The sequence below is a fragment of the Phyllobates terribilis genome, unplaced genomic scaffold (assembly GCF_046119375.1).
Source record: "Phyllobates terribilis strain yellow unplaced genomic scaffold, ASM4611937v1 Scaffold_4__5_contigs__length_816908805, whole genome shotgun sequence".
Taxonomy (NCBI): domain Eukaryota; kingdom Metazoa; phylum Chordata; class Amphibia; order Anura; family Dendrobatidae; genus Phyllobates; species Phyllobates terribilis.
In genome coordinates this window covers 217,381,251-218,534,683 of record NW_027362764.1, presented here as the reverse complement: position 1 = coordinate 218,534,683, position 1,153,433 = coordinate 217,381,251, and the positions used below count along the sequence as shown (strand labels likewise).

Genomic DNA, 1,153,433 nt, shown 5'->3' with positions numbered 1-1,153,433 from the left:
TGAGCGTCAGAGCGTGAGCATGAGCGTCACAGCGTGAGCGTGAGCGTCAGAGCGTGAGCATGAGCGTCACAGCGTGAGCGTGAGCATCATAGCGTGAGCGTCAGAGCGTGAGCGTGAGCGTCAGAGCGTGAGCGTCAGAGCCTGAGCGTCAGAGCCTGAGCGTGAGCGTCAGAGCGTGAGCATGAGCGTCACAGCGTGAGCGTGAGCGTCAGAGCGTGAGCGTCCGAGCGCGAGCGTCCGAGCGTGCGCGTCAGAGCATGAGCGTGAGCATCCGAACGTGAGCGTCAGAGCGTGAGCGTGAGCGTCTGAGCGTGAGCGTCAGAGCATGAGCGTGAGCGTCCGAGCGTGAGCGTCAGAGCATGAGCATGAGCGTCAGAGCATGAGCGTGAGCGTCAGAGTGTGAGCGTCAGAGCGTGAACGTTAGAGCGTGAGCATCAGAGCGTGAGCGTCAGAGCGTGAGCGTCAGAGCGTGAACATCCGAGCGTGAGCGTCCGAGCGTGAGCGTCCGAGCGTGAGCGTCAGAACGTGAGAGTCAGAGCGTGAGCGTCAGAGCGTGAGCGTCAGAGCCTGAGTGTGAGCCTCCGAGCGTGAGCGTCAGAGCGTGAGCATCCGAGCGCGAGCGTCCGAGCGTGAGCGTCAGAGCATGAGCGTGAGCATCCGAACATGAGCTTCAGAGCGTGAGCGTCTGAGCGTGAGCGTCAGAGCATGAGCGTGAGCGTCCGAGCGTGAGCGTCAGAGCGTGAGCGTGAGTGTCAGAGCATGAGCGTGAGCGTCAGAGCGTGAGCGTCAGAGCGTGAGCGTCCGAGCGTGAACGTTAGAGCGTGAGCATCAGAGCGTGAGTGTCCGAGCGTGAGCGTCTGAGCGTGAACGTTAGAGCGTGAGCGTCCGAGCGTGAGCGTCCGAGCGTGAGAGTCAGAGCGTGAGAGTCAGAGCGTGAGCGTCAGAGCGTGAGCGTGAGAGCGTGAGCGTCAGAGCCTGAGTGTGAGCCTCCGAGCGTGAGCGTCTGAGCGTGAGCCTCCGAGCGTGAGCGTGAGCGTCTGAGCGTCAGCGTCAGAGCGTGAGCGTCAGAGCATGAACGTGAGCATCCGAGCGTGAGCGTCAGAGCGTGAGCGTCAGAGCGTGAGCGTCCGAGCGTGAACGTTAGAGCGTGAGCGTCAGAGCCTGAGTGTGAGCCTCCGAGCGTGAGCGTCTGAGCGTGAGCCTCCGAGCGTGAGCGTGAGCGTTTGAGCGTGAGCGTCAGAGCGTGAGCGTCAGAGCATGAGCGTGAGCATCCGAGCGTGAGCGTCAGAGCGTGAGCGTCAGAGCATGAGCGTGAGAATCCGAGCGTGAGCGTCAGAGCGTGAGCGTCAGAGCGTGAGCGTCAGAGCGTGAGGGTGAGCGTGAGCGTCTGAGTGTGAGCGTCCGAGCGTGAGCGTCTGAGCGTGAGCGTCCGAGCGTGAGCGTCAGAGCGTGAGTGTCAGAGCGTGAGCGTGAGCGTCAGAGCGTGAGCGTCAGAGCCTGAGCGTCAGAGCCTGAGCGTGAGCGTCAGAGCGTGAGCATGAGCGTCACAGCGTGAGCGTGAGCGTCAGAGCGTGAGCATGAGCGTCACAGCGTGAGCGTGAGCCTCCGAGCGTGAGCGTCAGAGCGTGAGCGTCCGAGCGCGAGCGTCCGAGCATGAGCGTCAGAGCATGAGCGTGAGCATCCGAACATGAGCGTCAGAGCGTGAGCGTGAGCGTCTGAGCGTGAGCGTCAGAGCATGAGCGTGAGCGTCCGAGCGTGAGCGTCAGAGCGTGAGCGTCAGAGCGTGAGGGTGAGCGTGAGCGTCTGAGTGTGAGCGTCCGAGCGTGCGCGTCTGAGCGTGAGCGTCCGAGCGTGAGCGTCAGAGCGTGAGTGTCAGAGCGTGAGCGTGAGCGTCAGAGCGTGAGCGTCAGAGCCTGAGCGTCAGAGCCTGAGCGTGAGCATCAGAGCGTGAGCATGAGCGTCACAGCGTGAGCGTGAGCGTCCGAGCGTGAGCGTCAGAGCGTGAGTGTCAGAGCGTGAGCGTGAGCGTCTGAGCGTGAGCGTCAGAGCGTGAGCGTCAGAGCATGAGCGTGAGCATCCGAGCGTGAGCGTCAGAGCGTGAGCGTGAGCGTCAGAGCGTGAGCGTCCGAGCGTGAACGTTAGAGCGTGAGCATCAGAGCGTGAGCGTCAGAGCGTGAACGTTAGAGCGTGAGCGTCCGAGCGTGAGCGTCCGAGCGTGAGCGTCAGAGCGTGAGAGTCAGAGCGTGAGCGTCAGAGCGTGAACGTTAGAGCGTGAGCGTCCGAGCGTGAGCGTCCGAGCGTGAGCGTCAGAGCGTGAGAGTCAGAGCGTGAGCGTCAGAGCGTGAGCGTCAGAGCCTGAGTGTGAGCCTCCGAGCGTGAGCGTCTGAGCGTGAGCCTCCGAGCGTGAGCGTGAGCGTTTGAGCGTGAGCGTCAGAGCGTGAGCGTCAGAGCATGAGCGTGAGCATCCGAGCGTGAGCGTCAGAGCGTGAGCGTCAGAGCATGAGCGTGAGCATCCGAGCGTGAGCGTCAGAGCGTGAGCGTCAGAGCGTGAGGGTGAGCGTGAGCGTCTGAGTGTGAGCGTCCGAGCGTGAGCGTCTGAGCGTGAGCGTCCGAGCGTGAGCGTCAGAGCGTGAGTGTCAGAGCGTGAGCGTGAGCGTCAGAGCGTGAGCGTCAGAGCCTGAGCGTCAGAGCCTGAGCGTGAGCGTCAGAGCGTGAGCATGAGCGTCACAGCGTGAGCGTGAGCGTCAGAGCGTGAGCATGAGCGTCACAGCGTGAGCGTGAGCCTCCGAGCGTGAGCGTCAGAGCGTGAGCGTCCGAGCGCGAGCGTCCGAGCATGAGCGTCAGAGCATGAGCGTGAGCATCCGAACATGAGCGTCAGAGCGTGAGCGTGAGCGTCTGAGCGTGAGCGTCAGAGCATGAGCGTGAGCGTCCGAGCGTGAGCGTCAGAGCGTGAGCGTCAGAGCATGAGCGTGAGCGTCAGAGCGTGAGCGTCAGAGCGTGAGCGTCCGAGCGTGAACGTTAGAGCGTGAGCATCAGAGCGTGAGCGTCCGAGCGTGAGCGTCTGAGCGTGAACGTTAGAGCGTGAGCGTCCGAGCGTGAGAGTCAGAGCGTGAGAGTCAGAGCGTGAGCGTCAGAGCGTGAGCGTGAGAGCGTGAGCGTCAGAGCCTGAGTGTGAGCCTCCGAGCGTGAGTGTCTGAGCGTGAGCCTCCGAGCGTGAGCGTGAGCGTCTGAGCGTGAGCGTCAGAGCGTGAGCGTCAGAGCATGAGCGTGAGCATCCGAGCGTGAGCGTCAGAGCGTGAGCGTGAGCGTCAGAGCGTGAGCGTCCGAGCGTGAACGTTAGAGCGTGAGCATCAAAGCGTGAGCGTCAGAGCGTGAACGTTAGAGCGTGAGCGTCCGAGCGTGAGCGTCCGAGCGTGAGAGTCAGAGCGTGAGCGTCAGAGCGTGAGCGTGAGAACATGAGCGTCAGAGCCTGAGTGTGAGCCTCCGAGCGTGAGCGTCTGAGCGTGAGCCTCCGAGCGTGAGCGTGAGCGTCAGAGCGTGAGCGTCAGAGCATGAGCGTGAGCATCCGAGCGTGAGCGTCAGAGCGTGAGCGTCAGAGCGTGAGGGTGAGCGTGAGCGTCTGAGTGTGAGCGTCCGAGCGTGAGCGTCTGAGCGTGAGCGTCCGAGCGTGAGCGTCAGAGCGTGAGTGTCAGAGCGTGAGCGTGAGCGTCAGAGCGTGAGCGTCAGAGCCTGAGCGTCAGAGCCTGAGCGTGAGCGTCAGAGCGTGAGCATGAGCGTCACAGCGTGAGCGTGAGCGTCAGAGCGTGAGCATGAGCGTCACAGCGTGAGCGTGAGCATCATAGCGTGAGCGTCAGAGCGTGAGCGTGAGCGTCAGAGCGTGAGCGTCAGAGCCTGAGCGTCAGAGCCTGAGCGTGAGCGTCAGAGCGTGAGCATGAGCGTCACAGCGTGAGCGTGAGCGTCAGAGCGTGAGCGTCCGAGCGCGAGCGTCCGAGCGTGAGCGTCAGAGCATGAGCGTGAGCATCCGAACGTGAGCGTCAGAGCGTGAGCGTGAGCGTCTGAGCGTGAGCGTCAGAGCATGAGCGTGAGCGTCCGAGCGTGAGCGTCAGAGCATGAGCGTGAGCGTCAGAGCATGAGCGTGAGCGTCAGAGTGTGAGCGTCAGAGCGTGAACGTTAGAGCGTGAGCATCAGAGCGTGAGCGTCAGAGCGTGAGCGTCAGAGCGTGAACATCCGAGCGTGAGCGTCCGAGCGTGAGCGTCCGAGCGTGAGCGTCAGAACGTGAGAGTCAGAGCGTGAGCGTCAGAGCGTGAGCGTGAGAGCGTGAGCGTCAGAGCCTGAGTGTGAGCCTCCGAGCGTGAGCGTCTGAGCGTGAGCCTCCGAGCGTGAGCGTCAGAGCGTGAGCATCCGAGCGCGAGCGTCCGAGAGTGAGCGTCAGAGCATGAGCGTGAGCATCCGAACATGAGCTTCAGAGCGTGAGCGTGAGCGTCTGAGCGTGAGCGTCAGAGCATGAGCGTGAGCGTCCGAGCGTGAGCGTCAGAGCGTGAGCGTGAGTGTCAGAGCATGAGCGTGAGCGTCAGAGCGTGAGCGTCAGAGCGTGAGCGTCCGAGCGTGAACGTTAGAGCGTGAGCATCAGAGCGTGAGCGTCCGAGCGTGAGCGTCTGAGCGTGAACGTTAGAGCGTGAGCGTCCGAGCGTGAGCGTCCGAGCGTGAGAGTCAGAGCGTGAGAGTCAGAGCGTGAGCGTCAGAGCGTGAGCGTGAGAGCGTGAGCGTCAGAGCCTGAGTGTGAGCCTCCGAGCGTGAGCGTCTGAGCGTGAGCCTCCGAGCGTGAGCGTGAGCGTCTGAGCGTCAGCGTCAGAGCGTGAGCGTCAGAGCATGAACGTGAGCATCCGAGCGTGAGCGTCAGAGCGTGAGCGTCAGAGCGTGAGCGTCCGAGCGTGAACGTTAGAGCGTGAGCATCAGAGCGTGAGCGTCAGAGCGTGAACGTTAGAGGGTGAGCGTCCGAGCGTGAGCGTCCGAGCGTGAGAGTCAGAGCGTGAGAGTCAGAGCGTGAGCGTCAGAGCGTGAGCGTGAGAGCGTGAGCGTCAGAGCCTGAGTGTGAGCCTCCGAGCGTGAGCGTCTGAGCGTGAGCCTCCGAGCGTGAGCGTGAGCGTCTGAGCATTAGCGTCAGACCGTGAGCGTCAGAGCATGAGCGTGAGCATCCGAGCGTGAGCGTCAGAGCGTGAGCGTGAGCGTCAGAGCGTGAGCGTCCGAGCGTGAACGTTAGAGCGTGAGCATCAGAGCGTGAGCGTCCGAGCGTGAGCGTCAGAGCGTGAGCGTCAGAGCGTGAGCGTCAGAGCGTGAGTGTGAGCGTGAGAGCGTGAGCGTCAGAGCCTGAGTGTGAGCCTCCGAGCGTGAGCGTCTGAGCGTGAGCGTCAGAGCGTGAGCGTCAGAGCGTGAGCGTGAGCGTCAGAGCGTGAGCGTCCGAGCGTGAACGTTAGAGCGTGAGCATCAGAGCGTGAGCGTCAGAGCGTGAACGTTAGAGCGTGAGCGTCCGAGCGTGAGCGTCCGAGCGTGAGCGTCAGAGCGTGAGAGTCAGAGCGTGAGCGTCAGAGCCTGAGTGTGAGCCTCCGAGCGTGAGCGTCTGAGCGTGAGCCTCCGAGCGTGAGCGTGAGCGTTTGAGCGTGAGCGTCAGAGCGTGAGCGTCAGAGCATGAGCGTGAGCATCCGAGCGTGAGCGTCAGAGCGTGAGCGTCAGAGCATGAGCGTGAGCATCCGAGCGTGAGCGTCAGAGCGTGAGCGTCAGAGCGTGAGGGTGAGCGTGAGCGTCTGAGTGTGAGCGTCCGAGCGTGAGCGTCTGAGCGTGAGCGTCCGAGCGTGAGCGTCAGAGCGTGAGTGTCAGAGCGTGAGCGTGAGCGTCAGAGCGTGAGCGTCAGAGCCTGAGCGTCAGAGCCTGAGCGTGAGCGTCAGAGCGTGAGCATGAGCGTCACAGCGTGAGCGTGAGCGTCACAGCGTGAGCATGAGCGTCACAGCGTGAGCGTGAGCCTCCGAGCGTGAGCGTCAGAGCGTGAGCGTCCGAGCGCGAGCGTCCGAGCATGAGCGTCAGAGCATGAGCGTGAGCATCCGAACATGAGCGTCAGAGCGTGAGCGTGAGCGTCTGAGCGTGAGCGTCAGAGCATGAGCGTGAGCGTCCGAGCGTGAGCGTCAGAGCATGAGCGTGAGCGTCAGAGCGTGAGCGTCAGAGCGTGAGCGTCCGAGCGTGAACGTTAGAGCGTGAGCATCAGAGCGTGAGCGTCCGAGCGTGAGCGTCTGAGCGTGAACGTTAGAGCATGAGCGTCCGAGCGTGAGAGTCAGAGCGTGAGAGTCAGAGCGTGAGCGTCAGAGCGTGAGTGTGAGCGTGAGAGCGTGAGCGTCAGAGCCTGAGTGTGAGCCTCCGAGCGTGAGCGTCTGAGCGTGAGCGTCAGAGTGAGCGTCAGAGCGTGAGCGTCCGAGCGTGAACGTTAGAGCGTGAGCATCAGAGCGTGAGCGTCAGAGCGTGAACGTTAGAGCGTGAGCGTCCGAGCGTGAGCGTCCGAGCGTGAGCGTCAGAGCGTGAGCGTTTGAGCGTGAGCGTCACAGCGTGAGCGTCAGAGCATGAGCGTGAGCGTCAGAGCGTGAGCGTCAGAGCATGAGCGTGAGCATCCGAGCGTGAGCGTCAGAGCGTGAGCGTCAGAGCGTGAGGGTGAGCGTGAGCGTCTGAGTGTGAGCGTCCGAGCGTGAGCGTCTGAGCGTGAGCGTCCGAGCGTGAGCGTCAGAGCGTGAGTGTCAGAGCGTGAGCGTGAGCGTCAGAGCGTGAGCGTCAGAGCCTGAGCGTCAGAGCCTGAGCGTGAGCGTCAGAGCGTGAGCATGAGCGTCACAGCGTGAGCGTGAGCGTCAGAGCGTGAGCATGAGCGTCACAGCGTGAGCGTGAGCCTCCGAGCGTGAGCGTCAGAGCGTGAGCGTCCGAGCGCGAGCGTCCGAGCATGAGCGTCAGAGCATGAGCGTGAGCATCCGAACATGAGCGTCAGAGCGTGAGCGTGAGCGTCCGAGCGTGAGCGTCAGAGCGTGAGCGTGAGCGTCAGAGCATGAGCGTGAGCGTCAGAGCGTGAGCGTCAGAGCGTGAGCGTCCGAGCGTGAACGTTAGAGCGTGAGCGTCAGAGCGTGAGCGTCCGAGCGTGAGCGTCTGAGCGTGAACGTTAGAGCGTGAGCGTCCGAGCGTGAGAGTCAGAGCGTGAGAGTCAGAGCGTGAGCGTCAGAGCGTGAGCGTGAGAGCGTGAGCGTCAGAGCCTGAGTGTGAGCCTCCGAGCGTGAGCGTCTGAGCGTGAGCCTCCGAGCGTGAGCGTGAGCGTCTGAGCGTGAGCGTCAGAGCGTGAGCGTCAGAGCATGAGCGTGAGCATCCGAGCGTGAGCGTCAGAGCGTGAGCGTGAGCGTCAGAGCGTGAGCGTCCGAGCGTGAACGTTAGAGCGTGAGCATCAAAGCGTGAGCGTCAGAGCGTGAACGTTAGAGCGTGAGCGTCCGAGCGTGAGCGTCCGAGCGTGAGAGTCAGAGCGTGAGCGTCAGAGCGTGAGTGTGAGAACATGAGCGTCAGAGCCTGAGTGTGAGCCTCCGAGCGTGAGCGTCTGAGCGTGAGCCTCCGAGCGTGAGCGTGAGCGTCAGAGCGTGAGCGTCAGAGCATGAGCGTGAGCATCCGAGCTTGAGCGTCAGAGCGTGAGCATCAGAGCGTGAGGGTGAGCGTGAGCGTCTGAGTGTGAGCGTCCGAGCGTGAGCATCTGAGCGTGAGCGTCCGAGCGTGAGCGTCAGAGCGTGAGTGTCAGAGCGTGAGCGTGAGCGTCAGAGCGTGAGCGTCAGAGCCTGAGCGTCAGAGCCTGAGCGTGAGCGTCAGAGCGTGAGCATGAGCGTCACAGCGTGAGCGTGAGCGTCAGAGCGTGAGCATGAGCGTCACAGCGTGAGCGTGAGCATCAGAGCGTGAGCGTCAGAGCGTGAGCGTCAGAGCCTGAGCGTCAGAGCCTGAGCGTGAGCGTCAGAGCGTGAGCATGAGCGTCACAGCGTGAGCGTGAGCGTCCGAGCGCGAGCGTCCGAGCGTGAGCGTCAGAGCATGAGCTTGAGCATCCGAACGTGAGCGTCAGAGCGTGAGCGTCAGAGCGTGAGAGTCAGAGCGTGAGCGTCAGAGCGTGAGCGTCAGAGCCTGAGTGTGAGCCTCCGAGCGTGAGCGTCTGAGCGTGAGCCTCCGAGCGTGAGCGTGAGCGTTTGAGCGTGAGCGTCAGAGCGTGAGCGTCAGAGCATGAGCGTGAGCATCCGAGCGTGAGCGTCAGAGCGTGAGCGTCAGAGCATGAGCGTGAGCATCCGAGCGTGAGCGTCAGAGCGTGAGCGTCAGAGCGTGAGGGTGAGCGTGAGCGTCTGAGTGTGAGCGTCCGAGCGTGAGCGTCTGAGCGTGAGCGTCCGAGCGTGAGCGTCAGAGCGTGAGTGTCAGAGCGTGAACGTTAGAGCGTGAGCGTCCGAGCGTGAGCGTCCGAGCGTGAGCGTCAGAGCGTGAGAGTCAGAGCGTGAGCGTCAGAGCGTGAGCGTCAGAGCCTGAGTGTGAGCCTCCGAGCGTGAGCGTCTGAGCGTGAGCCTCCGAGCGTGAGCGTGAGCGTTTGAGCGTGAGCGTCAGAGCGTGAGCGTCAGAGCATGAGCGTGAGCATCCGAGCGTGAGCGTCAGAGCGTGAGCGTCAGAGCATGAGCGTGAGCATCCGAGCGTGAGCGTCAGAGCGTGAGCGTCAGAGCGTGAGGGTGCGCGTGAGCGTCTGAGTGTGAGCGTCCGAGCGTGAGCGTCTGAGCGTGAGCGTCCGAGCGTGAGCGTCAGAGCGTGAGTGTCAGAGCGTGAGCGTGAGCGTCAGAGCGTGAGCGTCAGAGCCTGAGCGTCAGAGCCTGAGCGTGAGCGTCAGAGCGTGAGCATGAGCGTCACAGCGTGAGCGTGAGCGTCAGAGCGTGAGCATGAGCGTCACAGCGTGAGCGTGAGCCTCCGAGCGTGAGCGTCAGAGCGTGAGCGTCCGAGCGCGAGCGTCCGAGCATGAGCGTCAGAGCATGAGCGTGAGCATCCGAACATGAGCGTCAGAGCGTGAGCGTGAGCGTCTGAGCGTGAGCGTCAGAGCATGAGCGTGAGCGTCCGAGCGTGAGCGTCAGAGCGTGAGCGTGAACGTCAGAGCATGAGCGTGAGCGTCAGAGCGTGAGCGTCAGAGCGTGAGCGTCCGAGCGTGAACGTTAGAGCGTGAGCATCAGAGCGTGAGCGTCCGAGCGTGAGCGTCTGAGCGTGAACGTTAGAGCGTGAGCGTCCGAGCGTGAGAGTCAGAGCGTGAGAGTCAGAGCGTGAGCGTCAGAGCGTGAGCGTGAGAGCGTGAGCGTCAGAGCCTGAGTGTGAGCCTCCGAGCGTGAGCGTCTGAGCGTGAGCCTCCGAGCGTGAGCGTGAGCGTCTGAGCGTGAGCGTCAGAGCGTGAGCGTCAGAGCATGAGCGTGAGCATCCGAGCGTGAGCGTCAGAGCGTGAGCGTGAGCGTCAGAGCGTGAGCGTCCGAGCGTGAACGTTAGAGCGTGAGCATCAAAGCGTGAGCGTCAGAGCGTGAACGTTAGAGCGTGAGCGTCCGAGCGTGAGCGTCCGAGCGTGAGAGTCAGAGCGTGAGCGTCAGAGCGTGAGCGTCAGAGCGTGAACGTTAGAGCGTGAGCGTCCGAGCGTGAGCGTCCGAGCGTGAGAGTCAGAGCGTGAGAGTCAGAGCGTGAGCGTCAGAGCGTGAGCGTGAGAGCGTGAGCGTCAGAGCCTGAGTGTGAGCCTCCGAGCGTGAGCGTCTGAGCGTGAGCCTCCGAGCGTGAGCGTGAGCGTCTGAGCGTTAGCGTCAGACCGTGAGCGTCAGAGCATGAGCGTGAGCATCCGAGCGTGAGCGTCAGAGCGTGAGCGTGAGCGTCAGAGCGTGAGCGTCCGAGCGTGAACGTTAGAGCGTGAGCATCAGAGCGTGAGCGTCCGAGCGTGAGCGTCAGAGCGTGAGCGTCAGAGGGTGAGTGTGAGCGTGAGAGCGTGAGCGTCAGAGCCTGAGTGTGAGCCTCCGAGCGTGAGCGTCTGAGCGTGAGCGTCAGAGCGTGAGCGTGAGCGTCAGAGCGTGAGCGTCCGAGCGTGAGCATCTGAGCGTGAGCGTCCGAGCGTGAGCGTCAGAGCGTGAGTGTCAGAGCGTGAGCGTGAGCGTCAGAGCGTGAGCGTCAGAGCCTGAGCGTCAGAGCCTGAGCGTGAGCGTCAGAGCGTGAGCATGAGCGTCACAGCGTGAGCGTGAGCGTCAGAGCGTGAGCATGAGCGTCACAGCGTGAGCGTGAGCATCATAGCGTGAGCGTCAGAGCGTGAGCGTGAGCGTCAGAGCGTGAGCGTCAGAGCCTGAGCGTCAGAGCCTGAGCGTGAGCGTCAGAGCGTGAGCATGAGCGTCACAGCGTGAGCGTGAGCGTCCGAGCGTGAGCGTCAGAGCATGAGCTTGAGCATCCGAACGTGAGCGTCAGACCGTGAGCGTCAGAGCGTGAGAGTCAGAGCGTGAGCGTCAGAGCGTGAGCGTCAGAGCCTGAGTGTGAGCCTCCGAGCGTGAGCGTCTGAGCGTGAGCCTCCGAGCGTGAGCGTGAGCGTTTGAGCGTGAGCGTCAGAGCGTGAGCGTCAGAGCATGAGCGTGAGCATCCGAGCGTGAGCGTCAGAGCGTGAGCGTCAGAGCATGAGCGTGAGCATCCGAGCGTGAGCGTCAGAGCGTGAGCGTCAGAGCGTGAGGGTGAGCGTGAGCGTCTGAGTGTGAGCGTCCGAGCGTGAGCGTCTGAGCGTGAGCGTCCGAGCGTGAGCGTCAGAGCGTGAGTGTCAGAGCGTGAACGTTAGAGCGTGAGCGTCCGAGCGTGAGCGTCCGAGCGTGAGCGTCAGAGCGTGAGAGTCAGAGCGTGAGCGTCAGAGCGTGAGCGTCAGAGCCTGAGTGTGAGCCTCCGAGCGTGAGCGTCTGAGCGTGAGCCTCCGAGCGTGAGCGTGAGCGTTTGAGCGTGAGCGTCAGAGCGTGAGCGTCAGAGCATGAGCGTGAGCATCCGAGCGTGAGCGTCAGAGCGTGAGCGTCAGAGCATGAGCGTGAGCATCCGAGCGTGAGCGTCAGAGCGTGAGCGTCAGAGCGTGAGGGTGAGCGTGAGCGTCTGAGTGTGAGCGTCCGAGCGTGAGCGTCTGAGCGTGAGCGTCCGAGCGTGAGCGTCAGAGCGTGAGTGTCAGAGCGTGAGCGTGAGCGTCAGAGCGTGAGCGTCAGAGCCTGAGCGTCAGAGCCTGAGCGTGAGCGTCAGAGCGTGAGCATGAGCGTCACAGCGTGAGCGTGAGCGTCAGAGCGTGAGCATGAGCGTCACAGCGTGAGCGTGAGCCTCCGAGCGTGAGCGTCAGAGCGTGAGCGTCCGAGCGCGAGCGTCCGAGCATGAGCGTCAGAGCATGAGCGTGAGCATCCGAACATGAGCGTCAGAGCGTGAGCGTGAGCGTCTGAGCGTGAGCGTCAGAGCATGAGCGTGAGCGTCCGAGCGTGAGCGTCAGAGCGTGAGCGTGAACGTCAGAGCATGAGCGTGAGCGTCAGAGCGTGAGCGTCAGAGCGTGAGCGTCCGAGCGTGAACGTTAGAGCGTGAGCATCAGAGCGTGAGCGTCCGAGCGTGAGCGTCTGAGCGTGAACGTTAGAGCGTGAGCGTCCGAGCGTGAGAGTCAGAGCGTGAGAGTCAGAGCGTGAGCGTCAGAGCGTGAGCGTGAGAGCGTGAGCGTCAGAGCCTGAGTGTGAGCCTCCGAGCGTGAGCGTCTGAGCGTGAGCCTCCGAGCGTGAGCGTGAGCGTCTGAGCGTGAGCGTCAGAGCGTGAGCGTCAGAGCATGAGCGTGAGCATCCGAGCGTGAGCGTCAGAGCGTGAGCGTGAGCGTCAGAGCGTGAGCGTCCGAGCGTGAACGTTAGAGCGTGAGCATCAAAGCGTGAGCGTCAGAGCGTGAACGTTAGAGCGTGAGCGTCCGAGCGTGAGCGTCCGAGCGTGAGAGTCAGAGCGTGAGCGTCAGAGCGTGAGCGTGAGAACATGAGCGTCAGAGCCTGAGTGTGAGCCTCCGAGCGTGAGCGTCTGAGCGTGAGCCTCCGAGCGTGAGCGTCAGAGCGTGAGCGTCAGAGCATGAGCGTGAGCATCCGAGCGTGAGCGTCAGAGCGTGAGCGTCAGAGCGTGAGGGTGAGCGTGAGCGTCTGAGTGTGAGCGTCCGAGCGTGAGCGTCTGAGCGTGAGCGTCCGAGCGTGAGCGTCAGAGCGTGAGTGTCAGAGCGTGAGCGTGAGCGTCAGAGCGTGAGCGTCAGAGCCTGAGCGTCAGAGCCTGAGCGTGAGCGTCAGAGCGTGAGCATGAGCGTCACAGCGTGAGCGTGAGCGTCAGAGCGTGAGCATGAGCGTCACAGCGTGAGCGTGAGCATCATAGCGTGAGCGTCAGAGCGTGAGCGTGAGCGTCAGAGCGTGAGCGTCAGAGCCTGAGCGTCAGAGCCTGAGCGTGAGCGTCAGAGCGTGAGCATGAGCGTCACAGCGTGAGCGTGAGCGTCCGAGCGCGAGCGTCCGAGCGTGAGCGTCAGAGCATGAGCGTGAGCATCCGAACGTGAGCGTCAGAGCGTGAGCGTCTGAGCGTGAGCGTCAGAGCATGAGCGTGAGCGTCCGAGCGTGAGCGTCAGAGCATGAGCGTGAGCGTCAGAGCATGAGCGTGAGCGTCAGAGTGTGAGCGTCAGAGCGTGAACGTTAGAGCGTGAGCATCAGAGCGTGAGCGTCAGAGCGTGAGCGTCAGAGCGTGAACATCCGAGCGTGAGCGTCCGAGCGTGAGCGTCCGAGCGTGAGCGTCAGAACGTGAGAGTCAGAGCGTGAGCGTCAGAGCGTGAGCGTGAGAGCGTGAGCGTCAGAGCCTGAGTGTGAGCCTCCGAGCGTGAGCGTCTGAGCGTGAGCCTCCGAGCGTGAGCGTCAGAGCGTGAGCATCCGAGCGCGAGCGTCCGAGCGTGAGCGTCAGAGCATGAGCGTGAGCATCCGAACATGAGCTTCAGAGCGTGAGCGTGAGCGTCTGAGCGTGAGCGTCAGAGCATGAGCGTGAGCGTCCGAGCGTGAGCGTCAGAGCGTGAGCGTCAGAGCATGAGCGTGAGCGTCAGAGCGTGAGCGTCAGAGCGTGAGGGTGAGCGTGAGCGTCTGAGTGTGAGCGTCCGAGCGTGAGCGTCTGAGCGTGAGCGTCCGAGCGTGAGCGTCAGAGCGTGAGTGTCAGAGCGTGAGCGTGAGCGTCAGAGCGTGAGCGTCAGAGCCTGAGCGTCAGAGCCTGAGCGTGAGCGTCAGAGCGTGAGCATGAGCGTCACAGCGTGAGCGTGAGCGTCAGAGCGTGAGCATGAGCGTCACAGCGTGAGCGTGAGCATCATAGCGTGAGCGTCAGAGCGTGAGCGTGAGCGTCAGAGCGTGAGCGTCAGAGCCTGAGCGTCAGAGCGTGAGCGTCAGAGCCTGAGCGTCAGAGCCTGAGCGTGAGCGTCAGAGCGTGAGCATGAGCGTCACAGCGTGAGCGTGAGTGTCCGAGCGCGAGCGTCCGAGCGTGAGCGTCAGAGCATGAGCGTGAGCATCCGAACGTGAGCGTCAGAGCGTGAGCGTGAGCGTCTGAGCGTGAGCGTCAGAGCATGAGCGTGAGCGTCCGAGCGTGAGCGTCAGAGCATGAGCGTGAGCGTCAGAGCATGAGCGTGAGCGTCAGAGTGTGAGCGTCAGAGCGTGAACGTTAGAGCGTGAGCATCAGAGCGTGAGCGTCAGAGCGTGAGCGTCAGAGCGTGAACATCCGAGCGTGAGCGTCCGAGCGTGAGCGTCCGAGCGTGAGCGTCAGAACGTGAGAGTCAGAGCGTGAGCGTCAGAGCGTGAGCGTGAGAGCGTGAGCGTCAGAGCCTGAGTGTGAGCCTCCGAGCGTGAGCGTCTGAGCGTGAGCCTCCGAGCGTGAGCGTCAGAGCGTGAGCATCCGAGCGCGAGCGTCCGAGCGTGAGCGTCAGAGCATGAGCGTGAGCATCCGAACATGAGCTTCAGAGCGTGAGCGTGAGCGTCTGAGCGTGAGCGTCAGAGCATGAGCGTGAGCGTCCGAGCGTGAGCGTCAGAGCGTGAGCGTGAGCGTCAGAGCATGAGCGTGAGCGTCAGAGCGTGAGCGTCAGAGCGTGAGCGTCCGAGCGTGAACGTTAGAGCGTGAGCATCAGAGCGTGAGCGTCCGAGCGTGAGCGTCTGAGCGTGAACGTTAGAGCGTGAGCGTCCGAGCGTGAGCGTCAGAGCGTGAGCGTGAGCGTCAGAGCATGAGCGTGAGCGTCAGAGCGTGAGCGTCAGAGCGTGAGCGTCCGAGCGTGAACGTTAGAGCGTGAGCATCAGAGCGTGAGCGTCCGAGCGTGAGCGTCTGAGCGTGAACGTTAGAGCGTGAGCGTCCGAGCGTGAGCGTCCGAGCGTGAGAGTCAGAGCGTGAGAGTCAGAGCGTGAGCGTCAGAGCGTGAGCGTGAGAGCGTGAGCGTCAGAGCCTGAGTGTGAGCCTCCGAGCGTGAGCGTCTGAGCGTGAGCCTCCGAGCGTGAGCGTGAGCGTCTGAGCGTCAGCGTCAGAGCGTGAGCGTCAGAGCATGAACGTGAGCATCCGAGCGTGAGCGTCAGAGCGTGAGCGTCAGAGCGTGAGCGTCCGAGCGTGAGCGTCCGAGCGTGAACGTTAGAGCGTGAGCATCAGAGCGTGAGCGTCAGAGCGTGAACGTTAGAGCGTGAGCGTCCGAGCGTGAGCGTCCGAGCGTGAGAGTCAGAGCGTGAGAGTCAGAGCGTGAGCGTCAGAGCGTGAGCGTGAGAGCGTGAGCGTCAGAGCCTGAGTGTGAGCCTCCGAGCGTGAGCGTCTGAGCGTGAGCCTCCGAGCGTGAGCGTGAGCGTCTGAGCGTTAGCGTCAGACCGTGAGCGTCAGAGCATGAGCGTGAGCATCCGAGCGTGAGCGTCAGAGCGTGAGCGTGAGCGTCAGAGCGTGAGCGTCCGAGCGTGAACGTTAGAGCGTGAGCATCAGAGCGTGAGCGTTCGAGCGTGAGCGTCAGAGCGTGAGCGTCAGAGCCTGAGTGTGAGCCTCCGAGCGTGAGCGTCTGAGCGTGAGCGTCTGAGCGTGAGCCTCCGAGCGTGAGCGTGAGCGTCCGAGCGTGAACGTTAGAGCGTGAGCATCAGAGCGTGAGCGTCCGAGCGTGAGCGTCCGAGCGTGAGCGTCAGAGCGTGAGAGTCAGAGTGTGAGCGTCAGAGCGTGAGTGTGAGCGTGAGAGCGTGAGCGTCAGAGCCTGAGTGTGAGCCTCCGAGCGTGAGCGTCTGAGCGTGAGCCTCCAAGCGTGAGCGTGAGCGTCCGAGCGTGAGCGTCCGAGCGTGAGCGTCAGAGCGTGAGTGTCAGAGCGTGAGCGTGAGCGTCAGAGCGTGAGCGTCAGAGCATGAGCGTGAGCATCCGAGCGTGAGCGTCAGAGCATGAGCGTGAGCGTCAGAGCGTGAGCGTGAGCGTCAGAGCGTGAGCGTCAGAGCGTGAACATCAGAGCGTGAGCATCAGAGCGTGAGCATCAGAGCGTGAGCGTCCGAGCGTGAGAGTCAGAGCGTGAGCGTCAGAGCGTGAGCGTGAGCGTCTGAGCGTGAGCGTCAGAGCATGAGTGTTTTCTATTGTTTAATTTTTAATGGGGCAAAAGGGGAGTGATTTGAACTTTTCTGTTTTTTATTTTGCTCATTTTTAAAAACTTTTTTTAACTTTTTACTGTATTTATCAGTCCCCTTAGGGGAATTGAAGCTGTGACTGTCTGATCTCTGATGCACTGCTATGTAGAGCTAAAAGCACAATCTCCTATAAATGCCAGCTAAACGCTGTGTTTCATAGGAGTACTGTTGTGACAAGCATAGAGGTCTTCAGCAGACCTCCGACTGTCATGGTACCTAGTGATGAGCGAGTATGTTCTGTTAACCCTTTCGCCGAGTATGCTCGGACGAGCACCGAGTAGTTACAGCTGCTCGGTGTTCTGTTTGAATTGCTCCCGTGTGCATGATTTGCAACTGTTTGACAGCTTTAGTACATGTGAGGAATGTGTAAGAAATAGACATTTCTTACATGTACTAAAGCTGTCAAACAGTCGCAAATCGTGCACACAGGAGTGATTCAAACATAACACCGAGCAGCTGTAAATACTCGGAGCTCGGCCCGAGCATACTTGGCGAAAGGGTTAAAGAACATACTCGCTCGTCACTAAAAATAATACATTTTCCTTAATCATTATTACACATTTTATTGCTACTTTAGGACATCTGTGGGCCGGATAACTCAGCATTACATCTAGTCGGTCATAGTTCACTATCCATGTAGACATGTGGGTTAGGAGGAATAGGAGACTCTGCTCCTCCCATTTAGTGATTGTGGGGTATATAGCAGTGAAGCACCCAGAGGTCACACATTTTTCACCTGTTCTGGGGATTGATGATATATTGAAAATCCATTTAAAGGGGGGTTTCCAGTACTTTTATATTGATAACCAGATTCGGTCTTCAATATTAGCTGTTATCTCCTCCGCTGGTGGTTGGATATAACCAATAAACAGACATCACAGCTCCACTCACTGGTTAGTGGTGGCTGCTGGTACTACAGATTAGCCCCTATTGAAATGAACACGGGCTGATCTGCAGATCTCGGCACTGACCACTAAACAGTACACAGGTGCGATGTTCTGCTCTGATTACATCAGGTTGCTGCCAGTGGTAAGAGCAGCTAATCTGTGGGATCGGACTCTCAATGATTTTATATTGATGAACAAGCCTAAATAAAGCTCATCAATGTGAAAGTGCCCCTGAAAAAAAACTTTTATATAAAAAAATAAAAAAAATTCTATTCTCACCTCAGGAGCCATGTAACCCATGGTCCCAGCGAAACTGGTGGCTGTTCAGTCTCCGTGCATGTTCTCAAGTGCAAGACCGTAATCTGTGATCTTAACGTGGCCCGCATCAGTCACCAGGATGTTCTCGGGCTTCAGGTCTCTGTAAGAAAAGAAAAATAACTTCAGTATAAAGTAAGTGTTCTTCTTATATCTGTGGTCAAATGACGACATACGAGAATAAACATATTTTCTCTTACTGTTGTACTTTACTCTGAGATAACGCCTTTACTATATGCCCTAACTGACCCACGGTAGGGATCACTGTATTACATGTAAAGGACGCTCAGCTGCAGGTTCCTGACAGTGATACCAGATAGAACTAGTAGACACCAGCTACAGGACATCAGTCTGCAGGTCACCAGGGTGGAGGGACTGAGTGCAGCTAAGCTTTAAGGCCTCGTACACATGATCACATTTTTGGGGCCGATTTTTACCTCGAACCGATCGCAGCATGCCAGAGTTGGATCCAATTATCGGGTCACTCTCGGCCATGCAAGTCAATGAGTCCATGGAAAACATTAGACTGCACTCGGATGATGTCTTAGTGCAGTCCGATTTCAATAGATTGACAGAATGGAGAACATGGAGAATTTTCTTTTTCCATCATTCACTCTTCCGAAAAAATTGGATCACACTCTGATCAAATTCTTTTCATAGTTTAATCAAAGTGTGATTTGCATAATCGTCCGGATTAGATGAGAGAATATACGCTGGTGTGACCCAGCCTCACACTGACTACATTACCTGTGGATGACGCCCTTAGAATGGAGGAACTGGATCCCACACACCAGTTCGGCGGCATAGAATCTAACAAAGAGAAAATGAATAAGTATCAGATCCCATAGATAGTAAACTTGGGAATTCATAGTCAATACAAGTTGTATTCTATATTATTCCGCTCATAGGACCATTTTCTATCATTACTCTAAGCATTTTCATTTCAGTTACTTTACCCAACAATCAGAATGAATCTGAGCTCCTGGAGAGACTGTTATAAAGTATTTCCACATTCAGAAATAGAATCTCAGGACCTGACATGTCAGGAGTGGAAGTAACACTGTGACCTACAGAATGTAACTACCCTATTATATACAACGTAGCTTAGAGGTTTTTTAAAGGGGTTGTCCAGTCTCAGAAGAAAAGTCTGCAGTTACTCTATGTGACTGCCAAATCGTGACGGTGAAAGAAGCGCACACTGTCAATATTGCAGTTTCGGAAAATGCATGTATGCAAATTATATCCTTGTGATTATTTGCTGACTATTCTCCTGCACGTCTCTCAATTCTCTCCTAATGAGAGAAGCCGCGTGAGACTTGTCGACACGTGACCACAAGTATGCAAATTGTACACGTGATCACAGGATCGCCCACCTGAACGGGGAATACCAGGAAATCGTGACTGTGTGCACATTGTCATGTAGAGTGACTGCTGACTTTTCTTCTGAGACCAGACAACTCCTTGAACACATTACCTGGCACTGGTGATGTCAAGCGGCCCCTTCCTGTGTAGATGTTGGTAAAAGTCCCCGCAGCTCATGTATTCCATACCAAGAAAAACATTCATCTGTAACATAGAACATTTGCATTTATTATACAGTAAAGACAAATACAGATTTTAGTACTTGAAGGGGTTTTCCATCCAAGAAAGTTAAAGTATATTGCTAAGATATGTAGTCACTCAATAAAAAAGGTAGTTTAACTTCTGTGACCCTTAAAATTCTAAACGATGATATATAATATATTAATAAATTTAGAAATTATTGTTTCAGCTAATGTTTGGTGATTATTATATATTTTTTTAATTTTAGACATTGGCCAAGATTCATAATTCGTATTTTTTAATCACTTTCATTTTTGGTCTTGTGGTATTTGTTGCTGTTTTTGGTGCCAATCCACATTTTTCAAAATGGCGCACGCAATTCAAGAATTTGGTGCAAAGTCAAAAATGGTCTTTTTTCTGCCTTGAACTGTTTTTGCAACTTTTTGGTCCCAAAAATCACACGTTTTGCAAACTGGCCCAAAAATTGAGCCACAAAACTGGCATACTCAAAAAATACACCAAAGGGGACTGGAATGAAGATTGTGTCACATTAGCAACTTTTTAAAAAATCACAATTGATGAATCAGATGAAAACATCTGGAATAACTAAACACTGCTCACAAAGTGAAAAAAGCAGATGAACTCATTAAAATAGACTTCAAAAAAGGTGCAAAAGCACACAAAACCAGACAAGAACCAGACGAAAAGGCAATGATGAATCAAGGCCATAATGTTATCTCTTTGTTTTTATAGGGTTGATATATAGTAGCTGTTTTCTGTGCATCCCACCTCCCAAAAAGTAGAATAAAAGATAGTTATAAAGTCTTGTGTACTCCCAAATAATACCAATGTAAAGTGCAGCTATGTTAATAATAACAACAAAAAAAGTAATGACAATGAGTCTTGCAAAACAGTTTGCCATAATCATAAAAACCCTGAGAATAAAGTTAACATATTATGTAAATGCCATAAAACCCCCAAAACAATAGTAAACTTGCTATTTTTTTCAGTCCAACCCCAAAAAAATGAATATTATCCAATACAATATATGCACTCTAAAATGGTCCAATTAAAAATACACTTCATGCAAAATTAAAATTTGTAGCTTTCTGTTGGTGTTATTGACGCGCCCCTGGGCCTGCTGCGTCGCGCGGCATCGCGCGTACAGGGGGGAGCTTACCCGGATCCGGATCAGATGGGGGTAGTAGTCTCGTGGCGGTGACCCGGTCCGTGCCCAGGGAGTCAAGCTGAGCGGCAGTGTCTTGAATAGCAGGGTGTTGTACGACTACGCCACCCGTTGAATGCAGCTTTAGGGCTGCTGCTGCAGGACAGTCCGCTGAGGCCGGTGATATGGTTGTGCAGCGTGGATGGTATAACCCCCAACGGGAGGGGTACGGCCTCAGGGCAGCAAGTGTAGATGATGGTGGTAGCGATGGTGCAGCAAGAAAGCTCAGAGACATGTGATGCAGTTTCAGGGTTTTTACTCACAGGTGTCGCCCCGGTCACTCCGGCCTTGAGTGACCACCCGAGTCGTGCTGCGTCCACCAGGTGTGGGACTCGGCCAACCCCCAGGCAGTTCCGGAGCGTGGTCCTGAGCTCCCCTCTCTTCCTTCCTACTGGCCGTTCCCACCAGGGACCCACCTTTGTCCGGCTCCCTCGGGCCTCTTGGTGGTAAAACCTTCTCTGGCTTTCCTGACCTTATTCGTGGTATGCCTTCCTGGTGAGTGTGGTGAGGGTCGTGCCAAAGCTTGACCACGACCTCCGGTTCTTGGTTAAGGATATCTTGCCTCTGCCAGCTTGGGATCCGGTACCCTTTTCTGCCAACCCTTCACCCGTCCACTTGTGGGATCTCAGGGTTCCCTCTTGTCCTGCGTCTCTGGGCCTTTCTTCCTCCTCCTCTCCACTACAGGCCTGGCCCTGGAGCTGGGCCCAGCCGGAGCCACAGCTCCCTGTCTGCTCTCTCTCTGAACAGACCTGGACTCTCCCTGTCCTAAGATGGTGCCCACCATATATACTCCCTCTATGTGTGAGCCCAGGTGACTAGCACCCAATGGGCTCCTACTTCTATACCCAGAGTCCCTCCCCTATCTGCCCCTACACTACTGGGATGTTCCACCCCCCCTCCCACTCCAGCCAGGGACAGACGCTATCGTACCTGCACATCTACTTGGTGGGAGTACCGTTGTTCTGTCCCCCGGAAATGGGATGAGTGTAGTGCATGCAGCTAGCTGAGCTCAGTCCCACACTCCATCCTTACCCGGGAGTGGAATACCACACCTCTGGTTTGAGGTGCAATACCCCTGTAGCAGCCGAGTCCTCGGGGTGCTACATTCCCCCCTGGTAAATCACAGCACGTCCTCGGGCTGTAAAAGAATAAAACATACCAAAACATACAAACTTTTTAAAATATACACTAACATATAAAACATCATAAACATTATCAGCAAATATAACATGACAGGTAACTTCTTATATATTATTCTAGCAATATAAACTTTTGATATAAAACTCTTCCATATAAAGCATTCTTGTTCCTCCGGCCACGGTGCAACTTGTGACCGGGTAAAGTGCAACAGTCACTGGTAGCAAAATAAAAAAAGTTCTTTATAAAACCAGAAGGGGGCGCTTTAGGAAGCGCAACTATTTACAGGGTATGGCCGCTCTCAGTCCTCGGCCAGTGGGGAATAGGGGAATGGCTGCTCACAGTCCTCAGCCTGATTAGGGATAAGGAATGGCTGCTCACAGTCCTCAGCCTGTGGGGATAAGGACACACGGGGAACATTTCACACTAGTCCCAACGGGGACCACTTAAATTGGCAACAGTTCTCATACCCCTACGGGTAACTATTTACAGTTTCAGTTTATGCTACTTCCCTTCAGCAGCGGTGTCCTCTCCTTGTCTCCTCCTGAGGGTAGTCTTCAGACCCGTCCGGGTCCTCTTGTTCCTCCTCATACCGCAGCTCTTCCTCCGTCAGCCGGTGCACATGAAGGGCGTATGGTCCTTTTGCACACTGATGCCGGGTGAAGGTGACCTCGTCACCCAGGTAAAGGTCACGTCCTCGGTGTCCCTCTGGCAGGTGGGACTCGACATCCCTGCGGGTAACAAAGACGTCGCCGGGGGTTCTGTGATCCCTGATAAAGCCCCAGCCGTGCTCCATTTGAAATTTTATTACAGTCCCGGTGGCGCGGGGACCGTGGGCCGCACGGCGGTTTCGTCGGGTCCGGCTTTTCTGCTCCGCACTTTGGACCTGCAGCCGCTCCTCGCGGACCCGCCTCTCTCGCCGTTCTTTGTTGAAGACCTCTAGTTGTTGTCGGCAGCACTCCGCACGCTGGGCTGCGGCCGCCCGGGTCTCTTGGGTGAACCCCATGAGGTTTTCACCGGTGGGGTCCCATGCGAACTGCGCCTCCTCCAACGGGAGTGGGGTGATCTTGGCGGGCGCCGGAGCCGGGATCAGGGGCTCACACAGGGGCCTTTCCTTCCGGAGTCGGGGACTGAGGTACTCCGGTGGCCACTCAAAGGGCTGCCCATCCGGGCAAGTATGCTGTGCGAACAGGTCTTCACCTAATGGCAGCACGGTGGAGGTTGAGGGCGCGGTGGTGATAGCTGCGCCCGGATTCACCAAGCCTTGCGACCAGGCCGGTGGCACTCTGAAGGTGAAGGGCACTGTGGAAACGGCGGCGCCCGGGGGTACTCGGCCTTGCGACCAGGCCGGTGGCGTTTCCTGCTTGGCCGCGCTCTGGATTGAGGCGCGTGACGTCACAGGGGGCGCGGCCACGGCTCCTGCCGCTTGAGGCCTAGTTTGGAGCGGTGGCGGTGCAGCAACGGGCACGGTAAGGGGGATTTCGGGCTCTGCGACGGGGAGCTGATGCAGGCTTACGGCTACTAGGCTTGGGGTGGTGACGTCCCCTTTACCTGCTTCCGTCTCTTCAGCTCCTTCCACGGCGTCGTCTCCGGCCTTCGTCCCTCCTGCACCATCCTCAGAGGCAGACAGGCTCCTCGTCCCGGGTGGCGTTCTTTGCTGGCGGGTTCCAGCCTGCAGGGCCATTTCTCTGCTCCACTCGGCCAGCACTTCTTGCTGCACTCGGGCCATCTTCCGAGCCAAGCCCTCCAGCGCGGTCTGTGCATGCTCCCGATCTTTGGGGAGCTGTGCCAGGATCTCCACCAGGCCTTCTGGGGTGGCGGCCTGCAACAGGCTCCTGACCACAGGGTCGGTGCTGCCTGACTCTCCCTCCATCTCCGGGTGCGATCTCTCCAGACTCCCCCAGGCTGCACCCATCCTCTCTCTTTTGTTCTTGATCCGCCCATACTGAGGGTGGTCCCGGGGCCACTTGGTGATTGTCAGTTCCAGGGGCAAACCCCTCGCTCTGATGGACATCTCTATCATTGCAGTCTCTGCTGGTGGGGGCGGTCTCCGCTTTTGGCGCTCTTCTGGGACCAGGCCCACGATGGGAGGTGGTCTCTTGCCACCCTCTGGCACGCCCATAATGGCGTCCGCTCTGCTAGGGCGGGAAATCGTCTCAGATGGCGGGAATCGTCTCCTAATGGCGGGAAACTCCGTGGACGGCGGGAAAAGGCTGCAGATGGCGGGCAATCGGCGGGAAACGACCCGAGATGGCGTCCGATGGCGGGGACCCTCCGGAACTGGCGGGAGACTTCTTCTTACGGTAAATGTGAACTTTTCTTCAGGCACGCAGTACCCGCTGGTTGCGGGCACGTAATCCTGCCGACTACGCCAAAAGTTGACGCGCCCCTGGGCCAGCTGCGTCACGCGGCATCGCGCGTACGGGGGGGAGCTTACCCGGATCCGGATCAGATGGGGGTAGTAGTCTCGTGGCGGTGACCCGGTCCGTGCCCAGGGAGTCAAGCTGAGCGGCAGTGTCTTGAATAGCAGGGTGTTGTACGACTACGCCACCCGTTGAATGCAGCTTTAGGGCTGCTGCTGCAGGACAGTCCGCTGAGGCCGGTGATATGGTTGTGCAGCGTGGATGGTATAACCCCCAACGGGAGGGGTACGGCCTCAGGGCAGCAAGTGTAGATGATGGTGGTAGCGATGGTGCAGCAAGAAAGCTCAGAGACATGTGATGCAGTTTCAGGGTTTTTACTCACAGGTGTCGCCCCGGTCACTCCGGCCTTGAGTGACCACCCGAGTCGTGCTGCGTCCACCAGGTGTGGGACTCGGCCAACCCCCAGGCAGTTCCGGAGCGTGGTCCTGAGCTCCCCTCTCTTCCTTCCTACTGGCCGTTCCCACCAGGGACCCACCTTTGTCCGGCTCCCTCGGGCCTCTTGGTGGTAAAACCTTCTCTGGCTTTCCTGACCCTATTCGTGGTATGCCTTCCTGGTGAGTGTGGTGAGGGTCGTGCCAAAGCTTGACCACGACCTCCGGTTCCTGGTTAAGGATATCTTGCCTCTGCCAGCTTGGGATCCGGTACCCTTTTCTGCCAACCCTTCACCCGTCCACTTGTGGGATCTCAGGGTTCCCTCTTGTCCTGCGTCTCTGGGCCTTTCTTCCTCCTCCTCTCCACTACAGGCCTGGCCCTGGAGCTGGGCCCAGCCGGAGCCACAGCTCCCTGTCAGCTCTCTCTCTGAACAGACCTGGACTCTCCCTGTCCTAAGATGGTGCCCACCATATATACTCCCTCTATGTGTGAGCCCAGGTGACTAGCACCCAATGGGCTCCTACTTCTATGCCCAGAGTCCCTCCCCTATCTGCCCCTACACTACTGGGATGTTCCACCCCCCCTCCCACTCCAGCCAGGGACAGACGCTATCGTACCTGCACATCTACTTGGTGGGAGTACCGTTGTTCTGTCCCCCGGAAATGGGATGAGTGCAGTGCATGCAGCTAGCTGAGCTCAGTCCCACACTCCATCCTTACCCGGGAGTGGAATACCACACCTCTGGTTTGAGGTGCAATACCCCTGTAGCAGCCGAGTCCTCGGGGTGCTACATTATCTCTAGGAGTTATCTGTGTGGTTTTGATATTGTGTGTATTTCCTTATCTTCTCCCATTTGGTTGATCCCTCCTCCTGTTCCCTTGATTTCCATTTTGTTGTTTCAGGAGCGTATTTGTATTATTGCAGTTTCCTTTCACCCCAGTCTGTGTCCCTTGTCTGTCTGGTTTGTGCTATCTGATTCATGTCGGTCCCATACCTTCCTGGGTAAGAGAGGGAATAGTTAAATGTGTATTAAGGAGGTCAGTAAGGCATGTGGCCCCGGAATCCTCACTATCAGTGGTATTCCGGGGAGCAGGGATAGCTAGGGCGCCTCCTAGCTTTAGGGATAGAGAAGGAGCCCATTGCCCCAGGAACTACAGTTACTGTATCGTGACACAACATTGAAGAAGTAGCAAAACTTTTTAGCACTAAGTAGTCTCAATTATACCTTGGTCTGGAATGCGAAGTCTACGTGGACGAGGAAGGGGCTTCCAGATGCCAGCTGAAGAACTCGCCTCTCCACCATGACATCCAGCCTATCACCGGCGGCTAGCAGGGCTCTTTTGCTGATGATCTTAACAGCAAATTCTTGGCGGGTTAAAGTATCTTCCGCCATCAGGACCTTTCCAAAGTTTCCAACGCCGAGCACATGGTGGAATAATAATCTCTCCTTGATGGAATGAGAGATTGTGCTGGAGCTGGATGGCTGACCACCGCTGCATCCTATCAGCAGAAAAAATGGGAAATATTACAATAAATCTAACATTTACAGGAAATTATTCAGACTGAGGAAATCTTCTGTTCTAAGTAAAGCTTGTATCATATTTTTCGGACCATAAGACACACTTTTCCCCCCCAAAATTGGAAGGAAAATGGGGGGTGCGTCTTATGGTCCGAACGTTATGGATACTTGCAGTGGTGGTGGAGCGGGGGTGCCCTCCCTCCTTCAGGAACGAGGTGGTGCTGCGGCGGTGAGGCAGAGCGGCTTGGGCCGGGGTCAGTGTCGGGCTGTCAGCGGCGTTGGGCGGTGAGGCAGAGCGGCCTGTGCAGTTTTCCGGTGTGCACGGCCATCTTACTGAGGCCGCGATCTAAAGGAAAATGGCCGCCCCAGCTGGGAGCTTTGGCGGCCATTTTCCTGTAGATCACAGCTTTAGGAAGATGGCCGCGGCCACCGGTAAGCCATGCAGGTCGCTCTGCCTCACCTCCCGACGCCGCTCACAGCCCGGCACAAGCCCCAGCCCTGGCCCCCCCCCCCAGCCCTGCACAAGCTCCAGCCCCGCACAGGTCTGGCACAGGCCCTCCAGCCCAGCACAGGCCCCCCAGCCCTGCACAGGCCCACCAGCCATGCACAGGCCCCCCCAGCTCTGCACGGGCTTGGCACAGGCCCCCCAGCCCTGCACAGGCCCGGCACAGGCCCCCCAGCCCTGCACAAGCCCCCCAGCCCTGCACAGGAACCAGCCAGGCTAAGGGTCCTGCACAGGCTCCCAGCCTGGCACAAGCCCCGGCCCTGCACAGGAACCAGCCAGTCTAAGGGCCCCAGCCCTGCACAGGAACCCAGCCAGACACAGGTACCAGCCAGGCTAAGGGCCCCACCCAGGTACAGACCCAGGCACAAGCCCCCAGCCCGGCACAGGCTCACGGCCAGGCCCCAGCCCGGCACAGTAACCAGCCAGGCTAAGGGCCTCAACACAGGCCCGAGCCGCAGCCAGGCTAAGTGCCCCAGCCAGGTACAGGCCTCACAGCGTCTCACCTCTTCTGCTGCAGCCGCCGGGTTCCTGACGGAGGGAACGGAGGGCCCTGTGATCCTGCTGGACCACCGACTTCCTGAAGGACCCTGCCTCCTGTGACCCTCGCTCTACCGTCCCCAGGTAAGATACCGTGCCCAGGTAAGATACCGCACCTATTCAGACTATAAGATGGACCTCATCTTATAAAAAAATTTTTTTTTCCTATTTTCCACCCAAGAATTTGGGGTGCGTATTATGGTCCAGTGCGTCTTATAGTCCAAAACATACGGTACTTCATTTTATAACTTGTGTTAATGGATTTTATTAATAAGCAACTTAGGATTCATGTAAGCAATCTGACATGGTTTTGTCTATTAAAAAGGAGAAGTCAGAAAATGATGATATTTCCATTATGCACTTGGTTGTGATGAGGTTGAACAATATGAACATTTAAAGAGTTTTCCATAACAAGACATCACTAGAGACAAATTGGATGGCTTTTACCAGGACATTCGATTTACAGTGAATTTATTCTCAGCAAATTCAATTTCCTTTATTAAGCTCTTGGATACTGGGGTAAGGAAAGACTCCCAAAGCATAGTAAAGGTAAGATGTAGAAAAAAAGACCCAAAAAACTCATACTCATCTCACGTCTCACCTTTTCTGCTCTCTGCCCTCCACAAGGTCCTTGGCCCTGCTCCTTACTGCCGGTGTGCGCTGATGGAACCCGGTCATCCTCCCACTAATCCAGGACTTCCGGCTGTGACAAGGCCTGGGATGTCCCTGCGCATGCAAAGGAATATCCCGGGCCAGGGCTGGACTGGGACAAAAAAGCAGCCCTGCCACACAAACCCCACCAGCCCACATACTATTATTCGATCAAACCCCATTAGCCCTGATAAGTGAATTTTGCTTTTACGTTATTGTGCCCCTCACCACTCTCTTAAAGGGAACCTGTCAGCAGGATTTATCCCTATAAATTAAAGGCATGGCTATAATGGCGCTGTGATTCTGATTAATCTGATACTTGATGTGAAGGGATCTGATCAGTGGTTGTTTAATACTCACCTTATGAAGTTTTCAGAAAATGACGTCTAGTGTGCTTCGGGACGGGACATGGGGGCAGGGTCTAAATGGCGCCGGAGGTGGCACATGTGCAGATTGAGATCTCGGCTCTGAACTAAACCGAGATGTTGATCTGCGCATGTGCTGCGTCCATTTTATTTTGATATCCTGTTCTGAATTTTAAAAAGGAGGCAGGTTACTGAATAATCAATGAGCTGCAAAAGAAACAGAGGAGGCTGGTGAGGGTGCGGAGAATGAGAAGAGGATCCTGTCTCCACATCCCGCCCCAAAGCATACTGCAGTACACAAGATGTCATCATCAGTATTAAATAACCACTGAGCAGATCCCTTCACATCAGGTATCAGATTAATCAGCATCGCAGTGCCATTATTGTCATGCCTTAAGTTTTGTAGGGCTAAATCATTCTGACAGGTTCACTTTAAAGGAGTTACCTGATGAGCTGCATGTGAATGGCGTCGCGGTGCGTATGATCAACCACAGCAGCATTTACATGGTGCTCTTCAAAGTTACGTTTCTCAGGATCGTGGTCCCAGCGGTCAAATCCACAGCAAACGAAAAGTCATCCCCTATTCAGTAGAAACTTGGGATAACCCATTTAAACGGGTTTTTCAATATTTATTTTTATTTGCCCATAGGAATGTAGAAAATAATCAACCAATAATGACAATCCAGAAGCCCAATTTTGCCAAGGGCTCATGAAAACAAGCGTATAAATCAGGTGTGTGCTATCCGATGTTTTATCAGATTGCACACTGATCGATGTTATGCAATGAGGCTGCGCAGAGAAACATTTTTTCCTCATACTGATTAGGTATGAGAAAAAAATGCTGCGATCTGACTCTGGGTGCGAGAAAAAAAATAGGATCCCGCAGTATGGAGCCGTTGTATGAAGCCACAGTACACATTCAATATTTATGGATACATTACAATTCTGTGACTGCACACGGGCGACAAGTGATTGTTTTACTGTCGTGTGATCCTAGCCTAACATAATAGCGATATAATGACACCCAGTATACAGGAAAGGTGAAGTGGTAGTGGGCAGTATATATATATATATATATATATATATATATATATATATATATATACAGTATATATACAGACACATTCATAATTAGAGCAGATACTGAGATTTACACCATGTATGCAGGACAGGAAACGTATACACGGCTCCACAATATATACTGTGTTCAGGAATATAATGTGGAGCTATGTGTAAGGTACCGTATTTTTCTGACTATAAGACGCACCGGACCATAAGACGCACCTAGGTTTTAGAGGAGGAAAATAGAAAAAAAATGTAAGCAAAAAATGTGGTCATGATGCCCTGTTAAGGATGAGGGGGTCTGCTGCTGACACTTTTATAGGGGTAATGTCCCCCAATTCTGTTAATATCCCCCATCCTGGTATATATGGCCCCCTCCTTCCTGTTATATGTGGCCCTCATCCCCATCCTGATATGCATGGCAACCCTCATCCTGGTATGTATGGCACCCCTCATCTCTCTTCCTGGTATGTATGGCCCCCCTCATACCTCTTCCTGGTATGTATTGCACCCTTCATCCTAATATGTATGCCCCCCTCATCCCTTTTCCTGGTATGCTTGGCACCCCTCATCTTGGTATGAGTATGCTTGGCACCTCCTGATCCCCATCACCATGCACAGAAAAAAATAAACAATTATGCTTATCTCCTCTCTCCTCCAGCGCTACGTCCTGCTCTGCTGCCGACAAGGATCTCACTGTGTGAGCCGTGCATGGCGTAACTGGCATGCGCCCTCACACTGTGAGATGCTGTGCCGGAATAGTCACTGCTCCCCACGCTGGGACTGTGTGCGTGGGGAGCAGTGACCATTCACTCTCCTAAATAGCGTGCACACTGTACCCGCAGCACGGCTCCTGCTGTGCCCGCTATTAAAGTCCATGAATATTCACTACAACCCATGGGAGTGGAATATTCACTGCTCCCCACACACACAATCCCAGCATGGGGAGCAATGACTATTCCGGCACAGCATCATACATTATATAGGTAATACTGCAATTATGCACAGCAGTAGCATCTATATATTGTATATCCAGCAGTCAATATGCATTATACAGATGCTGTATATACTGTACATCACCTATATATGTACAGCAGTAGCACCTGTATAATGTATATGGACTGCTGTATATACATTATATAGGTGATCCATATACAGCAATATCACGTGTATAATGTATATGTAGCAGTAGCACCTGTATAATGTATATTGACTACTGGATATACATTATATAGATGCTACTGCTGAGTATAATTGCAGTATCACCTATATAATGTATAAAGACTTCTGTATATACATTATATAGATGCTACTGCTGTGTATAATTGCAGTATCACCTACATAACATATATACAGCAGTCTTTATACATTATATAGGTGATACTGCAATTATATACAGCAGTAGCATCTATATAATGTATATACACTAGTCAATATACAGTATACAGGTACAATTGACTGCTGTATATACATAAATGTTTTATATTGGGACTCACCCAGATCCCTGCGATGGGGGGGGGTGAAGAGCTGTAGGGTGTCTAGCATCAGGCCTGTAGATGAGTGGATCCACCCCCAAAAAAACGTTCTGATGCTGGTACAGGCAGGGCAGCGTCACACAGAGCTCTGTTTGCGCCACGGTGGCCCTTTAAAACTTTTCATTAAGCCCTCGGTGTGCACGGTGGCCTTGTTAGAGCATGTAAGGGGGAGAGAGCGCACACACAGGGGCTTATTCAAAAGTTTTAAAGGGCCGGCGACCCACGTTACAGCTCAGAGCCGCCGGCCCACCAGTCCTATGCCTGCCTTGGCAGATTGCCAATCCGGGCCTGTCCTGGGCCTACTAGCAGTTGGAAGTCCTGGTCTAGAGTCATGAAGCAAGTCATGATGTTACGACATGTGCCACGACCTTACGAGCACTCTAGACTAGGACTTCCAGACACAGGGACATTCTGGGTCTACTCCCAGCCTAGCATGAAGATGCCTGAGTTGTCAGTGCACGATGATGGTAAGTAGAGGTGTTGAGGACCGTACGGGGGACACTGAGCAGCAGAGATATTAGTTTTTGTAACCTTTTGCCGACCCTGTACAATGGCCACCATTTTGCTGAATTCCTGCAGAGCAAACTACAAAAAAATATGGAAAAGAATATTGATTTTTGTAACATTTAAATTCACTTCAATAAACTCTCTCAACTCTACTTATCACATATCTTATTCTGGGACCCTCATGATCACTAGAACAGGACACCTGCAGTTGACCAGTGCAGGGGGGATTTGATAGGATGGTGGTAAAACATGCATATTGCTATTTTCAACTCAATATTTATGGAACTGACAGAAACTGCAAAGTGCGACAGTATTCTGCTGGCAACTCTAAATGGGAGACCTGAAAAGATGTTTAAACACATTGTACCTCTCTGTAGGGCTTTAGCAGCAAATAATTGTTAATCTGGTGCACAGTGCTAACTACAAATGCTTTCTGGGAGTTCCCTGAGGCTATGTGCCCACGTTGCGGAAATGAAGCGGAAAATTTGCGCTTCATTTCCGCATGTCCTTTCCCGGAAAAACGCATGCGGAATTTCGCAAGCGCTTATCGCACGTTTTTCGCGCGTTTTCGACATGCGGAATTGCCTTGCGTTTTTTATTACATTGAAAAGGCAATTCCGCATGCGGAAAAGTAAAATTAATTGACATGCTGCGGATTTTTGTGCGCATCAAAAACGCTGCAGAAAAATCTGCAGCATGGGCATAGAACTTGCGGATTCACATTGGGGACCATGGGGTGCGGATTACCAAGCGTTTTACAAGCGTTTCCGCTGCGGAAATTCCGCATCAAATACGCTTGTAAAACGCTACGTGGGCACATACCCTAACACTAGGCATGTGGACGGGCATGTGGACGGCACGTTGACAGGCATCTGGATGGGAATCTGGAAGGATGCTACAACATATTTTTCTTTTTAATGGGGACAGGGCTAGAAACAGTGATTCTGACTGGCAGGTTCTCTGTTTTTTAGTTGTTTTTTTTTATTTATGCTTTTTATTCTATTTTATTTTTGCTTTTTTCATTTATTTTTTCATATATTTTACAAACTATGCCCCACATAAGGCCTTAAATGACCTTTGGGGGACATTTTAACATATTAATATTCTTGTTATTTCTAATTTTCCCTATAACTGAGGCTAGTTTATTAGCCCCAGTAAGGCTAACTGCACATGAAACGTTTTTGAGGCGATTTTTCCGCAGCGAAAACGCTGCGAAAACACTTGTTAATAGGTCTGCTTGCTATAGCAATGGTAATCCTGATGTGCTGTGCACATGATGCGGAATTTCCGCTCAGGATTACCATTGCGGTTAAAACCGCAGCATGACCATTGTGCGGGCGTTTCCGCCGCAAATTCGCGCCTATTGACTATAATTGAACCGCATCAAATCCGCAGGTATAATATTTATACCTGCGGATTTGATGCGTTTCAATTAAAGCCAATGGCCACGAATTTGCGGCGGAAACGTGATGCGGGTGGTACTCGAGTCGGGAGAGGAGGACTACTACTCCTCTCCTCCGACCGCCGCTCCCGCTAATAACAGAAAGAGCAGCGCGGCTGGGAGGAGCAGTAATCTTCCGGTGCCCCCTGGTGTCCTCCGTCCCGCCGATGCTCTCCTCCCGGCGATATACTGCTGGGAGTGCGCTTGCTCCCAGCAGTATATTGGGCTTCCAAGACCTGCGGTCATGTGAGCTCACCGGGGCTCATCAGTTGATCTTCAGCTGATGAACCCCAGTGACCTCCTGCAGCATGTATACTGATAGGAGTGATTTTACACTCCTGTCAGTATACACTGCTGTAGAAGTGACACGGATCACCTGGAACAATTGTGGACTGCGTCATGACGAAGGACAGGTGAGGGATATGGTGGTTTGTTTTTTTACTTTTTTTTTTCAGAAGCTCAATAGCTTTGCGGACAGAGTACAATAAAAAAATTAAAACCGTGTGTTTTTTATTTCATTAAAATACTTTATTCTGGCCGTGTATTTATTAAAAAAGCGGCGACCATTTTACTACGCCCTCCATTAATAACCTGGGCTTCACGTCAGCCGCCAATAGAAGGCTGACGTGAACCCCAATCCCATTACCCCACTTACCACCGTTAAAGGGCAGTGGGAAGAGCGGAGGCTAAGCGCCAGATTTGGTGCATCTTATGGAAGCGCCATTTCTGGGACTGCTGAGGGGTGATATTAATAGCCGTGGAGGGGGCTAGTATCCATGGCCCCTTCCCTGGCTATTAATATCATCCAGCAGCTGTCTGTTTAGCCTTTTCTGGTTAGATTTTATAGGGGGGCCCCACTTAAATTTTTTTCTGGGGTCCCCCTGTAATCTAGCCAGTAAAGGCTAAACAAACAGTTGTGGGCTGATATTAATAGCCAGGGAACATTGTTGTATAATTTCCCCGGTTACTAATATCAGCCCCCAGCGGTTGGCTTTCCCTCTGCTGGTTATAAAAATGACGCAGGAGCCTAGGCCATATTTTAAAAAAATTTTAGGCTCTGTGCCCAGGATCTGGATGTAGAAGCTCGTTGGACGCATATTTTTTGCTGTGTCCAAAACGTTGCATTCTATTAACCGCAGGTAAAGCCACATGTGTTCACTGAACCATGCAGATTTATCGCATTCAATACATTCTAGTGGTCAAATTTCTGTTGCGGAGACTAACAACTGCGCAAAAGAATTTGACATGCTGCGGTCCTGAAAGACGAGCCGCATGTCAGTGCCACGGGTGATACACAGCCTCTGATGCACGCATAGTGGACATGGGATTTCTAGAGATCCCATCCACTATGCTGCACCTTCTAGACGCTGCCGGTTTGACGCTGTATAAACACACAGTGTCAAATCTGCAGCAGATCCTGATCGTGGCCACGTACCCAAACTCACCCGCAGCATGTCAATTTCTGTAGCGGACACGCTAGTCTTTTCGCTGCAGATTTTGACCAATTGAAGTGTCATTATATGCGTTGGATTCACATATACACATATACCGACAACAAAAGTGCGGCATTAGAACACTGTGTTTCGGACGCGGCAAAAACACGCTGCGTCCAAAGTGCTGCTGAGTGCTGATGGGGGGGGCGTAGTGGCTAACGAAACAGCTGTGAGCTGTTAATAATGGCCAGGGACCATGTTTGCAAATGGCACCTTCCAAGGATAAAAATAGCAGCTCACAGCTGTCTCATAAATTACATGAATAGTAATCCTAATGAAGACTGGGTGAATGGGACTAGCTGAGACCTAGCTCTTTTCATGACCAAACCTAATTAAAGTAAAGTAAAGAGTTAAATAAACACACAGATACAGAGTAAACACTTTATTTGAAATATAGCAGACACATTCTTTAATCATTTAAATTAACCAATATACTCACCCCAGTTCTGACGGAAATCCAAGAGTTTAGGCAATGTCCCACCAAATAACTTTATTTCGCTCCCAAAAGCATTCATTGATGTACAAAAACGCTTAAAAAAAATCTTAAAAAAAGCATTAAAAAAAAAAATCAAAACCGTGCGGAATTTCTGCAGCATTTTTCCTGCCAAGGAGATGCAGAAACGCTCAGGAAAATTCTGCTTCAAATCCTGACCGTGCGCACATAGCCTTACAGGGGAATTTCAGCCTGCTGCCTGCATGGCAAAGCTAGATCAATAGAAAATAAAACTGGGCACTCAACTTGATTAAAATTTTTTTAGAATTTTTAATTGCAGTTCAGCACAATCATAGCAGACGTTTCGGTTGGCAAGACCTTCATCAGTTAGTGCAGACTGCTCAAAGAGATGTAAAGACACAGTGTCAGGGTCAGAGGACCGGGTCCATTAGTAGAGAAAAGGTGGCATGCAAAGCTTGTCTCCGTGATCGCCAAGGCTGAAGCCGCATCACATAAGGCATCATGAAACCTGTCTAAGGCTATGTGCACACATTTGGAGCAGAAATTTCTGCATTCCTTGGGGAGAAAAACACTGTGGCAAAAACGCCCAATTTTGCTGCATTTTTTACTTGTGTTTTTGGTGCTGATTTTTCCCCACTCATTAGTAAGGGTGAAATCTATATTAAAAACAGTGAAAGAATTGACATGCTGCAGATTTAAATCTGCACCAAATCTGCAAATCACAAATAGGCACCGTGTGCATGTGACTTAAGGATTCTCACTCACTTTGCTGGCATCAGGAAACACTTCAGGTTTTGTGACAAATCTGCACTGAAAAAATGCAGCAAAAGCACAACGTGTGCACATAGTCTTACAGTAGGACTGTCCACTTTGCCCATAACAACCAATCAGAGATCAGCTTTCATTTTACCAAAGTAGTTTCAGAAATGAAAACTGAGCTCCGGGTTGGTTGCTATGGACAACAAACACAATCTATCGAACAGTTTAACAGTTTTGATAAATGAGGCTCTGAGACTCTGCACTATACATCAGGGGGCAGAAGCTCTATGTCACTGATCTACCACTGCTGTCAGTGGGATCAAGAACAATTGATGAGAATCTAGCACTATGGGTGATGTGGTCTGCATTATATGAACCATGTAGGAGAAGATCTCAATATGGCGGATAACGCAGACATGGCACATCTGCTACAGCAGGTAGTCAAGGCAGAAACAGTATGTACAGTGTATGGTGCTGTGAAAGCAACTGCAATGCTCATGAATAGTGTTGAGCAAACATGCTCGACACTGCTCGGTACTCGCCCGAGCATCACGCTACTCGGGATGTTCGGCGAGCACCGAGCATTTCCGGGTTACTCGGGGGGGAGCTCGGGTCTCCGCCCTGCATGTTTGGCGCTCTTTACAGAGCCAATGAACATGCAGGGATTGCCAGCCAGTCACTGTAATGCTGCAGCCATGTTGGTTGTGGGCATTACAGTGATTGGCTGGCCGCACAGCGTCACCTCGAGTATTTAAAACGGGGCGCCGCCATCTTGGACACAGTCGCTCCGGATTAGACAGTGTAGGGACAGCGCTGCTGATTTAGGGAGAGATATAAACTGTGAAATAGTTAGTGTAGGGTCTGTAAAGGCTGCCAGAACAAACAAACAGTCCTTTTCAGGACTAATATCCATCCCAGATACCAGGCAGGCAGGCTGTATAGGAGACACAGTGGTTATACCAGCAAACGCTGCATTACAGTCCTGTGTGCTCCTGCTGAAATTGCTGGACTTAGCACCAGGTGTCGGGGGCAAGGAAAAATCCTTTTTTTTTCATCTAAATCCTCCTTTTTTTTTCCTCCTTCACACTGTACAAATACCCATCTTATTAACCTTTTGGTGTGTCCACCTACCCCCAAAAAAAAAGCATGTCTCTGATTTTTCAGACACAAATATAACTGTTGAAAATAGTCTGGTGTAGGCTAGAGAAACAGAAGTGTTGTTTTGCACTTCCACGGTTCAAACCTCTGTATTATCCATTTTGGGCCATTTGTATCTAAAAAAAAAAGCAGTTTGAGAGTGTCGCTCACTGTTCAGCAGCAAATATCTCTATTTAAAAAAGTGTGGTATACCCCAGTAAACAATAACTGTGGTTTTGCCATCCCACGGTAAAAAATCTCTATTATTCAGCTTTTGGTAGCTTTTTCTGTAAAGAAAAACAGTAGTGTCTCCTGACTGTTGTGACACAAAAATATATCTGTTGAAAATAGTCTTGCGTAGGCCCGACATCCCAGTGTGGTTTCGCAGTTCCACGGGTCAAATCGCTGTACTATTCAGTTTTGGGCCTTTGGTATCTTAAAAAAAAAGCAGTTTGAGTGTGTCGCTCACTGTTCAGATGCAAATATCTCTGTTTAAAAAAGTGTGGTATACCCCAGTAAACAATAACTGTGGTTTTGCCATCCCATGGTAAAAAATCTCTATTATTCAGCTTTTGGTAGTTTTTTCCGTAAAGAAAAACAGTAGTGTCTCCTGACTGTTGAGACACAAAAATATATCTGTTGAAAATAGTCTTGTGTAGGCCCGACATCCCAGTGTGGTTTCGCAGTTCCACGGGTCAAATCGCTGTACTATCCAGTTTTGGGCCTTTGGTATCTAAAAAAAAAGCAGTTTGAGTGTGTCGCTCACTGTTCAGAGGCAAATATCTCTATTTAAAAAAGTGTGGTATACCCCAGTAAACAATAACTGTGGTTTTGCCATCCCACGGTAAAAAATATCTATTATTCAGCTTTTGGTAGTTTTTTCCGTAAAGAAAAAGAGTAGTGTCTCCTGACTGTTGTGACACAAAAATATATCTGTTGAAAATAGTCTTGTGTAGGCCCGACATCCCAGTGTGGTTTCGCAGTTCCACGGGTCAAATCGCTGTACTATCCAGTTTTGGGCCTTTGGTATCTAAAAAAAAAAGCAGTTTGAGTGTGTCGCTCACTGTTCAGCCGCAAATATCTCTATTTAAAAAAGTGTGGTATACCCCAGTAAACAATAACTGCGGTTTTGCCATCCCACGGTAAAAAATCTCTATTATTCAGCTTTTGATCGTTTTTTCCGTAAAGAAAAACAGTAGTGTCTCCTGACTGATGTGACACAAAAATATATCTGTTGAAAATAGTCTTGTGTAGGCCCGACATCCCAGTGTGGTTTCGCAGTTCCACGGGTCAAATCGCTGTACTATCCAGTTTTGGGCCTTTGGTATCTAAAAAAAAAGCAGTTTGAGTGTGTCGCTCACTGTTCAGCCGCAAATATCTCTATTTAAAAAAGTGTGGTATACCCCAGTAAACAATAACTGTGGTTTTGCCATCCCACGGTAAAAAATCTCTATTATTCAGCTTTTGGTAGTTTTTTCCGTAAAGAAAAACAGCAGTGTCTCCTGACTGTTGTGACACAAAAATATATCTGTTGAAAATAGTCTTGTGTAGGCCCGACATCTCAGTGTGGTTTCGCAGTTCCACGGGTCAAATTGCTGTACTATCCAGTTTTGGGCCTTTGGTATCTAAAAAAAAAGCAGTTTGAGTGTGTCGCTCACTGTTCAGCCGCAAATATCTCTATTTAAAAAAGTGTGGTATACCCCAGTAAACAATAACTGTGGTTTTGCCATCCCACGGTAAAAAATCTCTATTATTCAGCTTTTGGTAGTTTTTTCCGTAAAGAAAAACAGTAGTGTCTCCTGACTGTTGTGACACAAAAATATATCTGTTGAAAATAGTCTTGTGTAGGCCCGACATCCCAGTGTGGTTTCGCAGTTCCACGGGTCAAATCGCTGTACTATCCAGTTTTGGGCCTTTGGTATCTTAAAAAAAAGCAGTTTGAGTGTGTCGCTCACTGTTCAGCCGCAAATATCTCTATTTAAAAAAGTGTGGTATACCCCAGTAAACAATAACTGTGGTTTTGCCATCCCACGGTAAAAAATCTCTATTATTCAGCTTTTGGTAGTTTTTTCCGTAAAGAAAAACAATAGTGTCTCCTGACTGTTGTGAAACAAAAATATATCTGTTGAAAATAGTCTTGTGTAGGCCCGACATCCCAGTGTGGTTTCGCAGTTTCACGGGTCAAATCGCTGTACTATCCAGTTTTGGGCCTTTGGTATGTAAAAAAAAAGCAGTTTGAGTGTGTCGCTCACTGTTCAGCCGCAAATATCTCTATTTAAAAAAGTGTGGTATACCCCAGTAAACAATAACTGTGGTTTTGCCATCCCACGGTAAAAAATCTCTATTATTCAGCTTTTGGTAGTTTTTTCCGTAAAGAAAAACAGTAGTGTCTCCTGACTGTTGTGACACAAAAATATATCTGTTGAAAATAGTCTTGTGTAGGCCCGACATCCCAGTGTGGTTTCGCAGTTCCATGGGTCAAATCGCTGTACAATCCAGTTTTGGGCCTTTGGTATCTAAAAAAAAAGCAGTTTGAGTGTGTCGCTCACTGTTCAGCCGCAAATATCTCTATTTAAAAAAGTGTGGTATACCCCAGTAAACAATAACTGTGGTTTTGCCATCCCACGGTAAAAAATCTCTATTATTCAGCTTTTGGTAGTTTTTTCCGTAAAGAAAAACAGTAGTGTCTCCTGACTGTTGTGACACAAAAATATATCTGTTGAAAATAGTCTTGTGTAGGCCCGACATCCCAGTGTGGTTTCGCAGTTCCACGGGTCAAATCGCTGTACTATCCAGTTTTGGGCCTTTGGTATCTAAAAAAAAAAGCAGTTTGAGTGTGTCGCTCACTGTTCAGCCGCAAATATCTCTATTTAAAAAAGTGTGGTATACCCCAGTAAACAATAACTGTGGTTTTGCCATCCCACGGTAAAAAATCTCTATTATTCAGCTTTTGGTAGTTTTTTCCGTAAAGAAAAACAGTAGTTGTCTCCTGACTGTTGAGACACAAAAATATATCTGGTGAAAATAGTCTTGTGTAGGCCCGACATCCCAGTGTGGTTTCGCAGTTCCACGGGTCAAATCGCTGTACTATCCAGTTTTGGGCCTTTGGTATCTAAAAAAAAAGCAGTTTGAGTGTGTCGCTCACTGTTCAGCCGCAAATATCTCTATTTAAAAAAGTGTGGTATACCCCAGTAAACAATAACTGTGGTTTTGCCATCCCACGGTATAAAATCTCTATTATTCAGCTTTTGGTCGTTTTTTCCGTAAAGAAAAACAGTAGTGTCTCCTGACTGATGTGACACAAAAATATATCTGTTGAAAATAGTCTTGTGTAGGCCCGACATCCCAGTGTGGTTTCGCAGTTCCACGGGTCAAATCGCTGTACTATCCAGTTTTGGGCCTTTGGTATCTAAAAAAAAAAGCAGTTTGAGTGTGTCGCTCAGTGTTCAGCCGCAAATATCTCTATTTAAAAAAGTGTGGTATACCCCAGTAAACAATAGCTGTGGTTTTGCCATCCCACGGTAAAAAATCTCTATTATTCAGCTTTTGGTAGTTTTTTCCGTAAAGAAAAACAGCAGTGTCTCCTGACTGTTGTGACACAAAAATATATCTGTTGAAAATAGTCTTGTGTAGGCCCGACATCCCAGTGTGGTTTCGCAGTTCCACGGGTCAAATCGCTGTACTATCCAGTTTTGGTCCTTTGGTATCTAAAAAAAAAGCAGTTTGAGTGTGTCGCTCACTGTTCAGCCGCAAATATCTCTATTTAAAAAAGTGTGGTATACCCCAGTAAACAATAACTGTGGTTTTGACATCCCACGGTAAAAAATCTCTATTATTCAGCTTTTGGTAGTTTTTTCCGTAAAGAAAAACAGTAGTGTCTCCTGACTGTTGTGACACAAAAATATATCTGTTGAAAATAGTCTTGTGTAGGCCCGACATCCCAGTGTGGTTTCGCAGTTCCACGGGTCAAATCGCTGTACTATCCAGTTTTGGGCCTTTGGTATCTAAAAAAAAAGCAGTTTGAATGTGTCGCTCACTGTTCAGCCGCAAATATCTCTATTTAAAAAAGTGTGGTATACCCCAGTAAACAATAACTGTGGTTTTGCCATCCCACGGTAAAAAATCTCTATTATTCAGCTTTTGGTAGTTTTTTCCGTAAAGAAAAACAGTAGTGTCTCCTGACTGTTGTGACACAAAAATATATCTGTTGAAAATAGTCTTGTGTAGGCCCGACATCCCAGTGTGGTTTCGCAGTTCCACGGGTCAAATCGCTGTACTATCCAGTTTTGGGCCTTTGGTATCTAAAAAAAAAGCAGTTTGAGTGTGTCGCTCACTGTTCAGCCGCAAATATCTCTATTTAAAAAAGTGTGGTATACCCCAGTAAACAATAACTGTGGTTTTCCTCTTCCACGGTTCTAATCTACTCTTTATTACCCTTTTTCCATTGATAGTGCAAGTGTAAGCTATTTTACTTCATTTACAATGGGCAAGGCGCGTGGCAAGGGACGTGGAAGTGGACGTTCTGGTGATGGTTCGTGCAGAGGATGGGGCCGTGGCCAAGGTGAAAATGTGCCACAGCCAACAGCCACATCTTCTCGCTCCCACTTCTTGACCGAATTACTAGGGAAGCACAGAACAACACCAGTATTGAGAACTGATCAGTGTGAACAGGTTATTAATTGGATAGCAGATAATACTTCTAGTTACCTGGGCACCACCACCTCCGGTCTGTCTTCCACACGGTCAACTCTTAGTAGCCGTGAGTCTCGACCGCATACTCCTCCTCACCCTGATGCTCCTTCCTCCCACCATGCCGAGTGTCGTCAGACAGCAAGTGATACCACACTTGGACACTCTGAAGAGCTGTTCACTGGTCCATTTCCATATTTGGGCACCTCGCCTTATACGCTTGAAGTGGTGGAAGAGGAGATCCCATGTTGCGATGCCCAAATATTTGAACAGCCACGGCCACAGGAAGTCGACGTTGGCAATCTGTCACAAGAGGTGGACGATGACGAGACACAATTGCCAGGAAGTGAGGAGGAGGATCGTGGTGCGCAAGTGGAAGAAGAGGAGGTGGTGGATGATCTAGTAACTGACCCAACGTGGAAGGAGGACATGCAGAGTGAGGCCAGCAGCACACAGGGGGAGGGAGGCAGAGTACCCCAACAGGCAGGAAGAAGCAGTGTGGTGGCCGCAGACAGAAGGCAGGCAACCGTTCCCCGTAACACCAACACGAGGGACGTTGCCAGTACAAGCGGTAGGTCTTCCAGAGTCTGGAATTTTTTTAAAGACTCTGCTGATAACCCCAAAAAGGCCATATGTTCCACCTGCCATACCAGCATCAGCAGGGGTGACAAAACTACCAGCCTGACCACCACCAGCATGATCAGGCACATGGCAGCAAAGCACCCGACTTTGTGGAGCGAAACCCAGGGTCCACGACCAGTGTCAGCGGGTGTCACCACTGCTTCTTCCACTGTTGTGCGTGCAATAGAACCCCCTGTTGTGTGTGCTAGGCAATCCCCTGTCCATACTGCATGTAAAGATGCCCCCTCCTCTCAGTCTTCACTTGTTATGGCAGTTTCTCAAGAAACAGCATCAACGTCCACGTCCACGTCCCACCGCAGCGTTCAATTGTCCATATCCCAGACCTTTGAACGAAAGCAGAAATTCGCAGCTAACGCCCCACAGGCCACAGTCCTAAATTAGCACATTTCACGACTGCTTGCATTGGAAATGCTGCCTTTTAGGCTGGTGGAGACGGAATCCTTCCGCAATCATATGGCGGTGGCCGTCCCTCGGTACTCGGTCCCCAGCCGACACTATTTTGCCCGGTGTGCCATCCCCGCACTACACAAGCACGTGTCCCAAAGCATCTGCCGTGCCCTCAACAACGCAGTTACTGGGAGAATCCACCTGACAACGGACACGTGGACAAGTGCTTGTGGCCAGGGACGGTACATCTCTCTGACCGGACACTGGGTAAACATAGTGGAAGCCAGGTCCCAGTCAGACCTTGGGACGGAACACATCCTCCCCACACCGAGGATTGCGGGCCCTATGTCAGTCAGAGTTGCCCCCACAGTGTACAGCTCCTGCGCATCCTCCTCCTCATCCTCATGTTCAGCCTCCATCTCAGATATCACCACATCAGTTACAAGCTGGAAGCATTGCAGTACTGCCTCCGCCAAGCGGCAACAGGCTGTGCTGAAACTCATAAGCTTAGGTGATAAACCTCACACTGCTTGTGAGTTGTGGACAGCTGTGAAAGAGCAGGCAGATCTGTGGCTGAGACCGCTGAACCTACATCCCGGCATGGTCGTGTGTGACAATGGCCGTAACCTGGTGGCAGCTCTGAGGCGAGGTGAGATCACACACGTACCATGCCTGGCTCATGTGCTTAACCTCGTGGTTCAGCGGTTTCTTAAATCGCACCCCGAGTTGCCAGATCTTCTCTTGAAAGTACGCCGCCTGTCAGCTCATTTTCGCAAGTCGGCTACAGCTTCCGCCGCCCTTGCTGTGTTGCAGCAGCGTTTGCAGCTTCCGGCACACCGACTGGTGTGTGATGTCCCCACACGTTGGAACTCTACCCTCCACATGTTGCAAAGGATTTGTGAGCAGAAGAGAGCAGTTGTGGAGCACCAGCTGCAACAAGGCCATCGATATTCAGGTCAGACTCCACACATAAGACCTCAGGAGTCGACCTGGATGTTTGACATATGTACCATCCTGACAAACTTTGAGGAGGCCACCAAGATGGTGAGTGGCGATGACGCCATCATTAGTGTCAGAATCCCACTTGTCTGTCTTTTGCAACGCTCTCTGCAGAGAATTAAAGAGGAGGCATTGCAGCCAGAGTATGATGAGATGGATCAAGAAGCCGTAGCGGGCGATTACACACAGCCCAGCCTCTTCTCATCCCAACGTGCATTGGGGGACAATGAGGGAGAGGAGGAGGAGGAGGAAGAACAGGAGCTGCTATCATGCGTTGTAGATGGTAGTACCTGTACAAGTGTCATACTGTCGTTTCAGCATGGGTGGCCTGAGGACAGGGGGGGGGGGGAAGAGGAGGAGGAGGAGGAGAAGGAGGAGAGCATGGTCAGTTGTCATCTTGGTGAGGGCACGGAAATCTTGCCCGTTACCAGTCTGGCACGCATGGCTGACTTTATGTTATGCTGCCTTAACCGTGACCCTCGCGTTGTCAAAATGTTGGGTGACAGTCATTACTGGTTGGTGACACTTGTAGACCCCCGCTACAAGGAGAACTTTCACTCTCTTATTCCTGAGGTGGAGAGGTCTACAAAAATGGGGCAATACCAGAAGGCCCTTGCTGCAGAACTCTTAAAAAAATTCCCATCTGAACACGTTAGCGGCAGAGGTCACAGTTCGTTGCCCAACCGAGGCGTACAGGCGAGAAGAGAGATGCAACTCCAATCTAGCAGAGGCAGGGGAACACTGTCAACGTTCTGGGACAGTTTTCTGACACCCGCCCAGCTTACAGGCCCTGAGGCGCGGGGTACTCTCACAAGGAGTGGAAATTTTCAAAAAATGGTGAGGGAGTACCTTGCCGATCGTACCAGCGTCCTCCGTGATTCCTCTGTGCCTTTTAATTATTGGGTATCCAAGCTGGACACTTGGAATGAACTCGCTCTGTACGCCTTGGAGGTCCTGGCCTGCCCTGCCGCTAGCGTGTTATCGGAGCGTGTTTTTAGTGCCGCTGGGGGAATTATAACTGATAAGCGCACTCGCCTGTCAACTGACAATGCTGACAAGCTGACCCTTATCAAAATGAACAAGGGCTGGATTGGGCCAGACTTCTCATCACCACCAAATGACAGCAGAGTAACATAAAGTCAAATCCACTGTGTTATTTCGGGAGGTGTATTCACATGCACCGCTTCACACCCACACATCGGTATACGCTTCCTCGTTTCGGCTGTTTTATCTTCTTCTCCTTATCCTCAGCCTCCACCACCACTATACCACCAGGGTGCCAGCATTGCAAGTTCCTCCATCCTTATTTTTGGCAGCTTTTGCTTGCAAGGCATAAGAAAATACTATGGGACACCCACTCCCCAATAATGGGACTTATGTTTGTAATATGCTGCACTGCATGGCTCTTGTAAGGGGCATTGCAAGTTGCTCCGTCCTAATTTGTGGCAGCTTTTGCTGGGAAAGCATAAGCAAATACTATGGGACACCCACTCCCCAATAATGGGACTTATGTTTGTAATATGCTGTACTGCATGGCTCTTGTAAGGGGCATTGCAAGTTGCTCCGTCCTAATTTTTGGCAGCTTTTGATGGGAAAGCATAAGCAAATACTATGGGACACCCACTCCCCAATAATGGGACTTATGTTTGTAATATGCTGTACTGCATGGCTCTTGTAAGGGGCATTGCAAGTTGCTCCGTCCTAATTTTTGGCAGCTTTTGCGGGGAAAGCATAAGCAAATACTATGGGACACCCACTCCCCAATAATGGGACTTATGTTTGTAATATGCTGTACTGCATGGCTCTTGTAAGGGGCATTGCAAGTTGCTCCGTCCTAATTTTTGGCAGCTTTTGCTGGGAAAGCATAAGCAAATACCATGGGACACCCACTCCCCAATAATGGGACTTATGTTTGTAATATGCTGTACTGCATGGCTCTTGTAAGGGGCATTGCAAGTTGCTCCGTCCTAATTTTTGGCAGCTTTTGCTCGGAAAGCATAAGCAAATACTATGGGACACCCACTCCCCAATAATGGGACTTATGTTTGTAATATGCTGTACTGCATGGCTCTTGTAAGGGGCATTGCAAGTTGCTCTGTCCTAATTTTTGGCAGCTTTTGCAGGGAAAGCATAAGCAAATACTATGGGACACCCACTCCCCAATAATGGGACTTATGTTTGTAATATGCTGTACTGCATGGCTCTTGTAAGGGGCATTGCAAGTTGCTCCGTCCTAATTTTTGGCAGCTTTTGCTGGGAAAGCATAAGCAAATACTATGGGACACCCACTCCCCAATAATGGGACTTATGTTTGTAATATGCTGTACTGCATGGCTCTTGTAAGGGGCATTGCAAGTTGCTCCGTCCTAATTTTTGGCAGCTTTTGCTGGGAAAGCATAAGCAAATACCATGGGACACCCACTCCCCAATAATGGGACTTATGTTTGTAATATGCTGTACTGCATGGCTCTTGTAAGGGGCATTGCAAGTTGCTCTGTCCTAATTTTTGGCAGCTTTTGCTGGGAAAGCATAAGCAAATACTATGCGACACCCACTCCCCAATAATGGGACTTATGTTTGTAATATGCTGTACTGCATGGCTCTTGTAAGGGGCATTGCAAGTTGCTCCGTCCTAATTTTTGGCAGGTTTTGCTGGGAAAGCATAAGCAAATACTATGGGACACCCACTCCCCAATAATGGGACTTATGTTTGTAATATGCTGTACTGCATGGCTCTTGTAAGGGCAGGCATTGCAAGTTGCTCCCTCCTAATTTTTGGCAGGTTTTGCTGGGAAAGCATAAGCAAATACTATGGGACACCCACTCCCCAATAATGGGACTTATGTTTGTAATATGCTGTACTGCATGTGACGCGCCCCCTGGGCCGTGTGTACACGTGTGTGGGATACCCGGTGCCGGGTCTCTGGGGTCTGTAGTCTCCGTGGCAGTGACCCGGTCCCATGGCTCAGGCTGGTCAAACCAGTGGCAGTCTTTCTTAGGTTTTGAGGTTAATTGTCCGACTGCAGCACCCGTGGATTGCGGTCAGGGAGTACCACCGCTGCGAGGCAGACCGCTGAGGCTGGTGTTGTGTGCGCAGCATAGAATGGGATAACTCCCCTCGGGAGGAGTATAGCCTCAGGGCAGTGAGTGTGGATGATGGGGTGATGGTGCACGAGCGCAGCAGGAATGACTCAGAGTCTTTGCAGTGCAGTTCAGGGTCTTTAATGATGATTATAAGGTAGACCCTCCCGGGAGTACTGGCTAGCATAAGAGGACTGGTCAGTCTGTGAGCAAGCAGGAGTTCCCCTGGCCAGGTGGAGTTGTAGGCCTCCCCGTCTGTCTGCACTCTTCCTGGCTACCTTGCTGTAAGTGGGTAGAAGTAGCCCACGTCCCTGAGTGTACCGTGTAGTGCTCACCCATATGGCTGGTGACTTGGGGTCTTCTGTTAGCCTCCGCTCCACGACGGCGGTGCTGGTCCCTTGCTTGTGACTGAGCCTCCGGGCTTCTATGGCCAGAGGACCTGAAATCCCCTGCCGGCTGGTTTCTGCTGCTGGATATATAAGTCCTCACAGCTTCGGACTCCTGTATCCGGTTCCTATTGTCTTCTGCCAGGGCGAGCTCTGCTCAGCTTCCAGCCCCTGGTCTTTAGCTCCTAGCTCCTACAGAGCTCCTTGCTGTTACTTTCCCTTGCTCTCACTCTGACTCTGACTGTTCTCTGACTCACTCAACCCCGCCCCAGATCCAGTTTATAAGGGCAGAATTCTCCCCTCCCAGGATTGGGGCAGGAGGATGTTGCATGTTTAAGGGATCCTGACCAGGAAACCTCCCACTTGCTCTCTGACGTAATATCTCTATTACTGTGGTGACCAGACCCCTGGGGTGCCACACATGGCTCTTGTAAGGGGCATTGCAGTTCCTCATAATTTTTGGAAAGCCTTCCATTCACTGCTTAGGCCAACAGTGCACGGGAGACCCAGTTGCTATAAATGGAAAAAAAGGTTTAGTTAACGCCCTCTGACCTCCATGTCATTTCCAAGGGGCATTGGAGTGGCTCGAAATTTTTGGTAGGCATTGCACTCACTGTATGCCCTATAACTGTGTAGCCGAACCGCTCCTTTTGGTACAGAAACATATCCTACAAGACATATCTGGTTGACTGGCCTGATATTGATGTGAATGGTCCCTGTTCCTCCTGCTCTTTCTCCTTTGCCACTACCTCATCCATCATTTATCACCTGAAGCTTTGTTTTAACGGGAGTCACAGAACTTGGATAGTAGCAGGAAAACATCCAGCAATCCTCGGAGGAGGTAGGATATGCGCCAAAACGCTGACCACCTCAGGCCTAGCCGCTACTACATACAGTACAGACCAAAAGTTTGGACACACCTTCTCATTTAAATATTTTTCTGTATTTTCATGACTATGAAAATTGTACATTCACACTGAAGGCATCAAAACTATGAATTAACACATGTGGAATTATATACTTAACAAAAAAGTGTGAAACAACTGAAAATATGTCTTATATTCTAGGTTCTTCAAAGTAGCCACCTTTTGCTTTGATGACTGCTTTACACACTCTAGGCATTCTCTTGATGAGCTTCAAGAGGTAGTCACCGGAAATGGTTTTCACTTCACAGGTGTGCCCTGTCCGGTTTAATAAGTGGGATTTCTTGCCTTATAAATGGGGTTGGGACCATCAGTTGTGTTGTGCAGAAGTCTGGTGGATACACAGCTGATAGTCCTACTGAATAGACTGTTAGAATTTGTATTATGGCAAGAAAAAAGTAGCTAAGTAAAGAAAAGCGAGTGGCCATCATTGCTTTAAGAAATGAAGGTCAGTCAGTGCGAAAAATTGGGAAAACTTTGAAAGTGTCCCCAAGTGCAGTTGCAAAAACCATCAAGCGCTACAAAGAAACTGGCTCACATGAGGACCGCCCCAGGAAAGGAAGACCAAAAGTCACCTCTGCTTCTGAGGAGAAGTTTATCCGAGTCACCAGCCTCAGAAATCGCAGGTTAACAGCAGCTCAGATTAGAGACCAGGTCAATGCCACACAGAGTTCTAGCAGCAGACACATCTCTTCAACAACTGTTAAGAGGAGACTTTGTGCAGCAGGCCTTCATGGTAAAATAGCTACTAGGAAACCACTGCTAAGGACAGGCAACAAGCAGAAGAGACTTGTTTGGGCTAAAGAACACAAAGAATGGACATTAGACCAGTGTAAATCTGTGCTTTGGTCTGATGAGTCCAAATTTGAGATCTTTGATTCCAACCACCGTGTCTTTGTGAGACGCAGAAAAGGTGAGCGGATGGACTCTACATGCCTGGTTCCCACCGTGTAGCATGGAGGAGGAGGTGTGATGGTGTGGGAGTGTTTTGCTGGTGACACTGTTGGGGATTTATTCAAAATTGAGGGCATGCTGAACCAGCATGGCTACCACAGCATCTTGCAGCGGCATGCTATTCCATCCAGTTTGCATTTAGATGGACCATCGTTTATTTTTCAACAGGACAATGACTCCAAACACACCTCCAGGCTGTGTAAGGGCTATTTGACCAAGAAGGAGAGTGATGGGGTGCTACGCCAGATGACCTGGCCCCACAATCACCAGACCTGAACCCAATCGAGATGGTTTGGGGTGAGCTGGACCGCAGAGTGAAGGCAAAAGGGCCAACAAGTGCTAAGCATCTCTGGGAACTCCTTCAAGATTGTTGGAAGACCATTTCCGGTGACTACCTCTTGAAGTTCATCAAGAGAATGCCAAGAGTGTGCAAAGCAGTCATCAAAGCAAAAGGTGGCTACTTTGAAGAACCTAGAATATAAGACATATTTTCAGTTGTTTCACACTTTTTTGTTAAGTATATAATTCCACGTGTGTTAATTCACAGTTTTGATGCCTTCAGTGTGAAAGTACAATTTTCATAGTCATGAAAATAAAGAAAAATCTTTAAATGAGAAGGTGTGTCCAAACTTTTGGTCTGTACTGTACATGTGCTTGCATTACAACAAAACAAAGCAGATGCTAACTTCTATCATCCTCATCATGCTCCTCACCTTGGCACTCTCAACTCCCCTGATGGAGAAGCCAGGGCCCACCGGAGGAGTCTGATAGTCCGGTGGGCTCGGCCAATGCTGCCCTAAAGCAGGCCAGGCTAAGAAAAGTGTGGGAAAGGTTACCGGGACAAATAGGGGTGGCTGGGGACCGAGTATGGACACCCGGCCACCCCCTGGAGGCTGGGGAGCAAGCGGGGACACCCGGCCACCAGGCGGCTGGGGACTGAGTATGGATACCAGGCCGCCGACACAGCCATGGCGTGGTGGCCAAATTCCGCCTCCACATGCCTAAAAGGCCCAATTTAAAGTGCAAGCAAGCAAGCAGTATGCTATTACAGCCTGGGGGTGGGTGGGTGGCAGGCTGCATACTTGCGCTTGCATTGCAAGGAATGGGAGAGGTACAATTGAACACTGCCCTGGGACAAGGACTTGAATGGGGATAGTTGCAAGTCTGCAACGACAGGTGCAAGGTGGGAGGCATCTTCGCATGTACCATGAACAGGGGTTTGGCATGCACACACTACAGCGGAATAGGCTCTCCTTCCCACTAAATGCACTGGGGAGGGCACAGGTAATGTTTTGGTATACGCGCTTAATCTTATGTATAAGGCACACCAGGACAAATATGGGCGGCTGGGGACTGAGTATGGATACCTCGCTGCCGAAGCAGCCATGAGGTAGTGGCCAGCTTCGGCCTCCTCCAAGCTAAAAGGCCCCATTTCAAGTGCAAGCTAGCAGTATGGAATTGCAGTCTGGGGGTGGGTGGGTGGCAGGCTGCACACTTACACTTGCATTAAAAGAAAACATAGCAGATGCTAACTTCTGTCATCATCATCATGCTCCTCACCTTGGCACTCTCAACTCCACCGATGGAGAAGTCAGGGCCCACTGGAGGAGTCTGGTTCTCTGGTGGGCTCGTCCAATGCTGCCTAAAGCAGGCCGGGCTAAGAAAAGTGTGTGGGGGGATGTTCCAAGGAGAAATAGGGGCGGCTGGGGACCGAGTATGGACACCCGGCCGCTGGGCGGCTGGGGACTGAGTATGGATTCCAGGCCGCCAACACAGCCATGACGTGGTGGCCAGATTCCGCCTCCACATGCCTAAAAGGCCCAATTTCAAGTTCAAACAAGCAAGCAGTATGGTATTGCAGCCTGGGGGTGGGTGGGTGGCAGGCTGCATACTTGAGCTTGTATTGCAAGGAATGGGGAGGTACAATTGAACACTGCCCTGGGACTAGAACTTGCATGGGGATAGTTGCAAGTCTGCATCTTCTGATGCGGTAAGGATCACTTCTGATGGGCACACTTTTAGACAGTGACCTGGGAGTCAGAGATGCTTCCAGGGGTCTTCCCCATGCTGTTCCCTTGTCTTTTCAGCACTTTATGCATGCGTCACACAGCACATGGCCAGATAAGGTTGTAAAATGTTAAAATGACATTTCACGGTGAATGCATTTGTCATAGTTGAAAGCAATACAAAAGTGCAAAAACGCATAAAAAATGCTACTTGTGAGCATAGCCGAAGGTGTGGAGGAGTATTTTTGTTTTTGGTCATTTATTTTAACTTATACACAAGTCTTTACCCTGGAAAGGATGTTCCTTAACATATTTCACAGGAACAGGGCTCACAGTCTACAAGGGATGGGTGAGGATACAGTAAGTCAGGGCAGAGCTGGTCGTGCAGCGGTGTGGTGGAGCGAGGGTACTGCAGCTTGTAGGCTTGTCGGAAGAGGTAGGTATTCAGGTTCCTTTTGAAGGTTTCCATGGTAGGTGAGAGTCTGATATGTTGGGGTAGAGAGTTCCAGAGTAGGGGGGAAGCACGGGAGAAATCTTGTATGCGATTGTGGGAAGAGGAGATAAGAGGGGAGTAGAGAAGGAGATTGAAACATTTTAACATTTGCACAAATTTGGTAACTTATTGGACCGTTCTTTGTAGAGAAAGTAATTTAAGGGGTTGTCCACTACTTGTCAGCCCCTTCTGAAATGCTACAGTGCCCCAAATAAAGTAATAACACTACTTTATATTTACCTCAGTGCCAATATCGCTGGAATGGCGCCATTCCAGGCGGTATGTGTGTTTTATTTTATTTCAGGCACTGCAGCATTTAAAGGTGCTATGTCACCAAGTTTTGGCCTAATCTGACATATAATATATAGAGAGATATATAGATATATAATATATAAAGAGAAATGTGTCACTTATTTGGAAGCTTTCTGTAGTTTTGATAAAATAACTGTTTTATCAGCAGGAGATTATCACTAGAGGACGGCTGCCAAGTAGTCATCCATATACATGAGTTCTGTATAACTCCGCCCCCACCACTGATTGGGAGATTTCTGCCTATGCACAGGGTACACAAACAGAAAGCTGCCAATCAGTGTTGTTAGCAGGGTTATACAGAGCTCAGCATTCAGAGAACTGGTAAATTTGTAGCAGATAAAACTGTGATTTTATCAAAATTATACCATGTAGCCCAATGAGTAGTACATCATTAGTATAAGGGTCTCTGCCTCTATATCACACTGCTCTCAGATAGGGTAACAAAATACTGCTGTCAGATTCCCTTTAAAAAGATGTCAGCATTTTCCATGTCCTATGATAAATCTCAGCAGAACTCAACCTGGACATTACACAATGGTAAGAATATTTCACCATGATTTGGGAACAGATAACTCTGACCACTTTATATTGACAAACTGCCTACAACCCCTATAATCATCTGCTCTAATATAAAACTGGCTTTGGTAATTTTTTCATTATAAAGGTAGATTTGGAATTATTTTGCTGACTTTATCCCTGGACTATATGGGATGTAAAGAACTTGTACAATAACTTTTCTTATAATTACTAGTTACATTTCTCTTCTTACCTGAGCCTCCCACATCTTCTTTCTTCTGGCTATTGGCCTGGATTGATGGTGTCTTTCTTTCCTTTGAACAGTCCAGCCTGATTCTTCTGTTCTTCGGTCCTTTACTCTGGGCAATGATGTCTTCATCCACTCGCTCCATCTCTGGGGTGGGAGACATCTTCCTTCCTGAGTCTGGATTCTTCGTCTTTCTTCCCCTCCTTTTGGGGTTTTTGATTGAAGACTTCTCATCAGCAGATGAGTCCAGGTGTCTTCTGTTCTTCAGTCCTTCACTCTGGGCAATGACGTCCTCTTCCACTCGCTCCATCTCTGGGGTGGGAGACATCTTCTGTCCTGAGTCAGGTTTTTTACTCTTTCTTCCCCTCCTTTTGGGTTTTTTGCTTGAAGACGTCTCATCAGCCGATGAGTCCAAGTGTCTTCTTTTCCTCACTCTCTTCTTCCCTACAATCTCCTCTTTCTCCATATTAGCGCTTTGCTCACAGTCTGCAGACAGCGTCTTCACCGTCACCAGTCAACTCCAACTGCCACTTTCCTCACCTGTCAACTGAGTGCACAGGCACCTGGATGGCACTGGTCATGTGATAAGTAACTGACCAATAAGAATCCAAGGTATATGCTACAGTATAAGTATTGGAATGTATCAGTTTGATATAAGGGCTGTAATAAAATTAAATCTGTTTCTGTTCTACTGTTTTTAGTTGATATAAACTTTATATTTTCAATTTTCCATCACAACATTATTATCTCATGGATAATTTTAGGATTTAAGGGCCCATTTTAACAATATGCTGTATTATTGATCCACATGAAAATAAATAAACTATATACATGACCATTGTACTCATTGAGAAACAGTTAAGAGCTGTACATTATTTGCATTGAGTTGCTGCGAACAAAGCAAATGAGATGAGTTTCTCATCCACTGCTGTACTCAGCATAAGCAGCGGCTGAAATGACAAACTAAGTATAATAATGTTTGTTTTGATTGCTGCCTATGCAGAGTGCAGAAGTCTATGACAAACTCATTTCGACTTCAGTGCTATGTATAAGCAGTGACCAAATTGACAGAAAATGAGCAGCTAATTATTGAAGACAGCTCTAATCGTGTGCAGTGCATATAACCAGTGTTCATTCATTTGCTACTCATTTTCTGTTGTCTCAGTATGTGCCTACGTAGAGTGAAGCACTTGACATGAATTTGTCATTGGCTGTTGTGTTCTACTTAGGCAGTGACTTATATGATAAAGCTCCCTTCATTATATTAAGCTCTGTAATTTCGATCTTTGCTTATGTAGAGAGCAGCAGCCACTGGCAAACTCATCTCACCTTCTGCGCTCTGCATATGTAGCGTTGGGTGGGCATTCGTTTTGCCGCTCAATACTGTCTTCATTTACAACTTAGAGAGGCTTTTATAGTTTTACATTTTTTTCTAAGCCAAACTAGTGTTACAAGTAAGGCAAGGGACTGATTTAGGATTAGGCTTATGGTTAGGGCTAAGGCTAGGCCTAGGGCCGGGGTTAGAGACCAGATTAGGATTAAGATTATGGTTAAAGTTAGGAATAGAGCTAAGGTAATAAAATTGTTACATAAAAAATGCAATAAGAAAATAAAAAGCAAATAAATAAAATAATGTATAAAGTTTTATATATTTCAAATTTGAGATCTGATTTAAAAAAAATAAATAAAAGATGAAATTGCAAAGTATAAGTACATCAGTATATTCCTTAAATTACAATATATGTGCAATACTGGATTTTTAGAAAGGACTCAGGGAGTGCTAATGGTTCACAGGTTAGGGGGCACATACTTGCTTTGCTCTAGGTGATTGTAACCCACACTGTGCCTGTGTGCTATCAGCATAGTGCACAGTAGCCAGCAAGTTTTCCTATTTAACTTTTTTTTCTGCATTTTTTCATCTGTAGCCTAAAAGACAACAGGTAAATATTAACCCATTAATGACCGCTGGAACGCATTTTCACGGTGGTCATTAAGGGTACTTATTCCTCAGCGCCGTGAAAATGCGACGCTGAGGAACAAGTAAATAGCGCCGCCTGGCGGTGGCTATTCCTGTGGGTGTCAGCTGTGTGTGACACCCTGCAGTATCGGCCTTGGCCGGTCACAATGCCGATCAGGGCAGATTATCCCCTTAAATACCGCTGTCAATTGTGGCAGCGGTATTCAAGTTGTTACAAGGGGGTCTTGCAACCCCCTTAGTAACCATCGGACCCCCGCGATGAGAATCACTGGTCCCGATGATTACTATGGTACCCTGAGATTATGTGATGATCCCAGGGTACGGTGGCCTGTGAGGGCCAGCAATAAGCTGGCTCTAACAGGCTGAGTCACTGAATCAGACATGACTCACTGACAGGTCTCATGCACTGCAATACAGAGGTACTGCAGTGTATGAGATCAACAATAAAAGTGACACAGTGGGACATAGTTAAAAAGTAAAGAAAAGTTAAATAAAATATGTAAAAAGTGCACACAAATCACTAAAATCCGTTTCGCCGCTCAAAACGCAGCGTTTGTGATAAAACAAAAATAAACAAAAAAAAGTACACATAATTGGTACTGCCGCGTCCGGAACGACCCACTCTATAAAACTGGTGTGTTATTTAGTACGTTTGGTGAATCCCATAAAAATAAAAACAAAAAACACGCCGAAAATGACACTTTTTCATCATATTAACTCACAAAAAAAGTGAATAAAAAGCGTTCAAAAAGCACACATAAAATAAAATTACACAAATAAAAACGTCAAACCGTCCCGCAAAAAACAAGCCCTAATATGGCTCATTCCGCAAAAAAATAAAAAAGTTACAGCTCTCAGAATGCAACGATGTAAAATCGAGGTTTTTTTTGTAAAATACTGTTTTCAGTTTGTAAAAATATCAAAGCATAAAAATTTTTTAAAAAATCTGGTATTGCTGCAATCGGACCGACCCGACGGACAAATTGGTCTTATCACTTTTATCGCACGCTGAACGGCGCAAAAAAGAAAGACTATAAGGCACGATGCGTTTTTTAAGCGTTTCCGCAGCGGCAAAAACGCTGCAGAAACGCTTAAAAAACGCATGGTGGAAGGCCTGCCATGTGCCCCAATGATAATCCGCATGTGCTGTGCACATGCTGCGGAAATTTCCGCTGCGGATTATCATTGCGGAAAAAAACGCAGCACTACCAATTATTTTGCGGAAGCGCTGCGTTTTCGCCGCCATTGACTTGCATTGAAACGCATGGATTACGCATCACTGCATATGTAGATGCGCATTCCACGCGTTTCAATGTGCGGATGGTACCCGGGTGTGGAGGACAGGAAACTCTCCTCCGGACCCGGGTACCATAGAACCTGTGAAAAAAAGAATAAAATAAAAAATAAATATTACAGTGCCTACAAGTAGTATTCAACCCCCTGCAGATTTAGCTGGTTTGATAAGATGCAAATAAGTTAGAGCCTTCAAACTGCATTCGAGAGTAGGTTTTATGAACAGAAGCATAAATCTTACAAACCAAAAAGTTATGTTGCTCAGTTGAATTTTATTAAATTTTAAACATAAAAGTGTGGGTCAATTATTATTCAACCCCTATGTTTAATATTTTGTGGAATAACCCTTGTTTGCAATTACAGCTAATAATCGTCTTTTATAAGACCTGATCAGGCCGGCACAGGTCTGTGGAGTTATCTTGGCCCACTCCTCCATGCAGATCTTCTCCAAGTTATCTAGGTTCTTTAGGTGTCTCATGTGGACTTTATTCTTGAGCTCCTTCCACAAGTTTTCAATTGGGTTAAGGTCAGGAGACTGACTAGGCCACTCCAACACCTTGACTTTTTCCCTCTTGAACCAGGCCTTGGTTTTCTTGGCTGTGTGCTTTGGGTCGTTGTCTTGTTGGAAGATGAAATTACGACCCATCTTAAGATCCTTGATGGAGGAGCGGAGGTTCTTGGCCAAAATCTCCAGGTAGGCCGTGCTATCCATCTTCCCATGGATGCGGACCAGATGGCCAGGCCCCTTGGCTGAGAAACAGCCCCACAGCATGATGCTGCCACCACCATGCTTGACTGTAGGGATGGTATTCTTGGGGTCGTATGCAGTGCCATCCAGTCTCCAAATGTCACGTGTGTGGTTGGCACCAAAGATCTCGATCTTGGTCTCATCAGACCATAGAACCTTGAACCAGTCTGTCTCAGAGTCCTCCAAGTGATCATGAGCAAACTGTAGACGAGCCTTGACATGACACTTTGAAAGTAAAGGTACCATACAGGCTCGTCTGGAACGGAGACCATTGCGGTGGAGTACGTTATTTATGGTATTGACTGAAACCAATGTCCCCACTGCCATGAGATCTTCCCGGAGCTCCTTCCTTGTTGTCCTTGGGTTAGCCTTGACTCTTTGGACAAGCCTGGCCTCGGCACGGGAGGACACTTTCAAAGGCTGTCCAGGCCGTGGAAGGCTAACAGTAGTTCCATAAGCCTTCCACTTACGGATGATGCTCCCAACAGTGGAGACAGGTAGGCCCAACTCCTTGGAAAGGGTTTTGTACCCCTTGCCAGCCTTGTGACCCTCCACGATCTTGTCTCTGATGGCCTTGGAATGCTCCTTTGTCTTTCCCATGTTGACCATGTCTGAGTGCTGTTCACAAGTTTGGGGAGGGTCTTAAATAGTCAGAAAAGGCTGGCAAAAGAGATCTTTAATCCACACATGTGAAGCTCATTATTCTTGGTGCCTGAACTACTTCTTAATACTTTAGGGGGACCAAACAGAATTCTTGTGGTTTGAGGGGTTGAATAATAAATGACACTCTGAATTAACTTTTAACGTTTAAAAAAAAAAAAAAAAAAAAAAAAAAAATTTGCTGCAGTGCATTTCCCACTTCCAGGCTGATCTACAGTACAAATGTCACAATGCCAAGTTAATTCCGCATGTGTCAACCAGCTAAATCTGCAGGGGGTTGAATACTACTTGTAGGCACTGTATATTTACCTTCTGATGGCCCCCGTTGCGCTCGTCCTCCCTTGCCGGCAGATCGCGGTGGACTGAAGGACCTGCGCTGACGTCATAGTCATGTGACGGCAGGTCCTTCAGTGCACCGCAATCTGCCGGCAGCCAGAATGGAGCGAAGCAAGACTGCGCTTGTCAACCCGCATGCGGAAATGCATGTGAAGAAAGCTTCACATCCGCATGTCCCTGGCAGGAAAAACGAATGTACAATCCGCATGCGTTTTTTCTGCCAGGGAGATGCAGAAACGCTCAGAAAAAATCCGGAGCATTTCTGCATCGTGGGCACATAGCCTAACTGAATTGCTGGTTTTTGTTCATTCTGTGTCTGAAAAATGTGAATAAACAGTGATCAAAAATTACTATGTGCCCCAAAATGTTACCAAAAAAATCTGCAACTCGTCCCGCAAAAAATAAGCCCTCATTCAGATCTGTTCACCAAAAAATTAAAAAGTTACAGCTCTGAGAATATGACGACGAAAATAACTACATTTGATAAAAAAAAAACATTTTTACTGTGTGATAGCAACAAAACCTAACAACAAACCCATATAAATCTGGTAATGCTGTAATCGCACCAGCCTGAAAAATAAATCTGCCTTATCACTTATACCGCATGGTGAACCGCGAAAGAATAAAAATAAGAACTATTCTGGTACTGCTGTCTTTTTCTTCATTCTGCCTCCAAAAAAATCGGAATAAGGTTCGGCTCACGTTTATCCAGCGCTCTCCGCTGAGAGCTTACGTTGGGGTTTCCGTGCAAATTCACCAAAACCGCAATTCAGACAAAAAACTCAGATGGAACCACTCACTTATGAGGTAGATGGAGTCACTTTGGACTGGTCTCTGTTCCAGCGGAGTACCATCATTTTAGGCTTTTTTTTACTGCACAAGTGTGGACGACCACAGATCTGTACACACCTAAAAAGACGGAGACCACCAGAGCAGATGCCAAATGGACTCCAAGGTGTCTCCATCTGCCTCTTTGTGGTGGGTGGCTCCGTTGGAGGTTTCATCTGAATCGCATTTTTGTGGGATTTACATGGAAAGTGCTCAGCATAGACTGGTGATCCAGTCTTATTCTAGAAGCAATCGAAAATTATTTACCCCAAAATGTTACCAACAAAACCCCTAATTTATCCCACACAAAAGCAGCCCCCTCTCAGGTCGGTCATCTGTCACTGGGACTATAGGGGGTCCCACATTACTGGTAGAACAAAGACTCTGGAAAAGCAACATGGCTCCCGCCCCCTCAAATAAAATCCGGTGAATTCTGCGATCCAAAATCCAAAAGCTCCCTCCTTCGAGCCCCACTGTGCCTAAACCGCAGTAAGTAGCCACATGTTTGGCATTATTGTACCGAGGAGAGCACTTAATTTATGGGATGTGTGTCACCAGAAGAAATATATGGGGGCATTACACTTTATGGGGGCACTACACTTTATGGGGGCACAATGTATGGGCAATAAACTGACATAAGAATAAAGCCTGGCATGGATGTTACATAATAGTCACTGCAGCAGTAGATGAATTCATTGAGATGTGTAATTTCTACAATGGGGTCACTTTTGTTTTTTTTCTGCTTTTCCAGCACCTTAGGGGCTAAGCAAATGTTGCCCACAAACTATTCTAGCAAAATCTATGGTCCAAAAGCCAAATAGTGCTCCTTCCTTCTCAGCCCTGACGTGTGGCTTAACAGTAATTTCTGATGACATATGGGGCATCACCACGTTCAGGAGAAATAGCATAACAAATTATGGGGTCCGTTTTCTTCTATTATCCATTGCAAATATTACAAATTTGGGGCTAAAATTACATTTTCATGAAAAAAATGAAAATTTTCAGTATGGCCACATAATATTATCAAATTCTGTGTAGTATCTGTGTGTTCAAAATGCTCACTATATCCCTGGATAAAATCCTTGAGGGGTGTAGTTTCCAAAATGGGGCAACTTGTCGGGGTTTTCCACTGTTTAGGCACATCAGGGGCTCTCCAAACACAACATGATACCCGCAGACCATTCCATCAAAGTCTGCATTCCAAACGTCACTCCTTCCTTTCCAAGCCCTGTCGCGCGCCCAAACAATAGTTTTCCCCTATATATAGGGTATGTCCATACTCAGGAGCAATTGCACAACAAATTTTGGGGTCCATTTTTTCCTGATACCTTTGTGAAAATAAAAGAACTAGGGTTAATCTGTACATTTTAGCAGCGGAGAATATCCTCATAAAGCAAATAGATGAAGCAGCGACTCAAGGAGAAGTCATTATTATGGGGGGACTTCAACTACCCTGAAATACATTGGGGAACAGAAACCTGTAGTTCAAGCAAAGGTAATAGGTTTTTGACAACTTTGAGAGACAATTACCTTTCACAACTGGTTCAGGACCCAACAAGAAGGGGGGCACTGCTAGAAATAATATTAACCAACAGGCCAGACCGCATATCAAATATACGAGTAATAGGTAATAGTGATCACAAAATAAGAAGTTTTCATGTATCCTTTCATAAAATGTGTAGTAGAGGGGTTACAAGGACACTAAACTTCAGGAAGGCAAATTTCCAACGGTTGAGAGATGATCTTAGTGCAATAAAGTGGGACGATATCCTTAGACATAAAACTACACAAAGCAAATGGGAGACATTTATTAGCATCCTGAATAGGACCTGAAAACAATATATACTGACGCGCCCCCTGGGCCGTGGGGTACTCGGTGCCGGGCCGGTCGTTGCTAGGGGAGATGTCACAGTGGCGGTGACCCGGTCCGTGACCCAGGGGGGCCAATCAAAAGGGGATTATTATTTACAGAGGATTTATAGTTTTTATATACAGTTCGTGACGCCACCTGTGGTATGCGGCTAAAGGGAGTCGCCGCTGTGGAGCAGGTCCCCTGGAGCTGGTGTGAATGCAGCAGAGTTGGTTTAGCTCTCCACAGGTAGAGCTTAGCTCCAGGGCAGTGTGTAACGGGTCTGGGAGGTGGAACCTCTGAGCTACTATACAAAGGGGCAGTCCTTGTAAGGAAGCGGGTGGCTCCCAGTGAAGGCGGGCAGGTAGACACAGCAAGTGACAGGGAAAGTCTCTTGACAGGCGGGTAGTCACGGCAAGTGACAGCAGGGTAAGAGTCTCTAGACAGGCAGGTGGTCACGGCAAGTGACGGCAAAGCCTCCAGGAAGGCTAGTTGGCGGGTAGCAGGTGAGCGCTCCCAGGTGAGCGGGTAAGAGTCTCTCGGCTGGCTGGCAGGTGGTCTCAGGCAGGTATCAGGCAGGTATCAGGCAGGTGCTTCCTGATCCGCAGGCGGACTGGTCCATAGACAGACTGGCGGATGCTGGTAGACAGACTGTCGGACCGCAGGGAATGCAAGCAGGTAGACAGAGCTGGAAAACAGGCTGGCAACGGGACCTGAGGGCTGAAGCAGAGGTGAAAGGCTTTGCAACAACTTTGCTCGGGCACCTCCATTTTGGGGGAGGTGCCTTATATATGGGAGCTCCACCGGCAATTGGCCGGGGACTCCTTAGGACGGCGCGCGCGGCTCCTTTAAGAGAGAGGGAGCGCGCGCGCGCGTGCCCTAAGCACAGTGCCCGGGAAGCAGCGAGCGCTGCCAGCAGCGCGAGAAGAGGACGCCGAGGACGGAGAAGGGAGGTGAGGGGAACGGCGTCTCTGCCTAGCAGGAGGCAGGGACGCCGACGCTACAGTACCCCCCCCCATTTAGGCCCCCCCTTTTTTAGGACAGAGAGAAATTTATCAAGGATGAGCGGGGCATGGATGTTCTCCCGGGGTTCCCACGTGCTCTCCTCAGGACCAAACCCCTTCCAATCCACTAGAAAAAAGGTCTTTCCTCTTACCCTTCTGGTGGCCAGAATGCTCTCCGCCTCAAACTCGTCTTCAGCGGAAACCGGAGCAGGAGGCGTACCTGTAGACTTGGAAAAAGAGTTAAGTATCACAGGTTTGAGGAGAGATACATGGAAGGAGTTAGGGATCCGCAAGTTGGCCGGGAGTTTCAATTTATAGGCCACCGGGTTGATTTGTTTGATAACTTCCAGTGGGCCGATGAACCGAGGCCCTAACTTGTAGGAAGGAATCTTGAGCCGGACATATTTGGACGAGAGCCAGACTTTATCTCCAGGACGGAATTGGGGCGGATCCAGACGTCTTTTGTCAGCCTGTTTCTTCATCCGCTCGGAGGACAGAAGAAGTGCGGATCTGGTACTTTCCCAAATGGAGGAGAATTCGTAACAAGAGATTCCGCGGCCGGATTATCCACCGAGGCGGAGACGGGAAACGGGATCCGAGGATATTGACCGTAGACAATAAAAAACGGGGATTTGGAGGAAGACTCGCTCTCGTGATTATTATAGGAAAATTCGGCCCATGATAAAAGATCCACCCAGTCGGAATGGTGGGCATTAATAAAGTGCCGGAGGTAACAGGTTAGAATTTGGTTGATTCGCTCTACTTGACCATTGGACTGTGGGTGATAAGCAGAGGAGAAGTCCAAGGTGACCCCCAGCAGTTTACACATGGCTCTCCAGAAGCGAGAGGTGAACTGAACTCCTCGGTCGGATACGATGTGGAGAGGGAGACCATGAAGACGGAAAATATGATGGATAAAGTCTTTAGCCAATTCAGATGCAGATGGAAGACCCAGCAGGGGAATGAAGTGAGCCATCTTAGAGAAGCGGTCTGCGACCACCCAAATGACCGTACAACCAGCAAAGACAGGGAGATCCGTTATAAAGTCCATGGCTATATGCTGCCACAGGGCAGCAGGTATGGGAAGAGGCAGAAGGCAGCCGGCTGGCAGATGTCTAGGAACCTTGTTGCGGGCGCAGGACGCACAGGCTGAGACAAAGTCTATTACGTCCTTGTGCAGGGTAGGCCACCAGTAATGCCGGGTAATAAGCAGGAGGGTCTTTTTCTGGCCAGCATGGCCAGCTAGCTTAGACGAATGTCCCCAATGTAGGACTTTCTCACGATCAGGTACTGTTACGAACGTCTTACCGGGTGGAAGACGATTTAGATCCACGGGAGCCACCAGCATTACCTTGGCGGGGTCGATGATGTGCTTTGGCTCCTCCTCTAGATCGGAGAACAAAAAGGATCGGGACAAGGCATCAGCTTTGATATTTTTGTCAGCCGGGCAAAAATGAAGAATGAAATCAAAGCGGGCGAAGAACAAGGACCACCGGGCTTGGCGCGGGTTAAGTCTTTGGGCACTCTGGAGATAAGCCAAGTTTTTGTGATCCATGTAGATAATTACCGGGTGAAGAGCCCCCTCGAGCAGGTAACGCCACTCCTCCAGTGCCAACTTAATGGCTAACAATTCTCGGTCTCCTATAGAATAATTGCGCTCAGATGAGGAGAAGAGTTTGGAGAAGAAGCCGCAGGTTCCCATTCTTCCGGATGACGACTTTTGGGTGAGCACCGCTCCGGCTCCGGAGGAGGAAGCGTCTACTTCTAAGAAGAATTGTTTGTTGCTGTCCGGACGGTGCAGCACAGGAGCGGAGGAGAAAGCTTGTTTCAAAAACAGGAAGGCCTCCTCTGCCTCGGGCGGCCATTCTTTGGGATTAGCGCCCTTACGGGTGAGCGCAGAGATAGGGGCAGTCCGGGAAGACAAGTGCGGAATGAAGAGGCGGTAGTAGTTGGCGAAGCCCAGTGTTATGTTCTGCTACCAAAGCTAAGGAAAGAGAGGAGATCTGTCCCTACGATAGAACTCAGCTGAATCCCTACGATGTAACAGGGACCTGCTAAAGTCCTAAGCTAGTCTGTACGGAGACCTATAGATGTGGGGAAGGAATCCCTACAAGTACTAAGGACTGGGAGGAAAATGGGACACCTCCTAACAGAAATAGTAGCAGACAGACGAACAAACAAAATATATAGAACATAGAGGTCCATAGACCAAGCAAACTAACAGAGTTAGATACAGAGCACAGGCTAGCTAGAAAGTAGTTATACAATGAAGTCCAGCAAAGCCAGAAGGGCGGAGCAGGATTAAATAGGCCAACAAGGTCATGTGACCAGCAAAGGAAAAAACCTAAGAGCAAGGTTCTAACAGTACCCCCCCTTCTAAGAGGATCCTCCGGATCCCCTAGGACCAGGCTTATCAGGAAATCTCCTGTGAAACGCTCTGATAAGTCTGGACGCGGAAACATCATCTGACCTCACCCAAGAGTTATCCTCGGGTCCGAAACCTTTCCAGGCCACAAGATACTGCAAACTACCTCTATACCGTCTAGAGTTAAGGATGCGAGAAATTTCATATTCCCCGTCCTCCACCACCGGAGGAACAGAGGCAGAGGCGTCACCATCCGACACAACAGCTTTTTTTAACAGAGAGACATGAAATACCGGATTAATTCTCCAGGAGGTAGGAACCTCCAACCTAACAGCAGATTGGTTGACAACCTGAAGCACCTTAAAGGGCCCTACAAACTTGGGACCCAATTTCTTAGAAGGAATCCTCAACCGCAGATTCCTAGAGGACAACCAAACCATGTCACCAACAGCGAACAAAACCTCCTGTCGTTTCCTATCAAAGTAGTCTTTAGATTTTCTGTTGGCCTCCTGAAGATTACCACGCACATCCGTCCAAACTCTCTCCAAATCACCGGAAAAATTCTCCTCCTCAGGCACGGCAGATCCCAACTTGGAGAACGACCCAAACGACGGATGTCTCCCAGAACAACAAAAAAAAGGCGAACAACCAGCAGAAGAAGATGTATGATTGTTCAGAGCAAATTCAGCAAGTGGCAGAAACTCAGACCACCCCTCTTGATTGTCTGCCACAAAACAACGCAAGAACTGCTCAACATCCTGGTTTTTCCTTTCTGTCTGGCCATTAGATTCAGGATGATATCCGGACGAGAACGACAAATGAACTCCCAACCTGTCACAAAAGGCACGCCAAAAACGAGCCACGAACTGAGGACCCCTATCAGAAACAATGTCAGTAGGAACGCCATGAAGTCTGACAATTTCCTTGACAAAGGCCTTAGCGAGAGTTTTAGCGCAGGGCAGTTTGACGAAGGGAACCAAGTGACACATCTTGCTAAAACAGTCCACGACCACCCAGATGACAGTAAAACCCTCAGAGGGGGGAAGGTCAGTTATAAAGTCCATAGCCAAATGTGTCCAAGGAGCACTGGGAACCTCCAAAGGACAAAGCAACCCCGCAGCAGGAGTATGTGAGGACTTAGATCTAGCACATATAGTACATTGACGCACCCACTTAATGACCTCCTTCTGCCATCCAGGCCACCAAAAACTGCGACCCACCAGTCTCTTGGTCTCAGAGATTCCGGGATGACCTGCCAACCGAGACTCGTGACACTCAACAAACAAATCTCTCCTAAAGGTCCCAGGCACAAACAACCTCCCATGAGGAGTGTTAGATGGGGCATTCTCCTGTGCTTTAAGAATCTCATCTTCCAAAACGGAGTCCAAAGCAGCTATCACAACACCTTCTTGTAAAATGTTCTCCTCTTTCTCAGCACCGACTATGGGAGAAAAACTGCGAGACAAGTCATCCGCTTTAACATTCTTAGTACCAGGGATGTAAGTAACGGAGAAATTAAACCGCGAGAAAAACAGTGCCCACCTAGCCTGACGGGCATTCAGGCGCTTGGCAGCATCAAGATATATCAGATTTTTATGATCCGTAAGAATCTGAACGGGAAATTCCGCACCTTCCAAGAAGTGGCGCCAGTGTTCAAATGCGAGTTTAATAGCCAATAATTCCCGATTACCAATATCGTAATTCAGTTCAGTCTCCGAAAATTTTTTTGAAAAAAAGGCACAGGGATGTAATCCATCCCCGTTATCCTGAGACAATACTGCACCAACCCCCACAGAGGAAGCATCAACCTCAACCAAAAACGGCTTAGTCACATCAGGCTGCATAAGGATGGGAGCAGAGGTGAACCTCTCCTTGAGATACACAAAAGCTTCAATGGCCTCAGAAGTCCACTGAACCGCATCAGCACCTTTCCTGGTGAGATCGGTCAGAGGTTTGACAATACTAGAAAAAATTTTTATGAATTTTCTGTAATAATTGGCGAAACCTAAAAACCTCTGTATCGATTTCAAACCAATAGGCCTAGGCCATTCCTGTACAGCTTGAACTTTAACCGGGTCCATCTCAAAACCTTCGCTGGAGATAATGTAACCCAAAAAACTAATTCTCTGTACAGCGAACTCACATTTCTCCAGCTTAGCAAAAAGCGAATTGTCCATTAATAACTGTAATACCTCACGTACGCTCCGCCAATGAGACTCCAGATCCGGCAAATAAATCAAAATGTCATCCAAATACACAACCACATTTTTGCCGATCAAAGGTCTAAGGATGTCATTAATAAGATTCTGAAAAAATGCAGGAGCATTAGTAAGACCAAAAGGCATAACCAGATTCTCAAAATGACCCACAGGAGTGTTAAAAGCAGTCTTCCATTCGTCACCCTCCTTCATGCGCAACAGATTGTATGCCCCCTTAAGGTCAATTTTAGAGAACCACTTGGCCCCCATTAACTGGTTAAACAGATCAGGAATCAATGGCAGTGGGTAAGGATTGCGTACAGTAATTTTGTTAATCTCACGAAAATCCAGACAAGGACGTAAACCGCCGTCCTTTTTTTTTACAAAAAAAAATCCAACTGCCACAGGAGACTTAGAGGGCCTAATGTGACCGGCGGCCAAACTTGTCTTTATGTATTCCTCCAAAGCCTTCCTCTCAGGAATAGTAAGGTTAAATAAACGACTTTTAGGAAGAGTCGCTCCAGGGACAAATTCAATAGAACAATCATAGTCTCTATGGGGAGGCAAAACCTGCGATTCCTTCTGAGAAAAAACTCTCCAAAAATCCTGAATAGGAACAGGCAATTCTCCCCTATCCAAAGCTGCAATACGCCCGTTACAACACTTGTCATAGCATTTATGGCTCCAGGATTTAATTTCACTGGTAGACCAATCTAGTACAGGATTGTGAAATTTTAACCAGGGCAATCCCAATATTACTGGAGAAGGCAAGTTATTCAAAACTACCAAATCCAATTTCTCATGGTGAACACCATTAATAGTGAGAGGAAATTCACAGACCTTGAGAGTAATATTCTTCAAAGGGGAACCATCCACAGAAACCACAGCAATGGGGGATGATAAAGGTTCGGGTTTTAAATTGAGTCTTTCCAAGAATCCCCCATCAATAACATTCAGAGTAGACCCACAATCAACAAACACCCGAAATTCCATTAATTTTTCCTGAGCAATCGTGGAAGCAGCTAAAAATACACCCTTGGAATTTAAACAGGCAATACGGGCATGACTGACCATTTTTTTTCTTTCTTCATACGAAGCTCACAGCCTTTAATCAAATGACCAGATTTTCCGCAATAGAAACACAAGCCTTCAGAAAATCTACGGTCTTTTTCTTGAGAGCGAGGTGCCACCGATCCAATCTCCATCGGTTCACCACTGTTAGTACACACATTCTCATAACCAGAAACTGACATAGCAGAGGATTTGCTCTCATTAACCCTTGCACGCAGTCTCCTATCCACCCGTATAGCTAATTGCATAGCCTGTTGCAAATCTTCAGGTGTAGGATAAGCAATTAGCAGGTCTTTAACCCTTTCATTGAGCCCAGCAAGAAATAGACTTTTCAGAGCAGAATCGTTCCACCCTGTTTGAGTAGACCAACGACGGAAATGAGTACAATATTTTTCCACATTACCTGATCCCTGTTTCAAACGTCTCAACTCAGTCTCAGCTGATGCGACACGGTCAGGATCATCATATAATAGTCCCAAAGCAGAAAAAAAACTATCCACTGATCTGAAGCATGTATCACTAGGTTGCAAAGAAAAGGCCCACTCCTGAGGCTCTTTGCGCAAAAGTGACATTATGAACCCTATGCGCTGGGATTCATCCCCAGAGGACTTGGGTCTCAAACGAAAATACAATAAGCAAGCATTTTTAAATGAAAAAAATTCTCGGTGTTCACCAAAAAATAAATCCGGCAAACATACCTTAGGCTCCAAGAAATGTGCTCCAGGACAGTTACTCACGTGCTGACGGAGCTCTGCCACCTCCAGAGAGAGTCCCTGCAGGCGATGAGCCAAATCCTGAACTGACACCATGATGGAACAGAAAAATCTTTCCTTAGAGAATTTGCAGGCTGGACTTACTGTTATGTTCTGCTACCAAAGCTAAGGAAAGAGAGGAGATCTGTCCCTACGATAGAACTCAGCTGAATCCCTACGATGTAACAGGGAACCTGATCCTGCGATCAGACCTGCTAAAGTCCTAAGCTAGTCTGTACGGAGACCTATAGATGTGGGGAAGGAATCCCTACAAGTACTAAGGACTGGGAGGAAAATGGGACACCTCCTAACAGAAATAGTAGCAGACAGACGAACAAACAAAATATATAGAACATAGAGGTCCGTAGACCAAGCAAACTAACAGAGTTAGATACAGAGCACAGGCTAGCTAGAAAGTAGTTATACAATGAAGTCCAGCAAAGCCAGAAGGGCGGAGCAGGATTAAATAGGCCAACAAGGTCATGTGACCAGCAAAGGAAAAAACCTAAGAGCAAGGTTCTAACACCCAGGAACCGCTGGATAGCCTTCAACCCCTCCGGGGGGGGGCTACTTCTGGATGGCAGAAAGTTTCTCAGGATCCATTCGTAGACTGGTCTGAGAGACGATGTAGCCCAGAAATGGAAGCGAGGTCTGCTCAAAGAGGCACTTCTCAAATTTTGCGTAGAGGTGGTTTTGCCTGAGCCTGAGCAGGACCTGACGAACGTCCCTCCGGTGTGTAGGGAGATCCGGAGAGAAGACCAAGATGTCGTCCAGGTATACCACCACGCAGGAGTAGAGAAGGACACGGAAGATATCATTGACCAACTCTTGAAAGATGGCGGGAGCATTACAGAGACCGAAGGGCATTACGAGGTACTCATAGCGGCCGTCCCGGGTGTTGAATGCCGTCTTCTATTCATCCCCCTGACGGATACGAACCAGGTTATAGGCCCCACGGAGATCCAGCTTGGTGAAGATTCGAGCACCCCTCAGACGGTCAAATAATTCAGGAATGAGCGGAAGGGGGTATTTATTCTTCACCGTGATCTGGTTAAGGCCTCTATAGTCTATGCAGGGACGGAGTGAGCCGTCCTTATTTTTAACGAAGAAGAAGCCTGCTCCCGCCGGGGAGGTAGATTTCCGGATAAATCCCCGGGCCAGGTTCTCCTCGATATATTCAGACATGGACCGGGTCTCAGCAGCGGACAAAGGGTAGATAAGCCCTCGGGGCGGAGTAGCGCCAGGTACCAAGTCGATAGGGCAATCGTAAGGTCTATGAGGAGGTAATGTCTCTGCTTCCTTTTTATTAAAGACATCAGCATAAGACCAATAGGGTACTGGCAGGCCGGGTAGATTGGCTGGGGGAGGAGAAGGACGGGCAGGACGAACGGGAACTAAACAAGTCTTATGGCAGTCCTGTCCCCAGCGAAGGACTTCTCCGGTCTGCCAATCAAGCACGGGTGCATGTCTCTGGAGCCAAGGTAGGCCAAGCAAAAGAGCATGAGAGAGTCCAGGTAGAACATGGAAGAAGATGCTCTCAGAGTGCAGCATTCCCACCTGCAGAGTTATGGGTTCGATGATAAGTTAAATGGGATGCGGTAAGAGACCCCCGTCCACGGAGGCGACAGATAAGGGTTCGGCCAGAGGTTTGGTGGGAATGCGGTATTTCTCTACCAGGGACTGGGAAATGAGATTTCCGGCAGCTCCAGAATCAAGTTGAGCTAGTTCAAAGTAACGGTTCTCCCCGCAGATGATAGAGACCGACAGCATCAGAGATGGAGAGGGTTTATTCTTGTCTAGGACGACCTCTCTGAGCGATCCTAGACACAGGTGTTTCCCGACCTCTCCGGGCAGGAACGGATCCGGTGCTCCTTACTGACACAGTAGAAGCAGCTCCTCTCGGCACGGCGTGACTCTTGACGGGTTTTGACCATCTTGGTCTGGTCGACCTGCATTGGCTCAGGTGAGTGCGCCTGGGGAGTAACAGAGGAAGTGACGGGATTCTGGAAGGTAGGAGCAAGGCGAGGAATCCTCCTCTCACGGGTGACCTCTTTGGTACGCTCCTGAAATCGGATGTCAATCCGGGTGGCAAGTGTTATTAAGTCGTCGAGAGTGGTAGGAATGTCCCGACCGGCAAGTTCATCTTTAATCCGACCGGATAGATCCTCCCAGAAGACGGACACCAGGGCGATGTTATCCCAGGCAAGCTCCGAAGCAAGGGTACGGAACCGTATGGCATATTGGCCCACGGTGAGACTCCCTTGGCGGAGGCGTAGCAGAGATGAGGCGGAAGAGGTCTTACGTCCTGGTTCGTCGAAGACTTTCCGGAAGGCCATGAGAAAGGCTGGCAGGTTGGACACCAGGGGGTCTCCTCTCTCCCATAGAGGATTTAGCCAAGCCAGCGCCTCCACAGTGAGATGGGACATGATGAAGGCCACTTTGGCTCGGTCGGTGGAAAACTGGTGTGCCAAAAGTTCGAAGTGCAGGGTGCACTGGTTAAAGAAGCCCCGTGCCTGACCGGGATCTCCACCAAAACAAGGCGGGGTGGAAAGGCGGGGACCGGGAAGGGATGCCATGGTATTGATGGGCAGCGGCGCTGCCGGGGTAGTAGTTGTGCGAGTAGAAGCAGCTCCTGACGAGGCAGTCAGTGTGTCCAGGCGGGAGTGAACACTACGCAGGTGGCCCAAGATGGAGTCCTGTTGGGACCTCTGACGGGAAAGTTCATGACATAGGTCCGAGAGCGAGGGAGCTTGGGTGCCACCGGGTTCCATGGCCCTAGCAAACTGTAACGGGTCTGGGAGGTGGAACCTCTGAGCTACTATACAAAGGGGCAGTCCTTGTAAGGAAGCGGGTGGCTCCCAGGGAAGGCGGGCAGGTAGACACGGCAAGTGACAGGAACAGTCTCTGGGTAGAAGGGCAGGTGGTCACAGCAAGTGACGGAGAAAGTCTCTTGACAGGCGGGTGGTCACGGCAAGTGACAGCAGGGTAAGAGTCTCTAGACAGGCAGGTGGTCACGGCAAGTGACGGCAAAGCCTCCAGGAAGGCTAGCTGGCGGGTAGCAGGTGAGCGTTCCCAGGTGAGCGGGTAAGAGTCTCTCGGCTGGCTGGCAGGTGGTCTCAGGCAGGTATCAGGCAGGTGCTTCCTGATCCGCAGGCGGACTGGTCCATAGACAGACTGGCGGATGCTGGTAGACAGACTGTCGGACCGCAGGGAATGCAAGCAGGTAGACAGAGCTGGAAAACAGGCTGGCAACGGGACCTGAGGACTGAAGCAGAGGTGAAAGGCTTTGCAACAACTTTGCTCGGGCACCTCCATTTTGGGGGAGGTGCCTTATATATGGGAGCTCCACCGGCAATTGGTCGGGGACTCCTTAGGACGGCGCACGCGGCCCCTTTAAGAGAGAGGGAGCGCGCGCGCGCCCTATGCACGGTGCCCGGGAAGCAGCGAGCGCTGCCAGCAGCGCGGGAAGAGGACCCCGAGGACGGAGCAGGGAGGTGAGGGGAACGGCGTCTCTGCCTAGCAGGAGGCAGGGACGCTGACGCTACACAGTGTAGATGTTAAAGATGTTGCTGTTATGGAAGTAGCACTCGTGGTGCAGTGTAGTGCAGGGAGTGATGGCGCAGAAGCAATAACTGACAGAGACGGTAGGGTGTAGTCTTCAGGGTTTTACTCACGATTTTCAGACTCCAAGTTACCAGGTCCAGGGTAACTTCCCACGTCGTCCCGTGCTTACTCAGGGAGGGGTTCAGCCAACCCTCAGGTACCTCCAGAGTACATAGCGGGACCCCCTTCTGTGTGTTCCTCCTGGCCGTCTCCCTGCACCTCACACCTAGTGTCCCAATCCAGTAACCGCGGCCCTTGTCGGGCGACGTCTTCTCTGTCCCCTGGGTCCTCTATGGCTATCTTCTTGGTGAGACAGATGTGGATTGTGGCTGCAGACATGAAATACTACAGCCTCCGGTTTCCTAGTTGAGACTTGAAGAACTCTGCTAGTTTAGGGACCGGTCCCCTCTGTGCAACCTGACCCCTCCACTGCCTGGCAGATTCGGGCGTACGGGTGGCCTCCAGCACTGCCCGTACCCCTGGGGTCCGTTCTACGTTCGAGGAGCCTTTCTCCTGCTCCTCTCCTCCTCAGTCTGTCCTGGGCCTCTCTCCAGGCCCTCCTCCTGAGCAGAGCGCCTGCAGAGCTCCTGCTCCCTCTACTTCTCCTCTCAGACTGCCCACACTCCCAAGATGGCTCCCCTCTTTACACTAATCCTAACAAGTGCTCCCCTGACCTTCTTCCTCCACCCACACCCACTACATGGTTCCCCCTCACTCTGGTTCCCCCCACTCCAGCCAGGGACAGGGCTCAGCAGGGAAGCGACGCATCTTGCCCCTCCTGCTAGTCTGGAGTAGTGAAGTCTTGGATGCAGGTGTTAGGGTCCCGGGCTGTACTCCTTCCTTACCTAAGAGTGAGATACCACACCTCTGGGTGAGATGCAGTACCTCTGTGGCGACCGAACCCTCAGGTGCGCCACATACCCCCCTGGTGAAACACAGCACGTCCGCGGGCTGGAACAGAGTAAAAACAAGGTATTTCAGACTTACAAAAATTTTAGAATGCATTCACATATAAGATTAATCATAACTTTACTTCCCTTTATGGGAGGCACACTTCTTAAACGTTACTGCTTACCATTAGCATATCAAACATTCTAAAAGTATTTTCAATAACATTCTTCTTCACATATAAAACATTTTTATCACTCTTCAAGTAAGTTCAGCAAACTGCAGTGAGATCTGTAACCGGGTGTCCATCTCACTGGGTAAGGTGCAACTTAAGCAACATGAGGGACCCGTCTGAAAACCCTCAATGTAGGCCCTGGGTGTGGCTGCAGGGCATTGGTGATCCAGGTGTTGGACCATGTCTTCGGCCACGCCAAAAGGGTTTTTGTTCTGAGGTCAGTCTTGTCATATAAAACCAATAAGGGGCACTTTACGAAGCGCAACTATTTACAACGGAAAGTTTTTCGGTTATTCACCGTCCATAAACCTACAGTCCTTTTACCCTTACCGGGTACACTCATAGAACTTTAAAGTCACACAAAAACAAACTTCTTCAACATAAACTTAAGCAGTGCTGTACCCTTCCGTGTAACTATATACAATCCTTTCAAGCAGACAGTTTAACAGTGGTGCTCCCTCCGGGGGAACACCTGGTTCTTACAGGCTGACCCAGCCGGGTCATCAGCCTCGTACTGCGGGGGCATGTCCTTCCTCTCCTTCACCACTCTGTATACTTGAAGGGCATACCACCCGTGCTCGCCCTTGTGGCGGGTGAAGATGACATGGTCACCGGGGTAGAGGTCTCGGCCGGGATGCCCCTGTTGGAGATGGGGCTCGACGTCCCGCCGATTAACAAAGATGTCCCGATCCGTCTGCGGCTCTCTCATGAAGCCCCACCCAGCATCCAGATCAAACTTTACTACTATCCCCTCCAGACGGGGACAGGATGTGGTGGACCTTGCTTTGCGGGCCCGGGTATTGGCCGCCATGTTCCGGGCCTCCATTTGCTCCCACCGCACCTGCCGGTCATGACACTCCTTCTCCAACTGCAGGAGCTCCCGTCTACAGTACTCCTCCCTCCTGAAGGCCTGGGTCTGGGTCTCCCACGGAAACCCCATGAGGTCCCCCTCCCGGTTGTCCCACCGAAACTCCTCTCCTCCTTGGCAGGTAACCGGGGGTGCAGGTACAGGTGTCAGAGGGGGTCCTTGCTGGTCTTCATATTTGGCAGACAAGTCATAGACAGGGCTTCCGTACACCCACTCGGGTGCGGGGGCAGGTGGCTCTGGTAGGGGGCCTAAGAGCAGGTCGGCGGAGCAGGCGCCCGGTATTAGAGGTTCCGCCAGGGGGCCTAGGAGCAGGTCGGCGGAGCAGGCGCCCAGTATCGGAGGTTCCGCCAGGGGGCCTAGGAGCAGGTCGGCGGAGCAGGCGCCCAGTATCGGAGGTTTCACCAGTGGGCCTAGGAGCAGGTCGGTGGAGCAGGCGCCTGGGATCGGAGGTTCCGCCAGGGGGCCCAGGAGCAAGTCAGCACTCTCAGCGCCCAGGACAGGGAGTCTCTACTTACCTGCTCCCGCGGCCACACTTGTGCCGTCCTCTGCCTCCTGGCTCTGTTCAGGCTCCTCCGGGGCTGGGGCGATGCTGGTGGAGTGCAGCGCTGGCTGCTGCCGGGTCACAAGCTTCTCCAGCAGCTCCTTCTTCCAGCCGGCGATGGCATCCTGCTGGGCCCTCTCCATCCTCTGGCCTAGCTCCTGGATTTCAGCTTGGAGGAACTCGGTATCCTCCAGGGATAACTCTGCCATTGCCTCCTCCAGGGTGAGAGGTGTTGCTGATTGCTGCAGGCCATGGACGGGAGCTTGCTCCTGACTCTCCTCCATGTCGCCTGCCGGGTGTGGTCGGTCTAGACTGCTGGAGACTCCGCCCTGTCTCCCAGGTTTCTTCTTTCCTCTCACCTTTCGGGGGTGGTTCCATGGCAACTAGCTGTCGGACACTCCTTGGGGCGGCCCCCCCAGCTTGATGGACACATCTACATACATGGTCACTGATGCTCGCGGCGGGCCCTGCTTTTGGCGCCATTCTAGAACCCGGCCCACGATGGGAGGCGGTTTCTTGTTGTCTTTTATCTCGCACATAATGGCGCCCGTTCTTCTGGGGCAGGCGCCACATTTAGTATAAAACACAGTCTCTAGGCGCACAATACCCCGTGATAACGGGTGGGTTCATATCCTGTTCGTGACGCCAAAGATGACGCGCCCCTTGGGCCGTGGGGTACTCGGTGCCGGGCCGGTCGTTGCTAGGGGAGATGTCACAGTGGCGGTGACCCGCTCCGGGACCCAGGGCAGTCAATCAAAAGGGGATTATAATTTACAGGGGATTTATAGTTTTTATATACAGTTCGTGACGCCACCTGTGGTATGCGGCTAAAGGGAGCTGCCGCTGCGGAGCAGGTACTCTTGAGCTGGTGTGAATGCAGCAGAGTTGATTTAGCTCTCCACATGTAGAGCTTAGCTCCAGGGCAGTGTAGATGTTAAAGATGTTGCTGTTATGGAAGTAGCACTCAAGGTGCAGTGTAGTGCAGGGAGTGACGGCGCAGCAGCAATAACTGACAGACGGTGGGGTGCAGTCTTCAGGGTTTTACTCACGATTTTCAGACTCCAAGTTACCAGGTCCAGGGTAACTTCCCACGTCGTCCTGTGCTTACTCAGGGAGGGGTTCAGCCAACCCTCAGGTACCTCCAGAGTACATAGCGGGACCCCCTTCTGTGTGTTCCTCCTGGCCGTCTCCCTGCACCTCATACTTAGTGTCCCAATCCAGTAATCTCGGGCCTTGTGAGACAGATGTGGATTGTGGCTGCAGTACCTGAAATACTACAGCCTCCGGTTTCCTAGTTGAGACTTGAAGAACTCTGCTAGTTTAGGGACCGGTCACCTCTGTGCGACCTGACCCCTCCACCGCCTGGCAGATTCGGGCGTACGGGTGGCCTCCAGCACTGCCCGTACCCCTGGGGTCCATTCTACGTTCCAGGAGCCTTTTTCCTGCTCCTCTCCTCCTCAGTCTGTCCTGGGCCTCTCTCCAGGCCCTCCTCCTGAGCAGAGATCCTGCTCCCTCTACTTCTTCTCTCAGACTGCCCACACTCCCAAGATGGCTCCCCTCTTTATACTACTCCTAACAAGTGCTCCCCTGACCTTCTTCCTCCACCCACACCCACTACATGGTTTCCCCTCACTCTGGTTCCCCCCACTCCAGCCAGAGACAGGGCTCAGCAGGGAAGCAACGCATCTTGCCCCTCCTGCTAGTCTGGAGTAGTGTAGTGTTGGATGCAGGTGTTAGGGTCCCGGGCTGTACTCCTTCCTTACCTGAGAGTGAGATACCACACATCTGGGTGAGATGCAGTACCTCTGTGGCGACCGAACCCTCAGGGGCACCACAATACCCTATGGGAATAAACAGACAGAAATAGGAGGAAACAACTATGGCTAAATAGAGCTGTAAGGGGCGCAATAAGTGACAAAAAAAAGCATTTAGAGAACTAAAGCAAGTAGGTAGTGATGAGGCATTAAATAAATACAGAAAATTAAATAAATTCTGTAAAAACCAAATCAAGGCAGCAAAGATTAGACAGAGAGACTCATTGCCAGAGAAAATAAAAATAATCCCAAAATATTCTTTACATAAATAGTAAAAAACTAAAAAATGATAGTGTTGGTCCCCTTAAAAATAGTCTGGGTGAAATGGTGGATGAGGATGAGGAAAAAGCCAATATGCTAAATGATTTTTTTTCAACAGTATTTACACAAGAAAATCGCATGACAGAAAACATGATTAGTGGTGACAAAAATTCTCCATTAAATGTCACTTGCTTAACCCAGCAGGAAGTACGGCGGCGTCTAAAAATCACTAAAGTTGACAAATCCCTGGGCCCGGATAGGATACACCCGCGAGTACTGCAGGAATTAAGTAACGTCATAGATAGACCATTATTTTTAATCTTTAAAGATTCCATAATAACACAGTCTGTACCACAGGACTGGCTTATAGCAAATGTGGTGTGGTGCCAATATTCACAAAGGGGACAAAAACCGAACTTGGAAATTATAGGCCAGTAAGCTTAACCTCTACTGTGGGTAAAATCCTGGAGTGTTTCCTAAGAGATGCTATACTAGAGTATCTGAAGAAGAATAACCTCATGACCCAATATCAACATGGGTTTACAAGGGACCGTTCCTGTCAAACTAATCTGATTAGCTTTTATGAGGAGGCAAGTTCCGGACTGGACCAAGGAAATGCAGTGAATGCTGTGTATATGGACTTTTCAAAAGCTTTTGATACGGTTCCACACAAAAGGTTGATACATAAAATGAGAACAATGGGGATAGGGGAAAATATATGTATGTGGGTTAAGAACTGGCTCAGTGATAGGAAACAAAGGGTGGTTATTAATGGAACACACTCAGACTGGGTCTCAGTTAACAGTGGGGTACCACAGGGGTCAGTATTGGGCACACTTCTTTTTAACATATTTATTAATGACCTTGTAGGGGGCATACAGAGTAGCATTTCAATATTTGCAGATGACACTAAACTCTGCAGGGTAATCAATACAGAGGAGGACAATTTTATATTACAGGAGGATCTATGTAAACTAGAAGCATGGGCTAATAAATGGCAAATGAGCTTTCATGGGGAGAAATGTAAGGTAATGCACTTGGGCAGAGGAAATAAAATGTATAATTATATGCTTAATTGTAAAACACTGGGCAAAACTGTCACTGAAAAAGACCTGGGTGTACTGGTGGACGACAAGCTTACGTTTGGTGGCCAGTGTCAGGCAGCTGCTGCAAAGGCAAATAAAATAATGGGATGCATTAAAAGAGGCATAGATGCTCATGAGGAGAACATAATTTTACCTCTATACAAGTCACTAGTTCGACCACACTTAGAATACTGTGTACAGTTCTGGTCTCCGGTGTATAAGAAAGACATAGCTGAACCAGAGCGGGTGCAGAGAAGAGAAACCAAGGTTATTAGTGGACTGGGGGGTCTGCAATACCAAGACAGGTTATTACACTTGGGGTTATTTACTTTGGAAAAACAAAGGCTTAGGGGTGATCTTATTACTATGTACAAGTATATGAGGGGACAGTACAAAGACCTTTCTACTGATCTTTTTACTCTGAGGCCTGAGACGGGGACAAGGGGACATCTTCTACGTCTGGAGGAAAGAAGGTTTAATCATAATCACAGACGCGGATTCTTTACTGTAAGAGCAGTGAGACTATGGAACTCTCTGCCGCATGATGTTGTAATGAGTGATTCACTACTAAAATTTAAGAAGGGAATGGATGCCTTTCTTGAAAAGTATAATATTACAGGTTATATATACTAGATTCCTTGATAGGGCGTTGATCCAGGGAACTTGTCTGATTGTCATATGGAGTCAGGAAAGAATTTTTTTCCCCAATGTGGAGCTTGGTGTTTGCCACATGGTTTTTTTTTGCCTTCCTCTGGATCAACATGTTAGGCTATGGGTTTAACTAGATGGACTTAGTCTTCCTTCAGCCTTAAAAACTATGTTACTATGTTACTATTTTTGTGGGAAAAAAAAGTGAAAATTTTATTTTTGCGGCCTAATGTTATAAACTTCTGTGAAGCACCTGGGGGTTCAATGTGTTCACCAGACATCTAGATAAGTTCCCTAAGGGGTCTAGTTGTCTAGTTTCCAAAATGGTGTCACTTGTGGGGTTTTTTCACTGTTTAGGCACATTAGGGGCTCCCCAAACACGACATGGCGTCCGCTAATTATTCAATCAAATCTCACATTCAAAAAGTCAAATGGTGCGCCTTCCTTTTCGAACCCTGCTGTGCCGCCTATACAGTGGTTTTTCCCCACATATGGGGTATCGGCTTACTTAGGAGGAATTGCACAACAAATTTTGGGGTCCATTTTGTCCTGTTACCCTTGTGAAAATAAAAAAATTGGGTCTGAAGTAATTATTTTGTGTAAAAAAATTAAATGTTCATTTTTTCCTTTCACGTTGATTCAGTTTTTGTGAAACACGTGAAGGGTTAATAAACTTCTTGAATGGGGTTTTGAGCACCTTGAGGGGTGCAATTTTTAGAATGGTGTCACTTTTGGGTATTTTCTGTCATAAATGACCCTCAAAGTCACTTCAAATGTGATGTGGTCTCTAAAAAAATGGTTTTGTAAATTTTGTTGGAAAAATGAGAAATCGCTGGTCAACTTTTAACCCTTATAACTTCCTAATAAAAAAAAAATTTTGGTTCCAAAATTGCTCTGATGTAAAGGAGACATGTGGGAAATGTTGTTTATTAACTATTTTGTGTGACATATCTCTCTGATTTAAGGGAATGCAAATTCAAAGTTTGAAAATTGTAAAATTTTCGTCAAATTTTTTTTTTTTCACAAGTAAACGCAAGTCATATCAAAGAAATTTTACCAGTAACATAAAGTACAATATGTCACGAATAGACAATCTCAGAATCAGTGGGATCCGTTGAAGCGTTCCAGAGCTATTACCTCATAAAGTGACAGTGGTCAGAATTGTAAAAATTGGCCTGGTCATTAAGTACATAATTGGCTCCGTCCTTAAGGGGTTAAATGCACTAGAAACATCAAGCTTTTTTATTGTGTGATAGCTCACTTTAGGTGTGTTTTTTGACAAGCCCTAAGTGTGGCGTTTCTTTCATGTGTTTTCCCATAGGTTTCTTTGTTGGACTTTAAGGCATAAAAAAGACACAAACATATATGAATTAAATAAAATTAAATCTAGAAAAAGTTGGTAAAAATATGCATAAAACCAATGGAGTTTTTTACAAGCAAAAATAAATCCACAGTAAAAACTGTGTGGGAAAAGAGTCTACTGGTGGTCTTTTTAAAAGAGGTCTGTGTGCTCTTAAAGAGGTTGTCTCATCTTGTCTTCTGGTGGACACTGCTCTCCGCCTCTTGACTTCCTGCTTGCTGGGGGTATTGCGCTCTTGCTTAGAGGGGTTGTCCATTACTAGGACAACCCCTTCTTAATCTGAATGTTTGCCCCTGGTAAAATAAAAACACTTTATTCACCTCCTGTGCCAGCGTCGTTCCAGTAGTGCCGTGACTCGCAGAGATCAGCTTTCATTTTTTAAATTGCTCTGATAAAGTCAAAGCTGCATGTGAATGGCTATCATGGGCAATTGTGGCATTAATTGGGTTTTGCAGGCCATCTCTATGAAATTCATCCCTAATGTATCTTTTATGTGTAAATGGTGAAATATGTGTGTTATAAAACCATCTTATAATGATTACCAGGATGAGGTGCTGCTAGATACCGGTCTGCACTTACACACTGGAGTTACTGTACTGGGTGCATTCATTTCAGGAAAGCTTTGTCTTCATTACACCTGGTCGGTTGCATCTTCCCAGCATTTCTGCTCTTCTACACACTTCTGGAATGATTTTTCTGGATAACAAACAGAAAACCATAATTAAATAAACTATTCTCCAAAAGAAGTGACTTGTGGTGCTATGAGTTTACAAGTATTACCATCTAAGCGTATTACAGTAATTTCTACAAAAGCTTATGGTTAAAGAGCATAATATTCAGTACTTAATCAATGTGCATTATAAAATCTAATTTATACAGTGGCATGTAAAAGTTTGGGCCCCAGTGGTCAAAATTAATGTTAAGCAAGTTGAAGATGAAATGATCCCTAAAGTTAAAGATGACACATTTTCTTTGTATTTTAGGCAATAAATATATATATATATATATATATATATATATATACACATATATATATATATATATATACACACACACACATATACATATATATATATATACTGCTCATAAAAATAAAGGGAACACTCAAATAACACATCCTAGGTCTGAATGAATAAAATATTCTCATTGAATACTTTGTTCGGTACAAAGTTGAATGTGCTGACAACAAAATCACACAAAAATGATCAATGGAATTAAAATTTATTAACCAATGGAGGCCTGGATTTGGAGTCACCCCCAAAATTAAAGTGGAAAAACACACTACAGGCTGATCCAACTTTGATGTAATGTCCTTAAAACAAGTCAAAATGAGGCTCAGTATTGTGTGTGGCCTCCACGTGCCTGTATGACCTCCCTACAACGCCTGGGCATGCTCCTGATGAGGTTGCGGATGGTCTCCTGTGGGATCTCCTCCCGGACCTGGACTAAAGCATCCGCCAACTCCTGGACAGTCTGTGGTGCAACATGATGTTGGTGGATGGAGCGAGACATGATGTCCCAGATGTGCTCAATCGGATTCAGGTCTGGGGAACGGGCGGGCCAGTCCATAGCTTCAATGCCTTCATCTTGCATGAACTGCTGACACACTCCAGCCACATGAGGTCTGGCATTGTCCTGCATTAGGAGGAACCCAGGGCCAACCGCACCAGCATATGGTCTCACAAGGGGTCTAAGGATCTCATATCGGTACCTAGTGGCAGTCAGGCTACCTCTGGCGAGCACATGGAGGGCTGTTCGGCCCTCCAAAGAAATGCCACCCCACATCATTACTGACCCACTGCCAAACCGGTCATGCTGAAGGATGTTGCAGGTAGCAGATCGCTCTCCATGGCGTCTCCAGACTCTGTCACGTCTGTCACATGTGCTCAGTGTGAACCAGCTTTCATCTGCGAAGAGCACAGGGCGCCAGTGGCGACTTTGCCAATCCTGGTGTTCTGTGGCAAATGCCAAGCGTCCTGCACGGTGTTGGGCTGTGAGTACAACCCCCATCTGTGGACGTCAGGCCCTCATACCACCCTCATGGAGTCGGTTTCTAACCATTTGTGCAGACACATGCACATTTGTGGCCTGCTGGAGGTCATGTTGCAGGGCTCTAGCAGTGCTCCTCTTGTTCCTCCTTGCACAAAGGCGGAGGTAGCGGTCCTGCTGCTGGGTTGTTGCCCTGCTACGGCCCCCTCCACGTCTCCTGGTGTACTGGCCTGTCTCCTAGTAGTGCCTCCAGCCTCTGAACACTACGCTGACAGACACAGCAAACCTTCTTGCCACAGCTCGCATTGATGTACCGTCCTGGATGAGCTGCACTACCTGAGCAACTTCTGTAGGTTGTGGAGTCCGTCTCATGCTACCACGAGTGTGAAAGCACAACCTACATTCAAAAGTGACCAAAACATCAGCCAGAAAGCATTGGTACTGAGATGTGGTCTGTGGTCCCCACCTGCAGAAACACTCCTTTATTGAGTGTGTCTTGATAATTGCCAATAATTTCCATCTATTGTCTATTCCATTTGCACAACAGCATGAGAAACTGATTGTCAATCAGTGTTGCTTCCAAATTGGACAGTTTGATTTCACAGAAGTTTGATTTACTTGGAGTTATATTCTTTTGTATAAGTGTTCCCTTTATTTATATATATATATATATATATATATATATATATATATATATATACAGTACAGACCAAAAGTTTGGACACACCTTCTCATTTAAAGATTTTTCTTTATTTTCTTGACTATGAAAATTGTACATTCACACTGAAGGCATCAAAACTATGAATTAACACATGTGGAATTATATACTTAACAAAAAAGTGTGAAACAACTGAAAATATGTCTTATATTCTAGGTTCTTCAAAGTAGCCACCTTTTGCTTTGATGACTGCTTTGCACACTCTTGGCATTCTCTTGATGAGCTTCAAGAGGTAGTCACCGGAAATGGTCTTCCAACAATCTTGAAGGAGTTCCCAGAGATGCTTAGCACTTGTTGGCCCTTTTGCCTTTACTCTGCGGTCCAGTTCACCCCAAACCATCTCGATTGGGTTCAGGTCTGGTGACTGTGGAGGCCAGGTCATCTGGCGTAGCACCCCATCACTCTCCTTCTTGGTCAAATAGCCCTTACACAGCCTGGAGGTGTGTTTGGGGTCATTGTCCTGTTGAAAAATAAACGATGGTCCAACTAAACGCAAACCGGATGGAATAGCATGCCGCTGCAAGATGCTGTGGTAGCCATGCTGGTTCAGTATGCCTTCAAATTTGAATAAATCCCCAACAGTGTCACCAGCAAAGCACCCCCACACCATCACACCTCCTCCTCCATGCTTCACGGTGGGAACCAGGAATGTAGAGTCCATCCGTTCACCTTTTCTGTGTCGCACAAAGATCTCAAATTTAGACTCATCAGACCAAAGCACGGATTTCCATTGGTCTAATGTCAAGTCCTTGTGTTCTTTAGCCCAAACAAGTCTCTTCTGCTTGTTGCGTGTCCTTAGCAGTGGTTTCCTAGCAGCTATTTTACCATGAAGGCCTGCTGCACAAAGTCTCCTCTTAACAGTTGTTGAAGAGATGTCTGCTGCTAGAACTCTGTGTGGCATTGACCTGGTCTCTAATCTGAGCTGCTGTTAAGCTGCGATTTCTGAGGCTGGTGACTCGGATAAACTTATCCTCAGAAGCAGAGGTGACTCTTGGTCTTCCTTTCCTGGGGCGGTCCTCATGTGAGCCAGTTTCTTTGTAGCACTTGATGGTTTTTGCAACTGCACTTGGGGACACTTTCAAAGTTTTCCCAATTTTTCTCACTGACTGACCTTCATTTCTTAAAGTAATGATGGCCCCTCGTTTTTCTTTACTTAGCGGCTTTTTTCTTGCCATAATACAAATTCTAACAGTCTGTTCAGTAGGACTATCAGCTGTGTATCCACCTGACTTCTGCACAACACAACTGATGGTCCCAACCCCATTTATAAGGCAAGAAATCCCATCCTTATTAAACCTGACAGGGCACACTTGTGAAGTGAAAACCATTTCCGGTGACTACCTCTTGAACTCATCAAGAGAATGCCAAGAGTGTGCAAAGCAGTCATCAAAGCAAAAGGTGGCTACTTTGAAGAACCTAGAATATAAGGCATATTATCAGTTGTTTCACACTATTTTGTTAATTCCATATGTGTTAATTCATAGTTTTGATGCCTTCAGTGTGAATGTACAATTTTCATAGTCATGAAAATACAGAAAAATCTTTAAATGAGAAGGTGTGTCCAAACTTTTGGTCGGTACTGTATATATATATATATATATATATATATATATATATATATATATATATATTTATACAAGGTGGTCCAAAAGTAGGTGGACAGAAAGTGTAATAAGGTTATGAAGGGGGAGATTTATCAAACATGGTGTAAAGTGATTATGTGTAGTGATGAAGCTTCTTTCAAATTATCCGGCCATATTAACATACATAATTTTATTTACTGGTATTTACTGGTATAATGAGAACATGCATTTAACATTAGAGCAACAACTAAATGGGCCTGGTGTCAATGTTTGGGGTGGTATTTCAAGTTCTGGTGTTTTAGGACCAATATTTTTTGATGGAAGAGTCACAGGAGATAAGTATCTCGAAATTGTAATGAATCAAGTTGTTCCCCAGTTACAGCAACAGCCTAATTCAAATGACCTTTATTTCCAACAAGATGGGGCCCCTCCACATTATTCAAGAGTAGTCCGCGAGTATCTTGATGAAACATTTCCTAATAAATGGATTGGCCGAAGAGGCCCACTTGATTGGCCAACACGTTCACCAGACTTCACCCCAATGGATTTTTTCTTTTGGGGAGGACTCAAGGATAGTGTTGAGCCACCCCCGTAGTGTTCGGGTTCGGTTCGGTTCGTCGAACACCGGGATGTTCGAGGAACTGTTCGTCGAACTGTTCGTCGAACACCTTAGAACACCGTCGAACACCGTTAAAACCAATGGCAGGCAAACAAAAACACATAGGAACACATAGAAAACACCTTCAAAGGTGTCCAAAAGCTGACAAACTGCTCAGAAGACGCTTTCTTTAAAAAAGCCGGCCGGCAATTCAGCAGCGGCATACACCGGTACCCGACAATTTAGACATGAAGGAATAGAGCATCACACATAGATTAGATAGATAGAAACATGTCAGTCACATATATATGAAGTACAGTGACAGTGTTGCTTACTGTACTTGTCATTTAGTGTAAAGGATTTATTAAAAAATATAATAGTGTTTTCGTGCACCGTCTCTTTAAAAAAGCCGGCCGGCAATTCAGCAGCGGTACCCGACAATTTATAACAGACAGAATAGAGCTTCACACATAGATTAGATAGATAGAAACATGTCAGTCACATATATATGAAGTACAGTGACAGTGTTGCTTACTGTACTTGTCATTTACTGCAAAGGATTTATTAAAAAAAATAATAGTGTTTTCATGCACCGTCTCTTTAAAAAAGCCGGCCGGCAATTCAGCATCTGTACCCGACAATTTAGAATAGAAGGAATAGAGCTTCACACATAGATTAGATAGATAGAAACATGTCAGTCACATATATATGAAGTACAGTGACAGTGTTGCTTACTGTACTTGTCATTTACTGCAAAGGATTTATCAAAAAAAATAATAGTGTTTTCATGCACCGTCTCTTTAAGAAAGCCGGCCGGCAATTCAGCATCTGTACCCGACAATTTATAACAGACAGAATAGAGCTTCACACATAGATTAGATAGATAGAAACATGTCAGTCACATATATAATAAGTACAGTGATAGTGTTGGTTACTGTACTTGTCATTTAGTATTAAAATAAAGGATTTATTATTAAAAAAAATTGGCGTGGGATTCCCCGTAATTTTAGTCTCTAGCGGAGGTTAAGCAGACGGCTGGGGCAGATGTTTGAAGCCTGGGAAGGGGGTAATACCCACGGAGCTTCCCAGGCTACTAATATCAGCCCCCAGCTGAATACCTAGCCTTTACTAGCTATTAAAATGGAGGACCCCCCCCAAAAAAATGACGTGGGGTCCCCCCTAATTTAATAGCTAGCAAAGGCTAGGCAGACAGCTGGGGGCTGATATTAATAGCCCAGGAAGGGAGCCATGAATATTGGCCCCCTCCCAGGCTAGAAACACCAGCCGTCAGCCGCCCCAGAAATGGCGCATCCATAGGATGCGCCAATTCTGGCACTTAGCCTCGCTCTTCCACGCTGCCCTGGTGCGGTGGCAGGGGGTAATAGGGTTGGGGTTGATGTCAGCTTATAATGCCAGCTGACATCAAGCCCAGGTTAGTAATGGAGAGGCGTCTATAAGACACCCCCATTACTAACCCCATAGTCAAAGTTAAAAAAAAAACACAAACACCCAGAATAAAGTCCTTTAATTGAAATAAAGACACAATTCTTTATTGTTCTAAATTAAACCATACTTACCATCACGCCCATTCCAGCTGAAGCCAACGATCTCCTGCAATAAAAGAAAAATAATAAAGCAACCTCATCCTTACCTTTCCATGGTTCCCAGGACAGCTCCAACTAGGCAGCTGGGAGCTGGAATCCGCAGCGCAGGGAGGCCCAAGCTTTCTGGGCCCCACCCGCTGCAAATTGCAGTCCGCAGCCGCCCCAGAAAATGGCGCGTTCATAGAAGCGCCATCTTCTGGCGCTGTACCCAACTCATCCAGGGCCCTGGTGCGGTGGCTCACTGGGTAATAAAGGGGTTAAGGCCAGCTTGGCATTATCAGCTGGCCCTAAGCCCGAAATTGATGGGGTCACGCCAATATTAGACATGACCACCATGAATTTCTAGTAAAGTATTTAAAAAAACACAAACACCCAGAATAAAGTCCTTTAATTGAAATAAACACACAATTCTTTATTGTTCTAAATTAAACCATACTTACCATCACGCCCATTCCAGCTGAAGCCAATGTCTTCTGCAATAAAAGTAAAATAATAAACCAACATCATCCTTACCTTTCCATGGTTCCCAGGACAGCTTCAGCTCTGCTACATCGAGATGACAGGCTGGACCGCAGCAGAAAGGAATGTGTCTTTATTTCAATTAAAGGACTTTATTCTGGGTGTTTGTGTTTTCTTTTAACTTTGACTATGGGGTTAGTAATGGGGGTGTCTTATAGATGCCTCTCCATTACTAACCTGGGCTTGATGTCAGCTGGCATTATAAGCTGACATCAACCCCAACCCTATTACCCCACTGCCACCGCTACAGGGCAGTGGGAAGAGCGAGGCTAAGTGCCAGAATTGGCGCATTCTAAGGATGCGCCATTTCTGGGGCGGCTGACGGCTGGTGTTTCTAGCCTGGGAGGGGGCCAATATTCATGGCACCCTTCCTGGGCTATTAATATCAGCCCCCAGCTGTCTGCCTAGCCTTTGCTAGCTATTAAAATAGGGGGGACCCCACGTCATTTTTTTGGGGGGTCCCCCATTTTAATAGCTAGTAAAGGCTAGGTATTCCGCTGGGGGCTGATATTAGTAGCCTGGGAAGCTCCGTGGGTATTACCCCCTTCCCAGGCTTCAAACATCTGCCCCAGCAGTCTGGTTAACCTCCGCTAGAGACTAAAATTAAGGGGAACCCCACGCCAATTTTTTTTAAAAGAAATCCTTTATTTTAACACTAAATGACAAGTACAGTAATCAACACTGTCACTGTACTTCATATATATGTGACTGACATGTTTCTATCTATCTAATCTATGTGTGATTCTCTATTCCTTCTATTCTAAATTGTCGGGTACAGATGCTGAATTGCCGGCCGGCTTTTTTAAAGAGACGGTGCATGAAAACACTATTATTTTTTTTAATAAATCCTTTACACTAAATGACAAGTACAGTAATCAACACTGTCACTGTACTTCATATATATGTGACTGACATGTTTCTATCTATCTAATCTATGTGTGAAGCTCTATTCTGTCTGTTATAAATTGTCGGGTACCGCTGCTGAATTGCCGGCCGGCTTTTTTAAAGAGACGGTGCATGAAAACACTATTATTTTTTTTTATAAATCCTTTACACTAAATGACAAGTACAGTAAGCAACACTGTCACTGTACTTCATATATATGTGACTGACATGTTTCTATCTATCTAATCTATGTGTGAAGCTCTATTCTTTTTGTTCTAAATTGTCGGGTACCGGTGTATGCCGCTGATGAATTGCCGGCTTTTCATGTTTCACTGTGAGCACTGTTCCCATCGATTTGGGCAATCACTGTAATGCCACAACCACCATGGCTGTGGCATTACAGTGAGTGGCAGACAATCCCTGCATGATTGGTGCTCTAAATAGCGCCAGACATGCAGGACACGCTTTTGGTGCACGAACGGTTATCGAACATAACCTCGAACAGCCGAATTTTTTGCAAATCGTTCGGGTTCGTCGAACAACTCGAACACCGCCCAAAACAGCTCGAATTTGAGATTGGCGAACAGTTCTAGTCGAACACCGCTCATCTCTACTCAAGGACAAAATTTATAGTCGAAAACCAAAAAGTGTCAGTGATTTGAAAAATTACATAAGAGATGCATTTCAAAAATTAATACCCAAAGAGACTTGTGCAAAAAAGTTTCTGTCCACCTACTTTTGGACCACCCTGTATGTTTTCATCTGTAACACTTTAAAAATTACAAAAAAGAAAATGGGCCGATGCAAAAGTTTGGGCACCCTGCATGGTTAGAACCTATTAGCACCCCCTTTTGAAAATATCACAGCTTGTAAGTGTGGCACCCCAGGGGTCTGGTTACCACAGTAATAGAAATATTACATCTGAGAGCAAGTGGGAGGTTTCCTGGTCAGGAGCCCTTAAGCATGCAACACCTCCTGCCCAGACCTGGGAGGGGAGGAATCTGCCCTATATAAACTGGGTCTGGGGCGGGGTTAGACAGACAGAGTCTGGAGTGAAGTTCCAGACAGAGGGCGAGAAACAGCTAGGAGCTCTGTAGGAGCAGGAGCTGAGTGCCAGGGACTGGAAGCAGATATATTGCTCGTCCTGGCTGAAGAGACTACTACCGGACAACGGAGTCCGAGGCTGTGAGAACCTCTAAGTCCAGCAGCAGAACCCAGCCGGCAGGGGATTCCAGGTCCTCTGGCCATAGATGTTATGATCTGCTACAAGCACTAAGGAAAGAAAGGAGATCTGTCCCTACAATAGAACTAAGCTAGATCCCTACGATGTAACGTGGAACCTGATCCTGCGATCAGACCCGCTAAAGTCCTCGGCTAGTCTGTACGAAGACCTATAGATGTGAGGGAGGAATCCCTACAAGAACTAGGGACTGGGAAAAGTTGGACACCTCCTAGCAGAAATCGTAGCAGTCAAAGACAAACACACAACAAAAAGTAAAGAGGTCAGAAGACCTAGCAAAACTAACAGAGAACGGCAACAGAGCACCAAGCTAGCTCAACAGTAGTAAATACAAATGAAGTCCAGCAATGCCAGGAGGGCGGAGCCGGATTAAATAGGCAAAACTGGTCAGGTGACCAGCAAACTAAAAAAAAACTAACAGGAGAGTTGTAACAGCGGAGGCTATCAGAAGGTCCCAAGTCACCAGCCATACGGGTGAGCACCACACGGTATACTCAGGGACATGGGCTACTTCCACTCGCTTACAGCAAGGTAGCCAGGAAGAGTGCAGATAGATGGGGAGGCCTACAACTCCACCTGGCCAGGGGAACTCCTGCTTGCTCGCAGACTGACCAGGCCCCTTATGCTAGCCAGTACTCCCGGGAGGGTCTGCCTTAATATCATCAGTAAAGGCCCTGAACTGAACTGCAAAGACTCTGAGTCATTCCTGCTTTCTCACTGCATACAGCACTACTAGTACTGGGACGCCCGCACACCATCACTCCCATCATCCACATTCCCTGCCCTGAGGCCATACTCTTCCCGTGGGGAGTTATCTCATCTTTAGCTGCGCACACCACACCAGCCTCAGCGGACTGCCTCGCAGCGGCGGTACACCCTGACCGCAATCCACGTGTGGCGCTAGTCGGACATTAAACCACAAAAACCCTATAAAGACTGCCACTGGTTTGACCACCCTGAGCCACGGAACCGGGTCGCCGCCACGGAGACTACAACCCCCAGAGACCCGGCTCCGGGTATCCCACACACGTGCACACTCGGCCCAGGGAGCGCGTCAACTTTGGAGTAGTCAGCAGGATTTCGTGCCCGCAACCACCGGGTACTGCGTGCCTTCAAAAGACTGTCATACCTGCCGTGGTGAAGGTTCCCGCCATCTTCAGAAGTTTCCCGCCATCCGCAGCTGTTTTCCCGCCATCCGCAGTCGTTTTCCCGCCATCGGACGCTATCTTCGGGACGCCGCGCGGGAAGAAGAGGGGCGTGGACGCCGAAAGCGCGCGAGACCTGAAGCTCCGCCCCACGCACCGACGTTGCGCAAGGTCCTGGAAGGGACAGAGAGCGACGCTGACGTCACCAGGACGCGACGCAAGGTCCTCGTCCGGAGCAGCACCAGCGGAGGCGCGGCCTACAGAAGAGGATCGTCGGAAGGTAGGCCACACTTAACTAGGGGGGAGGAAGATGACAGACACGGAGGGATCTTCTACCACCAGCGCAGCCACTGCCGCAGTAATGCCATTTACAATGCCTTACATCCCCGGAGCGGCCTGGCTGCCCCAATACTCAGGGGAGTCGCATACCCTAAGCGACTTTAAAGAGAGACTGTACAGCCTATTTAAGGTATACCCCCTGATGGAGGGCCAGAAAGTGAGCATATTGATAGGCCAGCTAACCGGCGCAGCCCAGCGTGAAGTAAAGTCCTGGTCAGTCCGGGACAAGGAGACCGTAAAGGAGATCTTGGCCCTTCTGAAGGACACTTTTGATACCCGCACCTCAGCCGAGATCAAAATGAGATTTTATGAGTGCAAGCAGGGGGCCCAAGACAGTATAAGAGACTATGCTTTGAGTTTGCAAGAGGCCCTGGGAGCCATTAAACAGGCAGACCCTGACAGTGTGCGGAATGCAGATGAACTGTTAACTGAGCAATTCATTGAGGGTCTGCTGTCCAACGCCCACCGAACCCAGTTGGGTGCAATGGCCTTGCAGAACCCTGGTTTAGACTTTGCAAAGTTCAAAAACAGGGCCAACCGGGTGCTCCGAGAACCGGCACCGGGTATCGCTGTAACCCACCGGCGCCCTGCTATTACCTATCATCCAAAGGCGGCGCCCTTGTCTGCAGAGCCTGTAGGAGCTGGTGCGCAGGCTTTGGACAACAACCCGGCTACAGACCTGCACCATCAGGTCCAAGAGCTAACTAAAAGCGTGGCCGCACTAACCAGAACTGTGCAGTTTTTACAGGTCTCTCCTCCAGGAAAGATCCAGCTGGCATCTGGACCGGAGGACGTCCCGTGGCACCGACAGAGGAGGATTCCATCGTCCAGAGGAAGACCCAGCGACAGATACAACGAGGACGGACAACCCATCTGCCGCCGCTGCAATCAACCCGGACATATGGCAAGGTACTGTCATTTAAACGGGCACAAACTGGGGCAGAGGGCCAACCCCCAGGCATAAGATCATCAGGCCCATCGATCTGGCGTGATAAATACGTAGGGGGACATCTGGTCTTGCCTGTGGTACTGGATGGCATTCCTATGAGTGCCCTACTAGACACTGGGTCACAGGTGACTACCATCCCGTACGTGCTCTTTAAGCGGTACTGGAATGACTCGGACATAACCCGCTACCCAGATGACGACCTGAGTATCATCGCCAGCAATGGTCAGTCCGTGCCGCAGGTGGGGTTCAAAGAGGTGACCATTAAGGTCGGTAAGGTCGAACTGGCGGCACAAGGACTGATTATTGTGGACATTGACCGTCATGAGAGTCACCCTAGAATAACCTTGGGAACTAACGTGAATGAAAATTGTCTTGCAGAGGTGATTCTCATTTTACAGCAGGTTGCCAAGAACGTCAGTTCCAGCCAGCAGCGTGTCCTCCAAAAAGAGATCCGGGCACTGATGAAACGGCAACAGGTGGAATTATCTGGTGGTGAGATTGGTAGCGTGAGAATGTGTGACCCGTTCCCTATTGCCATGCCCCCGAAAAGTGAGATGATGATCAGGTGCCGGGCAGCTATTGGTCTAAGAGGTAGAGACTACCAAGCAATGGTAGAGCCCGTCTACTCAGACAGTAGGCCCACCATTTTGACAGCACGGGGAGTGGTCGATGTACGCCATGGGAGGGTACCTGTCCGCATCGTAAATATCGGGGAGAGAGAAGTACACCTGCCCCGGTATGCCACGCTAGCCAAATTGTTCACCATAAACCAAAATTCTGTAAAGGCCGTAGAACCCTTGCCTCCATCTCAACCAGAGGAAGGTAACGGCTCTAAGAAACAAATGGAGGACTGGTGTCAGCAACTGCATTTGGGTACTGACTCCACTCCCTCACACCAAAAACAGGGAGTCTACCGGGTGGTTCAGGAGTACGAAAGAGTCTTTAGTAAACTCCCGCTAGACTTCGGGCGAGTAAAGGGGGTAGAACATCACATCCCCACAGGAGACCATCCACCCATAAAGGAAAGATACCGACCTGTACCCCCTGCACACTATCAGCATGCAAAAGGGATGTTGCGGGACATGAAGGAGGCTGGGGTAATCAGGGACAGCTGTAGCCCTTGGGCAGCTCCACTAGTTCTAGTGAAAAAGAAGGACAACACAATGAGAATGTGTGTGGACTACAGAAAGGTCAACCGTATCACACACAAAGATGCGTACCCGTTACCTAGAATAGAAGAATCTTTAGCTGCATTAAAATCTGCTAACTTCTTCTCCACTTTGGATCTTACTAGCGGGTACTGGCAGGTTCCTGTAGCAGAGGCGGACAAGGAGAAGACCGCATTCACCACCCCGATGGGTCTCAGCGAATTCAACTGTATGCCGTTCGGGCTCTGCAACGCACCAGGAACCTTCCAGCGGTTGATGGAATGCTGTCTGGGACACCGGAATTTCGAGACGGTCCAGTTATACCTGGACGATCTCATCGTCTATTCCAAAACCTACGAGGACCATCTGAAACACCTGGCAGAAGTGTTTGACGCCCTGGCAAGCTACGGCCTAAAGGTGAAACCCTCCAAGTGTCACCTACTGAAACCAAATGTACAGTACCTGGGACACGTGGTGAGTGCTGACGGAGTGGCTCCCGACCCCGATAAGATCACCGTGATTAAAGACTGGCCAAGACCCTCCAGCATAAAGGAAGTGTGGCAGTACCTCGGGTTGGTAGGCTACTACCGAAGATTCATTCCCGGTTTCACCAAAATGGCAGCTCCTATGCAGGACCTCCTGATAGGTCAATCCAGGAAGGCCAAAACCCAGAAGCCGCCCTTCAGGTGGGAAAAGGTGGAAGAGGAGTCCTTCCGCCAGCTGAAGATGGCCCTCACGGGGGATGAAATCCTGGCGTACCCTGACTACAGCCAGCCCTTTATCCTCCACACGGATGCGAGCAACATCAGGCTAGGTGCCGTACTGTCCCAGATCCAGCAGGGGAAAGAACGGGTAATCGCTTACGCCAGCCGAAAACTACGGCCCACAGAGAGAAACCCTGAGAGTTATAGCTCATTCAAGCTAGAGTTCCTGGCAGTGATGTGGGCAGTGACCGAACGTTTCAAGCATTACCTTGCCTCTTCCAAGTTCACCGTGTACACGGATAACAATCCGTTGACACACCTGGACACTGAAAGGCTTGGTGCCCTGGAGCAGAGATGGATGGCCCGCCTGTCCAGCTATGAATTCACCATCAAATGCCGGGCGGGACGCTCAAATGCCAACGCGGATGCCCTGTCCAGAATGCCAAACTTACCGGACGTAGGGGAAGATCCAGAAGAACTGGAAGAGGTCGAACTCCCTGCGTTCCACCGTCATGGGATTACCCTGTATTCCCACAGTGTAAGGGACAGGCGCTCTGCCACGTTCAATCCCTTACCCCACTACAGCTGGGCGGAGACGCAAGACAGTGATCCCGCAGTCCGTCTGGTGAAGGAAATGCTGACACAGGCTGATGCCCGTCTTGACCCAGATGCTCCGAAGGAAACCAAGCAACTGTGGAAGGAGAAAAGTAAACTGTTTCTTTACAAGGAGAAGCTGTGCCGGAGAATGGTCAACTCAAGAACACATGAGCTGACCTGGCAGGTAGTGGTCACAAGACGAGACGCGGCTATGGTTCTGGAGGCATACCATGACGGAGCAGGACACTTCGGATGGAAGAAGCTGGAGTTCCTGTTGCGTGGACGGTTCTACTGGGTAGGCATGAGAGGAGCCATCGAGAGGTGGTGTAGAGACTGTGGCCCGTGCAACCTAAGAAGGAAGGACCGCACCAGCCAGAAGACTCCCCTGCAGCCCATCATCACCAGACAGCCACTGGAACTGGTAGCCCTGGACCATGTGAAACTGGCTCCAAGCAAATCTGGGTACGTCTACGCCCTCACCATCGTAGATCACTACTCCCGGTTCCTGGTGGTGGTCCCTGTCAAGGACTTAACGGCTCAAACAGCAGCTAGAGCCTTCCAGCAGCACTTCTGCCATCCACACAGGTATCCGGAGCAAGTGTTGACTGACCAAGGGCCAGCCTTCGAAGCGGAGGTCTTCCAAGAGTTCTGCAATCTGTATGGCTGCAGGAAGATAAGAACAACGCCCTATCACCCTCAGACCAACGGACTATGTGAGAAAATGAACCAGGTGGTGATAGACTTGCTAAAAACGTTGCCCCTGGAAGAACACAGTCTGTGGCCTGAAAAACTGCCTGATCTGGTGGACTTATATAATCACATCCCTGTAGGTTCCACCAACTGTACCCCGGCTTACCTTATGAGAGCAAGACCTGGTAAGCTGCCTATTGACCTGGATATGGGAGTCCTGACAACTGAGGACACCTCGCCAGAGGCAGACTGGAATACAGAACGGCAGCAGCAGTATCGGAAAGTACAGGAGAGCGTCGAGCGAAGTCTGTCTCAAGCAAGAGAAAGGCAAGAGAAGACTTATAACCAGCATGCTCCCGCTGTTCCCCTGGTACCTGGAGAGCAGGTCTTGAAGAGAAAGAGGCGGCTCCACAAGTTGGACGACCAGTGGGAGAAGGACCCGTACACGGTACTGCCTTCAAGTCAAGATAACCCAAAAATTTGTGTAATCAGTAAGGATGGAGGAGAGACCACAGCCATTGTCTCCAGAGACCACCTGAAGAAGTGTCCCGAGCAGCTGCAAAGCCCTGACGAAGATCAAGAGAACCCTCAACCCGAAGAGGAAAGGGAAGAAATGATCAGTACCGTACTCAGAGACTTTTCCCGGTCCTGGACTCAAATCAACAACGCAGTCGTGGTACCCGTCCTCACCTTTCTCCAGCCAGCCTCTCAAGGGCCTACAGAAGAGCAGGGAGTGTCGGAAGAGCAGCCGGCCCAGGAGGCAGAAGAATCCATACCAGCAGCCCAGGAGAATCAACCCTCTGCTAGTAGTGAGCCTGCCATGCCCCTAGTAAGCCAAAGAGTACGCAGAAAGCTGCCAGGCCTACCCGCAACACCTTCTACACCCTGTAGTGCAGAACCAGATAGTGGGTTACGTAGGTCCACCAGGAGCACTAGAGGACAAATGCGCGCTCGCTGGAAAATCTAAAATGTAATGTGAATTTGCTTGTAAATTGCCAATGTTGAAAAAGGTTTATGTTTTTGTTACCTGGTTAATAATTATGTTTCTCTAGTTACCCTGCAGGTTTATTTGGACTGACAGGTTATGGACGCTGAGTAACCGGAACTACATTGTAGATAGTTGCACCTTGGTGCCTCTTGCGAAGATGGCCGCGGAAGAGAAAAACCTGTCTGGCGTGGCCTCCTTGTGGCCCAAAGTAGGTAGCCTCAGCCTTGCAGCCACGCCCAGGGCCAACGTTTGGGGCTTGCTTTGGACAGGTCCCCTACTCTGTTCCAAGACTTCACCTTGTTGGGTGACATGGACACCCGGTTACGGACATGCCGTGACCTCTAAAGACTAAAGCTTCTTGTACATATGTTGTTGTATTATTGTTTATACCCTGTACTTGTGTTTTCTTAAAAATGTGTTTAGTCCCGGAGTACTAAAATTTACTAGGGGGGAATGTGGCACCCCAGGGGTCTGGTTACCACAGTAATAGAAATATTACATCTGAGAGCAAGTGGGAGGTTTCCTGGTCAGGAGCCCTTAAGCATGCAACACCTCCTGCCCTGACCTGGGAGGGGAGGAATCTGCCCTATATAAACTGGGTCTGGGGCGGGGTTAGACAGACAGAGTCTGGAGTGAAGTTCCAGACAGAGGGCGAGAAACAGCTAGGAGCTCTGTAGGAGCAGGAGCTGAGTGCCAGGGACTGGAAGCAGATATATTGCTCGTCCTGGCTGAAGAGACTACTACCGGACAACGGAGTCCGAGGCTGTGGGAACCTCTAAGTCCAGCAGCAGAACAGAGCCGGCAGGGGATTCCAGGTCCTCTGGCCATAGAAGCCCGGAGGCTCAGTCACAAGGAAGGGACCAGCACCGCCATCGAGGAGCGGAGGCTATCAGAAGGCCCCAAGTCACCAGCCATACGGGTGAGCACCACACGGTATACTCAGGGACGTGGGCTACTTCCACTCACTTACAGCAAGGTAGCCAGGAAGAGTGCAGATAGACAGGGAGGCCTACAACTCCACCTGGCCAGGGGAACTCCTGCTTGCTCGCAGACTGACCAGGCCCCTTATGCTAGCCAGTACTCCCGGGAGGGTCTGCCTTAATATCATCAGTAAAGACCCTGAACTGCACTGCAAAGACTCTGAGTCGTTCCTGCTTTCTCACCGCATACAGCACTACTAGTACTGGGACGCCCGCACACCATCACTCCCATCATCCACATTCCCTGCCCTGAGGCCATACTCTTCCCGTGGGGAGTTATCCCATCTTTAGCTGCGCACACCACACCAGCCTCAGCGGACTGCCTCGCAGCGGCGGTACACCCTGACCGCAATCCACGGGTGGCGTAGTCGGACAATAAACCACAAAAACCCTATAAAGACTGCCACTGGTTTGACCACCCTGAGCCACGGGACCGGGTCGCCGCCACGGAGACTACAACCCCCAGAGACCTGACTCCGGGTATCCCACACACGTGCACACTCGGCCCAGGGAGCGCGTCATAAGCGCTTTTTGTAGCCAGCCAAGAGTCTTTCAATTCTTGTTTGAGGGATTTTCTTCCATTCTCCCTTGGAAAATTCTTCCAGTTCTGTGAGATTGCTGGGTCATCTTGCAAACACTGCTATTTTGAGGTCTGGCCACAGATTTTCAATTATGTTCAGATCAGGGGACTATGAGGAATATTGTAAAACAGGGTACAGGGTTGTGTTCAAGAACTTAAAATTTTAACTGAGAGATGGCAATCCTGATGTGCTGTGATGCGGAAATTTCCGCTCAGGATTGGCATTGCGTTTAAAAACGCATCATGTCCTTTCTATGCAGCGTTTCCGCAGCGTTTCCTGCCCATTGACTTTAACTGAACCGGAGCAAAATCGCAGGTATAATATTTATACCTGCAAATTTGCGGCAGATCAATTAAAGTCAATGGGCAGGGGAAACGCTGCAAAAACGCTGCATAGAGTGGTACCCAGGTCGGCTGGGGAGGACCACTACTCCAATCATCCGACCGCCGATCCCGCTGATAACAGTGAGAGCGGCGTGGCTGAGGGGAGTAGAAGTCTCCCCAGATGAGCCGGGACTACACACGGTGTAAAGAAAGAAAAATAAATAAAAAAGCACTATTCTCACCAGTCCGGCGTCCTCCTGGTCCTCGCGATGTGTTCAGCCCAGCTCTCGTTCCCGGTAGTGTACATCGTTGCGCTGCCAGGACCTGAAGTCACGTCAGCTCTCAGCTAAAGATCAGCTCAGAGCTCACGTGACCTCACTTTACGGCATTCCTGAGAATGTTCCCACCTATCACTGATACAGTATGAGGTCACTGGGGCTGATCAGTTGATCTTTAGCTGATGAACCCATGTGACCTCAGTCCTGCAGCAGAGCCATGTACACTGACAGGAGTGATTTTACACTCCTGTCAGTGTATATTGCTGTCTTCTACAGCAGTGACATCAGTGATCGCTGATGTCACTGCTGTAGAAGTGACCCGGATCGTCGAGGAACAATCCAATGGATTACGTTGTGACAGCGCACAGGTGAGGGTTGTTTTTTACTTTTTTTTTTTTTTCAGGTGACGAGGGATTCGGGGACTGAGCATATAATAAAAAAATTATTAAAACCGTGTGTATTTTTATTTCATTAAAATACTTTACTCTGGCCGTGTCTTTTATTGAAAAAGCGGCGTAAACTTTAATACGCGGTTAGTAATGGGGGGGTCTCATAGACGCCCTCCGTTACTAAATATGAGCTTCACGTCAGCTGCCAATACAAGGCTGATGTGAACCCCAACCCCACTCACCACCGCAACAGGACAGTGGGAAGAGCGGAGGCTAAGTGCCAGCTTTGGCGCATTTTATGGATGAACCATTTCTGGGACCGCTGAGGGGTGATATTATTAGCTGCAGAGGGGGCTAGTACCCATGGCCCCTTCCCTGGTTATTAGTATCAGCCCGCAGCTGTCTGTTTAGCCTTTTCTGGTTAGATTTTATAGGGGGACAATACGTCAATTTTTTTCTGGGGTCCCCCTGTAATCTAGCCAGTAAAGGCAAAGCAAACAGCTGTGGGCTAATATTATTGGCCAGGGAACATTTTTGGCTAATGGCCCCTTCCCCGGCTACTAATATCAGCTCCCAGCGGTCGGCTTTCCCTGTGCTGGTTATAAAAATGATGTGGGAGCCCACACCATTTTTTTTTTTTACATTTTAGGCTCTGTGCCGATGATTTAGACTTAGCAGCGCGTAGGATGCATATTTTTGCTGTGTCCAAAACGTTGCATTCTATGGAACGCAGGTAAATCCACATGTGTTCACTGAACCATGCGTATTTACCGCATTCAATACTTTCTAGTGGTCAAATTTCTGTTGCGGAGAGTAGCAGCTCCACAAGTGAATTTGACATGCTGTGGTCCTGAAAGACGTGCCGCATGTCAGTATCCACGGGCGATTTGCAGCCTCTGATGCACGCATAGTGGACATGGGATTTCTAGAGATCCCATCCACTATGCTAAAAAGGAGAACCAGGTGATGACGCTGTCTGTCACTGAGTGAGATCAAGGTGCAGGAACTTCAGGTTGCTTGTAAGTAAAATTGTTTTATTCACACTAATATAAAACAAATAAAAACTATATACACAACACATTTTATAATATGCATAATATAGTGCCTGGTTGACTGCTCTCACAGGTCCCAGGTTCCCCACCATGACTCAAGGTACTTATATCTAGCTGACATTCACTCTATTACCTAGCATGCCGTATCATTACTACTAGATGACCAAATGGTATGCCAGTTATCATTTCACATGCACTATAATAGCTCAAATATCCCCTTGCATTTAGCTGATATATGTTGGATTGAGCTGAACTATCATGTGACATTTATTAGTCTCTTCTATTTTTAGCTGTCATGTGATATTTACCTATTTCTTATATCTATTGATTTGTATTTTCACATATATCCAGATCTGCTGGATTTCTACTGTATCAGTTGTACTAGATATGCTTATATAACAGTTTATAGTGTTTGCAGTGACCTGGTACACTCAGTGCATTCCTTTTTGTCACTTATCGGGATTCTGAACTTTGTATCCCCTTATCGTTTTTAGCTGCTCTCCTCCCAACACTTACTATGTGATGCTTTTTATATAAAAATATTCTGTATTTAATAAAATTATAATATATTCTACATATCTCCGATGTGTCTGAGGTATCCTTTATATGTTTATTATTTATATAATTATTCTTATGATACCCACTAGACTTTTAAGTTAGGCTTAATTTCCTATATATACTCACCCTTTTAATTAATCAAATCTTACTACGCTTAGATAGCGCCATTTTTTTTTCCTTTAGGAGATCTATTATTATCCACTATGCTGTAACATCTGGACGCTGCGGGTTTGACGCTCTATAATGTACCCAAACTCACCCACAGCATGTCAATTTCTGTAGCGGACATGATAGTCGCCGCTGCAGATTTTGACCGATTGACGTGTCATTATATGCCGTGGATTCACATGTACCGACCACAAAAGTGCAGCATTAGAACATAGCGTTTTGGAAGTAGCAAAAATATGCTGCGTCCAAAGTGCTGCTTGTTGCTGTTTATGGGGACGTACCAGTTAATGAACCAGCTGTGAGCTATTAATAATAGCCAGGGACCATGCTTGCCTAATGGTACCTTCCTAGGCTAAAAATAGCAGCTCCCAGCTGCCCCAGAAATTACATGAATGTAATTACTAAATAACTTTATTTAGCTCCAAAAAGCATTCATTGATGTATAAAAACACATAAAAAAAAAACATCAAAATTGTGGCAGACCGCATGTTTTTCCGCAGCGTTTTTCCTGCCAAGGAGATGCATAAACGCTGCCCAAATTTCTGATTCAAATCCTGAACGTGTGCACATACCCTTAGAGGACCAGCGGTTCATGCTATGAACCTGACATCTTTATCTCCTGAAACTGTCATTCATTGCTTTATCAGTATGTAGAAGGCCAATGTAGACCGAAATGATAAATATGCAAATCAGAAATTTTGCTATGTAATAAAGATTTTCTTTCAATTTTTTGCATCAACCATTGAATGCCAGATTCTTCATTGACTTACTGGGAGTGGAATCCTATCCGTGCACAGTTATAAGAGTGCCACGTAACAACTATTATCTGAGCACAGAGTGGTATTATTATTATAATTATTAATAACAATATTCTTATTCCATCGATATTATTGCACTCTGCCTTTATTTACTGATCTTATTACACTTTCTGGTCACCTGTAGGGGAGAGGCAGGAGAGCAGCACAGCCACAGCGCAGGCGGAACTTCTCTCCACCAGCGTCCTGTTTCCGGGCGGAGGAATAAAGTGACGGACAGGAAGACTCCGGTGACTTTCTCATGCTCCGCAAAGGACAAGATTCTGGTGTCGGTAGAAGTGATACCTGTGCCCGGCACAAGAGATAGCCCACCGGGTGACAATGGCGGCGGGGCTGGGCTGGAGGCTGCTCTCTGCTCGGTGCACGTCGCTGGGCAGGAGCCATGCTGTGAATGACTGGTGAGTGGCAGACGGCATGGCTCTGTGTACACAGTGGTGTGGCTGCATCACGTCATAGTGTGTGTATATAATATATATATATATGTCACATGGAGGATGCTATAGTGCTCAGACTTCATATCATAGGTCCTGCAGGGAGCAGATCTCATGACACTGTTGCATGGCTGTGTCATCAGGCTGCCAGTCATCAGATAGCTGTTGCCCCCAGGGCCCTGTATTTGTGATGGCCTCTGCGCCCTTTGATTTCTTCTGATACCTTTCTGATCCCATGCCAATTCTGTGCCAGCAGCCACATCCCATGTGTGGTAATGAGCTTCATACAGCCTTGAGAACATGTAATGGAACATTTCTTTTGTCTGCATGGCAGTAAACACTTTGCTATAGGAATTAGTTGTATGCTATTTATTTCACATGGAAATGTCATTGCAGATCTATTGCACTTGCAGCTGCACTTCTGTGGGTCAATTTCCAATTTCTGCTACAGAAATGCATGTCGCATTTTAAGGGCTTGTTCACTACATTTATATTGAGGTCTTACTCTTAGGATATATCATCAATATAAGCTCAGTGGTTGTCTGTCACTTAGCTCCCACTGATCAGCAGTTATCACCTATGTCAGCAGCTGGATGTAAACAGTATATACAGTGCCTACAAGTAGTATTCAACCCCCTGCAGATTTAGCTGGTTGACACATGCGGAATTAACTTGGCATTGTGACATTTGTACTGTAGATCAGCCTGGAAGTGGGAAATGCACTGCAGCAAATTTTTTTTTTTTTTTTTTTTTTTAAAACGTTAAAAGTTAATTCAGAGTGTCATTTATTATTCAACCCCTCAAACCACAAGAATTCTGTTTGGTCCCCCTAAAGTATTAAGAAGTAGTTCAGGCACCAAGAATAATGAGCTTCACATGTGTGGATTAAAGATCTCTTTTGCCAGCCTTTTCCGACTATTTAAGACCCTCCCCAAACTTGTGAACAGCACTCAGACATGGTCAACATGAGAAAGACAAAGGAGCATTCCAAGGCTATCAGTGACAAGATCGTGGAGGGTCACAAGGCTGGCAAGGGGTACAAAACCCTTTCCAAGGAGTTGGGCCTACCTGTGTCCACTGTTGGGAGCATCATCCGTAAGTGGAAGGCTTATGGAACTACTGTTAGCCTTCCACGGCCTGGACAGCCTTTGAAAGTGTCCTCCCTTGCCGAGGCCAGGCTTGTCCGAAGAGTCAAGGCTAACCCAAGGACAACAAGGAAGGAGCTCCGGGAAGATCTCATGGCAGTGGGGACATTGGTTTCAGTCAATAACATAAGTAACGTACTCCACCGCAATGGTCTCCGTTCCAGACGAGCCCGTAAGGTACCTTTACTATCAAAGCGTCATGTCAAGGCTCGTCTACAGTTTGCTCATGATCACTTGGAGGACTCTGAGACAGACTGGTTCAAGGTTCTATGGTCTGATGAGACCAAGATCGAGATCTTTGGTGCCAACCACACACGTGACGTTTGGAGACTGGATGGCACTGCATAAGACCCCAAGAATACCATCCCTACAGTCAAGCATGGTGGTGGCAGCATCATGCTGTGGGGCTGTTTCTCAGCCAAGGGGCCTGGCCATCTGGTCCGCATCCATGGGAAGATGGATAGCACGGCCTACCTGGAGATTTTGGCCAAGAACCTCCGCTCCTCCATCAAGGATCTTAAGATGGGTCGTAATTTCATCTTCCAACAAGACAACGACCCAAAGCACACAGCCAAGAAAACCAAGGCCTGGTTCAAGAGGGAAAAAGTCAAGGTGTTGGAGTGGCCTAGTCAGTCTCCTGAACTTAACCCAATTGAAAACTTGTGGAAGGAGCTCAAGAATAAAGTCCACATGAGACACCCAAAGAACCTAGATAACTTGGAGAAGATCTGCATGGAGGAGTGGGCCAAGATAACTCCACAGACCTGTGCCGGCCTGATCAGGTCTTATAAAAGACGATTATTAGCTGTAATTGCAAACAAGGGTTATTCCACAAAATATTAAACATAGGGGTTGTATAATAATTGACCCACACTTTTATGTTTAAAATTTAATAAAATTCAACTGAGCAACATAACTTTTTGGTTTGTAAGATTTATGCTTCTGTTCATAAAACCTACTCTCGTTTGCAGTTTGAAGGCTCTAACTTATTTGCATCTTATCAAACCAGCTAAATCTGCAGGGGGTTGAATACTACTTGTAGGCACTGTAGGACAGGACAGCTGTGCGCATTGCTTAGTGGCTGCTGCCTGGTACTGCAAATCTGCTTCTTTGGTAATCTCTTCAATAAGAGCTGATCTCCAGTACCCAGCTGTGAATAACCCCTTGAAAGTGCAGGTTATGGCTATGTTATCTGAGGACACCATGAGGTAGGGGTTAAAACATTGAGCTCAGCAATGTGTCACTTATCAGGCTGTGTGCTGTTGTTTACTTACAATGAAGGTTTTATCACTAGGACATTATCACTACCTGGAGTACAGCTCATGCACCTGCTAGACCGACCATGCCCCCTCCTCTGATAACGGAATAATGTTAATCTACTTAAATTGGTGGTCCAGTCTAAAACTACCAGTCAGCAGTCACTCAATGTGACTACAGACTTGTGAATCCTCACATCGCGTGTGCTGTGAGGATTCTCCGGCGTCAGCCCTGGGAACGGCTGTCGTGCGATTGCTAGTACGGATATGCATACTGCCGGCCACATTCTGACTGGATGGTTGCTGCCTCGCTCATTACAACTGTAAGGCCCGGAAACAGTCTTGTCAGATTGTGACCAGAAGTATGCAAATCGCTTACTTGCGGTCAGATAACATGACATCATCGGCAGGGGAGAATCCTCACAGCACACAGCAAGGATTCACAAGTGTGCAGTCACGTAGTGACTGCAAACTTGTTGTTTTAGACTGGACAGCTCCTTTAGGGCTGGGTTCACACAAGTATATGCAAAATCACCTGTTTTACGTCCAGAAAAAAAATGCATATTTTTCATGTGTGATCTGTGTGTCCATTTTTCATGTCCATATGGCATCCGTTTTTACATGAAAAATTTAATAAATAATAAAAGTCAAGTACCGAATCTTATCTTTATAATTGTAAAATATTTGTTAAAAACTCATGGTAAATGATTGGCAACTCGTATGTGATCCGGTTTTTTATACACATGCAGACCACTGGTCCTTGTGTAAAAACGTTTATGTGAACTACCAAATTTACTTGCATCGGTCAGTGTGATGTCTGTACGATATCAGTTTTGCAGACAGACAGCACGCAGGCTTTTAATATGTTCATCTGAGCCCTAAATATACGTTGGAATAGCGATTCCTTGGTGTTGATTGTTTTCCCACCTCTCCACAGCTGTACCACCAGTGTCCTGCTAGCCCGATACAACAGCACTAATACCTGGTGGGATGAACATCTCTCCAAACAAAATAAAGAATATATGAAACAGATGACTTCAGAAGAATACAAGAATATGACTGCGAGCAAACTTTGTCCTCTGAAGGATGAGCCATGGCCTATAATGCCTTGGAAACCAGGTAGGTGAATGGATTTACATCATATATAAGATTATCGGTAAAGCATTCTTTTTTGTTTCTTCATTTTATTCAGTGGAAATCAGCTTTTTCTTGACTTTATGTTGCCTGATTCATATGTAGGGCACTAGCAAGTTTTGTGTTGTGATTTACTTGCAGTCAATAGCAAGGCAAATAAATATAACTTTTACTAAATAATGATTAAAATGATTTAGGAATAAACAATTAACACTTAAAAGCAGTCATATGTGGAGTAGTGCTTTACCGTCTAATAAAGGGTGAATCCCTCCGAATATAGACCATATAGCCACCAAAAACCACCATGAGACAAGTATCAAGACATGAACATATATCAGGCTTAAATTTTTGATTAGGCTATAGTTCAGTTAACAGCCAATATCATTAGCATATCCTATCCATAGGATACCCAGCATTGGGGTGGTTGGTAGATACACCTCCTTGTAGGAGGTTTTGCTATCATTTATTCTCAACTAAGCTTAGAGATCTGCACCACATGAGAATTATAGGGGTGTTTATATGTCACTTGGTTGCATTACCTATTTATGTAACTGTCCTATGGATAGGATATGCTAATGAGATCGACTGTTAATTGAACTATATCCTAATCAAAAATTTACGCCTGATATATGTTCATGTCTTGATAACTGTCTCATGGTGGTTTTTGGTGGCTATATGGCCTATATTCTGAGAGATTCACCCTTTATTAGACGGTAAAGCACTACTCCACATATGACTGCTTTTAAGTGTTAATTGTTTGTTCCTAAATCATTTTAATCATTATTTAGTAAAAGTTATATTTTATTTGCCTTGCTATTGACTACTTAAATTTCGGTAAATCCAACAGTGTTTATCACTACTGCTGCTGTGATTTACTTGTACATGTGCCAATGTAAAGTGTTCCTCTCCACTTTGTACTCCATCAGGGGGTCTCTGTCTTGAGTTCTTGAAAAATGGAATTGAGAGGTTCTCCAGACAAAGCTGTTGTCCTGCAGTGAGGCAAAGCTACAATATGACATTTTAGACTCTACTTGGCGTCCTTTCCATCAGTGTCAGTCTATTGGTCCAATAAATCACTATAGTAGACTATGCTCTTGGACAACAGCAAAAAAGACATTTTATTTTGGATTTCTTTCCTCCAGGAGGGGAAATGTATACATTATAGCTGGAGGTTGGAGAAGGACGCCTACATGGTATGCACATACGGAATGACTGACCCTGCAACATTAGATAAAGTAGGGCACCATTTTTCAGGGGAGTTGCTGTGCATACTGCATTTACGTAAGCAGTTGGGTTCTATAAATCTATATACGGTACTCATTCTGTGGATTTTCAGTGTATGTTAAAGGGAATCTGGATGGATCAACCTCCTTAAACCGCATATTTGGGCATGCAGGTGTTGAAAGCTAATTCCATGGACACATTTTTATCTTTTCCTTTAAAGCGACCCTTTAATTCATATACAAGTGAAGCATTAGGTGCTCTGGGTGTAACAAAGCACTTCCTGAGCCTCTGCCTCCCAAGGTTGTGTCTTTTCCCATCATCAACTTTGTTAGCTTGATTGATAGCTCACAGGTTTCCTTACCTGGCTCCTGACATCACACACACAGCGAGCTATCAATCAAGCTAAAGAAGAAGGAGCAAGGTGGGGAAACAACTTCAGGAGGCAGAGGCTCGGGGTGTGCTCTGTCATGCCAAGAATATGTAACACCTCATTTGCATATGAATTAAATGGCTAATTTCTTGGGAATGCTGGAACAAATAGAACATAAAATTGTTTATTTAGCTTTCAAAGACCTGCATTCCCAAATATACAATGTAGAAGGGTTAATCTCACTGACTGATTCCCTTTAAGGCTGTGTGCCCACAATGTGTTTTTTAAGCGTTTCCACAGTGGCAAAAACGCTGCAGAAAAGCTTAAAAAATGCATGGTAGTAGATGTGCCATGTTCCCCAATGATAATCCGCATGTGCTGTGCACATTATGTTGAAATTTCCGCTGCGGATTATCATTGCGGAAAAAAACGCAGCACTGCCAATTATTTTGCGGAAGCGCTGCCTTTTCGCTGCCATTGACTTGCATTGGAACGCATGGATTCCGCATCACTGTATATGTAGATGCGCATTCCATGCGTTCTAATGTGGGATGGTACCCGGGTGTGGAGGACAGGAGACTCTCCTCCGGACCCGGGTACCATAGAACCTGTAAAAAAAAGAATAAAATAAAAAATAAATGTTATATTTACTTTCTGGTGGCCCCCGCTGTGCTCGTCCTCCCATGCCGGCAGATCGCGGTGGACTGAAGGACCTGCGCTGATGTCATAGTCATATGATGGGTCACGCGATGCTGACGTCGGCAGGTCCTTCAGTGTAACGCGATCTGCCAGCAGCCTGAACGCAGCGAAGCAAGACTCCAGGGGCCATCGGAAGGTAAGTATAGATTTATTTTTTGATTTTTAACCATTCTTTGGGGTCACACTATATAAATCCATGCCGGTTGCATGGATTTATATAGTGTGACCAAGTTGACAAGCACTTTCCAAGTGATGCTAAAATCGCTTGGAAAGCGCTTGTCAACCCGCATGCGGAAATGCATGTGAAGAACGCTTCACTTCCGCTTGTCCCTGGCAGGAAAACGCACGTACAATCCGCATGCGTTTTTTCTGCCAGGGGAGATGCAGAAACGCTCAGGAAAAATCCGGAGCATTTCTGCATCGTGGGCACATAGCCTTAAAGGATTATCTCATGTACATCAATGGTTAAAATTGCAAATTGCTTGTAAAAACAAGCAACTGAAAAAAACAAGCAACTTTGTGATTTTACCTCTTATTAAAAAGCTTCTGCTTTCTCAAGAAAAGAGGGAATCTTAATTGTACAGTTTACTGCTGGCCTGCTGTGTTACCGGCCTCCTTAGTTTGGCTGGTCTGCTCTGAAGCTGGTCAGATGGAGGTACTCGGCCAGCTCCAATGTCCCAGTATCCTTTTTTTATGGACCTGTTCCATGTTGTTGGGAGCTTTTCCAATGCTACATCCTAAGATAAAGTAAAAGAAAAACAGTACTCATCATTGCAAACCAGCAACAATCTAGCATCATTACTGGTCATGCCAGTCATGTGTCGTGCTTATTTGTGAAAATGTAAGTGCACCCAGCTGACCCCGGGTTAGTATAACTGGAAATGAGCTGCTATTTCTGTGGAAATCGCCACGGTAACCTCTTAACTCCACATCCCAGTAACTGCTGTGATGGGTGCTAACTGTGATCACTAAAAAGACAACAAAAAGCCTTACTGTCACCCTTATTCTCCTCTGTAGTACTGCAACTTGCTACTAATCGGTCTTCCTCTTACTAAACTCCCCTCTCTAATCTATGCTGAATGCAGCAGCCAGGATCTTTTCTGTACATCTGCTACACCGATGCCTTCACCGTGTGCCGGTCATTACATTATTTGCTCATCCGCTGGAGAATACAGCATAAACATGTCACAGTCATCGACAGAGCGCTCCTCAGTTCTGCACTTCCCTATATCTCCTCTTTCATCTCTGTCTACCATCCTACATTTTCTGTCTGTTCCACGAATGACCTAAGACTAACATCCTCTATAATCAAAATCTACCACTTCCGTCTCCAGGACTTCTCCCGTGCTGTGCCAGTGCTCTGGAATGCTCTACCCCAGGCAATCTGGATAATTTCTACTATGCACAGTTTTAAACGCGCCCTAAAAACACATCTCTTTAGACTATTACCTCGCGAATCTAACAATTCCCAGTTCTCTTTTCCAAAATATTCCTCAGAATCTTGTCCTTTCTATTATCTGTTTCGACAGCCTTCATGCACTCAGTAGCAATTTGGATCTGTACTTCTAAACATACTGGTTTATGTCCGGTTCATGCAGCTTTAGTTATATCCCTATTTATTATACTAATGACTGGACCGTACACGACAAGCACTTTTTAGCTTTTGTGTTCCCTATTTCCTCATAGAGTGTAAACTTGTGAGCAGGAGCCTCACTCCGCTTGTGTAAGTTGTCTAGTTATTTGTGACTTTGTAATATCTGATATTTATATATGTCCCCTCTGAATTGCAAAGCTATATGGAATATGTTGGCACTATAGAAATAAAAAACATTCACCATTAAAATTCTTTGTCAATCATGACAGCAGCATTTAAGAGATTGGATATAGAGAAGGCGTCCCATCACTTCTGATGATGTTTTCATGGCAGCCTGAAGTTTACTGAAGGGCTCACGTATCTACCTGATTGCATACGTACGAAGATAATCAATTTAACAATGCATTGGAATACTACAGTATTGTACATACTGCCCAGCCTAATGAGAAAGAGGGGCACATACTGTGGTGCACAAAGTGTTAATTTTTATTTTTTCTTTATTTTACACTTGCAGTCCCCACACACAGTATGATTCCTCCACAGTGCATTCCCCCAATACACACACAGTATGATTCTCCCACAGTGCATTCTTCCCTGCCCCCCCTCAATACACACAGTATGATTCCCCCACAATGCATTCTTCCCTGCCCCCCCTCAATACACACACACAGTATGATTCCCCCACAATGCATTCTTCCCTGCCCCCCCTCAATACACACACAGTATGATTCCTCCACAGTGCATTCTTCCCTGCCCCCCCTCAATACACACACACAGTATGATTCCCCCACAGTGCATTCTTCCCTGCCCCACCTCAATACACACAGTATGATTCCCCCACAATGCATTCTTCCCTGCCCCCCCCTTAATACACCCAGTATGATTCCCCCACAGTGCATTCTTCCCTGCCCCCCCTCAATACACACACAGTATGATTCCCCCACAATGCATTCTTCCCTGCCCCCCCCCTCAATACACACACACAGTATGATTCCCCCACAGTGCATTCTTCCCTGCCCCCCCTCAATACACACACACACAGTATGATTCCCCCACAGTGCATTCTTCCCTGCCCCCCCTCAATACACACACACAGTATGATTCCCCCACAGTGCATTCTTCCCTGCCCCCCCTCAATACACACACAGTATGATTCCCCCACAGTGCATTCTTCCCTGCCCCCCCTCAATACACACACAGTATGATTCCCCCACAGTGCATTCTTCCCTGCTCACCCCCCTCAATACACACACAGTATGATTCCCCCACAGTGCATTCTTCCCTGCCCCCCCTCAATACACACACAGTATGATTCCCCCACAGTGCATTCTTCCCTGCCCCCCCTCAATACACACACAGTATGATTCCCCCACAGTGCATTCTTCCCTGCCGCCCCTCAATACACCCACAGTATGATTCCCCCACAGTGCATTCTTCCCTGCCCCCCCTCAATACACACACACAGTATGATTCCCCCACAGTGCATTCTTCCCTGCCCCCCCCAATACACACACAGTATGATTCTCCTACAGTGCATTCTTCCCTGCCCTCCCTCAATACACACACAGTATGATTCCCCCACAGTGCATTCTTCCCTGCCCTCCCTCAATACACACAGTATGATTCCCCCACAATGCATTCTTCCCTGCCCCCCCCCTCAATACACACACACAGTATGATTCCCCCACAGTGCATTCTTCCCTGCCCCACCCCTCAATACACACACAGTATGATTCTCCCACAGTGCATTCTTCCCTGCCCCCCCTCAATACACACACACAGTATGATTCCCCCACAGTGCATTCTTCCCTGCCCCCCCTCAATACACACACAGTATTATTCCCCCACAGTGCATTCTTCCCTGCCCCCCCTCAATACACACACAGTATGATTCCCCCACAGTGCATTCTTCCCTGCCCTCCCTCAATACACACAGTATGATTCCCCCACAGTGCATTCTTCCCTGCCGCCCCTCAATACACCCACAGTATGATTCCCCCACAGTGCATTCTTCCCTGCCCCCCCTCAATACACACACACAGTATGATTCCCCCACAGTGCATTCTTCCCTGCCCTCCCTCAATACACACAGTATGATTCCCCCACAGTGCATTCTTCCCTGCCCCCCCTCAATGCACCCACAGTATGATTCCCCCACAGTGCATTCTTCCCTGCCCCCCCTCAATACACACAGTATGATTCCCCCACAGTGCATTCTTCCCTGCCCCCCCTCAATACACACACAGTATGATTCTCCCACAGTGCATTCTTCCCTGCCCCCCCCTCAATACACACAGTATGATTCCCCCACAGTGCATTCTTCCCTGCCCCCCCTCAATACACACAGTATGATTCCCCCACAGTGCATTCTTCCCTGCCCCCCTCAATACACACAGTATGATTCTCCCACAGTGCATTCTTCCCTGCCCCCCCCTCAATACACACAGTATGATTCCCCCACAGTGCATTCTTCCCTGCCCCCCCTCAATGCACACACACAGTATGATTCCCCCACAGTGCATTCTTCCCTGCCCCCCCTCAATACACACACACACAGTATGATTCCCCCACAGTGCATTCTTCCCTGCCCCCCCTCAATACACACACAGTTTGATTCCCCCACAGTGCATTCTTCCCTGCCCCCCCTCAATACACACACAGTATGATTCCCCCACAGTGCATTCTTCCCTGCCCCCCCTCAATACACCCACAGTATGATTCTCCCACAGTGCATTCTTCCCTGCCCCCCCTAAATACACACACACAGCATGATTCTCCCACAGTGCATTCTTCCCTGCCCCCCCCTCAATACACACACACAGTATGATTCTCCCACAGTGCATTCTTCCCTGCCCCCCCTCAATACACACACACAGTATGATTCCCCCACAGTGCATTCTTCCTTGCCCCCCCTCAATACACACACAGTATGATTCCCCCACAGTGCATTCTTCCCTGCCCCCCCTCAATACACACACACAGTATGATTCCCCCACAGTGCATTCTTCCCTGCCCCCCCTCAATACACACACACAGTATGATTCTCCCACAGTGCATTCTTCCCTGCCGCCCCTCAATACACCCACAGTATGATTCTCCCACAGTGCATTCTTCCCTGCCTCCCCTCAATACACACAAAGTATGATTCTCCCACAGTGCATTCTTCCCTGCCTCCCCTCAATACACACACAGTATGATTCCCCCACAGTGCATTCTTCCCTGCCCCCCCCTCAATACACACACAGTATGATTCTCCCACAGTGCTTTATTCCCTGCCCCCCCTCAATACACACACAGTATGATTGCCCCACAGTGCATTCTTCCCTGCCCCCCCCCTCAATACACACACAGTATGATTCTCCCACAGTGCATTCTTCCCTGCCCCCCCCTCAATACACACACATTATGATTCCCCCACAGTGCATTCTTCCCTGCCCCCCCCTCAATACACCCACAGTATGATTCTCCCACAGTGCATTCTTCCCTGCCCCCCTTCAATACACACACAGTATGATTCCCCCACAGTGCATTCTTCCCTGCCGCCCCTCAATACACCCACAGTATGATTCTCCCACAGTGCATTCTTCCCTGCCCCCCCTCAATACACACACAGTATGATTCCCCCACAGTGCATTCTTCCCTGCCGCCCCTCAATACACCCACAGTATGATTCTCCCACAGTGCATTCTTCCCTGCCCCCCCCTCAATACACCCACAGTATGATTCCCCCACAGTGCATTCTTCTCTGCCCCCCCTCAATACACCCACAGTATGATTCTCCCACAGTGCATTCTTCCCTGCCCTCCCTCAATACACACAGTATGATTCCCCCACAGTGCATTCTTCCCTGCCCCCCCTCAATACACACACACAGTATGATTCCCCCACAGTGCATTCTTCCCTGCCCCCCCTCAATACACACACAGTATGATTCTCCCACAGTGCTTTCTTCCCTGCCCCCCCCTCAATACACACACAGTATGATTCCCCCACAGTGCATTCTTCCCTGCCCCCCCCTCAATACACACACAGTATGATTCCCCCACAGTGCATTCTTCCCTGCCCCCCCCCCCTCAATACACACACAGTATGATTCCCCCACAGTGCATTCTTCCCTGCCCCCCCCTCAATACACACACAGTATGATTCCCCCACAGTGCTTTCTTCCCTGCCCCCCCCTCAATACACACACAGTATGATTCCCCCACAGTGCATTCTTCCCTGCTCACCCCCTCAATACACCCACAGTATGATTCCCCCACAGTGCATTCTTCCCTGCCCCCCCTCAATACACACACAGTATGATTCCCCCACAGTACATTCTTCCCTGCCCCCCCTCAATACACACAGTATGATTCCCCCACAGTGCATTCTTCTCTGCCCCCCCTCAATACACACACTGTATGATTCCCCCACAGTGCATTCTTCCCTGCCCCCCCTCAATACACACACAGTATGATTCTCCCACAGTGCTTTCTTCCCTGCCCCCCCTCAATACACACACAGTATGATTCCCCCACAGTGCATTCTTCCCTGCCCCCCCCCCTCAATACACACACAGTATGATTCCCCCACAGTGCATTCTTCCCTGCCCCCCCCCTCAATACACACACAGTATGATTCCCCCACAGTGCATTCTTCCCTGCCCCCCCCCCTCAATACACACACAGTATGATTCCCCCACAGTGCATTCTTCCCTGCTCACCCCCTCAATACACCCACAGTATGATTCCCCCACAGTGCATTCTTCCCTGCCCCCCCCTCAATACACACACAGTATGATTCCCCCACAGTGCATTCTTCCCTGCCCCCCCTCAATACACACAGTATGATTCTCCCACAGTGCATTCTTCCCTGCCCCCCCCCCCCCCCAATACACACACAGTATGATTCACACTGATGTGAAATACTGATCGTGTGAACGTGGCCTAAAGCATAACTTTCTGTAATTTCTGCTTCTCATGGTCCAGATAGCATGTTACGACTGTCAGTATTGGTTTCAAATGAGTAAATTCGCGCTCCCCTTTAGACCAAGAGTATGGCTAGTTGGTGTACTAGCTCAATTTTAAAAATAGTATGTGAGTATAAATAGATCAAAATATCAATATAAAAGTATAAAATTGTATGATAGTGATATAATTGTCAATGGATTGACATGAAGTCCCCAGAGTGAATGAGTGGAGAGATTCAAAGTCACAATAAAATTAGGTTATTTAATATAATTTAGAAGAAGAAGGGGTGGAATAGTTAAATCTAGATGTGGTCTTTGGACCAAGGCTAAAAAGACAATTAAAAGATTGAAGGTAAAATGGAATCCTGATGGGATCCGCGGTATGGATTTTCAGAAGGTGCATCGGATGGAAGTTCCTCTGTGGATAGAGAGGAAGGTATATTTAATGGCTGTGGTGGGTGCTAGTGTTAGAACCTAGGGCTAATGATAATTACCTGGTGGTGGAGTTCTTGGTGTGGGCTCACAGATGGCGGATACGTCCCTAATATGACAGTGGGATCCGTTTTTGAGATGGTTTTTTAGAAGATGAGCAGATTAGTGGTTCTTCTGATTATAATAGAAGAAAGGTTAAATTGTGACTGTATTGGAGGTGGTAGTTGGGGCCTTGATTTGATGATAATTACCTGGTTTTAGGTGGTCCAATGTGGGCTCATAGGTGACGGGTTCGTCCCATGGGTGGCAGTAGAAAACTGTAGTAGATTTCAAGGGAGTGGACCTGATGTGGTTTATTTAGGGGACTATATGGAGACAGGCCAGCTGGTGTTGCTGTGAATGCTGTTTTTAGAGACCTAGGTAAATAACGGAGAGGGTTAATGGTGGTGTAAATGGTCAAGATGGGTCATAATGAGGAGAAAATACCTGGGTCCAGGAGTAGCACCTATAGGTTGGGGAGCCTAAGTTGTAGTGTGACAGTATGCCAAAAAATGGCAGGGATCTTCTTTGTACCTGTAGGTGTCAGTTATGGTAGACTGGTCATTGACCTCGGTTCTGAAGTCCATTGGTCTGTGTAGCGGAGATGGCTGGCTTACCTCCGTGTGTAGCCTCCGTCTGTTTGGGATGTGTCCCCAGGCTTGAGAGTGCAGGGAGGCACGAGGAGAGGGGGAGTAGAGTCCCGGCCGGTGTTAGCGATGCAGGGCCTTTCAGGACCTGACGTAACATCACAGTCACGTGTGGAAGAAGTGATTAGGCTAGTATGGTGTGGCAGAAGGACCAATTCCTTTTACGTGTTTCGAAAGCTGCGGCTTTCTTCATCAGGGATGGTACCATTTCTGCCAGAGGTCCTTTTTATAGTTAATGTCTGTGAAGTTTGGTTAATTTGATTGGTCCATACTGATTGATAAAAACGTTTGATTAGCCTTCATTGATCATTAAAGGCAAAAATTTCAATTTCAGTGTTGAGTCCCTTTGGTTTCAGGGTGTCCATCTCAAAGATCCAAAAACTTTCTCTTCTTGATATACTTTTTATATGGTTGCCTTTTCTCCAACTTTTCGGTACAATCTGTATTCCTGCTATCTGGGTGCCTGTGATATTTCCCCCATGTATTTCTGCATAATGTGCAGATAGGGGGTGTCCAGAAAATAGATTTTTGATGTTCATTGATACGTTTCTACGCCCTATGTACAATTTTTCACATGGACATTTAAGACCGTTAATAACGCCAGATGTAGAACAGGTAATAAAGTCCTTAATGGGGTATTCCTTTTGTGGTGTTGTAATTGTTCGTTGTTTTGACGTTATTGACTGTTTGCAGGCCTTGCATTTTTTGCAAGGAAAAAAACCTTTCAGGTTTTTTGTGAGTGTGTTGGAGGAATTGTTGATTTTTGGTGGATTTTTCACTGATGGGGCAATTAAATTTCCCAAATTTTGGGCCTTTCTAAAAACTAATCTTGGGTTTCTTGCTAATTTGTCCCTATGATTTTGTCATCCTTGAGTATATCCCAATGTTCATTCACAATTTTTCAGATTAGATGGATATTTGAATTGTATTTTAGGATGATGGGGACATCTATAATAGTGTAATTCAATGTGAAGTTAGGTTCTGACTCCTTGTCTGTCAGTAACCTATTCCTGGGCATTTTCCGGACTTTGTTTTTTGCTGATTCCAGGAATGGGGCTTGATATCCTTTCTCTAAAAATTTGTGAGTGAGGGTATTTGCTTCTGTTTCGAAGTCTTGAGGGAGTGAACAGTTACGGTGGAGTCTAGTGTATTGGCTATAAGGTATATTTAGTAGCCATTGGGGTAGGTGGCAACTATCAAGTGGAATGAAGCTGTTTGCGTCCGTATGTTTTGAATAAGTACGGGTCTGTAGGTGCCCTTTTTCAATATATATGTCTAGGTCCAGAAAGTTGATTTGATTGGTACTGGTGTGAGATGTAAATTCAAGATGGAAGTCATTTTTGTTTATGTCTAATAGGAATTGATTGAGTGAGATTTGGTCTCCTGACCATATGAAGATGATGTCATCTATGAATCTTTGCCAGAGAACCAGGTTCGGGTGTGGGGTTCCCCCAGGGTAGATGGCAGTCTGTTCCCAACTGCCTACGTACAGATTTACATAACTGGGGGCGAACCTGGTCCCCATGGCAGTACCCCATTGCTGGGTATTGTAGTGCCCCTCATGTAAAAAGAAGTTGTGGGTCAGGATAAACCGCATGCCGTCCTTTAAAAATGAAATTTGTTCCGGTGGTGTCAGACTCAAGTATTCTAGAAAATAGGCTGCTGACTCACATCCTTTGTCATCTATCTATATAATTGTCTTATCCTGTCTGTCTGTCTGTCCAGGAAATCCCGCGTAGCTGATTGGTCCGGCCGCGGCCAATCAGCGACGCGGCATTTCACAAAAAGATGGCGGCCGTTAGCGGCTGATCTGCCGCACGGAGGTGAGCGGCGATGCAGCCAGGAGATGAAGCCGGCTGCTCGCAGCATACGTCCCCCGACTGGAGGCGCCGCTGACCCGCATGCGGCTACTGTCGGGAGATCAGCGGCTACGGCCGCTTATCTCCGGACGGTAAAAGTGACGCCCCTCCCCTCTCCTCCCCTCTTCTACTCTCTCCTCCCCTCTCCTCCTGTCCCTCCCCCTGCTCACTCAGGACCCCGGCACCCAGCGCCATACTTACCCCTCCCCTCTCCCCCCCCCCCCCCCTCCCGCTCGCTCAGGACCCCGGCACCCGGCGCCATACTTACCCCTCCCCGTGCCTGCGCAGCAGCTCCTGTGTCTTCCGCTGCTGCTGTGTGACGTGTTAGGTCAGAGGGCGCGGTGACGTCTTTACACCGCGCTCTCTCCTGACCGGTCACAGCGCACAGCGGGAACATGCGGGCTACGCTGGAGTCCAGAGGAGCTGCTGACAAGTGAGGTGAGTATTGGATAATTTTTTTTTTTTTTTATCGTATGGGGCCATAGGGCATTAAATGGTGGGGTGGGGAAGTGTGACATCGTGGAGGAGCCATTATAAGGGAAGGGGGATGTGACATCCTCCATGGGGCACTATGGGGGGGGGATGTGACATCCTGCATGGGGTATTATATAGGGGGGATGTGACATCCTGCATGGGGCATTATAAGGGAGGGGGGGATATCACATCCTGCATGGGGCACTATGGGGGGATGTGACATCCTGCATGGGGTATTATAAGGGAGGGGGGGGGTGTGACATCCAGCCTGGGGCATTATAACGGATGGGGGATGTGACATCCTGCATGGCGCATTATTTGGGGGGGTATCCTGCATGGGGCATATTCTAGAATACCCGATGCGTTAGAATCGGGCAACCATCTAGTGTTGTATAACAGTATAAAGTGCAGTGATATCCAAGGTGCCCAAAATATACTGTAATTGTCTTTCCATACTATATTCTGAAGTAGTTGTAATATGTGTTTACTGTCTTTGATGTATGAGGGGAGTTTCGGGACGAGGTTTTGGAGGTGTTGATCAACGAATCTAGATAAATTAGAAGTGAGGCATTGTATGCCGGATATAATGGGTCTGCCTGGGGGATTAGAAAGTGATTTATGGATCTTGGGTAAGTAGTAAAAGGTGGCAGTTCTTGGATGGGGGATGTTAATGTACTCAAACTCCTTTTTATTAATATAGCCAGATTGTAATCCTTTCAACGTTAGTGCTTTTAATTCAAGTTTATAAGCATCCGTGGGATCATGTTGCAGAATTTTGTAAGTGCGTGTATCGTTTAACCGGTTCCCGACCGCCCACTGTACATAAACGTCCGCGCTGCCTGGGCTCTGTGCAGCGCGGACATTTAAAAACGGTGGGTGGTCTCGCAGCGCTCAGGACCCCCAGGGTCCTGCAAGCGCTGCGATTCCGGTGCAGAGCGTTAGCTCTGACAGGGAACATCATCGGGACCTGATTGGATCAGGTCCCAGTGATGTTAACCCTTTACTGTCTTCTATATGCTGCGATCTATAGTGATCGCGGCATATAGGAGACAGCAGGAGGAGAGGGGGTCGTCTTACTTACCTCCGAAGACCTCCGATTCCTTTCAGGACCTGGGGTTGCTATGGCAGCTGGAGGTCACATGACCGCCTCCAGCTCTGCCATATATGGTGTCCTGTCTGGCTCAGCCTGCAAGCTGAGCCAGACAGGAGACTCTGCCTGAAACAGGGAAAATCTCATGTAATGTAATACATGTCTATTACATTACATGAGATCAGTGATCAGAAAAATAAAAATTAATGTCCCACACAGGGACTAAGTAAAAATGTAAAAAAAAAAAGTTTTTAAACTGTTAAAAAAAAATCACAAAATAAATAAAAATAAATAAATAAAATATTAAACCAATAAATCCGTATATTTTTACAAAACCAAAAAAAGAACACATATTTGGTATCGCCGCGTCCAAAACAACCCGAGCTATAAAACTGTCACACTAATTAACTCCTTCTGTGCACACCGTAATAAAAATAAATAAAAAACGGAGCAAAAAAATATGCTTTTTCATCATATCGCCAAACAAAAAGTGGAAAAAAATGCGATCAAAAAGCAAAATAGAAAAAAAAATGGTACCGCTGAAAATGTCATCTTGTTCCGCAAAAAACAAGCCGCCATACAGCTCCATCAGTCGAAAAATAAAAAAGTTATGGTGCTCAGAATAAAGCAATGCAAAAAAAATTTTTTTCTATAAATTTGTTTTATTGTGTAAAAGCGCCAAAACATAAAAAAATATACAGTAAGTGTAGTATCGGTGTAAACGTACTGACCCGAAGAATAATGCTGCCTGATCACTTTTACCACACGCAGAACGGCATAAAAAAAAAACCTCAAAGAACAATTCCTGAATTGGTTTTTGTTAATTTTACCTCCCAAAAAAGGGAATAGAAAGCGATCAAAAAATGTCACGTACCCAAAAATGGTACCAATAAAAATGTCAACTCGTCCCGCAAAAAACAAGCCATCACATGACTGTCGGCCGAAATATGGAAAAATTATAGCTCTCAAAATATGGTGATGCCAAAACTAGATTTTGCAAAAAAAAAGCGTCTTTTAGTGTGTGACAGCTGTCAGTCATAAAAACCCGATATAAATCTGGTATCTCTGTAATCGCACCGACCCGAAGAATAAAGTAATCTCATCACTTATACCGCACGAGGAGCGGCGTAAAAAATAAATAAAAGCAATTCTTCACCTGCTACTGATTTGTTTATTATGTCTCCGAAAGATCGCAGTAAGGCTCTGCTCACATTTATCCTGTGCTCTGCGCTGAGCACTTACACCAGAGTTTCCGTGTACATCTCTGAAATACGTGATTCAGCCAGAACCCATGACGGAAGATTCCCTGTAATGAGGCAGATATAGACCACTGTGGACGCCGTCTAGCCTGGGATCCCACGGTGTCATTTGTTTTAGGCGTGCATAAAAGTGCGGTTGGCCCGTTTTGTGCACTTCTGAAAAAAAGGACACCGCTAAACAGAGGCCAGACGGAGTCCAGAGTAACTCTGCTGCCTCATTACAGTGAATGGATCCCGCAGGGGTTTCATCTGAATTATATCACTTGGAAATTTAGATGGAATCCCCGATGTAAGTGCTCAGCCTAGAGCGCCGGATAAATGTTACATAAAATGTTCCCAATAAAAGCTTCAACTCAGTCCTCAAAAAAAGCTAGTCCCCACTCAGGTCTGTCATCTGTTAAAAATATAAGGGACTTCCAAGTTACTGGTAGCAGAAAGGCTCTGGAAAAGCGAAATGGCCCTTGCCCCCCAAAAGAAATTCAGAAAATTTTGTGCTCCCAAATCCAAATGCCTATTCTACAATAATTTGTTCTCCAATTGTCAAATAGCACTCCGTCCCCCCCAGATCTCGCCGTATGGCTGAGCGGTACGATACAGCCACATATGGGGTATTGCCACTTTTAGAAGAAATTGTGTGACACATTTCGGCACCATTTTTACCCATTGCCCTGTGTGAAAATGTAAAATCTGAGGGTAAAACATTTTTTTATGGTAAAAATATAATTATGCTTTTTTCACTGCCCAATGGTATAAATTTAAAAATTAAAAAATACTCACTACTTCCCTAGATGAATTCCTTGAGAGGTGTAGTTTACAAAATGGGGTCACTTGTGGGGGTTTCTGCTGTTTCGGCATGTCAGCGACTCTTCAAATGTGACATGGTGTCAGCCACCTATCCCAGCCAACATAGCGCTCCTTTCTCTTCCGGACCCTGCCGTACACCAAAGCAGTGGTTTTCCCCCACATATGGGGTATCGGCGTACTCACGAGAAATTGCACAACAAATTTCATGGTGCAATTTTTCCTATTACCCTTATGATAATGCAAAATTAAGGGATGAAAAACGTTTTTGTGGGAAAAATGTGAAAATTTTATTTTTACAGCTCAATATTATAAACTTCTGTGAAGCACCTTGGGGTTCAAGGTGCTCACCACACATCTAGATAAGTTCCCTAAGGGGTCTAGTTTCCAAAATGGTGTCACTTGTGGGGGGTTTCCACTGTTTAGGCACTTCAGAAGCTCTCCAAACGCAACATGGCGTCCGCTAATTATTCAGACAAATTTTACATTCAAAAAGTCAAATGGCGCTCCTTCCCTTTCAAACCCTGCCGTGCGCCCAAACAGTGGTTTGCCTCCACATATGGGGTATCGGCGTGTTCAGGAGAAATTGCACAACAAATTTCATGGTGCAATTTATCCTATTACCCTTATGATAATGCAAAATTAAGGGATGAAAAGCTTTTTTGTGGGAAAAATGTGAAAATTTTATTTTTACAGCTCAATATTATAAACTTCTGTGAAGCACCTTGGGGTTCAAGGTGCTCACCACACATCTAGAGAAGTTCCCTAAGGGGTCTAGTTTCCAAAATGGTGTCACTTGTGGGGGGGTTTCCACTGTTTAGGCACATCAGGAGCTCTCCAAACGCAACATGGCGTCTGCTAATTATTCAGACAAATTTTATATTCAAAAAGTCTAATGGCGCTCCTTCCCTTCCGAACCCTGCAGTGCGCCCAAACAGTGGTTTTCCCTCACATATGGGGTATCAGCACGCTCAAGAGAAATTGCACAAAAAAAATTGGGGTCTATTTTTTCCTGTTACCCCTGTGAAAAGAAAAAAATTGGGTCTAAAGTAACATTTTTGTGAAAAAAGTTAAATGTTAATTTTTTTCTTCCACATTCCAAAAATTCCTGTGAAGCACCTGAAGGGTTAATAAAGTTCTTGAATGTGGTTTTGAGCACCTTTAGGGGTGCAGTTTTTAGAATGGTGTCACTTTTTGGTATTTTCTGTCATAAAGACCCCTCAAAGTGACTTCAAATATGATGTGGTCCCTAAAAAAATGTTTTTGTAAATTTTGTTGGAAAAATTAGAAATCGCTGGTCAACTTTTAACCCTTATAGCTCCCTAACAAAAAAAAATTTTGGTTCCAAAATTGTGCTGATGTAAAGTAGACATGTGGGAAATGTTATTTATTAACTATTTTGTGTGACACATCTCTCTGATTTAAGGGCATGAAAATTCAAAGTTAGAAAATTGCAAAATTTTCAAAATTTTCGCCAAATTTCCGATTTTTTCACAAATAAACGTAAGTTATATCGAAGAAATTTTACCAGTATCGTGAAGTACAATATGTCACGAAAAAACAATCTCAGAATCAGGGGAATACGTTGAAGCGTTCCACAGTAATTACTTCATAAAGTGACAGTGGTCAGAATTGAAAAAATTGGCCCGGTCACGAAGGCAAAAACAGGCTCTGGTGCGAAGTGGTTAAGATTGTGGAGGCTTCCTTTTGGTATTGATTTAATTCCAGAAGGACAATTCCACCTCCTTTTATCAGCTGGCCTGATAACAATATTTTTGTTGTTTTGTAGTTGCTGTATTGCTTTTTGCTCTGATATGGTGAGGTTATTTTTGAATTTAGCGCACTTTTTGTCACTGATGCGGCGTATATCAGAAATAGTGTTTTTTTTGAAAGCTTAGAAGAGCTTCTGAATATTCATTGAGAGGTTTTAAGTGGGATTTCTTTTTCAGCTCTGTATGTGAATAGGTCACGCTTGATTCTTCTGTGGTCGGGATTTCTATAGTTCTTTCTTGAGGAAATGTTTTTTGATGGCAAGTTTGCGCATGAATTGTTTTATCCCCATAAATGCCTCGAATTTTTGAAATTTAGAGGATGGGGCATATTTAAGGCCTTTGTTCAACAGAGAAATTTCATTGGATTTTAAGGGGTATTGGCTTAGATTAAAGATGCCTTGGTTTAGGTTCTGATGTTGGTTTGACTTCTGAGATTGTGTTTTCTTTTTGGTGAACTCCCCCCCCCCCTGTTGCCCCTCTTAGATCTCTTTTTGGGGCCACTTGAAAAAAATTTGATTTGCTTATTCTTTTTCTTACTTGTGGAGGATTGATGGTTATTTTTGTGCATGACGTGGTGGGGTTTTGGGAGTAACTGCATGAAGGTATATCGGTCGAGGGAGTTTCATTCTCATCATTCAGTGGATCAAATCTGTTCTGGGTATGAATTGGGGTTGCAGGAGGCTCGTTGGTATTGTTGGCTGCAAGATTTAATTTCTGGAATCGAACAATGGTGGGCTGTTTCATTGTTTGGTTGGTGAGTTGAGGGGGGGGGGATCTTCTTCAGAGATCGGGTAGATAGAAAATCTATCCTCTGAAGTTGGAGAGGTGGGGGTAGTAACTCCTATCTCATCTATGATTTCATATTGGTCATTCTCTTTTTCATAATACCGTTTGTTGGTTTTTGAGATGGCGTCTCTGCCGAATTTCCGGCGTTTTTTGTCAATAATATCTTTTTCTTTGTTGTTGATCCGGTTCCTAATATTATTGGATAGGCAAATGACTTCAGGAAGGTTCTGATAAGGAATTGGTCCTTCTGCCACACCGTACTAGCCTAATCACGTGTTCCACACGTGACTGTGACGTCACGTCGGGTCCTGAAAGGCCCTGCATCGCTAACACAGGTATCACGGAGTTAGAGTCACCGGCCGGGACTCTACTCCCCCTCTCCTCGTGCCTCCCTGCACTCTCAAGCCTGGGGACACTTCCAAACAGACGGAGGTAAGCCAGCCATCTCCGCTACATACCAACGGACTTCAGAACGGAGGTCAATGGTCTAGTATTACATTCATTTGACCAGTCTACCATAACTGACACCTACAGGTACAAAGAAGATCCCTGCCATTTTTTGGCATACTGTCACACTACAACTTAGGCTCCCCAACCTATAGGTGCTACTCCTGGACCCAGGTATTTTCTCCTCATTATGACCCATCTTGACCATTTACACCACCATTAACCCTCTCCGTTATTTACCTAGGTCTCTAAAAACAGCATTCACAGCAACACCAGCTGGCCTGTCTCCATCTAGTCCCCTAAATAAACCACATCAGGTCCACTCCCTTGAAATCTACTACAGGTATACCATTTTTTATATGCCTATCCACCACAATAGGCGACTGTACAATTAACCCACCCTATCTGACTTCCATCAGTTTTCTACTGCCACCCATGGGACGAACCCGTCACCTATGAGCCCACATTGGACCACCTAAAACCAGGTAATTATCATCAAATCAAGGCCCCAACTACCACCTCCAATACAGTCACAATTTAACCCTTCTTCTATTTTAATCAGAAGAACCACTAATCTGCTCATCTTCTAAAAAACCATCTCAAAAACGGATCCCACTGTCATATTAGGGACGTATCCGCCATCTGTGGTCCCACACCAAGAACTCCACCACCAGGTAATTATCATTAGCCCTAGGTTCTAACACTAGCACCCACCACAGCCATTAATATACCTTCCTCTCTATCCACAGAGGAACTTCCATCCGATGCACCTTCTGAAAATCCATACCGCGGATCCCATCAGGATTCCATTTTACCTTCAGTCTTTTAATTGTCTTTTTAGCCTTGGTCCAAAGACCACATCTAGATTTAACTATTCCACCCCTTCTTCTTTTAAATTATATTAAATAACCTAATTTTATTGTGACTTTGAATCTCTCCACTCATTCACTCTGGGGACTTCATGTCAATCCATTGACAGTTATATCACTATCATACAATTTTATACTTTTATATTTATATTTTGATCCATTTATACTCACATACTATTTTTAAAATTGAGCTAGTACACCAACTAGCCATACTCTTGGTCTAAAGGGGAGCGCGAATTTACTCATTTGAAACCATTTTTGGTACCACACTCTGATACCAGTCGGACAAGTAGTGGCTCTTGTTCCAAATTTGCTGCAAGCCCAACTGACCACCTACCAGCGCCACTGCTCTTTGTTAGGCTATGTGCCCACGATGCAGAAATGCTCAGGATTTTTTCCTGAGCGTTTCTGCATCTCCCTGGCAGAAAAAACGCATGCGGATTGTACATGCGGATTGTACATGCGGATTGTACATGCGTTTTACTGCCAGGGACATGCGGAAATGGAGCGTTATCACTGACCTTTCCGCATGCGGATTGACAAGCGCTTTCCAAGCGATTAGCATCACTTGGAAAGTGCATGACAAGTAGGTCACACTATATAAATCTATGCAAACAGCATGGATTTATATAGTGTGACCCGAGAGAGTAGTAAAAATAAAAAAAATAAATATATACTTACCCTCCGATGGCCCGCGCTGGCTTGTTTCGCTCGGTCCCAGCTGCCGACAGCAGTGGATTGAAAGACCTGCCGACGTCAGTGTCGCGTGACCCGTCCCATGACTCTGACGTTAGCTCAGGTCCTAGTTCAGTCCACTGCAAAGTGCAGGGAAGCATGGAGGAGCGCTGCGCGGGCTGCCAGAAGGTAAATATACATTTATTTTTTATTTTATTCTTTTTTTACAGATTTTTTAATGGTACCTGGGTGTGGATGAGACTCTCCTCTCATCTACACCCGGGTACCATCCGCACATTAAAACGCGTCAATTACGCATCTACATATACAGTGATGCGTAATCCATGCGGTCTAATGCAAGTCAATGGCGGCGAAGACGCAGCACTTCCACAAAATAATTGGTAGTGCTGCGTTTTTTTCCGCAATGATAATCCGCAGCGGAAATTTCCGCAGCATGTGCACAGCACATGCGGATTATCATAGGGGAACATTGCTGCCCTTCTACCATGCATTTTTAATGCGATTCTGCAGCGTTTCCGCAGCTGCAGAAACGCATCGTGGGCACACAGCCTTAATCCGACTGTCAGTATTGGTTTTCTAAAGATATGCGTGTTGTTTATCTGCTTTTTCTTGCTTTATATGCAGCTGACTCCAAACCTTTGTTACATACACCGCTCCCTTATAGCTTAGCTGTGATTTGTGCTTACAGTTGTAGTGAACATGATTGCCACTCTTAATTGTTTACTATAAAGAAAATATCCAATATCTCCACAAATTAATGGCTACGTACTAACCGTGTATCATTAACATATTTTAATAGCACATCTAAATACATTCAGAAAAAAAGTTGACCTGTAACTATTCATGTTGTTATTTCAACACCTAAATAAAGAAGAAATTTAGTATATGATATGGACAGAATTAAAGCCAGTTTTCCTTAATACTTGGATGCAGAAGCTTTGGCAACAATTGAAAACTCCAAGCATTTTTTTTCGTAGCCATCTGTGAGCTTTTTGCATTTGCCTCCTGGTGGTTTCTTCCACTCCAATTTTCTGACGCTCTTGAACGTTTGCATTGTTTTTCAAATATCAGATTTGAGCTCTTTCCAAAGATGTTTAAACAGATTGAGACAGGGCTCAATCTAAAAACAGCCCAAATTGTACCTCAACTATTTTTGTGTACTTTTGGATGTGTGACTTGGGTCATCTTCCTACTTTAGGCTCGTCCCAAAGGCAATAAAGCAGCCACACAATATGGATCTACCACTATGTTTGATTGTAGGTAGGGTGCACTATTCTTTACATACTTCATTTTGTCTATAAACATAATGCTGGTATGCAAAGCCAACTATCTCTAATTTGGTTTAATTTGTCCATTTCCTTGAAGGCATGAACATGTATTGTGCCAAAGTTCAGGTGCTCTTTTTATTTACGTCCTTGTGTAAATTGGGTGGTGTAGTTGGGAGGCAGGGGCATTTAACATATGATTAAAACAGTTTCTTTATTTTAATCGCTCTTATAGATGCATTGATACCAGTTTTTTTATTTTTAAAGGGGAAAACGGGTGTGATTTTAAACATTATTTTTTAAAAAAAATTTCTTTTACTTAACTTATTAGTCCCCTTAGGGGACTAATAAATTGATTGTTTAACTGCCACAACAAGCCATCAGTTCCCCGTGATCGCTTAAATGGCAGCCAGTGCACGAACACAAGTGATTGTCAATCTCTGACTAGCATTTAAATAATGCTGAGGCAGTTATATAGTTAAACATCCGTGGATGGAGGTTGTCTCGGCCTCTTCTGTTGAAGGCAGATGCCCACTGTCTGATATAGCGGCATCTGTCTGGTATGATGTGGACTTCTCTTTTGAGTAATTTTACAATATCTGGTTTTCGTTTGTGTCAGGGAAATATTGAAAATCTTTCTTCTCCCATGTGATAGAAATATTAAGAATTTCTCTCTCCCAGACCCCTCTTCATCCCCCCTTCCCTATAGTATTTGTCAAAGGAGAAGAGCTGACACTTGGCAAGTGGCTCCATGCAAATTAGCCCACACAGCAGAAGTAGCTTGTAAGCAAATGCTAGCACAAAAGGTGTTACTGACCCAATTAACATGCGATTGTAGTTTTCCAGTGACACAGACCTGCGACAGTTTACATTTAGCTGAGGAAGCTTAATCCCGAGCTTCAAAAGAATTCAACAGAAATCTGCAGCCGGGCCGGCGCCAAAACTGTGTATGGAATATCTTAAGTTCTATACCTCCGATAATAATGGGGCCCATATTTTTAGTGGCAGGGTCAGCTAAGGAACAATATGCTTATTTTCCTGTAACTAAGCCCCTCCGGTGAGCTGTGGCGCAAAAGTACCAGAATAACGGACCGCAGCCAGTTTATGTGTGGTCTCTGGAGAAAGGTAAATTCATAAAAGAAAATATGGTATCACTTTCGATCAACCAGCGATAAGTTATCCCAGAAGTTAGAAATTCTAATAAAAATATGAAGGGTGGAGCCCCGCCCACATGATGTCATCCCAGGGGTGTGTCAGCAGGTCTCCTCCTTCGGCATAAAAGACCCCACTGAGGATGGGTCAGTATTCATTTATAGAGATTATAAACAAAGGATCACTTTCAATAACGGTCAAATTGGGGCGCCCCCCCCCTCCAGCTATACGGAGTTGTCTCTGCGAACTTTATAGTAAGTTTCTTCTTTAATCCTGTTTTATTTGTGTAACTATATTCTGTACTGAATGTCTCCTTTCTTAAAACCTTTTGTATATTTTTCCTAACCACTGCCTCCCATTTGGATTAAATATAAAATTGAATAGTTCTGTTTCTTTTGTTCTGTAATCATTCCCATATACGCTACCAGAACGCAGGCGTCCGACCCGGCATGTGTTATATTTCAAATTGGGTCGGTGGTGGCAGCGAATAATAATTGGGTTATTGTGACGCTGGCAGTAACCGTACAGGGGCGTATACACATATTCCATGCGTTGGAACCCGGAGGTGTATACGCCATATGCTTTCTGCTCACTTGCCGATAGCTATGTAGTGAGTAATCGGGATCGTGTGCTCTCGAATCCCTGCTCAATCCTGACGGAGTGACGGCTGTGGTGGGATATTGTGTGATCTCCCTGGTCCCGTCCCTGTCTTCCCTGACAATTGGGTTATAAACAATAGGTCATTTTCTGATGATGGCTTTCTTTTCTTTTCCATGAAGTTCTTGGTAACATTTTAAACTGTTAAAGCTGTGATACCAAGGTCTTTGGAGAATGTCTTGTACTGATTTTATATTTCCCATTATGGCAGTGCTACAGCTTTGTTCTTGAGCCGTAAATTTATAGTAAAGGTGCCCATGGCACAAAATATACTGCTCATGCACCAAATATACTCTTCTTCTGAATGTCCCACCACTATTGTATACATTTAAAAAAAGGGTAAAAACTGCATGTAGATGTGAATTGTTTTCAGAAAGTTTGTCTGTGTTGAGACAACCCTTTACATTTTAATAATGACCTAAAATTTGCAATGTGTTTGAGTATACATTCTTTTAATATCACTTCTGTATATTTGCACCTAATCCTTTATGACATATTGACAGCATATGCCTTGATCCATGACAAACTCTCCATACATTACAGGTGGATGTACTTAAATTTTTTTTAGAGAGGACCTCTCAAGATTGAGCATCTTAAACTGGACAGATATTGAAATAATGGCTGTAGAGCTGAGTAAAAGGTTGTTTTTAATTTTAAATTCCCCCTCTCCGTTGCAGAGATATTAGCTTGTAAAGTTTAGATTAGAATTTATGTAACGTTCAACTGGATGCTACTAGCAATTTGTCTCTGGAGGTTTGTATTTCTTCCCCTTGCATGAGGTTGACCAATCATAAGCGGGCAGCAACACATAGGGGAAAAAATAACATGCCCTTATCTTCTCACTGATCTCTGCAGCTACTGTGTAGAGATACAGCAGATCTCTAATGGCTGTCTGTATGGGGGGAGGGTGAGAGGTGACAGCACTGTGAGATTAGATCTGGAAGAGTTTGTAATGATGCATAACTCAGCTCTGCTGTATCTCTACACAGCAGCTGCAGAGATCAGTAAGGAGGAGAGGGCATGTTTTTTTTTTTTTTTTTTTTTTTTTCTTCTCTACAGGACACTACCTACTTATGATTGGTCATCCTCATGCAGGGGAAGAAGTACACATCACCAAAGAAAAATCTCTGGTAACACCCAGATGAACTATAGAATTAATTATAACCTAAACGTTACAAGCCAATATCTCTGCAATGTAGAGAAAAAATTAAAAAATAAAAACTACATTTTACTTTATTATATTTACAGTTTAATAAGCTCAAACTGGTGAAAGGTCCTCTTTAAGACAAATATATGTATCACTTATACATCCACCAAGGACTTTAGTAGCAACCAACATGACTTAATTTCTAAACACAGGCTTCATGTCTACCTTATAGCAATCTCTTCATGGCTTAAATTTACCGACCCTGCTTGTTTCTTTATGATGATCCTGTGTAAAGCATGGAGCATGTTGTGGATGTTATACACGACTGTCCTCATTCTGTGATTGTCTGTCTTGTTCCTCATCCCCAGGCCCTGCATTATGTCTGACACGGTGTATCAGTTTGGGCTCATTCTTTAATAGATCTCCTATCACTGACTCTGCTGTGTGATTTGTGATTCGCACATCCTAATAAAACATCACTTTTTATTACAGGCTCCCACAGGGTTGGTGTAATAGCAGTTAAGCTAGGAATGATGCCAATATGGACCAAATCTGGGGAAAAGCATGCAGTTACTATGTTGCAAGTAAGATATTTTCATTTTTTGTTTTCTTTCAGTGTAAATTTTTTTTTTTGCTAGCCAAAAGTGTTAAGGCTATGTGCCCACTAAGCGTTTTTTAAGCGTTTCCGCAGTGGCAATTCCGCCAAGGAAACACTTAAAAAACGCTTGGTAGAAGGTCTGCAATGTTCCCCAATGATAATCCGAATGTGCTGTGCACATGCTGCGGAAATTTCCGCTGCGGATTATCATTGCGGAAAAATCCGCAGCACTACAATTAATTTTGCGGAATCGTGGCGTTTTAGCCGCCATTGAGTTGCATTGGACCACATGACATCCGCTTGACTACACGTGCACATGCGGATATCATGCAGTACAATGCGCGGATGGTACCTGGGTCTGGAGAAGAGGAGACTCTCCTCCAGAACCGGGTACCATAGTATCTGTAGTTAAAAAAGAATTAAAATAAAAAAAAGTCTTATACCCACCTTTCCGGCGCCCCCGGTCTCCTCTGAGCGGCGCTGCTGTCTTCTTGGCTTCCGGCGGTGGTCTGCAAGGACCTTCCGTGACGTCATTTAGTCATGTGACGGTCATGCGACCGCTGACATCAGCGGTCAGGTGATGGTCGCGTGACCATCACTTGACTAAATGACGTCATGGAAGGTCCTTTTTAGAGCACCGGGAGCCACCGAAGATACCGGTCGCATCGCTAAAGAGACCGGGGGCCATCGGAAGGTGAGTATAATGTTTTTTTTTATTTTTCTTACTATTGATGCTGCATTTGCAGCATTGTAACTTGGTCACACTATATAAAATCCATGCCGGTTGCATGGATTTATATAGTGTGACCAAGTTGTCAAGCACTTTTCCAAGTGATGCTAAAATCGCTTGGAAAAGCGTTTGACAACCCTCATGCGAAATCACATGTTAAAAACGCTTCACTTAGGCTTCTACCTGGCAGAAAAAACGCATGTAAAATCCGCATGCGTTTTTTTTTTCTGCCAGGGAGATGCAGAAGCGCTCAGGAAAAATCCGGAGTAGTGTTGAGCGAGCATGCTCGACACTGCTCGTTACTCGCCCGAGCATCACGCTACTGCCAAATCAAACAAACAGTCCTTCTCAGGACTAATATCCATCCCAGATATCAGGCAGGCAGGCTGTATAGGAGACGCAGTGGTTATACCAGCAAACACTGCATTACAGTCCTGTTGGTCAAATTGCTAGACTTATGACCCCGGTCTCAGGGGCCAGGAAATTTATTTTTTTTTCCCCTCAGTCAGACTGTCCAAATATGTGCCTTATTAACCTTTTGATACCCCCCCCCCCCCCAAAAAAAAAAAATTGACTGTGTATGTGACTGTTCAGACACCAATATATTTGTTTAAGAGAGTCTGGTGTAGGCCAGAAAAATAGAACTGTGGTTTTGCAGTTCCACAGGTCAAATCTCTGTATTATCCTGTTTTTTGCCATTTTTTGCCGTAAAAAAACTGTAATAATGTCTCCCTGACTGGTCAGACACCAATATATCTGTTTAAAAGATTCTGGTGTAGGCCAGAGAAATAGAACTGTGGTTTTCCTCTTCCACGGTTCTAATCTCCTTTTTATTACCCTTTTTCCATTGATGGTGCAAGTGTAAGCTATTTTACTTAATTTACAATGGGCAAGGCGCGTGGCAAGGGACGTGGAACTGGACGTTCTGGTGATGGTGCGTGTAGAGGACGGGGCCGTGGCCAAGATGAAAATGTGCCACAACCAACAGCCACATCTTCTCGCTCCCACTTCTTGACTGAATTATTAGGGAAGCACACTACAACACACTGATCAGTTCACAATACCGGTGAACAGGTTATTAATTGGATAGCAAATAATACTTCAAGTTACCTGGGCACCACCACCTCCGGTCTGTCTTCCACACGGTCGAGTTTTAGTAGCCGTGAGTCTCGACCGCATACTCCTCCTCACCCTGATGCTCCTTCCTCCCACCAAGCCGAGTGTCGTCAGACAGCAACTGATCCCACAGTTGGACACTCTGAAGAGCTGTTCACTGGTCCATTTCCATATTTGTGCCCCTCGCCTGCTCCATTTGAAGTGATGGAAGAGGAGATCCCATGTAGCGATGCCCAAATATTTTAACTGGCACAAGAAGTCGACGCTGGCAATTTGTCACAAGAGGTGGACGATGACGAGACACAATTGCCAGGAAGTGAGGAGGAGGATCGTGGTGCGCAAGTGGAAGAGGAGGAGGAGGAGGTGGATGATCTAGTAACTGACCCACCGTGGCAGGAGGACACGCAGAGCGAGGCCAGCAGCGCACAGGGGGAGGGAGGCAGAGTACCCCAACAGGCAGGAAGAAGCAGTGTGGTGGCCACACACAGAAGGCGGGCAACAGTTCTCCGTAACACCAACACGAGGGACGTTGCCAGTACATCCGGTAGGTCTTCCAGAGTCTGGAATTATTTTAAAGACTGCTGATTACCCCAAAAAGGCCATTTGTACCATCTGCTATGCCAGCATCAGCAGGGGTGACAAAACTACCAGCCTGACCACCACCAGCATGATCAGGCACATGTCAGTAAAGCGCCCGACTTTGTGGGGCGAACCCCAGGGTCCACGACCAGTGTCAGCGGGTGTCACCACTGCTTCTTCCGCTGTTGTGCGTGTGATAGAACCCCCTGTTGAGCGTGCAAGGCAGTCCCCTGTCCATACTGCATGCAAAGCTGCCCCCTCCTCTCAGTCTTCACTTGTTATGGCAGTTTCTCAAGAAACAGCATCAACGTCCACGTCCCACCGCAGCGTTCAATTGTCCATATCCCAGAGCTTTGAACGAAAGCGCAAATTCACAGGCCACAGTCCTAAATTCGCACATTTCACGACTGCTTGCGTTGGAAATACTGCCTTTTAGGCTGGTGGAGACGGAATCCTTCCGCAACCTTATGGCGGTGGCCGTCCCTCGGTACTCTGTCCCCAGCCGACACTATTTTGCCCGGTGTGCCATCCCCACACTACACAAGCAAGTGTCCCAAAACATCTGCCGTGCCCTCAACAACGCAGTTACTGGGAGAGTCCACCTGACAACCGACACGTGGACAAGTGCTTGTGGCCAGGGATGGTACATCTCCCTGACGGCACACTGGGTAAACATAGTGGAAACTGGGACCCAGTCGGACCTTGGGACGGAACACATCCTCCCCACACCGAGGATTGCGGGCCCTATGTCAGTCAGAGTTGCCCCCACAGTGTACAGCTCCTGCGCATCATCCTCCTCCTCTTCCTCATGTTCAGCCTCCATCTCAGATATCACCACATCAGTTACAAGCTGGAAGCGCTGCAGTACTACCTCCGCCAAGCAGCAACAGGCTGTGCTGAATCTCATAAGCTTGAGTGATAAACCTCACACTGCTTGTGAGTTGTGGACAGCTGTGAAAGAGCAGGCAGATCTGTGGCTGAGACCGCTGTACCTACATCCAGGCATGGTCATGTGTGACAATGGCCGTAACCTGGTGGCGGCTCTGAGGCGAGGCGAGATCACACACGTGCCATGCCTGGCTCATGTGCTTAACCTCGTGGTTCAGCGGTTTCTTAAATCGTATCCCGAGTTGCCAGATCTGCTCGTCAAAGTACGCCGCCTGTCAGCTCATTTTCGGAAGTCGGCTACAGCTTCTGCCGCCCTTGCTGTGTTGCACCAGTGTTTGCAGCTTCCGGCACACCGACTGGTGTGTGATGTCCCCACACGTTGGAACTCTACCATCCACATGTTGCAAAGGATTTGTGAGCAGAAGAGAGCAGTTGTGGAGTACCAGCTGCAACAAGGCCGTCGATATTCAGGTCAGACTCCACACATAAGTCCTCAGAAGTGGACCTGGATGTCTGACATATGTACCATCCTGACAAACTTTGAGGAGTCCACCAAGATGGTGAGTGGCGATGACGCAATCATTAGCGTCAGCATCACACTTGTCTGTCTTTTGCAACGCTCTCTGCAGAGAATTAAAGAGGAGGCATTGCAGCCAGAGTATGATGAGATGGATCAAGAAGCCGCACCGGGCGATTACACACAGCCCAGCCTCATCTCATCCCAACGTGCATTGGGGGACAATGAGGAAGAGGAGGAGGTGGAAGAACAGGAGCTGTAATCATGCGCTGTAGACGGTAGTACCTGTACAACTGTCATACCGTCGGTTCAGCGTGGGTGGCCTGAGGACAGGGGGGAGGAGGAGAGCATGGTCAGTCGTCATCTTGGTGAGGACACGGAAGTCTTGCCCGTTACCAGTCTGGCACGCATGGCTGACTTTGTTACGCTGCCTTACCCGTGACCCTCGCGTTATCGAAATGTTGGGTGATAGTCGTGTTTTTAGTGCCGCTGGGGGAATTATAACAGATAAGCGCACTCGCCTGTCAACTGACAATTCTGACAAGCTGACCCTTATCAAAATGAACAAGGGCTGGATTGGGCCAGACTTCTCATCACCACCAAATGACAGCAGAGTAACAAAGTCAAATCCACTGTGTTATTTCGGGAGGTGTATTCCCATGCACCGCTTCACACCCACACATGGGTATACGCTTCCTCATTTCGGCTGTATTTTGCTCTTCTCCTTATCCTCAGCCTCCACCACCACTATACCACCAGGGTGACCGCGAGTCCGTGTTGCCAGCATTGCAAGTTCCTCCGTCCTAATTTTTGGCAGCTTTTGCTTGGAAGGCATTAGCAAAGACTATGGGAGACCCACTCCCCAATAATGGGAATAATGTTTTTAAGATGCTGTACTGCATGGCTCTTCCAAGGGGCATTTAAACCGTCTTGTTAAGCTACTGCAACCTCCACGTCTCTTACAATGGGCATTAAAACTGTCATGTTAAGCTACTGCAACCTCCACGTCTCTTCCAGGGGGCATTAAAATCATCTTGTTAAGCTTCTGCGACCTCCACGTCTCTTCCAAGGGGCATTAAAACCGTCTTGTTAAGCTACTGCAACCTCCACTTCTCTTCCAAGTGACATTAAAACCGTCTTGTTAAGCTACTGCAACCTCCACATCTCTTCCAAGGGGCATTAAAACCGTCTTGTAAAGCTACTGCGACCTCCACCACTTTCCCCAGGGGCATTAAAACCGTCTTGTTAAGCTACTGCAACCTCCACGTCTCTTCAAAGGGGCATTAAAACCATCTTGTTAAGCTACTGCGACCTCCACCACTTTTCCAAGGGGCATTAAAACCGTCTTTTTATGCTACTGCAACCTCCACGTCTCTTCCAGGGGGCATTAAAATCATCTTGTTAAGCTACTGCGACCTCCACGTCTCTTCCAAGGGGCATTAAAACCATCTTGTTAAGCTACTGCAACCTCCACGTCTCTTCCAAGGGGCATTAAAACCGTCATGTTAAGCTACTGCGACCTCCACCACTTTACCCAGGGGCATTGATACGGTCTTTTTATTCTACTGCGACCTCCACTTCTCTTCCAAGGGGCATTAAAACCGTCTTGTTAAGCTACTGCGACCTCCACGTCTCTTCAAAGGGGCATTAAAACCGTCTTGTTAAGCTACTGCGACCTACACCACTTTTCCAAGGGGCATTGATATTGTCTCTTTATTCCACTGCGACCTCCATCATTCTTCCAACAGGCATTGCATTTCCTCCTAATTTTAGTCAGCTTTTGCTTTTCAATGCATAGGCGAACACTAAGGGAGACCCACTCCCCAATAATGGGTAGAAGGTTTTTAGTATGCTGTAATCCACGTCTGTTTCAAGGGGCATTGCAGTTCCTCATAATTTTTGGAAATCCTACCATTCACTGCTTAGGCCAACAGTGTACAGGAGACCCAGTTGCTATAAATGGAAAAAACGGTTTAGTTAAGGCCCTATGACCTCCATGTCACTTCCAAGGGGCATTGGAATGCCTCGAAATTTTTGGTAGGCATTGCACTCACTGTATGCCCTATAACTGTGTAGCCGAACCGCTCCTTTTGGTACAGAAACATATCCTACAAGACATGTGTGGTTGACTGGCCTGATATTTATGTGAATGGTCCCTGTTTCTCCTGCTCTTTCTCCTTTGCCACCACCTCATCCATCATTCATCACCTGATGCTTTGTTTTAACGGGAGTCATAGAACTGGGATAGTAGCAGGAAAACATCCAGCAATCCTCGGAGGAGGTAGGATATGCGCCAAAACGCTGACCACCTCAGACCTAGCCGCTACTACGTACATGCGCTTGCATTCCAAGAAAACAAAGCAGATGCTAACTTCTATCATCATCATGCTCCTCAGCTTGGCACTCTCAACTCCCCTGATGGAGAAGCCAGGGCCCACCGGAGGAGTCTGGTTCTCTGGTGGGCTCGTCCAATGCTGCCTAAAGCAGGCCAGGCTCAGAAAAGTGTGGGGGAAGTTTCAAGGAGAAATAGGGGCGGCTGGGGACCGTTTATGGACACCCGGGACCGTTTATAGACACCCGGCCGCCCCCAGGCGGCTGGAGACCGTGTGTGGACACCCGGCCGCAGGGCGGCTGGGGACCGAGTATGGACTCCCGGCCTCCCCCTGGCGGCTGGGGACCGAGCGTGGACCCCCGGCCGCCGGGCGGCTGGGGACTGAGTATGGAAACCTCGCTGCCGAAGCAGCCATGAGGTAGTGGCCAGCTTCGGCCTCCTCCAAACTAAAAGGCCCCATTTCAAGTGCAAGCTAGCGGTATTGTATTGCAACCTGGGGGTGGGTGGGTGGCAGGTTGCACACTTACGCTTGCATTTCAAGAAAACAAAGCAGATGCAAACTTCTATCATCATCATCCTGCTCCTCATCTTGACACTCTCACCTCCCCTGATGGAGAAGCCAGGGCCCACCGGAGGAGTCTGGTTCTCTGGTGGGCTCGTCCAATGCTGCCCTAAAGCAGGCCAGGGTAAGAAAAGTGTGGGGGAAGTTTCAAGGAGAAATAGGGGTGGCTGGGGACCGTGTGTGGCCCCATTTCAAGTGCAAGCTAGCAGTATGGTATTGCAGCCTGGGGGTGGGTGGGTGGCAGGCTGCATACTTGCGCTTGCATTGCAAGGAATGGGGGAGGTACAATTGAACACTGCCCTGGGACAAGGACTTGCACGGGGATAGTTGCAAGTCTGCATCTTCTGATGCGGAAAGGATCACTTCTGATGGGCACACTTTTAGGCATTGACCTGGGTGTCAGAGATGCTTCCAGGGGTCTTTCCCATGCTGTTCCCATGTCTGTTCAGCACTGTATGCATGTGTCAAACATCACATGGCCAGATAAGATTGTAAAATGTTAAAATGACATTTCCCGGTGAATGCATTTGTCACGGTTAAAAGCAATACAAAAGTGCAAAAAACGCATAAAAAATGCTACTTGTGAACATAGCCCAAGGTGTGGAGGAGTATTTTTGTTTTTGTTTTTGGTTATTTATTTTACCTTATACACAAGTCTTTACCCTGGAAAGGAAGTCCCTTAACATATTTCACAGGAAAACCGTTTCAGTTTCGTTTTTGAACGTTTTATTGTGAGCCTGTTAAAGTGGCTTAATACCTCTGACCACATTGTTGACAGTAGTGACCTGGGGGTCAGAAATGCTTCTTGGGGCGATGCACATGCTGTCCCCATGTCTTTTGAGGACTGTCACTATCTTTTTGGGCACTTTTTAGGCTTTCTGCAGACTGCCGGGGGTGCCGCAGCAAAAATGCTCTGGTACATTGGGCTCGTTGCTCGGGTCGAGCACCCGAGTATCACGGTGAGCTCGGCCCGAGCTTTGAGCATTTTAGTGCTCTCTCAACACTAATCCGGAGCATTTCTGCATCGTGGGCACTTAGCCTAAAGAAGTCCTCCCATTAACTTTTTTTTCCCTAAGCCTGTGTTAATGTGCGTATAGTGTAGTTGTTAATATAGTCACCTATCACCATCTTGTCCGTTATCCAGCGCCGCTCCGGTCCTCTTCTGAGTGACATCATCGCTTTTTAAACTCTGACTCTCTCTATCTGTTTAGCTGTAAGTCTCTCTTACAATGTAAGTCTATAGGGCCTTGTTCTGACGCTACATAGGCTTACATTATAAAAGCCAAGACTCCGAAGAGCGGTGACGTCACTCACAAGAGGAACGGAGCAGCGGTGGATACCAGAGAAGGCGTTGGTAAGTTAGTAGATTAATACACTTACATACACAGGTCAAGGGGGAAAAAAAGCTCATGGGAGGGCTTCTTTAAAAGGAATCTCTCAATAAGATCAACCTTACTAAGCCATCTATATGGGCATGCCCATCATAGAAAGTTGAATAAAATGATAACTTGATGCCTGCAATTTGATATCTTATTTCCAAGAGTTACAAGTTTTTCTTAATTTTTAAATGAGCTGTTAAGATCTACAGGTCTCCATGAGAATCTGCCTCCAGAGACACTTTCACTGCTCTAACATTTACATAGTTTTAGGGAATCAAAACTTTAACATAAGTGCTTCTTTAATTGCAATAAAACCCATGCATGGTATCCATTGCGCATCCAACACTTGTCTTGGTATCTCCAAGCCCAATGTTGGATATTAGATGAACAGGATCCAGCAGTTTAATGCTTTGGGAGTCCTGGCTACCGTTCCAGTTTTGTCCATGGGCTTTCCTGCATTGCAGTTTGGCCTTCATTGAATGGGAAATGAACTGAAAGAACAGACCCCACTCATGGATAGAAGTGTTCACATTTTTGACATACACAGATGAAATATGAATTGCAAGATAAACACTTTTACTCAGTACTTTGCACTCATGGTGGTCTTCTTGCAAGTTTGTATCAAAACGTAATGTTTAGAAAACTTAATCAAATACCTGTGGCTGAACGTGTGTCGTTGTCGTCACACACACACACGTATTGAGCATGTTACCAACTTTGTAAGTAAATATATTTCTAAAGTTGCTATTGACATGAAATTCTCATCAGATGTCGGTGACAACCCATCCAGTCCACACATGCAAATAAATCAAACCATAGATGTCCAGAAATTATGTGTAACAATGAGAAACGACACAGGGAAAAAGTATTGAACACTGAAATATATTTACCAAATTTTTCGGAACAATAAGACCCACTTTGCCCCCCCAAAATTTGGGAGGAAAAGAGGGGGGTGCGTCTTTTATGGTCCGAACGTAGCATACCGGGGAGTTGGTGGTGGAGCAGGGTCGCAGGAAGCAGGGCTACTCCCTCCCTCAGGAACGCGGAAGCAGTGAGATGCTATGGGGCCAGTGTTGGCCGTCAGGCAGAGCGGCGTGCATTACTTTTCCAGTGGCCGCGGCCATCTTCCTGAAGCCGTGATGTACAGGGAAATGGCCGCCCGAGCCGGCGCATGTGCACACTGGGATCTCGGCAGCCATTTCTCTGAGGCTTATGGTTTCAGAAAGATGGCCGCCAAGATTCTAGTCTGCTCATACTGGCGCAAGGAAGTAACAGATACACTAAATTATTTTTTAAGAGGTGGAGGTGAGCAACTACTAATTAATTTGGTGCCTCTTAAACCAATGCACCCTGGATCATCACTGGTGTTCAAAATGTCTGTCTTGCTGAATTGACCTCTATGGGTTTTAAAATGCCAATAGTCGTTATTTCTTAGTCACTGCAAGTGTTTAAAAAAGTGAAATAGGTTAAAAAGTAGTGTTTTTTTTCCTTTCACTGCACCCTTCACCTGAATGCTTTACTTCAGCCCCATATTTGTTTGTCATCAGACATCAAATAAAGCATACATGTCAAAATCTGTCCCGCAGAGTGACTCTATTTGGCCTGCGACACCAGAACCACTGCCCCTATGTGGACCCATTATTCTGTTTGGAGGACTGTGTGGGGCCCATTATGTTGGCCCGCGACCTTGTTCAAGTTTTTCCATTTTGACCCTCTGTGTGTTTGAGTTTGACATCCCTGATCTAAAGTTTCATATTTGATTCTGCTTTCTTCTTCTCTGTGTTTTCCTATCAGTCTGATGATTCATCAGCACGGCATTACATGAGCAACAGCCAGATCATACAGTCCCATTTTACCGGAACAGTCCTAAGAGCTGGGCCACAAAAAGGCAAGGCTTAGCAAATGGCACCCAAAAGAGTGGGCATGTTAAGAGTGTTGCTCTGCTATCTTGGGGGTAAGGCAAAGCCATATAAGGTTTTGCTTTTTTGTGCAAGGAACTGTAGGTTTGAATGACCCAAGCCATTTTGCCACATAATGTATTGAAAAGCAGTGAAAAAAAATGTAATTTCAGCATTGTGTTTTATTTTATGCTGTTCCTTGTGTGGTGAGAAAGTCCTGGCAACATGATTTTTTAGGTTATTATGTTTGTGGCAGTACCAAACTTATGAGACATATATATATATATATATATATATATTATATATGTGCGTGTATAATTTTAGTAATTAAAAGCATTCAGAACTTTGTAAAAATAAAGTTTCACATGCTTTTCATTCTTTTTTTTTTTACGCTGTTTTTATCTGTACGATTTTAGGATACGTGCAACGTTTTTTTGCTGCATTTTTATGAGAAGTTCAGTAACTGAAAAACATCAGTTCAGCTTTTTGACATTTCTTTTGGATGTGTAACATACTGTATAATTTTACATTTTCATAGATTGGAGTTTTATGGACACAATGATACTGAATATGTTTATTTTTTTAACTTTGAAAAGGTGGGTGATTTTACACTTTTATATTTTCCAACACTTTTTATTTCATACTCTTAGAGAACTTGAACCTGTGATGATTTGATTTCTTATACTATATACTACAATATTGCAGTACATTGATGTTCTCCTAAGAAGCCCAGGCTGCTTCATAGAAGGACCAATCTGGCAGCCATGGGGAACTTGAGCTGGCCCTTGCGTGCCCTGGTGACCCATCAGTGATGGTGTAGAAGGAAAAAATGTGGAGAATCCGCGCTGCTGGTGAATGAAGGCAATTGAGATTCACATGGAAAGATTCTGCGGTTTTTATTTTGTCTATGAGTTTCAAAGCACCATACTTCTTCAAGACTATGCAGTGCTTTACAGATATTGACATATCTGTCCCCATTGGGTCTCATGCTCCCTATCAGTCTGGGAGGAAACCAGAGAACCCGGAGGAAACCCAGGCCAAGATGAGAACATACAAACTCCTTGCAGATGTTGTCCTTGATAGGATTTGACCCCAGCGCTGCAAGGCTGCAGTGCTAACCACTGAGCCACCGTGCTGCCCACAGCTGGATGGTGCTTTCCTGATCCCATTCTGTACACCTCCCCCCCTGAACCTATATGATTTAAATTTTTGTTATATGATCACAAAGGGGTTAATAACATTGTCCGTATCTGATTTTCTTGTTTTCTATTTTTCAGTTTTTTACTGTTTAGTAGAAAAATGATCTGTTGCTACATTAAAACCACCTTGTTACTTTGTTGTAGTATCTGAACTGCAGGGGGGATTAAGGTCAATAGGTAGACCCAAGCATTAACATTAAAAATCGTATGCTTCTATAATTCTATTTTTCATCAATGTGGTGGCCGCATCTTGGGGAAGTAATCTGAGTATTAGCAGTTGGAGTACAGTAATCAAAGGCTCAATCGTTCCTTTCATTTCTCATGACAATGCTGACAGCAGTGACTGCTGCGGATATGGATGAAGGATTACATCGCTCATCACAACATAACGACAAAACTAAAGTTTTCCAAAAGTCGACACTGATTAAAAGTGACTCTTTTTATTTGTTTACTGCAAAATGAAAAAAAACTGCTTTCCATCCTCTGCTCCGGAGACATCTCCTGCTGTAAATGATTGGCAGTCACATTTAGTCTGGCAGGTTCCCAGTGAATGCTGCTGCACACGGGTTCTGGGAAATGGAAGTGTGAAATCTTCTATTGTTACCCAGCTTCATATTTTATTCCTGTTTTAATCCAGAGATACTGTATCTGTAATCGTGCTTTGTCACATTTGGTTAAACCCAAAAGGAAATTATGTATGAAAGAATCATTTAAAGCAACAGTGCCACCTACCTGTATTATCATTTTGGTATAAAATACCAAGGCAAGAAATAGGGGGTCCACAATATTTTACCTTTTGAATTTTATTAGTTAACCTTTTGATTATATATTAGAGAAATGCATTACTTCCAATTCTCTGTGTTACTTTTAATTCCCAAATCACTGTGTTTTTAAGCTGGGATGATTCCGGTAATACAGGAGAGCAATTGCCATGAAATCAAATCTGCGGCTGCTTTTCTTTTAGCTTTTTACAGCCGCGGTGGCCTGTCATCGTAGAAAGTGCCTGGCTGAGTGTGGGATTGGCCATTGCTGCAGCCCTTCTGCTCTCCATATGTAATGTGATGTATACAAGCTCAGTGAGAAATATCTGTATTCTGCTGATGGCACTGGAGAAACCAGACATGGCTTATCTGTTTCCCCTTGACTATTCTCATTAGTCATAATGCAGTTCCATAATAATTCATACTCCTTAAATTTGCATTGTATAGCAGGGTTATAGAATTTGGGGAATCTGTCATTAGGCTTTTGCTATTTAAACTGAGAGCTGCCTGATTCCAGTGTTGTATCATTTGATCAGCAGCTTGCTATTTTTTCAACACAATCTGTTTTATCAGCAGGAGATTATCACTGCAGGACTAGGTCTCACGTGCACAGTAGTCCAGCTAATCTGTGTAACCCCACCTCCACCACTGATTGGCAGTTTACTGACTATGTACAATGGAACCTGCACTCGTGTGTGGGCAGGGAGATACACAGCTCAGTCTTCAAAGCACTGCTACATCTACAATGGAAAAAAACGGGGATTTTATCAAAAGTGCACCAATCAGACTAGAAGGTGATACATCACTGAAATCAGGCTCTCTGTCACTACATTATGCTGTAAAAATCCATAGCAAAAATCTACTGACAGATTCCCTTTAAAATTGATTTATTTCCCCTGTAGAAACACTATTTAGTTTGGAAAATAAATGATCTACAAACTGTAAAACTGCTCCTCTACATGAGGAGGTGGTGGTTTTGGTCTACATTAAAAAGCTATATTGATATGTTCTACGTTTTGCAATGCATTGCATCGTGTAATGTATTACAGTGGCCACTTGTCACACCCCAGTAAATAGGATTTTATCAAATCTCATTCATATGGTGCACTTGAAAACTCCACTGTTTTTCGGATGAGCTGCAATTTTTAAAGCTACATGTAACCTACGTTTAAACAAAAAGAACAAGAGAAATAACGAGTATACAGTACAGACCAAAAGTTTGGACACACCTTCTCATTTAAAGATTTTTCTGTATTTTCATGACTATGAAAATTGTACATTCACACTGAAGGCATCAAAACTATGAATTAACACATGTGAAATTATATACTTAACAAAAAAGTGTGAAACAACTGAAAATATGTCTTATATTCTAGGTTCTTCAAAGTAGCCACCTTTTGCTTTGATGACTGCTTTGCACACTCTTGGCATTCTCTTGATGAGCTTCAAGAGCTAGTCACCGGAAATGGTCTTCCAACAATCTTGAAGGAGTTCCCAGAGATGCTTAGCACTTGTTGGCCCTTTTGCCTTCACTCTGCGGTCCAGCTCATCCAAAACCATCTCAATTGGGTTCAGGTCTGGTGACTGTGGAGGCCAGGTCATCTGGCGTAGCACCCCATCACTCTCCTTCTTGGTCAAATAGCCCTTACACAACCTGGAAATGTGTTTGGGGTCATTGTCCTGTTCAAAAATAAATGATGGTCCAACTAAACGCAAACCGGATGAAATAGCATGCCGCTGCAAGATGCTGTGGTAGCCATGCTGGTTCAGTATGCCTTCAATTTTGAATAAATCCCCAACAGTGTCACCAGCAAAGCACCCCCACACCATCACACCTCCTCCTCCATGCTTCACGGTGGGAACCAGGCATGTAGAGTCCATCCATTCACCTTTTCTGCGTCGCACAAAGACACGGTGGTTGGAACCAAAGATCTCAAATTTGGACTCATCAGACCAAAGCACAGATTTCCACTGGTCTAATGTCCATTCCTTGTATTCTTTAGCCCAAACAAGTCTCTTCTGCTTGTTGCCTGTCCTTAGCAGTGGTTTCCTAGCAGCTGTTTTACCATGAAGGCCTGCTGCTCAAAGTCTCCTCTTAACAGTTGTTGTAGAGATATGTCTGCTGCTAGAACTCTGTGTGTCATTGACCTGGTCTCTAATCTGAGCTGCTGTTAACCTGCGATTTCTGAGGCTGGTGACTCGGATAAACTTATCCTCAGAAGCAGAGGTGACTCTTGGTCTTCCTTTCCTGGGGCGGTCCTCATGTGAGCCAGTTTCTTTGTAGCGCTTGATGGTTTTTGCAACTGCACTTGGGGACACTTTCAAAGTTTGCCCAATTTTTCGGACTGACTGACCTTCATTTCTTAAAGTAATGATGGGCACTCGTTTTTCTTTACTTAGCTGCTTTTTTCTTGCCATAACACAAATTCTAACAGTCTATTCAGTAGGACTATCAGCTGTGTATCCACCAGACTTCTGCAGAACACAACTGATGGTCCCAACCCCATTTATAAGGCAAGAAATCCCACTTATTAAACCTAACAGGGCACACCTGTGAAGTGAAAACCATTTCCGGTGACTACCTCTAGAAGCTCATCAAGAGAATGCAAAGAGTGTGCAAAGCAGTCATCAAAGCAAAAGGTGGCTACTTTGAAGAACCTAGAATATAAGAAATATTTTCAGTTGTTTCACACTTTTTTGTTAAGTATATAATTCCACATGTGTTAATTCATAGTTTTGATGCCTTCAGTGTGAATGTACAATTTTCATAGTCATGAAAATACAGAAAAATCTTTAAATGAGAAGGTGTGTCCAAACTTTTGGTCTGTACTGTATATGGCATAAAAACTGATTTTTATTAATAAATGATTAAAATCCATCTATCAGAATCGTAAGGTATTACAATATCCATTGTCAATCAAAGACAGAGAAAAAGGTGCAAATTGTTCAAAGGCCATTGTATCCCCCTAAGATGCAAGCCCCGTTTTGCCCCATAGATCTGACCCTGGTATTATTTGTTGTATTTAATACATACTTTCTAATTGTTTTGTTTTTTTCTCCTTTTTCCTTTTTTTATTAGTATTGAAGTAGGACGTGATTCTAATTTTGGGATCATCTACATTATAGGAAGAATCTGATGGACCACCTCAGTCTTTTATTTTTAGAAATTTAGTGTTATATGTATGTTATCGTTGTTATTCTTGTGATTGGATATTGTATCTTCAATCTTTATGTATTATTATGGATATTGCCAAACTTTGACTATTTGTACTACTGTTTTGTGAGAATATGGTGGATTCTTTGGAGCCATCTTACCCTCGCTTGCCTGTCATGTAGTTGCCTCGCGATATATGGTGCGGTGCGCATGCGCTGTGGATCCTGGGGTCCCTGGTCCGCGCCCAGCTCTCTCTCCCTCCGGCCGCGCACTTCCGGTTTACACGGCATCGTGCTTCCGGACGTGCGCCGACGGCTGGTGCCCGTGCCGTTGAGTCCCGGGACCTGTCGCATGCGCCATTCAGCACCTGTTGCCTGGTAACCTCCTAATCACATGACTGGTACTCTGTCATGTGACTACTTGGGGAGATATTTAAAAGGTCCTGCTATTCAATTACTTTCATGCCTCTTGAGAAAGCCTGCAGCTTCAGAGGCGAAACGCGCGTCAGGGCTCTTTCTTGGCCAGGAGATGATTCACTGCTGTCCCCGCTATGCTCCTTCATGGTGTTAGTTGGTGAGTAGGACCTACTTGATTTATATGATGCGGTAACTACGCATATCACTTAATATTACACTTGATAGTGGTCCGCTGGACCTGCTAACACTTATTGGGGCTTGCATCTTAGGGGGATACAATGGCCTTTGAACAATTTGCACCTTTTTCTCTGTCTTTGATTGACAATGGATATTGTAATACCTTATGATTCTGATAGATGGATTTTAATCATTTATTAATAAAAATCAGTTTTTATGCCATATATACTCGTTATTTCTCTTGTTCTTTGTGTGTATTTGAGTAGGCACGTGGGGGACAGGCACAATGTATTGACGGGTGGCCTGTTTACCTGTTCTCAGTAATGAAGGCCGACTTTTGTTTATTTTATGTAACCTACTTTTGTTGTGATTTTCCACTATTTTACAACTGTTTCTTTTACACAATCATGACCACCACTTCTTCTCTACATCCAGTGTTTGTGGTGCTCTTAAACTTGATGTACTTACGCTAGAAATCCAGGTCTGAATGGCTGCATATTCCTTTATGAAAGTATAATTCGGTCTCCTCCTACCTAGCCTGCTTGACAGTTCCTCAGTGTCTTTCCTGCTGCTGAGATCTCTCACTGCTCAGTACAAGCTACAGCTATCAGTCTGGCTTGGGGGAAGATTAAATACACTTGAACTCATGAGTTCTTTCACCCTATCTTAAGATCTGTTTTTTACATCAATTCCGACAAGGGCATGGGTCATGATAATTACACCAGTCTCATCAGGTGCAAGAGATCTTTTTCATAATGTATACAGTTTATATTGTGAAATCTGTTGACAGAACCTAGATGTATGCCAAAAAGATACTCTTTTGGCATAAGACAGGCCCATGGATGTTTATCAATTTAACCATAGGTACCATAATCTTATTATGAACAGGACTTTAAACTAACAACTTGCATTATACATAGTTTGTCTACCTATAGATATTTGGATTATTAAAGGGAATCTGTCAGCACGTTTTTGCTACCTTATCTAAGAGCAGCATGATGTAGGCAAAGAAGCTCAATGCAAGGATGTATCACGTACTTTACTGGGTGCTGCCATTCTGACACACAGTTTTTTGACTTGGCAATGTAGCAGAGCTCAGAGAACTGCCCCCGTGCCCCATCACAGCTTTCTATGTATATAGTTTATTGCCAGTGAGCTGCTCATCACAGGAGGAGGCGGAGTCAGACTAGCAGTCACATGAGCACCAGTCCTGGCAGTGAAGATGTCCTAGTGATAAAACCTTCACTGTAAGTAAACGGCACACAGCCTGGTAAATGACACATCGTTAAATTCTGTGTTTTAAGCCCTACCACTTGCTGTCCTCAGCAGGGCTGTGGAGTCTGTAAGCCAAACCTCTGACTCCAACTCCTCAATTTCCATGACATCGATTCCGACTCCCTCATACATGGCTCATGTTTAAGTGATAAATTTACTGTAGCACAGATTCTTCTCAGCTAAAAGTCTAGACCCTTAGATCAGGAATAGGACAGACATTTATAGGACATTTCATAACTTTCCCAAATTCTTATGAAAAAAATATTCCCCACAAACTGCATTGAACTACTGTACCCAATTTATTATATATTTTAGGAGTCGGAGTTGGTCCATTTTATACCGACTCTCCGACTCCACCAAAATGGGCTCCGACTCTGACTCCACAGCCCTGCTCCTCAGATTACATAACAAAATCCTGCTGACAGATTCCCTTTAATTGCTTTGAAGCTTTTAACTTACTGCAAAATGTCTTTCAATTTTTTCGTAGGTCAAAGACTGTCATGTGATTAAATATACACAAAAAGAGGATGCTGGTGGAAAAAGCGCTACACTCACTGTAGGAGGAAAAAATGGATCTCCTTTCTATGTAAGTAACTAGAATCCTTACTAGTAAGGTACAGGTTACTTGTGCAAAAGTTCTAAGAGCAATAAACTTTTAGTTTTCAGACCTTTTCCTGAAGAATCCATTGATATCTTAACTTTAGGATTGAACATAGAGTTAAATTCTAAACTGGCTAAGCCTAATAATGTCAAAATATCTAGTTTATTCAAATGGTTGCAGTTCGTTCCTTTAAGCAGTTTTCCACTTTTAGAAATGTGGACCCCATATGATTCCAGTGATGTAAAATAACTCCATATAGTTCCCACACTCCCCTGCTCCACCACCGGCTGCCGCCACTGCCCCATTCTGTGTTTTAGACTGCTGCAGTGACATCAAGTAGAGAGGTCTCTGCTGCAGCCAATCACTGAGATTGCCAGCTCATGCCATTTACATCGGCAGAGTCACTGAGCTCAATGAAGGAGAAAACCTTGTTTAGATGTGTTCTAACGAATTTATTTGCATGTCCTATTTCATTGACTGTGACAGTGGTTTTGTGGCCGCGGCACGGGAATCAATTCACACCACCTCTAATTGTAAAACCTCTAAACTTTTCATTATTAATGTAGGCTAGGTTTTGGTTTGCACTTTACAATATGTGATTTTGTGTTTCAGAACAGGTGCAGAAAATAGTCATTTGACAGACCCCTATGGACCCCATTGGCTAGAACAGGGTTTGTTATGGTGGCCATTATTGTACCGTAAAAACCATAATGGTTCAGCGCAGATGTAAACTATGAAAGCTAAATCAGAAACACAGAGCATCCTTTTTATTGGTGGTGAAAAACTAGTAAAGTTCCTTTAATCCAGCATCTGTTAATCTAGAAATTCAAGTTATGACATTTTATCTTCTGCACAAAGATGTCAGATTATGTGGAATCCCATGAAACCAGAAGACTGACATGGCAAATTAGGAGACTGTTTTACTATATGGGAAAAGCAAAGTGCTGTTTGTGGCTTTTATGGTAGTATTTTATTTAACGATAGTATACCACGTTTGCCAAAATTATAAAAAAAAAAAAAAAAAAAAAAAAAAAAAGTGTACACTGTACTTACTGGATAGGATTCTGTATCCTGCTAACCTCAGGTGTTGATGGTTTGGACTTTCACGTCATTGTGTCTTCTTTGTATTGTGTCAATCTTTATATGAGGAATTCAAGGCCCTATAATCTCATTATCACTGGGAAAATCCAGTAGTAATCTGACCTGACCTGCCATTATGTCGCATCTCCTGCTGTGTTATTGGCAATTCCACAGTATCCAGTGATCAATCAGAGTCCTGATTCATCTGTGGCATTGTTAGTCCTGATATTGGTAGTTGTCCTGATGAGGTGATCTATAATCTGCAGTCACGTTGATTGCTGCCCCATCATTGCTCCCATCTACACAAAGTAAAGCTGGCCATACACATTAGATGGCTACTGGCGCTCCTGTGCTCTCTATGAGGAAGCTGCAGACTGACACATCAGCTGGCGGCTTATCTCAGGGAGAACATTGCGATTGTCAGTCTGAAATCAGATATGTCTGATCAACATCTCTCCCGATCATCAATTGCCCGGCACCCCACACACATTAGACCATCAGCTGAACCTGTCAATATCATGCATGGGGAACATAAAGGGATTGTCCGCTCCAAACCGACAAGTCTGCAGTCACTCTGTGTGATTGCAGACTTATGAATCCCTCTAATGCAGGCACTGTGTGCTGCAGGGATTTGCAGGTTTCAGACCTGGGAACGGAGGGTATGAATCAGGTATACATACTTCCGGCCAGTGGGCGCGTCCTAATTCTCTATACACTCTATACACGCCCACTAGACAGCTGCATCACTATACGTAGCGCGGCTTTGCTCAATACAAGTGTATGGAGAATCTGGCCGGGGATATGTCTAACGCATACATACCCTCTGTTCCCGGGTCTGAAACCGGTGAATCCCAACAGTGCACAGTGCCTGCACTGGAAGAATTCATAAGTCTGCAGTCACACAGAGTGACTGCAGACTTATCGGTTTGGACTGTACAACCCCTTTAACAGTTGTTTTTAATTCACTTCATAAACTAATAGTACACGTAAAAATAAGAAACATTTTAAAATATCTCACTTTTGGTGCAGAAAAATCAGCTGCAAATACTCTACATGTGCACATACCCTAAAATTTGTCATTAGAGATTACAGACTTTCCCATTACTGAGATAGGTGCTCGTAAAGTTCTATGGAAAACTGTAGCTGTCATTTCTAGAGAACTTGCAGTAGGATGTCTGTCTTCCTCTAGCTCCTCCTCCCTCTCCATTGAATTGTAAAAGCACCAACTGTCATCTCCTATCTCTGTAATGGGAAAATCAGATAGATTGTACCCCTGAATTGAGAGTGAATGATTAGTCCAGGAGGAGAGATGAGCAGATTTCTCTGATAAGATATCTTACAAAGTTCCTTATTTTCATGTGCACTGTTGATTTCTGAAATAAAATCGATAGTTACGCTTTCATCTTATTTTCCATATTGTATTTCTTGATGTGCATGAACGGGTCCTGTGAGTCCGGACAGTGATGGCTGCAGTGGTTACATTGTTTGATAGTTATGGGGGAATCGTATTGGGGGAGTCCTCCTGAGGTCCATCCCTGTACACCCAGTGGAAGAGCACGCTGCGTAGTGCTGTTGCTGCTTGTCCTCACTACCTTATTTCTCTCCTCTGGCACTTGCCTTTATATGTAGATAACATTTGCTGCATTTTACAGTCGGCTACAGCAGGCTGATTTTTTTTTTTCCTCCCTGTGACCTGTCCTAATAAATGGGATTATCCATGTGTGACACCCCAGACGGCCCACTAAATTGCTTCTTGGAAGATTAGGAATTTGCTTCCAATTCCAGTTGCACTGGCTCAATATCCCATGGCAGACCTGTAATTAGAGACTGGTTACAGCAAGTGTTCTTGTGCGGTCTATATAGATATTGTATACTTATGTAGCCGATTCAGAAATTCTTTGTCTCCATTTGCTTTAAAAAAAAAGTAACCTGTCTGTGTGGGTAAAGATGAGGCTCTTTGGCATGGCTGCACTTTCCGAGTTCTGTGAAAAACCAGGTACCAGGAAAAGCAACAGAGTGCTCAAATGTGAAAGGTTTAGTTGTTTTTGTTTACTTCAACATCACAGAAACCGGAAGCGAGGCTGGAATTTTACAGAGAAGCTGGAGTCCCTCCCAAGCAGAAAATCAGCATCTTCAAAGTGTCGGACAATGCCATTCTCAAGCCAGGTATTATACGATTCTTTTTATAAACTTCTGAAATCCTATATGTGTACCTTTCAACTATTTGTGCATTTCGTTATTACATCTGAAATGAAAAGAATAACTCTAGCTCTGCAGTCCCTTCTTTCTGCCTCCATTACTTTGTTTAGCAAAACTGGAAACAGATAAGACCAGTGACTGTATGGGCAGACTACACAGGGATTGGTTTGCATCCTGTTACCTGTTACAGATGTGCAAACTGGTGTTGGAGCCATAGTCCCAATCATAAAGGACTTAAAAGTATCTGCACAATTTCTTTTACCTTTGTTTCAATTTATAAATAATGTGGACATAGGATTTAAATGAACTTTGCTCTCAAAAACGTATTTCTGTAGCAACAAATGTTGATATATCATTAAAGGGAACATGTCTACTCCCCTACCCCTCCTAAACCTGTATAACTTTACATAAGTCTATTAATTTGCCTTATACTTATTTCTATGTGTGAAATAAGTTGTAAGTCTTGCTTGCAGTATGCACATTAGCCAGGACTAGCCCGGCAGTGCACTAATTCCTATTCAGCTTTGGACCTTGTACATATGACCCCTGGCCATGATTGACATTCAGTACAGTGGCGAGATTACCATCAGCTCCCTCTAAATTTTGCTCTTGACTTGTTCCTCCCTGATGTGCAGTGTAGCTGAATGTACACTCCCTGGCTTCATGGGCGCTACGTGCATATCCAGGGAGGCGAAACGGCACAAGCGGATGCAAGATTTAGAGAGACCCCATAGTGACGCTGCTACCCCGAGGACTTGCTTATAAGATCTGAGGTCGAACTAATCTGAGGCGCCCCACCAGACTAGTCCTGGCTAATGTGCATAGCGTAAGCAAGCAAGGGAACACTTATTTAAGGTATTGATTGTGTTTCGCTAATTTCTTTCTTTCTCAATATAATACACTGGAAGATGTATCTATTCTGGTGCATTAAAAATGATGCGGTTGCGTAAGAATAAATCAGATTTCAGCTGTGATTTTTCTTATAAAATAAAGCTCCTAAGTGATTGATTGGTTTAGGCAACTGTAACGCTTTATGCCAGTCTTGATGGACGTATGCAGTTTTTCTTGATCATCATTCCAGTAGTTGTTTTAAAGGTTTAATACATTATATATTTTGATTAGGTACTCCCCTTTATGCCGCACATTTCAGGCCCGGACAGTATATAGATGTCACTGCCAAAACGTAAGTATCTTGTTCTTTGTTTTTATTACAGCTCTTCTTACATGCATATAACCTTTTATATATCCTTGCATTAAGTGTAGGTTGTCCTGGCAAAGTACTTGTACAGGTAAATTAAGAATCTACAGGTATCCAGTGTCAGTTCTCTAGTAGATTTCACGGTATGAAATGCATTGTGTCATATCCGCAACAGGTCTGCAGCAAGCATGAAATGCCATCCCAGTTGTATCTATAGATTTCTGAATCTATTTAAAGGGAATTTGTCACCACGTTTTGCCACCTAATCTGAGAGCATCATAATGTAGGAAGCATAGAGAGACCCTGATTCCAGCCATGTGTCATTTATAGAGCTGCTGGTCGTAGTTTTGAAAATCACTGTTGTATCAGCAGGAGATTATCACTAGTAAACCTGCTGCCATGTAGTCCTCCATATTCATGAGCTGTGTATAACCCCACCCCTCAATGATTGGCAGATTTATGGGTTCACTGTACAGTACATGGGCAGAGAGCTGCCAATCAGTGTTGTGGGCGGGGTTATACAGAGCTCAGCCTTCAGAGAACTGCTAGATCTGCAGCACAGAAAACAGGGATTTTAACAAAATTGTAGAAAACAGCCCAGTAAGTGATACATTGCTGGAATCAGGGTCTCTGTCCCCACAGTATTCTGTTTTAAGATGGGGTAGCAACAACTCACTGACAGATTCCATTTAATAATTTAAGGCCCTTTCAGAGCTGGTTATCACATTTTTTTTATATTTTTGCTTGCTCGCTTTTAAGCAGTCATAACGTTTTTGTTTCTGACTCGTGTGGCTGCAGGAGGCGTTTGATGCAGAAGAAATTGTATTATTTTTACCCATTTTTTGGGGAACACACATATTTGAATGTTATATCGATAGATATATACACTTCTCAAAAAAATAAAGGGAACATTCAAATAACACATCCTAGATCTGAATGAATGAAATATTCTCATTGAATACTTAGTTCTGTACAAAGTTGAATGTGCTGACCACAAAATCACACAACAATCATCAATGGAAATCAAATTTATTAACCAATGGAGGCCTGGATTTGGAGTCGCCCCCAAAATGAAAGTGAAAAACACACTACAGGCTGATCCAACTTTGATGTAATGTCCTTAAAACAAGTCTAAATGAGGCTCCGTATTGTGTGTGGCCTCTACGTGCCTGTATGACCCCCCTACAATGCCTGGGCATGCTCCTGATGAGGTTGTGGATGGTCTCCTGTGGGATCTCCTCCCAGACATGAACTAAAGCATCCGCCAACTCCTGGACAGTCTGTGGTGCAACGTGACATTGGTGGATGGAGCGAGACATGATGTCCCAGATGTGCTCAATCGGATTCAGGTCTGGGGAACGGGCGGGCCAGTCCATAGCATCAATGTCTTCATCTTGCAGGAACTGCTGACACACTCCAGCCACATGAGGTCTGCCATTGTCCTGCATTAGGAGGAACCCAGGGCCAACCGCACCAGTATATGGTCTCACAAGGGGTCTGAGGATCTCATCTCGGTACCTAATGGCAGTCAGGCTACCTCTGGCGAGCACATGGAGGGCTGTGTGGCCCTCCAAAGAAATGCCACCCCACACCATTACTGACCTTCTGCCAAACCAGTCATGCTGAAGGATGTTGTTGGCAGCAGATTGCTCTCCACGGTGTCTCCAGACTCTGTCACTTCTGTCACATGTGCTCAGTGTGAACCTGCTTTCATCTGTGAAGAGCACAGGGCGCCAGTGGCGACTTTGCCAATCCTGGTGTTCTGTGGCAAATGCCAAACATCCTGCACGGTGTTGGGCTGTGAGCACAACCCCCATCTGTGGACGTCTAGCCCTCATACCACCCTCATGGAGTCAGTTTCTAATCGTTTGTGCAGACACATGCACATTTGTGGCCTGTTGGAGGTCATTTTGAAGGGCTCTGGCTGTGCTCCTCCTGTTCCTCCTTGCACAAAGGCGGAGGTAGCGGTCGTGCTGCTGGGTTGTTGCCCTCCTATGGGCCCCCTCCACATCTCCTGGTGTTCTGGCCTGTCTCTAGACACTACGCTGACAGACACAGCAAACCTTCTTGCCACAGCTCGCATTGATGTGCCATCCTGGATGAGCTGCACTACCTGAGCAACTTCTGTGGGTTGTTGAGTCCATCTCATGCTACCACGAGTTTGAAAGCACAACCAACATTCAAAAGTGACCAAAACATCAGCCAGAAAGCATTGGTACTGAGATGTGGTCTGTGGTCCCCACCTGCAGAACCGCTCCTTTATTGAGGGTGTCTTGATAATTTCCATCTATTGTCTATTCCAGTTGCACAACAGCATGTGAAATTGATTGTCAATCAGTGTTGCTTCCTAAGTGGACAGTTTGATTTCACAGAAGTTTGATTTACTTGGAGTTATATTCTGTTATATAGATATGTATAATATATGTATAATATAATACCATTTTTGGTTTAGTTTTCTTTTTTTTTTTTTTATCTTTGGTCCTGCTCACAGTTCACACCAAATAGCCTATTGAATGAATTCTTCAGGTTATTATGCTCATGGTCCAGGAACTGTACTGAACTGTAGAATTCTTTCTATCTCTTTAAGATTTGCACTTTACATTTATTGTGAAATTCCAGCAATAGGAATGTTGTCAGTAGGAGGAATCAATAATATTGAGTAGCATTTTCATACAGCACATGATAAGAATGTCCACCTTTCCCTTGGAGTAAAAGGTTGCTTTGTTTTCCTCTATTTAAAATGTCACTGCCTATTATGGTTCTGTATATATATCTTCCTGTCATGCCCAAAATGTTGGTAATTGACCAGTTTAACATTTCTTGAACATTGAATGGTGCTTCAGGAAGTGCGTTTTCAGGAAGATTCTTCATGCTCATATAGTTCTGACATAAAGCGTGTAATTAGATGAGTGGGAGCTGTTAACATTTCTGAAGCCTGCAATGTGTAGCCTCACTTCTTTTTCTTGAAATGACATGTAAGCGTTACATATGGCTAGCGGTTTATCAGTATTATCACTTCCCGTGCAATCCATGCTATGTCATCATAATTTACAAATTTTGCCTTTAGCAAAATCCTGCTAGAAAAAATATTTGTAAAACCGCTGAAGATGTCCCACTACCTGCTCCAGCAATAGTCCTGATCACCATGTGTTTTCTGACACTTCAAAACAGTACACCTCTCTAATCTGCTCCCTGACTGAAATATTGGTGGGCAAGGCTCCAACCATTTTATTGATAGAGGACAGGCAATTCCCAAAGATTACTCAGATCCTTGGCAGGTCTTTTTTTGAGTGTATTGAGTGAAGCCGGACACATCGAGTCGGAATGTGTCCGGAAATATGCAAATCTCCTACTTGCAATCACATGACCACCTGCTCCCGACACCGGCAACGGAGAATCCTTACAGTGCGCAGTGCGCACACTGAGGATTCACCTGCAGACTTGTATCATAATGCCGGACAACCACTTTAAAGTTAACAGAACACTTAACGAAAAAAGCCTAGAAAACGGCACATAAAGAGCATTTCCTGAAGCAGTTTCCACTTGAAAAAAAATTTTTTTTGACCATGTCAAAAAAAAAATAAAATCTGCATGTGCACATATTCTAAATTGTTGTTTTCATAGTCATAAATGGTTAAAATTATAAAATACTTGTAAAAACAAGAAACCTTGCAATTTACATGTTCTCGAAAACAGATTTTCAGTTTTGTGCCTTGCTCGTTGCCTAGGTTTCTGGCCATCTTTACAGTCTTGTCAGCAGTGGCCAGTGTTCTGGACAAGGAGCTTGTAAGAGCTGCTCTGAAACTGTCTGGAACCAGCGATCAATTCCACTTTGCTCCACCAACGATGCAGAAGTAAAGCTGCCTCTGCTTACGTTATCAGAGAGTACACAGCTCAGGCAAATGGTGCGATGATGATGCTTTCCTGAACTGTCACGTGTGCAGGAAGCTGCGAGGCCGGGGAGCAATGTGCTCCTGCTGAAGGAGGGGCAACACCTCCTTTAATCTACAATTAGGAGACGTGTCTCTTCTTGAATGAAGGGTACGTGTCTAGATGTGTGGCCAACAAATCACATGCAGGCGGGAGAGGATCTGCGGGGTAAATGCACAGCATTAATGGGTTTTACTATATTCCAGCAGCATGGTTCTGTTCATGGAGTCAGGCCTTTCATTTGCCATATTGACCTATGGTAATATTAGTCAGATCTAACGTGCGTAAAGCTGTAATATTTTAATAGTAATATCAGTGTATGAATGGATATGCTCACACAGGAATCATCATGTTGTCATGGACTATAGAAGTCATTTTTCTATATGTAATATACAAGCTCAGCGTGCCAGAGAATTCACCTATAACAAGCTTCATATAGAACATTTTCCATTAGGAATTCGTCAGTCATTGGATAGACGTATTTCATCTTTGTTTTTTGTTTTTTTTTTACATTGTAGTTCCGTTTCTAGGTATGTGCATAATCCTAACAATGAAGGTTTACATCCGAAAATCCACCTTCATCTGTAATGTGAACATTTTCTCAGCTTTTCTTGGAATATTCCCGACCCGTGTGCTGTTTCCTTGATTATTATCCCTGAATCACGCAAGACGAGAGCTGCAATAAGCGGCTCCAGTGATTGAGTTTGGCAGATCATTTCTATTTTATGAAGGTTTTCAGTCTTACAGAGTGAACACTGAAAGTAGTTTTACCAGGCAGACAAATCATACTGTAAAGATGGCAGAGCTTGCACAGGGCCCAGAGGAGCTCCCACTGTGTTGTGCTGTTCAATGGAAATGAAATAGAGCCGGCCTGCTGCACCTAGAGAGTGTGAATGTGGAGCTGGGAAATGAAGATTATTTCTGGTATTGTACCGCAGCTGTCATCATATCCAGGGTATTCTTCTGTATAAGAGACTGCCTATTCATGGTTCACATGATTCTTATGATGCATTGCACACTTGCAATCAGTGGATATTTTTTTAGGCTCCATGATTGTGACTGCAGATGTCTCTGATGGCCGGGAATTCGAAATCCCCCATGGCCTCACTGGGTCACTTCCAGTGGCTTTTTAGGACCCATATTGTTGCTTACCCATCAGTACATGTATTATGTGATATCTTTTTTCTCCTTTTATGCAGTGTATATGATGCCGTATATATATGGATTTATATTTCTCAGTGCTGACTTGACAGTATTTGCAGTAGATCAATGCCAGACTGTATTGAATTGGGTGGAGGTCGTGCTGTCACAGCTACTCATCACAATTTCATTTGTATACGTTGCCCTATTGCAAATGAAACAAAGTCCTAGAAAAAATGTTGTCCTCATCCCAGCAGCTTTTTTCACTGTTAGGCTGCGTGCTCGCGATCAGGAATAGCAGCGTTTTGGACGCAGCGCATATTCGCTGATTCCAAAACGCTGCGTTCTACAGTAGAAGCACAGTGGATGGGATTTATAGAAATCCCATGTCCACTATTCTTCTTTTTAACGCTGTGTAAACTCACCTGCGGTGCGGGTTTATGAGCCGCAGCATGTCAATTTCTGTAGCCAAGACGCTGGGCTCCTGTGCGTATTTTCCTCAATAGACTGTTATTAGATGCGGTAAATCCGCATAGTTCGAAAGCACACACATTTTAAAGTGCGTTATATAGAACACAGCGTTTTGGATGCAGCAAAAATATGCTGCGTCCTAAACGCTACTAATCCTGATCATGGGCACGCAGCCGAACATACAGGATCTATTGCTCCTGTGCTGCAGAAAAACCACGGATTCCATACTTTTGCAACTGCATGGGCTTTTTCAGATGTAAAAATACTCAGGATGTCCTGATTTCCATGCGGTTTCCCTGCTGCACATGGATGCTTTTTCTAAGACCATATCCAAATGCATTGTAATGTAAATAAATATATACAGTGGGGGAAATAAGTATTTGATCCCTTGCTGTTTTTGTAAGTTTTCCCCCTGACAAAGACATGAACAGTCTATAATTTTATGGGTAGGTTAATTTTAACATTGGAAATAGAATATCCTGCCAAAAAAATCAAGAAAATCGCATTGTATAAATTATATAGATATATTTTTTGCATTTTGCAGTGAGAAATAAGTATTTGATCCCGCTGGCAAACAGCACTTAATACTTGGTGGCAAAACCCTTGTTGGCAAGCACAGCAGTCAGACGTTGTTGATGAGGGTTGCGCACATGTCAGGAGGAATTTTGGTCCACTCCTCTTTGCAGATCATCTCTAAATCATTAAGATTTTGAGGCTGTCGCTTGGCAACTCGGAGCTTCAACTCCCTCCATAAATTTTCTATGGGATTAAGATCTGGAGACTGGCTAGGCCACTCCATCACCTTACTGTGCTTCTTTTTGAGCCACTCCTGTTGCCTTGGCTGTATGTTTGGGTCATTGTCTTGCTGGAAGACCCAGCCAAGACCCATCTTCAATGCTCTTACTGAGGGAAGGAGGCTGTTGGCCAAAATCTCACAATACATGACCCCATCCATCTTCAGTACAGTGCAGTCGTCTTGTCCCCTTTGCAGAAAAACACCCCCAAAGTATAATGTTTCCCCCACCATGCCTTCTTGAGCAGGGGGACCTTGCGGGCACTGCAGGATTTTAAACCTTTAAGGCATAATGTGTTACCAATGGTTTTCTTGATGACTGGTCCCAGCTGCCTTGAGATCATTAACAATTCCCCCCATGTAGTCTTAGGCTGATCTCTCACCTTCCTCATGATCAAGGATACCCCACGAGGTGAGATTTTGCATGGTGCCCAAGATCGATGTCGATTGACAGTCATTTTGTATTTCTTCCATTTTCTTACTATTGCAGCAACAGTTGTCTCCTTCTCACCCAGCGTCTTACTTATGGTTTTGTAGGCCATTCCAGCTTTGTGCAGGTCTATGATCTTGTCCCTGAAATCCTTAGAAAGCTCTTTGGTCTTGCCCATGTTGTAGAGGTTAGAGTCTGACTGATTAATTAAGTCTGTGGACAGGAGTCTTTTATACAGGTGATTATGTAAGACAGCTGTCTTTAATGCAGGTAACGAGTTGATTAGGAGCGTCTAACTGGTCTGTAGGAGCCAGAACTCATAATGGTTTGTAAGGAATCAAATACTTATTTCACACTGCAAAATGCAAATAAATTTATCTAATTTACACAGTGATTTTCTTGTTTTTTTTGCATATTCTATCTCTCAATGTTAAAATTAACGTACCCTTAAAATTAGACTGTCCATGTCTTTGTCAGTGGGCAAACTTACAAAAACAGCAAGGGATCAAATTATTTCCCCCACTGTATATTTATATTTTATGTGTATGTGTGTGTGTGTATGTGTATGTGTATGTATATATATATATATATATGTAATATATATATATATATATATACTGCTCAAAAAAATAGAGGGAACTCTCAAATCACACATCCTAGATCTGAATGAATGAAATATTCTCATTGAATACTTTGTTCTGTACAAAGTTGAATGTGCTGACAAAAAAATCACACAAAAGTCATCATTAGAAATCAAATTTATTAACCAATGTAGGTCTGGATTTGGAGTCACCCCCAAAATTAAAGTGGAAAAACACACTACAGGCTGATCCAACTTTGATGTAACGTCCTCTAAAACAAGTCAAAATGAGGCTTCGTATTGTGTGTCCTCAACGTGCCTGTATGACCTCCCTACAACGCCTGGGCATTTTCCTGATGAGGTTGCGGATGGTCTCCTGTGGGATCTCCTCCCAGACCTGGACTAAAGCATCCGCCAACTTCTGGACAGTCTGTGGTGCAACGTGACGTTGGTGGATGGAGCGAGACATAATGTCCCAGATGTGCTCGATTGGATTCACGTCTAGGGAATGGGCGGGCCAGTCCATAGCTTCAATGCCTTCATCTTGCAGGAACTGCTGACACACTCCAGCCACATGAGGTCTGGCATTGTCCTGCATTAGGAGGAACCCAGGGCCAACCGCACCAGCATATGGTCTCACAAGGGGTCTGAGGATCTCATCTCGGTACCTAATGACAGTCAGGCTACCTCTGGCGAGCACATGGAGCCCTGTGCGCCCCCCCAAAGAAATGCCACCCCACACCATTACTGACCCACTGCCAAACCGGTCATGCTGAAGGATGTTGCAGGTTTAGATCGCTCTCCATGGCGTCTCCAAACTCTGTCACGTCTGTCGCATGTGCTCAGTGTGAACCTGCTTTCATCTGTGAAGACCACAGGGCGCCAGTGGCGACTTTCCCAATTCTGGTGTTCTGTGGCAAATGCAAAGCTTCCTGCACTGTGTTGGACTGTGAGCACAATCCCCATCTGTGGACGTTGGGCCCTCATACCACCCTCATGGAGTCTTTTTCTAACCGTTTGTGCAGACACATGCACATTTGTGGCCTGCTGGAGGTCATTTTGCAGGGCTCTGCAATGCTCCTCCTGTTCCTCCTTGCACAAAGGCGGAGGTAGTGGTCCTGCTGCTGGGTTGTTGCCCTCCTACGGCCCCCTTCACATCTCCTGGTGTACTGGCCTGTCTCCTGGTAGCGCCTCCAGCCTCTAGACACTACGCTGACAGACACAGCAAACCTTCTTGCCACAGCTCGCATTGATGTGCCATCCTGGATGAGCTGCACTACCTGAGCAACTTCTGTGGGTTGTAGAGTCCGTCTCATGCTACCACGAGTGTGAAAGCACAACCAACATTCAAAAGTGACCAAAACATCAGCCAGAAAGCATTGGTAATGTGATGTGGTCTGTGGTCCCCACCTGCAGAACCACTCCTTTATTGAGTGTGTCTTGATAATTGCCAATAATTTCCATCTATTGTCTATTCCATTTGCACAACAGCATGTGAAATTGATTGTCAATCAGTGTTGCTTCCTAAGTGTACAGTTTGATTTCACAGAAGTTTGATTTACTTGGAGTTATATTCTGTTGTTTAAGTGTTCCCTTTATTTTTTGAGCAGTGTATTTGGCCATCAGTGTTTAATCTGTGCTGGTCTATGCACGATCAACACAATGCAGAAGCCTCTCTGTGCTGTCGCCTGTGCCTGATACTACGACTCTGTCCCATCACTTTCCCAGTCATTGCACTCATCCAATGTATAGACACATTTTTGCATTATACTAATATACCTCAATTAGCCCAAAAATGTAACAGTTCCCCTAGTGTACGGGAGTATATAAATGAGCAAAAAAGAAAAAATTGTGCCAGGAACAAAATACTACTGACATCTAAATTTTTATTGTAAGAATTCATTAAAAACATGTATGTACAAGATAATTAAACCAAACACCGAAAGACGTAGACACCTTAAAAATATGTGGTAGGTGAGCTAATCCTGAAAGTTTCACAGGTAGTGCGTTTTTTGTACCCATATATCACAGATGATCACAAAAAAGTAATCCTATAATAGCGAATCGGATGAGTGCATGTACATGAAGCACATAGTGAGATCCTTTAATCAATAGAATTGGGTAGATAAATATCCTTTTAGACAGAAGATAACTGCATGGTAATTCGGCATGATTACTGGTTGAGAAGTATCTTCACAGTGTGAATACCCCTGCCCAAATCTCTTGTATCTTTAGTCGTGATAAGCTCCATAAAGTCCTACAAATTGTAGTAATTCATAAATAGTTACGGATTAAATGTCTGTGATAAAAATGATTATATATATATATATATATATATATATATATATACAGTATATATCTCATACTGTTCTGGCGCAGCGCCTCCGGTTGTAGCAGCTGTTTACTTACAATGAAGGTATAAAATAGAAAGGTCATATCCCCATGGTGGTTCTGTCTTTCTGGGTGAATGTGATTGTGCCAGGACCATGCAGTGCTTTGGAAACATTGTGATAGCACGGAGGTGACATTTAGCAGGTAATGTCTTTGATGTATAGTAGAACAGAATATCACTATCCCTGCGCGCCACTGCTGGAAGTGTTTACGCGGATGAACCTTGTAAACAACTGAGCTGGCGGGCACCACATTCTCCGCTCGTCTTATAAAACGTTAGTGTTTAGACAGGGATATTGGATTGGCAAAATAGTTTGCTCTTTCCTATCTCCGATAAATCCTAAAAGAATCCTTAGAGCCATACTTTCGACTGGTATGCATGTATACAATTTTTTCCCACAATTGAAAAATAGAGTTGGGACTGTTTTTTAGTTTTTCTGCTACAAAACAAAAAAAAAAACCTCATTTAAAAAAAAAAAAAAGTTATTGTGACTGTCAGAAACCATCAGGGAACTGAATCAAGTGTGACCAGCGCTTAGAGTACAATAAATAATAAAGGATATATTTTTTTAGGCTACATTCCAGATAATACCTGTCCATAGCATTTTATGCTGTAAAATAAAAAAAAATACTCTAGGCTCAATTTTCAGTTACAGTATATCTAATTCTTAGACCGTGCACACTTGGAATAGACAGAATTAATTGGAATTGGTCACCATATTTGAGCAATCTCACCTATTTTATATGGGCACACAGGTTATAGAGTATTGAAAAAAAGTCCTACCTGTATGTCTCAGGGATAAAAGATGATTTTTCCACAACAGGGCATCTGATATGAGGCATACAGGTAGGACTTTTTCAGCAGTCTATATCCTGTATGCCCATATTAAAAGTCCTACCTGTATGCCTGATATCAGATGCCTTGTTGTGGAAAAATCATCTTTTATCCCTGAGACATACAGGTAGGACTTTTTTTCAATACTCTATAACCTGTATGCCCATATTAATAGGTTAGATATGTCAAATGTTGTTACCGATTCCCGTTAAAAAGCCCCTATCTCCAATCTGAGGCTGGCCTTTTTATTTAATAAAAGAGTGGGCAGCCCCAGATCGGTGATTTTTCTAAATATAATCTGTTAACAAAATCCCTTAGAAGGGTCCCCAATATACCCTGAAAGGGTTTGATTTTGTAACAAAAGCTTTGGCGTGCAGAGCGGGATCCCACAACCCTCTGTAGTGACATAATTAAACTGGTTACTGTTCTGTAACAATTTAGTAAATTATACCGTAGCGCTTGGTTAGTGCAAAGCGAAAGATCTTGCTCTTTCACTGTGAAAGGGGGTCGCAGAGGGTTGTGGGATTCTGCTCTTCATGCCAGGATCCCACAAACTGAAAGTTTCTAGCAAAAGTAAAGTCCTTTCGAGGGACATTATGGTCTCTTATAAGCACTTTTTTTAATAGATTAAGCCCCAGACTGGTGATAGCTACTTTTTAAAATGAACCAGATTCATTGTAGATGTGCATGCTTTTTGCTTTATTTGCTGCTTATTTAGTTTGTATAGTCTCAAGTTTACACCACCTGTTAGTTGCCTTACTTCATGCCATGAACAAGCTCCACAATTTCTACACTGTTATTGACACATGGTTAGACCATACCGCTTGACCAGAAAACCACACCCTTTCCCATGAGGTCAGGTCCCTTTGCTGAATAAGGCACTGAAAGTATGTAAAACACATAAATATGGTTCAAGTCATGACATTTGGAGTGCCGCAGATCATCTTGTTTCTTAAGAATATGCCACTGGCACACACTTCTGGGTGAAAGGTGGAGAAACAAAGAATCAGACATGTCAGAATGCAGCAATCACAGTACATCTTCTATCCCAAGACCCCCATACTCTTATGGTATATTGTCCTTTATGCGTGGCACTGACCCTAATATAGTAAGTTATCCAGGTGTCTACTGAGCATTAAAGAAGCACTCCTCTCACCAAAGTTTTTATCCTCTTAATATATTCCAGTCATCATAATATACAGTTGTGCTCAAAAGTTTACTTACCCCTGCAGAATTTTTCCTTTCTTGGCCTTGTTTCAGAGAACATGAATGATAACAAAAAAACTTTTTCTCCACTCATGATTATTGGTTGGGTGAAGCCATTTATTGTCATACTACTGTGTTTCTCTTTTTAAATCTTAATGCCAACCAAAAACATCCAAATGACCTTGATCAAAAGTTCACATACCCAAGTTCTTAATACCGTGTATTGCCCCCTCTAACATCAATAACAGCTTGAAGTCTTTTGTGGTAGTTCTGGATGAGGTTCTTTAATTTCTCAGATGGTAAAGCTGCCCATTCTTCTTGGCAAAAAGCCTCCAGTTCCTATAAATTCCTTGGCTGTCTAGCATGAACTGTGCGCTTGAGATCTCCCTAGAGTGGCTCAATGATATTGAGGTCAGGAGATTGAGATGGCCATTCCAGAACCTTCACTTTGTTCTGCTGTAGCCAATGACAGGTCAACTTGGCCTTGTGTTTTGGATCGTTGTCATGTTGGAACGTTCAAGTACGTCCCATGCTCAGCCTCTCGGCTGATGAGTGCAAATTTGCCTCCAGTATTTGCTGATAACGTGCTGCATTCATCTTTCTTTCAACTTTTACCAAGTTTCCTGTGCCTTTGTAGCTCACACATCCCCAAAACATCAGCGATCCACCTCCGTGCTTTACTTTAGGAATGGTTTTCCTTTCATCATAGGCCTTGTTGACCTCTTTCCAAAGGTAACGTTTATGGTTGTGGCCAAAAAGTTAAATTTTGGTCGCATCACTCCAAATTACCTTGTTCCAGAAGTTTTGAGGCTTGTCTCTGTGCTGTTTGGCGAGATACTTTGTGGCATTTGCGCAGTAATGTTTTTTTTCTGGCCACTCGACCATGCAGCCCATTTTTCTTCAAGTGCCTCCTTATTGTGCAATCTTGAAACATCCACACTGCTAGTTTTCAGAGAGTCCTGAATTTCAGCTGATGTTATTTGTGGGTTTTCCTTTGCATCCCGAACAATTTTCCTGGCAGTTGTGGCCGAAATTTTTGTTGGTCTACCTGACCGTGGTTTGGTTTTTACAGAGCCCCTGATTTTCCATTTGATAATCAGTTTGAATGCTGCTGACTGGCATTATCAATTCCTTGGATATTTTTTTGTATCCCTTTTCTGTGTTATACAGTTCAACTACCTTTTCCCGTAGATCTGTTGACATTTCTTTTGCTTTCCCCATGACTCACAATCCAGAAACGTCAGTGGCTGGATGAAGGATGCAAGAGTCTGTCTGCATCCCAGAAACTCACTCAGTTTTTATGCACACACACTGATTACAAGCAAACAGGTCACAGGTGAGGAAGTTACTTTTAGTAGCCATTCAAACCCATTTGTGTCAAATTCTGTGCATGTTATCAGGCCAAAATCACCAGGGTATGTGAACTTTTGATCAGGATCATTTGGATGTTTTTGGTTGTCGTTAAGATTTAAAAAGAGAAAACACAGTAGTTTGACAATAAATAGCTTCACCCAACCAATAACCATGAGTGGAGAAAAAGTTTTTTTTGTTATCATTCATATTCTCTGAAACAAGGCCAAAAAAGGAAAAATTCTGCCGGGGTATGTAAACTTTTGAGCACAACTGTATAGAACACTGTACTTATCATTGCTCATTCTGCCTTTCTACCCAGCAAATTCTTCTCTTTTCATTGCTCTATGTAGAAACAGGAAGTCTCTTGTCCCTTCATTTATCATTCTCCTCTTCAAATCCTGACCCAGCTGCTCCCCCCTCCCTGCCAGGGACTTTTGCAGTGACTTATGACTCATACAGGGAAAATTGACCTCCTGTTTCTAGATAGAGCCTAGAAGGATTCAGTTAGTCAGCTTTTAATCACAAGATGTCATAGACCTAATGGAAAAAGAAGAATTAGCTGGGTAGAAGGGCAAAATGAGCAATTGTAAGTACATAGTGCTATATTATATGATGACTGCAATATATTAAGAGGATAAAAATTTTGATGGGAGGAGTGCTTCTTTAATAATGCAGCTGCTATAACAAAGTCTAGTTCTAATTCTGTTGTACAGGGAGGATTTATGATATCCCCTTGTAGTACCAGTCTTTGTTAAAAGCCCCTCGGCCCTGAACAAAATGGTATTTTAGTTTCTGGTCATTACTCACTATCTAAAGGCTTTATGGATACAGAGAACAGTGAATGGATCAGCCATATATCAGGACAATGGCTTGCAGGCCACTTAAGGAAGAGAAAAAAAATCTCTTGTTGAGAATTGCCTTGTAAGAGTTTTTAATAATTCACCCTTTTCCAATCTCCACACAAATTGCAAAGTGCTCAAAGATGCTGGTTGTGCGCCACACTTCACCGTGTTAACCCATTCCTCTAAATACAGAACACATGCTAAGGGCTAGATCTCAATAAGCCGTACAAGTCATGGGCAGATTACTGCATTTTAATATATTAACAAGAACACTATTGTTCAGCACTATATTTCCATAGTCTGCACCAGTTGTTTTGTTTTTTTGTTATTATTTTTTTAGCTGGCTCATAGTTCATAGCTAGTTATATTGTAGCTGGATTATTTATCTGCCATGAAACTAAATGTGATAGGGAAAAATATTGTATATAGTAGATACATTTTGTAATTCGTATTAAAAGTAACAGACGATACAAAAATACTAAAATAACTATGAAGGCATGTACCGTATTTTTCGGACTATAAGACGCACCGGACCATAAGACGCACCTAGGTTTTAGAGGAGGAAAATAAAAAATAAAAATGTAAGCAAAAAATGTGGTCATGATGCACTTTTAAGGGGGAGGGGGTCTTCTGCTGACACTGGTATAGGGGTAATGTTCCCCAATTCTGACAATATCCCCCATCCTGGTATATATGCTGCCCCCTTCCTTTTATACGTGGTCCCCATCCTGGTATGCCTGGCATCCCTCCATCCTGGTATGCATGGCACCCCTCATCCTTATCCTGGTATGCATGGCACCCCTCATACCTATCCTGATATGCATGGCACCCCTCATCCCTGTCCTGGTTTGCATGGTACCCCTCATCCCTGTCCTGGTATGCATGGTACCCCTAATCCCTATCCTGGTATGCATGGCACCCCTCATACCTGTCCTAGTATGCATGGCACCCCTCATCCCTGTCCTGGTATGCATGGCACCCCTCATCCCTGTCCTGGTATGCATGGCACCCCTCATCCCTATCCTGGTATGCATGGCACCCCTCATCCCTGTCCTGGTATGCATGGCACCCCTCATCCCTGTCCTGGTATGCATGGCACCCCTCATCCCTGTCCTGGTATGCATGGCACCCCTCATCCCTGTCCTGGTATGCATGGCACCCCTCATCCCTGTCCTGGTATGCATGGCACCCCTCATCCCTGTCCTGGTATGCATGGCACCCCTCATCCCTGTCCTGGTATGCATGGCACCCCTCATCCCTGTCCTGGTATGCATGGCACCCCTAATCCCTGTTCTGGTATGCATGGCACCCCTAATCCCTGTTCTGGTATGCATGGCACCCCTAATCCCTCACAAGGAGAGATCAGCTGCCGGAAGTCACTGCTCCCCACGCCGGGACTGTGCGCGGGGAGCAGTGACTTCACTCTCCTTCATAGCCGGCACACAGTGTAGCAGCGCTGCGGCCCCTGCTGCTGCCGGCTATCTCCTGTGCCCGCTCATTAAAGGACATGAATATTCTCCCCCTCCCCACGCCCATGGGCGTGGAGAGAGGTTGAATATTCATGCCCTTTAACAGCGGGCACAGGAGATAGCCGGCAGCAGCAGGGGCCGCAGCGAGGCTACACTGTATACCGCTATTAAGGAGCATGAATATTCAGTGAATATTCATTTTCTTTAGCAGCGGGGACCGTGTAGGCTGCAGTAGGCGGCTGCTGCCTCCTGTGCCCCACTCCTCCACCGCTACCGCTCCCCCCACACCACACATAAATATACACCCCCCCCCCCAACATTCGGACTATAAGACGCACCCCCCATTTTCCACCAAAATTTTGGAGGAAAAAGGTGCGTCTTATAGTCCGAAAAATACGGTAAGTTGTAATCTAAAAAGATCCAAAATTCCCTGCTGGTGAATCTCGGTATAAATACAGTTTTTTTCAAAAAAGTGTGATTTTTTTTTTTTTTTTCTGGTTGTTGTGATGCCATTTTCCTGGTGATGAATTGAAAGTGCCTGAAGTTGTCATCATGCAAGACCTTAATTTTAACCATAATGCTTTTGAATAATAGGTATGGTCATTTAATTAAAGAAAACTGACTGACAAAAGTTTTGCATGTCTATTTATTGATCACAACATAAAGAGTAATTCATAGTTTACAATGCCATAACTTAGTGTTTTGTAGCATAACCTCTTGCTTTAATTACTGCACCGCACTGACGAGGCATTGAAGCCGCTAGCGTATTCAAGACATCTTGAGGGATCGTGCTCCATTCCATTTGCAAATCTGTAAAAAAACAATTCATCTTTCTTGCTATGGGTACGTGCCCCAACTCGTCGCCTTAACTCATCCCAAAGGTGGTCTATAGGGTATAAATCTGGTGATTGGCTTGGCCATTGCAACAGGTGAACATTTTTCTTTGCTAACGAAGTTTTGACTAAATTGGATGTGTGCTTAGGATCATTGTCTTGCTGAAATTTCCATCCCCTGCCTACTTTGGTTTTACCATGTGGCAGCATTACATTCTCCAGTATATCCTTGTACATTGTAGCATTCATATTTCCATCAATCCTATGCAGAGGGCCAATGGCAGATGCAGAAAAGCAGCCCCAAACCATGACATTGCCACCACCATGTTTCACTGTAGGTGTTTGGTACCTTACATCATTATGTTTTCCAATTGGGCGGTGTATATAGTGCTTACCATCACTACCAAACAGACTGAACTTGGATTCATCCGACCACAACACCTCAGACCAATCTGTCTATTTCCATTGGCTGTGTTCTTGACAAACACAAGTCGGACCTTCCGGTTCTTTGCAGAGATGAAAGGCTTCTTGACTGGAACTTGTGCATTCAACCCTACTGTTCTTAGACGTCACACCACAGTCTGACGACTCACTTTGACCCCATACTCTTCGTTCATTCTGTGAGAAATCTGTACAGCACTTTTATGGACATCAGATACTTTTTCTTAATAATGTGATCAACTCTGGAGGAAGTTTTCAATTCTACGTTTGTCAGCTGTTCAATAACCTTCTTTTTCTTTCTTTAATATACGTGACACTTGACTCTGAGAACAGTTGAAGTTCATAGCTACCTCTTTTTGGCTTTTTCCTGACATCACTCTCAGAATAATAAACTTCCTGACATCTGGTGATAAATTTGTCTTTGTATTTGCCAAGTTTTAATCTAAAAACACACACACCAAAAAAATTTAGGCAACATTCGACTATTCATGACAAAAAATGCAAAACATTTGGCCCAGCAAATGTTGAAAACCTAAGGGGATAAAACCATGTCATACACCATTTTTGTCCTTATAGCTGACAACCATTTGCTTCCGTTTTACTAAAAATCACTATGAAAACGGCATCACAACAACCAGACAGAAGTAATTACACTTTTTAAAAAAAAATGCAAAACTTTTGGTCACCACTGAATATAATTAGTGGTCTAAGGTCTGTAGTTCTGAGATCCACAAAGTATAAAGACCCCTATCAAAAACATTTTAGGCCATTTCTCTGCCATTTTGCTCATTGAGAGTGCTATATCTAATTGAGTACTTTGTAAGAATGTTACAAATCTGTCAGAGGCCTTTTTAAAGGCTTTGTCCACTACTAGGACCGCCCTTTCTCAATCTGAATGTTTGCCCCGTTAAAATATAAACCCGTATACTCACCTCCTGTGCTGGTGCCGTTCCATCGGTAACGGCACTTGTGTTCCCTCGGCTCTGAGTTTGTCACGTGAGCACGGCTCCCAATCAGCGCTGGTGTCTCTTAGTATAGGTGTTTTATTTTAACGAGCACAAACATTCAGATTGAGAATAGGTTGTGCTAATAGTGGACAACCCCCCTTTTAAGTTGTGTTCATCTACTCCCCCTATCTTTTCTAAGTGTGAGACTCAGTTCACATGAGCGTATAAAAAATCGTCCCAGTTTCTTCCAGAAAACTCAGACAATTTTCTTTCATTTGTCATTCATATGCAATCTGCATGCAATCCGTTTTTATACAAATGCAGTTATTAAAAATTTACAAGACTAAATACAGTTTACTATGTTAAAGAATTGCAATGTATCCTTATGGACTTACCTGGATGAGACTCATCCGAAAAAACTATTGCATGCTGCGATTTTTTTTTTTTTTAAAACACAGATTTGGTTTGTGGAAAAAGTTTCTCATCTGCACTGTCCCATTGAAAAACATTTGTCCGATTTGGTCTCCAGTTTTTCACTGACCGCACTCGCACCCAAAATAGGGTCGTGTGAACGTGGCCTTAGAGATAGCAGCAGGAAGGGGGCTGCACACAGATCCTCAGTGAGGAAAAGGGGAGAAAGTGTCTCCAGAGACAAAAAGAAGTTTTCTCAGCAGGGTCTGGAAATGAAGGAATGAAGATGGCAGACTCAAACGTGTGCAATATTAATAACTAAGGGTAACCACTAACATACCAGAAGTTAAAAAAAAAATATGTATATTTTTTCTTTGTGAACGGTGTCTATAACCTTTTACAGCAGTTCAGTCATTAACATTATGTAAGGACAGCGTTGTATGGGGACAGGTCTGCTCTTTTATCAACCAAAACAGCAAAAAAATTGTATCGCGCTATGAACTGGAACTTTCTCGAATAAGGAGAACACTTCCCTTGGCATTTTAATGCCTCTCCCAGTGCTGTGTATGCAGATTTATAGGAGACTGTTTTTAAAGCGTAACCGTTTGTTATTTTATAAATCAATAATGCACATGAAAATGAACAAATTTGTAATATATATTATTAGAGAAATCCACTTCTTCCACCGCCTGGACTGATCATTAATTTTTACAATTCTGAGTTTACAGGTAAAATCTGTATTCAGTGAAGATAGATTGTTACGTTAGAGATTAGATGGCAGTTGCTCCTGATAAGATTCTATATAGGGGGGAGAAGTGAGGAGCGCTGCCTCCTTCCCCTTTTATCTGTATAGAATCTTAGCAGTAGCAACTGTCCTCTCCAATCTCACTAATGTAGCAATCTGTCTGAATCCGTTTTGTAGTGAATCAATCACTACAACATCATGCGGCAAAGCGTTCCATGTCACTGCTCTTACAGTAAAGAATCAGCTGTGATTTTTACTTAATTATAAAGTTTAAAAAATCAACATTTGGTATTTCCAAGTGATTTTTCTATCTACCGTAAATATGAAATAGTTTAACCCTTGGGTAAATGCTGTAAAAAAAAAAAAAATACATCATATTGGTCTCCACAGTTTTGCCAAAAAATGCATTACAAAGTAGTCTAGATGGTACCATGAAGTGAAGTTAGTCTTTAACTGCATTTACTATGAAAGATAATGGTGAACGAGCATTCATAAAAACGCTTGTTTCACTATTTTCTTATGGTATAAACAAGCAACCGATCACCCAATGAACGAGCAAAAGGTGACTTGATCTTTTGCTGAGACCCATAGCAATCTATGCGCACTGAGCGATCTATTACAAATTGTTTGGTGCACATCATTTACTTTGGTCTACCTGTGTAAACAGACATTTAAACGTTTAGCGGTTGTATCGCGGTCCATGTAAATGGGCTCTTTAAGTAAGGAAAATATCCAGTATAGCTTCACTTTTTGCAGTCTTGTTCTCTTACTTTTACGTATGAATGCATGCACTTCTCCAGGGAGCCTGATTAACCAATCTCTTGGGAGAAGAGATGTAGAAAGAACTTGACTATAATTGATTGGACTTCTCTGTTCTTTTCTGTTATTCTATTAGATTACATTGGGTACGTGTTTCTTTTTTTCAAATTTGACATGCTCTGCTTTAAGTAACACATGTATTCCTACCCAGGTTTCTTTAGAGCGACAGATAAATTGACCAACATATCTTCTGTATACATTTTTTATTTGTAAAGCTCCTGAATTATACACTTTATTCTGAATAGCCACGAAGATAACATTTGTCTTTTTATTATACTATTGAGACTACTGTAAAACGGTTCAGTTTTGTTTTAGATGATTTGGGTTTTCCATGTAAATCTCTGAAATACATGATTCAGACGGAAACCCCGGCAGAAGATTCCCTATAATGAGCCAGATGGAGGCACTGTGGACTCCGTGTGACCTGTGATCCCTCGGTGTCCATCTCTTTAGGCGTGCATAAAAGCGTGGTCGCCCATAGTTTTGTGCATTTCTGAAAAGGACACCGCTGAACAGAGAACAGACTGAGTCCAGAGTAACTCTGCTGCCTCATTTATAGTGAATAGATCCATCAGGGGATTCTTCTGAATCACGTCACTTGGAGATTTAGATGGAAAGCCCAAAGTAAGTGCTCAGCATAGAGCGCGGGATAAATGTGATCCCAAGCGTTATGTAAAATGTTCCCAATAAAAACTTCAACTCAATCCACAGAAAAAGCAAGTCCCCACTCAGGTCTATCATCTGTTAATAGAAATATAGGGGGCTTCCATGTTACTGATAGTACATAGGCTCTGGAAAAGTGAAATGACTCCTCGCTCCCCAAAAGAAATTCAGCAAATTCTGCGCTACCAAATCCAAATGCCCCCCTCCCTTCTGAGCCCCAGTGTGCCTAAACCACATTTAGCATCCACATGATTGGCATCTCTTAGCACTGAGAGCCCACCTAATTTACGGATGCCTGTCTCCAGAATCATGAGCTGGGCACAATGTATAGGCACTACTACGGCAGTTTGCAATTTTTACTCAGAAACATCCACTGATGCTTTTTTTCTAGAAAACACCCATAGAGTCAAAATTGTCACTACATCTGTAGATAAATTCCCAAAGGGGTAGAGTTTCCAAAATGGGGGGGGGAATTCTGCTCTTCTAGCACTTAGGGGCTCTACATATATGGAGTCCGCAAACTAGTCTAGGAAAATCTGCGCTCTAGGAGGCAAATAACGCTCCGTCCCTCCCGAGTCTCGCCATATGGCTAAGCAGTACTGTACAGCCACATGTGGGGTATTTATACATTCAGCAGAAATTGTGGGACAAATATTGGTGCCATTCTTACCCATTTCCCTGTGTGAAAATGTAAAATCTGGGGCTAAAACAAATTTTTAGTGGTAAAAATGTAATTATTTTTTCTTTACAGCCCAATGGTATAAAATTCTGTTTCACACCTGTGGTGTCAATATGAGCACTGCACCCCTAGATGAATTCATTGAGAGGTGTAGTTTGTAAAATGGGGTCTTTTATGGGGGGTTCTGCTGTTCTGTCACCTCAGGGGCTCTGCCAATGTGACATGGGACCCGCAAACCAGTTTGGCAAAATCTGAACTCCAATATGGCACATCTTCCCTTCTGAGCTTTGCACTGTGCCTCAAAAGTAGTTTTCAGCCACATATTAGGTATCTGTGTACTGAGCAGAAATTGCACAACAAATTTTGGGGTCCATTTTCTCCTGCTATCCTTGTGAAAATGAAAAAATTTGGGGCTAAAACAACATTTTTGTAGAAAAAATATATATTTTTTTCATTTTCACAGATCAGCATTGTAAAATTCTGTGAAGCACCTGTGGGATCAAGGTACTCAGCACACATCTAGATAAATTCCTTGAGGGGTCTAGTTTCTAAAATGGGGTTCTTGTGGAGGGTTTCCACTAGTTAGGCACATCAGGGGCTCTCCAAACACGACATGGCGTAAGCTAATAATTCCAGCCAATTTTGCGCTCTAAAAGTCAAATGTCGCTCCTTCCCTTCCGAGCCCTGCCGTGCACCCAAACATTAGTTTTCCTTCACGTATCAGAGATCGGCGTACTCAGGAGAAATTGCTTAACAGATTCTTTGGTCCATTTTCTCCAGCTATTGTGAAAATAAAAAAAATTAGTCTAAAGTAAAATTTTTGTGAAAAAAGTTAAATGTTAATTTTTTTCCTTCCACATTTCTTCTGTTCATGTGAAGCACCTGACGGGTTAATAAACTTCTTGAATGTGGTTTTGAGCACCTTGGCGAAAGAGCAGTTTTTAGAATGGTGTGAGCTTTTTTCGGTATTTTCTGTCCCTCAAAGTCTCTAAATAAAAAAAAAAATGGTTTCGTACATTTTGTTGGAAAAATAAGAAATCGCTGTGCAACTTTTTAACCCATCTAACCTCCAAACCAAAAAATTATGTTTCAAAAATTGTGCTGATGTAAAGTAGACATGTGGGAAATGTTATTTATTAATTATTTTGTGTGACATATCTCTCTGATTTAAGGGCATAAAAATAAAAAATTTGAAAATTGCAAAAAATATTTTAATTTTCACCAAATTTCCAATTTTTCCACAAATACAAGTCATATCGTACAAATTTTACCACTATCCTGAAGTACAATATGTCACGAAAAAACAATCTTGGAATCAGGGGGATCCGTTGAAGTGTTCCAAAAAAAAAAATTGGCCAAAGACTTTCTGACACAGCTGTTTTTTGTATTAGCTGTCCAATATGACTGCTGTACCCAACCATAAAGAGCTATCTATATGCATCTAGCTAGATGCCTTTGTATACACCTATTTTCCCTTCACATTTACCATATCTCACCAAAAGCAAGATTAAATCTTGAAAAAATGTGTTTTAAAAATATATATATATATATATTTTTTTTAAAGCACCACTCCAGCGTTTTGTTTTGTTTTTATTGCTCCGCTAGAGTGGTGCTTTAAATGTAAGTCCCCTGTCATCGGTTTACCAGCTGCTCCGGTCCGTCCCCTGTGAAAAGTGACCTGCCGGCGTGCTCCATTGTATGCTGCAACGCGTCGGTCACTTTTCAATACAAGTCTATGAGAGCCTCGTTCTGGCCTTGTTCTGGCTCTCATAGACTTGTATTGAGAGCATGTGACGTAGCCTCTGACTTCTGGCCAGTCAGAAGCTACTGTCGAGGGGGGGATCGGAACGGCACCTAAAACACTATGATGACGTCAGAGGGTGGGTATGTGATTAGATTTAAAGCGCCACTTCAGCACTGAAAAAAAATAAACCGCTGGAGTGATACTTTAATGGTCAATGGTGACCAATGGTGACCACAGCATCTAGGGTGTATGCTTGAGGGAGGGGGATCCTTCTTTCAGGCCATTCTATAGACCTGTCTTAAGACCTTCCTGTATCTGCCTACTAGGCATTGCAAGTTGTTTGTGCTTCTTTAAAAGGGTTGTCCAGGACTTAGTTTTTAGGCCTATAGTAGAACAAGAGGCAGGTAGGTGCTGACAGTGGCAACTACCTGCCTGTTCTACCCAGCACCAACTGCGCCACTTCAGCATAGTAGCTCTTCCTCTTCCAGGCTGCTCTGTGGACAGGGCATGACTGCCACCGTGATGCTGATTGACGGCCGGTTCCTGCAGTCAGTCAGCGGGGAGCTGACTGTCAATCAGTGTGACATTGGCAGTCACACCTCATCAACAGAGCAGAGCTTCTGCTCTCATCTATTCTCTGTGCCAGCAGAGATCGCCCTGGGCACAACAGGCAGGTAGTTAGCAACCACCTTCCTGTTAGTTCTCAGGCCTATAGTAAAAAAATAAATAAATTCCTGGCTAACATAACCCCTTTAAACCATTTTATCTATGCTGTTTACATGCATATGGTAATTTTAGATTAAGGGGAACCTGTCACATCATTTTTAGCAAATAAATTGTCCCCAGTGCGTTGTTAGTGATGTAATGTGCATCACTAATACCTTGTTTTCAATCAAAACGGCGCCATAATCATCTCAAAAAATAGCGTTGTATAGTTCTATATTACCTTCTCATTCAGTCAAAGGGGTGGGCTTCATTTTCTTTCAGTCACGTGCTGGTCACATTGTCGATGCTCATACACTGATTGATGTTCCGGGGAGTGCCAACGTCACTGGAATCTGCTCTGAAATCATACGCTAGCGCAGTGTGGAGCGGCTCACCCCCGCTTTCTTTTTCATATTGTGTAATGTTCGGTTTTATTCAGTGCTATATAAGTGCTTATTTCTGAGTTTTCAGCACTTGGTGTCTTGCCCATGTGCGAGTATAGCTGATTTCAGGCAGAACATTTGAAGCTTTTAAGTTCTGTAACACTTACTAAGCCTGAAGCAGATGTGCGTGCGGTCTCCTGTCTAATACACGGCATTATCTGCTATTAGATCTTGTGTGTGGAGACCTCTGAAATCCTATTGGAAGATGATCTTGCTACCCCATCACGTTGTCTCCCAGAGCTCACTTGCAAATACTACTCAAGTTTTGAAATACGTGTATTTTATATTAATTGGAATAACCAAGTCACTTCTGGTAGCTAGGTTTTTTGTCCTATTTTTCTTTGTCTATCTATCCCCCAGTTAAATATTTCTCTTGGCACTGGCAGTGAAACGTTTGCTTTGGCTGGCGTGGACAGTCATTTTATGGCAGGAAAAATCCTTTGTTCTGTATTTGGTCTCCAAATGATTTTAATATTTCATATTTAGCTTAAGGCATTGTTGTAAGCAAATGTTGGCTAATCTGTTGTAACTGAGACTACACGAGTCGTCATTATACTTCTAGATCTACCCGGATATAAAACTGCATGTTTAATTGTAGATATACATATATCAAATGGCGGTGATCCTATATTCAAACAATATCCATGCCATTGTTGCTATAATTATAGAATAATGCATTGAAAATGCACAGCTTGTGAACTTTAATGATCCTAATTTATTGTTTCATTCGCGAAGAATAATCCAGAATTTTGTAAAACAAAAATGTTTAATCAGAAAAAGACCTATTATTTCAGTCAAGTTTTAATGTTAAATGCATTTTTTAAGTTTCATTTTCAATGTCATTATAAAAAAATATTGCTATTTTCACACTGGCCACTAGGCCTAATATTAGGCTCAATCTTCCTTTACTTACAGAATCTGATCTGGGCAAAGGTCATTGTACAGGTGGGGGGAGAAGGTGAGCTGTGACCATCTGCTATTGTGAATGGTAGTTCTGTCAGCATGAATCAGATGTGCCTGCATTCAAAACATCTATGTCAGTGATTCAGATAAAAACATAATGGAAAGTGAGGCCGGGGACAATGTGAATAGTCTTAGAGACTGATGACCGCCTTGTTCAGCTAGATCTTTTCCTATACAGATATGGAGAGACCTGTCAGTCTGAGCAGGTCTTAGGAAGCTGAATAAAATGACACCTTGATATCTGCGATCTGATGTCTTATTCCAGAGAAATCTGTGTTTTTCTTATATGTAAATGAGCTGTTCAGGACTATGGGCCGGACACTGATCTGCATGAAAATCTGCCTCCAGAGATTATTATAAATGAAAAGGGGGAGTTACCAGTGTGAGACAAGTAACTGACACAGAACAGCAGAACTGAACTTTGTTTCATTGCAAACACATTTGCAGCAACAGCTTTGACAGCTCTGCGGTATTGCAACAATATTGCAGCCCTGTCTGCCTGTGAGATAGAAGCTGAATCTGAGAGGAGCCTGCAGATGTGTCAGGTATAATCACACACAGCTCTGCAGTGAGATCAGGAGAGCAGAGAGTGGCCATTAGGCTAAGTGCCCACGATGCAGAAATGCTCCGGATTTTTCCTGAGCGTTTCTGCATCTCCCTGGCAGAAAAAAACGCATGCGGATTGTACATGTGTTTTTTCTGCCAGGGACGAGCGTAAGTGAAGCGTTTTGATCATGCGATTTCGCATGCGGGTTATCAAGCGCTTTCCAAGCGATTTTAGCATCACTTGGAAAGTGCTTGACTACTTGGTCACACTATATAAATCCATGCAACCGGTATGGATTTTATATAGTGTGACCAAGTTAGTTAAAAAAAAAAGAATAAAAATGGTAAAAAAAAAAAAACATATACTCACCTTCTGATGGCCCCCGGTCTCCTTATCCGATGTTTCCGGGCTTCCCGGTGTCTCGCAGTTGTATAAAAGGACCTGCCATGACATCATTTAGTCTTGTGACAGGTCACGCGACCGCTGTCACATGACTAAATGACGTCATGGCAGGTCCTTTTAGACCATCGCGAGCTGCCGGGGAACCGGGACGCATCTCTATGGAGACCGGGGGCCATCAGAAGGTGAGTATAATGTATATTTTTTATTTTAATTCTTTTTTTTTTTTTACAGGTACTATGGTACCCGGGTCTGGAGGAGAGTCTCCTCTTCTCCAGACCCGGGTACCATCCGCACATTGAATCACTTAATATCCGCATGTGCACATGTAGTCATGTGGATATTAAGTGATTCAATGCAAGTAAGTGGCGGCGAAAACGCTGCGATTATGCAAAATAATCGGTTGTGCTGCGGATTTTTCCCCAATGATAATCCACAGCGGAAATTTCTGCAGCATGTGCACAGCACATGCGGATTTACATTGGGGAACATGGCAGGCCTTCTACCAAGCGTTTTTTTAAGCGTTTCTGCAGCGGAATTGCCGCTGCGGAAACGCTTAAAAAACGCATAGTGGGCACACAGCCTTACACATCACACTGGTAGCGTGTTATATAAGCTCTGGAGTCAGATCCTCAGGGAGATCTTTGTTCGTCCCATAGATCTTACCAGCTCATTTACATATAAGAAAAACTTTTTCTGGAATAAGACATCGGATTGCTGATATCAAGGTGTCATTTTATTCAACTTTCCTACATGCCCATATAGACTGCTTAGGAAGGTTGATCCTACTGACAGATTCACAGATCATTTTCTGTTGACACATTCCTTTTAAACTGGAGTCACCCAATAGCCAAGGAATAGAAATCTGACAGCATGAGCAGACAAAAGGAATGGAGTCTACTGATCATTTGACAAGTAAGAACAAAGGTAGATTGCTCCACTCCAAATCTTAAACATTGAATTAAAATAATCTGGTTTATAAGTGTATCATATTAGTTAATTGGCAAATATTTACTGAAGAGTACATTGGATGGTATAGTTATTAGATCTCTGCGATTTAAAGGGATTTTTGGTCTGTACAGGGATCACGCCAATCCTCATAGCCTTATACAGAGCTAGAATGAAGAGTGATGCATAACTAGGCTGATTTGCCACTTAGGCCCCATTCCTATGTCTGGGTTTTTTTTTCTTCTTTATTTTATTGTGAACACTCATGCCCTTATTTATTAAGATTGGCCTTATTGAGGACAATGCAGGAAAAAAATATGCCAAATTCATTAATAGATGCACACCACTTAGTGAATTCGGCGATCTCAATAGTAGCATGCACCTTCATGCCCCTTGCCGGAAATGTTAGATTTCTGGCTTAAAAACTGTCACTTTTGATGAATTTAACCGATGGACGTAGTCATGCCCGGTCATTCCCCTGCTTCTTGCCAGCTCTGCCCATTTTGATGGAGCTGGAGAGAACAGGCAAAAGCCACAATTTCGTTGCACAACTTCGCTTTGTGCAAAAATATTGCGACTTTTCAAAATGTTCTGGCGTAAACACTTTGATGTATCAGCCCCTAATTCCGCAAAAAGACAAAGCCATTTGAATAGCCCCATCGACTATAACGGATATGCATTTCATGCAAAACTATATGTACAAAAAGGATAATGAGGGCACCACTCAATAAATTGGGATCTCCTTAGAGCATGTTGAAACAGTGCAAAACATACAAGAACAACATACAAAAACAGCAATAAACAGATTATTTGGAATACTACATTGACACATCAATGTCAGTAGAAATGTTATAACATCATGAATTGATGGTTAACCTGACATGAATATGACCATATCAAAGTCTAATAACCACAAATAAAAACAATTACCGTAAATAACTGTTCCATAGAAAATGAGATAAAACCAGCACAACCTAACCACCAGTTCAAAGGAGCATAAAGGTTTTTGAAAATAAATAAAGTGTAAAAACCAAAGAACCTGTGAAGTAGGCAATAATGAGATGAGGAAATGAGGACCCCACGCAAATCGCCACCAATACATGCAAAACTGGAGAGAACATGGGCGTGAAAAACGGATGAGGCCTTAATAGTCTTGGAGAGCTGGGTGACACTGGTTCCGGCCATATTGGTTGTCATTCCGGTTCTTCAAAAATTGAAAAAGGAGGCTGTTGGGGTTTTTACATTTTTTTTTAGAACTGTAATTTTAGTAGGTGCACATGCAAAGTAATCTATATTAGTGGATATATGAATTATGCCCAGAATCAAAACATACAGTGCATGTTTAGCATCCGATAAAGGAACAAAGTCACAGAGGGATCCAATTAATTGAGGATGTGCAGCTTGCTTGCTAACCCACTTTCAGGATGATCTGTGTGTGCCATTATATAATGAGCACTTTCTCTGCTTAGGTTAGCATCATCAGGTGAGCTCTCCCAGTGGGCATCATGCCTGCTAAAATCCATCCATATATTTACCGAAGCAGCTGTAAAGAACCTTGGCCACAGAGTGCCCTAATTGGCATTTTACTGCTGTTCAGCACTGTTCCGTTTCGGTACAGGCTCCAGGACAAAGCAGATATGTTCAACTCATTTGTAATGTTAGAGTGAACAATTAAATGACGCATGTTATGACACTGACCTAATTTGTGGCACCTGATGCCAGCTTATATGCACCTGAGAAACGGTCAGATTGTATGATTACCTACTTATTGGGCACATCAGACAGAGCGATTGTTTGTACATGGTTACTAATAAACTGACACCACCTCTTGGGACAGTTTCCTCCTAGCTAGGTGTAGTTTCTTCCACAGTAGGAATATTTAACAGCGATAAATATTGAAAAGCAAAACTAGAAAAAAAATCTCAAGCTCTAATTTTTTTTTTTTTATGGGAACTTTTTTAGCAAGCTTGCACCAATCCTAAAAATGAAAGGAGACTTTTTTTTTCTGAGCAAGGACCTGTAAAGTTGAATTCTAGTACAAGTAATGATGCAACTTTACTGCAGCCTTATGGATGGACTCTCCCAAGCACTTTAGTCAAAGCTGAAGAGGTAGGGTGGACCTGGAAAAAATAGCCTAACAATTAGCTATTTATTATGCTCTGCTTATATAGTGCCATCATATCCCACAGCACTTTATAGACATCACTGTCCCCATTGGGGCTCACAATCTAACTTCCCTATCAGTACGTCTTTGGAGTATGGGAGGAAACCGGAGAACCCGGAGGAAACCCACACAAACTCGGGGAGAACATACAAACTCCTTGCAGATGTTTTCTTTGGTGGGATTTGAACCCAGGACCCCAGTGCTGCAAAGCTACAGTGCTAACCACTGAGCCACCGTGCTGCCCAATAGTTGATGCGAATCAATCCTCAGGACGCAGTCTAGCAGCCGAGTCAGAAATCTCTGGTCACTTGCCACAAGCCCTGAGAACTGCATCCTATTGTGCAGAATCCACAGCTCTGCTTGGCGCAACGTCAAATATTTGTAACACAGCAATGATAATGTCGGGCCAGGCCAGTTAATCAAAAAGGAGCCGCAGAAACCAGCACGTAGGAGGCCGTTCTCGGGGACAGAGAGAGACCTTGCCACTGGTCTGGAAATACGAGTCTCCAGGTCAATACAATTACGTCAGTATCAAAGTTGCATAGATTTTTTTTTTTTTTTTTTAAGTGGTGAGAAAAAATTCAAAAGTTTATAAAAAGAAAAAAATCATTTGTCTTTTGACGCTCTTTTTTGAGACCTGTAGCATTTTTATTTTTCTATTAATAGAGCTGTGTGACTGCATGTTTTTGCACTCAGAGCTGACAGTTTTATTAAAGGGAATGTGTCAAGCCTGGGAGACCAGCCATTCGGAGGTGGCCGTACCATAGGCAGCCAGCAGTGAAGAAATAGAATTGAAAATCCATTTGTTCTTGAGAATGGAGAGGATTTTTAATAGGAGGTAAATTGCAAAGCTGCTTGTTTTTACCGGCACATTAATGAACATGACACAGTCCTTCTAAAGGCAATCAGTCAGTAAGGTTAACCCTCTCTAACCACATATATGGGCAAGTGTAAATCTTCGACTCCTTTACATCTTCTATCTGTTGCTGTGTTCCTGAGTAATTAGCATTTTAATTGATGTGAAAATTGTTGATTTGGTGTTCTGGGTGTGACAGAGCACTTAAGCTACTACCTTCTGAGCTTTTTTTCCATGCCCAGCACCAACGCCTCCAGCTTAATTGATAGCTCACTGTGTGGTGTAAGGAGCCAGGCTATCAAGCTAAAGAGACAAAACCTAAGATGAAAACAATGTAAGCCAATACCCGGCAGTAAATAAATAGCAATAGTGCATGACAATAATATAGAGTTCTTAGCTAGCATCATTTTGATCGAAAAAATATAAAAGCCACTCCACGATGACAAGGTGACCTTATTCAGGACAGTCCTATATTAAAACCTTAGCATGTGTCAAGTAACATAAATGTGAATAGGTGCTGAGAAGGACTGAGACCCGGCTAATGAACACCCAGTCATGGGGAACTATATGAATGTAATGTCCTGCCAAAAAAAAGGGAGGCCACACGCTTATTTGCACAGAGTGCTAAAGATGTTAATGCTGGGTGAAGAAACAAACTTGGGATACAGAGACTCAGGAAGTGCTCTGACACGCCCAGAGCAACTGAACACCTCAATTACATATGTTTTAAAATGCTAATTACATGGGAATGCAGACATTGATGGAAGATATAAAGGAGTTGATGGATTTATATTTCAAAGACCTTCATGTTCACATATGCAGCTTAGGAGGCTTTGATATTACTGACAGACTACCAGTAATGCTAATCTTGGGGCACATATGACGTTTTGAATTGCATTTTATTGATGAAGTGGTGTCTAAAAAAACACAATTTTGGCATTTGAATTTATTTCGCTTTACTGTATGGTTGAAATTATTTTAGATTTTAATAGACCAGATATTTACGGACTTGACAAATGTTTATTTTTTCATTTTTAATGTAAAAAAATGGAGGGAGGATATGAATTTTTAATTTTTTTTTTAAGGGTAACAGTCACCATATTTTTGCTACGCTATGTAGAGCAGCATGAAATGGGGGCAGAGACACTGATTCCAGCAATGTATCACTTAGAGGATTGCATGCTACAGTTTTTCAGTTCTCTGATTGCTGAGCTATGTATAGCCCCACCCCCACTACTGATTCACAACTTTCTGCCTATGCACAGTACACACAGAAAGCTGTCAATCGGTGGCAGGAGCAGGGTTAAATGGAGCTCATGAATATGGCAGACTATATTCCTGAAGCTTTACAAGTACACTAGAGATAAGATCACTGTTTTATCAGCAGCAGATTATTAAAACTACAACAAGCAGTCCAGTAAGTGACACATTGCTGGAATTGGGGTCTTTGTCTCTACATTATGCTGCTCTCTTTGTAAAGTGGTGCTATAAAAATAAAAATTATTATTATTATTGCTTATACTGCATATACGGCTGACCTTCACAGCAGTACCAAGATGACAGTGACAGGATCCTTTAGCAGATCCCTGGCTGCCATGGTAACACATCTGCGCACCGCTATTGCGTCGTTGACTGATGACAGCCAGTCCTGTAGCACATCGGCAACGACGCCATTTAAATGCCCCTGTATTTGGATGACCGAGGCATTTAAATTGTTAAAATCTCAGGACTGGTGTCTGTCTTTTGTCAGACAGGTGTCGGCTATGTAAGATAGCCTGCGTCTACCATGTATATAGGTAGCTCAACCTCAACTCCTTAGCCCCATCCACACATTCTAACTGCGGCTCAAACGTACATGTACGTCATTTTAAACTAAAACAAAATTCATATAACACCAAGCATGTAACCTGGTCGAGGTCATATCAAATTATATAAAAGCGCCCTCCCAACGATAGTTACTAGTAAGAATAGAATAGTAGAGTACTCCATACATGTCCAACCATCGGATGTAACCACCCAAACAAGAGAGTACCCATAAACCACAAGTTAATTGTAGATGGATCACTAGTCCAGGTCTTTTTTCTCCTTGGCCCAGGTAAGACGCTTCTGGCGTTGTCTATTGGTCATGAGTGGCTTGACACAAGGAATGCAACACTTGTAGCCCATGTCCTGGATACTTCTGTGTGTGGTGGCTCTTGAAGCAATGACTCCAGCAGCACTCCACTCCTTGTGAATCTCCCCCAAATTTTTGAATGGCCTTTTCTTAACAGTCTTTTCAAGGCTGCGGTTATCTCGCTTGCTTGTGCACCTTTTTCTACCACACTTTTTCCTTCCACTCAACTTTCCATTAATATGGTTGGATACAGCACTCTGTGAACAGCCGGCTTCTTTAGCAATGACATTTTGTGGCTTACCCTCCTTGTGGAGTGTGTCAATGACTGCCTTCTGGACATCTGTCAAGTCGCAGTCTTCCCCATGATTGTGGAGCCTACTGAAACAGACTAAGGGACCCTTTTAAACGCTTAGGAAGCCTTTGCAGGTGTTTTTTGTTAATTATTCTAATTTAATGAGCTAATGACTTTTGTGTTTTCATTGGCTGTAAGCCATAATCATCAACAGTAACAGAAATAAACACTTGAAATAGATCACTCTGTTTGTAATGACTCTATATAATGAGTTTCACTCTTTGTATTGAAGAACTGAAATAAATAAACTTTTTGATGATGATCTAATTTAGTGCGATGCACCTCCATATATATATATATATATATATATATATATATATATATATATATATCAAAAACAGTATCAAGGTTTCATCAAGAGGAAACAAATAACATCAGCATAAGCGAGAGGACAGTAGTGTGCATTATAAGGTTATGGGTGCAGCATGTGGGAACCCTGTTATATATCAATAAGGTGTAATATGTCGGGTGCCTCTAATCCACTATTGCATACAAGTAACAAAACATCAGAATCCAAGTAGAATCTGCTTACCCATGGTGTAACCTGGCTACACGCGCTCTCCCAGCGGCCCAACGCACGTTTCGCTGAGTGACTTTCTCAAGGGAATGCTGTATGTCCTATTCTGTCCTTTTGAGTGCATATATATGTACCTGTGTCAGCTGCCGGTAATTAGCGGTGCATGCGTTCCAGCTCCCACGCTGCTCGGGTCGTCTCCGATATGGCCGTCCTCATGTAGTGCGCATGTCTGGTAAACTATGACCCATTGACGTTAGGGGGACATGCGCACCACATATTTTAGGCAGCCATCCATGGTACAACACAGCGGAGAGTCTGTTGCGCACAACAACAGCCTTATTATTGGAGACCGGATTGTTGTCCTACAGCGCAGTCATGTATGAATATATGGAAGGAAAGCTTTATCCCTTGGGTGAAGGGGGCAGGAGATGAGGAGGGGGTCACCCAAGGAAATCTTATGATCAGAGTAATATGCAATAGTTGAAGCACGGAAATGAAGTGTAACAAAGTGTATTGGGTCATGTATGAATGATATTAAAGTGCAGTAGTGCATGTGAAAGTGACAATGTGCTGCAAATGACCACAAAGGGAAAGTAATAAATTTAAAAAATGGTGCAAATAAGCAATGAGTATTTAAAGTGACAGTGCAAAATAAATTAGTCGGTGCACGACCATTAAGTTGACCATTAATATGACAGGGTATATCCAGTACGCATCCATAGTACCATCAACGGCAGAGAGACACAAAATAAAAAGAAACTAAAAAACATAGAAGACAACAAAAAAATTAATTAAAAAACGGGAATAAAGTAATAATACATAGCAGAGACCATATTTCAAGCTGGACAAGAAGAGGACATCCTCATAAAAATGAGACAAAACTGAGTTTTTCATTCAGTCCCATTGGTGCCAAAGTATTTAGGGTAACGATCGATTGACACTCCCGTTGTGCTAGAATATGCTTCATATCAACCCCCCCCCCGATCCCACCGTGGATCTTACTTGTGCTTCTCACTCTCAGGCCCCGTGGATCAGATCCATGGTGGGTCCAAAATTGCCTAGGTATGCTTTTCAAAGTGGATGGATCGGGGGTGTCCTTGGCTGCCAAAATATCACGTACATGCTTGCGAGTCCTGGTCTTAAGTTCACGAGAGGTGAGGCCAATATAAATAAGAGAGCAAGGACAGGTGGCATAGTAGACTACGTATGTGGTATTACATGTAATGTAATTACTTATTGTGTATTCAGTATTCCCATCCGAAGAAGTAAGTCTATTGCACCTTAGAATATTGGGGCAGGCAGCACACTCTCCACATGGGTAACATCCTTTTCTAGGCCCATGTGAGTCATACCATAACTTCTTTTTAGCCATATAGTGGCTGTTGACCAGATGGTCCCTCAGGTTCTTGCTCCGTCTTGGTGTCATCCGTGGAACGGATGGTAAGTGAGATGCGAGTGAGTTATCAGTTTTCAAGATCTGCCAATGTTTATTAAGAATTTGGCGAATCCGCTTCCATTGCCAATTAGATGTGAAAATAAAGCTCACTTCAGGATAATCTGTTTTGATTTTTTTATTTAATGCCAAAAGATCTTCTTTTTTAATTGACTTAGTTCGTTTGTACCCATTCTTGATACATCTGCCACTGTATCCTCTGGCTCTAAACCTATCCGCAAGAACAACTGCTTGTCGTTCAAATGATTCCTCAGTGGAGCAAACCCACCTGTTCCTCAATAACTGACCAACTGGGATGGCCTTGATCACTGGATACACATGCGGCGAGGAGGCGTGGAGCAATGAATTTACCGCTGTCTCTTTTCGATATAGATCTGTTTGTATCGAGCCATCTGCCTCAACATACAGTTGTATATCCAGAAAATCAATTTGATTTTGATGCCATTTATATGTAAATTTTAAATTTAAAGTATTATCATTCCGTCCCTGCATTAACCCAATTAGCTCAGTTACACTTCCCTGCCAAATCATCAAAACATCATCGATGTAGCGGAACCAACCTTGTACTTGGTCCGAGGCGTGTGCTCCATCACCCTGAAACCCTGGCTCTCCCAATAGCCGAGAAACATGTTTGCATATGACTGAGCACACGCTGTACCCATGGCGGTCCCTGGGGTCTGCAGGTAGAACTTATCTTTGAATACAAAGAAGTTGTGCAAGAGTGTTAATTCAAGCACTCAAGAATTTATTCTAGACCTGCTTGAATTTGCACTCTTGCACAACTTCTTGCATATGCTCCGTCATTATCTACAATTAACCTGAGGTTTATGGTTACTCTATTGTTTATGTACGTCATTTTGCGCTAAGTTTACGAACCAAGCGATTTTCTCATTTATTTCATCATTGTATCCCAAAAGTAATTTTTTTATTTTTCCAATATTTTAAGGCTGGTTTCTTATAATATAAGTTTAATTTCTGAGGTACATAACTGAATAATTTTTGCAAGCTATTTTTGATGTAGATTGGGATAAACTGCACTGAATACTTTTGTCATCTACGTCCAATTTAGCGATGCTGTGTAATTAATCTCAGATATACAGTAGCATGTTATAGTTACAAAAACATTTTTTTTCGAAAACATAACTTAGAAATGACATTCTCTTTGTTTCCTTTGCTTTCAGAATTGGTAAAGGATTTCAAGGAGTCATGAAGAGATGGGGGTTTAAAGGCCAGCCAGCATCTCATGGACAGACTAAAACACATCGTAGGCCTGGTGCTATTGCTGCTGGCGTAAGTCAGAAAATAAGTTTGATAGTATATAGGGGAAAATAGCATTTTATTCTTTACATTAAAGCATACCTGTTATTTCTGAGTGATTTTAAATAAGCTATCATACACACGTGGTCAAAATTGTTGGTACCCCTCGTTTAATGAAAGAAAAACCCACAATGATCAAAGAAATAACTTCAATCTGACAAAAGTAATAATACATTAAAAATCTATGAAAATGAACAAATGAAAGTAAGTCATTGCTTTTCAACCCTGCTTCCACAGAATTTTTAAAACAATTAAACTCATGAAATAGGCCTGGACAGAAATGATAGTACCCCTGAAAATAATGTGACAAAAGGGACATGTTAAATCAAGTTGTGTCCACTAATTAGCATCACAGGTGTCTACAATCTTGTAATCTTGAGTTGTCTCAGGAGATTAGAAAGAAAATTATAGACAAGCATGTTAAAGATAAAGGCTATAAGACCATCTCCAAGCAGCTTGATGTTCCTGTGACTACAGTTGCACATATTATTCAGAAATGTAAGATCCATGGGACTGTAGCCAACCTCCCTGGACGTGGCCGCAGAAGGAAAATTGATGGCAAATCAAAGAGACGGATAATACGAATCGTAACAAAAGAGCCCAGGATAACTTCTAAAGAGATTAAAGGTGAACTTCAAGCTCAAGGAACATCAGTGTCAGATTACACCATCATAAAGCCAGACTGGAATTTGTCAAACTACATGTTGACAAGCCACAAAGCCTCTGGGAGAATGTCCTATGGACAGATGAGACAAAAATGGAAGTTTTTGGCTAGGCATATCAGCTCTATGTTCGCAGACGGAAAAATGAAGCATATCCAGAAAAGAACACTGTCCCTACTCTGAAAAATGGAGGAAGCTCTGTTATGCTCTGGGGCTGCTTTGCTGCATCTGGCACAGGGTGTCTTGAATCTGTGCAGGGTACAGTGAAATTTCAAGACCCTCAAGGGATTCTAGAGAGAAATGTGCTGCCCAGTGTCAGAAAGCATCATCTGTCGCAGGTCATGGGTCTTGCAACAGGATAATGATCCAAAACACACAGCTAAAAACACCCAAGAATGGCTAAGAGGAAAACATTGGACTATTCTGAAGTGGCCTTCTATGAGCCCTGACCTAAATCCTATTGAGCATCTTTGGAAAGAGCTGAAACATGCCGTCTGGAAAAGGCAACCTTCAAACATGAGACAAATGGAGCAGTTTGCTCATGAGGAGTGGGCCAACATACCTGTCGAGAGGTTCAGAAGTCTCATTGACAGTACAGGAATCTTTTCATTGCAGTGATTGCCTCAAAAGGTTGTTCAACAAAATATTAAGTTAAGAGTACCATCATTTCTGTCCAGGTCTATTTCATGAGTTAATTTTTTTTTTAAATTCTGTGGAAGCAGGGTTGAAAAGCAATGACTGACTTTCATTTGTTCATTTTCATAGATTTTTAATTTATTATTACTTTTGTCAGATTCAAGTTATTTCTGTGACCATTGTGGGTTTTTCTTTCATTAAACGAGAGGTACCAACAATTTTGACCACGTGTGTATATGTGTGTACACAAGGAATAACACTACTTCTGGCTATTATGTGCCTGTTTCTTGCATTTTCCACTAGATTTACCCACTGTGGGCTCTATCTATTATTTTTTCTTCTCTCTGAACTAGTGGGAGAAGACCAGCTGCTGTGATATCTCCCATACACAGTGAGAGAGGAATTCCTTTTCTTTCTCTGTGTAGCCCAAAGACCGAATCAGACAACTGTACTGAACTGTGTAGCTGTGAATCCTGAAGTTGCTTGAAGCTGCTTCACAATCTCTCACAGTTTGGGCAGCATGAATCAGGTGACAGATTCCCTTTAATGTTGTAAAGAAAAATGGACCAACATTTTTCCAGTAGAGGAGAGACTAATAGTCATACAGAAAATTATTACTTTAAGTAATTTCTGCCAAAAGTGGTTCTACAAGCTATTTGAGTCTTGGGGTGTGCTTAATTTTTCACACAGTGCATAGGCATTTTGGCCTACTTTTTTGTTAAATAATGACAAGGTGTTATAGGTCATGTGTTTTTCAATTTAGTTTGTAGTCACCCAATTTTAATACCTTTTATAAGGACTAGACTATTTTTTTCTTATATCCTGATAAATAAAACCATGGTATTCAAGACGATGTTCTTAGTTTTTCTCGTGACTTTATACCCAAAACCGCTCCAGTGCTTTAGGCAGGTGTGTAACACAATGCTGCAAAGTAAGAATGCTTTAAAAAATAGAAGTGTTAATAGTTTATTTTTATCAATTAATAACATACAAATTGAAGGAACAAAATAAATGTAAATCAAATCAATATTTGGTGTGGAAACCCTTTGCCTTCAAAACAGCATCAGTTCTTCTAGGTACACTTGCACAAAGCCAAAGATTTTGTAGGAGTACATTCCGACGTATGAGCAGCTAATTTTATCAAACAGGTGATCATGAGAAACATTTTCATATTTAGATAGATACACAGTAATTAACAGAAACAGCCATGTAGGAGGTTTATAACTTGGTGAGGAACAGCCAAACTCTGCTACAAAAGTGAGGTTGTAGAAGATGGTGTATGACCTGTGACTTGAAACTATGGCAAGACTGAGCACAGCAACAAGACACAAGGTAGTTCCAGTGCATCAGCAAGGTGTCTTCTGGGCAAATATTTCAAAGCAGACTGTGGTTTCAAAATGTTCTGTTTAAAGCTCTTTTGAAGAGGCACTAAGAAATGGGCAACCTTGACCATAGACACAGTCGTCTACCAAGGAAATGTAATGCAGGAGATGAAAGACACATAATTATTAGAGGATGTCCTGCAGTGCTATCAGCTAAGAACTGGCAGCAACAGTTGAACATCTACACCGATCTAGAAATCTGTTCAGAACTGATCTTCATAGAAGAGTTGAGGCTAAAAAGTCATACCTTCTTAAGGAAACCAGGCCAATAAACTCATCTGTGCATGAAAATATAAGAACTGAGGTGCCGGGAAATGGCATCAAGTGCTTTGGACTTATGCATCAAAATTTTAAAGAATTGGTTGTAACAGTAGGCAGTTTGTTTGTCGAAGAGCTGGAGAGCGGTAAAATGAGTGTCTTCAGGCAACAGTGAATCATGGTGGAGGTTCCTTGCATGTTTCGGGCTGCTTTTCAGCAAAAGGAGTTGGGAATTTGGTTAGGATTAATGGTGGTCACAATGTTGATTAAATACAGGCAAATATTTGTCCATCATCCAATACCACCAGGGAGGCGTCTAATTGTCTCCAAATTTATTTTGCAGCAAGACAATGACCCGAAACACACAGCCAATGTCAGTAGAGAGAAGAAGAATGAGACCTAGCAGTGATGATATGGCCCTACTGAGCCCTGCTCTCAAAAGTCTGTGTGGGATTACTAGGATACTAGGATTAAACGTCAGGAATTGTTAAAAACGGAGTTTTAATGAATGTGGCTAAGGCATATGTAAATTTATGATTACAACACTGTATAAAATCTATGTACAGAATTAAACCAAAGGAAAGAGAAATGTAGCCAAGATATCAGCTATGCTTATTATTATCTCAAATCTCCAAAAGAGTAGCCAGAGAAAAAGCTCTTAGTGAAAATATATTTATTAAATTATATATAGAAAGGGTAAAACATTACATTACATAGATGTTGGCTAGTGTGAGAGATACAACCAAGTTGGTAGATGGAAAACACCAAGGAGAAAAAGAGAGACCATATCCCTCGTGGCAGAAACTCTGCAACAACAGTAGAAAAGGATAATAACTGCACCAATATACATATATGAGGAGTCTGCAGAGGGAGTAATTAGCAGGTGGTTAGCAGTTAACCTAACTAGTTCAAATTTAACTAGGTACTATGATGTGGTAAAATCATAGCATCACATATATGAGATGTTCTATTGGATATAGCAGAGCCTGCAAATAAGAGGCATATACACTGTTCCAAATTATTATACAAATAATATTTTCTCAGATTTTCCCAAATTACCTATATGAATTGCAGTCATTGTAATTTTCCAGTCAAATAACTATTAGAGTACAATTGAAAGTTTTTTTGTACAAACTGCCTATGATAACAGTATATTTAAAAAAAAAATAAAACACTCAAACTGCACTCAAAATGCATGTTCCAAATTATTATGCACAGCAGAGTTTTCAACCTTTTCATTTAAATAAAGAACAAAAAAATGGTCATTTTTGAAATTATAAGCATTAGCAGGTTATTACAAACTGAAATAAAACAGTTTTCAACTCAAAACTTTATTCTAGGTGATGTTACATTTGCACATAGGACCCCTTGTTCGAAAGGAGCTTCTGAACTCTCTCATTCATTGAATTTGTCAGGTTTTGGATGGTTTCTGCTTCAATTGTTTTGCATGAGGACCGAATACCCTCCCAGAGCTGTTGCTTAGATGTGAACTGCCTCCCGCCATCATAGACACTCCTTTTGATGATGCTCCAGAGGTTCTCAATGGGGTTGAGGTCAGGGGAGCATGGGGGCCACACCATAAGTTTGTCCCCTTTTATGCCCACAGCAGCCAGAGATGCAGATGTGTTATGTGCAGCATGAGACGGGGCATTATCATGCATGAAATGATCTCGATGGTCCAGATGGATGGAGTGGAGGATGGCTGGTTGATGGACACCCCATGCAAACACGGCTACGGCGCCAACAAGGAGGAGGAGGAGTAATGTTTTGGGCTGGAATCATGGGGAGAGAGATTGTCGGCCCTTTTAGGATCCCTGAAGGGGTAAAGATGAACTCCATGGTTCAAGAAGAAGAACCGTGCATTCCGCAGCAAGATCATTTTCATGCATGATAATGCCCCGTCTCATGCTGCACATAACACATCTGCATCTCTGGCTGCTATGGGCATAAAAGGGGACAAACTTATGGTGTGGCCCCCATGCTCCCCTGACCTCAACCCCATTGAGAACCTCTGGAGCATCATCAAATGGAGTGTCTATGATGGCGGGAGGCAGTTCACATCTAAGCAACAGCTCTGGGAGGGTATTCTGTCCTCCTGCAAAACAATTGAAGCAGAAACCATCCAAAACCTGACAAATTCAATGAATGAGAGAGTTCAGAAGCTCCTTTCGAACAAGGGGTCCTATGTGCAAATGTTACATCACCTAGAATAAAGTTTTGAGTTGAAAACTGTTTGATTTCAGTTTGTAATAACCTGCTAATGCTTATAATTTCAAAAATGACCATTTTTTTTGTTCTTTATTAAAATGAAAAGGTTGAAAACTCTGCTGTGCATAATAATTTGGAACATGCATTTTGAGTGCAGTTTCAGTGTTTTATTTTTTTTTAAATATACTGTTATCATAGGCAGTTTGTACAAAAACCTTTCAATTGTACTCTAATAGTTATTTGACTGGAAAATTAAAATGACTGCAATTCATATAGGTAATTTGGGAAAATCTGAGAAAATATTATTTGCATAATAATTTGGAACACAGTGCATATAGTCTGCTGATATGACTTCTGCTAATGAGTCCCTGTGCATGAAATCAAAAAGTAGCCAATTCTAAACATGCCTTAAGGTAAATCCATGTGTGATGCGTACATAAGCTGAAACCGTATGACTCTGTGCTGTTCACATATATAACAGTAAAAGGTTACCTTGTGACTTGTTCAATACGGTGTGCAGGTACTGTCAGGAGGGAGCTGATAGCGCGCCTCAACGCGCGTTTCGCCTTCGTGGCTTCGTCATGAGGCGTGGCTAAATATGTATGACTGGGTGTATAAATATGCCTGGGTGATGGTGTTAGACCAATCAGCATGTTCGCAAACTCCGGCGCCGCGTGTCTTCCGGCGGCTGGGCGGGCCCGGGCACACCGCGCACAGCAGGGCGGAGGACAGCGTCGTCCGCCTCTGCTGCCACGGCAACCTAGGCACGCCTCTGACGCCAGAGCTGCACGGCGCCGGACAAGCGAAACAGACAGTGCTGGTGAGAGGAACCAGTGCTGACCGCGGCGGCGATCAGAGGCGCACAACCCGACAACTGGTGAGTGGCCAGTCCAGCAGTGTCGAGCGCGTCCTCTGATCACCCCGCGGACAAGCCTGTAAGGAAGGGGGGAAAAAACTCATATATAAAGCTAAAAGGGCCTATGAACAAATGTACAAATATATAATGACCTAGAATTTTTCTCTGCGGTTTAGGTATCTGTTCTATATCTGGAACTGCCAATAGCTCATATTCTTATTTAGAAAGCTTCTTCTGGTTTTCCTAATTTTATAGCTTTAATTTCAAGCATATGCAAATTTTTAAATTAAATAAACTGTCAGATCTGCCATTCATTTATAATTTTATGTATATTTACTTTATTTTGTCTAAGGGCTAATATTTTTCCTTGTCTATAGTGCGATGTAAGGAGACTTACAGGCCATGCTGTGCTCTGTGGGAATTAAAATATGCAAATAACCTCTTCAGAGAAAAAGAGGACTGGAACTCTAGTGACACTTAGTTACTTTTCATTGCTACATCTAATGCCAACCCTTTAACAACCCTTGCCTGATTTAGCTAGCTAAGAGCTGTATGACAGCGACTCTAAGGAGTAATGTCTCTCCTTTTTTTATAACAATTGTGTAACATTGTTAGACTTCAGTGAACTTTATTAAAAAAAAATGGATTAATATTAATTGTGCACGCATTCATGTGACGGTGACAATTTTAACAATTTAGCACGTTTGCTAGCTGCTCCATAATTATAATAGCGAAGAACCATCAATACAAACTCTTTTTATACAAACTTGATTTTTGAAGAACTTTCTAAGTGAATGCATTCATGTTTTTTTCAACAGGATCCAGCTCGTGTGTTCCCAGGTACAAAAATGCCTGGTCCGTTGGGAAACTTCTACAGGACTTCTTATGCACTTAAGGTCAGTAGTTCTCTAGTTAAGATTTCTTGGTCAGTTTTAACAAAATGTCTTACCTTTAAATCCACCTTTTTTCAGTTTCCATCAAAATATTTGCATATTGTTGTTCTGTTAATTAGGTGTGGAGAGTGAATACGAAACACAACATCATATACGTGAATGGTTCAGTCCCTGGGCATACAAATTGCTTAGTTAAGGTAAGATTTAATGTTTTATTGTTTCTATGACCTTTTAGAAATGTGCTTTTTTTATTTCAGAGATGGTAGTTACATAGTTTTAACCGTATTATTGTTGCAACCCTTTGTTTCAAACAGAAGTCATTTAGATTGTTTTTACCAGTGAAGTACATTGTTTGTTGCACAGTATTACAGTTTTACTAGAAGCACTTTCTAGTTATTCATTTGAAAAGCAGCTGATTTTCAGTACCCGGAGCAGGGGTGTTGCTGGATGTTGTAATAGCTGATCGGTAAGGGTGCTGGGTGTCAGACCCTTATGATCTTATTTTGGTAACCTATCCCAAGGATAGGTCATCAGTATAATGGTAGTGGGCAACCCCTTTGAGGGATGCCTCCAGTGATGCTGGCTACATGGTCCATTAGATGGCAGTAGAGTCTGGTTACTGTGGCAGCCTCTCATTCTACGCATTCTAAAATTAATCATAACAAATAAGAAGTTCTGCTGTGTTCTTTATCATTAAATGCTGTGTTATTTGCCCCAGCCAAATGGAAGGACTGGTCAAGCTTATAGTTAGTTTGACCTACTGAATTTTACTGTTCTTTTATGGAAAGCTACTTCTTTTATTGCTCATGCCATGCATATAATATGAGAATACCTCATTTCCTCTTCTGGCCATTTTATATTGCTATACTATTTAAAAGACACTATGACACGTACCCTTGTATATGTTTAGTGCATATGTTATCCAGCACGCTTTAAATGTGTACGCCAAGCACATTGTGGGCACAACCCTATCTTACAGTAAAATAAACCACAATTGCTAAGATCTTTGATTGTAAATGCGAATATTAAAAAAAAAAAAAAGTTTTGTCCATTGAGTATACATTCAGCGATGGCTTGGACTTTGTCCTCTTGTGCTGTATTGTGGAAAGACACTTCTTTTTTTTTTTTTTTTTTTTTAGTTTCACCCAGGAGTGCTCCAGCTCTGATGAAGCAAGTCTTTTTACAATAAAAATGGCTATTCACTGCGTACAAAGGTATGTTCAGTGAATAGCCAGTGACCTGGTTCTCTCTATTAAATGGCAATTTCCTTGCTAAAACTTTAACAAAAGTTATGCTCAGCAATTCTGTTTCCATGTGTATGGTTTTGCTGAGGACAGACATCAGTGCCTTTTCAAGGACTGTATAAATGCTTGCTTTGTATTTTTGTTGGATATCGGATTAACACATGGTATTCAATTTAAAAAAAAAAATAAAACAGGATAAAAAATTGCTTTCAAGTTAATAATTTTTTGTATATGGTCTCTCATTAAATATTAAATGAGTTTTATGTTTAATGCACGTCATTAGCTGTTGTAGTAAGGTTAGGCCTTAATGCACTGTCATTAGCTGAAATGTCTACTGTAAGCCAGTCTTGTCTGTGGTCTCATGTTGAAGCTCCTCTAGATGTTAACCTTCCTCACTGTCGGGGAAGTAGCATGTTTCACATGCTGGCCAGCAGACAAGCAGGCAATGTATGTGCACACGTTGAGTATTTGCAGAAATTTCTGCAACGTTTCTGCATCTCTTGGCAGCAAAAACGCTGCGGAAAAAACTTGTGCTTTTGCATGAGTTTTTTTAATGCGTTTTTGTACAGTAATGAACGCTTTTTGGAGCTAAATAAAGATATTTGAAAAAAGAAACATGTGACATCTCTTTAACCATTGGATTACCGTCGGACCTGGGGGGAGTATAATGGGTTAATTTTAAATTATTAAAGAATGTGTCTGTTTTATTTCAAATAATGTTTTATTCTCAGTGTATGTGTTTATTTATCTCTTTACTTACAGGTTTAGTAATGACTAAACCTAGGGCTTGGTGTCAGCAACACCTAATCCCATTACTCCCATGCAACTGCACCAGGGCATCAGGAAGAGCCTGGGCTAAGTGTCAGAATTGGCACTTCAAATATGAAGTGCCATTTCTGGGGAAGCTCAGAGCTGGTATTTTTAGCCTAGGAAGGCGCCATTAGGCCAACATGTTCTCTGGCTATTAATAACAGCTCACAGCTGTTTGGTTAACCTTTACTGGCTAGATTACAGGGGGCCCCAGAAAAAAATTGTCGTAAGGTCCCCTTTAAAATCTAACCAGGAAAGGCTAAGCAGACAGCTGTGGGCTGATATTAATAGTCATGGAAGGTGCCATGGATACTGGCTCCCCCTAAGGCTAATAACATCAGCCCTCAGACGCCCCAAATGTGGCGCATCAGTAGGATGCGCCAAATCTGGCGCTTAGCCTGAAAAAAAAAATCCTTCATTTGACATACAAGTCCACACGGTTTTAATCATTTATTTAAAAATAAAAAACACAGTATACTCCCCTAACGCTTAATCCCCTGAAGCCATTGTCCCCAGTAAAAAAACAGAAAATAAAATAAAAAAGCAACCTTATCCTCACCTAACACCCAATCCATTTGAAGCCATTGTCACCTGTAAAAAAAAAACAAAAAAAAAACCATAGCTCTCACCTGTCCGACGTGATGAAATAATCCAGAGTGTCCCACGGTGATCGGATCATTTGTATAACAGTCACATCAGCAGGCTGGAGTGTAATCTCTCCTGTGTCCGTGCATAGCGCTGAGCTGTCGTGGGAGAGTTCACAGGAGTACATCAGCTGATGAGCTCCAATGACCTCACTTACGGCACCATCTATGCTTAAGAATTTTCTCATGCAGCGGCGGTGCCGTAAGTGAGATCATCAGAGCTCATCAGCTGATGAACTCCTGTTATCTCTCTCTCGACAGCTCAGCACTATGCACGGCGGGAGCAATCGTGCTTCTGTCAGTGTATTGCCGGGTAAAGCAGTCACATGTCTCAATGTAACTGTTCTACAAATGATCCTATAAGGTTAAGGTGAGTATAATTTTTTTTTTGTTGTTTTTTTTTTTATTTTAATATTGATTTGTTTCGACTTTTTTTTTCTTTACCATGAGCACAGCTGTTATCAACGACAGCAGCGGTAGGCTGATGGGAGTAGTAGTCTCTCATCTTCCGACGCCTGTGACCCGTGGTCAATTCTTTGTGCGTTCTTGCCCTTTGACGTCAATTGAGTCAGTTAAATCCACAGCAAAAATACGCAGCAAATCCGAAAACATTTTTAGATCAATTGAATCAGCAAAAAAGGTGCAGCAAAAAAGCTGATCTAAAAATGTTTGCGGATTTGCTGCGTATTTTTGCTGTGGATTTGACTGACTCAATTGTAATCAATGGGTGGAAAATGCGGCAAAAACACATAAAGAATTGACATGCTGCAGATTTAAACGCACAGCAAATACTGAAAGGAAAATTACTGATCATGTGCACAGCACTTCAGGATTCTCATGGACTATGCTGGCATAAGGATTCCTTAGTGTTTTGGGGCCAATTCCGCACGGAAAAAAGCTGCAAAAACGCACAGTGTGCACAAAGCCTTAGTGTGCCGTCTGTGAGGACAGTGAGTTATTATGGCACATCGTTACACTAATAAAGGAAGATCGAGGAAACTTAGTAAAAACAATGTTTGTGAGAAGATAATATAGTCTTTACATTGGTATTCTTTCCCAAAAGCATGCACTGAAAGAATTAAAGCAACTGTGCTGCACAGGACATGCAAGATAATGAAAATGAAAAATAACTACTTCCACACAATGGCAGTATCATCTGATGAGCACTGAGACCTGTTTAAGTACTTTTTTGTAAGCTCAGAAAATCTCTTCAGAATCACATTAGTATAATGTTCTGTTGTGGTCATCATGTAATTTTGTAAAAAAAAAATTTTTAAGTAAAGTACCACTCCATCGCGTTTATTAATTGCATCGCTGGAGTTCTGCAACCAATCTAAGTTCCCTGCCCCTTGTATTATACTTAGCAGCCGCTGTCTTCTGTTCTCTGGTCTTCTGGTTGGTCTTCTGTAGTTTGTAACCTGATGGATCACTCCAGTTTTTCCTAGGCGATCTGCAAGTCACTTCTCAATGTAAGTGTATGAGTCAGGCTGGAGTGACGCCAGGAACAGTTGAACACAGCGGCTGGTGAGTTTAATAGTAGGGTCAGGAAACTTAGATTAAAGAAAATGCTGGAGTGGTGCTTTCAAGATGTTTAAAAATTGAATAGGGGTGAGAATGTCAAAAATGTTTCTACAAGATCTTTACGCTATTTTGCATGTAGTAAATGGCACATTTTAGTTGGAGTGTTCTCTTTGGCTAAAGTCTTATGCCATATTGGTATTTATGGGTTTACATTTCAGCTGCATCAGAACCTCTCTTTAAAGCGCACCTGTCAACAGGATTGTGCTCAGTAAACTACATACACTGTCAGGTGGGTGACATTACACTGATTAAAATACCTTAGTTGATGAAATCCATCCTGTGGTTCTTGTGTAATCTTTACTTTCAGTTTGGAGATAATGATATGCTCGTGCTTCGGGGCGGCCTGTGGGGGGCGCTCTCTGGATCTCTGATTACTTATTCATATGTATGCTGTTATGATGGCTCACTGATCGTTCACTGACCTGCCTCCTATTTTACCTAGCCCCGCACTACTAGATGCATTATGTAAAATGGAAGGCAGGTGAGTGAACGATCAGTGAGAAATAAAAAGTTACAGATCTAAATAATGGCGACACAAGCCCAATACCATATAAGTTTTGTATCACCATAACCATCCTTTCCTGAATAATGATGTTACCAGGTGATTTTTACAGCACAGTGAACGCTGTGAAAACCAAATGAAACGATGGAATTGCGAGGTTTTTCTCACCGCATTTGGAATTTGATGTCTGTTTTTCAGTACTTTGTTATACGGTAATGTTAAAGAAATAAAAAAATGGTGGGTGAGGAAATTACATCCATATTTCCTGGCATAATACTTTGCCTGGTATTGCTGCTCAGCCTCCATATACTTGAGTGGGGCTGAACTGCAATATGAAACATGACCTGCAGACAAGAGTGGCACTGTTTCTGGATACAAATCAGACACTATCATGATTCACAAGGCAATTGAAGGGTATACGGTCTTAAAGAGTTGACTTGCCAAGCTTTTCATATTTTACTGTTGGTACAAAATTACTTTGGGTATTACAGTTTCAAGAAAACACAGCAGTAATATCCACTGTCAAAATCCAAAAATAAATGGAGTTTATGCACCGATTATACAGGTTTTACATCCCGATACTGTTCCGTCTGCTGAAACCTGTAAGTGTTGAATTTAGAAGTGTAGAAATTGTGAGCCGAGCGGGATGATTTCCATTCAGAGGTGCCACAAGAAAGAATACAACACTGCCAATCTCCTGTCAGCCCTTTACGTAGAGAGCGAGCACACAACTCCTCTTCCTTTTGAAACTATCTGCCTGCCAATATAAGATGCATTCTTTAGGAAAAAGCGATTGATTCTTCATTCTCTAGACAGTCACTATTTCTCTTTCCTTATTCTGGGGTTTGTTGAAGTGCTTGTTAGAGATGATGAATTGATTTTCCTTTTTTGTCTCCGAGATCAGAACCGACCTGCTAACTTGTATTGTTAGTGAGATGAGCTTGCTGACCTCTATATATTTTCACTGCCGAGTCTGGTAAAATACTGTTTTATCTCATCTTTTACATAAGACATTTCTGTCCTGTAGACCACAAATCAAATGACACATATCCATTCCCTTACAGTCCAATAATGTCCTGTTATAAATATATATATTTTATACCACAATTATGTATTTTTTTTATTAATGTCCAAAAAGCAGGAAAGCATTTTTGAAGGGTGCTTTTTCAAGTGATTTTTCCAATATGTTAATAAATTTGTACATTTTAAAAGTGTCTATGATCCTGAAAACCAGGTAAAATGACACTATCGGATCTCTTTCCATTGATGTTCACTGAAACCTGAGCATTGTTACTGCTAAACATCTGAATTACCATCACATTGGGTGGATGGTAGGGAATGACTGGTCGTGGCTTCCCCCAGGGCTCTCAGAAGATGGACACATGGTGAACAGCCGAGCACCGTGGCAAAATGACTGTTTAAATACTTTTGATCATTGAGTAGCTTTTACTTGAAAGTTGGGCCCTAGCATTACTTTCAAAGCACAGTTTTCAGTTTATCAGAACAACATTAAGAAATAAAGACTTTTTGGCCACGTTCACACGTTCAGTATTTGGTGAGTATTTTACATCAGTATTTGTAAGCCAAAATTAGGAGTGGAACAATCAGAGGAAAAGTAGAATAGAAACACGTCACCACTTTTGTATTTTATACTGAATACTGACCAAATACTGAACATGTAAATGTTGCCATACACGTAAAAATTATAGACAGCCCATCAAAAATTATAGTATTTTATGGGCCATTTTTCTACCTGAGAACAAAAGTATTTCCAGAGAATGGTCCTTAGGCTGTTTTGTAACTGGATTGGAGGCCTCTCTACTTTATAAAGGATTGCTTGGACATTTTAATGTTGATAAACTATCCTTAGGATATGTCATCAATATCAGTTCGGAGAGGGTTCGATGCCTATTACTGCCACCAATTAGCTGTCATTAGTCCCGGCCAGACCTGAATATTGAATGGAGTTGAACAGCACACCTCCATTTAATGTGTTTAGTGGCTGCTGCCAAAACCTGCAGATTAGATCCTATTCAAGAGATCAGGAACTGATCTGCAATTTTCGGCAGTGGCTGCTACACACATTGAACAACTGAGCATGATGTACAGTACAGACCAAAAGTTTGGACACACCTTCTCATTTAAAGATTTTTCTGTATGTTCATGACTTTGAAAATTGTACATTCACACTGAAGGCATCAAAACTATGAATTAACACATGTGGAATTATATACTTAACAAAAAAGTGGGAAACAACTGAAAATATGTCTTATATTCTAGGTTCTTCAAAGTAGCCACCTTTTGCTTTGATGACTGCTTTGCACACTCTTGGCATTCTCTTGATGAGCTTCAAGAGGTAGTCACCGGAAATGGTTTTCACTTCACAGGTGTGCCCTGTCAGGTTTAATAAGTGGGATTTCTTGCCTTATAAATGGGGTTGGGACCATCAGTTGTGTTGTGCAGAAGTCTGGTGGATACACAGCTGATAGTCCTACTGAATAGACTGTTAGAATTTGTATTATAGCAAGAAAAAAGCAGCTAAGTAAAGAAAAACAAGTGATGGCCATCATTACTTTAAGAAATGAAGGTCAGTCAGTCCGAAAAATTGGGCAAACTTTGAAAGTGTCCCCAAGTGCAGTTGCAAAAACCATCAAGCGCTACAAAGAAACTGGCTCACATGAGGACCGCCCCAGGTAAGGAAGACCAAGAGTCACCTCTGCTTCTGAGGATAAGTTTATCCGAGTCACCAGCCTCAGAAATTGCAGGTTAACAGCAGCTCAGATTAGAGACCAGGTCAATGCCACACAGAGTTCTAGCAGCAGACACATCTCTACAACAACTGTTAAGAGGAGACTTTGTGCAGCAGGCCTTCATGGTAAAATAGCTGCTAGGAAACCACTGCTAAGGACAGGAAACAAGCAGAAGAGACTTGTTTGGGCTAAAGAACACAAGGAATGGACATTAGACCAGTGGAAATCTGTGCTTTGGTCTGATGAGTCCAAATTTGAAATCTTTGGTTCCAACCACCGTGTCTTTGTGCGATGCAGAAAAGGTGAACGGATGGACTCTACATGCCTGGTTCCCACCGTGAAGCATGAAGGAGGAGGTGTGATGGTGTGGGGGTGATTTGCTGGTGACACTGTTGGGGATTTATTCAAAATTGAAGGCATACTGAACCAGCATAGCTACCACAGCATCTTGCAGCAGCATGCTATTCCATCTGGTTTTTTTTTGTTTAGTCGGACCATCATTTATTTTTCAACAGGACAATGAACCCAAACACACCTCCAGGCTGTGTAAGGGCTATTTGACCAAGAAGGAGAGTGATGGGGTGCTACGCCAGATGACCTGGCCTCCACAGTCACCAGACCTGAACCCAATCGAGATGGTTTGAGGTGAGCTGGACCACAGAGTGAAGGCAAAAGGGCCAACAAGTGCTAAGCATCTCTGGGAGCTCCTTCAGGATTGTTGGAAGACCATTTCCGGTGACTACCTCTTGAAGCTCATCAAGAGAATGCCAAGAGTGTGCAAAGCAGTCATCAAAGCAAAAGGTGGCTACTTTGAAGAACCTAGAATATAAGACATATTTTCAGTTGTTTCACACTTTTTTGTTAAGTATATAATTCCACATGTGTTAATTCATAGTTTTGATGCCTTCAGTGTGAATGTACAATTTTCAAAGTCATGAAAATACAGAAAAATCTTTAAATGAGAAGGTGTGTCCAAACTTTTGGTCTATACTGTAGGTGCAGAGGCCCAAATTCCAGTGCTGTATCACTGACTGGGTTACATAGTGTAGTTTTTCTCCTGACTCATCCACAGAAATGCACACTTGACTTGCCTGAGCTTTCGGGTGAAAAGAGTGGACACATGCACTTGTCTGGTGTAAAATGTTAACGTTAATGGTATAATTTATATAGCAACAGAATATATGAACTTTTGGTAGATTTACAGTTTATTGTGCTATAGTAGACCTCTTGTGTAGAAGTCTGGTTCGGTTTTAAACGTCTACTGTCCACTAGTTAACAACATAATTATCAGTTGGTTAAACTGAGTCTGTCAGCAGGTTTTTGCTACACCATGTGAGAACAGCATGATTTAAAGACAAAGACCCTGATTCCAACAATGTATCACTTACTTTACTGCAGTTTTTGATTAAAACTGTTCTCTCTGCTGCAGATCCAGCAGTTTTCTGAATGCTGAGCTCGGTATAACCCCGCCCACACCATGGATTGGCAGCTTTCTGTGTATGCTGTGCATTAGCCGAAACCTGCCAATCAGTGGTGGGACATGGCTTGACTACCTGGCAGCTGGATTTCTAGTCCTCTACTGAAAATCTCCTGCTGAAAAAAGTGGTTTTATAAAAACTACACTACGTAGCCCAGTAAGTGATACATCACTGGAATCCGGGTCTCTGCATCTACATCATGGTGCTCTCAGATTAGGTAGCAATAACTTGGTAACAGATTCCCTTTAATAGTATGTAAATGTTTTGTACCATTACATCAATAATTTATTATTAATAATTAATATAATAATAATTTTTATTTCTATAGCGCCAACATATTCCGCAGCACTTTACACTGTAGAGGGGACTTGTACAGACAATAAAAGACATTTCTGAATAAAAATAATCGCATAAATCAACAGATACCAGGAGGAGAGAGGGCCCTGCTCGCAAGCTTACAATCTGTGAGGAAATAGGGGAGACACGGAGGGTGGATGGTAACATTTGCTTGTATTGTATGGTCACCCATCAGTGTAATAAATAGGCTAATCACATAATGATAAATGAACCAGTCACCAACCAGTATGTGAACAAGTACAGACACAGAAGTCTGTTAAGTACACGGAGGTGTGTAAACAGATGATACAAGGGTCCTGATTTGGAAGAAAAGGGGGGATAGTTAGATAAGTGAGGTGAGGCGATAGACCAGTCTAAAGAAATGCTTTTTTACGGCACGCTTAAAACTGTGGGTATTGGGGATTAATCGAAGAGTCCTGGGTAATATGTTCCAAAGAATTGGCCCAGCACGCAAGAAGTTTTGGAGATGGGAGTGGAAGGTTTGGATTATTGAGGATGTTAATCTTGGGTAATCAGCAGAATGGAGTGTACGTGTAGGGTGGTAGACTGAGACGAGGGAGGGGATGTAGGGCGGTGCTGGAGCTCTTTGTGGGTTAGGGCAATGAGTTTATAGTGGTGTAGCGGATGGGTAAACAATGCAACCAATGGTACAGGGTGGAGGCATCGGTGTAACGGTTGGTGAGGAGTATGATCCTGGCTGCTGCATTTAGGACAGATTGGAGAGGGGAAAGTTTAGTAAGAGGGAGACCGATTAGTAGAGAGTTGCTGTAGTCCAGACGAGAATGCAAAAACTTACTGTCGCTCTGATTCTGAGTCAAAGGTAAGAAAAGTTCGAATTCTAAAAAAATGTTTTTGAGGTGTAACATAACATGAGCGGGCGAGTGATTGGCTGTGGGGTGAGAAGGAAAGATCTGAATCAAGTATGACCCCAAGACAGCGGGCTTGTTGTTGGGGAGTGCTGGGGAGTAATGGTGGAGCCACTCACACAGATGGCAATATTGGGCACAGGTAGGTTAGTGGAGGGAGGAAACACAAGAAGTTCCGTTTTTGACGGGTTCAGTTTCAGATAGAGGGAGGACATAATTTAGAGACAGCAGAAAGACAATCAGAGGTGAGGTCAGGAGACGATGTGTATAATTGGGTGTCAGCATACAGATGGTACTGAAAACCAGATCTACTGATTGTTTGTCCAATAGGGGTGGTGTATAAGGAGAAGAGGGGGGAGGGGCCTAGGAGTGATCCTCAAGGAACCCCGACAGTAAGGGGAAAAGGGGAGGAAGAGGAGCAATCTAAATATACTGTGAAGGAGCGGTCAGATAGGTAGGAGGAGAACCAGGAGACAACAGTGTTCTTGAGCCTTATGGAGCAGAGCATCATGAGGAGGAGCTGGTGATCCACGATGTCGAATTCTGCAGAGAGATCCAGGAGAATCAGGGAGTAGTGACTATTAGATTTAGCTGTTAGTAGATCATTAGAGACTTTAGTGAGGGCAGTTTCAGTGGAGTGTAAAGAGCGGAAACCGGATTGTAGAGGGTCAAGAAGAGCGTTATCTGAGAGATAGTGGATTGGACGGGAGTAGACCAAGTGTTCCAGGAGTTTAGAGATGAAGGGAAGATTGGAAACATGTCTGTAGTTAGCAGCACAGTTTTGGTCGAAGGATGGTTTTTTAAGTAATGGATGTATGCTGGAGTGTTTAAATGAGGAGGGAAAGATACCAGATGAGAGAGAGAGAGGTTAAATATTTAGTTAGGTGAGTGGTGATAGCCAGGGAAAGGGACTGGAGGAGATGTGAGGGAAAAGGGTCACTGGTGCAGATAGTAGGGCAAGAAGATGCAAGGAGCCTGATCACTTCTTCCGTGACTGGTTCAAAGACCGAGAATGAGTTATATGCAATGGGAGAGGGAGGATCGTTCATGGTATTAGGAGAAAATTTCCTGTCTGATATGGTCAATATTTTCCTTGACATAATTAACCAAATCGTCAGCGCTGAGGTCGGTAGTCGGGGCTTTCACTCTTGGATGGAGAAGGGAATGAATAGAGTCAGAGGCGTTTAGGATTTTTGGAAAGTGAGGTGATGAGGATATTGAAACAGGCTTGTATAGACAGGTGAAAGGCGGAGTTGTATGTTTTAAGTATAAACTTATGGATGAAATCTTTGGCCTGATTGGATTTTCTCCACAGACGTTCAGCGCACCTGAAGCACCGCTGGAGAAAACATGTTTGCACCATGTGCCAGGGTTGTCGCCATCTGTCCCAAGTTGTTCTCTGTGTAGGAGGTGCAGCTTCATCCAGGGCACTCTGCAATGTATCATTATAATGTTTCAGTGCAGAGACAGGACATGAGAGGGAGGAGATCGGGGCCAATGACTACTTTGATTTCTTAATAAGTTTCTGGGTGTTAATGCCATATATATTTCTATAAGTGTGGTATATGGGGATGTCCTGAGCGGGGCGACTGTTATAATGAAACAAGATTGTGATCAGAGTGTGGAAGAGGGGAGTTAGTAAAATCACGCACTGAGCAGAGCCGAGGGAAGATCAGGTCCATCGTGTTTCCATCTTTGTGAGTAGGAGAGTTAGTAATCTGTGAAGGTCGAAGGAGGAGGTTGGAGATAAAAGGTGGGAGTCAGATGGGGAGAGTGGATTACTGATGGGGATGTTGAAGTCCTCTATGATGAGGGTTGGGATCTTGTGGATCTTTTTAAAATTGTAAAAAATAGTGAAACGTAGATCTGGACTCTTTTTCTTTTCTACACTCCTCAACATTGAAATTGCAACACCAAGAAGGTCGTGGAATTATAGTAATTCCACAATTTATATACGTGTTAATGATATGCAAATGATAAAAAAAAAAATGGAACCAAACATCTCGATTTATTCAGTATTGAGCATAAGCACCACGTGTAGAAATACACACACTTACACACCTTAAATGCTATCAATGAGGTTATTAATGGACTTGGGCATGCAAATTATCAAGATCCTCTGCTGGCAGCTCACTTTGCAATTATTGACCAACCAATGATGACCGAGATGTGCTCAAGTAGAGAAGTGCAGAGACACTATTTGGTAGATAATGAATAAATCTAGATTTTTGAAAGTTTTGTTTCTATTTTTTTATCATTTGCATATCATTAATGTGTTTATCAGTCCAGTGATTTCCACAAGTCCACAACTTTTCCTTCTTGGTTTTTTCAATTCAATGTTCAGTGTACTATTGTACATCACTACAGTTAATACATCTAAATTCCCAACTGCACATTACCACACCAAAATATTTTGCACCTCTACACTAATATTCTACTTTTTTTGTTTGGTGCTATTTTCCCAATCACCATTTTTTAAATGTTTTTCATTTGCTTTACAGTCAAAAAACAAAATGTACACGTTTGCTACTTTCTTTGGATTTTCAATACACCTTGTCAGTACTAACTAGAACAGGACAACCCTAACCATGACTGCTGCCCCTGATACACGTGTACTCTGTGTCATATTTTCTGCAGCAGTAATGCCGTTCCAATTTCATATATTCAATGCTTGCAGATTATAGCATTTCAGAGTGCAGCTGTATTTTTTCTGTCACCCATGACGGCACAACGAGAGAGGGGATCCACCCTTCATGGACAGGAAACCTTCAAGATAAAAAGGGCGGCTCCTCTCTCCGCCTCAGTGGTTTCCTGTCCTTGATGGGGGACCTTCTGACTTGGCGGCGACAGCAACAACTTACCCAGACCAGGGTCAGTCGGTTGTGGCAGGGCTCAGTCTCTGCTGCGGCCGGTCCTGTGCGTGCTGGAAGCGCTGCGGAGGGCGCCAACACTGGTCTCCCCGCGTGCGGGGGTTTGCGGCACCTACACAGTATGGTGGGCGGCAACCCCGGATGTGACGTCACGGGGCGCGACTGGAAGCGACGACGCAGCACCAAGGATTCAAAATCCAGCCGGCATAGCTCAAGCAGGATTGATGATTCCACGGTCTCCCGAGGAGAAATGTCGGATACCGTCCTGCCTCCCGTTTCGGTAGCCTGTTTTTATCTACTAGGTAGTGATTGAGCTACGCGAAAGTCGACGTATTAATGTGTTTTGTCTCTCTCCCTTTCTTTCCTCCTTTTCCTCTCGTTGGGGTGTCCCTAAAAAAAATGTACAGGGAAATCCAAATACAGGGTGTGTGCCCTGTGTGAACGTGGTCTGACTAAGGACTGGCCTAAAAAGTTATGCCAGCTATCTATTGAAGAAACAATTTCGGTTGGAGCTCCAACCTTTGCTTCAGATTTAAAAACCCTTATTAGATCTGAGGTGGAAAGATCGCTAAAATCGTTTTCTCAAGCAAAAGAAGTGTCCCAGACCCATAGAGCAAAAACCCCACCCACCCTTTCAGATTCAGAATCCGATGAGGGAATGCTGGATGACTCTCCTAACTATTCCTCTTCGGATAGAGAGACAGGCACAGGTTATTGTTTTCCCCTGGAGAGAGTTGATAGCTTAGTTAAAGCCGTCAGGTCCACAATGGGGTTAGTTGACCAGAAGGCAAAAAAATCAGTCCAGGATATAATGTTCAGTACCCTGGATCGGAAGAAACAGGGGCTTAGGAGTGGGATAGGCCGGAGAAAAAGGCTCCTCTTCCATCCTCCTTCAAAAGAAAATATCCCCTTGATGAGGAAGATACCGCATCCTGGAATAAGGCCCCGAAGCTGGATGTTGCGGTGTCCAAGGATTCTAAAAAATCTTCTCTCCCTTTTGAAGATACACTGATGCTGAAGGACCCACTGGACCGGAAGGTAGATACCTTCCTTAAGGGTACCTGGGAATCATCAGCAGGGGCATTGAAACCAGCCATAGCCGCAACCTGTACTGCAAGATCCCTCATGGTTTGGTTAGACAGGTTAGAAGACCAGGTTAAAAGTGAGTCACAGGACCCCATTCTGGCTACTCTTCCAGTATTGAAAGGAGCTGCGGCCTTATTATCTGATGCCTCTGCAGAATCCACCAGATTAGCGGCTAGATCTGCGGCCCTGTCTAATGCCGGCCGTAGAGCAGTCTGGCTGAAATGTTGCCCAGGGGATATACAGACAAAAGGGAAATTATGTTCTCTTCCGTGTGAAGGAGATTTTCTTTTTGGTACCTCTCTTGACACAATTCTTGAAAAAGCAGGGGACAACAAGAAGGGATTTCAAAAATCATCCTTCTTGGCTTTCAAACAGTCCTTTCGGAGGAAGAAATTTACCTGCAGAAGAACATCCACGGAACAACCTAGATGGGGGGGATCGTTCCAGGAGAGGGAAAGGGTTTTTATTCGGTCGGCCCTCCCAAGATAGTCGTAAACCCCCAAAATGACTCTTTATCCCAGGTGGGAGGGAGGCTTTCTCTCTTCCTTCCAGCCTAGGAAAGGACCTGCATTCCGGCAGTATGCTGGGCCCAATTTCACTCAAGAGAGTTAAAATGGGACGTCCTAAAAAACTAGGTCATCCTCCAGGGGCATCTGGAGGGCAGATTGATACTCCCTCACAATGTAATTCAGTCACTGCACTGGTGGTTAAGGATGGACACGTTCCGAACAGGTGTCCCCTGGGCGCCCCTTATTACCAGAGTAATTACCACAGACGCCAGCCCCAGGGGGTGGGGGCCGCACCTAGACAACCACCCGCTACAGGGGACTTGGTCAGAGGTGGAGAGTCTGGAGTCTTCAAACATGTGGGAACTACTAGCAGTAGAGAATGCACTAATCAGCTTCTTACCCCTTCTATAAGGACATCACGTAAAAATTCTGTCCGACAACTAGGTCACTGTAGCATATGTGAATCATCAGCGGGGAACTCGCTCAAAATCTCTTATGCGGGTTGAGGGGAGGATATTTTCTCTAGTGGAAGGGAAAGTTCTTTCGTTAAATGCCCTTCATATCAGAGGAGAGGACAACATGAAGGCAGACTTTCTAAGTCGCAGGCCACAATTGCAAGGAGAATGGACCCTAAATCATTCAGTCTTCCGACAGCTAGTTGCCATGTGGGGGTCTCCATAGGTCGACCTATTTGCGACCCGTCAGAACAGCAAATTAAAAAGTTCTGTTCACTAAATCCCACAGAAAATCCTCTAGTAGTAGACACCTTCCAGTGCAGATGGGATTTCAGTCTGCCCTACGCCTTTTCCCCAACTTGCCTAATTCCAGCAGTGTTGAGGAAGATCCGGGAGGATCAAGCACAAGTGGTCCTTATAGCCCCCTTCTGGCCCAAGAGACCATGGTTCTTTTGGCTGAGAAGCATGTCAATCACAAACCCCTGGATTCTTCCAGAGATTCCCGACCTTCTTGCTCAAGGTCCTATATTCCATCCTCAGGTGGAAGGATTGCACTTAGTGGCCTGAAACTTGAGAGGTCATTGCTAGAAGGTCAGGGATTCTCATCAAATCTAGTTACTACTACCGATCACTACTAGGATTTACGGTAGAACCTGGAAGAAATTCTTGTCATCTGAGAGATTCTCCCGGGGAGGCGGGGGGTTCCTGTAAAGGCCATTTTGGAATTTCTTCAGAAAGCGATGGAAAAAGGCCTAGCGGTTAGCACCCTAAAGGTCCAAATCTCTGCCTTAGGGGCCTTGTATAATCATAATCTGGCCGGTAACAAATGGATTTCCAGGTTTGTGAGGGCATGTAGTAGAGCCAAACCAGCCCCTATAATAAGGGACCCTTCTTGGGATTTGAACTCAGTGCTAAACGCATTAACAAATTCTCCCATTGAGCCTCTTAGCTCAGGGTCTATAAAGTTACTTACCCTAAAAACAATACTTCTTGTGGCCTTAACATCAGCACGGAAGGTTAGTGAGTTACAGGCTGTATCTGCAGATCCACCTTTCACCTTAATTCTAGACGATAGAGTAGTCTTGAGACCAGACCCTGCTTTCCTACCTAAAATTGTATCCAAGTTTAACTTGTCTCAGGAGATAGCCCTACCAACCTTCTGTCCTCAACCAAAAAATAGCTAGGAGGAAAAATGTCATACCTTGAATGTCAGGAGATGCCTTATACATTATTTAGCATCCACAAGCTCATGGAGGAAGGATAGGGCTCTATTTGGCTCCTTTCAGGGCTCCTGGAAAGGGACGAAGGTCTCAAAAGGCACTCTATCAAGGTGGATCCGGAAAGCCATAACGATGGTCTATGCGGGGTCAGGCAGAGATCCTCCTGACATTCTGAAGGCCCACTCTACAAGGGCCATGGCAGCTTCGTGGGCAGAAAGAGCGTGCCCATTGAGCAAATATGTAAGGCGGCCACATGGTCATCTCCGTCCACTTTCTATAATCACTATAGGCTTGACCTTTCCGCCTCCTCTGATCTCACGTTTGGGAGAAGGGTTCTGCAGGCTGTGGTCCCTCCCTTACATACCTAGTTCTCTGTAATTCTCTCGTTATGCCGTCATGGGTGACAGAAAAACACGTGTATTACTTACCGGTAATGTGTTTTTTTCAAAACCCATGACTGCACCTTTATATTCCCTCCCTGTTACTATGGTGATCACATTCCGGTTGGTGGGTATTGAAGTATTCACATGGGTGGAATTTGTATATAGTTAATAAGATTAATGTACTCTAACTGGAGTGTCCGCTCATGCTCTGTAATCCACTGAGTCGGAGAGAGGCGCCGCCCTTTTTATCTTGAAGGTTTCCTGTCCTTGAAGGGCGGATCCCCTCTCTCGTTGTGCTGTCATGGGTTCTGAAAAACACATTACTGGTAAGTAATATACGTGTTTCTTGGTTATATTGCGTAGTTGTGACGTCTTGCACCTGTTCGCACTTGTCCTATTCTGTTTGAAGGTGTTGGTCAGTTTTTTTATATTTATAGTATACTGTGTAACGGGTCTGGGAGGTGGAACCTCTGAGCTACTATACAAAGGGGCAGTCCTTGTAAGGAAGCGGGTGGCTCCCAGAGAAGGCGGGCAGGTAGTCACGGCAAGTGACAGGAACAGTCTCTGGGTAGAAGGGCAGGAGGTCACGGCAAGTGACAGCAGGGTAAGAGTCTCTTGACAGGCGGGTGGTCACGGCAAGTAACAGCAGGGTAAGAGTCTCTAGGCAGGCTGGTGGTCACGGCAAGTGACAGCAAGGTAAGAGTCTCTAGACAGGCAGGTGGTCACGGCAAGTGACGGCAGAGCCTCCAGGTAGGCTAGCAGGCAGGTAGCAGGTGAGCGGGTAAGAGTCTCTCGGCTGGCTGGCAGGTGGTCACAGCAAGTGACGGCAGAGCCTCCAGGTAGGCTAGCTGGTGGGTAGCAGGTGAGCGCTCCCAGGTGAAGCGGGTAAGAGTCTCTCGGCTGGCTGGCAGGTGGTCTCAGGCAGGTATCAGGCAGGTGCTTCCTGATCCGCCGGCGGACTGGTCCATAGACAGACTGGCGGATGCAGGTAGACAGACTGTCGGACCGCAGGAATGCAAGCAGGTAGACAGAGCTGGAAAGCAGACTGGCAACGGAACCTGAGGGCTGAAGCAGAGGTGAAAGGCTTTGCAACAACTTTGCTCGGGCACCTCCATTTTGGAGGAGGTGCCTTATATATGGGAGCTCCACCAGCAATTGGCCGGGGACTCCTTAGGACGGCGCGCACGGCCCCTTTGAGAGAGGGAGCGCGCGCCACCTAAGCACAGTGCCCGGGAAGCGGCGAATGCTGCCAGCAGCGCTGGAAGAGGACGCCGAGGACGGAGCAGGGAGGTGAGAGGAACGGCATCTCTGCCTAGCAGGAGGCAGGGACGCCAACGCTACATACTGCTTCTGACTGAGAACTCTTGCGATCAGCTTAAGGCATTTTTAATTAGAGCTGGATCCTGCCTGCCCTTAAAATTGTAGGCTTTTCAGGCATTTAGGTTAGGGTCCCATCAAAGGGATGCGCCTTGTCGCTGGATGTTGGACTATCATGAATTGGCCAATTTCTGTGCCAAGTACCTTCATTTTTAAGCATGTTTTCTATAGCAATAAGGTAGTTCCAATTTCATATATTCAGTGTTTGCATATTATGGCATTTCAGAGTGCAGCTGTATTTTTTTTGTTTATACTGACATAGGTATGATTTTCCCTGTTACCAGTTTAAAAAAATCACTCTCCCCTAAAAAGTGCCTTCTCATTTATTGCTACAGTATTAGCACAAGCTCAAATTTTTTTTGTAATACAAACTGTTTACATTATTGAAAAGATCTCTTAGGCCCGATATATTTAATTTGAAAATCCATTTTTGTATGGCTGTATAATCGTTATATTACATTATAAGTGCTCATAAGTCCAAGGTTATTCAGTCTCCACCTATCCAGCCTGACTGACAGTTGCAGCTTGTGCTGAGCAGTGCGAGAACTCAGCCGCAGGGCTAAGGAAAATGCGCTGAAAAAGATGGTCAATAAGGATAGGTTGATGAAAATTGGACAGTTTAACCCATCTTGAATATATTCTTCCTAAATCATAACATATTCCTCATTTTTGTTTATATTCCCATTCATTTTTTATGTATACAGTGCTCAGCATAAGTTGGTACACCCCTTTTGAAAAGTAAGATTTTAATCAATATCTCCTTGAGCACGAGCAATTTACAAAATTTTCTGAGCATCCTAGAACATTTTTTAACCCATAATATGAATGGAAGGTTAATATAATTTTCATTACGAAATCTTCAGTTTTGTGGAGTTAATTTGAAATATGAATACACCCCACATCAAAAACGTTCACATCTAGTATTTTTTATGATCTCCGTGATTTTTAAGGACAGGACCAAGTCTTCTAGGCATGGAATGAACAAGTTGATGACATTTTGCAACATCTATCTTTTTCCATTCTTCAAGAATGACCTATTTTAGAGCCTAGATGTTGAATGGAGAGTGATCCTCAACTTGTCTCTCTTCCCCCTAGATGTTTCACTTATTTTCAGATCAGGAGACACACTTGGCCACTGAATCACTTCACCCTGTTCTTCTCCAGTTATGCAACAGATGTGTGTTTTGGATCGCTGTCACTTTGGAAAAGTGCATGTCTACCTAGGATACTTAGAGATGGTAGCATCTTTTTTTTCAATATAGAGCAGGTCATCTGTGAATTCATGATACTATCAATGAAATGTAGCTCCCCGGCACCAGGAGCATTCATGCAGCCCTACATAAGAACACTGTCAAGGCCATTTTTCACTATAAGCACAATGCTTTTAGAGAAATGAATTAAAGTGTTGCAATATGTCACCAACTAGTTCATTCCATGAATAAAAGAGTTGGTGCTGTTTTTTACAATTTTGGATGCGATTGAAAATACTAGGTGTAGTAGTGTTTGATGTGGAATATGTTAATTTTCCATCAACTACTTTGAGTAAAGCCACGTTCATGCGTTTAGTATTTGTTAGCCAAAATCAGGAGTGGGTGAAAAATCCAGAAGTGGTGACATGTTTCTATTATACTTTTCCTCTGATTATTCCACTCCTTATTATGGCTTACAAATACTGATGTAAAATACTGAATGTGGCCTAAAACTGAAGATTTTTTAATGAAAGTTATATTATTAACCTTACTTTCATATTATGGGTTAAAAAACTATTGACACTGAGCCTTGTCAAAATTTTGGAACCTGTTCCTGTATTCAGTGAGATATTAAAATCTTACTTTTCAAAGGAGGTGTACACATTTATGCTGAGCACCGTAGTGTATGAGTGTGTGTGTATGTGTGTGTGTGTGTATGTTTATATGTATATAATATATATATTTTATTTTTTATATATATATATACAGTACAGACCAAAAGTTTGGACACACTGTTCCTCCTTGCACAAAGGCAGAGGTAGCAACTTCTGTGGGTTGTAGAGTCCGTCTCATGCTACCACAAGTGTGAAAGTACAACCAACATTCAAAAGTGACCAAAACATCAGCCTGAAAGCATTGGTAATGTGATGTGGTCTGTGGTCCCCATCTGCAGCACCACTCCTTTATTGAGGGCGTCTTGATAATTGCCAATAATTTCCATCTATTGTCTATTCCATTTGCACAACAGCATGTGAAATTGATTATCAATCAGTGTTGCTTCCTAAGTGGACAGTTTGACTTCACAGAGGTTTGATTTACTTGGAGTTATATTCTGTTGTTTGTGTTCCCTTTATTTTTTTGAGCAGTGTGTGTGTGTGTATATATATATATATATATATATATATATATATATATATATATATATATATATATATACATATACAGTGCTGGCCAAAAGTATTGGCACCCCTGCAATTCTGTCAGATAATACTCAGTTTCTTCCTGAAAATGATTGCAATCACAAATTCTTTGGTATTATTCTCTTCATTTAATCTGTCTTCAATGAAAAAAAACACAAAAAGAATTGTCCTAAAGCCAAATTGGATATAATTCCACACCAAACCTAAAAAAGGGGGTGGACAAAAGTATTGGCACCCTTTGAAAAATCATGTGATGCTTCTCTAATTCGTGTAATTAACAGCACCTGTAGTTTACCTGTGGCACCTAACAGGTGTTGGCAATAACTAAATCACACTTGCAGCCAGTTAACATGGATTAAAGTTGACTCAACCTCTGTCCTGTGTCCTTGTGTGTACCACATTGAGCATGGAGAAAAGAAAGAAGACCAAAGAACTGTCTGAGGACTTGAGAAACCAAATTGTGAGGAAGCATGAGCAATCTCAAGGCTACAAGTCCATCTCCAAAGACCTGAATGTTCCTGTGTCTTCCGTGCGCAGTGTCATCAAGAAGTTTAAAGCCCATGGCACTGTGGCTAACCTCCCTAGATATGGACGGAAAAGAAAAATTGACGAGAGATTTCAACGCAAGATTGTGCTTATGGTGGATAAAGAACCTTGACTAACATCCAAACAAGTACAAGCTGCCCTGCAGTCCGAGGGTACAACGTCAACCCGTACTATCAGTCGACGTCTGAATGAAAAGGTACTGTATGGTAGGATACCCAGGAAGACCCCACTTCTTACCCCGAGACATAAAAAAGCCAGGCTGGAGTTTGCCAAAACTTACCTGAGAAAGCCTAAAACGTTTTGGAAGAATGTTCTCTGGTCAGATGAGACAAAAGTAGAGCTTTTTTGGGAAAAAGCATTAACATAGAGTGTACAGGAAAAAAAAGAGGCATTCAAAGAAAAGAACACGGTCCCTACAGTCAAACATGGCGGAGGTTCCCTGATGTTTTGGGGTTGCTTTGCAGCCTCTGGCACTGGACTGCTTGACCATGTGCATGGCATTATGAAGTCTGAAGACTACCAACAAATTTTGCAGGTCATGGGTCTTCCAGCAGGACAATGACCCAAAACACACTTCCAAAAGCACTATAAAATGGTTTGAGAGAAAGCACTGGAGACTTCTAAGGTGGCCAGCAATGAGTCCAGACCTAAATCCCATAGAACACCTGTGGAGAGATCTCAAAATGGCAGTTTGGAGAAGGCACCCTTCAAATATCAGGGACCTGGAGCAGTTTGCCAAAGAAGAATGGTCTACAATTCCAGCAGAGCATTGTAAGAAACTCATTGATGGTTACCGGAAGCGGTTGTTCGCAGTTATTTTGGCTAAAGGTTGTGCAACCAAGTATTAGGCTGAGGGTGCCAATACTTTTGTCCGGCCCTTTTTTTGGAGTTTTGTGTGAAATGATCAATGATTTGATTTTTGCTTCATTCTCTTTTGTGTTTTTTCCTTGCAAGCAAATTAAATGAAGAGAATAATACCAAAGAATTTGTGATTGCAATCATTTTCAGGAAGAAACTGAGTATTATCTGACAGAATTGCAGGGGTGCCAATACTTTTGGCCAGCACTGTATAATGTGTGTGTGCGTACATACATTATGCAGTTTCTAGACTTTTGTAGATTTCTTGCCTTGTGTTACACTGTGCTTAGCACATTTGTTTTCATATGTCATAACTTTCTATAGTATTAAACCTATGAGGAGCTATAACTAAAGTTTCCATTTAGAGTGGGAAAAATATTCTGTAGTATCTACAAACATAAAAGTTTGTGACAGACGTGAATAGATTTCAGATTGCACAAGCTGTTCTCTGGCAGCTGGGGAAAGTGGCTTCCCTTTGCTGTCACATTCTGAACAGTTTTTGCATGAGGGCTGTTTTGAGACATAGAACAGGTGGTTGCTTGTGATTTTAGAGAAGGTGTTGCTTTTGTCTATTTTTTTTTTTTTTATTTTGTGAAAAATGGATTTCATACTTTGTACCGTCTATAGGACTGCAATTTCTCTGCTTGATTTCAGAGGTTCTGTTTACCCCACTTTTAAAATATTCTATAGAAAGCAATATTTTTAATAGACTTTGGCACATGGGTGCATCCTGAACACCTTTTAAATACTGGATTAATTGCAGTATATTTGCATGCACATCACTTTAGCTGTAAAGGTTTAGCTTTAGCTATGAGTTGGAGTCTAGATTTGCAACTACAATTACGGTATATAGGTGTCTGTAAGAGTTGAGATCCTCTTCCTTGCTCCTCAGACGTCCATAAGGCCAGGAAATGCTCCCAGAGATAATGGAATGTGATCAAGCATGCACACTGCCGTTCCATTCAAAATATATGCGACTGACTGAAATGTCTGAGTGCTATACTGCATTCGAACATAGGGTTTAGGATTAGTGGTGGGACTCAGCGATAGGGACCCAGCAATGGGAGACCAGTGATCAGCAACATCAGAATAGGTGATGAGTTCTGATTTTGGGACAACCCTTTAAGCAAAATATATATACCCAAGCCTATTATTATTTATTTATATATCACCATTGATTCCATGGTGCTGTACATAAGGGGTTACATACCAAATACAGATATCACTTACAGTAAACAAACTAACAATGATAGACTGGTACAGAGGGAAGCGGACCCTGCCCTTGAGGGCTTACATTCTACGGGAACGGGAGAGGAGACAGTAGAAGACCTATCGTGTTTGAGAAAAATGTAAGGAATGACAAGGAGATTAAATTATGCCTTTTCTCAAATGCACATCATTAACCAATCAGTTGATTTCTCTTAGCAAGGCAGGTTTTAGTTTCAATTTACCAGAGTGAGCTCAAAATCCGGTGAGATTTTCTTTTCTGGTATGTTCCAACTGTGAACGGGTCTAAATGGTAAATGGAGCCTTGTGCCTGGAACTACATTAGATTGTAATTTTTGTCAAATCACTAGTACATTGACATTGGGAATAAATTAATCTATAACCTGTTGGCCTCAAATTTACTTTACACTGAATATTGTTATATATTAGACATATAATAAGATGTTCCTGTGTATTCTGCAGACCACCTTAAGGAAGAGGACATTGCTGCATCTTAAGGGTTAAGCTGCTAAAAAGAAGACACAGGATTAATCTGAATCTTAGTACAGTACATACTGTATAGAACCGTCAGCACCCAGACTACACAGATTTACCTACACGTGTATCTTACGCCTCCTGCTGATCAATAATATACAGTGATCCATCTTACAATTATGCTTCATTTTAACAATGGTTATGTATGTAAGAGACTCTCCTGCATTTGTATGCTGCATTATCTGTCTACTCTCATACAATGCTGTCTCCCAACTGAGAAGCAGTGAGTCTCACACAGCTGTGAAAATATTCAGTGGAGAACCCGGACTTGAGCCGACTTCACTCCCTTCTTAAAAGACAGGGCTTTTATCAGTAAATTAATGAGAACATGTTCTATTTTTTAATTAAATATATATATTTGAGAAATGTTTATATTTTGACTTCATTTATTTTGATTATTCCCAGGACATGTCAGGGCTTACTGTTAATGGTTTAACAAGGTTTTATGGTTTTATGTAAAAAGAAGTTAATTGGTGTATAAATAATAGTTCTCTATACAACAAAGTCCAGGGCACCACCAAAGTGAATTGCTCAAAGATTTAGTTCTGAGCACAGAAGCATAAAATAGTACATTCTTTTAGACATATATTTTACACTTTCTCCCACAATGCACAAAATGATAGGATATGCTTAATTGTAAGATTTTTACAAAATCTCTACGACTACAATGGATGAAAAAATAGAAGTTCAAGAGAAAACACAAATAAGCATCTGAAATTACCTTTAGGGCATGGATCCAAACCATGGCACTTTGGAGTAAACTAAAGGAATTCTGAGCCTGAGAAAATGCCCAAAGCAGAATTTAGACATATATGCAATCCAGCTTCAAGCATCTATGAGTTGTTCTCTATAGTCAAAGCCTTGAATAAAAATCCGGTTTCCTAGAGTGTCCAAAGTTAAAGGATACATATATTACTAATAAAACATGAGAAATACTGAATTTATGGCATGTTGTAAAGGCATATATTTTGAGTGACTGTTTGGAGCACATTATTTGATTAGATTAAAACAGGACAGGCATGGGAGTTTTGAATGGAGAAATGGTCGCACATATAGGGCTCTCTCAGTTCTGTTCCAAAAATTGCCAAGTAAGCATGCTTGTCCGTTTTTGAATTCCCATAGAAGTAGATGGAGAGAAACATGCATGCACAACCACCTCTTTGTATCTGTATACATATATTTTTATCCTTATGTTTTCTAGGTCACGGACACAATACTTGCAGGGAAACAAAAAGGCTTTGAAAATCTTCCATTCCCTACGTATTTTGCTGATGGAGATGAAGAGCTGCCAGAAGACCTTTACCACGAAGACGTATTCCAGTTCAATGAGCCCTCTGTCAAATACTCTTAGCATATCTGACATCTCTATTAACATAGGCATTGTCATCAGATCACCGTGCTTCTGTAATTTCCGAAGGACAGAGGTTTCTAACAGGTTTCCCTTTCTGCAGCTGCCACTTCTGTTTTTCATAAGCAGCTCTTCAGTTTGGTTTTGTAATTACAGCCCATGCACAGTGGATTTTTATGGATCTAGTGGATACTTAAAAGCAAATGATTTATATGTACCATTCCTGTATTGCTCTCCCAAGAGGAAAATGGATAAAGAAATAAAGAATATTTGTTAATGTTTGCGTTTTGTCAGTAGACTATACATGGTATGTTTACATGGGATTGGATTTGCAGTACATGTCAAAATATCTCCAATTCTTGGAAGCTCATGCAGTGGACTCTGCAGGGCAAATGTTAAATTATATGTCAGCCATTAAGATATATGGCCATCCATGTAATCAGTTCATCAGGAGCTATTTGCTAGAACTATTCTGGCACATAGAATACCAAATTGAGGCCCAGCATTTGTGATGTCTATATGCCCAAACAGGTATGGACCGTGTTTTGTTTTGTTTTGTTTTTTAAATGGGAAACCCATTTAAGCAGTAAATTCTCCATGGCAGATATATCCGGTGCAGGTGTGTGGAATGAGCTCAGGAGCTGAACCCGCTCCATGGAGGACAGATGAGTGGTTGTGTTATAGAGCCGACATCTGCCCAGAACAGCAGCATTTATAGCTTAATTCTGTTTAATCCTGCTTGGTCGTCCTTTCTGAGCTCGCATCGTTCCCCTAGTTGGCAATGGGTTGCTAGAGTAGCCTGCTGAAGGCCCCCTTCGCTGTCATTAATTCTCATCCCTCATTAGAATAAATCGAAAAGTGAAATTCATGTATTTTAATAAATTTATTATACCAAGAATTTTTATTTCACAAACAGCAGACACAGCTTATATATAAAAATTGCCCCTAAAAAAGACCCTTTTAAAAAGATTGAGGCAGTGTGGTTCTAGGTAATAATCTTGTGCGGCAACATAGTTAATTCATAGACCAATAATCATAAACATGATGCAAAATTGGCATAAGAGTTCAATACATATATTATCAGGTATAATTACGTAATTGATATCCTAAACATGTACATATGGCTTTATAATACCAATTAAACTTGTTGATAATATCAGTGTCAATGCACAATGTTTAACAAATCAAAAAGCCAGCTTATAGGTCATGTATACAGATATTAGAATATATAGCATCAGCTCAATGGGTCATAACCAAAGACTAATAATTAGTGTACAAAAAAGCCACTCAGAGATAAATCCTTTAAGATGCAACCCTTTGGGTGCTATCATAAATCCCAAAGTTTGGTAAAGTTTAAATAGATAGATACCCATACACACCATGTGCCATCGTATAGAAAACCACACTGCCTCGTACCCCAATGCGCGTTTCGCGTTCTGCTTCGTCGGGGGGTACTGAGGCAGTGCCATGCCTGGGTTTTTATGTAGTAAATAGATTCCAGTCACCTGTGACAGCCCGTGCTAATGGGCGCGTGCACGCCGCTCATTGCGCATCGTCCTCCCACGGCAGGCGTCCCGGAAGTCCGACTGCGCATGTCCGCAGAACCTGACATCCGATTGGACGCGGGGCGGTGGAGGCGAGGCCACAATGACACTGAGCGCATGCGCACCACACAGGGGGGTCCTACGGAGCCATTTTGGATTAGGGCAAAGTTGCCCATTATCCATTTGCAGCCATATAGATCACATTAAAAACAGAAACAAATACATATATAGCCTGTATTTCAGCAGATGATATTATCTTCTTATTTATTAATTCATCGTTTAGTCCAAATTGAAATTCAAAATCTTGAAGATAAAAAAAGCAAATAATTCTTGATATATTAATATAGAGAAACAGCCAAAATAATTAATTCTGTATAAATTTTACCACATTTATCATTTGCTGTATAATATATTGGCATGGAAACGAACCCAGCAATGTCACAATCACAACAAAAATAGGGCAAAGCTCACTGAATCATGATAACTCCTTATCATGCACATTGGAGGGAAATGTCTGCAATATTTACAAGATATTGGTCGGTTCTTATGTCAGACCCCATTCTTAAAAATATCATATCTCCAAAACCTTTGATAACACCAAAAAGATCTCAGAATTTAAATGATATGCTGGTAAGAAGCCACTATATACCACCTCCAATAGAAGGGTCAATATTTGGCTCCCGTAATCCAATATGGGGTTGCTATTCTTGTGGTTCATGTGGAGCTTGCCCCCAGGTAGATAGAGTTTTTGAATTTCATGATTCCTCGAATACCCGTACCTTTAAAATTCTTCATCGGATAACCTGTCGCTCCATTGATGTAATCTATTGGTCAATTTGCCCCTGCAAACTGATTTATGTGGGATTAACATCCAGAGAATTTCGTGTGAGAATTTTAGAACATATACGTGACATTAAAAATGCGGCAAAAATCACGGATCCGGAACAAATTGCGAAGCTTAAAAATATTCCTAAACACTTTCGTGAGTCCCATAATTGTAATTGGCGCCTTTTACTTTTTCGAGCAATTGATCAAATCCATCTAGGTGTGAGGGGAGGAAATGCTAAAAATTTACTATATAAAATGGATCACCATCCTTGACACTGTCAAACCTAATGGTTTGAATGATTCAGTGAGCTTTGCCCCATTTTTGTTGTGATTGTGACATTGCTGGGTTTGTTTCCATGCCAATATATTATACTGCCTTTCCTGGGAATTGTATATTATTTAACAATATATGCTAAAGCAAATGATAAATGTGGTAAAATTTATACAGAATTAATTATTTTGGCTGTTTCTCTATATTAATATATCAAGATTTGAATTATTTGCTTTTTTTATCTTCAAGATTTTGAATTTTAATTTGGACTGAACGATGAATTAATAAATAAGAAGATATCATCTGCTGAAATACAGGATATACGTATTTAATTGTTTCTGTTTTTAATGTGATCTGTATGGCTGCAAATGGATAATGGGCAACTTTGCCCTAATCCAAAATGGCGCCATAGGACCCCCCGTGTGGTGCGCGTGCGCTCCGTGTCATTGTGGCCTCGCCTCCACCGCCCGGCGTCCAATCGGATGTCAGGTTCTGCGGACATGCGCAGTCATACTTCCAGGACGCCGGCTGTGGGAGGATGATGCGCAAAGAGCGGAGTGCACGCGCCCATTAGCACGGGCTGTCACAGGTGACTGGAATCTATTTACTACATAAAAACCCAGGCATGGCACTGCCTCAGTACCCCCCGACGAAGCAGAACGCGAAACGCGCGTTGGGGTACGAGGCAGTGTGGTTTTCTATACGATGGCACATGGTCTGTATGGGTATCTATCTATTTAAACTTCACCAAGCTTTGGGATTTATGATATAACCCTTTGGGTGCTATCTTAAAGGATTTATCTCTGAGTGTCTTTTTTTGTACACTAATTATTAGTCTTTGGTTATGATCCATTGAGCTGATGCTATATATTCTAATATCTGTATACATGACCTATAAGCTGGCTTTTTGATTTGTTAAACATTGTGCATTGACACTGATATTATTAACAAGATTAATTGGTATTATAAAGCCATATGTACATGTTATTTAGGATATCTATTATGTAATTATACCTGATAATATATGTATTGAACTCTTATGCCAATTTTGTATCATGTTTATGTTTATTGGTCTATGAATTAACTATGTTGCCGCACAAGATTATTACCTAGAACCACACTGCCTCAATATTTATAAATGGGTCTTTATTTTTAGGGGCAATTTTTATACTGTATATAAGGGGTGTCTGCTGTTTGTGAAATAAAAATTCTTGATATAATAAATTTATTAAAATACATGAATTTCACTTTTTGATTTATTCTAATGAGGGATGAGAATTCGTATAAGTAATATTGGTTATCCTCATTGTTTTTCTTGAATAGAGTATTATTCTTGAAATGAACCTAGTTATCCTGTTTTGCATACTTACCCCTTTGCTGTCATGTTGGTGCTCTTATAAAGCCTGGTTTCTTAGAAGGCCTTGATAAGGACTATATACTACAATACTAAAATATTGAAATATATAGTACAAGAAATTATCAGGTTGATCACAGGTTCAAGTCTCTTATAGGGACTAAAAAAAAGTGATCGTGTGCATGATTGACCACCACTCCATTCGCTTGGGGCTTTTTAAACTTGAGACAATACCGTTAACAGTTTCAACTCAGGATCACTGGCCACAATGATCTGTACCTTATCACCAATTTTGCAAATTAGTAATAACTTGCTAATATGGGCCAGTCCAGATAAACATTTTCTATACAGTGGAATTCTTGTTTTGCAAAACAACCGTAAAAACAAAGGTATGTCCATGGTCATGCCAACTCTTCGTAGTTGGGAAATTCTCTTTCTTCTTCCTACAGCTGTTTTTGAAATGGGGGTGCAAAGTGGTTGGTCACCCCTATTTTTAATATCCAGTGACAGAATAGAGAACAAAAGAAATGTGTACAATTAGAAAAATAAGCATATTTGGTATTGCTGGGTTCATAAAAGTCTGATTTTATGAAAATATTAGATAGTTTGACCTAAACTTAAAGAGAAAATATCAAAACTCCTTAATTGCTGTATTGTACAGCTGTGTGCCTCACAAAAAAAATTGCAACAATTGATCAAAACGTCATCTTTATTTAAAAATACCATTAAAGAAGCACTCCCATCAAAATTTGTATGCTCTTAATATATTGCAATCATCATATATTATAGCACTGTGTTCTTACAATTGCTCATTTTTCCCTTCTACCCAGCTAATTCTACTCTTTTCCATTAGGTTTACGACGACATGTGACTAAAAACTGATTAGTTGAATCCTTTTAAGCTCTATGTAGAACAAGAAGTAATTTTTTTCTGCATGACTCATGAGTCACTGCCTGCAAAAGTCCCTTGCAGGTGGGAGGAGCAACTCAGCTGGGTCAGAAGTTGAAGATTGGAATGATTTCTGCAGGGAAAAGAGACTTCCTGTTTCTACATAGAGCCGACAAAAGAGAAGAATTTACTGGGTGGAAAGACAAAATGAGCAATTGTAAGTACACAGTGCTATATAATATGATTGCAATAAGAGGATAAAAACTTTGATGGGAGTGCTTCTTTAACTCCTTAAGAACCTTGGGATTTTCTGTTTTTGCATATTCGTTTTTTGCTCCTCTTGTTCCCAAAGTCATAGCGTTTTTATTTTTTGGTCAATATGGCCGTGTGAGGGCTTATTTTTTGCGGGAAGAGTTGTACTTTTGAACAACATTACTGGTTATACCATATCGTGTACGGGAAAACGGGAAAAAAATTCCAAGTGCGGTGAAATTGCAAAAAAAGTGCAATACCACAGATTTTTTTTTACCACGTTCACTGAATGCTAAAACTGACCTGCCATTCTTATTCTCCAGGTCTTTACGAGTTTGTAGACACCAAATATGTATAGGTTCTTTTTTATTTAAGTGATGAAAAAAAAATCCAAAGTTTGCTTAAAAAAAAAAGGCGCCATTTTCCGAGACCCGTAGTGTCTCCATTTTTCGGGATCTGGGGCCTGGTGAGGGCTTATTTTTTGCTCGCCGGGCTGACATTTTTATTGATACCATTTTGGGGTAGATCCGATGTTTTGATCGCCCGTTATTGCATTTTATTGCAATGTTGCGGCAACCAATAAAACGTAATTCTGGTGTTTAGAATTTTTTCCTCGTTATGCCGTTTACCGATCGGATTAATTCTTTTTTTATATTGATAGGGCGATTCTGAACATGGCGATACCAAATGTGTGTATGTGGGTTTTTTTTTTTTTTTTTTTTCAATGGGGCGAAAGGGGGGTGATTTAAACTTTTATATTTTTTAAATATTTTTAAAAACATTTTTTTTTTACACTTTTTGCTTACTTCTATAGTCTCCTATGGAGACTAGAAGCAGCAACTGTCCCATTGCCTCTGCTACGTAGAGGTGATGAGCAGATCACCTCTATGTAACAGAAATGCTCCTGTGCTATGAGTGCCGACCACTAGGTGGCGCTCATAGCGATCTTTACATGGCGGGGCTAATGCCGCGCTTCCGGCGCGGCGCTGTTAAATGCCGCTGTCAGAGATTGACAGCGGCATTTAACTGGTTAACAGCCGCGGGTGGATCGCGATTCCACCCGCTTCTGTTGCGGGCACATGTCAGCTGTATAAATCAGCTGACATGTGCCTGGTTCAGTGCGGGCTCAGCGCCGGAGCCCTCATTCAACCGGGGTTGATGGCCTGGGGCGTACTAATACGCCTCAGGCTTTAAAAAGGTTAAAAACTATAGTCCAGCATGCAAAAAAAATAAATAGTTATGGATCTCAGATTCAATTTCTTTTTAAGAAAGTTAATAATTTTTTTAAACCACCTTATACATTTTGCATTGTGGCAATGATACTGAACTGTAGAGTTGCCTATTTTACTACCCAATGAAAGCTATAAAAAACAAAACCCACAAAAACAATTGTGGAAATTGCTTGATTTTATTCACCATTTAAAGGGGTTGTGACTGCAGACTTATAAATCTTCCCAGCTCACGCACTGTGTGCTGCGAGGATATGCTGGTCATAAACTTGTATGGAGCGAGGCCACGCCCTCTAGTCGGCCACGCCCTCTAGTCGGCCACGCCCACAGCATGGTTGTTTGACTAGACGTGACGCAGCCTTGCTCCATAATTTATGTAATTTGTTAAGTGCGCTCTCCCCACTACAATAATGCCAAACATGTGGCCGCTTACTGTGGTTTAGGCACAGTGATGCTCAGGAGGGACATTTGGATTTGGAAGCACAGATTTGACCGGATTTTATTTTAGGGGGCTGGGAGCCATGTTTCTTTTCTAGAGTCTTTGTTCTACCAGTAACTTGAGAACCCCCTACATTTCCAGTGACCGATGACGGACCTGAGTGGGGGATGGTTTTGTGCGGGATAAGGTAAGGGTTTTTATTGATAATATTTTGGAGTACATAACATTTTTTGATCGCTTCCAGTATGACATTGGGATAGCTCATAAAATCCCATGGCTTCCAGTACCATCTGTATGCTGATGACACCCAGATCTACCTCTCTGGCCCAGACGTCACCTCTCTGCTGACCAGAATCCCAGCAGGTCTAGCAGCCATATCCTTCTCCTCCCGCTTCCTCAAGCTCAATGTGGACAAAACTGAACTCATAATCTTTCCCCCATCTTGCATATCTTTCCCACCTGATTTTTCTATCACAATAAATTACATCACACTTTCCCCTGTACCGGCAATCCGCTGCCTCGGAGTAACCCTTGACTATGCCCTGTCTTTCAAACCCCACATCCAAGCTCTCGCCACCTCCTGTTGCCTCGAGCTCAAAAATATTTCCAGAATCCGTCCTTTCCTCAACCCTCAATCTACTACTACTGCTTGTGCATGCCTTCATCATCTCCCGTCTCGACTACTGCAACATCCTCCTCTGTGGCCTACCTGCTAACACTCTCGCACACTCCTCCAGTCCATAACCCCCTTTGCAAATCCCTTCACTGACTCCCAATTGCCCAGCGTATCCAGTTCAAACTACTAACACTGACCTACAAAGCCATCCATAACCTCCGTACATCAATCTCCGGATACATTACCTTACGTAATCACCGGTCCTCCCAAGGCCTCCTTCTCTCCTCCACACTTATTCGTTCCTCTCCCTCGCTCCAAGATTTCTCCCGAATATCCCCCATCCTATGGAATTCTGTGCCTCAACAAGTCCGATTATCCGCCACACTTGGATCCTTCAGACGGAACCTGAAAACCCATCTCTTCAAACAAGCTTACAGCCTCCCATGACCTTGCTTGCTGCCACCTCAACAACACCGGAGCTACTGCAACCCTCCCCAACCTACTGTCTCCTTCCCCGTTCCTGTAGAATGTAAGCCTGCAAGGGCAGGGTCCTCTTCCCTCTGTACCAGTCTATCATTGTTAGTTTGTTTACTGTAAGTGATATCTGTATTTGGTATGTAACACCTCCTCATGTACAGCATCATGGAATCAAATAAATAATAATAATCACATTCTTGTGTTCTTCATTGAGCACTTACCTCGGGGTTTCCGTGTAAATCCCACAAAAATGCAATTCAGATGAAACTCCCAATGGAACCACTCAGTCTAATGAGGCAGCTGGAGAAACTTCTGACTCCGTTTGGCGTCTGCTTCGGTGGTATCCATATTTTTAAACGTGCACAGATCTGTGATCGGCCAGACTTGTGTGCTAAAATGATGCCTAAAATGATGGGACACCATCATTTCATGGTGTCCCATCATTTTAGGCGAACAGAAACCAGACTGAGTCCAAAGGGACTCCATGTGCCTCATAAGTGAGTAGTTCCGTCTGGGGTTTCATTTGAATCGCATTTTTGCTGTACTGATTTACACAGAAACCCTGACGTAAGCGCTCGGCGGAGAGTACGGGATAAATGTGAGCCAAGCTTTGTTCCGATTTTTTGGGAGGCTTAATGAACAAATAGCAGTACAAGAATAGTTCTTATTTTTATTTATGCGCGGTTCTTACAAGTGATAAGACTGCTTTGTTCTTCGAGTCGGTGTGATTACAGCGATATCAGATTTATATTAGGTTTTTTATGTTTTGCTGTGATCCCACACCAAAAATGCTTTTTTTATGAAAAAAATAAATACATTTTGTTGCCTTATTCTGAAAGCTGTAACTTTTCTACTTTTTGGTGAACAGAGCTGAATGAGGGCTTATATTTTGTACGACGAGTTGGCATTTTTTTTTCTTGCACCATTTTGGGGCACATAACGTTTTTTTCTCTTTTTAATCAGATTTTTCAGATGCTGAATGAACAAAAAATAGCAATTCACTTATTGTTTTATTTTTTGCGCAGTTCAATGTGCGGTAAAAGTGATAAGACCGATTTGTTTGTTGGGTCACTTACCAACACAGCGATACCATATTTATATTTTTTTTATGCTTTGCTACGTCTACAGACTAAAAACAATGTTTTACAAAAATGAATTGGTTTTTTGCATCGCCATATTCTAAGGGCTGTAACTTTATTTTTTTGCTGAATGAGCCGTATTAGGGCTTGTTTTTTCCGGCACGGTTTGACATTTTCATTTGTTCCCCGTATGGAATAAATGACATGACCGTTTTAAAGTTCTGGTGGTTACGGACACAGCAATACCAATTATATGTATTTTTTTGTTTTAAGTGGCAAAATGTTGTCTCGTGATTTGTGTGCGCTTTTTTCACTTTCTCTTAGTCCCACTGTGGGACATGAATATGTTTTACTTTTATCACTGGTCTCATGCATTGCAGTACTCGTGTAGTGTAGTGCAGTGCATGAGAGCTGTCAATGAGTCACTGACACAGCCTGTAACACCCTGCTTATCACAGGATCTAACAAATATCCGTAACCTGGGGTCATCAGATGACCTCAGAGTACCATGACAATGATCGGCACCCATGATTATGATAGGTGGGGAGTCGATACTGCCAAAGGGGAGGGTGTCTTTTAACCACTTAGATACCACTATCGCGATTGACAGCTGTATTTAAGGGGTTAATCGGCTCCGATCAGTTAAACAGCTAGGGCCAATACCGCAGTGTGTCAGCTATCATGTACAGCTGTAACCCATCGGAATTGTGCCCGCTGTGTGCCACTATTCACCTATTCCTCAGAGCCATTAAAAAGAGGTACTGAGGAATAAGGCCCCTTAATGACCAGCCTTAAAAGGTGTATTGGCGGTCGTTAAGGAGTTAAATTACTTTAGTTAGTTAGACAGCATGAAAATGAGCAAGTTTGCAATTGACTTTCTTTTTCTATCTACTTTCATTCTACTGCACTGAGAGATTTTATTTTACGTAGTGTACACTTGGTTTCCAGGGAGCTTGATCACTAGTGCCTGCCAAGACACTGGATAGGTGTAAGCGGTAGTTGCATTCCAGGAGAGGGGTTAACCAGGGCTGTGGTGTCTGTATAAAATGGACCTACTCCGACTCCTGAAATATGTAATAAATTGGGATCATTAGTACAATGGAGTACTTTCTAATTGGAGGTATTTGCTAATATTATTAGTACATCTACTACATGTTGGGATAGGATCTCCTGACAAGCTGCTGTTATAAATCTTGCAAAATCACCAGCCTACAGCAGCTGCAGCTTTCAGAGTAGGTCTCCTAGCCATTACTATCATTGTCCTGAGCTGTGTGCTTCTGCAAATGCCTTATCTCTGTGTAAATGCAGTGATAGTAGTTAAAAACGCTGCACAAATCACTTATGGCTGAATGTGTTACAGCCGAACTTGTGCTGAGCTTTATAGTACTACTAATGTTACAATTTTGCTGCTTACAAGAACCGTCATTCAAGGAAGGAGTAATACCTTTTCTGCCAGAAACCAGGAAGTAAAACATACTGAAAAGCTGTGTACTGCTTAAGAGAAAACTTGAAAATAACACTTTAAGGGGTTGGATATCCACCCTTAAAGGTATTTTTGTGCAATGTCCACAAACATAATATAGATATAACCTTATAAAATAGGGCTGTTAGAAAATAGGAAGGGTACTGGAGGAGGGAAAGAATGTGAATAAAATTTAACTTTTAATAATTAGGCTAAAACTATTAGTAAAACAAGAAATCGTGCATCCGTGAAGGATGTATATTGGGCCCTGCTGTAATGAAGTACAGACAGCTGTGACCCACAAGGTCCTGAATTTAATGTGACAGCACTGAATCAAGGTAATTCCACAACCAATGTCCCTACAATTAAATGGTTGGGTATTATATATATCCTATCTAGGGATCCCATCCATCCTCGTCTTGTCCTGTCAAAAAAATTACATCCTCAATATCATGCGGGGCTAATGCAAAGAATGCCACCATCTATCAACCTCTTGTATTATTTATGTCAAATCTATAGGACGAATGTGCCTATGCCTAGAATGAATAGACAGTAGGCATTTCATTATCCATGATCGCTGTTATAACAATGCGATCCTGTACGGAGGAGATTTCACACATGCCAGAGTAAAGTTGGCAATTATGGATGGCACCCCATGAATGGATGGGTGAGCCACCAACATATGTGCCGGTATCCCGCCGGCACATGCTTATGCACAGCACATGAATTAGAGCGGTCTCCCGGACTGATCTTCCAGACTGATCGCGTGCAGGTGGTGCGCAGGCGGGCAGTACCGCTGGAGATAGTCAGATCACAGAGGCACTACAGCACACTGCTATTTGTATCATACGACACATGGGAGGCAGAACCGCCACAATGACAGGACTGGGGAATGGCATATATGTCCCTATTGTGCTGATTCACTAAACATAGACAGGACAGTCATCCCTGTGGCGCCTTTCGCTGGGAGTACCGGCTTTTTCTAAGCTTAGCCTCCCTGTCTTGACAGGACAAGACGAGGATGGATGGGATCCCTAGATAGGAGATATATACACTGTTCAAAAAAATAAAGGGAACACTTAAACAAAAAAATGTAACTCCCACAGAAGTTTCTCAGGTAGTGCAGCTCATTCAGGATGGCACATCAACGCGAGCTGTGGCAAGAAGGTTTACTGTGTCTGTCAGTGTAGAGGCTGGAGGCGCTACCAGGAGACAGGCCAGTACACCAGGAGATGTGGTGGGGGCCGTAGGAGGGCAACAACCCAGCAGCAGGACCGCTACCTCCGCCTTTGTGCAAGGAGGAACATGAGCAGCCCTGCAAAATGACCTCCAACAGGCCACAAATGTGCATGTGTCTGCAAAACGGTTAGAAACAGACTCCATGAGGGTGGTGTGAGGGCCCGACGTCCACAGATGGGGGTTGTGCTCACAGCCCAACACCATGCAGGACGCTTGGCATTTTCCACAACACCAGGATTGGCACTGGCACACTGTGCTCTTCACAGATGAAAGCAGGTTCACACTGAGCACATGTGACAGTCTGGAGACGCCGTGGAGAGCGATCTGCTGCCTGCAACATCCTTCAGCATGACCGGTTTGGCAGTGGGTCAGTAATGGTGTGGGGTGGCATTTCTTTGGAGGGCTGCACAGCCCTCCATGTGCTCACCAGAGGTAGCCTGACTGCTATTAGGTACCGAGATGAGATCCTCAGACCCCTTGTGAGACCATATGCTGGTGCCGTTGGCGCTGGGTTCCTCCTAATGCAGGACAATGCCAGACCTCATGTGGCTGGAGTGTGTCAGCAGTTCCTGCAAGATGAAGGCATTGAAGCTATGGACTGGCCCGCCCGTTCCCCAGACCTGAATCCGATTGAGCACACCTGGGACATCATGTCTCGCTCTATCCACCGACGTCACGTTGCACCACAGACTGTCCAGGAGTTGGCGGATGCTTTAGTCCAGGTCTGGGAGGAGATCCCACAGGAGACCATCCACAACCTCATCAGGAGCATGCCCAGGCCTTGTAGGGAGGTCATACAGGCACGTGGAGGCCACACACAATACTGAGCCTCATTTTGACTAGTTTTAAGGACATTACATCAAAGTTGGATCAGCCTGTAGGGTGTTTTTCCACTTTAATTTTGGGGGTGATTCCAAATCCAGGCCTCCATTGGTTAAGAAATTTGATTTCCATTGATGATTTTTGTGTGATTTTGTTGTCAGCACATTCATCTTTGTACAGAACAAAGTTTTAAATGAGAATATTTCATTCATTCAGATCTAGGATGTGTTATTTGAGTGTTCCCTTTAATTTTTTGAGCAGTGTATAATACCGAACTATTTAATTGTAGGGACATTGGTTGTGGAATTACCTTGATTCAGTGCTGTCACATTAAATTCAGGACCTTGTGGGTCACAGCTGTCTGTACTTCATTACAGCAGTGGCCCAATATACATCCTCCACGTATGTATGATTTCTTGTTTTACTAATAGTTTTAGCCTAATTATTAAAAGTTACATTTTATTCACATTCTTTCCCTCCTCCAGTACCCTTCCTATTTTCTAACAGTCATGTAATTGGTGGTGACCAATTATGTGAATAACGTCCAAATAAATCGGACTTTATTTATTTTTCTCTTATAAAATAGGGGCAATATATGTTTATATTAATTTTCCATTACAAAGTAGAGTAGCATAATTCTGTAATGTACCATTGCTCAGTGTCACATTGACCAAAAATGTTGCTATATACAGTGTCTGCAATCTATAAGTAACATAAGTGATATTTGAAGCCAGATCTCAATTGCCATCTGCCAGTATTTTATTTTTGATGCTGCAGTGTGATACAGATTTGTTCTTTAACTACTTTATTACCCTGACCCAGATTGCAGAAAATGAGTTCATTTCTTGTCTTTTCTTTCCTGACATTATTCTATATTTGTTTCATAAATATATTGATTATTCAAAGAGTGAAATCCACAGGTACATCCACATCAAATTCACCATGAAATCCGCCTAGAATACATAAATATTTGACTTTGAATTTTGGTGCTGATTTTTCGACTGAATTTGTAACATTGTGAATTTATTCTGAAGTATAGGTTGCCCTTGCTGGTTAGCAAATACATAAAGATCCCAACTCCCAAAAAACTTTTACCATTATGTGGTTGTGTATTAGTCCTGACTTCAGCAGTGACCACACGCCATACCTTACTGCTGTGGTCTTTGACTGCATCATTTAAGCCATGTAAACAATTATTGATGGTGGACGATCGGGGTGGTGCGGAAGAGAACTGAAAGGAAAGCTGTCACATTGTACATGCAGTCTGATCTGTGGACCACACGTACAGAGAAAGGGAAGCTGAGCAAAATAATACATGGGTTTTTTTTGTAAAAAGTTATGTAAAACTTGTATTTTATTCTTAACAATCCCTGGTGTTCCTAGGCATATGAGTCCAGTAGATTAAGGGAAGGCTGTCAATCACTGAGTAGTATCGCCTCCGGGAGTAATATGCACACAAACACCAGGGATATCAATGAATAAAAATGCAAGTTCTACTGAAACTTTTTCAACAAAAATGTATATCAATTTGATCCGCTCCTCTTGTTCTATAACATCCTACCAGTATATCCGATACCATTTTCAACATGACAAGGTCCCTTCAAGCAGTAAGTTTGGGTTCATTTGTTTTATGACTTAATCAGAGTGCAAAATTTACATTTACATGTAAAAATTAGTTCTTACAAGCAACTGTTATACCATTCGTACTGATTGTGTCTGGTTCCCCATTATTATTTTAGCAGCATTTTGTAATGTTCCATTATATTTGGTGTTTTAGTTTAACCTCTGAGGCTATGTGCCCACGATGCAGAAATGCTCCGGATTTTTCCTGACTGTTTCTACATCTCCTTGGCAGAAAAAACGCATGCGGATTTTACATACGTTTTTCCTGCCAGGGTCAAGCAGAAGTGAAGCGTTCTTCACATGCATTTCCGCATGCGGGTTGACAAGCGCTTTCCAAGCGATTTTAACATCATTTGGAAAGTGCTTGACAACTTGGTCACAATATATAAATCCATGCAACCGGCATGGATTTATATAGTGTGACCGTAAAAGAATGGTACCCGGGTTTGGAGAAGAGCAGACTCTCCTCTGGACCCGGGTACCATAGTACCTGTAAAAAAAAAAAGAATAAAATAAAAAATATACATTACTTACCTTCTGATGGCCCCCGGCGTCCTTATCCGATGCGTCCTGGCTTGCCAGCAGATCGCGGTGGACTAAAAGGACCTGCCATGACGTCATTTAGTCATGTGATGGGTCACGCGACCGCTGACTACCAAGCGTTTTTTAAGCATTTCTGCAGCCGAATTGCCGCTGCGGAAACGCTTAAAAAACACATAATGGGCACACAGCCTAATATAAGTTATTGTACCTGGAAACTTCTAATACATTTGTGACATTTCATTTTAACTTCAACCTTTTATTGAGTTTTCCAAAGGATACATTACTTATAATGAAAGAGTAGAAGTAATTAACATTTCTGATAAGTATGCATTGTCTACCAAGGAAAGTCATAATTCTTCAGCCCATTTTTTGATAAACCAACCAAATATAACATTCTTGTCATTTAGTTACTGTGATCTTTGCGCAAAATATAAACCATAGTTGCATACAGTATCATTTGTTGGTTTAGCAACAAAATAAATTCTCATATTTTAAGTAGCGTAAGACATTGTGTATGTACATGTATGTATATACAGTGCTGGCCAAAAGTTGTCCTAAAGCCAAATTGGCTATAATTCCACACCAAACCTAAAAAAGGGGGTGGACAAAAGTATTGGCACTGTTTGAAAAATCATGTGATGCTTCTCTAATTTGTGTAATTAACAGCACCTGTAACTTACCTGTGGCACCTAACAGGTGTTGGCAATAACTAAATCACACTTGCAGCCAGTTAACATGGATTAAAGTTGACTCAACCTCTGTCCTGTGTCCTTGTGTGTACCACATTGAGCATGGAGAAAAGAAAGAAGACCAAAGAACTGTCTGAGGACTTGAGAAACCAAATTGTGAGGAAACATGAGCAATCTCAAGGCTACAAGTCCATCTCCAAAGACCTGAATGTTCCTGTGTCTTCCGTGCGCAGTGTCATCAAGAAGTTTAAAGCCCATGGCACTGTGGCTAACCTTCCTAGATGTGGACGGAAAAGAAAAATTAACGAGAGATTTCAACGCAAGATTGTGCTGATGGTGAATAAAGAACCTCGACTAACATCCAAACAAGTTCAAGCTGCCCTGCAGTCCGAGGGTACAACAGTGTCAACCCGTACTATCCGTCGGCGTCTGAATGAAAAGGGACTGTATGGTAGGATACCCAGGAAGACCCCAATTCTTACCCCGAGACATAAAAAAGTCAGGCTGGAGTTTGCCAAAACTTACCTGAGAAAGCCTAAAACGTTTTGGAAGAATGTTCTCTGGTCAGATGAGAGAAAAGTAGAGCTTTTTGGGAAAAAGCATCAACATAGAGTGTACAGGATAAAAAAAGAGGCATTCAAAGAAAAGAACATGGTCCCTACAGTCAAACATGGCGGAGGTTCCCTGATGTTTTGGGGTTGCTTTGCTGCCTCTGGCACTGGACTGCTTGACCGTGTGCATGGCTTTATGAAGTCTGAAGACTACCAACAAATTTTGCAGCATAATGTAGGGCCCAGTGTGAGAAAGTTGGGTTTCCCTCAGAGGTCATGGGTCTTCCAGCAGGACAATGACCCAAAACACCCTTCCAAAAGCACTATAAAATGGTTTGAGAGAAAGCACTGGAGACTTCTAAGGCGGCCAGCAATGAGTCCAGACCTGAATCCCATAGAACACCTGTGGAGAGATCTCAAAATGGCAGTTTGGAGAAGGCACCCTTCAAATATCAGGGACCTGGAGCAGTTTGCCAAAGAAGAATGGTCTACAATTCCAGCAGAGCATTGCAAGAAACTCATTGATGGTTACCGGAAGCGGTTGTTCGCAGTTATTTTGGCTAAAGGTTGCGCAACCAAGTATTAGGCTGAGGGTGCCAATACTTTTGTCCGGCCCTTTTTTGGAGTTTTGTGTGAAATGATCAATGATTTGATTTTTGCTTCATTCTCTTTTGTGTTTTTTCCTTGCAAGCAAATTAAATGAAGAGAATAATACCAAAGAATTTGTGATTGTAGTCATTTTCAGGAAGAAACTGAGTATTATCTGACAGAATTACAGGGGTGCCAATACTTTTGGCCAGCACTGTAGTAATAGATACTGTGTGTATGTCAATATAGATATATATTTTTTTGAGATGGAAGCTACACCTGCTTCTCCTGCTGTTCTGAACAGAGATTATCCCACACATCACATGCTTTTTTTCAGAAAAATAATGTGATTAAATTGTATAGATACATGTGAGAATTTTATGCATCAACATTTTTGATTGTATGAAGACGTCGTGTATCATGATAATTATGTTGTCATAGGGTAATGATTAAGAAAACAAATTTACCCAGAGGCAAAACCCAGTGTTGCAGTCCAATTAAAACATCCATTTATCAACTGCACCTGCCAGGACTTCTGAAGACAGTATTAGCGGAGATGCTTATCATTGCATTTTCAGGAACTTCTGCTCTTGCTTACTGCTTTCCTGGATGTTTTACTCTCCGCAGTATAAAGTTAGCCAAAGAAATAAAGATTCTTTAACTCATTTTGTGTGCGCCAAGACATTTTTGTGATTGGGATGCTTGTTAGGAAGACATATGAACAGATAACTCCCAGCATAAGAACCATTATCCTTATACAAGGCTTTAAGTTTCAAAAGTTAACCGTTATTCAATACATTTACTGCCAAACAATTCAGAATTTTTATGTCAGATTTCATATTTCTGATCCAATGAAATACATTTTCAGCATACCCAATGGATTAATGCTTCATCAGTGTGGGTCCAGTCAAAGGGAATTGTATGGATCTCCTTTGGCTCAGTTTTGGGAATGTTAGACATGCTAAATCTAAAATGGAAATGTTTTTTGTACATATCTGATACATATTCATGCGCACAGAGCACATTTCAATTAATTTTCAGCAATCGGATCATCAAATTGACATATGGTCCTATATGGATAGTGATGAACTGCTAGAAGTAGAGCTACAATTTGGGATTTAAAATTATGTAAAGTAATGAGGTATATCTCTGGTGTTCTCAGTTCTGCTTGATTTTAGAATTTATTTATAGGGGCCAGTTCAACTTTTCATGGAACCAAAGCACTGTAACCAGTCTTGTTGATAAAGAAGACATTTTTAGACCACATCAGTATGTGTACTTATAAGAGAACCAAATTAGAAAACCTCAAATTTATTTTACTCACTTATATAGTGCCATTAATTCCACAGCGCTTTACAGACATCATCATCGCTGTCCCCATTGAGGCTCACAATCTAGATTCACTATCAGTATGTCTTTGGAGTGTGGGAGGAAACCGGAGAACCTGGAGGAAACCCACACAAATATGGGGAGAACATATAAACTGTTTACAGATGTTGTCCTTGGTGGGATTTGAACACAGGCCCCCAGCGCTGCAAGGCTGCAGTGCTAACCACTGAGCCACCATGCTGCCCTAAATTAATATAGTGTCCAACAAATGTGGACATTACGTTTATTATTTGGACACACAAGCGCTACAGTTTACTTTGATTGTTGGCAGCAACTCCTGACCAATTGAAAAAGGGAGGTCTACTGAGCAGAACCATCCATCAAAAAGCAGAGCTTTATCTCATAGGAGTAACTATTGGGCCTATAAAGGTATGTGCCCATGTCAAGTATTTGGTGCACAAATTTCTGCACCCTTTCTGCAGCTCTTTGGCAGGAAAAAACGCAGGGGCAAAATGCGTGTTTTTGCCACATTTTTTACTTGCATTTTTGGTGCAGATTTTTCGCCACCCATTAGTAAGTGTGAAATCTGCGCAAAAACACTGAAAGAATCGACATGCTGCAGATTTAAATCTGCTTCAAATCTGCAAGTCACAAATAAGCAACGTGTGCATGAGACCAGGATTCTCTGTCACTTTGCTGGCATCAGGAAACACTTCATGTTTTGTGACAAATCTGCACCAAAAAAAAAGTAGCAAAAACACAAAATGTGCACACAGCCTAGGTCCATGGCCCCACTATCAGTATTTGGTCAGTATTTGGTCAGTATTTTTTCTCAGGAGTGGGTGATAAATGCAGAAGATAAATGCAGAATTGGTGACTTGTTTCTATTATACCTTTTTTCTGATTGTTCCTCACTTGGATTTGGCTCCCACTCATGAGAAAAAATACTGACCGAATACTGACCAAATACAGATAGTGGGGCCATGGCCTAAAAGGAAATCTTTAATCCCATACTGTAAACATTTGCAAAGTGAAATAATGTTAACAATGTAGGATAATATATCTCTTTGGCAGATGGGCATTATACAAGGAGAAGAATTCTCTGCCGTAAGATGAATTTTGAGTGAACTAGGTTACAATTCCAGACAAAAGCCATGTACAAGTATGGAGGAATACTTATAGCCACATATAAAATGAACAGTGCAAAATATGCTTTTTTTTCTTATATTAAGACACGTGAGGAAGATGATATCCTCTCCAAAAAAAAAGTTTACGGTTGTAGAGCCTAAAGCTTTGTTTACAAGACAGAATTTAAAGAACAGAACCCCAGTAGTACAGATGTTTCCACCTTTACCTTTCCTCTACTTATACAACCTCTGGCAAAAATTATGGAATCACCGGGCTCGGAGGATGTTCATTCAGTTGTTTAATGTTGAAAAAAAGCAGATCACAGACATGGCACAAAACTAAAGTAATTTCAAATGGCAACTTTAGGGCTTTAAGAAACACTAAAAAAAATCAAGATTAAAAATGTGGTACTCAGTAAGGGTAATTTTTTTCAGACCAAGCGGAGGGAAAAAATTATGGAATCACTCAATTCTGAGGAAAAAATTATGGAATCATGAAAAACAAACACACAAAAGAACACTCCAATACATCACTAGTATTTTGTTGCACCACCTCTGGCTTTAATAACAGCTTGCAGTCTCTGAGGCATGGACTTAATGAGTGACAAACAGTACTCTTCATCAATCTGGCTCCAACTTTCTCTGATTGCTGTTGCCAGATCAGCTTTGCAGGTTGGAGCCTTGTCATGGACCATTTTCTTCAACTTCCACCAAAGATTTTCAATTGGATTGAGATCTGGACTATTTGTAGGCCATGACATTGACTTTATGTGTCTTCTTTCAAGGAATGTTTTCACAGTTTTTGCTCTATAGCAGGATGCATTATCATCTTGAAAAATTATGTCATCATCCCCAAACATCCTTTCAATTGATGGGATAAGAAAACTGTCCAAAATATCAATGTAAAATTGGGCATTTATTGAAGATGTAATGACAGCCATCTCCCCAGTGCCTTTACCTGACATGCAGCTCCATATCATCAATGACTGTGGAAATTTGAATGTTCTCTTAATGCAATCATCTTTATAAATCTCATTGGAACGGCACCAAACAAAAGTTCCAGCATCATCACCTTGCCCAATGCAGATTCGCGATTCATCACTGAATATGACTTTCATCCAGTCATCCACAGTCCACAATTGCTTTTCCTTAGCCCATTGTAACCTTGTTTTTTTCTGTTTAGGTGTTAATGATGGCTTATATTTAGCTTTTCTGTATGTAAATTCTATTTCCTTTAGGCTGTTTCTTACAGTTCGGTCATAGACATTGACTCCAGTTTCCTCCCATTCGTTCCTCATTTGTGTTGTTGTGCGTTTCCTGTTTTGAAGACCATATTGCTTTAAGTTTCCGGTCTTGACGCTTTGATGTCTTCCTTGGCCTACCAATGTTTGCCTTTAACAACCTTCCCATGTTGTTTGTATTTGGTCCAGATTTTAAACACAGCTGACTGTGAACAACCAACATCTTTTGCAACATTGCGTGATGATTTACCTTCTTTTAAGAGTTTGATAATCCTCTCCTTTGTTTCAATTGACATCTCTCGTGTTGGAGCCATGATTCATGTCAGTCCACTTGGTGCAACAGCTCTCCAAGGTGTGATCACTCCTTTTTAGATGCAGACTAACGAGCAGATCTAATTTGATGCAGGTGTTAGTTTTGGAAATGAAAATTTACAGGGTGATTCCATAATTTTTTCCTCAGAATTAAGGCCGAGTCAGTTTTGCTATGCATGCAGGAGGCTGAAATTCCCTGTAACTGAGGCTAAGATGAGAGTCTCGGTTACATAGGAAATCAACAATAAAAAATGTATTAATATGTTAAAATGCTCCCAAAGGTTTTTTAAGACATTATGAAGGACATTTGTGTGAAATAATTGAAAAAAAATAAAATAGAAAAAAGTAGAAATAAATAAAACAAAAAAAAAAAGACTGACAATCTGAATAACTTTCTAGCCCTAACCCTTAACCTTCGGGAAAAAAGTGTCCAATGTATAAGAATAATTTCTACAGAAAGAGGAATGCAATCTAAAATGTTTTTAGCACTGCTTTTTGGTCAGAACATTTTTTAAAAAATTGCAGATGTAGACACATTACCTATTTTTCTATACATCCCCCCCCCCAATATGAGCGAAAGAAAAAAAGTATATAACATGACATAAAAATTAATTTTTTTAAAGCTGTTAAAAGTGAATGTATCATAAAATCTGAAAATATGCCTGGTCAGGAACTGGTGAAAATGGCCTAGTCCTCAACTAGTTAATAATGCTCTAATTGTTTATAGTCATTCTTAATAACTAAGTAGAAGTCATGGTAAAAAAAAACAAACAAAAAAAAAAAAAAGAACAGTTTATTTTTCTAAACTCGCATGAACATGCCATGGTGAATCCTAAAACGTTTGTTAATTAAAACATTAATTTGAGTTAATGGCTTTGTCTTACCACTTTATAAACCTCATAAAAAGTGCCATCCGGAAAAGAGAATCAACATTAGGTTTTTAATCCCAATTCTGCTAATGTAATTAAGGTAAGGCGTTGTATTGATCAGGTTACGAGGTTTACTGTCATCTTTAGTTAATCACGAGTTTGAGCTCTCTCCATGACCTAGCTAATGGGTTTACAAACATAGCCTGCTGTTTCGGAGATGTGCAGAATAAATGTCATCGTAATATCTCTCCACATTAAGATGATTGGGATATCTGGCCGTGCCTATTACCGTGCTCAATGTGTTCTCCTCAATGGTAACAATTTTTGTAGAAAATCATAAATTGGCTTATAAGCCATGAAGTTTATTAAGAATTTAGTCTCCTGCATCATTATTTATTCTGGAGTTACCCCACCCCCATTTTCCTTGTCTCATTGCATGCAATTCATTTTCTTTCTTTGGTTAAATTTCATCGACCAAAAAATTTAATATTTTGATGAAACAACCACTCACACACCTACCAATTCATGGAGGCGGTGGTCGCCTAGTACTAGAATTGCAGACAGATAATGCTTGTATAGGGCGCCAGTCACACAGATAATTGTAGTGTCTGGCTTACTGCCTATTAGTGACGCCCATACTAGTAGATCAGACTGGCTACCCAGCACTATATAAGTGCACCCCGCAAGGACAGGCGCCCTAGTTTACAAGGCCAACACCGATGGGCCTGGCTGCATTCTGCATAAAAATGAAAACATGTTCAGTAAAATATAAATAATATGTATGAGTTATTGGTCAATATTTTGGTCAAAATATGCAAGCTCGCAACGCAGGTCAATGGTCCTCACTAATTTTTACGTCCTTTTTCTGGGTTTTTGCTGCTGTTATAACGTGTTAGAGTCAGCACTGATTGACTGCTATAACTCATGGCGACCAGTTTTAAGGCATGGCAATGAGCCTAGCAAAGACCACCATTTTATAACTAGATTGCAAGCAGTAGCTGGATTGCGATGGATTTCAAGCATAGAATAAGTTAAAGGGGACACACGTAATTACAGTAGTAAAAAAATATATATTTCCAGCTAAAGAGTCCTCCATCAACAACATCAGCCTTGGTCAGGACTCGTCTTGTCATCTTTTTTGCCACCTATAAGCGCAATCCGAAATGGCTTGAAGGTCATATTTTATGTAATTGCTGGTGTAACCATGGTATGTATTCACGTGAATCAATTAACTTCAATATATATATAGATATGACCTTTTGTTAAATAACCTTTTGCCCACTTGTGACTCCATACATACAAGAAACATGACCAATACATAAACCTATGATTAAAATTAACTTGTTTTAGTTGACTTTTCCAAATAAGCTGTCATGTGTAACAGAGTCTCTGGCTATTATAAAACTTTTATCTTGCATCTTCTTCATCTCTAGTTTCAATCTATAATTTTTAGTCGTTCCTGAGCTCAGCTGCAGAATGGGTGAGACTGGCTGGTGTGATATCTCCCATAGACAGCACACGCTGAAAAGTGGAGATCATGCTCTCCTATCTCTATCTCACATACATAGATCAGCAGCAGCATGGTGATCATTTTACAGCAGTACTGAGCAGTGTTTCTGTGAATCTAGCACTAGAGGGAGACTGAATACTTACTAAAAACAGCAGCCTCTTGGGCTTTCTCTTACTCTGATATAACCTAATTTTTTATGCCATATAGTAGTGAATTTAAGAATATAGGTATTACAATTGTATATACTGTAAGGCGGCGGTGTTCACACCGCGCAGTAACTGAGGCAGTGACCCAAGCAAGTCCAACATAAACAGCTTTTATTCAGCAACTCACAGGTAAACAGAACAGTCCTCCGGTTCGCAGCCGGGTTAACACGAGTCTTTAAACAACAGTTGCCGTGGGCAACGGTCGCGTCGGGCCGCTCAGAGCCTGACAGGTGCAGAGCCTTCCCAGGTATGGGTTCAGCCACCCTCAATCCTGCTGAGCTTTCCTGCTATGCTCCTAGCAGGTTCCAACATAGAACTACCCTAATCCTTAGTGCAGGGTTTTTAAAGGACCTGTTGCAAGAGCCACTGGAAAACCCGTGTTGGAGGAAGGAGGCCACCCCACTGCCTTCCTGTAACCTCCCCCAAGAAATGAAGGCACTGCCGGGTTTTACTTAATCTGCCTTAGCCAGGTAGCCTGACCAGGTCAATGCTCACCTTCATTCCTGCATTGCAGCCGCAGGTGAGTTTGTGACTGTAATACACTCCAATGGATTTAATAGGTCTCTGTACACATTCTGGGGGATATATAACGCCCCTCGTATACGATCCCAGTCACTGCCTCACATATCCCCCCCCCCTTCCCTGTTCAAACTTGTGGGGTTGAACATTTGACACCATACAGGGTGCCCGGGACAGGGCATCCGCATTTGCCTGCGACTTCCCAGGGCGATGTTCTACAGTGAAACTGGAATTCTGCAGTGACAGGAACCACCTGTTGACTCGCGCATTCCTCTCCTTGGCATTTCTCATCCATACCAAGGGTGAATGGTCCGTCACCAAGCAGAACTGATGACCGAGTAAATAATAACGTAGCGATTTCAAGGCCCACTTAATAGCCAAACACTCTTTCTCTACCACACTATAGTTTTTCTCTGCCGGGACAAGTTTTCTACTCAAGTAGGTGACCGGGTGCTCTTCACCATTCACTTTTTGTGACAATATCGCCCCTAGGCCTACCTTCGAGGCATCTGTCTGTACAATGAAGGTTTCCTTGAAGTTGGGGCTGATGAGGGCCGGCTGTCCACACATGGGCCAACTTCATGGAATGAAAGGCTTCTTCTGCCTGAGGGTTCCACCGAAACATTACCAATTTTTTTCCTTTCAAGAGATCGGTAAGGGCCGCTGTTCTCCCAGCAAAATTAGGTATAAACCGGCGGTAATACCCAAGAATGCCAAGGGACGCCCTCACCTGCTTTGTACTTGTCGGTTTAGGCCAGTTTTTTATGGCCTCAACTTTATTGATTTTGGGCTTGGTAACTCCTCGGCCAATCACATACCCCAAATATTGGGCTTCATTTAGCCCTATCGCACATTTTTTGGGGTTTGCCGTTAACCCCGCGCCTCTGAGAGAATCCAGCACCGCTTGTACCTGTGATAGGTGCGTATGCCAGTCGGTGCTAAAGATGATATCATCTAGATACGCGGACTCGTACTCCTGATAAGGCTCGAGCACTATGTCCATCAACCTCTGGAATGTAGCCGGGGCCCCTTGTAACCCCACAGTTAAGACCACATAGTGATATAGACCCTCCGGAGTTACGAAGGCGATCTTTTCCTTCGCCGACTCTGTGAGAGGTACCTGCCAGTAACCCTTGGTGAGATGGAGCATGGTAAAGTACTGGCCTGCCCCAGTCTCTCAATCAGCTCATCCACCCTGGGCATCGGATAAAGGTCAGACTTCGACACTTCATTTAGTTTTCGGAAATTGTTACAGAAGCGTAACGATCCATCTGGTTTCGGAATCAGTATGATGGGGCTAGCCCACTCACTCCGTGATTCCTTGATGTCACCTAACTGGAGCATCTGTTTTACCTCAGCCGTGATGGCTTGCCTCCGGGCTTCGGGTACCCGGTACGGTCTCATTCGCACCCTTACCCCAGGTTCGGTGACAATGTCATGTTGGAGAACTGTAGTCCTGCCCGGTAGCTCTGAGAACACGTCGGTATTCTGCTGCACCAGCGAGCAAGCCTCCCGTCGCTGCTGTTTAGTGAGAGCATCACTTATCCTGACCTCTCCGGACGCATCCCTGGCTGAAGATAGAGAACTCTCTGGTGATATGCCCGGAGTGACGTCTGTAACTAAACACTCTCGATCTTTCCAAGGTTTTAGCAGGTTTACATGGTAAAGCTGCTCAGGTTTCCTCCTTCCGGGCTGATACACCCGGTAATTTACCTCCCCCACCTTTTCTCGTAACTCATATGGCCCTTGCCACTTGGACATGAGCTTACTCTCGGCTGTGGGTACCAATACTAACACCCGATTGCCCTTGTTAAAAGACCTGACCGTGGCTCTTTTATTATATGTGCGCCTCTGGGCTGCCTGGGCATCTAACAGATGTTCTTTCACGATGGGCATGACCGCCGTGATCCAGTCCTGCATACTAGCCACGTGTTCAATTATACTCCTAAGTGGAGTCGGCTCTTGTTCCCATGTCTCTTTGGCTACGTCCAACAGACCCTAGGGTGTCTGCCATACAATAACTCAAAGGGACAGAACCCTGTGGAAGCCAGGGGTACCTCACGGACAGCAAACATCAAATAGGGTAGCAACATGTCCCAATCCCTTCCGTCCTTAGAAACCACCTTTTTTAACATGGACTTGAGGGTTTTATTGAACCGTTCTACTAGCCCGTTGGTTTGAGGGTGGTACACTGAGGTGCGCAATTGTTTAATTTTTAGCAGTTTGCACAGTTCCCTTGTCACTTTGGACATAAAAGGGGTCCCCTGATCCGTCAGGAACTCCTTAGGTAGTCCAAGGCGACAGAACATGGCAAACAGCTCCCGTGCAATGTTTTGCCGAGGTGTGGCATAGCGGTATAGCCTCCAGGTACAGGGTGGCATAGTTGACGACCACCAGTATATGTTGGTGGCCACGGGGGGATTTTACAATGGGCCCTACCAAGTCCATTGCAATACGTTCAAAAGGTACCTCTATCACTGGTAGGGGTACCAATGGGCTACGGATACTTGCAGTGGGTGTGGTCAACTGACATTCGAGGCAGGATTCGCAGTACTTTTGGACCTCCGCGTAAATCCCTCGCCAAAAGAACCGCTGCAAGATACGCTTTTTGCGTCTTTTTAACCCCTAAGTGTCCACCCAGCAGGTGTGTGTGTGCCAACTCCAGAACTGCCCGATGGTACGACTGAGGTACCACTAACTGTTCCACTACCTTGTCCCTGATTTTGTCTACCCTATAGAGCAACTCACCATTGACTACCATGCATGGAAATACAGTATCTGCACCGGGCTGTTGAGCTACGCCATTTACCTCTACCACCCTTTCCCACGCCCGAGTCAGGGTGGGATCCTGTAGCTGAGCCGTCCCAAACGTGTCCTGGGACACTTCCAGCTAGGGGATCGATGGGGTCTCCTCGACCTCTCCTGCCAGCACCTCTAAGGGAAACCTATCTGGGTCACACTCTGTCCCTAGGTTGGACACCCCTACGGCAGGTACCCCTGACTCGGGTTCGTCTGGTACAGTGCCTGTAATACATTTTAACGGGGGAGAGTGGATTTTGTTTTTCCACAGAGTCCAGAACAGGGGCAAGTCTCTTCCCAACACAGTCCCATAGGGAAGAGTTTTTACCACTCGCACCACATGTTTTATATCTCCACATGGCGTGGACAAAACTACCTCCACGGTTGGGTACTCTCAGAGGACCCCATTGATATGTAATGCAGGTGCCAGAATGCAACACACAGAGACACAAGGCGAGGACAGTCAGAGATAAATATAAACACTTTATATATAACAAGTATTCTGAAAAAGGGATTGGCAATAAGGGTAATGAACAGTAATTTGAAATATTAGCAAAATACGAATTCTCTCAAAGTAATGTGGTGCACCCAATCATGGGAGACACCACGTGAGTTCTTTAACTCTGTATATGGCCCTAGCGGGGGTCACCGGTTATTCCCGCTAGACCGAAAGTCTTTTCCGGACAAAGTCAATTAAATCACGTTTAGCTTCTTTGGCCCCAACCGTTCCCCTCCCAACCTGAGTACCTAAACCCAATTGGCCCCGGTACCGTGAGTGAACAGTAGAAGTGACGGCCCTGTTCACATATGCAGCTCCTCTGCTTTCACTGGCGTGACTTTCCTGGCGCAGCCATCTCCCAACTCCTCTCTTCCTGGCTGTTGGAGGCAATCTCTCAAGCCTTGGATAGGGGGGTCCAGACCTCGTCTGTCGGCGGGCGATGTCGGGTTCCGCGAACTCACTCAGCACCGCAAGCAGGTTCCGACTCTCCTCAGCAGGCACAGCACTCGGGTCACATCTGTGAGGGATCCGGAGCTCTTCCACCAGTGCCCGGCTGTGGCACCTCACAGGCCTCTAGCTTAGGCCTGCCACGCGGGGCTTCGCAGCACGCAGGGAGCACGTCTGCTGCTTGGCGCCAAAAACTCCTCAGGCTTGGCGTGCTGGCCTCTTATCTCCAGGAACTCCTTCCTGGAAGTCATCTGACCGGGTCCAGCATCTAAATCTGCTCTCCCTTCAACTTCCCTTGTATTTCTTGGTTCCGCTTGACTGTGTCTTTGAAGTATCATGTAAGAGTTCTCTTAAAGGCTCTCTCGCCTCTACTACTGTACATTCCTCCCTCCTTTTTGTTCGCCAGTCCTCGGGCGAGTGGATTTCTTGCAGGATTGATATCTCTTTCCAGGCAGTGCAAGCTCAGACAGGAGTTGGGCACACTCCTGTGTTTTCTGTTGGATTTGAGACCAGATAAGCTCTTCTTGAGCACACCAGTTAGGAGGAATTCTGGCATTAGCTCACTCAGTTCTGCAGGGCTCCTCCTGCGGAGGTGACTCCGAGATATCCGATGAATCAACCACTGGGGATTGCAAGTCACTTCTCGACTCATTCTGGGTTCCACTCGGGGTTGGCATCGACGGTTCTGACAGGCCCAACTGCATTGTGGCCCATCCTTCTTCATCCCCCAAGGTTCCTGTATGTGGCACTTCAGCCAATTCGTTTAAGGGCCCAACCCCATTACAGGCTTCTGCTTCAGAGGAGCAAGGTCGCAGCAAATTGCGGTGCGACACCCTGGGTGTCGCGGCGTCATCCCCTTCGGGCCTAACCTCGTAGACTGGGTTGTCTGGGTGAACCTTCTTCACCACCCGATATGGTATCACCTCCCAACGATGGTCCAGTTTACTCCCAAATCGTTTGACCCTTACCAGTACACGGTCTCCTGGGCGTCGACCACGGCAGCGGCGAACTGGCTGAAATCCGGAATCTCGTCACCTTCGAGCTCCTCATCTCTGTCCCTCTTCAGCCCCGTCTGAGTGACCCGGGACAGGGCATCTGCATGAGTGTTCAGGGTCTTGGACCGATAGGCGATTTTATACTGGTATTTGGACATCCTTGCGACCCACCGCTGCTCTAACGCGCCCAGTTTGGCGTTCTCCAAGTGGGCCAAAGGGTTGTTATCTGTCCGCACTTGCACTTCTGACCCTGACAAGTACTCAGCAAATTTCTCGGTCATGGCCCACACCAGTGCCAGTAGCTCCAGCTTAAACGAACTGTAGTTGTCCGGATTCTTCTCCGTATCTCGGAGCGACCTGCTGGCATACGCGATCACCCGCTCTTTTCCTCCTTGCACGTGAGCCAGCACTGCTCCCAGTCCATGCAAGCTTCCATCAGTGTACAACACGAAAGGCTGCGAAAAGTCAGCGTAGGCCAGAAGTGGGGCATCCGTTAGCACCATTTTCAATGCTCGGAATGCCTCTTCTTGTCATGGGCCCCACTGAATGGACTGCCGCTTGGCTCCCCCAGCCGTTCCTCTCAGCAATTCATTGAGCGGGATCGCAATCTTAGCGAAGTCTTTAATGAATCTGCGGTAGTATCCAGCGAGCCCCAGGAATGCCCTCAGTTCTCTTAGATTGGCGGGTGTGGGCCACTTCTGCACGGCAGCTACTTTCTCCGCAGTGGGGTGCACTCCTGCACTGGACACAGTGTGCCCCAGATATTCAATTTCTCGCTTGAAGAGACGACACTTACGAGGCTTAATTTTCAGGCCGTGCCTTTGAAGCCGTTCGAACACTTGTTCCAGTCGGCGGAGATGATCTTCAAACGTTGCGGAATAGATAATTATATTGTCCAGATATATTAAAGTGGCTTCAAAGTTGAGGTCCCCCAAGCATCTCTCCATCAGTCTTTGGAAGGTTCCCGGCGCATTTGTTAGCCCGAACGGCATCCGATTGAACTCAAACAAGCCCATAGGGAGGACAAAAGCTGTCTTCGGACGATCCTTCTCAGCTACTGGGACCTGCCAATAGCCACTGGCCAGGTTGAGGGAAGAGAAGAACTTGGCGCTTCCTAGCGCAGATAAAGACTCTTCAATTCGGGGGAATGGATAAGAGTCCCGCACTGTACAGGCATTCAGCTTCCGATAGTCTATACAAAATCTCAGGGTACCATCCTTCTTCCGGACCAGCACGATAGGAGTCGCCCAAGGGCTCTGACTTTCGCGGATCACGCCGTTCCGCAACATGTGGGCCAACAGTTCTTTCACCTCCTGGTACATTTGAGGCAGGATCTGCCGATATCTCTCTCGAATGGGAGCAGTATTTACGATGGGTATTTTGTGCTGAATGTCCCAAGTGCACCCGAAATCATCTTCATGTTGTGCAAACACTCCCTGATACCGCTGTAAAAGTTGTTCGATCTGTCTGACTTGTCCAGCAGAAAACTCAGTAATATTGGCCTCCATTTTCTCCAAGAGGTGGTGCCCAGCCAATGGTTCTCTTCCATTCTCTTGGCTGTTGAGGGACACCTCCAGGGTCCATGGCTCTCCTTCCACAGGTGCCAGCCCTATAGCGTCAGCTCTGGTAAGGGCCTCTGGCATTATACAAACTCGCGCCACCTCTTGTCGAGGCAACAACTGTAAACTCGTGCCACTTAGATTGATGCAACGCACGGGCACTCGACCTTGCCGCACGGTGGCCAGGGTCCGAGCAACCAGGAGTCCAGAGGGCGCTTCCGCTCCCTCCATTGGTTCAATTTGAATTTCCACGCCCTCTAAGGACATATGTGCCAGCACCGGTAAAGTGAGTACCGTCTGCCCCACTGGCAGTGTCATTGTGGCTTTGGGTGGTATCGATACCTTACCAAGGTACTGAGAGGTAGCGGGCAACTTTTGAATTTGACTGACCCGCACGAGATGCTGGAATGCTCTCTTGTTAGCTGGGTCTCGAGTGGCGCGGGTCCAGTTGTTTTTGTTACAGCCCTCAGTCAGGAACTGTCCGACCTCCTTCAGCACATTCATGCCCAGGGTTACAATGGGCCCATCGCCTCCAGGCCCTGTGGTCAGTACGATCCCTTTCCGACCGAGGTCCTTTCCACATGTCCAGATGGACATCCATACTACTCCCGCTACTGGGATAGGTAGTTGATTAGCCGCCACCAGTTTGACAGTGGGTTCCCGTCAGGAACAAGCAACTGCAGGAAAGTGTCTTTGGAAATACGTCTCGGGCATAGTGGTCACTTGAGACCCAGTGTCCATTAGACAGCGGATCCGCTGCCCATTAAATTCAGCCCAGATAATGGGCCTCTCAGAGACGATGTCTTCAGAGCTCCCTCTTCCACTCTCTGAAGCTCGAGACTCCACGGTATGCTCCACAACCGTGGGGCATTTTAGTTTAATGGCTGTCCCCTCCTCCTCCTTTCTCGGTTTGGACAGTCTTTGGAGATATGCCCCCTACCGCCGCAGGTCCAACACTCTGGTCCTCGTTCTACAGATAGGTCGGGTAGCACGGCATGTGCTGGGGCCTGGTAGGAATGTCTTTCTCGCTCTGGTCTCCGTCCGCATTGGGCAGTATGGTCCATCGGCAAGGGCGCAGCAGGGGTCTTTCTAATAGCGTTCAACTCACCCCGAATATCTCGAATTTCCTGACGTATCTCCCGTAACCAATCAGGCTCTTTGTTGGTGAATCCAGGGGCAATTGGCTCATGACTTCTAACTGTGGCTTTGAGAACAGGAACTTCTTTCTCCAGGACTCTAGCTTCAGACCCTTCCTCCAGGAAGCCCAGATCAGGGTTCAAACGCAGCCGCTCATTCAAGATCTGCCTCAGGAAAGGGTCTTTCAAGCCAGCAATCAGTTGGTCACGCAACACTTCATCCAATGGTCCCAGTCCTCGGTTTCCATCTCGAGCCTTCTTAGTGATATAGGCCGTCACTTCCTGTAATGCATTAACATACTGATTTATGGTCTCATTTTTCCCTTGGACCCGCTGAAACAACCGTAGGCGCAAGTGTCCCAGATCTGTGGTGTCACTGTGCATGTCCTCTAGAATTTTTATCACTTTGTCCACGGTGTCACGGTCCCCAGGTGGGCGGTACATCACAGTTTGCCGGGCCTCTCCATCAAGGGTTAGGAGGGCCAGTTCCGCCTGGGCTAGGGGATCAAGGGGATACATACGTAGCATACACTCCCTGACAGAAGTTATGTCGCTTGTCCATGTTATGTAAATGAAAGCTTATAACCTGACGTTAAATTCATCCATTGTTTTTATAAATTACTCTTTTGAAAGCTGAAACCCTCCCAAATTTGGTTTAGGTAAAGAAAATAAATTGGCATCAATGCTGAAATATTGATCATTTAATGAACACAGAATGGTCCGATTTTGGCAAGACAAAAGTTTTGTCGCCCACAGAAAGTAATGTGATATTCAAACAAACAATTATCTTAAAATACAAATATATGTGGCATAACATTGGTGAATGGAGTTGTGGTGCTATTAGAATCATATTTAATATTTTATGTGACTTCCATGAGCTTGAAGGACTGTATCCATGCGGTTCAACAATGATTCATACAATTTATTAATGAAGTCATCAGGAATAGCAAAGAACGCAGTCTTACATGCCTCCCGGAGGTCATCTAGATTCTTTAGTTTTGTCTTCCAAGCTTCCTTTTTCATCCTACCCCAAACATGCTCAATGATGTTCATGTCTGATGACTGGGCTGGCCAGTCCTTGAGCACCTTGATCTTTTTTGCCTGGAGGAACTTTGTTGTAGAGATGGATGTATGAGATGGAGCACCATCCTGCTGCAGAATTTGACCCCTTTTATGATTTGGAATGTAAGAGGTAGCTAATACTTCTTGATATTTTAGGCTATTGATATTGCCTTTCACCTTGCAAATGTTTTGCACACCCCATACTGAATGTAACCCCAGACCATGATCTTTCCACCACCAAATGTAACTGTTTTCTGGGTGTATTTTGGATCCATACGGGCTCCAGTAGGTCTCCTGCAGTATTTGCGGCGGCTGTGGTGTAATTCTACTGAAGATTCATCAGAGAAATCCACCTTCTGCCACTTTTCCAGCGTCCATCTGTTTAGCAGGCTGTGGGACTTTGCAAATGCCACACAGTTTTTTTATTTGCCTTTTGTTTAGTGCTAGCTTCTGGGCACTGATTTGACCATGGAGGCCATTTCGAGACAGAATCCTACAAACTGTTCTAGTTGACACAGGAACTTGAGGTGACCAGGCCTGTTGGAGCTCTGCTGCAGTGGAAGAGGGGCTTGCTTTGGATTTTCTAACCAACAAACGTTCCTCCTGAGCAGTTGTCTTGCGGGGTCTGCCGGACCTGGGCTTGTCAAACACATCTCCAGTCTCTTCAAATCTTTTTTAAATTTTTTTGTACTTGGTGCTGAGACACATTAAAGGTGCCAGCCACCTCTGCAGTGGACCTGGTCTTCAGCCTCTTGATAATGAAGGCTTTGGTCGCAGGGTGGATGATTGGCTTGTTGTCAGAGCTCAAGTTGCAGTTCAAGTGAAGGTTTGGGGTGCTGGGTTTCTTTTTATACACACCCACTAATTAACCAATCATTTACTGAGCACTGGTGAGGATGTAAACTAGGATTGGGTGCATTATATGACCAGGTGACAAAACTTTTGTCTTGCCAAAATCTGACCATTCTGTGTTCATTAAATGATCAATATTTCAGCATTGATGCCAATTTATTTTCTTTACCTAAACCAAATTTGGGAGGGTTTCAGCTTTCAAAAAAGTAATTTATAAAACCAATGGATGAATTTAACGTCCGGTTATAAGCTTTTATTTACATAACATGGATAAGCGACATAACTTCTGTCAGGGAGTGTACTGCTCAGTCTTTCTACCCAGTCCCACAGTGACATGCCATTCCCCGTGAACTTGGGAAGATGGCTGAGCATAGCCCCCAGGGGTATATGGCTCCGGCCGGACCCAGTCACAGACTGCTCCGCCATCTCTGCGGCTGAATGTTGCATCCTGCCGACTACGCCAAATGTAATGCAGGTGCCGGAATGCAACACACAGAGACTCAAGGCGAGGACAGTCAGAGATAAATATAAACAGTTTATATATAACAGATATTCTGAACAAGGGATTGGCAACAAGGGTAATGAACAGTAATTTGAAATATTAGCAAAATACGAAGTCTCTCAAAGTAATGTGGTGCACCCAATCATGGAAGACACTACGTGAGTTCTTTAACTCTGTATATGGCCCTAGCGGGGGTCACCGGTTATTCCCGCTAGGCCGAAAGTCTTTTCCGGACAAAGTCAATTAAATCACGTTTAGCTTCTTTGGCCCCAACCGTTCCCCTCCCAACCTGAGTACCTAAACCCAATTGGCCCCGGTAACGTGAGTGAACAGTAGAAGTGACGGCCCTGTTCACATATGCCGCTCCTCTGCTTTCACTGGCGTGACTTTCCTGGCGCAGCCGTCTCCCAACTCCTCTCTTCCTGGCTGTTGGAGGCAATCTCTCAAGCCTTGGATAGGGGGGTCCAGACCTCATCTGTCGGCGGGCGACGTCTGGTTCCGCGAACTCACTCAGCACCGCAAGCAGGTTCCGACTCTCCTCAGCAGGTACAGCACTCGGGTCACATCTGTGAGGGATCCGGAGCTCTTCCACCGGTGCCCGGCTATGGCACCTCACAGGCCTCTGGCTTAGGCCTGCCACGCGGGGCTTCTCAGCACGAAGGGAGCACGTCTGCTCCTCTCTGCTGCTTGGCGCCAAAAACTCCTCAGGCTTGGCGCTCTGGCCTCCTATCTCCAGGAACTCCTTCCTGGAAGTCACCTGACCTTGTCCAGCATCTAAATCTGCTCTCCCTTCAACTTCCCTTGTATATCTTTGTTCCGCTTGACTGTGTCTGGCCAGCAGATGGCAGTCTCTCTCCATCTTTGAAGTATCATGTAAGAGTTCTCTTAAAGGCTCTCTCGCCTCTACTACAGATACACACAACCCCGACTGTCCGTCCACTGGGGTTGTCTCCTGCCGCCAGCGACCCATGTACCAAAGTCACTAGGCTCCCCAAGTCTAGGAGGGCCCCCGTGGGGTACCCATTAACCAGTACCTGGCACAGTTGGAGTTCACTGTCCCGGGGGTCGGTGCTCGCCGTGCTGACGGTCTGGGCATACATTGAGACCCGGCGGTTATACCCGCAGACTATGGGTTCCGTAGTCAGGGGTCAGTTAGCAACCACATGTCCCAGCCCCTGACACCGCCAGCACCTAATGGTGGAGGTACTGTTATGTCTTATGACTGTTTGGGAGGGAACCGGTCTCCTGCCACTCTCATTCGGGGGAATCTCTTCAGCACGGGTATGGTGCTGACTGTCCTCAGCAGAGGGACGCGACCCCTTTCCTGGTTCCTGGGTTGGCAGGGAACGGTCGCGAGGGGGCAGAGTCCTGGATAAAGTCCTGAGTGGCCGAGTAGCGCTCGATCAGGCTGACCACCTGGTCGAATGTGCCGGGGTCCCCTTGCGCCGCCCAACGTTGGATAGCGGCTGGCAGAGTCCTCACCAGCCGGTCAACCACCACCCTCTCCACCATCTGGGCTGGAGACAAAGTCTTAGGCTGGAGCCACCTCTTTACCAGCTGCAGGAGGTCATAAGCCTGAGACCGGGCGGGTCGGGTCTCCACATAGGCCAATGAAAATACACGCTGAGCCCTCACGTATCTATTGACCCCCAGTCGGGCAAGGATCTCACCTTTTGAGCTTCTGGTAGTCCTGGACATCCTCCTGACTGAGGTCGAAGTAGGCCTTTTGGGCATCGCCGACCAGAAATGGAGCTACCACTTCTGCCCTCTGGTCGGCCGGTAGGTTTTCCCGCTCCGCTCTCATAAACGTTCAGGAAGGCTTCCACGTCATCCTCCGGTCCCATCTTCCTCAACGCTGAGCAAACCTGGTCCCGGGCCTCTCGACATTCCGGGGCTGGCACCGTCGACGTCTCCCGCAAGGCAGCAATCTGTTGCAGCAACAATTCGTTTGTTTATTGCTGCTGCTGCTGGGTGAGTACCAGCTGCTTAAACAGTTCGTCCATTTTGTCCACGGGGTGGAACTGAAAGGTGGCAGGCCAGATTGTGGTCATGCAGCTGCCGGTGGGGTATGCCTCAGTCACACTGCCCGCATTCTCCACCAAACTGTAAGGCGGCGGTGTTCACACCGTGCAGTAACTGAGGCAGTGACCCAAGCAAGTCCAACATAAACAGCTTTATTCAGCAACTCACAGGTAAACAGAACAGTCCTCCAGTTCGCAGTCGGGTTGACACGAGTCTTTAAACAACGGTTGCCGTGGGCAACCGCCGTGCCGGGCCGCTCAGAGCCTGATAGGTGCAGAGCCTTCCCAGGTGTGGGTTCAGTCATCCTCAATCCTGCTGAGCTTTCCTGCTATGCTCCTAGCAGGTTCCAACATAGAACTACCCTAATCCTTAGTGCAGGGTTTTTAAAGGACCCGTGGCAAGAGCCACTGGAAAACCTGGGTTGGAGGGAGGAGGCCACCCCACTGCCTTCCTGTAACCTCCCCCAAGAAATGAAGGCCCTGCCGGGTTTTACTTAATCTGCCTTAGCCAGGTAGCCTGACCAGGTCAATGCTCACCTTCATTCCTGCATTGCAGCCGTAGGTGAGTTTGTGACTGCAATGCACTCCAATGGATTTAATAGGTCTCTGTAAACATTCTGGGGGATATATAATGCCCCTCATATACGATCCCGGTCACTGCCTCACAATACATATAAATAAAATGTATATTTCCCCTATGTATAAGAAAAAAAATAATGTTCGATAAAACAATTAGTCCACACGCTTGAAAAAAAAGATATACATGATTAATATTTAATAAACGATAACGTTTTTAGTAACCAGTTCAATACCAAGCCAATTACCCCTGTTCCTGATCAGACACATTTTCAGATTTTTTTGTACATCTGGTTTAAAGAGCTATAAAAAAAATTCTCATTCAGATATTCAAGTAATCTTTTGCGTCTTTTTTTATTATAGATTTGGGCGTCATTTTTATGTCACTGTCATATTCTCTATTTTTTTTCTGATATTGGGTGATATTGGCGGAAACAATAAAACATAAATAAGTGTCTGTTTTTCCCATTTTTTTTTGATGAACACACAGGACTACTAAAATCCATTTAAAAAAGTGTTCCCCATTCTGTAACAATTATTTTTTATATACAGGTATATTGAACATATTTTTTTTATAGTAACAGCAATTTGGATTTACATTGGCTTTTTTTTTATTTTTAACCTGTTATTTTTCATTTATTTTACACATTGCCTTCCCCAAAAGATCGTAAAAGACATTTATTTGTTTTTGGCGGGGAGGGGTGAAATTTTAATGTTCACATATTTTTATTTTCATCTTATTTCCCTTGCAACTGGGACTGATATATTAGCCCAAGTTACAAGGGAAATGCCGTCTCTCCTATGACCCAGCAGCTCCTGCTCCCTCCCTATACAAAGTGATCACATGACCACTGTGCATGGAGGAGGAAGCGCCGTCAGCACTTTCTATTACTGTGTACACAGTGCTTCTTTAATGCTGAGCATACAGCAATGGAGTACGCACAAAGTCGTTAATGGATTCTGTTTTGGATTAGTATTTTGGTCCTTAAATGGATTCTTTTTTTATTTCTCTTCTCCACTGTGGAGATTATGTCTTTTAAACATTAGGGCACCCAATATCCAAATTTCCCCTTCAACAAAGGGGACGTAAACGGAGATTCTTCACTGTGGACATTCACTTTTTTTCCATGTATGAAGTTGCCTAATCATAATAAGGCAGCATCATACAGGGGGAAGTAAAGGCCCCACAGAATGGTAGAAATGTTTTTATGGTGGTCTGGTATGACTGCTGTGTTTAACCTTATCACACTCAGGTTAGACATTCTTACCAGATCACAATCAAAAAGCTAGTTATGATCTTTTCTACAAAAAAAATATCAATTTTTACCGTGTATTTGCAGCTGCCTTGGGTAACATCATGCAGGGGAAAAAGTAAATGCCTCCCCTGAGAAGAATATCTGATAAAACCATTTTCCTTGAAGGGCAAATTATGCACCCTTAAAGGGATATTCCCATCTCCAAGATCCTATCCCAATATGTAGTAGGTGTAATAATAATAATATTACCAAATACTTCCAATTAGAAATGAAGTATAGTTTTTATGATTTGCTATGTCTCTTTCCTAATGTGCAGGCATTGCAGGACCTAAAGTATCAATGGTTACGGCCACTAGCAGCTAGCTAACCAAGTGTCACTATATCAGTGGTCGTAACTATGGATACGTAAGGTCCTGCACTTGAGGAAAGAGACATAGCGAATCTGAAAAACTATACTACATTTCTAATTGGAGGTATTTGCTAATATTATTATTATTACACCTCCTACATATTGGGATAGGATCTTGGAGATGGGAATACCCCTTTAAGCTTAGAAGTCAAAATCTCCACAGTGGAGAGTAGAAATGAAAAAGGGAAACTACATTTTATTCAGCTCTTTAGACCCCTTATCATGTGGTAGTTAATTGGTGCTGATTGGCGGCCATTGTTGCTGTGGTGCTGTTCCTGTATGGTGGTGTGATCTGGAGTCATGGGGCCCTTGTCTTGCAGCATTGGGGCAGTGGGGTACCAGGATGCTCCCCCTGCTGGCGCGGTACTGCCCCAGAGGTGGTCAGAGCATGGCGCCGCACCTTTATGGTCAGGGACCAATTGAAATATTCACTGTGGTGTGGTAGTGGGCTTCATACATTCTAATCAGAATGTTAAACTAAGAACCTCGTGTTCAATTTGTACATTTTTGGTTATCCGCAATAAATCAATCTATAAGTTCTGTATGTGTGGTTCATGTGTTTTTCAACAGCTATCGTATACTAATAAATTGAGAAGGTTCTACTCCTTCATTCCAGCTGTGTTTAATTAAACTGATAGGACTTGATTTGGAAAGGCACACACCTGTCTATATAAGACCTCACAGCTCAGTGCATGTCAGACCAAATGAGAATCATGAGCTCAAAGGAACTGCCCAAGGAGCTCAGAGACAGAATTGTGGCAAGGCACAGAACTGGCCAAGGTTACAAAAGAATTTCTGCATTACTCAAGGTTCCTAAGAGCACAGTGGCCTCCATAATCCTTAAATGGAAGAAGTTTGGGACTACCAGAAGTCTTCCCAGACCTGGCCGTCCAGCCAAACTGAGCAATCGTGGGAGAAGAGCCTTGGTGAGAGAGGTAAAGAAGAACCCCAAGATCACTGTGGGTGATCCAGAGATGCAGTAGGGAGATGGGAGAAAGTTCCACAAAGTCAACTATCACTGCAGCCCTCCACAAGTCAGGCCTTTATGGCAGAGTGGCCCAACGGAAGCCTCTCCTCATTGCAAGACATATGAAATCCCACATAGAGTTTGCTCAAAAACACATGAAAGACTCTCAGACTATGAGAAATAAGATTCTCTGGTCTGATGAGATGAAGATAGAACTTTTTGGTGATAATTCTAAGTGGTATGTGTGGAGAAAACCAGGCACTGCTCATCACCTGCCCAATACAATCCCAACAGTGAAACATGGTGGTGGCAGCATCATGCTATGGGGGTGTTTTTCAGCTGCAGGGACAGGATGACTGGTTACTATTGAAGGAAACATGAATGCGGCCAAGTACAGAGATATCCAGGATGAAAACCTCTTCCAGGGTGCTCTGGACCTCAGACTTGGCCGAAGGTTCCAACAAGACAATGACCCTAAGCACACAGCTAAAATAACAAAGGAGTGGCTTCAGAACAACTCTGTGACCATTGTTGACTGGCCCAGTCAGAGCCCTGACCTAAACCCAATTGAGCATCTCTGGAGAGATCTGAAAATGGCTGTCCACCAACGTTCACCATCCAACCTGACGGAACTGGAGAGGATCTGCAAGGAAGAATGGCAGAGGATCCCCAAATCGAGGTGTGAAAAACTTGTTGCATCATTCCCAAGAAGACTCATGGCTGTACTAGCTCAAAAGGGTACTTCTACTCAATACTGAGCAAAGGGTCTGAATACTTATGACCATATGATATTTCAGTATTTCTTTTTTAAAAATTTGCAAAAATGTCTAAATTTCTTGTTTTTTTCAGTCAAGATGGGGTGCAGAGTATACTTTAATGAGAAAAAAATGAACTTTTTAGAATTTACCAAATGGCTGCAATGAAACAAAGAGTGAAAAATTTAAAGGGGTCTGAATACTTTCCGTACCCACTGTATTCTTGTAAGTCTTGAAAAGGTTAAAAGTAAATCCACAAGATTTTACACCAGATCACTTAGTGCCCTATTGGCAACATACACTGTGTGCAAAATTATTAGTCAAGTGAGTATTTTGACCATATCATAATTTTTATAATTTTTATGCAGATTTTACAACTGAAATCTGTGTAAAATTGACTGCTTATTGGATGAAGTATATCAGGGGATGTGTATTTGTGTAATGAGGCAGGGTGAGGCGTAAGGATATCAACACCCTTAATTAAGGTGTGCAGAATTATTAGGCAGTTTGTATTTTTCAGGCAAACTGGGCCAAAAAAAAGAGATTTAACTGACTCTTGAAATTGCTAAGATATTGGGGCCTGATCAAAGAACTTATCAAAAGTTTTCTTGCAAAACAATCAACAAGGTTACAAAAAATGTGTCAAGAAAAAAGACGCATATTAACTGACAAAGATTTGAGAAAAATCAAACATGAAGTGATCAGGAACCCATTATCCTCCAGCACTGAGATTGCCAAGGGTAAGAGAGGCTGAAGCCCGACCACCACTGAACAAGACACAGAAGTTGAAATGTTAAGACTAGGCCAAAATGTCTGAACACAGATTTAGATAAGGTTTTATGGACTGATAAGGTGACAGTGACAGTTGACGGACCAAATGGATGGGCCTGTGGCCGGATCAGTAACTGGCACAGACCTCCACTGTGACCCAGATGCCAGCAAGGTGGAGGTAGGGTACTGCTATGGACGAATATTGTTAAAGATAAGTTAGTTGCACATTTTCGGATTGAAGATGTTCTCAAAATCAACTTCAAAACCTACTGCCAGTTTTTAGAAGACATTTTCTTCAAGGAGTGGTACTGGAAATAGTCTGCATCTTTCAAGAAAACTATGAGTTTATGCAGGACAATTCTCTATTGCATCAAAGTCTTCACTGCTTGGCTAGCCATTAAGGGCCTTAAAGATGAAAGACTAATGACATGGCCCCTTCCTCGCCTGACCTAATCCCTATTGAGAACTTGTGGGCCCTGTTTATACCCTTCCCAACATATGAAATACAGTTACGTCATATGTCGGGTCACTTACTTTGATGTGGAATCGCACGCCGAGTCTGCATCTTTCTTGGCATCTTTACTGCTTCTAACAGCTGATAGACTGTTAAATGCCGCTGTCAATCTCTGACAATGGCATTTAATGCATGCCGACAGAGGGGCGCGTCATTCCACATGCTCATCAGTGTGCCAGTGACATGATCGCTGGGGGCTAATGGGTTACCATGACAGCCGGGGGTCTGCTGAAGACCTCCATGCTTGTCATGACGGTTCTCCTGTGAAAGCTAGCGTTTAGCTGGCGTTCATAGAAGACTGTGATTTTCAGTATACATAACAGTGCTGATGCACTGGTATGTAAAGTACAAGTGATCGGATGATCGCAGGTTCAAGTCTCCTATGGGGAATAATAAATAGAGTAAAAACTGAACAAAAATGTTTTAAAAAAAAAAACAGTTGTGAAATTACACTGTTTTTGCAATTTAAATGCTCTTGTAATTTATATCCTGCTTTCCAGTGCATCACATGATGTCACTCAAAAGTACAATTCGCCCCACAAAAAGAAAACCCTCATATGGCTATGTTGACAGAAAAAAAAAAGTGATGGCCCTTTGAAGAAAAGGAGGATAAAAAAAATGGAAATTGATCTCAGCGTGAAGAGGTTAAAAGGAGATTTTTGGTGAAGGAAAGCAGTACACCTCTCTGAAAGGTGTCTGGGAGGCTAAGGTTTGTGCTGCTCAAAAATTTATCCCCAACAGACTAAGAAACTGACAGACTCCATGGATGGAAGACTTATGAATGTCATTGAAAACAAGGGTGGCTATTTTGGTCATTAATAGTTTTATTTTTTCTTTAAATATCAGAATTGTTTTGGACATTTTGAGTTGTTTTGTTTATTTTAGTTGTTATAGTTAGAATAATAACCAATGAGAAGGAAAAATGGATGGTTTTTATTTAGTTGCATAATAATTCTGCACACTAATAGTTGCCTAATAATTATCTAGACATAGATATTCTCCTAATGATACGCCCCCTGGGCCGTGGGGTACCCGGAGCCGGGCCTGTAGATGCTGGGGGCTGTAGTCACCGTGGCGGTGACCCGGTCCGTGACCCAGGGCGGTCAAACCAGGGTAGTCTATGTATATCTGTTATATATAGTCTGACTACGCCACCTGTGGAATGCGGTTATTGGGAACCGCCGCTGGGGAGCAGTCCGCTGAAACTGGTGGCATATGCAGCAAGGTGATGTAACTCCCCACAGGAAGAGTGTAGCTTCAGGGCAGCGTGTATGGATGATGGTGGTGATGGTGCAAGAATAATCACAGAGTCCAAACGATGCAGTCCCAGATCCTTTACTCACGGTTAAAGCAGTTCCAGTTACAGGGCCAGTGTAAGAGCCCACGGCGTCCTGTGCTCACGCAGTGAGGGGCTCGGACGACTCCCAGATATCTCCAGAGTTTTTATCAGGACCCCCTTCTGTGTCTCCTTTCTGGCCTTCTCCCTGCACCTCACACCTAGTAGCACTCCTGTCCGGTGTCCTCGGGCCTTGGTGGGCGACGTGTGTTCCATCCCCGGGGTCCTATGCGTCTACCTTCCTAGTACACTGGTATGGACTTATGGTCTGCGGTATTTGAAATGCTGCAGCCTCCGGTTCTCTAGTTAGGCCTTGTAGCTCTTGGCTAGTTAAGGGACCGGTTCCCTTTCTACGGCCTGACCCCCCTACCTCCTGGCAGCGGCAGGCGTACGGGTGGCTTGCTGCACGGCCAGTACCCCTGGGGTCCCTTCACTTCTCGTCCTGGAGCCTCTCCTGCTCCCCTTCTCTCTCCTTTCTCCTTCAGACTCAGGCCTCCTGACTTGGCCCGCCTGTGGAGCAGAGCTCATGCAGAGCCCCTTCTCCTGTCACTTTCCTCCTCTGACTGACTGAACCCTGATCTAAGATGGTTCCTTACTTTTATAACTCCTGCTGATGTGCTCCCAGGATCTACGTCCTCCACCCACCCACTACATAGTTCCCCCTCTCTAAGTGGTTCCTCCCCACTCCAGCCAGGGATCAGGGACTGTGCTCTCCCGTAGGAGCAATCTCGCCCTGTCCCCCGGAAATGTGGTGTAGTGGATGTAGTGTTAGGGTCCTGAGCCATACTCCTTCCTTACCTGAGAGTGAGATACCACACCTCTGGATGAGATGCAATAACTCTGTGACGACCGAACCCTCAGGGGCGACACACACCCCCCTGGTAAAACACAGCACGTCCGCAGGCTGGAACAGAGAAAAAGACATATATTTCAAAGACATGCAAAATTTTAGGACTCGTCCGCATACAAGATCATAAACAACTCTTCTTCCCTTTATGGGAGCCATACTTCTTTTAACGTTGCTGGTTACACTATACAACCATTATAAAACTCTCTTCTCATATATAAAACATTTCTTTTGCATATAAAACATTTTCTCATATAAACATTCTTCATATTTTGGCATTTGTCATATCAAAAACAATTTTCACATAAACTTTTGTTAACTGGTCACAGTGAAGTCTGCAACCAGGTGTCCATTTTTCAATAAGGTGCAAACTTGCAAGCACCAATATGAGGGACCCGTCCCAAACCCTCAACGAAGGCCCTGGGGTGGCTGCAGGGCTTAGACGATCCAGAAGCTGGACCTCGTCTTCGGCCACCTCCAACGGGTTTTTGTTCTGAGGTCACTTGTTGTAGTTCTTATAAAACCAATAAGGGGCACCTTAAGAGGTGCAACTATTTACAAAAGGTGGCTGCTCCCAGTCCTCAGCCGGTTAGTCTCTTAGACCCGTTCCGGGTAACTTAAGTGCACACAAGGGAAACTTTTAACTTTTGATTGTACCCTTCCAGGCAACTGGGTAAACATGAACGCGCAGTGTCTCTGCATACCCTGACGGGTAACTTATATACAGTTTCCAAAGTTTTGCTTCACCTACTATACTCAGTAAGGGTGCTCCCTCCGGGGAGATTCTGGTCCACCGCAGGCTGACCCATCCGGGTCATCAGCATGGTAGGGTGCTGTCTCCACGTGGTGGACATTGAGGGCATACCAGCCCCTTACTCCTCGGTGACGGGTGTAGGACACGGTGTCCCCGGGATACAGGGCCCGATCTGGGTGTCCCTCTGGCAGTTGGGACTCCACGTCTCTTCTGTTTACAAAAAGATCCGTGCCTGACAGCGGGTCCTGGATGAACCCCCACCCTTTGTTAAGGTTAAATTTTACTATGGTCCTGGTGATTCGGGGACCACTGGTGGTCTGCTAACTTCTGCGGGTCCTGGTCTTCTCCTCCATGTTTTTGGCCTCGAGCTGCTCCCACCGCACACGCCGTAAGCTGCGCTCCCTCTCAAACTGGATCAGTTGCTGGTGGCAGAACTCTTTGCGGCGGGCGGCAGCTGCCCTTGTCTCCTGGGAGAACCCCATCAAGTCCTCCCCAGAGCAATCCCACTGGAATTGGGCCTTGTCTTCTGGTAACTGGGAGACGGCGGCGGTGGGCTGCGAAGCGGGCAGGAGTGAAGGCTGCTGGTCCTCTACCTCCGCAGACCAGTCCCATTGGTGACGCCCATACATCCATGCGGGTGTCGGAGGGGGCGGTTCTTGGAGAGGGCCTAGGAGCGGGCCAGCGCCGCTGGCGTCCGAAGGTGGTTCCGGGGCCTGGAGAGCGCTTAGGACGGGCGCACTTTGGTAAGAGTGCAGCGAGCATGCAGCGGCGTCACCCAAGGTTAAAGGGCCAGGCTCGGGCATTGGGAGCGGGGTGGTTTCAATGATGCCCAGGACTAGCGGCTCCACCAGGGGACCCAGAAACAGGTCGACGCTTGCAGCGCCCGGGACAGGGAGACTTCCCATACCTGCTCCCGCGGTTGCTCCTGCGTCACTCGCGACCTCCCGACTCTGCTCTCGGTCCTCGGAGGCTGGGGCGCTGCCGGTGCCTGGCAGCGTTGCTGGCTGTCATGCCGCCATCCGCTGCTCCATCTCCAGTTTCCACTCTTCAATGGCGTCTCGCTGGGCCCTTGCCATCCTCCGGCCCAGGTCTTCCATACCGGAGGAATTCGGTATCTTCCCGGGGGAGCTTGACCACCAGCTCCTCTAGGGTATAAGGCTCTTCGGCCTGCAGCATGCCACTGGCAGGGTCTCCGGTGTTGCTGCGGTCCATGTCCTTTCCCGGGTGCGGCCTGCCTGGACTGATCCAGACCACACCCTGTCTCTCAGTTTTCTTGCCTCCCCTCCCATTTCGGGGGTGGTTCCAGGGCAGTCTGCTGTCGGTCACTTCCAAGGGCAGCCCCCCCGCGTCGATGGACACATCCACATACATGATCACTACTGCTTGGGGCGGGCCCCGCTTTTGACGCCATTCTGGAACCTGGCCCACGATGGGAGGTGACCTTTGGTTGTTGTTTGGCTGGCACATAATGGCGCCCGTTCTTCAGGGGTGGACGCCACATTCAGTAGAAAACAAAGTCTTTTAGGCACACAATACCCGATGATAACGGGTGGGTTACGTATCCTGCCGACTACGCCAAAGTTGACGCGCCCCCTGGGCCGTGGGGTACCCGGAGCCGGGCCTGTAGATGCTGGGGGCTGTAGTCACCGTGGCGGTGACCCGGTCCATGACCCAGGGCGGACAAACCAGGGTACTCTATGTGTATCTGTTATATATAGTCCGACTACACCACCTGTGGAATGCGGTTATTGGGAACCGCCGCTGCGGAGCAGTCCGCTGAAGCTGGTGGTATGTGCAGCAAGGTGATGTAACTCCCCACAGGAAGAGTGTTGCTTCAGGGCAGCGTGTATGGATGATGGTGGTGATGGTGCAAGAATAATCACAGAGTCCAAACGATGCAGTCCCAGATCCTTTACTCACGGTTAAAGCAGTTCCAGCTACAGGGCCAGTGTAAGAGCCCACGGCGTCCTGTGCTCACGCAGTGAGGGGCTCTGACGACTCCCAGATATCTCCAGAGTTTTTATCAGGACCCCCTTCTGTGTGTCCTTTCTGGCCTTCTCCCTGCACCTCACACCTAGTAGCACTCCTGTCCGGTGTCCTCGGGCCTTGGTGGGCGACGTGTGTTCCGTCCCTGGGTTCCTATGCGGCTACCTTCCTAGTACACTGGTATGCACTTATGGTCTGCGGTATTTGAAATGCTGCAGCCTCCGGTTCTCTAGTTAGGCCTTGTAGCTCTTGGCTAGTTAAGGGATCGGTTCCCTTTCTACGGCCTGACCTCCCTACCTCCTGGCAACGGTGGGCGTACGGGTGGCTTGCTGCACGGCCCGTACCCCTGGGGTCCCTTCACTTCCCGTCCCGGAGCCTCTCCTGCTCCCCTTCTCTCTCCTTTCTCCTTCAGGCTCAGGCCTCCTGACTTGGTCCGCCTGTGGAGCAGAGCTCATGCAGAGCCCCTGCTCCTGTCACTTTCCTCCTCTGACTGACTGAACCCTGATCTAAGATGGTTCCTTACTTTTAGAACTCCTGCTGATGTGCTCCCAGGATCTACGTCCTCCACCCACCCACTACATAGTTCCCCCTCTCTAAGTGGTTCCTCCCCACTCCAGCCAGGGATCAGGGACTGTGCTCTCCCGTAGGAGCAATCTCGCCCTGTCCCCCGGAAATGTGGTGTAGTGGATGTAGTGTTAGGGTCCTGAGCCATACTCCTTCCTTACCTGAGAGTGAGATACCACACCTCTGGATGAGATGCAATAACTCTGTGGTGACCGAACCCTCAGGGGCGCCACACTAAGACAAAACCCCACTTTTACTTTCTTAAATATTCAGGTCTCTTAACCTCTTGGATTGACCAACAGCATTGTGGCTGTGCAATAATAAAAGAAATAATCAAAAATACAAATTGCCTGATAATTGTGCACATAGTGTACTGACTGTCATTTTTGTTGCACTTTTTAACACCTGAAAACAATATGTCACTGTCAATGTACGTTATAGAGGCAGTGGCTGAGGCTATACTGCAAAAGTGACAATCAATAGAGCAGAATGTCTAAAGGGTTTTTTTTGCGAAAAAAAAAAAGAAAAGGCAGTTTCTCTGTAAATAAAACTACTTATAACTGCTTTATTTAGCATTCTAAAATCTAATTTACAAATATATGGCATTTCTCTATTTTTGCCTCTTAAAGGGAATCTGTCATCATGCTTTTTCTATGTAATCTGACATCAGCATGATATAGGGACAGAGACCCTGATTCCAATAATGTATCACTCAGTTTACTGACTGCAGCAATTGTGATAGAATCACAGTTTTCACTACTGCACATCTATCAGTGCTCAGAATGCTGAGCCCTGTATAACCCCACCCACAGCACTGATTGGCAGATTTCTGTGTACACTGTGTATTCATAGAAAGCTGCCAATCAGTGGTGGGGGCGGGGTTGAAATACGAGGCTCGGCAGGGAGCTTGTCCTGTAGTGATAATCTCCTGCTAATAAAACACTGATTTTATGGAAACAAAAACTCAGCCTAGTAAGTGATACATCACTAGAATCAGACTCTCAGCTTGTACATCAAGGTGATATAATATTAAATAGCAAAAACCTGCTGACAGATTCCCTTTAACGATTATTCCATTAGTGCTACCTCTGTCCACCTTACCGTATATGTATGTCATGGGGTTGCTTCCACCCTTATGATAATCAACGGTTCCTCCTTAAGTGATTCATAAATTACATGGATAACGATGGCTACTATTTTATATTACATTTGCCTTCCAGGGAAATAAGATGCTAGCCATGGCAGCTCTCACACTATGGGTGGCATCCATGCCTTTTACTGGGTAGAATCGACACTGAAAAGGACTTGGCAAATAAAATAATGGGATGCATTAAAAGAGGCATAGATGCTCATGAGGAGAACTTAATTTTACCTCTATACAAGTCACTAGTGCGACCACACTTAGGCTTGGTGCCCATGATGCAGAAATGAAGCAGAAATTTTCCTGAGCATTTCTGCATCTCCTTGGCAGAAAAACGCATGCGTTTTTGACGCGTATTTGACGCGCATTTGCCATGTGTTTTTCCAATGCATTGTATAGGCAAATACGCATGCAGAAACACACAAGAATTGGTCATGTCCGTATTTTTTCTGCAAGTAAAATCTGCGCAGAAAAAATACGGACCATGTGCACAGAACTTGCAGAATGTCATAGGAAGTCATGGGATGAGGTATGCAATGCGTTTCTGGAGCGTTTACGCGCTGCAAATACGCACCAAAATACGCACCAAAAACGCATCGCGGGCACACAGCCTTAGAATACTGTGTACAGTTCTGGTCTCCAGTGTATAAGAAAGACATAGCTGAACTAGAGCGGGTGCAGAGAAGAGCGACCAAGGTTATTAGAGGACTAGGGGGTCTGCAATACTAAGACAGGTTATTACACTTGGGGTTATTTAGTTTGGAAAAACAAATTCTTAGGGGAGCTCTTATTACCATGTACAAATATATGAGGGGAGAGTACAGAAATCTTTCTAATAATCTTTTACACCTAGACCTGCAATGATGACAAGGGGGCATCATCCTCATCACAGACAGCGATTCTTTACTGTAAGAGCAGTGAAATTATGGACCTTTCTTGATAAATATACAGTTATATGAAAAAGTTTGGGCACCCCTATTAATCTTAAGCTTAATGTTTTATAAAAATTGGTGTTTTTGCAACAGCTATTTCAGTTTGATATACAGTCATATGAAAAAGTTTGGGCACCCCTATTAATCTTAAGCTTAATGTTTTATAAAAATTGGTGTTTTTGCAACAGCTATTTCAGTTTGATATATGTAATAACTGTTGGACACAGTAATGTTTATGCCTTGAAATGAGGTTTATTGTACTAACAGAAAATGTGCAATCTGCATTTAAACAAAATTTGACAGGTGCATAAGTATGGGCACCCCTATCATTTTCTTGTTTTAAATACTCCTTCCTACTTTTTACTGACTTACTAAAGCACTTTTTTTGGTTTTGTAACCTCATTGAGCTTTGAACTTCATAGCCAGGTGTATGCAATCATGAGAAAAGCTACTTAAAGTGGCCACTTGCAAGTTGTTCTCCTGTTTGAATCTCCTCTGAAGAGTGGCATCATGGGCTCCTCAAAACAACTGTCAAATGATCTGAAAACAAATATTATTCAACATAGTTGTTCAGGGGAAGGATACAAAAAGCTGTCTCAGAGATTTAACCTCTCAGTTTCCACTGTGAGGAACATAGTAAGGAAATGGAAGAACACAGGGACAGTTCTTGTTAAGGCCAGAAGTGGCAGGCCAAGAAAAACATCAGAAAGGCAGAGAAGAAAAATGGTGAGATCAGTCAAGGACAATCCTCAGACCACCTCCAGAGAGCTGTAGCATCAACTTGCTGCAGATGGTGTCACTGTGCATCGGTCAACTATACAACGCACTTTGCACAAGGAGAAGCTGTATGGGAGAGTGATGCGAAAGAAGCCGTTTCTGCAAGCACGCCACAAACAGAGTCGGCTGAGGTATGCAAAAGCACATTTGGAGAAGCCAATTTCTTTTTGGAAGAAGGTCCTGTGGACTGATGAAACCAAGATTGAGTTATTTGGTCATACAAAAAGGCGTTATGCATGGTGGCAAAAAACACAGCATTCCAAGAAAAACACTTGCTACCCACAGTAAAATTTGGTGGAGGTTCCATCATGCTTTGGGGCTGTGTGGTCAATGCCGGCACCGGGAATCTTGTTAAAGTTGAGGGACGCATGGATTCCACTCAGTATCAGCAGATTCTTGACAATAGTGTGAAAGAATCAGTGACAAAGTTGAAGTTACGCAGGGGATGGATCTTTCAGCAAGACAATGATCCAAAACACCGCTCCAAATCTACTCAGGCATTCATGCAGAGGAACAATTACAATGTTATGGAATGGCCATCCCAGTCCCCAGACCTGAATATCATTGAACATCTGTGGGATCATTTGAAGAGGGCTGTCCATGCTCGGCGACCATCAAACTTAACTGAACTGGAATTGTTTTGTAAAGAGGAATGGTCAAAAATACATTCATCCAGGATCCAGGAACTCATTAAAAGCTACAGGAAGTGACTAGAGGCTGTTATTTTTGCAAAAGGAGGATCTACTAAATATTAATGTCACTTTTCTGGTGAGGTGCCCATACTTATGCACCTGTCAAATTTTGTTTGAATGCAGATTGCACATTTTCTGTTAGTACAATAAACCTCATTTCAAGGCAGAAACATTACTGTGTCCAACAGTTATTACATATATCAAACTGAAATAGCTGTTGCAAAAACACCAATTTTTATAAAACATTAAGCTTAAGATTAATAGGGGTGCCCAAACTTTTTCATATAACTGTAATATCACAGGCTATGGGTGCTAGACTCTGCGATGAGACTAGTGTTGAGCGAGCACTAAAATGCTCCGTTGCTCGAAGCTCGGGCCAAGCTCGCCGTGATACTCGGGTGCTCGACCCGAGCAACGAGCCCAATGTTAGTCTATGGGAGACTCGAGCATTTTTGCGGTGGCACCCCGGGCAGTCTTTTAAAAGCCTAACAAGTGCCAAAAATGATAGTGACAGTGCTCAAATGATATGGGGACAGCATGGGGATCGCCCCAGGAAGTATTTCTGACCCCCAGGTCACTGCTGTCAACAACGTGGTCAGAGGTATTAAGCCACTTTTACAGGCTCACAATAAAACGTTCAAAAACGAAAGTGAAACTTTTTTCCTGTGAAATATGTTAAGGAACATCCTTTCCAGGGAAAGACTTGTGTATAAGTTAAAATAAATGACCAAAAACAAAAATACTCCTCCACACCTTCGGCTATGTTCACAAGTAGCATTTTTTATGCGTTTTTGGCACTTTTGTATTGCTTTCAACTATGACAAATGCATTCACCGTGAAATGTCATTTTAACATTTTACAACCTTATCTGGCCATGTGCTGTGTGACACATGCATAAAGTGCTGAAAAGACAAGGGAACAGCATGGGGAAGACCCCTGGAAGCATCTCTGACTCCCAGGTCACTGTCTAAAAGTGTGCCCATCATAAGTGATCCTTACCGCATCAGAAGATGCAGACTTGCAACTATCCCCATGCAAGTTCTAGTCCCAGGGCAGTGTTCAATTGTACCTCCCCCATTCCTTGCAATACAAGCTCAAGTATGCAGCCTGCCACCCACCCACCCCCAGGCTGCAATACCATACTGCTTGCTTGCTTGAACTTGAAATTGGGCCTTTTAGGCATGTGGAGGCGGAATCTGGCCACCACGTCATGGCTGTGTTGGCGGCCTGGAATCCATACTCAGTCCCCAGCCGCCCGGCGGCCGGGTGTCCATACTCAGTCCCCAGCCGCCCCGCGGCCGGGAGTCCACACACGGTCCCCAGCCGCCTGGGGGCAGCAGGGTGTCCATAAACGGTCCCCAGCCGCCCCTATTTCTCCTTGGAACATCCCTCCACACACTTTTCTTAGCCCATCCTGCTTTAGGCAGCATTGGACAAGCCCACCAGAGAAACAGACTCCTCCGGTGGGCCCTGACTTCTCCATCGGTGGAGTTGAGAGTGCCAAGGTGAGGAGCATGATGATGATGACAGAAGTTAGCATCTGCTATGTTTTCTTTTAATGCAAGTGTAAGTGTGCAGCCTACCACCCACCCACCCCCAGACTGCAATTCCATACTGCTAGCTTGCACTTGAAATGGGGCCTTTTAGTTTGGAGGAGGCCGAAGCTAGCCACTACCTCATGGCTGCTTCGGCATCGAGGTATCCATACTCAGTCCCCAGCCGCCCATATTTGTCCTGGTGTGCCTTATACATAAGATTAAGCGCGTATACCAAATTATTACCTGTGCCCTCCCCAGTGCATTTAGTGGGATGGAGAGCCTATTCCGCTGTAGTGTGTGCATGCCAAACCCCTGTTCATGGTACATGCGAAGATGCCTCCCATCTTGCACCTGTCGTTGCAGACTTGCAACTATCCCCATTCAAGTCCTTCTCCCAGGGCAGTGTTCAATTGTACCTCTCCCATTCCTTGCAATGCAAGCGCAAGTATGCAGCCTGCCAACCACCCACCCCCAGGCTGCAATACCATACTGCTTGCTTGCACTTTAAATTGGGCCATTTAGGCATGTGGAGGCGGAATCTGGCCACCAAGCCATGGCTGTGTCGGCGGCCTGGTATCCATACTCAGTCCCCAGCCGCCTGGTGGCCGGGTGTCCCCGCTTGCTCCCCAGCCTCCAGGGGGTGGCCGGGTGTCCATACTCGGTCCCCAGCAACCCCTATTTGTCCCGGTGACCTTTCCCACACTTTTCTTAGCCTGGCCTGCTTTAGGGCAGCATTGGCCGAGCCCACCGGACTATCAGACTCCACCGGTGGGCCCTGGCTTCTCCATCAGGGGAGTTGAGAGTGCCAAGGTGAGGAGCATGATGAGGATGATAGAAGTTAGCATCTGCTTTGTTTTGTTGTAATGCAAGCGCATGTATGTAGTAGCGGCTAGGCCTGAGGTGATCAGCGTTTTGGCGCATATCCTACCTCCTCCGAGGATTGCTGGATGTTTTCCTGCTACTATCCAAGTTCTATGACTCCCGTTAAAACAAAGCTTCAGGTGATAAATGATGGTTGAGGTAGTGGCAAAGGAGAAAGAGCAGGAGGAACAGGGACCATTCACATCAATATCAGGCCAGTCAACCAGATATGTCTTGTAGGATATGTTTCTGTAACAAAAGGAGCGGTTCGGCTACACAGTTATAGGGCATACAGTGAGTGCAATGCCTACCAAAAATTTCGAGCCACTCCAATGCCCCTTGGAAATGACATGGAGGTCAGAGGGCGTTAACTAAACCTTTTTTTCCATTTATAGCAACTGGGTCTCCCGTGCACTGTTGGCCTAAGCAGTGAATGGAAGGCTTTCCAAAAATTATAAGGAACTGCAATGCCCCTTACAAGAGCCATGTGTGGCACCCCAGGGGTCTGGTCACCACAGTAATAGAGATATTACGTCGGAGATCAAGTGGGAGGTTTCCTGGTCAGGATCCCTTAAACTTGCAACATCCTCCTGCCCCAGTCCTGGGAGGGGAGAATTCTGCCCTTATAAACTGGATCTGGGGCGGGGTTGAGTGAGTCAGAGAACAGTCAGAGTCAGAGTGAGAGCAAGGGAAAGTAACAGCAAGGAGCTCTGTAGGAGCTAGGAGCTAAAGACCAGGGGCTGGAAGCTGAGCAGAGCTCGCCCTGGCAGAAGACAATAGGAACCGGACACAGGAGTCCGAAGCTGTGAGGACTTATATATCCAGCAGCAGAAACCAGCTGGCAGGGGATTTCAGGTCCTCTGGCCATAGAAGCCCGGAGGCTCAGTCACAAGCAAGGGACCAGCACCGCCGTCGTGGAGCGGAGGCTAACAGAAGGCCCCAAGTCACCAGCCATACGGGTGAGCACTACACGGTACACTCAGGGACGTGGGCTACTTCTACCCGCTTACAGCAAGGTAGCCAGGAAGAGTGCAGACAGACGGGGAGGCCTACAATTCCACCTGGCCAGGGGAACTCCTGCTTGCTCACAGACTGACCAGGCCTCTTATGCTAGCCAGTACTCCCGGGAGGGTCTACCTTATAATCATCAGTAAAGACCCTGAACTGCACTGCAAAGACTCTGAGTCATTCCTGCTGCGCTCGTGCACCATCACCCCCATCATCCACACTCACTGCCCTGAGGCTATACTCCTCCCAAGAGGAGTTATCCCATTCTATGCTGCGCACACAACACCAGCCTCAGCGGTCTGCCTCGCAGCGTTGGTACTCCCTGACCGCAATCCACGGGTGGCGCAGTCGGACAATTAACCTCAAAACCTAAGAAAGACTGCCACTGGTTTGACCAGCCTGAGCCACGGGACCGGGTCACCGCCACGGAGACTACAGACCCCAGAGACCCGGCACCGGGTATCCCACACACGTGTATACACGGCCCAGGGGGCGCGTTACATGCAGTACAGCATATTACAAACATAAGTCCCATTATTGGGGAGTGGGTCTCCCATAGTATTTGCTTATGCTTTCCCAGCAAAAGCTGCCAAAAATTAGGACGGAGCAACTTGCAATGCCCCTTATAAGAGCCATGCAGTACAGCATATTACAAACATAAGTCCCATTATTGGGGAGTGGGTGTCCCATGGTATTTGCTTATGCTTTCCAAGCAAAAGCTGCCAAAAATTAGGACGGAGCAACTTGCAATGCCCCTTACAAGAGCCATGCAGTACAGCATATTACAAACATAAGTCCCATTATTGGGAGTGGGTGTCCCATAGTATTTGCTTATGCCTTGCAAGCAAAAGCTGCCAAAAATAAGGACGGAGGAACTTGCAATGCTGGCACCCTGGTGGTATAGTGGTGGTGGAGGCTGAGGATAAGGAGAAGAAGATAAAACAGCCGAAACGAGGAAGCGTATACCCATGTGTGGGTGTGAAGCGGTGCATGTGAATACACCTCCCGAAATAACACAGTGGATTTGACTTTATGTTACTCTGCTGTCATTTGGTGGCGATGAGAAGTCTGGCACAATCCAGCCCTTGTTCATTTTGATAAGGGTCAGCTTGTCAGCATTGTCAGTTGACAGGCGAGTGCGCTTATCAGTTATAATTCCCCCAGCGGCACTAAAAACACGCTCCGATAACACGCTAGCGGCAGGGCAGGCCAGGACCTCCAAGGCGTACAGAGCGAGTTAATTCCAAGTGTCCAGCTTGGATACCCAATAATTAAAAGGCACAGAGGAATCATGGAGGACGCTGGTACGATCGGCAAGGTACTCCCTCACCATCTTTTGAAACTTTCCACTCCTTGTGAGAGTACCCCGCGCCTCAGGGCCTGTAAGCTGGGCGGGTGTCAGAAAGCTGTCCCAGAACGTTGACAGTGTTCCCCTGCCTCTGCTGGATTGGAGTTGCGTCTCTCTCGCCTGTGCGCCTTGGTTGGGCAACGAACTGTGACCTCTGCCGCTAGCGTGTTCAGATGGGAATTGTTTTAAGAGTTCTGCAGCAAGGGCCTTCTGGTACTGCCCCATTTTTGTAGACCTCTCCACCTCAGGAATAAGAGAGTGAAAGTTCTCCTTGTAGCGGGGGTCTACAAGTGTCACCAACCAGTAATGACTGTCACCCAACATTTTGACAACGCGAGGGTCACGGTTAAGGCAGCGTAACATAAAGTCAGCCATGCGTGCCAGACTGGTAACGAGCAAGATTTCCGTGTCCTCACCAAGATGACGACTGACCATGCTCTCCTCCTCCTCCTCCTCCTCTTCCTCCTCCCCCCTGTCCTCAGGCCACCCACGCTGAACCGACGGTATGACACTTGTACAGGTACTACCGTCTACAACGCATGATAGCAGCTCCTGTTCTTCCTCCTCCTCCTCCTCCTCCTCCTCTCCCTCATTGTCCCCCAATGCACGTTGGGATGAGATGAGGCTGGGCTGTGTGTAATCGCCCGCTATGGCTTCTTAATCCATCTCATCATACTCTGGCTGCAATGCCTCCTCTTTAATTCTCTGCAGAGAGCGTTGCAAAAGACAGACAAGTGGGATGCTGACACTAATGATGGCGTCATCGCCACTCACCTTCTTGGTGGCCTCCTCAAAGTTTGTCAGGATGGTACATATGTCAGACATCCAGGTCCACTCCTGAGGTCTTATGTGTGGAGTCTGACCTGAATATCGACGGCCTTGTTGCAGCTGGTACTCCACAACTTCTCTCTTCTGCTCACAAATCCTTTGCAACATGTGGAGGGTAGAGTTCCAACTTGTGGGGACATCACACACCAGTCTGTGTGCCGGAAGCTGCAAACGCTGCTGCAACACAGCAAGGGCGGCGGAAGCTGTAGCCGACTTGCGAAAATGAGCTGACAGGCGGCGTACTTTCACGAGCAGATCTGGCAACTCGGGGTACGATTTAAGAAACCGCTGAACCACGAGGTTAAGCACATGAGCCAGGCATGGTACGTGTGTGATCTCACCTCGCCTCAGAGCCGCCACCAGGTTACGGCCATTGTCACACACGACCATGCCGGGATGTAGGTTCAGCGGTCTCAGCCACAGATCTGCCTGCTCTTTCACAGCTGTCCACAACTCACAAGCAGTGTGAGGTTTATCACCTAAGCTTATGAGTTTCAGCACAGCCTGTTGCCGCTTGGCGGAGGCAGTACTGCAATGCTTCCAGCTTGTAACTGATGTGGTGATATCTGAGATGGAGTTTGAACATGAGGAGGAGGAGGAGGAGGAGGATGCGCAGGAGCTGTACACTGTGGGGGCAACTCTGACTGACATAGGGCCCGCAATCCTCGGTGTGGGGAGGATGTGTTCCGTCCCAAGGTCCGACTGGGTCCCGGCTTCCACTATGTTTACCCAGTGTGCCGTCAGAGAGATGTACCGTCCCTGGCCACAAGCACTTGTCCACGTGTCCGTTGTCAGGTGGACTCTCCCAGTAACTGCGTTGTTGAGGGCACGGCAGATGCTTTGGGACACGTGCTTGTGTAGTGCGGGGTTGGCACACCGGGCAAAATAGTGTCGGCTGGGGACCGAGTACCGAGGGACGGCCACCGCCATAAGATTGCGGAAGGATTCCGTCTCCACCAGCCTAAAAGGCAGCATTTCCAATGCAAGCAGTCGTGAAATGTGTGAATTTAGGACTGTGGCCTGTGGGGCGTTAGCTGCGAATTTCCGCTTTCGTTCAAAGGTCTGGGATATGGACAATTGAACGCTGCGGTGGGACGTGGACATGGACGTTGATGCTGTTTCTTGAGAAACTGCCATAACAAGTGAAGACTGAGAGGAGGGGGCATCTTTACATGCAGTATGGACAGGGGATTGCCTTGCACACACAACAGGGGGTTCTATTGCACGCACAACAGTGGAAGAAGCAGTGGTAACACCCGCTGACACTGGTCGTGGACCCTGGGTTTCGCCCCACAAAGTCGGGTGCTTTGCTGCCATGTGCCTGATCATGCTGGTGGTGGTCAGGCTGGTAGTTTTGTCACCCCTGCTGATGCTGGCATGGCAGGTGGAACATATGGCCTTTTTGGGGTTATCAGCAGAGTCTTTAAAAAAATTCCAGACTCTGGAAAACCTACCACTTGTACTGGCAACGTCCCTCGTGTTGGTGTTACGGGGAACGGTTGCCTGCCTTCTGTCTGCGGCCACCACACTGCTTCTTCCTGCCTGTTGGGGTACTCTGCCTCCCTCCCCCTGTGTGCTGCTGGCCTCACTCTGCATGTCCTCCTTCCACGTTGGGTCAGTTACTAGATCATCCACCACCTCCTCCTCTTCCACTTGCGCACCACGATCCTCCTCCTCACTTCCTGGCAATTGTGTCTCGTCATCGTCCACCTCTTGTGACAGATTGCCAACGTCAACTTTCTGTGGCCGTGGCTGTTCAAATATTTGGGCATCGCAACATGGGATCTCCTCTTCCACCACTTCAAGCGTATCAGGCGAGGGGCCCAAATATGGAAATGGACCAGTGAACAGCTTATCAGAGTGTCCAACTGTGGGATCACTTGCTGTCTGACGACACTCGGCATGGTGGGAGGAAGGAGCATCAGGGTGAGGAGGAGTATGCGGTCGAGACTCACGGCTACTAAGAGTTGACCGTGTGGAAGACAGACCGGAGGTGGTGGTGCCCAGGCAACTGGAAGTATTATCTGCTATCCAATTAATAACCTGTTCACACTGATCAGTTCTCAATACTGGTGTTGTTCTGTGCTTCCCTAGTAATTCGGTCAAGAAGTGGGAGCGAGAAGATGTGGCTGTTGGTTGTGGCACATTTTCACCTTGGCCACGGCCCCGTCCTCTGCACGAACCATCACCAGAACGTCCACTTCCACGTCCCTTGCCTCGCGCCTTGCCCATTGTAAATGAAGTAAAATAGCTTACACTTGCACTATCAATGGAAAAAGGGTAATAAAGAGTAGATTAGAACCATGGAAGAGGAAAACCACAGTTATTGTTTACTGGGGTACACCACACTTTTTTAAATAGAGATATTTGCGGCTGAACAGTGAGCGACACACTCAAACTGCTTTTTTTTTAGATACCAAAGGCCCAAAACTGGATAGTACAGCGATTTGACCCGTGGAACTGCGAAACCACACTGGGATGTCGGGCCTACACAAGACTATTTTCAACAGATATATTTTTGTGTCACAACAGTCAGGAGACACTACTGTTTTTCTTTACGGAAAAAACTACCAAAAGCTGAATAATAGAGATTTTTTACCGTGGGATGGCAAAACCACAGTTATTGTTTACTGGGGTATACCACACTTTTTTAAATAGAGATATTTGCGGCTGAACAGTGAGCGACACACTCAAACTGCTTTTTTTTAGATACCAAAGGCCCAAAACTGGATAGTACAGCGATTTGACCCGTGGAACTGCGAAACCACACTGGGATGTCGGGCCTACACAAGACTATTTTCAACAGATATATTTTTGTGTCACAACAGTCAGGAGACACTACTGTTTTTCTTTACGGAAAAAACTACCAAAAGCTGAATAATAGAGATTTTTTACCGTGGGATGGCAAAACCACAGTTATTGTTTACTGGGGTATACCACACTTTTTTAAATAGAGATATTTGCGGCTGAACAGTGAGCGACACACTCAAACTGTTTTTTTTTTAGATACAAATGGCCCAAAATGGATAATACAGAGGTTTGAACCGTGGAAGTGCAAAACAACACTTCTGTTTCTCTAGCCTACACCAGACTATTTTCAACAGTTATATTTGTGTCTGAAAAATCAGAGACACGCTTTTTTTTGGGGGGGGGGGGGACACCAAAAGGTTAATAAGACGGGTATTTGTACAGTGTGAAGGAGGAAAAAAAAAAGGAGGATTTAGGTGGAAAAAAAAGGATTTTTCGTGGCCCCCGACACCTGGTGCTAAGTCCAGCAATTTCAGCAACAGGAGCACACAGGACTGTAATGCAGCGTTTGCTGGTATAACCACTGCGTCTCCTATACAGCCTGCCTGCCTGGTATCTGGGATGGATATTAGTCCTGAAAAGGACTGTTTGTTTGTTCTGGCAGCCTTTACAGACCCTACACTAACTATTTTGCAGTTTATATCTCTCCCTAAATCAGCAGCGCTGTCTCTACACTGTCTAATCCGGAGCGACTGTGTCCAAGATGGCGGCGCCCCGTTTTAAATACTCGAGGTGACGCTGTGCGGCCAGCCAATCATTGTAATGCCCACAACCAACATGGCTGCAGCATTACAGTGACTGGCTGGCAATCCCTGCATGTTCATTGGCTCTGTAAAGAGCGCCAAACATGCAGGGCGGAGACCCGAGCTCCCGCCCGAGTAACCCGGAAATGCTCGGTGCTCGCCGAACATCCCGAGTAGCGTGATGCTCGGGCGAGTACCGAGCAGCGTCAAGCATGTTCGCTCAACACTAGATGAGACGTTAATCCAGGGAACTCGTCTGATTGCCGTATGCGAAGTCGGGAAGGAATTCTTCCCCTAAATGGGGTAATTGGCATCTGCGTCGTATGTTATAGGTTGAACTCAATGGACTTGTGTCTTCTTTCAATATTAAAAATTTGTAACATACATTTTGGAATACAATATTTATTTTCTGCATTTTTTTCTTTCATAGAAATAGATTAAAAAACTATGTCGGCAGCTAAATCTAGCAGAGGGCAACAGCCACATAAGGGGTCAATGGTACCTACAAGCTATCCTACCTGAAAAACAGAAGCCTAATTAACCACCGGTCCCCAAAGACTGTACCTATTCCGAGTTAACTATCTAAAATACTAGCTTTGATTTATGGAGTGAGTTCTGGTATGTGAGAGGTGGGTGTGATGGCCTATTTTCATATTCCTTGTACAGCTCATCACAGTAGGACACTGATTTGCTGTTCTCACAACGCTTTCAGGGAGGTGTCATTTCATGAGCACATTTCATAGTCCTGATTGCGTAATTAATTAGAAACATCTGTAGCTGCTCATTTACTATTTTACTTTATATATATATAGTGTGAGTATCTTTAGATCTTGTCAATCATAAAGCCTGCATCTTTTCACTCCCACCTACTTCTCCTATAAATCATATATATGTCTTCCAAATTTCCATTTTAAAAGGATTAAACTTTTTACAAGCAAACATGACAATTTCTAACGTTCAGCCAGATTTGCAGTTATTAATCCCAATAACGCAGGGAATGTTATGCAGTTGAAATTTAAAACAAGATCTTGAACCCTAAGATGTCTCCATAATGAACGGTTTTACTGTAATTCTGCTGAGTTCCTGTCTTAATATTTGACGGTTACAGATAATTACCAAATAGAGATTTGTCCTTACAGGAGAATTACAAGGAAGGATTAAAGTGTTAGAGATCTAGAACTCGGCATCCAAATGTAGAGAAGATAACGCACATACTCAATGTAATAAAAAAAGTATCAATGTTATGAATGGAGGTAAAAAAAATTGAAAGAATTCAGAAGGCGATCACATAGCATAAAAGCAGGGCGGTATCTAGGAAATATACGAGGGTCAGTGAATAAGTAATGCCTCCTATTTTTTTTCTCTTTAAATAAGGTAGTTATGTTAAATATTCGAATTTGGCACAATTCCTCAAACCTTCTTCTCCAATCCAGAGCAATTGCAACTTCCTGCACCAACAGGTGGCAGGACTGTATCCGTTTGCAAAATGGCTGACATCAATGTTCGTATTAGACAACGTTCTGTGATTGAATTCTTGCATGCAGAAGGTGAAACGCCCATTCGAATTCATGAGAGACTGAAAAATGTGTACGGTGATGCAACAGTGGATGTCAGTACTGTTAGACGATGGGTTCGTCGCTGTAACACAGCTGAAGGGCCATCACCGTTGGCTGACAAAATGCGGAGTGGCAGGCCAGTAACCGCAGTGACTCCAAGCAACATTCAGCGAGTCGATAACATCATTCGTGGTGACCGCCGGGTGACTGCAGATGAATTGTGTGGCATTATCTGCCTCAGTAAAGGCAGTATGATGAAAATTATTGGACAACTGGGATACAGAAAAGTTTGTGCACGGTGGGTCCCAAGAATGCTTTTTACCATGCTGGAATACATGCCCTTGTTAAACGGTGGACTAAGACTGTGGAAATGGATGGAGATTATATTGAAAAGTGACAAATTAATCGTTAATGTTGTGGTTTTCAACCTATGTAATTGCATTTGAATTTCTTGCCAATTAAAAGGAGAAAAAAAATAGGAGGCATTACTTATTGGCTGACCCTCATAGTTGTCAAGATGAGCCCCCTACACACCTATCCCTTTTGTAAGAGTTTAGACAAAAAACAAGAACCACCTAAGCCAATGTCTAATTACATCTGGGATATCAATCTCAAACACACAGAAGGCCAAAATGATGAACTTGGACAAAATCGTTTGCCAACCAGTATACTGTATAATGGGCCCACATATTACTTCATACAGAATAATGGGCCCCACATAGTCCTCCATACAGTATAATGGGCCCCACATATTTCTTTATACGGAATAATGGGCCCCATGTAATCCTCCATACATAATAATGGGCCCCACATAGTCCTCCATACAGAATAATGGCCCCCACATAGTCCTCCATACAGTATAATGGGTCCTACATAGTCCTCCATACAGAATAATGGGTCCCACATAGTCCTCCATACAGTATAATGGGTCCTGTATAGTCCTCCATACAGAATAATGGGTCCCACATAGTCCCCCATACAGAATAATGGATCCCACATAGTCCAACATACAGAATAATGGGTCCCACATAGTCCTCTATACAGAACAATGTGCCCCACATAGTCATCCATACATAATAATGGGCCCCACATAGTCCTCCATACAGTATAATGGGCCCCACATATTCCTTTATAAAGAATAATGGGCCCCATATAGTCCTCCATACTTAATAATGGCCCCCACATAGTCCTCCATACAGTATAATGGGTCCTACATAGTCCTCCATACAGAATAATGGGTCCCACATAGTCCTCCATACAGAATAATTGGTCCCACATAGTGCACCATACAGAATAATGGGTCCCACATAGTCCAACATATAGAACAATGGGCCCCACATAGTCATCCATACAGAATAATGGGTCCCACATAGTCCTCCATACAGTATAATGGGCCCCATATAGTCCTCCATACATAATAATGGGCCCCACATAGTCCTCCATACAGAATAATCGCCACAAATACAGGTGGTGGTTTCATTATTGCAGGCCAAATTTAACCATGTGGGCTAGATTTGGCCACGGGCCAGAGTTTCACATGTATGAATTAGATAATGTCACTTAGTAATTAAGATTTTCCTATCATTTTTCAAACTGAGCTCAAAATCTGATGAGATTCTCTTCTCTGGACTGTAGGGGATGATCTTCTAAAGAAGGATCCAGCTCCATGGGATAAAATCTTTTTTATTAGTGATTGTATTTCAGTTAAATAGTGACATTAAAAGCTTGTCCTAAGACATATGCACAGTCCATGACTGGGCGGTCTGAGACCGACCCAGCTGTCAATGTCTTTCTGGTGTTTCTACCCTTAATCAACGGGTGGAAACACCAGAAACGCGGCAACAGCCGGGTTGGTCTCAGACCGCCCAGTCATGGACTGTGCATATGTCTTAGGACAAGCTTTTAATTTCACTATTACTCACTGAAATACATTCAGCTATAAAGAAGATTTTATTCCGTAGAACTGGATCCTTCTTCTTGCTTTTCCTACTGCGTCCCAGGAAAGACGTTTTTTCTGTGTTTACAGAACTATTGGGACATAGATGGCGGTGAGATGTTTTTTTCCTATCTTACCGGGATGATTCTCTGCAGCATCTGAATGACAAATGTTACCTTGTGCTCAGACCTGGTTAGGATTTAGAATGAATAAATCAATTTACCTGCTTCACTGTTTTGTTTCTGGTGCCTAAAATGCTATTTCTATACTGTAAGTATCACAGAAGCCGCTGCATGGCTGTAGCAGCCACACAACACTGTCAAGTGACCCACCAGGAAAAGCAGCATTACAGGAACACAACTGCTATGGGAGGTATGAATTGTCTTTATGTTATATGGGACAGTGAGGTGATAAATCAGCGGTTGTCCTTTTGAGGACAATCCCTTCAACTCACCAATGTAATACAACTCAGCAAAACACAAATCAGGTGAAACATTTCCTCAATACACTGCTAGAAGACAGAACTTTACCATGTAATAGGATGTCACTGGGTGTTGTGCACCCCAAATAAAGGAGGAAGATAGGGTTAATCTACTAGAAGGGGAAATAGCTGCATGTAAAGGATTAATCCAATAGAGGAGGACATAGGTAGTTCTAGAGGTTTTATTTGAGTGTCTCGCTGCATAGACGCACCGAGGAGAAGCAGTGGTAGCATTTACCTCTGCCGCTGTGTCTTCTAGCCTCCTCCCTCTCGACATTCTGTGGCATAGTACACAGGAATCCATCTTTTATTGCTTCAAATGTTACTACATCCAACATGAAATCAGCAATTCCCGTCTCACCTGCGTTTACCAGCTGCTAATATTATTTCCCCAATCCTCACAACACAGTGATATCTGTGATATTTTTTCTCAAAGACAAGAACTCTCACACAGCTGTCAAGATAGTGAGACAATGGAAAGTCCGATCTTAGTGACTTCAATCTCTCTCTCTCACAGGACCCGAGCTTTTATTTTTTATTTTACTCACTTATATAGCGCCAATAATTCCACAGTGCTTTACAGACATCATTATAACTGTCTCCAATGAGGCTCACAACATAAATTCCTTATCAGTACATCTTCGGAGTACTGTGAAGAAACCCACGCAAACACGGGGAGAACATACAAACTACTTGTAGATGTCCTTGGTGGGATTTAAACCTAGGACCCGAGCGATGCAAGGCTGCAGTGCTAACCAAGAAGCCCCCTTTAAAAGACATTTTGTCATTTTCTTAATTATATTTTTTTCAGAAAGGGTTAAATTTCATCCTCCAATTATAACCCTATAATTTGTTTTCTTTAATTTCTCTTTGGTTCTGTCCTTTTTCTGTGTCCCGCCAGGAAGTGATTAGCCAATTATATAAAACTTATTCCTACAGCATAAAGCTGTTTTCAAAGAACCCGGATCAGCTGATAGGTGACAGACACAATACTATAGCATTCCTATTAGGCCACGTTCACACGTTTAATATTTGGTCAGTATTTTGACATCAGTATTTAAAAGCCAAAATCAGGAGTGGAACAATCAGAGGAAAAGTATAATAGAACTGTGGCACCCCTGCAGGGGATTACCACAGGATCCATAGGTGCGGGGAGGAGATGTACGCTTAGGCACACACAACACCTTCCACCCCAGGTCTGAGGGGAGGAGTCAGTTTCCAGAGAGACAGCAAAGCGGCAGTTAGTCTGGAAAATGGGGGTGAAGGGAGGATGAAAAAGAGAGCTGTTGGCTGAGGACCAGTTAAGACCTGAACTAGGAAACCGGTCTGTGTTGTGAAAGCGCCCTAGAGAGAGGGACGGAGGCTAGAAGGAGAAAGAAAGAGATAAAACTATTATCCCTTTAGCTCACCCGGACACCGGAGTCCGAGATTGCTATTAATTTAGGAATAGCATAGAAAACCCGGACAGATCAGGAGGATCTATTCCCCCTGAAGAAGAAGGGGAAAGAGTTGCCAAACTTGACCAAGTATAGGACCAGGGGCCCAGAAAGAGAATTGGTAGCCCCAAGGAAAGGTCCTCATTGTCAGTTGTGGAGAAGGACCCCAAAGAAAGTCAAGGTGGCAGGTTCAGCTTAAGGCAGGACTGATCCCAAACAACGCACACATTGTTAGAAGAGGCCTCACAAATCTCCAGAGTGAATATCTCTACCTGCACCGAAAACCTGGTTACCCTCCTGAACTGTACCTGTTACCGGACATCAGTAAAAGAAAGGTACTGAAACAAAGACTTAATGCGTGTGTGTGCCTACTTTGTGATTATTGCCTATAGCGTTCGGACAAGCCGTGTGCCGATCACCTCAGCGACCATTCACAGCGCTGGTAAGCGATATTACCAGTTACCACAGGAGGTGTCACGACACAGTATTCCCATCATCCTAACCCCCATCACTTCACTGAGGGTCCAGGGCACGGAACCAGGAACCGACCAACCGTGATCCCCACTGTTGTAGCCCATCCATCCCGGTATCCGAGTACCCCTACCCTGTCGACCGAATCAGAAACACATGAGCCACTCCTGGTTTTGGCTTACAAATACTTAGGTGAAAAACTGACCAAATACTGAACGTGTGAATGCGGCCTTACTCAATCATTCCTATTATTCACTATAGTGTATAGTGTTCTAGCAGCTGTTTTATACTATCTTCTACTACACGACACTGCATGTAACTTCTTGAAGGCAAAATTATATGTTGCCAGAATACTTGACCAATAACCATCTGTACTAGTGATGAATAATCCTGATTAGTGATGAGCGAGTGTGCCCTTTTAACCCTTTCGCCGAGTACACTCAGGTGCTTGCCGAGTATCTTCGGCGTGCTCGTATATTAAGTTCGAGTCCCTGCGTCTGCCTGATTTATGGCTGTTAGATAGCCTCAACACATGTGAGGATTCCCTAACAGGCAATCCCTGCATGTGTTGAATCTGACTTACAGCCATAAATCATGCAGACGCAGGGACTCAAATTTAATATATGAGCACGCCGAAGATACTCGGCAATTACACGAGCATGCTCGGTGAAAGGGTTAAACGGGCACACTCGCTCATCACTAATCCTGATGGCTCCTGTATGGTGTTTTATGCTTCTGTGTTAAGACTAAAAAGCATATGCTCTGCACAAATCTTATGGGGCACAGTAATTCGCTGACAAGGACATCAAATCCACGACACATCACTTTAAAAAGGTCACTCTAGTACATGGTTAAAACATCAGTTCCATGCAGGATTAAGACTGGCCCCAGTGGTATATGATTGAGGTAGCAATTAACAACCATTCACACACCCATTACCCTTTGGGGAAGGTTGCTTAGTCTTATAAATGTACACAGAAAAGGTTTCTTTATTGTGCCAGTCAAATGTAGTGCACCATGTGGGCTAACCGCCTCTCCACACTATTAGATCAGATGGGTTGTACAGCATCTATGTAAAGAAACCTATCAAGTGCAAACACCCTATTTAACCCCCCCAAATACAGGGCTTTACTGCATTCTGCAAAGGGCTCCTTTGTGACCTCATGGACTATTATACGCTTTGCCCTTGGAGTGATCATTGTTGGCGATCACTCCAGGGGAGATTAATAATGACCTTGAATTTCTTCAATTTGTACACAATGGCGTAAAAGCTTTGAAAAGTCACAACATTATGTTGCATCAGGGAGTGGCGCAAACATTTCATGAATTTTAAATCAGCTTGACCAAAATGGGCGGTGTGGGGGCTGAGCTGTGGTGGGACGGGTTGTGGCAACACTTCCAGTCAAATTCATCAAAGATGCCAGTGTTTTGTATGCTCGAAATGCTACTTCCATCCCTGACTAGAGTAGCATTTCTGGCGCGGTGCATGCCACAGAGGATATGGGCCAAATTAATTAAGTAGTGTGTGTCTCTTAATGAATTGGGCACTGTGTACTCCACAAGATTGGTGTAGCGCGAGTGAGCGCTATGCCAGTTTTGATGAATCGGCCCCAATATGTCTGAGGGAAGATTGGTGGCGTCCAAACTCTTTAGAGATATTTTTGTAACCTTCTCCAGCCTCATGACCAATAACAACTCTTTCTGTGAGGTTCTCAGAAATCTCCTTTGTTCATGCCATGATACACTTCCACAAACGTGATATGAAGATCAGACTTTGATATGTCCAATTGTCATCGTATTGATTGAAAACACCAGACTGTAGTTTCATCAAATTATCTGCTAATCCTAAAGGTTCACATACTTTTGCTAGTCATAAACATGTGATATTGGATTATTTTCCTCTTTTAAAAATAACAGTGTAATATCTTTGTCTCATTTGTTTCATTTGGCTCTATTTATCTACTTTTAGGACTTGTGTAAAAATCAGAAGTAGTTTTAGATCAAATTTATGCAAAAATATGGAAATTTTTGAAGAGTTCACAAAACTTTCAAGCACCACTGTACATGACAATAAGTGACTACATTATATACCTTATTACTCCCTGCAGTACAATGTGCTTGTTGTGCCACTGTTAGGCTGTGTGCACACGTTGCGTTTTTGCTGCGTTTTTTTCAGTGCAGATTTGTCACAAAACCTGAAGGGCTTCCTGATGCTTCATGCACATGTTGCTTATTTGTGACTTGCAGATTTGGTGCAGAGTTAAATCTGCAGCATGAAAACTCTTTCAGCATTTTTGCTGCAGATTTCAAACATACTAATGAATGGGGAAAAATCTGCACCAAAAAGTAAAAAACGCGCATTTTTGCTGTTGCATTCTTCCTGCTAAGAGATGCAGAAATGGTATAGAAAATTCTGCACCAAATACTAAATGTATGCACCTACCCTTAGCACTCAGCACATAACTGACGTTACTGACCACAGGAGAGTCTCAGGATAGCACATACTAGGTGAAATGGGAAGAATGTTACGAGGAAGAAACTGTGGGCAGGGATTTATCCGTCTTGAGACTGTATAGGAGTCTCAAGACAGTGCTTTGTCTGTGGCGAGGACACGAACTGAGAGTGGCACTGTGATACAGATACAGCTGTGCCTCTTGTGAAATGTTGTAAAATATTTTCACTGGGTGGATCATAACTCCGATTGACACTAGGAAGTCATTCAAATGCATGTAGTGCCTGACAGCTTTCAGTAGACAGTACCGTGGCCATGACTGCATGAAACTTCTCCCTCAAAAGGGAAGCGACTAGGCACTTATAAGGCATTTATAGTTCTAAATAAGGCAGAAATGGAAGAAATAATTAATAATTATGTGATGAGATGGTATAAGTTGAATTTAGTAGAGTATTACAAGAATATAAATTAACTAATAGATGGTTGAGAGTTTCCTGGTCGCATTTAAAAGTTAAAAGTTCAAATAGTATCTATAATATAAAGGGGGATGCATGTCTCTGTCTGAAGCCTTTACAGACTGCGCATGCGTGACACGCAGTCTGGCTCCAGACAGAAGCAGGCATCCAGCCGTTACAGGTAAGAAGAGTGTATGGCGCCGGAGATCGCGGTATGCGTTGACACTGAATGCATACCGCGATCTCTGGCGCCATACTTAGATACTTACCTGACCGGGAGGAGCGTTGCTGCGGCGCCTCTCTTCGCGGGAGACCGGGGCAGGAGTGAGGCGTCGGATCGGCGCATGCGCATAGCGCTATCCGGCGCCATTTTACTGAAGACACATTTGCAGTGTGTCTTAAGCAAAATGGCGCCGGACAGCGCGGTGCTCCAGCGCCGCACTCCTCCTCTGTCTCCGGCAGAACAGGACACAGCAGCGCTGGAGCACAGGGAAGAAAGGTGAGTATAAGTGTTTATTTTTTTGCATGTGTGTACAGCGTGAAAAGGATGAGGGGTGCCACACATACCAGGATTGGGGGGTGAGGGGACCATGCATACCAGGATTGGGGGGTGATGGGACAATGCATACCAGGATTGGAGGATGAGGGGTACCACACATACCAGGATTGGGGGGTGAAGGGACCATGCATACCAGGATGAGGGGTACCATGCATACCAGGATTGGGGGGTGAGGGGACCATGCATACCAGGATTGGAGGGTGAGGGGACCATGCATACCAGGATTGGGGGGGTGAGGGGTGCCATGCATACCAGAATAGGTATGAGGGGTACCATACATACCAGGATAGGAATGCGGGGCACCATGCATACCAGGATGAGGGGTACCATGCATAGCAGGATAAGGATGAGGGGTGCCATGCATACCAGGATTGGGGATGAGGAGTGCCATGCATACCAGGATAAGGATGAGGGGTGCCATGCATACCAGGATTGGGGATGAGGGGGCCATGCATACCGGGATTGGTGGTGGGGGGTGCCATGCATATTGGGGGTGGGGGTGCCATGCATACCGGGATTGGGGGTGAGGGATGCCATGCATACCGGGATTGGGGGTGAGGGGTGCCATGCATACTGGGATTGGGGGTGAGGGGTGCCACGCATACCGGGATAGGGTTGAGGAGTACCACGCATACCAAGATTGGGGTGAGGGGTGCCATGCATATCAGGATAGGGATGAGGAGTACCACCCATACCAGGATTGGGGACGAGGGGTGCCACCCATACCAGGATTGGGTATGAGGGGTGCCACGCATTCCAGGATTTGGGATGAGGGGTGCCATGCATACCAGGATTTTGGGTGAGGGGTGCCATGCATACCTGGATTGGGGGTGAGGGGTGCCATGCATACCAGGATAGGATGGTGGAGACAGGATGGGGGCAGCGCAAATACCAGGAGGGGGGCAACACATACCAGCATGGGAGACCATATACCAATAAAAATGCTCACCACTTGGGTGTAGAACGGGTTCAATAGCTAGTTCTTTATATGACAATGTGGAAATGTAGAAATATCCCCAACCGACAGCACCACTTACTGATCTGGCAGAGTATTAAAAAGCTGCTCAGCCTAATCATTGGGAAAACATTGCAGTTGGTCATAGTTGTATAGTTTTTAGTCGCTTACATGGTCCATGTTTGTTGTGAGCCCTAGTCTCCACCAAGTGATCCCAGCTAGTGGTATTCTTGTAATACTCTACTAAATTCAACTTATACCAGAGAGTCTGAAGCCACGCCAATCGGACCGGAATGACCCGATTAGAATACAATGTGGGAGAAATTAAAAAGGTTTTTCGGTGGTATACAAGGGGAGTCAGAGGGTTACATAAGGATTTGAGGAAAGCAGTGCAGACGCTGAATAAGGTGATATTTTAAGCTGATATTTGGCAAATTTGGTGACAGGTTCCCTTTAATGTTTTGCAATGTGTGAAATGGCTTTGATGTGCAGAAAATATTAAATATGGTTGTAGCCAGTTTTGAACCATCCACTATGTCAGAATTAAATTTCTTTGTCTGGCAATCATGAAACCTAGGAGATGGTGATCTTAAGGCTGCGTGCCCACGATCCGTAATAGCAGTATTTTGGATGCAGCTCAACTGCGCTGCATCCAAAACACTGCGTTCTATGATACAAGCACAGTGAATGGATTTATAGAAATCCCATGCCCACTGTGCTTCTATTGGACGCCGTGTGAACTCACCGGCAGCGCGAGTTTAAGAGCCGCAGCATGTCAGTTTCTGTTGCGGATTAATTTACTTTATATTTTGATAGATCGGACATTTCTGAATGCAGTGATACCAAATATGTGTATTTTTTTAAATTGTTTTATTTTAAATGGGGCAAAAGGGTGATTTGAACTTGCCTGCGCTACACATAGCAGGGCTTCAGCCCTGGTATGTGTAGCAGAAATCATAATCTCCTATGATTGCCGGCCAAAGCCCGGCTTTCATAGGAGTTTCACAATGACAGACACGAGGGTCTTCTGCAGACCCCCAGCTGTCATGATAATAACTAGTGTTGAGCGAACATGCTCGACACTGGTCGGTACTCGCCCGAGCATCACGCTACTCGGGATGTTCGGCGAGCACCGAGCATTTCTGGGTTACTCGGGCGGGAGCTCGGGTCTCCGCCCTGCATGTTTGGCGCTCTTTACAGAGCCAATGAACATGCAGGGATTGCCAGCCAGTCACTGTAATGCTGCAGCCATGTTGGTTGTGGGCATTACAGTGATTGGCTGGCCGCACAGCTTCACTTCGAGTATATAAAACGGGGCGCCGCCATCTTGGACACAGTCGCTCCGGATTAGACAGTGTAGGGACAGCGCTGCTGATTTAGGAAGAGATATAAACTGCGAAATAGTTAGTGTAGGGTCTGTAAAAGCTGCCAGAACAAACAAACAGTCCTTTTCAGGACTAATATCCATCCCAGATACCAGGCAGGCAGGCTGTATAGGAGACACAGTGGTTATACCAGCAAACGCTGCATTGCAGTCCTGTGTGCTGCTCCTGTTGCTGAAATTGCTGGACTTAGCACCAGGTGTCGGGGGCCACGAAAAATCCTTTTTTTTTCATCTAAATCCTCCTTTTTTTTTCCTCCTTCACACTGTACAAATACCCGTCTTATTAACCTTTTGGTGTGTTCCCCCCCCCCCCCCAGAAAAAAAGCGTGTCTCTGATTTTTCAGACACAAATATAACTGTTGAAAATAGTCTGGTGTAGGCTAGAGAAACAGAAGTGTTGTTTTGCACTTCCACGGTTCAAACCTCTGTATTATCCATTTTGGGCCATTTATATCTAAAAAAAAAAACAGTTTGAGTGTGTCGCTCACTGTTCAGCCGCAAATATCTCTATTTAAAAAAGTGTGGTATACCCCAGTAAACAATAACTGTGGTTTTGCCATCCCACGGTAAAAAATCTCTATTATTCAGCTTTTGGTAGTTTTTTCCGTAAAGAAAAACAGTAGTGTCTCCTGACTGTTGTGACACAAAAATATATCTGTTGAAAATAGTCTTGTGTAGGCCCGACATCCCAGTGTGGTTTCGCAGTTCCACGGGTGAAATCGCTGTACTATCCAGTTTTGGGCCTTTGGTATCTAAAAAAAAAGCAGTTTGAGTGTGTCGCTCACTGTTCAGCCGCAAATATCTCTATTTAAAAAAGTGTGGTATACCCCAGTAAACAATAACTGTGGTTTTGCCATCCCACGGTAAAAAATCTCTATTATTCAAGTTTTGGTAGTTTTTTCCGTAAAGAAAAACAGTAGTGTCTCCTGACTGTTGTGACACAAAAATATATCTGTTGAAAATAGTCTTGTGTAGGCCCGACATCCCAGTGTGGTTTCGCAGTTCCACGGGTCAAATCGCTGTACTATCCAGTTTTCGGCCTTTGGTATCTAAAAAAAAAAGCAGTTTGAGTGTGTCGCTCACTGTTCAGCCGTAAATATCTCTATTTAAAAAAGTGTGGTATACCCCAGTAAACAATAACTGTGGTTTTGCCATCCCACGGTAAAAAATCTCTATTATTCAGCTTTTGGTAGTTTTTTCCGTAAAGAAAAACAGTAGCGTCTCCTGACTGTTGTGACACAAAAATATATCTGTTGAAAATAGTCTTGTGTAGGCCCAACATCCCAATGTGGTTTCGCAGTTCCACGGGTCAAATCGCTGTACTATCCAGTTTTGGGCCTTTGGTATCTAAAAAAAAAGCAGTTTGAGTGTGTCGCTCACTGTTCAGCCGCAAATATCTCTATTTAAAAAAGTGTGGTATACCCCAGTAAACAATAACTGGAAGTGGAGGAGGTGGTGGATGATCTAGTAACTGACCCAACGTGGAAGGAGGACATGCAGAGTGAGGCCAGCAGCACACAGGGGGAGGGAGGCAGAGTACCCCAACAGGCAGGAAGAAGCAGTGTGCTGGCCGCAGACAGAAGGCAGGCAACCGTTCCCCGTAACACCAACACAAGGGACGTTGCCAGTACAAGCGGTAGGTCTTCCAGAGTCTGGAATTTTTTTAAAGACTCTGCTGATAACCCCAAAAAGGCCATATGTTCCACCTGCCTTGCCAGCATCAGCAGGGGTGACAAAATTACCAGCCTGACCACCACCAGCATGATCAGGCACATGGCAGCAAAGCACCCGACTTTGTGGGGCGAAACCCAGGGTCCACGACCAGTGTCAGCGGTTGTCACCACTGCTTCTTCCACTGTTGTGCGTGCAATAGAACCCCCTGTTGTGTGTGCAAGGCAATCCCCTGTCCATACTGCATGTAAAGATGCCCCCTCCTCTCAGTCTTCACTTGTTATGGCAGTTTCTCAAGAAACAGCATCAACGTCCACGTCCACGTCCCACCGCAGCGTTCAATTGTCCATATCCCAGACCTATGAACGAAAGCGGAAATTCGCAGCAAACGCCTCACAGGCCACAGTCCTAAATTCTCACATTTCACGACTGCTTGCATTGGAAATGCTGCCTTTTAGGCTGGTGGAGACGGAATCCTTCCGCAATCTTATGGCGGTGGCAGTCCCTCGGTACTCGGTCCCCAGCCGACACTATTTTGCCCGGTGTGCCATCCCCGCACTACACAAGCACGTGTCCCAAAGCATCTGCCGTGCCCTCAATAACGCAGTTACTGGGAGAGTCCACCTGACAACGGACACATGGACAAGTGCTTGTGGCCAGGGATGGTACATCTCTCTGACGGCACACTGGGTAAACATAGTGGAAGCCGGGACCCAGCCGGAGCTTGGGACGGAACACATCCTCCCCACACCGAGGATTGCGGGCCCTATGTCAGTCAGAGTTGCCCCCACAGTGTACAGCTCCTGCGCATCCTCCTCCTCCTCATGTTCAGCCTCCATCTCAGATATCACCACATCAGTTACAAGCTGGAAGCATTGCAGTACTGCCTCCGCCAAGCGGCAACAGGCTGTGCTGAAACTCATAAGCTTAGGTGATAAACCTCACACTGCTTGTGAGTTGTGGACAGCTGTGAAAGAGCAGGCAGATCTGTGGCTGAGACCGCTGAACCTACATCCCGGCATGGTCGTGTGTGACAATGGCCGTAACCTGGTGGCGGCTCTGAGGCGAGGTGAGATCACACACGTACCATGCCTGGCTCATGTGCTTAACCTCGTGGTTCAGCGGTTTCTTAAATCGTACCCCGAGTTGCCAGATCTGCTCGTGAAAGTACGCCACCTGTCAGCTCATTTTCACAAGTCGGCTACAGCTTCCGCCGCCCTTGCTGTGTTGCAGCAGCGTTTGCAGCTTCCGGCACACCGACTGGTGTGTGATGTCCCCACACATTGGAACTCTACCCTCCACATGTTGCAAAGGATTTGTGAGCAGAAGAGAGCAGTTGTGGAGTACCAGCTGCAACAAGGCCGTCGATATTCAGGTCAGACTCCACACATAAGACCTCAGGAGTGGACCTGGATTTCTAACATATGTACCATCCTGACAAACTTTGAGGAGGCCACCAAGATGGTGAGTGGCGATGACGCCATCATTAGTGTCAGCATCCCACTTGTCTGTCTTTTGCAACGCTCTCTGCAGAGAATTAAAGAGGAGGCATTGCAGCCAGAGTTTGATGAGATGGATCAAGAAGCCGTAGCGGGCGATTACAAACAGCCCAGCCTCATCTCATCCCAACGTGCATTGGGGGACAATGAGGGAGAGGAGGAGGAGGAGGAAAACAGGAGCTGCTATCATGCGTTGTAGACGGTAGTACCTGTACAAGTGTCATACCGTCGGTTCAGCGTGGGTGGCCTGAGGACAGGGAGGAGGAGGAGGAGGAGGAGGAGAGCATGGTCAGTCGTCATCTTGGTGAGGACACGGAAATCTTGCCCGTTACCAGTCTGGCACGCATGGCTGACTTTATGTTACGCAGCCTTAACCGTGACCCTCGCGTTGTCAAAATGTTGGGTGTCAGTCATTACTGGTTGGTGACACTTGTAGACCCCCGCTACAAGGAGAACTTTCACTCTCTTATTCCTGAGGTCTACAAAAATGGGGCAATACCAGAAGGCCCTTGCTGCAGAACTCTTAAAAAAATTCCAATCTGAACACGCTAGTGGCAGAGGTCACAGTTCATTGCCCAACCAAGGCGTACAGGCAAGAGAGATGCAACTCCAATCCAGCTGAGGCAGGGGAACACTGTCAACGTTCTGGGACAGGTTTCTGACACCCGCCCAGCTTACAGGCCCTGAGGCGCGGGGTACTCTCACAAGGAGTGGAAAGTTTCAAAAGATGGTGAGGGAGTACCTTGCCGATCGTACCAGCATCCTCGGTGATTCCTCTGTGCCTTTTAATTATTGGGTATCCAAGCTGGACACTTGGAATGAACTCGATCTGTACGCCTTGGAGGTCCTGGCCTGCCCTGCCGCTAGCGTGTTATCGGAGCGTGTTTTTAGCGCCGCTGGGGGAATTATAACTGATAAGCGCACTCGCCTGTCAACTGACAATGCTGACAAGCTGACCCTCATCAAAATGAGCGAGGGCTGGATTGGGCCAGACTTCTCATCACCACCAAATGACAGCAGAGTAACATAAAGTCAAATCCACTGTGTTATTTCGGGAGGTGTATTCACATGCACCGCTTCACACCAACACATGGGTATACGCTTCCTCGTTTCTCCTGTTTAATCTTCTTCTCCTTATCCTCAGCCTCCACCACCACTATACCACCAGGGTGCCAGCATTGCAAGTTCCTCCGTCCTTATTTTTGGCAGCTTTTGCTTGCAAGGCATAAGCAAATACTATGGGACACCCACTCCCCAATAATGAGACTTATGTTTGTAATATGCTGTACTGCATGGCTCTTGTAAGGGGCATTGCAAGTTGCTCCGTCCTAATTTTTGGCAGCTTTTGCTGGGAAAGCATAAGCAAATACTATGGGACACCCACTCCCCAATAATGGGACTTATGTTTGTAATATGCTGTACTGCATGGCTCTTGTAAGGGGCATTGCAAGTTGTTCCGTCCTAATTTTTGGCAGCTTTGGCTGGGAAAGCATAAGCAAATACTATGGGACACCCACTCCCCAATAATGGGACTTATGTTTGTAATATGCTGTACTGCATGGCTCTTGTAAGGGGCATTGCAAGTTGCTCCGTCCTAATTTTTGGCAGCTTTTGCTGGGAAAGCATAAGCAAATACTATGGGACACCCACTCCCCAATAATGGGACTTATGTTTGTAATATGCTGTACTGCATGTGATGCGCACCCTGGGCCGTGTGTACACGTGTGTGGGATACCCGGTGCCGGGTCTCTGGGGTCTGTAGTCTCCGTGGCGGTGACCCGGTCCCGTGGCTCAGGCTGGTCAAACCAGTGGCAGTCTTTCTTAGGTTTTGAGGTGAATTGTCCGACTGCGCCACCCGTGGATTGCGGTCAGGGAGTACCACCGCTGCGAGGCTGACCGCTGAGGCTGGTGTTGTGTACGCAGCTTAGAATGGGATAACTCCCCTCTGGAGGAGTATAGCCTCAGGGCAGTGAGTGTGGATGATGGGGGTGATGGTGCACGAGCGCAGCAGGAATGACTCAGAGTCTTTGCAGTGCAGTTCAGGGTCTTTACTGATGATTATAAGGTAGACCGTCCAGGGAGTACTGGCTAGCATAAGAGGCCTGGTCAGTCTGTGAGCAAGCAGGAGTTCCCCTGGCCAGGAGGAGTTGTAGGCCTCCCCGTCTGTCTGCACTCTTCCTGGCTACCTTGCTGTAAGCGGGTAGAAGTAGCCCACGTCCCTGAGTGTACCGTGTAGTGCTCACCCGTATGGCTGGTGACTTGGGGCCTTCTGTTAGTCTCCGCTCCACGACGGCGGTGCTGGTCCCTTGCTTGTGACTGAGCCTCCGGGCTTCTACGGCCAGAGGACCTGAAATCCCCTGCCGGCTGGTTTCTGCTGCTGGATATATAAGTCCTCACAGCTTCGGACTCCTGTGTCCGGTTCCTATTGTCTTCTGCCAGGGCGAGCTCTGCTCAGCTTCCAGCCCCTGGTCTTTAGCTCCTAGCTCCTACAGAGCTCCTTGCTGTTACTTTCCCTTGCTCTCACTCTGACTCTGACTGTTCTCTGACTCACTCAACCCCGCCCCAGATTCAGTTTATAAGGGCAGAATTCTCCCCTCCCAGGATTGGGGCAGGAGGATGTTGCATGTTTAAGGGATCCTGACCAGGAAACCTCCCACTTGCTCTCCGACGTAATATCTCTATTACTGTGGTGACCAGACCCCTGGGGTGCCACACATGGCTCTTGTAAGAGGCATTGCAGTTCCTCATAATTTTTGGAAAGCCTTCCATTCACTGCTTAGGCCAACAGTGCACGTGAGACCCAGTTGCTATAAATGGAAAAAAAGGTTTAGTTAATGCCCTCTGACCTCCATGTCATTTCCAAGGGGCATTGGAGTGGCTCGAAATTTTTGGTAGGCATTGCACTCACTGTATGTCCTATAACTGTGTAGCCGAACTGCTCCTTTTGTTACAGAAACATATCCTACAAGACATATCTGGTTGACTGGCCTGATATTGATGTGAATGGTCCCTGTTCCTCCTGCTCTTTCTCCTTTGCCATTACCTCATCCATCATTTATCACCTGAAGCTTTGTTTTAACGGGAGTCATAGAACTTGGATAGTAGCAGGAAAACATCCAGCAATCCTCGGAGGAGGTAGAATATGCGCCAAAACGCTGACCACCTCAGGCCTAGCCGCTACTACATACATGCGCTTGCATTACAACAAAACAAAGCAGATGCTAACTTCTATCATCCTCATCATGCTCCTCACCTTGGCACTCTCAACTCCCCTGATGGAGAAGCCAGGGCCCACCGGAGGAGTCTGATAGTCCGGTGGGCTCGGCCAATGCTGCCCTAAAGCAGGCCAGGCTAAGAAAAGTGTGGGAAAGGTTACCGGGACAAATAGGGGTTGCTGGGGACCGAGTATGGACACCCGGCCACCCCCTGGAGGCTGGGGAGCAAGCGGGGACACCCGGCCACCAGGCGGCTGGGGACTGAGTATGGATACCAGGCCGCCGACACAGCCATGGCTTGGTGGCCAGATTCCGCCTCCACATGCCTAAATGGCCCAATTTAAAGTGCAAGCAAGGAAGCAGTATCTTATTGCAGCCTGGGGGTGGGTGGGTGGCAGGCTGCATACTTGCGCTTGCATTGCAAGGAATGGGAGAGGTACAATTGAACACTGCCCTGGGACAAGGACTTGAATGGGGATAGTTGCAAGTCTGCAACGACAGGTGCAAGGTGGGAGGCATCTTCGCATGTACCATGAACAGGGGTTTGGCATGCACACACTACAGCGGAATAGGCTCTCCTTCCCACTAAATGCACTGGGGAGGGCACAGGTAATGTTTTGGTATACGCGCTTAATCTTATGTATAAGGCACACCAGAACAAATATGGGCGGCTGGGGACTGAGTATGGATACCTCGCTGCCGAAGCAGCCATGAGGTAGTGGCCAGCTTCGGCCTCCTCCAAACTAATAGGCCCCATTTCAAGTGCAAGCTAGCAGTATGGAATTGCAGTCTGGGGGTGGGTGGGTGGCAGGCTGCACACTTACACTTGCATTAAAAGAAAACATAGCAGATGCTAACTTCTGTCATCATCATCATGCTCCTCACCTTGGCACTCTCAACTCCACCGATGGAGAAGTCAGGGCCCACCGGAGGAGTCTGGTTCTCTGGTGGGCTCGTCCAATGCTGCCTAAAGCAGGCCGGGCTAAGAAAAGTGTGTGGGGGGATGTTCCAAGGAGAAATAGGGGTGGCTGGGGACCGTTTATGGACACCCTGCTGCCCCCAGGCGGCTGGGGACCGTGTGTGGACACCCGACCGCGGGGCGGCTGGGGACCGAGTATTCACACCCGGCCGCCGGGTGGCTGGGGACTGAGTATGGATTCCAGGCCGCCAACACAGCCATGACGTGGTGGCCAGATTCCGCCTCCACATGCCTAAAAGGCCCAATTTCAAGTTCAAGCAAGCAAGCAGTATGGTATTGCAGCCTGGGGGTGGGTGGGTGGCAGGCTGCATACTTGAGCTTGTATTGCAAGGAATGGGGGAGGTACAATTGAACACTGCCCTGGGACTAGAACTTGCATGGGTATAGTTGCAAGTCTGCATCTTCTGACGCGGTAATGATCAATTATGATGGGCACACTTTTAGCCAGTGACCTGGGAGTCAGAGATGCTTCCAGGGGTCTTCCCCATGCTGTTCCCTTGTCTTTTCAGCACTTTATGCATGTGTCACACAGCACATGGCCAGATAAGGTTGTAAAATGTTAAAATGACATTTCACGGTGAATGCATTTGTCATAGTTGAAAGCAATACAAAAGTGCAAAAACGCATAAAAAATGCTACTTGTGAACATAGCCGAAGATGTGGAGGAGTATTTTTGTTTTTGGTCATTTATTTTAACTTATACACAAGTCTTTACCCTGGAAAGGATGTTTCTTAACATATTTCACAGGAAAAAAGTTTCACTTTCGTTTTTGAACGTTTTATTTTGAGCCTGTAAAAGTGGCTTAATACCTCTGACCACGTTGTTGACAGCAGTGACCTGGGGGTCATAAATGCTTCCTGGGGCGATCCCCATGCTGTCCCCATGTCATTTCAGCACTGTCACTATCGTTTTGGGCACTTGTTAGGCTTTTAAAAGACTGCCGGGGGTGCCACCGCAAAAATGCTCGAGTCTCCCATAGACTAACATTGGGCTCGTTGCTCGGGTCGAGCACCCGAGTATCACGGCGAGCTTGGCCCGAGCTTTGAGCACCCGAGCATTTTAGTGCTCGCTCAACACTAATAATAACCCATTGGCGCCCTGCGATCAAGTAACATGGGCACCACGCGTATTGAATGCCGCTGTCAGAGATTGACAGTGGCATTTACCTTGTTAACAGCCACGGGTAGATCGCACCAAAGGCAGGGACATGATCGATGATGTACGTTGTAAGATGGCCGCTGGACATGTCCTTGAGGGGAGATATGTATCGCTGCATAGGGCGTATCAGGGCTGGTTTTTACAAGCAGTCATAAGGGACAGAGGGGGGGATTGGCTGCTCACATATCCCCACCCCAGGGAATGTGTCTAAAATGGAGACCGAGTGTCTCATTCAGTGTCTGTGGCTGGAGGTGTGGAGACCTTCAGAGTGTTTGTGCTAAAGGCCACTGACTGTGTGCGGGTTAACCCGCCACATTATGTGGACTGTTTATTTTCTGTTTTGTTACACTGTGCTGGACAATGCTGTCTTTTGTTTACTTCTAAAAGTGTGGTTTATAAAGGTATAATAATATAATAAACCTGCCTTGGATGTTTTTAAAGAAACAGTATCCTGTGCCTATCTCTAACGCGGCTGAGTGAGTACCAAACCCTACAACGTATACATGATCCGTCGTGAAGGGGTTAATAAAAGCCTTACATATTATTATAAGCATTCCAATACAGAAAAAAAATAGGAAAACCATTAAGCATTGTTCTGCACAATGAGTTATACATTTATGCATGGACATTAAAATATGAATTCAAGTTGGTAACAGATTTGCACAGAACTTGCACAGAACTTTATTAGTTTTTGTCCAGCCTTTCATTTTTCACACTGGTCAATTGGGAAATCTGAGCAAAATAAATGTGTGCAATTAAACTGCTTAAATTAAAAACAACTTACAATTAATCCAACTGATCGATGAGTGAATGTGAAACAAAATAGCCCTAAGATAATAGTCATAGTTTTACAGAATTTTATTTTTATGCAGCACATGATGACTGCTTAAATAGCTAAACACAATGTTATTCTCTGCCAACTTTATGTATGTCAGATATTCACACATTTGTGAATGACACCTTCTAAAACTGACAAAAGGTAATTTTTATTACAAGATTTTAGATCATTACGACTCGTTATGATGAATCACTGCATACTACGTCAAAATAGCTGCATAATGATTCATAAAATTAATGAATAAGGGTGTAAAGTACTTACATGAACATATATAACTAAATGATTGAAAAGTAGATTAAAGGTGTAGGCTTTGTTACCCCAACCTATTTTCCCCTTCCTCGGGGAATAAAAATAAACACTAAAAACAAGACGGCCTATACCAGACTTAAATCTGCTTTTAATACCCTAAATTAATGTTTATATAGGATCGAGTTGGCACATAGTGCTTGTGACGCAGAACACCCCTTTTGAGACCTAGGGTTCTTGTACCACTTGCCCTCCATGTCTGTGATGATATTTCAATTTTCCTTTTTAAAATCAGAATTGAATCAAGACAATCAGAGCCCCGATGGCTGAAAAGAAGCCTTTGAAATTCACTTATCAGATATAGCACTGACTTGTCTTTCTTTCTTGCTTTCAGATCTGAAGCATAAAGAGAATCTTATTAAACTACTGTTATAACTTTGAGGCTGTGTGCACACGATGCGTTTTTAATGCGTTTCCGCAGCGTTTTTGCAGCTGCGGAAACGCATTAAAAACGCATGGTAGAAGGGCAGCAATGTTCCCCAATGATAATCCGCATGTGCTGTGCCCATGCTGCGGATTTTTCCGCAGCGTTTATTCTGCGCTCAAAAATCTGCAGCATGTCCATTAATTTTGCGGAAACGCGGAGTTTTCGCTGCCATTGACTTGCATTAGAACTCACCAATACCGCAAGACTGCATTTGTACTTGCGTTATTGGAGCGTTCTAATGTGTGGATGGTACACGAGTGTGGAGAAGATGAGACTCTCCTCTACACCCAGGTACCATAAAAAAGCTGTAAAAACAAGAATAAAATAAAAAATAAATGTATACTTACCTTCTGTCGGCCCGCGCACCGCTCCTGCTTGGTTCCCGGCACTTTGCAGTGAGTTGAAGGACCTGTGCTGACATCAGAGTCATGTGACGGGTCATGTGACCCTGACGTCGGCAGGTCTTTCAATTCACTGTTGCCGGCGAGGGAGAACGAAGTGAGCGGGACACCGGGGGCCATCGGAGGGTAAGTATATATTTATTTTTTTATTTTTACCACTCTCTCGGGTCACACTATATAAATCCATGCTGTTTGCATGGATTTATATAGTGTGACCTAGTTGTCACAAGCACTTTCCAAGTGATGCTAATCGCTTGGAAAGCGCTTGTCAATCCACATGCGGAAATGTCAGTGGGTAACCGCTCCATTTCCGCATGTCCCTGGCAGGAAAACGCATGTACAATCCGCATGCGTTTTTTTCTGCCAGGGAGATGCAGAAACGCTCAGGAAAAAATCCTGAGCATTTATGCATCGTATGCACATAGCCTCACACTGTTTTTTTATAGTTCCGTCTTCCACTACATCTTCTGTATACTAAAAAGTCCCTGTCAGCTAACCTAAAATACCTATGTAAGTAAATACTTGTAAATTGAGACCATAATTCCATAGTAAAGAAGTATTTATCTCAAAAGACGCCAAAGTATCAACTTCAAATAATACAAAATAGAAAAGAGGATTAAAGAACTATACATAAATAAGTAATACAGACAAAGCAAATCCATACATACAAGGGAAGAGTCAGATGGCCGTATAACTCAGATGAGGATTGCAACGCAATTCTCAGACTGGCTGGCAGCTCTCCTGACCCAAGCATGACAGGATGTATCTCTATGCAGCAGTCACGCTCGTGTCGGGAGAGCCGCCGGCCAGTCCGGGCATCGCGTTGTGATCCTCGACCGAGTTATACGGCAGTCTGTCTCTTTCCTAACAGTCAGAAAGAGCAGCTGGTAGTTGTCAATCACTTTCTGTGCTTAGGCATAAGTCTGCAGGAGTTGTACAGAGCAGATTCAGGAGCTGAACCTGCTCTATACACAGTGTGTATTGTACAGCGGACACTCCTCTCTGTTAGCCAGCTTCTGATTGCCGCAGTTTAACCCCTTAGATGCTGTGGTCAATAGTGACTTTGGAATCTAAGGAGGTGTGTTGGAGTCAGACGTTCTTGATTCATAAAGAGGTATACGCCTCTTCATGAATCCGGAGTGTTGGAAGAGTGGCGTGCACCTCTATGTGCACCTCGTTGCTATGGTAACTCAGCATACACCAATAACAGAATCCGGCTCTTAAGGCCTGCTCGGGCAGCTGCGCGCCACCTGAGTATTGAGTTAGGAAGACATGCTGCTTCCATGTGTGTTCCTGGAGCTACCCACTTTACTAATACAGCTCTGGTAATACTGGTCACTGCTACATCTAATTCTAAGATACAGGATAGAAGTACAGATAAAAAAGCTACACAATAAGAGCCTTATTCAGGAATAAAGAGAGTAATATTTTTATATTTGGTGATACGTATAACACCGTTTGGTTTGTATATACTTTTATTTATTGACACTCTTATTTAGTTCTTGTTTCAAGTGTTTGGCTCACGTCTGGCTTTTGATACCATTCACATTTTATTCTTAACATTTAAATGCTTGTGTGTCAAATGGATTCTGGAAGTTAGTTTCAAGAGATGCCTTGGCAGAAAGACAAGTTCTATGCAATGATGTTTTGAATGGTACTAGTTCAGTTAGTATGGAGTATTGAAGGTAGGAAAAGGTTTCAAAATGTGTCTTCTTCAGAAAGAAGAATATTGTCTCTCAGATGTACCAATAGGTTGTACACATAATCATCTCCCACAGGCAACATGAACTCTTTTCTGTACAGACAAGGAGCAAAAAAATCCAAAACAGTAATGTTTATTTAATGTCTGGTTTGGTTGATAACCAAGTCAGGTTTCAAAGTTCTTGAAAGAGTCAGACATTGAATTACAGAGTAGTCACCTACTAGTGGCAATAGATAGCCAGTTTTTTCATGGGAAGAAGTGCTATTTTGCAGGTTTATATCTCTTAAGCCCACGTCTCACATAGCGAGATCGCTAGCGAGATCGCTGCTGTGTCACGGTTTTGGTGACGCAACAGCGACCTCACCAGCGATGTCGCTATGTTTGACACTTTGCAGCGATCAGGCCCCTGCTGTGAGGTCGCTGATCGCTGCAGAATGTCCTGGACCTTTTTTTGGTCGTTGCCCTCCCGCTGGTCAGCACACATCGCTGTGTGTGACCAGCGGGAGCAGCGATCAGGCTGGTAACCATGATAAACATCGGGTTACTAGGGGCACACGCGCACTTAGTAACCCGCTGTTTATCATGGTTACGAGCCTGCTAAAGTGAGCGGTAACCTCCCGCTCACTGTAGCAGAGTGGTAACCATGATAAACAGCGGGTTACTAGGTGCGCGTGTGCTCCTAGTAACCCGATGTTTATCATGGTTTCCAGCCTGCTCCTGCTTCAGCAGACTGGTAACCAGGAGCAGGACATCGTGGAAAGATTCTTTCCACGATGTCGCTGCTCCCCTGATCGTTGGTGAGCCTGCCTGTTTGACAGCTCACCAGCGACCACATAGCGACGCAGCAACGATCCCTGACAGGTCGTACCGTTGTCGGGATCGTTGCAGCGTCGCTAAGTGTGACGGGGCCTTTAGTGTTCCAGTATAAGTACAACAAAATAACAATGACAGCTAGGACCTTGGATATAATAGGGGGCATACCACTAAACATTATATAAACCAGAGACCATAGGTATTTTCAAAACCCTCAAATAACATAATTAAAACACCATATGTTGACTAAAAGAGATAAATGTTTTATTTATGTATTTAAAAAAAAAATAACACATAGGTATAAATAACATGTGTGAAAAGACATAACATGGGCATGTGAGGCAGCAGGGTGTAGATAGAGACACAGCTGGTATCCAATTCACATTGGACCTATACTAGGTCACATAGTCCAACCCATACAATCCATTAGTCACAGACAATGTGTGCAGAAAAAGTTAAAATAACATAGATCAAGTGACCTATAACAAGTCACAATGTAAACAACCATCAGAGGATTTTTCAGCAACACATAAAAAATACAAGCATCACATGGAAAGGGTAAAGTAAGACATACTTAGTGAAAGTAAACAGGTGACCAGCAGTACCAGGGGAGGCCCCGACACGTGTTTCCGTACTTCCTCAGGGGGCGTGGTGGGGTGTGTGTGGATACATGGCCCCTTATATACATGTGGGTCCCATGTGAAGCAATTAGTTACTGACCAATAGCTGCGCATGCCGCCGCATAACAGCAGACATTGGTGACAGCGGCGCCGTCTCAGGCGGCGTCCAGGAAGAGGGGAACTCCCCCACTGATGTCACATGTTCCGGGACGCCGCCCACCCGAGACCGCGTCGCGGCCACATGACCGCAGCATCCGGCGCATGCGCACAAGGTCGGACCACAGGAATCGATCATGAGCATATAAGGAATAAATATGGAGCAGGACAGACTACTCAACAACGGAGAAGGAGAAACATCATATCGGTGGAGTGACAAGTGTCACCCCATTCACCCTGCACCAAAAGGTCATGCATATAATACATAACAGATGATGTTGCAATAAATGTCCATACTAAATAGGTGTCCATGTCCGCTCCTTATCCTTAAAGGGAAAGAGTTCTACTTAGATTCAGCCAATTTGTCATCCAAAAACAATTAGGTTCTCTTCCAATGGTCAGATAGGGCTCCAGATATAGAAAGAGGCCGGGTGAAATAAAAGTGAGCTGAAAATAAAAATAAAAACACACACTTACTAAAAGACAGACTGAAAAAAGAGAGAGATATGGGGCAGAAATGCAGAGATAAATTGAAAAAAAAACGAGAAAATTTTTTTTTTAATTTATTTATTTATTTTTTTTCCCCCTTTGTTAAATATTAAAACAGTATATATAGGGGGTGGGGTGGGGTGGGTTTTTTGTTACACCCCCTCAAAGTACACCAGGGGGAGGCATCCAGGTAGGAGGATTTATAAAAATCATGTCAAGGACAGTCACAAGAGAAGTCAAAAAACATACTAAATCTAATGGGTGAAACCCCCTGGTGTACTTTGAGGGGGGTAACAAAATATCCCCCCATCCCCTATATGTACTGTTTTAATATTTATCAAAGGGGAAAAATAAAGAAAAAAACATTTTTTTTTCTCGTTTTTTTTTTATTTATCTCTGCATTTCTGCCCCATATATCTCTCTTTTTTCAGTCTGTCTTTTAGTAAGTGTGCGTTTTTATTTTTATTTTCAGCTCACTTTTATTTCACCCGGCCTCTCTCTATATCTGGAGCCCTATCTGACCATTGGAAGAGAACCTGATTGTTTTTGGATGACAAATTGGTTGAATCTAAATAGAACTCTTTCCCTTTAAGGATAAGGAGCGGACATGGACACCTATTTATTATGGACATTTATTGCAACATCATCTGTTATGCATTATATGCATGACCTTTTGGTGCAGGATGAATGGGGTGACACTTGTCACTCCACCGATATGATGTATCTCTTTCTCCGTTATTGAGTAGTCTGTCCCATAGGCGGATTATAATGAGGGCAATCCAGGCTACCACCCGGGGCCCCGAGCCTGCAGGGGGCCCGCGGCTCCGGGCGGGGTGTCTAATGCCGGATTGCCCTCATTATATGTGCGGGCCGCGGCGGCACATACCGGTAGCAGTGGCGGGAGGGGGGGCCCCGGACCGCTCCCCCAGCAGCGGCTGCCGCTACTTCTTCATCGGCCGGGCCAGCACTGCAGCAGTTAACTTCCCCGTGCTGGCCCGGCCACGTCACTGCTAGGAGACACGGCCCCTGCTGTGTATAGATGGCGCTGTGCGGCCCCCTGCTGTGTATAGATGGCGCCGTGCGGCCCTCTGCTGTGTATAGATGGCGCCGTGCGGCCTCCTGCTGTGTATAGATGGCGCCATGCGGCCTCCTGCTGTGTATAGATGGCGCCGTGCGGCCCCCTGCTGTGTATAGATGGCGCCGTGCGGCCCCCTGCTGTGTATAGATGGCGCCGTGCGCCCCCCTGCTGTGTATAGATGGCGCAGTGCGGCCCCCTGCTGTGTATAGATGGCGCCGTGCGGCCCCCTGCTGTGTATAGATGGTGCCGTGCGGCCCCCTGCTGTGTATAGATGGCGCCGTGCGGCCCCCTGCTGTGTATAGATGGCACGTGCGGACTCCTGCTGTGTATAGATGGCACCGTGCGGCCTCCTGCTGTGTATAGATGGCGCTGTGCGGCCCCCTGCTGTGTATAGATGGCACCATGTGGCCACCTGCTGTGTATAGATGGCGCCGTACGGCCCCCTGCTGTGTATAGATGGCGCCGTGCGGCCCCCTGCTGTGTATAGATGGTGCCGTGCGGCCCCTTGCTGTGTATAGATGGCGCCGTGCGGCCCCCTGCTGTGTATAGATGGCGCCGTGCGGACTCCTGCTGTGTATAGATGGTGCCGTGCAGCCTCCTGCTGTATATAGATGGCGCCGTGTGGCCCCCTGCTGTGTATAGATGGCGCCGTGCGGCCCTCTGCTGTGTATAGATGGCGCCGTGCGGCCCCCTGCTGTGTATAGATGGCGCTGTGTGGCCTCCTGCTGTGTATAAATGGCACCGTGCGGCCCCCTGCTGTGTATAGATGGCGCCGTGCGGCCCCCTGCTGTGTACAGATGGCATCGTGCGGCCCCCTGCTGTGTATAGATGGCGCCGTGCGGCCCCCTGCTGTGTATAGATGGTGCCGTGCGTCCCCCTGCTGTGTATAGATGGCGCCGTGCGGCCCCCTGCTGTGTATAGATGGCACCGTGCGGACTCCTGCTGTGTATAGATGGCACCGTGCAGCCTCCTGCTGTATATAGATGGCGCCGTGTGGCCCTCTGCTGTGTATAGATGGTGCCATGCGGCCCTCTGCTGTGTATAGATGGCGCCGTGCGGCCCCCTGCTGTGTATAGATGGTGCTGTGTGGCCTCCTGCTGTGTATAGATGGTGCCGTGCGGCCCCCTGCTGTGTATAGATGGCGCCGTGCGGCCTCCTGCTGTCTCTGGGGAGGGCGCCGTGCGGCCTCCCACTGTGTATAGATGGCGCCGTGCGGCCTCCTGCTGTGTATAGATGGCTACGTGCGGCCTCCCGTTGTGTATAGATGGCTACGTGCGGCCTCCCGCTGTGTATAGATGGCTCCGTGCGGCCTCCCGTTGTGTATAGATGGCTACGTGCGGCCTCCCGTTGTGTATAGATGGCTACGTGCGGCCTCCCGCTGTGTATAGATGGCTACGTGCGGCCTCCCGCTGTGTATAGATGGCTACGTGCGGCCTCCCGCTGTGTATAGATGGCTACGTGCGGCCTCCCGCTGTGTATAGGTGGCTACGTGCGGCCTCCCGCTGTGTATAGATGGCTACGTGCGGCCTCCCGCTGTGTATAGATGGCACCGTGCAGGCTCCCGCTGTGTATAGATGGCTACGTGTGCTCAATATTGAGTCATGCAATTAATGTAAGGCTATGTGCCCACGATACAGAAATGTTCCGGATTTTTTTTGAGCGTTTCTGCATCTCCCTGGCAGAAAAAACGCATGCGGATTTTACATGCGGATTGTACATCGGATTTTACATGCGGATTGTACATGCGTTTTCCTGCCAGGGACATGCGGATGTGAAGCATTCTTTACTTGCATTTCCGCATGCGGGTTGACAAGCACTTTCCAAGCGATTTTAGCATCACTTGGAAAGTGCTTGACAACTTGGTTACACTATATAAATCCATGCAACCAGCATGGATTTATATAGTGTGACCGTAAAAGAATGGTAAAAAATAAAAAATATATACTTACCTTCTGATGGCCTGCCGACGTCAGCGGTCGCGTGACCCGTCACATGACTAAATGATGTCACGGCAGGTCCTTTTCAGACCATCGCGAGCTGCCGGCAAGCCAGGACGCATCGGATAAAGACACCGGGGGCCATCAGAAGGTAAGTATAATATTTATTTTTTATTTTATTCTTTTTTTACTGGTTCCATGGTACCCGGGTCCGGAGGAGAGTCTCCTGTCCTCCACACCCGGGTACCATCCGCACATTGAAACGCATGGATACCGCATCTACAGATGCAGGGATGCGGATTCCATGCGTTCTAATGCAAGTCAATGGCGGCGAAAACGCCGCGCTTCCGCAAAATAATTGGTAATGCTGCGGATTTTTCTGCAATGATAATCCGCAGCGGAAATTTCCGCAGCATGTACACAGCACATGCGGATTATCATTGGAGAACATGGCAGACCTTCTACCAAGCGTTTTTTAAGCGTTTCTGCAGCGGAATTGCCGCTGCGGAAACGCTTAAAAACGCATAGTGGGCACACAGCCTAAAAAAAATATTATAATTAATATTGTGCCAAATTAATTTCACGTGAACTATCACATGATCTATCACAGGGGATCATGTGACATGTCACGGAATTGCCGCTGCGGAAACGCTTAAAAAACGCAGAGTGGGCACACAGCCTAAAAAAAATATTATAATTAATATTGTGCCAAATTAATTTCACGTGAACTATCACATGATCTATCACAGGGGATCATGTGACATGTCACGTGATAAATCAGGTGTGTGCGTGTGTGTGTGTGTGGGGGGGGCACGCCTTCTAAACTGCCCGGGGCCCTTGCTACTCTTAATCCACCCCTGGTCTGTCCTGCTCCATATTTATTCCTTATATGCTCATGATCGATTCCTGTGGTCCGATCTTGTGCGCATGCGCCGGATGCTGCGGTCATGTGGCCCCGACGCGGTCTCGGGTGGGCGGCATCCCGGAATATGTGACGTCAGTGGGGGAGTTCCCCTCTTCCTGGATGCCGCCTGAGACCGCGCCGCTGTCACCAATGTCTGCTGTTATGCGGAGACATGCGCTGCTATTGGTCAGTAACTAATTGCTTCACATGGGACCCACATGTATATAAGAGGCCCTGTATCCACACACACCCCACCACGCCCCCTGAGGAAGTACGGAAACACATGTCTGGGCCTCCTCTGGCACTGCTGGTTATCTGTTACTTTCACTAAGTATGTCTTACTTAACCCTTTCCATGTGATGCTTGTATTTTTTATGTGTTGCTGAAAAAAACTCTGAGGCTGCGTGCACACGATGCGTTTTTCATGCGTTTATGCTGCGGAATTTCCTCAGCGGAAACGCATTAAAAATGCATGGTAATCCGCACCCCATGGTCCCCAATGGCATTCCGCAATGTCAATGCACATGCTGCGGATTTTTCCGCAGCGTTTCTGCAGCGCTCATAAATCTGCAGCATGTTCATTCATTTTGCGGAAGCGCAGCGGAAGCGCCGCCATTGACTTGCATTGAGACGCTTCAAATCCGCAAATATCTAAAAATACTTGCGGAATTGAAGGGCATTTGATGCGGTATTGTACAAAAAAACCGCACCAAATAGGAAGTGACCTCACAATTGGGCGTTCCAGCCATCCCATGAGCATCCCATAATCCAGGAAGACGAGAATCCCATAATACTCCCGTCTGTCAGGATCATGGCTGCTCATCTGGGATGGTACAAGCGCATGAATCTCAACGTGGGATTCATGATTAGTGTGGTAAGTGTCTGTATGTGTCTGTATGTGTCTGTATATGGCTGTATGTGTCTGTGTGGGGTCTGTGTGGGGTCTGTGTGCGCGGGTGTCAGCAGGGAGACATAGGCCGATGTGAGACTACTACTCCCATCGGCCTATGTCTGTCCCCCGTCCACTAGTGCCAGCAGGAGCAGCTGGATGGGAGCAGTAGTTCCCATCAGCCTGCTCCTGCTGTAAAATGTCTCCCAAAATGAAATTTTAGCCCCCATATATTATTGGCCCTATTCCTATTTTTTTTTTTTTTTTTTTTGAGGGTGCCATCATATTCCCTTAAATATATATATATATATATATATATTTATATACAATCGTTTTTGTTTTATATATTTTTTTATTGTTTTTTTATTGTCCCCAATATTATTTACTGTCCCATTTTTTTTTCATTGGTGGCCAGTGGTTACCTATGAAAATAAAATCATTACCTGTCCTCGCCGATCGCCACCTAAAATAAATAAAAAAAAAAAAAATACACCTATACTCACCTAGACACCTAATTCCCCGAAGCCATCGATCTCCTGTAATAAAATATAAAATAATAAACCACAACCTATCCTTACCCCTCCGTAGTAGTCCACGAGTGTCCCACGAAGATCTCCAGTTTAGAGCAGCCACATAGAATGTGACCGCTCTGAACCGCTGCCGCCGCTAGAATGACAGGGCCGTAACGCAGCCCCACGGGTTCGCCGGAGTTCAGGCAGCGCTGCTCCGGTTAGCTCCTTTACGGCCCCGCTGACCGTGAGAAATTCCCACTGTACAGCAGTGCCGTAAAGGAGGTCTCCAGAGCCGCGCTGACTGAATGCACTCCGGTGACCTCAGTCAGTGGCTCCCGCTGCCGGGAGCGGACGTGTTCCCGGCAGCGTGAGCTTACAGCAGTCATGCACAGCTGTCACCATCTCCAGATGTGACAGCTGTGCATGGGAGATCAGCGCAGGAACGTGGACAGGTAACTATTTTTTTTTAGTAAACTAAGAATTAAATAAAATGGTGTGTTTTATTTCAAATAAATTATTTTTTTCTTGGTGTAGTGTGTTTTTTTTTTAAACTCTTTGTAGGTTAGTAATGGGGGTGTCTTATAGACGCCCCTCATTACTAACCTGGGCTTCATGGCTGCTGGCACTGACATGAACCCCACCACTATTACCCCCTGCCACCACACCAGGGCAGTGTGGAAGAGCGAGGCTAAGCGCCAGATTTGGCGCACAAATAAGATGCGCCAAATCTGGGGCGGCTGAGGGCTGATATTATAGCCTGGGAGGGGGCCTACAACAATGGCCCCTTTCTAGGCTATTAATATCAGGTCACAGCTGTCTGCCTAGCCTTTGCTGGCTACAACTTATAGGGTGACCCCATGTCATTTTTTTTGTCGGGGTCCCCCTGTACAATGGCCAGTAAAGGCTAAGCTAACTGCTGCAGGCTGGTATTAATAGCAAGGGAAGGGGCCATGGTTTTTGCCTACTTCCCAGACTATAACATCAGCCCTCAACGGTCTGCTTTCCCTCTGCTAGTTATTAAAACTATGCGGAAGCCCACGTTTTTTTTTTTTTAATTATTTATTGAACTGAAAGATTATTGGACAGCGTATGTAGGGTCATTGACTCAAAGCTCCTGCATACGCTGTAAGGTTAATTTCTCACGTCCACATATCCACATTACTACAGATATGTGTGACCGAGCATGCTTTGGAATGGGTCTGTGTGTGGGTCTCCGTTATGTGTGTAAAATGGCATCACCACTCGTCCCAGAGATTGACATGTAAAAGAACCGTATAATATAGGTAAGGGGTTGGTGGTGGTGTGTGCGTAGATATCACCATATGTTTAGCATGTGTGTGTGAATTTATTTTATTTTTTTTCTTTATTACTCTTTTATTCCACCCTTTTTTTTAAAGAAAAAATATTCACAGATGTTATGTTATTCACTATAGATTGAAAAATAGCCTCTGTCTTGCGGGAAATCTATCCCCAGTGGGTGAATGCGGATCGTGATGCCCAAGAGGAAATTAGTAAGTATTGATTTTTACCTTTATTGTTAGATCTATTTTTAATTGCATTTTTGTTGTTAAAGCAGTTACTAAATTGTTTTTGTTTTGTCATTGCAGTGTGTGATGTGAAAAGCCGATGGCGATCGGTCACCGACCGGCTGGTGAAGTATCACCAGTCGGTGAAAAGTGGCGCATCGCCACGTAAACGAAAAATACCGTATGCAGATGAACTTGCGTTTATGCTAACCAGCAGGAGTTTGCGGAGGTAATTTCGTGAAAAATAGTAATTGCAATGGTTAAAAAAATGTGGTATTAACAGTATTTTTTACCTTTTCTTTTAGAACTGAAGGCAACATCAGTGCCCCATCAACAGAAAAAGACGCAAGAACGGATGAAGTAGAGGAGGAATTCCATCCAATTGTACAGCTTTCGTCGCCGGAGACATCTGCTTCTGCCACAGATGTTTGTCACGCAAGTTGTTCCGTAACTGAAGCGGACGTCGACACCGGTTTGGGGACTGCTGCTCCTGGCCCAAGCGCTGCCGGTAGCTCTACTGGTGATGTGTCGAGGCCCACTGGGAGGGGGTCTGCTTCTGCTCGTCCCGTGGCATTGAGAAGGGCGACCAAAAAAAAGGCCAAAAGCCACGAGGGTGTGACTAGTCTGTTTGAAGCCCTGACTAAACGTACCCTCAGTGTTGTGGAAAGGACATGCCAGGAGGATCCCCTGGATTTAGTTGGCTTATCCATAGCTGGCCGCCTCCGATCCATGCCACGAGAGAAGCAGAACATTTATATTACAGCAGCAAATGCTCTGTTAACGGCGATTGATGGGGCATCAGTTATGCCCTCACCCCCAGCCATAGTTAATGTCATACATAATTTGTTCAATCCCAGTGTGCCTCCACCACCACCAGCAGCAGCAACACAGCGTTTTGGGCAGGTTGAAGCATACCGGCCCGAAGAATACGGAGGAACTTATGGTCGCCAAATGGCCCCTGGTGGCTCATCTTTTATCAGAGGACCATCCCCAAATGCGAGTTTTACACAAGAAATGTTTTCTGGGTACGGCTTCGAGCAACAATTTCATAACTTGTAGTTAAACCATTTACCCCTCCCTGTCATCATTTTTGGACCATAGCAAATACAGACAGCACCTGTAGGTTGTTAGATACACAATTTTTTTGTAAATAATTTAATAAACACCTTTTCTTATGGTCACCTATACCAGGCTTCAGGCGTAGGGGAATGTAATAAAAGGTGTTTCATTTTATATAATTAAACAACCTACAGGTGCTGCCCGTATTTTATGACCCTAAACTGATGACAGGACAGCTCTGCCGTACCCAATGTGCTAGTTATTAACAAGTTATGGGCAATGTTTGTCCAAATAAATGTTCTCAAAAGTTTCTTGTTTTCTGTTTAAAAAATATTTAAAGTTATTCTATTTTATTTATTAAAACAAACTTGGTTAATCTATGTGTTCATTTTACTTTTCAAGTGTATATGTGTTTGGATTTGGTTTAACTGAAAAAGTGGTCCCCCGATCTGCGCTCACAATAGCGCAGGTCAGAGGAACTCTAAATGTTTATTTTTTTTCAACTACTCTACATGTGTGGTCGACTGTCTACAGTCGTTTTTAAATTAGAAATATACTTTGATATTTTTGACCACAAATAAGTTTTGGATGGATACTACTCTCAACACTGTTTTTTGCTAGTTCTGCTCTTTGTGCAAGCAAATAACAATGATGAGGGATGACTTTAGCAGACAGTACTTGGGAAGAGCGCTCTAGGTAGTAACGCTATTTTCCAGGCACTGATACTTGTGGGTTGTTCACTTTTGCGTTGACGTATGGTCCTAAAGCAATACGTAGAAGGTGTGAATTCAAGGAAAATTGGAGACAAATTAAAATTTTAACAAAATATATTTATTATTTCAAAAAAATTTTTTAAACATTTTTCAGAAAAAAACAAATGAAGACAGGAAGTTCTTCTTTACTGTTGATCAGATCTTCTCTGCTGGTCAGGCTGCTCAACAACCGCATAGGAGTATTGCCAGTGCACGGCACCTTCAGCACTGATGAAGTAGTCAGCGAAGGTTTCTCTCACCCTGGCACCAGAGTTGGATTGCCTTCCCTGACCAGAGTTGACAACTGTAATTAATTCACACAGCTGTGACTCCTCATCTTGCTCAGTGCTGTATTCACGAGCATAGTTGTGGAGTACACAGCATGCCTTAATTACAGTGTCAACGGTGTCCGTATCCAACTGGATGGCAGTGTGAAAGATCCTCCACTGACTACACATGATTCCGAAGGTGCATTCCACATATCTGCGTGCACGACTCAGCCGATAATTAAAAATCCTCCGCCGGTCATCCAGTGCCCTTCGTGGGTATGGGCGCAGCAGGTTGGTGTGTAAGGGAAATGCCTCATCCGATACCATCACAAAAGGAACTGGATGTGTGGAACCCGGCAAAGGTCTTGGGGCTGGGAGTGTTCCGCCATCTTGAAGAATTTGCAGCCCAATCTGTGATGATCTAAACACCCGAGAGTCCCCTGTACTCCCATAAGCACCAACGTCGATGGCAACAAATTTGTAATGTGCATCAGCCACCGCCATCAGGACCACGGAAAAATACTTCTTATAATTAAAGAACCGTGATCCTGATCGTGGTGGCTGCTGAACTCTGACATGTTTGCCATCAACAACACCTATGCAGGTGGGGAAATTGGCCACAGTTTCAAAGCCTGCTGCGACCTGCAGCCAAGTCTCCTCGGTTGGGGAAGGCATCACAATGGGCTGCAGCTTCTGCCAGATGACGCTACATGTGCACCTCACAATTCTGGAAATGGTGGATTTGCCAACCCGAAATTGGAGGTGCAGTGATGTATAGCTCTCTCCTGTGGCCAAAAACCTGAAAAGGAAAAATATATAATTAGAAAAGCCAGAGAAAGAAATATAAGCCAACAGTAATTCTGATTACTCTGTTAAAAATTACTGACTTTATTACAAAATAATATTCCAGCAATGGGCTCGTTTTTTTTTTTGGGGGGGGGGGAGTGTTTGGACACACATTTTAGTAGTTGTTTTTTCAGCTTTTGTTTGCTCTTGAGTTCACACATATCAATTCTACTGTTTTCATTTTGTGTCTGTGTTTGCCTACGATGTTTGCTCTAGAGTTCACACATCAGTGACCTTTTCAATCTGATCTGTGTGCATGCTGATCTTGTTAGAACTCTCCTGTTGTTTTTTTTCTAGTTTGCTGGTCACATGACCTTTTTTGCCTATTTAATCCGGCTCCGCCCTCCTGGCCTTGCTGGACTTCATTGTAATTACTACTCTTGAGCTAGCTTGGTGCTCTGTTACCTTTCTCTTTTAGACCTCTATGTTCTATGTTGTGTGTTTGTCTTTTACTGCTACTATTTCTGCTAGGAGGTGTCCAACTTTATCCCAGTCCCTAGTTCTTGTAGGGATCCCTCCCTTGCATCTATAGGTCTTCGTACAGACTAGCTGAGGACTTTAGCTGGTCTGATCGCAGGATCAGGTTCACCGTTACATCGTAGGGATCCAGTTTAGTTCTATTGTAGGGACAGATCTCCTGTCTTTCCTTAGTGCTTGTAGCAGATCATAACAGTAAGTCCAGCCTAAAAAAAATTTCTCTAAGGAAAGACCTCCAGTTTCCATCATGGTCTCGGTTCAATATTTGGCTCAACGCTTGCAGGGACTCTCTCTGGAGGTGGCCGAGCTCCAACAACACGTGAGTAGCTGTTCTGGAGCACATTTTGTGGAGCCAAAGGTACGTCTGCCTGATCTATTTTTTGGTGAACAACAAGATTTTTTTTTTTAAAAAATGCTTGTTTATTGTATTTTCGTTTAAGACCCAGATCCCCTGGTGATGAATCACAGCGCATAGGGTTCATAATGTCACTTTTGCGCAAAGATCCTCAGGGATGGGCCTTTTCTCTCCAACCTAGTGATATGTGCTTTAGATCAGTGGATAGTTTTTTTTCTGCTTTGGGTTTGTGGTACGATGATCCTGATCGTGTCTCATCTGCTGAGTCTGAATTGAGACATCTGAGGCAGGGATCAGGTAATGTGGAAAAATATTGTTCTCACTTCCGTCGGTGGTCTGCCCAGGTGGGGTGGAACAATTCTGCTTTGAAAAGTTTGTTTCTTGCAGGGCTAGGTGAAAGGGTTAAGGATTTACTGATTGCTTATCCCACACCTGGAAACTTGCAGGAGGCAATGCAATTAGCTATACGGGTGGACAGAAGACTGCGTGCAAGGGTTAATGAGAGTAAATCCTCTGCCATGTCAGCTCCGAGTCTTGAGAGGGTCTGTGCTGACAAAGGAGAGCCGATGGAGATTGGGGCGATGGCACCCCGCTCTCAGGAAAAAGACCGCAGGCTTTCTGGAGGTTTGTGCTTCTATTGCGGAAATTCTGGTCATTTCATTAAGAACTGTGTGCTTCATATGAACAAAGAAAAAAAAATGGTCAGTCATGCAAGTATAGCCTGTTTAAATACTAAGGGAGTATTCCTATCTGCTACTACCGCTGCTCAGGAAGAATTAATTGAATTTCGGGTATTTGTGGATTGTGGTTCTACTCTGAATGTGATTGATGGGGGATTCTTGGAAAAACTTAAATTAAAACCTAAACCTTTGTCATCCCTTATTGCTATGGTTTCTGTTGATGGCTCTCCCTTGAAGAGTGTTACTCATAAGGTCTGTGAATTTCCCCTCACTATTAATGGTATTCATCAAGAGAATTTGGATTTAGTAGTATTAAATAATTTGCCTTCTCCAGTAATTTTGGGGTTGCCCTGGTTAAAATTGCACAATCCTGTACTGGATTGGTCTACCAATGAAATTAAGTCCTGGAGCCCTAAATCAGGGTTCCCCAACTCCAGTCCTCAAGGCCCACCAACAGGTCATGTTTTCAGGATTTCCTTAGTATTGCACAGGTGATGTAACTATTGCCTGTGCTGATGATGGAATTATCACCTGTGCAATACTAAGGAAATCCTGAAAACATGACCTGTTGGTGGGCCTTGAGGACTGGAGTTGGGGAACCCTGCCCTAAATGTTATGACAAGTGTTGTAACGGACGTATTGCTGTGGTGGAAAAAGGGGAATTACCTATACCTATTCAGGATTTTTGGAGAGTTTTTTCTGAGGAGGAGTCACAAATTTTGCCTCCCCATAGAGACTATGATTGTACCATTGAATTTGTCCCTGGAGCGACTCTTCCTAAAAGTCGTTTATTTAATCTCATTATTCCTGAGAGAAAGGCTTTGGAGGAATACATACAGACTAGCTTGGCCGCCGGTCACATTAGGCCTTCCAAGTCTCCTGTGGCTGTTGGATTTTTTTTTGTAAAAAAAAAAGATGGCAGTTTACGTCCTTGTCTGGACTTTCGTGAGATTAATAAAATTACTGTACGCAATCCTTACCCACTGCCATTGATTCCTGATTTGTTTAACCAGTTAGTGGGGGCCAAGTGGTTCTCTAAAATTGATCTCCGGGGGGCATACAATTTGTTGCGCATGAAGGAGGGTGATGAATGGAAGACTGCTTTTAACACTCCTGTGGGTCATTTTGAGAATCTGGTGATGCCTTTTGGTCTTACCAATGCTCCAGCATTTTTTCAGAATTTTATTAATGACATCCTTAGACCTTTGATCGGCAAAAATGTGGTTGTGTATTTGGATGACATTCTGATTTATTCGCCTGATCTGGAGTCTCATTGGCGGAGCGTACGTGAGGTTTTACAGTTATTAATGGACAATTCGCTTTTTGCTAAGCTAGAGAAATGTGAGTTCGCTGTACAGAGAATTCGTTTTTTGGGCTACATTATCTCCAGCGAGGGCTTTGAGATGGACCCGGTTAAAGTTCAAGCTGTGCAGAATTGGCCTAGGCCTATTGGTTTGAAATCAATACAGAGGTTTTTGGGTTTCGCCAATTAGTACAGAAAATTCATTAAAAAAATTTCTATTATTGTCAAACCGCTGACCGATCTCACCAGGAAAGGTGCTAATGCGGTTCAGTGGACTTCTGAGGCCATTGTAGCTTTTGTGTTTCTAAAGGAGAGGTTCACCTCTGCTCCCATCCTTACGCAGCCTGATGTGACTAAGCCGTTTTTGGTTGAGGTTGATGCTTCTTCGGTGGGGGTCGGTGCTGTTTTGTCTCAGGAAAGCAAGGATGGAGTACATCCCTGTGCCTTTTTTTCAAAAAAATTTTCTGAGACTGAACTTAATTACGATATTGGTAATCGGGAATTGCTGGCTATTAAACTCGCATTTGAACACTGGCGTCATCTCTTGGAAGGTGCTGAATTTCCCATTCAGGTTTTCACTGATCATAAAAATCTGATCTATCTTGATGCTGCAAGCGCTTGAATGCCCGTCAGGCTAGGTGGGCACTTTTTTTCTCGCGGTTTAATTTTTCCGTTACTTACATCCCGGGTACCAAGAATGTTAAAGCAGATGCTTTGTCTCGCAGCTTTTCTCCCATGGTCGGTGCTGAGGAGGAGGAGGAGAGCATTTTACAAGAAGGTGTTGTGATTGCTGCTTTGGACTCCGTTTTGGAGGATGAGATTCTTAAAGCTCAGGAGAATGCCCCATATAACACTCCCCATGGGAGGTTGTTTGTGCCTAGGACCTTTAGGAGAGATTTGTTTGTTGAGTGTCATGAGTCTCGGTTGGCAGGTCATCCAGGAATTTCTGAGACCAAGAGACTTGTGGGTCGCAGTTTTTGGTGGCCTGGATGGCAGAAGGAAGTCATCATATGGTGTTTTAATTATGTTATTTTGGGGTTTTGAAAATACCTATGGTCTCTCTGGTTTATATAATGTTCCCGTATAAGTACTTGAATTTGCAGATACTTCCTGAAGCATATTCTACCAAAATCTTCTCTTTACCATTCTGGAAACTAACATTGAGCCACCGATATCCATATCCTCCTGTTAAAGGGAATCTGACACCAGGTTTTTGCTACCTCATCTGAGAGCAGCATAATGTAGAGAGAGGGACCCTGAATCCAACGATGTATCACTTAGTTTACTGGGCGCAACAGTTATGACACATTCAGAGTTTTTAGATTTAGCATGAAGCAGAGTACAGAAAACTGCCAACGCCCACACCACAGCTTTCTATGTACATTGTCTATTGGCAGTAAGCTTCTTATCTAAGGAGGGGGCAAGGTCGGTCTAGCAAGGGAGTGCCATGTAGCCTGAGCAGTGATATCACCAGGTGATAAACCTTTTTTTATTATAAGTAAACAGCATAGTACCAAAAAAGTGACACAATGTTGAAACCTGTGTTTCATCCTCAATCTCCTGCTGTCTTCAGAATACATAGCAAAAACCTGCTGACAGATTCCCTAAAATAATTTGGTTTCTGCAAGCTCAATACCCTGCTGTAACACCAAAGGAGACAGCCAGAAGGTGATTTCTCAGCTTTCCATGTAATATGGTTGACTAACAAGCAACTCTGCAAGTAGACTTCATAAATACCTCCTGACCGAAGTGAACCCCACACAGTCTAGGCCTGCTGGTAACTGCTTGGCCAGTTTAGTGACTTGCTACCCCAATATGTCCTTTACACCTGTAGAGAGATGGACAAGAGAAACTAAGTAGCTGTAAGCAAACACCACCCTCTGCTGGAACAAACTGAAAATGAAAGTAAACAAAGAATTGTGCTAGCAGGAACCAGATGTTGCTACCAGATTTCCAGGGGGAGAGACTTTTGTGTGCTGGACCTGATCATGTGACCCAGAGAGTTTCCTGGGTATAAAGGCCCTGTGTGCCAGGTTGCAGGGGCTTTTGGCGCCAAGAGAGCGCAGGGTGCAGATGTGCACTGGAGAAGACGCTGCAGTCAGAGATTTTTGGCGCCAATCTGCAGAGTGGAGCAGACGTGCTGCAAAGGGACAGCAGAGCCCAGCGCGACAGGCCTCAGCCGGAGAGCTGTGCTGCACCAGAGTTGGACATTGCCTGAGAGGCTTTGCACTCCTCACAGTAGCGCCCTGAGCCCTGCGCATGTTGGTCAGAGTAAGGACCTGAGCCCCACACTGAGTAAGTTCTTGGGATCTGACGTCGCCTGTCAAGAGCCGAGGACTGGACCCCTTTCCCCCAAGCGTGAGAGACTACCGTCGACGGTCAACCCGAGAAGAGCTGAGAGAGGACCGCGACAGGAAAGATGCGCCAGCAACAGCGGAGGAACCGCGTAAGTGAACAGGGCCATCACTTCCAACTCTTACCTACGGTACAGGGGACAGTTGGGATTAGGATCTCAGGTTGGTTGGGTGGATCTGATAGACTTTATCTGGACGAGACTTGCGGCCTAGCAGGAAGAACCGGTGACCCCCACTAGGGCCATATGAAGAGAACTCACATTGTGGCTCCCACGACTGGGTGCATTACACTGTTGCAAAGGACTGTACTGTTATTCACTGAAATATTTCTCATTGTTATTCCAAGTTGCTGTTTATTACCTTTGCTACTAACCCCCTTTGTAGAATAGTTGTTATACATATAAAGTGGTTATATCAACCCCTGTTCTCGTCTTGTGTCTCTGTGCATTTCATTCCGGCACCTGCATTACACACCACCCCTGTGTTGTACCTTGAGAAGAAGGCACACAAGGTATTCTCTGACTACACATTAATAGGCTTACATTAAACTCCTTTAAAACTCAATGTCTCCTTGATTACACTCAATGATCTCACTACAGTACTGTGCAAAAGTTTTAGGCAGGTGTGGATAAAATGCTGCAAAGTAAGAATGCTTTAAAAAATAAAAGTATTAATACTTTTAATTAATACTGTGACATGCTTGTAGATGGATGGTGTGGTCTGTTGCCATTTGACAACCCCCAATAGGAGTGGGATATTGGTCCCTTAGGAATGCACTGAACACTTTATCAACACAATCATCGCAACAATGTGGAGGAGCATGCACGAGGCACATTATTAAGAATGACAAACTCATTCATCTAAGCTAAGTTTTCTATTAGGTACTCATATTATATCGTTAGAGTCTATATGGTGTGTGGCTCCTGATGAGCCGATTGCAGGAGAAACGCGTGGAATTTCAACCAAAAGCCATACCTTTTACATGTAAATGTAGCGCCCCGAGGGTTCGGCCGCTACAGGGGTATTGCACCTCTGCCAGAGGTGTGGTATTCCACTCCCGGGTAAGGATGGAGTATGGACTAGTGTTGAGCCACCCCCGTAGTGTTCGAGTTCGGTTCGGTTCGTCGAACACCCGTGTGTTCGCCGAACTGTTCGTCGAACTGTTCGTCGAACACCTTCGAACACCGTTAAAACCAATGGCAGGCAAACAAAAACACATAGAAACACATAGAAAACACCTTCAAAGGTGTCCAAAAGCTGACAAACTGCTCAGAAGACACAACTAACACATGGAAAAGTGACAAGTACATATAGTCATGCGAAAAGAAAAGAGGTGGAGGATTAAAAGGAGGGGGAGACACAGATATAGGCATGTCATGCCCTTCTAAAATCCAAAAAGTGAGAAGCCGAGACGGCCAGTCCGCTCCTGCCCGTGCCACCTCCGTGTCGCCGGGTTTGTGCCAGAGCCGCGGTGAACCCTGACGGCCAGCCCCCCTCTCCCAATACTGGTGCCTGTCCGCTGGTGGGTCGAGAGAGCCCCCCTGTGGTGGAGGCAGCTCTAAGCTTTTTAATTTAAATTGTCCCTCTAATTTGAATGAATACACTTTAAATCCATTTACAAGGATCTATTGGAGGGCAAGTCTCATGCCAGCAGCCGCGTAATTCCAGCTCCAGTAGCGTCCACTAAAGCTGCTGCAGTTAAAAAGCTTTTATAAGGATCGAGCTCAGCTGTCCACCGCAAGGCATCCTAGTGCCAGTCCCAGCCCCTATGCCTTGGGGTGCCTCCTGATGCTCTTCACTAAGTATCCCGTGGTCCCGAAGCATTTCCTTTGAAAAAATTAAGTGTCCAAACTACAGGTGGTGTAGCTTGCTTAACAGCCGGGATAATCCGCTGACTAGCAGACACTGTTACTAGGCACAAAGTATTTCCTGGGCTAGATGCAGTTAAAAATTTGTAAGTAGATACTCTCGTTGGATGCTGAGAAAACATTCCATAGAGTCTCCTGGCACGCCATATATGATTCTCTTAAAAAGCTTGGGGTAGGGGTCTAGGGGACCCTTTTATAGCCAAAATCACGGCCCTGTATCACAATACGTCACCTAGGCTGAAGATAAATGGAACTGTAGCACCGAGGGCTCGGTTGCTACAGACGTATTGCACCTCACCCAGAGGTGTGATATCTCACTCTCAGATAAGGATGGAGTGTGGATCAGGACCCGACACCTGCATGCATTACACCACATTGCCGTGGGGCAGGGCGACCAATATGCCCCTGAGATGGGCACGACAGTCCCTGTCCCTGGCTGGAGTGGGGGGAGGGAACACTGAGGAAGGGGAACCCTGCAGTGCAGGAGCAGGGAGGAAGCAGTTCCTGGGTGCATTGAGAAGGGAGTATAAAAGGTGGGCACCATCTTAGTTCAGTGCAGAGAAGTCTGAGCAGAAGTGGCAGGGAGCAGGGGCTCTGCATGAGCTCTGCTCCGGAGGCGGGCCTAGTAACAGAGGCCCAGGCCTGCAAGAGGGAGAAGGAAGGAAGAGGAGCGGAGAAGGCTCCAGGAATGAGGAATGAAGGGATCCCAGGGGTGCGGACGGGCGAGTCGCCACCGCACGCCCGAATCCACCTGCGTGGAGGGGTCAGGCCAAAGGGGGAGACCGGTCCCCGAACTAGTGGAGGCAGGAAACGACCCTCAGCTAGAAACCGGAGGCTCTGACATTTTATGTGGCGCAGCCCCTTGCTCCACCCGCTAGGAAGGCACCACATAGGGTCAGGGAAACTGGCGCCAAGTTTACCAAGAGGAGGCCCGAGGCAGCCGGACAGAAGTGTTGGTAAGAAAGGCCAGACAAAGGACACACAAAGGGGGTCCTGTGAAGCGCTCCAAAGTTATCTGGGAGTTGTCTGAGCCCCTCACCTGGTGAGCACAGTACGACGTGGGCAGCCGTTACCTGCAGATGTGGTCTGGATAATAAGAACTGTGAGTAAAGGCCCTGAACTGCATCACTGACTCCGTGTCGTTACTGCTGCTGCCCTGCACCATCACCCCCATCCTCCGCATACACTGCCCTGAGGCTATACTCCTCCCGTGGGGAGTTATGCTACGCTCTGCTGCACCCACAACACCAGCCTTAGCGGTCTGCCCTGTAGCGGCGGTTCACTCTGACCGCAATCCACGGGTGGCGTAGTCGGACATTTAAACATCAAAACCACATAAATAGTTCCGCCACTGGTTTGACCGCCCTGAGCCACGGAACCGGATCGCTGCCACGAAGACTACAACCACCAGCATCCACCAAAAAGGGTCCGGCTCCGGGTGTCCCAAGGCCCAGGGGGTGCGTCAGAACATTTTCATCACCTTTCACAATCACCAATGGGACAAGGCAGGGATGTCCTCTGTCCCCTCTCTTATACATCCTAGTGACGGAGCACCTGCTCTCATCAATTCGCCATAACCCCAATATTAGGTGGATTGAGGTGGGAGGCACCGAGTACAAGTGCTCTCTATTTGCTGATGATGTCCTAGTATATATCACTCAATCACATATATCCATCCATGCTGTTATGGCTGAAATAGATCACTTTGTTACATGGTAAAATTTTAAAATCAATGCAGCGAAGTCTGAGGCCCTCGATGTCTCCCTCCCTAAATCCATATAGGATTCCATCCAGTCCAACTTTCCCTTTGCCTGGCCCTCACAGGGTATCAAATACTTAGGAATTCCTATTCATAGAGACCTCTCCCATCTATGTTATCTTAATTTTGGGCCCTTTATTGAACAATTCCATACAGACCACGGTTGGCAAGTTAGAACTGTAAGATTCACTACGTGAACCACTGGTGTTTTGTGGAAAAGCACATGTACACCGCGTTCCAAATTATTATGCAAAAAGTGTTTAGGAGTGATAAGGGAAGAATTTGTTTGTTTGTCAGTTAAACTCATTGATGGTGATGTGTGTCAGGGCTCTTTATATCACTGTAAGCAATTGCAGACACCTGTGCTAATTAGTTTGGCAGGTGTGTCCAATGAAAGGCAAGACTACTTAAGAAGGCTCTCTCACATTATTAAGCAGCCTACATTTTCTGCCAAAATGGGAAAGAAAAAGGATGTGTCGGCTGCTGAGAAGCAACAAATTGTGGAGTGTTTAGGTCAAGGCATGACTACAATCAACATTGTGCGATGATCAGGATGAAGTGTCTTGGCAATCAAGAAGTATGTAGCTGATTCACAGTACACACGTGTGCGTGCTGATAAGGGCAAATTGAGGACTCTTTCCTACAGGCAATTACGTCAGGTTGAAACAGCAGCGGCAAAAAAGCCTTGTCATAGCAGCAGACAAGTTTTTGAAGCTGCTTGTGCCTCCAACGTCCCCCGAACAACAAGATGCAGGGTCCTTCAGAGGTTTGCAGCTGTGCATATGCCATCCTGTCGACCTCCTCTATCCACTTCACACAAGCAGAAACGGCTCCAGTGGGCCAAACATTACATGAAGACTGATTTCAAAACTGTTTTGTTCACGGATGAGTGCCGTGCAGCGCTCGATGGTCCAGATGAATGGAGTGGAGGATGGCTGGTTGATGGACACCCCACGCAAACACGGCTACAGCGCCAACAAGGAGGAGGTGGAGTAATGTTTTGGGCTGGAATCATGGGGAGAGAGATTATCGGCCCCTTTAGGATCCCTGAAGGCGCTAAAGATGAACTCCATAATGTATGTGGATTTTCTCAAACAGCACTTCCTGCCATGGTTCAAGAAGAAGAACCGTGTATTTCACAGAAAGATCATTTTTCTGCATGATAATGCACCATCTCATGCTGCACATAAAACATCTGCATCTCTGGCTGATATGGGCATGGGACAAACTTATGGTGTGACCCCCATGCTCCCCTGACCTCTACCCCATTCAGAACCTTTGGAGCATCATTAAAAGGAGTGTCTATGATGGCGGGAGGCAGTTCACATCTAAGCAACAGCTCTGGGAGGGTATTCTGTCCTCATGCAAAACAATTGAAGCAGAAACCATCCAAAACCTGACAAATTCAATGGACGAGAGAGTTCAGAAGCTCCTTTCGAACAAGGGGTCCTATGTGAAAATGTAACATCACCTAGAATAAAGTTTTGAGTTGAAAACTGTTTGATTTCAGTTTCTAACAACCTGCTAATGCTTATAATTTCAAAAATGACCATTTTTTTGGTCTTTATTAAAATGAAAAGGTTGATCGAAAAGTTTGGGGGATCTAAGAGTGTGGCAACCCAGTAGTCATGATTACTTCGAATTCTGACAATATGAGGGTCATGCTGCAGGTAGTGCAGCAAGAAGGCACTTATGTGTCTTGCGCATCTCGGAGCCCCAAAATTATTTTCCGGGCTAGATGCAGCTAAAAATTATTTTTAATTTTAAATCTGGTGAAGCTTATTATAGATGGCCTAATAGGATCAGTGCTGCACACTGCTACAAAGCCCAAATTATTTTCCAGTCAAGATACAGATAAACATGATTAGTAATTTGAAAGCTTAAAACGGTTGGTAGGGTGATTTTAACCAATCATCAAGCTTTTACTCTCCCCAGGATGACACAGGGGTAGAAAAGTCGTTTCGGATCCATGATTTGTTCATCTTTATGAACGTGAGTCTGTCTACATTATCAGTGGAGAGCCGCGTGCGCTTATCTGTCAGCACACCACCAGCAGCGCTGAACACACGTTCAGACAGAACGCTGGCTGCGGGGCATGACAAGATCTCCAAGGCGTAAGTGGCTAGCTCCGGCCATTTATCCAGATTGGAAGCCCAAAAAGAGCAAGGGTCCAGTGACACAGTCGTGGCTTCAATGTTTACTTGGAGATACTCCTGTACCATCGTCTCTAGGCGTTGACTATGTGTCAGACTTCTTGTCTCCTGTGGCCTTGCAAAGGATGGGCTAAAAAAGTGGTGAAATGATTCCGCAAAATTGATGTTACCAGCAGATACTGTGGTTCTGTTACGGTTTGAGTGCTGAACACTTGACGGTCCCACGGTTGGCAAGTTGGAACTGTGAGATTCACTACGTGCACCACTGGTATTTTGTGGAAAAGCACATGTAAGATTCTGCAACAGTCTCTGCTGATACTCCTGCATGCGTGCATCCCTTTCTATGGCAGGAATAATTTCTGCAAATTTACTTTTGTACCGGGGATCTAACAGTGTGGCAACCCAGTAGTCAGGATTATTTCTAATTCTCACAATTCGAGGGTCATGTTGCAGGTAGTGCAGCAAGAAGGCACTCATGTGTGTTGCGCATCCAGGAGCACCAAGTCCCTGTTGTGTTGGTGGCGAGGTAACAATCATGCTTCCTTCCTCTGTCCTCTCCCCCCAACCTCGCACAACAGAAATGTGATCAAGGTCTCCCTCATCTGATGAGTCTTCCATCAGTTCGTCCTCCACTTCTTCCTGGGCTCCTGCACCTTCCTCACTAGTTTGGCTGCTACCATGCGCCCTGGTAAAATCATCTCCCCCACCCTCACATGCCTGCCGCCTTGGTGCTGCCGACCGTCTGGACCTTGCAGATGTTAGCCCTTCCGCATACAACTCCTCCTCCACTTCCTCCACCTCCTCTTGTGCCACCACCTGACTCCGAATTCTGTTTAACATGTGCTCCAGCATGTAAATCACCGGAATAGTCATGCTGATAATGGCATCGTCAGCACTAAACATCTTCGTCGCCATTTCAAAACTGTGCAGAAGGGTGCATAGGTCCCTGATCTGAGACCACTCCTCCAGCGTGATTTGCCCCACCTCTGAATCTCGTTGGCCCAGGCTATACGTCAGAACGTATTGCACCAGGGCTTGTCGGTGCTGCCACAGTCGCTGCAACATGTGCAGAGTTGAATTCCACCGGGTAGGCACATCGCATTTTAGCCGGTGAAGTGGCAGGCCCAACGACTTCTGTAGAGATGTAAGTCGCTGAGCTGCGGGATGCGAACGGCGGAAGTGAGCACACAGCGACCGTGCCCTCTGCAGAAGGCCATCTAGTCTGGGATAGTGGGCTAAAAATTGCTGGACAACCAGGTTCAACACGTGAGCCATACAAGGCACGTGTGTGACATTGCCCCGGCGAAGGGCCGCACCCAGGTTTGCAGCATTGTCGCACACGGCCTTCCCTGGTTTCAGGTCCAGTGGAGACAACCATTCATGAAATTGGTTCTCCAGAGCTGACCACAACTCCTCAGCTGTGTGACTCACATTTCCCAGACATTTCAATGTAAAAACCGCCTGATGACGTTGAGCCCTACTGCCAGCATAGTAAGGAGGTGTGCAGGATCCCTTCTGCGCAGTTAGAAAGCTTGTGGCATGACCAGACAGGCTTTGGGTGCAGGTGGAAGACCGAGAGGAGGTTGAGGAGGCAGAAGCAGTGGAGGAAAAATGACATAAAGAGGATTGACGCACAACTCGTGGGGACGGCAAGACTTGGACAGCAGCCCCTTGTCCTGCTGTCACCATAGTTACCCAGTGCCCAGTCAGCGACATGTAACGCCCCTGTCCATGCCTACTCGTCCAAGTGTCTGTGGTGAAATGCACCCTGTCACACACAGAGTTTCTCAAAGAAGCGGTGATGTTGTGTGCGACATGCTGGTGGAGCGCAGGCACACCTTTCTTTGAGAAGTAGTGCCGACTGGGCATCTGGTACTGGGGCACTGCGACGGACATAAGGTCTCGAAAATCCTCTGTGTCCACCAGGCGGAAAGGCAGCATTTCTGTAGCCAAGAGCTTGCAGATGGTGAAATTCAACTTCTTAGCTTTCTCATGGCTAGGAGGAAATGGTCTTTTACTTGTCCACATCTGAGGGACCGAGGGCTGGCTATTGTGCTTAGACGGGGTTGATAAGGGTGTCCCCGGCAAACTGCCGGTCTGTGAGGAAGATGCAGGCGGACATGTTAGGTTGCCTTGATCCAAAGGTGGTGCTATCGATGTCGGACAGCGCTCAAGACCAGCTGGTGTTACCACCTCCAAAGAAAATGATGACCTGCCAATCACGCTGGCTGTTGCGGGTAAAGAGGTGGCAGGTCTGCGCCCCAAAACAGGTGTGACTGCTGTCCCCCCAGTCACAGAGGATGAAGAGGCCGCGGATGCACAAGATATGGCAGACGGTGGTTGGCCCGGCCGGCTAGACCGCATTGTAGCACACTGAGCTTCCCACTGCAACTTATGCTTCATGTCCATGTGCCGGTTCATGCATGAAGTACTCAAACTATGTATTTTTTGGCCTCTACTTAGCTTTTGCTGACAAATGTTACAGATAACACGAGTTGGGTCATCTTTATCGATCTGAAAAAATGCCCAGGCTATGCAAGGCTTAGCACCCACGACTTGTGGTGAGAGGCAGAGTTGTGTTTGAGGATGCAGTTGTTGACGTGCTTCCAGTACTACGTCTCTGTCCAGGAAGGCGCAACCTGACCTCGTCGTCACTAGCATCTTCCTCCACCTCCTCTGCTGACCTCATCTCTTGGCTGACTGTGGGTTGACAGTAAGTGGGATCTCCGACCTCATCATCATCACCCTGTGCGTTATCACACCCGTCGTCCTCAGAGCCAACCTGTTCCTGCCCTGACAAAAAACTAAAGTTGTCGCTCCAATCAGGTATTTGAGTCTTATCATCGTCTTCCTCATTGTCTCCACCAACAGGAGTTACAGTTTGGGAATGAGGGTCTACATTATGGTCAGAACCTTCTGCGTCTGGTCCTGGATCCGACTCATAAAGATTCTGGGCATCAGTGCAGATCATTTCCTCGTCTGGATTCACAGAAGCGCTGGAGTCGACCTCTGATTCCCAGGCTATAGTATGAGTAAACAGCTCTGCAGACTCAACCATCTGTTCTACCTCATACTCAGACGGGCAGCTGGAGATTTGGGAGCTGTGAGGAAGCAAGTGCGATTTGGGTGACACCTTTGAGGACTGGAGTATTTGTGATGTTGAAGTTGATGTGGAGGAGAGCCCACTTAAAGGAGCACTTGATATCCGTTGAAGCACCTGCTGTTTTTGTGCCTCATCTGGAATTTGTAGCGATTGGCGTGGCCGTAAGAAAGGGATCTTATCACATTGTCCGCTAAAAGAAGTAGACATTTTAGTTTGGCTGGAAGATGGTCTTTCTTCTGCACCTACCCCACGGACACAACCTTTTTTCCCCTTCCCAACACGCCTATTCCCCTTTCCACCAGCAGCAGGCCTTTTTCCACTCATTTTGGTGGTTAACTAATTCACAACTCTGGAGTTGTTTGCACAAAAAAACAATGGATGGTAACCGAGCAGAGCTGAGTGGCCAAACTGTGGTATTAGGCCAAAACTATTGGCTGGGTTAGATGCAGAAAAAAATTATTTTTAATTTGCAACCTGATGGAGGTCAGTATAGATGGACTAACAGACCAAGTCCCACACACCGCTAGAAGCCCAAATATTTTTTCAGAGCTAGATGCAGAAATTTCTTTTATTCAATTTGCAACCTGATGGAGGTCAGTATAGATGGACTAATAGACCAAGTCCCACACACTGCTAGAAGCCCAAATATTTTTTCAGAGCTAGATGCAGAAAAAAATTATTTTTAATTTGCAACCTGATGGAGGTCAGTATAGATGGACTAATAGACCAAGTCCCACACACCGCTAGAAGCCCAAATATTTTTTCAGAGCTAGATGCAGAAAAAAATTATTTTTAATTTGCAACCTGATGGAGGTCAGTATAGATGGACTAATAGACCAAGTCCCACACACTGCTAGAAGCCCAAATATTTTTTCAGAGCTAGATGCAGAAAAAAATTATTTTTAATTTGCAACCTGATGGAGGTCAGTATAGATGGACTAATAGACCAAGTCCCACACACCGCTAGAAGCCCAAATATTTTTTCAGAGCTAGATGCAGAAATTTTTTTTATTCAATTTGCAACCTGATGGAGGTCAGTATAGATGGACTAATAGACCAAGTCCCACACACTGCTAGAAGCCCAAATATTTTTTCAGAGCTAGATGCAGAAAAAAATTATTTTTAATTTGCAACCTGATGGAGGTCAGTATAGATGGACTAATAGAACAAGTCCCACACGCTGCTAGAAGCCCAAATATTTTTTCAGAGATAAATGAAGAAAAAAATTATTTTTAATTTGCAACCTGATGGAGGTCAGTATAGATGGACTAATAGACCAAGTCCCACACACTGCTAGAAGCCCAAATATTTTTTCAGCGCTAGATGCAGAAAAAAATTATTTTTAATTTGCAACCTGATGGAGGTCAGTATAGATGGACTAATAGACCCAGTCCCACACACCGCTAGAAGCCCAAATATTTTTTCAGAGCTAGATGCAGAAATTTTTTTTATTCAATTTGCAACCTGATGGAGGTCAGTATAGATGGACTAATAGACCAAGTCCCACACACTGCTAGAAGCCCAAATATTTTTTCAGAGCTAGATGCAGAAAAAAATTATTTTTAATTTGCAACCTGATGGAGGTCAGTATAGATGGACTAATAGAACAAGTCCCACACGCTGCTAGAAGCCCAAATATTTTTTCAGAGATAAATGAAGAAAAAAATTATTTTTAATTTGCAACCTGATGGAGGTCAGTATAGATGGACTAATAGACCAAGTCCCACACACTGCTAGAAGCCCAAATATTTTTTCAGAGCTAGATGCAGAAAAAAATTATTTTTAATTTGCAACCTGATGGAGGTCAGTATAGATGGACTAATAGACCAAGTCCCACACACCGCTAGAAGCCCAAATATTTTTTCAGAGCTAGATGCAGAAAAAAATTATATTCAATTTGCAACCTGCTGGAGGTCAGTATAGAAGGACTAATAGAACAAGTCCCACACACTGCTAGAAGCCCAAATATTTTTTCAGAGCTAAATGAAGAAAAAAATTATTTTTAATTTGCAACCTGATGGAGGTCAGTATAGATGGACTAATAGACCAAGTCCCACACACTGCTAGAAGCCCAAATATTTTTTCAGAGCTAGATGCAGAAAAAAATTATATTCAGTTTGCAACCTGATGGAGGTCAGTATAGATGGACTAATAGAATGATGCTATGCCCAAAAGATTTTACTTCACTAGGTGCAGTAAAAAAATTGGTATTCTATACACAGGTGGTATATCTTGCAACACAGATAGGCTACTCCACTGACTAACACACTCTGCAATAGGCCAAAAAGGATTAGCTTTGCTAGATTCAGCCAAATGCTGTGAAAAAAACTTGCACAGCACTGGCACAGACCTGCCTGGCAAAAACTGATAGGAACTGATGTAACCTAGTCCTGAAAAGGACTCCAATTACAATTAGTCTTTACTCCCACAATCTATCTATTTAAGAGCACAGACCTGCCTGATAAAAGTCGTAGGAAATGCTGTAACCTAGTCCTTAAAAGGACTGCAATCACAACTATTCCCTACTCCCAAGCTATCTGTATATTTGTGCGAAAATTGGCTTGAAATTAACAAGGTATAGCGCACACAGCAACAGCGGTGCCGTCTAACACGCAGCTGCAGCAGTGAGAAAATGGTGGCGATGGGGAAAATGGCTTGGTCTTATAGGGCAAGGACATGTGACATACACTGCCAATGACACATGCCCTTGCTTGTGTGAAAAAAAGCACTTCGCTCCGTGTGTGCGCTGCTGATAGGCTGACAGATTGCACCTCCCCACTGCAAATGCGGGAAAGAGAAAAAAAAATGGAGATCTTCATTGTTCCTGCAGAGATCCATCCCCTGCCCCTCCCCCCGCCCCACTGTACACTCAAACTGCGTATTAACATTAATTTTCATCATTACTGAGAAAAAATCCAGTTATGATTTTGGTGCACGAACAGTTATCGAACATAACCTCGAACAGCCGAATTTTTCTCAAATTGTTCGTGTTCGCCGATCGGCTCGAACACCGCCCAAAACAGCTCGAATTTGAGATTGGCGAACAGTTCGAGTAGAACAACGCTCATCTCTAGTATGGACCAGGGCTCAGTTAGCTGCACACATATACACTCCTCATTTCCGGGGGACACCTCTACGGTGCTCCCATTAGTATGCAGGCACGACCGACCATGTCCCTGGCTGGAGTGGGGAGGGGGGAACCCTAGTGATGTGGGAGCAGATAGGGGCTGGTTCCTGGGCATAGGAAGGATCTCATTGGTTGCAGGTCACCTGGGCTCAGACACAGAGGAGGAGGTATATAAGGTGGGCGCCGTCTTAGTTCTAGAGGAGTAGAGAAGTTAAGTCTGTGAGGAGGAAGTGAGAGTGGAGGAGGAGGGGAGCAGAGGCTCTGCTGGAGTTCTGCTCCAGAGCCAGGCCTAAGGACATGGGCCGGGCGAGAGGGAGAGAAGGAAAAGGAACAGAACATAAAGAGAAAGGAACCGAAGAGAAAGGCCCAGGAACACGAAGGAAGAAGGGACCCTAAGGACCCAGGAAATTACGGGTGACGGGCAGGCAAGGAAAGGGTACCGGATCCCAAGTTGGTGGAGGCAAATAATCCTCAGCCAAGAACCGGAGGTCGTGATCATATATTGGTGCGACCCCTCGCTAAACCTGCTAGGAAGGCGCCATATAGGATAGCGGGAAACGGGGCCCACGTTTGCCCGCATAAATCCGTGGCAGCTGGACAGAAGTTTGGTCACTGGTGGGGCATGAGCCAGAGAAAGGAGAGAAGGGGGTCCTGTACCATGATCCTGAATTGCCTGGGAGTTGACCGAGCCCCTCACCTTGTGGAAGCAGCACGGCTTGGGCAGTCACTACCTGTACAGAAGTGGCTTGGAGTATACGAACTGTGAGTAAAAGACCCTGGACTGCAACACGTTGTCTTTGTGCTTCTTACTTCGCCAGCACTAACGGTACTGGGACTCCCTGCACCATCACCCCCACCATCTACCCCTCGCTGCCCTGAGGCTACACTCCTCCAGTGGGGGGTCGTACTATTCCCTGCTGCACCTGTGGCACCCCAGTGGTCTGGTTTCCACAGTAATAGCAATATTACGTCTGTGAGCAGGTGGGAGGTCTCCTGGGCAGGAATCCTAAGCATGCCACACCTCCTGCCCAGTCCTGGGAGGGGAAGAACTTCCCCTACATAAACTGGGGCTGAGGCAGGGTTAGAGAAGAGGAGTTCCAGACAGAGACGGAGTCTGGTCTGGACACGCAGAAACAGGGACAGAAAGACCTCAGGAGCTCTGTAGGAGCCAAGGAGAAGCGCCAGGGGCTGGAGCTGTGCAGAGCTCGCCCTGGGAGAAGGTACTAAAACCGGACACAGGAGTCCTAGGCTGTGGGGACTAGGATATACCCAGCAGCAGAATCCATCCGGCAGGGGATTCCAGGTCCTCTGGCCATAAAAGCCCGGAGGCTCAGTCACAACGAAGGGACCAGCACCGCCATCCCGGAGCGGAGGCTAACAGGAGGCCCCAGGTCACCAGCCATACGGGTGAGCACCACACGGTATACCCAGGGATGTGGGCTACTTGTAACCGCCGAAAGCAGGGTAGCCAGGAAGGGTACAGACTAACGGGAAGGCCTACAACTCCACCTGGCCAGGGGAACTCCGGCTTACTCGCAGACTAACCAGGCCCCAACTACTAGCCAGTACTCCCGGGGGAATTTGCCTTGTACCATCAGTAAAGACCCTGAACTGTACCCTCGCGTCTCCGTGCTTCCTTGTCTCACCATTAGTGCTGGGACATCCACACCATCACTCCCAACATCAACCTCATCCTCTGCCCTGAGGCCATACCCCTCCCGTTGGGGGTTATACCATCCACGCTGCACATCCGTACCACCGGCCTCAGCGGACTGCCCTGCAGCGGCGGCTTCATAGCCGCATTCAACGGGTGGCGTAGTCGGACACTAATACCATCATACCAATAACTGCCACTTAGTTTGACCACCCTGGGCACGGACCGGGTCACCGCCACACGAAGACTACTACCCCCATCGGATCCGGCTCCGGGTATTCCCCGCGCGCACGCGCGCCGCACTACAGCACTGGCCCAGGGGGCGCGTCAACTTTGGCGTAGTCGGCAGGATTTCGTGCCCGCAACCACCGGGTACTGCGTGCCTGAAAAAGAGACTTTTATACTTACCTGTGGTGAAGTTTCCCGCCGTCCGGAGTCGTTTCCCGCCATCCGGAGCCGATTCCCGCCATCAGACGCCATCTTGGACCGTTTCCCGCCGTCTTCTGCCTTCTTCCCGCCATCCGCAGCTGCTTCCCGCCTTCGGACGCCATCTTCGGGACGCCGCACGGGAAGAAGAGGGGCGTGGACTCCGAAAGCCCGCGAGAACTGAAGCCCCGCCTCACGTCCGGACGTTGCGTAAGGTCCTGGAAGGAGCCCAGCAGACGCCGACGTCACAGGAGCGCGACGGAAGGTCCTCAACCCTGACGATCCACTGCGGAGCCGCGGCCTACGTAAGAGGATCATCGCAAGGTAGGCCACGGTCCACTAGGGGGGAGGAGGATGTCGGAGACGGAGGAGAGCTTCACCGCCACAGCCGCCGCCAGCGCCACCGCTGCTGCGGTCATGCCTTTCACCATGCCCTATATCCCGGGGGCAGCCTGGCTACCCCAGTACTCAGGGGAGTCACATACCCTAAATGACTTTAGAGAAAGACTGGATAGCCTCTTCCAGGTGTACCCCCTCACAGAAGAGCAAAAAGTGAGCATCCTGGTGGCCCAATTAATCGGGGCAGCCCAAAGGGAGGTAAAGTCCTGGCCACCTGGGAGGAAGAGGACTGTCAGAGACATACTAACCCGGGTGAAAGACACATTTGACACCCGCACCTCAGCCGAAATAAAACTAAGATTTTATGGGTGCAAACAACGGGCACATGAGAGTATAAGAGACTATGCTCTAAACCTACAAGAGGCCCTGAGAGCCATTAAGCAGGCAGACCCTGACAGCGTGGGAAATGAAGATAAGCTGTTGACTGAACAATTCATTGAGGGTCTACTGTGCAATGCCCACCGAACCCAGTTGCAGGCAATGGCCTTACAGGACCCTGACCTGGACTTTGCACAGTTCAAGGACAGAGCCATCCGGGTGCTCCGAGAACCGGCACCAGGTGGCGCTGTGACCCACAGGCGCCCTGCTATCACTTATCACCAGGAGACGGTGCCCTTGTCTGCAGGGCCTGTGGGAGCTGATGCGCAGGCTTTAAACAGTGACCCGGCTACAGACCTGCACCATCAGGTCCAAGAGCTAACTAAAAGCGTTGCCGCGCTAACCCGAACTGTGCAGTCTTTACAGGTTTCTACTGCAGGGAAGATCGAGCTGGCATCCGGACCGGAGGACATCCCGTGGCGCCGACCAAGGAGGACCCCACCGGCCAGAGGAAGACCCAGCGATCGATACAACGAGGACGGACGACCTATTTGCCGCCGCTGCAATCAACCCGGACATGTGGCAAGGTACTGTCATTTAAACGGGCACAACCTGGGGTAGAGGGCCAACCCCCAGGCATAAGACCATCAGGCCCATCAAACTGGCGTGATAAATACGTAGGGGGACGTACAATCTTGCCTGTGGTACTGGATGGCATTCCTATGAGTGCCCTACTAGACACTGGGTCACAGGTCACCACCATCCCGTACGTGCTCTTCAAGCAGTACTGGAATGATTCGGACATAACCCGCTACCCAGACGACGACCTGAGTATCATCGCCAGCAATGGTCAGCCCGTACCGCAGATGGGATTCAAGGAGGTGGCCATTAAAATCGGTAAAGTCGAACTAGCGGCACAAGGACTGATTATAGTGGACATCGACCGTCATGAGAGTCACCCTAGAATCACCCTGGGAACCAATGTAATTGAAAATTGTCTTGCAGAGGTGATTCTCATTTTACAGCAGGTTGCCAAGAACGCCAGTTCCGGCCAGCAGCGTGTGCTCCAAAAAGAGATCCGGGCACTGATGAAGCGGCAACAGGTGGAACTATCTGGTGGTGAGATAGGTAGCGTGAGAATGTGTGACCCGTTCCCTATTGCCATGCCCCCAAAAAGTGAGATGATGATTTGGTGCCGGGCAGCTATTGGTCTAAGAGGTAGAGACTACCAAGCAATGGTAGAACCCGTCTACTCAGACAGTAGGCCCACCATTTTGACAGCACGGGGGGTGGTCGATGTACGCCATGGGAGGGTGCCCGTTCGCATCATAAATATCGGTGAGAGAGAAGTACACCTGCCCCGGTATGCCACGCTAGCTAAATTGTTCACCATAAACCAGAATTCTGTACAGGCCGTGGAACCCTTGCCTCCGTCTCAACCAGAGGAAGGTAACGGCTCTAAGAAACCAGTGGGGGACTGGTGTCAGCAACTACATCTGGGTACCGACTCCACTCCCTCACACCAGAAACAAGGAGTCTATCGGGTGGTTCAAGAGTACGAGAGAGTGTTTAGTAAACACCCGTTAGACTTCGGGCGAGTAAAGGGGGTAGAACACCACATCCCCACGGGAGACCATCCTCCCATAAAGGAGAGATACCGACCCGTACCCCCTGCACACTACCAACACGCCAAGGGGATGCTTAGAGACATGAAGGAGGCTGGGGTAATCAGAGACAGCTGTAGCCCCTGGGCAGCTCCACTAGTCTTAGTGAAAAAGAAGGACAACACTATGAGAATGTGTGTAGACTACAGGAAGGTCAACCGTATCACACACAAAGATGCGTACCCGTTACCAAGGATAGAAGAGTCCTTAGCTGCATTAAAATCTGCTAACTTCTTCTCTACTTTGGATCTCACTAGCGGGTACTGGCAGGTTCCTGTAGCAGAGGCAGACCGGGAGAAGACCGCATTCACCACCCCGATGGGTCTCAGCGAATTTAACTGCATGCCGTTCGGGCTCTGCAACGCACCAGGAACCTTCCAACGGTTGATGGAATGCTGTCTGGGACACCGGAACTTCGAGACGGTCCTGTTATACCTGGACGATGTCATCGTCTATTCCAAGACCTACGAGGACCACCTGAAACACCTGGCAGAAGTGTTCGAAGCTCTGGCAAACTACGGCCTAAAGGTGAAACCCTCCAAGTGTCATCTCCTGAAACCAAAGGTGCAATACCTGGGACACGTGGTGAGTGCTTGCGGAGTGGCTCCTGACCCTGATAAGATCACCGTGATTAAGGACTGGCCAAGACCCTCCAGCATAAAGGAAGTGCGGCAGTTCCTCGGGTTGGTAGGCTACTACCGAAGATTCATTCCCGGTTTCACCAAAATGGCAGCCCCTATGCAGGACCTCCTGATAGGTCAATCTCGAAAAGCCAAAAACCAGAAGCCGCCCTTCAGGTGGGAAAAGCTGGAAGAGGAGTCCTTTTGCCAGCTGAAGATGGCCCTCCAGGGGGATGAAATCCTGGCATATCCAGACTACAGCCAGCCCTTTATCCTCCACACGGACGCAAGCAACATCGGGCTAGGAGCCGTGCTGTCCCAGATCCAGCAAGGAAAAGAACGGGTAATCGCTTACGCTAGCCGAAAGCTACGACCCACCGAGAGGAACCCTGAGAATTATAGCTCATTCAAGCTGGAGTTCCTGGCAGTAGTGTGGGCAGTGACCGAACGTTTCAAGCATTACCTTGCCTCCTCCAAATTCATCGTGTACACGGATAACAACCCGTTGACACACCTGGACACTGCAAGGCTCGGTGCTCTGGAACAGAGATGGATGGCTTGCCTGTCCAACTTTGAATTCACCATCAAATACCGGGCAGGACGCTCCAATGCCAACGCGGATGCCCTGTCTAGAATGCCGAACTTACCGGACGTAGGGGAAGATCCAGAAGATCTGGAAGAAGTTGAGCTCCCTGCGTTCCACCGTCATGGGATTACCCTGTATTCCCACCGTGTGAAGGGCAGGCGCTCCGCGACGTTCAATCCCTTGCCCCACTACAACTGGGCGGAGACGCAAGACAGTGATCCCGCAGTCCGTCTGGTGAAGGAAATGCTGACCCAAGCCGATGCCAGTCTGGACCCAGACGCCCCAGAGGAGACTAAGCAACTGTGGAAGGAGAAAAGTAGGCTGTTCCTCTACAGGGAGAAGTTGTGCCGGAGAATGGTTAACTCTCGAACGCATGAGTTGACCTGGCAGGTAGTGGTCCCCAGACGAGACGCGGCTATGATTCTGGAGGCGTACCACAACGGAGCAGGACATTTCGGGTGGAAGAAGCTGGAGTTCTTATTGCGTGAACGGTTCTACTGGGTAGGCATGAGAGGAGCCATCGAGAGGTGGTGCAGAGACTGTGGACCGTGCCAACTAAGAAGGAAGGACCGTGCCAGCCAGAAGACTCCCTTGCAGCCCATCATCACCCGACAGCCACTGGAACTGGTAGCCCTGGACCATGTGAAACTGGCTCCAAGCAGATCTGGGTATGTCTACGCCCTCACAATCGTAGATCATTACTCCCGGTTCCTGGTGGTGGTCCCGGTCAAGGACTTAACGGCTCAAACAGCAGCTAGAGCCTTCCAGCAGCACTTCTGCCGTCCACACGGGTACCCGGACCAAGTGCTGACAGACCAAGGGCCAGCCTTCGAAGCGGAAGTCTTCCAGGAGTTCTGCAACCTGTATGGCTGCACGAAGATAAGAACAACGCCCTATCACCCACAAACTAATGGACTCTGCGAGAAGATGAACCAGGTGGTGATGGACCTCCTGAAAACATTGCCCCTGGAAGAACGCAGTATGTGGCCTGAGAAGCTGCCTGATCTGGTGGACCTATACAACCACATCCCTGTAGGTTCTACCAACTGTACCCCGGCTTACCTAATGAGAGCGAGACCTGGTAAGCTGCCTATCGACCTGGATATGGGAGTCCTGACGCCCGAGGACACCTCGCCAGAGGCAGACTGGGATACAGAACGGCAGCAGCAGTATCGGAAAGTACAGGAGAGCGTCGAGCGAAGTCTGTCTCAAGCTAGAGAAAGGCAAGAGAGGGCTTATAATCAGTATGCTCCCGCTGTTCCCCTGGTACCTGGAGAGCAGGTCTTGAAGAGGAAAAGACGGCTCCACAAGTTGGACGACCAGTGGGAGAAGGACCCGTACACCGTACTGCCATCAAGCCATGAGAGCCCAAAGATTTGCGTGATCAGTAAGGATGGAGGAGAAACCACAGCCGTTGTCTCCAGAGACCACCTGAAGAAGTGTCCCGAGCAGCTGCAAAGCCCTGAAGAAGAAGATCAAGAAAACCCTCGACCCGCAGAGGAAAGGGAAGAAATGATCAGGACTGTACTTGGAGACTTCCCCCGGTCTTGGACACAAGTAAACGGTGCTGTCGTGGTACCCGTCCTCACCTTTCTCCAACCAGCCCCGCAAGTGCCTACAGAGGAACCGGAAGAGCTGGAAGAGCAGCCGGCCCAAGAGGCAGAAGAGTCCACACCAGCAGTACAGGAGGATCAACCCTCTGCTAGTAGTGAGCCTGCCGTGCCCCTAGTGAGCCAAAGAGTGCGCAGAAAGCTGCCCAGCCTGCCCATAACACCTCCTACACCCTGTAGTGCAGGACCAGTTAGTGAGCTCCGTAGGTCCACTAGGGTTACCAGAGGCCAGATGCCCGTATGTTGGAGAATCTAAGTTGGCTAATTGTTTTAACTATTTTATGTTTACCTGTTTTGTTGTAGCCGTTGCTAATTATGTTTTTCAGTTACAGATTTCTTTATATGGACTGACAGGTTATGGACAGTGAGTAACCGGAACTCTGTTGTAAATATGTTTGGAGCGTAACCCAGGAATGAACTACAGACTGTTAAAGACTCGGGGCAGGACAGACCCCTACCTGGTTACGGCTCCCTGTTCTTTGGTGAAATGGACACCCTTATTGCTTCCCGGTTATGGACACGCCGTGACCATCTCATGTATTTAATTGTTATTGTTTATACCCTGTTATGTTTTTGAAAAAAAAAATATATGTTTAGTCCGGGAGTACTAAATTTCACTAGGGGGGAATGTGGCACCCCAGGGGTCTGGTTTCCACAGTAATAGCAATATTACGTCTGTGAGCAGGTGGGAGGTCTCCTGGGCAGGAATCCTAAGCATGCCACACCTCCTGCCCAGTCCTGGGAGGGGAAGAACTTCCCCTACATAAACTGGGGCTGAGGCAGGGTTAGAGGAGAGGAGTTCCAGACAGAGACGGAGTCTGGTCTGGACACGCAGAAACAGGGACAGAAAAACCTCAGGAGCTCTGTAGGAGCCAAGGAGAAGTGCCAGGGGCTGGAGCTGTGCAGAGCTCGCCCTGGGAGAAGGTACTAAAACCGGACACAGGAGTCCGAGGCTGTGGGGACTAGGATATACCCAGCAGCAGAATCCATCCGGCAGGGGATTCCAGGTCCTCTGGCCATAAAAGCCCGGAGGCTCAGTCACAACGAAGGGACCAGCACCGCCATCCCGGAGCGGAGGCTAACAGGAGGCCCCAGGTCACCAGCCATACGGGTGAGCACCACACGGTATACCCAGGGACGTGGGCTACTTGTAACCGCCGAAAGCAGGGTAGCCAGGAAGGGTACAGACTAACGGGAAGGCCTACAACTCCACCTGGCCAGGGGAACTCCGGCTTACTCGCAGACTAACCAGGCCCCAACTACTAGCCAGTACTCCCGGGGGAATTTGCCTTGTACCATCAGTAAAGACCCTGAACTGTACCCTCGCGTCTCCGTGCTTCCTTGTCTCACCATTAGTGCTGGGACATCCACACCATCACTCCCAACATCAACCTCATCCTCATCCTCTGCCCTGAGGCCATACCCCTCCCGTTGGGGGTTATACCATCCACGCTGCACATCCGTACCACCGGCCTCAGCGGACTGCCCTGCAGCAGCGGCTTCATAGCCGCATTCAACGGATGGCGTAGTCGGACACTAATACCATCATACCAATAACTGCCACTTAGTTTGACCACCCTGGGCACGGACCGGGTCACCGCCACACGAAGACTACTACCCCCATCGGATCCGGCTCCGGGTATTCCCCGCGCGCATGCGCGCCACACTACAGCACTGGCCCAGGGGGCGCGTCACACCCACAACACCAGCCTCAGGGGACTGCCTTGCAGCGGCGGTTCGCTCTGACCGCAATCCACGGGTGGCGTAGTCGGACATTGCAAAACACATAGTAGACTACCATTGGTCTGACCACCCTGAGCCACGGACCGGGTTGCCACTACTATCCCCATCATCACACTGAAGCCCGGTTCCGAGTGCCCCACGGCCCAGGGGGCGAGTCATAAACAAGGCCAAGTGATTCAACTGTACACAATAAATAGGAATTGAGATGCAGAAAAATGCAGTAGATGCTCAAGACGGGTCAACATTTGAAATATTTGGCTGTAAGAGAAGGCAGTTTGTTCACTGATTGGCTGGAGAGCGGCACAATAATAAGTGTCTGGAGGCAACAGTGAAGCATAACAGAGGTTCCTTGCAAGATTTGGCCTGCATTTCAGCAAACAGAGTTAGAGATTTTGTCAGAATTAATAGTGTCCTTAATGCTGAGAAATTCAGGCAAATACTTAGCCATCATTCAATACTATCAGGGAGATGTCAGACTGCAAAGTTATTCTGCAGCAGGGAAATGACCCCAAACATATAGAAAATGTAATTAAAGGGGTTGTCCGGTCAAAAGTGATAAGTCTGCAGTCACTCTGGGTGACTGCCGACTTATGAATCCCCCCAGCGCAGGCACTGTGCACTGCGGGGATTCGCCAGTATGAAACGCGGTAACGGAGGGTATGTATACATTATACATACCCACGGCCATGCAGCGCCGTATGGAGCGAGACCATGCCCCGTCTAGTGACATGGACAGCCAGTGCGCGCGTCTGACTAGAAGGCGTATGTGTATGGAGAGCGAGGCCACACCCACTGGCCTGGGGTATATGGGGTACGCAGAGTGACTGCAGACTTATCACTTTTGACCGGATAACCCTTTTAAGAACTATCTTCAGTTTAAAGAAGAACAAGGAGTCCTGGAAGTAATGATATGGCACCCACAAAGCCCTGATCTCAACATGAACTATGCCTGGGATTACATGAAGAGACAATAGGATTTGCACAAGCCTACATTCAAGGAAGATCTGTGGTTAGTTCTTCAGGATGTTTGGAACAACCTTCCTGCCGAGCTCATTCAGAGCCTTTGTGCAAGTGTATCTAACCTAGAAGACTTGATGCTGTTTTGAAGGCAAAGGGTGGTAATTTCTCTTTTGATTATTCAGTTTGCATATTGTTAATTGATCAAAATAAACTCTTAACACTTCTACTTTTAAAGCATACTTACTCTTCAGCATTTTTTCTACACCTATCTAAAACTTTTGCACAGAACTGTATGTGTGATACTCTGCATGAGAGAATCGATTGTGTAGTAACATCAGAAGTTATGTGGTAGATATTCCCGAAGTAAAGAAATGCCCACTGCAAGTTGTCACTGGGTAGTGTTTGTAATGTCTGAGTTACAACTTTTGCACTGTTCTTAAATGAAATCTGTCAGTAGGATCAACCTACCTAAGTCCACTTTATCCGTTTCCTAACTTTGAGGTGTTGGCCACAGTGTTGAATTTTGGGTCTATGTATCCTGCACTCTACAACTCTGGCAGTCCAACTATTTTGGACTCTCTTATTTAATATAATTTGCCCTTCTCTCCCCTTGTTCTGTTAGTCTATGTTACTTTGTTACAATATAAAAAACAGTTCACTATTTAAAATAAAAACAATTGTTAAAATAAATAAGTTATGGATCATATTTTATTGAATGTTTTTGTTCTGGAATATTTCTTTGGTTTGAAAGTTTTTCCTAAACAGTGATAAACAGCAGCGTTTCTGGTGTGTAGCTTGGGGATCTGCAGCGCAGGTTGATTACGTCCTTGATTATTTGTACTAAATAAAAATTAATGATCCTTCTGTTGCTGATTTCCACCTCCACTGTGGGGGTGTGAGATGCTGGCAATAAGATGATATATATTGACTTCCAAATAGTAGTTCATCTATCTTCCTGCACTCATGCAGAGAACATCCTACAGTTTCATCATCCACATTTTATCTTCCCCTCCCAAGAAACTGCGGGAAGATACAATAATGGGTGAACAGATCAAGAATTCTATGGAGAGAATACATTTTTTCCAGTATGTGTTTCTGAATCTTTTGTTAACTAAGATAAATGTCCTATTACGCTATTGTGTCAGTTTACTGATTAGAAAATATGGGCAATTAGCTTGGCCTGTTCTTATTTCTCATTTGGAAAACATTTTGATTTTATTTTGCTCTACATGCACTAAAATATTTACCGAAAATAATATTATGCTGTTTGCTTAAGGTTCAACAGGATAATAATTGTTATCATTGCAGATCAAGAGTGCAGAAATTTGAATGTTTGTAGGTTTCTGCATTGTAGATTTCCCCTGTTACCTGGGTCTTCTACATTATTTTTTATTTAAAAAAAAAGTAAAATATATAAATTTAGAAATATTTCTTTGTTATTATTAGTAACAACCTGTATAGCAAAAAACAGCATTTTAATATCAGTTTCTTTATGTTCACAACTACTTTGGAGCAGCTTTCATTTTGGTAGACTCAAGCCATTCATAGGTTGTATTATATGAATGAGTGGTTAGCACTTGCAGCGCTGGGTCCTGGGTTCAAATCCCACCAAGGACAACATTGGCAAGGAGTGCGTTTGTTCTCCCCGTGTTTGTGTGGATTTCCTCTGGGTTCTCAGCTTTTCTTTCACACTCCAAAGACATACTGATAGGGAAATTAGATTGTGAGCCCCAATGGGGACAGTGATGATAAAGTCTGTACAGCACTATGGAATTAATCGCACTATATCAGCCAGTACAATAAATGGCCACCATGAAATACTAAGTTTCTCCCTGCAAAAAAATTAAGCAACTTTGGAAAGAATTAAATTAATTTAAAATCTGGCACATCGCCATCCCTTTTTTATTCACTAGCTTAAAAAATGAATGTACAAAGTAGGGGACAGATAGATGACAATATTGCATCAGAATAGGACTACACAAAGCTTGCTTGTATCTTGTTACCATGAAATACATACAATGGGTGAAATAAGTATTGAGCACCAATTTTCTAAGTAAATATATTTCTAATGTTGCTATTGACATGAAATGTCAGTAACAACCCATCTAATCCAAGCAGACAAAGAGATCAAACCATAGATGTCCATAAGTTAAGTGTAATAATGAGAAATTACACAGGGAAAAAGTATTGAGCACGCGTACTGAAATTTAATTAATACTTCGTACAAAAGCCTTTGTTGGTGATGACAGCTTCAAGACGCTTCCTATATGGAGAAACTAGTTGCATGCATTGCTCAGGTGTGATTTTTGTCCCATTCTTCCACACAAACACTCTTCAAATCCTGAAGGTTCTGTCAGGTCTTTCTATGAACTGTGAGCTTTAGTTGCTTTCATAAATTTTATATTAGAATCAGGTCAGGTGATTGGCTGGACCATTCTAGTGGTTAGCACTGCAGCCTTGCAGCGCAGGGGTCCTGGGTTCAAATCCCACCAAGGACAACATCTGCAAGGAGTTTGTATGTTCTCCCCGTGTTTGCGTGGGGGTTCTCCGGTTTCCTCCCACACTTTAAAGACTTACTGATAGGGAATCTAGATTGTGAGCCCCGATGGGGACAGCGACGATAATGTATGTAAAGTGCTGCGGAATATGTTAGCGCTATATAAAAATAAAAATTATTATTATTCAAGAATCTTTATTTTCTGTCTCTTAAACCAATTGAGAGCTTCCTTGCCTGTGTGTTTGGGATCATTGTCTTACTGAAATGTCTACCATCATTTCATCTTCATACCGGAAGACGCAGCAGATTTTTTTCAAGAATGTCTCAGTACATTTGTCCATTTATCCTTCCTTCAATTAACTGAAGTTTACCAGTGAAGCATGATAAAAAAACACATACCATGATGTTCCCATTGACAAAATTCATTTTGGCGTGGTGTTTTTGGGGTGATAGGCAGTGTCTTTTTGCCTCCAAACAAGGTGCATATTATAGCATCCAAAGAGTTCAATTTTGGTCTCATCTGATCAGAATATATTCTTCCAGTATTTCTCAGGCTTGTCTAAATGTTGTTGAGCAAACTTTAAACGTGCTTGAACATGCTTTTTGTTCAGCAATGGAGTCTTGCGTGGTGAGCGTGCATACAGGCCATGGAGGTATATTACATATAGTTTTCTTTGAAACAATTGTACTTACTGATTCCAGGTCCATTTCTGTAGCTCTCCACTGGTCGTTCTTGGACAACTCTTCTGATAATTCTTTTCACTACTCTATCTGAAATCTTGCGGGGAGCATCTGGTCGTAGCTGGTTTGTGGTGAAATGATGTTCTTTCCACTTCTGGATTATGGCCCCATCAGTGCTCACTGGAAACCTCAGTAGTTTAGAAATTCTTCTGTAACCAATGCCATCAGTATGTTTTTCAACAATAAGGTTGCGAAAGGTCTTGAGACAGCTTACTAGTTTTACCCATCATGAGATGTTTCTTGTGTGGAACCTTGGTAATGATACACCTTTTTATAGGCCATCAGTTGAACCTGCTGATATTATTTTTCACTAAGTGGCAGGATTTCTTTCTAATTACTGATAGATTTCAGGTGGTGTCATGACTTTCTAAGGCTTTTTGCACCCCTCTTTCTCCATGCATTCAATATTTTTTCCCTGTGTCATTTTTCATTATTACACATAACTTAATTTATGGACATCTATGTTTCTTTAGCTGTGGGGATTTGATAGGCTGTTATCTACATCTGGTGAGATTTTCATGTTAATAGCAACTTCAGAAACATATTTACTTAGAAAATTGGTTTAATACTTATTTCACCTGCTTTAGATCTGCATCATATTTCGAAATAGGTGAATTCCAGGGTAACGGATCTAACATGTGCCTGACACTTTCAATGTCAGAAGGCTGTTTTCATGCAGCAGCGGAAACTTACAAATATATTGCTATATACAGGTGACATATGAGTAATGTTCATGTGGAAAGATATCAATTTATCTTTTTGAGTAGTTAAAATATTTAATAGTAAGCACTGGGTAATGGATGCAACATGAAATGGAAGCATGATTTGTCCCATGTAATGAATGCACAAGCTGCTGTGAATCTGAGTGGTATTTATTCATATTATTTTTTGGGGTAGGTCCCCGAGTATGTGAACAAAAATGTAGCTGTTTATGCAAAGGTGTATGTTCACTGCATTAACAAAAAAAAATGTATATATTCATATAACAGATGTAACACAGTTAATGTAACTGACGTAACCTCCGATGTATCTGTATATGTTGTAAGGCAGCGCTACTTATTATCCTGGGGGATACTCGCTTCGCTGCGTCAAATCAATGCACACCAGCCATATTTTCCGGTATTTCTCAACTCAGCAGTTTATTAACTCCATAAACTGCTGATCACTCAGTCCATCTTAGTGGCTCACCAACACACTGATAAAGTCCACGAGCCCAAGTGGCAGACCGGCCAACTTGGCTCTAATTACAGCCTTCCGCAAGGTAATACTAAACAATGTCCATGTAAATGTCCATAACACAAAAGTATTACCTTTGGCCGGCTTCAGCTGTAATAGTCCATTTCATACGCCCCCACTGTGGCTCTACGGCTTCCCACATGTGGTCTCCAGCCGTCACTCCCTCTAAGGTTTACTGGCGTATTACACCTCTCATACCCAGGCTTCACCTTCCAGGACGCTTGTGTGGCACTCCGAGGCTTACTGGCATCCCTCACACTCTCACAGAGGAATCCAGGCTTCACCTCCACCGGAGTCCACCAGGCCTCTTGTGTGGCACTCCGAGGCTTACTGGCATCCCCCACACTCTCACACAGGGATCCAGGCTTCACCTCCACCGGAGTCCACCAGGCCACTCCAGGCCTCACACGAGCGGTGTTCCCACCACACACAGGGAACAGCCTCGTGCCTCTCACACGGTGCCCACACAGGAGCTCCCAACACACAGGAACTCCTACACACCGGAACACACCCACACAGGAACACACAGGGTTTATATATACTGCAGCACACACACACACCCGCAGATAGGACCTTAACTGTGTGCAAAAGGACCTGTGTGATGTCACGGTCATGTGACCAGTCAGTTAAAGGGGAAGGTACATGGTCATTCAAACTACACTGAACCATTAAAGGGATGTCTGCTACATCACATATTCCCCCCCTCTGTTCAAACTTGTGGGGTTGAAAACATAATATACACAAACAGTCTATATCCCACAGTTCACACTGAGACCATGCACTTGACCGTTGCGTTGTCCAGCCCCTGGAACATTAGTCATTGACATTAGCCCACTCCTTAGGGACCTACCATCTGTCAATGTCATCGACTCCGTCAAGTCACATTTCCGGGTGGTAAACTTGTCAGACTTCCCTCGCTCCCAGCGGCTCCCCCGCTCCCAGCGGTCAGTCGTAACCTTGTCAGGTCTCCCCTGCTCCCAGCGGTCAGTCGAAACCCTGTCAGGTCTCCCCTGCTCCCAGCGGTCAGTACAGCAGTGCGACTCTACATTGTTCCGTACTCTATTGGGTCGATTGTATGGGCCACTCAACCCTGAGTCACTGGAGGTCTCACTACCTCCAAACCCACTTCCAGGACATCTTGAAAGGTCCCTAACCTCAGCTGTTCTGATATTTAGGGAGCCCTTTCTCTGTCTGGTCTCACCTTTTCTAGACGGCTGCCATCTTCTGCTGCTCAGATGATGCTGTCTATCCACTCGCAGTCTAGCGAGATTCAACTTTTCCACCTCTCGCAGGTAGGTCACTCGGTACTCCACCAGCATGCTCATATCTGCAAGACTCTCTTCCGTTCCTACAGTGTAGAACGACACCATGCCATCTTCATCCGGCATCCAGTCCCGACGATCACGTGGACTGCTTACTTTTACCACACCAGACTTCTTCACCATCATCTGCATGGCTCGGCCATTTCTCCCAATGAGCTCTCTCACCAGAACACGAGGCACCCGGGTGACCTCTTCTCACAGACGGTGAGCCTTTCTCATCAGCTCCAGTTGTCTAGCGGCTTGCTCCGTCTTCAACCGGAGAAACAGCTTCGTGCGAATACATCGCCAATGTATGTCACTCAGGATCGCCACCCTCTTCACTGTGACTTCAGTCGTGGACAGGACCACCAGCTGTCTAGCCTCTGAGGTCAAGTACACCTTACAGGCTCCCACGGCCTTCTTAAACTCCTCATGCACGAACTCACGGGTGCATTCTTCCCTCAAGTCCTCGGGTACATCTACGAGGCACTTGTACCGAGACGTTTCGGTCTCACCAGTGGTTTCCAGATGATCAACCAGCTCAGGTTTCAGGGACAACTGACTTCCAGCTTCTTCACCCTGGATGCTTCCCCTGAGCTGACTCACAGCTACAACTTCACAACTTTTCGTCTTGACCACCTCCACTTCACCTTTATCTTCCAACACCATACTCTTAGCTCTCCTCAGGTCCACCTTCTCATGGTCTAAGGGAGTAAGTGCAACTTGTTTGCCTTTTCCCTTCTCCAGGGAGACCTCGTTCTCCACGTGACACTTTGCTAGGCGACCTTTGAGCTCTAAAACTTCTCCTTCCAGCTCAGTTACTCGCCTCTCAGCAGTCCATCTCTGAAGCTCTTCCTGCTTCAACTGCTCTTCCAGCAGCAGAGCTCTCTCAGACCTCTCCGTCTCCAATGCGCCCACTCGGCTCTCAATAGCCAGTCTCTCACGCTTCTCTTACGTCCACTGGGCTTGTAGCAACTCCTTGAGCTGCTTGATCTCGGCTCCGACATCCACCGAACCCTCCGAGCCCACATCACTCGAGGAGGTCTCTGCTTCATACCTCCCATCACCAGCGGTCAACTTCTGGCCCTGGTCTGTGGCTTTTCCGATGGACTCCTCCATCTTCTCTCGCTCAGCTTCCATCTTGCTGACTGCTTCCTTAAGGTACATCTCCACCTTCTGGAGAGTATCACAGGACATCTGTAGCTCCTTCACCTGAGCTTCCAGATCTAGGGTCTTTCCCCGGAGATCATCATTCTCCTCACGGATATCTTGCAGAGTGGTCTCAACCACTTGGCGCACTTGCTCTGCATCCGCCTTATCCTCCTCTAGTTTTTCCTTCACCTTGAGGAGATCCTCATAATCTCTCTTACTCTGTTGCAGTTCCCTACTACGTTCACCACACTCCTTCTTGGAGTCACACAGTTCCTGGTTGAGCTGTTTGCGCAGTCGTTCTAGGATTTGTTCACGTCCAGAAATACCATCCTGCCGCGCCTCCTTCTCAAGCTTCAACTGCAAAACCTCTTCCTTGATTTTGCGGCGGTCCTCCTTAATTGCGTGGAACATCTCCTTCCACTGGACAACTTCCTCGTTGCTTCCCTTTAGATCTCACTGTAAGTTCTTCACAACCTGGTATACCCTCTGCCGTTCAGACTCCAGGCTCCGCTGGTCTGAGGACACGTTCTCCAGGTCCGTTACCTCCTCTTCTGCCTCTGAAGGAGGATCCACCCTTGACACAATGGCACACACCATTACATTTTCTTTACTTTCACTTTCAGCAAATAGTACAGGAGCAACCTTTTTGTGGCCCCTGCGCCGTCTACGACGAGAGGTGGACTCTCTCCCCTCGTCTAGCCCCTCCTGACTGACCTCTCCCTCTACTTCCGTAGTGTCACCGTCAGCTATGGGGTCTGTGTCACTCCCCATGATGTTGTGGACTACCAGGTCACCTCCCACTTTAACTTCACCCCCTTCCACTGGAGCTACCCCATTATCAACGGTCACCTTGTCATTTTTAGGAGGTACCCATCCACCATCATCAACAATTTCCAGTTTTCTACACTCCACACTCTTGTGAAAATCCGCCCCCTTTTTAGACTCTGCCCCCTTTTTAACAACCACACCTGTAAGGGAATTTTTACACAAAACATCAGCGACAGTCTTAGGACTCAGTTCACAAGATCTCTTACCACCTCCCCGGGCACTCTGGGACAACACGGGCGCCCCCGGAGAGTCCATAGAATGGTCCACCGCCGCCATTCTATACGGTGCCCACAGCTCCTGCGGTTCCCGCACCATGTCCTGTGAGAGTTTCTCAAATACCTGATCCGGTCCCAACCGGTCCTTCAAACGTTCAATAGCCCCAAACACATCTGCTGCTTTGCTCATAGCCATCACGGTACACTGTTCACACTTGAACTTCACCGCTCTCCCCGAAAAATTTTTCGTGGCCCCGCCGAGCCACCGCAAAACAGGATTTGAGTGCGATGTCAATCTTCACAACGCTGCCGAGTTGCAGCAAGAGGCTTTGACCTTCGTGAGCCCCGCCGAGCCACAGCAAACCAGGTTTGAGTGCGACGACGACCTTCACAACCCCGCCGACTTGCAGCCAGATGCTTTACCACACTCGTCGACCTGTGCAGTTGCTCCTAGCAACCAGACTGCAGAGTGCCCCTAGCAACCAGACTGCAGAGTGCCCCTAGCAACCAGACTGCAGTTGCCCCTAGCAACCAGACTGCAGCTGCCCGCACTCTCAAACCACATGTAAGGCACTTATTATCCTGAGGGATACTCGCTTCGCTGCATCAAATCAATGCACACCAGCCATATTTTCCAGTATTTCTCAACTCAGCAGTTTATTAACTCCATAAACTGCTGATCACTCAGTCCATCTTAGTGGCTCACCGACACACTGATAAAGTCCACGAGCCCAAGTGGCAGACTGGCCCACTTGGCTCTAATTACAGCCTTCCACAAGGTAATACTAAACAATGTCCATGTAAATGTCCATAACACAAAAGTATTACCTTTGGCCGGCTTCAGCTGTAATAGTCCATTTCATACGCCCCCACTGTGGCTCTACGGCTTCCCTCACGTGGTCTCCAGCCATCACTCCCTCTAAGGTTTACTGGCGTATTACACCTCTCATACCCAGGCTTCACCTTCCAGGACGCTTGTGTGGCACTCCGAGGCTTACTGGCATCCCTCACACTCTCACAGAGGAATCCAGGCTTCACCTCCACCGGAGTCCACCAGGCCTCTTGTGTGGCACTCCGAGGCTTACTGGCATCCCCCACACTCTCACACAGGGATCCAGGCTTCACCTCCACCGGAGTCCACCAGGCCACTCCAGGCCTCACACGAGCGGTGTTCCCACCACACACAGGGAACAGCCTCGTGCCTCTCACACGGTGCCCACACAGGAGCTCCCAACACACAGGAACTCCTACACACCGGAACACACCCACACAGGAACACACAGGGTTTATATATACTGCAGCACACACACACACCCGCAGATAGGACCTTAACTGTGTGCAAAAGGACCTGTGTGATGTCACGGTCATGTGACCAGTCAGTTACAGGGGAAGGTACATGGTCATTCAAACTACACTGAACCATTAAAGGGATGTCTGCTACATCACAATGTGAAGACCATCACCATTTCCAGAAGGCGGGATTAATGAAAAATAAACACGCCTCTATTTTTAGCAGACACTGGCTGGTTCACCTTGCGGATGACAACTGTTGCAGGATACCACATTTCATCCTTTGTATGAGGTCAAATCCATCCATTTCTTCTCTTCTGCATGGCATTGACCCGTGCTTCCCCATGATTAGAAATGCCAGTTACAATGCCATGCCGTTCTGCAGCTATCTTAAGAGTGTTTTGCTGTTTATTGAAGTTTTCCAACTGTAATTGAGCATCCATGTTAGACGTGATTGACATACAGTACAGACCAAAAGTTTGGACACACCTTCTCATTTAAAGATTTTTCTGTATTTTCATGACTATGAAAATTGTACATTCGCACTGAAGACATCAAAACTATGAATTAACACATGTGGAATTATATACTTAACAAAAATGTGTGAAACAACTGAAAATATGTCTTATATTCTAGGTTCTTCAAAGCAGCCACCTTTTGCTTTGATGACTGCTTTGCACACTCTTGGCATTCTCTTGATTACGACGTGCATGATCTTAGTAAAATACGCCTCGATAATGCTACATTTCTTGGATTCCAGTGTGTTTTTCAATCCTGCAATGTTTTCATTAAAATTAGCTCAAAGAGAATTTGCAGGTATTCAGGTTTCTTATGTTTTTTCATATAAAGACTGCACGGTAAATGTTAAAAAAGATAAAGAACTCAACTATTGTTATGTTACGTCCGTTACACTGCTATGTTGCATCAGTTAGGTCTTTTCTGTAGAACTGCTTAAAGTAAACAAAAGTAACAAAAGGTAAACAAAAAATTGTGATGACGAATATGTACAGAAAGCAGATAATTAAAACTTCTGTGATTGTGTTTCTGAGATCTCAAACTGTGCTGTTGTAACATTAAAAAATGGATAGAAATTGTAACGGAAATAAAAAAGGATAACACAATTTTGATAATTGCCAAATTCTCTAAGCAGAACTTTTTTGTGGATTATAAGCACACTTAGGTTAAGAAGCGATATCCACCTTTGCACATTCATGTATTTCTCTGCACTTCACTTCCACCTTTTGTACTGATGGCACCTATAAATAGAGCAAATTTCTTCACTCCCAAGCACCCATACACATGTGCTCACAAAGTTCAAGATGGCTGTCTGGTCATGTGATTCGGGATTGCCAACTGCACATTTTCAATGGTGAACATTGGACATAATTTCAAAAAACATCACAGTAAAAGATAATGCCTTACCAACACCAGGTCAGATTACCAATGCACTGCAGGATGCAGCAAGCCATGATAAAGGCGGAGGCAGCACAGGTGCAAAATACTGCTGCATACAGCCACTCACTAACCTACCAATTCATGGAGGGTGTGTCTGTGTAGTATTATTCATGCACACCAATGGAGTTTGCATAGGGCGCCAGTCACACAGATACATGTGATGCACAGTGTCTGGCTTGCAGCCTATTGATGATGCCCATACTATTAGATCAGGCGGGCTGCCCAGCACTATATACGTGCACCTCCACAGGGCAGACGCCCCAATTCACCCCGCCCACACTAAAGAGGCCTGCATAAAAATGTGCAAAAATGCATATTTTCACATGGTTCAATATGTCAATAATATGAGTAACTTAATTTCTCAAAAAAATGGTAAATAATTTTTCGGTGTCAGATTCCCTTTTTCTCTGGAATGCACCAGTAATGAAACCAGCACCTGAAAATGAGCATCTACAGTATAGACTTTGAGTCTAAGGAGCACACAGGTATCCACCCCTTACCCCTCACATAAAGGAACTAAGCCCACTACATACGGGGCATATATATATATGTATACATTTAAGTCACCCAACTTTTCCCAGGTCAAGAGTAAACAATTAAAAAATGTATTTGGCATGTTTAATAAAACGTGTAATCTATCAAAAAATATATTTAAACCATAAAGGGTTTTTAACCACTAAAATTATATATATATATACAGTGCTGGCCTAAAGTATTAGCACCCCTGCAATTTTGTCAGATAATACTCAGTTTCTTCCTGAAAATGATTGCAATCACAAATTCTTTGGTATTATTCTCTTCATTTAATTTGTCTTCAATGAAAAAAACACAAAAAGAATTGCCCTAAAGCCAAATTGGATATAATTCCACACCAAACCTAAAAAAGGGGGTGGACAAAAGTATTGGCGCCCTTTGAAAAATCATGTGATGCTTCTCTAACTCATGTAATTAACAGCACCTGTAACTTACCTGTGGCACCTAACTGGTGTTGGCAATAACTAAATCACACTTTCAGCCAGTTAACATGGATTAAAGTTGACTCAACCTCTGTCTTGTGTCCTTGTGTGTACCACATTGAGCATGGAGAAAAGAAAGAAGACCAAAGAACTGCCTGAGGACTTGAGAAACCAAATTGTGAGGAAGCATGAGCAATCTCAAGGCTACAAGTCCATCTCCAAAGACCTGAATGTTCCTGTGTCTTCCGTGCGCAGTGTCATCAAGAAGTTTAAAGCCCATGGCACTGTGGCTAACCTCCCTAGATGTGGACGGAAAAGAAAAATTGACGAGAGATTTCAATGCAAGATTGTGCGGATGGTGGATAAAGAACCTCGACTAACATCCAAACAAGTTCAAGCTGCCCTGCAGTCCGAGGGTGCAACAGTGTCAACCCGTACTATCCGTCGGCGTCTGAATGAAAAGGGACTGTATGGTAGGATACCCAGGAAGACCCCACTTCTTACCCCGAGACATAAAAAAGCCAGGCTGTAGTTTGCCAAAACTTACCTGAGAAAGCCTAAAACGTTTAGGAAGAATGTTCTCTGGTCAGATGAGACAAAAGTAGAGCTTTTTGTGAAAAAGCATCAACATAGAGTGTACAGGAAAAAAAAAGAGGCATTCAAAGAAAAAAAACACAGTCCCTACAGTCAAACATGGCGGAGGTTCCCTAATGTTTTGGGGTTGCTTTGCTGCCTCTGGCACTGGACTGCTTGACCGTGTGCATGGCATTATGAAGTCTGAAGGCTACCAACAAATTTTGCAGCATAATGTACGGCCCAGTGTGAGAAAGCTGGGTCTCCCTCAGAGGTCATGGGTCTTCCAGCAGGACAATGACCCAAAACACACTTCCAAAAGCACTATAAAATGGTTTGAGAGAAAGCACCTGTGGAGAGATCTCAAAATGGCAGTTTGGAGAAGGCACCCTTCAAATATCAGGGACCTGGAGCAGTTTGCCAAAGAAGAATGGTCTACAATTCCAGCAGAGCATTGTAAACTCATTGATGGTTACCGGAAGCGGTTGTTCACAGTTATTTTGGCTAAAGGTTGTGCAACCAAGTATTAGGCTGAGGGTGCCAATACTTTTGTCCGGCCCTTTTTTGGAGTTTTGTGTGAAATGATCAATGATTTGATTTTTGCTTCATTCTCTTTTGTGTTTTTTCCTTGCAAGCAAATTAAATGAAGAGAATAATACCAAAGAATTTGTGATTGCAGTCATTTTCAGGAAGAAACTGAGTATTATCTGACAGAATTGCAGGGGTGCCAATACTTTTGGCCAGCACTGTGTATATATATATATATATATATATATATATATACATATATATATATATATATACATATTGTGGCAAGACGACTCGCTCGGCTCTCCTGGAGGCAGACTCAGGACACACGTTCCCAGGTTTCCTTTCTGCTGGTTTATTATCAGCCATAAACTCATGCAGGTTTCTCAGGAAAAACAAACATGACCCCTCTGGGTTAAACGGAAAAAAAACAAAGCAAAGTATAACTCAGTCCATAGATGAGCGGGTTCAGCCCGCTCTCGGTAGCATAAACTGCACTGCTAAAGTCCTTGTGAAAAGCTCTGCAGCTTCCGCAATACTGTCTGGAGACTTCCCTCTCCAGACCACACTCCACAGGAAAAAAAACAGGACTGAGCTTTTACACTATTGCTCAGCCACACCCTGAGGGGAGGTAGGGGGAATGGCGTCCCGCCCTCTTTGCCATTCCCATAAAACCGCACACCCTTTAACAGAGTGAATCTACCAGCATATAACACGCTGGCAGAAAAATAAAGTAGGTCTTAGTTCACACAGGAGAGCATCCTGATTGACACATACCTCCCCTCACATATAAAACCAGTGACACTGTCACATATTCCCCCCCTCTGCCCAAAGCCGGGGGTTTGGGCACCTTCTGACACCAGGCAGGGAATCCTAGAGAGGGCATCTGCATTCCCATGTAACTTCCCGGGCCTATGCTCCACGTGAAAGTTAAACTCTTGAAGCCCTAGGAACCATCTAGTTACCCTGGCATTTTTACCCCTCTTCTCCCTCAATCATCTCAACGGGGCATGGTCTGATACTAATCTAAACTTCCGGCCTAGTAGGTAATATTTCTGTGTATCCACGGCCCATTTTATGGCTAAACACTCTTTCTCTACTATGGCGTAGTTCTTCTCGCAGGAGGACAGCTTTCGGCTTAGATAGAGAATGGGATGTTCTTCCCCATTTATCTCTTGAGAGAATACAGCCCCTAGACCAACCTCTGAAGCGTCCGTCTGGACCACAAATTCTTTCTTGAAGTCTGGTGCGACCAGGACCGGCTGCTTGCACAGTGTGAGCTTCAACTGTTGAAACGCGGTCTCCGTTTCTTCCGTCCATTTCACCATGGTTGATTTGGTGCCTTTTAGAAGATCCGTTAGTGGCGTGGCAATCATGGCGAAATTCGGAATAAACCGCCGGTAGTATCCCACCATTCCTAGGAATGCTCTCACCTGCTTCTTCAGAGTGGTTGCGGCCAGGTTTGAATTGCCTCCACTTTCTTGATTTGCGGCTTTATTTCGCCTCTCCCAACAACATAGCCCAGGTACTTGGCCTCCTCCTTCCCGATGGCACACTTTCTCGGATTTATGGTAAATCCTGCCTTCCTTAGCCCGTCCAGAACGACTGTAGTTTAGGTAGGTGACTAGCCCAGTCTGGGCAAAAGACCACAATGTCGTCGAGGTAGGCTGTGGCATACTTCTTATGTGGGGCTAGGATCCGATCCATAGCCCTCTGGAAAGTGGCTGGGGCCCCCTGTAGTCCGAACGGCATCCGCGTGTATTGAAAACACCCATCAGGTGTTGAGAAAGCCATCTTCTCCTTAGCCATCTGGGACATGGGGATCTGCCAGTAGCCCTTTGTTAGGTCGAGAGTGGTGATGTACCTCGCCGGTCCAAGCCACCCGGGGCATCGGGTACGCGTCACACTTGGATACCTCATTCAGCCGGCGGTAGTCATTACAAAACCTCCACTCTCCATTGGGTTTCGGCACGAGGACGATTGGGCTCGACCACCCTCTCTTTGACTCCTCTATTACTCCGAGGTCTAACATCGTCTTCACCTCGGCAGAGATCACCTCCCGGCGTGCTTCCGGAATCCGATACGGCTTCAGATTCACTCGTACGTGCGGCTCTGTCAGCACATCATGCTCTACCACTTGAGTATGCCCCGGCAACTCTGAGAACAGCTCCCGATTCCGCTGTAGTAATTCTCGACACTGTTGCTTCTGGGCCGATGATAGAGTCTCTGCAATAGTGACCTCCTCCACCTTGCCTTCTAGTGCGGCTCCCAGGCAAGGCGTGTCCACAGGTTCACGGTCCCGCCACGGCTTGAGCAAATTTACATAGTTACATAGTTTATAAGGCCGAAAAAAGACAAGCGTCCATCCAGTTCAGCCTATTTCTTGTGCACTGCAGCTATTCCGCAGCGTTGATCCAGGGGAAGGCAAAAAAAAAACATGCGGTATAGGCCAATTTACATCATTGAGGAAGAATTCACTTCCCGACTCCAATCTGGCAGTCAGATTAAATCCCTGGATTAATTAACTATCACTAAGCATAAGATGTAATTTTATTGTTCTCAAGAAAGGCGTCCAGGCCTCTCTTGAACTCATTAAGTGAGTTGGACATCACCACTTCCTCTCCCAGAGAGTTCCAGAGTCTCACGGCTCTGACCGTAAAGAATCCCCTTCTATGCTGGTGCAGGAACCTCCTTTCCTCCAGACGCATAGTGTGCCCCCTCGTCTTTGTCACCATCCTTGGTATAAACAGGTCATGGGAGAGATCTCTGTACTGCCCCCTGATGTATTTATACATGTTTATGAGGTCTCCCCTAAGCCTTCTCTTTTCCAACGTAAATAGGCCTAATTTTGACAACCTCTCTGGGTATTCTAGTCCCTCCATTCCCTTCATTACCTTAGTCGCCCTCCTTTGTACCCTCTCTAGCTCCAATATGTCTTTCCTGAGCACCGGAGCCCAGAACTGTGCTCAATATTCTAAGTGCGGCCTTACCAGCGCTTTATACAGAGGAAGAACAATGTTCTCACCATATGCCCCTATTCCTCTTCTGATGCATGCCATGACTCTATTTGCCTTCGCAGCTGCTGCCTGACACTGGGCACTCTAATTTAATTTGCTGTTAACCAAGACGCCCAGGTCCTTCTCCATGTCAGATTTCCCCAACGGTTTCCCATTTAATATGTATGGGTGACTGCTGTTCTTCTTTCCCATGTGCATGACCTTACATTTATCGGCATTGAACCCCATTTACCATTTTTTGGCCCAACTCCCAAATTTATCTAAATCCTCCTGTAGCTGTGCCCTATCCTCATCTATATTAACTACTTTACAAAGTTTAGTATCATCTGCAAATATTGCTATTTTACTATGCAACCCTTCCACTAGATCATTAATAAATATATTAAATAATATAGGGCCCAAGACAGACCCTTGAGGCACCCCGCTAGTAATTCTGACACACCCTGAGCTTACTCCATTGATAACCACCCTCTGCTTTCTATCACTCAGCCAGCTATTTACCCACTTGCACACATTATCCCCCAGACCAAGCATTCTCATTTTATATACCAACCTTTTGTGTGGCACGGTATCAAACGCTTTGGAGAAGTCAAGGTATACAACATCCACTGACTCTCCCCGGTCCAGCTGTGAGCTCACCTCCTCGTAGAAGGCGATCAGGTTTGTTTGGCAGGAGCGATCCCTCATGAATCCATGTTGATATGGAGTTAGACAGTTATTATCATTAAGATATTCTACAATAGCATCTCTAAGAAATCCTTCAAACAATTTACCCACAACAGACGTTAAGCTTACTGGTCTATAGTTCCCAGGGTCACTTTTAGACCCCTTTTTGAATATTGGTACCACATTTGCTTGGCGCCAGTCTAGTGGGACAGTCCCTGTCCATAAAGAGTGCTTGAATATAAGATACAGTGGTCTGTCTATCACATTACTTAATTCTTTTAGTACCCGGGGGTGTATGCCATCTGGGCCTGGTGACTTGTCTATTTTGATATTATTTAGGCGTTTCTGAACTTCCTCCTGGGTTAGGTTGGTGATATTTAGCAGAGGGTTTACTTTATCACTCTGCATTTCCTCCGATAAATTGTTTCCTTTTGTGAAAACAGTGGAGAAGAAGCTATTGAGAAGGTTTGCTTTACCCTCATCGCCCTCTATGATTTTACCCAGGTTATTTTTCAATGGGCCAACTCCATCAGTTTTAATCCTTTTACTGTTTATATAGTTAAAGAACAGTTTGGGATTCGTTTTACTTTCCTTGGCAATTAGTCTCTCTGTCTCCTCTTTTGCTATTCTTATTTGTTTCTTACAGATTTTGTTTTTTTCCCTATAAGATATTAGCGCTTCCTCGCTGCCTTCTTGTTTAAGTTTACCGAAAGCCCTTTTTTTGTTTTTCATTGCCCTCTTGACTTCCTTATTTAGCCACATTGGCTTCCTCCTATTCCTAGCCCTTTTATTCCCATAAGGTATGTACCTTCTACAGTGACTATTTAGGACTGTTTTGAAAATTTCCCATTTTCTATCCGTGCTCCTATTACTGAAGATACTATCCCAGTCTATAAGGTGAAGGGCATCTCTTAGCTGATCAAACTTTGCCCTCCTGAAGTTCTGTGTTTTTGTGACTCCCTTGCTGGGCACCCTACTGAAGCACATGTGGAATTGTATAATGTTGTGGTCACTATTTCCCAGGTGCCCCCCGACCTGCACCTCAGTTATTCTGTCTGGCCTGTTAGTTAATATTAAGTCTAAAAGGGCCGTCCCTCTAGTTGGTTCCTGCACAAGTTGTGACAAATAATTGTCTTTGATAATTGACAGAAACCTGTTTCCTTTCTGAGATCTACAGCTTTCGGTTTCTCAGTCTATATTGAGGTAGTTGAAGTCCCCCATAATAATCACCTCGTTATTTTTTGCTACTTCGTCTATTTGTCTCATTAATAGACTTTCCGTGGCTTCTGCTATATTTGGTGGTTTATAACAGACTCCTATGATAATTTTATTATTGTTTTTTGCCCCATGTATCTCCACCCATAAGGACTCGACCTCCTCATTTCCCTCCCATACATCCTCCCGTATTGTAGGCTTTAGACACGTCTTTACATATAGACAGACTCCACCCCCTTTCCGATTTCTTCGATCCCTTCTAAACAGACTGTAACCCTGTAAGTTAACTGCCCAGTCATAGCTTTCATCTAACCATGTCTCGGTTATTCCCACTATGTCATAGTTACCTGTAGATATTTCTGCTTCCAGTTCATCCATCTTGTTTGTCAGACTTCTGGCATTTGCTAGCATGCAGTTTACACGATTTTGTTTTGTTCCAATCTTCTCCCTGTGAATTGTATTAGAAATTTTCTTACCTCCCTTCCAAGTATCTTGTCTTGGACCTTCTTTGTCGCACTTCATATCTTTCATTAGTATGTTCTCTGGTTTCATGTTCGTGTCCGGCGTTTTTCTTCCCATCCCCTCTTCTTCTAGTTTAACGCCCTCCTGATGAGTGTTGCGAGTCTCCTGGCGAATGTGTGTTTCCCGGGTTTGTTGAGGTGTAGTCCGTCTCTGGCAAGGAGTCCGTCATAGAGGTAATTCACACCGTGGTCCAGGAATCCAAATCCTTGTTGTCTGCACCATCGTCTCAGCCAGTTGTTCACATCAAGGATCCTGTTCCATCTCCTGACTAGTGTTGAGCCACCCCCGTAGTGTTCGAGTTCGGTTCGGTTCGTCGAACACCCGTGTGTTCGCCGAACTGTTCGTCGAACTGTTCGTCGAACACCTTCGAACACCGTTAAAACCAATGGCAGGCAAACAAAAACACATAGAAACACATAGAAAACACCTTCAAAGGTGTCCAAAAGCTGACAAACTGCTCAGAAGACATAACTAACACATGGAAAAGTGACAAGTACATATAGTCATGCGAAAATAAAAGAGGTGGAGGAGTAAAAGGAGGGGGAGACACAGATATAGGCATGTCATGCCCTTCTAAAATCCAAAAAGTGAGAAGCCGACACGGCCAGTCCGCTCCTGCCCGTGCCACCTCCGTGTCGCCGGGTTTGTGCCAGAGCCGCGGTGAACCCTGACGGCCAGCCCCCCTCTCCCAATACTGGTGCCTGTCCGCTGGTGGGTCGAGCGAGCCCCCCTGTGGTGGAGGCAGCTCTAAGCTTTTTAATTTAAATTGTCTCTCTAATTTGAATGAATACACTTTAAATCCATTTACAAGGATCTATTGGAGGGCAAGTCTCATGCCAGCAGCCGCGGTAATTCCAGCTCCAGTAGCGTCCACTAAAGCTGCTGCAGTTAAAAAGCTTTTATAAGGATCGAGCTCGGCTGTCCACCGCAAGGCATCCTACTGCCAGTCCCAGCCCCTATGCCTTGGGGTGCCTCCTGATGCTCTTCACTAAGTATCCCATGGTCCCGAAGCATTTCCTTTGAAAAAATTAAGTGTCTAAACTACAGGTGGTGTAGCTTGCTTAACAGCCGGGATAATCCGCTGACTAGCAGACACTGCTACTAGGCACAAAGTATTTCCTGGGCTAGATGCAGTTAAAAATTTGTAATTAGATACTCTCGTTGGATGCTGAGAAAGCATTCCATAGAGTCTCCTGGCACGCCATATATGATTCTCTTAAAAAGCTTGGGGTAGGGGTCTAGGGGACCCTTTTATAGCCAAAATCACGGCCCTTTATCGCAATACGTCACCTAGGCTGAAGATAAATGGAATTGTAGCACCCTGAGGGCTCGGTTGCTACAGACGTATTGCACCTCACCCAGAGGTGTGATATCTCACTCTCAGGTAAGGATGGAGTGTGGATCAGGACCCGACACCTGCATGCATTACACCACATTGCCGTGGGGCAGGGCGACCAATATCCCCCTGAGATGGGCACGACAGTCCCTGTCCCTGGCTGGAGTGGGGGGAGGGAACACTGAGGAAAGGGAACCCTGTAGTGCAGGAGCAGGGAGGAAGCAGTTCCTGGGTGCATTGAGAAGGGAGTATAAAAGGTGGGCACCATCTTAGTTCAGTGCAGAGAAGTCTGAGCAGAAGTGGCAGGGAGCAGGGGCTCTGCATGAGCTCTGCTCCGGAGGCGGGCCTAGTAACAGAGGCCCAGGCCTGGAAGAGGGAGAAGGAAGGAAGAGGAGCGGAAAAGGCTCCAGGAATGAGGAATGAAGGGATCCCAGGGGTGCGGACGGGCGAGTCGCCACCGCACGCCCGAATCCACCTGCGTGGAGGGGTCAGGCCAAAGGGGGAGACCGGTCCCCGAACTAGTGGAGGCAGGAAACGACCCTCAGCTAGAAACCGGAGGCTCTGACATTTTATGTGGCGCAGCCCCTCGCTACACCCGCTAGGAAGGCACCACATAGGGTCAGGGAAACTGGCGCCAAGTTTACCAAGAGGAGGCCCGAGGCAGCCGGACAGAAGTGTTGGTAAGAAAGGCCAGACAAAGGACACACAAAGGGGGTCCTGTGAAGTGCTCCAAAGTTATCTGGGAGTTGTCTGAGCCCCTCACCTGGTGAGCACAGTACGACGTGGGCAGCCGTTACCTGCAGACGTGGTCTGGATAATAAGAACTGTGAGTAAAGGCCCTGGACTGCATCACTGACTCCGTGTCGTTACTGCTGCTGCCCTGCACCATCACCCCCATCCTCCGCATACACTGCCCTGAGGCTATACTCCTCCCGTGGGGAGTTATGCTACGCTCTGCTGCACCCACAACACCAGCCTCAGCGGTCTGCCCTGTAGCGGCGGTTCACTCTGACCGCAATCCACGGGTGGCGTAGTCGGACATTTAAACATCAAAACCACATAAATAGTTCCGCCACTGGTTTGACCGCCCTGAGCCACGGAACCGGGTCGCCGCCACGAAGACTACAACCACCAGCATCCACCAAAAAGGGTCCGGCTCCGGGTGTCCCAAGGCCCAGGGGGTGCGTCAGAACATTTTCATCACCTTTCACAATCACCAATGGGACAAGGCAGGGATGTCCTCTGTCCCCTCTCTTATACATCCTAGTGACGGAGCACCTGCTCTCATCAATTCGCCATAACCCCAATATTAGGTGGATTGAGGTGGGAGGCACCGAGTACAAGTGCTCTCTATTTGCTGATGATGTCCTAGTATATATCACTCAATCACATATATCCATCCCTGCTGTTATGGCTGAAATAGTGTCACACTGTCACAGAATACTGGAGGTAGGGGGCCTAAGCTGACCCTAAGCTGGGACCCTGACTAACCCCTCAACCTGGAGGTACTGTTAAAGGTACAGAGGTCCAGGCCGCCAGCGTAACCCCTACCTCCTGAGGATCCCTGCACCTAAGTAATCTAGTCCTGAGAAGGACCCCGATCACAACAATAGGGAACCAGAAATAATATGCCCACACACAGTATTTAGACGAACGAGACAGTACAAGGGAAAAACCAAAACCACCTTGCATACAACTTCTACACAACTACAACAGAGGGAACACCAACGGGAAAGGAGATAAATGATAAAGCGAGGAAAGGGAAAAAACACTTCCAAATACACTTATCTCAGCAACTCCAAACACCACGATCCGCTCTGTAAGTCAGAATGAAAAGCTTTCACCGACACCTCCCAAACAGACCTGCAGGAATATAAAGGAGTCTCACTAAAGAAGCATTGATTGCAGCTGGGCGAGGCTGAACCTCAGCTAGCCCAGATAGAGAGAGAATTAACTCCTACACTGCCGAAAAAACACAAAGCACCAACAAGTCAGCTGCGAGAAGTCAGGCTGTGTACTCGTGACGATCTTCGTGGCAACACACCCGTGACAGTACCCCCCCTTCTACGAGGGGCCTCCGGACCCTCAGGGCCAGGTTTATCCGGGTGAGTCGAGTGGAAGGCCCGAACTAATCGGTCTGCGTTAATATCCGACGCAGGAACCCACATCCTCTCCTCAGGACCATACCCCTTCCAATGAACCAAGTACTGAAGGGACCGGCTATTAAAGCGTGAATCAATGACCCTCGATACCTGGAACTCCAAGTTACCATTGACAACCACAGGAGGGGGAGGTAAAGGTGACGGTACCACCGGCGCCACATACCTCTTAAGCAATGATCTGTGAAACACGTTGTGAATTTTAAACGTAGGGGGGAGGTCAAGACGGAATGCCACCGGATTAATAACAGAACTGATTCTGTACGGCCCGATGAACCTGGGACCCAGTTTCCAGGAGGGAACCTTAAGTTTAATATTCCTGGTAGACAACCATACCTGATCGTTCACACTTAGGTCCGGACCAGACACTCTCCTCCTATCAGCCATACGTTTGTATCGGTTCCCCATAGTATTCAGATTCTTCAGCACCCCTCTCCATACTGAAGCGAGAGATGAGGAAAATCGTTCCTCCTCCGGAACCCCCGAAGAGCCCCCCCTACTGAAAGTACAAAACTGGGGGTGAAAACCATATGCCCCAAAAAACGGGGACTTACCAGTGGACTCGCTCCGCCTATTATTGAGAGCAAACTCTGCCAGAGGTAGGAAAGAAGCCCAGTCCTCCTGGTTCTCTGACACAAAACACCGAAGATATGTCTCCAAGCTCTGGTTCATACGTTCCGTCTGACCATTGGTCTGAGGATGAAAAGCCGACGAGAATGACAAATGCATCCCCCGCCGAGCACAAAACGCCTTCCAGAACTTGGACACAAACTGATACCCCCGATCAGACACCACCTCGGAGGGTACCCCGTGAAGCCTCACAATCTCCCCAATGAATACCTGCGCAAGAGTTTTAGCATTAGGAAGAGCCGGAAGAGCGATAAAATGTGCCATCTTGCTGAACCTGTCCACTACAACGAGTATGACCGTTTTACCCGAAGACGGAGGGAGGTCCGTAATAAAGTCCATAGACAGATGAGTCCAAGGACGCTCCGGGATCTTCAAAGGTAAGAGGGCCCCAGACGGACGGGTATGTGAGGTCTTAGAGCGCGCACAAACCCCACAGGACGCGACAAAAGTTACCACCTCTTTATGTAAGTTAGGCCACCAAAACCGACGCGAGAGGAGATCCACAGTTGCTTTACTCCCCGGGTGTCCTGCAAAAACTGAGTTATGGTGTGCCTCGATCACCTTTTGTCGCAACTGATCTGGAACGAACAGTCTCCCCGAAGGTCCAACAGGGGCGTCCCCCTGAGCCTCCAATATCTCCTCCTCCAGCTCAGAGCATACTGCCGAAACCACCACCCCCTCCTGAAGAATAGGAATCGGGTCGTCCGTATTCCCGGCCCCAGGGAAACTGTGAGATAAGGCATCCGCCTTTACATTTTTAGACCCAGGACGATATGTAACGACGAAATTAAACCTGGTAAAAAACAATGACCACCTAGCTTGTCTGGGATTCAGACGTTTAGCGGACTCCAGATATAGCAGGTTCTTGTGATCGGTGATGACGGTGACCGGATGAACTGCCCCCTCCAAAAAATGGCGCCACTCCTCAAAAGCTAACTTAATGGCCAAGAGTTCCCTATTGCCGACATCGTAATTCCTCTCAGCGGACGACAACTTTTTAGAGAAAAAGGCGCACGGATGCCACTTACCAGGGGACGAACCCTGTGACAATACTGCTCCCACCCCTACCTCGGAAGCGTCTACCTCTACAAAGAATGGCTGAGACGCATCAGGTTGAATGAGTATGGGTGCCGAGGCAAAACATTTTTTCAAGGAGGAGAATGCTTGACAAGCCTTGTCAGACCACCTAGAAAAATCCGTCCCCTTTTTAGTCATGTCTGTGAGAGGCTTAACCATGGACGAGAAATTACGAATGAACTTCCGGTAATAGTTAGCAAACCCCAGGAAACGTTGTAGTGCCTTAAGATTCTCCGGCCGATCCCACTCAAGAACTGCCCGCACTTTCCCAGGGTCCATACGAAAACCGGACGCTGAAACCAGGAAGCCTAAAAACTGGAGTTCCTGTACGGCGAACACACACTTTTCCCACTTGGCATACAGTTTATTATCCCGCAAGATCTGTAACACCTGTCTTACGTGCTCCTGATGAGACACCAGATCCGGCGAGTAAATTAAGATATCATCCAGATATATGACAACAAACTGTCCCACCAGGTGGCGAAAAATATCATTAACAAAGTGTTGAAACACCGCCGGGGCATTAGTCAGACCGAATGGCATGACAAGGTTCTCATAATGCCCCTCCGGAGTGTTAAAAGCCGTCTTCCACTCATCCCCCTCCTTCATCCTAATCAGATTGTACGCCCCCCTGAGATCCAACTTAGAGAACCATTTGGCGCCCACGATCTGATTAAAGAGATCGGGAATAAGTGGGAGCGGATACGGATCTCGGACCGTAATCCGATTAAGTTCACGGAAATCCAGGCAAGGGCGTAGGCCTCCATCTTTCTTCTTAACAAAGAAGAACCCCGCGGCCACCGGTGAAGATGAAGGTCTAATATGCCCCTTAGCCAGACTTTCAGAAATATAATCCTTCATGGCCTGCCTCTCAGGACCAGAAAGGTTATACAACCTAGCTTTAGGTAACTTGGCCTCAGGGAGCAGTTTTACAGAACAGTCATACTCGCGATGAGGAGGTAGTTCCTGACACCCATTCTCCGAGAATACATCCTCAAAGTCCGCCAGAAATGGAGGTAAGACCCAAGGAGTAACCGCACCGATGACCGTGTTCATGCAGTTTTTATTACAGAATTTACTCCATTGGCTTATCTCTCTGGTTTGCCAATTAATAACCGGGTTATGCTTAGCTAACCAAGGAAGGCCCAACACTATAGGAGTGGGAAGACCCTCCAACACGTAGCAAGACAACAGTTCTTTATGTATTGCCCCCACTTGAAGTTTTACACCATGCACAGCTTGCAAAAAACTTCCCTGACCGAGAGGCCTGGCATCGATCGAGAATATGGGGATGGGTTTAGCTAACTCACTCAATCGCATACCTTGAACCCGGGCAAACCGAGCATCAACCAGATTAGCCCCGGCCCCACTATCCAGAAGAACAGATATCCTCTCAGTTCTCGTACCCACCACCACCTCCGCCGGTACGAGAAACTGAGACGAACCTAGGGACGAAATACCTACTCCCAGATTGCCGTCCACCACACAACCTGGGATCAACAGTTTTTTCGGCGACTCTTTACTCTGCAAGGGACGGGATGGACACCCCCCAATAAAATGTCCCTTTTTCCCGCAGAGGAAACACCTTCCTGTCTTATGGCGCACCACCGGTCCCCTTCCCCGAAATGATGTCCCTCCTAATTGCATAGGCTCCTCCGGACTGACCAGGGGAACCACCATATGAGGGGACCTTGTAGGAGGTGGAGACATTACAGGGGGTAGAGTTATCCCGCACCTCTCCCGAAGCCGTCTGTCAACACGAATAGCAAGGGCCATAGCGGCTTCCAGTGACGCGGGAGAGTCATACTGTGCCAACACATCCTGTAATTTGTCGGATAAACCATGACAAAACTGGCTCCTAAGAGCCGGGTCATTCCACTGGGTGTCCGTGGCCCACCTACGGAACTCCGAACAGAATTCCTCCGCCGGACGATCTCCCTGCTGAATCCTACGTAACTTAGACTCAGCAAGGGAGATCCGATCTGGGTCATCATATACGAGTCCCAGAGCAGCGAAAAACCTATCCACTGACTGGAGAACCGGGGAGCTTGGGGGAAGAGAGAACGCCCAAGATTGAGGGTCCCCTTGTAGGAGCGAGATGACAATTCCCACCCTTTGTTCTTCACTGCCCGATGACCGAGGCCGCAGCCGAAAGTACAATTTGCATGCCTCCCGGAAAACAAAAAACTTGTCCCGCCCCCCAGTGAACCTGTCAGGGAGAGCTACTTTAGGTTCTGGTCCGGCTTGCTCCGGAGGATGCAAAACCTTGGACTTAACGTCCGCCAGCCCCATGGACAAACTCTGCAACTGCCGAGCTAGACCGGCTACTGGATCCATGGTAGCTGGAGAAAACTAAGTTGGTCGGTGAAAATGTCACACTGTCACAGAATACTGGAGGTAGGGGGCCTAAGCTGACCCTAAGCTGGGACCCTGACTAACCCCTCAACCTGGAGGTACTGTTAAAGGTACAGAGGTCCAGGCCGCCAGCGTAACCCCTACCTCCTGAGGATCCCTGCACCTAAGTAATCTAGTCCTGAGAAGGACCCCGATCACAACAATAGGGAACCAGAAATAATATGCCCACACACAGTATTTAGACGAACGAGACAGTACAAGGGAAAAACCAAAACCACCTTGCATACAACTTCTACACAACTACAACAGAGGGAACACCAACGGGAAAGGAGATAAATGATAAAGCGAGGAAAGGGAAAAAACACTTCCAAATACACTTATCTCAGCAACTCCTAACACCACGATCCGCTCTGTAAGTCAGAATGAAAAGCTTTCACCGACACCTCCCAAACAGACCTGCAGGAATATAAAGGAGTCTCACTAAAGAAGCATTGATTGCAGCTGGGCGAGGCTGAACCTCAGCTAGCCCAGATAGAGAAAGAATTAACTCCTACACTGCCGAAAAAACACAAAGCACCAACAAGTCAGCTGCGAGAAGTCAGGCTGTGTACTCGTGACGATCTTCGTGGCAACACACCCGTGACAAATAGATCACTTTGTTACATGGTAAAATTTTAAAATCAATGCAGCGAAGTCTGAGGCCCTCGATGTCTCCCTCCCCAAATCCATATAGGATTCGATCCAGTCCAACTTTCCCTTTGCCTGGCCCTCACAGGGTATCAAATACTTAGGAATTCCTATTCATAGAGACCTCTCCCATCTATGTTATCTTAATTTTGGGCCCTTTATTGAACAATTCCATACAGACCACGGTTGGCAAGTTAGAACTGTAAGATTCACTACGTGAACCACTGGTGTTTTGTGGAAAAGCACATGTACACTGCGTTCCAAATTATTATGCAAAAAGTGTTTAGGAGTGATAAGGGAAGAATTTGTTTGTTTGTCAGTTAAACTCATTGATGGTGATGTGTGTCAGGGCTCTTTGTATCACTGTAAGCAATTGCAGACACCTGTGCTAATTAGTTTGGCAGGTGTGTCCAATGAAAGGCAAGACTACTTAAGAAGGCTCTCTCACATTATTAAGCAGCCTACATTTTCTGCCAAAATGGGAAAGAAAAAGGATGTGTCGGCTGCTGAGAAGCAACAAATTGTGGAGTGTTTAGGTCAAGGCATGACTACAATCAACATTGTGCGATGATCAGGATGAAGTGTCTTGGCAATCAAGAAGTATGTAGCTGATTCACAGTACACACGTGTGCATGCTGATAAGGGCAAATTGAGGACTCTTTCCTACAGGCAATTACGTCAGGTTAAAAGAGCAGCGGCAAGAAAGCCTTGTCATAGCAGCAGACAAGTTTTTGAAGCTGCTGGTGCCTCCAACGTCCCCCGAACAACAAGATGCAGGGTCCTTCAGAGGTTTGCAGCTGTGCATACGCCATCCTCTCGACCTCCTCTATCCACTTCACACAAGCAGAAACGGCTCCAGTGGGCCAAACATTACATGAAGACTGATTTCAAAACTGTTTTGTTCACGGATGAGTGCCGTGCAGCGCTCGATGGTCCAGATGGATGGAGTGGAGGATGGCTGGTTGATGGACACCCCACGCAAACACGGCTACAGCGCCAACAAGGAGGAGGTGGAGTAATGTTTTGGGCTGGAATCATGGGGAGAGAGATTGTCGGCCCCTTTAGGATCCCTGAAGGCGCTAAAGATGAACTCCATAATGTATGTGGATTTTCTCAAACAGCACTTCCTGCCATGGTTCAAGAAGAAGAACCGTGTATTTCACAGCAAGATCATTTTTCTGCATGATAATGCACCATCTCATGCTGCACATAAAACATCTGCATCTCTGGCTGATATGGGCATAAAAGGGGACAAACTTATGGTGTGACCCCCATGCTCCCCTGACCTCTACCCCATTCAGAACCTTTGGAGCATCATTAAAAGGAGTGTCTATGATGGCGGGAGGCAGTTCACATCTAAGCAACAGCTCTGGGAGGGTATTCTGTCCTCATGCAAAACAATTGAAGCAGAAACCATCCAAAACCTGACAAATTCAATGGACGAGAGAGTTCAGAAGCTCCTTTCGAACAAGGGGTCCTATGTGAAAATGTAACATCACCTACAATAAAGTTTTGAGTTGAAAACTGTTTGATTTCAGTTTCTAACAACCTGCTAATGCTTATAATTTCAAAAATGACCATTTTTTTGGTCTTTATTAAAATGAAAAGGTTGATCGAAAAGTTTGGGGGATCTAAGAGTGTGGCAACCCAGTAGTCATGATTACTTCGAATTCTGACAATATGAGGGTCATGCTGCAGGTAGTGCAGCAAGAAGGCACTTATGTGTCTTGCGCATCTCGGAGTACCCAAAATTATTTTCCGGGCTAGATGCAGCTAAAAATTATTTTTAATTTTAAATCTGGTGGAGCTTATTATAGATGGCCTAATAGGATCAGTGCTGCACACTGCTACAAAGCCCAAATTATTTTCCAGTCAAGATACAGATAAACATGATTAGTAATTTGAAAGCTTAAAACGGTTGGTAGGGTGATTTTAACCAATCATCAAGCTTTTACTCTCCCCAGGATGACACAGGGGTAGAAAAGTCGTTTCGGATCCATGATTTGTTCATCTTTATGAACGTGAGTCTGTCTACATTATCAGTGGAGAGCCGCGTGAGCTTATCTGTCAGCACACCACCAGCAGCGCTGAACACACGTTCAGACAGAACGCTGGCTGCGGGGCATGACAAGATCTCCAAGGCGTAAGTGGCTAGCTCCGGCCATTTATCCAGATTGGAAGCCCAAAAAGAGCAAGGGTCCAGTGACACAGTCGTGGCTTCAATGTTTACTTGGAGATCCTCCTGTACCATCGTCTCTAGGCGTTGACTATGTGTCAGACTTCTTGTCTCCTGTGGCCTTGCAAAGGATGGGCTAAAAAAGTGGTGAAATGATTCCGCAAAATTGATGTTACCAGCAGATACTGTGGTTCTGTTACGGTTTGAGTGCTGAACACTTGACGGTCCCACGGTTGGCAAGTTGGAACTGTGAGATTCACTACGTGCACCACTGGTATTTTGTGGAAAAGCACATGTAAGATTCTGCAACAGTCTCTGCTGATACTCCTGCATGCGTGCATCCCTTTCTATGGCAGGAATAATTTCTGCAAATTTACTTTTGTACCGGGGATCTAACAGTGTGGCAACCCAGTAGTCAGGATTATTTCTAATTCTCACAATTCGAGGGTCATGTTGCAGGTAGTGCAGCAAGAAGGCACTCATGTGTGTTGCGCATCCAGGAGCACCAAGTCCCTGTTGTGTTGGTGGCGAGGTAACAATCATGCTTCCTTCCTCTGTCCTCTCCCCCCAACCTCGCACAACAGAAATGTGATCAAGGTCTCCCTCATCTGATGAGTCTTCCATCAGTTCGTCCTCCACTTCTTCCTGGGCTCCTGCACCTTCCTCACTAGTTTGGCTGCTACCATGCGCCCTGGTAAAACCATCTCCCCCACCCTCACATGCCTGCCGCCTTGGTGCTGCCGACCGTCTGGACCTTGCAGATGTTAGCCCTTCCGCATACAACTCCTCCTCCTCTACTTCCTCCACCTCCTCTTGTGCCACCACCTGACTCCGAATTCTGTTTAACATGTGCTCCAGCATGTAAATCACCGGAATAGTCATGCTGATAATGGCATCGTCAGCACTAAACATCTTCGTCGCCATTTCAAAACTGTGCAGAAGGGTGCATAGGTCCCTGATCTGAGACCACTCCTCCAGCGTGATTTGCCCCACCTCTGAATCTCGTTGGCCCAGGCTATACGTCAGAACGTATTGCACCAGGGCTTGTCGGTGCTGCCACAGTCGCTGCAACATGTGCAGAGTTGAATTCCACCGGGTAGGCACATCGCATTTTAGCCGGTGAAGTGGCAGGCCCAACGACTTCTGTAGAGATGTAAGTCGCTGAGCTGCGGGATGCGAACGGCGAAAGTGAGCACACAGCGACCGTGCCCTCTGCAGAAGGCCATCTAGTCTGGGATAGTGGGCTAAAAATTGCTGGACAACCAGGTTCAACACGTGAGCCATACAAGGCACGTGTGTGACATTGCCCCGGCGAAGGGCCGCACCCAGGTTTGCAGCATTGTCGCACACGGCATTCCCTGGTTTCAGGTCCAGTGGAGACAACCATTCATGAAATTGGTTCTCCAGAGCTGACCACAACTCCTCAGCTGTGTGACTCACATTTCCCAGACATTTCAAAGTAAAAACCGCCTGATGACGTTGAGCCCTACTGCCAGCATAGTAAGGAGGTGTGCAGGATCCCTTCTGCGCAGTTAGAAAGCTTGTGGCATGACCAGACAGGCTTTTGGTGCAGGTGGAAGACCGAGAGGAGGTTGAGGAGGCAGAAGCAGTGGAGGAACTTTGACATAAAGAGGATTGACGCACAACTCGTGGGGACGGCAAGACTTGGACAGCAGCCCCTTGTCCTGCTGTCACCATAGTTACCCAGTGCCCAGTCAGCGACATGTAACGCCCCTGTCCATGCCTACTCGTCCAAGTGTCTGTGGTGAAATGCACCCTGTCACACACAGAGTTTCTCAAAGAAGCGGTGATGTTGTGTGCGACATGCTGGTGGAGCGCAGGCACACCTTTCTTTGAGAAGTAGTGCCGACTGGGCATCTGGTACTGGGGCACTGCGACGGACATAAGGTCTCGAAAATCCTCTGTGTCCACCAGGCGGAAAGGCAGCATTTCTGTAGCCAAGAGCTTGCAGATGGTGAAATTCAGCCTCTTAGCTTTCTCATGGCTAGGAGGAAATGGTCTTTTACTTGTCCACATCTGAGGGACCGAGGGCTGGCTATTGTGCTTAGACGGGGTTGATAAGGGTGTCCCCGGCAAACTGCCAGTCTGTGAGGAAGATGCAGGCAGACATGTTAGGTTGCCTTGATCCAAAGGTGGTGCTATCGATGTCGGACAGCGCTCAACACCAGCTGGTGTTACCACCTCCAAAGAAAATGATGACCTGCCAATCACGCTGGCTGTTGGTTGGCCTGGCCGGCTAGGCCGCATTGTAGCACACTGAGCTTCCCACTGCAACTTATGCTTCATGTCCATGTGCCGGTTCATGCATGAAGTACTCAAACTATGTATTTTTTGGCCTCTACTTAGCTTTTGCTGACAAATGTTACAGATAACACGAGTTGGGTCATCTTTATCGATCTGAAAAAATGCCCAGGCTATGCAAGGCTTAGCACCCATGCGACCTGAAGAGCCACCACGACTTGTGGTGAGAGGCAGAGTTGTGTTTGAGGATGCAGTTGTTGACGTGCTTCCAGTACTACGTCTCTGTCCAGGAAGGCGCAACCTGACCTCGTCGTCACTAGCATCTTCCTCCACCTCCTCTGCTGACCTCATCTCTTGGCTGACTGTGGGTTGACAGTAAGTGGGATCTCCAACCTCATCATCATCACCCTGTGTGTTATCACACCCGTCGTCCTCAGAGCCAACCTGTTCCTGCCCTGACAAAAAACTAAAGTTGTCGCTCCAATCAGGTATTTGAGTCTTATCATCGTCTTCCTCATTGTCTCCACCAACAGGAGTTACAGTTTGGGAATGAGGGTCTACATTATGGTCAGAACCTTCTGCGTCTGGTCCTGGATCCGACTCATAAAGATTCTGGGCATCAGTGCAGACCATTTCCTCGTCTGGATTCACAGAAGCGCTGGAGTCGACCTCTGATTCCCAGGCTATAGTATGAGTAAACAGCTCTGCAGACTCAACCATCTGTTCTACCTCATACTCAGACGGGCAGCTGGAGATTTGGGAGCTGTGAGGAAGCAAGTGCGATTTGGGTGACACCTTTGAGGACTGGAGTATTTGTGATGTTGAAGTTGATGTGGAGGAGAGCCCACTTAAAGGAGCACTTGATATCCATTGAAGCACCTGCTGTTTTTGTGCCTCATCTGGAATTTGTAGCGATTGGCGTGGCCGTAAGAAAGGGATCTTATCACATTGTCCGCTAAAAGAAGTAGACATTTTAGTTTGGCTGGAAGATGGTCTTTCTTCTGCAGATGTTACTGTTGCTTTAACACCTACCCCACGGACACAACCTTTTTTCCCCTTCCCAACACGCCTATTCCCCTTTCCACCAGCAGCAGGCCTTTTTCCACTCATTTTGGTGGTTAACTAATTCACAACTCTGGAGTTGTTTGCACAAAAAAACAATGGATGGTAACCGAGCAGAGCTGAGTGGCCAAACTGTGGTATTAGGCCAAAACTATTGGCTGGGTTAGATGCAGAAAAAAATTATATTCAATTTGCAACCTGATGGAGGTCAGTATAGATGGACTAATACAACAAGTCCCACACACAGCTAGAAGCCCAATATTTTTTCAGAGGTAGATGCAGAAAAAAATATATTCAGTTTGCAACCTGATGGAGGTCAGTATAGATGGACTAATACAACAAGTCGCACACACAGCTAGAAGCCCAATATTTTTTCAGAGGTAGATGCAGAAAAAAATATATTCAGTTTGCAACCTGATGGAGGTCAGTATAGATGGACTAATACAACAAGTCCCACACACAGCTAGAAGCCCAATATTTTTTCAGAGGTAGATGCAGAAAAAAATATATCCCGTTTGCAACCTGATGGAGGTCAGTATAGATGGACTAATACAACAAGTCCCACACACAGCTAGAAGCCCAAATATTTTTTCAGAGGTACTGTAGATGCAGATAAAAATTATTTTGAATTTGCAACCTGATGGAGGTCAGTATAGATGGACTAATAGAGAAAGTCCGACACACTGCTAGAAGGCCAAATATTTTTTCAGAGCTAGATGCAGAAAAAAATTATATTCAGTTTGCAACCTGATGGAGGTCAGTATAGATGGACTAATACAACAAGTCCCACACACAGCTAGAAGCCCAATATTTTTTCAGAGGTAGATGCAGAAAAAAATATATTCAGTTTGCAACCTGATGGAGGTCAGTATAGATGGACTAATACAACAAGTCCCACACACAGCTAGAAGCCCAATATTTTTTCAGAGGTAGATGCAGAAAAAAATATATTCAGTTTGCAACATGATGGAGGTCAGTATAGATGGACTAATACAACAAGTCCCACACACAGCTAGAAGCCCAAATATTTTTTCAGAGGTACTGTAGATGCAGATAAAAATTATTTTGAATTTGCAACCTGATGGAGGTCAGTATAGATGGACTAATAGAGAAAGTCCGACACACTGCTAGAAGGCCAAATATTTTTTCAGAGGTACTGTAGATGCAGATAAAAATTGTTTTTAATTTGCAACCTGATGGAGGTCAGTATAGATGGACTAATAGAGAAAGTCCGACACACTACTAGAAGGCCAAATATTTTTTCAGAGCTAGATGCAGAAAAAAATTATATTCAGTTTGCAACCTGATGGAGGTCAGTATAGATGGACTAATACAACAAGTCCCACACACAGCTAGAAGCCCAATATTTTTTCAGAGGTAGATGCAGAAAAAAATATATTCAGTTTGCAACCTGATGGAGGTCAGTATAGATGGACTAATACAACAAGTCCCACACACAGCTAGAAGCCCAATATTTTTTCAGAGGTAGATGCAGAAAAAAATATATTCAGTTTGCAACCTGATGGAGGTCAGTATAGATGGACTAATACAACAAGTCCCACACACAGCTAGAAGCCCAAATATTTTTTCAGAGGTACTGTAGATGCAGATAAAAATTATTTTGAATTTGCAACCTGATGGAGGTCAGTATAGATGGACTAATAGAGAAAGTCCGACACACTGCTAGAAGGCCAAATATTTTTTCAGAGGTACTGTAGATGCAGATAAAAATTATTTTGAATTTGCAACCTGATGGAGGTCAGTATAGATGGACTAATAGAGAAAGTCCGACACACTACTAGAAGGCCAAATATTTTTTCAGAGCTAGATGCAGAAAAAAATTATATTCAGTTTGCAACCTGATGGAGGTCAGTATAGATGGACTAATACAACAAGTCCCACACACAGCTAGAAGCCCAATATTTTTTCAGAGGTAGATGCAGAAAAAAATATATTCAGTTTGCAACCTGATGGAGGTCAGTATAGATGGACTAATACAACAAGTCCCACACACAGCTAGAAGCCCAATATTTTTTCAGAGGTAGATGCAGAAAAAAATATATTCAGTTTGCAACCTGATGGAGGTCAGTATAGATGGACTAATACAACAAGTCCCACACACAGCTAGAAGCCCAAATATTTTTTCAGAGGTACTGTAGATGCAGATAAAAATTATTTTGAATTTGCAACCTGATGGAGGTCAGTATAGATGGACTAATAGAGAAAGTCCGACACACTGCTAGAAGGCCAAATATTTTTTCAGAGCTAGATGCAGAAAAAAATTATATTCAGTTTGCAACCTGATGGAGGTCTGTATAGATGGATTAATAGAACAAGACCCACACACAGCTAGAAGCCCAATATTTTTTCAGAGGTAGATGCAGAAAAAAATATATTCAGTTTGCAACCTGATGGAGGTCAGTATAGATGGACTAATACAACAAGTCCCACACACAGCTAGAAGGCCAAATATTTTTTCAGAGGTACTGTAGATGCAGATAAAAATTATTTTGAATTTGCAACCTGATGGAGGTCAGTATAGATGGACTAATAGAGAAAGTCCGACACACTGCTAGAAGGCCAAATATTTTTTCAGAGGTACTGTAGATGCAGATAAAAATTATTTTTAATTTGCAACCTGATGGAGGTCAGTATAGATGGACTAATAGAGAAAGTCCGACACACTACTAGAAGGCCAAATATTTTTTCAGAGCTAGATGCAGAAAAAAATTATATTCAGTTTGCAACCTGATGGAGGTCAGTATAGATGGACTAATACAACAAGTCCCACACACAGCTAGAAGCCCAATATTTTTTCAGAGGTAGATGCAGAAAAAAATATATTCAGTTTGCAACCTGATGGAGGTCAGTATAGATGGACTAATACAACAAGTCCCACACACAGCTAGAAGCCCAATATTTTTTCAGAGGTAGATGCAGAAAAAAATATATTCAGTTTGCAACCTGATGGAGGTCAGTATAGATGGACTAATACAACAAGTCCCACACACAGCTAGAAGCCCAAATATTTTTTCAGAGGTACTGTAGATGCAGATAAAAATTATTTTGAATTTGCAACCTGATGGAGGTCAGTATAGATGGACTAATAGAGAAAGTCCGACACACTGCTAGAAGGCCAAATATTTTTTCAGAGCTAGATGCAGAAAAAAATTAGATTCAGTTTGCAACCTGATGGAGGTCAGTATAGATGGACTAATAGAATGATGCTATGCCCAAAAGATTTTACTTCACTAGGTGCAGTAAAAAAATTGGTATTCTATACACAGGTGGTATATCTTGCAACACAGATAGGCTACTTAACTGACTAACACACTCTGCAATAGGCCAAAAAGGATTAGCTTTGCTAGATTCAGCCAAATGCTGTGAAAAAAACTTGCACAGCACTGGCACAGACCTGCCTGGCAAAAACTGATAGGAACTGATGTAACCTAGTCCTGAAAAGGACTCCAATTACAATTAGTCTTTACTCCCACAACCTATCTATTTAAGAGCACAGACCTGCCTGATAAAAGTTGTAGGAAATGCTGTAACCTAGTCCTTAAAAGGACTGCAATCAGAACTATTCCCTACTCCCAAGCTATCTGTATATTTGTGCGAAAATTGGCTTGAAATTAACAAGGTATAGCGCACACAGCAACAGCAGTGCCGTCTAACACGCAGCTGCAGCAGTGAGAAAATGGTGGCGACGGGGAAAATGGCTTGGTCTTATAGGGCAAGGACATGTGACATACACTGCCAATGACACATGCCCTTGCTTGTGTGAAAAAAAGCACTTCGCTCCGTGTGTGCGCTGCTGATAGGCTGACAGATTGCACCTCCCCACTGTAAATGCGGGAAAGAGAAAAAAAAATGGAGATCTTCATTGTTCCTGCAGAGATCCATCCCCTGCCCCTCCACCCACCCCGCTGTACACTCAAACTGCGTATTAACATTAATTTTCATCATTACTGAGAAAAAATCCAGTTATGATTTTGGTGCACGAACAGTTATCGAACATAACCTCGAACAGCCGAATTTTTCTCAAATTGTTCGTGTTCGCCGAACGGCTCGAACACCGCCCAAAACAGCTCGAATTTGAGATTGGCGAACAGTTCGAGTAGAACAACGCTCATCTCTACTCCTGACGCCATGCCCGTCTACTGAAAGGATAGAAGAAAAAACTACCTGTGCATCCAGTTCTTTTACTTTCTTCCCCAATGCTTCAAAGTCCTTGCAGATTGTCGGTAGGTCCTTCCTTGCCGTGTCATTGGTGCCAACATGTATCAGAAGAAATGGGTGGACATCCTTGGAACTGATGAGCTTCGGTATCCTATCGGTAACATCCTTGATCTTCGCACCTGGGAGGCAGCATACTTCTCTTGCGGTTATGTCCGGTCTGCAGATAGCTGCTTCTGTTCCTCTCAGTAGTGAGTCTCCCACCACCACCACTCTTCTTCCCTTCTTGGCTGTCCTTTTTCTTGTCGCTTCTGGGTGTTTCTGGGTGCTCTTTTCTTTTTTGCTTGCTGGTAGTGCCTCATCCTTAGGTGTGCCATCTTCGTCCTCCACAAGTCCTTGGAATCTGTTTCTCAGTTGTGTGGTTGGTGGTGTCTCCATGGTCTTCTTGCTTCTTTTGGTCACTTGCCGTGACCAGTAGTGACGCTTCTGTTCTGTCCAGGAAGTCTTCATTTTCCTTGATGAATTTTAATGTCGCAATTCTTTCTTCCAGTCCCCGCACCTTTTCTTCTAAAAGAGCCAGTAGTGTACACTTCTGGCAGGTGAAGTTGGTTTCATCTTCTGGTCAATCTGTGAACATGTAGCACATGTTGCAGCTCACCATGTAGGTTGTCACATCTGCCATGCTGCTCCTTGTCCCTGCTGACTTGATGTCTGTCTTCTTTCTTGTGATACCCTAGGATAAACAAATTAAACAAATTCGTGCGCCGTCAGGCGCGCGGTTTGGCGATGCTTTCCAAGCAGCTGGTCCCGGCTGTACCCAACGATCTTCTAGCTAAGGGAGACTCTTCGCTTTTCCCAGAAGGCACCTGGAATATGCAAATTGTCCTCTTCAAGCTTCAACCCCTGGTTTGGCGATGCTTTCCAAGCAGCTGGTCCCGGCTGTACCCAACGATCTTCTAGCTGAGGGAGACTCTTCGCTTTTCCCAGAAGGCACCTGGAATATGCAAATTGTCCTCTTCAGGCTTCAACCCCTGGTTTGGCGATGCTTTCCAAGCAGCTGGTCCCGGCTGTACCCAACGATCTTCTAGCTGAGGGAGACTCTTCGCTTTTCCCAGAAGGCACCTGGAATATGCAAATTCACATGATATATTTGATGCGACTTTCTTCGGCCAGGCTAGTGGACTTTATAATTAACCTCGCTGACTTTCTCCACCACCTCGTATGGACCTTGCCATTTGGCGAGGAACTTGCTCTCAACGGTAGGGATCAGCACCAAAACACGGTCCCCGGGCTGGAACTGTCTTAGTCTCGCCGACCGGTTATAGACCCTCGCCTGGGCTTCCTGCGCCTGGAGGAGATGTTCCTTCACGATGGGCATCACCTTTGACATTCTCTCCTGTAACTGGGCGACATGTTCGATGATACTCCGGTGTGGCGTGACTTCAGCCTCCCATGTTTCCTTGGCAATGTCTAGGAGACCTCTTGGATGCCGCCCATATAGGAGCTCAAATGGAGAGAAGCCAGTGGAGGCTTGAGGAACTTCTCTGACCGAGAAAAGCAGAAATGGGAGCAGGTAGTCCCAATCTTGCCCATCCTTTTCAACGACCTTCTTGAGCATCGCCTTTAAGGTCTTGTTGAAGCGCTCCACTAGGCCGTCCGTCTGTGGATGATAAACCGAGGTCCGAAGCTGAGTTATCTGAAGGACTCTGCAAAGCTCCTTCATCACCTTGCTCATGAAGGGGGTTCCTTGGTCTGTCAGAATCTCTTTTGGTAGACCTGTCCGAGCAAAAATATGGACCAGCTCTCGGGCTATACTTTTACTGGACATGTTCCTTAGGGGAACCGCTTCGGGATACCGAGTCGCATAGTCCATGACGACCAGGATATATTGGTGGCCCCGAGCTGATTTAACTAAGGGGCCCACGAGGTCCATGGCAATCCTCTCAAAGGGAACCTCTATCACAGGTAGTGGGACTAAGGGGCTACGGAAGTGGGAGGAGGGAGCAGTTATTTGGCAGGTGGGGCAGGACCTACATTAGTTTTGAACTTCTCGATAACACCCTGGCCAATAAAACCTTCTCAATATCCTCTCCTGAGTTTTCTCAACCCCTAGGTGTCCCCCCAGAATATGTGAATGGGCCATATCTAGCACCCGCCGTCTGTATGGCCCCGGCACTAACAGCTGTTCCACTATCTCACCGCCCCTCAGTTTGGCCACCCGATATAGCAACTACCCCTGCACTGCAAAGTGGGGAAATCTGGTGTCGGCCCCCGGCTCTTGGGCAACCCCATTACATACAGTAACCTGGTCGAACGCCCCTTTTAAGGTCAGGTCTCGAACTTGAGCAGTCCCAAAGTTCTCTCTGGACATATCTAACGCAGGGAGGTCGGCTTCCTCGGTCACCGTCTCACCCTCATCACCGACAAGGACGCACAGTGGGAACTCCTCCATCTGAGACTTCGTTGGGGGTTCTTCTTCAAGGACCTGGCTTTTCCCCATGCTACTTAGTCCAGTTCCCTTCCCCCACAAGTCCCAGAATAAGGAAAAATCATGGCCCAATATGATGGGATGTATCAGGTCCTTTACTACCCCGACTTCATGGGACTGGGCACCACAGTCTGTCCCCACTGTTACTGTGGCCACAGGAAAAGTCCTTGGCGTCACCATGGATGCACCGAACGCCCAGGGTTTTGGAAGGGATCAACTGGTGGGGAAGGGATGCTCTGATCAAGGTCACCAGACTCCCAGAGTCAAACAGCCCAAGCCCTTTTATTCCATTAATGGACACTGCACATGCCTGCGGCCCCTCGCTGGGTCGACAGTCCACGCTACAGGCTGGATAGGCATAATAGGAGACCCGTCTGCCTAGGGCAGGGGATATTTGACACCTGGCGGCTACATGTCCAGGGTTGTGACACCGCCAGCAAACTATATCTTTACCAACTGTTCTAAAGGCACCTTCAGTAGGAGTGGGACGTCCCCCAGTGGTGGCTCTAGACCCCTTCCGTGGTGAACCCACCCCCTTTTGGGTATCCCAGTAGGGAGAAGTGACTGCATCCGGTTTCCCAAGAGATCTCTCGACTACCTGGTACCTCTCTACCAGGCCGATGAAGTCATCTGCGTTCTGGGGATCACCCTGGGCAACCCAGGTCTGTACTGGCTTGGGAAGGTAATGCAGTGGAGGACTCCGGTTGTAGCCACTTCTGAACAAGATGCAGGAGGTCAAACATCTGCGAACGAGGGGGTTTGTTGCTAGCATACGCCCAGTGATGGACTCGCTGGGCTCTCACCGCCATATTTACTCCCAGACGTGCTAAGATCTCTGTCTTTAGTTTGGGATACTCCTTAGCATCTTGCAGCGCCAAGTCAAAATACGCCTTCTGGGGTTCACCCGATAAATATGGCGCCAGAACCTCTGCCCACTGTGCTGGTGGAAGTCTCTCCCGATCAGCAATCCTCTCAAAAACAGTCAGAAATGCTTCTACATCATCCCCAGGGGTCATCTTCTGCATGGCCCGCCTTACCGCCTTCCTGACGTGAGAATCATCAGTCATCCCTGAGGGTGGGGCGGCCGCCCTGCTCTGGATGGCATCCGCCAAAAGCTGTATCTGCTGTTGCGCCTCCTGCTGGTGCTGCTGTTGCGACTTTTGCTGCAACTGGATCTGCTGAAGCAACAGTTTGGTCATCTCCTGGTGCTGCTGCTGCATGCTCTGCTGGGCCTGCTGCATACTCTGCTGGGCCTGTAGGTGTTGCTGCTGCATGCTCTGCTGGGCCTGGACCAGGTGCTCAACGAGCTCCTCCATGCTGCTGGACTTCTCTGGCTGGCTGGCAGCCTTCACCCAGGACATCCACCGGTCTTTGTGGCAGGTACACGTGTTCCTGGAATCCTGCACGCACTCTCACATCACCTGTGGCAAGACGACTCGCTCGGCTCTCCTGGAGGCAGACTCAGGACACACGTTCCCAGGTTTCCTTTCTGCTGGTTTATTATTAACCATAAACTCATGCAGGTTAACCCCTCTGGGTTAAACGGAAAAAAAACAAAACAAAGTATAACTCAGTCCATAGATGAGCGGGTTCCGCCCGCTCTCGGTAGCATAAACTGCACTGCTAAAGTCCTTGTGAAAAGCTCTGCAGCTTCCACAATACTGTCTGGAGACTTCCCTCTCCAGACCACACTCCACAGGAAAAAAAAACAGGACTGAGATTTTACACATTGCTCAGCCAAACCCTGAGGGGAGGTAGGGGGAATGTCGTCCCACCCTCTTTGCCATTCCCATAAAACCGCACACCCTTTAACAGAGTAAATCTACCAGCATATAACACGCTGGCAGAAAAATAAAGGAGGTCTTAGTTCACACAGGAGAGCATCCTGAGTGACACATACCTCCCCTCACATATAAAACCAGTGACACTGTCACAATATATATATATATATATATATATATATATATATATATATATATATATATATATATATATATAGTACAGACCAAAAGTTTGGACACACCTTCTCATTTAAAGATTTTTCTGTATTTTCATGACTATGAAAATTGTACATTCACACTGAAGGCATCAAAACTATGAATTAACATATGTGGAATTATATACTCAACAAAAATGTGTGAAACAACTGAAAATATGTCTTATATTCTAGGTTCTTCAAAGTAGCCACCTTTTGCTTTGATGACTGCTTTGCACACTCTTGGCATTCTCTTGATGAGCTTCAAGAGGTAGTCACCGGAAATGGTTTTCACTTCACAGGTGTGCCCTGTCAGGTTTAATAAGTGGAATTTCTTGCATTATAAATGGGGTTGGGACCATCAGTTGTGTTGTGCAGAAGTCAGGTGGATACACAGCTGATAGTCCTACTGAATAGACTGCTAGAATTTGTATTATGGCAAGAAAAAAGCAGCAAAGTAAAGAAAAACGAGTGGCCATCATTACTTTAAGGAATGAAGGTCAGTCAGTGCGAAAAATTGGGCAAACTTTGAAAGTGTCCCCAAGTGCAGTTGCAAAAACCATCAAGCGCTACAAAGAAACTGGCTCACATGAGGACCGCCCCAGGAAAGAAAGACCAAGAGTCACCTCTGCTTCTGAGGATAAGTTTATCCGAGTCACCAGCCTCAGAAATCGCAGGTTAACAGCAGCTCGGATTAGAGACCAGGTCAATGCCACACAGAGTTCTAGCAGCAGACACATCTCTACAACAACTGTTAAGAGGAGACTTTGTGCAGCAGGCCTTTATGGTAAAATAGCTGCTAGGAAACCACTGCTAAGGGCAGGCAACAAGCAGAAGAGACTTGTTTGGGCTAAAGAACGCAAGGAATGGACATTAGACCAGTGGAAATCTGTGCTTTGGTCTGATGAGTCCAAATTTGAGATCTTTGGTTCCAACCACCGTGTCTTTGTGCGACGCAGAAAAAGTGAACGGATGGACTCTACATGCCTGGTTCCCACCGTGAAGCATGGAGGAGGAGGTGTGATGGTGTGGGGGTACTTTGCTGGTGACACTGTTGGGGATTTATTCAAAATTGAAGGCATACTGAACCAGCATGGCTACCACAGCATCTTGCAGCGGCATGCTATTCCATCCGGTTTGCGTTTAGTTGGACCATCATTTATTTTTCAACAGGACAATGGCCCCAAACACACCTCCAGGCTGTGTAAGGGCTATTTGACCAAGTACGAGAGTGATGGGGTGCTACGCCAGATGACCTGGCCTCCACAGTCACCAGACCTGAACCCAATCGAGATGGTTTGGGGTGAGCTGGACCGCAGAGTGAAGGTAAAAGGGACAACAAGTGCTAAGCATCTCTGGGAACTCCTTCAAGATTGTTGGAAGACCATTTCCGGTGACTACCTCTTGAATCTCATCAAGAGAATGCCAAGAGTGTGCAAAGCAGTCATCAAAGCAAAAGGTGGCTACTTTGAAGAACCTAGAATATAAGACATATTTTCAGTTGTTTCACAATTTTTTATTAAGTATATAATTCCACATGTGTTAATTCATAGTTTTGATGCCTTCAGTGTGAATGTACAATTTTCATAGTCCTGAAAATACAGAAAAATCTTTAAATGAGAAGGTGTGTCCAAACTTTTGGTCTGTACTGTATATATATACAGAAAGTTTTCTGTGTTGGAAGCAGGACGAGACAAGTTGAAGGAGTTTTACCCAGCAACAGAACTGAGAGAGGTAATTAAAAACAACTATTATTTAAATCATTTAAAATTTAAAAAACTGAAAAAAAAAACCTATTCCGGGGAATATGCCCAATCTTATGCATTTCGAATTGTCATGTTCTCAGTCACAGCATCACTGCATATACCAGAAATCACAGTCTCCTTTGAAGCCTGGCCACAGTGTCACGGGTGTGTCAGATTTGACAGACAGTCATACGAGTCCGGCTGTAAAAGGTTACTGCGTTTGGCCTTGCAAACATCTTCTTGATCCTTTCATGATCCCTCTCTCTCTAGGACCCAGCGGTGATCCTCATCTTGCTTAGGATTATACCTTTAGGACCCAGTACGGTGGTCATATTGTGGTCATATGGACAGATACTCCACTCTCTGCTTGGGAACTCTGCAGCTCTTTCAGTGTTACCTTTGGTATATGTGCTGCCTCTCTGATTAATGCCTTCCTTGCCCGGGCAAAGAGTTTTGGTGGGCGGCCCTCTTTTGGCAGTTTTTTTGTGGTACCATGTTCTTTTCATTTGATGATAATGGATTTGATGGTGCTCCAGGGGATCATCAGATATTGGGATTTTTTTTTACAACCCAACCTTGACTTGTACTTCTCAACAACTTTGTCCCTGACTTGTTTGGAGATCTCCTTGGTTTTCATAATGGTGTTTGGTTAGTGGGGCCTTTTGCTTAACAGTGTTGCAGTCTCGGTGGCCTTTCAGAAAAGGTGTGCATATACTGACAGACCATGTGACACTTAGATTGCACACAGGTAGACTTCCTTTCTCTAAGCATGTGACTTATGAAGGTAGTTGATTGCACCAGTAAAATTTAGGGGCTTCATAGCAAAAGGGGTGAATACATATGCTCATGCCAATTTTTAATTATTTGATCCCATAAATTTAATTTTTCTCAATTCACTTCACCAACTTGGACTATTTAGGGCTGATGCATCACACACAAATCGGATTACAAAAATATTTCAACACAGGTTGTAATGTAACAAAATAGGTAAAAAGCCAAGGGGATGAATACTTTCACAAGCCACTGTATACTTCTCAAAAAAAAATAAAGGTAAGACTTAAACAGCACAACGTAACTCCAAGTCAATAACACTTCTGTGAAATCAACCTGTCCCGTTATGAAGCAACACTAATTGTGAATCAATTTCTCCTGCTGTTGTGCAAATGGAACAGGCAACGGGTAGAAATGATAGGCAATTAGCAAGACACCCCCTATAAAGGAGTAGTTCTGCAGGTGCTGACCACAGATCATTTCTCTTTTATCATCCTTTTTGGCTGTTGTTTTGGTCATTTTTGCATTTTGTCATTGCTCTCACCCCTAGAGGTACAGTAGCATGAAGCACTGTGTACAGTACAACCCACAGAAGTTGCTCAGGTAGTGCAGTTCATCCAGGATGGCACATCAGTGCGAGCTGTGGCAAGAAGGGTAGCTGTGTCTGTCAGCACAGTGTCCAGAGCATGTAGCAGATGGTACAGTCCAGTGCACCAGGAGATGTGGAGGGGGCCATAGAAGGGCAGCAACCCAGCAGCAGGACCACTACCTCCTCCTTTGTGCAAGGAGGAACAGGAGGAGTAGTGCCAGAGCCCTGCAAAATGACCTCCAGTAGGCCACCAATATCCATATGTCTGCTCAAACTGTCAGAAACAAACTCCATGATGGTGGTATGTGGGCCCGACGTCCACAAGTGGGTGTTGTGCTAACAGTCCAACACCATGTATTGCGATTGCCATTTGCCAGAGAACACCAAGATTGGCAGATTCAGAGTCTAGAGACGCCGTGGAGAACATTCTGCTGCCTGCAACATCCTCCAGCATGACCGGTTTGGCAGTGGGTCAGTAATAATGTGGGGAGGCATTTCTTGGAGGACCGCATAGCCCTCCATGTGCTAGCCAAAGATACCCTGACTGCCATTATGTACCGGGATGAGAACCTCAGACCCATTGTGAGACCATATACAGGTGATGTAAAACCGGGAAAACATGCTCCAGCACACATAGTGCTGAGAGGGTTAATAGGGCGTATCAGGGCCGGGTTTTATGAGCAGTCATAAGAGTTGGGAGGGATTGGCTGCTCACATATCCCCACCCCAGGGAATGTGTATAAAATGGAGACCGAGTGTCTCATTCAGTTTTTGTGTCTGGAGGTGTGGAAACCTCCAGCGTGTCTGTGCTAAAAGACACTATATGAACTGTTTAGTTTCCTGTTTTGTTACTTTGTAACGGACGAGACTGTGTTGTGATTACTTTGAAAATGCGGTTTATGAAGCCTGAATAAACCTGCCTTGGGCATTTTAAAAAAACATTATCCTGTGCCTACCTCTAACGTGGCTGAGTGAGTACAAAACCCTGCAATATATATACAGTGCTGCTCACTATTATTGGCACCCCTTCATTTTTTTCATAGGCTGAACAATATCATCAGAAATAAATGGAAATTTACCAAAGTTATATCCTCAGGATTTTTTAATTAGTGGTCCTAAGTAATACAACAATCAAACATTGTTTTTCAATGTTCATGTTGCAATTTAAAAAAAAACTGAATAAAGAGCATGTGCAGCAATAAAGGCACCCCTAATTAATACTTGGTTGCACACCCTTTGGCATGCCGACAGCCTTCAAACATTTCTTGCAGCCATCTATAAGCTTCTTGCACTTCTCAGCTGGAATTTTCTCCCACTTTTCCTTTGCAGTTTCTTCAAGCTCTTGAATGTTTCCAGGGTTCTTTTTCCCAATGGCAGATTTCAGCTCACCCCAAAGATTTTCAATGGGACTGAGGTCAGGACTCATTGCTAGCCATTTTAAAACAGTCCATTTTTTCTTTTTCAACCATTCCTGTGTACTTTTGGATGTGTGCTTTGGATCATTGTCTTGCTGGAGGACCCATGATCTTTGACTCAAACCAAGTTTTCTTACTCTGGGTAGGACATTTCGCTCTAACATCTCTTGATAATTCTCTGATTTCATGATTTCTGTGATATGGTCAAGGCCTCCAGTACCAGCTGCAGCAAAGCAACCCCACAACATTATGGATCCTCCACCATGCTTAACTGTTGGTAAGGTGTTCTTTTCCTTATAAGCTTCATTGCGCTGTCTGTAAACAAACTGTTGCTTTGCATTGCCAAAAAACTCTATTTTTGTTTCATCTGTCCACAGAACACTTTCCCAGAAGGATTGTGGTTTGTCAAGGTACTCTTTGGCAAAGATCAGTTTTTCCTTTTTATGTCTTTTCTTCAGCAATGGTTTCTTCCTTCGCCTTCGCCCATGATTTAGTGTGCGGCGTATGGTACTTGTTGAAACCATTACCCCACACTGTTCCAGATTGGCCTTCAGGTCTTTGGATGTTTGACGTGGTGGTTTTTCCACCATTTGCACCAACCTTCACAAACATCTCTTGTCAAGTTTCCTCTTTTCCCCACGGCCAGGGAGGTTCTTAACGGTTCCATGCTTGGCAAACTTCTTAATAACATTGCGCACTGTTGAAACTGGGAAACTAAGGTCTTTGACCTTATACCCTTTGGAAGTTTTGAATTTGTTAATAATAGCAGTTCTGATGTCCTCAGACAGCTCCTTTGTCTTCACCATTGTGACAAAGGAACAGGGCATACCATGTGTTTTTTTAAAACTGTGAAGTTATCATTCATTGGCTAATTCATGTCACATGTGCACCGGCAATTAATCACAGGTAAATCTCTTTTGTGATTTACCACAGGCGAGTCAAAATGTGTTTCTATACTAAATGAAAGGGGTTGTCTGGTCAAAAGTGGTAAGTTTGCAGTCACTCTATGTGACTGCAGACTTATGAATCCCCCCCAGAGCAGACACTGTGTGCTATGGGGAATAGCCGGTGTGATACCTGGGACCGGAGGCTATGTATACGTTATACATACCCCCGGCCATTCAGTGCTGCCTCTCTCCTTTCAGTGGTATGGAGCAAAGCCACGCCCCATCTAGTGACATGGATGACCAGTGGGCGCGTCTGACTAGAAGGCGTGGCCTTGCTCAATTCAAGTGTATGGAGAGCGAGGCCACGCCCACTGGCGGGGTATGTATAACACATACCTACCCTCTGTTACCGGATCTCATACCAACGAATCCCTGCAATGCATAGTGCCTGCGATGGGGGTATTCATAAGTGTACAGTCACACAGAGTGACTGTAGACTTATCACTTTTGACCGGACAACTCCTTTAATGTAAAAGGTGCCAATACCAGTGACACAGCAAGCTTTAGGTTTTTCTACTTTTCCCTCCCATTGTTTATTGTTTTAAATTATTGTTTATCATTTGCTCCTTTGTATTTAACATGAGGGCTCTATACAAAAACCTGTTTCACTTGATTCATATTTTTCAGGAGATATTCCACATTATGTACTGTACTTAAACTTAGTGGGTGCCAATAACAATGAGTAGGTCTATATATATATTTATTTATATGTTTAAGTTTCGTATCATAATCACACTGATCTGAAGAATCATGTTGTCAGGTCAATTTTACCACACAAGGAATAACCCAAAAAACCAAAGGAAGAGTTGCAATTCATTTTTACAACATGTCTTTCAGTACATCATATGGTAAAATAAATTATATCATTGAAAAATACAACTTGCCTTGCAAAATAACAAACCGTAATATGACTCTTTCAATGGAAAAAAAAAGTTATGACTCGTTCCATATCAGGACCATCCCAGGAATGGCCACGTTTTGATGGGGTTTATGTAAACCTTGCAATTTTTGAAACCAAGACATTACCCAAATTTACTGGGATTGTTTTCAAAAATTAGAGACAATCCTGTCAAATTCAGGACTGTTGGCAGTTGCCCTCTACAGGAATCTGGACATCTTGACAGGGGAAAACAGATGGCTTTCTTTAAATTAGCTGTTGACTGGTGTCAAAAAAAGCTCACGGAAATGAAAACTAGCCTGTGTCAAAAAAAGAGAATCAATAACAAAATGAGACTCAGGCAGAAACATGGTTACTCAGGTTGAAATCTAGAAAATCAGGCAGAGTACACCGGTTGAAAAGAGTAAAAAGTGCAGAGGTCCAAGCAGAATGGGCATCCAGGACTTCATCTAAAGAAGTAGATAAGAGCAAGTCTGGTCAGAAAATTTGATAACCTGTCAAAACGTCACATCATGGTGTAATAGCTGACATAGAGTGTAGCCAAAGAGAATTTTAAATAGGGAGTCGGCTGCGCTGATTATACACAAAACTTGTTTGTTACTGGTTCACTGATCAGCTCCCTTGAATGGATGGACAATGGACACAACTCTCACTCATTCTAGCTGGGCGGCACAGTGCACAGCTCATTTACTGACCATCATTACTATTGCTGCCTAGTGGGAATACTAGAAAAGCAATGATTGGTAGGGAGTAGTGTTGAGCCACCCCCGTAGTGTTCGAGTTCGGTTCGGTTCGTCGAACACCCGTGTGTTCGCCGAACTGTTCGTCGAACTGTTCGTCGAACACCTTCGAACACCGTTAAAACCAATGGCAGGCAAACAAAAACACATAGAAACACATAGAAAACACCTTCAAAGGTGTCCAAAAGCTGACAAACTGCTCTGAAGACACAACTAACACATGGAAAAGTGACAAGTACATATAGTCATGCGAAAAGAAAAGAGGTGGAGGAGTAAAATTAGGGGGAGACACAGATATAGGCATGTCATGCCCTTCTAAAATCCAAAAAGTGAGAAGCCGACACGTTCAGTCCGCTCCTGCCCGTGCCACCTCCGTGTCGCCGGGTTTGTGCCAGAGCCGCGGTGAACCCTGACGGCCAGCCCCCCTCTCCCAATACTGGTGCCTGTCCGCTGGTGGGTCGAGCGAGCCCCCCTGTGGTGGAGGCAGCTCTAAGCTTTTTAATTTAAATTGTCTCTCTAATTTGAATGAATACACTTTAAATCCATTTACAAGGATCTATTGGAGGGCAAGTCTCATGCCAGCAGTCGCGTAATTCCAGCTCCAGTAGTGTACACTAAAGCTGCTGCAGTTAAAAAGCTTTTATAAGGATCGAGCTCGGCTGTCCACCGCAAGGCATCCTACTGCTAGTCCCAGCACCTATGCCTTGGGGGGGTGCCTCCTGATGCTCTTCACTGAGTATCCCGTGGTCCCGAAGCATTTCCTTTGAAAAAATTAAGTGTCAAAACTACAGGTGGTGTAGCTTGCTTAACAGCCGGGATAATCCGCTGACTAGCAGACACTGCTACTAGGCACAAAGTATTTCCTGGGCTAGATGCAGTTAAAAATTTATAATTAGATACTCTCGTTGGATGCTGAGAAAGCATTCCATAGAGTCTCCTGGCACGCCATATATGATTCTCTTAAAAAGCTTGGGGTAGGGGTCTAGGGGACCCTTTTATAGCCAAAATCACGGCCCTGTATCGCAATACGTCACCTAGGCTGAAGATAAATGGAACTGTATTACCCTGAGGGCTCGGTTGCTACAGAGGTATTGCACCTCACCCAGAGGTATGATATCTCACTCTCAGGTAAGGATGGAGTGTGGATCAGGACCCGACACCTGCATGCATTACACCACATTGCCGTGGGGCAGGGCGACCAATATGCCCCTGAGATGGGCACGACAGTCCCTGTCCCTGGCTGGAGTGGGGGGAGGGAACACTGAGGAAGGGGAACCCTATAGTGCAGGAGCAGGGAAGAAGCAGTTCCTGGGTGCATTGAGAAGGGAGTATAAAAGGTGGGCACCATCTTAGTTCAGTGCAGAGAAGTCTGAGCAGAAGTGGCAGGGAGCAGGGGCTCTGCATGAGCTCTGCTCCGGAGGCGGGCCTAGTAACAGAGGCCCAGGCCTGGAAGAGGGAGAAGGAAGGAAGAGGAGCGGAGAAGGCTCCAGGAACGAGGAATGAAGGGATCCCAGGAGTGCGGACGGGCGAGTCGCCACCGCACGCCCGAATCCACCTGCGTGGAGGGGTCAGGCCAAAGAGGGAGACCGGTCCCCGAAACTAGTGGAGGCAGGAAACGACCCTCAGCTAGAAACAGGAGGCTGTGACATTTTATGTGGCGCAGCCCCTCGCTACACCCGCTAGGAAGGCACCACATAGGGTCAGGGAAACTGGCGCCAAGTTTACCAAGAGGAGGCCCGAGGCAGCCGGACAGAAGGGTTGGTAAGAAAAGCCAGACAAAGGACACACAAAGGGGGTCCTGTGAAGCGCTCCAAAGTTATCTGGGAGTTGTCTGAGCCCCTCACCTGGTGAGCACAGTACGACGTGGGCAGCCGTTACCTGCAGACGTGGTCTGGATAATAAGAACTGTGAGTAAAGGCCCTGGACTGCATCACTGACTCCGTGTTGTTACTGCTGCTGCCCTGCACCATCACCCCCATCCTCCGCATACACTGCCCTGAGGCTATACTCCTCTGCTGCACCCACAACACCAGCCTCAGCGGTCTGCCCTGGAGCGGCGGTTCACTCTGACCGCAATCCACGGGTGGCGTAGTCGGACATTTAAACATCAAAACCACATAAATAGTTCCGCCACTGGTTTGACCGCCCTGAGCCACGGAACCGGGTCGCCGCCACGGAGACTACAACCACCAGCATCCACCAAAAAGGGTCCGGCTCCGGGTGTCCCAAGGCCCAGGGGGCGCGTCAGAACATTTTCATCACCTTTCACAATCACCAATGGGACAAGGCAGGGATGTTCTCTGTCGCCTCTCTTATACATCCTAGTGACGGAGCACCTGCTCTCATCAATTCGCCATAACCCCAATATTAGGTGGATTGAGGTGGGAGGCACCGAGTACAAGTGCTCTCTATTTGCTGATGATGTCCTTGTATATATCACTCAATCACATATATCCATCCATGCTGTTATGGCTGAAATAGATCACTTTGTTACATGGTCAAATTTTAAAATCAATGCAGCGAAGTCTGAGGCCCTCGATGTCTCCCTCCCCAAATCCATATAGGATTCCATCCAGTCCAACTTTTCCTTTGCCTGGCCCTCACAGGGTATCAAATACTTAGGAATTCCTATTCATAGAGACCTCTCCCATCTATGTTATCTTAATTTTGGGCCCTTTATTGAACAACTCCATACAGACCACGGTTGGCAAGTTAGAACTGTAAGATTCACTACGTGAACCACTGGTGTTTTGTGGAAAAGCACATGTACACTGTGTTCCAAATTATTATGCAAAAAGTGTTTAGGAGTGATAAGGGAAGAATTTGTTTGTTTGTCAGTTAAACTCATTGATGGTGATGTGTGTCAGGGCTCTTTATATCACTCTAAGCAATTGCAGACACCTGTGCTAATTAGTTTGGCAGGTGTGTCCAATGAAAGGCAAGACTACTTAAGAAGGCTGTCTCATATTATTAAGCAGCCTACATTTTCTGCCAAAATGGGAAAGAAAAAGGATGTGTCGGCTGCTGAGAAGCAACAAATTGTGGAGTGTTTAGGTCAAGGCATGACTACAATCAACATTGTGCAGTGATCAGGATGAAGTGTCTTGGCAATCAAGAAGTATGTAGCTGATTCACAGTACACACGTGTGCGTGCTGATAAGGGCAAATTGAGGACTCTTTCCTACAGGCAATTACGTCAGGTTAAAAGAGCAGCGGCAAAAAAGCCTTGTCATAGCAGCAGACAAGTTTTTGAAGCTGCTGGTGCCTCCAACGTCCCCCGAACAACAAGATGCAGGGTCCTTCAGAGGTTTGCAGCTGTGCATACGCCATCCTGTCGACCTCCTCTATCCACTTCACACAAGCAGAAACGGCTCCAGTGGGCCAAACATTAGATGAAGACTGATTTCAAAACTGTTTTGTTCACGGATGAGTGCCGTGCAGCGCTCGATGGTCCAGATGGATGGAGTGGAGGATGGCTGGTTGATGGACACCCCACGCAAACACGGCTACAGCGCCAACAAGGAGGAGGTGGAGTAATATTTTGGGCTGGAATCATGGGGAGAGAGATTGTCGGCCCCTTTAGGATCCCTGAAGGCGCTAAAGATGAACTCCATAATGTATGTGGATTTTCTCAAACAGCACTTCCTGCCATGGTTCAAGAAGAAGAACCGTGTATTTCACAGCAAGATCATTTTTTTGCATGATAATGCACCATCTCATGCTGCACATAAAACATCTGCATCTCTGGCTGATATGGGCATAAAAGGGGACAAACTTATGGTGTGACCCCCATGCTCCCCTGACCTCTACCCCATTCAGAACCTCTGAAGCATCATCAAAAGGAGTGTCTATGATGGCGGGAGGCAGTTCACATCTAAGCAACAGCTCTGGGAGGGTATTCTGTCCTCATGCAAAACAATTGAAGCAGAAACCATCCAAAACCTGACAAATTCAATGGACGAGAGAGTTCAGAAGCTCCTTTCGAACAAGGGGTCCTATGTGAAAATGTAACATCACCTAGAATAAAGTTTTGAGTTGAAAACTGTTTGATTTCAGTTTCTAATAACCTGCTAATGCTTATAATTTCAAAAATGACCATTTTTTTGGTCTTTATTAAAATGAAAAAGTTGATCGAAAAGTTTGGGGGATCTAAGAGTGTGGCAACCCAGTAGTCATGATTACTTCGAATTCTGACAATATGAGGGTCATGTTGCAGGTAGTGCAGCAAGAAGGCACTTATGTGTCTTGCGCATCTCGGAGCCCCAAAATTATTTTCCGGGCTAGATGCAGCTAAAAATTATTATTAATTTTAAATCTGGTGGAGCTTAGTATAGATGGCCTAATAGGATCAGTGCTGCACACTGCTACAAAGCCCAAATTATTTTCCAGCCAAGATACAGATAAACATGATTAGTAATTTTAAATCTGGTGGAGCTTATTATAGATGGCCTAATAGAATCAGTGCTGCACACTGCTACAAAGCCCAAATTATTTTCAAGCCAAGATACAGATAAACATGATTAGTAATTTGAAAGCTTAAAACGGTTGGTAGGGTGATTTTAACCAATCATCCATCTTTTACTCTCCCCAGGATGACACAGGGGTAGAAAAGTCGTTTCGGATCCATGATTTGTTCATCTTTATGAACGTGAGTCTGTCTACATTATCAGTGGAGAGCCGCGTGCGCTTATCTGTCAGCACACCACCAGCAGCGCTGAACACACGTTCAGACAGAACGCTGGCTGCGGGGCATGACAAGATCTCCAAGGCGTAAGTGGCTAGCTCCGGCCATTTATCCAGATTGGAAGCCCAAAAAGAGCAAGGGTCCAGTGACACAGTCATGGCTTCAATGTTTACTTGGAGATACTCCTGTACCTTCGTCTCTAGGCGTCGACTATGTGTCAGACTTCTTGTCTCCTGTGGCCTTGCAAAGGATGGGCTAAAAAAGTGGTGAAATGATTGCGCAAAATTGATGTTATCAGCAGATACTGTGGTTCTGTTATGGTTTGAGTGCTGAACACTTGACGGTCCCATGGTTGGCAAGTTGGAACTGTGAGATTCACTACGTGCACCACTGGTGTTTTGTGGAAAAGCACATGTAAGATTCTGCAACAGTCTCTGCTGATACTCCTGCATGCGTGCATCCCTTTCTATGGCAGGAATAATTTCTGCAAATTTACTTTTGTACCGGGGATCTAACAGTGTGGCAACCCAGTAGTCAGGATTATTTCTAATTCTCACAATTCGAGGGTCATGTTGCAGGTAGTGCAGCAAGAAGGCACTCATGTGTGTTGCGCATCCAGGAGCACCAAGTCCCTGTTGTGTTGGTGGCGAGGTAACAATCATGCTTCCTTCCTCTGTCCTCTCCCCCCAACCTCGCACAACAGAAATGTGATCAAGGTCACCCTCATCTGATGAGTCTTCCATCAGTTCGTCCTCCACTTCTTCCTGGGCTCCTGCACCATCCTCACTAGTTTGGCTGCTACCATGCACCCTGGTAAAACCATCTCCCCCACCCTCACATGCCTGCCGCCTTGGTGCTGCCGACCGTCTGGACCTTGCAGATGTTAGCCCTTCCGCATACAACTCCTCCTCCTCTACTTCCTCCACCTCCTCTTGTGCCACCACCTGACTCCGAATTCTGTTTAACATGTGCTCCAGCATGTAAATCACCGGAATAGTCATGCTGATAATGGCATCGTCAGCACTAAACATCTTCGTCGCCATTTCAAAACTGTGCAGAAGGGTGCTGTAACTGGTCTGGGAGGCGGAACCTCTGAGCTACTATACAAGGGGGCGGTCCTTGTAAGGGAGCGGGTGGCGACCAGGCAGGCAGTCACAGCAGGTGACCGGGACAGTCTCTGGAAGAACGGGCAGGAGATCACGACAAGTGACTGGGGCAGTCTCTGGGTGAACGGGCAGATGGTCACGGCAAGTGACCGGGACAGTCTCTGGAAGAACGGGCAGGAGATCACGGCAAGTGACTGGGGCAGTCTCTGGGTGAACGGGCAGATGGTCACGGCAAGTGACCGGGACAGTCTCTGGAAGAACGGGCAGATGGTCACGGCAAGTGACCGGGGCAGTCTCTGGGTAAAGGGTTGGTACGACCTGTGGCGGCTGATGGTAGACTTGAGCTCCCAGGTGAGCAGGCGAGAGTCTCTGGTTAAACGGGTGGTCACAGCATGTGACGGCGGAGCCTCCAGGAAGACCAACAGACAGGCGGCAGAAGAGCGCTCCCAGATGAGCGGGCGAGAGTCTCTGGATAAGCGGGTGGTCACAGCACATGACAGCAGAGCCTCCAGGTAGGCTAACGGACAGGCAGCAGATGAGCGCTCCCAGGTGAGCGGACAGGAGTCACTGGACAGGCAGGTGGTCACAGCACGTGACGGCGGAGCCTCCAGGTAGGCTAGCAGACAGGTAGCAGATGTGCGCTCCCAGGTGAGCGGGCAAGCTGGTCCATAGACAGACTGACAGGAGTTGGAAGGCAGACCGTCGGACCTCAGGCAAGCAGGCAGGTAGCTGAAGTGCGCTCCCAGGTGAGCGGGCAAGCTGGTCCTTAGACAGACTGACAGGAGTTGTAAGGCAGACCGTCGGACCTCAGCCTAGCAGGCAGGTAGCCGAATATCAGGCAGGAATAAGACAGCAAGCTGGCAGGAATCTGGCAGGTATCTGGCAGGTAACTGGCAACGGGACCTGAGGGCTGAAGCAGAGTAGTGAACAGTGCAACAACATTGCTCGGGCACCTCCATTTTGGAGGAGGTGCCTTATATATGGTGAAGTCCTCCGGCCATTGGCCGGGGACTCCTTAGGACGGCGCGCGCGGCCCCTTTAAGAGGGAGGGAGAGCGCGCGCGCACGCCCTAAGCACAGTGGCCGGGAAGGAGCGCGCGCTGCCAGCTGAGCGGGAGGAGGACGCCGGGCACGGAGCAGGGAGGTGAGGGGAACAGCGTCCCTGCCTAGCAGAGGGCAGGGACGCCGGCGCTACAGTACCCCCCCCTTTAGGCCCCCCCTTTTTTAGGCCAGACAGAAATTTAGCAAGGATAAGAGGGGCATGGATGTTCTCCCGGGGCTCCCACGTTCTCTCCTCAGGACCAAACCCCTTCCAATCTACTAGAAAAAAGGTCTTTCCTCTTACCCTTTTGGTGGCAAGAATGTTCTCTACCTCAAACTCGCCCTCAGCTGAAACCGGAGCAGGAGGCGTACCTGTAGACTTGGAAAAAGAGTTAAGTACCACAGGTTTGAGGAGAGATACATGGAAGGAGTTAGGGATCCGTAAGTTGGCCGGGAGTTTCAATTTATAGGCCACCGGGTTGATCTGACTGATGACCTCCAGGGGGCCGATGAACCGAGGCCCTAACTTGTAAGAAGGTATCTTGAGTCGGACATATTTAGATGAGAGCCAGACTTTATCTCCGGGACGAAATTGTGGAGGATCCAGGCGTTTTTTGTCAGCGTGTCTTTTCATCCGTTCGGACGACTGAAGGAGTGCGGATCGGGTACTCTCCCAAATGGAGGAAAATTTGCTAACGAGAGATTCCGCAGCCGGGTTGTCCACAGAGGTGGAGACAGGAAAAGGAATCCGAGGATGCTGACCGAAGACTACAAAAAACGGGGATTTGGAGGAGGATTCGCTCTCGTGATTGTTATAAGAGAACTCGGCCCATGGTAGGAGATCCACCCAGTCTGAATGATGGGCATTAACGAAGTGCCGGAGGTAACTGGTCAGGTTCTGATTGATCCGCTCCACTTGACCATTGGACTGTGGGTGGTAAGCGGAAGAGAAGTCCAGGGTGACATCTAGCAGTTTACAAGTGGCTCTCCAGAAGCGTGAGGTGAACTGTACCCCACGATCCGACACGATGTGGAGGGGCAGGCCATGAAGACGAAAGATGTGATGAATAAAGTCTTTAGCTAGCTCGTGTGCAGACGGGAGGCCTGGCAGGGGAACGAAATGAGCCATCTTGGAGAAGCGGTCAGCGACCACCCAAATGACCGTACAACCGGCAGAGACTGGGAGGTCAGTTATAAAGTCCATTGCTATATGCTGCCAGGGGGCAGCAGGTACTGGGAGCGGAAGGAGGCGACCGGCTGGCAGATGTCTCGGAACCTTGTTGCGGGCGCAGGACACACAGGCAGAAATAAAGTCTATTACGTCCTTGTGCAGGGTAGGCCACCAGTAGTGCCGGGTAATAAGCTGGAGGGTCTTTTTCTGACCGGCATGGCCAGCCAGTTTAGACGAGTGACCGCAGTGAAGGATCTTCTCCCAATCAGGTACTGATACGAACGTCTTTCCGGGAGGGAGACGATTTAGACTCACGGGAGCCACCTGCATTACTCTGGCGGGATCGATGATGTGTTTCGGATCTTCCTCGAGATCAGACACCAGAAAGGATCGAGACAGGGCGTCCGCCTTGACGTTTTTGTCAGCCGGGCGAAAATGAAGAACAAAATCAAAGCGAGCAAAAAACAAGGACCACCGGGCTTGGCGCGGGTTAAGTCTCTGGGCATGCTGGAGGTAAGCCAAGTTCTTGTGGTCAGTGTAAATTATTACCGGGTGAAGAGCCCCCTCGAGCAGGTAACGCCACTCCTCCAATGCCAGTTTGATGGCCAATAACTCTCGGTCTCCTATGGAATAATTGCACTCTGAGGAGGAGAAGAGTTTAGAGAAGAAGCCGCAAGTTACCATTCTCCCGGAAGATGATTTTTGAGTAAGTACCGCTCCGGCTCCAGAGGAGGAGGCGTCAACTTCCAGGAAGAACTGCTTGTTGCCGTCCGGGCGATGCAGCACCGGGGCGGAAGAGAAGGCCTGTTTTAAGGAAAGAAAGGCCTCCTCTGCTTCGGGCGGCCACTCTTTGGGATTAGTACCCTTACGGGTGAGCGCGGAAATTGGGGCAGTCCGGGAAGAGAAGTGTGGTATGAAGAGGCGGTAGTAGTTGGCGAAGCCCAGGAACCGCTGAATGGCCTTCAACCCCTCCGGTCGAGGCCATTTCTCGATGACAGACAGTTTCTCTGGATCCATTCGTAGGCCGGTCTGAGAAATAATGTAGCCCAAAAACGGAAGCAAGGTCTGCTCAAAGAGGCACTTCTCGTATTTAGCGAAGAGGTGATTCTGCCTGAGCCTGAGCAGGACCTGACGAACGTCCCTCCGGTGAGTCTGGAGATCCGGAGAGAAGACCAAGATGTCGTCCAGGTACACCACTACGCAGGAGTAGAGAAGGTCCCGGAAGATGTCATTGACCAACTCTTGAAAGACAGCAGGAGCGTTACAGAGACCAAAGGGCATTACCAGATATTCATAGTGGCCGTCCCGGGTGTTGAATGCCGTCTTCCATTCATCCCCCTGACGGATACGAACCAGGTTGTACGCCCCACGGAGGTCCAGTTTGGTGAAGATTCTAGCCCCTCTCAGACGATCAAATAACTCCGGAATGAGCGGAAGGGGGTACTTATTCTTCACCGTGATCTGGTTAAGGCCTCTATAGTCTATACAGGGACGGAGAGAGCCGTCCTTCTTTTTTACGAAGAAGAAGCCTGCTCCCGCCGGGGAGGTAGATTTCCGGATGAATCCCCTGGCCAGATTCTCCTCAATATATTCGGACATCGACCGGGTCTCAGCAGCGGATAATGGATAAATACGCCCACGGGGAGGAGTAGTACCGGGTAACAAGTCGATAGGGCAGTCGTATGGTCTATGAGGGGGTAGTGTCTCTGCTTCCTTTTTATTAAAGACATCAGCATAAGACCAATAAGGAATCGGAAGTCCAGGTAGATTAGCTGGGGTAGGAGAAGGACGGATGGGATGGACGGGAACCAGACAGGTCTTATGGCAGTCCTGTCCCCAGCGAAGGACTTCTCCTGTCTGCCAGTCAAGCACGGGTGCATGTCTCTGGAGCCAAGGTAGACCTAGCAAGAGGGCATGAGAGAGTCCAGGCAGAACATGAAAGGAGATACTCTCAGAATGCAGCATTCCCACCTGCAGAGTAATGGATTCGGTGATGAGTTGGATGGGGCGTGGTAAGAGGCCCCCATCCACGGCAGCAACAGACAAGGGTACAGCCAGAGATTTGGTGGGGATGCGGTATTTCTCTACCAGGGACTGTGAAATAAGATTCCCGGCTGCTCCAGAGTCCAGTTGGGCTAGTTCGAAATAACGGTTCTCCCCGCAGACGATTGAAACTGACAGCAGCAGAGATGGAGAGGATTTATTCTTGTCTAGGTCGACCTCTCTGAGCGAACCTAGACACAGGCGTTTCCCGACCTCTCTGGGCAGGCACGGATCCGGTGCTCCTTACTGCCACAGTAGAAGCAGCTCCCCTCGGCACGGCGTAAGTCCTGACGGGTTTTGACCATCTTGGTCTGGTCGACCTGCATAGGCTCAGGAGAGTGTACCTGGGGAGAGACGGAGGGAGTGACGGGTTTCTGAAAAGTAGGAGCTAGACGTGGAAACCTCCTCTCACGGGTGACCTCTTTGGCACGCTCCTGGAACTGTAGGTCAATCCGGGTGGCAAGAGATATTAGGTCATCGAGAGTGGTAGGAACGTCCCGACCGGCAAGTTCATCTTTAATACGGCCGGACAGACCCTCCCAGAAGACGGATACCAGAGCGTCGTTATCCCAGGCCAGCTCCGAGGCAAGGGTACGGAACCGTATGGCATATTGGCCCACGGTGAGACTTCCCTGACGGAGGCGTAGCAGAGATGATGCGGATGAGGTCTTCCGTCCGGGTTCGTCGAAGACTTTCCGGAAAGCCGTGAGGAAGGCAGGCAAGTCGGACACCAGGGGGTCTCCTCTCTCCCATAGAGGATTTAGCCAGGCCAGGGCCTCCCCGGTGAGATGGGACATGATGAAGGCAATTTTGGCCCGGTCGGAGTTAAACTGGTGGGACAATAGTTCAAAGTGCAGGGTGCACTGATTAATGAAGCCCCGAGCCTGGGCGGAGTCGCCTCCGAAGCGAGGAGGTGCAGAAAGCCGGGGTCCGGGGTAAGATACCATGGTATTGGTGGGCAGCGGAGCTGCCGGGTTGCGAGTCATGGCACTGGCGGTGGTTGCTGGTGGAGCAGTCAGAGTGTCCAGGCGAGAATTGACATTCCGCAGGTGACCCAGGATGGACTCCTGTTGGGACCTCTGACGGGACAGTTCATGACAGAGGTCCGAGAGCGAGGGAGCTTGGGTGCCACCGGGTTCCATGGCCCGAGCAAACTGTAACGGGTCTGGGAGGCGGAACCTCTGAGCTACTATACAAGGGGGCGATCCTTGTAAGGGAGCGGGTGGCGACCAGGCAGGCAGTCACAGCAGGTGACCGGGACAGTCTCTGGAAGAACGGGCAGGAGATCACGACAAGTGACTGGGGCAGTCTCTGGGTGAACGGGCAGATGGTCACGGCAAGTGACCGGGACAGTCTCTGGAAGAACGGGCAGGAGATCACGGCAAGTGACTGGGGCAGTCTCTGGGTGAACGGGCAGATGGTCACGGCAAGTGACCGGGGCAGTCTCTGGGTGAACGGGCAGATGGTCACGGCAAGTGACCGGGACAGTCTCTGGAAGAACGGGCAGATGGTCACGGCAAGTGACCGGGGCAGTCTCTGGGTAAAGGGTTGGTACGACCTGTGGCGGCTGATGGTAGACTTGAGCTCCCAGGTGAGCAGGCGAGAGTCTCTGGATAAACGGGTGGTCACAGCATGTGACGGCGGAGCCTCCAGGAAGACCAACAGACAGGCGGCAGAAGAGCGCTCCCAGATGAGCGGGCGAGAGTCTCTGGATAAGCGGGTGGTCACAGCACGTGACAGCAGAGCCTCCAGGTAGGCTAACGGACAGGCAGCAGATGAGAGCTCCCAGGTGAGCGGACAGGAGTCACTGGACAGGCAGGTGGTCACAGCACGTGACGGCGGAGCCTCCAGGTAGGCTAGCAGACAGGTAGCAGATGTGCGCTCCCAGGTGAGCGGGCAAGCTGGTCCATAGACAGACTGACAGGAGTTGGAAGGCAGACCGTCGGACCTCAGGCAAGCAGGCAGGTAGCTGAAGTGCGCTCCCAGGTGAGCGGGCAAGCTGGTCCTTAGACAGACTGACAGGAGTTGTAAGGCAGACCGTCGGACCTCAGCCTAGCAGGCAGGTAGCGGAATATCAGGCAGGAATAAGACAGCAAGCTGGCAGGAATCTGGCAGGTATCTGGCAGGTAACTGGCAACGGGACCTGAGGGCTGAAGCAGAGTAGTGAACAGTGCAACAACATTGCTCGGGCACCTCCATTTTGGAGGAGGTGCCTTATATATGGTGAAGTCCTCCGGCCATTGGCCGGGGACTCCCTAGGACGGCGCGCGCGGCCCCTTTAAGAGGGAGGGAGAGCGCGCGCGCACGCCCTAAGCACAGTGGCCGGGAAGGAGCGCGCGCTGCCAGCAGAGCGGGAGGAGGACGCCGGGCACGGAGCAGGGAGGTGAGGGGACGCCGGCGCTACAGGTGCATAGGTCCCTGATCTGAGACCACTCCTCCAGCGTGATTTGCCCCACCTCTGAATCTCGTTGGCCCAGGCTATACGTCAGAACGTATTGCACCAGGGCTTGTCGGTGCTGCCACAGTCGCTGCAACATGTGCAGAGTTGAATTCCACTGGGTAGGCACATCGCATTTTAGCCGGTGAAGTGGCAGGCCCAACGACTTCTGTAGAGATGTAAGTCGCTGAGCTGCGGGATGCGAACGGCGGAAGTGAGCAGACAGCGACCGTGCCCTCTGCAGAAGGCCATCTAGTCTGGGATAGTGGGCTAAAAATTGCTGGACAACCAGGTTCAACACGTGAGCCATACAAGGCACGTGTGTGACATTGCCCCGGCGAAGGGCCGCACCCAGGTTTGCAGCATTGTCGCACACGGCCTTCCCTGGTTTCAGGTCCAGTGGAGACAACCATTCATGAAATTGGTTCTCCAGAGCTGATCACAACTCCTCAGCTGTGTGACTCACATTTCCCAGACATTTCAAAGTAAAAACCGCCTGATGACGTTGAGCCCTACTGCCAGCATAGTAAGGAGGTGTGCAGGATCCCTTCTGCGCAGTTAGAAAGCTTGTGGCATGACCAGACAGGCTTTGGGTGCAGGTGGAAGACCGAGAGGAGGTTGAGGAGGCAGAAGCAGTGGAGGAACTTTGACATAAAGAGGATTGACGCACAACTCGTGGGGACGGCAAGACTTGGACAGCAGCCCCTTGTCCTGCTGTCACCATAGTTACCCAGTGCCCAGTCAGCGACATGTAACGCCCCTGTCCATGCCTACTCGTCCAAGTGTCTGTGGTGAAATGCACCCTGTCACACACAGAGTTTCTCAAAGAAGCGGTGATGTTGTGTGCGACATGCTGGTGGAGCGCAGGCACACCTTTCTTTGAGAAGTAGTGCTGACTGGGCATCTGGTACTGGGGCACTGCGACGGACATAAGGTCTCGAAAATCCTCTGTGTCCACCAGGCGGAAAGGCAGCATTTCTGTAGCCAAGAGCTTGCAGATGGTGAAATTCAACCTCTTAGCTTTCTCATGGCTAGGAGGAAATGGTCTTTTACTTGTCCACATCTGAGGGACCGAGGGCTGGCTATTGTGCTTAGACGGGGTTGATAAGGGTGTCCCCGGCAAACTGCCGGTCTGTGAGGAAGATGCAGGCGGACATGTTAGGTTGCCTTGATCCAAAGGTGGTGCTATCGATGTCGGACAGCGCTCAACACCAGCTGGTGTTACCACCTCCAAAGAAAATGATGACCTGCCAATCACGCTGGCTGTTGCGGGTAAAGAGGTGGCAGGTCTGCGCCCCAAAACAGGTGTGACTGCTGTCCCCCCAGTCACAGAGGATGAAGAGGCCGCGGATGCACAAGATATGGCAGACGGTGGTTGGCCCGGCCGGCTAGGCCGCATTGTAGCACACTGAGCTTCCCGCTGCAACTTATGCTTCATGTCCATGTGCCGGTTCATGCATGAAGTACTCAAACTATGTATTTTTTGGCCTCTACTTAGCTTTTGCTGACAAATGTTACAGATAACACGAGTTGGGTCATCTTTATCGATCTGAAAAAATGCCCAGGCTATGCAAGGCTTAGAACACATGCGACCTGAAGAGCCACCACGACTTGTGGTGAGAGGCAGAGTTGTGTTTGAGGATGCAGTTGTTGACGTGCTTCCAGTACTACGTCTCTGTCCAGGAAGGCGCAACCTGACCTCGTCGTCACTAGCATCTTCCTCCACCTCCTCTGCTGACCTCATCTCTTGGCTGACTGTGGGTTGACAGTAAGTGGGATCTCCAACCTCATCATCATCACCCTGTGCGTTATCACACCCGTCGTCCTCAGAGCCAACCTGTTCCTGCCCTGACAAAAAACTAAAGTTGTCGCTCCAATCAGGTATTTGAGTCTCATCATCGTCTTCCTCATTGTCTCCACCAACAGGAGTTACAGTTTGGGAATGAGGGTCTACATTATGGTCAGAACCTTCTGCATCTGGTCCTGGATCCGACTCATAAAGATTCTGGGCATCAGTGCAGATCATTTCCTCGTCTGGATTCACAGGAGCGCTGGAGTCGACCTCTGATTCCCAGGCTATAGTATGAGTAAACAGCTCTGCAGACTCAACCATCTGTTCTACCTCATACTCAGACGGGCAGCTGGAGATTTGGGAGCTGTGAGGAAGCAAGTGCGATTGGGGTGACACCTTTGAGGACTGGAGTATTTGTGATGTTGAAGTTGATGTGGAGGAGAGCCCACTTAAAGGAACACTTGATATCCGTTGAAGCACCTGCTGTTTTTGTGCCTCATCTGGAATTTGTAGTGATTGGCGTGGCCGTAAGAAAGGGATCTTATCACATTGTCCGCTAAAAGAAGTAGACATTTTAGTTTGGCTGGAAGATGGTCTTTCTTCTGCAGATGTTACTGTTGCTTTAACACCTACCCCACGGACACAACCTTTTTTCCCCTTCCCAACACGCCTATTCCCCTTTCCACCAGCAGCAGGCCTTTTTCCACTCATTTTGGTGGTTAACTAATTCACAACTCTGGAGTTGTTTGCACAAAAAAACAATGGATGGGAACCGAGCAGAGCTGAGTGGCCAAACTGTGGTATTAGGCCAAAACTATTGGCTGGGTTAGATGCAGAAAAAAATTATATTCAATTTGCAACCTGATGGAGGTCAGTATACATGGACTAATAGAACAAGTCCCACACACAGCTAGAAGCCCAAATATTTTTTCAGAGGTAGATGCAGAAAAAAATATATTCAGTTTGCAACCTGATGGAGGTCAGTATAGATGGACTAATAGAGAAAGTCCCACACACTGCTAGAAGGCCAAATATTTTTTCAGAGCTAGATGCAGACAAAAAATTATTTTGAATTTGCAACCTGATGGAGGTCAGTATAGGTGGACTAATAGAACAAGTCCCACACACTGCTAGAAGGCCAAATATTTTTTCAGAGCTAGATGCAGAAAAAAATTATATTCAGTTTGCAACCTGATGGAGGTCAGTATAGATGGACTAATAGAGAAAGTCCCACACACTGCTAGAAGGCCAAATATTTTTTCAGAGCTAGATGCAGAAAAAAATTATATTCAGTTTGCAACCTGATGGAGGTCAGTATAGATGGACTAATAGAGAAAGTCCCACACACTGCTAGAAGGCCAAATATTTTTTCAGAGCTAGATGCAGAAAAAAATTATATTCAGTTTGCAACCTGATGGAGGTCTGTATAGATGGATTAATAGAACAAGTCCCACACACAGCTAGAAGCCCAATATTTTTTCAGAGCTAGACGCAGAAAAAAATATATTCAGTTTGCAACCTGATGGAGGTCAGTATAGATGGACTAATACAACAAGTCCCACACACAGCTAGAAGCCCAATATTTTTTCAGAGCTAGATGCAGAAAAAAATTATATTCAATTTGCAACCTGATGGAGGTCAGTATAGATGGAGTAATAGAACAAGTCCCACACACAGCTAGAAGCCCAAATATTTTTTCAGAGGTAGATGCAGAAAAAAATTATATTCAGTTTGCAACCTGATGGAGGTCTGTATAGATGGATTAATAGAACAAGTCCCACACACAGCTACAAGCCCAATATTTTTTCAGAGGTAGATGCAGAAAAAAATATATTCAGTTTGCAACCTGATGGAGGTCAGTATAGATGGACTAATACAACAAGTCCCACACACAGCTAGAAGTCCAATATTTTTTCAGAGCTAGATGCAGAAAAAAATTATATTCAATTTGCAACCTGATGGAGGTCAGTATAGATGGAGTAATAGAACAAGTCGCACACACAGCTAGAAGCCCAAATATTTTTTCAGAGCTAGATGCAGATAAAAATTATTTTTAATTTGCAACCTGATGGAGGTCAGTATAGATGGACTAATAGAGAAAGTCCCACACACTGCTAGAAGGCCAAATATTTTTTCAGAGCTAGATGCAGACAAAAAATTATTTTGAATTTGCAGCGTGATGGAGGTCAGTATAGATGGACTAATAGAACAAGTCCCACACACAGCTAGAAGCCCAAATATTTTTTCAGAGGTAGATGCAGATAAAAATTATTTTTAATTTGCAACCTGATGGAGGTCAGTATAGATGGACTAATAGAGAAAGTCCCACACACTGCTAGAAGGCCAAATATTTTTTCAGAGCTAGATGCAGAAAAACATTATATTCAGTTTGCAACCTGATGGAGGTCTGTATAGATGGATTAATAGAACAAGTCCCACACACAGCTAGAAGCCCAATATTTTTTCAGAGGTAGATGCAGAAAAAAATATATTCAGTTTGCAACCTGATGGAGGTCAGTATAGATGGACTAATACAACAAGTCCCACACACAGCTAGAAGCCCAATATTTTTTCAGAGCTAGATGCAGAAAAAAATTATATTCAATTTGCAACCTGATGGAGGTCAGTATAGATGGAGTAATAGAACAAGTCCCACACACAGCTAGAAGCCCAAATATTTTTTCAGAGCTAGATGCAGATAAAAATTATTTTTAATTTGCAACCTGATGGAGGTCAGTATAGATGGACTAATAGAGAAAGTCCCACACACTGCTAGAAGGCCAAATATTTTTTCAGAGCTAGATGCAGACAAAAAATTATTTTGAATTTGCAGCGTGATGGAGGTCAGTATAGATGGACTAATAGAACAAGTCCCACACACAGCTAGAAGCCCAAATATTTTTTCAGAGGTAGATGCAGATAAAAATTATTTTTAATTTGCAACCTGATGGAGGTCAGTATAGATGGACTAATAGAGAAAGTCCCACACACTGCTAGAAGGCCAAATATTTTTTCAGAGGTAGATGCAGAAAAAAATTATATTCAGTTTGCAACCTGATGGAGGTCTGTATAGATGGATTAATAGAACAAGTCCCACACACAGCTACAAGCCCAATATTTTTTCAGAGGTAGATGCAGAAAAAAATATATTCAGTTTGCAACCTGATGGAGGTCAGTATAGATGGACTAATACAACAAGTCCCACACACAGCTAGAAGCCCAATATTTTTTCAGAGCTAGATGCAGAAAAAAATTATATTCAATTTGCAACCTGATGGAGGTCAGTATAGATGGAGTAATAGAACAAGTCCCACACACAGCTAGAAGCCCAAATATTTTTTCAGAGCTAGATGCAGATAAAAATTATTTTTAATTTGCAACCTGATGGAGGTCAGTATAGATGGACTAATAGAGAAAGTCCCACACACTGCTAGAAGGCCAAATATTTTTTCAGAGCTAGATGCAGAAAAAAATTATATTCAGTTTGCAACCTGATGGAGGTCTGTATAGATGGATTAATAGAACAAGTCCCACACACAGCTAGAAGCCCAATATTTTTTCAGAGGTAGATGCAGAAAAAAATATATTCAGTTTGCAACCTGATGGAGGTCAGTATAGATGGACTAATACAACAAGTCCCACACACAGCTAGAAGCCCAATATTTTTTCAGAGCTAGATGCAGAAAAAAATTATATTCAATTTGCAACCTGATGGAGGTCAGTATAGATGGAGTAATAGAACAAGTCCCACACACAGCTAGAAGCCCAAATATTTTTTCAGAGGTAGATGCAGAAAAAAATTATATTCAGTTTGCAACCTGATGGAGGTCTGTATAGATGGATTAATAGAACAAGTCCCACACACAGCTACAAGCCCAATATTTTTTCAGAGGTAGATGCAGAAAAAAATATATTCAGTTTGCAACCTGATGGAGGTCAGTATAGATGGACTAATAGAGAAAGTCCCACACACTGCTAGAAGGCCAAATATTTTTTCAGAGCTAGATGCAGAAAAAAATTATATTCAATTTGCAACCTGATGGAGGTCAGTATAGATGGACTAATAGAATGATGCTATGCCCAAAAGATTTTACTTCACTAGGTGCAGTAAAAAAATTGGTATTCTATACACAGGTGGTATATCTTGCAACACAGATAGGCTACTCCACTGACTAACACTGCAATAGGCCAAAAAGGATTAGCTTTGCTAGATTCAGCCAAATGCTGTGAAAAAAACTTGCACAGCACTGGCACAGACCTGCCTGGCAAAAACTGATAGGAACTGATGTAACCTAGTCCTGAAAAGGACTCCAATTACAATTAGTCTTTACTCCCACAACCTTTCTATTTAAGAGCACAGACCTGCCTGATAAAAGTCGTAGGAAATGCTGTAACCTAGTCCTTAAAAGGACTGCAATCACAACTATTCCCTACTCCCAAGCTATTTGTAGATTTGTGCGAAAATTGGCTTGAAATTAACAAGGTATAGCGCACACAGCAACAGCGGTGCCGTCTAACACGCAGCTGCAGCAGTGAGAAAATGGTGGCGACGGGGAAAATGGCTTGGTCTTATAGGGCAAGGACATGTGACATACACTGCCAATGACACATGCCCTTGCTTGTGTGAAAAAAAGCACTTCGCTCCGTGTGTGCGCTGCTGATAGGCTGACAGATTGCACCTCCCCACTGTAAATGCGGGAAAGAGAAAAAAAAATGGAGATCTTCATTATTCCTGCAGAGATCCATCCTCTGCCCCTCCCCCCACCCCGCTGTACACTCAAACTGCGTATTAACATTAATTTTCATCATTACTGAGAAAAAATCCAGTTATGATTTTGGTGCACGAACAGTTATCGAACATAACCTCGAACAGCCGAATTTTTCTCAAATCGTTCGTGTTCGCCGACCGGCTCGAACACCGCCCAAAACAGCTCGAATTTGAGATTGGCGAACAGTTCGAGTAGAACAACGCTCATCTCTAGTAGGGAGGAAGGGTGCATAAACGTGGCAGGGTAAGTTCATTACACTGTAGATACAAAGCAATATTATAATAATAATATTAATAAATAATAAAGAACTTGCCTAAAATGTATTTATTTTTTTCATTTCGGATACATTATTTGAACAATAAAACATTTAGTTACAAATGTGTTCATACTCGTTAATCTAGAAAAATTAGTAAAATGTTCCTTTATATTGAAGTTCTCTAACAACTTAAGATCTTGACAAGGACAAAAATGTCTGACTTCAGCTCTGTGTCTTGCTCACTTCTTGGTTATAGCAGTCTGAAGGATCAAAGAGTTTCCAAAACACTTTTATAAATCTCCTCTCCTATTTATCTCTGGTGAAGTTCTGAAGGGGATGCTGGGTTAAATCACATTGAGTATCCTAAAATGTAAGCCTTCATAACTCTTGCTTGATTCATTAGTCTGCTTGACACTGAAAGGATGTAACCCACATTCCACTGTCAGGCATACTTCATCTTGTTGTGGATTTTTTATACTTATCTTTGAGTACTTATGTGCAATGTTATGAAGTTTCCTTCAAGGGCACAGTAAGATTATTTTTATCTGCATCTTTCAATGAAAATGTCTCAGAACACAAGAGATTATGTCACATGGATTTACGGCTAAAATGCTGGAATCTGGTTGCTTTTGAACTTGACTTAGATGGACAGACTGGGTCATATTACCATATTAAAGGAAGCCTAAAATGATTCTTCAGTCGATTCATTAAAATAAATCAAAGTGCTTATTTGTCATCTACATCCACATTTGGTATCTCTTGTCTAGGGATTCCTGATTATTAGCAGAAGCAAATAAGTTTTTTAAGCTCTTGAGGATAATTTAATTGCTAAATGTTATAGGAGAGGAAGAAACTGCTCATAAGGACTTGCTTTCTTATGAAACTGTTTGTGATGCCACAGGTAGTAGAACTCATGTAAGGTGATGACGTGATTGGTCAGAAAACAGAGAACAAATGGGTGAACAGAACACTTATTAGTCAGGTACCACCCATAGTACCAGCCCATTGCTCAGTGCACCTCAAGATAACCTTTAACTGGGGGCATGAATTTACGCATTTAAGGGAACCTGTCACATTGCATATGCAGTCCGATCTGTGGACAGCATGGTGTAAAGCAGGAGAAGCTGAGCAGAATGATATATAGGTGTATTGGAAAAAATGTAGTATAGTTTGTACTTTATTGATTGAAATCCCTGCTGTTTGTATACATATAAGTCCAGTGGGTTGTCCTACTCAGTGATTGACAGCTATCTCTGCAAGCAATTATACAGAGAAGACTGTCAGTCACTGAATAGGACTGCCCATTGAACTCATGTATACAAACAGCAGTGATATTAATGAAGAAACTGTTTTACTAAAATGTTCCCAAAAAAATGTCTATCAGTCTGACCAGCTCCTCCTGCTCTGTAACATTCTGCCTACAGATCAGATGCCGTTTTCAACATAACAGGGTCCTTTTAATTACTATGCCGTGACGTGGCGGGATGGCTTTTACATTATTTTGATCAAAATTATGTTAACTAAATACCCTTTATTATTTATCATTATTTTCATGCACTGGCGAATTATCCATTTACTTCCAGTTATTTGGGTATTTTGCTTGTCTTTGGTTTTTCTCTGTCTAGTGGCCTTGTGTGAACATGCATTTACATTTTTGCATGCACATCAATTTACGTTTCAGTTCAGACTCCCAGGTTTTTTCTTTGTAGTTTAGTGTGCTTCAGTGCATATAAGGGTGCGGCCACCCTTTGTCTGAGCTGAAAGGTTCATTCTGCCTCTCAGGTCCATGCTTCTACTACGGGTTCAGTCTCTCTGCCCTTATCCATATGTATGTCACTTGACAAATGGTAAGGTTTTAATATTAGAGTTAGGACTGTCCCATAAGGGTTGCCGTGACATTGCGGGATGGCTTTTACATTATTTTGATCAAAATTATGTTAACTAAATACCCTTTATTATTGATCATTATTTTTATGCACTGGCGATTTATCCATTTACTTTCAGTTATTTGGGTATTTTGCTTGTCTTTGGTTTTTCTCTGTCTAGTGGCCTTGTGTGAACATGCATTTACATTTTTGCATGCACATCAATTTACGTTTCAGTTCAGACTCACAGGTTTTTTCTTTGTAGTTTAGTGTGCTTCAGTGCATAAAAGGGTGTGGCCGCCCTTTGTCTGAGCTGAAAGATTCATTCTGCCTCTCAGGTCCATGCTTCTACTAGGGGTTCAGTCTCTCTGCCCTTATCCATATGTATGTCACTTAACAAATGGTAAGGTTTTAATATTAGAGTTAGGACTGTCCCATAAGGGTTGCCGTGACGTTGCGGGATGGTTTTTACATTATTTTGATCAAAATTATGTTAACTAAATGCCCTTTATTATTTATTATTATTTTTATGCACTGGCGATTTATCCATTTACTTCCCGTTATTTGGGTATTTTGCTTGTCTTGAGTTTTTCTCTACATTCTACTTTTACTCTATACATCAGCTAATTTTAAAGAACTATTCCTATCGAGTACATTATCCCTCAATTGAGTCGTCACTTCAACACGCGCTTAATCCACTGGATCATTATCCACTTCTTCCACTTATCATCCACATTATATTGTTCCATCCAAATTCTAAAAAAGAAACATTTTCAGAAACTGTTCCTACAGATGTGCTTGTACTTGTGTATGTACTGTTATCTCGATATATTCACCCATAGAGGTTACACAGCTTTAGAGTAAGTGCACTGTAAAAATCACAAAAAGGTCTTGGTAGCCACATGCCATGGGATGCAGTATAGGATGACTTCAGGGTTACTGAGACCATCCTAAATTCCAACATGCTGTAATGGCACTGTTCATGGTGCAACTATGCATGCTCCAGCGTGTATGCTACTGATAGCTGAGCAATAAGTAGAAACAAGCAGAGGAAAAAGTGTACAAGCTTGACCATTGCTGCTGCAGTATTGGTATTCTCTATAGCTTTAATAAAAAAAAGAGGGTCACAAGCTGTATGGAAAGGCACAACCATGAAAAGGTCAATTATTGAAAAACAAAAGTACCTGACAAAAAAACATACGGTATATTCACATTCCATACCATATTAGGTGCCATTGTTGAGATGGGAAAATTTCGTTCATCTGCACTCTCATAGAATCGTAGAATGTTCGAGTTGGAAGGGACCTCCATTCATCGTGTCTAACCCCCTGCACAAAGCAGGATTGATTCTCTAAACCACTCTGCTGTTATGTTTGCCATCCTGCACTAAATATATACGTACATATATATATTTATCATATACAGTAGAAACTGAATCTGTGTTAGTTTGTGCATTTGTTTCATTGTTTCATTTACATGATTTTGTGCAGTCGGCAATGAGTGGCAGATTGCTCATCAGGTGGCGGACTAGTAACACTTTTTCATTTATAATAAACATCAGCACATATTGAATAATTCATAATTCTGAGTTTCATACACATATTTAGCATAAATGATTTGTTAGTTGCTCAAAATGGGAACAGATGACTTGTTTAACTAAAAAGCTGGAAACTGTGTTCAAGTCTTAGGAACATTCCTCTTATATTCTCTCTTAGCAAATATTAATCACTCAATGTGGTACAATGGAGGTGTCAGATGTGCTGCATACTAGAAGCACACTGCTAATAGATTGTTAAATGTCCAAACGCCTGACCAGAGGAAAAGAGAAATTATCCAGCACTTTGCTAATGCAAATGATAAAGGAAAGAAATGATGAAAAAAAATGTAGAAATCTCGATACAGATATCAGTAGCAATAAATAATGTAAAAAACTTTAATATAGAAAAGTGCATGTTACTGCTACAGTAAAATAGAAATTCAGACTTAAGTTATTTTTATTGATGAGCGAGCATGCTCGCTACTGCTCGGTACTCGCCCGGGCATCTCACTGCTCGAGATGCTCGGTGCTCGCCAAGAATTACTGGGATTGCTCAGCGGGAGCTCGGGTCCCCTCCCTGCATGTTTGGTGCTCTTTAGAGCACCAATCAACATGCAGGGATTGTCTGCTACACACTGTAATTCCGCAGCCATGTTGGTTGTGGCATTACAGTGATTGGCTGCCCGCACAGCGTTATCGGATCTATATCAGACCTGGCGCCTCCATGCTCGTCACAATCACTCCGGAATCAGACAGTGTAGGGAGAGGTGCTGCTGAGCTAGGAAGAGATTTGCATGTTTCTAGTTAGTGTAGGTATACCAGATTATATTAGAGACACATATCCATCTCAACTAACAGTCCTTCTGAGGACTAATCCAGCTGCAGAGATATCAGTGCTAGGCAGGCAGGCAGGGTATATAGCAGACTGTAGTGTACATAGCAAGAGGGTCCATTATAGTTCTGTCTGCTGGTGCTTTTTTATTTGTAGAAATAGGCCCAGGTATCAGGGGCCAGTAATATTTTTTTTTATCTTAATCCTGATTATTTGCTTAAAAAGCAATCCAGAGAACACCGTTTATGTGCGCTATTTGCTTGTTGGCACTGCAGAATACAGCCAGATCCTTTCCATATTACAGTGCTAAAAATCCAGCTATTTAAAACTGTGGTTTATCCGTCACACAGATCATATATAATTACACTGAAAATATTGCCATTTCTGGCCTCCATTGAAATTTTCCTGCAGTGTGTCAGTGAAGCTATTGACACCAGTTTGCTGTTAAAAATAGTTAGCTACAGGCCAGCTATTTAAAACTGTGATTTGTCCATCACACGGATCATATATAATTGCACTGAAAATATTGCCATTTCTGGCCTCCGTTTAAATTTTTGTTGCAGTGTGTCAGTGAACTGATTGACACGAGGTCGGCGCTGTTAAAAATAGTTACCTACAGGCCAGCTATTTAAAACTGAGGTTTGTCCGTCACACAGATCATATATAATTGCGCTGAAAATATTGCCATTTCTGGCCTCCATTTAAATTTTGTTGCAGTGTGTCAGTGAAGTGATTGACATGAGGTCGGCGCTGTTAAAAATAGTTACCTACAGGCCAGCTATTTAAAACTGTGGTTTGTTCATCACACGGATCACATATAAGTTAGCTCCAAATTCAGCCATTTGTAGTGAGCGTGGAAGATATTGTCCTCCAATTAAAATGGGCAAGGCACGTGGCAAGGGACGGGGAACTGGACGTGATGGTGATGGTGCATGCAGAGGCCGAGGCTGTGGGCAAGCTGAAATTGTGCCACAACAAACACCCACATCTTCTCGCTCGACCTTCCTGTCCCAATTAATAGGGGACCGCAGAACACCACTATTGAACACAGAGCAGTGTGAAAAGGTTATTGGTTGGATAGCAGATAATGCTTCCAGTCACGTAGCCACCACCACCACCCTGTCTTCCACACGGTCAAGTCTCAGTGGCCGTGAGTCTGGACTGCATATTCCTCACCCTGATCCTCCTTCCTCCCACCATGCCGAGTGCCCAGAGACAACTGATCCCACACTTGGACACTCCAAAGAGCTGTTCACTTTTCCATTTATAGATTCGGGCCTCTCGTCTGGTCCACTTGAAGTGGGGCAAGAGAAGATCGCATGTAGCGATGCCCAAATATTTGAGCAGCCATGGTCATACGAAGGTGACGGTGGGAAAGTGTCACAAGAGGTGGACGATTATGAGACACAATTGCCAGAAAGTCAGGAGGAGGACCAGGGTGTGGAAGTGGAAGAAGAGGTGGTGGATGACATAGTAACTGACCCAACCTGGCAGGAAGACATGCAAAGCGAGGACAGCAGCACACAGGGGGAGGGAGGCAGAGGACCCCAACAGGCAGGAAGAAGCAGTGTGGTGGCCGCAGACAGAAGGCGGGCAAACGTTCCCTGTAACACCAACACGACGGAAGTTGCCAGTACAACTGTTAGGTCTTCCCGAGTCTGGTTGTTTTTTAAAGACTCTGCCGATAACCCCAAAAAGGCCATTTGCACCACCTGCCAGGCCAGCATCAGCAGGGCTAGCAAAAATACCAGCCTGACCACCACCAGCATGATCAGGCACATGGCAGCAAAGCACCCCACTTTGTGGGCCAAACCCCAGGGTCCAGGAACAGTGTCTGCGGGTGACACCACTGCTTCTTCCGCTGTTGTGCGTGCAAGCCAATCCCCTGTCCATGGTGCATGCGAAGATGCCTCCTGCTCTGTGCCTGTCGTTGCACACTCTCAACTAGCACCATCAGCAAGCACGTCCTTGTCCCAGCGCAGCGTTCAGTTGTCCATACCCCAGTCCTTGGAACGCAAGCGAAATATGCAGCCAACGGCCCACAGGCCATACTACTAAATTGACACATTTTGCGACTGCTTGCGCTGGAAATGTTGCTTTTAGGCTTGTGGAGACGGAAGCTTTCCGCAACCTGATGGTGGCGGCTGTCCCTCGGTACTCGGTCCCCAGCCGCTACTATTTCTCCCGGTGTGCCATCTCCACATTACACAAGCATGTGTCCCACAACATTAGCTGTGCCCTCAACAATGCAGTTACAGGGAAAGTCCACCTAACCACGGACACGTGGACAAGTGCTTGTGGGCAGGGACGGTACATCTCGCTGTCGGCACACTTGGTTAACATAGTGGAAGTCGGGACCCAGTCAGACCTTGGGACGGAACACATCCTCCCGACGCCGAGGATTGCGGGCCCTAGGTCAGTCAGAGTTGCCCCCACGGTCTACAGATCCTGTACCGCATCCTCCTCAGCCTCCTCCTCCTCTTCAGCCTCCATCTCTGAAATGACCACATCAGTCAAAAGCTGGAAGCACTGCAGCACTGCCTCGGCCAAGCGGCAACAGGCTGTGCTGAAGCTAATATGCTTATGTGACAAACTGCACAATGCTGAAGAGTTGTGGACAGCTCAGAAAGAGCAGGCAGATCTGTGGCTGACACCGCTGAACTTACAGCCAGGCATGGTCGTGTGTGACAATGGCCAGAACCTGGTGGCGGCTCTGAGGCGAGGCGAGCTCACACATGTACCATGCCTGGCCCATGTGCTTAACCGCGTGGTTCAGCGGTTTCTCAAAAGCTACCCGGAGCTGCCGGATCTGCTTGTCAATGTACGCCGTCTGTTTGCCCATTTTAGAAAGAAAGCTACAGCTTCCGCTGCCCTTGCCGTGCTTCAGCAGCTTTTGCAGCTTCTGGCTAACCGACTGGTGTGTGATGTCTCCACGCATTGGAACTTTATACTGCAGATGTTGGGAATGATTTGTGAGCAGAAGAGGGCAGTTGTTGACTACCAGCGTCAACAAGTCCGTCGGCATTCAGTTTAGACTCCACACATAAGACCTCAGGAGTGGACATGGATGTTAGACATATGTACCATCCTCTAAAACTTTGAGGACTCCACCAAGATGGTGAGCGGCAATGACGCCATAATTAGACTCACCATCCCACTTCTCTGTCTTCTGAAACGCTCTCTGTTCACAATCAAAGAGGATGCATTGCAGGCGGAGCACGATGAGATGGAGCAAGGACCCATGCAGGGTGATTACACACAGCCCAGCCTCATCTCATCCCAACGTGGATTGGGTGACAATGAGGAAGAGGAGGAGGAGGAGGAAGAACAGGAGCTAGTTTCATGCGCTATAGACGGTACTACCTGCACAACTGTCATACCGTCTGTTCAGCATGGATGGCCTGAGGACAGGGAGGAGGAGAAGGAGAGCATGGTCAGTCATCCTCTTGGTGAGGACATGGAAGTCTTGCCTGTTAGCAGTCTGGCACGCATGGCTGAGTTTATGTTACGCAGCCTTTCCTGTGAACCTCGTGTTCTCAAAATTTTGGGTGACAGTCATTACTGGTTGGTGACACTTCTAGACCCACTCTACAAGGAGAACTTTATATCTCTTATTCCTGAGGCGGAGAGGTCTACAAAAATGGGGAAGTACCAGAAGGCCCTTGCTGCGGAACTATTAAAAAAATTCCCATCTAAAAACGCTGGTGACACAGGTCACAGTTCGTTGGACAACCAAGGAGTACAGCCGAGAGAGGCACAACTCCAATCCAGCAGAGGCAGGGGAACACTGTCAAAGTTCTGGGAGCGCTTTCTCAGCCCCTCACATCGCACAGGCCCTGAGGCGCGAGGTACTCTCACAAGGAGTGCAAAGTTTGGGAAGATGCTGAGGGAGTACCTTGCCGACCGTAGCAACACCCTCTGTGATTCCTCTGTGCCTTATAATTATTTGGTATCCAAGCAGGACACGTGGAATGAACTGGCTCTCTACGCCTTGGAGGTCCTGGCCTGCCCTGCCGCTAGCAGTTTTATCAGAGTGGATTTTTAGTGCCGCTGGTGGAATTATAACTGATAAGCGCATCCGCCTGTCAACTGAAAATGCTGACAGGCTGACTCTTATAAAAATGAACAAGGGCTGGATTGGGCCAGACTTCTCAACACCACCGAATGATAACAGCGTAACATAAACTCAAATCCAGTGTCTTTTTTTGGGAGGTGTATTCCCATGCACCTTTTCACACCCACACATGGGTATACGCTTCCTGATTTTGGCTATTTGCTCTTGTCCTCCTCCTTCTCCTCATCCTCATCCTCCACCACCATATCTCCAGGGTGACCGTGGTCCGTGATACAACACTCACCTAATTTTTTTAAAGGGTGTTTATGATGCCCGTAAAAAAAAATTTTTATACAGTATGTTCATGTATACCCCCCAGGGGTAATGTTTGTCAGCCCATACACTTAGTGCATGGGCATTACAAGTATAGGAGACCTGCTCCTTTCTAATAGGAACATTTTTTTATGAGGCCCTTCTCCACGTCTTTTCCAAGGGGCATTGGAGTGCCTCCCAATTTTTGTCAGCCCTTGCATTCACTGCATAGGCCAACACTATGGGAGACCCACTTCCTAATAATTGGAACATTGTTTTCAGGAGGCCCTCTGACCTTCATGTCTCTTCCAAGGGGCATTGGAGTGCCTCCGAATTTTTGGAAACCCTTGCATTCACTGTATAGTCAAACACTATGGGAGACCCACTTCCTAATAATGGGAACATTGTTTTCAGGAGGCCATCTGACCTCCACGTCTCTTCCACGGGGCATTGGAGTGCCTCCAAATGTTTGGCAACCCTTGAATTTACTGCATAGGCCAACACTATGGGAGACCCACTTCCTAATAATGGGAACATTTTTTTCAGGAGGCCTTTTGACCTCCACGTTTCTTCCAAGGGGCATTGGAGTGCCTCTAAATTTTTGGCAACACTTGCATTCACTGCATAGGCAAACATAATGGGAGACCCACTTCCTAATAATGGGAACATCTTTTTCAGGAGGCCCTTCTCTACGTCTCTTCCAAGGGGCATTGGAGTAGGTCCAAATTTTTGGCAGGCCTTGCAGTCACTGCATAGGCAAACAGTATGGGACACCCACTTCCTAATAATGGGAACATTGCTTTCAGGAGGCCCTCTGACCTCCACGTCTCTTCCAAGGGGCATTGGAGTGCCTCCAAATTCTTGGCAACCCTTGCATTCACTGCAAAGGCCAACACTATGGGAGACCCACTTCCTAATAATGGGAACATTGTTTTCATGAGGCCTTCTGACCTCCACATCTTTTCCAAGGGACATTGGAGTGCCTCTAAGTTTTTGGCAACCCTTGCATTCACTGAATAGGCAAACACAATGGGAGACCCACTTCCTAATAATGGGAACATTTTGTTTCTGGAGACCCTCCTCTACGTCTCTTCCAAGGGCCATTGGAGTAGGTCCAAATTTTTGTCAGCCCTTGCATTCACTGCATAGGCAAACAGTATGGGAGACCCACTTCCTAATAATGGGAACATTGTTTTCAGGAGGCCCTCCTCTAAGTCTCTTCAAAGGGGTATTGGGGTGCATCCAAATTTTCAAAGGGGTATGGGTGTGCGTCCAATTTTGGGCAGACCTGCCACTCATTGCATACGCAATAACAGTATAGGAGACCCACTCTTTAGTAATGGGAACAACAAAGCATAGCCGACTGATGGCTCTCTAAGAATAGCGAGGGCCGACTGCTGGCCGTTTAAAAATAGTAAAGGTCGCCTGATGGCCCTATAAAAATAAGCTTTGTGACTTTCAGAGTCTCTCCTTCATAAATGAAACAGGATGTGTCTGGTCATGTCTCACACACCACATGGCCAGATAAGGTTGTAAAATGTTAAAATTACATTTCCCGGTGAATGTATTTGTCACAGTTGAAAGCAATGCAAAAGTGCAAAACCGCATCAAAAACGCTACGTGTGAACATAGCCCAAGGTGTGAAGGAGTATTTTTGGTTTTGGTTATTTATTTTGCCTTATATACAAGTCATTACCCTGAAAATGATGTTCCTTAACATATTTCCCAGGAAAATCCATTTTGATTTCGTTTTTGTATGTTTTATTGTGAGTCCGTAAAAGTGGCGTAATACCTCTGACGTTGTTGACAGCAGTGACCTGGGAGTCAGAAATGTTTCCGGGGGTCTGGCCCATGATGTTCCCATGTCATTTGAGCACTGATCCCATCGATTTGGGCAATTTTTAGGCCTCTGCAGACCACCGGGGGGGAGCCACCTGAAAAATGCTCTAGTTTCCCATAGACATACATTGGGCTCGTTGCTTGGGTAGAGCTCCTGAGCATCCCAATTTGCTCGACCCGAGCATCGAGCACCCGAGCATTTTAGTGCTCACCATCATTAGTCATTTTAAATAAAGTTGATCTGTCATCAGATTCCACAATATATAAAATGGGTGCCTTCTACCAACAGCAATTTTAAGATCTCTCCACAGTTGTTCAATGAGATTTAGATCCAGACTCATTGCTGGCCATTTCAGACCTCTCCAGCGCTTTGTTTCCATCCATTTCTGGGTGCTTCTTGAAATATGTTTGGGGTCAATGTCCTACTGGAAGACCCATGACCTAGGATGCAAGCCCAGCTTTCTGACACTTTGCACTACATTGTGACCCAAAATCCTTTGGTATTCTTCAGATTTCATCATGCCTTGCACACAGTCAAGTGGAAACGATAAAGGCTAGCACTCAACAAAGTGGAAAGGCACGGTGCTAGTGAAGGGAGCCAGTGGTTCCGTCAGTAATAAACCATAAAAATCACTGCACACGTAGAGAGGTATGGTATGCTTTAGGTGAAACTTTATTTAAAGGGTGATGCTTGAGGCGACTAGTGGACGTTTCGGCCAACACCGTGGCCTTGATCACAATGTCGCAAGTGGATAGACGCATCCGGGAAAAAAAGGAGAAGAATTACCAGTCAAGAAGATGTGAGGGGCAATTCTTAGATAAGGAAACCAATCCGGTAGGAGGTGTCTGGGTATAGACACGGATGGAGTATGCCCGTCAGTTAGAAAAGTGCTGGGTTCAGGGTGTCCTGGAGACAAGGACCACGTCTGCTGGGAAATTATAAGTGGCGGACAGAAAAATATGGTCTGGTGCCGTACTGCAGTTGGCTCGGTCCTGTGTGCCACGTGTATGGGATATATTTTGCGAGATAGTGTAGGAGGCGATAATGGCCAGCCCCATAGATTAAGGTCTCGGCAGGTGCGGTGCTCCAGAGAAGCCTGTACAGGGATCCGTGTGGATTTAAACGTAATCCCTTAAATGTTCTGAACCTGTCATTGGTGGTTCCGGTGGAGGACGCTGTAGGCAAGCCTGTCCCGGATGCGTCTATCCACTTGCGACATTGTGATCAAGGCCACAGTGTTGGCCGAAACGTCCACTAGTTGCCTCAAGCATTACCCTTTAAATAAAGTTTCACCTAAAGCATACCATACCTCTCTACGTGTACAGTGATTTTTATGGTTTATTGCACACAGTCAAGGCACCTAGCGCCATAGGCAGCCAAATAACACCAAAACCTCTTTAAATCTCGACCATATTTGACTGTAGGTACTGTGTTCATTTCTTTGTAGGCCTCATTCCATTTTCAGTAAACATTTTCAGTAAACAGAATGATGTGCTTTATCAAAAAGCTCTATCTTTCATTTCATTCAAATGTCAACAAATAGTTTGCGCTGACACTGATGCACTTGAGCCTGCAGAACAGTTTGAATTTCTTTGAAACTTGATTGGCACTGCTTATCCACCATCTGGACAATTCTGCGTCGCAACCTTTCATCAATTTTTCTCTGCTGTCCATGTCCAGGGAGATTAGCTACAGTGCCATGGGTTGTTAACTTCTTGATTATGTTGCACACCGTAGACAAAGGAACACCAAGATCTCTGGAGATGGATTGTAACCTTGAGAATGTTGATATCTTTCAACAATTTTGGTTCTCAAGTCCTCAGACAGTTCTCTTCTCCACTTTCTGTTCTCCATGCTTAGTGTGGCACACAAGGAGACACACAATGTAAAGACTGAGTCAATTTCTCCCGTTTTTATCTGGTTTCAGGTGTGATTTTTATAATGCCCACACCTGTTATTAACACTGGTTTGAACATGCTTGAAACAAAGTTGTTTACCCACAATTTTGTAAATGTGCCAACAATTTTGTCCAGCCCATTTTTGGGGTTTTGTGAGAAAATATGTACAATTTACTTTTTTTCAGTTTTTTTTGTGTTGTTCCAATACACACAAAGGAAATAAACATGTGTATAACAAAACATGCGTAATTGCAATAACTTTCTGGGAGAAATACTTCATTTTCTGGAACAATTTCAATGGTGCCAACACTTTCGGCCATATGCCAGTATGTGGTAAAGCAACTTGCTTGGCAAAAGATAAAGTATAACAGAGTCCTTTACACAGCAAGGCTTTGCCAGCTCCAGGTAGCACAGTGAAGTCTCAGCAACACCAGTCCTCCGGTGTTGCTCTCTGGCTTTAGCCCAACACAGCCTGGAGACTTCACTCTCAAGACCACACACTACAGAGAGGAAAAATAGTGACTGAGCATTTAAACCTTGCTCAGCCACACCCTGAGGGGAGGTAGTGTGAATGGCTCCCCACCCTCTTTGCCATTCACAAAAAAAACACACCCTTTAAGTGAGTTAACCCCCAGCATATAACATGCTGGCAGAAATTTTGTAGGTTTCAGTTCACACAAGCTAGCAACCTGAGTGACACATACCTCCTCTCGTATATCACACCAGTGACTTTGTCGCATATACCCCCCCTCTGCCCAAAGCGGGGGGTTTGGGCACCTTCCGATACCAAACAGGGAATTCCAGAAAGGGCATCAGCGTTCCCATGTAACTTCCCAGGACTATGCTCCACGTGAAAGTTAAAGTCCTGAAGACCTAGGAACCTTCTAGTTACCCTGGCATTTTACCCTTCTTTTCCCTCAACCATCTCAACGGGGCATGGTCTGACACCAGCTTAAACTTCCAGCCTAGTAGGTAATATCTTAGTGTATCTACGGCCCACTTTATGGCTAAACACTCTTTTTCTACTATTGCGTAGTTCTTCTCGCAGGAAGAAAGCTTTCGGCTCAGATAGACAATGGGATGTTCTTCCCCATTTACAGTTATATGAAAAAGTTTGGGCACCCCTATTAATCTTAAGCTTAATGTTTTATAAAAATTGGTGTTTTTGCAACAGCTATTTCAGTTTGATATATGTAATAACTGTTGGACACAGTAATGTTTCTGCCTTGAAATGAGGTTTATTGTACTAACAGAAAATGTGCAATCTGCATTCAAACAAAATTTGACAGGTGCATATGTATGGGCTCCTCACCAGAAAAGTGACATTAATATTTAGTAGATCCTCCTTTTGCAAAAATAACAGCCTCTAGTCGCTTCCTGTAGCTTTTAATGATTTCCTGGATCCTGGATGAAGGTATTTTTGACCATTCCTCTTTACAAAACAATTCCAGTTCAGTTAAGTTTGATGGTCGCCGAGCATGGACAGCCCTCTTCAAATGATCCCACAGATGTTCAAAGATATTCAGGTCTGGGGACTGGGATGGCCATTCCAGAACATTGTAATTGTTCCTCTGCATGAATGCCTGAGTAGATTTGGAGCGGTGTTTTGGATCATTGTTTTGCTGAAAGATCCATCCCCTGCGTAACTTCAACTTTGTCACTGATTCTTGAACATTATTGTCAAGGATCTGCTGATACTGAGTGGAATCCATGCGTCTCTCAACTTTAACAAGATTCCCGGTGCCGGCATTGGCCACACAGCCCCAAAGCATGATGGAACCTCCACCAAATTTTACTGTGGGTAGCAAGTGTTTTTCTTTGAATGCTGTGTTTTTTTGCCGCCATGCATAACACCTTTTTGTATGACCAAACAACTCAATGTTGGTTTCATCAGTCCACAGGACCTTCTTCCAAAAAGAAATTGGCTTCTCCAAATGTGCTTTTGCATATCTCAGCCGACTCTGTTTGTGGCGTGCTTGCAGAAACGGCTTCTTTCGCATCACTCTCCCATACAGCTTCTCCTTGTGCAAAGTGCGTTGTATAGTTGACCGATGCTCAGTGACACCATCTGCAGCAAGTTGATGCTGCAGCTTTCTGGAGGTGGTCTGAGGATTGTCCTTGACTGATCTCACCATTCTTCTTCTCTGTCTTTCTGATGTTTTTCTTGGCCTGCCACTTCTGGCCTTAACAAGAACTGTCCCTGTGTTCTTCCATTTCCTTACTATATTCCTCACAGTGGAAACTGACAGGTTAAATCTCTGAGACAGCTTTTTGTATCCTTCCCCTGAACAACTATGTTGAATAATCTTTGTTTTCAGATCATTTGACAGTTGTTTTGAGGAGCCCATGATGCCACTCTTCAAAGGAGATTCAAACAGGAGAACAACTTGCAAGTGGCCACTTTAAGTAGCTTTTCTCATGATTGCATACACCTGGTTATGAAGTTCAAAGCTCAATGAGGTTACAAAACCAAAAAAAGTGCTTTAGTAAGTCAGTAAAAAGTAGGTAGGAGTATTTAAAACAAGAAAATGATAAGGGTGCCCATACTTATGCACCTGTCAAATTTTGTTTGAATGCAGATTTCACATTTTCTGTTAGTACAGTCATGGCCAAAAGTTTTGAGAATGACACCAAAATTATATTTTCACATGATCTGCTGGCCTCTGGTTTTTATTAGTGTTTGTCTGATGTTTATATCACATACATAAATATAATTGCAATCATATTATGAGTACCAATAGGTTATATTGACAGTTAGAATGAGTTAATGCAGCAAGTCAATATTTGCAGTGTTGCCCCTTCTTCTTCAAGACCTCTGTAATTCTCCCTGGCATGCTCTCAATCAACTTTTGGACCAAATCCTGACTGATAGCAGTCCATTCTTGCATAATCAATGCTTGCATTTTGCCAGAATTTGTTGGTTTTTGTTTGTCTACCCGTCTCTTGATGATTGACCACAAATTCTCAATGGGATTAAGATCTGGGGAGTTTCCAGGCCATGGACCCAAAATCTCTATGTTTTGTTCCATGAGCCATTTAGTTATCACCTTTGCTTTATGGCAAGGTGCTCCATCATGCTGGAAAAGGCATTGTTGGGCGCCAAACTGCTCTTGGACGGTTGGGAGAAGTTGCTCTTGGAGGACATTCTGGTACCATTCTTTATTCATGGCTGTGTTTTTAGGCAAGATTGTAAGTGAGCCAATTCCCTTGGCTGAGAAGCAACCCCACACATGAATGGTTTCAGGATGCTTTACAGTTGGCATGAGACAAGACTGGTGGTAGTGCTCACCTCTTCTTTTCCGAATAAGCTGTTTTCCAGATGTCCCAAACAATCGAAAAGGGGATTCATCAGAGAAAATGACTTTGTCCCAGTCCTCAGCAGTCCACTCCCTGTACCTTTTGCAGAATATCAGTCGGTCCCTGATGTTTTTTCTGGAGAGAAGTGGCTTCTTTGCTGCCCTCCTTGAAACCAGCCCTTGCTCAAAGAGTCTCCGCCTCACAGTGCGTGCAGAAGCACTCAAACCAGCCTGCTGCCATTCCTGAGCAAGCTCGGCACTGCTGGTAGTCCGATCCCGCAGCTGAAACAGTTTTAAGATACGGTCCTGGCACTTGCTGGTCTTTCTTGGGCGCCCTGGAGCCTTTTTGACAACAATGGAAGCTCTCTCCTTGAAGTTCTTGATGATGCGATAGATTGTTGACTGTAGTGCAATCTTTGTAGCTGCGATAATCTTCCCTGTTAGGCCATTTTTGTGCTGTGCAATGATGGCTGCACGTGTTTCTTTAGAGATAACCAAGGTTAACTGAAGAGAAACAATGATACCAACATCCAGCCTCCTTTTAAAGTGTCCAGTGATGTCATTCTTACTTAATCATGACTGATTGATCGCCAGCCCTGTCCTCATCAACACCCACACCTGTGTTAATGGATCAATCACTAAAACAATGTTAGCTGCTCCTTTTAAGGCAGGACTGCAATGATATTGAAATGTGTTTTGGGGGTTAAAGTTCATTTTCTGGGCAAATATTGACTTTGTAAGTACAGTAATTGCTGTTAAGCTGATCACTCTTTGACATTCAGGAGTATATGCAAATTGCCATTACAAAAAATGAAGCAGTAAACTTTGGAAAAATTACTATTTGTCTCATTCTCAATACTTTTGGCCATGACTGTACAATAAACCTCATTTCAAGGCAGAAACATTACTGTGTCCAACAGTTATTACATATATCAAACTGAAATAGCTGTTGCAAAAACACCAATTTTTATAAAACATTAAGCTTAAGATTAATAGGGGTGCCCAAACTTTTTCATATAACTGTATCTATTGAGAGAGTATGGCTCCTAGACCAACCTCTGAAGTGTCTGTCTGGACCACAAACTCTTTCTTAAAGTCTGGTGCGACCAGGACCGGCTGCTTGCATAGTGCTAGCTTCAACTGTCGAAAAGCAGTCTCTGTTTCCTCCGTCCACTTCACCATGGTTGATCTGGTACCTTTTAGGAGATCCGTAAGTGGCGCGGCCATCATGGCAAAATTTGGGATAAACTACCAGTAATATCCCACGATTCCCAGGAACGCTCTTACTTGCTTCTTGGAGAGAGATTGTGGCCAGGTCTGGATTGCCTCCAGTTTATTGACTTGCGGTTTTATTTCGCCTGTCCCGACAACATAGCCCAAATACTTGGCCTCCTCTTTTCCGACGGCACATTTTCTCGGATTTATAGTAAATCCCGCCTTCCTCAGAGCATCCAGAACTGCCTCTAGTTTAGGTAGATGACTAGCTCAGTCTGGGCTAAAGACTACAATGTCATCAATGTGGGGCTAGAATCTGATCTATAGCCCTCTGGAAGGTGGCTTGGGCCCCCTGTAGTCCGAACGGCATCCGTGTGTATTGAAAGCACCCATCAGGTGTCGAGAAAGCCATCTTCTTCTTGGTCGTCTGGGACATGGGGATCTGCCAATAGCCCTTCGTCAGGCCAAGAGTGATAATGTACCTTGCCGGTCCAAGCCTCTCGATGAGTTCGTCGACGAGGGGCATCAGGTACACGTCACACTTGGACACCTCATTCAGTAGGCGGTAGTCATTACAAAACCTCCACTCTCCATTGGGTCTTGGCACGAGGACGATTGGGCTCGCCCACCCAGTCTTTGACTACTCTATCACACCGAGGTCTAACATCCTCTTCACCTTGGCTGAGACCACCTCCCGGCATGCATCCAGAATCCGGTATGACTTCAAATTCACTCTTACCTGTGGCCTGTTAGCACGACATGCTCTACCACCTGAGTATGCCCCGGCAACTCTGAGAACAGCTTCCAATTCCGCTGAAGTAGTTCTCTACACTGTTGCTTCTGGGCCGGTGATAATCTCTGCTATAGTGACCTCTTCCACCTTGCCTTTGGAAGCAGCTCCCAGGCAAGGAGTTTCCACAGGTTCTCGGTCCTGCCACGGCTTGAGCAAGTTCACATGGTATACTTGGTGCGGCTTTCTTCGGCCAGACTGGTGGACTTTGTATTTAACTTTGCTGACTTTCTCTTCAACCTCGTACGGACCTTGCCATTTGGCCTGAAACTCGCTCTCTGTGGGGATTAGAACCAACACACGGTCCCTGGGCTGAAACTGCCTCAGCCTCGCCGATTGGTTATAGACCCTTGCCTGGGCTTCATGCGCCTGGAGGAGGTGCGCCTTCACGATCGGCATCACTTTTGCTATTCTTTCCTGCATCTGGGCGACATGCTCAATGATGCTCCGGTGTGGCGTAACCTTGGCTTCCCAGGTTCCTTAGCGATATCCAGGAGCCATCGCGGATGTCGTCCATACAGCAGCTCAAATGGAGAAAAGCCGGTAGAGGCTTGTAGAACCTGAGCAGAGCAGGAACAGCAGCAGGTAGTCCCAGTCACGTCCATCCTTCTCTACGACTTTCTTGAGCATTGCTTTCAGGGTCTTATTAAATCTACTAAGCCGTCTGTCTGCAGATGGCAATCAGAGGTTCGTAGCTGGGTAATCTGGAGGACCTTGCACAGCTCCTTCATTACCTTGCTCATGAACAGGGTCCCTTGATCTGTTAGAATTTCCTTCAGTAGATTGGTCCTGGCAAATATATGGACCAGTTCCCTGGCTATCCATTTGCTCAAAGAGTTCCTTAGCAGTACCGCATCTGGATACCGGGTCGCATAGTCCATGATCAGCAGAATGTATGGGTGGCCTCGGGCTGATTTGACTAAGTGCCCTACTAAGTCCATAGCAATCCTCTCAAAGGGACCTCTATCACTGGTAGTGGAACTAATGGACTACGGAAGTGGGAAGAGGGAGCGGTTATTTGGCAGGTGGGTAAGGACCTGCAATAGTTCAGAATTTCTCGGTAACACCCTGGCCAATAAAACCTTCTTAATATCCTCTACTGAGTTTTCTCAACCCCTAGGTGTCTCCCAAGAACATGTGAATCGGCCATATCTAGCACCCTCCGTCTGTATGGCCCCGGCACTAGCAGCTGTTCCACTATCTCACCGCCCCTTAGTTTGGCCACCCGATATAACAACTCCCCCTGAACTGCAAAGTGTGGGAACCTGGTGTCGGCCCCCGGCTCTTCGGCAACCTGTCACGGGTGTGTTGCCACGAAGATCGTCACGAGTACACAGCCTGACTTCTCGCAGCTGACTTGTTGGTGCTTTGTGTTTTTTCGGCAGTGAAGGAGTTAATTCTCTCTCTCTCTGGGCTAGCTGAGGTCCAGCCTCGCCCAGCTGCAATCAATGCTTCTTTAGTGAGACTCCTTCATATCCCTGCAGGTCTGTTTGGGAGGTGTCGGTGAAAGCATTTCATTCAGACTGACAGAGTGGATCGTGGTGTTTGGAGTTGCTGAGATAAGTGTATTTGGAAGTGTTTTTTCCCTTTCCTCGCTTTATCATTTATCTCCTTTCCCGTTGGTGTTCCCTCTGTTGTAGTTGTGTAGAAGTTGTATGCAAGGTGGTTTTGGTTTTTCCCTTGTACTGTCTCGTTCGTCTAAATACTGTGTGTGGGCATATTATTTCTGGTTCCCAATTGTTGTGATCGGGGTCCTTCTCAGGACTAGATTACTGAGGTGCAGGGATCCTCAGGAGGTAGGGGTTACGCTGGCGGCCTGGACCTCTGTACCTTTAACAGTACCTCCAGGTTGAGGGATTAGTCAGGGCCCCAGCTTAGGGTCAGCTTAGGCCCCCTACCTCCAGTATTCTGTGACAGTGTGACATTTTCACCGACCAACTTAGTTTTTCTCCAGCTACCATGGATCCAGTAGCCGGTCTAGCTCGGCAGTTGCAGAGTTTGTCCATGGGGCTGGCGGACGTTAGGTCCAAGGTTTTGCATCCTCTGGAGCAAGCCGGACCAGAACCTAAAGTAGCTCTCCCTGACAGGTTCACTGGGGGGCGGGACAAGTTTTTTGTTTTCCGGGAGGCATGCAAATTGTACTTTCGGCTGCGGCCTCGGTTATCGGGCAGCGAAGAACAAAGGGTGGGAATTGTCATCTCGCTCCTACAAGGGGACCCACAATCTTGGGCGTTCTCTCTTCCCCCAAGCTCCCCGGTTCTCCAGTCAGTGGATAGGTTTTTCGCTGCTCTGGGACTCGTATATGATGACCCAGATCGGATCTCCCTTGCTGAGTCTAAGTTACGTAGGATTCAGCAGGGAGATCGTCCGGCGGAGGAATTCTGTTCGGAGTTCCGTAGGTGGGCCACGGACACCCAGTGGAATGACCCGGCTCTTAGGAGCCAGTTTTGTCATGGTTTATCCGACAAATTACAGGATGTGTTGGCACAGTATGACTCTCCCGCGTCACTGGAAGCCGCTATGGCCCTTGCCATTCGCGTTGACAGACGGCTTCGGGAGAGGTGCGGGATAACTCTACCCCCTGTAATGTCTCCACCTCCTACAAGGTCCCCTCATATGGTGGTTCCCCTGGTCAGTCCGGAGGAGCCTATGCAATTAGGAGGGACATCATTTCGGGGAAGGGGACCGGTGGAGCGCCATAAGACAGGAAGGTGTTTCCTCTGCGGGAAAAAGGGACATTTTATTGGGGGGTGTCCATCCCGTCCCTTGCAGAGTAAAGAGTCGTCGAAAAAACTGTTGATCCCAGGTTGTGTGGTGGACGGCAATTTGGGAGTAGGTATTTCGTCCCTAGGTTCGTCTCAGTTTCTCGTACCGGCGGAGGTGGTGGTGGGTGCGAGAACTGAGAGGATATCTGTTCTTCTGGATAGTGGGGCCGGGGCTAATCTGGTTGATGCTCGGTTTGCCCGGGTTCAAGGTATGCGATTGAGTGAGTTGGCTAAACCCATCCCCATATTCTCGATCGATGCCAGGCCTCTCGGTCAGGGAAGTTTTTTGCAAGCTGTGCATGGCGTAAAACTTCAAGTGGGGGCAATACATAAAGAACTGTTGTCTTGCTACGTGTTGGAGGGTCTTCCCACTCCTATAGTGTTGGGCCTTCCTTGGTTAGCTAAGCATAACCCGGTTATTAATTGGCAAACCAGAGAGATAAGCCAATGGAGTAAATTCTGTAATAAAAACTGCATGAACACGGTCATCGGTGCGGTTACTCCTTGGGTCTTACCTCCATTTCTGGCGGACTTTGAGGATGTATTCTCGGAGAATGGGTGTCAGGAACTACCTCCTCATCGCGAGTATGACTGTTCTGTAAAACTGCTCCCTGAGGCCAAGTTACCTAAAGCTAGGTTGTATAACCTTTCTGGTCCTGAGAGGCAGGCCATGAAGGATTATATTTCTGAAAGTCTGGCTAAGGGGCATATTAGACCTTCATCTTCACCGGTGGCCGCGGGGTTCTTCTTTGTTAAGAAGAAAGATGGAAGCCTACGCCCTTGCCTGGATTTCCGTGAACTTAATCGGATTACGGTCCGAGATCCGTATCCGCTCCCACTTATTCCCGATCTCTTTAATCAGATCGTGGGCGCCAAATGGTTCTCTAAGTTGGATCTCAGGGGGGCGTACAATCTGATTAGGATGAAGGAGGGGGATGAGTGGAAGACGGCTTTTAACACTCCGGAGGGGCATTATGAGAACCTTGTCATGCCATTCGGTCTGACTAATGCCCCGGCGGTGTTTCAACACTTTGTTAATGATATTTTTCGCCACCTGGTGGGACAGTTTGTTGTCATATATCTGGATGATATCTTAATTTACTCGCCGGATCTGGTGTCTCATCAGGAGCACGTTAGACAGGTGTTACAGATCTTGCGGGATAATAAACTGTATGCCAAGTGGGAAAAGTGTGTGTTCGCCGTACAGGAACTCCAGTTTTTAGGCTTCCTGGTTTCAGCGTCCGGTTTTCGTATGGACCCTGGGAAAGTGCGGGCAGTTCTTGAGTGGGATCGGCCGGAGAATCTTAAGGCACTACAACGTTTCCTGGGGTTTGCTAACTATTACCGGAAGTTCATTCGTAATTTCTCGTCCATGGTTAAGCCTCTCACAGACATGACTAAAAAGGGGACGGATTTTTCTAGGTGGTCTGACAAGGCTTGTCAAGCATTCTCCTCCTTGAAAAAATGTTTTGCCTCGGCACCCATACTCATTCAACCTGATGCGTCTCAGCCATTCTTTGTAGAGGTAGACGCTTCCGAGGTAGGGGTGGGAGCAGTATTGTCACAGGGTTCGTCCCCTGGTAAGTGGCATCCGTGCGCCTTTTTCTCTAAAAAATTGTCGTCCGCTGAGAGGAATTACGATGTCGGCAATAGGGAACTCTTGGCCATTAAGTTAGCTTTTGAGGAGTGGCGCCATTTTTTGGAGGGGGCAGTTCATCCGGTCACCGTCATCACCGATCACAAGAACCTGCTATATCTGGAGTCCGCTAAACGTCTGAATCCCAGACAAGCTAGGTGGTCATTGTTTTTTACCAGGTTTAATTTCGTCGTTACATATCGTCCTGGGTCTAAAAATGTAAAGGCGGATGCCTTATCTCGTAGTTTCCCTGGGGCCGGGAATACGGACGACCCGATTCCTATTCTTCAGGAGGGGGTGGTGGTTTCGGCAGTATGCTCTGAGCTGGAGGAGGAGATATTGGAGGCTCAGGGGGACGCCCCTGTTGGACCTCCGGGGAGACTGTTCGTTCCAGATCAGTTGCGACAAAAGGTGATCGAGGCACACCATAACTCAGTTTTTGCAGGACACCCGGGGAGTAAAGCAACTGTGGATCTCCTCTCGCGTCGGTTTTGGTGGCCTAACTTACATAAAGAGGTGGTAACTTTTGTCGCGTCCTGTGGGGTTTGTGCGCGCTCTAAGACCTCACATACCCGTCCGTCTGGGGCCCTTTTACCTTTGAAGATCCCGGAGCGTCCTTGGACTCATCTGTCTATGGACTTTATTACGGACCTCCCTCCGTCTTCGGGTAAAACGGTCATACTCGTTGTAGTGGACAGGTTCAGCAAGATGGCACATTTTATCGCTCTTCCGGCTCTCCCTAATGCTAAAACTCTTGCGCAGGTGTTCATTGGGGAGATTGTGAGGCTTCACGGGGTACCCTCCGAGGTGGTGTCTGATCGGGGGTCTCAGTTTGTGTCCAAGTTCTGGAAGGCGTTTTGTGCACGGCGGGGGATGCATTTGTCATTCTCGTCGGCTTTTCATCCTCAGACCAATGGTCAGACGGAACGTATGAACCAGAGCTTGGAGACATATCTTCGGTGTTTTGTGTCAGAGAACCAGGAGGACTGGGCTTCTTTCCTACCTCTGGCAGAGTTTGCTCTCAATAATAGGCGGAGCGAGTCCACTGGTAAGTCCCCGTTTTTTGGGGCATATGGTTTTCACCCCCAGTTTTGTACTTTCAGTAGGGGGGGCTCTTCGGGGGTTCCGGAGGAGGAACGATTTTCCTCATCTCTCGCTTCAGTATGGAGAGGGGTGCTGAAGAATCTGAATACTATGGGGAACCGATACAAACGTATGGCTGATAGGAGGAGAGTGTCTGGTCCGGACCTAAGTGTGAACGATCAGGTATGGTTGTCTACCAGGAATATTAAACTTAAGGTTCCCTCCTGGAAACTGGGTCCCAGGTTCATCGGGCCGTACAGAATCAGTTCTGTTATTAATCCGGTGGCATTCCGTCTTGACCTCCCCCCTACGTTTAAAATTCACAACGTGTTTCACAGATCATTGCTTAAGAGGTATGTGGCGCCGGTGGTACCGTCACCTTTACCTCCCCCTCCTGTGGTTGTCAATGGTAACTTGGAGTTCCAGGTATCGAGGGTCATTGATTCACGCTTTAATCGCCGGTCCCTTCAGTACTTGGTTCATTGGAAGGGGTATGGTCCTGAGGAGAGGATGTGGGTTCCTGCGTCGGATATTAACGCAGACCGATTAGTTCGGGCCTTCCACACGACTCACCCGAATAAACCTGGCCCTGAGGGTCCGGAGGCCCCTCGTAGAAGGGGGGGTACTGTCACGGGTGTGTTGCCACGAAGATCGTCACGAGTACACAGCCTGACTTCTCGCAGCTGACTTGTTGGTGCTTTGTGTTTTTTCGGCAGTGAAGGAGTTAATTCTCTCTCTCTCTGGGCTAGCTGAGGTCCAGCCTCGCCCAGCTGCAATCAATGCTTCTTTAGTGAGACTCCTTCATATCCCTGCAGGTCTGTTTGGGAGGTGTCGGTGAAAGCATTTCATTCAGACTGACAGAGTGGATCGTGGTGTTTGGAGTTGCTGAGATAAGTGTATTTGGAAGTGTTTTTTCCCTTTCCTCGCTTTATCATTTATCTCCTTTCCCGTTGGTGTTCCCTCTGTTGTAGTTGTGTAGAAGTTGTATGCAAGGTGGTTTTGGTTTTTCCCTTGTACTGTCTCGTTCGTCTAAATACTGTGTGTGGGCATATTATTTCTGGTTCCCAATTGTTGTGATCGGGGTCCTTCTCAGGACTAGATTACTGAGGTGCAGGGATCCTCAGGAGGTAGGGGTTACGCTGGCGGCCTGGACCTCTGTACCTTTAACAGTACCTCCAGGTTGAGGGATTAGTCAGGGCCCCAGCTTAGGGTCAGCTTAGGCCCCCTACCTCCAGTATTCTGTGACAGTGTGACACAACCCCATTACATACAGTAACCTGGTCAAACGCCCCCTTTAAGGTCAGGTCCCGAACTTGAGCAGTCCCAAAGTTCTCTCCAGACACATCTAACTCAGGGAGGTCAGACTCCTCGGTCACCGTCTCGCCCTCAAGGATGCACAGTGGGAACTCATCCACTTGAGACTTCATCGGGGGTTCTTCTCCAGGGACCTGTCTTTTGCCCACGCTACTTAGTCTGGTACCCTTTCCCCACAAGTCCCAAAACAAAGAAAAATCACAGCCCAGTATGACAGGATGTATCAGGTCCTTAACACCCTGACCTCGTGGGACTGGGCACCACAGTCTGTTCCCACTGTCACTGTGGCCACGGGGTAGTCATTGGCCTCCCCATGGATGCACCGAATGCCCACAGTTTTGGAAGGGACCAACTGGTGGGGAAGGGTAGCTCTCATTAAGATCACCACACTCCTAGAATCTAACAGTCCAAGCACCTTTACTCCTTTAATGGACACGGTACAAGCCTGCGGCCCCTTGCCGGGTCGACAGTCCACACTGCAGGCTGGATAAGCATAATCGGAACACCGTCTTTTGAGGGTGCAGTCCATGGGCTCAGGGGACATATGAAACCGGGCGGCTACGTGTCCAGGGTTGTTACACTGCCAACAGACTATATCCTTAACAACAGTCCTTGCGGCACCTTCAGTGAAAATGGGACACCCCCCAGTGGTGGCTCTAAACCCCTTCCATGGTAAATCCACCCCCTTTTGGGAATCCCAATACAGGGAATTGACTATATTCAGTTTCCCAAGGGATTTCTCAACCACCTGGTACCTCTCTATCAGGCCAATGAAGTCATCTGGATTCTGGTGATCGCCCTTGGCAACCCAAGTCTTGTCCGACTTGGGAAGGGAGTGCATGAATCTATCAATCACCACCTGCTCGACCATCTGGGCCACAGTAGAGGACTATTGCTGAAACCACTTTTGAATGAGATGCAGTAGGTCAAACATCTGCGAGTGAGGTTTTTTTTCGCTGGCATATGCCCAGTGGTGGACTCGTTGAACTACACCGCCATATTTAATCCTAGGCGTGCCAAGATCTCTGTCTTTAGTTTGGCATATTCCCTGGCATCCTGCAGTGCCAAGTCATAATATGCCTTTTGGGGATCACCCGACAAATATGGCGCCAGAACCTCTGCCCACTGTTCTGGTGGAAGTCTCTCCCGATCAGCCACCCTCTCAAAGACTGTCAGAAAGGCTTCTACATCATCCCTGGGGGTCATCTTCTGCCTGGCCCGTCTTACCGCTTTCCGAACGTGTGAGTCATCGGTCGGCCCTAGGGGTGGGGTGGTTGCTCTGCCCTGGATGGCGTCCGCCAGAAGCTGTATCTGCTGTTGCTGCTCTCATGGTGCTGCTGCTGCACCTTTTGCTGCAACTGGATCTGTTGTAGTAACAGTTTGGTCATCTCCTGTTGAGCTTGCTGCTGCTGCAGGATCTGCTGCTGCTGTAGCTCCCAATATTGCTGTAATTGTTGCAGGTGCTGCTGATGTTACTGCTGCTGGCTCTGAACTAAATGCTTAATAAGCTCCTCCATGTTGCCAGACATTTCTGGCTGGCTGACGGCCTTCACCCAGGACATCCACCGTTCTCTATGGCAGGTACACATGTTCCTGGAATCTTGCCAATTGTCTCTTCAGACAGGAAGAGCACTAGAACTTTAGTGCCACCTACAGGAAGTAGCAATTCTAAAATTCAATAGTGACCCTTTAATGAGCCTTATCACATGACTTGCCAGCACTCTCACACCAATTGTGGTAAAGCGATTTGCTCAGCTCTCCAGAGGCAGACACAGGACACATGGTTTGGGTAAACGTGCTGCGGGTTTATTGTGTGGCATAAACTCCAGCAGCGTCCCATAAAAATAAACAGTCCCTCTCGGGGTTAACGGGAAAACAAAGGATAAGTATAACAGAGTCCTTTAACCAGCGAGGCTTTGCCAGCTCCAGGTAGCACAGTGAAGTCTCAGCAACACCAGTCATCCGGTGTTGCTCTCTGGCTTCAGCCCAACACAGCCTGGAGACTTCACTCTCAAGACCACACACTACAGAGAGGAAAAATAGTGACTGAGCATTTAAACCTTGCTCAGCCACACCCTGAGGGGAGGTAGTGTGAATGGCTTCCCGCCCTCTTTGCCATTCACAAACAAACACATCCTTTAAGTGGGTTAACGCCCAGCATATAACATGCTGGCAGAAATTTTGTAGGTTTCAGTTCACACAGGCTAGCAACCTGAGTGACACATACCTCCCCTTGTATATCACACCAGTGACTCTGTCACAATTTTTATACAGCTGCAAATTAGGGGTACAATAAAATTAATAAAATACTGAGATTTTTTTTGTTTGTATAGTTGCTAAAAAAATACATAAAAACAATTGCAAAAATCAAATTGTTTAATATACTATTTAAATAAGCATCACAAACATAACAGAAATATTTGATATCCCTGTAATCATAGTAACCCTTACAATACAGTGAACAGATTATTTATGGTGGTCGGTAAATGATGTAAAAAATAGCATAATTGTATTTTTTCTCCAGTAGCCCCATAAAAAGGTAATACAAATGAAATACCTACAATGTGTTTAGCAAAATGACACTTACTGAAACTACAGGTTGTCCCATAAAAACAAGATCTAATATAGTGCTTATGTAAAAAGTTAAGGCTGTTAAAGCAATGAATGAATGAATGAACAAAAAAATAATCTAGTCATCTGAACAAATGCATCGCAAAAATATCAGTGTGTATATGCATCTGTTTTACGTACTGTATATATGTTGTATTTATATACAGTATATGTTTGTGTGCATGTTTGCACTATGGATATGCATTTGTAATGTATTAGCATATGCAGATTTTATATACAGTACAGACCAAAAGTTTGAACACACCTTCTCATTTAAAGATTTTTCTTCTGACTATGAAAATTGTACATTCACACTGAAGGCATCAAAACTATGAATTAACACATGTGGAATTATATACTTAACAAAAAAGTCTGAAACAACTGAAAATATGTCTTATATTCTAGGTTCTTCAAAGTAGCCACCTTTTGCTTTGATGACTGCTTTGCACACTCTTAGCATTCTCTTGATGAGCTTCAAGAGGTTGTCACCGGAAATGGTCTTCCAACAATCTTGAAGGAGTTCCCAGAGATGCTTAGCACTTGTTGGCCCTTTTGCCTTCACTCTGCGGTCCAGCTCACCCCAAATCATCTCGATTGGGTTCAGGTCTAGTGACTGGAGGCCAGGTCATCTGACGTAGCACCCCATCACTCTCCTTCTTGGTCAAATAGCCCTTACACAGCCTGGAGGTGTGTTTAGGGTCATTGTCCTGTTGAAAAATAAATGATGGTACAACTAAACGCAAACCGGATGGAATAGCATGCTGCTGCAAGATGCTGTGGTAGCCATGCTGGTTCAGTATGCCTTCAATTTTAAATAAATCCCCAACAGTGTCACCAGCAAAGCACCCCCACACCATCACACCTCCTCCTCCATGCTTCACGGTGGGAATCAGGCATGTAGAGTCCATCCGTTCACCTTTTCTGTGTCGCACAAAGACACGGTGGTTGAAACCAAAGATCTCAAATTTGGACTCATCAGACCAAAGCACAGATTTCCACTGGTCTAATGTCCATTCCTTGTGTTCTTTAGCCCAAACAAGTCTCTTCTGCTTGTTTCCTGTCCTTAGCAGTGGTTTCCTAGCAGCTATTTTACCATGAAGGCCTGCTGCACAAAGTCTCCTCTTAACAGTTGTTGTAGAGATGTGTCTGCTGCTATAACTCTGTGTGGCATTGACCTGGTCTCTAATCTGAGCTACTGTTAACCTGCGATTTCTGAGGCTGGTGACTCGGATAAACTTATCCTCAGAAGCAGAGGTGACTCTTGGTCTTGATTTCCTGGGGCGGTCCTCATGTGAGCCAGTTTCTTTGTAGCTCTTGATGGTTTTTGCAACTGCACTTGGGGACACTTTCAAAGTTTGCCCAATTTTTCGCACTGACTGACCTTCATTTCTTAAAGTTATGAAGGCCACTAGTTTTTCTTTACTTAGCTGCTTTTTTCTTGCCATAATACAAATTCTAACAGTCTTTTCAGTAGGACTATCAGCTGTGTATCCACCAGACTTCTGCACAACACAACTGATGGTCCCAACCCCATTCATAAGGCAAGAAATCCCACTTATTAAACCTGACAGGGCACACCTGTGAAGTGAAAACCATTTCCGGTGACTACCTCTTGAAGCTCATCAAGAGAATGCCAAGAGTGTGCAAAGCAGTCATCAAAGCAAAAGGTGGCTACTTTGAAGAACCTAGAATATAAGACATATTTTCAGTTGTTTCACACTTTTTTGTTAAGTATATAATTCCACATGTGTTAATTCATAGTTTTGATGCCTTCAGTGTGAATGTACAATTTTCATAGTCATGAAAATACAGAAAAATCTTTAAATGAGGTGTGTCCAAACTTTTGGTCTGTACTGTATGTGTGCTTAATGCATATGTGTCTGCGCCTGAAGGTGGCCCTAATATTCCAGAGGTCACACACAATGATAGACTCTTGGTCTCTCTATTCTATGTCTGGATGTTTATGGACTGTCACTTGTGTGAACCAAGGATAAAATTAGAATAATAATAGATAATTGTTTCTGTAGCACCCTGAGGATTTGGCTGCTACAGGGGTATTGCACCTCAACCCAGAGGTGTGATATTCCACTCCCGGGTAAGGATGGAGTGTGGAACTGAGCTCAGTTAGCTGCATGCACTACACACATCCCATTTCCGAGGAACAGACCGACGGTACTCCCACTAGAGAAATGTGCAGGTACGACAGTGTCTGTTCCTGGCTGGAGTGGGAGGGGGGTGGAACATCCCAGTAGTGTAGGGGCAGATAGGGGGAGCAGTCTGGGTAGTGCTAGGAGCTCATTGGGTGCTGGTCACCTGAGCTCACACATAGAGGGAGTATATAAGGTGGGCACCATCTTAGGACAGGGTCTTTTGCAGAGTGAGGTCAGTCTGTCAGAGCAGAGGAGAAGAGCAGCTCCAAGGCCAAGAGAGAGAGAGGAGAAAGAAAGACCCAGAGGGGGAGAAAGAAGGAACTCCAAGAGCCCAAATTAGACCAGAGGGTGAAGAGTTGGCAACAGGGTACCGGATCCCAAGTTGGCAGAGGCTACAGCACACCTTAGCCAGGAACCGGAGGTTGTGGGCAGGACTGATCTGCCACGATCACCCACTAAATCCACCCGGAAGGCAGACCAGGAATAGGGTCAGGGAACCCAGAGACAAGGGTTTACCACCAAGAGGCCCGAGGGAGCCGGACATAGGTGGATCCCTGGTGGGGAAGGCCAGAGAAGAGGACAGGACAGAAAGGGAGCTCAGGACCACGCTCCAGAATCACCTGGGGGTTGGCCGAGTCCAGGACCTGGTGGACGCAGCACGGCTCGGGTGGTCACTTAAGGCCGGAGTGACCAGAACAACTGCAGTAAGTAAACAAACCCTGAACTGCATAGCCCGACTCTGAGTCTCATTTCCATCCTCGCTGCACCACCACAACCCCCATCCTCTGCAACTGACCCCCTGAGGCTATACCCCTCCCGTTGGGGGTTATACTACCTGAGCTGCACATACATCACCAGCCTCAGCGGACCCTGCTGCAGCGGCGGCCGTATTCACCGCAATTCAACGGGTGGCGTAGTCGACACAAAAGAACATCTAGTAACATCATAAGGACTGCCACACACTGAGCTTGACACCCTGGGCACGGACCGGGTCACAGCCACTCGGAGACTACAACCCCCATCTGATCCGGCTCCGGGTATCCCTAACAGCACTGGCCCAGGGGGCGCGTCAACTTTGGCGTAGTCGGCAGGATAACGTGCCCGCAACAACCGGGTACTGCGTGCCTGAAGAAAAGTACACCGTTACCTCAAAAAGAAGTCTCCTGCCGGTTCCGGAGGGTCCCCGCCATCGGGCCCCATCACAGGTCGTTTTCCGCCGGTTGTCCGCCATTTGCAGCTTTTTCCCGCCATCCATGGAGTTTCCCGCCACTGGGAGACGATTCCCGCCATTTCCAAAGATTTCCCGCCTTGGAAGAGCGGACGCCATTATGGGCGTGCCAGAGGGTGGCAAGAGGCCACCTCCCATCGTGGGCCAGGTCGAAGAATGGCGCCAAAAGCGGAAACCTCGCCCACCAACAGAGACTGTGATGCTGGAAGTGTCCATCAGCGTGAGAGAACTGCCCCTGGAACTGAAGTTGCCCCGGGACCACCCTCGATGTGGGCGGAGACAGAAGAAGAGAACGAAGATGAGTGTCGCCTGGAGCAGTTTGGAGAGAGCGCACCCGGAGACAAGATGTCTGGAAGAGAGTCCAGAGAGAGCCTCCCCGGAGATGGAGGGAGAGTCAGGCAGCACCGACCCAGTGGTCAGGAGCCTGTTGCAGGTCGCCACTCCAGAAGGCCTGCTGGAGATCCTAGCACAGCTCCCCCGAGACCGGGAGTGTGCACAGACCGCGCTGGAGGGCCTCGCACGGAGGATGGCCCGGGTGCAGCGGGAGACGTTGGCGGAGTGGAGCCGAGAGATGGCCCAGCAGACCGAAACCCGACAGCGGAGCACGCCACCCGAGACGAGGAGACAGACCGCCTCTGAGGATGGCGCAGGAGGAATGAAGGCAGGAGACGGCGCCGAGAAGGGAGCTGAGCGGACGGAGGCAGGTAAAGGGGACGTCTCTACCCCGAACCGGGAAACCGCGTGCCTGCCCCAGCTCCCCGTCGCAGAGCCCGAAATTCCCCCTGCCGTGCCCGTCGCTGCATCGTCACCTCCGCCGACTAGGCCTCAACCGGAAACTGCGGCCGCGACCCCTGTGACGTCACACGCCTCGACCTCGAGCGTGGCCAAGCAGGAAATACCACCGGCCTGGTCGCAAGGCCTAGTACCTCCGGGCGCCGCAATACCAACAGCGCCCCCTACCTCCGCGGAGCCACCGGCCTGGCCGCAGGGCCGAGTAACCACGGGCGCCGCCGTTCTTACGGTGCCCTTTGCCTTTAGGGTGCCCCAAGCCTGGTCGCAAGGCCTGGTCGACCCGGGCGCCACTACCATCAACGCGCCCTCAACATCTAGAGTGCCGCACCTGGGTGAAGACCTGTTTGCCCAGCATACGTGCCCGGATGGGCAGCCCTTCATATGGCCCCAGGAGTACATTCAGCTGGAACTCCAGAGAGCAAGGCCCATGTGCGAGCCCCTGATTCCGGCTCCGAAGCCCGTAAAGAGGACCTCGCCCCCGCTGGAGGAGGCACAGTTCGAGTGGGACCCCACTGGAGAAGACCTCATGGGGTTCACTCAGGAGACTCGGGCGGCCGCAGCAGAGCGTGCAGAGTGCTGCCGGCAGCAGCTCGAGGTCTTCGAGAGGGAGCGGAGAGAGAGGCGGGTCCGGGAACAACAAGCGCAGATAAGGAGCGCGGAGCAGAAGAGCCGGACCAGGAGGAATCCCCGTGCAGCTCATGGTCCCCCTTCCACCGGGACTGTGATAAAATTCAACATGCAGCACGGATGGGGCTTTATTAGAGACCATCAGACCCCCGGCGACGTCTTTGTAACCCGCAGAGACGTAGAAAGCCATCTGCCGGAGGGACACAGAGGTCGTGACCTGTATGTAGGGGACGAGGTCACCTTCACCCGGCACAAGTGTGCCAAAGGACCCTACGCCCTCCATGTGCATCGCCTGACGGAGGAGGAGCTGCGGTGTGAGGAGGAGCAAGAGGACCCGGACGGGTCTGAAGAATCTAAAGAAGGAGCAGGAGCACGCCGTCATTGAAGTACGGTAGAGAGAGACTGTATAAAGTTGCCCGTCGGGGTACCAAGAACTGTTACTTATTTAAAATATGTTCCCCGTTGGGACAAAAGTGTGAACTGTTAACCCCGTGTGTCCCTATTCCCACTGACCGAGGACTGAGAGCGGTCATTCCTTTCCTAATACCTGGCCGAGGACTGAGAGCGGCCATAATTCCCTTGTATATAGTTGCGCTTCCTAAAGCGCCCCCTACCGGTTTTATAGGAAACCGTGTTTCTTCAAGAGACTGTCGCACTTTACCCGGTCACAAGTTGCACCGTGGCCGGAGGAACAAGAGTGTTATTTATGATAAGTTTTATATGAAAAGTTTGATAGCTGATGATGTATATGATGTTTTATATGTTTTATATGTTTATGTTTTATGGAAAAAAAAAAAAATGTATGTTTTGGATGTTTTTGTTTATATCTTACAGCCCGAGGACGTGTTGTGGTTTACCAGGGGGGAATGTAGCACCCTGAGGATTTGGCTGCTACAGGGGTATTGCACTTCAACCCAGAGGTGTGATATTCCACTCCCGGGTAAGGATGGAGTGTGGAACTGAGCTCAGTTAGCTGCATGCACTACACACATCCCATTTCCGAGGAACAGACCGACGGTACTCCCACTAGAGAAATGTGCAGGTACGACAGTGTCTGTTCCTGGCTGGAGTGGGAGGGGGGTGGAACATCCCAGTAGTGTAGGGGCAGATAGGGGGAGCAGTCTGGGTAGTGCTAGGAGCTCATTGGGTGCTGGTCACCTGAGCTCACACATAGAGGGAGAATATAAGGTGGGCACCATCTTAGGACAGGGTCTTTTGCAGAGTGAGGTCAGTCTGTCAGAGCAGAGGAGAAGAGCAGCTCCAAGGCCAAGAGAGAGAGAGGAGAAAGAAAGACCCAGAGGGGGAGAAAGAAGGAACTCCAAGAGCCCAAATTAGACCAGAGGGTGAAGAGTTGGCAACAGGGTACCGGATCCCAAGCTGGCAGAGACTACAGCACACCTTAGCCAGGAACCGGAGGTCGTGGGCAGGACTGATCTGCCACGATCACCCACTAAATCCACCCGGAAGGGAGACCAGGAATAGGGTCAGGGAACCCAGAGACAAGGGTTTACCACCAAGAGGCCCGAGGGAGCTGGACATAGGTGGATCCCTGGTGGGGAAGGCCAGAGAAGAGGACAGGACAGAAAGGGAGCTCAGGACCACGCTCCAGAATCACCTGGGGGTTGGCCGAGTCCAGGACCTGGTGGACGCAGCACGGCTCGGGTGGTCACTTAAGGCCGGAGTGACCAGAACAACTGCAGTAAGTAAACAAACCCTGAACTGCATAGCCCGACTCTGAGTCTCATTTCCATCCTCGCTGCACCACCACAACCCCCATCCTCTGCAACTGACCCCCTGAGGCTATACCCCTCCCGTTGGGGGTTATACTACCTGAGCTGCACATACATCACCAGCCTCAGCGGACCCTGCTGCAGCGGCGGCCGTATTCACCGCAATTCAACGGGTGGCGTAGTCGACACAAAAGAACATCTAGTAACATCATAAGGACTGCCACACACTGAGCTTGACACCCTGGGCACGGACCGGGTCACAGCCACTCGGAGACTACAACCCCCATCTGATCCGGCTCCGGGTATCCCTAACAGCACTGGCCCAGGGGGCGCGTCATTTCCATTATGACAGATTCATTTTTCATGCTAATACAACATTCAGCTTTTTTTTGTTTATGTTTGCAATTTTTTAGCGTGCATATAGAAATGTGTATACATAATTACTGTGTTACAATAGACTTCTGTATTTAACTGGTTTAGATCCCTCATAGCATTCATTTTATTGATAATGGCAGCTGTAAGTTGTACTAATGGATAATGGACCTTATTGTTAAGCTTTCTTTAAGCAATCAACTCATATTTATATTTACTATCCCCATCAGACTATAGCTATTGCTGACGCTACATAAACAATTATAAATCGACATATTTGTGTCAGCAAGAATAAGTAAAGCTTTAGAGGAAGGGGGAAGTAAGCATTTGTATGTACAAATAATGCTTCAGAATATAATGAGATTTAGACATCATCACTAGAGATGAGCGAACCCGAACTTAAAAGTTCGGGGTTCGTGCCGGACAGTTAGTGTCGGGTGCTAAACGCCAAATATTGACTTTTCCCAGAAGTCTGACGCAATGTTTGGAGTTCCGGGGGAACTCTGGGAGGAGAGAGAGAATTTTCCAGTTCAAAAGTTCAGGTCCCCATTGTTTTCTGGTTCAAGTACAGTTCTTGTACCCGAACCGAACTGTGGAATAAAGTTTGGGTCGGGTACCAAAACCCAAAGTTCCACGGGTCCGCTCATCCCAAGACATCACCACAGTTTAATATTTCTACTAACCACTTTGTATGCATTGCTAAATTAACTGAGTTAGGCCTCAGTTTTACTAAAGGTTTCAGGAGGCATCCGCAGCGCCCAGAAGATCTGACAACTCTTCTGAGAGGTCTTCCCTTTTTTTCCAGGAGCCTCCTGGGAATTCCAAGAGGTTGGGAAGGTATAAAATAATCCCATGCATTACTAAAATCCTTTTATATTTTTTTATGTAAAGTCCAAAGTAAAAACAAATGTTTTCACTCCAACTTTGTATCACACGCAAAAACATGATGATGACCAAGATTATGGCCCAAAAATATCCCTTCCAGCTCCCTAATGTAATGTTATGGCAAATGCCTTATCTTGTTAAGGTACTTTGATAGTTAATGACAAGTTGACTGTAGGTAACCTCTAGAGATGATCGAATCATTTGAAATTTGAATTTACCAGATTTAGCAAATTTGTCCCAAAAATTTGACTACTGGCAAATTTATTCGCTGCCAATCTCAAGTAGTGCAATAGACTTTAAATGGTGTGTAGAATATTTTTCCAATCTCAATACTGTATCCAATCTGTTAAGGGGGGAGAGAAGGGGGAGAGAGGAGAGGGATAGACCAACATTTGGTCTGCAAGATGGATGAGAAATGACATACAGGTGCATCTCACTAAATTAGAATATCATCAAAATTTTTATATATTTCAATTCTTCAATACAAAAAGTGAAACTCATATATTATATAGAGTCATTACAGAGTGATCTATTTCAAGTGTTTATTTCTGTTAATGTTGATGATTATGGCTTGCAGCCAATGAAAACACACAAGTCATATTCTCAGTAAATTAGAATACTTTATAACAACAGCTAGAAAAATGTTGTTAAAATCCGAAATGTTGGCCTACTGAAATGTATGTTCAGTAAATGCATTCAATACTTGGTCGGGGCTCCTTTTGCATCAATTACTGCATCAATGCAGCGTGGCATGGAGGCGATCAGCCTGTGGCACTGCTGAGATACTATGGAAGCCCAGGTTGCTTTGATAGCAGCCTTCAGCTCGTCTGCATTGTTGGGTCTGGTGTCTCTCATCGTCCTCTTGACAATACCCATAGATTCTCTATGAGGTTAACGTCAGGCGAGTTTGCTGGCCAATCAAGCACAATGATACTGTTGTTTTTAAACAAGGTATTGGTACTTTTGGCCGTGTGGAGAGGTGCCAAGTCCTGCTGGAGAATGAAATTTCCATCTCCAAAAAGCTTGTCGGCAGAGGGAAGCATGAAGTGCTCTAAAATTTCCTGGTAGATGGCTGCTCTGACTTTGGTCTTGATAAAACACAGTGGACCTACACCAGCAGATGACATGGCTCCCCAAACCATCACTGATTGTGAAAACTTCACACTAGACCTCAAGCAGCTTGGATTGTGGCCGCTCCACTCTTCCTCCAGACTCTGGGACTTTGATTCCCAAATGAAATGCAAAATTTACTTTGCATTCACTTAGTGTCAATGACTGCCTTCTGGACATCTGTCAAGTCAGCAGTCTTCCCCATGACTGTGGAGCCTACTGAAACAGACTAAGGGCCCTTTTTAAATGCTTAGGAAGCCTTTGCAGGTGTTAATTATCTTAATAACTGAGATAATGAATTCTGTGTTTTCATTGGCTGTAAGCCATAATCATCACCATTAACAGAAATAAACACTTGAAATAGATCACTCTGTAATGACTCTATATAATATACAGTACAGACCAAAAGTTTGGACACACCTTCTCATTTAAAGATTTTTCTGTATTTTCATGACTATGAAAATTGTACATTCACACTGAAGGCATCAAAACCATGAATTAACACATGTGGAATTATATACTTAACAAAAAAAGTGTGAAACAACTGAAAATATGTCTTATATTCTAGGTTCTTCAAAGTAGCCACCTTTTGCTTTGATGACTGCTTTGCACACTCTTGGCATTCTCTTGATGAGCTTCAAGAGGTAGTCACCGGAAATGGTCTTCCAACAATCTTGAAGGAGTTCCCAGAGATGCTTAGCACTTGTTGGCCCTTTTGCCTTCACTCTGCGGTCCAGCTCACCCCAATCCTTCTCGATTGGGTTCAGGTCTGGTGACTGTGGAGGCCATGTCATCCGGCGTAGCACCCCATCACTCTCCTTCTTGGTCAAATAGCCCTTACACAGCCTGGAGGTGTGTTTGGGGTCATTATCCTGTTGAAAAATAAATGATGGTCCAACTAAACACAAACCGGATGGAATAGAATGCCGCTGCAAGATGCTGTGGTAGCCATGCTGGTTCAGTATGCCTTCAATTTTGAATAAATCCCCAACAGTGTCACCAGCAAAGCACCCCCACACCATCACACCTCCTCCTCCATGCTTCACGGTGGGAACCAGGCATGTAGAGTCCATTCGTTCACCTTTTCTGCGTTGCACAAAGACACGGTGGTTGGAACCAAAGATCTCAAATTTGGACTCATCAGACCAAAGCACAGATTTCCACTGGTCTAATGTCCATTCCTTGGGTTCTTTAGCCCAAACAAGTCTCTTCTGCTTGTTGCCTGTTCTTAGCAGTGGTTTCCTAGCAGCTATTTTAACATGAAGGCCTGCTGCACAAAGTCTCCTCTTAACAGTTGTTGAAGAGATGTGTCTGCTGCTAGAACTCTGTGTGGCATTGACCTGGTCTCTAATCTGAGCTGCTGTTAACCTGCGATTTCTGAGGCTGGTGACTCGGATAAACTTATCCTCAGAAGCAGAGGTGACTCTTGGTCTTCCTTTCCTGGGGCGGTCCTCATGTGAGCCAGTTTCTTTGTAGCGCTTGATGGTTTTTGCAACTGCACTTGGGGACACTTTCAAAGTTTGCCCAATTTTTCGGACTGACTGACCTTCATTTCTTAAAGTAATGATGGGCACTTGTTTTTCTTTACTTAGCGGCTTTTTTCTTGCCATAATACAAATTCTAACAGTCTATTCAGTAGGACTATCAGCTGTGTATCCACCAGACTTCTGCACAACACAACTGATGGTCCCAACCTCATTTATAAGGCAAGAAATCCCAATTATTAAACCTGACAGGGCACACCTGTGAAGTGAAAACCACTTCCGGTGACTACCTCTTGAAGCTCATCAAGAGAATGCCAAGAGTGTGCAAAGCAGTCATCAAAGCAAAAGGTGGCTACTTTGAAGAACCTAGAATATAAGACATATTTTCAGTTGTTTCACACTTTTTTGTTAAGTATATAATTCCACATGTGTTAATTCATAGTTTTGATGCCTTCAGTGTGAATGTACTATTTTCATAGTCATGAAAATACAGAAAAATCTTTAAATGAGAAGGTGTGTCCAAACTTTTGGTCTGTACTGTATGAGTTTCACTTTTTGTATTAAAAAACTGAAATAAATTAACTTTTTGATGATATTCTAATTTAGTGAGACGCACCTGTACATTAGTCAATTACACATACACTGCTGCTGTCATCGGCCATATCTCTCTCTCGCTAAGGATGCAACTAAATTCTCATCAGCAATAGTGCCTTTTTCTGTCCCTATGTGGTATGAGCAGTGTGCTCTGACCTCTATCCCTATACTGTAAAAGCATGAATTAGTACTGCTTGGTCGGCCCCATCTTTTGTAGTGGCTTTGATTGTCCCCCCTGTTTGATTGGCTGTACCAGACCATGAGATGTGCTGCAAGGCCTTATGGGAAACTCGACATGCCCCGCTTGCTGTCAATTAGCTCTCTCTGTGTCTCTGTAGCATTATGTGAAATGACACCAGGCATTTTTTGGACCGATCCGCGAGAACCGAATCGCAAACTGTTAGAATTCACTGGGACTTGCGCATTTCCAGAAATTCTACTCAAATTCAATTAGCTGCAGATAAATCTGATCATCTCTAGTCTCTTCTATTTTGCTCAGGAAATTACCGGAAGGCGGATAGCTAAAATCCACAGCTTCACTTCCACCACAACCATCACAATCAGAGAACACTCCAATCTCAGCATTTCACCTTCTCTATGCCGTCATCGAAACTGGTCCAAGTACTATACAATAAGTTGGCCTGGATAAGACATTGCTTAGTTTCTCTGTTCAAAGTTATATGCCTATCATCATTTATTTCCAGAAAGTTTTACGCTCTTTGTGCTGAATGTTTGGTTTTCCTAGTTGTAATGGACAGTGATCCTTTGTAAACCTCCACACATAGAGAAAAATAAGCTGGCATAGAAGCTTATACTATAATATTGCAATGTTGCCTTTTTTTGTTTTTATTAAAGATCAAACAAAATGGCTAATAAACATTATACAAATCTTAATAAGCACTAAACCGCATTGCCTCTTTATGGACAATCCTTGTGTGTCAAATATGTCGCTGATGCCCCACTACTGGAACCCTACTAATCAGCGATAATTGTTGGCCAGAATGGCAGCAAATGTTCAGCTGCCCTGCAGCGCCACCAAAGGTGAATAAAAGCTTTACATAATGCTCATTAAAATGAAGGTCATATAAGAAAACAAGGCTCTCCTGTTACATAGCTGCACAAGTAGGTTCCCAACCATTGATGAGATAATATTGAAGAACTTGGCTCTGAGTCAAGAAGTCAAGGAGTCAAAGAGTTTTATTTTACAGATGCAATTCATAGTAAATGCATTATGTTTTGGTCAGATCACTGACCTTCCTAAGCTGCACAGATTGCCTTAAAGAAGAGATATATGCTCCAAAGTACACCGCTCTAAGTGTTGTGCCAGGACATAGCCGATGTTATGCTACTGCTTAAAGTGTTGCACCGCTACACATAGGGCGTTTTCCTTGCTTGGAACGTATACCTCTTTTTTAAGGCAAACTGTGTATCTGAGGAAGGTCAGTGATCTGAACGAAACGTAATCCATTTGCTGTGAATTGCATCTGTAAAATAAAACAACTTGACTCACATCTTCTGAGTGCCAAGTTCTTTGTTAAAATCAAGGGGCTGTCCATGTAATGCAATGCAATATAATACAGAGATAGTGTTTCTCACTGCTCTCTTATGTACTAGGAGGACAATGAATGGTCGACCCCCAGTAATAATTCCATTAATAAAATAGTTAGCAATTATTTTTTTAAATTAGATAATCTAAACTTTAGGTCCTAAAGTATTCCGTCTCTCCCATTCCTCTCCTTTTGCAAGTAGTTTCTGGCTGCCTTTAAAAAAAATGCATGGAAAGCAAAAATAATCTATTTTTAACCATAATAAAGTTTTAGTATTTTATTTTGAAATTCACAATAAAAAAAAAGTTAATAAAAAAAAGAAAAATTGATGAAAAAGGAAAATTCTAGTCTCTCATTTCAAAGCCAAGATTATAACATCCGCTGACACCAGACGCCTGACAGTAATTCAAACCCTAGCATGAACATTATGTAGAAAATAGTATCAATTCCCAGCCAGTTTATTTGATTTAAACGATTATGTAATGTGTTTTCTGCTGACTAAATTATGTGAAACAGGATGTCTACATGATCAGTCAGTTACGAGTAGTTATCCTTTGGGCCTTGCTCTCATACACACTTCTCCCTGAGGGCAGAAACACATTACAGTAGTTGTGTGTTTAGGTTTATTCTCTTCATACTCACTCAAAGTTTCATATTGATGCTTTTTCAATATTGCAAAATAAACTTTGTAAAAAGTAATTCAGCAGAAGCCAGACTGGAATTTTACATTTACCTTAACAGCCTGAGAGATACAATCTCAATATATTCTACCTAGGATACAAATTTAACCCATGCTACCTTCATTTAAGATGAAAAGAATACACTGGGAAACCAAAGATCCACTATTCTTTGAAAGTCATCTCTATCATTATTAACATGCAGAAACCATTCTTCCACTTTTAAGTTTTCTGGCCTCCGATATTGGGGACAGGCATGATACCACTCCTCATAGCATTGCACTCAATCAGCCTCTATGCCATTTCTTTCTAATGCATTTTCTGCAAGTCTTTCCCAAAATTTGGTAACATAGGATACATTTGGCTGAGAGGTTGTGGGTCACTTTTAACCATCACCCTTCTGCATGGCCCAAATAAAACATGCCTGCAACCCTCATATAAAATCTATAATATTTCTGTGAATAGAGCCCTTGCTGTAATTTAAGGGTTATTCTCAACATCTTTAGCTTTTCCTCTGCAGCATCAGAGAAGCGCATAGGGATAAAAGCTGGCTGATCCAGCCAGCTTCACATTGCACTTACAAGCTCTATTGGAAAGAGCTTGTAAGCGTTGTGCTTCTGGCCTAGGAGACCAAACACTGCTGACAGACTGCAGCAATGGCTGGTATCCTAGACAATGAGCAGTAAACAATAACATTTAAATTCTCTTCATTTGTTATGAATTTAGAGGTTGTTTTTTTATTAACAGGTAAATTGCAAAGTTGCTTGTTTTTACAAACACTTTGAAATTTTAACCATTTACAGAAGAATAACCATTTAAAGCATTTTTCTCATCTCTGGTCTGAAGTAAAGTCTCTAATTCAGTTGGCAATTATACCTTTCTAAAGGGCACAAAAGTATTTTCCACATCTTTCACAGTCCACTACCCAGCAGTGTTATTGGTTAAAGGAAATCTGTGCATGCAGCTCGTTCAAACACAAGTCCAGCAATACCTTTACATGGCCAGTCTGGTCTTCCATTACTGAGAAATCAGCATTTGAATTTATATGCAAATGAGACTGAAAAACTATTTGTAGATCTGTAAGAAGCAGGAGGAGACGGCCCTGGGTGGGGAATAGAGCTGGAGTGACAGAGACTTCAGATCTACAATAGCTCTTCAACCTCATTTGTACATCAATTCAAACACTGATTTCTCTGCAATGGAGTAACGGACTGGCCACATAAAGGTATTGCTGGACTTGTCTTTGAAATAGCTATATGCCCATATAAATAGATTCCCGTTAAATGTGCGCAATGTATGTCACAGGCTGCCTTTATGTTCACACATTGCATATTCCAACTGTAAAAAGTACAGCAGAAATCCCTCTTGCATGGCAAAGTGTGATTTATAAATGTATGCATCTGGTTCTGAAGCAACCCTAAGATCCAAATAACTATGGTTTGTAGGGATTTAGCTCTTTTTGTAGTTGACAGCGTTCACACAGGCACGCAGCTTTTTGTCCCAACAGGAAGGTTTATTAACTCCATAAACTTCCTGCAGAAAGTAATAACAAAAACAAAGAGTCCATACAGCAGTATGAGAAAGAGAGCAGTAAGTCCAATACTCGGCCTCTTGCAGAGTCTAAGCAACTTACACAGGTCCTCCACCTTGCATACCCAGACCCAAATACAGTGCTGGCCAAAAGTATTGGCACCCCTGCAATTCTGTCAGATAATACTCAGTTTCTTCCTGAAAATGATTGCAATCACAAATTCTTTGGTATTATTCTCATTTAATTTGTCTTCAATGAAAAAAACACAAAAAGAATTGTCCTAAAGCCAAATTGGATATAATTCCACACCAAACCTGAAAAAAGGGGGTGGACAAAAGTATTGTCACCCTTTGAAAAATCATGTGATGCTTATCTAATTCATGTAATTAACAGCACCTGTAACTTACCTGTGGCACCTAACAGGTGTTGGCAATAACTAAATCACACTTGCAGCCAGTTAACATGGATTAAAGTTGACTCAACCTCTGTCCTGTGTCCTTGTGTGTACCACATTGAGCATGGAGAAAAGAAAGAAGACCAAAGAACTGTCTGAGGACTTGAGAAACCAAATTGTGAGGAAGCATGAGCAATCTCAAGGCTACAAGTCCATCTCCAAAGACCTGAATGTTCCTGTGTCTTCAGTGCGCAGTGTCATCAAGAAGTTTAAAGCCCATGGCACTGTGGCTAATCTCCCTAGATGTGGACGGAAAAGAAAAATTGACGAGAGATTTCAACGCAAGATTGTGCGGATGGTGGATAAAGAACCTCGACTAACATCCAAACAAGTTCAAGCTGCCCTGCAGTCCGAGGGTACAACAGTGTCAACCCTTACTATCCGTCGGCGTCTGAATGAAAAGGGACTGTATGGTAGGATACCCAGGAAGACCCCACTTCTTACCCCGAGACATAAAAAAGCCAGGCTGGAGTTTGCCAAAACTTACCTGAGAAAGCCTAAAACGTTTTGGAAGAATCTTCTCTGGTCAGATGAGACAAAAGTAGAGCTTTTTGGGAAAAAGCATCAGCATAGAGTGTACAGGAAAAAAAAAGAGGCATTCAAAGAAAAGAACACGGTCCCTACAGTCAAACATGGTGGAGGTTCCCTGATGTTTTGGGGTTGCTTTGCTGCCTCTGGCACTGGACTGCTTGACCGTGTGCATGGCATTATGAAGTCTGAAGACTACCAACAAATTTTGCAGCATAATGTAGGGCCCAGTGTGAGAAAGCTGGGTCTCCCTCAGAGGTCATGGGTCTTCCAGCAGGACAATCACCCAAAACACACTTCCAAAAGCACTATAAAATGGTTTGAGATAAAGCACTGGAGACTTCTAAGGTGGCCAGCAATGAGTCCAGACCTGAATCCCATACAACACCTGTGGAGAGATCTCAAAATGGCAGTTTGGAGAAGGCACCCTTCAAATATCAGGGACCTGGAGCAGTTTGCCAAAGAAGAATGGTCTACAATTCCAGCAGAGCATTGTAAGAAACTCATTGATGGTTACTGGAAGCGGTTGTTCGCAGTTATTTTGGCTAAAGGTTGTGCAACCAAGTATTAGGCTGAGGGTGCCAATACTTTTGGCCAGCACTGTACCAGAGGTGTTTGCACCTCTACTCCCAGACAAGGAATGAACAGCTCATCTGCCCTTTTAAACCAGCTGCACCTCCTGGATTGGAAGATGGGAATTACTAGTTCTGCCCATCTCAACTAATCATTCCTAACAAACCTGGACTCATATAATGGTTCTATTAACCTTCTCAGCACCTCCTATCCAGGATTCTGTCAACTGCTTGTCTACAGGCCCTTAAGGAAGCGCAGCATTAGGAATGGCATGGCGGCAAAAATATTTACACTAAAGCCCTGAAACACTGGATTCCACCTGGGTAGCATTTGCATGTAGTTTTTATGGGGTTCCTGGGAAGTAGCAAACTAGAATAACAGAATGAAAACTCTATTGTTCTCTTGGCAGGTCATCGTCAGCATACAAGGGTGTCAAAGTCAAAATGTTGTAGATTATGAATACTTAGTAATGAGGTGCCAAGTTATATCTTTGACTAGTAAATTTAGGTGATATCAAATGGATGTACAGTCTTAGTATAGTTACCACTTGGGGTTGTCAAAATCGTATAGAATACTGGTGGAAAGAATATATCTAATGATACTGTGATGAGCAGCATAAATTATAACATTTCTAAATGGTTAAATTTCATCCAATATGGACTTACTGAACCCAAAAATGACCTATAGGTATGTGAATAATAAGTCGCCCTTTGGTCTAAAGTTTCATCTGGAAGGCTGGTACTGTAATACACAAAATATCCAAAGCATTTCTGTGCTGAGTAGATAAACCCTGAAGTTAACTTTCTATGCATATATCTGTAAATACGTTAAATAAAATGTTAGAGCAAAGGACAATGATTGGTAATTATGTCTGTGTTACTTATAATGATATATATTTTTTCATTTAAATTGTGGCGGACATTTTTGCAAAAGTAAAAACAGGAAGTGGAGCCAGATTGGTTATCACCCTCAAATCAGCTTCTCAGGCAACAAATTGTCATTTTGTCAATACATTCTGTCAATACAAAGCTGTAAAGTTGCTGGAAAGTTAAAAGGGACTTTTATATTGATGAGCTACCCTTAGGATAGGTTATCAATATCTGATCAGTGAGGGCTCGACACCTGCAACCTCCTGCCGATCAGCTGTTCCCGGTGATGGCGGCGTCTGAATGAGCTCAGTGGCGGAAGGGAACTACACAGCTTCATCAACTGCATAGTAGCCGCAGCCAGTACTGTACGTCCACCTCATATTGATTCTAATAGGGGCCATATGTGCTGTATTGGCTGTGGTCACTATACGGATGACAAAGCTGTGCTGTACAGTTTCACGACTGAGCACTTCCGGGCAGCGCCAGCACCTGGAACAGTTGTCACACCATCACAGATCAGATATTGATGACAAATCTTAAGGACAGGCCATCAATATAAAATTCCCGGACAATCCCTTTAATCCGAAGGTGACAACTAAAATGGGTGCATTTACTGGTTTTCACTTTTGGGAAAGTGGCCACCACAACAAAACAAAGTAAAACAAATATAATTATCAAATGGTGGTGGTTTCTCTATCTGATTTAGTAATGCATGACCAATTTCATCTTTGGGTTGAAAATATTTTGCTGAATGAGATTTTTATGAAAGTTTCAGGAAAGTCACATTACTTGAGACTCAATGTATTCCTGCAGACTGCATCTGTCTGTAAGCTTTGCTTGACAACTTAATGAAAAGGTGAGCAGCTGGAGGAGTCCATAGATACTAAGTCTATCAGATTTCCATCACCTCAATATGTCAGACAGGGAAGATTTCAAAGAAATAGTGGAAGACACAGGCAGAAAATAACACGAGTTATTACCACCTCAGCAGCGTGAATCTGACTTATTTGAATCAATACAGTTCATTGTACAGCTGTGGTTTTAAAGTGAATTTGTCACCACTTTGGAGTTATCTGACCTCTACTATTGTCATACAGGGTATAGAAAAGTAAATCTATACATACCTATACGGCCCATAATAGAGTCTTGATTGCAGAGAAAAGTGTTTTAATCAATTAAATTTTGTACAGGCTTGGCCAGGGGGGACGCCAAGCAATCCCAGCCTATGTGCTTATTATTCCCCCAAATCCCCACCTATATGCTTAATTATCATAGTCCCCCCTCCCCTGCATGTCACAGGGCCCTGTGATGTGCACTGTGCTCCCTGACTTCCCGGGCATGCACAAAGCGCTGCTCACATAGAGCGCGCTTTGCTTCATCCTGGCCCCATCTGCCTGTGTACTGCGCCACAGGTTTCTATTGCGCAGGCACCGAGGAGTCACTGTCACTTCCCGGTGCCTGCACAATAGAACCCTGCGGTGCAGAGCACAGGCAGACGGGGTCGGAATGAAGCAAAGCGCTCTCTATGTGAGCGGCACTTTGCGCATGCCCGGGAAGTCAGGGAGCACAGTGCACATCACAGGGCACTGTGACATGCAGGGGAGGGGGAGATATGATAATTAAGCATATAGGCGGGGATTTTGGGGAATAATAAGCACATAGGCAGGGATTGCTTGGTGTCTCCCGGATGCCAAGCTTGTGGAAAAAAGAACTGATTAAAGCGCTTTTCTCTGCAATCAAACCTCTACTATGGGCCATACAGGTATGTATAGATTTACTTTTCTGTACCCTGTATGGCCATAGTAGAAGTCTGATAACTCCAAAGTGGTGACAGATTCCCTTTAAGGTTATATCACAAAGTTCCACCTGCGCCATGATTCCACATAGCAAACTTTTCAAACATTTTCAATTCTAGGATGGCTAAAGTAATGTAGTGATGTGACGAGTCTGCAGGATACATTTGCCATAGCTCTTTCATTAGTAATTAGTTTAAAACTTTATTTTCTCACCATCTGGGGATTTACCTTGGGATTCAACTATTTCCATGTAAAAAAGTGTTACTACCTACTATATTTACTTCTAAAACTCTCTCTAAACAATCTATGTACTTCTCAGCTATAAATTGGGACCACTAGAGGCAATAATTCTGGATTTCAACTCGTACAGAGCATGTGTACGTATAATTTTAGTTTTGTGCACACAGGTTTATGTCTGCAACGGAAAATTTGCACCAAAATTTGTAGCTGCCTTAATCACTACAGATTTTGCTACAGAATGCTGCAACATTTCAGCACATTTTACCCTTTGCATTGCATTAATTAATGTGCTATTGAGACATAATTCCAATCCACAGAGCTGGACTATTTATCCTTCAGATTTTCTCTGCACAAGATTTTGTGAAATCGCATTCACAACCCTTTCTCCGTAATATGCAGCGGATTTTCCACATGCAAATCTACAGCATAACATCCATAGGAACACACCCTATAACCACAGACTATATTATGCTGTGTTCATTGAATATGCAAATAATCTAGTCTAATGAATTATTTGTAAATTACCCCTGTAAGAATGTATCAAAAAGCATTCATCTCAAAAATAAGATTTACTGTATTTTTCGAACCATAAAACGCACCCCAAATTTTGGGGTGGAAAATAGGAAAACAATCTTTTTTATAAGATAAGATTATAGTCTGAATATGTATCTTACCTGGGGGGCGGTGGAGCGGGGGTCGCAGGAGGCACGGTTTCTCAGGGAGGGAGAAGGGGGTGCCCCAGCAGCGGGGGGTTGCGATAATTGTCGAGCAGGATCGCAGGAAACAGGGTGCCTCCCTCAGGAACCAGGCATCGGCAGCAGAAGCGGTGAGATGCTGATGGGCCGGTATCGGCGGTCAGGCAGAGTGGCGTGCATTGCTTTTCTGGCGGCCATCTTCCTGAAGCCATGATCTACAGGGAAATGGCCGCCCAGCCAGCGCATGCACAGATTGGGATCTTGGCCACCATCTTCCTGAAGCCGTGGTCCTCTGGGAAATGGCTGCTGAGATCCCAGTCTGCACATGCGCCGGCTCAGGGGGCCATTTCCCTGTAGATCATGGCTTCAGAAAGATGGCCGCCAGAAAAGCAATGCACGCCACTCTGCCTGACCGCCGATACCAGCCCCTCAGCATCTCACCGCTTCTGCTGCCGCCGCCTGGTTCCTGTGGGAGGGATCCTGCTTCCTGCAATCCCTTTCCACCACCACTGCAACTCCCCAGTTAGCTATGTTCGGACCATAAGACGCACCTTCTATTTTCCTCCCAAATTTGGGGGAAAAAAGTGTGTTATGGTCCGAAAAATATGGTAAATGGGGTTGTCTTCTGTTGGATTTTTATTCATTATTAATTTGTCATACTTGCTTATATAGCGCTAACATGTTTGCAGACATTGTCATCAGTCACTGTTCTCTGTAGTTTGGGAGGAAACCAGAGTAGCTGTAAGAAACCCATGCAAATGCAGGGAAAACATACAAACTCTATGCAGATATCCTTGGTTGGATTTGAAGACAATGTCACTTTTGGGGGCTGTCTATTTTTCTGTCATTTCTAAGCATATTAAAGCATCAAATGGGCTTGTTGAATCAGTCTTGCAGCAATGGACCATGGAAATCCTTAGACTACTTCATAAAGAAGCACTCCTCCCATCAAAGTTTTTATCCTCTTAACATATTGAACTCATCATATTATGTAGCAAAGTGTACTTATAATTGTTCATTTTGACCTAACCAGCTATTTTTTCTCTTTTCTCTGCTCTATGTAGAAACAGGAAGTCTCTTTTTCCGGCAAAAATCATTCCTCTCTTCAATTCCTTACCCAGATGCTCCCTCCTCCCCCTGCAAGGGACTTTTGCAGTGACTTATGACTCATACAGGGAAAATTGAGCTCGTGTTTCTACATAGAACCTAGAAGGATTCAGCTAGTCAGTTTTAAATTATCTGATGTCATAGACCTAATGGAAAAGAGAAGAATTTGCTGGGTAGAAAGGGAAAATGAGCAATTGTAAGTACACAGTGCTATTTAATATGATGACTGCAATATATTATGAGGATACAAAGTGCTTCTTTTTCTACCTGGCCCTGCCATGTGATTAAGCAGCACACTTGGGAGACTTTGAGGGTACTCCTGAACTCTGAGAGAAATAGCTAAATGTTAAGGGTGTTGAAGGTGTACTTTATCATTTTTGTATAATTTTTTGCTCTGTGTTTGAAAAATATGAGACTTACTGTATTTGTAAAAAAAAGTCAATAAACATAATCTCATCAGGTTGTGAGAGTATTGTGAATAGGACATTGTTTATCCATCTGCGCCCTTCTCAGGAGCAGACATATCATTGGTATAACCCATACAGCTGCACAAGGACCCTTGAGGTAAAGATTGATGAAAAGTTAGGAAGAATATTGGTCCAGGAGGCTGCAAAGAGGCCTACAGCAACATTAAAAGAGTTGCAGGAATTTCTGACAAGTACTAGTTGTGTGACAACAATGTCCCATATTCTTCATATGTCTGGTCTGTGGGATGGGGGAAGGTGGTAAGACAGAAGCCTCTTCTAACAAACAAAAACAAGCCTGGCTATGTTTTGCCAAAACTTATATCAAATTTGCCAAAAGCATATGGGAAAACGTGCTTTTGTCTGAAGAAACCAAGGTTGAAATTTTGGGCCATAATTACAAAAGGTATGTATGGTGCAAAGCCAACATTGTGCATCACCAAAAGAATACTATACCTACAGTTAGGCATGGTGGAGGCAGCATTATGTTTTGAAGCTACTTTTCAGAAGCTGTAACTGGAGCTTTAATCAAGGTGGAGGGAATTATGAAAGGTTCCAAATATCAGTCAATTTTGCAACAAAATCTTTAGGCCTCTGCTAAAAAACTGAGGATGAATTTCACTATTCAGCATGACAACGACCATAAGCATACCTCCATATAAACAAAATAAGTCTTCAACCAGAAAAAGATCAAAGTGTTGGAATGGCCCAACAAGAGCTGGGTGAGAGGGCTGTACGCCGGAGATGCCCTTGCAATCTGACAGATTTGGAGCACTAGTCCAAGGGAAATTGGACAAAGATTGCCAATTCTAGATGTGCCATGCTAATAGACTCCTACCCAAAAAGACTGAATGATGTCATAAATTCAAAGGGTACTTCAACAAAATATTAGCAACAGGGTTTGCATATTTATGTAACCACATTATTTTAATGATTTCTTTTTCCTTTTCCACCTGAAAAGATTTGTTTGTTTTTTAATTGAATTGTACATCTTATAAGTGACATTAAAGGAATTAATTCAAATAATTTTTTTTTCTATGACAAAAATCTCTCATTTTAACCAGGTGTGTGTAGATGTTTTATATCCACTATATCTAGTAGAGACCAACAGGTGTAACATATGATATCACCGAAATGGTAAAAATGCTAAACTTAAGGCTCAGCCTCCCTATATATGTTTGCATAAATATTTATCCTGCAGAAAAATACAATTACAAACTATATCTCACCAGAGGAGAGGATTGATAAATCCACATTGCCAGTTGGGCTTACTAAATTCCCTGATGGCAAGAAATAATCATCATTTCATCTCAATTGTGTGCAGATTTCAATGAAAATGCTAATGTAATGTTTCATGTTTGCAAGCTCACATTGGTTATGCAGTGTGTATAGAATTAACATTATAAAATTCTGCGCACAGCACTGACACTGTTCTCCTTGACTCCATGTTTCCGAATTAGGAAACAAGTGAGAGAGAGAAGCAACTCGCTGCTTTCACGGCTGAATAAACCGTAATCTTGATTTATTCATCTTTATCACTTCAACATGCCCTAGTTGTATAATTGAACTCTAATACCAAGCTATAATAATGGGTAAATCAGGCAACATAACGTAATCTTAAAAATACTACATGACCTATGCATTCTGGGACAGTATCTACATTTTTACATGCGTTCTTACAGCTTTCTGTGAATGAGTGTACAGATGTCATTATCTCCATATTATATAATGTGCACAGAGGTCTGTAATATCACAGCTGCACAATGACCTGATAAGGCCATAAGCAATGACCTGATTTTTTTTCAGTGTATGCTCCGGCACTCAAATCTAAATATTTTTTCGAGGACATTATCAATGCTGGGATAAGATTTGCCAGGGTTAGTTCTCCTGAGGTTTTGTCTGCATAGTTCCAGGAAAAATTTAACATAGCATGCAAAACATACTAGGTAATGAACAATGTTGCTTTTGGAAGTCCTTACTCTTAAACCCAGAGGTGAAACTTGAAGTTCCTAGGTCCTTGTGAAAATCTGGATCAGGACCTTCTTATGTCACAGAAGGGTGTTTGGGCCCTCTCAGGCACCAGGACCCACTTGCGGTTTCTACCCCTGCACTCCTATAGCTGTACCCTGCTTGAAATAAAAAAAAATCTGTATTTCTGTCTGGTGCTCAAAATCATTAACAATTCTGTCCACACATCCAATTGTGGAAGCTATTATTATTCCAAGATCTATTGATTAAAATCAACTTTCGTTCGTGGGAAAACCCCTTTAACTCTTCTATATAACTGGCTTCCTACAAACTGGACACTTCTCCTGACTGAGTCAGCTCTTTCAAACTCCCTTTTCCGTCTCTCAACGTTAGAGATAGCAATAGGTACGGGAAAAAAGTTGTACACGATGGATCAGACCAATGGCGAACACCAGAAGGGACAGGTGGTACATTTGCCACAGGCAGCGCCGACAGTTCAAGGTGTCTCCAAGGTGGTTGCATCCTGCCGTCTCCTGGAGTGCGATTATGTTATTGTATGAGCCGCTGTCAAGCTGACAGCCAGCTTAGAGAATGTATAAAAGGCCAGTTCCTTAAATTCAATTGTTCTTGCGTTTTTCATGTGCAAGTACAATTGAAGCCCTGACATTTTCAGGTAAAGGTGACATCACCAGCCTGATCAGATCATCTGATCATGCTGCTGACATCAATCTCTTATAGAGATGAGCGGTGTTCGACTCGAACTGTTCGCCAATCTCAAATTCGAACTGTTTTGGGCGGTGTTCGAGCCGTTCGATGAACCTGAACGATTTGCAAAAAATCCGGCTGTTCGAGGTTATGTTCGATAACTGTTCGTGCACCAAAATCGTAACTGGATTTTTTCACAGTAATGCTGTTAATCAATGTTAATAGACAGTTTCAGTGTAGAGTGGGCGGGGGGAGGGGCAGGGGATGGATCTCTGCAGAAATAATGCTGATCTCCATTTTTTTTTTCTTTCCCGCATTTACAGTGGGGAGGTGCAGTCTGTCAGCCTATCAGCAGCGCACACACGCAGCGAAGTGCTTTTTTTTCACACAAGCAAGGGCATGTGTCATTGGCAGTGTATGTCACATGTCCTTGCCCTATAAGACCCAGCCTTTCCCCGTCGCCACCATTTTCTCACTGCTGCAGCTGAGTGTTAGACGGCACCGCTGCTGCTGTGGGCGCTATACTTTGTAACTGTGTGAATTGCAAGCGAATTTGCTCTTAAATAGACAGAAAGGTTTAGGGAGTAGGGACTAGTTTGTAATTCCAGCCCTTTTGAGGGCTAGGTTACAGCAGTTCCTAGCACTTTTTTCCAGGCAGGTCTGTGCCAGTGCTGTGCAAGTGTTTTTCACAGCATTTGGCTAAATCTAGCTAAGCCAATCCTTTTGGGTCTCTAGCAGTGTGTGTTAGTCAGTCGAGTAGTCTATCTGTGTTGCAAGCTACACCACCTGTGTATCTAATACCAATTTTTTACTGCACCTAGCCAAATAAAACCTTTTGGGCATAGTAGCAGCGTCTGTTACTCATTGGAGTAGCCCATCTGTACCAAGCTATACCACCTTTGTATTTAAAAACAATTTTTTACTGCATCTAGCCAAGTAAAACCTTTTGGGCATAGTAGCAGTGTCTGTTACTTATTGGAGTAGTCCATCTGTACCAAGCTACACCACCTTTGTATTTAATAACAATTTTTTACTGCATCTAGCCCAGTAAATCCTTTTGGGCCTGTAGCAGTGTCTGTTACTCATTGTGGTAGCCCATCTGTACCAAGCTACACCACCTTTGTATTTAATAACAATCTTTTACTGCATCTAGCCCAATAAATACTTTTGGGCCTGTAGCAGTGTCTGTTACTCATTGGAGTAGCCCATCTGTACCAAGCTACACCACCTTTGTATTTAATAACAATTTTTTACTGCATCTAGCCCAGTAAATCCTTTTGGGCCTGTAGCAGTGTCTGTTACTCATTGTAGTAGCCCATCTGTACCAAGCTACACCACCTTTGTATTTAATAACATTTTTTACTGCATCTAGTCAAGTAAAACCTTTTGGGCATAGTAGCAGTGTCTGCTAGTCAGCAGAGTATCCCAGCTGTTAAGCAAGCTACACCACCTGTGGTTTGGACACTTAATTTTTTCAAAGGAAATGCTTCGGGCCCCCGGGACACTCAGTGAAGAGCATCGGGGAGGCGCCCCAAGGCAAGGGGGCTGGGACTGGCGGTAGTACGCCTTGCGGTGGACCGCCAAGCTCGATCCTTATAAAAGCTTTTTAACTGCAGCAGCTTTAGTGGACGCTACTGGAGCTGGAACTCTATTTTATTATAAATGTAAAAACACAAACTAGTACAAGTAACAAAAACAATTTCCAGCAATATAACTGTAGCATCGGCGTCTCTGCCTCCTGCCCGACAGAGACGCCGTCCCTCTCACCTCCTCTCTCCCCGCGCTCCCCGCTCTCTTTCTCTTCCTGCTGTCGGCGCGCGCAGTCCCCCGGGCACTGTGCTTAGGGCGCGTGCGTGCTCCCCCCCTCTTAAAGGGGCCGCGCGCGCCGTCCTAAGGAGTCCCCGGCCAATAGCCGAGGGTCCTCCCATATATAGTGCACCAGGGGCGGACACAGACTGTAGTGGGCCCCTGTGCAAGAAATTTTGGGGGGCCCCCCCTGCCCTTCATAAGGCAACAAAGTTATGTAAACATAACCCCCCATGTGCATCTCTCACCCCCCCATGTGCAGCTCTCATCCCACCCATGTGCAGCTCTCACCCCCCGTGCATCTCTCATCCCCCCCATGTGCATCTCCCATCCCCCCATGTGCATCTCTCATCCCCCCCATGTGCATCTCTCATCCCCCCCATGTGCATCTCTCATCCCCCCCATGTGCATCTCTCATCCCCCCCATGTGCATCTCTCACCCCCCATGTGCATCTCTCACCCCCCATGTGCATCTCTCACCCCCCCATGTGCATCTCTCACCCCCCCATGTGCATCTCTCACCCCCCATGTGCATCTCTCACCCCCCCATGTGCATCTCTCACCCCCCCATGTGCATCTCTCACCCCCACCATGTGCATCTCTCATCCCCCCCGTGCATCTCTGATTCCCCCCACTCCTAGTTAATTAATTGTATTTAAAAAAAATAAAACTTGTTATACTTACCCCCATGCAATCCCTGCAGAATCCTGGCGCTCGTCCACATCGCTGCCACCAGGTTCTCCTGACGTTCGGCCATGTGACGGCGCCACATACATAGCCATCAGCTTTTGTTTTGGCCAAAAGATTTTTAAAGCCGCCACCACGATAAGGTAGACTCTTCTGGGCGGGCCCTACTCTAACCTATTAAAATTTTCTTAAAATATCCAATACTCTTTTTAGATATATTTTTATTTAGTTTTCTTTAAGGGAATGTGTCATATACATTTTTTTTTTAAATGACCAATAATACCACATACAGGGAATACCGCCACACCATGACCAGACCACATATTACCACAACATAGTGACTGAATAATACCACACAGAAGGGAGAAAAACTGCCACACCATGACCAGACCACATATTACCACTAAATTACGAATATTACCACCACATTACTAATATTACCATAAGTGTCATTATACACGGGAGCTCTATACATGGTATGTATAACGTAAGTGTCCAGGTAATCTAGTGATCACCAGTGAAATTATACACAGGAGCTCTGTATATAGTGTCAGTGTACAGGTAATACAGTGATCACCAGTGACATTATACACAGGAGCTCTGTATATAGTGTACAGGTAATACAGTGATCATCAGTGACATTATACACAGGAGCTCTGTATATAGTGTCAGTGTACAGGTAATACAGGGATCACCAGTGACATTATACACAGGAGCTCTGTATATAGTGTCAGTGTACAGGTAATACAGTGATCACCAGTGAAATTATACACAGGAGCTCTGTATATAGTGTACAGGTAATACAGTGATCATCAGTGACATTATACACAGGAGCTCTGTATATAGTGTCAGTGTACAGGTAATACAGTGATCACCAGTGACATTATACACAGGAGCTCTGTATATAGTGTCAGTGTACAGGTAATACAGTGATCACCAGTGACATTATACACAGTGTACATGTAATAGACTGACTCACCGGTGACGTCTCTAGGTGAAGTCCTTCATCTTCGCTTTTCTCCTTCATCCAGCACAGACCGCCATCACGTCTTCCAGCCAGGACTCGTCTCTGCATAAAATAACACAGTTATCTAGAGCACATTCCCCAACTTCTACATTACGCAGCTGAATACAGACGTGCATCCACCATCAATATATGGTTAGTTATTATGCAACCTACCATTCCAAATATAAATTGTAATCCACCACTGTGCCCCCATTAACTGTAAATAGGCACTTAATATATAATTTAATTAGAACCTCTACTCTTTCCGCCAATTTGTTACCAGTCACACTCCTGCATCCGCAACGCCCCCTACTCTATACTTCCTGCTCCCCGCATTCAATATTTACATGCACCCCCTGCCCCAATTCATTATATCATGTCCGTGCTCTCCCCACCCCATCATCATTTATCATTTACTCTCCCCCACCCCACATTCGTTATGTGCAGCTCATTATCCCCCTACTCCCAATTCCCCCATGTGCAGCTCTCAAACCCCCCCATGTGCAGCTCACATCCCCCCCATGTGCACATCTCTCACCCCCTCCCCCACATGTGCCCCTCTCTCATCCCCCTCCCCCACATGTGCCCCTCTCGTCCCCCTCCCCCACATGTGCCCCTCTCTCATCCCCCTCCCCCACATGTGCCCCTCCCTCATCCCCCTCCACATGTGCACCTCTCTCATCCCCCTCCACCACATGTGCACCTCTCTCATCCCCCCCCACATGTGCATCTCCCATCTCCCCCCCCCACACATGTGCATCTCCCATCCCCCCCACCACATGTGCATCTCCCATCTCCCCCCACACACACATGTGCATCTCCCATCTCCCCCCCACACACATGTGCATCTCCCATCTCCCCCCCACACACATGTGCATCTCCCATCTCCCCCCCACACACATGTGCATCTCCCATCTCCCCCCCACACACATGTGCATCTCCCATCTCCCCCCCACACACATGTGCATCTCCCATCTCCCCCCCACACACATGTGCATCTCCCATCTCCCCCCACACACACATGTGCATCTCCCATCTCCCCCCCACACACATGTACATCTCCCATCTCCCCCCCACACACATGCGCATCTCCCATCCCCCCCCCACACACATGTGCATCTCCCATCTCCCCCCCCACACACATGTGCATCTCCCATCCCCCCCCCACACACACACATGTGCATCTCCCATCTCCCCCCCACACACACACACACACACACACACACACACACACACACACACACACACACACACACACACATGTTCATCTCCCATCTCTCCACTCCTAGTTAATTGTATTTTAAAAAAAATAAAACTTGTTATACTTACCCCCATGCGATCCCTGCAGAATCCTGGCGCTCGTCCAAATCACTGACAGCAGGTTCTCCTGACTTCCGGCCATGTGACGGCACCGTCACATGACCGGAAGTCAGGGGAATCATGAAGGCGCTGCTGCAACAGCGCAGCTCAGCGCTGAAATGTCCCGGATCCGGCGCATAGCATGGGGCCGGGGGCCCCATGAGGAGAGAGACGCACAAGAGGGGGGCCCCCGAGGGGGCCCCTACCGGCCGGGCCCCATACTGGAGTCAGGGCAGTCATGCCCTGATGGCGGCCCTGCTGGAGGCTGGAGGGGCCCCCTCTCCCTCGGGGCCCCCGTTCAATGAACCGGCTGCACGGGCGGTAGTTCCGCCCCTGTAGTGCACCTCCTCCAAAATGGAGGCGCCCGAGCAAAGTTGTTGCACAGTGTTACTTATCTCTGCTTCAGCCCTCAGGTTCCGCTGCTAGCGTGACTTCTCTTCCTGCCTGCCAGTCTGTTACCTGCCTGTTACCTGCCGTGTCTGTCAGCCCGCTCACCTGGGAGCACCCGCCTGTTACCTGCCTAGTACCTTCCTTGTCTGTCAGCCCGCTCACCTGGGAGCGCTCGCCTGTTACCTGCCTATTACCTTCCGTGTCTGTCAGCCCGCTCACCTGGGAGCGCTCGCCTGTTACCTGCCGTGTCTGTCAGCCCGCTCACCTGGGAGCGCTCGCCTGTTACCTGCCTGTTACCAGACTGTCCATCTAGAGACTTCTGCCTGTCACTTGCCGTGACCACCTGACAGCCTACCGGGAGGCTCCCGCCTGTCACCTGCCGTGTCTACCATTCTATCCTCCAGGACCACTCATCAGCCTGCCTGCTGTGTCATCTGCTATACCGGTCAGTCCCAGCCATCTGACCCATGGGAGTCACCTGCTCTCTTACAAGGTCGTCCCCAGAGTAGCACCTGGTCCCTCTGCTCGGTCCCTCCCTGGTCACGGAGTCGTTAGCCGCCGTACGACCAGGGTCGGTCTGGGTTGATACTTAGTCACGCCCCTCTGGGTCGCTCCTTGCACCACAGCACAGAGGTTCCACCACCCGGACCCGTAACAATAACCAATACATAAACAATGTATATACAAGGGACCCCACCTGCCTGACAACCACCATACAACCATAGCCTATCCAAACATACCTCAAACTTCCTCCAGGCTTACACCTGATTCTGCTGTAACAGAAACCAGAGATGCAGAAGCAAAATACATATAACAAAATATAAACCACATAAACTATGTGAAATAACACACAACACTTAAATCATGAGTAACACATAATAACACATACACTACCCCAACTCTCACTATACCCCCAACCCGAACCGGCCTCTAAGTTCCGAAAAAGTTCTTCCGGACTTAGGGCGAACCCCGACAGTTTTGGGCCCGGGCCAGTCCAAGTTCATGCCTAACCCCCCTCAAAACCCCCACCCCACCTAACTAACACCCAAAGTAAAAGAACAATAAGACAACAATAATAATAACAACAAGAACAATAACAAAAATACCATCCGCACCGGTTTGGTGCTTGTAAACCCTTTTCATGATACCATTCTCAAAACAAAAAGCTATGGTGAGAATGTAGCCCACCACCAGGAGGCTTGGAGCAATCCAGAACTAAGGCACCTGGAAGGAGAAACCCCTCCAGAGATAGGAGGCCCCCGATGCACCCAGCCTTTCATACTCCAAGGAGCGCACCTTCACCAGGTCACCAAGGATGTTACTACATACCTCACCTACTGGGAGGATTTTACTGCCCGTCGACACTAAACACCGTGCATTCCATGTGAAAAACCTAACCACTAGGCTAACTAGAAAAAGAGTGCACTGGTCCCGTCCACCAAGGTCTCTGAACGCCCCATAGGCCCACTCAGGAGAGGCCCGCCAGCCTAGGCTAGCCAATGGAAGCGCCCACCCTGTTGCATACCTCTGCATTAAAGGGACACTGAAGCAGGAAGTGCTCCATGCTCTCAAGTGTGTCAGCACAACTCTCACGAGGACAATTCCTATCCTCGGAGTTCCTGTACTTCAAGTTGTCGCTCACATACAGCTTACCCTGAAAGCAGCCCCAAGTCAAGTCCCACTACTTCCCGGGGATCAGTTTTGAATTTAAAAGACGCAACCCAACCTCCAGATCCCGACTTGGGCAGTCCCTGAGGGCCAGTGGCTTTTGAAAATGGGTCGATAAGATCCTCTCCTCGAGAAGTTTCCTTGTGAGAGTCCTCACCTCCCACACTCCCAAACCCCACCGGCGTATTACTTTCAAAACCGGGGTAACATAAGCCGGGAGATGCCCGTGCAGTGTATGAAGATCCTTCACACGCCCTCCTGTCTCCCATTCCTGGGAGAAGGACTGCAACCATTCCCTACAGGAGAATACCCACAGAGGAGCCCTCTCTTTCCAGAGGTTTGATACATTTAGCTTAAGAAAGGTGCAAACCAAGAACACCACGGGGTTGATCATATTCAACCCCCCCAGTCTCCTCGTACGGTAAGTAACCTCCCGCTTGACTAGGTTCAGCCTGTTTCCCCATAACAGTTGGAAAAACAGGCTGTAGACCCGCGTCCAGAGAGGCTCTTGCAAAATACAAACGCTGCCTAGATACATTAACAATGGAAGCAGGAAACCTTTTCACAAGCTCACCCTTTCCCTCAGGTTCAAAGACCAACCCTTCCACTGGCCCACTCTCTGGGCGGCAGTTTTAAGTCTACCTTCCCAGTTTTTGGTTTGGTAATCACCCTGACCAAATTCAACACCTAGGATCTTGGCATACTCTTGGGGCTCTGGGAGGGTGTCCGGGAGATCAAACCGGGGATCTCCTCCCCCCAGCCAGAGACTCCCACACTTGCTCCGATTGACCATGGAACCAAAGGCCCTGGAGTAGCCCTCCACCTCAGACATCACTGCCCGCACCTCCTCTTCCGAGGAGACAAAAACAGAGACATCATCAGCATAGGCCACTACCTTCAGGGCGGCCTCCCGTTCGCCAGCCTGGTCCATCCTCACCCCCGCTATTGGTCCACGATCCACCCTCCTTATGAAGGGATCAATCGCGAACACATACAGCAGGGGACTGAGAGGACATCCCTGACGAACGCCGGAGCCCACCGCAAAGGCCTGTCCAATCCAACCGTTCACAAGTGGGAAACTCTCCGCCCCTCTGTACAATGTCTTCAGCCAGTCCACGAACCTCCCTGGCAGATCATACCTCAGAAGAGCGGACCACAGGTACTCGTGATCAACCTGGTCAAAGGCTTTGGCCTGATCCAAGGACAGCAGATACCCCTTCCAGAGGCCAGCCCTACCCTGCTCCACAGCCTCCCGGACGCCGAGAACAGCACTAAAAGTGCTACGGCCAGGAACACAGCAGTGCTGGGACTCCGAAAGGAGCCGTGGTGCAAACTTCACCAACCTGTTAAAGAGTACTTTAGCCAAAACCTTCCTGTCCACATTGAGAAGCGCTATGGGCCTCCAGTTCTCAATGTGCGACAGATCCTTCCCCTTAGAAAGAAGGATCAAAGCTGACCTCCTCATTGATCTCGGAAGAGTGCCCGAGGAGAGACACACATTAAAAACCTGAGTCAATAAGGGGACCAAAAGGTACTTAAAGGTCTTGTAGAACTACGACGTTAAGCCGTCCGGACCTGGTGATTTTTTGAGCTGGAGCCCGTCAATCACCAGTCTAACTTTCTCTTCTTTGATCTCATCCACCAAGACATCGAGCTAGGGGTCTACCCCTAATTCAGGAATGGCGTCAGCCAGGAAAGCCGACGTCTCATCTCGATCCAGCTCCTTCCTCCCCAAGAGATGTGAGTAAAAGGATCTGACGACCTCCAAGATCCCTGACCTGGACCTGGTCAGGGATCCTGTACTGTCCCTCAGACCCGCCACTATCTTACTACTCACTGACATCTTGCAGTTTCTGTAAGGGTCGGGCGAGCGACACTTCCCGAAGTCCCTCTCAAAAACCAAAGATGTGTGCCTATCATACTGACATCTCTTGAGTAAGGCTTTCACCCTGGTGATGTCCTCACGGCCACCCCCAGTCGAGACAAGTTCCTCGAGTTTCCTCCTCAGGCCCCGATACAGGAGATCCCTGTTCAGGCTTCTGAGGTTAGAAAGCTGGCAGAAGAATCTCGCCACCCGATGTTTGAAGATCTCCCACCACTCTTACTTAGTGTTACCAAGGCCCAGCAGCGGTACCTGACTTTGAAAGAAATCCTCAAAGGACCGTCTTACAGCTGCTTCCTTTAGGAGTGACGAATTCAGCTTCCAAAAACCTCTTCCCATCCGAGGAGTCTCTGTAACATTCAGAGAAAACATAATCAGACAGTGGTCGGAGAATTCAACCTCTACCACCGATAAAGGTGAAGAGACTGCCTCCTCCTTCAAATAAAACCTGTCTATTCTAGACCTACTCTGACTACCTCTGAAATAAGTGTAACCCGCGTGGCCTGTGGTGTTCCGGATGTGGACATCCACTAGGCGAGCCTCACTAACTATGCTATTCAAGGCGATGCTGTCGTAGGCCAACCGGTCTCTGGAACCTCCTCTGTCTTGGGGCCTCGAGACATTGTTGAAGTCCCCTCCAAAGACCACCTGTCGGCTACAAAACAAAAAGGGTTTAATACTCATAAAGAGACACTTGTGGTCCCACTTAGTCTGGGGACCATAGATGTTTATGAGCCGAAGCTCTTGTCCCCTTATGAACACATCCAAGATCAAGCACCTCCCCATTTCCAACTCAATAACCCGTCGGCATACTACATGTGCGGTCTTGAAAAGGACCGCCACCCCGCTATACAGCTCAGCCGCAAGAGACCAATAGGAAGGCCTGTGTACCCACTCCCTCTTAGCTTTTTTAAGGGACGTGAGATCGGCCAACCTGGTCTCCTGCAAAAACAAAATGTCGGCGTCAAGCTGGCAGAGAAAATGAAAGGCCGTGAACCTAGCCGCATCAGACTTTATGCTGGCAACATTAATGGTCGCCAGCGTCAACGTGGTGAGTGCCGCCATCATGAGTGATCAGGTTGGACAGCGACCTTCTTCCCACCTCCCTTACCCTTTACATGTGTTCCATTTTCCTCCTCAGAGGACGATATAGCACGTTTCAGGCACACCGACACATCCATACCTGCTGTTCCAGACACAACTTTAACGGGCACAACTGTTTCAGGCGCACCCTTGCCCTTGTCAGGAGGCCCTGGGTCGACCCCCCCCCCACCAGAGGCCCGGTTTCCCCGACCCCCGATGTTGAGGGCCTGGCGCCCCCTTTAGCCCCTACATCATTGTCCGCAACCCACAGCACCAGACCCCCCTCCTCCCCCCCATCCGAAGACAAGGGAGACTCGCTTAGGGCCTGGTACTGGTTGGAGAGCTCCACCGGAGGAAGGGAGGAAGAGCCTTCCTTTGGCACCTGGCCCCGGGTGGCCTTCTCCTTTGAGTTACCCTTCTTCCTCACCCTTTTCTTCTCCCTCTTCTTTTGCTGTTGCCACTCTTCATTCCCCCCCTCATCCACACCTTCGCTGGATGAGGATAAGGGAGCGGTGGCCCCATCTTCCCTGACCATCCTCCTGACCTCTTCGTCTATCTCACTGTCCGGGACCTCAGCTGCAAGCTCCCCCGAACTAGGAACCAGAGGCAGGGACATAACCCCCTGGTCCCTCTCCACCACTCTCCTCGGACACTGCTCTTTCCCTCCCGCCTCAGGGGGAGGTCTGCTCCTCACCGGTCCCTTACTTCCTACGCCGCCGCTAGTCCCTTCACCTGCTGGTCTGGTCCTCGCCTCCTCCCTACCAGCATCTCCCGGATTCAGGCCAATATTGGCATAGGCGCGTGGACAGTGACTAAACGGGTGTCCCAAGACACCACACAGGTTACACCGAATGTCCCTACAGGTTGCGGCCAGATTACCCACCCCTCCACACATCGCGCACTTCTCCACCGTGCACCCCGTGCTGAAGTGAGAGGGGCTGCCGCACCTGTGGCACAACTTTGGCTGCCCCTGGTAAAAGATCAGGATTCGGTCCCTTCCCAAGAATGTTGAAGTGGGAATGTGGGTAACCGAGTAACCCGAGACCATCAGTTTTACCATAAAAGTCCAGGCCCATGACCAGATGCCATGCTTGTCCAGATTCTTTTTGGGAATCTGGACCACCTCCCCATACCTGCTCAGCCAGGTCATGATATCCATCTCAGAAAGTGACTCGTTACTGGTGAGCACGGTCACTTTCTTCACTGAGTTTTGGCGAGAGATAGCCTGGACTATAAACCCTCGCCATTCAGGGCAAATCCGAGCCAGCTCATACTGAGACCAGAAGAGCTCTAGGCCCTCCGATATCACAAAGCTGACGTCGAAAAAGGTGGCAGCATAGGGATGAATCAGGGCATAGATGTCATTAGCCCTGAAGCCCATCCCCAGGAAAAGCTCCACCACCTTGTCCCTAGAGGGGCACGCTTCATTGCCTTCCCACCGGAGACGGACCACATTCCTACGGACGCCACCCTGCCCTGCTGTCGGCAGAGACCACCTAACGTTCTCTGCCCCTAACTCTCGGAAGGCGGACAGACCATGTCGGTCTATCCAGAATGATAAAACTACCTCTCTACCCTCCACTGTAATAGACTGCTCTCCCTTCTTCAGGGCGTCCAGGAGATGCCATTGCAAGTAACCCTGCACAGCGTCTCCTGACAAGGACCCTCCACTACCCGCAGCAGCGGCCACAGCAAAGGTGCGAACATACGAACCGCCCTCTAACGAGGCCGCCAACGAACCGGGATTCCTTGGCCTCATACTTGGCCCCTCATTCACACTCACACTCTGCCTCACAGCCTCACCTACCGCCCTTGCACCACTACCATCACCACCAGCCGTACCACTCACCACTTCCATACCTGCATCCTCACCTACATCCTCACCTCCTTCATGTACCCCATTCATCCCCACCTCATGCACCCCATCCATGCCAGCCAGAACAGGTGGGGTACTAACGGCTTTACCCAAGGTCCCAAAAATCACTGTGGGGGGGGTTCAGGACACTCACCACATCCGCAGCATTGTCCTTACTCCCCTTCTCCCCCTCTGCCTCCTTGGACCTTCCAATATTCATGCGCTGGGTATCACAGGGGCCGGGATTTTGGGTGCCGGGTTTTACCAACCTCACAGGTGCAGACACCCCGGCACCCTTGTCCCCAGCATGCAGCCCCTCAACCCTCTGGCCAGATATGGAAGCAGTGGCTCTCTCCTCCCCCACCATCCTCCGAACCTCAGCCAAGATCTCTGAAAAAGCCGCTCCGGCTCCACCGCCACAACCCCCACATCCCTCTGCCCGAGACCCAGAGGCCATGGGAGACAGAGACGGGAACTTCACCACACTGAATATGTCTGGCGCCACTGCCAGCGATGACCCTTTGCTATCCCTACTGTCCACCGTAGGGATCGCCACACCATCACAACTCGCCTTACATTTGCCTTTACTCTCCCCACCAGACCTGCGCCGTGGACCAACTTCATGATCCGGGCGCCCTTGACCAGCCGGGGTTACACAGGAGACAGCAGCAGCATCAGTATCATCATTAAACACGTAACGCATACTCACTGTCTCCTGTGCCTTCTTCTTGCGCCCCTTCTTCTCCTTTCCAGGTCCCGGATCTTCATCCCCGAAACAAAAATCCTGGAGGTTCACCGGGGACTCCAGCAACCGGATGGCCGCCATGAGCCCCCCGGACCCCGAAGATGCCTCCATGTCCTCCTCCTCTGATGTGCTGGAGGCAGGCAGCACCACCTGCTCAGGACGCAGACCGGAAGATTTAGGAGGCTCCCCGATAACGCTGGCAGGCTGCTCGACCGGGGTTACTGCCACCTCCTGGGACACTGTTCCTGGATCCGCCTCTGTCTTCCCTGCTGTCTTTCCTGTTGTCTTCCCTGCTGCCTCCCTCCCAGCCGCAGGTTTCTTCTGGGCAACTCCAGGTGCTGCGGTGGGCAGGACGAGGGGCGGGGCATCGGCGCAAGGCTTGCTGAGCCTTGTGGTACTATAAATATTGCTAGCTGCTTTTACTTTCATGTCCCTCCTGCCTCCCTCCTTCCCTCTGCCCACAGACTGTACAGAGGCAGTGCCGAGAGCTGCAGTGGGCGGGACTAGGGGCGGACCGGCAGACCGGGAACCGTTGGGCTCTGCAGTTCCACTCGCGGCTCTCATGGTGGCTGCACCGAGCACTGAGGTGGGCGGGGCAAGGGGCGGGCCGACAGACCGGGGACCGCTGGGCTCTGCAGTTCCATGTGTGTCTCTCATGGTGGCCGTGCCGAGCGCTGAGGCGGGCGGGGCAAGGGGCGGGCCGCCGGACCGGGGACCGCTGGGCTCTGCAGTTCCTCCTGTGGCTCTCACAGCCGCCACGCTGAGCTCCGAGGTGGGCGGGGCAAGGGGCGGAGCCCCGGACCACGATCCCCCGGCCTCTGTGCCCGCACCCACACTATCCTCTGCTCTCACTAACAACGCGCCTCTTCCTCCACCCCCCACCTTCTCCTCCTCCATGGCTGGGGTAACCCCTGGGGCAGCACCCAGCGCTGTGGTGGGTGGGACAGGGGGCGGGGCTCCAGACAAACGTTCCTTTCCAGGCTCCTGGCTGCCATGCATAGTCCTGGGCATGCCTTCACTGGCCGGCAGGCCCCCTTCATACGCCCCCCTTCCTTGATGCGTTGTTAACCCCTCTTCCTTGCTGCGTGGTTAACCCCTCCTGGCCCGAGAACCGCCGATCATTAGAGAATTTCTCAAGAAAGGGACCCGCAGCCCTCTCTATTTCTGCCTGCCTCTGCTCCACCTCGGCAATCCTATCCTTGACCCTCTGGATTTGCGTGGCAATCGTCGGGCGCTTCCTCTGGGCTGCTGCATTATATAGCGCCTTGGCCTGCCGCAGCTCCAGCAGGAGTTTCGCCAGTGCCACCTTCCCCTTCTCGTGGCACCGCAGCATCTCCACCACCCGCTGGGAGAAAGCCTCCGCCGACTCGTCCGGGCCCCTCTCGGCCCATGGGGCACTCCCTTTGCCTCCCTTGGGCTTGCCAGTCCCCTTGTTAGCCGATGCCGGCATGCTCACTGTAGCCGCTTCATGCTGGGACAGCCTCCCAGACCTCCTCACAGAGTCCTCCGATGGATCCATATTCAGTCCTCCGACCCCACCCGGCCCAGACCGGGAGGGCCGGAGCCCGTGGATACCCCCCGACACCCCAGCCTCGGTCCTGGGAAAACGAAGAGGCAAGGGTCGGGCTTAGAAAAAAAAGTCCTAGTTGGAGCTTCCCAGCAGCTCCTCCACACAGCTCTCACTCAGCTAGGAACACAGGCCACACCTCCTCCACTTCCTGCTACCGCGGCTGCTGGCAGTAGACTTGCCCTCCAATAGATCCTTGTAAAAGGATTTAAAGTGTACTCATTCAAATTACAGAGCCAATTTAAATTACAGAGCTTAGACCTGCCTCCACACCGGGGGGGCTCGACCCACCAGCGGACAGGCACCTGTATTGGGAGAGGGGGGCTGGCCGTCAGGGTCCACCGCGGCTCTGGCACAAACCCGGCGACACAGAGGTCGCAAGGGCAGGAACGGACTGGCCGTGTCGGCTTCGCACTCCAGGGTAGTCCCTCTGTCCGCTAGCACCCGTAACCTCTAAGGGATGCGCAAGCGGCTTTTCTTCCCAGGGCTGTTCCCCTCCCAGCAGGAACGTGGGGGAGCTCAGGTCGGCCTTCCACTGTACTCCCTTACCTCCCTCGCCCTCTTTCCTTCTTCCGTTCTCCATCTAACCCCTCGGCTCTGTGGTGTCCACTCTCCATCCAGCTCTCTACTTCTCACAGGTGGACTACCGCGTGTATTCACACTGTGGCGAATCTTTTGGGCCCAGGCATAAGAAGTTGTCGAGGTAATGGATAATATGTGCCCCCTTAGAAACGTCCATTCGAGGAAGCAACTAAACGCCTCAAATAGTGAGCAGGATCTGGACCACCCCATGGGCAAACAACGATCTACTGTATATAGTATGCTCCTTCCCAGAAGCAGCCCAATAGGTGGACACTATTCGGAGGCACAGGTAGTAAGTAACCGGAACACCGCATCAATGTCTGTTTTGGCCATTAGGGTGACCCTTCCCAACTTCTTTATCCACCTGATTGCCTTGTCAAAGGATGTACAGTATATACTACTGTACTTGGTTCCGCATCGATGTTGTCGTTTACTGACCTGCCCCTTGGATATGACAAATGGTGGATTAGTCCGAATGTATTGGGTTCCGTTTTTGGCACAACTCACAACGGGGATACCACTACGTCTTGTAAGGAAAGTGTTCTGAATGGAACCGCCATTCTACCTAAAGATATTTCTTTTTTTAATTTTCTTGTCACGACGTCTGGGTGTTGGTAAGCTGATTTTAGATTTTTACTCCAGCCTTTCTTGATTTTAGAAGGGCATGACATGCCTATATCTGTGTCTCCCCCTCCTTTTACTTCTCCACCTCTTTTCATGACTATATGTACTTGTCACTTTTCCATGTGTTAGTTGTGTCTTCTGAGCAGTTTGTCAGCTTTTGGACACCTTTGAAGGTGTTTTCTATGTGTTTCTATGTGTTTTTGCTTGCCTGCCATTGGTTTTAAAGGTGTTCCACGAACAGTTCGGCGAACACACCGGTGTTCGACGAACCAAACCAAACCCGAACACTACGGGGGTGGCTCAACTCTAATCTCTTATGCTACATAGCTGGTGAACATCGGTGTGGTAAGCGCTTCAATGGAGCTGAAGAAACTAAAGATTTATTGTCATGTGAAATCTTATGAGAGAACAGTATAAGAAGGAGGTGGAGTTCAATGAGATGGTATGTGGATGTGTAAGTGTGTGGGGAGACAGTATGGAGAGCTGGGGCTTGCAATGTGTGAGGAAACAGTGTGGGGAGGCAGGAATGTGTGAGGAAACAGTATGGGGAGCGGGGAGGAGGAGACAGTACAGGTGGGAAATATGTGAGGAGACAGTATGCGGAGTGGGGGGAATGTGTGTTGATACAGTGTAAAGGAATGAAATGTGTGAGGGGACAGTTTGGGGAGTGGATGGAATTTGTAAGTGGACAATAGGAGTGAGAAATGTGTGCAGGGTCATTAGGGGGAATGTGGGGGAACAGTATGGGGGAAATGTGTGGGGACACATTATGGGAAACGGGGTGGGAATATGTGAAGAAACAGTATGGGGAGTGGGGAGAATGTATGAGGAGTCAGTGCAGGGTGAAATCTGTGAGGAGACAGTATGGGGAACAAGTGTAATGACAGTGCAGAGAAAGAAAATGTGTGAGGAAACAGTATGGAGGCAAGGGGGAATGTGTGAGGAGACAGTAGGGAGGAGAAATGTGTGCAGGGTCAGTAGGGAGAATCATGTGGGGATAGTATGGATGAGAAATCTATGGGTGGAAAAATGTGTGAGGGAGCATAGTATATAGAATCATATAATGTTAGAGTTGGAAGGGACCTCCAGTGTCATCGTGTCCAACTCCCTGCTCAATGCAGGATTCACTAAACCATCTCAGACAGATGTCTGTCCAGCCTCTCTTTGAAGACTTCCATTGAAGGGGAACTCACCACCCCTCATGGCAGCCTGTTCACTCATTGATCACCCTCACTCTCAAAAAGTTTTTTCTAATATCTAATCTGTATCTTCTCCCTTTCAGTTTCATTCCATTGCTTCTTGTGTTTCCATGTGCAAATGAGAATAAGGATGATCCCTCTATACTGTGCCATCCCTTCAGATATATGTAGGCAGCTATTAAGTGTCCTCTTAGCCTTCTTTTTTGCAAGCTAAACATTCCCTGATCTTTTAACCGTTCCTCGTAGGACATAGTTTGCTGTCCGTTCACCATCCTGGTAGGTCTTCTCTGCATTTGCTCCAGTTTTTCGATGTCTTTTTAAAATGGGGTCCCCAGAACTGGACACAGTATTTCAGATGAGGTCTGACCAAGGAGGAGTGGAGGGGGGTATTTACTTCACGTGATCTAGACTCTATGCTTCTCTTAATACATCCCAGAGCTGTGTTTGCCTTTTTTGCTGCCACATCACACTGTTGACTCATGTGCAGTGTGTGTTCTATTAGTATAGTCATATATATGTGGGGTACCACAGGGGTCAGTATTGGGCCCGCTTCTCTTTAACATATTTATTAATGACCTTGTAGGGGGCATACAGAGTAGTATTTCAATATTTGCCGATGACACTAAACTCTGCAGGGTAATCAATACAGAGGAGGACAATTTTATATTACAGGAGGATCTGTGTAAACTAGAAGCTTGGGCTGATAAATGGCAAATGAGCTTTAATGGGGATAAATGTAAGGTAATGCACTTGGGCAGAGGAAATAAAATGCATAATTATATGCTTAACTGTAAAACACTGGGCAAAACTGTCACTGAAAAAGACCTGGGTGTATTGGTGGACGACAAGCTCACGTTTGGTGGCCAGTGTCAGGCAGCTGCTGCAAAGGCAAATAAAATAATGGGATGCATTAAAAGAGGCATAGATGCTCATGAGGAGAACATAATTTTACCTCTATACAAGTCACTAGTGCGACCACACTTAGAATACTGTGTACAGTTCTGGTCTCTGGTATATAAGAAAGACATAGGTGAACTAGAGCGGGTGCAGAGAAGAGCGACCAAGGTTATTAGAGGACTGGGGGGTCTGCAATACCAAGACAGGTTATTACACTTGGGGTTATTTAGTTTGGAAAAACGAAGGCTTGGGAGTGATCTTATTACTATGTACAAGTATATGAGGGGACAGTACAAAGACCTTTCTACTGATCTTTTTACTCTGAGGTCTGAGATGTGGACAAAGGGGCATCTTCTACGTCTGGAGGAAAGAAGGTTTAATCATAATTGTGGCGCTACGTGGGCCAGTTGCCACAGTAGTGCTGCCTTCTTCACCGGGGGTGATATTACGCTTGGAAGCAGGAGGAGCTCCCCACGTCAGGTAAACCCCACATGCACACACAGGTTCTGATCCCTGACCTGAAGGGGGGAGCTCTACACCCTATTTTAGGGAGATGCCTTTTCTGGTCAGGGGGGGGAGTTAGTCAGTAAGTGTGAGAGGGAAGGGAGAGGGGGAGAAAGCAGCAGAGAGAGAAGGAGAAAGTTCTGGGGAGCAGAGCACATGAAGAGCTCACCCCAGGCAGTGGAGTAGAGGACGCCAGAGTCCTGGGTTGTACAGGGATGGCACGTCCTGGCAACCGAATCTGGGGGACAGGAGACTGCAAGTTTTCTGGCCACAAGAAGAAGCCCGGCAGCACAGCGGCATAACTAGAGCCTGGAGCTGCACCTAAGACGGCAGTACCCATTATAGGTTCGCACCGCCTGGTAACCGGACTGCATTCCTCGTGTCTGTCTTCTTCTGTACCTCCCCGCAGCTGTGCTATCACTGTTGCTATCATCACTGCTGCCGTCCTGCTCTCTGCATCCTGTTTTCCCTGCTGCCATCCCTCGTATCAGCTTTCTTAGTCCCTGGGGGTCCGCGTCGCCTGTGGGAAGTGTTTCATCCCAGCTGCAATCCCTTCTATTCCCCCAGAGTCCACACAGCAGCACTGGTCATCCCTGACCAGGTGTTAGAACCCTCCTGTTAGTTTTTGCTATCTTGTGTTTTGCGGTCACGTGACTAGCTGCCTATATACTCCAGCTCCGCCCTTCTGGCTTTGCTGGACTTCAGTGTTGTTTTGACTGTCTCTCTAGCCTGGTGCTTTTGTGCCTATCTCTCTCTAGTTTGCTTGATCCTCTGGGAACTCTAGTACTTTTTGTCAGTTTATCTTTTGCTCTGCAACAACTTCTGTAAGGAGGTGTCCCATTTTTGTCCCAGTCCTTAGTTCCTTTAGGGCCCCCCTTTCTCTATTGGTCTCCGTTCAGACTAGCCGAGGACGAAGGCGGGTCTGTTCACAAGGAACAGGTTGCCCGCTACAACGTAGGGGCTCAGCTTAGTCTTACTGTAGGGACAGCTCTCCCTATCTTTCCTTAGCCTATGTTGCAGATCATAACACCAGGCACCACAGGTGGCGTCACATAAAGACTATGAATCCCCTGTAAATACTCCCTTCATCTGCTGGGTCAGGGCCATGGAGCTGGGCCACTGCCACCGTGACCTCCCTGAAAGACTGCCGGCCCCGCTACCGAGTACACTAGGCCATTACGGCCGCTGCATAATCACAGACGCGGATTCTTTACTGTAAGAGCAGTGTGTTCCCACTTTGGGACTGGAGCCTCAGTCTGCCCTTATTCACACAGAGGTCAACTTTGACACATGGTAAGGTTTTTAATATTAAAGTAGGTTCTATCCCCAATGGGTTCACCTTGTCGCTGGTGGAATAGCTTTCATACTATTTTTGATCAAAAACAGTGTTACTAAGAACCCTATTTTATTTAAATGCACTTGTTTTTTATTTATTTACAGCAGGGTTTATTTTCATTTTGCTTCTTGTAGGTTTTCTGATTCATGGCCATTGTGAAACATGCACTTATGTGCAGCATGTATACTAACTTAAACCAAGCTCAAATTTTGTGTTTTTTTTCTTTGTAAGAGCAGTGAGACTATAGAACTCTCTGCCGCATGATGTTGTAATGAATGATTCACTACTAAAATTTAAGAAGGGCATGGATGCCTTTCTTGAAAAGTATAATATTACAGGTTATATATACTAGATTCTTTGATAGGGCGTTGATCCAGGAAACTAGTCTGATTGCCGTATGGAGTCAGGAAGGAATTTTTTTCCCCAATGTGGAGCTCAGTGTTTGCCACGTTTTTTTTTGCCTTCTTCTGGATCAACATGTTAGGCTATGGGTTGAACTAGATGGACTTAGTCTTCGTTCAACCTTAAAAACTATGTTACTATGTTATTAGTATGCCCAAGTCTTTTTCACAATGCTGCTGCTTAGTTCTATTCCTCCTATTCTGTAGATGTCACTTTCGTTTTTCTTGTCCAGATGTAGAGATCATGTTAAATACCATTCTATTACTGTATTATTTTTCAGACCAGAAGATGCACTTTTCCCCCCAAATTTTGGAGGAAAATGGGGGATGCGTCTTATGGTCCACATGTACAGTAGCTTACCAGGGAGTTGCGGTGGTGGTGGAGAGCGATCGCAGGAAGCAGGATCCCTCCCTCAGGATCCCGGTGGCAGCAGAAGCGGTGCGATGCTGCGGGCCTGGTATTAGCTGTCAGGCAGAGCTTTCCCAGCGGCCATTTTCCTGAAGCCATGGGCCGCATGCACAGACTGGGATCTCAGCCCAGCCAAGATTTCAACCATGCATGCGCCGTCTGCGACAGCCATCTTCCTGAAGCCGTGGGCCTCAGAGAAATGGCTAGCAAGATCCCAGTCTGCGCATGCGCCGGCTCGAGCGGCTATTTACCTGTAGACCATGGCTTCAGGAAGATGGCTGCTGGAAAAGCAATACACTCTGCCTCACTGCCGACACCAGCCCCACAGCATCTCACCTGCGGTTTTGCTGCAGTTCAATTCAAGTAAATGGGCGCGAATTCGCGGCGGAAACGCCCCCACAATGTTCATGCTGCGATTTTTACCACAATGGTAATCCTGAGCGGAAATTTCCGCATCATGTGCACAGCACATCAGGATTACCATTGCTACAGCTGGCAGACCTATTAACAAGCGTTTTCACAGCGTTTCCGTGGCGGGAAAATTGCCACGAAAATGCTTCAAAAACGCTTCATGTGCACTTAGCCTAAGTCTGTTTTAGGCTGGCTCTTTCTATTAACAATAACTCTTAGGTTTTCAGAGGAACGAACACCTTTAAGACTCTCAATGACTTGGAATTGGAACTAAACAGAAACAATATCTGCCAGCATCATACAGGGGGCAGAAGTATACACTCCCAGTGAAAACTCTGATAACACCCACTTGGGCTTAAAAATGTATTATGCATGCAACCAATTCGAACTCTGCTCTCTCCAATAAAAGAATAGCAGATAATAACCTCTGTAAAAATAAAAAACTCTACCCCTGTAAGCTCCTTAAGAAATTACCTATGTAGTCTTTGTGACGCATTTTTTTACCCTAAGGCTAGGAATAGATTCAAAGAAATGGGCAATATAACTATTAAGAGGAATGACTGTGGGATACCATTTCTAATGCTCATGACTGAACATGCTCCTCAGCTACTGTACCTATTAATATGAGCGTTTTAGGGAGCCGTGATAGAAGAACTTTTGCTAACCTGTAATTGTCCTCTGGTAATGGCTCTATCCTGAGAACTAAATTAAAGAGGACCTTTCACCAATTTTTTCATGTTGAACTGGACATAGGATGTAATACCGAATGTAGAGCAGAATACAAAGTTGTTGTTTTTTTTGTCATTTTGTCTCTCCTTTGAAGATATATTAGCAATCAAAGTATTTGTCACTTAACATTTTTATCTTTCCTTTGAGTGTTGCTGCCTACTTATGATTGGTCAGCATTATACAGGGGGCAGAAGTACACACTCCCAGTGAAAACTCTGATAACACCCACTTGGGCTTAAAAAAAGTTAACTCATTAGGTGCCAAATACTGGTTGCTAATAACTCCGTAAAGGAAAGGCAAAATTTAAAAAAAGATATATTATTCTGCTCTACAGCCACAATTACATCCTGTGTCCAGTTCAACATGAAAAATTTGGTGAAATGTCCTGTTTAAATATTCTATTACTCACCTCTCTGGGCTCAAGTACCGAGTGGTGCATCCTCTGACCTCAACTGTCAGGTCCCTCGGCTCATCGGCACGACAGGTTGATGCATCCCAAGCTATTTAGCCAAGCTCAGGCCGTGAGTAGTCAGGAAGTTAGTGTCCTACAACTACTTAGTGATAGGATTCTCCTCTGACTCAACTCTCCTACAGTGGTGGCCAAAAGTATTGGCACCCCTGCAATTCTGTCAGATAATACTCAGTTTCTTCCTGAAAATGATTGCAATCATAAATTCTTTGGTATTATTATCTTCATTTAATTTGCTTGCAAGGAAAAAACACAAAAGAGAATGAAGAAAAAATCAAATCATTGATCATTTCACACTAAACTCCAAAAATGGGCCAGACAAAAGTATTGGCACCCTCAGCCTAATACTTGGTTGCACAACCTTTAGCCTAAATAACTGCGAACAACCGCTTCTGGTAACCATCAATGAGTTTCTTACAATGCTCTGCTGGAATTGTAGACCATTCTTCTTTGACAAACTGCTCCAGGTCCCTGATATTTGAAGGGTGCCTTCTCCAAACTGCCATTTTGAGATCTCTCCACATGTGTTCTATGGGATTCAGGTCTGGACTCATTGCTGGCCACCTTAGAAGTCTCCAGTGCTTTCTCTCAAACCATTTTATAGTGCTTTTGGAAGTGTGTTTTGGATCATTGTCCTGCTGGAAGCCCCATGACCTCTGAGGGAGACCCAGCTTTCTCACACTGGGCCCTATATTATGCTGCAAAATTTGTTGGTAGTCTTCAGACTTCATAATGCCATGCACACGGTCAAGCAGTCCAGTGCCAGAGGCAGCAAAGCAACCCCAAAACATCAGGGAACCTCCACCATGTTTGACTGTAGGGACCGTGTTCTTTTCTTTGAATGCCTCTTTTTTTTTCCTGTACACTCTATGTTGATGCTTTTTCCCAAAAAGCTCTACTTTTGTCTCATCTGACCAGAGAACATTCTTCCAAAACATTTTAGGCTTTCTCAGGTAAGTTTTGGCAAACTCCAGCCTGGCTTTTTTATGTCTCGGGGTAAGAAGTGGGGTCTTCCTGGGTATCCTACCATACAGTCCCTTTTCATTCAGACGCCGATGGATAGTACGGGTTGACACTGTTGTACCCTCGGACTGCAGGGCAGCTTGAACTTGTTTGGATGTTAGTCGAGGTTCTTTATCCACCATCCGCACAATCTTGCGTTGAAATCTCTCGTCAATTTTTCTTTTCCGTCCACATCTAGGGAGGTTAGCCACAGTGCGATGGGCTTTAAACTTCTTGATGACACTGCGCACGGAAGACACAGGAACATTCAGGTCTTTGGAGATGGACTTGTAGCCTTGAGATTGCTCATGCTTCCTCACAATTTGGTTTCTCAAGTCCTCAGACAGTTCTTTGGTCTTCTTTCTTTTCTCCATGCTCAATGTGGTACACACAAGGACACAGGACAGAGGTTGAGTCAACTTTAATCCATGTTAACTGGCTGCAAGTGTGATTTAGTTATTGCCAACACCTGTTAGGTGCCACAGGTAAGTTACAGGTGCTGTTAATTACACGAATTAGAGAAGCATCACATGATTTTTCAAACAGTGCCAATACTTTTGTCCACCCCCTTTTTTAGGTTTGGTGTGGAATTATATCCAATTTGGCTTTAGGACAATTATTTTTGTGTTTTTTCATTGAAGAGAAATTAAATGAAGATAATAATACCAAAGAATTTGTGATTGCAATCATTTTCAGGAAGAAACTGAGTATTATCTGACAGAATTGCAGGGGTGCCAATACTTTTGGCCACCACTGTACATTGTTGTACCTGCTCTGTCACATTCAATCTATATTACAAACCCAGTTCTGCTGCACTGGCTACTTTTCAGATAGTCAACTCTTCTACATTTCTGTGCTCAGTCTGCTACATTAAACCTCAACTATATCACACTTGATTCTCATCACTGAGTCATCTCTACTACATCGCTTTGACTAGCTTTGCTTCATTTACCCATCATTGCTAAATCATTTTTGTAGCATCAGTTCCATATTCTTGTGTAAGTTTAGCGGCATCAAGGTGATTGCTCTGATACACCAGTTGCCGTTGCTCCAGCTCAATGTTATCTATTGCCTTTGTTCCAGTCCAGTTACTCCAGTTGCTCTCACATCTGCCATTTTTGTTCCAACTACATCACCCTGCTGCATCAATACCACCTGTCTGTGCATAAAAATTGCTCATCCAAACCAATGATTTTGAGGATCCACCTCACCAGGTAAGACTTAACACGACCCAACGAAGCTTATTATTTTGACTAAGCTTAGGCCAAAATTCGAAGGTGACAAAATTCATGTTTTATTCTTCACTACATAAACTATTCAAAAGCAAAATTCTCATGGTGCTTTAGCTGACTTAAGAGTTTAGTGTCACCCTTGTTATAAGTGTATTGTCATGCAGTTATTTGAGGTATGAGGACGAAAGGCTTTAAAACTGGCAGGCAAGTTGTTCTTGTTTGAATAGTCACCTTGAAATGTATGTAGGGGATGGGGAGTAGGACGTTTAGGCAGGAGAGAGAAATGAGTGGTAAAATATTAAATTTGTTGAGACTTTAAGGAATGCATTAGACCAGGGATGCATAACAGTTTTTGGCCCAAGGACCATATTGCCATACTGAACCAATTCCAAGGGCCAAAAAAACATTTAAAAGGGTACTTACATGAATACATCACCAGAACCACAATCAGTGAATTAATACATCACCAGAAAGAGTTTTGAGTATTTGAGGAGGATTTGGACAGTTTCTGATCCCCAAAAAATCAGTGTGAATACATGCTCTTACACTGAGTTTCTGGAGCAGAAACTGATCAGAAACTCGCCAAATCCTCCTCCTAATCTCAAAACCCTAAATTTGAGGATTTTTAAGTTTTAACATAGTCATGAAGCACCTTATACATTGCTATATGTGTACAAACTGTCAATACATGAATACATCACCAAAAACACCATCAGTAAATGAATACAGCGCCAGGCTTAGTACAGTGATCAATTGTAATTTCAGGTCAGCCCCATATACAATTTTATTGCATGAACCTATAACTCCCAGTATATCACTAACAATGGTAAGGAGATACTGGGAGTTGTTGATACAAGCCATCATCAAACTGTGAAACATATGGGTACCACAGCAATGATTAGACGCATGTAGTCTCAGAAATAAACATTTACATCCAGGTACCTTATAGGTGACATCTCCTCTGATTAAAGTAATTCCCATCCCTTTTGTCTCCATGTAGTACAGATGTCATCATAAGATTTCATGCCCAGAGCTCATCTCTCCAGACTTCCCTCTTCTCCATCTTCAGCAGCACTTCGAGACAAGGTACCCTTAAAAATAAAAGTATCATTATACTCCTCCATAAATAAAAATATCTCCCATGCTGTGCCCCTAAATAAATAATTGCCCCTCTCTCTGTGTCTCCTGCACAAAATATCCCCCTCACACTGCCCCTCTATAAAATCCCTCCACACTGCTCTTCTCCAAAATATTCCCCCCACTACTCCTTTCCATATCTCCCCTAGAATTCCCCTCTCCAAAATATTTTCCACACTGCCCCTCTCTATAATAGCCCCCCACTGCCCCTGTACCTGATATCTGCCACACATTGCCCCCTCTATAATATTCTCACACCTATCTCTCTGCATAAATTCCCCTTCATCCCACTGTCCTTCGCTATGCTGCACTGCCTTTCACAATTTTCCCCTATTGCCCCATAATGTGCCATCACAGTAACACAAACCCTTCCCCTCATCTAATACAATAGGACATTTAATCTTCGTCTCTTGCAGAGAGCACTTACCGTTATCCATTGTCTCCGTTGCCTCTGCATTAAGGGGCAAGGGCTGATGGGCGCTCCTCTGCCCCAGTCCCGGCACTTAAGTGTTTGCGCCTGAAAGACGTGATAACATTTAAATATAGGAAGAAGGGAGCCTGTGACGCACCCCTGGGCCTGTGTCGCGCAGCGTTGCGCACGCGGGAGCTTACCCGGAGCCGGATCTGTTGAGGGTTGTAGTCTCGTGGCGGTGACCCGGTCCGTGCCCAGGGAGTCAGACTAAGTGGCGCTGTATTAGCGGTAGATGTTGTACGACTACGCCACCCGTTGAATGCAGCGAAGGAGCTGCCGCTGCAGGGCAGACCGCTGAGGCCGGTGGTAGGATTGTGCAGCGTGATAGCATCACCCCCAACGGGAGGGGTATGGCCTCAGGGCAGCCGACGTGGATGATGGGGGTAGCAGGAACCACTCGGAGACGGTACGGTGTAGTTCAGGGTCTTTACTGGTGACAAAGATAGACCCTCCCGGAGTGCTGGCTAGCGATTGGGGCCTGGTCAGTCCTTGAGCAGATGGGATCTCCCCTGGCCAGGCGGAGTTGTAGGCCTCCCAAACTAACTGTACTCTTCTGGCTACCTTGCTAGAGGCGGGTATAAGTAGCCCACGTCCCTGAGTGTACCGTGTGGTGCTCACCCGTATGGCCGGTGACTCGGGGCCTTCTAGTAGCTTCCGCTCCACGACGGCGGTGCTGGTCCCACGCGTGTGACCGTGCCTTCGGGTTTCTTGGCCAGAGGACCTGAAATCCCCTGCCGGTCGGTTTCTGCTGCTGGATAGGAGTTAGTCCCCACAGCCTCGGACTCCGGGTCCGGTGATAGCTTCTCAGTCAGGGCGAGCTCTGCAGCTGCCAGCCCCTGACTCCTTGTAGTACTGCTCCCACAGAGCTCCTGTTGTTTCTTCCTATGCTGCTTCTCTTCTCTGTCTCTACTTCTTCTCTACTCCTGACATGGCCCAGGAGCTGGGCCCAGCCGGAGCCACAGCTCCCTGTCAGCCCTCCTGGCTCAACTCTCCCTCTCCACTCCCTAACCCTGCCTCAGCCCCAGGTTTATATAGGGGAAGTTCTTCCCCTCCCAGGACTGGGCAGGAGGTGTGGCATGCATAGGATCCCTGACCAAGAGACCTCCCACCTGCTCTCAGACATAACATTGCTTGTTACTGTGGAAACCAGACCCCTGGGGTGCCACACCTGCGTCTCCCAGTTCTCTGTGGGTCGCATGTTGTGCAGCATGCATTAGACAATGTTGCAGTGTTTGAGCTAACAAAGCATAACCGTCCAGCTGTAGTTTGTCTACAGGAAAAAACACTCGTTAAAAAAGAACATTTACATTTATACTGTGTGCAGAATTATTAGGCAAGTGAGTATTTTGACCATATCATCATTTTTATGTGCAGATTTTCCAGCTCCAAGGTGTATAACATTGAATGCTTATAGAATGAAGCAGGTCAGGGGATGTGTATTTGAGTAATTAGAGAGGGTGAGGCCTAAGGATAGAAACATCCTTTATCAAGGTGCGCAGAATTATTAGGCAGCTTGTTTTCCTCTGGCAAAATAGACCAAATAAGAGTTTTAACTGACATTGAAATATCGAAAATTGTTAAAAGTCTTACAGAGGGATGCAGCACTCTTGAAATTGTTAAAGCACCACACCAGCATTTTTATTTTTTTCAGAGCTGGAGTGGTTCTACTAATCTAAGGTCACTGACTCTAGTCTTATACATACCCACCGCAGGCTTCACCTTTTATTGGCGCTACTATGGTCCTGCAGCGCCATCTTGTGTCCGCAACTTCTGACTGACCGGAAGGCAGAAGTAACAACCACAAGCTCTCAATGTAAGAGGCAGTTGCGTGACCTGTCACATGACTAAATGACGTCATGGAAGGTCCTTTTACACCACCGTGAGCCGCCCAAGACACCGGACGCACCGGAGAAAGAGACCGGGGGCCATCGGAAGATGAGTATAATGTTTTTTTTTTATTTTTTACCATTTTTATTCTTTTTTTAACTATTAACTTGGTCACACTATATAAATCCATGCCAGTTGCATGGATTTATATAGTGTGACCAAGTTGTCAAGCACTTTCCAAGTGATGCTAAAATCGGTTGGAAAAGCGCTTGATAACCCGCATGTGGAAATGCATGCAAAAACCCTTCACAAACGCTTCTACCTGGCAGGAAAAACGAATGTAAAATCCGCATATATTTTTCCTGCCAGGGAGATGCAGAAAAAATTCGGAGCATTTCTGCTTCGTGGGCACTTAGCCTTAATTGCAAACAGCACTCCAGAACTGCAATAAAGAAAAAAAAAGCGCAAGTGGTGCTTTAAGATATTGGGGCGGGATCACAGAACAATCAAAAGTTTTGTTACAAATAGTCAACAGGGATGCAAAAAAAATGTGTTGAGAAAAAAATATGCAAATGAATTGCCAAAGATTTGAGAAGAATCAAATGTGAAGTGACCAGGAACCCATAATCCTCCAGTGCTGTCATATTACGGAACTGCAACCTCTGTGGCGTGCCCTGAAGTACAAGGTGTTCAGTGCTTAGAGACATGGCCAATGTAAGAAAAGCTGAAACCGACCATTAGTGAACAAGACACAGAAGCTGAAACATCAAGACTGGGCAAAGAAATATCTAAAGACAGATTTTTCAAAAGTTTTATGGATTGATGAGATCAGAGTCACTCTTGATGGACCAGATGGATGATCCCTTGGCTGGATCAGTAACTGGCACAAATCTCAACTTCAACTCAGACGCCAACAAGGTGGAGATGGGGTATTGCTACTAGGGGCTGGTATTTTTAAAGATGAGCTACTTGGACCTTTTCAAGTTGAAGATGGACTCAAAATCATTTCCCGGTTTTTCTGCATCTTTGAAGAAAACCATGATTATTAGGTAGGACAAAGCTCCATCATATGCATCAATGTACTCCACTGCTTGGCTAGCCATCAAAGATGAAATAATAATGACATAGCCCCTTCCTCATCTGACCTAAACCCTATTGAGAACTTTTGGGCCCTCAAAGGAGATGTATGGTGAAAGAAAACAATACACTTCTGTTAACAGTGTCTGGTAGGCTGTGGTTGATGTTGCCCAAAAAAGTTGATCCTGAACAGATTAAGAAAATGAAAAACTCTATGAATGCTTGGTCGATCTTTCAGCTAGCAGCTATCTCAGCGAAATCTCCCATATACAGGAGCACTCATTCGCCCGAGAGCTTTTGTGTTCTCTATGTGAAAGCCTTCGACAGACATCTCTGCCAGTATCTCTGGGATGACAAAGCAATCAACAGTGAACCCTTATAAGACACAGCAGTATTTTCCCAGAAATAATGCCACACTTGACAATGGGTTCTGTTCTTGGTTCACTTAAATTGATTAGGGTTGATGTGCAATGATAACTTACAACCTGTGAAAAGGGTGTGCCACTGTCTCTGGATGAAAGCAGGAATATTTTTATAATCCTGTTAAACTACTGTATCAGATATAGTCCATGAACAAGAGAGAAACTGAGAAGAGAGTATATTCATTGACTTACAATGGCAGACACAGTCCATGGTTATATGAGGTACGCGAATTCTAGGAAATAAGCAGAATATTCAGCTAATTCTATACACCCTTTTACCTTATGTTAATGCAAAATAACTGTAGATACAATGTATATTGTAGAACAAACATGATATAAACACATCAATGAAAATGTAGGCACAGAATACTGACAGCTTAACCCTAAACATACAAGGCCATATCATTATCTGATTTCATGTGTTATTCATGAAAGCCATTGATCTACTAAAGCTAAGAAGAACAAAAACCACAGAGTACTCATTGACTTTGACGCAGTTTCTATTGACTAGTTATCAGGGGCTAAATGGCTTTGATAAACTGACCCTCCGAATCTCTAGTCAGTCTTGTTGCTGAGCAAGCCTTTCGTTTTAGAAGCTATATTATGATATCTTCCTATTTAATACATTATGAGGAACATCTTGAGATGTCTAACCCTAAGGTAAACTTACAGATAATTGCAGTTTATATGTGTTATGGGAATTTACAAGATGTTACTGTAAATTTATGGTTTCATTGAAGATTTTTTTGTAATGACCACTGATCTTATTTTCTTCAGATTTCTGTTGCTATTAAGCTGGATTTAAATGTTCACAGGAGAGCTTACTGACTGGTAAATTTGTTAGGCCCAGTCTAATAATGTTTTTTTTTTATTACAGGTACTACCTTACATGTTCTGCTGATTAGTGGGGGACTGGGTCCAAGGATCCCCACAGTCACTCAAAAACAAAGCTCTGAAACATGTAGCTCACCAGGCTGAAGTGTTCACCTTCTCCATGAGCTTGCGCGCTGCGGGTATGAGCTCAATAGGAAGTCTATGAACATACTCTACTCTGCAACCCAGCTCATGAACCTTCTATTGGGTCCATACTCATCTCTGTGTGCATAATCTGGCCAGGGCTGCTTGAGGAGCTGCCTGTTTCATATCAGCTTTTTTCACCCAACTGTAGAACACGTTAGATAGTACTTGTGATTTTATTTCATTTAATAATTCACTGTTTGGTACTCTTAAACATATGAATGTTATCAGAGACCCACTGGTTCCCATCTTCTAGTCTATTAGTAGGCTAAAGCCTGGTAAATGACTATATAATATGTTATGTGCTATATAGGCTATAAACCGTACCTCCCAACTTTTGAAGACGAGAAAGAGGAACAGATCATGTGGAGTGCGTAGTCGGCGGCGGCAAATTTTGGCCACGCCCCTGGCCACACCCCAAACCACTCCCATTTACCATTTCTTTCTCCCCTGGCAGGAGGAGTTGTCAGAGTGGCGCTGGTAATGAGAGGCATTCAGCAGATGGCCCTCATCCCCATCCCTGGATTGCATGGCTTCCTCATCTCCAATCCTGGTATGCATGGCCCTCTCATCCACAATCCTGGTATGCGTGGCCCCCTCATCCCCATTCCTGGTATGCATGTGTTACACGCACGCCGCCTAAGTTCAGATAGGGGTGAGACCGGTTACATGAATTCGTTGGAATCCTGGGGACCGTTACTCAGTGTGACCATAGGCTGCAGCTTCTCTCAGCATACGATAGATTCAGTTGCTGACCAGACACATCTGACAAGAGTCTTCATAAACGGTAGAACAGTAACATTAAGGCTGTGTGCCCACGATGCGTTTTTTAAGCGTTTCCGCAGCGGCAATTCCGCTGCAGAAACGCTTAAAAAATGCATTGTATAAGGCCTGCCATGTTCCCCAATTTCCACTGCGGATTATCATTGCGGAAAAAAACGCAGCACTACCAATTATTTTGCGGAAACGCTGCGTTTTCACCGCCATTGACTTGCATTGGAACACATGGAATCCGCATCACTGGATCTGTACATGCGCATTCCATGCATTTCAATGTGCGGATGGTACCCAGGTCTGGAGGAGAGGAGACTCTCCTCCGAACCCGGGTACCATAGAACCTGTAAAAAAAAGAATAAAATAAAAAATAAATATTATACTTACTTTCTGATGGCCCCCAGTGTGCTTGTCTTCGCTTGCCGGCAGATCACTGTGGACTGTACCGCGAGCTGTCAGCAAGCCAGGACGGATCGAATAAAGACTCCGGGGGCCATCAAAAGGTAAGTATAATATTTATTTTTTATTTTTTACCATTCTTTACGGTCACACTATATAAATCCATGCTGCTTGCAAGGATTTATATAGTGTGACCAAGTTGTCAAGCACTTTCCAAGTGATGCTAAAATCGCTTGGAAAGCGCTTGTCAACCCGCATGGGGAAATGCATGAGAAGAACGCTTTACATCCGCTTGTCCCTGGCAGGAAAAATGCATGTACAATCCGCATGCATTTTTTCTGCCAGGGAGAGGGAGAAATACTCAGGAAAAAATCCAGAGCATGTCTGCATCGTGGGCACATAGCCTCAATGAGGCAATCAGTGAAATGCAAATGTCTTATTGAGCAACAGGCTCCAATAATAACAGTACAGTCTCCTTTGCAGCACAGCAGTACACAGTGTATTATCCGGTAGCACAGTACAGCACAGTTTTAATGCATACACAACCAAAGGCTTTTCCTTCAAATGGACTCCATAGTATATAGCATTATTTATCCTGCATGGAGATGGAGGGGAAGGAAGGGTGTGATGAAGGAGATTATCTCTATAACAGGCTTCCTTCCAGTCCTTATCTTCCTGGCCGATAATACTCCACACTGTTAGCTCAGGGAATCTAACTGACCTTTGTTTAGCTTCCCTCCTGACCTGAATTATGTTCCCTTGCCTTCTGTGAGATACAGATCATAAGCCACCTTTCTCTTTGGCTCCGGCCATACAGTAAATCAATTCCCCACAATCCCCCTGGGGCTCTGCTAAAACACTCCCCTTCTCCTGTGATTGTGTTAACCCCTCTAGTTGCTGGATGCTTCTGGAGCACAACACTTCCTGTCTCGTGCTTGTGTTACTTCTAATAGTTGCTGAATGCTTTTAAAGCAACAGCACTACTTCTACATGTCACACTCTGCAACAGCACTACTTCTGCATGTCACACTCTTTCCTCCTTTTTGAATGTCGTCCTCGATATTCGTCTTAATTGGTCAATCTGACCAATTCTGAGACAGTGGTGAAAGTTGGATAATTTTATATACAAATTGGCATTGTGAAATTGGTATAACGTTCATAAACATTGATAACAGCCTAATCTAACGACCTTTTTCTTGTAGCATGCCTGTAAGAAATAAACAATTAACACAATTAAAACAATCAGCATCTCTGAAGCTGGAGCTTTTCATATGTCTTCAACCAGCTCTCTCTCTCTCTCTATGCTTTAACAGTTCTTTGTTTCTACAAAGTCTTGTAAGGAAAATGAAAGCATGAAAACAAGCCTTTCCACCAGGCAACATCTTCCATACTGCCTCTCGGTGGTGAATACCACTCAAGTGGGCTTACCTGATCCACAGGCAGAGATACCTGTTTCCAGTCGACAGTCCTTGGCACTTGACTTCGTTCACCAAGTGTATCATACATCAGCATCATGGGTCTCCTCACTTCTCGAGTCGACATCCTCCTGGTGGGTTGTTCCTCAGAGACCATGGGTTCTTCGCTCACAGAAGTTTCTTCCGCCGCACTCATTTCCCGTGCTTCCTCAGATGCTCTTGGAGCTGTCTCTGTAGGTTCCTGTACTTCTCCCGAGTCGCTTGTTTCCGCACAGTCTGGTAATTCCGCTCCTCCTGAGTGTCGATCAGTCTCTTTAGGGACCGGTGTTCGATTATCAGATCTAAATTAGACTTCATCTGTACTCCTTGTACGAACTCTGGAGCCTCAGGACTTAGTTCACTCTCCTGAGGATGGTATATCCCTCTCCTTGCCGGCCCAAGAAATACAACGGTGTGTTCTTCTCCATCAGAACTTTCAAGGTCACTATCCACCTCCGGAGCGTCAGTCTGTGGTGGTCCCTTAGTCGATCTCGGACGATGTCGGTCTACTTTTGGGAAGTCTTGTTGTGGTGGGAGATAATCACAGGGTAGCAGTAAATTCCAATGGACTATTCTGGTTTTATTGTCTCCCATTTCCAATCGGATTTCATACACTGGGCTGTCATCAGCTTTCCTCCTTACGACCACATACACCTTGTCGTCCCAGTACGAACAAAGTTTTCCTGGACCGCCTCTCTCATGTTTGTTCTTGACTAGCACCTGTATTCCCGTTGCCGATTCTGCTCCATAACATTTTCGATTATAGTACTCCATATTCTTGCTCTGTTCTTGCATAACCACTTTGGATGCTATGTTGTATGCCTCTATCATCCGTTCCTTACATTTCCGAACGTACTCCGGATACATTCTGTAAGTCTCTGACACTGGAGTATCGGACATGATGTCGATTGACAGTCTTGGTGATAGTCCATACAATAGGAAAAAGAGTGAGTAACCCATTGCATCACTCTTTGTACAATTATAGGCATGTACCACTTTTAACAGAGAACTCTTCCAGTCTTTCTTCTCATCAGCTGTTAAAGTGCACAACATCGATAATAATGTCCGGTTAAAACTTTCCACTTGTCCATTACCCTCTGAGTGATAGGGCATTGTGTGGGATCTCTGAATTTGACAGTGCTTTCCTAGCTTGGCAAAGAGCTGGTTCTCAAATTCTCTTCTTTGGTCATGGTATAATCTTGTAAGGAACCCAAACCTCAAAGCAAAATCATTGAAGATTTTCTCTGCTGCTGTTCGACCCGATTTATTGGTGGTGGCATATGCTTGAGCAAATCAAGTGAAATGGTCCATCACCAGCAAGATGTATTCGTAACCACCATTGCACATCTCGAGATGTAGAAAGTCTATTGAGACCATCTCAAACGGATACGTAGTTTGGATGTTGCCCATAGGTGCCCGGGTTGATGTGTTGGGACATTTATCTTTCAGATAACCACACTCCCTGGTCACGTACCTCTCAATATCTCACTGCATGTATGGCCAGAAGAAACATTCACGGATCAAATATGTTCCCCATGTTTTCATGGAGTTCTTTGAAGACCAACCTACGGAATACTCTGGGTAGTACCAACTGCCGGTTTTGTGCTCCTTTACGATACAGGATACTGTCTTCACTGAGGTAGAGCTTCGTCCATTCTTTAATTAAAACAGATACTGCTGGTGACTCGTTGTCTCTCTCCCGTTTACTTGGAAACCGATTTTGGTCCACATAAAGTAGTATTCTACCAATTATCTGATCTTCCCATTGTTCTCTATGGATTTTCCCTTTTGGTAGTTGTTGAATAGTACAGGGGTGATCTTGTTCTCTCGCTTTTATGGTGGTTTCCACCATCAACGGACACCACAATGGTGTGTCTTCCTCCTGATAAGCTTGTACTGCTTGGGTAGTGCTCTCAATTGCTTCCAGACTGACTTCCTCCGAGCATTCTTGCATGAACTCCTCAGGCTCTAGTAGCATTCTTAACAATCTGTCAGCATCCGCATTGCATTTTCCTGGCCTGTACTTGATGCTGAAATTAAAGTCAGCTAGTTCAGCGACCCATCTCTGACCGGTTGCATTCAGTTTGGCTGTAGTAAGGACATACAGTACAGACCAAAAGTTTGGACACACCTTCTCATTTAAAGATTTTTATGTATTTTCATGACTATTAAAATTGTACATTCACACTGAAGGCATCAAAACTATGAATTAACACATGTGGAATTATATACTTAACAAAAAAGTGTGAAACAACTGAAAATATGTCTTATATTCTACGTTCTTCAAAGTACCCACCTTTTGCTTTGATGACTGCTTTTCACCCTCTTGGCATTCTCTTGATGAGCTTCAAGAGGTAGTCACCAGAAATGGTCTTCCAACAATCTTGAAGGAGTTCCCAGAGATGCTTAGCACTTGTTGGCCCTTTTGCCTTCACTCTGTGGTCCAGCTCACCCCAAACCATTTTGATTGGGTTCAGGTCTGGTGACTGTGGAGACCAGGTCATCTGGCGTAGCACCCCATCACTCTCTTTCTTGGTCAAATAGCCCTTACACAGCCTGGAGGTGTGTTTGGGGTCATTGTCCTGTTGAAAAATAAATGATGGTCCAACTAAATGCAAACCGGATGGAATAGCATGCCGCTGCAAGATGCTGTGGTAGCCATGCTGGTTCAGTATGCCTTCAATTTTGAATAAATCCCCAACAGTGTCACCAGCAAAGCACCGTCACACCATCACACATCCTCCTCCATGCTTCACGGTGGGAACCAGGCATGTAGAGTCCATCCGTTCACCTTTTCTGCGTCGCACAAAGACACGGTGGTTGGAACCAAAGATCTCAAATTTGGACTCATCAGACCAAAGCACAGATTTCCCCTGTCTAGTGTCCATTCCTTGTGTTATTTAGTCCAAACAAGTCTCTTCTGCTTGTTGCCTGTCCTTAGCAGTGGTTTCCTAGCAGCTATTTTACCATGAAGGCCTGCTGCACAAAGTCTCCTCTTAACAGTTGTTGAAGAAATGTGTCTGCTGCTAGAACTCTGTGTGGCATTGACCTGGTCTCTAATCTGAGCTGCTGTTAACCTGTGATTTCTAAGGCTGGTGACTCGGATAAACTTATCCTCAGAAGCAGAGGTGACTCTTGGTCTTCCTTTCCTGGGGCGGTCCTCATGTGAGCCAGTTTCTTTGTAGCGCTTGATGGTTTTTGCAACTGCACTTGGGGACACTTTCAAAGTTTTCCCAATTTTTCGCACTGACTGACCTTAATTTCTTAAAGTAATGATGGCCACTCGTTTTTCTTTACTTAGCTGCTTTTTTCTTGCCATAATACAAATTCTAACAGTCTATTCAGTAGGACTATCAGCTGTGTATCCACCAGACTTCTGCACAACACAACGGATGGTCCCAACCCCATTTATAAGGCAAGAAATCCCACTTATTAAACCTGACAGGGCACACCTGTGAAGTGAAAAACATTTCCGGTGACTACCTCTTGAAGCTCATTAAGAGAATGCCAAGAGTGTGCAAAGCAGTCATCAAAGCAAAAGGTGGCTACTTTGAAGAACCTAGAATATAAGACATATTTTCAGTTGTTTCACACTTTTTGTTAAGTATATAATTCCACATGTGTTAATTCATAGTTTTGATGCCTTCAGTGTGAATGTACAATTTTCATAGTCATGAAAATACAGAAAAATCTTTAAATGAAAAGGTGTGTCCAAACTTTTGGTCTGTACTGTAGGTCAAAGGGTTGTTGTCAGTGTATACCTCAAACTCTTTGCTGTAGTAGAGATAATCTCTAAATCATTCATAGATAGCCCATTTCAATGCCAGGAACTCCAATTTTCCGGAATGTAGATGGTAATTCTTCTCGGCGTCTGTCAACGTTCTAGAACCGTAACCGATGACTCTCATTTTTCCATCTTGATGCTGATACAGGGCAGCTCCCAGTCCAACTTGAGAAGCGTCACAATAAAGAACAAATGGTAAATTGAAATCAGGATATCCCAAGATGGGTGGTTTTACCAAGTAGTCTACTAGTTCTTCCAATACCTCCTGGTGGTCTGCTGTCCAGAGAATGGGCTGTTGGGACGAAACGGCGTTGTTTATTTTAAGCTCTGTCCTACCTGCATTCTTCTTTTTCTCCGTGGGTGTTGTTGTCTCTGTCCCCCCCCCCCGCCAAGAGGAGGTATAGTGGGGCGGAAATCCTGGAGAAGTTCTGAATGTAAGTACGATAGTATGAGAGGAATCCTAATATCTGCCTCAACTCCTCGACGGTAGTCTTTTAAGGCCTGTACCGGAGCGATTTCTGCCGGGTCCATGATATATCCTTCTCCGGACACAATTTTCCCTAGAAATCGGACTTGTCTTTTGAACAGTTCACACTTCTTTGGGGTCAACTTAACTCTGTGTTGTTGATACCGTTTTAATACCGTCCTCACAAGTTCAACATGCTCCCGGAAGGTTTTGCTGTGTACCACATTGTCATCCAAGTACGGCTGGCAGATATTGTCCCTCAATCCTTCTAAACATATCTCCATGCTCCTCTGGAATTCTGCTGGAGCTGAACTGAGCCCAAACATTATGCGGATCCACTCATATAATCCCCACGGTGTGATGAATGCTGTCAAGGGCCTACTGGACTCTTCGAAAAACCCTTGGTGGTATGCCTTACCCTGATCGAGGACAGAGAACCAGGTGCTTCCTGATAGGCTATCCAGCATATCTTGGATCTTTGGTATCGGGTGTCGATCAGGTACTGACTTTAGGTTTAGTTCCCGGTAATCACAACAGAGTCTCAACGTACCTTCCTTCTTCCTAACACAGACAATAGAAAAGCAATAAGATGACTTCGACTTTTGGACCCAACCTCTGTTGATGAGCTCTTGTAAATATTCTTTCACTTCACGATGTAATGGTTTTGGCACAGACATGTAACTTCTGGTTACTGGGGTTTTGTCTTTCAAATTGATTTTCAAATGTAACAACGGGATACAGCCTATATCAGAGTCAGGGGCAGACATATCATTGGTGCAACCTGTGCAGCCGCACAGGGGCCCAAGAGGTAAGGGGGCCCATTTATACCTCCAAAGCACGTGGAATTTTGCATTTTTAGGACTTATTGGGCTGCAAAGGGCCCATATATTGTTGTTACACAGGGGCCCTGTGTCCGCCAGTGATCAGAGTCATCTTTGGAGAACGCATGACACTCTTCTTTCAGCATCTGTTTTGCTACCTCTAGATGTTCAGCACACAAGGGTTCCAGGGGTACTGGGGGATCCCAGGACTCTAAGGTGGGTTGCACAACTTCCTCCCCTGGGCAACTCCTGTTCCTTGGTGGGTAGACTGAATTCACTGTAGACCCCTCGGCTTGTCTCATACTGGCTGGATATACCATTTTAATGGTTTCGATGCGACCTAACACAGTCTTTGGATCCAGTCTAATTTCGTGTTTCGCAGTATTCATCACCGGTACTGTCACTCGAGCAAACCCACCAGTAGGAATTGTCAGCAAAGTCTCACCTTGAACTAGGCCTTCCGGAAGTTCTGAGGAGTCTTTTGGCATGAACAGTCTTTTCTGGACTTCTCTTCCCAGTTCTACCTGGACTCCACACCTCACCCCCACCATTTGGTTTGCAGGGATGATGGTTGGGCACAAGCCTACCTTGACTTCTTTTAAGTCCATTGTATTCCTTGCTTTCTTTACTTTATGAATCACGTTTTCCGCCACGGCATTGGGTATGGCGAGCGATGTGGCGATTGCATCCACCACCAACGCCCCTGTCTTGTATTTCGTGATGACCTCACTGATTACATTATAACCCAGGATAGGATCCTCTGCCACGTTCTGATCACTGGTCACGAGAAAAGGTACCAAAAGCTTGATGGTGTTGCTGTTCTTCGTGGCCCTGAGTTGTAATGTCACTTCCTCCTAGCCTATGAAAGGGATTTCGGTCTGGTTGACGGCTTTGCCATGGAGTTCCACTTGTCCCAAGAGTTCTTTTAGTGACCAAAGGCAAGTGTGTAGCAGGTAGCGCCTTCTCCATTCTTCATTTAAAAGGCTCGCTTGGGCTCCTGTGTCCCACAGTGCTTTTACTAGGAGTCCATCTAGCTGGCACTGTATAACGCACCTTTCACCGATTAGGCTGATGAGGCTATCTTTACTGACTGAGGAATCCTCCTCCCAGGAGTACATCATTTGACCTCCACACTGGGCATTAAGTAACTGATGCCCCTTGTCTCCCTTACAGCTGTTGTAGACGGGAACACACTTGGGGATAGTACTGATGCAGCCGTTTTACCTCATGCTCCATTCTGGGTTTTGGTGAGATTTGGATTGGCTTCTGGGGCCTCCTCTGTGTTGCGGTTACCAGTCGCCCTGCACTGGTAACCTCCTGTCTTTTAACCCAAACGACCATGACCATTGGCATTCCTTGGCATAATGTCCTTCCTCACCACATCTTAGACAGTGGACACACACCGTACTCTGATTTGATGAACGACATGCTTCACAAGCCGGGTATCTTCAGTTTTGGAACCCACTCCTGGGTCTGAGGGATACCGGTTCTGGCATGGAACGGAATCAACTTTTTCACCTCAATCAACTTGGCTCGCAGTTCTCTAATTACTGCCTCCCAGTCAGCGCCGGCAGGGCTCTCTTTTGTTGGTGATTTAAGGTTCCCTCTTGGCGGTGGCACTGGAGGGTCTGTATGATGATCTTCAGACTGGTCACCGAAGATCTCCAACTTCAGCTGACTCATTTTGGTGATTTTAGGAGCAGAGCCTTTCTTTAACTTCTGTTCGCTCTCTGACTCCAAACTAGCTGCCTCATTCATTTTTTCAATTAGGACTTCGTCCAAAATGCCACGATCTTCTAGTTACTGTTTCAGCTGCAACTTGATATCTTTGCTGATTAATCCCGTTCCCAATGATCTCAAGAACTTCTTCTGGACTAGTCCAGCATCAAACTTCTCTTCCGCTTCTACATCTCTGGATGCAAACAACAGTATATCCTTCAGGCCAATTGCTCTGAACAAGAAACTTTGGGGTGATTCATTATTTTTCTGTGAGAGGTTAATGAGTCGGTGGAACAAATTCTGAAGTACTGTATTTTCCGGACTATAAGACGCACCGGACCATAATACGCACCTAAGGTTATAGAGGAGGAAAATAGGGAAAAAAATGTAAGCAAAAAATGTGGTCATGATGCCCTGTTATGGGGGAGGGGGTCTGCTGCTGACACTGGTATTGGGGTAATGTCCCCCAATTCTGTTAATATCCTCCATCCTGGTATGTATGTCACCTCCTTCCCGGTATACGTGGCCCCCATTCAATCCTGGTATACATGGCCCTCATCTCCATCCTGGTATGCATGGTACCCCTTTATCCCCCATCCTGGTATGCATGGCAGCCCTTGATCCCCCATCCTGGTATGCATGGCACCCCTTTATCCCCCATCCTGGTATTCATGACACCATTTGATCCCCCATCCTGGTATGCATGGCACCCCTTGATCACCCATTCTGATATACATGGCACCCCTTGATCCCCCTTCCTGGTATGCATGGCACCCCTTAAGCCCCCATCACACTGCCCACAAAAAATGAATAATCATACTCACCTCCTCTCTCCTCCAGCGCTGTCCCACTCTGCTGCCTCACACAGTGAAGTTCTGTGCCGGAATAGTCACTGCTACCCACGCCGGGACTCTGTGCGTGGAGAGCAGTGACCATTCAGTCTCTTCAATAGCCGGCACACTGTACCGCAGCGTGGCTCCTGCTGCCCTCTGCGGTCAGTGTGCCTGCTATTTAAGACCATGAATATTCACTACAACCCATGGGAGTGAGTTGTAGGGAATATTCATGAGCTTCAATAGCGGGCACACAGACCACAAAGCGGCAGCAGGAGCCGCGCTGCTGCTACAGTGTGTCGGCCATTAAGGAAAGTGAATATTCATTGCTCTCCACGCCCATGGGCGTGGGGAGCAGGGAATATTAATTTTCTTTAGTAGCGGGCACAGCGTTGGCTACAGCAGGCGGCTGCTGCCTCCTGTGCCACGCTGATCCCCTGCTGCCGCTCCCCCACACCTCCTACCACGCAGAGCCATAAAGTATATACAGGTATACAGTATTCGGACTATAAGACGCACCCTCCACTTTCCTCCAAAATTTTGGAGGAAAAAAGTGCGTCTTATAGTCCAAAAAATACGGTACTCTCTTCTTTATAGTGCCCTTTTAAAATCATCTTCAGCTGTTGCAAGGTCAATTGAATTTTTATTTCTAGCATACTACGGAGGTTCAGTCCTGGGCTGATCACTTTCACCACCCCCTAAACGATCTCATCTGGCTGGTAGCCTTTCTGTAAGCCTGCATCGATCTGGTGCAACAAGTTCATATAAGACAGTCTCTCTGTTCACACTCTCCAATACGTCAGAGGATCTTGAATTCTTTCCTTATGGTGATTTGTGGTGTTAGAGAGGACTGTCTCCCTGATTTATCTAACACGAGCAGGTTAAAGGTTCTGTCTGAGTCTGTCACCTGTTCAGAGGTTTTGGTCGATTCCTGCAGGGCTGTTGTTAGGGCTTTGAATTGTTCTTTCAATTCCTGTAGTTCAGTCTGTGGACGGAGATTCCCGCTTTTGATAATTGGTGCCGCCCCTCCATCCTCCAACTTCAACCTGGTTAGAAACTGTGTTAGTTCCTGGAGGAATGTCCCCATGACGTCTTCAGCTTCTTTCTCGCCCAGCTCATCCATTTTTGCATTAATGGCAGCTAACAGTTGCCTGCGGTTGTGTCCTTTGGAAATCTGTTCTACTGACATCTTTACATGTTCTGCTACTGTTCTCAATTCTTCACAGGTTAACTGAAGAAGCAGCTCACTAATTCTGTCCATTTGTATTTCCACTTCCATTGCTGCTAGTGAGTTTTTCTTTAGGGCTGGTCCCCTTTAACTGGTGTAGCAGAGTTGAGTTGAGGTGCTGTGCTGCTGAGTTTTTCCAGACACTTTTCCTCTTCTCCCTCTACATGCTAATTCCCGCTCAGGATTCCCCTTACGGGCCACCAATGTTACACGCACGCTGCCTAAGTTCAGATAGGGGCGAGACTGGTTACATGAATACATTGAAATCCTGGGGGGACCATTACTCAGGGCAACCATAGGCTGCAGCTTTTCTCAGGCATACAATAGATTCAGTTGCTGACCAGACACATCTGACAAGAGTCTTCATAAATGGTAAAATGGTAGAACAGTAACATTTAATGAGGCACGGACAGTGCAATGCAAATGTCTCTTTGAGCAACAGGCTCCAGTAATAACAGTACAGTCTCCTTTGCAGCACAGCAGTACACAGTCTATTATCCGGTAGCACAGTACAGTTTTGATGCACACAACCACAGGCTTTTCCTTCACAAGGACTCCATAGTACACAGCATTCTTTATCCTGCATGGAGATGGAGGGGGGAAGGGTGTGATGAAGGAGATGATCTCTATGACAGGCTTTCTTCCAGTCCTTATCCTCCTGGCCGATAATACTTCACACTGTTAGCTCAGGGAGTCTAACTGACCATTGTTTAGCTTCCCTCCTGACCTGAATTCTGTTCCCTTGCCTTCTGTAAGATACAGATCATACGCCACCTTTCTCTTCGGTCCAGCCAGACAGTAAACAACTTCCCCACAATCCCCCTGGGGCTCTGCTAAAACACTCCCCTTCTTCTGTGACTGTGTTAACCCATCTAGTTTCTGGATGCTTCTGGAGCACAACACTTCCTGTCTCATGTGCTTGTGTTACTTATAATAGTTGCTGAATGTTTTTAAAGCAACAGCACTACTTCTGCATGTCACATTCTGCAACAGCACTACTTCTGCATGTCACGCTCTGCAACAGTACTACTTCTGTATATCACATGGCCCCCTCATCCCCAATCCTGGTATGCATGGCCCCCTCAGATCCAATCCTGTTATGCATGCCCCCTCAGATCCAATCCTGGTATGCATGGCCCCCTCAGACCCAATCCTGGTATGCATGGCCCCCTCAGACCCAATCCTGGTATGCATGGCCCCCTCAGTCCCAATCCTGGTATGCATGGCCCCCTCAGACCCAATCCTGGTATGCATGGCCCCCTCAGTCCCAATCCTAATATAATCCTATAATATCATTCTGCCCCTTTTATTCTATAACCTAAATCATGTTTACATTGCACACAGCCAAGTTATGTTTCCATTATGTTCATACAGTGGATATAAAATATAAGTCTGTAAGATTAAGATTCCCTCTGTTAAGATTCCAGGTTTTTGTTATGTAAAAAAATCAAAGCAAGAACAATACTTTCATCACTTTTTCCATTTTAATGTAACTCATAATCTATACAAATCCATTGAGAAACAAACTAAAATCATTCCAACCAAAATAAATCTTTGTATAAGTGTTAACACCCGCTGATAAATTGGAATGTGGTTCTGTTCAAAATTTGTCAACCACATTTAAACTTGCGATAAATAAAAGTCATTACACAGCTGCCATCATTTAAAGTGATTCTAATTAACCCCATAAAAAGTTTAGCTGTTCATTCTAATAGGATTTTCTTATTGCATTTTACAGCAAAAGCTATTGTCCAGAAAACAGTTTACAACATAGCAAAGGGATATCATTGTTAAAAGTTATCAGTCTGGAGAAGGGTACAAAAATTTCCAAGGCGTTAGATATATAATGGATCACTGCGAAGACAGTCATGAAGAGTGATTTAAATTTGGCAATACGCCTACAGCAACAAGAAAGGAGCTGCAGGAATTTCTAACAGGTACTATACAGGTGCATCTCACTAAATTAGAATATCATCAAAAAGTTACTTTATTTCAGTTCTTCAATACAAAAAGTGAAACTCATATATTATAAGAGTCATTACAAACAGAGTGATCTATTTCAAGTGATTATTTTTTGTTAATGTTGATGATTATGGCTTACAGTCAATGAAAACACAAAAGCCATTATCTCAGTAAATTAGAATAATTAACAAAAAACACCTACAAAGGCTTCCTAAGAGTTTAAAAAGGTCCCTTAGTCTGTTTCAGTAGGCTCCACAATCATGGGGAACACTGCTAACTTGACAGATGTCCAGAAGGCAGTCAATCACATACTCCACAAGGTTCCATTGATCCAATTTAATTTGGAAATCAAGATCCCAGAGTCTGGAGGAAGAGTGGAGAGGCACACAATCCAAGCTGCTTGAGGTCTAGTTTGAAGTTTCCACAATCAGTGATGGTTTGGGGAGCCATGTCATCTGCTGGTGTAGGTCCACTGTGTTTTATTAAGACCAAAGCGCAGCCGTCTACCAGGAAATTTTAGAGCACTTCATGCTTCCCTCTGCTGACAAGCTTTTTGGAGATGGAAATTTCATTCTCCAGCAGGACTTGGCACCTGTCCACACTGCCAAAAGTACCAATACCTGGTTTAAAAACAACAGTATCACTGTGCTTGATTGGCCAGCAAACTCGTCTGACCTTAACCCTATAGAGGATCTATGGGGTATTGTCAAGAGGAAGATGAGAAACACCAGACCCAACAATGCAGACGAGCTGAAGGCTGCGATCAAAGCAACCTGGGCTTCCATAACACCTAAGCAGGGCCACAGGCTGATCGCCTCCATGCAACCTCGCATTGATGCAGTAATTGATGCAAAAGGAGCTCCGACCAAGTATTGAGTGCATTTACTGAACATACATTTCAGTAGGCCAACATTTCAGATTTTGAAATCATTTTTCAAGCTGTTGTTATAATGTATTCTAATTTACTGAGATTTACTTTTGTGTTTTCATTGGCTGTAAGCCATAATCATAATAATAATCTTTTTATTTATATAGCGCCAACATATTCCGCAGCGCTTTACAATTCAAACAATGAAAAAACCTGGGAGACTGAACTGAAACGTAAATTGATGTGCATGCAAAATGTAAATGTATGTTCACATAAGGCCACTAGACAGAGAAAAACCAAAGACAAGCAAAATACCCAAATAATATTTGGGTATTTTGCTTGTCTTTGGTTTTTCTAATTCAAACAATTTACAGACATTATCGGCACTGTCTCTATTGGGGCTCACAATCTAAATTCCCTATCAGTATCTCTTTGGAGTGTGGAAGATCATCAACATTAACAGAAATAAACACTAGAAATAGATCACTCTGTTTGTAATGACTCTATATAATATATGAGTTTCACTTTTTGTATTGAAGAACTGAAATAAATTAACTTTTTCATGATATTCTAATTTAGTGAGATGCACCTATATGTGGCAACAATCTCTTTTATTCTTCATATGTCTGGTCTTTGTGGTAGGGTGGCATAATGGAAGCTTTTCTTACAAAGGAAAACATCCAATCCCCACTATGTTTTGCCAAAACCTGCATCAAGTCTGCAAAAATCATGAGGGAAAATGTGTTATGGTGGGAAAATGCGCTTTGGTCGGATAAGACCAAAATTGAACTTTTTGGCCATATCTCCAAAAAATATGTTTCGCACAAAGCCAATACTGCCCATCACCTAAAGAACACCATTCTAACAGTAAAGCATGGTGGAGGCTGGATTAAGGTTTGGAGTGCTTTTTCAGCAGGTGGAACTGGGGCTACTCAATATAGAGGGAATTATGAACTGTTCAAAATATCAGTCAATTTTGCTTCAAAACCTTTAGGCCTTGTAGGGTTTCTACTCACTTGGGTGCGTTGGGAGGCAAACAGGAAGAGTTTTCATTTAAACGTCCGTATCATTTTTTTACCTCATAAACCATGCATAAGCAAAAAGGAAAACAAACAGACTTTAGTGCAGGCAAAACAAAGTAAACAGTTCTTCAAGCAAAGTCTCTGGTTAGCCAGTTCTGTGGGCACACAGGCTGGGTAGCATCCAATCCACTGGCTCAGTCTGGAGACAACCACACACAGGAGGCTTTCTCCCTCCATACACAGACAATGTGTCAGACAATGGACTCCATATTTTAACCTTTTAACCACACCCAGAGATGAGGCATGTGGGCAGCCACACCTGCCCATCTCTCATGGCTGCTTGTAACCTGGTCCCGGATGCACCAAACAATCCTCTTAGTGCTATGTGCACTAAAGCAACACTCCAGGATTACATCACAGATGACAATCAGCTCTGTGACACATACCTCCCATCAGCTATATGTCCAGTAGCTGCCTTACAGCCTCTACTAAAAGGCTGACGATTTGTAATTTCACCTTTCTGTACAAGAACCCTAATCATACCTCCAAATCAACAAAAGAATAGCTTCACCAATAGAAGATCAATGTTTTGGGATGGCCCAGCTAGAGCCCAGAGTTGTATCCAATTGAAAATCTGTGGGTTGACCTGAAGACGGCTGTACACTGGAGATACCCTCACAATCTGACAGATTTGGATTGCTGATGCAAGAAAAGTTGGCAACAATTGCCAAGTCTACATGTGCCATGCTGATAGACTCCTACCCAAAACAACTGAATTCTGCCATAAATTCAAAGGGTACTTCAATAAAGCATTGGTTTAAGGGTGTGTATATCTATGCAACCACAGTATTTTAGTTCTTAATTTTTCTTTTTACACTTGAAAAATTTCAATTTGTCCTTCAATTGAATTGTACAATTGTATGGGTGACATTAAAGGTGTAAAAAATTCTGAACTGATTCTTCTTGGTATGATATTTTTTATAGGATAAAAACCTGGTATTTTATCGGGGCTGTGTATACTTTGTATAGTCACTGTATTAATTACCTTATTCTGTCTAATCTACTATCTTTCTCCTATACTGAGTTATCTCAACTACGTTTTTCAATACCATTGTATCGCTAGTTGCCGGCATCCCTGCGTGTCTCTTCTCCTTACTCCCGGCAGGGACACCGACATATTCACCGCCCCGGTAGCATGAAGGTGTTCCCCGTTCTCTACTGTGCTTCCTGCTGCTAAGGTTCTCCTGGGCCTAAACATGTAGCGCAAGTCTCACGGTGAACTCCCAACTCTTATAGGGGCTGCGTGCACACTTTAGAAGTGCCCCCAGTCAATAGATGGGAGGCATTAGGTATATAAGACACACTCCCCAGTAGGGAAGTGCCTGAGGCAACCCCTGTAGTTTCCCTACTGTGTATGTGCAACTAGTATGTTTCCAGATGCCAGTACTTGAGTCAGTTAGTGTTTGATTCTGTACCTGTTTCCTGAGACCCATGTTGTACCGGAACCTGAAGCCACTCCGGCGTTCCCTGAACCTGAAGCTGCACTTGCGGTACCAGAACCCTGACACCGCACCTATGGATCCTGACAGCGATCCTGAAGTACCTGAACCCTGAAGCTACACAAGCTGTACTTGAGCCTTAGACCACTTTGGTGGTACCTGAACCCTGACTCCGCTCCTGTATTACCAGAACCCTGAAGCCGCACCAGTGGTACCTGAGCCTGACACCGCTTTGGTGGTACCTGAACTCTGAAGCTGCATCAGCAGTACCTGAACCATGAAGCCGCTCTGTCGGTACCTGAGCCTGACACCGCTCCAGCGGTACCTGAGCCTGTAGCCGCACCAGTGGTACCTGAACCTGAAGCCGCTCTGGAGGTACCCAAACCTGAAACCGTTCCAGTGGTGCGTGAGTCTGTACTGTCGGTGCCTGTTCCAGTATCCGAATCCTGTCCTGCCAGTAAAACTGAGTCTGTGTCCATTCAGCCCGGTGACCCAAACCCATGTTGTCTGAACAGTTTGCGAATCCTGTGCTGCCAGTGACACCAAGTCTTTATCCATCCTGCCTGGTGACCCAGAACCCACGTTGTCTGAATCCTGTCCTGACAGTGACTCCGAGCCCCTGTGTGTGTCTGCTATCCTGACCACTGGGGTCAGCAGCTGCGGTACCGGGGACTACCTAGGAGAGGTACCTTGTGGCTACCTACTGCTCAAGCTTAACTCCACCATCAGGAGCTCTAGCAAAAACCAGGTAGCTGCTTAGCTACGCCCCTCCTCGGTAAGCCTGCCCCATGTAACAGTGGGTCCACGATCCACGTATGTGACAACCATAACCAAATATTAGAACGTGCATGCTTTCTTTCTCTATATCAATGGCAGCAGGGGCATAATTATAGGGAATGCAGAGGTAGTGCCTAGATTCAAACACAAGTATTATGAAAGGAACATGGATAGGGACTGTTACATATTTTATGAAATCTGTCACACTATGTGCCCCTGAGATGGAATACATTGTGAGATTCATTGGGAAAAGGGAGTGATGGCAATCGACAGTTAGGTGCAGAAATATTTGGACAGTGACGCAAGTTTTGGCATTTTAGCTGTTTACCAAAACATGTTCAACATACAGTTATATAAACATTATGGACTTAAAGTGCAGACTCTCAGCTTTAATTTGAGGGTAGTCACATCCTAATTGGAGTAAGGGTTTAATATGTAGCTGCCTCTTTTTAAAGGGACCAAAAGTAATTGGACATTTATTTCAAAATCTAAGAAGCTTTTTAATGGGCTGAATGTACTATTCCCTCAGTAATCCATCATCACCATCATCAATTAAGCAGGTAAAAGGTCTGAAGCTGATTCCAGATGTGCATTTGCATTTGGAAACTGTTGCTGTGGACTCACGATGTGGTCAAAGGAGCTCTCAATGAAAGAAAACCAAACCATCATTATGCTTAAAAAAAGACGATATCCAATAGCAGAAATGTTAGGAGTGGCCAAACCAACATTTTCGTACATTCTGCAAATAAAAATAATACACTTATGAGCTTCGGAACTCCAAAAAGGGCTGGACATCCATGGAAGACAACAGTGGTGGATGATCATAGAATCCTTTCCATGGTGAAGAAAAACCCCTTCACAACATCCACCCAAGGGAAGAACACTCTCCATGAAGTAAGTGTTTCAGTATCTGAATCTACCATAAAGAGAAAACTTCATGACAGCAAATACAGGGGGTTCACCGCAAGGTGCAAACCATTAAATCAATCTTAAAAAAATAGAAAGGCCAGATTAGACTTTGCCAAAATACATCTAAAGAATCCAACCCAGCTCTGGAAAACCAATCTTTGGACAGATGAAACTAAGATCAACCTGTACAAGAATGATGAGAAGAGGAAAGTATGGAGAAGGTTTGGAATGGCTCAAGACAAGATCCAAAGCATACCACATCCTCTGTAAAACATAGTGGAGGCAGTGTGATGGCATGGGCATGCATGGATTTGAACGGCACTAGGTCGCTAGTGTATATTGATGATATGACTGAGGACGGAAGCAGCCGGATGAATTCTGAAGTGTAGAGGGCTATACTTTCTGCTCAAATTCAACAAAAATGCAGCAAGGTTGATTGGACAGTGCTTCATGGTATAGATGGAAAATGATCCAAAACATACTACAAAAGCAACCCAGAAGTTTTTAAAGGCAAAGAAGTGGAATATTCTGCAATGTCCGAGTCAATCACCAGATCTCAACCCCATCAAGCATGCATTTCACATGGTTAAGACAAACCTTAAGGCATAAAGAAGCACAAACAAGCAATAACTGAAGTCAGCAGCAGAAAGGCCTGGCAAAGAATCACAAAGAAGAAAACCCAGTGTTTTATGACGTCCATGGCTTCCTGACTTCAGGCAGTTATTGCCTGCAAAGGATTCTCTACAAAGTATTAAAAATGTTATTTTTTTATATTATTTATGGTAAAGTTCATTTGTCCAATTACTTTTGAGCCCCTGAAATGAGGAGGTTTTGTAGAAAAATGGTTGAAACTGCTAAACGTTTCACAGGATATTTTTGTTCAACCCCTGAAAGTCTACACTTCAATTGCATCATTCTCAGTTGTTTCATTTAAATCAAAAATAGTGGCATGCAGAGCCCAAATCATAAAGATTCAGTCACTCTCCAAATATTTCTGGACCTAACTGTATGTACAGACTGAATGTTGGAACTATGTAAGCAATGAGAAATACATGAATGCATGTTTATCCCTGCCTGACCATACCACAATAACCATAGCCATCTAAGCGTACATCTTTGGAATATAGTTTCATAGTTTTTAAGGCTAAAGGAATAAGTCCAAAGGAAGTCAAAAACCAAATGAGGTAGATGCTGAATGCCCCATATTAAAAAAGTTGGACACTACTTTTTATGATTGCCCCAATCGATTGACCCTGTGCCCATAAGTGTTTTTCTAATTACCTTCTGCTGTCCTAATTGCCTGTGAGCGGCGCTATCACTGGCCGCTCACAAGCATCATGTGACCCTTGGCTGCAGCTGGCTCTGACATCCACTGATGTCACGTCAAGTTACGGCTGCAGCCAGGCGTGACTCAGTGTTGCGTTCCATGGTGAGTGATGGGCTGTGGGCAGGGTTACCCCGCACGTCACACCCAGCATCCACCGCGCAGTCTCCCTCTCCTCATTCATTTGGAAAGCCGGTGGTGGATGCTGGGTGTGACGCACTGGGTAACCCCGCCCACAGCCCAGCATCCTCTGCGGGGACCTCGTCACTGATGTCATGCCTGACTTGATGTGACATCAGTAGAAGAAAAAGCCGGCTGCCACCTGGACTTAAGTGATGCCTGTGAGCGGCCAGTGATATGGACACCGGGTCAATCGATTGGGGCAATCATAAAAAGTAGTGGCCAACTTCTTTAAGGGAAAAATTATTTCCGACTCCACATATGGAAATCAAACTAGTTCCCTGGATCAATGTCTCATCACAGAATCTAGTGCCCATAACCTGTGTGACATGCAGAAGTAGTGCTGTTGCTTCCAAAGCATCCAGCTACTAGAGGGGTTAACACAGTCACAGGAGACAGGGAGAATTTTCACCAGAGCCCCATAGAGATTGTGGGGAACTTGTTATTGTATTCTGGCTGAAGCCTAAGAGAAAGGTAGTATGTTATCTGTATCTGACAGAAGGCAACTGAACAGGATTCAGATCGGCAGAGAAACTAAACACAGGTCAGATAAACTCCCTGAACTAACAGTGCAGAGTATTATTGGGCAGGAAGATAAGGACTGGAATGAATTGTGTCATAGGGATCTTCTCCCTCATCAAACCCTCCCCCCCTCCATCTCCATGCAGGATAAAGAATGCTGTGTACTATTGTGTCCTTGTGAAGAAAAAACCTGTGGTTGTGTATACATAGAAATGTGCTGCTAAGAGATCTAATCTATGCTGAATTATGCTACTGAAGAGACTGTAATACTGTGCCATGTGAAGAAACTACTGTATTGTTACTGAAGCCGGTTGCTCAAGAAACTCAGACTGTACTGTAATGAAGATTGTTGCTGTAATATCCCTGAATTGCACTGGCCGTGCTTCAGATTAAATTCCACTGTTAAACTGTTGAAAAAGACTCTTGTGAGATGTGTCTGGTCAACAATTGAATCTATCGTGAGAGAAGATGCAGCCTATGGTCGCCCTGAGTAACGGTTCCCCCAGGATTACAAAGAATTCATGAAACCCGTCTCTCCCTATCTGAACCTAGTGGCGTGCGTGTAACACCTGTAATATTATATTTTTCAAGAAAGACATCCAGGACCTCCTGGAACCTTTGTAGTGAATCAATCATTACACCATCATGTGGCAGAGAGTTCCATAATCTCACTGCTCTCACAGTAAAGAATTGTCTATGATTTTGACTGAAACTTATTTCCTCTAGATATAGAGGATACCCTTTGTCATCACTCCGGGTCTATGTAAAAAGATCATTAAAAAGATTACTGTAATGTCCATTCAGATATTTCTACAGTGTAATAAGATTGCTCCTAAGCCTTTGTTTTTCCAAACTGAATAACCCGGCCAAATTCTCTAAAATAATTTTTAAGGACCTACCACCTATCTCTAACTTTGTCATTAGTGTCAACCTGCACCATGACCGCTGAATTCCCACCAGCCTCTCCTAGTAATCTGTCAACCTGATCTCTCTAATAATGGAATCCCCCACTACCAGCACCTGTCTGGCATGGTTTGTACTTCTATTCCCCCATTTACTAGAGCAGATAATATACTTCCCTGGCTTTCAGAGGATGTATCTTGCGGCAGCTGTACTACCCCCATACTGACACATTCCTTATCTGTCAACTTCTCAAACTTGTTGGGGTGTGTCAGATCAGGACTAGCCTCCCTGCGAGTGTCTGCTCAGTTAGGAGCAAACTCCTTTCCATATTGTCAATGGAGCTCAGTGTTGCCAGCTACTCATTTAGATCCAGTACCTGGACTTCCAGATGTACAATATGCACACACCTCGCACAGCAGTATTCACCCTCACACAGCTGGTCAAAGATTGCATACATTTGACAAGATGTACAATGGATGACATTGTCAATAATGGAGCACATGTTACAAATGGGGATTATACAAGACAAAAATATAACAAGCACATATTAACGCTGAATTAATAAAAGTCTCTCCCTTTTAAATTCCTTAAATACTGAATCTCAAATCACACTGAAGCCAAACACATAGAACAAACCACTCTCAATCTCATTCACTCACTATTTCAGATGCTTTAAATACAGCTACTTTTCCTTAGCTGCAATACAACCTGAGATCCACTGCAATGTTCGCAGACAAGAAGATAATTGGCTTCTCCTGCCCATTAAAGGGAATCTATCAGAAAGTTTTTGCTATGAAATCTGATAGCAGTATAATGTAGAGACAGAGAGCTTGATTCCAGCAATATATCACTTGCTGGAGTGCTTGGTGCAGTTTTCATAGAACCAACAATCCTAAATGGCAGCTTCCTGTGTACACTGTGAACTGTCAGCGAGCTACTTATCGGTGGAGGGGGTGGGGTTACCCAGTTTAGCCTGACTAGCCTGCACAAGACATGTAGTCCAGTAGTGATAATCTCCTGCTGATAAATCATGATTGTATTGAAAGTACAGCACAGAGCCTAATAAGTGACACAACTATGGAATCAGGCTCTCTGCCTCTAGCTCATGCTGCTCTTAGATTAAATAGCAAAATCCTGCTGACATATTCCCTTTAAATTATAAAAAACTGACAGCACCTGAATGACACATAGATGTTGACATCTGCGTACTGTTTTTCTTTCACAGACCCCTTGATTTATATGGGCGATCTTGATCCACAAATTGGATGTTTTTATTTTTATTTTTGCAGGCACTTGTTCATTAAAATGACATATGAACATGCCCATTGACTATGATGGGGACAGTGTGTCTCCTATTCATGAGAAACATGGAAAGAACATGCACATGAAACATGAACGTTTTAATGAGGTATATATTTTGAACATTTCTGTAGATACTTGTTGAACTGCTTTCTGTAGATACTGATAGAAACTGATGCAACTTTGTAGTCTCAAGGGTCAAACTGGAAAACTTATCAAAGAAAATAGCAAATAATGCTAACAATTACTAAATCCTATATGAAATAACATAAAACCCACAACAGTACTTTTGATGATTGTATTATAGACACAATGCTGTGATGAATTCATCATGACAATAATTAACATTAACAGATGAAATAATCAGATAATTCTTCACAACATATCATCATGTTATGAAGGATTTCACATTTGATGGGAGTTCATACAGTCAAATCAGAGTGTAATACATTTATTTATGTGCTCTGTTAGTCACCATTATGCCATACTTTCACCAAATATATACTAAATAGCTTTAATTTTCAACTTTGTGTGGGCAAGCACATGTATATACACTTACTATACAAAGCAATATAAAGTAAAACGTAATAGAGAAAGACGAAACCTGATAAGTTAACAATAAAGTAATTATATATTAGCCACAGGAACAACTGCATGTAATGTTTGTCAGGTTCTTTCGGGGGGCTAAAGGCACTAACGATGCTGCACTGAGGATGCCGGCTGCCACGGAGGACTAGAGAGGAAGCTGGACTAGGGCAGCATGAATTGTTCATCTCTAATAGACTCATAGACATCTTGTGACAGAGTACCACAAAATTATATTTATTTTAATAATCATGGTCATCTCATGCCATACATCTTGGGATATGTTTAGCCAAGCATCAAGGTAATAAAGGATTTATCTGTACATTTTTATGCCATGTCATTGTCATAAATATACTGGCTACAAGTTGGTGGTCCTGATAATATAATGTATGTAAGGGGGCCCCAACTGATTCCCAATGATTGAATTCAAAGAAAGAATGGACATTAAATATAAAGACACTTTGTCCTCCCTGAGGCTATGCATTGAGAGAGTTGCCTGGCAGTAGCTTGTCTTTCTCTTCCTATTAAATACTATTGAAAATTTGGCTGATCCAGGAATGGTTTCTGCACTCTTAGGCTATGTTCACACATCATGTTTTTTTGCATCACAAATCTGCAGCACAATCTGATCTCTCAAGGGAGGTTTGCTGCAGATTTTTCTTGCAGTTTTGGTGCTTTTTTTATGCATGTTTGGTGCGTTTTTTTCACTCTTCTTCTGTCTCTATGCATGTACATAAAGTTATATTAAATAAAAGAACCCCATTCTATTTTGCCATCAAAAACGCTGAAAAATGCTGAAAAAAATGGTACCTGCGTTTTTGGTGCTTTTTTCAGCGTTTTTTCACCACCCATTACTTCCTATGGGTGAAAACGCTGAAAAAAGTGACATGCTCTATTTTCCAAAAACCCAACCAAGGCACAAAATACTGAACAATAAAAAACCATGACGTGTGAACAGAGAATTCTGGTTTCTCATAGGCTTTGCTGGTACTGCAAAACGCAGCTGAAATTTGCATAAAAATCTGCAGCAAAAACGCTGAAAATAACATGATGTGTGAACACAGCCTTATGGTCTTAACACACAGGCTGATGATCAAAAGAACAAAAGTACATAGAAACACTTGTTTTGTATCACTGTTCCATGTAAACATACCAAGTAATTAGCCAACAAACGAGCAAGAGGATGATCACTTCTCTTCTGTAGGCATAATACATCGATTGCCTCTAATGCATCCATTCCTTTAAACAGGAACATGCTGCTGACAATGACGCATTCTTTATGGGAATCAACTATCGATGTGAAGATCATTCGACAGCATGCAGTTTGCACAATGTAAAAAGAGGGACGATCCCCTTCCTATATCACAGTTTATCTATCTGTGTAAATGGTCCCAATGGGGGTGGGAAGTTATGGAGGCATCTCTGTGTGTTCCTCATCCACATGGACTGGCACATGTAGTCAGTGTCGGACTGGAGTGCCAAGAAACATCAACTCCAGGGCCTCACTTTTCAGCTACATGAAAATATGACTTTATCCTCATTCACAAATTTCTATAGCAATAAACTGGGTTGATTGTTAAATAAACAAGATGCTGCCTTTGTCTGTATGTAGTGAATCAAGTGTATTGTGCCAAGTACTGCTCATATAGGGGCCCACCGGAGGTTTCTCCTGTTCTCCTGTGGACCAGTCCGAGCTTGCTGGCAATTCAGTGGCTTCTGCTGATGTCACGTCGACAGAGCAGCTGCTTCTCTTCTGCTCTGCTCTGTTGATGGGGTGTGACTGCCAACGTTATACCCCCACAGTTAGGGAGTGGGGTGTTGGCTGTCAATCAGCATGATGTTGCCAGTCACACACCATCAACAGAGCAGAGCTGAAGAAGAAGAGATTCTCTGTTGATGTGGAGCAGCTGAATTGCCGGCAGGAGCAGTCGTTGACTGAGTCGGTGCTGGGTAAAACAGGCAGGTAGGAGCCTATACTCACAACTACCTGCTTGTTAGTTTTTAGGCCAATAGGAAAATAAAATAGCCCTGAACAACCCCTTTAAGTGATTTTTCTGGTACACAACATACAGTCCGATCCCAATTAGTGCTTATGATCCGATTTTTATCAATGTTTTGTCTCTTTATCAGTGTTTGGTCCTTGTGTCAGTTTTTACCATCAGATTTTCATCAGTGATTTTCTTATATGAAAAAAATAAATAAATTGTAAAGCTTCAACATATTTCAACTTTAAAAACGGACTGAACACGGACTACAAATAGGTGGCCACTGTGCTATCAGTGATTTTTTACCAACCCATAGACTTGCGTAGGTCATTTTGATCTGTGACCATATGTCTCTATGAATTTTTTGAGGACATGCTTTTTTGTGTTTTTGTTTATGGGCTGTCTTTTTTGTTTTACCCCTTCACGATCTTGGGTGCATAGGTACGTCCAAGGTCGTATCCCTGCCTTTGATGCAGGCTCCGGCGCTGAGCTTGCATCTTTCCCCACACATGACAGCTTGTAACATACCTGGCGGCGTCCTTGCATAGTGGTCCATCTCCCACTGTGCAAGAGCGCGCACTTGATTTCCAGTCCAGACTATCACTTTGGCTTCTTTCCATATGGTCTGCTCTGCTCTGCTCTGTCTGCTTAGGGCGACGCCCGCTGAACTTTCTGTTTCTTGTAGCTGCTGCAGACACACCCCTGATGCTTCCTCAGCCTATTGCTGTCTGTCACCTGGTATTTAACCCAGCTCCTCCCTGGAATCCTTGCCTGAGCATCTTGTTCTGTCAGTTGGCGTCTAGTCACTGATGTGCCAGGTCCTATGTTTCCTGCCTTGCAGTATCAGTTCCCGTGTCTGAACTGTGTCCTGTCTGTGTACTCTAGCCAGCTGCCTTTCCTGGAGGCTGTAATTCCAGGCCCGTGTGAACACGCTCTTAGCCTGTTCCTTCCGCCCTCTAGGGGCCGCGTTCCTAGATCTGTTATCTGTGTCCTTTCCCAGTGTCTGTTCATGCCCTAACCATCTTCCAGCCTGTTTTCTGTTTCTCTCTACGCCCATATCTTCCCTTTTTCTGCAGAGTCTGAACTCGTACCTAACTCCTGCTCGTTGTCACTGTACTTCCGTTTGTGAGTTTGTGGTCCACTCGCTACTTCACTGCAAGTACCCTGTGGGTATCTGGTTCTGCCTTTCCCTTCCTGTCTGTCCCGTGTGAACAGAGCCCTGTCCCCTCTGCTCTGCCTTTGCTCACCGCTCCAGGCGGTCTCGCTCTGCTCTGACCCTTTGCTCACTGCTCCGGCAGTCTTGCTCTGCTCTGACCCTTTGCTCACTGCTCCGGCAGTCTCGCTCTGCTCTGTCCCTTTGCTCGCTGCTCCGGCAGTCTCGCTCTGCTCTGTCCCTTTGCTCGCTGCTCCAGCAGTCTCGCTCTGCTCTGACCCTTTGCTCGCTGCTCCGGCAGTCTCGCTCTGCTCTGACCCCTTGCTCGCTGCTCCGGCAGTCTCGCTCTGCTCTGACCCTTTGCTCGCTGCTCCGGCAGTCTCGCTCTGCTCTGACCCTTTGCTCGCTGCTCCGGCAGTCTCGCTCTGCTCTGACCCTTTGCTCGCTGCCCCGGCAGTCTCGCTCTGCTCTGACCCTTTGCTCGCTGCTGCAGGCGGCCTCGTCCTGCTCTACTTTCGCTCACCGCTCCAGGTGGTCTCGTCTTGCTCTGCTCTTGCTCGCCGCTCCGGGCGGCCTCACTCTGCTGTGTTTGTCCACCGCATCTGCGGTTCTGTTCCTGAGTCCCAGTCTGTACAGGGTCCTATCCACTCTGTGCTCCAACCTGTCGTACCTGCCAGTACCTCCCTGCCTGCATACCAGTCGTGCTTACCAACATCCACCTGCCTGCATACCGGCCGTACCTTCCAGTACCTCCCTGTTTGCATACCAGTCGTGCTTGCCAGCATCCACCCGTCTACATACCTGCTGTGTCTGCCTGCACCCACCAGTCTGTGTGCCAGCCTAACCTGTCTGTTCCTGTATTCCCCGGTTTGGGTCAACAGCCGTGTCCGGGGTCTGACCTGGAGTAGCACCTGGTCCCTCTGCTCGGTCCCTCCTTGGTGCACTGGCGTCGTATGCCGTCGTGCGACCTTGGTCGGATTGGGTGGATACTTAGTTACGCCCCTCCAGGCATTCACTCTCCGGTACAGTCCAGTGGAATCACTACATATACACGCACACGCCAGTCAGTCCGGGCGTGTGCATTACACAGCTGATGTGATCAGCTTTCATGTGCCTCTAATAGCCGCGGGTGGATCCAAGATCCGTCCATGGCTGTTACCAGTTAAATGTCGCTGTTAATCACTGACAGCGGAATTTATCATGCGCCGGGCGAAAACACTTCACAAGTCTCACCCATTGGCTCATGGCCGGCATTCATAGGAGATCATGATTTTTGCTACACATAGCAGTGCTGAAGACCTGTTATGTGTAGTACAAGCGATCGGATGATGGCAGCTTCAAGTCTAATAAGGGGACTATTGCAGCCAGTAAAAAGTAAAGAAAAAGTTTTAAAAAATATTAAAAAAATAAAAAACACAAATCACCCCCCCCTTTTGCCCCATTGAAAATAAAACAATAAAAAAAATTAAAAATACACATATTTTGCCCTGCCGCTTTCAGAAAATTCCGATCTATCAAAATAGAAAGTAAATCAGGGAGGTAAATGGTGTAACGAGAAAAAAACTAGAAATGCCAGAATTACACTTTTTTTGGCAGGCGCAACATTGCAATAAAATGTAATAACGGGCAATCGAAACATTGTATCTTCCACAAAATAGTATTTATGATCTACCCTATGTAAGTGAGGAAAGAAAAATCATTGTTTCAGTGAAATGTGTCAAATATTTAAAAAAATGTTGTACTGTCTCTTAGGTAACGGGGAATTCTGGTCACTTGTGATTGTAAATGATCATCCAACCACTCACTCAGACCCTCATTCAGTGATCCTATACCTGAGATAATAGGGTGTGGGGGGTAAGGAAAGCCTATTTGTGGTTTTGGGTAACCAATGAATAAGGGCGCCTGTTTGTGCAGAACCATGTCAATTTTTAATTCACTTTCACATGGATTTGCTCGTTTTTACGAATTTACAATTAAGTATTTTTTATTCCTTGGATGGAAGTGCTGCAAAACCTCGCTATTTTTGTCTTGGTATAATAATAATATAAGAATAATACAATAATACAATATCAGTGTACACCGGGTCTGATGTCAGAGATGTCGCCATGACGAACGGAACTTTGGTGACTGTTACACGTAGAATTCTCAGCATAAAACCCTTCCACACCAGCATTCCGCTGTCATTTCTCAGTTATACACTTGTGCATCACAGGGTTTTGACTCCCTTGTTGGATTTTCTTGGATTTTCACAAGGATTTTAAAGCAGAGACATATTGACGTCATGCCACGTAGGAGGAGAGACAGGAGGGCATACAGATTTCGGAATACAGGTAATTTCAACCATTACCTATTACCCTCTATCTAAATCTCAACCTACGAGGGGGTATCCAAAAGAAACAGGAATCATCCTCTGGAGAGCTGGCAGACTGACTCAGAAGGGTTCCTCGAATATTCATCTAGGCCGGAAGCCCCTACTACAAGTGCCCCGCCCCCAGAGGACAATTCCTGCTTCTTTTGGGTACCCCCTCATTTATTAAAGGGATACCAAATTTGCATAAACTAAATATAATAAATGTATAATAAATAAATACAATATTTATGAGCTGGAGTAGATTTCTGATTTTGCCACATAAGCAGCCTACAAAATAGAGCCTCTTAATGAAGTTGGTGCATCTTCATCCAGTGAACTTTTGCTCAAGGATGGCATAAGAAACAGCATTTTTGATCAATTCCTCCATAATGGATAACTAAATGCATCAGTAGGCGGCATAACTAATCTGATATGGCTTTCTAGCCACATAATATTTTGCAGATTCTCATCACCCCTTTAAATATGTTAGCAACACCATCAAAACAAAAAGGAAAATAAAAGGGGAACACACGAAAAACCAAATCGTACAGTCAGGGACAAGCGTAGGCTACCACTGCACCTATGTAACCAATATCACAGCCAAATATTCACCATATAAGAAACTACACAAGGGAAAACATCACTGACTTACTAGGTAACCATGGCACATTTGCTCAATGGTTTCTTCCAACAATGACAACTTTTTCATCACAAATGATTAATTTTCTTGGAATTAATAAACTCTTGCTTCCTCTCTCCTCCTTCATAATTAAAGGGAATCTGTCAGAGAGTTTTTTCTATATCATCTGGGAGCAGCATAGTGTAGGCATAGGGACCCTGATTAAAGGGATGTGTCACTTGCTCAGCAGCTTGCTGTAGTTTCATTATAATCAGTGTTTTATCAGCTGGAGATTATCACTGCAGGACCAGGTATCCTCTGCCAGGCAATTCAACTAACCTGTGTACACCCAACTCAGTGTACACAGGAAGCTGCCAATCAGTGGTGTGGGCGGAGTTATACAGGACTCAGCATTCATAGCACTGCTACACCTACAGAAGAGAAAACAGAGATTTTATTAAAGCTGCACCAAGCGGCCAGTAAATAATACTTTGCTGCAATCAGGTTCTCTGCCCCTACATCATGCTGCTCTCGGATTACATCACAAAAAACGGCTGACAAATTCCCTGTAGTTACAGATAATCTTGACCTTAAAGTGACCTAAACTACACAAAATAAATTATCCTAATCAAGAACTGTGATCTCCTTATATCACAATTCTGTCTGTGTTTTGCAGTCTCTGACTCATGGACAAGCAGCACATGCGAGCTAATGGTACCATTCACATAATGTCACATTTCCATAGAGATCTTCTACAAATTGATTGTATCTGCACTATTTGTTTTTCAGGACCCTTTAATATCAGGAGTCAAGTACTCGGAAGAAGAGATGGACACTCAGCTACAATAACATCTCGACTCACTTTTGTACATCGGTTCAGATCTCGGTACAGTAGAGTGATTAGAGTGATCTATAGTGTGAGCATTAGAGAGACAATCGACACCGATTATAATGCTGAGGATGAATTGGAGCAATCAGAGAGGACTGAGCCGGCCCGCTGTGACACCCCAATAGCCGCACCCTCGAGAACCAGCCCACAAAATTACAATGAAAATTGCCCAATATGCTTAGATGTACAGCAAGGAGGCATCACCTCTTTATTATGTGGCCATTCATTCCACAATGCATGCCTAAACACATGGCTTCTCTATCATCAGACATGCCCCATGTGTCGTGCAGTAATCAACAGCGAACATTAGGTATGTATACTTATAGGAATATATATATCTTTTTATCTAACATGTATTGGCTTCCTTATTCATAACAGTATTAAATTCACCTGGTCTGAATGGTGCCCTGTGCAGAATTGCCCTTTGCTCATCTCCCTTCCTTTTTCTGTTGTGCTGCCGCAGCGCTTTCACCCCCCTCTATCTGGAAAGATGCAGGTTTTATTAGGGAGCGTTGATGAGAGGGGTTGTTAGTAATAATACTTGGTGCCGCCTGATTAATACTTGGTGCCACCTGATGCCACCTGCTGCGCTAGTTTAGATAATAGTCTAATTATCACTGTAAAGTTTTGCAGTGTTTAGATCATAGTCACTACAAGTAAGACATGCCATCTAATGGTACTATTTACCTAACATTAATTCCATAGAGATGTAATTGGGATATATCTATATTATTTGTTTTTAGGAACCCATGCTGCCAAAAGAAATAACGGAAGCTCATGGACACCAACATCTTGGCACGTGTCTATACAACCAACCATACCATACAACCATACAACCACGTGTCTGATTGAGACAAGCAATCAGACAGGGCGGCTATGCCAGCCCAGTAGCCGAACCCTCAACTACTACCCCTTCCAAAGAAGACAGAAAACGGCCCAATATGATTTTATATTTTGAGACCATTAACTATCTATATTTAAATAAAATGTTGATTTTTTATCACAATGGACAAATATAAAGCTTAAATATGTCTTCATTATACAAAATATATATATTTAGATATTCTTTCCTAATCCATGACCAGGTAGTGGAGAAAATTCTATTCAGATGATTGTGACGATACAGCCTATAATTTATTAAACCAGACATTTAGATTTGTTAATCCAAAAGAAATACACTATTATCTTTGTGTATTTATGTGCCTGGTCAATAAGAACAGACCAGTATTTGTATAGCCCTGTTTGTTGTCTCCTCTTTGATTCTGGAACAATGAATGTTTGCTAATTATGTTGATTAATGTTTGTGGACCCTGTGGCTTATTGACTCACAAGACAGGAGGACAAACTAAACAAATTTATTAAATGCTCAAACAATGAGACATGAGTCTGCCCTTTCCCCATTTGACCTGTGGATGTGTACTTAAAAAGGAGATATGCTTCTGTAGGGGAGAGACTTGGGACAGAGAATCAAGGAGAAGCAAGAGGACACACAGACTCTGCCACACCATCAGCTTGGCAGTATGTCTTTACCCAAAGAGATGCAGATTTGCATTCTACATGATTCTAGTCTAAGGGTATATAGCCCTGACTGGAAAGATACGGATCTGCTCCATTGACCATCAGAGAGACCATGGATACATTTAGGTAGACCAGGTTGGGACGATGAAGTCACCTGGCCCCATGGACATGTTGTTTGGGGTGGACAGGAGGGACCGTCCGGTCGCCTGAAACTCGTGGAGACATTCGGAGAAGCCAGAGTGGGACCCGCCAGTCATCTTGCCCCATGGAAACTCTCGGAGAGGCCAGGGTGGGACCCTCGGGTCTCTTGGCCTTGTACCTCGATGGACAGATAGCTTCCTAAGCTTGCCGCTACCTTCTCTCTGTGGGGGTCCGCCTGAAGCGGGGGGCCACTGATTGAGGTAGTTGGCCCTTAAATTTGCAGCTGTTCTATCCCAGACGGGTGGAGCGGAAGTGTGAGACTGTGCAATTTTGTACCATCTTGGGTATTTGCTTGGACTGTTCTACGTGTTTATTGTACACTTTGTCGTTCAATAAAGTATTTACCTGCACCCTGTGTTGTCTGAGTAGTGTTACGCCCACGGAAGATCCCGGGTCTCCACAATGATCATTAGTCATTTGGTTATCTAATCAAACAAGGAGCTGTCAGTATGGAATAAACCCATGAGCTAATCTTGTGTGGACCATGTACAGGCCGATGAGGATTTTGTAGACAGACACACTTTATCTTTCTAAAAAAAGATTGGAACACATGAGCTTTCTAAAAAAATGTCATACCTTTAGTGATAGTTGCTTTGTTTTATGAAGTTCTGAAAGGACTGTTAGAAGGAAATTGATGGGTAAGGGGGATACACTGACAATCTGTAGGTAATTTTAGAGGGGCAGTCCTGTTGTAGATTGTAACACAGAAAGCTATATTCTCATGACTGTTTGGTAATAGCTGAGAGGTTTGGGAATCTCGTCTATGAGCTGTGAGATGTGGGATGCTGCATATATTCCTGCCTTTTATATAAAAGACATGAGCTATTTCTGGGATAAATGTAGGAAATATGAAATGGCAATGATCGAGGGGATACAAAAAACAATGGAATTTAGGAAAAATGGTCATTTTAGTAGCGTAACTAGAAAATTGATAGTTAGGACCATCAGTTTACTCACAGAAAGTAAATAGTAAAAAGGTCCATATATAAGACAGTTCTTAAAACATTTTTAACATGATTTGATTCAAACAATAGGTCGTTTTCTGATGCACATTCCCTTTAGTAATGGGCAGTGCTTAATTTTTCACATATGGCTTCTCAGTAGCCAATTTTTCGCGAAATAAATAAGTATGAAACCAAATCAAATGATATAGATTCGTTATCACATGACATTTTTGAACTTGACCGGGAGAGAGGAGACAGAGACAGAGGATAGCGAGATCCTAGCAGAGAGAGAGAGAAGTGACCGAAAGAACAGAGTCATTGAACGGAGATGGGTCCTAGGAGAAGACGCCTGTTAGTACGGCCCAGAATTTACAATTTTAATAGGTAACGGGCCTAAATGGGATAGGGTACATAAGACGCAGAGAGTGCCTAAGGTGGGAATTCCAGAGCGTCAAAGACAGAAGAGATAAGTAACGGCCATAGTAGCAAAGTAGCTCCACTAAGAGGAAAAAGACGTGGAACCCCGATTTGAGCATAGGACTCTTACAAACTGGACTGTAGCACTGAGCTGGGCTGCTGTGAAGTAAAGAAGAAAGGTGAGGATAGAGGACAAGTGAGAGAAAAGAGGAAGGAATCTGTGTGTGAAAAATGCTCAGTACTGTGAAAGAAACTTCATAAAAATATGTGCCCGCTATCTCCTGTATATAATCCCTTCCCAGTTATCGTTGAGTAAAAAGTTTATTTTTGACTGGTCTCCCTCAAAGAACAGTCAGACACGTGGTCCTGGCTAACCCAAGTCATTGGCTACATGCAGCCTGCTAGACATAGCACCCTTACAGCACATGTCCACACACCCAGCCATGACCCCCACTTTCAGGTAACGTGCTGGGACGTAAGAGACGCAAAAAAGGTTTCCTAAGGGCACCACTAAATACAGATGGGATTTTCCAAACACAAACCACATACTGATCAGTTTTCAGAAGTAAAAAAGTAGTATGTATACACAGTTTTGGGATCACTTTATTAGGGGCTGGGGCGTAAGAGATGAATATCTCGCATACAGCTACCGCCTGGTGCCACAATACAAAACAAAACAGGACAATACTTTAGCTGACTGCAGTCAAAACTGAAATTTTAGGATTTCAGGGGCGTTAAGCTTTGTGATTTTAGACTACAAATTAATTCCTCAATTTATACAGTGCAAATAATTTAAGTAAAACAGTTTACAATCACCTGGCTCAGTGATACGGTGCACGTGTCTAAGAAAGAAAATGAGAACACAGAACAGCTAAAATCTCATTTTGGTTCACGGAGCCGATTTACAAGAACCATTATTATTTTAATGAACTGAAAATTAATTTGAATGTGGAGAAGAAAGCACGTGAACAGCTATGTTTGCCTTTTATTGTTGTTTTAATTTGGGAATTTGTCTTCTCCAACCCCTGTTGATTTTTTCAAGGAACGGGTGATGTTGTCTGCAACATGCTTTCTTAGCGAAGTAATGGCGACTGGGCAACTGGTACTAGGGGACTGCAAATGACCATCAGCTTTTGGAAAATGTCAGTATCCACAAGGCGGAAAGGCAGCATTTCCGTGGCCAACAGATTGTACATGATGAAGTTAAAGTTCTTTGCTTTGGCATGTGTAGGAGGAAACAATCTTTTACATGACTGCGGGGCCGAGGGCTGGCTGCTGTGCTGGGAGAGGGTGGAGTAGGGTGAACACGACAAACTGCTGGACTGTGAGAGAGATGTAAGCGGAGATGTTATGGTGGATTGAGAAATATGTGGTGTGCTCGGTGTCTGAGATCGGCCAAAAACATCAGGCAAGACCACTTCCATAAGAGCTGACGGGCTCTCACTCACCCCGACTGTAGTGAGTAAACAAGTGGAGGCTCTGCGGCCAGAGACCTGTGTGAGAAGACTTTCCACGGTGACGGAGGAGGAAGAAGCAACAGTTGCGGTTGATGGAGCTGCCGGTGGTTGGCAAGGTTCACTGATTTGTTTTTTAGCGCAGTGAGATTCTTAGTCTAATGAATGTTGATCGCACATGTGACAGTTCATGTATGTAGTAGTCAAATTATTGCAATTTTTGCCTGTACTCAGGTAATTTTTAACAAAGTGGGCAGATAACGTGAGTTGTGTCATTCTTTGTGGTCTCCAAAAAGACCCAGGCAGGCAACCCTTGTCACCCCAGCGAACTGCAGACCTGCAACCGCTGCTGGCCACAGCCACAGTTGTGGCTGTGTATGCAGTGCTTGTCGTGGTTGCATCACTCAGTGTCTGTGCGGGAAGCCGCAATGTACCCTCCTCGTTTTCTTCCTCCTCCACCTCCTCTGCTGAGCTACTCAGGTGCATGCCTCTGGGTTCAAACAAAGTGGGTTCTACAACCTCATTGTCATCCTATCTGTTTTTCCACTCCTCGCCCTGACAGTCGCCCTCCTCCTCTTCCTGCCCTGACAGCACAGTACAGTCCGTGTGCACCTCAGGAATCTGAGTCTCATCAGTATCACCGAATTCGTCTTCTTGCCAACATCTCCTTCAACCCCCCCCCAACTGACCTATCCATCAAAGTCAATGGCTGCCCCCTCTCCGCAGTCCCGCAAGCTTGTGTCACGGGTGTGTCAGAAGTGACAGACAGTCGTCCTGCAGTTGGCTGCAGGAGATCTCTTCGTTTGGTATTACAGACACCTTCTTAGAAGCTGTCTCTCTAGGACCCAGCGGCTACCTTGCTCTTGCTAATTAACACCCTGGCCTGGGTGTATAAATACCTGCTGTTTGCTAGAAGGAGGTGCCAGCAATATTCACATGACCCATTGTGAAAGATTGAGCAAGAGCAGTACTTCTTCCGCTCTGGAGTTAAAAGGACGTGTGTTCATCTCTCAGGTTCCCGTGAGGCGATTGGTGCGGAACCAATATAGGGACGTTACGGGAGACAGGGTAATATAAGGTCAGCATAGGAGGTCTCCACTACCCCCTTTCCCTAGAGTCTGGGCCCCCTTTTCCCCCCTTCCCTTCGTGTTGCACTTAAGTCTTTCCTACACCTTGCGTGACAGCTTGACTCTGATCTCTCCTTCAAACCTGAGATCCAAGCCCTTTCCACTTCCTGCCGACTCCAAAATATCTCCTGAATCCACACATTCCTCAACCATGAATCTACACTACTGCAAGCTCTCATCATTTCCCGCCTCGAATACTGCAACCTCTTGCTCTGTGGCCTCCCTTCTAACACTCTCACACACCTCCAATCTATCCTAAACTCAGCTGGCCGACTAATCCACCAGTCCCCCCGCCTCTCCTCTCTATCAGTCCCTTCCTTGTTGCCTCGAGACTCCAGTTGAAAACCCTAACTTTAGCATACAAAGCCATCCAAAACCTGTCTCCATACATCTGTGATCTAGTCTCCCTGTACTTACCTGCGCACAACCTCCCATCCTTACAAGATCTCGTTCTCTACTTCCCTCTTATCTCTTCTTGCCACAAATGCATACAAGATTAGTCCCGTGCAACTCCCCTACTCTGGAACTCTCTACTCCAACACATCACACTCTCGCCTAATGTGGAAACCTGCAAAAGGAACCTGAAGACCCACCTCTTCCGAAAAGCCTACAACCAGCAGTAACCCTCACTCCACCATACCGCTGCACGACCAGCTCTACCCTCACCTACAGTATCCTCACCCATCCTTTGTAGATTGTTAGTGATACCTCGCGGACAGGGTCCTCTCTCCTCCTGTACCAGTCGGTGACGCCTTTTCACATGTAAACTGCCATGGAATAAATGGCACTATAATAATAATTATTATATTATTTGTACTGTGGGTCAATTGATGCCACTTTTCCTGGTGTCTGCCCCTAATTTGAGCTCGTTTGGCAGCTTTTGGGGCCCTTTGAAGGCGTTGTGTATGCGTTTCGTTTTGCCTCCCATTGATTGCAATGGGATTCAGATATGTTCAACGAATTGTTCGACGAACATCGGGAAGTTCGCCGATCTGAAACAAATCGAATCTTGAGAGGTTCGCTCATCTCTAGTAATCACACTAGTAATCAGAGTGTGATCATAGTGTGATCTGATTCTTCTCCATTCTGTTAATCAGTGAAAATCGGACTGCACTTAGATGTCATCTGTGTGCAGTAAGATGTTTTCCGTAGACTCATTGACTTGCATGGCCGATTGCGATCTTCGTATTGGATCAAACTGTGGGCCTAAGCACTAACAGGCAAGTAGTTGCAAACTTCCTGCCTGTTGTGTCCTGTGCCGATCTCTGCCAGCACAGTGCAGTCACAGACAGTGTCGGACTGGGGTGCCAAGTGCGCACCAGGAACATCAATTCCAGGGCCCCACTTTTCAACTACTTGCAAATATGACTTTATTTTCTTTTACAAATTTCTATAGCAATAAACTGGGTTGATTTTTAAATAAATAAGATGCTGACTTTGTCTGTACATAGTGAAGCAACTATATTGTGCCAAGTGCTGCTCATATAAGACGGTGGTGGCCCACTCTGGCACAGGGGCCCACTGGAGGATTCTCCTGTTCTCCTACGGGCCAGTCCGAGCCTGCGTGTAGTAGTGAAACAGGGTACTCCATACCCCATATTGAATTATTAATATCATATCTACGTTATACTCAGGAAACTATCATATTTATTTTATTCTTGTCTGACCGTTCACATTTTACCCAATATTTTATCAATATTCTATGAGGAATATTAGTCTACTTGGGCCTTAAGGTGCATGAATGTGTAAGCAATTCTGTACACTGTAACATTTTTGTAATATGTTATATAACATGGATGATGACAAAAATGATTTGTAAAACAATAGTTATTGAGAAATGAAAAAGTTAAATTAAACAATTTTTTTAAAGCATGAAGGATGGCACTTTCTTACATTCCATGGTTCCTAAAGAGTATTTATCACCTAAAGGACAACTCCAGCAGTTTTTTTAATTGCCCCCTCTGTTATCAATCAGTAATGAGTGTGTAATGAGTGTATTGAAATACTTATACTGCTGTCTTCTGCCGTTTCCAGTGTTGCACCAATCCTCTCCTGCATCATATGACCACAATTATGACCAGCGGGCTCACACAGCGTTTCTGTGTTGAACAAAGGTCACTTTCTGAATGTAAGAATATGAGCCTCTCAGAGAATTTCATTAATAATGGAACTAGTCAACTTCAATGTAAGATGGCAAGAAACAACTGGAGTCATATGACACAGGAGAGTATCAGAGCAGCGCTGGAAACGGCAGAAGATAGCAACTGGTAGGTAGTTTATTGCGCTCATTCTACACATATTACTGCCTGATAACAAAGGTGGCAATAAAAATAAAACACCAGAGTGGTCCTTAAAAGAATATGGTGTGGAACCTCAAACTAGTGATTATTCTTAACAAAAGTGGTCACAAACATCCCTAATGTCCCCCTTCTGAACCTGACTTTCTAGCAAGCAAAAGGGTTGTGGGGTCCTGGCATGCAGAGTGGGATAATACAACGCTACACGGCCCTGTGAAGCAGTAACATCATTAGAGTGGTTAACGTTTCGCAACGGCTTGGTAAAGTATGCAGCAGCCCTGGGTTAGTGCAAAGAGGGATATTTCATGATAAAATGCAAGTTCTTACTCTTTCACAGCTCTGCAAGCAGGATCACAATGGGGAGGTTTAAACCTGACTTTTTGCTAGAAAGTTGGGTTCTTTAGTAGGACATTAGGGATCGCTGTGGCCACAAAAAATTGAACAAGCTGAGGCTCTCCACTCTTTTCTTAAAAAAAGAAGGGCAGCCCCAGACTTATGATAGCTACTTTTTAAAAGAAAGTTCTCGAGCCAGTATTGACTTAAGTAAAAAGTTTTGAATTGTCGGGTCTATGGACTTCTATACAGATACATTAACATAGACAAACTGGTACCCGTAAAGTATTCGGAAAATGACTGTAACAGGTACTGCAGCTCAATTCAAAGAAGCCCTCCCACTAACTTTTTATGGAGTAAATGTGTGTGTACATGCATGTTATACAGTGTGAGTATATTAATATACTCACCTACAACTGCATCCTCCGGTGTCCAGCACCGTTCTTCTCTTCTTCTGAGTGATGTCACCGCAACTCCAACTAGCCAGCTCACTCTATGCTTTATGTGTGAGCTGAAAGTTGCTGTAACAATGAAAGCCTATAGAGCCTCATTCTAGTACTCCATAGGCTTTTATTGTAAAAGTTACTTCTGGGTCACATAGAACGCAGTGTGACTCTGCCAGTCTGCTGAGTGGTGACGTCAGTAACAAGCAAAGAAGAATGGCGCAGGACACTGGAGAGAGCGGTGGTAGGTGAGTATATTAATACACTCACACTACATTACATGCACATACACACACATTTAATGCATAAAAAAGTTAGTGGGAGTACTTCTTTAATTAAAATATTTATGGATAGGCTTCAATACCTGTTGCAAACTGTGGATATGAGAGGTGCTGTGCTTTTAGTTAAAAAAAGGTTGTCCCTTTTGTTACTCTTGTTAACCCCTTTAATAATGAAAGCTGACTGTAAAGCTTATTGTACACTTCTGACAATCTACTGCAAAACGACAAGTCCTCATTATCTTTCCAACAAACTATTTATCTGTAATATTATGTAATACTGTTGTATCTAGTCATCCAAAGCAACATGTCAGAAATTTCAATATGTTCCTTTCAATAAATTCTCTTGCGAATGAAAAAATATCTGACAGCAAAAGACATGCTGTAATGTGCCATACAATCTGTAGCATGTGGAGATGGATCTTAGTAACACATGCCTGTAAATGATTTTATTCCTCCAGGGGCTATTAGTATCAGCATTTGTCTTGTCTTGATGATGCTGCTGAGAGCTCTTCTTCAAAGAACAGAATCTGGTCCACCAGAAAACACTCACTCGCCCTGGAAACAAGAGTCTCCAGATGCTTCTTCACTTCTTTTTCACTGGTCTTATCTTGACGTGCCTTTTGGAGGTAATTGTAAACTTTTTCAAAGCATTTTTTCCCCATACTTTGTATAGCAGACCTACAAGACAAATGAAAGTAGAACATATTATGATGCTGCATATCAAACAATTTTACACGTTTTATCCCGTGAAAAATACCCAGTTGATATGTGAAAAGTTAAACCATAAACAAGCAAAAAATGGATGTTATTATGGCTATTTTTTTTAATCTCATTAGGTTTGCTTCTTTTGTTCTTTTTGTGTACAAAAGAGAACTATTATACTGTCGGTTTCATTAACACATTAGTAGACACAACTAGAGATGAGCGAACCCGAACTGTAAAGAGAGAGATAATTTTCCACCTCCAAAGTTTGGGTCCCTATTGATTTATATGGGGTTCGGGTTCTGGTTCAAGTTCGGGTACAGTTCTGATACCAGAACTGAACTTTGGACTAAAGTTCGGTCAAACCAGACGAACCCAAACTTACACGCATCCAGTCATCCCTACACACAACACATTAGTAAACCACAGCTCCAGTCAAACCAAAAGTTTGAACGCAGTTAATCTTAATCTCATCTATCCTTCCAAATCAGGCTAAAAGTGTTCTGTTTGTGACTTCAAGCTGAAGTGCACTTGGGTTATGCAGCAGGACAATGATCCAAAACACACCAGAAAGTCCACCTCTGAATGGCTTAAGAAAAACAAAATTAAGACTTTGGAGTGGCCTTGTCAAAGTCCTGACTTTAATCTGATTGAGATGCTGTGGCATGACCTTAAAAATGCGGTTCATTCTCAGTAACCCTCCAATGTGGCTGAATTACAACAATTTTGCAAAGATGAGTGGGACAAAATTCCTCCAGAGTGTTGTAAAAGACTCACTGACAGACATCGCAAACGCTTGATTGCAGTTGTTGCTGCTAAGGGTGGCCCAACCAGTTATTAGGTTTAGGGGGCAATCACTATTTCACACTGGGCCTTGTAGGTTTGGATTTCTTTTTCCCATAATAATAAAGACCTTCATTTAAAAATTGCATTTTTTATTTACTTTACTTTATTTTAAGTGTGAGAAACATGCAAAAGAACCACCACTGTATTTTGCTAATTACTATGTGGGGAGAAAATATTGTGGGCAGTGAAAGCAAGAAGAAGAGGGATAGATGACCGAGCATAGGCTGTGTATGAAAGGGGGATCCACAGTCTCTACCTGCTCTGTGTACTGTAGTTCACAACTAGAAGGAACAAAATTCTGCCCCCACTCTTATGATCTATCTCAATTACAAGAAGCCAACATCTTTTGCATTTAAATGTATTTACAATGTTACTGTTTAGTACATTGGCATTCAAATTGAGATACAATTATTCACTGTTGAATCAAATTAATTAATTGAATCAATAAAAAATGAAATTTAAAATTGAAATTAAAATATTACTTAAAAGGTTATTCTCAAGTTCTTATATTTCTTAATATAGTTAGACAGCATAAAAATAAGCAAGTTTGCATTTGACTTCCTTTTTCTATCTGCTCTCATTCTCCTGCAATGACAGATATTATCTTTTATAGTTTACAACTGGTTTCCATTGAGCTTGGCCTCCAGAGCCAGGCAGGTCGTGAGCAGTAGTTACATTCTGGTAGAAGGGTTAATTCTTAACATAACAGTCAGCTCTCTCCAGCCCATTGATTTCTATTAGTTAGCTGTACACCTCCCTCCTCTTCCTCTCATCTTCTGAAGAGATGCAGTTATAAATCACCAGCCAGCAGCTTTCAGAGCATGTCTGCTAATCCTGGCTTTCTGCTCTCGCTGTCCAGATCCACAGCATGTGCTTTTTCAAATGCCCTGTTATCTCTATAAGTAAATATAGTAATAGCAGTAATAGTCTCCAGAACAAACCACTGATAGCTGAATGTGTTAAGGCCCCATCACACTTAGCGACGCTGCAACGATCCCGACAACGATACGACCTGTCAGGGATCGTTGCTGCGTCGCTATGTGGTCGCTGGTGAGCTGTCAAACAGGCAGGCTCACCAACGATCAGGGGAGCAGCGACATCGTGGAAAGAATCTTTCCACGATGTCCTGCTCCTGGTTACGAGCCTGCTGAAGCAGGAGCAGGCTGGTAACTATGGTAAACATCGGGTTACTAGGGGCACACACGCTCCTAGTAACCCGTTGTTTATCATGGTTACCACTCTGCTACAGTGAGCGTGAGGTTACCGCTCACTCTAGCAGGCTCGTAACCATGATAAACAGCGGGTTACTAAGTGCGCGTGTGCCCCTAGTAACCCGATGTTTACCATAGTTACCAGCCTGATCGTTGCTCCCGCTGGTCACGCACAGCAATGTGTGCTGACCAGCGGGAGAGCAACGACCAAAAAATGGTCCAGGACACTTTGCAGCGATCAGCGACCTCACAGCAGAGTCCTGATCGTTGCAAAGTGTCACACATAGCGACATCGCTGGTGAGGTCGCTGTTGCGTCACCAAAACCGTGACTCAGCAGCGATCTCGCTAGCGATCTCGCTATGTGAGACGGGGGCTTTAGGCTGTGTGCCCACGATGCGTTTTTAATGCGTTTCTGCAGCATTTTGGCAGCTGCAGAAACGCATTAAAACGCATGGTAGAAGGGCAGCAATGTTCCCCAATGATAATCCGCATGTGCTGAATTATTGCGGAAAAAAAAGCAGCACTACCAATTATTTTGCTGAAGTGCTGCGTTTTCGCCGCCATTGACTTGCATTACAACGCGGCAATTCCGCAAGACTGCATCTGTACTTGCGTAATTGGCGCGTTCTAATGTGCGGATGGTACCCGGGTGTAGAGAAGAGGAGAGTCTCATCCACACCCAAGTACCATTAAAAAATCTGTAAAAAAAAGAATAAAATAAAAAATAAATGTATACTTACCTTCCGGCGGCCCGCGCTGCGCTCCTCCTTGCTTCCCGGCACTTCGCGATGGAATGAAGGATCTGCGCTGACGTCAGAGTTATGTGACAGGTCACGCGACGCTGACGTCGGCAGGTCTTTCAATCCACCGCTGTCGGCAAGGGAGAACGGAGTGTAAAGCAGGACACCGGGGGCCATCGGAGGGTAAGTATACATTTATTTTTTATTTTTAACCACTCTCTCAGGTCACACTATATAAATCCATGCCGTTTGCATAGATTTATATAGTGTGACCTAGTTGTCACAAGCACTTTCCAAGTGATGCTAATTCGCTTGGAAAGCGCTTGTCAATCCGCATGCGGAAATGGCAGTGAATAACGCTCCATTTCCACATGTCCCTGGCAGGAAAACGCATGTACAATCCGCGTGCGTTTTTTCTGCCAGGGAGATGCAGAAACGCTCAGGAAAAAATCCTGAGCATTTCTGCATCGTGTGCACATAGCCTTACAGAAGAAATTGTGATGAGCTTTAGGCTATGTGCCCACGTAGCAGATTTGATGCAGAGCGTTTTTGCCTCTCTCTGGTAGAAAAAAACGCATGCAGATTTACATACGTTTTTTCTGCCAGAGAGAAGCGTTTTTTCAGCGTTTTTACATGCGTTTTTGCATGCGTTTTTTCAAGCAGTTTTCCAAGCGATTTTGAGCATCACTTGGAAAAGTGCTTGACAAGTTGGTCACACAATATAAATCCATGCAACTGGCATGGATTTATAATGTGTGAACAACTGATGCTTTAAATGCAGCATCTATAGTAAAAAAAAAAGAATTAAAACGTTAAAAATAAAAAAAAACCTGTATACTCACCTCTCCGGTCTCCTCCAGTCTGCTCCCGGACCGCGTCCCCTCTCCTTGGCGTCCCGCGATGTACTGTCAGGACCTGCGGTGACGTCATTTAGTCAGCTAATGGTCACGCGACCATCACCTGACCGCCGACGTCAGCGGTCGCGTGACCATCAGGTGACTAAATGACGTCACCGCAGGTCCTGACAGTACATCGCGGGACGCCAAGGAGAGAGGACGTGGCCGGGAGCAGACTGGAGGAGACCGGAGAGCAGACTGGGGGCCGCCGGAGAGGTGAATATACAGGTTTTGTTTATTTTTACCTTTTTTATTTCTTTTTTTCACCGCGTGGTAGCCGGGATGAAGAGGAGTTGTAGTCTCCTCTTCATCCCGGGTACCACACGCACCGCGATTACGCTGCAAATTCGCGGCCATTGAATTTAATTGAAACGCAGCAAATCCACATATACCTGCGGGTTTGCTTTGTTTCAATGTTCCTCAATGTTCCTCAACGCAATGCGAATTCGGCGTGCAAATTAGCGCATCATGTGCACAGCACATCCGAACTCACATTGCTTTGCATGGCAGACTGTTTTACAAGCGTTTTCGCAGCCGTAAAAACGCTACAAAAATGCTACGTGGGCACTTAACCTTGTAGTTCTACTAAGACTACAGTACTACTATTCACCAAAGCTGTCACTCAAGGAGGAGAACCCGCCCTGCCAGAAACCCTGAATTAAAGTAAATAGGGAGAAATGCATTGCTTGAAATGCTCAAGAGACAACTTGAGAATACCATTTTGAAAAGGTGCATATAGTATCCCATGCAGATGTAGACCTTCTTAAACCATCACACCAGAAAAATATCACAATGCAGAATGTTGAGTCTTACGACTCTTAAATAGGGATGAGCAGACCCGTGGATGTTCGGGTTCATTGGGTTTGACCAAACTTTAGTTCAAAGTTTGGTTCCGGTACCAGAACTGTACCCGAACTTGAACCCGAACCCCATAGAAGTCAATGGGGATCCAAACTTTGGTGCTGTAAAATGGTCATTGTAAGGTCTAGTGGGGTCTCTCTCTCCAAACACTAAAACGGACTTTCGGGAGAAGTCTGTGTTCGGAATTCAGTTCGGGTTCACTCATCTCTACTCTTAATTAGAGATGAGCGGTGTTCGACTAGAACTGTTCGCCAATCTCAAATTCAAGCTGTTTTGGGCGGTGTTCGAGTTGTTCGACGAACCCGAACGATTTGCAAAAAATTCGGCTGTTCGAGGTTATGTTCGATAACTGTTCGTGCACCAAAAGCGTGTCCTGCATGTCTGGCGCTATTTAGAGCACCAATCATGCAGGGATTGTCTGCCACTCACTGTAATGCCACAGCCATGGTGGTTGTGGCATTACAGTGATTGCCCAAATCGATGGGAACAGTGCCAACAGTGAAACATGAAAAGCCGGCAATTCAGCAGCGGCATACACCGGTACCCGACAATTTAGAACCGAAAGAATAGAGCTTCACACATAGATTAGATAGATATAAACATGTCAGCCACATATATACGAAGTACAGTGAAAGTGCTGCTTACTGTACTTGTCATTTAGCGTAAAGGATTTATCAAAAAAAATAATAGTGTTTTCATGCACCGTCTCTTTAAAAAAGCCGGCCGGCAATTCAGCATCTGTACCCAACAATTTAGAATAGAAGGAATAGAGAATCACACATAGATTAGATAGATAGAAACATGTCAGTCACATATGTATGAAGTACAGTGACAGTATTGCTTACTGTACTTGTCATTTAGTGTAAAGGATTTATTAAAAAAAATAATAGTGTTTTCATGCACCGTCTCTTTAAGAAAGCCGGCCGGCATTTCAGCATCTGTACCCGACAATTTATAACAGACAGAATAGAGCTTCACACATAGATTAGATAGATAGAAACATGTCAGTCACATATATATGAAGTACAGTGATAGTGTTGGTTACTGTACTTGTCATTTAGTATTAAAATAAAGGATTTATTATTAAAAAAATTGTCGTGGGGTTCCCCTTAATTTTAGGCTCTAGCGGAGGTTAAGCAGACAGCTGGGGCAGATGTTTGAAGCCTGGGAAGGGGGTAATACCCACGGAGCTTCCCAGGCTACTAATATCAGCCCCCAGCTGAATACATAGCCTTTACTAGCTATTAAAATGGGGGACCCCCCAAAAAAATGACATGGGGTCCCCCCTAATTTAATAGCTAGCAAAGGCTAGGCAGACAGCTGGGGGCTGATATTAATAGCCCAGGAAGGGAGCCATGAATATTGGCCCCATCCCAGGCTAGAAACACCAGCCGTCAGCCGCCCCAGAAATGGCGCATTCATAGGATGCGCCAATTCTGGCACTTAGCCTCGCTCTTCCACGCTGCCCTGGTGCGGTGGCAGGGGGTAATAGGGCTGGGGTTGATGTCAGCTTATAATGCCAGCTGACATCAAGCCCAGGTTAGTAATGGAGAGGCGTCTATAAGACACCCCCATTACTAACCCCATAGTCAAAGTTAAAAAAAACACAAACACCCAGAATAAAGTCCTTTAATTGAAATAAAGACACAATTCTTTATTGTTCTAAATTAAACCATACTTACCGTCACGCCCATTCCAGCTGAAGCCAACGATCTCCTGTAATAAAAATAAAATAATAAAGCAACCTCATCCTTACCTTTCCATGGTTCCCACGACAGCTTCAGCTCTGCTACATCGAGATGACAGGCTGGACCGCAGCAGAACGCCGCCATCCAGCCTGTCATCCCGCAGAGACTGAGAAGAGCAGGCATGCTTGCGCTCCACATTGTCTCTCTGTGACGGCATAAAGATGAGCCGAGGTCATGTCCAATGAACTCGGCTCACCTCATGCACGTCACTTACAGCGTGGGAGAATTCTCACGCTGAAGCGCTGAGTGCAGGAGAATTTTCCCACGCTGTCAGTGAGGTGCATGAGGTGAGCTGAGTTCATTGGACATGAGCTCACCTCATGCACGTCACTGACAGCGTGGGAGAATTCTCCTGCACTCAGCACTTCAGCGTGAGAATTTTCCCACGCTGTCAGTGACGTGCATGAGGTGAGCCGAGTTCATTGGACATGACCTCGGCTCATCTGGATGCCGTCACAGCGAGACACTGAGGAGCGCAAGCATGCCTGCGCTTCTCAGTGTCTGCGGGATGACAGGCTGGATGGCAGCGTTCTGCTGCGGTCCAGCCTGTCATCTCGATGTAGCAGAGCTGAAGCTGTCGTGGGAACCATGGAAAGGTAAGGATGAGGTTGGTTTATTATTTTTCTTTTATTGCAGGAGATCGTTGGCTTCAGCTGGAATGGGCGTGATGGTAAGTATAGTTTAATTTAGAACAATAAAGAATTGTGTGTTTATTTCAATTAAAGGACTTTATTCTGGGTGTTGTGTTTTTTTTAAATACTTTACTAGAAATTCATGGCGGTCATGTCTAATACTGGCGTGACCCCATGAATTTTGGGCTTGGGGCCAGCTGATAATACCAAGCTGGCCCTAACCCCTTTATTACCCAGTGAGCCACCGCACCAGGGCCCTGGATGAGTTGGGTACAGCGCCAGAAGATGGCGCTTCTATGAACGCGCCATTTTCCGGGGTGGCTGCGGACTGCAATTTGCAGCGGGGGGGGCCCAGAAAGCTTGGGCCTCCCTGCGCTGCAGATTCCAGCCCCCAGCTGCCTAGTTGTACCTGGCTGGACACAAATATAGTGCGAAGCCCCACGTATTTTTTTTTTAATTATTTCATGAAATAATTAAGAAAAAAAGGGCTTCCCTATATTGATGTGTCCGGCCAGGTACAAATAGGCAGCTGTTGGTTGGGGGCAGCCCGTTCCTGCCTGCTGCACCTGACTGGACAGGTCCCGTGCCCAGGGCGTCAAGCTATGAGTTATGTGGCAGTCCTTACTGATGTTATTAAAGTTCGTTGTGTCGACTACGCCACCCGTTGTGATGCGGTCACTGTGGCCGCCGCTGCTGCAGGGTCCGCTGAGGCTGATGGTGGGTGCGCAGCTTGGTGGGATAACCCCCAACGGGAGGGGTATAGCCTCAGAGGGGACAGGCGCAGAGGATGGGGGTTGTGGTGGTGCGGTGCAGCCGGTAATGATGACAGACTCGGGTAGTGCAGTTAAGGGTCTTTACTTACTGCAGATGTTCCTGGTCACTCTAGCTCCAAGTGACCTCCCGAGCCGTGCTGCGTCCACCAGGTCCTGGATCCGGCCAACCCCCAAACAAGTCCGGAGCGTGGCCCTGAGCTCTCCCTCTGTCCTTCCTTCAGCCGTCCCCACCAGTGATTCACCTAAATCCAGCTCCCTCGGGCCTTCTGTTGGGCAACCTTTGGCCTCAGGTTCCCTGACCCTCCATGTGGTGTGCCTTCAGGGTGAATGTAGTGGGTGACCGTGACAGACTCTGCCCACGGTCTCCGGTCTCTGGCTGGGGAATGTCTTTACCCCCACCAGCTTGGGTTCCGGTACCCTTCTGCTGACTCCTCACCCGGTGTTCTTATTTGGGTTCTTGGGTCCCTTCTTTGTCCCCCTCTGGGTCTCCTTCTTTACTCCACTCTCTCTCCAGGGCTGTTGTTTCTTTCTGCAGGCTTGTCCTCTGCATCTGACTTACTCTCTGCGTCTGACCCTGATCCTAGTTGGTGCCCTCCTTATATTTCCCTCTATGTGTGAGCTCAGGTGACCAGCACCCAATGAGCTCCTACCACTACCCAGACTGCTCCCCCTATCTGCCCCTACACTACATGGGATGTTCCTCCCCCCTCCCACTCCAGCCAGGAACAGGCTCGGTCGCACCTGCACATTTCTAAGTGGGAGTGCCGTCGGCCTGCTCCTCTGGAATGGGATGTATGTAGTGCATGCAGTCTATCTGAGCTCAGTTCCACACTCCATCCTTACCCGGGAGTGGAATATCACACCTCTGGGTTGAGGTGCAATACCCCTGTAGCAGCCGAATCCTCAGGGTGCTACACAAGCATGCCTGCGCTTCTCAGTGTCTGCGGGATGACAGGCTGGATGGCGGCGTTCTGCTGCGGTCCAGCCTGTCATCTCGATGTAGCAGAGCTGGAGCCGTCGTGGGAACCATGGAAAGGTAAGGATGATGTTGCTTTATTATTTTTCTTTTATTGCAGGAGATCGTTGGCTTCAGCTGGAATGGGCGTGACGGTAAGTATGGTTTAATTTAGAACAATAAAGAATTGTGTGTTTATTTCAATTAAAGGACTTTATTCTGGGTGTTTGTGTTTTCTTTTAACTTTGACTATGGGGTTAGTAATGGGGGTGTCTTATAGACGCCTCTCCATTACTAACCTGGGCTTGATGTCAGCTGGCATTATAAGCTGACATCAACCCCAGCCCTATTACCCCCTGCCACCGCTACAGGGCAGTGGGAAGAGCGAGGCTAAGTGCCAGAATTGGCGCATCCTATGAATGCGCCATTTCTGGGGCGGCTGACGGCTGGTGTTTCTAGCCTGGGAGGGGGCCAATATTCATGGCTTCCTTCCTGGGCTATTAATATCAGCCCCCAGCTGTCTGCCTAGCCTTTGCTAGCTATTAAATTAGGGGGGACCCCACGTCATTTTTTTGGGGGGTCCCCCATTTTAATAGCTAGTAAAGGCTATGTATTCAGCTGGGGGCTCATATTAGTAGCCTGGGAAGCTCCGTGGGTATTACCCCCTTCCCAGGCTTCAAACATCTGCCCCAGCTGTCTGCTTAACCTCCGCTAGAGACTAAAATTAAGGGGAACCCCACGCCAATTTTTTTTAATAATAAATCCTTTATTTTAATACTAAATGACAAGTACAGTAACCAACACTATCACTGTACTTCATATATATGTGACTGACATGTTTCTATCTATCTAATCTATGTGTGAAGCTCTATTCTTTCTATTCTAAATTGTCGGGTACAGATGCTGAATTGCCGGCCGGCTTTTTTAAAGAGACAGTGCATGAAAACACTATTATATTTTTTAATAAATCCTTTACACTAAATGACAAGTACAGTAAGCAACACTGTCACTGTACTTCATATATATGTGACTGACATGTTTCTATCTATCTAATCTATGTGTGAAGCTCTATTCCTTCTTTTCTAAATTGTCGGGTACCGGTGTATGCCGCTGCTGAATTGCCGGCCGGCTTTTTTAAAGAAAGCGTCTTCTGAGCAGTTTGTCAGCTTTTGGACACCTTTGAAGGTGTTTTCTATGTGTTTCTATGTGTTTTTGTTTGCCTGCCATTGGTTTTAACGGTGTTCGACGGTGTTCTAAGGTGTTCGACGAACAGTTCGACGAACAGTTCCTCGAACATCCCGGTGTTCGACGAACCGAACCGAACCCGAACACTACGGGGGTGGCTCAACACTACTCTTAATACAACAAAAGTCATTGAATTTCTGTAGTTTGGTCTTAAGTTACACATTTCTGTATCAGGATATCTTTCTGATGTTGATTTTTTTATTTTACGAAAGGCTACATCTGTAAATGAAATGAACACATCTCAGTCTTGGATCTGTGCCAGCTATGCATGAACAAAAGTTTTAGAGTTGTAGAGATGGTGAGGCTTGAATTATGTTTTAGTAATGGAGACATATAAAATGAGGGCAGCAGGATGACAAGAAACTAATGTATATGACGCGCCCCCTGGGCCATATTCTTTAGGGGGAATATCCGGAGCCGGATCAGATGGGAGTTGTAGTCTTCCGAGTGGCTGTGACCCGGTCCGTGCCCAGGGTGTCAAACTCAGTTGTATGTGGCAGTCCTACAGATGTTAATAAGTTCTTAATGTCGACTACGCCACCCGTTGTATTGCGGTCACTATGGCCGCCGCTGCAGCAGGGTCCGCTGAGGCTGATGGTGTAGGTGCAGCTTTTGATGGTATAACCCCCAACGGGTGGGGTATAGCCTCAGGGGGTCAGGTGCAGAGGATGGGGGTTGTGGTGGTGCAGCATAGATGTTAAAGGAAGACAGAGTCGGGTTATGCAGTTAAGGGTATTTACTCACTGCTGATGTTCCGGTCACTCCAGCTTCAAGTGACCTCCCGAGCCGTGCTGCATCCACCAGGTCCTGGATCCAGCCAACCCCCAAGCGAGTCCGGAGCGTGACCCTGAGCTCTCCTTCTGTCCTTTCTCTGGCCGTCCCCACTAGTGATCCACCCAGGTCCAGCTCCCTCGGGCCTTCTGTTGGGAGACCCTTGGCCTTGGGTTCCCTGACCCTCCACGTGGTATGCCTTCGGGGTGGATGTGGTGGGTGGCCGTGGCAGACGCTGCCCACGGCCTCCGGTCTCTGGCTGGGGTGTGTTTTTGCCCCCACCAGCTTGGGTTCCGGTACCCTGATGCCGACTCTTCACCCGTGGATTGGATTTGGGGTCTCAAGAGTCCTCTCTTCTGTTTCCCCCTCTGGGTCTCTCTTGCTTTCTCCTCTCTCTCTCTCTGGGGCTGCTCTGCTCCTCTGCTTCTTACTCTGACAGACTGACCTGCCTGCAAAGACTGACTGACCCTGTTCTTTGATGGTGCCCACCTTATATACACCCTCTATGTGTGAGCTCAGGTGACCAGCACCCAATGAGCTCCTATCTTTACCCAGGCTGCTCCCCCTATCTGCCCCTACACTACTTGGGATGTACCACCCCCCTCCCACTCCAGCCAGGAACAGACTCGGTCGTACCTGCACATTTCTAAGTGGGAGTACCGTCGGCCTGCTCCTCGGAAATGGGATGTGTGTAGTGCATGCAGCCTACCGAGCTCAGTTCCACACTCCATCCTTACCCGGGAGTGGAATATCACACCTCTGGGTTGAGGTGCAATACCCCTGTAGCAGCCGAATCCTCAGGGTGCTACATTCCCCCCTGGTAAATCACAGCACGTCCTCGGGCTGTAAGACATAACATCAAAAAAAAAAATTTTTGCATAAACATATAAAACATATAAAACATTATATATATATATATCAATATAAAACATTCTCGTCGCCTCTGGCTCCTCCTCCGGTCACTGTGCAACGTGTGACCGGGTAAAGTGCGACAGTCTCTCTGGAAAACTGGTTTTCCTATAAAACCGGTAGGGGGCGCTTTAGGACGCGCAACTATATACAAGGATATGGCCGCTCTCAGTCCTCGGCCAGGTATTAGGGAGGAATGACCGCTCTCAGTCCTCGGTCAGTGGGATTTAGGGAAATACGGGTAACAGTTCACACATGCTGGTCCCAACGGGGACTATATTAGCAACAGCAACAGTTTCAGTTTCAGTTTCAGTTCACGGTTTCAGTTTCAGTTTCAGTTTCAGTTTCAGTTCACGGTGCCCCGACTGGCAACTATATACAGCTTCTGCTTCGCTGTCCTTAGCGACGGCGTCCTCCTGCTCTTGCTTTATGGTTACCTTTGGCTTCAGACCCGTCCGGGTCCTCTCCCAGATGCGGCACTCTTGGTCTTATGGGCGCGGTGGTGGTGGCGCCCGGGTTGCCCGGGCCTTGCGGCCAGGCCTGGGGTATCTGGAAGGTAAAGGGCACCGTAAGGACGGCGGCGCCCTGGGCTACTTGGCCCTGCGACCAGGCCGGGGGCTCCGCGGAGGTAGGAGGCGCTGTTGGTATTGCGGCGCCCGGGGGTACTAGGCCTTGCGACCAGGCTGGTGGTACTTCCTGCTTGGTCACGCTCGGGGTCGAGGCGTGTGACGTCACAGGGGTCGCGGCTCCCGTTTGAGGCCTAGTCTGCGGCGGTGACGTTGCAGCGACGGGCACGGCAGGATAGACTTCGGGCTCTGCGACGGGGAGCTGGGGCAGGTACGCGGTTTCCCGGTCTGGGGTATAGACGTCCCCTTTACCTTCCTCCACTCGATCGGCTCCCTTCTCGGCGCCGTCTCCGGCCTTCCGTCCTCCCGCGCCATCCTCAGAGGCGGTCTGTCTCCTCGTCTCGGGTGGCGTGCTCCGCTCACAGGTCTCGGTCTGCTGGGCCATCTCACGGCTCCACTCCGCCAACGTCTCTCGCTGCACCCGGGCCATCCTCCTTGCGAGGCCCTCCAGAGCGGTCTGTGCACACTCCCGGTCTCGGGGGAGCTGTGCTAGGACCTCCACTAGGCCTAGTGGGGTCGTTGTTTCCAGCAGGCTCCTGACCAACGGGTCGGTGCTGCTCTGCTCTCCTACAGTCGTCTCCAGCAGGCTCCTGGCCAGCGGGCCGGTGCTGCTCTGCTTTCTCGCCATCTCCGGGTAAGCTCCTCCGATATTCTTCTCCAGGCTTCTTGCCTCCGGGTGCGCTCGCTCTAGACTGCTCCAGGCGGCACCCATCTTTGTTCTCTCCTTTCGTCTCCTCCCACCTCGAGGGCGGTCCCGGGGCCATTTGGTGACTGTCAGCTCCAGGGGCGGTTCTTTCACGCTGACAGACACCTCTAGCATCACAGTCTCTGTTGGTGGGGGCGGTTTCCACTTTTGGCGCCATTTTCGGTCCTGGCCCACGATGGGAGGTGGCCTCTTGCCACCCTCTGGCACGCCCATAATGGCGTCCGCTCTTCCAAGGCGGGAAACCTTTGGAAATGGCGGGAATCGCTTCCCAGTGGCGGGAAACTCTGCAGATGGCGGGAAAACGCGGTTAATGGCGGACAACCGGCTGGAATCGACTGGTGATGGGGTCCGATGGCGGGGACCCTCCGGAACCGGCAGGAGACTTCTTTTTGAGGTAAACTCATTCTTTTCTTCAGGCACGCAGTACCCGGTTGTTGTGGGCACGTAATCCTGCCGACTACGCCAAAGTTGACGCGCCCCCTGGGCCATATTCTTTAGGGGGAATATCCGGAGCCGGATCAGATGGGAGTTGTAGTCTTCCGAGTGGCTGTGACCCGGTCCGTGCCGAGGGTGTCAAACTCAGTTGTATGTGGCAGTCCTACAGATGTTAATAAGTTCTTAATGTCGACTACGCCACCCGTTGTATTGCGGTCACTATGGCCGCCGCTGCAGCAGGGTCCGCTGAGGCTGATGGTGTAGGTGCAGCTTTTGATGGTATAACCCCCAACGGGTGGGGTATAGCCTCAGGGGGTCAGGTGCAGAGGATGGGGGTTGTGGTGGTGCAGCATAGATGTTAAAGGAAGACAGAGTCGGGTTATGCAGTTAAGGGTATTTACTCACTGCTGATGTTCCGGTCACTCCAGCTTCAAGTGACCTCCCGAGCCGTGCTGCATCCACCAGGTCCTGGATCCAGCCAACCCCCAAGCGAGTCCGGAGCGTGACCCTGAGCTCTCCTTCTGTCCTTTCTCTGGCCGTCCCCACTAGTGATCCACCCAGGTCCAGCTCCCTCGGGCCTTCTGTTGGGAGACCCTTGGCCTTGGGTTCCCTGACCCTCCACGTGGTATGCCTTCGGGGTGGATGTGGTGGGTGGCCGTGGCAGACGCTGCCCACGGCCTCCGGTCTCTGGCTGGGGTGTGTTTTTGCCCCCACCAGCTTGGGTTCCGGTACCCTGATGCCGACTCTTCACCCGTGGATTGGATTTGGGGTCTCAGAGTCCTCTCTTCTGTTTCCCCCTCTGGGTCTCTCTTGCTTTCTCCTCTCTCTCTCTCTGGGGCTGCTCTGCTCCTCTGCTTCTTACTCTGACAGACTGACCTGCCTGCAAAGACTGACTGACCCTGTTCTTTGATGGTGCCCACCTTATATACACCCTCTATGTGTGAGCTCAGGTGACCAGCACCCAATGAGCTCCTATCTTTACCCAGGCTGCTCCCCCTATCTGCCCCTACACTACTTGGGATGTACCACCCCCCTCCCACTCCAGCCAGGAACAGACTCGGTCGTACCTGCACATTTCTAAGTGGGAGTACCGTCGGCCTGCTCCTCGGAAATGGGATGTGTGTAGTGCATGCAGCCTACCGAGCTCAGTTCCACACTCCATCCTTACCCGGGAGTGGAATATCACACCTCTGGGTTGAGGTGCAATACCCCTGTAGCAGCCGAATCCTCAGGGTGCTACATATACACAAGCAAAACATAATATAGCATCTATAAATTGTTCATGCTAGTACTTATATAAGAAGTAGTTTCATTGACATTTGGCAGAGCTCACCGGGCAAAGCCCTTAAGAATTCTCGTCCTGCCCTAAGCATACCTTAGGCAAATTATGTTCTCTTTCAGTAAGTAACTACCGTCACTAAACAAGCCAAGAACAGTTGGCAGCTAAGATGGATTTGATGTACTAGAGAGTTAAAAGGTAAATGCAGATCACCAACCCTATAAAAAAAATTATGCATGTAATGTCCAGAATCATCAAGATATTTAATTCCCCAAGGACATAAAGAAACAGATTGTACTTAGATAATGAGCATATGCTATGGACTACAAAGACATGAAATTAGACAGCAGAGGATGCAAGGACAACTAATCATTTCTGTCGGTAAGGAAAATCATCATGGTTTAACAAATGCTTCTACATATCTAACATACAGCATAAATGATTAATTATGTAAAAATAAAGCAATAAATTCAATTTAAAGGGATTGTCCACTACTTAGACAACTTTTTATGAATCCCTATATTTCCTTCCCCCCAATAGAATAAGAATAATCAGTGCTGGCTTCACTCTCCTCTCCTTCAGATAAACCAAGACATGCAGAGGAAGTGAAAGCTGCTGCTGCTCTCTTTCTTCCCCTGGATGTCAATTAAGCCCATAGGAGAGAGTGAAGCCAGAAATGATTTGCCGCAGGGATCGCATGACATAACAATGTCACATGAGCCCCGGGAGAGCCAGTGCCGACACTGCTGAAAAGCGCCGGCTCCAGGGGTGAGTATAAGTGTAGTTATTTTATTGGGGGGAAACATAAGGATTCAGAAGGGGTTGTCTGAGAAGAGAACAAACCCTTTAAGCAAATAAAACATTCAATAGGCACACTGCAATAAACAGAAGCAAAAATATCACTATCACTATTATTATTACTACTATTAATATTAGTTATAGTGATATTTTTGCATTCATTTATCGGAGTGTGCCTATGCATAGTGTTTTTATTGTATGTGTTTATTTGTTTGATATTAGTCACAGTGTAAATGTGCAACAAAAATTTAACTTTAATACTACATGTGTGCCGGCCCTTGTATTTTTTTTTACATTCTCTTTAAATCACTTTAGCAAAGAACAGATATTTAGGTCATCTCAAATAGATAATTTCATAGAGCAGACATGGGCAAAGTGCGGCCTGCTGGTCACTTGTGGCCCATTGGCTGTTCTGGTGCAGCCTGCAGACCCTCCGCTCAGTGTCTCACTTTTCCTGGTGTCCGTATCCTCGGGATACGATACAGATACCAGTGACATCAATGATGGAACAGGGAGCTGATGGCTTCCTCTTCCATCATTGGGCCTGTGCATCTGAGAGCGCAGTAGGCGTGATGACGTCACTACATCGCAGCTGTGCCTCAGTGCACAGCACAGACTGGAGCTGTGGGTGATCGGGGTGAAGTATTATTTTTAAGTTTTTTACATCTTACTGCCCATGGGGAATACATACACTAAATGTCCCTTGTGATGATGCTAAACAATTAAGGATAGCACTTGAAACATAAAATATATCACCAAAAACCGGGAAAGGTGACAAATTCCCAGGAAAAAAGAAGTGAATGCGAAGATCCAAGAACAATATATATATTTATTAAATTCATATTAAATACATATATAAATAAGATAAAAGCATTAAAACAAAGGTGCCTCATAGAACAGGAACTGGGGTAAGTGCTTAATGGTTGGTATAATAAAGCCACACAAGCAATAAGTGCAAGACATGACAATGGTGCCTGTTAGTCAATACAGGAAACTCAATTTCTCATAAACCATGCATGTAATGTGGAATATAAGTGCAGCACAAAGTGGTACAATAAAAAATGGAGATAGTATTATCTGAAACAATGGAGTTCCTATCAGCTGCAGAGCTAATATGGTAGTCACCATGTCCCTCCACCCCATTTCTACTCACTTCTTTTTTCCTGGGATTTAGTCACCTTCCCCAGTTTATGGTGATACACTTACTGCTCATGGGGGCTGTGCGTTATACTGTGCATGAGAGCTGTGTGTAGGACATCATATTGCGCATGGGGGCTGTGTGGGGGACAAAAGTTCAAATCACCAGCCTTTTGCTCCATTAACAATAAAACAATTTAAATAAAACAACAAACTCATATTTGGAATCGCTGCATTCATAAAAGTCTGATCTTTCAAAATATAAAATAAATTAATCCGATTGATAAACGGCGTAATGAGAAAAAAATCAAAATGCCAAAATGCGTTTTTTATGCAATGACAGGCAATCAAACATTGTACCTCAAAATGGTATCAATAAAAACATTATCTCAAGCCACAAAAAATAAGCCCTCACCCGGCACCAGATCCCAAAAAGGAGAATGTTACAAGTCTTGAACAAAGGCGACAAAAGCAAAAAAATATTTTTTTTTCAAGTTTTCGAATACTCGTTTGATATCTGCATACTCGTACTGACCTGGACAATCATGTTACCATGACAGTTTTACCATATAGTGAACATGGTAAATAAAAAAAACAAAAAAATTGTGAAACTGCACTTCGTTTTTTGCAATTTCATCACAATTGTAATTTTTTTCCCGTTTTCCAGTACACTATATGGTAGAATGAATGGTGTCATTCAAAAGTACAACTGATCCCACAAAAAACAAGCCCTCATATGACTATATTGACGGAAAAATAAAAAAGATATCGCTCTTGGAAGAAAGGGAGAAAAAAAGTAAAACGAAAATAGCCAAGTCATGAAGGGGGTAATGTCACATTTGGATAGTATAAAAGAAGATACAGAACGCTTGCTGGAAATGTTTCTAAAGGCATGATGGTCTTAAGCAAAGAAATACACCACAAATTAATATACATCTGTCTTACATGATCCATTCCTGGTTCAGTGTATCACAAAACTGGTGCATTGAAGAAGTGGAAGTATTGCCTATAACAAGAAATCAAATTTCATTTGCGAAAGTAACTCTCAAGATGAAATCAAGAATCTGATTGTTAGCTATGGGTTACAATTCCAGTTTTCATTGGCACTAGTTTTGATACATCTAAAAAGTTGTAACTAGAGTTGATGAAAAAGACTCACAGGACCCTAGTTAGGGGTCAGTGGCCGCTCGACCAGCAAACAATTAGCATCCCATTATCGGCCATTGGCATGACGTTGCATCGCGATGTTTGTAAGATGTTGTGGGTTCTTAATTAACACAAGATGCATCGAGATTCAAAGTGCTCAGGTCTGGCAACCACAAACTACTAAAGTGGCCACTGGAATCTTTTTGCTCTACTCTAGTTGTAACTATTTCTTCTCTACTAAAGCAGAGTATTGAAGTCATCATTCCTGGAAGCTTGTACGGGTGCCTAGTTGGACCAAAAACCTACGCGTTTCGGAACCTGAGGACGGTTTCCTTCATCAGGGTAGCTAACCGTCCTCAGTTTCCGAAATGCGTAGGTTTTTGGTCCAACTAGGCACCCGTACAAGCTTGTACCACGTGACTGTCATGTGACAGTATTCCCTGCAGGTCCACCTGACCTGCCTCTACCATACGCTCAGGAGAAGCTCCCTGAGTGTTGAGTCACCGGCCGGGACTCCACTCTCGCTTCCTCCCCTCTTTCTACACAGACTGCTCCCCTCTGAGCGTCTGCAACTATCAGCCTAGGGACTACATCCTCCAGTAACACAGCACGGCACCCTGCAACCATTCTAACCGGTATCGTTGAAAACATGCCCGGACCTGCAAGTACAGACCTGTAAGTACAAACGCTCAATCGGCGCGACGCAGCGGGGCACCTTCTTACTACCTGGCACGCGGCACTCTGGGACCGAAGCCGCGGACATCCTTCTGCCATCTACACCGCTACTCCTGCCGCGCTCTGCCGTCAGCTGCATATTGCAGGAATCATCGTGACCCGCTACACGCCGACTCTGTGTATTGACTCAACGTCCTTGTGAGCATCACTGCTCTCTTTTCCCCACGGTATAGACTTTGGACCTTGCCTCTATCACCCACATTTCTCCTATTTTACATTCCAGCACCTCACGTCGTGAGGTGACCAGTTTCTAAGTGACCAGTACACGTTACCAATTTTCAATCTGAGGCACTTAGGAGACAGCCAATACTCCTGTAAAGGCACGTCACAATCCAAAAGACCCTTACCAGCCTCCTATATAACATAGCTACACAAAAGAGGTAAATAGTCCATAGAGCCAGTAAATCACATTGGCAAACCCTAATTAAGATTCCCCCACGGTACCCACTCTGTATTGATTATTCCGTTCAGGTCTTCATTGGACCACTCCATACCTATGTGGACATCTACCTCCAACAGAGAGACTTAGGATTAATAATACCAGGTACATATCGAGTCCAGTGAACTTACTTTGAACCACCTTATACTTCCTAAAAATAGACTCTGTACTCCTTTAACTTTTCTTGTGTCTCTCTCTTTAAGATTGATCCTTTTACTAATTAACAACCAAAACATATGTCTGAGCCAGCTGTTCCACTTCTGTAAAGACCACATCTACTTCCCTATCCCACCAGGACATCCACATACCTATCTTGGGACAACTTAGCAGGTATAAATACTTATTCTTATTGACGATCACCAATTCGCTTTCTAATTCCGAAACTTTATACACCTCTTTTCAGAGTGAACAATCCCCCTGGCTCACCCACAACCTTCTTGGACTCCTCTGATTCACTTCTCCTCCTCGCCATCAGGAAAATCACCCTGATCTAGAAGCCAATTCTTAGTGGATCCGCTTTGAGAAGGTCCACAGAGGACCACCAGCCTTTTACCACTACTACTAAACCCTATACCTAATATAAATTACTCCCATTTTACTTTATTTTACAATCAGGTTTTAATCAATTTTATCAATAAAGAATTTTATTTTATACCTTTCACTCCATCTGATATTAATTTTATGCCTGGATCCAGCGCTAGTTAATTTTAATCTAATGCCATAATCAGGGAATAAAATCAGCTGAAATATAAGACAGAGCAACTATTAAAATGGAAAGTTGAAAGTGACTGTAGTGGAAATGTAACCATATCAGGCCAATAATTAATATATGGATATACTTAGATGTAAATCATACAAATTATGCTGGTTCTTAATATTAGGGTTTCACAGTGTTATTTTTCTAAACATTCAGAGCAGTTGGGAAGATTATCCGCTTTCCTTTAAAGTCACTTTCAAAGCCAGTAATTAAGCGGTGACCTCAGAGGCAAATGTTGATTTAATATGCACATGGAAATTACAATTCTGACAGCTAATCAGTGCCAAGAGACGCCCAGGCTCAACAGCAGCCAGCAGCAAAGCAGGTGTTATAAATATAAACATCTGCCATATTGGTCGTAGAAGTGACATTTAGGCTAGCAAGACCTTGCCCTGCTAAAATGCAGATGGTGCTTAAGGGTTGTAGGCAATCTGTATGTCTATTATGTTTAAAAAAGGTAATAATTATAATAATAATAATAATAAGTAATACATATACTAATTATTTTCAAAACTACTTTTGAACAAAAAGTTTTTACTGAAATGTGATTAGCATTCATATATTTGTAAATACATCATTACAGATTCATTTGCCAAGACCATGGTGGCTTGTGATTGGGAGTGGCAACCAAACTCCACCTTAGAGGAACTCCTATCTCTCACTGCTGCCAATCCACTTTTCCCATTCTATGCAAAATATAAAACCAACATTTTTCAGAACAGCGAAGTCATTTAAGACAGACAGGTTAGAAGTGTTCAGCAACCTATACAAGATTATACAAATTGGGCATCTTAAATAGGTTTATTAAATCTGCAATAGAGTAGGGAATGTTATAAAATAAATAAGCATTATTTACCCTTTGCTCTAACGCTGTTCCTGCACCACTTCTCTGGTTGTAACCATAAGTATCAGAAGTAATAATGTATTTTCCATTAGTCACCTCCCTAGAACCGTTTGTGAGGTAGTGAGGGGGATCATATACAAGGGACGTTACGTGTCCCCCCAGGATGTGCATAGAAACATACTGAAACCACTGGAGAGCATTGTAATTACAATCACAGCTGTGGTTACAATGCAAAGTAAAAGAGAGTGTGGACTTAGTCCAGCTATTTGACCAAGTCAGACTTAGGAAAACCTGACATGGGCTTTTATTTTTGGAGAGCTCTGTAGGATGGTAGTGGGATGGATCTCTCCCTCAACTCTGGGTTTTGGGAGTGGCCCATGTCCACGTTTCCCATTTAAACTTTCGGGTAGGGGTTGGGTGTGTCAGTATTGGTTTTGCAAGCAGCAGAACAGGAGCTCTGTGTAGGTCAGGGCTGTGTGAGACTGAACACAAATCAGGAGCAGAGAAAGCAAAGCCATTGCCACATCCACGAGTTACACGATGGTGCAGTCGCAACAGACTGATACGGACTGTTAAGAACAATCTGACTGCGAACCGGAGGATAACGTTTGAGTTTATTTTCGTAAGTTCCCACCATAAAGACATTTAAGCTGAACTCTCTTGGGTCACTGCTTCATTATCGCACTCACGTGAGAAAGCTGCTGCCTTACATATGGTGGAGAATAGGGGCAGTGTGAACTAAGGCATACCCAAACGAGATCTGCATGTCAGTGATCAAAAATTACTTCCAGAAAATTGTAGCATATTAAAATGTATTACATACATGCAAATAGTATATATAGTAGTATGCCACTAATGTAGCAGGACTCTGAGCAGATGTCGAGACAAATCGTCATGAGGAATACATACGCAAAAAGAAGAAAAAAAACGACGCTCAAATGTCCCCAATGACAGCCAAATTACAAAATTTTATTAGAAAAAAAACAGGAGTGGGGGAGGGGGATGGACATACACACATGTAAAAAGCAGAGACATGCATCCAAGAAAAATACAATTGTCAGATATCACAATGATGATTGTACATGATTAAATAATGCACAATGGACTGTGACGGACGATCCGGCTGCGAACCGGAGGATAACGTTTGAGTTTATTTTTGTAAGTTGCCAAAATAAAGACATTTAAGTTGAACTATCTTGGGTCACTGCCTCATTACTGCACTGTCGTGAAAGAAGCTGCCTTACACCCTTCACCATGGCCCATTTAACGTTTTTTCGTTTTTGTTTTTTTCTCCCCTTCATCCAAGAGCCATAACTTTTTTATTTTTCCGTCACTATAGCCATATGAGGGCTTAGTTTTTGCAGGATGAGTTGCACTTTTCAATGATACCATTGCTTTTATCATACTAAACCGGATACTAAATACTAAATATCATACTAAAAACTGGAAACAAAAATTCCAACTGGTGTGAAAATGAAAAATAGTGCAATTCCACAATTGTTTTTTGGGTTTTTTATTTACCATGTTCACTATATAGTAAAACTGACCTGACAGTATGTATCCCCAGGTCAGTATGAGTATGCAGATACCAAACTTGTATAGTTTATTTTCTATTTGAGTGGTGGAAAAAAATTCCAAAATTTGTATGAAAATTTTTTTTTGCCTATGTCGCCATTTTCCTAGACATGTAGCATTTTAGTTTATCGGGAGCTGGGGCTGGGTGATGGCTTATTTTTTGTGCCCTGAGCTGATGTTTTTATTAATACCATTTTGTGATAGATACTATGTTTTTATCGCCTCTTATTACATTTTATTACAATGTTGCGGTGGCCAAAAAACCTTAATTCTGGCGTTGTGATTTTTTTTCGTTATACTGTTTTATTTTTTAATACATCGGATATTTCTGAACGTGGCGATACCAAATATGTGTATTATTTTTAATTGTTTTATTTTTGAAGGAGCAAAAGGGGGTGGTTTGAACTTTTGTGTGTGTGTTTTTTTAAACTTTTTACTGTCTTCAATAGTCCCCTTAGGAGACCTGAAGCTGTGATCATTTGATCTCTTGTGCTATAGACAGCAGGGCTTCAGCACTGCTATGTATAGTAAAAGTCACACTCTCCTATGAATGCCGACCACGAGCCGGCATTCACAGGAGATTCACAATGACAGGCACCAGGGTCTTCTGCAGACCCCAGGATATCATGACAACCCATCAGTGCCCCTGATCACAAAATAGCAGCGCTGATGGGCAGGATTTGTGACGCGCTTCTGGCTGGCATGTGTTAAATCCCGTTGTCAGAGATTGACAGCTGTATTTAACTTGTTAACAGACGTAGGTGGAGCTCCAATCCACCCGCGGCTGTTAAAGGCACATGACAGCTGATTAAATGAGCTGTCAAGTGTGGGGAAAGATGCGGGCTCAATGCCAGGGAGACCCCTTCATATGTTATGAAGAGGTTAAGGACTGCGTTTGACTGCAGCGGACAGTAATGACGAACTGCCATCAAATTTTCTCCTTGTAAATAAAGTTGTATGGTTTCATGTTCTCTAGACAATATTGGAAGTTACCTCTATCTATACATTTTATGTTCCTGTGTAAGGAAGATCTGAATATCAAAAAAAAATTCCAGCTGTCGATGTAAATTATGTATGAATAGTTCCTATTAGGGAGGAAGAGGTGCAAGTTGAACCCCTGGACTAAAGAACTGCAACAGGGATCCTGAACATTGCTAGAAACGTCTAGTACCCTGTTTCCCCAAAAGTAAGACCAACCCTAAAAAAAGCCCTAGCATGATTTTTAATGGATTTTGGAGGATGCTCGAAATATAAGCCAGTGTCAGGGAAGCTATACATGTAAAATAGTGAAATAAATTGGCAGTAGAATGCAGGAGGGCAAATAGACCCTTCACCAAGAAACCAGACACCCCCAAAAGAATCACTCTCAAAAGACCTCACGAGACTAAAAACAATAGGGGTTGGCAAGTGCCAGTCGGGTAACCTGCTATCATCACTCCACATTAAATTAGGGCATGGTGGCTGCTTCTGGGTTACCTGGGGGAGCCAACCGCTACACATGGAAGAGAGCAGCTAGAAAGCTAAGGGACCTGACAGCACGTAATGCGCCTGTGACAGCAGGACTACCCAATCTGTGTGTGAGAGCCTGGCACTGGCCAACCCTTAATGTTTTGGGTCTCATGGAATCTTTTGAGTGCTATTATTTTGGAAGTGTCTGCTTTTCTTGGTGAAGGATCTACCCACCATTTACTACAATACAATACCGTATGTAAACAGATGAAAAAAAAACATACCATGCTGGTATTTTAACTAGAGATGAGCGTTGTTCTACTCGAACTGTTCGCCAATCTCAAATTCGAGCTGTTTTGGGCGGTGTTCGAGCCGGTCGGCGAACACGAACAATTTGAGAAAAATTTGGCTGTTCGAGGTTATGTTCGATAACTGTTCGTGCACCAAAATCATAACTGGATTTTTTCTCAGTAATGATGAAAATTAATGTTAATACGCAGTTTGAGTGTACAGCGGGGCGGGGGGAGGGGCAGGGGATGGATCTCTGCAGGAACAATGAAGATCTCCATTTTTTTTTCTCTTTCCCGCATTTACAGTGGGGAGGTGCAATCTGTCAGCCTATCAGCAGCGCACACACGGAGCGAAGTGCTTTTTTTCACACAAGCAAGGGCATGTGCGATTGGCAGTGTATGTCACATGTCCTTGCCCTATAAGACCAAGCCATTTTCCCCGTCGCCACCATTTTCTCACTGCTGCAGCTGCGTGTTAGACGGCACCGCTGTTGCTGTGTGCGCTATACCTTGTTAATTTCAAGCCAATTTTCGCACAAATATACAGATAGCTTGGGAGTAGGGAATAGTTGTGATTGCAGTCCTTTTAAGGACTAGGTTACAGCATTTCCTACGACTTTTATCAGGCAGGTCTGTGCTCTTAAATAGATAGATTGTGGGAGTAAAGACTAATTGTAATTGGAGTCCTTTTCAGGACTAGGTTACATCAGTTCCTATCAGTTTTTGCCAGGCAGGTCTGTGCCAGTGCTGTGCAAGTTTTTTTCACAGCATTTGGCTGAATCTAGCAAAGCTAATCCTTTTTGGCCTATTGCAGAGTGTGTTAGTCAGTGGAGTAGCCTATCTGTGTTGCAAGATATACCACCTGTGTATAGAATACCAATTTTTTTACTGCACCTAGTGAAGTAAAATCTTTTGGGCATAGCATCATTCTATTAGTCCATCTATACTGACCTCCATCAGGTTGCAAACTGAATATAATTTTTTTCTGCATCTAGCTCTGAAAAAATATTTGGGCTTCTAGCAGTGTGTGGGACTTGGTCTATTAGTCCATCTATACTGACCTCCATCAGGTTGCAAATTAAAAATAATTTTTTTCTTCATTTAGCTCTGAAAAAATATTTGGGCTTCTAGCAGTGTGTGGGACTTGTTCTATTAGTCCTTCTATACTGACCTCCAGCAGGTTGCAAATTGAATATAATTTTTTTCTGCATCTAGCTCTGAAAAAATATTTGGGCTTCTAGCGGTGTGTGGGACTTGGTCTATTAGTCCATCTATACTGACCTCCATCAGGTTGCAAATTAAAAATAATTTTTTTCTGCATCTAGCTCTGAAAAAATATTTGGGCTTCTAGCAGTGTGTGGGACTTGGTCTATTAGTCCATCTATACTGACCTCCATCAGGTTGCAAATTAAAAATAATTTTTTTCTTCATTTATCTCTGAAAAAATATTTGGGCTTCTAGCAGCGTGTGGGACTTGTTCTATTAGTCCATCTATACTGACCTCCATCAGGTTGCAAATTAAAAATAATTTTTTTCTGCATCTAGCTCTGAAAAAATATTTGGGCTTCTAGCAGTGTGTGGGACTTGGTCTATTAGTCCATCTATACTGACCTCCATCAGGTTGCAAATTGAATAAAAAAAATTTCTGCATCTAGCTCTGAAAAAATATTTGGGCTTCTAGCGGTGTGTGGGACTTGGTCTATTAGTCCATCTATACTGACCTCCATCAGGTTGCAAATTAAAAATAATTTTTTTCTGCATCTAACCCAGCCAATAGTTTTGGCCTAATACCACAGTTTGGCCACTCAGCTCTGCTCGGTTACCATCCATTGTTTTTTTGTGCAAACAACTCCAGAGTTGTGAATTAGTTAACCACCAAAATGAGTGGAAAAAGGCCTGCTGCTGGTGGAAAGGGGAATAGGCGTGTTGGGAAGGGGAAAAAAGGTTGTGTCCGTGGGGTAGGTGCAGAAGAAAGACCATCTTCCAGCCAAACTAAAATGTCTACTTCTTTTAGCGGACAATGTGATAAGATCCCTTTCTTACGGCCACGCCAATCGCTACAAATTCCATATGAGGCACAAAAACAGCAGGTGCTTCAACGGATATCAAGTGCTCCTTTAAGTGGGCTCTCCTCCACATCAACTTCAACATCACAAATACTCCAGTCCTCAAAGGTGTCACCCCAATCGCACTTGCTTCCTCACAGCTCCCAAATCTCCAGCTGCCCGTCTGAGTATGAGGTAGAACAGATGGTTGAGTCTGCAGAGCTGTTTACTCATACTATAGCCTGGGAATCAGAGGTCGACTCCAGCGCTTCTGTGAATCCAGACGAGGAAATGATCTGCACTGATGCCCAGAATCTTTATGAGTCGGATCCAGGACCAGACGCAGAAGGTTCTGACCATAATGTAGACCCTCATTCCCAAACTGTAACTCCTGTTGGTGGAGACAATGAGGAAGACGATGATAAGACTCAAATACCTGATTGGAGCGACAACTTTAGTTTTTTGTCAGGGCAGGAACAGGTTGGCTCTGAGGACGACGGGTGTGATAACGCACAGGGTGATGATGATGAGGTCGGAGATCCCACTTACTGTCAACCCACAGTCAGCCAAGAGATGAGGTCAGCAGAGGAGGTGAAGGAAGATGCTAGTGACGACGAGGTCAGGTTGCGCCTTCCTGGACAGAGACGTAGTACTGGAAGCACGTCAACAACTGCATCCTCAAACACAACTCTGCCTCTCACCACAAGTCGTGGTGGCTCTTCAGGTCGCATGGGTGCTAAGCCTTGCATAGCCTGGGCATTTTTTCAGATCGATAAAGATGACGCAACTCGTGTTATCTGTAACATTTGTCAGCAAAAGCTAAGTAGAGGCCAAAAAATACATAGTTTGAGTACTTCATGCATGAACCGGCACATGGACATGAAGCATAAGTTGCAGTGGGAAGCTCAGTGTGCTACAATGCGGTCTAGCCGGCCGGGCCAACCACCGTCTGCCATATCTTGTGCATCCGCGGCCTCTTCATCCTCTGTGACTGGGGGGACAGCAGTCACACCTGTTTTGGGGCGCAGACCTGCCACTTCTTTACCCGCAACAGCCAGCGTGATTGGCAGGTCATCATTTTCTTTGGAGGTGGTAACACCAGCTGGTCTTGAGCGCTGTCCGACATCGATAGCACCACCTTTGGATCAAGGCAACCTAACATGTCCGCCTGCATCTTCCTCACAGACCGGCAGTTTGCCGGGGACACCCTTATCAACCCCGTCTAAGCACAATAGCCAGCCCTCGGTCCCTCAGATGTGGACAAGTAAAAGACCATTTCCTCCTAGCCATGAGAAAGCTAAGAGGTTGAATTTCACCATCTGCAAGCTCTTGGCTACAGAAATGCTGCCTTTCCGCCTGGTGGACACAGAGGATTTTCGAGACCTTATGTCCGTCGCAGTGCCCCAGTACCAGATGCCCAGTCGGCACTACTTCTCAAAGAAAGGTGTGCCTGCGCTCCACCAGCATGTCGCACACAACATCACCGCTTCTTTGAGAAACTCTGTGTGTGACAGGGTGCATTTCACCACAGACACTTGGACGAGTAGGCATGGACAGGGGCGTTACATGTCGCTGACTGGGCACTGGGTAACTATGGTGACAGCAGGACAAGGGGCTGCTGTCCAAGTCTTGCCGTCCCCACGAGTTGTGCGTCAATCCTCTTTATGTCATTTTTCCTCCACTGCTTCTGCCTCCTCAACCTCCTCTCGGTCTTCCACCTGCACCCAAAGCCTGTCTGGTCATGCCACAAGCTTTCTAACTGCGCAGAAGGGATCCTGCACACCTCCTTACTATGCTGGCAGTAGGGCTCAACGTCATCAGGCGGTTTTTACATTGAAATGTCTGGGAAATGTGAGTCACACAGCTGAGGAGTTGTGGTCAGCTCTGGAGAACCAATTTCATGAATGGTTGTCTCCACTGGACCTGAAACCAGGGAAGGCCGTGTGCGACAATGCTGCAAACCTGGGTGCGGCCCTTCGCCGGGGCAATGTCACACACGTGCCTTGTATGGCTCACGTGTTGAACCTGGTTGTCCAGCAATTTTTAGCCCACTATCCCAGACTAGATGGCCTTCTGCAGAGGGCACGGTCGCTGTGTGCTCACTTCCGCCGTTCGCATCCCGCAGCTCAGCGACTTACATCTCTACAGAAGTCCTTGGGCCTGCCACTTCACCGGCCAAAATGCGATGTGCCTACCCGGTGGAATTCAACTCTGCACATGTTGCAGCGACTGTGGCAGCACCGACAAGCCCTGGTGCAATACGTTCTGACGTATAGCCTGGGCCAACGAGATTCAGAGGTGGGGCAAATCACGCTGGAGGAGTGGTCTCAGATCAGGGACCTATGCACCCTTCTGCACAGTTTTGAAATGGCGACGAAGATGTTTAGTGCTGACGATGCCATTATCAGCATGACTATTCCGGTGATTTACATGCTGGAGCACATGTTAAACAGAATTCGGAGTCAGGTGGTGGCACAAGAGGAGGTGGAGGAAGTAGAGGAGGAGGAGTTGTATGCGGAAGGGCTAACATCTGCAAGGTCCAGACGGTCGGCAGCACCAGGGCGGCAGGCATGTGAGGGTGGGGGAGATGATTTTACCAGGGCGCATGGTAGCAGCCAAACTAGTGAGGAAGGTGCAGGAGCCCAGGAAGAAGTGGAGGACGAACTGATGGAAGACTCATCAGATGAGGGAGACCTTGATCACATTTCTGTTGTGCGAGGTTGGGGGGAGAGGACAGAGGAAGGAAGCATGATTGTTACCTCGCCACCAACACAACAGGGACTTGGTGCTCCTGGATGCGCAACACACATGAGTGCCTTCTTGCTGCACTACCTGCAACATGACCCTCGAATTGTGAGAATTAGAAATAATCCTGACTACTGGGTTGCCACACTGTTAGATCCCCGGTACAAAAGTAAATTTGCAGAAATTATTCCTGCCATAGAAAGGGATGCACGCATGCAGGAGTATCAGCAGAGACTGTTGCAGAATCTTACATGTGCTTTTCCACAAAATACCAGTGGTGCACGTAGTGAATCTCACAGTTCCAACTTGCCAACCGTGGTCTGTATGGAATTGTTCAATAAAGGGCCCAAAATTAAGATAACATAGATGGGAGAGGTCTCTATGAATAGGAATTCCTAAGTATTTGATACCCTGTGAGGGCCAGGCAAAGGGAAAGTTGGACTGGATGGAATCCTATATGGATTTAGGGAGGGAGACATCGAGGGCCTCAGACTTCGCTGCATTGATTTTAAAATTTTACCATGTAACAAAGTGATCTATTTCAGCCATAACAGCAGGGATGGATATATGTGATTGAGTGATATATACTAGGACATCATCAGCAAATAGAGAGCACTTGTACTCGGTGCCTCCCACCTCAATCCACCTAATATTGGGGTTATGGCGAATTGATGAGAGCAGGTGCTCCGTCACTAGGATGTATAAGAGAGGGGACAGAGGACATCCCTGCCTTGTCCCATTGGTGATTGTGAAAGGTGATGAAAATGTTCTGACGCACCCCCTGGGCCTTGGGACACCCGGAGCCGGACCCTTTTTGGTGGATGCTGGTGGTTGTAGTCTTCGTGGCGGCGATCCGGTTCCGTGGCTCAGGGCGGTCAAACCAGTGGCGGAACTATTTATGTGGTTTTGATGTTTAAATGTCCGACTACGCCACCCGTGGATTGCGGTCAGAGTGAACCGCCGCTACAGGGCAGACCGCTAAGGCTGGTGTTGTGGGTGCAGCAGAGCGTAGCATAACTCCCCACGGGAGGAGTATAGCCTCAGGGCAGTGTATGCGGAGGATGGGGGTGATGGTGCAGGGCAGCAGCAGTAACGACACGGAGTCAGTGATGCAGTTCAGGGCCTTTACTCACAGTTCTTATTATCCAGACCACGTCTGCAGGTAACGGCTGCCCACGTCGTACTGTGCTCACCAGGTGAGGGGCTCAGACAACTCCCAGATAACTTTGGAGCGCTTCACAGGACCCCCTTTGTGTGTCCTTTGTCTGGCCTTTCTTACCAACACTTCTGTCCGGCTGCCTCGGGCCTCCTCTTGGTAAACTTGGCGCCAGTTTCCCTGACCCTATGTGGTGCCTTCCTAGCGGGTGGAGCAAGGGGCTGCGCCACATAAAATGTCAGAGCCTCCGGTTTCTAGCTGAGGGTCGTTTCCTGCCTCCACTAGTTCGGGGACCGGTCTCCCCCTTTGGCCTGACCCCTCCACGCAGGTGGATTCGGGCGTGCAGTGGCGACTCGCCCGTCCGCACCCCTGGGATCCCTTCATTCCTCGTTCCTGGAGCCTTCTCCGCTCCTCTTCCTTCCTTCTCCCTCTTGCAGGCCTGGGCCTCTGTTACTAGGCCCGCCTCCGGAGCAGAGCTCATGCAGAGCCCCTGCTCCCTGCCACTTCTGCTCAGACTTTTCTGCACTGAACTAAGATGGTGCCCACCTTTTATACTCCCTTCTCAATGCACCCAGGAACTGCTTCCTCCCTGCTCCTGCACTGCAGGGTTCCCCTTCCTCAGTATTCCCTCCCCCCACTCCAGCCAGGGACAGGGACTGTCGTGCCCATCTCAGGGGCATATTGGTCGCCCTGCCCCACGGCAATGTGGTGTAATGCATGCAGGTGTCGGGTCCTGATCCACACTCCATCCTTATCTGAGAGTGAGATATCACACCTCTGGGTGAGGTGCAATACGTCTGTAGCAACCGAGCCCTCGGTGCTACAGTTCCATTTATCTTCAGCCTAGGTGACGTATTGTGATACAGGGCCGTGATTTTGGCTATAAAAGGGTCCCCTAGACCCCTACCCCAAGCTTTTTAAGAGAATCATATATGGCGTGCCAGGAGACTCTATGGAATGCTTTCTCAGCATCCAACGAGAGTATCTACTTACAAATTTTTAACTGCATCTAGCCCAGGAAATACTTTGTGCCTAGTAGCAGTGTCTGCTAGTCAGCGGATTATCCCGGCTGTTAAGCAAGCTACACCACCTGTAGTTTGGACACTTAATTTTTTCAAAGGAAATGCTTCGGGACCACGGGATACTTAGTGAAGAGCATCAGGAGGCACCCCAAGGCATAGGGGCTGGGACTGGCACTAGGATGCCTTGCGGTGGACAGCCGAGCTCGATCCTTATAAAAGCTTTTTAACTGCAGCAGCTTTAGTGGACGCTACTGGAGCTGGAATTACGCGGCTGCTGGCATGAGACTTGCCCTCCAATAGATCCTTGTAAATGGATTTAAAGTGTATTCATTCAAATTAGAGGGACAATTTAAATTAAAAAGCTTAGAGCTGCCTCCACCACAGGGGGGCTCTCTCGACCCACCAGCGGACAGGCACCAGTATTGGGAGAGGGGGGCTGGCCGTCAGGGTTCACCGCGGCTCTGGCACAAACCCAGCGACACGGAGGTGGCACGGGCAGGAGCGGACTGGCCGTCTCGGCTTCTCACTTTTTGGATTTTAGAAGGGCATGACATGCCTATATCTGTGTCTCCCCCTCCTTTTACTCCTCCACCTCTTTTCTTTTCGCATGACTATATGTACTTGTCACTTTTCCATGTGTTAGTTGTGTCTTCTGAGCAGTTTGTCAGCTTTTGGACACCTTTGAAGGTGTTTTCTATGTGTTTCTATGTGTTTTTGTTTGCCTGCCATTGGTTTTAACGGTGTTCGAAGGTGTTCGACGAACAGTTCGACGAACAGTTCGGCGAACACACGGGTGTTCGACGAACCGAACCGAACTCGAACACTACGGGGGTGGCTCAACACTAATTTTAACCCCCAGACAACATGAGTCCACAAAGAAAGAGCTATTCCGTTGAGTACAAGACAGGAATCATTGAGGACTTCCAGGGCAAAATTCTTGCTGCTTTCAGCAAAGAAAAGATGTTGGATATCCGAACGGTCTGAAAATGACGAGCAGGGTACGATAACCTCAGTCAACAGGTGTACAAGGGAAATGCTAAGAATAACCAGTGTGGATCAGGTCGGCAACCATTATTTCCTGGGCTGGAAGACATGATCTGTGAATGGGTTGCTGAAAAGGAGAGCAAAGGCTTTGGTTTGGCTTTGGATCAGCAGGAGATTTACCCATGTGAGTTCAGCTGAATTTTGACAAGTCTGTTTAGTTGTAACATAAGAACTTGTAGACTGAAAATTAGTGTGAGAAAGTTAATCTCAAGTTCACATTCATTCATTCATTCATTCATTCATTTTTAGGTCTAGTATTCTTTTAATTAAAGGGAATCTGTCAGCAGGTTTTTGCTATGTAATCTGAGACCAGCCTGATGTAGAAAACCTGATTCTAGTGATGTCACTTACGCGTCTGCATGCTGTCATTTTGATACCATCTCTGTTGTTATCTGCGGCAGATCTATGCTGAGCCCTGTATAACCCCAACCACACCACTGATTGGAAGCTTTCTGTGTGCACTGTACATTGACAGAGAGCTGCTAATTAGTGGTGGGGGCGTGGTTGGACTAGGAGACACAAGACACCTAGTCCTGTAGTGATAATCTCCTGCTGATAAAACACTGATTTTAGTGACACATCGCTGAAATCAAGCTCTCAGCCCCTAAATGATGCTGCTCTCAGATTAAACCTGCTGACATATTCCCTTTAACATATTTTACTTTTAAAATAACTTATTTAACATAAAACGTGACTTATAGGAATGCCTACTAGCCCTGTACAAAAGCATGACAGTTTTTTCTATTCTAAGGTTTTTCTCTGGGTACACAAGCTTCTTTCACTGAATAAAAAAAACAACTATTAATAAATGAACTAGCTTGGCCCTAGTGCATGTAAAGGAGATAGATTGGAGATAGGGCATAATGAGATTAGCGATGTGTACAACGTTATAGAATTTGCAAGCACTAAAGAAATAATGGAAATATGCACAGATATTAATTTTATTAATCCCATACAAGTTCTTATCTTGCTATAAGTTTTTACTTTTCTTCAGCAAAAAATATCATGACATGGGAATAAATTTCAAATGAAAGAAGCAAAACAAAATATTAGTCACATAGGAGAAACCAGGAGTAAAGCTGATACTTGCACTCACAGCCTGTATATTAATTCTGCGGACAAACTGGTATCTGTTGAAGTAATGGAGGTTGTCAAAGGAAAGTAGGCCAGGCTTATATTGAGCACACATTCCTGCTTTGGTCTATTTTATAGTTCCTCATAAACTGTGTAGTGTTTAAGAATATCTATTAATTTCACATTTCAACTAAGCATTTCAACTAAGCATTAGGGCTTTCCATTATACCTCTACAAGAAAACATAAAAGGGTATGCAAAATAAATGATATAAAAATAGGGGAATAAGCATTGTGATCAGTCCCATTTTAATTCCATTACCAATTCATCCCTGCATTATTTTACATATATTAGCATAAATATACACCGCGCATATCATTCAGGTATCCCTAAAGGCCTTCTTAAAATACTTTGGGGGATAGTTCAAAAAGAAGGTGATATTCCAAATCTGATTGGTCTATACTCAAACAATAGAAGCTAAAAAACTAACAAAGGGAAAAGAGCAAATAGATATAGTTGAGGGTTATCTTCTTTCTACATTTTTTTTAAATACAAGAAAAAAATAAAAATTAAAGGTGTAATAGTCATGCGCAAAAGGCACAAGGAATTTTTGTGAATCTGAGGCTATACGGAATTTATGTGCAGGCAGCCATATTCTCCTGAAGATGTTGTGCTTTAAAAGGGAATTTGTCATCAGGTTTTTGCTACTCCATCTGAGAGCAGCATGATATAAGGCAGAGACCCTGATTCCAGTGATGTATCACTTACTGGGATAAAAATCATGCTATATCTGCTACCAGTTATCTGAATTCTGAGCTCTGTATAACTCTATCCACACCAATGATTGACAGCTTTTTGTCTACACTGTGCATAGGCAAAAAGCGGCCAATCAGTGGTTGGGGGCATAGTTATACAAGGATCATGAATAAGAAGGACTATATGGTAGCAGCTTTATTAGTCCTCTAGGGATATTCTCCTGCTGATGAAACAGTGATTTTATCAAGCAAGTATCCCAGCAAGTAACACATCACTGGAATCAGGGTCTCTTGTCTCTATATTATTCTGCTCTTAGATTAGGTGGCAAAAACCTAGTGACAGATTCCCTTTAAAAGCAATGTTTCAAAAGGAAAATACATGCACACAAACCCCAACCACGCCATTTCTTTCTGTATGATTGATATAATTTTGACAGAGAGACTATAATAACATCGCTATATGAAATCAAAGAATTTTACAAGTACATCAGGGCCCTATAGAGAGTTCTGCGTGCCTTATCATAGTACCGGACAAATTTGGACGGGGCTGTAATATGGCAATGTGAATGATCCAATCAAGAGTAATTTAAGGTAAATAAATTAAAACTAAATGAATTAATATCTACTGAAACATATTATTTTCTTCTATTACCTGATTGTTTATGATTATGGGGACAGTCATCTTCTCTGAAGTACTGCAACAGGTGTTTCAGAGATTTGCTATAAAATGGTCACAGTTTTTCAACAAACTTTGCATAAATTAATAGAATAGCAAAAGCTAATATAAAAAATGTAACATATCTTATTAAAGAAATATGCTTTGTCCTCCCACTTTGAGTCCTCCCATTGCCTATTATGCTCAAAACAAGATGGACTGGCAGCTCACTGAGGGATCAGATTACAACCACCTATTGAAGTATATAGAGAGGGGATGGGGAGCAAGACCACAGTAAGAGACAGAAAGACTGATACACAGAGAGAGCTGCTGCTTTCCAGTAGCACTGTTAGGTACGTCTGTATCCCTCATGTCTCGGTGTGCTGTGTATGGGAGACATCATAATACTAGTTTCCACCCTCAAGCTCAGAGATGAATGAAATTAGAGACAGCCTGTAGCAGGGAAATCTGGTGAAAAAATGCAGGATACAAGCCATTTAACGAACAAAAATAGTTTTATCCATCATACACACAAATATAACAGCTTATTCTGAAAGCTTATTCTAAAAAGCTACCTAAATCTCAGTCAGAAAATGACTAATTGGTTTTCATGGAACACTTTTTAGGTGTGCTCTATGGGGGGTGGGGAGGTTAGTATGCTGAAAGGGGAAGATATGAGCTGTGGCCACTAATTATTATTAGTGATGAGCGAGCACTAAAATGCTCGGGTACTCGTTGCCCGGTTGAGCAAATTGGAATGCTCGAGTGCCCGATCCGAGTAACGAGCCCAATGTAAGTCTATGGGAAACTCGAGCATTTTTCCGCTGGCTCCCCCCGACAGTCTGCAGAGGAAAGACCCCTGTAAGCATTTCTGACACCTAGGTCACTGCTGTCAACAACATTGTCAGAGGTATTACGCCTCTTTTATGGACTCACAATAAAACATACAAAAACGAAACCAAAATGGATTTTCCCGGGAAATATGTTAAAGAACATCCTTTCCAGGGTAATGACTTGTATATAAGGCAAAATAAATAACCAAACACAAAAATGTTCCTCCACACCTTGGGCTATGTTCACACGTAGCGTTTTTGATGCGTTTTTGCACTTTTGCATTGCTTTCAACCAAGACAAATGCATTCAGCAGGAAATGTCATTTTAACATTTTACAACCTTCTCTGGCCATGTGCTGTGTGACACATCATCAGACACATCCTGTTTTATTTATGATGGAGGGACTCTGAAAATCACAAAGCCTATTTTTATAGCGCCATCAGACGGCCCTTACTATTCTTAAAGGGCCAGCAGTCGGCTATGCTTTGTTGTTCCCATTATTAACAAGTGGGTCTCCTATACTGTTATTGCGTATGCAGTGACTGCAAGGGCTGCTAAAAATTTGGAGACACTCCAATGCCCCTTGAAAGAGACGTAGAGGTCAGAGAGCCTCCTAAAAACAATGTTCCCATTATTAGGAAGTGGGTCTCCCATAGTGTTTGCCTATGCAGTGAAGCAATGGCTGCCAAAAATTTGGAGGCACTCCAATGCCCCTTGCAAGAGACGTAGAGGTCAGATCCTCCTAAAAACAATGTTCCCATTATTAGGAAGTGGGTCTCCCATAGTGTTTGCCTATGCAGTGAAGCAACGGCTGCCAAAAATTTGGTCGAACTCCAATGCCCCTTGCAAGAGACGTAGAGGTCAGAGAGCCTCCTAAGAACAATGTTCCCATTATTAGGAAGTGGGTCTCCCATAGTGTTTGCCTATGCAGTGAAGCAATGGCTGCCAAAAATTTGGAGGAAATCCAATGCCCCTTGCAAGAGACGTAGAGGTCAGAGAGCCTCCTAAAAACAATGTTCCCATTATTAGGAAGTGGGTCTCCCATAGTGTTTGCCTATGCAGTGAAGAAACGGCTGCCAAAAATTTGGAGGAGTTCAAATGCCCCTTGCAAGACACGTAAATATGTTGATATGGTACATATGGTGGTGATATGGTGGTGGAGGATGAGGATGCGAAGAAGGAGGAGGACAAGAGCAAACAGACAAAATCAGGAAGCGTATACCCATGTCTGGGTGTGAAGACAGAGGTGCATGGGAATAGAGTTAGGCCTCCCAAAAAAAAGACACTGTATTTGAGTTTATGTTACGCTGCTATCATTCGGTGGGGCTGAGAAGTCTGGCCCAATCCAGCCCTTGTTCATTTTTATAAGAGTCAGGCTGTCAGCATTTTCAGTTAACAGGTGAATGTGCCTATCGGTTATAATTCCACCGGCGGCACTAAAAACCCGCTCTGACAAAACGCTAGCAGCAGGGCAGGCCAGGACCTCCAAGACGTAGAGAGCCAGTTCATGCCACGTGTCCAGCTTGGATACCCAATAATTATAAGGCACAGAGGAATCACGGAGGACGTTGGTACGGTCGGCAAGGTACTCCCTCACCATCTTCCTTTACGTTGCACTCCTTGTGAGAGTACCCCCCGCCTCAGAGCCTGTGCGATGGGAGGGTCTGAGAAAACTGGCCCAGAACTTTGATAGTGTTCCCCTGCCTCTGCTGGATTGCATTAGTGTCTCTCTCGCCTGTACATCTTGGTTGTCCAACGAACTGTGACCTCTGCCACCAGCGTTTTCAGATGGGAATTTTTCACTAATTCCGCAACAAGGGCCTTCTCGTACTGCCCCATTTTGTTAGGCCTGTCCTGCAAAGGAATAAGAGACATAAAGTTCTTCCTGTAGCGTGGATCCAGAAGCGTCACCAACCAGTAATGACTGTCACCCAAAATTTGGACAACGCGAGGGTCACGGGAAAGGCAGCGTAACATAAACGCAGCGTAACATAAACTCAGCCATGTGTGCTAGATGTTATGATCTGCTACAGGGACTAAGGAAAGACAGGAGATCTGTCCCTACAATAGAACTAAACTAGATCCCTACGATGTAACGGGGAACCTGATCCTGCGATCAGACCCGCTAAAGTCCTCGGCTAGTCTGTACGAAGACCTATAGATGTGAGGGAGGGATCCCTACAAGAACTAGGGACTGGGATATGTTGGACACCTCCTAGCAGAAATAGTAGCAGTTAAAGATAAACACACAACAAAAAGCATAGAGGTCAGAAGACCTAGCAAAACTAACAGAGAACGGCAACAGAGCACCAAGCTAGCTCAAGAGTAGTAAATACAATGAAGTCCAGCAAGGCCAGGAGGGCGGAGCCGGATTAAATAGGCAAAAATGGTCATGTGACCAGCAAACTAAAAAAAAACTAACAGGAGAGTTCTAACAGTACCCCCTCTTCTAAGAGGATCCTCCGGATCCCCTAGGCCCAGGCTTACCAGGAAACCTCCTGTGAAAAGCTCTGACAAGTCTGGAAGCAGAAACATCATTCGCCCTCACCCATGAGTTATCCTCAGGTCCGAAACCCTTCCAAGCGACGAGATACTGCAAACTCCCTCTATACCGTCTAGAATTTAGGATGCGGGAAATTTCATATTCCCCGTCCTCCACCACCGGAGGAACAGTGGCAGAGGCGTCACCATCCGACACATCAGCTTTTTTCAACAGAGAAACATGAAACACCGGGTTAATCTTCCAGGACGTAGGAACCTCCAACCTAACAGCAGATTGGTTAACTATCTGAAGCACCTTAAAGGGCCCTACGAACTTGGGACCCAATTTTTTAGAAGGAATCCTCAATCGCAGATTCTTAGAGGACAACCGAACCATGTCACCAACAGCAAAGAAAACCTCTTGCCGTTTCCTATCAAAGTACCTCTTAGATTTTTTGTTAGCCTCCTGAAGATTACCACGCACATCCGTCCAAACTCTCTCCAAATCACCGGAAAAACTCTCCTCCTCAGGCACAGCTGAAACCAATTTGGAGAATGACCCAAAAGACGGATGTCTCCCAGAACAAAAAAAAAAAGGCGAACACCCAGCAGAAGAGGATGTATGGTTGTTAAGAGCAAATTCAGCAAGTGGCAGAAACTCAGACCACCCCTCTTGATTGTCTGCCACAAAACAACGCAAGAACTGCTCAACATCCTGGTTCTTCCTTTCTGTCTGGCCATTAGACTCAGGATGATATCCGGATGAAAACGACAAATGAACTCCCAACCTGTCACAAAAGGCACGCCAAAAACGAGCCACGAACTGAGGTCCCCTATCAGAAACAATGTCAGTAGGAACACCATGTAGTCTGACAATTTCCTTGACAAAGGCCTTAGCGAGTGTCTTAGCGCAAGGCAGTTTGATGAAGGGAACCAAGTGACACATCTTGCTAAAACGGTCCACGACCACCCAGATGACCGTGAAACCTTCAGAGGGGGGAAGGTCAGTAATAAAGTCCATAGCCAGATGTGTCCAAGGTGCACTAGGAACCTCCAGAGGGCAAAGCAACCCCGCAGCAGGAGCATGCGAAGACTTGGATCTAGCACACACAGTACATTGGCGCACCCACTTAATGACTTCCTTCTGCCATCCAGGCCACCAAAAACTGCGACCCACAAGTCTCTTGGTCTCAGAAATTCCTGGATGACCTGCCAACCGAGACTCATGACACTCAACAAACAAATCTCTCATAAAGGTCCTAGGCACAAACAACCTCCCATGGGGAGTGTTAGATGGGGCATTCTCCTGAGCTTTAAGAATCTCATCCTCCAAAACGGAGTCCAAAGCAGCAATCACAACACCTTCTTGTAAAATGCTCTCCTCTTCCTCCTCAACACCGACCATGGGAGAAAAGCTGCGAGACAAAGCATCCGCTTTAACATTCTTGGTACCCGGGATGTAAGTAACGGAAAAATTAAACCGCGAGAAAAAAAGTGCCCACCTAGCCTGACGGGCATTCAAGCACTTGGCAGCATCAAGATAGATCAGATTTTTATGATCAGTGAAAACCTAAATGGGAAATTCAGCACCTTCCAAGAGGTGACGCCAGTGTTCAAATGCGAGTTTAATCGCCAGCAATTCCCGATTACCAATATCGTAATTAAGTTCAGTCTCAGAAAATTTTTTTGAAAAAAAGGCACAGGGATGTACTCCATCCTTGTTTTCCTGAGACAACGCCGCACCGACCCCCACCGAAGAAGCATCAACCTCAACCAAAAACGGCTTAGTCACATCAGGCTGCATAAGGATGGGAGCAGAGGTGAACCTCTCCTTTAGAAACACAAAAGCTTCAATGGCCTCAGAAGTCCACTGAACCGCATTAGCACCTTTCCTGGTGAGATCGGTCAGCGGTTTGACAATAATATAAATTTTTTTTATGAATTTTCTGTAATAATTGGCGAAACCCAAAAACCTCTGTATCGATTTCAAACCAATAGGCCTAGGCCATTCCTGCACAGCTTGAACTTTAACCGGGTCCATCTCAAAACCTTCACTGGAGATAATGTAGCCCAAAAAACTAATTCTCTGTACAGCGAACTCACATTTCTCCAGCTTAGCAAAAAGCGAATTGTCCATTAATAACTGTAATACCTCACGTACGGTCTGCCAATGAGACTCCAGATCAGGCGAATAAATCAGAATGTCATCCAAATACACAACCACATTTTTGCCAATTAAAGGTCTAAGGATGTCATTAATAAGATTCTGAAAAAATGCTGGAGCATTGGTAAGACCAAAAGGCATCACCAGATTCTCAAAATGACCCACAGGAGTGTTAAAAGCAGTCTTCCATTCATCACCCTCCTTCATGCGCAACAAATTGTATGCCCCCCGGAGATCAATTTTAGAGAACCACTTGGCCCCCACTAACTGGTTAAATAAATTAGGAATCAATGGCAGTGGGTAAGGATTGCGTACAGTAATTTTATTAATCTCACGAAAGTCCAGACAAGGACGTAAACCGCCATCTTTTTTTTTTACAAAAAAAAATCCAACAGCCACAGGAGACTTGGAAGGCCTAATGTGACCGGCGGCCAAGCTTGTCTGTATGTATTCCTCCAAAGCCTTTCTCTCAGGAATAGTAAGATTAAATAAACGACTTTTAGGAAGAGTCGCTCCAGGGACAATTTCAATGGTACAATCATAGTCTCTATGGGGAGGCAAAATTTGTGACTCCTCCTCAGAAAAAACTCTCCAAAAATCCTGAATAGGTACAGGTAATTCCCCTTTTTCCACCGCAGCAATACGTCCGTTACAACACTTGTCATAACACTTAGGGCTCCAGGACTTAATTTCATTGGTAGACCAATCCAGTACAGGATTGTGCAATTTTAACCAGGGTAACCCCAATATTACTGGAGAAGGCAAATTATCCAATACCACCAAATCCAAATTCTCTTGATGAATACCATTAATAGTGAGGGGAAATTCACAGACCTTATGAGTAACACTCTTCAAGGGAGAGCCATCAACAGAAACCACAGCAATAGGGGATGACAAAGTTTTAGGTTCTAATCTAAGTTTTTCCAAGAATCCCCCATCAATCACATTCAGAGTAGAACCACAATCCACAAATACCCGAAATTCAATTAATTCATCCTGAGCAGCGGTAGTAGCAGATAGGAATACTCCCTTAGAATTTAAACAGGCAATACATGCATGACTGACCATTTTTTTTTCTTTGTTCATACGAAGCACACAGTTCTTAATAAAATGACCAGAATTTCCGCAATAGAAGCACAAGCCTTCAGAAAGTCGGCGGTCTTTTTCCTGAGAGCGGGGTGCCATCGCCCCAATCTCCATCGGCTCTCCATTGTCAGCACAGACCCTCTCAGGACTCGGAGCTGACATAGCAGAGGATTTGCTCTCATTAACCCTTGCACGCAGTCTCCTGTCCACCCGTATAGCTAATTGCATTGCCTCCTGCAAGTTTCCAGGTGTGGGATAAGCAATCAGTAAATCCTTAACCCTTTCACCTAGCCCTGCAAGAAACAAGCTTTTCAAAGCTGAATCGTTCCACCCCACCTGGGCAGACCACCGACGGAAGTGAGAACAATATTTTTCCACATTACCTGATCCCTGCCTCAAACGTCTCAATTCAGACTCAGCAGATGAGACACGATCAGGATCATCGTACAACAAACCCAAAGCAGAAAAAAAAATATCCACTGATCTAAAGCACGGATCACTAGGTTGGAGAGAGAAGGCCCATCCCTGAGGATCTTTGCGCAAAAGTGACATTATGAACCCTATGCGCTGTGATTCATCACCAGAGGATCCGGGTCTCAAACAAAAATACAATAAACAAGCATTTTTAAAAGAAAAAAAATCTTGTTGTTTGCCAAAAAATAAATCAGGCAGACGTACCTTTGGTTCCACAAAATGTGCTCCAGAACAGCTACTCACGTGTTGTTGGAGCTTGGCCACCTCCAGAGAGAGTCCCTGCAAGCGTTGAGCCAAATCTTGAACCGAGACCATGATGGAAAACTGGAGGTCTTTCCTTAGAGAAAATTTTTTTTTTTTTTTCTTTTAGGGCTGGACTTACTGTTATGATCTGCTACAGGGACTAAGGAAAGACAGGAGATCTGTCCCTACAATAGAACTAAACTAGATCCCTACGATGTAACGGGGAACCTGATCCTGCGATTAGACCCGCTAAAGTCCTCGGCTAGTCTGTACGAAGACCTATAGATGTGAGGGAGGGATCCCTACAAGAACTAGGGACTGGGATATGTTGGACACCTCCTAGCAGAAATAGTAGCAGTCAAAGATAAACACACAACAAAAAGCATAGAGGTCAGAAGACCTAGCAAAACTAACAGAGAACGGCAACAGAGCACCAAGCTAGCTCAAGAGTAATAAATACAATGAAGTCCAGCAAGGCCAGGAGGGCAGAGCCGGATTAAATAGGCAAAAATGGTCATGTGACCAGCAAACTAAAAAAAACCTAACAGGAGAGTTCTAACACCAGACTGCAAAGAGGCAAGACTTCTGTGTCCTCACCAAGAGGATGACTCACCATGCTGTCCTCCTCATCCTCCTCCTCTTCCTCATCCTCCCTGTCCCCAGGCCATCCACGCTGAACAGACGGTATGACAGTTGTGCAGGTAGTACCGTCTATAGCACAGAAACTAGCTCCTGTTCTTACTCCTCCTCATTGTCACCCAATCCACGTTGGGATGAGATGAGGCTGGGCTGTGTGTAATCACCCTGTATGGTTCCTTGCTCTATCTCATCATGCTCCGCCTGCAATGCATCCTCTTTGATTGTGAGCAGAGAGCATTTCAAAAGACAGAGAAGCAAGATGGTGACGCTAATTATGGCATCATCGCCGCTCACCATCTTGGTGGAGTCCTCAAAGTTTTGGAGGATGGTACAGATGTCTGACATCCATATACACTCCTGAGGTTTTATGTGTGGAGTCTGACCTGAATACCGATGGCTTTGTTGATGCAGGTAGTCAACAACTGCCCTTTTCAGCTCACAAATCCTTCCCAACATCTGCAATGTAGTGTGTGTGAGCTCGCCTTGTCCCAGAGCCACCAGGTTCCGGCCATTGTCACACACGACCATGCCTGGCTGTAGGTTCAGCGGTGTCAGCCACAGATCTGCCTGCTCTTTCAGAGCTGTCCACAACTCTTCAGCGTTGTGTGGTTTGTCACCTAAGCATATTAGCTTCAGCACAGCCTGTTACCGCTTGGCCGAGGCAGTGCTGCAGTGCTTCCAGCTTGCAACTGATGTGGTCATTTCAGAGATAGATGCTGAAGAGGAGGAAGAGGTGCAGGAGCTGTAGAATGCAACCCTGACTGACCCAGAGCCCACAATCCTCGGCGTCGGGAGGACATGTTCCGTCCCAAGGTCCGACTGAGTCCCGGTTTCCACTATGTTAACCTAGTGTGCCGTCAGCGAGATGTACCGTTCCTGCCCACAAGCACTTGTCCACGTGTCCATGGTTAGGTGGACTTTCCCAGTAACTGCATTGTTGAGGGCACGGCTAATGTTGTGGGACACGTGCTTGTGTAATGCAGGGACAGCATACCGGGAGAAATAGTGGTGGCTGGGGACCGAGTACCAAGGGACAGCCACCGCCATCAGGTTGCAGAATGCTTCTGTCTCCAGGAGCCTAAAAGGCAACATTTCGAGCGCAAGCATTCGAGAAATGTGTGAATTTAGTAGTGTGGCCTGTGGGGCGTTAGCTGTGTATTTGCGCTTGCATTCCAAGGACTGGGGTAGGGACAACTGAACGCTGTGCTGGGACAAGGACGTGGACGTGCTTGCTGATGGTGCTAGTTGAGAGTGTTCAATGACAGGTGCAGGGCGGGAGGCATCTTGGCATGCGCCATGGACAGGGGATTGGCGTGCACGCACAATAGCGGAACAAGCAGTGGTGTCACCACAGACACTGTTGCTGGACCCTGGGGTTCGGCCCACTTAGTCGGGTACTTTGCTGCCATGGGCCTGATCATGCTGGTGGTGGTCAGGCTGCTAGTTTTGCTACCCCTGCTGATGCTGGCCTGGCAGATGGTGCAGATGGCCTTTTTGGCTTTATCGGCAGAGTCTTTAAAAAACAACCAGACTCGGGAAGACCTAACAGTTGTACTGGCAACTTCAGTCGTGTTGATGTTACGGGGAACGGTTTCCCGCCTTCTGTCTGCGGCCATCACACTGCTTGTTCTTGCCTGTTGTGGTGCTATGCCTCCCTCCCCCTGTGTGCTGCTGTCTTCGCTCTGCATGTCACCTTGCCAGGTTGGGTCAGTGACTTCATCGTCCATGACCTCATCTTCCACTTCCGCACCCTGGTCCTCCTTCTGACTTTCTGGCAATTGTGTCTCATCATCATCCACCTCTTGTGACAGTTTCCCACCGTCGCCTTCGTGTGACCGTGGATGCTCAAATATTTGGGCATCGCTACATGCGATCTCCTCTTGCCCCGCTTCAAGTGGACCGGGTGAGAGGCCCGTATCTATAAATGGAAAAGTGAACAGCTCTTCTGAGTGTCCAAGTGTGGGATCAGTTGTCTCTGGGCACTCGGCATGGAGGGAGGAAGGAGGATCAGGGTGAGGAATATGCAGTCCAGACTCACGGCTACTGAGACTTGACCGTGTGGAAGACAGGGTGGTGGCGGTGGTGGCTAAGTGACTGGAAGCATTATCTGCTATACAACCAATAACCTTTTCACACTGCTCTGTGTTCAATAGTGGTATTCTGCGGTCCCCTATTAATTGGGAAAGGAAGGTTGAGCAAGAAGATGTGGGTGTTTGTTGTGGCACAATTTCAGCTTGCCCACGGCCTCGTCCTCTGCATGCACCGTCATCACCATCACATCCACCCCCCCATCCCTAGCCACGTGCCTTGCCCATTTTAAATGGAGGACAATATTTTCCACGTTCACTACAAATGACTGGATTTGAACCGCAGTGATGTGTGATACGTGTGACGGAAAACCAGTTTTAAATAGCTGGCCTGTAGGTTACTAGTTTTCACAGCGACCTGGTGTCAATAACTTCACTGACACACTGCAAAAAAATCTACATGGAGGCCACAAATGGCTGAATTTGGAGCAAACTTATATGTGATACGTGTGACGGAAAACCACAGATTTAAATAGCTGGCCGGCAGGTTACTATTTTTCACAATGACCTGGTGTCAATAACTTCACTAACACACTGCAACAAAATTTACATGGAGGCCAGAAATGGCTGAATATGGAGCGAACTTATATGTGATACGTGTGACGGAAAACCACAGTTTTAAATAGCTGACCTGTAGGTTACTATTTTTCACAGCGACCTGGTGTCAATAACTTCACTGACACACTGCAAGAAAATGTAAATGTAGGCCAATATTTTCCAGGTTCACTACAAATTTCTGGATTTTTATCGCTGTAATATGGAGAGAATCTGGCTGTATTGTGCTGTGGCAACAAGCAAATGGAGCAGAAAAACTGTGTTATCTGGATTGCTTTTTAACCAAATAATCAGGATTAAGATCAAAAAAATAATTATCCCTGGCACCTGATACCTGGGGCTATTTGTAGAAATATCTGTAACAGCAGGAGCAGACAGAAAGACAGAACTGGAATGGAGCCTCTTGTGCTGTATTATACACTGCGGTCTGCCACATACACTGCCTGCCTAGCTCTGATTGATATATATATATATATATATATATATATATATATATATATATATATATGCTGTGGAATACCTAGACTAACAGGACGTTCAATGGACCCTCTTGATATATGCACTGCAGTCTGCCACATACACTGCCTGCCTGCCTAATTTCTACTATCACCACTGATTATATGTAGCTGGATTAGTCCTCAGAAGGACTGTTTGTTGAGATGCATATGTGTCTCTAATATAGTTGGTACATCTACACTAACTAGAAGCAAGCAAATCTCTCCCTAGCTCAGCAGCACATCTCCATACACTGTCTGATTCCGGAGTGACTGTGACGAGCATGACAGTGCCAGGTCTGATATAGACCTGATGATGCTGTGTGGCCAGCCAATCACTGTAATGCCACAACCAACATGGCATTACAGTGTGTGGCAGGCAATCCCTGCATGTTCATTGGCTCTCTAAAGAGCGCCAAGCATGTGGGGAGGGGACCCGAGCTCCCGCCCGAGCAACCAGGAAATACTCGCAGAGCGTTGAGCATATTGAGAAGTGGGATGCTCGGGCAAGTACCGAGCAGTGGCGAGCACGTTCGCTCATCACTAATTATTATCAATGGGGTGATCTTGTGCTATCTGCCTACAGTTTCCTAGCAGATGTGTTACCTTATATTGCCTGTGATAATATCAAAAGGACAACTTACACTGTTCCCAATGTACACATCACAAGTTGAAAAGTGAAATCTACAAAACAATCGGCAAACTACAGTAAGTGTTTAGTGACAAATATGAAAACTATAAGAATTCACTTTTTAACCCCTTCACCCCGAAGCCTGTTTTCACCTTCCTGACCAGGCCAAATTTTACAATTGTGACCAGTATCACTTTATGAGGGATTCTGAGATTGTCTTTTCGTGACACATTGTACTTTATGTTAGTGGTAAATTTAGGTTGATATATTTTTTGCATTTTGTTTGTCAAAATATCGGAAGTGCTTACCTGTGGAGCTTGGCCGTCCTCTGTAGTGTCCGCCGTGGAGTACTGCACATCCGCCTCCAACTGAATTGAATAGGAGGCGGATGTGCAGTATCCCGCGGCGGCCACTACAGAAGGACTGCCAAGCACCGCAGGTAAGCATCTCTGGCCAGCGGCAGCCGATGCTGGCACCGATAACAGCTGATCCTACGGATAGGGCATCAATCAAAAAGTAGTGGACAACTCCATTAAAAGCAATTTCTTATTTTTCTAATAAAATTTACAAAACTAATTAATTTAGGGACCACATCCCATTTGAAATGACTTTGAGGGCCTACATGACAGAAAATACCCAAACGTGACACCATTTTAAAAACTGCACCTCTCAAAGTGCTCAAAACCGCAAGCTGCACGTTTATTAACCCTTCAGGAGTTTCACAGGAATTAAAGCAATTTGGAATGAAAAAAATGAAAATTTTAGTTTTTCCCACAAAAAATGTTGCATTAGCCCCACATTTTTTATTTTCACAAAGGTAACAGGGAAAACTGAATCCCAACATTTGTTGAGCAATCTCTCCTGAGTACACCGATGCCCCATATATGGTAGAATACTAGTGTTTGGGTGCACGCTAATGTTATGGTTAATTTTTTATATCTAGATATCATTATTAATTTAGACAATCAATCTATTGTATGAGGCCTCAGCTTAAGTGTTTAAGACTTACATTGTGGAATGTCTGACTAAGATACTGGTTTCCTGCGAATTCCCTGATAAGAAGGTTTAACGTTGGGCCAAGGGAAGTGTGCTTATTACTGATAGTCTATTTCGGTTTCCTGTTCAGTTGTATGTAACAATTGTATCTCCGTTTTGTCTAGCTAATAAATGTGGTGAGTCTTTGTTGCCACACCAGAAGACTCTACCTGCTGACAATGCATGTCGCATGTATTTTTGTCTCTCTCTCCTTTCATCAATGAAGTATTTTAATTTGAATCTCACTGGCAATGTGAAGACCCTTTGCTGTCTATTCCAAAGTTCTCCTTAAAACAAAGAGGGTCTCCATAACAGTACATGGTGCCGAAACCCGGGATTGTCACAACCGGACCTCCTCTGGACCCGTCAACAAGGATCTCTCTGGGAATCATTGAATATCATACGCGGTATGTAATCCCTTGTATTACTAATAATTCAGTGCTATCTAGAGGGCTCCAGGACGGGTAATTGGTGGCCCTAACAAGACAATGATTTTTTTTGAACCCTTGCCAGTGATTGAATTTGTTGTCTTATATGTTTCAATGTGGCTTTTAGATGTATGATTGATGATTGAATGACAGTTGAATGATAATTGAATGAAGTGACGAGTAACCAACCTTGCCCAGCGCGTCGGGATTAAGCACCTCAGCAGTTCTTCTGTATATTTCAGGAGTCGGAGGATTGTTTTATGTTGTTTGTTTTGTCTACGTCATAAATGTCTGGCATGATATTGTAAACTATGAGGATCCTTGAAAGTGGGACTGAATGATTTTGGATTGACGAATAAGGGACTAAGGTCTCAGCTTGATAAGGGATCCCGTTAGGGGTGTCCCTTCACATGTGGTGGAGAGGAAAATCGGTCCGTAAGAGGATCAAGGAAGTGTGATTGCCTATAACAGAGGAATACTTCACGGTAAGGTAGTACTCTGAGGGTATTGAATTCCCCTGTAAATTGATAAGGGCACCCTCAAGAAAGGGGTGACTGAATGCAGTTTTTAGCCCGAATACAGCAGGGGGATTAATATCAGCGATCGTGCAGTGTGCATTGAATGATTGACGTATTGTTAAGTCATTTTTGATGAATCAGAATCGTTGTCCTCAGTGTCTGTGTTCTGTTTTGTGTAAGTTCAAGAGAGGGAAAATCATAGTAGATGAAGTTCTTGCTTAGCCTGTATACCCAGACTGGGAAACATATAGTATAAAAAGTAACACTTATTGCAGATATAATTGTCACGCAGTGCCTTTACAAGGTGTAGAAGGAAAACCTTTGAACTGGGAAATCTTATATGATCATGCAGAAATAACTGCAATAGTAGGTGGAGCAGTAGGCTTGGTATTGTTATTTGTTTGGCTGTGTGTAAGAATCTCCCTAGCTCACAGAGCTGGAAAATTGGTGTTAGTACTTCCTTAAAGATCTGTCTTCCGAGGCTCAGGGGAGACTGGGAAAGGATCAGATCCGTCTTTCGAGGATCAGAGGAGACTGGGACGGGATCAAATTTAGAGTCTGAGAGGCTTTAGGTGTGCTGAAGAGAGTTCTGCAGTAACTCTGGCACAGTGGTTGCAGTCATGGGGACAGGCAACAGTAAGGAATTGACTAACCTAAAGGGCGTGGCCCCAGTTCCAGCATGTGAGATAGTGGAGAGACTGAAAGGGAAAGAAGCAGTAGAGGGATGTGAATTAATATTGAGGAAAAATGGTATGGGAAAGTGTGGAAATCTGGAAGAGAAGGAATGGGAGAAATATATCTTCAATTGGGAAGGATGGTTGAAAGATAAAAACAAACTAGAGCAGGCTAGGATGTGGTTAGAAGTAGCAAAATGTCTCTGAATGAGTGAACATAAATCAGAGGAAACCAGGCATGGAACTGTCTATGTAATCTATGATAGTTTGAAAAACTCTTAGACCCCTGTAGTCTCTGTAACTGATGTAAATTCTGCACCCCCTTCATCACCCCCGCCTTATGCTGGGTCAATGGGATGGACTTGCAGACATTGTGGTCATCAGAATAATCCCCATGGGGTTAATTGTTGCAGGTCCCGTGGGTCTTCACACCCAGGGACAACACCCAGGGTGCCTCTGTTCCCTATGGAGACCACTAGTCATGTACAGTTTCAATCTCCTAGGATGGTTGATAATGTTCAGGTACACGACCCCCTCCAAGTATGGCCAATAGAAACATATCGGCCTTGGTCCCCCAATGAACTTATTGCCCTCGCTACACAGCTCCAAGATCCCTGAATAAAAGCCTTAACATTTAGAATGTGCCTCTAGGGTGTTTAGGAGGCATATCGGGCCACATGGGATGATCTCGTTTCTGTCATTCTGCAGAAAGGCAGTGACCCCTTACTTATGGAAACTATTCAGATGCTGCCAGGCCAGGAACCAGCCATTAAAAATACACCAGAGTTGGGTCGGTTGTTTATACAAAGTATTCAAAACTGGGCATGGGCAGAGGAGGATAAAAAACAAGACCAGTTACAAACTGTAGTACAGGATAAGGCTCAGTCAGTCTCAGAATATGCCTCTGTATTAGAACAAACATGGTTGGATTTTGGATATGAGCATAATGATAAGGATCGTAGATTATTGTTGCAGTGTTTTATGAATGGTCTTAGACCTACTGTTCAGAGTGTATTACACACCAGTCGCCCGGCGTGGTGCAATATGCAAAGGTTGATTTAAAGGAAATAGCCCGAGGTGCTGAACTAGAAAGCATGTCAAAGAAAAGGGTTAACTTGGCTCCTATGCAGCCCATGAAGGGAAGGTGGAGGGGGGGGGGAGGAAGTAACCACCAAGGAGGAAATAGAGATTACAGTAATATAGAATGTTGGTCTTGCCGGCAAAAAGGACATCTATCCATCAAATGTCCCACAAAATCAACAGCCACTGCCCAGCCCCCTCCATAGGAAACTGGCAATCCAGATGTCTCCCTCTGCCCCGTTGTCACCCCCAGGGACCCACACTCACTGTCCCCGTGTCCCTGGGGGAGGGACAAACTATTTCATTCATGGTAGACACTGGAGCAGCCCGTACAGTATTAATGCAAGAACATGTTCCAGAGGACATTTTGTCCCCCGACTATGTGACTTGTGAAGGGGTAGAGGGACGACTTACTAAATTACAAATGACTCATCCTCTCCGGTTAAATTTGCATGACTCAATTTCAATTGTAACCCAGGTTTTAGTTTCCCCTGATGTGCCTTTTAATTTGTTGGGAACAGATGTGTTGCAGAAAATTGGGGCCTGCATAGAATTCACTCCAAATGGCCCCAAAATGACCACCCCCCTGGATGATGACACATTGTGTAGTCTTCTATCCCTAACAATTCCCACAGTTCTAGACAATACAGACTCTAAACCTCATTCCCATCCTGTCCAGTCAATTGCGGGCATGTAGAAAACTTGATGTGGGAAAACTACCCATCCCTCCGGTGACTGTAAAACTTAAACCAGGTGCCCAACCCCCCAGTATAAAGCAGTATCCTTTAAGTGCTGCTCAAGATGCGACAATACATGAGAATGTCCAGGAGCTCTTGTTCAGAGGTCTAGTTATTCCTATAACCTCCCCATTTAACACTCCCCTGTACCCAGTCAAAAAGAAAACCCCACCTGGACAGCCAGTAGCCTATCGTATGGTACATGATCTTAGGGCAGTTAATGCAGTAACTATAGTGGATACTCCACTTGTACCCAACCCCCATACTCTCCTGAATCAGGTCCCCTCCACAGCCACCTGTTTCACAGTGATTGATCTGACCAATGCTTTTTTCTCTATCTTCTTGTCCACGGAGTGTACCTCTTATTTTGCCTTCACCCACAGAGGTGCTCAGTATGCATGGGCAGTCCTTCCTCAGGGAGCTGCTAACTCCCCTTCCTTATTTTCCACATCCCTAAAGACTGTACTCGATAACTGGTGCCCCTTTGATTCATCCACCATACTCTTACAATATGTGGATGACCTTCTCCTTTGCTGCACCACTGACCAGATATGCTAAAATGAATCTCAATCTCTGCTGATATTCTTAGCAGATAATGGGTGCAAAGCTTCAAAAGATAAACTCCAATTGTGCAAGTCCACAGTCACTTTCCTTGGGCATTGCATGTGTCCAGGCATTAAGCATCTCAGCCCAGGGAGGATTGAGGCTATACTAAAAATACCCCTTCCAAGATCTACCAAGTCCCTTCGGGCATTCTTTGGCCTAGTCCAGTACTGCCGTCTCTGGATATGAAATGCCTCTAGTATTATGGCCCCATTGTTCCAATGCATCAAAACTAAGTCTTTCACCATTAATTCTGAGGCTATTGATGCATTTCACACCCTCAAGCTCACGCTTTCTGCATCACCAGCTCTAGGTATACCGAATTATGACAAGTTTTTTACTTTGTACTGCCTCAAACAGGCTGGACATGCATCTGGTGTCCTTACCCAAGAACATGGTGGTAGGCAGCGCCCTCTAGGGTATTACTCTGTAACCCTAGATCCAGTCATTATGGGTTCTCCTACTTGTGTTAGAGCTGTGGCAGCTGCTTCAGAACTTGTTAAAAAGACAAAGGACATAGTGTTAGGAAGCCCCCTCACACTTCAAGTTCCTCATGCTGTATCTGAAATACTTCAACAGGCTCAGACCCGTCACCTCTCAGCATCAAGGTTGACAAAATATGAAGTCTCACTCCTTATACCTCCCCATATAACTATCAAATGCTGTAATGTTCTAAATCCAAGTACACTACTTCCAGTGGATTTAGAAAAGGGAGGAAAGTATCAGGATGGAGAAGAGGGAGGGACCATGAGCCAAGACCTGCCCCTGTTTTTTAAATTAGCAGATGAGGAAGCTCAATTTGATATGGCACATGAACATGATTGTCAGGCATTGATGTAAGCTGAAACAAAGGGCTTGGCAAATATTACTGATGTACCACTCACTAACCCCTCTGCTGAGTATTTTGTAGATGGTTCCAGAGCTTGGGACAGTGAACAAGGACGATTCATCACCAGGTATGCGGTAGTCCACAATGGTAAGGCAGTGATACAAGAACCACTCCCCTCCAGCTGCTCTGCACAAGAGGCAGAGCTTAAAGCACTCGCTGCAGCATGTAATCTGGGAAAAGGTAAAGAAATTAATGTATTTTCTAACTCGCAATATGCTTATGGTGTTGCACATGACTTTGGCGCCATTTGGCGAAGCTGTAATTTCTTGACCTCTGCTGGCAAACCTATAAGGAATGAGCAAGCGGTAGAGCAGCTACTCACAGCACTCACCCTTCCCTGAAGGGCAGCCATAGTCAAAGTGTCAGCACACACTCGGGAACAAACTGCCCTTGCAGTAGGGAATGCCTTGGCTGACCAGGCAGATAAGGAATCAGCACGATTACCTCTGACAGAGATACTGGCTATCGCAAGTGCGGGAACCCCAGGAGACTCAGAGTCAGGGAGTGCAGGAAGCCCCCTTTCAAATAAGGAGACATTCCCAGCACCGGCCCCAGTGACAGTGGATCTCGAACTACTGCAGGTCTTCCAGACCCAGGTTACCCCCCACGAGCAGAATGCATAGGTCAAAGCGGGCGCTGTACAGTCAGTGTCAGGGGGATGGCAGGTAAACAAATATATTTGCCTTCAACGCTGCCTGCTCCCCATGATGGCTGCCCTTGCACATTCTCCGGTGCATAACTCAAAGGGTGTTATGTGTGCAGTGGTGCTACAAAACTGGAGTGCCCCAGGGTTACCGAATACGGCTGCAAAGTATGTTCAAGAATGTATAGTTTGCGCAAAACATAACCCTGGTAGGCCTATTCGAGTCCCACAAAAATGCACACCAAAACCAGATTACCCATTTCAGAGACTGCAGGTGGACTACATACAGCTACCTAAGGTGGGTAATTATGAATATGCCCTGGTATGTGACTAGCCCAGGGGATGGGGATAACTCGGTACCCGGGCCTTTGCCTGGCCTTGGGGATGTCACGGTGGTCGGCTCCCGGGCCCGTACCCTGGGGTCTCTCTTTAAAAAGGGTGGATAATTTGTTAAGTTTATAAAAGTTTGTGACGCCACCTGTGGCTTCTGGTGAGAATCACCAGCGCTGCGCAGTCCACTGAGGCCGATGATAAGGCAGCTCGATGGTATAGCTCCCCACAGGTGGAGCAAGGCCTCAGGGCAGCGTATGAAGGGGGATGCAGAACAGGCGAGACCCAGCCGGGTCAGAGCAAGAACAGGGACAGACACGATAGTCACTTCAGTACCTTTTACTGATGGAAATTCAGGCACATCCCGGAGCACTGTAGGGTGAAGGGTGTATGTCAGGATCCTCCCCAATGAGCGGGTTTAGGGCCTCCTGTTTCTTGCCTCTGCATAGTAAGTTTCTGACCTGCCTGGAGCTAGGCCTAACTTTGTCTCTGTCCTGCGCTGGCTGACCTTGTGGTAGGGCCTTTTCTTGGAGTACACGCTCCTCAGCTTGCGGGGCCTATGTGTCTCCCGGCTCTGTTACGTATCAGCACTTTAGCGATCCTGGGACTTGTAGTTCTCCAGGGATTCCGGTTATGCCTTACTGGGTCATAGAGATCCCGGTAAGCTTCGGACCCGGTGTCCGGTAAGTGCTTTGGGGTGAGATAGTTAAGCTCCTCTGCCTCCTATGTACTAACTCTCCACTCGCCTTCGGCCTACTTGGGCCCTCACTAGGCTATACACACTAATGGCAGCTTGCCGCACTTCACCGATCTTATGGCGCCGGCACACCTAAAGCTCACTACTCTGAGCTACACTGAGTCTGGACTGTGCTCCACTGCAGACTGACCTCTCTCAGGCTTCTCTACTGCAGGAACTCTCTCAACAGGCTTGGCTCTCTGTCGACTCCAGACTGCACTGCCTGGCTCCACCTTCCCTATTTATATCCCTAACGGGCTCCCTCTGCTGGTCTGAGGTGGAAGGTGGAGATGTGTGAATGTTTATGGGGGCCTCTTGCGGAGGAATCCGTCAATGCACTCTTCTAGGATCTGTGATACCAAGCGCAGCTGGTCGTCACATATGCATTGACCTTTTCTCTGGGTGGCCAGAAGCTTGGGCAGTGACTAAAGCAAACACAAAAACTACTGCTAAAGAAATGATCAGTGAGGTGGTTTGTAGATATGGGGAGCCCGAAACTATAGAAAGTGACAGAGGAACCCACTTTACTGGGGAACTAATGAAACAAATCATGGTCACTCTTGGGATAGAACATGCTTTCCATGTTCCCTATCATCCACAAAGTAGTGAGATGGTGGAACGTCTCAATGGTACCTTGAAACTAAAAATTCAAAAGTGCATGGAAGAAATACACTTGTCCTGGGTAGATTGTTTGCCTATAGCATTGTATTCAGTGAGGACCGCCCCAAGGAGGAGGGAGAAGCTGTCCCCATATGAAATACTGTTTCGTAGTGTCCCTAAGACAGGGTTGTATTTCCCACAGCAGCTGCAGGCCTCCTATGGTTCTCTCACTGAATATGTTCTGGAGTTGCATAAACATTTGACTGTTACTCATAATCGTGTTCTTTCCTCTATCCCAGACCCCAATTGCCTCAGCGGCACTCACACTTTGGTACCAGGCGACTGGGTCGTGGTAAAGAGACATATGAGGAGACCACTGGAGCCCAGATACAGTGAACCATTCCAAGTGCTGTTAACCACTGCCACTTCTGTCAAGCTTCAAGGCAAGGACACTTGGATCCACGCCAGCCATTTTAAAAAGATTTTGAACCCCAGCAGCAGCAAAGATGATGACCCTGTTTGTTTGGACTATGGTGATAGCAACCGTACCCCTTGCCCTAACTCTCCATGAAGTACTTAAAGAGAACTGGGATAACAAACTGATAAAGCATCACCAAGTCTTACTCCAAGACATGAACTTTAATTACCGTCCTAAGAACTGTTGGATATGTACCCATAGTCCAATATCCTCCAATACTATGCCTTATTTAGCTATTCCAGTGACTTTGAAAGAAATGTTTTACTTAAGTAACTACAATTTTCCTATTAGACTAAGAACAAAAAAAAAGAAGGCTGTAGGTCTAACTGTAGCTGCTTGGTTGACTGAGCCATGGTTGTTGTTTAACAGGAGTGGTTCGCCTCTAAGTCAGACTGAAATGCCTTGGGCGACCAGTCGTGTCGACCTCTCCTGTTATCCGAACTTTACCTCTTGCAGCTGTATTCAGATAAAATCCAAAGGGTTCCCTTTCTCTACAGCTGATTATTCAGAGTGTAATGGATCTGTTACCACTACTACGCAGTGTGTAGCGGTTGATGCCACTCTCAATCCTAAGCTTCATGGTGTAAATGTCACCTTGCAAAATCTAATATCAGGTTTTACCTGAAATGACACTCAGTATCAGGGAAAAATTATGGAAAAATTAAGCACCACCTTGTTATCTAAATGGATTGCTAGTCTGTTCAACAACACTGTTGTTGGAGCACCAGAGAGTTTATATATTGTATGTGGACATCAGGCTTACAAGTGGTTACCCAACAATTTCACAGGAGTTTGCACACTGGCTTTTCTGACACCTTCTACTTTTATAGTACCACTTTTATATTAACCCCTTTAAAGCCCATGACGTACTAATACGCGTCAGTGCCCTGGGCTTAAGAGCCTGACCCGTATTAGTACGTCATAGCGATCGCGCGCGCACACAGGCTGTGCGGGCGCGATCGCCGCCGAGTATCAGCTGATTGTCACAGCTGACACCCGATACTATGTGCAGGGAGCGGTTCAGCACCGCTCCCAGCACATTAACCCCCGCAATGCTGCGATCGAAGTCGATCGCAGCATTGTGGTGGCAAGGGGAGGTGATCGGTATACTCACCCCCTCTTCCGGCTTCCAGCGCTGTCTGCCGTGGCTTCCCGGGTGTTGCCATGACGACCCGATGTTGTCATGACAACATCCGGGTCACCAGACAGCAGGAAGATAGTTTGGAGATGCACTGCGCGTGTCCAAACAATCTTCTCCCTGTCCAGCGCTGACTGCCTGCATAGCACAGGGATGGTGCTCCATCCCTATGCTGTGCAGGCGATCAGAATAAAAAAAAGTGAAAGTCCCATAGTGGGACAAAGTATAAAAGTAAAAAAACTCCCAAAAAGTGAAAACAAAAATAAATAAAAAATTGAAAAAATATTTAAAAAAAAATCAAAAAAATAATCCACTAAAAATAAAAATATAATGTACCCATCAATAAATATTATTATGAAAAAAAACAAACAAACAATAAAAGTACACATATTTGGTATTGCCGCGTCCGTAACGACCTGGCCTATAAAACTGTTCCACTAGTTAACCCCTTCAGTGAACACGGTTAAAAAAAAAAAACAAAGCAAAAAACAATGCTTTATCATCATACCGCCAAACAAAAAATGGAATAACACGCGATCAAAAAGACGAATATAAATAAAAATGGTACCGCTGAAAACGTCATCTCGTCCCACAAAAAACAAGCCACCATACAGCTCCATCATCCGAAAAATCAAAAAGTTACAGCTCTCAGAATAAAGCGATGCAAAAGAATAATTTTTTCTATAAAATAACTGTACCGCTGTAAACGTACTGACCCGAAGAATAAAGCTACCTTATCAATTTTACCACACCCGGAGCAGAATAAAAAAATGTAAAAAAAAACAATTCCTGAATTGTTGGTTTTTGTTTATTCTGCCTCCCAAAAATAGGAATAGAAAGCGATCAAAAAATGTCACGTGCCTGAAAATGGCACCAATAAAAACGTCAACTCATCCCACAAAAAACAAGCCGTCACATGACTGTCGGCCAAAATATGGCGATGCAAAAACTAGATTTTACAAAATATGTGTCTTTTAGTGTGTGACAGCTGTCAATCATAAAAACCCGATATGATTCTGGTATCGCTGTAATCGCACCGACCCGAAGAATAAAGTAATCTCATCACTTATACCGCACGAGGAACGGCGTAAAAAATAAACGCTAGGGATGGGGTTGGGATTGTGCTATTGTTAGGGTTGGGGTTGTTTTTTTTTTCAAAAGTAAAAAAAAAAAAAAAAAAAAGAAGACGATATGGCGACTAGTGTTGAGCGCAAGTGCTCGCTACTTGAGTTTGCATCGGGTGCTCGGGTATGCACTGAGTATCGCGGGTGCTCGAGTCTCCGCCCCATATGCTTCGCGGCCAAAAAAAACTCGCGGGGATTGCCTGCCATGCACGAGAGATCCCCGCATGTTTTTTTTGGGGTGTCTAATAGCCGTGAAACATGCGGGCGGGGACTCGAGCATTTCACTTGAGCACCCGTGATACATGGTGCATACCTGAGTACTCGATGCAAACTCAAGTAGCGAGCACTTGCGCTCAAGAGTAATGACAACTTATTCAATATGATGACCTAATGTTATCAAATTCTGTGTCGTACCTCTGGGTTCAAAATGTTCACTATACCCCTTAATAAAATCCTTGAGGGGTATAGTTTCCAAAATGGGGTCACTTGTGGGGGAGCTCCACTGTTTAGGCACATCAGGGGCTCTCCAAACGCGACATGGTGTCCGTTAACAAACTGAATGGAAAATCGGCTCAAACTGTTAGCGGACACCATGTTGCGTTTGGAGAGCCCCTGTGTGCCTAAACATTGGAGCTCCCCCACAAGTGACCCCATTTTAGAAACTAGACCACCCAAGGCACCTATCTAGATGCATTGTGAGCACTTGGAACCCCCAGGTGCTTCACAAATTGATTCGTAAAAATGCTCACTATGCATCTAGATAGGTGCCTTGGGGGGTCTAGTTTCCAAAATGGGGTCACTTGTGGGGGAGCTCCAATGTTTAGGCACACAGGGGCTCTCCAAACGCAACATGGTGTCCGCTAACAATTTGAGCCGATTTTCCATTCAATTTGTTAGTGGACACCATGTCGCGTTTGGAGAGCCCCTGATGTGCCTAAACAGTGGAGCTCCCCCACAAGTGACCCCATTTTGGAAACTAGACCCCCAAGGCACCAATATAGATGCATAGTGAGCACTTGGAACCCTCAGGTGCTTCACAAATTGATTAGAAAAAATGAAATAGTGGGAAAAAAAATACTTTTTCATTTTTACGAATCAATTTGTGAAGCACCTAGGGGTTCCAAGTTCTCACTATGCATCTAGATAGGTGCCTTGGGGGTCTAATTTCCAAAATGGGGTCACTTGTGGGGGGTTTCCACTGTTTAGGCACATCAGGGGCTCTCCAAATGCAACATGGCGTCCGTTAATTATTCAAGCAAATTTTACAATCAAAAAGTCAAATGGCGCTCCTTCCCTTCCGAGCCCTGCCGTGCGCCCAAACAGTGGTTTTTCCCCACATATGGGGTATCTGCGTGCCCAGGGGAAATTGCACAACAAATTTTGGGGTCAATTTTTTCCTGTTACCCCTGCAAAAATAAAAAAAATTGGGTCTAAAGTAACATTTTTGTGAAAAAAGTTAAATGTTCATTTTTTTCTTTCACATTCCAAAAATTCATGTGAAGCACCTGAAGGGTTAATAAAGTTCTTGAATGTGGTTTTGAGCACCTTGAGGGGTGCAGTTTTTAGAATGGTGTCACTTTTGGGTATTTTCTGTCATAAAGACCTCTCAAAGTGACTTCAAATGTGATGTGGTCCCTAAAAAAATGGTTTTGTAAATTTTGTTGGAAAAATGAGAAATCGCTGGTCAACTTTTAACCCTTATAGCTCCCTAACAAAAAAAATGTTGGTTCCAAAATTGTGCTGATGTAAAGTAGACATGTGGGAAATGTTATTTATTAACTCTTTTGTGTGACATATCTCTCTGATTTAATTAAAATTTTGAAAATTGCAAAATTTTCAAAATGTTCGCCAAATTTCCGTTTTTTTTCACAAATAAACGCAAGTGATATCGAAGAAATTTTACCACAATCATGAAGTACAATATGTTACGAAAAAATAATCTCAGAATCAGGGGAATCCGTTGAAGCGTTCCAGAGTAATTACCTCATAAAGTGACAATGGTCAGAATTGTAAAAATTGGCCTGGTCATTAACGTGCAAACCACCCTTGGGGGTAAAGGGGTTAAAGCAATCCCATTACACAAAGCAACAAAGCCCAGTAAGCGACACATCGCTGGAATCAGGGTCTCTACCCCTACATCATGCTGCTTTCAGAAGGGCTGCAGAAACCTGGTGATGAATTCCTTTTCAAAATAGGTCATTTTTGGCAACAGCTTTAATATGTTAGATTTGCAAAATCCACAAGAAATTACAGCACAATGCATGTAGAAAATAGAAGTTGAGATGTTAGGGCATGCAGAAATATTTCCAATTCAATGCAAATTGTGATATCAGCAGCAAAATGAACACATAACTCGCTCGAATGCCAAACCCACATCTTTCCCAGCACATGATGACTGATTTAATCATTGATCATGTGCCTTTAACAGCTGCAGGTGGAGCGAAGGTCTGTCTGTGGCTGTTAACCAGTTAAATCCTGCTGTTGATCACTGACAGGATTTAACGCGCGCCGGCCGGAAGCGCCTCATTCATTTCGTCCATTGGTACCCTTGTCACGTGATTGCGGGGCGCCAATGGGTTGCCATGACAACCATGGGTTGGCTGATGACCTGTTATTACGAGCCTCTTCATAGGAGGTCGTGATTTCTGCTATACGTTGCAGTGCTGATGCATTGCTATGCATAGCACAAGTGATCAGATGATCGCAGCTTCAAATCCCATAAGTGGACTTTTAAATTCAGCAAAAAGTTAAAAAAAAAGTTTTTAAAAATATGAAAAAAACAAAATCACCCCCCTTTTACCCCATATTCGCTGCGTTTAGAAAAGCCTGATCTATCAAAATATAAAATAAATTAATCTGATCGGTAAAAGACATAATGAAAAAAAAAAAATTATTTTTTTTTCACCGCTGCAACATTGCAATATAATGCAATAGGAGGCGATCAAAACATCATAAATGATATCATTGAAAACATGAGCTCAGGGCGCAACAAATAAGCCCTCACACAGCCCCACATCCTGAAAAATGAAAACATTACGGGTCTCGGAAAGTGGAAACAAAATCAAAATTCTTTTTTTTACAAATTTCCAATTTTTTCTTTACCACCTAAATAAAATAAAAAACTATACATGTTTGGTATCTATTTACTCGTACTGACATGCGGAATCATATTGCCAGGTCAGTTTTACCATATAATGAACATGGTAAATAAAATCCGCAAAAAACAATTATGGAATTGAACTTTTTTTGTAATTGCACTTGGAATCCCCCCCCCCCCCCCTTTCTAGAACACTATATGGTAAAATGAATGGAGTAATTAAAAAGTACAACTCATCCTGCAAAAAACAAGCCCTCAATTATTATATGGCTGGAAAAAAAAAAGTTATGGCTCTTGAAAGAAGAGGAGGAAAAAATAAAAACGGAAAAAAAAAAACAGAAAATCGCCAGGTAGTGAAGGGGTTAAACTGTATCATTTTCAGGTTTTTTCTTTGTTCACAAACCAATACAGAAAAATTGACAGTCTGTTGCGCTCAAAGTGTTTGTGCAGAAGAAAAACTGGAGAAACAAGTCATGATTTTCATCACTAAGATTTTTCTTTTATTTTCTTAATTTTCAGTCTTCCCAACATTAAGCAAAAAGTAATTAGAATTGTGCGGAATGCAAAGGCCATAGTGACATGATAAAAACCCGAATATGATTAACTATGTGAATGAAACAGGAGGCCATTATTACAGTAGGAAGACTAAAATTGCATTAGTCATGCTGCCATGGTTCTTCTTATTAAATACTACTTCTGAGTTATAAAACAATACTAAATCTCACAGCACAAGTAGGTTAACATCACATTCACGTAAGCCAATATTCCAGGACCTGGTCATTATTGGAAATCTTTCTCTATCTTGTACAATGTTAAATGCAATAATGTCTACACCTTTTACTTTTTTTGTTGTTTTCTACTTCTTATATAGTACACCTAAAAAATGAACAATCAACACATTTCAGAAATAGAAGCTTCTGAAGGACATGATGTCCTGTCAACAAAAGCATTCGTATTCTGTACAGTAATTTTATTCTAGTAGCATCAGACTGGTAAGCTTTAGGTTCACCTGAGAAAACCAATCAGAGCCAGCAGCTCTGATGAGAGTTGTCGTCACTGCCTGGCGCCTGTGAATAGCAGTGCTTTACTGCTATTCACAGACGATGGAGACATCGGGGAACGTGGACTACATCCAAAGAGCTTCGGGGGAACATTTTTGATAATGAATTGGTGAACAAGGGATAATGTGGGGGAGTCTTTATTCAAATAAAGTATTTTTTTCTGTGGGTGTGTATTTTTATTTTTTATTGCCAGGTTAGTATTGGGGATGTCTGATAGGTGCTTCTATATTACTAACCCCTTGGCTTGATGTCAGCTGACATTACAATGCTGACATCAACAACAAATTATTACCCCGATTGGCACCACACCAGGGCATTCGGGAAGAGTCAGGCAAAGCGCCAGAATTGGCACATCTAATGTGAGGCACCCTTCTGGGGAGGCTGCGGGCTGGTATTTTTAGGTTGTGAAGGGGCCAATATCCATGGACCTTCCCAGCTGCTAATATCAGCCGGCAGCTGCCTGCTTTACCTTGGATGGTTATGCAAAATGGGTGGGAACCCACCGTCATTTTTTATTATTATTTATTTATTTTGTTCCCAGCAGCAACCTGGGAGTCAGACATGCATTTGGGAATCTTCCCCATGCTGTTCCTATTACATCTGAGCACTGATTCCATCCATTTCAGAGATTCTTCTGCCAGCTCAACCCTCCTGTTAGGGTCTCCCAGAAAAATGCTCGAGTTTCCAATTGACTTTCATTACACTCGTTACTCGAATCAAGCCAGTCCGAGCATCCGACCTGCTTGATCCGAGTACCGAGCACTTGAGCATTTTAGTGGTTGATCATTACTTATAAGGACCACCACCTCTGTGATGTGTGAATATCTGGACATTTACAACAGGTGGATAATTGTTGTTTTTTTGGTTATTTTATCACATATTCTGTTCTTAGATAATAATGATGATTACTATTATTATTTAAATCTTGGACTACAAAATTATTTTTTGTTACAAAGTTAAAAAAAATAACAATAATATGTCTATCATGCCATAAAAATTGTCCTAAACAGCAAAAGATGAGTTCCAACATCAGCACCAATGATGAACATCTACTGGACAATTGGGTCCCTTTATTGTGCTTGAAACATCAGTAATCCGGTGGAATAGCCTAGTCCTTAAGCTAGTGAAATGTTCATGGTGTATTTTATTCTCAGTTAATATTCTGTACATGACTTGCCTATATTTTACAACTGTCCTCTGAGATAGGCAAAATGACTGATAAACAAAGGGCATTATGTAAAGTATTCACTATTTGCAATGAGTAGTAGCTTTTGATTTAGGGTAGTGTAACTGATTTTAGAGGGTGTTGTGGCCAAAATGTTAATTGCCAATTTTTAGAAATGACATTAATGTACAACCTTTGAGGATCTGATGACAATATTGCAACAAAAATTGTGTGAACTAGTTAGTGCCACATTCCAAAACGCATTTTTGTGCACAAATCACTGATGCGCGTGATTGACAGGAGGTGGTGTGTTTAGTGTTTCATGTTACACAAACTGTATATTAAAGTAGATGTCAGTTTGATAAATTTGGGGCCATTTAAATGTCCAGTTCTTCATTTTGTATTGTGTCAACCTTATGCATCTATGGACAAATGTGCCCTATTTTAATTTGACAAGGACTTTTTTAGATGCTGCATACAATTTGCTTCTTTATATTCTTAGAATATTTTTTTTTACGTTTTCTTAGTATTAGCATTTTTTTACATTTTCACATATATGGGTTGTCATTCTGGAAATGTTCGATTACTTTGAATAAGAAAAAAATAGAAAACCGATAGGTCACTGATGTAGACTACAAAGTAAGATTAATAGACAAACACAAAGTCTTAAGAACACAGCAGCAGATAGGGATGATTTCAACGTCTGATCATTGGCCATAGCCTTGAATAAATGAGTCAACCACATAAGATTTTGCTATCGTTCTTTTCCTTGAAGTCATCTCAGCAATTAATTCTAGAACTATTTTCCTTTCTTTGACAGTATCAATAAACCACTCAAACTCCCCACATTTCTAAGAATGTGGCGTCTAACTTATTGCTGTCACTATTAAACAAGCCACAGTAATGCTTTAATGATTTTTCAGACTCTTTAAAGAAAGAACACAGGCCTTATGTGATTGATCTACACTACTCGTGTTCTCACTTTGAAAAGTGTGGTAATGGGCTCATTCTACACTGAAGGCTTCATATGATCTAAAACACTATTAGATAGACAAGGCATAAACATGTGACCAATCACATTATTAGCCGAAAATCAAAATGGACTGTATGTGTTATTATTATGTCATAACCCAGCGAATCATTTAATCAGAAGAATTAACCTGGGAAAATTATTACCATTTTCAATTAATTAGTTCGTAATTAATTAGTGATACACTGTAGCAAACTAGCAGAAAGATTTGTGCTGCTGATGATGTATTTATATGACAATCCCTTGCCTAAAATGGATGCAATTGTCCCTATAATCCAGCTTTGAGGGTTTTTAGCCTCTAGATCAATGTTTCCCAAACCCCGTCCTCATGGCCCCCAACATGTCATGTTTTTAGGATTTCCTTAGTATTGCACGAGTGATGGAAGTTTCATCAAGTCATCAGGAATTCACTCTCACCTGTGCAACACTATGGAAATCCTGAAAACATGATCTTTTGGGGGCTGTGAGGACTGGAGTTTGGGAAACACTGCTCCAGATGTAAGCAAGAAAGCTTTCATTCACTGACAGCAAACAGATACTGTGAAATGAAGACAAATTAAGCTTTTGTTTTATTATACAGTTATAAAAATGAGCACTTGATCATATTTGATAATGTACTAAATAGGTAATCTGAGAACAACCAAAAACAACAAAAAATTGAGTAAACAAGAACCACCAAACAGGAATATTGACTAAAAAATCTCTTTTTATTAGCTAAATATTAAAAAATTAATCACCAATACAGGTATATAGACAGGTCTAGTAAGGAAGAGATTAGTATGGGAGCATCACAATCCAATGCAAAACAAATGGTTGATAGCAGCAAACACTGTATAGGTCAATCTCAGTTATGAACCATTAAGGATAGACAAAACCATATAGAGTAATATAGATAGTAAAGTGACATGAGCTGTTCAGTATATAATGTAATGGTTACCCATGAATGAGGGAGGATTGGATGAGCCCACCACAGCTGCCCAACACGTGTTTCGCGTAATGCTTTCTCAAGAGAAGGTGCTTGTCGGGCAGCAGTTATGGGCTCATCTAATCCTCCCTCATTCATGGGTAACCATTACATTATATACTGAACAGCTCATGTCACTTTACTATCTATATTACTCTATATGGTGTTGTCTATCCTTAACGGTTCATAACTGAGATTGACCTATACAGTGTTTGCTGCTATCAACTATTTGTTTTGCATTGGATTGTAATGCTCCCCTACTAACCTCCTCCTGTCTATATATCTTTATTGGTGATGCCTTTTTTAATATTTAAATAATAAAAAGTGATTTTTAGTCAATATTTCTGTTTGGTGGTTCTTGTTCACTCCATTTTTATGGTCTTTTTGATTGCTCTTACGTTATGTGAGTATTCCACCATTGACTAGATACATATATTTAGGGGGGGACTTTATGCCTTTTGTTCCCAGCCCAGATTTATACTATGTGTCTTTTGAACTTTTTTTGTACTAAATAGGTAATATGCAAATCATTTTATTTAGAAATGATGTTGCCTTAGTAGAAATTCCAGCATCTAAAGTACTGGCAGAGTGGATGGTAATCAGGGCAGCTCATGAATATATTTGATTGATACGTGCACCAAAAACAATTTCCCCTTTTTTTGGGGAATAGGGGAGCAAGCTTTTCTACAGGTTTCATATCAAAGGACTGATATGCATTAAGCTTTATTTCTATAAAATTGGAAAGCCCTTTCTACCATACAGCAACTTGTAAAGTATAATTAATGGATAAAATGTGTTAACCATTTCTGCTATGTAAACTTCCATCTAATTACAGTTCCTACGTTTCAAGGGGTTGAAGAAAACGTGACCAGAACTATATCTGTGCCATGTAGAGTGTCTGGACGCATATTTCATTTCTATGTGTTGTATGCAGTGTAATAACCTCAGCTAGTATATATCACTGACATTTACCACGTATTACAGTTATTGGCTTCATAAACAATCCTGTCATTTGCATGCTGTTTGTGACTTTTAGTTAACAAAATAACACTCCGGGGCAGAGAAATGATAAGAAGCAATTGAAATCTGAAATATGTGCTTTGATTTAATTACATTACAGAAGTACACTGAGATATTGCTTCTACATCACGGAAAACCAAGAAATGTAATAATATGCCTTCGTAAATCTTAAGCCTGTTGAATTAATTATGACCCTAATTTCACCATGACGGAAGGACATTGCCACAGGTCATTTTGGAAGAAGGAAAAGTTGATATAATTTGATTAAATGAGGATCAAATAAAAGAAGAGGTCATCTCGGGGCAAAAAAAGCACTTAATTATACAGATAAACATTTGTACTGCAGAAGGTGGTGACAATATTGTGCTATTCCTACAAGTAGGGCAAACCAATAAGGGCAAGAGGTCTTGTCTCGACATTTAGCTTTGATACTTGAAGAACTGAGGCAAAAATGCAACTCTTTTCATTTTTTATTTATTTTTTTATCTGAAAATAATGGTGAAAAAGCAATAGAATGGTAATAATGATAATAATTTCTCATTTAATCCTGAGAATTTATAGTCAGTCCTCAGACTTTGATGTACAGAGGCAGGCATTACAGACCTGCAGGCAATCTGTTCACATTAGATTATAGTGAGCCAAACATACCTTTTTCAACAGTACCAGAAAACGAACTGATACTTAATGGGGCCTCCTGACCCTTCCCTAACAGATATTGTGAGGGGAGATAAAGATAAGTCAGTTTCAATTCAAACTCCGTTCCTTTTGTTTTGCAGTTCTTTAGATTTCTCTGGCATTCTCCTTTTCCCAAAGAGAACATGTGAACATTGACTGAGCCCAGCATTCATGTGTATGGGGCAGATACGAGAGATACCTATCGGCTAACAGCTATATAGGGTGTATTTGCACCATTACAAGAAGTGCCTTTCAATTCTCCTCCCTCAGTGAGTCAAAAGTAACCTAAACTTTAAAGTATGAAGAAGTCAATGGACATGTTATCATGGATAACACCAGAGATACAACCACACTTTATGCATGAGCCCTAAAGAATAGCTTTAGTTTCCCCAGTGTCCACTGGGATAGTACAATACTATCACTCGTAAATCTTATTTAGTTCTTGCTAACCTAAATTTGGCTGGGTTTCTCCAAGACTTAAAGGGGTCCTACAAGAATGAAATGAAATTGCCCCATCACATAATTTAAATAGAAGCCCGTCCTAGTCACGTGTCAGTATGGGCTGAAGTTTGAAGAAACATAGCTCTCGAGACCTGTGACTCAACTGACAGGGGAGCTCTATCATGACTGATTGCACATGGAAGATTGAGGTTGGAGAAAAAAATCCTTTGTGCTCTGTCAGCCGAGGACAAGAATTAATTATTCTGATGTCACAGTCCTCCTTCGGCAGCTCATTTGTATGTGCACTTACAATATAGATCCTCTGTCAATAGAGACAGAAGTCTCGAGATCAAGGTATCTTCAGACTGCAGCTGGTCCTGACATGCGATTAGGACGGACGGCTGTTTGAATTATGTGACAGGGGCCATTTTATTAAATTCTTGAAAAAACCCTTTAACCCCATAGCGCTCAATGACAGACACTGCACGGCATGAGCGGGTGTAAATTACCGCTCCTTGCCATGCAGTGTCCGTCATAGCTTTGAACTGGCACAGCGGGTAAACATGCTGTGCCCGTTCAGTGTCGACAGCTGTCTGTGACAGCTGAACGGCACGAGAAGGGGTGCAGGCACCCATGCCGTCGGTCCCTACACCCAGATCGCTGCGATCGGTCAGTCAATCTGACTGATCGATCACAGCATAATCGCGCAGGAGAAGCTGAAATATCAGTGTCTCCTGCCCGATAAGTGCCGGAGGTCAGCGCTGCTGTTAAGCCTCTGAACACTGCGATCGAGCACGATCACAGCATTCAAGAGACAAGGCGGAGGGCTGGGAGCTCCCTCTGCCTTCAGGTCGGCGCCCCTCTGCCTTCAGGTCGGCGCCCCTGTGACGTCATCGAGGGGGCCCGACTGTTGCCATGGTGATCAGGGGTCATCATGACGACCCCCAGGTCACCAAGCTACGCAAAGCTCCTGAGACCAATGCACAGCATAGTCTCAGATGCTTTCAATATAGGTATAATGTATTGCAATGCTAGTGCATTGCAATACATTATACCTATGAAAAAAGTGAAAGTCCCATAGTGGGACTAAGTAAAAAAGTTTTAAAAAAATTAAAAAAAATATATATACACCGAGTGCAGAATTATTAGGCAAATGAGTATTTTGATCACATGATACTTTTTATACATGTTGTCCTACTCCAAGCGGCAAAGGCTTGAGAGCCAACTACCAATTAAGTAAATCTGGTGATGTGCATCTCTGTAATGAGGAGGGGTGTTGACTAATGACACCAACACCCTATATAAGGCTTAATTATTAGGCAACTTCCTTTCCTTTGGTAAAATGGGTCAGAAGAGAGATTTGACGGGCTCTGAAAAGTCCAAAATTGTGAGATGTCTTGCAGAGGGATGCAGCAGTCTTGAAATTTCCAAACTTTTGAAGCATGATCACCGAACAATCAAGCGTTTCATGGCAAATAGCCAACAGGGTCGCAAGAAGCGTGTTGGCCAAAAAAGGCGCAAAATAACTCCCATGCATTGAGGAAAATCAAGCGTGAAGCTGCCAAGATGCCATTCGCCACCAGTTTTGCCATATTTCAGAGCTGCAACGTTACTGGAGTATCAAAAAGCACAAGGTGTGCGATACTCAGGGACATGGCCAAGGTAAGGAAGGCTGAAAAACGACCACCTTTGAACAAGAAACATAAGATAAAACGTCAAGAATGGGCCAAGAAATATCTTATCTTAAGACTGATTTTTCAAAGGTTTTATGGACTGATGAAATGAGAGTGACTCTTGATGGGCCAGATGGATGGGCCAGAGGCTGGATCAGTAAAGGGCAGAGAGCTCCACTCTGACTCAGATGCCAGCAAGGTGGAGGTGGGGTACTGGTATGGGCTGGTATCATCAAAGATGAACTTGTGGGACCTTTTTGGGTTGAGGATGGAGTGAAGCTCAACTCCCAGACCTACTGCCAGCTTCTGGAAGACAACTTCTTCAAGCAGTGGTACAGGAAGAAGACGGTATCGTTCAAGAAAAACATGATTTTCATGCAGGACAATGCTCCATCACATGCATCCAACTACTCCACAGCGTGGCTGGCCAGTAAAGGTCTAAAAGAAGAAAAAATAATGACATGGCCCCCTTGTTCACATGATCTGAACCCCATAGAGAACTTGTGGTCCATCATAAAATGTGAGATCTACAGGGAGGGAAAACAGTACACCTCTCGGAGCAGTGTCTGGGAGGCTGTGGTGGCTGCTGCACGCAATGTTGATTGAAAACAGATCAAGCAACTGACAGAATCTATGGATGGAAGGCTGTTGAGAGTCATCATAAAGAAAGGTGGCTATATTGATCACTAATGTTTTTGTTTTTGCATGTCAGAAATGTTTATTTCTAAATTTTGTGCACTGATATTGGTTTACCTGGTGAAAATAAACAAGTGAGATGGGATTATATTTGTTTTTTATTAAGTTGCCTAATAATTCTGCACAGTAATAGTTACCTGCACAAACAGATATCCTCCTAAGATAGCCAAATCTAAAAAAAACCCACTCCAACTTCCAAAAATATTAAGCTTGGATATTTATGAGTCTTTTGGGTTGAATGAGAACATAGTTGTTGATCAATAATAAAAGTAATCCTCTAAAATACAGCTTGCCTAATAATTCTGCACACAGTGTATATATTACACTAATAAATACAGATTTATAGGTAAAAAAATAAATAAATAAACAAAGAAGTACACATATTTGGTATCGTCGCGTCCAGAACGACCCGATCTATAAACGTGTCACACTAGTTAACCCTTTCAGTGAACAGAGTAAAAAAAACAAAAACATGAGAAACTATGACTTTTCATCATACCGATGGAAAAAAGTGAAATAAAACGCGATCAAAAAGATGGACAAAATTAAAAATGGTACCGTTGAAAGCATCATCTTGTCCCGCAAAAATCAAGCCGCCATACAGCTCCATCAGCCGAAAAATTAAAAAGTTACAGCGCTCAGAATAAAGTAATGCAAAGATAATTATTTTTTCTATAAAAGTTTTATTATGTAAAAGCGCAAAAACATAAAAAAAATTACATAAATGTGGTACCGCTGTAGAAGTACTGAGAAGAATAAAGCTACCTTATCAATTTTACCACACAAGTAACAACAACAAAAAATCCTGAATTGTTGTTTTTTTTGTTCATTCTGCCTCCCAAAAATCAGAACAGAATGCGATCAAAAAATATAATTTGCCCGAAAATGGTACCAATAAAAACGTCAACTCGTCCCTCAAAAAACAAGCGGTCACATGACTCTGTTGGCCGAAATATGGAAAAATTATAACTCTCTAAATATGGCGATGCAAACTTAGTTTTTGCAAAAAAAGGTCTTTTAGTGTGTGACAGCTGTCAATCATAAAAATCCGATATGAATCTGGCATCGCTGTAATCGCACCGACCGAAGAATAAAGTCGCCTAATCACTTTTATACTGCACAAGGAACCGCGTAATAAATAAATAAAACCAATTATTCACCTGCTGCAGATTTGTTTATTCTGCCTCCCAAAGATCGCAGTATTGCTCGGCTCACATTTATCCTGCGCTCTGGGTTTCCGTGTAAATCTCTGAAATAAGTGATTCAGACGGAAACCCCTGACAGAAGATTCCCTCTAATGAGGCAGATGGAGACACTGTGGACGCCGTCTGACCTACGATTTGGCGGTGTCCATCTTTTTGTGCGTAGATAAAAGCCCGGTCAGCCACAGTTTTATGTACCTCTGAAAAGAAGGATAACGCTGAACAGAGGCCAGACGGAGTCCAGAGTAACTCTGCTGCCTCATCTCATTATATTGAATGGATCCCTCAGGGGTTTCATCTGAATCACGTCATTCGGAGATTTAGATGGAAACCCCAAAGTAAGTGCTCAGCGTAGAGCTCCGGATAAATGTGATCTAAAATGTTACAAAAAATGTTCCCAATAAAAGTTTTACATAAAAGCCCCCATTCAAGTCTGTCATGTATTAATGGAAATATAGTGGGCTTCCACGTTATGGGTAGTAAAAAGGCTCTGGAAAAGCTAAATGACTCATCGCCCCCCAAAAGAAATTCAGCAAATTCTGCGCTCCCAAATCCAAATCCCGCACCGCAGTGTGTCTAAACCACATTTAGTGTCCACATGTTTGGCAGGGGTATTATTTCCAAAATGGGGTCACTTGAGGGGGAATTCTGCTCTTCTAGCATTTAGGGGCTCTGTATATGGGGTACGCAAACTATTCTAGGAAAATCTGCGCTCCAGGAGGCAAATAGCGCTCGGTCCCTCCCAAGTGTCGCAGTATGGCCAAACAGTACTGTACATCCACATATGAGGTATTGCCACATTCAGCAGAAATTATGGGACAAATTTTGGTGCCATTTTTATCCATTATCCCAGTGTGAAAATGTCAAATCTGTGGCTAAAACAACATTTTTGCGGTAAAAATGTAATTATTTTCTTCTCACTACCCAATGGAATAAAATTCTGTGACACACCCTTGGTGTCAGTATGATCACTGCACCCCTAGATGAGTTCATTGAGAGGTGTAGTTTGTAAAATATGGTCATTTATGGGGGAATCTGCTGTTACGGAACCTCAGGGGATATCCTAGTGGGTCAAGGCACCCTCAAACCATAACAGTAAAATCTGTACTATAATATGGTGCTCCTTCCTTTCTGACCTTTGCACTGTGCCTCAAAAGTAGTTGCCAATTACATGTAGGATATTAGTGTGCTCAGGAGAAATTGAACAACAAAATGAGAGGTCAATTTTCTCCTGTTACCCTTGTGAAAATAAAAAATTTGGGTCTAAAAGAAATTTTTTGTGATTTTTTTTATTTTCACTGCTCTATGTTATAAACTTCTGTGAAGCACCTGGGGGTTCAAAGTGCTCATTACACATCTAGATAAGTTCAATGAGGGTCTCGTTTCCAAAATGGGGTCACTTGTGGGGGGTTTCTGCAGTTTAGGGACATCAGGGGCTCCCCAAACGCAACATGACGTACGCTAATTATTCCAGCAATTTTTTAATTCAAAAAGTCAAATGGCGCTCCTTCCCTTCTGAACCCTGCCATGCGCCAAAAAGTGGTTTTCTGCCACATATTGGGTATCAGCGTGCTCAGGAGGAATTGCAAAACAACTTTTGGGCTCCATTTTCTCCTGTTACTCTTGTGAAAATAAAAAATTGGGGGCTCAAAGAAAATTTTTGTGATTTTTTTTTCACGTCTTTATGTTATAAACTTCTGTGAAGCACCTGGGGGTTCAAAGTGCTCACCACAGGTCTAGATAAGTTTATTGAGGGGTCTAGTTTCCAAAATGGTGTCACTTGTGGTGGGGTTTTCATTGTTTAGGCACATCAGGGTCTCTCCAAACGCAACATGGCGTTCGCTGATTATTCCAGCAAATTTTGAATTCAAAAAGTCAAATGGCGCTCCTTCCCTTCCGAACCCTGCCGTGCGCCCAAACAGTAGTTTTCAGCCACATATTTGGTATCTGCATGCATGCTCAGGAGAAATTGCACAATACATTTTGGGGTCCATTTTTATCTGTTACCCTTGTGAAAATAAAAAAATTTGGTCTAAATTTAATATTTTGTGAAAAAAATTTAAATGTTAATTTTTTTCTTCCTCATTGCTTCAGCTCCTGTGAAGCACCTGAAGGGTTAATAAACTTCTTAAATGTGGTTTTGAGATCCTTGAAGGGTGCTGTTTTTAGAATCATGTCACTTTTGGGTATTTTCTGTCAAATAGACATCTCAAAGTCACTTCAAATGTGTTGTGGTCCCTAAAAAAAATGGTTTTGTAAATTTTGTTGGAAAAATGAGAAATTGCAGGTCAACTTTTAACCAGTATAGCTCCCTAACAACAAAAACATTTGGTTCCAAAATTGTGCTGATGTGAAGTAGACGTGGGAAGTGTTATTTCTTTTTATTAACTATTTTGTGTGACATATCTCTCTGATTTCAGGGCATAACAATTCAAAGTTTGAAAATTGCAAAATTGTAATAATTTTCGCCAAGTTTCTGTTTATTTTACAAATAAACGTAAGTCACTACCACTATCATGAAGTACAAAGTACAATATGTCACGAAAAAACATTCTCAGAATCAGGGGGATCCGTTGAAGCGTTCCAGATTAATTAACTCATAAAGTGACAGTGGTCAGAAATGAAAAAAATGGCCCGGTCATTAACCTACAAAGTGGCTCAAAGGGGTTAAGTTATTATTAATTACATAGGCTAATAGCAGAGAGAAGGGCACATGGTCATACTTGACAATGATGCCTACAGTTATTGTATTTGCCAATATATTATATATTGACCTATATGAATTTACTGGATAATACTTGTTTTTTCTAATATAAGAACAGTTGAATAGTTTCAACCCAATATGAGGTAACAATATTTTCAATTTTTTACAGATGTTACTTTTAATCTTTGTATCAAAAGAGAATTTGTAAGTAGGATCGACCCCACCAAACTGCATATATGGAAATGCAGGTTTTGGAAATGTTAATCCATTGACATCTTTAGATCTCTTATCTGTTGCTGCATTCCAGAGTAATTAGCAATTTAATTCATATGCAAATGAGGCATTAAGGTTCTAAGTGTGAGAGAGCACTTATGGAGCCACTGCCTCCTGAGTTGGTTTCCAATCCAGCACCTACCTGCTTGATTGATAGCTCACTGTCTGATTTCCTTGTCTGGCTCCTGATGTCACACAGACAGTGAGCTATCAATCAAGCTGAAGAGGCTGGTGCTGGATGGGAAAAATTGCCTCCTTAAGTGATCTGTCATGCCTAGGGCACTTAACTCCCAACCTTGGCATGGGAAATCCCTGCCTCCCAACAGATTTCTTCCAAAGGGAGAAGAGTCTATTCTGAGGAACTGTGTAACTATAAGATAAGACTAATAGGTCTTGATGCCGGAGTGCCAGTCTGGAGATATGTCCAATGCATGTGGTGTTTGTTGCGTGCCTAAATCTGAACATCTTATCAGCTGCTAAGTATAAGGCTATGTACGCACAATGCAGAAATGCTCCGGATTTTTCCGCAATGATAATCCGCAGCGGAAATTTCCGCAGCATGTGCATAGCACATGGGGATTATCATTGGGGAACATGGCAGACCTTCAACAAAGCGTTTTTAAAGCGTTTATGCAGCGGAATTGCCGCTGTGGAAACGCTTAAAAAATGCATAGTGGGCACACAGCCTCAGGGGAGAGATATAACATATGTAACCACTGAGGTCAGAAATTGGGCAGGTCGAGCGGGCAGCGGTGGGTGAGAACCAGGGCTGTGGAGTCGGTAAGCCAAACCTCCGACTCCTCAATTTCCATGATTCCGACTCCACGACTCCGACTCCCTCTTACATGGCTCATGTTTAAGTGATAAATTTACTGTAGCACAGATTCATCTCAGATAAAAGTCTAGACCCTTAGATCAGGAATAGGATAGACATTTATAGGACATTTCATAACTTTCCCAAATTCTTATGAAAAAATATTCCCCACAAACTGCATTGAATTACTGTACCCAATTTATTATATATTTTAGGAGTCGGAGTTGGTCCATTTTATACCGACTCCATCAAAATGTAGAGACTTCTAGTGAATTGTATAAGCCAGTGACAGCTGCAGACTACTTATGTCAGGACAGGAGTTAACTGGGTACTCTATGGTGTGATATCTTTTACTGGGCATATCAGGTAAATTTTTCAAAGCCCTCCCAGAGGAGAATTGCATGGCGATTAAGCCTCCTTACCTTGGCATGCCAGAGCCGGTATGTCACTCTCCACAAGGAGAAACGTTACCCCTTAGACCTCAAAGCCCTCCTGACACTAAATTGAGTTTCACCAATCTACAAGGGGACTCTCATGTCTCTAATTTTGGATTTGAAGAGGGGTGAGAATGTTGCACTATGTGGAAACGGACAGTGTGCTACGATTTACACATACTAGTCATATACTACCCATTGGGTGAGAACATTCTATTCTGATATTATATGAACCATATGGTAAGGGACAGAGTGCGATTTGTACATTTATGTTATAGAGTGTTATGGTAACCTGGGTGTAGTTAGACCATTGCTAGTTACATTCATACAGACCTGCAGTGGCGGCCCACCCGTCAGATACCTGATACATATGGGGTTACTACATCCGGTGATTCCGACCAATTACTGGCTGTATCGTGAATTCATGTTTTGTACCGTCTGTTGTTGTTGCGGCGTTTTTCATATTCTCATATATTGCTTGCTGCATATAAAGTAGTTAGTTGTTCGTGTTGACTGTGTTAGTTGAATAGAATTACTTGGCTGCTTGATTTTTAATTTCAATTTGTTTTAGAACATTAAACTATAACATTTACTTTTTCTTGCACCCTATATGTGTAAGTTCTCACTTTGCTTGGCGCAGCAATCCCAGTGTACAAGAATTATTTTTCTTTAAATCATGAAACCTGCCACAATGTAAAAAAAAATATTCATATAATTGAACATGACTGATGACTAATCAAGAAAACGCATAACCTTGAAGGATTTAAAAAGACATAAAGAGATGACAGTTTACAAAGCAAGGAAAATGCTGCCTAAAAATGTAATTATTCTGCGATCATTATCCAAATGCAAAATGCACCTTTCATAATCCGGCTATATATGATTTCACATTTTACTTCACAGTGTACAAGACCAGCAAGATTGTATTGGAATAGACTACAATAACCGGACTTGCACACAACAGAAAATAAGCCTCTAAGAATTCAGGCTGACATATACCTTGGTTTTCCAATTATCCCTACAAAATGGTAATAACACTTACTCTCTCATGCGCTTCAGCTTAGTCTGTGCCATAGTGTCGTTGATATCACTTGATGGCCTGGGAATTGATGGAGACACTTTGGTGGCAGTCTGAGTATCTACAAATCAATGTGTAGAGAGACAATGCAATTCAATGTTCATTTTAATGGCATTATGGAGCACTGGAAGCCTAGCAGAAAATATAATGAGAAATTGCCTTGTTAGAGTGCTACATAAAGCAGATTACAGGCAATGTGTAAAGTGTCTGGAGGACAGGAATTCCACTACTAGATGTACATTCATTAAAGGGGGTCAATTTGAGAACTTGGAAAAATAACCTAGAAGTAAAAAGCAGCATATAAAGTAAAATATATGTATAACAGGCAACCTAAACATTCATTTATTTCCATGATTAACACAAAATCTAAATAATAAATAAAGAAAATGTCTGAAATACTTGATTTGTTTTCTTTCATAACTTTCTAATATTCTTTTCAGCTGTTTTTGAGTTATCCATAGGTCACACATCACGAACAACAATAATAATTAATGGCCATTATCGTGCTCATAGGGGTTGAAGCTGCATAGCATAAAAAAAAGAAACCTAGCCAAGTGACAATGAAAAAGGATTTGGATGAAGGGATGTTAGCAATTAGTGTCAGGCAGCTGCTGATAAAGGCAATAGAATCATGGGATACATCAAAAGGGGCATAGATGCACCTCACTAGAATGTATTATGCATACCATTTTTTGATGCAGTTTTTGTCAGTTTTTTAAAAAAAAAGTGGATTCAAAAGGAATAGAAAATATTAAAAGGGGTGTTCAGGCACACTATGATATCATCAAAATCCGATTGGTAGTGTTCCAATATCCAGCACCCCCAACCTTACCTTACTATATACACTGCTCAAAAAAATAAAGGGAACACTTAAACAGTGAAATCAAACTGTCCACTTAGGAAGCAACACTGATTGACAATCAATTTCACATGCTGTTGTGCAAATGGAAAAGACAATAGATGGAAATTATTGGCAATTATCAAGACACCCTCAATAAAGGAGTGGTTCTGCAGGTGGGGACCACAGATCACATCTCAGTACCAATGCTTTCTGGCTGATGTTTTGGTCACTTTTACATGTTGGTTGTGCTTTCACACTCGTGGTAGCATGAGACAGACTCTACAATCCACAGAAGTTGCTCAGGTAGTGCAGCTCATCCAGGATAGCACATCAATGTGAGCTGTGGTAAGGAAGTTTCTGTCAGCGTAGTGTCCAGAGGCTGGAGGCGCTAAGAAGAGACAGGCCAGTACACCAGGAGATGTGGAGGGGGCCGTAGAAGGGCAACAAACAAGCAGCAGGACCGCTACCTTCACCTTTGTGCAAGGAGGAACAGGAGGAGCACTGCCAGAGTTCTGCAAAATGACCTCCAGCAGGCCACAAATGTGCATGTGTTTGCACAAATGGTTAGAAACCAACTCCATGAGGGTGGTATGAGGGCCCAACGTCCACAGATGGAGGTTGTGCTCACAGCCCAACACCATGCAGGACGCTTGCCATTTTCCACAGAACACCAGGATTGGCAAAGTCGCCACTGGCACCCTGTGCTCTTCACAGATGAAAGCAGGTTCACACTGAGCACATATGACAGACATGACAGAGTCTGGAGACGCCGTGGAGAGCGATCTGCTGCCTGCAACATCCTTCAGCATGACCGGTTTGGCAGTGGGTCAGTAATGGTGTGGGGTGGCATTTCTTTGGAGGGCCGCACAGCCCTCCATGTGCTCGCCAGAGGTAGCCTGACTGCCATTAGGTACCGAGATGAGATCCTCAGACCCCTTGTGAGACCATATGCTGGTGCGGTTGGCCCTGGGTTCCTCCTAATGCAGGACAATGCCAGACCTCATGTGGCTGGAGTGTGTCAGCAGTTCCAGCAAGATGAAGGCATTGAAGCTATGGTCTGGCCCGCCCGTTCTCCAGACTTGAATCCGATTGATCACATCTGGGACATCATGTGTCGCTCCATCCACCAATGTCACGTTGCACCACAGACTGTCCAGGAGTTGGTGGATGCTTTAGTCCAGGTCTGGGAGGAGATTCCACAGGAGACCATCCGCAACCTCATCAGGAGCATGCCCAAGCATTGTAGGGAGGTCATACAGGCACGTGGAGGCCACACACAATACGGAGCCTCATTTTGCCTTGTTTTAAGGACATTACATCAAAATTGGATCAGCCTGTAGCGTGTTTTTCCACTTTAATTTTGGGGGTGACTCCAAATCCAGGTCTCCATTGGTTAATAAATTTGATTTCCTTTGATGATTTTTGTGTGATTTTCTTGTCAGCACATTCAACTTTGTACAGAACAAAGTATTCAATGAGAATATTTCATTCATTCAGATCTAGGATGTGTTATTTGAGTGTTCCCTTTATTTTTTTGAGCAGTGTAATTACAGGTATATGTTATAACATCCAAATAGAGTTATTATTCTATCAACAGCTTGATGACAACTCATATGGACATTGTATAACACCAATTCCAAAACAAGTTGGGTTGCTGCATAAAATGTAAAGAAAACAAGAAAGCAATGATGTGGAAATCTATTATAGCCATATTTCATTCACAACAGAACATAGAACAAATATCAGAAAGTGAAAGTTAGACATTTTCCCATTTCATTTGAAAAAAATTAACTCATTTTGAAATTGATGTCAGCAACACATCTCAAAAAAGTTAACAAAAAGCTGGAAAAGTGGTACTAATGAGAAACAACTGGAGGATTAATTTTCAACTAAGTCACATAACCATCTAAAAAGAGCATGTTAGAGAGGCAGAGTCTCACAGAAGCAAAGATGGTCAGAGGTCACCAATCTGTGAACTGTGGCTACAAATTGAGGAACATTTTCCGAAAAATGTTCCTCAACGTAAAATTGCAAAGACTTTGAATATCCCACCATCTACAGTACATATTATAAAAAGATTCAGAGATTTCAGAGAAATCCACATGCACAAGGGACAAGGCTAACAATCAATATTGAATGCTCACGATCTACGGGCCCTAAGGTGGTACTGCATTAAAAATCGGCATATTGGTCTTGATTGTTGGGATTGCACTTGCCGTTAGCAATTGCTCCAGAGATTACCAAGGTTTTTTTTAACTATTCTTTAGGCTCCCAGAGATAATAGAAGCCAAATTCTTTCATATAGACACATATATGGATTTATTGGGATGTGCAGATTTGCAAGCTTGAGCATAGAAAATGTGTCAGATCATAATTGACAAAAAGGAGTGTCAGTGCAATGTAACCATCTCGCACCACATTTTTACTATTACGCTTTTGTTGGGGATATTATAATAATAATATAAAAATATCTCATACTTGAAGTAAAGCATTGTGTGCAAATGGGAAATCATTATATACTGTAAGCGTCTGAAGCAGTCACCTCTGACCACAAATGCATTAAAACTTTATGATACTACTACAAAGTATTTATCTTAAACATATGATCCAATAAATTTCCATTGTAGGATTATAGGTATTTAATTATAGCTTTCATCTCATTTTGCATTTAGGCCACCAGCACTTACCATGGAATCTCCTAGGTAATTCCTTCTTAACTCAATTTGTATTACATTTTCTAAGTACATCTTATATCTTATATAATACATTAGGTGAGCTGCAGCGGAGAAAATACTATAGCCTGGAATATACCTCTTGGTCTTTTTTTCCTATTGTTATTCTCACAGACAATTTTAATAATTTTATATGACATTTTGATTGTTATCTTGATTCCAGGAAAAATGACAAGTCAATTGTACTGACAATATACATTATAGCTTCTACAGTCTAAGCAGTCTCACCCAAACAACTGGAAGCCAGTACGTTTTCAAGCTGAAGCATCATATCCTTCACATCAGTATCCTGTTGAATGTCGGAAAAATAGAAGAAAAAAAAGATGTCAGTTCTGTTAAAATTAGGTCACTCTAAGGCTAACTTCATCCGAACATATGAAAATCATCTGATTTTCATCCAGAAAAAATGACAAAATTTCACCTGCATTGTCATACATTTGCCATTTTTACCCCATCTGTTTTGCATCCCAATGCGTTTTTAAACATTGAAAGCTTTTTTTTTATACATTAGTTCCATAAGGGAACTTGGGCATCTAGATAATACACTGCACTAATAGTGTAGTGCAGTTCAGTGCATTATCCAGCTAGTCAATGTATACTGACAGGCAGCCCAATAGATTGCGTCTCTGGTGTGATCTTTGAATCACGCACTTGTTCTATCCGATTTTTTCACAAATAGAGAAAGTGTCCATTAAAGACTAAGGTGCAATTCACATGTCCGTTTGCAAAATAATCATATAGAAATGCCTCCCAGCTTTTTTTGTTACCAGGGGGAGGTGTTGGGCTCCTGATGATTGACAGTTTGAGCCAGAAGTATGGCTGAGTCACTGGCCTGAACTGTGTGCTCTCTGATGTCGCTAGCAGAGGTAGCTTTTCCTCTGCAGCATCATAGGAGTGCAGCAATCTGTATAGTAAGCTGCTCGCAAGTTGACAGCTCCCCACCATGGAAACTAGCCACCTCTGAGGTGGTTGGTAACATTGACAATGAGAAGTAAACTATAGAACTTAAAATGCATGACCCTAAAGAGACTTCAGGATTCAGGCCACAGCTAATCAGCTGATCGCCAGGGTGTGAACCTATGAAGAAACTATTTATTTTCATTAAACACCCTCTCAAGCAGGTTATCCTTTACTGGTAAACCCTTTATTAATGGACCCAGGGAGGAGCAAAAAGTATTCTTAAGGTCCATTAAAAAAGGGTTAAAAGTAGTGGATAACTCCTTTGAAAGCAGAGCTGCACTGAGGATTGGGCTTAAAGTTGCACATATTCTTTATGCTACAGGTGCTATCACCACCAGTTATTACAGTTACAAGGACATATGCATGGACTTCTTCATTTCCTATAAATGAAAAAACTGTTATGTTTGTTTTTTTGTCTATTTTTACATTTTCTTTAATAAATCAGAAAACATTCACCATGACAAATATGTTACAACAGATGAAATCAGGAGGGGGTTAATAATTTTTCACAGCACGGTATGTGCGGGGAATACTGTATAATTCAGTGGCCTGTCTATGTGTCTCAGGCTTCTCTACTTCATCTATCTTTCCCATTATAGCACAAACAATATATTCTAGACTGGGGACATAAATAGGTCATGGTCAGGGGTCTTCACTTACAGCCGTCATCCCGATGCACCTCTTTATACATTACATTATACAGGGTGTCATCACTCATATGCTGATCCTTATTTTTACTTTCTCTCATATATGTCATCAGCCACATTTATCAGTACAGAATATACAGGAGGCAGGTATCATATCAGCAAACGTGAGAGATGTAGCTGTGAGCAGCCTCTGTTCATGTCAGCCCATGTAATCAGATCTCTATGGTAATATCTGTTCACGGTTATATTTCATCTATTTCTCAGCACGATTTTATTATTGTTAGCAGCACTAACATTAGAGGGACAAGCAGGTGTCAAGGTGCATTTAAATGATTGGACACACCATGGTGCTTGGTTTGCACAGTCATTCTGACTCATTTAAGACCACCCTTTATTGTCCATATTTAAGGTTACCATATATGTGAAAGGTTTGTCCAGGCATTGGGCAGGACACATTTGTAATATATAGTTCACATGAGGTCTGTTTGGGCACATTTCTTGATCAACCTAAGTACCTTGAGTTTTTTACTCACATAGCAATAGTGAAGTTCATGTATTCATTAATCGCAGTGTGCTGACGCACAATGTATGTATATGTTTGTATTAAACAGTGTATATATGATATCGGCTTATGTGATGCTCCCACTGGACTTTATGGGGGATGTTCTCTACCCAGACAACCTCTTTTTATATAAAGTAATCCCCTTTGTAAAATAAGTAAAGCAGATATTCACCTCCCTCCTGATCTCCCGAGGGTCACATGACATTGTAATGCAATGTTACCGCTGCAGCCAATCAGCGGACGCTACTGGGGTTTTGATATAGTTATTGTTTTATCTGCTGCAGATCTACCAGTTCTCTGAATGCTGACCTCTGATTGGCAGCTTTCCGTGTACACTGTGCATAGGCAGAAAGCCTATCAGTGGTGGGGGGTGGGGTTGGGATACATGGCGGCAGGTTTACTAGCCCTATAAAGATAAAACACTGTTTTATCAGCATGAGATTATCAAAACTACAGCAATCAGCTGTTGCTCTCGGATTAGTGGATTGATTATAGCCATTTTCAAAATGTATACCCTAATGTTTGCTATGTAGTTTAGACAAGAAAAATAAGGTTAAGCCAAAAGACATATGCAGACACCCTACTGGAGAATATGAGTATAGTAACTAACCTGAAGTGACATACACACCCACTCCAAGGACCATCTATATACAAAGGAATGCACTGAAGTAATATGTCACATCAAATCAACTACAGCAAAATGTAACTGCTATGTGCTACTATCACTTTTGCAACAACATGAAAAAAATCCTGTCTTATTTGTGTTTTCCTGTATTTTCAGACAACTTGACCTTATTTGATAGCTAATGTGCTAAACAGACAATCTGCAAATCACCTACCTTTAAAATTATTTTGTCTTGACCCTGAAAAATCACTTCAAAGTTCTGGCCACTAGGTGTCTCCCTTCAGTCCTACTTGCGGTCCACTGCCTCTTGTTAAAGGGAACTCGTCATCTGAATCATGCTGCCTGTACCACAGACAACATGAATCAGACACTTGCTGTGTATGTGTGCTCGTGGATGTTTTAATATGAAACGTTGCAATGTTTCAGTGAAAATAAACGTTAAAAAAAGCGGCTCAGAAACAATGTATCGCGTTTGACTAGTTTGAGGCTGGTCCCTAGCACATTCTCCCTGCACTGATCACTGTGATCTACAGGTCTCTCCCTATGCACACACAAAAGGAGAGACCTGTCAGTCTAAGGGCTCTTTCACACGTCAGTGTGTCCGGTACGTGTGGTGACAGTTTACACACGTACCGGAGACACGGTCACATAGACCCATCCACATCTATGTGTCTGCGCACGTCAGTGTGTTTCCACGGACTGTGTGTCCATGTGCTCCACACACTGACATGTTCGTTTTTTTACACGCCGCACAGTCCGCAAAATATCTCACGCTGAACACACACGGATGACATTCATGTGTCATCAGTGTGACAAGTACTATGCCTGGGAATCAGTGTACAGTTAGCGCTGTTCCCAAGCACCGGGTGCTGAATGCTGCCCTCATCATTGTTCCTTGCTTGCGCTGTGATCAGCACCAGCAAGAGACAATGTTGGGAGTAGTAGTGTCTGTTCCAACAGTGTCCCTGTGTGAAAATAATAATAAAATAATAAAATCCTTATACTCACCTGTCCGGAGATGTCCCCCGCTGTAATCCTCTGACGCGGAGGAGCCGGGGAGAATGACTCGCTCCGACGAGCATACCCTGCACTGAGCGGAGCTCACTGAGTGACAGGGCTGAGCTCAGTGTAGCTCCAGGCACTGCTCGCTGGAGCGGCTCATTCTCTTCGGCTCCTCTGCGTCAGCGGCTAGAGGATTACAGCGGGGGACATCTCCGGACAGATGAGTATAAGGATTTTATTATTTTATTCTTCTGCCTGATGTGGCACACGGACGGCACACTGTAGCCACACGTGTGACACACACAGATACAAGGGAAACGGATATCTCCGGTACCGGAAATATACGGACATGTGAACCCTCCCTAATGGACAGAACTGGGAGAAGCAGGCTGAGGATTTGACTTGACTCGAACTATGTTTTCTCTGAAACATCACAGCATTTTACAGTAAGCCTGTGTACCCACAATGGGTTTTTGACGCTGCATATTTTTGCTGCATCAGAAACGCAGCGTCTTACAGTGCCAGCAAAGTGGATGGGATTTCTAGAAATATAATGCCCACTCGAGCTTCTTTTTTACTCAGCGCAAACTAATCTGCGGTACGTGTTTCAGATCCACAACATGTCAGTTTCTCTTGTGGGTACGGTGAGTTTTCTGTGAGGATTATTCCTATAGATTTGCATTAGATGCTAAAAATGCACAGGTAAAAAATGGATATGTGTTTTTAGTGCTTTACCGTGGCAGAAACTGATTAAAAGTAAGAGTGATTTCTCTGTCTCCTCTACAGCCAGGAATGGAGGAAATGGAGAAATTAATTTCTCCATCTCCTCTGCAGCTGTGCTGCAATTCTCTCATGCGAGAGGATCGGCGCACAGAGCACTGACACTCGGATCACGCTTGCAGCAGAGCAGGAGCCGAGTGTCATTAGCATATCGCTTCTGATTCTCTCGCATCGTATGTGATATGCTAGTGTGTCTCCGGCCTAATACTGACTTTGTGTATTCCAACAGTCCTTTTTGGTTAGGTGTAAACCGTGCTGGTATCTGCATTGTAGAACAAGTAGGGCCTGATTCACCAAGGCACTTTTGCCAGAATTCTGTGGTAAACAGCTTTGAAAATACACAAAATTTCTTCGCAGCTGCACAAAAATTTTTCAGACTTTTAGCGTTTTTACACCAGTTTCCACTTTGGTGGAGCTGGGGCGGGACAGAGGCACAGCAAAGGGTGTGATGCCACGGCTTGTCTAATTCAAGTCGAGTTGTGGTGTTCCTTACACTAGAATCCTACTCCTGTATTGACTGGAGTAAGATTTCTAGCGCTGTGCAAAGAGGTGCACGCCACTCGTCAGATACTCTTGATTCATTAAGAGGCACGAGTTTCTTAAAGAATCAGGAGCCTCTGACTCTTACGCATCCCCTCATCAAGACTGGGGAGAAAATTGCTGGTCGAGGGCTGTAGTTTATACTCCTGTACATTAGATGACATATTCTAGAATAGTACAGCAAGGATTACAGTTTCTCAGCAAAGACATTAGAGGTATATTTTACAGCAAAGTATTCCTGATAAAAGATATTAATGGGTTAAGTTTTGTTTCTTTATGGTTAAAACTGTTAAGTGCTTATAACGACAAGCAAATTTACAATTTAGTTTTTATTAAAACTACTCTCTGTTTAAAAGAATGGATGTTTTTTAATTTTATTGTATACTACTGCTCATTGCCATGGTCACCAGCCATTGCTGCAGCGTGACAGCAGTGGCTGAGCATGTGCAGTGCTTACAAGCTGTTTTCCACAGAGAGTGTAACCGTTGCTTTGAAGCTGGTTGGATCGCTGGGGTGCATTATTAGTGGTCCTGTGCTCTTCTGATGCTGTGGAAGCAAAGCTGCCTCTGCTTGTAGAATTGGAAAGTGCACATTTTGGGTCAGTGAACTGAACTGTCAATCAAGCAAGAGCACCCCCCCCCCCACTGCAAGCAGGAAGCCAGCTGAGATCTGCTCTATAATGACACAACCCTTCAATCCTTTTTCGTAGAAACCTGCAGAATTTGGAATGTATTTGTGAATGGGAAGATTACTGTACTTCAGATCAAAAAGGCAGCAAATGACAACTTGTATCCAAACCTGCTGATATGTTGCTTGAGTTATCTGTGTCTCCTCATCATAGTCTTCTTCTTCTAAGGATTCTATATCGCTTTCTTCTGAACAAGATTCAAAGCCATCCTCATAATACTCTTCAGCTACTTGCGGGTCTTCTGGAATATCTTCAAAATGAAAATAGACACTATTAAACATCTATACTGATTAATGCCAGCATAGCTCCTAACAGATGTTTTGCAGCATATGAGCATTCATACCCTGCCAACTTCATAAAGACTAAACTGCTAATAGAGGACGCGCAAATGATCACGATTATACTGCACTAGTACCTGCCGATCATTTATCGTCATTACTGCTGGTGGTCAGCCTCACATATAGCACCAGTCTGTATATAAACTTTGGGTGCATAGAGTAGAAGCCTTTTAAAGTCACAGAATGGCATATGGGCAGGAATGGACTGGGACTGAAATTTAGCCCTGCCATTTGAAAACACACAGGCCCATGCAGTCCCTGTCCCCGAACACCAGATAGGGATATATTACCCTGCCTGGAGGAAATCAAGATTGTCCACCCAACAGCCCCTTCTATAGTATAATGGTCCCCCACAGCACTTCCAAAATAAAAAAAATCCTTATACTCACCTAATCCAGACTCTTCATCCTCCTCACCGTCTGTCTCCTCTTCTACCTATTATCGCATTGGAAGTTGGTAGTGTGATGTGATGTCATTGCACAGCAGACATCCCCCGCTTGGCACTGGCCTCCGGCAGGCCATGAACAGAGAGAAAGCCCGTGACCTGCATGGATATGTGATGGAGGCAGCGGCTTTGTGCACCATCACAACTGTTAACAGTATCTGCATCTTGGGGATGCCAATACTGTTAACAGCCTAGCAGACAATGCAGCCCACAACTGGACAGGCCCTTCTGGCATTTGTCAGAATTGCCAGATGGCCAGTCCAGCCCTGCATATGGGTGAAGGTAGAGTATGGCACATTAGGGGATACATTGTTTTTTGGGGGCTTAAAAGGTCACTAGAAGATAAGCATAATGTCACATTCCAACGTGTGTGGTTTTTAACCCCTTTACCCCTCAAGGCTGTTTGCACCTTCATAACCAGGCCAATTTTTACAATTCTGACCAGCGTCACTTTAAGAGGTAAATTTTTTTCGTCAACTTTCACAAAGGAAATAGAACTAACAGGAGAAATGAGAAGTGACAAGCTTAATCCTCCACTAAGTATGACAAATCTAACCCAAGCTGGGGTACAGAAACGCCTCAGTAACATTAAAATAAACAAATCACCAGGACCTGATGGCATACACCCACGGGTACTAAGGGAACTAAGTAATGTGATAGACAGACCGTTATATCTTATATTTAAGGACTCTGTTGAGACTGGGTCTGTGCCACTTGATTGGCGACAGGCGAATGTAGTGCCAATATTCAAAAAGGGAGCAAAAAGTGACGCCGGAAACTATCGGCCGGTGAGTCTGACGTCCGTTGTGGGCAAAATTTTTGAAGGCTTTATTAATGAGGCAATCATGGAGCATCTTGATACTAATAATCTATTAACCCCGAACCAACATGGATTCATGAGGAATCGCTCCTGCCAAACTAACCTGATTGACTTCTACGAGGAGGTTAGCTCTCGAGTAGATCAGGGGGAACCAGTGGATGTCGTGTATCTCGACTTCTCAAAAGCGTTCGATAGCGTGCCACATAATAGGTTGGTATACAAAATGAGAATGATGGGACTGGGGGAAAATGTTTGCAAGTGGGTAGCTAACTGGCTAAAGGATAGAAGGCAGAGGGTGGTTATAAATGGAATAACTCAGATTGGGTAAGCGTCACTAGTGGGGTACCACAGGGATCTGTACTAGGCCCAATGTTATTTAATATCTTTATTAACGACATAGTCAACGGGATAAATAGTAAAATATCAATATTTGCAGATGACACAAAGTTATGTAAAACAATTAATACAAAAGAGGATAGTGAAGACCTACAGAGGGATTTGGATAAGCTGGGTAGGTGGAGCATTAAATGGCAAATGAGGTTTAACGAGGAGAAATGTAAGGTCATACATATGGGAAGGAAAAATGGAAGTCACCAGTATTCACTGAATGGGAAATCATTGGGGAATTCAGAGATGGAGAAGGACTTGGGCATCTTGATTGATAGCAAACTAAATTGGAGTGCCCAAAGTCAGGCCGCTGCTGTAAGGGCAAACAGGGTAATGGGATGTATCAGAAGAGGTATAGCTGCAAAGGATGAGAACATTGTTCTTCCACTGTACAAAGCACTGGTCAGACCACACTTGGAATACTGTGCTCAGTTATGGGCCCCAATACATAGAAAGGATATAAATGAGCTTGAAAAGGTACAAAGGAGGGCAACAAAATTAATAAAGGGAATGGAGGGACTGCAATACCCAGAGAGGTTGGCAAAACTAGGACTATTCAGCCTGGAAAAGAGAAGGTTGAGGGGGGACATAATAAATGTGTACAAATATGTTAGGGGACAGTATAGAGACCTTGCCCGGGATTTGTTCAAAAGGAGGGATATTACGGTAACAAGAGGGCATTCACTAAGACTGGAAGAGAAAAGGTTTCAGCACCAGCATAGGAAGGGGTTCTTTACGGTAAGAGCAGTGAGAATATGGAATTCACTGAGTGAGGAGACGGTAATGTCGGATTCACTAAACCAGTTCAAGCGGGGACTGGATGCTTTTCTAGATACCAGGCAGATTTCAGCATATACTTAAAAATAAAATAAAATAGTAGGTTGATACAGGGATTTATTCTGACTGCTGGTTTCAGAGTCGGGAGGGAATTTTTCCTCAGGTGAAGATTGGCTAAATCATTTGGGGTTTTTGCCCTCCTCTGGATCAACTTTAGCAATTACAGAACTAACAGGTCGAACTTGATGGACGCAAGTCTTTATTCGGCTTTACTAACTATGTAACTATGTAACTCTGGAACGCTTGAACGGATCCCACTGATTCTAAGATTTTTTTTTTCGTGACATATTGTACTTCATGATATTGGTAAAATTTATTCGATATGAGTGGTGTTTATTTGTGAAAAAAACGAGACTTGGGAGAAAATTTTTAAAATTTTGCAATATTCATATTTTGAATTCTTATGCCCTTAAATCAGAGAGATATGTCACACAAAATAGTTAATAAATAACATTTCCAACATATATACTTTACATCAGCACAATTTTGAAACAAAATATTTTTTTATTAGAAAGTTATAAGGGTTTAAAGTTGACCAGCGATTTCTCATTTTTTCAACAAAATTTACAAAACCATTTTTTTTAGGGACCACATCACATTTGAAGTCACTTTGAGGGGTTTACATGACAGAAAATACTCAAAAGTGACACCATTCTAAAAACTGCACCCCTCAAGGTACTTAAAACCACATTCAAGAAGTTTATTAACCATTCAGGTGCTTCACAGGAATTTTTGGAATGTGGAAGAAAAAAATTAACATTTAACTATTTTTTCACAAAAAAAATTTTTTTTTTATTTTTGCAAGGGTACCAGGAAAAAAAGGACCCCAATATTTCTTGTGCAATTTCTCCTGAGCATGCCAATACCCCATATGTGGTGGAAAACCACTGTTTGGGGGCACGGCAGGGCTCGGAAGGGATGGAGTACCGTTTGACTTTTCGAATGCAAAATTTGCTGGAATAATTAGCCGACGACATGTCGCATTTGGAGAGCCCTTGATGTGCCTAAACAGTGGAAACTCCCCACAAGTGACACCATTTTGGAAAATAAACCCCTCAAGGAATTTATCTAGATGTATGGTGAGCACCTTGAACCCCCAGGTACTTCAAAGAAGTTTATACCATTGAGTCATGAAAATAAAAATTTCACATATTTCCGACAAAAATTATATATTTGCCCCTAATTTTGCATTTTCATAAGGGTAACAGGAGAAATGTTACCATAAAATTTGTTGTGAAATTTCTCCTGAGTACATCGATACCCAATATGTGGAGGAAAACTACTGTTTGGGGGCACAGCAGGGCTTGGAAGGAAAAGAGCTGCATTTGACTTTTTGAATGCAAAATTTGCTGGAATAATTAGCGGACTACAGATTATTTTCAGAGGTTCACAAGACTGTGGCTGACGGCACTTTTATGCACGCCTAATAAAAAGACGGACACCATGGGATCACAGGCTAGATAGAATCCATGGTGCCTCCATTGGCTTCATTATAGGGAATCTTCCATCGGGGGTTCTGTCTGAATCACGTATTTCAGAGATTTACACGTACAGTAAGCGCCCAGCGCAGAGCGCAGGATAAATGTGAGACGAGCCTTACTGCGATCTTTGGGAGGCAGAAAGAACAAATCAGAAGCAGGCTAAGAATTGGTTTTGTTTATTTTTTACGCCATTCCGCATGTGGTATAAGTGATTAGATTACTTTATTCTTCGGGTCGGTGCGATTACAGCAAGACCAGATTTATATTGGGTTTTTTGGCAGCTGTCACACACTAAAACACGCTTTTTTTTACTAAAACTAGTTTTTGCATCGCCATATTTTGAGAGCTAAATTTTTTCCATATTTTGGCTGACAGAGTCGTGTGAGGTCTTATTTTTTACGGGACAAGTTGATATTTTTATTAGTACCATTTTCAGGTACGTGACATTTTTTGATCGCTTTCTATTCCGAGTTTTGGGAGGCACAATAAACAAAAAACAACAATTCAAGAATTGTTTTTTTTTGCCGTTCCGTGTGTGGTAAAATTGATAAAGCAGCTTCATTCTCGGGTCAGTACAATTACAGCGGTACCACATTTATTTTGTTTTTTTATGTTTTGGCGCTTTTACACAGTAAACATTATTTTATAGAAAAAATTATTATTTTTGCATCACATTCTGAGAGCTATAACTTTTTTATTTTTTGGCTCATGGAGTGGTGTGGCGGCTTGTTATTTTGCGGGACAAGATGACGTTTTCATCGGTACCATTTTTATTTATGTTCATCTTTTTGATCGCGTTTTATTCCACTTTTTGTTAGGTTGTATGTTGATAAAGAATTGTTTTGTGCCTCGTTTGTTTTTTTTTAACCGTGTTCACTAAAGGGGTTAACTAGTGGGACAGTATTATAGGTCAGGTAGTTCCGGACGCAGCGATACCAAATATGTGTACTTTTATTGTTTTTTTTGTCTTTTTCCATAATAATATTTACAGTGCCTACAAGTAGTATTCAACCCCCTGCAGATTTAGCTGGTTGACACATGCGGAATTAACTTGGCATTGTGACATTTGTACTATAGATCAGCCTGGAAGTGGGAAATGCACTGCAGCAAATTTTTTTTTTTTTTTAAACGTAAAAAGTTAATTCAGAGTGTCATTTATTATTCAACCCCTCAAACCACAAGAATTCTGTTTGGTCCCCCTAAAGTATTAAGAAGTAGTTCAGGCACCAAGAATAATGAGCTTCACCTGTGTGGATTAAAGATCTCTTTTGCCAGCCTTTTCTGACTATTTAAGACCCTCCCCAAACTTGGGAACAGCACTCAGACATGGTCAACATGGGAAAGACAAAGGAGCATTCCAAGGCCATCAGAGACAAGATCGTGGAGGGTCACAAGGCTGGCAAGGGGTACAAAACCCTTTCCAAGGAGCTGGGCCTACCTGTCTCCACTGTTGGGAGCATCATCCGTAAGTGGAAGGCTTATGGAACTACTGTTAGCCTTCCACGGCCAGGACAGCCTTTGAAAGTGTCCTCCCGTGCCGATGCCAGGCTTGTCCGAAGAGTCAAGGCTAACCCAAGGACAACAAGGAAGGAGCTCCGGGAAGATCTCATGGCAGTGGGGACATTGGTTTCAGTCAATACCATAAGTAACGTACTCCACCGCAATGGTCTCCGTTCCAGACGAGCCCGTAAGGTACCTTTACTTTCAAAGCGTCATGTCAAGGCTCGTCTACAGTTTGCTCATGATCACTTGGAGGACTCTGAGACAGACTGGTTCAAGGTTCTATGGTCTGATGAGATCGATGGCACTGGATGGCACTGCATACGACCCCAAGAATACCATCCCTACAGTCAAGCATGGTGGTGGCAGCATCATGCTGTGGGGCTGTTTCTCTGCCAAGGGGCCTGGCCATCTGGTCCGCATCCATGGGAAGATGGATAGCACGGCCTACCTGGAGATTTTGGCCAAGAACCTCCGCTCCTCCATCAAGGATCTTAAGATGGGTCGTAATTTCATCTTCCAACAAGACAACGACCCAAAGCACACAGCCAAGAAAACCAAGGCCTGGTTCAATAGGGAAAAAGTCAAGGTGTTGGAGTGGCCTAGTCAGTCTCCTGACTAGTGTTGAGCGATACCTTCCGATATCAGGAAATATCGTATCGGATTGGATCGGGCCGATACCCAAAAAGTATCGGATATCGCCGATTCCGATACCGGAAACCAATGCAAGTCAATGGGACACAAATATCGGAATGAAAATAAACCCTTTCTTTCCTTGTAGGTTAATTCTACATGAAGGAAAACAACTAAGAATAATGTAGAATGACATGAAAAGCCGGCAATTCATCAGCGGCATACACCGGTACCCGACAATTTACAACAGAAAGAATAGAGCTTCACACATAGATTAGATAGATAGAAACATGTCAGTCACATATATATGAAGTACAGTGACAGTGTTGCTTACTGTACTTGTCATTTAGTGTAAAGGATTTATTAAAAAAAATATTAGTGTTTTCATGCACCGTCTCTTTAAAAAAGCCGGCCGGCAATTCAGCAGCGGTACCCGACAATTTATAACAGACAGAATAGAGCTTCACACATAGATTAGATAGATAGAAACATGTCAGCCACATATATAAGAAGTACAGTGACAGTGTTGCTTACTGTACTTGTCATTTAGTGTAAAGGATTTATTTAAAAAAATAAGTGTTTTCATGCACCGTCTCTTTAAGAAAGCCGGCCGGCAATTCAGCATCTGTACCCGACAATTTAGAATAGAAAGAATAGAGAATCACACATAGATTAGATAGATAGAAACATGTCAGTCACATATATATGAAGTACAGTGACAGTGTTGCTTACTGTACTTGTCATTTAGTGTAAAGGATTTATTAAAAAAAATATTAGTGTTTTCGTGCACCGTCTCTTTAAAAAAGCCGGCCGGCAATTCAGCAGCGGTACCCGACAATTTATAAAAGACAGAATAGAGCTTCACACATAGATTAGATAGATAGAAACATGTCAGTCACATATATATGAAGTACAGTGACAGTGTTGCTTACTGTACTTGTCATTTAGTGTAAAGGATTTATTTAAAAAAATAATAGTGTTTTCATGCACCGTCTCTTTAAGAAAGCCGGCCGGCAATTCAGCATCTGTACCCGACAATTTAGAATAGAAAGAATAGAGAATCACACATAGATTAGATAGATAGAAACATGTCAGTCACATATATATGAAGTACAGTGACAGTGTTGATTACTGTACTTGTCATTTAGTGTTAAAATAAAGGATTTATTTAAAAAAAAATTGGCGTGGGGTTCCCCTTAATTTTAGGCTCTAGCGGAGGTTAAGCAGACAGCTGGGGCAAATGTTTGAAGCCTGGGAAGGGGGTAATACCCACGGAGCTTCCCAGGCTACTAATATCAGCCCCCAGCTGAATACCTAGCCTTTACTAGCTATTAAAATGGGGGAACCCCCCCAAAAAAAATAACGTGGGGTCCCCCCTAATTTAATAGCTAGCACAGGCTAGGCAGACAGCTGGGGGCTGATATTAATAGCCCAGGAAGGGTGCCATGAATATTGGCCCCCTCCCAGGCTAGAAACACCAGCCATCAGCCGCCCCAGAAATGGCGCATCCATAGGATGCGCCAATTCTGGCACTTAGCCTCGCTCTTCCACGCTGCCCTGGTGCGGTGGCAGGGGGTAATAGGGTTGGGGTTGATGTCAGCTTATAATGCCAGCTGACATCAAGCCCAGGTTAGTAATGGAGAGGCGTCTATAAGACACCCCCATTACTAACCCCATAGTCAAAGTTAAAAGAAAACACAAACACCCAGAATAAAGTCCTTTAATTGAAATAAAGACACAATTCTTTATTGTTCTAAATTAAACCATACTTACCATCACGCCCATTCCAGCTGAAGCCAACGATCTCCTGCAATAAAAGTAAAATAATAAAGCAACCTCATCCTTACCTTTCCATGGTTCCCACGACAGCTTCAGCTCTGCTACATCGAGATGACAGGCTGGACCGCAGCAGAACGCTGCCATCCAGCCTGTCATCCCGCAGACACTGAGAAGCGCAGGCATGCTTGCGCTCCTCAGTGTCTCTCTGTGACGTCATCCAGATGAGCCGAGTTCATGTCCAATGAACTCAGCTCACCTCATGCACGTCACTGACAGCGTGGGAAAATTCTCCTGCACTCAGCGCTTCAGCGTGAGAATTCTCCCACGCTGTCAGTGACATACATGAGGTGAGGTCATGTCCAATGAACTCAGCTCACCTCATGCACGTCACTGACAGCGTGGGAAAATTCTCACGCTGAAGTGCTGAGTGCAGGAGAATTTTCCCACGCTGTCAGTGACGTACATGAGGTGAGCTGAGTTCATTGGACATGACCTCGGCTCATCTGGATGCCGTCACAGCCAGACACTGAGGAGTGGAAGTATGCCTGCGCTTCTCAGTGTCTGCGGGATGACAGGATGGATGGCAGCGTTCTGCTGCGGTCCAGCCTGTCATCTCGATGTAGCAGAGCTGAAGCTGTCGTGGGAGCCATGGAAAGGTAAGGATGATGTTGCTTTATTATTTTACTTTTATTGCAGGAGATCGTTGGCTTCAGCTGGAATGGGCGTGATGGTAAGTATGGTTTAATTTAGAACAATAAAGAATTGTGTGTTTATTTCAATTAAAGGACTTTTTTCTGGGTGTTGTGTTTTTTTAAATACTTTACTAGAAATTCATGGTGGTCATGTCTAATATTGGCGTGACCCCATGAATTTCGGGCTTAGGGCCAGCTGATAATGCCAAGCTGGCCTTAACCCCTTTATTACCCAGTGAGCCACCGCACCAGGGCCCTGGATGAGTTGGGTACAGCGCCAGAAGATGGCGCTTCTATGAACGCGCCATTTTCTGGGGCGGCTGCGGACTGCAATTTGCAGCGGGGGTGGCCCAGAAAGCTTGGGTCTCCCTGCGCTGCGGATTCCAGCCCCCAGCTGCCTAGTTGTATCTGGCTGGGCACAAAAATAGGGCGAAGCCCCACGCATTTTTTTTTTAAATTATTTCATGAAATTCATGGAATAATTAAGAAAAAAAGGGCTTCCCTATATTGTTGTGTCCAACCAGGTACAAATAGGCAGCTGGTGGTTGGGGGCAGCCCATTCCTGCCTGCTGTACCTGGCTGGACACAAATATAGTGCGAAGCCCCACGTCAATTTTTTTTTAATTATTTCATGAAATAATTTTTTTAAAAAAGGGCTTCCCTATATTGTTGTGTCCGGCCAGGTACAAATAGGCAGCTGGTGGTTGGGGGCAGCCTGTTCCTGCCTGCTGTACCTGGCTGGACACAAATATAGGGCGAAGCCCCACGTCAATTTTTTTTAAACTAAATCCTTTATTTTAACACTAAATGACATTTGAGGAGTTAATAAAGATGCAGTCCCTAAATTATTTATTTTTTAATTAATTTTTCCCAAAACTTTTGACGTGGGCTTCGCCATATTTTTGTATGCCAGCCAGGTACAGCATCCAGCTTCTATGAACGCGCCATTTTCCGGGGTGGCTGCGGACTGCAATTTTCAGCGGGGGGGGGGGGGGGGGGGCAGAAAGCTTGGGCCTCCCTGCGCTGCAGATTCCATCCCCCAGCTGCCTAGTTGTACCTGGCTGGACACAAAAATAGGGAGAAGCTTCACGTATTTTTTTTTTTTAATTATTTCATGAAATTCATGAAATAATTAAGAAAAAAAGGGCTTCCCTATATTGTTGTGTCCAACCAGGTACAAATAGGCAGCTGGTGGTTGGGGGCAGCCCGTTCCTGCCTGCTGTACCTGGCTGGACCCAAATATAGTGCAAAGCCCCACGTCAATTTTTTTTTAATTATTTCAGGAAATTCATGAAATAATTAAAAAAAAATTATGTGGGGCTTCGCCCTAAATTTGTGTCCAGTCAGGTACAGCAGGCAGGAACGGGCTGCCCCCAACCACCAGCTGCCTATTTGTACCTAGCCGGACACAACAATATAGGGAAGCCCTTTTTTTCTTAATTATTCCATGAATTTCATGAATTTAAAAAAAAAAAACGTGGAGCTTCGCCCTATTTTTGTGTCCAGCCAGGTACAACTAGGCAGCTGGGGGCTGGAATCTGCAGCGCAGGGAGGCCCAAGCTTTCTGGGCCCCACCCACTGCAAATTGCAGTCCGCAGCCGCCCTGGAAAATGGCGCGTTCATAGAAGCGCCATCTTCTGGCGCTGTACCCAACTCATCCAGGGCCCTGGTGCGGTGGCTCACTGGGTAATAAAGGGGTTAAGGCCAGCTTGGCATTATCAGCTGGCCCTAAGCCCGAAATTCATGGGGTCACGCCAATATTAGACATGACCACCATGAATTTCTAGTAAAGTATTTAAAAAAAACACAAACACCCAGAAAAAAGTCCTTTAATTGAAATAAACACACAATTCTTTATTGTTCTAAATTAAACCATACTTACCATCACGCCCATTCCAGCTGAAGCCAACGATCTCCTGCAATAAAAGAAAAATAATAAAGCAACCTCATCCTTACCTTTCCATGGCTCCCACGACGGCTCCAGCTCTGCTACATCGAGATGACAGGCTGGACCGCAGCAGAACGCTGCCATCCAGCCTGTCATCCCGCAGACACTGAGAAGCGCAGGCATACTTCCACTCCTCAGTGTCTGGCTGTGACGGCATCCAGATGAGCCGACAATGAACTCGGCTCACCTCATGTACGTCACTGACAGCGTGGGAGAATTCTCCTGCACTCAGCGCTTCAGCGTGAGAATTTTCCCACGCTGTCAGTGACGTGCATGAGGTGAGGTCATGTCCAATGAACTCGGCGCACCTCATGCACGTCACTGACAGCGTGGGAAAATTCTCACGCTGAAGCGCTGAGTGCAGGAGAATTTTCCCACGCTGTCAGTGACGTGCATGAGGTGAGCTGAGTTCATTGGACATGACCTCGGCTCATCTGGATGCCGTCACAGCGAGACACTGAGGAGCGCAAGCATGCCTGCGCTTCTCAGTGTCTGCGGGATGACAGGCTGGATGGCAGCGTTCTGCTGCGGTCCAGCCTGTCATCTCGATGTAGCAGAGCTGAAGCTGTCCTGGGAACCATGGAAAGGTAAGGATGAGGTTGCTTTATTATTTTACTTTTATTGCAGGAGATCGTTGGCTTCAGCTGGAATGGGCGTGACTGTAAGTATGGTTTAATTTAGAACAATAAAGAATTGTGTCTTTATTTCAATTAAAGGACTTTTTTCTGGGTGTTTGTGTTTTTTTTAAATACTTTACTAGAAATTCATGGTGGTCATGTCTAATATTGGCGTGACCCCATGAATTTCGGGCTTAGGGCCAGCTGATAATGCCAAGCTGGCCTTAACCCCTTTATTACCCAGTGAGCCACCGCACCAGGGCCCTGGATGAGTTGGGTACAGCGCCAGAAGATGGCGCTTCTATGAACGCGCCATTTTCCGGGGCGGCTGCGGACTGCAATTTGCAGCGGGTGGGGCCCAGAAAGCTTGGGCCTCCCTGCGCTGCGGATTCCAGCCCCCAGCTGCCTTGTTGTACCTGGCTGGACACAAAAATAGGGCGAAGCCCCACGTATTTTTTTTTTTAATTATTTCATGAAATTCATGGAATAATTAAGAAAAAAAGGGCTTCCCTATATTGTTGTGTCCGGCTAGGTACAAATAGGCAGCTGGTGGTTGGGGGCAGCCCGTTCCTGCCTGCTGTACCTGACTGGACACAAATATAGGGCGAAGCCCCACATAATTTTTTTTTTATTATTTCATGAATTTCCTGAAATAATTAAAAAAAAATTGACGTGGGGCTTTGCACTATATTTGGGTCCAGCCAGGTACAGCAGGCAGGAACGGGCTGCCCCCAACCACCAGCTGCCTATTTGTACCTGGTTGGACACAACAATATAGGGAAGCCCTTTTTTTTCTTAATTATTCCATGAATTTCATGAAATAATTAAAAAAAAAAAAACGTGGAGCTTCTCCCTATTTTTGTGTCCAGCCAGGTACCACTAGGCAGCTGGGGGATGGAATCTGCAGCGCAGGGAGGCCCAAGCTTTCTGCCCCCCGCTGAAAATTGCAGTCCGCAGCCGCCCCGGAAAATGGCGCGTTCATAGAAGCTGGATGCTGTACCTGGCTGGCATACAAAAATATGGCGAAGCCCACGTCAAAAGTTTTGGGAAAAATTATTTAAAAAATAAATAATAATTTAGGGACTGCATCTTTATTAACTCCTCAAATGTCATTTAGTGTTAAAATAATGGATTTATTTTAAAAAAAAAATGGCGTGGGATCCCCCATAATTTTAGTCTCTAGCGGAGGTTAAGCAGATGGCTGGGGCAGATGTTTGAAGCCTGGGAAGGGGGTAAAACCCACGGAGCTTCCCAGGCTACTAATATCAGCCCCCAGCTGAATACCTAGCCTTTACTAGCTATTAAAATGGGGGACCCCCCCAAAAAAAATGACGTGGGGTCCCCCCTATTTTAATAGCTAGCAAAGGCTAGGCAGACAGCTGGGGGCTGATATTAATAGCCCAGGAAGGGTGCCATGAATATTGGCCCCCTCCCAGGCTAGAAACACCAGTCGTCAGCCGCCCCAGAAATGGCGCATCCATAGGATGCGCCAACTCTGGCACTTAGCCTCGCTCTTCCACGCTGCCCTGGTGCGGTGGCAGGGGGTAATAGTGGTGGGGTTCATGTCAGCGCCAGCTGCCATGAAGCCCAGGTTAGTAATGATGGGCGTCTATAAGACACCCCCATTACTAACCTACAAAGTGTTAAAAAGAAAAAACACACTACACCCAGAAAAAAATAATTTATTTGAAATAAAACACACCATTTTATTTAATTCTTAGTTTACTAAAAATAATAGTTACCTGTCCACGTTCCTGCGCTGATCTCCCATGCACAGCTGTCACATCTGGAGATGGTGACAGCTGTGCATGGCTGCTGTAAGCTCACGCTGCCGGGAACACGTCCGCTCCCGGCAGCGGGAGCCACTGACTGAGGTCACCGGAGTGCATTCAGGCAGCGCAGCTCCGGAGACCTCCTTTACGGCACTGCTGTACCGTGGGAATTTCTCACGATACAGCAGGGCCGTAAAGGAACTAACCGGAGCAGCGCTGCCTGAACTCCGGTGAACCCTTACGGCCCCGTCATTCTAGCGGTGGCAGCGGTTCAGAGCGGTCACATTCTATGTGGCTGCTCTGAACTGGAGATCTTCGTGGGACACTCGTGGACTGCTACGGAGGGGTAAGGATAAGGTTGTGGTTTATTATTTTATATTTTATTACAGGAGATCGATGGCTTCGGGGAATTAGGTGTCTTGGTGAGTATAGGTGTAGTTTTTTATTTTTTACTTTATTTTAGGTGGCGATCGGCGGGGACAGGTAATGTATGAACTAATTTCTTTTAGGTAACCACTGGCCACCAATGACATGTATTTAAAATTTATTGGGGACACAGTAGGGCAATTTAAATAGCAGGATCAGTCTGATGGGAACTACTGCTCCCATCGAGCTGATCCTGCTGGCAGGAGTGGACGGGGGACAGACATAGGCCGATGGGAGTAGTAGTGTCACATCGGCCTATGTCTGCCTGCACGCACACACCCGCACACACACCGCACACACCCGCACACATCGCACAGACACCGCGCACACCCGCACAAACATCGCGCACACACCCCGCACACACACTAATCATGACGGTCTGATCGTCTGGGAGGTGAGGCTGACCTGTGCGGCCGTGGGAAAGTTCATGTGAGTTCATGCAGTCAAGCATGAACTCACATGAACCCTCTGAGGGCACCGCGGCTAATTCAAATGAACAGCTGATCGGCATCAGCTGATACCTCAGCTGTTCATTTGAAATAACCGGCGGGAAAGCGCAGCACAGAACGGGAAAGCCGGCGGTGAAGTCTTTTCACTGCCGGCTTCCCCGCCCGGGTCCTTCACTCCCCGCTCCTTGGAGCTGCGCTCCCCGCCCGGTCCTAACTTACGATCGGGATGGGAGGTGGCGAGGGGAGCGGAGGATCGGGGTGGGAGGCTGCGGGGAAGCAGTATGGGGCTGTGTGATTGTTTAAAAGCCGGCGGCTTTATACCGCCCGCCGGCTTTTAAACAATCAGGAGAATTCTCCCCCGCTGGGATGGCATTCTGATGACAGGCTGGATCGCGCTGCCATCCAACTTGTCATCCTTCACAGACACTGCAGAGCGCAGGCATTATGGGAACTTCCGATTCCGGTATCCGATATTGTAAAAGTATCGGAATTAAGTATCGGAATTCCGATACCGCGAATATCGGCCGATACCCGATATTACAGTATCGGAATGCTCAACACTACTCCTGACCTTAACCCAATTGAAAACTTGTGGAAGGAGCTCAAGAATAAAGTCCACATGAGACACCCAAAGAACCTAGATAACTTGGAGAAGATCTGCATGGAGGAGTGGGCCAAGATAACTCCACAGACCTGTGCCGGCCTGATTAGGTCTTATAAAAGACGATTATTAGCTGTAATTGCAAACAAGGGTTATTCCACAAAATATTAAACATAGGGGTTGTATAATAATTGACCCACACTTTTATGTTTAAAATTTAATAAAATTCAACTGAGCAACATAACTTTTTGGTTTGTAAGATTTATGCTTCTGTTCATAAAACCTACTCTCGTTTGCAGTTTGTAGGCTCTAACTTATTTGCATCTTATCAAACCAGCTAAATCTGCAGGGGGTTGAATACTACTTGTAGGCACTGTATTTATGGGTATAATATATTTTTATTTATTTTTTTATTATTTTGTGATTTTTTTTTAAAAATCGCTGGGACGTATCCATACGTCCCATATCAGTAAGTACCAGGCCACAGGGACGTATGCCATGTCAGAAAGAGGTTAAAGGGGTTTTCCCACGAACAAAAGTTGATTTTAATCAATAGATCTTGGAATAATAATAATTGCCACAATTGGATGTGTTTAAAAAAATGTTCCTGTGCGGAGATAATCTTATAAATGTGCCCCTGCTGTGTACTGTGTAATGGCTGTATCTGACTGTGCAGGACCATGGTCTGATACAAAATTATTCGGAAGAAAAAGACTCAGGATATATAACTATGCACACCCAATGTTGGAAAAGTGAAAAAAATCTTTATTACATGATTACATTTAGACAACAAAAGAAAAATTTTTTAAAAGCATTTAAAACAGACAAAAACATGTGCAATCTTCATATGGGGGAATTCATGATAATATGCATAAAAATAGCAATAAACCCCACTATGTTATGTGCCACAGGTATATTTTACATCACTTATATAACATTCGATTAATGTAGACCTACTAAGCAACCCTGGCTATAAACAGCACAGCATAACCAGTCAAAATATGTGTTTATGACAAACCAAACCCCCCTAAATAATATAAGTGAATCAAGGAATGAGTAGGAGAGATGGTCTATTGGCAATGGGGGCCCATATTTTAGAGGTATTGGCCAGATTGTGTCACCAAAGTCATATATGACGTGGCACAGTTGATCCAAATATAAATAACAAGCCAGGCATTCCTGAGTGGTCAAGTCAAGAAAATAAGTAAATAAAAAATATATGGAAGAATAATTACCTGCTGGCACCAGAGACCCTACGCGTTACGCTGCTCAGACGCAGCTTCATCAGGGGTATGTTGTCTAAGAGCACATGTGTGTGTTATATAGTTGATCCCAAATGGTGTGACTAGTTTCAGGTGAGTGTTTGTCTCCCTATGGTGTGTAGACAGGCCTGTTCTCATCAGAATGTGTTCCACCCAGTCCACGTGGAACGCAAACGGAAATGGGTTAAACGTCATATCCGGTCCAAAGCAGAGGGCGCCAAATATAGCCCTGAAGCTATTATTGTCAAAGGTGCGTCCCACCCGTACCATACGGTGGAACGGGGGTGGAAGTAAAGTAAATGTCATATCCAGTCAGAAGGGTAAACACGCAGAGCAATGAACTATGCACGTAGTCATAATAAAGAAGAGGCTTGCGTTCCACGATGGAACGCAAAAACCCCAGGAGCAGCGCGTCCGCTGCAGAGAATAATAGTGATCACACAAGAAAGTGCTAGCATTTCTGATCACACCACATCTCCTGAGCAGGGGAGGAAGGAAAAGAGGATACAGACATTACAGCAGGGGATCACAGCTGATTATTATTGTGAGGTAAAACATTTCCCACTGTTTTAAACAATGTTTTACTTCAAAGAAAGAATTGTTTGTGATCTTGAACTGCAATATCTGTATACTCTTTTGCTTCCTCCACTGTCCAGGAGATGTGGTATGATTAGACCATGTTCCTGTACAGTCAGACACAACCATTACACAGTACACAGCAGGGGCACATTTATAAGATTATCTCAGCACAGAAACATTTAATTTAAACTCATCCAATTGTGCAAATTATCATCATTGATCTATTGATTAAAATGAACTTTTGCTCAAGAGAAAACCCCTTTAAGTACACAAAAGAAAGTCATCTGATTTTCATTGTTTGTCAGTTTTTACCGTCAGTGTTTCATCAGTGATTTTCACGTATGGATAAATTAATAAGTAAATTACAAAGCTTCTTCTATCCTTTGAAATGTTAATCACGGACAGCGCATAGACGGCACACTAATGCCATGATGCCATCTGTGTGCTGTCGGTGATTTTCAAGGACTCATAAACTTGTATTGGTATTTTTCATCTGTAAAAAACTGATTTTGCACAGACAAGTGGTCTGTAAACGGATATATACACGGATATGTGAATCAGGCCAGACTGCTAATCTGCCCTTCTGGGCATTTTACCGGTATGCCGCAGAGTGGCACTGCTTGAGGGGCCACCAGCCCATTTTTACAGCGTCCGACCCCTTTAGTTTTCCGGGTGCCTGCCCTGGTGGTTAGGCATCACTGCGGCAGGGTGTGCGCACGCAGCTGTTATAGCAGAAGATGAGGTCCCTCAAGTTTAAAGGCCCCATCTATGCTATATAAGTCTGACAGTTACTTTAGGTCAAAACAACAGCTAAATGTTCCTTCCTTGTATCAATAGAGACTAACGTGTCCTTGCTAGTCATCAGAATGTATCTGATTAAATGTGTCTAATTAAATGTGTCCGATTGGATGCTTCAACACAAGCATGGACATCACGAGAACAGAAACCAGTCTTTGTGTGCTGAATTGTATAATCGGACCATATATGGTAAATTCGTTGCCTGCCTTCAGGGTGTATATAAACCCTATGCTTTGTAATAAAGTTAGAGCTTGTTTGACACATACATCCTGTCATGTGTCTCATTCTCTCCGATATCGTAATCCAAGGATAGAAGACCCAGAAAGCAGTGACGTCAGCTGGCGCCCGAACAGGGACCTGAGTTAATCTACCCAGGGGTGCTCGACCGGTCCGAGACGTGGGACGAGCAAAGCTCTCTGTTGGTGATATATACAGCGCTGAGGTAAGAATAACTGTTATATTCTACCTAAATTATATCACTACATAGAAGAGACTCCCTCACCCCCGAGCGGTCGGCTCCCAGGTAATTCACAGATTGTTGTCTGGCTCAGGTCCCTTTGAACCAGTAGAATCCCCTCAGATAAATTGTCAGTCCTGCCTTCTATCCTTTGGAAAAACTTAAGAATGACAGCATGGATCCGATGATTGTGTTGTGGGTGTGTCTCGGGATCGGTGTTTTTGGTCTGTTTTTCTGGTTGGCGTATAAGTCCTGGAGGGCAAGTAGTGGTGTGGTTCAGAAACCTTTGTGGCCCATTGTCTAAGTGACTGAGGAGTCTACTGTAAGTGAGGAGAACCGAAAGAATGGGGAACCAAAATGCCAAAGAAGGCATTACTGCCAAAGACTTAGTAGTACGCAGAGAAGGGAAACAGGCACTGATTGGAATTGATAAAATATTGTGTAAGGCGGGAATGAATGAAAATGGAGAGATGAATGGAGAGAAATGGAAATCTTTCTTTAACTCCTATCATGGATGGCTGAAAGATAAGGGTCTGTTGAAGACAGTGGATGTATGGATGAATGCATGCGCTCATTTTGAAGGAAAGATTGAAGAACTAGGAGACGGATGTTACAGACTGACAAAACCGGAATGACAGATTTTTCTCCCTATCTGCCCGCGACGTCACCCCAGTACCAGAATTCCCAGGAACCCAATTGCTGGGTTTGCCCCAGATGTGGACAGCAGAATCCCTTGACAGTAGACATCTGTGTGGCATCTGGAGGACCGAGACCCCACCCAGCTAGTCTATTCTCAATGAGAACGGTAGTTGTGCCAGGAGCACCAGGAGCAGTAGCAGCAGCAGCAGAAGTAGGGGACGCAGTTGTTCCAGGTCAAGAAACCCGTACAATGTTAATGTATAGACCATGGAGTCCCTCAGAACAATTGGCGTTGATTTCCCAGTTGCCAGATCCGTCCCAGTCCCCGATGGGTTTTGCCAGAATGATAAGAACCATACAGGATATGTACAATGCAACTAGGTTGGATTTACAAGGGGTAATTAAGGGAAAATTGGCAGATGAAGCCCGCTATGATAGGTTAATAGATGAGACAAAAAAACAGTATGCCAATAGGACCGGACCCGTAGATGCAGAATCTAATGATGCAGCAGCCGGAGTTCTATTCGCAGCAGCGTTGGTAAAGGCTAGAGATGAGCGTTGTTCTACTCGAACTGTTCGCCAATCTCAAATTCGAGCTGTTTTGGGCGGTGTTCGAGCCGTTCGGCGAACACGAACAATTTGAGAAAAATTCGGCTGTTCGAGGTTATGTTCGATAACTGTTCGTGCACCAAAATCATAACTGGATTTTTTCTCAGTAATGATGAAAATTAATGTTAATACGCAGTTTGAGTGTACAGCGGGGTGGGGGGAGGGGCAGGGGATGGATCTCTGCAGGAACAATGAAGATCTCCATTTTTTTTTCTCTTTCCTGCATTTACAGTGGGGAGGTGCAATCTGTCAGCCTATCAGCAGCGCACACACGGAGCGAAGTGCTTTTTTTCACACAAGCAAGGGCATGTGTCATTGGCAGTGTATGTCACATGTCCTTGCCCTATAAGACCAAGCCATTTTCCCCGTCGCCACCATTTTCTCACTGCTGCAGCTGCGTGTTAGACGGCACCGCTGTTGCTGTGTGCGCTATACCTTGTTAATTTCAAGCCAATTTTCGCACAAATATACAGATAGCTTGGGAGTAGGGAATAGTTGTGATTGCAGTCCTTTTAAGGACTAGGTTACAGCATTTCCTACGACTTTTATCAGGCAGGTCTGTGCTCTTAAATAGATAGGTTGTGGGAGTAAAGACTAATTGTAATTGGAGTCCTTTTCAGGACTAGGTTACATCAGTTCCTATCAGTTTTTGCCAGGCAGGTCTGTGCCAGTGCTGTGCAAGTTTTTTTCACAGCATTTGGCTGAATCTAGCAAAGCTAATCCTTTTTGGCCTATTGCAGAGTGTGTTAGTCAGTGGAGTAGCCTATCTGTGTTGCAAGATATACCACCTGTGTATAGAATACCAATTTTTTTACTGCACCTAGTGAAGTAAAATCTTTTGGGCATAGCATCATTCTATTAGTCCATCTATACTGACCTCCATCAGGTTGCAAACTGAATCTAATTTTTTTCTGCATCTAGCTCTGAAAAAATATTTGGCCTTCTAGCAGTGTGTGGGACTTGTTCTATTAGTCCACCTATACTGACCTCCATCAGGTTGCAAACTGAATATATTTTTTTCTGCATCTACCTCTGAAAAAATTTTGGGCTTCTAGCTGTGTGTGGGACTTGTTGTATTAGTCCATCTATACTGACCTCCATCAGGTTGCAAACTGAATATATTTTTTTCTGCATCTACCTCTGAAAAAATATTGGGCTTCTAGCTGTGTGTGGGTCTTGTTCTATTAATCCATCTATACAGACCTCCATCAGGTTGCAAACTGAATATAATTTTTTTCTGCATCTAGCTCTGAAAAAATATTTGGCCTTCTAGTAGTGTGTGGGACTTTCTCTGTTAGTCCATCTATACTGACCTCCATCAGGTTGCAAACTGAATATATTTTTTTCTGCATCTACCTCTGAAAAAATATTGGGCTTCTAGCTGTGTGTGGGTCTTGTTCTATTAATCCATCTATACTGACTTCCATCAGGTTGCAAACTGAATATAATTTTTTTCTGCATCTAGCTCTGAAAAAATATTTGGCCTTCTAGTAGTGTGTCGGACTTTCTCTATTAGTCCATCTATACTGACCTCCATCAGGTTGCAAATTAAAAATAATTTTTATCTGCATCTACAGTACCTCTGAAAAAATATTTGGGCTTCTAGCTGTGTGTGGGACTTGTTGTATTAGTCCATCTATACTGACCTCCATCAGGTTGCAAACTGAATATATTTTTTTCTGCATCTACCTCTGAAAAAATATTGGGCTTCTAGCTGTGTGTGGGACTTGTTGTACAGTCATATGAAAAAGTTTGGGCACCCCTATTAATCTTAAGCTTAATGTTTTATAAAAATTGGTGTTTTTGCAACAGCTATTTCAGTTTGATATATGTAATAACTGTTGGACACAGTAATGTTTCTGCCTTGAAATGAGGTTTATTGTACTAACAGAAAATGTGCAATCTGCATTCAAACAAAATTTGACAGGTGCATAAGTATGGGCACCTCACCAGAAAAGTGACATTAATATTTAGTAGATCCTCCTTTTGCAAAAATAACAGCCTCTAGTCGCTTCCTGTAGCTTTTAATGAGTTCCTGGATCCTGGATGAAGGTATTTTTGACCATTCCTCTTTACAAAACAATTCCAGTTCAGTTAAGTTTGATGGTCGCCGAGCATGGACAGCCCTCTTCAAATGATCCCACAGATGTTCAATGATATTCAGGTCAGGGGACTGGGATGGCCATTCCATAACATTGTAATTGTTCCTCTGCATGAATGCCTGAGTAGATTTGGAGCGGTGTTTTGGATCATTGTCTTGCTGAAAGATCCATCCCCTGCGTAACTTCAACTTTGTCACTGATTCTTTCACACTATTGTCAAGAATCTGCTGATACTGAGTGGAATCCATGCGTCCCTCAACTTTAACAAGATTCCCGGTGCCGGCATTGACCACACAGCCCCAAAGCATGATGGAACCTCCACCAAATTTTACTGTGGGTAGCAAGTGTTTTTCTTGGAATGCTGTGTTTTTTTGCCACCATGCATAACGCCTTTTTGTATGACCAAATAAATCAATCTTGGTTTCATCAGTCCACAGGACCTTCTTCCAAAAAGAAATTGGCTTCTCCAAATGTGCTTTTGCATACCTCAGCTGACTCTGTTTGTGGCGTGCTTGCAGAAACGGCTTCTTTCGCATCACTCTCCCATACAGCTTCTCCTTGTGCAAAGTGCGTTGTATAGTTGACCGATGCACAGTGACACCATCTGCAGCAAGTTGATGCTACAGCTCTCTGGAGGTGGTCTGAGGATTGTCCTTGACTGATCTCACCATTTTTCTTCTCTGCCTTTCTGATGTTTTTCTTGGCCTGCCACTTCTGGCCTTAACAAGAACTGTCCCTGTGTTCTTCCATTTCCTTACTATGTTCCTCACAGTGGAAACTGACAGGTTAAATCTCTGAGACAGCTTTTTGTATCCTTCCCCTGAACAACTATGTTGAATAATATTTGTTTTCAGATCATTTGACAGTTGTTTTGAGGAGCCCATGATGCCACTCTTCAGAGGAGATTCAAACAGGAGAACAACTTGCAAGTGGCCACTTTAAGTAGCTTTTCTCATGATTGCATACACCTGGCTATGAAGTTCAAAGCTCAATGAGGTTACAAAACCAAAAAAAGTGCTTTAGTAAGTCAGTAAAAAGTAGGAAGGAGTATTTAAAACAAGAAAATGATAAGGGTGCCCATACTTATGCACCTGTCAAATTTTGTTTAAATGCAGATTGCACATTTTCTGTTAGTACAATAAACCTCATTTCAAGGCATAAACATTACTGTGTCCAACAGTTATTACATATATCAAACTGAAATAGCTGTTGCAAAAACACCAATTTTTATAAAACATTAAGCTTAAGATTAATAGGGGTGCCCAAACTTTTTCATATGACTGTATTAGTCCATCTATACTGACCTCCATCAGGTTGCAAACTGAATATATTTTTTTCTGCATCTACCTCTGAAAAAATATTGGGCTTCTAGCTGTGTGTGGGACTTGTTGTATTAGTCCATCTATACTGACCTCCATCAGGTTGCAAATTGAATATAATTTTTTTCTGCATCTAACCCAGCCAATAGTTTTGGCCTAATACCACAGTTTGGCCACTCAGCTCTGCTCGGTTACCATCCATTGTTTTTTTGTGCAAACAACTCCAGAGTTGTGAATTAGTTAACCACCAAAATGAGTGGAAAAAGGCCTGCTGCTGGTGGAAAGGGGAATAGGCGTGTTGGGAAGGGGAAAAAAGGTTGTGTCCGTGGGGTAGGTGTTAAAGCAACAGTAACATCTGCAGAAGAAAGACCATCTTCCAGCCAAACTAAAATGTCTACTTCTTTTAGCGGACAATGTGATAAGATCCCTTTCTTACGGCCACGCCAATCGCTACAAATTAAAGATGAGGCACAAAAACAGCAGGTGCTTCAACAGATATCAAGTGCTCCTTTAAGTGGGCTCTCCTCCACATCAACTTCAACATCACAAATACTCCAGTCCTCAAAGGTGTCACCCAAATCGCACTTGCTTCCTCACAGCTCCCAAATCTCCAGCTGCCCGTCTGAGTATGAGGTAGAACAGATGGTTGAGTCTGCAGAGCTGTTTACTCATACTATAGCCTGGGAATCAGAGGTCGACTCCAGCGTTTCTGTGAATCCAGACGAGGAAATGATCTGCACTGATGTCCAGAATCTTTATGAGTCGGATCCAGGACCAGACGCAGAAGGTTCTGACCATAATGTAGACCCTCATTCCCAAACTGTAACTCCTGTTGGTGGAGACAATGAGGAAGACGATGATAAGACTCAAATACCTGATTGGAGCGACAACTTTAGTTTTTTGTCAGGGCAGGAACAGGTTGGCTCTGAGGACGACGGGTGTGATAACACACAGGGTGATGATGATGAGGTTGGACATCCCACTTACTGTCAACCCACAGTCAGCCAAGAGATGAGGTCAGCAGAGGAGGTGGAGGAAGATGCTAGTGACGACGAGGTCAGGTTGCGCCTTCCTGGACAGAGACGTAGTACTGGAAGCACGTCAACAACTGCATCCTCAAACACAACTCTGCCTCTCACCACAAGTCGTGGTGGCTCTTCAGGTCGCATGGGTGCTAAGCCTTGCATAGCCTGGGCATTTTTTCAGATCGATAAAGATGACCCAACTCGTGTTATCTGTAACATTTGTCAGCAAAAGCTAAGTAGAGGCCAAAAAATACATAGTTTGAGTACTTCATGCATGAACCGGCACATGGACATGAAGCATAAGTTGCAGTGGGAAGCTCAGTGTGCTACAATGCGGCCTAGCCGGCCGGGCCAACCACCGTCTGCCATATCTTGTGCATCCGCGGCCTCTTCATCCTCTGTGACTGGGGGGACAGCAGTCACACCTGTTTTGGGGCGCAGACCTGCCACCTCTTTACCCGCAACAGCCAGCGTGATTGGCAGGTCATCATTTTCTTTGGAGGTGGTAACACCAGCTGGTGTTGAGCGCTGTCCAACATCGATAGCACCACCTTTGGATCAAGGCAACCTAACATGTCCGCCTGCATCTTCCTCACAGACCGGCAGTTTGCCGGGGACACCCTTATCAACCCCGTCTAAGCACAATAGCCAGCCCTCGGTCCCTCAGATGTGGACAAGTAAAAGACCATTTCCTCCTAGCCATGAGAAAGCTAAGAGGTTGAATTTCACCGTCTGCAAGCTCTTGGCTACAGAAATGCTGCCTTTCCGCCTGGTGGACACAGAGGATTTTCGAGACCTTATGTCCGTCGCAGTGCCCCAGTACCAGATGCCCAGTTGGCACTACTTCTCAAAGAAAGGTGTGCCTGCGCTCCACCAGCATGTCGCACACAACATCACCGCTTCTTTGAGAAACTCTGTGTGTGACAGGGTGCATTTCACCACAGACACTTGGACGAGTAGGCATGGACAGGGGCGTTACATGTCGCTGACTGGGCACTGGGTAACTATGGTGACAGCAGGACAAGGGGCTGCTGTCCAAGTCTTGCCGTCCTCACGAGTTGTGCGTCAATCCTCTTTATGTCAAAGTTCCTCCACTGCTTCTGCCTCCTCAACCTCCTCTCGGTCTTCCACCTGCACCCAAAGCCTGTCTGGTCATGCCACAAGCTTTCTAACTGTGCAGAAGGGATCCTGCACACCTCCTTACTATGCTGGCAGTAGGGCTCAACGTCATCAGGCGGTTTTTACTTTGAAATGTCTGGGAAATGTGAGTCACACAGCTGAGGAGTTGTGGTCAGCTCTGGAGAACCAATTTCATGAATGGCTGTCTCCACTGGACCTGAAACCAGGGAAGGCCGTGTGCGACAATGCTGCAAACCTGGGTGCGGCCCTTCGCCGGGGCAATGTCACACACGTGCCTTGTATGGCTCACGTGTTGAACCTGGTTGTCCAGCAATTTTTAGCCCACTATCCCAGACTAGATGGCCTTCTGCAGAGGGCACGGTCGCTGTGTGCTCACTTCCGCCGTTCGCATCCCGCAGCTCAGCGACTTACATCTCTACAGAAGTCGTTGGGCCTGCCACTTCACCGGCTAAAATGCGATGTGCCTACCCGGTGGAATTCAACTCTGCACATGTTGCAGCGACTGTGGCAGCACCGACAAGCCCTGGTGCAATACGTTCTGACGTATAGCCTGGGCCAACGAGATCCAGAGGTGGGGCAAATCACGCTGGAGGAGTGGTCTCAGATCAGGGACCTATGCACCCTTCTGCACAGTTTTGAAATGGCGACGAAGATGTTTAGTGCTGATGATGCCATTATCAGCATGACTATTCCGGTGATTTACATGCTGGAGCACATGTTAAACAGAATTCGGAGTCAGGTGGTGGCACAAGAGGAGGTGGAGGAAGTAGAGGAGGAGGAGTTGTATGCGGAAGGGCTAACATCTGCAAGGTCCAGACGGTCGGCAGCACCAAGGCGGCAGGCATGTGAGGGTGGGGGAGATGGTTTTACCAGGGCGCATGGTAGCAGCCAAACTAGTGAGGAAGGTGCAGGAGCCCAGGAAGAAGTGGAGGACGAACTGATGGAAGACTCATCAGATGAGGGAGACCTTGATCACATTTCTGTTGTGCGAGGTTGGGGGGAGAGGACAGAGGAAGGAAGCATGATTGTTACCTCGCCACCAACACAACAGGGACTTGGTGCTCCTGGATGCGCAACACACATGAGTGCCTTCTTGCTGCACTACCTGCAACATGACCCTCGAATTGTGAGAATTAGAAATAATCCTGACTACTGGGTTGCCACACTGTTAGATCCCCGGTACAAAAGTAAATTTGCCGAAATTATTCCTGCCATAGAAAGGGATGCACGCATGCAGGAGTATCAGCAGAGACTGTTGCAGAATCTTACATGTGCTTTTCCACAAAACACCAGTGGTGCACGTAGTGAATCTCACAGTTCCAACTTGCCAACCGTGGGACCGTCAAGTGTTCAGCACTCAAACCGTAACAGAACCACAGTATCTGCTGGTAACATCAATTTTGCGGAATCATTTCACCACTTTTTTAGCCCATCCTTTGCAAGGCCACAGGAGACAAGAAGTCTGACACATAGTCAACGCCTAGAGACGATGGTACAGGAGTATCTCCAAGTAAACATTGAAGCCACGACTGTGTCACTGGACCCTTGCTCTTTTTGGGCTTCCAATCTGGATAAATGGCCGGAGCTAGCCACTTACGCCTTGGAGATCTTGTCATACCCCGCAGCCAGCGTTCTGTCTGAACGTGTGTTCAGCGCTGCTGGTGGTGTGCTGACAGATAAGCGCACGCGGCTCTCCACTGATAATGTAGACAGACTCACGTTCATAAAGATGAACAAATCATGGATCCGAAACGACTTTTCTACCCCTGTGTCATCCTGGGGAGAGTAAAAGCTTGATGATTGGTTAAAATCACCCTACCAACCGTTTTAAGCTTTCAAATTACTAATCATGTTTATCTGTATCTTGACTGGAAAATAATTTGGGCTTTGTAGCAGTGTGCAGCACTGATCCTATTAGGCCATCTATAATAAGCTCCACCAGATTTAAAATTAAAAATAATTTTTAGCTGCATCTAGCCCGGAAAATAATTTTGGGGCTCCGAGATGCGCAAGACACATAAGTGCCTTCTTGCTGCACTACCTGCAGCATGACCCTCATATTGTCAGAATTCGAAGTAATCATGACTACTGGGTTGCCACACTCTTAGATCCCCCAAACTTTTCGATCAACCTTTTCATTTTAATAAAGACCAAAAAAATGGTCATTTTTGAAATTATAAGCATTAGCAGGTTGTTAGAAACTGAAATCAAACAGTTTTCAACTCAAAACTTTATTCTAGGTGATGTTACATTTTCACATAGGACCCCTTGTTCGAAAGGAGCTTCTGAACTCTCTCGTCCATTGAATTTGTCAGGTTTTGGATGGTTTCTGCTTCAATTGTTTTGCATGAGGACAGAATACCCTCCCAGAGCTGTTGCTTAGATGTGAACTGCCTCCCGCCATCATAGACACTCCTTTTAATGATGCTCCAAAGGTTCTGAATGGGGTAGAGGTCAGGGGAGCATGGGGGTCACACCATAAGTTTGTCCCCTTTTATGCCCATATCAGCCAGAGATGCAGATGTTTTATGTGCAGCATGAGATGGTGCATTATCATGCAGAAAAATGATCTTGCTGTGAAATACACGGTTCTTCTTCTTGAACCATGGCAGGAAGTGCTGTTTGAGAAAATCCACATACATTATGGAGTTCATCTTTAGCGCCTTCAGGGATCCTAAAGGGGCCGACAATCTCTCTCCCCATGATTCCAGCCCAAAACATTACTCCACCTCCTCCTTGTTGGCGCTGTAGCCGTGTTTGCGTGGGGTGTCCATCAACCAGCCATCCTCCACTCCATCCATCTGGACCATCGAGCGCTGCACGGCACTCATCCGTGAACAAAACAGTTTTGAAATCAGTCTTCATGTAATGTTTGGCCCACTGGAGCCGTTTCTGCTTGTGTGAAGTGGATAGAGGAGGTCGACAGGATGGCGTATGCACAGCTGCAAACCTCTGAAGGACCCTGCATCTTGTTGTTCGGGGGACGTTGGAGGCACAAGCAGCTTCAAAAACTTGTCTGCTGCTATGACAAGGCTTTTTTGCCGCTGCTCTTTCAACCTGACGTAATTGCCTGTAGGAAAGAGTCCTCAATTTGCCCTTATCAGCACGCACACGTGTGTACTGTGAATCAGCTACATACTTCTTGATTGCCAAGACACTTCATCCTGATCATCGCACAATGTTGATTGTAGTCATGCCTTGACCTAAACACTCCACAATTTGTTGCTTCTCAGCAGCCGACACATCCTTTTTCTTTCCCATTTTGGCAGAAAATGTAGGCTGCTTAATAATGTGAGAGAGCCTTCTTAAGTAGTCTTGCCTTTCATTGGACACACCTGCCAAACTAATTAGCACAGGTGTCTGCAATTGCTTACAGTGATATAAAGAGTCCTGACACACATCACCATCAATGAGTTTAACTGACAAACAAACAAATTCTTCCCTTATCACTCCTAAACACTTTTTGCATAATAATTTGGAACGCAGTGTACATGTGCTTTTCCACAAAACACCAGTGGTTCACGTAGTGAATCTTACAGTTCTAACTTGCCAACCGTGGTCTGTATGGAATTGTTCAATAAAGGGCCCAAAATTAAGATAACATAGATGGGAGAGGTCTCTATGAATAGGAATTCCTAAGTATTTGATACCCTGTGAGGGCCAGGCAAAGGGAAAGTTGGACTGGATGGAATCCTATATGGATTTGGGGAGGGAGACATCGAGGGCCTCAGACTTCGCTGCATTGATTTTAAAATTTTACCATGTAACAAAGTGATCTATTTCAGCCATAACAGCAGGGATGGATATATGTGATTGAGTGATATATACTAGGACATCATCAGCAAATAGAGAGCACTTGTACTCGGTGCCTCCCACCTCAATCCATCTAATATTGGGGTTATGGCGAATTGATGAGAGCAGGTGCTCCGTCACTAGGATGTATAAGAGAGGGGACAGAGGACATCCCTGCCTTGTCCCATTGGTGATTGTGAAAGGTGATGAAAATGTTCTGACGCACCCCCTGGGCCTTGGGACACCCGGAGCCGGACCCTTTTTGGTGGATGCTGGTGGTTGTAGTCTTCGTGGCGGCGACCCGGTTCCGTGGCTCAGGGCGGTCAAACCAGTGGCGGAACTATTTATGTGGTTTTGATGTTTAAATGTCCGACTACGCCACCCGTGGATTGCGGTCAGAGTGAACCGCCGCTACAGGGCAGACCGCTGAGGCTGGTTTTGTGGGTGCAGCAGAGCGTAGCATAACTCCCCACGGGAGGAGTATAGCCTCAGGGCAGTGTATGCGGAGGATGGGGGTGATGGTGCACGGCAGCAGCAGTAACGACACGGAGTCAGTGATGCAGTCCAGGGCCTTTACTCACAGTTCTTATTATCCAGACCACGTCTGCAGGTAACGGCTGCCCACGTCGTACTGTGCTCACCAGGTGAGGGGCTCAGACAACTCCCAGATAACTTTGGAGCACTTCACAGGACCCCCTTTGTGTGTCCTTTGTCTGGCCTTTCTTACCAACACTTCTGTCCGGCTGCCTCGGGCCTCCTCTTGGTAAACTTGGCGGCAGTTTCCCTGACCCTATGTGGTGCCTTCCTAGCGGGTGTAGCGAGGGGCTGCGCCACATAAAATGTCAGAGCCTCCGGTTTCTAGCTGAGGGTCGTTTCCTGCCTCCACTAGTTCGGGGACCGGTCTCCCCCTTTGGCCTGACCCCTCCACGCAGGTGGATTCGGGCATGCGGTGGCGACTCGCCCGTCCGCACCCCTGGGATCCCTTCATTCCTCGTTCCTGGAGCCTTCTCCGCTCCTCTTCCTTCCTTCTTCCTCTTCCAGGCCTGGGCCTCTGTTACTAGGCCCGCCTCCGGAGCAGAGCTCATGCAGAGCCCCTGCTCCCTGCCACTTCTGCTCAGACTTCTCTGCACTGAACTAAGATGGTGCCCACCTTTTATACTCCCTTCTCAATGCACCCAGGAACTGCTTCCTCCCTGCTCCTGCACTACAGGGTTCCCCTTCCTCAGTGTTCCCTCCCCCCACTCCAGCCAGGGACAGGGACTGTCGTGCCCATCTCAGGGGCATATTGGTCGCCCTGCCCCACGGCAATGTGGTGTAATGCATGCAGGTGTCGGGTCCTGATCCACACTCCATCCTTACCTGAGAGTGAGATATCACACCTCTGGGTGAGGTGCAATACGTCTGTAGCAACCAAGCCCTCAGGGTGCTACAGTTCCATTTATCTTCAGCTTAGGTGACGTATTGCGATACAGGGCCGTGATTTTGGCTATAAAAGGGTCCCCTAGACCCCTACCCCAAGCTTTTTAAGAGAATCATATATGGCGTGCCAGGAGACTCTATGGAATGCTTTCTCAGCATCCAACGAGAGTATCTAATTACAAATTTTTAACTGCATCTAGCCCAGGAAATACTTTGTGCCTAGTAGCAGTGTCTGCTAGTCAGCGGATTATCCCGGCTGTTAAGCAAGCTACACCACCTGTAGTTTAGACACTTAATTTTTTCAAAGGAAATGCTTCGGGACCATGGGATACTTAGTGAAGAGCATCAGGAGGCACCCCAAGGCATAGGGGCTGGGACTGGCAGTAGGATGCCTTGCGGTGGACAGCCGAGCTCGATCCTTATAAAAGCTTTTTAACTGCAGCAGCTTTAGTGGACGCTACTGGAGCTGGAATTACCGCGGCTGCTGGCATGAGACTTGCCCTCCAATAGATCCTTGTAAATGGATTTAAAGTGTATTCATTCAAATTAGAGAGACAATTTAAATTAAAAAGCTTAGAGCTGCCTCCACCACAGGGGGGCTCGCTCGACCCACCAGCGTACAGGCACCAGTATTGGGAGAGGGGGGCTGGCCGTCAGGGTTCACCGCGGCTCTGGCACAAACCCGGCGACACGGAGGTGGCACGGGCAGGAGCGGACTGGCCGTGTCGGCTTCTCACTTTTTGGATTTTAGAAGGGCATGACATGCCTATATCTGTGTCTCCCCCTCCTTTTACTCCTCCACCTCTTTTATTTTCGCATGACTATATGTACTTGTCACTTTTCCATGTGTTAGTTATGTCTTCTGAGCAGTTTGTCAGCTTTTGGACACCTTTGAAGGTGTTTTCTATGTGTTTCTATGTGTTTTTGTTTGCCTGCCATTGGTTTTAACGGTGTTCGAAGGTGTTCGACGAACAGTTCGACGAACAGTTCGGCGAACACACGGGTGTTCGACGAACCGAACCAAACTCGAACACTACGGGGGTGGCTCAACACTAGTAAAGGCATGTAAAGACAGACAGGCAGAGAGGCAGATTACACTACAAGACCGGGTTCAAGGTAAGGAAGAAGACCCCAAAGATTACTTTTGGGCATTAAGGAGAACTTGGTCAGAAATGGGATTTATTCCCGAAAATAAGACTAGTGAGAGGGTATTAGCAAGTGCTTTCGTGAATGGACTAAAGACGGAGATTGCAGAGAAGGTAAAAGCAAGTAGACCAGACTGGAGATCAGTGAAAGCAGAAGATTTGGCTAGAATAGCCCAGGGAGCACAGCATGACATAGCGCAGGCAAAGAGAGCTGCCAGAGTACACATAGTAGAGACTACCCCTAGAAACAACAGAGACAAAGGACGGACTGCAGGAGGGGGACAGACACTATGTTACGGATGTAAAAAGCCAGGACATTTTAGAAAGGACTGTAGGACCAACCCGTATCCAAATGCTCAGAGTACGGGTCCTCCAGCCGACCAAACAACACCCCCATAGGATAAGGGTAGCTTGCACATGAACCCCCTCATCTCCTTACCCCCAACTCCCAGTTGTATAGTGCAGGTGAACCTACCAGGGGGACATGAAATCGATTTCCAAATAGATACGGAGGCTGACAATTCAGTAATTACGCAAGGTGATTGGCCATACACTGACACTGATTTTTCACATCATGTCATTGCCACCCCCTTCAATTCCCCGTCTGTCCTGCTCCCTGTCACCAAGAGAATTCCCCTGCAAATTCAAGGAGCTGCTGTACATAGCCAGCTCATGGTATCGCCCCGAGGCCAATGTAATCTTTTGGGAAATGATGTGTTGTCCCAATTACAAGCACATATTGAATATCATTCCGATGGCACTGTCACCATGACCCCAGTTTTAAAACCAAGTACCCTTTGCAAAATTATGTCGCTAGATATTGCAGGAATATAAGAGAAAAATGAGTTTCCCCCGATATTGGAGCATGCTGTGCCACATGACTTTTGGGCCTCAGACAAAACAGATGTCGGTAGGTTAAGAGTTCAACCAGTAATGGTGAAATTAAAACCAGGAGCAATCTTACCTCAACAGAGGCAGTATCCCCTTAGCTCGGCTCAGGAGAATGCCATAGCCCAGCAAGTCCAAAAATTACTACACAGGGGAGTCCTAGTCAAAACCCAGTCCCCTTGCAACACTCCCCTGTTCCCAGTAAAGAAAAAGAGCATGCCAGGACAACCAGCCACATATAGAATGGTCCATGACCTCCGGTTGGTTAACAAAGCCACAGAACTTCTAACACCAGTTGTGCCGAACCCGAATACTCTTCTGTCACAGATACCTTCTAACTCTCTTTGCTTTTCAGTGGTCGATTTGGCAAATGCATTTTTCAGTGTACCATTACATCCTGACTGCCAGTACCTGTTTGCTTTCACGTTCCAGGGCAGTCAATATACATGGACAGTGTTGCCACAGGGTGCCCAGAATTCACAGTTAATTGATGCGCTACAACTACCCAAAAAAGTAGCTGTCATAAAGGTAAGAGCACATACCAGACGCACCGACCAGGTGAGTAGAGGAAACGTGATGGCAGATGCAGCAGCAAAAACATCAGCCTGTAAGCCGCAACAAGGGCCAACAGTACGTCAGTTAAGTGCCCCTAAAAACCCCTTTGTGTCGGAGGACATCTTATCCCAAATGCAGGCTCAGGCTCAAAAGGAGGAAGTTGATAAGTGGTTAAAGGAAGGTGCATGCCTAAATGAAGCAAATGGGGTATGGGGGAAAGGGACACGACGATGCCTTCCAAGGGCACTGTACCCAGTGGCTGGCCAGATGCTACATGGGCCGGTACACCAAACTAAAACTGCTGTGATGAGTGTGATGCAGAAACATTGGGTGGCACCAGGATTCTTCACCTGTATTAAACAACTAATAAAAGGGTGCATGATATGTGCTACACATAATCAGGGTAGAGTAGTTAAAACACCACTCAAACACACCCCCCGGCCCCTCTATCCATTCCAGAGACTGCAAATTGATTATATTCAGCTGCCAAAGTCAGGATCATGGGAATATGTGTTGGTCTGTATTGATTTGTTCTCAGGATGGCCAGAGGCTTTCCCGATTGCCAAAGCCACGGCTGCGGCAACCGCAAAGAAACTGCTTGTGGAGGTGGTCTGCAGGTATGGGGTACCAGAGGTAATTGAGTGTGACAGAGGTACACACTTCACAGGTGAAATAACGAATGAAGTCATGTCAGCTCTAGGAATTCAACAAGCATTCCATACCCCATATCACCCACAAAGTAGTGGTAAAGTGGAAAGACTGAATGGGACATTGAAATTAAAAATTCAAAAAGCCATGGCTGAAACAGGAAAACCATGGCCGGATTGTTTACTGCTTGCTCTGTTTTCAGTAAGATATACGCCCAATAAAAAGACTGGACTCTCTCCATATGAGATATTGTTTGGCAACGTACCTAGCCTAGGGTGTTTCTATCCGCAAGCATTAGAAGTGAACAACCATGTGCTAAGTTCCTACGTGAGGGCTTTACACAAAAAGATTAAGCAAATACATGATAATGTCTTCAGGTCTCTTCCAGATCCAGATCAAGACTCCAGCAGCCATACGCTGCAACCTGGAGACTGGGTGGTTATAAAAAGACACGTGAGGAAAAGCCTAGATCCACGGTTTGATGGACCCTTTCAAGTTCTTCTGACCACAAGCACAGCCGTTAAGCTAGAGGGAAAAGAGGCCTGGATCCACGCGTCCCATTGCAAAAAGATACTAGGAGAACCAGCGGACAAAGAATGAAGACATTGTTTATACTTACCTGCACCCTTGCGACCACAGGTGCATGGACTACGTTGGGCACTACAGATGGAGGCGACAATAGATTCATTAAACACCATCTTGCTCTAATCGATGGACTAAAGGAGCAAAACCAGACTAGTGCTAATTGTTGGATATGTACACATGCCCCTGTGACATCCACTAGCATACCCTTTCTCGCTGTTCCAGTCTCATGGGAAGAGATAAACTTTTGGGTGAACTGTTCAGATATTTGGGCCAATAATGCCACACAGAGATTGTGGAATACCACTGTTGGGATTCCCGTAGTAGGGTGGACAAAATTTCCCTGGTGGCAAGGGAACCTGACGGGTCAAATAATTCCCAGGTTGTATATAGCATTTAAAGGAGGGGAGTGGGTACCTCGTAACAAAACAAAAATTACTGATCTAGGGAAAATACCTGAACAAGGATTAAAAATTAAGGAGACTTTATGATGAGGCCAACCTCAAGAATCAGGATTCCTGGTGGGCAAACACCTTTTCCTTTCTAAATCCCGTTAATTGGTTTAAAGGTATCGGTGGGTGGTTGGCTGGTATAGTGCAAGCTATTTTTCAGGTTTTGCTAATGTGTCTTGCGGTTTATTTGGTTTTTAAGTTTTTTCTAATGTGTATTCAGCGTTGTACTAAAAGAAAATATAGAAATTCATATTGATAAATGAAGGAACAAAAGGACGGAATGTTATAGCAGAAGATGAGGTCCCTCAAGTTTAAAGGCCCCATCTATGCTATATAAGTCTGACAGTTACTTTAGGTCAAAACAACAGCTAAATGTTCCTTCCTTGTATCAATAGAGACTAACGTGTCCTTGCTAGTCATCAGAATGTATCTGATTAAATGTGTCTAATTAAATGTGTCCGATTGGATGTTTCAACACAAGCATAGACATCACGAGAACAGAAACAAGTCTTTGTGTGCTGAATTGTATAATCGGACCATATATGGTAAATCCGTTTCCTGCCTTCAGGGTGTATATAAACCCTATGCTTTGTAATAAAGTTAGAGCTTGTTTGACACATACATCCTGTCATGTGTCTCATTCTCTCCGATATCGTAATCCAAGGATAGAAGACCCAGAAAGCAGTGACGTCACAGCGTTCATCATTTGAATGCTGCAACGCACATGTGGCTGGGGCCGTGAAAGCACTGACGCTGCTATGTGAGCGTTCTGTGAGCAGAGAGCTGCACATAGCTGCAACGCTGCAACTGTGGCCCCGCCACAGCAGCAGGGAGCAAGGTGAGTATCTTTTTTTAAAATCAAACAGTACTATGTGGGGACCATTATATGTGGGGCCATATTATATGGATCATACTATATGGGGGCCATTATATGATATGGATCATACTATGTGGGGAATAATATGCACTCACGGTCACAGAATAGCGTATCTCCCAACTTTTAAAGACAAAGTCATTTTTCACCTGTTGAACTCCCTTAGTGTTCTCACCAACAAACTGTACAGAAAAGGCTGCATAGAAAAGATACACTCCTATTTAAAAACAGCGATTTGCATGTGGACTGCTTTGGTTTGAGTGTCAGGGCTGATTTTCAGTCCCAGTCCGGCACTGATCTGAACATTCCCACAGACTATAAAGGGTATGTGGTCTATCTGTGAAAATAATGGATAGAACACAAATGTTAAACACAGATATCTGTATGAGGACTAACATGCTGATGGGGAAAGAAACTACTTACAATAATGGAACATATTAAAGCTTGAGAATAAAATATGTAGAGAAGAAATATTGTAAAGTATAAATAGCAATTTGGTGAAAACTTATTCTGTACACCGGGCTACTAAAGAAAACATGAAATATAACCACAGGGTTTCCTACCAGTTGTTGAAATATTGGTATATATTATACTCATATATTTTGTGCTACGATTTTCACTAAAATGTGTGCCTTATAAAGAATTTGTAGTTTCAACAAACTTTGCAAACTTAATACTACAGGTAAATATATTACACTTGGCAATGCATCTTACCAGATCAAACTGTTTCCTTCTCCACTTATCAGACAACTCTTACTCTTCCTCTTCCCCTGCCTCCAATACTTGTCTTCCACACTGAATAACCAGCTCAAATCTATCTCTCAATCTTGCTCAGACAAGATGGACTGTAGGTGTCATGTGACACAGTCCATTATCCTCTATGTAGGGGGAAGAAGGGATGAGGAGCAGGGAACAGAAACAGGCAGAGGGAGAAATAGTTAACTTATGAACAACTCTTTTACTTCACCTCATAGCTGATTCCCACCCAGACAGCTCAGCTCTGTTGTATAATCTCCTTTCTGTTTCAGATTGTCTCTGTGTGATAAAAAATGAATGAAGCGCAGGAATCCCACTGTATGTGCTGTACTGTGCATGGTAGAAATCACTGCAGCTTGTCTCCTTTCCCACAGCTCCCAGTGGATTGCAAATTAGAGATAGATCATGCAGAGGGGTAAACTTACGAAAATGCAGGATACAAGTCATATAATGGCCAGATATAGTGTTATTCTTCAAGTATACGCACAGGACAGCTTATTCTGAAAAGTTACTTAAAAGTACAGATAATCTTTAAACCCACTAACTCATGTGTGAGTACATGGTACAGTAAATAACATTAAATTAGTGAAATGATAATATTTTATTCCTGAACATTATGAGTAGTATATGTAATATGTATGTGTAAATTTAACATTTGTTCTATAATGTATATATATGATATAGATTATATATAATTGTTCTGGAATTTCTTTAAATAAAACATGAAGACAAGCTTCACTACCTAAGCCCAAGAGCAGCCGTGTGTCCATGCAAGTTATCACAGTGTTTTAGTACACGATTTAAAGGTGATTTCTAATTGATTTTTTATTGCTAATGGCCACATTGCTCTGCTAATATGAAATGGTACAAGAAAAGAAAAAGGGAGAGCTCTATTATAGATTTTGCATTAAAGCATATCTGTTTCGAGTAATTTTTCAGAATAAGCTGTCATGTGAGTACATGAGGGATAACACTAATTCCAGCCATTATATGACATGTACACTGCATTTTTCACCAGTTTTCCCTTCTGCAGGCTTTATTTAATTTCAGTTTTCTCTGACCTAGCAGAGAAATGGATTATGGCTCTTCTTTCTCTGTAGCACACAGAGAGAAGCAAAAACAGCAAAATGGAGGACATTATGCAGCATCACTGAGCTGTGTGGCTGTGAATCCAACACTGAAGTGAAATACAGCGGATGAAATAAGCATTGAACACATCACTGATTTTTTAAGTAAAGTTGGAAGAAGGCACGTGGCCGAAATGCGGTAAAGGGGCATTGGCACCATCGGCTGGCCACATTTGTAAGTCCTCAGTTCCATATTTACCTTGGATAAGTTTGGTAGTGGTTACTCTCAATATGTTAGCACTGTGCACTTTAGTAATTATCTACGTTCTATTTATATGAGCCTTGGTAGCTCTTTGAGAGTGGTCTTAGCAACTACTTCCTCCTATTGACTATCTTCCTGGTATATATATTTTACGGATCCAGTGTGTGCCACTCTGTGGTGCCTATTATGGTTTCACTATTGATTCATTTGCTGCCACTTGATATTCTATATGTGTATTGTTTTTAACTTATTAATATCAATAAAGTGTATTTTTATTCATTATTCTTTATATGTACAGTACAGACCAAAAGTTTGGACACACCTTCTCATTTAAAGATTTTTCTGTATTTTCATAACTATGAAAATTGTACATTCACACTGAAGGCATCAAAACTATGAATTAACACATGTGGAATTATATACTTAACAAAAAAGTGTGAAACAACTGAAAATATGTCTTATATTCTAGGTTCTTCAAAGTAGCCACCTTTTGCTTTGATGGCTGCTTTGCACACTCTTGGCATTCTCTTGATGAGCTTCAAGAAGTAGTCACCGGAAATGGTCTTCCAACAATCTTTAAGGAGTTCCCAGAGATGCTTAGCACTTGTTGGCCCTTTTGCCTTCACTCTGCGGTCCAGCTCACTCCAAACCATCTCGATTGAGTTCAGGTCTGGTGACTGTGGAGGCCAGGTCATCTGGCGTAGCACCCCATCACTCTCCTCTTTGGTCAAATAGCCCTTACACAGCCTGGAGGTGTGTTTGGGGTCATTGTCCTGTTGAAAAATAAATGATGGTCCAACTAAACGCAAACCGGATGGAATAGCATGCCGCTGCAAGATGCTGTGGTAGCCATGCTGGTTCAGTATGCCTTCAATTTTGAATAAATCCCCAACAGTGTCACCAGCAAAGCACCCCCACACCATCACACCTCCTCCTCCATGCTTCACGGTGGGAACCAGGCATGTAGAGTCCATCCGTTCACCTTTTCTGCGTCGCACAAAGACACGGTGGTTGGAACCAAAGATCAGGGCAGCTTGAACTTGTTTGGATGTTAGTCGAGGTTCTTTATCCACCATCCGCACAATCTTGCGTTGAAATCTCTCGTCAATTTTTCTTTTCCGTCCACATCTAGGGAGGTTAGCCACAGTGCCATGGGCTTTAAACTTCTTAATGACACTGCGCATGGAAGACACAGGAACATTCAGGTCTTTGGAGATGGACTTGTAGCCTTGAGATTGCTCATGCTTCCTCACAATTTGGTTTCTCAAGTCCTCAGACAGTTCTTTGGTCTTCTTTCTTTTCTCCATGCTCAATGTGGTACACACAAGGACACAGGACAGAGGTTGAGTCAACTTTAATCCATGTTAACTGTCTGCAAGTGTGATTTAGTTATTGCCAACACCTGTTAGGTGCCACAGGTAAGTTACAGGTGCTGTTAATTACACGAATTAGAGAAGCATCACATGATTTTTCAAACAGTGCCAATACTTTTGTCCATCCCCTTTTATAGGTTTGGTGTGGAATTGTATCCAATTTGGCTTTAGGACAATTCTTTTTGTGTTTTTTCATTGAAGACAAATTAAATGAAGATAATAATACCAAAGAATTTGTGATTGCAATCATTTTCAGGAAGAAACTGAGTATTATCTGACAGAATTGCAGGGGTGCCAATACTTTTGGTCACCACTGTACATACAGGCCTAAATGTTTGCCCTAGGTGAAGAAATTCCAATCTACACTTTTGCTGGTTAGACAGTGTCAATTTAATTCTACATTTCTAGGAGGAATAACAGAGGAACAGGAGCGTTCTTTCTCATTAAAAACAACTATTTTTTAAAAGCAGGCAGTCAGGAGATCTACAGATTCTCTTTAAATTGTTTTAACATTTAGCAAGCACATTTACATATATTTTGATTGGATCTGTTTCCATATCTTACGTGATACTTCTGTGAGTTACAATGTGCTGTGTGTGGCAGATATACACTCTATAGTGAGGACCAGATATATTTTCTTGCCGTAGCTGCAGGTGACAGAGTTACTGGGTGATAAATAGCTTTAATTTCCCCTTTACCCCTGAGTCAGGCTTATAATAAACGTGTTAATATACTGAGCTTCCTACAGACCCAGATGGAAATGTGGAATATATTTGAGGAATAATGCCGCACTTGCATCATTTCACAGATCACACAGCCTGTAGGTAACTATCAAACGTGTCAAGTAAAAGAATTGCAAGAGTTTAGATTAACAACTTTTCACATCCTAAATCAGATAGAAGCCTTTGATATGTACTGCAGGGTGGCAGGATGAGTTCATTTCAAAGATTCGCTTACTGGGAATATTCTGAAGAAAGGAAATTATTTTTAGTATATATCACATTTTACGAAATATTTGCTCTCAGAAGATTGTTTTATATGCCTTTAAAATAGGTTACTCCAAAGTAGTAAACAAGTTTTATTATTTTATTGTCATTTTTGGCAAGAAAATAGAAAAAAAAAGATTTTACAGCATCCATCACACACTGCTTATAATATTATCTGTTTTGAGACCTCAGATAAACCAGAATTTAAAGTATTGAAGCAACAAACTAGTGCCACAAATATAGGAAGATGTGTGGCGCCCCTGAGGGTTCAGTCGCCACAGGGGTACTGCACCTCAGATAGAGATGTGGTATCTCCTCTTCCAGGTAAGGATGGAGCATCTCACAGGACCCCACTTCACCACTCAACACTACACCACTCCTGTCCTGAAGGGGGCCTAAATGCACCAGGGTGCTGCCCCGGCCCGGGATAGAGGAGATGGGGGGGAACCAAAGATAGGGGGAACCAGGTAGTGGGTGAGGGTGGAGGACACACTTACAGGAAGCACTTATAGAATCTATATAATTCACGGCCATCTTAAGTTCAAGGTCTTTTGATTGTGGTCTTCTGTCAGGGTCCAGCAAGAGTCTGCAGCTGGCTGAAGATACACGGTCCTCGTATTCTGGCCTTGAAACGAGGAGCGGGTCAGAGTTAACCAGTGTCTCTGCCCGGTCAGGGTCCTGTTCTAAGAAGGCCTTGGAGGGGAGCAGAGGAGATAGGCTCCACAGGCAAAAGGATCCCAGGGGGATACGGATGGAGTGGAGTTGCTACCTGTATTCTTCACTCTGGCTTAGCCAGAGGGATTCCGGCTGCAAGAGGGGTGACCGGCCCCCGATATCTGACTGTGTACTTCACGTCACTGTTGGAAAAGCGCGGCGGCTTAGTGGATCCCAGGGAGGAACACAAGCGGGAAGAGACAAGAAGGAGAGGAACACACCAGCGGGATCTTGACAGGTGCTCCTAACCTACCTGGTGTTAGAACCTTGCTGTTAGGTTTTTTTTCCTTTGCTGGTCACATGACCTTGTTGGCCTATTTAGTCCTGCTCCGCCCTTCTGGCTTTGCTGGACTTCATTGTATATCTACTTTCTAGCTAGCCTGTGCTCTGTATCTAACTCTGTTAGTTTGCTTGGTCTACGGACCTCTATGTTCTATCTATTTTGTTTGTTCGTCTGTCTGCTACTATTTCTGTTAGGAGGTGTCCCATATTCCTCCCAGTCCTTAGTACTTGTAGGGATTCCCTCCCCACATCTATAGGTCTTCGTACCAACTAGATTAGGACTTTAGCAGGTCTGATCGCAGGATCAGGTTCCCTGTTACATCGTAGGGATTCAGCTGAGTCTCATAGTAGGGACAGATCTCCTCTCTTTCCTTAGCTTTGGTAGCAGAACATAACAGTAAGTCCAGCCAGCTAATTCTCTAAGGAAAGATTTTTCTGTTCCATCATGGTGTCGGTTCAGGATTTGGCTCATCGCCTGCAGGGACTCTCTCTGGAGGTGGCCGAGCTCCGTCAGCACGTGAGTAACTGTCCTGGAGCACATTTCTTGGAGCCTAAGGTATGTTTGCCGGATTTGTTTTTTGGTGAACACCGAGAATTTTTTTCATTTAAAAATGCTTGCTTATTGTATTTTCGTTTGAGACCTAAGTCCTCTGGGGATGAATCCCAGCGCGTAGGGTTCATAATGTCACTTTTGCGCAAAGAGCCTCAGGAGTGGGCCTTTTCTTTGCAACCTAGTGATTCATGCTTCAGATCAGTGGATAGTTTTTTTTCTGCTTTGGGACTATTATATGATGATCCTGACCGTGTCGCATCAGCTGAGACTGAGTTGAGACGTCTAAAACAAGGATCGGGTAATGTGGAAAAATATTGTACACATTTTCGTCGTTGGTCCACTCAAACAGGGTGGAACGATTCTGCTCTGAAAAGTCTATTTCTTGCTGGGCTCAGTGAAAGGGTTAAAGACCTGGTAATTGCTTATCCTACACCTGAAGATTTGCAACAGGCTATGCAATTAGCTATACGGGTGGATAGAAGACTGCGTGCTAGGGTTAATGAGAGCAAATCCTCTGCTATGTCAGTTTCTGGTTATGATAATGTGTGTACTAACAGTGGTGAACCGATGGAGATTGGATCGGTGGCACCTCGCTCTCAAGAAAAAGACCGTCGTTTTTCGCAGGGCTTGTGTTTCTATTGCGGAAAATCTGGTCATTTGATTAAAGGCTGTGAGCTTCGTATGAAGAAAGAAAAAAAAATGGTCAGTCACGCCCGTATTGCCTGTTTAAATTCCAAGGGTATATTTTTAGCTGCTTCCACGATTGCTCAGGAAAAATTAATGGAATTTCGGGTGTTTGTTGATTGCGGGTCTACACTGAATGTAATTGATGGGGGATTCGTGGAAAAACTCAATTTAAAACCTGAACCTTTGTCATCCCCCATTGCTGTGGTTTCTGTGGATGGCTCCCCTTTGAAGAATATTACTCTCAAGGTCAGTGAATTTCCTCTCACTATTAATGGTGTTCACCATGAGAAATTGGATTTGGTAGTGTTGAATAACTTGCCTTCTCCAGTAATATTGGGTTTGCCCTGGTTAAAATTTCACAATCCTGTACTGGATTGGTCTACCAGTGAAATTAAATCCTGGAGCCATAGATGTTATGACAAGTGTTGTAACGGGCGTATTGCAGCTTTGGATAGGGGAGAATTGCCTGTTCCTATTCAGGATTTTTGGAGAGTTTTTTCTGAGAAGGAATCGCAGGTTTTGCCTCCCCATAGAGACTATGATTGTTCTATTGAATTTGTCCCTGGAGCGACTCTTCCTAAGAGTCGTTTATTTAACCTTACTATTCCTGAGAGGAAGGCTTTGGAGGAATACATACAGACAAGCTTGGCCGCCGGTCACATTAGGCCCTCTAAGTCTCCTGTGGCGGTTGGATTTTTTTTTGTAAAAAAAAAGGACGGCGGTTTACGTCCTTGTCTGGATTTTCGTGAGATTAACAAAATTACGGTACGCAATCCTTACCCACTGCCATTGATTCCTGATCTGTTTAACCAGTTATTGGGGGTCAAGTGGTTCTCTAAAATTGACCTTAAGGGGGCATACAATCTGTTGCGCATGAAGGAGGGTGATGAATGGAAGACTGCTTTTAACACTCCTGTGGGTCATTTTGAGAATCTGGTTATGCCTTTTGGTCTTACTAATGCTCCTGCATTTTTTCAGAATCTGATTAATGACATCCTTAGACCTTTGATCGGTAAAAATGTGGTTGTGTATTTGGATGACATTTTGATTTATTCGCCAGATCTGGAGTCTCATTGGCGGAGCGTGCGTGAGGTATTACAGTTATTAATGGACAATTCGCTTTTTGCTAAGCTGGAGAAATGTGAGTTCGCTGTACAGAGAATTAGTTTTTTGGGCTACATTATCTCCAGCAAAGGTTTTGAGATGGATCCGGTTAAGGTTCAGGCTGTGCAGGAATGGCCTAGGCCTATTGGTTTGAAATCGATACAGAGGTTTTTGGGTTTCGCCAATTACTATAGAAAGTTCATAAAAAATTTTTCTAGTATTGTCAAACCTCTGACTGATCTCACCAGGAAAGGTGCTGATGCGGTTCAGTGGTCTTCTGAGGCCATTGAAGCTTTTGTGTATCTCAAGGAGAGGTTCACCTCTGCTCCCATCCTTATGCAGCCTGATGTTACTAGGCCGTTTTTGGTTGAGGTTGATGCTTCCTCTGTGGGGGTTGGCGCAGTATTGTCTCAGGATAACGGGGATGGATTACATCCCTGTGCCTTTTTTTCAAAAAAATTTTCGGAGACTGAATTGAATTACGAGATTGGTAATCGGGAATTATTGGCTATTAAACTCGCATTTGAACACTGGCGCCACTTCTTGGAAGGTGCGGAATTTCCCGTTCAGGTTCTTACGGATCATAAAAATCTGATATATCTTGATGCTGCCAAGCGCCTGAATGCCCGTCAGGCTAGGTGGGCACTGTTTTTCTCGCGGTTTAATTTCTCCGTTACTTACATCCCTGGTACTAAGAATGTTAAGGCGGATGCCTTGTCTCGCAGTTTTTCTCCCATAGTCGGTGCTGAGAAAGAGGAAAACATTTTACAAGAAGGTGTTGTGATAGCTGCTTTAGACTCCGTTTTGGAAGATGAGATTCTTAAAGCTCAGGAGAATGCCCCATCTAACACTCCTCATGGGAGGTTGTTTGTGCCTGAGACCTTTAGGAGAGATTTGTTTGTTGAGTGTCACGAATCTCGGTTGGCAGGTCATCCCGGAATCTCTGAGACCAAGAGACTGGTGGGTCGCAGTTTTTGGTGGCCTGGATGGCAGAAGGAAGTCATTAAGTGGGTGCGCCAATGTACTATATGTGCTAGATCTAAGTCCTCACATACTCCTGCTGCGGGGTTGCTTTGTCCTTTGGAGGTCCCCAGTGCTCCTTGGACACATTTGGCTATGGACTTTATAACTGACCTTCCCCCCTCTGAGGGTTTTACTGTCATCTGGGTGGTCGTGGACCGTTTTAGCAAGATGTGTCACTTGGTTCCCTTCGTCAAACTGCCCTGCGCTAAAACTCTCGCTAAGGCCTTTGTCAAGGAAATTGTCAGACTTCATGGCGCTCCTACTGACATTGTTTCTGATAGGGGTCCTCAGTTCGTGGCTCGTTTTTGGCGTGCCTTTTGTGACAGGTTGGGAATTCATTTGTCGTTTTCGTCCGGATATCATCTTGAATCTAATGGCCAGACAGAAAGGAAAAACCAGGATGTTGAGCAGTTCTTGCGTTGTTTTGTGGCAGACAATCAAGAGGGGTGGTCTGAGTTTCTGCCACTTGCCGAATTTGCTCTGAACAATCATACATCTTCTTCTGCTGGTTGTTCGCCTTTTTTTTGTTGTTCTGGGAGACATCCGTCGTTTGGGTCGTTCTCCAAGTTGGGATCTGCCGTGCCTGAGGAGGAGAATTTTTCCGGTGATTTGGAAAGAGTTTGGACGGATGTGCGTGGTAATCTTCAGGAGGCCAACAGAAAATCTAAAGACTACTTTGATAGGAAACGACAGGAGGTTTTGTTCGCTGTTGGTGACATGGTTTGGTTGTCCTCTAGGAATCTGCGGTTGAGGATTCCTTCTAAGAAATTGGGTCCCAAGTTTGTAGGGCCCTTTAAGGTGCTTCAGGTTGTCAACCAATCTGCTGTTAGGTTGGAGGTTCCTACCTCCTGGAGAATTAATCCGGTCTTTCATGTCTCTCTGTTAAAAAAAGCTGTTGTGTCGGATGGTGACGCCTCTGCCTCTGTTCCTCCGGTGGTGGAGGACGGGGAATATGAAATTTCTCGCATCCTTGACTCTAGACGGTATAGAGGTAGTTTGCAGTATCTTGTGGCCTGGAAAGGTTTCGGACCCGAGGATAACTCTTGGGTGAGGTCAGATGATGTTTCCGCGTCCAGACTTATCAGAGCGTTTCACAGGAGATTTCCTGATAAGCCTGGTCCTAGGGGATCCGGAGGATCCTCTTAGAAGGGGGGGTACTGTTAGAACCTTGCTGTTAGGTTTTTTTTCCTTTGCTGGTCACATGACCTTGTTGGCCTATTTAGTCCTGCTCCGCCCTTCTGGCTTTGCTGGACTTCATTGTATATCTACTTTCTAGCTAGCCTGTGCTCTGTATCTAACTCTGTTAGTTTGCTTGGTCTACGGACCTCTATGTTCTATCTATTTTGTTTGTTCGTCTGTCTGCTACTATTTCTGTTAGGAGGTGTCCCATATTCCTCCCAGTCCTTAGTACTTGTAGGGATTCCCTCCCCACATCTATAGGTCTTCGTACCAACTAGATTAGGACTTTAGCAGGTCTGATCGCAGGATCAGGTTCCCTGTTACATCGTAGGGATTCAGCTGAGTCTCATAGTAGGGACAGATCTCCTCTCTTTCCTTAGCTTTGGTAGCAGAACATAACACCTGGGAAGTGCTGAGCCCCCTACCCGGTGGCCGCAGTACGCCGTGAGCAGCAGAGAGAAGCTTTGCGGCTGAAAGTTTATCTGAAGTGAGTAAAGACCCGGATGACTTCATACACCGCCTCCGCTTGTTTATTTCTGCGCGGCACTGCACCCACCGTACTTCCACATAGTCCTCCAACCCACTGCCCTGAGGCCTACTCCGCCTGTGGGGAGTAGTACCAACTGTGCTGCTAGAACACCGGCCTCAGAGGACTGTCGCAGCACTGGTGGCCATCACCAGGAACCCCAGGTGGCGTAGTCGAATAACCACTCATCCTCAATAGCCCAACTTTTTTATGTTACAGCCCTAGGCACGGAACGGGTCAAGGCCACGACTGCTTTCCCCCACACCATCCGAAAGGCCCGGCTCCGAGTATCCCCCATAGCCCAGGGAGGGCGAGTCAGATGCAACAGACAGCTGTGAACCAAGAAGTACATACCGGTTTGGTTACCAAAAGCCAATAGACACTGCAGATCAACAGGCAAAAGGCAGTGACTATTAGCATTGTACATACATACATACAGTATATATATACATACATACATACAAACATACATAACATATAAACACAAAAAATAAACATGAGCTTAGTAAGTGAAAGGCTGGTAGAGAAGAGAGAGCATTGACCGCATAGACTCATAAGCCGAAGGTTACCATGTGCCATACCAGGAATGAAGTGGAGAAAAGAGCGTCACTACCAGTCTCAAAAGCAGTAGAAACGTCTTCTCTGAAGTCGGTGCCCAGAGAATGCTCTTTACCAAAATGTGTAGCGCCTTCTGTAAAGTTTGGTGGAGGAGGGATAATAGTTTAGTTTGGTTCTTCAGGGTTTGGGATAAGTGTCTTATTTCCAGTAAAGGGTAATGTATATTCTATAGCATACTTATATGCTTTCAACCTCCTAACGACAGTTTAAGTAAAAGCCCTGTTTCCCACATGACTGTCCTCAAAACATTATTTGATGAATTTGGAGTGAGGGAACACGACTTTGAGCCAGTCAACCTTACCCAACATCAGTGTCTAATCTTATAAATGCTCTTTTAGGTGAATGGGCATACATTTTTCCCAGACACCCCCTCAAATCCTGAGATAAGTATTCCCAAAAAATACTGTTATATTAGTAAAAAGGTGTCAAATTCCTTTTTACAGTCCAGGGTTTTGTCAAACATGTTCATGTAGATATCATGGGATGGAATCCACTTACTTCTGGACATAAAGGCCCCAAATTCATTGAAGTGTTTTTGCCACTGGTGAAAATACTTTGATAAGTTGCAAATTTTGGGCTGGAGAGGTGAGTATTGGTTAAAAAACCCTAATACTCATATCTCTGGCCACCTTGCTGCTTGCTGTTTGGTCCTCTCTTTTCCGCCATTGTGTGCTGCATATAAAAGACTTCTGGCCATATCCAGGACCTGGAGACCACTGTGCGTCATAAGGTTCAGACATTGATGTTGTGACCTTATGACAGTAAACTCCAAGGTCTGGATGAGGCTGAACGTCCTGGACTAGAGTGAAGTAGTTGGAGATGCTGCGTGCGAAGGTGAAGAGGACCAGATGGTGGGGGGCAAGCAGGGCAGCAACCGGAGTGGTCAACGGTGAGGTGAGTATTGTTTTTTTCCCCAGCACTGTTTCAACTTACATAAATATCCAGGTTACGACCAAAGCTATAGAAAGTATCTAGTTCATAACCCGGGGACTGCCTATATGTCAATAGAGCCTAAGCCAGTTTTATAAATATAAATTTTTTTTCTTTCTTTAACGAAAAGAAAAACAGAATAATAATGTTCTCAAAGACAGGAATACACATTTAAGAAAAAAACAGTATGCTAGCAACGTACATTTTAGGATTTCCTTTCCAGACTGCAGTGTGGATGCTACTCTGTATATTTAATAGCAGATATTACATCCATGATTTTTTGTTGAGTGAGTTGTCGAAAAAGAAAAGAAAGGCAATTATCAAAAAGCTTTGTGGTCGCATTTACTTTATGTCTAAGTTATGTCTTTGTGTTTATTCTACAGTGGGGAAAAAAATAATTTAGTCAGCCACCAATTGTGCAAGTTCTCTACATCATAGGTAGACCTCAACTATGAGAGACAAAATAAGAAAATAAATCCTGAAAATCCCATTGTCTGATTTGGAAAGAAATTTTTTTTCAAATTTTGGTGGAAAATAAGTATTTGGCCAATTACAAACAAGCAAGATTTCTGGCTCTCACAGACCTGTAACTTCTTAAAGAGGCTCCTCTGTTCTCCACTCATTACCTGTAGTACTGACAACCTGTTTGAACTTGTTATCAGTATAAAAGACACCTGTCCGCAACCTCAAACAGTCACACTCCAAACTCCACTATGGTGAAGACCAAAGAGCTGTTGAAGGACACCAGAAACAAAATTGTAGCCCTGTACCAGGCTGGGAAGACTGAATGTGCAATAGGCAAGCAACTTGGTGTGAAGAAATCAACTGTGAGAGCAATAATTAGAAAATGGAAGACATACAAGACCACTGATAATCTCCCTCGATCTGGGGCTCCACACAAGATCTCACCCCGTGGGGTCAAAATGATCTCAAGAACGGTGAGCAAAAATCCCAGAACCACACGGGGGGACCTAGTGAATGACCTGCAGAGAGCTGAGACCAACATTACACAGGCTACCATCAGTAACATACAACGCCGCCAAGGACTCAGATCCTGCAGTGCCAGACGTGTCCCCCTGTTTAAGTCATTACATGTCTGGGCCAGTCTGAAGTTTGCTAGAGAGCATTTGGATGATCCAGAAGAGTATTGGGAGAATGTCATATGGTCAGATGAAACCAAAGTAGAACTGTTTGGTAGAAACACAACTTGTCGTGTTGGAGGAGAAAGAATGCTGAGTTGCATCCAAAGAACACCATACCTACTGTGAAGCAAGGGGGTGGCAACATCATGCTTTGGGGCTGTTTCTCTGCCAAGGGACCAGAACGACTGATCCGTGTACATGAAAGAATGAATGGGGCCATGTATTGTGAGATTTTGAGTGCAAACCTCCTTCCATCAGCAAGAGCATTGAAGATGAAACGTGGCTGAGTCTTTCAGCATGACAATGATCCCAAGCACACCGCCAGGGCAACTAAGGAGTGGCTTCGTAAGAAGCATTTCAAGGTCCTGGAGTGGCCTAGCCAGTCTCCAGATCTAAACCCTATAGAAAACCTTTGGAGGGAGTTGAAAGTCCATGTTGCCCAGCGACAGCCCCAAAACATCACTGCTCAAGAGGAGATCTGCATGGAGGAATGGGCCAACATACCAGCAACAGTGTGTGCCAACCTTGTGAAGAATTACAGAAAACGTTTGACCTCTGTCATTGCAAACAAAGGATATATAACAAAGTATTGAGATGAACTTTTGTAATTGACCAAATACTTATTTTTCACCAAAATTTGAAAAAAAAATTCTTTCCAAATCAGAGAATGTGATTTTCAGGATTTGTTTTCTTATTTTGTCTCTCATAGTTGAGGTCTACCTATCATGTCAATTACAGGCCTCGCTTATCTTTTTAAGTGGGAGAACTTGCATAATTGGTGGCTGACTAAATACTTTTTTCCCCCACTGTATCTATAGTCATTAAAGGTTTATTTTCATCAACATAAATAATTAAAATTGCTAAGTACATGGGATTAAGTTTTTTTTTTGCAATTTACTTGCTATTAAAAATCTTTTCTCTCAAGAACAGAGGTTATCAGATATCGATGCAGTCAATCAGAGGTGGCAACACCCTAGGTCAGGAGCGCAAGCTCTTCCAATAGATGTGCAATTATTGCTGTGAACCTGGCCAGCTTTGATGCTACAGAGGACAAGTTTCCTCTACTTGCAGTATCAGAGAGCACATAATTTGGGCCAAGTGACATGATCATGACAGTGGTCTGAACTGTCAATGAATCAGGAGAGCACTGCCCCCTGGCAAGCAAGAAGTCAGGAGGTAGGGGAGTTCTGCGCTTCTGCAGAACATGTTGAGAAACTCCTTTAAGTGTAAAAAAAAGTGACTAAAATCATGGGCACTGTACATTTTTAATTCTACATAAACCATCTGCCAAATAAAATGAACTGAAATAATATTACATAATAGAATCCGATCTCTTTCTTAGCTGTGGATGATTTCCTATACATAAATAGGCCAGAATTCCTGAGTTGCTGAAGTAGAAATGTTATAATGTGTTATGAAAACCACTTTACTATCTATAGGCACGGCTCATTTTCATATCATTTTAACACTTTATTTTGGAGTCTATTTGCAGTAAAGCTTTTTAGATGACTAATTAAATGAAATCAGTGGTAAGATTCTACATCTGGCAATATGAAGAACGCACTTTAATTGCGGAATAGATTCCCATAGTAAGTCAGCTGTATACTTTACATAATGCATTTCTGTAACTCTTTCCTGTTTTTTCCTTATATTGGAGCTTCTAAATGAAATTATGCATGGCTGCATAAATAAATTGAACATTAAGTCACGAATGGCTAGTTGTGCATGCCTAGAAAATGAGGGTTCGGCTGTTGTACATTTCAAGTAAACACAGCAAAAATGATTACTGAAATGTTGAAAGCCAATCTAGCGATAATGGATTCTCATTTTTAGTGTCTACACCGCTTTTTACCTTCATTTAAAGCGTTCATGTTCGGTACTCTGCCTTCTCTCTCTGTTAGCCTGATCTCTTTAAAGAGGTAATTGGCAATCAACAGATATAATACAGCACATATGTCAAAGGCTGAAACTGTAAACCGACACATGGGAGTAGTTACCAGACACATAGACCATTAAGGTGGTGAATAAAAATGTCTTCCCATTTACTTAATGTATGTAATAGCAGTCTTACCAGGAATTCCCTATAAACAGTAGCGTGTAGATGCATTTATCAGGAGTATGTCATATTACAATACATAATAATATGAACAGCCATTTCTGGAGGGCAAAAAGCTAACAAAAACGTGATAAAGTTGAAATTTTCTTCTCAAGGGTCTGATTTCCTTTGACTTAGACAAGAGAGCAACTGCAAAATATTAGATACCCAACGGACTCTATTATGTTATTTTTTTGATGAGCTCCTAAAAAGTCTGTGGTGCTACTTGGCAGTGTCGGATGCACTGATACATAATATCCCAGAGGTTGGGAAATGTGAGGGCCAGTCAATGGCATTAATGGCTATCATTGGTAGGTCCTGGTATTGAGAAACGCCTTATCGTGGCTACCAGGCACACATGAATTGGCCAATTTATGCGCTAAGATTTCTCAATTATGTCTATTTTCCTGAGCAGTAATGCTAATCAAATTTCATATATTTCATGTTTGCACACTTAGCGCTACAGAGTGCTACTTTATTTGTTAGTTATATATGGCTACTCTTAGTAAGCACCTGCACACACCAGTTTTCTGTTTTGGATGTGCCGGTCAGTTTTTTAATTTATATGCATAGGCCTTCTTACTGAGCACTCCGCCTCTAAGCCACAGGTGGTTTTAATTACAGCATGATCTTACCTTCCCATACACATGCAGACGTTAGTCTCTAACAGAGGAAACACATTGGTAGGTTCCTGGTAATGAGTAACGCCTTTTTGTGGCTACCAGGTACACATGAATTGGCCAATTTATGGGCTGAGATTTCTCAATTATTTCTGTTTCCCTGAGCAGTATTGCTATTCAAATTTCATATGTTTAATGTTTGCATACTTAGCGTTACAGAGTGCTACTTTATTTGTTAATTAATGGCTATCAGGCAGGAACTGCTACACACTACCTTCTGCACCAGGGAAAACCCAGGGTCCAGAGCTCCAGCATGATGTCCAATAATAACTCCAAAGATATCTTCCCAATACCTAACAGCATTAAGGGTACTGTGGGGTATCACTGCCCCTCCTGTTTCTCCTCATACAGATACCGGACTTATAGCTGGGTTCATGACCTTCTACAGCCCTGCCCTGTTCCATCTGCTCCATACTCTTGAGATTGTACTGGCAGACACAGCAAACCTTACTGCAATGGCATGAATGGATGTGTCATTCTGGAGGAGCTGGACTACCTGTGCAACCTGAATGGTCTACAGGTACTTCCTCATGTTACCGGTAGAGACAAGAGACAACACTAGCAATATGCAACTAGAGAAGAATCAGTTAGAAAGGAAAAATGAATTGAGTGTGGTGCCACCTGCAAAGCCGTTCCCCTTTGGAGGTTGTCTTGCAGTTGCCTCTGTAGAGCTCCTGTTGTTACTGTTATTTCCACCAAGGAAAGTGACACTGAATCTTAATTGCTTACACTTCCTTGATGGATCGAAGTTTAACTGACTTGAAGTTGTACAGTTTTTTGAGCAGTGAATTATTGATTGCTCGTGCTGGGATTTTCCTGTGCTACATGCAATTTTCTATTCATTTTATTTGTATTCAAAAAAGACTATGTAAATCATCCACTCCAGGCTGCTTTCATCTCACATGATATGATATAGGATATGTGTTAACTTTGGCACTTTTATTAGTAATAGGATCCCTTTTCTACCTTTAGATGCTTCATTACGTACTGCCACACCCTATTGAAAAGGACAATATAATATCCTGTTCATTGATCAATACATTTGAATAAGAATAAAAGAGAGAAAAAAAACAGAAAATTCTAAAAAAATTCTAGAATTGGTATTTTATAAGTAGTATAAGTATTTAATAAACCAGACATGTCAGGAGAACTGCCGGATCCTCCAGTTCCGACATCCCCAGTGAGGCTTATATAAGTAGATCACTAGGATCGGGCCCCATCATCCACCGAACCTGCAGTTAATACATTATGTTTCTGTATCACTTAAACTTTGTGTCCACCTTAATTTCCGTTCACTAGTTACTCTTTATCTAGCCAAAGATTTTGAAGTTTACAAGACTCCAGACTGCTCTGTTCTGTCATCTCGGCAGATTTAATATTTAACGCGCTCCAGGTATCGTTGGCAGAAAACGCTGCAGCCACAATTACAGGATCTTGCTATCTTATGACTTAAAAGAGGCAATTCTTTTTATTGAGCGTCCTCCCTGAAGAAATACTGAGAACCCATAAGTAAATTACATCCAACCCATAAACAATTAAATGTAAGGATAAGTGTTCACTGGAAGTAATAAGTTCTGCTTTCTGCTGCACAGAGGATTTTCAATAGCATTAAAGTATGCAAAAAACTGGGTCTTAAATGGCTTCTCCCTTCCGGGGATATGCCAATTAGGCCTTATAAAAAGAATAACTTGTTGTTACTTCATAAACTTAGTTTTTCCTTTATAACTTTTTAATACGAAGCAGTATTAGCCAATAAAGACATAATATAATTTTTTTCATTTCTTTTTTGTGACTTTGCACATTACAATATTGCAGTTATAAAACTTAATTTTATAATATTCAAAGGTCTTTTCATGAAAATCTTTTCGGCAACCGAATCTCTTGAGGCAATAAATGACACATTGTGTAAGCTTCGGATCAGAATTCTTCATAACATTATATTCAGAACTGTCGGAAGTATCAGCTTTTATAAAACAGGAATTCAGTCTAAACCAGAAATTATGTGTTTCTTAAATAGCTGCTTCTTTGTATTTCAGAAAAGTTTCTATTTTTTAACAAACAAGATGCAGAGTAAAAGTTATACTATGCTTACTGACTGATGTTAATATTGCCAATCAGTCAAAACTTTATTTTTCGGACAGTGTTGATTCCAAGGCCTCGTGGGACATTTGTGACGCCCATTCTAGAGGCACAAAAGATGCGGGGCCAAAGATGCCAGAGGGAGCAGAATGGATGCCGAACCAGGGCAAGGGGAATCAAATTGTTCATTTCCAGTTACTATATTTTCTTTATTTTAATATTGATATTGGACTCTATGAGGAATCTGGCAACTCTAAAAAGGGTTTCCACAAAGAGACTTAACACTAGCCACTCTACTAAGCAGGTTCCAGAGATGCTTTGGTGTTCATACTTTCATTGTATACAGGAATCTAGCCTTCACTGGAGAGTCCCCGGGGTTGTGTCCACGGAGTAGCTCCTGGTCAATGGAATTAGCAATAGGATGGTGAGCAAACTCAGCCAAAACCAGAAGGACAGAACCAAAAAAAGGTCAAAACTAGAGGAATGGAAGTAATGACAAAATCAGCAGGCAATAGTAGTGTTAATAAGTTTATGTATCAATCCAAGGATTAAACAGCAGACTCCACAATCCAGGCTGATTCAGAATATGAAACATGTGTAAATGCAATAGGAACAGAGTAAACACAATAATTGGCAAGGATGAATGACATAAGGGAATTAAATAGGGGACCGTGCACTATAATTGACTGAAGATCCTGCAATGCTATTGGTCTGCTAACCAACCCCAATGATTTATAGAAAAAAAAGGAATAGCTAGACAGCCAACACTTCTCCAAATGAATTACAAGCTTGAAGGTGAACACACTGCCCAGTGATGACATTGGTGCCACCCCAACACTATCGCTATCAATCAGCGGTGACAGCAGAGGCAGACTGCACAGGAGCAAGGAAAGGTGAGAAAGTGACAATTAGTGGTTAAATATTCTGCTGAAGAAATGTATGTCTTTTCCCATGTACGGTAATGAAATGCTTCTCAGTCTGCCTGCGGTAATGGTTGGGAACAACCTCTCATAATACATGTTAATATATTGTTAAGTATCCAGTATTACCTTTGACATTACTTACCATGACATGGAGGTTCTGATTCACAAAGCCTATCTGGTATTTCATTACTGTCCTCAACGTGGTCATGAGAGTTGTATTTTCTTGCACTTATTGGCTCTGACTGTATCAGGTGCTTTGGGGCATCATCATCTTCCTGCTTTACAGAAGAAAATGAAATAAATGTCATAATATACATAGACAACATAATCATAAAGTCACCACTGCCATTCCAGCTTAGTGAGTGTTGGTGGCTCTGAAGTCATACTCATCTCATTGTATATTTTTGATATACAGTATATCACAAAAGTGAGTACACCCCTCAAATTTTTGTAAATATTTTATTATATCTTTTCATGGGATAACACTGAAGATATGACACTTTGATATAATGTACAGAAGGCAGTGTACAGCTTGCATAACAGTGTAAATTTGCTGTGTCCTCTAAATAACTCAACACACATTCATTAATGTCTAAACCTCTGGCACAAAAAAGTGAGTACACCCCTAAGTGAAAATGGCCACATTGTGCCCAATTAGCCATTTTCCCTCCCCGGTGTCATGTGACTCATTAGTGTTACAAGGTCTCAGGTGTGAATGGGGAGCAGTGTGTTAAATTTGTTGTTATCGCTCTCACACTCTCTCATACTGGTCACTGGTAGTTCAGCATGGCATCTCATGGCAAATACCTCTCTGAGGATCTGAAAAAGAATTGTTGCTCTACATAAAGATGGTCGAGGCTATAAGAAGATTGCCAACACCCTGAAAGTGAGCTACAGCAAAAATCATACAGCAGTTTAACAAGACAGGTTCCACTCAGAACAGGCCTCACCATGGTCGACCAAAGAAGTTGAGTGCACGTGTTCAACGTCATATCCAGAGGCTGTCTTTTCAAAACAGACGTGTGAGTGCTGCCAGCATTGCTGCAGAGGTTACAGGGGTGGGGGGTCAGCCTGTCAGTGCTCAGAGCATACGCCGCACACAGCATCAAATTGGTCTGCATGGCTGTCATCCCAGAAGGAAGCCTCTTCTAAAGGTACTGCACAAGAAAGTCCACAAACAGTTAGCTGAAGACAAGCAGACTAAGGACATGAATTACTGGAACCATGTCCTGTGGTCTGATGAGACAAAGATAAACTTATTCGGTACAGATGGTGTCAAGTGTGTGTGGCGGCAACCAGGTGAGGAGTACAAAGAGAAGTGTGTCTTGCCTACAGTCAAGCATGGTGGTGGGAGTGTCATGGTTTCGGGCTGCATGAGTCCTGCCGGCTATGGGGAGCTACAGTTCATTAAGGGAACTATAAATGCCAACAAGTACTGTGACATACTAAAGCAGAGCATGATCCCCTCACTTTGGAAACTGAACCGCAGAGCAGTAGTTAAACTTGATATCGACCCCAAACACACCTCCAAGATGACCACTGCCTTGCTAAAGAAACTGAGGGTAAAGGTGCTGGACTGGCCAAGCATGTCTCCAGACCTAAACCATATTGAGAATCTGTGGGGCATCCGCAAACAGAAGGTGGATGATTGCAAGGCCTCTAAACTCCACCAGCTCTGTAATGTTGTCAAGAAGGCGTGGAAGAGGATTCCATTGGCAATCTGCGAAGCTCTAATGACCTCCATACCCAAGAGAGTTAAGGCAGTGCTTAAAAATAATGGTAGCCACACAAAATATTGACACCTTGGGCACAATTTGGCCATTTTCACTTAGAGGTGTACTGTTTTTTGTTGCCAGCAGTTTAGACATTAATGGCTGTGTGTTGACTTATTTAGAGGGCACACCAAATTTGCAATGTTATACAAGCTGTACACTGACTACATTGTACCAATGTGTCATATCTTCATTGTTGTCCTATGAAAAGATAAAATAAAATATTTACAAAAATGTGAGGGATGTACTCACTTTTGTGATGTATTGTATCCAATCAATGTGACATACACGTATCCGTTAGAAAAAAACAACATTTAGCTCACATGTTGACTTTTAATTTTTACCAAAAAATATTAAAAGGACACTTGATTCATGCTACCCAACCATGGGCAGCTTGAATCGGATCCTGAATCACCATTCACACCAGTGTCCCATCCCCTGATGACACCGCTGTAGCGGTAAAACATGTTTGGGGGACATGTGCTAATATAACTATTGTCCTGTTCTACCACAAATGGTGACACTATTTGGTGTTATCAGAACACAATATATAATGATCATATAAACAAAATATTTTGGTAGATTAGAGACAACCTTTTAATACCCTTTATTCATTTTAACGGAATAATTAAATAAAAGTTAAATTTTATAGCCCTATAGAGAGGAATATTATATGGGGTTTCCCCATCTTGTTAATAATCATTTATTTTAAAGGAGTCATACTATAAATGAAAGTTATTACCTATCCACTTTTGAATGGAGCAAAGGTCCCGCATTTGCATCATATTTCCTCTCATTATCTGTGATACTGTCAGACTTAGCCAAATATGTCACTTGGCTTTGTTCAATAATCTCAAAAATGAATGGAGCAAAGGTGCAAATGGGGGACCATTGCTTCATTCAAATGGGGCATTCCAAAGCCCATTCTACCCCTATCATCAAGCAACCTATCACCTGGGATATTACTATTAGGTACACTCAGGCAATCCTTTTAAGTTCAATAGCTTTAATCTAACTTTGATCTATGGGGTAATGTTTCTCCTTGTTGTGAGTGGCATGCCAGTGTAAGGAGGCTTATAAGCCATGCAATGCTCCTCTGGGAAATCAAATAATCTCAGAGGAGCATTACATGGCTTATACGCCTCCTTACACTGGCATGACACTCTCCACAAGGAGAAATATTACCCCTGATGTAGAAGGGTTAATTTTTTTCTTCTCTGCTGTTTTTGTCTACCAAACCTTATAGTCTTTTAGTCAAGAATTTCATACTTCTTATCTCATATGTAATGTTTTTAAGATTTCTGCTAAAACAGTCTGCAAAAACATGTTATGGGTATATAATAAATAAAGTCATCATGACCTGGGTAACAGGGGGGCTACGTGAGTTACATTACTTGTAAATGGTATAAGAGATAGTATTCTCTGTGTGAATAAACAGACATTTGCTCACAAGTGTGCATTCTTTTCTCCAAGCGCTCATTATTTTGGATGGCCTAATCTCTTAATTCAGCCTCACTGGTGATCCGGGATATCTGACTTGGGGTCAGAACAAAGACAGCTACAACATCCCTTAGATCACAGTCAGAAGCATCTCACTTAGCCAAATCAGATCTCATGCTTTGCACTGACAAGGGGCAACACCCTGAAACATGGTGTCTGCCAGTTGAGATTCTGGTTTGGCTTCTATCCCAAGTCATATAGCAAGGCTTGTTAAAGAGTTGATATTGCTACTTCCAATAGGTGGCACTAGAGCTCAAGTCCTCTTCTTCTCTAAAGAAGCAATTTGCATTTAATAAGTTTAACTTTACAATTTTTATATTTTGTTGTTCACCACCATTGGTAATGAAAATCTGTCCTTTTGAGGAATCCAATAAAAGGAACCATATGACAATGATTATGCCATTTACTGTTAGTATTGATTATTTTAAGTACAAAAATAAGGAAATATTTTTTATTTTTTTTTGTGCGCGAGGCTGGTTAATTTCCCAAGAAACCAATATACTAACAAATCTACAGCAATAATCCGCACTCTTAATAAGTCGTGGGTGTATTCATCTACTGTACATTTTCATGAGCTAAATAATATTAGATTAAATCTGAAAAAAAAACTATAAAAGAGCAAAATAAGAGCTGGAACACCAGTGCTGACACAAAGCATTAGGAAACCGCAACTCAGTGTATTCTTTTATTGAACGAGCTAAAGGAATGACAGATTTGTTAGGCAATATTCCTAGTACAGCACAAAAAGGAGATAATCTATAAAACAATTTGCATGTTGGCTTTGTGTCATGCTGCCCTGAGACCAGGACGGGATGTATCTAAACATATCTGATGGATGTAGATACAATACTCGCTGATGATGGTGAAGATAAATTGTACAATAAGCAACTGATCTCTATCAATAAACAGATCTGCATTTCTGTTACAAAGTGATTTAACACTGTTTATTTATCCCTAGTTGAATATGGTAATATCCAATTTATCCTATAATGAAATAACTAAGAAATAACACAATTAATAGAGAATTTTTTTCCTTTGTATTATGAGATTGTTATATAAAGGGACATATGCAAAACCGTTCTCCCCTCACTGTTCACCTGTTCTAGGTCGATAATATATTTCACCTGACTAAGGGAGAACAGGAATATGTTGGGTGGGTAGAAATATGACTATTTTCAGGAACACTCACTATGCAGGTGTGTAGCTTGAGGGGGCACATTGCCTGAGCCAGGGTATTTAGATAGTGAGGGCAGAACAGCAAACATTGCATCTAATTTGAAGGAAAGCTTACTTCTCTAGTCTATGGCATACATTTGGTGTATATTGTGCATACTGCATATATATTTATACATATATGTATACTTTTTTGAGGAAATAATGCTGTAAAATAAGAATGCTTTCAAAACTAGTTTATTTTTATCAATTAACAAAATGCAGAGTGAATAAACAAAAGAGAAATCTAATTCAAATCAATATATGGAGTGACCACCCTATGCCCTCAAAATAGCATCAATTCTTCTAGGTACACTTACACACACTTTTTGAAGGACTAAGCAGGGAGGTTGTTCCAAATATCTTGGAGAACTAACCACAGATCTCCTATGAATGATAGGTTGTGCAACTCCTTCTGTTCCTTCATGTAATCCCAGAGAGAGTCAATGATGTTGAGAAAAGGGCTCTGTTGTGACCATATCATCACTACCAGGACTCTTTGTTCTTCTTTGGGCTGAAGATGGTTTTTTTTATTGATATTGGCAGTATGTTTGGGTCATTTTCCTGCAGAAGAATACATTTGGAGCAAAACAAACACCTTCCTGATGGTATTGCTTGATGGATAAATATCTGCCTGTATTTCTCAGCATTGAGGACCCCATTAATCCTGACCAAATCCCCAACTCCATTTGCTGAAATGCATTCCAAACTTGCAAGGAACTTTCACAATGCTTCACTATTTCCTGCAAACACACAATATTGTACCATTCTCCAGTCCTTCTGTTACAGCCAAATATATCACAATTTGACTCATCAGTCCAGAGCACCCATTTTCCTAGCTTTTTGTGCATAGATGAGTCATGAAGCCCTGTTTCCATGTTCAAGATATGGCTTTTTGGACGCAATTCTTCAATGAAGACCACATCTGGCCAGTCTGAACAGTAGACGAGTGTAGCTGGGGGCTGCCAGTTCTGAGTTGACGGCACTACTGGACATTTTCTAATTTCGAACAGTAAGTAAAATTATATGTCCTTCATCCACTAGCTAAGTTTCCTTGGCCGAACACTGTGTCTACATTTTTCAATATTGCACATTTCTTGAACCTCAGTGCTGAGAAATATAGGCTGATACTTATCCATCATGCATTTGGAGCCAATCAGAGAGGTGTTTCATTGGCTCCAAATTTTTTCTGCAGCAGGATAATGACCCCAAACATACAGCCAATGTCATTAAGAACTATCTTCAGTGTAAAGAAGAAAATCTTGACCAAATCTCCAACTTAATTTGCTGAAATGCATGTGCAAACTTGCAAGAAACTTCCACCATGCTTCACTGTTGCCTGCAGAAACTCATTATTAAACCGCTCTCCAGCCCTTTAGCAAACAAACTGCCTTCTGTTACAGCCAAATAATTCACATTTTTGACTCATCAGTCCAGAGCACCTGCTGCAATTTTTCTGCACCCGAGTTCCTATGTTTCCATGTAAAAGGTATGGTTTTTGGCTGCAATTCTTCCATGAAGACCACTTCTGGCCAGACTTCTCCGAATGGATGTAGCAGGGTGCCACTGATTGTTTCCAGTTCTGAGCTGATGGCACTGCTGGACATCTTTTGATTTTGAAGGGAAGTAAGAATGATTTGACGTTCATTTACTGCATTTAGTTTCCTTGACTGACCACTGCATATATGGTTCTCAACATTGCACATTTCATGGTATCGTCAATGCTGAGAAATACAAGCAGATACTTATCCATCATGCAATACCAACAGGGAGGAATCTGAGTGCCTCCAAATTTATTCTGCAGCAAGACGACAGTCTCAGACATACAGCCAACGTCATTAATAAATATCAGTGGAAAAATGAACAAGGGGTCCTGGAAGCAATGATTTTACTTCCCACCTCACCTCCCCCTCTACAACAGGGACCTGATCTCAACATTAAGTCTGTCTGGGATTACATGAAGCGACAGAAGTATTTACACAATTTTACATCCACAGAAGATCTGTGATTAGTTCTCCAAGATGCTTAGAACGACTTCCCTGGCAAGTTCCTTCAAAAACTTTGTGCAACTGTACCAAGGAGATTTGAGGTTTTGATGCTTTGCAGACAAATTGTGGATACACCAAATATTAATTTGATTTAGATTCTTTTTTTTTAAAAGCATTCTTAGTTTTCAGGATTTTTTCCAAACTTACACAAAATAATACTGTATATATGTATTTGCGTGTATATATATATATATATATATATATATATACACAAACAGTATATACATATGTATATACACACACAAACACACACACACACATATAGATAGTATATTTTAAAAGAGTAAGAGAAGAAAATAATACATACATGAAGAACATCAATGTTAAGACGCTGAAAGTTTCGAGACCTCAGTTCCTGCATTCGCTTCTGATTTTCTTGATATTTTTCTTCTGCAAGTTGTCTGAAATGCATAATAAGACTGTCCAAGTTCTATTTCCAGACATCACTTATTGAATTTCATTAGAAAGATGTGCTGTAGTACTGCCTGTAATTTGCAACTCCCTTACTCCATCTGACTGAAATTGTGATGTTTTATCTAACTATTAAGGACACATACTGCTGCTTGTGACTAAAGGCCAGTGATTAACTGCAGTGGTCACATACATAGATGGGATATCACGGCTTCAGCTAAGTAAATGCAGACCAGCGGGGAGCACCAGAGTGTCAGATTTAACAGTTAAAGAGGTTGTCCACTGCATTTTATTAATGTAGAAATGGAACCATGATAATGGCAACATAAATCCCATACACTCACCTAATGAACCAGTGTTGCTCCTCCATATTCTACACTGTGTGCCCCACCTGTCTCCTGTTTCTTCTAACTCGGACAAAACATGACCACAGCATCCAATTAGTACATGACCACAGCATCCATTCAGTTTATGACCACTGCATCCAATCAGTAGACACCTGACAGAGGAAGAGGAGAATAAGGTAGGAGACTGCCGGGGAATACCGTGTGGAGTATGCAGGAGCAGCGCCATGCCGGTTAAATTTTTTATGTAACCACCACCATGGGCCAATTTGCACATGAGTAAAATGTAATGGGCAATCCTTAATGTAATCCTCCTTTTATTATTTTATTACATTTTTCCCATTGGTCATTTTATTCTTAATCATGGACAACAGGTTTCAGGGATATTTAGGATCAAAAAAGTTTAAGACATCTAGATCTTTGGCTCAAACCAATTTAATGTAATTTTATGAAGACATTTTGAGGGACAAAAATGTGTATTTTCTATTCTTGGGAAAATGTAAAAAATGTGTTGATTGTCAAATATCTTTTCAGATTTCATGTTATACTATGCCTGATGAAGAGACCTGAGTAGTTCAGAAAGCTAGCAATTTGTTACCATCTTTTCAGTTAGCCATGAAAAAGTATCAACCACTGAGAAAATCTAAATATTTTTCAATATCTTTTCTAATTTAAAGGTCATTACTGAACCACAGTATTATAATGGTAACCAAAGAATACCAAATACTGTATATGTGTATTCTTTAGTACTAGGACAAGGTGTTTAATTTTTACTACCTGTAATTCCATCTACATTTTTTTTATTGCTCAGCTTTGCCATTTATTATCTAACTATAACTATGATATCTAATATTGATTTTTATTTTACTCTAAGATGTGAAAACTTTGTATATTCTTCTCATGGTTACCACTATATAAAATTTACCTTTACCCCTGAGGAAGCCACATTTTGTGGCGTAACACGTGGGGTTTCTTACTTTCTCCTTCTTGAATTCTCCTATGGGTTACCTGGAGGGTCACACGTCCACTTATGATCTGATCCTGTGGTTTGGTATATATATTTTCTTTTTTATTCATCTATATAACTTTCTCTCTTTCTACCTTATTTCACTAGGTTTGAGTCATTGCATTTTGCTTTGTGTATATATATATTCATTCAGATCTAGGTTGTGTTATTTGAGTGTTCCCTTTATTTTTTTGAGCACTGTACAGTATACACTGCTCAAAAAATAAAGGGAACACTCAAATAACACATCATACACCTGAATGAATGAAATATTCTCATTGAATACTTTGTTCTGTACAAAGTTAAATGTGCTGACAACAAAATCACACAAAAATCATCAATGGAAATCAAATTTATTAACCAATGGAGGCCTGGATTTGGAGTCACCCCAAAATTAAAGTGGAAAAACACACTACAGGCTGATCCAACTTTGATGTAATGTCCTTAAAACAAGTCAAAAAGAGGCTCAGTATTGTGTGTGGCCTCCACGTGACTGTATGACCTCCCTACAACGCCTGGACATGCTCCTGATGAGGTTGCAGATGGTCTCCTGTAGAATCTCCTCCCAGACCTGGACTAAAGCATCCGCCAACTCCTGGACAGTCTGTGGTGCAACGTGACGTTGGCGGATGGAGCAAGACATGATGTCCCAGATGTGCTCAATCGGATTCAGGTCTGGGGAACGGGCGGGCCAGTCCATAGCTTCAATGCCTTCATCTTGCAGGAACTGCTGACACACTCCAGCCACATGAGGTCTGCCATTGTCCTGCATTAGGAGGAACCCAGGGCCAACCGCACCAGCATATGGTCTCACAAGGGGTCTGAGGATCTCATCTCGGTACCTAATGGCAGTCAGGCTACCTCTGGAGAGCACATGGAGGGCAGTGCGGCCCTCCAAAGAAATGCCACTCCACACCATTACTGACCAACTGCCAAACCGGTCATGCTGAAGGATGTTGCAGGCAGCAGATCGCTCTCCACGGCGTCTCCAGACTCTGTCATATGTGCTCAGTGTGAACCTGCTTTCATCTGTGAAGAGCACAGGGTGCCAGTGGCGACTTTGCCAATCCTGGTGTTCTGTGGAAAATGGCAAACGTCCTGCACGGTGTTGAGCTGTGAGCACAACCTCCATCTGTGGACCTTGGGCCCTCATACCACCCTCATGGAGTTGGTTTCTAACCATTTGTGCAAACACATACACATTTGTGGCCTGCTGGAGGTCATTTTGCAGAACTCTGGCAGTGCTCCTCCTGTTCCTCCTTGCACAAAGGTGAAGGTAGCAGTCCTGCTGCTTGTTTGTTGCCCTCCTACGGCCCCCTCCATGTCTCCTGGTGTACTGGCCTGTCTCCTCTTAGCGCCTCCAGCCTCTGGACACTACGCTGACAGACACAGCAAACCTTCTTGCCACAGCTCGCATTGATGTGCCATCCTGGATGAGCTGCACTACCTCAGCAACTTCTGTGGGTTGTAGAGTCCGTCTCATGCTACCATGAGTGTGAAAGCACAACCAACATTCAAAAGTGACCAAAACATTAGCCAGAAAGCATTGATACTGAGATGTGGTCTGTGGTCCCTACCTGCAGAACCGCTCCTTTATTGAGGGTGTCTTGCTAATTGCCAATAATTTCCATCTATTGTCTATTCCATTTGCACAACAGCATGTGAAATTGATTGTCAATCAGTGTTGCTTCCTAAGTGGACAGTTTGATTTCACAGAAGTTTGATTTACTTGGAGTTATTGTCACGGGTGTGTCGCCACGAAGATCGTCGCGATTACACAGCCTGACTTCTCGCAGCTGAGTTTTTGGTGCTTGGTGTTTTTCGGCAGGGAGGGAGTTAATTCTCTCTCTCTGTGCTAGACGAGGCCCAGCCTCGCCCAGCTGCAGTTAATTCTGCAGTATTGGGACTCCTTCAAATACCTGCCGTTCTGATAGGGTAGTTGTCGGTGAAAGCTTTTCATGCAGACTATCAGAGTGATACGTGGTATTGTGGAGTTAGGAGCGAAGTGTACTCGGTGTGTTTTTTCCCCTTCCTCGCTTTATTCTTTATCCCCTTACCCGTTGGTGTTCCCTCCGTTGTAGTGGTGTAAGTTTGTTGTATGCGAGGTGGTTTTTGGTTTGCCCCTTGTACTGTCTCGTTCGTCTTGTACTGTGTTTGGCATATACGGTCCTGTCCCCAATTGTTGTGATCGGGGTCCTTCTCAGGACTAGATTACTGAGGTTCAGGGATTCTCAGGAGGTAGGTTTACGCTGGCGGCCTGGACCTCTGTACCATCAACAGTACCTCCAGGTAGAGGGATTAGGCAGGGCCTCAGTGTAGGGTCAGCATAGGCTCCTGACCTCCTGAACGCCGAGACAGTGTGACATTTATATTCTGTTGTTTAAGTGTTCCCTTTCTTTTTTTGAGCAGTGTATATTTCTTTATATATAGCAATTTATATTTATTGCTAATATTTTTTCCATATTGAGTTTTTATTACATTTATCACATTTGGCTTCGTTTTTCAGCAACCCCTATATACAGGTGCTTCTCACAAAATTAGAATATCATCAAAAAGTTAATTTATTTCTGTTCTTCAATTCAAAAAGTGAAACTCATATATTATATAGAGTCATTACAAACAGAGTGATCTATTTCAAGTGTTTATTTCTGTTAATGCTGATGATTATGGCTTACAGCCAATTTTGGGTTACTGGTGGCTTGTGTACACCTTTTCTTCATTACTTTTACACTATATAAATTTGCCATAGTTGTTATATGTTATCACTTTATTGTTGTATTTAGGGTGTTCTTTAATGTCACCTAATTGCAGATAATTCTATGCCAATATATTAGTCTAGATATACAATACCCTACAACAGAAAGGATGGTCAGTCGAAAACACTTGGTCTCAGGGTTAATCATGGCGTAAATCCTGGTCAATGCCTTCCATTTATGAAATCCAATGGAGGACATTGATCTTTCTATATTCCAAGATTCTTCTGATCAGCACATGACATCTTAAATTCCTACATTATTACAAGGGGCACAGTCATTGCACAGATGACACATGTACAGTACAGACGAAAAGTTTGGACACACCTTCTCATTTAAAGATTTTTCTGTATTTTCATGACTATGAAAATTGTACATTCACACTGAATGCATCAAAACTATGAATTAACACATGTGGAATTATATACTTAACAAAAAAGTGTGAAACAACTGAAAATATGTCTTATATTCTAGGTTCTTCAAAGTAGCCACCTTTTGCTTTGATGACTGCTTTGCACACTCTTGGCATTCTCTTGATGAGCTTCAAGAGGTAGTCACTGGAAATGGTCTTCCAACAATCTTGAAGGAGTTCCCAGAGATGCTTAGCACTTGTTGGCCCTTTTGTCTTCACTCTGCGGTCCAGCTCACCCCAAACCATCTCGATTGGGTTCAGGTCTGGTGACTGTGGAGGCCAGGTCATCTGGCGTAGCACCCCATCACTCTCCTCCTTGGTCAAATAGCCCTTACACAGCCTGGAGGTGTGTTTGGGGTCATTGTCCTGTTGAAAAATAAATGATGGTCCAACTAAATGCAAACCGGATGGAATAGCATGCCGCTGCAAGATGCTGTGGTAGCCATGCTGGTTCAGTATGACTTCAATTTTGAATAAATCCCCAACAGTGTCACCAGCAAAGCACCCCCACACCATCACACCTCCTCCTCCATGCTTCACGGTGGGAACCAGGCATGTAGAGTTCATCCGTTCACCTTTTCTGCGTCGCACAAAGACACGGTGGTTGGAACCAAAGATCTCAAATTTGGACTCATCAGATCAAAGCACAGATTTCCACTGGTCTAATGTCCATTCCTTGTGTTCTTTAGCCCAAACAAGTCTCTTCTGCTTGTCGCCTGTCCTTAGCAGTGGTTTCCTAGCAGCTATTTTACCATGAAGGCCTGCTGCACAAAGTCTCCTCTTAACAGTTGTTGAAGAGATGTGTCTGCTGCTAGAACTCTGTGTGGCATTGACCTGGTCTCTAATCTGAGCTGCTGTTAACCTGCGATTTCTGAGGCTGGTGACTCGGATAAACTTATCCTCAGAAGCAGAGGTGACTCTTGGTCTTCCTTTCCTGGGGCGGTCCTCATGTGAGCCAGTTTCTTTGTAGCGCTTGATGGTTTTTGCAACTGCACTTGGAGACACTTTCAAAGTTTGCCCAATTTTTCGCACTGACTGACCTTCATTTCTTAAAGTAATGATGGCCACTCGTTTTTCTTTACTTAGCTGCTTTTATCTTGCCATAATACAAATTCTAACAGTCTATTCAGTAGGACTATCAGCTGTGTATCTACCTGACTTCTGCACAACACAACTGATGGTCCCAACCCCATTTATAAGGCAAGAAATCCCACTTATTAAACCTGACAGGGCACACCTGTGAAGTGAAAATCATTTCCGGTGACTACCTCTTGAAGCTCATCAAGAGAATGCCAAGAGTGTGCAAAGCAGTCATCAAAGCAAAAGGTGGCTACTTTGAAGAACCTAGAATATAAGACTTATTTTCAGTTGTTTCACACTTTTTTGTTAAGTATATAACACACATGTGTTAATTCATAGTTTTGATGCATTCAGTGTGAATGTACAGTTTTTATAGTCATGAAAATAAAGAAAAATCTTTAAATGAGAAGGTGTGTCCACACTTTTGGTCTGTACTGTATATATTGTTAAGGTGTAGCAAGTAAACTGGTTGGGCAGGGGTACAGATACATCCAGAGGTTAAAAATTCACATCTTTATTTGTGACACATGACAACAGGGAAGCCAGCTAATTTAAAGGAGATTGTAAAGTACAGAATCTTCTGTCTACATGGATCAATTATTAACCACAAAAAGATGTAGCAGTCAAGAAATATGACAAACTGCTACTGGATAAATATAGAAAGACCTTCAGTTATAATAGTGTGTCTTGAAAAAAAATGATCAAAACTTTTTGGTTTTCTATAGTAGTGAAATGTGGATAGACTTATTTCAGAGATTATGTGCATGATGATAATCTCTAAAATGCATTTTTGAATATGTTGCCAATATATAAGGAACAGAAAATGAATTAAGTAAAGGATGAGGAACATTTGAGCAATGCATTATATGAGCATGGTCAAACTTTTAAGTATAGCATTCACTTTTTGCAGAGGGTGAAAAAGTGTTCTGCTAGTTCACCAGGGTTGGGAACAAGTGGCGTAGAGTTGAAATTTTCTAATGCCCCAGAGTCCCTATCACAGTGTTATGGTATGTGCACACTAGGCCTTGTTTTTAACCCCTTCACTATCTTTGATGTAAGTCGTCGGGAAGGGGTTAATGACTAGGGATGAGCAGACCTGTGGATGTTCGGGTTCATCGGGTTCAGCCGTACTGTAGTTCAAAGTTCGGTTTGGCATCCGAACTTGACCTCGAACCCAACAGAAGTCAATGGGGACCCGAACTTCGGTGCTTTAAAATGGCCATAATAAGGGCTAGGGTGCTGCAAAAGGAAGCAAAATGAGGCAAAAGCAGGACAATTGCCCTGCAAACACATGTGAATAGGAAAATGACTTAAAAGTACACAGTATATGAAAAAATAATAATAATCTAGAACCAGGAGGTGGAGATAAAAAGGAGGAGGAGGTGGAGTAGGTGGACATGACCGTGTAGGTGGAAGAGGCAAGGGAGGAGGTATCCAACACTGTTGTTGTGGTTTCTTTTTTCTTTTTCTTCTTAGTGAAATGACTTTAAAGAACATAGAATTACAAAAAAATCAAAACAATCTAGAACCAGGAGGAGGAGGTGGATGTGGCGGTGTAGGTGGATGAGGTAGGGGAAGAGGTATTCAACATTGTTTTTGTGGGGGGGTGGGGGTTGCTTTTTTTTAGGAAACTGACTTTAAAGAACACAGAATTAAAAAAAAATTAAATAAATAACAATCTAGAACCAGGAGGTGGAGGTCCCAGTGGAGGAGGTGGAGAAGGTAGAGGAGGTGGACGTGGTGATGTAAGTGGAAGAGGCGGAGGAGGAGGTAGCCAATACTCTTTTTGTGCTTTTTTGTTGTTAGTTTTGTTTTTTGTTTCTCTTTTGTTTTGTTTTTTTTTGTTTGTTTTTTTATTTGGGGAGGCCCCAAAATGATAGTATAACAATGGCTGAATGCGGCTGGTATAGTTGTCTAGTCAGCCAAAGGTACAAACATGTCCTGTTGGATCCACGCCTGGTTCATTTCAATGAATGTGAGCTTCCCCACGTTGGCTGTGGACAGGCGGATGCACCTGTCTGTGGTCACATTCCCTGCTGTGCTAAACTCACGTCCTGACAGTACATTTGCTGCAGGGCAGGCCAGCACCTCCAAGGCATAAAGGGCAAGCTCAGGCCATGTGTCCAATTTGGAGACCCAGAAGTTAAATGGGGCAGACCCATCACTTAGTACGTGGAGACGTGTGGACACGTACTCTTCCACCAAGTTGTTATAACGCTGCCTCTTGCTAATACAGACAATATCAGATGGTGGTGCTGGATGTTGTGGCATGATGAGAAAGTTTTGCCACATTTCGGTGATGCTAACCCTGCTGTCACGATACTGTTGTCTAATAACCCGGGAACAGGGGCTCTTATCCTGTCCCTAACGCTAGGGGCACCCTAGCTATCCATGCTCCCCAGGTTACTTCTTATGGTGAAGATGCTGAGGCCATAGATCTTGCTGTTCTCCTGAATCAACCCTTATCTGTCTCCTCCCCCACCCAGGAAAGTAGTGAGGAATAGTGTATGCAAATACACAAACCAGACAAACAAGGAAAGGACATACAGGGATAAATGAAAATACAAAACATACAAAATATGCACTCACAGACTACAGAGAGAAAACACTGAAGGGATTAGGAAAGTAAACAAAAATAGAAGAGGAAGGGACTATGCACAGAGCCAAAACACCAAGCAACAGTCACAGAACAACTCTCCTTAAACGCCTCTACCGAACATCGAATCCTCCACTCCTCACCAGGCAATACAAGACTGAATGCAGGCAATCTAGATTGCCAGAGCAGAGACAATACAGGAGAGGGGAGTGGCTGATACTACACAGCTGAGAACTTCCAAGAAGGGAGCTACAGAAACTAAAAGTTGAGCAGTTTAACTCCTGCACTGCTGAAAGAAACCAGCACCATTTAATAAGAGGGAGAAGTGCTTCTATTTAATGCAGGAGTACGTGAACTCAGACGCTGCGGTCTTCTAGATCCTCTCTGATGCGGAAAACTCAAGACACCTGCCTTCCAAGATGGTGGTGGTGCAGCAACTGCGACTTCCTCCTCCTCTGCCTTCTTCCACTTAACCCCTGCTGTCAGGTGGGAACGCCATCAGTAGTGCCTCTACCAGCGTGCGCTTGTATTCACGCATTTTGCGTTCTCGCTCCAGTGACGGAAGTAACGATGGTACGTTGTCTTTGTAGCGGGGATCCAGCAGGGTGGCCACCCAGTAATCACCACGGTAACAATCCAGGCAACACGGCAGTCGTTAAGCAGGTACAGCAGCATGTATTCGCTCATGTTCCTCAGAGCAACTCATCCGTGCGTGCTGCAGTTGAAATTCTCCTAAAGCCTGCTGCTGCTCACAGTTTCTCCAGCATATGCAAAGTGGAGTTCCATCTTGTTGGTACTTCGCATATGAAATGGTGAGCAGGAAGGCAGAAGTGATGCTGCAGCACAGACAGGCGAGCAGCAGCAGTGTGAGAATGCCGAAAGCGCGCACACACTGTCCACACTTTCAGCAGCAGCTCTGACATACAATATGTGGATCATTTTTAAGGAAGCTCTGTGTCAAAATGGCTAGGTCCAGAGCTGCTACGAGATTTTGCCCGTTATTGCACACCACCAGGCCGGGCTTGAGGTTTACCGGCAACAACCACTCATCTGTCTGCTGTTTGCTCCCCATCCTCAGTTCCTGTGCAGTGTGGGATTTTTCCCAGTTTCAGAACTGCCTGCTGTCATTTCCCCCTGGCTGTGCTGAAGCTGGTGGTGCAGGTCTTACTGTGTCCAGTTGAGGAGGCGGTGGAGAAAGCAGAGGAGGAAGAGGCAACCTGGACAGAGAAATGTCCAGCAATCCTCAATGGTGGTAGGACATGGGCTACAATGCCTTCCACCTCTTTGCCAGCCCCCACTACACTTACCCAATGGGCAGTTAGGGAGATGTAACGTCCCTAGCTGTGCTTACTGGTCCACATACCGGTGGTCATGTGGACCTTGCCACTGATGGTGTTGGGCAGTGCACACCTGATTTGGTCCGCAACATGTGTGTGCAGGGCAGGGATGGCCCACCTAGAAAAGTAGTGGCGGCTGGGAATGAAGCATTGCGGGACAGCCACCACCATCAGTTTTTTAAAACTGTTTGCCTCCACAAGCTGGAATGGCAGCATTTCAAAGGCCAGGAATTTTGAAATGCTGTCATTCAGGACCATGGCTTATGGGTGGGTAGGAGGGTATTTCCACTTTCTCTTGAGGATTTCTGGGATGGAGAGCTGAACACTTCCATGAAACAGTGTGGAGATGATTGGTGACACTGCTGGTGGTTGTGCAGTCACATCCTCTCTTTGTGGGTAGGCACGTGGCCCTGTTGATCGTGAGTGGGAGGAAGAGGCCGAGACCGCAGCAGAAGAGGGAGCAGGAGGAGTCTCAGATATGACATGCTTATTAAGGTGTGTACTCCACTGCACCTCGCTCTTGGAATTCAGACGCCTCATCATGAAGGTGGTGCTCAGGTTCAGAACATTTATGCCTCGCTCCAGGCTCTGATAGCACAGCGTCCAAACCACTCGTGTCTTGTCGTCAGCACATTGACTGAAGAAATGCCATGCCAAAGAGCTCCTTTGAGCTGGCTTTGGTTTGCTCATTTCCTCTGCTCAGTGGGCAGTAGCAGCCGACGTAATGGCTAGGTGCCGCCTGCAGTACTTTTGCACACTGCTATCTTTTTTGCTGTGCTTGTGGGGCAGCGTGACCACCTCCTCTGCCTCCAAATTGTGCATGTCACTAGGATGTCCTTCACTCCATGTGGATTCTAGGACCTTATCATTCCCAGCATCATCTTCCAGCCACTCCTCACCCTTGCACTCCTTGCTGGTCTGCACACTGCAGAAACACGCAGTAGTTGGCAACTATGTTCCATCATCCTCGGAGATGTGCTGCGGTGGTCCGCTGACCGTGTGCACTTGCCCTCCAACGTACTCATCCTCCAACAAAACAAGTGGTTGGGCACCAGTGTACTCAGTCTCTTCCACTTCTGAGGCAGGGCCAGGTGGATGGGCCACGAAACCCCAGGCAGTTGAGTCATCAAAAAGCAGAAGAGACTGGTGCATAACTTGGGGCTCAGACTGCTTGGCTGATTTGTAAAAGAGGGTGAGGTGGAAGCCAGATGACCAAGGTCCTCAGGTGCCAACTCTGTGCTTTCTGCAGGGGATGGGGTGGAAGACAATACGAAGTAACTGGAAGCACTTTTAGCCATTTGGCCAACGGTACTCGGGCCTACCAAATGACGTAGAATGTCCTGTCACGTGCGTGTACCTAAGGAAGATGTTGCGCTTGGACACGTAACAGGTACAGATCGATCACGTCCTCTCCCTACAGCAGCTACACCATCACTACCAGCAGCACCATGAAACACGTCCCTTATTTGATGCTCTCCTCATGTTTTTCCCCCTAAAAAAAATCCAAGTAGAAAAGATGATGGATTAAGGCACACTGCACCTGGAGGTATTACGGGCACGCTACACCAGCTTGTATTACGGGCACGCTACACCAGGTTGTATAATGGGCACGTTACACCAGGCTTTATTACGGGCATGCTACACCAGCCTGTATTACGGTCACGCTACACTAGGCTTTATTATGGACAAGCTACACCAGGCTGTATTACGGCCAAGCTACACCAGCCTGTATTACAGACATGCTTTACCAGGTTGTATTAAGGGAACGCTACACCAGCCAGTATTACGGTCACACTACACCAGCCTGTACTACAGACACGCTGCACCAGGCTGTATTCCGGGCACGCTACACCAGGCTGTATTAGGACACACTGCACTAGGCTGTATTACGGACACACTGCACCAAGCTGTATTATGGGCACGCTACACCAGGCTGTATTACAGACACACTGCACCAGGCTGTATTACGGCCAAGCTACACCAGCCTGTATTACAGACATGCTTTACCAGGTTGTATTAAGGGAATGCTACACCAGCCTGTATTATGTGCACGCTATACCAGCTAGTATTACTGTCACACTACACCAGGCTGTACTACAGACACGCTGCACCAGGCTATATTCCGGGCACGCTACACCAGGCTGTATTACGGACACACTGCACCAGGCTGTATTATGGGCATGCTACAGCAGGTTGTATTACAGACACACTGCACCAGGCTGTATTCCGGGCACGCTACACCAGCCTGTATTACAGACACACTGCACCAAACTTTATTACGGACACACAGCACCAGGCTGTATTATAGGCACGATACACCAGCCTGTATTACGGCCAAGCTACACTACACTGTTATGGCACTGTGCACAAGGCTTTATGGCACTCTACACAAGGCTATTATGGCACTCCACATAAGGCTGTTAGGACACTCAACACAAGGCTGTGAGAGCACGGTGCATCAAGCTCTTATGGGACAATATACCAGGCTGTTGGGGCACCAGGTGTCAGAAACATCTGATCCGGCCTTTATACAGGCTGGGTCACATGGTGCGCTGGCCAATCACAGTCATGCCAATACTTTCCAAAAGAGGGTGGCAGCACTATGCACCTCTGATAAGAAATACCAACCACTGTTTGATTTCTACCAGATTATCTATTTATTATTTTGGTTTCAGAGACAAAAGGCACTTTATTTGCAGAGAGACACTTTTTGGCTATTTGCTCGGAGCAATTTGGGCCTCTCTATGCTGGTGCCTCCCCCCATAGCGAGTACACTCCCCTGATGACTTCTCACGGAGAAAGAAACGCATCGGGAGGGATTTTTCTGGCGCATGAGAGCTATTCTTGGATACTGCCCTTGTTAGGGTGGGAGCTAATCAAGGGGCACGACAGGGTAGAGTAATTTAATCAAGCCTGCTACGAAAGAAGTAAACCGTTGATGTGTGACATCCCTGAGGCTCAAATGGGTGAGATGCACACATTTTCTTTTTTTTTTGTTTTTTGTTTGTATGCACAATGACACTTTATATATGTTATGTCAGGAGCTAGCAGATCAGGGACAGATCTTATTGGTTTAAATTAAGATGATATGATATCTACTATATGGTTTATCCTGATGACTATGACGGGTATTTGTTGAGCATTTTTGTCTTTCTTAAGTAGACTGGGTATATTGTAGATATTTTTATATTGTGAATTATTAAAAGTTAAAAAAAAGAACCCTCTAAGCTAGTTACACATCTCAAGAGGAAACCACTTCAGGAAAGCAAGTGAAAGAATACCTGCACCACCTATATAGCAGGAGAAACACACAACCCATAATTTAGGGACAAATCTGCAAAAATGGTTATGATGGTGCAATGCTTTGGAAAATAGAAAATAGCATTAGAAGAGAAAAAGGAAAAGCTGCACTCACCGTACCATTATTCCCTTTACAGCCTGTGGTGTATTAGTACGCACCAGGCTGTAACCCCCTGTTCAGCGCGGGCTCCGGCGCTGAGCCCACACTGAACCGGGTACATGTCAGCTGATTATTACAGCTGACAGGTGCACGCAACAGCCGTGGGTGGAATCGCGATCCACCCATGGCTGTTAACATGTTAAATGCCACTGTCAATCTCTGACAGCGGCATTTAACATCGCCGCACCGGAAGCGCTTCACTTACCCCGCCCATCGGTGACCCCGTCACGTGATCGCGGGTCACCAATGCATGGGCATGACAACCCTGGGTCTGCAGCAAACCCCAGTGGTTGTCATGAGCTGATCGCTATGAGCGCTACCTAGTGGTCGGCGCTCAAAGCACAGGAGCATTTCTGCAACATAGAGGTGATCTGCTGATCATCTCTATGTAGCAGAGGCGATCAGACAAGTGCTGCTTCTAGTCTCCTATGGAGACTATAGAAGCATGCAAAAAGTGAAAAAAAATGTTTTTAAAAATATTAAAAAAATATAAAAGTTTAAATCACCCCCCTTTCGCCCCATTCAAAATAAAATAATTAAAAAAAAAACACATACACACATTTGGTATCGCCGCGTTCAGAATCGCCAGATCTATCAATATAAAAAAGTAATTAATCCAATCAGTAAACTGCGTAACGAGAAAAAAATTCTAAACGCCAGAATTAAGTTTTTTGGTCGCCGCAACATTGCAATAAAATGCAATAACGGGCGATCAAAACATTGGATCTACCCCAAAATGGTATCAATAAAAACTTCAGCTCGGCGCACAAAAAATACGCCCTCACCCAGCCCCAGATCCCAAGAAATGGAGACGCTACGGGTCTTGGAAAATGGCGCTTTTTTTTTTTTTTTTTTTTTTTAGCAAACTTTGGAATTTTTTTCACCACTTAAATGAAAAAGAACATATACATGTTTGGTGTCTACAAACTAGTAATGACCTGGAGAATAATAATGGCATGTCAGTTTTAGCATTCAGTGAACGTGGTAAAAAAAAAAACATCTGTGGTATTGCACTTTTTTTGCAATTTCACCGCACTTGGAATTTTTGTTCCCGTTTTCCCGTACACGATATGGTAAAACCAGCAATGTCGTTCAAAAGTACAACTCGTCCCGCAAAAAATAAGCCCTCACACGGCCATATTGACCAAAAAATAAAAACGCTATGGCTCTGGGAACAAGAGGAGCAAAAAACGAAAATGCAAAAACGGAAAATCCCAGGGTTGCGAAGGGGTTAAAAGAAACAATCCTTTATTTCATATCCATATAAACATAATGGGGAGCAGGGAGAGCGGGGAGGAGGAGGACGGACGACAGCTGTTTCGCGCTGAATCAAGCACTTCCACAGGTGCAGGGGTGGACCTGTGAAAGCGCTTGATTCAGCGCGAAACAGCTATCGTCCGTCCTCCTCCTCCCCGCACGCCATTATTTTTATATGGATATGAAATATAGGATTATTTCTTTTAATGGTACGGTGAGTGCAGCTTTTCCTTTTTCTCTATTGTAACACTTCAGGAAAGTGTCAGCGGTATTTTCCCTGAAGCATCGTTTCTGCCGTTTTCTTGGACTTTTGTGGTGGCTTTTTTAAAAAATTCAATATACAACATAGAGAAAGCTTTTAACAGAAGAATAGAACTGTCTCTTCTCTTAGACACTTCATAGCTTTCAAAGCCAGAAGCGGTTAAAATAAGTGAAAAAGCTGAACATATGCACAGCAAGATGTTTTTAGATTGCTGTTCATATGTTCATACTTTTTGGCTGATTTTAATCTTTTTTCAAGAGGACTCTAGGCGGAATCTGCCTGAAAAAGAAGTCTTAGTAGCCGCATTATTTATTACACGTTTCAACAAAGATGTATTCTATGTCCTTCTTTGTAATAAATTGTAATTTAGCTGTCCAGGATGGGTGCTGCCAGATCTAGTCAAAACCCAAAAGTTTGTTAATAATATACATGTGACCATTTCCTGAGAAAAAGGAAAAAGAAACAAAAGCAGGGGTCACACGTCAGTGTCTCTCGTACGAGTGGTGACAGTTTCCACACGTACCGGAGACACTGCCACACGCAGACCCATTCAAATGAATGGGTCTGTGCACATGTCAGTGTGTTTTCACGGACCGTGTGTCCGTGTGCTCCACACGGAGACAAGTCCGTTTTTTTTGCGGATACACGGTCCGCAAAACGTACCACATGGATGACATCCATGTGTCATCCATGTGACACATACCGATGCCTGGGAATCAGCGCTACAGTTAGTTTTGGTGCAAATTTGATACTGTATTTTCTAAAAAGTGTATTTAGTGCAGAAACGCTGCGATTCTGCACTTAAGGTCATGATCACACTCATGGGTGTACCCACCGTGGGGCAGGGGGGGGGGCAGTTGCCCCCCCCCCCTAGAAGCAGGGCCGCACGCCGCACACCAGAAGAGGCCGGCAACGCTGAGGAGTCTGCAGCAGCGGCAGCAGGTGAGACGTGAGGTATTTGATTTTTTTTATTGTATGGAGGCCTGTGGCAGGTGGGGGTGTGTGACATCCTGCATGGGGCATTATATGGGAGGGTAGGTGTGTGACATCCTGCATGGGGTATTATATGGAAGGGGAGGTGTGTGACATCCTGCATGGGGCAGTATAAGGGAAGGGGGTGTGTGACATCCTGCATGGGGCATTTTATTGGAGGGGAGGTGCGTGACATCCTGCATGGGGCAGTATAAGGGAGGGGGGTGTGACATCCTGCATGGGGCATTATATGGGGTGGTTTTGTGACATCCAGCATTGGGCATTATATGGGGGGGGTGACATCCTGCATGGGGCATTATAACGGGGGGGGGTTTACATCCTGCATGGGGCATTATAAGGGAGGGGGGGGTGACATCCTGCATGGGGCATTATAAGGGGGGGTGACATCCTGCATGGGGCATTATAACGGGGGGGTGACATCCTGCATGGGGCATTATAAGGGAGGGGGGGTGTGACATCCTGTATGGGGCATTATAAGGGGGGGTGACATCCTGCATGGGGCATTATAAGGGAGGGGGGGTGACATCCTGCATGGGGCATTATAAGGGAGGGGGGGTGTGACATCCTGCATGGGGCATTATAAGGGAGGGGGGGTGACATCCTGCATGGGGCATTATAAGGGAGGGGGGGGTGACATTCTGCATGGGGCATTATAAGGGAGGGGGGGTGTGACATCCTGCATGGGGCATTATAAGGGAGGGGGGGTGACATCCTGCATGGGGCATTATAAGGGAGGGGGGGTGACATCCTGCATGGGGCATTATAAGGAAGGGGCGGGGTGTCATCCTGCATGGGGCATTATAAGGGGGGGTGACATCCTACATGGGGCATTATATGGGGGGAAACAGTCTGCATGGGGCATTATGTGGGGGGAACAGCCTGCATGGGGCATTATGTGGGAGGAATAGCCTGGTGGGACATTATGTGGGGGGAACAGCCTGCGTGGGGCATTATGTGGGGGGAACAGCCTGCATGAGGCATTATGTGTGGGGAACAGCCTGCATGGAGCGTTATATGGGGGCCAGTATTCTGTATGGAGCGTTATATGGGGGCCAGTATCCTGCATGGAGCGTTATATGGGGGCCAGTATCCTGCATGGAGCGTTATATGGGGGCCAGTATTCTGTATGGAGCGTTATGTGGGGGCCAGTATCCTGTATGGAGCGTTATATGTGGGCCAGTATTCCGTATGGAGCGCTATATGGGGGTCAGTATCCTGTATGGAGTGTTATATGGGGGCCAGTATTCCGTATGGAGCGTTATATGGGGGCCAGTATTCCGTATGGAGCATTTTATGGGGGCCAGTATTCTGTATGGAGCATTATATGGGGGCCAGTATCCTGTATGGAGCGTTATATGGGGGCCAGTATCCTGTATGGAGCGTTATATGGGGGCCAGTATTCTGTATGGAGCATTATATTGGGGCCAGTATCCTGTATGGAGCGTTATATGGGGACCAGTATCCTGTATGGAGCATTTTATGGGTGCCAGTATACTGTGTGGATCGATTCGCTGGTTTCTGAGCTATTGTGGAATTTACAATAGATATCACTCATGTAATGTAAGAAGTGAAATCTTTGCATTGTACTATATATATATATTTCTCATCGGTATCTGTGCATCATGAATCGTGGTATGTGTTAAAGGGGCCCACTGAGACTCTTTCGGCCAGGGCCCACAAAAACCTGGAGCCGGCTCTGCCGCACACACACTTAGATCACCGGCGGTCGCGGCCAGCGAAAGTTCCCTCTGCGGCCGGCCGCAGGTGACTGCTCTGCTCTGCATCCGGCGGCCGGAACTGCGCAGTGTCACTGCATGGGTTCCGGCCGGGATTACCTTTAACGCACGCTGAGTGACACAGCACGCCGCATGTCACCTGATCAGGGTCCTGACTCCTGAGGCGTGCTGACGTAGCACGCTGCCTGCCTCCCCTGTTTCCTGTCTCTGAGAATCCCGCCGGAGCGGAGCGCTTGTCCTGTTACTGTGGGCCGGCTGCCAGTGACTGTGGCAGCCAGCCAGTGTAAATTACACAATACACTCACTCACTGTGTAATTATTGAAATTTGGAAGGGCCTGGGTCTTGGGAGTAGGAACCGGACCGAACCTGGAGAAAGGACAGGTAGTTAAAGACATTGAAGTAGCTGCACTTTTTGAGGAGGCTAAGGCTGAGTTCACACGATGCGTTTTTAATGCGTTTCGGCGGCGTTTTTGCACCTGCGTAAACGCCGCGGCAACGCATTAAAAACGCATGGTAGAAGGGCAGCAATGTTCCCCAATTGAAATCCGCATGTGCTGTGCCCATGATGCGGATTTTTCCGCAGTGTAAACGCTGCGCTCAAAAATCCGCAGCATGTCAATTAATTTTGCGTAAACGCGGCGTTTTCGCCGCCATTGACTTGCATTAGAACGCGCCAATTCCGCAAGACTGCATTTGTATTTGCGTTATTGGCGCGTTCTAATGTGCGGATGGTACCCGGGTGTGGAGAAGATGAGACTCTCCTCCACACCCAGGTACCATAAAAAGCTGTAAAACAAGAATAAAATAAAAAATAAAGATATATTCACCTTCTGACGGCCCCTGGTCTCCTTCCCTCTGCTCGCGTGCAAGACTGAAGGACCTTCGGTGACGTCACAGTCATGTGACCGCAGGCCCTTCAGCGCAGTGTCTCGCGATATCCCGGCAGCCAGGAACGAACGCGGCAGCACGCACCGGGCCATCAGAAGGTAAGTATAGCTTTATTTTTTTATTTTTAAACATTCTTATACGGTCACACTATATAAATCCATGCTGTTTGCATGGATTTATATAGTGTGACCTAGTTGTCAAGCACTTTCCAAGTGATGCTAAAATCGCATGGAAAGCGCTTGTCAATCCGCATGCCGAAACGCATGTGAATCCGCATGTATTCCGCAGGAAAAACGCATGTACAGTCCGCATGCGTTTTTTCTGCCAGGGAGATGCAGAAATGATGCAGAAATTTTCTGCTTCATTTCTGCATCGTGTGCACATACCCTAATATTTTTTTCCCTGCAATAAGGCACGCACTCTTCATTTTAAGTGCTTTCCCGTCCACCATAGCTATTGTTGAACGATCTTTCAGTACCCTTCGAAGGGTAAAGACCTGGCTCAGAAGTACAATGGGAGAGGACAGACTGACTGGATTGTGTTTGATGAGCGTCCATCGGAAATTCTTTAAGGAAAATCAGGACTGGATTGAAACTAAAGTTTTGAACAAGTTTTCTTCAAACCCAAGAAAAATGATATTAGTATAAGACATGTAATTAGAATAAAAATCTAAATTTTTGCAAGCAAATAATTGTAATAACTAATAAAGCACTTCTATAATTACATATAATTTTCTTAAACTTTCATTTCATTAACCTTTTTCGTTTTAAAATTTTACAACCTGAACGACCATGGCTTGCCCCCCCCTTAGTTTTGATCCTGGGTATGTCCATGATCACACTATCAGTATTTTGTCAGTATTTTACATCAGTATTTGTAAGCCAAAAGCAGGAGGGGAACACTCAGAGGAAAAGTATAATAGAAACATGTCACCACTTCTGTATTTATCACCCACTCCTAATTTTGGCTTACAAATACTGATGTAAAATACTGACCAAATGCTGAAAGTGTGAATGTGGCCTAAGGGTATGTGCCCATGTAGCGTTTTACAAGCGTATTTGATGAGGAATTTCCGCAGCGGAAAAACGCTTGGTAATCCGCCCCCATGGTCCCCAATGAGAATCCGCAAGTTCTATGCCCATGCTGTGGATTTTTCCGCAGCGTTTTTGATGCGCACAAAAATCCGCAGCATGTCAAATAATTTTGCGTTTCCGCATGCGGAATTGCCTTTTCAATGCAATAAAAAATGCAAGGCAATTCCGCATGTCGAAAACGCGCTAAAAAAACACGTGATAAACGCTTGCGAAATTCCGCATGCGTTTTTCCAGGAAAGGACATGCGGAAATGAAGCGCAAATTTTCCGCTTCATTTCCGCAACGTGGGCACATAGCCTTAGGGTTCGCTCACACAAGTGTATAAAAAATTGTTCCCATTTCATCCATGATAGTGGGATGATTTTGTCCCGTGTCAACCATGTGCTGTCTGTGTACAGTCCGTATACGATCCGTTTTTTTACTCAGCAGTTATTAATCTTTTACCGGACAATTTATAGTGTTCCATGTTACTGAACTGTAATGTATCCATAAAAATCGGATGCTATACTGATGGTCCATATGGCATGCAATTTTTTTCTCGCACTATCCGATTTTGGAGTGAAACCGCAACATGCTCTGATTTTTTTCTCATGCCGAATACAGCTGAGAAAAAATACGCAGATCTGCACTGCCTCTTGAATAACATTGGTCTGAGTGCAATCAGATTTCTTTATCAGATTGCACTCGTCTGATTTATATGCAAATGTGAGCGAACCCTAAAATCGCAATTGCGATTTTGCATGTGTTTTATTCAGGCTCTCTATAGAAATCTAAAGGGAAAACTGTTCCAAACAATTCACACTTCGGCTATGTGCCCACGTTGCGGACCTGAAGCATATTTTTTACGCTTCTCCCTGGCGGGAAAATCGCATGCGGATATTACATGCGGTTTTCCCGCCAGGTAGAAGCGTTTGTGAGGCGTCTTCACATGCATTTCCGCATGCGGGTTATCAAGCACTTCTCCAAGCATCACTTGGAAAAGTGCTTGACAACTTGTTCAGAATGGTAAAAATTAAAAAAATAAACTTTATACTCACCTTCTGATGCATTCTCTGCCCCGTCCGGAGTCTTGAGCGGCTCACGCTGTTGTGTGCAGGACCTGCGGTGACGTCATTGAGTCATGTGGTGGGTCACATGACTCGATGACGTGGCAGGTCCTTCAGACAACAGCGCGACGGAGGGAAAACATCAGAAGATAAGTATAAACTTTATTTTATTCTTTTTTTACAGGTTCTTTGGTACCCAGGTCTGGATGAGAGTCTCCTCTCATCCAGACTTGGGTACCATCCGCACATTGATTCCGCTGCGCTTCCGCAAAATTAATGAACATTCTGCGGATTTTTGACCGCAGCATATACGCTGCGGAAAAATCCGCAGCATGGGCATTGACATTGCGGAATGCCATTGGGGACCATGGGGTGCGGATATACATGCGTTTTTCAAGCGTTTACGCTGCGGAAATTCCGCAGCATATACGCTTGAAAAACGCTACGTGGGCACACAGCCTTCCGCAGTATTTTTAAGCGCACAGTCGGCATCAGCTTTCATTAAATTACATGCACTTTGCCTGATCTGTTAAACGCAGCAGATTTTCCGCACACACAAAAAACACAGCGGAAAAAAACATCGTTTACCTTCGCTGGGTGGGACGCGGGGAATAATTAAAAAGAAACTTATGGGGCCCCGGAGGGATACATTGGGGGCATAATAAAAAGTTGTGGCCAACTTCTTTAAACTGACTAAAAAGGGTTCGTGTCAAGTCCTGAAAAAGGCAAAACTGCACAGTAATTTCAGCATAGTTCAGTCAGAGGAACTGCTTTACACTTGTTCCATTAATTTGATTTTTAGCACCTGGCAGGGGTCCTTTTAACTATAGAGTGCGCGCCTTTCAGCAAACACTCAAAACGAGCTTTATATTTAATCTGTACCTTCCATACTTGGAAGCATTTTAAAAGTCAAAGACAAAGAAAAAGAAGTTTCCACAAGCATTACTTAGGCGTTGAAGGACATGAGGATATATATAAGGAACTGTTCCCGGTGGAGATCAATATTTGTTTCCAAATGCAAAGTCAGAACAAGTTGTACAGAACATATCTCACTTAAAATGAGATAAAATTAGCTTAAAAGTCGAGATTTGTTTTGCTTTAGGTAAAAGGAAAAATACGAAACTCTTGTGCTACACAAAGTAAGCTATACTGTAAGTCCACGTCGAAATACGTAAAAAATGAATCTAGGAACCTAACTAGGGATATATATTTGCAGACAGGCGTATGGTTTTTGTAAGCAAAAATCATAATTTTGTTTGACTATGTAAGGCCACGTTCATACGACCAGTATTTGGTGAGTTTTTTACCTCCGTATTGGTAAGCCAAAACCAGGAGTGGGTGATAAATGTAGAAGGTGTGTACGCGTATCTAGTATACTTCTCCTGGTTTTGGCTTACAAATACTGAGGTAAAAAACTCACTAAATACTCAATGTGCGAATGTGACCTAAGATGACGTATTAACTGGTCAATGCTCTTTTCAAAAATATAAACTACTTCTCTAAAAGAAAAGGGTCTCACTAGTATTTCAAAAAGTTACTTCCTCCATGTCCAACTGAAACAGGTCTGTCTACGCCTAAGTTCACACAAGGATATAAAAGGTTGTCCCATTTTCATCCAAAAAACTCAAGACAATTTTTTTCCTCAATTGGCATCCATACACAATCCATTTTTATACAGCAGCATTATTTCTGTAAAATAGTTGTTGTGTAAAAGCTCCAAAACATAAAAAAATAAGCTCAACAAGAAAATGCCAAGAGTGTGCAAAGCAGTCATCAAAGCAAAAGGTGGCTACTTTGAAGAACCTAGAATATAAGACATATTTTCAGTTGTTTCACACTTTTTTGTTAAGTATATAATTCCACATGTGTTAATTCATAGTTTTGATGCCTTCAGGGGGAATGTACAATTTTCAAAGTCATGAAATTACAGAAAAATCTTTAAATGAGAAGGTGTGTCCAAACTTTTGGTCTGTACTGTATGTGCACTACAATGTATGGGCACTACAATGCACTGGACTCTACAAAGTAAGGGCACTATAGTGGTAGATTTGCAATTTTTGCTCAGCAACATCCACTGCTGCTTGTTTCTGGAAAACACACTTGGAGTGAAAATCATCAATACAGCTTGAGATAAATTCTCAGAGGGGTGTAATTTCCAAAATGGAGTCAGTTGAGGGGAGATTCTGCTCTTCTGGTACTTAGGGGCTCTGTATATGGAGTCCACAAACTATTGTATGATAATTTGTTCTTCGATAGTCAAATAGCGCTCCGTCCCTCCCGAGTCTCGCCGTGTAGCTAAGCAGAAATTGTTTGACAAATTTTGGTGCCATTTTTACCCATTTTCCCGTGTGAAAATGTAAAATCTGGGGTGAAACAAATTTTTTGTGGGGAAAAAAAGGAATTATTTTTTTCTCTGCACAATCGTATAAAATTCTGTGACACACCTGTCTTGTCAATATGATCACTGCACCCTTAGATGAATTCATTGACAGAAGTAGTTTGTAAAATTGGTTACTTATAGAGGGGTTCTGCTATTCTGGCACCTCAGGTGTTCTGCTAAAGTGACATGGCACTCTCAAACCATTCCAGCAAAGTCTGAACTCCAATATGGCGCTTCTTCCCTTCTGAGCTTTGCACTGTGCCTCAAAAGTAGTTTTTGACCAAATATGGGGTATTGGTGTATTGGTGTACTCAGGAGAAATTGCAGAACATATTGTATGGCCCATTTTCTCCTATTATCCCTTTTGAAAAATGAAAACTTGGGGCAAAAGCAACATTTTAGTGGAAAAAATTGCGATTTTCCAATGACTCAGCCCAATGTTATATAATTCTGTGAATTTCCTGAGGGGTAAAAATTCTCACTACACCCCTAGATGAATTCCTCAAGAAGTGTATTTTCCAAAATGAGGTTACTTGTTGGGGTTTCTGTGGTTTTGGCATGTCAGTGGCATTTCAAATGCGATATGGCATCAGCAATCTATTCCAGCCAAAATTGCACTCCAGAATTCAATTGGCGCTCATTCCCTTCGGAGTCCTGCCATGTGCCCAAACAGTAGTTTTTACATATATGTGATATTGGCGTATTCAGGAAAAATCGCACAGATATTGGGGTCCATTTTCTCATGTTACTTTTGTGAAAAGGAAAAATTTGGGGCTAAAGCAACATTATTGCAGGAATTTTTTTTTTATTGTCACAGCTCAACGTTATAAAATTCTGTGAAGCACCTGTGGGTTTAAGGTGGTCATCACCCCACTGGATAAGTTCCTTGAGGAATGTAGTTTCCAAAATGGGGTCACTTGTGGGGGTATTTCCACTGTTTAGGCACATGAGGGGCTCTGCACGGCGTTCGCTATCTACTGCAGCCAATTTTGCTTTCCAAAAGTCAAATGGTGCTCCTTCCCTTCCGAGCCCTGCCGTGCACCCAAACAGTAGTTTTGCACCACATATGGTATAAGTGTACTCAGGAGAAATTGCACAACAAATTCTAGCATCCATTTTCTCCTGTTACCCTCTTGAAAATGCAAAATTTGGAGCTAAAGCAATATTTCTGTGGGAAAAAGTAAAATTTTCATTTTTTTGTTCCACATTGCGCTAAGTCCAGTGAAGCCCCTAAAGGGTTAATAAACTTTTTGAATGTGGTTTTGAGCACTTTGAGGGGTGTAGTTTTTAAAATGGTGTTACTTTTGGGTATTTTCTGTCACATAGGCCCCTCAAAGTCACTTCAAATGGGATGTGGTCCCTAAAAAAATTGGTTTTGTAAATTTGGTTAAAAATGAGAAATTGATGATAAAATTTTAACCCTTCTAACTTCCTAACAAAAAAAAAATTATGTTTCAAAATTGATGCTGATGTTAAGTAGACATGTGGTAAATATTATTTATTAACTATTCAGTGTGATATACCGTATATTCCGGCGTATAAGACGACCTGGTGTATAAGACGACCCCCCTACTTTCCTGTTAAAATATAGAGTTTAGGATATATTCACCGTATAAGACTACCCCTTTTCCAACGCATACCAAACACCGGTAAAAATTAAAAAAAAACAGATTTGAATTTAACATGGTCCTTTATTAATTTAAATTCTTATGACATGCAGGTATATAGCAGGAAAACTGTCACTCATAAACATATTAAAATAGGGGGGACCCCACGTCATTTTTTGGGGGGGTCCCCCATTCTAATAGCTAGTAAAGGCTAGGTATTCAGCTAGGGGCTGATATTAGTAGTCTGGGGAGCTCCGTGGGTATTACCCCCTTCCCAGACTTCAAACATCTGCCCCAGCCGTCTGCTTAACCTCCGCTAGAGACTATAATGATGGTGGATCCCACGCCAATTTTCTTTTTAAAAAATCCTTTATTTTAACACTAAATGACAATTGAGGGGTTAATAAAGATGCAGTCCCTAAATTATTAATTTTGTAATTAATTTTTCCCAAAAATGTTGACGTGGGCTTCGCCATATTTTTGTGTCCAGCCAGGTACAGCAGGCAGGAACGGGCTGCCCCCAACCACCAGCTGCCTATTTGTATCTGGCCGGACACAACAATATAGGGAAGCCCTTTTTTTTAAAATTATTTCATGAAATAATTTAAAAAAAAAAGACGTGGGGCTTCGCCCTATTTTTGTGTCCAGCCAGGTACAACTAGGCAGCTGGGGGCTGGAATCCGCAGCGCAGGGAGGCCCAAGCTTTCTGGCCCCCCCCCCGCTGCAAATTGCAGTCCGCAGCCACCCCGGAAAATGGCGCGTTCATAGAAGCGCCATCTTCTGGCGCTGTACCCAACTCATCCAGGGCCCTTGTGCGGTGGCTCACTGGGTAATAAAGGGGTTAGGGCCAGCTTGGCATTATCAGCTGGCCCTAAGCCCGAAATTCATGGGGTCACGCCAATATTAGACATGACCACCATGAATTTCTAGTAAAGTATTTAAAAAAAACACAACACCCAGAAAAAAGTCCTTTAATCGAAATAAAGACACAATTTTTTAATGTTCTAAATTAAACCATACTTACCATCACGCCCATTCCAGCTGAAGCCAACGATCTCCTGCAATAAAAGTAAAATAATAAAGCAACCTCATCCTTACTAGTGTTGAGCCACCCCCGTAGTGTTCGAGTTCGGTTCGGTTCGTCGAACACCCGTGTGTTCGCCGAACTGTTCGTCGAACTGTTCGTCGAACACCTTCGAACACCGTTAAAACCAATGGCAGGCAAACAAAAACACATAGAAACACATAGAAAACACCTTCAAAGGTGTCCAAAAGCTGACAAACTGCTCAGAAGACACAACTAACACATGGAAAAGTGACAAGTACATATAGTCATGCAAAAAGAAAAGAGGTGGAGGAGTAAAAGGAGGGGGAGACACAGATATAGGCATGTCATGCCCTTCTAAAATCCAAAAAGTGAGAAGCCGAGACGGCCAGTCCGCTCCTGCCCGTGCCACCTCCGTGTCGCCGGGTTTGTGCCAGAGCCGCGGTGAACCCTGACTGCCAGCCCCCCTCTCCCAATACTGGTGCCTGTCCGCTGGTGGGTCGAGAGAGCCCCCCTGTGGTGGAGGCAGCTCTAAGCTTTTTAATTTAAATTGTCCCTCTAATTTGAATGAATACACTTTAAATCCATTTACAAGGATCTATTGGAGGGCAAGTCTCATGCCAGCAGCCGCGTAATTCCAGCTCCAGTAGCGTCCACTAAAGCTGCTGCAGTTAAAAAGCTTTTATAAGGATCGAGCTCGGCTGTCCACCGCAAGGCATCCTAGTGCCAGTCCCAGCCCCTATGCCTTGGGGTGCCTCCTGATGCTCTTCACTAAGTATCCCGTGGTCCCGAAGCATTTCCTTTGAAAAAATTAAGTGTCCAAACTACAGGTGGTGTAGCTTGCTTAACAGCCGGGATAATCCGCTGACTAGCAGACACTGCTACTAGGCACAAAGTATTTCCTGGGCTAGATGCAGTTAAAAATTTGTAAGTAGATACTCTCGTTGGATGCTGAGAAAGCATTCCATAGAGTCTCCTGGCACGCCATATATGATTCTCTTAAAAAGCTTGGGGTAGGGGTCTAGGGGACCCTTTTATAGCCAAAATCACGGCCCTGTATCACAATACGTCACCTAGGCTGAAGATAAATGGAACTGTAGCACCGAGGGATCGGTTGCTACAGACGTATTGCACCTCACCCAGAGGTGTGATATCTCACTCTCAGATAAGGATGGAGTGTGGATCAGGACCCGACACCTGCATGCATTACACCACATTGCCGTGGGGCAGGGCGACCAATATGCCCCTGAGATGGGCACGACAGTCCCTGTCCCTGGCTGGAGTGGGGGGAGGGAACACTGAGGAAGGGGAACCCTGTAGTGCAGGAGCAGGGAGGAAGCAGTTCCTGGGTGCATTGAGAAGGGAGTATAAAAGGTGGGCACCATCTTAGTTCAGTGCAGAGAAGTCTGAGCAGAAGTGGCAGGGAGCAGGGGCTCTGCATGAGCTCTGCTCCGGAGGCGGGCCTAGTAACAGAGGCCCAGGCCTGCAAGAGGGAGAAGGAAGGAAGAGGAGCGGAGAAGGCTCCAGGAACGAGGAATGAAGGGATCCCAGGGGTGCGGACGGGCGAGTCGCCACCGCACGCCCGAATCCACCTGCGTGGAGGGGTCAGGCCAAAGGGGGAGACCGGTCCCCGAGCTAGTGGAGGCAGGAAACGACCCTCAGCTAGAAACCGGAGGCTCTGACATTTTATGTGGCGCAGCCCCTTGCTCCACCCGCTAGGAAGGCACCACATAGGGTCAGGGAAACTGGCGCCAAGTTTACCAAGAGGAGGCCCGAGGCAGCCGGACAGAAGTGTTGGTAAGAAAGGCCAGACAAAGGACACACAAAGGGGGTCCTGTGAAGCGCTCCAAAGTTATCTGGGAGTTGTCTGAGCCCCTCACCTGGTGAGCACAGTACGACGTGGGCAGCCGTTACCTGCAGACGTGGTCTGGATAATAAGAACTGTGAGTAAAGGCCCTGAACTGCATCACTGACTCCGTGTCGTTACTGCTGCTGCCCTGCACCATCACCCCCATCCTCCGCATACACTGCCCTGAGGCTATACTCCTCCCGTGGGGAGTTATGCTACGCTCTGCTGCACCCACAACACCAGCCTTAGCGGTCTGCCCTGTAGCGGCGGTTCACTCTGACCGCAATCCACGGGTGGCGTAGTCGGACATTTAAACATCAAAACCACATAAATAGTTCCGCCACTGGTTTGACCGCCCTGAGCCACGGAACCGGATCGCCGCCACGAAGACTACAACCACCAGCATCCACCAAAAAGGGTCCGGCTCCGGGTGTCCCAAGGCCCAGGGGGTGCGTCAGAACATTTTCATCACCTTTCACAATCACCAATGGGACAAGGCAGGGATGTCCTCTGTCCCCTCTCTTATACATCCTAGTGACGGAGCACCTGCTCTCATCAATTCGCCATAACCCCAATATTAGGTGGATTGAGGTGGGAGGCACCGAGTACAAGTGCTCTCTATTTGCTGATGATGTCCTAGTATATATCACTCAATCACATATATCCATCCCTGCTGTTATGGCTGAAATAGATCACTTTGTTACATGGTAAAATTTTAAAATCAATGCAGCGAAGTCTGAGGCCCTCGATGTCTCCCTCCCTAAATCCATATAGGATTCCATCCAGTCCAACTTTCCCTTTGCCTGGCCCTCACAGGGTGTCAAATACTAAGGAATTCCTATTCATAGAGACCTCTCCCATCTATGTTATCTTAATTTTGGGCCCTTTATTGAACAATTACATACAGACCACGGTTGGCAAGTTAGAACTGTATGATTCACTACGTGAACCACTGGTGTTTTGTGGAAAAGCACATGTACACCGCGTTCCAAATTATTATGCAAAAAGTGTTTAGGAGTGATAAGGGAAGAATTTGTTTGTTTGTCAGTTAAACTCATTGATGGTGATGTGTGTCAGGGCTCTTTATATCACTGTAAGCAATTGCAGACACCTGTGCTAATTAGTTTGGCAGGTGTGTCCAATTAAAGGCAAGACTACTTAAGAAGGCTCTCTCACATTATTAAGCAGCCTACATTTTCTGCCAAAATGGGAAAGAAAAAGGATGTGTCGGCTGCTGAGAAGCAACAAATTGTGGAGTGTTTAGGTCAAGGCATGACTACAATCAACATTGTGCGATGATCAGGATGAAGTGTCTTGGCAATCAAGAAGTATGTAGCTGATTCACAGTACACACGTGTGCGTGCTGATAAGGGCAAATTGAGGACTCTTTCCTACAGGCAATTACGTCAGGTTGAAACAGCAGCGGCAAAAAAGCCTTGTCATAGCAGCAGACAAGTTTTTGAAGCTGCTTGTGCCTCCAACGTCCCCCGAACAACAAGATGCAGGGTCCTTCAGAGGTTTGCAGCTGTGCATATGCCATCCTGTCGACCTCCTCTATCCACTTCACACAAGCAGAAACGGCTCCAGTGGGCCAAACATTACATGAAGACTGATTTCAAAACTGTTTTGTTCACGGATGAGTGCCGTGCAGCGCTCGATGGTCCAGATGAATGGAGTGGAGGATGGCTGGTTGATGGACACCCCACGCAAACACGGCTACAGCGCCAACAAGGAGGAGGTGGAGTAATGTTTTGGGCTGGAATCATGGGGAGAGAGATTGTCGGCCCCTTTAGGATCCCTGAAGGCGCTAAAGATGAACTCCATAATGTATGTGGATTTTCTCAAACAGCACTTCCTGCCATGGTTCAAGAAGAAGAACCGTGTATTTCACAGCAAGATCATTTTTCTGCATGATAATGCACCATCTCATGCTGCACATAAAACATCTGCATCTCTGGCTGATATGGGCATAAAAGGGGACAAACTTATGGTGTGACCCCCATGCTCCCCTGACCTCTACCCCATTCAGAACCTTTGGAGCATCATTAAAAGGAGTGTCTATGATGGCGGGAGGCAGTTCACATCTAAGCAACAGCTCTGGGAGGGTATTCTGTCCTCATGCAAAACAATTGAAGCAGAAACCATCCAAAACCTGACAAATTCAATGGACGAGAGAGTTCAGAAGCTCCTTTCGAACAAGGGGTCCTATGTGAAAATGTAACATCACCTAGAATAAAGTTTTGAGTTGAAAACTGTTTGATTTCAGTTTCTAACAACCTGCTAATGCTTATAATTTCAAAAATGACCATTTTTTTGGTCTTTATTAAAATGAAAAGGTTGATCGAAAAGTTTGGGGGATCTAAGAGTGTGGCAACCCAGTAGTCATGATTACTTCGAATTCTGACAATATGAGGGTCATGCTGCAGGTAGTGCAGCAAGAAGGCACTTATGTGTCTTGCGCATCTCGGAGCCCCAAAATTATTTTCCGGGCTAGATGCAGCTAAAAATTATTTTTAATTTTAAATCTGGTGAAGCTTATTATAGATGGCCTAATAGGATCAGTGCTGCACACTGCTACAAAGCCCAAATTATTTTCCAGTCAAGATACAGATAAACATGATTAGTAATTTGAAAGCTTAAAACGGTTGGTAGGGTGATTTTAACCAATCATCAAGCTTTTACTCTCCCCAGGATGACACAGGGGTAGAAAAGTCGTTTCGGATCCATGATTTGTTCATCTTTATGAACGTGAGTCTGTCTACATTATCAGTGGAGAGCCGCGTGCGCTTATCTGTCAGCACACCACCAGCAGCGCTGAACACACGTTCAGACAGAACGCTGGCTGCGGGGCATGACAAGATCTCCAAGGCGTAAGTGGCTAGCTCCGGCCATTTATCCAGATTGGAAGCCCAAAAAGAGCAAGGGTCCAGTGACACAGTCGTGGCTTCAATGTTTACTTGGAGATACTCCTGTACCATCGTCTCTAGGCGTTGACTATGTGTCAGACTTCTTGTCTCCTGTGGCCTTGCAAAGGATGGGCTAAAAAAGTGGTGAAATGATTCCGCAAAATTGATGTTACCAGCAGATACTGTGGTTCTGTTACGGTTTGAGTGCTGAACACTTGACGGTCCCACGGTTGGCAAGTTGGAACTGTGAGATTCACTACGTGCACCACTGGTATTTTGTGGAAAAGCACATGTAAGATTCTGCAACAGTCTCTGCTGATACTCCTGCATGCGTGCATCCCTTTCTATGGCAGGAATAATTTCTGCAAATTTACTTTTGTACCGGGGATCTAACAGTGTGGCAACCCAGTAGTCAGGATTATTTCTAATTCTCACAATTCGAGGGTCATGTTGCAGGTAGTGCAGCAAGAAGGCACTCATGTGTGTTGCGCATCCAGGAGCACCAAGTCCCTGTTGTGTTGGTGGCGAGGTAGCAATCATGCTTCCTTCCTCTGTCCTCTCCCCCCAACCTCGCACAACAGAAATGTGATCAAGGTCTCCCTCATCTGATGAGTCTTCCATCAGTTCGTCCTCCACTTCTTCCTGGGCTCCTGCACCTTCCTCACTAGTTTGGCTGCTACCATGCGCCCTGGTAAAATCATCTCCCCCACCCTCACATGCCTGCCGCCTTGGTGCTGCCGACCGTCTGGACCTTGCAGATGTTAGCCCTTCCGCATACAACTCCTCCTCCTCTACTTCCTCCACCTCCTCTTGTGCCACCACCTGACTCCGAATTCTGTTTAACATGTGCTCCAGCATGTAAATCACCGGAATAGTCATGCTGATAATGGCATCGTCAGCACTAAACATCTTCGTCGCCATTTCAAAACTGTGCAGAAGGGTGCATAGGTCCCTGATCTGAGACCACTCCTCCAGCGTGATTTGCCCCACCTCTGAATCTCGTTGGCCCAGGCTATACGTCAGAACGTATTGCACCAGGGCTTGTCGGTGCTGCCACAGTCGCTGCAACATGTGCAGAGTTGAATTCCACCGGGTAGGCACATCGCATTTTAGCCGGTGAAGTGGCAGGCCCAACGACTTCTGTAGAGATGTAAGTCGCTGAGCTGCGGGATGCGAACGGCGGAAGTGAGCACACAGCGACCGTGCCCTCTGCAGAAGGCCATCTAGTCTGGGATAGTGGGCTAAAAATTGCTGGACAACCAGGTTCAACACGTGAGCCATACAAGGCACGTGTGTGACATTGCCCCGGCGAAGGGCCGCACCCAGGTTTGCAGCATTGTCGCACACGGCCTTCCCTGGTTTCAGGTCCAGTGGAGACAACCATTCATGAAATTGGTTCTCCAGAGCTGACCACAACTCCTCAGCTGTGTGACCCACATTTCCCAGACATTTCAATGTAAAAACCGCCTGATGACGTTGAGCCCTACTGCCAGCATAGTAAGGAGGTGTGCAGGATCCCTTCTGCGCAGTTAGAAAGCTTGTGGCATGACCAGACAGCCTTTGGGTGCAGGTGGAAGACCGAGAGGAGGTTGAGGAGGCAGAAGCAGTGGAGGAAAAATGACATAAAGAGGATTGACGCACAACTCGTGGGGACGGCAAGACTTGGACAGCAGCCCCTTGTCCTGCTGTCACCATAGTTACCCAGTGCCCAGTCAGCGACATGTAACGCCCCTGTCCATGCCTACTCGTCCAAGTGTCTGTGGTGAAATGCACCCTGTCACACACAGAGTTTCTCAAAGAAGCGGTGATGTTGTGTGCGACATGCTGGTGGAGCGCAGGCACACCTTTCTTTGAGAAGTAGTGCCGACTGGGCATCTGGTACTGGGGCACTGCGACGGACATAAGGTCTCGAAAATCCTCTGTGTCCACCAGGCGGAAAGGCAGCATTTCTGTAGCCAAGAGCTTGCAGATGGTGAAATTCAACCTCTTAGCTTTCTCATGGCTAGGAGGAAATGGTCTTTTACTTGTCCACATCTGAGGGACCGAGGGCTGGCTATTGTGCTTAGACGGGGTTGATAAGGGTGTCCCCGGCAAACTGCCGGTCTGTGAGGAAGATGCAGGCGGACATGTTAGGTTGCCTTGATCCAAAGGTGGTGCTATCGATGTCGGACAGCGCTCAAGACCAGCTGGTGTTACCACCTCCAAAGAAAATGATGACCTGCCAATCACGCTGGCTGTTGCGGGTAAAGAGGTGGCAGGTCTGCGCCCCAAAACAGGTGTGACTGCTGTCCCCCCAGTCACAGAGGATGAAGAGGCCGCGGATGCACAAGATATGGCAGACGGTGGTTGGCCCGGCCGGCTAGACCGCATTGTAGCACACTGAGCTGCCCACTGCAACTTATGCTTCATGTCCATGTGCCGGTTCATGCATGAAGTACTCAAACTATGTATTTTTTGGTCTCTACTTAGCTTTTGCTGATAAATGTTACAGATAACTCGAGTTGGGTCATCTTTATCGATCTGAAAAAATGCCCAGGCTATGCAAGGCTTAGCACCCATGCGACCTGAAGAGCCACCACGACTTGTGGTGAGAGGCAGAGTTGTGTTTGAGGATGCAGTTGTTGACGTGCTTCCAGTACTACGTCTCTGTCCAGGAAGGCGCAACCTGACCTCGTCGTCACTAGCATCTTCCTCCACCTCCTCTGCTGACCTCATCTCTTGGCTGACTGTGGGTTGACAGTAAGTGGGATCTCCGACCTCATCATCATCACCCTGTGCGTTATCACACCCGTCGTCCTCAGAGCCAACCTGTTCCTGCCCTGACAAAAAACTAAAGTTGTCGCTCCAATCAGGTATTTGAGTCTTATCATCGTCTTCCTCATTGTCTCCACCAACAGGAGTTACAGTTTGGGAATGAGGGTCTACATTATGGTCAGAACCTTCTGCGTCTGGTCCTGGATCCGACTCATAAAGATTCTGGGCATCAGTGCAGATCATTTCCTCGTCTGGATTCACAGAAGCGCTGGAGTCGACCTCTGATTCCCAGGCTATAGTATGAGTAAACAGCTCTGCAGACTCAACCATCTGTTCTACCTCATACTCAGACGGGCAGCTGGAGATTTGGGAGCTGTGAGGAAGCAAGTGCGATTTGGGTGACACCTTTGAGGACTGGAGTATTTGTGATGTTGAAGTTGATGTGGAGGAGAGCCCACTTAAAGGAGCACTTGATATCCGTTGAAGCACCTGCTGTTTTTGTGCCTCATCTGGAATTTGTAGCGATTGGCGTGGCCGTAAGAAAGGGATCTTATCACATTGTCCGCTAAAAGAAGTAGACATTTTAGTTTGGCTGGAAGATGGTCTTTCTTCTGCACCTACCCCACGGACACAACCTTTTTTCCCCTTCCCAACACGCCTATTCCCCTTTCCACCAGCAGCAGGCCTTTTTCCACTCATTTTGGTGGTTAACTAATTCACAACTCTGGAGTTGTTTGCACAAAAAAACAATGGATGGTAACCGAGCAGAGCTGAGTGGCCAAACTGTGGTATTAGGCCAAAACTATTGGCTGGGTTAGATGCAGAAAAAAATTATTTTTAATTTGCAACCTGATGGAGGTCAGTATAGATGGACTAATAGACCAAGTCCCACACACCGCTAGAAGCCCAAATATTTTTTCAGAGCTAGATGCAGAAAATTTTTTTATTCAATTTGCAACCTGATGGAGGTCAGTATAGATGGACTAATAGACCAAGTCCCACACACTGCTAGAAGCCCAAATATTTTTTCAGAGCTAGATGCAGAAAAAAATTATTTTTAATTTGCAACCTGATGGAGGTCAGTATAGATGGACTAATAGACCAAGTCCCACACACCGCTAGAAGCCCAAATATTTTTTCAGAGCTAGATGCAGAAAAAAATTATTTTTAATTTGCAACCTGATGGAGGTCAGTATAGATGGACTAATAGACCAAGTCCCACACACCGCTAGAAGCCCAAATATTTTTTCAGAGCTAGATGCAGAAAAAAATTATTTTTAATTTGCAACCTGATGGAGGTCAGTATAGATGGACTAATAGACCAAGTCCCACACACCGCTAGAAGCCCAAATATTTTTTCAGAGCTAGATGCAGAAAATTTTTTTATTCAATTTGCAACCTGATGGAGGTCAGTATAGATGGACTAATAGACCAAGTCCCACACACTGCTAGAAGCCCAAATATTTTTTCAGAGCTAGATGCAGAAAAAAATTATTTTTAATTTGCAACCTGATGGAGGTCAGTATAGATGGACTAATAGACCAAGTCCCACACACCGCTAGAAGCCCAAATATTTTTTCAGAGCTAGATGCAGAAAAAAATTATTTTTAATTTGCAACCTGATGGAGGTCAGTATAGATGGACTAATAGACCAAGTCCCACACACTGCTAGAAGCCCAAATATTTTTTCAGAGCTAGATGCAGAAAAAAATTATATTCAATTTGCAACCTGCTGGAGGTCAGTATCGAAGGACTAATAGAACAAGTCCCACACACTGCTAGAAGCCCAAATATTTTTTCAGAGCTAAATGAAGAAAAAAATTATTTTTAATTTGCAACCTGATGGAGGTCAGTATAGATGGACTAATAGACCAAGTCCCACACACTGCTAGAAGCCCAAATATTTTTTCAGAGCTAGATGCAGAAAAAAATTATTTTTAATTTGCAACCTGATGGAGGTCAGTATAGATGGACTAATAGACCAAGTCCCACACACTGCTAGAAGCCCAAATATTTTTTCAGAGCTAGATGCAGAAAAAAATTATTTTTAATTTGCAACCTGATGGAGGTCAGTATAGATGGACTAATAGACCAAGTCCCACACACCGCTAGAAGCCCAAATATTTTTTCAGAGCTAGATGCAGAAAAAAATTATATTCAATTTGCAACCTGCTGGACGTCAGTATAGAAGGACTAATAGAACAAGTCCCACACACTGCTAGAAGCCCAAATATTTTTTCAGAGCTAAATGAAGAAAAAAATTATTTTTAATTTGCAACCTGATGGAGGTCAGTATAGATGGACTAATAGACCAAGTCCCACACACTGCTAGAAGCCCAAATATTTTTTCTGAGCTAGATGCAGAAAAAAATTATTTTTAATTTGCAACCTGATGGAGGTCAGTATAGATGGACTAATAGACCAAGTCCCACACACCGCTAGAAGCCCAAATATTTTTTCAGAGCTAGATGCAGAAATTTTTTTTATTCAATTTGCAACCTGATGGAGGTCAGTATAGATGGACTAATAGACCAAGTCCCACACACTGCTAGAAGCCCAAATATTTTTTCAGAGCTAGATGCAGAAAAAAATTATTTTTAATTTGCAACCTGATGGAGGTCAGTATAGATGGACTAATAGACCAAGTCCCACACACTGCTAGAAGCCCAAATATTTTTTCAGAGCTAGATGCAGAAAAAAATTATTTTTAATTTGCAACCTGATGGAGGTCAGTATAGATGGACTAATAGACCAAGTCCCACACACTGCTAGAAGCCCAAATATTTTTTCAGAGCTAGATGCAGAAAAAAATTATATTCAGTTTGCAACCTGATGGAGGTCAGTATAGATGGACTAATAGAATGATGCTATGCCCAAAAGATTTTACTTCACTAGGTGCAGTAAAAAAATTGGTATTCTATACACAGGTGGTATATCTTGCAACACAGATAGGCTACTCCACTGACTAACACACTCTGCAATAGGCCAAAAAGGATTAGCTTTGCTAGATTCAGCCAAATGCTGTGAAAAAAACTTGCACAGCACTGGCACAGACCTGCCTGGCAAAAACTGATAGGAACTGATGTAACCTAGTCCTGAAAAGGACTCCAATTACAATTAGTCTTTACTCCCACAATCTATCTATTTAAGAGCACAGACCTGCCTGATAAAAGTCGTAGGAAATGCTGTAACCTAGTCCTTAAAAGGACTGCAATCACAACTATTCCCTACTCCCAAGCTATCTGTATATTTGTGCGAAAATTGGCTTGAAATTAACAAGGTATAGCGCACACAGCAACAGCGGTGCCGTCTAAAACGCAGCTGCAGCAGTGAGAAAATGGTGGCGACGGGGAAAATGGCTTGGTCTTATAGGGCAAGGACATGTGACATACACTGCCAATCACACATGCCCTTGCTTGTGTGAAAAAAAGCACTTCGCTCCATGTGTGCGCTGCTGATAGGCTGACAGATTGCACCTCCCCACTGCAAATGCGGGAAAGAGAAAAAAAAATGGAGATCTTCATTGTTCCTGCAGAGATCCATCCCCTGCCCCTCCCCCCGCCCCGCTGTACACTCAAACTGCGTATTAACATTAATTTTCATCATTACTGAGAAAAAATCCAGTTATGATTTTGGTGCACGAACAGTTATCGAACATAACCTCGAACAGCCGAATTTTTCTCAAATTGTTCGTGTTCGCCGACCGGCTCGAACACCGCCCAAAACAGCTCGAATTTGAGATTGGCGAACAGTTCGAGTAGAACAACGCTCATCTCTAATCCTTACCTCTCCATGGTTCCCAGGACCGGTCCAGCTCTGCTACATTCACATGACAGGCTGCACCGCAGCAGAACGCTGCCGTTCAGCTTGCCATGCGGCAGACACTGAGAAGCGCAGGCATGCTTGTGCTCCTCAGTGTCTGACTGTGACGGCATCCAGATGAGCCGAGATCATGTCCAATGAACTCGGCTCACCTCATGCACGTCACTGACAGCGTGGGAAAATTCTCCTGCTCCCCGCATGCGCAGTAGAAGTTTCCCACGCTGTCAGTGACGGACGTCCAGGAGGTGAGCTGAGTTCATTGTCGGCTCATCTGGATGCCGTCACAGCGAGACACTGAGGAGCGCAAGCATGCCTGCGCTTCTCAGTGTCTGCGGGATGACAGGCTGGATGGCAGCGTTCTGCTGCGGTCCAGCCTGTCATCTCGATGTAGCAGAGCTGGAGCTGTCCTGGGAACCATGGAGAGGTAAGGATGAGGTTGCTTTATTATTTTACTTTTATTGCAGGAGATCGTTGGCTTCAGCTGGAATGGGCGTGATGGTAAGTATGGTTTAATTTAGAACAATAAAGAATTGTGTGTTTATTTCAATTAAAGGACTTTATTCTGGGTGTTTGTGTTTTTTTTTAACTTTGACTATGGGGTTAGTAATGGGGGTGTCTTATAGACGCCTCTCCATTACTAACCTGGGCTTGATGTCAGCTGGCATTATAAGCTGACATCAACCCCAACCCTATTACCCCACTGCCACCGCTACAGGGCAGTAGGAAGAGCGAGGCTAAGTGCCAGAATTGGGGCATCCTATGGATGCGCCATTTCTGGGGCGGCTGACGGCTGGTGTTTCTAGCCTGGGAGGGGGCCAATATTCATGGCACCCTTCCTGGGCTATTAATATCAGCCTCCAGCTGTCTGCCTAGCCTTTGCTAGCTATTAAAATAGGGGGGACCCCACGTCATTTTTTTGGGATCCCCCATTTTAATAGCTAGTAAAGGCTAGGTATTCAGCTAGGGGCTGATATTAGTAGCCTGGGAAGCTCCGTGGGTATTACCCCCTTCCCAGGCTTCAAACATCTGCCCCAGCCGTCTGCTTAACCTCCGCTAGAGACTAAAATTAAGGGGAACCCCACGCCAATTTTTTTTTTAAATAAATCCTTTATTTTAACACTAGATGACAAGTACAGTAACCAGCACTATCACTGTACTTCATATATATGTGACTGACATGTTTCTATCTATCTAATCTATGTGTGATGCTCTATTCTTTCTATTCTAAATTGTCGGGTGCCGGCTTATGCCGCTGCTGAATTGCTGGCTTTTCATATATTGTCACAGAAGCGATGCGAACTTCCCTGCTCCGGACACAGCGCAGCGCTTCTGTGACAAGTGAAAGCTGTCGGCACTGAAGCCCTGCGCTGTGTCCGGAGCTGGGAATACGCAGCGATGTGTCAGTTTCAGCACAGAAGCGCTGACTGTCTGGACCTACCGCCGCCGTATTTTAACTCCCTCCACCTTATATTAACTCCGACATGGCAGGGATACGGCCACGGCAGCTTATTAACACCCCCAGAGTATCCCCGCATGTCAATTTCTGAAAGTTCAAAAGCATTACCGGCGTATAAGACGACCCCAGACTAGACAGAAGATTTTTCAGTCTTCAAAAGTCGTCTATACGCCGGAATATACGGTAACTATCTGGTTTAAGATCAAAAAAATAAAAAATTTGAAAATTGCTAAATTTTCTAATTTTTTGTAAAATTTTCAAGATTTTCATAAATAAAGGCAAATCATATCAACCAAAATTTACCACCTACGTGAACTACAATATGTCACGAAAAAACAAACTCAGAATCACTGGGATATGTTGAAGCGTTCCAGAGTTATTACCACATAAAGTGACACTGGTCAGAATTGAAAAAATTTGCCTGGTCAGGAAGGTGAAAACAGGCTGGGGAGGGTGGGGTGCAGGGGTTAAAATAAGCTCTGGAGGTAGATTCTCAGGGAGATCTATGTTGGGCCTATTGCTCTTAACAGCTAATTTATATATTGAAAAAAAATAAAACCAAGTATAAGTAGCAGCAAGGTGATGTGACTGGCAGAATACTGGAGGGGAGATACGAGTCTCTGAGACTTTTTGCTTCAGTGATGTAAAACATGGAGGTTTCTCCTGCGCATTAGGTGCAGAAAGGGTCAATAGCCAGAGTTACAAGGGTATGCTTTACAGGTGGATGGCTAAGTGCTGGGAGGAAAGCTATCCACCCTATCTCCACTCCAGGTCGTGGTTTGGGGGCTATAAAAAGCCAGCCTTCTGACTCAGGAGGTGGTCAGTATCTGGAGGCCAGCTCCAGAGAGAGGAGAGTGTGTGTTTGTTCCTGCTGAACCTGAACCTTGTGGTTTTTGCTAACCCGGAGTGGCCGGACCCTGGCCGGTGTAAGGACTTTGCTGGACCCTTTTCCTATTTTTGTTTGCCGTTAAGCCGGATGGGCTATGTTTATTTACCATGAACTTTTTATTGGATTATGCTGCACAATAAACCAACTGAAAATTTAAAGAGACAGTGTTCTGTTTATACCTCAATGTGAAGCCGAGTGAGCTGATTTACCACAGTGATTATAAATAAAACGTAGCTTTTAATATAACGTTTAACATTTTTATTACAGTAGCACAAACATAAAATGAAAACACCTTAGTTTTCCCGTATAGATATTTCTATCTCAACAGACACAGTGGCGGGCAGTCTGTCAGTAAAGAAACCAGACCTAAAAAAATCCACATACTTGTATATGACTAAAATTACAGTGGTCAATAAATTGCATATAAGACAAAGAGTTCCCATGGTTGCAATGTCAGGATGGTCCCTAACTCTTGTAGTTCACCTTGCTGCATGCCAGCAAACCTCAAAGTAGATGGGGCAGAGCAGGACCCAGATCTCTGTTTTGCACCTGTCTGTGGAATAGACAATATGCACAGCCCAAAAAAGGGGAGCCACACCACTGTTATGTACAAAGTACAAGAAACTAAAGCAAAACCAAAGAAATGAGACGGAACACATGTTGGTGTAAGTGCAATGTGTAAGTACACATTCACACTGTGTCCATTTAACAGACAAAACCTGGGATAGAAACATAATGAGAAATTACCCTGCAAATTGAAAAAATGTGGATTACTCTGGAATTTTCACACCACTAATCTAATCCAATTAAGAATTAATTCTCTGAGTTTGTTTGTTTATTTAAATGTCAATTTATTATGCCTCTGTTTTGGGTTTTTTTTTGTGCATATATTTGTGTTTCTTCAGATACTTTGTTATACCATGCCTGAGAAAGAGACCTAAGAAGTCTCGAAAGCTTGCTTTGTAACATCATTTGTTTTATTTTTGCTAGCCATTAAAAGTTATCATAAGTACAAGATTAATCTTTTTTTTTATTTATTTTACTTTTTTTTCCCACTGAGAGCAATCTTCCTATACCAACTGATATCTCATTAGCTTGGTAGTTGGGGGTAGGGCTCATTTTTTGGACCTCCACTGTTTTAACATTTTTATAACAAACACCTACGAAAAGTTAACAGACATAGACCCCGATTCATCATTTGCGTTTTTTTTTAAGTCACTTTCTTTTTTTGTTTTGTGGTATTAATTGCCTTTTTTACACCAAATTCATCAAAATGGTGCATGAGATTCATGAAATTGATGCAAAATAAAAAATGTGCTTTTTTCCCGATTTTGAACTGTTTTTTCAAAAGTCGCAAAATTGCGCCAAAATACTGGTGTACTCAAAAATACACCAGGCAGAGACTGAAGTGAAGTTTTGCCAAATTTTGCAACTTTTTAAAAAGTTGCAATTGATGATTCAGGCTAAAATATTTGAAATAGTTAGACTCAGCCCACAAAGCGGAAAAAAACACTTCAAAAAAGGCGCAAATAGAATAGTGAAATGGGTGCAAACAAAAAAACAGACACAAAGGTAATGATGAATTGGGCCATAATTTGAATCTTCTGGACCCCAATGTAAGATCTTTAACAGGGTATTTATGATAGAGAGGTCTGTGGACAGTCCAGGTGAAACTACTATCTCTGCATTCCCTATCGCACCTCTTCTGCAAAAGTCCACTGAAGTTATGGGTGACTGTATTTATGATTTTTTCTTACTTTAGTCTTTTTGCTTTCTCATCTGCAGCATTCAGCTTTCTCAGTCTCATCCTTTCTCTGGGGGTCATTTTCTGCACTTCTGATAGTTCCCGAAGAGTCTGAAGATGGAATTTTCTCTGTCTATAAGAACACAGGAATGTATAGTGATAAACTTGTAATCTTCTACAAATTATTGATCAACCCATTCCCTAATTCATTGCTCGCATCACTCCAGAATATTAAACCCTATTTCACAGCTTGGTCTGAACATTATGAGGCTTAACCGACTCAGACAGCAAGCATTAATAATGACACTGCAGGTGAACCATGTATAATTCGCCAAGTATCATTTACATGGAGAACTTACATTTCATTCTAATCAGTTTAAATCCCACTTTGGAAATCACATTGTGTGAAAATAATTATGGTAAAACCAAGTTAAAACAGAAAAGTGACAATCCCATTATAAAAAGTTACTAAGTCACTAAAATGTAATATTTACACAAGTTAGCTGTTTTCTTAGAATCCTGGTTGTTTCTGTACATGATAGTGACCCTGGATGAACTATTATCAGAGGCAGCTTATAATGTAACAATACTATAATTAAAATGATGAAAAAATTAAAGGGGATTGACAAGATTAAAAAATATGGCAGATTTCTTCCAAAAATATTGCCACAAATGTCCTAAGGTTGTGTGTTTTGCAGTTCACCCTATTCAATTCAGAGTTGCTGAACAGCAGCAATACCTGACACAACCCATGGGAAAAGTAGCCACATTTTTATAATCTTGCACAACAAATTTAAAGGGATTGGACACTTTATCTTTATTTTAACAGATGTATTGGAGACATGATTCTGTAGCACTTACTAATATATATGACAGGTTCTCCTCCTTCACTTATAAGTACAGTCTTCCTCACAAACTGCACAGCTTTTCTGTTCATAAAATGGTTGCTAGTGGAGGAGAATATGACCAGACCTGTCCATCATTCTCTTCTAATTGACAGCTGTCACATGTGAAGGAAGGTTGCAGTAACAAGTAGGAGGAGCACCCATAATACTTTTCTATAAGTACGTGACACAAAATCATGTCCTTCACACATTTGTTGAAATAAAGATAAAGTAGCAAACCCCTTTAAGTATGCTTTAAGGATACACTATATTCAACACATGGTAACGGAAATTAGCGGTAAACTGTCTGAAGTTAATGCACCTTGGACAATATAAACACCCTAAGGCACAATCGATGCACAGTAATTTCTTGTACAGTGGCATGTAAAAGTTTGGGCACCCCTGGTCAAAATTACTGTTATTGTGAACAGTTAAGCAAGTTGAAGATGAAATGGCCTAAAGTTAAAGATGACACATTTCCTCTGTATTTTAGGCAAAAGATATATATATTGTCATTTTTTTAATTTTAAAAATTACAAAAAGGGAAATGAGCCTATGTAAAACTTTGGGCACCCTTGGAGGTTTGTGTGCTCAGAAAACTTTGACCAAGGTTTCAGACCTTAATTAGCCTGCTAGGGTTATGGCTTGTTCACTATCATTGTTACGAAAGGCCAGGTGATGTAAATTTCCCAGCTTTATAAAAACCCAGCCTCCTTTAACCTTGTGCCAAAAACAGCAGCCATGGGTTCTTCAAACACCTGCCTAGCACTCTGAAAATGAAAATGGTGGAAGCCCACAAAGCAGGAGAAGGCTATAAGAAGATAGCAAGTGTTTTAAAGTTGCCCTTTCCTTAGTTCCAAAAGTAATTAAGAAATGGCAGTTAACAGGAATAGTGGAATTCAAGATAAGGTCTGGAATACCATGCAACATTTCAGTGAGAGCTGCTCGTAGGATTGCTAGAGAGGCAAATCAGAACCCCCTCTTGACTGCAAAAGACCTTCAGAAATATTTAGCAGACTCTGGAGTTGTGCTACATTGTTCTACTATTCAGAGACACCTGCACAAATATAGCCTTCACGGAATAGTCATCAGAATAAACCTCTCCTGTATCCTAACCATAAAATTCTGCATCAAAGGTATGTAAAAGAACATCTAAACAAGCCTGATGCATTTTGGAAACAAGTCCTGTGGACCTATGAGGTTAATATAGAACTCTTTGACCACAGTGATCAAAGGTATGTCTGTAGAAAAAAGGATACAGAATTTCAGGAAAAGAACATCTCCCCAACCATTAAGCATGGGGGTGGATCAATCATGCTTTGGGGATGGGTTGCAGCCAATGGCAGGGGGAACATTTCATGGGTAGAGGGAAGAATTGATTCAATGAAATTTCAATAAATTCTTGATGCAAACATAACACAATCTGTAAAAAAGCTGAAGTTGAAAAGAGGATGGCTTCTACAAATGGATAATGATCCTAAACACATGTCAAAATCCACAATAGACTATCTCAAAAAGCGAAAGCTGAAAGTTTTACAATGGCCGTCACAGTCCCCTGATTTGAACATCATTGAAAATCTGTGGCTAGATCTCAAAATAGCAGTGCATGCAAGATGACCCAGGAATCTCACAGAACTGGAAGAATTTTCCAAGGAAGAATGGATGAAAATCCTTCAAACAAGAATTGAAAGACTCTTGTCTGGTTACAAAAAGCGTTTACAAGCTGTGATACTTTCAAAAGGGGATGTTACTAGGTACTAACCATGCAGGGTGCCCAAACTTTTGCATCGGCCCGTTTTCCTTTTAGTAATTCTTAAAATGTAAAAGATTAATATATAATTTATTTATTTATTTTTTTGCCTAAAATACAAAGTAAATGTCTAATCTTTAACTTTAGGCTTTTTCTAGATCATTTCATCTCCAACTTGCTTAACTGTTCACAATAACAGTAATTTTGACCAGGGGTGCCCAAACTTTTACATGCCACTGTAGGGCAAGATTTTCTCATTTTTATACTGGATGCTTAAAGGGAACCTGTAGCATTGGACATGCAGTCATTTTTCTGGGCAGCATGTTATAGAGAAGGAGAAGCTGAGCGGTTTGATATATAATTTTGTGGGAAAAGATTCAAGATAAGTTGTATTTGCATTATTCTAAGCTTAGTGGTCCCGGGGGTGGTCCCAAATTAATTTCTGTGCACAACCATACTGGAATGACTGTGAATTACTGACAAGAACTACCCACTGGACTCCTAAATTGAAGTTATAATGATTTTGTTTCCTGCAAACCTACATATTTTTCTCAGCTTCTCCTTTTCCATAACTTGCTTTCTGCAGATCAGACACCATGTTCAATGTGAAACGTTCCTTTTGACTAAGTTATTAGAGATTTTTCAGCTTGTGGACTTTTTTCAACAGCAGATCTGAACTACAACACTTTAAGTTATCTGAGTGATACCCTAATGAAATAATATTAGTGTAATAACATCCACTAAACAGCCACTAATGAGGGGACTGAAAAGAAAGAAACTCATGGTTCGGCACAGTCACACTAAGCATAACACGAGATGTACTCCCCACCTTCTCAAGAAAAAAAGCACTTCAGTACGATTCTTTACAGAGCTGCTGACAGGTTGAGAAGGATTATTAGTTCTCATTTTATAGGTGTGTCATAATGACAAGTGCTCGTTACATGAATTGAAAAAGGTGCTAAACTTTTTATGTAACATACGTGATGCAATGCAGCGGCTTGCGGCATTACTGTAATGGTCCAAGGTGTGTTTTGGCTGACCATGTACCTTCCCCCAGGTGACTGGTCACATCACTGTGACATCGCACAGGTCCTGTGCACACAGAAGGTCTGATCACAAGACTGTGACATCAGCACAGGGCCTGTATGCATTGGAAGATATATAAACCCTGGTAGTTTTGAGACAAGGTGTGAAAGGCGTGAGGCCTGTTCCCTGTGTGGGACACTGTTAGAGTGTGAGGCCTATTGAAGCCTGGTAAAGCCTGAAAGGCAGAGGCTGGATCCTTATGTGTAAGCGATCCCAGTAGCCTTGGAGGGCAAGAGGCTTGAAAGACAAGAGTCTTGGAAGGCAGAGGCTGGATGTTAGGTGTGTAAACATACCAGTAGCCTTTGAAGGTACGAGGGCTGGAGACCCCCATCTGGGAAGCCGTAAAGCCACAGCGGTGGCAGAACAAACCTGAAGCAGCTAAAAGCCGGCAAAGGTAAAAACACTGCTTGATGTGGACATTTATATTGTTACCTTGCTGAAGGCTGTATCTGGAGCCAAGTGGACATATCTATCACTGGAAAGGCTCTTGGACATTATATGTGTAATATGTCGGAAAGCCACTGAAATGGACTCTGTTATAAGCAGTTATGAAGTATAATAAACTGCTGGATTGTGAAATACCGGAAACGTGTTGCCTGGTGTGCTTTAATTGACCCGGTGAAGCGAGTGTTCCCCAGCATGATGACTAGCGCTGCCTTACATGTGGTTGGAGAATGTGGGAAACTGCAGCCCGGTTGCTAGGGGCAACTGCAGCCCGGTTGCTAGGTGCAACTGCAACTTGGTTGCTAAGGGCAACTGCGGCCCGGTTGCTAGGGGCAACAGCACAGGACAACGAGTGTGGATACAGGCATCTTGCTGTGGCTCGGCGGGGTCACGAAGATTAAAGCATCTTGCTGTAACTCGGCAGGGTTATGAAAATTGTCTTCGCACTCAAACCTGGTTTGCTGTGGCTCGGCGGGGGTCACGAAAATTAAAGCATCTGGCTGTAACTCGGCGGGGTTACGAAAATTGTCCTCCCACTCAAACCTGGTTTGCTGTAACTCGGCGGGGTTACGAAAATTGTCCTCCCACTCAACCCTGGTTTGCTGTGGCTCGGCGGGGCCACAAAATTTTTTCCGGGGAAAGCGGTGAAGTGTCTAGTGTGAATAGCATACCGCGATGGCTGTGAACAGAGCAGCAAAAGAAAATGAAGCTATTGAGCGATTAAAGTGCCGGTTAAAACCGCAGCAGGTATTTGAGAAACGTCTACAGGACATGGTGCAGGAACGGCAGGAGCTGTGAGCATCGTATAGAATGGCGGCAGTGGACCATTCTGGGAACTCTCCGGGGGTGCCAGTATTGTCCCAGAGTGCCCAGGGAGGTGGTAAGAGATGTTGTGAACTGAGTCCTAAGACTATTGCTGATTTTTTTTTGTAAAAATCCCCCTACAGGTGTGGGTGTCCAAAAGGGGGTGGAGTCTCAAAAGGGGGCGGATTTTCACAAGAGCGTGGAGTATAGAAAACCAAAATTTGTTACTGGTTGTGGGTTGGTACCACCTAAAAATGACGATTTAACCATTGATAATGGGGTAGCTCCAGTAGAAGGGGTTGACATCAAAGTGGGTGGTGACCTGTTAGTCGACAAAACCATGGGGAGTTACACAGACCCCATAGCTGACGGTGACACTATGAAAGTAGAAAGAGAGGAAAGTCAGGAGGGGCTAGACGAGGGGAGAGAGTCCTGCTCTCGTCGTTGACGGCGCAAGGGCCACAAAAAGGTTGCTCCTGTAGTCTTTGCTGAAAGTGAAAATAAAGAAAATGTAGTACTGTGTGCCTTTGTTTCAAGTGTGGATCCTCCTTTAGAGGCAGAAGAGGAGGTGACGTTGCCAGTAGCAACCTCCGGTACAGTACTTAGAAGGATCAGGATCTGAAAGAGGAGGAGGCCAGTCATGACCAAGAGCTGGTAAAATGAAGAAATCCCGGCACTCACGTGTATTCGATCAGTTCATTTATTCCACATGTAGGAAAACTACAACAAGACGTTTCAGCCCCTCACAGGCTTTTTTCAATTGTCACAATTGAAAAAAGCCTGTGAGGGGCTGAAACGTCTTGTTGTAGTTTTCCTACATGTGGATAAATGAACTGATCGAATGCACGTGAGTGCCGGGATTTCTTCATTTTACTTGTAATCTCTCCACGTGCACCACTATTACTAAAGAGGACTACGCAGTGCCGACTATTTCTTTGTATTTGTATGACCAAGAGCTGGAGCCTATCAGGCAGCAGTGTCAGAGTGACGTGCAGCAACTATGGGAAAACCTGGAGAACGTGTCCTCAGACCAGCGGAGCCTGGAGTCTGAACGGCAGAAAATATACCAGGTTGTGAGGAACTTACAGCGAGACCTGGAGGGGAGCAACGAGGAAATTAACCAATGGAAGGAAATGTTCCAGGAAATTAAGGAGGACCGCCACAAAACCAAGGAGGAGGTTTTGCAGTTGAAGCTTGAGAAGGAGGCGCTGCAGGATGAAGTTTCTTGGCGTGAACAAAACCTAGAACGACTGCGCGAACAGTTCAACTGGGAGCTGTGTGAATCCAAGAAGGAATATGGTGAACGCAGTGGGGAACTGCAACAAATTAAGAGAGACTATGAGGATCTCCTCAGGGTTAAAGAAAAACTAGAGGATGATAAGGCGGATGCAGAGCACATGCGCCAATTGGTTGAGACCACTCTGCAGGACACCCGTGATGAAAATGGTGATCTCCACAGAAAGACCCTAGGTCTGGAAGCTCAGGTGAAGGAGCTGCAGACATTTTGTGATAATCTCCAGAGGGCAGAGATGTGCCTTAAGGAAAGAATCAGCAAAATGGAAGCTGAGCGAAAAAAGATGGAGGAGTCTATCGGAGAAGCCACAGACCAGGGCCAAGAGTTGGCCACTGGAGATGGGAGGTATGAAACAAATACCTACTCGAATAGTGCGAGCTCGGATGATTCGGTGGATGTAGGAGCCAAGATCAAGGAGCTCAAGGAGTCGCTACAAGCCCATTTGAAGCAAGAGAAGCTTGAGAGACTGGCTGTTGAGAGCTGAGTGGGTGCATTGGAGACAGAGAGGTCTGAGAGAACACTACTGTTAAAGGAGCAGTTGAAGCAGGAAGAGCTTCAGAGATGGGCTGCTGAGAGGCGAGTAGCTGAGCTAGAGGAAGAAGTTTTCGAGCTCAAAGGTCGCCTAGCAAAGTATCACTCAGTGAACGAGGCCTCCTTGGAGAAGGAAAAGGGCAAACAAGTTGCACTCACCATGAGAAGGTGGACCTGAGGAGAGCTAAGAGAGTGTTAACAGTAGATAAATATGAAATGGAAGTGGTCAAGACGAAAATTTGTGAATTTGTAGCTGTGAGTCAGCTCAGGGGAAGCATACAGGGTGAAGAAGCTGAAAGTCAGTTGCCCCTGAAACCTGAGCTAGATGATCTTTTGGAGACCACTGGTGAGACAGAAACCTCTCGGTACAAGTGCCTCAAAGATGTACCCGAGGATTTGAGAGAAGAATGCACCAGTGAGTCCATGCATGAAGAGTTTAAGAAGGCCGTGGGAGCCTGTAAGGTGTACTCGACCTCAGAAGCTAAACAGCTGGTGGTCCTGTCCACGACCGAAGTCACAGTGAAGAGGGTGGTGATCCTAAGTGACATGCACTGGCGATGTATTCGCACGAAGCGGTTTCTCCGGTTGAAGACGGAACAAGCCGTTAGACAACTGGAGCTTATGATAAAAGCTCACAGTCTGCGCGAAGAGGTCATCCGGGTGCCTCATGTTCTGGTGAGAAAGCTCATTGGGAGAAATGGCCGAGCCATGCAGATGATGGTAAAGAAGTCTGGCATGATGAAAGTAAGCAGTCCACGTGATCGTCAGGACTGGATACCAGATGAAGACGGCATGGTGTCATTCTCCGCTATAGGAAAGGAAGAAAATCTTGCAAATATACGCATGCTGATGGAGTACCGAGTGACCTACCTGCGAGAGGTAGAACAGTTGAATCTCGCCAGACTGCAAATGGAAAGGCAGCATCGCCTGAGCAGCAGAAGGTGGCAGCCATCTAGAAATTGTGAGATCAGACAAAGAAAGGGCCCCCTAAATAATAGAACGGCTACAGTAGAAGTTAGAGACTTGCCAAGATGTCCTGAGGATAGTGGGCGTGGGTTTAGAGGTAGTGAGACCTCCAGTAACTCAGCTTTGAGAGGCCCATACAAACGACCCAATAGAGTACGGGACAGTACGGAGTCTAACCGGACCTTAGATACCAGGGCATGTGAGTCACTCTGCTGTATGGACCGCTGGGAGCGGGGGAGGTCTGACAAGGTTACGACCCGGAAATGTGACTTGACGAAGTCAGTGACAATGACAAATGGTAGGTCCCTAAGGAATAGGCTAATGTCGATGCCTAATGTTCCAGGTGCTGAGCAGCGCAGTTGTCAAGTACATGGTCTCTGTGTGAACGGTGGGGTATAATGTGTGTAATGCATACGCCCGGGCTGAGCGGCGTGTGCGTGTGATTGTAGTGATTCCACTGGACCGTGCCGGAGAGTGAATGCCTGGAGGGGCGTAACTAGGTATTCACCCGATCCGACCAGGGTCGCACGACGGCATACGACGCCAGTGCACCAAGGAGGAACCGAGCAGAGGGACCAGGTGCTACTCCAGGACAGACCCCGGACACGGCTGTTGACCCACACAGGGGAATACAGGAACAGACTGGTAGGCTGGCACACAGACTGGTGGGTATAGGTAGGCACGACTGGTATGCAGGCAGGCGGGTATGCAGGCAGGGGGGTACAGGCAAGCACAGCTAGAGTGCAGACAGGGAGGCACTAGCAGGTAGGAACACAGGCGGGATAGGACCCAGTACACACTGGGACTCAGGAACAATACAGGCAGAGGGGTACAGGCAAGCACAGCTAGAGTGCAGACAGGGAGGCACTAGCAGGTAGGGACACTGGCGGGATAGGACCCAGTACACACTGGGACTCAGGAACAGAACCACAGATGTGGCGGACAAACACAGCAGAGTGAGGCCGCCCAGAGAGGTGAGCGAGAACAGGGCAGGACAAGGCCGCCTGGAGCGGTGAGCAAGAGTAGAGCAGGACAAGGCCGCCAGGAGCGGTGAGCAAAGGGTCAGAGCTGAGCGAGACTGCCGGAGCAGTGAGCAAGAGTAAAGCAGGACGAGACCGCCTGGAGCGGTGAGCAAGAGTGGAGCAAGACTGCCGGAGCAGTGAGCAAAAGGATAAGAGCGGAGCGAGACTGCCGAAGCAGTGAGCAAAAGGGTCAGAGCGGAGCAAGGCTGCCGGAGCAGCGAGCAAAGGAGTCAGAGCAGGCTAGAACCGCCGGAGCGGTAAGCAAAGGAGTCAGAGCAGGCTAGAACCGCCGGAGCGGTGAGCAAAGGAGTCAGAGCAGGCTAGACTGAGCAGGGGGAACAGGGCTCTGTTCACACGGAACAGACAGGAAGGGAAAGGCAGAGCCAGATACCCACAGGGTACTAGCAGTGAAGTAGAGAGTGGACCAGAAACTCACAAACGGGAGTACAGAGACATCAAGCAGGAGTTAGGTACGAGTTCAGACTCTGCAGAAAAAGGAAGGGAACGGACATAGAGGCAAAACAGGTAAAGGATAGGAGAGAGTTCAGACTGGAACTGAGTGTACGGAGGAGACCGACACTGCAGCGGAATACAGGAGCGGGTCTGGGAATACGGCCCCCAGAGAGGCAGGATGAACAGGCAAGGAGCGTGTTCAGACAGGACAGACAAGACACAGGAGCGGGTCTAGGTAATCGGCCCCTAGAAGGCAGGAGGAACAGGCTAGGAGCGAGTTCAGACAGGACAGACAAGATACAGGAACGGATCTAGGTAATAGGCCCCTAGAAGGCGGAAGGAACAGGCTAGGAGCGTGTTCAGACAGGCCTGGAAATACAGCCTCCAGGATAGGCAGACAAGAGAACACAGACAGGACTCAGTTCAGACACGGGAACTGATACCGCAAGGCAGGAGACATAGACAGGACTCAGTTCAGACACGGGAACTGATACCGCAAGGCAGGAGACATAGACAGGACTCAGCTCAGACACGGGAACTGATACCGCAAGGCAGGAGACATAGACAGGACTCAGTTCAGACACGGGAACTGATACCGCAAAGCAGGAGACAAAGAACGGGACCTGGCACCTTCAGAGTGCAAGCACACACTGAATGAAACACTATGCTCAGGCAGGGATAGATGGGAGCAGCTGAGCTATATACCAGGTGACAGACAGCAATAGGCTGAGGACGCACAAGGGGTGTGACCCACAGCAGGTACAAAAAGCAGGAAGTGATCGGGCGCCGCCCTTAAGCAGCAGAAACAGACACAAACAGACAGCATGGAGGGAAGCCAGAGAGACATTCTGGACTGGAGATCAAGTGCGCGCTCTTGCACAGTGGGAGATGGACCACCATGCAAGGACGCCGCCAGGTATGTTACAATGTGATTCTGTATATCATGTGTTCAACCCCACAAGTTTGAACAGAGGGGGGGATATGTAATGCAGCGGCTTGCAGCATTACTGTAATGGTCCAGGGTGTGTTTTGGCTGACCACGTACCTTCCCCCAGGTGACTGGTCACATGACTGTGACATTGCACAGGTCCTGTGCACACAGAAGGTCTGATCACTAGACTGTGACATCAGCACAGGGCCTGTATGCATTGGAAGATATATAAACCCTAGTAGTTTTGAGACAAGGTGTGAAAGGCGTGCGGCCTGTTCCCTGTGTGGGACACCGTTAGAGTGTGAGGTCTATTGAAGCCTGGTGAAGCCTGAAAGGCAGAGGCTGGATCCTTATGTGTAAGCGATCCCAGTAAGCCTTGGAGGGCAAGAGGCTTGGAAGACAAGAGTCCTGGAAGGCAGAGGCTGGATGTTAGGTGTGTAAACATACCAGTAGCCTTTGAAGGTACAAGGGCTGGAGACCCCCATCTGGGAAGCCGTAAAGCCACAGCGGTGGCAGAACAAACCTGAAGCAGCTAAAACCCGGAAAAGGTAAAAACACTGTTTGATGTGGACATTTAAATTGTTACCTTGCTGAAGGCTGTATCTGGAGCCAAGTGGACATATCTGTCACTGGAAAGGCTCTTGGACATTATATGTGTAATATGTTGGCGAGCCACTGAGATGGACTCGGTTATAAGCAGTTATGAAGTATAATAAACTGCTGGATTGTGAAATACCGGAAAGGTGTTGCCTGGTGTGCTTTAATTGACCCGGTGAAGCGAGTGTTCCCCAGCATGATGACTAGCGCTGCCTTACAGTGATAACAATTCAGAAGGGTGAAATAGGTAAGACTCAGAATAGGAATTGATTCAAATACAGCAAATAAACCAAAAGCGCCCGAGGGCCCCACTAACCTTCCTCTAATGAGAATTTAAAACTTACAATTTATTTTAATTTCCTTTAAATTTATTACAGTGCTGTGGGTCAGAATACAGTGGGTTAAAATTGTGGTGTCCTGTGCTTTACCTTATATACACTGTTTTATATTGTTACCAGAAATATGGGCACTGTAGTTATAGTATTATCAAGGAACAAACATCCAGAACAACTGCTCTCTGTTTCCTTAAAACAACACAAGACAACCTATTAAATTATATTACAAGCCCCAAACATGTCCTCCTGAAATGTTTCACTGCTAAACAGGTTCCTCGGGGGAACTCAACATAAGGTGTATGGTATTAGAAAGTTATCCATTCCTATAATTCATAATCAATTATATAATCCATAATCCATCAGAGGTAAGCTATGTATCTATGTCTACAGAGCTAATCACATGATCGGAGATGAAACCTCTAGTGTTGCGAGCAGAATCTTGATCAACAGACTGGACACTGAGGCACAGAGGAGAATAGAAGTATATTGGCTGCCTTGGTGAGTCATCTGGATGATGATGCTAATGAAGTATATACAGTAGTGTTCAAAATAATAGTAGTGTTTAAAAACATGCACAAAATCTTTATACTAGTTGTTATTTCCATGCATTGGGAACATTGCACACTATTTTCTAATTCAAAACATGAAGAGAAATGTATATAATTTTTAACTACTTTACAGAAAATAACAAAAATGAACATCGGGCTGTTCTACAAAACAGCAGTGTCTGCATTTGTCTTTACAAACTCACAATATGTACTCTCTTTTTTTGAGGATTTAGCATTCATGTGAATCACTAACCTAATATTTAGTTGTATTACCACAGTTTTTTAGAACTGCTTCACATCTATCTTGCATAGCGTCAACCAACTTCTGGCACCTGTTAACTGCTATTCCAGCCCAGGATGCTTTGATGCAAGAGTGAGATAACAAAGTGTTTCGGGTGATCAGGAGCATCTCAGTATGTTTCTCATTGTGTACATACTGTGCGAATACTGATAACATAAACTTTATTCTGACCTCAACTTGATCTTGTCAGAATTTCTACTTCCTAATTTTCTATCTAATGTGAAAAAGAAAACAAAACAATGTCATCCAGCTTGTACTTACACAGCATTTTTAATTTGGTCGGCTTCTTTTTGGCAGATTATAGTTTTGTCGTCTTGCAGAACTGAACCGTACAGCCTTAATTTTACTTTCTAAAAGCAAAGCATATTAGAGAGAATCAATGACCTGAAAATCATCTATTATTTAGTTCATATTATTACTATGAACATATCTAGTGCTGCTTATTTAATATCTGTGTTTTTAAAAAAATGAAATATTCCTGAATTTATGATGGTTACAAATCTAGTTCACAATGGACCAGCACTTCTTGTTCTCTGTAGTTCGTTTGACAGATTTGCTGTATAGCCTGGGACAAAATGAGCAGAGTTGTCTCATTATCACTAGAGGGTGGGGAAGTTAATGACATCTCTACTGTATTGTTGGAGGTGTAAAGAAGATGGATAGCGCCACAATACACACAGAAGGGTCTCTGTGTGTCTCTCTGCTTTTACTTGCTTCCTTTAGGCTGTACTAATCAATGCTATTTCAGTTAACTCCTATTCATTGCATCTGGTATAAAGCACAAAACTTCTGCTGTACTGTGTATACAGACAATACAATAAAACATGTATATTTACTATGGCTGCCACCAGGAAAGTGTATAAAAACTAAAAGTGATAACATTAAAAAAAAAAAGCAGAACACAGTATTTCTCTTAAATCTGGTTAATGAAACTGCTAAAACTGCGAGGATCAATGATGCGACATAGGCTTCTAAGAGTATATGCACCCAACATCCCCCCGATAGCCATCATCATCATGGCACCTGAGGGGTCTAACAATCGCCCACATAACTGCACTCTTAGTATGGATAGGGAAATACGGCACTCCTAAGGCTTCCTGGAGATCTGATATGGCCCAACTCCGTAGTAATGCAATAGTAAGGAAATTCGACACTCTCAAAATTGAGATTTATAAAAATGTATTTATTTGCATGGTCCACTGTTGTGCAGAATTACATGATGTTTCGGACAATAAGACTTGTTCAAAAATGCCCCGAGAGCCAGAGCTTATGGAGCACTTTTCCCCAAGGGATGATGATCACGTTCCACATACCACAACATATCACCATTTACTCTGGAGGTCATAAGCTGCTTGGTGCATGTTTGAAAAACGTCATGTAGACCGAAACATCATGTAATCCTGCACCATAGTGGACCATACAATTAAATACATTTTACTATAATTTAATTTTGGGAGTTCTGGATTTCCTTTCCAACTGCAATCTTAATCCTTCTGCTAGACCTTTCCACAGGCTGGGTCTAATACAATGCCTGTAAATGTTATGCGGACAGTCATACTACAATGAAATATAGGCGTATTTCGGTTCGAGTAGTCGTCATGTGACCACAGGTATACAATTCACACACTTGTGGTCACTTGTCAACTAGCTTTCATTTTAAAAGAGTGTTGGGATTTATCCCTGCTCTGGGAAGCTAGTCACATGTAAACTGTATGCTTGCTGCCATGTCACGACCATATCGAATTGCAAGTCTTCAAACTGTTGTAACGCTGGGTTTTGGCACTGCTAGTTATACCTCTACATCTATAAAGACAACTGAATCTTCAAGACAGCATTAGAAGTACAACTATGTAATATATACTAATAACACTTTAAGTATAAAATGTGTAATATATTTGTACATAATAAATACAGGTGCATCTTACTAAATTAGAATATCATCAAAAAGTTAATTTATTTCAGTTCTTCAATACAAAACATCAAACTCCTATATTATATAGAGTCATTACAAACAGTGATCTATTTCAAGTGTTTATTTCTGTTAATGCTGATGATTATGGCTTACAGCCAATTAAAACACAAAAGTCATTATCTCAGTAAATTAGAATACTTTATAACAACAGCTTGAAAAATGTTTTTAAAATCCGAAATGTTGGCCTACTGAAATGTATGTTCAGTAAATGCCCTCAATACTTGGTCGGGCTCCTTTTGCATCAATTACTTTATCAATGCGGCGTGGCATGGAGGCGATCAGCCTGTGGCACTGCTGAGGTGTTATGGAAGCCCAGGTTGCTTTGATAGCAGCCTTCAGCTCGTCTGCATTGTTGGGTCTGGTGTCTCTCATCTTCCTCTTGACAATACCCCATAGATTCTCTATGGGGTTAAGGTCAGGTGAGTTTGCTGGCCAATCAAGAACAGTGATACTGTTGTTTTTAAACCAGGTATTGGTACTTTTGGCAGTGTGGACAGGAGCCAAGTCCTGCTGGAGAATGAAATTTCCATCTCCAAAAAGCTTGTCGGCAGAGGGAAGCATGAAGTGCTCTAAAATTTCCTGGTAGACGGCTGCGCTGACTTTGGTCTTGATAAAACACAGTGGACCTACACCAGCAGATGACATGGCTCCCCAAACCATCACTGATTGTGGAAACTTCACATTAGACCTCAAGCAGCTTGGATTGTGTGACTCTCCACTCTTCCTCCAGACTCTGGGACCTTGATTTTCAAATGAAAATAGGAACTCTGGGACCTTGTGGAGTGTGTCAATGACTGTCTTCTGGACATCTGTCAAGTCATCAATCTTCCCCATGATTGTGGGGCCTACTGAAACAGACTAAGGGACCTTTATTAAACGCTTAGGAAGCCTTTGCAGGTGTTTTTTGTTAATTATTTTAATTTACTGAGATAATGACTTTTGTGTTTTCATTGGCTGTAAGCCATAATCATCAACATTAACAGAAATAAACACTTGAAATAGATCACTCTGTTCGTAATGACTCTATATATGAGTTTCACTTTTTGTGTTGAAGAACTGAAATAAATTAACTTTTTTATGATATTCTAATTTAGTGAGATGCACCTATAAGTGTACCTGCAGGTGTTCTGCTATATATGGATCTTGCAGAATTTCTCCAGCTCCTGGGCGATGAGAGGGGTCTTTACTCAGCAACCTGAAATATGAAATGAGCCAATGCAGCTATAAAAAGCAAATATAAAAAACAAAGCGATGATTACAACAATAGTTATAATATCTGAGATGCACCATACCTATCCATCAGTAAATTAAGGTCACTAGAGTAACGGTCAGGTAAAGTCGGTGTTGGACCTTCTACAATTTTCAGGACAACAGCTAAGAAACTGTGGCCAGTGAAAGCGTGTTCCAAGCAGCACATTTCATGAAGAATACAACCCATAGACCTATAAAACACATAAAGTGAGCTGTAGCTTTCAACAGATGTTACAGCTGTACAAGAACATCTTTTAGGAGTTAAAAATGATTAGAAAATATTACCATGCGAGTTAATAATTAATATCTGATGTTTTCGGGGTTATTAGGAAGTTTTAATCGGCATTCCTATCTTCAAGCAGTGTCTTTTGGGTGGTAGTTGTGGAAGCAATAAAAATGTGAATGTGTAATAATTCCAGCAACATGACAAAGGCCAAATTGTGGTGGCTAGATGACTGGTTAAGAACCTCTCCAAAATAACAGGTCTTGTGGGGTATTCTAGGTTTTCAGTGAGTACGACAAGAAAACAGTTGAAAGAAGGACAACCGGTAAAGAAGCAACATGGTCATGGCTAACCAAGGTTCAATGATTCATAGGGATCATAGGATGGACCATCAGGACTAATCCCATTGAAGAGCTGTTGTAGTACAAAAACCTTAAAAAGTTCATGCTGGTGTTGGAACATACAATGCATCACAGCTTGTTGTGTAGCCACAGACTTGACAGAGTGCTCGATCAGAGGCAGTTACATCGTATAAGAGACAAGACCCATAGTTTTATTGTAAAATCCAAGAGTTTTAGAACATTATATGTTCTCTCTAAGCCTATATGTATCTCTGAATATCCACAGTTCTGGATAATAAAACATTTAGACTGATGTGGGCTGTAGTAGCAGTCCAGAATAATCAGGGAAACAGACAAGTTCCCAAATTTAATTTGGGACATTAGATTGTAATCAATGAAATGCATAGGTTTGGAGAGGCACAAGATTTTATAGTATAGGCAATGAGAAATGTAAAGGGGTTGTCCTGTGGCACAAAAATACTGTTAATTGTATATGAAATTTAAGCAAAGATGAAGTTACTAATACACTTCGCTTTCTGACACAGGCTGTCTGCCAGGTAGTTCATTGGGGCTGTTTGTTTGGAGGAGGAAAATACTGAGCCTTGGGTGCTACTGATTGAGGAAGTGTGGGTGGGCTGAAAAGTGAATCCAACAGGCATGGTGTGGGATCCAACAAAATGAATCCAACAAAAAGGCATGAACAGGCAAGAGTCCAAGCAACGCATTTCAATGCATCATGATTAAGTAGCCGTGTAATACGTAAAATGACAGGGAACACCTTATAATAGGGACACATAATAAGCCTGGAGAAACCTAAGATATAAGATGAGATCATAACAAAATAGCTTGGGGTATAGAACCATAAACTGCAAGTGCTAACTGTAATAAAGTATTGACCTATCACCACCATAAATACTAAATTAGTTAGATCCACGAGTTCGTAAACACCCCATAGCAGCATAACAATAAGACATTGTAAATAGGTGATGTTACCTGAAATTTATCAATCCACTGCCTATGGGATCCCACCACCCCAAAGCCGTTTGGCCCACTTCTTCTGGGGTGTAGCTGGTTCCTCAAGCACTCGGATCTACATCATACACTGACCACCAGTGTTGTACCTGCTCCCTGCACAACCTCCTAAGCTGAGCAGTTCTATGATAGCTTTCCACTAGCCTGGGGTTACAAACCCATCTTAACGTTATTGCGCCTGGATGTGAGAGAGGCCTGTAATGGACATCATAGGTAGACCTCAACTATGAGAGACAAAATGAGAAAACAAATCCTGAAAATCACATTATCTGATTTGGAAAGAAATTTTTTTCAAATTTTGGTGAAAAATAAGTATTTCGTCACCTACAAACAAGCAAGATTTCTGGCTCTCACAGACCTGTAACTTCTTCTTAAAGAGGCTCCTCTGTCCTCCACTCATTACCTGTAGTACTGGCACCTGTTTGAACTTGTTATCAGTATAAAAGACACCTGTCCGCAACCTCAAACAGTCAAACTCCAAATTCCAGTATGGTGAAGACCAAAGAGCTGTCGAAGGACACCAGAAACAAAATTGTAGCCCCGCACCAGGCTGGGAAGACTAAATCTGCAATAGGCAAGCAACTTGGTGTGAAGAAATCAACTGTGGGAGCAATAATTTGAAAATGGAAGACCTACAAGACCACTGATAAACTCCCTCGATCTGGGGCTCCACACAAGATCTCACCCCGTGGGGTCAAAATGATCTCAAGAACGGTGAGCAAAAATCCCAGAACCACACGGGGGGACCTAGTGAATGACCTGCAGAGAGCAAGGACCAACATTACACAGGCTACTATCAGTAACACACTACGCCGCCAAGGACTCAGATCCTGCAGTGCCAGACGTGTCCCCCTGCTTAAGCCATTACATGTCCGGGCCCGTCTGAAGTCTGCTAGAGAGCATTTGGATGATCCAGAAGAGTATTGGGAGAATGTCATATGGTCAGATGAAACCAACGTAGAACTGTTTGGTAGAAACACAACTTGTCGTGTTGGAGAAGAAAGAATGCTGAGTTGCATCCAAAGAACACCATACCTACTGTGAAGCATTGAGAGTGGCAACATCATGCTTTGGGGCTGTTTCTCTGCCAAGGGACCAGGACGACTGATTCGTGTACATGAAAGAATGAATGGGGCCATGTATCAGATTTTGAGTGCAAACCTCCTTCCATCAGCAAGGGCATTGAAGATGAAACGTGGCTGGGTCTTTCAGCATGACAATGATCCCAAGCACACCACCATGGCAACGAAGGAGTGGCTTCGTGAGAAGCATTTCAAGGTCCTGGAGTGGCCTAGCCAGTCTCCAGATCTAAACCCTATAGAAAACCTTTGGAGGGAGTTGAAAGTCCATGTTGCCCAGCGACAGCCCCAAAACATCATTGCTCTAGAGGAGATCTGCATGGAGGAATGGGCCAACATACCAGCAAAAGTGTGTGCCAACCTTGTGAAGACTTACAGAAAACGTTTGACCCCTGTCATTGCCATAAAAGGATATATAACAAAGTATTGAGATGAACTTTTGTAGGTGACCAAATACTTATTTTCCACCAAAATTTAAAAAAAAATCTTTCCAAATCAGACAATGTGATTTTCAGGATTTGTTTTCTCATTTTATCTCTCATAGTTGAGGTCTACCTATGATGTCAATTACAGACCTATTTCATCTTTTTAAGTGGGAGAACTTGCACAATTGGTGGCTGACTAAATACTTTTTTTCCCCACTGTATAGTGGTTTCCGAGGATGCAGTCACACCCAGAAAGCCTAGAAGGTCATGTTGGTCCATATGATTAGACCATACTATTAAAGACCCATGATAGATGGGGCACTGTTGATTATGCATTGGGGCCCACAAGCTTCAAGTTACATCAGTGATTTGAGTTCTTCTTTTTTATTCCATTTTGTAATGATCTCATGTGTTAGGAAGTGCTTTTAAATATTATAAAGCTGTAGCAAAGGTGTAATTTAATAACTATAATTACAGTCCACAATAAAGATAAAGATAACTGATTTACCAGAGCGTAAACAAGAACTGCCGAACATCGACCCTTAAGCAATGAAAGACATTATAAATGACAATATGCTAAGAAGGTTAAGGAAACGGGAAAGGCATCCAAATACAATATGAGTAATTAAGAACATCTAAAATACTAATATGCATGTGCAAAACTATAGAAAGAAAGAGTTATGCAACTCACAATTTGAACCTAAATATCTATTATAAACATTACTAACAAAACAGTGCTAGAGTGTTTATAGCCATAAAAAACATTTGAGAAGGACTATAAGGACTGCTTCACATAACCCTGATAACAACCCAGCTGTAATATTACCCCAAGCTTTTAGGGTCATTCTCATGTTACGATATTGATATAATTAGTTAGGATGAAAATAGGCAAGTTTGAAATTGACTTGCATTTCTATCTGCTGTGGATCTCCCGTTATGAGAACTTTTATTTTACATTGTTTACAGCTTGTTGCCCAGAAGATTGACCGCCAAAGCCTGGCCAAGTATGTACAGTAGTTACATTCCCATGCTGAGGCGATAACTCATGAGATCCCATTCAGCTCTTTCAAGTCCATTAATTTCTACATAGCAATTGGACAGCTGATGACCTCTCCTTCACTGTCAGCTCCTTATCCAGAGATGCTGTTATCAGTCCTGCAAAATCATAATCTACTGGCCCCCGCCATCTTCTGTTTCCAGAGATGTACTCCTATTATTTTTTCACTTGAGCGGTGTGCTTTTTCAAAGGCGCCAATGTAATATCAATATGCAAATATAGTGATAACAGTGTAGACTTCAGAACAAGCTGCTGACAGACATTTAATGTGTTAGAGTAGCCTGATAAGCTCACTCAAGAAGTTGTGCCTGCCTCTCCAGTAACAAAGAAGTGAAAGAGACTGTGAAGCAGTGTACTGCTGAACACACATGTAGAGAATAACATGGTAAAAAAATATATACATTTTAAACTTCGAGGAACCATAATGTCTATATCTTATATTTTTTTTATATGGCTTCTATGAGCTTTAGGGTTACAGACTATAAAATAAACCCTTTGTAGTTTGACACTGGCAATATCTTCCTTCTTTCCCCTACTCTTTGCTGAACAATTAAATATACACTAGGAAGGGGGAAAAAGCAAAGAATTTGACCTCTTGATCACACTACGAAGAGTTTTTGTGGTCTGTAACCATAAAGAAAAATAGCAGTTGTGAATAAAATTAGGAAGGTTTTTATTTTATGTTTATGACTCGGAAAACATTTTCTTTTTTGCATAAGGCAAATATATGCTGAAGTAAAACATGAATAAACATTTAAACAAATTTGGAAGTCTACACATTTATTAAAACTGCTTAGAATATCCCATTTGACACATCAGTTGAGAATATTTCTCATTACACGCTGGCCTGTAGAGTTCCCAAGGAAAGCAAATCTGATATGGCACTAACTACAACAATTATAACGAGACCCAGAGGGAAGATGTTGTCACTGTCTTCTTTATCAATGTTTGGGAGTAGAAATATAATGTCAGTCTTGTATTTGATCCGAAACAGCATGAAAAACTGTAAGGTCTTTTGTGGCAACTAAATACTATCATATTAAATAGGATATGTTGTATCTTGTAAGGAATTAAATTATCACTTCCACTCTAATACTGAGAGATGTGCTTTCATTATTCTTATATTTCTAGAATATATATTAAGATGCATTGCCACAGAGGTTTGAAGGTCCTGAAGCAACACTATGTCAAATTTCTCTATAAGTATAGGCAAGTAAATGAAGAAATATTATTTACCTATAGAACTGTGGAACCCCAGCTATACATAACTTACTATAATAATGTCTTGAGTGCACAATAATATGCTTCAAAATCAGTACTATATTTGTCCAAAATGTGTCCAAAATGTTACCAATAGTAATAAATAACATTATGATAGATAAAAGGAGACAGCATTATCTAAAACACATGTCCTCTGAAACATTTGGATGGTACAATTTTATTCATGCATAAAATTTGATTGCTTTATGTAATTCTAAAAAATATTCTTTGTCACGGCTGGAAAGTTATGATTGGTGGAGGTCTCTATCTCAAGCAAGACAAATATGATAGCAGCATTAAAGGGGGTTCAATAGTTTTATAGAACAATGTCTGTACAGAGAGAAAAAGTCCGCACCTGTGCAACTATTCATAGAAGCAAAAAACACGATCAGAAAAACCCAAGAAAATATTAATTTAGTATAAAAAATAACTTTTATTAGATATAATAAGATAAAAGATCAGGAATAGATATCTGACAAAAATGGTACAAATACATACATTGTAAAAAATCCATCATAGTGTAGGACCAACGGGGTTTATACTGTGAGAACCAGAGTAACACTATGGCCAATAGATTGACCTTATATACCCCACATTATCACAACAAAGTCCCATTTAGTAGAGCTATATTTTAAGTGTCCAGAGAATCAATCATACACTGTGGCTGTCAGTATATTAGTCAATTTTCATCCAGTAAACCATCCAACCAGCCACAAGGAAAGACCAAAAGGCAAATAAATCAGTAATAAGATATACCTGGACTCAGGACAAGACGATGTGGCGGCTCACTGATGGACCGCACGTCCACCTCAACGCGCGTTTCGGCGTTGCCTTCTTCAGGGGGCGTGAATCAGCTCCGGAGGTGTGCAGTTTTAAATGTTATCCCAGCCAATGGGTGATGATAGGAGGACCTTATGTGACGCGTGTAGCGTCATGCAGTGGATCACACGATGTCGGCGTCATGCAGTGGATCACACGGCAATCAGGTGGGCCCACGTGATCCCGCAGGTCCTTGCATAGAGATGCCGAACATCACGGGACACCATGACAACTCGTGACACGCACGCGTACAGGTCCTGTTGGCCACAGGCTCCAACAAGGCGTTCAATTAGATTGTAATGTCTATCCTAACTGCCTATATACCCGTTTATAATACACATCATGAACGTCATGATCAATGTGGATCAGTACCAAAATACATAAAGTCCTACCAATACTGTGTCATACCATATAACAGATGAATCATCATAGTAAAAAATCATATAATTATCAGCCTACAGGCAATTTAGTACATTTGTTCAACTAAGTAGAACTATCTGATGACCTAATACACATCTGTATCAGCCCTAAGGCCATTTGCTAATAGTCATGATTCTGAACGATATTATAATCAGAGATATGGAATGACACATAAACTACCAAACATTATTGTGATATTTCAAACACATTATCATGTATTCATGGCATAGAGACCACACATATAAATGTATTAGTATAATAACATTATAGACCTCACAAGACATAAATACCCCTGCTACAAAAGATGTACATACACACGCAGGGAAAATAACGGGTCCCAGTGATTAACGATAATGTAGCCGACGGATGCATCACAGGATAATTCGCGTTTCCTGTATCAAATAGTATTTCTTCTCCACCCATGATCAATAAGAGGGGGGTTTTTTTCAACCAAAATATGGCTGGGCCACATCCATCCAGAGAAGATATAGCAACCAGAACGGATGGATATACACTGTGAGAAATAAAACAAGAATTAAAACCAATATAAAACCAATACAAAAGTATGTTGCAGGTAGAGAGAGATCAAAGAAATGGAACAAAGCTGAGGTTTTCGATCAATCCATTAGGATGTACCGTGCCTAACTTCCAGATCCATCGCGACTCTAATTGGGCTAGACGTTGACTAAGTTTCCCTCCACGAATCCCGTATTTAAGTGAGTCAATCCCCCTAACCTTCAAAAGGGAGCTATCACAATCATGACAAAGCTTGAAATGACATGGTATTGTCCTGAGTGTGGAGGTGTCCACGCAGTCGACGGCTGCCAAGATTCCCAACACATGTTCCCTCACTCTCACTTTAAGTTGGCGCGTGGTTAGGCCAACATAAATTAGTCCACAGGGACATGTGGCGTAATAGATGACATATTGTGAGGTGCAAGTAATGCAGCTCCTAATTTCATATACCTTAGTACCAACCGCATTCATAAAGTTGATTATTCTTTCCACGTTAGGGCAGGAAAGAGGGAACATGTGTTGGGCATCTTGGCAGCCGTCGACTGCGTGGACACCTCCACACTCCGGACAATACCACGTCATTTCAAGCTTTGTCATGATTGTGATAGCTCCCTTTTGAAGGTTATGGGGATTGATTGCTATATCTTCTCTGGATGGATGTGGCCCAGCCATATTTTGGTTGAAAAAAAAACCCCTCTTGTTGATTATGGGTGGAGAAGAAATACTATTTGATACAGGAAACGCAAATTATCCTGTGATGCATCCGTCGGCTACATTATCATTAATCACTGGGACCCGTTATTTTCCCTGCGTGTGTATGTACAGCTTTTGTAGCAGGGGTATTTATGTCTTGTGAGGTCTATAATGTTATTCTACTAATACATTTATATGTGTGGTCTCTATGCCATGAATACATGATAATGTGTTTGAAATATCACAATAATGTTTGGTAGTTTATGTGTCATTCCATATCTCTGATTATAATATCGTTTAGAATCATGACTATTAGCAAATGGCCTTAGGGCTGATACAGATGTGTATTAGGTCATCAGATAGTTCTACTTAGTTGAACAAATGTACTAAATTGCCTGTAGGCTGATAAGTATATGATTTTTTACTATGATGATTCATCTGTTATATGGTATGACACAGTATTGGTAGGACTTTATGTATTTTGGTACTGATCCACATTGATCATGACGTTCATGATGTGTATTATAAACGGGTATATAGGCTGTTAGGATAGACATTACAATCTAATTGAGCGCCTTGTTGGAGCCTGTGGCCAACAGGACCTGTACGCGTGCGCGTCACGAGTTGTCATGGTGTCCCGTGATGTTCGGCATCTCTATGCAAGGACCTGCGGGATCACGTGGGCCCATGTGATTGCCGCGTGATCCACTGCATGACGCCAACATCGCCCGACGGCCCGACGGCAGTGAAGCTACACGCGTCACATAAGGTCCTCCTATCATCACCCATTGGCTGGGATAACATTTAAAACTGCACACCTCCAGAGCTGATTCACCCTCCCTGAAGAAGGCAACGCTGAAACGCGCGTTGAGGTGGACGCGCGGTCCATCTGTGAGCCGCCACATCGTCTTGTCCTGAGTCCAGGTATATCTTATTACTGATTTATTTGCCTTTTGGCCTTTCCTTGTGGCTGGTTGGATGGTTTACTGGGTGAAAATTGACTAATATACTGACAGCCACAGTGTATGATACATTCTCTGGACACTTACAATATAGCTCTACTAAATGGGACTTTGTTGTGATAATGTGGGGTATATAAGGTCAATCTATTGGCCATAGTGTTACTCTGGTTCTCACAGTATAAACCCCGTTGGTCCTACACCATGATGGATTTTTTACAATGTATGTATTTGCACCATTTTTGTTAGATATCTATTCCTGATCTTTTATCTTATTATATCTAATAAAAGTTATTTTTTATACTAAATTAATATTTTCTTGGGTTTTTCTGATCGTGTTTTTTGCTTCTATGAATTCCTTATTGGCGATTTACCCATACTTATATCCTCAGGTGTGAGTTACTTATTCCAAAGTTAACTTAATATGCACCAGTTGAGAACTATATGTATACCTGTGCAACTAGTGAACAAATACCCTGGACCGCAATCCAAATGAGAGACAAAAGAAATCCACAGCTTCCAACATGACCAGGTGCTTACCAACAATAGAGTAAATGTCCAAAACAATGAAAAAAGGAAAAAGGGTAGCACTCACCGATCTTCTTATTAAAAGCCAACAAGACCCGTTGAAGCGCAAGAAGGTGCGAAAAGGCCGTCGTCCGGAGGTTTCCTTCCATTCTCCCACTGTACCATTTTTAATGGATCAATAAATTGTTGGCTTTTAATAAGAAGCTCGGTGAGTGCTACCTTTTTTCCTTTTTTCATTGTTTTGGTTTATAGAACAACATGTATTTCATAAGAATATTTGCTCACGACGTTTGTGCCTTCCGTCATGTACCTGTTGGAGAACTTCATCTGAAGTCCTGAATAATAGCATTGACAATGAACCCCCCCATTGAGAATAAACTAAGCAAACATACAATCATGGCCGAACATGTTGGCAGCACCCTTAAAATTGTTCCAGAAAATGAAGTATTTATCCCAGAAAATTATTGCAATTACACGTGTTTTGCTATGCACATGTTTATTTCCTTTGTGTGTATTGGTGCAACACAAGAAAAGAGAAAAAAATGCAAATTGAACATAATTTCATACAAAACCCCCAAAATAGGCCGGACAAAATTGTTAGCACCTTTCTAAAATTCTGGGTAAACAATTTTGTTTCAAGCACATGATGCTCGATTACACTAAACTCACATGTGGCAAGTAACAGGTGTGGGCAATATGAAAATCACACCTGAAACCAGATAAAAAGGGGAGAAGTTGACTTAACCTTTGCATTGTGTGTCTGTGTGTGCCACACTAAGCATGGAGAATAGAAAGAGGAGAAGACAACTGTCTAAAACTTGAGAACCAAAATTGTTAAAAATTGTCAACAATCTTAAGGTTACAAGTCCATCTCCAGTGATCTTGATGTTCCTTTGTCCACGGTGCGCAACATAATCAAGAAGTTTACAACCCATGGCACTGTAGCAAATCTCCCTGGACGTGGACAACAGAGAAAAATTAATGAAAGGTTGTAATGCAGGATAGTCCGGATGGTAGATAAGCAGCCCCAATCAAGTTAAAAGAAATTTAGTGTCAGCACGAACTATCCGTTGACATTTGATTGAAATGAAGCGCTATAGCAGGAGATGCAGGAGGACCCCACTGCTGACACAGACATAAAAAAAGCTAGACTACAGTTTGCCAAAATGTACGTGAGTAAGCCAAAATCATTCTGCGAATGTGTCTTGTAGACAGAAGAGACCAAGGTAAATATTTTTCGTAAAGCACATCATTCTAAACGGAATGAAGCCTACAAAGTAAAGAACACAGTACCCACAGTCAAATATGGTGGAAGTTCAAAGACGTATTGGTGTTGTTTTGCTGGCAATGGCACTGAGTACACTGACTGTGTACAAGGCATCATAAAATCTTAAGATTACAAAAGGATTTTGGGTCGCAATGTAGTACCTTGAGTCAGAAAGCTGGGTTGCGTCCTAGGTCATGTCCAGCAGGACAATCACCCCAAACATACTTCAAGAAACACCCAGAAATGAATCAAAACAAAGCGCTGCGCCTTATCAAGCGCATTGTATGTTGTAGTTTCACAACCTAACCGGCCAGGTGAGCAACCCCCTGTACCCTAATATCCTAGTCACCCGGATAAAGCACTATTGCGCCATTGTTTTTTTAGTTTCTCCAAATTACATGAGAATATAGGCAGAGACCTGTAAATCCGGTACAGCAGGCGGGTGGAAACCGCCGGGGACTCGTCTGTCCAACTAGTTCCAGCGAGGTTCGGACTCGAAAGCATGTTTCTCTCTGAAACAATGCAGAATTTCAGAGTCAAACATACTTGGCTGAGATCATACAGCTAGCGCCTGATACATGCTGCCCGTGCATTGGGTATGTATCAGCTGTCAGGTTCATTTTAAGGTGTCATGATGAAATAAAAAATGGAATTTCAATGAGAACCATTCATGCTCTTCGACATATTTTACAATACTAGTTTTATTTATGGAGTAGATCAACACCATGGCCACACTAAATCTTACCCTTGATGTGCTGACTGAAATTAATTATTCGGAGTAGTGCTGGAGTTTGTTGTCTTTGAGTTTGACTTTATAATTTACTGTATATTGTAAAAACTCTGCAGAAGATATGCATGTAGAGTACAGTTTAAAGCATATGAGCTTGAATTTATACAGGTAAAAAAAAAAACTGACATACAGTGGATATAAAAAGCCTACACACCCCTGTTAAAATCATACCAAAAGAATAAATTTAAAACTTTTTGTTCACCTTTCAGCATTCAGTCTTTTTGGGTAGGAGTCTATCAACATGGCATCTCTAGAATTGGGAATCATTTATTAGCTACTATGGCAGAATGCAAGCCCCCATCAAGATCAAGGTTAAAGGGTTTTTTCACTTTCAGGAAAGTGGACCCCAAATGTTGTAAAATACCTAATAGTCTCAGCTGCACCAGTGATGTCATGTTGACAGCATGCATCATCACTGTAACTATTACCTCAGCTCAGTGGTTGTGCCGAGCTAGATGGCAGAAGCCGCTAAGCTCAGTGATCAGTTAAGGTAGCGATTTGAGCTGTCCACATAACATAACCATATCAGCCAAAACTCCAGGACCCAAGCAGAAGTGAAGAACCGGCACTGGACTCTGGGAGGATGAGTACCTGCTCCATGTGCTATTCTTAAGTATTTTACAGCACTGGGGGTCTATTTTCCTGAAAGTGGAAAACCATTTTAATCACCGACACAGCCTGCCACAGAACGAACGTAAAAGCAAAGTTAGAGTTAAATGAAATAGCGTAATGGTGAGAACACCTATTCATCATTTCTCTAAATAGCATTACCAATAAAAGTTATCATTTGTACACATACAAAATGGTGTGGTAGACATGAAAATACATGGTAAAATAAATTCTGAAGTCCATAATTTTATTAAAAGGTCATTTAAATGGCCTTCACACCATTGTGATATTATGACAATAGAGGGTGGACTATACTGTATTTCCAAAAAAATCACTCTTTTCACAAATAAGGGCAAGCCATACACTTTTGTGAAGACATCACAATAGAATCTATTCAATAAATGGTGACATCATCACCTCAAAATTCAGACTATAAATATACATACACAATTATAGCATCATCAAGATATAAATCAAATGATCAAAACAGACATGTAGTCACATCATCATATTAACACTTCCTACAAATGAACACAAACACTATTGAGACATCATCATCCCAATGTAACATATTGGTGTATTGTAACAATTCAACATGCAATACAAAAGAGGCCAAATTATATATCCAATTATATGTTAGTAACATTCCATCCTAAATTCATAGTTATTAACATGGAGTTTCATAGTTTTTTAAGTTGAAGGTAGACATAAGTCCATCGACTTCAGCCTAAGGCCTAACCTGTTGATCCAGAGAAAGACAAAAACCCCATGAGGCAGATACTTATTGCCCCATACTAGTGGAAAAATTCCTTCCCGACTCCACATACGGAAATCAGAGTATTTCCCTGGATTAACGTCCCAGTACAGAATCTAGTGCCCATTACCTGTAATATTATATTTTTCAAGAAAGGCATCCAGGCCCTTCTTGAATTTTTGTAGTGAATCACTCATTACAACACCATGTGGCAGAGAGTTCCATAGTCTCACTGCTCTTACAGTAAAGAATCGACTTATGTGATGATACTTAATGAAACCTTATTTGCTCTAGACCACACATGTCTAATTCTGACCCGCAGGCCACATCTGACCCGAGGGGGGAATATATTTGGTCCACAGCGCCAGGTGGGCCCCCGCCCGGCATCGCACTTTCAACTGTATCAGCATCCTGGTGCGGTGACATCACTATTTTGCGCCCCTTGTGCCAAGCAGTATAGGGCTTCAGAGCGCTTGCTGTAGAGACTGAAGCAGCAGGGGGGAACCATGATACTGTATGGAGGACTTTGTGGGGCCCATTATACAGTATGAAGGACTATGTGGGCCCATTGTACTGTATAGAAGGCAATGCAGGGCCCATTATACTGCATGGAAGGCAATGCAAGGCCCATTATACTGTATGTAGGACTATGCATAGCCATTATACTGTATGGAGGGCAATGCAGGGCCCATTATACTGCACGGAAGGCAATGCAAGGCCCATTATACTGTATGTAGGACTATGCGTAGCCATTATACTGTATGGAGGGCAATGCAGGGCCCATTATACTGTATAGGAGGCAATGCAGGGCCCATTATACTCTATGGAGGACTATGGAGGGCCATTATACTGTATGGAAAGCAATGCAGGGCCCATTATACTGTATGGAAGGCAATCCAGGGCCCATTATACTGTGTGAATGACTATGTGGGTCCATTATTCTGTATGGAAGGCAATGCAGGGCCCATTATACTGTATGGAGGACTATGTGGGGCCATTATGCTGTATGGAGGATTATGTCGGGCCATTATATTGTATGGAGGACTATGTGAGGCCATTATACTGTGTGGAGAACTGTGTGGGGAATCATATCGTGATGGGGTCACCATACGTTGCCAGGGTAGTTGAGGGGAGGGGGGGTTCCAGTAGGGACATCACACCATGCGTGTGGAGGGGTGGAGGGTACTCTGAAGGAATTCACTGTGGGGGGTATTTTACTGTATTAGGGGGGCATTTTTGTTGGCATCATATTTTATTATCTGTATTATTCAATGTTTTTTATCATTTGCTATTACATATTTAAATTAGGCTATTGGGCCATATGCTTTTATTGTTCTTACATAACATATTATTTCAGCATACCCCATTTGTGATTAAGTGCTTATTTTATTCTAAAATCTATTAATTAAAATGTACTTTGTTTGTGGGACAACCCCTTTAAGTTTGTTTCCACGTGAAAAGATTCATCACTATATTTGATGATAAGGAAAATTGTAGACATCTTTTTAATAAATATCAAGATTGGCCCGCGACTTTCTATAAGTTTTTAATTTTGACCCTCTGTGTATTTGAGGTTGACATCCCTACTCTAGATGTAGAGGAAGCTCCCTTGTAATTGTTGCAGGTGTAACAAGATCACAAGAAATATCTCTGTACTGTCCCTTCATATATTGGTACATTGTACATTGTAATAAGAGCGCTCCTAAGTCTTCGCTTTTCCAAACTGAACACCCCAAGTTTGATAACCAGTTTTGGTACTGCAGTTCACCCATTCCCTTAATAACCTTGCTCGCTCTTCTCCGCACTCGCTCCAATTCAGCTATGTCCTTCTTATATGCTGGAGCCCAAAATTGTACAAGGTATTCTAAGTGTGTCCGCACTAGTGACTTGTATAGAGGCAAAACTATATTCTCTTTTAATACAACCCATTATTTTATTTGCTTTGGTAGCAGCTGCCTGGCACTGGCCACTAAGATTTAGTTTGCCATCCACACATACCCAAGTCTTTTTCAATGACAGTTTTAATCATTATTTTACAATTTAGTACATAATTATACATTTAATTTCCTCTGCCCAATTGCATGACCTTACATTTATCTATGTTAAACTTGAATTGCCATTTGACACCCAAAGCCTTTAGCTTACAAATATCCTTCTGTAATATTAAATTATGCTCCTCTGTTGATTGCCTTGTAGATTCACTGAGCCAGTTGTTAACTCAGTTACACATACAGTGGGTACGGAAAGTATTCAGACCCCTTTAAATTTTTCACTCTTTGTTTCATTGCAGCAATTTGGTAAATTCTAAAAAGATAATTTTTTTTCTCATTAACCCCTTACCGACGTGGTCAGTAATAGTACGCACCATGTCGGAAAGGCCGGTTCAGCGGGAGCTCTGGCGCTGAGCCCGCACTGAACCGAGCACATGTCAGCTGATTCTTACATCTGACATGTGCCCGCAACAGCCGCGGGTGGAATCGCGATCCACACGCAGGTGTTAACTAGTTAAATGCCGCTGTCAATCTCTGACATCGGCATTTAACAGCGCCGCGTCGGAAGCACGTCACTTACCCCGCCCATCGGTGATCGTGGGTCACTGATGGGTGGGCATGACAGCAGACCCCAATGGTTGTCATGTACTGATCGCTATGAGTGCCACCTAGTGCTCATAGCACAGGACCATTTCTTCTACATAGAGGTGATCTGCTCATCACCTCTATGTAGCAGAGGCGATTGGACAGTTGCTACTTCTAGACTCCTATGGAGACTATAAAAGTAAGCAAAAAGTGGAAAAAATGTTTTAAAAAATATAAAAAAAAATTTAAATTAAAATGAAATCACCCCCCTTTTGCCCCATTCAAAATAAAATAATAATAAAAAAAAAAACTACATACACATATTTGGTATCGCCGCATTCAGAATCGCCCGGTGTATCAATATTAAAAAAGAATTAATCTGATTGTTACACGGCGTAACGAGAAAAAAATTCCAAACGCCAGAATAAGTTGCCGCAACACAGCAATAAAATGCAATAACGGGCGATCAAAACATCGGATCTACCCCAAAATGGTATCACTAAAAATGTCAGCCCGGCGCGCAAAAAATAAGCTGTCACCCGGCCCCAGATTCTGAAAAATGGAGATGCTATGGGTCTCGGAAAATGGCGCTTTTTTTTTTTTTCTTTTTTTTAGCAAATTTTGGAATTTTTTTTCACCACCTAAATAAAAAAGAACCTATACATGTTTGGTATCTACGAACTTGTAATGACCTGGAGAATAATAATGGCAGGTAGGCTTTAGCATTTAGTGAACGTGGAAAGAAAAAAAAAAAACTGTGCAAAGAAAAATTCACCGCACATGGAATTTTTTTCCTGTTTTCCAGCACATGATATGTTAAAACTAGTAATGGGGTTTAAAAGTACAACTCATCCCGCAAAAAATAAGCCCTCACATGGCCATATTGACTGAAAAATAAAAAGGCTATGGCTCTGGGAAGAAGGGGAGCAAAAAAATAAAACTCAAAAACGGAAAATGCTCCAGTCATGAAGAGGTTAAAGTACACTCTGCTCCCCATCTTGACTGGAAAAAAAACAGAAATGTAGAAATTTTTGCAAATTTATTAAAAAAGAAAAACTGAAATATCACATGGTCATAATTATTCAGACCCTTTGCTCAGACACTCATATTTACATCACATGCTGTCCATTTAATTGTGATCCTACTTGAGATGGTTCTACTCCTTCATTGGAGTCCAGCTGTGTTTAATTAAACTGATAGGACTTGATTTGGAAAGGCAAACACCTGTCTATATAAGACCTCACAGCTCACAGTGCATGTCAGACCAAATGAGAATCATGAGCTCAAATGAACTGCCCAATTTGCTCAGAGACAGAATTATGGCAAGGCACAGATCTGGCCAAGGTTACAGAAGAATTTCTGCATTACTCAAGGTTCCTAAGAGAACAGTGGCCTCCATAATCCTTAAATGGAAGAAGTTTGGGACCACCAGAAGTCTTCCTAAACCTGGCTGTCCAGCCAAACTGAGCAATTGTGGGAGAAGAGCCTTGGTGAGAGAGGTAAAGAAGAACTCCAAGATCACTGTGGCTGAGCTCCAGAGATGCAGTAGAGAGATGGGAGAAAGTTACACAAAGTCAACTATCACTGCAGCCCTCCACCAGTCAGGCCTTTATGGCAGAGTGGCCCGACGGAAGCCTCTCCTCAGTGCAAGACATATGAAAGCCCGCATAGAGTTTGCTCAAAAACACATGAAGGACTCCCAAACTATGAGAAATAAGATTCTCTGGTCTGATGAGACGAAGATAAAGCTTTTTGGTGATAATTCTAAGCGGTATGTGTGGAGAAAACCAGGCACTGCTCATCACCTGCCCAATACAATCCCAACAGTGAAACATGGTGGTGGCAGCATGCTATGGGAGTGTTTTTCAGCTGTAGGGACAGGACGACTGGTTGCAATTGAAGGAAACATGAATGTGGCCAAGTACAGAGATATCCTGGATGAAAACCTCTTCCAGAGTGCTCTGGACCTAAGACTTGGCCAAAGGTTCACGTTCCAACAAGACAATGACCCTAAGCACACAGCTAAAATAACAAAGGAGTCGCTTCAGAACAACTCTGTGACCATTCTTGACTGGCCCAGCCAGAGCCCTGACCTAAACCCAATTGAGCATCTCTGGAGAGACCTGAAAATTGCTGTCCACCAATGTTCACCATCCAACCTGACGGAACTGGAGAGGATCTGCAAGGAAGAATGGCAGAGGATCCCCAAATCCTGGTGTGAAAAACTTGTTGCATCATTCCCAAGAAGACTCATGGCTGTACTAGCTCAAAAGGATGCTTATACTCAATACTGAGCAAAGGGTCTGAATACTTATGACCATGTGATATTTCAATTTTTCTTTTTTAATAAATTTGCAAAAATTTCTACAATTCTGTTTTTTTCAGTCAAGATGGGGTGCAGAGTGTACTTTAATGAGAAAAAATGAACTTTTTAGAATTTATCAAATGGCTGCAATGAAACAAAGAGTGAAAAATTTAAAGGGATCTGAATACTTTCCGTACCCACTGTATTTTCTCCTAGTCCCATTACTCTCATTTTATGTACCGACCTTTTATGTGGCACCTTATCAAACACCTTTGAAAAGTCCTGGTAGACAACATCTACGGCATTACCCTGGTCCAGTCTGGAACTTACCTCTTCACAGAAGCTGATCAGATTAGTTTGACAGCGATCCCTCAGAAACCCATGGTGATGTTGGGTCATCAGGCTATTCTTATTGAGATACTCCAGGATAGCTACTCTTAGAAAACCCTCAAGGATTTTACCCACAGCACAGGTTAAACGTACCAGCCTATAATTTCCAAGCTTTGTCCTCTTATAATATAATATTGGCAACACATTTGCTATGCACCAGTCCTGTGCTACAAATCCAGTTATTATGGAATCCTTGAATATTAGAAACAATGGTCAGTCTATCAGTCAGTCTATTACAGTACTTAATTCCTGCAGAACTTGGGGGTGTATGCCATCTGGGCACAGTGATTTGTCTACTTTAGTGTTTTTGAGGCGATGCTCTCCTTCCTGCTGGGTTAAGCAGCTGACATTTAATGGAGAATTTCTTGCAACCCTGATCATGTCATTTGTCATGGGATTTCCTTTTGTAAGTAATGTAGAGAAAAATGCATTTAGCAGATTGGCCTTTCCTTCACCCGCCTCCGCAACACTATCATTTTTGAGTTTCTTACTGTTTATATAGTTGAAAACTATTTTTGGATTATTCTTATTTTTTGGGGCAATGAGTCTCTCTGTCTCAATCTTTGATAACTTGATTTGCTTTTTACACAATTATTATTTTTTCATTAGAATTACTTAATGGCTCTTCACTACCCTCTTGCTTTAATTCCCTAAACTCTTTTTTTATGTCCCTTTTTCAAGGACAAAGTCCCAGTTCATGGCACTAAGATCATCTCTTAGCCATTGGAAATTCGCCTTCCTGAAGTTTAGTGTCCTTGTAGCTTCTCTACTACACATTTTATTAAAGGATATGTGAAAACTTATCTCTCACTACACCCTATCCCCACCCTTCTTATACAGCTAAACAGATTATATTCTTCTGGGAAGTTGTTCTACAAAATTTTGGAATGTGCCTGTGAGAATTTTTGCCAAATCATCCAGAACAGCATTTCTGAGGTCAGAAACTGATGATTGCACAAGAGAGCCTGGCTCGTTATCTCCATCCTAGTTCATCCCAAAGGTATTTGATTTAGTTGATGGAGGTCAAAGTTCAGAGCTGGCCATTCAAATTCTTCTCCACCAAATTAACCAAATGATCCCACTAAAGAGTTGCTTTGTGCACTTATATCCAAGGGGTAACATTTCTCCTTGCGGAGAGCGACATGTTAAGCATGTCATGGTGAGGAGACTTATAAAGCCGCAATGGTCCTCTGGGAAATATGCAAATTGTCTCTTCAGGGAGGAATAGGGCTAGAACTCTAGTGCCACCTACAGGAAGTAGCAATCCTAAAAGTCAATAGTGACCCTTTAACAAGCCTTATCACATGACTTAGGATATAAGCCAGAACCATAAACTCAATTTGCAGACACTGTGTTTAGGGGCACTGCCCCTCGTCAGTGCAAAGTGTGAGTTCTGGTATGGCTGGGTGAGAGGAATCAGACCGGTATCTGAGGGGTAACATTTCTCCTTTCGGAGAGCGACATGTTAAGCATGTCATGGTGAGGAGACTTTTAAAGCTGCAATGCTCCTCTGGGAAATATGCAAATTGTCTCTTCAGAGAGGAAGAGGACTAGAACTCTAGTGCCACCTACAGGAAGTATCAATCCTAAAAGTCAATAGTGACCCTTTAACGAGCCTTATCACATGACTTAGGATATAAACCAGAACCAGAAACTCAATTTGTAGACACTGTGTTTCGGGGTATTGCCCCTCGTATGAAACACAGTGTCTGCAAATTGAGTTTCTGGTTCTAGCTTTTATCCTAAGTCATGTGATAAGGCTCGTTAAAGGGTCACTATTGACTTTTAGGATTGATACTTCCTGTAGGTGGCACTAGAGTTCTAGTCCTCTGTGATTCTATGACCAGGTGGCATTCAATGTGCACTGGTTCATTTTTTGGTACAATTAGAGATGGTAAATCTGTATGGTTTGAGTGGTATATGACATTGCCTAACCACTATCCATTATCATACTCTTATAATTGTTTGGTATTTGACCGGTGATACATACAGTGCGTCGGTCAATGTGTACTGTATTCTTGAATTCATGGTGGTTTATGTGTCACATGATTTTCACATTCTTAAAGTCTTTTATGACCACTGTTAAGACACATTTTTGTCTGGAGGGCCTCATATTGTCGAGGGTTCCACTATATGTATACCATTTGTGCTAGTTAGGTCAGTCTTAACCAGGCTGACTTAGCATTTGTGTTTATTTTTTCAATCAGTACACTGTGTGTGTCTTTTGTACATGCTTTGTGTCTAGTACTGTCCAGCATTAAGAGACATTGTTTTACCCTCTGCTAATTATACTCATTCCAGATGGCATGAATTTTTTGAGAGACACTCTTCATAATAGGAAGTTGGCGCTTTGATGTAATTGGCAGAAGATGAGGCTTTCGACCATACAGTGACAAAGACAGATTTTCACGACAACTCAGAATCTACACTGCTCAAAAAAATAAAGGGAACACTCAAATAACACATCCTAGATCCGAATGAATGAAATATTCTCATTGAATACTTTGTTCTGTACAAAGTTGAATGTGCTGACAACAAAATCACACAAAAATCATCAATGGAAATCAATTGTATTAACCAATGGAGGCCTGGATTTGGAGTCACCCCCAAAATTAAAGTGGAAAAACACACTACAGGGTGATCCAACTTTGATGTAATGTCCTTAAAACAAGTCAAAATGAGGCTCAGTATTGTGTGTGGCCTCCATGTGCCTGTATGACCTCCCTACAATGCCTGGGCATGCTTCTGATGAGGTTGCAGATGGTCTCCTGTGGGATCTCCTCCCAGACCTGGACTAAAGCATCCGTCAACTCCTGGACAGTCTGTGATGCAACGTGACGTTGGTGGATGGAGCGAGACATGATGTCCCACATGTGCTCAATCGGATTCAGGTCTGGGGAATGGACAGGCCAGTCCATAGCTTCAATGCCTTCATCTTGCAGGAACTGCTGACACACTCCAGCCACATGAGGTCTGGCATTGTCCTGCATTAGGAGGAACCCAGGGCCAACCACACCAGCATATGGTTTCACATATGGTCTCACAAGGGGTCTGAGGATCTCATCTCAGTACCTAATTGCAGTCAGGCTACCTCTGGCGAGCACATGGAGGGCTGTGCGGCCCTCCAAAGAAATGCCACCTCACACCATTACTGACCCACTGCCAAACCAGTCATGCTGAAGGATGCTGCAGGCAGAAGATCGCTCTCCACGGCGTCTCCAGACTCTGTCACGTCTGTCACATGTGCTCAGTGTGAACCTGCTTTCATCTGTGAAGAGCACAGGGCGCAAGTGGCGACTTTGCCAATCCTGATGTTCTGTGACAAACGCCAAGCGTGAGCACAACCACCATCTGTGGACATCGGGCCCTCATACCACCCTCATGGAGTCGGTTTCTAACCGCTTGTGCAGACACATGCACATTTGTGGCCTGCTGGATGTCATTTTGCAGGGCTCTGGCAGTGCTCCTCCAGTTCCTCCTTGCACAAAGGCAGAGGCAGCAGTCCTGCTGCTGGGTTGTTGCCCTCCTACGGCCCCCTCCACATCTCCTGGTATACTGACCTGTCTCCTGGTAGCACCTCCAGACTCTACTCTGACAGCCACACATAACCTTCTTGCCACAGCTCGCATTGATGTGCCATCCTGGATGAGCTGCACTACCTCAGCAACTTCTGTGGGTTGTAGAGTCCGTCTCATGCTACCACGAGTGTGAAAGCACAACCAACATTCAATAAGTTACAAAAACATCAGCCAGAAAGCATTGGTACTGAGATGTGGTCTGTGGTCCCCACCTGCAGAACCACTCCTTTATTGAGGGTGTCTTGATAATTGCCAATAATTTTCATCTATTGTCTATTCCATTTGCACAACAGCATGTGAAATTGATTGTCAATCAGTGTTGCTTCCTAAGTGTAAACAGTTTAATTTCACAGAAGTTTGATTTACTTGAGAGTTATATTCTGTTGTTTAAGTGTTCCCTTTATTTTTTTGAGCAGTGTATATGGTCAATTATATGGAGGAGAGTTGAGAGAAAATTTATAGGTATTACTTCATAGATTGATTGAATCTCTCTGTTTACCTATTACTTTGAGGGTGATAGTCAGTGGAGAAGTATAAGGAGATTTTTAGATACTTGTAAAATGCTTTCCAGAACCTAAAAACAAAGTACACACCACTGTCAGAAACTATACAAGCTGTGGAGCATATGAAAGTCCTGGTAAAGGAACGAAATAAGACATCTTGGAGAATAAGTCCAAATACTTACTCGTTAGGAAGATCAGTACCAAAGTCCACCTAAATTTCAGCTCAAAGCTCTTGTGGTTGTTATAGCAGAAGATGAGGTCCCCCAAGTTCAAAGACCCCATCTATGCTATATAAGTCTGACGGTTACTTTAGGTCAAAAACAACAACTAAATGTTCCTTCCTTGTATCAATAGAAACTAACGTGTCCTTGCTAGTCATCAGAATTGTCTGATTAAATGTGTCTGATTAAATGTGTCTGAATAAATGTTTCAACTACAAACCTAGGCGTCACGAGAACAGAAACCAGCTTTTGTTTGCACAGCTAAATTGCATGATCGGACCATATATGGTAAATCCGTTTCTGCCTCCAGGGTGTATATAAACCCTATGCTTTGTAATAAAGTTAGAGTCTGTTGACACATACTGCCTGTCTTGTGTCTTATTCTCTCCGGGCCTGTATACTAAAGGATAGAAGAACCAGAAAGCAGTGACCACAGCTGGCGCCTCGAACAGGGACCTGAGTTAATCTGCCCAGGGGTGCTCGACCGGTCCGAGATGTGGGACGAGCGAAGCTCTCTGTTGGTGATATATACAGCGCTGAGGTAAGAATAACTGTTATATTCTACCTAAATTATATCACTACATAGAAGAGACTCCCTCACCCCTGAGCGGTCGGCTCCCAGGTAATTCACAGATTGTTGTCTGGCTCAGGTCCCTTTGAACCAGTAGAATCCCTGTCAGTCCTGCCTTCTATCCTTTGGAAAAACTTAAGAATGAAAGTATGGATTCGATGATTGTGTTGTGGGTATGTCTCGGGATCGGTGTTTTTGGTCTGTTTTTCTGGTTGGCGTATAAGTCCTTGAGGGCAAGTAGTGGTGTGGTTCAGAAATCTTTGTGGCCCATTGTCTAAGTGATTGAGGAGCCTACTCTGAGTGAGGAGAACCGAAAAAAATGGGGAACCAAAATGCCAAAGCAGGCATTACAGCCAAAGACTTAGTAGTACGCAGAGAAGGGAAACAGGCACTGATTGGAATTGACAAAATATTGTGTAAGGCGGGAATGAATGAAAATGGAGAGATGAACGGAGAGAAATGGAAATCCTTCTTTAACTCCTATCATGGATGGCTGAAAGATAAGGGTCTGTTGGAGACAGTGGATGTATGGATGAATGCATGCGCTCATTTTGAAGGAAGAATTGAAGAATTAGGAAACGGATGTTACAGACTGACAAAAACCTCCCTATCTGCCCCTGACGTCACCCCCACCCTAGTACCAGAATTCCCAGGAACCCAATTGCTGGGTTTTCCCCAGATGTGGACAGCAGAATCTCTTGACTGTAGATATCTGTGTGGCATGCGGAGGACCAAGACCCCACCCAGCTAGACTATTCCCAATGAGGACGGTAGTTGTGCCAGGAGCACCGGGAGCAGCAGCAGCAGCAGCAGTAGGGGACGCAGTTGTTCCAGGTCAAGAAGCCCGTACAATGTTAATGTATAGACCATGGAGTCCCTCAGAACAATTGGCGTTGATTTCCCAGTTGCCAGATCCGTCCCAGTCCCCGATGGGTTTTGCCAGAATGATGAGAACCATACAGGATACGTACAATGCAACTAGGTTGGCTTTACAAGGGGTAATTAAGGGAAAATTGGCAGATGAAGCCCGCTATGATAGGTTGACAGACGAAACGTACAAGCAGTATGACAATAGGACCGGACTCGAAGACGCAGAACTCAATAATGCAGCGGCCGGAGACCTGTTCACAACAGCATTGGTAAAAGCATGTAAAGACAGGCAGGGAGAAAGGCAGGTTACACCAGAAGACCGAGTTCAGGGTAAGGAAGAGGACCCCAAAGACTACTTTTGGTCTCTAAGGAAGACTTGGTCGGAAATGGGGTTCATTCTTGAAAATAAGACTAGTGAGAGGGTATTAGCAAGTGCTTTCATGAACGGACTAAAGAAAGAGATTGCAGAAAAGGTAAAAGCAAGTAGACCAGAGTGGAGATCAGTAAAGGCAGAGGATTTGGCCAGGATAGCTCAGGGGGCACAGCATGACATAATACAGGCAAAAAGAGCTGCCAGAATACACATAGTAGAGACGACCCCCAGAAACAACAGAGGCAGAGGACGGACTGCAGGAGGGGGACAGAGACTATGTTACGGATGTAAAAAGCCAGGACATTTTAGAAAGGACTGTAGGACCAACCCGTATCCAGATGCTCAGAGTACGGGTCCTCCAGCCAACCAAACAACGCCCCCATAGGATAAGGGTAGCTTGCACATGAACCCCCTCATCTCCTTACCCCCAACTCCCAGTTGTATAGTGCAGGTGAACCTACCAGGGGGACATGAAATCGATTTCCAAGTAGATACGGGGGCCGACAATTCAGTAATTACGCAAGGTGATTGGCCATACACTGACACTGATTTTTCACATCATGTCATTGCCACCCCTTTCAATTGCCTGTCTGTCCTGCTCCCTGTCACTAAAAAAATTCCCCTGCAAATTCAAGGAGCTACTGTACATAGCCAGCTCATGGTATCACCCCGAGGCCAATGTAACCTTTTGGGAAACGATGTATTGTCTCAATTACAAGCACATATCGAATATCATCCTGATGGCACCGTCACCATGACCCCAGGTTTAAAACCAAGCACCCTTTGCAAAATAATGTCACTAGATATTGCCAGCATAGAAGAGACAAACGTTTTTCCCCTGATATTGGAGCAGGCTGTACCCTACGACTTTTTGGCCTCAGATAACACAGATGTTGGAAGGTTAAAAGTTCAACCAGTAATGGTGAATCTAAAACCAGGAGCCATCTTGCCTCAAGAGAAGCAGTATCCCCTTAGCTTGGCTCAGGAGAATGCCATAGCCCAGCAAGTCCAAAAATTACTACACAGGGGAGTCCTAGTCAAAACCCAGTCCCCTTGCAACACTCCCCTGTTCCCAGTAAAGAAAAAGAGCGTGCCAGGACAACCAGCCGCATATAGACTGGTCCATGACCTCCGGTTGGTTAACAAAGCCACAGAACTTCTAACACCAGTTGTGCCCAACCCGCATACTCTTCTGTCACAGATACTTTCTAACACTCTTTGTTTTTCAGTGGTCGATTTGGCAAATGCATTTTTCAGTGTACCATTACATCCTGACTGCCAGTACCTGTTTGCTTTCACGTTCCAGGGCAGTCAATATACATGGACAGTGTTGCCACAGGGTGCCCAGAATTCACCCACAATGTACACTGCAAGTCTGCAGGAAATACTGAAGGGATGGTCAGAACCACATATCATTGTTCTGCAATATGTCGATGACCTGCTCATTTGTGCCCCCTCCAGGAAACAATGTCATAATGCAACTATATCGCTTATGTTGTTTCTCTATCACGCTGGCTGCAAGGCTTCGAAAGATAAGCTTCAGTTTTGTAAATCTTCAGTCACCTTTTTGGGACATTCCATTACACCAGGAGCCCGCCATTTGACAAATGCACGTAAACTAGCAGTACAGGCATTCACCGTCCCCATTAATGTTGCAGCCCTCAGAACTTTTCTTGGACTTGTTTCCTATTGCAGACAGTGTATTCATGCCGTCTCTGTTTAAATGCAGCCCCTCTATGACTGTCTTACCCCAACACCTTTTGTACTAACACCAGAGGCAATAGACTGTTTTTATTCTCTCAAAAACCGTATTTTGGCCGCTCCAGCTTTGGGTACACCTAATTATGAGCTCCCATTTACTCTGTACCTTCACGAGCAAGCTGGACATGCAGCAGGAGTTTTAACTCAATCACATGGTGACAATCAGAGACCTGTTGCCTATTTTAGTGGCAGATGGGATGTGGTAGCCAGAGGTGCACCATCCTGTGTACGTGCTCTGCATGCTGTTGGACTGCTACTCCACAAATCTGCAGACATTGTTCTAGATCATCCGCTCACCGTGCTAACACCTCATGATGTCTATACTATATTGAATCAAGTGCAACCCACTCACCTCTCAGCAGCACGTCATCTCAGGTTACAATGTGCACTGTTAATGCCTCCCAATGTTTCTTTACAGAGGTGTACTACTTTGAACCCAGCAACTTTGTTACCTCTCTCGGATCTGAAGGAGGGGTCAGGTACTGTGCTTTTTAAGGAAGATCCAAGAGAGGATATTCCTCATGACTTGGCAAAATAGCAGGGAAGAGGGAGAGGGAAAAAATATCAGCTCACCCGTTAGTAGACAGCTGGAGGCTCTGTGTTAGAGGTGATCCAACAGCGGAATAGCCTTGGTTCCAGGCAATCACTTGGAATATAGAGCAAGGAAAAGGAGAGCAGCAGGTATCCAGCGGATCTTAATTAAAATATAGCTTTTATTGAAAACATATAAAAGCAGCCATGTCACAACGACAACACACGGAGTACTAATCCACAGAGCATGGTCGTCCCAACGCGTTTCAGCTAGATGTTAGCCTTAATCATGGGATAAATTCACTGTGAAGCATAGTAGTATATATAACTAAACATACAAAGGTAACTCCACCTAGGCACAGGTGGTAAATAACTAATTAGTGAATAGGAGTAAATTTAAAAGTGACATGCTCATATAACAGAATACATGTTAAAAGTAACGATGTTATACCATCACAGCAAAAAACAAATCTAAGAAAAGTGTATATATAAATCATGAAACAAATAAAAAGAGAGAGAATATAAGAGAAATATCCTGTGTGGGAAAAAAAATGACTGTGTACAAATGATGGCACAAGAAACGGCAGGTTTACCTACTGTATTTGAACATGAATTAGAAAATGCAGATTTTGAATTTTTTGTAGATGGATCCTGTCATCAGGACGATTCAGGTACTTTCCATACTGGATATGCAGTTGTCTCCCTCAATGCAGTAATCAAGGCAGAACCAATGCTACCACACCAATCGGCTCAAGAGGCCGAACTTAGGGCCCTAACCAAGGCCTGTAAATTAGCAGAAGGTAGTGTTGTTAAACACTTACACGGATTCTAGGTACGCATTCGGTATAGCGCATGATTTTGGTCCAATATGGAAATCAAGAGGTTTCCTGATGGCAGCAGGACACCCCATAAAGAATGCTGATGCGGTCCAGCAGTTAATTGATGCACTACAATTACCCAAACAAGTAGCTGTCATAAAGGTAAGAGCACATACCAGACGCACCGACCAGGTAAGCAGAGGTAATGCGATGGCAGATGCAGCAGCAAAAACAGTAGCCTGCAAGCCGCAACAAGGGTCAACAGTACGTCAGATAAGTGCCCCTAAAAACCCCTTTGTGTCGGAGGACATCTTATCCCAAATGCAGGCTCGGGCTCTGAAGGAGGAGGTTGATAAGTGGTTAAAGGAAGGTGCATGCCTGAATGAAGCAAATGGGGTATGGGGGAAAGGGACACGACGATGCGTTCCAAGGGCACTGTACCCAGTGGCTGCCCAGATGCTTCATGGGCCGGTACACCAATCTAAAACGGCTGTGATGAATGTGATGCAGAAACATTGGGTGGCACCAGGATTCTCCACCTGTATTGAACGACTGATAAAAGGGTGCATGATATGTGCTACACATAATCAGGGTAGAGTAGTTAAAACACCACCCAAACACACCCCCCGGTCCTTCTATCCATTCCAGAAACTGCAAATTGATTATATTCAGCTGCCAAAGTCAGGATCATGGGAATATGTGTTGGTCTGTATTGATTTGTTCTCAGGATGGCCAGAGGCTTTCCCGATTGCCAGAGCCACGGCTGCGGCAACCGCAAAGAAACTGCTTGCGGAGGTGGTCTGCAGGTATGGGGTACCAGAGGTAATTGAGAGTGACAGAGGTACACACTTCACGGGTGAAATAATGAATGAAGTCATGTTAGCTCTAGGAATTCAACAAGCATTCCATACTCCATATCACCCACAAAGTAGTGGTAAAATGGAAAGACTGAATGGGACATTGAAATTAAAAATTCAGAAAGCCATGGCTGAGACAGGAAAACCATGGCAGGATTGTTTACCGTTTGCTCTGTTTTCAGTAAGATACACGCCCAATAAAAAGACTGGACTCTCTCCATATGAGATATTGTTTGGCAACGTACCCAGCATAGGGTGTTTCTATCCGCAAGCATTAGAAATGAACAACCATGTGCTAAGTTCCTACGTAAGGGCTTTACACAAAAAAATCAAGCAAATACATGATAATGTTTTCAGTTCTCTTCCAGATCCAGATCAAGACTCTAGCAGCCATACCCTGCAACCTGGAGACTGGGTGGTTACAAAAAGACACGTGAGGAAAAGCCTAGATCCACGGTTTGACGGACCCTTTCAAGTTCTGCTGACCACAAGCACAGCCATTAAGCTAGAGGGAAAAGAGGCCTGGATCCACGCGTCCCATTGCAAAAAGATACTAGGAGACCCAGCGGACAAGGAATGAAGACATTGTTTATACTTACCTGCATCCTTGCGACCACAGGTGTATGGACTACGTTAGGCACCACAGATGGAGATGACAATAGATTCATTAAACACCATCTTGCTCTAATCGATGGACTAAAGGAGCAAAACCAGACTATTGCTAATTGTTGGATATGAACACATGCCCCTGTGACGTCCACTAGCATACCCTTTCTCGCTGTCCCAGTCTCATGGGAAGAGATAAACTTTTGGGTGAACTGCTCAGATACTTTGGCTAATAATTCCACACAGAAATTAAGCTTTATGATGAGGCCAACCTCAAGAACCAAGATTCCTGGTGGGCAAACACCTTTTCTTTTCTGAATCCTGCTAATTGGTTTAAAGGTATCGGTGGGTGGTTGGCTGGTATAGTGCAAGCTATTTTTCAGGTTTTACTAATGTGTCTTGCGGTTTATTTGGTTTTTAAGCTTTTTCTAATGTGTATTCAGCATTGTACTAAAAGAAAAAGAAAATATAGAAATTCATATTGATAAATGAAGGAACAAAAGGACGGAATGTTATAGCAGAAGAAGAGGTCCCTGAAGTTCAAAGACCCCATCTATGCTATATAAGTCTGACGGTTACTTTAGGTCAAAAACAACAACTAAATGTTCCTTCCTTGTATCAATAGAAACTAACGTGTCCTTGCTAGTCATCAGAATTGTCTGATTAAATGTGTCTGAATAAATGTTTCAACTACAAACCTAGGCGTCACGAGAACAGAAACCAGCTTTTGTTTGCACAGCTAAATTGTATAATCGGACCATAGATGGTAAATCCGTTTCTGTCTCCAGGGCCTGTATACTAAAGGATAGAAGAACCAGAAAGCAGTGACCACATGGTATAAGAGGCTGTAGAAGCCTGAGAGGGGCATGACATCAGGGTGTATACTATGCAATCTGAGAACAAGATACCATGAATTGTTTGATATCTTCTATAGGCCACTAGTAGAAATTAGAAAGCAGTTCAGAAGTTTGTTTTACACAAGTGACTGGAGAAGAAAATGGGCCAAAGATAAAACTTTCTGGTGGAGTGTCTTAGAGCCAAGATACCATGAATTGTTGGATGTCTTGTCTAGGCCACTAGTAGAAACAAGAAAGTAGTTCAGAAGTTGTTTTACACAAGTGACTGGAGAAGAAAAAGGGGCCTAAGATAAAACTTTCTGGTGGACTGCCTTAGAGCCAAGAGAATACCCTGGAGGCAAAAATTTTGTTCAGGTTTAATTATATGTGAGGGTGTATCTACCAAGACATTGCATGAATCAAAGGACCTAGATAGGACATCCTCTCTGTTTTTTCCCAGCAAGATAGTGGGTGGGAATGAAGTCAAACCATGAGAAAAAGAGTGACCATTGGGCTTGATAAAGATTGAACATTTGGGAAGACTGAAGATAATCCAGGTTTTTATCATTCATATAGAAGGTCACTTCTACGAGAAAATGACGGCATTCTTCGAGAGCTAATTGTATGGGTAATTATGTTTGGAAACAGAGAATTTCGTGGAGTACAAACCACAGGAAGAAATTATAGATTTGTAAAAAAAAACTGATCCTACACCAATAGCAGAGGAATCCATTTCTAGAACGAAAGGCATATCAAAGTCAAGGTGATGTAAAACTGGAGAACTGGAGAAATAAGACTTAACTTGTTTTCACTGGACAACCTTTTTATCACCTACCCAATGAATCGGTGATAACTTACTGATTAGTTAGGGTCCAACTGCTGGAACCAACACCTATTGGCAGAATGAGGAATTTTACAAAAATGGAGCGTCAGGTAGGTTGTTCAATCAATGCTCTATTCACTCTAGATAGGACAGCTGAAAAAAGCCAAGTTCAGTGCTGAAAAGCCCCATAGGGAACTGCCACTCCATTTTACCAGGGATAAAAGTTTCACATTCTGCGATCAATGTGGGTCGCAGGGCTCTGGCCCCTCCGATCAATAAGTTATCACCAAACAATCCCTTAAGTTTCTTGAAGGTTTGAATTACAGAATCAAACCAGTTCCAAGAATTATTGCATTTCCGAGTGAGGCCTGTAATAGGTGCTATCACTTGGGAATAGTTTTTAATTAACTACAATTAATAATTTGAAAAAACCTATCAATCGTTGGAGGATTTTAAGCCTAAAAGGCTGTGGCCAATCCAGAATAGCTACATTTTTTCTCGGTTCATACACAGACCTCCAGAAGAGATCATATAAACAAAAACCGGCAGTTCATAATGCTCAAAGAGACATGTTTCCAGTTTGGCAAAGGGATGGTTTTGTTGTAGTCTCTTCAAAACAAATGAACTGTAATGCACACGCCCGGGCTGAGTGGCGTGTGCGTGTGTATGTAGTGATTCCACTGTGCCATGAACCGGAGAGTGCCTGGAGGGGCGTAACTAAGTATCTGCCCGATCCGACCAAGGTCGCACGACGGCATACGACGCCAGTGCACCAGGGAGGAACCGAGCAGAGGGACCAGGGTCTACTCCAGGTCAGACTCCGGACACGGCTGTTGACCCACACCGGGGAATACAGGAACAGGCAGACTAGAGCGCAGGCTGGGTAGGGTCCAGTACAGACTGGGAGACAAATTGGAAACCGCAGACGCGGTGGACAAGGCTGAGCAAAGCGAAACCGCAGACGCGGTGGACAAGGCTGAGCAAAGCGAAACCGCAGACGCGGTGGACAGGGCTGAGCAAAGCGAAACCGCAGACGCAGTGGACAGGGCTGAGCAAAGCGAAACCGCAGACGCGGTGGACAGGGCTGAGCAAAGCGAAACCGCAGACGCGTTGGACAGGGATGAGCAAAGCGAAACCGCAGACACGGTGGACTGAGCTGCGCAAAGCGAAACCGCAGACGCAGTGGACAGAGCTGAGCAAAGCAAAACCGCAGACGCGGTGGACAGGGCTGAGCAAAGCGAACCCACAGACGAGGTGGACAGGGCTGAGCAAAGCGAAATCGCAGACGCGGTGGACAGGGCTGAGCAAAGCGAAACCGCAGACGCGGTGGACAGGGCTGAGCAAAGCGAAACCGCAGACGCAGTGGACAGGGCTGAGCAAAGCGAAACCGCAGACGCGGTGGACAGGGCTGAGCAAAGCGAAACCGCAGACGCGTTGGACAGGGATGAGCAAAGCGAAACCGCAGACACGGTGGACTGAGCTGCGCAAAGCGAAACCGCAGACGCAGTGGACAGAGCTGAGCAAAGCAAAACCGCAGACGCGGTGGACAGGGCTGAGCAAAGCGAACCCGCAGACGAGGTGGACAGGGCTGAGCAAAGCGAAACCGCAGACGCGGTGGACAGGGCTGAGCAAAGCGAAACCGCAGACGCAGTGGACAGAGCTGAGCAAAGCGAAACCGCAGACGCGGTGGACAGGGCTGAGCAAAGCGAAACCGCAGATGCGGTGGACAGGGCTGAGCAAAGCGAAACTGCAGACGCGGTGGACAGGGCTGAGCAAAGCGAAACCGCAGACGCGGTGGACAGGGCTGAGCAAAGCGAAACCACAGACGCGGTGGACAGGGCTGAGCAAAGCGAAACCGCAGACGCGGAGGGGACAGGGCTCTGTTCACACGGAACAGACTGGAAGGGAAAGGCAGAACCAGATACACACAGGATACTTGCAATGAAGTAGAGAGTGGACTCCAAACTCACAAACGGGAGTGCAAAGACAACGAGTAGGAGATAGGTACGGGATCAGATTCTGCAAGAAAAGGGAAGGTACGGACATAGAGAAAAACAGATAACAGGCTAGAAGAGTATACAAACAAGAGCAGGCAAGATATAGGAACGGGTCTAGGTATGCGGCCCCTAGAAGGCGGAAAGAACAGGCTAGGAGCGTGTTCACACTGGCCTGGAAATACAGCCTCCAGGATAGGCAGAAGACAACAGGCTAGAGAGCGTGTACAGACTGCAGGTTAGAGTACACAGGTAGGACACAGTACAGACACGGGAACAAATACTGCAAGACAGGTAACATACACAGGACCTGGCATGTCAGAGACAAAAAGCCAACTGACAGGGCAAGATGCTCAGGCATGGGTTAATTGGAGCAGCTGGTTTAAATACCAGGTGACAGACAGCAATAGGCTGAGGACGCACAAGGGGTGTGCCTGCAGCAGGTACAAAAAGCAGGAAGTGATCGGGCGCCGCCCTTAACAGCAGAAACAGAGACAAACAAACAGCATGGAGGGAAGCCAGAGAGACATTCTGAATTGGAGATCAAGTGCGCTCTCTTGCACAGTGGGAGATGGACCACTATGCAAGGACGCCGCCAGGTATGTTACATGAACATTATGTGACTACAGGTCTCTGGAGAAAATTAGGATGTAATCTAGATAAGACTAAGACATATTGGTAAAGGACATCTTGAAATAATTCATTAATGAAGTGCTGGAACAAAGTCGGAGGAATTGCACAATCCGAAAGGAATGACAAGATATTCATAATGACCATCTCGTGTGTTGAACTTGGTCTTCCATTCCTCTCTCTTTAATTTGGATTAGGTTATAAGTACCACGTATATCTAATTTGGTGAAGATGGTAGAAATGGCACCCTTAATCCTAGAAAATTGTTCAAATAGTTCAAATATGAGGAGCAATGGATAACATTCTTTCAGTGTGATTTAATTCAGACCCCGATTGACTATGCATGGTCTCAAAGACTCATCTTTCTTTTTTATAAATAAGAAGCCTGCACCATCCAGTGACATAGACTATCAGATGAACCCCTATTCAGATTCTCTTTAGTATAAGCAGACATGGCTTCGATCTCTTCAATTTCAGGGAGAGACAGAGGGTAAACTCTACCTCTAGTTGGATCAGTGCCATCAATAATGCATGTGCTGTAGTCAAATGATTTATGTGGAGGAAGCATCTTGATCTTCTGCTTAGAGAAGACATCTGTAAAATCCTGGAAATCAGCAAGCAAGTTGGAGGAAATGGAGGCAGAGCAAAGTTTCAGAGAAGGTGGTTGAGGTATAACTTTGCGGCAATTTTGAAAAAGAGATGATCTGGTCGGATGACCAATCAATAACCAGAGCTGACGCATCAGAAAGTAACAAAATTAAAAATAAATGTCTTCAACATGAAGTGCTCCAATCTGAAGAACCAGCTTCACAGTCTAAAAATTAGATATGACAACTAAAAAATGTGGAGCCAAAAAAAACAACATAATTTCAGCTTTCAAGGTAGTGAGAGGTAAATAAAGTTCTCTGCAGCTGTCTAATCAATAAAGGCTTCTCCTGTAAACTCAAAGGAATAAGAAATAACTGACATAGGCACAACAAGGTTTTCTTCGCTGGAGCATAAAGATAACACACGGCAATCCCTTCTTTTAGCTTAGGGTCTGAAGTATCCCTGTTTGGTCTTGAGTTTAAGACGTTTCATGCAAGGCAAAACCTTTTCATAAAAACAGAAACATAGTACTTTGGTAAGGCAACTACAATTTCCCACCACCAATTTTAATAGGTTCCAGTAGGGCCTCTCTGGGAGGAGATGAAGAAGAAGCTCTACAATGTTGGACATGAGAATCTTAAGCTTTTTCCCTCGACCTTTCTGTAAAACATGAATCCACCCAGATAGTGAGAGAAATCAGGATGTTAAGGGAAGATGGCAAATCTCTACCAGTAAATTTGTTTTTATCCAACTAGAAAGAGTGGCATATAAAATTACCAGAGCATCATTATTTCTGCCAAATCTGATTACAGGGTATGGAACTGGATGGCATAATGGCCCACAAAGTTGTTTCTTAAGCCAAGGAGAGAGTCAGTGGCAGAATGGACATGAACTGCCTCATTAAATACTCTAAGGAATGCAGACATGAAGGAAGTTAGAGAATGCATCATTGGATCATCTTGTTCCTGCAATGATGCAGCCCCTAAGCCAAGGCATCTCCAGACAATAAAGAAAAAATATATGCCAATTTCGACCGGTCAGAAAAAAATCTTTGAAGACAAAGTTCAAAATGTACTGTGCGCTGGGCCACAAAGCCCTAGCAGACCTTAGGGTCAACATAAAAATGGTCAGGAGTAGGCAGACATGGAGATGATCTCCAATAACAATGTCGCATATGTGAGGGTATCTGTTGGAGGGGTTAAGGAGTCAGAGATATAACAGCAGGAGCTTGAAGCAATACATCCATAACTGACTGGCAAATCTCCTGTTGGTTTACATCAAGTTGCATAACAAGTCTGGATAGACCTCTGTATACAGCAGCAAATGTGTTGTTGCTACTGCACCTTTGGAATCCATGGATTGGGTTTTCTGTTAAGGGATTGCCGTGAGATGGATTCTCCAAGCTGTAGATCTGGATAAGACACACGGAATGGCGGCGATGCTGCAGCATAGTAGGATTTGACAGACGACATATGGATCAGTAAGGACCAGGACAACTGGGTAAGCAAGATGGCAGACAAACAAGCAGCACAGATAGCACAATTGAAGCACAGCCCGGTATGTGGATATACATGGGAACAGTAACTGTATAGGAAACTGGTATCTTCTGACAGGAAAGTAATTAATCACAGGAATGTTATCTGGTATTTTCTGACAATGCTACTGTTCAATAAAGGAGTAAATGCAGTTTAATATCTTCCACCAGGGCAATGGGTAGTAAAAGTGATGTTACAGACAAGTAAATGTAGTCTTGTGTCTTCCAGTAGGGCGATAAATAATACAAGGGATGCAACAGAGACGTAAATGCAAACTGTAGACATGCTTGAAGAGATGCGTTGCCTTGGTTGCATAGGCAGTGTGAACAGAACTGAAAACAGTTGCAAGGAATTGTTAACTTGGTTATCAACGCCAAGTAAGTTGGACTGATCTTGGAAATTATTGTTGTTGCAGCATGGAAGTCAGGAGGAAATGAGGAGATTACAGACAACTGGCTTGAGCTCATCCAAGAGAAGTAGCAGCAGATTCCAGACAAACTTGAGGCAACTGTGGAAAATGCTACTTAATTCCCAAGCACCTGACTTCTGCCAAAGCCCACCTAAAAAGGAGTAGGGTGATGTCAGAGGAGTTCTCTGGGTTACTTGAGAAACCAGGCATTAACTACTTTAAAGGAAGGTGGCCATAGGACAGTGGTTCTCAACTCCAGTCCCCAAGACCCACCAACAGATCATGTTTTCAGCATTTCATTAGTATTACACAGGTAATAATTCCATCACCTGATGGAAAACATGAACTGTTGGTGGGCCTTGAGGATTGGAGTTGAGAACCACTGCCATAGGACAAGGGAGCTTGCCTTGCGCTTGTGTCGGGACAGGTGAGTACCAAATGCACATCCTACAATTACACAAATAATACTGTATTATCATCAAAGAAAACAGCCTATGAATAAACACATTACTATGATATAATCACAATAAAGCAAAGCCTATAAATAAACAAAGAAATTTATAACAGTGAAATGTCGAGCAACACATTTTACTGCTAAATATTAGCCTATAGAATTTTCTTGTACACTGCTTTTATGCACTTGTTAGACAGATACAGCAATGCTGAAATAGTTGAACCCACTAATTGATAGTCTGCACAGTATACATATATTTTTGTCTTTCCAGTTCAAAATGCAAATAAATTAGTAACCTAAAATGAACTATTACCTTAATAACTAAATAATCTTGCACTGATGCCTGAAACATATCAAGGCTGAGAACTAAATACTATGTTGAAAGACAGATGCACAGTGAAGCCCAATTTCTGTAATCCTAGATTTAACCATGCATATGTTATTACAATCTGCTTTTATAAAACACAGTTATTTAAAGCAAACTTCTAAATTACAGCTATGTATTCATTAAGTCCTTGCTGAACATCTAATCAGATTTCTTCAGCACGGAGATATTTTCTAATTAAAACTGACATTTAAAAACATAAAAGATGATTGGGAGAAGGTTGTGGACCTAAACCAAGTACAAGTGACCAAGTATAAACTTCTCTTTTTTGAAGATTTACTTAATTTCCATATATTATTCTTTGCAGCACACTGTAATTATGTGTGCAGATGCTAGCATTTATTTATAATTGTGTAGAATTTTCAAAAATGAAAGCCTTATCCAGCAGATGTAACAAAGGCACATAACTGTTAATCAATAGTCCATTAAAAACAAAAATCACCAACATTAATGCTTTACGATGGCACTGATTTATGGATAATTACATTGTCCAAATCTAATAATAAAGCTTGACATGCATAGATAATTTTATGAAAGAAAAATAAAATAAAATTGGCATTAGTACAATTTGAAATTAGACAAGAAGTTTTCCTAGAATTTCCTAAAATTAGTAAATGTCTCATACTGAAACTGGAAAATTGTTACATATCGCATTACCCAAAGATCTGTACTGAGACCATTACTGTTCATCTCGTTTGTATCTAGTGCATAAGGCTATGCTAGTAGTACTTTCTCCATATTTACAGACAACACCAAGCTTTGTAGTGGCTCATGCACACAGACAGGGAGCCTGAAAGGTTTTAGGCAGAGGCTTCACCACTCCTTAGTATGGAGCCATACAGCCTCTTTGTCCTGCTTTACAATCTCCTCCACAATATAAACCAAGATATTTCTCCCATAGGAGTTCATCCTAAACTAATGAACATTCAAGGGTAAAAAAATAAATAAAAAATTAATTAAAGTACATTAAAAAAATGGTTGTTTTAATAATATCTAATAATATATTGTCATTTAAAAAAAATAATTATTGACCTGCAGGATAACCACAAATGCGAGTTTGCTGCATCTAAAGTACATAGCTATTTGAATTACTAACTTTAAAGAGTTTATTAGGATTATCCACAGATTAAGGGATAACTTTCTGATCGCTGGGGGTCCAACTACTCGGTCCCCTGATCAATTCCTGAAAATTGAGGTAGAGCTGCTGCTGAATGGAGCAGAGGTGGCAAATGTGTATCTCCACTGCATCCATTCACTCCCATCAAAGTTTTTATCCTTTTAATATATTGCAGTCAGCATATTATATAGCACTGTGTACTTACAATTGCTTGCTGATTTTGCCCTTCTACCCAGTTAGACCTAATGCAAAAGAGAAGAATTATGACATCATTTGGTTAAAAACAGACTAGATGAACCATCTAAGTTTTGTGTAGAAACAGGAAGTCTCTTTTCCCTACATGAGTCATAATTAGAACTACAATTGTACATCACTGCAAAGTTCCTGGCAGCCCAGCTTCATCCATTATTCAACTCCTGAACCAGCTGCTCCGTTTCTCCCCCATGCCAGGGACTTTGCAGTGATGTAGAATTGTAGTTTTAATGATGACTCATTCAGGGAAAAGAGACTTCCTGTTTCTAGACAGAGCTTAGAAGGATTCAGCTAGTTTTAATCATGTGATGTCATAGCTTTAATGGAAAAGAGAAGAGTTAACTGGGTAGAAGGGCCAAATGAGCAAGTGTAAATACACAGAGCTATATAATACGATGACTGCAATATATTAAAAGGATACAAAATTGAGTGGTTATTTAATGGGAGCACAGAAGACAGCCAAGCACAGCTCTTGGTAGCTCTGGTGCTTCCATTAAGAATGAATGCAGAAAAAGTGTGCACGATTGACCTTTGAGCTGTGCCAATAGTGTATGATTGCTCTATGGAGCCCACGAATGATAATTTACCAATGTGATTTTTACACACATATCTAGGACATATCAGATAATGAGGTTAAGAGAATTCCATCATTACTAAAAATATCTTCCTTCGTCCTCCTGTTAATAATCAGTTAGCATGACTAATGTCATTATTATTTACTAGATGGTGGCCCGATTCTAACGCATCGGGTATTCTAGAATATGTATGCAGCCGACCGGGCGCGACTAATCAGCAAAGCAGTGTTTAAATGGGTTGTGCACTACTTTAAATTAACCCCCCAATGTATCCCCCCGGGGCCCCTAATGAATTTTGGAGGACTGGGGAGCGAGGCCGCCGGTCGGGGAACTTCTGCTGCGAGCAGCCGGGAGATAACCGGCTAGCACAGGGTGAGCGTGTGAGCGTATGAGGGTGAGAGTGTGAGGGTGAGCGTGGTAGCGTGTGAGCGTGAGAATGTGAGCGTGAGAATGTGTGAGGGTGAGCGTGTGAGGGTGAGCGTCCGAGGGTGAGCGTCAAAGCGTGAGCGTCCGAACGTGAGCGTCCGAGCGTGAGCGTCAGAGCCAGAGCGTGAGCGTCAGAGCGTGAGCGTGAGCATCAGAGCCTGAGCGTGCGTGAGCGTGAGCGTCCGAGTGTGAGCGTCTGAGCGTCCGAGCGTGAGCGTCCGAGCGTGAGCGTCCGAGCATCAGAGCGTGAGCGTCCGAGCGTGAGCGTCCGAGCGTGAGCGTCAGAGCCTGAGCGTCAGAGCGTGAGCGTGAGCATCAGAGCGTGAGCGTCCGAGCGCGAGCGTCCGAGCGTGAGCATGTGAGCGTCAGAGCGTGAGCGTCCGAGCGTGAGCTTGAGCGTCAGAGCCTGAGCGTCAGAGCGTGAGCGTCCGAGCGTGAGCGTCAGAGCGTGAGCGTCAGAGCGTGAGCATGAGTGTCAGAGCGTGAGCGTCTAAGCATGAGCGTCTGAGCGTGAACGTCAGAGCGTGAGCGTCAGAGCGTGAGCGTCTGAGAGTGAGCGTGTGAGCGTGAGCATGTGAGCGTCAGAGCGTGAGCGTCTGAGAGTGAGCGTGTGAGCGTGAGCGTCAGAGCGTCCGAGCGTGAGCGTGAGCATCAGAGCGTGAGCGTCCGAGCGTGAGCGTTCGAGCGTGAGCGTCAGAGCGTGAGCCTGAGTGTCAGAGCGTGAGCGTCCGAGCGTGAGTGTCAGAGCGTGAGCGTCAGAGCCTGAGCATGAGCGTCAGAGCGTGAGCGTAAGAGTCAGAGCGTGAGCGTCTGAGCGTGAGCGTCCGAGCGTGAGCATCTGAGCGTGAGCATCAGAGCGTGAGCATCAGAGCATGAGCGTCAGAGCGTGAGCGCGAGCGTCAGAGCGTGAGCGTCCGAGCGTGAGCGTTAGAGCGTGAGCGTCCGAGCGTGAGCGTCAGAGCTTGAGCGTCAGAGCGTGAGCGTCCGAGTGTGAGCGTCAGAGAGTGAGCATCCGAGCGTGAGCGTCAGAGCTTGAGCGTCAGCGTCAGAGCGTGAGCGTCCGCGCGTGAGTGTGTGAGCGTGAGCATCCGAGCGTGAGCGTCTGAGCGTGAGCGTCCGAGCGTGAGCGTCCGAGCGTGAGCTTGAGCGTCAGAGTGTGAGCGTCAGAGCATGAGCGTGAGCGTCCGAGCGTCAGCGTCAGAGCATGAGCGTCAGAGCCAGAGCATGAGCGTCTGAGCGTGAGCGTCAGAGCGTGAGCGTCTGAGCCTGAGCGTGAGCGTCCGAGCGTGAGCGTCTGACCGTGAGCATGAGCGTCAGAGCGTGAGCGTGAGTGTCCGAGCGTGAGCCTGAGCGTCAGAGCATGAGCGTCCGAGCGTGAGTGTCAGAGCGTGAGCGTCTGAGCCTGAGCGTCCGAGCGTGAGCGTCAGAGCGTGAGCGTCAGAGCGTGAGCGTCTGAGCCTGAGCGTGAGCGTCCGAGCGTGAGCGTCCGAGCGTGAGCATGAGTGTCAGAGCGTGAGCGTCCGAGCGTGAGCGTCAGAGCGTGAGCGTCCGAGCGTGAGCGTGAGCATCCGAGAGTGAGCGTCCGAGCGAGAGCGTCCGAGCTTGAGCGTCCGAGCGTGAGCGTCCGAGCGTGAGCGTCAGAGCGTGAGCATCAGCGTGAGCGTGAGCGTCCAAGCGTGAGCGTCAGAGCGTGAGCGTCCGAGCGTGAGCGTCAGAGCGTGAGCGTCCGAGCGTGAGCGTCAGAGCGTGAGCGTGATCATCCGAGTGTGAGCGTCCGAGCGTGAGCGTCCAAGCGTGAGCGTGAGCGTCCGAGCGTGAGCGTCAGAGCGTGAGCGTGAGCGTCAGAGCGTGAGCGTCAGAGCCTGAGCATGAGCGTCCGAGCGTGAGCGTCCGAGCGTGAGCGTGAGCATCAGAGCGTGAGCGTCCGAGCGTGAGCGTCAGAGCGTGAGCGTGAGCATCAGAGCATGAGCGTCAGAGCCTGAGCATGAGCGTCCGAGCTTGAGCGTCCGAGCGTGAGCGTCCGAGCGTGAGCGTCCGAGCGTGAGTGTCAGAGCGTGAGCGTCAGCGTGAGCGTGAGCGTCAGAGCGTGAGCGTCAGCGTGAGCGTCCGAGCGTGAGCGTGATCGTCCGAGTGTGAGCGTCCGAGCGCGAGCGTCCGAGCGTGAGCGTCCGAGCGTGAGTGTCAGAGCGTGAGCGTGAGCGTCAGAGCGTGAGCGTCAGAGCCTGAGCGTCCGAGCGTGAGCGTCCGAGCATGAGTGTCAGAGCGTGAGCGTCAGAGCGTGAGCGTCAGAGCCTGAGCATGAGCGTCCGAGCGTGAGCGTCCGAGCGTGAACGTCCGAGCGTGAGCGTCAGAGCGTGAGCGTCAGAGCCTGAGCATGAGCGTCTGAGCATGAGCGTCCGAGCGTGAGCGTTTAAGCCTGAGCGTGAGCGTCCAAGCGTGAGCGTGAGTGTCTGAGCGTGAGCGTCCGAGCGTGAGCGTCAGAGCGTCAGAACATGAGCGTCAGAGCGTGAGCGTCAGCGTGAGCATCCGAGCGTGAGCGTCCGAGCGTGAGCGTCAGAGCGTGAGCGTGAGCGTCAGAGCGTGAGCGTCCGAGTGTCAGAGCGTGAGCGTCAGAGCGTGAGCGTGAGCATCCGAGCGTGAGCGTCAGAGCATGAGCGTGAGCGTCAGAGCGTGAGCGTCAGAGCGTCTGAGGGTGAGCGTGTGAGGGTGAGCGTGTGAGGGTGAGTGTGTGAGGGTGAGCGGGTGAGGGTGAACGTGTGAGGGTGAGCATGTGAGGGTGAGCCGCTAACGGCCACCATCTTTTTCTGTAATCCCGTGTCGCTGATTGGCCGCGGCCTGACCAATCAGCGACGTGGGATTTCCTGGACAGACAGACAAATAGACAGACAGACAGACAGACAGATAGACAGATGGGATAAGACAATTATATATATTAGATAGATGCAAATAGTAACATATGTAAGCAAGCAATCATTTGTAAACTAATACCACAAACGGCAAAATCTACTAGTAGTCAGACAAATTTATATGGATCTGGAAGCAACTGTGGAGGAGAAAGCATCAGGTGCACAGGGATTTGACTTCTGTATACCTGAACTCCAGACATACCATCTGCTGCATCACCCCGAGGCACCACGCAGCGAAGACGCATGGATGATGATTAATTGCATTTGCAACTGGGACATCAAAGCTAGAACTAGTTGAGTGAACTTGGACTTGGTTTACCAATATTTTTCTGTATGCTGACTTATTATTTCTAACTATAAGCTATTTTTTCCGCTTTAAATCATTTCATATGAGGGAAACATAGAAAACTAATAAAAAGAAGATAAATGAAGTCTGAGGAAATAATAATGTTTTATTGTTTAAATAACCAAAAACACAAATTCTAGTGTTTCAATTTAATTTCCATTCTATTAGATTTTATTAGATTAGGTCATTGTGTACGTGGCAATACCTAATATATTAATGATTTTTTACATTTTGTGATTTACATTTAGGTAAAAGGGGTGATTTAAACATACTTTCAAGTGAATGAACCAAAGAGAAATCTCCAACCCTTTAGTGTTCCAACTGTCTTCTGTTACAGCCAAATATTGCACATTTGGACTCATCAGTCCAAAGCACCTGCTGCCGTTTTTCTGCACCCTATTTCCTCTCTTTTCGTGCATAGTTGAGTCATTTGGCTTTGCTTTCATGTTGAATTCTTATATGAAAACCACTTCTGTCTAAAATTCTCTGAACAGTTGATGGGTGTAGCTGGTCCCTACTGGTTGCTGCCAGTTTTGAGCTGATGGCACTGCTGGACATCTTCTAATTTTGAAGGGAAGTAAGCATGATGTGTCTTTCATCTGCTGCACTATATTTTCTTGACCGACAATTGCGTTCATAGTTCTCAACATTGCCCATTTCTTGGTATTCTCAATGCTGAGAGATAAAGGCAAACACCTATCCATCATGCAAGACCACCAGGGAAGAATACAACTGGCTCCAAATTTATTCTGCAGTAAATTGATATTAAGAAATATCATCAGTAGTGATGAGCGAGCATGCTCGCTACTGCTCTGTGCTCGCCCGAGCATCTCACTGCTCGAGATGCTCGGCGCTCGCCGAGTATTTCCGGGTTGCTCGGGCGGGAACTCGGGTCCCCTCACTGCATGTTTGGCGCTCTTTAGAGAGCCAATGAACATGCAGGGATTGCCTGCCATGCACTGTAATGAAGTAGCCATGTTGGTTGTGGGCATTACAGTGATTGGCTGGCCGCACAGCGTCATCAGGTCTATATCAGACCTGGCGCCACCATGCTCGTCACAATCACTCCGGATCAGACAGTGTAGGGAGAGGTGCTGCTGAGCTAGGGAGAGATTTGCTTGTTTCTATATAGTGTAGGGAGAAAAACCGTACAATAAACATATCCATCTTAAACAGTCCTTCTGAGGACTAATCCATCTGCAGAGATATCAGGCAGGCAGGGTGTATAGGCAGGCAGTGTATATAGCAGACTGCAGTGCATATAGCACAAGAGGCTCCATTCCAATTCTGCCTTCTGCTGCTGTTAGATATTTCTATACAAACGCCCAGGTCTCAGTAGCCAGGAATAATTTTCTTTGGATCTTAATCCTCATTATTTGCTCAAAAAGCAATCCAGAGAACACAGTTTTTCTGCGCCATTTGCTTGCGTAGGAAGAGGTGCTGCTGTGTCAGGGACAGATTTGCTTGTGTATTAGATAGTGTAGGGAGAAAAACCGTACATTACACATATCCATCTTAACAAACAGTCCTTCTGAGGACTAATCCATCTGCAGAGATATCAAGCAGGCAGGGTGTATAGTCAGGCAGTGTATATAGCAGACTGCAGTGCAAATAGCACAAGAGGCTCCATTCCAATTCTGCCTTCTGCTGCTGTTAGATATTTCTATACAAAGGTCCAGGTCTCAGGGTCCAGGAATACTTTTCTTTGGATCTTAATCCTCATTATTTGCTTAAAAAGCAATCCAGAGAACACCATTTTTTCTGCGCCATTTGCTTGTTGGCACTGCAGAATACAGCCAGGTCCTTTCCATATTAGAGAGCTAGAAATCCAGCTATATAAAACTGTGTTTTCTCCGTCAAACGGATCACATATACGTTGTCAGAAAATACTGCCATTTCTGGCCTCCATTAAAAATTTCTTTCAGTGTGTCAGTGAAGCAATTCACAGCAGTTTGCTGTTCAAACTACTTACCTACAGGCCAGCTATTTAAAACTCTGTTTTCTCCATCACACGGATCACATATAAGTTCGCTCCAAACTCAGTCATTTGTAGTGAGCGTGGAAGATACTGTCCTCCATTTAAAATTGGCAAGGAACGTGGCAAGGGAAGGGGAACCTGATGTCACGGGAATGGAGCATGCAGAGGCCAAGGACAAGGCCGTGGGCAAGCCGAAATTGAGCCACAACAAACACACACATCTTCTCGCCTGACCTTCCTGTCCCAATTTCTAGGGGACCGCAGCACACCACTATTGAACCCAGAGCAGTGTCAAAAGGTTGTTGGTTGGATAGCGGATAATGCTTCCAGTCACTTAGCCACCACCACCACCACCCTGTCTTCCATACGGTCAAGTCTCAGTAGCTGTGAGTCTGGACCGCATATTCCTCACCCTGATCCTCCTTCCTCCCACCATGCCAAGTACCCAGAGACAACTGATTCCACACTTGGACACTCTGAAGAGCTGTTCACTTTTCCATTTATAGATTGGGGCCTCTCGCCCGGTCCACTTGAAGCGGGGCAAGAGGAGATCGCGTGTAGCGATGCCCAAATATCGATGTCCAAATATTTGAGCAGCCACGGTCACACGAAGTTGATGGTGGGAAAGTGTCACAAGAGGTGGACGATGATGAGACACAATTGCCACAAAGTCAGGAGGAGGACCAGGGTGCTGAAGTGGAAGACGAGGTGGTGGATGATATAGTAACTGACCCAACCTGGCAGGAGGACATGCAGAGCGAGGACAGCAGCACACAGGGGGAGGGAGGCAGAACACCCCAACAGGCAGGAAGAAGCAGTGTGGTGGCCGCAGACAGAAGGCAGGCAACCATTCCCCGTAACACCAACATGAAGGAAGTTGCCAGTACAACTGTTAGGACTTCCCGAGTCTGGTTGTTTTTTAAAGACTCTGCTGATAACCCCAAAAAGGCCATTTACACCACCTGCCAGGCCAGCATCAGCAGGGGTGGCAAAACGACCAGCCTGACCACCACCAGCATGATCAGGCACATGGCAGCAAAGCACCCGACTTTGTGGGCCGAACCCCAGGGTCCAGGAACAGTGTCTGCGGGTGGCACCATTGCTTCTTCCGCTGTTGTGCATGCAAGCCAATCCCCTGTCCATGGTGCATGCAAAGACGCATCCTGCCCTGCACCTGTCGTTGCACACTCTCAAGTAGCAGCATCAGGAAGCACGTCCATGTCCTTGTCCCAGCGCAGCATTTAGTTGTCCATACCCCAGTCCTTGGAATGAAAGCGCAAATATGCAGCCAACGCCCCACAGGCCACACTACTAAATTCTCACATTTCACGACTGCTTGCGCTCGAAATGTTGCCTTTTAGGCTCGTGGAGATGGAAGTATTCCGCAACCTGATGGCGGTGGCCGTCCCTCGGTACTCGGTCCCCAGCCGCCACTATTTCTCCCGGTGTGCCGTCCCCGCGTTACACAATCACGTGTCCCAAAACATTAGCCATGCTCTCAACAACACAGTTACCGGTAAAGTCCACCTAACCACGGACACGTGGACAAGTGCTTGTGGGCAGGGACGGTACATCTCACTGATGGCACAATGGGTTAACATAGTGGAAGCAGGGACCCAGTCGGACCTTGGGACGGAACACGTCCTCCCAACACCAAGGATTGCGGGCCCTAGGTGAATCAGGGTTGCCTCCATGGTCTACAGCTCCTGCACCTCATTCCCTCAGCCTCCTCCTCCTCTTCAGCCTCCATCTCCAAAATGACCACATCAGTCACAAGCTTGAAGCACTGCAGCACTGCCTCGGCCAAGCGGCAACAGGCTGTGCTGAAGCTAATATGCTTAGGTGAAAAACCGCACAATGCTGAAGAGTTGTGGACAGCTCTGAAACAGCAGGCAGATCTGTGGCTCACACCGCTGAACCTACAGCCAGGCATGGTCGTGTGTGACAATGGCCGGAACCTGGTGGCGGCTCTGAGGCGAGGTGAGCTCACACACGTACCATGCCTGGCCCATGTGCTTAACCTCGTGGTTCAGCGGTTTCTAAAATCCTACCCGGAGCTGCCGGATCTGCTTGTTAAAGTACGCCGCCTGTGTGCCCATTTTAGAAAGTAAGCTACAGCTTCCGCAGCCCTTGCAGTGTTTCAACACGACGAAGCAGCACGTGAAACGCGCGTTGGGGTACGAGGCAGTGTGGTCTCCCAATACTTTGGCACTGGTTTGTATTATGCCTGCCTTGGGGGTACTATAATTTTGATATCACTTGGTTGCTAACAAGTACTCTGGCATGATCCCTATGAGTGGTGACGTGCACCCAAATTTAATGTATTACCTTATGTGTTCTATATAAGCTGTAACTGATGTAACCAATGAGATAATTTTACTGGCTTGTATATGGGATATATCCCTTAAACTATGAGGATCTGTACTTTATCTACATATGTTATATGATAATCTAATGGCTTGTATATGAGGATTTGTACTCTATTTACATGTTATGTGACAATCTAATAGCTGGGACATGGGGTATATCCCACGAAACTAAGAGGTTCAGAATTCTACTGATATAGCTTTACATTCTGATTTTCTGAACTGTAATCATCTTCAGTGCTTACAGTGATATCTTTTGACCACACTGACTCAATTTTATTGGGGTTTCCTATGTTTTAGGGGCTTTTGACATGATTTTATGGGGTGTCTGTATGTTTTGTGATAACAATAATAAAAATTATGTTTGAATAAGCAGATTTATTGAGTATTTTGATCTCTTTACTTAATTACTAATTTAGAATGAGGAATGAGAAATAGTGTAGTGTAAGTTGGGTTTCCTCATCTTGTTTTAAGGATATTAATACACTATACGGGAATGAACATCTATATCCTTTTTTGTTTACAAGTGTTTCAACAGCGTTTGCAGCTTCCAGCTCACAGACTGGTGTGTGATGTCCCCACGCGTTGGAACTCTACACTGCAGATGTTGGGAAGGATTTGTGAGCAGAAGAGGGCATTTGTTGAGTACCAGCATAAACAAGGCAATCGGTATTCAGTTCAGACTCCACATATAAGACCTCAGGAGTGGACATGGATGTCAGACATATGTACCATCCTCCAAAACTTTGAGGACTCCACCAACATGGTGAGCGGCGATGACGCCATAATTAGCATCACCATCCCGCTTCTCTGTCTTCTGAAACGCTCTCTGCTCACAATCAAAGAGGATGCATTGCAGGCGGATCACTATGAGATGGAGAAAGGAACCATACAGGGTGATTACACACAGCCAAGCCTCATCTCATCCCAACGTGGATTGGGTGACAATGAGGAAGAGGACAAGGAGGAGGAGGAAGGACAGGAGCTAGTTTCATGCACTATAGACAGTACTACCTGCACAGCTGTCATACCGTCTGTTCAGCGTGGATGGTCAGAGGACAAACAGGAGGAGGTAGAGGAGAGCATGGTCAGTCATCCTCTTGGTGAGGACACGGAAGTTTTGCCTGTTAGTAGTCTGGCACGCATGGCTGAGTTTATGTTACGCTGCCTTTCCCATGACCCTCGCGTTCTCAAAATTTTGGGTGACAGTCATTACTGGTTGGTGACACTTCTAGACCCACGCAACAAGAAGAACTTTATATCTCTTATTTCTGAGGCGGACAGGTCTACAAACATGGGGCTGTACCAGAAGGCCCTTGTTGCGGATCTATTAAAAAAATTCCCATCTGAAAACTCTGGCGGCAGAGGGCACACTTCGTTGGACAACCAAGGAGTACAGGCGAGAGAGACACAACTTCAATCCAGCAGAGGCAGGGGAACACTGTCTAAGTTCTGGGAGAGTTTTCTCAGACCCTCCCATCGCACAGGCCCTGAGGCGCGGGGGTACTCTCACAAGGAGTGCAAAGTTTGGGAAGATGCTGAGGGAGTACCTTGCGGACCGTACCAACGTCCTCCGTGATCCCTCTGTGCCTTATAATTATTGGGTATCCAAGCTGGATACTTGGAATGAACTGGCTCTCTATGCCTTGGAGGTCCTGGCCTGCTCTGCCGCCAGCGTTTTATCAGAGCGGGTTTTTAGTGCCGCTGGTGGAATTATAACTGATAAGCGCATCCGCCTGTCAACTGAAAATGCAGACAGACTGACTCTTATAAAAATGAACAAGGGCTGGATTGGGCCAGACTTCTCAACACCACCGAATGATAGCAGCGTAACATAAACTCAAATCCAGTGTCTTTTCTTGGGAGGTGTATTCTCATGCACCTTTTCACACCCACACATGGGTATACGCTTCCTGATTTTGGCTATTTGCTCTTGTCCTGTCTTTAAATTCTTAGTGGGGTTTTTCCTAAAATTGGTCAGCCGTTGGACTCACTGCATACCCTATAACTGTATAGCAGACCCTCTCCTTTCTAATGGGAACATGTCGTACTAGTTACTGTGGCCCTGCTCTGTGTGTCTTTAAATTCTTAGTGGGGTTTTTCCTAAAATTGGTCAGCCGTTGGACTCACTGCATACCCTATAACTGTATAGCACACCCTCTCCTTTCTAATGGGAACATGTCGTACCTTGTTACTGTGGCCCTGCTCTATGTGTCTTTAAATTCTTAGTGGGGTTTTTCCTAAAATTCGGCAGCCGTTGGACTCACTGCATACCCTATAACTGTATAACAGACTCTCTCCTTTCTAATGGGAACATGTCGTACCTTGTTACTGTGGCCCTGCTCTGTGTGTCTTTAAATTCTTGGTGGGGTTTTTCCTAAAATTGGTCAGCCGTTGGACTCACTGCATACCCTATAACTGTAAAGCAGACCCTCTCCTTTCTAATGGGAACATGTCGTACTTGTTACTGTGGCCCTGTTCTGTATGTCTTTAAATTCTTAGTGGGGTTTTTGCTAAAATTGGTCAGCCGTTGGACTCACTGCATACCCTATAACTGTATAGCAGACCCTCTCCTTTCTAATGGGAACATGTCGTACTTGTTACTGTGGCCCTGCTCTGTGTGTCTTTAAATTCTTAGTGGGGTTTTTCCTAAAATTGGTCAGCCGTTGGACTCACTGCATACCCTATAACTGTATAGCAGACTCTCTCCTTTCTAAATGGAATTTGTCGTTACTGTAGCCCTGCTCTATGTGTCTTTAAATTCTTAGTGGGGTTTTTCCCAAATTTTGGCAGCCCTTGCAGTCACAGCATGGGCATTACCACTATAGGAATCCGCTCCTTTATAATGGGAACATTTTTTTTACTGAGACCCTCAACTATGTCTCTTCAAAGAGGTATTGGGTTGCGTCCAAATTTTTGGCAGCCCTTGCAGTCACTGGATACACAATAACAGTATAGGAGACCCACTTAATAATAAGAACAACAAAGTATAGCCGGCTGATGGCTCTCTAACAATAGCGAGGGCCGACTGCTGGCCTTTTAAGAATAGTAAGGGCAGTCTGATGGCCCTATAAAAATAGGCTTTATGACTTTCAGAGTCCCTCCATCATAAATAAAACAGGATGTGTCTGATGATGTGTCACACACCACATTGCCAGATAAGGTTGTAAAATGTTAAAATGACATTTCCCGGTGAATGCATTTGTCTTAAAAAATACCGCAAAAAAACAAAACAATAGGATCTTTCTTTAGTATAAAAAACAGCGTCACCAATTTAACCTCAATGTAATCACATTGTTCAGCTCATGCACGTCCTCCTCCTTCTCTGAAATGACTACATCAGTCACAAGCTGACAACACTGCAGCACCGCCTTGGCCAAGCAGCAACAGGCTGTGCTGAAGATTACATGCTTAATGCTTAATTGACAAACTGCCCAGCACTGCAGAGTTGTTGAAAGCTGTAACACAGCAGCCTGATCTGTGGCTCTCCCCGCTGAACATACAGCCAAGCATGGTCGTGTGTGACAATGGGCGGAACCTGGTGAGGGAGAAATGACAGCCGGGGTAGATACGGTTTCCGTCTATGCCAGTCCTTTCACCGAGCTAAAGAATATGGCTGTGGTGAAATACAACTCCCACTGAGAAGCTGTTTCAGATTGAAAAACATTGTGCCCACCAGAGGATTTGATTCTGAGGGATAACCTTTCTCACCCGCTCAAGAGCCCCATAGCATCTGCAAAGTTAGCGCTATCATGAACTCTCCTGAGGTAGAAGCCAAGGCACACCAGAGGATTCTCTAGTGGGACCGTTCAACCCTGCCGAGAAGCAGTCCTTGCTAAGAAAAGTGTGTGGGAAGGTTCCCGGGCACTCTATTTTTACTGAGGAGGAAACACACGCAAACACGGGGAGAACATACAAAGTCCTTGCAGATGTTCCCCTGGCTGGGATTTGAACCCAGGATCCAAGCGCTGCAAGGCTTCAGTGCTAACCACTGATCCAATGTGCTGCCGTTCACCCTCTAATATCTAACAGGCTGGAGAAACTTGCACCTACTGCCACTCTATCTTCAGCTCCTTTGTGAGAAAATGTATTTGGACAGCCACTCAGTCTACCAAATAAAATTCCTGAGAAGGAAATTGGGGATGGCTTCGCTACTGGTACTGAGGGCAGTGCTAATACTATGGCGTCGTACCATAGTTTGCTGGAAATATTCCAGGTTGGTAGGAGGCAAGCAAATTCCAACAGAAAAGTACCAGCAGTAATTTTCAGGCCACATTTCAATTGCAAGCAGCTTTAGAGGACTTCCTGGGAGAAATGACGCACAGGGTAGATACGGTTTCTCTATATGCCAGTCCTTTCACCGAGCTAAATACAACTCTCAGCAAGAAAAAGTTGTGGACTGGCTTAGTACCGTCCCTGGCCACAATCACCTGTCCACGTGCTTGTGATTAGGCGGTCCTTCCCAGTAAGTGCACTGGGGAGGGCACGGGTAATGTTGTGGGACCCGTGCTTCTGGAAGGCAGAAGCGACACCGGGAGAAACAGTGGCGACTGGGGACCGAGTATAGACACCCGGCCGCCGCCGGCATGAGGTTGTGAAAAGCTTCCGCCTCCAAGAGCTTAAAATGCCATATTTCAAGTGCAAAGAGCTGGCCAGAAATCTGGCAGTTTAGTATTCCGGCCTGTGGGTGGGTGGGTGGCTGGCTGCAAACTTGCACTTGCATTCCAACTAACAGAAAACTAAGCAGATAGTGGCCTCTATCATCATCATGGCCTAACCTCGGCACTATGAACTCTCCTGAAGGAGACGTCAGGGCCCGCCGGAGGAGTCTCCGGTTCTCTGGTGGGCCCATCCAACCCTGCCGAAAAGCAGCCCTGGCTAAGAAAAGTGTGGGGGGAAGGTTCCCAGACACTCTAGGCTGCTTTTTTAATGTGGATCGGCCATGCTTATGCATGTTATTTCTCAAAACGCATTACAGATCAGGCCATTGTCCAACTCTGTACTCAAGAAATTAAATGCGCAAAGAAAGATGTGTGTGTGTCAAAGCACCACCGACAAGTGCGAGTTGATGCTGGGTGGGCTGCCATTGCTTCTGCAACAAGTTCAATTACAGGACTTCCTGGGAGAAATGACACGCAGGGTAGATACGGTTTCCCTCTATGCCAGTCCTTTCACCGAGCTAAATACAACTGTCAGCAAAAAAAGTTGTGGACTGGCTCCGTACCGTCCCTGGCCATATTCACCTGTCCACGTCTTTGTGGTTAGGCGGTCCTTCCCAGTAAGTGCACTGGGGAGGGCACGGGTAATGTTGTGGGACCCGTGCTTGTGGAACGCGGAGGCGATACCGGGAAATATAGTGGCGGCTGGGGACCGAGTATGGACACCCGGCCGCCGCCGGCATGAGGTTTTGAAAAGCTTCCGCCTCCACGAGCTTAAAAGGCCATATTTCAAGTGCAAAGAGCTGCCCAGAAATCTGGCAGTTTAGTGTTGCGGCCTGTGGGTGGGTGGCTGGCTGCATACTTGCACTTGCATTCCTAGTGACAGAAAACTAAGCAGATGGTGGCCTCTATCATCATCATGGCTTCACCTCGGCACTATGAACTCTCCTGAAAGAGAAACCAGGGCCCGCCGGAGGAGTCTCCGGTTCTCTGGTGGGCCCGTCCAACCATGCCGAAAAGAAGCCCTGGCTAAGAAAATATAGTGGTGGCTGGGGACCGAGTATGGACACCAGGCCACCGATGGCATGAGGTTATGAAAAGCATCCGCCTCCACAAGCCTAAAAGGCCACATTTCAAGTGCAAGCAGCTGTGAAAAATTTGGCAGTATAGTATTGCAGCCTGTGGGTGGGTGGGTGGCTGCCTGCATACTTGCACTTGCATTCCAAGGAATGGGGTAGGGACAACTGAACGCTGCAGTGGGACAAAGACGTGGACAGTGATTGTTGCAAGTCTGCAACGACAAGTGCATGGCGGGAGGCATCTTCGCATGCGCCAAGGATCACTTATGATGGGCACACTTTTAGGCAGTGACCTGGGAGTCAGAGATGCTTCCAGAGGTCTTCCCCATGCTGTTCCCATGTCTTTTCAGCACTGTATGCATGTGTCTGATGATGTGTCACACACCACATGGCCAGATAAGGTTGTAAAATGTTAAACTGACATTTCCTGGTGAATGCATTTGTCCTGGTTGAAAGCAATGCAAAAGTGCAAAAACGCATCAAAAACGCATCAAAAACGCTACATGTGAACATAGCCCAAGTTGTGGAGGAGTATTTTTGTTTTTGGTTATTTATTTTGCCTTACATACAAGTCATTACCCTGGAAAGGATGTTCCTTAACGTATTTTGGTTTAGTTTTTGTATGTTTTATTGTGAGTCCGTAAAAGTGGCGTAATACTCTGACTACGTTGTTGACAGCAGTGATCTGGGAGTCAGAGATGCTTCCAGGGGTCTTCCCCATACTGTTCCCATGTCATTTGAGCACTGTTCCCATCGATTTGGGCAATTTTTAGGCCCTCTGCAGACCGCCGGGGGGAGCCGCCTGAAAAATGCTCGAGTTTCCCATAGACTTACATTGGGCTCGTTGCTCGGGTCGAGTACCCGAGTATTCCAATTTGCTCGACCCGATCAATGAGTACCTGAGCATTTTAGTGCACGCTCATCACTAATCATCAGCATAAAGAAGAACAATGAGTCCTGGTGATGATATGGCCAAACAAAGCACTGATCTCAACATCAACTAGTCTGTGTGGGATTACATGAAGAGACACGAGGATTTGCACAAGCCTATATCCACAGATCTGTGGTTAGTACTTTGCATTTTGTTAATTCATACAAATATACTATTAACACTTCTATTTTTTTTTTAATATTTTTACTTTGCAGCATTTTTCCACACCTGCATAAAACTTTTGCACAGTATTGTTTATATATACTGTATATACACTGCTCAAAAAAATAAAGGGAACACTCAAATAACACATCCTAGATTTGAATAAATTAAATATTCTCATTGAATACTTTGATCTGTACAAAGCTGAATGTGCTGACAACAAAATCACTCAAAAATCATCAATGGAAATCAAATTTATTAACCAATGGAGGCCTGGATTTGGAGTCACTCCCAAAATTAAAGTGGAAAAACACACTACAGGCTGATCCAACTTTGATGTAATGTCCTTAAAACAAGTCAAAATGAGGCTCAGTATTGTGTGTGGCCTCCACGTGCCTGTATGACCTCCCTACAACGCCTGGGCATGCTCCTGATAAGGTTGCAGATGGTCTCCTGTGGGATCTCCTCCCAGACCTGGACTAAAGCATCCGCCAACTAACAATTTATTTATTAATGTTTTTTGCACTTTTTATTAGTCTGCCTATATAATACACTGCAATACATTGGTATTTCAGGGTAATGCAAAACAAGTGGGTTTCATAGAATTAATACCATGACAGACCCAGAGGCATTCAGAAGGTCCTCATCTGTCATGGTAACCTATCAGCACCTTATGATCGCATCCTGTGGAGGCTTATGTGCTCCAAAACTCACACTGCTCATCTTGGGTATATTTTAATTGTGGCTGCCACATCAGTTTCTATTGGACGATGGCTATGTAGTGCACTGCTGCACCGAGTGGTCTCTGCTACTGAGCAGGATCCATGTAGTGATAGTGTGTAAGGAGAAGCAGAGATATCCTTGAAGAATCCGTGCTGGAGGTCACATCAGTGGAGAAAGACTGCCATCTGCTGGCCAGGCGAGATGAGAAGGAACCAACTTGCACCAGAAGATTTGCAGGGGGAGCAGCTTTTGGTGCTGAACCCGATCAGGAGACCAGCAGCCCAGATTTCTTGAATATAAAAGGCCTGCGCGCTAAACTGCAGAGAGATTTGGTGCCAGGGAAGAGAGCGGAGCAGACCTGCTCCAGAAAAGCCGCTGAGACCAGTGTGACAGGCCTCAGCAGGAAGTCTGCACCACCCAGGTGCTTGCCACTGCCTGGCAAGGTCAAGACTCCCCACAGAAAAACTCCAAGTTCCGCTTACACTGGTCAGGACCAGGATCCGCTCCCTGCGCTGGTCAAGCTTCCTAGATCCGACATCGCCTGTCAAGAGCCGAGGCCTTGTCCTCTCCGCCCCAAGCCTAAGAGACTTCCGTTGACGATCAAGTGGAGAAGAACAGTGAAAAGGCTCCGAGAAGAGAGGCACACCTGCGATTGGGGAGGAACCGCGCGAGTGAGCAGGTCCGTCACTTCCAGCTATCACCTACGGTACCGTGTCGGCTGAGATTAGGATTACAGGTTGGGAGGGGGTCAGTTGGTGAATGCGAGGCTCAATTGGCTTTGATAGACTACATCAGAAAGAGACTTGCGGCCTAGCGGGAAAAGCCTATTTGCAGAGTATTTGTCGGGGTCAATGAGGTAAGGAGGGGGATGACGCAGTGGTACCCCGGGTGTTGCAATGAAATATGCTGCGACCCTGCTCCTCTGAAGCAAAAGACCATACTGAAGCCGGGCCCCCAACAGAAGAGGCCGAGGTCCCACAAAGGGGAACCTCAGAGGAGAAGGAAGGATGGCTTGCAGTGCCATTGAGTTTACCGGAGATGCTGATGCCGCTCACGAGTGGGACAGAAAATGAACCAGGAGTCGACAAGCCATCTCTGGTGGCTGAGTTTCCAAGAACCCTCGAAGTGCCTCTACTGGAAGAGCCTTGCAAGACTGAGCGGGCCAACACAGGGATTCCCCCAATCAGTATGCACATAATGAATTTATTTGCTCACAAATACAGCAGAAAACCAGGTAGTGCGCTCGGCGGCTGGCTGAACTTGGATTACCGGGGGAGAAACTTAGAATTCCCGCAAGAATTCCACTCGCCCAAGGACTAGCGAGCTAAAAGGGGGGAGGAATGTAAGGAGAAGAAGAGCTATCCCTGTAGAATCCGTACTGGAGGTCACTACTGGCAAGGCGAGATGAGAAGAAACCAATTTGCACCAGAAGATTTGCAGGGCGAGCAGCTAAGGGTGCTAGACCCAATTAGGTGACCGGCAGCACAGAGTTCCTGAATATAAAAGGCCTGCGCGCCAAATGACAGAGAGATTTGGTGCCAGGGATGAGAGCGGAGCAGACGAGCTCCAGAGAAGTCGCTGAGACCAGCGTGACAGGCCTCAGTGGGAAGCCTGCTCAAGACAGGTGATGTTCACCACCTGACAAGTTCTGCTTACGCTAGTCAGGGCCAGGATCCGCGCCCTGCGCTGGTCAAGCCTCTGCGACCTGACGTTGCCTGTCAAGAGACGTGGCCTAGTCCTCTCCGCCCCAAGCCTAAGAGACTTCCGCTGATGGTCAAGCCGAGAAAAGCTGTGAGGAAGCTGCGAGAGGAGAGGCACTCCTGCGGTTGCGGAGGAACCACGCGAGTGAGCAGGGCCGTCACTTCCAGCTATCACCTACGGTACGGCTGGGACTATGATTACAGGTTGGGAGGGGGCCAGTTTGTGCGTGGGAGGCTCAACGGGCTTTGAAAGACTTGCGGCCAAGCGGGAAAACCCGGTGACACCCGCTAGGGCCAGAGCTGCAGAGAGAACTTACGTGGTGACTCCTATGATTGGGCGCACCACCTTTGTGAAAAGAACATTAACATTAGATAGTGAAAAACTTTCTTTGCTATTCCAAGTATATTGTTATTCATTCTACTGTGGATTTGCCTTATTGCTAACACTAATTATTTTAACCCATTACTGGCCCAGGGCGTATTAGTACGCCCCAGGCCAGCACCCCCGGTTCAGTGAGGGCTCCGGCGCTGAGCCCGCACTGAACCGGGCACATGTCAGATGATTATTACAGCTGACATGTGCCCGCAACAGCCACGGGTGAAATCGCGATCCACCCACGGCTGTTAACATGTTAAATTCCGCTGTCAATCACTGACGGCGGCATTTAACATCGCCGCGCCGGAAGCACGGCATTAGCCCCGCCCATAGGTGACCCCATCACGTGATCGCGGGTCACCGATGGGTGGTCATGACAACCCTGGGTCTGCAGCAGACACCAGTGGTTGTCATGTAAAGATTACTATGAGCGCCACCTAGTGGTCGGCGCTCATAGTACAGGAGCATTTCTGCTACATACAGGTGATCTTCTGATCACCTACAGTACAGACCAAAAGTTTGGACACACCTTCTCATTTAAAGATTTTTCTGTATTTTCATGACTATGAAAATTGTACATTCACACTGAAGGCATCAAAACTATGAATTAACACATGTGGAATTATATACTTAACAAAAAAGTGTGAAACAACTGAAAATATGTCTTATATTCTAGGTTCTTCAAAGTAGCCACCTTTTGCTTTGATGACTGCTTTGCACACTCTTGGCATTCTCTTGATGAGCTTCAAGAGGTAGTCACCGGAAATGGTTTTCACTTCACAGGTGTGCCCTGTCAGGTATAATAAGTGGGATTTCTTGCCTTATAAATGGGGTTGGGACCATCAGTTGTGTTGTGCAGAAGTCTGCTGGATACACAGCTGATAGTCCTACTGAATAGACTGTTAGCTGCTTTTTTCTTGCCATAATACAAATTCTAAGTAAAGAAAAACGAGTGGCCATCATTACTTTAAGAAATGAAGGTCAGTCAGTCCGAAAAATTGGGAAAACTTTGAATGTGTCCCCAAGTTCAGTTGCAAAAACCATCAAGCGCTACAAAGAAACTGACTCACATGAGGACCGCCCCAGGAAAGGAAGACCAAGAGTCACCTCTGCTTCTGAGGATAAGTTTATCCGAGTCACCAGTCACAGAAATCGCAGGTTAACAGCAGCTCAGATTAGAGACCAGGTCAATGCCGCACAGAGTTCTAGCAGCAGACACATCTCTTCAACAACTGTTAAGAGGAGACTGTGGAAGTGGAAATCTGTGCTTTGGTCTGATGAGTCCAAATTTGAGATCTTTGGTTCCAACCACCGTGCCTTTGTGCGACGCAGAAAAGGTGAACGGATGGACTCTACATGCCTGGTTCCCACCGTGAAGCATGGAGGAGGAGGAGTGATGGTGTGGGGGTGCTTTGCTGGTGACACTGTTGGGGATTTATTAAAAATTGAAAGCATACTGAACCAGCATGGCTACCACAGCATCTTGCAGCGGCATGCTATTCCATCCGGTTTACGTTTAGTTGGACCATCATTTATTTTTCAACAGGACAATGACCCCAAACACACCTCCAGGCTGTGTAAGGGCTATTTGACCAAGAAGGAGAGTGATGACCAGATGACCTGGCCTCCACAGTCACCAGACCTGAACCCAATCGAGATGGTTTGGGGAGAGCTGGACCGCAGAGTGAAGGCAAAAGGGCCAACAAGTGCTAAGCATCTCTGGGAACTCCTTCAAGATTGTTGGAAGACCATTTCCGGTGACTACCTCTTGAAGCTCATCAAGAGAATGCCAAGAGTGTGCAAAGCAGTCATCAAAGCAAAAGGTGGCTACTTTCAAGAACCTAGAATATAAGACATATTTTCAGTTGTTTCACACTTTTTTGTTAAGTATATAATTCCACATGTGTTAATTCATAGTTTTGATGCCTTCAGTGCGAATGTACAATTTTCATAGTCATGAAAATACAGAAAAATCTTTAAAAAACTTTTGGTCTGTACTGTATATGTAGCAGAGGCAATCGGACAGTTGCTGCTTCTAGTCTCCTATGGAGACTATAGAAGCAAGCAAAAAGTTTAAAAAAAATGTTTTTAAAAATATTAAAAAAATATAAAAGTTTAAATCACCCCCTTTTGCCCCATTCAAAATAAAATAATAAAAAATAAACCCCACATACACATATTTGGTATCGCCGCGTTAAGAATCGCCCGATCTATCAATATAAAAAAAGAATTAATCCGATCGGTAAACGGCGTAATGAGAAAAAAATTCTAAACGCCAGAATTAAGTTTTTTTGGTCGCCGCAACATTGCAATAAAATGCAATAACGGGTGATCAAAACATCGGATCTACCCCAAAATGGTAGTAATAAAAACGTCAGCTCAGCACGCAAAAAACAACCCCTCATCTGGCCCCAGATCCCGAAAAATGGAGACGCTACGGGTCTCGGAAAATGGCGTCATTTTTTTAAATTTTTTTTAACAAACTTTGGATTTTTTTTTCACCACTTAAATAAAAAAGAACCTATACATGTTTGGTGTCTACGAACTCGTAGTGACCTGGAGAATAATAATGGCAGGTCAGTTTTAGCATTCAGTGAACGTGGTAAAAAAATGTAAAAAAAACATCTGTGGAATTGCACTTTTTTAGCAATTTCAATGCACTTGGAATTGTTTTCCCATTTTCCAGTACATAATATGTAAAACTTGTAATGGCGTTTAAAAGTACAACTCGTCCCGCAAAAAATAAGCCCTCACATGGCTATCGAGACCAAAAAATAAAAACGCTATGGCTCTGGGAACAAGGGGAGCAAAAAACGAAAATGCAAAAATGGAAAATCCCAAGGTCGCGAAGGGGTTTTTAAGTTACTGCTGTATATAAATAGCATTATATCGATCACTGACTGTTCCTGCCTCGTGATCTCTGTGCCTTGCCTCCAGACACCTGCATTACAAGTGTATGGCCACTATACATGTATGTAGCTGTCACTAAGGGGTTAATCTCTCAATGACCACAATATTGTGCTTGAAGGTGGCCATTCAAGGAACTTCTTCTGATCTGTGACCTTTTTATGTTGATGTTTCAAAATATTCATGCATTATGCGCTGTACAAGACCAATGTCCAGGCTGTGGGTACCAGATAGTAATCGGATACCAATAAAGTAAATTTCTGATCATGGGAAACACCATCTATTTGTTATGATCTGCAACATGTACTAAGGAAAGATAGGGGAAAGCTGTCCCTACAGTAAGACTAAGCTGAATCCCTACGATGTAGCGGGCTGCCTGTTCCTAGTGAACAAACCCTCCAAAAATCTTGAATAGGTACCGGTAATTCCCCTTTTTCCACAGCCGCAATGCGAACATTACAACATTTATCATAGCACTTCGGACTCCAAGACTTAATCACATTAGTAGACCAGTCCAATAAAGGATTGTGCAGTTTTAACCAAGGCAATCCTAGCACAACTGGAGAGGGCAAATTATCCAAAACAACCAAGTCCAAAATTTCTTGGTGAACTCCATTGATAGTGAGGGAAAATGCAGCAGTCTTGTGAGTAATACATTTCAAAGGAGTGTTATCAATTGCAATCACAGAAATAGGTGATGACAAAGGTTTGGGTTTCAATTTAAGGTTTTCCAAAAACCCTTTATCAATCACATTAAGTGTTGAACCACAATCCACAAATACCTGAAATTCAATCAAATCTCCCTGCAAAGTAGTACTCCCAGAAAGAAATACTCCTGCAGAGTGTAAACAAGCTATACGGGCGTAACTGACCTTTTTTTTTTCTTTACTTAAACGACGCTCACAATACTTAATCAAATGGTTAGCTTTACCACAATAAAGACACAATCCCTTGGTAAAACTCCAGTCTCTTTCCTGAGAGCGGAGTGACATCGCCCCAACCTCCATCGGTTCTCCGCCGTCAGAGCAGATTTTCTGGGGACTAGGACCTGGCATTACAGGAGTCTTTACCTCATTGAGCCTGCACCTCAGTCTCCTGTCTATAGGTGCAGGGAATGCAATTAGCAAATCCTTAACCCTTTCACTCAGACCAGCAAGAAATAAACATCTCAGCGCAGGATCATTCCACTTAACTTCTGAAGCCCATCTCCTGAAGTGTGTGCAATAATTTTCAACATCGTCTGACCCCTGATTCAAACGCCTGAGTTCTGATTCAGCAGATGAGATTCGATCAGGATCGTCATATAATAACCCCATAGCAGAAAAAAATTCTTCAACAGACCTTAAACACGGATCATTAGGCTGTAGAGAAAAGGCTCACCCCTGTGGTTCATTGCGCAAAAGTGATATAATAAAACCAATGTGCTGTGATTCATTCCCAGAGGACCTTGATCTCAAACGAAAATATAACAAACAAGCATTTTTAAAGGAAAAAAAATCTTGCTGTTTACCATAAAAAACATCAGGCAGTCCTACCTTGGGTTCGACAAAATGCGCTCCAGAACAGCTACTCATGTGTTGCTGAAGCTCGGCCACCTCCAGAGACAATCCCTGCAGGCGTTGAGCCAAATCCTGGATGGAAACCATACTGATCCCCGAATTTCTTTCCTGTTAGGTTTTTGGGCTGGACTTACTGTTATGATCTGCAACATGTACTAAGGAAAGATAGGGAAAAGCTGTCCCTACAGTAAGACTAAGCTGAATCCCTACGATGTAGCGGGCTGCCTGTTCCTAGTGAACAGACCCGCCTTAGTCCTCGGCTAGTCTGAACGAAGACCTATAGAATTAAGTGAGGGGTCCCTAAAAGAACTAAGGACTGGGACAAAAATAGGACACCTCCTAAACAGAGAAGTTGTTGCAGAACACAAAAAGACAAACTGACAAAAATGTACTAGAGATCCCAGAGGACCAAGCAAACTTGACAGAGAAAGGCACCGAAGCACCAGGCTAGAGAAACAGTCAAACACAGAAGTCCAGCACAGCCATAAGGGCGGAGCTGGAATATAAAGGCAGATGGTCACCTGACCGCAAAACACAAGATGGAAAAAACAAACAGGAGGGTTCTAACACTATTAGCCCATTGGCTGATGTTTTCCAATGTCAGTAGTGGGTTTATGATACTTAAGTCATTTCCTGATGGGTTGCCTGTCAGTGTAGAACATACTACCATGTATTTATAAGCATTTTAGAAGTAATCAATAGTAAAGCTGTTGAAAATAATTTGTTTAATAATGTTTTATAAAAAAAAAAACAGTCCCCTGCCCCAAAAATGAAAATAAATAAAATACATTTTTATAATTTTCTTTTTTAAATAGTTGACCATAAAAAATTACATGATAATTGTAATGGGACATAAAATAAAGTTGTTGCATCAAGGGAATCTGTCTGGCACAATCGGTTTTCTAATCAGGAGCCATGTTCACTCCAACACAAATCAGCCTTGCATGGTGCCTGCTTCTACATAGCATAGCATATACAGTATGCACATGAGTGCAAAAGTATTGCAGAGAAGCGACACTCACTCTTCAACTCTTTATAATGCAAACAGGTCAGTTGTGATGGCTACAGTTATTTTGAACACTAAGACAAGTTGGTTTACATAAGTGTCTTAGTGCGTGAAATGGACATCACCAGACAACACACATGCCCCCACTTAATTTTTTGTTCAGATTTTAATGTTAAAAAACATTATTTTTTTACATTAAAATGTTATTGATATTGATATTGTTTTATTCCAGCCCCCTTTTAAATATAAATATATATATATATGTATATATATATATATACATATATATATATATATATATATATATATATATATATATATATATGTACTCCAAAGTAAGTTCCAAAAAAAGAGCCCTCATACACTTATATCAATTTAAATATTACAATGACACAAAGAAAAAAATTGATTCGTCTTGTGTGAGATTTTAAATATATTTTGTGTGAAAGCCATTATTAAGTGTCCTATGACAGCCAAAAAACAATGGTAAAAGATGCAGAATTATTTTAAAATGTATGTTATAAGGTTCTAGGGAACATCTTTTTATGCTCTCTCATTAGTTACCTAAACCAATCATGAGGATAGATACGTTACACTGAATGGTTAGATTCAAAGGGTTTTTTCAAATCCTTTAAAAAATAAAATTTGAACAATGTGTTATTTTAGAGCATCTGCTATTCTATTTATTTTTCAAGAAGTCAGAAAATCCCTTTAAGCATACAGTCACAGACTGTAAAAAAGGACACTTGTACACGGGAGAATTACTTGATATATCTGAATGAACACAATGTCTACTCACCAAATGTCTGACTTTGAGTCATATCCCTGGTGCTTTAAAGCTTCAGGACTCATATAGTAAGGCGTCCCAGTAAATGTCGTTGCCAGGTCACATGAGCCCATCAAAAGACGTGAAACCCCAAAATCCCCTGGAAACAGTTGGAAGAAATATATATATAATGAACATGTGTTCCAGTAATCTGGCATTAAAAATTGCAGAATCTCAACAAGTCAACCTGTTTTGTGCTTTTTTTAAGATTTTTTTTTAAGACCATGTGTTTATCTTGCTGTCTAGATTTAAAGGGAATATGCCAACAGGATTTAAAATCCAAAACTATTTATCTGTGTATGTAGGACTTTCAAAAACAAGTTCAGCAATACCTTTACCTGGCCAGTCCGTTCCTCCGTTAATGAGAAATCAACTTTTTAAATTATGTGCATATGAGGCTGAAGATCTGAAGCCTCTGTCATTCCAACTCTACTCCCCGCCCAGCGCCGCCTCCTACTTGACTGATGGCTCCTTTGCCTGAAGTCAGCGCTGAGCTGGAGTGACAAAGGCTTCAGATCTACCATAGCCGTTTAAATATCAATTCAAATGCTGATGTCTCAGTAACAGAGGTAGCACCTGGCAGCTATGTAGTAGTGGTGAAGGAAGGAGCTTCCCTCTGGCACTAAAAGGGTTAAAGAGTATGTTCCCTATAGTTAAATCTCTCTGGGCCGCAGTTAGGTCCAGTTAAGGGGTTAGCTATGATAATCCAGCCCAGTAGAAGGAGAGGGAACCCAGTGCTATGGTTGAGCACAGAATGTGAATAAATGGTTTGTTCCTGATGTGTTTCCTTGTGGGCTGTAGTATTAGTAATCAGCCGCAAGATGCCACTGTCTAGAATGCAGATGCCAGGTGCAGTTTGCCAGTAGCATTGCAGACATTTAGGGCAGTGAAGGGGTTAACTGTGTGTGAGGACAGCCCATAGAAGGTGGGCACTTTAGGAAATCTCTGGTTAGTTTCCAGAAGCAGGAAGTGATTAGTGGAGTGAAATATAGTACCTGGGACAGGACAGGCAACCTCGGCATATTGACTGCTAGGGCAGACGTGGGCCCTGTATCTCAGACAGTGGATCACCAAGGAGAAGAATCCCTCCACAAGAATCCCCTTAGCTGGCCAGGGAAACTCAAGAGTGTCATTGAGGACCCAGGGGCACATTCTGTCTGCAGGCTGCAGAAAAAGTCAGGACTCAAGCCTAGGACGTGGAGATAACTAGGATCCGGATATACTGTCATTGGTGAGGAAGATTCTCTAAGGAAAGAGAACAATGCAACAGAGATGCTTCACCTAAATTGGGAACCAGGGCTGAAGTTGTATCAAGTACCTGTGGGAAAGATGACAACCCGTTGGGCCTTATCTATTATATCTGCCTGTAAATATTGTACATATTCCTACTCCCCAAGTAAAGTCCCAGTTATAGTTATGAACCTCGTGTCCTCTAAATTCATTGCTGCCCTGGTTCCAGAAGAGAAATGCCTGGAGGCAGAAGTTACCGGCTGGTCTGAAGAAAGTGGAAAGCACCACATACACTGCAGCACATTAGAGGGAGGACACACTTTGTCTGTAGGGTGCCAGAGCAGGTAGGGGTCACAGCTGCCCAAGACAACATCGCTGGGGCACCTTACAGCTACATGAACATATAATAGCTTGGAGGGAGGGTGAAATCCTGCTGACAGAGTCCCTTTAAAATAAGGACAATTCACTGAAAAAAAAACCTTATCAATAACACTGATCCCTCACTACATAACGCAACACCTATAACACCTCTTTCTCATAAGTATGTTTAATTTTTGTCATTTATATATTAATAAAACATATATTTATTTAAAAATGGATATTGTATGATGCTGGTTCTTGTAGGTGTTGTATTAAAATAAATAAACCGGATGTGATGATTGGATATGAATAGCCTCTATGTATGGTATTCAATTGTTTGGTAACCAGAGCAGCCACCATAAGGTATTGGAGGATGCAGTGTCAAATATGTACAGACATGGACAAAATTGTTAGTACCTATCTGTTAAAGTAAAAAAAAACACAAAGATCACTGAAATAACTTGAAGCTGATAGAAGTACTGTATTTTTCACTTTATAATTACTAGGTTTTAAAGGTGAAAAATAAGAAAAAAAATATCTGTAGATGACACACTGTTATGGGTATCTGTGGATGATACTGTTATGAGGGATCTGTGGATAATACACTGTTGTGGGGGATCTATGGATGACGCTGTTGTGGGGATACAGTGCTTGGGCAGTATTCATGGTATATTAAATGTGACTATGGCCCCCATCATCCTTCAGAATACACCTACCGTATATACTGCATTGTCTGGATGCATTCTTAAGGATCACTGGGGTCATTTTCACCAATTACTGTACAGTACAGTCCCTGTTTGACTACTACCCCTCTCATCCTTAAAAATACACCCACATACTCATGGGTGTATTCTAAAAGATGAGGGAGGTGGTAGTCACATTTACAATAAACATTACAGTCCCTCCCTGGATTGATTATACTAAATATAACTACAATCCCCATCATCCTTCGGAATACACCCATTGGTATTGTATATTCTGAAGGATGATGGGGATTGTAGTTATATTGCACTTTTCCTTCAGTTTCTCTGCTCACATCTTTATGAAGGCTGACAGGACCTTTCTTACAAGGGACACACTTTTGTCAGTGATAGATCACTGATTGGTGGAGGCAGCTCAGCAGCAGATCCCTCCACCAATCAGTATCCAGCCCTGCAGAGGGGGCGGAGAATCACTCTCCTCTCTTTCGTCTGGTCAAAAGAATATCCCCGGCTGCTGCAGAGCAGTGAATTTGTGGCACCCCAGGAGTCCGGTTGCCACAGTGGCATTGCCTCCCTCACAAGAGGTGATGCCATGCCTGGAAGCAAGCAGGGGTCCCCTAATCAGGTTTTGCTAGCATGCAACACTTTCCTGGCTCCAGACCAGCAAGGGGAGCTCCTACCCTTAGCAACTGGGATCTGGTGGCGGGGTTAGTTAGTGTGAGGAGAGCAGAGAGGAGTTGAAGTCAGGACGTCGACGAGGAAAGACCTAGGGAGTGGAGCTGCACGGCAGTTCACCCCAGAGGGAAGCGCAGAAGAACCGGACACCAGAGTCCAAGGTTGTGGGGCACTGAAAGCCCAGCAGCAGAAACCGGAGGGCAGGAGACTGCAGGTCTACTGGCCCCATCAGACGCCCAGAGGCTCAGCAGCACGATAGGGCCCAGCACCGCCACGTGGGAGCGACACTCCAGGAAGGCCCGAGCTGCCAGCCATACGAGTGAGCACAAAGACGTTTTACTCAAGGACGAGGGCCGCAGCATAGCTATACGCAGCAGGGCCAAAGAGGTAGCGCAAAGGGAAGGCCTACAACTCCACCTGGCTAGGTGGATCCCCCAACTTGCTTCCAGGCCGCCCAGACCTCTACTACCAGCTAGTACCCGTGCCCCGGTCTGCCTAACCGCCGCAAGTAAAGATAAGAGGAATCCGCCATTAAGTTGTGGAATGATTATTAACTGAGCCATCCTCTGCACTATACCGCACAGCAACATCTATAAAATCACTACTTCAGCTGATCTCTGCCTGTGGAGAGCTGAACCAAACTCTGCTGCACTAACAACGGCTCCAGAGGTTCTGCACCGCAGCGGCGGCCCCATACCACAGGTGGCGTCACAAACTGTATATAAAAACTATAAATCCCCTGTAAATATCTCCTTTTATTGACCGCCCTGGGTGACCGCCACTGTGATATCTCCCCTAGCAACGACCGGCCTGGCACCGAGTACCCCACGGCCCAAGGGACGCGTCAAATGCAGCGTCATCCGCCCTGCAGAGGGGGAGGGGAATCGCTCTCCTCCCTCTCCTCCGCCTTAAAGGAGGGCCATGGCTGCAATAAATGGAGGATTGACAGTGGCCCAGTGACTGCCAGTCACCCGCCACCACCATCCACAGAATCACAAGCATGATTCACCTCCTTGCGGTATGATTCACCTCCTGTCTCTTAACATGACTACTCGCCGCACAGCCTGTCCACCACAAGCTTCCCCGGGCCGCGGTGATAGAGCAGTTTGCGCTTTTTTTATGTAAATGTGTGTGTTCACTTTATAAGACGCACTGAGTTTTTCCCCTCACTTTGAGGGGAAAAAAGTGCATCTTATAAAGCGATTGTGCGATTTATACATTTACTTTCAGTTATTGGGGTATTTTTCTTGTCTTTGGTTTCTCTCTGTTTAATGGCCTTGTGTGAACATGCATTTACATTTTGCATGCACATCAACTTACGTTTCAGTTCAGACCTTCAGGTTTTTTCTTTGCAGTCAGTATGCTTTAGTGCTTATAAAAGGGTGTGGCCGCCCTTTGTCTGGGCTGAGACGCTCATTCTGCTTCGGTTTTATGCTCACACCAGGGATCCAGTCTCTCTGCCTTTGTCCATATGTATGTCACTTGACAAATGGTAAGGTTTTTAATATTAGAGTTAGGACTGTCCCATAAGGGTTGCCGTGAAGTTGCGGGATGGCTTTCACATTATTTTGATCAAAATTATGTTAACTAAATACCCTTTATTATTTATTATTATTTTTGCACTGTGCGATTTATACATTTACTTTCAGTTATTTGGGTATTTTTCTTGTCTTTGGTTTCTCTCTGTTTAATGGCCTTGTGTGAACATGCATTTACATTTTGCATGCACATCAACTTACGTTTCAGTTCAGACCTTCAGGTTTTTTCTTTTTAGTTTAACATGTCTATATATTCAAATTATTTCAATCTTTTCTAGGGGTACTACATTTTTGTCCAAGCCATTTTAATTAGTTTATTTTATATATTATTTTTCTATTGAACTGCAACTCGAAAGCAATGTCTGATTTTTATTAGTGGATATTCAGTAAATTGAAATTGAAAATTACTTTTGTCAGTTTCAAGTAATTTGACTTACCCTTACTTTAACAGAATGGTACCAACAATTTTGTCGATGTCTGTAAATATTTATTATATAGATGTACATGTATTAGTATATGTTTTGGTGTTTTTATGCACAATTAATAAATTCCAATACTGGCACACTCAATCTTACTATAATTCGGATTTATTCAACCATAAACTTGCGCACACTCAACTTCTAAATTCATTAATAAGAAAATTGGAGGGATTACATTTTTACATCTATTTTTCTAGCTGTGCCTAGTGGCTGTGCTCAAAGCTTTAAAAGAGATTTACAGGACAGTAATGGTCTACTTGTAAAATCAGTGAGGCACACCAATAAGGGACTTTGCCAATCAGAAAATCAGAAGAAAGCCATTGAAGAGGTTGTCTACTACTTTATAATTGATGACCTTTCCATAGGATAGGTCATCAATGTCTGATTGGTCGGTGTCTGACACCCAGCACCCCCGCTGATCAACTGTTCTCGGTGTTGGCGGCGGCCGCCGGCTAAAACTGCTCAATTGTGAAGCTGTACCATCTTCTGGTAGTGGCCGTGGCCAGGTACTGCACATTCGCCTTCGGGTGTCGGACCCCAACTGATCAGACTTTGATTACCTATCCTAAGGATAGGTCGTCAATGATAAAGTAGTAAATAACCTCTTTAATGTTTGGGTACAGGAAAATGTCTTTCATTTTAATTTATGTATTTTTTTGTGTTATAATATTTGTTGTCTAGTAATCATATTGAATAACAAATTGTTGCATTAATTATATCATTTTGCATTGTGCTACTTTTATTTTGTTACCCAAATGACATTTCCATATGCTCATAGATTGTAGACAAAAGAAACAATGAAATGTTTTTTCACACAGTTTTATTTTTGAGATTGAAAATAATTATCCTGAGTTATAGAAATGTTAAGCTGCAAATAATTCTTTATATCGATAACAATGAACATCTGTTAATGCAATAAAAGCTCCTTGGTAAAAGGTATGACAGGTAGTTGTGCAACCATTGGGATCCAACAGATGGAAGTTGCTGAATGCTTTTGTAGATGGTAATTGTAATATGTAGTTCCAAAAGCAGAGATTTTTTTGTGCTCAGGGATTTAGGAGCCCTGTTTAATAACTGTTAACACTTTAAAAAAGTTGTCCACTACTTTTACATTGATGCCCTATCCGCATGCGGCACCCCCGCCGATCAGCCTCCTGCGGTGCCGGTGGCGGCCGCCGCCAGCCAGGAGTGCTCGCCTGCCGTGCGGCCGCCGCGGTGTACTGCACATCTGCCTCCCATTGAATTGAATAGGAGGCGGATGTGCAGTACACCGCGGCGGCCACTACCACTTGTAAAAATGGAAAAGTAGTAGACAACTCCTTTAATCTGTTACATAATACCACACAAGTATTGGACTGGCCCACAACTGTGCCAAAAGATGCTTTTAAATGTAATCACTCAGAAATATCAACCATCCTAAGCCATCTATATGGGCATTCAGGTCATAGGGAGTTGAATAAAATATCTGCAATCCAATCTTGATATCTGCAATCCATTGTTTTATTCCAGACAAATCCATGTTTTTCTTAATATGTAAATGAACTGTTAAGATCTATTGGCATGACATAGATCTCCTTGATAATCTGCCTTCAGAGCTTATTTTAAAGGGAATCTATCAGCAGAATCAACCCTGCTAAACCGTCTACACGAAGTAGAAAGCTAGAATAACAATAAGGGCAATAGGGTCTTACCTGAGTACAAATTAGGAGAACGAAAGCAATGGAATTCACCTGGTGTGGTTGTGTGACCACAACCACTGTAAAGGCTCAAAGCTACTGCAGACCCATGGCAAAGATAACATTAGAATTGGAATGAATGGGTTAATTCGGCGTTGCCAGGATTAATGATGGAAAAAGAAGATGGTATGCAGGAATGCGGTTTGTTATTTTTTTTTTCCATCATTAAGGGTATGTGCACACGATGCAGAAATGAAGCAGAAAATTTCTGCATCATTTCTGCATCTCCCTGGCAGAAAAAACGCATGCAGATTGTGCATGCGTTTTTCCTGCAGAATACATGCGGATCCACATGCAGATTCACATGCGTTTCCGCATGCAGATTGACAAGCGCTTTCCAGGCGATGTTAGCATCACCTGGAAAGTGCTTGACAACTAGGTCACACTATATAAATCCATGCAAACAGCATGGATTTATACAGTGTGAACCGAGAGAGTGTATATACTTACCTCCGATGGCCCGCGCTGTCCTGCTCACTCCGTTCTCCCGGCTGCCGGCAACTTTGAATTGAAAGACCTGCCGACGTCAGCGTCACGTGACCCGTCACATGACTCTGACGTCACCGCAGGTCCTACAACTCACTGCAAGTGCCGGAAACCAAGCGGGAGCGCAGCGCGGGCCGACAGAAGGTAAGAATACATTTATTTTTTATTTTATTCTTCTTTTTACAGCTTTTTTAATGGTACCTGGGTGTGGATGAGACTCTCCTCTCCTCCACACCCGGGTACCATCCGCACATTAGAACGCACCAATTACGCAAGTACAAATGCTGTCTTGCGGAATTGGCGCGTTCTAATGCAAGTCAATGGCGGCGAAATCGCCGCGTTTCCGCAAAATTAATTGACATGCTGCGGATTTTTGACCGCAGCGTTAACGCTGCGGAAAAATCCGCATCATGGGCACAGCACATGCGGATTTCCATTGGGGAACATTGCTGCCCTTCTACCATGCGTTTTTCATGCGTTTCCGCGGCGTTTACGCAACTGCAAAAACGCCGCGGAAACGCATGAAATACGCATCGTGTGAACACAGCCTAATACCGGCAGTGCAGAATTTACCGAATTATTCCAATTCTGAAGCCGTCTATATGGGCACGAAGGACATAGGAAGATAAATGAAATGATACCTTGATTTCTGCGATCTGATGTCTTATTCCAGAGAAATCTGTGTTTTTCTTATATGTAAATAAGCTGTTCATGACTTTGGGCCGGACACTGATATGCATGAAAATCTGCCTCCAGAGATTATTATAAATGAAAAGGGGGAGTTACCAGTTTGAGACATGTAACTAACACAGAACAATAGAACTGAACTTTGTCTTATAACAAACACGTTAGCAGCTGCAGCTCTCACAACTCTGTTGTATTGCAACGCTGGCTACCTTTGAAATTGAAGCTGGAGCACTGAGAGGAAACTGCAGATGTGTCAGTTATAATCACACACAGCTCTGCAGTGAGATCAGGAGAGCAGAGAGTGGCCATTACACATAACACTGGTATTGCTTCCTTTTACTTAAAATAAGCTCTGGAGGCAGATTCTCATGCAGATCAGTATCCGGCCCATAGCCTCAAACTATTCAATTACATATAATAAAAATATGGATTTCTCTGGAATAAGACATCAGATCACAAATATCAAGGTATCATTTTATTCAGCTTGTTATCACCTACATGCACATATAGACGGCTTAGGAGGGTTGATCCTATTGACAGATTCCTTTCAAATTAAAGGGTGTGTTACCAATATGAGACATGTAATGACAGACACTCTGCTCTTCTGATCTCACTGCAGCTCTGTGTGGTTATAACTAACACAGTACAGTACAGCACAGCTGGGCTTTGTATAATTATAAAAACATATGAAATTGTAGCTCTCTCGCCTGCAGAGCTGTGTCTGATTACAAGTAACACTTATTCAGCTTCCATCTCAAAGACCAATAGAACAAAGGCAACTAGTGTAGGGGGAGGGGCAGTATATCAGAGCTGTCAGCAATGTGAGATGAGAGCTGCAGCTGCAAATCTGTTTATAATGAGACAAAGCTCTGCTCTGCTGTACTGTGTTAGCTGTAAACAGGGATAGCTCTGCAGTGAGATTAGGAGAGTAGATTGTCAGTCATTACCAGTCTCACACTGGTAACGACCCCTTTCATTTAGCATATCTCTGGAGACAGATTCTCAAGCAGATCTGTGTACGGCCAAAAAATCTTAACAGTTCATTTACATATTAAGAAAAATGTGAATTTCTCTGGGATACAATATCGAATCACAGATATCAAGGTATAATTTTATTCAGCATTCTATTACAATATAGATGGCATATATGACAGGAATCTTGGGGAAATATAGCAATCCTCAACCACTCTCCCAGCACTTACAATCTTACAATCTACAACTCAGTTTGTCACATTTTTTATTAACATATCACAATCAATTGTGAGTGGCATTATTGAGAAGTAGAAGCTTTTAGGCACCACGTCAACTGCACCGCAAAGAAGCAGACCCCATACCAATCAGTGAATTTAGGTTTTTCATTGAATCCCATTGCCACAGGTATTTAAAATCAAGCACATTTAATTGCTATGACCAAGTAGGAGTATGCAAGCCTTACTGTACCTTGCCAAGCACAATGCCAAGCATTAGATGAAGTGGTGTAAAGCACTCTGCCACTGGACTCTGGGGCAGTGGAAACATGTTCTGTAGAATAACACATCAAGGTTGTCTATCTAGCAAACTAATGGGCGAATCTGCTTCTGGCGAAGACCAGTTGTCATGGCCAAGTATTGGCTTGCAAGCCTTACACCACCAGGCACAATGCCAAGCATTGGATGGAGAGTTATAAAGCATGCCGCCACTGTACTTTGGGGAAGTGGAAAAATGTTCTGTGGAGAGACAAATCAAGATTCTCTATCTGGCAGACTAATGGACAAGTCTAGATTTGGTTAATGCCAGGAAAAATGTTACATGACTGACTGCATTGTGCTAGCTGTAAGGCTTGTGTCACGGGTGTGTCAGAGGTGACAGACAGTCGCCCTGCAATTGGTTGCAAGAGATCTCTACGTTTGGCATTACAGACATCTTCTTAGATGCTGGCTGTCTCTAGGATCCAGTGGCTACCTCCCTCTGGATAATTAGCTCTCTGGCCTGAGTGTATAAATACCTGGTGTGTCTGAGAGGGAGGTGCCAGCGATATTCATTACTACTTGTGAGGCTTTAGCAAGAGCAGTACTTCGTCTTCCCTGGAGCTTGAGGCCGTGTGTGCATTTGTCTGGGTCTCGTCTAAAGCTTAGCAATCCCCCCTGTTTGTCTACCCTTGTTGTCTATAGAGTCTTGTGGAGATCGACTAGTGCTCATCTCCTCCCTTCCCTAGCCTTAGCCATACGCCAGTGAAAGTCAGGGCGAGACACGCATGCAACGATTGGTGAAAAGCCAATATAGGGACGGTAGTTGAGACAGGGTGACACTAGACCAGACTAGGAGGTCTCCACTTCCCCCTTTCCCTAGTGTCTGGGCTCCCTTTCCCTCTTCTCTCTGTGTTGCACTAAGTCTTTCCCACACCCCGCGTGACATTATAGCCGGCAAAGCACGTTTTGAAAATGAAAAAAAAAATCTGACATCTTGTTTTTTGTTTTTTTTCTCTTTGTGTGTTTTTGGGCATGGACCTTTTTTTCCCTTTCTCCCTTGGTATGGGTTCAGTTGCAGAGCTCGCAGAGCAGTTCTGCCGTCTGTCTCTGGAGGTGAATGACGTCCGCTGTGAGGTTCAGCAGCAACATCAGTGGCTACAGGTCGCTAATGTGGGGGTCCCTGCAGTTAGGCCTGTCCTGCCTGAACCCAAGTTTGCCCTCACAGACAGGTTTTCAGGAGGTAGGGACAAGTTTTTTGTATTTAAGGAGGCTTGCAAATTGTATTTCAAACTTCGTTCTTACTCCTCCGGTAATGAGGAGCAAAGAGTTGGTATCGTGATCTCTCTATTGCAGGGAGATCCTCAGTCATGGGCGTTTTTGTTACCGCAGGCCTCGGTTTGTCTCCAGTCTGTGGAGGAGTTTTTCGGGGCTCTGGCCCTTATCTATGATGACCCGGAGTCGCCTTGGCTGAGTCTAGGCCACGTAGCCTTCAGCAGGGGAATCGGTCAGTGGAAACGTACAGTTCGGAATTCCGTAGATGGGCAACGGATTCCAAATGGAACGACTCAGCCCTTAGAAGTTAATTTTGTGAGGGGCTTACTGAAAGGTTGAAAGATGCCTTGGCAGTATATGAAACCTTTCAGTCCTTGGAGGCTGCCATGTCGTTGGCCATTCGTCTTGATAGACACCTTTGGGATAGAGACGGGTGAGACCACCTTCTCTGGGGCCTTCTTGTCGGGGTTGTATTCCTCTGCTGGGAGAGTGGTCTGGAGTTGAGCCAATACTGGGGGAGGTGGAGGAACCCATGCAGTTAGGGGGTGTCTCTACATCATACATCTCCGCAGAGATTCGCAAGAAAAAAGGCGTATGTTTTTTTTGTGGGAAAAAGGGACATTTTGTTGGGACCTGTCCTTCAATTCCTAAGCAAAAGGAGACTTGATTAACTCTTGGTAGTCTGGAGTTGGATAAACAAGGGGTGCATTTGTGGCCAAACTACATTTCCCGCTTTGTCCTGACCACAGAAGTGGTGCTAGAGAGCAAAACCGAGAACATTTCTGTGTTTGTTGACTGTGCTTTAGCTGAACCTATTTCCATCCTTGCCATTCACTCTGTGCCACTTGTACAGAAAGCATTTACTCAGATTGTACATAATGTAAAACTTAGGGTGGGGTCAGTTCATTGTGAAATCATCGCTTGCTATGTTCTGGACAATCTTCCCACACCGATTGTCTTGGGTATACCTTGGCTTGTTAAACATAATCCGTTGGTGGATTGGCAAGCCGGGGAGATTACTGAGTGGGGAGATTACTGCCATGAGAACTGTTTAGATAATTCCTTTGCTACTGTCTCTACGGAAATATTACCTGCCTTTCTGTCTGGTTTTGAGGACGCTTTTTCTGAGAGGGGGTGTGAGGATTTGCCTTCTCATCGTGCTTATGACTGTCCTATTAACCTGACTCCCGGAGCTAAACTACCGAAGTCCAGACTGTATAATCTTTCTTGCCCTGAGAGACAAGCCATGAAGGATTTCATTGTGTAAAGTCTGGAGAAGGGACATAATAGACCCTCAAATTCGTCCGTGGCGGCAGGGTTCTTCTTTGTGAAGAAAAAAGATGGCGGTCTACGTCCCTGTTTAGATTTCCGGAAATTAAATTACCATCCGTGATCCATACCCTCTTCCTCTGATTTCTGATTTGTTCAGCCAGGTTGTAGGAGCTAAGGTATTCTCCAAGTTGGATTTAAGGGGAGCCTAGTTAGAATCAGAGAAGGGGACGAATGGAAAACAGCGTTCAATACCCCGGAAGGACATTTCGAGAGTCTTGTTATGCCTTTTGGTTTGACCAATGCACCTGCGGTATTCCAGCATTTCATAAATCATATTTTCCATCATTTGGTGGGGAGGTTTGTGGTGGTCTATTTGGACGATATTTTGGTTTACTCACCTGATTTTGAGACTCATCGGGAGCATGCAAAGCAGGTGCTCCCGATATTAAGGGATAACAAACTTTATGCCAAACTAGAAAAATGTGTTTTCGCTGTTCAGGAGGTACAGTTTTTGGGGTACTTGTTGTCATCCTCGGTTTTTCGGATGGATCCGGAGAAGATCCGTGCAGTCCTTGACTGGTAATGTCCTGAGAACCTGAAGGCTCTACAACGCTTTCTGGGCTTTACTAATTTTTACTGAAAATTCATCCAAAATTACTCTGTTACAGTGAAACCCCTTACTGACATGACTAAGAAGAGGTCTGATTTTTCCAAATGGTCGGATACTTCCCTCCAGGCTTTTTCTTGCTTAAAGAATCATTTTGCTCCTGCACCTACACTCAGTCAACCCGATGTTTCTGAACCCTTTATTGTGGAGGTTGATGCGTCGGATGTCGGGATTGGGGCAGTGTTGTCTCAGGATTCGTCCCCTGGAAAATGGCATCCATGCGCCTGCTTTTCTAATAAATTGTTTCCAGCTGTGAGAAATTATGATGTGGGTAATAGGGAACTTTTGAAGATCAAATTGGCGTTCGAGGAATGGCGACATTGATTGGAGGGGGCTGTCCATCCTATTACTGTTATTACTGACCATAAGAACCTGTCATATCTCCAGTCAGAAACTGTCTCAACCCTAGGCAAGCCAGATGGTCCCTGTTTTTTACTAGGTTAAATTTTATTGTCACTTTTCGTCCAGGGGTCAAAAATGTCAAGGCTGATGCTTTGTCCCAGAGCTTTCCTGGTGGTGGTATCCATGAGAACCCTGCCCCAATATTACAGAAAGGGGTAGTCATTTCGGCACTGTATCCTGAACTGGAGAAGTGAGGTGTTGAAGGCTCAGGGGGACGCCCCTGCCTCCTGCCTTTCAGGAAGGTCATTTGTACCATCTGATCTGCGCCACAAAGTAATTAAGGAACATCGTAACTCTGAGCTTGCTGGGAATCCAGGTGGTAAGGCAACCGCGGACCTCCTCTCTCATCGTTTTTGGTGGCCGGGGTTGCGTCGGGATGTAATTGAACACATAGCTGTTTGGTGTTATTTGCGTGCGTTCTAAGGTTTTGTGTACCCGTTCATCTGGTACTCTTCTTCCACTATCTATCCTTAGTAGGCCATGGACACACATGTCCATGGATTTTATTACTGACCTACCGGTTTCTGCAGGCAAAATGGTGGTTTTGGTGGTAGTAGCCTTGCGCTTCCAAATGCCAAGACAATTGCTCAGGTGTTCATAAATGAGATCATAAAGCTTCACGGGGTTTCCTCCGATGTGGTTTCAGATCGGGGGACCAAGTTTGTTTCCAAGTTTTGGAACGCATTCTGTTCTTGACTGGGCGTGCAACTGTCCTTTTCCTCTGCCTTCCACCCTCAGTCGAATGTACAGACCGAGCATGTCAATCAGAATATGGAGACCTACCTCAGGTTTTTTGGCTGCGAAAATCAGGAGGATTGGGCATACTACCTACCGCTGGCAGAATTTGTCATTAATAATCATCGTCAAGAATCCACTGGCAGGTCACCGTTATTCGGTGCATACGGTTATCACCCACAGTTTGGTACCTTTAGTGAGGAAGGAGCTTCAGGAGTTCCTGAGGAGGAACGATTTGGTTCAGCGAACTCCTCGGTATGGCAGGGTGTGTGCTGACTAATTTAAAGATCATGGGAGACTGGTTTAAATGTATGGCTGACAGAAAACGCTTGCCAGGTCCTGAACTGAATGTGAATGACTTTGTGTGGTTGTCTACCAGGAATACAAGATTGAAAGTTCCTTCTTGGAAGCTGGGACCTAATAGAGGTTTTCAGTTTGCATCAAGATGTTGGAAAAACTTCTGTAAAGCTTTAGTAGTTACTATTAATTTGTCTACTGCCTTACATACTCAATCCAATGGCCAGACTGAAATAACTAACCAGACTCTTGAACAATACCTGACATACCTGACATTTTTTATAGGTTTATTGGTCCCTATAAAATAAACGCAGTCATTAAACCAGCAGTGTTTCGTCTTGAACTTCCTCAGGCCCTTTAAGTCCACAACGTGTTCCATACTTAAAAAATATGTGGAACCTCTTGAGCCCTCGCCTCTACCACTGCCTCCAGTAATGGTTGATGGTTATCTGGAGTTCCAGATTTCGAGGATTGTATATTCTCATCTCCAACGTCGTTCTCTACAATACTTGGTGCACTGGAAAGGCTATGGTCCAGAGGAGAGGATGAGGGTTTCAGCATCAGAGGTAAACGCTCCCATATTGGTTCGCTCAATTCACACCTCTTTTCCTGAGAAACCCATTCCTGAGTGTCTGGAGGCCACTTGTAGAGGGGAGTACAGTCACGGGTGTGTCAGAGGTAACAGACAGTCACCCTGCAATTGGTGAGGCTTTAGCAAGAGCAGTACTCTCTGGAGCTTGAGGCCGTGTGCGCGTTTGTCTGGAGTCGTCTAAAGCTAAACAATTCCACCCCCGTTTGTCTACTCTTGGTGTCTATAGAGTCTAGTGGAGATCGACTAGTGCTCATCTCCTCCCTTCCCTAGCCTTAGCCATACGCCAGGGAAAGTCAGGGCGAGGCACGCGTGCGGCGATTTGTGAAGAGCCAATATAGGAACGGTAGTTGAGGCAGGGTGACATTAGACCAGACTAGGAGGTCTCCACTTCCCCCTCTCCCTAGTGTCTGGGCTCCCTTTCCCTCTTCCCTCTGTGTTCCACTAAGTCTTTCCCACACCCTGCGTGACAGCTTGTGAAAGAAAGTAAAATGTAAGGGGTTGTTTTTTAAGGGTTGCCCTAAGTCCCTTATTTCCAGCAAAAGAAAATCTTAATCCTTCAGTACGCCAAGATATTTCAGACAATTCTGTGTTTGCAATTTAGTGTACAGTTTGGGGATGGCCCTTTTCTTTTCCAATATGACAGTGCCCAGTGCACAAAGCACGATCCATGAAGGCATGGTTGGGTGAATTTGGTGTGTCAGTACTTGACAGTAGAGACCTGTCCTTTACCCCATTGAGCATTATTGAGATTAACTAAAACAGAGATAGAGAGCCAGGTCCTCTCATCCAACATTAGTGTCTGACCTCACAAAGGCTCTTCTGGAAGAATGGGCAAAAATTCCCACAGACACACAAACCAAAATCTTGTAGAAAGGCTTCCCACAACAGTGCAAGCTGTTTTAGTTGCAAAGTGTGAATAAGCTCCATACACACAGGTAAAGAAATCAAACCACAGATGCCCATAAATTAAGTTATGTGTAGTGACACAGGGAAAAAGTATTCAACACATTTACTAAAATTAATATAATACTTCGTACAAAAGCCTTTGTTGGTGATGACAGCTTCAAAACTCCTCCTGTGTGGAGAAACTAGTCGCATGCATTGCTCAGGTGTGATTTTGGCTCATTCTTCTACACAAACACTCTTCAAATCCTGAAAGTTCCATGGGCTCCTTCTATGAAATCGGAGCACTAATTCCTTCCATAAATGTTCTATTGAATTTAGGTCAGGTGATTGGCCAGGCCATTCTAGCAGCTTTATTTTCTTTCTCTGAAACCAACTGAGCATTTCCTTGGCTGTGTGTTTGGGATCATTGTCTTGCTGAAATGTGCATCCTCGTTTCATCTTCATCATCCTGGTAGATGGCAGCAGATTTTAATTAAGAATGTCTCGATACATTTATCCATTCATCCTTCCTTCAATCATATGAAGCTTGCCAGTACCATATGCAGAAAAACAGCCCCACACCATGATGTTCCCACTTCCAACCTTCACCGTATCTATGTGTTTTTGGGGTGATATGCTGTGACTTTTATCCTCCAAACTTGTAACATGTGTATTTGGCATCAAAAGAATTCAATTTTGGACTCATCTGACCAGACTATATTCTCTCAATACTTCAAAGGTTTGTCTAAATGTTGTTGAGCAAACTATAAACACGCCTGAACATGCTTTTTGCTCAGCAATGGAGTCTTGCATGGTGAGCGACTGTTACAGATCCGGGTGGTGGAACCTCTGTGCTGCGGTGCAAGGAGGGACCAGAGGGGCATAACTAGGTATCAACTCGAACTGACCAAGGTCGTACGGCGGCTCAATCGACTCCGTGACCAGGGAAGGACCGAGCAGAGGGACCAGGTGCTACTCTGGGACCGACCTTGTATGAGAGCAAGTGACTCCCACGGGTCAGAAGCCAGGGACTGACCGGTACAGTAGATGAGCACAGCAGGCAGGCTGACGGGTGATCCGGGCAGACAGACTGGCAGACACAGCAGGTAACAAGCAGGAGCCTCCAGGTAGGCTGGCTAGTAGGCATGGCAGGTAACAGGCAGGTGCTTCTAGGTAAGTGGGCTGGAAGGCACGGCAGGTAACAGGCAGGTGCTTCTGGGTAAGCGGGCTAGCAGGCACGGCAGGTAACAGGCAGGTGCTTCCAGGTAAGCAGGCGGGCAGAGCCAATAGACAGACTGGCGGACTGAACTGTAGACAGACTGTCGGGCTGGAGAGTAGACAAGCAGGCGGACAGGACTGGTAGTCAGACTGGCGGACTGGACTAGTAGTCAGGCTGGCGGACTGGACTAGTAGTCAGACTGGCGGACTGGACTTGTAGTCAGACTGGCGGACTGGACTTGTAGTCAGGCTGGCGGGCTGGACTGGTAGTCAGGCTGGCGGACTGGACTGGTAGTCAGGCTGGCGGACTGGACTGGTAGTCAGGCTGGCGGGCTGGACTGGTAGTCAGGCTGGCGGGTTGGACTGGTAGTCAGGCTAGCAGCGGGACCTGAGGGCTGAAGCAGAGTATAACACACAAAGCTACAACCTTGCATGGGCACCTCCATTTTGGAGGAGGTGCCTTTTATATGAGAGGTCCTCCGGCCCCTTTAAAAGGGGGGAGCGCGCGCGTCCTAAGCACAGTGCTCGGGGAGTTGCACGTGCCGACAGCAACAGAGGCAGAAGCGCCGGAGGACGCCGGGCAGGGAGCGCAGCGGTGAGTGGGACGGCATCTCTGCCTGCCAGGGGGCAGAGACGCCGATACTACAGCGACCATGCAAGCCATTGAGGTTGAGTGCATCAATTAGTTTTCTTTGAAACCTGCTGATTTTAGGTCTTTCTGTAGCTCTCCACAGGTGGTCCTTGGCTTTGGGACAACTCTTCTGATAATACTTTTCACTCCTCTGTCTGCAATCTTGCGGGGAGCAACTGGTCGAGGTAGGTGTATAGTGAAATTATGCTCTTTCCACTTCTGGATTATGGCCCCAACAGTGTGATCACTGGAACTGGATCAAATTCTTCAAGAACCAATGCCATCAGTATGTTTTGCAACAGTAAGGTTGCAAAGATCTTGAGACAGCTTACTGGTTTTACCCATCATGAGATGTTTCTTGTGTGACACTTTGGTAACGAGACATCTTTTAATAGGTCTTCAGTTGAACCAGCTGATCTTATTTTTCACTAAGTGGCAGGATTGCTTTCTAATTACTGATAGATTTCAGCTGGTGTCATGACTTTGCATGGCTTTTTGCAGCTATTTCTTCATGTGTTCAATACTTTTTCCCTGTGTCATTCATTTTTCATTACGCAAAACTTAATTTATGGACAGCTATGGTTTGATTTCTTTGACTGTGTGGATTGCATGGTTTTTTTGTTACCAACATCTGGTGAGAATTTCATGTCAATAGCACCTTTAGAAATATATTTTGTTAGAAAATTGGTGCCTTATTTGACCCGCTATATATATATACAGTACAGACCAAAAGTTTGGACACACCTTCTCATTTAAAGATTTTTCTGTATTTTCATAACTATGAAAATTGTACATTCACACTGAAGGCATCAAAACTATGAATTAACACATGTGGAATTATATACTTAACAAAAAAGTGTGAAAGAACTGAAAATATGTCTTATATTCTAGGTTCTTCAAAGTAGCCACCTTTTGCTTTGATGACTGCTTTGCACACTCTTGGCATTCTCTTGATGAGCTTCAAGAGGTAGTCACCGAAAATGGTCTTCCAACAATCTTGAAGGAGTTCCCAGAGATGCTTAGCACTTGTTGGCCCTTTTGTATTCACTCTGTGGTCCAGCTCAACCCAAACCGTCTCGATTGATTTCAGGTCTAGTGACTGTGGAGGCCCTTACACAGCCCGGAGGTGTGTTTGGGGTCATTGTCCTGTTGAAAAATAAATGATGGTCCAACTAAACACAAACTGGATGGAATAGCATGCCGCTGCAAGATGCTGTAGTAGCCATGCTGGTTCAGTATGCCTTCAATTTTGAATAAATCCCCAACAGTGTCACCAGCAAAGCACCCCCACACCATCACACCTCCTCCTCCATGTTTCACGGTGGGAACCAGGCATGTAGAGTTCATCCGTTCACCTTTTCTGCGTCGCACAAAGACACGGTGGTTGGAACCAAAGATCTCAAATTTGGACTCATCAGACAAAAGCACAGATTTCCACTAGTCTAATGTCCATTCCTTGTGTTCTTTAGCCCAAACAAGTCTCTTCTGCTTGTTGCCTGTCCTTAGCAGTGGTTTCCTAGCAGCTATTTTACCATGAAGGCCTGCTGCACAAAGTCTCCTCTTAACAGTTGTTGAAGAGATGTGTCTGCTGCTAGAACTCTGTGTGGTATTGACCTGGTCTCTAATCTGAGCTGCTGTTAACCTGTGATTTCTGAGGCTGATGACTCGGATAAACTTATCCTCAGAAGCAGAGGTGACTCTTGGTCTTCCTTTCCTGGGGTGGTCCTCATGTGAGCCAGTTTCTTTGTAGCGCTTGATGGTTTTTGCAACTGCACTTGGGGACACTTTCAAAGTTTGCCCAATTTTTCGGACTGACTGACCTTCATTTCTTAAAGTAATGATGGCCACTCGTTTTTCTTTACTTAGCTGCTTTTTTCTTGCCATAATACAAATTCTAACACTCTTTTCAGTAGGACTATCAGCTGTGTATCCACCTGACTTCTGCACAACACAACTGATGGTCCCAACCACATTTATAAGGCAAGAAATACCACTTATTAAACCTGACAGAGCACACCTGTGAAGTGAAAATCATTTCCGGTGACTACCTCTTGAAGCTCATCAAGAGAATGCCAAGAGTGTGCAAGGCAGTCATCAAAGCAAAAGGTGGCTACTTTGAAGAACCTAGAATATAAGACATATTTTCAGTTCTTTCACACTTTTTTGTTAAGTATTTAATTCCACATGTGTTAATTCATAGTTTTGATGCCTTCAGTGTGAATGTACAATTTTCAAAGTCATGAAAATACAGAAAAATCTTTAAATGAGGTGTGTCCAAACTTTTGGTCTGTACTGTATATATATATATACACACATATACAGTATATATATATATATATAGAGAGAGAGAGAGAGAGAAAAAAAAAATATATATATATATATATATATATATATATGCACACATATATACACGGCTGGGTGTATCTTCAACCATGTTCCGTCATGATCAGATGCATCTATTACACAGGGGCACATTTATATGATTACATCGGGACAGGAACATTTTTTTTAACATATCCTATCGTGAAACTTATTTTTATTCTAAGATCTATTAATTAAAGTGTATTTTGTTTTTGGGACAACCCCTTTAAGACTCCCACAAAGCTGTTTCTGTTTCGGTCAAAGACTATTTCAACTTACGTCTGAAAATGATGATCATTATCACTTATTTTGTATAAGTGTACCTAAATTGATGCTGTTTTGAAGGCAAAAAGTGTTCACAAGAAATATTGATTTGATATAGATCTCTCTTTTGTTCATCTACTTTGCATTTTAAAAATAAACTACTATCACTTCTAATTTTTAAAGTAGTCTTACTTCGTAGTATTTTTTAGACTCCTGCCTAAAACCTTTGCACAGTAAAATATACTTTTTATACTTCATTTTATAATCACTTGTACACTTTAACTTGGTAGGGCATGTTATCAAGGAAATGTAGTCACAGGATGCTTGCTCAGCTAACTTCCGAACTCCAATATAAGTGTATGATGACAGTTCGAGATGTGTGACCACCTATCCATTCCAGCTCTGTGAGATGGGCCTCTATTCTCAAGACAGGTGCTGGTCCTTGAGGTGGGATTCACATCTATCAGACATTTATGGTATATTCTGTGGATAGACTATACATGATTGAGATGGTAATACCCCATTAAAAAATGCAATTAAAAAAATATTAAAAAGTTATGCTGTCATTTCTAGAAAATAAAAAAGAACCCAAATCATATAAAAATCTTACCAATTTTAAGAAGATTGGTTTTCAAAAAGATATTCTTTGCTTTTAAATCTCTGTGAAGTATTCTCCTAAAAATGCAAATAAAGGGAGGTCAAACGAAATTAAAAACGCAAATCTGTTTTGCTAAATGCTTTTGTTTCTGTGTAAAGCACAGATGAACTTGCGCCAGGAATTCTGTCAAGCTAATAATCAGGTGATTGGGTCACAAGGAAACAAGAAGAATAGGAAACAAATCTATATAATTAAACAGACAGTGGAAAACAAGGACAAGAAAAAGCAGCATGTAGCAGCGATCTCTGTGACCTAAAAAAGAAAAATCAACAAATAATCCAAGGAATTTATGCTGCACGATACGGCTTAGTAGTGGATTGGAGAAACACAATATAATCCATATATACAAAGATGATTAATGTCTGATGTAAATTTATACAAAATCTTTGGAGAAGCATTTAAATGCAAGGATAACGCTAATCCAAAACACATACAACAAATCCAAAATCAATAGTAACATTGCATTAATTAGAATATGAAATGACACCTTCATGTTACATGGGAAGTTTTCTTTGTTTTAATTTTTTTCACTGTGGTCTGTGGTTTACCAGCATATGTACAATATATAGGCATGGGCTAAACGCTGGTAGAATAATACTGCCAACATTAGCAGATAAAACACCATCACACAGTGCTCAAATAACAGCACCATACAGCCAGCTATACAGTCAAATACCTAGCCTCATCAATGTCCACTTTATAGCTGATTTGAATACAAGCATTTAGAATGTTGAATTTGATCCAAATAGTACCCCAAAGGGTTTTCTCTTTTCATTTTTTTTTTTTGCCCGGAGGTGTGAACAAGTTTAAAACTGCAGTGATATACTCTGCTGTAGCTTCCATCTTTGCATCCTTGTTGATTGGTTGCAGCCGTGAATTCACATCTACAATGCATATCTGTACTGCGGGCAATCACTGAGCTTAACAGCTCTTCCAATATAGATGGAATGAGCCACTGAGCTTATTGATTGGCTGCAGCAGTGATGTGCAATGTAGTCATGATGTCACTGCTGTAGCTGATCAACAAAGATGAGAGCAGCAGCGGAGAAGCACCACTGAACCCTGGAAGGACGAGTATATTGCTGTTTGGTGTACACCGGTGTAAAATAACAATGGGACAAAACAAAATGTAAAAAGGTACAACCCCTTTAAGACCATACAGGTCTATGGCAGTTCCTGGTGCGTGTTATGAGAATTTGTGCTTGTGAGATGGTATTTCTTGAGGTGCCAAAGAGGTAGGACGTTGTAGTCCTAAAAACCTGAAACCTAATACAAAGGGAACAAGTCTGTAGTTTATTGAGTTAGTGGATGTCTCCTTTGTGGAGGATATAGAGGAATAGCCCCTTTGCCCTAACCACATGTTCAGCAATGATTGTTGCTTGTGGATTTTGCGCCACTGTTTGTGGAGTAAGTGAATTTAATAATGGTAAAAAAAAAATTTAATGACTGTCGGAGTTATACATTTTATAATCACACTCTTTTAAGGCTTCCAGAACCAGTGGAGTCCCAATTTATGCCATGGACAGCCCTCGTGTCAGGCAGTCTCGTTGAGTTGCCTTTTGCAGTACTCTTCTGCACTGCTGCATCAGCATGTAGCTTCCATTTGGCCTTAGGGAGGCATGGCTGGTCTATGCAGGAATTTAACCCTGCTGTGTCTTACAGAGATTAGGTTCCCTGGCCTATTCCGTAACAGCAGGGTCGATATTAAGCAGCTCCTCCCATCACTCTTTGCCTGAATATTGGTTCCTAGCTTGCTAGCACCTTATTTATGCATTTCTCTGTATTCTGTCTCCCATTCTGGACCCGGCCTGTTTACCCACTCTGTTTGACTTCTCCATCCCTGACTCTGGCTTTCTACTATGAAACTAACCAACCTCTGAATGTCTGACTACGCTTCTGTCTCGCCCTCCTATACCTCGCACCCACACCTCTTTCCCTCCAGTTAGCTGCTACAGTCCTTGGGACTATCCTGAAGTGGTACATGGTGTCTGCTGGCAGCCCAGCCTATCCTCACCATCAGAGGCCTTAGTGAAGACCCAGTAGACACTTAGTCAAGAACCTCCAGTGTAAGCCCGGCCCGTGGCGCAGAGGGTCCACACCCACCAGCGCTGCACGCAGCCCACATCTAGACACACTAACAAACTAAAAAAACAGTGAGTATTCTCCCAAACACGCACAAAAATAATTCATATGATTGAAACAATCTTTTCATGCAAGAATGATTCTTGTTTTACCAACCATGCATTGTACGTAAAGGGATTGCAATGGCTAGTGTTTGCTAATGGTTTAGCAATTTCACATTGTGTCCATAAATATTTTTAATCTGACCTTATCAATTTGGAATGAGTTCTTCTATTCCTAATATACTGTAAATTAATATTTATTTAAGCGCAACTCATTAGGAGTCAGAATGGTTTCATTTTAAAAGCAATAAGCACCTTCTTTGAAGATGATCTACTAAAATCGTAGCAGTGAGAAACAGGAACTAACTGTTCATAGACTATAGTATATTTCTCATAATTTCTCCTAAATGATGTGATACTACAAAAAAAGAAATAAGGGATCTTCAACTTTCACCCAATGGATTATTAGTATGAAAAGGCCTAGCATTATGTTATAGAGAAGAGGGTGAAAAATACATTTAAAAAATTTACCTCTCATGCATGTAATGTACCCCAAGAAGTAGCTGAATAAACCATTCTGTCACTTGATCTTCAGAGATTATTTCACCATTATTCTTGATTTCCTTTATTTTACAATCAAGGTCGCTGCCCTAAAATTCAGATAAAAAGATAACAGGAAGTCAGAAACAAAAAATCTTCGATTAAAACATAACAAATGAAGAAAACGAGATCAATTCTAAACTACAGTGAAAAGGTTATTCTGCATCATAAATCTAAGAATCAGATTATAAATATATCATGTTAACAAAATATTTTTTCAAGCAAGGATATTAGGTGGGAGTCAATGCAAAAACTAATTTTTATCATAAGAAGAATGAAAAGAACAAGCTGAGGACTTATTCAGGCATCCTTTTTCCATACCCAGACACGTTTGACTCACGCATCAATTCAGGTCTATGAGTCCGTGAAAGCAGCCTAGTCCTGTCCATTTGACTGATAAGAAAAGGTTGAGAAATCTCCAACAGGTTTTCTTATTTTTGCACATGATGAAAAATGATGAGAAACGCTGAGTGTAAAACCTTATACACTGACCAAACTGCTGAAAGCATGATGCAGAACACTGATGAAAACCTGGCAATTTTTTTCAACATTGGAGAAAGAAAATTAAGTCTGAATAATGCCCAAATCACAGGCTAATAGACCAAAGAAAAACAAGCTCCAGTGCTCATTAATACTATACTACAGGGTTTTTAATAAACCTGTTAAATGTGTAACGTGGCGCGGGGCGGTAGTCGTGGGCGAGGTACTCATCCCTTGCGACATGGCACGTTACATGAAGATGGGGGTCCTGGCTGGGTACGTGAACCTCTGCTATGGGGGCGCTACGCCCTTGCAGACAGCATGTTACCGATGGACTTTGGTTGGCCAGGACCAGATGATGAGGACTTCAATGAGGAAGACCACCAGTCAAAAATAAACTTTTTACTGAACGAAAACTTGGTAGGGAATATATACAGTAGATAGTGGGTGCACAGCTTAATAAACGTTTACTTCATCATATGGAGCATTTTCATACACAGTCACTGTTCCTTTCTTTTAACGCACTTGGTTCCTGTTTCCACTAGTTCACCTTCATCACAACACAGCTCAGTACTACACTTCAGTTAGTGAGAGTCATATTTTCAACCTGCAGTTCCGCATCTTCTTCCCCCTCAAGGGAACTAGTTTGCCAATGTGGCTGTTACTTAGCTTCTATGCGACTGACGACTTGGAACTCCCGCTTGGGCACTCTCTTCATCTCACGTTCTCTACTTCGTCCTGGCCCGTTACCTCTCGGAGTTAAAAACTAGGGGCCATACTGCTAGGCGTCCCGTCCCAGGACCCGTCGCCGATCGATCACTCTGTATTTCTTACTTCTCTCCTTTCCTCCTCTAGGATCTCACTATCTTCTGTCACGGTCTCCTCTCACATTAGGGACACCCAAGTCAACCGTCTCTGCTGACTGACCAGACAGTAGGTACTTACCAGCTATATGCAATTGTATGCATACATCATCCATAGGCTTCCTTGTTACTGTACAGTGAAAAAAAGTTTACTGGTATATCTTGTATCATCCAATAGATCCTTAGAGATCTATGAATACATTCAGAGTATGCAGGGAGACATTTTGCAGAGTATACTTGTACACACTGAATGCAGAGCGAATAGAGCCTAATATTGTTATGGGGTATCTGTCAGCAGGTTGTTGCCACCTAAACTGAGAGCAGCATAATTTAGAGACAGAGACCCTGATTCCAGCAATGTGTCACTTACTGGGCTTTTTGCTGCTATTTTGATAAAATCACTGCATTATCAGCAGGAGATGATCACTAGATGACTAGTAAACCTGCTACCATGTAATCCTCCATATTCATGAGCTCTATATAACCACCCACACCACTGATTCACAGCTTTCTGCCTATGCACAGTAGACACAGAAGGCTACCAATCAGTGGGGTGGGCAAGGTTATAAAACTAGTATATCTGCAGCTGATAAAACAGGGATTTCATCAAAAGTACAGTAAACAGCCCAGTAAATCATACATCACTGGAATCAGGGTCTTTGCTGCTCTCAGTTGAAGTAGCAAAAACCTAGTAACAGATTTTCTTTAAGAATGTTTACATTTGAAAAAAAAACTCCTATAAATTTCATATCTTTTTAGCAATTTCCCCCAAATAAACAAACTTCAATAACTACAACAAAGAAATATAAAGAGCTTATAAGATGTCCACATGAAATTCTCAGGGCCACAACAATAAAACTGATACAACTAAGACATGGTACAATGTTCAAGAAGGCATCTCCAAGGCACCAGAGATAGGTTAAAACTTTATCACTGTATTCATGCCACTAGATTAAAAGAGAAACATTGTAGCAAGAGAATGCAGAGAAATTTCAGGCAGATGTCCTTTATCAAACAAGAAACGATTATTACCTTTATTCTTGTCTTGCTTGATAAAGGGCGAAACATTGTTACATTGTCTTTCTACTATGTTTGTCTTTTAATCTTATAGGATAAAACATCATCTTTTTATTCATTTTATTAGATTAAAAGACAAATATAGCAGAAAGAGAATGTAAAGATGTTTCGGCCTTCTTTGTCTTTTAATCTGATGGAATCAATATAATTATGAAGTCTTAAAGGGGTTGTCCACTACTTGGACAGCCACTTCTCATTCCTCAAGTTTCTTCCTTGTAAAATAATAACACTGCTCACCTCTGGTGCGGGCACCGTTCCAGTGGTGTCAGGACTGGCTCTCCCGGCGATGGCATGACGTTGTTATGTCATGCAATCCTTGAGACCAATCAGCGCCGGCTTCACTCTCCTCGCCTTTGGACAAATCACATACATCTGGAGGAAGTCAGAGGTGCTGCTCTCTCATTTCTTCTGGATGTATGTGATATGGCTGGATGGAAGGTTGACTAAGTTTTCCCTAGGGCTCTTTCACACGTACGGATATTTTCGGCACTGGAAAAAACAGTACCGGAGATATCCATGTCCGTGTGTACCTGTGTGGAATACTGCCGCATCAGGATCACATGTACCGGTGCCTGGGAATCAGCAGCACAGTTAGCGCTGTTCCCAAGCGCCGGGTGCTGAAGGCAGCTGTCATCATTGTCCCCTGCCGACGCTGCGATCAGCGCAAGCAAAGTACAATGTTGAGAGTAGTATTCACCTCACGATGTCTCCAAAACCTGTAAAAATAAGAATAAAATAAAAAAATTATTATACTCACCTGTCTCAAGGCGACTGCACACAGTGAGGTGCAGAGGAGAATGTCTCGCTGCAGTGAGCGGATCCCTGACCTGTGCTGTGCTCAGTGAGTGACAGAACACTGCTCACTGAGCTCAATGCAGGTCAGGAGCCCGCTCGCTGCGATTTATTCTCCTCGAGCTTCTCAGCGTGTGCGGTCGCTTCAAGACAGGGGAGTATAATGTTTTTTTTATTTTATTCTTTACAGGTTTTGGAGACATGGGAGGTGAATACTATGCTCAACATTGTCCCTTGCCAGTGCTGATCGCAGATCAAGCAGAGGACAATGATGAGTGATTCCTTCAGCACCCGGCGCTTGGGAACAGCACTAACTGTACCGCTGATTCCCAGGTGCTGGTACATGTCACGCTGATAACACACAGATGTCATCTGTGTGTCATCAGTGTGGGACGTTTTGCGGCCCGTGCAGCATGTAAAAGAAGGACATGTCAATGTGTTTTGCCCATGGACACATGGTCCATGAAAAAACACTTACATGTGCGAAGACCCATTCATTTGAATGGGTCTAGGTGTGTCAGTGTCTCTAGTACGTGTGAAAACTGTCACATGTACTGGAAACACTGACGTGTGAAAGAGGCCTTATGGTGCATGCAACCTTTCTCAAAAGACACATGGTACTATTTAGGTATTGTTCACATAACATCTTGGGGGATATGATGGAGCCCGATATATATCACTCTACATCATCAAGTCTCATATGCAATCTTTTGAATCATGAAAAAAGAAAAGTATATAAGCAGTATGCTTTTTTTGCTAGCCAATTGTATAGCAATGCCTCACTATACAATAAAAAGAAAAATATATAAAACGATGTACAGCAGATGCTAAACAGCACAATTTTTCGATTGTTTTATATACTGTATAAAAACTAGATTTCAACTACAGATAATTTCTTATGCTACATTTCCATTTTGTAGATTCTCTTCATTAACCTGTTCCTATCTTGTTCTTGCATTCGCTATTCAAAATAAATAAGCTACCATGCATATTCTTCTCATTTTCCCTCATTTCACAGCAATATGCTTTCTGTGTATTACTGATTACACTTGTTTGGTTAAGCAAGCATAACCGAATGTAACATACATGAATAAAATTCATTGATTTCAGAACAAATCGTTTCATAATGTCTATTTTAGTGTGCTAGGTCAAGTTTACATTAGAAACTATATGTGGTTTTTGGATTCAGCCACAAGCCTAGCTGCTCTAATCCTACTATACAATATAAGAGAAATATTCTGCATTGATGTAACATCTGGACTAGAAGTCTAAAACATAAAGGTACAAAACCTTCTGAAAGACCAAAAGAAAATTTTAACACATGATATTTAATTATAAATTAAAGTGCTTTTTTTTTAAATTTAATCTGAAGTCTTTAGCTTCTAGCCATATCAGATTTTACATTATATTGCAGCAGTATTAGATTTTCTGTGTTATCTGACGCTGCATTCAAAGACTTTTATTGTCGTGCCATTGCAAGCAAAGACCATAGGAATATTTCTATGCTTAAAGGGGTTTTCTGGCCACAAAAAAATGATCTGTCTGTCCCAGTAATGAGTCTTTAGACCTTCTCTCACTTTACCTGTATTTCTCTTTTTTTAGCTCCCCTTCAGGCGTTCTGCAGCTATCCCTGATGTTTGTTATTGTTTACATTGTGAACTTCCTATCATTTCTGCCCTTGTGCCCCTAGTTTACATTTCCCAGGAGACATAGCAGTATCTGTCCTACAGCTCACTCACTGCCCACTTCTCCTGCAAAGCACCATCCTGAGACTCCTATACAGTCTCAAGATGGATAAATCGCTGCCCACAGTTTCACCTTCATAGCACTTCTAGGATGCACTGTCTTGAGACTCTCTTAGAGGCAATAATGTTACTTGTGCTGATACTGGAACCACACAGGCTTAGTGTACTAGGGGAGCAATGAATCATATAATGTATACATTCATTATAATGTAATGCGGCACTCTGGCAGGCCAGTCACCATGCCCATTAGTCAACAATTTTTAAGATTATTTGCTCTTTGTGGAGCTTGCACTCTCTGTGTTTTCTGCTCCCCTTCCATCGCTATAAAACTTGCAGAACATCACTGGCCATATCCCCCATTACATCACCATTCAAAGCACATTGCTCTGAGAGCTTCAAGCTGAGTACTGCCCCCTGCATGCAAGGCTGTGCATGCTTGACAAACTACATTCTGTTCAAAACACAGAGAGAAAATCTCTATGATCTGTTCTGAACGGACTGTAGCAGTAAATGATCAACTGGAAGTCACATGTAGCAGCTCAGAAACACAGCAGAATTTTAACAGAAAATAAATTACGTTGCCATTAAATGACTCTTAATTTTACAGTAGGGGAAACATAGTGCAAATACAATATGCTTTACTAAGCTATATTATATGAAGGGGCAGAACTAAAATACTCGACACAGTCCACGATCAAACATGGCTGCGTTTTGGGAAAAAAAAATTAACCTGGACAACCCCTTTAATGACACCTTTATTGTAAACATAATATACTGTATTTAAAAAAATATATCTTACTAGTAGCACTGGGCCTGTTTACTACTAACTATTTTATATTATTGTGATCAAATAGCCAAGATGAAATTTATTTTTATCCATTGAATAAATATATTGTTGTATTGTCCCGACCCTAAAAATGTATTAAAAATCAACCTTGAAAACAGGCACATCTTGTGGATTTTTGACAGCTTAATCAGGTTAAATACAGCCTTACTATTCATAAATCATGCTTAAATATGATTAATGGTCCTTAAGTGTCAAAAGACTATATTGGACTTCTCAATTTGGCATTGTTATGAATCTGAAGACACTGCTGACAATGATTGTGTCAGTAAAAGGAGAAGTGTTTGTCCTTTTACGGAATTATTTTCTGTTTGTTTTCAGAGAGTAACAATTAGGGTATGTGCACACGATGCAGAAATGCTCAGGATTTTTTCCTGAGCGTTTCTGCATCTCTCTGGCAGGAAAAAACTCATGCGGATTGTACATGCGGTTTCCTGCCAGGGACATGCGGAAATGAAGTGTTCTTCACTTTCATTTCCGCATGCGGGTTGACAAGCGCTTCCCAAGCGATTTTAGCATCACTTGGAAAGTGCTTGTCAACTTCACACTATATAAATCCATGCAACCGGCATGGATTTATATAGTGTGTGAATGTCAAAAAATAAAAAATAAATATATACTTTACCCTCTGATGGCCCCCGGTGTCCTGCTTCGCTCGGTCCCGGCTGCCGGCAGTGAAGACTTTAGGACCTTCCGACGTCAGCGTCACGTGACCCGTCACATGACTCTGACGTCAGCGAAGGTCCTTCTTCATTCAACCGCGAAGTGCGGGGAATCAAGCAGGAGCGCTGCGCGGGCCGTCAGAAGGTGAGAATATATGTATTTTTTATTTTATTCTTTTTTTTTTAATGGTACCTGGGTCTGGATGAGAGTCCTCTCATCCACACCCGGGTACCATCCGCACATTAGATCGCATGAAAAGCGCATCAACATATACAGTGATGCGGATTCCATGCGGTCTAATGCAAGTCAATGGCGGCGAAAGAGCAGCGTTTCCGCAAAATTAATTGACATGCTGCGGATTTTTGACCGCAGCGATTACGCTGCGGAAAAATCCGCATCATGGACACAGGACATGTGGATTTCAATTGGGGAACATTGCTGCCCTGCTACCATGCGTTTTTCATGCGTTTCCGCGGCGTTTACGCAACTGCAAAAACGCCGCGGAAACGCATGAAAAACGCATCGTGTGAACTCAGCCTTACCCTTCTGTCCGTTGCTTTTTAGCAATATTGACCACAAACAAATGTCCCATAAACAAAAATCCCCTAGGTTCACCAATTATTTTTTATTGTTAAATTATTGTTGTTGTTTTTTACAATTATATGCTATAATAATCTACTATAGTAAAAGAAACAGATCTGTATTATGCCCTCTCAAGGCTCTTTGCCCTTTATATGTTTCCAATCCTGCCTTGAGCTGAAGACCAGTATAATCTGAGAAGTAAGATAATTTGTTATTTGAGAGCAAGTACCATTGAAAAAAACTGGTGTTAAGGCATTGTATCTCAAGAAAGCAGACTGCCCAACTTTTCCACTTCAGCGGCACGGTATGATAGTTAGTAGTTTTATATGTTACTTAATAGAATGAATGAGTGACCACTGAGTGCAAGACTGCTTTAAAGGGAATCTTGTCAGCAGAATGTCACCCCCCATCCCAAATGATGGTGAGGAGCTATTTGTAGATCTGAAGCCTCTGTCACTCTGACTCTATTCCCCATCCAGCAGCAACTACTTCTGCTGGACTGACAGTCTTTATGCTGTGCAACTTCAGGCAAAGTCAGACAAGCAGGAGGAGGTGGCACTGGGTGGGGAATAAAGCTGGAGGGGCAAAGGCTTCAGATCTTCAGCCTCATTTGAATATTAATTCAAGCACTGATTTCTCAGTAACTTAAAAATGGACTGTCCATGTAAAGGTATTGCTGGATTTGTTTCTGAAAGAGCTACATGTGCATATAAATAGTTTGGGGTGTGAAATCCTTCCAACAGATTTCCTTTAATTGAAGCTATCATCAGAAAATAACCTATTGTGTAGCTCAGGTTTTTGTGTTACATGTACATTCCAAAAATGTATGGCAATTTCTGTTCACATAATGATCTTTATTTAAAAAAAAACCTAAATTAGTAATAGTAGAATTTTCACATTGGCCACTAAGGCTTTTTTAGAATCATACTATCTGTCTTTTCAGGAACCGTTTTCAGCAAGGCTCCTTCAACAGAGGAAGGATTGCACTGACAGGTAACCTCTATATAAAGCTGAAAACAAAGGATATACCATTCATAATACGTGATGTCACAGCAAACCCTGCTTCCCCTTGCTTCACAAGGACATTTCAAAAGATAGAGTTGGAATCTAACCATTGTGGCTATGTACATGTATTGTTTCCTGAAACAATAGGAAGTTAGAATCTAAAAAAGCCCCAGTGGCCAGTGTAAAAATTGCAATACTTCAATGTTTTATTTCTAATACAGATTTTAATATGTTAAAAAATAAAAAAAATAAAAACATTTAACACAAATACCTGATTTAAACTATAAGTAATTTTCTGATGATAGCTTCCCTTTAAAGTATAACTATAGTTCCATATGACTTTTCAGAATAATCTGTCATATGTTTGTACATATGTTTTATAACACACTATTTTTGGTTACTTATTATATGACTTGTGTCCTGCATTTTTGAACAGTTTTCTCTTTGCATCTGTCTCCAGTTCCGTTTTCCTCCTCCCCTCACCATAGACTGGCTGCTCACAGGCATCACGTGACCCCCGGCTTCAGCTGGCTCTGACATCCGCTGACGTCATGACAAGTCCAGGCTGCAAATGAGGGTCCCTCTTCTGCTTTCCACCAGTGGCTGCTGGGTTGTGGGCAGGGTTATCCCCAAGCGTCATACCCGGCATCCACCGCGCGCTCTCCCTGTCCCCATTCATTGGGAAAGCGCGCGGTGGATGCTGGGTGTGACACGGGGAATAACCATGCCCACAACCCGCGGGGACCCCAGCGCTGAGTCACGCCTCACTTGACGTGACATCAGCGGGAGGTCACGTGCTGCCTGTGAACGGCCACCGATAGCGCCACTCACAGGCAGAAACAGCACCAGGAGGTAATTAGAAAGAAGCTTCTTTTTATCATTAAAACACATTGGCATATTTTTAAAAGTACTGGACAACCCTTTTAAGCCAACTAGTCAAGTTATAGAGACTGGTAGCTTTTCTTGTCTTATGAGATCAATCATGAAAATACTCAGGGTGACTAAAAATCATTCTGATTCTCATGTTTAAAGAAATTCACACATCAGACACACATCAAAATTACACATCATTTGAATTTGGCTTTGAGGAGCTATTTGTTAAAGTCCCAATGAGTTCAGACAGGTTTGCACTGAAAATCACAAAACCAAATAGAACGGCTAGGTTTCTTCAACTGAGTTTATAGCTCAATGGTTAGTGCACTGGCTTCTAGACATAGAGTTTTGGGTTCAAGTCCTATCAGCGACGAGTGACTTTTTTATTATTATTATTACAGTTGTAAAAGTACCTTATCAAAGTCACTTATCATAGTCAGATATCAAAGTCAGATATAAAAGTCACTTGTCAAAGTCAGATATCAAAGTCACTTGTCAGTCACTTGTCAAAGTCGCTTATCAAAATCAGACAGGGTATTTAGTCTCAAACTGACATCATTCTGATGTTTGATTTTGATATCATGTGCTAAAATGGACACTATACATCTGTACTGGATTCATTCTAATGAATAGCTAAATTATATAGAATCAGAACATTTCATGCAGAAATGGTGCTGAAAAATGGAAGTTCCATTAAATGATCCGAAATTCTGAGTTGATGAAGGGGTCCCACACTCAAGACCCCAATGTTTACCAACTTTAAAGTGACTTTTTCTCTCTGGATCACCCAGAAACCTGATGTAACTAAAGGGTGGTATTTATTATGTGAAGGATGAGTCAAGTTTGAAACTTTGCTGCAGCGAGACTGACCAAGTCAAAGAGACTTAATGTGAACCTGACATCTGATACATGCTGCCTGATCCACATATCACGCACTGGCTGTGCGACACGAGCCAGGTACTGTATGTTTGATTCTGAAACACTGTGGCATTTCACAAACAATTATACGTTTCATAGGAACAAGAGCTTATTACAGTACTTATGTATAAATAATAGTAATTATGTTTAAAACTAAGATTAGGCTCATAATAAAAAGAAATTCTAACATATATATATATATATATATATATATATATATATATATATATATATATACAGTACAGACCAAAAGTTTGGACACACCTTCTCATTTAAAGATTTTTCTGTATTTTCATGACTATGAAAATTGTACATTCGCACTGAAGACATCAAAACTATGAATTAACACATGTGGAATTATATACTTAACAAAAAAGTGGGAAACAACTGAAAATATGTCTTATATTCTAGGTTCTTCAAAGTAGCCACCTTTTGCTTTGATGACTGCTTTGCACACACTTGGCATTCTCTTGATGAGCTTCAAGAGCTAGTCACCGGAAATGGTCTTCCAACAATCTTGAAGGAGTTCCCAGAGATGCTTAGCACTTGTTGGCCCTTTTGCCTTCACTCTGCGGTCCAGCTCACCCCAAACCATCTTGATTGGGTTCAGGTCTGGTAACTGTGGAGGCATCACTCTCCTTCTTGGTCAAATAGCCCTTACACAGCCTGGAGGTGTGTTTGGGGTCATTGTCCTGTTGAAAAATAAATGATGGTCCAACTAAACGCAAACCGGATGGAATAGCATGCCGCTGCAAGATGCTGTGGTAGCCATGCTGGTTCAGTATGCCTTAAATTTTTAATAAATCCCCAACAGTGTCACCAGCAAAGCACCCCCACACCATCACACCTCCTCCTCCATGCTTCACGGTGGGAACCAGGCATGTAGAGTCCATCTGTTCACCTTTTCTGCGTCGCATAAAGACACGGTGGTTGGAACCAAAGATCTCAAATTTGGACTCATCAGACCAAAGCACAGATTTCCACTGGTCTAATGTCCATTCCTTGTGTTCTTTAGACCAAACAAGTCTCTTCTGCTTGTTGCCTGTCCTTAGCAGTGGTTTTCTAGCAACTATTTTACCATGAAGGCCTGCTGCACAAAGTCTCCTCTTAACAGTTGTTGAAGAGATGTGTCTGCTGCTAGAACTCTGTGTGGCATTGACCTGGTCTCTAATCTGAGCTGCTGTTAACCTGCGATTTCTGAGGCTGGTGACTCGGATAAACTTATCCTCAGAAGCAGAGGTGACTCTTGGTCTTCCGTTCCTGGGGTGGTCCTCATGTGAGCCAGTTTCTTTGTAGCGCTCGATGGTTTTTGCAACTGCACTTGGGGACACTTTCAAAGTTTTTCCAATTTTTCACACTGACTGACCTTCATTTCTTAAAGTAACGATGGCCACTCATTTTTCTTTATTTAGCTGCTTTTTTCTTGCCATAATACAAATTCTAACACTCTATTCAGTAGGACTATCAGCTGCGTATCCACCAGACTTCAGCACAACACAACTGATGGTCCCAATCCCATTTATAAGGCAAGAAATCCCACTTATTAAACCTGACAGGGCACACCTGTGAAGTGAAAACCATTTCCGGTGACTACCTCTTGAAGCTCATCAAGAGAATGCCAAGACTAGGCAAAGCAGTCATCAAAGCAAAAGGTGACCAGGTCAATGCTACACAGAGTTCTAGCAGTAGACACATCTCTTTAACAGCTGTTAAGAGGAGACTTTGTGCAGCAGGTCTTCATGGTAAAATAGCTGCTAGAAAACCACTGCATAAGGACAGGCAACAAGCAGAAGAGGCTTTTTTGGGCTAAAGAACACAAGGAATGGACATTAGACCAGTGGAAATCTGTGCTTTGGTCTGATGAGTCCAAATTTGAGAACTTTGGTTCCAACCACCGTGTCTTTGTGCGACGCAGAAAAGGTGAACGGATGGACTCTACATGGTGTGGTGGTGTGGGGGTGCTTTGCTGGTGACACTGTTGGGGATTTATTCAAAACTGAAGGCATGCTGAACCAGCATGACTACCACAGCATCTTGCAGCGACATGCTATTGCATCCGCTTTGCATTTAGTTGGACCATCATTTACTTTTCCAACAGGACAATGACCCCAAACACACCTCCAGGTTGTGTAAGTGCTATTTGACCAAGAAGGAGAGTGATGGGGTGCTACGCCAGATGACCTGGCCTCCACAGTCACCAGACCTGAACCCAATCGAGATGGTTTGGGGTGAGCTGGACCGCAGAGTGAAGGCCAAAGGGCCAACAAGTGCTAAGCATCTCTGGGAACTCCTTTAAGATTGTTGGAAGACCATTTCCGGTGACTACCTCTTGATGCTCATCAAGAGAATGCCAAGAGTGTGCAAAGCAGTCAACACAGCAAAAGGTGGCTACTTTGAAGAACCTAGAATATAAGACATATTTTCAGTTGTTTCACACTTTTTTGTTAAGTATATAATTCCACATGTGTTAATTCATAGTTTTGATGCCTTCAGTGTGAATGTACAATTTTCATAGTCATGAAAATACAGAAAAATCTTTAAATGAGAAGGTGTGTCCAAACTTTTGGTCTGTACTGTATATATATACAATATATAATAAGGTAATAGAAATCACCTGTTCCCAGTCAATGTATTAATGGTTGTGCTAACACTCCCTCTATGTTCTTTCTATGTGTGCTCCACGTTGTATGATGAAGCTCGTTCACGCACCGGGGTTGTGTATTATGGAATAATTACTCGCTATGCAGCAAAGACTATTTACGTTTAACATAAGTAAAATTAACACAATCATTAAGAAAAAGAACTACCGATATATTACATAGCAGCCTGTTATTAACAAAGCTATTAATATACTTTTATGCTACATCTCAGGCAAGATGTAATAATAGATGCCAAAGGACTTAACAAATCTGCTAGAGGAATTCCTTTATACTGAACACTTAATAACACCGGGAGCACAAGAATTTTAATGAACAAAGGTAAAGTAACTCTTAATAACTGCTGCTGTCATTGTAAACTGTGCATGACACTGAAATAACAATTACAGCATAGCTGGTTGTATGGAAAATATTTACTCATTTCATGACACTGTATTGCCAAAAGTATTGCGACACCTACACATTACACCTACAGCTTTTATGACATCCCATTCTAAATCCTTATGGAGATGGTTCTCCCTTTGCAGCTAAAACAGCTTACACGCTTCTGGGAAGGCTTTCTACAAAATTTTGGAGGTGTCTGTGGCATTTTTGCCCATTCATCCAGAAAAGCATTTGTGAGGTACTACGGGTAATGTTGAACAATAGGGCCAGGCTTACAATCTGTTTTAGTTCACCCCAAAGGTGTTCAAAGGGGTTGATTTCGATACCGTGTGTGGACTAGTCACGTTCTTCTACTTCAAGCTCACACAACCATGGCTTTATGGACCTTGCTTTGTGCACTGGGTCGCAGGCTTTGTGGAATAGGGCCTTAAAGATATTCTTCGGTAATAAAAATAAATAACCGAGGGAAATTTATTTAGAATAAATACCAGTGATGCGCGAACATGCTAGGATAAGGGGTTATCCAAGCACGCTTGGGTCCTAACCGAGCACCTTCGGCGAGCTCGAATGTTATGTTTGAGTCTCCGCAGCTGCATATCTCGCAGCTGTTAGACAGCCACAACACATGCAGGGGTTAAGTTTTCGGTAAGGACCTGAGCTCGCTCAGTTATCTCCTTATCCGAGCACGTTCGGGCATCACTACTAAATACCTTAAATTAGCAAATCAAGCTTGATTTGTCTAGGAAGATGATAAATATAGAATTATAATGGTCTGTGGCATTGTTACACTTATAGAAACCTGTCCTAGAATGGTAATAAGACAGATGCCTGTGAGCATGTGCAGTAGGAAGTTTTGCCTCCTTCCTTCATATGTAGTAGATGGGCTCCTAGTGGATAGTCTGATCTACTGCTAGAGATACCAGGGGTGCTGAAGTAGGAAGAAGCTGCTCTCACTGCTGTCCACTTTGTCTTTCTGATCTAATACTAGAGATTCTAGGGGTGTTGAGGTAAGAAGAGACTGTTTACACTGCTGTCCACCTTCTATATCTGATTTAGTACTGGAGATACCAGGGGTACTGAGGTAAGAAGAGGCTGCTTACACGGCTGTCCACCTTGTCTATCTGATCTAGCACTGGAGATACTACGGGTACTGTGGTAAGAAAATGCTGCTCATACTGCTGTTCATCCTGTCCTTCTGATCTAGTAATAGAGATACTAGGGGTGCTGAGGTAACAAGAGGCTTCTCACGCTGCTGTTCAACCTGTCTTTCTGCTCTAATACTGAAGATACCAAGGGTAATAAGGTAAGAAGTTGCTCATCACAATGCTGTCCAACCGGTCTATCTTATCTTATACTGGAGACACCAGGAATTGTTCAGGTAAGAAGAGGCTGCTCATGCTGCTGTTCATCCTGTCTTACTTATCTAATACTTAAGATACGGGATGTCCTAACGTAAGAAATAAGAGAAGTAAGAAATGCTGAGTGATGTAATTGCGGTCTGTCAGTAGTCGCCTGGCAGCTCTAAAATGGCTACCATGTTAAAGGCTTAGCGCAAGCCTTACCAGATCCATGGGGTTACTATGGCCTTCACTTTTTAACCACTGTACAGGGATCTGGACTTATACGGGGGCCCCTTGGCTGGAACCATGGAATAAGCTGCTGTTTGGGGGTGCAGCCTGGCAGGAGTGGTCAGGTAGCCAGGTCAGAACCAAGAGGGCAGGAAAATTACAAAACACTGTCAGACTGGACGACAATGCAGGTCCCACGCATTCTAATCTTAGTGGCTGGACAGAGCATGCGCTGTCCAGAGTCTCTGGTTTTGACATCTCTTCTATCACCAGTGCCATCTGCAGAATGAATATGGCTGCACCTGGCGACAGAAGCAGATGTCGTAGGAACAGGTCCTGGTGGAGATGTGACAAGCGACTACTGTAACCTGAAGATAATTTACAAGCTTTGTATATGGATATTTTGCTGGCAAAACCCAAAAAGTTATTGCTCTCGGAAAAAAAGCGGGAGGAAAAAATAAACATGCAAAAGGAAAAATTGCCAGGTCATGAAGGGGTTGCAGAGGAGGGGAGAGATTAGATGCTTTGGTAGTCTATCATGAAGATGGCAAAATACCCTCCTTTCCCTTTATCCTCACTTTGCTAAAGACGGAGATCTACATGTAGTAAAAAGCAGGTAAGACACAGATTGTGTCCACTAGTTTCCCATGCACCATATTTATGAAATAATTACTTCATTTAATGTTTTCATAGAAATCTGGCAATAGGAAAGTTGTTTTTCATGTATAGGTTAACAAAGCATTTCAAGTGAAAGCTGTATTTTGCATGTTTAGTGAGAGAGCTGCTTAATTCAATACTCTGTCATATTGCTCCAATCATGTGAACCACCTCTTTGGAATTACCTATATTCCTACATTGATTACTAGTAAAATGTGGTCTGATTACCATCTAAGCCTTAATTATAGGCAAACACAATCTAACTAAACTAATAACACGCAAGCAGTTGTACTGTTCACTTCTTTCATTGAGTACAGTGCAGGAAGAAAAAAAGTTAGTGAACCCTTACATTTAATAACCTATAATATAGTAGCCATCTCTTTCACCAAGTGTTTTCTCTAGCTGCAAATAAGATTTTCACAATGTTGATGAGGTATTTTGGCCCATTACTTCCTGCAAAAATGTTTCAGTCCATCGATGATGATGACGTTGCGACAGACCTACTAATCAAAAGAGGTGCCGGGCAGGTAGGGGTAGGTTCACGGGACTGTGGTCCATAGACTGAAGATTATTTTTGCTCATCTCTGCAAACTGAGTCATGAACAAATCAATAGCACACAGGTTCACTTACTTTTTCTGCCTGTAATGTAGGCATTTACTTAATGTTCTCAATAACATGAACGGTACAATCATTTGTATGTTCTTAGTTTAGTTATATTGTGTTTATCTATAACTGTGACTTAGATAACAATCACATCATATTTTATAAGTAATCAATGCAAAAATTCAAGTTATTTCAAAGGATTCACTTACTATTTCTTGCAAGTGTATAGTTTAAATCATAGTCTGTTCTGGATCTGCCACCAAGCTCTAGTACAACTGTGGCAGTTCATGTTTACATAGTTACTTAGAATTTTCTAAATTCTTCAAAAGTATATACAGTATTAAAATTCCTCATTATTATGCAGCTGAAAGTATCAATGTTTTTTGTTAGTCAACAAACGTTCCATAAGGCTATGTGCCCACGATGCAGAAATGCTCCGGATTTTTCCTGAGCGTTTCTGCATCTCCCTGGCAGAAAAAACGCATGCGGATTGTACATGCGGATTGTGCATGCGGATTGTACATGCGGATTGTACATGCGGATTGTACATGCGTTTTTCCTGCCAGGGACAAGCGGATGTGAAGCGTTCTTCACATGCATTTCCGCATGCGGGTTGTCAAGCGCTTTCCAAGCGATTTCAGCATCACTTGGAAAGTGCTTGACAACTTGGTCACACTATATAAATCCATGCAGCCGGCAGCTCGCGGTACACTGAAAGGACCTGCCGACGTCAGCGGTTGCGTGACTCGTCACATGACTAAATGACGTCATGGCAGGTCCTTGAGTCCACCGCGAGCTGCCAGCAAGCAGAGACAAGGATACCGGGGGCCATCAGAAGGTAAGTATAATGTTTATTTTTTATTTTATTCTTTTTTTCACAGGTTCTATGGTACCTGGGTCAGGAGGAGAGTCTCCTCTTCTCCACACCCGGGTACCATCCGCACATTGAAACGCATGTAATCCGCATGTATAAATCCAGTGATGCGGATTACATGCATTCCAATGCAAGTCAATGGCGGAAAAACGCAGCGCTTCCACAAAATAATTGGTAGTGCTGCGTTTTTTTCCGCAATGATAATCCGCAGCTGAAATTTCTGCAGCATGTACACAGCACATGCGGATTATCATTGGGGAACATGGCAGACCTTCTACCAAGCGTTTTTTAACCGTTTCTGCAGCGGAATTGCCGCTGCGGAAACCCTTAAAAACCACATCGTGGGCACACAGCCTAAAACATATTTTATTTAGGTATTGCAACTAGAGCAAAGAGACAATTGATTGTAACGGGTCCGGGAGGCGGAACCTCTGAGCTACTATACAAGGGGGCGGCCCTTGTAAGGGAGCGGGTGGCAGTCTCTGGGTGAACGGACAGGGAGTTACGGCAAGTGATCAGGGCAGTCTCTGGGTAAGGGGTAGGTACGACCTGTGATGGCAGAACCTCCGGGTAGGCTAGCAGGCAGATGGTAGACGTGTGCTCCCAGGTGAGCAAGCGAGAGTCTCTGGAATAGCAGGTGGTCACGGCACGTGACGGCGGAACCTCCGGGCTGGCAGGCAGGTAGGTAACGGAGAAGCGCTCCCAGGTGAGCGGGCAAGAGTCTCTGAGATAGCTGGTGGTCACAGCACGTGACAACGGAGCCTCCAGGCTGGCAAGCAGGCAGGTAGCGGAGAAGCGCTCCCAGGTGAGCGGGCAAGCTGGTCCATAGACAGACTGACCGGAGTTGTAAGGCAGACCGTCGGACCTCAGGCAAGCAGGCAGGTAGCTGATGTGCGCTCCCAGGTGAGCGGACAAGTTGGTCCTTAGACAGACTGACCGGAGTTGTAAGGCAGACCGTCGGACCTCAGGCAGGCAGGCAGGTAACAAGTATTCAGGCAGGAATCAGGCAGGTAACTAGCAGGAAACTGGCAGGAAACTGGCAGGTAACTGGCAGGTAACTGGCAACGGGACCTGAGGGCTGAAGCACAGGTGAGACACAGGTGCAAACAACATTGCTCGGGCACCTCCATTTTGGAGGAGGTGCCTTATATATGATGAAGTCCTCCGGCCATTGGCCGGGGACTCCTTAGGACGGCGCGCGCGGCCCCTTTAAGAGGAGGGGAGCGCGCGCGCGCGCGCCCTAAGCACAGGTGCCGGGAAGGAGCGCGCGCTGAGAGCAGAGCGGGAGGAGGACGCCGGGAAGGAGCGCGCGCTGACAGCAGAGCGGGGAGAGGACGCCGGGCACGGAACAGAGCGGTGAGGGGAGCAGCGTCCCTGCCTAGCAGAGGGCAGGGACGCCAGCGCTACAGTACCCCCCCCTTTAGGCCCCCCCTTTTTTAGGCCAGACAGAAATTTAGCTAGGATGAGAGGGGCATGGATGTTCTCCCGGGGCTCCCACGTTCTCTCCTCAGGACCAAACCCCTTCCAATCTACCAGAAAAAAGGTCTTTCCTCTTACCCTTTTGGTGGCAAGAATGTTCTCTACCTCAAACTCGTCCTCAGCAGAAACCGGAGCAGGAGGCGTACCTGTAGACTTGGAAAAAGAGTTAAGCACCACAGGTTTGAGGAGAGACACATGGAAGGAGTTAGGGATCCGTAAGTTGGCCGGGAGTTTCAATTTATAGGCCACCGGGTTGATCTGACTGATGACCTCCAGTGGGCCGATGAACCGAGGCCCTAACTTATAGGAAGGGATCTTGAGCCGGACATATTTGGACGAGAGCCAGACTTTATCCCCAGGGCGGAATTGAGGAGGGTCCAGACGTTTTTTGTCAGCGTGTCTTTTCATACGCTCGGAAGACAGAAGGAGTGCGGACCGGGTACTCTCCCATATGGAGGAAAATTTGTTAACAAGAGATTCCGCAGCCGGATTGTCCGCCGAGGTGGAGACGGGAAACGGGATCCGAGGATGCTGACCGTAGACTACAAAAAACGGGGATTTGGAGGAAGACTCGCTCTCGTGATTGTTGTACGAGAATTCGGCCCATGGCAGGAGATCCACCCAGTCAGAATGGTGGGCATTAACGAAGTGCCGAAGGTAACTGGTCAGGTTCTGATTGATCCGCTCCACTTGACCATTAGACTGTGGGTGGTAAGCGGAGGAGAAGTCCAGGGTGACGTCCAGCAATTTACAAGTGGCTCTCCAGAAACGGGAAGTGAACTGTACCCCACGATCCGACACGATGTGACGGGGCAGGCCATGAAGACGGAGGATGTGGCGGATAAAGTCTTTAGCCAGCTCGGGTGCAGACGGAAGACCTGGCAGTGGAATGAAGTGAGCCATCTTGGAGAAGCGGTCAGCGACCACCCAAATGACCGTACAACCGGCAGAGACGGGTAGATCAGTAATGAAGTCCATCGCTATATGCTGCCAGGGGGCAGCAGGTACTGGCAGAGGTAGGAGGCGGCCGGCCGGCAGGTGTCTCGGAACTTTGTTGCGGGCGCAGGACACACAGGCAGAAACAAAGTCTATTACATCCTTGTGCAGGTTAGGCCACCAGTAGTGCCGGGTAATAAGCTGGAGGGTCTTTTTCTGACCGGCGTGGCCAGCTAGTTTAGACGAATGACCCCAGTGTAGGATCTTCTCCCGATCAGGTACAGGTACGAACGTCTTACCAGGAGGAAGACGATTTAGACTCACGGGAGCCACCTGCATTACTCTGGCGGGATCGATGATATGTTTCGGATCCTCCTCGAGATCAGACACCAGAAAGGACCGAGACAAGGCGTCCGCCTTGACATTTTTGTCAGCCGGGCGAAAATGAAGGACAAAATCAAAACGAGCAAAAAACAAGGACCACCGGGCTTGGCGCGGGTTAAGTCTCTGGGCATGCTGGAGGTAAGCCAAGTTCTTGTGGTCAGTGTAAATTATTACCGGGTGAAGAGCCCCCTCGAGCAGGTAACGCCACTCCTCCAATGCCAGTTTGATGGCCAATAACTCTCGGTCTCCTATGGAATAGTTGCGCTCAGAGGAGGAGAAGAGTTTAGAGAAGAAGCCACAAGTTACCATCCTCCCGGAAGATGATTTTTGAGTAAGTACCGCTCCGGCTCCAGAGGAGGAGGCGTCAACCTCCAGGAAGAACTGTTTGTTGCCATCTGGGCGATGCAGCACCGAGGCGGAAGAGAAGGCCTGTTTAAGGGAAAGAAAGGCCTCCTCTGCTTCGGGTGGCCACTCTTTGGGATTAGTACCTTTACGGGTGAGCGCAGAAATTGGAGCCGTCCGGGAAGAGAAGTGTGGTATGAAGAGGCGGTAGTAGTTGGCGAAGCCCAGGAATCGCTGAATGGCCTTCAACCCCTCCGGTCGGGGCCATTTCTCGATGGCAGACAGTTTCTCAGGATCCATTTGTAGGCCGGTCTGAGAGATAATGTAGCCCAGAAACGGAAGCGAGGTCTGCTCAAAGAGGCACTTCTCAAATTTAGCGTAGAGATGGTTCTGCCTTAGCCTGAGCAGGACCTGACGAACGTCCCTCCGGTGAGTCTGGAGATCCGGAGAGAAGACCAAGATGTCGTCCAGGTACACTACTACGCAGGAGTAGAGAAGGTCCCGGAAGATGTCATTGACCAACTCTTGAAAGACGGCAGGAGCGTTACAGAGACCAAAGGGCATTACCAGGTATTCATAGTGGCCGTCCCGGGTGTTGAATGCCGTCTTCCATTCATCCCCCTGACGAATACGAACCAGGTTGTACGCCCCACGAAGGTCCAGTTTGGTGAAGATCCTAGCCCCCCTCAGGCGATCAAATAATTCTGGAATGAGCGGAAGGGGGTACTTATTCTTCACCGTGATCAGGTTTAGGCCTCTATAGTCTATACAGGGACGGAGAGAGCCGTCCTTCTTTTTAACGAAAAAGAAGCCTGCTCCCGCCGGGGAGGTAGATTTCCGGATGAATCCTCTGGCCAGATTCTCCTCAATATATTCGGACATTGACCGGGTCTCAGCAGCGGATAAAGGATAGATACGCCCACGGGGAGGAGTAGTACCGGGTAGCAGATCGATGGTCTATGTGGTGGTAATGTCTCTGCCTCCTTTTTATTAAAGACATCTGCATAAGACCAATAAGGAATCGGAAGTCCAGGTAGATTAGCTGGGGTAGGAGAGGGACGGACGGGATGGACGGGAACCAGGCAGGTTTTATGACAGTCTTGTCCCCAGCGAAGGACCTCTCCGGTTTGCCAGTCTAGCACGGGTGCATGTCTCTGGAGCCAGGGCAGACCTAGCAAGAGGGCGTGAGAGAGTCCAGGCAGAACATGAAAGGAGATACTTTCAGAATGCAGCATTCCCACCTGCAGGGTAATGGATTCGGTGATGAGTTGAATGGGGCGAGGTAAGAGGCCCCCACCCACGGCAGCGACAGACAAGGGTACAGCCAGAGGTTTGGTGGGGATGCGGTATTTCTCAACCAGGGACTGTGAAATAAGGTTCCCGGCTGCTCCAGAGTCAAGTTGGGCTAGTTCGAAATAACGGTTCTCCCCGTAGATGATCGAAACTGACAACAGCAGGGATGGAGAGGATTTATTCTTGTCTAGGTGGACCTCTCTGAGCGAACCTAGACACAGGCGTTTCCCGACCTCTCCGGGCAGGCACGGATCCGGTGCTCCTTACTGCCACAGTAGAAGCAGCTCCCCTCGGCACGGCGTGAGTCCTGACGGGTTTTGACCATCTTGGTCTGGTCGACCTGCATAGGCTCAGGAGAGTGTACCTGGGAAGAGATGGAGGGAATGACGGGTTTCTGGAGAGTAGGAGCTAAACGTGGAATCCTTCTCTCACGGGTGACCTCTTTGGCACGCTCCTGGAACCGTAGGTCAATCCGGGTGGCAAGGGTTATTAGATCATCGAGAGAGGTAGGAATGTCCCGACCAGCAAGTTCATCTTTAATACGACCGGACAGACCCTCCCAGAAGACGGATACCAGAGCGTCGTTATCCCAGGCCAGCTCCGAGGCAAGGGTGCGGAACCGTATGGCATATTGGCCCACGGTGAGACCCTCCTGACGGAGGCGTAGCAGAGAGGATGCGGATGAGGTCTTCCGTCCGGGTTCGTCGAAGACTTTCCGGAAAGCCGAGAGAAAAGCAGGCAAGTTGGACACCAGGGGGTCTCCTCTCTCCCATAGAGGATTTAGCCAGGCCAGGGCCTCCCCGGTGAGATGGGACATGATAAAGGCAATTTTGGCCCGGTCGGAATTAAACTGATGGGACAAAAGTTCAAAGTGCAGGGTGCACTGATTTATGAAGCCCCGAGCCTGGACGGGGTCGCCTCCGAAGCGAGGAGGTGCAGAGAGCCGGGGTCCGGGGTAGGATACCATAGTATTAGTGGGCAGCGGAGCTGCCGGTTTGCAAGATATGGCACTGGCGGAGGTTGTTGGTGGATCAGACAGAGTGTTCAGGCGAGTATTAACATTCCGCAGGTGACCCAGGATGGCCTCCTGTTGGGACCTCTGACGGGACAGTTCAAGACAGAGGTCCGAGAGCGAGGGAGCTTGGGTGCCACCGGGTTCCATGGCCCGAGCAAACTGTAACGGGTCCGGGAGGCGGAACCTCTGAGCTACTATACAAGGGGGCGGCCCTTGTAAGGGAGCGGGTGGCAGTCTCTGGGTGAACGGACAGGGAGTTACGGCAAGTGATCAGGGCAGTCTCTGGGTAAGGGGTAGGTATGACCTGTGATGGCAGAACCTCCGGGTAGGCTAGCAGGCAGATGGTAGACGTGTGCTCCCAGGTGAGCAAGCGAGAGTCTCTGGAATAGCAGGTGGTCACGGCACGTGACGGCGGAACCTCCGGGCTGGCAGGCAGGTAGGTAACGGAGAAGCGCTCCCAGGTGGGCGGGCAAGAGTCTCTGAGATAGCTGGTGGTCACAGCACGTGACAACGGAGCCTCCAGGCTGGCAAGCAGGCAGGTAGCGGAGAAGCGCTCCCAGGTGAGCGGGCAAGCTGGTCCATAGACAGACTGACCGGAGTTGTAAGGCAGACCGTCGGACCTCAGGCAAGCAGGCAGGTAGCTGATGTGCGCTCCCAGGTGAGCGGACAAGTTGGTCCTTAGACAGACTGACCGGAGTTGTAAGGCAGACCGTCGGACCTCAGGCAGGCAGGCAGGTAACAAGTATTCAGGCAGGAATCAGGCAGGTAACTAGCAGGAAACTGGCAGGAAACTGGCAGGTAACTGGCAGGTAACTGGCAACGGGACCTGAGGGCTGAAGCACAGGTGAGACACAGGTGCAAACAACATTGCACGGGCACCTCCATTTTGGAGGAGGTGCCTTATATATGATGAAGTCCTCCGGCCATTGGCCGGGGACTCCTTAGGACGGCGCGCGCGGCCCCTTTAAGAGGAGGGGAGCGCGCGCGCGCGCCCTAAGCACAGGGGCCGGGAAGGAGCGCGCGCTGAGAGCAGAGCGGGAGGAGGACGCCGGGAAGGAGCGCGCGCTGACAGCAGAGCGGGGAGAGGACGCCGGGCACGGAACAGAGCGGTGAGGGGAGCAGCGTCCCTGCCTAGCAGAGGGCAGGGACGCCAGCGCTACATTGATACTATTCAAATGAAGCTTATATGTGACTCAATGCTTCACGAAGGGAAGAGTAGCTAGTTTTACTTTACATAATTTATCAGTCCAGGCTCATAAACTAGTTTTTGCCTGTAAAACTTCTGAATAATATCATTTGTGCCCTGTATTATATTTGTGTTTAAAAGAGAACTGTACTTTCAACAAACTTTGCATAAATATATTTATTTTACTCACTTATATAGCGCCATTAATTCCATAGCACTTTACAGACGTTATTGCACTGTCCCCATTGGGGCTCACAATCTAAATTCCCTATGAGTATGTCTTTGGAGTGTGAGAGGAAACAGGAGAATCCGGAGGAAACCCATGCAAACACAGGGAGAACATACAAACTCCTTGCAGATGTTGTCCTTGGTGGGATTTGGACCCAGGACCCCAGTGTTGCAAGGCTGCAGTGCCAACCACTGAGCCACCGTGCTATAAATCAATAGTATAAGCGAATAGAAGACACTTTGTAATATATATTATCTTTGAATACTACTCCACTCTCCACTTATTAGCCATTTTCTTTCCATTGCTCCTGCCTCCTGAACTTGTCATGCACTTTGAAAAACAACAGTGGTCTTGCTCAAGACAAGACGGAGTGCCAGTACAGCGACGTGTTAGGTTATAGGAGAAGAGAAGAACAGAGTGAGAAAGCAGGAAGACACACAAAAAGATCATGTTGTGCTTTCTAACAAGTCTTTTACCAGAGTTGGATTCACAACTACACTGCTCAGTACTGCTGTACAACTTCTTCCATGCTGCTGCTAGTTTCTGTGTGCAAACAAAGGAACAATGAGCAGGAATATATCTCTGTGTGCTGTGCTGTAAATGGGAGACATCATGGCAGTGAGTCTCCTCCCACCAGCTCAGAGTCAATTGCAAATTTAGAAATAAAGCGCGCAGAAGGAAAAACTGGTGAAATTTGGGGATTTTAGTCATAAAATGACCAATCATAGTGTTATTCCTCATGCACACACAGGACAGTTTATTCACAAAATTTACTTGAAAGTACAGTTACCATTTAACTGTTTATATAATATGAATATGGTTTAACTACTTATATTTTATTTCATAGAGGCTATAGAAAGATTTCTCGATGTCTCACTTTATAGGAAATTAAAATATCTGTGATCAATGCTGTGATCTTCTTTATTCAGCATGACAATTAATGAGACAATATTAAAGGGAAACTGTAGTTTCTAGTAACTTTTCAGAAAAGTTGACCTGTATATACATGGGAAGTAACACTACTTGTGATCATTATATGACTTGTATCCGGCAATTTTACCACTTTTCTCTCCACAGGCTCTATCTCTTAATTGGCAAATGACTGAGGTGAGGAGAAGAGACTAAATACTTTGATTGTTTCTCACATAGAGAGAGATTCCAGCTTTTTGTTTCTTTTTTAGCACACAGATAAGCAGCAGCACAAAGGACAATATACAACAGTAATGAGCAGTGTGGATGTGAATACAACTCTGTAGTAAGGATAAAGACTTGTTAGAAAGCTCAGCACAAACTTTCTGTGTCTTCCTTTGACTGTTCCCTCACTCTGAAGTTGAAGACATCATCTTGTCAGCATGTAAACGGTAACATTGATCAAAATGATCCTCAGCTATGTCACAAATATATGTAAAAACTTTTGTCAAGTTGAAGATCAAAGATCTCCACTGTTTTCTAAAAGCAATGGATTTACAGAACCCTCAAAAGTCCTTTGGTAATGTCAATATATTTTGTTATTGGAAATCTGACACAACACTATAAGCTAAAGGCTATTCAAATCAGAGGCCGTTTGCTCAAAATGTTTTGCCAAACTTTGTTAACAGAAATCCCTAAGTAGTATGGTTGGTTTATTACAGGAGAACAAACCTCGCAGTATTCTGTGATGATACAGAAACTTGTATTCTCTAGGAAGCTTGAGTGAAATTTGACAATCGCAGGGTGATCTAGCTTTGACAGTAGCTGTGCTTCCAAGTTAGCTTGAACAGTTTCATTTGGGTTCAACTCCCCCACAGCGATATCCTTTAGAACTTTTCTGTAACAAAGAAACATATATATTCAAAAATCTGATCCATATTTATGGTATTTATTTTAACTGTATTGGTATAAGGGTTGATCCACAAACAGCTGATTAGCAAGATAAGAGGGTCCTGGGGGAAAGTACTAGTTCTCATTGAAGAGATCCAGATGGTGTATGGACATTTTCTTACAGGAAATGATTCATGAGAAAGATTGGCAAATTAGCTTTCCTGTAGAAGATAAAAAACTATCTTTAGAAGACGGGGCAAAGAAAGTAAATTAGGTCTCTTTCAGACATCCATTTTATTTGTAAACGAGAAACAAGAACCATTTGTCATTCCTGTTCTAGACCGATTTCCATCCATTTTTGGTCTATAGTTATATAAATAGAATCCCAGCTTCTCCTACCCATTAAACAGCAAAGCTCTCCGATGACACCTAGATGGCGTCCGTGTTGGGTCCGTGATTTTCACAGACCTACTGATTTGAATGCGTGAGGTTAATCGATGACGAAGATCAAAAAATGTATACGTCTCTGATTCTTTTTCATGCACACTTGGTCCTCACAAAATACACGGATATGTGTAATGGGACTATAGTATGTATATATGAGTTTGATCAGTGAAAAACATGGATAGAACATGTATCTGAAAAACAGATATCTGAATGATACCTTTGGCCTCATTCAGATGTACGCAAAATAATGGTACAAGTGTCATCAGTGTTTTGGATCCAGTTTTCATCAGTGCTTAGTCAGTGTTTCAGTTTTCAGCATCAGTGTTTTATTCACTTATAAATAACTAAAATTACAAAGCTTCTCCTATCCTTTATAATGCAAATTACAGACAGCACACACATTACTCTCTGATACCATCCATGTGTTGTCTGTGATTTTCACAGACTCATAGACTTGCATTGGTTCTTTTCAGTCATGATGCCAGTAAAAAACAGACATGTGAAGATCCCCCTCGACTATAATGGGAATGTGTTCTATCCATCAGTAGTGGACATTCAAATAAGGCCTCAAACGCTGGATTATTATGTATGATTGTAACATGTTGATATGTCTTTTTAGTAATGAGTTCATATTACTAACAGTATAAATTTCTCCTGCAATGACTTAGTCCAGCCATTAGGGGTCAGCAAAAAACAAGTAAAGAAAAAGCCTGGGGATCTGTAAAAAAGCCCGGGAAACACAGAACTAGGAAGTCCTCCGAGGAGACAAGACGTGTCTGATTCCTAGGGGACGTTTTGGAGCTTGTACAGACTGCAGCAAGACTGTGTGTCCAAGAAGAAGCTGTGCCTTGTGATTAACTAAGATATGTGACCGGTCACCAACTGTGTAGTCAGTTAGGAAAAGCTAGTTAGTGATTCCAGTAGTGCTGAGAACTGCCTGGTGTATATCACTGCTGATGGACTGATCAGGCTTGATCCAGAGATTGTGAAGGATTTGGTACTCTAAGACTCTGTGCACGTGGATACTACAAAGGAGCCATGTTGTGAACTACACTTTGAGACTGAGATTGATTCTAATTCCTGCTTACACCTGGATGTGCTGGAGAGCTTGGTGGGAAGGAGAAGCTGATCAAACCCTGTGGCCAGAGATCAGAGTCTAATAAAAGGTTTAGTTTGTTAACTGTTTGTATATGTACTACGTCTGAGAGATTTCTCTTAACTATTTAAGAAGAGAAACTGTATACTGTATAGGTAACGAGTTGGCTAAATAAATATATGAGTGTTCTCTAAGGGGAACCCAGATCCCATTGTATTAGTGTGGGAGGGGGGTGTAAGGTTATATTCCTGGGAGGACCACGTGCCACGTTCGCTGTAACATCCTGGGTAGACCCTGTACTGAATAAGGGTGGGAGCGGCATAGCCCAGGAGTAGTTTGGCTCATTCCCGTGAGATTGGCACTTGGGCTCTCTCGGGCTGCATACCTTGTAATTTGTGTTAGTGTCTGTTGTGACCCATATTTTGTATAATCATTTAACCCTGTCATTTGTGTGACCAGTATAAAGAAAGTTATTTGCCACTATGCGAGGTCGGAGTCATTCATAGCAGCGCCGTATCCCTCATACACATTCGACCGGCGTTCTGGTCGTTACATGATGTCATATAGGTGTGCCTATAATGCTGAGTAGGGTTTAATGGGCAACATTTCTCCTTATGGAAAGTGACATGCCTGACATGCCAGGGTAAGGAGGTTTGTAAGCCGTGCAATGCTCCTTTGGGAATTTAAATATGCAAATTATCTCTTCAGAGAGGAAGAGTGCTTTAGAGGAGTTCTCCAGTACTTTTTATTATCTCCACAATGTATTCACCCTGTGCCCATAAGGGTTTTTGCAAATACTTTTTGGTTGTCCTTCTTGCCTGTGAATGGCGCTATGACTGGCAGCTCACAGGCATCACGTGACCCCGGGCTGCAGCTGCTCTGACATCCGCTTATGTCACGACAAGTTCCGGCTGCAGCCGGGCGTGACTCAGTGCTACGCTCCACGGTGAGTGATGGGCTGTGGGCGGGTTACCCCGTGCGTCACACCCAGCATCGACCGCACGCTTTCCCTCTCCTCATTCATTGGGAAAGCGCACGGTGGACCGCGGGGACTGCGTCACTGATGTCACGCCTCACTTGCCGTGACATCAGCGGAAAAAAAATCCGGCTGCAGCCGAGGGTCATGTGATGCCTGTGAGCGGCCAGTGATAGCGCCACTCACAGGCAAGAAGGACAACCAAAGGTATTTACAAAAACACTTATGGACACAGGGTGAATACATTGGGGAGATAATAAAAAGTACTGGACGACTTCTTTAACTCCAGTGTCACCTATTGGAAATAGCAATCCTAAAAGTCAATATCAACCCTTTAATGAGCCTTGCCACATGATGTAGGATAAAAGCCAAACTAGAATCTCAATTTGCAGACACGTGTTTCAGGGTGTTGCCCCTCCTCAGTGCACAGCATGAGATATGATTTGGCTGTATGAGAGACCTCTGACTGGGATCTAAGGGATATTGTTTCTCAATTTGGAGAGTGACATGCCTGACATGCCAGGGTAAGGAAGCTTACAAGGCCACGCAATGCTCCTCTGGGAAATGAAATATGCAAATTGTCTCTTCAGAGAGAAAGAGGACTTGCAGTCTAGTGCCACCTATATAAGAAGAAACGTTACACCTGAGACCCAGTCAGAAGCCTCTCACCTAGCAAAATTAAACCTCATGTTTTGCACTGAGGAGGGGCAACACCCCGAAGAACGTGTCTGCAAATTGAGATTCTGGTTTTGCTTTCATCCTAAGTCATGTGGAAAGGCTCATTAAAGAATGAATATTGACTTTTAGGATTGCTACTTCCAATAGGTAGCACTAGAGTTCAAGTCCTCTTCCTATCTGAAGAGACAATTTGTATATATAATGCTGAATACATGCCACAGTAGGCTTAGTGCAAACAATGAGCCTGAGATAAGTTCTGTGTCTAGCTATAGGGCAACAGGCTATAGCAAAAATAAGCTCTCCTTACTGCTCTATCTATACCCGAAGACAAAAAACATATATATATATATATATATATATATATATATATATATATATATATATATAAAATGTAGATTTTATTAACTGACATTATAAGCTAAACTTTACAACTTATTTTTGTACCAGGCCAGTGGTTATTGTGAAATGATTTATAAGAAATCTGTAACGCTTCCTATAGGCTATTAAAAACGCTGACAATTTCCTATTGTCTAGATTCTATTTTATTTAAAGCAAATTGTATTTTATGTTGAATGATCCTGAAATAAATCTCAAACCTTTGTTGGGGAATAAATGGTGTATTCAGAGGTGTACTTAAAAGTAATGTTAAATATAATTGCATAACTATTATGTAAGGCATGAATAATATATTCATTGCAGAACTTTGTAGTACAATTGTCTTGAAGTATATAAAATAGGTCTCATTTATGAAGAGCAGTTGTGCATTGTTCTGTTATCTCTCAGACAGAAAGGAATAGCCAACGGCGCTTCTGTATAAGACACCCAGGGAGGCTCTGCATTCTTCCCTGGTGATAAAAGGCCCAGGTTCATTTAAATATTTACAAGTCTTTTCTTCAAGTAAAATGCCTCATTTGGAAAATCAGCATAAAGTAAAGGTCAATAAAGTATCAAAATAAACTATGCCGCCAGAGAAAACCGAGAAATAGCAACGCTATAGTCGAGGATTAACATAATATAGAAAATAATATAGAAACTATAATATGCTGGAGATTCTCAACCTAAATGTATAATTATATAAAGTCTAATTAATATAAGTACTCTGGTATACACCCTATACAAATCTAAGTTTGAAATGATCAGTCATTGCTGACATCGTAAGAGAACTGCAGTCTTTTCTGTGTGATTGTCAGGCAAAGTATCCAAGGGGTAACGTTTCTCCTTGCGGAGAGTGACATGTTAAGCATGTCAAGGTGAGGAGACTTTTAAGCCGCAATGCTCCTCTGGGAAATATGCAAATTGTTTCTTCAGAGAGGAAGAGGACTAGAACTCTAGTGCCACCTATAGGAAGTAGATCCTAAAATTCAATAATGACCCTTTAACGAGCCTTGCGGCTTAAAAGTCTCCTCACCTTGACATGCTTAACATGTCACTCTCCGCAAGGAGAAACATTACCCTTTGGATACTGGTCTGACGCCTCTCACACAGCAAAACTATATCTCACACTTTGCACTGACAAGGGGCAGTACCCCGAAACACAGTGTCTGCAAATTGAGATTATGGTTCTGGCTTTTATCCTAAGTCATGTGCAAGGTTCGTTAAAGGGTCTATATTGAATTTTAGGATTGTTACTTCCTATAGGTGGCACTAGAGTTCTAGTCCTCTTCCTCTCTGAAGAGACAATTTGTATTGTCAGGTAACACACCCATAGCAAATAGTTTGTCTCCAATTGCTCAGATTTTCAGCTCTAGGCAGTGATCTGATGGAGGAAAGACTGGATGTGGTATAAGCACACAGTTTTCAATCTCCTATTGTTGCATCAACAATATTTTGATAAAAATACGTCCTGGTGCCAACGTAATGTATGACCCATAATTCAGAGGATCTTATTCTGCCTGTGACATTGGGAAGGATCTAAACAGAATAACCCCAGACCACTTGGACGTCTCTGTAAATAGTGATTCTCTATGGTGGAGAAATAAACAGCACTTAGCATGTATTCACAAATCTTATGAGGAGCTCTTCGGTCACAGGGGACGTTCTTCATTCTACCATGAATTTGTAACTCCATAACATATCTACTTTGATGAGATTTTCAATCTCTTTTTATTCATTGATAACACATTTTTGAGTTAGGGAAGAGGGATAGCAAAGGGTTAGGATTTCCTAATTTGAAAAAAAAAATGCATTTGATGATAACATTGGCTTTCAAGGACTAGTCCGGCATTTTTTTTAATGTCCCCTTCGTTAACAATCAGTGATATGTGTGTAGAAAATGTATTACAATACTTACCAATCACCGTCTTATGCTGTTTACAACACTGCAACGGTATCACTTGATGTCATTTGTGACGCACAGCGTCTTCTGTGTTTAGTGAAGGTCAGTTTCTCTATCTAACTGTATGAGACTTAGAACAAGGCTCTCCTAGCCTCATTGCTCCCCTAGCTTCATTGCTCCCCTAACCTCATTGCTCCCCTAGCCTCATTGCTCCCCTAGCCTCATTGCTCCCCTAGCCTCGTTGCTCCCCTAGCCTCATTGCTCCCCTAGCTTCATTGCTCCCCTAGCCTCATTGCTCCCCTAGCCTCATTGCTCCCCTAGCCTCGTTGCTCCCCTAGCCTCATTGCTCCCCTAGCCTCGTTGCTACCCTAGCCTCGTTGCTCCCCTAGCCTCATTGGTTCCCTAGCTTCATTGCTTTCATAGCCTCACTTCACTCCTAGCCTCATTGCTCCCCTAGCCTCATTGCTACTCTAGCCTCGTTGTTTCCCTAGCCTCGTTGCTCCCATAGCCTCATTGCTCTCCTAACCTCATTGCTTCCCTAGCCTCATTGCTTCCCTAGCCTCATTGCTAGCCTAGCCTCATTGCTTCCCTAGCCTCATCGCACCCCTAGCCTCATTGCTCCCCTAGCCTCATTGCTCTCCTAGCCTCATTGCTCCCCTAGCCTCATTGCTCCCCTAGCTTCATTGCTTCCATAGCCTCATTGCACCCCTATCCTCATTGCTCCCATAGCCTCATTGCTCCCCTAGCCTCATTGCTCCCCTAGCCTCTTTTCTCTCCTAACCTCATTGCTCCCTAGCCTCATTGCTCCCCTAGCCTCATTGCTCCCCTAGCCTCATTGCTTCCCTAGCTTTATTGCTTCCATAGCCTCATTGCTCCCCTAGCCTCATTGCTTCCCTAGCCTCATTGCTACCCTAGCCTCATTCATTCCCTAGCCTCATTCATTCCCTAGCCTCATTGCTTCCCTAGCCTTATTGCTTCCCTTGCCTCATTGCTTCCCTAGCCTCATTGCTTCCATAGCCTCATTCCTCCCCTAGCCTCATTCCTCCCCTAGCCTCATCGCTCCCCTAGCCTCATTGCTCTCCTAGCCTTGTTCTGAATCTCATAGACTTTCATTGAGAAAATAACTTTCAGTTTACATAAAATACACTGTATAATCTGGCAGGTAACAAATAAAGTCATGGAATACTGGAGTGGACTAGAATGGCATTGTAAATGACAGAAGATGGTGACTAGTAAGTATTCTAATACACTTTTTACACACACATTACTGATTGTTAATAGAGGGGATAATAAAAAAAATGGCAGAGTAGTCCTTTAAAGCCAAAGATGTTATCAAAAGCATTTTTCTTCAAATTAGGAAATTCTTACGCAATAAAAATAAACTCCTGAGTTCTCCTTTAAAATGTATTGCATGGCTCTTGCGTGAAGCTGTTACATAGGGATGTTTGAAGCCACAATAAGAGTTTTTGTAAAAACTATAGGAAAAAAAAGAAAAGAAAAAGTGGACAAACTTGATAACAGTAGTAACTTTAATAATGGCGATGACAGAAACAAGCACCTACGGTAATCAGTCGTCTTGGAAATCCAATAATAAATGTAAAACTGACCTAAATTCAGCTGTGCCTTCTTACTAATTAGTTATGAGTGTGATGTGTAAATATACTGTATGCAAATATATTTATTTATCAATATACCTTGCAAGACTCCCTCAACCTAAAGGGTTTTCCCACAAAAGACATTTATCACAAGATAGGTGTTAAACGTCTAAACAGTGGAAGTACTATCACTGGGACCCTCACTGGTCTCTAGAATGGAGCAGCATTGTTACACATGACTACTGCTGTTCCACTCAATATCTATAGCACTGATGAAGATAACTGAGGACTGCATTTGCTGTCAGTCCCACAGCAGCCACAACCAAACCTTAAAAAGGACATTTGTCACCTATAGGGCACATTGTAAAACAATTTTTACACATTTAACATACAAGTTCATTTTCTTACAATTCACTATTTGGAGCAGTGTAATCTATTCTTTTATTCCATACCTTTTTTTGAATGCCAAAAAAGATGTTTTATTGACAATATTCGGTCGAACACTATGGACATGTTTAGTGTATATGTGTTCTTTCTTCTTGTATAAACATACAAACAGCATGATGTGAACAAAATGTACAAGATGGGAGTAACCCTAAAATTCTGCTCTGCTTCTTTCATATTTCTTTGTCATTTTTATGTGTCATAAACTGGCCTTAAAAGGAGTTGTCCACTACCGGACAACCCCTTCTCAATCCCTATGTTTCCACCAAGCAAAATAATAACACCAATAGTCATCTCCGATGCTGGTGCCCTTCCAGGGGTGTCAGCACTGGCTCTCCCGGGGTTTGCGTGACATTATGTTATGCGATCCCTGCAGCCATTGAGTGCTGGCTTCACTCTCACCTCCTATGGACGTAATTGACATCCGGAGGAAGAGAGAGCAGGAGCAGCTCTCTGATTTGTCAGAAGGAGGGGAGAGTGAAGCTAGCGCTAATTGGCCACAGGGGTCGCTTGACACAACAATGTCACGCGAGCCCTGGGAGAACCATTGCCTACACTGCTGGAATGGGGCTAGCAGCAGAGGTGTGTATAAGGTGATATTTTACAGTGGCTTGCGAAAGTATTCACCCCCTTGGTTTTTGACCTTTTTTGTTACATTAAAATCTGTGTTTAAATATATTTGTAATCCAATTTGTGTGTGATGCATTAGCACTATATAGTCTAAGTTGGTGAAGTGAAGTGAGAAAAATATAGGCATAAATTACATTTATGGGATCAAATAACTAAAAATTGGCATGGGCATATGTATTCACCCCTTTTGCAATGAAGCCCCTAAAAATTTCTGGTGCAAGCAATTATTTTCATAAGTCACATGCTTAGTGAAAGGAAGCTCACCTGTGTGCAATCTAAGTGTCACATGGTCTGTCAGTATATACATACCTTTTCTGAAAGGTACAGAGGCTGCAACACCATTAACAAAGAGGCACCACTAACCAAAAAACACCATGAAGTCCAAGAGGATCTCCAAACAGGTCAAGAACAAAGTTGTTGAGAAGTACAAGTCCGGGTTGGGTTATAAAAAAATATCCCAACCTCTGATGATTCCCCAGAGCACAATCAAATCCATTATCATCAAATGGAAAGAACATGGTACGACAACAAACCTGCAAAAAGAGGGCCACCCACCAAAACTCTCAGCCCGGTGTGACAGAGTCACTGGTGAAGTATGTGAGGCGAGATACATTTCACTACGGTTATTAGCCTTAGTGAACTAAACCTTTAATTTCCTCCAGCATGTTATGTGTTGGGGGTTAAACCACAATGTTCAAAGGGAGGTTTATTTTGTGAATGACTATTGTGAAGGGCAGGAGGTCATTCACCATACCTCAGGGTGTGGCTGAGGAAGGTTAAATGCTCAGTCACAGTTTTTTTTTCTCTGGTGTGGTCTGAAGGAAGGCTCCAGGCAGTGTATGTGGAAGCCAGAGAGCTCCACAGAAGGACTTGTGTTTGGTGGAACTTTATTGTGCTACCTGGAGAGGGCGAAACCCCCACTCACCTATGGATGGTTCTATACTTTAGATTTTGGTTTTCTGGTATTCTAGAGAGGACATGTTTATGTTGTGGAACCCTGCTGAGGTTTGTGCCATATCCCAATAAATCTCCAGGAAGTTAACCCAAGATGTGTTTTCCTGTGTCTGCGTCTGTGAGAGCTGAGTAAGTCGCTTTACCACACCGGGAAATGAGGGCATTAATCAAAGAGGCAGCACAGAGAAAAAAGTAACACTGAAGTAAGCTGCAGAGTTCCCAAGCAGAAACTGGAGTATCTGTCCATGCGACAACAATAAGCTGTGCACTTCATAGAGGTGGCCTTTATGGAAGAGTGGGCAGAAAAAAGCATTTACTTACACACAAAAATTGTAAGCCTCATTTTGAGTTCGCCAAAACACATGTGGGAGACTCCCCAAGTGTATGGAGGAAGATGCTGTGGTCAGATGAGACCAAAATTTAACTTTTTGGCCACCAAGGTAAACGCTATGTCTGATGCCAAAACAACACAGCTCATCACCTCAAGAACACCATTCCCACAGTGAAATATGGTGGTGGCAGCATTATGTTATGGGGATGTTTTTCAGCAACAGGGACAGGGAAAATGGTCCGAGTCGAGGACAAGATGGATGGTGCAAAATACAGGTATATTCTTGAGCAAAACCTATTTCATTCTTTCAGTGATTTGAGATTGGAATGGGTGTTCACCTTTCAATAAGACAATGATCCAAAGCATACTGCTAAAGCAACACTCAAGTGGTTTAAGGAGAAACGTGTAAAAGTTTTGGAGTGGCCTAGTCAAAGCCCAGACATTAATCCAATTGAGAATCTGCGATCTGTGAAAGGAGACTCTACCCAGTACTGAGTTTAGGGGGTGAATAATTATGCACATTGAAGTTTTCATTAATTTTGTCTTATTTTTTGTTTGCTTCATAATAAAAAGAAAACCAAATGTTCACAGTTGTAGGCATGTTCTTTACATGAACTGATGCAAACCCTCAAAAAAGCAGTGAAATCCCAGGTTGTGAGGCGGCAAAACACAAAAAAATGCCAAAGGGGTGAATACTTTCGCAAGTCACTGTATAAAGAGGAACACTTTCATGTTGGCAACTAGAAGTATACTGTACACGCCATATAATAATCTGGATTTCCAAATGACTAAATTGTAGCTATTTTTCTAGCATCTAATTTACTGATAAAATATGATTTTTAAGTTTTGGGTGGATATTGTAACTTTCATTGCACCAAAGAATAGAATATCCTTTTTTATGAGAATTTTATTGAAGGCAATTTAAAGTAATATTTTTGGGAGAAAATCCATCCCGTCATAACAAAATATTGGTGCATGTATGGCCCTCAAGCACAACTGCTCTTATAATGAAAAATATCATAACATTTGTCTGAAAAAGTATAAAATTGTTGCACGTCTGTTTACCAGTGGAGGGGTAATAATCCGACTGAGATTTCTGATTATTGTTTTCACATATAGCCATAAGCAGTGATCCTCATGGAGCATTATAGCAAACAGGTAGCGCAAGCAGGGCAAGGCAGTGTTGAGAGTTGGCTGAGAAGTTGTTACTCAGTTACAGATTGTTGCAATAATTCTTAGTATTTCCGCACATTATTATTTAAAGGGAACTGTAAAAAAAAACTGTATTTACCTACAGTCATAGTGCTAATCTGCAGGTACTTGTAAATACCATTTTAAACATACTGTAAAATATTGTAAAGTATCACATATTCTAATCATGAGAGAATACTCCTCATTGCCTGGGGACTAATGTGAGTCAAAGGGGAATCAAACCAAGGCTTCCATACCTTATCAAATTTTTGAGGACAAAGTCTATTTATATATACGGCCCTCTCATAGGAAGCTACAATATTTACCATATTGACCCAGAATGAAAATTGTGGGATCTTCTATGCATCATACTCATGGCAATAGCCTTGTGAGCTAAAAACAATATTTCCCTGAGAAGAGTGTGAGGGTAGTGAGGCCAGGTCTCCTCATCAAGGATTCCTAATAAACACACTTTAGGACATTGTGGTATAGGGGGTTGCATGATCTTTCAAAAGTATGCAATAGGAGGGCAATACCATATCAGGTGTATAAAATCTGCCTCTTCCCCACACCATGGCAATCTGCAGTGGTACATAGCATTTAAGCACTACATATATTTGGAGTAGCTTAACAAATAACATTTTAATCACTGGATCTTGGAATAAAAATAATTTCTACAATTGGATGTATTAAAAAAGGTTCTTATGATGAGATAATCTTATAAATGTGCCCTGCAATGTACTATGTAATGGATGTGTCTGACCGTACAGGGACATGGTCTGATCATATCACAGCTCCTGGGCAGGGGAAGAAGAAAAAAGAGTATACAGACATTACAGCAGGGGATCACAGCTGATTCTTTCTGTGAGGTAAAACATTTCCCTGCCTGTTTAAAACATGTTTTATCTCACATAAAGAATCAGCTGTGATACCGTGCTGTCCTGTCTGTATACTCTCTTTTGCTCAGGGAGGTGGCAGTTCTGAAATAAGACAGCACTAGAGGCTAATGGCTTCCTGATCGCTTCACATTTGATTCTTCTCAAATCTTTGCCAGTTAATGTGCGTCTTCTTTTGTCAACAAGTTTTTTTGCAGCCCTGATGACTATTTGCAACAAAACTTTTGATGGTTCATTGATCAGGGTCCAATATCTTAGCAATTTCAAGAGAGCTGTAACAATTTTTGACTTTTCAGAGTCAAATCCCTTTTTTTTGGAACATTTTGCCTAAAGAAAACAAACTTCCTAATATTTCTGCACACCTTGATAAAGGGTGTTGTATCCTTAAGTCACACCCTTCGTCATTACACAAATACACATCACCTGATCTGCTTCATCCAATAAGCATTCAGGTTTATACAGCTGGGAGTTGAAAAATCTGCATAAAAATGATATTGTCATAATACTCACATGCCTAATAATTGTGCACACAGTATATGTTTAACCCCTTCCTGACATTGTCAGTAATAGTACATCCCTGTGCCCTGGGCCACTGGACCAGGTAAGTACTATTACGCACAACGTGATCACGCCTGCACAGAAGCTGTGCGGGGCGATCGCCACGGGGTGTCAGCTGATTCTCACAGCTGACACCCGCTACTATGTGCTTCCGGCACCTTAACCCCCGAAATGCTGCGATCGAAGTCGATCGCAGCATTTCCAGGGCAGGCAGCAGTAAGAGTGCCCCTCTTACCTTGGATCGGGTCCCAATTGTTGCCATGGTGACCCAATGTCGTCATGACGACATGCGGGTTACCAGGCATCAGCAAGTTAGATAGATCATGCTCATTTCACGACCTATCTAACTTGTGTCTGCAGAGGCTGACAGCTTGCATAGCACAGAGATGCTGCTGCATCCCTATGCTATACAAGCGATCAGACTGCAAAAAATGAAAGTCCCATAGTGGGCCAAAGTGTAAAAGTAAAAAACTGTGTAAGAAAGTGAAAAAAAAAAAAAAATACATTTAAAAAATATTTTTAAAAAATGCCCATAAATAAATATTATTACTAATTATTATTATTATTATTATTATTATTATTATTATTATTATTATTATTATTATTAAAAAAAAAAAAAAAAAAAAACAATAAAAGTACACATATTTGGCATCGCCGCTTCCGGAACGACCTGACCTATAAAACTGTCCCACTAGTTAACCCCTTTAGTGAATGTGGTAAAAATGAAAATAAAAAAACAAAGCAAAAAATGATGCTTTATCATCATAGCGCCCCCCCCAAAAAAATGGAATAAAATGTGATCAAAAAGACGAATGTAAATAAAAATGGTACCGCTGAAAACATCATCTTGTCCTGCAAAAAAACAAGCTGCCATACAGCTCCATCAGCTGAACAATAAAAAAGTTATAGCTCTCAGAATAAAGCGATACAAAAAAATGTTTTCTATAAAATTGTTTTTATTGTGTAAATGCGTCAAAACATAAAAAAAATCTAAATGCAGTATCGCTGTAAATGTACTGACCCAAAGAATAAAGCTGCCTTATCAATTTTACCACACGCGGAACAGAATAAAAAAAAAATTATACCTGAATTGTTGGTTTTTGTTTATTCCGCCTCCCAAAAATTGGAATAGAAAGTGATCAAAAAATGTAATTTGCCCGAAAATGGTACCAATAAAAACGTCAACTTGTCCCGCAAGCCCTTACAAGCCCTTACAAATGGAAAAATTATTGCAAAAACTAGTCTTTGCAAAAAAAAAGCTGCAAAACATAAAAACCTGACCCGAAAAATAAAATCGTCTTATCACTTATACCGCTAATAAAAATGATCAGCTGCCTCCCCAACTAGTTTCACCATCACGGGCTTCATCAGGGGATTGAGGCTACAATGATGAAGCCAGTGATGGTGAAACTAGTTGGGGAGGCAGCTGATCATTTTTATTAGCAATGTTTGGGAGTTGGTCCATACTAGTTAATGAGGTGTTGGTCCGCGGCCACACCAATTACTGAGTGCTTTCTGATACTATAATCAGAGTGAGCCACAAAATAGAGGAAGGCAGTTATCTGATCAGATTACTAATATCACTAATCTTATGTACTGGTTATATAAGGTCAAAAGTTAGTATGAATGAGATTGATGATGAAGGAGAGATTCATTACTAGAAAGAGCTCAGTGCTAAATTCCTGTGAGACATTGTCCATTAGGAGTTATTTCCTACCAATAATATCTATCTCCTTCTCTGGACGTGAGTTTCCCCAATTGATCGGCTAATAGAAGTAGTAACTAAAAGCTTTAACCCCGTATTTGAAAATTGTTTCAAACTTGTGTTTTTAAACTGCACAAACTGATAAAGTGATGGCTTATGGCAATTTGTAAATGAAGAATGAATACCCTACGCTGGTTCTTAGGAACATTTTTGGGCCTTTAAGTGATTTAGCACTAAAATAATAGGTTTACCATTTGAAAACAAGTCTTGTCTCTGTTATGTCTCATTTTGATGATAAGCACATAATGAGTGTAACATACCTGGCGGCGTCCTTGCATAGTGGTCCATCTCCCACTGTGCAAGAGCGCGCACTTGATTTCCAGTCCAGACTATCACTCTGGCTTTCCTCCATGCTGTCTGCTTGCCTCTGTTTCTGCTGCTTAAGGGCGGTGCCCGATCACTTCCTGCTTCTTGTAGCTGCTGCGGGCACACCCCTTGTGCGTCCTCAGCCTATTGCTGTCTGTCACCTGGTATTTAACCCAGCTCTTTCCTGGAATCCATGCCTGAGCATTGTGTTCTGTCAGTTGGCTTCTAGTCACTGATGTGCCAGGTCCTGTCTATGTTTCCTGCCTTGCGGTATCAGTTCCCGTGTCGGAACTGTGTCCTGTCTGAACTATCTTCTAGCCTGTTGTCTTCTGCCTATCCTGGAGGCTGTATTTCCAGGCCAGTGTGAACACGCTCCTAGCCTGTTCTTTCTGCCTTCTAGGGGCCGCATACCTAGACCCGCTACTGTATCTTGCTGCTGTGTCTGTTCTTGTCTGAATACTCTCCTAGCCTGTTACCTGTTCTTCTCTATGTCCGTCCCTTCCCTTTTCCTGCAGAATCTGATCCCGTACCTAACTCCTACTCGTTGTCCCTGTACTCCCGTTTGTGAGTTTAGAGTCCACTCGCTACTTCATTGCAAGTATCTTGTGTGTACCTGGTTCTGCCTTTCCCTTCCTGTCTGTTCCGTGTGAACAGAGCCCTGTCCCCTCTGCTCTGCCTTGCTCAACGCTCCGGCGGTTCTTGCCTGCTCTGCCTTGCTCACCGCTCCTGCGGTTTCCGCTCTGCTCTGCCTTGCTCACCGCTCCTGCGGTTTCCGCTGTGCTCTGCCTTGCTCACCGCTCCTGCGGTTTCCGCTCTGCTCTGCCTTGCTCACCGCTCCTGCGGTTTCCGCTCTGCTCTGCCTTGCTCACCGCTCCTGCGGTTTCCGCTCTGCTCTGCCTTGCTCACCGCTCCTGCGGTTTCCGCTCTGCTCTGCCTTGCTCACCGCTCTGCTCTGCCTTGCTCACCACTCCTGCGGTTTCCGCTCTGCTCTGACCCTTTGCTCGCTGCTCCGGCAGTCTCGCTCTGCTCTGACCCTTTGCTCGCTGCTCCGGCAGTCTCGCTCTGCTCTGACCCTTTGCTCGCTGCTCCGGCAGTCTCGCTCTGCTCTGACCCTTTGCTCGCTGCTCCGGCAGTCTCGCTCTGCTCTGACCCTTTGCTCACTGCTCCGGCAGTCTCGCTCTGCTCTGACCCTTTGCTCGCTGCTCCGGCAGTCTTGCTCTGCTCTGACCCTTTGCTCGCTGCTCCGGAAGTCTCACTCTGCTCTGACCCTTTGCTCGCTGCTTCGGCAGTCTCGTCCTGCTCCTCTCGCTCACCGCTCCAGGCGGCCTTGTCCTGCTCTTCTCTCGCTCACCGCTCCAGGCGGTCTCGTCTTGTTCTGCCCTTGCTCGCCGCTCTGGGCGGCCTCACTCTGCTGTGTTTGTCCACCGCATCTGCGGTTCTGTTCCTGAGTCCCAGTCTGTACTGGGTCCTATCCACTCGGTGCTCCAACCTGTCGTACCTGCCAATACCTCCCTGCCTGCATACCAGTCGTGCTTACCAGCATCTGCCAGTCTACATACCAGCCGTGTCTGCCTATACCCAGCAGTCTGTGTGCCAGCCTAACCTGCCTGTTCCTGTATTCCCCTGTGTGGGTCAACAGCCGTGTCCGGGGTCTGTCCTGGAGTAGCACCTGGTCCCTCTGCTCGGTTCCTCCTTGGTGCACTGGCGTCGTATGCCGTCGTGCGACCTTGGTCGGATTGGGTGGATACTTAGTTACGCCCCTCCAGGCATTCACTCTCCGGTACGGTCCAGTGGAATCACTACATATACACGCACACGCCACTCAGCCCGGGCGTGTGCATTACAATGAGCATCTTTTCTTTAAGTAGAATCTCTCAGAATGATCAACCTTCCCCCCTTAAACTGTTTATATGGTCATGTTGCTCTCTGAAACTTAATGTCACCCATACCCTCTATGCAATCTATTGCCCCCTGACTATAAAATCACAGTTTAAAATTCATATGCAATATTTTAGTATTACAGATCCATAGGTGCTGTGCACGCATCAGTATAGTGCCTCCATGAAGTGAAATATTCCGAGAGGTCCGTCTGTACAGTTTGGGCTCATAGCACTACATACACACAATACAGATTGATAATAACTGGGTATTGTACGCTATATGATATCATTTAGTAGTCAGGTAGAGAAGGTATGGCGGCACTTCATGAAGGGTTCAGACACAAATTTAGAAATTAATAGAGCATAGCTCTTCTAAATTAGAGCTCATCCACAGTAGAGCTGATCCACATGAGTGAATCTGTATCATGTGGTCTGAATTCATAATATGGAGTCCAAAATACTATGGGCTCTTACTGTACCTAATGAGTGCCACGTAATGTATCGCCAGTAGGTCTTACATAGATGTCAATATAGGCCTATGGACAGAATAGAGCACTTGATAGAAGCACCACACAATGGTAATGCTTCTATAGAGATAACATGCTGCATAATAAATATAAACAGGAGTGGATCTGTAATTAGGGATCCATAGGGGCATCATGAGCAATCCTACAGGACCTGTGCTTATTGCTGCGTGTATACGTCTCAAGACAAAACAAAAGAAAACATGAAGTGAAGTGAAACCTTAAAGAAGACCCGTTATCAGGTAAAAAAGTGTCAAGTTTTTACTATTATTTTATTCCCGCTGCTTTCCTGGTTATTCCATTTTTTTTAATCAATCATATGGTTCCACAGACATGTTTTTTTATATAGTGCTCATTTTTATGCGCTTTACCAAGGAGATGTTGCTTATAGGGTAACAATGCAGAGCAACCTAAGGACACCCTAACAAAGCAGCACGCAAAACGAGCGTTGGGGTACGAGGCAGTGTGGTTTGCTGTTAACATGGGACATGGTCTGTATTGAAATCCAATATAGCAAACCTTTTTTCTAAGCTGGGCTACCATTTTTGACTATGGGGCAATTGTTTATCTTGAGGTAGTCTGATCTTAATCAGTATATCTACTTTATATACCTTGTTGCCTAATTTGAAGACACCATAGAATGTATATGTGAGGTTAATGTGCAATAATTCTTTATTCATGGCTTTATAATATATGCTAAATGCAATACTGCGTCACTGTATTTTTTTGCATATGTACTTGTGCGCTCAATATTCACTGTGCAACCACACTGCCTTTTTGGTTTTTTAAACTGGGTTTTTAGGGACTTTTTTATGTGAATGTCTGTCTTTTGTCTATAATAAAGATCAATTATTCTGATTAATTTTCAACTGTGATTTATATAATCTTATTACCTTTAATGGTGGTATTAGCCTGAACAACCTAAGGACACGCCTATGAGCATTCTGTATGTCACGCCCCTGAGCATCCTATGAGCCCTCTTGTTATAAACCATAAAAATTAGCACTAAATAAAAAGGCCCATATTTCTGGAACCATATGGCGAATTTAAAGTTAAGAAAAAACTGAATGCTCAGGGGAGCAATGGGAATAATATAAGAGAAACAAACTGGATACTTTTGACTTGGTGACAGGTTCTCTTTAAGGCCAGATCCATAAGCAGCGCATTTTTCTACAAATCCGCCATCAGTTTTTACCCCGAGTCTGCATCAAAATCCAGATTCTGTTCCCAACTCACTTTCGATTTTATTCCCGATACATTGCAAAGAGTGAATTCCCAGGTAAAAATCTGCAATAGAAATTCATATGCTGCAGAATGGCAAATCTGCAAGTAAAATTTTCAGCATTTTCATCCTGTATATTCAGTGGCTATGAACTAATTATGCCATACCCAACATGTCAGTAAGAAATTGTACACATAAAAGGGTAAAGTGAGCAGAGCAGAAGCAATTATTTTTGCTCTACCACCAATTCGTCTGCAAAAAAATATATATATTTATACTGTATAGTTTTTATCATATCAGACAAAATGTCAATTTGTAGATACAATTTCCAGAGAACTGTCTATTAGGAAAAACATGCTAAGTTTTTTCTTCTACATATTACATCAATGCTGATATAGCAGGTAATATCTGCAGGGATCTCCTCATCTATGGGGATATCATGCCTTTTAATGTGTCTTGTCTCATACAGATCATGTCGGGAACATATCTGCAAGGCCCTCCGAGGCCGTTGTTAAATATCACTTAATGCATGTTCTTCCCAGGCTGAGGATAGCAAGTGGAAGTAGACGTGACAGGACAGCTTGTCGCCTTTGCCAGTCACTGACTTTGATGATGTGGGTGATATGACAGGTGCTTGGCTTATTAGGATGCCACTTTTTGCTCAATGACCTCGGTAATTTTTACGTCTCCAGATATGCAGACTTCATACTGCGGCTTTGAATTATTGCAGCGGAGGCTGTCTGTCAATGGTCCATTGAAAATGATTAAATGAAATAATAATACCTGCTCCCCTGTCAAGACAAGAGCTGCTCCTTAGGACTGACAGGGGTATTGAGTATACCATTAATGGCTGAGAGATATATTATGCTGAGTCTGCAACACAAAGAAGTAAAAGTGACCAGTGATCACACAGCAAAAAATTCTTGAAAATGATTTTTGTTATGAAAAGACATGGCCCCAAATTAACCAAATGAGAACTATGATATAAAGGTATATAAAGTGCTTTTCTTATCTTATGTTAATGCACAGTAATGAGATTACTGCCATAACACCAAGAGAAAGTCAGACTCTGGCTGGAAATCTCATGAGAGAAGGAGACGCTTGGCTTGTCAGAAATGTAGGGAAGTAGCCGTGGGGTAGTTTAGCAAAATGTTGAAATTCAATTATAATGGTCAGCCATAAAGTTATGTATTGTGAAGATTATTCTTGTGCCTCCTAGACAGCTCTTATAGGATGAGATAAGGGCTCCACAAGACCTCTACAGGTGTCCTATGGTATCTGGCACCAAAATGTTTGCTACAGCGTCCTGTTAAGTTGTGAGGTGGAGTCTACATGGACCAGACAAGTTTTTATAGCGCATCTGACAAGTGCTTGAGCATTTTTGGATCAGGGATTTTGCATACTTACAGTCACATGATCGCTTGGTTTCGCTGAAGACATATGGAGGGACTGCAGACTTTAAGCAACAGACGGGACACCCGAATTGGCCAGTACTAAACCAGGATTCTGAGTACGTCGGCACGTATCCTCTGAATACACTGCATGCCCCTGTAAATGAGCATACTTCAAGTGATCAGTGAATCACCTTGTGTTCCTTCTTACAAATGTGACCATGAATCTACCTTTGTAACTGACATTTACAAGGTATTCTCTTAAGTCAAGAGCATGTGGAGAGGGACAGGAAAATTGGTTTATTGCAGCCAAATAGGACTATTAAAACCAGATTTCAGCACATGACTTCTAGGGCACAATGTGCTCTGCAAGAATCTCAGAACAAACTGTAGGAACAAACAGTTTTTTATTTAAATGAATCAGTATTATGTATGCAGGAATATGTTACAGAGGCCCCGTCGAACATGACATTTTCTGTATTACTGGGTTTAATGTTAAAGACAAGCAATTCAGTAAGAACTGGCCAGAAATGGCTAGTTGAAAGGAGTCATTTATTTTAAAAAAATATTTTCATTAAAGAAGACACATTTTATTTGTATTTTAGGCAATATATATATATTTTTTTTTATGTTTTACATTTTAAAAATTAAAAAAGGAAAATGGGCTGATGCAAAAGTTTGGGCAACCTTGGAGATTTGTTTGCTCAGATAACTTTGACCAAGGTTTAGCCTGTTAGGGTTCTGGCTTGTTCACTATCATCGTTAGGGAAGGCCAGGTGGTGTACATTTCCCAGCATTATAAAAACCCAGCCTAAAAACCCAGCCTCTTCTAACTTGTGCCAAAAAACAGCAGCCATAGGTTCTTCTAAGCAGCTGCCTGGCACTCTGAAAATGATGGAGGCCCACAAAGTAGGAGAAGGCTAGAAGAAGATGGCAAACATTTTGAAGTTGCTCTTTCCTCAGTTCGAAATGTAATTAAGAAATGTCAGTTAACGGGAACAGTTAAAAGGAACACTGTTTTTTTTTTTTGATCGCCGCTATTCACTGAATAAAGGCGATCACAACATCGGGGACTGGAAAAACCGGCCCTGATCATGTTCTCCAGGGTCTTAGATGTTGAACTGCCAGTGACCATTTAACAAATGTGATGGAAACATGATTTTATGACACTTACTAATATATAATTATTACAATATCTCTCCCTGCATTTATTAGAACAGCCTTCCTCACAGACAATGCAGTTCTAATGATCTCAAAATGGTTGCTGATGGAGGATCATCTGACCAGACCAGCCTCCTCCAATTGAAAAACACTAAGGCCCTGATTCATTAAAGCTACGCCAGACTTCCGATGTAAATCGCTTTGAAAAGTTTCAAAATGTTTGCAGACTGCGGTGTTGTGCAAACATTTTTAAGATTTTTGACGTTTTCATGCCAGTTTCTCCCAGCTAAACTAAATGACAAGCTGTAGCTTACCTTACGCCAGGCCAGGATGAGGCGTACAGAGGAGGATAACACTTTTTAGGTACTCCCGATTCATTAAGATGCATGCAAAGCACATCAAGACTGGTGTTGTTCATGCAGGTCTTGATGAATCAGGGCCTATGTTGGGAAGCTGGTTATCAATTGATGCAGTCAGTAAGGAAGGCACTTTACATAGAAATATAATCTGTAATTTTAGATAGTTATGTCTAAAACATATTTGATAAATGTGTATAGTATTTTATGACACACTGGAGTAACCCTAGTCAAGTATATGTAGGTGACAGTATTGTAAAAGTTTCAAGGAGGAACAGTCATCTACAAATAAATAGACAACACAGGTTAGCTGGAGTAATTATTGGCTGGGTGAGCCATGAAAAACAGAAGCTGTTTTACGTAGTGTGATTTGTACAGGTGTTAGGCTGTGTGCCCACGATGCGGATTTAATGCGTTTCCACGACGGCATTTCCGCTGCGGAAACCCATTAAAATCGCTTGTTAAGATGTCTGCCATGTTTCCCAATGATAATCCACATGTGCTGTGCACATGCTGCGGAAATTTCCGCTGCGGATTATCATTGCGGAAAAATCTGCAGCACAACCAATTTGGGCGCGATTTCGCGGCGAAATTGCGCCCATTGACTTGCATTGAACCGCATAACATTCGCATGTATACATGCGGATGTTATGCGGTTCAATGTGCACATGGTACCCGGGTCTGGAGAAGAGGAGACTCTCATCCGACCCGGGTACCATAGTACCTGCAAGTAAAAAGAGAATTATAAAGTAAAAAATAAAAAAAATTATTCATACTCACCTCTCCGGCGGCCCCTGGTCTTCCCTGGCGTCCGGGGGTGTACTGACAGGACCTACGGTGACGTCGCTTAGTCAGCTGATGGTCACGCGACCATCACCTGACCACTGACGGCAGCGGTCGCGTGACCATCAACTGACTAAATGACATCACTACAGGTCCTGCCAGTACACCGCAGGACGCCGAGGAGAGAGGACGCGGCCGGGAGGAGACCGGGGCCGCCGGAGAGGTGAATATAAGGTATTTTATTTCTTTTAACTTTTTAATTCTTTTTTTTTTTACTTTAGATGCAGCATTTGATAGTAGAAATTCCCTCTAAGTTGGTCACACAATTTAAATCCATGCGAGTTGCATGGATTTATATTGTGTGACCAACTTGTCAAGCCCTTTTCCAAGTAAGTGATGCTCAAAATCGCTTGGAAAAACGCTTGAAAAAAACACACGCATAAACGAATGTAAAAACGCTGAAAAAAACGCATTTACAATCCGCATGCGTTTTTTTCTGCCAAGGAGATGCAGAAATGCTCAGGAAATTTCTGCTTCAAATCTGCATCGTGGGCACATAGCCTTAGAGTAAGAGCACATTCACACACTTGGGTCCGTTTTTGAAGACATAATCAATGAAAACAGATACAGATATCTTCCATGGGCCATCTGTTCTTAAGGCTGTGTGCCCACGTAGCATTTTTCAAGCGTATATGCTGCGGAATTTCCGCAGCGTAAACGCTTGAAAAACGCATGTATATCCGCACCCCATGGTCCCCAATGGGATTCCGCAAGTTCTATGCACATGCTGCGGATTTTTCCGCAGCGTTTATGCCGCGTTCAAAAATCCGCAGCATGTCATTTAATTTTGCGTTTCCGCAAGCGGAATTGCCTTAGTCCAATGCATAAAAAACGCAAGGCAATTCCGCATGTGGAAAACGCGTGATAAACGCGCGAAAAATGCGCGATAAACGCGTGCGGAATTCCGCATGCGTTTTTCCGGGAGAGGACTTGCATTTATGCAGCAGAAATTTTCTGCTTCATAAATGCAACGTGGGCACATAGCCTAACACAGTCTCATACACTGCATAGCTGAGAAAAAAAAACATATGTAAATGTGGTCGAAAACTGTCTTTGTTTCCAACAGAAACCAATCAGAGCTCACTTTACATTTTACCAGAGCATCATCAGGTGAGTGGTCCTCTGCAGGGGGCAGTAGTATTGTGTGTTATATATCCAATATGTCATATTCGATTCAACAAGGAAATGATATCGATATGTTGGTGCTGGATAAACAGCAGAAAAGGAAATAGGAATCATCGATCCTTAATGACTGCCCTCACTAGAGTCTCAAATTAGTCTCTGGAAGGAATGCCAACACCAAAATTGCACATTAGGAGATTTGCAATTTGGGTTTTCACATCAAGGCAGCTGCACTAAATTGATACTGTTGTTTACAGGAGTTGAACAAATCTGGGTCTGATACATACCAGGGGAATGATTCTTGTCTGATCGCCTAGGGCCAACTCTAAAGATTGGTGGAGAAGGGAAAATTGCCATGTTGTGTTTAAATGACTTGTGCTAAGCCTCTTGTTTGATAAACAGGTCATTTTTAAGACATTTTACAATCTTTGAAAACTGATTGTAAATTATTTAAAGGGAACCTGTCAGCAGGATATTATACTCCTAATGGCATGTGTGTAAAGTCACTTTAATGATGACGAAATCATCACTTTAATGATGACGAAATCATCACCTTACTTGTAGAATTGAATTTTGAATCTAGTGTTAAAATTTTTTGCTAATGAACCCTTAAGTGCAGCAGGGTGAGCAGTGCACATCCAGCTCTCCTGACTCTCTCCCTATTCCCCGCCCGTCGCCGGTCTCTGATGGACAGGTCACTCATGTCTTAGTGACCTGCCTTCCCTGCCCAAGATTTTGTGTAGGCACTGTCATTGCCTAGAGTCATCTCCTTAGAGGGGACGGCGGAAGCGTAGATCTATAATTCAATTCAGGGTAGGTGTAACTGCAAGCTATGCAGGCGTTATAACTAAGCCCCCGAGCAAAAAACAGGCAATATTATTGAAAGGAGGAGGAGTCATGGGAACATTGGTAAGTCCAACCATAACAAGTCCTGGCAATATGAAAACAATTGTGCTACACAGAGCTCGTCAAGATAAGTGTGTTGAGTCAAGGGGGAGGTGCCAGGTGTTGAAAATATTAATACAAGAAACAATTCTAAAACATAGACACAGGTCCGAAAAGATAAAATACAAGGTACGATGAGCAGGCAAGCAAAACCAAAAAGTACAAGTAGTACATAGGCAAATACTTTGGCCAAGACATAAGAAATTCAATGTTTTCAAACAGTTATGTAACAAATTAATTATATATAGATGAGTAATGCAAAGTATGTTCAAATAACACTACTTCAATCACATGATAGGACAAAGGTCAGGAGAGGCCAAGTATAGATGCCAGTGCATAAAGAAGAGACAGATATGGGTTACCCTAATTTTGTGGTCCCTTAAATGTTGGATATTCATACATGAAAATCTATTTGAAAAAATATATAGTTCCTATACATTGAGAGCACAGGGTAGTGCCAATGCAATGCGAACTACAGCAAAGAACAGCATATAGTAAAGTGCAAGTGCATTATTAGGGATAGTCTCTCTGAACTCTCCGCACTAGTCAGCCATACTGGTCAAAGTATTCCATAATAAAGAGCAAGAAAATTTGAAAAAGTAGCTTACCCATGTGAATAGAGGAAAAGCTCACCTGCCACCGATAGCCCCGACATGTGTTTAGCTGTCGCTTTGATGAGGGGTATTATACATTAGCAAATTTCCTACATAATAGTAGTGTAGAAGTACTCACGGTTTTGTCCCTACTGTTCCCTATTGCAGGGGGTAGGTTGGATAAAGTTCATGGTGTGGCAGACATGTTGGAACTGGTTCTGGCTGGAAGCACATAGGATAACCCAGTATGCAGGAAGGTATTTGTCCAGCCTTATCTTTCCTGACAGTTTGAGGCTTCAATCCTTTGCAGAGGTGACTATGTGGAGGATGATGTTCCCTCAGCGTGGACTGGAATAGATTTAGGGAGCAGAGGAGCTTCCTTCCTCTTTCTTCTCTGGACTAAACAGGACAAGACTCATTTGTACCAGTTCACAGGAAGGGTGTGCTCTGAGCAGGGAGGCTCCTCCCAGCCATTTTTATGGTACCTTGTGAGGAGATTAAGCGCCTAACTTTCATAAGGATACATTGACCAGTAGATGGCAGCAGAGTACAAATTACAATGCACATTTATGAATCCTCAGTGTATGCACATACATTGTATTACATATACTAACTCACAGTGTCCAAAGTAGTTCTGGCACACTGGAACAAATCTACTGCCACACGACAACTGCATTACTCAGAAGTAGCAGACCGGGTACTGGGATAAAACATAATGAAAATTAAAAATAACTACTTGAGCTACAATTGCATCATATTGAGCATTCAGACATTTTAAAATACGTTCCACATCTTTCATAAGCCGGCCAAACTCAATTAATATTCAAGCATGAAAGTGTTATGGGAGCACTGTTAGTGGTTGCCTGACAGCTCTAAATAGAGAGACCACAGGCAGGTTTTCCCTGGCTACTCCAACCATCAGGTCCCAGGGGAGTTCTAGCCTTTAACCCCCGGAACAGGAATGTAGACTGACACCGGAACCATTGACTAAGTCCTCAGAGTAGCCATTGGCTGGTGGTGCAGGCTGGCAAAAAGAATTGGCAGGTAGCTGGGTCAGGTCAGAACCAAGGAGAAAAGGGTAGGGACAAAATCATCAGGCGGTAGAATGGTCAGAATATGAGCCGAGGTCCAAATCAGGAATATCCTCTAGAAACACAGGAGCTAAGAAACACAGAAGTTCACCAGAGTTAGTATAACTGTAACTAGCAGTGAATAGTAAGATTAAAGAAACTAGTGCTGCATCTCCCGCTATAGAAGCAGAGACAGGAAGGGCAGGCATCGATACAGATGTCACAGTAAGTTCCAACTTTTAGTTTATGGTTTACATGCAGGCTTTTTGATAAGACAATGCGTCTATGCACAAAAGCTTCTCATCTAAAAATGGTTTAAAAGTTTGCTGAGGTGGCATCTGACTGGCCTACAGAATTATTTAGAACACTTTTTCATACCACCATACAGCATCCAATCAGTATTCAGTCATGCTAATGCCGTGCCTGAACAAAATACCAGCAGCCAAGGGTGTCCCTGGGCAGAGAAGCACTGCAAAACATCTCCATTCCCACAAGTCCAACCTCTTGTTCCTGAGTGTTTCTTCCTCGTCTTCATTATTTTATATCCTAAAGCTGCATGATTTTTTAAGGTATCTTCTCAAAATTTATGTTGTGATAGAGAGGAGCACAAAATGCACAAGTATATCATGACGATCTGCACATTCTATCGTAAATACAAAGTGTGGCGCTCTGGCACATTATTTGGATATAATGCATGTAACAATAAAGGCTGATGTGACAAATAAAAACAACTTTGGAAGCAATAAAGTTTGGGTAGTTTGCATTCTTGAACTTTCATCTTCAGATCTTTCAATGCAATACAAATAAAACTATAGTTTAAGAAAGCAGTGATGATTCTCCAAGTACCTTAACATTAAATGCTTAGAACGTATAGATCATTATACCCAGGTGCTTTTTCAAGTCACTGTCACTAGGAAAGCAGAAATTATGAGAAAATTGCTCAAAAATACCTCATATCTGTTTGGATTAGCAGATTTACTGCAAGTCGACAGGTTTTCCTGTTCACTTGAAGATAAGGACTGGGGTGTAATTTAATGGATGTTTGAAGCGGTAAGCCTTTATTATTGTTTTCACAGCAAGAAAAGGTGCTAGGTCAAACTAAGTGAGGGAACAAGCAGGTAAGAATTTTTTCCCATACAGATAAACCTTAAAGAGGACCTGTCACCAGATCAAAAGTAGACAGTTTGTTTTTTTTCATTTCAAGGGGGTGTTGCTCACAAGGGAACTATGCAGAGAAGCGTAAATGTAGCACCCTGAGGATTCGGCTGCTACAGGGGTATTGCACCTCAAGCCAGAGGTGTGATATTCCACTCCCGGGTAAGGATGGAGTGTGGAACTGAGCTCAGTTAGCTGCATACACTACACACATCCCATTTCCGGGGGACAGACCGATGGCACTCCCACTAGGTATATGTGCAGGTACGACAGTGTCTGTCTCTGGCTGGAGTGGGAGGGGGGTGGAGCATCCCAGTAGTGTAGGGGCAGATAGGGGAAGCAGTCTGGGTAAGGCTAGGAGCTCATTGGGTGCTGGTCACCTGAGCTCACACATAGAGGGAGTATATAAGGTGGGAACCATCTTAGATCAGGGTCAGTCAGTCAGTCTTCTGTAGAGAGTCGGTCAGTCCTGAGAGAGGTCCAGGAGCGCCTGCAGAGAGAGAGAGGAGAAGAGAAGGACCCAGAGGGGGAGAAGAAGGAACCCCAAGAACCCAGAATTAGACCAGAAGGGTGAAGGGTTGGCACGCAAGGGAACCGGATCCCAAATTAGTGGAGGAGAGAAACAACCCTCAGCTAAGAACCGGAGGCTGCGACATTAAATGTGGAGCAGCCCCTCACTAAGTCCACTAAGAAGGCACACCAGGTATAGGGTCAGGGAACCCCGAAGAGGTGCACCCACCAAGAGGCCCGAGGGAGCCGGATATAAGTGGACCCCTGGTGAGGAAGGCCAGTAGAAAGGACAGTCAGAAAGGGAGTTCAGGACCACGCTCCAGAATTGCTTGGAGGTTGGCCGAGTCCAGGACCTGGTGGACGCAGCACGGCTCGGGCGGTCACTCAAGGCCAGAGTGACCAACAGAACAGCAGTAAGTAAAAACCCTGAACTGCACAGCCCGACTCTGAGTCTTCTTACCATCCACACTGCACCACCACTACCACCATCCTCTACACCTGACCCCCTGAGGCTATACCCCTCCCGTTGGGGGTTATACTACCACAGCTGCACACATACCACCAGCCTCAGCGGACCCTGCTGCAGCGGCGGCCTTTTGACCGCAAATCAACGGGTGGCGTAGTCGACACTAAGAACTAATAACATCTGTAAAGACTGCCACACACCGAGTTTGACACCTTGGGCACGGACCGGGTCATAGCCACTCGGAGACTACAACCCCCATCTGATCCGGCTCCGGGTATCCCTAACAACATGGCCCAGGGGGCGCGTCAACTTTGGCGTAGTCGGCAGGATAACGTGCCCGCAACAACCGGGTACTGCGTGCCTGAAGAAAAGTTCACCGTTACCTCAAAAAGAAGTCTCCCGCCGGTTCCGGAGGGTCCCCGCCAACGGACCCCATCACAGGTCGTTTCCCGCCGGTTGTCCGCCATTTGCAGCTTTTTCCCGCCATCCATGGAGTTTCCCGCCACTGGGAGACGATTCCCGCCATTTCTAAAGATTTCCCGCCTTGGAAGAGCGGACGCCATTATGGGCGTGCCAGAGGGTGGCAAAAGGCCACCTCCCATCGTGGGCCAGGTCGAAGAATGGCGCCAAAAGCGGAAACCGCGCCCACCAACAGAGACTGTGATGCTGGAAGTGTCCATCAGCGTGAGAGAACTGCCCCTGGAACTGACAATCACTAAGTTGCCCCGGGACCACCCTCGATGTGGGCGGAGACAGAACAAAAGAGCGAAGATGGGTGCAGCCTGGAGGAGTCTGGAGAGAGCGCACCCGGAGACAAGAAGTCTGGAGAAGAGTCCAGAGAAAGCGTACCCGGAGATGGAGGGAGAGACAGGCAGCACCGACCCAGTGTTCAGGAGCCTGCTGCAAGCAACAACCCCACTAGGCTTAGTGGAGATCCTAGCACAGCTCCCCCGAGACCGGGAGTGTGCACAGACCGCGCTGGAGGGCCTCGCACGGAGGATGGCCCAGGTGCAGCAAGACACGCTGACGGAGTGGAGCCGAGAGATGGCCCAGCAGACCGGAACCCGTCAGCGGAGCACGCCGCCCGAGACGAGGAGACAGACCGCCTCTGAGGATGGCGCAGGAGGAATGAAGGCAGGAGACGGCGCCGAGAAGGGAGCTGAACGGACGGAGGCAGGTAAAGGGGACGTCTCTACCCCGAGCCGAGAAACCGTGTACCTGTCCCAGCTCCCCGTCGCAGAGCCCGAAATTCCCCCTGCCGTGCCCGTCGCTGCATCGTCACCGTGCCAGACTAGGCCTCAAGCAGAAGCCGCGGCCGCGACCCCTGTGACGTCACGTGCCTCAATCCTGAGCGCGGCGAAGCAGGAAATACCAACGGCCTGGTCGCAAGGTCTAGTACCTCCGGGCGCCGCAATTCCAACAGCGCCCCCTACCTCCGCGGAGCCACCGGCCTGGTCGCAAGGCCGAGTGCCCCCGGGCGCCGCAGTACCAACAGCGCCCTCTACCTCTGCCGAGCCACCGGCCTGGTCGCAAGGCCAGGAACACCCGGTCGCCGCCGTCTTCACGGTGCCCTTCACCTTCAGGGTGCCCCAAGCCTGGTCGCAAGGCCTGGTAAACCTGGGCGCCGCTACCACCTCCGCGCCCTCAACATCCACAGCGCCATACCTGGGTGAAGACCTGTTTGCCCAGCACACTTGCCCGGATGGGCAGCCCCCTGCGTGGCCACCGGAGTACCACCATCCCCGACTCCGAAAAGAAAGACCCCTAGATGAGCCCCTGATTCCGGTTCCGAAGCCCGTTAAGAGGACCCCGCTCCCGCTGGAAGAAGCGCAGTTCGAGTGGGACCCCACCGGAGGAGACCTCATGGGGTTCACCCAAGAAACACGGGCGGCCGCAGCTGAGCGTGCGGAGTGCTGCCGGCAGCAGTTAGAGGTCTTCGACCGGGAGAGGAGAGAGAGGCGGGTCCGAGAGCAGCGGCTGCAGGAACAGAGCGCAGGGCAGAAGAGCCGGACCAGGAGGAACCCCCGTGCAGCCCACGGTCCCCGTGCCACCGGGACTGTAATTAAATTCCAACTGCAGCACGGTTGGGGTTTCATCAGGGATCATCACACCCCCGGCGACGTCTTTGTCACCCGCAGAGACGTAGAAAGCCATCTGCCGGAGGGACACAGAGGTCGTGACCTATATGTAGGGGACGAGGTTACGTTCACCCGGCACAAGTGTGCCAAAGGACCCTACGCCCTCCATGTACATCGCCTGACGGAGGAGGAGCTGCGGTGTGAGGAGGAGCAAGAGGACCCGGACGGGTCTGAAGACAGAGAAGGAGCAGGAGGACGCCGTCATTAAAGTACGGTAAAGAGACTGTACATAGTTACCCGTCAGGGTATAAGAACTGTTACTGCTGCTAGTGAAAATATAGTCCCCGTTGGGACCAGCAAATTGAACTGAAACCCGTGTGTCCCTATTCCCACTGACCGAGGACTGAGAGCGGTCATTCCTTTCCTAATACCTGGCCGAGGACTGAGAGCGGCCATATATCCCCTTGTACATAGTTGCGCTTTTTAAGGCGCCCCCTACTGGTTTTATAGGAAACCGTGTTTCTACATGAGACTGTCGCACTTTACCCGGTCACAAGTCGCACCGTGGCTGGAGGAACAAGAAAGTTTATTGCTGATGATATATATATAATGTTTTATATGTTTATGTTGTTATGAAAATTTGTATGTTTATGGATGTTTATTCTCTTACAGCCCGAGGACGTGCTGTGATTTACCAGGGGGGAATGTAGCACCCTGAGGATTTGGCTGCTACAGGGGTATTGCACCTCAAGCCAGAGGTGTGATATTCCACTCCCGGGTAAGGATGGAGTGTGGAACTGAGCTCAGTTAGCTGCATACACTACACACATCCCATTTCCGGGGGACAGACCGATGGTACTCCCACTAGGTATATGTGCAGGTACGACAGTGTCTGTCTCTGGCTGGAGTGGGAGGGGGGTGGAGCATCCCAGTAGTGTAGGGGCAGATAGGGGGAGCAGTCTGGGTAAGGCTAGGAGCTCATTGGGTGCTGGTCACCTGAGCTCACACATAGAGGGAGTATATAAGGTGGGAACCATCTTAGATCAGGGTCAGTCAGTCAGTCTTCTGTAGAGAGTCGGTCAGTCCTGAGAGAGGTCCAGGAGCGCCTGCAGAGAGAGAGAGGAGAAGAGAAGGACCCAGAGGGGGAGAAGAAGGAACCCCAAGAACCCAGAATTAGACCAGAAGGGTGAAGGGTTGGCACGCAAGGGAACCGGATCCCAAATTAGTGGAGGAGAGAAACAACCCTCAGCTAAGAACCGGAGGCTGCGACATTAAATGTGGAGCAGCCCCTCACTAAGTCCACTAAGAAGGCACACCAGGTATAGGGTCAGGGAACCCCGAAGAGGTGCACCCACCAAGAGGCCCGAGGGAGCCGGATATAAGTGGACCCCTGGTGAGGAAGGCCAGTAGAAAGGACAGTCAGAAAGGGAGCTCAGGACCACGCTCCAGAATTGCTTGGAGGTTGGCCGAGTCCAGGACCTGGTGGACGCAGCACGGCTCGGGCGGTCACTCAAGGCCAGAGTGACCAACAGAACAGCAGTAAGTAAAAACCCTGAACTGCACAGCCCGACTCTGAGTCTTCTTACCATCCACACTGCACCACCACTACCACCATCCTCTACACCTGACCCCCTGTGGCTATACCCCTCCCGTTGGGGGTTATACTACCACAGCTGCACACATACCACCAGCCTCAGCGGACCCTGCTGTAGCGGCGGCCTTTTGACCGCAAATCAACGGGTGGCGTAGTCGACACTAAGAACTAATAACATCTGTAAAGACTGCCACACACCGAGTTTGACACCCTGGGCACGGACCGGGTCACAGCCACTCGGAGACTACAACCCCCATCTGATCCGGCTCCGGGTATCCCTAACAACATGGCCCAGGGGGCGCGTCATAAAGACATGCCCACAGAAAAACTCCTCTTGGTAGAGATCATGAAAAAATTAACACCAAATGAAAATCATATCTCTAGGGCAGTATGGCGAAATAAAAAAAACACAGAATATTCAAGAGAACAGCCACTAGGTGTCGTCGCACCTTCATTACGGGAAGCACATGGCACTTTTTTTTTTCCGAATTCTGACATTTTCGTAATGAGACCATCCTCTGCCAGCCTGCTTCACCGGCCATCAGACATTCCACGGACTTAATCCAGGGGTCCTTGCGTAAATCCAGATTCTTATATAGGGGCTCAAAGGAATCTATCTCTAGATTTTTGTTGCTCTATCTGAGAGCAATATGATATAGTAGCAAAGACCATGATTTCAGAGATGTGTCACTTTACTGGGTACTGCAGTTTTGATGAACAAAAATCTGCTGCAGAGCTACTAGTTCTCTGAATGCTGAGCTCTGTATAACCCAGCTCACACCACTGATTGGCGTCTTTCTGTGCACACTGTGCATAAGCAGAAAACTGCCAATCAGTTGTGGAGACGTAGATGGACTTCTTGGCAGCAAGCCTATTATTTTTCTTGTTATAATCTCCTACTGATAGAACAGGGATTTTATAAAAACTACCCTATGCAGACCAGTAAGTGACACATCGCTGGAGTCAGGGTGTCAGTCTCTACATCATAATGCTCTAATATTAGGTAGCAAAAACCTGGTGACAGATTCCCTTTAAATTTTGAGGGCAGTGTTTATTTGTATTAACTATACAACTGTAAACAACACAGCTCTATAAAAGAGCTGTCAATGAAATTCCTGAAATGTCATTCAAATAAATTACATTTGTTATTACAGTATAGCAACTCACTCAGGAAAATAGGTAATACACTAAAAACTGAAACTGACCCTGCCGGTTCCTATACAGACTAGAGATCCTGACCCCACAGTCCCAAGTGTGAGCTAAGATGGCCCTAACCACAGGCTAGAAGTTGGCAACTCGGACCTATGCTGTCCGAAATGCCGTTGAGTGCTTCACGTTCCTCCTAATGAACCGGAGAGCAGAGCAGAGTGCAAATTACCTACAGAAGCGAAAGTGTGCTGAAATAGAAAGAGATCCCAGAGTGAATAAAACAAAACAAGAAATACAAAATAAAGGAATAAGTATGTACTGTTAGAAAATATGCCACCTATTTCCTAAAAAGAAACAGAATATAGGTCCAGGGCAAAGAACAAAAACAGCAAAGAGATAAACCCTAGCTGGCTTAACCTACAGCAGTATTACTAGACATCTAAATGAGACTATCGCCAGCAGGAAATTACAGCAGGGGGAAAGGAACATAAAACCGCACCCCAAAGGTGATAGGGCAGACAAATAAGTAAATAAAAACATCTGTTACCCAAAAAGACCGAAGCAAGGATATCAGAAACTAAACACTCGGAGAAAAGGTGTATCTGCTTTGGCTCGGCGGACAGAGACCACAAAGCACAGGTTCAAGGGTTCGAACCCAGACACATGACAACATTAAAACAATTCTTATATTTTTAAACCAGACCTATTCCCAGATTTCACAAGACAAACTGCATACATTATTGTCTCATCTTCTATCTTCAGGAGCGCATCATTTCTCTGCTTCCCAGCTTTCCGGGGAGTGGGGCATTCTTGAAGGTTGAAAGTTTGGAACAGGAGAGTGGTCCAAACTGGCACTGTGATTTGCTGCAAACAGAGGCTTCTATGCCTCTGCAGTACTGGAGGACAGCAGGAACACTGAAGCTGGCAAGATCCAGAGATCCAGCCGGCTCCAGAGCAGTACTTGCAAGCTGTAAATCAAAAAGCTTGCAAGTACGCTTTTCTTGCCTAGGAAACCATCCACCTCTGACAGACTGCAGAGGTTGCTGGTAAGCTAGGCAACAAGCAGTACACAATAGATTTAAAATTCCCTCCACTGTTGAGAACAGAGAGGATTTTTCATAAGAAATCAAAGTGCTCGTTTTTACCAATTTAACAAAATCAGAAAACCCCTGTTAGAACCCTCCTGTTTGTTTTTTCTATCTTGTGTTTTGCGGCCACGTGACTATCTGCCTTTATATTGCAGCTCCGCCCTTCTGGCTGTGCTGGACTTCAGTGTTTGACTGTTTGTCTAGCCAGGTGCTTCGGTGCCTTTCTCTGTCAAGTTCGCTTGGTCCTCTGGGACATTTTGTCAGTTTATCTTTTTGTGTTCTGCAACAACTTCTCTGTTTAGGAGGTGTCCCATTTTTGTCCCAGTCCTTAGTTCTTTTAAACAGCAAGACTTTTTTTCCTTTAAAAATGCTTGTTTGTTATATTTTCGTTTGAGACCAAGATCCTCTGGGAATGAATCACAGCGCATTGGTTTTATTATGTCACTTTTGCGCAATGAACCACAGGGTTGGGCCTTTTCTCTCCAGCCTAATGATCCGTGTTTAAGGTCGGTTGAAGAATTTTTTCTGCTATGGGGCTATTATATGACGATCCTGATCGAATCTCATCTGCTGAATCAGAACTTAGACGTTTGAATCAGGGGTCAGATGATGTTGAAAATTATTGCACACACTTCAGGAGATGGGCTTCAGAAGTGGAATGATTCTGCGCTGAGATGTTCATTTCTTGCTGGTCTGAGTGAAAGGGTTAAGGATTTGCTAATTGCATTCCCTGCACCAGAGACTCTGCAGGATGCCATGCAGTTAGCTGTTCGTATAGACAGGAGACTGAGGTGCAGGCTCAATGAGGTAAAGACTCCTGTAATGTCAGTTTCTAGTCACCAGAAAATCTGCTCTGACGGCGGGGAACCGATGGAGGTTGGGGGGATGTCACTCCGCTCTCAGGAAAGAGACCGGAGGTTCGCCGAGGGATTGTGTCTTTATTGTGGTAAAGTTGACCATTTGATTAAGTATTGTGAGCGTCGTTTAAGTAAAGAAAAAAAAAAGGTCAGTTACGCCCGTATAGCTTGTTTACGCTCTGCAGGAGTATTTCTTTCTGGGAGTACTACTCTGCAGGGAGATTTGATTGAATTTCAGGTATTTGTGGATTGTGGTTCCACACTTAATGTGATTGATAAAGGGTTTTTGGAAAACCTTAAATTGAAATCCAAACCTTTGTCATCACCTATTTCTGTGATTGCAATTGATAACACTCCTTTGAAATGTATTACTCACAAGACTGCAGCATTTCCCCTCACTATCCATGGAGAAATTTTGGACTTCGTTGTTTTGGATAATTTGCCCTCTCCAGTTGTGCTAGGATTGCCTTGGTTAAAACTGCACAATCCTTTATTGGACTGGTCTACTAATGTGATTAAGTCTTGGAGTCCAAAGTGCTATGATAAAAGTTGTAATGGTTGCATTGCGGCTGTGGAAAAAGGGGAATTACTGGTACCTATTCAAGATTTTTTGAGTTTGTTCCGAGTGCTACTCTTCCCAAAAGTCGCTTGTTTAATCTGACTATCCCTGAAAGAAAGGCCTTAGAGGACTACATAGAGACTAGCCTGGCTGCTGGTCACATTAGACCTTCTAAGTCGCCTGTGGCAGTTGGATTCTTCTTTGTTAAAAAAAGGACGGCGGTTTACGTCCATGTCTGGATTTTCGTGAAATTAATAAGATTACCATACGCAATTCCTACCCATTGCCGTTAATTCCTGACTTGTTTAACCAGTTAGTGGGAGCCAAGTGGTTCTCCAAAATTGATCTCTGGGGGGCATACAATTTGTTACGAGTGAAGGAGGGTGATGAATGGAAAACTGCTTTTAACACTCCGGTAGGTCATTTTGAGAATCTGGTGATGCCTTTTGGTCTTACCAATGCACCTGCATTTTTTCAGAACCTTATTAAGGACATCTTGAGACCTTTGATTGGTAAGAATGTGGTTGTGTATTTGGATGACATTTTGATTTACTCACCAGATCTAGAGTCCCATTGGCAGAGTGTACGTGAAGTTTTGCAGTTATTGAGTGATAATTCACTCTTTTCTAAGCTGGAGAAATGTGAGTTTGCTGTGCAGAAAATTAGTTTTTTGGGCTACATTGTCTCCAGCGAGGGCTTTGAGATGGACCCTGTGAAGGTTCAGGCTGTGCAGGAATGGTCTAGGCCTATTGGTTTGAAATCTATACAGAGATTTTTGGGTTTTGCCAATTATTACAGGAAATTCATTAAGAATTTTTCTGTAATTGTTAAACCTCTAACCAATCTCACCAGGAAAGGTGCGAATACGGCCCAGTGGACTACTGAGGCCATTGAAGTGTTTGAGTATCTCAAAGAGATGTTCAGTTCTGCCCCTATCCTTATGCAGCCTGATGAGACCAAGCCTTTTTTGGTCGAGGTTGATGCTTCTTTGGTGGGGGTCGGAGCAGTTTTGTCTCAGGAGAACAAGGGTGGAGTACATCCTTGTGCCTTCTTTTCGAAAAAAATTTCGGAAACGAACTGAATTATGATGTTGGAAATCGGGAGTGGCTGGCTATTAAACTTGCGTTTGAACATTGGCGTCATTTTTTGGAAGGCGCTAGATTTCCTATTCAGGTTTTCACAGATCATAAGAATTTGATCTATCTGGATGCTGCCAAGCGTTTGAATGCCCGTCAAGCTAGGTGGGCACTTTTTTTTTCTCGGTTTCATTTTTCTGTTACCTATATCCCTGGTACTAAGAATGTTAAAGCCGATGCTTTATTTTGCAGCTTCTCTCCTACGGTCTGTGCCGAGGAGGAGGAGAGCATTTTACAGAAAGGAGTTGTGGTGGCGGCTTTGGACTCCGTTTTGGAGAATGGATTCTGAAAGCTCAAGATGATGCTCCATCTAACACTCCCCATGGGTGCCTAGAGCCTTTAGGAGAGATTTGTTTGTGGAGTGTCATGAGTCTCGGTTTCTCAGGTCATCCAGGAATTTCGGAGACTAAGAGACTTATCAGTCGCAGTTTTTGGTGGCCTGGATGGCAGAAGGAAGTCATCAAGTGGGTGCATCAGTGTACTGTGTGTGCTAGGTCAAAGGCTTCACATACTCCTGCTGCGGGGTTGCTTTGCCCTCTGGATGTTCCTAGTGCGCCTTGGACGCATCTCACAATGGATTTTATTACTGATCTTCCTGTGTCCGAGGGTTTTACTGTCATCTGGGTGGTCGTGGACCGTTTTAGTAAGATGTGTCATTTGGTTCCATTCATTAAGTTGCCCTGCGCCAACACACTCGCTAAGGCGTTTGTTAAGGAGATTGTCAAGCTCCATGGCGTTCCCACGGATATTGTTTCTGATAGAGGACCTTAGTTTGTAGCTCGCTTTTGGCGTGCTTTTTGTGACAGGTTGGGAGTCCATTTGTCATTTTCGTCTGGTTATCATCCTGAGTCTAATGGACAGACTGAAAGTTTGCGTTGTTTTGTGGCGGACAATCAAGAGGTGTGGTCTGAGTTTCAGCCTCTCGCAGAATTTGCTCTTAACAATCATACATCCTCCTCTGCTGGGTTTTCTCCTTTTTTTTGTTGTACTGGGAGACATCCGTCTTTTGGTTCGTTCTCCAAATTGGGGTCGGCGGTGCCGGAGGAGGAGAATTTTTCCGGTGATTTGGAGAGAGTTTGGACTAATGTACGTTGCAACCTTCAAGAGGCTAACAAGAAGTCCAAGAAGTATTTTGACAGGAAACGTAAAGAGGTTTTGTTTACTGTGGGTGACATGGTTTGGTAGTCCTCGAAGAACCTGCGGTTGAGGATTCCCTCTATAAAACTGGGTCGTAAGTTTGTGGGTCCATTTAAAGTGCTTCAGGTTGTTAACTCGTCTGCTGTTAGGTTGGATGTCCCTACTTCCTGGAAGATTAATCCTGTGTTTCATGTTTCCTTGTTGAAAAAGGCTGACGTATCTGATAGGGATGCCACTGTCACAGTTCCTCCTGTGGTGGAAGACGGCGAATATGAAATTTCTCGTATCTTGAATTCTAGATGGCATAGAGAGAGATTACAGTATCTTGTCTCCTGCAAGGGTTTTGGTCCCAAAGACAACTCTTGGGTAAGGACGGATGATGTCTCTGCTCCTAGGCTTGTTAAAGCTTTCCACAGGAGGTTTCCGGATAGGCCTGGGCCTGGAGGATCCAGAGGATCCTCATAAAAGAGGGGGTACTGTTAGAACCCTCCTGTTTGTTTTTTCTATCTTGTGTTTTGCGGTCACGTGATCATCGGCCTTTATATTCCAGCTCCGCCCTTCTGGCTGTGCTGGACTTCAGTGTTTGACTGTTTCTCTAGCCTGGTGCTTCTGTGCCTTTCTCTGTCAAGTTCGCTTGGTTCTCTGGGACCTCTAGTACATTTTGTCAGTTTGTCTTTTTGTGTTCTGCAACAACTTCTCTGTTTAGGAGGTGTCCCATTTTTGTCCCAGTCCTTAGTTCTTTTAGGGACCCCTCCCTTAATTATATAGGTCTTCGTTCAGACTAGCCGAGGACTAAGGCGGGTCTGTTCACTAGGAACAGGCAGCCCGCTACATCGTAGGGATTCAGCTTAGTCTTACTGTAGGGACAGCCTTCCCCTATCTTTCCTTAGTACATGTTGCAGATCATAACAACCCCTTTATATTGATCTCTTATGCTTAACATGGCTGGTGTACTTACTTTGAGAATCCATGTGATAATAGTAGATTTCCCAATACAAACTTAACAAAAAATGAATATTTTACAAGCATAGTTATAGCAGGACTCCTAAAATACTAATTTTAATATCAAGATTATACTACCATTCTTATCTGGAGTTTCAAACTACCGTATTTTTCAGACTACAAGACGCACTTTTTTCTCCAAAATTTTTGAGGAAAGTGGGGGTGCGTCTTATAGTCCGAACATATGTTCGGCTGTGGCTGTGGGTGGTGGGGGGGCTCGGGGAGCGACAGCGGGGGATAAGCGGGGCACAAGAGGCAGCAGCCGCTTGCTGCAGCCTACCCTGTGCCCACTACTAAAGAAAATGAATATTCCCTGCTCCCCATGCCCATGGGCATGGAGAGCAGGGAATATTCATTTTCCTTAATACCAGTCACACTGTAGCCGCAGCGCGGCTCCTACTGCCGCTCTGTGGTCTGTGTGCCCGCTATTAAAGTCCATGAATATTCGCTACAACCCACTCCCAATGGGTTGTAGTGAATATTCATGGTTTTTAATAGCGGGCACACAGACCGCAGAGCGGCAGCAGGAGCCACGCTGCGGTACAGTGTGCCGGCTATTGAAAAGAGTGAATGGTCACTGCTCCCCACGCACAGAGTCCAGGCATGGGGAGCAGTGACTTTTCCGGCACAGCACTTCACTGTGTGAGGGCGCATGGCAGTAACACCATGCCCGCCCTGCCATGCGCGGCTCACACAGTGAGAGTGTCGGCAGCAGAGCAGGATGAAGCACTGGAGCAGAGAGGAGGTGAGTATGATTGTTTATTTTTTTTGTGGGCAGCGTGATGGGGCTCAGAGGGTGCCAAGCATACCAGGATGGAGGGGTGCCATGCATACCAGGATGGGGGAATGAAGGGGTGCCATGCACACCAGGATGGAGGGGTGCCAAGCATACCAGGATCAAGAGGTGCCATGCATACCAGGATGGGGAATAAAGGGGTGCCATACATACCAGGATGGAGGAATCAAGGGGTGCCATGCACACCAGGATTGGGGGAATCAAGGGGTGCCATGCATACCAGGATGGGGGAATCAAGGGGTGCCATGCATACCAGGATGGGGGGGATCAAGAGGTGCCATGCATACCAGGATGGGGAAATCAAGGGGTGCCATGCATACCAGGATGGGGGAAACAAGGGGTGACATGCATACCAGGATGGGGGAAACAAGGGGTGACATGCATACCAGGATGGGGGATCAAGGGGTGCCATGCATACCAGGATCTAGGAGTGCCAAGCATACCAGGATCAAGGGGTGCCATACATACAAGGATCAAGGGGTGCCATGCATACCAGGATCAAGGGGTGCCATGCATACCAGGATGGGGGAATCAAGGGGTGCCATGCATACCAGGATGGGGGAATCAAGGAGTACCATGCATACAAGGATCAAGGTGTGCCATGCATACCAGGATCAAGAGGTGCCATGCATACCAGGATGGAGGATCAGGGGGTGCCGTGCATGCCAGGATGGGGGATCAAGGGGTGCCATGCATGCCAGAATGGGGGATCAAGGGGTGCCATGCATACCAGGATGGGGGATTGGGGTGCCATGCATACCAGGATGGGGGATTAGGGTGCTATGCATACCAGGATGGGAATGAGGGTAACGTATACCAGGATGGGGATGAGGGCCATGTATACTATGATGGGGATGAGGGCTACATATACCAGGAAGGGATGAGGGCCACGTATACCATGAAGGGGCCATACATACCAGGATGGAGGATATTAACAGAATTGGGGGACATGACCCCAATACCAGTGTCAGCAGCAGACCCGCTCCCCCATAACAGGGCATCATGACCACATTTTTTGCTTACATTTTTTTTTCTGTTTTCCTCCTCTAAAACCTAGGTGCGTCTTATGGTCCGATGCGTCTTATAGTCCGAAAAATATGGTGTATATATAACAGCCTCATCAGGACTGAGAAAAATTGATGGAATAATATAAACAGTTTGTATTTTTTAATTTTGGTGACAAATCCATTTTAGAACAAATATTGTTAGTTTAAAAAATAAATAAATAAAACAAAAACAATCTTTATTAGCCAATTTGTATAATGGGTAATAATTTCAGGCTTACAGCATTCTGTGTTTTTGCATACATTAAATAATTGACCAGGAGAGTTGACCTCACATTCCTCACAAGTGTAACATGACTATAAAGTTGCAAAATTATAGAAGGGTTCTTTAGAAATAAGCTGATCACAGGGATCACTACTGGTACGTACGTGTAATCTGGAGGGCTACATGGCAGCAAGTGTTGGATTCCTCTCTACTGTCACCATTGGTAAGATTAAGTATTACACAGTTCTAATTGAAATAAATGATCTGTCTGTGTAATAAATGGTCCTCCAGAGCGAGAGATGCTCTTTCTAAGATTCATTACTAAAAAGGAAATTAAGTATTTGAAACTGTATTTGTTAAACCGGAAAACCTTTTCATTGTTAAAAGAATTCGAATTTATATAACTTTTGGAATCTTGCAAAAAAGCCGTGCTTTTCATGTTTTTTACGTAAGTGCTATTTGGGTGGATATATTTTTCTCCAAGGTTTTCAACAGCCATATTTTTATGTGTTTTTCAATTCCTACTGGAAAAAAATCCTGAAAAAAATATCACACCTACACCATGTGGTGTATTGTTAAAAAATAAGTATCAAAAGTGAGCAAAAATATCATAAAGCACTGTTTGCAGTGTGCTTTATATCTACTTTTTCACTAACAGCTAACATATTGTTGCAGTGTTTTTTTATTTTTTTTGCAGGAAAAATACAGCAAAAAAAAATTGGGATTTTGGAATGGGTTCTATGGGATCACATTAACTTCATATTTCTTAGATCTTAAAGTTGTATGTAATTCAGTGTTTTTTTTAACTTGGTTATTGACATAATGAAACCTATATATTTCTTTAAAATCTCTTGACGCTCAATATACTACATTCTAAGACCTATTAGCTTTTGTTTCACTTTGATATTTAAATTACCTGACTAATTCAGTTCAAATAATCATAATATGAAAATAAAATTGAACGCAGATGCAGGTACATGTGAGCAATAGCACAATAAAACTGCACAGCTTGAGTGTTTCCTCTGTCCATATTTAAATGGATGACCTTATAATTTTAGGAACAGAAAATATGCATAAACAACGTACAATCCACAGATATCATAAAAATACTCATATGACACACTATCACCATCTAGTGTTTGTACAGAGTTGATGCAACAATATCTTTTGTTGACAATAAATATATAAATGATCTTATATAACTGCTGATGGGTAGATTCATTCAGTGTTTACATAGGCAAAGAAAGTGATATTGTAACAAATACAATATCTATATTTATTCATTGTATATACTATTCCACCTAGTGGCCACATTCAGAGTGGTGTCAGGACATGGTAATTCTGTCTCGGATTATTGTCCAGGCCAGCTAGCTTAAAGGGAATGTGTCATCAGAAAATTGTTACTTTTTGAAACAAGTTTTATGTTAAATGTACTTTCAAGATTCATTGGCCCTGATTCATTAAAGGGAATCTGTCACCACTTTGGAGTTATCAGACCTGTACTGTGTCCATACAGGGTATAGAAAAGTAAATCTATACATACCTGTATGGCCCATAGTAGAGGTTTTATTGCAGAGAAAAGCGATTTAATCAATTCTGTTTTGTACAGGCTTGGCCAGAGGACGCCAAGCAATCCCCGCCTATGTGCTTATTATTCCCCCAAATCCCCACCTATGTGATTAATTATGATATTCCCCCCCTCCCCTGCACGTCACAGGGCCCTGTGATGTGCACTGTGTCCCTTGACTTCCCGGGCATGCGCAAAGCGCCGCTCACATAGAGAGCGCTTTCCTTTATCCCGGACCCGTCTGCCTGTGCACTTCGCTGCAGGGTTCTATTGCGCAGGCACCGGAAAGTGACAGTGACTCCCCGGCGCCTGCGCAATAGAACCCTGCGGCGCAGTGCACGGCAGACAGGGTTGGGATGAAGCAAAGCACACTCTATGTGAGCGGCGCTTTGTGCATGCCCGGGAAGTCAGGGAGCACAGTGCACATCACAGGGCCCTGTGACGTGCAGGGGAGGGGGGGGATATCATAATTAATCACATAGGCAGGGATTTGGGGGAATAATAAGCACATAGGCAGGGATTGCTTGGCGTTCCCTGGCCAAGCCTGTACAAAATTGAATTTATTAAAGCGCTTTTCTCTGCAATCAGACCTCTGCTATGGGCCATACAGGTATGTATAGATTTACTTTTCTATACCCTGTATGCCCATAGTAGAGGTCAGATAACTCCAAAGTGGTGACAGATTCCCTTTAAGACTGGGGTTTCGTACGTCAGTCTTAATGAGGAGTGTGCAAGAATAAAATTCTCCAAATTCATTAAAAAACGCACACCACTGAATGATATTGGTGCAGCTTATCAGTGGCGTGCTCCTCGCCAGAAATGTTACTCCAATCAGGGAATAGAGTAGCAATTCTAGTACAAGAAACAATGCCACAACTAAGGAATTTGACAGGTGGGCATAGCCATACCCTATCCTCGCTTCTCCCCAGCTCTGAGCTGCCCAAAAACGTCTTGAAACCACCAAAAGTCGCAAAATGTTTACGCAACTTTACACTATGCAAAAATTTTGCTAATTTTCAAAAGGTTTTACACCAGAAAGAAGCATAAACACTTTGCTGAAAATAACAGAAACTATGGTCCAATTCATCAGACGTATGGACCTGTGCAGGGAGAGAGTGGTTCAATCCTGTTGGATTGAACAGAAGTTTTTTTTGGGTGGCAAGGAGGCTAAGGAAATGAGCTATGACCATCACCTATTCTGAAATGTGGAACCTGTGTTATCTACTGTATGTAGTGATGTTTAATCTGTCACTGTAAACCTGTCTGTGATGATAACACAGGTCTGCAAGGGTAAAATTGTTTGAAAAGTAAGAGGTGATTTTTATATACTTTCGATCACTGAACTCAGTAAAAATATCGAAAGAATTCCATCATGTACAGTTTTTTCACAAACACTGGCTCCATAGGCTTTTTCTTGCGCCATACTTTGACCCCTTTGAGTGACCTTTGGTGGATGATTTTGGTGTCATTCAATTGATTAGAAATTAATGGATGCTGTGCTGTGATTGGCTGCTGTGGGTAGAGATTTTCTTAACCCAGTTTCCAAAGTGTGTGGTGGTGTCCATAGCATCTCTTTAATTTTACCTCAGCAGCATAAGAAATGAAAGCTGGGCCGTGATTGGTTGTTATGAGATGAGCAGAAAAGACAGATTTTTTTTTAGACAGAGTTCATAAGAGTGTGGCGGTGCGCTGCTTACCACGATTTCTTTCAGTATTTAGTGGCTCTGGTGGATTAAGCTTCTGTTTCTAACAACATGATCGAAATGGCTACAAGGTGGTGTAAGTCTTGCTATATTTGCGGTTGTTTTGTAGTGAAGAAACAATGAAGGAACATTATATACATGCAACGTGGAGGGATTCAACCTTAAAAAAAGAAAATTATATAACCCGGACCTCCCGTGACCGATTCACCCTGTGCCTCACGGTCCAGAAATATCTCAAGCATACAGGGAATGTCATTAAGAACTATCTTCAGCGTGAAGATAAACAAGTAGTCCAGGAAGTGATGACCTGAAGTTTACATCCACAAACGATTTGTGGTTAGTTCTCCAAGATGTTTGGTACAACCTCCCTGCAGAGTTCAATTAATAACTGTGTACAAGTGAACCTAGAAGAACTGATGCTTTGATACTGTTTTGAAAGCAAAGGGTGGTCACACCAAATATTGATTTAGATTTCTCTTCTGTTCATAAACTTTGCATTTTGTTAACTGATAAAAATAAACTATTAACACTTCTATTTTATAAAGCATTCTTACTTGCAGCATTTTTAGCACAACTGCCTAAAACGTTTGCACAGCACTGTACCTTGGCTTGAAAAAGGTTCCTTGTGGAACTGAAATACTGCACTTTTTGATATGAGGGAATAAATAATTTTCTTTCTTTTTCTTGAGTGCTTTCAATTTTTTTTACTATCCAGTGGATCTGGTCAAGGACTTTGAGACTTGCACCCATTCTTTACTGCTCTGGTGCTGCTTCTGTTTTTTCTATTGTTATATTTACAGTGTATATTAAAAGTCTACACACCCATTAAAAAGCCCGAGCACTGTCTAGGCCATTCCTAAACCTTGATCTTCTTCTGGGGAAGCAATTCTTTTGTTTATTTGGAAGCATGCTTAGGATTGTTATCTTGCTGAAAGCTGAACGTCCTCTTCATTTTCAGCTTTTTAGCAGGGCTAAAATTTTTGAGGGACGTCTAGTTCTAGCTAATTTCACTGTTGTGTCAAAATTAAGCCAATTCTTGATTATTGTCTTCACAGTGTTCCACAATATACCTAATTCCTTGGAAATAAATTTATTGTTACATTTTATTTATGACAGAACATAGCACACAGATCAGAAGTTGAAAGTTAGACTTCTTTCAATTTCATTTGAAAAAAAATAACTCCTTTAGTAATTGGTGGCAGCAACGCATCTCAAAAAAGTTGGGAAAGGATTAAAAAAAGGCTGGAAAATTAAGTGGCACTAATGAAAAACTGCTGGAGGATCAATTTTCAACTAAGTCACATCACTGTGTATAAAAACAGCATGTTAGAGAGGCAGAGTCTCTCAGAAGCAAAGATGGTTAGAGGTTCACCCAATCTGCAAACAACAGCAACTAAAAATTGTGGACTAAGTTAAAAAAAATGTTCCTTAACGAAAAAGTCCAAAGACTTTGAATATGCCACCATCTACAGTACATAATATCATCAAAAGATTAAGAGATTATGGAGAAATCCATGTGCATATGAGACAAGACTGGAGCTGAGGGCATTAAGTAGGAGAAAATGGCTCCAAAAAGCATAAGGAAGCCCTCAAAGGGGAGGGGGATGAAGCGAGGAAAAAGAAAAAAAGAGAGAGAGAGAGAAAAAAATAAAAAGGGTGTTGACTAGTGTTGAGCATTCCGATACTGAAATATCGGGTATCGGCCGATATTCGCGGTATCGGAATTCCGATACTTAATTCCGATACTTTTACAATATCGAATACCGGAATCGGAAGTTCCCATAATGCCTGCGCTCTGCAGTGTCCCTGAAGGATGACAAGCTGGATGGCAGCGCTCAGCTGCAATCCAGCCTGTCATCAGAATGCCATCCCAGCGTGAGAGAATTCTCCTGATTGTTTAAAAGCCGGCGAGCGGTAAAAAGCCGCCGGCTTTTAAACAATCACACAGCCCCATACTGCTTCCCCGCAGCCTCCCACCCCGATCCTCCGCTCCCCTCGCCACCTCCCATCCCGATCGTAAGTTAGGACCGGGCGGGGAGCGCAGCACCAAGGAGCGGGGAGCGAAGGACCCGGGCGGGGAAGCCGGCAATGAAAAGACTTCACCGCCGGCTTTCCCGTTCTGTGCTGCGCTTTCCCGCCGGTTATTTCAAATGAACAGCTGAGGTATCAGGTGATGCCGATCAGCTGTTCATTTGAAGTAGCCGCGGTGCCCTCGGAGGGTTCATGTGAGTTCATGCTTGACTGCATGAACTCACATGAACTTTCCCACAGCCGCACAGGTCAGCCTCACCTCCCAGACCGGTCATGATTGGTGTGTGTGGGTGTCTGTGCGATGTGTGCGGGTGTGCGCGGTGTGTGTACGATGTGTGCGGGTGTGCGCGGTGTCTGTGCGATGTCTGCGGGTGTGTGCGGTGTCTGTGCGATGTCTGCGAGTGTGTGCGGGTGTGTGCGGTGTCTGTGCGATGTCTGCGGGTGTGTGCGGTGTCTGTGCGATGTCTGCCGGCGTCTGCGTGCAGGCAAACATAGGCCGATGTGACACTACTACTCCCATCGGCCTATGTCTGTCCCCTGTCCACTCGTGCCAGCAGGATCAGCTCGATGGGAGCAGTAGTTCCCATCAGCCTGATCCTGCTATTTAAACTGCCCCATGGTCCCTAATAAATATTAAATACATGTCATTGGTGGCCAGTGGTTACCTACAATAAATTAGTTTATACATTACCTGTCCCCGCCGATCGCCACCTAAAATAAAGTAAAAAATAAAAAACTACACCTATACTCACCTAGACACCTAATTCCCCGAAGCCATCGATCTCCTGTAATAAAATGTAAAATAATAAACCACAACCTTATCCTTACCCCTCCGTAGTAGTCCACGAGTGTCCCACGAAGATCTCCAGTTTAGAGCAGCCACATAGAATGTGACCGCTCTGAACCACTGCCGCCGCTAGAATGATGGGGCCGTAAAGCAGCCCCGTCATTGCATAAGCGGGTTCGCCGGAGTTCAGGCAGTGCTGCTCCGGTTAGCTGCTTTACGGCCCCGCTGTACCGTGAGAAATTCCCACGGTACAGCAGTGCCGTAAAGGAGGTCTCCGGAGCTGCGCTGACTGAATGCACTCCGGTGACCTCAGTCAGTGGCTCACGCTGCCGGGAGCGGACGTGTTCCCGGCAGCGTGAGCTTACAGCAGCCATGCACAGCTGTCACCATCTCCAGATGTGACAGCTGTGCATGGGAGATCAGCGCAGGAACGTGGACAGGTAACTATTTTTTTTTTTAGTAAACTAAGAATTAAATAAAATGGTGTGTTTTATTTCAAATAAATTATTTTTTTCTGGGTGTAGTGTGTTTTTTATTTTTAACACTTTGTAGGTTAGTAATGGGGGTGTCTTATAGACGCCCATCATTACTAACCTGGGCTTCATGGCAGCTGGCGCTGACATGAACCCCACCACTATTACCCCCTGCCACTGCACCAGGGCAACGTGGAAGAGCGAGGCTAAGTGACAGAATTGGCGCATCCTATGGATGCGCCATTTCTGGGGCGGTTGACGGCTGGTGTTTCTAGCCTGGGAGGGGGCCAATATTCATGGCACCCTTCCTGGGCTATTAATATCAGCCCCCAGCTGTCTGCCTAGCCTTTGCTAGCTATTAAAATAGGGGGGACCCCACGTCATTTTTTGGGGGGTCTCCCATTTTAATAGCTAGTAAAGGGTAGGTATTCAGCTGGGGGCTGATATTAGTAGCCTGGGAAGCTCCGTGGGTATTACTCCCTTCCCAGGCTTCAAACATCTGCCCCAGCCATCTGCTTAACCTCCGCTAGAGACTAAAATTATGGGGGATCCCACGCCAATTTTATTTTTAATAAATCCTTTATTTTAACACTAAATGACACTTGAGGGGTTAATAAAGATGCAGTCCCTAAATTATTATTTATTTTTTAATTAATTTTTCCCAAAAATTTTGACGTGGCCTTTGCCATATTTTTGTATGCCAGCCAGGTACAGCAGGCAGGAACGGCCTGCCCCCAACTCCCAGCTGCCTATTTGTACCTGGCCGGACACAACAATATAGGGAAGCCCTTTTTTTTTTAATTATTTCATGAAATAATTTAAAAAAAATTGACGTGGGGCTTCGCACTATATTTGTGTCCAGCCAGGTACAGCAGGCAGGAACGGGCTGCCCCCAACCACCAGCTGCCTATTTGTACCTGGCCGGACACAATAATATAGGGAAGCCCTTTTTTTTTTAATTATTTCATGAAATAATTTAAAAATAATTGACGTGGGGCTTCGCCCTGTTTTTGTGTCCAGCCAGGTACAACTAGGCAGCTGGGGGCTGGAATCCGCAGCGCTGGGAGGCCCAAGCTTTCTGGGCCACCCGCGCTGCAAATTGCAGCCCGCAGCCACCCCGGAAAATGGCGCGTTCATAGAAGCGCCATCTTCTGGCGCTGTACCCAACTCATCCAGGGCCCTGGTGCGGTGGCTCACTGGGTAATAAAGGGGTTAGGGCCAGCTTGGCATTATCAGCTGGCCCTAAGCCCGAAATTCATGGGGTCACGCCAATATTAGACATGACCACCATGTCAGGTCATGTCCAATGAACTCGGCTCACCTCATGCACGTCACTGACAGCGTGGGAAAATTCTCCTGCACTCAGCTCTTCAGCGTGAGAATTTTCCCACGCTGTCAGTGACGTGCATGAGGTCAGCTGAGTTCATTGGACATGAACTCACCTCATGCACGTCACTGACAGCGAGTTCATTGACATTGGACATGACCTCGGCTCATCTTTATGCCGTCACAGCGAGACACTGAGGAGCGCAAGCATGCCTGCGCTTCTCAGTGTCTGCGGCATGGCAAGCTGGATGGCAGCGTTCTGCTGCGGTCCAGCCTGTCATGTGAATGTAGCAGAGCTGGAGCTGTCCTGGGAACCATGGAAAGGTAAGGATGAGCTTGCTTTATTATTTTTCTTTTATTGCAGGAGATCGTTGGCTTCAGCTGGAATGGGCGTGACGGTAAGTATGGTTTAATTTAGAACAATAAAGAATTGTGTGTTTATTTCAATTAAAGGACTTTATTCTGTGTTTTTTTTAACTTTGACTATGGGGTTAGTAATGGGGGTGTCTTATAGACGCCTCTCCATTACTAACCTGGGCTTGATGTCAGCTGGCATTATAAGCTGACATCAACCCCAGCCCTATTACCCCACTGCCACCGCTACAGGGCAGTGGGAAGAGCGAGGCTAAGTGCCATTTCTGGGGCGGCTGACGGCTGGTGTTTCTAGCCTGGGAGGGGGCCAATATTCATGGCTCCCTTCCTGGGCTATTAATATCAGCCCACAGCTGTCTGCCTAGCCTTTGCTAGCTATTAAATTAGGGGGGACCCCACGTCATTTTTTGGGGGGGTCCCCCATTTTAATAGCTAGTAAAGGCTATGTATTCAGCTGGGGGCTGATATTAGTAGCCTGGGAAGCTCCGTGGGTATTACCCCCTTCCCAGGCTTCAAACATCTGCCCCAGCTGTCTGCTTAACCTCCGCTAGAGACTAAAATTAAGGGGAACCCCACGCCAATTTTTTTTTTAATAAATCCTTTATTTTAACATTAAATGACAAGTACAGTAATCAACACTATCACTGTACTTCATATATATGTGACTGACATGTTTCTATCTATCTAATCTATGTGTGAAGCTCTATTCTGTCTGTTATAAATTGTCGGGTACCGCTGCTGAATTGCCGGCCGGCTTTTTTAAAGAGACGGTGCATGAAAACACTAATATTTTTTTTAATAAATCCTTTACACTAAATGACAAGTACAGTAAGCAACACTGTCACTGTACTTCATATATATGTGACTGACATGTTTCTATCTATCTAATCTATGCGTGAAGCTCTATTCTTTCTGTTGTAAATTGTCGGGTACCGGTGTATGCCGCTGATGAATTGCCGGCTTTTAGCGTAATACATTCTACATTATTCTTAGTTGTTTTACTTCATGTAGAATTAACCTACAAGGAAAGAAAGGGTTTATTTTCATTCCGATATTTGTGTCCCATTGACTTGCATTGGTTTCCGGTATCGGAATCGGCGATATCCGATACTTTTTGGGTATCGGTCCGATCCAATCCGATACGATATTTCCTGATATCGGAAGGTATCGCTCAACACTAGTGTTGACACAAGGAAGGTAAAGTGGTTAATAAAGTAGAGAAAAAATAAATAAATAAATAGGGAAGGGGTGCAGGGAATAAGGCTAAACCTTGATCGAGCAGATTGATATGTAAAATATAAAAAAAAAGGTGATAAATAGATATGAATTGTGAGGGAATATAAACATAAAGAGTAATTAAAAAATACAAGAAAGTGATACAACTGAGATTAGATCTTGTCTCACAGTAGGATAGATTTAACCAAAGTCAGGAGATTTAGGTGTGTGGCTATATGAGAATCCAGTGTGAAACTGAGAAAAGGAAAAGTGAAAAAAAAAATACAACTCAGCTTGTGTTCAGAGGAAGCGCTCCAGAGTTTCAGCATGGGGTTAGTGGAGACTGTGTGCAAAAATAAAGTTAGTGCAAATGTGGTGAAAGTAATTAAAATATAACAGTACAGGAAGATATATATAGTGAAAATTGCGACAAAGCAGCTCAGTATCAAAAAGGCATACAGAATTAGCGTATAAAGGAACAATATAAAATATATAAAAATGAGGCCATTTCTGTGATAGCTTGTGCACCCTCATAAAACCAAAGAAAATCTGCACTGGTAAGCATAAATAAAATAAAAACGCAAGAGTATGTCTCACGTTTAATATCCACAAATGGTCCTTTCCCCTGTTACTCAGCTTCAAAGATCAGCGCCTTGGTTTTGCTGCTTACCGGAACTGAGCACCTTCCATTGCTGCAAGCATTGGCAGCTTTGTTTCTGCAGCATTGGAAGAGAGAAGGGCAATGAAGCTAACCGGATTGAGTGATCTGGCCAGCTTCAAAGTGCCACCTGCTAGTTCTATGGCAGAGAGCTTGCAAGCACTGTGCTCCTTGCCTAAGAGAAAGGCCACTGCTAATAGACTGTAGAGGTGACTGTCAATTTAGGCAACAAGCAATAAACTATCAAATTAAATATCCCTACGTTCTGAAGAACATAAATGTCATGCTGGGTATGGGAAGAACCCAGCGTACGATGATGGGAAAAGGGGGGAAGCCCAGCAACTAGGGAAATGGGGAGTGGAGACCCCTAAGCCGATCTAACAACACCCTGACTCCCCTATCATCCCTAAATATGTTCCGCACCTATCGCCGAGCAGGATACCTTAGCCCTGGCTGACACTAGAGCTAGGCCCTAGGTAGGGAGGGGGAAGGGTGAGCACTAGTCAGCACCAATGCAACTAAAGACAAACAAGGGAAACATACAAGGGGATAGACTTACAGTGGGGAAAAAAAGTGTTTAGTCAGCCATCAATTGTGCAAGTTCTCCCACTTAAAAAGATGAGAGAGGCCTGTAATTGACATCATAGGTAGACCTCAACTATGAGAGACAAAATGAGAAAACAAATCCTGAAAATCACATTGTCTGATTTGGAAAGAATTTTTTTTCACATTTTGGTGGAAAATAAGTATTTGGTCACCTACAAACAAGCAAGATTTCTGGCTCTCACATCTTCTTTAAGAGGCTCCTCTGTCCTCCACTCATTACCTGTAGTACTGGCACCTGTTTGAACTTGCTATCAGTATAAAAGACACCTGTCCGCAACCTCAAACAGTCACACTCCAAACTCCACTATGATGAAGACCAAAGAGCTGTCGAAGGACACCAGAAACAAAATTGTAGCCCTGCACCAGGCTGGGAAGACTGAATCTGCAATAGGCAAGCAGCTTGGTGTGAAGAGATCAAAAGTGGGAGCAATAATTAGAAAATGGAAGACATACAAGACCACTGATAATCTCCCTCGATCTGGGACTCCGCACAAGATCTCACCCTGTGGGGTCAAAATGATCTCAAGAACGGTGAGCAAAAATCCCAAAACCACACGGGGGACCTAGTGAATGACCTGAGGAGAGCTAGGACCAAGGTTACATAGGCTACCATCAGTAACACACTACATCACCAGGGACTCAGATCCTGCAGTGCCAGACGTGTCACCCTGCTTAAGCCATTATATGTCCGAGCTCGTCTGAAGTTTGCTAGAGAGCATTTGGATGATCCAGAAGAGTATTGGGAGAATGTCATATGGTCAGATGAGACCAAAGTAGAACTGTTTGGTAGAAGCACAAGTTGGCATATTTGGAGGAGAAAGAATGCCGAGTTGCATTCAAAGAATACCATACCTACTGTGAAGCATGGGGGTGGCAACATGGTGCTTTGAGGCTGTTTCTCGGCCAAGGGACCAGGACGACTGATCCGTGTACATGAAAGAATGAATGGGGCCATGTATCGTGAGATTTTGAGTGGAAATCTCCTTCCATCAGCAAGGGCATTGAAGATGAAACGTGGCTGGATCTTTCAGCATGACAATGATCCCAAGCACACCACCAGGGCAACGAAGGAGTGGCTTCGTAAGAAGCATTTCAAGATCCTGGAGTGGCCTAGCCAGTCTCCAGATCTAAACCCTATAGAAAATCTTTGAAAGGAGTTGAAAGTCCGTGTTGCCCAGCAACAGCTCCAAAACATCACTGTTCTAGAGGAGATCTGCATGGAGGAATGGGCCAACATACCAGCAACAGTGTGTGCCAACCTTGTGAAGAATTACAGAAAATGTTTGACCTCTGTCAAACCAACAAAGGATATTTAACAAAGTATTGAGATGAACTTTTGTAGGTGACCAAATACTTATTTTCACCAAAATTTAAAAAAAATTTATATTCAAATCAAACAATGTGATTTTCAGGACTTGTTTTCTCATTTTGTCTCTTATAGTTGAGGTCTACCTATGATGTCAATTACAGGCCTCTCTCATCTTTTTAAGTGGGAGAACTTGTACAATTGGTGGAGCTGACTAAATACTTTTTTTTCCCCACTGTAGCTTTGAGAAGACACCAGAGAGATAACGACTTCAATCCACAAAGGAACTCTAAGGAGAATCTAACTGACTGCTAGAATTCCAGACCTGAACAGAGGAATTAACTCTATACCAGCAACTCTCTGGAGAAACTGAGTGTATTTAAAGATCCAGCAAGGGTGTGTCAATTAGCAGCAGAAGGTGGAGATCACTGCTGGGTCATAGAGAGGGAGGGATGATGAAAGGATCAAGAAGGTGTCTGCAAGGCCAAGCGCAGCGATCTTCTACAGCGGGATCCAGAATGACTGTCTGTTAAACATGACACAGCCGTGACAATAGAACATTTTTAACAAACGGTAAATTGCAAAGTTGTAATTTTACCAGTTTAAGAAGATGAGACAACCCCTTAAAGCAACTTTCTAAATAGTCTCATTATTAGTTTTCTATTATTTTGCTGTTGCAGAGTGTCTATAAGTCCTTTTATCAAGTCACGTGGTTTTGCAAAACCTGTTACAGTTCTTTTGGGCTCCCTCTGCCCCCCTCCCTTCTCTTAGTGTTAGATATAGCAGCCAATCTAATTAGGAATCAAAGAGAAGAAAGCATTATTTAATTAATAAAAATTAAGAATTGAACAAAAAAAAGCAAAGGTCACTCAGGCCAGGTTTTTGAAATACTATACTGACTTGTGGAGATCTGAGATTGGCTAAATTAATAAGGTTCCCCTTGAGCAAACTAAATGTGAATTTAAGGTGCATTTGCACTGCACAATTGTGGTGAATAAGCATTCTCAGAAACTCTCGTTTCACGGTAAATTTGCAGTCTAAACAGGCTGCTAATCATACAATGGATGAATTAAGCGCTTGTTCGTTGGGTGTAATGATCTTTTGGTCTGCTCAAAAGATCATCGCTCTCAGCAGCGCATTGTCAGGACCTGCACTGCCAAAAATGCCTATGCGCACTAAACAATCTATTGCAGATCGTTCACTGCACATCTGTAGTGGGGTCGGCGTGTGTAGACATGAAATTAAATTTCCGCTGATTGTCAAAAATTTTGCCAGTCTGCAGTCATGTAATGTGGCGCATTGCACCGTGTAAATGCACCCTATATCCCCCATACAGTTTAGATAGCTGTCATGCAAATGAGAGTTCGGGTGATTGTTTGGCCGGCAGTTATCTCGCCTGACTCTCTAATACACAAGAGCATTCACTCTGCTGAGCTCTATGTGAAAAGCACTCCTGTATTTTCTATAAGAGAGCTGCTGCCAGACTCCACTGGCGGCAGCTTATCTCTTAGAGAACAAAGGGATCGGCAGTCTGAAATTGAACATGCTGGATTTTTATTGGACCCGTCATAGACATTAGACTGTTGGTTCAAACCATTGATATTGACGAGTTCGGCCAACAGCGTTAGTCTATGGTGTATGGGGGCTTTAGAGCGAAAAATTAATGTTCGCCTAACAGTAGGTGCCTTCAAGTACTTGGGAGTTTGTGTACCTGAGAAGATCAAACATTAGGTCAAAGAGATGCGAATGTGCTGGCCTGCTGGTAGATATTCAATAAAGATATCCAGGTAGTTCAGGGTATCATAGTGTGTGTGGTTTATTCTCAACTTGTTTCAAAGTACAAGTGACTTCTTCATCAGGAGAACCAAGATAAAAGATTACACAGATACATGTGGCCCCTTTAGTTAGTAAATTAACAAAAAAGTGGAAATTTATGCTAAACTGAAGGTTTAAAGAGCTGACAAGATTGCATAAATAAAAATGGTTATGATACCATCATTAAACTACAGGTTTTGTTTGGCTCCAATCTAGATTGAAGAAAAAATATTCGGAGGGATTGAGATGATGTTCAACACTCTAATATGGGAGAGGAAGAAAGTACAGAATACGATAAAATATTTGACGTACCAAAAGAACAAAGGAGGTTTTCCAAATCTGAAATTGTATTATTTGTTGGCCCAACTGGTTTAATGAAAAACTTTTTGAAACACTTGTTAGCATTGAGATGGGGATGGATCACAAGGTTTTGGGAGCTAGTGGAAACGAGGAAGTTTATAGCCCTCTAAGAGCTCTTGTCGGCCATGATGCTCCAAAAAATTTTTTTGGGAAAAAAAAAGAATTAAAAGGAGTTGAAGATTTTTTAACATTTACCCCTCTATTGTAAAACTACCAATTCAAAGAGGTCTACAAACTGAGTAGGTTTTGTAAAATAGAGAAAAGCTGTGTCCAGTTTATGAACAATGTGATGAGGAATGGCAAACTGATTGAAATATGGTAGGTACTCATGGTCTGCATACATTTTAATATATCCTAAAATATATTAGGATATATTAGAGCATTGTCTTTATGGAAATTTGTAGCTTCACAGATATGTCTAACATTGGGCAACACTGATATTTATTTGCAGAGAGTTACCATAAGATAAGCTGAATAATTAATACTAAGCAATAAATAATGTAGATAAGAGAGGAGCTTCCAAGGATTCATCCTGAGCCTAGGACCAAGACATTGGCTGACACCCCACAATGACCACATGCAGCCTAAGTGCAAGAGTTTTAACTCTCCTCGGCATGAGGCATCCACTGAGGGACACATTAATACCACATGAATATTTATCAAGCACTAGTCCCCACTGTGTACTTCTGTAGCTTATCCAATTGCGCTAGTAAAATAGGATTACCTCGCCCACAATTTACCTTTACATTAAAATGATATGGTGACTGCATCAATAAATGATGGCATCTCATCTCCTTTCAATGGGAACGAAAGGCATTAAAATACAAAGATGTCTTGTAAATTGTGGTTTCCTGATAAATAAACCATATGCAATCTATTGTGGAAAATATCTTTAATGTTCATATAATCAAATACACCGAGGTAACCCAGAAACTGAAAAAAGACTGGATCAAATTGTTGCAAATTAGATAAGGCTCTGTTCACATACCTGTTTATCTTTTCTGTTTGCCTATTCTGTTTAGATCAGACGAAAAGATAGCAACCTATGCATTCCTTTTTCAAACAGAAGCACAAGGGCCCCATTGATTTATATGTGGAGCGTCTGCTTTCAGTTAGATGTTTATATTTAAAATGGAAAAATAGGTCCCACATGCAGAACTTTTACTTCAATTTAACAAGAGGAACCAGATGGACCCCATATATACAGTGGGGAAAATAAGTATTTGATACACAGCCGATTTTCAAAATTTTCCCACCGACAAGGAATTAATAGTTCTGTAATTTTTATCGTAGGTACACTTCAACTGTGAGAGACAGAATCTAAAAATAAAAAACAAAAAAAACACATTGTCTGATTTTTAAATAATTAAATTGCATTTTATTGCATAAAATAAATATTTGATCACCTACCAACCAGCAAGGATTCTGGCTCTCACTGACCTGTTAATTTTTCTTTAAGAAGCCCTCCTACTCTGCACTCATTACCTGTATTAACTGCACCTGTTTGAACTCGCTACCTGTATAAAAGACACCTGTCCACACACTCAATCAATGAATCACACTCAAACCTCTCCACCATGGCCAAGACAAAAAAGCTGTCTGAGGACACCAAGGACAAAACTGCAGACCTGCACAAAGCTGGGATGGGCTACAGGATAATAGGCAAGCAGCTTTCTGGGAAGGAAACAACTGTTGGTGCAATTATTAGAAAATGGAAGAAAAACAAAATGACTGTCAATTTCCTCGGTCTGGGGCTCTATGCAAGGTCTCGCCTCATGGGGTAAGGATGATTCTGAGAAAGGTCCGGAATCAGCCCAGAACTACATGGGAGGACCTGGTCAATAACCTGAAGAGAGCTGGGACCACAGTCTCAAACATTACCATTAGTAGCACACTATGCATTCATGGATTAAAATCCTACAGGGCACGCAAGGTCCCCCTGCTCATGCCAGAACATGTCCAGGCACGTTTGAAGTTCACCAATGACCATCTGGATGATCCAGAGGAGGCATGGGAGGAGGTCATGTGGTAAGATGAGACCAAAGACCAAATAGAACTTTTTGGTATCAACTCCACTCGCCGTGTTTGGAGGAAGAAGAAGGATGAGTACAACACCAAGAACACCGTCCCAACCGTGAAACATGGTGGCGGAAACATCATACTTTGTGGGTGCTTTCTGCCAAGGTAACAGGACGACTGCACCATATTATAGGGAGGATGGATGGGGTAATGTATCACGAGATTTTGGCCAACAACCTGTTTCTCTCAGTAAGAGCATTAAAAATGGGTCTTGGCTGGGTCTTCCAGCATGACAATGTCCCGAAAAACACAGCCAGGGCAACTAAGGTTTGGCTCCGGAAGAAGCATTTCAAGTTCCCAGAGTGGCCTAGCTAGTCTCCAGACCTGAACCCAATAGAAAATCTTTGGAGGAAGCTGAAACTCAATGTTGCGCGGCGACAGCCCCAAACCCTGAAAGATCACGGGAAGATCAGTATAGAGAAGTGGGCTAAAATCTTTGCTGCAGTGTGTGCAAACTTGATGAAGGACTACAGGAAATGTCTGACCTCTGTAATTGCAAACAAAGGTTTCAGTACCAAATATTAAGTTCTGTTTTTCTATTGTATCAAATACTTATTTCATGCAATAAAATTCAAATTAATTATGTAAAAATCATATAATGGAATTTTCTGGATTTTTTTTAAGATTCTATCTCTCACAGTTGAAGTGTACCTACAATAAAAATTACAGCGTTCTCCACTCTTTGTAGGTTGGAAAACTTGCAAAATCGGCACTGTTTCAAATACTTATTTTCCCCAATGCATATATACATATTGGGTGAAATGAGTATTGAACATATCACCACTTTTCTATGTACATATATTTCTAAAGTTGCTATTGACATGAAACTCTCACCAAATTCTCATCCAATCCACACAGGCAAAGAAATCAAACCATAGATGTGCATACATTAAGTTATGTGTTCTAATGAGAAATAACACAGGTAAAAAGTATTGCACACGCTTACTTAAATTTAACTAATACTTCGTACATAAGCCTTTGTTGGTGATGACAGCTTGCATGGAAAAATGATGACAGCCTGTATGGAGAAACTAGTCCCATGCATTGGTAAGGTGATTTTGGTCCATTCTTACACACAAACACTCTTCAAATCCTGAACATTCCGTGAGCTCTTCTATGAACTCTGAACTATTTAATTAAATAGAAATAATGGATATCCAAATCAAATCAATATTCGGTGTGACCACTGTAAGGTGGCTGCCAGACACATAGTGGATGGGAGATATGTATCACAGAGGTGGATGTCCTCTGTGATAAAAACCTGGAGTAATGCTCTACTGCACATAGTACTAAGAGTAGTTGACAGAGCTAGGTTGTAATGTGAGCAGCTGAAGAGTTGGGCGGAACAGCTGCTCACCATATCTCCACCTCTGGGTGTAGTTTACATTGTAAAATCAGGCCTGTTTGTCTCACACTGCGTGAAGGTGTGCAGACCTCCAGATTGTGTGCCTTTGCTAAAGGACAAAGAAGCTGGACTTTAACTCAAGTGGGTGAACCCACACTATTGTATGGACTGTTTACTTTATGTTTCACTTTGTGCTGGACAAGGGCTGTATTTGAGTTTTCATGTGATGCTGTTTATGAGGAATGAAATTAAGCAGCCGGACTTTTAAATAAACAGTTCTTGTGATATCTCATCTTGCTCCCAAGTGAGTAGCATTGTTACACTACACCTTGCCTTCAAAACAGCCTCAATTTTTTTACGTACAGTTGTACACTGTTTTTCAATTAATTCGGCAGGGAGGTTGTTCTAAACATCTTGGCAAACCAACAATAGATCTTCTATGGATCTAAGCTTGTGTAAATCCTTCTGTTTCTTCATGTAATCCTCGACAAATTGGAGGATATTGAAATCAAGGCTATGTAGGGGGCATATCACCACTTCCAGGACTCCTTGTTCTTCTTTACACTGAGGATAGTTCTTAATGACTTTGGCTGTATGTCTGGGACCATTGTTCTGCTGCAGAATAAATTTGGAACCTCCACCTGATGCCTTTCTGATGGTATTGCATGATGGATAGGTGTCTGCCTTTATTTTACAGCATTAAGGACCTCATTAAACCAGGCCAAATCTCCAACTCCATTTGCTTAAATGCAGCCCCAAACTTGCAAGGAACCTCCACCATGCTACACTCTTGCCTGCAGACAATCATTATTGTACCAATATCCAGGCCTTTGGCGAACAAACTGCCTTCTGTTACTAAAATGTATTTCAAATCAGTCCAGTGTACCTGCTGCCATTTTTCTGCACCTTAGTTCCTATGTTTTTGTGCATCGTTGAGTCACTTGGCCTTGTTTCTATGGCTTTTTCTCTTCCATAAAGACCATGTCTGGCCAAACGTCCCTGAACAGTAGATGGGTGTAGCTGGTTCCCACTGGCTTCTGCCAGTTTTGGGCTGATGCAACTGCCAGACATATTCCAATTTTGAAGGGAAGTAAACATGATGTGTCTGTCATCTGCTGTACTAAGATACCTTGGACAACCATTTTGTCTATGGTCCTTATCATTGCCCTTTTCTTTGTGCTTATTCAAGAGTTTAAACAGAAAAAATATTGAAACTAGTGATGAGCGAACGTGCTTGGATAAGGTGTTATCCAAGCACGCTCAAGTCCTAACAGTATCTTCGGCCTGCTCGTTAAATCTGTTGGAGACGCCACAGCTGCATGTCTTGCGACTGTTCTCCAGCCACAACACATGCAGGGATTGGCTGTTTGTTACACAATTCCTACATGTGTTGGGGCTGGAGAACAGTCGCAAGACATGCAGCTGTGGCATCTCCAACAGATTTAATGAGCACACCGAAGATACTCTGTTAGGACTCGAACATGCTCAGATAACACCTTATCCGAGCAGGTTCGCTCATCACTAATTGAAACCCTAATCTGCTTTGAAATCTTTAGAGTTTATGCAAATCGATCTGCATATCCCATTACATCAGCCAAGACAGTGACTTGTGACAGCTGGACAGGCGAAGGAGTAACGTCTCTTACTTGCTGGCATCGGCGTATCTTCTTTTGATTACCAGCCGGGCACGACTTCATCATTCTGGAGTGACACACACATGTGACATCACACATTACTGGCTAATATAAAGAAGAGCCACGCACACTGCCAGGTAAGAGGCAGTACTCTCTCTCCCACCCAGGGGCCAAATACCACTGTCGTGGCTCATGGAGTGGGATGTGCAAATAAATTTTCACCAGCTCTAGAAATCATTGCTGGGGATAGAACTTGCTTATGCAGCATAATTACCTTGCGTCTTGTTGCTGTGCTCAGTCTTGCCATGGTGTATGACCTGTGAAATAAAACTATAACCTAACCTTTGTGGCAGAGTTTGACTGTTCCTCAGCCAGTTTTTAGCCTCCTACACTACTGTTTCTTTTTCAGTTAATGAATATATTTCAACATACATTTGAAAATGATGATCATTATCACCTATCTGGTATAATTAATTACTCATACACCAGATTATAATCAATGTAATCCCTGACTTCCTACAAGTGAAGCTAGAAAAATGTATGCTGTTTGGAATACAACTGGTGGTCCCATCAAATATTGATCTGGCTTAGATTTCCCTTTTATTCATTCATTTTCCAACTCGAGAAAAACAAACTATTACAACTTCAAGATTGTAAAACATTCTTACATTGCAGCATTTTCTCCACACCTGCCTAAAACGTTTGCATAGACCTGTTCCAAACAGAGATAATGCATGGCCGCTGTTAAAGGGTCATTTGCACGAGCCCTAACTCCTAGCACATATCAGATTAGAAGACTAAAGCCCCCGTCTCACATAGCGAAATCGCTAGCGAGATCACAGCTGTGTCACGGTTTTGGTGACGCAACAGCGACCTCACCAGCGATGTCGCTATGTGTGACACTTTGCAGCGATCAGGCCCCTGCTGTGAGGTCGCTGATCGCTGCAAAGTGTCCTGAACCATTTTTTGGTCGTTGCTCTCCCGCTGGTCAGCACACATCGCTGTGTGTGACCAGCGGGAGCAGCGATCAGGCTGGTAACCATGAAAAACATCGCGTTACTAGGGGCACATGCGCACTTAGTAACCCGCTGTTTATCATGGTTACGAGCCTGCTAAAGTGAGCGGTAACCTCCCTCTCACTGTAGCAGAGTGGTAACCATGATAAACAACGGGTTACTAGGTGCGCGTGTGCCCCTAGTAACCCAATGTTTACCATAGTTACCAGCCTGCTCCTGCTTCAGCAGGCTCGTAACCAGGAGCAGGACATCGTGGAAAGATTCTTCCCACGATGTCGCTGCTCCCCTGATCGTTGGTGAGCCTGCCTGTTTGACAGCTCACCAGCGACCACATAGCGACGCAGCAACGATCCCTGACAGGTCGTATCGTTGTCGGGATCATTGCAGTGTCGCTAATTGTGACGGAGCCTTAAAGGGTTTGTGTTGAGTTTGTAACTTGCTGTCCATTCCCTCTCCAGTGGAGAGGAGATAAGTTCCTTATCACTGGGGTCTAACCTCTATGGATCCTGAGAACAGGGAAAGTGAAGAGCCCCATGTGAATGGAGTGGAGGTCAAAAATGTGCACCTCCCCTGCATTCATTCTCAATGGGACCGCTGGAGATACCCAATCGCAGGGGGATAACTTCCAAACTTGGCACAATCCCTTAAAAAGTGCCATGGTGCTGTGGTGAACTTTGTGTACCATTCATGGTTTACAAGGTACAGTTCATGGCCTCTTCAATCTGTAGGCAGATGCCCACCAATCTGACAATGATGCCATTACCTAGAGATTAGGGATCAATAGCAAAGTCCTGGAAAACTTGAATTGAAATAATTGTGGTTACCTTCAGCTTCCACTAGGGGAAGCAAAGAAGTCTACTAAATTAAAGGGGTTGTCCGCCACTGGACAACCCCAGCTTAATCAATTCAGGACTCTCATTAAAATAAAAACAATCTATACTCACCTCCTGCACAGACATTGTTCCAGCAATGTCGGCGCCACTGTTCCTGGCAGTGACATAACTTCGGTCACGTGCAGGATGCAGTCAATGAGCCCTGATGGAATAATGATGTGCTGCAGCTGACAAGTGGCTGCTGATTGGCTGCAGCCTGTGCACAACACAACAAGTCATGTGTTACTCTAGGAACAGCAGCGTTGACATTGATGGAATGGCGCTGCTGCATGAGGTTTTTATTTTAATTTATGTCCTGAATTGATTGAACAACCATTTTAATACTGACAATTTTGTATGTTAGATTTTCTACTATTTTGTAGTGAAAAAATATTGTTATTTGCTATGTAATGTTTTACTCTACCATGACATATTAAATAAAACAACTTGGAAAATGAGGGTCTATATGGTAATCCTGTTTGGTTTTATTCATATTAAAATCAATGGTAGAAACAAAAATTTAATTATAACACAAGTTGGAACAATGAAATGGAAAATAAAGACATTTAATGGGAAGCGCAGGACATATATCAGGAGCCCAAGCTCTCCAGTCAACGAGCCATGGGTTTCTTTGCATGTGTTAATTTGCGTTTCCTGAGTTGATGTAGGAACATGTTGTTATGTTCAAAGGAAACACATCAAACCTGACATTTTAGTCAAAGCAGCGTTTGTCTTCTGATCGTGAGATTCTCGTCTGCCACTTTAGTGATCCCAAATTCACAGGAATTTGCTGATGATTAGAGGGTTCAGAAGAGCTTTGAACGCAGGTAGATTGACTGTTATCTAGCCCCGTCTGTATGTATATATTTACGTGTCTGCACAATATTATTCCAATGTATGTGAACAGTGCGCCAACAATAAGCAAACGTGGGAGCTTGTATCTAATGGACTGCCCGATGGTCTGTCCCTGCTATATTATGCTACCACCTTGTGTGGGTGAGATATACTGATCCAGGGTATTACTTGCTGATGTGGGCCTAGTTATATACAGAGGGTATATATATTAAATAATACAAGGATGTCTTTGGTATTGCTATTACATGAAAGACGAAAAATAAATTGTGTTTCAGCTCCCCACCCATCCCATATTAGGATCAAGCAGGGTTACCATGGCCCACTGCTGTGGTCACTGCTTTCTAACCCACTTCTGATAGTTTTTGCATCCTGTGTAGTTTCTTCTATACACCAGGTAAGAGGCACATATATTATTTTCAAGAAGTATTTCCAACATTGCAACATACATGTCTGCCCAGTGCACAGGCATAGCAGAGACCCCAGCGCCCCCACTGATCACATGTTTAGGCATATCTGGTTGGCATATCAGAAGGGGAGCAAAATGACATTGACCTATTTTGTTTGCCTTAGACCACCCCTGATTGTGATTAGAAATCCAGTCATTAGGCATAACAAATAACATGGCTGCGGCTGTGCATTCCAGTCTCTATAGCATGTATTCAGTTATCAGTGTTTAGATAAAAAAAATAAACTCCTATAATACATCCATATCGTATTAAGATTATTTTGGACTATTCAAGATGATAAAAAGTCGCTGTTATCTACTGTATGAAAATGTGACATTGCTAAGGAATGGTACAATACTGTCCTCCAGTGGCAAAAACAATGAACTACACCCACCATGCTGTAATAGCTGATTTTTATGACGCTCATAAAATATACACTGTAGAAGTGCCACAACTGCCTATAATTGACATCTTTACTATTCATGCCCAACAGGAGGGGTAAATTAATGTTTAAGTGAAGTATTGTGACTGCAGGAATTTATGAGTTAAAATAAAGTAAGAATCTCTTATAATCATATATAATGAACTGTTTCTGCTGTCACTAGCCACTTTGCTCTCTGGAAAGGGGGATAATTAAAATAAAAAAATACAATTTCCTTTTGTGCTGTGGGTGGTATCCATTCCCTTAAAAAAGCTGGGAGTGGGTGAGTTTGCCAGTCTCCATAATAGCATAAAAACCAAGGCAGTCACTTAGTGGCCGGCCATGTATTGCAGGGAGCTAGCCATCACATTTGTAGTCTGCAGACTAAATAGTGAAATGACTTTTTATTCAGTGTCGCCTGCAAAGTGCATAGAGATTTCAGCCGCCCACTGGGACGTCAGCATCTTATAAGTATCTTCATGGTATTTGGCGATTATGTGCTCACATGGACATACGCAGAAGTGATATACGGACCGTACTTCCCACTTTGTGAACTTTCCTTTAGCTTATGTGACCTGTGGATAAAACTTTTTAGTTGGCTGAAAGATTCTGTCACTTATGAACAAGGCAGCTACATGTTTGAAAATGTATGTTTTATGTGGTGTAACTTTACTTAAAATGTCACAAGAGCAACTCCTTGTTCTAAGAAGCATATGGTGGGTGACTGTAATAGAAAGCACACTGCTGGATCAGCAATCTATCAGATTTCTACCTACGTCGTGAAATCAATGTAATAAACACTAAACACGTAAAATAAAACTGAAAATCTCTTTCTGAGTCCAGTGAATGTTTCTCATGCACCAATGGCTCCTTCGTGCAGACTCGGGATGATCCCCCACAAGGTCCAAAGCAAAGCAAGTTCCATAAAGACCCGGGGGGCACCAGAGAATTCACGTAGGGATAAAACGTAGCTTTTATTCCATCCTTAAAATCCCATGGCAAAGGTACAAAAAGGAGGTAGATGATACAATGTTTCGGCCATAATAGGCCTTTTTCAAGACAGAAATATAGGTAATAAAAGTTCAGCCATAACATAATTTTATTACCTATATTTCTGTCTTGAAATAGGCCTATTATGGCTGAAACGTTGTATCATCTACCTCCTTTTTGTACCTTTGTCATGTGATTTTAAGGATGGAATAAAAGCTACGCTTTATGCCTATGTAAATTATCTGGTGCCCCGAATCTTTTTGGAACTTGAAAATCTCTTTCTGCTAGAATGGTCCCCAGACAAATAAGCTAATCACAGGGTTTAGTGATTCTCCATGGTGGCTAAAGGCTCCAATACACATTAGATAGCTGTCGGCCGACAGCTATCTCCCACGACTCCACCATACACATGAACGCACAGTCGAGTACCCCTGTGTTCTCTATGGGGAGATGCTGCCACACTCCTCTAGTTGAGGCTGATCTCCCTGCAAAATAAAAGTTGGAATTTCAATGGTTGGATTCTGCTCTTCACCATCATCATCTGTTGGGGGAGAGTAACAAGGCCCACATACATAAACACATGGGACTCTTGGTATATCCAGCTGATATCAGAGGGCTCAGATGACTTTAGTCTAATGTGTATGGGAGCTATAACAGATGGGGGTGCGGCAAAGGAGGCACCCATCAGTCACAAAGGGTTTTCTAAACCAATCACCTAAAGGGCAGGTGCAGATGAGCGTATTTTCAGTCCGCGTACGATCAGATAAAACATCAGATCGCAGTCAGACCAATGTTAGTCTATGGGGCTGCGCACATGTCATATTTCTTCCTCGAACAGAGCCGGTCCGGGGAAAAAAATCACAGTATGCCTGAGTTTTATCTGATCGCACTCAGCCATGCAAGTCAATGAGTCCGTGGAAAACATTGTACTGCACTCACGTGATATCCTATTTCCATGGACTGACACAATGGAGAAGATGGAGAAACTTTTTTCTCCATCTTCTCCTCATCTGACAGAATCGGATCACATTGTGCTCACACTGATCAAACTGTGACCAGAGTGTGGTTGGTATACTCTGCCCTATTCTCTCAGATGAGAGAATTTACGATCATCTACACCTGCCCTAAGGACCAGTAACCTGATAACTATGAGATTAGGTATCTTCTGAAGGTATATATGTAATATACCTGAGATCTTTAGCTTCTGCAGGATTCTACCAAAGGTACCAGTCAGCTGAACGCTCATTTGTCAAGTTTCGCTCTCAACTCCCTACACATGAACGCACATCCATGTAATATCTATTGGAAGAGTGGAGTAAGCTGCTGCTATACTCATCTGGTAGGGGATCATCAGCCTGCTGAACAAAAGGACAGGGCAAAAGAATTAAAATCGCCAGATCCGAATCTCCCCAAGTGTTGGGAGGCCTCCATACACATTAGATGGTCTGCAGAGTTCAGAGCTTTACATTTATGGTGACCTAGCGGCAGAATGTCCATCCATTGACAGAGAGTCTCGCTCCAGGAGATCCAGTTGCACACACTCCACTTACAGATGATGAAATATAATAGTGTTCACTCCCAGGTATAGAGGTTATTGTCTAGTCCCTAGTGGTAACTTATCCAGCTATTAGTCCATAGTAGCCATAGTAGTGTCATTCATACTTCCACAGACAGGAATCTTGGAGTGATCATACTATTACAACTGACTGCTTGTTATCCTCCAGTTCTTGCATCAATCTCTACGGTTTGAGAGGAAACCATCTGACACTGACACGCTGACACTAAATGTAGGTGCAATCTGCTGCTACAGAAGAGCGGCCATTAACAATCTGAATAGCCTTCGAGGCCATCAGCTATGTTTCTCATAAAGCCATCAGGAAGCTGTTCATAACTATAGGGAATTTACGGCAATTTCTTTGCAGCTCTGTCCCGCTACCCTCATATTCTGCTAATTATGGAAGAACAGATATTGTAAATCCTTTATGTATTAGCTCAGGTACCTCCTAACGAGAAGAACTAGAGGTGTCAGTATTCATTAACTTATTCATCGAGTGTTGTGTGATTTCCATAATTTCACGACTTTTCCTTCTTGGAGTTACAATTTTTATGTTCAATGTAATATTGCGCAAAAGACAGACACATAACATGGCCATATCCTGGTATCTTGGGACAATGAGATTAATTATGGCATGGAATAACCTGGAGATTAAATATTTTTTCTAATGAAGTACCGTAACGCGTAAATCCCCAAAAAGTGAAGCAAACATGCAGAATTTCTCATTTCAAATTACTACAAGAGGGAAAACACATGTTAAAAAATGTTGTTGGTTACGAGGTTAATGGCCCTGAGAATAAATCATCCAGGTTTAGTAAACTAGATGTGATATTCCAAGAAGCAATCACATTTTACTATTCTGTTGACACAATAGAAAGGATATGTAAGCATGCAAGATAAGGCAGAAGGACGAGCAAATCAAGGGCTTGGATGTAAGGATGCTGGAAGGCATCCAAGATTGGATAACTGTGTGTCACGTGGACATACCATAAATATATAAGATGGGATAAACTTTAATGCACTTACGGTGGCGCTCTATATAGTCTATATAGTGGTCTCTTACTCTACAATATTACATAGTTGAAAATATTGTATATTGAAACCATAACTATGAAAATTGATAACTGTCTCCAAAGACCCTGAAATCTCACATTTTCCCTGGAGCTGTATGTGAATGACGCTTACTGCACTTCCTTGCTCATTCGGGTGGCCTGAAGTGTTAACTTACAGGACAAAACAGAATTTTCAGGTTCAGCAGAGGTCCCAACAGTCAGTACTAGTCAGGACCGTCCCGAATAGGGTCACCTTGCCGTTGGTGGGATGGCTTTCATGCTATTGTTGATCAAAAACAGTGTTACTAAAAACCGTAAGTTATTTAAATGCACTTTTGCTTTTTACTTATTTAGTTACAGCATGGTTTATACTCATTTTGTTCTTGTAAGTTTTGCCTGTTTCATGGCCAATGTGAAAGTGCGTTTATATGCTGCACGTATACCAACTCAAACCCCAGCTCAATGTGTGTTTTTTCTTGGATTTTTTGCATTTTGTGCAACTGAGTGTGTGGCCTCCCTTCCTTGAGCAGGACATTATATTTAAGAGGCTTCTCAAGGCTGAAGTGTCCACAGTTCGGGACCCGGTCCTTTGTCTGCCCTTATTCATACAGGTGACACATGGTAACGTTTTTAATATTAGACAGTGTAGGACCGTTCCGAATAGGGTCACCTTGCCGTTGATGGGACGGCTTTTATGCTATTTTCAATCAAAGACAGTGTTACTAAGAACTCTATGTTATTTAAATGCACTTTTGTTTTTTATTTATTTAGTTACATAGTTACATAGTTTATAAGGCCGAAAAAAGACAAGCGTCCATCCAGTTCAGCCTATTTCTGGTGCACTGCAGCTATTCCGCAGCGTTGATCCAGGGGAAGGCAAAAAAAAAAACCATGCGGTATAGGCCAATTTACATCATTGAGGAAAAATTCACTTCCCGACACCAATCTGGCAGTCAGATTAAATCCCTGGATTAATTAACTAAGCATAAGATGTAATTTTATTGTTCTCAAGAAAGGCGTCCAGGCCTCTCTTGAAGTCATTAAGTGAGTTGGACGTCACCACTTCCTCTCCCAGAGAGTTCCAGAGTCTCACGGCTCTGACCGTAAAGAATCCCCTTCTATGCTGGTGCAGGAACCTCCTTTCCTCCAGACGCATAGTGTGCCCCCTCGTCTTTGTCACCATCCTTGGTATAAACAGGTCATGGGAGAGATCTCTGTACTGCCCCCTGATGTATTTATACATGTTTATGAGGTCTCCCCTAAGCCTTCTCTTTTCCAACGTAAATAGGCCTAATTTTGACAACCTCTCTGGGTATTCTAGTCCCTCCATTCCCTTAATAGTTACAGCAAGGTTTATACTCATTTCTGTTTCTTGCAGGTTTTCCCAATGTCTAACAAGACTAGATTTACATAAAGAATAGGAGGCAGAAATGGAAAGGCACAGGAACAAAAATAATAGTAAAATTTCATAGAATTATTTTAAATCAGGTAAAAAATAAATTTATGGCAATTCATAGGTCCTCTTTACTGAGATGGAGATAAATACTTCTCTCAGGACTGATCTCAGATACAGTGCATTAACTTTGGCACAGGATAAATAAGAGTTGTGGGGAATAAATGAAGAGGAAATATATTTGGGGGGGGGTACAGTGCTGTATTATAAAGACCACCTTTGGCAATGCTGAAACTGTACAGTATTGTATTGTAAATTGTTGTGCAAGTAGTCTGTACAGTAGTGTACTCATCATATGGACTTTCACGGGTTTCCACTTTCCCACTGGATTTCCCTAATTTGTTCTGTGTGTAGTTGCAGCAGTATCCTCAGATAGGTCATCAATATAAGATTAGTGGGGTCTGTCACCAGGCACACCCACCGATCAGCTGTTATGTAAATATTGAATGAAACTGCACTGTTAAATATAGTGGCCACTTTTAAGTCCTACAGATCAGCTTCTATCCATGAGAATAGGAGCTGATCTACAGTATCCTGCAGCAGCTGTTACCTACTGAATGGAGCTGAGCAGTGCAACTCTGTGCAATGTCTACATCCGGCTGCTGCCACAGCCAATCAGTGGGGGTGCCTGATGTTGGACCCCCACCAATCCGATACTGATGAAACATCCTGGTGATAAGTCATCAAAGACTTATGACCAGGGAACACTTTAAAGTAAAGATTAAGTAGAGGATTCCCAACCCAATTATTGTGCTTTATGGTGACTGATCCTGCAGCTGAATCTTCTCAGATGTCACAAGGCAGGCTGCAGTGACCAAGAAGAAACATCTCTGAAGCAGCCGGGACACAGTAAGGTCATTACAGCCTAGATTTGTTAATGGTAGTAGGAAGAAGTGGGCAGCCTCAGTAAGGTCTAACTTGAAGCTCCTCAATCACAGTGAAAAATCTGTAGAGGACATCCATGTACCATGTGCAATTTAAAATACTGGTTTCTTCTGAGGCGCCTCAGGAGCTTTGGCCTCCCCACTTTGGTACCATGCTGGCATTAAGTTCTCAGGAGGCACTAACTTTCCTGGACCATGTTCAACCAGATTCTGATGTCCAGAAACCCTCCAAGGAACTATGCCAAACTGTCTACATGTTCACTGATGCAATACTAAGCTTTTCTAAAGAGACCATGATTGTCAGCGGTTGACTATTCATCTAAGAAACTAACCCATAACAAAACCCGCCTATTAGCTAGAGAAATCTGAATGCACTCCATAAATCATAAGTACGTGATGTATTATAGATCAGTTGGGAAACAAAATAAAAAGCTTTGTAGACGCTGAAGTGCTGGTACGGCAGTGATGGTGCACTCGCTGCCTATTCCTTATTCAGGATTACACTTCTGGGGGCAGACGCCGCGCTGTCGTACACCTCATTCTCATATTTCACACTGTATTCTTTCCACTTGTCATTAATTGTTACTGGGGGTCTCACGTTATCAGACTCGGCCATGTTTTACATAAACTTCGCTTTGTAGTACCTGTAGAATTGTGACCATCCAGCCACTGTATATTACTGGGGTCTCAATCAAGTCCCTGGCTGAACTTGACAATGCAGAAGCAAGGCAGGATGGAACATGTAGGTTTTTGATTGAAAGCTACTTCTGGTGTTTAATGGTAGAAACTATCAGGAATCCTTTGTGCCCTCCAGAATCACATCCTAATACCAACAACTGACTAAAGGATTCACCGACGGGGTTCAAAATACAGGATTCAGAAAATAAAATGCACATTATATAACGTCTATTCAAATATTAAAAGGCAGGTATAGAATGAAATATAGGTACAGTTATATGAAAAAGTTTGGGCACCCCTATTAATCTTAAGCTTAATGTTTTATAAAAATTGGTGTTTTTGCAACAGCTATTTCAGTTTGATATATGTAATAACTGTTGGACACAGTAATGTTTCTGCCTTGAAATGAGGTTTATTGTACTAACAGAAAATGTGCAATCTGCATTCAAACAAAATTTGACAGGTGCATAAGTATGGGCACCTCACCAGAAAAGTGACATTAATATTTAGTAGATCCTCCTTTTGCAAAAATAACAGCCTCTAGTCGCTTCCTGTAGCTTTTAATGAGTTCCTGGATCCTGGATGAAGGTATTTTTGACCATTCCTCTTTACAAAACAATTCCAGTTCAGTTAAGTTTGATGGTCGCCGAGCATGGACAGCCCTCTTCAAATGATCCCACAGATGTTCAATGATATTCAGGTCTGGGGACTGGGATGGCCATTCCAGAACATTGTATTTGTTCCTCTGCATGAATGCCTGAGTAGATTTGGAGCGGTGTTTTGGATCATTGTCTTGCTGAAAGATCAATCCCCTGCGTAAATTCAACTTTATCACTGATTCTTGAACATTATTGTCAAGAATCTGCTGATACTGAGTGGAATCCATGCGTCCCTCAACTTTAACAAGATTCCCGGTGCCGGCATTGGCCACACAGCTCCAAAGCATGATGGAACCTCCACCAAATTTTACTGTGGGTAGCAAGTGTTTTTCTTGGAATGCTGTGTTTTTTTGCCGCCATGCATAACGCCTTTTTGTATGAGCAAACAACTCAATCTTGGTTTCATCAGTCCACAGGACCTTCTTCCAAAAAGAAATTGGCTTCTCCAAATGTGCTTTTGCATACCTCAGCAGACTCTGTTTGTGGCGTGCTTGCAGAAACGGCTTCTTTCGCATCACTCTCCCATACAGCTTCTCCTTGTGCAAAGTGCGTTGTATAGTTGACCGATGCACAGTGACACCATCTGCAGCAAGTTGATGCTGCAGCTCTCTGGAGGTGGTCTGAGGATTGTCCTTGACTGATCTCACCATTCTTCTTCTCTGCCTTTCTGATGTTTTTCTTGGCCTGCCACTTCTGGCCTTAACAAGAACTGTCCCTGTGTTCTTCCATTTCCTTACTATGTTCCTCACAGTGGAAACTGACAGGTTAAATCTCTGAGACAGCTTTTTGTATCCTTCCCCTGAACAACTATGTTGAATAATCTTTGTTTTCAGATCATTTGACAGTTGTTTTGAGGAGCCCATGATGCCACTCTTCAGAGGAGATTCAAACAGGAGAACAACTTGCAAGTGGCCACTTTAAGTAGCTTTTCTCATGATTGCATACACCTGGCTATGAAGTTCAAAGCTCAATGAGGTTACAAAACCAAAAAAAGTGCTTTAGTAAGTCAGTAAAAAGTAGGTAGGAGTATTTAAAACAAGAAAATGATAAGGGTGCCCATACTTATGCACCTGTCAAATTTTGTTTGAATACAGATTGCACATTTTCTGTTAGTACAATAAACCTCATTTCAAGGCAGAAACATTACTGTGTCCAACAGTTATTACATATATCAAACTGAAATAGCTGTTGCAAAAACACCAATTTTTATAAAACATTAAGCTTAAGATTAATAGGGGTGCCCAAACTTTTTCATATAACTGTATATAAGAAAACAATTTATTACATAAAATAGGTTTTAATATAAACATCTCGGTTGTGTGTTTTCTTTTAATATATAAATAGCTATATAAAAAAGTCCAGTTTTATGTAACTCCCCCCTCCCCTAACTAATTTTCTTTTTTGTGTTTTAGTTTTTTCCCCCTTCTTCCAAGAGCCGTAATTTTTTTTTTTTGTGGGAAAAGTGTGAATGACGCCTTCCACTTTGCCATATAATGCACTGAAACATGAAAAAACAAATGTTCAGTATTTGCAGCATTCAATGGTACCTTGATTCTCCAGGTCAGTACAATTACGGCAATAGTACATTTCTATAGATTTCATTTTAATTTAACAAATTTATAACATTCAGAATTTTGTAAAAACCATATCTATATTTGCAAGTAATTACTAATTTTTCCATGAATGGATCTGCGTGAGGGTTTCTATTTTACTGAAACTTCTTTTGGTACTATTGTACGTACAATTTTTGATTGCATTTAATTCCATTTTTTAGGGAGGCAAGGTGACTGGAAAACAGCAAATCTAGCATTTTGATTTTTTTTCTTTACAACATATATTTTGAAATATCAAAATTTTATTAATGCTTTTTTTTAATTGTCAGAGTTGGAAAAGTTGGGTGATCTGAATTTTTTTTAGTCTGTAACTATTGTGTATAATGTGTAGAACGTGTTTTTAGCCCCTTAGGAGGACTGAACCTGAGATGTGTAGTAGGATGTGAACTTTGATCACTTAAAGCACCACTCCAGCAGTTTTTCTTAGTGTTTTTTTTTCAAACGTTGCAGTGGTGCTTCTAATCTAAGGTCTCTGCCCCCAGTCATATACTCACCCTCTGGCGTCTTCACTTTTTTTGGTGCCATCTTGTAACAGCAACTTCTGCCAGAATGAGGCTTTCATAGACTTGTATTGAGTTTTGACCTCCGGCTCGATCCATGAAACACTGGAACAGCGGGCAGGTCACAAACTGCCAGAGACCAACGGGAGTGGCAAAGATAAAAGGTGAAGATGGCGGCAGATGAGCATAATATCAGATAAGATCAGAGAGCGTAGATTAGAAGCACCACTTCAGCGGTAAAATAAAAAAAAGCTAAAGTGGTGCTTCAGCTAGATGCAACTTTTTTAAAAGAAAAGTCGGAAGGAAGGGGTGTGATGAGAGCGTCCATTGTCTAGAGGTCGCACTACCCAAGTGGCTGTTAACAGCAATGATTATTCCTACTGAATAAGAGAGGAGATTAGAAAAGACCCTGCTAGTACTGTGAAAGGATAGGTGCTGTTCAAATCATCGCTTTTGGGAAGAGGCTGTTCCTTTAGGTAAATGACCGCCAGATCCAAGCAGCTGAGAACCAAGCAGTGCACCGGACCTTAGGTATCCATGGTTATGACCATTGATATAGTGACAGTTAGTTAGTTGCTAGTGGTCGTAACCATGGATACCTAAGGTCCTGCCCGTGCCTGCACATGAGGAAAGAGACATAGTGAATCAGAAAAACTATGCTACATTTCTAATTGGAGGTATTTGCTATATTATCATTACACCTACTACATATTGGGATAGAATCTTGGAGATAGGAATCCCCTTTAACGCCTAATCCTGAGTGGTGTTTGTAATCTGCCGGGAGGACCCTGATGTGCGAATATAATCTGAGGGTCGGGGAGTGGGGTTGATGGGGAGGAGAGGTGGCATGTGAGGGATGATTACAGCTGCAAATTATGTTTACTGTGGTAACAACCCACCGGATGATAGGAGATGCGATATGCGGGATAATTACTGTTGCAAATTATTTAACCTTCACAAGTTAAAAAAAAATAGAAAAATAAGTATGTATGTAAGTAAAAGTAAGCTGATTAGCTACTACTGCGAATGCATGTGACGACAAGGCTTATCCCATGTATTCTTACCAGCAGCCTTATAATGTTTATAAACTTTATGATTAGCTGCGACTGGTGAAAAGCAGGAAATTACAAGGTATTGATTAGCCGCTGCTGGTAAGAATACATATTATAATAAACCCTATGTATTACAGGTAATAGCTAAACTTAATTCTGCTCAATTTTTAGCAATACAATTAATATTGAGCGGATTAAGTTCAGCCGATAGCTTCGGCCCTCCACAACAGTCCCAACTTTGTAGCTGGCGTCTTGGCAAATTAGTTGGCCATCCCTACCCTACATGTCATTCCAGCTGTACAGATAGTGGATAAGTCTGTGTGAAACACTCAATGTATCTCCAAATTACTTACAGTTTTTCTTCCTCTTTCGCCTTCTTGTCTAACACAAGATAAACTGTTCCAAAACTTCCTCTGCCGAGCCGTTGCTGTATCAAATATCTCTTTGCAATTAAGGTATCTGTACAGGCCGAGAGGGGTCGAGCATCCGTTCTCCCCTGGGATTCCTTGTAGTTTGGCATTACAGCAAATGTAGTAAACTGATCTTTTTAGAAATTTCTATGTCAGAGTGCAGTCCATATTTTTCAATGTGAGAAGAACGCTATACCCTAGGAGAGGCACAAAGAAAATATATTACAAAATGTTACATGATGGCATGTTAGAGTACAGCCCCACAATCATATTCCACAAACTATTCATTTGGTATTTTTTATTTGGACCAATGAACGAAGGAGCTGAAATTTTTGTATATCTATTGGTCCTTATCCGCACAAGAGGGTTTTCTCTACCCCTTTGTTAGTATAAAATATAATACTAGTATACAAATGGTTAAGCAGACAATTACAACTAATTAAGTGAAGAGGAACCAATGGAGACAACTTGCTCTTCCTCTTGTAAAAGGGATGTGTCCCTACACGGCCTATAAGGCCAGCACTAATTGGACAACGTCAGATGGTGAGTGGACACGCCCCTGAACAGTAACGCCCAGTTGTCAATTTATGTGTAAATTAATGGGAGGGATAATAGAGGAAGAGTGCAATGCGGAGGTTTAATCATTTACTAAAAGAGACATGTTAGGAGACAGATTCAATTTAAATATCTAGTTCCAAAGAATAAACCTATAGCAAACAAGGCATTGAGTCTGCAATCATGTGGTACCTATGGAGGCGATTGCCTAAATTATTAAAATAGAATTCCAGAAATATGGACCACTAATGGTGTTCCTGCATCTAAGAAGCTTGGTGGAAAGGCTGGTAATGTATTCTGTAATTCTTGTCCAGGGCTGTAATTGTGCTCAGATATCTTTACTGCTTTGTAAGACATCTTTCAGGTGAAAGCAGTTTAGCTTCCCTACTGTTAAAGTGATACCGTAGGTCTTGATGCTGCGTTTTGTGGAACCTCTGATCAAGACTCAAAGAACCCCAGAGTTACTGGGAACCTTGGTAGGGGAATAATGGCCTTGGGAATGAGGTAGAAAAGTCCTCAGTGTGGCCTAAAAGTTAGAGTCAAAAAATAAATTTAAAGTACTGTGGGGATTCGTTCTGGTGGGCTAAGGCAGGGACGCAGTAAAGAGGCACACATAGGCTTTCAGTCCAAGCTCAGTGTTTTCACTGGCAGTAGAAAAAAAAACACAGTCTGACAAAGGAAAAAGTCCTGCTTGTTTCCACAGCATAGGTTAGGGCCCGGACATGCCAGTCTGTGCAGATCTGATGTTGCCACCAAATGCCCCTCAGCACTTTCCCACCCACCACCACATTGAGGAGTTCTGGCTGTCTATTTATGCTGTCCTCAGACCTGCAGCTGTGCAATCCAGGCATTGACCCAAAAACCCAGAATACCAGAGAAGGTCCAGGCCAGGTCTTGACCTCCTTCCCTGCTGTTTACCAAGGCACTTACACAGGAAGGAATATATCTCCCATCCAGCACCATACCCCTCACTGCATCACAGTAGATACATTCTACAATAGCTTTCCATTTATTTGTAGTAAAAAACTACCCCTTTTTTACTGCTAAAAAGGGGAGAAAAGGAAGCTCTTTGTTTATAGTGGTGGAAGTTCCAGATACGGAACCCAAACTTAAAGAGAACCTTTCTGCAGGATTTTGCTAAGTAAACTACATGCAGTGTCATGTTGGGGCTGCTGCACTGATTAATATGATACCTGAGGTGAAGAAATCCATCTTGTGGTTCTTGTGTAATCAGTGTTTGCAGTTCTGAGTTAATAATATGCTTGTGCTCCGGGGCGGGACTGTAGGCAGAGTCTAATCTTATTCTCTAGGCCAGATCAGCAAGAAAAGACCTGCCCACAGGCCTCCCCGAAGCACAAGTATGTTCCTCATCACAGTAACAGCCTGACACAGAGACAGATAGGGTCGTGCCTGTGGGCAGGTTTTTCTTGCTGATCTGGCCTAGAGCACCAGGATGTGACCTGCCTACAGTCCTGCCCCGGAGCATGAGCATATCATTAACTCCAAGAACAACAAGACGGATTTCTTCATCTCAGGCATCATTTGAATCAGTGCAACAGCCCCAACATGACAATGCATGTAGTTTACTTAGCAAAATCCGGCTGACAGGTTTCTTTTAATAGATTATAACACATATATAGTACTGTCGTTATACACTTTGTATCAGAATACCCCTTTAAATTTTATCCGACCCCTGGGAGTGGTACAATCACAAAATTTGGCACTTAGACTTTAAAGCAGATGGGCACACCTGCTTTAAATGGGTAGTCCTGCTCTGTAAACTTCTGCACCAAAAGATGAGATGGGAAGGTAACGTCATGTCTACAGATACTTGACGGGACATGTGCGCGATTGTCCTATTCTGATGGGCAGGTATCAGTAGATGTGACTTCACCCGCTCCGCTCACCTCTTGCGCCCAGGAGGACTGACCCTTTAGGTGATCGCAGCAGATTTGGACGTGATGAAGTTAAGTGAAGGGAGTTTACAAGTACAATATGTTTTATCTTACTGCAGCTGATGGCTAATATATGCTTAGACTATCCAGATAATAAGCACCTCTCATTGTGTTTAGATTTATTCAGTCCCCGACTAATGGCATGCTATTACAAAGTCATTAACAGGAACTTGCTTGTGGAGAGACTGGATGCAGGAGAGAAACCAGTGATTACTAACTCACAAAGGAACTTAATGTTTCAACAGAGTTTTATAAACTAATTTCCCTTTTTTTTTGTACTGTTAATAGCTGCCATAACGCATTGGAATTTACACAGATAAATCATTGCAATGTGTAACTGAACAGAAATTGGCTAAAATAACATTACGGGGGGTCGGATTTGTAAATTATAGATGCAATGAAATGACATTAATTGCACTGTACAGTATAAGCTCCCAGCAGAGACACAATGTTAAACTGGTAAATTCAGAAATTATTTTACAAGGAGTGAAGGAAAGGCGCGAGCTCTGTAATTATATCCTGTGGTTACAAAGGTTGTTGTAAAATGAGTAATCAATGGATATGAGCACAATGGGCTAGCTAATCATACAGTAGAAACAAAGGGACAGATTACTCCTAGGTTAGCAAGTTACAGCTGGCGGGATCAGCCATAATATGCGCTTTTCGGAGATGTGACAAGATGCCCCCATGATGTCCGGTGGGTGTAAGATTACTGTTAAGTGTTCTCTCCAGAGGTCAATGATCTCCTGGATAGAAGCATTACCATGACTAGGGTCATAAACGCCAATTAGAAGTCGTTCAACAGGAGAAAAATGTATTTATTTTTAAATAAAAACTGATATTGGTAAAACGAGACTTTGAAAAATTCACTTTTTAGAAAATTGCAGGAGACAACGTAAGGTTATTTTACTTATCGATTTAACCTCCAAAGTCTGTTGTGTGTAAGCCTTCCCCATCAGACCTTCCCTTTCCTAATACAATTAAAGGGAACCTGTCAGAATTCCTGTTGTCTTTCTACAGTTCGACCACTAGTGGCTGCTATTGTTCACCTTAATGATTACCGCTGGAGGCTGCTGTCGTGTTCTGAAATTGCCCTTTACTAAGATGGCGGATTCTGAACCTTGGAATGCATTTTGTTTCCTGTTTGGGCCTACTTAAAGCCACATGGATTTCTCACTCATTGCTTGAGTATTGTGTCTAGCTGTTAGCTTAGTTCCAGTCTCAGCTCTTGAACATTGTTTCCCAGACTGTTCTTATTCATCTACGGATTGTTCCCTACAAACGCCTTTGTTATATCCAAGTACATCTATAACTGCTTGCTGTTCCTGCTTGTGCTCCTTAAGCCACTGGTTTCCAGCAGTACTACGCCAGTATCGTAACAGAACCTGTCATGTACAATAATGATGCTAACCTGCAGATATGGGGTTAATCTGCTGGTTAATAGCGTTCTGACACCATGAAGTACCTGCACTGAGAGCCTCGATCCCTGAAGGAAATTAGCTTTATTCCCCCAGGCATAAAGCTGACACGGTTTCAGTCACCGCTCTGTGTATAGTAAGCTATGGCTGTAACCGCGCCCCCGGCACTGACTGACAGCCGGGTCTAATGATAAGCAAGCTGTCAGTTACTGCGGAGGTGTGATGTCTCTGGTAAGGTTGAAAACGGACGCTACACATACCGGAAACACGGAAGTGTGAAGGGGGCCTAAAGCTCCGTTTACACAGACCGACCGATGGCACGATATGCCCACTAATTTGTAAAGGTTTATACACACATACCAAAGCAAATGATGCACACTGAGCAATCTGTAACAGACCGTTCAGTGCACACAGGCTGACACAGTTCTCAGATAGTTCTCAGCAGTGCGAATCTTGTTTTCACAAAACAATGCACCGTCAAGAATGATGATCTTTTGCGCTGCACAAAATATCATTTCACCAGATGAACAAACGTTTTTAAGAACGCTTGCTCACATCTTAAGGGGAATTTGTCAGCAGGTTTTTGCTATGTAATCTGAAGATAGGAGCTGAAACACATTTCAGTAATGTGTCACATCAGATTGTGTGCTGTTATCTACTTATACTGAATGTTTTATCCCCAGGAGATTATCACTGCAAAGTCTGGTGCTAGCATGACTGCTAGTCCAACTGCACCCCCTCCTCAGATAAGCAGCTCACTGTCAATATACAATGTACACAGAAAGCTGTGGTGTGGGCGGGGTTAGCTTTCTGAGCTCTGCTACATCTAAGAACTCTGATTGTGTCACAACTGCTGCACCCAGTAATCTAAGTGATACATCATTGGATTCAGGGTCTTTTTTTTACATCATGCTGCTCTCAGATGAGGTAGCAAAAACCTTCTGACAGATTTCCTTTAAGCATAGAGATGCATTCACGTGTCCGTGTTTCACAGTCTGTAAATGGACTGTGATTTCCAGACCACTAGCAGTTCTCCTGACCTGAACTCACCAGCTTGTGAAACAAAATCATGTGAACCTAAACTAAGAGCTTGTTCACGTGTTGAATTTTTACATGTACAGCGCGGTGATCGGGCGGGCTCATGCTGAGCACCGCCGCGATCACATGCGGGTGTCAGCTCTGTGTGAGAGCTGACACCCCGCAGCACCGCCCATGATCGGTGCTAGTACCGATCGCGGGCATTTAACCCCTCTGATGCAACTGTCAGTAGTGACAGCGACATCGCAGAGGGTGTGGGCTCCCTCTGTGATCCCATCTGTGATAGCGTTGTGTTGATTGTCTCCATGGTGACCCCCAGTCCCAAGATGGCCACGGGGTCCTTCAGGAAGGTGGCCTGTCAGACGCTGCTCTGATGCTCAGATCAGTGATCTGACAGTTTGAAGATGATGTCCCGCCCTGGGACAATGTAAAAAAGTAATAAAACATTTAATAAAAATTATAACAATATCAAATATAAAAATCACAAAATAAAGAAAAAATATTAATTTAATAAATATATTTATCTGTGTAAAAAAAACAATAAAAGTACACATATTTGGTATCGCCGCGTCCGTAATGACCCGACCTATAAAACTTTCCCACTAGTTAACCCCTTCAGTGAACACGGTAAAAAAAAAGTAAAAAACAAGGCAAAAAACGATGCGTTATCATCATATTCCACCAAACCTGAGCTATATTATTAGTGCAGCAAAAAACGAAGAGATCCAAGATTATAAAACAATTAATTTTATTTAGTCAATCAATAAAAATCAGAAACATGATAAAAAAATATATGTATGGCTAAAAAACAGAAAGTGGAATAAAACGCGATCAAAAAGAAGCCTGTAAATAAATATGGTGCAACTGAAAACGTCATCTTGTCCCGCAAAAAACAAGCCACCATACAGCTCCATCAGCAGAAAAATAAAAAAGTCACAGCTCTCAGAATAAAGCGATGCCAAAATAATTATTTTTTCTATAAAATAGTTTTTATTGTGTAAAAGCGCCAAAACATAAAAAAAGATATAAATGTGGTATCGCTGTAATTGCACCGACCTGAAGAATAAATTTGCCTTATCAATTTTACCACACACGGAACAGCATAAAAAAATCCCCAAAAAACAATTCCTGAATTGCTGGATTTTGTTCATTCTGCCTACCAAAAAACAATAGAAAGCGATCAAAAACTGTCACGTGCCCGAAAATGGTACCAATAAATACGTCAACTCGTCCTGCAAAAAAGAAGCCCTTACATGACTCTGTCGGCCAAAATATAGAAAAATTATAGCTCTCAAAATATGACAATGCAAAAACTTGTTTTTACAATAAAAAGCGTCTTTTAGTGTGTGACAGCTGTCAATCATAAAAACCCGATATAAATCTGGTATCGCTGTAATCGCACCGACCCGAAGAATAAAGTCGTCTAATCACTTATACTGCACGAGGAAAGGCGTAAAAAATATATAAAACCAATTCTTCACATGCTGTTGATTGGTTCTTTGTGTCTCCCAAAGATTGCAGTAAGGCTCGGCTCACATTTATTCGGTGCTCTGTGCTGAGCGCTTACACCGGGGTTTTGTGTAAATCTCAGAAATATGTGATTCAGACGGGACCCCCAGTGGAAGATTCCCTGTAATGAGGCAGATGGAGGCACTGTGGATGCCGTCTTAAGGCGTGCATAAAAGTGCAGCAGGCCACAGTTCTGTGCAATTCTGAAAAGAAGGACAACGCCGAACAGAGGTCAGACGGAGTCCAGACTAACTCTGCTGCCTCATTATAGTGAATGGATTCCTTGGGGATTTCATCTAAATCACATCACTCGGAGATTTAGATGGGAGCCCCGATATAAGTGCTCAGCGTAGCGCGCAGGAAAAACGTGATCCAAAATGTTATGTAAAATGTTCCCAATAAAAGCTTCAACTCCATTCACAAAAAAAGCCCCCACTCAGGTCCGTCATCTGTTAACAATAATATAGGGGCTTCCACATTGCTGGTAGCACAAAGGCTCTGGAAAAACTAAATGACTCCTCGCCCTCCAAAAGAAATCCAGTGAATTCTGCGCTCCCAAATCCAAAAGTCCCCCTCCATTCTGTGCTTCAGTGTGTCTAAACCGCAGTTAACGTCCACATGTTTGGCATTCCTGTAGCAATGAGAGCCTGCCTAATTTATGGGTACATGTCTCCAGAAGAACGAGCTGGGCATAATGTACTGGTCACTCCAAGTACTGGTTACTACAGCGTACTGGTCACTACAACGGCAGTTTGCAATCTTCACTTAGCAACATCCACTGCTGCTTGTTTCTGGAAAACATCCATGGAGTCAAAATCGTCACTACACCTGTAGATAAATTCACAAAGAGGTATACAGTTAGGTCCATATATATTTGGACAGAGACACATTTTTCTAATTTTGGTTCTAGACATTACCACAATGAATTTTAAACAAAACAATTCAGATGCAGTTGAAGTTCAGACTTTCAGCTTTCATTTGAGGGTATCCACATTAAAATTGGATGAAGGGTTTAGGAGTTTCAGCTCCTTAACATGTGCCACCCTGTTTTTAAAGGGACCAAAAAGTACCCTCAAATGAAAGCTGAAAGTCAGAACTTCAACTGCATCTGAATTGCTTTGTTTAAAATTCATTGTGGTAATGTCTACAACCAAAATTAGAAAAATGCTGTCTCTGTCCAAATATATATGGACCTAACTGTAATTTCCAAAATTGGGTCACTTGAGGGGGATTCTGCTCTAAAAGCACATAAGGTCTCTGTATATGGAGTCCGCAAACTATTCTAGGAAAATCTGCGCTCCAGGAGGCAAAAAGCGCTCCGTCCCTCCCGAGTCTAGCCGTGTGGCTAAGCAGTACTGTACAGCCACATATGGGGTATTTCTACATTCAGCAGAAATTGTGGGATAAATTTTGGTGCCATTTTTAGCCATTTCCCAGTGTGAAAATGTAAAATCTGGGGCTAAAACAAAATTTTTGTGGTAAAAATGTACTTATTTTTTCTTCACTGCCCAATGGTATAAAATTATGTGACACACCTATGGTGTCAATATGATCACTGCACCCCTAGATGAATTCATTGAGAGGTGTAGTTTGTAAAATGAGGTCACTTATGGGGGGGTTCAGCTGATCTGGCACCTCAGGGGCTCTACCAATGTGACATAGCACCCTCAAACCAGTCCAACAAAATGTGAACTCCAATATGGTGCTTCTTCCCTTCTGAGCTTTGCACTATGCCTCAAAAGTAGTTTTTGACCTCATATGGGGTATCTGCATACTCAAGAGAAATTGCACAACAAATTTTGGGGTCCATTTTCTCCTGTTACCCTTGTGAAAATGCAAAATTTTGTGCTAAAAAACATTCTTGCGGGAAAATTTTTTCATTTTTTTATTTTCACGGTTCAATGTTGTAAACTTCTGTGAAGCACCTTGGGGTTCAAGGTGCTCACCACACATCTAGATAAGTTCTCTGAGGTGTCTAGCTTCCAAAATGGTGTCACTGGTGGGGGGTTTCCACTGTTTAAGCACATCAGGGGCTCTCCAAACGCAACACTAATTATTCCAGCAAATTTTACATTCAAAAGGTCAAATGGCACTCCTTTCCTTCCGAGCCCTGCCATGCCCCCAAGCAGTGTTTTTTTTACCCACATATGGGGTAACGGCTTACTCAGGAGAAATTGCACAACAAATGGTATGGTGAAATTTCTCCTGTTACTCTTCTGAAAATACAAAATTGGTGACTGAAAAACATTTTTGTGGGAAAAATGTGAAAATTTTATTTTTACAGCTCAATGCTATAAACTTCTGTGAAGCACCTGGGGGATCAAGGTGCTCAGCACCCATCTAGATAAGCTCCCTGAGGGGTCTAGTTTCCAAAATGGTGTCACTTGTGGACAGTTTCCACTGTTTAGGCACATTAGCAGCCCTCCAAACACGACATGGCGTCCGTTAATTATGCCAGCAAATTTTACATTCAAAAAGTCAAATGGCTCTCATTCCTCCAAACAGTGGTTTTCTCCCACATATTGGGTATTGGTGTGCTCAAGAGAAATTGCACAACAAATTTTGGGGTCCATTTTCTCCTGTTACTCTTCTTAAAGTAAAAAAAAAATTGGTCTAAAGTAACATTTTCGTAAAAAAAAAGTAAAATGTTTATTTTTTCCTTCCACATTCCAAACATTCCTGTGAAGCACCTGAAGGGTTAATAAACTTCTTGAATGTGGTTTTGAGCACCTTGAGGGGTGCAGTTGTTAGAATGGTGTCACTTTTGGGTATTTTCTGTCATATGGACCCCTCAAAGTCACTTCAAATGTGATGTGGTCCCTAAAAAAAATGGTTTTGTAAATTTTGTTGGAAAAATGAGAAATCACTGGTCAACTTTTAACCCTTATAACTTCCTAACGAAAAAAAAATTTGGCTCCAAAGTTGTGCTGATGTAAAGTAGACATGGGAAATTTATTAACTATTTTGTGTGACATATCTCTCTGATTTAAAAGAATAAATATTCCAATTTTGAAATTTTTAAAATTTTCGCCAAATTTCCGATTTTTTCACAAATAAACGCAAGTGATATATAAAAATTTTTACCACTATTACGAAGTACAATATGTCATTAAAAAACAATCTCCGAATCACCGGGATCCATTGAGGCGTTCCAGAGTAATTGCCTCATAAAGTGACAGTGGTCAGAATTCAAAAAATTGGCCTGATCTGGAAGGTGAAAACCGGCTTCGGGATTAAGGGATTAAACTTCATGCACATGATGTTTATTTTTTCCCAGCGAATTGTTTTTTCACATTTGCCGCATATCATTTGAGCGTCTTTGCAGTGTTTTTCTTGCATTCAAGTGGGAAAGAAACTCAAGTGAAAATGCATAAAAAACGCAATCAAAACAATTGGCAAAACGTGGATATTGTACACTGTTTTTCCTGCCAACACTCTAGTTTTTTTTTTTGCAGAAAAATATGCTGCAAATACTAAATATGTGCACATACTCTAAGGCTACAGTTACACATCCATTTCCATTTTTACATCTATGAGAAACAAACCATTTTATTCCGTGTGTCGTCCGTATTGCTTCCATACAGCATACATTTTTTCTCAACTGGTTTTAAAAACTGAAGGTTAAGTATCTACATTTTTTTTCATCCACTGACGCTTAGCAATAGACCATTTAAAAACTGATGTGAAAAGAATGTCATACATTTCAATGGGTGAGACTGATCCACAAAAGCGGAAGAGAATAGGACAATGTGTGAATGGATTAATTAAACTCTATGGGTTTAAAAACAGACTGCACATTAATGAGAAAAACATATTTGTGCATGTGGTCTAAACTGACTTTTGCTTTGATAGTCATGTACTGTATGCAAGTCTAGTCATCGCATATGGCCATCCACCAAATGACCCTATATCCATTTGCTCTAAGGCCACGTTCACATGCTCAGTATATGGTCGGGTGCTCGCCGAGTATTTTGGCGTGCTCGGCATTTCATTCATTGTCGCCGCACCTGCAAGTGTCACGGCTGTTAGGCAGCACCAGGCTATCTCTGCATGTGTCACAGCTGTCTAACAGCCGTGACACTTGCAGGCGTGGCGACAATGAATGAAACGCCGAGCACGCCAAAATACTCGGTGAGCACCAGTACCAGCAGAAGCTATGAGATTTCAGAAATCTCATGCACACACTTATTTTTTTCTTCCTGACTGAATTGGAAAACTGCAGTGTTTTTGAAAACTGCAGCTTGTCAATTCCTTCAGCGTTTTAGCAGCTTTTATTTCACCCTTAGAAAGCAATGAGTAAGTGCAAAAAGGCTCCAATCAGTTTTTGCAGCGTTGTTGGTGAAAAATTCAGGTACAGCAGGATGTGAAACCCATTTATTTTTGTGATTTTTTTTTCCAAGTTTAAACCATAATGTTTAGGTCTCCTCATGAATGTTAGCATTCGTGCAATTTAATTTAATTAGTGATACGTGTGAAAGTAAACTGAGCCCTACATACTCAATGTTCTACCAAAGTGAGAAAGTAAACAATGCCCTACCAGCTGAATGGCTACCAATGAGTGAAAGTAAACAATGCCCGACCAATACAACTTCCCCGGCTGTTTTTACATTAGCAATTGTGTTTTTTTATCATGCACTCATGTAACCTTAGTGCACAGCTGCACTTCATACATGAATCTGGCTTTTTTGTTCAGAATAGTCACTATTTTTTGAGAAATAAAACACTTTTCCCACTAAATAAGTTGATCAAATTGCCCTTTTTTCCAAAAAGGTTTTATGGTTTCACATACGTCTTGCATTGGAGGCCTAACACCTTGTATTGTTTATGCTTGCAAGGTGAAAGCAAAGTTATAGTTTGGGATCCTAAAAAAATGCAGCAAAAATGCAGCAAGTAAAGCAGCAAAAAAAACAAACACCAAAACCTGCATTCTGTCTGCAGGTTTTTTTAGGATCAGGTTTTGGCTGCAGCAAAAAAAAAAAAAAAAAAAAGCTGCAAAAAAGCAATGTGTGAACAATAGCCTTAACCTTGTGGTGGACTACATCCAAATGTGGACATGTGAAGCATTCAGTCAAGTGCAAATACCAATTATACCTCTGTGATCATTTTACAGCGCACATCAACTCCCTATCTGGCTGTGACAATGACATTTGACCTACAGTGTAACCTCTTCTGTCTGAGGTTGTAATTATATCCTATAATATCCCATAACTGCCATAACTGCTGTTAGACTTATATGGCAGTGTGCATTAAATAACAATGACGGGACCTCCCTGTAAGCTTATTATAGACTAGATGGTGGCCCGATTCTAACGCATCGGGTATTCTAGAATATGTATGCGGCCGACCGTGCGCAATCAGCAGAACGCTGTTTAAATTTGGCGCCAAAATCGCTGATTGGTCACGGCCGGCAACCGCGACTAATCAGCAAAACGGTGTTTAAATTTGGTGGCAATATCGGTGATTGGTCACGGGTGGCGGCAATATCGGTGATTGGTCACGGGTGGCGGCCGCGACCAATCAGCGAACTGTGTTAGTGAGGACCGGAGAGCTTGTTTAAATTTGGTGATAAAATCGACCAATCAGCAGAGCGTTGTTTAAATTTGCCGGCAATCTCGCTGATTGGTCTCGGCCGGCCGGCGGCTGAGACCAATGAGCAGAGCGGTGTTTAAATTTGGCGCCAAAATCGCTGATTGGTAGCGGTCGCCGGCGGCCGCGACCAATCAGCAGAGCGTTGTTTAAATTTAGCGCCAATCTCACTGATTGGTCGCGGTGGCCGACCGCGACCAATCAGCAGAGCGGCGTTTAATTTGCAGCCTATATCGCTGATTGGTCGCGGCCGGCGACCGCGACCAATCAGCAGAGCGGCGTTTAAATTTGCCGCCGATATCGCTGATTGGTCGCAGTGGCCGGCCGCGACCAATCAGCAGAGCGGCGTTTAAATTTGCCGCCCATCTCGCTCATTGGTCGCGGTGGCCGGCCGCGATTAATCAGCAGAGCGGCGTTTAAATTTGCCGGCCATCTCGCTGATTGGTCACGGCCGGCCACCGCGACCAATCAGCACAACGGCGTTTAAATTTGCCGCCCATCTCGCTGATTGGTCGCAGAGGCCGGCCGCGATCAATCAGCAGAGCGGCGTTTAAACTTGCCGCCCATCTCGCTGATTGGTTGCGGCCGGCCACCGCGACCAATCAGCACAGCGGCGTTTAAATTTGCCGCCCATCTCGCTCATTGGTCGCGGTGGCCGGCCGCGATTAATCAGCAGAGCGGCGTTTAAATTTGCCGGCCATCTCGCTCATTGGTCACGGCCGGCCACCGCGACCAATCAGCAGAGCGGTGTTTAAATTTGCCGCCCATCTCGCTCATTGGTCGCAGAGGCCGGCCGCGATCAATCAGCAGAGCGGCGTTTAAATTTGCCGCCCATCTCGCTGATTGGTCGCGGCCGGCCACCGTGACCAATCAGCAGAGCGGCGTTTAAATTTGCCGCCCATCTCGCTGATTGGTCGCGGTGGCCGGCCGCTACCAATCAGCAGAGCGGCGTTTAAATTTGCCGCCCATCTCGCTGATTGGTCACGGCCGGCCACCGCGACCAATCAGCGTCGTATTAGTGTGGGCCCGGGAGTGGCGCTGCTTGTGCGGCTGCGTATTAGCGAAGACTGGGGAGCGGCGCTGCCTGTGCGGCTCCTTCTGCTGCGAGAAGCCGGGAGATGAGCGGTTGCTCGCAGCAGAAGCATCCCGACCGGCGGCGCCGCTCCCCGGTCCTCCGTTCACACTTGCTGTCGGGAGATCAGCGGGCCAAGCCGCTGATCTTCCGACGTTAGCCGCATGGAGGTCAGTGGCGCCGGTCGGGGTAGTTGTGCTGCTAGCGCCGCTCATCTCCCCGCTGCATCGCCGCTGACCTCCGTCCGCCAGATGAGCCGCTAACGGCCGCCATCTTTTTTCAGAAATCCCGCGGCGCTGATTGGCCGCTGCCGGACCAATGAGCGACGCAGGATTTCCAGGACAGACAGACAGACGGGATAAGACAATTATATAGTAGATAATGGGGTAATCACACTATCATGACACTAATTGGGGACCCGATTCAGTTGGATTTGTGTGAATTTTTGCCCATGTCCTTGGGAGCAGACAAAGAACTTTACCAGCTCCTTTATATTTTTGGAACTGTTTTTTAACACATTTTATGTATGCTCTTTTTTTCTTGTACTTTTGTATACTACTAAGGCATAAGCTTAAGGAGCTTTGCCTATTTGCCATCATTAATATACTGTGCTTACCAAATCTGCGACATTCGCCTTATTTCAGACCCTTTTTCTGGTGTTAAAACCTCAATTTCCCAATTCAATGCCACACAGGAGAGCTCCCCTCCTCCGCCCGCCTGTATTTCGGTATGTGATGAAAGGGGATGACTGTCTGACTCTTTTGTGTCTCTGCATCAGACATATAGGAGATACAGGCTGAGCCAGCCCCCTTTGTCATGTCACCAGAACACAGGAATGAAAGCACTGGAGTACTCCGCCTGTGTCGGAACGAAGGTAAAGTACAAGATTCTAGGTCTACAAGAGGGGGTTTGAAATTGGACTTATTAACTAAAAAATATTAGTAAGTTCAAATTGTTTACACTTTACATTTAAAAAATTAATCTTTCTTCCGTTTTCTTTGTCTCTTTTGGATAATCACATTTACTCCATTCCCTTAGTTTGAAATAGTGCCCCTAGTCATTTAGCTATCAGTTTCACTTCCTATATTTATGGCCTATCTACAAATATAAGTAGTGGTAAAACTCTGTTAAAGGGAACCTGTCAGCAGGATTTTGCTAAGTAAACTACAGTCAGTGTCATGTTGGCGCTGTTACACTGATTAAAATGATACCTGCCATGAAGAAATGTCTCCCTGGCTGTCTGTCTCTATGATGAGGAACATACTGGTGCTTCGGGGAGGCCTGTGGGTAGGTCTTTTCTTGCTGTTCTGGTCTAGAGAACTAGGATAAGACCCTGGCTACAGTCCTGCCGCAAAGCACAAGCATATCATTAACTCAGAACTGCAAACACTGATTACACAAGAATCACAGGAGAGATTTCTTCACCTCAGGTATCATATTAATCAGTGTAACAGCGCCAACATGACATTGCCTGTAGTTTACTTAGCAAAATCCTGCTGACAGGTTCTCTTTAACCTGGCTAGAGCCATAGTAGCCACGGAAGCTGTTGTGAGTCCATAGGCTGAGAAGGTCTGCTCTGGTGCTGGAATGCATCTTCCTTTTGATGGTAAATCTGCTACATGACATCATCATTGGTCCCAGGAGGGATTTTAAAAAGCTGTTGTCCAAAACCAAAATCTCTTTACACACTTAACCAAAACACTTTAAGACTCATTCTTTTATGATTATACCCCATAAATGAGTGATCCTGTGTTTTCTGTGAGAGAGACCAGACTCAACTGGCAGAGGCTTATCTCACAGAGAACAAAATGACCAGCCATTAGAAATCTGATGCATCTGATCCCTGTGTCTCCTGAAATCATCTGTTGGGCAAGAGTTGGGAGGACCCAATACATTGACTCCTTGGCTGATCCCATCAATATTGGTGGTTCCAGCCAACATTAGTCTGCTGTGTATGGGGCCCACTAGACAAACATCCAAACACACACCGGATAGTTGCTCTTCATTAGCCATGAGCTTCCCTGCTTTGATCTCCATATTCCCTTAATAGAGCATAAGGAAAAGGCATGGCTGTAACAATTTTCCAGCTGTTAAAGGGGTTGTCACATATTGCAGCCGTGCTCCCGGCCGCCAATGGAGTATGCGTGATACAGCTCCTCTGTCAGTTGAGACGGATCAGTATGTCTTCAGTCTGCAGCCTGTACTGACACATGACTAGGACAGACTGCAGTTTAAATTATAACAGAGACTCAATTTTCTCTCATTCTTGAAAGTGAATGACATTGAAGTATGTAATATATGCACTTCCATGCCTTGGCTGCTATCAATGGATTATTAATAGTTGTTTGAGGAATGTTCTGTCACGCTGAATACACTTGGGCACGCAAATCATCAAGATCCACTGATGGTAGCGCTCTTTGCAATTGCAGACTAATGACATCCCAGATGTGCTTAATGCCATAGTAGCCTGTGTAGGTCATGCAAGCTGCTTACAGTAGCAAGAGCAACATGTGGCCTGGTGTTGAAAAATGGCTCCTGGGACACTTTCACATTGGCCCCATCATAGTATTGCCTATATGGTGTCTAGACCGGCTATAACTCCGTTAAAGACAAAAGCAGGACTCAATGCAGAAGAGGATAGACCTCCATTCCAGCCTCCATTGAGGGCGGTGGTGTAAAGTCAATGGACATCTGTAGCTGAAAGTCTGGCTTATAGCCCATTGTAGTGCAAAGACCTTCTGATTGTGTAGACATTGTTTGATGGCTTAGGCTCAGTATGTGACATCTAAATTCTCTTGCAGTACAGAATGGATAACTTCACGCCACTCTTTGAATCTGTTGAGACTAGGTAGGCAATGCCATGAAGAGGCCTTCAGGAGGGAATATCTCACCAGTCCTACTCTGGGGTCATGGTGTGACATAATGTACGGTAGCTGGACCCCTCCAGACTTCATTCCAGTTGCACTAACAGTGTTGGAACCAGTTTTAGGGCCATTTCTCCAAAGTGTCCCACAAGTCGTTTTTGAACATGATGCCAGGTTGCATGTTGCTTGTTTTACTATGAGCTGCCTGCGTGGCCTAAATGTGCTACCGTGGCCGGCAGCATTTTCAGATTTGTCTCCCATTGAGCACATCTGGGACATCATTGATCGATAATTGCAAAAGGAGCTGCCAGCAGTGGATCTTGATGATTTGTGTGCCGAAGTGCATTCAGAGTGGTGGAAGAAGCCTCAGACAACCATTAAAAACCTCTCCGATAGCAGCGAAGGTGTGTCAGTGCATGTATTTTTGCACGAGGCATTCATACTTGATACTGAATAAATCAAGACGTTTAAATAAAAAAGTTTCCAGTTTTTTCAACATTTGCATATCGTTAACATGTCTATCACACAGAGAGAGAGGGGAGAGTGAGGAGAGAGTACAGAGAGTGAGGAGAGAGAGAAAGGGGAGTGAGAGAGAAGAGAGGGAAGTGTAAGAGAGGAGAGAGAGAGGGGATAGAGAGGGGAGTGAGAGGGGAGTGAGAGGGGAGAATGAGAGAGGAGAGAGAGAGGAGAGAGAGAGAGGAGAGAGAGGGGAGAGAGAGGAGAGATAGGGGAGTGTGTGAGAGGAGAGAGAGGCAAGAGGGGAGTGTGAGAGAGGAGAGAGAGAGCTGATAGAGAGGAGACAGGCGAGAGAGAGGGGAGTGAGAGAGAGGAGAGAGGGGAGTGAAAGAGAGAGACGGGAGTGAAAGAGAGAGGGGAGTGTGAGAGAGGAGAGAGAGGTGAGTGAGAGGGGAGTGAAAGAGAGAGAGGGGAGTGAGAGGGGAGAGTGAGAGAGGACAGAGAGAGGAGAGAGGGGAGTGAGAGAGAGGAGAAATAGGGGAGTGTGTGAGAGGAGAGAGAGCAAGAGAGAGGAGAGAGGGGAGTGTGAGAGAAGAGAGAGAGCTGATAGAGAGGATATAGAGAGGCGAGAGAGAGGGGAGTGAAAAAGAGACGGGAGTGAGAGAGAGGAGAGAGGGGAGTGAAAGAGAGAGGGGAGTGTGAGAGAGGAGAGAGGCGAGAGAGAGAGGAGACAGAGAGAGGAGAGGTGAGAGAGAGGAGAGAGAGAGGGGAGTGTGAGAGAGAGGAGAGAGAGGGGAGTGTGAGAGAGAGAGAGGAGAGAAATGGGGAGTGTGAGAGGAGAGAGAGAGGAGAGAGAGAGGGGAGTGTGAGAGAGAGGAGAGAGGGGGGAGTGTGAGAGAGAGGAGAGAGAGGGGAGTGAGAGAGAGGAGAGGTGAGAGAGAGGGGAGTGTGAGAGAGAGGAGAGAGAGGGGAGTGTGAGAGAGGAGAGAGAAATGGGGAGTGTGAGAGAGAGAGGAGAGAGAGGAGTGAGAGAGAGGAGAGAGGGGAGTGAGAGAGAGAGGAGAGAGAGGAGTGAGAGAGAGGAGAGAGGGGAGTGAGAGAGAGAGAGGAGTGAGAGAGAGGAGAGAGGGGAGTGAGAGAGAGAGAGGAGTGAGAGAGAGGAGAGAGGGGAGTCTGTTATCAGACAGTTAGGCTTTCAGGTCTGATCAGTTGGATCATGACATCTGAACATTCCTGACCCATGATCTCTACTACCTAACATCACAATATATAATAATAATAATAATAATAATAATAATATTTATTTTTATATAGCCCCAACATATTCCGCAGCGCTATACATACATTATCAAGGCTATACAAGCTGCACTGTTAGGACAGTTTTTGTCATGTAAGTCTCCCCCTACAAGCACACGCTGTAATACTGGGTCTCATCCATCCCCTTCAGCCTGTCCTGGTGACATTGGTGCCGCTATTACGATATCATTATTTACCTCTATATTCAGTTTTCCGCACGAGAATCCTCCAATGTTCTCTCTGCTGTCACTGGTCTTTGTTTACACTTCAGTATCCATGGAAACCGTTCGTCAGCAGAAAGCTTTCACATGCGTCTATAGATAGAGCTGTTTTGTAATGACGTCATCAATCTGCGCGCTGGTGTCGGGTTCCCGTGAAAGCTGGACGGCTCCTGGTTGTGGTGAGTGAGAGTCCTGATCTGTGTACAGTGTTACAGAGCGGCTCCATTGTCCGTGCCCGACTCTTCCCTGGTGACTGGGAGGTCACACGGCGCTTCCACCACATCCTGTGCTGTGGGATCCGGAGCTCTGGGTGTCAGCTCTGATGGCGGCGCAGATTCTCTTGTACTAGATCTCGATGCGTCTTCCCCTCCTCTGATAGATCGGGCTTCATCATGTCACCTAAATTCCCCAGTCTCCAATGCACTGGATGGTAAGTTCCCCATTATATAATAATGATCATCAGCTTCATTTCTTGTGGCACCAACAAAGATTGTCAATTTCTTCTCCACAGTATAAAACGCATCCTGATGAGGGGCAGTTCACATGGAGGTTTTCTTGTGGATTTTGCAGCTGATCCGCTTCAAATACTTTTTGAATCCTCCTAATTTTCATTTCTGTGGGAAATCTACACTGCTGCTCTCACAGGGGGGTTTTCGCCAACAAAGGAAAAAATTCTCTGGGGTAAAAAAAATAAGTGATATATCCATAAGGCAGATTCCTTGTGAAATCCACCTGAAATTAAAGACTGTAAAAAAAAAAATAAAAAAATAAAAGCACGGAAAGAACATCACATCTGAAATCCTCATAAAAAACTCATGGATTTCTCCTGTAATCCACATTGTATTTGTCCACCTCAAAAAAGTCAGTGTGAACATGGCATAAAGAGGTATCCAGAACTTACAGGCTGGTAGTTGCCCGTGGAGATATCTCCCGGCTCAGACGATGACTTTCCTGCTTCTCTTGACCTGATGTCCACAGAGCAGCTCTGCTCTTTCGACTGAGCGTCAGTGCCGACATCATACTGATCGACAGCTGGCTCCCTGCAGTTAGGCACCAAGGAACCGGTTGTCAATCAGCATGACATTGCCAGAGACGCCCCATTTATAGAGCAGAGTGGAAGAGCAGTTGCTCTGTTTATGTGACGTCACCAGAAGAAGGAGAACGCAGGCAGGAGGCCTGTGACGGCACTGAACCGGCACGGATCGGCTCTGGGCTGAACAAGCAGGTAGTTAACAACAACCTGCCTGTAAGGGCTTAGCCCAATAGGAAAAATATCTAAGTCCCAGATGACCTTCTTAAAGGGAACCAGTAATGCAATTAACTTGCAGACATGGGGATAATCTGAAGCAGTGGCATAACTAGAGTCATATGGGCCATGGTGCAAAATTTAGACCTGCCCCCCAGCCCCCTTCATGTTGGTATGGGCCCTTGTAGTGTTCTAAATCATATAAGGACATACATGTTACCCCCTTCTCCCGTTATGAAGTAACGTACCCCATCCTGGAATATATTTCCCCATCCTGGTATATATGACCCTCATCCTGGTATATACTATATGTCCCCCATCCTTGAATATATGTACCCCTTCCTGGTACATATGTCCCTCATCCTGGGCCCATCCTGGTATATATGTTCCCTGTTCTGCCACTGTTCTTTAACTCATAAAAAAATAAACAATTATATTCCCCTTCCTCCATTCCCACAAAGTGTGTTGTCCTCTTCTGTAGCCGGAGCAGAAGCTAGCGGCTGACTTCAGGCTGCAGATGATGTCACTGCCATGTGCTGCCAGTGACTTGCTTGCCTATGTCACCTGACGGAATCTGATTGGCCGGCGGCGTGTATTGCCTTGCAAGGACCTGTCCATGGACACACATCCAGCTGTAATATGCGCTGATGACGGAGGGCGGACTCAGTCTTTTGTATTGAAGCATCTAATGAGCCTGTGTAAAGGTCATTGTGAAGGGAGGGGGAGCAGGTCAGCTGTGACATCGCTTATTGTGATTTGTGAATCCTGTGTTATCAGCTGTGTATTTTGGCGTTACCTGTCATTGCAATCCTGCATGTGATAACAATGAGGCCCGTGTGAAAAGTGTAAGATTTCTATTTTTTTTTTAATGCAGTTTAATATGAAAAAAATAACATTTAAAAAAATATACTTAACCCATTAAACGAAGAGAGGGAGCCTCAGTACAAGTCTTTATTAAAGAGTTTGCTACACATAAAGAACATCTAGTAGAGGAACCGGCCTCGCAGTCTGTACGGTAGCAGGATGGTAAGTCCACATAATGCCCAGAGACCTTCAGCAAACATCGGTTGTTTCAAAATAATCTGAACTTTCTGCCCTTGGATTTCTGATTATTGTGCAATAAGACTGTTTGTTGTCTGTCTTGTGCGCTGCCTGTTTCCTTACTTCTTGATGTCCATTTCTGACTTTTACTTGTAACCCCCTTATCTCCATATGATATAGTAATACTTCATGTTAGGTGCCGAGGTATTTTTTTTTAATTGCAAAATACTGGAAGATTGTTTGAAAATGTTAGTGTTATTCTCATTTTATTAAATGGAAGGATTTTTAATTTTCTTTGCTGCTTGTTGCCTAGGTTACCGGCCACCATTGCAGTCTTATCAGCAGTGGACAGTCACCTATTTGTAATGACTGCTCTGAAGCTGGCCAGATTCATGGAGGCAACTATTGCCTCCATATCCATCAAGCTTCAGCTCCCCTCCCCTGCTGTAAAGCAAAAGTTCCTTTCTTGCAGCATTGGAGAGCGCACAGTTCGGGCCAGTGGCGTAACCATGCTGCTGGTCAAAAAGGTCAGTCAGGAGCGCACCAAGCCCGTGAAAGCGAAAAGTCGGGAGATAGAGGAACGTTGGGGTTCTGAAAAAAGTAACTAAAATCATAACTGAACCCAAAAATGTCTACTAGTTTATTATGTAAATGTCTCTTTGTCTTGTATAAAGACATTCACATTCATACAGCAGTCTATGAACGCAGTCTACATAGCCTCCAATGTGATAAAATGCACACTGGAGAGAATTAAAGGGGTTATCCAGTCCTGTCCACAGAGCGGTGCCAATGACGTTCCTACTCCATAAACGCACCACAACACGTGCATGAGTGGCAAGGAATCGGGCACATGTCCTATTGTAGTAAACAATACATTGATTCTTCACAGGTATGTGGGATCATAATGAGCAGATCTGGATGGCATTGGATAACTCATTTAAGGGGTTGCTCTAGGAAATAACCCTGATGGCCTAATTTTAATGGAAATTTTAACCTCAAGGGTTCTTCCACCGATCAGCAGTAAGAAGAAGCTACAGCCATGTTGCATCCTCCATGTCTGTACTATTGTATCCGGTACTGTAGTACCAGATCAGTGGCGTCTTCCATCGCTGATCGGTGAGGGCACAGATAAATGTATGGTTGTATGTGAATTATTAGGGGTCAAGTAAGTAATACGTTCCATTTTTATATTTCAGACCCCTATGATCTCCTCCTCAACATGGGAATACAAGGGTTTATGACCTTCGTGTCCTCTCACAGTAATTTCTTCCAAGAGTTAAAGCTGAAGAACACAAAATTAATCATAGATGGTAACAATCTGTACCACAAATTATACTTTGATTCTGGCTTGGATCTTGTTCACGGCGGGGACTATGACAAATTCACCGATGTCCTGAATAAATTCTTTGAAAGTTTGTCTGTATGCAGCATACAAGCCTATGTCGTGTTCGATGGCGGCTGCGACATATCCAATAAGAAACTGGAAACCCAAAAGCAGCGCTTCAGAGAGAAGATTAGGATGGCACAAAGCCTTTCACATGGCAAAGGTGGCAGTGTGCTTCCTCTGCTGAGCCGAGAGGTGTGCATCCAGGTCTTGCGAAACCTCCAAGTGCCCTTCGTCCAGTGCTTCTCAGAGGCTGACAGGGAAATTGTTGCCCTTGCCAATCTGTGGAACTGCCCTGTACTTTCCTTTGACAGTGACTTTTGCATCTTTGATTTAAACGCTGGATATTGCCCCCAAACTTCCTTTCACTGGAAAAACATTGTGTCTGTGAAGGACACTCGTGAGTGCTACATTTCAGCTCGAAGTTTCTCAGCTCGGAAACTGTGCCAATTTTATAATAACTTGAATATGGTTTTGTTACCGCTATTTGCTGTTCTGACCGGCAATGACTATATCAGCTTGCCCATTTTAGAAACGTTCTTTAGTAAGGTCCATTTACCAGTAGGCAATGCCAGTCATGGTGGGCGAAGACACACGCGAATACATGGCCTACTGAACTGGTTGTCTAGATTTGCAGATGTGGAAGAAGCCATGGAAAATGTTCTGAATCAGCTGAGGATTAATGACCGTGACTCGGTCAGGCAGCTCCTGTATTCTGCCATGGAAGAATATAGCCTTTATGACACTGTAAACCTTGAGCAATATTTTTTAAGAGGTTTATATATCTGTCCAACCGCAGTGAAGCTCAACCTCCCCGAGTGGGTGCAGCTTGCTTTGGCAGGAGGTGAGCTGTCTCCATTGCTGAGTGATGCTTTGGTGTTGAGAAGAGTGTTCCTTCATGCTCAGGTCGAAGACATTAAGAAGTCATCTGCTCATTTAATTACAAAACCAGTTCGTAAATTGATCTATGCACTGCTCCTAAATACATCCCGAGATAAGGCTGAAAGAAGGAAGGAACTCCGTGTTCAGGAATTCGAGAGACTGGAGACAAATGTAAGGAGATCCATGGTGGAGATAAGTTCTGATATCAGTGAAGACTTCTCACTTTCTAAACTTCCACAGGTAAGACAGTAAATATTGGATCAGACTACCACTTGTATAAACATCAGTCGACTGTGTGGATACATCTACATTTTTAATTTATCTTTTTTTGAAGAATGTAACATCTACTAATATGAGCGCCACTGCATTTAAGGAATTGTAAAGTTTCATCTTCAGGAGCACACTACTCCCCTGTCTATTGGCGCCCTGTTTGCCATGACATAGTGCTCTTCTGAAGATCAACAGTTTGGACCAATGGTATAGTTGCACCACTGGCCTGGACTGTGCACTCTCCGATGTTACAGCAACCTTGGAGAAGTGCAGGGGCACTAAAGCTGGCTGGATTGTGCAATCCTGATGATTAACAGTTTGGGCCAATGGTTGCACCACTGGCGTGAACGGTGCTCTCCCGAATGCTGCAGCAGCCTCGGGGGAGCACAGGGACACTAAAGCTGGCTGCATTTTGTGCTCCAGCAATCTCACCAGCTTTAGATCAGTTCTTTAAAAGCTCTAATAAAAATATTCTCTAACCACTGCGCATGCTGTATGAAAAAGAGAATGCGCAATGCTTACAGATTCTATGAAAAAGAGTCTGTAAGCACTGCGCATGCTTTATGAAAAAAATTCTCTAACCACCGCGCATACTCTATGCAAAAGAATATGTAAGCACTGCGCATGCTCTATGAAAAAGTCTTTCATAGAGCATGCGCAGTGCTTACAGACTCTTTTTCATAGATCAAGCACAGTGCTTACATTCTTTTTCATAGAGCATGCGCAGTGCTTACAGACTTTCATACAGCAAGCGCACTGCTTAGACTCTTTTTCATATAGGATGCGCAGTGTTTACAGAGTCTGTAAGCACTGCACTTGCTGTATGAAAAAGAATGTAAGCACTGTGCTTGATCGATGAAAAAAGTCTGTAAGCACTGCGCTTGCTGTATGAAAAAAGTCTGTAAGCACTGTGCTTGATCGATGAAAAAAGTCTGTAAGCACTGTGCTTGATCGATGAAAAAAGTCTGTAAGCACTGCGCTTGCTGTATGAAAAAGAATGTAAGCACTGTGCTTGCTGTATGAAAAAGAATGTAAGCACTGTGCTTGCTGTATGAAAAAAGTCTGTAAGCACTGTGCTTGATCGATGAAAAAAGTCTGTAAGCACTGTGCTTGATCGATGAAAAAAGTCTGTAAGCACTGCGCTTGCTGTATGAAAAAGAATGTAAGCACTGTGCTTGCTGTATGAAAAAGAATGTAAGCACTGTGCTTGCTGTATGAAAAAAGTCTGTAAGCACTGTGCTTGATCGATGAAAAAAGTCTGTAAGCACTGCGCTTGCTGTATGAAAAAGAATGTAAGCACTGTGCTTGCTGTATGAAAAAGAATGTAAGCACTGTGCTTGCTGTATGAAAAAAGTCTGTAAGCACTGTGCTTGATCGATGAAAAAAGTCTGTAAGCACTGTGCTTGATCGATGAAAAAAGTCTGTAAGCACTGTGCTTGATCGATGAAAAAAGTCTGTAAGCACTGCGCTTGCTGTATGAAAAAGAATGTAAGCACTGCGCTTGCCGTATGAAAAAAGTCTGTAAGCACTGTGCTTGATCGATGAAAAAAGTCTGTAAGCACTGTGCTTGATCGATGAAAAAAGTCTGTAAGCACTGCGCTTGATCGATGAAAAAAGTCTGTAAGCACTGCGCTTGCTGTATGAAAAAGAATGTAAGCACTGTGCTTGATCGATGAAAAAAGTCTGTAAGCACTGCGCTTATTTTTACAATCACTTTAAACCATCATTGAAGTTGAGAGAACCCCTTTAACTTTAAATATTTCCTTGCTCTCAAGATTATACATTGTACAGAAAGGGACTCCCTCCTGTGGCTGTGTCGTACGCTGACAGATGGCCAGTGCTGCAGTGGGGAAGTCCATACATTGCGTCACTCCTGCACCCTGGTGTGTACAGTTTACTCCTGGAGTGGCGCAGTAATATTTGTATAAAACCAACCTTTGTTCTGTGGACGCTACAAGAAGATTTTTGGACAACTACTTAAAATTACTGTGCAATTAGCTCTCCAGCATGGTTTAGTAGGATGGATAAAGAGGAGGAAGTTGTATGGAGACAATGAGATTATGCTTTTATGATAGTCAGACTTGTATACTCACACTCAGTTAAAGGGACATTCTAGTTTCAACAAATAAATGTTATTCTTTGCAGAATACAAAGTTATTCCCTTTTCCAATATACAGTTTTTCTGTCTTAATCTGTTGCTGTTTTTGGGATCTTTGCTTGCTTCTTTAGAAACCTTTATTATTTAATTGTCCTGGTCATGTGGCTTTGGCCATTATCGAGTCGCGCATCTGTGTCTCTTGGAAATAACAATAAAAGTTTCTATGAAATGACTGCAAGCAGAGATCTTGACAGCTGTGAGGAATCGATAGAAAAAGTATATTGGACAATTATATACCTGTTAATTATACAAAAACAGATGTATACATGTGAGATCTGCGCAGCAATGATTTCCATACCTTTGATTGATCTGATTGCACTTCTACATCTTTACTTTTCAGCTTCCATTTGAGACGCGCTTACAGCTTCTGCTGCGGGGCCTTGATTTGAAGATGAAGGATCTGGAGGTTGTGCCGCCTCCCTATAGACTTATCCTGGCCATAGTCTGCTACTGGAGCAGACGCGCAGAACCCAGAGTAAAGCCGCATCACGTAAAAGCGCTGATCACGGGAATGGTGTGTGGGGAAGCGGGCAACGCTCATAATAAACCAGGCAAGAAAATGTTTCTTTTCTCTACAAATGACTTTAATTTCAATTTCCGAGTGTCTTTATCTTACCAAGACTGGCACCCCCTGAATCCGGGTTTAGGGGGTGTCCAGATGTATGTAAGCAGACCCTATGCAACGGCGCTCTGCAAACATATACAGGAATTCCATTATTACACGCGTAAGACCATGAGGTTCTTAACCAGCGGATCATCATGTCTCATGCGTTAAGTATGTACTGAGATGTGAGTCTTAGGCCATGTGCCCACGTAGCGTTTTTACGGCCGCGAAAACGCCACTAAAACGCTTGTAAAACAGTCTGCCATGCAAAGCAATATGAATTCGGATGTGCTGTGCACTTGATGCGCTAATTAGCGCGCCGAATTCGGATTGCGTTGCAGAACGCAGCATGACCATTTCTACCGCGATTACGCCACAAATTCGCGGCCATTGAGGAACATTGAAACGCAGAAAACCCGCAGGTATATGTGGATTTGCTGCGTTTCAATTAAATTCAATGGCCGCGAATTTGCAGCATAATCGCGGTGCATGTGGTACCCGGGATGAAGAGGAGACTACAACTCCTCTCATCCCGGCTACCACGAGGTGAAAAAAAAGAAATAAAAAAACCCCTGTATATTCACCTCTCCGGCGGCGTCCTCTCTCTTCGGCGTCCTGCGGTGTTCTGCCAGGACCTTCGCTGACGTCATTCAGTCAGCTGATGGTCACGCGACCACTGACGTTAGCGGTCAGGTGATGGTTGTGTGACCATCAGCTGACTAAATGACGTCACCGCAGGTCCTGCCAGTACACCGCGGGACGCCGATGAGAGAGGACAGCGCCGGGAGGAGACTGGAGAGGTGAGTATACAGGTTTTTTTTATTTTTTACTTTATAATTCTTTTTTTTTTTTTTTTTTTTACTAAAGGTGCAGCATTTAAAGCATGTAAGTTGGTCACACAATATAAATCCGTGCCGGTTGCATGGATTTATATTGTGTGACCAACTTGTCAAGCACTTTTCCAATTGATGCTCAAAATCGCTTGGAAAAGTGCTTGAAAAAACGCATGCGAAAACGCTGAAAAAAATGCATGTAAAATCCGCATGTGTTTTTTTCTGCCAGAGAGAGGCAAAAACGCTCTGTATCAAATCTGCTACGTGGGCACATAGCCTAAGGCCTCATTAAGATTTGTCTCAGATTATTATTTATTATTATAGTACCATTTATTCCATTGCGCTTTACATGTGAAAAAGGGGGTATACATAGCAAAAACAATTACAATAATCTTGAACAAAAACGCAACGGCAAACTGGTACAGAAGGAGAGAGGACCCTGCCTGCGAGGGCTTACAGTCTACAAGATACAGTCTTCTCAGATACAAAAAATGGACCAATTTTCATCAATGTTTTCAATCCAAATTTCATCAGTGATTTTCTCATTTACTAAGCAAAACGAAAAAAAAATTGCAAAGCTTCTCCTCAGCATTACAGTGTTAAAAAAAAAACACACAGACAGCACACGGACATACAGACTTATGTGGATGATTTTAGATTAATAATCCAGATCAAAAACAGCCATGTCCCCGTGATTTGATGAGGACCACTCTGTCCATAAAAAAACCCTTATGGGCGTGAATAGCTGCATAGACTATAATGGGTACATGTTCTAGCTGTGAAAAAATATCTTAGAACATGTATGTGAAAAACGGTCGCCTGAATGAGGCCTAATGGTTGGACCTGGGAACCTGCTTTATGGTATGTTCAATACAGGAGGATAAGCTGCAGATTGTCTTACTGGATGTGTGAGCTAAAAATCCAGTTGCTGCTCCATTTACCTATCCACTTAGCGGATGGGTGCAAGAGCTGGCTATTACTTACATGCACCAGTTTGTTCCATAAATCAGACCAGACTAGTGCACGCTGCGATTTTTGGCACGTAGACCTGAGGTCCTAATAAAAAGAAAAAAAATAGCCCCTTTGCACTTGCACATAAGCTAACATCGGTCCGTTTCCCACATGGACAGCACAGGGCTGAGAATGTATACTTAGCCTTAAGGCTTATGCAGAAATCCATGCAAACTGATCCAAGAACAGAGCGCAATGCACGGACTGGCCGCGGGTCTCCCTACTGGAGCGTGACCGCTTCCTGTATTTCTATGAGGCTGTCACACTCAGTTCAGGAGAGCCGCAGCCAGTCCATGCATTGCGCTCCGTTCTTGGATCAGTTTGCACGGACGTCTGCATGGGGACTTAATCAAATGATATCTACATGGAGAGGAAACAATCTGCAGCAGAAATTGATTTGCAGCGTATATTTTACAAATGAATTGACATGCTGTAGATTTTCACTATTTTTCAATGAATTGATCAAATTTGAAAAAAAATCTGCCTGGAGCATTTGTCAACTTATTCTGGAAAAGTTTTAAAATTAACATTGGATATTGATATTTGACCAATTTGTGTTTTTTTTTTTTCTCAGATGAAGATGAAGAGGCCCTGGCATCATTGTGTGAGCAGATCAAGAGGATGCAGACAGAAGGTGCGCAGCCCAGAAGACTGATCCTGGAGGACATGCATATATTGTGTCAGTGGCAGTGCTGTCTGCAAGTATTCATCTACTTCAACCAGCTTCTCTCCACACCACTGCCAGAGCCGGACATCACAAGGTAATTACCAGGCTCAATGTATGCTGCTACTAAAATAACATACACTGGCGCCTCAAGAACAGATAAAACGGCTGCTGGAGGTTAGATGGGCACCTGTGTAATCCGAGAGCAGACTATAAAGTGAGACCTGTGTCAGTACAATCCATGTGAGCCCTGTAACAACGTCGTTCATAAATATACAAAACTATGACCTATAGGACATAGCGGACACAATAAGGTCTCACCGGGGAATGGAGCCGCTATCTCCAAGCTGGATGCAGTAAAATATGATCCAAAAGATTCAGTAATACAAATAGCAGTTAAAAGCCCCATTGTAATGGCAGATGTGTGGTCTTCTTACCAGGGCGCACCGGCCGATAGCATCCCTGGAAACCACGTGTATGAAGCCCATTCATCTATGCCCATGTAACAGGCTATATGTGGGTCACACCAAGACAACCCTTTTCTAAAGAATTAAGGAACCGTTTAGCAACAACAAAAAGGGTTTTGGGGGCCATCCGCTATCTTATCACTATGCAGAAATCTGTATATTGGTACTTTTTTCGGGCTACAACCAGTTCAGAGAGGAGGGAACTATTTGAATAAAATGTCCAGAATTGAATCAAATTGGATTATCATTTTAAATACCTTAGCTCCTAATTGCTTAAACCATGAGATCTGTCAGATGGACCAGAAATGGGGAATATGTTTTATACCTATGCATACCTTGTATTTGGTAGTAGTGACCGAGTTAGTATATAACCCTACTCACAAATTAGTGTTTGGTTGATAGTGTCGAGTGGGAGTACTTATGGGCTGTTTTGAGAAAGATGGGATTTGGTGCTGAATTTCGAGCCTGGGTGCAACTTTTATATAGCAATCCGGTAGCTCGGATTAGAATTAATGGCAATCTTTCTGGTAACATTGAAATGGGCAGAGGCACGCGTCAAGGCTGCCCGTTGTCCCCCCTACTATTCGCCCTGGCTGTGGAGCCGTTGGCTGTTAAGCTTCGTTCCAGTAGCGAAATACAGGGGTTCTGCTACAAAACACTGGAGGAGCGGGTGGCCTTATATGCTGACGACCTTCTGTTGTTACTGGGTGACACGGAGCAATCTCTGATGGCGGCTATGAATCTAATAACGGAGTTTGGAGATTATTCTGGCTTGCGGATGAATTGGGACAAATCAGTCCTTATGCCGGTTGATGGTTTGTCTCAGAATACGAAGGTAGGGAGTACCAGCTTGAAGGTTGTGCGGGAATTCAAATATCTCGGAGTTAGAGTGACCGCATCTATCGGAGATTATATTCCTTTAAATTTACTTGAGTTGCTTGCCAAGTTTCAACAAAAGGCCAATACTTGGAGTAAACTTCCCTTATCAGTGGTAGGTCGAACTAATCTAATTAAAATGGTGTTAATGCCCCAATTATTATATATCCTTCATAATTCACCTGTTTGGATCCCCATGAGAATATTTTATAAGTTTCAGGCATTGTTTCGAGAGCTGATCTGGAAAAAAGGGGTGGCCAGAATTAGTTTGAATACACTTCAAAGGCCCAAAGATCAGGGGGGGACTAGCCGCACCTAATCCATGGATATACTTTCTGGCCTCTCAGACTCAACAGCTCAGGTTGGTTCAGGGGAACCTGGATAAACTGATACGCCTACTTTCACACAATCTGCCGATTATCTCCTTTTTAGAAACAGGAATCTCGGGGTGGGATGCTAGGCGACACCTCCCGACCCTAACACTTATGGGGAAAACGTGGCAGAAAATCAAACTGCTGTTGGGAATGAAAGGCTTTACCCCGTTTACTCCGTTGTGGCATAATGCGGGCCTTCCAAGAATTCCTGGATAGAATGCGTCTTTTATTAAGATTAGAAGAGGGAGTGTACAAAAAAACGGAAGGCTATACGTAAATTTGACAATCTGGGGTAAATGGAGCATGTTTCATGGTCATTATGTCATGTCTAATTTAAATATCACTTGAGATTGAAATGTTGTGGTCTCCCATATTCTGTATAACTAATTGCTGATTGTCGGATGCTATGCTATATATCCTTGGATCAATTTATCAATGCCTTAATGGTCAAATAAGCTATATGATAGTACACGGTCTGTAATAACAAAATTTGCTCTTGTCATATGGTTCTTGGGGTTGTAATGGGTGGGGGGAAGGGGAATGGGTGGGTTTTGAGAGGCACTACCAGCTTGGTGATGTCTCACTGTTGTTTATTTGTAATGTTGAAAATATTTTAATAAAAAATATCTGATTAAAAAAAAAACAACAAATTAGTGTTTGGAAAATAGATTGGAAGTAGCACTCCATTGGAAACCCGTGAAAGAAGTGGACTTTATTCACACAGATGCATGCGACAATTCAGCTCCTCATTTGTCATTTCTCAGACAGCCTTGTTATTGTATAATATAGACATCTACTTTTAATTATATACTATAAAGTTGTATTCAATGTTTTTACACACATTTTTTTAAATTCATATTTGTTTCATTGACCATAGGTCATACTGTTAGTAGTGAGTTTAGTTAATCATGAACGCCCAGATCCCATCCAGGTTTTTGCGCACTACCATCTGTGATCACTGTTCATAATCGTTAAAAGGAAGATTAAACCCACAAGCGACTAAATCCTGATGAAGCCGTGCTTGGAGGATAGGAGTGGTGATCTAGGAGAAGAGTGAATATGCATTCTCTTTAGTAGCGGGCACACAAGACAGCTGAGCCGTGGCACTGTGCGCACGCCATTAAAGAACAGGGATATTCACTCTTCTCTCCACACCGGGACTATGTGCGTGGAGTGAATATCTCTGCAGGTCACCTTGGCGTCTGAGAGCCCATGGCAGTGACGTCATGCGCAGCTCAGAGGCGAGCTGCTGCTGGCCGAACAGAATGCCATGCAGATCAGGATTGGGGTTGAGGGGGCCATGCAGATCAGGATTGAGGGGGCCATGCTTACCCTATGTGCAGGGCATTGCAGTAGCTTAGTTAGCTGTTAGTGGTCGTAACCATGGATACCTAATGCACTATATGAGTGGTCGTACATATGGATACCTAAGCTACTGCAATGCCCTGCACGTGGGATAAGCGACATAGCGAATCAGAAGAACTATCCAACATTTCTAATTGGAGGTATTTGCTATTATTATTATTATTACTACACCTACTACATATTGGGATAGGATCTAGGAGATGGGAATACCCCTTTAAGTACAACTAAGGCCTTGATGATCCTGCTACCCCACATCTTGAATTGCAATGAACCCATCTGCATGATGGGTTTCTCACAGTTGACCAGGGTGGCATCATTTTTATTCACACCAGTGATAAATCCCCTAAACAAAACAAACCTGTTACTAAATGAAGGAATTTATTAGTAATGACCATTTTTAGTTTTTTCTTAGCAAACGCTTAAAAATGGATCTAAATTGACTTTCATTTGTGACGTCCTTCTCTTCAGACTTTACAGCGGCTCTCTTGTGTACCACCTTACTCAGAAGCTAAAGGCGTCATCCTCTGCGGAAGACTTCTTTGTATCCTGTCCATGGCTGGAGAAGCTGTACCGGGACTGCATTCATGCTGTAATGTCCACCATCCCTCAGGAGCACTTCCAGAGTCGGACTAATAGGCCATCAGGCAAATCAAAGAAAAAAGGAAAAGCAGGCAATAAAGGGGTAAACCCCCAAATAGTTAATGTGCTGGAAAATCAGCCACAGTGTGAATTCAGCAACAAATTTGCAGGCCTGTTATTGGAAGACTGACCATGTTTCCTTAGTGGCATGGAAAGACTTATGGACTTCACAACTGGCCACAAGAAAAAAAGTCATTTTATTTGCTGTGCATTTTTAATTTAAATTAACCTATTTATGGATACCAGATCCCATATGTACAAGGTATAGGTTGGAGGGATAACCGGGATTCAAACAGTATCTAATTTACGAAATCTCATCTATGCGCTGCAGAGAAAACCTGCTGTATTTCTGCTGCAAATTTGCAATGTAAAGATTACAAGGGAAAGGAGCAGAGCAGGTGAGTCGGGGTGGAGCTGGGCTGCCAGGGACTTTATAGTGAGTAGAATTGTAGTTCTAATGATGACTCATGCAGGAAAAAGTGACGTCTTGTTTCTACATAGAGCTTTGAAGGATTCAGCTAGTCTGTTCTAATCACGTGATGTTATAGATGTAATGGAAAACAGAAGAATTAACTGGATAGAAGAGCAAAATGAGCAATTGTACATGCACAGAGCTATATAATATGATGACTACGATATACAGGTGCATCTCACTAAATTAGAATATCACCAAAAAGTTAATTTATTTCTGTTCTTCAATACAAAAAGTGAAACTCATATTATATAGAGTCATTACAGAGTGATTTATTTCTGTTAATGTTGATGATTATGGATTACAGCCAATGAAAACACAAAAGTCATTATCTCAGTAAATTAGAATACTTTAGCTTGAAAAATGTTTTTAAAATCTGAAATGTTGGCCTACTGAAATGTATGTTCAGTAAATGCACTCAATACTTGGTCGGGGCTCCTTTTGCATCAATTACTTCATCAATGCTGCGTGGCATGGAGGCGATCAGCCTGTGGCACTGCTGAGGTGTTATGGAAGCCCAGGTTTCTTTGATAGCAGCCTTCAGCTCGTCTGCATTGTTGGGTCTGGTGTCTCTCATCTTCCTCTTGACAATACCCCATAGAGAACTATGGGGTTAAGGTCAGGCGAGTTTGCTGGCCAATCAAGCACCGTGATACTGTTGTTTGTAAACCAGGTATTGGTACTTTTGGCAGTGTGGACAGGTGCCAAGTCCTGCAGGAGAATGAAATTTCCATCTCCAAAAAGCTTGTCGGCAGAGGGAAGCATGAAGTGCTCTAAAATTTCCTGGTAGACGGCTGTGCTGACTTTGGTCTTGATAAAACACAGTGGACCTACAGCAGCAGATGACATGGCTCCCCAAACCATCACCGATTGTGGAAACTTCACACTAGATCTCAAGCAGCTTGGATTGTGTGTCTCTCCACTCTTCCTCCAGACTCTGGGACCTTGATTTCCAAATGAAAATAGGAACTCTGGGACCTTGTGAAGTGTGTCAATGACTGCCTTTTGGACATCTGTCAAGTCAGCTGTCTTCCCCATGATTGTGGAGCCTACTGAAACAGACTAAGGGACCTTTTTAAATGCTTAGCAAGCCTTTGCAGGTATTTTTTGTTAATTATTCTAATTTACTGAGATAATGACTTTTGTGTTTTCATTGGCTGTAATCCATAACCATCAACATTAACAGAAAACACTTGAAATAGATCACTCTGTTTATAATGACTCTATATATGAGTTTCACTTTTTGGATTGAAGAACTGAAATAAATTAACTTTTTGATGATATTCTAATTTTATGAGATGCACATGTATTAATAGGATAAAAACTTTGATGGAAGTGGTTCTTTAATTTTTTATTTTTCTCCTGCTTCGGGTTTTGAAAAACACTTGGTGGGGAAAAAAAATAAAGTCACTTCTTTGATGCGGCTCGTATAGAATCCACTCCAAACTGGGGACTGTCCAATCAAAAGGCTGCAAACATCCCTTGCAGCACTTAAGACACTTTGGCCATTATGTATCTATACCAGGGATGCACAACTCGTGGGCCACATGGGGCCTGACGCCTACAGCGCTGACCAGAAACAGCTGATCGCAAACCTTCGCTGTCTGTATCACTGCAGAACACTGGGGGCAGGCTACTACCGAGCTGCTCAGTAACCAATCAGCGCTTTCCTTCACTGAAGAGGAGAGCACTCATTGGCTAACTCAAGCTTTTATCAGTGGCAGAGACTCTGTGAAAGGGTAGCGCTCTCCCTGGTATTAATAAAAAGCACTGATTGGGATAGGAGCCTCGCAGTAACCAGTCACATATCCCAGCCGGATAGGAGCCTCTGCAGGGAAGGAGCACTCATCTGCTGCTGTAAAGGAGGGATGTTCCTCTCCTCTTTGTATGTGGCCCTGTTTAGTATGTTGGACTCCCCATTCTCCAAAATGGGATGGAGCTTAAAGTGCTTCAAGGTAGGACTTGGAGATCCTGTAAACATGTATGCAGGGCTGGGACCATGGGTAGGCACCTGCCAAGGGCACTACCTCCTTGTCTCCCTGAGGAAGGTGCAATTTGAAGAAGAAAAAAAATTGCAGGCATTCAGCAATGTGGCCACCTGGAACTTTCCTCCAGATGCAGGCGTGCAGGAGACATTGGACGGCCCGATGACATCACTGCATGGCGCCGTCCAGCACCCACTGCTGAACCAGACAGAAGAATAGACGAAGTCTGCGCTGGACGGGAAGCCTGGATTTGGTGAAAAAAAAATTTTGCCAATAAATGTGGGCTATCATATCATATGGGAGACTGTGGTGGACATTATACTGTATATGGGGGTTGTGGTGGACATCATACACAATATATGAGGGGCTGTGGTGGTAACCATACTATATAATGGACTATGGTGGACATACTGCATGGGGGAGGAGGGGCGGGGCTGTGGTGCATACACTGTATGGACGGCGGTGTGTGTGTGTGTGTGTGTGTGGGGGGGGGGGGGGACGACAACTGTAGAGAGGGGTATAATTTGGAGGGGGTAATGTGGTGGGCAGTATGAGAGCATAGTGTGAAGGAGCACAGAATGGATATGGAGAGGGACCGCGTGAAATGCGCAGTATGGAGAGGTTAGCATGGCGGGGGGACGGGACAGGGTGGGAATATAAAAAGTGTAAGGGAAAACAGTGGAGAGTAGACAGACATGGTATAGGCCGTGGCCGTAGTTCATAAAGACAGTCGGTGTGATTATAGCTGATAATGGCAGACTGTGTGGTCATAGCTCAAAGGCAGACTGGGTGGAGGTCATATACCATAGGAGGCTTATTTAGGGCATAGTATGGACAGATATTATGCAGAGGGCATTTCAATTACTCTTATTTTTAAGGGTACCGTGGGGGGATGTGCTGCAGAAGACCAGAGAAGAGGGAAATCTGCAAAGAAATGGAAACGAAAAGAAATTACTCAGAGACGATGTCACCTATAAGGTACCTGGATGTAAATGTTTACTTGTTGACACTGACTCTCATCAATACTGTGGTTCCTGTATGGTTCACAGTTTGATAATGATTGATAACTCCCAGCATCTCCTTACACTTTTTAAGGAAATACTGACAGTTGTATGTTCAAATGTATCTATAATAGGGTCAGTTTAGTTTCCATTAGGGTATCTGCCAAACGCTGGACACTAATTGGAAACAATCAGCCCCCATTGTTGTTAAGCTATTACTTTCCATGACTGTACTTGGGTCTGACATTTAAAGGGACTCTGTCAGCACAGAATGACTGTTCAAACCAACTACAGGCGCTTGGTGCTTCATTGGTAGGGCCAATCATTTATATATACCTTTGTACCTGCTTGGCTTCCATTTATCTCCACTCGTCTTGAGCTCTATCAAGCCAGAGTTGATCAAAGAAGAAGTTGTTGGGAAGTTGTATTTAAATGATTGGCCCCACCATGAAGCGCCAAGCTGTGGGACTTTGTTTGAAGAGTCATTCTGTGCTGATAGAGGCCCTTTAAAATCTAGGATGTCAGGGATGAATATCTCCATTGGTACTTGGTATCGTATAAATCAGGGGTCCTCAAACTACGGCCCGCGGGCCACATGCGGCCCGCAGAGGACTTTTATCCGGCCCGCCGGGCTATGGGCGGAGGAGAGGAGAGCGGTGTCAGCGCCCACCCTTCTCCCCCGCTTGCTCAGGGCCCCGTCAGGCGGATACTTACCTCTCCCCGTGCCTCTGCAGATCCGCTGTCTTCCTGCTCTGCGCTTCCTGTGACGTCTCAGGTCAGAGGGTGCGGTGATGTCTTTACACCGCGCCCTCCCGAGTGCCGTCACAGGCAGCGCAGAGCGGGACGACGACGCCGTGACACTGGAGTCCAGACCAGAGCAGCGGCAGCAAGTGAGGTGAGTATTTGATTTTTTTTTTTAAAGTATGGAGGCATAGGTCATTATATGGGGGGGGGGGTGACATGCTGCAAGGGGTATAATATGGGGGGTGACATGCTGCATGGGGCATTATATGGGGGGAGAGGTGACATGCTGCATGGGGCATTATATGGGGGGGTGACATGCTGCATGGAGCATTATATGGGGGGGTGACATGCTGCATGGAGCATTATATGGGGGGGTGACATGCTGCATGGAGCATTATATGGGGGGGTGACATGCTGCATGGGGCATTATATGGGGGGGTGACATGCTGCATGGGGCATTATATGGGGGGGTGACATGCTGCATGGGGCATTATATGGGGGGGTGACATGCTGCATGGAGCATTATATGGGGGGGTGACATGCTGCATGGAGCATTATATGGGGGGGTGACATGCTGCATGGGGCATTATAAAGACAGGGGAGTGACATCCTGCATGGGGCATTATATGGGGGGTGACATGCTGCATGGGGCATTATATGGGGGGGGTGACATGCTGCATGGGGCATTATATGGGGGGGGGTGACATGCTGCATGGGGCATTATATGGGGGGGTGACATGCTGCATGGGGCATTATATGGGGGGGTGACATGCCGCATGGGGCATTATATGGGGGGGTGACATGCCGCATGGGGCATTATATGGGTAATGGCATCCAGCATGGGGCATTATAAGGGGTGGAACAGCCTGCATATGGCATTATAAGGGGGAAACAGCCTGCCTATTTGGAACATTTACCTGCCCATTGGGGACCTATGCTGCCTATTGGGGATATTTACCAGCCTACTGGGGACCTATGCTGCCTATTGGGTACATTTACCTGCTTATTGGGGACCTATGCTGCCTATTGGGGACATTTACCTGCCTACTGGGGATATTTACCTGCCTATTGAGGACCGATGCTGCCTATTGGGGACATTTACCTGCATATTGAGGACCTATGCTGCCTATTGAGTACAGTTACCTACCTATTGAAATACCGGTTGATATAACTTTACTTGTTCTTCATTTGAAATATTGTATTTGTTCCTGTATTGTTTTTTTTACTACAAAATCAGATATGTGCAGTGTGCATAGGAATTTGTTCATAGTTTTTTTAAAAAAACTATATTCTGGCCCTCCAATGGTCTGAGGGACCGTGAACTGGCCCCCTGTTTAAAAAGTTTGAGGACCCCTGGTATAAATGATCCACAATATGTCTAACTTTGAATACATACTCCCTGTTGAGCCACACAACTAACGTACACCACTAACACTTACTGGTATTTTTTGGTGAAAAAAAGGCAACGGAAGTGGTCATCAGAGCTTGTTAACTGACCCATTGGAGGGTTGATGGTTCATCGGGAGGGGGTACCATTGGCTTTATCTACCTAGGGCACCACAACACCTTGTCCTGGCCCTGCATGTATATGTCCAGCCTGCAAGAGAAGGCAGGTATTACACTATGACTAAGGGCCCATTTACACTGGCGACCACGGCTGTTGATCATCTTTCATTTATTGGCCTATTTAAAAACTTCTATACACATAGAACTAATCACTTTGTGTGCATAATGTGGTGTTATATTGGCAGCGCATCACCTGGTTACACAGGACATTAAAAGGGGTTGTTCAGTCTCAGACGAAAAGTCTGCAGGCTCTGTGACTTCAGAATGTTGAATAGTGTAATGCGCACGCCATCAAGATTCCCCAGACAGTTATGTGCAGTATAAAAGCAGTGTTTAAAGGAAACCTGTAAGGTCCCCCATGCCCTCCAATATTTGTATATGTATTACTAAACTCCCTGCCTAACCAGCCCTTTATCCTTTTAGTTACTTAAATTAGTCCTTTGACTTTGTCTATGGGGCGGTAGCTTCCCTAGACTAATCGGCCCTCTCTGCATGTTATCTTGCCCCTGTAGGCGTGATATGATTTGCAAGAGCCGGCTTTCTTCAGGCACATTATTCCGCCTCTGAAGCTGGGTGTGCGCTTCCCAGCTTCAAGTCACAATGTGCGTGACCGGAAGTGCAGAAGACTGCTCACGTACATCCTCCGCACTTTCGGTTATGTCAAGTGCGGCTATAAAGCCGGAAAGCGTGCACACAGCTTCAGAGGCGCAATGACGTGGGCGATGAAAGAAAGGAGCATGTGCAAGATTTGCAGGGAGCTGGCAATGACGTCGGCTCCTGCAAATCTTGGCGTCATGCCCGCATAGATATATTGCACATATACAGTTGAAACCAGAAGTTTACATACACTATATAAAAAGACACATATGCATGTTTTTCTCAATATCTGACAGAACAAATCAGAATAAACCTAGTTTTAGGTTTAGTAAGTAATAAAAATGCCTTAAAACATTCTCTCTCATTATTCTGGCATTTGGCAAATATTAAAAATTATGGTAATCCTAATTGACCTAAAATAGGAAAGGTTTATTCTGATTTCATGTTAGATATTGAGAAAAACATGCATATGTGTCTTTTTATATAGTGTAGGTAAACTTCTGGTTTCAACTGCACATCAATTTCACTATTTAGCCACTACTTGAGCACTAACGCATACACAAAGCAGCAAAAGTTTTATTGCAGCCCCCTAAAAGTAGAAAGATGATAATGTGGCCCTCAGACTAAAAAAAAAAAAAAAAAAAAAAAGTAGGTTGTGCACCCCTGATCTATACCAATTTTTTGATGATCATGTTCAACCTCAGATTTCTGTTTGATTAGCATTTAAAAAAATTGGATATAAATATACAACCCCTGGCAAAAATTATGGAATCACCGGGCATGGAGGATGTTCATTCAGTTGTTTAATGTTGTTGAAAAAAAGCAGATCACAGACCTGGCACAAAACTAAAGTCATTTCAAATGGCAACTTTATGGCTTTAAGAAACACAAAAAGAAATTAAGATAAAAAATGTGGTACTCCGTAAGGGTAATTTTTTTCAGACCAAGCAGAGGGAAAAAATTATGGAATCACCCTGTAAATTTTCATTTCCAAAACTAACACCTGCATCAAATTAGATCTGCTTCTTAGTCTGCATCTAAAAAGGAGTGATCACACCTTGGAGATCTGTTGCACCAAGTGGACTGACATGAATCATGGCTCCAACACGAGAGATGTCAATTGAAACAAAGGAGAGGATTATCAAACTCTTAAAAGAAGGTAAATCATCATGTTGCAAAAGATGTTGGTTGTTCACAGTCAGATGTGTTTAAAATCTGAACCAAATGCAAACAACATGGGAAGGTTGTTAAAGGCAAACATACTGGTAGACCAAGGAAGACATCAAAGCGTCAAGACCGGAAACTTACAGCATTATGTCTCCAAAACAGGAAATGCACAACAAAACAAATGAGCGAATGGGAGGAAACTGGAGTCAATGTCTGTGACCGAACTGTAAGAAACCGCCTAAAGGAAATGGGATTTACATGCAGAAAAGCTAAACAAAAGCCATCATTAACACCTAAACAGAAAAAAGCAAGGTTACAATGGGCTAAGGAAAAGCAATCGTGGACTGTGGATGACTGGATGAAAGTCATATTCAGTGATGAATCGCGAATCTGCATTGGGCAAGGTGATGATGCTGGAACTTTTGTTTGGTGCCGTTCCAATGAGATTTATAAAGATGACTGCATGAAGAGAACATGCAAATTTCACATTCATTGATGATATGGGGCTGCATGTCAGGTAAAGGCACTGGGGAGATGGCTGTCATTACATCTTCAATAAATGCCCAAGTTTACATGAATATTTTGGACAGTTTTCTTATCCCATCAATTGAAAGGATGTTTGGTGATGATGACATCATTTTTCAAGATGATCATGCATCCTGCCATAGAGCAAAAACTGTGAAAACATTCCTTGAAAGAAGGCCCATAAAGTCAATGTCATGGCCTGCAAATAGTCGGGATCTCAATCCAATTGAAAATGTTTGGTGGAAGTTGAAGAAAATGGTTCAGGACAAGGCTCCAACTTGCAAAGCTGATCTGGCAACAGCAATCAAAGAAATTGGAGCCAGATTGATGAAGAGTAGTTTGTCACTCATTAAGTCCATGCCTGAGAGACTGCAAGCTGTTATTAAAGCCAGAGGTGGTGCAACAAAATACTAGTGATGTATTGGAGTGTTCTTTTGTGTGTTTGTTTTTCATGATTCCAGAATTTTTTCCTCAGAATTCAGCGATTCCATAATTTTTTCCCTCTGCTTGGTCTGAAAACAATTACCCTTACTGAGTACCACATTTTTAATCTTGATTTCTTTTAGTGTTTCTTAAAGCCATAAAGTTGCCATTTGAAATGACTTTAGTTTTGTGCCAGGTCTGTGATCTGCTTTTTTTTCAACAACATTAACCCCTTAACAACATTAGACATACTAATACGCGTCTGTGCCCTGGGACTTAAGAGCCAGACCCGTATTAGTATGTCATGGCGATCGCGCGCGCGCGCGCACACAGGCTGTGCGGGTGCGATCGCCGCCGGGTGTCAGCTGATTGTCACAGCTGACACCCGGTACTATGTGCAGGGAGCGGTCACGCACCGCTCCCAGCACATTAACCCCCGCGATGCTGCGATCGAAGTCGATCGCAGCATTGCGGTGGCAAAGGGAGGTGATCGCAGATACTCACCTCCTCTTCCGGCCTCCAGCGCGGTCTTCCGTGGCTTCCAGGATGTTGCCATGATGACCCGATGTCGTCATGACAACATCCGGGTCACCAGACAGCAGGAAGATTTTTTGGACATGCGCAGTGCATCTCCAAACAATCATCTCCCTGTCCAGTGCTGACAGCCTGCATGGCACAGGGATGGTGCTGCATTCCTGTGCCATGCAGGCGATCAGAGAAAAAAAAAGTTAAAGTCCCATAGTGGGACAAAGTTATAAAGTATAAAAACTGTCAGAAAGTGAAAAAAAAAATTTTAAAAAATAATCCACCAAAAATAAAAATATAATGTACCCATCAATAAATATTATTATAAAAAAAACAAAAAAAAAAACAATAAAAATACACATATTTGGTATCGCCGCGTCCGGAACAACCTGACCTATAAAACTGTCCCACTAGTTAACCCCTTCAGTGAACACGGTAAAAAAAAAAAAAACGAAGCAAAAAACAATGCTTTATCACCATACCGCCAAACAAAAAATGGAATAACACGCGATCAAAAAGACGAATATAAATAAAAATGGTACCGCTGAAAACGTCATCTCGTCCCGCAAAAAACAAGCTGCCATACAGCTCCATCAGCCGAAAAATAAAAAAGTTATAGCTCTCAGAATAAAGCTATGCTAAAAAATATTTTTCTATTAAAATTGCTTTTATTATGTAAAAGTGCAAAACATAGAAATACGATATAAATGTGGTACCGCTGTAAATGTACTGACCCGAAGAATAAAGCTACCTTATCAATTTTACCACACGTGGAACAGAATAAAAAAAAAAAAAAAAACAATTCCTGAACTGTTGGTTTTTGTTTATTCTGCCTCCCAAAAATCGGAATAGAAAGCGATCAAAAAATGTCACGTGCCTGAAAATGGCACCAATAAAAACGTCAACTCATCCTGCAAAAAACAAACCGTCAAATGACTGCCCAAATCTGGAAAAATTATAGCTCTCAAAATATGGCGATGCAAAAATAGGAATTATTCCTACCGTTAATTACGTTTCCAGGAGTCCATCATAACGGCACGACAGGAGTTAAGTCCTCTGTTCCTCTAGGGACAGGAAACACATGAGAGGTTAAAAGCCCCCCCCTAATCACCAAACCAGGATGGATGCAACTATTTTATTATATACATATACCAATGTTACATTCACATTAGTGTCAAGAGCGGGGCGGGAAATATGGTGCCGTTATGATGGACTCCTGGAAACGTAATTAACGGTAGGAATAATTCCTATTTTACCAGTACGTCCATCATAACGGCACGACAGGAGACATACCAAATCAAAGAAATGGAAATTTAGGGCGAGACTACTGCCTGAAGGACTTTACGGCCATAGGCTAATTGTTGACTGGACAATACATCCAATTTATAATGTTTACTACATGTGGATATATTGGACCAGGTTGCTGCCTGGCAAATTTGGCCCACTGACGCTCTAGCTTTCTCTGCCCAAGAAGCGGAGATTGCCCGAGTAGAATGAGCTTTAAGGGAAATTGGTGGATCCTTCCCCTCTGATTCATATGCGAGGGCGATAGTCCTTGTCAACCACCTTGCTAGAGTCGGCTTAGAAGCTTTCTTGCCCTTATTCACACCTGAAAATTGCAGAAAAAGGTTTGAGTCTCTCCTCCAGGGGGCTGTGATTTCTATATACCGAACAATTGCCCTCCTGACGTCCAAGGTATGGAAGGATTTTTCCTTTTCATTTTTGGGGGACTGGCAGAAAGACGGCAGTATTATCTCTTGATTCAGGTTCGAACTGGACACCACCTTAGGGAGAAAGGAGGGATCCAGTTTTAGAACCAATCTGTCTTCCAGAATCTTAAGGTATGGGACCAGAACTGAGAGGGCCTGGATCTCGCCTACCCGTTTCGGTGTAGTAACTGCGACAAGAAAGGCTGATTTCATAGAAAGCAGGTCTACTGATGTTTCTTCTAGGGGTTCAAAGGGAGACTTACATAAAGCCCTCAACACAAGGTTCAGATCCCACGGCGGTACTAGACTCCTTATCGTGGGTTTTAAACGAGAAGTTGCTTTTATGAACCTTGATATCCATGGGTGGTCTATTAAGGAGTAGTCCAAAATAGCACTTAGGGCCGAGATATGAACTTTTAACGTATTTGGCCTCAGACCCTTATCAAATCCCTCTTGGAGGAAATCCAATATCGTTGGAATATTGGGGTGAGACGAATTTCTCTCAGACTGACCTGCAAAGCAACAGAACTGTTTCCAAATCCTAGCATAGATGGCTGACGTTACTGGTTTCCTACAGGCTTGTAGAGTCGTAATTACCCGATGGGAAAGACCCTTAGAGGCTAGGATCCGCCTCTCAGGTTCCATGCTGTCAATTGGAGGAATTGGATGTTCGGATGTATCAAGGGACCCTGCAATAGAAGATCTCTCCTGGCTGGGAGTCTGAATGGGAGATCCACCGCCATCCGGTATAGCAGAGGAAACCAGCTCTTTTTGGGCCAGTAGGGCGCTATCAGAATAAGAGCTCCCCTCTCCTGTTGGATTTTCCTTAGTACTCTTGAGATGAGAGGGACTGGAGGAAAGGCGTACACCAGTCTTGTCCCCCACGATTGAGAAAGGGCATCTATTCCTTCTGGGCTGTCGGCTGGGTCCAAGGAAAAAAAAGCGCTGCAGCTTTCTGTTTTTTCTTGTTGCAAACAGGTCTATGAACGGGGTGCCCCATTGTTGAATGATTTGATGAAACACCTCCGGATTCAACTCCCAATCTGAAGGACCTACTCTTGCTCTGCTGAGAAAGTCTGCAACTACATTTTCGGACCCCCTTAGATGAATAGCCGATATAGAAAGGACATTTCTCTCCGCCCAGTAGAAAATTCTTGCCGCCAAGGATTGTAACCATTTCCCTCTTGGACCTCCTTGTCGACGAAGAAAAGCGATGGTGGTGCTGTTGTCTGAGAAAATCTTTATATGATTTCCTCTGAGCAAACGCTGACATCTTTGAAGAGTCTCCCAGACCGCCTTTAGCTCTCTGAAATTTGACGACCTGTGTTGTATCTCTTTGGGCCACATCCCTTGTAGATATCTGTTTCCTATGCTTGCTCCCCAGCCTCTTTGGCTGGCATCCGTATGGATCTGGATTGAAGGAAGAAGGATCCAGTCTACTGCGTTTTCCAAGTTTGAAAGGTCTGTCCACCAGGAAAGGGAGTTTTTTTTAGTTCTCTTGACAGTCTCATTTTCTTGTCTAACCCTGATGGTCGTCTGTTCCAAACTGACAGGATCGATTTCTGTAACGGCCTTGAACGGGCCTGTGCCCATTTCACGCTTGGAATGCATGAGGTCATCAGTCCTAAGATCCGCATGGCGTATCTGATTGAAGTGGTCTTCCGTATCTCGAAGTTGCAAATTTCCAGTTTATTTTTTCTCTTTTCTCCTGGGGCAAAGAGGACTTCTGAAGACTGGAATTTAAGAGTACCCCCAGAAATACTTTTGTAGTACTTGGATGGAGGCTTGATTTTTCCCAATTGATGTTCCATCCCAAATATTCCAGGGTTTCGATCGTATGCTCTTGATGACTGAGAAAAAGAGACTCTGACTCTGCCACCAACAATATATCGTCCAGGTAAGGGATGATTATAATCCCCTGTGTTCTTAAGAAGGCCGCTACTTCTGTCATAACCTTTGTGAATATTCGAGGGGCCCAGGATAGACCGAAGAGTAGGCAAGTAAATTGAAAGTGGTGTACTGTGCCCTCCTGTTCTAGAGCGAACCTTAGGTATTGCTGGTGACTTGGGTGAATTGGAACATGGTAATATGCATCCTTGAGGTCTAGGGTGCACATTACCGATCCCTTCTCTATCAATGGAATGCTGGTTTTTATAGTTTCCATTTTGAACCTTTTGTATTCCACCCACTGGTTTAAGGGCTTGAGGTTTATAACCGTACGGCGTTTGCCCGAGGGTTTTAACACCGAGAAGAGGGAGGAATAATGGCCTAAACCCTGCTCTGAAGGGGGGACCAGTTTTACCACGTGTAGGGATTGAAAGACTAATATATCCTGCCATAGACTTTTGAAATCTACGGGGGAGCAAGGACGAGTGATTTGGAAACGACGAGGGGGGGTATGGGAGAAGTCTATTTTGAAACCTTCCCCTAAGGAACGTAGGACCCATTGATTTTTTGTAATGGATGCCCATTTGTCCTGAAAGAAAAGAAGCCTGCCCCCTACTCCAATGGCATCATGGTCTAGCTGGGGCCCCAGAGGCGACCTGATCTGCTCTGTCCCTTCCTGTAAGACCATCTCCCCGTCTTACCCTTACCCCTGTAATCACGTTTAGGGGATCGACGGGGTCCACGAAAGGGTCGGTATCTTTTAACCCTATCTTCGGGAAATCCTTTTTTCTTGTCGGATGCTCTTTCTAGGATCTCGTCCAACGCTGGACCAAAATCCCGAGCACCCGAAAAGGGAATTGAGCACAATTTGTTCTTTGAGTGGCTATCCCCCGACCACATCTTTAGCCATATTGCCAGTCTAGCTGTATTAGATAATACGCTACATCTAGCTGCGAATCTGACCGATTCGGCCGAGGCATCAGCCATGAATTGCGTTGCCAGCTTTAACATGGGAAGAGAGTCTGATAGCATCTCTACAGGGGAGTCTGACCTAATTTGATCTGAAAGCTCGTCCAACCAAAGGCACATGGATCTTGCCACTGAAGTGGCAGCGGTATTTGATTTAATTATGGCTGCTGAGGCTTCCCAACTCCTCTTGAGCATACTCTCAGCCTTCCTATCCATTGCGTCCTTGAGGCAAGACGAGTCCTCAAAGGGGATAGATGTTTTCGTAGCCACTTTTGCTATTGGAACATCTACTTTAGGGATTTCCTTCCAAAGTTTGATATCCTCCGGATTGAAAGGAAGACGGGATTTAAAGTCTCTTGGCACAATGAGTCTTTTCTCCACTTCTTCCCATTCCTCCATAATCATTGATTTTAAATGCTCATTTACAGGGAACACTCTATTTCTCCGAGTTCTCAGACCTGCGAACATTTCATCTTGCCTGGAATGGGAGACCTGAGTGTCCTCCAAGTTCATAGTATGCCTGACGGACTTTAACAGTTCGTCCGTATGTTCTGTAGAGAAGATATATTTCTTTCTCTCTTGTGAGGGTAACAGAGAAGCGGTCCTCATCCTCTTCTAGACTGCGCTCTGATGAGGAATCTGAATATTCTCCTTCCTCAGACACCTCTTCCATCTCCCACCTAGGTCTTTTCTGGCGAGGATAGGGTTGAACTATTTGGGGTGACGGTTGTGTACGGGAAGGCATGAGGCTCGAGACTGTACTCTGGACCTCCTCACGTATCATAGATCTTATATCCGTCAAAAAAGAAGTTTTTTCTTCCTTTAGGACCTCGGCTATACATTTTTTACACAGCCGCTTTTTATACGAGTCCTGAAGCTTTGTGTTGCAGTCTACACATCGTCTTGACTTTTTGGAAGAAGATCCAGACCTCTGGGTTCCCCTCTCCTAATCCATAAAAACATATAAAAGGACACCGGAGATTTACTATAAAACCCTGTCCTAGAATACTCTGATCTATCCAGAGAAGGGCTTTAAGCCTGTACTCACACTGCCCAGGGACTCTGAGGGGGCTTCTGACCGTGAAGGATTAGCTTCCATGGTGTCAGTGTGTGTGTGGCTGAGGTGCACCCTTTAATAGGGTCTTACCTGATCCAGGTGGTAGCCATGCCCCAGCGATAAGCATTCTTAATGCCCTGGAGGTTCATCACTGCCTCCGGGCACCTGTGCATCGAAGCCCCTCTCCTCACTAGAAAGAGAAGCGGCGTGCGTTCCACCCTGGAACGCACGCTGGCCAAAGCGGATGTCCGCTCTTCCGACTCCGCCTCCCAGCCGGAAGTCTCGCACAGCGTGCGGCATGCGTTCCACCCTGGAACGTACGCCCAAAGCGGATGTTCCTGGATAACTCCGCCTCCCGCCGGAAGCCATACACCGCGCTCCTCCGTGGAGCGCATGCCGGCCCTTCAGCCGGTGGTACAGCGCAACGCTCAGAGCCCCCTGTCTGGGGGATACAGCGACGGTCTTCTGCCTGAGGGACTCCGCAAAGGGGTATCAGCATGGAGCCTCTGGACCGAAGAAAGGGGAGAGTTCTGAGACCCCCCCCCAATCCCCTGGCTCTCAGGTAACTCTTTATCTTCGGAAACCTCACATAGCGTCCTGTCCTGCTAGGGACAGGAAAAACACTGAGGGTGTGATGGGGGGGCTTTTAACCTCTCATGTGTTTCCTGTCCCTAGAGGAACAGAGGACTTAACTCCTGTCGTGCCGTTATGATGGACGTACTGGTAAAACTAGATTTTACAAAAAATGCGTCTTTTAGTGTGTGACAGCTGTCAGTCATAAAAACCCCATATGATTCTGGTATCGCTGTAATCGCACCGACCCAAAGAATAAAGTCGTCTAATCACTTATACCGCATGAGGAACGGCGTAAAAAATAAACTCTCAGGTTAGGGTTGTGCTACGGTTGGGGTTGGGGTTAGGGTTGGGATTTTTTTCAAAAGTAAGAAAAAAAGATAATGATATGGCGACTAGTGTTGAGCTCAAGTGCTCGCTACTTGAGTTTGCAACGGGTGTTCTGGTATGCTCGAGTCTCCGCCCCATATGCTTCACGGCCCAAAAAACTTTGCGGGGATTGCCTGCCATGCACGAGCGATCCCCGCATGGTTTTTTTTGGGTGTCTAATAACCGTGAAACATCCGGGCGGGGACTCGAGCATGTCACTCGAGCACACGCAGTACATGGTGCATACCCGAGTACCCGATGCAAACTCAAGTAGCGAGCACTTGCGCTCAAGACTAATGACAACTTATTCAATATGATGACCTAATGTTATCAAATTCTGTGTCGTACCTCTGGGTTCAAAATGTTCACTATACCCCTTAATAAAATCCTTGAGGGGTCTAGTTTCCAAAATGGGGTCACTTGTGGGGGAGCTCCAATGTTTGGGCACACAGGGGCTCTCCAAACGCAACATGGTGATTGCTAACAATTTGAGCTGATTTTCCATTCAGTTTGTTAGCGGACACCATGTTGCATTTGGAGAGTCCCTGTGTGCCCAAACATTGGAGCTCCCCCACAAGTAACCCCATTTTGGAAACTAGACCCCCCAAGGCGCCTATCTAGATGCATAGTGAGCACTTGGAACCCCCAGGTGCTTCACAAAAATGAAAAAGTGTTGTTTTTTTTTCACTTTTTCATTTTTACGAATCAATTTGTGAAGCGCCTGGGGGTTCCAAGTGCTCACTATGCATCTAGATAGGTGCCTTGGGGGGTCTAGTTTCCAAAATGGGGTCACTTGTGGGGGAGCTCCAATGTTTAGGCACATCAGGGGCTCTCCAAACGCAACATGGCGTCCGCTAATTATTCAAGCAAATTTTACAATCAAAAAGTCAAATGGCGCTCCTTCCCTTCCGAGCCCTGCCGTGCCCCCAAACAGTGTTTTTTCCCCACATATGGGGCATCTGCGTGCCCAGGGGAAATTGCACAACAAATTTTGGGGTCCATTTTTTCTTGTTACCCCTGTGAAAATAAAAAAAATTGGGTCGAAAGTAACATTTTTGTGAAAAAAGTTAAATGTTCATTTTTTTCTTCTACATTCCAAATATTTCTGTGAAGCACCTGAAGGGTTAATAAAGTTCTTGAATGTGGTTTTGAGCTCCTTGAGGGGTGCAGTTTTTAGAATAGTGTCACTTTTGGGTATTTTCTGTCATAAAGACCTCTCAAAGTGACTTCAAATGTGATGTGGTCCCTAAAAAAATGGTTTTGTAAATTTTGTTGGAAAAATGAGAAATCGCTGGTCAACTTTTAACCCTTATAGCTCCATAACAAAAAAAAAATTTGGTTCCAAAATTGTGCTGATGTAAAGTAGACATGTGGGAAATGTTATTTATTAACTATTTTGTGTGACATATCTCTCTGATTTAAGGGCATAAAAATTCAAATTTTGAAAATTGCAAAATTTTCGCCAAATTTCCGTTTTTTTCACAAATAAACGCAAGTGATATCGAAGAAATTTTACCAAAATCATGAAGTACAATATGTCACGAAAAAACATTCTCAGAATCAGGGGGATCCGTTGAAGAGTTCCAGAGTAATTACCTCAAAGTGACAGTGGTCAGAATTGTAAAAATTGGCCTGGTCATTAACGTGCAAACCACCCTCGGGGGTTAAGGGGTTAAACAACTGAATGAACATCCTCAGAGCCCAGTGATTCCATAATTTTTGCCAGGAGTTGTAGTGTGAATATACATTTTTGTATTTTCAGGAGTTGGACTTGTCTAATATATATAAAAAAAAGTAGACTTTTTTAAGAAAATTCAAAATTTATGGACATCAGCAGGGTGAGATACAATATGATTAAACAAATAGTGCTAAAGAACAGTAACCAAGATATAGTACAATTAGAGCTGTGCAAACGTCAGGAAATAAAATACCTAGAAGAGACAGTCTTCAAACAATATAGCAATTAGACCTCCCCCTTAACAGTTGTATTACTACAGTAATCCTGGGTGCCCAGCAGCAATGATCACCCTATTTAGGTTCTGCCCGGCTGCCACTCAGATATGGGCAACTAATTGAAGGTAAAAACCAAAATTATAATGGAAAAAGCTTGTAGTACTGGGTAGCTGTGCACATCTGTCATCTCTGAGGGCAACATCAAATATCTGAAATCAGGTCAATGATATACAGCAAATAAATATGATCATGGGAAGCATGGCACGTCCTGTGCGTTTCACTTCAACAGCGTTCTAAACATTAGAAAAACATAGTTTTGTAATAAAAACCCACCATGAAGAGGAATAGAATTTTAGATTTATGTACATATTTATATAAAAAAAAAATAATATTAACTACAGAAGTAAGCCGTTTAACTTTACAAAACCCTCAACCCTACATTTTGGTGGAGAGAAAAGGCAGAAACTAAACAGAATGATTGTTTGTTTTTTAGTTTTGGGTTTGTTTTTTGTTTTTTTTGCTTTTTTTTTTTTTTGAGAAGTCACTTATGGAAAACATCAGAAGACTTTGTCAATACTTAAACGGTTCCAAAAGCATAAGTTACACTTGTTAGAAGCACCCTGTTCTGAGGGCCACCTCCGAGGGCTACACCCTTGTCCTGCCGCGGTCGATCCATCTTGGAAATCCTCTAAATTTAAAGCCATACTTTTCAATTTGCAGTTCAAAACAATGCAATATGCATCATACATCAAGAAACAAAGACGACTGTGATCCTTTGCGTTTCTGGAGCCCTTCTTGGCTGCTGCGTTCCACTTTCTTAATGATCTCCGACACAACACATACCGAAGATGTAAGTCCTATCAAGAACAGGAGGTCTGTAACACAAAATAAAGAGGACATTAGACACGGCAGCTCCTAAATCCATATACAACACATAGATGGGTAAGAAATCCTGGAAATAGAAGGCAATTCTGGTACATGTGCACTGACAAGTGAACATGGTCCCAGATGGAAAGACTCCAACAAATGAATTACTGTCTTCTATTCCCATGTACAGCCCGGCAGGGGCTCCCAGAGGACCGGGCCCCCCCGGCAGGGGCTCCCAGAGGACCGGGCCCCCCCGGCAGGGGCTCCCAGAGGACCGGGCCCCCCCGGCAGGGGCTCCCAGAGGACCGGGCCCCCCCGGCAGGGGCTCCAGACCTTACTAATAATTGTCACATTTATGGAATAAGAAGATATAAACTCTGCCCACAAAGATCTTTCATTGGATGTGTACATAACACTTCCTAAAAATGAAAGTTCATTGTCTCAAGTTCTGAGCCACAAACAGGAATTTAAGCATTTTTTTTTTTTTTTACTACATTTTATGATTAAATGCAGGAAGATGCCAAAGATTGTAAAGAGCTAAGTGGCATTTTCACAATCTGCCAGACAGCTAACTATAATATATTTGTATGGGGCAGTTTTATTAATTTTGGTTTATTTGTATTTGTCAAAGTGTGAAAATTGCCCTAGCAGCCCAAAAAAAAAAAAAAAAAAAAAGTGTACAATATGCCCCCCAAAAATCTAACACCTGGAAAGTTTTCATCTTATGCTAGGATTACATTACATTTGTTAGGGCCGCTTCCCCAATTCAATCAGTGTAGAGGTCAATAAGAGGAGTAGACACAAGAACAAGGAAGAGATAAAATACCTTTTTGGGGGGTGGGGGAGAGAAAAATATTTTTTTTTTTGCCAGGATTTGATTCTCCATTTGGGCTAAACGTGGGAAAATGGACTTTAGGAATGTGATGTAAAGTTAACTAAAGGGGGATTTTTGGTACTCACCGTTAAATCTCTTTCTTGGAGCCTTCATTGGCGGGGACAGGACCATGGGTGTATGCTGCTGTCGCTAGGAGGTTGACACTAGGCAAAAAAAAAAAAGAAATAGCTCCTCCTAAGCAGTATGTACCCGCCTACAGGCACCAAGCTCACCATTTAGTGGCTAAAGCAGTAAGAGAAACATAAAATAACCAACTATGCAATGCCCAACGGGGCACAGCCGTGAAAACTAAAGGAGATGCCCAAAATCAGGGAGGGTGCTGTGTCCCCCCAACGAAGGCTCCAAGAAAGATTTTACGGTGAGTACCAAAAATCCCTCTTTATCGCTTCATTGGGGGACACAGGACCATGGGACGTCCTAAAGCAGTCCCTTGGGTGGGAGAACACAAGAAAGTCACAGACTAGGTCAGACTGCGGGCAACCGCCGCCTGCAGGACCTTCCGTCCAAGACTGGCATTAGCCGAAAAATAAGTGTGGACCTTGTAAAACATTGAAAAGGTGTGGAGTGAAGACCACGTTGCGGCTTTACAGATCTGAGAAGTCGAAGCCTGATGGCGAACTGCCCAAGAGGCCCCCACCGCCCGGGTGGAGTGAGTCCTTACTCTCGGAGGGGGAGGTTTGTCTGAGACGAGATATGCCTCCAAAATGGTCGAATGTATCCAATGAGCGATGGTTGTCTTGGAAGCAGGAAGACCCTTGCGACGCCCCTCAGGGATGACAAACAGGGCAACCGAACGCCGAAGGGAAGCCGTTCTAGAAAGGTACACACATAGAGGTCTGACCAGATCCAGTTTATGCAGGGATTTCCTCCCGTGGATGCACTGGAGCCGGGCAGAAAGAAGGCAAAACAATGTCCTCATTGATGTGGGAAGAGGAGACTACTTTCGGCAAAAAGGAAGGCCCCGGCCTGAGCAGTACCTTGTCTTGATGGAAGACCAGAAAGGGCGACCGACATGAGAGGGCTGCGAGCTCTACAACCCTCCTAATTGAGGTAACAGACACCAAAAAAGCCACCTTCCAGGAGAGAAGAGAGGCTGAGATGTCCTGAATGGGTTCAAACGGGGGCTGTTGGAGAATGCTTGGGACCATATTAAAGGTCCCATGGGTCCATTGGAGGGCGATAAGGCGGCGTCAGGTGAGCCACCCCTTGTAGAAAAGTCTTGACCTGAGGACGGCCAGCCAAGTTACGTTGGAGTAGAATAGACAAGGCTGAAACTTAGCCTTTGAGAGTGCTTCGAGAGAGTCCCGCCTCAAGGCCAGACTGAAGAAAGGCCAAAATGACCGGTAACGAAAATGACATGGGAGCTAACTGATCTTGCTCGCAGTGACGAAAAAAGGCTCTCCAGGTTCTGTGGTATATACGCGAGGTAGCGGGTTTTCTGGCATTAATTAGAGTCTGAATGACGTTGTCAGCAAAACCCGCCTTCCTCAACACTGCGGCCTCAACGGCCATGCCATTAAATTCAGAGAACGAAAACTCTGATGAAGAATATGTCCTTGAGAGAGGAGATCCAGACGGTCTGGTAGTCTCCAGGTGTAGGCGACGAGCAGGTTTACTAGATCTGCGTACCAGACGAGTCTGGGCCAATCCGGGGCTACTAGAATTACCGGTACTCCTTCTGTCTTGATCTTTTTGACGACTCGAGGGATCAAAGGTAGAGGGGGAAAGAGATAGGGCAGCTGGAACTGAGACCATGATATGACTAGCGCGTCTTGAGTGATCGCTAGCGGATCGCGGGACCGAGCTACAAAAGGATGGGACCTTGTGGTTTAACAGAGACGCCATGAGGTCGACGTCCGGGATGCCCCACCATAAGCAAATCTGACAAAACACCTCGGGATGGAGAGACCATTCTCCTGAGGCAAGGCCCTACCGACTGAGGAAGTCGGCCGGAACTGTCTTCTCAGCCCAAACTAGCACTCTTGCCACCTCTTTCAAGACGGGCTTGCTGCGCGTTCCTCCCTGATGGTTTATGTATGCCACGGCCGTGCAATTGTCCAATTGTACGCGGACTGGGAACCCTGCTAGAATCTCCTGCCAGTGACGCAACGCCAGATAAATTGCCCTCATCTCCAAAATGTTGATCGGTAGGGAGACTTCGTGGGTACTCCACCAGCCCTGCACCGTGTGGTGAAGGAAGACAGCACCCCAACCGATGAGGCTGGCATCGGTCGTGACCACCTGCCAGCGAAGCGGTAGGAATGACCTCCCGGGTCGAAAGGAAGAGGGACGGGTCCACCAGGTTAGTGACCTTCTCACTTGAAGAGGTAACCTGATGCGTTGATCTAGAGACGACGGGTTCTTGTCCCAAGCCGACAGAAGGGCCAGTTGAAGAGGCCGGGTATGAAACTGGGCAAACGGCACTGCTTCGATGGCTGCCACCATCTTTCCCAGGACACTCATGCATAGGTGAAGGGAGTGTGGACTTGGGTCGGAGAGAAGGTGGATCCCCCGACGGAGAGAGTTTATCTTTTCCCTCGGAAGAAGGACTCGGGCAAGGGTCGTGTCAAACTGCATCCCTAGAAAGGTTACACGTTGAGATGGGACCAGGGAGGATTTGTCTGTGTTGATCAGCCAGCCTAATAGAGTGTGTTCAAGGTGATCTGGAGGCTGTGGAGACAGTCCCTGAACGTGGGCCCTTTGATTAACAGGTCGTCGAGGTAGGGGATAATTACAATCCCCCTGGCTCATAGAATGGCCATGACAGTCGCCATTACCTTCGTGAAAACCCTCGAGGCGGAGGCGAGGCCGAAGGGGAGGGAAGTGAACTGGTAATGTGCGTTCTGGAAGGAAAAGCGAAGGAACTTCTGATGTGATGCACAGATTGGGATGTGAAGATATGCGTCCTGAATGTCCACTGAACATAGATATTCCTCGGCTTCCATCGAGGCGATTACCGACCTGAGGGACTCCATTCTGAAGTGCCGGGGCGTACTTGTCGGTTTAGGTGTTTGAGATCCAGAATCAGACGTAGTGAGCCGTCCTTTTTTGGAACAACGAAAAGATTGGAGTAAAAACCGGAAAACCTTTCCTGAAATGGGGACAGGAACCATGACTCCTGAGCGAAGAAGGGAGGCAATGGCCTGAAGGAAACCGGGAAGCAGAGATAGATGCAGGATGCAGGACCTGAGAAATCGTGTTCCTGGCCTGGCGTTGAATTCGATTTTGTAGCCAGAGGTCACAATCTCCTTGACCCAGGCGTCTTCTATTGCCAAGACCCAAGAGTCTCGGAACAGAAGCAGACGGCCGCCCACCCTGGGAGAAGTCCCAGGTGGGAGTGACCAGTCATGCTGAGGAAAATCTGTTGGATCGTGATCGGGATCCAGAGGACTTGGAGGAACGACCCTTTGCGCGCTAGTTGGGAGTGGCCCTAAAGGAAGGCTTAAGTCTCTCTCGCTGTGCTGGGGTACGGTCCTGTTGAGAGGAGGGGCCCGGTTGAGCGAACTGACGAAAGGACTGGAACTGAAGGGAACGTCTCCTAGGAAAGGGGCGTTTAGGTTTGGGCTGGGGAAGGGAGGTGCTCTTGCCCCCAGTGGCATCAGAAATTATTTGGTCTAACAGACCCAAAATGCCTGGAGCCTTGAAAAGGAAGATTTGTTAGAGATTTTTTGGAAGCCGGGTCGGCGTTCCAAGCCTTCAGTCCAAGAATTCTACGTAAGGAATAAGATTGCTAGAGACACGGACTGAGCAGGCAGCGGCGTCGAGGGACGCCTTGAGCAGATATTTCCCTGCGTGGGCGATCTGATCTGCTAGGTCAGCCAGATCGTCCGGGGAAATGCCCAACCTAAGCTGTTTGGCCCATGTGGACACTGCTTTTGATACCCAAGTTGAGGCAAAGGAAGGACAAAGGGAGGACAAAGGGAGGACAAAGGGAGGACAAAGGGAGGACAAAGGGAGGACAAAGGGAGGACAAAGGGAGGACAAAGGGAGGACAAAGGGAGGACAAAGGGAGGCGCCAGCAACCTCGAAGGCTGACTTAGCCAAGGCCTCAACCTGTCTATCCGTAGTATCCTTAAGGGAGGAATAGTCTGTAAGAGACAGCACCGTTTTGGCCGAGAGACAGGAGGATCCACTGATGGGGACTCCCGTCCATTTGCTGACAAGTTCATGGTTAAACGGGTATAGCATGTCTAACTGTTTCTTTCCTGTGAAGCGCTTTTCTGGATGCTCCCACTGTTTCTGAAAAACACCGTCAAATTCTGTATGGTTAGAAAAGGTGCGCGCCGGGCGCTTAATTCTCTTGAAGGAAGCAGAGTAGTCCTGAGAAGGGCTCTCGTCCTCTTTAACGTGCAGAGTCTGATTGACGGCCGATATAAAGCTGTCAACCATGTCCTGGATCAGACTCGGATATAGCAACAGCCCACTCCGGAGGAGAGGGAGTTCCTTTGTCCTGGGTGGCGGGGGGATCTTGGGGTGCCAGCATGGTGGGAGGTTTGCAGGTTGAGCAGAAAGCTGTTGTGAGACCCGCGGGCCACTTAGTACCGCAAAGAGCACAAGCATAGTATGTGACTATGTGAGAGGGACGGACAGAGAGCTCCCTGGGTTTTGGCATATGTGCCTGACAGGGATACTGCAGAGGAGGGAGCCTGTGGGCAGGATAGGGTGTGGGTCGGTGCCAGGGCAGAGCCTACCCGGTCCTGAAGTAACCATGGTCCCGTGTACCCCGTCGGAACTCCGGAGCAGAGGCTGGAGCGGGAGTCAGGAGCAGAGCGGCGGTGATGAAGCTGCCAGGCAGACTGATGGCGTCGGCGTAGAGGGGCGGAGCAGGAGCAGAGCGTGCTGCCCTGATGACAAAGGGAGCCGAGACTCTGATAGGCGGAAGGAAAGGGGGCGGGCTTAAAGGACTCGGCCGCTGATAGGTCCGCGGAAGGGCTTGTGGGCGTGGCGGAAGAGTCACAATGCTCCTCGGCCCTCATTGGTCGATTGCCGGAGGGGGTGTATACCCGCCGGTAAAGAGGAACGGCCCACTAGAGACGCCCCCCGACGGAGAAAACGCGGGCAGTTTTGTCGCGCATAATGAGGAAGAAGGAGGTGGGGGGACGCTGAAGATGCGAGGAGAGGGGACGTGGCCCGGGAAGCGCTGCTGAAGCAGGCGCCATGTTTGATGGGGGGGGGGGGGGGAGCAGGGGGCATGGCAGGCAGCGCTGGGGGCCTGGGACCTGCGGTTGTGAGACAGCAGGAGATGTACCTTTCTGTCCTTTTTTAGTGGCCCGATACCTCTTCTTTTTCTCCCCTTCTGAGCATGGTCACAGGAGGTCCTCCGTGGATAGTGGGGGGATACTGTCTCTTCCTCCATCCCGCACTGACCTGGACAGTGCAGGAGACGGTGTCGACCCCAGATCTGGGGGTAGGTCACCGCAGTGACTACCATCTCCCTCCCAGGTCGCTCTGAGGAGGGGGCTGGGGTGGGTAATAGGCAAGGACTGGCCACCGGGAATCACCCTGAGACACCGTGAGGTGACGGGATAGGTCCTGCCCAGCGGGTCCGAGAGTGGGCGATGTGGGGATAGCCACACTGCTCTCTTGGTCGCTTGTGAAATGTGTTAACAGGAGATGCAGTGTTCCCTGTTAACCCTGAAGAGCTGTATCTGAAAAATAAAGAACAAGTATTAATAAAACACAACAGGGTTGGATCTGTTAGGATCCAGTCTACCTCCTACAGACACTAAGCTTAAACTGGTGATATTGGTGCCTGTAGGCGGGTGCATACTGCAGAGGAGGAGCTATTTCTTTTTTTTTTTGCCTAGTGTCAACCTCCTAGCGACAGCAGCATACACCCATGGTCCTGTGTCCCCCAATGAAGCGATAAAGTTATTTTCAACAAGAACTTTCGAGCTGGCCCTTGCAGTATTTTCCTAATAGCCATTTTCTAGTTTGAGAGGATTGCTTACCTTGAATGCTTAGACTTTCCGTTTGAAAAACTTTTTGCAGAGGGGGGAAATAAATGACGAGTAACTGCCCCATTATGGATCCGAGCACAGCGTAGCAGAACATCTTGTTACTGCACAAACCAATCTCAAAGACAGACTTGGTCTGTAACAAAAAATAAATAAAACCACTCAGACTGCTAAAATTAACAAGTCGTATAAAGTAATTTATTGTCCAATTACATTGTTGACTCCTGAGTTACCTTAAATGTTGCAGTTACCACTTTAAACGACGACTTTCACTGTTTGAGATACAATCTGCAGATTACATTATGGTCTCATGGGAGAAACTCAATGAAATGCAGATTTGTTTTGTTTTTGTTAGTGTCCATGTAAGTCATATTAAGGTAAATTTATTCACAGCATAAAACCTACTAAAGCTGTAGCCCAAAAATTTACAATGAAAGATTCAGGTGTTATGCATATACCCCAAGATCTCCTTTTCCAGCACAATGCGTCTGAAAACCACTGTAAAACATGAACATAATACACAGCAATGTCACAACACTGCGGTGCATGTATGCAGTCTTTTTTTTTTTTTTCTTAACTGCTTTGGGGTTTCAGAGACTGTAAAGCTCTTAAAAGTATCAGCATGTCATTGTTTGAATATAAATAGAAGAATTCCACAGTTTAACAGAAACTGGAGAATAAGAGTTAAAGAAACCACACTTTCCAGGTCAAACGTTTTAATGTATGCTGTTAACCCCTTCCTGCAGCAGCTAATTTTTTTTTGCTTTCGTTGGCTCTCTTGGAAGATGCGAGTGAACAAAGTTTTTATTTCCTGAACATAGCTTGATTTTTTGCAGGACTTATTGTAGGTTTGAATACCGCCAATTAATTTACCATGGAGTGTAAAAGTCCATTGGAGGAGATGCAAATTAGTGCGATAACAGATATACCCAAAAGAAAATAAATGACAGATCAATTGCAAGGCTCAATTGATGGCTCTCAGAATATAGTGACTGTGTGTGTGTGTGTGTGTGTGTGTGTGTGTGTGTGTGTGTGTGTGTGTGTGTGTGTGTGTGTGTGTGTGTGTGTGTGTGTGTGCCACAACTAACACATCCTAAATCTGAATGAATGAAATATTATCATAATGTACAAAGTTAAATGTTCTGACAACAAAATCACACAAAAATCATCAATTGAAATCAAATTTATTAACCAATGGAGGCCTGGATTTGGAGTCACCCCCAAAATTAAAGTGGAAAAACACACTACAGGCTAATCCAACTTTGATGTAATGTCCTTAAAACAAGTCAAAATGAGGCTCAGTATTGTGTGTGGCCTCCACGTGCCTGTATGACCTCCCTACAACGCCTGGACATGCTCCTGATGAGGTTGCGGATGGTCTCCTGTGGGATCTCATCCCAGACCTGGACTAAAGCATCCGCCAACTCCTGGACAGTCTGTGGTGCAACGTGACATTGGTGGATGGAGCGACACATGATGTCCCAGATGTGCTCAATCGGATTCAGGTCTGGGGAACGGGCGGGCCAGTCCATAGCTTCAATGCCTTCATCTTGCAGGAACTGCTGACACACTCCAGCCACATGAGGTCTGGCATTGTCCTGCATTAGGAGGAACCCAGGGCCAACCGCACCAGCATATGGTCTCACAAGGGGTCTGAGGATCTCATCTCGGTACCTAATGGCAGTCAGGCTACCTCTGGCGAGCACATGGAGGGCTGTGTGGCCCTCCAAAGAAATGCCACCTCACACCATTACTGACCCACTGCCAAACTGGTCATGCTGAAGAATGTTGCAGGCAGCAGATCCCTCTCCACGGCATCTCCAGACTCTGAACCTGCTTTAATTTGTGAAGAGCACAGGGCGCCAGTGGCGACTTTGCCAATCCTGGCATTCTATGGCAAAAGCCAAGCGTCCTGCACGGTGTTGGGCTGTGAGCACAACCCCCATCTATGAACGTCGGGCCCTCATACCACCCTCATGGAGTCAGATTCTAACCGTTTGTGCAGACACATGCACATTTGTGGCCTGCTGGAGGTCATTTTGCAGGGCTCTGGCAATGCTCCTCCTGTTCCTCCTTGCACAAAGGCGGAGGTAGCGGTCCTGCTGCTGGGTTGTTGCCCTCCTACGGCCCCCTCCAGGTCTTCTGGTGTACTGGCCTGTCTCCTGGTAGCGCCTCCAGCCTCTGGACACTACGCTGACAGACACAGCAAACCTTCTTGCCACAGCTCGCATTGATGCGCCATCCTGGATGAGCTGCACTACCTGAGCAACTTCTGTGGGTTGTAGAGTCCGTCTCATGCTACCATGAGTGTGAAAGCACAACCAACATTCAAAAGTGACCAAAACATCAGCCAGAAAGCATTGGTACTGAGATGTGGTCTGTGGTCCCCACCTGCAGGACCGCTCCTTTGAGTGGGTCTTGATAATTGCCAATAATTTCCATCTATTGTCTATTCCATTTGCACAACAGCATGTGAAATTGATTGTCAATCAGTGTTGCTTCCTAAGTGGACAGTTTGATTTCACAGAAGTTTGTTTTCCTTGGAGTTATATTCTGTTTAAGTGTTCCCTTTATTTTTTTGAGCAGTGTATATATTACACATATGCACACAAGTTTCTGTCTTTTAGGAAGAAAAGAAAGCTATATGTTTGGTTTGTGTCACTATATTCCAAGAGCCATAATTTTGTATATTTTTCCATCAGTTGAATCATGCAATAGGCTTTTTTTTTAACGAGGCAAGTCGATAACTTGCATTGCATTTTATTTATGCAGTTATTGCTGTATATTGTAATATGATTGCCTTGAAACCTTGCCTATGACAAACACAGGGAGCTTCAGAATGTCAGTGATGTGTTAAAGAAATGATTCAAGACTCCAGAAATGGGGGGGGGGCAGCACTGGCTTTGGTATTGCAGCTCAGCCACTATTCAACAATCCTTACCCATATTACCCCGTTAAAGCAGTATTAGACTCGGTGTCCCTTACATCATTACAATTCAGTTGTCTAACCTGTGATCTGGAGCTTAAAGCGTTGAACATGTCGAAAAACACGAAGCAGGTGAAGGTCATTGTTGTGTCTCGTGGAGTAATGACATTATCCCGAAGCTGAAAAATAAAACCAGAGCAGACATTACATAACTACCACCTAGAGCTGCACCGGCCTGAACATACTTAACACTATGGTAATACTTGTGTGCACTTTGTCATACTGGTGATGTGTGTTATGCCGATTAACAAAACGCAGAATTAACCCTCTAAAGGTAATTTATAATCAGATAATGACCTACACTTTGCGTGTTTGATGTTTTTTTTGTTCTATTGTTGCCAATTTTATTTCATATCAATCTGTATTAAAAAAAAACAAAATTTGGGCTATTTTAGACTAACTTACTTTCCTTTCAGGAAGAGTTTTCAGCAGGCTCCTTATCAGCAGAGGCCATTTTAAAATGACAGCTAAAACCTCCAATCTAGATCCACCAGTCACAGCTGACCCTACTCCCCCTCCCTTCATAATGACCTTAGCAGATGCTCATTGGATGCTTCAATAAAAAAATGACAGTCTGAGTCTCTGCATTGCTGCTAATGTGCATGTGACTTGACTTTCCAAAATGAAGAGGAAGTCAGACTCCTGTTAGCTCCTGTTGAAAGGATTTTTACTTTTAATACAAACGGACATTGGAGGGTGGCAAAAAAAAAAAACACTTCTTTAAAGCAGGGTTCCCCAACTCCAGTCCTCAAGGCCCACCAACAGGTCATGTTTTCAGGATTTCCTTAGTATTGCACAGGTGATGCAATTATCACCTGTGTAGGTGATGCAATTATCACCTGTGTAATACTAAGGAAATCCTGGAAACATGATCTGTTGGTGGGCCTTGAGGACTGGAGTTGGGGAACCCTGCTTTAAAGAATTAGGCCATTATTTGATGACACACTACTTTAAAAGGACCTGCCTACAATTGTTCTTAGAAAGGGCTAGTCCTGCCAAGCACAATCCCACATCAAAAAGAGTGAGTGGGGCAAGGGAGGTCACTTTTGCGGCTATCTGATGGAGAGGGTATAATCAGTGGTCAAATCGTGCATTCTAATGAATGAACTAAGAGACACTTCTTATAAGAGGTACAATTTACTTTTTCTTTGAATTAACCGTACTCCAAAAAGGTAAAAAAATAATATATAAACATATCTATCACACACACTTCTTTTTTGAACAAAAATCATAAATTATTAAGTAGTTTGATACATACAATGTAACCTAAAGCGCACTACATACCTCCCTCCAGAAAACAAACAGCGTGCCACATACTATGATGATGGAGGAAATGAGAATTTTGATAATCAGGTTCTTGGTGAGAATGCTATCTTTCAAGTTTCTTGGTGGTTTTCTTATAACATCTTTATCCACTGGCTCCACTCCAAGGCTGATATATAAATAAAAAAAAAAGAAGAGGGAATGAACATACTGTGCCTTTAAAATGAGGGTTATACGTCTAGAACCTGATGAAGATCCTCATGGCACAGGATCAAAAACACATTTGTTCAAATAGGTCATTTATTTTATGCCAACGTCTTTACTTTCTGAATTAAGTATTTACAAGTGATGAGCGATCGTGCTCGGATAACGTGCTATCCGAGTATGCTCGGTGTTATCAGAGTATCTTCGGCGTGCTCGGCTAATAGGTTTGTTTCCCTGCGGCTGCATGTTTTGCGGCGGTAGACAGACGCTACACATGCAGGGATTGCCGGTTCATTAGGCCGCAGGGAGACAAACATTAGCAGAGCACGGTGAAGGTACTCGGATAACACCGAGCATGCTTGGATAGCACGTTATCAGAGTATGTTCGCTCAACACTAGTGCTTACAAATACAATAGTGGTTTTCTGGTAATGGACAGAGGAAAAATCTGTTCTACACGAGACCGCACTGACCAACAATCCCATTTTTGCCTGGATATTTCATTTCCAGTTGTTTAAGAGCTCATGCAGACATCCGTGCAAATCGGTAAGAGGAGGGACTGGCCGCAGATCTCCCAACCTGAATGTGAATGCCTCATAGAAATATATAAAGCCGTTACGCTAGGGTCAGGAGAACCGCGACCAGCTCGTGAGATCAGACCGAAATCCACGGATGCCTGCAGGAACCCCAGCACCAATATTCTGGCAAAACCACTTTGAGGATTCAGGCCCTTAGACTGTACTAAATTTTTAAGATGCACCATATTTCTCAAACAGCATGAACCACTTTCATAGAAGGGCCACCTCTTAATATTGTCTAGCATTGATAAATGTGCAGTTCTGTCTCTTCTCCAACACTTAAGGCCCCGTCACACTTAGCGACGCTGCAGCGATCCAGACAACGATACGACCTGTCAGGGATCGTTGCTGCGTCGCTATGTGGTCACTGGTGAGCTGTCAAACAGGCAGGCTCACCAACGATCAGGGGAGCAGCGACATCGTGGGAAGAATCTTTCCACGATGTCCTGCTCCTGGTTACCAGCCTGCTGAAGCAGGAGCAGGCTGGTAACCATGATAAACATCGGGTTACTAGGGGCACACGCGCACCTAGTAATCCGTTGTTTATCATGGTTACCACTCTGCTACGGTGAGTGGGAGGTTACCGCTCACTTTAGCAGGCTCGTAACCATGATAAACAACGGGTTACTAGGTGCGCGTGTGCCCCTAGTAACCCGATGTTTATCATGGTTACCAGCCTGATCGCTGCTCCCGCTGGTCACACACAGCGATGTGTGCTGACCAGCGGGAGAGCAACGACCAAAAAATGGTCCAGGACACTTTGCAGCGATCAGCAACCTCACAGCAGGGGCCTGATCGTTGCAAAGTGTCACACATAGCGACATCGCTGGTGAGGTCGCTGTTGCGTCACCAAAACCGTGACACAGCAGCGATCTCGCTAGCGATCTCGCTATGTGAGACGGGGGCTTTAGACTTGCAGCTTGAGGTTCGGCTCCTTATCTGGCAGCATTACATGCTTTTTACACTGTATAGTTCCCTGGTTTGTCTCTGCTGCCTTTGTGTGTTCTTTACCTTTGAGCAGGAGGGCCATCCATAATTATGTTGATCCACAAAATCTGCATGGCATTTAAAGGATTTGGAAAGTTCATCAATGTAGCAAGGGATATTAAAGTCAATGCTGCAATGCTCCTAAAGATATAAGCAAAAGATGTAATGAAACACCATGAACTAATGTTGTACAGAGGATTAAACAGAAGTCCATAAGATCTAAGAATGTGACACTATATGCTCCTGGTCATTTACCCTGTACCTATAGTTCCCGAAAACAAAGAAGTCTCTCCCCTCTTGGGCATCTGTAGTCGTGTACTTAATGTAGTGCTGTCAGAAATGTGCGTAACCTGCATGTTTGTTTTTTCCTTCCGAGTTTCTGTAAATGTACAGGACGTTATCGCTCTCCATTGTTATTTAATCCATGCTTCTCCGCCTCACTGAAAAGGCTGTCTTAGGCTATGTTCACACATCATGTTTTTTTTATGCATTTTTTATGCAAATTTTCAGCTGTGTTTTACAGTAACAGCTAAGTCTATGAGATTCCAGAAATCTCATGCACACATCATGTTTTTTTTTTTTTCAGGATTTTGTGCTTTGCATGTTTTTTTTTTTTTTTTGCAAAATAGAGCATGTCACTTCTTTCAGCGTTTTTTCACCCATTGGAAGAAATGGGTGGTGAAAAAAATGCATAAAAAACGCAGGTGTCAGGTTTTTAGCGTTTTTGGTTTTAAAACCAGAATGAGATTTTTTTTTCCCACTGAACTTCATGTACATGCATATAAGAGACAAAAAACGCTGGAAAAAAAAGCAAAAAAATCCTGAACAACCTCCGGGCAAGAGATCACGTTTTGATGCAGAAAAAAAAAAAAAACCGCTGAAAAAAACATGGTGTGAACACAGCCTAACAGGAGTCATTTAATCAACTCTTTTCAGGACTGAACAGCTGTTTTGTCTCCTGGGGTCCTGCTTGCCAAGCGGCGGTGTGCTCGTTAAAGGGACTGTCAGCACAAAATGACTGTTCAGATTAAGTCCCTCCTCTCAGTGCTTCACAGCAGGGTCAATCATTTATATTCACCTTCCCACCTGCTTGGTTTCCCTCAATCTCCACCCCCTCTTCTGTGGTTGACAGCTCTTGCTTCAATGGGCCAGAGAAGAGCGGAGATAGATGGAAACCAAGCAGGTGGCACTTAAGTGATGGTGCCTGCCATGATGCACCAAGTGCCTGTACTTGGTTTCAACAGTCATTTTGTGCTGACACGGTCCCTTAAAGATTGACCGTTTGGCATGGTCGCACTGCTGGTCTAAACAATGCACTCTCCCATGCAGCAAGCAGAGGTAGTTTTGCTTCTGCAACATTGGAGGAGTGCAGGGCACTGAATCGAGCTGGATCTAGCAATCTGGACAGCTTCAGAGCAGCACTTACAAGCTTAATAGCAAAGAGCTTTTAAGCGCTGCACTCCTTTATTACAAGATAGCCTATAAAATTGAAAATTTGCATCCGTTCTAAAAGAACGGAGAGAATTTTTTCAATTTTACTCAATTAAGACGTTCAGACAACTCCTTTAATCATTTTACAATAGATGGTGGTTTTTGAACATTTGTCAGAGACCACGGGCACGTAGGGAAATTGCATTCTTGCAAAAGCGCAGCCACATTAGTTATCACCCTTACATTAGCTTGTAGGCATGTGACAACAGCATATAACGACATAGTTTTTTGTGAACTGCTACTACAAGTGAGAATGAATTGATTGTGGAACCCAAGTGTGGGATTATATTTACAGGATTCGACAAAGATGTTCTTAAACATCCTTAGAGTCTGCAGCGGCCCAGAGATCGCGCAGCTGTGGAGCGGGGAGCCAACATCAACGACAAAGATGAAGCTGTGTGTGCAGATCATGAAGCAGCCATTACTCTTACTGGTTCACAGCAGACCCAGAGTGGCTCTAAAGTGTATCTCAGGAAGCTGTATGCCCCTCTAACTGGGAAAATCAGCAATAAAAATTAAATTAAAACAAACATTGGAATGCTCCCAAAAGGTCTTTTTTTACCTTATGAGGAGCACAATGTTTAAAATACAAAATCAAACCTAAACCAAAAAAGCAGCAGCTGGCTAAAACTGCAGCTTAAAGTTCCACCCCTGACAATACAGAACTATCATATATATTCCTCATATAAACAAAACATATTTTAGTGGAACTTTATGCTATAAAAAAATAAATAAAAATGATTTGTTTTTTAGATTTTTGTGGGGGTGCAAGCCCCCAGAAGTTCAGAGAAACATGCTTTGTCCTTACAGGTCTCACAGGAGAGACAGTCCAGCTCTCACCTCTGCAGCTATTGTGTAGTATAGAGCAATGCTGAGTGAAATTACAAATACTTCCAGATCTCTTTTCACAGCAGTCAGGATGGGGGAAGGAACACACAGCAGAGTTGAGTGTGATTACAAACACCTCTGCTACTCTCTTCCTGCAGCTCGGCCCCTCTCCAATTACTATCGTGAGAGAACATTTGGAAGTGTTTGTAACCACACTCCGCTCTGCTTTATACCATACAACAGCAGCAGAGGTCAGGCCTGCCTATCATTACATCTCATAGGAGAAAGTATTTTCTTCTAACCTTCTCAGCTCATTTTGCCCTGCATGAGACCTCCTATTTATGAATGGACAGTCATTCAGGTGACAAAGAACACTCCCACAGAGAATCTCTGATAACGCCCTGTTCAGCTCATCATGAATTATAATCTAAACCTTACAAGTCAATATCTCTGCAACAGGGATGAGAAAAATAAAAAACACATTTTATTCAGCTGTGCAGCCACTATTCTATGATACGGCCAGTCCAACATGCTCCAACTGGTGAAAGATCCTTTTTGAGCTGTACTGCATAAAGACGAGTGCTTTCCTCCCTATATTTGGCTGGATATACATGCCTTTGGACTGTAAATGGTTTGCTACCTTACACGTATCATGGATAACATTACTCTCCCTAGAGCTTGCTCAACTTACGTGCTAAGCTGGAAGCGAACAAAATTTTTAATGTTGTTGTAGATTCCTTTCCCCTCTTCAATCGCGGACCTGAAATAGAAATCATTTCACATCCTGTTTAGTCTCAGGCGATGATCTTGTAAAGTGCAAATGAAAAGGTCTCAATGACGGGCTAACGGACATGACCAAAAAAAAGCTCTACCTGAAACTAAACCTGTCCTAGCAATAGCAGCATTTCAGTAATAGCATACAGTACTTCTGAGTAATGAATCCTGGCCGGCAGCTCGGTTAGTATCACGACATCCGGAATGCTCAGGTACATTTTATACATCGTTAACTAGATTAGCTGCATTGAACGTCTAGAGTCACTAACCAAGTAACCACTATTCTTGCGGTACCAGAAAATAAGTGATACTTACAGAATCAGATAAATGTGACGTCCGCACCAGCAGATAATATAATGCTTTACATTTAAATGCAATCAACATGGTCTGAAATGCTACGATCTGTACATTATATGTGTGCTCTAAAGGCGAGTAAAACAGATTGAAAAATACATATTAAGCATTAAAATTGAGAGAACCGCCAAATGTTCAATTTTCCAAGAATTTTCATAATGGATTCACATAGGACTCACATAATTGTATGAAAATCATCCTCCACCAGGATCATGTCAGCTGCCTCTTTACAGACATCCGTTCCAGTCTTGCCCATGGCAACCCCAATGTCTGCAGCTTTCAAGGCAACTGCGTCGTTCACACCATCTCCCGTCATTGCTACAACGGCACCAATGTTCTGCAAGCTCTGAAGTAAACAGAATTTCATTTACATTGATTACTGACCTGAAAGTGGTTCCTCGGGCATTTGTGACTGATGATCTATCTTTAGGATAAGTCATTAATATCAGAACATTGAGGCTGTGTGCCCACGATGCAGATTTAATGCATTTCAAAACGCATTAAAATAGCTTAAGATGTCTGCCATGTTTCCCAATGATAATCCGCATGTGCTGTGCACATGCTGCGGAAACTTCAGCTGCGGATTATCATTGTGGAAAAATCTGCAGCACAACCAATTTGGGCGTGATTTCGCGGCGAAATCACGCCCATAGACTTGCATTGAACCGCATAACATCCGCATGTATACATGCGGATATTATGCGGTTCAATGCACGGATGGTACCCGGGTCAGGAGAAGAGGAGACTCTCATCCGACCCGGGTACCATCGTACCTGCAAGTTAAAAAGAATTATAAAATTTAAAAATAAAAAAAAATATTCATACTCGCCTCTCCGGCAGCGATCATCTCTCCTCGGCAGCCCCCGATGTTCTGCCAGGACCTGCGGTGACGTCATTTAGTCAGCTGATGTTCACGCGACCGCTGACGTCAGCGGTCAGGTGAGGGTCGCGTGACCATCAGCTGATTAAATGAAGTCACCGCAGGTCCTGCCAGTACACCGCGGTCCGCCGAGGAGAGAGGATCGCCGCCGGAGAGGTGAGTATAAGGTTTTTATTTTTCTTTTTAACTTTTTAATTCTTTTTATTTACACTAGATGCACGAATTGAAGCAGAAATCTCCTCATAAGTTGGTCACACAACATAAATCCATGCCAGTTGCATGGATTTATATTGTGTGACCAACTTGTCAAGCACTTTCCAAGTGATGCTAAAATCGCTTGGAAAACCGCTTGAAAAAAACGCATGCATAAAAGCATGAAAAAATGCTTGAAAAACACATGTAAAATCCACATGCCTTTTTTCTGCCAAGGAGATGCAGAAATGCTCAGGAAATTTCTGCTTCAAATCTGCATCGTGGGAACATTCCCTGCAGGTCCAACACCGGACACCCCCACCAATCAACTGCTAGGATCTGATCTGCAGTACCCAACTGCAATACATTGAGCAGAGCAGCACAATGCAGCCGCATTCAAGGTTTCCATCAGGTCATCATCAAGGGTAGAAACTTGTGATTGTTGAGTGTGTCAAGTGTTGCATCCCCACCGATCGGACACTGATAACCCATTTTAGGGTTGGATTCACAGAAAACCTGTCCCTCTGATAGAATACAGCAGTGAATGTTAACCTATACAATTAACCCCTACCCAACACTGCTATTTTCGGTTTCTTTCTCTCCTTCTTCCAAAAGTCACAACTTCTTTATTTTTCTGTTGACACTGAGGGCTTATTTTTTGCAGGACATCTTGTACTTTTAAATGACACCATTCATTTTATCATGTGATGTAATGAAAAGCGTGAAGAAATTTTTTAAGTGTGGCAAAATTGCAAAAAAAGTGCAATTTGACAATGGTTTTTTGTATTTTCTATTTACAGTTTTGACTATACAGAAAAAATGACCTGGTAATATAATTCTATAGGTCAGTACGATTACGGAGATATCAAACATGAATAACTTTTTTTTTTTTTTTTTTTAATTTAAGTGGTGGAAAAAAAAAGCCCAAAAAATACAGAAATTTGTAAAAGAGAAAAAAATTTGCTTGTGTTATTGTCTGAAACTCAAACTGTTTCTTTTTCAGGCTATGGAGCTATGCGAGGGCTTGTTGTTTTACAAGTAGTATACCTACATACAGTGGAGAAAATAAGAATTTGATACACTGATGATTTTGCAAGTTTTCCCACCTACAAAGAATGGAGAGGTCTGTAATTTTTACCGTAGGTACACTTTAATCTAGCTTGGTTTGTTTTCCCCACTGTATAGTAATACTTTTTTTTTTTTTTTTTTTTTTAAGTACATAGGCCAGATTTAGAGATATTGGATTTTTGCACAAAAAGGCTAGTAAAAAAGCCAACCTCACAAGGCGAAAGAGAAAGACATCTGTGCTTTATAAAAATTTTCTTCTGAGCCAAAGTCTTCCGTAGGCAAATCCCTGAAATATACATTAAAAAGACACCAACTTACCTTTACAATTTTTAACTTGTGCCTTGGACTGGCTCGGTAAAACACGGATACCTTGAATATACAATTAAAATGGAGCTGATTACACAATAAGATGAATACAAGAAAGAAAAAAAAAAACACATATAGAACAGAATTGTAGATCTCATGTAATGTGACACAATCACAATGAAGGCTTACGGACCTTAGGTACCATCTGGGACAGCTGCTGAATGTCCATTGTATCCACCTCCTCGCCAGAAAGCGACTGCAGGCCGTTCGAATAGAAGCCAAGACGACTAGCTGTGTGGAGGAATATGTATAGGGCCATCACAATGAGAAACATGAAAATGAGCGCGTGCTTACAGAAGATTTCTGGTTCTGTCTTGTAAGTGCTTTAAATATCAACAGATTTCTAGAGCGTGCTTGGTTGGCCAAGGCGCAACGGGTGGTTTCGACCACAATTCTTTTCATAAATAATACAGTGGCCATTACTATGCAGGCCACCTGGCCTATCAGGCCATGGCAGGGATTCAGAAATAGAGCTTTCAACACAAACAGAGGTTAGTCAGTGTTAGGAAGGAATGCCAAAAATCTCTTTAAAGGGGGTTGCCCCCTTTCAAGACACTTTTGCGCATTTGCTCAGTTACTTGTTAAAAAAAAGAAACTAAGCATTACTTACCCTCCCAAAGTCCAGCGCTGTGTTGCCCCAATCTTTGTTTAGCTGCAGAGGGGACATCAAGTTGACAGAGCTGCAGCCAATCACTGTGCAGTCGCTGCGAATGTAAAAGGCACGAGCTGCTGAGCGATTCCTGCAGCGCTGTCAATGTGATATCACCACTGCAGCCAGAGAATGGGGCAGCGGTGGAAACACAGCGCTGAACCCCGGGAGAGTAAGTAAAGCTTAATTTGCTTTTTTTTTTTTTTTTTTTTTTTTTAACAATTACTGTGTAAACGACCCCTTCAAGCCAGGCGTTTTAAACATTTTATTTATTCCTAGATTTGCAGTCAGTCACCACCTCATATTGCCCTCCTGTTTAATTTCCAATAACATATAGCTAACAAGCTTGCAGAGTTTTTCACTCGAGTATTGCCAGACCTACTGACAGTCTATAGACAGACGTCCTGTGTTAATGAATTAAACAAACAGGCAACATTTGTCTGCAACCCAAACAAATCCGGGATCGTGCAGGATGGAACTAATAAAGCAAGGCGACGCGTCCATGAGGCTCGATCAGTAGATGAAAGTGTGAATAATTCTACCAGCATTAGAGGAGGCAGGCCGGGAGGGAGAAGCCATTTAATCCACTAAAGTAAAATGGAGTTTTAATGAGAAAAATGCACTTGATAATTCAAGTGGAAAGTGAGTGAAGCAGAAATCGTTTTCTGTGAAAAAAGCTCTTATTAGGACGCCACATGCTCATTTTATTGTATGTATTTTAACAGGCCAATCGACCTTGGCGAGTCAAGCGATGTAAAAGCACTTAATGAAAGAGGGAGCTTTCAGTAAATTATACCACTTAACGCATCTCCATAACTTAAGGACACAGGTCAGAAAAAAAATAGCCAGCCGGCATCTTAACATTACTACTACTCGGAGGACATCTATGGAAGAAATCACATGGAGCCAAGTCCAAGAGTCGCAATATTTCACAGTATCCACATTTAGTTTGTTTCCATACCAATGGCCACGGCTGTTTCTTGGGAATCCCCAGTGATCATTTTAATTGAGACACCAGAGCGAATAAGGGTAGTGACCGCTTCCTTTACACCGGTTCGAGGAGGGTCGATTATTCCCACCAAGCCCAAAAATGTAAGCTGTCCCAACTCTGGACCAGATGCCAGTGCAATAACTGCAAGGAAAGATACGGATTAAGAATATTAGGGAAATGATGGAGACAGATTTTATAAAATATTCCTTATTAAAAATATCCTAGCGTCTTAAAAGGTGCTATCCAGGACAATTTTATTTTTTTACTACGGGTCTAAACACTAAAAAAGGTAGTTGTTAACTACCTGTCTGTTCTACCCGGCGGCGGCTCAAAGCGGTCACCGACTGCTCCTGAAGGCGATTCAGCTGCTCCATGTCCACTAAGTAGCTTTTCTTCTTCCAGGCTGTTCTGTCGACAGGGTGTGACTGCTGACGTCATGCTGATTGACCGTCAGCTTCTCACAGTTATGCAGGAGCCGGCTGTCAATCAGCAGGACATTGGCAGGCATGCCCCAGCAAAAAATCAGCGCAGAAGAGAAGCCGCAGCTCTGTTGACGTGATGTCAGAGGAAGAAGCTGAATCGCAGGCAGGAGTGGTCTGTGACCGGAAGAGATCGCACTGGGCACAACAGGCAGCTGGTTTGCAACTACCTTCCTGTTAGTTCTTAGGACCATAGTAAAAAAAAAAAATTGAATAGTCCCGGATAACCCATTTAAGTCTACAGCATCTCTGCAGACCTATGTGTCTTTATGGTTACAGACTAGAAACAATCTTTGCTTTTTGATCTGACAGTCAAAAGAATGTCATCTCTCTCCAACTACTAATAAAAATATAATAATAATAATAATAATAATAATAATAATAATAATAATAATATGGCAGGCAAAACAAGAAGTAGAGGACAGATGGAAGGCAACATGAATATGGCATCTGACTACACAGCGTTTGTTTGTAGTCTGTTACCATGGAGAACATGCAGGTCGTCATAAAATATGTAGATATTAAGTGGTGGATATGGTCATCAACACTATACATAAAGCTGCATCAGATCTAACTTTAGATCTACTAGAACAATTATAGAAAGGGGAGATTTAGAAAAGTCTAAGGGCCTGTTAAAATGTAGCATATACATTGAGAAACCTTCTCATCGGCCATGCTAAACAGGTCCATAAAACTCCAGCCAGATGGAGGTGAAAAGTGTCCATATGGCCTCTGTCTTGCTGTCACAGAGCTGTATACTTAAAGTGTACATGGTGTACTTTTTTTTATTTATTTAACATGGTAACCTGTGGGTGATGGAAGCCACTGTGTAGCATTCATCAAATGGATAAGACGTGGCGTTAATGAGTTTGATGATTTAGCCGTTTGAGGGATGAAATAGGTGGCATCACACACGTGCCATCAACAGCAGCATCGTTACCTATAGGCCTTTAGTGTCCTTTCAAAGGATACATCATAAACAGCTGATAACGTGTCTTAGCTTGATGCCATTTTCACCTACGAGTGATACATGGCAAGAAAAATGTTGCGGTGACAACGCCTTACCTCGCAGGCCTGCGGTGCCCATGTATGCCGTCTCCTGATGGTACAGCTCTTTTTGCTGCTGAGTGAGCGGTAAATTGTGGCCTTTGCTGTTGTACGTTGTGCAATATCGAACCACTTGCTCATAGGCCCCTTTCATATAGCAAATCTCCACCTTATCCTGGAAACAATGACAATAAAGCACTTTGTATTTAACACAGTGGACACAGCAGTTTTAGATGCACGCTGGCAGTTCACATGGCTTATTTTGTTACACGCAATAATTTTAGTATCCTCCCCCTTTTAGCAAAGTAGAACTTTTTTTTTTCTTTTTTAATAGATTAAAAGGGGTTGTTGTCCAGGCGTCTAATTTTGATGACCCATCATTAGTATTGGTCATTGCTATTATATCGCTGGGGGTCCGACATCAGGTCTTACCACCAATCAGCAGCAGTCTAATGAGCAGTGCCGCTGTTGAGAACTCCATATTAGCTCCTATTCAATAGAACAGGTCATCTACATCAGCTGTATGGACAGCCCCTTTAAGTAGAGTAGACCTGTAACTTTATGCCTGTGTAGTCATCACTCCCTGGAGCACTCCAGCTGCATAGTAAGAAAACTGAATATCGCACCGTTTACACAAACTTGCATAGGTTTTTTTTATCCTAGGCTTTATTGAGCAAGTCTAGGGGAGTGGGATTTACAAAAAAAGTTACCCCAAATTTTAATCTGAACATCTTCTGCTGTCATCAAGCCAAGCACAGTACGTGGGGCAGCTTTATTCAAAGGTTCTTCTGCCGGGAAATAGCCACATACCTGCTGAGTTCTGTGCACACACTTCACAGCCATCCACTTCTGTTCGGAGCTGAATGGGTATTCTGCCTTCCGAATATAGTCATGCCGCAGCCCCTCAAGGCCCATCTACAAGTAATGCCTTAGTTATTCAAATGGCCATAATACAATGTGAAAATGCATTAAGGTCATGCATTGTATAGTTATTGCCTTGCAGGACTGAGATTCATTTTGCCTGTACCACAGACAGATTTCCTATAGGTGTTTCCCAACTAACTGGTTGTCAGATGTAATCCTATAGCGGCAGAGGCAGTGGGGGAGGGGCATTCCTAATGTCTGCCAAACTGCATACCACCAAATCAGAGGGGAGCTACTGGACACATGGCAGGCACAGAGCATGCTGGGAAGTGAGGCAGAGAATTTCCAGCCCCTATAGTACTGGCAGAATGATCATGAAAAAGTTTCACACATATACAGTGGTATGAAAAAGTGTTTGCCCCTTTCAGGATTTTTTATTCTTTTGCACATTTGTTAAATGTTTCAGATCACAAAACAAATTTAAATATTAGACAAAGAACACAAGTAACCACAAAATGCAGTTTTTAAATGAAGGTCTTTATTAATAAGGGAAAAAGAAATCCAAACCTACAGGGCCCTGTTGGAAAAAGTGATTGCCCCCAAGCCGAATAACTGGTTGGGCTACCCTTAGCAGCAACAAATGCAATCAAGCGTTTGCGATAACTGGCAATGAGTCTTTTACAACGCTCTGGAGGAATTTTGCCCACTCATCTTTGCAAAATTGTTGTAATTCAGCCACATTAGAGGATTTCTGAGCATGAACCGCCTTTTTAAGGTCATGCTACAGCATCTCAATCGGATTAAGGTCAGTACTCTGACTAGGCCATTTCAAAGTCTTAATTTTGTTTTTATTAAGACTTTCAGAGGTGGACTTGCTGGTGTGTTTTGGAACATTGTCCTGCTGCATAACCCAAGTGCGCTTCAGCTTGAGGTCATGAACAAATGGCCGGACATTCTCCTTCAGGATTTTTTGGTGGAGAGCAGAATTCATGGTTCCATTTACCAAAGCAAGTCTTCCAGGTCCTGAAGCAGCAAAACAACCCAAGACCATCACACTACCACCACCATATTTTACTGTTCTGATGTTCCTTTTATGAAATGCTGTGTTACTTCTATGCCAGATGTAATGGGACATACACCTTCCAAAAAGTTCAACTTTTGTCTCGTCAGTCCACAGAGAATTCTGCCAAAAGCCTTGGTGATCACCAAGATGTTTTCTGGCAAACCTGAGACGAGCCTTTATGTTTTTGCTCAGCAGTGGTTTTCGTCTTGGAACTCTGCCATGCATGCCAGTTTTGCCCAGTCTCTTTCTTATGGTAGAGTCACGAACACTGACCTTAACTAAGGCACGTGAGGCCTGCAGTTCTTTATGCGTTGTTGTGGGGTGTTTTGTGACCTCTTGGATGAGTCGTCGCTTCGCACTTGGGGTAATTTTGGGTCGGCCGGCCACTCCTGGGAAGGTTCACCAGTGTTCCATGTTTTCGCCATTTGTGGATAATGGCTCTCACTGTGGTTCACTGGAGTCCCAAAGCTTTAGAAATGGCTTTAACACCTTTTCCAGGCTGCTCTCAATTACTTTGTTTCGCACTTGTTCCTGAATTTCTTTGGATCACGACATGATGTCTAGCTTGAGGATATTTTGGTCTACTTCACTTTGTCAGGCAGGTCCTATATAAGTGATTTCTTGATAGAGAACCGGTGTGGCAATAATCAGGCCTGTGTGTGGTAGGGAAATTGAACTCAGCTTCCCAAAGATGTGAAAAACCACCACTAATTTATGTTTTAAGGGGAACGGGGTGGCAATCACTTTTTCACACAGGGCCCTGTAGGTTTGGATTTCTTTTTCCATTAATAATAAAGACCTTCATTTAAAAACTGCATCTTGTGGTTACTTGTGTTCTCTTTGTCTAATATTTAAATTTATTTTGTGATCTGAAACATTTAAGTGTGACAAACATGCAAAAGAATAAGAAATCAGGAAGGGGGCAAAGACTTTTCACACAAGTGTACATTTTACTTTTTTTAATTTGTTCATTTTTTAAAATAAAAAAACACAACAACTTTGTATAACCTTTAACCTTAAAAGAGTTAGCATTTTTGTTAAAAGTTCCAACTGGTTCAATATATATAACGGTCACTTCTGTATACAAAGAGCAATCCATACAGTAACTATGGCAAAAAAAAAGACTAAACAATATTCAGGCCAGTGGTCATAACCTGGTAGTCATACAGGAGGAGTCTTGTACACAATAGTATGGTGTACTACATGCTAGAAGGGCACTTTAATAGGAGGCAGACACTTGGATAGTCATAAGAATACATGAAAAAGAAAATTGTTTTGCACAGAAATACCATACTATATAAAAATGACACTTATTCCAATGGCCACTAGATGGCAACCATCACATTGAGCAGCCAACAGCTGGAAACAAATATACCGTAATCAGTCTGCAACCAAATTACCATCCACCCACCGTAATTACATTCACTACAGCAGATCAATATAGAGACAGATTTATGGTTTTAGGATAAGTTATTGCAGCAATATTGCTTATGGGATAACATATTCCATCCCATCACCTCACTTCAACCCACAATACTTATATGTTCAGATTTGGGTTAGGTTTGGATCAGATAAAGTAACACTTTTTGGGAGGGGGGGGCGGGACAAACATATTGATGAGGTATCCTTTTAAAATTATTCATCAATATAAGATCAGTGGGGTTGAGACACTCGGCATCTCCAAAAATCAGCTGTTCTGTACTCCAGCAGCGGCCAATGTCATCGGTGTACAAAACCAGAGCGGCGCGGCTCCACATGTTGTTTAGTATCCGCTCCTATCCATGTGAATGGGAGATAAGGTGCAGTACCCTGCAGCAGCCAATAAACAATGTACGGAGCTGGGGCATCTTTAAATCTGGGGGCCACCATAGTAGATAACAGCTGATCATGCCGTGTCGGACCCCCACTGATCTGATATTAATCACCTATCCATGGATAATATCTTAGTCCCAGACAACTCCTTTAACATGTATGCATTTTTTCCCTCCACTACCGGTAATTTTCAGATTTGAAAAAAATTTGAAAAACAAAAAAAATATGGAGAATATTCCCAGAATACTATAGGATAATAATGTATCTTATTTAGAGCCATACTCTGTTGTAAAACAATAAAACAGAGCATTCCTCACCCTCCCCGGGTCCAGTGCAGAGTCTCCATTTCTGCTCCCAGTATCAGTTTCCCTGCAGTAGTGTCGCAATGTCAACAGAGCTGCAGCCAATCACTGAGCTCAGCGAGCACAAGCTGTTGAGTTTAATGATTGGCTGCATCGCTGTCTACATGACACAACCACATAAGTTACACAGAAGTGCAGTTTAAGGACCAGGACTACTAAACACACTTATCAGCCATAGCATGAGAAATACTGACAGGTGGAGTGAATGTTACAGATTCTCAAGACAAATGACAACTTGTTAAGGGGTGCAGTATATTAGGCAGCAGGTGAACAGTTCTTAAAGTCGGAAGCCGGAAAGTGGGAAAACATTAATGATCCAAACTCTGATCAGATAGCAATTATGATGAATATACCACTCATCAGACCATCTCTACACCTATAGGTCATAAGGGTGTTCTTGATATGCAGTGCTAACACCCATCAAAAGTGGCCCAAGAAAGGACACCTGGCTAACAAGTGTCAGGGTCATGGATGCCCAAGTAAAACTATTACTGTTGATTAGTAAAGGCTAGCCCATCTGGTGTGATCCTATCGAAAGGTTAATGCAGCGCAAACTGCTGAAAACCAGTAGAAAAAAGCAATTACAATAAGATGATGAACATTAAAAGTGGACCATGGAGTTCTGGAACAAGGTGGCCTGGTCTGAGGAATCTTTCTTTCACATCATGTGGATGGCTGGGCGCATGCATGTCTACTACCTGGAGACCAGATAGAAGCAGCATAAACTAGAAGACGACGACATGTAGGCAGAGGCAATCGTGCTACAGATTATGTTCTGCTGGGAAACCCTAATTCTGACATTTATACGGATGTTACTCTGACATGTACCACCTACTTTAAGGGTTTGTACCAAGATGAGAAGTAATCCCCTATCAATAACTTACTGATCGCTGGGATCCCCTGCCATCCTGAGAACAGGACACTGAAGAGTCCCATGTGAATGGAGCATGCGCAGCACTGTGCTATTCATGGTTAATGAGCTTGCCAGAAACAGCAGAGCACTGCCCCCATTATGAATATACTGTATGACGGGGGAGTGCACATGCTCAACCTCTGTTCCATTCAAACTGGATCAGTGGGGGCCCCAATAGGCAGACCTCAAGCAATCAGGAAGTTATGAAGTATCCTATGGAAAGGGGATAACTTACAGCCATTGCAGCCATTTGGTAAATTCTAAAAAAGTTAATTTTTTTTCTCATTAACCCCTTTACAACCCAAGGTGGTTTGCACGTTAATGACCAGGCCAATTTTTACAATTCTGACCACTGTCACTTTATGAGGTAATTACTCTGGAACGCTTCAACGGATTCCCCTGATTCTGAGAATGTTTTTTCGTGACATATTGTACTTCATGATTGTGGTAAAATTTCTTCGATATCACTTGCGTTTATTTGTGAAAAAAACGGAAATTTGGCGAAAATGTTGAAAATTTTGCAATTTTCAAAATTTGAATTTTTATGCCCTTAAATCAGAGAGATATGTCACACAAAATAGTTAATAAATAACATTTCCTACATGTCTACTTTACATCAGCACAATTTTGGAACCAAAATTATTTTTTTTTATTGGGGAGCTATAAGGGTTAAAAGTTGACCAGCGATTTCTCATTTTTCCAACAAAATTTAAAAAAACATTTTTTTAGGGACCACAACACATTTGAAGTGACTTTGAGAGGTCTTTATGACAGAAAGTACCCAAAAGTGACACCATTCTAAAAACTGCACCCCTCAAGGTGCTCAAAACCACATTCATGAACTTTATTAACCCTTCAGGTGCTTCTCAGGAATTTTTGGAATGTGGAAGAAAAAAAATAACATTTAACTTTTTTCACAAAAATGTTACTTTCGACCCAATTTTTATTTTTTTTTCGCAGGGGTAACAGGAAAAAATGGACCCCAAAATTTGTTGTGCAATTTCCCCTGGGCACGCAGATACCCCATACGTGGGGAAAAAACACTATCTGGGTACACTGCAGGGTTCGGAAGGGAAGGAGAGCCATTAGACTTTTGGAATGTAAAATTTACTTGAATAATTAGCGGACGCCATGTTGCATTTGGGGAGCCCCTGATGTGCCTAAACAGTGGAAACCCCCCACAAGTGACACCATTTTGGAAACTAGACCCCTCAGGGAACTTATCTAGATGTGTGGTGAGCACCTTGAACCCTCAAGTCCTTTACAGAAGTTTATAACATAGAGCCGTGAAAATAAAAAAAAAAATTAACTTTTTCCACAAAAATGATGTTTTAGCCCCAATTTTTTTATTTCACAAGGGTAAGATGAGAAAATGGACCCCAAAAACTTTTGTGCAATTTCTCCTGCGTACGCCAATACCCCATATGTGGGGAAAATACAGTGTTTGGGCGCACGGCAGAGTTCAGAAGGGAAGGAGCACTGTGTGACTTTTTGAACGCAAAGTCGGCTGGAATCGAGAGCGGACGCCATGTTGCGTTTGGAGAGCCACTGATGTGCATAAATAGTGGAAAACCCCCCACAAGTGACCCCATTTTGGAAACTACACCCCTCAAGGATTTTATCAAGGGGTATAGTGAACATTTTGAACCCAGAGGTACAACACAGAAGTTGATAACGTTAGGTCATCAGATTGAATAAGGTGTCATTAGTCTTGAGCGCAAGTGCTCGCTACTATAGTTTGCATCGGGTACTCAGGTATGCACCATGTATCATGGGTGCTCGAGTCCCCACCCGCATGTTTCACGGTTATTAGACACCCAAAAAAAAAAACATGCGGGGATCGCTCGTGCATGGCAGGCAATCCCCGCGAGGTTTTTTTGGCCGCGAAGCATATGAGGCGGAGACTCGAGCACCCGCGATACTCAGTGCATACCCAAGCACCCGATGCAAACTCAAATAACGAGCACTTGCGCTCAACACTAGTTGATATATCGTCATTTTTTTTTTTTTTTTTTTTACTTTTGAAAAAAAACAAAAACAAACCCTAACCCTAGCACAACCCTAACCCCAACCCCAGCGTTTATTTTTTACGCCGTTCCTTGTGTGGTATAAGTGATTAGACGACTTTATTCTTCGGGTCGGTGCGACTACAGAGATACCAGAATCATATTGGGTTTTTATGATTGACAGCTGTCACACACTAAAAGACACATTTTGTAAAATCTAGTTTTTGCATCGCCATATTTTGAGAGCTATAATTGTTTCTATATTTTGGCAGACAGTCATGTGACTGCTTGTTTTTTGCGGGATGAGTTGACGTTTTTAAGGGTGTCATTTTCAGGCACGTGACATTTTTTGATTGCTTTCTATTCCGGTTTTTGGGAGGTAGAATAAACAAGCAACAATTCAGGAATTTTTATTTTGTTTTTTATTCTGCTCCGCGTGTGGTAAAATTGATATGGTAGCTTTATTCTTTGGGTCAGTACGTTTACAGCGGTACCACATTTATATAGTTTTTCTATGTTTTGGCGCTTTTACACAATAAAAGCTATTTTATAGAAAAAATTATTTTTTTGCATCGCTTTATTCTGAGAGCTATAACTTTTTTATTGTTCGGCTGATGGAGCTGTATGGCGGCTTGTTTTTTGCGGGACGAGATGACGTTTTCAGCGGTACCATTTTTATTTATATTCGTCTTTTTGATCGCGTGTTATTCCATTTTTTGTTTGGCGGTATGATGATAAAGCATTGTTTTTTGCTTCGTTTTTTATTTTTATTTTTTTACCGTGTTCACTGAAGGGGTTAACTAGTGGGACAATTTTATAGGGCACATCGTTCCGGATGCGGCAATACCAAATATATGTACTTTTATTGTTTGTTTTTGTTTTCATAATATTTATTGATTGGTACATTATATTTTTATTTTTGGTGGATTATTTTTTTTATATTTTTACAATTTTTTTTTTTTTCACTTTGACATTTTTTTTTATTTGTATACTTTGTCCCACTATGGGACTTTCACTTTTTTTATTCTGATCACCTGCATAGCATAGGGATGGGGCACCATCCCTGTGCCATGCAGGCTGTCAGCGCTGCACAGTGAGAAGATAGTTTGGTCATGTACTGCGCATGACCAAAAAATCTTCCTGCTGCCTGGTGACCCGGATGTTGTCATGACGACATTGGGTCGTCATGGCAACATCCGGGAAGCCGCGGCAGACAGCGCTGGAGGCCGGAAGAGGAGGCGAGTATACTGATCACCTCTCCTTAGCCACCGCAATGCTGCGATCGACTTAGATCACAGCATTGCGGGGGTTAATGTGCCGGGAGCGGTGCGGGACCGCTCCCTGCACATAGTACCAGGTGTCAGCTGTGACAATCAGCTGACACCCGGCGATCGCCATGAGGTACTAATACGGTCAGGCTCTTAAAGCCCAGGGCACAGACGCGTATGAATACGTCATGGGCTTTAAAGGGGTTAAAGTACACTCTGCACCCCATCTTGACTGAAAAAAAAAAAAACTATAAATGTAGAAATGTTTACAAATTTATTAAAAAAGAAAAGCTGAAATATCACATGGTCATTAGTATTCAGACCCTTTGCTCAGTATTGAGTAGAAGCACCCTTTTGAGCTAGTACAGCCATGAGTCCTCTTGGGAATGATGCAACAAGTTTTTCACACGTGGATTTGGGGATCCTCTGCCATTCTTCCTTGCAGATCCTCTCCAGTTACGTCAGGTTGGATGGTGAACGTTGGTGTACACCCATTTTCAGGTCTCTCCAGAGATGCTCAATTGGGTTTATGTCAGGGCTCTGGCTGGGCCAGTCAAGAATGGTCACAGAGTTGTTCTGAAGCCACTCCTTTGTTATTTTAGCAGTAAGCTTAGGGTCATTGTCTTGTTAGAAGGTGAACCTTCGGCCAAGTCTGAGGTCCACAGCACTCTGGAAGAGGTTTTCATCCAGGATATCTCTGTACTTGGCCGCATTCATGTTTCCTTCAATTGCAACCAGTCGTCCTGTCCCAGCAGCTGAAAAACACCCCCATAGCATGATGCTGCCACCACCATGTTTCACTGTTGGGATTGTATTTGGCAGTTGATGAGCAGCGCCTGGTTTTCTCCACAAATACCGCTTAGAATTATCACCAAAAAAGTTCTATCTTCGTCTCATCAGACCAGAGAATCTTATTTCTCAGTCTGGGAGTCCTTCATGTGTTTTTGAGCAAACTCTATGCGGGCTTTCATATGTCTTGCACTGAGGAGAGGCTTCCGTCGGACCACTCTGCCATAAAGGCCCGACTGGTGGAGGGCTGCAGGGATAGTTGACGTTGTGGAACTTTCTCCCATCTCCCTACTGCATCTCTGGAGCTCAGCCACAGTGATCTTGGGGTTCTTCTATACCTCTCTCACCAAGGTTCTTCTCCCACGATTGCTCAGTTTGGCTTCTGTGCTCTTAGGAACCTTGAGTAATGCAGAAATTCTTTTGTAACCTTGGCCAGATCTGTGCCTTGCCACAATTCTGTCTCTGATCTCCTTGGGCAGTTCCATTGAGCTCATGATTCTCATTTGGTCTGACATGCACTGTGAGCTGTGAGGTCTTATATAGACAGGTGTGTGCCTTTCCAAATCAAGTCCTATCAGTTTAATTAAACACAGCCGGACTCCAATGAAGGAGTAGAACCATCTCAAGGAGGATCACAAGGAAATGGACAGCATGTGACTTAAATATGAGTGTCTGAGCAAAGGGTCTGAATACTTATGACCATGTGATATTTCAGTTTTTCTTTTTTAATAAATTTGCAAAAATTTCTACATTTGTTTTATTTTTTCAGTCAAGATGGGGTGCAGGGTGTACTTTAATGAGAAAAATAAATGAATTTTTTAGAATTTACCGAATGGCTGCAATGAACCAAAGACAAATTTAAAGGGGTCTGAATACTTTCCGTACCCACTGTATCTTCTTACAAAACACTTTAAAAGGGTATCTGATCTTTGAGGTAACTTCAGAATAAGGTGTCCTGTGTGAGTACATGAGGAATATCACCATTTCTGGTCATCATGTCACTTATATCCTGCATTATCACCAGTTTTCTCCTCTACATGCTGTATCTGTAATTTGCAATCCACTGTGATGGGCCGAGGAGCGGAGCTGCTTTGATTTCTTCTGTAGACAGCAGAGCACAGAGAGGAATGCCTGCTCTTTATTTATGCTTTAGCTCACAGACACAAACTGCAGCAACATGGAGGATATTATACAGCAGAGTTTAGCTATGTTGATCTGATTAAAGCTCTGATTTGAGGTACAACGCTTGCTACAAAGCTCTGCTCAATGTTTTTTTTGTCTATTCTCTTCCCTGCTCATCACTCCTCCTCTCCCCTTCTCCATAGAGAATAATGGACTGAGTCACATGACACCTGCAGTCCATCTCTTCTGAGCAAGATGGACTTGAACTTATTTTTCCCAGTGGACTGCGAATTCATGGGAGAGGAGGAAGGGGAATTAGTGCCTGATAATTGGGAAGGAGGCAGATTTCTCTAATAAGATATATTGCAAAGTTTCTTACATTCGCCTGTATTATTGATTTATGTAAAGTTTTTTGGAAGTACATTTCAGTTTTAAAGATTGTTGCAGAGCAAGTATGCTCCTTCATGGCAACAGTATTTGCTAATGGCAATGGCCTATTTCAGTAGGAGAATGCATTCAGCTACACTACAAAAAAAAGTCAAGGAATGGTTTGAGAAATGTGACGCAGAGCTCAAGGTATTGACTTGCCCTCAAAATTCTCAAGATCTCGTACTGAGCATTTGTGGGATGTGCTGGATACACAATAACAATCCATGGAGGTGGTCTTATAGGATCTGCTGCCAACTTCTTGAAGTCAGATATCACAGAACGCCGTGAGGGGTCTCGTGGAGTTCATGCCTCGACAGGTCAGTTGTTACAATGGTATGAGGGAGACGCACACAACATGATAACAGGTGGTTTTAATGTCATGGCTGATTAGTGTATAGATACAGTGTGTGGCTTCCACTAAGAAGCCATTTCAGTAAGACTTACACTTACAGATCCCAAAGATGACCTGACTGCTCTTACAGTTACATTATGTGCTGCAATACCGTGACAGCTCCCCAACGTCTGCAGCAATACAGCAATGTACTTATGTAAATCTAAACGCAGTCCCTGACAAATAGTAGACATTTGAGATTTCACTTACTATAAGGTGACACATAAGACAGAACTTCTCCTTCTAACTAAATTGTATCTGCAGTACCTGAGAAAACATTGAACTAAAAAGGTCAGTGCTTCCCTAATTTGTTCTTTGCTTATTTACAGAAACCTGCCAAGATTACCTTGTGAACACGTCCACACACTTTGCCCCCATTCTACTTATCATCCATTATAGGGCACAGCCCACATATACCAGCCAGTTTTCTGCCAACCTAAATCAATGCTTTTGGTTATAGTATCTACACCGTCTGACAGATGAACTGCTTTCAGCTTTCCAAATGGCACACAGCCAAAAAAACTTAGATCTTAGAAAATGGGGATAGTTACTAGAGAAAAAAAAAAGGTTTATATGGAGGAATTCCAGGATTCAACAAGCAGAAGTAGCATGAAAATTACATTAAATTTTAGCTTTAGTGCCAAGTTAAACCTAAAAGCTGTTCTCCTCTACTGGACAACAGATTCTTAATAGGTCCGCTCTGCAGCACAAAAGAATAAGACTGAACACTTACGTCCCGGACCGGCGCTGTTCACCTAATCCTGTGATCGCTTTATCGGTGACACTGGCCATTGTTTATGTTACATGACTGCCAGGGGAGACAGTTTGGATGAACATCGCTGGGCCAGGAGGTAAGTATTCAGTTTTTTATTTTGTGCTGTAGAGTGGACTGGTTAAAAAGGGGTTGTCCAGCAGTGGATTATCACTTTAAACCTAAAGCTTTCTCACAAGACCAATGTCTTGGTGTATCCTTGTAACAACTAGATATACTAGATGGTATTTACGTTACTTTATATTTTAGTGGTACCCTGTATACATATCCACCACGTGCACGTTTAGTGAAGTACCGTAACGAAGGTGGCTATTTAGCCCATTACTAATATATTATTCACCTCACATGCACTTGGATTTCCTTCCAAGATTTCCACCATGGCAGCTACTTGACTGGCAATTGTTATAAAGTGCATGTGTTTTCTTGGGGAGTAACTACTTTGGCAATTTGGTCTCCTTTTAATTAGAATTACATTATATATATATAAAACATTGCAATAAAAGTTATTTGTTTTCTATTCCGTGCATGGCATTTTTTCATTCCTCTTTTTATACCATTTTTAAAATAAAACAAAAAATACAAAAAAGCCAGTTGTAAACACAACCTACAAAAACTAGCAAAATAAAACTGTACCTGGTAGTTACTAAACGCCTTGTATGACTGTTCATTAGAAAAACTTATAACCCATTAAAATTGGATGAATGGCGTTTAGCTATAGAATGTATATATTGTGCTGCATAAGATCAGAAGAGAACAGGGGAGCAGGGTCTAAAGACTCATCGCATTACCTTCATAGAAAGGGCAATTAGAGCCCCTTCGGTCGGCTTGCCCATTAAGGTGTTATTTCTTATCTCAGCATCATTACAAACACATCCCGCCTGTGAAAACAGAATTAAAACATAAAAATGACAGACAGGTAGTCACAGACACTAAAGTGGGTCATAAATTTATGCCATAAATGTCTTATAGAATCTGTGTATATATTATATATGTACACAAGTGAATGGTAATTGTACATGAAAGTTTATATAATACAACACTGCTTATCTACTTCAGTTAAGCAGACTTGGGTAAAGTGCGGCCCGACAACCTCAAACGGCATTTTGGCTGCCCGCGGACGGGAACAGCCAAAAGGGACTGGATAGTGGCGCCCCTCACCAAACACCTACATTTCACCAGTATCTGCATCCTGAGGACTCCAATATCGGTGAATAGAACGGCGCAGGAGTGCATCCTCAGCGCCCTCTTTTTTTTTTTTTTTTTGCACAAAAAAACAATTTTATTAAAAGTTATACAATGCTTCTCTAAAATGGTTGCATTAGGTTACATAGAAATCAGTTCTGACTACTGAACTGTGACAAAGAAAATTGCTTGGTCTTTGAGGCTACAAACATGCAGCAATGAGGGGGTTAGCTACTCTAATTAAGATGGAAACCCCAGGAAAAAAACATTTTTCCATGCAGAATTAGATTTCCACAGCATTTGTTAACCTTGGCTGCATTGACCTAGAAGAAATAACAGGCTGAACAAATTCAGATATTGACCAGAGTAAATGTACATGGATGTAACGTCATCGCCTCCCGGACTGCTCACACTCAATTAGAAGCCCATTGACACAAAGGCTGCGCTCATGATCCATGGTTTCAACCTTTATGAAAAGGTTTGTGAAACGTGGAGTGAGGAAAGTCATTTTATGACAAACAGTTAAGTCGATAACCTAAATACAATCTCCATTTATTATTACTCAATATTCTCCCATTACTTCTTAGCAACTTGCCATTTTATATTAAGCAATCCACTTAGTCTCCTGATGGAGCATATTTCCCCCACTGTCTGAGCGCAGGCAGGGAACAGAGAACCTCTAGCCATCCATGATACATAATACATTAACTGTACAGAAGGTCATTGTGATAAATGTTTTACAAGCTGCAGTGTAACTAAATTCATTTATGTAGCTGATGCTCTGTCTGCAGGTCAAGCCTGCACTCGGTATTAATCAGCCTGCCAACATAGCAGAGGCTGGAAGTCATGGACAACACTTACTTCTACCACTCTGCTTATTGATGTGTTACAGAAGCCATGAATAATGTCGCCATCAACAGTCACTTCACCAAATCGGTTATAGCCAACACCAGAAACCTAAGAGAAAAAAAAATGAATACAAAAAACACATCATAGTTTTGCAAACTTATTCCTTTACTTTTGAGCTGTACACATACAAAATGGAACCTGAACAAAGAAGCAGTCACAGACTTGAACATGGATTTGCACAAATTTCCCCGCACTTAAGACATGGATTTCCCACTGGCCAACCTTGCAGACACACTGAGCAAGAGTGCTTTGAGGAGAATCCATTGAAAAACACATTTTAATACAACAATTTATTTTTGTAGAGCATGGTGGTATTCTTCTTACTCTAGGAAAGAATTTAAGTAATTAAGCTATTCTCTCCTCTTAAGATTATTCACAGGTTTTTCCTCTAAGCATGTCAATTTATCCAAGTAGATAAATCGCATTCAAAAGGAAAGTGGAGAGCACAAATAGCGAGGGCTACTGTCACCGCAATGAACGCTACTGGCTTCATGGCATCAGAAAATGTGTGGGCAGCCAGTACATTAAAGGGAAATTGTCTGGAGATTCATGCTGCTTGAAGCATGAAACAAAGACCGGCTTTCTCACCTCATCTCAAACATCTATGTTTTATTCTCAACATTTAAGATATGACTGTTTTAACTGCCTAAAGCAACACTCCAGTTTTTTGTTTTTTTTATTGCAACGCTGGAGTGGTCCTACTAGTCCAAGTATAGGGCCTCAGTATTATACTTCCGAGCTGCCATCTTTATCTTTTATCAGTACCGCTCCGGTTGGTCTTCTGTACATTATGACCTGATGTATCACTCCAGCGTTTGCTGGGTGATCCGGAAGTCCCTTCTCAACGCAAGTCACAGCCAGAACAAGACTCTCAGACTTACATTGAGAGCTTGTGCAAGTTACCTCTGACTTCCGGTCAGTCAGAAGTTGCAGCCACAAGATGGTGGCACGGGACCAGAGCGGCACCAGGAACAACTGAAATCTTCTGCTGGTAGGTATAAGACTAGGGGCAGGGAACTTACATTAGTAGCACCACTCCAGCGCTGAAATTAAAAATAAACAAATGCTGGAGTGGTGCTTTAAGTGGCCCACAAAATAAAAACACCTCATTAGCCTCCCCAACCAGTGCTGCTCTTGCAATGTCAGCTCGATGAACCCTGGCAGTCATGTGATATTTTTTTATGTTTAATGGCCAGTGATCGGCTGCAGCCCTGCACTATTCTATCAGTGCGAATGTTCGCTCTAACGGAATAGCAGCCGCTGATTATCATGTGATCACCAGGAATCACCGCACTGACACTGCAGGAGTAGCAATGGTCTGGGAGGTAAGTAAATGTGTTTTTTGCTATGTAGGCTGTTAAAGGGTGCCCATCAGCAGTCTGGGGCTGCTGTTCAGACTGGTGATTTTTCTAAGCATCAACCAGTAGCGAAAGTGGTCTCAAGTGTGCCTAACCAGTCTTTCTAGCAAAAGTTTACTCCCAAGCAGAGGTGTACCTTATGGTTCACCCTAGGGTGGGGGTCTTGGGGGCTAGTGCGGTATAATGGCCACAGCATTAGCCCCCAACTGTATAATTGCCCCACCATAAGCTTCTTCACTGTATAATGAACCCCACATTAGCTCACAAACTGTATAATGGCCACTGTATTAGCCCCCAAACTATTTAATGCCCACCACACTTTATAACGGCCCCTACAGTAGTCCCTATAATGTACGAGGCCCCCCCACTGTTTCAGGGTCCCACAATGTTTATGATGCCCCCACAAGTTTTAATCAAATTAAAAAACATAATATACTCACCTAATCCAGAATCCTGACGAGTACTCCGAGCAGAACAACGCGCTGTCATAGTGTCTACGCATGCACAGGACGTCTCTGCGCGGCGCAACAACATCATTAAGCACTGGGACTCGGACGCCCTGCGTGTGCATCGACGCCTCAGCCGTTCTATAGACCGCAGGCTTAAAGCAACCCGCAGAACAATAGTGCAGGAAATAGGGGGGGACAGAGAAGGTAAAATATACAAATATTGTATAATACAGCCATAATATGCTAAATAGGGCAAGTACCATAACACTACATGAACTGGTCGCCAGCCAGTATGTGTACAGTACAGACAGATTTCAGGTGAGCTGTAGATTATAACACGGGGGTCCCAAATAGGAAGATTGTACACCATTACACACAAGTTGAAGTAGTGCTGATAATGAGCAGACAGCCCCTTTTATTCCTCGAAAGTTTATACATTACTCATTTCTATATAGTGAAATGTGACCATGTAAGGGAACAGAGAAAGCGACAGTTGTATATTCTAGAATTCTGCCTGCCTATTGCGGCCACTAGGTAAGAGCAATATAAATGTGTATGGAGCAAGCTCATTGTGGACAGCACTGTATTATTTAGCTCTATGGAGGAAGATGTACAAAAAACAATTCATCCCAGAATTATACACCCTAGAAATGCTATGCAACAACTTCAATACATTGCCTTTTTATCACATGCAAGTCAAAAATAAATAATCCAAGAAAAAAACCCATCCGCAGATGGCACCGGCTGTCTCGGCCACATACCTCTGCATGAACTCCGTCTGATGTAAATACGTGAGTTACAGTCATCTCGTTCTTCGTTAACGTTCCGGTTTTATCAGAGCAGATAACGTTACAGCAGCCTGCAAACATCAAGTGTCTGATTAGAGAAGACCGAGGAAAATACTCCAGCACCTTCTAGGACGCCAAGAATAGACTATCAAAACTGTGAAAAGTCCAAGATGTTGGAGGCAATCTGTCAATTCATTCAATGGTTCTCACAATGTCCTAAATCAGAAAGTATTAGTACTCCTCCTAAGGGATTTTTTTTTTTTTTAATTATTCTTTTTTTGTGTGTGAAATTAAAAAGGGGTTTCTTATGTATAGGATGGGAATTAAAAAAAAAAAAAAAAAATCTTAATCCAATATTCTGTGCTGGATTATTGTATAACATTTCGTCAAAGCATCACTATCACACCATATAAACAGATATACCACTAGGAAGATGGCCACCGGACAGGTCCTTGAGGGGAGATATGCATCATCGAGGTTGGTAGCTTTGGTGATGTAAGACTGGAAAGCATGCTCCAGCACATATAGTGCTGAGAGTTAATAGGGTGTATTAGGGCCGGGCAGTCAAAAAGATGGGTGTGACTGACTGCTTACATATCCCCTCCCTGGGGCGTGGTTTGGCAGATAAAATGGAGAACAGTTTTCTCATTTGGTGTCTGACTGGAGGTGTGGAGACCTTCAGTGTGTTTGCTAAAGGACACTAACCTGAGTGGGCGAACCAGCAATACTGTATGGACCATTTACTTTCTGTTTTTCACTCTGCAAACGTAAAAATTACCAGCTGATAACTTGCTGATCGGTGCATGTCCCCCAACAAGATCGCAGTCAGAATGGAGCGGCAGTGCGTATCCTTGAATGTTGCTCCATTCATTCTTTATGGGGGTGCCGAAAAGAGCCATGAGCTGCACTCGAGAGGCCTGAAGAGAATGAATGGAGCATTGGGTAAGCATGAACACTGCCACTCAATTCTAACGGGGATAAAACAGGATGCTCCGTTCTGCCGATCAGTGTGGGCCTCAGTGGTCGGACCCCCACTGATCAACTAGTTATCACCTATCCAACGTTTTTCAGCTCTCCCACCAAACTAGGTATGTAGAGATGCTCCTACACATTGGTCAGAAGTGTTGCCAAAATTACAATATCAAAAGCAGGTGAGCACTGGGTGCGCAAGTATCCTAATCCAAACAATAGGACCCTTGTCTAATGCTTACTGGAAATCATACATATATTTTGGCAACTATACTGCACAGTATACAGTAGCATCTCTCCATGCCAAATGTCAGATTGGCCAGGAGAGCTTAAATGAGTATTCTCGTGCTATTAAATTGCTTCAATTACTTAGCATGAAAATAAGAAAGGTTGCAATTGGCTTACTTTTTCTATCTGCTGTCATTCTCCTCCGGTGAGAGTTTTTATCTTACATAGCGCACATAATATTTCCAAGGAGCTCCCGGTATGTGTATTTTTTTTTAGGGAGTTAAAAAAACATGCAGCAATAGTAAAGTGGGGTATGAAATAAAGTTGGTATAATTGCTACTCAGCTGTTTGAGACATCTGGATGACAACCCTAGGAGGCTGTGATGGAGGGCTGTTTTTTGCTTTTATTTTTAATAAATTAACATTATAATACTTCAGAATAATCGGTCATTCTTTATGTGAACCAATACTATTTCTAGCCATTATATGACTTCTATCCCGCATGTCCACCAGATTGACACTCTGCAGGCTCCCTCTCTCTCAGGCCTCATTTAGACGTCAGTGATTCTTCTTGTACGCAAAAAAAAACGGTTTGAATTTATCGGGGCTTCTTATTAGTGTCTCGGATCGAACTCACTTAAGCAAGTCTATGTGGGTCTGCGGTTTTAAAAAAAATAAATAAATCATCGGACAGCACGCCATGTTATGTCCGTTTTTCATGGATTGTTTGATAGAAGTGCTTCATTATTTTTTCATTGAAGACAAACTGAAGAAACTGACAACGCTCTGATACTCCCTGTTTTTAGCGTAAAAGAAAAATTGCTGAAGTCTGAGTGAGGTCTTGAGTCGTAAATGATTCTAAGCTAGTGGGAGGAGACTAGTTGCTATGTCGTATCCTTTATAAGGGGCACAGCACACAATGATCAATTACTGATCTTCATTGATTAGTTAGCACATAGAGGAAAGGAGCAGCAGCATGGAGGACATTAACCTGCAGTACTGAACTGTGTAGCTGTGAATCCAGCACTATTGTGAAGTAAAAGATTTGTTAAGAGGCTTAGCACAAATCTTTCTGTGTCTGCCACTGCCTGTTATCTCACTCAGAAATAAGAGGTGTGTTAGCTTAATTTGAACTGAGAGTTGAGCAGTTTTTACAAAGTGGACGATAAGTTAGAAGTCAGAGGGAAGGGGAAGAAGTAACTCATAAGTGGAGAAAGAAGCAGATTTTGCTGATAAGATATTTTCAACTAGACATTTTTACTTGCGTACAAACTTTCTTGCGGAATTACTTTTGTGCTTTATCTTTTTTAGAAAGAAAATGAACTACAGTTTGGGCATGAAACACAAAAATAAGCTGAGCAGCATAATAGCATAATTACAGGGCTGTAGAGGACATAAGCTATTATAGAGGCCATTATACTCAGACTGGTTTACATGGAGTCAATGACTTCGGTTCTTATGTGCCATCAAGCCACTGTTTTCTAACAAGGTGCCAGAGTGCTCACATTTACAGCCCCCTGCAGGAACCGCTTCACTCCAAATATGCTGTAACATTTCGAGCACACAAAGAATCTGTATACAATCTTAATGGCATTTGGCAGGTAGGATTCTCTGACGCACAATCATAGTTTTACTTAGGATTCCTGCTGCTAACACAGGAATAATACTCCAAATACTGTAATAACGCTCTGCAGGATGTTAACAAGTCAGAATCTTTAAGATATCATTAATCGACTAGTAAAATGCTGAACGTTTCAAAACTGAGAAAGTTATAGAATTTAACTAAGAACAAAAAATATATATATTTTTATCCTGCTAGTTGGATTCTATAACTTTCTCAGTTTTGAAATGTTTAGTTTATTAACTAGTCGACTAATTGTTAACACTGAAATGCCATTTTTTTTTTATAGCCACTCTATAATACATATATACACTACCGTTCAAAAGTTTGGGGTCATTTAGAAATGTCATTATTTTTGAAAGAAAAGCACTTTTTTTTTTCAATGAAGCCAACATTAAATGAATCAGAAATACACTATATATTGTTAATGTGGTAAATGACTATTCTAGCTGAAAACGTCTTGTTTTTTGCAATATCTACATAGGTGTATAGAGGCCCATTTCCAACAACCTTCACTCCAGTGTTTTAATGGTACATTGTGTTTGCTAACTGTGTAAGAAGGCTAATGGATGGTTAGAAAACCCTAGAAAACCCTTGCACAAGTATGTTAGCCCAGCTGAAAATGGTTTGGCTGATTTGAGAAGCTATAAAATTGACCTTCCTTTGAGCTAGTTGAGAATCTGGAGCATTACATTTGTTTGTTCTATGAAACTCTCAAAATGGCCAGAAAAAGAGAACTTTCATGTGAAACTCGACAGTCTATTCTTGTTCTTAGAAATGAAGGCTATTCCATGCGAGATAATTGCCAGGCAACTGAAGATTTCCCACAGTGGTGTGTTCTACTCCCTTCATAGGAGTGCACAAACAGGCTCTAACCAGAGTAGAAAGAGAAGTGGGAGGCTTCGCTGCACTACTGAGCAGCAAGACAAGTACATTAGAGTCTCTAGTTTGAGAAATCGACACCTCACAGCTCCTCAACTGGCAGCTTCATTAAATAGTACACGCAAAACGCCAGTGTCAACGTCTACAGTGAAGAGGCGACTCCGGGATGCTGGCCTTCAGGACAAAGTGGCAAAGAAAAAGCCATATCTGAGACTGGCTAAAAAAAAAGGAAAAGATTAATATGGGCAAAAGAACACAGACATTGGACAGAGGAAGAGTGAAAAAAAGTTTTATGGACAGACAAATCAAAGTTTGAGGTGTTTGGATCACACAGAAGAACATTTGTGAGACGCAGAACAACTGAAAAGATGCTGGAAGAGTTCCCGACGCCATCTGTCAAGCATGGTGGAGGTAATGTGATGGTCTGGGGTTGCTTTGGTGCTGGTAAAGTGGGAGATTTGTACAAGGTAAATGGGATTTTGAATAAGGAAGGCTATAACTTCATTTTGCAACGCCATGCCATACCCTGTGGACAGTGCTTGGTTGGAGCCAATTTCATCCTACAACAGGACAATGACCCAAAGCACACCTCCAAATTATGCATGAACTATTAAGGGAAGAAGCAGGCAGCTGGTATTTTATCTGTAATGGAGTGGCCAGTGCAGTCACCAGATCTCAACCCCATTGAGCTGTTGTGGGAGCAGCTTGACCGTATGGTACGCAAAAAGTGCCCATCAAGCCAATCCAACTTGTGGGAGAGGCTTCAGGAAGCATGGGGTGAAATTTCTCAAGATTACCTCAGCAAAAGCGCAGCTAGAATGCCAAAGGTCTGCAATGCAGTAATTGCTGCAAAGGGAGTATTCTTTGACGAAAGCAAAGTTTGAAGGAGAAAATTATTCTTTCTAATAAAAATGATTATTTGTAACCATGTCAATGTCTGGACTATATTTATTAATCATTTTGCAACTCATTTGATAAATAAAAGTATGAGTTTTCATGGAAAACCCCAAATTACCTGGGTGACCCAAAACTTTTGAATGGGTATGATAGATAGATAGATAGATAGATAGATAGATAGATAGATAGATAGATAGATAGATCTTCAGTGACCTGCCTCCTATTTTACATAATGCATCTAGTAGTGCGGGGCTAGGTAAAATAGGAGGCACAGTGAGCTGTCATAAGAGCATACAGATGAATATGTAAGCAGAGCACCAGATACAGCCCCCCTCAGGCCGCCCCAAAACATGAGCATATCATTATCTCCAAACTGAAAGTAAAGATTACACAAGAACCACAGGATGGATTTAATCAACCAAGGTATCATATTAATCAGTGGAATGTCGCCCACCTGACCGTGTATGTGATTTACTGAGCACAATCCTGTTGACAGGTGCACTTTAAGACTGGGTTCACATGTTCAGTAATCATTTCAATTTTCAAATCTATTTTGGGATGACTGATACAAAAATAAAATGATCCAGTACAGGATCCATTTATTTGAATGGGGACAAAAATGCTCTATATGTCTTACGTTTGACTATAATTCAGTTGCAATCAGTTTTTAAATCAGAGAAGCATTTCTGGTGAAGGCAGATCCGTTCCAGCCATAACAAAACTGAATGCAACACGGGAATCAAAGTGTGTATCAGTTATTGCTCAGTTTGTAGCGGATCCAGTTTTTTTGTGTGTTTTTTTGTTGTTGTTGTTTTTTTTAATACAACTGAACATGTTAGTTCAGCCTCAAAGGGTATTTCAGTTTTTAAAATTATCACCCACTTCATTAAACTCCGCCTGGGAGCGAACTAATAGCAAGTTAAAAAAAAACAAAAAAAAAAAAAACAGAACATCTGTTCCAGTGATTAATGAGAGTACCAACAGTAGATAAGTGATAATTTGTAAAGAGTGAAATACTCCTTTAATCCGTTAAAAGGGTTTGCCAAAATGTCTCCAAGTCACAAAATTCAAACCGCATGTCCTAGTCTCAACTGACAGAGGAGCTGTACCACAATCACACGTCGGAGCTGCCAGAAGAACGGATTTCTCCAGCATAAGTCCTCCCTGCTCAGACTGAGTAGCAATATGGTGGCACCTGCCTTGTGTGGAGCAAGTACAACTCTTGAGCCCACTCCACTCACCCCAACCAGCTTTGTGAATGATATATAATGGGAAAAGATTAAACTGGGCTCTCCCTCAGCAGCGGTCTGCAGAGGTCCATTAGGGGACCCTTCTAGTGAAAAAGGGACATACAATTCGAACACCCCCTATAAAACCGCAAGACTTTCCTGACTAATATCTTCTTGCAATACTTCAGTAATTAAAATGCCTCAAACATTACAAAAAAATTGAATAGCTATTCATCCCATTGTAGCGAATAGGAAGGGTGCATTCCCAAAAACTGGGCTTCACTTTTGTAGAGATTTCCTGAATTTACCATCCTGATAACATGTTCCCTTTAAGAGCAAAGGAACAAGTTATGTAAAGAAAACTGCTACTATAGAGGCAATCTGTAGGTTAATAGCCTTCTGAAGCCGTGTGGCCGAAGCACTGAAAGCCTGACAGCCGTGAGGAAATTAACTTTATTCCTTCTGGCAGCCTCGGGCTTTCAGTCAGAGACATGGCTTCAGTCCCTGCTCAATACTGACTGACAGCCAGCTCAGCAGTGCATCAATACAGGACGGGCAGTCAGTTATAGTGCGGAACGTGGTTACAGCCTCCGAGTGGTGACTGAAGCAGTGGCAGATGCGCCTCTAAGACTTAAAGACCGAGGATGCGGGGAGGAATACGTTTCTTTCATTTCCACCTGGCAGCGAGGATTTCAGTGTAGTGGCTTGCACAGCTTCAGAACGCCATTGACTTGCAGATTAACACCATATACCATATCTGACGGTTAGTAGCGTTTTTTTGACATGACAGGCTCCCTTTAAGTGAATATTCATCAGCTCTAAGGAGTTACTGGGAACAGAGAAGACCATCACTTTATTGCACAGAATATGCAACCTTTTCTATAGAAAACTGGGCAAACAATAGTATGTTAGAAACACAAATCAAGAAAACCATTAAAAGCAGAGTAATTGCTGAATATGTTTAGCCATGTAAACTCAACCTAATGTACATAAAGGAAAGTGCCATAGTCGCCAAACACAAGGTGGCCTCTACTGCTACTAATATGCTAACAGACACTAAACCATAATCTACGAGGAGTTACTGAAGAGTCCGCTCCTTTACCATTAGTCTTCAGTTTTATCATCACTGAAAATTCTAGACATTTCCTAGACAACCTCATAACAGAACATTCAAAGGAATTTAATTTGGGATTCATACCGAGGGTTTCCACAATGGGTAGTTTCTTCACAATGGCTCTTTTCTTCACCATTCGCATCACGCCAAGTGCCAGCGTTACCGTTACAACTATAGGAAGACCTTCAGGGATAGCGGCCACAGCCAGGCTGCAAATAATAAAGGTCATGGCAAGATGCAATCACTTCTTATGCCTTGCTTCAGCATGCTATGGCTTAAAAGCAATGGAGTGGTCGAAAATATCGGCATATACAGTAAGTTAGGCAAAGGCAATTCATATAGAAAGGTATAAACAGTCTGAAATCTTCTGGTTTCTGTATGTGTAATATAGTGTATATTTATATTACACAACCCAGACGATTTCAGGATCTATGCATACACATACACACACATATATATCGCTCTCTCTATATATCTCTTCTGGGTTAAGAGAGAGAGTGCGCGGCAGAGTGCGCATATATACATATACACACACACACACACAATGTGTGTCCGTACACATACTTAACCCAGACGATTTCAGGATCTATGCATACACATACACACACACAGATATATCGCTCTCTCTATATATCTCTTCTAGGTTAAGAGAGAGAGTGCGCGGCAGAGGGCGCATATATACATATACACACACACACACACACAATGTGTGTCCGTACACATACTTAACCCAGACGATTTCAGGATCTATGCATACACATACACACACACAGATATATCGCTCTCTCTATATATCTCTTCTAGGTTAAGAGAGAGAGTGCGCGGCAGAGTGCGCATATATACATATACACACACACACACACACACACACACACACACACACACACACAATGTGTGTCCGTACACATACTTAACCCAGACGATTTCAGGATCTATGCATACACATACACACACACAGATATATCGCTCTCTCTATATATCTCTTCTAGGTTAAGAGAGAGAGTGCGCGGCAGAGGGCGCATATATACATATACACACACACACACAATGTGTGTCCGTACACATACTTAACCCAGAAGATTTCAGACTGCTTATGTATTTGTTTAAAAAAATAAATACACACACATTCACATATTGTATATATACACATACATATATTCAATGTGTGTCTATACATACACAAACTAGAAGATTACACATAAGAGAATCCATTGAATGGAGTTTACATCTGTAGGTATAGACTGTAAAACTATCTGGAATGATTTATCAAAAAAAAAAAATTGTATATTTAAATAAAACAATGATATAGTAGAATATTAATTATGCTATATAAAGGACATTGAAATATACAGATTTTATTTCATGATATATAGTTTTACCATCTATACCCATCGATGTAGACCCCAATTTACAATAACATCTAAATCAGGACACTGGACCATTTACAAGGCATGTCTTTTATCTGGATTAGAAACGTAGTTTGGACATATAAAAAAAAAAAAAAAAAAAAAACAGCTTAACAACAATTACATTTCTTATTTTTTTTTTAACTACGTATCCTTATTTGGTTCGGATGAACCATGGAGGGTCCAGGTCTGGTGGTCATAATAAACATGTTAGAGCTCTTTTACAATGCGGATCTCACCTTACACCAATAGTAAACATATCCAGTATATGCTTCCCTTGTAACCAGCCGACCAGCATGATGATACCTACAGAAACGATATGCAAAGACGGCAAATCGCCCCATTAGCTCCATAGAAACGGCAGTATATTTAGAAAGCAACAGATTTTATAGTGAAGCGCAATTCAGAAAATGGTAAGTGAAGATTAAGGAGAACCCGGCGCTACATTAATATGTTAATTTACTAGGAAATCTGCAGGTTTGATAAAGATTCTTTTTTAATTCCTTATTCAGTGATGTCTGAGCATTCTGTACAGGAACAAGAATACCAGCCAAGAACGCAGAGCCAAAAATACCTCCCGACACCCGCAAACAAGAGATCAATTACTGCTGGTGATGTCTGCCGGTAACTGTGAATCGCAGTCAATAAACACTGCGAGCTGGAGGATTTGCTCACCTATGATACCGAAGGAGTATAAGGAGAGCTGCTTTCCCAATATATCCATGCTTTTCTGCAGAGGTGTTTTAGGTGCCTGAAAAGAAAATAAAAGACTTGCAAATCAGTTTATCACAACTCAACAGATTGAAGCAGAAAATCCTTCATGACCTGTGGGGTACAGATGGCATTTGTACGATGCCATCTGGTAAAGCAAGAACATACAACTTGTGGTTCATTCTGATATCCCATTTCTAAGGAAAAAGTAAGTAGAAGGGAATTAAATAAAATTACAAAGGGGGCATGATGGAGTCAGAAGGCTCCCAATTCATGAACAGGGGCACATCTCAGGAGTGTCTGACGAGTGGAGAAGGCCTTCCGTGCGCCAAACCAGATCTCTTACTCCAGTCAACACTGGATTGAGATTTCTGGAGTAGGGAATGCCACAGCTTGTCATGAATTAAACCAGCTGTGCCGAAATTTATCATTATGATTTAACAGAAACAAGGCTGCAGATTTTTACACTAAAGGTATGTATTAAATCAACCTGACAGCGCCATACCACCCATACCTTTAGTTTAACATGGATATTTCAGATGACAGGTTTCCTTTAAGGCAAGTAAATAGCTTGATTATTGTATAATGATGATGATGAAAAGCCTGATGTTACCATTTTACTACAGTAAATGTATCACTTAAACATGTACAATGTATGAGGGAGTCGGAGTCAGAGAAATTGAGGAGTTGGAGTGGGAGGTTAGGTTTACAGACTCCACAGCCCTGCTTTTCAAGGCCTTGACTACAGAATTCTGGCCCAGTAGCATTGATGAATAGGGCAAATGTGTTCGATAATGGAGTTGTCAAGAGTTATTGCTACTATGGAGGGGGGCAGTCAGAAAAAAACAACAGTTCCAACCAAGTATGGGTGATGAGCGTACCCTTGCCGAGGCCAAACAGTTCAACACAGCTTTCCACCTACTTGTTTTCCATACATCTCTGCCTGTCTCTGGCTTCTGTGAAGCTAGAGCTGTGAAAGAAAAGGAGGCAGAGATAAATGGAAAATAAGGTGGTGGTAAGGTGCACTAAACCATTTGGCAACTCCAAGGGTGCACTGACCACCTGTGCTTAGTTTGAACAGTCATCTTGTGCCGACAGACTCCATTTAAAGCCACACCAATACTGCTCACTTCAATTTTTACATGACATATATAAAAACTCAAATCTCATGTATAAAATATTGAGTGGAGAATATAGCACCAATTCTCACTACATGATCTATAATATAGACCTGAGCCGGGGAAGAGAGTGCCTGTGCCCCCAACACCTACGCAATACTTTTGATTGAAGAGCGATCAGTCCCTGTTCTATACATGACATATAGGATGTATATAATACATGACACATGGTGTAATATACATAAATATATATTACACTGTGTCATGGGTATTATTTACACACAATTTATATAATATACTAATAAAAGTTAAACAATGTGTCTCCAAAATGGTTGCTTTATAAACTGCTTGGTGTGCTTAAAAAAAAAAAAAAAAAATTAGTACATGATAGCTCACCTCCTCAGCCTGCATCATCTTGAACACCTCCCCAAATTCAGAGTTTTCTCCAGTTCCAATGACGATTCCCTGTAACAATAGTACACAAGCGCTTTATTGGAATATCCATTTTTATAGTAATCTATGAAGGCTATTGGGGTAAAAAAAAAAAAAAAAAAAAAAGAGACTGATAACTTTATTTATATGTTAGCGGGTTATTGAACATGGCTCCGTATTATTTAGTGGTTTGTCCACATTCTTTCTTTCTATAATGAGCATGTGGATAATAGGGGTCACGATGTTGGCGCCAGTGCTGCGGCCCCTTCGTTGCTTACACTGCCCTTTATAACCGGAATATCAATTACTTAGTAGCGCTTACATTGGGCTTTGAAATCGCACATGATTGTTTCCTGGTTGGAGCAGTCATCAAGTGACCAGAGAAGAATCCAACGTGCATAATAACCATCCGAATGGAGAAGCAGAGCAGTACCCTAACAGGGTATATTACACACAGAATATTCAGCATGATACCATGCCTGCCGGAAAATAGCCCTGGCCCAGAAAACACCTTTAAGCAAAGTTTGTAATTTATACTTCTATCTGCCTCCGCTCTCCTATACTCCTTTTCCATTGCCAAGGGGACCGGCCACTGCTGCTGCCTGGAATTGGTGGCAGAACATGCTCATTGCTTTATTTACTTGTCTAAATGCTGCTATTCTCTTGAATCAGTTTTTTTCTTATTAATGGCCCACTCCATTCCTGAGATATGGCCTCCTCTTGCCTGTATATAAATCTAACCTTTATAGCTAACTGGGAGTGTTCCTCAAGAAGACTTCCAGAGAGATCAGTTGTGGACTAGATTTACATACAAGGAAGAGGTGGCGTCAACCCAGGAACAGAGGCCGAGGAACAAAAAACAGATCGAGATGAACAGTGGCATCACAGTACATGTGTACTCCTAGTGACAGGTCCTCTTCATTCTCCTCAATTTATGGGCAACTGAATATAGAGCAGGAGCTGGGCAGCTTGAAGGAGATATCTGGTTTTCTTTTTAAAGGGAACCAGTCACCTTGAGGAGATTATTTACCTGCAGAAATAGTGGTGATCTACAGGCATATAGTATTTTAACCATGTTTTGCTGTGTTACTGGACCAGCAGCTAAAGAGGAAACAAGTTATATTCTCCCTGTAGCCACTCGCTCAGTCATCGGGGCGGTTACAGACTGTGCACACTACATACTAAGTGTGGTAGTAATAATTCCCCCCTGCACTTTGACAGCCTACACTGTACACAGACACTGTGCGCACACACACACACACACACACACACACACACACACACGGCTGTGAATGAACGTGCTGGGGAGCAATTACAGCTCTGCTTACTGCATAGCGAGAGGTGACTAACCGCTCTCTAAACTTCCCTGATGGCTGGAAGCTAGCGGCTGCAGGGAGAAAAAAAGCTTCATTTTCAACCTGTAGCCACTGCTCCAACAAGAAAGTCAAGACACGTTTTAAACACCATTTACCTGATAATTACCACTAAATCTGCAGTTAAATACCATCTTTTTTTGGGAGGAGGTGACAGGTTCCCTTTAAATTTCACATAAAACTGCAGATGTACAAAACAAAAATGCTAATTCTCACCTTCCCCAGGTCCATCACTGCCTATCTGCTGCTGGCTCAGTCTTTGTCTAAAGGTTGGAGTGGTGACGTCACAACGACAGCACAAGTGACCGCTGCAACCAATCACTGTGCTCCAGCGGCTCATGCCATTCAACTACATCTAGAACTTTAAATTTATTAGTTTAAAATTCCTGTTCTTTCTATGCTTAGGAGTCCAGCGGGTGGGCTTACTCAATGGCTGACAGCATTACACATGCTGACTGCATAGCTGTAGTACTGCCCACTGGACTTAAGTATAGAGTAAATGATCAATTGCTTAAAGGGATATCCAGGACTTAAATAAAAAGGCATGTAGTTGGTAAAAGAGGCAGCCACCTGTCTGTTGTACCCCACGCCGGTCACTGACTGCTGCTGACAGAGATTTAGCTAAGCCCTGTCAGAGCGGCAGTTTCTCTTCCTGTTGTTGGTGTCATGCTGATTGACAGCTGGCTCTCCGCTGCCTAATTGGGGGAAGCCGACTGTCAATCAGCATGACACCAGTAGTCCCGCCCTATCAACAGGAGGAGAGACTGCCGCTCTGTTGACAGGGCTTAGCTAAATCTCTGGCAGGGGTGGTCAATTGCCTCTGTTAGCAACTACATGCATTTTTTTTTAATCCGAATATCCCCTTTAAATTACATTTTTATTATATGATTTAAATGTTTTTAAAAATATTTTTTTGATAGCTTTTTTTGTAATACTCTACATCACAAAAAAAAAAAAAAAAAAGAAAGAAAAAAGCAGATGACTTTCAGCATCTGGGGATTACAATGATAGGTTATACACCTCTATACAAAGTAGATAGAACAGGTTCCCCCAATCAATAGGTGATGTTACAGCTGACCTCTTCCACCTCCCCTCACAATTACCTTACCCCAGATTACAGCATGCTCAGATAACACTTGCATACATACACATAGGGTCTGAGTTAACCCATTGCTGCAAACGCCCATGCAGCTGCTGAAAAGGACAGGAAGTAAAGGTATAATATTGTGCCTAGTGGCCAGTGTGAAAATTACAAGCGTTAAATATTTAGTGATGTGTTAATCAGGGTTATGTATGTATTTTTCTATTCTTCATAATAGGTTATTTTCAGAAAACACATTCCCTTTAAGTAACTGATTATTCCTCCCGAGTTCACACACACAGCAGCTATAAACATTCTGCTAGTTGCCGTATGAAACACACAGCGGTGTTCTTCACTTTGCTCTCAGACTTGTGGCCTAACAGCTCAGCTCCAGCTGTGCGACCATCCAGACAGTTTTAGCTTTACATTCGTTTTAGAAGAAAATGGAGAGAGGAAATAAGAAAATAATGAAATTTTAAGAATATAAGAGATATAAAAAGTAATACCAAGTTAAACAAATATTATAGCAAGTGAAATTCTTCACAAAGGATATTTTTTTTTGCCGTCACAGTTGTATGTCCTGTATATCAAATGTAACACATGCAATACAAAACTACAGCATTAACTTATCAAGAAGCTTTCCATGTTTTTTAGAAATTAAAGAAAAGAAAAAACACAAAATTTGAGCTTGGTTTAAGTTGGTATACATGCAACACATAAATGCAAGTTTCACAAAGGCCATGAATCAGAAAAACCTACAAGCAAAATAAACAAACCCTGCTGTAAATAAATAAAAAGCAAGTGCATTTAAATAAATTAGGGTTCTTAGCAACACTTTTTGATCAAAAATAGCACACTGCTCAAAAAAGTAAAGGGAACACTCAAATAACACATCCTAGAGCTGAATGAATGAAATATTCTCATTGAATACTTTGTTCTGTACAAAGTTGAATGTGCTGACAACAAAATCACACAAAAATCATCAATGGAAATCAAATTTATTAACTAATGGAGGCCTGGATTTGGAGTCGCCTCCAAAATTAAAGTAGAAAAACACACTACAGGCTGATCCAACTTTGATGTAATGTCCTTAAAACAAGTCAAAATGAGGCTCAGTATTGTGTGTGGCCTCCACGTGCCTGTATGACCTCCCTACAACGCCTGGGCATGCTCCTGATGAGGTTGCTTATGGTCTCCTGTGGGATCTCCTCCCAGACCTGGACTAAAGCATCCGTCAACTCCTGGACAGTCAGTAGTGCAACGTGACGTTGGTGGATGGAGCGAGACATAATGTCCCAGATGTGCTTAATCCGATTCAGGTCTGGGGAACGGGCGGGCCAGTCCATAGCATCAATGTCTTGATCTTGCAGGAACTGCTGACACACTCCAGCCACATGAGGTCTGGCATTGTCCTGTATTAGGAGGAACCCAGGGCCAACCGCAACGGCATATTGTCTCACAAGGGGTTTGAGGATCTCTTCTCTGTACCCAATGACAGTCAGGCTACCTCTGGCGAGCACATGGAGGGCTGTGCAGCCCTCCAAAGAAATGCCACCCCACACCATTACTGACCCACTGCCAAACCGGTCATGCTGAAGGATGTTGCAGGCAGCAGATCGCTCTCTATATGTGATAGACATGCCAGAGTCTGGAGACGCCGTGGAGAGCAATCTGCTGCCTGCAACATCCTTCAGCATGACCGGTTAGGCAGTGGCATTTCTTTGGAGCTTTCCATGTGCTCGCCAGTGGTAGCCTGACTGCCATTAGGTACCGAGATGAGATCCTGAGACCCCTTGTGAGACAATATGCTGGTGCGGTTGGCCTTGGGTTCCTCCTAATGCACAACAATGCCAGACCTCATGTGGCTGAAGTGTGTCAGCAGTTCCTGCAAGATGAAGGCATTGAAGCTATGGACTGGCATGCCCGTTCCAAAGACCTGAATCCGATTAAGCACATCTGGGACATCATGTCTCGCTCCATCTACCAACGTCACGTTGCACCACAGACTGTCCAGGAGTTGGCGGATGCTTTAGTCCAGGTCTGGGAGGAGATCCCACAGGAGAACATCTGCATCCTCATCAGGAGCATGCCCAGGCATTGTAGGGAGGTCATACAGGCACGTGGAGGCCACACACAATACTCAGCCTCATTTTGACTTGTTTTAAGGACATTACATCAAAGTTGGATCAGTCTGTAGTGTGTTTTTCTACTTTAATTTTGGAGGCGACTCCAAATCCAGGCCTCCATTAGTTAATAAATTTGATTTCCATTGATGATTTTTGTGCGATTTTGTTGTCAGCACATTCAACTTTGTACAGAACTAAGTACTCAATGAGAATATTTCATTCATTCAGATCTAGGATGTGTTATTTGAGTGTTCCCTTTATTTTTTTGAGCAGTGTATAAAAGCCATCCCACCATCGACAAGGTGAACCAGTTTGGGATAGACCTCACTGTCCAATATTAAAAACCTTACCATGTGTCACAGTTGACCTCTATGTGTGAATAAGGGCAGACAAAGGACTGAGTCCTCCTTGTCGATGGTAGGATGGCTTATATACAGTGGGTACGGAAAGTATTCAGACCCCCTTTAAATTTTTCACTCTTTGTTTCATTACAGCCATTTGGTAAATTCTAAAAAGTTCATTTTTTTTCTCATTAAAAGTACACTCTGCACCCCATCTAGACTAAAAAAAAAACAAAAAACAGAAATGTAGAAGTTTTTACAAATTTATTAAAAAATAAAAACTGAAATATCACATGGTCATAAGTATCAGACCCTTTGCTCAGACACTCATATTAAAGTCACATGCTGTCCATTTCCTTGTGATCCTCCTTGAGATGGTTCTACTCCTTCATTTGAGTCCAGCTTTGTTTAATTTAACTGATAGGACTTGATTTGGAAAGGCACCCACCTGTCTATATAAGACCTCACAGCTCACAGTGCATGTCAGACCAAATGAGAATCATGAGCTCAAAGGAACTGCCCAAGGAGCTCAGAGACAGAATTATGGCAAGGCACAGATCTGGCCAAGGTTACAAAAGAATTTCTGCATTACTCAAGGTTCTTAAAAGCACGGTGGTCTCCATAATCCTTAAATGGAAGAAGATAAAAATCTGCAACGTGTTACAGTAGCAGCAAAGTCTTTGTGAGTTCACAAAGCTCATCCACACACAGCAGATAGTTTGGAAATGCTGTAGATTTTTAACCTTGCAGCCAAAAGAGCAATGACAACACCTTTTTCAAGCCCACAGGCACGCTTTCTTTAAGTATCTGGAACTAAAGCATTCCCTGATTAACCAGTTCCCAAACATTGGGAACGCTCATATAATCATTCCCCCTGATTGGGATTCTAAGGAACCAGGGACCCAAGGTGTTGATCTCTTTCTTTAAATATAAATAATATATATACATACATATATACACTTATACATATACACACATCCAGTTACTAAGCAGTGGATTCATCTCATCGTTGAAGCCAAATGGAGGTCCATAATACTCTACCCATCAGCTACCATTTATCAAGCTAATCCAAAGATATGTAGTCCGTTAATGCTACCCGACACCTAGCAGGTTATATAAAATGGGTAGATCCACCAATGCAGAGTGCCACAGGTGTGGGGAGGAAGAGGCAGAGTTTATACACTGGATGTGGTATTGCCCTCCTATTGCAGACATTTGCAATTAGGTCACAGCTATCCTCATCGGATGATACACCCCCTGTACCAATATGTCTCAAGGTGTGCTTAAAAGGAAATCCTTGATGAAATGGCCTGGCTTCAATATCTTTGCACTCATCTCTGGGGAAACTTTTGGTTACGAACGATGGATGGATGGATAGATAGAAGACCCCCGCGGATGTCAGAATGGGTCAATATGGATATATAGAAGAATAGATGTGGTCCTCAAAATTGTGATGTGTTACGGAAGCCTTGGTTTGATTCCCCCTGCACTCACATTAGTCCCCAGGCAATAGGAGTATTCGCTCATGATCAGAACTTGTGATATTTGGTGCCTGATATGGGTGTCTTAGGTTTTTGGTTAAGATATCTAAGATATTAGACCCATGGTAACTTTTGAAGACAGTATTAATGCACAATAACCTGCTGTGCATTCTACTGGTTTGTAACCATGTTAGGCTGTATAATCTTCAATAAAAACAAGTTTAAAAAAAAAAAAATTAAGATGTATGTATCTGGTAACACGACGATAATGGTAAGCGATAAATCAGAAGTTGCCTGTGGTTTTTACCTTTGCTTTGCCACATCTAACAAGCGTCCCCATAAAGGCGATGTTGCTTCTCGATGTGAGGTCCCCATTATTCGCGGCTGGTTGGGGGGTTGTGGATTTGGAGCATGGAGCGGTCTCTCCTGTTAAACTGGATTCATCCACAGACAGATCCATAGCCTTACGGAGAAGAAGAGAGATGCTTTCAGAGATTAATGGGCACAAAGCTATAATTTTCTCCTAATTGTAATCAAATGACAATTTCTTGATGGCATTTATGAAGAGCCGCACCGGTATAAGATACGGGCTGTATAAGCAGATCGGTATCCTCATCTGTACACACCACATGGATGAGAACACGTCACTGAGGCTCCAGAGAAGCAGAAAACTGGTTACTCAGCAATGCAGCAGTTAATAAAAGCAATCTCCATTCTTTAGCAGACAGGAAAATTTATTTTCTTCCAGCATCCCCTGGGCTTCCTGCACTTGACACTTTGATATATCTCAGTCTGGGGCTGGATGCATTTCCGCCAAGTGCATTCTGATCAGCGATGCAGGGACATGCTAGATGGGATTTATCAACACGCGGCATTAAATTACTAATGTTCTCTACTCACTGCCAATTTATTAACTGCAGCCATGTCCTAATCTAAAGTGAAACCCACCCATAGATGAAAGAGCAAAATGCTCTGTAAAGTTAAAGCGGATCCGTCATCAGTTTTCATGATACAAACTGCACGCATGATTAAATAGATCTGCTAGACCTGGTGGGTCCAGATAAAGAGCAAGAGCTCAGGAGTCCAGTATATCCGGTCTCCAGCAGGCCCGACAGTCCACCTTCACCCACCCAGGCTCACAGCTCCTCCTCCCTCCTGCTGTTCAGTACAAGCTGCAGCTGTCAGGATGGAAGGGCTAATTCTCAACACATTTGGACTTAAAGGGGTTTTCCCACAAGCAAAAGTTGATTTTAAATCAACAGATTTTGTAATAATTACTCCCACAATTGGATGTGTTTAAATAAAATGTTCCTGTGCTGAGATAATCTTATAAATGTGCCCCTGCTGTGTACAGGACAGTACAGGAACATGGTCTGATCATACCACATCTCCTGGCCAGGGGAGGAAGCAAAAGAGTATACGGACATTACAGCAGGGGGATCGCAAACGATTCTTTCTTTGAAGTAAAACATTGTTTAAAAACAGTGGGAAATGTTTTACCTCACAAAAAGAATCAACTGTGATCCCCTGCTGTAATGTCTGTATACTCTTTTTCTTCCTCCATTGTCCAGGAGATGTTCCTGCATAGTCCGTACACAGCAGGGGCACATTTATAAGATTATCTCTGAACAGGGACATTTTATTAAAGCACATCCAATTGTGAAACTTAATATTCTTCCAAAATTTCTATTTTTTAATTATTAATTAGTAATAATCATTAGTAATAATATTTAATAATATTTAATATTATTTTATATAGCACCATTGATTCCATGATGCTGTACATGAGGAGGGGTTACATACAGAATACAGATATCACTTACAGTAAACAAACTAGTGATAGACTGGTATAGAGGGAAGCGGGCCCTGCCCTTGTGGGCTTACATTCTCCAGCAACGGGGAAGGAGACAGTAGGTTGAGGGGTTGCAGTAGCTCCGGTGTTGTTGAGGTGACAGTAAGCAAGGTCATAGTAGGCTGTAAGCTTGTTTGAAGAGATGGGTTTTCAGGTTCCGTCTGAAGGATCCAAGTGTGGCGGATAATCGGACGTGTTGAGGCACAGCATTCCATGGGACGGGGGATTTTCGCGAGAGACAAGATTGCGTGAGGAACGAATAAGTGTGGAGGAGAGAAGGAGGTCTTGGGAGGACCGGAGATTACGTGAGGGAATATATCAGGAGATTAGTTCAGAGATGTACGGAGAAGAGATGTTATGGATGGCTTTGTAGGTCAGTGTTAGTAGTTTGAAACTGGATACGCTGGGGAAATGGGAGCCAGTGAAGGGATTTGCAAAGGGGGGTAGCAGAGGAGTAGCGAGGCGAGAGATGGACCAGTCGAGCAGCAGAGTTAAGGATGGACTGGAGGGGTGCGAGAGTGTAAGCAGGTAGGCCACAGAGGAATATGGTGCAGCAGTCGAGGTGGGAGAGGATGAGGGCATGCACAAGCAGTTTAGTAGATTGAGGGTTGAGGAAAGGACGGATTCTGGAAATATTTTTGAGCTAGAGGTGACAAGGTGGCGAGAGCTTGGATGTGGGGTTTGAAGGACAGGGCAGCGTCAAGGGTTACTCAGAGGCAGCGGATTGTCGGTACAGGCGAAAGAGTGATGTCATTTATTGTGATAGAAAGGTCAGGTGGGAAAGATATGCGAGATGGGGGAAAGATAAGGAGTTCAGTTTTGTCCACATTGAGCTTGAGGTATCAGGAGGAGGAGGAAGATATGGCTGCTAGACATGCTGGGATTCTGGACAGCAGAGAGGTGACATCTGGGCCAGAGAGGTAGATCTGGGTGTCATCAGCGCTCAGATGGTACAGGAAGCCATGGGATTTTATGAGCTGTCCCAGGCCAAGTGTATAGATTGAGAAGAGTAGGGGTACTAGGACAGAGCCTTGAGGGACTCCAACAGAGCGGGGGTGGGTGAGGAGGTAGTGTGGGAGTTGGAGACGCTAATTGTGCGGTTAGAAAGGTATGAGGAGATCCAAGACAGGGAAAGGTCTTTGACGCCAAAGGAAGAGAGGGTCTGTAGTAGGAGGCAGTGGTCAACTGTATCGAAAGCAGAGGACAGGTCAAGAAGAAGGAGTACAGAGAATTGTCTGTTAGCTTTGGCTGTAAGTCATTGGTGATTTTGGTAAGGGCAGTTTCGGTGGAATGGTAGGGGCGGAAGCCGGATTGTCAGTTGTCGAAGAGGGAGTTAGATGAGAAGTGGGAGGAAAGTTCAGCGTGAACGTGTTGCTCAAGTAGTTTGGAGACAAATGGGAGCAGCGATATGGGGCGATAGCTGGACAAGGTGGTTGGGTCGAGGGATGGCTTTTTGAGTATGGGCGTGATTGTGGCATGTTTGAAGGCAGCAGGGAAGGCACCAGAAGATAGTGATAGGTTGAAAAAATGGGTTAGGGATGGGATGAGTGTGGGGGTGAGGGTTGGGGAGGAGGTGGGATGGGGTCGAGTGCACATGTGTTAGGTGTGATTTGGAGATGAGACCAGTAAGGTCTCTTTCCGTGATGTTGGGAAGTGAGGTTATGGGGGTAAGGCAATGGTGTGGAAAACAAAAGGGGTTGTGGCGGTCGGACAGTAAAGACTTGTCGTGTTTGGTCAATCTCGTTTTTGAAGTGTGTGGCAAACTCCTCAGCAGAGATGACGGAGGTCGGAGGGGGCAGTGGAGAGCGAAGGAGAGAGTTAAAAGTGTTGAATACCTGTTTGGGGTTGTAGGATAGGGAAGATATGAGGGTTGTGAAGTAGGACTGTTTAGCAGAGGTGAGTGCTGATTTGAATGCGAGTGTTGCTTGTTTGAATGCAGTGAAGTCATCTTGATTATGTGTTTTCTTCCAAAGCCACTCCGCAACCCTGGACACTTGTCAAAGCTGTTTAGTGAGGTTGTTGTGCCAGGGTTGCCTGCTGACTCGTCGCGCTCTGCCATGCATAAGAGGGGCGACCGAATCAATAGCTGATGCGAGAGTGACATTGTAGTAAGCAGTGGCGCTGTCTGCGTCATGAAGTGAAGATATGGATGTCAGTGGTAGAACAGTCAGAGTGTGTGGGTGTCTAGATGTGCAAGGTTTCTGCGGGGGTGTGCCAGTTGCTGGACATGGGTGACAGGTGAGGACAGGGATGAGAAAGTGAGTAGATGGTGGTCAGATAGGGGTAGGGGGGAGGTTGTGAGGTTAGATAGGGAGCAGAGTCGGGTGAAGATGAGGTCTAGTGTGTGTCCGTCTGTGTGGGTGGCTGAGGAGGACCACTGAGTAAGTACAAAGGATGAAGTAAGCGACAGGAGTTTGGATGCTGTTGACTGGCGAATGTCAGTGGGGAAGCTGAAATTGCCCATGATGATTGTGGGAATGTCAGCAGAGAGAAAGTAAAGAAACCAGGTGAAGAATGGGTCAGCAAAGGCAGTGACAGAGCCTGGAGGTCGGTATATGACAGTCACTTGGAGATTGGAGGCAGAGTAAAATCTATTGATTAAAATCAACTTTTGTTCAAGGGAAAACCCCTTTAAAAGCAGGTTTGCCAACCGTCCAGAAATTCAAGGATAGTCGGTAAAAAGAAGACACAATTTTCATATGCACTGTATCTTAGGCGCTGGCAATTTAAATTCCTCCAATTTCCATTTTTTCCAATGATCACATTACTTAGGGTGTTGCATAAGAAAACCTAACCTGTGCAAAACCTTTCATTACAGGGGTTTTCCCAAATAGAATATACACACAGTCATAGAAAGTACCGCAAAGTGAAAAACAATAGCTGCCTTTTCTACTAACTCAAGTTAATGGTACCGGTGGTTAATTATATATCATATACACTGCTCAAAAAAATAAAGGGAACACTCAAATAACACATCCTAGATCTGAATGAATGAAATATTCTCATTGAATACTTTGTTCTGTACAAAGTTGAATGTGCTGACAACAAAATCACACAAAAATCATCAATGGAAATCAAATTTATTAACTAATGGAGGCCTGGATTTGGAGTCACCCCCAAAATTAAAGTGGAAAAACACACTACAGGCTGATCCAACTTTGATGTAATGTTCTTAAAACAAGTCAAAATGAGGCTCAGTATTGTGTGTGGCCTCCACGTGCCTGTATGACCTCCCTACAACGCCTGGGAATGCTCCTGATGAGGTTGCGGATGGTCTCCTGTGGGATCTCCTCCCAGACCTGGACTAAAAGCATCCACCAACTCCTGGACAGTCTGTAGTGCAACGTGACGTTAGTGGATGGAGCGAGACATGATGTCCCAGATGTGCTTAATCGGATTCAGGTCTGGGGAATGGGCGTGCCAGTCCATAGCTTCAATGCCTTCATCTTGCAGGAACTGCTGGCACACTCCAGCCACATGAGGTCTGGCATTGTCCTGCATTAGGAGGAGCCCAGGCCCAACCGCACCAGCATATGGTCTCACAAGGGGTCTGAGGATCTCATCTCGGTACCTAATGGCAGTCAGGCTACCTCTGGCGAGCACATGGAGGGCTGTGCGGCCCTCCAAAGAAATGCCACCCCACACCATTACTGACCCACTGCCAAACCGGTCATGCTGAAGGATGTTGCAGGCAGCAGATCGCTCTCCACAGCGTCTCCAGACTCTGTCACGTCCGTTCCGTCACATGTGCTCAGTGTGAACCTGCTTTTATCTGTGAAGAGCACAGGGCGCCAGTGGCGACTTTGCCAATCCTGGTGTTCTGTAGCAAATGCCAAGCGTCCTGCACGGTGTGCTGTAAGCACAACCTCCATCTGTGGATGTCGCGCCCTCATACCACCCTCATGGAGTCGGTTTCTAATGGTTTGTGCAGGCACATGCACATTTGTGGCCTGCTGGAGGTCATTTTGCAGGGCTCTGGCAGTGCTCCTCATGTTCCTCCTTGCACAAAGGCGGAGGTAGCGGTCCAGCTGCTGGGTTGTTGCCCTCCTACGGCCCCCTCCATGTCTGCTGGTGTACTGGCCTGTCTCCTGGTAGCGCCTCCAGCCTCTGGACACTACGCTGACAGACACAGCAATCCTTCTTGCCACAGCTCGCATTGATGTGCCATCCTGGATGAGCTGCACTACCTGAGCAACTTCTGTGGGTTGTACAGTCCATCTCGTGCTACCACGAGTGTGAAAGCACAACCAACATTCAAAAGTGACCAAAACATCAGCCAGAAAGCATTGGTACTGAGATGTGGTCTGTGGTCCCCACCTGCAGAACCACTCCTTTATTGAGGGTGTCTTGATAATTGCCAATAATTTCCATCTATTGTCTATTCCATTTGCACAACAGCATGTGAAATCGATTGTCAGTGTTGCTTCCTAAGTGAACAGTTTGATTTACTTTGAGTTATATTCTGTTTCAGTGTATTTTTTTTTGAGCAGTGTATATCTCCATCTATCTATATATCTATAGAAACTTACAATCTTAAAGAGGACATGTTGCGCTTCCAAAAAGTCAGGTTTAGTAAACACCTATATGAAAACATTTACAGATAATGTCAATTCATACACTGATAGCTGGGTGTTTCCATAACCCCAGTGAATAGAGCGTAGCCGTACACTATCTGCTGTGTGATTGGCTGCATTGGACTTTCTCTCCCATTTCTAACCCGGTGTGTCCCTACGCTCCCTGCATCACACTCTGACCAAACAAGGTCTACAAGATCTCCAATGTGAAGTCAAGTGGTTTTAACACTGAATTGAATTGTCCTCACTGGAAGGTGAGCCGATTACCATTTTTTTCTCTTTCTTATTTCTATTTTATGTAGCATTCTGATGGCCCATTCATAGAGGTTGTCCAATAGTGGAAGTCAAACTTATACACTGTGTGCAGAATTATTAGGCAAATTGTATTTCAGAGGATTATTTTTATTATTCATCAACCCAAAAGACTCGAATATCCAAGCTTAATATTTTTGGAAGTTGGAGTGTTTTTTTTTTAGATTTGGCTATCTTAGGAGGATATCTGTTCAGGTAACTATTACTGTGCAGAGTTATTAGGCAACTTAATAAAAACCAAATATAATCCCATCTCACTTGTTCATTTTCACCAGGTAAACCAATATCAGTGCACAAAATTTAGAAATAAACATTTCTGACATGCAAAAACCAAAAAAAATTAGTGATCAATATAGCCACCTTTCTTTATGATGACACTCAACAGCCTTCCATCCATAGATTGTCAGTTGCTTGATCTGTTTTCGATCAACATTGCGTGCAGCAGCCACCACAGCCTCCCAGACACTGTTCCCAGAGGTGTACTGTATTCCCTCCCTGTAGATCTCACATTTTATGATGGACCACAGGTTCTCTATGGGGTTCAGATCAGGTGAACAAGGGGGCCATGTCATTATTTTTTCTTCTTTTAGACCTTTACTGGCCAGCCACGCTGTGGAGTAGTTGGATGCATGTGATGGAGCATTGTCCTGCATGAAAATCATGTTTTTTCTTGAACGATACAGACTTCTTCCTTTACCACTGCTTGAAGAAGTTGTCTTCCAGAAACTGGCAGTAGCTCTGGGAGTTGAACTTCACTCCTTCCTCAACCCGAAAAGGTCCCACAAGTTCATCTTTGATGATACCAGCCCATACCAGTACCCCACCTCCACCTTGCTGGCATCTGAGTCGGAGTGGAGCTCTCTGCCCTTTACTGATCCAGCCTCTGGCCCATCCATCTGGCCCATCAAGAGTCACTCTCATTTCATCAGTCCATAAAACTTGTGAAAAATCAGTCTTAAGATATTTCTTGGCCCATTCTTGACGTTTTATCTTATGTTTCTTGTTCAAAGGTGGTCATTTTTCAGCCTTCCTTACCTTGGCCATGTCCCTGAGTATCGCCCACCTTGTGGTTTTTGATACTCCAGTAATGTTCCAGCTCTGAAATATGGCAAAACTGGTGGCGAATGGCATCTTGGCAGCTTCACGCTTGATTTTCCTCAATTCATGAGCAGTTATTTTGCGCCTTTTTTGGCCAACACGCTTCTTGCGACCCTGTTGGCTATTTGCCATGAAACGCTTGATTGTTCGGTGATCACACTTCAAAAGTTTGGAAATTTCAAGACTGCTGCATCCCTCTGCAAGACATCTCACAATTTTGGACTTTTCAGAGCCCATCAAATCTCTCTTCTGACCCATTTTGCCAAAGGAAAGGAAGTTGCCGAATAATTAAGCACACCTTATATAGGGTGTTGATGTCATTAGTCAACACCCCTCCTCATTACAGAGATGCACATCACCAGATTTACTTAATTGGTAGTTGGCGCTCAAGCCTATGCAGCTTGGAGTAGTACAATATGTATAAAAAGTATCAAAGTGATCAAAATACTCATTTGCCTAATAATTCTGAACACAGTGTATACACAAAAAACAGTCACACAAAGGTTACTTGACTACCATAGAACTGAGAATTCGCACAGACACTGCCATATACCAGTCCTCCAGCAGAGCGTTTCCACTGAACAGCATATGACAGAATCTGCACACAGACACTGCCGTATACCAGTCCTCCAGCACAGCATTTCCATTGAACGGCATAGGACAGAATCTGCACACAGACACTGCCATATACCAGTCCTCCAGCAGAGCGTTTCCATTGAACGGCATAGGACAGAATCTGCACACAGACACTGCCGTATACCAGTCCTCCAGCAGAGCGTTTCCATTGAACGGCATAGGACAGAAACTGCACACAGACACTGCCGTATACCAGACCTCCAGCAGAGCGTTTCCACTGAATGGCTGGGTTAATGCTCATGACGTGAGTGAATATCCCATTTGTTGCTCATCTCTCTTCCCGTATTGTGGCTAGGAGATTTAGATTCCTTACATGGTATTAACCTCATTCCATGTAAATCAGCCCTCTTCAGTTCAGCATTTGTAAAATCAAGCCTGAAATAGCAGCCACACAAGCAGATGGTCGACGACAAAGGCTTTTTTACCTTCCTTTCTTTGAAGCTTTTTTTTATTTTTGCAGATGTAAAGGTTATTCAAGACCATCCCATCACTGTTCCTTTCATTGTCTCTCATTTCAGCAAATTGAAAACTATTACATTGCTAGAATCAAAGTGAGAGGATAACTGCACGGCATGTTCCTGCGTCCTGTACAAGCTCATCAGTCACCGGCAGAACCTGCTTAGTGAGGATCCATTACGGGGAGAAAGATTTGGGGACATTAAGGCAGGGAAGGTAAACACCTTTAATATGGACACAGAATGCAAAGATCATCAGAAGCGCTGCGCTCTGACTGCGTGCAGAGCATTTTCTACTCCATTTGCCAGCAGCTCATCTATGTAAAGGGCACGACACGCCAGGACTAAAGAGTGATTATGGAGCATCTGTGCCGCCAGTGCAAACCTTCAAAGGGAATGCCTTACTCTATGCTCCATACAAAACACATCCTGAGTTATACATGTGAAAAATTCAACGTAGATGTGCTTTATAGCCTTTTACGTCATTTTCTCTCTGTCAACAAGGTATCAGGTTTGTCACAGTCATATAAAGCTTCACAGAAATTCATAGACGTAGGGGGCAAAATCTCAAGGCAAGAGGGGCAGACTAGTAGTATGTGCACACGTCTTCTTCAGGCGGAAACTGCCTGAGAAAGCCATCAATAAACGCGTAAAAGAAGGAATTTCAACATCTTTTAACATTTTCAGGTTTCAAAAAAAACACCAAGCAGTTAAAAGAAGAGACGGATCCAATCTTCTGCAGTATTCCGCTTGGAAGAAACGGTGTATTTTATAATACAAGTCAATGGAAAAGCTGAAAAGACGTCCAGACATCTTTAGGAGGGTTTTGCCATAGTTTTTCTTAATAAACCACAAGCGTTTCTTCATTATTATATTATTAATTATTATTATAGCGCCATTTATTCCATGGTGCTTTACATGTGAAAAGGGGTATACAAAATAATAAAACAAGGGCAATAATCTTAGATAATAGAAGTCGGCGACTGGTACAGGAGGAGCGAGGACCCTGCCCGCGAGGGCTCACAATCTACAGGGGATGGGTGAGGGTACAGTAGGTGAGGGTAAATTATTCAATGAAGTGCGGGGGGGGGGGGGGAGAAACTTGAAACAGTCAGGGGAAAAAAAAAAGAAAACACCACCACGTCACAAAGACGATTCAGCAAAAAAAAAAAAAAAAAAACACACCAGTTTTCTGAAGCATCTTCTGCTTGAAAAACTTGGCAAGTTTGCCTAAGTTTAAAAGACGTTGTGTGCACATACTTTTACCTTGTAAAATGTGTCCAAATTCTAGCTTAAACAGCACAAAAAAAATAAATATAACAACTGGTGTGCATACCTTGTGCCAGAATTGTGTGTTTTGAATACCATTTGGGAATCATTCAATTTTACATATTGTGGACCTCCACCTTTATGAAAAAGTTTAAAGGTGTGTGCATAATTTTTGAAAAAAAATAAAAAATAAAATCCTGGGGGAAGCAAGCCAGCCAAGAGTGAGGAAAAATAGTCTAAAGAGTCAAGAAAGAGCAGAAATGCTCCAACATTTTTCGCAGAAAATAGAAGCCTTGAAAGAAAAAGTATTCAACATTTCCAGCAAGATGTGCCAAATATACCCCAAACGCACGAACCCTTGCATTGCAATAAGTAAGGCACAGCTTTTGCATGGTCTAGGATTAAATTCTTTAAAATTTAAGACAAAGATCGTTCCCTTTACAAAAACACAGCAAATTCTTTCTTAAGGAGATCTCCACTAGAGATCTGGTATATGTTAGAACTATAAAAGTTATTTATTATTTATAGAAGATAATTGCCAGCTTTAAAGCTAAATGGCTGTGTCCCTCAACTCTTCTCCGTGGGTAACTCCTTGAAGACCACTCCCAGTTGGCTAAAAGACTACATTTGCCTACAGAGAAACATCAGCAATGGAGGGGCACAGGAACAAAAAAAACATCACCAGATTCAGGACAGCAACATTTACACTATGCAAAAATTATATTGCAAGTGATGGGTCCTCATTAAATATGGCTGCACAAGTGGAATAATACATTGCACCTTGCAGAATTTGCTGTATGAGGAGAGTAATAGTTGCCATAATTTATTCCCATGAAAATCTGGAAGTGTTAAACTACAAACACGCACCTCAAATAACCGCAAATCTGCAGGAACTCTGTCTCCAACCGATAGACAAACCGTATCTCCAGGCACCAACTCCCTGGCAAGTGTATGCTCCAATCTTCCTTCCCGTATACTGGAAAAATGACATCCAATAATTAATAATAATAAATCACAATTTCTTATTGTTCCAAGAGTTTCCTTTACAATGGTTATCGTCTGATCTTAATATTTATCTTGCATTACTATTTTTTTCCTTTATAATTACAGATATTACATATCCCATATATTCACCGCAAAAAAAAAATCTTAGGAGAAAAAGAAAAGATGCGCAGCTAAAAAGTAATCAATAAACAAGCTATAAAAAGCTATCAAAGCACCCATAAAATCATTGTACCATCTTGGCAGGACCGAGCAGCCGTTTAAGGTGGAAACTGACAGCTTCCTAACGGTAGAGGTCAAAAAAAAAAAGAAGAAAAGAAGAAGAATTGGGCATGTTAGATTGTTAAGACAAAAGTAGCTATTAAATATCTAGCAGGGGTTTATCTTCACCTTCCTATTGAGAGGAAGAGAATGTAAGCAATAATGTTGCGTTGTTGGGGGGTCCAAAATCAGAGACTTGACTTTAGAAAAAATTACTGTAGTATGAATATTTTATCATTTGGATTAGAAATAATTAATACAAATGTGAACTCAATATTTAAATTAGAATGAATGCATATCCCTCTATACTGAGACTTTTAGCAGAACTAGATATAATCTATTAAAAGGGTTCTCCAGTACTTTTATATTGATATCCTTAGGATAGGCCATCAATATTTGATCGATGAGGTGCTACACCCGGCACCCCCACTGATCAGCTGTTTCTGATGCCGGATGTGATCAGTTGCAGAACTGTACAGCTCCATCAACTGTATAAGGTCTGTAATCGGGTACTGCAGATTGGGGGGGGTCTGAAGTTAGAGAGACTTGACATAATAAAATGTTTGAATCTGCAATATCACGATGCAGTGACTATATAGCTGATGGAGCTGTGCTGATCTGCAACTGATCACATCCGGCCATTGTAGGTATCGGACATAGCTGAATAGTGGTGGATAGGCCATCAATATAAAAGTATTGGACACCCCCCTTCAAGTGACAGCTGCAGCCCAAAGAGACACAATGTTCAGGCTGCAGTCGTCACTTAGTAGTTGAATCTCATCAGCAGCGCTTCAAAAAAAAAAAAAAAAATCTGAGGCCTTGGTGCTATAAGTTTGGACAGTGCCATGGGCACTATGTGCTAAATATTGCCCATGCCTCATCAACATATGTCAGATCATCACCTTCTCCACCAAGAATACACAAGCTCATTCGGATTTGGGGTTCTAAAGTATGTGTTTATGACTAGAGTTGGTGCGAATCGATTTGCACGTCCCATTGTATTGCCCAAGACGGCGTTCTGTGGCCGCTGCACAGGAGATGGAGTATTGCCTTTTATCTGCAGACATCGTTGACTCTTCTTTTGATTAGCTCACTTCCCGCAACGTTACATGTCCGCCACGGCGTAATGATGATGCCGTGCAATGCGGCTAATCAAATGAAGGGTAGGTAAGTCGCGGTATTCCCTCTCCAGTGCAGCAGCCATAGACCACTGTTGTGGCCACAGGAATGGGACAGGCAAATAAATTCACACCAACTCTATCAATGACCTTGGCACAATGATTGAAATAATAAAACAAAAATCCCAGAAGGATCCCCAAATATTAATAAGCCAAGAACTGAGCTATCCAAAACATGCAGCGATATTTGTACTGTCAATTCCAGTAAAAGAAGCAGAAGAATCATGAATTCCATCCTACCAGTGACACTCTGGTGGTACGAGCTTGCTCAACTCTTCCAGCGACTTCTCAGACCGATACTCCTACAATTGAGAAATGACAGTAAATATTTTTATACTATTTCAACTATTTCTTTCTTCCTACAGCAATATTGATAGCACAGCTGAAACGAGCAGCAGACAAGTATAAGGATCTATACCCATACATCGTATGTGTGTCTCACACTCCGGTGGATCTGGATGCACCGTTACTGCCACAGGAGCAACATGAAACCATTATTATATCTGCAACCACCAAGCGTGAAAGACGTTTGGCAAGAAATCAGCAGCTGAAGCGCTGCGCCAATATAGCAGCAAGACATGCTGAGAGATTTCAGCTCTGAAGCCTATTTTATCTATGTCACATATCTGTGATCACATACAGTTATATGAAAAAGTTTGGGCACCCCTATTAATCTTAAGCTTAATGTTTTATAAAAATTGGTGTTTTTGCAACAGCTATTTCAGTTTGATATATGTAATAACTGTTGGACACAGTAATGTTTCTGCCTTGAAATGAGGTTTATTGTACTAACAGAAAATGTGCAATCTGCATTCAAACAAAATTTGACAGGTGCATAAGTTTGGGCACCCTTATTATTTTCTTGTTTTAAATACTCCTACCTACTTTTTACTGACTTACTAAAGCACTTTTTTTTGGTTTTGTAACCTCATTGAGCTTTGAACTTCATAGCCAGGTGTATGCAATCATGAGAAAAGCTACTTAAAGTGGCCACTTGCAAGTTGTTCTCCTGTTTGAATCTCCTCTGAAGAGTGGCATCATGGGCTCCTCAAAACAACTGTCAAATGATCTGAAAACAAAGATTATTCAACATAGTTGTTCAGGGGAAGGATACAAAAAGCTGTCTCAGAGATTTAACCTGTCAGTTTCCACTGTGAGGAACATAGTAAGGAAATGGAAGAACACAGGGACAGTTCTTGTTAAGGCCAGAAGTGGCAGGCCAAGAAAAACATCAGAAAGGCAGAGAATTAGAATGGTGAGATCAGTCAAGGACAATCCTCAGACCACCTCCAGAGAGCTGCAGCATCAACTTGCTGCAGATGGTGTCACTGTGCATCGGTCAACTATACAACGCACTTTGCACAAGGAGAAGCTGTATGGGAGAGTGATGTGTAAGAAGCCGTTTCTGCAAGCACGCCACAAACAGAGTCGACTGAGGTATGCAAAAGCACATTTGGAGAATCCAATTTCTTTTTGGAAGAAGGTCCTGTGGACTGATGAAACCAAGATTGAGTTGGTTGGTCATACAAAAAGGCGTTATGCATGGCGGCAAAAAAACACAGCATTCCAAGAAAAACACTTGCTACCCACAGTAAAATTTGGTGGAGGTTCCATCATGCTTTGGGGCTGTGTGGCCAATGCCGGCACCGGGAATCTTGTTAAAGTTGAGGGACGCATGGATTCCACTCAGTATCAGCAGATTCTTGACAATAATGTTCCAGAATCAGTGACAAAGTTGAAGTTACGCAGGGGATGGATCTTTCAGCAAGACAATGATCCAAAACACCGCTCCAAATCTACTCAGGCATTCATGCAGAGGAACAATTACAATGTTCTGGAATGGCCATCCCAGTCCCCAGACCTGAATATCATTGAACATCTGTGGGATCATTTGAAGAGGGCTGTCCATGCTCGGCGACCATCAAACTTAACTGAACTGGAATTGTTTTGTAAAGAGGAATGGTCAAAAATACCTTCATCCAGGATCCAGGAAATCATTAAAAGCTACAGGAAGCAACAAGAGGCTGTTATTTTTGCAAAAGGAGGATCTACTAAATATTAATGTCACTTTTCTGGTGAGGTGCCCATACTTCTGCACCTGTCAAATTTTGTTTGAATGCAGATTGCTCATTTCAAGGCAGAAACATTACTGTGTCCAACAGTTATTACATATATCAAACTGAAATAGCTGTTGCAAAAACACCAATTTTTATAAAACATTAAGCTTAAGATTAATAGGGGTGCCCAAACTTTTTCATATAACTGTAGAAAAAAGTACAATGGAGGCAATTCATTAAGACTGGCATAGCGCACGCTAACCTTAATGAGGCGCTCGCTGGAGGGGACTGACATGATTCATTAAAGGGGTTGTCCACGCCGTTCCCAGGGCTCCTGTGAAGTTGTTGCATCATGTGAGCCCTGTGCTTTATCAGTGTTAGAGTCATTGCTTATACACCTGAAGGAGGGGGCAATCAACATGAAGTGAGACCTGCGGCTGGCCACTCGCTTCCTCTTGATTACTTATCCGTCCAAAGGCGGGGACAGTGATTGGGAATAGGGGCTGACCTGACGCAACAACCTCACGTGAGCCCAGGAAACAAGAGTGCCGACAAGCACGGGAGGAGAGTATAGGCGCACAGGGCACGTTAGGGAAGCGGTGTGTTTCTGCCTCCAGAGCTGCGCACTTTTCAGCGGTCTTCTGTGCAATATATGAGGTCTCAGGACCCGGATCTTCACCCATTTTCAGAGCATTAAGTTATTCTAAGCATAAATGTATTACAACAGCCTCTTACCTGAACAAAGGCGACAGTGACAACTATAAGTATTGCCTAAAAAAAAAAAAAAAAAAAAAAAAGACAAGAAGGTAAAGCTATAAAGACCAGCAATTACTACATACAAATAAGTGATTATTCCCACCACAAGATTTGGGAACACAAGTGAAACATCCTTTAAGAGCATGAATTAAATTTGAGCTTATAGAGCCTAAACCAGCACAGGAAAAATTAGACTTAAAAGCCGACACAGATAATGGCTATTAATGTCTATTCAGCCATGTGGTCCTTTTCTGAATCATCTGTACAGGGCTCACATTAATAAGCCTTAATTACGCCATTACCATGGCACAGGGCCTGCCATCCTATAGGCACAGGAGCTCCCTGCTGCGTTACAATAGAGCAGGCAGGTCACAGAGCACCGTGTTCTGAGTATTAGAGAGTATTGTGCCCTGGGTAATTTCAGCAGCCCTCGAATTGACAGAAGTACAAAAGGCTGATATAAAAGAAAGTCAAAATCTAAAATGTATCAGGAACAAATCAGAAATAAATACATTTCTCCTATTTTATTTGTGCCTTTGTCAGTAAAAGCGCCTTCCTGCTAACCGCGCATTAGCGCACAGAATGGCAATGCTTTGTGAAAGAACAAACTTTAGGCAAATGTGGCTTTTCTGAACATTCATATGCGAACAATCATGGAGCGATGTGATAAACAGCAGAGGCGGCCGCATCTGCTCAAATGGAGTTAAACAAGGCCATGTATGAACCTCAGAAAGGATCAAAGGCACTAGGCCAATGTTCAGACTACAAGATCAAGCATAGAAAGGGGACATCATAACTGATCTTTGAAGGAATGCTCTTTAACCCCTTAATCAACCAGTGGGTTTTTTCATAGCATAAGTCTGCTGCCGTCTTCTGGAGTCTCTGCTCTGAAACTCCTGCAAACCAGGGAAAACCAGGGACCCCGACAAGAGGTTTATTAATACTTCAATCTTTTCATTTGCATGTTACATAGGAACATCTGAAAACATGATTGAGTCCCAACAGTCAGAAGGGGGCTTCATCAGAGAAAATACCATTGCAGGAAGTACAGGGATTACACTGAAGAAGACTGGGGTAAAGTTCTTTTTTCTGATGAAGGCCCCTTCATTCTTCCAGATGTCTCAGTGTCTGAAGGGGGCTTCATTTGAGAAAATAACTATCCCTATGCTCTGTACGCCCAATCTCGGAACTGCAAAGTTATTTTCTCAGATGAAGCCCCCTCCAGACACTGACATTTTCTACATGTCCCAGTGTCAGATTCCCTGGAGAAGGAGGTGTCATGTCAACATTAAAGCTTCCTGAGACCATTCATGTGTGGGGGCTTATCTACGGAGTGGGCTCACTTATAATTGTGCCTATGAACACTGCCATGAATAAAAAACGGGATCTCTTTTTTTGGCTTCCTACAGCAATAAACATCTGCTCAATTTTACTTTTCCTGCTACTTGTAAGCCTAGCTTTATTCAGGTTGCAGACATTGCACTATGGGCTGGGCAATAATATATATGTTTTAGTATGATTGCAAGTATAATAAATATTTCAATATATTCTTTTTAGTATTCAAGATCTTCTCTAAAAACTATATACATCTTAATATGTTCCTCTCGACACTCATTTTCCTTCATGCTACATGGGAGATCACCTTATATTTTTATTCTGCCCCATAGTTTCATATTTGGTTTATTTTACTCACTCATGGTCTCTTTCACCTTAACTGATGCTTGACGTCTTCTCTTACCATCTAATTAGATCTCATTTTTTTCTGCATCTAGAAACCGTTCCACCTATGTTACAGGATACTTTGTATATCTAAGATGTCACTTATAAAACAATTTTTATCTGGTCATCATCTGCTATGTTTGTGCGACGCCTGTGTACCTTCTACTATCCTTTGATGGTTTTTTTGTCATCTTGTACCGCCTATGTATTTAGCACTGCTTTATGATGGCCATAGTCACTCGTGAGATTATGACATCTTAACTTTACTGTGCAGTCTTTGCATATGTATTAGACTTCGCCCATGGTATTCTATGAATATATTAACATAACTTCTTTTTACTGTTGTTTTTTTCATATACTCTACATGCTTATTCTTCACATTATTAATTACATCATCCACCACGTGACGCAACGTCTTGCTCTACCCTTTTCAGGCTCTAACAAACTGCATCGTTGTATTACTTTATTCGGCTCTATAGGACGTCTTGCACCACTCTCTCCTGGTCTATGTAACATTTGTCACTGGGGCATATTTCTTTTTCTATATGTATTAGTATGTTTTATATGTTTATGCTTTATGTTATGCAATGTTTTATCTTCTTCATAGTCATACATTTTATTTTTGTTGGGCCGATTCATATATGGGCCCTTGCGGCTAACTGGGCCCACATGCATATGGCATCTCCATGTCGATGTCAAGCATCATCTGAACAGGCTCCAATTATCACACCATTTATAAGATGTGACTCGCTCAGACATGTTCAATGCATTGTGCTGGCAAATTTCATGCCAATTGTCTTATCTTTTGGTCTGTTATCCTTTATTTATGCCCTTCTCTTATATATTGCTGCTCCTACATACACATGGTACGTGACCCAACTTTCCCATACTGATTTCTTCCTTCCTCTACTCCTACATACACATGGTATGTTTTTCAACTAACAACTACTACCCCCACTCATATTAATGGCCTTGTTTACTTGACCCTTGAATATCTGGCATCTGGCTTAGCCTTAATCAGCTGATCAAGATGAGCATAGACAACTCCCCTCTGATTCACAGCTGAATACGTTCTGTAGCAAGGAGTCTGCTATAGACGTGTCTGCAGTGCATTGCCTTAAGTGTGAGAAATATGAATTATACCTGAGTTGGAACTGAAGGTAACTGGATACTTGGACATTGTAAACAATGTTTGTGTTTGTTTTCACACTCACCCCCATAATCCTTCACTTTTTATAACCACCCCTAATCCCTACACCTAGCAATGAACTCTTCACCTCTCCCTCAATCCTCCCCAGTCACCTCTCCTCCTCCTCCTCAGAACTATTCCTCAACATTCAATTTTGTGTCTCTAAGCACAGACCGCCACCTCATGCTCTCTCCTGCTCCCACCTACTAACACTTTCTCTGCTCCTCCTCACTGCTGGCGATATCTCCCCAAATCCTGGCCCTCTTCACCACATCCCCAGTGTCACTTCCACCTCCTATTTACAAACCATCACAAACTCTCACAACCCTTCTAACCTCATACACATCCACCCAGCCCCCACTTCAGCATTCCCAGTAACAGGAGCTCTATGGAACGAGCGCTCCGTCTGCAACAAACTTTCCTACATCCACGATCTTTTCATCACTAACAAACTTTCCTTCCTCTGCATCACCAAAACCTGGCTCACCCCCTCTGACACTGCCTCTCCAGCTGCACTTTCGTATGGTGGAATCCACCTTTCCCACTCCCCCCGCCCCATTGGCAAGCATGGTGGAGGAGTAGGTTTTCTCCTGCCAGATAACTGCTCCTTCACCCAAATCCCACTGCCACCCTCCGTTACTCTCCCCTCTTTTGAGGTGCAGTGTGTGCACATCTACTCCCACTCCAACCGGCTGTCATTTTCCATCCCCCAGGAACAGCCACCACCTTCTTAGACCACTTCACCACCTGGCTACTTCTTCATTTCCTTTCCGCTGACATCCCCACTATCACATCATGGGTGACTTCAACATCCCCATCAGCTGCCTCTAAGCTTCTGTCCCCCACTTCCTCCTTCAGCCTTACCCAATGGTCTTTCGCAGCCTCTCACAAAGATGGCCACACTCTGGACCTCATCTTCACCCGCCTGTTCCCTGTCTACACCTCTAACTCACCCCTCCCTCTTTCTGACCACAACCTACACATTCTCTATAGCAGCAAAAAGGAACAAAAAAACGGCACCATTCAAACCGCACTCGCTCGAAACCAGAAGATACCCGGACTGGAGCCAGCCCACGCTGTGAGAAACAGGTGCACAATCCGAAGAAGAGATATCCTGAGTACAGAACATAGTAGATGAAGATGGCACTCTGCAATACCGTAAGTGCGATGAAACAAGAATTTTATTCCAGAAGCACACAATTAAAACATGGAGCTGGGGAAGCAGAGATGAGGATCTCCGCTTCCCCAGCTCCATGTTTTAATTGTGTGCTTCTGGAATAAAGTTCTTGTTTCATCGCACTTACGGTGTTGCAGAATGCCATCTTCATCTACTACGTGCTCTACTTACATTCTCTAGCCTCTCCTCTCCAGGTCCACAATCCCCACTTCACAAACTTTCATACCCTCGCAGAAATCTTAAACACTTTGACCTACATTCACTCTCTGAATCCCTCCTCCCTCTTACAGACATCAATTCCTTACATGATGTAGATGTTTCTGAAGCTTTATATAGCGCCAAAAGAGCTGCAGCTCTCAATTCGTTCGCCCCCCTCACACATACCAAAGCTCACACAATCAACAGGCACACCAGCCTAACCAAAGAACTGCGACGGGCCTCTAGGGTTGCTAAGCCTAGATGGAAAAAGTCCAACTCCAATGAGCACTTCATCACATTCAAACAGTCCCTCACCACTTTTAAAGCCCCCGTCTCACATAGCGAGATCGCTGCTGTGTCACGGTTTTGGTGACACAACAGCGACCTCACCAGCGATGTCGCTATGTGACACTTTGCAACGATCAGGCCCCTGCTGTGAGGTCGCTGATCGCTGCCAAGCGTCCTGGACCATTTTTGGTCGTTGCTCTCCCGCTGGTCAGCACACATCGCTGTGTGTGACCAGCGGGAGCAGCGATCAGGCTGGTAACCATGATAAACATCGGGTTACTAGGGGCACACGCGCACCTAGTAACCCGTTGTTTATCATGGTTACGAGCCTGCTAAAGTGAGCGGTAACCTCCTGCTCACCGTAGCAGAGTGGTAACCATGATAAACAAAGGGTTACTAGGTGCGCGTGTGCCCCTAGTAACCCGATGTTTATCATGGTTACCAGCCTGCTCCTGCTTCAGCAGGCTGGTAGCCAGGAGCAGGATATCGTGGAAAGATTCTTTCCACGATGTCACTGCTCCCCTGATCGTTGGTGAGCCTGCCTGTTTGACAGCTCACCAGCGACCACATAGCGACGCAGCAACGATCCCTGACAGGTCGTATCGTTGTCAGGATCGCTGCAGCGTCGCTAAGTGTGACAGTGTCTTATGTCCACACTCACTGCAGCAAAACAAACAAACATACTTCTCATCTCGCATATCCTCCCTGTCTCACAACCCTAAACAGCTATTTAACACTTTCAATTCTCTCCTCCCCCAGCACCTCCTCCCTTTCATCTCAGTAGAAGACTCTGCCTCATTCATCAAGCAGAAGACTGACACCATCAGACAAAGCTTTTGCCTAAAGTCCCCCCTGCCCCACCTCACACCTTCTCAATCCTCATTCTCCAAAACCAGCTTCTCCACCATTACAGAAGATCAACTTTCCTCTCCATATCACACCTGACCACCTGTGAATTTGACCCAACCCCGTCCCACCTATCTTCTTCCCAACACTAACCCACCTCTTCAACCTGTCACTAACAACTGGTGTCTTCCCCTCATGCTTCAAACATGCCTCCATCACACCCATCCTCAAAGCCCTCCCTTAACCCATCCTCTCTGACAAGCTGCCGCCCCATATCACTTCTCTCCTAATGTCACGCCAGGTGAGAGTGCAACAGAGGGGAAAGGGAGCCCAGACACTAGGGAAAGGGGGAAGAGGTGACCTCCTAATCTGGACTAGCGTCACCCTGTCTCGGACTAGCGTCACCCTGTCTCCCCCCAACGTCCCTATACCACCTCCGCAGCTATCGCCGATCGCGTGCCTCGCCCTACTATCCCTGGCGTAAGGTAATAGCTGGAAGTGGAAGGAGAGGAGCACTAGTCAACCTCCACTAGCAATCTAAAGACAAAAGGGAAAAAAGACAACACAAGGGAATAACAACTTAGCTTTAGAAGAAACTCCAACAGGGCACACGACCGCAAGACTCCAGAGAGGACGTGATGCTGTTTCAGCCAAGTTTCAAGTAGAAATGAGTATTACCGGCGACGCCCACCTGGAGAGATCAGATATATATACACCCAGGCCAGAGGGAGGCAGTCGCTGGGTCCTAAAGACAGCCTCCTACCTAGGCAGCTGTCTGCATTGCCAAACGTGGAGATCTCCTGTAAACCACTGCAGGACGACTGTCTGTCACCTCTGACACACCCGTGACACCTATGCCTCAAAACTACTGTAATAATATGTCCACTTTGAACTGTCCTCACACCTCTACTCCTGCTCTCTCTTTGACAGCCTCCAATCTGGCTTCCAGCTGCACCATTCTACTGAAACTGCCTTGACTAAAGTCACCATCGACCTACTAACTGCAAAATCCAAGCAACACTACTCTGTCCTCCTCCTCCTAGACCTGTCATCTGCCTTTGACACAGTGGACTATTCTCTCTTACTACAGACTGTCATCTCTCAGCATCACAGACTTGGCCCTATCTTGTATCTCATCATACCTAACAGACAGGACATTCAGTATCCCCCACTCACACACCACCTCCTCATCTCGCCCCCTATCTGTTGGGTGTCCACCAAGGTTCAGTTCTAGGATCCCTGCTCTTCTCCATCTACAACTTTGGCCTGGGACAGCTCATAGAGTATCATGGCTTTCAGTATCACCTCTATGCTGATGACCCACAGATCTATCTCTCTGGACCCGATATCTCCTCCCTACTAACCAAAATCCCACAAGGTCTGTCCAATATTTCATCCTTCTTCTCTGACAGATTTCTAAAACTTAACATGGACAAAACTGAATTCGTCATCTTTCCACCTTCTCACTCAACCCCCCCCAACTGACCTATCCATCAATTTCAATGGCTGTTCACGCTCCCCAGTCCCGCAAGCTCGCTGCCTTGTGGTAACCCTGGACTCTGATCTCTCCTTCAAACCACATATCCAAGCCCTTTTCCACTTCCTGCCAACTCCAGCTCAAAAATATTTCCCGGATCTGCTCATTCCTCAACAACGAATCTGCAAAAACACTAGTGCACGCCCTCATCTCCCGCCTTGACTACTGCAACCTCCTGCTCTGTGGCCTCCCTTCCAACACTCTTGCACCCCTCCAATCTATCCAAAACTCTGCTGCCTGACTAATTCACCTGTCCCACCGCTATTCCACGTCCTCTCCTCTGTCAATCCCTTCACTCGTTCCCCATTACCCAGTGACTCCAGTTCAAAACCCTAACCACGGCATACAAAGCCATCCACAACCTGTCTCCTCCATAAATCTGTGACCTAGTCTCCCAGTACATACCTGCACGCAACCTCCGATCCTCACAAGATCTACTGCTCTACTACCCTCTTATCTCCTCTTGCCACAATCGCATACAAGATTTCTCCCGTGCATCGCCCCTACTCTGGAACTCTCTACGCCAACAAACCTTCAAAATGAACCTGAAGACCCACCTCTTTTGAAAAGACTACAACCTGCAGTAACCATCGCTCCACCACACCGCTGCACGACTAGCTCTACCCCCACCTACTGTATCCTCACCCATTCCTTGTAGACTGTGAGCCATCGCAGATAGGGTCCTAGCTCCTCCTGTACCAGTCACCGTCACAATTCCTTAAAGACCATTGTAATTGTTTTTGTACATATACCCCCTTTTTAATATATGTTAAGCGCCATGGAATAAATGGCGCTATAATAAATATTATTATTATTAATAATAATATTTTTCTTACAATACATCTGGACTTTATGCCACCGTACTGTGACCTTGGTATACATGGTTATATGACTAAGGGTTTATATAACATTTTACCATTATTACACTGTCTGGTATGTATGGTGTATATTTGACCTATACTTATAAATATTATATTTGCTTCTGTATCACATTTTGAAATTATCCTATTTTTTTTTTTTTTTATTACTATCCCATTGGTCATTATATTGGTTTTATTTCCCTATTTTAGCATTTTGTTTGAATTTTATGCTCTTGGACATACAACATGGGTTTGCCCTTCTGCATCTGTGCTATTATATGGCTCTCATGATTTCACTCTATATATAGTAGGGTATTGTTCCCTTGTTTGTATCCAATATCCAATTGCATATGATTTACACCTGGTCACACTAGTTACTGTAAACATTCATCAAACTAAATTTGACGCGAGTTTCTGTCGTGTCAGTGCCCAACTATTACTTATACAGTAGAGTCTCTATTGGTTTATATTACCTTTGGATTTCCTTGTTGATACTCTGGTTTTTAATTGTTTTTAATCTTGGAATATTGTTATATCAAGAAATATTTTTTATACATATAGGTGCGCATTTTTTTCTGTACTGCTTTTTCCTCTTGTAAAGAAAGGTATCTAAAGGTGCTCCAAGAGAAACTTCTCCCAAAGATCCAGGAGTAATATGGTGATTAACAATGTTTTTCCCCCCCAAGGATGGAGCACAATATCATAAGGCAAAGTGATAACTACATGGCTATCACGGGTGTATCAGGTTTGACAGACAGTCATTCTGGATCCGGCTGTAGGTGGTCTCTGAGCTTGGCTTTACAGGCACCTTCTTGATCCCTTCATCTCTGGAGTGTAGTGGTATCTTTTTTTCGCTAGAACCCAGTAGTGATCTCCACCTTCTGCTGCTAATTGACACACCCTTGCTTGATATAGATATAGATCTATCTATCTATAAACTCTCAGGTGCGTCTCCAGAGTCACCGGCGATAGAACTATTTTCCCCTGCTCAGGCCTGGAATACTAGCAGTCGGCTAGTGTCTACTTGGAGTTTCTTAGTGTATTATTGTTGTCTTCTCTCTGGTGTCTTCCCTGGTCTGTTTTCCTTGTTTGTCTTTAGATGCAGTGGGGCCTGACTAGTGCTCATCCATTCCACTCCCTACCTAAGGCATAGCTCTAGGGACAGTTAGGGATTAGGTAAACTGCTTGGCAATAGGTGCGGAACCTATTTAGGGAGGCAGAGGAGTCATGGTGTTATAAGGTCTGCCTAGGGTTCTCCACTCTTCCTTTCCCTAGTTGTTGGGCTTCCCCCCCTTTCCCATCATCATACACTTGGTCCTTCCCTCACCTAGCGTGACAGTGGCTCAGTGAACAAAATATTGAAATTTTGGGTCTATGGCCAGGAAACTCCACAAATCCCAATCCTATAGAGAACCCATGGTCAATCCTCAAAAAGTGAGTGGACAAACAAAATCACAAATTGTGCTAAACTCCAAGCAAAGATTAGGCAAGAAAGCACATAGGTAGTCTGTGACCCAGGAACCAGGCTGTGAATTTATGCTTAATATGTAGATCTCAGACTAGTAATCTACCACCGTGATACTGATGGCAGCATCAAATTGATGCCAACTACTTTTAAACATGAGAAAATATACCGTATGTCTAGAAGTGAAAAGCACTGGGGGAAGGGGAACAACATGCTCTGCTTTTATGACTGATGAAGACATGACCCTTTCCTACACTGCAAAGCGTTAAAGACTCCTGTGGTATAACCAGAATTTATAAGCTTTAGCTGCTTTACAATTCGCATTTGTTTCATATAAGGAAACGGAAAAGATTGCATAATGTTTTATTACACCTTCGGTATGTACATCACAGACTAGTAACTTACCACTGTGATACTGACGGCATCGTCAAATTGATGCATTAAGATACTGATGACAGCGGAGGCCAGCAGGAGCATAAGGAGCGGGTTTTTAAACTAAAAAGAAAATGGATTCACATTAGGTTGCTGACAGAGACATTAGAAAGAAATGGTCTAGTAAACTCACGCTGGAGACCCCAGTAACTAGCATGGTCTTTTCCCACTAAATAGGTTTATCATTATTCACAGCTATAAGGACGTCACCCGTACAGGCTACTGTTAGCTACGCAGTTGTGTGTCCATATACAATCTGCCATCATGGTGACCATGTAATTAGGATATCGCATAGGACAGCTGTATTCGTGGTGCGGAAGTTCAGAATGTGAGCAGATTACCATTTCAGTATTTTAAATGATTTGGAGCCTATGGCCCAATATTTTATTAGCATTGTAAATTGTAGGGACCTTATTTTATTTTTCTCTAGAAATGTGAAATCAAATTAAGATCTCATTGGAAGTGCAAGATGAAACCATCCTCATTCTTAACAATGGGTCTCTCACCTGTGCAATATATTTTTTCCATAATGGTTCATCTTCACTGATATCAAACTCATTCCATCCATGGGAGGCGCGCCTGTGACAGACCTCGGCATTTGCTAAACCGCTCTGGAGATCGGCCTGGGGTAAAATCAAAACCGCTATGAAACATGAGAAAATCTATGTACAGAAGTGAAAAGCACTGGGGAAAGGGATCAATACATTCTGCTTACAAAACTGATGCAGACATGACCCTTTTCTAAATTGCACTATGTCACTGACGCCTCCTGTGACAAAACCATAATTTATAAGCTATTGCAGCATTAAAGTTCGGATTTCTTTGTTTCTTGCAAGGAAGCAGAGAAAATGTCATAACCTACATGTTTAATAATTATTTATCTTAAAAAGGGAATGTCTCTCCAGGATTTTTGCCACCTAATCTGAGAGCAGCGTAACAGACAGACTTATTCCAGCGATGTGTCATTTACTGGGCTGCTTGTAGTTTTGTTAAAATCACTTTTATTAGCAGATCATCACTGGAGGACTAGTAAGCCTGCCGCCAGGTAGTCCTCCATATTCATGAGCCCTGTATAGCCCTGCTCCCACCACTGATTGGCAGCTTGCTGTGTACACTGCACATGGACAGAGCTGCCAATCAGTGGTGTGGGCGGGGTTATAAAGAGCTCAGCATTCAGAGAACTGCTAGATCGGCAGCATAGAAAACAGGGATTTTATCAAAATTGAAAGCTGTCCAATAATGATACATTGTTGGAATCACGGTCTCTCTCTCTACATTATGCTGCTCTGAGATGGGGTAGCAAAAACCTGGTGACAGATTCCCTTTAATGCACCATCATTTCCAGGCTGCTGTACTTGTGAAGAAGGTTTAACAGGTATGGGGGAGGGGTGGATGGTAGAAGCTGTATGCCAGTGAGGGGAGAGCAGAGTTTCTAGGTTGAGTATGAAGGTTTCAATCATGGAGGACAATCTGACGAGTTGTTGAATATGTACAGGTAAAAAGTTCAATTGGACATGATGTGTGAGGAGCAGTGAAGAGGAGAGAAAAAGGGAGATCTTGGGAGATTAGGTCAGAAATGGAGTAGCTGTAAAAACGGAAAAGCAAAGTAGAGGATTGATTGGAGGTGCACAATGGTGTTATATAGGAGGGCACAAAGAAGGCTAATAAGGTTGTGTACTCTATTTTTTGTTGACGTGAGATTGAGGAAAGGGCAGACTTGCGTAAGGCTTTTATTTTAAGGCGTCAGGGGGTAGTTTGAAGTACAGAGCAGAATCACCAGCAGCAGGTTTGGAGACGGTAGAGAGCCACTAACTGTTAAATGGGATGGGTAAAAGATAGGATTTGTCCAGGGTGAGTTTTACAAAAAGGGAGGAAGATATGGCTGATAGACACACTGGGATTCTGGACAGCATAGGAGTGGATTTGAAGGTCATCAGCATGGACCCATTATTAGAAGCTGTGGGCTTATAAGCTGTCTCAAAAAGGTATTGATGAAGAAGTAGGGGTCCTAGGTTGGAGAGGCACTAACAGAGGGGGAAGACAAGAAAGTGGTGTGTAAGTCGGAGAAGCTAAATGATCGATTGGTAAGGTATCATGAGATCCAAGATGAGGCCAGGCCTGTGATGCCAAAGGGATGAAAGGATTTGCGGTAGGAGGGAGCATTCAACAGTGTTAAATATGGATGATATCTGTGAGGAAGAGTAACTAGTAACTTTGAGGCTTTGGCAGATATGGCAACTTTGGATATGACAGGTTCAGTAGTGGTGGGATAGGATGTCAATTTGTAGAAGGTTGAAAAGTGTGTTGGATAAGAGGTAGGAAATGGGTTCAAAGTGTAGATGCTGTTCATAAAGTTATAAGGAAAGCCAGAATATTGATATGAGGAGACAGCTGGATCTAGAGGACGGGTCAAGGGATGGGTATAATGACCGCATGTTGATAGGTTAAAAAAAATGGGTTAGGGCTGGGATAAACAACAGAAAGGCTGGGGGTCAAGAAAGCAGATGGTGAGGAGTGATTTGGAGAGAAAGGTGGCGAATGTGTGTCTGCAATGGTGGGAAAGCAGGGATGTTTTGAGGGGTCAGAGAGTAAAGTTCTCTCTAATGTGGTTCATTTCATGTGAATGTCTAGAGATGAAAGGAATCTTCAAGTATGTAACTAACTGTTGGACTAAGTCTTTTGAAAAGGACTATATCTATTTCAGCTTTATTAAGGCCACATCAAAAGGTATTGTGAAGTACAATAGATACATGTTATATAAGGAACATAATATCAGGCTCTCAAAGTAGTTGCTCTGTCTTACCTTCAGAATCCAGGAAACTTCACTGACCGGCAATTCACTTGCTCTTTTTGAACTCAGTACAGGAATCATTGTAACATCTTCAGTAGTCGAGGTATCATGAAATGTTGATGCCTGAAGCAGAACAAACAATGGGTTCAAATGGGTAACCCAAAAATGAGAAGCTATAAATGAAAGAAATTACTTAGCTGAAAATTTGTAGATTTTAGAGGCCAGATGGACCACCCGAGGAGCCAGGTGGCTTTAGTAGCCAGACAGTAAGAATTAACTACAGTTAAAAAAAACAATCCAAAAAGTTAGGAACTAAATGTCTAATTTATTGGCTACCTGGCTCCCAGAAACTGGTGTATCTGTGCAGTCATTTGAATATTTTGATCAGTCCAATTTAGAGCCCAAATTTATTATGAATGGATGCCAAGACAAGCAAAAATATGCGACGCCAACTTTCTGCATGGTTAACAGAACTTCAGAAAATCATTTCGGAGCCAAAATCATCCAATTATTCAATACAAGTCAGAACGAGGAGGTGACGGTATCTTTAATAAAACATTTTCTCCTTTGATCCATACCTCTAAATACACTGCTCAAAAAAATAATGGGAACACTTAAACAACAGAATATAACTCCAAGTAAATCAAACATCTGTGAAATCAAACTGTCCACTTAGGAAGCAACACTGATTGACAATCAATTTCACATGCTGTTGTGCAAATGGAATAGACAATAGATGGAAATTATTGGCAATTATCAAGACACCCTCAATAAAGGAGTGGTGCTGCAGGTGGGGACCACAGACCACATCTCAATACCAATGCTTTCTGGCTGATGTGTTGGTCACTTTTGAATGTTGGTTGTGCTTTCACACTCGTGGTAGCATGAGACGGACTCTACAACCCACAGAAGTTGCTCAAGTAGTGCAGCTCATCCAGGATGGCACATCAATGCGAGCTGTGGAAAGAAGGATTGCTGTGTCTGTTAGCGTTGTGTCCAGAGGCTGGAGGCGCTACCGGGAGACAGGCCAGTACACCAGGAGACCTGGAGGGGGCCGTAGGAGGGCAACAACCCAGCAGCAGGACCGCTACCTCCGCCTTTGAGCAAGGAGGAACAGGAGGAGCACTGCCAGAGCCCTGCAAAATGACCTCCAGCAGGCCACAAATGTGCATGTGTCTGCACAAACGGTTAGAAACTGACTCCATAAGGGTGGTATGAGGGTCTGACGTCCACAGATGGGGGTTGTGCTCACAGTCCAACACCGTGGAGGACGCTTGGCATTTGCCACAGAACACCAGGATTGGCAAAGTCACCACTGGCGCCCTGTGCTCTTCACAGATGAAAGCAGGTTCACACTGAGCACATGTGACATACGTGACAGAGTCTGGAGACGCCGTGGAGAGCAATCTCCTTGCTGCAACATCCTTCAGCATGACCGGTTTGGCAGTGGGTCAGTAATGGTGGGGTGGCATTTCTTTGGAGGGCCGCACAGCCCTCCATGTGCTCGCCAGAGGTAGCCTGACTGCCATTAGGTACCGAGATGAGATCCTCAGACCCCTTGTGAGACCATATGCTGGTGCGGTTGGCCCTGGGTTCCTCCTAATGCAGGACAATGCCAGACCTCATGTGGCTGGAGTGTGTCAGCAGTTCCTGCAAGATGAAGGCATTGAAGCTATGGACTGGCCGCCTGTTCCCCAGACCTGAATCCGATTGAGCACATCTGGGACATCATGTCTCGCTCCATCCACCAACGTCACGTTGCACCACAGACTGTCCAGGAGTTGGCGGATGCTTTAGTCGAGGTCTGGGAGGAGATCCCACAGGAGACCATCCACAACCTCATCAGGAGCATGCCCAGGCGTTGTAGGGAGGTCATACAGGCACGTGGAGGCCACGCACAATACTGAGCCTCATTTTGACTTGTTTTAAGGACATTACATCAAAGTTGGATCAGCCTGTAGTGTGTTTTTCCACTTTAATTTTGGGGGTGACTCCAAATCCAGGCCTCCATTGGTTAATAAATCTGATGATTTTTGTGTGATTTTGTTGTCAGCACATTCAACTTTGTACAGAACAAAGTATTCAATGAGAATATTCCATTCATTCAGATCTAGGATGTGTTATTTGAGTGTTCCCTTTATTTTTTTGAGCAGTGTATTATTTTTTTTAATCAAACAATTCTGCATATATATCAGCCCACTTTTAATTTCTGAAAGCTTCCAATATCGGCAGGTAAAGATATGATCTCTGCATTTTCCGCTCTTACATCTTGGCTGTGGAGCTCTGTCCACACACCGTGTTAAAATTGAAATAACATAGATAAGATGATCGCCCCCTTATTTCTGAATCAGCGGGATACTAATGAAAGGAAAGCTCAAAAATATTCAAAATACAGCAGTAATTCATCATCACCTCCAGACAATGGTGGCAATATGTAACTTTACTGATCTGATCGTCAGGCCCTCAGTCCAAACATATAGATTATAAAAGATGCAGCCATCGCTTGTTGTGGAGGTTAGGGATGAGTAGCATGAACAATGGTTTATTTTCAGCTCTGGGCATAAAGAGAACTGGTCACGTGCCATAAATATGTTTTGTTTTTTTAACTATCGGAAATGCCACTATTTTCTGTGTATTTTTTTTTTCTTTTGTTCCTATGCCTTTCCGTTCCTGAGGGGTCCCTGTATATAAATCTAGTCTTTAGCCAACTGGCCGGGGTCCTCAAAAAAAAAAAAAAAAAAGAAAATATGAGCATGAAGAGTTGAAGACCACCACTTGGTCTAAACCAAAAATGTATTCTAGACCCACTTGGTACTGTACTTGTACTGCTGGATCTAAAATTATAGTATTTTTTTTTTCAAAATCTTTATTAGTTTTCTAAAGGTTTTTTCCAGGCGTAACCAAATAGAGAAATCATAGCAGAAAAACAAATTCTATATCTTATGAATACATTAATTCCAGAAAACAGCATACTAAAATTATAAAATTTAAAACAAACTTGTGATCAGATTATCATTGACAGCGCATGAACCACTGTTTAGATGTAGGGAATTTTTGACAGGTTGCAAATTTTAATATTGATAACATTTCACATTTATTTTAATTTTGATAGAAGCGATTATTTGCAGAGATGGTTAAAACTAAATCGGCTCACACAAAATTGTAGTGTGTACACATACCCTTGGGGAAATCAGATTATGAGCTCCACTTGTGACAGGAACAGGTGCGAGAACTATCATCAAGTGCTAGGGAATATGTTGGTGCTATGTAAAACAGGAAATAAACAGTCAAGTAGAAAGAACGATGCGCGTCGCCCGTTTGGTGCATTGTATAACGTAATATAATAAATATCATACAGCTTTGCCATCCTGGATAATTTAGACAGATACTTTCTCTCTCCTTGTGGAACCATAAAAGCAAAGACAGAGATACTGATGATGAAAAGCCAGGAACAACGGATCAGATTAGAAAAGCTGAAGCGAAACCTAAAGCAAAGTCCTAGAATGTGGTTCTCTTCCATATTGGCATGTTCCACTAACTTCAGCCTCATATAAAAGCGGCTGTGCCATCCTCGTGGGCTTCGCAGAACAGGCTTGTCAGTTAAAGGGGTATCCGTTGAAAACATATCAACTTGTTGATCGGTGAGGGTCCGTACTCTGGGACCCACACTGATCGGCAGATTAGGGAACTTTTATTCCTGTACGACACATGCTCAACCGCCGCTCCATTCATTCATTCCCTACGGGGACTGCAACCTGCCACATGTCCAGTAATCCTCAGTTAGAATGGATCCAGCAGCAATGTGTTGATAAAAAAAGTTGTGCAGACAACTTGTCTGCTTGAGAAAAACTGATTTCAACTGGATCCGTTTTTTTTAACATGGAAGTCTATGGAAAACAGATCTGTTAAATAGCCATCAGTTTTTCTCCCATTTGAGAAGCATCTGTTTTTTGCTTACTGGATCAGTTTCAAATAGATGATTAATTGAAAGTTCACATGTCCAGTAGTATATGGTAAACATTTACTTTTCCAACACAAGTAAAAAAAATGGATCATTTTCAAGTTGTGTCTGCACTACTTTTTTTGTCAATGTATTGCTTCTGGATCAGTTCTAAAGGATAATTACTTGACATGTGAATTTAGCCTTATTTCGTAATAAAAATCCCACTTTCAGCGAATCTGTGCAGGTCCCAGTGGTCACACCCCCATCACAAATTGGAAAGTTTGCTGATAAAAGATAAATGGGTTATACAATGAAAAGTTATTCTTCACAATAAAATTGTGATGTAGACTAGAAAGATAAACCTTTCATGACTGAAGAAACTGAAGTACACAGGAGAGTTTCTCTACAACAGATATTTTGACAATATAAATACACACACACACACAGTGGGTGAAAGAAGTATTGAACAAGTCACCGATTTGTTAAGTAAATATATTTCTAAAAGGTGCTACTGACATGAAATTATCACCAGACGTCAGTAACAACCCAATCCAAAGAGGCAAAGAAATTAAACCATAGATGTCCATAAGTTATGTGTAATAATGAGAAATAACACAGGGAAAAAGTATTGAACACATGAAGAAAGAGCTGCAAAAAGCCATGGAAAGTCATGACACCAGCAAAAATCTATCAGTAATTAGAAACCAATCCTGACGCTTAGTGAAAAATAACATCAGCTGGTTCAACTGATGGTCTATAAAATGGTGTCTCATTACCAAAGTGTCACACAAGAAACATCTCATCATGGGTAAAGCCAGTGAGCTGACTCAAGATCTTCACAACCTTATTGTTGCAAAGCACACAGATATTTGCGCGCGCATGCTGGATCCCATTCTTCCTCAGTTTATTTATTGATTGGGCACAAAAATAAAGAAAGGTTGGCAAGTGGGAACACCTACTTTAAATCAAAATGTTTTCTAATGTATTCCATGCGTTTACACGTTCCAGCCATGGTGTGTGTGTTTTTTTTTTTTTCATTTTGTTGTAACTGCAAAAAACAGTTTTGCCAGAAAATGCCTGTGGACAACACATCATGGCACTGTACAATCCCTTTATTCATGGAATTGCACAGATAAATGATAGTGGACAGCAACACAATACTTGCAATCATTAGAGGGGCAGTTTTCCATAGACTTTTTCTACTGACGAGGTGACTGTCTGCTCTTTAATTCTGCTTCCAACTTTGGATTCTCCTGGAATTCTTGGCAGGCAATGTGGGAGCACAGAGACACATCGGCAATGCAATCATTGATTTTACTCCTAAAGGCCCCGTCACACTTAGCGACGCGCAACGATCCAGACAACGATACGACCTGTCAGGGATCGTTGCTGCGTCGCTATGTGGTCGCTGGTGAGCTGTCAAACAGGCAGGCTCACCAACGATCAGGGGAGCAGCGACATCGTGGAAAGAATCTTTCCAAGATGTCCTGCTCCTGGTTACCAGCCTGCTGAAGCAGGAGCAGGCTGGTAACCATGATAAACATTGGGTTACTAGGGGCACACGCGCACCTAGTAACCCGTTGTTTATCATGGTTACCACTCTGCTACGGTGAGCAGGAGGTTACCGCTCACTTTAGCAGGCTCGTAACCATGATAAACAACGGGTTACTAGGTACGCGTGTGCCCCTAGTAAACCGCTGTTTATCATGGTTACCAGCCTGATCGCTGCTCCCGCTGGTCACACACAGCGATGTGTGCTGACTAGCGGGAGGGCAACGACCAAAAAAAGGTCCAGGACATTCTGCAGCGATCTCACAGCAGGGTTCCTGATCGTTGCAAAGTGTCACATAGCGACATCGCTGGTGAGGTCGCTGTTGCGTCACCAAAACCGTGACACAGCAGCGATCTCGCTATGTGAGACGGGGGCTTTACTTTAAAACTATTATTTTCAGCACTTGGAAGGAACAATAGCAAATATCAGGATCATCAAGAGCAAACACAATCCAAACACAGCCTGTTGGTAGACATCTTGACGTCTATCATAGCGGCGTTGCCTCCTGTTGAGATTTAAGGCCCCGTCACACTAAGCGATGCAGCAGCGATCCCGACAACGATACGACCTGTCAAGGATCGTTGCTGCATCGCTAATACATCGCTGGTGAGCTGTCAAACAGGCAGCCTCACCAGCGATGAGGGAAGCAGCGATATCGTCCACGATGTCCTGCTCCCCGTTACCAGCCTGCTGCTGAAGCAGGAGCAGGCTGGTAACTATGGTAAACATCGGGTTACTAGGGGCATACGCGCACTTAGTAACCCGATGTTTATCATGGATACGACTCTGCTAAGGTGAACAGTAACCTCCCGCGCACCGTAGCAGAGTGGTATCCATGGTAAACAGCGGGTTAGTAAGTGCGCGCGTGCCCCTAGTAACCTGATGTTTACCATGGATACCAGCCTGATCGTTGGTCCCGCTGGTCACACACAGCGATGTGTGCCGGCCAGCAGGAGGCCAATGACCAAAAAATGGTCCAGGACACTTTGCAGCGATCAGCGACCTCACAGCAGGGGCCTGATCGTTGCAAAGTGTCACACATAGCGACATCGCTGGTGAGGTCGCTGTTGCGTCACCAAAACCTTGACTCAGCAGCGATCTCGCTAGCGATATCGCTATGTGAGACGGGGGCTTAATATATAAATCCCAACTACCTCAACCAGCGGGGGCCACTGGTTGAGGTAGTTGGCCCTGGAAGTCTCCAAAGTCGCAGCTGTTCTATCCCAGGCGAGTGGAGAAGGAAGGGTGAGACTATGTAATGTTGTACCATCATGGGTATTTGATAAGCAGTTATGCTGGAGATAGAGACATTTCTTACTTCTTGTGTGTCACTGTTCTCCACTGCCCTTATCTAATCTTATACTTGGTTAACCTCATGCTGCCCCAACCCCCCTACTTACAATGTATGAAACAAAGTGAAAATGTGTTGCAAATTTTTAGTAGTAAAGCTCCTCCTCTAGACTAGATGTTTACTAGGTGTGTGTCTTCCAAGCATCTCACAGCTGCTACTCAGAAGAGGAAGACTGTAAGGAGTATTATCCTTTCAACAAACTTTGCATCAGTTAACTGTGAGTACATGAGGAATAACAGTATTACTGACCACTATATCAGTTGTACGACCTGGCAATAATTTTGTACAATTGTTTTTAGGAAAAACAATTGTCATTTGGATTGTGAATGCAGAATTAAAAACCTGAGAATGTCAAAGAAGCGTCACATTAAATCAGCTGTATTTGAACATTTCACCATCACTCAAGATAGAAAACATTATGTCTGTCAGTGTATGACAAATGATCCAGACGAAAACAAATGCTGTGAAGCCAAGATCAGTGCATATTCAGGCAAAGATAAAAATGCTCCTACCAGAGCTTCTAATCTAAAGAGACATTTACAGCGCTTTCATCCAGAAGTACTGAAAGCAGTGGATGAGAAAGACTGCATCCAAACCAATGAACCAGTGCCCAGCTCTTCCAGCCAAACAAAGGAGCAGAGAACTTTGCAGCCATCAGTTGCAAGATATTTTGTCAGTGACAAAGTTACTGTGACAATGACAGTAGATACATTTAAAAAACAGATCATAGAGCTTGTTGTAAAGGATAGTGTGCCCATTTCATTATTTTCACAACCAGCTTTTATGTGTCTGAATGGGGAAATGGCCCGCAAGCTTGGTGTTTCTCTGGAGAGCGAGAGTATTAGAAAATTAGTAATCGAAGAAGCTTTCAAACAAAAGGAAGAACTTAAAAAAACTCTCAAGGGATGCTTTCTGTTTCTTAAAATGGATGCCTGCACACGTCACAGAGTGAACTATTTTGCCATCAATGTCCGATTTGTTTGTGACAAAAATGAAATAGTTACCAAGACATTGGCAGTAAAAGACACCAAAGCTCATCACACCAGTGAGTTTCTCCAGGTCTTGGTGGAAAAGGTTCTGCAAGACTATGAACTTAAAAAAGAGCAAGTTCTTTCTGTCGTAACTGACAATGCTTCAAATATGATAAGTACTATTAAGCTAATGAATGAGAGTAACGATGGTGACCAGCAGCTAGAAGAACATTCTGGGTCCACAGACACAGAAATGTTTGAAATAGAGGAACACAGTATTGTAACTGAGGAGCAAACTGAAGTTGCTTCAGATGAACAGCAACATGATAGTTTAGATGATCTTGTTGAACTGTGTCAATACGTTCTTTCATTCATCACATGCGCTGTGTTGTGCATACGCTACAGCTGGCTATAAGAGACAGTCTGCAAAAAGGACATGCTGCTGCACTGATTGGCAAGGTGAGAAAATTGGCTACTGTTGCCAGAACCCCTAAAGTTGACTCAATTTTGAAGAGACGTGCTGGAAAAGGGGCAATTATTGATCAAGCCACACGATGGGGCAGTACTTACTTAATGATTCAGCGCTTGGTTGAACTGAAAACCTTTCTTGTAGACATGGCTAACCCTCAACTGACGCTAAATGAAAGTCAGTGGAATTAGGTGACTGAGCTGTAAAAATTGCTAGAGCACCCATTTACAGTGACTAAAAAATTACAAGCAGAGGACTTAACTCCAGGTATTTTCTTAAAGGAGTGGAAGAACCTGATGTTTCGCCTGTCCCAAAGAGGAGGGTTAATTGCAAGTGGCATTGCTACATCAATGAAACAGAGAGGAGCTACTATTACAAAATAACATTCTTTTGGCAGCTGTTTATGTAGACCCAATGCATCGGATTCTTCTAGATGATCAACAGCTAACTAAAGGAAAAGAAGCTCTGTTTGAAATAGCAGTAAGGATGAAAGGTTTGCAGAACAGTCAGGAGGAACAAGAAGAATTTGGTCGTCCTGCCACATCTTCACCCTCATCATCAACTGATGAAGAATTTAATTTCGAAAAATATTTGGATCACAAGGACCGTGCAAAGCGTTCCCGCATAGAAGAAGAGTCATCCCCATCAAAGAACACAGCTAGTGCATTTCAGCAGAATTTTTCATGTGCACGAAAAGAAATTGAGAAATTTGACCATTCATCAAAAAAAACAGTGCAACAAGCGATTCCTCTGTATCCTGACATTGTCAGAGATGGTGCCCGAGTGGTTACTGCTTTGCCACCAACCCAAGTTAGTGTAGAGAGGTTGTTCTCTGCTCTCAAAATAAATAGATCAGATTTGAGGGCATCCATGAAGGAGGATCTGACAGAGGCAATACTTTTTCTGAGGTCAAATTTATAGATTTCTTCTTATTAACTGCATAACAGTGTTTATTGCATATTTACTTACAAGAGTTTATAAAAGTTATTTGCTATATTCTAATTGTATTCTAATAAATATAGTTTTTGCTCTAAGTGGTCTGATACTTATATGATGGTGAGAAACTGAATAAGCACGATGTTAATATTTTACAACAGTAAATTTATTGTTACGAATTGGCCATTTATGAAGGAGTCGGAGCCGAAGTCGGAGCCCAGAAAAAATCCAGGAGTCGGAGTCGCAACTGTGGCTTACCGACTCCACAGCCCTGATTGCCACACTGTTTTACCCTCACCCTGTAGCGTTACACCAACTCAAGACCCTGAGTCTTCACACCATCTCTCCTGACATCTGTTGTGGGGAGAGTCGGATGGTCAATGTACATATCAGACAGTCATCAGATTCCGCCTACTTTCATTTAATGTGCATGAGTGGGAACACATAGGAACCAGGGCCGTGGAGTCGGCAAGCCAAACCTCCAACTTCTCAATTTCCATGACTCCGACTCCCTCATACATGGATCATGTTTAAGTGATAAATTTACTGTAGCACAGCTTCATCTCAGCGAAAAGTCTAGACCCCAAAATAAGGAATAGGACATTTCATAACTTTCCCAAATTCTTATGAAAAAAATATTCCCAGCAAACTGCATTGAACTACTGTACCCAATTTATTATATATTTTAGGAGTTGGAGTCAGTCCATTTTATACCAACTCCGACTCCACCAAAACGGACACAGAATCCGACAGACTCCACAGCCCTGATAGGAACATGAAATGAGAAAGTGACTGTGCCGACAAAGTGAAATCACCGCCACTAAGGATGAATTCAGACATCTACGTGGAATGGTCAGATACAAACACTAGAGAACACAGAGTACATGGCATAAACAGAGAAAACTTTATTAGAAGTAGGAAAAATCTTATTAAAAAGTACAAGTTACAAGTACATGTGAGTTGCGGAGCATATCAAAAAGTAGAAAAAAAGGCCATAGTTGCACTGCAGCTATGGAGACGAAAAGACCATGCAGAAAAAATATTCCAAGGGAAAATCACAATACGATTTAATAAATAGATACGTATTCCCTAAGCGCAGGGCTAACAGGGCCTATATAAATAGTAACACACTGGAATTGGGGACACAGGGTATTATCACTCGGGAAGTCAATAAGGATCTGGATACAGAAAAAGCTACTTACGCGAAACGCGCGTCGAGGATTGCGGGCCCCACATTTGTTCGCTCCTGCCCTGCCAGTTCATCCTCTCTGCCTTTCTGTCCCTGGTATTCACATTGGTGAGTTATTTGCAATGTTCTGCATATACATGTTCTGGATACTCTCTCACTACTCGATGCCTCGAAGCTTGTTATATACATAGTCTGTATCCAGATCCTTATTGACTTCCCGAGTGATATACCCTGTGTCCCCAATTCCAGTGTGTTACTATTTATATAGGCCCTGTTAGCCCTGCGCTTAGGGAATACGTATCTATTTGTTAAATCGTATTGTGATTTTCCCTTGGAATATTTTTTCTGCATGGTCTTTTCGTCTCCATAGCTGCAGTGCAACTATGGCTTTTTTTTCTACTTTTTGATATGCTCCGCAACTCACATGTACTTGTAACTTGTACTTTTTAATAAGATTTTTCCTACTTCTAATAAAGTTTTCTCTGTTTATGCCATGTACTCGGTGTTCTCTAGTGTTTGTATCTATCTCTGAGTAGGCTATCTATCGTGGATGTTGAGTATAAGTCGTATTTCTACTGTACTCCACATCCATGCTATTTATGTTGGTCGATCTGTTTATAACGTGGTATGGTCAGAGTATGGACCACAGTGTGCGGACTGAGGCGGTCTAGCTCAGCTCTGGAGGCCCGCAGCCAGTCTGTGCACAGACTCAGCCCAAGGCTGGGGTCACATCGAGATAGAATCGGCCCGATTCTGCTCATGTCACTTAAATCAAACGCTGACACAGTTTGATCCAAGTGTCACCTAAGTGTGATCCGATTCTTGAATCGCAGCACAGGTGCAGGGAAGACTTAGAGATTAATTTCTCAATTTTCTCCATTGTCTGGGCCCGCAATAATCGGACTGCACTTGGATGACAGCCAAGTGCAGACTAATTTTTCACATTCACCCACAGACCTGTATGGGTGCATGTGCTCTGATACTCGGATGCACTGGCAGCTAGCTTCAATAGTTTTCTCCTGCAGAATCGGAATGAGAAAATAAAAAGCAGATCCGCTCTGCCCCATAGTATAACATTGGGCCGTGTGCCATCTGATAAAACATCACATAGCACTCGGCCATTTTATGCGGCAGTGTAAGCGAGCCCTGATAGTAAGAGTCTATGGGGTTTCATTGTGGGGTCCATAATTTTGATAGGAACAGTAGTGCAGCATTCATTGCTACCTCCCTGTTACAATCTGCAACAGAGGCCCTGGAAAAAGCCTGCAACACATGCGACTCCAAGGCCAGCCTCATCATCTAGTCTTGAAGAGAACCTGTCAGCAGGATTTTGTAAAGTAAAGTACACACACAGCCATACGGGCGCTGTGATACTGATTAAAATTATACCTGGGTGGGTGGGGTGGGAATACGTTTAGTGATTTGTGAGCGGCGCATGCGCAGATTAAAGACAAGGGGGATAACCACCACCAGCGCCATTTTGTTGTAGATAATGTTTTGGGGTTTTGTTTTTTTTTGTTATTTTAGAGACCACAGCAATAATTGTGCCGGCACGATATGTATAATAGGAGGCATCAGTGACCTGACAAACAGGAGGATCAATAAGGGACCAGCCCCAAGATAAGACCCTGACCACAGGCCGCCCCGACGTAAGAAGAGATCAGTAAATGAAGACTTCACACAAACACAAATTGGATTGCTTCCCAGCAGGTATCATTTTAATCAGTATGACAGCGCCAATATGGCTGTTTGTGTTCTTTACTTTGCAAAATCCTGCTGACAGGTTCTCTTTAAGTTCAGTTCAGGATGGAGAGAACTTTAAGGAGATGGGTCCAGTTTTCTCTGTCACATTTGTCAACAAAAAGTGCATTTAGTATTGCAGACTGACAAGAAAAACGTTTTTCAGTAAAAAATAAAGGAACAAAACAAAAAAAAATTCTGAAAACAGCCAAATAACATGCTGCCTTTTCCCTGCACTCTGAATGCCAGCCAGATCTGCGCTTTGCTTATTGTTTAACATCGCCTCAGATACTGTTACTCAGGAAACGTTAACCTCTATGGTCACCATCGTTCCAAGCAATAATCAATTATCCGCCAGCAGACAAAACAGCAATAAGGCCAAGGCTGGAGTTTTAAAAGGTGACTCAGCCAAATTGTTCTTTTCCTTTGCTGAAGATAAATTTAAAAGGGTTGGCTTATCTTTTTCAGGATGCACCAATTCCCCAGCCGCCGGGCTTGCTGATTGATAATTGGGTCCAACAGAACGGTTGTGCTCCTGCCCAACTTGTGCGCTCTCTGATCCTGCAAGCAGGGGCACCTTTGTCTCTGCAGATGGACAGATTTGGAGCCAACAATTCACTCCAGCCAACTTTGGAGCAGCGTTTACCAGCTCTACTGGAATGAGCTTGTCAGCACTGCAGTGGTGGCTGATAACCTAGACAACAAACTGTAAACAATGAAATTAAAATTCACTGCTCCTGATTTTGCAAGCACGTTACAATTTTACCTATTCAATAGAGTGATAATTTTAAAAGGTTATTATCATTCTAACAAATCAGGCCAAGTGTGAAAGTAGCGTAATAAGTCGGTAATCTGCAAATCACCATCCAAATATGATGACGCCTTACCCTCGAAAGATCACTGTTTTGTAACTGTCCAGCAAGTGTATTTCCCTCCGAGTAACTTGCTGTTCACTGCCTGTTAAGAGTAATCCATCTCTAGAGCCAAAAGAAAAGGAGACAAATTACATGTCCTCTCTGGAGAACCAAGATTTTAGCATGGGGCATGCAACCTATTGAACAAAGGCAGATGCAATGCATGCTGGGAAGACAGGGAAAGATGTTCTAGAATGTATAGTGCTGCCAGGATGCGGATGAAGAGAAACGGTCTACTCACAGCAAGAGCGAATGGCAAATTACAGAACACGAGAACCTGGACAGTCCCTGGACATATACAACCCCTGACAAAATTATGGAATCACCGGGCTCGGAGAATGTTCATTCAGTTGTTTAATGTTGTTGAAAAAAAGCAGATCACAGATATGGCACAAAACTAAAGTCATTTCAAATGGCAACTTTAGGGCTTTAAGAAACACAAAGAAATCAAGATTAAAAATGTGGTACTCAGTGAGGGTAATTTTTTTCAGACCAAGCAGAGGAAAAAAAATATGGAATCATGAAAAACAAACACACAAAAGAACACTCCAATACATCTCTAGTATTTTGTTGCACCACCTCTGGTGTTAACAGTTTGCAGTCTCTGAGGCATGGACTTAATGAGTGACAAACAGTACTCTTCATCAATCTGGCTCCAACTTTCTCTGATTGCTGTTGCCAGATCAGCTTTGCAGGTTGGAGCCTTGTCATGGACCATTTTCTTCAACTTCCACCAAAGATTTTCAATTGGATTGAGATCCGGACTATTTGCAGGCCATGACATTGACCTTATGGGTCTTCTTTCAATGAATGTTTTCACAGTTTTTGCTCTATGGAAGGATGCATCATCATCTTGAAAAATGTCATCATAATCCCCAAACATCCTTTCAATTGATGGGATAAGAAAACTGTCCAAAATATTAATGTAAACTTGGGCATTTCTTGAAGATGTAATGACAGCCATCTCCCGAGTGCCTTTACCTGACATGCAGCCCGATATAATCAATGACTGTGGAAATTTGAATGTTCTCTTCATGCAGTCATCTTTAGAAATCTCATTGGAACAGCACCAAACAAAAGCTCCAGCATCATCACCTTGCCCAATGCAGATTTGCGATTCATCACTGAATATGACTTTCATCCAGTCATCCACAGTCCACGATTGCTTTTCCTTAGCCCATTGTAACCTTGATTTTTTCTGTTTAGGTGTTAATGATAGCTTATATTTAGCTTTTCTGTATGTAAATCCCATTTCCTTTAGGCGGTTTCTTACAGTTCGATCACAGACATTGACTCCTGTTTCCTCCCATCCGTTCCGCATTCGTTTTGTTGTGCATTTCCTGTTTTGGAGACATATTGCTTTAAGTTTCCGGTCTTTCATGTCTTCCTTGGTCTACCAGTATGTTTGCCTTTAACAACCTTCCCATGCTGTTTGCATTTGGTCCAGATTTTAGACACAGCTGACTGTGAACAACCAACATCTTTTGCAACATTGCGTGATGATTTACCTTCTTTTAAGAGTTTGATAATCCTCTCCTTTGTTTCAATTGACATCTCTCGTGTTGGAGCAATGATTCATGTCAGTCCACTTGGTGCAACAGCTCCCCAAAGTGTGATCACTCCTTTTTAGATGCAGACTATCGAGCAGATCTAAATTTGATGCAGGTGTTAGCTTTGGAAATTAAAATTTACAGGTGGATTCCATAATCTTTTCCCTCTGCTTGGTCTGAAAAAAATTACCCTTACTGAGTACCACATTTTTTATCTTTATTTCTTTTAGTGTTTCTTAAAGCCCTAAAGTTGCCATTTGAAATGACTTTAGTTTTGTGCCATGTCTGTGATCTGCTTTTTTTCAACAACATTAAACAACTGAATGAACATCCTCCGAGCCCGGTGATTCCATAATTTTTGCCAGGGGTTGTAGGGCTGGTATGTGCACCAAAAGGAATTTTAAATGGTTGTGGGGAATTTCAGCAACAAAACAATGCTTTATCCAGATTGTGTGTGTGAAAGGTCAGGTACCCTTTTAGCTAAGGGCTTATTCACGCGTCAATATTTGTACGCCAAAACCAGGATTGGATCTTAGAAAAGCTATAAATTGAAAGATGGATACCGGTTCTGTGTTTTGGAGACACTCCTGGCTTTCGCATATACATTTTTACTGATAAAATACTGATGTGTGCATGAAGTGGGTTTACACATAAAATTACAAAAAAGTTATTACCGTAGTTTTTAAAGATTTATTAGTTGAAATTTCGTTTTGGATTTCAGACTAACCCTTTAATTGGTGGTTTATAGCCTGTTTAGACACAAAAAAGCACACTTCCCAATGGGCAATAGATCATTCTATGAGAATAGATGGTCATGGTTCTCAGTAGAACATGATGTATTTACACAAGACGATGCACAGTAGAGAACTAGGATTCTTAAGAAAAAGTTTAAAAATCTTATTACCCGACGAACAACTGATTGTCAGTCTATTTACATTAGCTGATTATTGATAAACAAGCTTTTCTAGGAACACATTGGCTATAATCAGCCAGTGTAAATACACCTTAAACTTCCCAACACCCTATAAACACACAAAGACATAACTGGATTACTGGTTTTTGGCTTTTGTTCCCCAGGAGGTCAAAAAAGACCTTTGTAAAGACATTTTTTTACACTACATTTCCCATCATAACTTCCTCAATTAATGGGAAAGAGAGCCCAGACGACATATTCATTATCACATTCAGTGGAAAACTAAACAGCGAGTCGATTGTTGGTGTCAATCGTTGAGGCAAACAGTGATGGGGGCACCACAACTTCCTATACTGCACACACAGTATAAAACAACTTCAGGTCTTCTATGCTGATCCCTGGCAGGCGAAGCCCCGACTACTGACCAAACCTCAGGCTGCACAATTCTATGAGCACGCACCGTTCTCCAGACACAGAGCACGGGGCTTCCTAAAGGACTTAGAATTATCATTTTTTGGCATTTTTGGGTTATAGGTAAAGGATCATTATTCAAAAAACCGAATATTTAAACTAAAAAAAAACAAAACAAAAAACAAACTTGAGAAAATAAAAGGTTGAATCACAGGGGGTGACCGTTAGATAAGAGTTACAATATATGAATGTTAAACAGAGAATAAATCAGAACAATCACATCAAAGCAGACTCCAGCAGAGAGATAAAACAATGCTTCAGCACTAGGGAGTTTAACCAACTTAGCAAATTGCCATCTAGAAAAGGTGATTAATAAACAGTCAGCGAGCTCAGAATGCATAATGAGGCTGCGGGCTTACTGCACAGGAGTCAGACCAGTAATGAAAGCTTGGTTTTATACACATTTACCTTGCTTCTATTACTACATTGCTTTGACATTTGTTGAAGCTGGTGAGAATACAGTGATGAAAAGGATATTTCTCACCAAAGAGGCAATACAAGAAATGCCAGCCGTTAGAGGGCGATACAGAATTGTTGATTAATGCATGATTCCTGAGAGTCTGACCGATGGACTCCCAAAATCTCTCGAGCAGGGGTTGTGTGACCATATTTTTATTATGCAAAAAATTGAGAGAATCAGCAACCACGCAACCACCCATACACACCGGTAACCTTTTTTTTTTTTTTTTTTTTTTTTTTTTTTTTGCTCTTCCAATTGCTGAGAGTCCTAGTGGATAGTTGATAATTGGTACATATATGAAATTCCCATTAATGGGATTGTCCACTATAAAATAACAAAACAGCAGGTACTCACCCCCTCTGGACCCAATACATGCTGTATATAGGCAGCGGGCCATCGGCCGCTGCAAGCCTATATAGGCAGCAGGCCATCGGCAGCTGCAAGCCTATATAAGCAGCAGGCCATCACCGCTGTAAGCCTATATAAGCAGCAGGCCATCACCGCTGTAAGCCTACATAGGCAGCAGGCCATCACCGCTGTAAGCCTACATAGGCAGCAGGCCATCACCGCTGTAAGCCTACATAGGCAGCAGGCCATCACCGCTGTAAGCCTACATAGGCAGCAGGCCATCACCGCTGTAAGCCTACATAGGCAGCACGCATCGCTGAACTCAGTGATTGGCTACAGCGGTGATTTACGCTGTCGACTTTAAAACACCACTGCAGCCAAACCAAACTGAAACAGAAGCAGGTGCAGCCACTGGACCCAGGGTGGGTGAGTAACCAGTGATGTGAAGTCAGTGTCCATTTTGGTTGAGTTGGAGTCGGTATAAAATGGACAGACTGCGACTCCTAAAATATATAATAAATTGGGTACAGTAGTTCAATGCAGTTTGTGGGGAATATTTTGTTCATAAGTATTTGGGAAAGTTATGAAATGTCCTATTCCTGATCTAAGGGTCTAGACTTTTATCTGAGATGAATCTGTGCTACAGTAAATTTATCACTTAAACATGAGCCATGTATGAGGGAGTCGGAGTCGTGGAGGTAGAGTCGGAGTCGGAGTCATGGAAATTGAGGAGTTGGAGCCGGAGGTTTAGCTTACCGACTCCACAGCCCTGTGAGTAACTGATGTGCTTGTTATTTTAGCTATTTTACAGTGTTTGAGGTCAACTTCCCTGAAAGCGGATAACCCCTTTCAAAGGAATCTGTTAGCAGGGGTTTGCTGAATAATCTGAGGGTGGCATGAGGCAAGAGTTAAAACAGATTTCAGCGGTGTCATTTTTAAGGCTGTGCGCTGTTTCAATACAATTAATGTTTTATCACCAGAACATCATCACTGTCTGGACTACAGCCCCTAGACCAACCACGCCCCTTCCTCTGATAAGCAGTTCAATAGATAATGTACATAAAAGCTGTGGTATGGGCGTTAGTAGCTTTCTGAGCTCTGCTACATACTACATCTAAAAACTGATTGCATCACAACTGCTGCAGTCAGTAAACTAAATGATACATCTAGGAATCAGGGTCTCTTTCTTACATTATGCTCCTCTCACAAGAGGTAGCAAAAACCGTCAAATTGCAAAAAAACAAATAGGAACCAGGGCCGTGGAGCCGGGAAGCCAAACCTCCGACTTCTCAATTTCCACAACTCCGACTCCCTCATACATGGCTCATGTTTAAGTGATAAATTTACTGTAGCACAGCTTCATCTCAGCTAAAAGTCTAGACCCTTAGATCAGGAATAGGACAGACATTTATAGGACATTTCATTACTTTCCAAAATTCTTATGAAAAAATATTCCCCACAAACTGCATTGAACTACTGTACCAAATTTATTATATATTTTGGGAGTCGGAGTCGGTCCATTTTATACCGACTCCACAGCCCTGTTAGTATGGTTATTAAAGGGGCAAAGTCCCCTACAACACTGAATAAAATGTATTTTGGGGGGTGAATGACTCGCTTTAATAAAAGCACATTTCACAATAAAGAATCCTGCTGTGAATCGTGTTACAGCGAGAGATTATCTAGTGAAGCCCAGGCTTACATTACTTCTCATTTCTATTGATTTTGACAATTACATTTTCTACAATTACATTTTCTACAATGACATTTTAAGGATGATACAATCGGCTACAAGCCTCAGTAATAACATAATGGACTCTTGTTACCATAATGGCCCCGTCACACTTAGCGACGCTGCAACGATCCCGACAACGATACGACCTGTCAGGGATCGTTGCAGCGTCGCTATGTGGTCGCTGGTGAGCTGTCAAACAGGCAGGCTCACCAACGATCAGGGGAGCAGCGACATCGTGGAAAGAATCTTTCCACGGTGTCCTGCTCCTGGTTACCAGCCTGCTGAACCAGGAGCAGGCTGGTAATCACGGTAAACATCGGGTTACTAGGGGCACATGCGCACCTAGTAACCCGTTGTTTACCATGGTTACCACTCTGCTACAGTGAGCGGGATGTTACCGCTCACTTTAGCAGGCTGGTAACCATGATAAACGTCGGGTTACTAGGCACGCGTGTGTCCCTAGTAACCCGCTGTTTATCATGGTTACCAGCCTGATCGCTGCTCCCGCTGGTCACGCACAGCGATGTGTGCTGACCAGCGGGAGGGCAACGACCAAAAAATGGTCCAGGACACTTTGCAGCGATCAGCGACCTCACAGCAGGGGCCTGATCGCTGCAAAGTGTCACACATAGCGACATCCACTGGTGAGGTCGCTGTTGCGTCACCAAAACCGTGACACAGCAGCGATCTCGCTATTTCTTTGTTGCTTCAGATGACAGCAGGGGCAGCACCAGGGCCTGGCAGAGGGTCCTGGAACAGCCAGAGACCTACCTTGAATAGTAAAATAGTTGTTAAAGGAGGCCGCGCCTTCTCATCTGTAGTCCTTATATCAATGAATTGATAGTCCTTATGGCTCACCTATCCCCGGTTCATTCCCCACCGCACTTACCAACCCCGGCAAACTGTTTAGATTTTATCAGCTACATTTCAGGCGTATTGAACTGTGTGACACCTCTGTCTTATAAAAAAGTAGTTTAGAAAAGATATTAGTACAGCTGAGCAAATACATTTGCTGGACACTGCCTCAGCGGCCATGTCGCTAGTCCATGGTCACTGTACAAGAGCCAGGAGAACCTCAACGCTGGCTAAACTTCTAATTAGTAGGCCTCAGGAGGTCATCACATTGCGGCACGATGCACAAATGTTGTGAAGGCCTACACAGACTCCAGAGAGAACACAGGTAGAAGATTGATGGGTCAATGTAACTATGCATGTGTGGACAAAATATAGATATGTTGTGTACAGTGTAAAGCTGCCTCCTCAATCCAAAGTGTAGACCATCAACCGAACCTGATCACAGCCGAGTGGAGTTGAATGGAGCCAACAGTCACTGAAATCCACAGCTGCCCACAGCACTTCTGACCTATCCAGTGGACAGGTGATATTTTACATAGACTGGAATACCCTTTTAGGCTGCATTCTCCGGTAACAGGCATGTTGCCTTTTTTTTTTTTGCTGCAATTGTGACTTAAAACTATGGCAAAATTATGTGGTTTTTTTGCACCGCAGACTGGCAGCAACACATGAACATAGCCTTAAAGGATCTGCTGCTTACATCTTGGTACCAAGGAGGATTGATGTGCACACAGTCTATGGTAGGAGGTGCTGGTGGACGGGATGTGGGATCCCAGTAGCATGTGTAGAGAATGACAAAATTAGAGTTGTAGGTGAAGTTCACTTTGGGTATGATTTACCTGTCCAACCCAACTTTCTCACCACCAGGACAGCAACCTTCCTTTTCCTTAATTGCACAGCCTGCTTGAACATTATCAAAGGCCATTAAGTCACACACCCCAGGGCAGGTCATTATACCACTATCGTTTTTTGTTTTCCTTAACATTTTGAACAAGACCCAGGAAGGATCGAAACGTTTTTCTATGGTTGCATTTCCTCCTGCACTTTGATACCTATTGAGGCATTTTCGGCACATTTGCATCTTTTAACAGTGTGCGGTGAATTTCTCTATATAAACACGTCCACATAGCTCATGGCACGTTTAGAGGTCTTGTGGGGTCTTTGTGTGAGGAGTCAAAGCTGTTTCAGCAGGACAAGTATCCGCACATTAGGCAGGTGGGTTTAATGTAAAAAGGTTGATCAGCATCTAGTAAATTATTATAAAAGGCCGTTACACTTTACACGCACTCAGTGAAATACGGCAGTTCATGAAGTTGCTGCTGACTTGTCATCAGAGAGCATTAGCTTGTTACATAGACATTAATATACCCTGAAAGATGGTGAAGACCACCTTCTCCAACTTTGTAACACAAAAATAACCATCTATTACTGCAAGATAAAAACCCTAACCACAGATGACGCTACATTGTAATACTTGTGCCCCACTGCGAGATCAGAAGTTCTGATACTGGAAAATCCTGAAGGAGAAAGAGTTACAGAACCCAGAGGGGTACATGCATTGGGATGAGGGGTGTTGGGGGGGGACGGGACACACACAACCACACAAGTCCGAGAATACAACCGCTTGATATATGCCTTAGCCTAACATACAGATCACTGTTTAGGCTATGTGCCCACGATGCAGAAATGCTCCGGATTTTTTCCTGAGCGTTTCTGCATCTCCCTGGCAGAAAAAACGCATGCGGATTATACATGTGGATTGTACATGCGTTTTTCCTGCCAGGGACATGCGGATGTGAAGCTTTCTTCAGTTGCATTTCCGCATGCGGGTTGATAAGCGCTTTCCAAGCGATTTTAGCATCACCTGGAAAGTGCTTGACAACTTGGTCACACTATATAAATCCATGCAACCGGCATGGATTTATATAGTGTGACCGAAAAAGAATGGTAAAAAATAAAAAAAATAAATCTATACTTACCTTCTGATGGCCCCCGCAGTCTTGCTTCGCTCCGTCCAGGCTGCCAGCAGATCACGGTACACTGAAGGACCTGCCGACGTCAGCATCGCGTGACCAGTCACATGACTATGACGTCAGCGCAGGTCCTTCAGTCCATCGCGATCTGCCGGCATGGGAGGAATAGCACAGCGGGGGCCATCAGAAGGTAAATATAACATTTATTTTTTACAGGTTCTATGGTACCCAGGTCCGGAGGAGAGTCTCCTGTCCTCCACACCCGGGTACAATCCGCACATTGGAACGCATGGAATGCGCATCTACATATACAGTGATGCGTAATCCATGCTTTCCAATGCAAGTCAACGGCGGCGAAAACGCAGCGCTTCCGCAAAATAATTGGTAGTGCTGCGTTTTTTTCCACAATGATAATCCGCAGCGGAAATTTCCGCAGCATGTGCACAGCACATGCGGCTTATCATTGGGGAACATGGCAGGCCTTCTACCATGCATTTTTTAAGCATTTCTGCAGCGCTTTTGCCGCTGCGGAAACGCTTAAAACGCATCGTGGGCACACAGCCTAACCATTCCCTTACATTGATTTAAGATGGTTAGTTTAAAGAGGCTGTCCAGGACATTCAGTATATTTTGGGGACGTATCCTCAGTACATCCAGCAACCTTGGGAGCTACTAATTGCTAGACAATGGTGGACCCCCACCAGATAGACCATCAATATACAAGTCTTGGACAACTGATTTCATATGGCTTCTGTCTACAGCCACTCTCCACAAGGAGAAACGTTACCCGTTAGACCTCAGTCCAGAGCCTCTCACCTAGCCAAATCAATTCTCATACTTTGCACTGACAAGGGGCAATACCCCAAAACACCCTGTCTGCAAATTGACATTCTGATTTGGCTATTATCCTAAGTCACACTGCAAGACTCGTTAAAGGGTAAATTGTGACTTCCAATAGGTGGTGCTGTAGAGTTCAAGTCCTCTTCCTCTATGAAGAGGTAATTTGCATGTCTACAATGTAATGACTCAATCCCCAAATTGTCCTACGTAAATTTTTACCAGCGATGAATGACATGGGAGGTCCTCACTTCTTCAATGTATTACCCAGCAACTAGAATACAAAAGCACCCGTGAAATCATAAGGGCCAAATAACCAAAAATGTTTGATTACAAATTTTTGAGGTTGTATGAATGAAGTGTTAAGCTATCCATATAAAGGTTTCCATCTGGTCAGTCCAGTTCTATTCTGTTACTTGCTCGTCAGCCACCAATTGCTGGTCAAACCCTGCCAGAGATTGTACGTGTAAGGAAGCAAACCTGTTCTGTAAGGTTAGGTTCACATTTGCACATCTGCAGCTGTACAAGTCGGATATTTATGGGGGAAAAAAAAAAAAGTATACAAGCGTTCCAGAGGCAGAAATACATCAGCCTGAAATTCAAAATATATATTCATTTACAATGAAGCAAATGACTGTTGGAGAATGTGGCAGGAAGCCTTTCTAAACCTGATATCAAAGTGTCAGGAAAAGTGAAGTGAACACTATTATGCCTGCCAATAGAGCGCTATCATATTTGCAGCGCTTTACAGACATAATCATCACTGTCTCCATTGAGGTTCACACTCTAAAATTCCCGCGTACTATGTCTTTGGAGTGTGGGAGGAAACCCACACAAACACGGGGAGAACATACAATCCCCTGGCAGATGTTGTCCTTGATGGGATTTGAACTTTGTGTATACAGTGATGGAGAAGCCAAACATTGTAATAAACAATTTATCTTCTCTGTGGGGAGTCTGGCTGTGTCTGACAGCTCCACAATTTCTTGCAAGCCGAATCCTAAGCAGTTACATGTTAGAAAGTCACAGCAGAGTAATGAGTGGACCGCCTGGACATCAGAAGTAGCTAACATGTTCCATCTCTTCTCTAATTCCCATTCTGTTAGGGTCCGACTGACGGCACTACACATTTACCAATCAGTGGTCGTTTATTGCCTGTTTACACAGTCAGCCTGCGGTAGACAATGCATGTAATAGATCTCTTCGTGTGCATAGGCTGCAATGATTCTCCACAGTACTAGTCCTGTTTACAGAGGATGGTGTGCAAAAAATAATTTCTCCTGATAAACAAATGTTTTGTTCGTTCATCAGGTGATCGGCAGCCTGTCTAAACTGAAAGAACGCTTGTTTAGTGTAAATGCAGCTTTAGTCTACGTTAAATATATCACCAGATCGGGCGTCCTGTTTAAGTATTTTCACAACTGATGCACATGGCTTCCTTCACAAGGTTGTATGAACAGGCTCCCACATGATTTTTTAAAATAAAGTCTGTGTGTGATGGATGTCATTGTATGAGTGAGGCTCAGAGGCATGCGTCACATAACGGCAATCCTTTAAAGGGTTATTCTCAGAATCACTTTTAGTTTTAAACAAACCATAGTAAATGCATACTTACAGATCAGAAAACCTGCAGACAGGTTCCCTTAAAAGGGGTATTCCCATCTCATAGATCCTATCCCAATATGTAGTAGGTGTAGTAGTAATAATATTAGCAAATGCCTCCAATTAGAAATGTAGTATAGTTTTTCTGATTCGCTATGTCTCTTTCCTCATGTGCAGGCAATAGAGGACCTTAGGTATCCATGGTTATGACCACTGATAAAGTGGCAGTTAGCTAGTTACTAGTGGTCGTAACCATGGATACCTAAGGTCCTCTATTGCCTGCACATGAGGAAAGAGACATAGCGAATCAGAAAAACTATACTACATTTCTAATTGGAGGCATTTGCTAATATTATTACTACTACACCTACTACATATTGGGATAGGATCTTGGAGATGGGAATACCCCTTTAATCCTAAACTAGCGTCATCTGCATAAAGCATCTGAAATGTTGATTATGTCTATACCTTTGTATTACAAGTCCTTTTCTTTGTTTTCTAGAAATCCATTGGTGAATACAGTTATATGAAAAAGTTTGGGCACCCCTATTAATCTTAAGCTTAATGTTTTATAAAAAATTGGTGTTTTTGCAACAGCTATTTTAGTTTGATATATGTAATAACTGTTGGACACAGTAATGTTTCTGCCTTGAAATGAGGTTTATTGTACTAACAGAAAATGTGCAATCTGCATTCAAACAAAATTTGACAGGTGCATAAGTATGGGCACCCTTATCATTTTCCTGTTTTAAATACTCCTACCTACTTTTTACTGACGTACTAAAGCACTTTTTTTGGTTTGTAACCTCATTGAGCTTTGAACTTCATAGCCAGGTGTATGCAATCATGAGAAAAGCTACTTAAAGTGGCCACTTGCAAGTTGTTCTCCTGTTTGAATCTCTTCTGAAGAGTGGCATCATGGGCTCCTCAAAACAACTGTCCAATGATCTGAAAACAAAGATTATTCAACATAGTTGTTCAGGGGAAGGATACAAAAAGCTGTCTCAGAGATTTAACCTGTCAGTTTCCACTGTGAGGAACATAGTAAGGAAATGGAAGAACACAGGGACAGTTCTTGTTAAGGCCAGAAGTGGCAGGCCAAGAAAAACATCAGAAAGGCAGAGAAGAAGAATGGTGAGATCAGTCAAGGACAATCCTCAGACCACCTCGAGAGAGCTGCAGCATCAACTTGCTGCAGATAGTGTCACTGTGCATAGGTCAACTATACAACGCACTTTGCACAAGGAGAAGCTGTATGGGAGAGTGATGCGAAAGAAGCCGTTTCTGCAAGCACGCCACAAACAGTCGGCTGAGGTATGCAAAAGCACATTTGGAGAAGCCAATTTCTTTTTGGAAGAAGGTCCTGTGGACTGATGAAACCAAGATTGAGTTGTTTGGTCATACAAAAAGGCATTATGCATGGTGGCAAAAAAAACACAGCATTCCAAGAAAAACACTTGCTACCCACAGTAAAATTTGGTGGAGGTTCCATCATGCTTTGGGGCTGTGTGGCCAATGCCGGCACCGGGAATCTTGTTAAAGTTGAGGGACGCATGGATTCCACTCAGTATCAGCAGATTCTTGACAATAATGTTCAAGAATCAATGATAAAGTTGAAGTTACGCAGGGGATGGATCTTTCAGCAAGACAATGATCTAAAACACCGCTCCAAATCTACTCAGGCATTCATGCAGAGGAACAATTACAATGTTCTGGAATGGCCATCCCAGTCCCCAGACCTGAATATCATTGAACATCTGTGGGATCATTTGAAGAGGGCTGTCCATGCTCGGCGACCATCAAACTTAACTGAACTGGAATTGTTTTGTAAAGAGGAATGGTCAAAAATACCTTCATCCAGGATCCAGGAACTCATTAAAAGCTACAGGAAGCGACTAGAGGCTGTTATTTTTGCAAAAGGAGGATCTACTAAATATTAATGTCACTTTTCTGGTGAGGAGCCCATACTTATGCACCTGTCAAATTTTGTTTGAATGCAGATTGCACATTTTCTGTTAGTACAATAAACCTCATTTCAAGGCAGAAACATTACTGTGTCCAACAGTTATTACATATATCAAACTGAAATAGCTTTTGCAAAAACACCAATTTTTATAAAACATTAAGCTTAAGAATAATAGGGGTGCCCAAACTTTTTCATATAACTGTATTTATGCCAGTAACTTGCAAGTGGTTTGTCCTGCACTTACAGCTCTCGGGCCTCTCTCCCACTTTCTCTTACCGCCACCTGCCTCCAGTTATTTCAGGTCACTCTTCTCTCTCACCTGTTTCCCCACATGAGATTTCAGGCAGAACAGTCAGTCATTCACGAGGGCGGCATATGCTCATTTAGGTCCCAATGATTTTACAAAAGCCGGACTACTGATACGCACTTGCGTCACCCCTGGGAATGACAGCTCCTTCACAAGGCTTCATGCAGGGGAGCAGGTAAGAGATCATCAAGCTGATAAGTGTAGAATTCATCTTTTGCATACTGTCTCCTCCTGGACAATTTTATTTTCTACCAAGTACATCATGATTTTACATCACAGCTAGCGTGTTTATAGCACAGATCAACTGTACTGAACTCCTCCAGAACTTGTAATTACAAGGCAGTATAGAGCTGTGTTTGTTGCTTACTTCTGACACATCAGTCATGTGTTGTATAATGTTATGTAATTTTTTTAAATATTTTAAAACTATTTATTAGTCCCCTTAGGGGACTTGAATCTGCTATCATCCGACCGCTTGTGCTACACATAGAAGTACATCTGCACTGTTAGGCATAGTCAAAATCACAAAATCACAATATATTATGAACGCCAGACATGGGCTGGCTTTCACAGGAGGATCATACTGACAGTCACAGAGGTCTTCAGCAGACCCTAGGCTGTCATGGCAACCCATCAGCGCCCAGCAATCACGTCACGGGTGTGAAAGGACTGACCTCCTTGCTGGCACATGTTACATGCCACTGTCGGAGACTGGCAGGGGTAAGTAACAGGTTAACAGCCAGGGGCGGAGCTCTGAGGCACCTGTGGCTGATAGAAGGCACATGATTACTGATTAAATCAGCTGTCATGTGCAGAGAATGATGCAGACTCGACATGCGAGACCATATCAAAGGCAGACACACTACTTTTGACGTATCAGTAAGTTAAGGGTCGTGAAGGGGTTAAAAGGAATCTGTCACCAGGTTTTTGACACGTAATCTGAAAGGAGCATAATTTAGGGGCAGAGACCCTGATTCCAGCAATGTATCACTGTTTAGTGTAATTAATCTCCTGCTAATAAAACAATGATTTTATCACTAGAGGACTGGTAGACCTGCTTCCATATAGTCCTCTGTATGCCTGAGCTCTGTATAGCCCTGCCCCCTGCACTGATTGCCACTTTTCTGTGTACACTGTACATTGTCAGAAAGCTGCCAATCAGTGGTGTGGGCGGGGTTATACAGAGCTCAGCATTCAGAGAACTGCTAGATCTGCAGCAGATAAAACTGGGATTTTATCAAAATGACAGCAAGCAGCTAAGTGGCACATTGCTAGAATCAGGGCCTCTGGCCCTACATTTTGCAGCTCTCAGATGCTCCAAAATTTGGAGAAAAATTCACTTTAAAGAAATAAAAACTGTCGGCTAACCGCCACTCCAGTTTTCTGCTGTAACCTAGCTGCTCTGTTTGGCCTTAAGCCCATTAGACTAATGTTGGGTAAACCCGCCAATACTGATGGGTTTGGCCGATATACATTAGACTATGACCTCCCCTTCAAAATGCTAAAGTGAAACGCGCGTCAGGGCAGCGTGGGGAACTCCTATCTCGCACATCACGGTAAGTTTCAGTAGCTTATCATTACCTACATTTTTCTTACTATATTTGGGCACAATTATGGGCATTTTTGAGTCCTATTACATCTCACCTTTTTGGCTAGACTACATTTGGTGTAATAAGTCATACTGCAACAACATCGGATTGTTGATAAATACTTTGATATATTACAAATTATTGTATACTCTATTTGTCTCATGTGTCTATTTGATGTGCCCTACTATACTTATTCCCATGTGGTACGGACTACATGGATAGGCATTCCTCCTGTACGATACCTCATTCTAACATGTTAATGTATTTCTTAATGTATCTTCATAAATAAAAATTGCTTGTTTTTATCCTATTTGGTGCTTCATGGCTACTCCATGTTTTTTTTCCTTTTGTTTAACGTACATGGGGGCCTCAGACAATATATTGTTGGAGAAGTTAAGGATCCGGCATGTAGGATTTTTGCCTTCCCACTCTTGTTCTCCCGGAGACAAGCCAGCGCCAGACATCTTTTTCTCAAGAGAGCATAGGATGGTTCAGCTGACAGCCATCTAATGAGTATGGCAGGTTTAAAGAAGTTGTCCACTACTTTTACATTAATGACCTATCCTTTGGATAGGTCATCAATGTCTGTTTGGCCGGAGTCCAACACCAGTCACCCCCTCCGATCAGCTGTTATTGGTGTCGGCAGCCGTCACTTTGCGAGCTGCTGCTTTCTCTTCTCGTAGTGGCTGAGACCTGATACTACACATTTGCCTCCTATTCAAATGAATAGGAGGTGGACGTGTAGTACCCTGCGGCGACCACTATCAATAGATCGGCAAGTGAGTATTTCCGGCTGACAGCCGCCACCAATAACAGCTGATCGGTGGGGGTGCTGGGTATCAGACCCCCACCGATCAGACATTGATGACCTATCCTAAGGATAGGTCATCAATGTAAAAGTAGTGGACAACCTCTTTAACCATCTAAGCTAAGCAATTGAGACGACTAGGTCAGAACATCCCGTACACATTGATTAGTATTATTAGTATTAGTGCATCTTATTGTTCTGAACAATGCACGCTGGGAAACAATGGGCCCCAGGTCTAAGTATTTTCTAATGGCAGTCTACTCAGCAGTATAACGCAAGTTTAAGGCTATGTTCCCATATGTTGTGGGGGGTTTTTTCAGTTAGTAATCTGCAGCAAAACTGATCTCTGGCAAGAAATCAGATGTGTCAAATCTGCAAGTTTCGATGCGTTTTTTTCACTGTCCTTCTGTCTATTTATGCATGTACAGTACATAAGAGAACCCCATTCTATTTTGCCATCAAAAACACTGAAAAAAAATAAATAAAAAAATTTACCTGCATTTTAGGTGCGTTTTTTTCACCACCCATTACTTCCTATGGGTGAAAAAACGTGGAAAGTAGTGACATGCTCTATTTTCCAAAAACCCAACCAAGGCACAAAATCCTGATCAAAAAAAAATAAACAAGATGTATGAACAGAGAATTCTGGTTTCTGATAGACTTTGCTGGTACTGCAAAACATAGCTGAAAAATTTGCATAAAAATCTGCAGCAAAATACGCTGCAAAACACAACATGTGGGAACATGGCCTAAGGTGTTGACTTGGCCTCCAAATTCCCTAGATCGAATATCGGTGGGATGCGCTCACTGTAATGCAAGTAATGTCACAAATCTACACCAAAGGCACGCATGACCCACACTGCTGAAGTCAGCGCATCTGCCGCTACCATACACTGGTGTTATCAGATGCCTTTGAAAATCAAAGAAAAGTGTGAGTGTTATGGAGTGCACATTGTGTGTTGTACGCAGAGTAATGTCTGCTGTAAGTAGACTTTACTCCGTCGACAGCAGCGAGAAATTGTTTTCCTTACATCTCCCGATACACTTGGAATGACTCGCAATCACCAATATAAAAAGGGAAGGTTCACCAAAGATAAACCTCTGCATTCCTGAATGTAAAAAGAAAAATTACTACAAAAATAGGCTAAAAGCACAAAATTACAAGACGAGAAAACATCAAAGCCTCCCTCCCGTGAGGGGACACTCCACATGACATGCAGAATGCTATTAAGCTTCAGAAGAGTCCACTCTTTGTACTGGAAAGGGAAAGTGACTCAGCAACAAGGAAAGCCACGACTACGCAGGCATACATGGCACTTCGAGGGTTATTAACAGAGTATGATCCTGGCACTTCAACACAATAGGTAACAACGAGCAGAAGTGATCACAGAACGCAAGCAACAAGTGTCACACAGTAATCCAGCGAGGACCCCATCCGGGTTTACTCAGTAAGAACATATAGGGAGGACGAATCCTGGAGAAAATATACAACATCCACTGTGCCAAGTAAACGCACGTGATAGTGAAGAAAGCTGGAGTCTCATTGTATGCAGACCATTCACACATGATTTATAGGGAGGCAGCAGATCAATGTGATTATTTATTCCCAAGAGCCGGCACCGACATCAGACAGCCAAGGTCAGCTTCACCCAACTTGGCAGAAGTACGGTGTTTGCTGTCTACACATTAGGAAATCCAACAGGGAAAGTAAGTACCGTATACAGGAAAGCTTTCCTATACTCTTACTTGTTTGAGGTCAACTCTCTAGCTTGAAAACAAAAGGAAACTCTCCCCCACCATTAGTACACAACTCACTCTCCTGCCCCCCTCCCCAATAAACATGAGCGCCAAACATTTACGTCTTTTCAACGATGAGAGAGGATAAAGCCGCAGCTAGTCATACCTCACAGCAAATCTAAGTCAGATCATTGTCCAGTCTCGCCAAAATCAGCATATTCGGATGACTTTCATGAAATGTGAATGGAAACAAAGTCATAGTAATGGCCTAATCGCCTACATTTTAAAAAAACTGAACAATTTGTTTGGTGACATATGGATCTGAACCCCAGAAGCCAGCGCTTTATTAAAAAAGTTGTTCACTACTTGGACAACTTCCTCTCATACCCCTCACTCGGCCCCGATGAAATAAAAAAGCTTACACTCACCTCCTGTGCTGGCGTCATTTCAGCAGTGTCTGCACTCGTGGTCCAGGGGCTCTCGTGCAGTTGTTGTGCCACGTGACGCCAGCGCCCAATCAGCGCCAGCTTCACCGCCTTCGGACAAATTGAACATGCAAAGGAAGTTAGAGATCAGCTGCAGCCCTGCCTTCCTCTTCATGCTTAATTCGACAGAATGCGGGGACAGTGACTCCAGCACTGATTGGTTGTCTGCGTCACGTGACACAAGAACAGCACGAGAACTCCGGGACCGCGAGTGCCAACAGCGCCTGCACGGAAGGGGAGTATAAGCTTTTTTATTTTGTTGGGGCCAAACATTGAGATCAAGAAGGGGTTGTCCTAGAAGTGGAAAACCCCTTTAAGCATTGTTGAAAAGCATGATCACGTATTGCTTGCCTTAAATGGTCACTGTTCCAGCCAATATCTAACCCTCCATGTGTTGTGGACCAAGTAGGAACCATGATGCACACACTGCCCACAGGTCTCCTGAACTGAACTTGCCAGCCTTATATATGCCTATGAGGCCATTGAGGTCGGGTTGGAGGACTCAGAACCGGTCCATGAAGTACAGAAAAATAGAATTAAAAATAAAATTTTTCACAAAATAACATGTACTGCAGCTACTAAGGACACCTTTGTAGATCGGAGGAAGGGGACTATAAAGGGGTGGTAGTTCTCTAGTGAGTATTGGGGATGAGAAACCTTCTGACAGGTTTTTAAGAGTTTTTAATTGGGACCCATTTGCAGGGGAAATACTAATATAAGTCTGCAATATAAATCAACAACCTTTTATGCAACAGTCGGATGGCCTGGATTTGTCAGAAAATTTCTGCACTCCGGCTTATAGAGCCCCTTCTATATGAAAAGGGGTTGTCTTTATAGGATTAGCTTCATATGAGCAAACCCAAGAATTAGAAGTGCTCTATTACATGACAAGTGACTAAGGAGATTATCACTTCATAAATGCACATATTTCTAGTACAAATAGCAGAGATGTGACACTCATATGGAGCGGGGGAGGGGTTCTATGGGCTGTTAAGAAAAAAATAAGGGACAGATTCATTAAAGAGGATCTTTCACCAAATTTTTCATGTTGAACTGGACACGATGTAATAGTGGATGCAGAGCGAACAAAACATTTTTTTTGTTTCGCCTCTCCATTACAGAGATATTAGCAAAGTATTTGGCATGAAATGAGTTAACTTTCATTAAAGTCCAAGTGTGGTGTTATTAGTTTTCACTGGTGGCATGCACGTCTTCCTGTACGATGCTGACCAGTCATAAGAATCATAAACAGGCTGCAATACAGCAGAAAAAGAACATAACCCCACCATAGCTTAAGTTTCTCAGAGGGTGAAATGTAATGATACAGCTCCAAACTCCTGGTCTTTCCTCCTGCAAGATTAGAAAGTGCAGCTGAGTTTAGCCGTGTCACATTACAAATCCTTCTATCAGCTCTACTCCTGTCATAGCACTGTAAGCTTTGCTGTACTTCCCCTCCCACCACACTGCCTGTCCAAAGGTGAATCACAATTACGTCTGTTGTGCTCACAGTATCTCGTAATCCATCTGCAGTGAGAGCAGAATGTTATTATATCTCACAGAGGAGTAGCTTGTTGTACTCTCACTGCAGAATGATTACAAGTTGTTTTAGGCACAACACACAAGTGTGATCACCGACTCATCTCCAGAAAGTGTAAGGGGGGGGGGGGGCATGGGAAGGGTAGTACAGCAGAGCGGACAGTGGTATGGAGGGGAGGAGAGCTGTTTGTAATGCGACACAGCTATACTCAACTGCGCTGCTCATTCCCTCACAGGGAACTTATCTGAAAGGTTTGAGTCATTTGTGCTCTGATTTTGCAGCACTTTCTAATCATGCAGGAGGTTAAACCAATTGATCAGAGCTGTATCCTTACATCTCACACATTGGGAAAGTAAGCTATGGTGGTGGTGGGGTCTTATATGCCTCCAGTAAAAACTTTTTGATAGCTTATATTACATTCAAGTGGATGTTAACTCATTAGGTGCCAAATACTTTGCTAATATATCTGCAACGAAGAGGTGAAATAAAAAAAAATAAAATACTATTTTGCTTTGTAGCCACTATTTCTATCATTGTGTTGAATGTCCATAGAATCATAGAATGGTAGAATTGGAGGGGACCTCCTGGGTGATCTGGTCCAACCCTCTGCTCAAAGCAGGATTCACTAAATCATCTCAAGACATATCTGTCCAGCCTCTGTTTGAAGACGTCCATTGAAGGGGAACTCACCACCTCTCGTGGCAGCCTGTTCCACTCATTAATCACCCTAACTGTCAAAAAGTTTTTTCTAATATCTAATCTGTGTCTCCTCCCATTCAGTTTCATCCCATAGCTTCTAGTCTTTCCTTGAGCAAATGAGAATAAAGATGATCCTTCTACAATGTGACAGCCCTTGAGATATTTGTAGACGGCTATTAAGTCTCCTCTCAGTCTTCTCTTTTGCAAGCTAAACATTCCCAAATCCTGTAACCGTTCCTCATAGGACATGGTTTGCAGACCAGTCACCATTCAGGATGAACATGAAAAATTTGGTGAAAGGTCCTCTGCGTTTCAAATGCCAGTCTTAATAAATATGGTGCATCATACTCCAGCTTCGCCATGGAGTAGCATTTCTGGTGCAAAATAAAAATATGACAATGAATTTGATAAGTGCGCATGGTCACCTCCTGTCTAGCCCCTCCACCAGCTCCACCCAGTTTGCTGGATCTGCTTCAAACTAGTGTAAAAACAGCAAAAGTCACAGTTTTTGTGCTACCCTGCATCGTACAAAAATTGCAACTTTTCAAAGCACTTTATTTTGGCGTAAAAACTTTGATGAAGCGCCCCATAAGGCTACATTCACTCATCTATGTGAATTTTACCATCCACGAACAGACTGATTTATCTTTTCTTCATCAGGTGTCATCCTAGCTGTATCTGTGTGGCATCCATTTTTCTCTCATCAGCTTTTTTTCACTGCAGAGGTGTTCATTTCCAAACCAATAAAAAGACCCCTGCAAGGTCTTGTTTTAATTTGATCACTAACAAACAGATCTGTAAGACACTGATGCAAAACAGGAGACTTCCGTTCTGCATCTCTCGGATTTCCATGGATTTGTATGGCCGATTTTCACAGATGTGAAAATAGATTTTCATAGATGCATTAATCTCTATAGGTCTGCGAATTGTCAGATTAAAAAAAAAAAAAAAATTTCAGCCTTATTTCTACTCTGGTCCAATTTGTAGACAAAACTTTCCAATTCATGTGAATGTGTCAATGAAAAAGAAAAAAACAGCACATTGATGGCATCCGAGCCCTGTGTTTTTTTCACCATAACACAGCCGATAAGTATTTTGGAAAAAAGCCTTCTTTTTTTTTTTTTCACATATGCGGTCTATGAGAAAAATGTACACAACGCACTGGTGAACATTGTGTCCAAACTAGATTGGTTATAAAATGTGATCTCTGAGGGTCTAATCTGATTACCATTTCTGACACCCCTCCTTCCAGCTTATGCAAAGACGCTGATCTCTAGGGAAGAAAGGACTGGGGGGGGGGGGGACCCCGGCGGCTGATCTCTAGGGAAAAAAGGAGTGGAGGGGGGACCCCGGCGGCTGATCTCTAGGGAAAAAAGGATTGGAGGGGGGACCCCGGCCGCTGATCTCTAGGGAAAAAAGGATTGGAGGGGGGACCCCGGCCGCTGATCTCTAGGGAAAAAAGGATTGGAGGGGGACCCCGGCCGCTGATCTCTAGGGAAAAAAGGATTGGAGGGGGACCCCGGCCGCTGATCTCTAGGGAAAAAAGGATTGGAGGGGGACCCCGGCCGCTGATCTCTAGGGAAAAAAGGATTGGAGGGGGACCCCGGCCGCTGATCTCTAGGGAAAAAAGGATTGGAGGGGGACCCCGGCCGCTGATCTCTAGGGAAAAAAGGATTGGAGGGGGACCCCGGCCGCTGATCTCTAGGGAAAAAAGGATTGGAGGGGGACCCCGGCCGCTGATCTCTAGGGAAAAAAGGATTGGAGGGGGACCCCGGCCGCTGATCTCTAGGGAAAAAAGGATTGGAGGGGGACCCCGGCCGCTGATCTCTAGGGAAAAAAGGATTGGAGGGGGACCCCGGCCGCTGATCTCTAGGGAAAAAAGGATTGGAGGGGGACCCCGGCCGCTGATCTCTAGGGAAAAAAGGATTGGAGGGGGACCCCGGCCGCTGATCTCTAGGGAAAAAAGGATTGGAGGGGGACCCCGGCCGCTGATCTCTAGGGAAGAAGGATTGGAGAGTCCCAGACTCCACCTGCTGAATTATAAATTAGAGGGATTAGGGGGTCCCCAACTGCTGATCTCAGCGTCCCCCCATCCTTCCTCCTCCCCAGTGATCAGCAGCTGGAGTCTGGGACCTTGTACACAAGTTTGCACAGGTTGCAGGCGCTGATGTCACACATCCTGTACTGTGACACAGAGTGTATCGTGGCTATGTCGGGACAGAGCTCTCACCGTGACAGCAGAGCGGCCGTCGGGCAGCGCACTTCCTCCTCCCAGGGCAGGAGACCCGTCACTTCTCTTCCAGCCCGATGTCACACACCTGTCCGCCGCTACCACCGCTCCAGCCTCTGCAGCAGAAGACATAGCCCCGTCACCTAGCACAGTCCGGGGGTCTCCCCCTCTGCTGAGCGAACTCCGCACCGCATTCAGGACCGGAAGGCTTCTCTACTACGAGGAGTCACCGGGGCGGTCACAGCACACGTTACTCCGTGAGCAGGTGAAGGACCGACATGTGTCACCCACTACAGCCGCGTACCGAGAGCACAGCGCGGTGTAATGTGCCCGGCTTACCGGCTGACTACCGACCGCACCGGAAGCTGTTAGGCAATACACGGCAGCTGAGCAGTACACTTCCCTGGCTAAGAATACCCCGCCCACATCACCACTAATATCCAATCAGCAGGCGCAGAGAATCTGACCAATCCTGGCGTGTTTCTGTAATTCTAGTTTCTGGATGAGACACGGCCGGTGAATGGTGCAGAGCCGCTGCTCTCCTGTCAGGTGTCCGTCTAGGGTGCTGTGCGCTGAGCCGTGGTCACCGGCGCTGCTTCCGCCCAGGTTACACTACACTGATTCATTCAATAAGCCTCTTCCTCTCAGAGCAGCACAGGCCGAGAGTCAGCATCGCCCACATTATCTCGTTCGGTTTGACACTCAGAAAGGCTGCATTAAATTAAAGGGGTTGTCCACTACTAGTACAACCCCCTAGTCAATCCGATGTCTCCCCCTTCCCAGGATATGATCCTGCCAGGGATAAGAGGGTGCAGGTGAGATCCTGGCCATGACTGATACATCCATCCATGCCTTTCGTTCAGGAACGTGCAATGAACACATGATAACATTGGAATCGTCACGATTTTAATATTTTCACGCTCCTTATTGGGAAAATCACAAATCATGCTGCAATCATCTTGCAAGTTTTATGTGTAGGTGCCCATACAACATGGATACCTGTCGGCCGGCAGCTGTCTCGCTCGATTTCTCCATACACAGGAACACTCGCCTCGGCCATATTCTGTATGGGGAGAGTGAAGTAAGCTACTGCCAGACTCACCCACCAGCCGCTCATCTCTGGGAACAAGGGATTAGGTGTTTGTGTTCCTATTGCCGGATCATTATCTCCACCAACATCCTCTGTCTGGAGACCCCCATGCACTTTAGATGGTCTGTGTCACGATTCCACCACTCACGGTATCATACGCACTCTGTGAGTGATAGCTCAGCCGCCATATAGGATGCTGGGCTGTCAGTATTGTGCTGAGCTCTCAGTACTGTGAATGACAGCCCATTTGCCCGAGCCTGTGGGGTGTTCTCCAGGTGTCATCCATTCAGGTGTCTAGAAATGAGAAGAACAGTTGTAGCCTTACTCTGTAGTGGTTTTGTGCTGTGTACTGATTTTCTGATCTTTGTTGCCAGACCTTTCTTTGATTTGCCTGTTGACTACTTCTTTGTATTACACCTTTTGCCTTTGATGCTCTCTGACCTTAGTTACCTGACCCCGGACTTTGCTCTGACTATCCGCTTGTCTTATCCCTTTGTCTGTGATGTACACTCTTGGCATTTGACCTCAAACTCTTTGTATTCCATGCCTCATGGCTTGTCCGTGATAAGTGACTCAGCGTCACTGTCGGACTGATGGTCCTTGATGACTTTAATGTGTATGGGGGCCTTTAGAGTGAACTCATGTGTGACAGATTAATGAAAGCAATTAATGAAAAGTTATTTCTTCCTGCGCTTCTGTCACTCATGACATAGGAGAGGCTCCAACAGAAGTCCTCTGTGCAAGAAAAGTATGTGGGCTCACATACTCCAAATGTCAGATGCCATTGCGACGCCCAGCTGTGCTTGGTATCACAGATCCTAGAAGGGTGTATTGAAGGATTCCTCCACAAGAAGCCCAATAACCATTCACACATCTCCACCTTCCACCTCAGACCACCAGAGGGAGCCCGTTTGGGATAGATAAATAGGGAAGGTGGAGCCAGGCAGCAGTTAGTCTAGACTGGAGACGACAGAGAGTTCCTGCAGTATAGAAGCCTGAAAGAGGTCAGTCTGCAGTGGAGCGCAGTCCAGACTCAGTTGTAGCTCAGAGAGGTGAGCTTAGGTGTGCCGGCGCCATAAGATCGGTGAAGCACGGCAAGCTGCCGTTAGTGTGAGTAGCCTAGTGAGGGCCCGAGTAGGCCGAAGGCAAAGAGGAGAGTTAGTGCATAGGGGGTAGAGGAGCTTAACTGGCTCACCCCGAAGCAGTTACCGGACACCGGGTCCAAAGCTTACCGGGATCTCCAAGACCCAGTAATATAAACCGGAATCCCTGGAGAACTACAAGTCCCAGGATCGCTAAAGTGCTGATACGTCACAGAGCCAGGAGACACATAGGCCCCGTAAGTCGGGAGCGTGCACTCCAAGAGAAGGCCCTACCACAAAGTCAGCCAGCGCAGGACAGAGACAAAGTTAGGCCTAGCTCCAGGCAGGTCAGAAACTTACTACGCAGAAGCAAGAACCAGGAGGCCCAAAACCCGCTCATTGGGGAGGATCCTGATATGCACCCTTCACCCTACAGTGCTCCGGGATGTGCCTGAATTTTCATCAGTAAAGGTACTGAAGTGTCTATCGTGTCCGTCCCCGTTCTTGCTCTGACCCGGCTGGGTCTCGTCCGTCCTGCATTCCCTTTCCCTACAGTGCCCTGAGGCCTAGCTCCACCTGTGGGGAGCGATACCATCAAGTTGCCTTATCATCGGCCTCAGTGGACTGTGCAGCGCTGGTGATCCTCACCAGAAGCCACGGGTGGCGTCACAAACTCTTTTATAAACATAACAAATTATCCACCCTTTTTAAGGAGCGACCCCAGGGTACGTGCCCGGGAGCCGACCGCCGCGACATCCCCAAGGCTAAAGGCCCGGGTATCCGAGTCATCCCCATCCCCTGGGCTTGTCATCTCTTACTGGCGTCACAAACAGGATCAAGTGCCCGCTGCAACGACGAAGTGTTGTGCCCGTTGCCACCGGGTACTGTGCGCCTTTATTCTGAACTGAGTACGTAAAGTTGTGGTGAAGGTTGCCGCCATTGTTGGGCCGCCGAGCGAGAAGAAGGGCGTAACCGCGGGAAAATTAGGGGCGTACCTGCAAAAGAGCGCGAAGCCCCGGACACGCCCCGCGCTTCAACGTCAGACCAAGAAGCGCCAGGTCCTGCAAGGAACGTCACTGAACGCTCTGACATAGGACGCAACCGACGCAAGGTCCTGAAGACGACCATCACCTGCGGAGCTGCGGCCTACCGGAAGAAAGAACTAGAAGGTAGGCCACGGTTAACTAGGGGGGCGCTAAGATGTCCGACGAGCAGCAGAATGCCGACCTGCCGGTCACCGTCCCTGAGGTTCAACCCGCGCCCGATGATGAGCAGGCCAAAGCCGCCGCTCCACCAGCAGCGCCTGTAACACCTGTAATTCCTATGACTTTACCGTACATTCCTGGAGCTAAGTGGCTCCCCCAGTACAACGGCAAACCAGATACCCTGTCTGGATTCAAACGGAAGATATGTGGTATCTTGGACATGTACTCTATGACCGGCAAACAAAGAGCTGCCGTTGTATTAGGACAACTGACCGGTGCTGCGGAACGGGAAGTGGAAACATGGTCGGCCGCCGACCAGGAGTCAGTGTCCGCAATATTCCAAAAACTACAGACTGTCTTTGAGGACCTTACTGAGGCGGACCTCCGGATGAGGTTCTACAGCTGCTCCCAACAACCAGAGGACAATGTTCGGGACTACACCTGGCGTCTTCAAGGGGCCCTGCGGGCTCTAAACCAGGTTAGTCCAACCAGCATCGAGAATGAGAACAAGATGCTGAAGGAACAGTTTGTCCGGGGACTGAAGTCTCCAGAGGAGAGCAGGACTGTGCGTTGGTGGTCCCTGGATCATCCAGATGCCACCTTTGACAATCTTAAGGACATGGCTATAAAAGGACTGCAGCCCCTGGAAACAAATTCCATCCAACGTTACCAGGGTGGGGCTACCCCAGTGCCTGCTACACCTACCTTCTCCCCAGTGGCTGCTGAAGCTAAAGTTCCAGCAAAGTCCCCTAAAGAACTGGACAGTTTGCGCTCTGAAGTGCATCAGTTGAGCAAAACCCTGACCACTGTGCTGAGTGCTCTGCAGCTGCGGACGGAGCCTGAGGAAGGAGGGAAGATCCTGCTAGCCGATAGCCCTGAGGATGTCCCCTGGATGCGTAGGAGGAGGAGGCCAACACCGCCCTCGCCGAGGACCAGTGACCAGCGCCGTCCACAGAAGGACCCTGCCTGCTATCGATGCCGCAAGACCGGACACATCGCCCAGAATTGTCCTTTAAACGAGAAAACCCTGGGTCCGAGGGCCGACACCCAGGAGTAAACTCACCAGGCCCATCAGACTGGTACAACAGGTTCGTCGGAGGAAGACCTTTCCTGTCCATTGTACTGGACGGGATCCCGACGCATGCCCTTCTGGACACAGGATCTCAGGTAACCATCATGCCTGACGTCCTCTACAAGAGGTTCTGGTCCATGGACGATCTACGTCCGCCAGCTCCAAATCTATCTGTATATGCCTCAAATGGACTCCCCCTTAACCTACTCGGGGTTAAGAATGTGACTGTAAAAGTTGAGAGTTGAGCTGAAGGACCAGGGACTAATTGTAGTAGAGACAAATCCTGATGACACCAACCCGTATATGGTACTTGGTACTAACATTGTTGGTAATTGTTTGGGAGAGGTTGTGTTCTTGCTCCAACAGATCGCCGACACTGCCAGGCCGAGACAGCGGAGGGCACTGCAAAGGGAGATCCGAGTCCTGATGTATCAACAGCAAGTGAGGTTAACAGACGGTGAAATCGGTAACATGTGGTTAACAGACCCCATACCCATTGTCGTCCCCCCAATGAGTGAAATGCTCATCTGATGTAGAGCTGCTATAGGTCTTAGAGGACAGAGCTACCAGGCGGTAGTAGAACCCCTTTGCTCCGAGCACAGACCCACGCTCTTAACCGCCAGGGGAGTGGTAGATGTACGTAATGGGAGGGTGCCCGTCCGTCTTCTCAACTTAGGGGAAGATGAGGTCAGACTGCCACGTTATGCCACTGTTGCCAAATTACATGCTGTCAATAACAACTGTATCCATGAGGCGGAGTCCTTAACTTCACCAGATGAAGTGGAGGATAATGACCCTGCAACCTAGGTGGAGGATTGGTGTCAACAGCTCCATGTCGGGACAGACACCACTCCTGCCCATCAAAAACAGGGTGTACACCGGGTGGTACAAGAATACTCGCAGGTGTTCAGTAAACATCCACTTGACTTTGGGAGGGTTAAGGGGGTTCAACATCATATCCCCACAGGCAACCATTCCCCAATCAAAGAACGTTATAGGCCTATACCCCCAGCTCACTACCAGAAGGCAAAAGAAATGCTGCATGACATGAGGAAGGCGGGAGTAATAAGGGATAGTTGTAGTCCCTGGGCAGCTCCCCTAGTGTTAGTGAGGAAAAAGGACGGGAGCATGAGAATGTGTGTAGATTACCGTAAAGTAAATCGCATTACACATAAAGATGCATACCCTTTACCACGCATAGAGGAGTCCCTAGCTGCCTTAAAGTCTGCAAATTACTTTTCCACCCTTGACCTCACTAGTGGGTACTGGCAAGTCGCTGTGGCTGAGGAGGATCGTGAGAAGACGGCCTTCACCACCCCGATGGGACTCTGCGAGTTCAACAGTATGCCGTTTGGACTCTGCAATGCCCCCGGAACGTTCCAAAGATTGATGGAGTGCTGCCTGGGACACCGCAACTTCGAGACTGTATTACTTTACCTGGACGATGTAATTGTGTACTCCAGAACGTACGAGGACCACTTGAAACACCTGGCAGAGGTATTTAAGTCACTGTCCCGGTACGGGATGAAGTTGAAGCCCTCAAAGTGCCATCTGCTCAAGAGAAAGGTACAGTACCTGGGGCACATTGTCAGTCCGGAAGGGGTAGCACCAGACCCGGAGAAGGTCACAGCCATCCAGAAGTGGCCAGAGCCGAAAAACCTCAAGGAGGTGCGTCAGTTCTTGGGACTAGTAGGATACTACCGGAGGTTCGTAAAGGACTACACTAAGAGAGCAACTCCTCTGCAAGACCTCCTGGTAGGGCAGCCCCCCAAAGGCAGAAATTCCCCATTCCACTGGGGTAAGGAGCAAGCCGAGTCGTTTCAGGAGATGAAGGAGATCCTGACAGGTGATGAGATCCTAGCCCACCCTGGCTACAGCCAACCGTTTCTGCTGTACACAGATGCCAGCAATGAAGGGCTGGGCGCTGTCTTAAGTCAGAAGCAGAATGGCCAAGAGAAGGTGATCGCATACGCAAGCAGGAAGCTCCGCCCGACTGAAAGAAATCCAGAGAACTATAGCAGCTTCAAGTTGGAGTTCCTGGCCTTGGTCTGGGTCATCACTGAAAGGTTCAAGCATTATCTGGCCTCCAGTAAGTTCACTGCCTTTACTGATAACAACCCCTTGACCCATCTTGAAACAGCTAAGTTGGGGGCACTGGAACAACGATGGATGGCTCGGCTGTCAAACTATCAATTTACAATTAAATACCGGGCGGGCCGCAAGAACGCCAACGCTGATGCCCTGTCTAGGATGCCTCACCAGTCAGACTCAGAAGAAGAAATGGATGACTTGGAAGAGATAGAGCTACCTGCCTTTCACCGAAGTGGGATGATCCACGAGCAACGAGCCTCTAGGAAGCAGCGTGGAAAGACGTTAAACCCTCTGTCTCACCACAGCTGGAAAGAGACCCAGGACAGCGACCCGGTTGTCAGCCGTATTAAGGAGCTGATATCTCAAGAAGGTGTCTCCCTGGAGAAAGAAGCGTCTCTCCAAGCAAAGCAGCTGTGGAACGAGAGAAGCCGGCTGTTTATCTACCGTGAGAAGCTGTGCCGGAGGTACGTTAATTCAAAAACCCACAAGATGGTATGGCAGATAGTGGTCACGAAGACAGACATCCAGATGGTATTAGAAGCTTACCACGATCAGGCGGGGCACTTTGGCTGGAAAAAGCTAGAGACCCTGCTGAAGTGTCGATTCTACTGGGTAGGAATGCGCAGCTCCATTGAGAGGTGGTGCCGGGACTGTGGACCCTGTGGCCTAAGAAGAAAAGATTTCAGCAGCCAGAAAGCACTCCTGCAACCCATCAAGACGACTCGACCCCTGGAGATCGTGGCCCTGGACCATGTCAAGCTGTCCACAAGCAGGTCAGGGTACTCCTATGCTCTGACCATGGTGGATCACTACTCACGTTTCTTGGTGGTCGCCCCCGTCAAAGACCCGATGGCAGAGACAGCAGCAAAGACGTTTCAAGCGTATTTCTGCAGACCCCATGGTTACCCTGAGCAGGTGCTGACGGACCAAGGCCCGGCCTTTGAGGCTGAGTTGTTCAAGGAGTTCTGCCATTTGTATGGTTGTAAAAAGATCAGAACTACACCGTACCACCCACAAACAAACGGTCTCTGCGAAAAGATGAACAACATCATCATCGACCTGCTAAAGACCATACCACTTGAGAGAAACCAGTGGCCAGACCTACTACCTGACTTAGTGGATCTGTATAATCATATACCAGTCAGTTCCACCAATTGCACTACGGCATATTTCATGCGGGCAAGGCCAGGAAAGCTGCCCATGGACTTGGAGCTTGGTGTTGTTGAGCCTGAAGCTGATATGACCACTGTAGACTGGGACAAGACCAGACAAGAGCAGTACAGAAGAGTACAAGCTTGTGTCAAGGACAGTCTTACTCGGGTGAGAGAAAAGCAGGAAAGTCAATACAAGAACGCACCCGCAGAACCTTTCATACCAGGTGAAACAGTACTAAAAAGAAAAAGACGCAACAACAAACTTGATGACCAGTGGGAAAAAGACCCCTACACTGTGTTACCGTCAAGGTTTGACAACAAAAAGACTTGTATAATCAGTCGAGACGGAGGAAAAACATCAACAGTGTCCAAGGACCATCTAAAGTTGTGTCCAGAATTACTGAAACCCCAAGAAAAAGTGCCTTTCACAATCCAGGAAGAACCTGAAGAAGCAGTGATTCACACTGACCTAGGAGACTTCCCTTGGCCTCAGATAGGAGCAGTAATCATCCCAGTACTCCAATTCTATGAACAGCCAGAAAACCCTCCACAGCAAGTAGAACCTGTAAGTGCTGCAGAAGAGCCAGCTCAAGAAGTATCCCCGGACGAAGGATCCCCGGCAGGAGCAGAGCAAGAGGGCCCAGCCAATGGTAGACTTGCCAGTCCAAGAGAGATGTTAAGGCAGTTTTACAACATGGTCACACGTAGAACTGGTAGAGTAACTGAGAATACAGACACTGACACCCCACCAACAACCGCACTACGCAGATCAATACGTAGCACGAGAGGTAAACCCCCTGCTAGGTACACGCAGTAAATGGTCAAAAATTGCTGAAAATGTAGATAGTTACCCCTGGGGTATTAAAATTGTAATGCACTGTATTAATTGTGTGTTTTCATGAAAATGTATGTTTCTATCAATTTGTGCTTTACCTCATTAATTCTTTTGTTGCATACCAAAGGACTTTGTGGCTGAGGACTGTGTGTAGCCCAAAAACTCATATTGTATATAATTGCTCTCCCTGGAGTGCCCCTTTCAGGTGACCTCAGAAGAAAAACCTGTCTGGAGTGGCTCTTTTGGAGGTCCAACTTGGGATCTTCATGCCCTGCAGCCACCCCAGGGCCTACGTAGAGGGTTTAGGACAGGTCCCTCAAAAACCACAAAGTACTCTACCTTGTGAGATGGACATCCTGTATGGGAACCTCACCACAAGAGACTTGGAGTCTGAGGACACTCTGTATTTGTTATTGTTATGTAACTTTTAAGATTAGTGCCTCCCATAAAGGGAAGATTGTTCTTGCATTGTTCATATTTCCTGTTGTTATTGTTGTTATAAAATGTACTTCAGCCTGGGAGTGCTAAGCTTAACTAGGGGGGAATGTGACGCCCAGCTGTGCTTGGTATCACAGATCCTAGAAGGGTGTATTGAAGTATTCCTCCACCAGAGGCCCCCATAACCATTCACACATCTCCACCTTCCACCTCAGACCACCAGAGGGAGCCCGTTTGGGATAGATAAATAGGGAAGGTGGAGCCAGGCAGCAGTTAGTCTAGACTGGAGACAGAGAGCAAACCTGTTGAGAGAGTTCCTGCAGTATAGAAGCCTGAAAGAGGTCAGTCTGCAGTGGAGCTCAGTCCAGACTCAGTTGTAGCTCAGAGAGGTGAGCTTAGGTGTGCTGGCGCCATAAGATCGGTGAAGCACGGCAAGCTGCCGTTAGTGTGAGTAGCCTAGTGAGGGCCCGAGTAGGCCGAAGGCAAAGAGGAGAGTTAGTGCATAGGGGGCAGAGGAGCTTAACTGGCTCACCCCGAAGCAGTTACCGGACAGCGGGTCCGAAGCTTACCAGGATCTCCGCGACCCAGTAAGATAAACCGGAATCCCTGGAGAACTACAAGTCCCAGGATCGCTAAAGTGCTGATACGTCACAGAGCCAGAGGGTCGGATGTTAAAACTCATGAACAACATCTGTCAGAGGAGAGTTGGGGGGCCGCCGTAAACATTAGACCATTGGCTGATCCTGCTGAGATCAGCTGACTTTACAGTGTAGGGAGCCCAATGGAGGCCCTGTACTAAATATTTGGGCTCCTTCCAGTAGCTAATTTGGTGACAGAAGAATACTGGCCATACACCAGCTCTCTATGGCTTTCTAGAAAATCCCTCACTACTGTACTATTATATCAGTATTCGTGAGACCTATAAGAAGAATGTAGCCTGCTATATATGCTGTACATATTCATATGTAGTAGTTGAGGTGCAACTAGAAAACAACATATTTTGATGGGCTCCAAAGTAGTGCTAGAAAACACAGGAACAAGTCTAGATGGAACTAATCCATATTCTACAGTGATAATCAGTCTCATCAATTTTATCCTAGTTTTTGTTCAGGTTTATCTCTCCACTCCTCATCGAAAACAATAATCCTTTCCTTTGGAGTGCTGTCACTACACCACGCAGCCTCAGACACAACAGATCCTTCCTTCTTTCCTGGTCCAAATCGGAGCTGCAAGCCAAACACACATGTGTCTCCACTGTGATCCCATGGAGCCTTTTTAATCAAAAAGATTATATTTTGTGTTTGTGGCTTTAGCAGTTCTTCATCTTACGCCATTTCAAACTCACTCCAAATTAATGTAGTGTCACATCTGTGTCGGTGCTTGTCCCTCTATTCCTGCTTCGATCATCGGCTGACGCATGGTGACAATTTAGTAGCCCTATTTTACTCCTAAGACTTTTGGCTCTGGCCAGTCCAGAAGCTTTGGGGTTAAACCCTTCTTAGTTTGCCTTTCTTCCTGCTCTCAGCCCTGGGTGGGGCCGCACATTATTTAAACCCCTGAGAATCTGTTCTCACTGCCAGTTATAACTATATAACTAGCTGTGGTGTTGTGTGTACCACAGATCATGTGTCTTAGTGGATATTTCTGATTTTGACTTCTGCTTGTTTACTAACGTTTCTCTTGTCTGATGATTGTATACCTTTCCGTACCTCGTGGTTCTGACTATTCTTCTTGCCATTTCACACCATCAAACAGGGGTCCTCATGTAAGGCTAAGTGCCCACAATGCAGAAGTGCTGCATATTTCTTCCGCATCTCCCTGGCAGGAAAAACGCATGCGGATTTTACATGCGTTTTTCCTGCCAGGTAGAAGCTGTTAGGCTATGTGCCCACGTTGCGGACCTGAAGCATATTTTTTACGCTTCTCCCTGGCGGGAAAATCGCATGCGGATATTACATGCGGTTTTCCCGCCAGGTAGAAGCGTTTGTGAGGCGTCTTTGCATGCATTTCCGCATGCGGGTTATCAAGCACTTCTCCAAGCATCACTTGGAAAAGTGCTTGACAACTTGTTCAGAATGGTAAAAAATAAAAAAATAAACTTTATACTCACCTTCTGATGCATTCTCTGCCCCGTCCGGAGGCTTGAGCGGCTCACGCTGTTGTGTGCAGGACCTGCGGTGACGTCATTGAGTCATGTGGTGGGTCACATGACTCAATGACGTGGCAGGTCCTTCAGACAACAGCGCGACGGAGGGAAAACATCAGAAGATAAGTATAAACTTTATTTTTTCTTTTTTTTACAGGTTCTTTGGTACCCAGGTCTGGATGAGAGTCTCCTCTCCTCCAGACCTGGGTACCATCCGCACATTGATTCCGCTGCGCTTCCGCAAAATTAATGAACATGCTGCGGATTTTTGACTGCATATACGCTGCAGAAAAATCCGCAGCATGGGCATTGACATTGCGGAATGCCATTGGGGACCATGGGGTGCGGATATACATGCGTTTTTCAAGCGTTTACGCTGCGGAAATTCCGCAGCATTTACGCTTGAAAAACGCTACGTGGGCACACAGCCTTATGGGTCCGGGTGGTGGAACCTCTGTGCTTCGGTGCAAGGAGGGACCAGAGGGACGTGACTAAGTACCTACTCGGCCTGACCAAGGTCGCACGGCGGCTCAATCGACTCCATGAACCAGGGAGGGACCGAGCAGGAGGACCAGGTGCCACTCTGGGACCGACCTTGTGTGAGAGCAGGTGACTCCCATGGGTCAGATGGCAGGAACTGACCGGTACAGCGGATGAGCACGGCAGGAAGGCTGATGGGTGGTCCGGGTAGATAAGCAGGCTGGTTCGGCAGATAGCCAGACGGGTGCTCCGGGTAGGCAGGCTGGCGGGCACGGCAGGTTACAGGCAGGTTCTCCAGGTACGCTGACTGGCGGGCACAACAGGTAACAGACAGGTGCTCCAGGTAAGCAGGCTGGCGGGCACGGCAGGTAACTGGCAGGTGCTTTCAGGTAAGCAGGCTGGCGGGCAGGTCTGTAGACAGACTGGCGGACTGGACTGAAGACAGACTGGCAGGCAGGACTGAAGACCGACTGGCGGGCAGGACTGTAGACAGGCAGCGGGACCTGAGGGCTGAAGCTAGTGTAACATGGAACAACAACCTTGCACAGGCACCTCCATATTGGAGGAGGTGCTTTAAATAGGGGAAGTCCCCTGCCATTGGCCGGGGACTTTTTAGGATGGCGCGCTCGGCCCCTGTAAGAGGGAGAGAGCGCGTGCGCGCCCTAAGCACAGTGCCCGGGAAGCTGCGCACACTGCGCGCCACAGTAGCTGCAGGACGGGAGCCGGAAGACGCCGGACCAGGGGCGTGGCGGTGAGGGGAACGGCGTCTCCGCCCAGCAGGAGGCAGAGACGCCGATGCTACAGAAGCGTTTGTCAAGCGTTCTTCACACGCATTTCTGCATGCGGGTTATCAAGCGCTTTTCCAAGCGATTTTAGCATCACTTGGAAAGTGCTTGACAACTTGGTCACACTGTATAAATCCATGCAACCGGCATGGATTTATATAGTGTGACCAAGTAATAGTTAAAAAAAAAGAATAAGAATGGTAAAAAATAAAGATTATACTTGCCTTCCGATGGCCCCCGGTCTCCTCAGCGATGCATCCAGTGTGTTGGACAGCTTGCGATGGTCTAAAAGGACCTTCTATGATGTCATTTAGTCCTGTGACAGGACGCATTGCTGAGGAGACCGGGGGCCATCGAAAGGTAAGTATAATCTTTATTTTTTATTTTAAATTCTTTTTTAACAGGTACCATGGTACCCGGGTCTGGAGGAGAGTCTCCTCTTCCCCAAACCCTGGTATCATCCGCACATTGAATCGCTTAATATCCGCATGTGCACAAGTAGTCATGCGGATATTAAGCGATTCAATGCAAGTCAATATCAGCAATTACACTGCGTGTTCGCAAAATTAATGGACATGCTGCATATTTTTCCGCAATGAAATTTCCGCAGCATGTGCACATCACATGCGGATTATCATTGGGGACCATGGGGCACGTATTACCAAGCATTTTTTAAGCGTTTTCACTATTGAAAGTCCGCAGCAAAAACACTTGAAAAACACATAGTGGGTACACAGCCTAAGTCCAGATCCCTGTATACAGGTTAAAGGGCGAAGGCCAGTGCAACTCCTGGGATCTGGTAAACGGAGTAGCTAGTCCAATGCCTGCTCGTGGTAGCCATCTTTAGAGCTGCCAGACGACCATGAACAGTACCCATGTGACCTTGTGAAAACTATGATGTTAAAAAAAAAAATACTCCTCAATTTTGATAACACTGTTCTACAGCCAAATTGGTTCAGAGATGAAAACAGTTGAACTCAACTAATTTTGTGCTGCTGAAAACGAATATGATGCTTAAATTTGCTGACTGGCTCTAATATTCGAGATCCAGGGAAGGTTGTAGTTACTTATGATACCTTTCATGCAAGTTTTTAGAAAAATTCTGTCTTTATTATTTCATCATCATTATTCCATTGTTAGTAGCCAGTCTATTACATCATCTATTTAGTCTATTGAGCCTTCAGTATTTTATCATCTTAGGGTGAACAATCAAAAAACGCCAACTCAGCTTCGATGACATAATTCTAATTACAGTTGCATCACCTACTTTTATAAATGCTCTCTGTGTAAGGATACAGTTTTAGGATTTTTTAGCTTAGTTTCTTAGCATATTGACATGTTTCTATATGTTTTTTTTCAGATATGTCTTGTTCTTGCATTAACAAAGAGGATAGTTAGGTAACTAACTGTCACTTTATCAGTGGACATAACCATGGATACCCAAGGTCCTGTATTGCCTGCACATGAGGAAAGAGACATAGCGAATCAAAAATGCTATATTATATTTCTAATTGGAGGTATTTGCTAATATTATTATTATTACACCTACTACATATTGGGATATGATCTTGGAGATGGGACTACCCCTTTAAGTGTATGGCTGGACAGCAATCTTTTCTTTAGTGATTAATGCCAGACCCCAATGTGCAGACGATTGTTGAAATAAAGAAAAAAGTGAATATTGAGGAGACATCCAGGAATAAAATAAAAAGCAAAAACTGCCCACTTTTGACCTGGTCACAGGTCCTCTTTAAATATTAATACACATTAACCAATAAGCTATAAGTACAGTACCTTTTAAAAGGAACGACTGAAAAATATAACTCATCTCTGAAAAGATGCTGTCACCATAGCAACAAGGAAAACAAAGTGATTGTGCGACCAGACTGATTTTGTTTAATGGATAATAATGAATACACAGGGTGGGCCATTTATATGGATACACCTAAATTAAATGGGAATGGTTGGTGATATCAACTTCCTGTTTGTGGCACATTAGTATGTGGGAGGGGGAAAACTTTTCCAGATGGGTGGTGACCATGGCGGCCATTTTGAAGTCGGCCACTTTGGATCCAACTTTATTTTTTTCAATGGGAAGAGGGTCATGTGACAGATCAAACTGTATCATCCCTGGCGGCGTGCTGGCATGGCTTACCATCTCCCACCATGCAAAACCGCCAACTTACCTATCAATCCAGGCTGCACACTTTGCTCGAATACTTGCTGTGTGCATGTCTCTTGTCAGATTGCTTAGGGCGGCGACGCGGTTACTGCTTGATTCTTAAAGTTACAGTGTGCACAGTCCTAATGCGTCCCCAGCCTATTTCTGTGAGTCACTGGATACTTAAACCCCTCCACCCAGTAGGAGGTGCCTGAGCATCACTTTCTTTCAGTGTGTTCTGTGCAACAGAGTTGCCAGGTCCTGTCCTGTATCTTGTCTGTTTCCGCCACCCTGGAGGCTGTATACCCAGGCCTGTTACCTGTATCTGTGACTTCTAGTCTGTTCCGCCACCCTGGGGGCTGTATACCCAGGCCTGTTACCTGTATCTGTGATTTCTAGTCGGTTCCGCCACCCTGGGGGCTGTATACCTAGGCCTGTTACCTGTATCTGTGACTTCTAGTCTGTTTCCGCCACCCTGGGGGCTGAGTACCCAGGCTCATTCCTGTATCTTGTTCCAGGTTCAGTTCCTGTCTGAACTGTATCCTAGCCCGTTACCTGTTTGTCTCTATATCCGATCCTTTCCTTTTCCTGCAGTGTCTGAACCTGCACCTAACTCCAACTCGTTGTCTCTGTACTTCTGTTTGTGAGCTTTGTGTCCACTCGCTACTTCATTGCAAGTACCTTGTGGGTATCTGGTTCTGCTTGTCCCATTTCCCTGCCTCCGTATCTACCTCCTGTGTTCTAGCTATCTTCCTGTGTTTCTCAGTCTGTTCCATGTGAACAGAGCCCTGTCCGGTCTGCCTGCACCTGCGGTTCCGCTCTGCTCCACTCGTCCTCCGCGCCTGAGTTCTGCTCTACTTGTCCACCGCGCCTGTTGTTCTGCTCTGCTCCACTTATCCTCCGTGCCTGCGGTTCTGCTCTGCTTGTCCTCCGCGCCTGCGGTTCTGCTCTGCTGCGCTTGTCCTCCACGCCTGCGGTTCTGCTCTGCTCCACTTGTCCTCCGCGCCTGCGGTTCTGCTCTGCTCCGCTTGTCCTCCGCACCTGCGGTTCTGCTCTGCTCTGCTTGTACTCCACGCCTGCGGTTCTGCTCTGCTCTGCTTGTCCTCCGCGCCTGCGGTTCTGCTCTGCTCCGCTTGTCCTCCGCACCTGCGGTTCTGCTCTGCTCCGCTTGTCCTCCGCGCCTGCGGTTCTGCTCTGCTCTGCTCCGCTTGTTCTCCGTGCCTGCGGTTCTGCTCTGCTCTGCTTGTCCACCGCACCTGCGGCTCTGTTCCTGTATCCCAGTCTGTACTAGTCCCTATCCAGCCTGCTTTCCTACCTGCCAGTACCCGCCTGTCTGCATACCTGCCATGCCTCCCAGTACCCGCCTGTCTGCATGCCTGCCGTTCCTGCCAGTACCTGCCTGTCTGCATACCAGCTGTGCCTGCCAGTACCCACCTGTCGGCATACCAGCCGTGCCTGCCAGTACCCACCTGTCTGCATACCAGCCTAACCTGTTTGTCTCTATGTCCGATCCTTTCCTTTTCCTGCAGTGTCTGCACCTGCACCTAACTCCAACTCATTGTCTCTGTACTTCAGTTTGTGAGTTTTGTGTCCACTCACTACTTCATTGCAAGTACTTTGTGGGTATCTGGTTCTGCTTGTCCCGCTTCCCTGCCTCCATATCTACCTCCTGTGTTCTAGCTATATTCCTGTGTTTCCCATTCTGTTCCATGTGAACAGAGCCCTGTCCTGTCTGCCTGCCCCTGCGGTTCCGCTCTGCTCTGCTCCACTCGTCCTCCGCGCCTGAGTTCTGCTCTACTTGTCCTCCGTGCCTGTGGTTCTCCTCTGCTCCGCTTATCCTCCGTGCCTGCGGTTCTGCTCTGCTCTGCTTGTCCTCCGCGCCTGTGGTTCTGCTCTGCTCCGCTTGTCTTCCACGCCTGCGGTTCTGCTCTGCTCTGCTCCACTTGTCCTCCGTGCCTGCGGTTCTGCTCTGCTCCACTCGTCCTCCGCGCCTGAGTTCTGCTCTACTTGTCCTCCGTGCCTGTGGTTCTCCTCTGCTCCGCTTATCCTCCGTGCCTGCGGTTCTGCTCTGCTCTGCTTGTCCTCCGCGCCTGTGGTTCTGCTCTGCTCCGCTTGTCTTCCGCGCCTGCGGTTCTGCTCTGCTCTGCTCCACTTGTCCTCCGTACCTGCGGTTCTGCTCTGCTCTGCTTGTCCTCCGCGCCTGCGGTTTTGCTCTGCTCTGCTTGTCCTCCACGCCTGCAGTTCTGCATTGCTCTGCTTGACCACCGCACGTGCAGCTCTGTGCCTGTATCCCAGTCTGTACTAGTCCCTATCTGCCTGCTTTCCTACCTGCCAGTACCCGCCTGTCTGCATACTTGCTGTGCCTGCCAGTACCCGCCTGTCTGCATACCAGCTGTGCCTGCCAGTACTCACCTGTCTGCATACCAGCCGTGCCTGCTAGTACCCACCTGTCTGTATACCAGCCTAACCTGCCGGTTCCTGCATTCCCCAATGTGTGTCAACAGCTGTGACTGGGGTCTGACCTGGAGTAGCACCTGGGCCACCTCCCACGTCCCTCCTCGGACCACGGAGTCGATTAAGCCACCGTGTGTTCATGGTCGGATCTGGCGAGGACCCTAGTCACGCTCCTCCAGGCACTCCTCGGTTCGTGGCCCAGTGGGACCACTAATCACGCTCACGCCAGTCAGTCCGGGAGTGAGGGTAACATATATCACTATATGGTCTTACCTTTTGGGTTATATGGTTCCCCGGCTACATTCCAGAGGTTGATGGACATAATGCTCAAGCCTCATCAGGAGTACGCGTCCGCGTATCTAGATGATATTATCATCTTTAGCACCGACTGGCATACGCATCTATCCAAGGTACAAGCAGTGCTGAATTCTCTCAGAGCCGTGGGGTTAACGGCAAACCCCCAAAAATGTGCGATAGGGCTAGAGGAAGCCCGATATCTGGGGTATGTGATTGGCCGATGAGTTATCAAGCCCCAAATCAATAAAGTTGAGGCCATAAAAAATTGGCCTAAACCATCAAGTACAAAGCAGGTGAGGGTGTTCCTTGGCATCCTTGGGTATTGCCGCCAGTTTATACCTAATTTTGCTGGGAGAACGGCGGCCCTGACCGATCTCTTGAAAGGGAAAAAATCGGTAATGGTTCGGTGGAACCCTCAGGCAGAAGAAGCCTTTCAGTCAATGAAGTTGGCCCTGTGTGGACAGCCGGTCCTCATCAGCCCCAACTTCAAGGAAACCTTCATTGTACAGACAGATGCCTCGGAGGTAGGCCTAGGGGCGGTATTGTCACAAAAAGTGAATGGTGAAGAGCACCCGGTCACCTACTTGAGTTGAAAACTTGTCCCGGCAGAGAAAAACTATAGCGTGGTAGAGAAAGAGTGTTTGGCTATTAAGGGGGCCTTGGAATCGCTACGTTATTATTTACTCGGTCGTCAGTACCGCTTGATGACGGACCACTCACCCTTGGTATGGATGAGAAATGTCAAGGAGAGGAATGCGCGAGTCACCAGGTGATTTCTATCACTGCAAAATTTCAGTTTCTCTGTAGTACATCGCCCTGGGAAGTAGCAGGCAAACGTGGATGTCCTGTCCTGGGCACCCTGTATGGTGTCAAATGTTCAACCCCACAAGTTTGAACAGAGGGGGGGGATATGTGAGGCAGTGACCGGGATCGTATACGAGGGACGTTATATATCCCCCAGAATGTGTACAGAGACCTATTAAATCCATTGAAGTGCATTGCAGTCACAAACTCACCTGCGACCGCAATGCAGGAATGAAGGTGAGCATTGACCTGGTCAGGCTATCTGGCTAAGGCAAGATTAATAAAACCCGGCAGGGCCTTCATTTCTTGCGGGAGGCTACAGGAAGGCAGTGGGGCGGCCTCCTCCCTCCAACCTGGGTTTTCCAGTGGCTCTTGCCACAGGTCCTTTAACCACTTCGCGCCAGAGCCTGTTTTTGCCTTCGTGACCGGGCCAATTTTTTCAATTCTGACCACTGTCACTTTATGAAGTAATTACTCTGGAACGCTTCAACGTATTGCCCTGATTCTGAGAATGTTTTTTCATGACATATTGTACTTCATGATAGTGGTAAAATTTCTTCCATATAACTTGCGTTTATTTGTGAAAAAATCGGAAATTTGGCGAAAATTTAGAAAATTTTGCAATTTTCAAACTTTGAATTTTCATGCCCTTAAATCAGAGAGATATGTCACACAAAATAGTTAATAAATAACATTTCCCACATGTCTACTTTACATCAGCACAATTTTGGAACCAAAATTTTTTTTTGTTAGGGAGCTATAAGGGTTAAAAGTTGACCAGCGATTTCTCATTTTTCCAACAAAATTTACAAAAACATTTCTTTAGGGACCACATCATATTTGAAGTCACTTTGAGGGGTCTTTATGACAGAAAATACCCAAAATTGACACCATTATAAAAACTGCACCCCTCAAGGTGCTCAAAACCACATTCAAGAACTTTATTAACCCTTCAGGTGCTTCACAGGAATTTTTGGAATGTGGAAAAAAAAAAATTAACATTTAACTTTTTTCACAAAAATGTTACTTTAGACCCAATTTTTTTTATTTTCACAGGGGTAACAGGAAAAAATGGACCCCAAATTTTTTTGTGCAATTTCTCTTGAGCGTGCTGATACCCCATATGTGAGGGAAAACCACTGTTTGGGCGCACTGCAGGGTTCGGAAGGGAAGGAGCGCCATTAGACTTTTTGAATGTAAAATTTGTCTGAATAATTAGCAGATGCCATGTTGTGTTTGGAGAGCTCCTGATGTGCCTAAACAGTGGAAACCCCCCACAAGTGACACCATTTTGGAAACTAGACCCCTTAGGGAACTTATCTAGATGTGTGGTGAGCACCTTGAACCCCAAGGTGCTTCACAGAAGTTTATAATATTGAGCTGTAAAAATAAAATTTTCACATTTTTCCCACAAAACCGTTTTTCATCCCTTAATTTTGCATTATCATAAGGGTAATAGGATAAATTGCACCATGAAATTTGTTGTGCAATTTCTCCTGAACACGCTGATACCCCATATGTGGAGGCAAATTACTGTTTGGGCGCATGGCAGGGTTTGAAAGGGAAGGAGCGCCATTTGACTTTTTGAATGTAAAATTTGTTTGAATAATTAGCAGACGCCATGTCGCATTTGGGGAGCCCCTAATGTGACTAAACAGTGGAAACCCCCCACAAGTGCCACCATTTTGGAAACTAGACCCCTTAGGGAACTTATCTAGATGTGTGGTGAGCACCTCGCACCCCCAGCTGCTTCACAGAAGTTTATAATATTGAGCCGTAAAAATAAAATTTTCACATTTTTCCCACAAAACCGTTTTTCATCCCTTAATTTTGCATTATCATAAGGGTAATAGGATAAATTGCACCATGAAATTTGTTGTGCAATTTCTCCTGAACACGCTGATACCCCATATGTGGAGGCAAATTACTGTTTGGGCGCATGGCAGGGTTTGAAAGGGAAGGAGCGCCATTTGACTTTTTGAATGTAAAATTTGTTTGAATAATTAGCAGACGCCATGTCGCATTTGGGGAGCCCCTAATGTGACTAAACAGTGGAAACCCCCCACAAGTGCCACCATTTTGGAAACTAGACCCCTTAGGGAACTTATCTAGATGTGTGGTGAGCACCTCGCACCCCCAGCTGCTTCACAGAAGTTTATAATATTGAGCCGTAAAAATAAAATTTTCACATTTTTCCCACAAAACCGTTTTTCATCCCTTAATTTTGCATTATCATAAGGGTAATAGGATAAATTGCACCATGAAATTTGTTGTGCAATTTCTCCTGAACACGCTGATACCCCATATGTGGAGGCAAATTACTGTTTGGGCGCATGGCAGGGTTTGAAAGGGAAGGAGCGCCATTTGACTTTTTGAATGTAAAATTTGTTTGAATAATTAGCAGACGCCATGTCGCATTTGGGGAGCCCCTAATGTGACTAAACAGTGGAAACCCCCCACAAGTGCCACCATTTTGGAAACTAGACCCCTTAGGGAACTTATCTAGATGTGTGGTGAGCACCTCGCACCCCCAGCTGCTTCACAGAAGTTTATAATATTGAGCCGTGAAAATAAAATTTTCACATTTTTCCCACAAAAAATCTTTTTCATTCTCTAATTTTGTATTATCATAAGGGTAACAGGATAAATTGCACCATGAAGTTTGTTGTGCAATTTCTCCTGAACACGCTGATACCCCATATGTGAGGGAAAACCACTGTTTGGGCGCACGGCAGGGTTTGAAAGGGAAGGAGCGCCATTTGACTTTTTGAATGTAAAATTTGTTTGAATAATTAGCGGACGCCATGTCACATTTGTGGAGCCCCTAATGTGTCTAAACAGCGGAAACCCCCCACAAGTGCCACCATTTTGGAAACTAGACCCCTTAGGGAACTTATCTAGATGTGTGGTGAGCACCTTGCACCCCCAGCTGCTTCACAGAAGTTTATAATATTGAGCCGTGAAAATAAAATTTTCACATTTTTCCCATAAAAAATGTTTTTCATCCCCTAATTTTGCATTATCATAAGGATAACCGGAGAAATTGCACCATGAAATTTGTTGTACAATTTCTCCTGAGTACGCCGATACCCCATATGTGGGGGAAAACCACTGCTTTGGTGTACGGCAGGGTTCGGAAGAGAAAGGAGCGCTATGTTGGCTGGGATAGGCAGCAGACACCATGTCACATTTGAAGAGTCGCTGACATGCCAAAACAGCAGAAACCTCCACAAATGACCCCATTTTGTAAACTACACCTCTCAAGGAATTCATCTAGGGAAGTAGTGAGTATTTTTTAATTTTTAAATTTATACCATTGGGCAGTGAAAAAATCATAATTATATTTTTACCACAAAAAAATGTTTTACCCTCAGATTTTACATTTTCAAACAGGGCAATGGGTAAAAATGGTGCCAAAATGTGTCACACAATTTCTTCTAAAAGTGTCAATACCCCATATGTGGCTGTATCGTACCGCTTAGCCATACGGTGAGATCTGGGGGGGACGGAGTGCTATTTGACAATTGGAGAACAAATTATTGTAGAATAAGCATTTGGATTTGGGAGCACAAAATTTTCTGAATTTCTTTTGGGGGGCAAGGGTCATTTTGCTTTTCCAGAGCCTTTCTGCTACCAGTAACTTGGAAGTCCCTTATATTTTTAACAGATGACGGACCTGAGTGGGGACTAGCTTTTTTTGAGGACTGAGTTGAAGCTTTTATTGGGAACATTTTACATAACATTTATCCGGCGCTCTAGGCTGAGCACTTACATCGGGGTTTCCATCTAAATTTCCAAGTGATGTAATTCAGATGAAACCCCTGCAGGATCCATTCACTGTAATGAGGCAGCAGAGTTACTCTGGACACCGTCTGGCCTCTGTGTAGCGGTGTCCTTTTTTTCAGAAGTGCACAAAACTGTGGCCAACCGCACTTTTATGCACGCCTAAAACAAATGACACCGTGGGATCCCAGGCTAGACGGCGTCCACAGTGGCCTATATCTGTCTCATTACAGGGAATCTTCCGTCATGGGTTCCGGCTGAATCATGTATTTCAGAGATTTACACGGAAACTCTGGTGTAAGTGCTCAGCGCAGAGCACAGGATAAATGTGGGCAGAGCCTTACTGGGATCTTTGGGGACATAATAAACAAATCAGTAGCAGGTGAAGAATTGGTTTTATTTATTTTTTACGCCGTTCCTAGTGTGATATAACTGATTAGATTACTTTATTCTTCGGGTCGGTGTGATTACAGAGATACCAGATTGATATCGGGTTTTTATGACTGACAGCTGTCACACACTAAAAGACGCTTTTTTTGCAAAATCTAGTTTTTGCATCACCATATTTTGAGAGCTATAATTTTTCCATATTTCGGCCGACAGAGTCATGTGACGGCTTGTTTTTTGCGGGACGAGTTGACATTTTTATTGGTACCATTTTTGGGGACGTGACATTTTTTGATCGCTTTCTATTCCGTTTTTTGGGAGGTAAAATTAACAAAAACAAACAATTCAGGAATTGTTTTTTGAGTTTTTTTTTTATGCCGTTCTGCGTGTGGTAAAAGTGATCAGGCAGCGTTATTCTTCGGGTCAGTACGTTTACAGCGATACTACACTTACTGTATTTTTTTTATGTTTTGGCGCTTTTACACAATAAAACTATTTTATAGAAAAAAATATTTTTTTTGCATTGCTTTATTCTGAGCGCTATAACTTTTTTATTTTTCGGCTGATGGCGGCTTTTTTTTTGCGTAACAAGATGACGTTTTCAGTGGTACCATTTTTATTTCTATTTTGTTTTTTGATCGCATTTTTTTCCACTTTTTGTTTGGCAATATGATGAAAAAGCATATTTTTTTGCTCCGTTTTTTATTTATTTTTATTACGGTGTGCACAGAAGGAGTTAATTAGTGTGACAGTTTTATAGCTCGGGTTGTTTCGGACGCGGCGATACCAAATATGTGTACTTTTTTTGGTTTTGTAAAAATATACGGATTTATTGGTTTAATATTTTATTTATTTATTTTTATTTATTTTGTGATTTTTTTATTAATAGTTTAAAAACTTTTTTTTTACTTTTTTTCACATTTTTTCTTAGTCCCTGTATGGGACATTAATTTTTATTTTTCTGATCTCTGATCTCATGTAATGTAATAGACATATATTACATTACATGAGATCTTCCCTGACTGTTTCAGTCAGAGTCTCCTGTCTGGCTACAGCTGCAGCTGAGCCAGACAGGACACCATATATGGCAGAGCTGGAGGCGGTCATGTGACCTCCAGCTGCCATAGCAACCCCAGGTCCTGGAAGGACTCGGAGGTCTTCGGAGAGGTAAGTTGACGACCCCCTCTCCTCCTGCTGTCTCCTATATGCCGCGATCACAATAGATCACAGCATATAGAAGACAGCTAAGGGTTAACATCACTGGGACCTGATCTAATCAGGTCCCGATGATGTCCCCTGTCAGAGCTAACGCTCTGCACCGGAATCGCAGCGCTTGCAGGACCCTGGGGGTCCTGAGCGCTGCGAGACCACCCACCGTTTTTAAACGTCGGCGCTGCACAGAGCCCGGCAAGCGCCGACGTTTATCTACAGTGGGCGGTCGGGAACCGGTTAAAAACCCTGCACTAAGGATTAGTGTTGTTCTATGTTGGAACCTGCTAGGAGCATAGCAGGAAAGCTCAGCAGGATTGAGGGTGGCTGAACCCACACCTGGGAAGGCTCTGCACCTGTCCGGCTCTGTGCGGCCCGGCGCGGCTGTTGCCCCCGGCAACCGTTGTTTAAGGACTCGTGTTAACTCGGCAGCGAACCAGAGGACTTTTCTGTTTACCCGTGAGTTGCTGAATAAAAGCTGTTTATGTTGGACTTGCTTGGGTCACTGCTTCAGTTACTGTACGGTGTGAACACCGCCGCCTTACACTGTGGATTTAATGCATCTAATACATCTAATTCTGCTGGCAGAATCCAAACATAAAGCTCAATGTACTCACAAGAGAAATTGACTTGTCGCGCATTTGAAGCATTCACCGCAGGTCAGTTTACGCTGAGTGAAAAAAAGAAAGCATAGTAGGCATGATATTTCTATAAATCCCATCCACGTTGCTGGAACTGTAAGATGCTGCGTTCTTCACGCAGTGAAAATACACAGCTTTTAAAACTCATCAAAAACTCACGTGGGAACACAACATTAGACCCCCTTCACACATAGACTGTCCGTTTTTACCATCCGTGTGGTTCTCTTCTGGCCATGCGCCCTGTGCGCCACGTACTGGAATAGAATGCAGAAAGGAAATGACAGATTTCTATGTCTGGATGTTTGTGCTGTGTTCTATATATTTCGCTCCTCAATTATAAAAGATAGTTTTATGTTTCTGTAGAAACTACATGTGGTTCTACTACGATTTGTGGTGGTTTTATAATGCGGTTATTGGCTGTGTGGTTTTTACAGCTAAAACATGTAATATAAATTTGTTTCACCTGTAAAAACTGAGTAGCCAATTACCACATTGATAAACAGTGGTAAAACTGCTACGTGTGAATATACCCTGGGGACCACTTGTATTATTTAAAGGTAAAAGTGGCCCCCCTGCCCGCTTGTTTGCAGAACATCTCGCATCTGAACAGGTTTCATGTATGGTAAGTCCTCTGTTATAATGACATAACACTAATTCACATTTTGGAGCTATATTTATCATTTAACCCCTTTACCACCTTGGGATTTTCCATTTTAGCATTTTCGTTTTTTGCTCCCTTTGTTCCCAGAGCCATAGCGTTTTTATTTTTTGGGCAATATGGCCATGTGAGGGCTTATTTTTTGCAGGACAAGTTGTACTTTTAAATGCTATTACTAGTTTTACCCTATCGTGTACTGGAAAACGGGAAAAAAATTCCAAGTGCGGTGAAATTGCAAAAAAAATGCAATTCCACAGTTGTTGTTTTTTTTTTCTTTCCACGTTCACTGGATGCTAAAACTAACCTGCCATTATTATTCTCCAGGTCATTTCAGGTTCGTAGACACCAAACATGTATAGGTTCTTTTTAATTTAAATGGTTAAAAAAAAAAAAAATTGCACCATTTTCCGAGACCCGTAGAGTCTCCATTTTTCGTGATCTGGAGCCTGGTGAGGGCTTATTTTTTGTGCGCCGGGCTGACGTTTTTATTGATACTATTTTGGGTTAGATACAATGTTTTGATCACCCGTTCTTGCATTTTATTGTAATGTAGCGTCGACCAAAAAAACGTAATTCTGGCGTTTGGAATTTTTTTCTCGTTACGCCGTTTACCGATCGGATTAATTTTTTTTTTTATATTGATAGATCGGGTGATTCTGAACGCGACGATACCAAATATGTGAATGTGGGGTTTATTTTTTATTATTTTATTTTGAATGGGGCGAAAGGGGGGTGATTAAAACTTTTATGTATTTTTTATTTTTTTAATATTTTTAAAAACATTATTTTACACTTTTTGCATGCTTCTATAGTCTCCATAGGAGACTAGAAGCTGCAACTGTCTGATCGCCTCTGCTACAAAGAGGTGATGAACAGATCACCTCTATGTAGCAGAAATGCTCCTGTGTAATGAGCGCCGACCACTAGGTGGCGCTCATAGCGATCTTTACATGACAACCACTGGGGTCTGCTGCAGACCCAGGGTTGTCATGCCCACCCATCAGTGACCCTCGATCATGTGACGGGGTCACCGATGGGCGGGGTAAGTGACGCATTTCCGGCGCGGCGCTGTTATATGCCGCTGTCAGAGATTGACAGCAGCATTTAACTGGTTAACAGCCGCGGGTGGATCGCGATTCCACCTACGGCTGTTGCGGGCACATGTCAGCTGGAAGAATCAGCTGAAATGTGCTCGGTTCAGTGCGGGCTCAGCGCCGGAGCCCTCACTGAACCTGGGGTGATGGCCTGGGGAGTACTAATTCGCCCCAGGCCAGTAAGGGGTTTAGCACAAAAAAATGACAGTTTGAGAAATAGTAACCACAATTTTTACGTGGCTGATTTTGAGCAGTGTAAATAAGAGTGCATCAGCAATTCTTATGTCTTTGCATTAAAGCCCAGGATATTCATATTGTAACTCTGAGTATCCCAACAGTAGTGACATCCACAGTGCCCCCATTATAGTCATGGGTAATCCTACAATGCTACTGTGCTGCTCTTTACTGCTGGAAATTGACATATTAGGCTACATTCCCACGATGAGCTTTTGATGCATTTTTGACGCTGCATATTTATGCTGCGTCAAAAATGCAGCGTCTTACAGTTCGAGCAAAGTCGATGGGATTTATAGAAATCTCCTGCCCACTGTGCTTATTTTTTTACTTAGAATAAACTGGCCTGCGGTGCGTGTTTCAAATCCACAAAATGTCAATTTCTCCTGTGGGTACGCTGAGTTTTATGTGCAGATTTTCACAATGGACTTGCATTAGATACGGAAAATCTGCAGGTAAAAAACGCAATGCATTTTTAGTGCTTTTCCGCAGTGAAAACTCATCAAAAACGCATGTAATCTGCACCTAAGTATATCAATAAAATTTGTTCAAAGACAAATACTAGGTAGTATCAAAAACCACAGCGTCAAAAATGTGATAAAAATGCATGTTAAAAAAACTCAATCAAAAATGGAATGAAAAAACGCAAGTAATCTAATTTAAATACCATATTTTTTGGACTGTAAGACACACCTAGGTTTTAGAGGAGGAAAATAGAACAAAAATGTGGTCGTGATGCACTGTTATAGGGGTAATGTCCCCCAATTCTGTACTAATATCCCTCATCCTGGTATAAATATGCCCCCATCCTGGTATATAAGGTCCCCCATCCTGGTATGCATGGCACCCCCATTCCCATCCTCCCATCCTGGTATGCGTGGCATCCCCATCCTAGTATGCATGGCACCCCTCATTCTCATCCTGGTATGCATGGCACCCACATCCTGGTATGCATGGCACCCCTCATCCCCATCCTGGTATGCATGGCCCCGTCATCACCATCCTAGTACGCATGACACTCCTCAGTCCCAACCTGGTATGCATGGCACCCCTTATCCCCATCCTGGTATGCATGGCACCCCCATCCTGGTATGCATGGCATGCCCACCCTGGTATGCATTGTATCACTCATCATCCCGACCCTGGTATGCATGGAAACTTTCATCCCCATCACGCTGCACACAAAAAATAAAGGATTCTACTCAAGCTTCATCCTGTTCTGCTGCCAGCAGCCGATCTCACTGTGTGAGCAGCACATGACATCACTGCCATGCGCCCTCAGACACTGAGATCAGCTGCCAGAATAGTCACTGCTTCCCACGCCGGGACTATGGGCGTGGGGAGTAGTGATTATTCATTCTCCTTAATAGCACACACAGTGCCAGCTGCAATAGCGGCTCGGTGATCATGTGTGCCCACTATTAAAGAGCATGAATATTCACTACTCCTCATGCCCATGGGCGTGGGGAGCAGTGAATACTCATTTTCTTTAGCAGCGGGCACAGTGTTTGACTCGCCCCCTGGGCCGTGGGGCACTCGGGACCGGACTTCAGGGCAATGCTGGGAGCAGTAGTGGCGACCCGGTTCAGGGTGGTCAGACCAGTGGTAGTCTATGATGTGCTGAAGGTAATGTCCGACTACGCCACCCGTGGATTGCGGCTATTATGAACCGCCGCTGCAAGGCAGACCGCTGAGGCTGATGGTGTTTGCAGCTGAGATAGTGTTACTCCCCACGGGAAGAGTGCAGCCCCAGGGCAGTGTAGAGGATGGTGGGGGTGATGGTGCAGAGAGTCCCAATGCCGTTAGTGCTGGAGGAGCAAGGAGCACACAGACAACGTACTGCAGTCCAATGGCTTTTACTCACAGTTCATATGCTCCGGGTCACTTCAGCGCAAGCAGTGACCACCCAAGCCGTGCGGTGTCCACCAGGTGAGGGACTCGGTCAACCCCCCGGCACTTCAGGAGTATGGTTCAGAGCTCCTTCCTATCCTTCCTTCGGCTCATGCCCCGCCAGTGACCAAGCTTTTGTCCAGCTTCCGCGGGTCTATGCGGGCAAACGTGGGCCCCGTTTCCCGCTACCCTATATGGTGCCTTCCGAGCAAGGTTTAGCAAGAAGTCGCACCAAGTGATGGTCGCGACCTCCGGTTCTTGGCTGAAGATTATTAGCTTCCACCAAATTGGGATCCGGTACCCTCTTCTTGCCTGACCCGTCACCCGATTCACGTTGGTCCTTAGGGTCCCTTCCACCTTCTTGTTCCTGAGCCCTTCTGTTTCTTGGCCACTTCTTTCCCTTCTCCTGTTCCTTCTCTTCTCCTCTGTTCCTTCTTTTCTCTGGTCCCGGCCTTTTCTCTAGGCCTGCCTCTGAGCAGAGCTCCTACAGAGCCTCTGCTCCCTGTCTTCTCCTCTGTGTTCTCCACCGAACAGACCGACCCCAAACTGAACTGAACCCCGATCTAAGATGGTGCCCACCTTTTATACTTACCTCTAGAACTTGAGCCCAGGTGACCAGCAACCAATGGGCTCCTACCTACGCTCAGGAACCGTCCCCTTCTGCTCCTACATCATAGGGTTTTCCTCCCCCCTCCCCACTCCAGCCAGGGACATTGTTAAAACTCTCCTGTTAGGTTTTTTCTATCTGCTGGTCACATGACCTTGTTTGCCTATTTAATCCTGGTCCGTCCTCCTGGCCTTGCTGGACTTCATTGTAATTTCTACTCTTAAGTTATACTGGTGCTTAGTTACCTTTCTTAGTCAGTTTAGCTAGGTCTTCGGACCTTTATGTTCTATGTTGTGTGTTTGTCTTTTACTGCTACAATTTCTGCTAGGAGGTGCCCAACTTTATCCCAGTCCCTAGTTCTTGTAGGGATCGCTCCCTTGCATCTATAGGTCTTCGTACAGATTAGCCGAGGACTTTAGCGGGTCTGATCGCAGGATCAGGTTCCCCGTTACATCTTAGGGATCTAGCTTAGTTCTATTGTAGGGACAGATCTCCTTTCTTTCCTTAGTGCTTGTAGCAGATCATAACAGTAAGTCCAGCCCAAAAATATCTCTAAGGAAAGACTTCCAGTTTCCATCATGGTGTCGGTTCAGGATTTGGCTCAGCGCCTGCAGGGACTCTCTCTGGAGGTGGCCGAGCTCCAACAACACGTGAGTAGCTGTTCTGGAGCACATTTTGTGGAGCCTAAGGTATGTTTGCCTGATTTATTCTTTGGTGATCAACAGGAATTTTTTTCCTTTAAAAATGCTTGTTTATTGTATTTTCGTTTGAGACCCAGATCCTCTGGTAATGAATCACAGCGTATAGGGTTCATAATGTCACTTTCGCGCAAAGAACCTCAGGGATGGGCCTTTTCTCTCTAACCTAGTGATCCATGCTTTAGATCAGTGGATAGTTTTTTTTCTGCTTTGGGTTTGTTGTATGATGATCCTGATCGTGTCTCATCAGCTGAGACTGAATTAAAACATTTGAGGCAGGGATCAGGTAATGTGGAAAAATATTGTTCTCACTTCCGTCGGTGGTCTGCCCAGGTGGGGTGGAACGATTCAGCTTTGAAAAGTTTGTTTCTTGCGGGGCTAGGTGAAAGGGTTAAGGATTTGCTGATTGCTTATCCCACACCTGGAAACTTGCAGGAGGCTATGCAATTAGCTATACGGGTGGACAGGAGACTGCGTGCAAGGGTTAATGAAAGTAAATCCTCTGCCATGTCAGCTCCGAGTCTTGAGAGGGTCTGTACTGACATTGGAGAGCCGATGGAGATTGGGGCGGTGGCACCCCGCTCTCAGGAAAAAGACCGCAGATCTTCTGAAGGTTTGTGCTTTTATTGCGGGAAATCTGACCATTTTATTAAGAACTGTGTGCTTCGTATGAACAAAGAAAAAAAAAAAGGTCAGTTACGCCCGTATTGCCTGTTTAAATTCTAAGGGGGTATTTCTTTCTGCTACTACTGCTGCTCAGGAAGAATTAATTGAATTTCGGATATTTGTGGATTGTGGTTCTACTCTGAATGTGATTGATGGGGGATTCTTGGAAAAACTTAAATTAAAACCCAAACTTTTGTCATCCCCTATTGCTGTGGTTTCTGTCGATGGCTCCCCCTTGAAGAGTGTTACTCACAACGTCTGTGAATTTCCCCTCACTATTAATGGTATTCACCAAGAAAATTTGGATTTGGTGGTATTAAATAATTTGCCTTCTCCAGTAATTTTGGGGTTACCCTGGTTAAAATTGCACAATCCTGTACTGGATTGGTCTACCAATGAAATTAAGTCCTGGAGTCCTAAGTGTTATGACAAGTGTTGTAACGGACGTATTGCTGCGGTGAAAAAAGGGGAATTACCTGTACCTATTCAGGATTTTTGGAGAGTTTTTTCTGAGGAGGAGTCACAAATATTGCCTCCCCATAGAGACTATGATTGTACCATTGAATTTGTCCCTGGAGCGACTCTTCCTAAAAGTCGTTTATTTAATCTTACTATTCCTGAGAGAAAGGCTTTGGAGGAATACATACAGACAAGCTTGGCCGCCGGTCACATTAGGCCTTCCAAGTCTCCTGTGGCTGTTGGATTTTTTTTTGTTAAAAAAAAGGACGGCGGTTTACGTCCTTGTCTGGATTTTCGTGAGATTAATAAAATTACTGTACGCAATCCTTACCCACTGCCACTGATTCCTGATTTGTTTAACCAGTTAGTGGGGGCCAAGTGGTTCTCTAAAATCGATCTCCGGGGGGCATACAATTTGTTGCGCATGAAGGAGGGTGATGAATGGAAGACTGCTTTTAACACTCCTGTGGGTCATTTTGAGAACCTGGTTATGCCTTTTGGTCTTACCAATGCTCCAGCATTTTTTCAGAATCTTATTAATGACATCCTTAGACCTTTGATCGGCAAAAATGTGGTTGTGTATTTGGATGACATTTTGATTTATTCGCCTGATCTGGAGTCTCATTGGCGGAGCGTACGTGAGGTATGACAGTTATTAATTGACAATTCGCTTTTTGCTAAGCTGGAGAAATGTGAGTTTGCTGTACAGAGAATTAGTTTTTTGGGCTACATTATCTCCAGCGAGGGCTTTGAGATGGACCCTGTGAAGGTTCAGGCAGTTCAGGAATGGCCTAGGCCAATTGGTTTGAAATCGATACAGAGGTTTTTGGGTTTCGCCAATTATTACAGAAAATTCATTAAAAATTTTTCTATTATTGTCAAACCACTGACCGATCTCACCAGGAAAGGTGCTAATGCGGTTCAGTGGACTGCTGAGGCCATTGAAGCTTTTGTGTTTCTAAAGGAGAGGTTCACCTCTGCTCCCATCCTTATGCAGCCTGATGTGACTAAGCCTTTTTTGGTTGAGGTTGATGCTTCTTCGGTGGGGGTCGGTGCGGTGTTGTCTCAGAAAAACAAGGATGGAGTACATCCCTGTGCTTTTTTTTCAAAAAAGTTTTCTGAGACTGAACTTAATTACGATATTGGTAATCGGGAATTGCTGGCTATTAAACTCGCATTTGAACACTGGCGTCATTTCTTGGAAGGTGCTGAATTTCCCATTCAGGTTTTCACTGATCATAAAAATCTGATCTATCTTGATGCTGCCAAGCACTTGAATGCCCGTCAGGCTAGGTGGGCACTTTTTTTCTCGCGGTTTAATTTTTCCGTTACTTACATCCCGGGTACCAAGAATGTTAAAGCTGATGCTGTAACGGGTCTGGGAGGCGGAACCTCTGAGCTACTATACAAGGGGGCGGTCCTTGTAAGGGAGCGGGTGGCGACCAGGCAGGCAGTCACAGCAGGTGACCGGGACAGTCTCTAGAAGAACGGGCAGGAGGTCACGGCAAGTGACCGGGGCAGTCTCTGGATGAACGGGCAGATGGTCACGGCAAGTGACCGGGGCAGTCTCTGGGTGAACGGGCAGATGGTCACGGCAAGTGACCGTGGCAGTCTCTGGGTGAACGGGCAGATGGTCACGGCAAGTGACCGGGGCAGTCTCTGGGTGAACGGGCAGATGGTCACGGCAAGTGACCGGGGCAGTCTCTGGGTGAACGGGCAGATGGTCACGGCAAGTGACCGGGGCAGTCTCTGGGTGAACGGGCAGATGGTCACGGCAAGTGACCGGGGCAGTCTCTGGGTAAAGGGTTGGTACGACCTGTGGCGGCTGATGGTAGACGTGAGCTCCCAGGTGAGCAGGCGAGAGTCTCTGGATAAACGGGTGGTCACAGCATGTGACGGCGGAGCCTCCAGGAAGACCAACAGACAGGCGGCAGATGAGCGCTCCCAGATGAGCGGGCAGAAGTCTCTGGACAGGCGGGTGGTCACAGCACGTGACGGCAGAGCCTCCAGGTAGGCTAGCAGACAGGCAGCAGATGAGCGCTCCCAGGTGAGCGGGCAGGAGTCACTGGACAGGCAGGTGGTCACAGCACGTGACGGCAGAGCCTCCAGGTAGGCTAGCAGGCAGGTAGCAGGAGTGCGCTCCCAGGTGAGCGGGCAAGCTGGTCCATAGACAGACTGACAGGAGTAGTAAGGCAGACCGTCGGACCTCAGGCTAGCTGGCAGGTAGCAGGATAACAGGCAGGAATTAGACAGCAGACTGGCAGGAATCTGGCAGGTATCTGGCAGGTAACTGGCAACGGGACCTGAGGGCTGAAGCAGAGTAGTGAACAGTGCTACAACATTGCTCGGACACCTCCATTTTGGAGGAGGTGCCTTTTATATGGGAGGTCCTCCGGCAATTGGCCGGGGACTCCTTAGGACGGCGCGCGCGGTCCCTTTAAGAGAGGGGGAGCGCGCGCGCGCCCTAAGCACACTGCCGAGGAAGGAGCGCGTGCCGGAAGCAGCGGGGAGAGCAGCGCTGGAGGACGCCGCGCCAGGAGCGGGGAGGTGAGAGGGACGGCGTCTCTGCCTAGAACGGGGCAGAGACGCCGATGCTACAGTACCCCCCCCTTTAGGCCCCCTCTTTTTTTGGCCAGAAAGAAATTTCTCAAGGAGAAGCGGGGCGTTGATGTTCTCCCTGGGTTCCCAAGTTCTCTCCTCAGGACCAAACCCCCTCCAATCTACCAGAAAAAAGGTCTTTCCTCTTACCCTCTTGGAGGCCAGAATACTCTCTACCTCAAAGACGTCATCAGCGGAAACCGGAGCAGGAGGGGCACCTGGATTATTGGAAAAAGAGTTAAAGACAACGGGTTTGAGGAGAGACACATGGAAGGAGTTAGGAATCCGTAAGGTGGCCGGGAGTTTCAGTTTGTAGGCCACTGGATTAATTTGCCTGAGGATTTCGAATGGGCCGATGAAGCGAGGACCTAACTTGTAGGAGGGTATCTTGAGCCGCACATGTTTGGACGAGAGCCAAACCTTGTCTCCCGGACGGAATTGAGGCGGATCCAGACGTCTCTTATCAGCATATCTCTTCATCCGCTCGGAGGACAGAAGAAGTGCGGATCTAGTACTTTCCCAAATGGTAGAAAACTCGCTGACAAGAGACTGCGCGGCAGGGTTGTCCACAGAGGCGGAGACGGGAAACGGAATCCGGGGGTGCTGGCCAAAGACAACAAAGAACGGGGATTTGGAAGAGGACACGCTCTCGTGGTTATTGTAAGAGAACTCGGCCCAAGGGAGGAGGTCCACCCAATCAGAATGGTGGGCATTAACAAAGTGCCGGAGATAGCTGGTAAGGATCTGATTGATCCGCTCCACTTGACCATTGGACTGAGGGTGGTAAGCGGAGGAGAAGTCCAGGGTGACGTCCAGCAGTTTACATGTGGCTCTCCAGAAGCGCGAGGTGAACTGAACTCCTCGATCCGACACGATGTGGAGGGGTAGGCCATGAAGACGGAAGATATGGCGGATAAAGTCCTTAGCCAGCTCAGGTGCAGATGGAAGACCAGGCAGGGGAATGAAGTGGGCCATTTTAGAAAAACGGTCAGCGACCACCCAAATGACAGTACACCCGGCAGAGACAGGAAGATCGGTAATGAAGTCCATAGCGATGTGTTGCCACGGGGCAACAGGTATGGGAAGCGGCAGGAGATGACCAGCTGGTAAGTGTCTGGGAACCTTGTTGCGGCCACAAGATGAACATGCAGAGACGAAGTCTACCACATCCTTACGCAGGGTAGACCACCAGTAATGCCGGGAAATGAGTAGGAAGGTCTTTTTTTGGCCGGCATGGCCAGCAAGTTTAGAAGAATGACCCCAGTGAAGGACCTTCTCACGGTCAGGAGGCGCCACGAACGTCTTGCCGGGTGGAAGACGAGTCAAATCCAGGGGGGCCACATTCATCACCTTGGAGGGGTCGATAATGTGCATAGGCTCCTCCTCTTCGTCGGAGGACAGGAAGGATCGGGACAAGGCATCAGCTTTGACATTCTTGTCCGCCGGGCGGAAATGAAGTATGAAATCGAAGCGGGCAAAAAACAAAGACCACCGGGCCTGACGTGGATTAAGTCTCTGGGCATTTTGGAGATATGCCAGGTTTTTGTGGTCCGTGTAGATGATCACCGGGTATAGAGCCCCTTCAAGCAGGTAACGCCACTCCTCCAGCGCCAATTTAACGGCTAACAGTTCTCGGTCTCCAATGGAGTAATTGCGCTCAGAGGAGGAGAAGATTTTAGAGAAGAAGCCGCAGGTTACCATTCTCCCGGAAGAAGACTTTTGGGTGAGCACCGCTCCGGCTCCAGAGGAGGAAGCATCAACTTCCAGGTAGAACTGTTTGTTGCAGTCCGGACGGTGTAGCACAGGGGCAGAGGAGAAGGCTTGCTTCAGGGAAAGGAAGGCCTCCTCAGCTTCGGGTGGCCATACCTTGGGATTTGCTCCCTTACGGGTGAGCGCAGATATGGGCGCAGTCCGAGACGAGAAGTGAGGAATGAAGAGACGATAGTAATTAGCGAAGCCCAGGAATCGCTGTATCGCCTTCAAGCCCTCCGGCCGGGGCCACTTTAGGACAGCAGAGAGCTTCTCGGGATCCATTCGCAAACCCGTCTGGGAGATAACGTAGCCCAGAAATGGAAGAGAGGTCTGCTCAAAAAGGCACTTCTCGTATTTAGCATAGAGGTGGTTCTGCCTTAGCCTCAGCAGGACCTGACGAACATCCCTCCGGTGTGAGGGAAGATCCGGAGAGAAGACCAAGATATCGTCCAGGTATACCACCACGCAGGAGTAAAGAAGGTCACGGAAGATGTCGTTGACCAGTTCTTGGAAGACGGCGGGAGCATTGCAGAGACCGAAGGGCATCACACGGTACTCATAGTGTCCGTCACGGGTATTAAATGCCGTTTTCCACTCGTCTCCCTGACGGATACGGACCAGGTTATATGCTCCACGTAGATCCAGCTTGGAAAAGATCATGGCGCCTTTAAGGCGATCAAATAACTCGGAGATGAGTGGAAGGGGGTATTTATTTTTAACCGTGATCTGATTGAGTCCTCTATAGTCAATACAGGGGCGTAGCGAGCCATCTTTTTTTTTGACAAAGAAGAATCCGGCTCCAGCCGGGGAAGTAGACTTCCGGATGAATCCCCTGGCCAGATTCTCCTCTATGTACTCAGACATGGCCCGGGTTTCGGCTGCAGACAGCGGATAAATACGCCCACGGGGTGGAGTGGCGCCAGGAACCAGGTCAATCGGGCAATCATATGGCCTATGAGGTGGCAATGTCTCTGCTTCCTTCTTACCAAAGACGTCAGCATAGGTCCAGTAAGGAGCCGGAAGACCGGGTAAGTTAGCTGGGGTAGGTGGAGGACGAACCGGACGAACCGGAACCAGGCAGGTCTTATGGCAGTCCGGCCCCCACCGGAGTACTTCACCGGAATGCCAGTTCAACACGGGTTCGTGTGTTTGGAGCCAAGGTAGACCTAGCAATAGGGAGTGGGAGAGTCCGGGCAACACATGGAAGGAGATTACCTCAGAGTGCAGCATTCCCACCTGCAGGGTTATGGGTTCCGTGGCGAGCAGGATGGTCACCGGAAGGAGTCTTCCATCCACTGAGGCGACCGACAAGGGTTCAGCCAGAGACTTGGTGGGAATACGGTATTTCTCAACCAGGGACTGGGAGATGAGGTTTCCAGCGGATCCAGAATCCAGGTGGGCGAGTTCAAAGTGACGGGTCTCTCCCCAGGAGATAGATACAGACAAAGTCAGGGTTGGAGAGGATTTATTTTTGTCTAGGGCGACCTCTCCGAGCGATCCTAGACACTGGAGTTTCCCGGCCTCTCCGGGCAGGAACGAATCAAGTGCTCCTTACTGCCACAATAGAAGCAGCTCCCCTCGGCTCGGCGAGACTCCTGGCGAGATTTGACCATCTTGGTCTGGTCGACCTGCATGGGCTCGGGTGAGTGTGCCCGGGGAGTGACAGAAGAGGAGACAGGTTTCTGGAAAGTAGGAGCTAGGCGGGGAAACCTTCTCTCTCGGGTGGTCTCTTTGGTGCGTTCTTGAAACCGGATGTCAATCCGGGTAGCCAACGACACCAGGTCATCCAGGGTGGTAGGAATATCCCGACCGGCGAGCTCATCTTTAATCCGACTGGAAAGGCCCTCCCAGAAGACGGACACCAGGGCCTCATTATCCCAGGCAAGCTCAGAAGCGAGGGTGCGGAACCGTATGGCATATTGGCCCACGGTGAGACTCCCTTGATGGAGACGTAGCAAAGAGGAGGCAGATGAGGTTTTTCGTCCCGGTTCATCGAAGACTCTCCGGAAAGCAATGAGGAAAGACGACAGGTCGGACACCAGGGGATCCCCTCTCTCCCACAGGGGGTTAAGCCATGCCAGTGCCTCCCCAGTGAGATGGGACATGATGAATGCCACTTTGGCCCGGTCGGAGATAAACTGGTGAGTCAAGAGTTCAAAGTGCAGGGTGTACTGGTTTATGAAGCCCCGAGCTTGAGCGGGGTCCCCTCCGAAGCGAGGAGGTGCAGACAGCCGGGGTCCGAGACAGGATGCCATGGTATTGGTGGGCAACGGTGCTGCCGGGGCGCGAGTCGTGACACTAGCGGTGGTTGCTGGTGGAGCAGACAGTGTGTCCAGGCGGGAGTTGACATTCCGCAGGTGGTTCAGGATGGACTCCTGCTGGGATCTCTGACGGGAGAGTTCATGGTATAGGTCAGAGAGCGAGGGAGCTTGGGTGCCACCGGGTTCCATGGCCCGAGCAAACTGTAACGGGTCTGGGAGGCGGAACCTCTGAGCTACTATACAAGGGGGCGGTCCTTGTAAGGGAGCGGGTGGCGACCAGGCAGGCAGTCACAGCAGGTGACCGGGACAGTCTCTAGAAGAACGGGCAGGAGGTCACGGCAAGTGACCGGGGCAGTCTCTGGATGAACGGGCAGATGGTCACGGCAAGTGACCGGGGCAGTCTCTGGGTGAACGGGCAGATGGTCACGGCAAGTGACCGGGGCAGTCTCTGGGTGAACGGGCAGATGGTCACGGCAAGTGACCGGGGCAGTCTCTGGGTGAACGGGCAGATGGTCACGGCAAGTGACCGGGGCAGTCTCTGGGTGAACGGGCAGATGGTCACGGCAAGTGACCAGGGCAGTCTCTGGGTGAACGGGCAGATGGTCACGGCAAGTGACCGGGGCAGTCTCTGGGTAAAGGATTGGTACGACCTGTGGCGGCTGATGGTAGACGTGAGCTCCCAGGTGAGCAGGCGAGAGTCTCTGGATAAACGGGTGGTCACAGCATGTGACGGCGGAGCCTCCAGGAAGACCAACAGACAGGCGGCAGATGAGCGCTCCCAGGTGAGCGGGCAGGAGTCACTGGACAGGCAGGTGGTCACAGCACGTGACGGCAGAGCCTCCAGGTAGGCTAGCAGGCAGGTAGCAGGAGTGCGCTCCCAGGTGAGCGGGCAAGCTGGTCCATAGACAGACTGACAGGAGTAGTAAGGCAGACCGTCGGACCTCAGGCTAGCAGGCAGGTAGCAGGATAACAGGCAGGAATTAGACAGCAGACTGGCAGGAATCTGGCAGGTATCTGGCAGGTAACTGGCAACGGGACCTGAGGGCTGAAGCAGAGTAGTGAACAGTGCTACAACATTGCTCGGACACCTCCATTTTGGAGGAGGTGCCTTTTATATGGGAGGTCCTCCGGCAATTGGCCGGGGACTCCTTAGGACGGCGCGCGCGGTCCCTTTAAGAGAGGGGGAGCGCGCGCGCGCGCCCTAAGCACACTGCCGGGGAAGGAGCGCGTGCCGGAAGCAGCGGGGAGAGCAGCGCTGGAGGACGCCGCGCCAGGAGCGGGGAGGTGAGAGGGACGGCGTCTCTGCCTAGAACGGGGCAGAGACGCCGATGCTACAGATGCTTTGTCTCGCAGCTTTTCTCCCATGGTCGGTGCTGAGGAGGAGGGGAGCATTTTACAAGAAGGTGTTGTGATTGCTGCATTGGACTCCGTTTTGGAAGATGAGATTCTTAAAGCACAGGCGAATGCCCCATCTAACACTCCCCATGGGAGGTTGTTTGTGCCTAGGACCTTTAGGAGAGATTTGTTTGTTGAGTGTCATGAGTCTCGGTTGGCAGGTCATCCAGGAATTTCTGAGACCAAGAGACTTGTGGGTCGCAGTTTTTGGTGGCCTGGATGGCAGAAGGAAGTCATTAAGTGGGTGCGTCAATGTACGGTGTGTGCTAGATCTAAGTGTTCACATACTCCTGCAGCGGGGTTGCTTTGCCCTCTGGAGGTTCCTAGTGCACCTTGGACACATCTGGCTATGGACTTTATTACTGACCTTCCCCCCTCTGAGGGTTTCACAGTCATCTGGGTGGTCGTGGACCGTTTTAGCAAGATGTGTCACTTGGTTCCTTTCATCAAACTGCCCTGCGCTAAGACACTCGCTAAGGCCTTTGTCAAGGAAATTGTCAGACTACATGGCGTTCCTACTGAAATTGTTTCGGATAGGGGACCTCAGTTCGTGGCTCGTTTTTGGCGTGCTTTTTGTGACAGGTTGGGAGTTCATTTGTCGTTTTCATCCGGATATCATCCTGAGTCTAATGGCCAGACAGAAAGGAAGAATCAGGATGTTGAGCAGTTCTTGCGTTGTTTTGTGGCAGACCATCAGGAGGGGTGGTCTGAGTTTCTGCCACTTGCTGAGTTTGCTCTTAACAACCATACATCCTCTTCTGCTGGTTGTTCGCCTTTTTTTTGTTGCTCTGGGAGACATCCGTCTTTTGGGTCATTCTCCAAATTGGTATCGGCTGTGCCTGAGGAGGAGAGTTTTTCCGGTGACTTGGAGAGAGTTTGGACGGATGTGCGTGGTAATCTTCTGGAGGCTAACAAAAAATCTAAGAGGTACTTTGATAGGAAACGGCAAGAGGTTTTGTTTGCTATTGGTGACATGGTTTGGTTGTCCTCTAAGAATCTGCGGTTGAGGATTCCTTCTAAAAAATTGGGTCCCAAGTTTGTAGGGCTCTTTAAGGTGCTTCAGGTAGTTAACCAATCTGCTGTTAGGTTGGAGGTTCCTACCTCCTGGAAGATTAATCCAGTGTTTCATGTTTCTCTGCTGAAAAGAGCTTATGTGTCGGATGGAGACGTCTCTGCCACTGTTCCTCCGGTGGTGGAGGACGGGGAATACGAAATTTCCCGCATCCTAAATTCTAGACGGTATAGAGGGAGTTTGCAGTATCTCGTCGCTTGGAAAGGTTTCGGACCCGAGGATAACTCATGGGTGAGGGCGGATGATGTTTCTGCTTCCAGACTTGTCAGAGCGTTTCACAAGAGGTTTCCTGATAAGCCTGGGCCTAGGGGATCCGGAGGATCCTCATAGAAGAGGGGGTACTGTTAGAACTCTCCTGTTAGTTTTTTTCTATCTTGCTGGTCACATGACCTTGTTTGCCTATTTAATCCTGCTCCGCCCTCCTGGCCTTGCTGGACTTCATTGTAATTTCTACTCTTAAATTAGCCTGGTGCTTAGTTACCTTTCTTAGTCAGTTTAGCTAGGTCTTCGGACCTTTATGTTCTATGTTGTGTGTTTGTCTTTTACTGCTACAATTTCTGCTAGGAGGTGCCCAACTTTATCCCAGTCCCTAGTTCTTGTAGGGATCCCTCCCTTGCATCTATAGGTCTTCATACAGACTAGCCGAGGACTTTAGCGGGTCTGATCACAGGATCAGGCTCCCCGTTACATCGTAGGGATCTAGCTTAGTTCTATTGTAGGGACAGATCTCCTTTCTTTCCTTAGTGCTTGTAGCAGATCATAACAGACATGGTCTGTCGTGCCTGCATTACTATTTAAATGGGAGCACTGTTGAGCTGTCCCCCGGAAATGGGGTGGGAGTGCTGCATGCAGCTACCTGAGCCCTGGTCCATACTCCATCCTTACCCGGGAGTGGAATATCACACCTCTGGCAGAGGTGCAATACCTCTGTAGCAACCGAGCCGTCGGGGCGCTACATTCCCCCCCCCGGTAAAGCACAGCACGTCCTCAGGCTGGAACAGAGCAAAAACAATTAAGTACAGGACATGCAAAACTTTTTCAAAACTTTTCACATTAGAAAACGGACGACACAGTTCAATTCCTTTCATGGGAAACACTTTCCTCACTTGTTACACTATTGTAAAACACTTTGCTAATGCCTCCGGAACTCTTTTGTCATATGAACATTATAGAAAACTTTCACATTATTATTTAGCAGCATATAAAACTTTTTCTACATAAAACATTTGCAAGAAAAACATTTTCAAAACACATTCTTGAGCTCTGGCCGCTGGGCAACTTGTGACCAGGTGTTCAATTATCTTTTAAGTGCAAAAACTTCAGTAAACTGTTAAACGTGAGGGACTCTCTGTCCCGAGGTAGATGTTACAGTCTTGTTATAAAACCAGTAGGGGGCGCTTTAGGAAGCGCAACTATTTACAGGGGATTGGCCGTTCCCAGTCCTCGGCCAATCCCCTGTAAAGGGGAAATGGCTGCTCTCAGTCCTCAGCCAGGTAGGGGAAGGGGGATGGCTGTTCTCAGTCCCCAGCCAGACAAGGGATAAGGGGCAACTTTCAAACAGGTAACAGTCTCATAACAGTTCCTTTACCCTGACGGGTAACTATTTATACTTGTGCGCTGCCACTTTTCAGTAGCGGTGTCCTCCTTGCGCACCTTCCTCAGGATAGTCTTCAGACCCGTCCGGGTCCTCTTGGCTTTCCTCGTAGCCGTAGTGCCGCAGTTCCTCCTCGGTAAGCCGGTGGACATGGAGGGCGTACGGTCCTTTGGCGCCCTTGTGCCGGGTATAGGTGACCACATCACCAGGGTATAGGTCACGTCCACGGTATCCCTCTGGCAGGTGGCTTTCGACGTCCCTGCGGGTCACAAAGACGTCACCGGCCGTTTCCGGGTCCCTTATAAAGCCATTCTCCATCTGGAACTTTATCACGGTCCCGGTGGCTCGGGGATGCGGGCGGCTCGGGGGTCTTGACGGGCCTTGCGTTTCTGCTCGGCACTCTGGGCCTGAAGCCGCTCCTCTCTAACGCGCCTCTCTCGCCGTTCCCGCTCAAAGGTCACCAGCTGCTGACGACAGGACTCCAGACGACGGGTTGCGTCTGCCTGGGTCTCCTGAGGGAACCCCATTAGGTTTTCGCCAGTGGGGTCCCACTCAAATTGGGCGTCCTCTAGTGGGGGCAGGGTGACTTCTACGGACTCCGGAGCAGGTATCAGGGGCTCGCGCGGGGGCTGGGTCTTCCATGGTCGACCGCTGGCCAGCTCGGCCGGCCACACCAACGGCAGTCCATCCGGACCGGTGTGCTGGGCAAACAGGTCCGCGCCCAGCGGTGGTATAGCGGGGGGCCCCGGTTTGGGAGCAGCGCCCGGGGGCACTCGGCCTTGCGACCAGGCCGGGGGTCTTCCGGTTGTGCCCGGTGGCGGCCCAATCCAGGAGAGGGGCGCCGGTGGGGTAACGGCACCCGGGTTCACTAGGCCTTGCGACCCAGCCGGTGACGCCTCCTTCTTCACCGCGCCCGAGGTCGGGGGGCGTGGCGCAGGTCGGGGCGTGGCCGCGGCTCCTGCCGCTTGAGGCCTAGCCGGGAGTAGTGACGGCGCAGCAACAGGTACGGTGAGTGGGGCTTCGGGCTCTGCGATGGGAGGCTGGGGCAGGCTAGCAGCTGCTGGGCCTGGGGTGGTAACGTCCCCTTTACCTGCCTCCGGCGCGCGCTCCTTCCCCGGCAGTGTGCTTAGGGCGCGCGCGCGCGCGCTCCCCCTCTCTTAAAGGTACCGCGCGCGCCGTCCTAAGGAGTCCCCGGCCAATTGCCGGAGGACCTCCCATATATAGGGCACCTCCTCCAAAATGGAGGTGCCCGAGCAATGTTGTTTGCACCTGTGTCTCACCTGTGCTTCAGCCCTCAGGTCCCGTTGCCAGTTACCTGCCAGATTCCTGCCAGCTTGCTGCCTTTGTCCTGCCTGATATCCAGTCACCTGCCTGCTAGCCTGAGGTCCGACGGTCTGCCTTCCAACTCCTGTCAGTCTGTCTATGGACCAGCTTGCCCGCTCACCTGGGAGCGCACACCTGTTACCTGCCTGCTAGCCTACCTGGAGGCTCCGCCGTCACGTGCTGTGACCATCTGCCTTTTCAGAGACTCCTGCCCGCTCACCTGGGAGCGCACACTTGTTACCTGCCTGCTAGCCTACCTGGAGGCCCCGCCGTCACGTGCTGTGACCATCTGCCTTTCCAGAGACTCCTGCCCGCTCACCTGGGAGCGCCCACCTGTTACCTGCCTGCTAGCCTACCTGGAGGCTTCGCCGTCACGTGCTGTGACCACCTACCATTCCAGAGACTCTCGCTTGCTCACCTGGGAGCACACATCTACCATCTGCCTGCTAGCCTACCCGGAGGCTCTGCCATCACAGGTCGTACCTACCCTTTACCCAGAGACTGCCCCGGTCACTTGCCGTAACTCCCTGCCCGTTCATCCAGAGACTGCCCCGGTCACTTGCCGTAACTCCCTGCCCGTTCTTCCAGAGACTGCCCCGGTCACTTGCCGTGACCTCCTGCCCGTTCTTCCAGAGACTGCCCCGGTCACTTGCCGTGACCTCCAGCCCGTCCACTCAGAGACTGTCCCGGTCACCTGCTGCGACTGCCTGCCCGTCATCCCTGATTGCCACCCGCTCCCTTACAAGGACCGCCCCCTTGTATAGTAGCTCAGAGGTTCCGCCTCCCAGACCCGTTACATCTACTAACTACAGGTCCAGGAAGTGACCACTTTACGTGTAAATAGTGTCCCACAAAATTGGGCTCAACCACTTTCCTATTAGTCGAATGAACAGTGGATAAACACGTTGAGTTAATTCAAAGCCCCCCACCAGCCCATACATATTAGATAAAAGTTGTACAAAATGGATGATTTTGATGATTGTTCATCATGAGGTTTTTGTTCACTAACATTCAAGCATCAAAAGACTTTATCAATGTTCAAATTATCGCTTTGTGCTCTTTCTTGCTACTAATTTGCAGAGGTAAAAATGATAAAAATCTTGTCACCGTCCTTATGATTCTAATGTATATATCACAAAATAAAGGACAACATGAAGTGCAATAAACCTTTTCCTTTTTATACTTGTTTGCATAATGTAAGTGTATACTGACAGGCTTAAGGACTCATTTGATGGTATTTGTAGTAGAAAAATAACTACGGTTGATTATAATTTTACATTTCAGTGATTTCTGTAATATGAAATGAAGGTGGCATCTGCTTGGTGGTACAGTTACACGATAGTTAGCTGATGACCGCTTAGAGAAATTGCATTGTGAGTCTCTATGTATAAGTGTCTTTTGCATTTTAGCTAAAGAACCACATCAAAGGAAATCTGTCAGAAGGTTTTTGCTCTGGAATCTGACTGAACCATAATGTAGGAGCAGAGACCCTGATTACCCTGATTGCAGCCATGTATCGCTTAGTTTTCTGGGTGCAGCAGCTGTGATAAAATCTCAGTTTTCTCTGCTGCAGATCTATCAGTGCTCAGAATGCTGAGCCCTGTGTAACCCCGCCCACACCACTGATTGGTAGCTTTCTGTGTACACTGTATATTGACAGAAAGCTGCTAACCATTGGTGGGGCTGCACAGTGCAGTTGTCTAGGAGGCACAGGACACAGAGTCCTCTAGTGATAATCTCCTGCTGATAATACACTGATTTTATTGACACAATAGAACACAGCCCAGTAAGTAACACATCACTGAAATCAGGATCTCTGTCCCTACATCATGCTGTTCTCAGATTACATAGCAAAATTTGATGACAGATTCCCTATAAAATGCAACATTACTGAGTAATTCACTGACTCCCTGAGGCTACTGCTTATGGACTTTAAGTGTTGAAAGTGCTAATGATCCTGTATATGCATGTATAGGGTCCCTATAAGTTCATTACCAATCCAAAGATGCTCCTCCCTATTAAAAGGAGTCTTCTCTGTGGACAATCTTGACTTTTTAGAAGTGTTATCATTTCAGTAAACTGATCACATAGTGTTTCCCTGCTGAGCCCACTAGTGATCTGTAATCTGTGGGAATACCTAGCAATAAGTGTTCTCTTTCACCTGAAGCGCCACTACAGGGGAAATTAAGAATTACATACTGTCCATTCAAATCAATTGTCCATGTAATTGAAGACCGGTCCTCCAGATCTAGAGACGCTCTTTGTAACTACTCTTCACTGACTAATAGATGAAGATTCTAAATAGAAGATGCTACCTTATTAAATCACAGTTTCCACATAGGGCATATGGAAATGGGAATAAGAAGATGTCCTAAACTAGGCACATCTAAAGCTGATTCCCCATGGAGATTCAGTTTATTCACATTTTGTAGTGGGAGGTTAGCTAAGGCTATGATCACATTGTTCTAGCTTCTGTTTAGACCTTTTTAACAAAGTCATGACCCTTTATAGTAAAACCAGGCCCCCTTGTGAGACAAAGTGCAGGAGGGATAATAAGGCACATAAGAACTTTTGTGTAAGTCTTTAAAAAGTTATCGTCGTTTTAAATGAAGAACTTTCTAATATATCTTATCAGGGAAATCTGCTGCTTTCTCCTCCTGGACTGATCTTTCATTCTCAGAATTCTCAATTCCCAGGTAAAATCTATATTCAGCAAAGACAGATTTTTACACTACTGAGGAAAGATATTGTGACTGCAGCCCCTGATACTCCATCGATTCCTGTTCCTCATGTTGTGCTATACGGGACTTTATAGCACAGGAGGTGATCTTCTGTAATGGAGACAAGGACCTGGCCTTAGCTGTGCTGGGATACAGGACGAATTCCACAAATAAGACACCAGCACATTATACCTCTGCCAGCAGGCAAAATACTCATATGTGGCTTTTCTTTCTTATCAAATGGTTTTCCAAATTTCTCTTATATAAAGAGTGATGTCAAAAGGAATCATTACTTTCATTGCTATAGCAACTTGGCATCATGAGGAGAATGGACTACACCTACATACATCATCTCTAGAGTTCTCATACAAAGCTCCCTGGAAACTAATAGAAACAGAGCAGTCCTTAAGTAACTTTTCAGAATAAGCTGTCGTTATTTCCTTTGCAGTAGAAACCTTAGGAATGGATGTTTGTGACAAGGTCCTAGTGTGCACTGTGATTTCCGGACTGATTCCAGGTCTCGTGATCCGAACTCAACAGCACCTTAGACATGTATAAGGCTGGTGAGTTCGGCTCAGGAGACCTGCAGTCTGTCTGAATTCAGCCTAAGCTATGGAGTATTTCTGCTTTTGTTTCCGCCTCTCCGTAGACTTTATAGGCAGTAGGTGGAATTTAAAGGGGTTGTACAATGAAAACAAGTTATCAATCTGTAAGATAGGTGATGACTTAATGATTTGTGGCGGTCCAACCACTGGAACCTGCACCAATCTGCAGAATGGGGCACTTTTATCCCGGCTATAATGGACTAGTTGTGCGCATGCTCAAACACCGCTCCTATCTTCCTCTATGGGGCTGCGGAGTGCAACGTTGCGTCCTGCCAGACCATTCTTATATGAATAGAAGTGCCCTATTCTGCTGATCAATGCAGATCCCAGCAGTTGGACCCCCACTGATCAGGTTAGGTGATAACTTGTTTTCACCAGTCACCCCCTTTAATCCATCACTGACAGGTGCTGGTAGTGAGGGATTCAATTATTGGGGGAATAGATATAGCAATATGTCACAGAGTCCAGGATTGCTGAATGGTGTGTTGTGTTCCTGATGCTCAAGTTTCATACATTGCAGATCGAGTTGATAGATTACTTGGAGCAGCTGGTAAGGATCCATCGGTCATGGAGCAGATTGGTACCATTGGCAGTTTGAGGTAAGTGGAAGGTCCTTAAAAATTATTGCGGGATTAGGCCAAAAGCTTAAAGAAGCACTCCTCTCATCAAAATGTTTATCCTCTTAATATATTGCAATCATCATATTATATAGCACTGTACTTACAATTGCTCATTTTGCCCTTTTACCCAGCTAATTTTTCTCTTTTCCATTAGGTCTATGACATCTTGTGATTAAAAATTGACTACCTGAATCCTTCTAAGCACTATGAAGAAACAGGAAGTCTGTTTTGCCTTTATGAGTCATAAGTCACTGCAAAAGTCCCTGGCAGGGTGAGGAGGGGACAGCTGGTTTAGGAGATGAAGAGGAGAATGATGGAGCAGAGAAATGAGAAGAATTTACTGGGTAGAAGAGCAAAATGAGCAATTGTAAGTACACAGTGCTATGTAATATGATGATTGCAATATATTAAGAGGATAAAAACTTTGATGGGCGGAGTGCTTCTTTAAGCCTATGTTCCCACAATGCAAATGCAACTAGATTCAATGTGGTGAATCTATTACAAGTTAATATAAAGCCATAAACTGTACAGTGTGCCCAGGTAAAGTATAAAAAAGAATGTGTACCTGGTAAGGTATAAAGGGGAATATGTACCTGGATTAGTGTGGAAAGCAGTATACTTCATCAGGGTTTTACCTCGTGGATCTGCATATTTGGATTGACTTGTAATCATACTTTGTTGCACCATGATATGATCCATAATTCCCCTGGTATTTGATTAACTATGCTGTAACAAGTACTCATTGACATTTGAACTTCATTACACTGGCATTTCTTAATCCTGTAGAACAATATATGCAAATTTACCTTCATTTTGCACTTTTTATTTTACCAACAATGATTTAATCCATGTCAGTGATTCAATTTATGTGTGTCATATCGATATGCACTGCATAATTACATTTATCTGATATGTGTGATACCTATACACATTGCAAATTTGCATTAAATATCTACAATAAGGGCAATAGGCATCCACAATCTACAATAATGATGCATATATGTATACCATTTATACAGCAGTTCCTTTCTTGCATTTTGCGCTTGTTCCATTAACCTTTATGTGTTATGCACCTCCTTTCTACTATGTTGCAGACTCACTGCAAATATCTTGATCAATTTTTCTTTAATAAAATTACGTTTTATTGCATCTTGTGACCGTAATCTCGTTTTTTTTTTTTCCTTTTGTTTGCATTGTTATACTTTCATGAAATGGGGCTGTGTGATACCATTTTAGGGTATATATGACGTTTTGATTGCCTCTTATTGCATTTTACTGCAATGTTGTGGCGGCCCAAAAAAACGCAATTCTGATGTTTTGATTTTTTTTTTGTTACGACTTTTACCGATTGGATTAATTTATTTGATATTTTGATAGATCAGACTTTTATGAATGCAGCGATACCAAATATGTGCATTATTATTATTTTTTAATTGTTTTAGTTTTAATGGGGTGAAACGGGGGTGATTTTAACTTTTTTTTTTCATATTTTTTAAAACTTTTTTTTTTTTAACTGTATTTAAGCTGAAATCATCTAATAGCAGTGCATCACAGGAGAATTGTCATGACAAGCATGGAGGTCTTCAGCAGACCTCTGGCCAATGGGTGCGCCAATGGGTACGTGGAATGATGCGCTAAGAGATTGACAGTAGTATTTAACAGGTTAACAGCTGTACTCCACCCAAAACTGTTAAAGGCACATGATGGCTGAATAAATCAGCCATCATCTGCCGGGAAAGATGTGGGTTTGGCGTGCGAGCCTGCATCAAAGGACGAGACACGACTTTTGATGTGCAAAGGTCATGAATGGGTTAATAAGATGTGTAGTAGAGGAGCTACAAGGACACTAAACTTCAGGAATGAAAATTTCCAACAGTTGAGAGATGATCTTAGTGCAATAAACTGGGACGATATCCTGAGACATAAAACTACACAAAGTAAATAGGACACTTTTATAAGCATCCAGAATAGGACCTGTGCACAACATAAACCCTATGGGAATAAACAAGTGAGAAGTAGGAGGCATAAATTGCTTTGAAAAGTAGCAACATTTTTGCACAATTCGGAGAAGGTGGAGCTGGAGCAGGGGTGTAACCCCACTGTGCGTCTAATTAATGACAAGCTGTGGCGTTCCTTATTCCAGAGATCTTACTCCAGTCAAGGGCTCTTAATGAATCAGAAGCCTCTGACTCAAACATGTCCCCTTGTCAAGAGAAGCGAGAAAATTGCCGATTTTGATGAATTGCGACCTAAAAGACTCAAAAATGATTGTGTTGGCCCCATCAAAAATATTCTGGGTGGAAGAGGATATGGGAAAATCCAATCTACTAAACACCTTCTTCTCTACAGTATTTACACATGAAAATCCCATGACAGACGACATGGTCAGAGATACCATAAATTGTCCATTAAGTGTCACCTGCTTAACCCAGAAGGAGGCACAATGCTGCCTCAACATCGCTGAAGTAGACAAATCCCCGGACCCGGATGGCATACACCCCCCGAGTACTGCAGGAATTAATTACCGTGATAGACAGACCGTTATTTTTAATATTCACAGATTCCGTAATAACAGAGTCTGTACCACAGGACTTGCGAATAGCAAATGTGGTGCCAATATTCAAAAAGGGGACAAAAACTGAACCTAAAAATTAGAGGCCGGTAAGTTTAACCTGTGCTGTGGATAAAACTCTTGAGCTTCTATCCTGGAGTATCTCAATAAGAATAACCTCATGACCCAACATCACCATGAGTTTACGAGGGATCGCTGTCAAACTAATCTGATCAGCTTCTGCGAAGAGGTCAGTTCCAGACTGGACCAGGGTAATGATACGGTGCCACACAAATTTACTATAATGTACGCCAGAAAATGGTGTCAATTATAGTGAAAATCTATGTATTCAACTTTCTGGCAAACAGACGGTCAGATAAGCAGCAGATTTATTAAGAGAGAACGTACACCTCTTAATAAATAAGGCACAGCTTATTGAAGGGCATTTTCAATTAAAACCAGTATATCATTCATTAAAATTGTCCTCCCTTCCTCATCTATTGTAGACAATTCAGTATTTTAACATAAACTTTTAGAGGCATGGTACACCTTTTGGCAGATTTTTTTTTATCATTTATTTGATTTCTAAATAAAAGCTAAGCAACTTTCTAAAGAGTCATTACAGAAATGTTCTACCAGTTTCCCGCTGCAATGTCTGTAAATCCGTTATTTTATTTTTTGCAAAACTGTGACATTCATCATAGCTCCCAATGACTCTCCTTTCTCTCCATCCCCCCAACTCCCTCATCAATAGGTGCACAGGATTGTTCTGCAGACAGCTGTCTCTCCCAACTCCCCCATATACAGTAACTCTAGGTGCGACTGAGGGCTCCTGTGTCCTCTATGAGCTGTTAGAATAATTAGTCAGCGCTTTATCTTCCCATAGATCCTTATATCCTTACTGTCTCACAGCATTTAGCAAGAATAAACATGCCATAAGGCCTTGTTCCCATTTGCAAAAATGCCGCTTCATTCCACTGCATTTTTCCTGCAGCTGTCCGCATCAAAATATACAATAGCAATCTGCTCTGATTAATGCATTTTTTATACTTTGTGCCTTTTTTTATGTTTCTTGGTACAGATTTAAAGCAATGTTTATTTTAATGTGTTTTTTTTACTGCAGAAACACTGGTATTGTACTTTAAAACGCACCTGCATTTTTTAATGCATTATTTTCAGCTCGCAATAGAAGTCTATAGGGAAAAATGCAACAAAAAATGCAGCTAACAGCTTGAACTGTTAAATGCAGCAGATTGTTTTTTGCACAAAAAACACAGAGGAATAAACAGCATTTATGCTGTGTGGGAACATGGCTTTAATAGCTTATTGAAATCACACAAAAAACGCTGCTAAATGCCGAGTGTGATCCAGCTAACCGCTATTTAAGGTGTATGGCCGCCTTGACTGATCCTTGAAATGAATTCCTCTAGGTTTCCAGATAAGATTAATGCAGCCAGGTATACTCTACTGACTGTCAAAAGAATGACAGATTTTATTGTATCCTGAAGCATGCAGCTCCCTTTTTATTTTTGATTTGTGCAACATATAAATTCATGTATATTCAAGTCCTTCAGTGATGAAACTGCTACTATGCGATGCGCCAGCTCTGCGTTCACCTGCAGCATCAGTTCCTCAGCTGTCATCTGGCCAAGGCCAAGCTTGAAAATTACTAGGCTGGAACAAGTTACAGAAGAGAATATACTACCACCTACTGGCAAAGTTTAGGATTTGCTACATACATTTTGTATATACAGTTGCTTCTCGCAAAATTAGAATACCATCAAAAAGTTAATTTATTTCAGTTCTTCAATCCAAAAATGAAACTTATAGATTATATAGAGTCATTACAAACAGAGTGATCTATTTCAAGTGTTTATTTCTGTTAATGTTGGTGATTTTGCCTTACAGCCAATGAAAACTCATTATCTCAGTAAATTAGAATACTTTATAGCACCAGCTTGAAAAATTATTTTAATATCCGAAATGTTGGCCTACTGAAATGTATGTTCAGTAAATGCACTCAATACTTGGCCAGGGCTCCTTTTGCATCAATTACTGCATCAATGCGGCGTGGCATGGAGGCGATCAGCCTGTGGCACTGCTGAGATACTATGGAAGCCCAGGTTGCTTTGATAGCAGTCTTCTGCTCGTCTGCATTGTTGGGTCTGGTGTTTCTCATCTTTCTCTTGACAATATCCCATAGATTCTCTATGGGGTTAAGGTCAGGCGAGTTTGCTGGCCAATCAAGCACAGTGATACTGTTGTTTTTAAACCAGGTATTGGTACTTTTGGCAGTGTGGACAGGTGCCAAGTCCTGCTGGAGAATGAAATTTCCATCTCCAAAAAGCTTGTCGGCAGAGGGAAGCATGAAGTGCTCTAAAATTTCCTGGTAGATGGCTGCGCTGACTTTGGTCTTGATAAAACACAGTGGACCTACAGCAGCAGATGACATGGCTCCCCAAACCATCACTGATTGTGGAAACTTCACTCTAGACCTCAAGCAGCTTGGATTGTGGCCTCTCCACTCTTCCTCCAGACTCTGAGACCTTGATTTCCAAATGAAATGCAAAATTTACTTTCATCTGAAAACAACACCTTGGACCACTGAGCAACTGTCCAGGTCTTTTTCTCCTTGGCCCAGGTAAGACGCTTCTGGCATTGTCTATTGATCATGAGTGGCTTGACAGAAGGAATGCGACACTTGTAGCCCATGTCCTGGATACGTCTGTGTGTGGTGGCTCTTGAAGCAATGACTCCAGCAGCAGTCCACTCTTTGTGAATTTCCCCCAAATTTATGAATGGCCTTTTCTTAACAATCCTTTCAAGGCTGCGGTTATCCCGGTTGCTTGTGCACCTTTTTCTACCACACTTTTTCCTTCCACTCAACTTTCCATCAATATGCTTGGATACAGCACTCTGTGAACAGCCGGATTCTTTAGCAATGTCCTTTTGTGGCTTACCCTCCTTGTGGAGTGTGTCAATGACTGCGCGTCTGGACATCTGTCAAGTCAGCAGTCTTCCCCATGATTGTGGCGCCTACTGAAACAGACCAAGGGACCTTTTTAAAAGCATAGGAAGCCTTTGCAGATGTTTTTTGTTAATAATTCTAATTTACTGAGATAATGGCTTCTGTGTTTTCATTGGCTGTAAGCCATAATCATCAACATTAACAGAAATAAACACTTGAAATAGATCACTCATTTGTAATGACTATATAATATAGGAGTTTCACATTTTGTATTGAAGAACTGAAATAAATTAACTTTTTGATGATATTCTAATTTTGTGAGAAGCACCTGTAAGTGTGTAAAAATGTTTTGTTACTATATAGCACTTTGCTTTGACAAGATGTTTGATTAACTGTTTGGCCTCATTCAGAAATCAGTGATTTTTTTTGTATGCAAAAAAACAGCACGAGTTTCATCAGTGATTGTGATCAGAGTGTCATCAGAGTTTGGTCAGTGTTAGTTTTTACCATCAGAGTTTAGTCAGAATTTCAACAGTTTTTCTTGGATGATAACAAAAAATAATAGAGGTTTCTCAGACTTCTACTGTTTGATTTTTTTCAACAGTCCCGCCTCCATTGTCTGCTTCCTCTGCACCATGAAAGCCTCAGAGTGTGGTCGTGTAAGGTCAGTGGAACACATGTAGCTAGACATCTGGCTTGTAACTCAATGTTGTGAAAACGCCTTCTAATTGAGTAGACACTGTTTCACGGTATGTGATGTCCAAATTCACTAGCAATACAAAATGGATCAATCCCAAAACCAGTGGTACTGCTGTTTCTCTACAGTGTCCCAGGAGTTTTTTTTTTTAACAGAATGCCAGGCCACTTGTTGCTCGTACTACTGTGAGCAGCCTGTGGGACCAAAACATGCTACTATTGCCTGCAGCATATTCGGGCTTGTCTTCCATTGAGCACATCAGGGACGTCATTGGTGGACAATTGCAAATGGCAAAGGGAGCTGCCAGAAGTGGATCTTGATGATTTGTGTGCCCAACTGTATCCAACATAGTAGAACATTCCTCAGACAACCATTAATAATCTCATTGATAGGAGCCAAGGTGTGTAAGTGTGTGCACTTCTGCGTAACACGCTTATACTTGATACTGAATAAATCAAAATGTTTTGAAAATTTTGTAACTATTTTTTCTTTTAAATACCATTAACATGTCTATATGTGGCACCCCAGTGGTCTGGTTGCCACAGTAATAGAAATATGTCTGAGAGCAAGTGGGAGGTTTCTCTGGTCAGGAGCCCTAAGCATGCAACACCGCCCGCCCTGACCTGGGAGGGGAAGAATTTGCCCTATATAAACTGGGTCTGGGGCGGGATTAGAGAGTGAAGTCCCAGACAGAGACGCAGTCAGGTCTGGAGGACAGCAGACACAGGGAAAGCAAGAACTAGGAGCTCTGTAGGAGCAGGAGCGAGTGCCAGAGGCTGGAAGCTAGATAGCGCGCCTTGGCTGAAGACACTAAACCCGGACACGGAGTCCGAGGCTGTGGGGACATCCAGGTGCAGCAGCAGAATCCAACCGGCAGGGGATTCCATGTCCTCTGGCCATATAAGCCCGAAGGCACGGTCACAAGCAAGGGACCAGCACCGCCATCCAGGAGCGGAGGCTAACAGAAGGCCCCAAGTCACCGGCCATACGGGTGAGCACCACACGATATACTCAGGGACGTGGGCTACTTCTACCCGCACACAGCAAGGTAGCCAGGAAAGAGTGCAGATAGAAGGGGAGGCCTACAACTCCACCTGGCCAGGGGAAGATCCTGCTAGCTCTCAGACTGACCAGGCCTCTACTGCTAGCCAGTACTCCCGGGAGGGTCTGCTTTATACCATCAGTAAAGACCCTGAACTGCACCACACGTCTCTGTGTTTCATCGCCGCACCAGCACCATTAGTACTGGGACGCTCCCACCATCACTCCCATCATCCACACTAGCTGCCCTGAGGCAATACTTCTCCCGTGGGGAGTTATCCCATACTTGGCTGCGCATACAACATCAGCCTCAGCGGTCTGCAGCGCAGCGGCGGTCCTCACTGACCGCAATCCACGGGTGGCGTAGTCGGACATTTGCTATTACATTAAGACTGCCACTGGTTTGACCACCCTGAGCCACGGACCGGGTCGCCGCCACACGGAGACTACAACACCCAGCTTCCCACAAAAGAGACCCGGCTCCGGGTATCCCCTGCACAGCACAGGCCCAGGGGGCGCGTCATATCCATCCTATGATTTTCATAATCCCATTACTTTTCCTTCTCGGTGTTGCAATTTCAATGTAGATTTATTTCATTTCTTGTCATATGTGTCCAAAAAAGATGGGCTTAACTTCTGAAAAACACAGTACAATTCACCTTTATTATTTATAGAGTCTAAAATGGAGGATCAAAAAGCAACATCATACAGTAGATCCAGTCTGATTTAAAAACAGTAATATTACAAGATGGGCTAATTATTTTTACAGCTGTATCAAGGTCTCTGTTTTCAAGACATTTTTATAATTTTCAATAACTGTCCAATAATCAAAAAAATCTGGGGACAATTCATTAAGGTGCTTCCGCCAGAAATCTGACATAAAGATCTTACTAAGTTATAATATTTTTGCGCAACTATGCAACTGCACAAAAATATTGCAACTTTTGGAGTTTACACACCAGTCCCGGCCAGCTAACCCAATATAGGTGGGGCATGAGCAGGCATGGCTATGTGCAGCAGTTGAATTCATCATCAAAATTACGCTACTAAAGTGGCGTAACTTACTCCAAAAATGAACACCAGGCACACTGGGTATAAGACCTGCCTGATTCATTAAGCAGGACACACTGTTTAATGAATCAGGTCCGTGTACTCCAGCAAGTGCTTCATTGAGACTGGTGTGCGCTATGCCATTCTTAAAGGGGTTGTCCCACAAACAGAGTACATTTTAATCAATAGATCTTGGAATAATAATAATTTCCACAATCGAATATGTAAAAAAAAATGTTGCTGTGTTGAGGTAATCTTATAAATGTGCCTCTGCTTTGTGCTGTGTAATGGATGTGTCTGACTGCAGAAACATGGTCTGATCATACCACATCTCCTGGGCAGGGAAGGAAACAAAAGAGTATACAGATATTACGGCAAGGGTTCCCCATCCGGCTTCCTCTGTATGGAAGGGATTAAGGCACACTCCTCTGTGCCCAGTTTGGGTGTAGGCCCTGGACATTACAGGATGGTCCACAGGAAATTTGGTAATACCAATCATGCTGCCAGAATGATATGTACTCCCTGTGCTTCCAGCCCACTGCACACTGAACTTCTAACAGTATGCACTAAGCATATTACACTTACAATGCAGTACACATCAAATTATGGAAATTATTTTTATTCCAAGATCTATTGATTAAAAAGTACTTCTTGACCTATGAGGCACATAGGTCGGGTCCTTGACTTTCATGCAGGCTCACAAGCTGAGCCCACATCTTTCCTGGCAGATGATGGCTGAATTATTCAGTCATCATCTGCCTTTAAAAGCCGTGGGTGGAGAGGAGCTCCACCCGCAGCTGTTAACCTATTAAACGTGCCATCAAGGGGGTGCATCATTTTATGGGTCTATAAGCACCTGTGATTTCATCGCGGGGCATAGATGGGTTGCAATGACAGCCAGTGGTCTGCTGAAGCCTGTTATTACGGTACTCCTGAGAAAGCGAGCCTGTAGCTGGCGTTTATAGGAGACCTTGATTTTCGCTATACATAGCAGTGCTGTAGTCCTAAGGGGACTAAGAAATACAGTGAAAATTTAAAAAAAAAATCTATATGAAAAAATAAAAAAATATAAAGTTCAAACTACCCCCTTTTGTCCCATTAAAGGGAACCTGTCACCAAGTTTGACCGATATGCGATAAGGCCACCACCTTTCAGCCCTCTTTTACAGCATTCTATAATGTTGTATATAAGCCCCCGATCCGACCTGCAAGACAAGAAAAAGAGCTTTTCTGATACTCACCTGGGGCGGCGGTCCGGTCCGAGGGGTGTTACTCGTCTTGGTCCGGCGCCTCCCTTCTTGTTTTTATGAAGTCCTCTTTCTTGCTTCGTGTGGATGACAAGTCCCCACGTCATCCACACAGTCTCCTCGGCATTGCGCTCCTGGCCAAGCGTACTTCTCTGCCCTGCAAAGTACTGCAGTGCGCAGACACCAAGAAAGGTCAAAGAGCCTCGGCACTGCGCACTGCAGTACTTTATTCTGCCCTAGTCAGGGCAGAGCAGTATGCCTGTGCAGGAGCACGATGCCGGGGAGACTGTGTGGATGACGTAGGACACGTCATCTACAAGAAGCAAGAAGGAGGACGGCATCACAAGAAGAAGGGAGGCGCAAGACTAAGACGAGCAACACCCCTCGGACTGGACCGCCCCCCAGGTGAGTATAATAAAAGCTCTTTTGTTTGTCTTGCAGGTCGGATCGGGGGCATATACACAGCATTCTAAAATGCTGTATATGAGGGCGGAAAGGTGGTGGCCGTATCTGATATAAGTCAAACCTGGTGATAGGCTCGCTTTAAGAATAAAGCAGTTAAAAATACTGAATTGGTATCACCGCTTTCAGAAAAGTTCGATCTATCAAAATATAAAATAAATTAATCTGATTGGTAAATGGCATAATGGGAAAAGGAAATCGAAACACCAGAATTACTTTTTTTGGCTGCCGCAGCATTGCGATCATATGCAATGAAAGGCAGTTAAAACATCGCATCTACTCAAAAATGGTATCAATAAAAATGTCATCTGAGGTCGCAAAAAATAAGCCATCACACAGCCCCATATCCCAAAAATTGAAAACGTTATGGGTCTCTGAAAATGGCAACACAAGCAAAATGTTTTTTTACAAATTTCCGAATTGTTTTTCACTGCTTAAATAAAAAAACTATACATGTTTCGTGTCTTCGGAACCATACTGACCTGGAGAATCATATTGCCAGGTCAGTTTTACTGTATAGTGAGCATGGTAAATAAAAAACCCAACGAACAGTTGTGAAATTGCACTTTTTTTTGCAATTTTTTTGCTTTTTTTTTCAGGCTTTCCAGTGCATCACATGATAAAATTAATATTGTAAATCAAAAGTACAATTCAGCTCGCAAAAAACAAGCCCTCATACAGCTTTATGGACGGAAAAGTAAAAAAGTTATCATCCTTGGAAGAAGGGGAGGAAAACTGCGGCGTAAAGGGGTTACGGAATTGCCCCCTTTGACTTCTATAAGGATTAGTTGATGCTGGGTAGATGACATTTTACTGTATGAGGGAAAATTAGGAAAATGCTGGGCTTTGTGATGGGTACTATAATAGTCTTTGCCTGTAAAAGAGTTAATAAACTTACCACAGCAACCAAGTTTCCTTTAGAAATTCATTTTTGTTTCCAGTCTGTGTTACAGTTAATAGACCTGAAGGCGCCGCCGATAAGAAGAACTGCTGGAGAGCAATTAAAGTTTCACACAATCCGAATGTAATAGTTCAGACCTGAAGCTGATTATTTTCCTAACTTGTACTTCTAGGTCACTTTATCTTGAGGTTTTTAATTTCACTATGACAACCTCCAGTGTACTTTAGACCAACCACTGTGACAGCTTATTACATGGACACGTTTGGTCCTGAAACTAAAGTCTCATTTGAAACTCTACTTTACATACATTTTGTAGATCTCATCTCAATGATTTAGTGCAGGGGAGGGAACCTTTTTTTCTGCCAAGGGCCATTTGGATATTTATACCATCACTTGGGAGCCATACATAATTATCAGTTTGAAATTTATCATGCTATATTTGGTCTAACATTTACCACACCCCTAATGTGATAGCTGGAACTGCTTCTCTATGGTGCGACGATGTTAGATGCTATTGATGATGTTGCTACTTGCAACTTCTTTTCCAGATTTGTGTTGGTCTGGAGCGCAGTCGACTCTTTGCGATGAATTTTAAAAAGACCGGCTCGAAGCAGTAAGTTCTGAACACAGATGTATATTACACTGCAGATCTCCTCACAGTGGGAAATTCATAACTGTTCATGTAACATTTCTAGAACTGAAGCAGTTGGGGTTCTGCAGTGTATACATAACATAGGAGACACTGAGACTGCTCTATATACATCACATAGGAAACACTGGGGCTGAAGCATACACATCACAAAGGAGATGATAGAGCTGGAGCATATACATTACTCAGGAGACGCTGGGACTGGAGGATATACATCACATAGGATACGCTAGTGCATATGCATCACAGGAGAAGCTGGGGCATATAAATCACAGGAGACGCTGGGGCGTGTACATCACAAGAGATATTGGGTCATATACATCACAGGAGACGCTGGGGCATATACTGTACATCATGGGAGACGGAGCATATACATCACAGGAGATGCTTGGGCATATACATCACAGAAGATGCTGGGGCATATACATCACAGGAGGGGATGGAGGCATATACATCACATGAGATGCTGGGGTACATGCATCACAGGATTGGCTGGAGCGTATACATCACAGGAGGGACCTGGGGCATTTATACATTACAGGAGACGTTGGGGCTTATACATCAAGGAGATGCTGAGGCATATACATAACAGGAGATGCTAGAACATATACATCACAGGAGGGGCTGCTGCTGTCCTCAGTGGGACTGGAGCTCAGAGTGCGCTGACTCCGCCCACATAGGACAATCTGATGCTGGCGTATGTCAGGACGTAAGCCTTCATTGCACGTGCCGCTGCAAACAGTAGTGAACTCTGCATGTGCATGCACACATTGTCAGGAGCAATTAAAGGGTTGGCAGTTGGCCCAAGCTCTGCGATCCAGAGGTTCCCCACCCCTGATTTAAAGTAAGTGGAAATTTGTTTTAAAATGTTACATTGTATTTACAGACATATAGACTCTATATAAGGTATACTGTGCTAATAGATGGGTCTTACAAAGGAGAAAATGCCATCTTTATAATGGATGACTGCATGGTTACCCAATGTATACAGTGGATAATATGGATTTTCATGGATTTTGATCTTCCCTTGTCATGTAGTTTCTTTTGCCTTAGCAATGCACACAGCTGAACTGAAGAGCTGGTAATATATATTACAAAATATCTTATATTCACCTTTAATGTTGATTTATGCAAAGTTTGTTAAACGTACAGATTATATTTAACCCCTTTAAAGCCCAAGGCGTATTAATACGCGTCTGTGCCCTGGGCTTTAAGAGCCTGACCCATATTAATACGTCATTGCAATCGTGCGCGCACACAGGCTGTGCGGGCGCGATCACCGCTGGGTGTCAGCTGATTGTCACAGCTGACACCTGGTACTATGTGCAGGGAGCGGTCCCACACCGCTCCTGGCACATTAACCCCCGCAATGCTGCGATCGAAGTCGATCGCAGCATTGCGGTGGCGAAAGGGAGGTGATCGCAATACTCACCTCCTCTTCCGGCCTCCAGCGCTGTCTGCCGTGGCTTCCCGGATGTTGCCATGACGACCAGATGTCGTCATGACAACATCCGGGTCACCAGACAGCAGGAAGATTTTTTGGTCATGCGCAGTGCATGACCAAACTATCTTCTCCCTGTGCAGCGCTGACAGCTTGCATAGCACAGGTATGGTGCTCCATTCCTGTGCTATGCAGGCGATCAGAGTAAAAAAAGTGAAAGTCCCATAGTGGGACAAAGTATAAAAGTAAAAAAAAACTGTCAGAAAGTGAAAAAAAAAAAAAAAAATTGTAAAAATATAAAAAAAAAATAAAAAAAATAATCCACCAAAAATAAAAATAGAATGTACCCATCAATAAATATTATTATGAAAAAAAAAACAAAAAAAAAGAATAAAAGTACACATATTTGGTATCCAGAATGACCTGACCTATAAAATTGTCCCACTAGTTAACCCCTTCAGTGAACACGGTAAAAAAAAAAAAAAAAAAAACGAAGCAAAAAAAAATGCTTTAGCATCATACCGCCAAACAAAAAATGGAATAACACGCGATCAAAAAGACGAATATAAATAAAAATGGTATCGCTGAATGGTATCTGCCTCCCAAAATTGGAATAGAAAGCGATCAAAAAATGTCACGTGCCTGAAAATGGCTTCGATAAAAACGTCAACTCATCCCGCAAAAAACAAGCCGTCACATGACTCTGTCGGCCAAAATATGGAAAAATTATAGCTCTCAAAATATGGCGATGCAAAAACTAGATTTTACAAAAAAATGCGTCTTTTAGTGTGTAACAGCTGTCAATCATAAAAACCCGATATGATTCTGGTATCTCTGTAGTCGCACCGACCCGAAGAATAAAGTCGTCTAATCAGTTATACCACACGAGGAACGGCGTAAAAAATAAACTCTCGGGTTAGAGTTGTGCTAGGGTTGTGCTAGGGGTAGGGTTGGGGCTAGGGTTGGGCTAGGGTTAGGTTTGGGCTAGGGTTAGGGCTGGGGTTGGGCTAGGGTTAGGGTTGGGGTTGGAGTTAGGGTTGGGGTTAGGGTTGGGGTTAGCGTTGGGGTTAGGGTTGGGCTAGGGTTAGGGCTGGGGTTAGGGTTCGGGTTGGGCTAGGGTTAGGGTTGGGGTTGGGGTTAGGGTTGGGCTAGGGTTAGGGTTGGGATTTTTTTCAAAAGTAAAAAAAAAAATTGGATGACGATATGGCAGCTAGTGTTGAGCGCAAGTGCTCGCTACTTGAGTTTGCATCGGGTGCTTGGGTATGCACTGAGTATCGCGGGTGCTCAAGTGACATGCTCGAGTCTCCGCTCCATATGCTTCGTGGCCAAAAATAACTCGCAGGGATTGCCTACCATGCACGAGCGATCCCCGCATGTTTTTTTTTGGGTGTCTAATAACCGTGAAACATGCGGGCTGGGACTCGAGCATGTCACTCAAGCACCCTTGATACATGGTGAATACCTAAGTACCCGAAGCAAACTCAAGTAGCGAGCACTTGCGCTCAAGACTAATGACAACTTATTCAATATGATGATGACCTAATGTTATCAAATTCTGTGTCGTACCTCTGGGTTCAAAATGTTCACTATACCCCTTGATAAAATCCTTGAGGGGTGTAGTTTCAAAAATGAGATCACTTGTGGGGGGTTTCCACTATTTAGGCACATCAGGGGCTCTCCAAACGCGACATGGCGTCCGCTCTCGATTCCAGACGATTTTGCGTTCAAAAAGTCACACAGTGCTCCATCCCTTCTGAACTCTGCCGTGCGCCCAAACACTGTATTTTCCCCACATATCGGGTATTGGCGTACTCAGGAGAAATTGCACAACAGTTTTTGGGGTCCACTTTCTCCTCTTACCCTTGTGAAAATAAAAAAATTGGGGCTAAAACATAATTTTTGTGGAAAAAGTTTGATTTTTTTATTTTCACGGCTCCATGTTATAAACTTCTGTAAAGGACTTGGGGGTCAAGGGTGCTCACCACACATCTAGATGAGTTTCTTGAGGGGTCTAGCTTCCAAAATGGTGTCACTTGTGGGGGGTTTCCACTGTTTAGGAACATCAGGGGCACATTGGCTAATTATTCAAGCAAATCTTACAATCAAAAAGTCAAATGGCGCTCCTTCCCTTCCGAACCCTGCCGCGCGCCCAAACAGTGGTTTTCCCCCACATATGGGGTATCTGCTTACTCAGGAGAAATTGCACAACAAACTGCATGGTGCAATTTCTCCTGTTACCCTTATGAAAATGCAAAATTGAAGGCTGAAAAACATTTTTGTGGGAAAAATGTGAAAATTGTATTTTTACGGCTCAATGTTCTAAACTTCTGTGAAGAACCTGGGGGTTCAAGGTGTTCACCACACATCTAGATAAGTTCCCTGAGTGGTCTAGTTTCCAAAATGGTGTCACTTGTGGGGGGTTTCCACTGTTTAGGCACTTTAGGGGCTCTCCAAACACAACATGGCGTCCGCTAATTATTCAAGCAAATTTTACAATCAAAAAGTCAAATCGCGCTCATTCCCTTCCGAACTCTTTTATTTTTAGGGCTCAATGTTCTGAGAAGCACCTGGGGGTTCAAGGTGCTCACCGCACATCTAGATAAGTTCCCTGAGGGGTCTAGTTTCCAAAATGGTGTCACATGTGGGGGGTTTCCACAGTTTAGGCACATCAGGTGCTCCCCAAATGCAACATGGCGTCCGCTAATTATTCCAGCAAATTTTACATTCAAAAAGTCAACCCTGCTGTGCGCCCAAACAGTGTTTTTTCCCCACATATGGGGTATCTGCGTGCCCAAGGGAAATTGCACAACAAATTTTGGGGTCCATTTTTTCCTGTTACCCCTGCTAAAATTAAAAAAAATTGGGTCTAAAGTAACATTTTTGTGAAAATTAAATTTTAATTATTTTCTTCCACATTCCAAAAATTCCTGTGAAGCACCTGAAGGGTTAATAAAGTTCTTGAACGTGGTTTTGAGCACCTTGAGGGGAGCAGTTTTTAGAATGGTGTCACTTTTAGGTATTTTCTGTCATAAAGACCCCTCAAAGTGACTTCAAATATGATGTGGTCCCTAAAAAATGGTTTTGTAAATTTTGTTGGAAAAGTGAGAAATCGCTGGTCAACTTTTAACCCTTATAGCTCCCTAATAAAAAAAAAATTTTGGTTCCAAAATTGTGCTGATGTAAAGTAGACATGTGGGAAATGTTATTTATTAACTATTTTGTGTGACATATCTCTCTGATTTAAGGGTATAAAAATTCAAATTTTGAAAATTGCAAAATTTTCAAAATTTTAACCAAATTTCCATTTTTTTCACAAATAAACGCAAGTGATATCGAAGAAATTTTACCACAATCATGAAGTACAATATGTCACGAAAAAACATTCTCAGAATCAGGGGCATCCATTGAAGCGTACCAGAGTAATTACCTCATAAAGTGACAGTGGTCAGAATTGTAAAAATTGGCCTGGTCATTAACGTGCAAACCACCTTGGGTTGTAAAGGGGTTAAAGAAGTCAGATGTTAATGGATAGCAATGACTAACATCATATGAACTCTGAACATGAACAACCTCAGTGAAGACTTCTTTCTTCTAAAAATAGAGGACACTATTTGTTATAGTTATCATCTAGGGTTTAAATAGATAGTCGAAGAGATGCTATTGAGATGTAAACTAGGCAAACTGGATCCTGAGGTGCCATTAAGACCTGTTTTACAAACTGGACAAACCAGACAGATCTTAACATACTAGGTTTTCGCTTATGGTATAGTATGTACTGAAAATCTATGATGGATCTGATGATGCAATTTTAAAGGATCCTGAGATTCCACACCAGTAGAATAGTACTTTTTTAGATGATTTATGTGAGTTAACCTAGCAATAAGATGCTAATGATCATGTGGAGGTCACTGCAGGAACTAACTTGGCTACTTAGCAATGGTGATAAGATCAATGAGTCACATGTCCACTGAGGGTTCATAGTGCTGCTCTTAAAGTGTACTTATACACCTATTGTATTGTGATATTTCGGGGGTGAGGGGCGGAGAGTCTGGTTTATAGGATCACTATCTTCAGGGTGAGATGTTTGGCACAAGTATCATTGTGAATCAGGTTGAAAATTAGCTCAGACCCACCTTTTACTAGCCAAACGCACAACGAAACAAGTATATCACACTACAATAAAACACAAAATCCTCAGCCATCTGGCCACTTAATACAGTTGATCTTCTGAAGCTACACAAGTGTAATGTCTATTGTCTGCTAGACGCTACCTCAAACATAACACTGCTTAAGGCATTCCTCGTGATGATGATGGCTCCCACAGGCCTTGACAAAATCTGTTTTTCAGAATGAGAAAACCAGGTCATGAGTATATCTCACCTTAAAAAAATCCTTAGCAGCCTCCTAACTAGATTTCTCCAGACATGGTTGGATAGAGTGGGAGCCCACCCTTTTCTCCCTCAGGGCCAATAACCAGTTTCTACTCTAAATTTTGACTCCTCCTGGTGGCTAAAATGTCACGTTAGTGGCATATGACGCGCCCCCTGGGCCGTGGGGTACTGGGCAGCCGGGCCTCTGTAGATGCTGGTGGGGGATATCACGGTGGCTGGCCCGGTCCGTGACCCAGGGCGGTCAGTAAAAGGGGGATTTTCTATTGGGGATTTGGAAAGTTCGTGACGCCACCTGTGGATTGCGGCTAAAGGGTGCCGCTGCGGAGGAGTCCTCTGGAGCTGGTGTTACGGCAGCAGGGATGGTGTGGCTCTCCACAGGTAGAGCTAGCTCCAGGGCAGTGTAGGAAGTGTAGGTTGGCCTGGGCGCTGTAGTGCTGGGAGGGAGAGATGGTGCAGATGAAACAAGGGACGGAGGCAGTGCGGTGCAGTCATCCAAGTTTTTACTCACAGTTCTTATGACAGTTCCACTGGTGCACTGTACAGGTGCCAGCCTCCCACGTCACGCTGCGCTCACCAGGCAGGGGTTCAGCACTTCCTCAGGCACATTAGGATTACCTGAGAGAACCCCACTTTCTTGTGTTCCTAGCTAGACCGTCTTCACGCTGGGTCTTTCTGCCTCCTGCCCTGCGCTTCCCACTCTCAATCCCGCTCGGGTGCTCTGAAGTCCCTCCTGTCTTGTCGGAGTTCCCGGACCTGCTTGACCCTCACGGGGATTAGAATGAGGCTTCGGCAACTGACTATATAAGCCAGAAGCCTCCGGTTTTCCCAGCCGAGACTTAGAGTAACACGGCTGGACCAGGGGCCGGTCCCCTTCTTGCGGCCTACGATCCCTCTGTCTTCTGACAGATTCAGGGCATACGGGTGCCGTCCTGCACTCGCCGTACCCCCTAGGATCCCTTCTGTAGATCGAAGCCTACTCCTCTGCTCCCCACCTGGGCCTCTAGGACTGGGCCCTACTGGCGGAGCAGAGCTCCTAAAGAGACTCTGTTCCCTGACTGACTTCTCTCTCTTACTGAACTCTGCTCTGCCACCCTAAGATGGCTTCCCTTTTTATATCTCACTCTATAGTGCTCCCCTAAACTACTTCCTCCACCCACACCCACTACTGGTTCCCCCTACCTTTGGGTTCCCCCCACTCCAGCCAGGGACAGGGCTCAGCAGCTGCGCACATGCATGTTGCCCTTCCAGCCGGCCTGGAGCAGTGTAGTGTTGGATGTAGGTGTTTGGGGTTCCATGCAGTATTCCCTCCTTACCTGAGAGAAGGAGACACCACACCTCTGGGTGAGGTGCAGTACCTCTGTGGCGACTGAACCCTCAGGGGCGCCACACATAAATATGCCAGTCTGTCAGTTGTCACACCATACCCAACTCAACCTTCCCATTATCACAACACCATGTAGAAAATAATTTTGTGGAATACATCAATATAATAACCTCTTAGATGCTGCATTCAGCATGGCCACAGCATTTTAGAGGCTTCCAGAGGGAGAGGGCTCCATCTGTCGCCTCTACATAGCTCTTTTTTGCAATGTAATTTAAGGTGCATAAAAATATAAGCACCCTATTACAAATGCTATATTATTTTAAAAAAATAAAGAACACTAATTGTTATCTCCCCATTGATAACTCAAACTAAAATTATAATGTTACTTAACCCCTGCTTATTAACCCCTGCAATTGTTCTTTTCTGTTCATATTGCCTCCCAAAAAGTGGAATAAAATGCAATTAAAAAGTTATACCTGCCCAATAATGAAAACATCAACTTATCGCACAAAAAAAGAAGCCTTACACTACGTCTACAACAAAAAAAAACAGGCTAACAAGGCAATTATTTTGCATGGTGAATGGCACACATTTTTAAACTTAAAAAACAATGCAGAAATTGATCAACTCCTGTAAAAACAGCTTTCAGAATGTGATGAAGAAAAAAATTAAAGCAAACATTGTAGGGCCCTTAAGGCACAGAGTATGCCACTTTCTTAAAGGGTCAAATACCATTAATACCTATGAAAACTGAACATTACCCAGGTCATTATTATAAATTACACTACTTTTAAAATCATAGTTGTAGTTCATGGTACAATATATAATGAGAAATCAATTAAAAGAACTATAGGTTTATACCTTTTTATATAAAACATCATTACTCTGTTCACTGTATCATTCTGAAAATCCTTTCTAAAAGCAAACATATGCTAGGCAATTCCTTGCACATTTCTTAAATACAGTTTAGTAAGCAGTAAATGAAGTATTACCTGATCTTCCCGGGCTTCCACTGTTGACAAAGAATGCCAATTCCATCGGAACGGCAACTGCATGAGATAGGTAAACGCCGGCATTACCAGAGACTTTAGTAACCGCAGTTAGGTAATGAGATCAAGCAAATGTCCACTTCTGACCTATATATTAATCTAGATTTGCTGGCTCATGTAATACTGTGCTGCAACACCACAAGTACATCGGTTGCTATCCCTGTGCATGTCTGTTAATTTAACCACGCTTCAACTAGTAGGGAAAAAAACAAGACGATCAGGTTCTGAGTTCTCAGAAAGCTCGGCTATAATAATAAGCCATGGGTACGCCTCCTCAGTTTGAAGCTAATGCTTGAATAATTGGATTATTTTAGGAAGCAGCTGTGACAATTCTACTGAAACTGAAGGGAGACAACAAAATATTTGAGAGCAACAATGGTTTATTGAGTTTATTATCATACAGAGTTTAGCATGACGCTGGTATCTTACTTAAAGGGAACCTGTCACCAGGTTTTTCCCATATAAAATAGGGCCAGCATCTGTAAACCCTCATATACACATGTATTCTAGAATGCTGTATATAAATCATCAATGCGCTCTACTTAACACAAAAAAAGAGCTTTTATTATAGTCACCTATGGGGCGGTCCAATCTGAAGGTCATTGCTGGTTTTCTAGATGCTGTATGTGATACAGGTGCTGGCTCTACTTTATATGGGAAAAAAACTGGTGACAGGTTCCCTTTTTTATGGAGCAATATAGGGGGTCCAATATTCTGTATAGAGCATTATATGAGGCCCATTATTCTGTATGGAGCATTATATGGGGTCCATTATTCTGTATGGAGCATTATATGAGGCCCATTATTCTGTATGGAGCATTATATGGGGTCCATAATTCTGTATGAAGCATTATATGGGGTCCATTATTATGTATTGAACATTATATTAGGCCCATTCTGTATGGAGCACTATGTGGTGGCAATAATACTGTATGGGGGACTTTGTAGTGCCCATAATACTGTATAACGTCCGGTCTAAAAGGAAAACTTTTGAATCCCCCCAGGACACGCACTGTGCGCTGTGATGATTGACTGGTTTTGGAGCTATCGTAGAATTTACAATAGATATCACTCATGTAATGTAAGAAGTGAAATCTACGGCATTGTACTATACCTACATTTCTCTGCCGTATCTGGGCATCATGAATTGTGGTATGTGTTCAATAGGCCCACTGAGACTCTTTCGCCCGGGGCCCACGAAAACCTGGAGCCGGCACTGATACTAGGTGTAGCAAAATTATTATTTGTTGACCCTGTGTAATTTTGACTTTGACAATTTTTTGTAAAAGCGTTAAGAAATAGGGAAGTGGTTGAATCCTAAAATGTAGCACTTCATACTTATCCCCACAAATTACTGATATATGTATATATCTATCTTGTTTTATAAATCCATGCATCCTATTAAACTTTTTTGCTAAATTTACCTGATGTACCAGGTTACATTTAAAAGGAGATAAATACCAGGAGCATGGTCATGTTACTGAATATAAGATTGGCTTAGTACAGGGGTGGGCAATTAATTTTCCCAAAGGGCCACATGAGAAACAATGACTGTTGCAGAGGGGTGAACCAATATGTTGAAATTAATGCTATTCAATGTTAAGGTTAACATATCATTCATTTATATTCATATTATATTGTTTATTATTGATCAGATCTAAATCATATAATTTACTGATTTTTACAAAGTTTATAAAAAGCTTTAAAACATATTGCTCCTGTTATTCAACCCTTGTACGATGATCAACAGCTCCCCCAAATCCAGTATTATGTCGCCACAGCTCCCTACACAGTATACTTGAACCCACAGACCTTGATATACAATATTATGCCCACACAGACCCGCACACAGTATGAGACCCCACAGCTCCCAACACAGTATGATCACCCCCAAGACAATATGATGGCTCCCACAGTTCCCCCACACAGTATGACCCTCCTCAGCCCCTAACCACAGAATGATGACCCCTAAAGTATAATCACTCACAGCCTCTCAGCACAATATGATGTCCCCTACACAGTATCATGCCCCACAGTCCCAATATGCAGAATAATGAACTCCACAGTATGATCCCCACAGACCCCAAACACATAATGATGGCCCCACATATTAGCCCCACAAGTGAATGGTAAAAAAAAGACAAAAATTACACACCTCACCCCTATTTCCCCTGCACTTTGCACTGGTCTTTGCTCAGCACACTGAGGCTCCACAGCAGATGCAATCTAATAACGTCATTGCGCCTGCTGCGCTGAGATGCTTACAATGGCTGAATGGTGGAAAAGGATTCAGATACCGGTGAAATCGAGACGTTGGATGGAAATCGGGAGGGTGGTCCCCCGTAGTTTGTCCAGGTCTGGCTTAATAGATGCATTTCAGCTACATGGCCCTTTATTAATTAATTAATTTTACTTTGTTATATAGCTCCATCATATTCCTCAGTGCTTTACATTCCCATTGGGGCTCACAATCTACATTCCCTATCTGTATGTTTTTGGAGTGTGGGAGGAAACCAGAGTAGCTGGAAGAAACCCATGCAAACACGAGGAGAACATACAAACTCCTTGCAGATGTTGCCTTTCATGATATGAACTCAGGACCCCAGAAATCCAAAGCAACAATGCTAACAAATGGGCCGCTGTTCTGCCTTAAAAGCAATGTCTCAAGGATTTTTCATTGTAGTTTCAATAATTCCGAGTAAATGTATAGAAGACAAAAGTGCATACCTTATTTCACTTTTCAAAAAAAGTGATTTAAAATGTTGCATGAATGCGAGTTAACAATGGAAGCAGTATCAATAACTGACAGTCAATTGATAGAGAAATGTCAATTTCCGTCTCTAGGGAGTGATGTAGTACAGTCCCCTCCTACGGAGCAATTTTCCATTGTGGCCACGCACATGAGGATTCCAAGTTAAGGATTACCCTCTATATCATCCATATGCCCTTCTAGAAGAGTATAAGGAGAGGGTTGTTGTGTTGAGAAAACAAGTTTCCAAACCAATATTTAGAACTGAATATTTTTTTCCTATATAATTATAGCAATCAGAGCACCATAATATATCCTGCTTACCGAGTTCAATGTAGAAATAGAATGCAGTAATTTCATGAAGTTCCTCTTTTGATGGCTGCCAGAATGTGGAGAAGAAGGGAAGAACTGTAGGGTCAATACTATCACCCAATATTTTTTCTAATAATTCCAGTCATGGCACGTGGCTGAGTAATCAAAGCTTTGTTAAATGTGGTCATGACAAATGGCAAGTTTGCCAACTTGCAAACTGTAGTGATGCAGCCACAGTATTGAAAATAACAAAGTTGATAAGTAAATATGTAGTAAATATTGTTATGTGCACTGCATGTGACGCGCCGTGGGGTACTCGGTGCAGGGCCAGTCAGTGCTAGGGATGTCACGGTGGCAGTGACATGGTCCGTGACCCAGTGCGGTCAATTAAAGGAAAAGTAAAAGGGGAATAAAGTTTTTAGAGATAATGTTCGTGACGCCACCTGTGGTATGCGGCTATATGGGGCCACCGCTGCGGTGTCAGAACCTCTGGAGCTGATGATGATGCAGCAGAGTTGGTTCAGCTCTCCACAGGCAGAGCTAAGCTCCAGGGCAGTATATGATGAATTGTGGAGGTAGATGTTGTTGGTGCGATGTAATTCAGGGCTGAGGGTGCAGATAATGACCAGACAGCAAATTATGGCGGTTTCCTCTATCTTTACTTGCGGTTTGTCAGAGCAGACCGGGGCATGGGTACTAGCTGGTTGTGGAGGTCCGGGCGGCCTGGAAGCAAGTTGGGGATCCACTTCGCCAGGTGGAGTTGTAGGCCTTACCTCTGCGCTATTTTCTTTGGCCCCGCTGCTTGAAGCTATGCTGTAGCCCTCGTCCCTGAGAAAAAACGTCTTTTCCTCACCCGTAGGCAGCTTGGGCCTTCCTCAAGTGTCGCTCCCACGTGGCCGTTCTGGGCCCTAGAATGCTGCTGAGCCGCCGGGCGTCTGGTGGGGCCAAGAGACCTGCAGTCTCCTGCCCTCCGGATTTAGCTGCCGGGCCTTCAGTGCCTGCACAACCATGGACTCCGGTGTCCGGTTCCCTTGCGCTTCTCTCTGGGGCGAGCTTGTCCACAGCTCCCTTCCCAAGGTCCTTCCTCGTGGCTCTCCTGTCTCCAACTCTCTTCAACTCACTCTTTCTAACCCCGCCTCCAGGTTCCAGTTTAAAGGGGAGGAACTCCCCTTTCTGGTCTGGAGCCAGGAAAGTGTTGGATGCTGGTATACCTGATTAGTGGACCCCTCCTTGCTTCTAGGCATGGCATCACCCCCTGTGAGGGAGGCAATGCCACTGTGGCAACCGGACCCCTGGTGTGCCACACATGTCCTCTAAAATATTTTGGCTATAGAGAGAGCTGAGAGAACCTGGGAGTATCACAAAAACCTTTTGCACAGGTAAGACTTCTGAATTTTCCAACTTGAGCCGAGGCATTCAGATGGCTTAAATCTGATTTCTTGTACCACTATAAGGTGTCTCCCACTCCCACCTTTTCTAGCTGATAGGACCTTATACTGGACATTTTGGATATAGACAGATTACTAATGGTTACATGACATAGAACTACGGTAATGGGAATCTTGTGTCATTTACATTGTTGCTGGATAACCAGTTTTGTAACTACTGGTCCACAATATGTATGTTTAATCTCTAATTTCCGTGTATTATTTAATGGGATATTTTGTGTGTTTTTGGTCAGATTTTTATACAGTTTGTGATGTATGGGTACCAAATTATAACAGGTCCCTTACAATTTCCCTACATACATCCATTCCATGAGGCAGACAATTAACCAATTTACTGGAACCTTTTTTGGGCATATTTCCTTTCGGGGCACATTCTTAATGTCTGTACCTATATGAATAGTTCTAACATGAGTATGGGCATGTTTGTGTTATCAACATTGCAATGTGTGCAGTTTTAGAATGTGCATAAAACATGCACATATATCATGCCCATACACATATTTGCATGTTTCATTTCCACTCATGATGACAATACGATCACATTCTCAGAAAAGATCAAGTGACTATGCATTTACACAGATCATGTGATCTTGTCAATGTGATGATAAGAGGTTGTGCTGGAATGTGTGCACACCCACGTGAGTTCATGCTAAGCTCCTTTATCCACTTAGCAGCAGGATGCCTTTTCACTTCTGAATGTATTCGATTTCCCTGTGGCCCCACTAATGCTGACATAGGATCCGCATATCCAAGTATCTCTGTGCTATGGTCCTTCACCCCTGAGCTGTAGTATGCCTTTTCATATTTGAATGCATTCGTTTTTGCAGTCATGCTGACACAGGCCCTGCACACCCATGTGACCTCTGCCAAGGTCCTTCATCCACCAAGCTAAGGGATTCGATTTTTCAACAGTTTGGCTGAGCAGAAATAGGACTTGCAGATGAGTTTGTTTTTAAGGTCCTTTATCCTCCAAATGGCAGGATGCACTCTCATACTTGGAATGTTTTGGTCCATCCCACAACAAGTTTTGCTGTTAACACCAAATATGCATGCGAGTGCTCTCCTTGTCATGCATAAGACAATTGTCCCATCGTCCCAGATCCAGCATCTCAGTGTCTCAGAAGATGAATGACAAGTTCAGCTTTCTCATGGGGCCAGTGATATTTCCCAATTTCATCTGTATCTGCCTCTTTAGGAAGTAGATACAGTTGAATAAAATGGTGGAGCAGGGAACGTCAGCTTCCTGTTTCACCATTCACCTGTGCTTTATGAAGCTCAGCCAAGGAGGCATAATGTAGCACCATGGCTGGCACCCCTGCATGGTATCCCCCTTCTACCTCCATGCAGGGACGTCGGCTTACTCACTGCCCGGTCCTCAGCGCGGTCCCCTGGCGTGCTCTTGGTTTT

The 1,153,433-nt window shown here is 44.8% G+C and overlaps 4 protein-coding genes across 9 annotated transcripts; 2 read left to right on the top strand and 2 right to left on the bottom strand.

Moving 5' to 3' along the window:
- The first annotated feature begins 98,596 nt into the window (after window positions 1–98,596).
- Window positions 98,597–216,988, top strand: MRPL3 (mitochondrial ribosomal protein L3). The gene is made up of 10 exons (XM_073678087.1): window positions 98,597–98,822; window positions 102,194–102,375; window positions 127,113–127,204; window positions 144,689–144,787; window positions 147,949–148,048; window positions 149,204–149,264; window positions 184,643–184,751; window positions 191,599–191,676; window positions 191,793–191,870; window positions 216,561–216,988. Exons 1-10 carry the CDS (start codon window positions 98,746–98,748, stop codon window positions 216,708–216,710), a joined length of 1,026 nt encoding a protein of 341 aa, XP_073534188.1. The 5' UTR covers window positions 98,597–98,745; the 3' UTR covers window positions 216,711–216,988.
- A 308,785-nt stretch (window positions 216,989–525,773) lies between these two features.
- On the bottom strand, window positions 525,774–930,974 carry NEK11 (NIMA related kinase 11). 3 transcript variants are annotated; one of them, XM_073678085.1, is made up of 16 exons: window positions 930,568–930,974; window positions 912,565–912,818; window positions 838,685–838,850; window positions 813,525–813,643; window positions 810,823–810,887; window positions 790,250–790,376; window positions 728,039–728,188; window positions 727,863–727,941; window positions 725,036–725,124; window positions 712,842–712,961; window positions 672,008–672,101; window positions 665,311–665,443; window positions 611,290–611,429; window positions 605,604–605,664; window positions 601,767–601,863; window positions 525,775–526,451 (listed from the first exon to the last, which is right to left on the bottom strand). In XM_073678085.1, exons 2-16 carry the CDS (start codon window positions 912,729–912,731, stop codon window positions 526,244–526,246), a joined length of 1,815 nt encoding a protein of 604 aa, XP_073534186.1. In that variant the 5' UTR covers window positions 912,732–912,818; window positions 930,568–930,974; the 3' UTR covers window positions 525,775–526,243. The 3 variants fall into 3 exon arrangements, with proteins under 3 accessions (XP_073534187.1, XP_073534186.1, XP_073534185.1); XM_073678084.1 differs by having other exon boundaries at window positions 525,776–526,451; window positions 665,311–665,446; XM_073678086.1 differs by lacking the exons at window positions 838,685–838,850; window positions 930,568–930,974 and having other exon boundaries at window positions 525,774–526,451; window positions 665,311–665,446; window positions 912,565–912,750.
- On the top strand, window positions 930,649–947,324 carry ASTE1 (asteroid homolog 1). 2 transcript variants are annotated; one of them, XM_073678082.1, is made up of 5 exons: window positions 930,649–930,770; window positions 934,075–935,384; window positions 937,913–938,123; window positions 940,595–940,781; window positions 944,235–947,323. In XM_073678082.1, exons 1-5 carry the CDS (start codon window positions 930,707–930,709, stop codon window positions 944,533–944,535), a joined length of 2,073 nt encoding a protein of 690 aa, XP_073534183.1. In that variant the 5' UTR covers window positions 930,649–930,706; the 3' UTR covers window positions 944,536–947,323. The 2 variants fall into 2 exon arrangements, with proteins under 2 accessions (XP_073534183.1, XP_073534184.1); XM_073678083.1 differs by having other exon boundaries at window positions 930,694–931,021; window positions 944,235–947,324.
- A 15,103-nt stretch (window positions 947,325–962,427) lies between these two features.
- On the bottom strand, window positions 962,428–1,147,726 carry ATP2C1 (ATPase secretory pathway Ca2+ transporting 1). 3 transcript variants are annotated; one of them, XM_073678080.1, is made up of 28 exons: window positions 1,081,388–1,081,525; window positions 1,049,400–1,049,483; window positions 1,046,233–1,046,343; window positions 1,043,936–1,044,052; window positions 1,043,403–1,043,492; window positions 1,033,698–1,033,733; window positions 1,031,146–1,031,207; window positions 1,029,332–1,029,440; window positions 1,018,576–1,018,731; window positions 1,011,831–1,011,899; window positions 1,010,281–1,010,356; window positions 1,009,845–1,009,911; window positions 1,008,284–1,008,408; window positions 1,001,233–1,001,330; window positions 998,617–998,712; window positions 997,362–997,451; window positions 985,593–985,697; window positions 984,801–984,957; window positions 983,227–983,397; window positions 981,750–981,847; window positions 981,569–981,619; window positions 979,290–979,456; window positions 978,674–978,742; window positions 975,688–975,804; window positions 973,917–974,064; window positions 972,656–972,751; window positions 969,641–969,782; window positions 962,428–962,802 (listed from the first exon to the last, which is right to left on the bottom strand). In XM_073678080.1, the coding sequence occupies exons 2-28, from the start codon at window positions 1,049,457–1,049,459 to the stop codon at window positions 962,669–962,671; spliced, it is 2,817 nt and encodes a 938-aa protein (XP_073534181.1). In that variant the 5' UTR covers window positions 1,049,460–1,049,483; window positions 1,081,388–1,081,525; the 3' UTR covers window positions 962,428–962,668. The 3 variants fall into 3 exon arrangements, with proteins under 3 accessions (XP_073534181.1, XP_073534180.1, XP_073534179.1); XM_073678079.1 differs by lacking the exons at window positions 1,049,400–1,049,483; window positions 1,081,388–1,081,525 and adding an exon at window positions 1,147,461–1,147,726; XM_073678078.1 differs by lacking the exon at window positions 1,049,400–1,049,483 and having other exon boundaries at window positions 1,081,388–1,081,832.
- Between the last annotated feature and the right edge of the window lie 5,707 nt (window positions 1,147,727–1,153,433).

Coding starts and splice junctions, on each gene's coding strand:
- MRPL3 (XM_073678087.1), top strand. CDS start 98,746: ATGGCGGCGGGGCTGGGCTGGAGGCTGCTCTCTGCTCGGTGCACGTCG. Junction 98,823..102,193: donor AGCCATGCTGTGAATGACTG/GTGAGTGGCAGA, acceptor ACCTCTCCACAG/CTGTACCACCAGTGTCCTGC. Junction 144,788..147,948: donor AAAATGGATCTCCTTTCTAT/GTAAGTAACTAG, acceptor TCAACATCACAG/AAACCGGAAGCGAGGCTGGA.
- NEK11 (XM_073678084.1), bottom strand. CDS start 912,731: ATGCCAAACTACAAGGAATCCCAGGGGAGAACGGATGCTCGACCCCTC. Junction 790,377..810,822: donor AACCAATCTTCTTAAAATTG/GTAAGATTTTTA, acceptor AACTGTTTCCAG/GGGATTTTGGGGTTTCACGT. Junction 665,447..672,007: donor TTAACATTGATGTTCTTCAT/GTATGTATTATT, acceptor TCTTCTGTAAAG/CAGGAAGATGATGATGCCCC.
- ASTE1 (XM_073678082.1), top strand. CDS start 930,707: ATGACGTCATCAATCTGCGCGCTGGTGTCGGGTTCCCGTGAAAGCTGG. Junction 930,771..934,074: donor CTGGACGGCTCCTGGTTGTG/GTGAGTGAGAGT, acceptor TTTATATTTCAG/ACCCCTATGATCTCCTCCTC. Junction 938,124..940,594: donor CAACGCTCATAATAAACCAG/GCAAGAAAATGT, acceptor TTTTTTTCTCAG/ATGAAGATGAAGAGGCCCTG.
- ATP2C1 (XM_073678078.1), bottom strand. CDS start 1,081,519: ATGTCTTCTGCTGCAGAGGCTGGAGCGGTGGTAGCGGCGGACAGGTGT. Junction 985,698..997,361: donor TAATTGCCCTTTCTATGAAG/GTAATGCGATGA, acceptor CATTACTTGTAG/ATGGGCCTTGAGGGGCTGCG. Junction 969,783..972,655: donor CTTTAAGCTCCAGATCACAG/GTTAGACAACTG, acceptor TTTTTGTTACAG/ACCAAGTCTGTCTTTGAGAT.